This window comes from Chiloscyllium punctatum, chromosome 38 (genome assembly GCF_047496795.1).
Source record: "Chiloscyllium punctatum isolate Juve2018m chromosome 38, sChiPun1.3, whole genome shotgun sequence".
Taxonomy (NCBI): domain Eukaryota; kingdom Metazoa; phylum Chordata; class Chondrichthyes; order Orectolobiformes; family Hemiscylliidae; genus Chiloscyllium; species Chiloscyllium punctatum.
Window position 1 is genome coordinate 39,658,456 of NC_092776.1, and position 1,153,433 is coordinate 40,811,888.

General features: G+C 40.6%; 4 protein-coding genes, 1 long non-coding RNA gene and 1 pseudogene across 6 annotated transcripts; 3 read left to right on the forward strand and 3 right to left on the reverse strand.

The window, feature by feature from the left end:
- Positions 1–59,505: 59,505 nt before the first annotated feature.
- LOC140463728 (uncharacterized) lies at positions 59,506–61,115 on the forward strand. Its single transcript, XR_011954759.1, has 2 exons — positions 59,506–59,592; positions 60,552–61,115. It is a non-coding gene; the product is annotated as an uncharacterized lncRNA (long non-coding RNA).
- A 55,412-nt stretch (positions 61,116–116,527) lies between these two features.
- LOC140463542 (inositol polyphosphate-5-phosphatase A-like) lies at positions 116,528–645,331 on the forward strand. Of its 2 annotated transcripts, none has more exons than XM_072557674.1 (16): positions 116,528–117,150; positions 288,665–288,706; positions 367,173–367,273; positions 370,523–370,610; positions 457,286–457,349; positions 460,581–460,684; positions 486,272–486,324; positions 493,369–493,488; positions 534,802–534,886; positions 580,146–580,241; positions 580,334–580,408; positions 597,543–597,616; positions 620,527–620,638; positions 631,153–631,221; positions 643,546–643,582; positions 643,787–645,331. In XM_072557674.1, the coding sequence occupies exons 1-16, from the start codon at positions 117,076–117,078 to the stop codon at positions 643,834–643,836; spliced, it is 1,245 nt and encodes a 414-aa protein (XP_072413775.1). In that variant the 5' UTR covers positions 116,528–117,075; the 3' UTR covers positions 643,837–645,331. The 2 variants fall into 2 exon arrangements, with proteins under 2 accessions (XP_072413775.1, XP_072413776.1); XM_072557675.1 differs by having other exon boundaries at positions 116,529–117,150; positions 643,546–643,633.
- LOC140463257 (large ribosomal subunit protein uL6 pseudogene) lies at positions 471,605–475,274 on the reverse strand (annotated as a pseudogene).
- A 3,112-nt stretch (positions 645,332–648,443) lies between the features above and the next one.
- On the reverse strand, positions 648,444–651,172 carry nkx6.2 (NK6 homeobox 2). Its single transcript, XM_072557676.1, has 3 exons — positions 650,562–651,172; positions 649,869–650,041; positions 648,444–649,123 (listed from the first exon to the last, which is right to left on the reverse strand). The coding sequence occupies exons 1-3, from the start codon at positions 650,977–650,979 to the stop codon at positions 648,872–648,874; spliced, it is 843 nt and encodes a 280-aa protein (XP_072413777.1). The 5' UTR covers positions 650,980–651,172; the 3' UTR covers positions 648,444–648,871.
- Positions 651,173–819,876: 168,704 nt separating this feature from the next.
- valopa (vertebrate ancient long opsin a) lies at positions 819,877–846,252 on the forward strand. The gene is made up of 5 exons (XM_072557027.1): positions 819,877–820,246; positions 831,617–831,827; positions 839,632–839,749; positions 840,432–840,671; positions 846,030–846,252. The coding sequence occupies exons 1-5, from the start codon at positions 819,877–819,879 to the stop codon at positions 846,249–846,251; spliced, it is 1,161 nt and encodes a 386-aa protein (XP_072413128.1). The 3' UTR covers position 846,252.
- Positions 846,253–885,223: 38,971 nt separating this feature from the next.
- cfap46 (cilia and flagella associated protein 46) lies at positions 885,224–1,105,207 on the reverse strand. Its single transcript, XM_072557677.1, has 59 exons — positions 1,104,960–1,105,207; positions 1,099,787–1,099,911; positions 1,094,669–1,094,800; positions 1,089,343–1,089,407; positions 1,085,290–1,085,454; positions 1,084,276–1,084,399; positions 1,082,278–1,082,372; positions 1,079,374–1,079,535; positions 1,073,951–1,074,050; positions 1,068,897–1,068,995; positions 1,067,699–1,067,889; positions 1,065,520–1,065,748; positions 1,059,564–1,059,675; positions 1,047,699–1,047,825; positions 1,046,267–1,046,394; positions 1,045,987–1,046,174; positions 1,043,377–1,043,510; positions 1,041,459–1,041,671; positions 1,039,725–1,039,944; positions 1,034,875–1,035,024; positions 1,032,080–1,032,187; positions 1,029,814–1,029,995; positions 1,026,089–1,026,220; positions 1,023,887–1,024,052; positions 1,023,632–1,023,716; positions 1,020,629–1,020,776; positions 1,020,049–1,020,232; positions 1,019,513–1,019,672; positions 1,017,648–1,017,883; positions 1,016,190–1,016,297; positions 1,014,504–1,014,668; positions 1,003,383–1,003,531; positions 1,001,857–1,001,955; positions 998,084–998,198; positions 993,652–993,804; positions 992,216–992,416; positions 988,080–988,186; positions 978,298–978,480; positions 977,893–978,028; positions 962,200–962,397; positions 960,847–961,035; positions 958,684–958,890; positions 957,273–957,452; positions 948,420–948,587; positions 945,705–945,802; positions 942,363–942,436; positions 925,519–925,712; positions 920,422–920,540; positions 918,412–918,503; positions 917,086–917,250; positions 915,769–915,833; positions 910,541–910,601; positions 906,231–906,266; positions 904,987–905,089; positions 902,557–902,669; positions 898,391–898,472; positions 894,832–894,968; positions 890,244–890,360; positions 885,224–885,594 (listed from the first exon to the last, which is right to left on the reverse strand). The coding sequence occupies exons 1-59, from the start codon at positions 1,105,144–1,105,146 to the stop codon at positions 885,470–885,472; spliced, it is 8,286 nt and encodes a 2,761-aa protein (XP_072413778.1). The 5' UTR covers positions 1,105,147–1,105,207; the 3' UTR covers positions 885,224–885,469.
- Positions 1,105,208–1,153,433: the final 48,226 nt, after the last annotated feature.

Genomic DNA, 1,153,433 nt, shown 5'->3' on the forward strand with positions numbered 1-1,153,433 from the left:
CTGGCAGGCTTCCCAATACACCCAACTTCTGATTGTATAAACTGATCAGCCTTCTTCTGAGAGATGTCTGATTGCAGTTCATATTTGAGTCCCCTGCAGCAGAATGCAAGTACCCTGTCACCCTCCAGCAAATTGGCACTTGTGGCTACAGCACGCTTATGTTCGGTGACTCTCCTCATGTCAACGGCCTCTCTCATACATTCTCTGAGACCAGTATAGCTTTAGTAGTTGAAATGGTGGCTTTGGAAGTTGCATCATCAGGAATTCGAGGATATGATGGCCCTAAAGTGCTGAGGACCCTACTCCCTTGCCGGTTGTATGCAGCACGACAACAGCATATGGCAGCAAAGAGCATTAGTACACTTTCCCAAATTGCATGTCAATGTGAGGTAGGAAACGTACATGGAATTTGGGGTGGATCCTACATAAAGTGACATTACTGCAGACCTTGGTTTCACCTCAAGTTCTCTTCCATTTTATGATGGCCTGCTTGCATTATTTCAGTCCTCCCAGGCCCTTGTATTTGGCCTCAATGTGTATTTGATTAAGACAGCACTACTTTCCTGAACTCAGTCAGGGTTAAGACATAATGTGGAAAATGTTTGAGTCTTATTTGTTTATTGATCATCCCAAAGTGGTTGCTTTACCCCCAGTACTTTGAAACCAGGTGTATTGTACAAGATAGAGTTAAACATTTGGCCTGCCTTCCCAGATATGTTTTACTTATACGCCTTGTCTCAAAAGATATCTTTTGTAAATCTAAATCTGATTGTTGGACCACAGTGAAAGATGACGTAGCCTGAGAGATTCTTTGATAATCTACGGGTCTACTTTGAATTGCTACGTAGTTATAACATTCATCCCATTGGAAGTGATTTACAGCTTTAAAAATCACATGACCATCCAAACTGGATCAAAAATAATAAAGCCCAGATTTATATCAGCAGACAGATTGATTTACTTTACAGTCTTTGTGTGGGATTGCTGGGCCTCCTTTATTCCTGGGTGTATGTTTACCCAGAGAATATAAATGGCATTCTATGAAGTGATCATTGGCAAGCAGTGTTTCCTAATGACAGTTCCTGGCATTGCAGCAAATCTGGTAACAAACTCTTTCTTTGTATTTTGAAACACGATGAAAGATGAGTGCTTCTTTGTATTTTCTACTACTGTTCTAAGGAAAGGAAATAGCCACAAACAATTTCTTGGTGATGCATTGTGTATTAGTATGTTTACCTTTGAGAGAAGAATGATTATATATTCACACTGCTACTTGAACTTCATCAACTTCCTCCTCCTGTATGGAACTTAATCTTTCTTACCTGCTAGTCACTGACAAATCCTTTGTTTCATTGTTTAGTATTTTGATGGGACATAATTAAGTTACTAAATTTAACATTAAACATGGTTACCTTGTGCAGGTAGATTGCAATGTAGGCAATAGGCCTAATTTGTGCTGTTATTGCTTTAAATGACTGTACTGTACAGTAACAATAATTACTGCTCCAAGACATTGAGGAAATCAGCTCCAACACTGAAACAAACCTCAAAAAAGGAGCAGCTCTTAAAGCCACAATTTTCTTCTGTCCTCCATCTTGGATTACCCAGAATCCATGTCTTCAAAATATTCAAGGCCTTTGATTCCTAAAAAAGGAGATAGACAGAGTTCTTAGAGCTAAAGGGAATAAAAGGTTTGGGGTGAAAACAGGAACAGAGTACTGAGTTGAATGTTGGACCATGATCTTATTAAAATCCAGAACAAGCTCGAAGGGCCTAATGGCCTATTTCTGTTCCTATTTCCTTTTAAAAAAAACACACAGATAGGGAAATCAGTTGTGCATCTGCCTCAGAGCTCATTTTCTTCTCTCTTTTCATAGTGCACTAGGGCCTGAAAAAAACTGGGCGTCTGTACATGATCGAGTCTCCCAATGGATCTTCACCATGACCCCAATTGCTTGTCCTCCGATCCCCCTCCCATTGGGAGTTACTTTAAATTGGGTTCTGGGTGATTGAGACATAATGTTGCCACAGATCTCCATTTCTAGATATATTCCTCATTAAACTGTTCACAGATGTCATTACACACCTCACAAGCAGGTTTGACTTGAACCTGGGCCTCCTGGTGCAGAGATAGGGACACTCCCACTGCACCACAATTTAAGGGCTTGTCTAAATACCACCAGTGGAGGACAGACAATGAGTCTATCTAGGCAGAGTCTTAACAATAAGAGGCAGTTGTCTTGCAAAACCTGACCCGAAACATCGACTTCTCCACCTCCTGATGCTGCCTGGCTTGCTGTGTTCTTCCAGCCTCCTGGCTGTCAATTACAAAACCTGAGGCAGTTTACTGCATGGTAACAATACTTAAAAATTACATTAACTAATTAGGTATAATTACTTAAGACAATCAGGAACTGGGTATATCACCTCTGAAGCCGTCATGATCTCATGCACTGTTCTCCAACCAAAGATTGTGTGACATAATCCAATGTGGGTGTATCTCTATGCAAATTTCAACATTAACTCATTCATAACCATTACCTTATCCAACATTGGTGACCCATGGTTTGGGAACCTCTGCTTTAAAACATTCCAACTTTCCATCTCTGCCTCCTACTTTTAGCTACCAATGCTAAAATCTCCTTCTTTGGCTCCAGTGCAATGCCTGCCTGGGACATTTACTACATTAAGTTATGTAATATTACATAGAATGAGTGACACGTAAACAGCTTTCTCCCATGTGACTTCATCCATCCGTATCCTCTTCAATTTCCTTGCTTTTAATAAGTTTATCTAGCTTCTGTAATACTGTGCTCTCGAACCAAGGAATGTTTAACATGACTTCTCTAATTTTTAATTCTATCCCTCCTAAAAATAAACCCTGGTGCTTGATTGAATTTTCTTGTGGCCTATTGGCCATTGTCATCATTTTTAAAGATTTGTATTCATGTTGACATTGTTAAACATTATGGTAGCACGGAAGTAACAAAGACGTTTGGTTTGAAGAGGACAAAATAAATCATCCACTGTTTATGCTGCAGGAATTGCTTCTTCCAAAAGTGAAATGAGATATGTATTTTGGAGGATAGTCAGGGGAAAGTGTACGTTCCAACTGAGGCTAGGAATGTTGCTCCTGAGAAACTGAGAGCTTCTCCTTTCCACATTTCTCAGGATCAGTCTTTTACAGAGTTGCCAACTCTCCAGGATTGCCCTGCACAGTCCAAAAATTAAAGAATCATTTGCAAAACATAGTTGTGAGCAAAATCCAAGGAGAAAAGTCAGAATGGTGCTTTAAAAGACATCTCCCCTTCATTGGTTGTGTCCATTAACTTTTTTTAAAAACTGGAAATGGTCTTTAAAAGGAAAAGGCTATTTAATTGGTGGGGCAATTGGAGATAGGAGATCATACAATACTGCCTGTGGACAACTCCCAATCACAGTTTCACATGTTAGATGTGTAGGCCATATTTTACATCAAAACTGTTCACCTTGTGCAAAAGGTCTCAAATCTAACGTCTAGCTAGTCTATATGTCAGTTTTAAGTTTTTGCAATTCCCAATCACAATTTCACATGTTTTATATGTAGGCCATATTTTACATCAAAACTGTTCACCTTGTGCAAAAGGTCTCAAATCTAACGTCTAGCCAGTCTATATGTCAGTTTTAAGCTTTTGCAATTCCCACCACAATAAACTCTGGTAATGTTTTGAGTGGGGCTGATGTTTGGGTTCAGTGCTGTGGTTTTAGGTCCACACGCTGTGGCACAGTGGCTCAGTGTTAATACTGCTGCCTTGGAGTGCCAGGGGCCAAGCTTTGATTCCAGCCTTACTTGACTGTCTGTGTGGGTTTACTCTGGGTGCTCCAGTTTCCTCTCACAGTCCAATGACGGTCGATTGACCATGCTAAAATACCCATAATATCCAGGGATGTGTAGGCCAGGTTGATTAACCAAGGGAAATAGAGAATCACAGGGGTAGGTTGGGGGGACGGGGGGTGTGTGGGGTGGGATTCTCTTCAATGGGTTGGTGCAGACTCGATGGGCCAAATGGCCTCCTTCCTTACTGTAGGGCTTCTATACTAGGAACTACATTAAAATTAACCATTTAGTGTGAGGCCTAATTGTCAGTAAAATGTTAAGATTTTACTGTGTCTCTGGAATCGACAAGAACTTAGTTGGTGGAACAGTTCCGTTTATCTAAAAACACTCAAGAACAAAGTAATTAAGAGGAAGAGCAGAATAAGAGAGTCCCCCATTAGTTTTTATGTTGCAAATCTGTCTTTAAGGTTGATCTAGTGTGGCATTAATTCAATAATACAATTTTGTAGCTTCCTGCTTGTGCACTGTTGTTCTCACTATGTCCTGACGTTTGCCTGATTTGTAAACAATTGTGCCTTTCTTTACAATGTTTTAGAGGTTGATTTTGTATCAATTAGAAGAAAATAGAATTACTTGCAGCATCCAGTGAAAACTGTAGTTTCTTTGTAAGGATTTCAGCAGTTATTCAAATATGGCGATTGATATCAATGCGACTCCATCTCAATAAAGCTCTATATTTAATAATGAATTTTAGGACTAAACTAGGATCTGAGCATTTTGAGTAATGTTCAGGTGCAAAGCTCGGTTTTAAAATTCTCAAAGACCAAATATTATACACCTCAGTGAATAAATGGTTTATAGCTCAAGCTTTCAATCAGAGCATCTGAGAATGTCAACACTAGATGGCAGCAGAGCAACAGGATGAACACAGGAATATTAACAGCAAGCCAGACTTCACTGAACTACAGAAGCTTGACAATGTAGAAACAGGCTATTCAGCCCATTGTGACTACGCTAACTCCTTGAATGAGCATTATGACTCAGTGCCATTTTCCTGCCTTTCTCCATATTGTTTTTACTTAAACGATAATTTTGTAACTTCTTTAATATCCAAACTGAATCTGCCTTCCTCACATTTTGAGAAAGTATGTTCCAGACACTAACTACTTGAGTGAAAAAATTTTGTTAAATCACATCACATTTGTTCCTTTTTCAAATTACCTTACACCTATGACTACTTATTTTTGATCCTTTCAGTTTCTCCCAATCTGTCAGCTCCTTCATAGTTTTGAAACTTTTATCAAATCTCCTCTTAGTTTCACCTCTCTGTGTGAAATAGTCCCAAATTTTCCAGTCTATCCTCACAACTGAAGTTTCTCATCCTTGGAAAGGTTCTCTTAAACCTCTTCTCCACCCTCTCTAAAGCATTCACAACCTTCCTGAAATGTGGCATGTAGAACATCCTTTATTTATACAGTATCTCTACGTTCTTTCAACCAAAGGTATCACCTCAGACTTCCCTACACTGAACTTCACCTGTCACCAAACTACCCATTCCATGTGTCTATGTAGTTTTGAATCTACATTGTTCTCACAATTTACAATGCTTCTAAGTTTTGTATCATTTGCAGCCGTAGAAACTGCTGCCTCACAGGGCCATGGAACTGGGTTCAGTTCCAGCCTTGGTTGACTGTGTGCGTGGAGTTTACACATTCTCCCCGTGTCTGTGTGAGTTTCCTCCGAGTGCTCCGGTTTCCTCCCACAATCCAAAGATGTACAGGTTAGGTGAATTGGTCATGCTAAATTGACCGTAGTGTTCAGGGATGTGTACCCTGAACATTAGTTCATGATGTGCATTCGTCAGGGGTAAATATAGGATAATAGGGTCGGGGAATGGGTCTGGGTGGGCTACTGTTTGGAGGGTCGGTGTGGACTTGTTGGGCTGAAGGGCCTGTTTCCACACTGCAGGGATTCTGTGATTTGAGATCTAGATAATTAATATATCTAAGAAGCAAAGACTCAAAACTTGCAGAAGCCCATCACAACCCACCCTCTGGCCTGAAAAATATCCATTAACTTTAGTTTCTGTTTTCTATCTCTCGTCCAATTTTGTATTCTTGTTTCTGTAAGCGAAGAAATATGAACAAAAGTGTTCTCCTATCTTGGCAATTGCATGCCATTCACTGCATTATTTTTCGTGTATTCTGTAGCTAGTAGCAGGTTAAAGTATATGGAGAAATGCAAGGTTTGTGATGGTTTGTCGCTCAGGTTGAGGCTGGGACAGGCTAAGCAAAGACATGCCAGAGAATTCCTAGAGGCCTGGCACTCCAACCACAATGCCATAAACAAACACATCAATCTAGATACCACCTATCAACCCCTCAGAAAACAAACAGGAAATGACATCATCACAAACCCTAGGAACCCATCCAGGACAAACATATAAATAGAAAGCAGGAGACAACAGCTTCGCTTCACTTGGAGGTTGCCACTGATGATGTTACCTAGCCAGGTAATGAAACGTCTGGATATCAAACCTACAGCTCAGCGAGCAAATCTACACCCTATATGGAGAAATGAAACTAAATAACATGTCTGAGCAGTTTTGTGGTAGCTTTTGTTTTGAGATGAGCTCAAGTCAAACCTCATGATGTTTCCTCGAAAGGAATTTGTTTACATAATATAGAGGTGGCCTTGCAAATGGGCATCCCTGCCCTGAGCCAATGTAATTCCAGCCTTCTGGCTGGAAACGTTTCTTGTGTATGGCAAATTGAAGTGAGCATCCTGGCACCCGAACTTTTGGAAGCCTTGGACTGAGACCACGCATACTTGGGAGAACCTGGAAATCAAGCTGGGGAGGGTGAATGTTTCATTTCAGAATACAGGGGGTGCAGCACTGATTGTGATCAGGATTTTCTTTTAAAAAGAAATAATTATTTGACCTTCATTTCTCAATATTTCAAAGTATTGGGTAAAATGTAGAATCAGAAACCAGGCCACCTCTGTAGAGGGAAAAGCTCACCTACTGCCACAATCTGATGTTGCAAAGCCATCTCAAGCACACAATTCCAGTTTTGTCATAGTGTAACCCTCGTCAAGGCCCTGTTGTTGTATTTTTATATCTTGGAGCTATGCAGCAATGATGCTAGTTTCTATTTGAATCCCAAGATTTATTCATAATAAATGTACTCCAATGAATTCTACATACTGTTCCTGTTGTAGAGTCATAGAATCATACAGCACAGTAACAGACTCTTCGGTCCAACTAGTCCATGCCAACCATGAACCCAAAATAAACTAGCCCCACCTGCCTGCACTTGGCCCATATATCTCCAAACATTTTCTACTCATGTACTTATCCAAATGTTTTTTAAACATCGTAATTGTATCCACATCCAACACTTCCTCTGGAAGTTCATTCCACACACGAACAACTCTCTGTGTGTAAAAGAAATTGCCCCTTGTGTCTTTTTAAAATTTTTTTCCTCTCAGTTTAAAAATATGTCCTCTGGTCATGAAATCCCCCACCCTAGGGAAACAAAAACACTTTCCCTTTGCCATATATATACCTCTTATTATTTTATAAACTTTCCAAAGGTCACTTCTCAACCTCCTACGCTCCATCAAACACAAAGCAATTGAGCACTACACCTGTAACCTTTAACCTCAGTACATGTCCTTTTTTGTTGGCTTGCAGTGATTTTTTTGCTTTTCTTATGCCCTACACTTGTTTAAGGACAGTTTTGTTTCAGTGACAGAGGGAGAGAGCTCTAGTAATTTTCCATTCCTGACAGTGCATCTGTAACAAAATAAGCAGTGCTGAGGAGATATACTGTCAGAAGGGAAGGAAACTCGTTTAGCACTTTAATCAATGATAGGATTTTGTTTCTTTTCTGCTGATAAGTATTCTGATTTACAACGGCTTCTCACTGAGTCACTGTTCTTCTCTCCCATAAATTTAAAATAAATAGTTGTGTTCACAAACGAGGTGTGTTGGCACTGTTTTATGAAAAATCTGAAATCTACATGTGTGAATAACACCAGAATCTTAGCCATTTCATTTTTAAAAAGTGAGAACATTCCTTAAGATCTTGAAACAAAGCAAGTATACAGGGTGGGGAAGAATAACAAAATCTTTGACTGAATTACTTTACTCTCACAATATCAAACTGCAAAATTAAGTACAGGCAGTGTGAGGAACACGCAAGGCTGCATTTTTATGTTGGGTTCAGGAAATACAATTTGGACCATCTACTGAGTTCAGAAAACAGAGCCCAACCCCTCTGTCCATACCCTCCATATTTTTGTCTTCATGGGACGTGGATTGACAGAGTTCCTGTTTTCAAAATCCCAAGGCAATATTAGAAGAGTACAGAAGATCTGCCTTAGTTCGCCGGATCATCTACCCAGCACTCCAGCATAGTTTCTATGCCACTTATTTTTCCCTGTCTACTCACTCCCACCCCTCTGTGCTCCCTCCATTTTGCTCAGACCCCCCAAATTCATCCATCTTGTCCATTTATTTTCCATTTCTACTCACCAAGTATTCACTGTGAAACAATCTCCCAGTGTCTTTGAAATGGATACTAAACCAGGCTTCTAATTATTTAATAGTGCAACCATGTTCAAACACACTTCATGCTGACAAAATAAAGCCCCTTTCATTTATGAAAGCCATTTAAAAATATTGTAATTCTCCTCTATGGTCAATTTATTGTTGAAAAAGGAAACATTATTCCACCTACCTCATCAAAGGCAAATAATCCTTTAATAGCCTCTTAAAAATTGTCAATCAACATATGCATCCAGTGCTTTTTTAAGATAAGTTGTTCAGGATCATTTTAAGCAGCCAAGCATTTGCAGCAGACCAACTATAAGAATAAATGAAACCACAACAATCAAGCAGGTGGGGGGCATTTTACAGAGAGTTGTGCTGGGTTAGGAAGTTTCTTGATTTACCTTCCTGCTTCCTCACAAAATATCAGTTCTTTGGTGTCAACATTTTTGCCTTTACATTCCCCTGGCAGGGGTAATATGCCATATTCTTGTTCCAAGATAAATTGGAAGAATTGATCTTTTGCATCAGGCGCAATACAGCAATTTTATTCTTCTCAAGAACTGAAACATAAAAGAGTGAAAATGGCCTCGATTTTCAGTCTGGGGTAATGAGGACAGAGTCAGTAATTTCCTGGCTCTACAACTGATGCAGGAAAATGTGATCTGGATGATTGACTTTCATTCTGAAGTGCCCTGTGGGTTGGGACATGGGCAATCCTGGAATGAGTGTGGAAGCTGTAGGATTGCAGAGGCCTGTCAAGCACATGGTGTGTCTTAGTCCTCTGCCACAGCATTGAAACATTCCAAAAATAATTCAAACAAAATAAAAGCCCACCAGGTATTACCCCACACTCCCCTCAGTCACAGACATTCCTTACCTCATTCATACCAAACTATGTCACCTCATGATTCCACCTATTCCCGTAGTCCTTCACAATCTCCATGACAACTAGGTCCTTTTACATATCCCACCGCCCTTCATACCCTTTATGCCTCTCCAACTCTCTTGATCCACATCCATCACAACTCACAACTCACACCTTCTATGCTAGCCCATATCCCTATTCTCCCTTATCCTCAAGATCCTCTATAGCGCCTTAGCTAACGTAGTACCAAACAATGCCCCTCACCCCTCACCTTTTACCTTGTCCACTCCATATCAACTGATGTAGTATCTAACATGAATGGATAGGAGTCATGCTGAATCATTCTTATTGATGATGCCACTGTTTTGAATAAAATATTCCGGTTGGCTTAAAAAAACAATCCTTTAACTAATCTCTTATGAAAATAAACATTTCTATTCTGTAGCCACTTGGAGCTGTCAGTCAAACTGTTCATTTCTCAGAAACTCCACTGTGACAATGTTAGGTTGCAAAAAACAGTCATGCTCACAAATCGTACAATGATGAGCTTCAGCTTCTACCCACATTTTTTTTACACAAAGTTAAATTCTAATAACTTTCACACTTTCACAACATATTTTGCCAGTTCTTTATCAGCCTGAAGATTTTCTGTCAGCTTTGACTGTTCTAATGAGTTTACACATTTGAAAATCTACTTTTAACAATTCAGTGAATTGTTAAAGGGCAGCTGACCTCTCCCAAAAGTGTCCAGGAACTACCATTTATAATTGGATTTCCGATATCTGCCTGACAACATGAGTGGAGGCAGTTCCTATTTATGCAGGCATTTCCTTTCAGGTACCAAGGACATTGGTGAGGCCACTTTTGGAATACGGTGTGTAATTCTGGTCTCCTTACCATAGGAAGAATGTTGTGAAACTTGAAATGATTTGCAAGGATGTTGCCATGGTTGGAGGATTTGAGAAATCGGAAGAGGATGAAAAGGCTAAGGCTATTTTCCCTGGAGATCGGAGGCTGAGAGGTGACCTTATAGAAGTTTATAAAATCATGAGGGGCGTGGATTTGGTAAATAGACAAAATCTTTTCCCTGGGGTGAGGGAGTTCAGAACTAGAGGGCAAATGGTTGGGGTGAGAGGGGTAAGATTTAAAAGGGACCTAAAGGGCAACTTTTTTCATGCAAAAGGTGGTGCATGTATGGAATGAGCTGCCAGAGGAAGTGATGGAGGCTGATACAATTACAGCATTTAAAAGACATCTGGATGGGTTTATGAATAGGAAGGGTTAGAGGGATATGGGCCAAGTGCTGGCAAATGGGACTAGATTTATCTGGTCGGCATGAACAAGTTGGACCGAACAGTCTGTGTCCGTGTTGTGCAGCTCTATGGCACTATGACTGTATGTGCAATGTGAAACCTTTCTCTGTTGGACGTAACCATAGAAATGTCAATGGACTTCGAAAGTTGGAACCCTGTCACAATTTTTACAGATACAACTTTTTCATCTGTGCAACATTTCAGCCTAAAGTTTGAATAGCAAAGCAAAAAAATTACTTAACACTTTTATCATTATTAGTCTATTTTTTACTCACAACACTTGCTTGTGAAAAAATACCGCATGTTCCTTTAGATTTGATTCTTTAGTTCCTTTTTCTCACTTATTCTATTTCTCCTTTCTCCCATAGAAATTCAAGTATAAATCTGAGAAATAACAACCCTAACATATTTGGGTGCACTTTTTCTTTTGCTTCCTTACCCACATTTACAAATTAGACAGCAGTTAATAACTTTCACAATATTTCTTTTTTGTTTTACATGTCATCTCTGCTTTCCTTTTAATTCATAAGTGAACCTGTTTTGAATCTTGCTTTGTCTTCATTGATTTAAATCTAGTTCTGATTGAGCTTCGATTAGGCCAAAATGAATCATCATATTCATAGTTGTTGTTGTGACTGAATTATTTTTTTCCATATGTCAGTAGAATGTAGAAAAGTAAAGTTGATCTCCATTGTTTGAAAAGAGAAACTGCTCTTATGGTAATGATCTGGATGATGCTTGAACCACATACCAGAACCCTTACACAACAAGGTTAACTATGACAATGAAGTTTAAAAGATAGTCAATATGACCTAGTAGCCTAATGACTTGAGAGACACCATCAAGGATGTGTAAACAACCTGTGTTCTGTGAAGTGTGCAGACCTTGAAAAAATATGTGAGAAAGAATTGATAAAACTCTTTGTTTTGAGCAATTATGAACAAGGTCTTGAAAGACTGAATGGAACAATAAAGTGATCTGAAGTGGACGCTGTTCCCTGCATTTGCCACTGCCGATAAGACAGCGGGAGAGGAAGGGGTAATGATAGAGTGACTGACCAAAAAGTCCACTCCTGTGCGAGAATATTCAGGAATTTGGTGATGCATGTACCAAGGGTTGTTTGGCCATTTTAGGGTTCTGTTGGGGACATAATAATTTGGAGTTATTGTTTGTACATAAAGTTGCCTTTCACCTTTTCTTGTTTACTTTACTTTTCAATAAAGCTATCTATTCTTTTTTGCTTTGAATATATTATCATTTATAATTGTTTTATTGTCATTGCCTTTGACACATTATCTGATATTGTCACTCACGTCTATTATAATGACAGTACCTATTCAAAAGTGAGACCCTTGAAGAGATTCTCACATACTTTGGAATGTTATCCTCGTGACAAATATCAGAGTGCAATCTGATCTTACTTTAATTTGAGGTAATCTAATTCCCTGAGAGAAGGAAAGAAAATCTATTACAGTCAAAAACATGGTTTATTAAAAAAATTCTATCACCCCAAAACACCTCCTAGGGCTCAAGGACAATACTGCATTTACTTTTCCCCATATTGCACTACAGTTCATTCACAGACATGACTACAATAGGATGTCCTGTGAGGACACGTGTAAGCAGTGCTTGAGAACTAAACCTTTTGCAAGTCCCATTCTGAGTCATACACAATCTTGTATTGGAAATATGTAATTCATCTTTCATCATTGCTAGGTTAATACTCTGTCTGACAATGCTGCGTGAGTACCTTCAGCACGCAGTGTGTGAAGTGACTCAAAAAGGTGGATCACCACTAACCTGTCAAAAGCAACTAATAATGGGTTGCGAACATTGACCTCATGAATGTTGCCCATTATCTGAAAATGATCTTCTAAAAACAAAACTGAGTTCTTCCTGTGGCTCAGGACAACATCAGTTGGAAAACATCTGCACTGAGGAAGCTGGACAATCCAATTCTAAATTAAGTGAACAAAACATAATTAAAAACAAGTTGCATCATTTCCTACAAGATAAAATTTATTCTGGGAAGCTGACAGATTGTGAAAGACATTCTTCAATGTCAGCTTCTGGTTTCTGGCTATTGACATCGGTTCAAGGGTTTGAGCTATCGTGAGAGGCTGAATAGACTGGGGCTATTTTCCCTGGAGCAGCGGAGACTGAAGGGTGGTCTTACAGAAATTTATAAAAATCACAAGAGACATGGAAGAGTCAAGGTCTTTTCCCCAGGGCAGGGAAATCCAAAACTAGAGGGCATAGGTTTGAGGTGAGAGAGGAAAGATTTAAAATGGACGTAAGGGGCAACCTTTTCATGCAGAGGGTGGTGCATGTATGGAATGAGCTGTCAGAGGAAGTGCTAGTATAATTATAATATTTAAAAGGCACCTAGATGGGTATATGAATAATAAGAGTTCAAAGAGATTTGGACCAAATGCTGGCAAATGGAACTAGATTTACTTAGGGTGTCTGGTCAGTGTGGAAGAGTTGGACCGAAGGGTCTGTTTCTGTGCTGTACATCTCTGTGACTCTTTGATTCTATAACATGAATAATTTACTCAATGAATTCATGTAAATGTCCAATTTTAAGGCCAATGTTTTAGGCCAAGATTCATCGGGGCAATTTTTACACAGGTAATATTTTGAAGGAGTTGCCATATGTTTAACATGGGCCCAGATAAGATATTTGCAGCAGAATCAAGTAAAACTAACACCACGGAAGAATTCACATGAACTATCATTCATTATCTGATCATCTTACTGATTTGATAACTAAGAACAAAACCCAGCATTCTTTATTAGACAGGAAACCGGTCTTCAGGCCAACTAAGTGGGTGTCCCTGTGAAAGTTCTAGCTTAGTATGTTTCCCCCGGTGGTAGGTTTGATTTGCAGAAACAGCCCTCACTCCAGCTGCTCAGCCCAATATGAAAATCCTAGCCCATTCGTTGATGGCTTGTTTTATTCTGCTCTGAATGTTGGTGTTCATTTGCTTATGCACCTGTATGAGGAAACTAAGTGCTGATAACGCTAGTTAAATAAATAAATGAATATTAGTTAGGACAAGTATTTTGATAAACTCAGATCCACTAAGAATGCGACAGTTTCACTCTGTCTGGTGCTTTTTATACAAAGCTATAGCACCTGGGCAGGAAATTGTGCCTCACATAGACAGGATAGGCATTTGCTTCAAATAACACATTATGTCGTTCATACCAAATCAATTACTCGAATAATCAGTCAATTCTTGCAATTTTTAATGGGCATTTGGAAAGGTATCATAGAAATGTTGTAATTATGAACACTTTGGATGGCATAAACCCATCATGAGTGAATTACTCTGACCCATTTTGCCTCTCAGTTCACAACATTATTTGCATTACAACTGTTGATGTTATAGATGTCTAATATCTCATCATGGCTTTCCTCTTCCTTAAACTGCTCCTAAATCTTTGCATAATTTGCAAATAATTGGCTTGTTATTACAATAAGGTAGCAATGACCCAAGCAAAATGCCTAATCTATGAAATTACGAGGGGACAGTCTGCTGAGAGTAGTTAGACCTACTCAAAGTCTGTTTGAGAAGTGAAGCCCACTTTTATTTTTGACCCTCTGCATGATTTTAACTGTATTTTCCTTACAGTCATATCCAGACTTCAACGATGAATTCATGTGATGTTTTTGAGGTTTTACAATCAATACCCTTTTTAGGTTCAGTCTCACCCATAAGTGGACCTCATATCCCCTATCAATCAAATGGGTCTTTGTAAATATATTGAGAACTCTTGCTTTTGTTTTCTGGTTTTCAGGAATATATTAATATGACCATGTGACTGTTGCAACTACGAAAAATAGAAGAATGTCCCCTAAATCAGAATGCACAACAAACTATAAATGAACATTTATTTATCATTGGTAAGGTAACTACATGGTATTCTGCAGAAACAATATATTTACAGTAATACTATGCTTCTTAAAACATCAATCCAATCAGGATGCTAACCTTCAATTTATAATTAATCCCTAAAATACTTCTGTTATATCTCTGTTTCTGTTCAGCTCGGTTCCTTAGCTCAGATAAGGCTGGCTATCGGCAATGAAAATGTCAGCCTCAGGCACCATTCATACTTCTTTGAGGATAGCTTACTTGTTTCAGAGGACAACCTAACATTAAATAGACAAGATTTCACAGATTGTCAATTACATACATTTGAAATAAATCCTGAGTGTTTGGATTGGTGTCAGTTAAAATTTAGACAAATGTGAGGTGCTGCATTTTGGAAAGGCAAATCGGTGCAGAACCTATACACAATTATAAGGTCCTAGGGAGTGTTACTAAACAAAGATACCTTGGAGTGCAGGTTCATGGTTCCTTGAAAGTGGTCTCACAGGTAGATAGGATAGTGAAGAAGGTGTTTAGTATGTTTGCCTTTATTGGTCAGTGCATTGAGTATAGCAGTTGGGAGGTCATGTTGTGGCTGTACAGAACATTGGTTTGGCCAATTTTGGAGTATTACATGCAATTCTGGTCTCCCTGAAGGATGTTGTGAAACTTGAAAGGATTCAGAAAAGATTTATGATGATGTTACCAGAGTTGGAGGATTTGAGCCATTGGGAGAGTCTGAACAGGCTGGGGCTATTTTCCTTGGAATGTCAGAGGCTGGGGGTGGGGAGGTGACATTATAGAGGTTTACAAAATCATGAGGGGCATGGATCGGATAAATAGACAGGATCTTTTCCTCTTGGTGGGGAAGTCCAAAACTGGAGGGTATAGTTTAAAGGTGAGTGGGGCAAGATATAAAAGGGACATAAGTGGTAACCTGTTCATGCTGAGGGTGGGTGAGTGTATGGAATAAGCTTCCAGAGAAAACATTGGAGGCTGGTACAATTGCAACATTTAAAAGGCATCTGGTTGGGTATGTGAATAATAAGAGTTGGAGGGATATGGGCCAAATGCTGGCAAATAGGATTAGATTTCAATAGGCTATCTGGTCAGTATGGACAGGTTGGACTGAAGGGTCTGTTTCCATGCTGTATATCTCTATGACTTTATCTTAGTGGGACTTTGGAGTCCTAGTTCTGCATTCTGTTAAGGTTCACATGCAGTTTCAATTCGCAGTTAGGAAGGCAAATACAATGTTAGCATTCATTTCAAGAGGCCCAGAATGCAAGAGCAGGGATGTATTCGAAGGCTCTGGTCAGACTGCATTTGGAATATTGTGAGCAGTTTTGGGCCCCTAAGATATCGAAAGAGGAATGTGCTGACCTTGAAAAAAGGAGGTTTCCAAGAATGATCCCGAGGATGAAGGGTTTGTCATATAAAGAGCGGTTGAGGAGATTAGACATATGAGGGGGGGATCTGATTGGAACTTACAGGGAGGCCTGGATAGAATGGATGTGGAGAAGATGTTTCCACTAGTAGGAAAGACTAGAGCCTGAGAGTACAGCCTCAGAGTGAAGGAACGACCCTTTAGAACTGGGACGAGGAAGAATTTCTTCAACCAGAGGATGGTTAATCTGTGTAGCTCATTGCCACAGAAGGCTGTGGAGGTTAGGTCATTGAGTGTATTTAAGACAGAGATAGATAGGTTCTTGATGAATAAGGAGATCAAGGGTTACAGGGAGAAAGCAGGAGAATGGGGTTGAGAAATACATTTGTATTGACTGAATGGCAGGTCATACTTGAAGAAGTGAATGGCATAATCTGCTTCTGTCTCATATAGTCACATGATCATCTCCATTTAAGTATAATGACAGCTATCAAACTCTGCAAATAAAGCCTATTGGAGATGAGAATATAGGGGAAATGTATAGTCAATGCAGTTCACAGAAACAGTGCCCATACAATTGGCTTAAACCTCATATGTACTGTGACCATCAAGGAACGAATTCAATAAATAATCCTTGAACGAATAATCCATCATAGATATTTGTTTTAGCAGGTGTAGGTCTAGTTGTGGTAAGGGAGAACAGTGCAATGAGACTGTATTAAAAATACAAAGAACTGGAAAAGCTTAGCATATCTGGCAGCATCTATGGAGAGAGAGAGAGAGAGAGAGAAAGACAGATATACAGAAATCAGAGTTAATATTTTGAATCCAATGACTTTTCTTTGGATCTCCAATAAGGCTATAATTCCCTGCTACACACATGTTGAGCAATGGGGCGAATATGTCACGACTTCAATTTTTTTTTTATACATGGTTCATTTTTTATTGAACAAAGTGTCAGCACCTATTCCCATCATGCATTCATGTACTCACCAACTTAAGGCAGGTTAAAATTTGCTGGGTCATTTTAATCATAAGGTACTTGCTTTTACTTTGAGTTATAATGTCCTTCAAATTCAATGAGAGGTTGTTACTCTGTAATTTTCTTTCAGATATCTTATGTTATGAACTGCCTCTGGTAAATCCCCAAATTAAATAGATTGCAAATGCTTAGTGCTTCCTTTTCAATCCTACAAGGCATTATATCTTCTACAATGTAATTATATATCAAACAGGAACATGAGTCACTGGAACCAAAGCCTTACAAATGCAATTTACCTTTTAATTAGGACAGTGGTGGAGAGTTTAAGACTGCATTTAAATAATGCTGTCTTTGAAATTTATAAACAAAGATAGTTTGCTCTTAATGTTTGTGGTACTAGATGAAGCCTCAAAATGGTCTTAAACCATTCCATTAATACAGCATTTCACTCTAAAAGAAAGGCTCCAGTATGCTTCACAGACTGTCAAGAAGAGAATTAAAGCTGAGGCAGGAGAGAAGATTTTAAGTGGGCTGCCCGAAACCTTATATTTTGAGATTAATTTTACAGATTTTTTTAAAGAGAGGGATGGGGAGATTAATAGAAGGGATTCCAGAAAGTGAAGCAAAGACAGTTGAAGAGCCTGGTAAGGCAAAAGAAGAAAATGTACAAGAGGCAACAGATGAACAGAATGTTCTGGGAAGGAGACCAAGAAAGATAACAGACTTAGAGTTTGCAGGAATTGAATGCAGCAAGAATACAAAAGGATTCAAAGGAGAGGATGTGTATTAAAATCTTAAAACTTAGGGAATGGTGTCATAGGCAGATGGATATTTTTAGGGAACAGGTTGCATTTGGCGGTGTTCTTCACAATGAGAATTGATGGATGGGAAGCTGCAAGGTCGGCCATGGGATGAATTCAAGAGGTAATGAAGATCTCCCATTTGGTTTCAACAATATATGGTCTGCAATATTAGAAGATGAGGCCTTCTTCTGCCTCAGAGTCATTCAACCCCAGGGCATTATTGTGGACTTCACCAGCTTCCTCATTTCCCCTCCCCCCCCCCATTTATCCCAGTTCCAAACTTGCAGCTCAGCACCATCCTCCTGACCTGTCCCACCTGTCAATCTTCCTTCCCACCTATCCGCTCCACCCTCCTCTCCGATCTATCATCTTTATCCCTTCCTCCAACCACCTATTGCACTCTCAACTAACTTCTCCCAAGACCCACCCCCTCCTATTTAACTCTCCACCCCAGAGGCATCCAGCCTCAGTCCTGATGAAGCGCTCCTGCCCGAAACGTCGATTTTCCTGCTCCTCGGATGCTGCCTGACCTGCTGTGCTTTTCCAGCACCACTCTGATCTAAACAACATATCGCCAGGCTGCCTAATTTTTGATACAATAAAGAAGGCAGCCCAGGAGTCAAATGGAGATAATGCCTGGAACTAAAGACACTCAAGTCTCTTTCATATGGACATGTGATGCCAACCATTGACAAGCATACTGCCGCCATCATTCTCTTCTGCCTGGGTCTATAGGGCCTACAGATCTATAGTGGTAAAGGAAAACCATGAGATAGTCTAGTGAGAAGAGACTCTTGTCGTAAATGAGATGTACTTTATTGCATGATAGCAATCAGTATGAGTTCTGTTAGTAAGCTAGACATTGTTACTGAAATGACCGAAGAAGTAAGAGGACAGGTTTGTTCCTTTCAAGATCCTAACATGTTCTTCCCTTTCCCAGCCAAGTATTTGTGACATCACCAAATCGATGGTTTCCAGCATTAACCCTTTCAGAACTATTACTTCATACAGCAGCCTCATGGTGAAGACATCATGATGGTGTGACAACAGCCCAGCTCCCAGCATTCTGTGTTAAATTTGAGGCTTCAAACATTACAGCACAAGTCAAGAATTGTGTCTTAGAAGAGGCAGTTTAGTGTGCACTTGAAATGATATTGTACATTTAGTTGTTTAACAAGTGGTGACCCAGAGAGAGTCATAGAGTCACAAAGATGTACAGCATGGAAACAGACCCTTCGGTCGAACCCGTCCATACTGACCAGATATCCCAACCCAATCTAGTCCCACCTGCCAGCACCCGGCCCATATCCCTCCAAACCCCTCCTATTCATGCACCCATCCAAATGCCTCTTAAATGTTGCATTTGTACCAGCTTCCATACACGTACCACCTTCTGCATGAAAAAGTTGTCTCTGAGGTCTCTTTTGTATCTTTCCCCTCTCACCCTAAACCTATGCCCTCTAGTTCTGGACTCCCCGACCCTAGGGAAAAGACTTTGCCTATTTATCCTATCCATGCCCCTCATAATTTTGTAAACCTCTATAAGGTCACCCCTCAGCCTCCAACGCTCCAAGGAAAACAGCCCCAGCCTGTTCAGCCTTTCCCTATAGCTCAAATCCTCCAACCCTGGCAACATCCTTTTAAATCTTTTCTGAACCATTTCAAGTTTCACAACATCTTTCCAACAGGAAGGAGACCGGAATTGCAAGCAATATGCCAACAGTGGCCTAACCAATGTCCTGTACAGTCGCAACATGACCTCCCAACTCCTGTACTCAATACTCTGACCAATAAAGGAAAGCATACCAAAAGCCTTCTTCACTATCCTATCTACCTGCGACTCCACTTTCAAGGAGCTATGATCCTGCACTCCAAGGTCTCTTTGTTCAGCAACACTCCCTAGGACCTTACCATTAAGTGTATAAGTCCTCCTAAGATTTGCTTTCCCAAAGTGCAGCACCTCACATTTATCTGAATTAAACTCCATCTGCCACTTCTCAGCCCATTAACCCATCTGGTCCATATCCTGTTGTAATCTGAGGTAACCCTCTTCGCTGTCCACTGCACCTCCAATTTTGGTGTCATCTGCAAACTTACTAACTGTACCTCTTATGCTCACATTCAAATCATTTATGTAAATGACAAAAGTGGACCCAGCACCGATCCTTATGGCACTCCACTGGTCACAGGCCTCCAGTCTGAAAAGTAACCCTCCACCACCACCATCTGTCTTCTACCTTTGAGCCAGTTCTGTATCCAAATGGCAAATTCTCCCTGTATTCTATGAGATCTAAACTTGCTAATCAATTTCCCATGGGGAACCTTGTCGAATGCCTTATTGAAGTCCACATAGATCACATCTACTGCTCTGCCCTCATCAATCATCTTTCTTACTTCTTCAAAAAACTCAATCAAGTTTGTGAGACATGATTTCCCACACACAAAGCCATGTTGACTATCCCTAATCAGTCCTTGCCTTTCCAAATACATGTACATCCTGTCCCTTAGGATTCCCTCCAACAACTTGCCTACCACTTAGATCAGACTCACTGGTCTATAGTTCCCTGGCTTGTCCTTACCACCCTTCTTAAACAGTGGCACCACATTTGCCAACCTCCAATCTTCCGACACCCCACCTGTGACAATCAATAATACAAATATCTCAGCAAGAGGCACAGCAATCACTTCTCGAGCTTCCCACAGAGTTCTCGGGTACACCTGATCAGGTCCTGGGGATTTATCTACCTTTACCTGTATCAAGACATCCAGCATTTCCTCCTCTGTAATCTGCATATTTTGCAAGATGTCACCATCTATTTCCCTACAGTCCATGTCTTCCATATCCTTTTCCACAGTAAATACTGATGCAAAATATTAATTTATTATCTCCCCCATTTTCTGTGGCTCCACATAAAGGCTGCCTTGCTGATCCTTCAGGGGCCCTATTCTCTCCCTAGTTCACCTTTTGTCCTTAATATATTTGCAAAAACCCTTTGGATTCTCCTTAATTCTATTTGCCAAAGCTTTCTCATATCCCTTTTTTGCCCTCCTGATTTCCCTCTTAAGTATACTCCTACTTCCTTTATCCTCTTCTAAGGATTCACTCAATCTATCCTGTCCATACCTGACATATGCTTCCTTCTTTTTCTTAACCAAACCCTCAATTTCTTTAGTCATCCAGCATTCCCTATACCTACCAGCCTTCCCTTTCACCCTGACAGGAATATACTTTCTCTGGATTCTTGTTATCTCATTTCTGAAGGCTTCCCATTTTCCAGCCATCCCTTTACCTGCGAACATCTGCCTCCAATCAGCTTTTGAAAGTTTTTGCCTAATACCATCAAAATTGGCCTTTCTCCAATTTAGAACTTCAACTTTTAGATCTGGTCAATCCTTTTCCATCACTATTTTAAAACAAATAGAATTATGGTCGCTGACCCCAAAGTGCTCCCCCATTGACACCTCAGTCACCTGGCCTGCCTTATTTCCCAAGCGTAGGTCAAGCTTTGCACCTTCTCTAAGAGGTACAGCCACATACTGAATCAGAAAATTGTCTTGTATGCACTTAAGAAATTCCTCTCCATCTAAACCTTTAACACTATGGCAGTTCCAGTCGATGCTTGGAAAGTTAAAATCGCCAACCATAACTACCCTATTATTCTTACAGATAGCTGAGATCTCCTTGCAAGTTTGTTTCTCAATTTCCCTCTGACTATTGGGTGGGGGTCTATTATACAATCCCACTAATGTGATCATCCCTTTCTTAGTTCTCAATTCCACCCAAATAACTTCCCTGGATGTATTTCCGGGAATATCCTCCCTCAGCACAGCTGTAATACCATCCCTTATCAAAAATGCCACTCCCCCTCCTCTCTTGCTTCCCTTTCTATCCTTCCTGTAGCATTTGTATCCAGGAACATTAAGCTGCCAGCCCTGCCCACCCCGAGCCATGTTTCTGTAATTGCTATGATATCCCAGTCCCATGTTCCTAACCATGCCCTGAGTTCATCGGTCTTCCCTGTTAGACCCCTTGCATTGAAATAAATGCAGTTTAATTTATTAGTCCTACCTTGTCCCTGCCTGCCCTGACTGTTTGACTCACTTCTGTTCCCAACTATACCTGTCTCAGATTGATTTGTTTCCTCACTATCTCCCTGGGTCCCACCTCCCCCCCCCACCACCACCACTTTACTAGTTTAAATCCTCTCAAGAAGTTCGAGCAAATTTCCCTACCTGTATATTAGCCCCCTTCCAATTTAGGTGCAATCCGTCCTTCTTGTACAGGTCACTTCTACCCCAAAAGAGATTCCAATGATCCAAAAATGTGAATCCTTCTCCCATACACCATCTCCTCAGCCATGCATTCATGTGCTCTATCCTCCTATTCCTGTCCTCACTAGCTCGTAGCACTGGGAGTAATCCAGATATTACTACCTTTGAGGACTTCCTTTTTAAATTTCTGCCTAACTCTCTGTAATTTCCCTTCAGAATCTCAACCTTTTCCCTTCCTATATCATTGGTTCCAATGTGGACAATGACCTCTTGCTGGCCCCTCTCCCCCGTGAGAACATTCTGCACTCTCTCTCTGAGACATCCTTGATCCTGGCACCAAGGAAACAACACACCATTCTGCTTTTTCTCTGCTGGCCACAGAAGCGTCTGTCTGTACCTCGGACTACAGAATCCCCAAACACAATTGATCTCTTGGAAGCTGATGTACCTCTCATTGCATTAGAGCCAGTCTCAATACCAGAAACTTGGCTGTTCATGCTACGTTCCTCTGAGAATCCATCACCCCCTACATTTTCCAATACAGCGTACCTGTTTGAAATGGGTATATCCACAAAAGACTCCAGCCCTAGCTGCCTACCCCTCTTAGCCTTCCTGGAGTTAACCCATCTATGTGACTGTATCTGAGACTTTCCCCCCTTCCTATAACTGCCATCCATCACATACTGTTGCTGTTGCAAATTCCTCATCGCTTCTATCTGTCTCTCCAGCTGATCCACTCGATCTGATAAGATTCGCATCCAACAGCATTTATGGCAGATATAATTCGCAGTAACCCTTAAACTCTGTTTAAATTCCCACATCTGACAAGAAGTGCATATCACTGCAAAGGCCATTTTGCTCTTTCACAATCTTCAGAGCCAGAAAATAACACCGTCTTATTCCTCTACAAAACACTGCACCAGGTTAAATTAATAGCTATGGCTTATATTTTAAGTTTAATTAAGAGACTTATCTCCAAAAACATATAATCAAGAAAGAACCCATTGCACTCACTAATGCAGCCTTTCTGTTGGACAGACTTAAAACAACAATTAACCTATCTGGTTCTGTGCTGTGAACTTCGCCCAAACCAGTTCTTCCAAGATTAGTTGTGAAATTCACTGTTTGTTAACTTTCCTAGATGCACTCTGATGTCTAGCAGCACATGAATTCAAAAACAGCAAAGTCAGGAACTGTGCAGTCCCAAGTGCATAGACTGATCTCAGAGGCTGCCCATGACTTACTGTGTTAGATATCTCTGGCTGAAGGGTGCATCTTTTGAATTGACTGAGGACTACTTTCCAAAGACTTTGAGACATGGCCATTTGGTTGATGTCTATGCTGTGCATTGGCTGCATATGCAGCTGGCACATTTCAGAGATATGAGATTGATGCAGCAAGGTCATGTACAACAATGTGTTCTTCCCCTTGACCGATCACTGCTGACAACTATGACATGTAGCCTGGCTTTCTGTCTGTGTTAAATGACAAGTCAATACATAAGAACTGTATGGGTTTAAGGTCTGGCTGAGGGGAAGGCAAGGCAAGGCAGGAATGCTGTCAGAGCAAAGTGGGTGAATACTAAGACAATGAGCGAACAGCCCTGAGGTACATTCTGGTCCAATCCATGAGCTAGGTGTCTGTCCCTATGTGTAATGTGTCCTTTCAGTAGCATTCCAATGAAAAATGCTGATGTGTTCCAAAGTTACATTGAAGTGTAAAATCATAGAACTTAGGTAAGCCCATTGAGCATGGTCTAAGGTATTGGTGACTGATGTCACATATGGAGGACTGCTGGAATAATCTGGAGTCATTTTGGGAATCGTCACCATCTAGTTTCTGTCTGGTGGGTGGGAGAATGGGAAACTGCAGATAACATGGGTGAGGTTAGAAACAATGTGATGCCAATACTTTCAAATGAACCTTTCACTGCTCACTGGTGAGAATCTCGTCTCACCATTCACTTGATTGGAAAATGGGACTTCATGCTTGCTACCTTGAGAAGCACCTCACAGGCCATATCGCAGTGCCCATGTTTAGATTTAGATTTTAGGTTCCCTACAGTGTAGAAACAGGCCCTTCAGCCCAACAAGATGACTAAATAACTGGACTTATTTTTTCCAAAGTTCCAAAACAAATAAAACAAAATACAAAACAGTAATTGCTGCTCCTGGAATTCGAGGAAATCACCTCCAGCACCTAAAATACCTCAAAAAAAGGAGCAGCTCTTATAGCCAGAAATTTTTCCCGTCCTCCTCCATCTTGGATTACCCAGAATCCTATTTTTTCAAAAGTATTTAAGGAATTCTTTAGATCTGCTTGAGAATCTTGTGTGAAATGACTTGGAAAGTATCGATCTTCTTCCACTTTATTTCGAACTTAAGTACGCAAGTGTGTAGGATATGCAAAGCATATCTCATTGTGCAAGTGATCTCTATTAGCTCCCAGTGGAGCACTACAATCAGAGAATAAAATTGCTCTGGGCCTTTCAGACAAAATGTCTTTGGTATTCCTGATTAAAACCTCAAGGCCAATATGTTCCTCATCCCAGCATGGATCCTTGGACTACATCAAGACATAGCAAGAGGAAAAGGAAGAAGAAGACTTTATAAAGTTACATAGGTGGCATGAGTGACACTTCATCGTGAATACATTCTTACGTTAGTAAAGATACATCCACTTTTCACCAGCTGTGTGTTTGTCCAGCTGTAACTACGACATTGAAGGAAATGTAGTACAATGGAAGGAAACAGTGATCATTCTTCATTCAGTGAGTCTCAGACTCAGTCTCCTATATCTGGTGAACCCACAAAGTACACATTCCCTTCTTTGTAGCTCTCCCCCTTGAACTTCTCTGTCTTCCCAATGTCTAAATCCTCATCGTTGACATTGAACTGGAAAATTTCATTGAATCAGATTCCCCTGGGTCCTAGTATATTGAGTCATCATGCCAGAAATGGAAATGTATTATGCTGCAAAGCAGTGCTGTTGCTGACTGTCAATGACTCTCCACCAATTTACCCCTTTCCATTTCATTCTGTATTGTCTCATTGCTTTATGTATTGAGTTACCCCCTTTGCAGAGCCATTAAGACAGCCAAGGACCAATACTGATCCAAACTAGAGACCCAGACAGACACCTGGCAACTATGGCAAGGACTGAATGACATCACAGGTTCTAAAAAGAGACAGTGCAAGATAGCAGATGATGACATATCCCTCCTAGATTGTCTCAACACTTTCTATGCTTGTTTTGAGCAGAATTTCAGTAGGGAGGTAACATCTATTCCGACAAGTTCTGACGAACCTATCCCAACAGTCACCGCAACAGAGGTCAGATCAGTTTTTCTTCGTGTGAATCCAAGGAAAGCGATGGACCAGACGGAGTACCAGACCGTGCACTCAGATCAACTGGCAGAGGTCTTCTTGAACATCTTCAACCTCTTCCTGCAGCAGGTCACTGTCCCTGCCTGTTTCAAGAGGGCCAATATCATCCCTGTGCCTAAGAAGGCTCATGCAGCATGTCTCAATGATTACCGTCCAGTGGCCCTAACTTTGGTGGTCATGAAGTGCTTTGAAAGGCTGTTCATGGCATTAATCAACTCCAGCCTCCCCATTACTCTTGACCCACTCCAATTTGCCTATTGGACCAATAGATCCATGTCAGATCAATATCACTTGCCCTTCATCCTCCCTAGAACATCATGAGACTAAAACAGCTACATAAGAATCCTACTCATTGATTACAGTTCAGCCTTCAACACTACTATCCCCTCGAGACTGATTACTAAACTGATGATCTTGTACTAAGCCCCACTCTCTGCAAATGGATCCTCAGTTTCTTGACCCATAGGCCACAATCAGTGAAGATTGGGGACAATATTTCATCCTCATTAACACTCAACACTGGTGCACCCCTGGGGTGCGTACTGAGCCCCCCACTGTACTCGCTGTATACCCATGACTCTGTTGCCAAATACCAGACTAATGCCATTTACCACCATAATCAGTCGAATCTCAGATGGCAATGAAACAGAGTACTGACAGGAGGTGGAACAACTTAGCTCTCAATACCGGCAAAACCAAGGAACTCATTATTGGCTTTTGATGGGATATTATTCATGCCCCCTACAAATTAACAACACAGAGGTGGAACGAGGGGAGAGTGTCAAGCTCCTGGGAGTGGTCATCAACAACAAGCTTTCTTGGAGAGTGAGGACTGCAGATGCGGGAGATCAGAGTTGAGAGAGTAGTGCTGGAAAAGCACAGCAGGTCAAGCAGCATCCGAGGAGCAGGTGAATCGACATTTTGGGCATAAGCCCTTCATCAGGAATGAGGTTTGTAGGGCGGGACCGAGCGATAAATAGGAGGGGGTGGAGTTTGGGGAAAAGTAGCTATGAAAGCGATAGGTGGATGAAGGTGAGGGAGAAGGTGATAGGTCAAAGGGGGGAGTGATGAACAGGTCTGGAGAGCAGTGCCGAGTTGGAGGCTTGGGACTGGGATAATGTGGGGGGAGGAGAAATGAGGAAGCTATTGAAATCCACGTTTATTCCGTGTGGTTGCAGGGTCCCAAGGCAGATCCAGGCGTCGGGTGGTAACGGTTTGATGGTGGAGGAGGCCCAGGATCTGCATATCCTTGACAGAGTGCAACGGGAAGTTGAAATGTTCAACCACGGGGCGGTGGGGTTGGTGGGTGCGGGTGTCCCAGAGATGTTCTCTGAAATGATTCGCAAGAAGGCGTCCTGTCTCCCCGATGCAGAGGAGACCACACCAGGTGCAACGGATGCTGTAGATGGTATTGGTAGAGGTGCAGGTAAATTTCTGACAGATGTGGAAGGATGTCTTGGGGCCTTAGATAGAGGTGAGGGGAGTGGTGTGGGTGCAAGTTTTGCATTTCCTGTGGTGGCAGGGAAAGGTGCCAGGAGTGGTAGTGTGGGCTGGTGAGGGGTATAGACCTGATGAGGGAATCACGGAGGGAATGGTCTTTTAGAACACTGATAGAGGTGGGAAGGGAAATATGTCGCTGGTTGTGGGGTCCGTTTGAAGGTGGCGGAATTGGCAGAGGATGATGCTTTGTATGCAGAGGTTGGTGATGTGGAAGGTGAGGACTGGACGGTTCTGTCCTTACTGCATTGGGAGGCATGGGGTTCAAGGGCGGTGGTGCATGAAGTGGAGGAGATTCGCTGGAGGGCATAATCAATCACGTGGGAAGGGAAGATATTTGAAAGCTTTTCGCTGTGCTTTGGGACATGTGATAATAAATTCATTTCAATTCAATTCAGTTCATCTCAATTCAATTCAATTCACAAATGTTATCTCCTCTGAATCCCAACCTGCTGCCTACTGTCCTCACAACTGAGTTCCCCAAATTCTCTCCCACAACAATGCCTCCTAATATAATGCCATCCTCCCTAATACTTTTCATGGATAGACCCCTAAGATTGACTGGGGCCCACCTCTTGACCAGTTTGGATAAGCAGCTCTGACTAATTCCTGAGCAGACCATGACTGACTTCCTATTACACTCTGGACTGGTTACACTGGACACACAGGGCTGATTGTGGCCACTGGGAGTAAATGAGGACTGCAGATGCTGGAGATCAGAGTTGAGAGTGTGGTGCTGGAAAAGCACAGCAGGTCAGGCAGCATCTGAGGAGCAGGAGAATCGACATTTCAGGCATAAGCTCTTCATCAGGATTGTGGCCACTCCGTGGACTGTAAATATATAGACTCCCTGGCCCTGACCATGCCCAAATGCACGGACTGATCTCAGAGGCTGCCCATGACTTCCTGTGTTAGATCTCTCTGGCTGAAGGGTGCATCTTTTGAATTGACTGAGGACTACTTTCCAAAGACTTTGAGACATGGCCATTTGGTTGATGTCTATGCTGTGCATTGGCTGCATATGCAGCTGGCACATTTCAGAGATATGAGATTGATGCAGCAAGGTCATGTACAACAATGTATTCTTCCCCTTGACTGATCACTGCTGACAGCTATGACATGTAGCCTGGCTTTCTGCCTGTGTTAAATGACAAGTCAATACATAAGAACTGTATGGGTTTAAGGTCTGGCGGAGGGGAAGGCAAGGCAAGGCAGGAATGCTGTCAGAGCAAAGTGGGTGAATACTAAGACAATGAGTGAACAGCCCTGAGGTACATTCTGGTCCAATCCATGAGCTAGGTGTCTGTCCCTATGTGTAATGTGTCCTTTTAGTAACATTCCAATGAAAAATGCTGATGTGTTCCAAAGTTACATTGAAGTGTAAAATCATAGAACTTAGGTAAGCCCATTAAGCATAGTCTAAGGTATTGGTAACTGATGTCACATATGGAGGACTGCTGGAATAATCTGGAGTCATTTTGGGAATCGTCACCATCTAGTTTCTGTCTGGTGGGTGGGAGAATGGGAAACTGCATATAACATGGGTGAGGTTAGAAACAATGTGATGTCAATACTTGCAAATGAACCTTTCACTGCTCACTGGTGAGAATCTCGTTTCACCATTCACTTGATTGGAAAATGGGACTTCATGCTTGCTACATTGAGAAGCACCTCACAGGCCATATCGCAGTGCCCATGTTTAGATTTAGATTTTAGGTTCCCTACAGTGTAGAAACAGGCCCTTCAGCCCAACAAGTCCACACCGACCCTCCAAAGAGCAACCCACCCATACCCATTCCCATACATTTACTCCCTGACTAGTCCACCTAACACTATGGGCAATTTAAAAAGGCCAATTCACCTAAACTGCACATCTTTGGACTGTGGGAGGAAACCAGAGGAAACTCACACAGACACAGAGAGAATGGGCAAACTCCACACAGGCAGTTGCCCGAGATGGGAATTGACCCTGGTCCCTGGCACTGTGACGCAGCATTGCTAACCACTGAGCCACTGTGCCACACTAAACAGTACAGTACAGTACCTGGGAATATTCTACAATTACTTGCAGGTGAATGTTTCTTCTCCATATCTTTAGGTGTATTTTGGTAATGTAACTGCAAAGTTATTTGCTTCCATTTAATAGATGAATCACCAATTTATATACCAGTGTAACCTTGGCATGTTTAACCTTTTGTGAAAGTGTTGATCTCTGTCTTTTCACAAGGTGCTTGCTGAGCACTCAGGTTTGCTTGCTGTGATAAATGCTCCTTAAGAAACACAAAATGTGGTTGTCTTGGACACAAAAATAATAACTTCAGTTCAAATCAACTTTAAGTGTATTTTCACTCCAGGGGATTGTTTATCCATGATGGCCATTTAACCAAAGATGGCTTAGGAGAACAATAAAGAGAAATGCATTTCCATGGAAACCCGTGTAATATAACACAACGCTGAACTTGTACTGTCATCATCCTGGATGCCTGGCTTTTCTACTTCCTATTGAAAGTTTAGTAGAACAAGCTTTCCATCCATCCATGTGACCATCACATAACCCCACCCCTTCCATTCTATTCTCCTGGGGGGGAGGGGTAGCCCAGCCTGTGATGCAGGACAGACTTGGATCATTGTCGCCAATCTTGACAGATTCACTAATACCAAGAGGAAGGAAAATCTTCTTCACTGATACAACACAAGCAAAATTCAATACAGAAGAAGCCTTGAACAATTCAGCTGTAGTCGATTTTGTGCAAGAATGGAGGATAGAGTACAGAAAGGGTTCAGAAAAGATTTACAAGGATGTTGCCAGGGTTGGAGGATTTGAGCTATAGGGAGTGGGTGAATATACTAGGGTTATTTTCCCTGGAGCATCAGAGGCTGAGCGGTGACATAATGAATGTTCATAAAATCATGAGGGGCATGGATAGGGTAAATAGACAAGGTCTTTTCCCTGGGGTGGGGGAGTCCAAAGCTGGAGGGAATAGGTTTAAGGCGAAAAGGGAAAGATTTTGAAAGGACCTAATGGATAACTTTTTCACTCGGAGGGCTATGTATCTATAGAATGAGCTGCCAGATGAAGCTTTGGAGGCTGGTACAATTACAACATTTAATAGGCAACTGGGTGGGTATATGAATAGGAAGGATTTAGAGGAATATGGGCCAAAATGCTGGCAAATGGAACTAGGTTAGGATATCTGGTCGGTATGGACAAGTTGGACCAAAGGGTCTGTTTCTGTGCTGTACATCTCTTTGACTCTATGACATTACATGATATGGGGTAAACAAAGTCAGAAAACACACAAACATTTGTGATTTCAAATAAACCTGTTGGTATCCTGGTATCGAGAAATGTCTGACTATGACACTATGGACCAATGTAATTCAGGCATTAATGGGGGAAATAGATCAGCTAATCAGTGCCATCTTCGCTGTCTCACATAGTGTTGGAAAAGGTTTAATCACATTACAAACTTGATCAAAGTAAGTGTGCAGAAATACCCGGAAGCAATTTTACATGTGACTTATTCTTACCTTCATCGGGCCCCATTAATGCAAATTTAGACGACTAATAATATTGTCAACATATCATAGGGGACTCATACTGCTCCTTTCCTACCAGTGTGTACTTTTCTAGTGCCTGAAGTATGGAGCAATCAAAATAATGTTTGAAGAGCTAGTACATGTGGAGATTTAAGGAGCAAGATCAGTTTGATGCTGTTAATAAGATCAAGTGAAGAGCTTTCAAATAACTCATCATTATGTAACAGAGAGAACAGAAGCTATGAATAGATTAGAGGAGTTTGTAACTGTATCTGCAAAGTTCCATTCTATTGAGGATACGGCAAAATGTACAGTGAGATTTTCGGTTGTGTTACACAGAGGAAGTTTTCTACCATTCACTGTATCAGTGTGTTATGAAGATGTGGGTGTACTGTACCTTTGAGAGAGTTAAAAGCTAGCAGAACTACCTGACACAGCACCAAGTGTTCTGAACATGGTATAATGTAACATTTGGTTGAACAACTTGATTAGCTAGTTCCCTGGAGATGACAAGACAAATTTGAATTAGGCAATCAGTTTAAATTATACCCCGAAAAATACCAAACTCCAATCAAGTTTGAATTTAGTCTACTGACAATCTTAAAAGCTGATGATACTCTTGCAGGTGGAAGACCAGGGAAAATTGAACCGTTGGGAGGAGAACTGCCAAGCCACCCGCATCTGCAGACTGCCTGTAGAATAGTTCTCTTAAAGGTGTCTTTATTGATCAGTGACCTGTGAAACAGAAATCACCTAAGAATAAGAAAAGAAGACCGAGGAAGTTGTGAAGAATCAACAGCAGGCTAGTTTTGAAAATTTGAATTTTTGGTAAATCTTAACCAGGGGTTTTATCAGATTAGTATTATAGAAGGGAAAGTAAAAGATGGGTTAGAGGAAGGAGTTGTAAATAGTTGTTAGTTAATTATTCTCTGTTATGCTTTAAGAAATAAAGTTGTTAATTTTTACTTTAAATAGTTCTTGGCCTCTCAGATATTCACAGATTACTGCACGGGATAAATCTGTTCTATGTTGCTGGTTTAAATTAAGCAGGAGGGTTTACTCCTTGCTGTAACATTAGTTACCTACTAAAGTAATGTGAATTCAATGCTGATTATAGTTTGTTATAATAAGAGTCTAAAAATGTGAAATCTTGTCACGTGATTCTTTCTGTTGGCTACTGGAGAATTCATATTTCTCTTTTAAAGTTATTGGCCTCTACAGAACCTGTAACAGTGTATATAAAGATTCATACAAGAGTAAAATCAAGCAAATAATCTTGAACTGACAGGCATTTTATTACTAAGTTTGAATGCAGTTTTTGGCAAAGTTGAATAAATAAAACAAGTTTATAGAGACATTGGATACCTGAAAAGTGTGCCAACAGTGTACTGTGCTTGATTGAATGCTGTTCTTGTAAATCAAACCAATTTTACCAACCTTCACTTTGTACACAGTTGAGCAATGTAATTTGAAGGTAATTACAAGTTGAATGTAATTTAATTCAAATAGCAGAAGGATTGTACTTGATGACATTCTCAATGTTCACAGAAATATAAAACCTGAATTAAGTTATAAGAAAGATTTATTCTCGACAGTTTTTGGGCAGTACCATATCCTCCCCATTCCTTTCCAAGAAACTTTGTTATTGTCACATTTTGATGGATTTTACAGCATTATGACTACATATTCAGCCATTTCAAATGACGAATGTTTGGTTCTGGGAATGTTAGACATGCTTAATATTAAAAAATGCAGCTGTTCCAGGTTATAATGATGATTTATCTTTATAATACATAATAAGTAATACGTAACAATTAAACTCCAGGACATTGATAGGAATTACAATTATATCACAGTAACAATTCTGATACCCAAAACTTGTACCTTTTTCTTGTGGGGCGGTAGGGGAGGTTGGGGGAGTGGGGTGGGATGATGAAGGAGGTGGGGGAGGGGAGAGGGGTTGGTGTTGGCAGGGGATGGTGTGAGAAGGAAGATTTCCAGAATATCGCCACTTTTTGCGTGAAGCAGCTTTTCACTATGGTCCACAACTTCCACACCTGCTAAAACATTGGCTTGAAGCGATCAGCTTGATGCGACTGTAAGCTATCTTAGAACATAAAACATCAAACAATACAGCGCAGAACAGGCCCTTCGGCCCTCGATGTTGCACCGACCCGTGAACTTCTCTCAGCTCGTCCCCCTACACTATTCCAAAATCATTCATGTGCTAATCTAAGGATTGTTTAAATCTTATGAGCATCTCTGTTTATGAAATGGTTTGAGAGCTACAGAGCTGTACTCTCCCTTTCAAAATCTTCATTAATTCCTAAATTATCAACCGAGCCCTTTAAAGTTAAAAGATCAAGTTGCATTCATTGAATGCTTAACCTTTCTTATCTTTATTCCTGTCAGCAAAGCATATGAAAATAAAAACTACAATGCCTGGAACATCTAATGCAACCTGTCTTTTAGCTCCACCTTCATAACACATTTAATCTAGTTTAATTTCCTTCTGGCACTACTTAAAAGTTTGTATGCTTTCATTCAACCATGCTACACCCAAAACTTTAATGTTGTCATCAGCCTGTGCCTCCAGACTGCAAATTAGGCCTGAGTCAAGATACTTAAGTTACATTGGCAGTACACTATAAAATGGAAGATGCTTCAGTAATAAATGTATCTTCTGCATTGTCTCGACATTTGGAACTAGAATTATAATCAAGCACTTTTAAAATTTTTAAATTTAAAATTGTTTGAATGTAGGAGTGGTTAACTCAATCAAGGAGTAAGGAGTTCAACTAGGAACTTTGTAAAGCGTTCAAGAAGATGCATACTTGTCAGCAGAACTATTGACGTAATTGCTGTGTATTGTTTTTTCCAAATGCATCTTACTTTGCTGTGACAGTAGCTGGAATGCTAAGTATAATTTTGGGAGAACATACAAGAATGATGCATGCCAAGACTATCCATATCCTCACAAGAATCACTGTGTCTTTTTTTTAATGATGTTTAAGCCGAGTATATCAAGGGGTTGAAGGAAAGGTGGCTAAATTGAGCTGAAAGTGAGGACTGCAGATGCTGGAGATCGGAGCTGAAAATGTGTTGCTGGAAAAGCGCAGCAGGTCAGGCAGCATCCAAGGAGCAGGAGAATCGACGTTTCTGGCATAAGCCCTTCTTCAGGAATGAGGAAAGTGTGTCCAGCAGACTAAGATAAAAGGTAGGGAGGAGGGACTTGGGGGAGGGGCGTTGGAAATGCAATAGGTGGAAGGAGGTCAAGGTGAGGGTGATAGGCCGGAGTGGGGGTGGGGGCGGAGAGGTCAGGAAGAAGATTGCAGGTTAGGAAGGCGGTGCTGAGTTTGAGGGATTTGACTGAGACAAGGTGGGGGGAGGGGAAATGAGGAAACTGAAGAAATCTGAGTTCATCCCTTGTGGTTGGAGAGTTCCGAGGCGGAAGAAGAGGCGTTCTTCCTCCAACCATCGTGTTGCTATGGTCTGGCAATGGAGGAGTCCAAGGACCTGCATGTCCTTGGTGGAGTGGGAGGGGGAGTTGAAGTGTTGAGCCACGGGGTGGTTGGGTTGGTTGGTCTGGGTGTCCCAGAGGTGTTCTCTGAAATGTTCCGCAAGTAGGCGGCGTGTTTCTCCAATATAGAGGAGGCCACATCGGATGCAATAAATGATGTGTGTGGAGGTGCAGGTGAATTTGTGGCGGATATGGAAGTATCTCTTGGGGCCTTGGAGGGAAGTAAGTGGGGAGGTGTGGGCGCAGGTTTTGCATTTCTTGCAGTTGCAGGGGAAGGTGCCTGGAGTGGAGGTCGGGTTGGTGGGGGGTGTGGACCTGACATGAGAGTCACGGAGGGAGTGGTCTTTTCGGAATGCTGATAGGGGAGGGGAGGGAAATATATCCCTGGTGGTGGGGTCCGTTTGGAGGTGGCAGAAATGACGGCGGATGATACGCTGTATATGGAGGTTGGTGGGGTGGTAGGTGAGGACCAGTGGGGTTCTGTCCTGGTGGCAGTTGGAGGGGCGGGGCTCAAGGGCGGAGGAGCGGGAGGTGGAGGAGATGCAGTGGAGAGCATCGTCAATCACGTCTGGGGGGAAATTGCGGTCTTTGAACAAGGAGGCCATCTGGGTTGTTCGGTATTGAAACTGGTCCTCCTGGGAGCAAATGTGGCAGAGACGAAGGAATTGGGAATATGGGATGGCATTTTTACAGGGGGCAGGGTGGGAGGAGGTGTAGTCTAGGTAGCTGTGGGAGTTGGTCGGTTTATAGTAAATGTCCGTGTTGATTCAGTCGCCCGAGATAGAAATGGATCGGTCTAGGAAGGGGATGGAGGAGTCTGAGACGGTCCAGGTGAATTTGAGGTCAGGGTGGAAGGTGTTGGTAAAGTGGATGAGCTGTTCAACCTCCTCGTGGGAGCACGAGGCAGCGCCGATACAGTCATCGATAGCGGAGGAAAAGGTGGGGGGTGGTGCCAGTGTAGCTGCGGAAGATGGACTGTTCCACATATCCTACAAAGAGGCAGGCATAGGTGGGCCCATGCGGGTGCCCATGGCTACTCCTTTGGTTTGGAGGAAGTGGGAGGATTGGAAAGAGAAGTTGTTCAGGGTGAGGACCAGTTCAGGCAGTCAAAGGAGGGTGTCGCCTTCCTAACCTGCAATCTTCTTCCTGACCTCTCTGGCCTATCACCCTCACCTTGACCTCCTTCCACCTATCGCATTTCCAACGCCCCTTCCCCAAGTCCCTCCTCCCTTCCTTTTATCTTAGCCTGCTGGACACACTTTCCTCATTCCTGAAGAAGGGCTTATGCCCGAACGTCGATAAATTGAGCTGAACTCAGGAGTTGGGATGTCAAATTGCAGCTGTACAGCACGTTGGTTAGGCCACTTTTAGAATACCACAAATATCCTGCCCTCTCTACTACAGGAAATATGTTGTTAAACTTGAAGGGATCCAGAAAAGGTTTGTAAGGATTTTGGTGTGATTGGAGGCTTTGAGTGAAAGAGAGAGGCTCAATAGGCTCCAGCTTTTTTTCCAGGACTATCAGAAGCTTACAGGTGACCTTGTAGAGGTTTATTAAATCATGAGGGGCATGGACAGGGTAAATAGGCAAGGTCTTTTTCCCAGGCTAGGTGAGTCCAAAATGAGAGGACATAGGTTTAAGGTGAGAGGGGAAACATTTACAAGGGACGTAAGGGGCAACCTTTTCACTTAGACAGTGGTGTGTGTATGGAAAGAGTTGTCAGAGGAAGTGGTGGAGGTAATTACAATATTTAAAAGTCATTTGGATGGGTTGATGAATAGAAAGTGTTTAAAGGAATTTGGGCAAAATAGTGGAAATGAGATTAGATCAGTTTCGGATATTTGGTTGGCATTGATGTGCTGGACTGAAGGGTCTGTTTTTGAGCTATATAACTCTATGATACTGTGAGGTCCAGATCTGCAATGATCTAATAAAATTCAGGAGTGGTTCAAGAGGCTAATGGCCTAATTCTTTTATCCAATGTGGATTTCCAACAAGGCAGTAATCTGACATTGTCCTCATTTTACTGAGGGGTGGTATGATGTACAGATTTCACTTCGATAGCATTGATCAGAAGATTGCAAACTCACTCACCAAGAAAACCTACAGTCACACACAACACAATATCCACTCATTTTTAAAATAAATCCAATTTTTCTTGTAATACAATGTGGTATCTATTTTATGCATTATACAATTTTGTAGTTCTTGGATCTCTACGTTGAAGTGCAGAATAAGTATCCTTCAACTTATTGATTTCACAATATAATGAAGATTTTATTTACTTTGCTGATTGACACTGCGTATTAATTATCAAAATTATTGACACCGCAAGCTCTTCAGAAACATAATTCAAAGCTATTTCTTTCATCTCTTATGGACTACGTTTTTTATTTTGTTTTTTTTTTCACTCAGTGATGATAACTTATATCTAACCATACAGATTCCATTCAATGCCTTTCATAAATATTTGTAAGCCAAATTTAACATTTAAAAAATATTTATCCTTATGATGTAGGCAATTAGGGATAGGCTGACATATATTGCCTAAGGAGAAAGTGAGTTCTGCAGATGCTGGAGATCAGAGTTGAGAATGTGTTGCTGGAAAAGCACAGCAGGTCACCAGCACCTGAGGAGCAGGAGAATTCCTGATGAAGGGCTTTGGCCCGAAACGTTGATTCTCCTGCTCCTCGGATGCTGCCTGGCCTGCTGTGCTTTTCCAGCAACACACTCTTGTATATTGCCTAGCCCTGGTCACCCTGAAGAAGGTATTGATGGATTGCCTCCTTCAGTCCATATTGCTACCAAAACCATGGCTTCATTTTTGCAGATCATAAGTCATGTTAACTCAGTACAGATATTTCTGGTCATAACAAACTAGCTGCAACCTGAAACAGAACTAAGTAAAAATGAAAATATTAATTATGGCAATTCATATAGTAATACAATGAAACACTGTGAAGAAGGAAGCAGTCAGCATTAAAGATAAATTATTACACAATGCTTCTTCTGGAAAACTTCTTGATCAAGAAGAGACTTGCCTTTCAAGAAGAACAGGTTATGTACAGCAGCGAGCTATATGAATACCATGACCTAAATGCCATGTTTGATTGATAAACACAGATAAATCAATGTGTAGATGGCAAAATATTAATAATTATTCATTTAGTGAAATGATTTGAATTTCTTTATATTTGTCTTTAATAATACTTAAAACAAAAATGTAATTAAAATTTGAAATAAATATGGTTGAGAATTAAACATAGCCTGTGATAGTAATTGGAATTTTTTTATCTAAGATTTGGCAATCTCAGTATAGAAGTTTACTTGACAGAAATCCACATAGTGAATTGGAATGTTGGATTTAATTTCCAAACATATTCTTGCTTTATGGATCTCCTTTTGGAGGAACACTCGGGGCGGAACAGTGGCTCAGTGGATAGCACTGCTCCCTCACAGCACTAGCATCTCAGGTTCGATTCTCAATCTTGGGTGACTGTGTGGAGTTTGCACATTCTCCCCGTGTCTGCGTGGGTTTCCTCCGGGTGCTCCGGTTTCCTCCCACAGTCCAAAGATGTGCAGGTCAGGTGAATTGGCCATGATGAATTGCCCATGGTGCTAGGTACGTTAGTCAGAGGGAAATGAGTCTGGGTGGGTTACTGTTCGGAGGGTCGGTGTGGACTTGTTGGGCCGAAGGGCCTGTTTCTGCATTGTAGGGAATCTAATCTAATCTAAATTGTCATATCCACCTTTTCTGCTTTGTATTCCCATGGGAGGTCCAGAAGATTGGCCTCAAAAATTTCATGCTGAGACCATTGTCAGTACTAATAAACTGGTCGAAAGCATGTTAATTTTAGTCCATTGTGTATTGCACTAATGTAACTCATATTACATATCTTAACAAACTGGACAACGCCTTTCCTGGGGTACAGTAGTGCATCAGTTACAGTATTAGAATAATAATCCAAAATATTATTTAAATTTTATTATGACAGTTTGGAGAACTTGCATTCAATATTTTAAAAAATGTTAACCCTGTAACTGCAGAAGATGTAACACTTGCCCATTTACTTCCACCCTTCCCAGCATCCAAGGTCATAAACATACCATCCAGGTGAAGCAAGGCTTTATCTGCACTTCACTCAGTTTAGTCGACTGCATTTGCTGCTCACAATGTGGTCCCCTCTACACTGAGGTAACTAAGCATAGACTGGGTGAATGCTTCGCAGAACGTTTGTGTTCTGTCTGCAAAAAAGACCCTGAACTTCCAGTTGCCTGCCACTTCAACACACCACCCTGTTCCCTGGCCGACATCTCTGTCCAGGCTTCCTGCAGTGCTTCAGTGAAGCTCAGTGCAAGCCGGAAGAACAGCACCTCGTTTTCCATTTGGGAATGCTACAGTCTTTTGGACTGAATATCAAGTTCAATAATTTTAGGGATTGAGGCACATCCATGTCCTTACCCCAACCCCCACTTACCAGGCCTTGTTATCACATCATCTGCTATTACACACTGCTCATTGTTAGCTACCCTTTAGTCCCCTTTAGCTGCCATTCATTCTTCAAGGCTGACTGTTATCCATTTCTTTGTGTGTCCAACTCTTTTCTTTTTTTTGGGCACCCTCTCCACCTATCATTTACTCCTTTCCCCGTCCCCCTAACTTATCTTTTGCATAAAACCAACTTTATCCCAGTTACCATTAGTTCTGAGGGAGTGTCATTGGACCTGAAATGATAACTTTGATTTCTGTCCAAAGATGCTGCTAGACCTGTCAAGCTTTTCCAGCAATTTCTGTTTTTGTTTCTAATTTCCAGCATCTGCAGCTCTTTTGATTTTTGCTTTCATTGAATTCTCCCAAGTCTCCTTTTGTCAATCATGACATTTATTATTCCAAACTTGGGGGATGGGGGTGGGAGTGTTCAGAAGTGGCAGTGCAATGGCATCGTCAGAGGTTTGGATTTAAATGATGAGATGAAAAAGGCCCATATATGAAATGATGATGATAGCTATCTATCATAGTGCATAGTTCTGTAGCCCTGTAAGACCAGGATGGACTGGCACATTCAGGTTCCAGTGGTAGCAGAGGTTTATGACAATGTTCTTCGACTAGCTGGGACTTGCCTTCTCTTCGACTAGCTGGGACTTGCCTTCTCTCCAACATCTCAGTGGGAGCTTTGGAATGATTAGCCTTGTAAAGAGTGTGTCTCTGTCTCTGGGTTAGAGCATCACATAGAATCCCAACCATGGGGAAACAGGCTATTCAGCCCATCAAGTCCACACCAATCCTCCAAAGAGCATCCCACCCAGACCAACCCCACCATCCTATCTCTGTAACCCTGCATTTCCCATGGCCAATCCACCTAGCCTGCACATCATTGGGCTGTGGGAGTAAACTGCGGCACCAGAAGAAACCCAAGCAGACATGAGAAGAATGTGCAAACTCCACACAGACGGTCACCTGAGGCTGGAATTGAACCTGGGTCCCTGGTACTGTGAGGTAACAGTGCTAACATTTGAACCACTGTGCCACATAGGGCACTTTCTCAGGCAGATTATCTCTAGCCATCCCTTACCCTTCAGGGCAGCTGCTTGCTGAGGCACTGCCTCTTCTGGCTGGGATTGAGGGTGAGGTCTCATGAGGGATAAAGTCCAGGACTGGTCCAGGATCCTAGCCTGAATTGGTGACTGGGGCTGGCCTAAATCAGGATCAAGAATATGGATTGGGTCTGGATCAGTGACTGGTTCATGGTCTGGATCAGGACTCAGGTTAAGGTCCACTTCCCCCAGTTCCCTTTGCACCATGTGGAGTTGGTGACTGTTGCTTTTGGGCTCCATAGGCCTTTAATTGATTAATATGGTACCACCTAGTCTTTCCTGTTTCTAGCGAAATTCCATACATGGATGGACTGGCCTTATCCACCACCAGCTTGGGACCTGAATATTTGGGGGACGGGAATGTCCTGGCTGGAAAATATGTAACATCACTCACTGCCCTACATTGAGAGTGACCAGGTTCACCTTCCCATCAAAGTTTGCCTTGATCTGCTTTCCCCTTTTTTGCCATTCTGACGGTGGTTACATTGTGTGCAGCTTGTACATTTCCAAATAGAATTTTCACAGTTTTCTCATAGTAGAGAGCTTCAACCTCAGGCTCTGTCAAGTCCAGTTCTATTCAGGATTCAATATTGCACATGGAGCGTCCCATCAGTAGAACGTGGGGAGAATGACTATAATTGAACCGGACGATGAGTTCCTTTTGAGCATGAGAACAAGTTGTAAAACTATGTTCCAGATCGAGTTATTTAGCTGGATGACTTTTCACAGCATCCCTATCAGACTTAGAACTTCCCTTTACCTTGGCACAGCCACAGTTGTCACATTGGCAGCGGGACGTCTCCAAGAATGTCTCAATATACTCGGACCAATAGCTTCTGTCTCCTGGATTCTTTCACCAGTACAGCAGGGTTTCTCTACATGTGAGAAGGGTGTGCTAGCTGTGCTCTGGGCAGTAAAATGCTTCCCTTTATTACTGGCCTCAGCCGCCTAATCATTCTGATGGAGCACACCCCATTCAACTTTTGCTGGATGACAGGATTAAAGATGGAACATTCAGCCGAAACCGCATAGCATGCTGGACCCTAATGTTACAGGGTCGTGACTTTGCAGTCAAACATACCAAAGTGCTCACGTTCATCACTAACAATCTACAGAGCTACAGAGGAGAACCCCATAAATGTCAGGCAACAACTGTCCCTAAGGGACCAATCGTGCCAAAGCAAAAGGGGCAAGACAAAAAGGGAGTAGAAGAGAGACCCCATTGAGAGAATACTCACAGATGGATCCTCTATGGTGGAGGATGGACACTGAAAGACATGATGTGACATATATGGAGAGCCATGGAAACAAACCCCTAATAGAATCAGCGCTGAATCTCCTCAGTAAAATAAGCACTCAGGCTGTTGAGTGAGCAGTTATAGCCTAAGTGGTCAGTCACCCTTAAAAATTTCCCCCACCAGGAGACATACATTCAAGCAGCATGTAACAGTTTAAGTGAACCTGCTATTGTGGGAAGCTAGGGATTCATCTTGGCACTCAGGAAACCATTACCCCATCTGCACCCCTACACAAATTTATTCTCCAAACTGCCAAGGCCATGAATACGGCATTGTTATGATGAAGGGTTTATGCCCAAAATGTTGATTCTCCTCCTCCTCGGATGCTGCCTGACCTGCTGTGCTTTCCTAGCACCACACTCTCGACTCTGATACTCCAGCATCTACAGTCCTCACTTTCTTCTACTCTGAGCTGAACCAATATCAAAGCTCAGGTACATGCTCAAAGCAGCAACATCAAGTTAAAGCAGGTACAGAAGGAAATGATCCCTGCTTCATATAGCACATGGGAGGACATGTTAAGTACTAAAGATGGACATGTTCTCAAAGACGGATGGTACGTGTACCGATCCAGGACTGAAATCAAGTTAGTTAACAATGTCACAAAATCCAGGAGCATCAAAAGACAGAAACCAAGACTGACAGAATTAGGGGATTGTGTTGGTGACTAGTAATAGGAAAAGTCATGAAACATTATGTCGAGAATTGTATCCTTTTCCCCCAGGACAATCCAGTGAAGTTTGCCACTAAAGGAGTGCTAAGGCATACAGACCAGTAAGAGGACTATGGACTGACCTTCAAATAAACTACGTCAGCTCCTAATATCCTGCAAAGGAGGACATAAATATATCCTGGTCATCATGGACATTATTAGCAAATGCGTTGAGGCATTTCCCACTTGAACAAACACCACTAAATTTGCAGCAGATGTCTTCATTCAGCACATTTTCAATAGATTGAGTCTTCCCTGCATCGTAGATGCAGACAAGGGAACCCATTTCACAGCCTATGTAATGCAGGCGGTGATGAATATATTTGGCGTCAGCTAAAGGTCCAGCACATTGCCTACCATCATTAATCCAGCAGGATTGTAGAGAAGACAGGGCATGTGCCTGGGCCTGTTTTAAAACACCAGTAGCATCCATGTACTGTTCAGTCCATTCCCATGGGGCATTCCATTTAAGGAAGTCAGAGAGTGGGTGGCTTTGATGGTGAAGCAGTATTCCACTGAGCTCAGAAAGGAACACAACAAATTTACATTCCTGAGGAGGGGTAAACAGGCTCTGGCCTCGATCCACCTGCTTTCTATTTCATGTTGTCCCTGAGCTATCACAGGTCTCAATATGAGACCTAAGGACTTATGACCTGCGCCTTCTTGGGATTAACTTGTAGGAGAGTTAACAGTTCCTTTAACAGTGTCAAACATTCAGTCCTTATCCCTGTCTGCAGGAGGAGATTGTCCGCATTCTGCACCAAGCAGTCCAGTCAGGAAACCAGCAACAGTAGAATGAGGCACTTAAAGGCCAGTTAAGAGTACACATTGACACACACACACACACGCACACCCTCCATGGACACCAAGGCATGCACCTATAATTTATATACACACAAATACATATTAATGCAAAAGTGCAAATATATTTAATGTGCATTCATACAGCTTTCCATTAATTGCATAAAGAAGGAAATTTCTATTACAGTACATTTAATGAATGCTTAGATGCATCTATTAATTAGCATTGAACAGAACATTCAACAAACTAGTTAAAAGATTGTTTTCAACTGCTTTTTGATAAATTATATTTTGGGACTGTATAAGAATCTAAAAAAACTTGTTCTAATCAAAACTAACTTAAATATTCTTTTATTAAACCAGTTCAGGAAAGGACAGTCACAACACGGCAATTGCATGTTTTATAAATAACTCCATATTCTGGAACCACATTTGTGTTAATTGCAAAGCACTTTACTGCTTGTTTTAGATTACTGTTCATGTGACAACCATCATCCTTTTAATAGTTAGCCAACGAACAGGAAAAAGAGCCTTTTGAAGTGGTATAGACAGTCATATTGTTTCATTAATCATATTTAAATGAAAGGCTGAATCCAGACTAGTAAACATGTCCTTACTAATTAACACTGTCTTCCTTTCGAACCATATGTTCTGTTTATTCCTCCAGCATAGCCCAAAGATTTAGATTCCTATATCTTTGACAGCAATGAGGCTAGATCTCTGCCGGTGTGCTCTTGGGTATGTTGTTTGTCGGCAGGCGGAAGGTGACCCATTGTTGAAACTTGTAAATGACACTGTGCTCCATCTCCACAGGAAGATTCTTCAGCCTCTGCTGCCACCTCCTGCTTAGCTCAGCTCACAACAAAAGTGAATTGGGGAGGGTGACAGAATTTGTTGGCTCCCATTCTTTATGGAGGCGCATTAGTGACCCAACAGGGCACCTATTACTGCTACAGTGACCAGAGCCATCGCCAGTTTATTTTTAAACTGACAAGACATGAAATCTTGTTTCTGAATCAAGTAGCTGGATGGACAATGGCTAGATTTAGATTTAGATTACCAACAGTGTAGAAACAGGCCTTACGACCCAACAAGTCCACACCAACCCTCCGAAGAACAACCCACCCAAACCCATTCCCCTAACTAGTGCACCTAACACTACGGGCAATTTAGCATGGCCAATTCACCTAACCTGCACATCTTTGGATTGTGGGAGGAAACTGGAGCAAACCAGTAGTTGTAACACTGCTCCACATCTAAGTCTCTCTCGGACTAGAAACATGTGCCTGCAATAATCTATTTTTGGAGCACTATTGGGGCAAAGTGATACCCATTACATTGTGTAGGAGCCCATGCACAAAGTTACACTCCAGTCGATCCAACAATTCTGTCATGCCTCTGATCATGTCCATGCTTTAAGCCAAATTTGAGCCAAGCTTGTTGAATACCCAGTTGCTAGAATTAACTTTGCTCCAAAATGACATAAAGGACCATGCCTTTTTAAAAAATATATCAACTGAATGGTCAGTTTGATGCCGTTGTTCATAATGTGGATCAATCTCAAATGTATCAAAATAATTATCTTCTCGATGTATGTCAAATCAGGAATTTAACTTGCCTTCTAAAAATACCTTTGTTAGCAACTAAATATACAATGGTAGGCTTCTTTTAAATTCCCATTATCCAAATCTGTATCACTATTGTCCCCACCTAAGTGTAATAATTACTTGTTAGCAAGGTTAGGTGCTAGACTATGATGTGACATGTCATGTAGACCAATGCTGTGACTTGGCTTCTCTTGCTTCAACACACTTGTTCTTTGCTTTACAAACTTCATGACTAAAACGCCAGTGTTTTGATGAATTAATTTTGAATAATTTATATTGGAGTCATGACAATCTAGCATACTTGCATTGTAAGCAATTCAAACAGAATTTGAAGAAGTATTTGAAAGAAAACAAACAGAAAGCTTATATTTATGCTTGCTCTTTCAAGCCCAAAGCATTTTGACTCCAGTGAAATCATGATAAACTGTATTCATTTTTAAAATCAGATGTAGAAGCAGAAGTAGGCCATTCAAGGAGATCGAGGCTGAGTTGATAACCCTCAACTCCACTTAATGGTTTTATCTGGATAACCCTTGCTTCCCTTACTGATTAAAAATCAATGTCAGCCTTGAATATACTTCATTACCCAATGTTTACAAGCGACTGCAGTAAAGAGTTCTAGAGATTGACTACCGTCTGGGAGAAAACATTCTTTCTCATCTCTGTCTTAAATGCGCAATCATTTATTCTGAGTTTATGTCCAGGATTGCCCCACAAAGGGAAATAACCTCTCCACACCTACCTTGTCAAGACTCATAAGAATGGTTTAGTTTTCAATAAGGTCTCCTCTCTTTCTTCCAAATCTCAATGGGGTACAAGTCCAACCTCCTCAATGTATCCTCCTAAGTAAATTCCTCCATGTCCAGAAACAACCTTGTGAATCTACTCTGGACTACCTCCAATGCCAGTGTATATTTCCTTAGATAAGGGAACCAAAACTGTTCACTGTATTCCAGGCATTGTCTGACTAGTACCTTGTAAATATTTGACAAGGCCTGCTTATTTTTACACTCTATTCCTTTTGAAATTAGAGCGAGCAGTCCATTTGCCTTTCCTATATCTGCTGAATCTGAATGCTAGCTTCTTGTGATTTATGCACAAAACCCCCAAATCCCTCAGTGTTACCGCTCTCTGCAGGCTTTCCCCCAATTTTCAGCTCTTGCATTTCCTGTCATATTCCACATTATATTCCATCTGCCAGGTTTTCACCCACTCCCTTAACCAGTCTATATACCTTTGTAGACACTCTATGTCATCTTGACTACTTCCCATCTCACTCATTTTTGTCTCATCTGCAAACTTCATGATACTACATTCACTTCTGTCACAGTTAAAGGTTGCTGTTATGAAAATGCCCCATCCATCTCCACTCTATGTCTCTGATGACTCAGCCAACCCTCCAACCATACTAATATTCTACCCCTAACACCATGGTCTCTTACAAAGTAGCCTTATGTGCAATGCCTTACTGAAAACATTTAGGAAATCCAAATATATTACATCTACTAAATTCCCTTTATCTATGATACATGTTACCTTCTCAAAGTTTGTTAGCCATGATTTCCCTTCCATGAAGTCATTCTACCTCTACTTGATTATATTACAGTAAATCCTCTGTATCTGCAAAATCACAAATAGTGAATTTGTCTATCTGCTCCAAAAATTAAGTAACAACAAAAATCAACATCCCTGGGCAAAAATTGTATCTATGATTTTTAACCTATTTTTAACAGGCTCATCACATTTGCAGATACAAAGGAATGATTGTGTGTTTTTCTCAATCCTCTACTATTTCATCCTTTACAATGGACTCCAATATTTCTCCAATGACAGCTGTTGAGTTACCTAACCTGTAGTTACTAGTTGTTGGTCTCCATTTTTCCAGAATCTAAGGATTCTTGTAAGATTACCATAACACACTATATCCGTAGGTACTTCCTCAAAAATCATAGGAATGAATGGAAACACTACAACTCATTTTACTCAGCAATATTCCACATACCCGATATTGTATTGTTGCAAAGATGGTTGAGGGATAAATATCAGAACTCTCTTCTTTATTGAATAATGCAAGCGGATCTGGCAAAGACAATAACTCTTTCACTGTGAATAAATTGTCACATTTCTAATGGGAGTTACCAATAGCCATTCCAGCTAAGAATTTCCACAGTCAGCCAATCATGATACGAAGATCACAAAATCAAATCACTTTTTAAACATTTCACAGAGTGAAATATAGGACAGAATCTTGTTGAAACATGGGGATCTCTGCAGATGGCTGGAGAATCAGTGAGAGACACATGCACTGTCTCTTCCAGAGAGGTTCTGATGAATCTGACACCAATCAGATATTGATGAAGTCACTGCTGGGCCTTTGCTTGCAGTTCACGCCCAAGGGCAGAAACCTCAACCAGTGAGAGCTGCTGGCCAACCAGAGGTGAGCAGCTACTGCACTCAGCAGTGTCATGGAGGAAGTTGTGGGTCCTGCTGGATAAACACCCAGGATTTAGGAGGACACAGGCACAAGGTAAGTGATTTGTGTGGAGAGAGGGGCATTGGGCGACATGAGGATCAGAAGCAAAGGCAGGGGGTGGCACTCGGTAGACAGGTCCCTGTCTCATATCCAGTTCCTTGATCAGGCACTGATTGCCTTTGATCTCCATACACCTTGCTTTTACCTTGAGTTTAGGTTGACCTTAACTCAAACCTAAAGGGCCAAGAAGAAAAGTCAATCCTGGACCGTCTTGATCTGAACTTACTTTTGATGCATTGGGAAGGTCATGAGGTTTGTTTATGGCTCTACCCAGAATAATTTAGTGGCCTTCCTGCCAATCTTGTCACCTCTGGGAGCAGCAGATTTCACCTATACATACCTAGGGTGAATGTAAAAACTGACAGAATGAAACAATTTAAAAGCAATTAAACAACTTACACAGTATTTAGTAATTGAAACAACAAGGAAAACATTTAACAAGTTTTGACAAATGTAAAATTATTTTCTTGGGGTCAAATTGGCCTTGCAATATTAAGTCAATACTCAGATCACCATTAACAATCTAGTTATAAGTCTTTGAACAAAACTTTCTAAATGTGATAAGGAGATTGGAAAAGCAGAGGTGTAGCAACTTGATTGATTTATGGCTTTGGGGAGCAGCAGTTAACAAATCATAAGGAACAGAGATGGTTCATCCATTGAATATTCAAACGTCAAACATAAAAGCAAATGGGTGACAATGTTACAGAAGGGAATCTTCTACAGAGCAGCCTCTGGCCACACTCACATCCTGGTAGGTGGGGAGATCCTATTGAGCTTTATTAATGCCAGGTTTCTGGTCTGTGATACATCCAGGCAATGAAGTTGCCATCCTTCCAATTGTCACTTCAGGAATCTAGACTCTGACTGTAAAATCCTAGTCAATTTCCTTTAACTGCTTATGACAGGATTTTTAATGAGCCTGACTAAATACTGCCAAGCCTTGAAGTGGCCTAAAATGTCCAGTACTAACAACAGGACTGAGAAGCAAGTAGATTGGCCAGCATTGGTATCATGTAGACCCAGCTGTCTCCATTCTCGACTTTTTAGTGATGGTGCGACCTAAAATTTCTGGCATTTGTTACAAACTTTATTTCTGTACTTGAGATTAAGATTATACATTAAATCAATGAATCAGATAGACATGACAACTTGAGATGAATTGGTGTGTAACTAATCATCTTACAGACATGGATCAAATGTAGGGGAGTAGAAATAGTCAAATTGTGAAAATGGAAATTATATTGCCTTAGTTGACATTTTTGCAGTATGGCTGTTGACCAGATGCAAAGTGCACTTAAAAATTAACAACAGTCATCCATCAGTTTGAATTTATGTATACTCTGAAAAGCTTTCTCACATTACTGAAAAACCTGGCATAATTACCAGACTGGAGTACATCATAAGATATTATCTTTGGTTTAAGAAATGGATTTTAAGCTGTTCCAAGACAGGTTATGTCAAGCTTTATGTTAGTTCCTTGGGGATATGCTAGGCACCTCATCAACTCTCTAAGCTGAGTTTCCATCATGGAGACATATTTGGGACAGAATCTCTCTGGCGGACATCTGACCAAACTTCAGAATTTTGTGTGGACGAGTCCATAAATGATATGGGGAGACTTTTCCTGTCCTGAAAGAGCCAAGCAATCAAAAATGCAGGTTGGTCAGATGAAGTGTGGGAGTCATTGAGACAGACCACAACAGCCATCATTGTGACTGCTGGTTGTCCTGAAGGAGAGATGACTAGTTTGTGGCAAAGTCTTTCCCTCCCACATGGAAATGGACTGTCAAAGGTAAGGTGTGGGAAGCTTTACTCTTATCACAAACCAGTTAAACATTGAGGGAGTGAAAGCCCTTGCTGTTGACAAATCTAAATGTCTGGTTACTGAGTGCCTTGTGAGCATTTGGGTGCTATTGATGATGCTTTGTGTCTGAGGAAGTTGATGAGATGTAACCCAATGTCATCTGTTCATGTGAGGCTCCAATTGCCCTGAAATGCATATTCTGCCCAACCCTAGCCTGGAAGAGTGGTGTGAAGCCATTTTAGTACTTCCACTAAATTCACAGCTGATCCTCAGAAAGGGCTAGAAGCAAAGGAGGTCATGAGTGTGGAGATTTGATACCCTCAGCAGAGCATAGTATCAGTGCTGCAAGATGTAAGATCTTTGGCAATGAGACCACAGTCTTGATAACCATCTGTCTTGAAAGTAACACTGTCAGACATGTTTGAGGCTCTGGTTCTTGGCCATCTACAGGTAGTTTTGACTTTGGTGGTAGTTCTTGGGTTGAAAAATGTCATTTACTGTCTTTCTACTTGTCTTTCTTCTGCCTTGCCCTTCAAATGCCCATATTTCCACCTGAACCACTGAGGCAGAGCCAGAAGTGGTGTCCAGCAACACTGGCATGCTGCAACCTGCACAATTGGAGCCAATAAAGTAGGGAAACCAGCTAGATACAGATGATGGAGCAGAATGATAGTATTGTACAAAGGATGAAGATGAAGCTGAGGATCAGGACTTTGAACAGAATGACTGTCCATGAAAGAACAATGCATTGTCACGCCCACAAGGCCAGAGATAATTTAGTTGAAACCTGTTTTAGGGATGAATGTTGGGTTTGGACTTTGTTTAATTGTTGCTAGAACATGCGGACATTGTCATTTTGGTGGATATTCTTATTTTATTAGTCCTTGACATTTTGTGTTACTGAATAAATATCTAGTTATCCATGTGATTGTATACATGATGCCTTTGTATGAGCCAGCTTTAATTCATTGACACATAACATATCCCACATGACTACTGGTGTAAAAGCAGGAGAGGTGAGACAGTAGACTAATATTGCATGTGTTAAGATTAGGTAACTCTCAATGCATTTGATGGATGTGATATCCAAGTTTAATGAGGAATATGGACCAGGAGCAGGCAGGTGGGACTAGTTTAGTTTGATCTTTCCATCATCATATACCTCAGAAGCACTCTGAATGCATGAGCATATTCTAGGACAGCAATGCAGTTTGCCACAGCAGACCACTGCACAATAATAAAGAATGGATAGAATCTGGAGAAACTTTCCATCGAATCACTACAGTGTGGAAACAGGCCATTCAGCCCAACAAGTCCACACCAACCCTCCAAAGAGCATCCACCCTATCCCTGCAACCGTGCATCTCTCTTGGCTAATCCACTTAGCCTACATATCCCTGAGCACTATGGGCAATTTAGCACGGCCATTCCACTTAGCCTGTACATATTTGTACTGTGGGCAGAAACTGGAGCACTAAGAGGAAACCCACACAGACGCAGGGAGAATGTACAAACTCCATTCAGACAGTCGCCCAAGGCTAGAATTGAACCTGGATCCTTGGTGCTGTGAAGCAGCAACCACTGAACTACCGTGTTTTCTTCTTCAATCCAACCATTTGACTTAACTGCCTATTCTCAGATCCTGTCCTGTGAACTGTGAAGTCTCTTTTCTGGAATATTCATGCAACTGAGAGTTTAAACTTTCTCAGTGTTTCAATAATCTGCAGAGTTTTAATAAGCACTCCTGGCCTGGAATCTTCCACAAACTGTATATTTTCACTGAGATAACTTATTTCCTTTGCTCTGAACTGTCTCATTTTCTAGGATTGACTTTACTTGTTTCTGACTTCAGTCAGACCCCCTTCAAAATGAACACAAAAGTTTTGGTACTAAATTTAAAAAGAATTGCTCACCATAAATCTCACATGTTGTAAACCCCCAAGTATAAACAAGCTTCATTAACATTCGAGGAATCTTACGGTCATTTACTGCCTGCTATATATTGGTATTAAATCATGGTTCTGAAAAGATTGACATCATTGATTTTTAAACTCTTCACAAAATAAACCAACTCCTTTATGCCACTTGTTTGAAATCTAAACTCATCACTTTTCCCCACAGAGAAGAATAAAAATGTATATTTGAGAGGTATCTCCCCTCCAGCACATTTCCTCCATTTCTTGCACCTCTGTCCTTGAACCCCACCCCTCCCAACGCAACAAGAGCTGAACCCCCCCCCCCCCCGACCCCATGAAGCTCCGTATACATTGCATCATCCTCTGCCACTTCCACTACCCACAAACAGACCCCATCACTAGGGATATATATTCCCTCCCACCCCATCAGCGTTTTGGAGAGAGCATTCCCTCCAATACTTCTTGGTCAGATCCACCTCCCCCCCCCCCCACCCCCATCCCAACCAGCCCACACTCCACTCCCAACACCTTCATCTGCCACAAGAATTGCAAAACCTGCACCCACACCTCCCCCATCATCTCTGTCCAAAGCCCCAAAGGATCCTTCCACATCCAACAGAAATTTACCTGTACTTCCATCAATGTCATCTACTGTATCCGTTGCACCTGATGTGGTCTCCGCTACTTCGGGGAGACAGGACGCCAACCTGCGGATCATTTCTGAGAACATCTCTGGGACACCCACACCAGCCAACCCCGCCACCCTGTGGCTGAACACTTCAATACCCTCTCCCACTCTACCAAGGGCATACAGGTCCCGGGCCTCCTCCACCGCCAATCCTCCTGATGCCTGGTCGAAGAATACGTCATCTTCCACCTTGGGACCCTGCAACCACATGGGATTAATGTGGATTTCACCAGTTTCCTTATTTCCCCTTCCCCCACCTTATCCCAATCCCAAACTTCCAACTCGTCACCACCCTCCTGATGTATCCATCGTCTTTCCCACCTATCCGTTCCACCCTCCTCTCTGACCTATCACCTTCTCCACCGCCTTCATCTACCTATTGCATTCTCAGCTACCTTCCCCCCAACCCCCACCCCCGTCCCATTTATCTCTCAGCAACCCCAGCCCACAAGTCTCATTCCTGATGAAGGGCTTATGCCTGAAATGTTGATTCTCCTGCTCGTTGGATGCTGCCTGACCTGCTGTGCTTTTCCAGCACCACAGTCTCTGATGTGTTGATGCCAGCTGTCCAAGATGGAGGTCCAGAGGAGCAAGTGGTGAGTTAGTAACCAGGTGACCAATCTGACTTCAATGTCAGGAATTCTTGGCATCGAGTAGCTATCCAGTTGGTGAGAGAATGGAAAACTGCATCATAACAAGACAAGATTAAGCAATAACAAGGTGTTAATATATGCTCATAGGCTTCTTGCCACTTACAAAAGAAAACTTCATCCTGTCTTTCAACATTTGCTTGGAAAATGGGACTTTTTATCCTCCTTGTAGAGAAGCTCCTCATTGGAATTCTTACTCAATTTTTTCAACTTTCTGGCCATGAGGCACATTGTTCTGGAACTGGTAAGACTCTGCCATTTGTTACTTAGGCCAAAAATATCAAGTCTCAAAAGCAGCTGATAACTTGAATTTTAAGTAATGATGTTACAAGAATGTGGAGCTAGAAAGTTTTACGATAGTTTGAAGTTATGATTGAAAAATACAAAGAAGTTGTAATTGGTTCATCACCAAAGGGCCATATTTGCACAGTAGACCTAATGAAAACACTGTTGAAATTCTTTGCCACTAGTTTGATTAGACTTTGCCAAATCCATACCAATAGCTGCCACAGCACTTTAGTCTGTTGAAGTGTGCAGTTATCACAGCTAAAATCATGGCCGCTTTTGTAACGCTATTAATAGGACTTTGGGAACAGATCAAATAAAATTCACAAACGTTTGATCAACTGTGAGCACTACTGGTCTTGTCATTTGGTGGAAACTCACCATGAACAATGCTGAAGAACAATGAAACATTCATGCAGTGTCTCCAAAATATGAACAGTGGTTGGAGACAAAGTTCATCGTAAGCAATACAGGATTGGCAGAGGTTTCAGTTGCCAAGTTCTTGTAGAGTGAGAAGGTCTTGCTTAAACATGCCCAGTTTCCCTGATGATGCGCTGGAAGGCATGCACTGGACAAAATGAGGCAAAGACGACTTGCAAGTGACCCATCATAGAAAGTCAAATGCAACAAGTTTGGCATGAGATAGCTGGCAGTGTAAGTGTTGCTGACAAAGCCTGAATTACTTGGCTCCAAATATGTGAGAGAAGAAGGGAGACCTGCGAAAGCAGCTCTGTAACATTTTGCTCTGTGTTATAGCGCCTGAGACCTGGGTTCAATTCCCGCCTCAGGCGACTGACTGTGTGGAGTTTGCACGTTCTCCCCGTGTCTGCGTGGGTTTCCTCCGGGTGCTCCGGTTTCCTCCCACAGTCCAAAGATGTGCAGGTCAGGTGAATTGGCCATGCTAAATTGCCCATAGTGTTAGGTAAGGGGTAAATGTAGATGTAGGGGTATGGGTGGGTTACGCTTCGGCGGGGCGGTGTGGACTTGTTGGGCCGAAGGGCCTGTTTCCACACTGTAAGTAATCTAATCTAATCTAATCTAATCTAATTTGGAGAGTGACGCAAAGTTTTCTTCAAATCCTGTTGCCATTTTAATGCTGCCTGACAATGACATACCCTATCGAATGCCTGACAGGCAAGGTCAGGTTGCAACAAGCCAAAAAAGTATAAGCCGCAATTTATTACTAAAACTTACCTCGATTCCCTTACCGATGACTTCTTAGATGGACAAATGGACCGCAGGGGGTGCCTGGGTGGAATGGAATGGAATGGTGATACTGCATCATCAGGAAGATTGTCCATCTCTGAGGTGCCTTCTCTCCAACTGTTGAGATGGACTTAAAAGGAGTGAGATAAGTATTTTGAGATGCAATTATGGAAAAGGTGCTGTAATTAAGAGTGAAATTAAATGCTCCCCACAGAGGTGGGAGAGGAAAGGTGTGGCCCTAATGAAGACGCTATCACTTTCTTGAGTCCACATCTCCACCTCCCTTTAAATCATGGGGTGGGAAGTGTTGAAGAAAGCCTTCCTACCCAGAGATGGACTTTGGGGCTACGTAACAGCTTCATCCTGTCACCACTAGTGTTCAACCAGCAGTGAGCATGATCCATGCCGTGAGGGAGAAGCCTGTTTGTACAGATGGGTATGCCCTTCCTAGTTGAGTAGCCCTGCCTAACTGACGCCAGGTGTCAGTGGCTACCCACATACAAAACCCTCCACCTGCTCTTTAAACTGACACCGCCCTCCCCCCCTCTTCTCCAGGTTCCCAGTGTTCATACCTCACATTTCTCCCATGGTTCTAGTCACGATCTTAACCTGGTCCAACTCTAGAACCAGTCCCAGTGGTGCTGCCACTGATTGTCCAGCAACTCTGTGGTGGAAAACTCCCCTTGAAGGTGCCCAGGATCTTGCTGCCAACAAACTAAGTCCTCCAGTGACAATAAGTGGGATCAGCGGGTCAAACTGGCCTTAACAAGACTGGCAGTGGCTCATCACTGGGCGGAGAAGTCCACAGATGTTTCAGTTAAATTCCTCCTCAAAAGTTTTACTGATTCATGCTGCTTTTCAGTGAATCTCTGTGAGTATTCAAATCAGGTTCCAGAGTGAAAACTCTTTGGGCTCTTTCAGTGACCTCTGTCCAGGCTTACTCAATAGTGGCTTTGAGGATACCATAGTGAGTTCTGAAGAAAACCTGTTTCCTCCTGACCCCTTACTTCCTTCACTGAGACCACAAAGGGTCAGAACACTTGGGGCTGGGGCTCTTGATTAGTCCTGCCTAAAATGCCTCCAAAAATGTGGCACAAATACAGAGGAGAAACTCAGCAGGTCTGGCAGCATCTGCAGACAGAGAGAAATAGTGTTAATGTTTCAAGTCTGGTATGATCCTTCTTCAGAACTTTCTCCGAAAAGATAAGTTTGCTTGAGGAACACCATCCCTACTTTACAGCTTCATCATTAGAAATGCTTCAGGGACCATGTCAAAAATTACACAGCTTGTCTGTATGTATTTCCCTGCTGTTTCACATGATCGTGTACCTAATCGATACCCAGGAACACTTGGTTAAACTACACATGAAAGCGAAATAAGGGGACAATCAAAACATGATGCCTCTGTCGTCAAATAGTCTACCAAGACTTGCTATCAATGTTTATATACACATAAAAATCAGTTGAATGACATACATACGATGTTCTGATGAATTAATATGTATTAAATGACATGGATTTCCTCATTCCAAATGGTCTAGCTTGTAATAATGGCTTGCAATGGTTCATGTTTAATTGACACAGAAAACTACTTTATCTATTGCATTCACTTCTCGTCAGCACCCATCCTCCCTTCCTTACCAAACAGAGACAGAAAAGCCAGTTGTGTGCCTGAAGTTGTTCAGCTCAGCGTTAACAACTTCAAGAGAGGAAAGTGAAGCAATTAACAGAGAAAATATCTTGAGAAGCAAAGACAAGACTGGAGCTCAAACATCAATAAATTAAACCCTGGATGAGTCTGTGCAACTGAGGGCTCAGACTGCAGAGAGGATGAGAGATCTGAGCACACCCATTGAACTTAATGTGGCCCAGGAGTTAAAATTGTGGAAACTTCAGGCTGAGAATTGTGCTGGCAACTTTCTGAGAACTCCTCACTCCTTCCACACTACCCTCCCACTCTCTAAATTGCATCCACTTCTCAAAGCAGCAGCCCCAGGAAGATAGGAAATGCCTGCCTTTATTGTCACACTAATCAGATGAACCAAAGTCTTCTCAGGTTCAAGTTCATATTCTGATTTTTCTGAAGAAGAATCATATTGAACTTGAAACATTAGCTTCCTTTTCCCTCACAAGATGCTGCCAGCAATAAAGAAAATCTTGCATAGCAAATAGTTTGCATTAGATTGAACTGTGCAATTGTACATTCTGTCATAGTGATGCTTTGCCAGCAGGGATCCCAGTCAGGAATGTAATGAAGAGCAGGTGAAAGGGAAGTAGATGAAATTATGAATATTCTGCTTTCTGCATGCACAATTCTGGCTGACAATAATACATTCAGTCACAGGAATATTCAGAGTGTAATCTCAACCATACAGAGTATGCATTAATCTGATTTGAGCACGACTGATTTTGACATAGTTAGGTTTTGTCCATCTCCTGCACATAAAACCAACATCAATATATATCATATAGAGTTCTGTTGCTTGGATAATTCAGAAAAGCACTTGAAGAAAAAGCAATTTTATTCCCACATCAAAGGGAACATAATTGGAAACCTTTTTTATTATCAGGTCATGTTAAAATTGCAACAAATCATCTGATAATGTTAACTTAAGGGTGGATTGGTGACTCAGTGGTTAGCACTGCTGCCTCACAGTGCCAGGGCTGCAAGTTCAATTCCAATCTTGGGTGACTGTGTGTGTGGAGTTTGCACATTCTCCCCACTGGGTATTTCAGTTTCCTCCCTCAGTCCAAAAATGTGCAGATTATGTAGATTGGCCATGCTAAATTGCCCATAGTGTCCAGGGATATGCAGGGTTATAGGGATGAGGTGGATCTGGGTTGGTATGGAACGGATGGGTTGAATGGCCTGCTTCCACACTGTAGGGTTTCTATGATTGTATGAAGACAAAATCAAATGGGAACAATGCAAAGGCCATCCATTTATTACCAATTGACTTAAAGCATTGCTGATTGTTCCTTTATCAAGGGAAATATTATTTTGATGGCACAACATATAAATGTTTGATAAGCCAAAAAAAGCAACTGAAATTGAGGTAATGCTCATGTATTTATAGGGATTCTAGCATTTCCGTAATTTAATTTGTAAAGCACATGTATCAATTGTCAAGATATCATGCTGACAACCAATATTTCAGACTGTTCACTTGTCAGTATTTGCTGCCTCAAAGTAGCACGTAGCTTTCAATTCCCACATTGTCACACCACTACCCCGAGACTGCCACAAAATGCTCCAGTATGAATAATTTCCATTGCGTGTTTAGGATGGGTGTACATGTGTCGAAGCTTTGTATTTGAGGCAGCACTGACCAATCAATCCCATGTCCTTCATGTTCCCCTGAGACATTTCTAAATCTGTTACTTGCAAGAATATATTTTTTGTGTTCTTCAGTTCTTCCAAGCCAATTGCAATACAACTTGCCAATCATAGTGTTAATAAGCATGAGTAATGTCAACAACCAAGTATCCATTGTGAACATATATTGCAGTGAGTAACTCACTCCCTGATTCCCCAATGTCTGTCCATCTACAAGGCACCAGTCAGGAGCTGTCTGGATGGGTGCAGCTCCAACCACACTCAAATAGCTTGAGATCAACTAGAAAAAAGCTGCCCACTTGATTGGCACTACATCTGCAAACATCCATTCACTCAACCACGAATGCACAGTAACAGAAGAGTGTACTATCTACGCAATGCACTGCAGAAAATCACCAAGGCTCCTTAGACAGCACCTGTCAAACCAAGATCTCTTCCAACCAGAAGGACAAGAACAGAAACACGACTTATGTGTTCTCCTCCAAGCCATTCACCAACCTAACTTGAAAACATATTGCCTTTCCTTCAGTGTCATTGAATCAAAATCCTGGAACTCTTTCCTAATGACATTGTGGGTCTACCTATGGTATGTGGACTGCAACAGTTCACCAAATCCTTCTCCGGGGCAACTTGGATTGGGTAATAAATGTTGGCTCACCTCCCATGATGCTCACCTCCCATGAGTTTTTTTTTCTAAAACATAGACACATTGTATATGACATTCTAATTGACAGTTGGAAATTTTCTCACTATGTTCCAGATCTATGAAAACAAGAGAGCCCCAATTCATTTTGGGAGATGTTTTATTTTAACCAATATTCCAATGGTTGGAAGGACTGATGGTGGAGGTGGCAGACAGAATAGAACATTAACCAGTTGAAAAGGTAAAGCCTGCTGATGAATCATTGAATGGGGAAGACATCAGAAGGAGAACCTTGCTACATGCTGGGAACACAGGGAGAAAGGAACACAGACGAGATGAGTCAGCCAAATAAATCTGGGAAAGCAGCCTGATTTATCATGGGGAACCTTGCTCTTTTCAAGTTCAAAGCTAGTCAGGGTCAGAAAGTTGGCAGTAAGATTTATGTGCGCTTGCTAATAGGAAGAATGTGATATATATTTATGAGCTACTTTGTTGTGGAGAAGGGTTTGAAATTAGTAGAATCAAATTGACATTTGATTACGTCTGTTACTCTATGTGCTCATGGTAATTTAAAGGTGGCAGCTTATTTGCAGCCTGCACAATACTTTTGAGTCACTCACTCAGTTTTTAGGCGACTTTGCAGTTAGTGTTGATGAATAGCAGGCAATGCTTATCACAGGCATTGATCAAACATTGCCCACCATCTGAGATAAATTTCTAATCTTCGACTTTGTCTCGTTAATGTACACCAGCCTGCCTTTAAGAGGATTAGAGAAATGCTCATAAGAAAGGCTTAATATCAATTCAAATCACAAAGCACTCCAATTTTCACGAGTGTATTGTTCGATGTTAGGCAGGTGCACTTAAGGAAGAGTCTATCCTCTGCAATTGTTCCTGAAAAAATTACACACCCTTATAAAGGTAATGGAAAGTTTAATAAATACCTCGTGTCTTAAGATAACAAGACATTATAAATCAGTGTTTACTTGGATTAGTTCATGGAGGTACCATGAAGGAGGATCAATTAACACTCAAATTAATTATTGGAGTCTTCCATCAAATGAAAAAAAAATCACAAAACTTAGAAATCAATAATTCAGAGTCACGTAATGGAAGCAGATTTGTCACTGCACACTGGAAGTTCATACTTCATGACACAAGAATGTACATGTGATTTGGAAAACTATTAACTGGTCTTATGAAACCAGCAAAGATTTGAGGAAGCCCTAAGGCAATGAGTGAAAGCTTAAAAGAATTTCCATTGAACACTGAGATCCATTCCTTGTGTATAGTCAGAAAACTGAGAAACACATCAAATTAATACTAAAAAAAACTAATGATGCAACTGAAGTAAAGCCTTGTTTCTGCCTTGCTACTATTACATGGGTATTACAATATTTTTCCTTTGCCTCAACCTATAGCATTTTAATATCCTGTAAACATTTGTGAGTGTTTAAATTTGAAAGCCCAGGTTGTTTTTCAGATTTTCATTTCCATTTTTATCTCACAATTACAGCTCCAACTTATTTTTCAAAAGTTATATAACAAATGCATGACTCTAGTTGTATTGAAAATCAGGGATTCTGCAAATATTGTATGGCAGAAGACATTTCTGTATTTTGGAAGTTGTAAGGGACACAAACTATTTAAAGGGTTAATTTAGCTGATAACTTCATTATTAGCTAAATGGCTAACAGCCAAACTTTGGTCTGCTTATAAAATCTTGACATTTGAAGGGGAAGAGAAATGGTGTTAACCATTTCAAACTAGGGAAACCTAGCCATGTTTAAAATGCTACTTTATAATAATCATGACTATGAGCTGACAAGTCTAGCACAGATGGATCCAACCACAAGCAGCCAAATATTATTTACATTTTCAATTATCAAAAGTAGTCCAATTTAAGCATGAAATCATTTCAATTTTCATTAATTAGCTGGAGCTGATTAAAGGAGGGTTCCCATGTCATTTATTTTTGGTAATTCCTCCAGGGATTGTTCCATGGATCTTAGCTGGATCAGGAGGATCCAGGATTAGATTTTGTGGGTCAGCAATTTCCACAGGAGAGAAGTGGCCTAATTTTTAAAAATAAATAAATCACGAACATCTTGTGGCTTCACATTCGCAAAATGATTCGACTGTAATCTGGAGAACATTTGCTGAAGTACACACGGCTGCTCCAAAATCTGGCTCGACTTTCTTCAGTGATGTAAATCTGACTGCCTACTATAATTAGGACAACTGTGAGAAAATCTGAAACATGTGTTGTTAATGGAAGTACTCTTTCCATCATTCAGCTCGGAAATGTTCTATAGAATTGAACAATGAACAGTTTATAACTCAGTTTACCTTTGATAAAAAGTACAGTGTGTAATGCTGAGAACTCTTAGGCCCGAATGTTTGAGTAAATTTAGAAACATAAGAACAGAGGTCACATAGTGCATACTTGTTCACATACTAAAATTCCTACATCACTTTTTCCATTACCCACAGTGAAGGGAGGGACTTCCATCAGTTACTACTTTTATCAACCAATGGAAAGTTTTTTTTCTTTTTACTGGCAAGCCTAGTAATAGTTTCCCAATGTAATTTTCTACAGAAGACTGCAGTGTTTCTGAAATGTCACACGCACTCTGTCCATCTGTAATGCAGAGTTAAGTGGGTTTTCAGTGGAACTCCCCCATCTTCACATTAGGTGAAATTTTCTTACTATTCCAAGTGTTGTTGAACGCTGTACTTTGTCACATATATGAGTCTTTCTGTTCAGGATATTTATATGTTACATAATCTGCAAACTTTCCGAAGTTAAGAGATAGTCTTTGTATTGACATGACTTTTTCAGGAAAATCAAAGGTCCCTCAAAAAGAACCTTGTCTATTGTGTTGCTTTGGCTTTCTTATTCAGTTTTATTTATATTTCAGAATACAACAATACCTAGAATTTCTTGGGAACGATTGTCAGATATGTGTTCAAATGTCCTAACCAATCACCTGCAACAAGGGAAGGACACTCTTGTTGATTTAAACCCTTTGCACAGAACCTGAGCACAGAATCTAGGCTTAGTGCAGAATCAAGAGATTCTGCATTGTCTTTTGGATGTGATGTTTAACCGTGGTCCAGCCAACCCTCTCAGATGGACTTAAAGAGACAACTGGAGTAACTTGGATACGGGTGCTCTCTCAGTACCATAGGCAACTTTTATCACTCAAATAAATATTGTTGAAAAATTAGAATATTGGATTGGTAATCTGATTGCTATTTGTAGGATCTTGCAGTGCATAACATGGTTACTGTCTCTGCCCACATTGCAACAGTACTTTAAAAGTAATCATTCACTTAAGAGAGGGTGCAAACAAATGCAAATCGGTTTTCAAATTGATCTGTGCATAAAAGAAAGGAACACTTTAGAAACCTCCAAGTTATTTCAGTTTGTGAGGGAAATTTAACTGCTTCAGTTAAAGATAATCAAAACGTATCCAGCTCCTCAGTGCAGAAGCAAACTATTACAGATACTAACACCCCGCAATCAAGATGGTGGTGGAATAACAGGGCCAAACCCAGGCGTAACGGCTCAAAGCTGCTTTCTTCCTTTTCTTTCTCTTATTTTCTTTTAACATTTGCTCTTTATCATTTTCTTTTCTTTAAAACATGGAGAGCGACAGGTGGAGGAGAAGGCCTGCGGTAGCAGTGGCAGCAATGCCAGGAAGAGTGGGACACAGTTCCACCCCAGACCGGGGTGTCCTGACAACCGATGAGCAGGTCCTGGACTGACTGCCCCGACGCGGACTTGTAGGCTGAGCCGAGGCTCCAGGTGCCCAGCTAGACCCAGGTGCCTGAAGGAGTGGTAGCATCGGCAGAAGGGAGCCTGATGACTGATGGCAGCGTCTGGAGGAGCATCAGATGGGGATCAGGAGGGAAGGAACCTGCTCATTCCCCAGGCCCATGGCTCCAGCTTGGATGAGGTGGTCGCGATTGTGATGGCAGAGACCCGAGAGCCCATCACAGAGACTCTGGCTGATGTCAAGCAGCAACTTGATGAGCAGTAGAGGAGGAACAAGAAGAAGAGAGAAAGATGAACCCAATGCAGTAAAATCTTGCATTATATTCAGTGTTTCAAGATGGCGCCAGAGCGTGGTGACACTTTACAAACAACATGCGGTAAAACACCATTCATTGTATTTTTATATACATGTGACAATAAATCTGAAATAAAAAAGAGGGAATACTGAAATTATTCAATGGGTGAGAAGAGAAGAATAAAGTGAAACCAAGTTAACATTTCAGGTCAATGGTCTTTCATTGGAGCTGGTCTTGTGAATGAATGCTTATTATTCATAACAAGTGAGTAGATACAGAACCATGCTAAACACAGTGCATTTTTTAATTGTAAGAGAATACTGCTGTCCTTTAAAACCCCATGGCAGAATCTTATTGGAATCTGAATGATGTGGGCTATGGTGCAAAATGTGTCAGAATCATGTGAGAAATCTAGCAAGGTACATCTCAATGTCAGGAAATACTCTTTTATGTAAGTTCTGGACATCGAGGTGCGATTCTTGCTAGATAGCAAAGAGTTGCTTTTTTTTTGTTTGTGTGTGCAGGTGTGAGACACAGTGAGAGACACAAGGTGCACGAATCTTTATTCAATTTCCACCACCAGCAAGATAGGAAAACAGCCGAGTGGCCAGTGACAAGCAGTGCCCTTCACAAAAGGACAATGCTGTGTGATCAAACAGTAAAGGGGAGGGCAGGGATTAAATCAAAATAGAGTTTGAGGGGGAAATAATGCACTCCACTCCCTGCGGTGCCCACCTCTCCCTGAACAACTCCAGGGTGTTGGTGGACACCGCGTGCTCCTTCTCCAAGGACACCCGGGCAAGAGTTGCTTATTATTTGATTGAATCATTTATTGTCACATGCATTCAATATAAAATGCAGTGAAAAGTGTGTAACATCACCATACATAGGTGCCATTCACATTAACTTAGAATAAAATAAAACAAAAATAACTTAAAGACAGAGTTGAGCTTTTCCTTCTCCACTTCTACAGACCCGGTCCAGGACTCACAACCCACGCCATGCTGCCTCCAGGGGCTTACACCACACGAGAGCAACAGTCCCACTCCAGGCCTCACAGGTTGACCGACCAACTCTGTAGCCACACTGCCTCGGAAGACGCTACAACCACTCCTGAACCCATTGAAGCCACCTTCCCACCAAAGAGCTCTTTTTATCAGGTAAGTTTGAGAAAAAAGAAGAGGGAAAAGGAAAAAGAAAAAGAAGATAAATATAGACAAAGAGGATAGGCCTGGGCACAATAGTCCGGATACTGCCTACACTGCCGCTGCCATCTTCCAGGTTTGGGCACAGGAGATTATTGCCTGATAACAGCCTCAATTACAGCAAATCTCACCACGTTAACATACAACTTCACAATACAGAAGTCACAGGAGGTACGAGGTAACTTGAGCTCACTGCTTGCTCCATAGGAATCCTATGCTGGATGACCGTGCAAACATCTTGGCGTATGCTCCACGGACACTAGTTTCACATACACCCTACTTCCATGGACATTGGCATCTGAAATGTTCCAGCCTCTAGGAATGTTCATGCACCCATCTGTGATCCACTTACAGGATGCTTCTGCATTTCAATGCTGCACTTTAGGGGTGTAATGATAGTTATCATTGTAATGCTGCAGCAAGGACACTTAGGAATATGCACCCAGCTCCTGGACTGGATCAGGCTGCTTGCTCACTGTACGAATGCTTGCTCATTTTGAGCCTACCCTGGAATCTCACAGCAACCCTGCCTTGCCCCTCTACCAGAGATGCCTGTCTCTCAATATTGTTATATTGCCATTTCATTTAGCACAGGTACAAAATGTGCAGGTTAGGTGAATTGGCCATGCTAAATTGCCCATAGTGTTAGGTGAAGGGGTAAATGTAGGGGAATGGGTCCGGGTGGGCTGCTCTTCGGAGGTTCGGTATGGACTTGTTGGGCCGAAGGGCCTGTTTCCACACTGTAAGCAATCTAATCTAATCTAATCTAATCAAAGCCAGGAAGCTTGTTATGGTTGTCAACAGTCTTCAGCCAAAACAAGGGGGTCCTGCCACAACAGTCTTCCTTCCAAGTCCATGGGCTTGGACATAGTCACATAGTCTGATTCAGGATGCTTTCCATAAAAGGACTGAGGAGTTGAATATTAGGCAGCCCATCTCTTATCTTGATCGTTCTGCCCTACAATGGGTTGTTTTCCTCCTGAATAGGAGAGAGTGGGTAACTAGGGACATAGAAGTGGTTGCCAAAGCTGTTAATTTTCATACAGTTGGGGAGATGTCCCAATTGTGTGAGTAGGTAGTGCAGAGGTCATGGAAGTTTAGTGATATAGGGATTAGGGTAAGTGAGAGAAGGTGTTGCTGTCAATAGTGAGAGTGGTAGAACATGAGACTTGGAGGAGGGTGGACACAGTAGCAGAGACAACGAGTGTGAGGTCTTAGGAGAAGTTGGTGGAACACTTGCTAGTAGAGAAGGTCATTGACATTATTCCTCCATTGTTAGGCATTCTTCCAGATCACTGAGACTACATTGACCCATGTGGCATCCTTGGGTCAGTCTGGCCTTGGTCTGGTGTATGGCCTCCTCTGCTGATCTGAGGGGTAATGGACATCCTGCCGCTGTACCACCCAGTTCAGCAGGACTTGCAAGTCCCTACCTACAAAGTGTGGTGCTAATTTTCCCTGCTCTGCCACATCTGGGGGCAAATATCAGGAACTGTGCAAGGTAGCTCCAGACTAACAGAGACGTTTGAAGATGACCCCTGTGCCAGGAATGCCAATCCAATCTGGAATAGTGCATCATGGCAAGTTGTTCCATGCAGAGAAAGTAGTAGAATGGGGTTGGAATCGATTAAAAGCAGCTCCACAGGGACGAGGGCTGTATTTAAAGAGGTGGAGACAAGTCAGGTACAATGAGAAATCTCATTAGATCTTGTGGGACAGAAAGCCTCCAAGAAGCTCAATGGAACTGACACTTAGCCAAAAAAAATCTTAGATTCAGCCCTCAGCATTGAATTGGTGTAAAGATGCATCTTCTAAGCTCAATTAGACAGCAATTCCCTTTCAGGACATACTATGGTCTCTTAGAAGATAATTGTTTCTTTTGGCAAAGCCCTGGCTCTCCTGAAATCTGAAATAGCCGTGTAGAGCAACTAACTTTCTGCTCTCATTTAAAAGAGTATTTTACATTGACATGTGGCACTTGACATGTCGTGGCTTCAAAACATCTCCAGGTATATAAAGAAGGAACTGGTATTAAAACAGAAACTGCTGGTGGAGAAATTGTGGAGACAGAATCAAAGTGAACATGAAACGCCCCCATTCTGTCCATAATAATGACCTGATCTTCTAGTCACTTGACACTTCATTACGCCATCTTGCTCTCATGCTAACATTTCTGACCTAGGCCTGCTGCATTGCTGCACTGAGGCCTAACATAAGGTGGAGAAAAAGCACATCATTTTCTACTGAGGCACCTTCTAGATTTGAGGACTCAACATTAAGTTAAATAAGTTCAGACCATGGACACTGTTCTCCATTTTGATTACACCCCCTTTCAAACACACTCCCCCCCCAGCTCAATTAGTACCATCCCCAACTGCCCCACAACCAACCCCCAACCCCATATGAACCACCCCCCCCCACCCCCACGCCCCCGTCCATGTCTCATTTCCATGCGTTGGTCTCAGCAGAGATAACTTATATATTTGCTATTCACACCTTCCATTAACACTTATCCCTCATCTACCAACACTCCCTTCACCTTTTGCTCTGGGTACTGTACTATCTGTTCCTCCTCCCATTCTGTCAGCAACAGTTTTGATGAAGAATCACTTTGGACTCGAAATATTAACTCTGTTTCTCTCTACCCAGTCTTTGCTCGACCTGCTGAAATTCACTAGCTTTTCCTGTTTTTATTTCAGTTCTCCAGCCTCTGCAGTACTTTGCTTCTATTTGAGAAGGAGCTGGCCATTGCTTGGCATCTCAACATGCTCACAAATAAATAGTATGAACTGAAGGCGCTGAGCTCCACAGCATTACCTTGTCATTAAAAATGAGATAAAACAATCTTTAAATTGCACAAAATGAGAAAACCAAAGAACTGTGGATGCTGGAAATTTGAAACAAAATCAGAAATTGCTGGAAAAACTTAGCAGTTGTGGCCGCATCTGTGGAGAGAAGCAAAAGTCAACTTTTCGGGTCCAGAATGTAGTTCCAACAGGAAAATTGGGGACTTTGTGTAATTTGATTAAATCTTCAAATTTTGTGATGACCCAGCTGTAGTGGGGCTCCAGAACCAGTGCATCTTCCGAAATAGGATATGACAAGTGACTATCATTTGATCTCACGCTCACAGTCACAAGCTCAGAAATTGGAAAACAAGCATAGAATAGAAAATGGTTTGTCACTGTCTTGACCGATCAGCATCCCAACATAGAGAATGGTTTGTCACTGTCCTGACTGATCAGCATCCCAACATAGAGGAAGGACAGTGTAGATGCCAGCTCCACAGAGCTTGGGTCCAGCACTAACTTGGCACAGGCCTTTTACACAGAGTGTCAAGAATATCCTTTCCAGCGTGGAATTGTAGCAAGCTCAAAGAAAATATGTTCAGGCCTGACCATGATTCACTGCCTGTTGACTGATGCTCCAGCTCCCATTGTAGTACAAGCATAAACCACCCAGTGTCTGAGATCAGTTTTAGAAATCCAGACTGAAGTCATGATATTGGTGCTATCCAAGGTTGGACACCCACCACCATGTCTGTGCATAAGAGAATGAAAGTCAACAGCCTTTCATCAGTATGTGAGGTATTATTTTGTAAATTATAGGACAGAAAATGACACTTTAATGACAGGCATTAAAGGAATTTACAAAGGTAATTGGATGAATTTTGCATAAAATGTTGAAAGACTTGTTGGTGAACATTAATTTGAAGTGTTTGTTTTATCATGGCTTTTAATCCAGTACAGTGGCCAAGTGGATGCTGTGATAATCAGTGAAAGAGGGATGTTTAAGTCTGTGACTGTGGAGTGAGGTTTTGTATTGTGTTCAAGTGGAGCCGAAGGTGACCACAAACAATCTGACCGGCAAAGGGTGTTCTGGTTTCCTCTTCCCTTGCTCCTCCTCTTCCTCCACCTCCATCTCCTGCTCCGGAGCTGCTCACTGCCTCCCTGTTGGTATGGGCTGTACTTTCATAGTGGCAACACTGAGAAGTAGACAATCACAATCTGGAAACCCACTTCAATGATGACTGCAGTTGAGGCCACACAACCATTCCTTCAGCACTCCAATGGTTCACACAATGAAACTTCATTTGGCAAAACAGTTGTCATTATGACACACACTGTGGCTGGGTTGAGGTGTGGAATCATGAGCTTGGTGTTCAGTGAATAGCCCTGGTTATCTAGCAGTCATCTCTGGTGCCGGACTAGGACTGAATACTGTAAATGTCTTTGGATTTATTCATCAACATGACAAACTGGGCATGGTTTCACATCAACTGCACATTCAATTAATACACATTTTGTCACTAGAGAACATATTACACACAGTATATAATGCTTGCAAAAGCATAAAAACAGCCCAATGCACTTGCATCATAGGGGAACCCACTACCCTGGTAATGCCAGCTATATGCCCTGCTTACTTTCTATGATCAGAGAAAACAAAATAAAATCTCCTCTACCGACATAAAGAATTTTTAAATCTCCTGGGTGCAGGGAACTGGAGATACCATTGCCATAAGTTAAATAGATACCAAAATGCAAACAAATTCCATGTCACCTTCATAGTCACTGACAGGATTTCCTTTGTCTTGATCTGAGTCTGCACACCCCTTCCCATCCCCTGACTCCCTTCCCAGCCCCTCCCCCTCCCTTCCACTGCTCCCTGCCACCAATCGGATTCATTCCTCCCATTGATCAACCAAGTCATACCCTCTATCTTCACCTATCCCCACTTCACCACCCTGCCCCCACCACACACTTTATCTGCAGCTCCCCCCACAATCCCGAAGAAAGATGACACCTGAAACGTGACTTCTCCACGTCCTGATACTGCCTGACTTGCTGTGTTCTTCAGCCTCCTCCTTGTCTACTTTGGATTCCAGTTTTATTGTCTCTAACCAAGATTGCAGGAGGTGGCGGAGTTCTGTGAGCACCTCCTTTGTTAATCTTTGATAACTCACACACAGTGCCTCTGACTTTAGTCGAGGCAACTGAGGTGCAGGCAGAAGCCTGCTACCGAGAAACGCTTCTACCCCTCCTCAACTTCCCACTGCAACCAGCTTGTGTTCTGTGATACCTCAGCCCAGTCTCACTGTGCTGCAGCCCAAGGGAAGTAGTCACTAGAGCACCCACAAGTGGAGAATGTGATCTGATTAGAACCCATGAAGACAAAATCAAGCCTTTTCTGCAGACAGCACCCCTCCCTGTCAGCTACACTAATATTTTTAAAGCTGCCAAGAATTCTACAAACTCAAACAACGGCATTATAAATTAATCAGCAACTAACCTGATTTTGGTGTTTGATCCTTTCAAATAGTGCCGGTTGGAGTTGCTTTCTGCTGCTGAACATATGTTCAACTGAGTTATTCAAAAAAGGAAGTTACTTGGAAAAGAAATGCTGAAATGCATCTGGGATCAAACCAGAGATACTTACTTCCTGATGCCTGTGAGAATGTCCTCACCACAATGATGTATCCACCGTAGGCCAAGCTGGATGGTGTATCTTGGGTTGGACACTATTTTGCCACCGAAATGGCATTCATAAGGAGGAATGTAAAGACAGGTCTAACCCAATATTGCAATTATCGTATGTACAACAACTGAATCAAATTTCCCTTTATCATTCCATTGTACATCTTGTTAATGGAAGTTATACTTTGCAGATGTGAACATGAGCATTGAAGATTATATTAATACCGGAAAGCAGAACTCTTGCACCTGTATCTGCGAGCTCTTCTTAAAAATACATAAATTATTTCAATGTAAATTAATTGAATACATATTAATGTTAAGTTGTTCTGATGGGATCTCACCATGGCACATTGTTCAAGTTTTATTGCACTCTTTCAGTCCACAATAAATTTTTAGATCTACACAATTTTGAATTCCCTTATCAAATATTCCCATGAGACCATATAGAAATTCTAGATTTAAAAAAACTATTGTGATAGATTTCCAGATTAATTAATCAATAGAATTTCTATCCTGCCACTACTTTTGAATTAGTTTTTAAGCAAGTCAATGGTTGAAAGATATGAAAAGAGCAAGATAAGATAATATATTAGAATATAAATACATTTACAATGCAATCAGCATTACATGGGATTCCCACATTGTTGAGTAAACAGAGTCTGTTTTACAAATACTCTGGCAGGAGCTCCTCTGACATTTTGACTTACCTCCTGCGAATGTAACTCCCAGTGGCTTATCAGATCCTAATTACTCCCATCAAAATGCTCACAATAACATGTTGAGATGATTTACATGGCAGCCTTACACAGTCAGTCAATCAGGGTCCAGCAAGCTTTTTTATGATGAAGCAACAACTGAATTGGTGGCTCATATATTTTGTTAGATTGTAATTAGACTTAAATTGCCATATGGGAGATGCCTTAAGTGTATACAGTGAGCATCCGTTGAAAGTATACAGAGAAGCAGATCATGAACATAAAGAGTGCGTAATGCTCACTTGATGCCAGGTAAAAACAAGGACTGCAGATGCTGGAAACCAGATTCTAGATTAGAGTGGTGCTGGAAAAGCACAGCAGTTCAGGCAGCATCAGAGGAACAGGAAATGATTTGATGCCAGTGCTGCCATTTTGGAGCTGAACTGTCCAAATCAGGCTATCCCTGAGGCATTCATAGCCAGACATGTTTGAAGCTGCAGGGATGATTCCCCTCCCTCACCAACATTATTAAGCATGATCGATTTATTCAGCTTGGTTGCTGGTACATCTTTAGTGGTAACTGCTACAATTATACAAAGGTTTCTATAGATGTTTAGATTTGTTAAATTATATAGGGGGTGTTGTGGCCGTTACTGATGAACTTGGTCATGACTTCAAAGCATTTGTACAAAGCAGTTGCCACCATACATATGCAGCTCGAATTACAACACACAAGGATAATAAGCAGAGGGCACAGACAGCAAGACAAGCTGCTGGACTAAGGAGAAGGAGGAGGACAAGAGCACGAAGGGCTCTTAGAAACAAGCAATAGCTGATCCCTGAAACGTTAGCAATGAACAATGTCTGTGATGTCTGTGCTTCAGTAAGGATGTCGGCATGGAAATCTGCCACTTGCTGCAGCCAAAGCAAAACCTCAGAGCAGGGAAAGGACCACATTGCTGTTTTCTATAAGTGTGGCCCTGATCATGAATGAATCTGGCTCTTTCCAGGGAAAAACAGTCAACAGTTCCAACATCATACAGTTTTATTTCATCCGTTGTTATGTAAGACAGGTCACTTTGTACAAAGACCGATTGTCTCATTCCATTCTCTCTTGTTCAGAGAGCAGATGGCCAAGTAAGCAATGAGTCCTGAAGAAGGGTTATACCCCAAGCACTGACTGTTGCACCTCCTGATGCTGCCTGGCTTGCTGTGTTCTTCCAGCCTCCTGCCTGTCTACTTTGGATTCCAGCATCTGCAGTCTTTTGTCTCATGCCCAGTATCCTGGCAGTCATCATGAAGCTGTCATTCTGTAGCAATCCTGCCTGCCAGCTACATCTCAACAGCTATAACAAACCGAATAATGGCTACTGAGCAGCAAAGGTGACCTGCTGACAACAATGCTCAGGGCTTCAGTGCAAAGGTCAAACCTACATGAGCAACATATGTATAATTCCTACTACCTTAGATGTTGGAATACGTACTTGCCATGCTCAAATAATGTTTTCACTGCCCTATATTCCTTCATTACTGTGTTTGACTGTGTCAAACTTTGTCATCTGATGAACAATATTGCCATTGTGTGAGTACACTTCTTATCACCAAACAACTGAGAAACAGGAAGAGGAGTAAACAACAACTGAGACATTCCTTTCTGTCTAGACTGTCTTTGAACAACTCATCTGACTACGTTAGCAATGAGTTACAGGTGCAGGAATGAATGCTACCATGATACTTCATTCATCAACAGTGTCACCTTAGCCTTCTGTCTATCACTGATGATGGTGGCATCCATACCCAGTTAACCACAATGCAAGAGAAAGCCGCCACAAAATAAAATTCCAAACCAAATTGATAAATGAAATCATGCCATATTCCTTACAAAAGTCAACTGATCACTCTCCCGTTTCCGTAGTGACTGTCTTCTATGTGTCCTTCCCATTCCTAGTGGTCCCATGCTGTGTTGTCCCAATTTTGCAACATAGCTGGTGGACTTTCAGTGCAGGAGACCCCAGATAGTCTTGGCAGACAATCTTGAGCAGCTCTAGTCTAGAGGTGCAGCTTCAGACTACACTGTCTTGGTTTGGGGGACTATAGTCTGCACTGGTTGGATGACAGACACTTACAGGGCAATGGCAGAGTGGCAGTAGAGAGAGGATGAAGACATTCATCCTGTGAGATCCTGTTGGATAACTCTCCACAGCAATCCACAGAGCCACTGTCACTCATTCGGGCAAAATCCTAATGCATGACATTATCGGTTGGAGTACAGGTTGATGGATTGCTGTGATATTCTGCAAGCCTCTTTGAACAGTAATCATGATGACACTGTCTGAGCCTGCATGGCAGCGGTCTGAGCTGGCCGCACATCAGTCAGAACTTCCACCACAGCTTCCAGTACCTTCTGTTTGTGTTGCAATGAAAGCTGAGACATGACCATCAGAAACTCCATCATGGTTGGGTCCACAAGTGTACCAAAGGTGTTGGTTACCACTTCCAAGCTCCAAAGCTTAGGCTTCAAGCTCAACTAAGTCCTGGTCAAATTTGTTTCCCAACTGCTCCATGTTCCTCCACATTGCATCAGGTCTCCAGCAGACTTCCCAATGCACCAATTGCACATTCTTGTCAGCAGTCTTCTGTAGCCATCCCCATTGAGGTCCTCACCTTGAGTCCCTGAAGCAGAATGCCTGGATGAGTTTACCCACCAGAAAACAAGTATCTGTACTACTTCTGTATTCTGACTTGGCTACAGGTCATTCAAGCCTGATACTCACTGCACCTTACAAATCCTACCCTAAGCCTTATTCGTAATTGCATGCAAACTGAGCTGGGAATGTGAGTGCATGAGCTCATACAAGTTCATCATTATTGTCTTCTTCCTTTTCCACTTGTTGGTCTTCTATCACTACCTGACCAATTGTAACTTTTGCGTATTTGAAGACAGAAAGGCACAAAGTGTTCTGAGGGGCTGGGGAGAAAGCAAGGTATGCATGTAAGTTGGAAATCAGAACAGTTTGTTGAATAAAGTGAAAAGTTAGAATGTACAGAGAATTAAGCATGAGGATACCAGCATCTTTTATCTCTTCAGTCCTACTGCTGGCCTACATCTCAGCATTTGTCACTCAAAAGATGACAAACACTCCTCTTGTTACCCAAAGATAAAAGCAAAATACATTGGATTCAAGAGATATAATACATAAAGGGAAAGTGTTGGAGAAACTCAGCAGGTCTGGCAGCATCTGTGGAGAGAAAAACAGCGTTAACATTTTGAACCTAATACAACTCTTCAGGGATTAGTTCCCCTCAGTTAGAAATGACAGCCTTCCTTTGTGCATAAACCTATGTGATGAAAAAAAACTGGTGGTATATGATACAATTGGTAGTACTTATGATATTTGAAGATGCATTCATTGATCTTGACAACTCATGTCAAACATCGAACTTCTTAAAATATAGCATCCAGGTGCTTCAAGTTTGACTTCTTGCAATGGCTATGATCGCAGTCTGCAAATATTGCCATCTGAATCTTATCTCGATGGCCTTCTGTTCCCCTTCAGATGGAATATATCTCTCCCCATCTCCCGTTCCTCAAAACTTCAACAGTATGCCACTTCTCTCTCCTGCCCAGGTTGGAATCGGTTTATGAGAAGATTACATTACAGTGTGGAAACAGGCCCTTCGGCCCAACAAGTCCACACCGACCCACCGAAGCGCAACCCACCCATACCCCTACATTTACCCCTTACCTAACACTATGGGCAATTTGGCATGGCCAATTCACCTGACCTGCACATCTTTCGACTGTGGGGGGAAATCGGAGCATTCAGAGGAAACCCACGCAGACACGGGGAGAATGTGCAAACTCCACACAGTCAGTCGCCAGAGGCGGGAATTGAACCCGGGTCTCGGGCACTGTGAGGCAGCAGTGCTAACCACTGTGCCACCGTGCCACCCACAGAACTTTCAGAAATGCACTCCCTTTAAGTTGAGCAGGTTAGCTTTAACTGGAGATAGTCTCTCATAGCTATAGGCCCCTGCTGATGCATACAACCATGTAACAGCATGGTTATGCAGGGTGCCTGTACAATCATGATGATGTTGACATGCTGCCCACGCTGGAAGCAATGGTGTGCATTCGTTACGCATTACAATCCCTGCATCTGCTTTTGAGATTACAAAGTTACATGGCCAGATAGTTCAGTTAGTGAGCGTTCCTGCTTCATGGTCTTCAGCTGTGATTTGTTACTGCCACAGATGGAAAAGATCAAAATTTGTGCAGCAATTCAGAGACACCTGCAATTGACATTGCATATGATAACAGAATAAGTGTAATAGAAGTTCATTTTCACAGCAATAGAGTTTAGCTGCAATATTACATCACATGTCTTCTGGAAGTATTTGGTATATGCCATGATATCAGTCTGTCAATCAAAGCAGTTTGTTGGATAAAGTGAAAAGTGAGAATGTAATGTTTTAAGACAGATATAGTTCATGTAATTGCCAATAACCACATCATATGTTAGCAGGATTGGATTAGGCAGTGGCACAGCTACTTCAATAGTAATCAAAAGCATAATTAAGGTTATGGGAGCAGGACAAAATATATACACAACTGAGCCTAACCAACAAATATTACTGTTATAACAAATCAGAAGATGTGAGTCCATATGTCACTGGGACACTACAAACGTAGTTTCCTTAAAAACAGTGATAATCCAGAAAAATAACGAGTATCCTAATCATTGAGGAAAAATTTTATTTCAACAATTTAAAAATATAGCACTTTAATTATTTAAAGTGAATAAAAACACAGAAACATATAAAATAGAAGCCAGAGTAGGCCATTCAGCTTTTCAAGATTGTACTGCCATTCAATAGGAAAATGGCTGATCATCAAACTCAGTGCCCTCTTCCCACCTTCTCCCCATTTTCTTTTCCCCTTTAAGTCTAAGCACTATATCTGACTCGTTCTTGAAAATATTCAATATTTTGGTCTCAACAGCTTTCTGAAGCAAAGAATTCTACGTGCTCATCACTCTCTGGGTGAAAAACAATTCTCCTCAACTCATTCAGAAATGGCCCACTCTCTATCCTTCGATGTGACCCCTGAATCTGGACTCCCAGGTCATCGGGAACATTCTTCCTGTGTTTACCTCTCATGCACACTCAAAGCCCAAGTCTCATTAACATGCTGCTGGCAAGTTGCAAATGACACTCGTTGAGACTCTGGTGCCGGGAGGTTGGTATTTGGCTGGTATCCTTGCTAAGTCAGTTGGTTGGTTAGGCTTGGGGAAGGGAGAATAATCGCAGGAGATCTTCTCAAAAAAATCCAGTGCAGATTTTGACCTTTTCTGAGAAGCTTCTGAAGACTCTTTTAAGGGCCATGGAATATCCAAGAAAGATATATACTTATACCATAAGTCATGCCATTCATTATATGCTACCAATGAATGGCAAGCTCATGGCATGTGTTCTACTTTATACCTCAAAAATAAAAAAAGGGTCTTAATAACTATAAATTACCTTAATTCCATTTTGATACAGATTCTCACCTTTTTTTAGAGTGGTAAACTGCCCCTTCATTTATTAACCCAGATGAAAATTGCTTCAGATTCAGGTCTTCATGTCTTAGATTTCACTGGGACAGCCGAGGTGAGTCACTAATTTTCAAATGCTGGCCATCTGCTTTTCAGGTGAAAAATTACAATAACAGCAGCTGAAAAGTAGGACAATAGAATTTGTACAATACTGCCACAAGGTTGAAGTCATAACTTCCAGGGATTCTGGTCATTACATATATAATTAATACATGTTGCAATCTGATATGCAATACGTCTATTAAAGGGGAATTTCTGATGAAGATGCTGTTGAAAACCTCTCTCCCTATGATTTTAATTGATGTATAACCAACTCAAAATACATAAGTTCACAAGGCAATTAAAATAATTAAGGAATTATTTTTATATACTTGCCTTTTCTGCTCATGCAATTTTGCTAACAGTTATTTCTTCTTAGGTGTTCAAAGGAGAAGTGCAAAATGCTAGTCTAATATCTAGGTTTCATGTCCTATAGATCTCCTTTATTGTAATACTTCTTACCCTAATTATATTTTATAAATAGTTTTTTTCTCGTTAAGTAATAAGTCAAGTTCATATTAATGAACATGGAGTATTCCCAATGGACAAAATATCACTTCCTTTCAGTTTTGACCACTTATGGCAAAATAATGTGTGAAGCAAAAAATCAAACAGATTTGCAAGATAAACCTCTTGCTTCAAACTGTGATGCAGTAAACGAAAAGGTTGCTGTAGCGTTTACAGATGACATGTGAATTTTGCAAATTTGGATTTTTTTCTTGTAACAGTCAAAAGCAAAAAGGACCGCATGCACAATTCTACTACAAGGCTCTTCCTGAATATATTCCGATAACATGCTGTGTTAACTTCAGCATGTTCTCTTTAAACATCACAGATTACTTGAACAGCCCTATTCCAAAGAATGTTGCTAAATATTGTGAAGCAGTGGCCAACTTGAATGCACACAGCTGAGGAGATGGACAAAACGCATATTTTAAGCTGTGCTTGTGACGCATTTGGAACAAACATGTTGTGCCATATAAGCTCCATTATTCTGCACAGCATGCAATCATCCAAGGGACATTGAGAAAGAGCTGCATTGTAGTTGATATCAAGTGATCGAGAACCAAGGTGTGGTTCACATTTGAACCAGAACCAAAATTGATAGGTTTCTTTTAAGGATATAAAATGAAATGACAGACAACAAAGTGTTGAGATCGATATCAATTTAGAAGCAGTTGCCACTTGTTTAAATATAAAGGATTGCTATATAATCATCTTATAAGAGGGAATAGGATAATAGGATGATTACTGCTTTATTCACAAACCAATATTATCATTAATCCATTTAAACCTCAACTGCCTGACTTGTTCCTATTCCTTAATGATGTTATTTGCTTATTGATTTTCCAGTTGCCAGCTAATGACTCAACGATGACAACCTTACCTGTCAGTCAGAAGATTGTGGGTTCAAGTTCCATTTCAGAGACATGAGCACACATTCCAGTGCAGAACAAAGGCACTTTCAAAGATGTCTTCTTTTGGATGAGACATTGGCTACAATATCAGGTTTTGTAGCACCCTTATCTTCAGGATTGTGAGTGCATCTGTATTCCAAGCTCTCACTTCTGGTACAGCTTGTTGTATTGTCACATTAAATACATGTCCCTTTAAAATGCTTAACATGCAAATGAGTCAGGTACCTGGATGCCACCACAGGATCAGAAACCACAGTCTGCCTGCTTGGTCGTGAACTAGAAATGCCAAAATTTACTTTGCCTGTATGGAATAATTGAGTTATCCAACACAGAAACAGATGCTTCAGTTTAACCAATCCATGAGTTCAGTATTAGTTTAGTATACATTCATTTGGCTGGAAAGATACCCACAAGAAATCTTTAAGTAAACAGAACCTATATACCTCATTTGGGTTACATTTAGTTAGCTATGACATTGTGGCTTTGGTGGAATCATTATTATATGGTGTGCAGCAATGATTGTTCTCTTTAAGGTTAAAAATCAGAGCAAAGAAGACAGCTATACAAAGTCTGAAGACCAATAGAAGCTGCAAAGAGAATTCCACAGCAAACAGGAGTTTCCACAGTTCAGAAAACAGAAGGGAACAAGGTTCAATTCATAAACTATAAGTTCATTGAGTTGGACAAAGTTAGGCAAGCTGTCAGGTGAAAACTGCCTGAAACCTTAAAACAAATCTTCAGTCAAAAATAGAAAAGTAGCACAAAACAGGATGTGTGCAAAAAATCTTTAAAATTGAAAAGGAAAAGCAGCTAGTACAGCAGAAATAGTATCACCATCAGAGATCAAGTTCAGAAGGAGAACAATATTGACAAGCTACCGCGAATGAAAATTCTCTGAAGTGCAGAATGTAGCTGTCAGTGAAGAATGGAGGATGAAGATTTTACAGGACTGGCAAGTAGATGCAGAGCATCAACCATATGACAGATAAAAGGTCAGAGTCACACAGCCCACAGTGGGAACATGGTTACCAACTGAAATATGCAATGAACCTCAGTTTTACAAAGAAACAATGCATAATGTGGGAACAATGAGAAAATATAGACATCAGTTAAGGGACATGCACAATATGTCAATTGTGCCCAATGAGCACGCAAAATCAATTCAAACAGCAGTAGCATGATAGAACAGGAGCAAAACCACAACATGCCATACTCTGGCAATCAGAGCACCCAAGGCTGACATCCATACCTACAAAAGGTACATCAAAACAAGATCAGGAAGAGTTGCCAAACTGCTAAAATCTATATGGACCCATCGACTTCTGTATTCATAATTTTGCAATCATTATCTCTGTACCTATAAATGCTCCAATGTTTTTTTTTTGTAATTAATTTTGTTACGACACATTGTTAGTTTTTCATTTGTAGCTTATGAGAGCTATCTTCAGAAAAAAATGTATCTCATTGCTTCAAGAGAGATGTTCCTTTAAGAAACTTTGTGGGCGGCACGGTGGCATAGTGTATAGCACTGCTGCCTCACAGTGCCAGAGACCCGTGTTCAATTCCCACCTCAGGCAACTGCTGTGTGGAGTTTGCACATTCTCCCTGTGCCTGTGTAGGTTTCCTCTGGGAGCTCCGGTTTCCTCCCACAGTCCAAAAATGTGCAGGTCAGGTGAATTGGCTGAGCTAAGTTGCCTGTAGTGTTAGGTGAAGGGGTGAATGGGGTCTGGGTGGGTTGCGTGTCAGTGTTGGAAGGGTCTGTTTCCATACTGTATCTAATCTAATCTAAATGGAATATACAGATGAACATCGGTACCGGGATTCATCAAATAGCCACAGTCACTTTGTATTGTGGCACACTCGATAAAGACTGTATCCAAAGATTATCCTGGCCCTGTATGTATTAGCTTATATATATATGTAAACCAACCAGAGATTTCCAAGTGAATAGAATCCATGAATCTCATTTATGTTACATGTAGATTACACAAAACATTATTACATTTAATGTGATGCCTTCTCAGTGAAAATATTAGAAGAGTCAATTGGATAATGTGTCAGAGTTATTCAAACTAGGCAGATTATGACATCAGTCTTCATGTAAGACTAGTTTGACATCAATGGTTCCATTTTTTAACTTCAGTGCTCCAGTTACCACCTCAGAGTAGACAAGCAGGAGGGTAGAAGAACATAGCAAGTCAGGCAGCATCAAGAGGTAGAGAAGTCGATGTCTTGGGTATAATCCATGCTTTGAGCAACAAGGTGGATCACCCCAACTGCACCATGTAATCCACTGCGGATTGTTGTAAAAAAGCCATTTTTGTTCACTAATGTTTGAGAAGGAAATCTGCCAGCCTTCTCTGGCTAGGCCTGCACGTGGTTCCACCCTCAGAGCAAAGTGGTTTACTTTATTACAGATGGACAGCACATACTGGTCGAGCCAATGATACACGCATCCCATGAACAGGTAATAATAAATAAGTCCACATTGACTGCTGTTCCCATTGTTTTCTCAGCATTGTGTTGAGAGTATCCTATCCCAAAGTAGGGGAAGAACAGGAGATATGAGAGGCAACTATAGTGTAATAACTGAAAGGGACTTTTTTCTGATGCCCTTACTGTTGAAAATTACAGTGAACTTTTCCAAAATCACACTGCTAACAGGAAGGACACCTGCTAAAAGCAAATATCATAAATCAGCAGACATATTGTATGGGCATAAACTTCTTATCATTAATTAACACAGTAACTGAATTTCTAACTTGTATTACAGGTGAGCTAAACTCCCTTTCACTTGCAGAGAGTTGCAAAATTACCCCTACAGTTTGAAATTTTATGTAAATAAAGAAATGATTGGATGGGAGTGAACTAACTTCAACGGTTTGTCATTAAATCCAAATTTATGCTCACCAGCAAGGCTGTTTCAACTTTACATTCTATGTGTTAGAATGAATTCTTCTAAGGTATTAACTACAATATATTTTACTTTGAAACTCCAGAGTGATTATGCCTTTCCACCTTTCCAAGTAATATTGTTTAGAGTTTTATCATTATCCAGTGATTACCTGAACATTGCTGATCATTATTTTTATTATTGGCATATACAGGATGGGAATTCTGCAAACTCATTTCACTGCTCCATCATTAGGTTTTTCAGAACTGAAATGGAACTGATGCCTCTTTGGCCATGTCTTGTTTTAGTCCCATACCATTTAACTACGTGCCTGAATTTAATATTCCTATATGAACTCATCGACTCTTATCAGCATTATTAGATATACTTCACTTGCATTTCTCAATTGCTGCTGCAAAAATGTGGATTTTAACCAGTTTCAGAAAGGTTAAGAGATAGATTTAAGCAAAAATAGATGCTGACATTCATATAGCAATTAATTCAGAATATATCAAAGCATTTAGACACAATTACATTAAAATGCAGTCATTCTGGGTAATCCAAGGTGGAGGTTGGAAAGAATTTCTGGCTGTAACAGGCTGCTCCTATTTTGAGGTATTTTAGGTGTTGGAGGTGATTTCCTCAAATTCCAGGAGCAGCGCTTACTCTTTTATATGCTGCTTCATTGTTTTGGAACTTTGGAGCAAAAAAAAAGTCAAAACAACAGTTCTTTTAGAAGGGAGATGGACAGACAGAGGCAGCATGTGGTGAGGTCAGTGCAGTAGAGAGAGAGAGAGAGAAAGAAACCCACACTGCTAACTGACACAGCAGTGAACCTGCGCAGGTACTGTCTTTGCTGTTTGAATTCATGTATTGCTGGACATCGGAGTGCATCTGGGAAAATTAACAAACAGTGAAATTCACAACTAATCTTGGAGGAACCTGTTAGGGAGAGGTCACAGCACAGAATCAGATAAGTTAATAGTTTTAAGTATAGTCTGGCTGTAAATCTACAATACCGAGTAGAGTAGGTTCTTTCTTCATTGTATGTTTTATTGAGATATGTCTCTTGATTAAAGTTAAAATTACAAGCCATAAGTATTAAGGTAACCTGGAGCTGTGTTTTGTGGAAGAATAAAGGTGGTGTTATTTTCTGGGTCTGTAGATTGGAAGAAGCAAAAATCACCCTTAGTAGAGTGATATGCTTTTCTTGTCAGATGTGGGAGTTTACGGAGAGTTTACGTGTTACTAAGGATTATATCTGCAATAAATGCCATTTGTTGTGAATCCTATCAGATCGAATGGATCAGTTGGAGAGACAGTTAGAGGCAATAAGGACTTTACAAGAGCAAGGGGGTGTAATGGATGGCAGTTATAGGAAGGGGGAAAAGTCACAGATACAGTCACATGGATGGGTTAACTCCAGGAAAGGTAAGAGAGGTAGGCAAGTAGTGCAGGACTCTCCTGTGGCTATCCCCATTTCAAACAAGTATGCTGTTTTGGATAATGCGGGGTGATGGATTCTCAGGGGTATGTAGCATGTAGAGTATAAAGGCAGTAGGGGTACACTTAAGAGGGAAATCAGGAGGGCAAAAAGGGGACATGAGATAGCTTTGGCAAATAGGGTTAAGGAGAATCCAAAGGGTTTTTACAAACACATTAAAGACAAAAGGATAGCCAGGGAGAGAACAAGGTGGCTTTTGTGTGGAGCCACAGGAGAGGGGGGAAATACTAAACAATTGTTTTGTATATGTGTGTACTGTGGAGAAGTACATGGAACATGTAGAATGTTGGGAAATAGATGGTGACATCTTGAAAAATGTCCATATTACAGAGGAGGAAGTGCTGGATGTCTTGAAATGCATAAAAGTGGATAAATTCCCAGGACCTGATCATGTGTAAGTTAGAACTCTGTGGGAAGCCAAGGAAGTGATTGCTGGTCCCCTTGCTGGGATAATTTGTATTATCAATAGTCACAGGTGAGGTGCCGAAAGACTGGAGGTTGGCTGACGTGGTGCCACTGTTTAAGAAGGCTGGTATGGACAAACCAGGGAACTATAGACCGGTGAGGCTGACGTTGGTGGTGGGCACGTTTTTGGAGGGAATCCTGAAGGACAGAACTTCCATGTATTTGGAAAGGCAAGGACTGATTAGGGATAGTCAGCATGGCTTTGTACATGGGGAATCATGTCTCATGAACTTGACTGAGTTTTTTGAAGAAGTAACAAAGAGGATTGATGAGGGCAGAGCAGTGAATGTGATCTATGTGGACTTCAGTAAGGTGTTTGACAAGGTTCCCCATGGAAGACTGATTAGCAAGGTTAGATCTTATGAAATACAAGGAGAACTAGCCATTTGGATACAGAACTGGCTCAAAGCTAAAAGACTGGTGGTGGTGGATTGTTGTTCAGACTGGAAGTCTGTGACCAGTGGAGTGCCACATGTATTGGTGCTGAGTCCACTGCTTTTCATCATTTATATAAATGATTTGGATGTGAACATAGGAGATATCGTTTGTAAGTTTGCAGATGACACTAAAATTGGAGGGGCAGTGGACAGCGAAAGAGATTACCTCAGATTACAATGGGATCTTGATCAGATGAACTAATGGGCTGAGGGATGGCAAATGGAGTTTAATTTAGATAAATGTGAGGTGCTGCATTTTGGGAAAGCAAATCTTAGCAGGATTTATACACTTATTGGTAAGGTCCTAGGGAGTGTTGCTGAACAAAGAGACCTTGGAGTGCAGGTTCATAGTTCCTTGAAAGTAGAGTCACATGGAGACAGGGTAGTGCAGAAGGCGCTTGGTATGCTTTCCTTTATTGGTCAGAGTATTGAATACAGGAGTTAAGAGGTCATGTTGCAGATGTACAGGACATTGGTTAGATCACTTTTGGAATATTGTGTGCAATTCTGGTCTCCTTCCTATCGGAAAGATGTTGTGAAACTTGAAAGGGTTCAGAAAAGATTTACAAGGATGTTGCCAGGGTTGGAGGATTTGATCTATAGGGAGAGGCTGAACAGGCTGGGGCTGTTTTCCCTGGAGAGTCGGAGGCTGAGGAGTGACCTTATAGAGGTTTACAAAATTGTGAAGTGCATGGATAGGATAAATAGACAAGGTCTTTTCCCTGGGGTGGGCGAGTTTAGAACTTGAGGGCATAAGTTTAGGGTGAGAGGGGAAAGATATAAAAGAGACCTAAGGGACAACTTTTTCACATAGAGGGTGATACATGTATGGAATGAGCTGCCAGAGCAAGTGGTGGAGGCTGGAACAATTGCAGCATTTAAAAGGCATCTGGATGGGTATATGAATAGGAAAAGTTTGGAGGGATATGGGCCAGGTGCTGGCAAGTGGGACTAGGTTAGGTTGGGATATCTGGTCGGCACGGATGAGTTGGACCGAAGGGTCTGTTTCTGTGCTGTACATCTCTGTGACTCTATGACTCTTACTTGAGGTGAAAATGGAATTTCGTATGTCTGTAATCTAAATGATATGCATGTCGCCAGATCTGCAAGTGAAGGATAGAATTAATAGTACTAAGCAAGTTAAGGGATACACAATGGTGGTGCATTTTAAAATGTGAACAATTGACAGATCCAAAATGTGAGATTCACAACTAGCTCTCTATTTCCTTCCTCTTCAAGAAGTGTAAACAGCTTGCTGCAGTTTACTGGGTCTAGACAGTGAAACACCCTGACTTAGTGTTGATATGTTATATAATGCAGTGGCATTACAGCTGATCTAATCTTAGCTTTAGCCGATGTCTAAATATATACGCCAATGCTCAGTCTCAGCTGTCAGTACTTTACTTCTGAGAGTGTAATAATGAACCTTTTTCATAGAATTCCCAACATTGTGGAAGCAGGTCATTCCGTCCATCGAGTCCCCAAAAAGTATCTCTTCCCCCCTCCCCCCCCCCATCCTATCCATGTAACCCTGCGTTTCCCGTGGTTCACCCAGCTAGCCTGCATATCCCTGAACACAATGGATAATTTAGCCAGGCTAATCCACCTAACCCGCACACTTTTGGATTGTGGGAGGAAACCTGAGCACCCAGAGGAAACCCACACAGAAACAGGGAGAATGTGCAAGCTTCACACAGACAGTTACATGAGGCTGGAATCAAACCCAGATCCCTGGCACTGTAAGGCAGCAGTCCTACCTACTAAGCCACTGTGCCACCCTCTGTTAATAAAATTTCTTTAACTATTTCCTTGCCCTCTGGGGTTTCCTACTTTGTTCACGAAGCTTCTAATGTCAGTCTCTGGCTGAACACCAACTTTGGACTGTTCCTTCAGAACACCTGCACCCAATGCAAATGATACCTGTCTTGGGGTGGCTGTTAGTCTAATTTCAGGGAGTTCTGGACACTTGCCTGCATCAGTGCTTCTCTTACTATTGACTGTAGATTCTGCCTTGTTCAATCTTGCTCAGAATATTTCCTTCTGTAGGGTTCTTTAATGTTTAGTTTTCCCTGCTGTTGACAGTCTGCATGAACAGGACTTTTACGTATATATGAATTAGGAACACAGATAGACCATTTGGCCCTTTGAGCCTGTTCCACCACCGAATGAGAACATAGCTGATCTGTTTGTGTTGACCACCTACTGAGGCAGACAGTTCCAAAATTGCACAACCCTCTGAGAAAATAAATTCTCCTCACTTCACCTCTCAAACGAAGACATGTAATTTGTAAACAATACCTCCTGGTTCCGGGCTGACCCACAACAGAAAACATCAGCTCCACATCCAACTTGTCAAGACAATTCAGTATCTTAGATATTTTAATCAGGTCTCCTTCATTCTTCTAAACTCAAGTGGAAACAAGCCAATCTATCTGACCTTTTCTCATAAGAGATCCTGCTCATTCTCAGCATTGATCGAGTAAACCTAAGAACTGCTTTCGACACATTTATACCCATCATTAATAAGAAGCCCAAAAGTCCATGTGGTGACTTAGATTTGGTCTTATCAATGGCCTATGTAACTGAAGCACAACATTATTATTTTTACATTCAATTCCTCTCATGATTAAGAATAGCATCCTATCAGCCATTTGGAATATGTACCTACATATTAAAGCTTTGTAATTCATGCACTGCAAATCCTAAATCCTTCCACACTTCAAATTTCTGCAGGATTTCTCCATTTCAGTACTATTGGAGAAGGTGACCAAACAGGTGGAGGAGGGTAAAGTGGTTGATGTGGTGTATATTGATTTCAGTAAGGTGTTTGATAATGTTCCCGACAGGAGGCTATTGCATGGGATTGATGGTAATTTAGTGGTTTGGATCAGAAATTGGCTAGCTGAAAGAAGACAGAGGGTGGGTGGTTGATGGGAAATGTTCATCCTGGAGTTCAGTTACTAGTGGTGTACTGCAAGGATCTGTTTTGGGTCCACTGCTGTTTGTCATTTTTATAAATGTCCTCGGTGAGGGCCAAGGAGGATGGGTTCATAAATTTGCGGATGACACTAAGGTCGGTAGAGTTGTGGATAGTGATGAATGATGTTCCAGGTTACAGAGGGACATAGATAGGCTGCAAACCTGGGCTGAGAGGTGGCATATAGAGTTTATGCGGAAAAGTGTGAGCTGGTTTACTTTGGAAGGAGTAACAGGAATGCAGAGTACTGGGCTTATGGTAAGATTCTTGGTAGTGTAGATGAGCAGAGAGATCTCAGTGTTCAGGTGCACATATCTTTGAAAGTTGCCACCCAGATTGAGAGGGTTATTAAGAAGGCATATGGTGTGTTAGCTTTTATTAGTAGAGGGATTGAGTTTCAGAGCCATGAGGTCATGCTGCAGCTGCACAAAACTCTGGTGCGGCCACACTTGGAGTATTGTGCACAATTCTGGCCACATCATTATAGGAAGGATGGATGTGGAAGCTCTGGAAAGGGTTCAGAGGAGATTTACCATGATGTTGCCTAGTATGGAGGGTAGGTCTTACAAGGAAAGGCTGAGGGACTTGAGGCTGTTTTGTTAGAGAAAAGAGGATGAGAGGTGACTTAATTGAGAAGTATAAGATAATCAGAGGGTTCGATAGTTTGGACAGTGAGAGCCTTTTTCCTCAGATAACGATGGCTAGCATGAGGGGATATAGCTTTAAATTGAGGGGTGATAGATATAGGACAGATGTCAGAGGTAGTTTCTTTACTCAGAGAGTAGTAGGGGCATGGAATTCACTGCCTGCAACAGAAGTAGACTCACCAACTTTAAGGGCATTTAAATGCACATTGTATAGGCATATGGACAAGAATGGAATAGTGTAGTTTAGATGGGCGTCAGATTGGTTTCACAGATCGGAGCAACATCGAGGGCCTGTACTGCGGTGTAATGTTCTATATATCTAAGTCAGGAATTTGAGTATAAGGTAGTTTTTCAGAGTGACAGGAGGTGAGAATTGGTATCCCACAGGTTCCATTCTGGGATCACTGCTGTCAGAGTTTACATTGATAATTCAGAGTTTGGAATCAAGAGCATAATTTATAAATTTGCTGGTTACAATGGATTGGGTAGTCAATGCTGCAAGCTATTAGGATATGGTAAACCTGCTGAATGGTCAAATAATTGGCAAATGATATTTGGCACAGATAAATGTAAGTTTGTAGATTTGGAAGAATGAATACAGTAGACACTTATTACTTGTTAGATGCAAGCCTGTTTGGAATGGAGGAACAAAAAAATTCAGTCTACACATACAACAGTCACAATAAGTTATGCCATATGTAAGTGAGGCCAGAAACAAGCAAACCCTGGTCAGCTTTATTTCTAGAGGAATAATACTGAGGAGCAGTGAAATTACGTTAAACTTGAATTGCACCTTATACAGACCAGGCGTTTTGAGTATTGCATGTAGTTCTAGTCATCACATTATAAAAGAGATATAAAGACTCTGGAGGGGATGCAGAAAAAACTTACACAAAAAATATAAGAAATGTATTGGGGTATATATTGGGAAAGATTAACAGGCAACATCACCTTTTCTCTTGGAAAGAGAAGGTGATCTAGTCAAGGTAATTTAAAATTATGGAAAATTTGTACAGATTGTATACAGATCAAATCTTTCCACCTGTGAAAGAGCAAAGATAAACGTAATCAATATAACAAAATTGAGCAAAGAATTCAGAAGAAACATCTTTACCCAAAGAGAATGTGAAACCTCTATCAGAGGGAGTGGCTGAAGAGAATAGTGTCTATGCATTTAAGAGGAAACTGGCCATTTGTATAAAATGGACAAGAATACATTTAGCTGAGGAAAAGTGGGAGAAGGCTCAAGTGCAGCATTAGCAATGATATGGAAGGTTGAGCTGAATGATCTCTTTCGGTGTACTTTTAATCTTAAGCTGGATGTTAGCATAACTGGCCAACATGTGTTGTCCATTGATAAATGCTTTTATAAAGGCAGAATTTAACTGTTTTCTTGAATTGAGTTTTGTGATTTTTTAACTATGTCCTCCCCGATCTAACACCAGCTCCTCCACTTCTTGACTTGATGCAGTCCATCTGGTGCAGGTATATTCACAGTGCCTGTAATGAAGGAGTTCCAGGATTTTGATGCTATGATGATGAAGGAGCAGTGATATAGTTTCAAGTCAGTGAGTAGTTTGGAGGGGAACTTGTCGATGGTATTCCCATACATCTGATAACTTTGGTAGATATCAGTGGTAGAGATTGCAGGCTTAGGAGGTGTTAATGAAAGAACCTTATTGAGCCACTGAAATTCATCTTGTAGATTGGAGAACATGCTTTCATTGTGCACTGCTGGGGGAAGGAGTGAATGTTCAGGTTGTTGGTTGGGGTGTTAAGAGGGCTGTTTTGACCTGTTTGGTGCCAGTATTCTTGATCCACATTCATTCAGGCAAGTGGGGAGTGCTCCACTGCATGCCTGACTTGTACATTGTTGGTGATGGACAGGATTAGGGGATGTTGAAGTTGATTTTCCCAATGCCGACTTCCCAACCTCTGACCTGATCCTGCAGGCTCAGTTGTTTTAGGTTGGTTCAGTTCAGTTTCTCATCTATGGTATTCTCAGGATATTGATGTTGGCAGATTTGCTGACAGTAATGCCATTGAATGTCAATGTGCTCTGTGTAATCTTATGCAAACTGTAGCATTCCTGCCAAGATCAGTTGGCAGAGACTACAATTTAAATCAAGAACCCTCCCATTCTGTATTGATTATCTGTGCCATTGAATTCACTCGAAATGCCACTGGGGAATCCATGTTTAATTTCCAGATTCACTTGTCCCATGGTTAATTATCTCCTGGCTTAGCAGATGGTCATAATTTTCAGTATTTCTTCACTTTCTCACATTGCTAATGTTACTTGTATGAGAACTGTAATTTCAGTAAGGCTAGCAGACATTACTTTTTCGCTATGATAAACTAACCAACTTTGAAATGACGGTTAAGCATAATTACTGAAAATAATCTTAGTTTGTATTTATTGTTGAGAACAGTGAAATTGTAATTCAAGCTAATAAATTTAGAACAATGCTTTAGAGATGTTCAGTAAGATGGAAGCATTAATTAAATTTGCTGCGTGCTGAACAAAACAAAACTCAGTAGAAAAATCACAGGAAACCAGATAACGACTTGACTGGAGGTTTAGGCTCCAAATGGGAAGTTTAGGAAGTGGTTGTAGTAGTTGTAGCACCTTCACTACTTATAAGCCATTTTCATAGCTCCATCCTATACCTGGGCTGTGTTCTCTTCCTGTAGAAGGGATGGTGGTGCCTGTTTGTGGGGGCAGAGACTGGTGAATACAGTAACCGCTACAAGTGGCTGGTAGTCAGTTTGGCTGCTTTAGCACATGATAGGGCCTGCAGTCGGAAGTCCACTGTGCTGTTCCAGTCAAACCTGAGGGATTGAATTTTACGTGTTACATCAAGATATTGGAATAAAAAGCGAGACATCAATCTGCATTAGGACAGCCCCTGCAGAGATAACTTTGACATCACAGATGCCATCTTCCTAGCTGGCAACCCCTTTTATAGTCCAACAAATTCACCTTCTACTGAGCTGAGGGACTGCTAAAGTAAGATGGTGGGTTTTCCCTGTTATATTCCTGTGATGATCAATAGTCTGAAAGGAAAGGAATACTCGAGTAACTCTAGAATCAGAAAGGAATAGATTGATAAGATTTAATTTTTAAGCTTTCACTACAATTGTTAAACCCACAAATCAATATAAAGTACAGCATGTGTTTGCAGACAATTGGTATTTCACTGAAAAATGAATTTCACTTTGGATATTGATACAATGAAGGGCACTGCACATATTTGCACTTTTTAAATATGCAATCTCATTTAACCCTCAAGTTACCTTCACTGGCAGCCATATTCTATCTGAGGGACCCAGATACTGTAAACACGGACAAGGTACATGCTTACGAACATACTGTCATGCATGTCTTATGACATGGAAGCTTGCAGATACCAGCATGATCCATGGCAACCTTGTCCTCGTTAGCTGTTTGCAGCTCGAGGAACTTCAGCTCAGAGTTGATGAGCTAGAGTTTGACCTTCAGATCGTGCAATGCATCGACAAAGGAGAAAGTAACCAAATACTTTAATCCAGGTGGCTGTCACACAACCTATGTGAGCTGGTTCAGATTTGGTCCATTTTGAAGGATATGGTGACTGAGGCACATTTGAAGACTTAGAAAATAACAATGGAGCAGCCTCAACTTTTTCATTTGTCTTAAGATTAAGGATTGCCATGGCATTCTAAGAGGGTAAATGCACAATTGCCTGGGGTAACCACCAGCTCAGTAGAAGCTGGGAAGACAGTTTGATAGAACAAAGAAGGAACTACCAGAAGGGAAAACTGAGTTTCTTGCAGCTTGTGTGGAGAACAGGTAAACGGGCAAGCTGCCCATGACGCTGTATTATACAAAAATGCTCAAGTGGAGGGAGTAAAAAAGGGATGTAGTTGTAGTGAAGGACAATAAAGTTAGAGAGATCTCATTCCCTACAGATTAAATTGTGAATGTCAGAGGCTACGTTGCCTGCCCAATACCAAGGTTAAGGAAATCTCCTCTGGTCTGGCAAGGAACTTGAAGTTGCAGAGAAAGAATTAGGCTGTTGTAGAGCACATGGGCACTAATGATATAGATAGAACTGTGAAAGAGGTTTTGCTGAGGGAGTATTAGCATTTAAAGTCTAAGTGAAAAAGCAGAAAGGTAATAATTTCTTGAGCAAATTAGCATAGAGTAAATAAGATCAGAGAGTAGAACCACATTAAAAGGTCGGTAACATACTAATTATAGCAAGGTCAGGCAGTTGGATATCTTACAATGAGATCACTATTTGGGACTGTTAATCTGGTCCAATCAGGGAGCCCTGGCTGACTTATAAAAGTTGAGCGTCAGGAGTACTGATACTCTGGTATCTGGCTCTGACTCATACAGTATTACAGTCAAGAATTGTTCATGTGTAAATAAAGGGTGACTTGGTGATGGGATACTGGCCTCTGTGGAGTTATTTCAGGTATAGAAGACATAGGTTTTAATTCAAGTAACACTGACACCAGTTACAGGGTAAGAGGGAGCTGTATAATTGGGATGGTTTTCACTTGAACTGCAGTGATATCAGCGTTCTGGTGATCTACATAACTAGGATGTAGAGAGGAAATGAAATACAGTAGTTGCGTTGGAGTGTTATGTGAGCTAAGATTTGGAAATTAAAGAGAAAGGACAAGGTAATACTGCATGTTACTAATGTGGTTAATGGTAAACAGAGTATGATAAGAAGGAATGGAGCATATATGGCAGCAGCATATACTGGCTGATAGGTAAGAATGGCTTTAATCTCATAGACGATGAAGGTTGAAGTGAAGGGAGATTTACAAATCCAAAGATAAAATTTGAAGCACTCGAAAAGTATATGAATATATTGGTTTGGGCAAGTTGAATGGGGCAAAAAGAGATAAAAAGTTGAACAGTAATGGTCCCTCAAAGTCTAACTCCTCGGTAACTTTTAAACAGACTCTCATTTTAGAACATAGAGCCTAGAACATTACAGGACAGGACAGGTCCTTCAGGCCTCGATGTTACGCCAACCTGTGGAACCAATCTGAAGCTTATTGATCCTACACTATTCCATTTTCATCCATATGTCTATCCAAACACCATTTAAGTGCCCTTAAAGTTAGCGAGTTGCTACTACAGTCTCAGGCAGTGAATTCCATACCCTTACTACTCTCTGAGTAAAGAAACCACCTCTGACATCTGTCCTATATCTATCACCCCTCAATTTAAACCTATGTCCCCTTATGCTATCCATCACCATCCGAGGAAAATGACTGTCCATGTCCACTCTATCTCACCCACTGATTATCTTATATGTATCAATTAAGTTACCTCTCAACCTTCTTCTCTCTAATGAAAACAGCCACAAATCCATCAGCCTTTCCTCATAAGACCTTCCCTCCATACCAGGCAACATCCTAGTAAATCGCCTCTGAATTCTTTCCAAAGCTTCAATATCCTTCCTATAATGCAATGGCCTTAGCTGTAAACAATACTCCAAGTGCAGCCGCACCAGAGTTTTGTACAGCTGCAACACGATCTCATGGCTCCAAAACTCAATCTCTCTACCAATAAAAACTAATACACCATATGCCTTTTTAACCACCCTATCAACCTGGGTGGAAACTTTCAGGGATCTATATATATGAACACCGAGATCTCTCTGCCCATCCACACTGCCAAGAATCTTACCATTAGCCCAGTACTCTTTATTCTTGTTGCTCCTTCCAAAGTAAATTACTCACACTCTTCCACATTAAACTCCATTTGCCATCTTTCAGCCCAGCTCTGCAGCTTATCTGTGTCCCTGTGTAACCTGCAACATCTTTTGACCTTACTGTCACCTGCAAATTTACTAAGCCATCCTATGCCGTCTTCTTGGACATTTATAAAAATGACAAACAGCAGTGGACCTAAAACAGATCCTTGTGATACACTATGAGTAACTAATCTGATCCAAACTGCGAAATCATCCGCAATCCCATGCCTCCGTATTTTGTGCAAATAGCCTACCGTGGGGAACCTTATCAAACGCCTTATCACACACTTTCCAACCATATCATCCACAGACCTACTACAATTCCCATACCCTGCCATAACATCCCTCTCTCTGCAGGAGTCTACACTATCATGCACAATGTGTTTCCCCCCAAACTCTTCCTCTCAACTCAGCCATCCCTTTCTTCCTGGGGCCTGACACAACCTGTTTCGCAAGATCTGACAGCTTCAACCTCGTCTGCACTCCGCAACCCTATTTACCTGGCACCTTAACACACTACCAACCTGGCACCTACTTACCTCACTCAGACATCCTACTGTCTGTTTACATGGCACCTTACCCACCTCGCCCTACCCTTCTGATACCCTAACCTCACTTATATATTTACCCTTTCACAAGACCTGTCAAGGTAGCTGTCTGTGAGATCAGACATAGAGTATTTCATCTGACTGCCATGAAAAGGGGGCATGCTCTGCCTTCCCCTGACGATCCTCACTTCAAGGAAGTTTTCAGATCTGAAGTATACACCACATTTTTGAAGGAGACCTGATTGGAATCTCCTGTCAGAAACGTGGAGATCTTTGTTAACATAAAATGAAGAAATGGAGCTACAACCTCAGAGTGATTGCCGCTCCCCAAAAAATCAAACCCCTAGTTCTTCTGTCCTCCACCTTCAAGCGCCCATCTGAAGTCTTTATTTGGATCATAAGCCTAGTTTCCAGTCAGCATTTGGCAATTTAGGGACAGTTCAGTGATTATTCCCTCCAGCTCCTTACCCTCAATGTTTCTCCAGTCCATACTGAAGACCAAAGGGAAAGTCCTTCTGAGATAGCGTATCTCAGTTGAAGAAAGCTAGAGCATGTCTTCCCTCACATGATGAGGCCTTGTGTTGTGTAACAGGACCTCCTACAGTAGTTAGTGATGGTGAGAGAGAGAAGCTAGAGCAGTCAAACAGACTCTCATTGGAGTGAAAGGGTGTTTTAGAAGGATGGAAGGCTTATGGGAAAAGGAAGCAGGTAGAAAAGGAATTCCTTATCCGAGTCTAACTCAAATAGTTAATCCATGTACACAATGTAAATAATTCCTTGTCTATTCTTAATTTCTCTTCTTGCTTGTGAGGACCTGATGCCAGTGGAATAAAGAATCTCTGCTTTTTAATCTTTTGACCATACATGTGTTCAAATCTCATGTTACATTCTGTTAATGTGAAAGACGACGGGAAGCATCTTTGGAATGTTTTATTAGATTAAACATAGTATATAAATGTACATTTGTGTCCTTCGGAAAATTTTACAGAGACGAAGAATTAAATTTGACCTGAATATTACAGGAATAGCAGTGAGAACCAGAAAATCCAGTTTAATATTCTCTTGCGTTGGGTGTAGCTGTAGTTATTTTCGATATATCAGATTAACTAATCATTCATTTTGTTGACGTTCCTATGACTTTGCTGCTGAGAATTGTCTACAGTCTTGGTTTAGGCATGGCACTTGTATACCAAATTCTTTCATTGCAAGTGAATGCTTAATGTTGTCTCAAAGATATAAGAAGACATTCTTTGTTTCATCACATCACTATAGTTGGTTTTGGAGAACAATATCCAAGTGGAAAATCTATTTGGTAAATTCATCCCATAAATGCTGCACTTCATATCTTTTTGAACTTCTCATTTAACTTAATTTATACAGGTACTGGAATAGCTTGATAAGATTCAACAGGAACTTATGTCTTGCTACTCCTAGTGGCCTGTTAAAAGAGGGGTTGTTGCAAGTCATGCACTTGTCCTTTTTGCTACGTTATATATGTGACAGGGGGGTAACAACAGATGTGTTTCTACAAAGATTTTTCTCATTTATCAATGAAAGGATGTTGTGAATTTTGTATGGTTCTTAGTAATGAACACTTGAGACTGCTCACTATCATTGTCGCACAGGAAATGACCACATCCACAGAATTTAGCACATGAAATTATTAACACAGAAATCCTGAAGTTGTGGTCTGCTTTTCACTGCTTCACCACAGGCTTTGCCTTGGATCCTGCCAACCCTATCCCATGACCACCACCAGGGTAAAGTTTTTTTGATTAGATTCCCTACAGTGTGGAAACAGGCCCTTCAGCCCAAAAAGTCCACACTGACCCTCCGAAGAGTAACTCACCCAGGCCCATTCCACTCTGACTAATGCACCTAACACTATGGACAACTTAGCATGGCCAATTCACCTGCCCTGCACATCTTGAGACTGTGAGAGTAAATCAGAGCACCCAGAGGAAACCCGTGCAGACACGGGGAAAATGTGCAAACTCCACACAGATAGTCATCTGAGGTTAGAATTGAACCTGGGACTTTGGTGCTGTGAAGCAGCAGTGCGAACCACTGAGCCGGGTTAAGAAATCATTTATATTTGTCACTTCAGTGAGAACTTTCTGTTTACTAATCTCTCTTTGGTGTTAGGAACCCCAGGTAAATTTATGCTTCATCAATTAGATGAAACTATGTTTTAACGGTGATATCAATGAAAATTAATTTTATATTTGTGAAGTATTGTTGAATATTCCTATTATTTAAATGTATTAGATTTTTAAAAATGATTTTCATATATTTTAAAGACATTTTCATGCTATACCCCTTCACCCCCTACATGTCATAACTTTATTTGATGTACAATTTTTAATAATGATTTAATTATTGTGCTTTTTATTTCCTGTTTGATTCTCTGAAAATTCTGTAATGTGGTTGACTAGGACAGCTCAATGCTATCACTGGAACTCAACATTTAATCCATACACAGACTGTTCAATGTTGTGCCCCAGACGTTGTTTGATCTCTCAATTAAGCTTTCTTCAAACTTGGAGTGAGTGCTCTTGGCTTTGTCACTGACTCTAGAATCCAGGCATATTTTTCTTCAGATTTGTGACACAATGGATGTTGTCAACAACGCTAAGAAGTTTGACGTGATTCAGGACAAAGCCATCCACTTGATTGGCATTGCATCCATAAACATTTGTCCTTTACTATCGACCCTCACTAGCAGCAATGTGTGCCATCTACAAGATACACTGCAGAAATTCACCAAGGGTCCTCAGACAGCAACTTCCAAAGACATGATTATTACCAATTAGAAGAACAGGGATAGCAAATACGTGGAGACATGATCATCTCCAATTCTCCTCCCAAAACCATTCACCATCCTGACTTGGAAATATATCATACATTTTTCCTTCAGCATTGTTGAGTCAAAATTTTGAATTTCCCTCCCTAACGTTATTGTGTGTCCAAATGGACTGCAGCAGTTCAAGAAGGCATCTCACCACCATCTTCTCAAGGACATCTATAAATGGGTAGTAAATGCCAACCAAGCCCATGATGCCCACATCCCATAGATGAATATTTAAAAAAAAGAATATGAAAAGGGAAACCTATTTGCAGGGATTTGTGCAGGATCACCTTCAGTAACAACAATTCCCCACTTCCAATCCAGGATCCAAACTTTACTTAATGAACAATTCAGGACTGACTGGGAATATAAGTTAATGAATCCTGGCCTTTCGAGAGAATCTTTGTGATTACTTCTATGTAAGTACTTTTTACTTCCAGTTTATGATTCATTGCAAAATCTTGAAACTAGTTTAAATTATATTCATTTATCATGACAAAATAAATTCTTTCGACTTCAAATTTTGTTAAAAAGCCCACAATTTTAGGTATAATTGCAATTGCAACTGTTTTAAACACAATTAACGAATGGCAATTGATGTGGTAATATTTAATTATTAACACTTGCTGACTTTATGCCCATTTGTTACATGACTCATGCTTATGATTTAGTAGAACCAACAAATTTGTATTTATATAGCATTTTAACATTAAAGAAAACATGCCTTTAGGAGCTTTTCAGAGACATTGGCACTTCATCTGGTTGACAGAGTCTTGCCTGCCAACTGGCAAGCTGATGAAAACACTTTGCCGCCTTCTTTGGGGAAGACCCAGTAGGTTAGGTGCCATCTGGGTAACCAGCAGTGGGAATTCCCAGGAGCAAGGAGCCCTGGAGTTGACGAGCTGCTCTCCAAGAGCTGTTGGTCAAACAGAGGCTGGCAGCTACTCCAATGTAGGCAGTGCCAGCAGGGAGAGTGGCCACTGTTGGTAATGCTGACAGCAGAGGCCCAGGATGAACAAGGGATATCAATCTTAAACAGGCAATGGCAGAATTTGAGTTGCAGGATCAACTCAGTTACAATTTCCCACTTAATGCTGTCCACTGGGTGGGTGGTGATATATGAAAGAGGACAGAATTCAGCGACGAGTCAGGGGATTACTCTAACTAGGTTCATCCCGTCCCCACTCACTTGCCAATGCTGGTCCTCCCTAACAAGCACTGATTCCCTGGTTATTTTCAACTAAACCTGACATGGCAAATCCCCTGATTAAATAACAGCAGCAGTGAGATGAGGTCCTTAAGCAGCCATTATTGTCCACACAGCAGCCTTAATTGGTGCTGGGGCAGAAAGGCCAATTCACAAGACTTTCTGCCTTGGATTTGGTTGGGTCTACACTTCGCCCTTTCCCATTTTTATTAAATGTCCCACTGTCTCCTATCTCACCCCAGTGGACAGCAATAAATTCTGCCCATTGTAAAACAAACAGATACTGAGTCACATGAGATTATATTAGAGAGGATGATCAAAATCTTATTCAGAGAGGTTTTAAGCAGTGTTTTAACAGAGGAAAGCATAATAGAAAAGCATATATATTTAAGGGAGGAACTCTGAGCTGGGCCCATGCAAATGTAGTCCAAAGCATTCCTGATTTGGAGATGCCGGTGTTGGACTGGGGTGTACAAAGTTAAAAATCACACAACACCAGGTTATAGTCCAACAGGTTTAATTGGAAGCACTAGCTTTCGGAGCGATGCTCCTTCATCAATGACTATCACCTGTCAGCTAGTGCTAGTGCTTCCAATTAAACCTGTTGGACTATAACCTGGTGTTGTGTGATTTTTAACATAGTCCAAAGCGAGTGAGATTGAAATCAGAGATACTCAAAAGGCTAGAATTAGACAGCACAGATTCTCTGTTCTGAAGAAGGGTCACTGGACCTGAAACATTAACTCTACTTTCACTCCACGGTTGTTGCCAGACCTGCTGAGCTTTTCCAGCAACTTCTGATTTTGTTACAGATTGGCAAAGGTTTGTGGAAAGTACAGAGGTACAAAGAAAAGAGGCCATGGAGAAATTTGAAAGCAAGGATGAGAATTTTTAAATCGAGGTGTCTAGTTAAAGATGAACTTTTATTTTTAATGTATCAATGTGAGTCAACAAAAGCATTTCCTGTTGTATTAGTTGCATAACATGGCTAGAATTGAATTACTGCATATTACTGCACATTATGTTCATTGAATAAAATGGACAATCCATTACTTAAACCTGAATGTGTGTGCAGAGAAAGAAAATTCACTTTAATCTAGGATATTGAAACAATTACTAAAAATACAGCATTGCCATTGAGAGTTCTGCAATGTCAGTGTAGCATTAGAGTAATGAATTACCAGCAATTGAAATATACAATGTTTTTCTGCTCTTGTTCGATGGCTGTTGCTTTTACTGTTATAGATATCAGCAGAGAAAAGGAAACAGTATTTAATACTCTTCCAACACATCATAAAGGTGTCAAAAAAGTTTTATAACAGTGAATCACTGGTAGCAAAATTATCCTGACACTCTAGTACCCATCTGTTGTCTTATTTATGGCATGAAAATTGTCTTATCAATTTACATCAGTGTAGGCAAAATGGTACCTTATGTGATAAGTCACATGTGTGTTGCTTGGTCCCACTCAACATCCCATCTGCTACTGTTTTATTTAGATTGTTCACCGAAGAGAATAATTACCAAATGGTCTACATTATTGATATCTTCGCCACACATTGTTCATTTCCAACAGGTTTTTTTTCATTCTGTGCTTCGGTTTATATCCCTCTGGCTTAACCACTTCAATGATTAACAACAAGCGGAATATTTTGACATAGGATATGTATTTGGAATAAATGTTCCAAAGCCTACCAGCTATGCTGTTGCTTTGGGGAAGGTGTGTGAAGTACATGGTGAGCTGCACAAAGAATACTTTCCCACAGTAAGATCAACTATTTCTAGACCTTAAACAATTGGTCATTCAGAGTACAGGTAGTTTGACTTAGTTGACTGATTAACTCCAGCCACAACCTAGAAATTGGTTCACACAGTGTCTGTTTATCAGGCAAAGTTTGGATTACTAAAGCTGGAGATGACAGGTGGAAACACATGTACATTTCAGGCTGTGATTTGAGTGAGGAAAAACAAGAGGCGTTCTTTTTTCACATTTGAAGGAAGCGTCAGGTTCTTTGTAGGTTAAAACTTGTGGAAATAAATTCAAATAACAGGTTGTCAATCCCCGAACCAATGTATTTTGTGAACATCTAAGTTCAAATTTACTCCCTTCAGCTCTGATGTTCATTGTTTTGTTGCAATATCTGTTTGTATCATTTTCATTCTTTTCTTGTTTTATTACTTGATTCTAGAATGAATGAAATTGTCTGCGCATTTGCTGCTTTGTGGTGAGTGACCCTTCCAATGGGGTATATCACAACAAAACATCAAGACCAAATTATTTTTTCTCACTCCTGTTTGCAACACAGAAAGTGATGTGAAAGTGAGAGCATGGTTGGGCAGGTGTTAGGAGGTTGTAGGAGGAACTGTCTTCATGGATGTTATTTCATTGTGAGTTACGGGATGGAGTTCAGCTAATCTCAGCAACTAACTGAATACGTTACTCACTTCACTTACAGGATATTATAATAAATATTATGTATTGAAAGGATAAAAAGGTAATAATTCCTCACTGCTACAATGTGTTTTGATTCTGGTGTGTGACCCAGTATTATACTTAATATCAATCATGGTCGTGATATTCTAGTTACAAAACCAGGATGTCATAGGACAGGAGAATAGAAGATTCATAGAACATTCTGTCAATTCAAATCTGCTTGTCTCAGACATTATCGGTGACTTCTGTCAGATATAGTGCCATATGGGAACAATAAAGGTCAGCAGGGGAAGTTTCATTACCTGACTTTCCACATTTCAATCACTTCGATTTCAGGAGTAGTGTTACCACTGCTCATGGAACCACACTGTCTTCCAGAGATTTCCAGCTGGCAGGTTCTCAAAGAAAGAAAATTGGCAGAATCCTGCAGTTGCATATAAAAATATAAAATTAGTGCTATTAACCACCATTATGCACTTCCAAAGGACAGGCTGAACCTCTACGTACAGCAAAGGACTTCAATATAAATCAACTTGAATTAACTTTTTGTTCCTGAGCTGTTCTGACAGATTAAATGAGAAATGTTCACACACCTAAGAGATTGTAGATTAGGAGACAGTACAAATAGACTGTGGGACTATTTTATTTCTAATAACCATTTATGATGCCAAGAGGATGGAAGAAGAAAAAAAAACACCTTTCTTTATTGCTTTCGGTAAATAAGTATGGATTATCAGAATCTGTCTACAGTTCAGCATTAACAACAATACTTTATCCCCCATGGAATTGTTCAACTAACCAGAGGACCAGAAAAAGGGAGCAAAAGTCAATTGTTGACTGTTTTTGGTTATGATCAAGTCCAAAGAAATGACTAACACAACACCAAATAGTATTTTTATTTGTTTAGCCGAGAGTCTGAAATTCAAAGAAATGTGGAAAAGTACTTAAATTCTGAGAAATCTGGAAACAAAATTCTATTCATTGAATATAAAGAATGCATTTTTACATCCACTAAAGACACCCAGATTACATGAGTGCAGGAATCCGAGGCTAAGTTTGCAGGACCTGGGTTTTAGAAATGAAAAAGGGTGCTCATTATTATAATGAGAGTCCAATCAGTGCAGTGGGAGATTGAGAAACTGATAGCTTGTCAAGTATTTTTGCTGCAATTTGATCCTTGAGATTCGGTGTATTTGGATGGAACTGGGAAAGAAAGCAAAAACAGGAAATGTACAATTTATGTGAAGGAATTCTATAGGTTCTTTATACTTTGTAAATGTTCAAAAATTAATGAAAGCATAACATTGTTCCATAGCCATACTACTTAAAGGTTCCCATTTGATTTTATTGAGATGCTGATAACTTGGCATTTCCCATTTTCTTTAACCACACTGAGTAAAATCTGAGATAATTAGAATGTTCATGGGGAATTTATTCAGGGGTTAATGTACTGATTAATAGTGGTGGTCATAAAACCATTAGTGCACAGAAGAAAGCTATGTAGTTCAATTAGAGCACAAGTTTTAGGGGCCAGCTACTCAAGCATATTGATCAGGGTAAAAACGCTGTGGTTTTTGCAACAACATCCTGAACATAAGGACCATTCCCTTTTGTGGTATTCCCTTTTATTAATTCGATTCCTTGCTTTATAGTTCAACTGTGGACATGAACCTGATTCATTTTATTCCATAATCATAATCACATGAAAGCTCCTAGTGTGATAAAAGTGCTATTACTTTAGTGATTTCAGATAATGGATTGGTTTCTGATGGAAAGGTTTTGCAAAAGGTACGTTAAAACTATGCATTAATAAATTAATGAACAAGTAATGTTGTGTGATAGCTTATTTTAGGACATAAGTTATTGTCTGCTATCAAAGATTTTTTTCACTCAGGCAAATCGTGCATAATTGACTTCACATTGTTTCCTAACATTTTAATTATATATTCATTGAAGCTGATGATATGGAATGAAAAGCTTGATCACAAATACTCCACTCTCTGAATCATTGGAGATGTGACAAATGCTGAGAGATATGTGTCTTTCAGGATCCTGCAAAGTCCTAATGCTGGACATACTAGGAATTACCCAGGCAGTTTAAATTTCCAGTGGGCAAATTCGTTGCTGCCTAGGACCCACCGCTAAGGTCTCCAACCCTGAGCCTAGGGCAGAGGCTTGAGCCAAATACCCACAACTTGCTTGCATACTGACCCAGGAATTGCTGGGCTGTTTAACATCTGTTCTAACAGTGATGGTACTCAACTGAGCAAATTACTGAACTCCACTGACCACCCAATTGGCCCAACCCCAGACAAACCCCAAAAGACTAGATCCCCATGTCATCAGACTGTGCTTGTATCCCTGACCACCTCCCTGACTTCTTCTTGAACAGAACTATCTACACACTCATCTCCCCGGCTATACCTCCTGATCACCAAACTATCCCATGGACATCCAATTCCTTACTGACCTCCTAACTAGTCTCAAACCTGATCCAATTATGACATGACTACATGACTACCACCTGCTTACCCATATCCAGTCAGTTCCACTTACCCTCCAGACTATTGTACCCCTCTCAACCTGACTAGCCACTTACTAAGTGACGCACCTAGCCTTCTCATCCACCTACTACCCACTTCACCCACTTAATAGCCACCTTACCTGCTTACTCAGCCACCTCATTCACACAGTCTACCTCACTCTCCTAATAATCCGTCCATCCACATCCAAACACTCATCCATTCACCAACTCACACACAAGCTTTAAAAATCTTGCCTCAATATAGATGTAGCTGCTGTACATGTCAGCATGTGAATGAGGGTCAGGATAAGGCCACTTGGCCCTTCAAATCTGTTCTGCCATTCAATTTGACCATAGCTGATCTGATTTTAATCTTGATTTCACATCTCTGCCTATCACCAATAATAATTTGCTCCCCCCACCCCTCTGCCTTAAAATATTCAATGATAATGCCTCTGCCACCTTTTGAGGAAGGGAGTTCCAAAGCCACAAAACCGTGAGAGAAAAAAAGATTATCTTTATTTCTGTGTTATATGAACTACATTTTATTTTTAAACAGTGGCTCCTAGTCCTAAATTCTCCAACCAGAGGAAACATCTTTTCCATATCAACCCTGACAAGTCACCACAGGATTTATTATGTTTCAGTCAAATCGCCTCCTACTCCTCCAAGCTTTGACCAATACAATCTGAGCCTACCCAGCCTTTCCTCATAAGACAACCAGCCAGTTCTGAGAATTAGTCCAGGGAATCTTCTATAAATTGCATTTACATTCTTTTGTAAACAGGGATATTGTTACTGTGCACAGGACTTCAGAAGTAGTTTCTCCAGTGCCCTGTACAACTGATGCATAACTTCTTTACTTTTATCTTCAATTGCATCATAGCAAATGACAATGTGTTATTTGCTTTCCTAATAACTTGTGGTACCAGAATACTAAGTGTCTGTGTCTCCCGTATTTGTATATCCAGAGACCTCTATCTTTAGAGCTCTGCAATCTCTCACTATCAAGACAATTTGCTTTGTTCTCCTTCCTGCCAGAAGTGGTCCCCTCTTTTCACAATGCTATTATGTTCACTGGACTTACCCTGGAAACATTGCACGACTCATTCCTCCTTCAGGCAGGGCTGGAGGTCGCTGGAAGAAACAGGTAGTATCGTACGGTTAGGAAAAACTTTGCCGACAGTGGGAAAGTGTCCAGCATTGTTGCAGATTGGGAGATCCATTTTAACATCTTTTCTGAAGGATTGCTCTATACACATTGAGGCATATGTGCTGTTGAAAGCCAAGGAACTCTGCTTACGATTAAAGGTATTATTAAATTTTCCCTTGGCATGTCACCATTAACAATGACTAATATTCCAGTTTGGTTACATTGCTGATGCTTCTTCCAATAGTTGGTTATTATTTGATTACAAATCCGTCATAAGATCACACAAAGCTTTTTATGACATTTATAAAGCAATGCATTTTAACTGCCTGATGTCATCTTGACAAGACCAATAATTCTATATAACATTTCTTGTAATATCAACAAATATAAAATTTCAGTTTACAGTGAAATAAACACAAGTTTTCACCCATTTGCCAACACATTACTTGGGATATACAAGTCAAAGAAGTTAACTCTCACAGTTATGTGACTGGCCAGTGTTTTTTGTATTTTTGAACCATATTTTCCAGCTTTTCTCAACCATTTTGATCTTTTACTTTCTCCTTGTCTTCCAGTCCAATGTAACCGTAGTTGATATTCTGCAAGGCTTGTGCTCTTGATGTGATGAGACCCAGAATGAGTGGTCCATGGATTTTTGCACTGTTATCTAGTGGGGATCAATCAAGGGTACAGCTCTATAGCCTTTGGTAGGGAAGATGGCATTCACAGCACACAAAATAGGTTTCTCATCCATCATTTCAATGGCAAGTTGAAGCAGCAAATTAGTGTGCCACCATAACGTTAGTTCCACTTCTTAAAAAAATGAGTTTGCAGTGCAAGCATACTCAATATTATCAAAGAGGTTTGGTTTTAATGGCAGGGACAGATATAATATTGAGATAAAGGTTCTATTCAAAGTAAAGACTTGAGTATTAATTATTTATCTCCTATTAGCAATTTTATCAACATCACCTGCAGTCAACTGTCACTGCAAATCCTAGTCAATTTTGTAATATATTCTTCCAGCCCAACTTGAACTAACGCTATTCATTCATGTGAAATATTCACATCGTGAGACATGAGGGAGGTGTAAGAATAGCCTTGGCGCCACCTAACCAGAGGAGATGAGCTGGAGTGTCAATCTCCAAATGACACCACTGGCATTAAAGCAGTGTTGCATGCTGAATAACATCATGCTTTGCCTGCTCTGTTTACTTCTGGTGACCAATCACTGAATGCACCCAATCAACATGGCGCCTGCCATAATTAGACCTAAAGATGTGAGGGTGTGATAGAGGTACCATTTGCTGTGAAGTGACAATTAACATTCACACTACATAAATGCCAAGCAACGGTCATCTCTAATAAGACACAATCCAACCACTGCCCCTTGACATTCAATGGTGCTACCATCTCTGGATGCCTATCAGCATCCTTTGTGTTATGGTTGACCAGAAACACAACCAGACTTACCATATAAACACAATGGCTGGAAGAGCAGGTCTGAGGCTAAGAATACTGCAGTGGGTAACTCACCTTCTGACTCGCCAAAGCCTGTCCACAAAGCAGAAATCAGCAGTATGATGGAATATGATCCACTTGCCTGGTTTGGTGCAGCTCCAACAACACTCAAGAAGTTAACATCATCAAGGACAAAACAGGCCTCTTGATTGGCACCACATTCACAAACATCGAGTCCATCCACCACTGATGCTCAGTAGCTGTTGTACATACTATATATAAAATGCGCTGCAGAAATTCACCCAAGATCCTTAGACAGCTCCTGCCAAACCCCAACCACTTTGATCTAGAAGGACAAAGGCAGCAGATATATGGAAACACCACCAAGTTCCCCTCCAAGTCACTCACCATCCTGACTTGGAAATATATCGCCATTCCTTAACTGTTGCTTGGTAAAACTCCTAGAATTCCCTCCCTATTGGCTTTGTGGATCAATTCTGAGCTGAAAATGTGTTGCTGGAAAAGTGCAGCAGGTCAGGCAGCATCCAAGGAACAGGAAAATCGATGTTTCGGGCATAAGCCCTTCTTCAGGAATGAGGAAAGTGTGTCCAGCAGGCTAAGATAAAAGGAAGGGAGGAGGGACTTAGGGGAGGGGACGTTGGAAATGCGATAGGTGGAAGGAGGTCAAGGTGAGGGTGATAGGCCGGAGTGGGGAGGGGGCGGAGAGGTCAGGAAGAAGATTGCAGGTTAGGAAGGCGGTGCTGAGTTCGAGGGATTTGATTGAGACAAGGTGGGGGGAGGGGAAATGAAGAAGCTGGAGAAATCTGAGTTCATTCCTTGTGGTTGAAGGGTTCCTAGACGGAAGATGAGGCGCTCTTCCTCCAACCGTCGTGTTGCTATGGTCTGGCGATGGAGAAGTCCAAGGACCTGCATGTCCTTGGTGGAGTGGGAGGGGGAGTTGAAGTGTTGAGCCACGGGGTGGTTGGGTTGGTTGGTTCGGGTGTCCCAGAGGTGTTCTCTGAAACGTTCCGCAAGTAGGCGGCCTGTCTCCCCAATATAGAGGAGGCCACATCGGGTGCAGCGGATGCAATAAATGATGTGTGTGGAGGTGCAGGTGAATTTGTGGCGGATATGGAAGTATCCCTTGGGGCCTTGGAGGGAAGTAAGTGGGTAGGTATGGGCGCAAGTTTTGCATTTCTTGCAGTTGCAGGGGAAGGTGCCGGGAGTGGAGGTTGGGTTGGTGCGGGATGTGGACCTGATGAGGGAGTCACGGAGGGAGTGGTCTTTTCGGAGCACTGATAGGGGAGGAGAGGGAAATATATCCCTGGTGGTGGGGTCCATTTGGAGGTGGCGGAAATGACGGCGGATGATACGCTGTATATGGAGGTAGGTGGGTTGGTAGGTGAGGACCAGTAGGGTTCTGTCCTGGTGGCGGTTGGAGGGGCGGGGCTCAAGGGCGGAGGAGCGGGAAGTGGAGGAGATGCAGTGGAGAGCATCGTCGACCACATCTGGGGGGAAATTGCGGTCTTTGAAGGAGGAGGCCATCTGGGTTGTATGGTATTGGAACTGGTCTTCCTGGGAGGAAACAAAGGAATTGGGAATATGGGATGGCACTTTTACAGGGGGCAGGGTGGGAAGAGGTGTAGTCTAGGTAGCTGTGGGGGTCGGTCAGTTTATAGTAAATGTCCGTGTTGATTCGGTCGCCCTGAAAGGTCTAGGAAGGGGAGGGAGGAGTCTGAGACGGTCCAGGTGAATTTGAGGTCGGGGTGGAAGGTGTTGGTAAAGTGGATGAACTGTTCAACCTCCTCGTGGGAGCACGAGGCAGCACCGATATAGTCATCGATTTAGCGGAGGAAAAGGTGGGGAGTGGTGCCAGTGTAGCTGCGGAAGATGGACTGTTCCACATATCCTACGAAGAGGCAGGCATAGCTGGGGCCCATGCGGGTGCCCATGGCTACTCCTTTGGTTTGGAGGAAGTGGGAGGATTGGAAAGAGAAGTTGTTCAGGGTGAGGACCAGTTCAGTCAGTCGAAGGAGGGTGTCAGTGGAAGGGTACTGGTTGGGTCGGCAGGAAAGGAAGAAGTGGAGGGCTTTGAGTCCTTCATGATGGGGGTGGAGGTGTACAGGGACTGGATGTCCATGATGAAGATAAGGCGTTGGGGGCTGGGGAAGCGAAAATATCTTCACCATGGACATCCAGTCCCTGTAAAATTTTCACTTCCCCAGTCCCCAATGCCTTATCTTCACCATGGACATCCAGTCCCTATATACCTCCATCCCCCATCACGAAGGACTCAAAGCCCTCCGCTTCTTCCTTTCCCGCCGTAACAACCAGTACCCTTCCACTGACACGCTCCTTCGACTGACTGAACTGGTCCTCACCCTGAACAACTTCTCTTTCCAATCCTCCCACACCCTCCAAACCAAAGGAGTAGCCATGGGCACCCGCATGGGCCCCAGCTATGCCTGCCTCTTCGTTGGATATGTGGAACAGTCCATCTTCCGCAGCTACACTGGCACCACCCCCCACCTTTTCCTCCGCTACATCGATGACTGTATCGGTGCTGCCTCGTGCTCCCACGAGGAGGTTGAACAGTTCATCCACTTTACCAACACCTCCACCCCGACCTTAAATTCACCTGGACCGTCTCAGACTCCTCCCTCCCCTTCCTAGACCTCTCCATTTCTATCTTGGGCGACCGAATCAACACGGACATTTACTATAAATCGACCGACTCCCACAGCTACCTAGACTACACCTCCTCCCACCCTGCCCCCTGTAAAAATGCCATCCCATTTTCCCAATTCCTTCGTCTCCACGGCATCTGCTCCCAGGAGGACCAGTTCCAATACCGTACAACCCAGATGGCCTCCTTCTTCAAAGGCCGCAATTACCCCCCAGACGTGGTCGACGATGCCCTCCACTGCATCTCCTCCACTTCCCGTTCCTCCGCCCTTGAGCCCCGCCCCTCCAACCGCCACCAGGACAGAACTCCACTGGTCCTCACCTACCATCCCACCAAACTCCATATACAGTGTATCATCCGCCGTCATTTCTGCCATCTCCAAACGGACCCCACCACCAGGGACATATTTCCCTCTCCTCCCCTATCAGCGTTCCAAAAAGACTACTCCCTCCGTGACTCCCTCGTGAGGTCCACACCCCCCACCAACCCAACCTCCACTCCCGGCACCTTCTCCTGCAACTGCAAGAAATGCAAAACTTGTGCCCACACCTCCCCTCTTACTTCCCTCCAAGGCCCCAAGGGATACTTCCATATCCGACACAAATTCACCTGCACCTCCATACACATCATTTATTGCATCCGCTGCACCCGATGTGGCCTACTCTATATTGGGGAGACAGGCCGCCTACTTGCGGAACATTTCAGAGAACACCTCTGGGACACCCGGACCAACCAACCCAACCACTCCGTGGCTCAATGCTTCAACTCCCCCTCCCACTCCACCAAGGACATGCAGGTCCTTGGACTCCTCCATCGCCAGACCATAGCAACACGACGGTTGGAGGAAGAGCACCTCATCTTCCGCCTAAGAACCCTCCAACCTCAAGGGTTGAACTCAGATTTTTCCAGCTTCCTCATTTCCCCTCCCCCCCCACCTTGTCTCAATCAAATCCCTCGAACTCAGCACCGCCTTCTTAACCTGCAATCTTCTTCCTGACCTCTCCGCCCCCTCCCCACTCCGGCCTATCACCGTCACCTTGACCTCCTTCCACCTATCGCATTTCCAATGCCTCTCCCCTAAGTCCCTCCTCCCTTCCTTTTATCTTAGCCTGCTGGACACACTTTCCTCATTCCTGAAGAAGGGCTTATGCCCAAAACGTCGATTCTCTTGTTCCTTGGATGCTGCCTGACCTGCTGTGCTTTTCCAGCAACACATTTTCAGCCCTGATCTCCAGCATCTGCAGTCCCCACTTTCTCCTTTGTGGATCAATCTACAGCATGTGGCCTGCAGTGTTCAAGAAGGCAGCTCACCACTTCTCAAGGGCAACTAGGGATTGGCAATAACTGCTGGCCGGCCAGCAAAGCTCATGCCCCACGAGTGAATAAAAGAAAGAATAAACCAGTCACATAGATCTCTGACTTCCCAATTTACTTTGCTACTAAAATCATGCATGTATAAAGGTCCCATTTTCAATGCATTTTTTCCATCTTCTCGAAACCATATTGAATTTATTAAAATCTTAGTATCTCTTCTGATTTTTTTTGTCTTAATGTTGGCTTTCTTGTCTGACTGTTTAGTTGTCTTCACCACAGGGAATCAGAAACATTATTGCCTTTAATTTTGATTGATTGCTGTACCTAAGAACATTTTTTTATATTTTCAATAATCCATCTTCTGCTAATAGCTTCATAAACGTATCAATGGTCTTTGATCACCTCCTGTAGTAGAACAATAGTTACAGTAAAATATAAAGGGAATAAGCACCAGCCACAGGCCATTTTGATGTCATGTAAACTCCTATCATAACATCTTTTACAGCACCAAATTTACCTTTAACATTTTAAAGCATAAACCAACAGAAATCAACATTTTATTGCTGAAAATATACACAGCTACATTTCTTCAGATACAAACACAAAATTTAACGTCAGGTGTGTAACACTGGAAATGCTGAAGTAACAGTCAATCTTGCGTATGAATTAATCCCTGACTTTAACCCAAATCCTTCATTTTTCATATATCTTGGGCTAGTTTTGGGAGTGGAGTTAGTGGAAACAGCATGGCGATTCTTTATTACAGTTGCTTTTTTCTCATTTAGCCTGGAATAGCAATTTCCTGCTGAGCTCAAAACCACGACCAGCAACTGCTGAGGCAGTGCCTTTATCACAGTTTACCACTTCCCAAGATCCAGCTTGGATTTCAACCCCTCAAAAGTAATACTTGTGCAAAAGTCAACCCATCACTTTTTATATAAATCTATGGTCTGAACAGCTTGACATTTTGCTCCTGAGTTCATCTGTGTATCAAACTGTTTCTGTCACTCCTGATTTCCGAGTATTTTTATCTACAATCCACTTTGAAGTTATCTTGTGGCTAGTCGGATTTCTTTCTGTTAATTTGTACTTACTTTGTAATGACGGTTATTTGTGCTGGAACAACAACTACCTATATAGTGCTTTTATTTTATGAAATACTCCAATGTTCTGCATATGAGCATTACCTCATAAAGTATGACAAAAAGCCACATATGGAGACATTAGGTCTGACGATCAAAAATTTTATCTATGAGATGGATTTTACAAACTACCTAAAAGTAAGAGACTGAGTAGAACAGTGGATTAAAATTGGAGCATGAGGGAGGCCAGAACTAAAGGAAAGAAGATATTTCGGAATGTTATCGGAGCAGAGATTATTGAGATAGGAATATGTGAGGCCTTGGATGAATTTGAGGATTAAAATGAGAATTTTATAAAATGTCTTGCTGAACCTGAGGCCAACCTATGCCAGCGAGCACAGGCATGGTAGATACATAAGTTTTGCGGCAGGTTAGGATGCAGACAGCAGATTTTAAAGTGACTTCAAATTTATGACAGGGAAAATGTGGGAGGCTGAACAGGCGTACATTGGAATAGTCAAGTGTAGAGGCAACAAAAGCATGGCTGAGGGTTTCAGCAGCAAGTGAGCTGAGATAAAGATGCATTTTATCCATTCATATGACCTGGACATTACTGGCTAGGTCAGCATTTATTGTCCATCCCTAACTGCCCAGAGGACAGTTCTGGAAATAGCCTGCTTTAGTGAAAGTGCAAAGTATGACAACAAAGTTGCAAATGAACTGGCTTATTCTCAAAATGTTTTTCTGGGAGAATAATGGAATTAAGAGTTTGATAAATAGAGTTTGGAGTGAGGATCGAAAATAACAGGCTTGTTTTTTTCAATATTTAGATCAAGAAAAAGCCTGCTCATCCAGTAGCGAATGTCTGATAAACAGTCTGACAACTTAATAGCAGTGGACAAGGTGGTGATGAGCTAGACCTGGGTGTTGTCTGGATTCATGTGAGAACTAATGCTGTGCCTTCAGATATCGTCACTTTAGGCCAGTTTGTAGATGAGAAAAGAGCAAAACAAGCATAGATCATAATGGGACAGCAGAAGTGGCAATATGGGAGCAGGAATAAAAAACATTGCAAAGGATTCTCTCACTCTGATTAAATAGATAAGAATAGAAGCAGGTGAGAGCAGTCCCACCCAACTGGTGTTATGTAGTCCAAGTGGTCTTTGAATTGGTCAAGAGGTCTCTTTGGATTATTTAAATGGAAGTACATGCCATCACAAACTCAGATATTCTGTCAGCTAGCTTTACTGTTGTAAAATCACTAATATGTCCTATGTTTCTGCATTTCCTTATTAAATGATCAATGGTCTCTACTGATTGTTGTCTGAGCAACATGAACGCCATTCTTCCTGGAATTTGAGATTCAATCATAATTGATCTCTGAGTATTGACCCTCGATTGTTTAGATTTTTAAGGTCATTATCATATTATTCTATGTAGTATCTCTAACAGACTAATCATAGGCCAATCCCTTGTAAATCAACAACATGGGTTCTTTATTTGATAATAAAACTACATAGGGCTACACCACACCCAGTCCTCTATCCTATTACTTTTACATTTCCCCTAATCCACACATCCCTGAACACTATGGGCAATTTAGCTTGGCCAACTCACCTAACTTGCACATCTTTGGACTGTGGGAGGAAACCAGAGCACCCAGAGGAAACCCACGTAGACACAGGGAGAATGTGCAAGCTCCACACAGACAGTTGCCTGAGGGTGGAATCAACCCTGGGTCCCTAGCACTGTGAGGCAACAGTGCTAACCACTGAGCCACTGTGTAGAGTAAGAGAGCTCATAGATTGGTATCCCAGACAGTGCATACCCTGGAAAGCCCATCTACAGCTGGTTTAAAACAATTAAATTGCTTAGCAACATCCAAATCAGGACCAATCAAAATAAACATCTGATTAAATGATCACCTGGTTCTAATGGAGGTTGATACCAGCACGACTGTATCAGTGATTGCGGAACCAGTTTTTACCAAAATTCGCTCTGGACTTCAATCCTTAAGTTTGCATAAGACCTCGGCCGGGTTGTGAACCTATACTGGGGAGCTCCTACAGCTGAAGGGCCAACCTCAGTTACGGTGTCTTATGACAAGTGGCTGGTTCAGTTCCCACTGATTGTAGTAAAAGGCACGGGCCCAAGCCTGATGGGATGAAATTGGTTGAGAAAGATTCAATTTGATTGCTTCAACACTTTTCAATTAGAAAATGGCTGCCTGAATGAAGTGCTAATTAAATACCCAGATGTTTTTCAGGAAGGTCTGAGGCCTATCAATGGCATCAAGACCACCTTACATGTTGACCAAGAAGCAATTTCATGATTCTGCAAGGCCCGCCAGTGCCATTTGTCTTACAGGCAAAAGTAGAGGCAGAAATACAGGGAGAACTAGCCATTTGGATACAGAACTGGCTCAAAGGTAGAAGGCAGAAGGTGGTAGTGGAGGGTTGTTTTTCAGACTAGAGGCCTGTGACCAGTGGAGTGCCACAAGGATCGGTGCTGGGTCATTTTTTGTCATTTATATAAGTGATTTGGATGTGAGCGTAAGAGGTATAGTTAGTAAGTTTGCAGAGTTAAAAATCACACAACACCAGGTTATAGTCCAACATGTTTAATTGGAAGCACACTAGCTTTCGAAGCACTGTTCCTTCATCAGGTGGTTGCCTGATGTGCTTCCAGTGTGCTTCCAATTAAACCTGTTGGACTATAACCTGCTGTTGTGTGATTTTTAACTTTGCACATCCCAGTCCAACACCAGCATCTCCAAATCATAAGTTTGCAGAAGACACCAAAATTGGAGGTGTAGTGGACAGCGAAGAATTACAATGGGATCTTGATCAGATGGGCCAATGGGCTGAGAAGTGGCAGATGGAATTTAATACAGATAAATGCAAGGTGCTGCATTTTGGGAAAGCAAATCTTAGCAGGACCTTTACACTTAATAGTAAGGTCCTAGGGAGTGTTGCTGAACAAAGAGACCTTGGAGTGCAGGTTCATAGCTCCTTCAAAGTGTAGTCGCAGGTAGATAGGATAGTGAAGAAGGCATTTGGTATGCTTTCGTTTATTAGTCAGAGTATTGAGTACAGGAGTTGGGAGGTCATGTTGTGGCTGTATAGGATATTGTTTAGGCCACTGTTGGAATATTATGTGTAATTCTGGTCTCCTTCCTATCGGAAAGGTGTTGTGAAACTTGAAAGGGTTCAGAAAAGATTTACAAGGATGTTGCCAGGGTTGGAGGATCTGAGCTACAAGGAGAGGCTGAACAGGCTGGCGATGTTTTCCCTAAAGCGTCGGAGGCTGAGGGGTGACCTTATAGAGGTTTACAAAATTATGAGGGGTATGGATAGGATAAATAGACAGTCTTTTTTGGGGTGTGGGAGTCCAGAAGTATGGGAGAACTAGCCATTTGGATACAGAACTATGTTTATGGTGAGAGGGGAAAGATATAAAAGAGACCTAAGGGGCAACTGTTTCACACAGTGGGTGGTGTGTGTATGGAATGAGATGCCAGAGGATGTAGTAGAGGCTGGTACAATTGCAACATTTAAAAGGCATTTGGATGGGTATATGAATAGGAAGGGTTTAGTGGGATATGGGCCGGGTGTTGGCAGTTGGGACTAGATTGGCTTGGGATATCTGGTCAGCCTGGATGAGTTGGACCGAAGGGTCTGTTTATGTGTTGTACATCTCTATGACTCTAAATCCGGAGGGTAGAAAATGAAGGAATCATCGAACCAGTACAGCTCGTGGAATGGGCAGCACCAGTTTTACCCGTAAAGCCCAATGGGTCAGTTCACCTTTGTGGGCATTTCAATCAAATGGTAAACTGCTTTGTGTGGCTGGATAAATACCTAATCCCTTGCACAGAGAACTTATACACAAAACTGGCCAGAGGGCTGACTTCACGAGGCTGGATATGAGTCATGTGTACCTGCAATTGAGGTTAGGTAAGGATTCCAAGAAGTATGTTACAATATACCAGATTGACATTTGGGGTCTCATCAACCTGAGCCCTTTTCCAGCGGATAATGGAAAACATTTCACAAGGTCTACCCCAGGTCGCCATTTAGCTGGATAGTGTGCTAATAACTGAGAAGACCAACAAAGGACATTTAGTGATCTTAGACATAGTGCTTAAACCTTTCTCCAAGGTGGGTGTGCACCTTTGGATGGGAAACACATGATCCAGGCCAACTCGGGGCACAGAATGGGAAAGACCAGATTACACTTGTCAGAAGATGATGGGAGGGTTATCAAAAATGCCTTGGCTCCCATTTCGGTCATGGAGTTTAGGTCTTTCCTTGGGTTAGTGAATTATTACTGAAAATTCTTCTGTAACCAGGCCTCCATCCTGGCATTGTTATATCTGCTATTCAAAAGGGTAAGTCTTGAAACTGGTCACATAGCCAAGATGTAGCCTTTAGGGAAGTGAAGAAGCAAGTATTGCTGTATAAGGTGTTGGCACAGTATGATCCTAAGCAAGGTGTGGTACTGACATGCAAAGTCTCCCCATCTGGCATTGGAGTAGTGGTGGCTCACTAATGGCCCAGAGGAGAGGAACAGCTGAAAGCATATGCTTCCTGGAATTTGGCTGTTGCCAAATGAAAATGCATCCAGGTAGAGAAGGAAGGCTTGGTGGTCATCTTTGATGTGAGAAAGTTCCACCAATACCTTTATGGATGTAAATTTAAAATTGTAACAGACCACAGACTCCTGCTAGGGCACTTCAAGAGGACAGGGTCATGCCACCCAGAGCTTCAGGCCAAATTTAGCAGTGGGCTCTTATTAAGACCATAAGACCATAAGACATAGGAGTGGAAGTAAGGCCATTTGGCCCATCAAGTCCACTCCACCATTCAATCATGGCTGATGGGCATTTCAACTCCACTTATTCGCATTCTCCCCGTAGCCCTTAATTCCTTGTGACATCAAGAATTTATCAATCTCTGCCTTGAAGACATTTAGCATCCCAGCCTCCACTGCACTCTGCGGCAATGAATTCCACAGGCGCACCACTCTCTGGCTGAAGAAATGTCTCCGCATTTCTGTTCTGAATTTACCCCCTCTAATTCTAAGGCTGTGTCCATGGGTCCTAGTCTCCTCACCTAACGGAAACAATTTCCTAGTGTCCGCCCTTTCTAAGCCATGTATTATCTTCTAAGTTTCTATTAGATCTCCCCTTAATCTTCTAAACTCCAATGAATACAATCCCAGGATCCTCAGCCGTATTGTGAGTGTGTATAATTTAACTTGGAATACCATCCAGGAGGCCAAATGGCAAATGCAGATGCACTGAACTACCTCCCAGTGGAGATACTGCCGGTGGTGCCACCACTATAAGTCCCCATACTGGTTTTAATCTTTCTGGATACCCTGCCAGTCGTCGCTGACAATATCAGATGCGAACACCAAAAGGTCCTGTCCTGGCAAAACAAAACTAGCTGGTGGGGATGGGGGAAGCAAAAGGGCCATCACAATCAGCATTGAAACCCTGCTGGACCAGGTGAGACAAGATCACCGTACAGGGTGGCATTTTATTATGGGAAGTACAAGCGATTGGCCCAAGTGGCCAGACACTGGCTGAGCTCCACTAAGGTCATAAGGGGTTTCCAAAATGAAGGTGCTGGCAAGAAGTTATGTCTGGTGGGCAGGATTGGATGCAGACATAGCCACATTGATGGGGCAATGCTCAGAGTGCCAAGAAGAATGGAAATCATCACCATCAGATCCCCCACATTCGTGGGAATGGCAGGCTAAACCCTGGACCCCTAATAGTCAGAGGGAAATTGAGAAACAAACTTGTAAGGAGATCTCAGCTATCTGTAAGAATAATAGGGTAGTTATGGTAGGGGATTTTAACTTTCCAAAGATTGACTGGGACTGCCATAGTGTTAAGGGTTTAGATGGAGAGGAAGTTGTTAATTGCGTACAAGACAATTTCCTGATTCAGTATGTGGATGTACCTCCTAGAGAAGGTGCAAAACTTGACCTACTCTTGGCAAATAAGGCAGGGCAGATGATTGAGGTGTCAGTGAGGGAGCACTTTGGGGCTAGCGACCATAATTCTATTCATTTTAAAATCGTGATGGAAAAGAATGGACCAGATCTAAAAGTTGAAATTCTAAATTGGAGAAAGGCCAATTTTGACGGTATTAGGCAAGAACTTTCGAAAGCTGATTGGAGGAAGGCTGGAAAATGGGAAGCCTTCAGAAATGAGATAACAAGAATCCAAAGAAAGTATATTTCTGTCAGGGTGAAAGGGAAGGCTGGTAGGTATAGGGAATGCTGGATGAGTAAAGAAAGTGAGGGTTTGGTTAATAAAAAGAAGGAAGCATATGTCAGGTATGGACAGGATAGATCGAGTGAATCCTTAGAAGAGTATAAAGGAAGTAGGAGTTACTTCAGAGGGAAATCAGGAGAGCAAAAAGGGGACATGAAACAGTGTTGGCAAATAGAATTAAAGAGAATCCAAAGGGTTTTTACAAATATATTAAGGACAAAAGAGTAACTAGGGAGAGAATAGGGCCCCTCAAAGATCAGCAAGGCAGCCTTTGTGTGGAGCCACAGAAAGTGGGGGAGATACTAAATGAATATTTTGCATCAATATTTACTGTGGAAAAGGATATGGAAGATATAGACTGTAGGGAAATAGATGGTGACATCTTGCAAAATGTCCATTTTACAGAGGAGGAAGTGCTGGATGTCTTGAAACGGTTAAAGGTGGATAAATCCCCAGGACCTGATCAGGTGTACCCGAGAACTCTGTGGGAAGCTCCAGAAGAGATTGCTGGGCCTCTTGCTGAGATATTTGTATCATCGATAGTCACAGGTGAGGTGCCGGAAGGCTGGAGGTGGGAAAACGTGGCGCCAGTGTTTAAGAAGAGCAGTAAAGACAAGCCAGGAAACTATAGACCGGTGAGCCTGACCTCAGTGGTGGGCAAGTTGTTGGAGGAAGTCCTGAGGGACACGATGTACATGTATTTGGAAAGGCAAGGACTATCCCAAGATTCGGGATAGTCAACATGGCTTTGTGCATGGGAAATCATGTCTCACAAACTTGATTGAGTTTTTTGAAGAAGTACCAAAGAAGATTGATGAGGGCAGAGCAGTAGATGTGATCTATATGGACTTCAGTAAGGTGTTCGACAAGGTTCCCCATGGGAGACTGATTAGCAAGGTTAGATCTCATGGAATACAGGGAGAACTAGCCATTTGAATACAGAACTGGCTCAAAGGTAGAAGACAAAGGGTGGTAGTGGAGGGTTGTTTTTCAGACTGGAGGCCTGTGACCAGTGGAGTGCCACAAGGATCGGTGCTGGGCCCTCTACTTTTTGTCATTTACATAAATGATTTGGATATGAGCATAAGAGGTACAGTTAGTAAGTTTGCAGATGACACCAAAATTGGAGGTGTAGTGGACAGCGAAGAAGGTTACCTCAGATTACAACAGGATTTGGACCAAATGGGCCAATGGGCTGAGAAGTGGCAGATGGAGTTTAATTCAGATAAATGCGAAGTTCTGCATTTTGGGAAAGTAAATCTTAGCAGGACTTATACACTTAATGGTAAGGTCCTAGGGACTGTTGTTGAACAAAGAGACCTTGGAGTGCAGGTTCATAGCTCCTTGAAAGTGGAGTTACAGGTAGATAGGAGAGTGAAGAAGGCACTTGGTATACTTTCCTTTATTGGTCAGAGTATTGAGTACAGGAGTTGGGAGGTCATGTTGCGGCTGTACAGGACATTGGTTAGGCCACTGTTGGAATATTGCCTGCAATTCTGGTCTCCTTCTTATCGGAAAGATGTTGTGAAACTTGAAAGGGTTCAAAAAGGATTTACAAGGATGTTGCCAGGCTTGGAGGATCTGAGCTATAAGGAGAGGCTGAACAGGCTGTGGCTGTTTTCCCTGGTGCGTTGGAGGCTGAGGGGTGACCTTATAGAGGTTTATAAACTTATGAGGGGCATGGATAGGATAAATAGACAAAGTCTTTTCCTTGGGAGTGGTAGAGTCCAGAACTAGAGGGCATAGGTTTAGGGTGAGAGGGAAAAGATATAAAAGGGACCTAAGGGGCAATTTTTTCACGCAGAGGGTGGTATGTGTATGGAATGAGCTGCCAGAGGAAGTGGTGGAGGCTGGTACAATTGCAACATTTAAAAGGCATTTGGATGGGGATATGAATAGGAAAGGTTGGCGGGATATGGGCCGGGTGCTGGCAGGTGGGACTAGATTGGGTTGGGATATCTGGTCGGCGTGGACGGGTTAGACCCAAGGGTCTGTTTCCATGCTGTACATCTCGATGACTCTATGACTATGACCTAGTGTTCTCTCTTTTTTAGCAACGGCATCAGTGAGGAGCTGCCTGAAAGTCCGAACATCCTGAGGCGCTGGTGCTCAGGAAGGCTGGTGCATTGCAGGAAACGTCACTTTAACAGACTGACCTGTTTGAACCTAATATCACTGTCCAGAAGTTCGGATAGACACTCGGCCGCATTGTCATTTTGTGAAACAGCAACTTTTGTTTGTTTCACCTCCCGCCCCCCACCCCCCCCCCCCCCCCCCACCCTCTCGGGAACAGAACACTTTTGTTTTAAGTTTGATGTTTACATGATCTGAGCAGTGCAACTGGAAAGCCCTTACTGTGTTCATGTGAAACAAAAGCCTGTCGCAGCGCGTCCATTTCGGAGGATTAACAAAGTGACAGCAAATGGCACTTCATGCCCCACGCATACACTGACTGACTGACTGTCTCTGGTCAAGCTGAAGAACGGGACAACACTTTAAACAGCCTGGGTGCCCAGTCGGGGTAGATCAGACCTGGCTGAAATGATTGACCTCCCGTGGTTTGTTTTTTTTTCGATTCACAGCCTTGTGCAGCACGCATAAAGGGTTTAGATTTCCCGCTTCACAATAAACTCCCCAGTCCGACAGAGCTCCTTAATGTAATTAATCAGCACAGAAAGCTCTGCCTTTGAGCAAGACTCCGTCCAAAGAAACAGTGGACCTACTGCACGTCTCGTATTGAGATGTTTCATTCTGACACCCCGAACTGAATCCAAAACCCTCTCCCCACCCTGGACAAAGTTAGACCCCACTTCCCCCTTCCACCAAAAATTGGAGACGTTGCCCTTTTAAGAGGCAGGACACTTTTCAAATCTGGTAACTGACGTCAGGACAGTTTATGTTAAAAAAATTCATGCCTTACGAGTCAATTTCACGCAATGTTTCCTGGGCGACAGATTGCCCGGAAAAAAAGCCGAGGCAAAGATCAGAGAGAGAGACACTGTGTTTGAAATGTTTGGAAACACAGTGATCGGCCTGTGTTAGAAGGAAGAAAGGAAGGAGAAAGTTTTCTGGTTGTTGTCTGAAGCGGTGGTGGTGGTGGCACAGAGACAGAGGCTGATAATGAAGCGAGTCCAGAGGCAGAGGCAGCCTCTCAGAGCCTGAGACTCAGAGAGAGAGAGACAGACAGACACACACACATACACACACACACACAGATTGGGAGAGAGAGGGAGGGAGAAGCGCTGTGTGTGTGTGTGTGTCTGTGAATGAATGAAGGAGCTCAGATCGCAGCAGCAGCCACGGTATAAGGACCAGTGCGGGCAGCGGCAGCAGCAGCAGCAGCAGCGGCAGGCAGGCAAGCAGTTTGCGAGCCTCTCTCTCTCTCTCTCTCTTCTCCACTGATCCCGAAACAAAAGGTGTGCTGAGAAATCTGCAGATTATGGCGGTGAAGACGCCTGCACAGGGCACCGGAGTGTTGCTGACAACAGCGAACGTCGGATCCCTGTTTGAAGATGTAAGTCTTGCCTCGTTCTCTTTTTATCTTTGATGCCTCTCTTTTTGCACGCACTCTGGGTTATAGGTCGGGTTTGTGTGTGTGTCTATTTTGGGGGGAGCTTTCTTTTGTGGTTGTCTGATCCGCTCTCCCCCTCTGGAAGTCACTGGTTGTGCTCAGTGCACTGTATCTAAACAGGCCCTGGGTCTATACTGGGGTTTGTTCCTGTGTGTGTGTGTGCTGGTTAAAGCTAATGTCCCGGAAAAGGGGGCTGGGAGAGTGAGGGGAGGGGGGACAGTTGGGGAGGGGGTTATGGAGGTCGCTCTGTCCTGGGTCAGCTCCCCGCCTCTCTCTCTGCTGGCCCCATCCTCAACTCCAACCCACCCACCCCCTCTACCCCATCTCATTCTCTCTCCATGGGGGGTGTCAATTCCTGACCGACACTTCAGCCCCCAGCTGCACTGACATTGCACTCGTTTTCAGAACCTGAAGGATATCCCCGTGGCTGGTGATCTCCATTGGGTTTTTTTTTGGGAGGGAAGGCGCGGGGTTCAGGTCAGGATACAGAGAGGGTCATCCCCCTTCTCTATAGTGGACATCCCAGCACACCCCTGGCTCAGAGCAGCCTCCTGTCTGGCACACTCGCCCTGAACTGCCTTCACACTCTTAGCTCCGTCTCTGGGAAACACATAGAAAAGTGGACAGAAATGCACAGAGACTGGGAAAGGGCAGCTCGGATCAACTGAACAGCTCCCTTCAATCCATGTATCCCAAGAGGGAACAGCCCCCAGCACACACACACACACAGAGCTCGACTTGCTTCTTTGCTGATGTTGGATAGTCACTGTAGGGAGACTTGATCGAGTCACTGAATTCTCTTTGAAATTTTGAAAGTGACGCCGGAATCTGCAATGTAATGTTTATTTCAGAGGGGGGACCCTCATTAACATGTCTGATTCCTTCTGGAGTTCTTGGTTGGCCTGAGTAAAATCTACACAGTTTGATTCTGGGAAGGGTTTGTCGGGAATGAAAGTGAGAAGTTCCCAGCACTTGGTAACATAAATTATTTGTCAAAAAGCGAAGTGCCGGGTTGTTAGAAATCTGAAATAAAAGCAGTTCTAAAGTGTTGGTAATGCTCAGCAGGTCAGGCTGGAGAAAGGGACCTGAACCTAAACTATTCTGAACGATGGACTTTAGCTTTCCGATGAAAGGTCGCCCCAGAAGCTGGTTGACTTGCTGAGTATTTCCATCTTGTTTGAATGTTAAATCCATTAATCAGGAGTTTGAACAGCCACTGCAGGAAGAGTGAATGTGGCTGATAAGTGGGCCAGTTCTGTGTCAGCTTTAACAGTGAGGGAGCACACACATCACTGTTCTGATGAAAGGTATTGAGAGCTGAGAAAACAGGACCAAATCGACTGTATATTGGCATAAAGGAGCACAGAAGTAACTTTGAGGATGTTGTGTTTACTTCTGCATTCAATCTAGGAGCTAGTCTGTTTACAGCCGCAGTATCACCAGGCCTAACATTCTAGTACAATAGAGTGTCAAGGGAAATGCTGCCCTTTACTGTCGAGACAACACTGAAGTCCCATCGGTCGACTCTGGAGGACATTGAAATCCTTAATGAAGGATGTACAAAGTTAAAAAAATCACTCAACACCAGGTTATAGTCCAACAGGTGTAATTGGAAGCACACTAGCTTTCGGAGCGAAGCTCCTTCATCAGGTGATTGTGGAGGGCTGGTGTTGTGTGATTTTTAACTTTGTACAACCCAGTCCAACACCGGCATCTCCGAATCCGATTAATGAAGGATAGTGGTCATGATTTGGAGATACCGGTGTCGGACTGGGATTTTTAACTTAATGAAGGACAAGTAATTCTAATAGTATATATTCTTGTCTTAACCAATGAACCTAAAAATAGTCGACAGGTCATTGTTGCCCATGGGATCTTGCTGTGTTCAAGAGTTACTTCTTCCTAACACTACCAGAAGTATTGTGTGAGAGCATTTTGACATTTTTCAAATCTTCCTTCTTGCAGGATAATCCAAAGTTCTGTGCTTTAAAGGGGAGAAAGGTTCTTCTTTAGCTACTATTCATTCATCTCAAACAGTGCTTTATTGCATATTCCCAATCTTCAGTTGATTGATAACCTGTTCCCAACCACGTTTCACATTAATTGCGCACATATTCACTCTCTCAGTTTGTTGGATGAATTAGATGTGAAAATATTCGGAGGAGACTTTTGTATATTAACACTTGTTAAAATGAATCAAGATTTTTCAAAAAAAAAACTTCAGGAATTAATTTATTTCTCAGGTACTTTAATAGACTCTGTCAGCCAGAAATTCTGAACACATTAGAACTTAAATCATTAGGCTTCCTCTCACTAAATGTAATAGTTAGAAAAAGGCCTCTAACACAGCTTACTATGTCCAAGATGTTCAAGATCACTCAGAACTCTATAGGTTGCCAATGTTATATTTTCTGTTCAAAGCAATAAATATTTAACTTTCTTGTGCCAAGTATACATATCTTTTCAAAAATCACTACATTTTATCATATCAAAATTTGATATTGTTGTGAATTTATGCACTATAGTAAGGGAATAGGTATGCACGAAAAGGTATTCAAATTCTATCCTCGGTTCAGCTTGACTATCTGAAATGATTCAACAGTTCATAATCTTTATCTATGGAATTTTCCTTCATATTAAAGTAACTGGATATAAATGATCAATATTAACTGTCAGGATTTCAGGATAAAGAATGTGTATTCAGATGCTTTTATGAAATTTTTACAGCGCTGAATGAGAATGATCCCAGAACAATAATTCTGAAGTAGATTATTCACAGCATTTGTGATAAATTGTAAATGAATTAGTGTCCTTATCTAACTGTAGGTTGTTACTGGTGTTCTCTGAGTTTAAATACCAGTAGGAGGAAGTAACTCTGCACATTACAGATGCCCAAAATGCATAAGGATAAGTCATGCTTCCCAAAAATGTACAAATTTACTCACAATTTTGGGAAATAAATGGATCATTGAAATATCTTAAAGCATGATATAGGGGCTAGGTCAAAGAGAGAGAATGTATTCTGTGTTGAGTCTGACTAATTGAAGAAAGCAAAATAATTTTACTGATTTTTAAAAAATAATATTTGAAAGCATCCAAAGGAAAATTTGAGCAATAGCTTTTCGTGCATCATTGTTGGTGTGAACCTGATGAGTTTGAAATTACAACTCAAGATATTAACTAAGTTTGGGTCTTTAATTGAGGCATTGGAAGATGAGCTCCTCAATTCACCATATATGACAGCATTTCATGCCCATCTAATTAAGTCGTGGAATATCAGATTATTTCAAAACTTCTTTGAAGTTTTCTATTATGATCCAGTCATATTTGAATCAGTAACAGTTTTGTGTCAGTGGGCGGCACAGTGGCACAGTGGTCAGCGCTGCTGCCTCACAGTGTCAGAGACCCAGGTTCAATTCCCACCTCAGGCGACTGTCTGTGTGGAGTTTGCACATTTTCCCTGTGTTTGCGTGGGTTTCCTCCCAGTGCTCCGGTTTCCTCCCACAGTCCAAAAATGTGCAGGTGAGGTGAATTAGCCATGGTAGGTGAAGGGGTAAATGTAGGGGAATGGGTTTGGGTGGGTTGTGCTTCGGCAGGTCAGTGTGGACCTGTTGGGCCAAAGGGCCTGTTTCCACACTGTAAGTAATCAAATCAAATAATATAACAGGGGTTAATTAATTCATCATCATGATTAATGTTTATGTCGGTTTAGATAGTCAAAAGGCTGGTTTGACCACAACATTACAGGAAGCCAATTTCATAACTTTTATGAGCAAGGCCTTCACTTTTTTGTCTGTTCCTAAATACGTAGTTATTGGCATAACCACACTTATTAACGTGGGTTCAGTGGTAGCACACTTGCCTCTGAATCAACAGCTTTTGGATTCAAATCCCATATCAGAGATCTGAGCACATAATCGAATTCAGTGTAGCACTATGTGACTTGGTGGCTTTTGGGTGTGATGTAAACAAATGTCTCAGTTTATCCTTTCAGATGACATAAAAGTTCCCATGCACTATTATCAAAGAAAAGCGAGAGAATTCTCCCCGGTATTCTGAATATTATTTAACCCATAATCAACCATTAGAAAATGGTATGGAGATGCCGGTGTTGGGCTGGGGTATACAAAGTTAAAATCACACAACACCAGGTTATAATCCAATAGGTTTAATTGGAAGCAGTAGCTTTCAGAGCGCTGCTTCTTCATTAGGTGGCACAACCTGCTGGACTATAACCTGGTGTTGTGTGGTTTTTAACTTATTACAAAATGAATTATCTGGTCATTATTTCCAAAGCCATTTGTGGGATCTTGCTGTCTAACTTTTTTAACATGTTTACAATGGTCCAATAGTGATAGTACTTCACAAAATATTTCATTAGATTTAAAATATTTTTGGATATGCTGTGTTGGCATCTAGTGTTATCCAGAAGAATATTCTACCACTCTCTTTCTTTATTGCATCTATTATTTTCAATACAATTCTGTGAAAGCAATGCTGAGAATTCAGTTCATTGTGAGGAGACAAACTGGGTTCGAGTCTTAGGGTGTACCTGTTGTTTCTACCTATTTTTAAAGGAGAGATTTGATGCTGAGCTCAACAAGAAAAGACATTGGACATTTTCCTGAATAAATCTACAACATGCAACTACTTTTTTTTGAAATAATAAAACTAGAAAACCCATTGATTACAATGTATGCCTTGCATTGAACAGAACAGCACTTGATGCTTTATTAAAGCAATTCATTTCCTAAGACAGATCCCTCTTACTGCAATGTTGTGTAATATGCAATAATCCCTTGTGTCAAATATGTTGCTTCTCCCTTTTTTTTTGCAAAGACAGTAAAACATTAAAAGCTTCTTTCCAAAAATGTACTGCACTCTGTAGAAATTATTACCGAAGATCACTAGCAATCAGATAATGTAGATTCAGATATATTTTAATTGTTTCTCATACTCATGCATCAATGTGGATGCAACCAGTAATATTTGAATCAATATTGAAACATTGCATGCAATCTGGACAGTTGCAACAGCATGATTATCCAACAATGATATTGGTCAAATAGACCTAATGTAATTATTGCATACATTTTCATAAGAGTTGTGATCATGAATGCAATACACAGAGGCAGATTAGTCTAAGCCGACCATGTTCCCAAACCAAACTAGTCCCACCCGAATGCATTTGACCCATATCCCTCCAAACCTTTCCTATTCATGTACTTATCCAAACGTCTTTTAAATGCTGTAACTGCACCTACATTCACCACTTCCTCTGGCGGTTCAATCCTCACACTAACCACTCTCTGTGTAAAAAAGTGGCCCCTCATGTCCTTTTTAAATCTTTCTCCTCTCACCATAAAATATGCCCCCTAGTTTTGAACTCCCTACCTTAGCGAAAATCCTTTTCTATTCATCTTATATATGCCCCTCACGATTTTACAAACCTCCATCAGGTCACCCCTCAACCTCCTACGCTCGAATAAATAAAGGTTCTGGCCCATTCAACCTATTTTTATAACTTAAATCCTCCATTCCCAGCAACATCCTTGTGAATCTTTTCTGACCTCTCTCCAGTTCCATAATATCCTTCCTATAACAAAGCGACCAGAATTGCACACAGTACTTCAGAAGAGGCCTCACCAGCATCCTGTGCATTTAATTCGAGACTTCAAGCTCCCACTCCAAGCCTTTGAAGACATCAAAACAGAAAATAGTACAAATATTCAGCAGGTCTGGCATAACTGAGGAAAGCGTGAGATTTGATGCTATTTAATCAGAACTGCAAAGAGTTGAAAATGTAACAAGTTGGAAGTAAGCAAAAAGGGAAAGCAGGAGGCAAAAAGAACAAGAGGGAAGATCTGTGGTAATGTGGAAAGCAGGAGAAGTTAAATGACAAGAAGATTGATGGCACAGGCCAAAAGCAGTGTCAAAGGGACATATAAGGAAACAAAAGATGTGTCTAGAAATGGGAAAGGCAGATTTTTGAATAGCTGCATCCAAAACAAGTAGAGAATGAAAAAGGGAGATACTCAAATCAGCACATGAAAACTCATCTTCTTTCACTTGCTTAAACCCTTCTGTAACTTTCCCAGTTCTGATGCAAAGCCAGTGACCTGAAATGTAACTTTGTTTCTCTATCCACAGGTGCTGCCAGACCAGAGTATTTACAGCAATTTTTTTTTGTCTTATTTCAGATTTTAAGTATCTGCATTGGGTTGCTTTTGTACCGAAAATGTAATCCAGGCCCATTTTTTGATGCAGTATTGAGGTGGTGCTAGACTGTCAGAGATGTGGTATTTTGGTTGAGATAGGAACCAGTAACCCTGTCTGAATTGTTAGATGGATATAAACAAGCAATTTGCCAAAACAAAAGTGCAGGGGAGTTCACTCAGTGTCTTGGTGAAGGTTTATAAATAATATCACTAAAGCAGTTTATCCTATTAAATATCTCATTGTTCTTTGTGGCGAAGTTTCTGTGGGGCACAGAAGACTTCTGTGTTAGCCCATATTGCAGAAGTTACTAAGCTTTAAATATACAGGATTTTAGTTGTGAAATGCTGAGGGGCGATGAAAGGTCATGTACATGCAAGAAAATTAAAGCAGCATTTGGCACAGTATTATGGCGCTTTGGCAGTTACATCTATGGTCATGGGTGATGGCATTTCACTGCACAGTGTGTTCCCATTTTCAACCCCACTGTCATAAGTAGATGCAGAGAACAGGTCAAGTGATTGCCAAAATGAGTGAAGGAGATAAGAAGAGAAGTTACAATGGATCGTTTTCAGAGAGTCCCATTTCAGAAAAGACAAAAAAAGATATTGCACACCTTAAAAGAACAGGCCTCTGTAATTCATGTAATTTCACATAAATTAAAATAGCCAATTTAGAAGTTAAAAGATGCCCTCTTAAAAAATGCACAGTAATGCAACAGAAATGGAAGTGGTGTTTGGAGAGCCAAGAGCAGATAATACATTAAAGATAGGGCAAAACAAAAATGAAGTGCAGGTGGAAGATGCTGGAAAATACATGGTATATTTATCAGCATTTGCAACAAGAAAAGATCATTTAACACTGTGTAGAAATCTTACATCAGAACTCACCTAGAATGAACTATATTTCAATCATATAATGTATTCAGCAATATATAATTGTTAAAACATTGAACAGTGCAGTAGATTACAAATTAGAATGTAAAATTCCTGAAAGAATCCAGCGATAGTTGTACCATATGCTGCAGTAGGAGTTCATGCTGACTCTTTGGAAGCAAATTGAAGGGCTGTAGTGCTGACATGAATGGATGTTAATGATATCTTCCCACAATGATAATTGTACACAGCAATCCTCAGAGTCCTATTCACGTCTCTTTGTTTACCAAGCTGAAAAGTGACAATTAATACCATGTGACAACAGCAACATCTCACATTGATTTGATAATGGTTCCTTGGAGACATGTTCTATATGAGACAGTTCGCACCAAATGCTTTAGAAAAGTATGTCACATTCAACTGTAACTACGGCAATGTCAGTTTGTGTTAACCATGACTCAGTTGGTACCAATCTTTCCTCTGTGTTAGGAGTTTGAGGGGTCCTGGGCCTTGTGCACAAATCTAAATTGATACAGCACACTTGATTGGTACAGTGTCAAGGGAGTGCTGTACTACTGGAGGTACCATATTTCAGATCAGACATTAAACCAAGCTCTGTCTGCCTTCACAGGTGGACTTAGAGATTTCATGGCACTATTTTTGTTGAACTGCAGTGGACTTCCCTTTGTATATTGGCCAATATTAAGTCTCCCTCAACCAACAACTAAAAACAGATGATCTGGTCACATATGATGTTGGTATTTATGGGACCCTGCTGCGCTCCAGTTGAGTCTGTGCTTCCTACATTACAAAACTAAACTTTAAAATGTCCTAATTGCCTGTAACACTGTTTGGGTACCTCATTCCTGATGAAGGGCTTATGCCCGAAATGTCGATTCTCCTGCTTCTCAGATGCTGCCTGACCTGCTTTGCTTTTCCAGCACGACACTCTCGACTCTGATCGCCAGCATCTGCAGTCCTCATTTTCTCCTCCTCTTTGGGATGGCCAAATATCATGAAAAACAGCATCTAAATGAAAATCAAACTTTATTTCTTTGTTGAGATAAAATTTCAGAAATGCCCTGTCATCATGAGAGATTTTAAATCGATTGCAGTGTAGGCAGAATCCCGTTTAAAGTCTCATTCAAAAAGGGCATCTCCAACTGTGCAGCATTCATTCATTCATACTGCACTGGTTCAATAAACAGCTTCAGAAGCAGGGAGGGGATGCAAGGACTAGGAAGAAAGTAAGAGGGGATGAAAAGATAACAAAAAATTGGCACATGATGACATTGGATAATGTATAATACTGCTTATGATAGTCTGACATCATCAACAACATCTTGCTTGGTTATGTTGCCTTGAACAAAGAACAAAATGCCAAGACATTTTGTATAGGCAAAAGCAAAACCGGGAAATGCTGCACTGAGGAAGGTAATAATGGGATAGTGATCAAATATTTAGGTAAAGAAGTAACCTTAAGGAGGATCTTAAAAGAAACAAATAAGTTGGGGAAGTAAAGGACTGGAAAATAATTCCAGAACTATGGCTCAGTTACTAAAGTTATACATGCCAGTGGTTGGATAATGGAATGGTGGTGCGGTGGGAGATTTTGGGTGGGGGAGTGAGGGGGAGTCTATACAAAACAGGGGAATTGGGAGTTTGGATTGGAGGGAGTGGTAATGTTGGAAAAGGTAACAGAATTCAGGAGGGAAGAGACAACAAATTGTTTGAATAACAAAAAAAGGAATTTTAACTTTTAGGTCGTGGGGGAGTGGGAGGTATTGTGGGCCAACAAAGATCAGGGTGATGAGTGAACTAAACTTGGAATGGGATATAACATACGCACGGCAGAGTTTATGCAGGTTTGAGATAGGAGGCAAACAGGATGGATTGGAATGATAAAGGTATGGAGGAGGGTTTTCATAATATGGGCTCAAATAGTTGTGGAGAAGCTGACATTGTGTAGGTTGTGTAGTTTAAAGGTGAGTCTCAGGTGACACAAATAGTACAAAGAGCTTGAGAAAGATAAATTACCCCTGGTCTGTCAGAAAGAATATCGCTGAATTTTCTTTGTCCCAAAACATTGTGTTCTCTGTCCCCTGTCAGTAGTGGTCAATGATATTACTTCATTGCTATTTTGTTTCGGTAACAGATTAGTCTCAGCTAAAGTTCTGTCAAGAAGGGAAATAAAACTTGATTAGGTGATTGCCTGGTGAGAAGCACATTAATGGCCATTTCGACCTGTGTTACCGAACATGACAGGACTCAGTCCTAGTGTATAGAGCAGTTGTTGTCATCACAGTCCTGTACGAAGTGAGGCCTGGAACCTATATTAGTGATGCATAGAGAAATTACACCAGCAAGATTTCTACTGCATTCTCCAGCTTCAATGGGAGTCTGTTGAGAAAACACTGGTATCCTTCTTGAAGCCATCTTTATAAGCATTCTGGCGAAAATCTTGCAAAACCATCTGTGATGGACTGCACATTGTACCTAGATGGCTTAAAAATGTCTCTTTACCTGTTTTCTCAACTCTCATGTGGCCAATGTTCTAAAGTAGGATAAAGAAACTGCTTCAAAGATGCTCTGAAGCTTTTCTTGAAGTGAGGCACTATTTACATTAATGACATGAAGGAGCTTGCTACAGATTATTCAAAGCGGCAACAATTGGTCGATCAAGCTGCAACATGCTCTGGGTCCAAACACCTTAATAATAACACAAAGCAGCAGCAGAGGAGGATACAAAACAAAGCAATTCCTGCACTCTGGGTGCCATGAGTCTTGCTGCTCCATGTGCCTAAAATTGTGTGGGGTAACAATCATCCTGAAGGTTACCAGTGACCAGAAATTGAATTAGACTAGCTAAAGAATATTGCGGCTAGAAGAGGAAGTCATACACCAGGAATCCTGCAGCAAGTACTTCATCTCTTGGCTCTCAAAAGCCCATCCACCATCTCCAAGGGACAAGTCAGGAGCCTGATGGAATACTCCCCACTTGCCTGGTTGCAGTTCCAAGGAAATTCAAAAAGTTTGACACTATCCAGGACAAAGCAGCCTGCTTAATTGGCACGACATCCTCAAACATTGACTCCATCCACTACTGATGCACAGTAGCAGTAATGCATACCATCTAATAGATGCATTACAGTAACTCAGCAAGACTTTTTAGACAGCACCTTCCAGTGCCATGAGCACTACCCCCTAAAAAGTCAAGCATTACAGATATATTGAAATACCACGATCTGCATACTCTCCTCCAAGCCAGTCACCACCCTAACTTACCATTTATTCACTGTCACTGGTTAAAATGCTGGAAGGCCCTCCCTAATAGCATTGTCGGTTTTCCAACACCAAATAGATTTCAGCAATTCGGGAAGGCAGATCATCACCACCTGCTTAAAGACAACTAGGGATAGGAAGTGAATGGTGATTGGCCCAGCCAGCAAAGCCCAATGCCATAAATGAATGTGAAAAATACTTGAAGTTGTGTTGCATGTGGAATCCAATAAATATGTCTCACAAAATGTATCACGCAGAAGTAATTTATTTTTTAGCAGCTGTTGTTAGGAGTTTGGATGCTGTGTGCTCAGTTGGTGTCACTTTAGTTTGAAGATGCAGAATGTTTGACTTGCTTAAGTAACAACATTAAGCCAGGGAACCCATTTCTGCTTTTGTGTTGGGTAAACTTGACACCCACATGTGAGAGATGAGAGAGCAGTGTCTTATGTGTTATAGAAGGGCTGAGAATATTTAAGAATGTCAGTGATAACGTTATTGATTTTAGGAGTGTATGAAGTTTAGTAAGACATGTAAAGGTTGTGAAAGTGGTTATTTTATGTATAGACCATGATGCAATACTTCCCTGCATGAAAGTAAACCAAGGAGGCAGGAAGTACAAAATTGGGTTAGTCTGAATTGAGTTCAGCATGACCACAGAAAATTAATTTTCCTAAACTATCTTCTTTTACCTTTTGCACACACAAATGGAAACAGTGAAGTTAGCAAACTGAGTCTCTTTGTGAATGTGCAAGTCAACATTCATATTTGTTCTGCATGTTGAAAGTGACTGCTCTTCTATTAAATCATTGATAAAGAAGCTCTGGTACTCCTAGAGTTTTAACAATATCCTGTTATTTTGGGTTCTTTTTGGATTGAACCCAATGCTGTATGATGTTATTTTTCCACAAATTAGACAGTGGCTTCCAGCAGGGGCACATATAGTTAAATGCTGCCAATTTGGCTATGAGTAAAGGCGGTATAGTTAATAAGTTTGCAGATGACACCAAAATTGATGGTGTGGTGGACAGTGAAGAAGGTTATCTCAGAGTACAACAGGACCTTAATCAGATGAGCCAATAGGCCGAGGAGTGGCAGATGGATTTTAATTTCGATAAATGTTTTGCACTTTAGTAAGGCAAATCAGGGCAGGATTTATACAGTAGATTATGGCACCCTGGGGTGTGTTGCCAAACAAAAGGAACTAGGGGTGCAGGTGCATGTTTCCTTGAAAGGTAGACAGGATGGTTACAAAGGCATTTGGCACTCTTGTTTTCACCGGTCAATGTATTAAGTACAGGAGTTAGGATATTATATTGCAGCTGTACAAAACATTGGTTAGGCCATTTTTAGAATACTGCGTTTATTTCTGGTCTCTCTGCTTTAGGACAGATGTTAAACTTGAAAGAGTTCAGAAAAAAAGTTACAAGAATGTTGTAGGATTGGAGGGCTTGAGCTAAAGGGAAAGGCTGGCGCTATTTTCCCTGGAGCTTTGGAGGCTGAGGGGTGACCTTATGGAGATTTACTGAATCATGAGGGGCTTGGATAGGGTGAATAGTCCAGGTCTTTTCCCTGTGGCTGGGGAGTCCAAAACTAGAGGACATAAGCATAAGATGAGAGGAGAAAGATTCAAAAGACATATGAGGGGTTACTTTTCCACACAGAGAATAGTGCAAGTCTGAAATGAGCTGCCAGAGGAAATGGTGGAGACAGGTACAATTACAATATTTAAAAGGACATCTGGATGGGTACATGAATAGGAAGCATTGGGCCAAATGCTGGCACCTGGGACTAGATCTTTTTTAGGTCTAGTGTGGTCAGTGTGGACGAGTTGGGCCGAAAGGTCTGATTCCTGTTGTATGACTGAGTATCACATTGCCTGGTCCCCACACGTTGAACAGTGCAAGGTTCCTGCTCTAAGGTGCTAAATACAAACTGAAATCCTTAGAGTTTGCCTATTCCAGTCTGAGAACCTATAAAAAAGAGTGACAAGCAGTATCCCACAGGGTTTAGTGTTGGGGCCGCAGCTGTTTACGTTATATATTAATGATCTGGATGAAGGTACTGGGGGCATTCTAACGAAGTTTGCCGATGATATGAAGTTAGGTGGACAGGCAGGTAGTACTGAGGAAGTGGAGAGGCTGCAGAAGGATCTAGACAGTTTGGGAGAGTGGTCCAGGAAATGGCTGATGAAATTCAATGTGAGCAAATGTGAGGTCTTGCACTTTGGAAAAAAGAATACAAGCATGGACTACTTTCTAAACAGTGAGAAAATTCATAAAGCCAAAGTACAAAGGGATCTGGGAGTGCTAGTCAAGGATTCTCTAAAGGTAAACATGCAGGTTGAATCCGTGATTAAGAAAGCGAATGCAATGTTGTCATTTATCTTAAGAGGGTTGGAATATAAAAGCAGTGATGTGCTACTGAGCCATTATAAAGCTCTGGTTAGGCCCCATTTGGAGTACTGTGTCCAGTTTTGGGCCCCACACCTCAGGAGGCACTGGAGCATGTCCAGCGGAGATTTACACGGATGATCCCTGGAATGGCAGGTCTAACATACGAGGAATGGCTGAGGATCTTGGGATTGTATTCATTGGAGTTTAGAAGGTTAAGGGGAGATCTAATAGAAACTTACAAGATAATACATGGCTTGGAAAGGGTAGGCGCTAAGAAATTGTTTCCGTTAGGCAAGGAGACTAGGACCTGTGGGCACAGCCTTAGAATTAGAGGGGGTAAATTCAGAACAGAAATGCGGAGACATTTCTTCATCCAGAGAGTGGTGGGCCTGTGGAATTCATTGCCGCAGAGTGCAGTGGAAGCTGGGACGCTAAATGTCTTCAAGGCAGACATTGATAAATTCTTGATGTCACAAGGAATTAAGGGCTACGGGGAGAATGCTGGTAAGTGAATTTGAAATGCCCATCAGCCATGATTAAATGGCAGAGTGGACTCGATGGGCCGAATGGCCTTACTTCCACTCCTATGTCTTATGGTCTTCATTACTGTCAGATAATCTGCCTGGCGCTGCGAAATAAACTTATAAGTGTGGAGTTTCATTCTTTCGACTTTTAATTGTTAACGGGCAATTTTTTTTTTAAAAGAGTATTTTCTTTATGTATTTTTCTTTATTTTCTGCTTCCTTGGATCCAAGCTTTTTGTTTTGCTTTCTGCAGCTCTTTGACATTGGATTCATAATTCTAAGTGATACTTACTGGTTCCGACTGCTCACGAACCATTTTCCAGCTGATGTGTTCTCTGAAGGTGCTCAGTTGCTTATCTCGCTCACACCAGGCTTGGATACTCTGTAGCTATTTTGACATCCAGTGGCAGCTACGTGCCTTACACAGAGACTTGCCTTCCATTGTTGCAAATGAGTTATCAGCCTGTCTTTTCGGACGTGGTCACACTCAGTAAAGATTTGTTCCACACATTTGCCTCGAAATAACAGTTGTCAACATTAATGGGTGGACAGTATTGGTATCCCGAAGAGCAAAGCCCCTGTTAAAATAATAGACCGAAGGAATATCCACATGATATCATTAACAGTCATTTCTGGCACCTGGATGATTTCCAATTTCTGTCCATGGATTATAAATACATACACTTCTAGTTCAGTGTAATTGCATCTCACTAGCATTTTTTTGGCATGACGAGGCATTTCCTCCCAGCAGAAATGACATCTTTGTGTGAAAAAATAATAACGATCTTTCATGGAAGCTGAACAGTTTCTGGCCCCACCTCCCATTTCCTCCAATAAAGTGCATTGGGGTCAATACAAGAGTATTTAAACGTTTCCGAAAGTTGATATTTTTTGGTTATTAATAAACAGTGAGTGTATTTTGTGTGTGTTTACAATTCATATTTCATCAGAAAGCATTGAACCCATAGAGATACAGCAACCAGACAATGTTTTCAAACTATATAGAATGCACGTTTATTGTATCCTACAGCATAATGCTGGTGCCATATTTATTTAATGGACAGAATTTATTTAACAGAATTTTGCACTGTCACTGCCAGGGCTCCGCCAATAAATGTGGATGGCCTCAGCAGTCTGTGGGTACACATTGCTGTCCCCGGGGTTTGACTTCATTTCAGTCAGTTGCCCAGCAGTAACAAGTTTAGCCCTCATAAAAATATTTATATGCATTCACAATACTTGTATAATACCTTAATATAACATATATGTCAGCAACAAACAGCTTCTTTGTATGCTGATTTCACAGTTGCAGGATGATTTGTGACTTGGAAGTGTTTAAAACTAACACGTGTAAAAATAGAGTTCAATTGGCAATGCACTAACTGTATGATAGACAGAGAGGGACAGATTTTATAGATATAAGTTTTCCATTGTATGCACAATGGAAAGAATGCAAAGGGAGGTACACTTAAGTCTAATTCAGCAAGAGATTCCACTGTTCTGACACAGTGCCAACATTTAATCAATGTGATTAAACGTGATTAGGATCATGAGTCACTCTGGATCTGTGAAGGGAAGTTCTGGACATCCTCTTATTTGAAGTTACATGATGTATCACTGTTTAGTGACAGGAAATTAATGCTGCCCCACTTCCATACTTCACCAGAAAGTGTCTAAGTACCTCTCTTACTGTGATATTGGATCCTGGTGGTCTGTAGTGACAGATAGTGGGCACTTAATGCCCACTTAAGAACCTCGTCTTGATGCAGCTTGTGTTAACCTATTGATGGATAAGCATCTGGCCATGCAAGGTGCATGACAATCAAACACTGACGTGTATTTCCCAGTGGTAGGGCTGGAGGTATCCACGGAACAAAGACTCTCAGTGCCTGATTGAAGGGCTTGGTAGTGGGAAGGGAGGGGCTTCTGAAAGCCACATCCCTTTCCTTGTTGTCAAATCCCCAGTCCCATATGACCCACCCCTTTACTCCCTTTCCCAACATCACTCACCTGTCTGCTCCTGCCTGAATCTAAAGATTCAAGCAGGTATAGGAACTACTGACTCTCCAGAAGTACCGTTATGCATAGAAGAGCAACAAGCCTCTAATTGGCTGGCAGGCCTCAACAAATCGTATTTCCACCCTCAGGGTGCTTGATTGTGGGGAATGCCTTGATAGTCTGTTAAAAGTTTGGGAGGGAGCGGAGTGGCACAAGATATGGAGGATCGTGCTGAAAAGTATCAATATAGAACTCTCACTGGCTCTCCAGCCAGCAACTTGAGACCCTGTCAGCCCTGCACAATTCCATCTCCTCTGTGGAGAAATATGCTGAAAGTTTGCAACCTCTTGCATTTGGTGCACTTTCTCTGAAAGAGATGTGCAACGTTGTCAAACTAGTCTCAAACCATCATCCAGCCAATATGCCAGTACTATGGAAGATCATTGTCTCATCACACTGAGTAAAGTAAATTTGGTGGGATTTTACAGGTGTTTTGGGGATAACGCTGTGCAACGTTTCACTGAAATTTTTTTTTGTATAAAATGATTCACAAGTATCTTAGCCAATTTTCTCACCAAGCGGTTTCCCCAGCTAGAAGCAGGCACATCCATTCCACTGATAACTGTAATTAATTACTTTTCTTTTTTTTAAAAGCATTATTAGCATACAGTACTTCCATATTATGATATTGTGTTATGATTTAGATAGAAGTCTATGTTTGCCCATAAATTCAAAAAGAATTTCTTCAACCAAAATGTTTGAGATTTGCTATGGTCAAACACGTTGGAAGATGTTTTGGGCCTTATTAGTATTGGGAATGAAGGTGAACAAAATACACCTTCTGGCCTGCATGCCAGCTTTCCAGATCACTCTCATGCCTGTCATTTGATGGTGGCAGTTTCAACTGCAACTTTTAAGTTGGTTTCCTGTTTTCCAGTGCAAAAGTTTGACTGTCGCAAGTTTGGTACCCAGTACCCAGTGCCAGTGTTCCTACCAGGTCAACATGCCCTATCTGGGTGTGAATGCAGTCAAATGTGAATTGTAGAAGTTGTCCGTGATCCCACTTCCAATTCCCACAAGCTTCCTTACAAGGTGTCTTTGGCTGTAATCAGGGTACATACATTTAGATAATATAGTTTTTTGCTCACTTTGAAACCATTTTACTTACACACTTGATTTCTGGACTTTCTAGAGTTCTATTCCTTTTATTACTCCCATTTTCTAGTCTTTTCACAGGCCCCACGCCACTACTTTGTCTCCATAATGCTTAAATATTTCTATTGATTCGGTGATCTGTCATAACCTTTTAATTATAGTTTAATTCTGGGTTTGTCTCTATATTTTTAGCAGCTTTTTCTGAAACTTGATTTGTCACTCTAGGCATTGTGGGAAAAACGACACCTCACTGGGCCAGACAAACTGTGGCCTTTTCCAAGGTTTCTACAATTTTCCTGCTCGTGTTATTGTGGCCAAACGTGAGAATTCCTGCCTCCCCTCTCATCCCCACCCCCCTCTCATCCCCACCCCATAATGGTTTCTTGTCTAACACTCACCAGATAAAAACACAAATCACAAAATTGTAGAAATTTCCAGCACAGAAGGTGCCATTTTGCCCACTCTGGTTATGTCAGCCAAGGAAGAACAATCCAGCCAAAACCTACTTTTCAGCACTTGGTCCAAAGCCATACAGGCTACAGCACTTCAGGTACATATTCAAATGATATTTAAATGCAAGAAAGGTTGCTGCCTCTATCAGAATTTCAGCGAGTAAGTTCCAGTGATTCTGGCATTGCTTGTAAAAGATTAGCAATTTGTAAATTGCCAGTGATCCCAGCAGTTTTTTGTAAATTGCCAATGATCCTGGCAGCAGTTTATAAATTGCCAGTGATTCTGATAGTAGATTGTAAATTCCAAGTGAAATTCCATTACTTTCAGTAAGTTATGCTGTTACATTTCATTTGATTGCACCTGAAATAGTTGTACATTTGCTGTTTACTGTAGATTGTAATGTAGAATCTCATTTAAAGGTGCTGATTTTCACAACATGTGCAGAGACCCAGGGTATAGTCTTTGTAATGAAGTGTTTCACAAGAGAAGACAACACAAAAATAATCCAAAAACAAAGGATTTCTAACACTGTCCTCAGAGCAAAGAATGGCACTATATTTTCTGGCTGAAATCAGAGCTACTGTCTAAAGGCACTTTTTTTGCTGTTTTCTGCACTACTCCTTGTCTTTGAAAATTCCTTTTATTTTGTACAGTGCAATGAAAGAGGGAGGTATTGCATTTGTACCATCTACTTAATTGACATATGAATATGTTTGAAATGTCATCCATTTTGCTTTAGAAAATTAATTTGTCTTATTCCAAATGCTTGCTCCAAATGCACAGTTTCCCGACATCAGACAGAAGGAAGTGATTAGGTGAGGATGCCAAATGATCAGCTGTCTAGCTTCCAGGGGCTCCCCCCAGAGCTTGCATAGCCTCATAAGCACAAACATTAAAATGGTAATGCAAATAAAATGCAGTGATATCACTGTGTCTCCTATCTCATTTTCCTGGGCCTCTCCTGGATAAGGCCCAAAATCGAGTGATACCTACTGTCAAGGCAACTTCTTCCTGAAAGTACACCTTACTCAAATTGCAGGATTGATGGGTGTAAGCAAAAATATAATACGAGGTGATACAGGAACGAATTGTAACTTTTTTTCTGGGTGATCATGGGACTGGGAGCCCATAACCTGCTGCTCTTGGATCCTTAAGCCTGCAGCAGTAACTGGACTCCTTTGGAGTACTAATCCTGATAATACTGTGACCTCAGTGCAGAAACTGCAATGGACCCAGGTTAGATTGGATGAAAGTTGGGTGTGCTCCACCTGATCTTTGGGGGAGAGGGGAAGCAGGCAGAAATAATTGGCACAACAATTTAGTCATTTTACTGTATTTTTTTCATAAACTGTAAGTGAAGAGACAAATTGGTTTATTATACAAGGTGTGACAGCAGCACAAATACCAGTGAAAGGTAGAAAATATGTACGCCACTGCTTCAGAAATTCTGACAGTAATCAAAACCAACATTGTTAAAGTGAAATTGAAAGTAGCTTTTAAGTGTCGTGAAGGAAATATAGCGGTGAGTGAGCCTTTGGCTTGATATTTAGCACTGCCATGTTCTGAGCACTCTGCATGAGTTTAGTGTTCTGCAGTTCATGCTCAAATCGTAATTCTGAAAATAATGTTCCATCCTAACTGTTGTGAATACTTTTCATTTTTGGAATGTTCTTCTGAAAATATGCAGCAAAGATTCCAGTAGCTTGTTGTATTGCATCAGAAGTTGAAAGCCAAATGGAGTCAGACACATCTTCAATCATACTGAAGATCTGTGAAGTATTCCTGTCTGCTTTTCTTCTTCTCAATTTTCTCTTTGATTTACCTTCTTTTCTTATAGATCCATCATATTCCCATGGGCATTGATAACTTCTTCTTGGCAATCTTCTATTTTCCTGCTTTGTGATCAACTTTCAAGAAATGAATTAATCTATCAACTGACACTAAAGCATCTCTAGCAATGGATTCACTTCCCATCCCTGCTTTGTCATTCTAGAGTTCCTTAGGGATTTATCCTGAGTACACATCCTCCTTTCATCCACGACTTGGTCACACGACCCTCAGACATACATCATTTTCGAATTATGCAATCACCCTGTATATCTCTCATCCACTGCATCCAGTCTTGGTTACTGCAATTTCCTCCATTAAATTTTGGGAATGCCTGATCCATTGGCTTTGGCCTTTTCCAGAAACTCTGTGCATTTGGCACTAATTCAATTGATCCACTGTTATCATCCCAGGAGGAATCAGACATTTTGCATTCTCAAAATCTGACTTAAATTTGCTCTGAACTTCTGACTCCAAATCATATCCATCATAGCAACCACTCACTTCCTTTACAATCACTGTTTCAACTGTCTTCTGCTAAACTATTCAGCTATCCAATGCTCATATGAAGGCGCAACTGTTCGAATACACCTTGATCAGCCTACTATTATCCTGCTTTATAAACCAGGTCAGCAAAATGCTGCTACTGTACCTTACATTACATCATTTTCACTTATCATCATTCCTATACTTATCAATTTGCATTTGCAAATCCTCATACCTTAGGGTATAGTTAGGCATTCAAAGATGGTAATGCCATTAACTGTAAAGGGGTGATGATTAGATTCTCTTTTATTGGAAATGGTTATTTACTGGCACTTGTGTGACATGAATGTAACCTGCCACTTGTCATCACAAACCTGGATATTGTCCAGGTTTTTCTGCATTTGGACATGGACTGCCTTCCAATTGCTTGCTGCACCTGCTTATTAGGTTTCACTAATTTATGAATAGGAAGACTCAGGTCCTTGTGGACATTAATACTTTCCAATCTCTCATCAGTTAATACTCTTCACTTCCGTTCCCCCTGTCTCTCCAAGTAGATAACTTTACATTTATTCACAATAAGTTCCAACTGCCAAATGGATTCATTGAATAGGGAAACATTTGACAGCTGATGTACGTGATGGGAAAATGTAAGGTTGTGAACTTTAGTGTGGGACATTTGTGAGACCACACATTTTTGTTTCCTTATTTAAGGATGGATATACCTGCAGTGGAAGCAGTTTGGGGAAGTTTCACTCGGTCAATTCCTGTGATGAAGAAAGGTTGAAAGGTTGAGCCCATACTCATTGGAGTTTAGAAGAGCAATTGTGATCTTATTGAAACATATCAGATTCTTTGGGAGCTTGACAGCTTAGACAAGGAAAATTTCTCCGTGATAGGGGAATCTAGAATGAGAGGACAGAATTTGAAAATAAAGGGTTTCCCATTTAAGACAGATGAGGAGGAATGTCTTCCATCAGAAGGTTTTTAATCTGCGGAATTCCTTTCCAAAGAAAGCAGTGAGAGCTGATTCATTGAAGGTTGAGTTAGACAGATGTTTGATCCACAGGAGAGTCAAAAGTGGTGGAAGGGTAAGCAAGGAAATAGAGTTGAAGCCATCATCAAATCAGCCATGATCTTATTGAGTGGCAATGCACACTCGAGGGACTGAGAGCCCTAGATCTGCCTCTACTTCTTACGTTCTTATGAAACAGTTTTGGATGTTTTATCCACATCAATGATACAAAGTGCAATGGGCAGGAACAGGCTGAACAGTTATTGCAAAGGTTTGGAGTAACTGGGTATTTTTACAATACATTGTTCTCTTAACACAGAATCCAGTGATGGTGTTTCAATCATCACAATCCAGATCAGTGATAGAGTGTTCCTATTTAATGCCATTCTGTGTAGTCTGTGTTGCTTTCGTGAAGACAGCAGTGCCTCATAATTCCATATTTTATTGAATACCAGATGTTAGAACAATAACCATGATTTTTAATGTTCATCACTTGATCCATGGAGAAGATAGTCAACTTATTGAATGGGAAATTAATTTTCAACTTACAGTTACTGTACTTGTGATGTCAACCTCAGTTATTCATCCTGAATTTTGGCTGCGTGATAAGTTAGAATTGTGGATAAGGAGGGTAGGTCAACATTGTCAGCGCATAAACCACAAGTTAAAAACATCAAACCAGCACCAAAAATAGTTTAACATCATAAGAGATCAGAATGCAGAAGTAAAGTTTGCCTAGTTGGTTCCTGCTTCTATGCTTTTTAATAAGACAAATAGTTTCTTTGAAATTGTTCCTTTTTAGGAGTACACGTGTGGCTGCACAGCTGTGGAAAACACGGGTCAGGTCCTTCATTCACGTGAAGAGTCTAAAACAAAAACAAAATTGTGGGCTGTAAGGCAAAAATTCGTAATTTCTACACTAAACACATGGCAAATCATCAAGTCTCTATAATATGATGCATAATTTGGCTAAGTGGTAAATAGAAATAAAAATCATTTGCCTTTTTAAAATTAAAAGTCATTTTTAAAACAAACTTTAACTTAAGATGTATAAAACTGAGACAACTTGCAGTTACTGGTTCTCATGATTGAAATGAAACTTCTCTCAGCTCATTTAGAATAACTTATCATCTCAGAAAAGGTATAAAAAACAGACAGCCATAAAAACCCTGTCCTTGAACCAAATGGTGATCTATAATCAATGTGTGGCTACACAAGTCTCCTGAGGGGATGTGTTGCTCTTTGCTTAAACACTCTGAAACCATAGAGAGCAGCACTTTATCTTCGTCTAGTGAACGAACCGGCCTTACTTTTCAGGGTTTAATTTTTGTTGAGGTTTTCTTTTGCCAGGTTTGTGTGGGTCTGTAAATGTAGAGAAAAGGGTTGTCAGACAATTAACTCAGTTGTTGAGAAAGTTGCCTGGAGTTGCAGAGCAGCTAGTCTGGAATGGTGGAGTGGGGTCGAGTTAAGGGTGGGAGAGAAGGTCTTGTGAACCCGGATGAGTGAGCCTCGACAGCCACTTGCCCAATGAGGAGAGGAGTAGGATTTGAACCCAATCAGAGCGCAGGGTGGTGGGCTGCAACCCTGAATTGGAGTGAGTTCAGGAGGGTCCCTCAACTACCACCCCCCCCAACCATCCCCACCTCCCACCCCCATCCTAATGAATCAGGCCATAAGCTAAAATTGATTTATAAAATATTTGTTCATGGGATGCATGTGTCATTGCAGCATTTATTGCCCATCTCTAATGATCTACAAGGCAGCAAATAGTTAACCACATTGCTGTGGTTCTGGAGTCACATGTGGCCCAGAATAGGTAAGGTTGGATGATTCCCTGATAGGTTTTTAATGCCAGTCCATGGTAGCTACATGGTTGTCACCAGGCCAGCTTTGACAATCATCTACTCTACTCACTGTTGATCACCCCAAGAAAGCCCACAGAAAACAGAGGAAGCAAACACATTGGGGAGATCCTATCACTACCAGATAAACGTACAGAGTCTGAGATCAATGTGATCAACTGATGAACAAACCTTGCTTTCTGCTGGGCACTGATATGATTCAGATTGGTTTTATTGATCATACACAGGGAACGTGGCCAATGGGCTGAACCACATACACTAGCTTTTAAACCACAGGCGATAATTAAAGCTGGCTTGGTTAATGGGTAATAGGTGAGTGTACAGACAACAAGTGTTAGGTCATTATTCGGCATGATGAATGAGTTTTTACAGTTCTCTGTGACTGAACACCAAAAGTAAAAGTGAGTTCAATAACTTAGAACCTGATTTTATCCTTTTGTGTCTTTATACCCATTCCCACATCATGATCCTGGCATCACATGGGTTGACTTCAGCACACCTTACTCATTCTCCCCTACTCAGCTGTCATTATCATTTATTCAGCTGCTCCTCTGTCCTTATTTACTATCAATAATCCCCTCATTTATCTCCCCTTTCATATCTCTCTCTCCCTCTGGGCTTCACTTCCACCTATCCACCCACTTCTCCTGCCACCAACCCCAATCCAGTCTCCAGTAGAAATAACACTATTTCCTTGCTACTACCAGTTCTAGTGAAGAGTCACCAGACTCAAAATTTAACTCTGCTTTCTCCCCACAGAGTTTCACCAGCAATTTCTGTTTCAGATCTCCAGATCTGCAGTTCTTTGTTTATTGCAGTTAGTGAGGGTGGGCACAGATGGGAGGAGAGGTAAAATGGGATGTGTGAAAAGATGGAGAATGAGCAACATGACAGTAAAGCTGGAATGGGGTGCGTAAGGATAAGGAAAATAAGACATAGATATAGAATAGTAAGTGCGAGGTTCGAGGCAGAATAGAATTCATGAGATTGGGGTAGAGTGAGAGCACTGAGTGCTGAATCAGCATTAGGATTTATAAGGAAAGAGAGATTGGAATATGTACATACAGAGAGAGAATGGGACCAAATGGTGGAACGCAATATTCCCTCAAAGATGCACACAAACATGACTGTGTAGCAATCTGAAATGTACCGTGTTGAAATGAAAAGGCTATTCACAATTTTTGTCACCGCAGACAGAATAGAATTGCTCACAGCAGTCTGTACCCTCCTCAGTACATTATAAGCTATTGGGCAAGACTTTCTGAGGAGTAGTAACCTCACACAGATTGTTAGTCTGGCCTTTTTTTAAATGCAATGAAAGAGCTCGGCATTTCCGATGGGAATTTCCGATCAGGCCCCTTTAGAAATGTGGAACCGTACTTCCAGTCTAACAGGTGCCTGGTAGCACAGAATATTCAAAAGAAGGCAAACCCACACCCCCTTCTGCACAGCAGGCAGCTGCCAGATGGCGAAATCTGAACGTGCAGAATCACTGACTGCCACCGAGACAGCTGCAGTCAAACTGTAAGTGTGTAATTTAAGTGTTAGGGTGCTGGGAGAGAAGGGCCCTGGGTGGGTAGCAGGATACTGTGCCAGGAAAGTAGAATGTCAAGCAGGTAGGGTGTCACGCAGATAGGGGTTTAGGTTGGCAAGCAAATAGGGTGCCAGGTAAGTGATGGAGCGTTGAGGATAGGTCGAGGTGTTTGAGAGATATAGGGTCTTAGTGGGGATGGGGAGAACGAATGTTGTGTCAGGTTTTGAGTGGTGGGGGGGATGAACAGCGTTGTCAGGTTCAGAGTGGAATAGGGGTTTCTGCATCCCCTAGCATAATAGGGGATTGATACCCATTTGGTTGGGGTGGTGGGAAAGAGAGGTTGGTAGTTGTTGGGGGTTAGGTACAGCAGTGGGGAGTGGTCTTGTCAGGTCCGTGGTGAGGTCAGTGGGGTTGAATATGGAGTCCATTGTCAAGGGGGAGTTTCCAATGGCAGAATTGGGACAGTTAGGTATGGTGGGGGGAATAAGTGGGTCTAGCAGAGAGGAGGGGCCATGTTTGATCCTGGGAGGGTGGAGAGTGGTGTTGGATGCCAGACATAGTGGGAAGATTATTAAATCTAGTGCTGGGGATATATTAGAATCAGGGAGAGGTGTAGATGGGTGGGTGTTGTAAGTTGGGGGTCAATTAAGTAGTTACTCAGCAGTTAGACTAGGTACTTAACTGTCTAACTTTTCCTGAGTTACTATTAAGTAAATTTAAATAGAACACTCTGGATTATCTGATATAAATGGATAATTTCAGAGTGTACCAAACGTAGGGAAATTGACCAGCAGAATCTTCAATTTCCCACACAATTTCCCATGCAGTCCCTTTCAAGTCCACTCCAATTGGAACTTGCAGGTTCCCCGTGTATAATTGGTATTTACCATTCAGAAACTGGTCATTTGAAAATACAGGGCATTACATTTGAATAAATTTATTTGCCAGCGTATGAAGTGTGACTGCCATTCTAAAACAGTTCCTACAAGCTTGCAGAGAGCAATGGTCACATATCGGCCAAGTTTTAAAACACGTTTTTTGAAGTTGGATTTGGAGCAGAACATGAACGTTTTTCTGGTGTTGTGGCCAACAACTGTCCATTAACCAATATCAGCAAAATAGTTATCTATTTGTTTCTATGGGACCTTGCTGTGTGCAAATTGACTGCTGGGTTTGACTACAAACCTGTGACTAGTTAATTAATTTAACTATGAAGTACTTTGAACATGCCCAAGAAAATGTAAGGTACTATACACATGCAAGTTATTTCCTTTATTTCGGTTTCCAACATTGCACGCATTATTCCTTACGTTTGGTGGCAATATAGTTATAGAGGCATAGTCATAGAGATGTTCACCGCGGAAAAATCTCTTTCACGACGGCCAGATCTCCTAACCTAATCTAGTCCCATTTGCCAGCACTTGGCTCATATCCCTCTAAACCCTTCCTATTCATTTACCCATCCAGATGCATTTTAAATGGTGTAATTGTACCAACCTCCACCACTTCCTATGGCAGCTTATTCCATACATGCACCATCCTCTGCGTAAAAACATTACAGGTTGTTTTTACATTTTCTCCTCTCATCCTAAACCTATACCCTCTAGTTCTGGACTGCCCCACCCCATGGAAAACACTTTGTCTGTTTATGCTATCCATGCCCCTCATGATTTTATAAAGCTCTATAAGGTCACCCCTCAGCCTCTGATGCTCCAAGGAAAATGACCTCAGTCGATTCGGCCTCTCCCTTTAGCTCAAACCCTCCAACCCTGGCAACATCGTTGTAAATCTTTTCTGAACGCTTTTAAGTCTTGTAGCAATAAATGTAATGAACTTGAAAGTTTGAGTCAATGATATTTAGCTTTGCATTGACAGATATTTCAGGCTGTGGTTTTCTCAGTTCACTGACGCAGCAAAATATTTATTGTATGGTATCACCTTAGTGCCTGCCAGATCTCACAGTTTCAGCTGTTGGGATTGGGCATCCTGTACAGTGTATCCTGTTGACTTGCTGATAAATTATTCTTATTTACAAGTCTGTTGGCAACAAGATCTGATCCATGCCCTTTGGATCAGAGATTTTATTTGATGCATGTTAAGGTTAGAGATAACTAGGAATAAGTCAGTATTCACATTGTTTCCTGGATGTATATCTATTTTATTAGGAACCCTTGAGAGTGTCAATATTTGTACAGTTCCTTGGGAAACTTGGGGTTCTTTGGATTGTACCAGTTTCTTGCAGGCAACACTTGGGAATGTATTTCACTGGGTTTACCCATAACTGCCAATATTTGTAAGGGATACCTAGAAATGTCACTATTTGTAAGCAACCCTTAGGCATATATCAGTTTTTACAGAATGTTCTCTCAAGTGAAGAAATAGAAGAGCTTATTTCTTTGAATACACTGTCTAGGAACACATGTTGATTATAATGAATTGGGATTTCCTTAATCCAATTCATAATGAAAATATTTTGATGCTGCTAATAGCAATTGAGAGTGATATTTCCTAAAAATTTCATTAGTAAATGCTGAAATGTAAGAAACAATATGTAACAAGGGAAAATCAGCAGCAATATTCCAGGCCAAGGCAACCGCGGAATGACCTCAACCTATTCCTAATATTTAAAATTAAAATGAAATTTAAAATAAACAATATTGGCCTGGAATTTCCTCATAATTTTCAATGCAACAATGACATAAGAGCTCTGGGTTTTTAAATAAATTAGCAGAGAGGCAACTGATTGGTCTTACGCAAATGTTGACGGGTATATCCTTTTCAAACAGAAAAAAACTTGCCGTCAAATGAGAAGAGCGTGAAAAGGATTATTATTTGACCTCTCATCATCTGGTCATAACAGTAGCATCTTGGCCTGTGTAATTTGGTATCGGTTGTGGTGAATGATCATTAAAATGTACATGTAGTGTGGTTCTGCGCAAGGATCCTATAGCCGGTCTTTAAGGCCAAAATGCAAGTCACTAAGGCTCAAGGTCTCCACTGAAATCTATCAAGGTATCAGCCCAAAGACCTCATTCTCACTGCTCACATGACACCATCCACCAAACTGTATCCCCCGTGCCTGGTCCGGGCCTTCATAAGTGCAAGCAAAAGCCATGTTTTATAAACATGACTGGTGTTCCTGTTCCAAACTGCAATGCTTTTTCAAATATTCATCATTTGTGAGATTGAAAACAAAGAAGCAGAACTAAGTGGATGAAGGGCTTTTGCCCGAAACATCGATTTCGCTGCTCCTTGGATGCTGCCTGAACTGCTGTGCTCTTCCAGCACCACTAATCCAGAATTGGTGGATGAGGAGCCTGACATGAGACTGAAGCTTTCCTTGTTGGAACAAGACAACGGTTCATTGGTGTCTCATCGAGAACAATGTGATTCTTCACCTTTATTTTGATTAGTTTTTTTGCTGTGGTAATCTAAAGCGCATGGTAGGAGTCAAAGATGGTCTGTGAGGTCTTTTGCCCAGTCTATGTGGTCCCTGAATAAAATTAAGAAGTGTTCTAGTGTAAAACCAGCATACATTACCTATCCACTAATTTCTCAGAGCAATCACAGCTCTTACATCATTGAACCAAAAATACAAGGAAATTCCAGGTCAATATTCTTTACTCTGCCAACTTAATTTTCAATATTGGGAACAAAAGGAAGACACTCCGTCCCTAGAGCTTGTTAGACTGTTCAGTTTGATCGTGAGACATCTACATCTTCAGTCCTTCCACATATATCTTTGATACTTTAAAAATATGTACATCAAAGACTTTTTTTTACTACCTCAAATAACTGTGTCTAAATTTGTCATATTTAATTAGTGGAGTCAAGGAGGTTAAACGATTCCTAACTGAATCATGCCAATATTTTGAGTTGATGAGTTAGCACCTATATGTACAGGATTATCAAATTTTGTTGCCCTACAGTGAAATGGGCTTGCTTCCACTCTGAGCAGTTGTGTATAAACACAATAAGCTTGGGTGTATTTGTTAATGTGGTCCTTGCATTTCAGACACTCTGGGCACTATTTACCTAAAATCTCCAGGGCATAAGCTAGCATAAGAAGGTCAGGGACTGAATCATTCTCATTACATTTTCTCGACTGTTTATATAGCTCAAGTAATGTCTTTTGAGAATAATTTCAGATTATATCTTGCATACCTTATTAAAATTTAACAGATAATTTTCAATATCACCATTGTGACATTGCCATAGACATTTATCCATTGAATTTTGTGCCTTTGCACATTATATGGTGGGTACAGCATAAGCTGTAAAAAAAAACAAGCACATCACTGACAGCCCTTTGCAGCCAAATGCAGTGACCGTGCCAAGACTGGGTTCAACTTGAATTAATCGGTATTACACTGCATTGAATATGGAAATGTAAACCCTTCTTCTTTCGGAAGGGAAATAAGAGAGAAACACTTTATCATGCACTGAGAAAAGTTCAATTAATTGAGTGGCAGAGATTGTTTAACTGCACACTTAAAATAAATTCAGCGTGTTCAATATGCAGGAATCTATTAATGCAGGAAAAAGCTTTTGTTGTTAACATGGTCCAGAGTCTCATTGTCCGAAGTAACCCTTGAGTCACCTCTATACCATTATTTTTGCATTGAAATCAGCCAAAATATTACCCCTTTCCTCTACGTACTTATGCCTGTTATTGATCACAACTCTGCTTTTGTCATTGACACTCATTGGTGATTATGTCCTGCCCTAAAGCCTCTTCCGATCAGTGTATTTACCTGCTAGAATAGCAAAGTGGAAGTAGGAAAAAATGTTTATTTTAGTAAGCATTGGCAGAGTTTGTGGGCAAACCAGTCTGTTTTTACATCTAAACCTTATAAACAAATTTAGTCTGAGTTGATCCCTGAGTGGCCCTGGGGCTACTGCTGTCTTCCTGTCATTGCCCTGATTAAGTTTATTCTGCCACTATCTCTCAGGAGAGGGGAAGAGAAAAAAATCGTGGGGTTAAAAATTTTACATCTTTATTAGATGCCTTCCACATGCTGCATTATCCCTTTGCCTCTTCAAAATGCATGACATAAAGAATAACAACAAAAGGTTGGAAGATTTTTTAAAGAGATATTAACTGTCCTCATTCTTTCTGTGAATTGCTGAAAATGATATTGAAATAATACATTTTTATATATTGTGAAAAACCAATTAACGGGAATCAAAAGAGAAAAGCAAACAATATCGGGCAGGATTGTCCTGCTGGTTTTATGTGCCTGCTGTCAGGATCAAATGAAGCTGAGGGTCATATGCCCACAATTATTTAAGTTACAGTCACTGTTATTTTTTCTGAATTGGCCAATAATTGGCCATCCACTTCAGACAATGGGTGGGCCCTCAAAGCCGGTGATACCATGGTATGTAAATGAGAGAGAGAGGGCATTTCAAAAAAGTCTTTCCAATTCTTTCAACCTTAACATAAAATCAAATCCTTTGCAAACAGGCCAATACAATAGGGCAGAAGAGGGACATAAACCCTCTACAGGATAGGCCTCTCAGCCAGCCTGGATGCCAATGACAAGATGCTTCAATATGACCTTCCTTTAGTTAATAGGCTACATGTTGCTTCCAGATAGGGAATGCTCCATTGAGAAAATGAGGCCTAGATGCAGGATGAGCTGGTGTACCAGTCCACCGGTTAGCAAAACCACTTTCAGTATTTCTATGCTCTCTCCACGATGTAGACAATATATTCTCCCCACAATTTTCGCTTCCACAGAGATAGAGGTGTAATTTGAGACACCACCTTTCCCTATATAGTCACTAAAGATACATGGATACATTCACTGGAAGGTCCCAGTATTTTGCCCATTGGATGGAGAGCTCTGAATCACCTCTTTTCAGGTACACCTCCTGAATTTAAAACAGGTAGAAATAGACCTTGCCTGGGGAGTAAAAAGTCTACTCTGTGAGTGTTGCTGACCAATCAGAGCTCTTTTTTTGCTTTGCAGTGCCACAAGAGAAGCGGTGGCTGTTGCTGCTAGTACACCAACCTGAGGCCAAGGATCACTGATGGAGCCAGACATATTAATTGCCCACTGAAGGGTGTATGTTGTTGGCAGGGAAAGCTTTTTCACCACAAACTTAATCAGGGCAATGATAGAAAGACAGCAGTGGCCCCATCCACCATCTTGTTGTCTGATTAAATGCCCTAATTTGGCATAGAAAATGATATTAAATTATGTACAGTAAGTACAATGTTAGAGATATGAAGTTTTGTGACGTAATGGTTAATTAATTATGCTATGAAATGTGTATAATTTTTGTTCTTAATTTTATGATAACTCTTCATTCTTATACAATTGATTATTCCCTTTGTTTCGACTTTAGCTATGGGTATAATTTTAACTTATGGTTTTGGTGTTAAAACATATTTGGAAGGCATTGTTTCATGGCTTTGATTTTATTATAGGCTTTGGAAAGCAAATACCATTGCCTGAAAAAGATAATCTCCCAAATTAATATTACAAAATATGTGTATATGTATCATCATAATCAGTCTTTTTTATGAAAACGTGTGATACCAGTGTGTGGATGTAAGGTTGGAAAATGTGCAAAGTGTTGTACAATAACCAGTATTATGTACAGACATTTAAGTTAGCACAAAACAATCTTGATGTGCGTATAGGAACTTGCTCACATTGTGACTTGTAAAGGTGCTGACATATACTAACTTACGCATTTTTTCCAGTATGGAAACTTTATACCCCGCCTACTTGGCAGAGTTGAATAGTGCATAGTTGTTCAAACAAAGGTAACAGACTGGAAAGCATGCACAGTCTTGTGAATGTGCAGTCGCTATGTTATTATTATTCTGGCTGAGGACTGTGTAATCAGCAAGTGTCTCTAGAAGCCGTGAAATAAAGCAACCTTCTGATGTCGTGCTCTGCCTCTGAAGAATATAGGTGTCTCGTGTACGTCACTGGTTTCTCATGCTGTAATCAGGTACTGCATAGAATCACTGAATGTAAGAACAACGTATATAATCCTGTAAAACTGAAGGACTTTATTTGGCCCATCATGGCTTATGAAATATCCAGTTAGTACCAAACCCTGCTCTTTCTCCATTACTGTGCAAATGTTTGCCTTTTCAAGTACTTATCTAATTCCCTTTAGGAATTAACCATTGAATCTGATACTGTCACCCTTTTAAGCAGTGTTTTTGCAGTTCATAATGATTATCTTCATCTTTTCCCTATTTCTTTGCTAATTATTTTAAAATATACATCCTCTGGTTTCAACCTTTCTGTCAATGATTTGAAATTATCACCTGTGTTAATCTGAATTCAAAATGCAAGTTTATTTTAATCATGAAAGACTGAAATAGTTTTTTTAAAGATATATATTGATTCTTTTAAGTATGATCTTTACTTTATGTGACACTGAATAGTGTTTAACATTATCTCGTTGCTGTTTATGAAGTTAGTATATTGTTTTATTAATTTTTTTGCAGCGATAGTACAGATCATAATTGGCCATTCTACGTCTGAGAAAACTATGTTAATTTTTTTCTCTATATTAAGAACATAGAAACATGCAATGCAGCGTCTCACTGCTGGAGTTCTTCACCACCTTCTCTCCACCTCCCACTGTATACACAATTCCCAGTGTTGAGTGGGAGAAAAGGGAAAACGTTGTTGGTGGAAGGTGGGACATTTGTGAGCTCAGAATAGCAGCAACAAAGGTTGTGTTATGTTTCCCACATTTGGAGAATTCATCAAAATTATATGCGAACAGATGAAGCTGAGACTCTGGGTACTTGGAATCTTGCCAAAGCAAGTCGAGCTCTCAAACATCGCCATATTTGTACATTTTAATTTAAGTGGGGCATTGCAGGCTCACTTACACTGAAGCATTTTTAACTGTGGAAGTATTAGGGAATCACCAGTTTAAATAATCTTTCTTGAAAAGAGCATTGGATGCATCCTATTAGAAACTAATTGGCATTTAATATTTGAAATAAATTGGGAATAGCTTAAACATCCAGCTTTTTTTTTGGATTTGCATCGCATATATTGTCCTTCCTTCTCTGAGACTCTGGATTCTACTGAATCAGTGAACCAGCCCTTTTATCTTCTGAACAAGCAAGAGGTCTCCACGATTAAAAACAAAGTCCACAGGATGTAGGTGGTGCTCAGAACGTCATTATTGATGTTCTTAGTTATCCTGAAATGCTTGCAGTGGTCCTTTTTCATGAAGTGTTGCAGTCCCAATAGTGAAGATGATTCCTTTCTATTATGAAGAGGGATTTTCACTCATTATGCTGTTCTTTCGTCATTGCTATGTCCAAACCAGAATGATATATGACTCTTCAGGGAATTTTGATGTCATGTTCTTTCTGTGCCCCTGCAATCCTTTTTAGGTAGTGGAGGTCAGAGATGTGGGAAAGTGCTATAAGATGAAGACTTGGCAAGCTGCTGCAGTGCATCCTTTGGGCAGTATGTGGTAGCTATTGTGCAGAAATGGTGGAGAAAGCAAACATTTAGGTTAGAGAATGGAATGCTTATTAAAAGGACACCTATACCTTGGCCAAATCCTGAACAGGACATGCACCACGCAAATAATGGAAATGACTGATCATACAATCTCATGACTTTGAAGTTTGCAATGAATTGTCTTTGTAGAATATTTCTAAAATATCCTCTGGATTATTTTGGGCACAACCCAAGTGATATTGAGTTACTGGTTAAAATGTGAGAATGGATGTGCTATCAATCACCGAATTGATGATCGCATGTATTATCAGAATTCTAATACTAGGATAAATAGTTCAGATCAAATCATAATTGCACATACATGGTTATAAGATGACCAAGGTTGGGAAATAAATATTCCTGGGTGTACCACATTTCAAAAGACAGTTTGGCAAAGGAAGTAGATAATGAAGGATGACCTAAGGGTATTATTGAGAGTTTCTTGGCTCAGAAAATTAGAAAGTAGAATCAAAATAGGTGAAGATTAGGAACAGCAAGGGTCAGAAATGCTGATGAGAGTAATCTATAGTTCCCACCCCCAGTAATGTACTGTTGGACAGAGTATTGTTATTATTGGCAATGATTTTCTAAAATTCCTTAGATTTTGTGATTTTCCCACCATTATTGGAAGTTAGCAAATATACCACAGCTATTGAAGAAATCAGGGAGAGAGCAATAGGGAACCACAGGCCTATTAGCATGACATCAATCATCAGGAACTTGTTAAGGAAATCATAACAATGCAATTAGAAAAACATAGAACCATTAGATGAAATAACCATGGTTTTATGAAAGAGAAATCCTATTTGACACAACTATTAGAGATTTTTGAGGGAGAATAAAAGAGAACCATTAGTGTAGTATACTTGAATTTCCAAAAAAATGCACTTGATATGCCACACAAACAGTTAATAGACGTGCTACGTCCTGGGCAGCAGGTGATAAATTCATATCGATAAAGTATTTCTGAATGGGCAGGAAGCAGACAGAAGGCAATAATCATCAATTTTCAAGCTGACACACAGGGACTTGGAGTACGACAAGGGTCTATGTTGGGACATCAACTATTTACAATCTATATCAGTGACTTAGACAAGGGAGCAGAGAATGATACAACTGAGCTTGGGTTGACACAAAACTCAGTGGGAATGCAAGCTGTCAGAAGGACACAAAGGCTCTGCAAAGAGATATCGACAGATTAATTGAATGGGCAACAAAGTGGCAAACAGAACAATGTGGGGAAATGTGATGTCATTCATTTTGGTTATAAGAACAGAAAAGCAGAATATTTTTCAAAAGCTTTAAACTTATAATGTCAATACTCAGAGTGTCTTGAATGTATCTGTGCTAAGAATGTAAAAATTTCAGATGCAAGTACAACAAGTAATTAGATCGTGAATGATATGTTCAGAACACAGGAACAGGAGTAGGTCATTTAGTATGTGTGTCTACTCCACTATTTAGTGTGACTATGGCTAATCATCTGCTTCAATCCCTTTTATTGCACACAATCTGCATATCACTGTGTCATTGATAATTAGAAATCTGTCAATTTCTACCTTAAACATAAGCAACGAATGTACGATAGTCCTCAGAATTAAAGAATTCTAAAGAATCGAAGTCTTCTGAAAAACTTACATTCTCGTCATCTCTCTCTTAAGTGGTCTCCCTCTATTTTGAAATTGTGCTCCCTGGTTTAGGCTCCCCCAACCAGGGGAAACACCTTATGTACCTCAATCCTGTCTATCTCTTTTGAAGGTTTCAACTAAAACATTCTTAATAAGTTGAGAGAACACAGGTCCAATTTTCCCAATTCTGTTGATAAGACCATTTCAGGACCAAGTCATTGCACTCCCTCTAAGTCAGTAATATCCTTCCTAAGGTTATGACACACAGTACTCATCCAGGTGCAGTCATAACCAAGATTCTGCACAATTGAAGCAAGACTTGGCTACTCTCTCTTGCTCAAATCCTCTTGCAATAAAGGCTAGCATACCTAATCCTGCTGCTTCAGCACGTTAACCTTCACTTTGGGCTTTATTGCAAGGAGATTGGAGCACATGAAGAAAGAAATCATGCAACAATTATGCAGAACTTTAACCCTTCTCATTGTTGTAACAACGTGAACTTTTTTGTTATTGACTGCAATTCAGCATTGCATCATCCTGTGACAAAAATGCCTTGTGATAAGGGAGATAGTTTACTCATTAAATACACATTGTATGATACAGGAAAATGTTATGTAGTCATCTTGAATAGTGCCATCACAGAGTGTTAAATAATACTTTATGAAATCACCATTCAATACAAATACATGATACTTAGCTGCTACTATGTAATTGAGTGTGATGCTGGAATGGACAATATTTGTTTTGAGTATAGAATAACGTAATGATTTGCCCTAAATGATTGCAAACATATCCCTAATCATTGTAGGGTTAGGTAAAAAGGTGTGGTGTCACACTTGACATAATATGCCAAATAATCAACCCTTCGCATTTAATGTGAGGCAGATTTGAATGTGCTGGAATTCCCTGTTCTGCCAGTTTTTGGTTCAGGACTGACATTTTGTGTCGTGGACCGAAGTTATGAATTGGATGATGAAGTGCCTTTTGCCATTACAGATTGTACCACTGTAAATTCAATTACTGCTGTCAATCAAAAAGATTTGTGTTTAACATATTTTGGTTATGTGTTTAAACTAAATGGTATCTTTAAAAGTTGTCTGTCAAAGAGTATCTACTGCTTAACTCTGTGACTTCCGAACTTTAGTGATTTACAAGCGAGGAACGTCTCTTAGAGGGTATTGAATCTGTGGAATTCCTTACCTCAGAAGGCTACAGAGGTTGTATCATTAAGTATATTCAAAACTGAGAGATTTTTAATCAGTGAGAGAATCAAGTTTGTGAGGAGAACAGAAGGAATGTGGATTTTGAGGTTTATCTGAACAGCCCTGATCTCTTTGAACAATGGAAAAGACTAGATGGGCTGAAATGTCTACTTCTGCTCCTATTTCTTATGTTTAACCAGTATTTTATAGCTTTGCTTTTGTTTTTTTTAAATTTAAGATCCTATGTTCTGAAATGATAACATTAACTTTAAGAACGATTTACTTATAGTGAACTTTTGGGAAGACACCCATGTCTTCCCATGCACCTTATTCTCAATTGTTCCTGTGGCAAGTTAATGATCAGTAGGGCAGAAATCTAGATAGCAAGGTATGCTGGGTTTCTTTTGCATGTGTTGTCATCATTGGTTTTGATTTTACAATGGTGTAAAATCAGGTTAAATTTTTTTTGGATCTCAACAAACAGAGAATCAGTGCCTGTGGATGATACGAGTTTGAAGAGGGCAGTTAGGAATGGAAGTAAATGTAAGTGCGGAGCTGAGTGGTCTCGGCATCATTGTGTTTGAATTAAACAATATAATAAATTCAGTGTTTTAAATCTACGACTTAAGTAGTGTGACCCACTGAAGCTTACAAATATCAAAATGTTATCATCATGGTTAGAGTTGCAGGGAACTGAAATAAGTTTGAAATAAAAAAAATCAAATGTGGCCTGGATAACATTTAATAACATGATTTGAGGCTGAATTTTGATCCTCTGAAACCAAATATAATCAGCCACAGTAATATACCATTATTGGTTTTTGCTAATGAGAAAAGAGAAGGAAATTGTGTCACAGCAACGTACAGTCATAGAAACAAAGAGATGTACAGCACAGAAACAGACCCTTTGGTCTAACTTGTCCATGCCAACCAGATATCCTAAATTAATCTCGTCTCTTTTGTCAGCACTTGGCCCATATCTCTCTGAACTCTTCCTATTCAACTGCCTAATTTTGATTTTTATGCCTTTTTTTCCTTCAAAAAGAAACATTATTCATAAAAAATATTTAACTTGAATATTATTAGATGTACGAAAAATTCAACTTGTCTCATTTTAACATATATCACTCTATAAGATTGTAACCATCTTAATATTTATATTGTATATATTTACAATATAACATTATAAAATACATTTCCCACCAGGTGTAGCCTGAGGGCAAAATATTTCAAGTTGGAAATTACAGTAAGTGCAGTAGATATATAATGTTCCTCCATATACGGTGTTCCACACTGGGTGCTTCAGTACAGTATTCTTGATTTATAACATTCATTCTTTACAAAGTGCACAGCCTGAGAGCTACTACAGTTTCCAACTTCTCAGCATGCTGTGGGTGACATGTGCTAGGCAATCACACTTGCCTAATGTGCCTGTTTCGCTGCTGTCTCAAGCTTCACTGATCAGTGCATGGTGCCCTGAAGAAGGGTTACTGGACCTGAAATGTTGACTCGACTTTCTCCCCTGCCAGATACTGCCTGAGTTTCTCTAGCAATTTTTGTTTACACTTACTGATCACTATGAATTTTTTCTTACTTTTAACATCAGCTATTAAAGTAGTTTGATTTCAGCATCTTTAGCTCAAAACTATTAACAAACGATTTTGACTAAAATACACATCCATCTTTGTTCTCCATGACCTCTCTGGTGTTCAAAAACTTTGACCGCATTACCCTCATTGTTTCTAGTGCAACATTGAACTCAATGCTCTTCCTATGTGCCCCAGTATACTTAATGCACCTTCTGTAATGGCATTACAATCCATCTCCAGCCCTATTCTTGCCTATTTCCTATTCCTGATTGCTGTCTGTTGTTTGTGTCATTTTAAGTTGATGCCCTGCCCTTTCAGGCTAATGTAAAGAATTCCATGGTAATACTTAAAGTAATTCGGAGTTTTCTGATGAATATTTATCCTGCAGTCAATGTCAGTAGACAAATTAGAGTTTAAATTCAACTTTGCTTTACCCATTTTATGGATGCACACTAAACAAAGCAATAACAATTTAGCATTAAGCAGAAGCTAGGCTTGTACCTGCTTTGCATATCCACTTAGGCCACTGTTAAATTTGACAGAACCTTTTAATGGTGGTTTTCCCAATCAAGCTCAGATCTAAGTATAGCATGAAATTCTCATGCTCATGTCTAGATCCATTTAAAAAGTAGTTAGCAGTAGTCTGAGCCTGAATACATGCATTTTGGGTTCCAAGACAGCATTGAAAAAAATTACAGTTTTTTTGGAAGAAACCTACCAATAGATTTTCTACTACTTCGAGTCATAGAGTCATAGAGATGTACAGAATGGAAACAGACCCTTCGGTCCAACTCGTCCATGCCAATCAGCTATCCCAACCCAATCTAGTCCCACCTTCCAGCACCTGGCCCATATCTCTCCAAACCCTTCCTATTCATATACCCATCCAAATGCCTCCAAAATGTTGCAATTGTACGAGCCTCCACCACTTCATTTGGCAGCTCATTTCATACACTTATCACCCTCACCCTAAACTTATGCCCTCTAGTTCTGGACTCCGAGATCCCAGGGAAAAGACTTTGTCTATTTACCTTATCCATGACTCTCATAATTTTGTAAACCTGTATATGGTCACCCCTCTACCTCCGACGTTCCAGGGAAAACAGCCCCAGCCTATTCAGCCTCTCCCTATAGCTCAAATCCTCCAACCCTGGAAACATCCTTTTAAATCTTTTCTGAGCCCTTTCAAGTTTCTCAACATTTTTCCGATAGGAAGGAGACCAGAATTGCATGCAATATTCCAACAGTGGCCTAACCAATGTCCTGTACAGCCACAACATGACCTCCCAACTCCTGTGCTCAATACCCTGAACAATAGAGGAAAGCATACCAAATGCCTTCTTCACTATCCTATCTACCTGCGACTCTACTTTCAAGGAGCTATAAACCTGTACTCCAAGGTCTCTTTGTTCCCCAGGACCTTACCTTTAAGTGTATAAGTCCTGCTAAGATTTGCTTTCCCAAAACTTACTACTGTACCTCTAATGCTCGCATCCAAATCATTTATGTAAATGACAAAATGTAGAGGACCCAGCACCGATCCTTGTCGCACTCCACTGGTCACAGGCCTCCAGTCTGAAAAACAACCCTTCACCACCACCCTCTGTCTTCTACCTTTGAGGCAGTTCTGTATTCAAATGGCTAGTTCTCCCTGTATTCCATGATCCTCGCTAATCCGTCTCCCATGGGGTGAGTGAAGGAGTGCTGCCTGTATTCAACCATCAGATTCCTGATGAAGGGCTTTTGCCTGAAACATCAATTCTCCTGCTCCTCGGATGCTGCCTGACCTGCTGTGCTTTTCCAGCACCACACTCTCGACTGTATTCAACCACAGCCAATCATTTGCCTTTTTTCTATACATTCTGACGAGTCAATGGCCATTTGTTTCATCATCATTTGGCGAAATCATTGAATTGATCTGAGGGGGTGAATGGCCCTTTCCTGTTCCTTTGTGTTGTTATAACTAGACTGGAAGTTGCTCAAATCTGTGTGATCAGTGTAATACTACGGTACTGGTGTTTCTCAATTTTAACTTCAGTTGCTTGAAAGAAGCAATGTCTTGGTCAGATTTCCAGTAAAATGAATCTAAGTGCAAAATTCTAGTTACTGCAAAGCACTCGTTGAAAAAGTGTAGTCTGATTAGAAAGCATGACAAGTCTGACTAAAGAGCTTACGAGCTTAACCAAGTGGGAATGAACATAAAATAGTGAAGTTTTTGCAACTTTTAAAAAGTAAATTGCTTAACTCTGTTTAAATCTCTACTAAAATACATAATGGTATTTTATTCAAGAAATAGGTTCACAGACTGAAGGCTGAATTGTACATAAATTTAATTTAAAAATGGGTGTAAAGACTAAGTAATTGGGTTAAAAACGTGCAAACATGTAAGACAGACAAACAAATTCAGTAGGTAACAGGGATATGATAGACTGGATATTAAAAGAATGGTGATATTCGACGACACTTAATGGTAAGGTTCTCGGGAGTGTTGTTGGACAAAGAGACCTTGGAGTGCAGTTTCATAGCTCTCTGAAAGTGGAGTCGCAATAGATAGGATAGTGAAGAAGGTGTTTGCTATGCTTTCCTTTATTGGTGTGAGTATTGAGTACAGGAGTTGGGAGGTCATGCTGCGGCTCCAGGACATTGGTTAGGCCACTGTTGGAATATTGCGTGCAATTCTAGTCTCCTTCCTATTAAAAAGATGTTGTGAAACTTGAAAGGGTTCAGAAAAGATTTACAAGGATGTTGCCAAGGTTGGAGGATTTGAGCCATAGGGAGAGGCTGAACAGGCTGGGGCTGTTTTCCCTGGAGTGTCGAGGCTGAGGGGTGACCTTATAGAGGTTTACAAAGTTATGAGGGGCATGTATAGGATAAATAGACAAAGTCTTTTCTCTGGGGGTGGGGGAGTCCGAGGGCAGAGGTTTAGGGTGAGAGGGGAAAGATATAAAAGGGACCTATGGGGCAACTTTTTCATGCAGGGTGTGGTATGTATATGGAATGAGCTGCCAGAGGAAGTGGTGGAAGCTAGTACAATTGCAACATTTAAAAGGCATCTGGATGGTATATGAATAGGAAGGGTTTGGAGGGATATGGGCCGGGTGCTGGCAGGTGGGACTAGATTGGGTCAGGATATCTGGTTGGCATGGACGGGTTGTACCAAATGGTCTGTTTCCATGCTGTATATCTCGAAGACTCTATGATTCTAAAAGTACATTTAAAATTACAAAGCATTACATCATTCCTGCATACAGACACTGAAGTATATATAGGTTTCATCATTTAATTACTTTATTGAATACCCAAACCATATAAGGAATAGGGCTCATCCTTCCTTTTTTAATTTCCATTACAAGTGAACCTTTATATTTTGTAATCTGTCCTAGATTTGCACTGTTTTAGCCAGAGGGTGTAAAAGCTTTTTATTATGAAGAAACCATCCTCATTCTTCTTTCACGACCTGCACAAAGTTACAGATTTGCTCAGCCAATGCAGGGAAATCTTTTATTCTGAGCAGGCACATGACCCTCTTCCTTTTTTTTAAAAGGCCAGATTGTATATGGTAACCCATCTCTGTATTTTATATGTCTGTCAGCATACCAGCTCATTTTTTTTTCCCAGGTAAAGGTCCTTCCTGCTCTTTGCTGTGCTATCAGTGCCAAAACATTAAACGAAAATCTCCATCTTCCAGCAGAAGGAGGTTAGATTAGACAGACATTAGACTTGGTAACATTCTGTTCAGTAAGGTAGAGGTAAAGTCATCATAGATTTACCAGACCATAGGACTGTTCTCTCATTAGAGAGAGATAACCAGTGGTGGATTAACCTGACAGTCACCATGCCTCAGGCGAGGGAGAGGTTGGGCTGGTTTGCAATGCATAGCAATGGTTCAGTGTAGGTTCATACACTGCACCGGCTGGGTTACACACTATTGACAAACGTTAGAACAGACATTCTGCTAACAAACTAGAACCTGTACTGATTTTTCCCTTTGTGGTTTCATTTCTGTATTTTCCTGAAGCTGAGATGCTTGCACTAATTAGTATCACGTATTACAAATATACTAGATGTAAACATCACATATCTCTATACAGTTCTTCCTCATGGCAGGAAGACATTGCAAAACAAGTTTAGAGTTATGAGCACAACTATGGACACAGTGTAGGAAGGGGAAGTGGAGTAACGGAAACAGATAAGAAGACCGAAGGCATTTTGAAAGAGAAACATTCTGAGGAGTTTTCTGAAAATAGAGATAATTGTTAGGATGGGAAGAATATTACAAGAGAGTTACAGAGAGCAGGAACTTAGAGACTGAATGAGGAAGCAGGAAACAAGGAAAGGTCTGACGTTAGAAGAAGAAAAATAGGAGGCCGTTGCTGATGTCAGGTAGAAAGATGGGAAGATTTGAAATTGAAGTCAATGTACTCAGGCCAATGGAGTAAGTGAAGCCTGAATATGATGGGTTAAAGGGAAGGAGGAGTTAGTGCTTGTGATGATATTGAGGTCAGTGCCATTGTGCATGATGGGCTTGCAGTGATCTCTCATACACATTACTTGATTCCCAAGCCCATTGTCCAGTTCACTATCAAACTGTTTTGTACTACTGGCATTTTTCAATTCCATCTTCAAAACATGAGAGTAGATGAGTTGGAGCTTGTGGAGTTGAGATCATTTAGAAAAGTATTGAAGAAGTGAGGTGTTCTGGTTGACTCATATCTGGAAAATGTTATAGTACATTTTCCCAGGTCAAAGGAATTTGTCATTATTCTCAGGACAAGAATACAAACCAAAAGAAAATCTACAATTTTATGGGAATTGTGGCAAGGAAAACTGCACTCTCATTCTTGGCAATATAGACAGCAAATAAACCAGACAAGAAAAACTGTTATCCATGATCTTAAGAAATAAATGGAATTTTTTAGTTAGCAAGAAATACATACTCAAGGTGGGCTGTGGCTATATAGTTCAGAATTTAGTGCTAATACGTGAAATGCAAATCTTGCTTGGAAATAAACTAAATTTGTCCACCTGACCACTTACCTTGAAACTGCAAGTGTTTTCTTCCAGAAAATAATCCAGGAGAACATTTAAAGATGTGCTGTATCCTCCCAGCACCCACTGTCCCTCACAGACATGCAACCACAGATTCTCCTCTGGATTGGACAATGTCAGGGAATCAAGAATCCTCCGTAATTCCCTAGCCATATGTGTGGAATTGTAGATGACACTGCATGGCAGAACCTCAGTAATTTGCTGAATTCAATAAGAACCAGGATTTAAGTTATAGTGGGACGGTCTAAATCCCCACAGCTAATGGAGACCCAAGAATAATTGAGTCAAAGGAAGGATGGTGTGGTGTGACAGTAGATATGGCTATCAGTGGAACATTTCTAGACCTTGGTATAGGGCGAGTTGTTAGGTGTGAGCAGCACTAAAAGTTGACTTATTCTTGCTACCTTTGCTAGATTACAGTCCTATATATATCCTGATGAAGGGCTTTTGCCCAAAACGTTGATTTCGCTGCTCGTTGGATGCTGCCTGAACTGCTGTGCTCTTCCAGCACCACTAATCCAGTATTTGGTTTTCAGCATCTGCAGTCATTGTTTTTACCATATATGTCTGGTTGTCAAGCTTCCACTCTTGACACGGCATAACCTGGTACTTGAGTGGAAAATTTATCCATAAATTGTTCAGGGAATACTTGAAGAGAGTCATGTATTGGCTAGAGGACAGATTTCATGCTAGTTTGGAGGTTGGACCTTTGTCTCTTGCTGAATTATGAGTAAGTCTAACATGTCAAGGATTTGGACATCAAGAACCAAAAAAACAGCCGGCACATTTCAAACTATCCTGTGTTGATCTTTACCCTGTCGAGAAGGCAAAAATACATTCTATAGCTAGTGAAGAAGACTTGTTGCAATGAGTGCTCAAGAAGGTTTTCTGGAAGTACATATATCAAGAGTTTGGCAATTCAATGTTATTGAAGTGCCTGTAGAAAGGCCAGCATCCCATTTTACTAGTAATGGTGTTACTACTGTTGGTGAATGATAAACATTCCCATATTATGCCCAGGAAGATTAAGGCACTAAGATCATTGGTGAGATGTGCTACTCATCAGGGAGCATCCATCACCTAAAAAGGCTTCAACTCATCAATTCCAATGGGGTATTCGCCAATGTCTGATCTTCTTCATGCAGAAAATTAAGTGGGATGTCCATGATGAAAATTTAGAGCTGTGAAATTTGTGTGACAAATTTGGTAATCAGGACTTGACCAAATAGAATTGGTAATCTCTTGTTAACCCCCACAAACTAATTAGATTTGATCTCAATACCTTGAAGGAAGAATTTATTTTTACATTTTGTGTTATCAATAATTATTTCCAAATCTCATGTCATAGCTTATGCAAGTTATTGATTTTTGGATTGACTCCCTTCTGGGACAACTTCTTTTTAACTTTCCTGATGACCTGCCACAAACTTTTAAAAGATTGGAGGAAATTCTGGAGTAACATTGGGCCAGACATTAGATCACAGCAAGTTGGTTGCCAGTTGTATACACAGTTTGATTAACTTCCATGGAACTATCAGAGACATGGAAGACAATTGATTCTGCTTGTTTCATGCTGCCATTCAGTATGAATTTCTGCCTGTAGGTCAGGGCAGTTTATACTATGTCCCCAGGGTATCTGCTCATACTCCATGGAAATCACAATGAGCAATGGGGGGGGTGGACCTATGAAATTTACCTCTCCGATAAGTTTTAGGTATGTGTTCAATAAAGGAGGTTAATATGAAATGGAAAATCTTTCTTTTCAGTGCTGTCTTACTGTAATCTGATCCTGTGCTTCACAAGCATTTTGAACTTTAGGGTGCATTTAAAAGCGAATTGAGTTCATGATATGGATATTTTAGTCTTTTGTGATCCAACTGTGTTTAGTTTATGATGTAATCTGCTCCATTCAAAATATTTGGAAATGGTATTCCATCAAGAATTCAGTTCCGATCAAAGGAAGTACATATATTTTCTTCTTCAAAGTTAGTCCAGCCACCATTTTTCAATGTGTGAGTTTAAGCATTTGCACTGTTGTTCACATTGTTTTGACTTAGATTACAAATGAAACTATATTCTTTATATTCACCATTCCAACAGGAAGGACCTTCAGTTTCACCTTCAGCATTACCTAAAATTTCTTTGTAGGTTTATTTGGATCATGAAGTTTCCATCTTAAGTGCCCCATGGAAGCCAGAACGAGAATATGACATTAACAATATAGACACTTACAGAGTGTCTATTATGCTGCTTACACAACAAACTAGGAAATCTTGGCAGTTATTTGTTTCCTATGGTGTGAGAACCCAAGCCAATTCAGTATCTGAGCAGCAGGTAGCAAAACAGATGGTTGACATGCCTTTCCAAGCTATCATCTTGTGTGGGAAAAAGCTGGGTGAGTTAACTCCTCAGTCGTTGGTAAGATTTTGGAGTCCATTATTAAGGATGAAATTGTAGAGTAAGTGGAAGTGCATTGTAAAATATGGCTGAGTCAGTATGGCTTTGTCAAGAGGAGGTCATGCCTAACAAATCTATTGGAACTCTTCGAGGAGGTAATGAGCAGGTGAGACAAAGGAGAGTCAGTGGCTGTGATTTATTTAGATTTCCAGAAAGCTTTTGATAAGATGCCACACAAGAGGCTGATATATAAGTTAAGAACCCATGGAGTTAGGGGCAAGGTACTGGCATGGATAGAGGATTGGCTGACACGCAGAAGGCAGAGAGTGGGGATAAAGAGGTCTTTTCCAGGATGGCAGCTGGTGACTAGTGGTGTTCCACAGGGGTCAATGTGGGGACCACAAACTATTCACAATCTGGACAAAGGAACTGAGGGCCTTGTTGCTAAGTCTGCAGATGACATAAAAATAGGTGGAGGGCAGGTAGTATTGAGGAAGCAGGGAGGCTTCAGAAAACCTTCAATAGGCTAGAACCGTGGGGAGAAAAGTTGCAGATGGAATGTGTGAAAGTGTGAGCTTATGCACTTTGCTAGAAGATTGACAAAGTATTTTCCCTGGAGTGGCGAGTCCAGAACTAGAGGGCATAAGTTTAGGGTGAGAGGGGAAAGATATAAAATGGACCTAAGGGACAACGTTTTCACGCAGAAAGTGGTGCGTGTATGGAATGAGCTTCCAAAGGAAGTGGTGGAGGCTAGAACGATTGCAACATATAAAAGGCATCTGGATGGGTATAAGAATTGGAAGGGTTTAGAGGGATATGGGCCAAGTGCTGGCAAATGGGACTAGATTAGATTGGGATATCTGGTTGGCATGGATGAGTTGGACCGAATGGTCTGTTTCCGTGCTGTACATCTCTGTGACTCTGTGATTCTAATAGAGGCATGGACTATTTTCTTAATGAGGCAAGGCTGTGGAAATCTGAAGTGCAAAGCGGCTTAGGAGCCCTAGCTCAGGATTCTCTTAAGGTTAACATGCAGGTTCAGTTGGGAGTTAGGAAAGGAAATGCAATGTTAGCATTCATTTCAACATGACTAGACTACAAGAGCAGAGAATTACCGTTGAGGCTGTATTAGGCCCTAATCAGACTGCATTTGGAATGCGTGAGCAGTTTTAAGCCCCATATCTAACGAGGGATGTGCTGGCATTTCAGGGGATCAAAATGAATTTTACAAGAATGATCCTGGGGATGAAGGGCTTATCATGTAAAGAATGGTTGAGGACTGTGGATGTGTACTTGATAGAGTTTAGAAGGATGAAGGGGGGAAGCTGATTGAAACTCACAGAATACTGAGATGCCTGGACAGAGTGGACGTGGAGAAGGTGTTTTTACTATTAGGGAAAACTAGGATCTGAGGTCACAACCTAAACATGAAAGGATGATCCTTTAGAACCAAGATGAGGAAACATTTCTTCAACCAGAAGGTGATGATTCTGTGGAATTCTTTGCCACAGAAGGCTGTCGGGGCCAAGTCATTGAGTGTATTTAAGACAGAGATAGATAGGTTCTTGATTAGTAAGGGGTTCAAGAGTTACAGGGAGAAAGCAGGCAGAATGGGACTGAAGAACATATCAGCCACGATTGAATGGCTGAGCAGTTTCAATGGGCTGAATGGCTTAATTCTTTTCCCCAGTCTCATGATCTTCTGGTTTATTCAAGACCTTCCATTGCTAGTTTCTAGGTGTGCCTATCATTTGAAGCTATCCTCACACATTCACAAAACATTACTTGTCAATATTTAGCCATCACCAGGTTGGTGCATAGGAATTTCATAGCTTATACACAATGCCTTACCCCTCTTACATTTCTGAACTTTGTTCGCAGAATACAGTAACACCAGTATTCCCAACTGGAACAAGGATGATTTGGTGATTTCTCCCATTTGTCACTGGAAAGGATATTAATTTTATATTCACTTTATATGCATTATTTATATTAAGTAACTATCACCTACTTCCTGCATATTTCAGAGAAAAAAAATGTTTTTAATATGTAACTGTTATCCACACATTGCACCTTTCTGAAGAAATAACAGATTTTATTAGGAGATTTTTGAAGTTAAGGTTTGCACAGAGTTTTTAAATAGTCTCTAATTGAGTTGGTTCTTTCTTTAGAATAAAGCATCCTCCAAATAGTGTTATTAATTCAAGCTCAATAGTTCCTTGCAGGGGTGTTGTTGGTGAAGTTAGCATCAGTAAGAATTTCGCTTCAGTTCAGAATAAATTTTGTGGTTACAGAAACCTCCGACCTTGATCTGATGGTAGAGAGAAAGCATGGGGCAGATTTTATTAGGTAACAAGTCAACCACCCATTTTCAGTTAAAGTTGGAATAGATGTAAGATAGGCTAATGATTCACTATAATTTGTTTTAAAGTATCATACAAAGGCAAGAGCAAAACCCAATGTGTGGCACTGTGTCCCTGCACTGTCACATTACATTTAGGTGGATGCTGGTCTATCATTACTCCCTCACAACCAATCAAGACAGGCTGTACACCTACGATATATAAGGACAGATATAATTTGAAAGATGAAGAAAATCTTGCCATGTCGGCAATCGTTCTTATCTGAATGACTACTACAGCATCACAGTTTCTGATTTATTTGCTGTTAAATTAAATAAACAGATGAGACTATCAGTGTTCATCATCACCATTGAAACTGACCACAACTACTGGAATCTACACATGCCCATAAGAATGCAGAAGCTGTGTCAGTGATATTTGCATTTCCTGTAGGACATGTCAGCCACTGAGTATTCTTCGGGATTGAGAGGCATTTAAACAGTTTTGTTAGTTTGATTCTAATCCATTAGGAGCAATAATGTTAGCAAATGAATTCCAAAAAGCATTCTATAAAAAGGAGGAAGTGGTTGGATTGACAGGAACCTTATTTTATTGTCACTTTGGGACTGTCCCATAATTGGTAGTAATAAGTGAGGCTGTGGCCATCTCAGATGTATTTTAAAGCCCTCCCAGATTTGAAGGTTTTCTTTAAATTGTCTTTTTTCCAATTGCTAGGTATATATTAGAGAATGGGAAATAAATCCATGAATTTATTTGGCTCCTGTTTGCTGTTACAAACAAGCTTGGAGAGAGTTAAATTTAATCAGGCATTAAAGAAGCTTTCCTTCCTGTCTCTGCTAAAAATATATAGAAAGTAAATAAATATTGTGTGCAATGTTCCTCATTTATCAGACTCTGTGAATGGCCTTGAATGGAGAGCTACATTTCTTGAAAGTTAAACTGTAACTAGCAAACAATAGCAGGATGTGCTAATGACAGATCCTGCTGTTGACGATTTAACTCATCAGTATGACAGGGGCAGGGGAGATGGGGTGGTTGTAGGTTTAAGGTAATGTTTTCTTGTGAGAGGGTCGCTTGCCCAACAGGAGACCTGCCTCCCTGAAGCCAGGATGAAACTCAGTTTGAGATGCCTCAGAACCAAGAATCTAATTTTTAACATGTTAACATCTCTCCTGAACCAAAGCATCCCATTTTTCAGGATTAAATGACACCCATTGACCCCTCACTCTTCCATATGAATGTGGAAGCCAATCTTTTCTCTACAGTGTCAACCGGAAGAAATTAATCTTCTCTACTGCCAATTAATGACAATTTCACCATAAATTTCAGCAAGATTCTGAAATCTAACCATTGCAAAGGTTCTGTTTCTGTGCTGTATAACTCGATGACACTAATTTCTGCAAAGGCTTTCCCAATCATCTGCTGTAATTTCATCAGTAACTCCACAGAAAGCTCTATGAAATAGAGTAAATGCTTTTTACTCCAGGGATGTTGAGAAGAACACTCTCAGAAATTGCTAGGATAATTCAGGGTGAGCACACTCTCCTCTTAACTCAGGATGTCCTAGATTTAAGGTACCTGGAGGATGGAGATAATGCTGCAATGTTGAAAACGCTCTCTGTCAGATGCAACATTAAAGCAATGTGCATTTTACGAGTCAGGTAGATGTTAATGATCCTGTGACACTATTCAAGGAAAAGGAGAAGTGTTGTCCTGCATTCTTGGCCGATATTTATCCACTACCCAACTCCATCAAAGCAGCATAACTAGTTGCTTATCTCAATTTACATTTTTGGGAATCTTGCCACGTACACATAAGCTGCTGCATTTGTTTGCACAGTTGTGACAAATTTATGAAGCAGCTGATTGGTTGCCAAAGACTTTAGCTGATGGAGGCTATGAAAAATTCTATATAAATAAACCACCACATTTTTTATTGAATCGGCTATAGAATTATGATTTACAAATTGCTGACTTTGTAGTGATTGTGATTCCCAGAATACAGGACTTGCTAGACTCTTTATGCGATTAGCAGAGCTGAACTTTTAACAGTATTACTTGACAAAGTGAATATATTGTCTTTGGCATGAGCCTATGGAAGGGAGATGCTGCTAAGCTGTTCCTTCACACAAACCAATCTGTGAAATTACATTCCTATTTTGGCAAGAAATTCAACTACAAGGTACATGACACTGTTTAATGAGTAATTCAGCAGATTTGGTACAGAAATTAGGGACTTTAATTATTTTAAGGTTATAAATCACAGAGGCTCCTGGAATAGGTAGAAGAATCATTAATAAAGGTCTTCAGATGAGCCATTTTTCATTGCTGTTCTGCTTTCTCCTATATGCAGTGATTTTTGCAGAACTAATATTTCTTTGGGTAGTGAGTTTATTGTGCTCTTCTGGCAATTTCTGCTTTAATTTAATTTTTGCCTTCTGTACAATATTTTTTAAAGCTCTCTTTATTGTTCATAACTCATGCTTTTTTAATTTGTGTTTCCTCCTAAAGTCTCCACACTATTTGCATAGTCTTTTGTCCTTTCTATATAAATGCATATTTCTACATATCTGATTATCTTTTATATTTTATTTTTCTATTAAGCAGGTTGCAGGTCACTTGATCTTTTCACTCTTCAGTTGTGATTGTGTACTTGTTGGTTGTCTCAACTTCCCTTTTCCCCATCTTTCCCTCTATTTTTCCAAATGAGTCTTTACCTTACAACCTTCAGCCCAATGAGGGATTCATATCTAACTGTGTTGGTCTGCCTTTTTCGTTTTGGCTTTCATTGCTGATGCCAGGACCACAGAAGGTGTGTGTCAGAACACAAGGGCAGGCATTTTTCAGTCCTTGGCACTTTACTGCCAACAATGTCCCAGACAAGTGCCAACTTGAAAGAGATTGATTAGGCCACTTTGGATAACTGCATTCAATTTTGGACTCCCTGCTGTAGGAAAGAAGTTGTGAAACTTGAAAGGGTTCAGAAAAGATTGACAAGGATGTTGCCAGGGTTAGAGGGTTTGAGCTACAGGGAGAGGCTGAATATGCTGGGGGTAATTTCCCTGGAGCATCGGAGACAGTAGGGATTTATAAAATCATGAGTGTCATGAATGGGGTGAATAGCCATGGTCTTTTTCGCAGGATAGGTGAGTCCAAAACTAGAAGGCTTGGGTTTATGGTGAGAGGGGCAAGCTGTTAAGAAGACCTAAGGGGCAACTTTTTCACATAGAAGGTAGTGCGTTTATGGAATGAGTTGCCAGAGGAAGTGGTGGAGGCTGGTACAATTATAGCTTTTAGAAGGCATTTGGATAGGTATATGAATAGGAAGGGTTTAGAGGGATATGTGCCAAAAGCTGGCAAATGGAGTAGATTAATTTAGGATATCTGGTTAGCATGAACAAGTTGGACCAATGGGTCTGTGCCCATGCTGATATCTCTTTGACTCTATGGTATTTATCGATCAAAACTTGAAAAAAACCACACAAGTAGTTCTGTTCCATTCCCCCAGCTCTCTACATCATTCCCTCTGCGCTGGGAAGTGAGTTGTGAGAGAAGAACATACAATAGTGCTGTAGTCAACAGGAGGAACTACAAATGCACCAGCAGATGAAGTGGGAGTTGATTTCTTGATTTTGTTTGCCTGTAAGACAGGATTGGGGGGTCGGTGGCGGTGGTGGGAGTCAGAAGGTACAATAAGTCCACAAGTCATAGGAACAGAAGTAGGTCATCTGGTCTTTCCACCATTCAGTGAGATAACACGGATCCGATAATTCTCAGCTCCACTTTCCTGCCTTATTCCCATAACTCTTGATTTCTTTGCTGACTTAATGTGTGTCATGGCATTGAATATACTTAATAAACCAATTTTGACAAGTTTGTGTGGTAAAGAATTTCACAGATTCTCTACTCGCTGAGAGAAGAAATTCCTGGTCATCTCTGTCTTAAATGAGTAACACCATACTTTGAGATTATGCCGTCTGATCTTTGACTCTCCCACAAGGAGAAACAGCTTTTCCACATTTACCCTGTCCAGGTCGGTAAGAGTCTTGTATGTTTTAATAAGATCTCCTCTTAATCTTCTACACTCCAGTAAGTTTAGACTGACCTACTCAACTTCTCTTCAAAAGAAACTCCCTCCATCCATGGAATCAACCTAGTGAAGCTTCTCTGGACTGCCTCCAATGACAGGATACTTTTCCTGAGATAAGAAGGCCCAAACTATTCACAATAGTCTGGATTTGGTCTGAGCAGTGCTTTGCATAGTTTCCTCTTTTTGTATTCTATATCCTTCAAAATAAAGGCCAAAAGTTCATTTACCTTCACTGCTGGACTTTGATGCCAGCTTTTTGTGATTCATGCACAAAGATTCAGAAATCCCTCTTTGCTGTAGCTTTCTGCATGTAATTGTGGCCCCAGCATTGATCCCTTTGTCACGTCATTAATTACAGAAAATTGGCCTTTGATCCAAACTCTCTGTCTTTTAGTTAGCTAAACCGCTTCCTCCGCAAATATACCACTACAACACAATGGGGTCTTGTCTTATTAGCTAGTTTAATGTGCAATAGCTTTTTGAACACCTTTTTAAAATTCAAACATATTACATCTAATAGTTCTTCATTATCTATCATACTATTAAATCCCCAAACAATTGTAATAAAATTGTCAGGCATGATTTCTCCATGTTGACTCTGTCTGATTGTATAACATATTTCTCAATGCTTAGCTATTTCATCCTTTATATTAGACTCTCTAACATTTTCCTAATAATAAATGTTAAGCTAACTGACGTATAATATATTGTCTCCCTCCCTTTTTAAATAAAGGTGTTACATTGGCAGTTTTCCAAGGATTCTTGAAAGTGTTCTACCAGTGCACCTATTATATCTTAGCTGTTACTTTTAAGATCTAAGGATGCAATCCATCATGTTCAGGGTGTTTACCGGCCTTTAGCTCCATTCATTACCCAAGTACATTTTCTCTAATGATATTTTCTGTATTTATTCCTCCCATCCCCCCTCAACTTTACCTCTTTGATTGTTTGTTTAGTATTTTTGGAATGCTATTATTGTCCTCTACCTTAAAGATTATTATGTTCTATTTATTTGACTCACAGAACAGTAGAGTCATAAAGATGAACAGCACGGAAACAGAGCCTTTGATCCAACCCATCCATACCGACTAGATACCCTAAATTAATCTAGTCCCATTTGCCCTCAGCCCATATCCCTTTAAACCCGTGCACCCATCCAGATTCCTTTTAAACGTTGTAATTGTACCAGCTTCCACCACTTCCTCTGGCAGCTCATTCCATAAATGCACCACCCTCTGCATGAAAAGGTCGCACGTTGGGTCCCTTTAAAATCTTTCCCCGCTCACTTTAAACTTATGCCCTCTAGTTTGGGACTCTCCCATCCCAGGGAAAATACCTTGTCTATTTAACCTACCCATTCCCTTCATGATTTTATAAAGCTCTATAAGGTCATCCCTCAGCCTCCGATGCTCCAGGGGAGACAGCCCCAGCCTATTCATCTTCTCCCTGTAGTTCAAACCTTCTGACCCTGGCAACATCCTTGTCAACCTTTTCTGAACTGTTTAAGTTTCACAACGTTCTTCCTATAGAAGGGAGACCAGAATTGCACACAATATTCCAAAAGTGGCCTGATTTCCCCATTCTTATTCTCTCAGGGGCTCGCCTTCATGTAGAATCATAAAATCCCAACGGTGTAAAAGTAGGCTCATTGCAACCCTCCGAAGAATGTTCCACCCAAACTCACCCCCTAGACTATCCCTGTAACCCTGCATTTCTCATAGCCAATCCAACTAACCTGCACATCTTTGGATTGTGGGAGGAAACCGGAACACCTGGAGGAAACCCACACAGACAAAGGGAGAATGTGCAAACTCCACACAGACAGTCGCCCAAGGCTGGAATTAAACCTGGGTCCCTGGCACAGTGAGGCAGCAGTGCTAACCACCATGCCAACCTCTTATGCCCATCTCTTCCATTTTTTATTTCAAGGAGGTCCTCTTATCTGTGATGTTTTAGTTCAGATTTCTGAAACTTTCTCTTCTAACTCACATGACATCAAGAATTGAGGGCTACACGGACCAAAAAATCTTGGTTAAATATTTTTAAGAACCATACATTAAGCAAGTATAATAAACCAGGAGTTTTAATTCTAGATATGAGTGGAAGATTTATGTGACCCATGTGATAGCAAGAACCCATTTTGACTAGTGGGACTGATATTGATCTCCTGTCCTAAATGACAGGATTTATGAATACATAATATATAGTATGCTTGCCTTTATCGGACGGGGTATTGAGTATAAGAGCTGGCAAGTCATGTTAAAATTGTACAAGACATTGATTCGGCCGCATTTAGAATACTGTGTACAGTTCTGGTCGCCACATTATCAAAAGGATGTGGACGCGTTGGAGAGGGTGCAGAGAAGGTTTACGAGGATGTTGCCCAGTATGGAAGGTGCTCGCTATGAAGAGAAGTTGAGTAGGTTAGGTTTATTTTCACTAGAAAAAGGAGATTGAGGGGGGACCTGATTGAGGTTTACAAAATCATGAAGGGTATAAACAGGGTGGATAGAGACAAGCTTTTTTCCCAGCGTGAAGGATTCAATAACGAGAGGTCATGCTTTCAAAGTGAGAGGTGGCAAGTTTAAGGGGGATACACATGGTAAGATACACACAGAGGATGGTGGGCATTTGGAATGCGTTGCCAGCAGAGGTGGTAGAGGCAGGCATGGTTGATTCATTTAAGATGCGTCTGGACAGATGCATGAGTAGCTGGGGAGCAGAGGGATACAGATGCTTAGGAATTGACCGACAGTTTTAGACAGTACATTTGGATTGGCTCAGGCTTGGAAGGCCGAAGGGCCTGTTCCTGGGCTGTAAATTTTCTTTGTTCTTTGTCGCAACTATCATTCGTAAATTCCTAAATTTACACTGTGGTTGAATCCTACTTGGTGACATATGTTGAATCACATACTTTAATCAGGCAAGAGAAAAGTGGATAAGTTATTTGTTTTATTAGACCAGCATTATGTATTCTTATCCACTTTTGAGTTCTCTCAGATTGATTGATTAAATGGGCAGTGGAAGAATGGTTTGTAAGTTACCAACTTTGCTCACACTAAACACAGGTAGATAACACTATCCTGTCAGCATTGATTTTGTAAATCTAAACATAAATAGAAAGCCACCCATCTGGAGTTATTAATCATCTATAGAAAGTGGGTGAAGTAAACGAGTACAGGACTGTCAATTAGCTGGAGAAGAACTGAAGGACTATGTTTAGAAGCTGTGCCATTAGATTTGGTTATTCAAATTTATCATCATCCTTTTTCCAGTCAAGATCTCAAAGAACTGAATAGTCATCCTCATCTGAAAAATGTAAATTTTTATTTAAGGAGACAGTCTGCAGAAAAAGAATATAATCCAATGAATTAGCTCACCTGAACAGCACAGGCAGGATGTTTGAAGATTTCTTGTTGGCAAAATCTAATTACATAGTTAAAATAGCATGCATTGGTGTGAGCTATTTAATGTAAAATAATTCTTTCCAATATTGCCACAGCAACCCAGTTTTCCAGTCTGATGTTGAAAATTTATTTGAGAATATCTTGGTCCATGTGCTACAAGATTTTGAACAGAAACTATGTGTGTTAAAATATTTAATGTAGTTTGTTTTGATGGGGATAAGAACCTGGAGAGCCTTGTGTGGTTCTCTTCAATATACATTTCACCATTAGTCGCTATTACCTACTGGACTTCGATGCACAAAGACTGTGCTGTAGCTTTCTGCAGTCTCTTTTCATTTAAATAATACTCAGCTCCTCGAGACTTCTTGGGAGATACAAGCAGAGAATGCTGTAGACACTGAGCAAATCAGGCAGCATCTCGGAAAGAGAAACAGAATTTCAAGTTAGAAATGACTCTTTTTCGGAATCTACTGAGTTTCTTGAGCACTTCTTGTTTGTACTTCATATCTCCAGCAAAAGAACATCACTTTAAGCAACTAATCTAATTCTAGCTTTTACACTTGCTTCATTATTATTTTCATATTGTTTCCTCAGAGAAAATATAAATAATCCTGATTTTACCATTTGATCAACTAGAAATATTTTGACATATTGTAAGTCTAACACAAGTGTCACCCAACTGTCTAATATTAGTTACTCCAACTCTTTTGGAGTTAACAGCAGTACTATCTGTGCAGTCATAATCTGATGAAGCATTCTAAGTGGAGGTCTATGCTGAGGTTGATCAAAAAGCCAAACCAGCTGAGAAACTGCTAAAACTCGGGGAGTCATTTGATTCTCGAACTAAACCAGCCTTCTGGTTGCATTTTTGACATCTAAAAAGAAACCCTTTGCGCCAGTACATGGAGAATTGGCAATTTTTGATGCCTTTGAGCCCAATGTCTATTTACCTGAGGAAATATTAATGCTTGCTTTAATTGACAGATCAATGATTTGAAATAAAGGGTAGTCTCTTCCATCAATCTTTTTTTCCGATTTGAAGTTCATAAAACATTTATGTCAAATACTGATGTGATTATTTTGGAAATCAGCCTGATGTTTTACGGGCCATTTCCATTGCCTTTAATGGAATCTGCCGAAATTAATAGGAATTACAGAGTTGTGTTTATTTTCCCAGGCAGTTTTTAGATGGTCAGTAAGGTCTCTTGATGATCCAATATTATCACAGCTCAAACCACATTGTCAGTAATATGGTAATGCACAGTTCAGAAGATCATCATAATTTAATGTTGAGCAGACCAAAGGAAACCAAATGATTACATAACATAAATAAATGCTTTTCACCCTCAAAATTTACCGCATCGGACACACCACATCTCTGTTTACTGTTTCCATCAAGCTGATGCTATTTTCATCCCTCAGTTCTTTGGCAGTGTGGTTGCTCCATGTAAATACATGAGACTGACCCAGTCCAACCAGTTCTGTGCTAAGCCCCTGAGGACTGTGGGAGGTGGAATATGTCCAGAAAATGTTCCAGTCTCTTCAGAAAGCACTATGTCACATCAAATGTTTAATAATTGCAGTGCCACTGACATAAGAAGCAGAGTGAAGGATATGAAGTCAAAAGTAGCTGTCTTTATTTTAGGAGTTTTGCTCGATAGCACACTGCATAAGAAATTTGCACAGAAGGTTTAAGAGTTGATTGTCATATTGCCTAGAAATTCTGCTGTATATTTTATGAACTTGAAACAGCCTTCTCGACCTCTAGCGACAGGTAGGAAATGCAGTTTTATTATAAACTGGAGCTGAGCCACCCATTATTAAAGGTCAAAAGAAATCAGCATGCAGTGCTTAAATATTCAGTAAGCATTAACACTTTTGCACATACAAAGAGACCATCTATTGCATCCAGTGCAAGACTAACCTACTCTGAGGTAACCCGCAACAACTAAACTATAGTTTACCCAAACATTTCTTCAGTAATCTACCCATTATTCCGATTCTTCCCACTTACCCAACTTCAACCTTAAGAATGAGAGAGATCCAATGAATCAATTTGTAGAATTTGAAAGATGCTGCATACCTGAGATGAAGTATTTACCCAAATCTTCTGCCTCCAGTTTCAATGGCTTCCCTTGAGGTTTTTGGAATTTCTTGTGGGCTGAGATGAGAAGCATTAAATATGATCCACCTGTGTCAGGGGGGCACCTTGCAATAAAATGCAAATCCATTTTGTGTCACATTTCACATTATTTGCAGCATGTTAAGCCTACATGTGAGTGATACTTGTTTATTCTTTGAGTTCAGCATTGCTATGAGCAGTGTTATGATCCCTGTAGAGACAGTTTTTATAAAGAGCTACATTTTCACTGTCCAACTCAAAAAAATACGCAAGGCAGCACTTAACATAAGACCTTTCTGTAACAAACACACTAAATCAACCTAGTCTTATCTTTAAACATTTTGAAGTATTCCCTGGTGCCTTTTTAACACAGCGGAAAATCTCACGCTGCGTTTAAAGATTACAGCACAGTCTTCACAGAGATGTAGTCGTCATTAAAACTCTTCCTGCTCCAGTAGAATTGCTACTCCTTGCTTCCACCATTATTTTAAGTAGTGAACACAATCCTTTGAACCATAATAAAACTGACTGCCTGATGCAGGGTAATTCTGTGCTCTTTAACTCTTCACAATCCTTGTTTTATTTAACAGGGGTCCATCTCACCAGCCCTCCCTTGGCGATTCACCCAAAAGCTGTCCTGTCCTTCTGCCTGATGGAACAACATCTACTGTGGAGCTTCTCCCCCAAATCTTTCTTGTCTGACTGCCTCTGAGAGTCTGTGATTCAGCAAACAGTGTGAACAGCTGCTTTCGCCTTAGTGTTCCTTTGTTATTCAGAAATACACCTTTCAACAAGTTCCAATGCAGGCCCATGTTTCCATGGTAACCAGTTCACATGGGCTTGGCTCTGGGCAGACTTTGTATGAGGCGAAAGTGAGGACTGCAGATGCTGGAGATTAGAGTCGAGAGTGTGGTGCTGGAAAAGCACAGCAGGTCAGGCAGCATCCGAGAAGCAAGAGAATCGACGTTTTGAGCAAAAGCCTTTCATCAGACTTTGTATGAGGTCACACACCCCTTTCCGTTACTTCATTTTACCTAAAACTGAAGGAGACTGTTTAAATATAATTGTCTTACGGCTTTTAGGTATCATAACGAGGATGCCATGACCTTTGATTGCAACTTTTATGTGAAGCAATGTTCACCTTATTTTTTTCTATCACTTCTTCATAGCTGCAGCATATCACACCTTATTGGCCTCTCTGGTGATTCTTTATGCATTTACACGGTCGTGTTAGATTCAGAAACTCCTTCCATAATTATTTGGATGAGCCAACATGAATGAAGATATTCATAGCGGCTAGTTTGTTAAACACCTTCCAGAAATCAAAGCTCCATCAAAACATGATTTGGCATAGGACAAAGCTTACCTATGCAATTAGTTGCTGTAGGATTGCTTGCAGAGGCTTGGTGGCATTTGTTTTTAGAAAACTGCAATTGATGACAATGTTACACTTAGGAGACCTATCCCATTCAAGTTATTCTCCAGTTGCATTGTAGTAGAGCATTGGTGGGATGGGGTGGTGAAGAATCGGCAACATTAAACTCCTGAGGCTGGAAAAATATCAAATATATTTGTGTCTAGAAGGAAACCACGACATTGAAGTTGCATTTCTAGTAATGCAGTAAATCCTGGCTATAGCGCTAGACATTGTTCGTGATGTTAACATCTCCCAGATTGAGGTTCTCTACCTTTCAGGTAAATAGACAGTGGTCTGTGTAGTCTGTCATAAATAACATATGATATCATATGGTTTCACTTGGTCAGCCAGTTCTTGCAATGTAAAGTACTGTTTAGAATGATGCAAAGTTTCAGTATGCCAGAAATAGTTCGTCCACAACATTTATCCTTCACTTATGCAGAAACTTGAGTGTTGGGAGCATTGTTCTTACCTTTATTTATTAACTTTGTTCTGCATGCAATACAATGATATTGTCATCTTATAGTGAAACTGAGCCCATTCCAAAGCATTCCAGCATGGTGCCACTGGCCCTATAAGGAACTGCATAACAGTTTACATATGATATGAAAATTAACAAGATACTTGACAATCATTGACCAAATTGAAGTAGGAATTAGTTGGAAATGAAATATGATTACAGAAGGTATGATCAAACATTTAGGTTTCACGGAGCCTTCTTAAGGTATGGAGAACAGCAGTAACTCAAAGAAAGGCCCAAGAAGTTGATTTTTTGGATTGCTGAAGGCTGTTCCATTTAATGGTACAGAATACAGACTGGGAAACATGCAGTTGGCTGATTTGGGAGAACAGAATACAACAGGAAAGGCACAAAAATGTTTATGAAGTAAGAAAAATATCTAATCTAGTTCAATTAGTAAAGAAAATTCTGTTGAACATTATATATGGAACTAAAATTTGTTTTCATTATGCTTTGTAATATAAATAAAAAGTAGTACAATATCAGTAGGATGTGAACATCTTTGGTTATTGTACAATTTATTGATAATTGTGTTAGTATCAGTCAAGAATACAACCTGATTTGCTGTGTTCTGATTGCTTTTGGTAATTGCGATTCCATTGTTATCTCAGTGCTGAATATTGAATGACTTGCTGTGGTATTGTGTCAAAGATTATACTTTGATCTGGATAAATTGGGAAAGTAAGAACTAATTTGTGAGTGTGTGTCCTGTTGTAACATAAGCTCTGCGAGATACTTAAGGATGCTCTAAGTATTAGTGATACCATTGTTACATATTAATCTTAGAACAATTTAAAGTAGATATTTAAATATTGAAGGTTCTAGCTAGCTTTTGGAGACGACTTTACAGAACTGCCCTGCTGCCTGCATATGGACATAAAGGTTTTTGTGACATCGATAGAATAAAGCAGGAAATTCTCTTGATATACAAGTTGAAACTTATCTCTTCATTACTGCATGCATACCACGTTAATTAATCATCTACTGGTCAAAAGAATTTGGCTATGCACACACTAACTGTCTTGGCTGTGCATACACTAGCTTGATCTGCAAACCAACAGCAATTTAAAGTTGAATTTTCACCAGGATTCTCTTGATTGTCTTAGAATCATAGAGTCATAGAGATGTACAGCATAGAAACTGACCCTTCGGTCCAACCCATTCATGCCAACCAGATATCCCAACTCAATCCAGTCCCACCTGCCAGCACCCACCCCATATCCCTCCTACCCTTCCTATTCATATACCTATCCAAATGCCTCTTAAATGTTGCAATTGTACCAGCCTCCACCACATCCTCTGGCAGATCATTCCATACACGAACCACCCTCTGCGTGAAAAAGTTGCCCCTTAGGTCTCTTTTATATCTTGCCCCTCTCACCCTAAACCTAAGCCCTCTAGTTCTGCACTCACCCACCCCAGGGAAAAGACTTGCCCCTCATAATTTTGTAAACCTCCATAAGGTCACCCCTCAGCCTCCGACGCTCCAGGGAAAACAACCCCAGCCTGTTCAGCCTCTTCCTGTAGCTCAGATCCTCCAACCCTGGCAACATCCTTGTAAATCTTTTTTGAACCCTTTCGAGTTTCACAACATCTTTCCGATAGGAAGGAGACCAGAATTGCATGCAGTATTCCAACAGTGGCCTAACCAATGTCCTGTACAGACGCCAAATGACCTCCCAACTCCTGTGCTCAATACTCTGACCAATAAAGGAAAGCATACCAAACGCCTTCTTCACTATCCTATCTACCTACGACTCCACTTTCAGGAAGCTATGAACCTGCACTCCAAGGTCTCTTTGTTCAGCAACACTCCCTAGGACCTTACCATTAAGTGTATAAGTCCTGCTAAGATTTACTTTTCCAAAATGCAGCACCTCACATTTATCTGAATTAAACTCCATCTGCCAATTGTCAGCTCATCTGGTCCAGATCCTGTTGTAATCTGAGGTAACCCTCTTTGCTGTCCACTACACCTCCAATTTTGGTGCCATCTGCAAACTTACTAACTGTACCTCTTATGCTCGCATCCAAATCATTTATGTAAATGACAAAAAGTAGAGGGCCCAGCACCGATCCTTGTGGCACTCCACTGGTCACAGGCCTCCAGTCTGAAAAACAACCCTCCACCACCACCCTCTGTCTTCTACCTTTGAGCCAGTTCTGTATCCAAATGGCTAGTTCTCCCTGTATTCCATGAGATCTAACCTTGCTAATCAGTCTCCCATGGGGAACCTTGTCGAACACCTTACTGAAGTTCATATAGATCACATCTACTGCTCTGCCCTCATCAATCTTCTTTATTACTTCTTCAAAAAACTCAATCTTAAGTTTGTGATGCATGATTTCCCATGCAAAAAGCCATGTTGATTATCCTGAATCAGTCCTTGCCTTTCCAAATACATGTACATCCTGTCCCTCAGGATTCCCTCCAACAACTTGCCCACCACCAAGGTCAGGTTCACCGGTCTATAGTTCCCTGGCTTGTCTTTACTGCCCTTCTTAAACATTGGCACCACGTTTGCCAACCTCCAGTCTTCCAGCACCTCACCTGTGACTATCGATGATACAAATATCTCAGCAAGAGGCCCAGCAATCACTTCTCTATTGTGTGACTTTGGAAATATCCAGAGACCTTGTATAAAAGGAACAGATCATGGACAAAGTTTCAGTGAATTCTGGTGTAAATTCAGCCTTACATCATTAAAATGAGTGATTCTCCAAGAAGAGTTTGGAGAATTCGAGGATGCTACATAAATACAAGCTCTTTCTTTCCATTCCATGCTTTGCTCAGAAACCTGTCTCACATCTGATTCACTGCAGAGCTACAAATAGAGACTTATACAATTTACCACTGTTTATTGACCTCTGTTAATCTCTTAGTTTGACTGAATTTGTTCATAATGGAGTGGATTAGAGAGAAATTGTCCAGGCAATGTCCCGAAACAATTAAGGAGGCTTGCAATGAACAGTGTGATACAAGTCTTCAGTTGGTATGTGAAGATTTTATGCTACAGCATAAATTTATTTAGCTTTAATCACCAGGCAAAAAGTAGGATTCAAGTACACGATAGTACAAAGAAAAGCGTCCAGTTGGTAAAAAAATGAGTTGCAAGCAAAGATCGTCGGAGCACTATCATCCAGGAAAATGGTTAAAGCAAATATGTTGGTGGGATCGAAAGTGTGTTTTGGTGCTTGATTTGGAGCGTTGGAATGGATGCAACTAATGAGCCACTGGTCTTTCCTCATCCTTGTGTTCTCAGACATGAGTTAGAAATTTGAACGTTAGAAATTTTGTTGTGTAGGCTAATTGGAGATACAGGTAATTGAACAATATTGTTGTTATGCAGGTCACACTTTGTAAAAGCAAACAATTTTATTTTATGAAACAAACCTCCTCCCAGATTTTTTAAATATTTCTACACAATACCGCTTCAAGATTTGGTTCGGATTTCTGTGCCTTTTCCAAGAGATTGCAAAGCAGAGGTTTGTTTTTGGGGGTGCAGCATGAAACAGACATGGTTGAGAAGAGTGGATGAGGCGAGGAATCTGTGACAAATAGTCAGCATCACAGAGAGGAGCGGGCAAGGTGTGGACCCTATGATAGGCAGTCAATATCACAGAGGGGAATGGGTGTTATGAGGACTTTGAGGTTGTACAGAATGTTGGTGAGGCCTCTTCTGGAGTATGGTGTCTAGTTCTGGTCACCCTGTTACTGGAGAGGGATCAGAAAAAAGGGCGGCCTGGTGACTCAGTGGTTAGCACTGCTGCCTCACAGCACCAGGGTCCCAGGTTCGTTTCCAGCCTCGAGCGACTGTCTGTGTGGAGTTTGCACATTCTCCTCGTGTCTGCACGGGTTTCCTCTGGGTACGCCGGTTTCCTCCCACGGTCCAAAGCTGTGCAAGTCAGGTGGATTTGCTATGCTAAATTGCCCATAGCGTTAGGTGCATTAGTCAAGGGTAAATGGGTCTGGGTGGGTTACTTTTCAGAGGGTCGGTGTGGACTAGTTGCCAAAGGGCCTGTTTCCACATTGTAGGGAATCTAATCTAAACCTAGGGAGTGTTGCTGAACAAAGAGACCTTGGAGTGCAGGTTCATTGCTCCTTTACAGTAGAGTCGCAGGTAGATAGGATAGTGAAGAAGGCATTTGGTATGCTTTCCTTTATTGGTCAAAGTACTGAGTACAGGAGTTGGGACGTCATGTTGCGACTGTACAGGCCATTGGTAAGGCCACTTTTGGAATACTGCATGCAATCTGGTTTCTTTCCTATCGGAAAGATGTTATGAAACTTGAAAGGGTTCAGAAAAGATGTATTATGATGTTGCCAGGGTTGGAGGATTTGAGCTATTGGAAAAGGTTGAATAGGCTAGTTGAATTTTCCCTGGTGATCTTATAGAGTTTTATAAAATCATGAGGGGCATGGATAAGATAGATGGGCAAAGTCTTTTCCCTGGGGTAGGGGGTCCAGAACTAGAAGGCATAGGTTTAGGGTTAGAGGGGAAAGATATAAAAGAGACCTGAGAGGCAACTTTTTCACACAGAGAATGGTGTATGGAATGAGCCCCCAGAGGAGGTAGTGGAGGCTGGTACAATTGCAACATTTAAGAGGCATTTGGATGGGGATATGTATAGGAAGGATTTGGAGGTAATGGTCCGGGTACTGGCAGGTGGGACTAGATTGGGTTGGGATATCTGGTCGGCATGGACAGATTGGACCAAAGGGTCTGTTTCCGTGCTCTACATCTCTATGACTCTAAAAAGAGAAATTGCTGGAAATGCTCAGCAGGTTTGGCAGCATCTGCTGAGAGAGCAACAGAGTTAGTGTTTCAATTTGAATATGACTATTCTTCAAAATTAAATACCTGACAGACTTGCCCAGCCTTTCCTGAACATTTTGTTTTTATTTCCGATTTCCAGCATCTTCAGTATTTTGCCATTATTTTAGTGTAGAACACAAATTTTAAGACTGTTGCACAAAATGCTTATCATAGATTGCAACATTATGTTAACTAAGGATCCAATTCCTCACCAAACTATTTCTCATTTGCTCCCTTTATTCTTGTAAATAAATTCAAGTGCCATTTTGCCATAAAATGCTGAATTACACAATATTATATAAAATGCAGTTTAAGCTTCCATAGACCTGATAAATTCAGAAGTAGGTGTGGGATGTACTGACTTTTCCAAATTTCACTTACAATGTATTAGTGTAATCAATTATATTTTCTGGGTTTTTTAAGTCTTCTCGGTCATCAGTTTGGTTTATTATCTCTTATTGAAGATGGAATCTGACATTTTTTTGGCGTTTTATTCCAAATTTACATCTTTGACAGGAGGCATTTTGAAGGTTCCTTCCTATATTAGACCCTCTTGGGAGAAATGTATTCGTGGCAATGATCATTTTTGAAATTTTATGTGAGGTTATTTTTGGCTGTTATGGGTGAAATAAAGTCCGTGTGCCAGATATTCCCAGAGGAAGCGGTAAGGCCAAAACACAAACTTCCTGGCTCAGCAGAGTGGTCTGCTTTAAAAAGGTCCCTTTTAAATACAAGTGCCAGACTTGTATTCTGGGGAGGTGAGGACAGGATGCAGCCAGGCCCTGCTGCCTCTGAAAGCAGACTGCGGCAGGCAGTAGAGGCAGGAAGATGACAAGGCCGGCCAACATTGCCTGCCTCCATTGCCTGCCTCCATCTACTGTGATACTGAACTAGTTGTAGTGATGAATGTCAGACCCTCAAACCTTATGACAAACTGCTGAGGCTGCCTACTCACTTCATATTGAAAAGAAACGCCTTCAAAAAAGCCATTCAATAAAGTTACTTCGCTGAAAGGCGTCAATCTGTTGTAACAAAAAACTGACTTAAATTTTGTTGCCAACCACATCAAAGGTATATAATCCTTTAATAAGCTCTTAAAGCTATAAATCAAACTGCTGAGAGACCCCCTGCTGACATAAATGGTTCTGAAGCTTTTGAAATTTATCGAAACGTCCATATTTATATCTGCTGACATAACAAGTGATTCCAGCAATGAAACTATAAAGTCTGACTGCCATCATTATTCTAACTAAACCAGATAGTTTGCAAATCAATGCAGTTCAGGAGTAGGGAATGGTATCAGCCAGTCAAAATGTAGTGATGGTAACAAGGTTAGCCGAGTGGACTTCATACAATATGAGCTCCCTGATTGGGCCTGTTACCCTGGTCCAAATAGGGAACCCTGGCTGACTGGTAAGAACAGGAGTGTCAGACATCCTGTTCATTTTGAGAGCTGGGTCAGCATCAAGGACTCTCCATGTGGAAATAAGTGGTGACTTGGTGATGGGATACCAGCCTCTGTGGAGTTATTTCAGTAGCAATGAGAAAAACATGACCCTGAAAAAATTTCACTCTTAACAGTTGCCTTTGAATTGCATCATGTTGTTACTTAGGAAGCTTGACTTGTTCAATCCTGATGCTGGAGTAGCACCACAATCTCTAATCTCCAGCATCTGCAGTATTCACATTCGCCTAGTTGATTTAACCTTACTGTGCTATTCCAGCACCACACTCTCAACTCTAATCTCTAGCATCTGCAGTACTCACATTCGCCTTGTTTGATCCTACAGTCGAAGACTGGGCCCATTATGTGGAAAGAATGTGTTATTTTTTTCAGAGCAACTGATGTTGGTGAAGATGGACAGCAACGAGTAATTTTCCTGACAGCTTGTGCACCCATAGCTTTTTCAGTTACTAGGAGCCTAACTTGCCCTGAGGCACAAGATACTAATACCTTTCAAGAGTTGTTGGATTTAGTTAAGGAATATTACAAATGTTAATTCTGAGAGAAAAGCAGGTGAATTGCCCTTTTGGAGAGCCAGCAGCGAAATGATAAGCCAAATAGCCTCCTGCTGAGCTGTAACTGTTCTACTATTATATTACATATGCTATAAATACATCTACTTCTTGTTTTAGGGGCAGTACAACAAGGCCAGAAATTATTGTCCCTTGTCACTCTCAAGTAGGTTGGGGATGAGGGTGGATGGTGGGGAGTGTGCTGGCAGAAGTAGAGTGGAAATATTAACAATGGAGTTACAGTTCCATACTTAACATCTCTCAAATCCACTTACCATGGTCACATATTTCCTATCAGCGTCTTAGCTCCGTTTGGTATTTTAACGTCGTACTGAGACAGCTTCCCCCACTCTACTGCTTCAGAATTCTGTTATATGTCATGTACCAGGCAATTCAATTGTGTACATTATTGTTCGGTCTAATTTTTTTTTTCTGTTTTTATACCCAAGGGATTATGGAATTAATTGACTTTTTAGACTGGCCTATTTTTGTTTTCAGATGTATTAGCAGCTGGGCAGTGTGTGTGTGTTTTTTCCCTTTTTGACCTATTCCAGATGCAGTGTAATAACTGAAGTGGAATTGTTCTGTCTGAAAAGGAATACATCTGTTAAAATATCAACTGTACCATGACCCTTTCCAAATTCAAACCTCTTTGAACCACGGATTTTCAACACTATTATGTTAAACTGTTGAACTTTTGCAATATTGTGAGTGGGAGAATTCCAGAAAAAAAAAGCATCTCTTTGGATGTAAGCCAGATCATTAGAAATTTAAAAATCAATGGACAACATTAAAACCTCTTAATTAATTTTCAGAAGCTGTGACAGATTGGCGTTTGGCTACAAAGCTTTTCAACCTTAGTTTCATGATAAAGAGTGTTTGGTTTTGCTTGGATTTCCGTCGGCTATTTGCTGAAATAATGGTGAGCTCGCGTGTTGAATAACAAATCACAGCTGAGCTCTTCTGTTGTGAAGAAGAGTCGCATTCAACTCAAAACTCTTGTTTCTCTCTGTCTCTCAACGATGTTGCCAGCCCTGTTAATTTTTCTTCCCCAGCATTTTTAACCTTACTTCAAGCTTAGATGTCCGATATATCAGGTCATATTTCATATGTGGAAGGTACAGAAGTAGACCATTTAGCCCCTTGAACTTGCTGTTCCATTCTCTAATAAGCTTTGGGTTGCACTGGCACTGATCATTGTATTGCTACTGCAAGTACGGGTGTCCTCAGGGACAAACACCCAGCTGATGGACCTTACCAGGCTTCATCTCTGGTCTTTTTAGTCACTGTAACAGCATTCACTCAATCTGCACCAACCTGGATCCCCACAACATCCCTGCATTTGTGCTTTTTGTCTCCACAGCCAGAGATACCAGGCTCACATCACTTCTTTCTTGTCTTGTTGCTCAGCAGACACAAAGGCAGGAGGTTTGTCACGATTGTCAGCTGAGCTCAGTCAAATCAAGGGAGCGAGTCTTCATTCAGAGTGTCCCAGCTCAGTACATTGTGGGGCTTGGATATGGGCAGTAAACCACTTGGGGTGCTCTTAGCCAGGATGGTCTCCACATGAGAGATGAGAAGCCAAATGACAGGCATCCATCACCCATCCTGTCACTTTCTGCCATATTGTGGGCTGTTTCTGGAATGAGAGAGGCCGGTATCACGGGAGATGAAAGTGGTGGCATAAGAGATACTTTTGATGCAGGTGGAGGGAGTCCTGAGTGGGTGAGCAGCACTGAGGATACACAGGATTAGTGCTGTTGGGGTGGGTGAGAGTGAATGGGGAAGGTATTTAAGGTAAAAGTGAGCGTGTTAAAGAATGAGCCTTGGGGGAGATGGGCATGGTAGCAGGGAGAGTGAGTTTGCGGTATCAGAAAGAAAATGGTGCCACGTACACTGGTGGAGTGGAGAAGGCTATTAACATTCTTCCTAGAGTGCTAGGCCTTCTTCCAGGTGAAACAAGGACTTTGACCCACATGGCAACCTCAGAGTAGGCTGGCATGGTCTGCTATCATGACCTCAGTCTGCTGGTCCTGGCAGAAGAGCAAGTCCCACGTCTGAATCACTCCCATCCAGCAGGGCCTCTAGATCCCTGCTCAGAAAGGCGGGGAGGGGTGACAGTACCCTCCTGTCTGCCATGACTAGGCAAATGTCAGGAGCAGAGCAAGGCAGCTCAGGACTAAGAGTGGTTGGCCTTTTAAAGATGGCATGGGTGCAAAGGCTACTGATCTTTCAGCGGATTTATGGTGAGTGCTGATTTATTTTGGGAACGTTGTGTTGTCAGATAGGACTAAAATCGGAGGTGAGAAATGCCATTGGAATGGGGCAGGTGGTATACGAGGCATGTTTGGTAAGATAGGGTGAGAAATCTCACTCAGCCTCATGGACAGAATCCTTCCAAAAAAACTGGATGCGATTTCCACTTAGCCAAATAAATGCAAGAGTCAGTCCTGTGTTATGATTCTTCTTCAAGACAATTTAGTAAACTTCTTGTGAAGTGCCTCCAGTGCATTTATATCCTTTCTTCAATAAGGAGCCCAGCACTGCACCCAGTATTTGAGATGTAGGCTCAACAAAGCCCTGCAAATCTAAAGCAGAATATTCTTACTCTTGTGTTCATTTCCCTTCATAAAGAAGGATTACATTCTATTGGCCTTCTGGATTGTGTTGTGCCTGCATACTAATGTTTTGTTACTCATGCACTAGAACACCTAAATCTGCTGCATGGAGTGTTTGGCAGTTTCTTTTTATTTCTGCAATATTCTGCTTTTTTTAATTATCCCTGCCAAACCACTTCACATTTTCCTACATTATAGTTCACCTGCCAGATTGTTGCCTACTCAGATCGAAAAGGCTTTGCATTTGGACAAAACAGAGTGCCCTTTGATTGTTTAAAGTATCGTGTTTCCTCATAAAACCTGTTAGGTAGATTTTACCTCAATCAAGTTGCATGTTCATATTAATGTCAGTATGATTTGACTGGAATAGCAGATTCAAATTCTTGTGTGAAAGATGCCATTTCTTTGAGAATGGAAGCTCGTTCAAACCTTTACCCTTCCCACTACAAAAGAACTTTGGTACTGATCACTTTTCTTAAAAGTAATAGTGCTCTTTTAAATCAGATTGGGATGGCTAAACAAAACAATGATTTAATTCAGACTTGCACTTCCTGTGCAATTTTCCATTGCCGCCTCTCATTAAATCCACAAATCTAAGCCCCAAGCATTGATGAAGTCCCAGTTTTAATCACGAAGAAGCACAAGATTTTGTGGAAGGTTTAGTAGATTCTGTGTATATAAAAAAAATCTGTTTGGATATAAACAGCCATAGTTGTCGTGCCCCAAGGAGAGACTTGAGCCCAGATTTTCCTGATCAAAACACAAGGACACTACCACTACACCACCAGACATTGCATTTATTGTATCAGTTAGCTGTCTTCTACCCAGGAAATAAACTAGGTTGCAAGAGTGGGAATCTTGCATGTTACCACTACAGCAGTGGCCCTTCAGCCAGTTCTTTGCTGAAATAATGGAAAGACTGAGTAACAAGTTACAGCTGAGCTCTTTAATGAGTTGCTGGTTCATGTTCCAGCATGCGACGCATTGGGTCATTTATTTAACTCTTCATAGATATTACTTTGAAAGACTGGTTTATAAACTTCAGGATGTTTGAGTCATTCTGATTCCTGCTCAGCTGGAAGTGGAGTTCCCTGAAGTACGTCAGCAGACAATAGGCCAAATTGCTGCTTCAGGCAGAATGAAATAAGTGACCGAGAGCAAGATTTAATGAAAGGCTGGGGTCTGACTCGATCATGAAATGACAATGACCTGTTCAGTATGATTTCATACAACCTTCACACTGCTACTATTTCATACCCTTTGTCGTATTTTTAACTTATAATGAAGTTGGCCTTTTAGATAAAGGTTTCAGCTAATAGGATTTGGGAATAAAAAAAGATATATTTTGGTCTGTAATTTTCTAGAAATGAAAGTATTTATGCAATTTGAACTTATCCTCTGGTGTACGAGGAGGAAATTGTTTTAATAAGAAACTAGGAGGACAAACTCTGTAGAATTAGCCTGTAACCTTCAGAAATTGATGTTTTCTGTCCTTGATGGGGTGAAACACTGCTTTGTATTTTATTTATTGCTGGCAGTTCAGTGGGTGATAACTTTGCTGGAGACTTCAAGGTCCTGCTATGACATGACACATGGGAAAAATTATCAAGTTAGTTGGAGGAAAATGAATCACAGCCGTAACTGTCCACTGGGGAGAGGAATTTCTTAGTGTTGTGTGCAGCGCTCACTGCATTATTTAAAGTATAAAAGTCTTGTCTGCCATATGACACCTGCTAAAGGGCATTACATCGAACCTGTGACCGTTGAGGATCTCTTATGTACATAAGTTGCACATCTCACAGCATACCCTTCATATTAAAGATTAAAGTTTTGCAGAGGCACCTCATGTTCTGAGCTTCATGTCCCCTGTCTGAACCCATGGACAATATCATTCAGTACAATTGCTGCTTGTACCCTTACACTTGTCTGCATGGCACTTGAGGCAATTCTTGATTTGCAATATACAGCAGCAGAAGTTTGTTCCTCAGACTGACTGACACTTTCTGATCAGAGTGCAGGGAGAATGAGCAAAGAACAGTGCCAGCAGTAGTTGGAGAGAAATTATTGGGAAGTCTGCCAGCAGAAGCCGGTGTGGGAGGTGGCGAGAAGGCCTGATGTATATGAGTGGGTGAGAGAGTTGAATTGCTGCTGTGATGATCTTAAAAAAAAGTGAAAACAAATTAAACAATCGGATTTTGCAACAGTCAGCACATTTCCATAGTAGTGCACAGTTTGTCTGCAGGAAATGAGGGAATATCCTCAAGCCATTCACCACAATTTTCCACGACACCAGCAATGGAATGTTGGAAAATAAACATTTTAAATCTGTGTCTGACATCACATTCAATGGAAGTGCATTCAGAACTATTACTGAACCACAACTTATGAACTTGAGGATTGTGTCAGTTTTATGTTAAGTTGTTGGTCAGTTTTTATTAGTTTTCCAAGTTGACAACACAATGTAAAAGCATTGGGATGTCTCAAAAGAAAAAGAAACATGTTTCAATACTGTCCCAAAATACATTTCCAATTAATCATTTTTAAATGCCCAGTTTCAGATATGCAAATTTGTTAGCCACCTTGTACAATAAGTCAAGGTCTCACAATTAATTTATCAGTTAATCACTTTTTGATAATGCTAATGGAGTGAGAAATATTAGCAGGGCACCTGGAGAATGCTCTGCTCTACTTTAATTGCATTCCAGCACACTTAACACTGTCTTAAAATTGCAAAAATTGGCAGATCAGGAATCTCAATTTATTGTTTGAGCTGAAGGACAGTGGAATCTCATTGGTCCTTCACTGGCTGATGTATGAAACTGGTTATTATGTTGAAACACAACAGTAGCTCTTTAATCTTATGACTTGGGGAGGAGGCGGGGTCTTTCAAATTTGAGTATCAAGATAGCACGATGACAACAAAGCAAAATGAGCAAGCAAAAAAAAAACACAAAAATATTTAATTTCATACAGTTTTAGCCATTAACTAAAAAAACAGTTTTGAATTTTCATGTGTTGCCCAGAAGTTATATTTACATTTCAGTGAGTGAAATTATTAGGTGTTCTAATGCTGACTTCAGATGTTGTAGGAAAGGTCAACAGATCAGTATTACTAGTTTTAAGATGGTATGAAGAGCATCCTCAGGCAAAGCTTTTTTTTAGTGATAGATAAACTGTGGTCTCATTTGAGGTATCGTGAGATGAAGAGAAAAACTGACGTGAACAATATGAACCTACCCTCTTAAAATGGCAGGGAAGGACAATCCCTTCAAGCTGTCAGTCTGTGTATTTTGATTTCTGGTGCGGTTAATCCCACATTCCTGCTAAACACATGAAAATCCCAGACCGGTATTTCTGAAAATAATTTATCTAAAAAAAGAGTTGCACATTGTTTTCTATCTGGTCACTTTCCTACATTCACAAATTATATACTTTTATGACAGTTAGCTCAGTTGGTTGGATGGCTGGTTTGCAATGCACAATAATGTCAAAAACGTAGATTAAATTTCCACAGCAGATAGGGCTCGCCTTCTCAACTCCCCTCCCCCCTAATCTGCCCACCTGAGTCACATTAACCTTCATGTTAAACCACCATCAGTCACCTCTCTAATGAGACAGCAGCCTATGGTCTGATAAGACTTTGTCTTTATGATACGACATTCATGAATTATGTAAGTCACCTGTGTAACTGCACATTTTTGTGTACCTATTTCTGAATTTTGTAGTTTAAAATCACACAACACCAGGTTATAGTCCAACGGGTTTATTTGGAAACCTGTTGGAGTATAACCTGGTGTTGTGCGATTTTTTAACTTTGTCCACCCCAGTCCAACACCAGCACATACTCATCCTGAATTTTGCGTGCAGTTCTGCTTGATATTGGTCAGGGTAGTAGGAGCCAATATGGTAAAATCAGTTGATGAGTCCTACTCATAATCCAATCCCAGCCCCCAAGACTACTCTACTCAGTGAAAGAAAATGTTTGCATGAAGCAGAGCAATAAATCATCATGTTGTGACCCTGCCCTCTCAGGCCACATCCTTCTAAGGTTTGGAGGTGCGATGCTAATCGGTGTTAGAGTTGAAGAGTTTCTGATTACCCATGTGAGAGAGGAGACATAATACTGAGCACCCTTACAGCTTGTGAGATCTCAGAGTATTGCATTTTAGACTTTTGTATTTTGAGGTTTTGCCCTAATCTGTGGCCAAAAAAAACCCTGCAAGTTTTTACTCAATTTTTGGTCTCCCTTTCTTCCTTTTAAATGTTCCTAATCTCTTAGTGTGAGTTGAGACATGAAACAATGACAGCACTTTTCTTCACAACCCCAGTGGGATCCAATGTGACAAAAATCATTTTGTCAGATGCTCACTTTCCAGAGTTAATGACTTCTTGCTCTGGACAATGTTCATGGACATGTGGAGGACAACTGAAGTTTCCTTGAATATCAGTGATTTTCTAATCATTCTCAGTGCCCGCTGGTTGGCAATTTCATGTTTCTGTTTTGCTTTCATCATCAAACAAAGAAGATTCATACTGGGGATTTGGTTTGAATCTCAATCCCCATAACCTAAGGGTTGGTGTCATGTCAGATTAAATTGAAAAAAAATGGACAGAACTCTACCCAATTCTGATTTTAGTGGAGAGGGGAGAAGGGGAAATGAAGGATGATGGTTTCAGGAAGTGGACTGGTCATTCAATTGTTACAAAACGGCTTCCATCCTTCCTTTTGACAATCATTCTCTTTTTAACCATAGGTGGCCAGATTACTTAGGCTCAGAGAACCTGGCAGCTGAAAGAAGGCAAGGCAGGATAAATCCATGACATAGATATCTTTGCAGTGCTGCTTGTGAGACAGGAGGAGCTTTCATGTGCCATGTGACTGTCTCCTTCCTGCAAACTCAAAGGATATCCTCCTTCTATTTGCCAACCTTCACTACAACCATCAGAACCTCCCTGGAATCTGGACTACCATCAATACCATCCTCTTTTTCCTCACAGTTAGGACACTCCCACTTCACAGTCAGGACTTAATGGTTCATCAGAACGACCATGATTGGCAGCACCTAAATCCGAAGCACTGTGATTGTACAATTTCTCTCACTTCCCCAATATACCTGCTTATTCTCATAAACTTTGGCTTTGTGAAGCAGGCTTGCTTGAAATGCATCCAAGCTGTGTATGGGTGGGAACGCTAACAGGAAAAAAGCTTAATATTTACAGTTCTGTGTGGTTTTCCCACCTCACTAAGCCTGTGCCAGTTTAATTTTTTTAAAAATGAAAGCAAGCAAGATCCTCACTGTCCCGAAGATGTGACTCACTGATAGTTTATTTTTCAGGAAACACCACACCTTGTGCAGCAGTGTGTGTTATTTGCAAAGGTTAGAATGATTTTTTTAAAAAAATGTAATTATGGGGAAGGATGACATGTTGAGTTTATGAGAAATACAAAATCCCAAAGCACTATGCTTACAGAACAAGCTCTGAAAGCAATGGAGTATGAGTGTACTTGGGTGAGCAGAAGATGGGGATATACAAAACAGTGCAGAGAGCAAAGCTGTGGCAGGAATAAGGGCTGGCTGGGGAGACAGATGATAAATGCAGAGGAAGATTAATAGCAACTGAATGAGGTGGTTTAAAAAAATTTGTGGGGGCAGTTATTAAATAAAATTAATCAGTCGATAATATTCTTAGTGCTTCTTAATGTTAGTGTGATCAGATAACATTTAAGAGTTGTCATTTGTTCTCTGATAATTGCTGCACACTAATTGTTGTTAATACTGATTCAGTCACTCATTGGCCATCTTCGATCCCGTTTTGACTGACTGGTCACATCCTTTATTATTATTATTTCTTGATTTCACCTTTTGCATCAAATTCACGTTTTCTTCTTTCTGCGGCTGAGGTGCGATAGTTTTGGTTACACAGCCCTGGGTCCTCAGCAGTTTTGGTGGGACCCAGGACTTTGGTGGCTTTAGCAGGGCTTGGTCCTCCGCAGTTTTGACAGGGCCCCTCAGTCCTTGACAGTTTTGAAAGGGCCCCCCAGTCCTTGACAGTTTTTACAGGCCCGCGGTCCATGACAGTTTCGACAGACCCACCCAGTCCTCGGTAGTATTGACTGGGCGCTGTCCTTGGAGGTTGAAAAAGGCACAGTCCTTGTCAGTTGGGCAGACTCCAGTCTTCAGTAGTGGCCAGTTCATGAAACCAAGAGGCTGTGGAAAGAACTAAAAATGTTACTTTGTCCTAACCTTGTCTCTTTTCTAAAATATAATATATGTGATTAAATGGCACTGTTTCTGTGGTGACTTATTACATTTTACTCCATTTTCACAAATACAGGTAACAATAAATTTCTATCTGTGTTGACTTTAGACCGAACTTTCTCACCTTCAACACAACTGTTGTGATCTGAGGTGACACTGCTGCAAGTCCAAATGTGCTCAATCCAAACCTCACTGCTCATCCCAGCACACACCCTCATCTGGTCAGAGGATCAAATGAACTCGTAGCATCCTGACAAATCTCTCATGGGCATCAATTTGAGAATGAACCTCTGCTGTCATACGTTCTTCTGTCCTCACGCCTTCAACTATGGTTTCTATTAAATGAACCAAATTCATCTGGTTTATCCTGGGGGACCAATTATTTTTTATTGCAAAGAAAATTTGAGTTGCATGCAGCAGCTGTATTGGCCACTTTTGTTTCCCCACAAATAGAGCATTGCCTATGGTCCCTGTAGACTATAACTATACCTTAGTCCAAAGAAAATCTTGCAGCACTTGCATTAAGTTCAAACCTCTGAAAGCCTCCAGGCAACTGTTTATTTGTGCAGCTGAACACTTAAGCCTGATGCGTTGAGAAAGAGAGAATTGAAAAGGTATCAACACTTCAATCAGCATGATGAGTGTTGAGAACAAGGATTATACTTCTACCAGAAAGTAACACTGTTCTTGGCTGAACGTTGGTGTGTGATGTTTGTATCCATTTTCTGCTAGCCCTGCCAGTTGTGATGATTCATATCTGTAGCATAAATATTTGAGACTAAGATAAAATTACACTCTCGAATCCGCCTGCAGTTTTTTTTTCCACTCTTTCTTCATCCCTTACTGGCAATTGAAATATTGCCCTGACAGAGGATTAACCCTCTAAAGCTAGTTAAAAATCACACAACACCAGGTTATAGTCCAATCAACTCCCTGAAGATTAGAGGGATCTAGGCCAAGTGCGGACAAATGGTATTAGATTAATTTAGAATATCTGATCGGCATGAACAAGTTGGACCGAAGGGTCTGTTTCCGTGCTGTACATCCCTATGACTATGAAGGAACAGCGCTCCAAAAGCTAGTGCTTCCACGTAAACCTGTTGGATTCTAGCCTGGTGTTGTGTGATTTTTAACTTTGTCCACCCCCATCCAATACCGGCTCCTCCACATCGTCTTTAAAGTTAGGCTTTTCTTCCAGAGACTGTTGACCAAAGGTAGAAAGGAAACACAACAGCTCAGAATTAAAGCTTTTCACTACATCCAACACATGCCTTCAGTGTGTTAAGCATGTTACAGCTTTTCTGCAATGTCATAGAGCATATGGAAACAGACCCTTCAGTCCAACTCATCCATGCAGACCAGATATCCTAAATAAATCTATCCCATTTGCCCTTAGTCCATATTGCTCCAAACCCTTCCTATTCATATACCCATCCAGATGCCTTTTAAATGTTGTAATTGTACCAGCCTCCACCACCAACACAGGCAGCTCATTCCATATAAGCACCACCCTCTGCATGAAAAAGTTACCCCTTAGGTCCCTTTTAAATCTTTCCTCTCATCTTAAACCTATGCCTTCAAGTTTTCAACTCTGCTACCCATAGAGTCATAGAGATGTACAGCATGGAAACAGACCCTTCGGTCCAACCCATCCATGCCAACCAGGTATCCCAAACCAATCTAGTCCCACCTGTTAGCACCCGTCCCATATACCCTCCAAACCCTTCCTATTCATATACCCATCCAAATGCCTCTTAAATGTTGCAATTGTACCAGCCTCCACCACATCCTCTGGCAGCTAATTCCATACACAAACCACCCTCTGCGTGAAAACGTTGCCCCTTAGGTCTCTTTTATATCTTTCCCCTTTCACCCTAAACCTATGTCCTCTAGTTCTGTACTCCACGACCCCAGGGAAAAAGTCTTTGTCTATTTATCCTATCCATGCCCCTCATAATTTTGTAAACCTCTATAAGGTTACCCCTCAGACTCCGAAGCTCCAGGGAAAACAGCCCCAGCCTGTTCAGCCTCTCCCTGTAGCTCAGATCCTCCAACCCTGGCAATATCCTTGTAAATCTTTTCTGAACTCTTTCAAGTTTCACAACATATTTCCGATAGGAAGGAAACCAGAATTACATGCAATATTCCAACAGTGGCCGAACCAATGTCTTGTACAGACGCCATAAAACCTCCCAACTCCTGTACTCAATGCTCATACCAATAAAGGGAAGCATACCAAATGTCTTCTTCACTATCCTATCTACCTGCGACTCCACTTTCAAGGAGCTATGAACCTGCACTCCAAGGTCTCTTTATTCAGCAACACTCCCTAAGACCTCACCATTAAGTGTATAAATCCTGCTAAGATTTGCTTTCCTAAAATGCAGCACCTCACATTTATCTGAATTAAACTCCATCTGCCACTTCTCAGCCCATTGGCCCATCTGGTCCAAATCCTGTTGTAATCTGAGGTAACCCTCTTCACTGTCCACTACACCTCTAATTTTGGTGTCATCTGCAAACTTACTAACTGTACCTCTTATGCTCACATCCAACTCATTTATGTAAATGACAAAAGATAGAGGGCCCAGCACCGATCCTTGTGGCACTCCACTGGTCAAAGGCCTCCAGTCTGAAAAACAACCCTCCACCATCACCCTCTGTCTTCTACCTTTGAGCCAGTTCTGTATCCAAATGGCTAGTTCTCCCTGTATTCCATGAGATCAAACCATGCTAATCAGTCTCCCATGGGGAACCTTGTCAAATGCCTTACTGAAGTCCATATAGATCACATCTACTGCTCTGCCCTCATCAATCTTCTTTGTTACTTCTTCAAAAAACTCAATCAAGTTTGTGAGACATGATTTCCCATGCAAAAAGCCATGTTGACTCTCCTGAATCAGTCCTTGCCTTTCCAAATACATGTACATCCTGTCCCTCAGGATTCCCTCCAACAACTTGCCCACCACCGAGGTCAGGTTCACCGGTCTATAGTTCCCTGGCTTGTCTTTACTGCCCTTCTTAAAAGGTGGCACCACATTTGCCAACCTCCAGTCTTCCGGCACCTCACCTGTGACTATCAATGATACAAATATCTCAGCAAGAGGCCCAGCAATCACTTCTCTAGCTTCCCACAGAGTTCTTGGGTACACCTGGGGATTGATCCACCTTGAACCGTTTCAAGACATCCAACACTTACTCCTCTGTAATATGGACATTTTGCAAGATGTCACCATCTATTTCCCTACAGTCTATATCTTCCATATCCTTTTCCACAGTAAATATTGATGCAAAATATTCATTTAGTATCTCCCCCATTTTCTGTGGCTCCACACAAAGGCAGCCTTGCTGATCTTTGAGGGGCCCTATTCTCTCCCTAGTTACCCTTTTGTCCTTAATATATTTGTAAACACCCTTTGGATTCTCCTTAATTCTATTTGCCAAAGCTATCTCATGTCCCTGTTTTGCCCTCCTGATTTCCTTGTTAAGTGTACTCCTACTTTCTTTGCACTCTTCTAAGGATTCACTCGATCTATCCTGTCTATACCTGACATATGCTTCCTTCTTTTTCTTAACCAAACCCTCAATTTCTTTAGTCATCCTGCATTCCCCATAGCTACCAGCCTTCCCTTTCACCCTGACAGGAATATACTTTCTCTGGATTCTTGTTATCTCATTTCTGAAGGCTTCCCATTTTCCAGCCGTCCCTTTACCTGCGAACATCTGCCTCCAATCAGCTTTCAAAAGTTCTTGCCTAATACCGTCAAAATTGGCCTTTCTCCAATTTAGGACTTCAACTTTTAGATCTGGTCTATCCTTTTCCATCATTTTTAAAAAACGAATAGAATTATGGTCACTGGCCCCAAAGTGCTCCCCCACTGACACCTCAGTCACCTGCTCTGCCTTATTTCCCAAGAGTGGGTCAAGTTTTGCACCTTCTCTAGTAGGTACATCTACATATTGAATCAGAAAATTGTCTTGTACACACATAAGAAATTCCTTTCCATCTGAACCTTTAACATTATGGCAGTCCCAGTCAATGTTTGGAAAGTTAAAATCCCCTACTATAACTACCCTATTATTCTTACAGATAGCTGAGATCTCCTTACAAGTTTGTTTCTCAATTTCCCTCTGACTATTGGTGGTCTATAATACAATCCGAAAAATGTGATCATTCCTTTCTTATTTCTCAGTTGCACCCAAATAACTTTCCTGGATGTATTTCCGGGAATATCCTCCCTCAGCACAGCTGTAATGCTATTCCTTATCGAAAATGCCACTCCCTCTCCTCTCTTGCCTCCCTTTCTATCCTTCCAGTAGCATTTGTATCCTGGAACATTAAGCTGCCAGTCCTGCCCATCCCTGAGCCATGTTTCCATAATTGCTATGATATCCCAGTCCCATGTTCCTAACCATGCCCTGAGTTCATCTGCCTTCCCTGTTAGGACCCTTGCATTGAAATAAATGCAGTTTAATTTATTAGTCCTACCTTGTCCCTGCCTGCCCTGACTGTTTGAACTCACTTGTGTTCTCAGCTGTACCCGTCTCAGATCGATCTCTTTCCTCACTATCTCCCTGGGTCCCCCACCCCCCACCTTACTAGTTTAAATCCTCCCAAGCAGTTCTAGCAAATTTCCCTGCCATTATATTAGTCCCCTTCCAATTTAGGTACAATCCATCTTTCTTGTACAGGTCAATTCTACCCAAAAAGAGATTCCAATGATCCAAAAATGTGAATCCTTCTCCCAGACACCAGCTCCTCAGCCATGCATTCATCTGCTCTATCCTCTTATGCCTGCCCTCACTAGCTCATGGCACTGGGAGTAATCCAGATATTACTACCCTTGAGGACCTCTTTTTTTAAATTTCTGCCTAACTCTCTGTAATCTCCCTTCAGAATCTCAACCTTTTCACTTCCAATGTCATTAGTTCTAATGTGCACAATGACTTCCTGCTGGCCCCTCTCCCCCGTGAGAACATTCTGCACCTTCTCTGAGACATCTTTGATCCTGGCACCAGGGAAACAATTCACCATTCTGCTTTTTCTCTGCTGGCCACAGGAACATCTGTCTGTACCTCTGACTACAGAATCCCCTAACAAAATTGATCTCTTGGAAGCCGATGTACCCCTCGTTGCATTAGAGCCAGTCTCAATCCCAGAAACTTGGTTGTTCGTGCTACGTTCCCCTGAGAATCCATCACCCCCTGCATTTTCCAAAACAGCATACCTGTTTGAAATGGGTATATCCACAAAAGACTCCTGCACTAGCTGCCTACCTCTCTCACCCTTCCTGGAGTTAACCCATCTATGTGACTGTATGTGAGACTTCCCCCCCTTCCTATAACTGCCATCCATCACATCCTGTTGCTTTTGTAAATTCCTCATCGCTTCTACCTGCCTCTCCAACCGATCCACTCGATCTGATAAGATTTGCATCCAACAGCATTTATGGCAGATATAATCCGCAGTCACCCTTAAACTCTCTTTAAACTCCCACATCTGACAAGAAGTACATAACACTGCAAAGGCCATTTTAGGAAAAGACCATGTAATTTTCTATGCCAGTGAATAAGGCACAAATCTGTTTAATTTCTACATCAATGTTTGTCTTTATAATGGTTTTTCTGTTTGTGAATTACATTTTGTGGAACTTTTGGAATAGACACCTTCACTGAAATATTACTGTATCGTGTACTTGCAGGAAAATTAGAAATTGCATTTGTTTCTTGTGGTGTTACTCACAATAAATTAAATATCAAAGTTGAATTCTCACAAAAGCTCAATTCTCAGTGTATGTATGTCAACCCTTTAGGAATTTAAGGCTATTGTCCAATACATTGCTTCAAACAAACCAGAAACTAAATCATAGTGTTTAAAAAGATGTTTAAAATTTTTCATATATTAGTTGTAAAAATGTTGAAGATGGGAAAATAGGTTTGATTAAGAAATGTCAGAGAAAAATAGTGCATTGTGAGGTTTATCATGTTTTGTGACCAATGGTGGGACTATGGAGCGTTGGAAGGCAGGAGATCCTTTGACAAAATCCCCTGGAAACATCACTAGATTTGGCAACTGTATTCCAGTGCTGGCACTCTGCGCCCTTAATTCTGGTAACAGTAACTGATTCTGGTCAAATCAATGAAGCATTGCTGTTAAAGGGCCAAGGCCTCATTTCAAAAATTCTTGTCACCAACATCGGTCCCTGGGTGGTCTGGCAGCTTGCATTTCTGGTTATGCTGCTCTCTATGGTCATCTCTTTCTCAACTGATGTGCAGAACAGGAGGCTCCTGTGTGTGACGTTGAGAAAAATAGAGAAATTGGTGTCAGTTATTTTTCATAATTGCTGTGATTTGGTTCATAGAATAGAATCCCTACAGTGTGGAAGCAGGCCATTTGGCCCATCAAGTCCACGCTGACCCTCCAAAGAGCATCCCACCCCCTCTTACCCTATCCCCAGTACCCTATATTTTCTGTCTAAACTGTACCTTCCTGGACAGAATGGGGCAATTTAGCATGGCCAATCCACCTAACCTGCACATCTTTGGACTGTGGTTGGGGGGGGGGGGATCCCAAAGCACCTGGAGGAAACCCACAGAGACACAGAGAGAATGTGCAAACTGCATGCAGACAATCACACAAAGGTGGAATTGAACCCGGGTTTCCGGTGCTGTGAGGCAGCAGTGCTAACCACTGAGACAAAAATGTGCTGCCCCATTTGGTTGTACTGTGCTTCCTACTTTCTCCTTTATCACCGAACCAACAGACAAACAATTGAATGCAGCCTAAGCAAATTTCCCTGTGGAAATCGAAACTCCCTCATATTTATTAATTCTCAACTTTTTCATTGGGGTGAGGGTCAGAAGTCATGATTGCCACGAACGTTTAGAAATATCTGGGGATCAGGAGTTAGTCCTTAACATCAGGTCCCCTCCCACCACATTGAAGAAAATATGCAGCCCTGAGTTTCCTCAGGCTTTCTGCTACTGGGTCTCAGTATGTTAGTTGCAAGTTTAGTCTTTGACCCTTTTAGGTACCGTAGACGCCACACCTCCAATAAGATCACACTGACACAGCAATTAAAAACTCCACGGAAAGTTGAAGCCTATTTGACAAATACGGAAGATATGCTATTGTTATTGAGACAAAAAAAATCTGGTCGATGCATATATTATTCTTGTGTGATAAGGAACAGTTCTATTTTTCTGGTATTTTCTTACCAGATGCTCATTCTCAATACCATTGAGCACTCCTGCCGAAATAAGTGATGTAATCACTGCACTGAGAGATTCAGTCTGCAGTGAAATACCAAATTGGTACAATTATTATGTATCTTTAGTTCTGAGCCAACAGATTAATAACACATTGTTTCATTGTGGAGGAGGTCTGTCAAATATAAATGCTTATTACAGCCGTCTCGCCTGTGGAATATTTGCAAGCTTCATTTTTAAAGTCTGGCTTTCATTTCAGATATACTTGACTGCCAAGGATGAATTAAAAATAGTGACAGTTGTTCAGTTCCTAATACTGCGTTTTGTTTCCAGTTTGTTTTGCCAGTTTCAGAAATATAAATGTGCTCTTTCAAGATATTGTCTACTCTAGGCCACAGAGACAAACGGAAGTTTTGAGCAAGTAGTATTTTGAAATGTTTGTAAATGGCGTAGGGCTCAGACTAGTATGGCGTGGCAAAACAGGAAACAAGCAACATCTCTGGACAGCTCAATTACAGGGGAACTGTCATTGTGTGTCAGTGTGGTGCTAGGACAGTATAATTATGGTAATAGTGTACAGATGTTACCATGGTGATGAAGTAAGTGCTACATTATCCAAGATGGTCGTGGATTGTGATTCCATTCTCATCTTTATTATGTTAAAAATCACACAACACCAGGTTATAGTCCAACAGGTTTAATTGGAAGCACACTAGCTTTCGGAGCGACGCTCCATCAGCATCGCTCCAAAAGCTAGTATACTTCCAATTAAACCTGTTGGACTATAACCTGGTGTTGTGTGATTTTTAACTTTGTACACCCCAGTCCAACACCGGCATCTCCAAATCATCTTTATTTTAGTTAGTTGTTTTGAAGTTTTTCAGGCAGACTGTGGTCTTCCTGAAGATGCTGATTAATGTAGACTTTGCCTTGGAAATTTTTCCAAAATGAATTTCTTGCAAAGATAGTGGATGTGTATTCTGCTGCTCCCATAGCCTTTGAAATGGACAACTTTGTGAACAACGTTTCCTGCCTTAGAAGCCCGAAAGTTAGGATTAAGAATATGTATGAGATGCTAAGTATGTAAATTAGCTCGCTGAGCTTGAAGGTTTGTTTTCAGATGTTTCGTTGCCATACTCTGTAACGTCATCAGTGAGAGTCTCTGGTGAAGCGCTGGTGGTTTGTCCCGCCTCTCTATTTATAGGTCTTGTTTTCTTAAGATGAATGATCTCATTTATGATTTTATTTTCAAGGGAAAGCAGATAGGATCTAAACTGATGGGCTTATTAATGGAGTTCTGGTTAGAATGCCATGCCTCTAAGGATTCTCATGTGTGTCTTTGTTTCACCTGTCCTAGGATGTGTGTGTTGTCCCAGGCAAAATGGTGTCCTTCTTTGTCTGCATATATAGAAAGTAGTGATAGTGAGTCGTGTCTTTTGGTGGCCAGTTGGTGTTCATGTATCTTGGTGGCAAGTTTCCTGCTAGTTTGTCCAATATGGTGTTTTTTACAGTTCTTGCATGGTATATTGTAAATGATGTTTGTTTTGTTGGTAGTGTAATGTATGAGATGCATTTAGATGTGTGCATAGAAATAAATATTATTTTTTCACTCTGATTGTATTCTTATTTGTCCTTCCAGTATTTAAATCGAAGTAGCATTTGCCTTCCAATAAGATACATGCAGTCTAACAATCCATTTTACAGCTCCTGTTCCCAGAGCTTAAGCATCTCTTGCTCCTTTCTTCCCCCCCCCCCCCATTGAAATTTATAAAGATTTATAGAAATTTAATTTAGTGACTTTAAAGTAATTCTTGTGGTCTTGAAGATAGTGTAGACAAGATTGTGCCAAACATCACAGTGGCGCAAACTACTGTGTGACCTGGAACTCAGGCTCTTGAAATATGAAAAGATTGAAGTCATATTCATGTTGATATTTGTAGATTACATTCCAGTGGTTTTAATGCCTCTCCACACAGGGATAAGCACCATGGTAATAGAATGCACTACTTGTACTATGGGAGAATGAGGATGATTTATTGCTTACTCTAGCAGATGGACATGGTGGCAGCAACATCTGGGTCTTAGTTTTCAATCTTTTCCCCAACAACTCTGAGGTAAATGTTTTCTAAAACTGGTTCCAAGCTTTTTGAATTCCTTTTTAACATTATTTTGAATAAACTGCAGGAAAATATGCTTTGCTGCACAGTTGTAATTTAGACAATAATATGAGCTAGCTCAGTTTTGCGTGTCATCTAACTTCACACTGTGTGGCTAGTCTTTTCTTTGCTATAAATATATAATGCAAATTGATCTAATTGTTTTGGAGGGGCGCCATTAAAATTCAGGTTTTCAGGCCACATGGCTCCCAGAATTAAGTAAAGATCAAAAGAAGTGCAGACACTGTAAATCAGGAAAAAATTTGGTCCGTTGCTGGAAAAGCTCAGCAGATTGGCTTCGAACTGAGGCAGGGTCACCGGGCCTGAAACATTAACCCTGACTTCTCTTCACAGATGCTGCCAGATCTGCTGAGCTTTTCCAGCAACCTCTATTTTTTTCCCCCAAATTATGTGTTTTCTGTCTTTTAATGATTTACATAAACAAAGTGCTTTTATATGGCACATTTGGTCCGTTGAGATCACACTCATAACCCTAAAGGCAGAAATTAAGTAGTGTTACTCAGGTTTAATTTGACTGTAGGGCTACTAGTCTCTTGGGCAACAAACTGTTCTTCAATAACACTGAGTGTCTCTGTTCCCAACGCAGTCAAAATGGCAGCCTAAATTAATCTCTGTGAGCAAATGACTTCATGTCTTGATCTCATTGGTGCAAATTTATAGTGGATTTCTATGCTCCAGCTCAAAGTGGAATGATTCTGCTTGCTGTCGGTCTCCACTGGTTCAGATGTAGTGCTTTGTAGGGGTACAGATTTGCAATTGTGCTGTTTTGCCACGACAGCTGCCTCCATCCCAATAGAATGTCCATCTGACATGAATGTATTCTTGTTTGCCGCTAATGATTCTTTTGTACCAATTTAAATTGAGAGAGAGGGAGTAGATATGCGTTGTCATTTTCCACTTTCTGGCAGGGTCCTACCTTACATTTGTCAGTCATTACTCTATTATGGCTGTAAATCCCTGAGGCAGAGGCTGAATGGTGAAAGCACTGTGGGCACACAATGTTTATAGGAAGAATTAATTAAAAAGCAAGTTGAAGACTGATGTTGGGGAGCCAGTATGATCAATATCTGGATTGATCTTCTGAGCGGATGAAACAATTCTGATCTTATTGGTAATTTGATCTTATTGTGTGCACATCAAATTCCACTTTACCACAGAATCCCTACAGTGTGGAAGCAAGCCCATCAGGTCCACACCAAACCTTTGAAGAGCATCCCACCCAGATCCCTATAACCCTACATTTCTCATGGCTAATCCACCCAGCTTGCCCTTAACACTATGGGCAATTTTGCATGGCCAATTCACCTAAACTGCACATCTTTGAACTGTGGGAGGAAACTAGAGCACCCTTTGGGTATCCATGCAGCCACAGGGAGAACGTGCAAACTCCACACCGACAGTTGTCCGAGGTTGGGGTTGAACTTGGGTCCCTGGCACTGTGAGGCGGCAGTGCTAACCACTGAGCCGCTCTCTTAATGGTGTTATTGCCCACAAGTGCAATGAATTCTCCCTCCTGTGGTCACATGGGAAATACCTCAATGTGTTTCACAGCATGATTTAGCTTGTTTCTCAAAGATTGTAACAATTGTTGTATTCCTGAAATTGGGGACAGGGTAGGGAGGTAGTGGAGTGCATTTTCCTTCCAAATCCATATTATTAACACTGAGTTGCTAACTTCCTGTGGCTGAGGAAATCCTCCCCAGTACACAGTGTGTGGCTTCAGACCTTCCAGAGGAATCTTTGTTCGACAAATTCCAAGAAAAATATTTGAGAACAACATCAGGAACTGTTCATTGTATTCATCATCCCAACCATTGCGAAAGATAGAGCATTTGATTCCGTGTGGATGATGCTCCAAAGACTTGGCTGTGCAAGAAGCTTTGGTACAATTCTTCAAGGGTTTCATGATATGTGACTGTGACTGTCTTGAATGAGTGATGTGAAACAGGTTGGACCAGGATCAAGCCAGGCCATGTGATGCATAAATCCTGTATATCATTTGCTTAAACACTGCCATTTTAAGTGCAGTGGGATCAGAGACACTCAGGATTTTAAGTGACCATCTGTGTGATCTCAAATGCACCATATAAAAGCACTTTGTTTATGTAAATCATTAAAAGGCAGAAAAACTCATAATTCTGGGAGCTGTGTTTCCTGAATTTTAAAGGAGTCCCTCAAAACAATTAGATAGAATCATAGAGATGTACAGCATGGAAACAGACCCTTCGGTCCAACCCGTCCATGCTGACCAGATATCCCAACCCAATCTACTCCCACGTGCCAGCACCTGGCCCATATCCCTCCAAACCCTTCCTATTCATATACCCATTCAGATGCCTTTCAAATGTTGCAATTGTACCAGCCTCCACCACTTCCTCTGGAAGCTCATTCCATACAGGTACCACCCGCTGCGTGAAACGTTTGCCCCTTAGGTCTCTTTTATGTCTTGCCCTTCTCACTCTAAACCTATGCCCTCTAGTTCTGGACTCTCCCATCCCAGGGAAAAGACTTTGTCTATTTATCCTATTCATGCCCTTCATAATTTTGTAAACCTCCATAAGGTAACCCCTCAGCCTCCGACGTTCCAGGGAAAACAGCCCCAGCGTGTTCAGCTTCTCCCCATTGCTCAAATCCTCCAACCCTGGCAGCATCCTTGTAAATCTTTTCTGAACCCTTTCAAGTTTCACAACATCTTTCCGATAGGAAGGAGACCAGAATTGCACGCAATATTCCAACAGTGGCCTAACCAATGTTCCATACAGCCGCAACATGACCTCCAACTCCGGTACTCAATATTCTGACCAATAAAGGAAAGCATAGTAAATGCCTTTTTCACTATCCTATTTACCTGTGACTCCACTTTCAAGGAGCTATAAACCTGCACTCCAAGGTCTCTTTGTTCAGCAACACTCTCTCGGACCTTACCATTAAGTCCTGCTAATATTTGCTTTTAATTTGCATTATATATTTATTGGATGTAGAAATTGGATCCATCCTATTTACCACTTATCTGACTCTGGTTATTCATCTCATCAAAACTCAACAGCACTCTGCCATCAGTACAATATTAAATACTGCTGAGACTCTGATGCTTTGATTGAAGTGAGCCATCATTGATCGTTAATGACTAGGAGGAGCTTAATACCAATTTTTCAAAATGGCACTAAAAAGTCTAGCAAGTTGCATCATGCTTGGAGTCAAAACACCTAAATGATGAGGCAGAGCAACAGCAGAGAAGGAAAGAACAGGAGGAAGATTCTGAGCTCCAGATCACATTATCTTGTGGGACATCCTGTCCCATTTATTTAAAGTTCTGTGGGTTCAGAATCAATTTATTCAAGTGCATGAAGACCAATGACAGAAGCCCACGAGCCTGTATAGACAGCATCCTTGACTTGAGGTGACAGCGAGTTCTCCAGACTTATTCTGGTTCCTTAGCGTGATACAGAACTAGGAATATTTGAAATGATTTCATTTTCAAGTGAGTGTCTAGAATATACTTCCTAAAAATACAGGTGGAAAAGTTAAGTTAAAGCATTTGTCAGCTAACTGGTGCTGATTCTCTTTGCCTTGTCTGTGTGTCAGTGTATCATATTTATTATTGTACCATGCACACTAGAAAATGACAGGTCAGAGGTCAGGCTGTGGTTGGATGAGAATTTGAAGACTTACAGAGTCACAGAAATGCACAGTATGGAAACAGACCCTTCGGTTCAACTCATCCATGCCGACCAGATATCCCAACACAATCTAGTCCCACCTGCCAGCACTTGGCCCATATCCCTCCAAACCCATCCAGATACCTTTTAAATGTTGCAATTGTACTGGCCTCCACCACTTCCTCTGGCACATCATTCCACACACGTAGCACCCTCTGAGTGAAAGAATTGCCTCTTAGGTCCCTTTATATCTTGCCCCTCTCACCCCAAACCTATGCCGTCTAGCTCTGGACTCCCTCAGCCCAGGGAAAAGACTTTGATTGTTTATCCTATCCATGCCCCTCATGATTTTATAAACTTCTATACGGTTCAGCCTCCTACGCTTCAGGGAAAACAGCTCTAGCCCATTCAGCGTCTCCCAACAGCTCAAATCCTTCAAACCTCGCAACATCTTTGTAAATCTTTTCTGAACCCTTTCAAGTTTCACAACATCTTTCCAATAGGAAGGAGACCAGAATTGCACACAATATTCCAATAATGGCCTAACCAATGTCCTGTACAGCCGCAACATGACCTCCCAACTCCTGTACTCAGCACTCTGACCAATAAAGGAAAGCATACCAAACGCTTTCTTCACTATCCTATCTACCTGTGACTCCACTTTCAGGGAACTATGAACTTGCACTCCAAGGTCTCTTTGTTCAGCAACACTCCCTAGGACCTTACCATTAAGTGTATAAGTCCTGCTAAGATTTGCTTTCCCAAAATGAAGCGTCTCACATTTATCTGTCCCTGTTGGGCAGCAGATGTGCTGTCACAATGTTTTACCATTTGATGTTTCCATCAATGTCTTCTCCTATTCTGAAGGAAATGACCATTACCTGAGTTTGCTGGCAGCCCTCCAGTACATTCATCTGATGGTAATTTTTCCAATATCAGACTGGAATACTGCACCCTAATGCCTGATTTACTTTAAACATAAGTGCATCACATTGGATTGCTCATGTGACAATGAGTTTAAACGCAGTTGCATAAATCACTGGTTTGTTGAATTCTATACTATGGTGTACAACGTTGGATACCTGATGTCAAAAATAATATAAGTGATTTGCCACCCTCTCCAGGAAGAGTGACCAGGAGTATTCTGGAATTTAGGAAGACTGAACTGCGGAAAGATTTGAACAATTTAAACAAAGTAGGCCAAAACAAAGTGAGATGTGGAGATTTAGAATATTGGAAGATAGGTTTGGTACAGAGATAGAAGATGCAATTACAAATTTACACAAAGTAAATTGCGGATACCAGCCAAGATACCAGTGCATTGGGTTCGTCAATTCTATGGCTAACAAAGACATGAGTGGGTGTTTCAACAGCAGATGAGCTGAGACTGGCAAAGTCAAAAAGTAATAAGTATTCATAAAATCAATAACAAAAGAAAGTCAGAGAAGTCCACTGTGAGTTAAACGGCAGTAAAAGAATGACATCAGAACATTGTGGAGTTTAGAAACATGTAGCATCGGTCCTGTAATATAGGGAAATGCTGGTTTAATTATTGTAGTCTATAACAGCGAATACTGACAGTTGCCGAGAGTGTGGTGCTGGAAAAGCACAGCAGGTCAGGCAGCATCCGAGGAGCAGAAGAATCGATGTTTTCGGCAAAAGCCCTTCATCATTCCCGTTGAAGGACTTTTGCCCAAAACGTCAATTCTCCTGCTCCTCGGATGCTGCCTGACCTGCTGTGCTTTTCCAGCATCACACTCTCGACTCTGATCTCCAGCATCTGTAGTCCTTACTTTCACTGAATACTGATAGTTGTCCACTGATTTTTAATAGCTAAAGAAAATGCTCTTCTTGATAACCTTGTTATTTATCTGTATTTTATCTATGCTTTAAGTAACTGTAGCATCCTTGTAATGATCTTGAGAGTGATGGCTTTGGTTTTATGTGATTTAAAAATATTTTAAAGAATAAACTGAAGATTAACTTAGAGTCATAGAGATGTACAGCATGGAAACAGACCCTTCAATCCAACTCATCCATGCCGACCAGGTATCTCGATCCAATCTAGTCCCACTGGCTAGTACCCAACCCATATCCCTCTAAACCCTTCCTATTCATATGCCCATCCAAATGCCTTTTAAATGTTGCAATTGTACTAGCCTCCACCACTTCCTCTGGCAGCTCATTCCACACATGTACCACCCTCTGCATGAAAAAGTTGACCCTTAGGTCTCTTTTATATCTTTCCCCTCTCACCCTGAACCTATGCCCTCTAGTTCTGGATTCACCCACCCCAGGGAAGAGACTTTGTCTATTTATTCTATCTATGCCCCTCATGATTTTATAAACCTCTATAATGTCTCCCTTCAGCTTCCGACGCTCCAGGGAAAACAGCCTCAGCCCATTCAACCGCTCCCTATAGCTCAAATCCTTAGATAACTACTTTGAACCTTCTGATATACAACATGTAGTGACAAGCAAATAGATATGTCTCCTTTATGGAATAATATGTGTCATTTTGAGGTTATTGAAATGGAGTAATTAAAGTTACTGGCAAATGGGCTAGTGCCAATATTGTTCTTTGCTTCAAAGCCAAACTTAGGGTTGACTATGAAAGAGGAAATATTGTCTATTCAGTTTGCAAAATTATGAATGTTGTAACAAGATTCGCTCTTGTTTCCATATTATCTGCTTCAAAATTGTAAGTGAAAGGCAATTTATAAGCAGACAATTTGGTTCGCCAGCATTGGCTGGCTCTCTGGGAAATTGACCCGCCACTGAGTGCACCAATCAAATCCTTTGTGTCGAACTCATGTGTCTTTGTTGGTATAATCTGTTTAGAGCCCTCACATTGAAGGAGAAATTTGAACACCAAGTAATTAACTAAGATCAACTGTGTCATAAAATATTACATTCTTTTAAAAATGTGATTGTGCATATAAAAAATAATTCTTAACTTAACATTATAATTTCTAACTGCAATATGTTCTGCCATAAACCCAGATTTACTTTATTTTCCACCTTCCCAGGAGTTTCCCTATTCTCCAAAATCTTGAAAGATCATTCACTTACATGAAACATTCGTAACATTCATCTGCCAGAAGTACCGAATGGATAATCCATCTTGGCCTCTGCCAGTGGTTCCCAGCATCACAGATGCCAATTTTCAGTCAATTTGATTCGCTCCATGTAATATCAAAAACAGTTAGTGGCACTGGAGAGTGCAAAAGCTATGAGCCCTGACAATACTGGGATTTACCCGACAATGTGGAAAATTGCCCAGATATCTCCTGTACACAAAAAGCAGAACAAATCCAATCTAGTCAATTACCGTCCCATCAATCTACTCTTCATCATGAGTAAAGTGATGCAAGTTATCATCAATAGCACTTTAAAGCAGCACCTGCTCAGCAATATTCTGCTCAGTGATGCCCACTTTGGGTTCCAGCAGGGCCACTCAGCTCCTAACCTCATTATAACCTTGATTCAAACATGCACAAAAGAGCTGAATTCAAGAAGTGAGATGAGAGTGATAGCACGTTAACATTAAGGCTGCATTTGACCAAAGAAGCCAAGCAAAACCTGAGTCAATAGGAGCCAGGAGGAAAACTCTGTGCTGGTTGGAGTTAGACCTGGCAGACAGGAAGATGGTTGTGGTTGTTGGGAGATCAGTTATCTCAGCTCCAGAATACCCCTACAGGAATCCCTCAGAGCAGTGTCCTCGGCCCAACCATTTTCAGTTGCTGCATCAATGACCATCTCTCATTCATAAGGTCAGAAGTGGAGATGTTTGTCAATGGTTGCACAATGTTCAAACATTTGTGACTCCTCCGGTACTGGAGTAGTCCATGTTCAAATGCAACAAGATCTGGACAATATCCAGATTCTGGGCTGAAAATGGCAGATAACATTCATGCTACATAAATGCCATGTGGTGACTGTTTGCAATAACAGACAATATAACCACAGCCCCTTGATATTTGATGGTGATACCATCAATGAACCCTCCCCCTACTATCAATATTCTTACATTTATCATTGACCAGGGACTGAACTGGACTTGCTGTATAAATACAATGACTACAGAAGCAGGTCAGAGGCTATAAATACCGCAGCGAGTAGCTCATCTCCTGACTCCCTAAAGACAGCTCACTATCTACAAGACACTAGTTTGGAGTGTGACAGAATACTGCCACTTGCCTTCAAGAAGCTTGACAATGTCCAGGACAAAGCAGCCTGCTTGACTGATACCACATCCGCAAGCATTCACTCCCTCCACTACATCAGTAGCAGCATATGTACTATCTACAAGATGCACTACAAAAAATCACCAAGGTTTCTTAGACATTACCTTCCAAACCCACAAGCACCATTGTCTAGAAAATGGAGGTGCTGGGTGGTGGACTGAAGGAGTGTTGGCTCTGAAAGCTTATGGCTTCAAATAAACCTATTGGACTATAACCTGGTGTTGTGTGATTTTTGATATTGTCTAGAGGATAAGGGTAGCAGGTCCACAGAAACACAACCATCTGCAAGTGCCCCTCCATGCCACTCACCATCCTGACTTGGAAATATATTGGCCATTCCTTCACTGTCAATGGTCAGTTCCTGAAATTCTCTCCCGAAGGTTTTGTGAGTTTATTTACAGTGCAGAGACAGCAGCAGTTCAAGAAGGCAGCTCACCACCACCTTCTCAAGGGCAACTAGGAATGGGCAATAAATGCTGGCCGACAAGATAGACATTACTTTTAAATATACCTAACCCGGCTTGATGGATTTGTATTCACTTAGGTTTGTTTCTTAAGTTTTCAATCATTTATCTTGCATTTAATTGTTTAATGTCCAACTCAGAAATGATATTCCTAAAACTAAAAATTACACTCTAAAAAATACATGAATTATGCAATGGGATAATCACTATTTTGTCCAGTCCACTGCATTGTGGCAAAGCCACTGTATTCCTAACATCCCTTAGAGCAAATGTTATACCGTTTGATGGAAAATTCCATGCCTGACTCTAACTAGCAATTACAAAGCATAAAATACTGCAACGAGGATTTACCAAGGAATGTTGATGGTTAGTCAGGCATCTCCCTTGTATTAATTTGTGATCTTGGAAGACAGCTCATTTTTCTACACTTACCTTTTTGAGGAAATGTAGATACCGAGAACATTTCTTTATCAGGGATTCTTTTTCTTGCATGCCAGTTGAATGTTGATGCTTCAAAAATTTGTGCTTTTAATTTATTTGGTTGTGTCTCTTTATTACATCTCACTATGACTTGCACTGACACTTGTCAGAGACGGACTGGATGGTGTCTTCAAGTGTACTTCACTACTAACTGCTTATCGATGCATAAGTGCATCTTGAGCCATGTTGATACACACTACATGCACTTTTCCTGCAGGAGGACAGCAGGTCTCAGCTCATCACTTCACAGCGCTACTGAATTCATAGGTTGATCCTGCACTGCAGTGACTTGAGCACAAAATCTAGGTTGATACACCAGTGCAGTACTGATGAACAATTGCTTTACTGAGGAGCTCTCATTCATTAGAGATATTAGATCGAGGCCTTGTCTTCCTTGTTGGGTGGATATGAAAAAAAACAGTTGTTGAAAGTGTGTTGCTGGAAAAATTCTGATAATCAGTATCTGCAGACCCCACTACCTCCTATGAAAAAAACAGTGCTACTCCTGTATTTTAAAGAAATTCACTTGAGTTTCCCCGGATGTTCAGCTGAGACTGATCCTTTAAATAACAATGAATATCACAAAACAACACAACACCAAGTTATAGTCCAACAGGTTTATTTGGAAGTACTAGCTTTCAGACTGCAGCTACTTCATCAAGTAACTAGTAGGGCAAGATCATAAGACACAGAAATTACAGCAAAAGATCACAGTGTCATGCAATTAAAACGATATATTGAACAAACCTACATTGTTGCTGAGTCATCTTTTAGAATAGGTTGCAGGTTTTGGTTCATTAATATGTAAATCCCAGAACCGTAATCGATGAGTAGCAAAAATAGCCTCTTCATTCAGCAATCACAGCACAAGTTCAAGGCAGCAATAGAATCACGAGTTACCTGATGAAGGAGCAGTGCTCTGAAAGTTAGTACTTCTAAACAAAGCTGTTGGAATATAACCTGGTGTTGTGTGATTTTTAACTTTGTTCACTCCAGTCCAACACTGGCACCTCCACATCATATTCACAAAACAGACAATGTTGTTATTGTCTGAGGAGTTCTAAGGAAGGATCAGTGGACCCAAACCGTTAACCCTGATTTCTCTTTACAGATGTTGCCAGACTGCTGAGCTTTCCCAGCAATTTCTGTTTTTGTTTCTGATTTCCAGCATCCAGTTCTTTGGTTTTTATCTTGTTATTGTCTCATTGCTGTTTGTGAGAGAAATAAGTTAGAAACAAACTTTGTTTCCGACAATACAACACTGACACTTCAAAAATACTTAGAGGTAAACTCCTTGGAGTTTACTGAGCTCATGAATGTCAGTTTATAAATGCGAAGCTTTCTTTGTTTTTTGCAGTTTCTCTTCTACAATTAGAATAGCAACTTGTCTGTTGAGGCCATGTTTTGTAAAAAGAGAGTGTTATAAAAGCTGATTCCTGAATTGTGTACTTCTCACCTGGAAAGATAAAGATCACAGCATTCCCTACGAGTGTCACTTTTTACTGGTGGTGCTCATGGAAGAATTGTTACTTCAATATTTAATTGATTATGAGTCAAAATTGTTAGCATAGAGACATTTCCACTCAGTCAACTGACCTGATGTTGACTTGACTCAGTTTGACTGTCTGAGGAGATGGGGGTTGTTGCAGATTATCAGCAATTTACGATTGAGACTTCACACAGTTGGGGGTGGGAAAGTGTACTGCGTCTGCAGCTTACATTTTCCAGATCAAGTTTAAGGACAAGTATCATCATTTGAACTACTTAAAAAAAATAAATGTTGCAAGTCTTTCCAGAGCTGCTGAAAGATCTGTTGTAAAGTACAGAAGTCCCAGGTTTACACAGAGGACAGCAGCAGTGGTGGTGGTCTTAGTATGTTGGAGGAGAGAGACCCTGTTTGAAATGAAAGTAGAGATTGTAGAGCTGTACTGATTGGCCACAGTAGAAGATATAGTCAAGGTAGTCAGTGAAAGGGAGAAAGACTTAAATTTGTATAGTGCTTTTCCTAGTCTGGATGTCTCAAAGTGCTTTATAGCTACTGAAGTACTTTTGTAGCATAGTTACTTTTGCACTATGGGAAATGTTAACACCAATTTTTGCTCTGAAAACTCACACAAGCAGCAATGTGATAAAAGGAGAAAATGAGGACTGCAGATGCTGGAGATCAGAGTTGAGAATGTGTTGTTGGAAAAGCACAGCAGGTCAGGCAGTATCCGAGGAGCAGGAGAATTGACATTTCAAGCATAAACCCTTCATCAGGAATTAGGCTTGTGCCCAAACTGTCAATTCTCCTGCTCCTCAGATGCTGCCTGACCTGCTGTGTTTTTCCAGCACCACACTCTTGACAGCAATGTGATAATAAACAGATGATCGGTTTTGCTTCTGTTAACTGAGTGACTGAGTGACAATCATTAGCTATTAAACTGGGGGTTAACTTTCCCCTGCTCTGCTCCACAATAGTCTCAGGGAGTCTCTCAGATCCACGTGAGAAAGCAGATGGAGCCTTGACTTTACATCTCATCTGCAAGGAAAGCACTCTAGTGTCAATCTTGATTTGTGTGCCACAGCCTTGTGATTCAAAAGTGAGAATGCAACAGCCGAGTCACAGGCATAGCCCTTTACTGTATGTAACTTAATGACATATTGGATCATGATATGGAGGAGCCGGCGTTGGACTGGGGTGGACAAAGTAAAAAAGTCCCACAACACCAGGTTACAGTCCAACAGCTTTATTGGGAAGTACTAGCTTTCAGAGCACTGCTCCTTCATCAGTTAGCCATGGAGTAAGATCGTAAGACACAGAATTTATAGAAAAAGATTACAGTGTCATGCAACTAAAACGATATATTGAACAAACCTAGATTACTGTTAAGTCTTTCATCTTTTAGAATGGATTGCAGATTCGAGTTCATCAATATGTAAATCCCAGAACTTCTTATAAGTCATATTCTTGAGATAACTTAAGGTTTTATTAAAAAAAAGTGACATCTCAGCTCAGACAATACATTAAAGGTGTGAGGTTAGAGTCTGTCTGAATCGCAATCTTGAGTCAGACTCGTTCTATTTCCAAAGTAGGAATTTATAAAATATATCATGGATTGACTGTCTGCAGATTGTATGCTTTTTGAGCAAATTAAGATGTGTCTGCAAATGCAAATTCACCCCATAAACTTATGTGTGCGTGTGCGTGTATGAGAGAGAGAGAGAGTGAGTGTGTGCATGTGAGTGTGTGTCTGGTCAGACAAGATAACAGAGCCAGCAACCTAACACTCAGGTCTAACATGACCATATCTCTTGGGTTAAAAAGTTTTTAAAGTTTATACTCCCTTCATTTGGAACAAGGCAAAGCACAGTAAGAAGACTTTATGTAATCTCATTGAGATATATGTTGTTCATGGAGAAGTGGATGAACTGGTTTGCTGATGAAAGAACCATTCTAGTCACTTAAATTTGGCTAAGTGATAGCCTTTTCTTTCAGAGTCAGAGGTTCTGTGGATTCAGGAACACATCCCCACCCCCACCCCTCAGTCTGGGGCTCTGATGCTCCAGTGCTGCACTGTTGGAGGTGTTGTCTCTCAGATGGAACATTAATTTGAAGTCCCATCTCTCCTCTAGACTGTATGTAGAAGATCAAATGGCACTTTGTTTTGCCAATTAACTAGCCTTGTTCAGTTTGTTCACATAGCTTGCTGACAGGTCATGCATGGTGTGTTATTGTCCAAACAGGATTCCCTGACCTTCTGTAATGAGATGATGGTTCAACAGATTGATAACAGCTCAATCCCTTATCAGAAGTTTGAACAATTTGCAGAACTCACATCAGCAGAAATCCTATTAGCTGTTGAAACAAAAGAACCTCCTATGCATACAAATGTGACAACATTAGCAACTTTGTTTTTCTCAGCAGAGCCTATACCTTTCTGATTTGAAGGAGCTGGTGTTGGACTAGGGTGGATAATGTTTAAAATCACACAACCCCAGGTTATAGTTCAACAGTTTTGTTTGGAAGCACTAGCTTTCAAGCACTACTTCTTCATCAGGTGGTTGTGAAGAGCTGATGAAGGAACAGTGCTCTGAAAGCTAGTGCTTCCAAATAAAACTGTTGAACTATAGCCTGGTGTTGTGTGATTTTTTAACTTTATGCATTTCTGGTATCAGCCAAATCTTCGATAAACATGTTACTTTCAACAGAATGTGGTTAATGTGAATACCAATTAAAGATTACATCTTTATTGTTAAAAGCTGCAAATTGTGGTGCATAATGTATTCAAGGTCAGTTCCTTCTTTCTTTTATCAGTTGGTCATTATAATTCTTATGATATCATTATGCCATAAGCACCTTGAAGATTTTAATACTGAGTCCAGGACTGACATCTCTATAGGATTATCATGGAGTTTCTTGTAATTAATCTCCTGGACACTATTGTGAGAAATCCCAGAGAAGTGAATTTTACTTTGTTTTGGTCATTGACTCCATTGAAACTGTACAGCCATTCAGTATGATCGTGGCTGATTGAACACTTCGGTGCCTTTTACCCATAACCTGATATGCCATTGTGATTAGAAAGTATCAGTCTCTACCTTCAATATACTCAAAGACCAACTAAAAGGAAGAATTTCAACAGCCCTCCAACTGAAGTAATTTTCTCCTTATCTTGGACTTAAGCGGTATCCCTCTTATTTTGAAATGGTGCCCCTTGATTCTATAGTCCCCAAACAGGGGAAACATCTTACCTGCACCTACTCTGTCTGTCCCTGCAAGCATTTTGCAAGTTTCAACAAGATCACTTTTCATTCTTTGAAACTCCAAAGTCATGGATTTCAAGTATTGCGATTCAGCACACAACATTAGGGGAAGTGTGCTGCTTTATGTTTGAGATAGACAGACAGGAGGCTGGAAGAACACAGCAAGCCAGGCAGCATCAGGAGGTGGCGAAGTTGATATTTCTGGTGTAACCCTTCATCAGGTCTAGGGGTGGGTATAGGGGGAGCTGCAGATAAAGGGGGTGTCGGGGCAGGGTGGTGAAATGGGGATAGGTGATTACAGGTAAAGTGTACAACCTAGTTGGTCAGTGGGAGGAATGAATCCTGTTGGTAGCAGGGAGAAGTGGGAGGGAGGGGTTGGGGCTGGGAAGGGAGTCAGGGGATGGGATGGGAGGTTATTTGAAATTGGAGAACTCAATGTTGTGTCCTCCGACTGCAGGCTGTGCAACTGGATTCATTCCTCCCATTCACCGACCAGGTTGTACCCTCTATATGTCGTCACCTGTCCTCACTTTCCCACCCTGCCCCACCATCCCCTTTATCTGCAGCACCCCTCCACACCCACCCCTAGCCCTGAAGAAGAGTTATACCTGAAACATTGACTTCTCCACTTCCTGAAACTGCTTGGCTTTGCTGTGTTCTTCCAGCTTCCTGTCTATCTATTTTGGATTCCAGCACCTGCAGTTTTTTTTGTCTCTCGCAACATGTTTGAGAAGCAGCAGCACTCTACCTGAGCATCAATACTGTGTCCGTGTGTCCAATCCACCAGCGCCTCCCTCCCCCCCAACTCCTCGGTATCTATTATTGAAGGTAGTATCTGCTGACACCAAGTGCCCCTCTCAACAGCACACATGCAAACCTCCACAGTAACGAATGCATACATTTCCAATACCATAAGTGATTTGAGAAAAGTGGGTGTGCTCTGAATTGTTTGTCTCATTAAAGTGTGCTTTGGTCAGAAAGTGTTGGGAACCACTGCTCTGATGAACACAGGCCTATTCTTCCCTCTATCTCTTCAAAGGACAGTCTCATCATCCAGGGAATTTAAATCTGGTGAACTTATGTTGCAGTTCCTCTAAATGTTGCTGAAATAAGGAGATCACGGTCTAAGGGTGTCACAGTGGCTCAGTGGTTAGCACTGCTATCTCCCAGCACCAGTGACCTGGATTCAATTCCAGCCTCAGGTCACTCTCTGTGTGGAGTCTGCACATTCTTCCCATGTCTGCGTGGAATTCTCCCACAGTCCAAAGATGTGCAGATTAAGTGGATTAGCCATGCTAAATTGTCCCATAGTGTCCAGAGATGTACATGTCAGATGTTTTAGCCATAGGAAATGCAGTGTTAGAACATAGAACATAGAAAGAAACAGCGCAGTACAGGCCCTTTGGCCCTCGATGTTGCGTTGATCCAAGCCGACCTAACCTACACTAGCCCACTATCCTCCATATGCCGATCCAATGCCCGTTTAAATGCCCATAAAGGGGGAGAGTCCACCACTGCTACTGGCAGGGCATTCCATGAACTCACGACTCGCTGAGTAAAGAACCTACCCCTAACATCTGTCCTATACCTACCACCCCTTAATTAAAAGCTATGGCCCCTCGTAATAGCTGACTCCATAAGTGGAAAAAGGTTCTCATGGTCAACCCTATCTAAACCCCTAATCATCTTGTACACCTCTGTCAAGTCACCCCTAAACCTTCTTTTCTCCAATGAAAACAGCCCCAAGTGCCTCAGCCTTTCCTCATACCATCTTTCTACCATACCAGGCAACATCCTATTATAGGGGATAGGGTTAGGGAGTGGGTCTGGGTGGAATGCTCTGCAGAGAGTCAGTGTGGACTTGATGGACTGCATGGCCTGCTTCCACACTGTAGGGATTCTATGACACAATAGGCCCTTTTTAACCACTCTAGAAATAGTTTGCATGTCAGTTTCTCCTATCAGAGTGGATGGCCTCACATTTTTTCACATTATATTCCATTTGTCATATTCTAGCCCATTCATTAAGTCTCTTGAAGCTGATTTACATCTTCCTCACCTCACACATTCCCACTTCGCTGGAAGCAGTAGGCTGTTTTATTTTCTTGGCAGACAAGTGCAATGGTTCGTGTTATCAATTGGTTAAATTGGCAAATGTGACAACACTGATAACTTATGTGGCCTAATCCATAAGAACCATTTAAACATTTATTGTATTCTGTATCAGTTAAATTTGCATGCAAGCTCTCAATTGGTTTAGTAACATATCTTTTCTGATATGAAGTGTACACATTTTTCCTGTTTTTAACTTACTTGGTAGTTTACATTGCTCTTTTGACGTACTATATACTAATTTTAGTTTTTCCACCCGTTATAGCCAAGACCTTATTTATAAGTTACTTAGAGCCATAGCAGGTCAATTAAATATCTTTTTAATCTTTGTCTGCTGTCAACTTGAACTCTGCCAGCAGATTAATTGCTATTGTTACGTTCTTCTTAAAATCAGTCTGACAAACTGATGTATCTAGATGATCAAGCTGATATTTTGTAAATTGTTTATGTGGAGTGTAATTTGTCAAAGACTAAAGTGGAGTATCTTCAGCAGCTCAGTAGTATCCTCTAAGGAGATCCTTTGGAGCAATGGTAGTGTCTGTACATCTGAGCTAGAAAATCCAGGTTCAAGTCCCACCTAACCTGAAGGTGTGTCACCGCATGTTTGAACAGGTTGATTGAAGCAACCGCAACCCTTCCTTTATTGATAACCGGAAAACCTACATTGTGGAAACTGAGCATTATTTTTCAGGGAATGTTAACATAAATGACTGGATGGAGATTGATGCAGGGGTTAAATATGCAATATTACAAAGCAGATCAGGAAATTGGCTTCGAGCAACTGACTTTAGTGTTTTACTGAGGTGGGACAAAGCCTATCTGCTTTTAGGAGGTGAGTTTGCATGTTAAGCATGCTAATTAATGCAGCAGGAAGCCTCAGATTTTCAAACGTAAAATACTGCCAATTCAGGAAATCTGCAACAGGAACAAAAAGGATGCTGGAATACTCAGTGGGTCAGGCAGGACTGTGGAGGGAGAAACTGAATGAATGTTTAGGTTGATCAGATTTCACCAGGACTGCCCATTCCAAACTATCTTCCCGGGAACTAGCCTGTCGATAAGGGTGGTGCTGTTCTAGTCTGGCAGACTGATCTCTACATTGCAGAGGCTTAGCACCAGCTCTCAGATACTTCCTCCTATCTCCCACTGGACCATGAGCCAAGATGGAACATCAGGCCATTGTGTTAATCATGGTCACCAAGCTCATTTCATCTGGTGGTTTCCCCCTCGCCCCCTCAATTTTCTCCAAGCTGATAGACCCCCAATCCTGCACAACTCGCTCCTACCACCATCCCAAAATTCACAGAGTCATTGTTTCTGCCTGCTTCTGCCTCACTGACCTCATCTTTTCCTACCTTGACTCAGTCTTTTCTACCCTTCTCCTGCCCATTCATAGCTGCAATTCTTTGGATGCTTTACACCAGTTTTCCTCAGAATTTCCAGTTTGCAGCCTTCAGCCACCTCCTCTTTATCATCAACGTGCAATCCCTTTACATGTCCATCCTCCACCAGGATAGTCTCAGGTTCTCCGCTTCTCTCTGGAACGAAGGCCTGAACCACCTCTGTTCACCCGCACTCTTCACCGCCTGGCCGAGCTCATTCTCACCCTGAACGACTTTTCTTTTAAGTCTTTTCATTTTCTTCTGGTCAGATGGGTGGTCACGGGAACCCGCATAGACCCCAGTTATGCCTGTCTCTTTGTGGGATATGTGGAACATTCCTTGTTCCAGCACTATTCCCCCCCCACCCCCCACGCCCCCCAACCCGGAACTCTTTCTCTGATATATCGGTGATATCATTGGCATTTCCTTTGTTTCTCATCTGGCATTGGAAACATTCATCGATTTTGCTTCCAATTTTCATCCTGCTCACATCTTCATCTGGTCCATCTCTGACACCTCCCTTCCTTGACATCTCTGTTTCCATTTCTGGGAATAGACTGGCCACCAATATCTACTACAAACCCACTGACTCCCACAGGGACTAATAATTTTAGGTCCTGATCTCCCCCATGTCCTTACCAGGCCTTCAAAAAATCATATAATCCCTAGAGTGTGGAAGCAGGCCATTCAACCTATTGAGTCCACACCAATCCTCTGAAGAGCATCCCACCCCATCCCTGTAACTCTGCGATTCCCATGGGAACTTTGGGCCATTTAGCATGGCCAATTCACCTAGCTTGCACATCTTCGAATTGTGGGAGGAAACCACATTTCCCATTGGAAACCCACACAGACACAGGGAGAATGTGAAAACTCAAACAGACAGCTGTTTGAGGCTGGAACTGAACCCAGGTCCCTGGTGCTGTGAGGAAGCAGTTCTAAACACTAAGGCACTGTGCCACTCTTGTTATCACATTGTCTGCTATTTATACACCACCCAGTCTCTATTCACAGCTGTTCATTCTCCCATCCAAGTTGTTACCTACTCCTTTGTCTGTCTCACTGTTCTTCTCTCTCCTTGGGCTCAATCTCCACCTACTGTTTATTCCTTACCTCTCCCTTTACCCTATCTTCTGCATATAAACTGATATTTTCTTAGCTACCATCAGTTCTGAGGAAGGGTCACTTGAAACAAAATGTTAACTCTGATTTCGCTCTGCAGGTGCTGCCAGACTTGTTGAGCTCTTCCAGTAATTTCTATTTTAGTTGGAAATGTTGGCTGTTTTGTGCAAATGAAAAGAGGAGACTGGTTAAACAACAAAGCTCTGTGGTCAAATAGAGGACAGGAGAGGTTAAATTGCAAAGGTGGTGGCGATACTCAGCTCCACGCTCTGAAGAAATGTTTCACAAAATAGTAAATGTTCTCTCACTGTTGATGCTGCCAAACCTGCTGAGTATTTACAGGATTTTCTGTTTTTATTTCTGATCTCCAGCATCTACCTGTAAATGGATCTGGAAGAGTTGACTCTTGTTGACTTGCAATAAGCACCACCCACTGTGATGACATCATGAGGATTTGGTGAGAGAGTAAAATAGAAAAGGCTGGGTCTTCCAAACAGGCTTTGTAGTTGGTTAGAGCCCATTCTTAAAACACATGAATATTTGCAGAACTCTAGTAAGCTACATCCTGTTTACTCTGCAAGATTTTTCTCATTAGAATCCCTACAGTGTAGAAACAGGCCATTTGGTCCAACAACTCCACACCGACCCTCCAAACAGTAACCCACCGAGACTCTATTACTTTACATTTCCCCTGACTAATACACCAAGCTTGCACATCACTGAACACTATGGGCAATTCACCAAACCTGCACATCTTTGGAATGTGGGAGGAAACTGGACCACCCAGAGGAAACCCACACAGACACAGGGACAGACAATAACCCGAGGCTGGAATCGAACCAGGGTCCCTGGCGTTGTAAGGTAGCAGTGCTAGCCACTGAGACACTATGCTACCCATTAGGCCAGGGATTGGCTGCCCTAGTTATATTATTGCACAGATCTCAGAAAAAAAAATTCTACCTTTCAATCAATGAGATTCCCTTACAACAGGTGAATGCTGCAGTAAAAAAAAGGTCTCCATCTTATTCAGTTAGTCAATCGGTCAACTGATCAGTTAAGTATATAATGTGATGGTAATATAGGTAAGCATAGAGACCAGGCTACATGTAAATCAGAGATATCATACCAAACTACATTCTTCATGTTGTTAATAAACTTCAAGATATCTGACTGAACAATAATTCCATCTTTGTGCAATACAAATCTCAAAGCACTCAGAATTTCTCATCCTAATAGCAAAGTGGAACAGTGTTCAACCCAGCTCCTTTTAGTGGTATGTTTCTAGCAGAAATACAATGACTGATATTGATACTGATTGCACATTAGGTGCCCAACCTTCTGTATGACAGTCCTCTGCATTGACAACCTTACCGTGCCAACTTACACTCAGAAACATGAAGTATTGAATAGATGATGGTACTTACCCTGGTAGAACACAGCAGATCATTCATCCTCCTACAGCACTGGAGCCAGATTCCCTTGAGGTGCCTGTGAGCATTGACCTCTGCAACCCCCTGTGTCTGTCGGGATTGCACCCTGTCCCTAGAGAAAATAACCTCTCCTTGTCTCCTGAACAGCAATGGTCGAGTGATGCTCTGGGATTACGGAGAATGAAGTGCAGAGCAAGTGCCTTTTAAACATTGCACCTACAAATTGGAACCCAGAAGGTCCCAGTGGGGTGACATGACCTCCTGTCTAACTGCCCATACACTTTGCCATTTTGCCCATGCATGTGTATGTCACAAGTAAGGTGATCTGAGAAAACCCAGCCTGACCCCCCTCCCCAGTGCAAACACCTCCCACTTTTAGGCCTAACTCCAGAAAGTGTCAAGAGAGCAAACTTCTGCTCATAGTCTCTGTAAATGCTCCTTTTTGACTTGGCTGTGGGTATTATGAATTTAGAAGGTTTCTTTGCACAAACAGCGCATGGAATGAGCTGCCAGAGGAAGTGGTGGAGACTGATACAATTTCAACATTTAAAAGGCATCTGTATGGGTATATAAATAGGAAGGGTTTAGAGGGATATAGGCCAAGTGCTGGCAAATGGGACTAGATTTAGGATATCTGGTTGGCATGGACATGTTGGACTGAAGGGTCGGTTTCCGTGCTGTACATCTCTATGACTCTCTGTCTGATGAAAAATGCTCAGAACAGACAGAGCTCTGCATTAAGTCTTGAGTTTCTGTTGAGTTCTCTGCCTGTTCAGGTGAATGGACAGTGTTCCATCAACTTCATTGTCTCTCCATTACAAGTGGTTCCAAGTTTCTTATTAAATGCGATCTATTTTCTGGCACTCACATTTACAAAGTTGCTGTGATTTGTTACTTTTGAAATGTTTACATTTCTTTCACTGTGCTAATAGAACAGACTTAGAAAGAACATTTTGACCAACTTAGGGGTCAGGTTGTGTCCAGAGGAGAGGAATCCCATTTCTGTATTTATTCCGTGCTTTGCTTTTCTCTTTTCCTTCCTTTTCTTGTTTTCTTCCTTTTTATTCCTTTAACCAGGTCTGATTGCTGCTTATCCTTTCTATTAGCTCTGTCAACAGTCATGGTGCCTATCTTCTTAAGCGTTCCGTTATAAAGATCCATCGTTACTTGATGCAGCTTGTAAAGGAAATTTGGACTTCTGAATTTCCAACCAGGCGCACACTTCAGAATGTATTTGAATTGTTTTTTTAAAGTCTACAAAGAGTGCTAATCACAAAGAATTGAAGTAGCAATTTTTCTTGGCAAAGAAATCTCACTGGGGCTGAGGACGTTTGTTAATGGAAAAGGCAGCAATGGAAAGCAGGATTTCCTGTGGATGAACTTTGATAAGCTGCCAAGCAATGGGTTCAGCACAGCCCTGACCAGATCAGGCACATTCTGAAGGGACTTACTGTGCTGTGTGTAATAGTTCATATACATTTGGGAGTGTAATTGTTACACAACTCTGCTGTTTATATTTCAAACTGTGTTGCTTTGTGTTTTCTCCCATGTTACACAATATTGCAGGTTTAACACTGTTCTTGCGCTGTGATATTCTAATGTCAGTTTACCTTCTCTGAAGTTATTTTCACCATTTTTGCCGGGTTCCCCTGGGTCAGTTGTTATCCCTCAAAGGAGAGGGAACAGGTAGAAATTTGTATCAGCCAGATTTATTATGCACTACTTCAGCAGGTGGGAGTTAAACCTAGGCCTTCTGGCTCAGAGGTAAGGATATTACCAAAAGAGGGCTTTTGCCCGAAACGTCGATTTTCCTGCTCCTCTGATGCTGCCTGACCTGCTGCGCTTTTCCAGCACTACTCTAATCTTGATTCTGATCTTCAGCATCTGCAGTCCTCACTTTTGCCCAAATATTACCAAGAGTCCTCTTCCTATGGGTTCTACTAATGTCTCCAGAGTTGGTGGCTGTTGGGAGATTTGAGAGAGTTGTATTAAGGAAAATTACTTTGACCTCTGTTTCATTTATTTCTTACCTCCATGTCCTGGGACCATTTCGTATGTTAAATACATTATGTAAATGAAGGAAGTTTTTGCAGTCACACCCTTTTTTACATTGTGTTTTCACTCCTGGTTCGACACAGACAAGTAGGCTTTCATGATATTTGTAAGTTTTATGTAAAATGTTTGAACAGCATGGTGTTTAAGATTAATCTTGTTAGAAGCAGGCTTTTAAATGCTGATTTCCCAAGAAAAGCTTGAGAAGTAGAGAAGAAGGAAGAAGCTGCATAGTTGAATTGTGCTGGGGCCAATATATTGGAAAACTGTGTAACCTGGTCTTTAGAAAGGACTTTAAACTGACGTGGGTGGACTTAGGAGAGTTCACCTGATTGGAGATTTGGAAAGTTAAAGTGAAAGGGGGAGCATTATGGGTAATAGTGAACAGAGTCATAGACCCTACAGTGTGGAAGCAGGCCATTTAGCTCATCGAGTCCAAACCAACCCTCTGAAGAGCATCCCCTCTAGCCTCACTCCATCCCTGTAATCCTGCATTTCCCATGGCTAACTAACCATCCCTGAACACTGTGGGCAATTTAGCATGGCCAATCCATCTAACCTGTACATCTTTGGACAGTGGGAGGAAACCAAGACACCTGGAGGAAGCCCATGCAGACATGGGAGGAATGTGCAAACCCCACACAGTCACCCAAGCTTGCGATCAAACCCAGATCCTTGGCACTGTGAGGGAGCAGTGCTAACTATTGAGCCAATGTGCTGTCCAGGGTGCAACGTAAAGAACATAGCATAAAAGCAATGAGCATCTATTGTTCATGAAAATGATAGATGACAAAAAGACAGAAATAAAGCCTTTTTATCTAAATGCAAGGATCTCCACGGTCGCATAGAGTCATTGAGTCATACAGCACAAAAACAGATCCGTCAGTCCAACCAGTCCATGCCAAATGAAATCCCAAACTAAATTAATCCCACCTCCTACTCCTGACCCATATCCCTCCAAACCTTTCTTATTCATGCACATCTCTAAGTGCCTTTTAAATGTTATATCTGTGCAACATCCACCACTTCCTTCCACATGCAAACCACCAACTGTGTAAAAAATTTGCCCTTCATGTCTTTTTTTAAATCTCTCCTCTCACCTTAAAAATATGCCACCAGTCTTGAAATCTTCCAGGAAAAGGACATCTACCATTAACCCTATCTTTGCCCCTCATGATTTTATAAACCTTTGTAAGTTTGCTTCTCAATCTCCTACACTCCAGTGAAAAAAGTCCCAGTCTATCCACTCTTTCTTTATAAGTCAAACCTTCCAGACCCAGCAGCATCCTGATAAATCGGTTCTGAACCTTCTTAGCTTAATAATATCCTTCTTATAACTAGACAACCAGAACTAGGCACAGTACATCAGAAGAGGCCTCATCAATATCCTTTGCAACTACAACATGATTTCCCAAATCCGATCCTCAAAGGACTGAGCAATGAAGGCAAGCGTGCTAAATGCCTTTTTAATCACCCTGTCTATATATGATGCAAACTTCAAAGAATTATGTACCTGAACCTTTAAGTCCCTCTGTTGTGTAAAGCCACACAAGGTCTCACCATTAATTACATAAGTCCTGCCCCTGTTTGTTATACCAAAATGCAAGACCTTGCATTTATCCAGGTTGAACTCCATTTACCATTTTTAGCTCATTGACCCATTTGATCAAAATCCCTTTGTGGAAAATTATTTTCACTTTCTACTATGCCGCAACTTTTGGTGTCATGCACAAACTTGCTAACCACGCCTTCTGTATTCTCATCCAAATCATTTATATTAATGACAAACAAAAGAGGAGCCAGAACCGATCCCTGTGGAACACCGCTAGTCACAGGCCTCCAGTCCAAAAAGCAACTCTCCACCAACACTCTGTTTTAAAACTCAAGTTCTAATAGCTTTTTCAGCATCTTTTTCATGCAGATTTTTTTTGTATGTTTCCCCCTTCCCTATCATTCACTATTTGATTATCAAGTATCTTTGGGAAGTTTTCAATAGTGTGGACAAAGATGAACCAGTTAGTACCTGTGGTGTATTTGAATTTCCAGAAGACATTTGAAACATTACACTTAAAAGATTAATTCACGAGATGAGAGATTGTGATGTTGGGGATGATATATTAGTATGTATAAAAGATTAGCTAACAAGAAATAGAAGGCCAGGAGTCAGCTCTAGGCTCTAAGCTCCTTATATTTCTATAGTAATGACTTGGATGATTGAATCTTTGCACCCAAATTTGCTGATGATATCAGAATTGGTAGGTAAACAAGTATGAGATGGATAGACAGTTGGCAAAAGGATACAGACAAGTGAGTAGGTTAAAAAGAAAAGGGCAGGTCGTGTATAAATGTAGATAATGTGAGGTTGTTTGCTTTGGTAAGACAAACAGAAAAGCAGAATATTATTTAGTTTGAGAATGACGAAGAATGCTGCAGTACAGAATGATCTTGACATTTTTGTATGTCAATAACAAAAGAACTGTCCAGCAATTAGAGTAGATTAGATTACCTACAATGTGGAAACAGGCCCTTCGGCCCAACAAGTCCACACCGATCCTCCGAAGAGAAACCCATCCCCCTATATTTATTCCTGACTAATCCACCTAACGCTATGGGCAATTTAGCAAGGCCAATTCACCTAACCTGCACATCTTTGGACTGTGGGAGGAAACCGGAGCACCTGGAGGAAACCCACACAGACACAGGGAGAATGTGCAAATTCCACACAGACAGTTGCCTGAGGCAGGAATTCAACCCAGGTCCCCGGCACTGTGAGGCAGCAGTGCTAACCACTGAGCCACCGTGCCGCCCAAGTAGTTAGGAATGTTAACGGAAAATTGGCCTTTGTTGCACTGAGATTGGAGTATAAAAGGGAGGATGTCTTGCTACAGCTATATGAGGAATTGGTGAGACCACACCTGGAGAACTGTATATGGTTCTGGTTTCTTCACCTAAGAAGGGACAGACTTCATTTGGAAGCAGTTCAGAGAAGATTTGCTGGAATTAAAGTGTTGTTGTATGAGGAAAAGCTGAGTGATAATCATTGAATGAAAAGTAATCTTATTGCTACATATAGTGTATAAGTCCTATCTATTTCAAAGGGATGAACAGGTTGATTTGGAAAATACCTGAAGAGACTTGTTTGATTAGATGCCGACAGGATATTTTCTCTCATGAAGGAATCTAGAAAGAGGTGGCACAGTTTAAAAATGAAATGTTCTCAATTTAAGATTGAGATGAGGAGAACTTTTTGACTCATAAGTTGAATTATGTTTGAAATTCAATTCTACAGAAAGCAAGGAGGCTGTGTCACTGAGTATATTTGATAGTGAGTTTAATGGATTTTTATCAGAACATAAATAATATTTCTGCTTGGGGAGAGAAGAGGTAAATAATAAATGGTATAAAGGCCACTGTCAGAAGAAGCGTGATCTTTGGCAGAGCAGGCTTAATGGGCCATATGGCCTACTTTTGCTCTGGTTTCTCATGATGTTGCAAGTCTTTAAACCAGCCTTGTTCTAGATGCGGTATTTGAAAATAGATCTACCATACTTGTGTATTACAATAGTTGGAGAGGCTTAGAGTATGCTTGAATAATCATTTATCTGTGTTATAATGACAGAGTACCAGAATCTGTGGTATTTGCTTTCCTAATGAGCCCCCTGACAAATTTTAATGGCAGCTTGACAACTGTAGAACTCAGTCTAAAGTACGATTGAGCAAGGGAAAATGCAGCTCTCACTAAAATTCGTCAGCAGTCAGGAATGATGTATGATAGCTGTGCTTTTGGCAGGAACATGAAACTGAGACTGAGCTGTTCTCTGACCACTAAGTAATTGAAGATTCAAACATTTAAACAGGCTATCTTTTCAGCTGGCCATACAAAAACTGTGCACGGAGGAGGTACACAACACTGTTAGGCTCAACCATGGATTGCATTCTCTTCCTATTCATTGCAGGGATGGTGCCCTCCCTCTCTCTGTCTCTCTCTCTATCCCAGGAATAAAGTTACACAATACCAGGTTATAATCCAACAGATTTATTTGAAATCACAAGCTTTCAGACTGCTACTCCTTTGTCAGGTGAAGTTAGGAGAGGAGAGTGAGATTTTATTATTAATACCACCATGGAAAATGCAGCGTGATCCCAACTGTTGATACAAAGATATTGGCTAAGAACTTAGCCCTCTTTCAGAAAAGTCAGCATGATGTGACTGTTTGCTTTTTGTTGTGCTTTGAGCTTCTGACCTCTCCATCCTTCGATTCTCCATACCATGTAGATGTCTAATCTGTTTATGTTATCAGGGTTTAGGACAGTGCAGTTTTATCTATTTGTTCGTCAAACCTAATTATCCTCCTAACGGATGCTGCAAAGTATAATGTCTACTTCAGATGGCAGGCTGTTAGGTTTGAGGGCATGTGCTGGGCTAATGATAATTTAGCAGAGAATTAACTGACAAAACCATAGCCTGAGGTCTGCAAAACCATCTGATCTATTGGATGTGGCAGCCTAAAGGACCATTTATATATCCCTGTGTTTTCGAAAGTATAAATATCATTATGAAGGAGATTTATTACATCAGCAGTTTATGCCCTTGCATTTGGTGGTGATATGCCAGTGACATGAAGGGTGGGATGCTCTAAATCTTGTGTTCTAAGTCAGGACTTATTTCCAGTAAACTATGATCATTGTAAAAACTAATCGAGGGAGATTGACCATAAAATACAGATTAAAGCATCACAGTTTGTTGCAAAGGGGAAACAATGCTCTTTACAGGAAAATTACCCTGTTCCTCACTGTGGCACAGTAGATACACATAGTTTGCACTATTTCCTTTGATATTGAAGATTTCGTAAGCCGATCACGAGAAGTACAACTTAATAGGACAACCATATGTGAAGCTTAAAGCACAGACACCAACTGCATGGGAGAGATTATCAGCAGAATCACTCCATTCACCCATCATCCTTGTGCCTGGCCTCAAAAGAGGAGTTCTGGATTAGTGGTGCTGGAAGAGCACAGCAGTTCAGGCAGCATCCAAGGAGCTTCGAAATCGACGTTTTGGGCAAAAGAGGAATGTTACTTTTAAGTTCCTCCTGATATACAAAGTGTGCTGCTGAGTGGGAAATTCCTGACCCCTCTGCGGGGAATCATTGAAAATATTGTGTGCGAGTCATTGTCCTAACACATATGGAATTATTTTCTTGACCCTGGGAGCTCCTGATTGGGATATCCACTCATTGCACAATGAGGACTGCTCCGAACCAAGTGTTGTCCTATCAAGGCAGGCAGGATCAGAGATTGCATGCTGGGACATCCTGAAAGTTACACAACTTGAAAATGCATTAACGGCAAGTTTAGAAATTCTACAAACTGCACATTTTGTGAATAAATCTAAATGGTTGAAAATACTAACATATGTTTGTGAAGTAAAGCTATCCAGTCAGGATTGACATTTCCAGCATCTGCAGTCATTGTTTTTACCCCATTTTTGAGGCAGCCTGTAGTCTTAAGTAAAAGTTTTAGGAAAGATTACCAATGGACAAATGCGATCAAATAATTGCAAAATATATTTTTAACCTGAGGAAATTTTTGGGCACCAAGTGTTCACATCAGGTGCTCATAGTTTTCTAACTACAGCTGCTGTCTGTGATACTCTCAACATTTAACCAGAAATGGAACTGATCCTTTTAGTCCAGAAAATATTCCCTAACATTGCTTCCTTTATTAATAGTTTCAATTTCCTTTATTGGAACATTAGAAACAGACATTAAGCTTCAATCTGCAATTTCAGAGGGAGAGGGTACAATCAGAAGTGACAATATTCCTGTTGAATAAAGGGAACAATGGAGCTATGAGGGAGGAGCTGGCCAAAATTTAATGGTGCAATACCTTAGCAGGGATGACAGTGGAGGAACAATGGTGGATATTTCTGTTTATAATGCAGAAGTTGTTGTGGTTCTGTTCGCCGAGCTGGGGATTTGTGTTGCAGACGTGTCGTCCCCTGTCTAGGTGACATCCTCAGTGCTTGGGAGCCTCCTGTGAAGCGCTTTTGTGATCTTTCCTCCGACATTTGTAGTGGTTTGAATCTGCCGCTTCCGGTTGTCAGTTTCAGCTGTCCATTGCAGTGGCTGGTATATTGGGTCCAGATTGATGTGCTTATTGATAGAATCTGTGGATGAGTGCCATGCCATAAGACCATAAGACCATAAGACCATAAGACATAGGAGTGGAAGTAAGGCCATTCGGCCCATCGAGTCCACTCCGCCATTCAATCATGGCTGATGCGCATTTCAGCTCCACTTGCCAGCGTTCTCCCCGTAGCCCTTAATTCCTCTAGACAACAAGAACCTATCAATCTCGGCCTTGAAGACATTTAGCGTCCCGGCTTTCACTGCACTCCGTGGCAATGAATTCCACAGGCCCACCACTCTCTGGCTGAAGAAATGTCTCCGCATTTCCGTTCTGAAATGACCCCCTCTAATTCTAAGGCTGTGTCCACGGGTCCTAGTCGCTAGGAATTCCCTAGCTGTTCTCTGTTTGGCTTGTCCTACAATAGTAGTGTTGTCCCAGTCGAATTCATGTTGTTTGTCATCTGCGTGTATGGTTACTAAGTTCACAGAAGCGCTTCACAGGAGGCTCCCAAGCACTAAGGATGTCACCTAGACAGGGGACGAAACGTCTGCAACACAAATTCCCAGCTCAGCGAACAGAACCACAACAACGAGCACCCGAGCTACAAATCTTTTTACAAACTTTGAATAACGCAGGAGTTGCAGGATCAGTTCATTCCAAAAAGGAAGAAAGATCCTAGGAGGAGGCATGGGTGGCCATGGCTGACGAGGGAAGTTAAGCAACATATAAAGTAAAAAAAGAAAAGTATAACATAGCAAAGGTAAGTGGGAAAACGGAGGACTGGGAAGCTTTTAAAGAACAACAAAGGATTACTAAGAAGGAAATACGCAGAGAAAAAATGAGGTACGAAGGTAAACTGGCCAATAATATAAAGAAGGATAGTAGAAGTTTTTTTAGGTATGTGAAAGGCAAAAAAATCGTTAAGACTAAAATTGGGCCCTTGAAGACAGAAACAGGGGAATATATTACGGGGAACAAAGAAATGGCAGAAGAATTGAATTGGTACTTCAGTTCTGTGTTCACTGGGGAAGACACAAGCAATCTCCCTGAGGTAACAGTGGCTGAAGGACCTGAACTTACGGGAATTTATATTTGCCACGAATTGATGTTGGAGAGACTGTTAGATCTGAAGGTTGATAAGTCCCCGGGGCCTGATGGTCTACATCCCAGGGTACTGAAGGAGGTGGCTCAAGAAATCGTGGATGCGTTGGTGATTATTTTCCAGAGTTCAATAGATTCGGGATCAGTTCCTGCGGATTGGAGGGTGGCTAATGTTATACCACCTTTTAAGAAAGGTGGGAGAGAGAAAGCAGGAAATTATAGACCAGTTAGTCTGACCTCAGTGGTGGGAAAGATGCTGGAGTCTATTATAAAGGATGAAATTACGACACATCTGGATAGTAGTAACAGGATAGGTCAGAGTCAGCATGGATTTATGAAGGGGAAATCATACTCGACTAATCTTCTGGACTTTTTTGAGGATGTAACTCTGAAGATGGACGAGGGAGATCCAGTAGATGTAGTGTACCTGGACTTTCAGAAAGCTTTTGATAAAGTCCCACACAGGAGGTTAGTGAGCAAAATTAGGGCGCATGGTATTGGGGGCAAAGTACTAACTTAGATTGAAAGTTGGTTGGCTGATAGGAAACAAAGAGTAGTGATAAACGGCTCCATTTCGGAATGGCAGGCAGTGACCAGTGGGGTACCACAGGGATCAGTATTGGGACCGCAGCTTTTTACAATATATGTTGATGATATAGAAGATGGTATTAGTAATAACATTAGCAAATTTGCTGATGATAATAAGCTGGGTGACAGGGTGAAATGTGATGAGGATGTTAGGAGATTACAGGGTGACCTGGACAAGTTAGGTGAGTGGTCAGATGCATGGCAGATGCAGTTTAATGTGGATAAATGTATGGTTATCCACTTTGGTGGCAAGAACAGGAAGGCAGATTACTACCTAAATGGAATCAATTTAGGTAAAGGGGCAGTACAGAGAGATCTGTGGGTTCTTGTACACCAGTCAATGAAGGTAAGCATGCAGGTACAGCAGGTAGTGAAGAAGGCTAATAGCATGCTGGCCTTCATAACAAGAGGGATTGAGTATAGAAGCAAAGAGGTTCTTCTGCAGCTGTACAGGGCCCTGGTGAGACCACACCTGGAGTACTGTGTGCAGTTCTGGTCTCCAAATTTGAGGAAAGACATTCTGGCTATTGAGGGAGTGCAGCGTAGGTTCACGAGGTCAATTCCTGGAATGGCGGGATTATCTTACACTGAAAGACTGGAGCGACTGGGCTTGTATACCCTTGAGTTTAGAAGACTGAGAGGGAATATGATTGAGACATATAAGCTTATTAAAGATGCCTAGCTTGTGGTGTTCTTCTGCTTGTCTACTTTGGATTACTGCATCTGCAGTTTTTTCTGTCTCTGATCAGTATCAGAGGCCAGTTTAGAGGCAAGAATTAGATTGATGTAGGAAGGTTGGCATGTTTAATCTCCAAGATTGGTGCAGAAATTCAGAATTGAAGTCTATGTTTTGGCATATTACCGAAACATCAGGAGGCTCTCGAGTTGTGGTCCTTTGCTGTAGTTGTTTGTCCCCCTTCTGTAGAGATATGGGAGAAATAGATAATATTTTTAACCAGCTATTCAGGATGTTATGACACATGTCTGGAGAAGGTGGATTTGAACTCAGGCAGTTGGCCCAGAGGTAGAGATTCTACTATTGTACCACAAAAGCCCCACATCAGTTTATTGATCTACGGAAGTAGAATGCAGGTCAGCAAGAACAGAGGAAGTGGATGACCTTTGTGCCAATTGTTATTCAAAACACTAGAGTTATTTCAAACATGCAAGAGGTGATAATTGCTATTACTACGTCATCTCCAAGTAGTTGCTTGTGTTTTCTTGACCCATGTTTCTTTGCTACAGAAATAAGCCTTTTTTTTCAAATATGTACTGTTGTGGGAACAAGAAAAAAATTAAGAGCATTCAGGAATTTTTTAAAGTTGGGATTTGCTTGAGAAAATATTGAGCTTTCTCCTTGAGAGTGTATTTGCCTTTTGGCTTGCTTCATCTGTCTCTGGATAAAAGAAAGTTTGTACAGCATCTTATCATGAACCATTTTTATTTTCGTCTCATCAAGTAAATAGTGCTTGTCCTTTTCTAATGTAACTGATGCTTCAATCAATTTGATAGATTCCCAAATGTGAGACAGTCGAGCGTGCGGTGCTGGAAAAGTAGAGCAGGTCAGGCAGCATCCAAGGAGCAGGAGAATTGATGTTTCGTGCATAAGCCCATCATCAGGAATGAAGGCTTATCCTTGATGAAGGGCTTATGCCCGAAACATTGACTCTCCTGCTCCTCTGATGCTGCCTGACCTGCTGTGCTTTTCCAGCACCACACTCTCGACTCTGATATCCAGCATCTGCAGTCCTCATTTTTTTCTACCTGCCAAATGAGTGACACTTGACGGTAAACATAACAATAAACATAGTGTTATCCCAAGCCAATGGCTTTAAGAAAGACTGAAAGGTATCTACTGTGCCAGTAGATTGATAAAATTAGTCAAGTGTTCCATGTTTGCACGGGAAATAATAACACTTTTAAAATAAAATCTGCAGGGCCAGTCAATTCTGCTGCAATATTCAATAAGACATGGGCTGATCTGTTTGTGCATCAGATTCCATCCCCTTTCGCTAACCTTTGATTCCTTTGCCGAACTACCACTGTTTTAAAAATATTCACTGACACTACCTCCACTACTAAGAGGAAGAGGTCCAAAGTTACACAATTCTCAGAGGGAAAAAATAACATACTGTAACATCAGTAAGTGCCAAACTTAAAACTATGTGTTTTTCTGAGATATTGTAGTCTTGAAAGTAGTTAGTATCATAAATCAATCTCTAGATTGACTTAAGAATAACCTATCTGTGGTATATTATGGTGGCAGAAAATGGGCAATAAAAGCTAAGCCTGACAACCAGTTAGTGGCAGTAAGTGGATTCTAAAAGCTGAAAAGATAACAAAACCACATATGGTCATTAAAAGTCTTTTCTCTCAGGTTCCTCCATCAATCTATCAAAGTTCAGAGCTGAAGTTACAATTACATCCAAAACTAAAGGCTACAAACCTGTACTGAAAGATAATGACTACTCTGTCTCTCTTTAAAACAAAAATACAAAAGGTTGACACTGGTCCAGTTTTGAAGAAAAGGTAATTTAAAGTGCTTAAGGATAGCCCTGATCCCGGAACAGAACAAAACAGGGGAAAAGAAATCACAATACGAAATGTTTTCTTAATTTGAAAATGTTTGCTTGAGTCTAAACATCAGTGGATTCCACCATTTCTTTTCCAACTCCACTCTCAAATCAATGAAAAGCCAACATGATGTCATTGTTGCTTTTTTGGCGCAAATGCCACCTATAGGCAATCTCCTGCTATTACAAGCCTGAAACTCTTAAAAGGGCAGCAACAAAGATGGGAAGAAAGCAGAGAAGTCAACACAAAGCAACCGTAAAACTCTAAAACAGATTCTTACATAGGCATTTTTAGACACAAGATGATGGAAAGGAAAAAGTAAGCATGGTTGGCATTCCCATTGGCATTATGTTAAAACTTTAGTTATTCGAAGAAATAATTTGCCTTTATAGATCAGCAGAAAGCTGACAAGGAATGACAGTCAAACGTCTCACTGTTAGCACTGAATGGTTAAGAAGAATAAAGTCATCCAATGTCTGATGATATCAAGTAAAGTTCTTGGTGGCAAATTTCAGGCTGTAGAAGATCAATTCAAAGTGTGAGTCAGTTCTAGGTTAGACAGGCCTCAGTTCATGTCGTACTGCTAACTGAAATAGTTGACCAATTTGCAGGCAGATGTCAATGCAAGGTTGTGGAATGATGAAGCTAACTTGCATGAATGAGTTGTGGAGCTTGTTACTACCTCTACACCCATTAAATCCTGCTGAAAGACAGGCCTCTCAGCAAACTCTAAGAATCATACAATGTTAAAAAAAATCAATTTGAAAGCAATTTTTGCAAGCCAGTAACATCTGCAGGACGTTTGCTCTATAGCACTCATTGCAACTGTGAACAGGTTTAGTGGAACATAGGAACCTTGCATAAGATGATGCTTATCTCACCCACCAAGGTATCCAGTATTTCAGGATGATGCAAGCTATGGACCACAAGAGGACATTGGGCTAAAATGTGTAAGAAATCTGATGGCCAAGAAAAAACAAGTGCAGCACAATGCTCCACAGAAAAATGTGACGGAGACAAACAAGAACAATGTCCAAAGAATTTTCCAAAATTCTATCCATTGTATTCAAGCAAATTAACAAAGTTGATCAAGGCTTCCTCACAGATGTCTTCTGATTTGACATTTGTTTTATCCTGTCATTTCCTTTCTGGCCCTGGTGCCTTACTTGAATGAAGTTATTGTATGGGGTCAGGGAACAGTGTTCACCAGCTCAATTATTTAAGTGTTATGTTTCTATGTGCTATCATTCACCAGCCTCCCTTTCTATCTGGACTCACTATTCTCGGTCTACCTTGAACATACATTTCCTTCACCTCAATGTCATTCCTTCCTTAGAATCTCATCTTGAATCTCACTTCAGTGCACTGAAGATTATAGAATGTTGCATGTGACTTCAGTGCTTGTCGCTGAGAGATTACTTCACTTTCCTTAATCTCCATGCAGGAGTAAGTGACAAGGTTTATCCAGTGAGCTAGCCTATTGCCCTATAACCTCCTTTCCAATTTGATAGATTGAAAGTCTCCTCTTCTTCACTGATACTTGCCCAACTCTCCATTTACTGTTGTAGTGTATGGGCTGTCAATGTTGAAGAACTTCAATCATAATTGACTTGAAGGTTAGAGACAGAGGTTGGTGGTAGAGGAATGGTTTATAGACTAGAGGTCTGTGACCAGCATTGTATCACAAGGACCAGTACTGAATCCACTTCTTTTCCTCATTTATATAAATGCTTTGGATATGAACATAGGAGGGATAGTTAATAGGTTTTCAGATTACATCAAAGTTGGTGCTGCAGTGGACAGTGAAGAAGGTTATTTCAGAGTCCAACAGGTTCTTGATCAGATGGGCCAATGGGCTGAGGAGTGGTAGATGCTGTTTAAATTAGGTAAATATGAAATGTTTCATTTTGGAAAGGTAAATCAAAGCAGGACTGAGACAGCTAATGGCAAGGTCCTGGGGAATATTGCTAAATAAAGGGATCTAGGGGTGTAGGTGCATGATTCCTTGAAAGTGGAGTTACAGGTAGATAGGATAGTGAAAAACACATTGGGCACACTTGCCTTTATTGGTCAGTGTATTGAGTAAAGGAGTTGGGAGGTCATATTGCAGCTATAGAGGGCATTGGTTAGACCACTGTTGGAAAACTGCATTCAATTTTGGTCTTCCTGCTGTAGGAAAGATGTTGTGAAACTTGAAAGGGTTCAGAAAAGATTTCGAAGGATGTTTCAGGATTCAAGGGTTTGAGCTAGAAGGAGAGGCTGAATATGTGGGTGCTGTTTTCCCTGGAGCGTCAGAGGCTGAGGGGTGACCTTATGGAGGTTTATAAAATCATGAGACGAATGAATAGGGTGAATAATCAAGCTCTTTTTCCCAGTGGTGGGGGGGAGATCAAAACTAGAGGGCATAGGTTGAAGGTGAGAGGAGAAAGATTTAAATGGTTGCTGAGGAGCAACATTTTCATGCAGAGGGTGGTGCGTGTATTGAACAAGCTGGCAGAGGAAATGGTGGAGGCTGGTACAATTACAAAGGCATCTGGATGGGTGTATGAATAGGTAGGGTTTAGAGGGATATGGTCTGGATGCTGGCAAATGGGACTAGATTAGATTAGGATATCTGGTCAGCACGGACAGGTTGGACCAAAGGGTTTGTTTCTGTGTTGAACATCTCTCTTGCTCTCTGTGCTGTACACCTGAGGCAATCATTCATAACCAACATGTAATCATGGTTAAATGTATTAAGCTGTGTTTATCACATGATGTTCAGAAAATAGGTGAAATCAAGACATAGTTCTGCCCTTTTTTAAAATTTTATTTTAGAGTTATGTTAACATAATTCACACTTACCACAGTATACCAGGCACATTCTATTCTAATGTGCAATGTGTAACACCAATGCAAAAACAAGCCATATATGAGCAAAACCCTGTGCCTTATAGATGATGATTAGAGGAGACAGTGAGAAAAGGGAAAACATTCTAATTCTGCACAATACAGGTACAAAATTGATACAGCAATCAAATCACCTGCCCAAAATCAGCATGGGCATCTTGAATCATTATCAGGTCCAAATCTTATTTAATATTTGCCAGTGAGCTGCAAGCCGTAGAGTCATGCAGCATAGAAACAGACCTTTTCGTCCAACCCATCCATGATCACCAAATATCCTAAATGAATCTAATCCCAATTGCCTGCATTTGGCCCATGTCCCTCTAACCCCTTCCTATTCATATACCTATCCAGATGCCTTTCAAATGTTGTAATTATACCAACCTCCACCACTTCCTCTGGCAGCTAATTCCATACATGCACCACATTCTGCATGAAAAAGTTGCCCCTTAGGTCCACTTTAAATCTTTCGCCTCTCATCTTCAAACTATGCCTTCTAGTTTCGAACTACCTCATCCCCGGAATAGACCTTGTCTATTTATCCTATCTATGCTCTTCTAGATTTTATAAACTTCGAGAAGGTATAAACCTCAGCGTCCGGTGCTCCGGCGAAATTACCCCCAGCCTATTCAGCCTCTCCCTATAGCTCAAACCCTCAAACCCTGGAAACATTCTTATAAATCTTTTCTGAAGCCTTTCAAGTTTCACAACATCCTTCCTAAGTCAGGGAGACCAGAACTGAACGCAGTGTTCCAAAAGTGGCCTAACTAATGTCCTGAAGAGCCAAAACATGACGTCCCAACTCCTATACTCAATGCATTGACCAATAAAGGCAAGCATATCAACGCCTTCTTCATTATCCTATCTACCTGTGACTCCATTTTCAAGGAACTATGAACCTGCACTCTAAAGTATCTTTGTTCAGCACACTCCCCAGGACCTTACCATTAACTGTATAAGTCCTGCTCTGATTTGCCTTTCCAAAATGCAGCACCTCAGATTTATCTAAATAAAACTCCTTCGGACACTCCTCGGCCCATTGGCCCATCTGATCAAGATCCCTTTTTAATCTGAGGTAACCTTCTTCATTGTCCACTACACCTTCAACTTTGTATCATTTGCAAGCCTACTAACTATACCTGAAATGTTCACATCCAAATCATTTATATAAGTGACAAGAAGGAGTGGATTCAGTGCTGATCCTTGTGGCACATCGCTGGTCACAGGCCTCCAGTCTGAAAGGCAACCCTCCATTACCACCCTCTGTCTTCTATCTTCAAGCTAGTTCTGTATCCAGATGGCTTGATCTCCCTCTATTCCATGTGATCTACCTTGCTAACCAGTCTACCATGAGGAACCTTGCCTGAAGTCCATACAGATCACGTCTACCATTCTGCCCTCATCAATCCTCTTTGTTACTTATTCAAAAAAACTCAATTAAGTTAGTGAGACATGATTTCCCATGCACAAAACCATGTTGACTATCCCTAATCAGTCCTTACCTTTCCAAATATATGTAAATCCTGCCCCTCAGGATTCCCTCCAACAACTTGCCCACCACCAATGTCAGGCTCACCAGTCTCTAGTTATCTGGCTTTTCCTTACCACCTTTCTTAAACAGTGGCACCACGTTAGCCAACCCCTGGTTTTCCGGCACCTCAGCTGTGGCTATTGATGATATAAGTACTCAGCAAGGGGGCCAGTAATCACTTCCCTAGCTTCCCACCGAGTTCTAGGGTACACCCGATCAAGACCTGGGAAATCGTTCACCTTTATGCATCTTAAGATGCCCAGCACCACCTCCTCTGTAATATGGACATTTTTCAAGAAGTCGGTATTTATTTCTCCACTTTCTATATTTTCCACATCCTTTTCCACAGTAAACACTGATGCAAAATCTCCCCATCTCCTGCAGTTCCACACATAGGCTACCTTGCTGATCTTTGAGGGGCCCTATTTTCTCACTAGTTACCCTTTTGTCCTTAACATATGTGCAGAATCCCTTTGGATTCTCCTTAACCCTTTTTTCCAAAGCTAGCTCATGTCTCCTTTTTTCCCTCCTGATTTCCCTCTTAAATGTACTTCTACTGCCTTTATACTCTTATAGGGATTCACTTAATCTCTGCTGTCTATACTTGGCATATGCTTCCTTCTTTTTCTTAACCAAACCCTCAATTTCTCTAGTCATCCAGCATTCCCTACACCTACCAGCCTTTCATTCACCCTAACAGGAAAATACTGTTGCTGGACTCTTGTTCCCTCATTTTCAAAGGCTTCCCATTTTCCAGCCGTCCCTTTACCTGTGAACATCTGTCCACCATCAACTTTTGAAAGTTCTTGCCTAATGCCGTCAAAATTAGCCTTCCTCCCATTTAGAACTTTAACTTTTAGATCCGATCTAACCTTTCCATCATTATTTTAAAACTAATAGACTTATGATTACTGGACCCAAAGTGCTCCCCCACTGATAACTTAGTCACCTGCCTTGCCTTACTTCCTAAGAGTAGGTCAAGTTTTGCTCCTTCTCTAGTAGGTACATCCACATACTGAATCAGAAAATTTTCGTCTACACACTTAATAAATTCCTCTCCATCTAAAGTGTTAACACTATGGCAATCCCAGTCTGTGTTTGGAAAGTTAAAATTCCCTACTATAACCATCCTATTATTCTTACAAATAAGTGAGATTTCCTTACAAATTTGCTTCTCAATTTCCCGCTGACTATTGGGGAGTCAAGAGTACAATCCAAATAAGGTGATCATCCCTTTCTTATTTCTCACTTCCACCCAAATTACTTCCCTGGATGTATTGCCAGGAGTAACCTCCCTAAGTACAGCCCTAATGTTATCCCTAATCCAAAACACCACTCCGTCTCCAGTCTCACCTCCGTTTATAACCTTCCTACAGCATCTGTATCCTGGTACATTAAGCTGGCAGCCCTGTCCATCCCTGAGCCACACCACAAACAGATGGGTAATTGTGAGGATGAGAAATCTGCCAGGACCTAGGCAGCACTGGCCAATGGCTGAGGGTGGCAGTACATTTCTAAAGAATTGGCAGCAGGCAGCTCCTTCTGTTCTTACAAAAATAAATTAGCAGCTGCTGATGACATGTTCTGAGTAGCATCCAGCAGTCCCTTCATCGGTCAGCCATCGGTCAAGCCAGTCACTGCCTGATAAAAATAGAACATGCCTATTTGCATCTGATAATGTCAATTCCACAAAATGTGGCCTGGGTTTGCATCTGTAAGCAGTTATACATTTTACAAGTGGGCTGGCTGTAAGTCGACACATAAACGTACCTTATATCTGGTGACTTGGCCGTGAGTAGCATGGCAGAGGTGCCCTCTCTATCTGATCTTCAATTGCCAGTTACAGTATCTGTTTTCTAGCTATGAAATAGGTGGTCATTGAAAATCGCCCCCCATTGAAACAGTAATGGAATACATTCTGAGAAATACTTGGAATACATAATTAAATGATCATCAGCATTCACTCTTAAGACTGAGTAAACTAAAAGATTGATGTAACATCACAGCAGAGTCCTCTGCCTGTGTCATCATGATTTGCAGGATTGGGTATTTCAATGCTTTCATCACTGGCCTGTCAATCCTGCCTTTCACAATCTTCAGAATCTCTGTGACACATTGTGTATCATAACTAGTTCCACACACCCACCATTTCCAATCCTTCTAGTTCATTTAATCAATGTCAAGACTGTTTTTGAATTCTACACAGACACAGTTCAGTATAGAAAGTAATACTAGGAGTTATTACTATGAGACTGTGGTCATAAAGCAAGGGAGCTGAGATTTATGATCTTCCTTCCACAGCAGATTCCTATTAATTGTGGGAGAGATGGGGATCCACTGTGATTCTTTTGTTAATGGACTTCTTTTTATCACATTGGAAAAATGAAGAGTAAGTCTTTGGAACCAAGACATTTGAGTGAAATGTCAGATTACTGTTCCAGAAATTACTATTGCCAGCTAATTCAAAGTATTAGTTTTAATTTCTATGTAATCAATATATCTATATGTATGTCAATCATAAGTTATTGGATGCTAGCAAATAATAGTTATGCTGCAGACACCACAGTGCAACTTATCAAAAGTACTTAAAATAAAACAAAAGACAGTAATTTCATGCTGGTTGTTTCTCAATGGAATCCACAACAACCTACAATCAGCAAACATCTCTCACCAATAACAATGAAGCCCAAATTGGGGGTAGGGTGAGCCAAGGTTACCAAAACTCAATCATGGCAATTTTGAAATAATTGGGATCATGGACAGATTGTCATCATAAAATGGTGTGTTACCTGACTCAAAAACAGCAGTACTATGGAATATCCACCAGAATGCTTTTGGTTTCTGAGTAGTTGAAATGTTATTCTCAATTCCTCTAGGTATGCTTTCTTTATATTTTGTCAGATTGTGTTGCCCCAGTTTCCAAGGTTAAATAAGGCTTATGACCACAGAATTATTACTTGGGCGACACGGTAGCACAGTGGTTAGCACTGCTGCCTCACAGCGCCAGGGACCTGGGTTCAATTCTCTATCTCAGGCAACTGTCTGTGTGGAGTTTGCACATTCTCCCTGTGTCTGCATGGGATTCCTCCAGGTGCTCCAGTTTCCCCCCACAGTGCAAAAATGTGCAGGTTAGGTGAATTGGCCGAGCTAAATTGCCCATAGTGTTAGGTGAAGGGGTAAATGTAGGGGAATGGATCTGAGTGGGTTGCTCTTCAGAGGGTCGGTGTGGACTTGTTGGGCTGAAGGGCCTGTTTCCACACTGTAAGTAATCTAATCTACTTTAATACTAATAACAGTTCTTCCTTCATAAAGGAAACTTAGACAACATGAATCTGTTTCTTTGACAGTCATGTCAGCTTTTTCCATTTCACATTTTGTAAAGCAACTGAATTCATTCATTGAGGTGACTAGTTGGGGTAGTTGATCCTAGCACTGCCAACATTAGTGGAATGAATCTGCTTCTACTGTTCAGACACCTTCTCTGTCCAAAATTTCTAACATTATCACTTCTTTATGTGCCTGAACTGAGAGATTTTATTTTAAGAATTGAATAGTTGAGTACAGTGGTTCAGCCATTTCCTGCACTTCTCGTGTTCACACATTATCAGAGTAAAACACTGTGGTTGACTGTGAAGCATATTACATTTTATATAAAACTGCGGTGAGAGTGGTTTGCTGAACATGTCAAATGCACGGTAGCCTCACTTTAATTTCTTCCTCACATATGCATACAGTATTGGGACTTGAGAGGCACATATTCATGGTTTAATGAGATTCTGTGATGATGTACTGTTGGCATTGCCATTTTGGGAATTGTCAGAATGCCTGAGTATATACAAAGATAGAAGGGGATTGAAATAACTCTATAGAGGCCAGTATCCCATCATCTGGTCAACCTTTATTTACACATGGAGAGTCCTTTACACTAATCCAGCTTTCTCAGAGCCAGCTCTCAGAGTGAACTGGATGTCTGACACCCTTGATCTTATCTTTCAGCCAGGGCTCCTTGATTGGACCAGATTAACAGCCCCAGTCAAGGAACTCGCATTCTATGAGGTCCACCTGGCTGACCTTGTTACAATCAGTACAGGGATGACCTTACTATGCAGTATCAGGTACTGGGGAGAAGTGTAAAGGAGAGATGAGACAGTGGACAGTCATTCTATAGTGACAGTGGCTCCACACATTAGAATCTTTAAAATGAGTTAGCTGATCTGGACTATAGCCATTCCACAGGAAGTGAGTTGGCTGGGAGTGGGGGTTGGAAGAGGAGGAAGTACATTCAGACAACGCATTGTTAAGGAAAGCCGGGAGAAACATGACAGCATTTGAGTCTTAGATTTCCTAATGATGTTTAAAAATAAGAATACAAAAATAATATTTTACGAGTGTCTTATTTTACTTATTATGAATATCTTCTGCAGATATTACATTTTAGTGGCGTTTTTGGAGAGCAAACTTATTATTGCTTCCAATTGTGCATGCACATACAAACACAAGTGCAAGCACAAAAGGACATACATACACCCATGTATGTACACACGTACACCTTCTAAACAATCTTCTGATTTAGGAATGAATTTCTGATAGTTTTCAATCATCAGGCAACAAACACCCTTCAGCACCTGATCCAACTCGTCTTGAATTCATATGCAAACTTCACAAACTTGATTGAATTTTTTGAAGAAGTGAAGAAGAGGATTGATGAGGGCAGAGCAGTGGATGTGATCTATATGGACATAAGGCATGCGAGAAGGTTCCTTAAAGTAGCCCGGTTAGCAAGGTTAGATCTAATGGAATACAGGGATATCAAGCCATTTAGAAATAGAACTGGCTCAGAGTTAGAAGACAGAAGGTGGTGGTGGAGGGTTGCCTTTCAGACTGGAGGCCTGTGACCATTGGTGTGCCACAAGGATCGGTGCTGGGTCCACTGCCTTTCATCATTTATATAAATGATTTGGATGTGAACATAGGAGGTATAGTTAGTAAGTTTGCAGATGGCACCAAAATTGGAGGTGCAGTGGACAGTGAAGAAAGTTACCTCAGATTACAATGGGATGTTGATCAGATGGGCCAATGGGCTGTGGAGTGGCAGATGGAGTTAATTTAGATAAATGCGAGGTGCTGCATTTTGGAAAGGCAAATCAGAGCAGGACTTACACACTTAATGGTAAGGTCATGGGGACTGTTGCTGAACTAGAGATTTTGGAGTGCAGGTTCATAGTTTCTTGAAAGTGGAGTTGCAGGTAGATAGGAAAGTGAAGAAAGTGTTTGGTGTGCGTTCCTGTATTGGTCAGAGCATTGAGTATAGGAATTGGTAGGTCATGTTTTGGCTATACAGGACATTGGGGTTAGGCCACTTTTGAAATACTGTGTGCAATTCTGGTCTCCCTCCGATTGGAAGGTTATTGTGAAACTTGAAAGGGTTCAGAAAAGATTTAGAAGGATGTTGCCAGGGTTGAAGGATTTGAGCTATAGAGAGAGGTTGAGTAGACTGGGGCTGTTTTCCATGGAGCGTCGGAGGCTGAGGGGTGACTATAGAGGCTTATAAAATCATGAGAGGCACAGATAGGGTAAATAGTTAAGGTCTTTTCCCTGGGGTTGGGGAGTCCAGAACGAGAAGTCATAGGTTTAGGGTTAGAGGGGAAAAATTTAAAAGAGACCTAAGGGGCAAACTTTTCATGCAAAGGGTAGTGTGTGTATGGAATGAGCTGCCAGAGGAAATGGTGGAAGCTGGTATAATTACAGCATTTAAAAGGCACCCTAATGGGCATTCGAATAGGAAGGGTTTAGAGGAATATGGGCCAAGTGCTGGCAAGTGGAACTAAATTAAGTTAGGCTATCAGGTTGGCGTGGATGAGTCGGACTGAAGGATCTGTTTCCATACTGTACTTCTCTATGACTCTATGAGTTTCAATTGCTGTTACGTGCAATCAAAATCCATGCAAGTCTACTTCCAGCACTGGTTGCTGTGCAGTTTTAAGAGCATGAACCCTGGCCCATTTTCCATTGTACAATCCAGAGACCATGCTTAGATTAAAACCATTCCCATAAGTGCAACCTGATCGAACACAGATTGGAGGTAAAACTTCACACCAACTCCATTTTATTTGGAATGTAGGGAGTGCCTGCAAGTTAGCAATTTCCATCTCTAGTTGTCCTGTGCAACAATGACTAGATTGGATTCCCTACAATATGGAAACACGCCCTTCAGCCCAACAAGCCCACACTGACCCTCTGAAGAATAACCCACCCATGGCCCTATATTTGCCCCTGACTAATGCACCTAACACTAAGGGCAATTTAGTATGGTCAATTCATCTGGCCTGCATATCTTTGCGTTTGTGGGAGGAAACCCACACAGATAGCCACCCAAGGCAGGAATTGAACCCAGGCCCCTGGCGCTGTGAGACAGTAGTGCTAACCACTGAGCCACTGTGCTGCCCCTAGCATCCATTGCTCACATCCATCTCTGCTTTATACATTTGCTGTTGAGACCCTATTCACATACTGTCATATCTAGCCTCCCATTCTAACCCAATGCAAACTTATTGTCTTAAATCAATTAAAACAGAAATTGCTGGAGGAACTCAGGCCTGACTGCAGCTGTGGAGAGAAAGCAGAGTTAATGCTTTGATTTTTGTAACCCAACACCCTATTCAGAAGCCTCACTGAGCTATCACACTGTTAATTGTTTAAAGTCATTGGCACACATTTCCCCCAATGTCTCAATTCAAGATTCACATCTTTTTGTTTTCATTCTTTCAATGTCAATGAAAACAACTACATGCAGTGTCAAGAATGCTGCGAATTTGTTGTCACTCTTTGTCTGTTACCTTTGAAGCCCAAGCTTACTATTGTCTTTTTGGCTTTGCTGAAGTGATATTCTAACCAGATTCTCTGTGTGAATTGGAACTTTATTATAAAGATTTTAAAAATGTCTACAGCCAGAAGCTTACTGCGTGCTTCAATGTCACTATAACCAAAGCTTACTTAGCTGCACAAAGCATATTGAGCAGTCAACAGAAACACCTAACGAAATCCTAACCAATTGAACACATCATTTCCACCTTGGAAAATTGAAGGACATTATTTTTAAGTTAAGCCATCGTAAATAACAAGTCTTTTCTTTGTCTTCAGAACATCTGTTTTCCTTAAGTACAAGACACAATAATTGAGATTGGAAAGTTGCTTGTAACAGCACTAGAACCTATAAACTTGAGGTTGTGGTTCTATTTGTTTAGTTGATGAGATGGATGATCCACATTACAGGCATTGTTGAAAAAGGAGATATATCCTCATAACCATTGCTCTCAAAAGGTTCTGGTCTGCTTGCTATCAAGAATCTTATGTTCCACTTAATGTTGCCACCCAACAGATAAGCATTTGGTATCAAAGCAACTACATGATTTTCTTTGGGTCCTGATAGGAACAATGTGAGCTTGTGTTTGCAATTTGACCATTTGATGTGTACTCCGTCTCTAATTTAAAATTGTGTTCTTTGCCTGTGTTTCCTTGTTGAAGTATCCTTCTACTTTCCTTGTCACTTTGAGATTTTGTCTGCTCTCGTTCTGACATTTGTTTCATTTGATAGCGGTGACAGATTAAAAATAGTCACTAACATGAAAGCAGGCATAAACTCAGCCACTGTCTTTCTGATCAGAATGTGGTGTCGGTTGATATGTGTGAAGTAGGAAATGAATAAATAATTCAAATGTTTTTCACTCTGATGTGCTAGCTCTCAGATAGTCCTTAATAGCATTTCTAAATAATTTGATACCACCATTTCTTTGTTGGTCTATAGCGAAGTTTGGTGACAGTGAATTCTGTAACTTGATAGGAACTCCATGACTGTCTGAAAAAAACTGAGGCCCATCATCTGCGGTGATGGTTTTGCCTCAATTTGTAGGAACTTCTCTAGAATGTCAGTGAACAAAGTGTTCAATGTGGAATTTGTTGTTGTGATTTTTGGCCAAAGATGGGCAACAAGCAGTAATTATTGAGTGTCAGAATCTCTCCAAAAGTATCAATATAAAAAGTTGCCATGGTTCTGTTGACCATAGGCTTGGTTGCAGGAGGTGGTTTACCTAATGTTACATAGTTTGTACTGTACATGCTTTGCTATTTATAATAAGCCTTTCTGCACAGTGATCTATTGCTAGGAGTAAGTGAGGACTGCAGATGCTGGATATTAGAGTTGAGAGTATGGTGCTGGAAAAGCACAGCAGGTCAGGCAGGGCAGCATCCGAGGAGCAGGAGAGTCAACATTTCAGGCATAAGCTTCATGGGATGATCATCTGGATATCGTTCATGGAGAAGATGCAATATATGTTCTGCATGTGAAACAATTGCAGTCAAACATTACGTTAAAAATCACACAACACCAGTTTATAGTCCAACAGGTTTATTTGGAATCACTAACTTTCAAAGTGCTTCGAAAGCTAGTGATTCCAAATAAAGTTGTTGAACTATAACCTGGTGTTGTGTGATTTTTAACTTTGTCCACCTCAGTCCAATACCGGCTCCTCCAAATCATGACAAACATTGAGTTCATCGCATATTCTAGTATTGGATCAGTTCTTCCTCTCCTTCTAGCATGACAGTATTTACTGCCACATGTGAATTCATCATGATCATGTCGTCTTCAATGGTACAAGTCACTTAGCTATCACTAATGCTGTCTGTGATAATAGTACAGCAAAACGTGTAAGCTATACAGCTGCATAAACCTGAGAGATCCACAAACATGAAGTTGTACTGATGATGATCGGACCATCTGTGGATGTGCAGAGATCGTGATGTACTTAACCATGTGGTCAATCTTGTTGGTTGATGCAGAGAGTGAACTTTCTACCTTATAGGTACCTGTGCTGAAAGTCACAAGGATAGCTGGAGGCTAGTACTTTCAACAGTTTAAAACAGGGTATTTGTGTTCGGTTTCTGACAACAGGTGGGACACATTGACATTTAATTGTGCATTTCCTTCGGTATACTGAGAGAGTAGAAGTCCAACTGCATTTCCTAATATGTTTGCTGTGACATACATTTCTGCATGTCAGCTGAAACATATGAGGCCTGACAAAGACACAATTTTCATTTTTCAGGTGTCAGGTGCTATTTACCGTGTGATTGTGCATTCTCATTGTGCATCTTTGCATGGTGGCTTTTGTAGACACTGCTCCATCCCTACAAGTTAGAAACAAGCTGGTGATAAAGTGTTGGTATTACCAAGGACTGATGCCAATCCCTTCACATGAGAAGGGATTTAACACATGTGAATGGCTTTGACGTTGACGTGTGTAAGTGTTAACTGCTGTCACTCCATATCCTGAATGTATCCTTGTGTATCAAGTTATGTTGTGCGATATGAGTGAGCACACCGATAACTGAGTTTTGCTTTGTCCCCCCCTTTACAACTCATTGCCGTCCCATGCCTTCCATCTCCTGGCTCGTTACAGCCTCCATGCCAACTCAATGTCCACGCATGATCTCCACTAAGCCCCCATAGTTCCATCCCGATTCCAAAGCCACTTATCCAGTACTCATCATAGGCGGACCTCAGGAGCTTTGTGGAGATGAAAGAAAGTATATTTCTTAAATTCTAAAACAATTCTCAATGTAACACCAGAATCATTGATCTTCATAAATTCTTTTAAGTGTGTAATTCTTGTTATATATTGCAAGATGTGGGCAGTCAGCAGGAGAGTGGAATTAGATTGCGTGTCACTTTCTCTGCTGTAATATTCTGTGAATATGTGGGATTGATAATCATTTGTTTGTCAAGTTGCTAAACTCAGTTGACAAAGTTAAAAATCACAGAAAACCAGATTATAGTCCAACAGGTTTATTTGGAAGTACAAGCTTTCAGAGTGCTGCTCCTTCATCAGGTAGCGAGTGGGGCAGGATCTGAGGATACAAACTTTATAGTGAAGACTTAGCAGAAATTTAGTTTAGTTCAATACATCACATCAGTTGTATGACACTTTGATCCACATCATACACTCAGTTAATGGAATCAAATACAGAAAATGCTGGAAAAGCTCAGCAGGTCTGGCAGCATCTGTAGAGAGAAATCAGTGTTAACATTTCAGGTCCAATTACCTTTCCTCAGAACTGATAGTGACTGGAAAATGTTACTTTTCATGCAGAAGATAAGATGGGGGGAAGGAGTAAATGAAAGGTGGAGATTAAGCTCAAAGAGAGAGACGAATAACTGGATGGACAACATTTGGAAGTGCCGGTGTTGGACTGGGGTGGACAAAGTTAAAAAATCACACAACGCCAGGTTATAGTCCAACAGGTTTATTTGGAAGGACAAAGGAATAGATCGCAGTCAGTCTAGAAGAATGAATAGCTACTAATGGGGTCTACTAGTGGAAATTAATGAGTAGTGTGTAATAGCAGACAATGTGATAACAAGACCTGGTGTGTGGGGGGGTTGAGGTATGGACATGGGAGAAGTTCCCTCAAGCCCTAAAATTGTTGAACTCCATGTTCAGCCCAATAGGGGATAGAGTTCCCCAGCGGAAAATGAAGTGTTGTTCTTCCAGTTTGCGCTGAGCTTCGCTGGAGCACTGCAGCAAGCCTGAGACAGAGATGTTGGCCAGGAGATAGGGTGGTCTATTGAAGTGTCAGGCAACTGGAAGCTCAGGGTCATTTTTGCAGACAGAAGATAGGTATTCTGCAAAGTGGTCGCCCAGTCTGACAGAATGTTGAGAGAATATTACCTGGTTGCCTATTTGTTCATGAACAATATGTAATGGTGTTACAGTTAAATAAAGGTAATTATGAGGGCATGAGAGAGGTACTGACAAAAATAGACTGGAAGCAGAGCCTAGCAGGGAAGACAGTAGAGCAAAAATGGCAGGAGTTTGTGGGTAAAATTGAGGACACTGTACAGAGGTTCATCCCCAAGAAGAGAAAGATTATCCGGGGAGGGATTAGACAGCCATGGCTGACAAAGGAAGTCAGGAAATCTATCAAAGAAAAAGAGAGATCCTATAAAGTGGCCAAGAGCACTGGGAAATCAGAAGATTGGGAAGGCTACAAAAACAAACAGAGGATAACAAAGAGAGAAATAAGGAAGGAGAGGATCAAATATGAAGGTAGGCTAGCCAGTAATATTAGAAATGACAGTAAATGTTTCTTTCAATACGTAAGAAACAAATGACAGGCAAAAGTAGACATTGGGCCACTTCAAACTGATGCTGGAATACTGGATTAGTGGTGCTGGAAGAGTACAGCAGTTCAGGCAGCATCCAATGAGCAGCGAAATCGACGTGAAATGAGGCTGGAAGCCTAGTGATGGGAGATAAGGAAATAGCAGGAGAACTTAATAAGTACTTTGCATCAGTCTTCACAGTGGAAGACATGAGTAATATCCCAACAATTAAAGGGAGTCAGGGGGCTGAGTTGTGTATGGTTGCCATTACAAAAGTGAAAGTGCTAGAAAAAGGTCTTAAAATTGATGAATCTCCTAGCTCCGATGGGCTACATCCGAGAGTTCTGAGGGAGGTGGCTGAGGAAATAGCGGAGGCGTTGGTTGAGATCTTTCAAAAGTCACTGGAGTCAGGGAAAGTCCCGGATGATTGGAAGATCGCTGTTGTAACCCCCTTGTTCAAGAAAGGATCAAGACAAAAGATGGAAAATTATAGGCCAATTAGCCTAACCTCGGTTGTTGGTAAAATTCTAGAATCCATCATTAAGGATGAGGTTTCTAAATTCTTGGAAGAGCAGGGTCAGATTACAACAAGTCAACATGGATTTAGCAAGGGGAGGTTGTGCCTGACAAACCTGTTAGAATTCTTTGAAGAGGTGACAAGTAGGTTAGACCAGGGAAACCCAGTGGATATGGTCTACCTAGACGTCCAAAAGGCCTTTGATAAGGTGCCACACGGGAGGCTGCTGAGCAAGTTGAGGGCCCATGGTGTTCGAGGTGAGCTACTGGTGTGGATTGAGGATTGGCTGTCTGACAGAAGGCAGAGAGTTGGGATAAAAGGTTCTTTTTCGGAATGGCAGCCGGTGACAAGCGGTGTCCCGCAGGGTTCAGTGTTGGGGCCGCAGCTGTTCATGTTATATATTAATGATCTGGATGAAGGGACTGGGGGCATTCTAGCGAAGTTTGCCAATGATACGAAGATAGGTGGACAGGCAGGTAGTACTGAGGAAGTGGGGAGGCTGCAGAAGGATCTAGACAGTTTGGAAGAGTGGTCCCGGAAATGGCTGATGGAATTCAATGTGAGCAAATGCGAGGTCTTGTACTTTGGAAAAAGGAATACAAGCATGGACTACGGTGAGAAAATTCGTAAAGCCAAAGTACAGAGGGATCTGGGAGTGCTAGTTGAGGATTCTCTAAAGGTAAACATGCAGGTTGAGTCCGTGATTAAGAAAGCAAATGCAATGTTGTCAATTATCTCAAGAGGGTTAGAATATAAAAGCACCGTTGTGCTACTGAGACTTTATAAAGCTCTGGTTAGGCCCCATTTGGAGTACTGTGTCCAGTTTTGGTCCCCACACCTCAGGAGGGACATACTAGCACTGGAGCTTGTCCAGCGGAGATTCACACGGATGATCCCTGGAATGGTAGGTCTAACATACGAGGAACGGCTGAGGATCCTGGGATTGTATTCATTAGAGTTTAGAAGATAAAGGGGAGATCTAATTGAAACTTACAAGATAATACATGGATTGGAGAGGATGGACGCAAGGAAATTGTTTCTGTCAGGCGAGGAGACTAGGACCCGTGAACACAGCCTTAGAATTAGAGGGGGTAAATACAGAACAGAAATGCGGAGACATTTTTTCAGCCAGAGAGTGGTGGGCCTGTGGAATTCATTGCTGCGGAGTGCAGTGGAGGTCGGGATGCTAAACGTCTTCAAGGCAGAGATTGATAAATCCTTGTTGTCACAAGGAATTAAGGGCTATGGGGAGAATGCTGGTAAGTGGAGTTGAAATGCCCATCAGCCATGATTGAATGATGATGTGGACTCGATGGGCCGAATGGCCTTACTTCCGCTCCTATGTGTTATGGTCTTATGGTCTTAATATTTTGTTAAGATTTGACAAATAGGGAGTAGTCTCTAATCCTGTATGTACACGAAAGGAGGAAGTGCTAATGACCATGGAGTTCCACAGTATAAATATATGATCACCTTAAAATTACTTTTGTTTATCTTCTGTCACTACCTAAAGCACAGACAGCTATCTTTACTCAACCTATGAAAACACATAGTTTATGGATTCATTTTCAGAATTGTTTGACAAATATTGATCTTCAGTCAGTGGTGAATAAGCCACCCATTGTTATGGGCTAATTGCCTACTATCATGCCAAATTGAAAAGCTATATTTTAAAATGCCAAAACTAATCAGCAGCATGCTTGACACTAGACAATGGCTTTTAAGTAAAGAGGGCACATTTTGAACATACTTATACATGACTGTTTTTGAGAATGTAATTCAGGAAGTGAGCAGCATGAATCAGAGTTCAGTCACATTGTGGTGCAGTTTATTTTTAGGAAGGATAAATCCGCAGCATTGATTTCCCCATTTGTGGCTCATGCTTCTGTCCCACTGAGTAGAAACCTGAATCGCTCTTGAGTTAAGCTTTCTGGAATTAAAAGCTGTGTACGAATTTGTAATTCACAATCTATTAATATGTATGACCACAATACCTCTTGCTAGGATAATAGTATCATCTTTCACGCTCATGTACAAGTTAACAGATCAGCAGGTGCCTTGGCTGTATGTTCAGGCGTCAGTGTTCAAAATTACACTTAACCCAGCAAGAAGCACAATTTTAACATATGTAAATTGGTAGCAGAGGATGCAAATAATTTACTTGTTTGCTTTGTATGTCAGCCTAACTTGTGATGCAAGTACACAGGCATGTAGGAGATATATATTTTTCAATCGATGTGAAGTTTAAACTTTCATGTGCAGTTTTTAAATGATTTAATATTTTATCTGTTTATTTGTCACATTTCAGTTGCTGGTTGACTAAAATATTCGCACTGCATTCTTAATGTGGGTGATGGATCCTCACCGACATTATAATCTCTAATTTCTCCATCTGTCTGTTTGTATTTTTTAAAGTCTTCCTCAGATCTGCACTGTCAATATGACTTTCTCCAATTTTGCATGCATGTGAATCATATCTGTTGCACTAAGTAGAGCATATGTCAGATTAAAAAAAAATCAATATTGTGAAATTGTCAGGCAAGAATATGGGCTATGTACTATATAGGATCTAGATGTTCAATGTATCAACATTTAAAAGCACAAATGAAGCTAAACATTGTTCAAGAGCATTTTAACTGGCTTTTCTCCTGGCATGATACCCTCACAGGCCTGGGTTTTCTTGAGGCTAAGATTAATCTTGAAAGAAAAAGAAGTTGAATCAATATTGGGTATCTTGGTACTTTATCAGAGTGAGCTTGAGATTCATTGTAAATTAATATTGCTTCAGTGCAGGGTATGTTTTGAAACTTCTTGTTTTAATACAGAATCTGATGAAGAGTCATCTGGACTCGAGATGTTATTTTGCTGTATCTCCATGGATGCTGTCTGACCTGCTGTGATCTCCAGCATTCGTTGTTTTCAGTACAGATTCCAGCATCTGCAGTAATTTGTTCCTACAATGATTTGGAGATGCTGGTGTTGGACTGGGGTGCACAAAGTTAAAAATCACACAACACCAAGTTATAGTCCAACAGGTTTATTTGGAAGCACTAGCTTTCGGAGCACTTCAGGTCACAATCACCTGATGAAAGAGCAGCGCTCCGAAAGCTAGTGCTTCCAAATAAACCTGTTGGACGATAACCTGGTGATGTGTGATTTTTAACTTTGTTCCTACAAAAATGCTTTTAACCTATTTTGCTAATCAGCCTGTTCAGCAATGTTACTACACACCCATAGAGCAGGTGGGATTTGAACCTGGGTCTCTCAGTTTAGGGGCAGTGATATTACCCCTATGCCACAACAGCCCTACCAAGAATGCTTTTTGAGTTTTAAAATCAATTAAAATCACAATCACCAATTTTAAGGCAATACCCAGCCCTACTTATATAGTGATAAATGATTCTATTTCACCAACAGCTTTAAGCTTCATTTGACTTTACAGTGGAATTGGAGTTGAGTTCTATAGCCATCAGCAAATGTGGTGTTTAATGCGGAAAACCATATGTGGCATAAGGAGGAGATTGCTGCTGTACCGCTCATGATCACCTTGGAGGGAAGGTGAAAATGCCGCTGCCTGGGGCTCAGTGAGCATTACTGAGTTCAGCTTTATTTTACCTCCATTTCTCAGGTCATCTGAACTCTTGTTGAAGGTCACTGGTATCTGAATGTTTCCAGCTAACCATGCTGTTTGTAGGATTGCAACATTTAAAGGCAATCATATCTTAACTGTCAAGTTTTGGATTGAGATTCATATGATCAAAGAGGCTTGATTCTGTTGACAAATCCATTTGAATATGGAGCTATTCTCAGTTTGAAGAGTAATATAAATGAAAATAGGTCACATTTGTAAGTAAAATCAGCAAGTAAAGTCCGTTGAGTTTGCATTAAGCATGTTCCCTTACAGATTCTTGATTAGGAGTCATGTTCACTCTTGCTTATTCATCACACCATGCCTGGGCCCTGTTGCTCTCAGTAACGTACAAAACAACAGAGTTTACTTGCAGGCTACCTGCAAAAATTGTGGTGTATTTCTTATATCCATCAACAGTGTTTTGACTCAGATTTCCTGGATATACTTGTCCATTCTAGGAAATAGCACCACCATTAAACCTGAAAAATCTCCAACCACTCGAAAAGTCACAACTGTGAAGCCCACTGTGTTGAAAATAAAATTGTTTGAGCTATACAAAAATTCCAAAGTCTTCTTTCTGTAATCAAATGGCCAGTGTAATTTAGGTACTGGCCAATGATAATTAAAATCCATCATTCTTAAGCCAGAACCTGTCAAATGGATTTCATCTATTTATCCAGGATATAGTCTCTTTAATAAAAATACTGTGAAGAATAAATCCCCAGGGTGTTGAATATGAATAGGTAATCTGTTACAACAGAGAAGATTAATTGCAGTTTTCATTGATTACCCAATAATCATCCTAATGACACAGACAGTTATTCACAGCACATTTTTGTATGGTTCAAACACATTTCTTGTCAGCACAGTGGGCCTCACAATTAGACTTTTGAAACAGTTGGAGATCTTCAGATTTAACGATGATACTATATCCTAGAATGAGCAATTCTCTCCAGGAAATCTGAGTCCAAATACTGCTGATGGATATAAGGAATGCACCACCATTCTTGCAGTTAGCCTGCAAGTAAACTGCTGTTTTGGATGTTAGTGAGAACAACAGGGCCCAGCCAGGGTGTGATGAATAAGGAAGAACTAGTTTTCAAAAAGCCTGACTCCCAATCAAGAATCTGTGAAGGAGCACAAAATGCAGACTCAATGGCCTTTACACATTAGAGTTCTACTTGCTGATTTTACTTACAAATGTGACCTATTTTCATTTATATTACTCTTCAAATTGGAAATAGCTCCATATTCAAATGGTTTGGCATCAGAATCAAGCCTCTTTGAGAGAGAACAACAAGGCACAGCCATGTCTCAGTGAACAAGGGAGAGTTAGCATTTGAAAGGACCTGATATGGAGCAGCTCAGAGGCTAGAATCTCAGAATAACCAGTAACATAATCATCCAAAAGTAAACCTTTTCAATTTTCCTTGGGCAGAATCATTCGGGGGCCTGAACAATGTAGGCTATGATGAGAAATGTGGTAAAATCATGTGAGAAGTCCATCGAAGCCAACCTCCACATCGGGAACAACTTGCTGTAAACTTCAACTAAGTTCCAGGCAGTGAGACAGGTTTACTGCGAGGCAGTGGTGAATCGCCTACTTAGGGTGATTATTGCATATTAAAGACCTCATTCATATGCAGCTTCCATCTGCTGCCAAGTAGGTACGAGGAATTCTCAGCATGCCTGGCACAGCACATGCCTGACAAGTTAGGCTCACCGCTGGCTACAAGCATCCTTTATTTTGGTCACCATGCAACAACATCTCAGGGCACAATCCACAGGTACAAGCCTCATTGCCATCCGATAATTGCCAACACCCCAGGATCCCCATGGCAACTCTCAAATCCTTTTTCAGGATGCTTCGGAAGTTCAGATCTGATTTGCTGGGTGCAACTGGCACTAGCTCCAAAAGGCTGTATTTATATGTATTAGTGAAGGGAGGGTAAATGCGTCCAAGCATGGATGGTAACAGGATATCATGAGACAGGGTTTTGATCACTGTCAGCAGCTTCCTGATGTCAAGGATGTATGATCACATCTGAAATGATCACCTCAATGTTTGGGAATGGGGGAGGGAAAAGAGGGGAAGTTGGGTAGGGGTAAGCTCATATTAGATGGATGGATGGGTGGGTGGGGACCTGGGAAAGGCTATCAGGAAGTTTGGGATCTTGCTATCATGTCAAGGCAGGCTGGAAATCACTGGCCAAAGTGAGCTCACTGTCACGTTGTGTCATGATGGAAATTGTAACTACTCAATGGGAAAGAAAATGGTCATGACCACACCTGGAGTGTGCAGGGCAAATCACTCAATCTCTGAGAGAGGGAGCTACAGAACCCACCAAAGTAAGGTCTTTTAGAAGGCAAGAACATTACGCACAGACCCATGCACTGGACAAGACACAGACCAGATTCCCCAATCCCTGGTAATCCTCATGTCCACAATGTGTTTCTCACCTCTTTGCCCCAGATATTGCTGTCTATTTCAATCAACGCCAATGCTTTTGCACATAGAGGCTAGGGAACAATTAGGGATGTTTGCCAAATGGGGCAACAGCGCAAGCAGAACCATTTCCCCACATGCAACTTGTTCACTTTGCTTTTACGTGCTACAGCAAGTTCTCAATGCAGCTCAATCCATAGTACATTGTGTATGGACATTAAAATGAATGACTATGAATTAATTTGAGTACAATAGAGTCTGGTAAATATTTGGAATTCTTAATCCAATTCCAAAGAAGTGCTTACTTCAAGTAGAGCAGAAGTTTTACTCGAGGTAATCGCCTAATAAAAATGGGAACCAATCCAGTGGAACAGACCAAAACAAGCAATGTATTTCTTCTGGTTGTGCAGACATGCCATTGTGCTTAAACATACCAGAAGAATGCATTAATTTGTTTGATCATTGTTTCACCTTTATGATGAGCAAGGAGATCTTTAATTTGTGACATTTTTTTCCTCAAAAATTGCTCAAAGGCTAATGGACTTTCCCACTATGTCTCTGCACTGCTGAAGTCCCTCGAAAGCAGCATAGAGTCATAGAGATGTACAGTACAGAAACAGACCCTTCGGTCCAACTCATCCATGCCAACCAGATATCCCAACCCAATCTAATCCCACCTGCCAGCACCCAGCCCATATCTCACCAAACCCTTACTATTCATATACCCATCCAGATGCCTGTTAAATGTTGCAATTGTACCAGCCTCCACCACTTCCTCTGGCAGCCCACTCCATACACACACCACCCTCTGCATGAAAAAGTTGCCCCTTTGGTCTCCTTTATATCTTTCCCCTCTCACCCTAAACCTATGACCCCTAGTTCTGGACTCCCCTACCCCAGGGAAATGACCTTGTCTATTTACCCTACTTGTGCCCCTCATGATTTTATAAACCTCTATAAAGTCACCCTACAGCCTCCAAAGCTCCAGAGATAACAGCCCTAGCCTATTCAACCCCTCCCTATAGCTCAGATCCTCCAACCCTGGCAACATTCTTTGAAATCTTTTCTGAACCCTTTCAGGTTTCACAACAACCCACCGATAGGAAGGACACCAGATTTTCACTCAATATTCCGAAAGTGGCTGAACCAATGCACAAGTGTTTAAGAAGAAATGTCATAGCTACTTAAAAACTGCAGGCATAATGCTCATTAATATTTCTACAGCTGTGCATTAAGGTCAGCCATGCCCCAAATATATTTGAACGAATAAGTGCTCTATGGATAACGAGAGAATATTTAAAAATAGCACAGCCCTAGCATGAGTTTTTAATTTGCACAGCTTCTCAGCTGAATTTGTAACCCAGAACAGTGATTTTAAGGTGGGTTTGGGTTGTACCAGCCACTGAGCTCTTGCGTTGTTTCTGTATCACTGCAGCCAGTTATTATTAGCAAGCACAGCACACAGCTTGGCTTGGCAGGTACTTCACTTCCACTAGAAAATTGAAATAACAAGATACCAATGAAATATTTGAGGCTACAACATCTGGCCGCATCTTTTAAAATGACAATTTCACTACAGTGACACCCTACAATTGTGGAACTGATTGTTGAAGGAAGCTCAAATTATCTGGGTATTTATGGAATGAATGATGATTACATGGTCCCATGAATTGCAACTTGTGCACTCGTGCAGGAGATAAGTTGAGTATAGAAGATGAAAGAAGAGGTACCTGCTCTTGGAGTTTCTGTTCTATTCATGCTATAATCCTCTCATGAAATTTGGATCAATCATGGTGCTTTGATCTGTCATAATCCACACTTCTCCGTTCTGGAATCATAAGAATTATGCATGTTCTTTCTATTTACGTATCGTAAACAGCTTTGGCAACATTTAGACAACGTTTTCGATGGGGTGACCGTGGAACATCTATAGCAGGTTAAGTTATCAGGGATAGGAATCTCTTGTGTTCTGTTATGTGCTGGAGGGAGCTCCCATCTCAGAGTTTTCTCCCTCTCACGTAAGTGCCAGAAAAGCTCCCAATCCCTCCCCTCAATCCTCCAGCCAGCACCGTGCCCCAACTCTTCCGCCATTACATTGATGACTGCATCGGAGCTGCAGCCTGCACCCAGGCCGAACTGGAGCAGCTCATCGACTTTGCCCACAACTTCCACCCCGTCCTTAAATTCACTTGGTCTATCGAGGACACCTCCCCCACTTCTTGACCACTCCATTTCCATCTCCAGCGATAGTGTCCAGATGGACATTTACTATAAATCCACAGACTCCTATACTCCCTGGATTACACAACCCCCAACCAGTATACTGCAAGAACTCCATCCCATTTTCCCAATTCCTCTGCCGTATCTGCTCTGACGAGGAGACATTCCACTTCCAAGCACCCCAGATGTCCACCTATTTTGAGCAACGCGCATTTCTGCCCTCTGTCATCTGCACAGCCATCACAGCCCCTCCTCCATTCCTTGCTCCACTGTCCTAAACACTCCCCCCAAATGCAATGAAAACAGGTTCCCCGCCACCTCCCTTGTGCTTACCTACCACCCCACCAGTGTCCACATCCCATGTATCATCCTTAAACATTACCACCAACTCTCCAATTAGGCCCCACCTCCAAGAAAATCTTCCCCTCCCCATCCCTCTCTGCCTTTCGAAAAGACTGTTCCCTTTGCCAATCCTTGGTTTGCACCACTCTCCCCACCGAACCTACCCCCGAACCTCCAGGTGCCTTCCCTTGGAACCGTAAAATCCTGCCAGTACACCACTCCCCTCTCCTCCATCCAGACCCCAAAAGGTCCTTCCAGGTGAGATAGAGGTTCACCTGCCTATCCTCCAAGCTGGTTTACTGTATCCGGTGCTCCCAATGTGCTCTTCTCTACACTGGGGACGTTTCACTGAGCATCTCAGCCGGGCCTGCGGGGTCGACCCATTTTAATTCCCCCTCCCACTCCCTGTCTGACATGACCATGCTTGGCCTTCTCCATTGCTCCAGTGAATCAAACCACAAACTGGAGGAACAGCGCCTCATCTTCCGCCTGGCAGCCTACAGCGTGGAGATCTCAACATTGAGTTCTCCAATTTCAAATAACCTCCTTTCCCATCCCCCGACTCCCTTCCCAGCCCCTCCCCCTCCCTTCCACTCCTCCTTGTCACCAACCAGATTCTTTCCTCCCATTCACCAACCCCAGGTTGTACCATCTATCCCTACTCCCACCGCCCTGCCCCCGCCACCTGCAGCTCCCCCATACCCACCTCCAGTCCTGAAGAAGGGTTACATTCAAAATGTTGACTTCGCCACCTCCTGATGCTGCCTAGCCTGCTGTGCTCTTCCAGTTTCCCGATCGGCTATAGTGGGCAGAATTGGCAGAATGTTTACCTTCCAAAAAGAACCTGCACTTCTGACTGGCTGGCAAAAACTGGCAGAATTCCTGTTTTAAACATGCAGTGTGTATCCACATCGCAGGCTCTTGCCTGCTGCACTGCTTCTGGGCCAAGTCGGGGAGTTTCCATGAGATTTTCTTCCAGATGAAGAACAGGGAAGTCAGTCAGTCCCTGTCGAGAGGAAGATCCCACAAAAGGGAAGATTGAAATTTTGTGTTGTGAGACCAAGAACTTGAGGCTTGCCCACCACTGCAGCCATGACAATGGTGTTATTCCACCCCAAGAGCAGACTTGCAGGTAATGGGGGACAGGGTGCTGTCAAATCAGGCATTGTAGGGCATCACCTATCTCCCCTTGGTCCAGTCTGGGCCTTGCTAGACCCTTCTTGCAGCTGCTGCAGGTATTTTACCGTCAATGGAAGGTGACCACTTCCACTGTGGTCTGAGGAGGGCAGGGACTTCATCCCTTTGGAGTTGATCTGTTATGAATGAAAATTCCTCACAAATTTGGTCCCATTCAGCCCTCAGAAAACTTTCCAGCCTAGTCCTGACGGAAGGCCCCAAATTAACCTTCCTTCATATTTCAATGCTGAGCAATGTTGGGGGCTGCCTTGCAATCATTGCAGTGGACACTGCTGGGTGAACTGCCTGGCCAAAGGCACTCAGAGAGATGGAGCTTTGTCATTAATGTGGGTGAAATTTTTGTTCTGTGCCAATTAACAACTGAACAGCCATTGACTTGCTGAGAGGTGCCCCAACTAAATGGAAGTAAGCTGCCCCTTTCCACCTCCCCTCCCCAGCACCACCTTTTCAATAGGATGAGGGGGCCACAATCTCCACAGAAAATTCTAGTTCACACTTCACCAATGCTTCATTACCTCTAAAATGTCCTAAAATCATGAAACACAAGTCTTTTATCTTTATGTTTTGGTTTGCTTTGATACACGTAAATCCCAGAGCAAACCTATAAGACCATCAGAATTAGGAACAGGAGTAGGCCATTCAGTCCCTCGAGCCTGTATTGCCTTTTAGTAGGATCGTGGCTCATCCAATATTCTTCACATCTACTTTTCTGCCCTTTCCCCATATCCCTTGATTCCTGACTGATCAAAAAACCACCTATCTCAGTTTTAAATGTACACAAGGACTCTATTTCTACAGCTCTCTGTGGCAAGGAGTCTCAAAGACTCTCAACCCTGTGAGTGAAGAAATTGCTCTTCATCTATGTCTTAACTGGATGCCCCGTTATTCTGAGACTACGCCTTTTGGTCCAAGACTTTCTCATGAGGGGAAACATCCCCTCAGCATTTACCCTGTCAAGCCACAGCTCTTCTCTGTCCTTGTCACTTGAATCCTCTCTTCAGAGCCTAAGTCTCTCTACTATGCGGAGGCAATGGCCCAGTGGTGTTATCACCTGCTTGTTAATCAGAGGATCCAGGTAATGTTCTGGATTCAAATCCCACCACATATGGTGGCATTTCAGTTCACTCAATAAAACTGGAGTTATAATGGTGATCCACAAATTTATTGTCAGTCATCGAAAAGACTCATCCAGTTCACTGATGTCTGTAGGGAAGGAGACAGCCATCTTTACTTGGTCTGGCTGGCATGTGACGCCAGAACCACAGCAATGTGTTTGAGACTGGAGGTTGGCTAACGTGCTGCCACTATTTAAGAAAGGTAGTAAGGAAAAGTAATTTTGCAGGTGTCATCAAAATTGGAGGTGTCGTGGACAGTGAAGCAAGTTACCTCAGATTACAATGGGATCTTGATTAGTTGGGCCAATGGGCAGAGGAGTGGCAGATCGAGTTTAATTTAGATATTTGCGAGGTGCTGCACTTTTCAAAAGCAAATCAGAGCAGGACTTATACACTTAAAGGTAAGGTTCTGGGGAGTGTTGCTGAACAAAGAGACCTTGGAGTGCAGGTTGCTCTTTGAAATTAGAGTCGCAGGTAGATAGGATAGTGAAGCAGGCGTTTGGTATGCTTTTCTTCATTGGTCAGTACATTGAGTATAGGAATTGGGAGGTCATGTTGCAGCTGTACAGGACATTGTTAGGCCACTGTTGGAATATTGCGTGCAATTCTGGTCTCCCTCCCATTGTTAGGATGTTGTGAAACTTGAAAGGGTTCAGAAAAGATTTACAAGGATGTTTCCAGGGTTGGAGAATTTGAGCTAAAGGGAGAGGCTGAGTAGACTGGGGCTGTTTTCCCTGGAGCGTTGAAGGCTGAGGGGTGACTTTATAGAGGTTTATAAAATCATGAGGGGCATGGATAGGATAAATAAACAAGGTCTTTTCTCTGAGGTGGGGGAATCCAGAACTAGAGGGCATAGGTTTAGAGTGAGAGGGGAAAGATATAAAAGGGGCAGTTTTTTTACACAAAGGTTGGTGCATGCATGGAATGAGCTGCCAGAGGAAATGGTGAGGCTGGTATAATTACTGTATTTAAAAGACATCTGGATGGGTATATGAATAGGAAGGGTTTAGAGGGATATGGGCCAAGTGCTGGCAAATGGGACAAAACTGGTTTAGAATATCTTGTCCGCATGGGTGAGTTGGATCGACTGGTCTGTTTCCATGCTGTACATCTCTATGACTCTCTGACTCTTAACTGCCCTCTGGGCAATTCGAGGTGGACAATAAATGCTGGCCTGTTCAGTGTCCCCCCTCATGCCCTAAATGAGCAAAAAAGAACTTAAATTAAGTGCTGGCAAGCACCTCTAAACTGCCTAATTTATTAAAGGCTAGCAGACAGCTTCCAAAGAATCCATGATGAAGGAACCCTAAAATGCAGAGACTGAGGAGAAACTGTTAATACATGGAACAAAATGCAATGAATTATGCATGATTTTATCAATGAGAAACAAACAAAAACAACATGACTTTTTGAAGAAGTGTACTTCAACAGGCCCAGCCTTATGACAGTACTGTGTCAGGCAAGGTCTCATTTCATGTTAAATACCAAAATGAGGCAGCATGTTCTGATAGTACAATTTCATTATTTGCCCTCAAGTAACTTCTTGGGAAATCTAGCTCCCTGCCAAGTAACCAGAAGCACAATGTTCATTCACTGTTGTCTGGAATTCCCCACTGAATCAGGGCAATATTTTATACCTCTGCCTGAAAAGGTGCAGAAATACCAATGTAATTGCATGAGGTGTAGCCTTTGGCCCACTCCATTATTTAACGTTGTACATTGTGTTCTGCCCTAGTTTGCCTCACATTGCTGAAAATATATTCTGTATTAGATGTGGAGTCCCTGCCAAGGCTACCACTCAGTCACTTTGCATACTACTTGTTGACGATTACAACTGATCTGATAACTTGGCAGGTAACCGGAAAATGCATTTCTGTGTCACAGGAAAATGGAAATACTTGCTGCATTTATTTGCAGTTTTTTTATGACATGAAAAACCACCAGAAAATTCTAGCTAACCTAATGCTGTAAAATAAAAACTTGTCAGTGGACATGTTATTAACCTTGCTCAAATCATTAACTATTACTTGAGCTGTGCTTCCATAATTATTAGTTAATTCCAACATAAAGTGGCATTTGAAACTTCAGCCATAGTTACATATGATTGACATAAACTGATTGACTTAGTTCATTAATTAAAACACATTGTTCAGTAGATTCTCAGTGTTGCAGACTTTGGGGAGTAATGTTAATTTTCATTGGTTTTACTGTGTTTTGTGCACACATCCGGTGAGGATTATAAACTCCTCCATTTTATGATTCTTTTATGTTGATAAAAGCCAGGCTTCTGACAGTCCTGACATCAATGCCTCATTGTCATACAAAGGAATTACATTGTCTGTGCTGGCAGCCTCTAAAACATGACTTTTCTTGCTTCTAAGACTTGCCGTTGGAAGCAGTGTAACCCTAGGCTGCTACCCTATTACATGGTATTGGGGGTGGCACGGTGGTTTAGTGGTTAGTGCTGCTGCCTCACAGCACCAGGGACCTGGGTTTGATTCCACCCTCATGCAACTGTCTGTGTGGAGGCTGCACATTCTCACCGTGTCTGCGTGGATTTTCTCTGAGTATTCTGGTTTCCTCCCACTGCCCAAAGATGTGCGGTAGGTGGATTGACTTTTATCAACATAAAAGAATCATAAAATGGAGGAGTTTATAATCCTCACCGGATACATGCCCAAAACACGGTAAAACTATTGAAAATTAACATTACTCACCAAAGTCTGCAACACCGAGAATCGACTGAATAATATGTTTTAATTAATAGCCATACTAAACTGCCCATTGTGTCCAGGGATGTGCAGGCTGGTGGGTTAGCCATAGCAAATGCAGTATTACAGGAATTGGTGGGATGCTCTTCACGGGGTCGGTGTGTACTTGATGGGCCAAACGACCTGCTTTCACACTGTAGGGATTCTATGAGAGAAGGCTTAATGGAGGCTAATTGACATATGACCAAAGGAAAATTAATAGAGAAGAGTTTGTAGTTTGTGGCTTAGTAATTCTCTTTCAATGGTAGTTTGAAGCAGAGGCACTGTGTGCATTGGTATTTTATTGTGATATATCTCTGGTATAAGTTAGAATTACACCAAGTTATTCAGTAATACTTTAAACATCAGTGGCTTGTGATAAAAGGAATATTCCCCAAGCTGCAGTAAAATCTACAATTTTAGTTGCATTGCTGGAGACATTTTTCATTCAATGACATGATGACTCTTATGTTGAACAGTTTTTCAAATGAAGAACCTATCCGACACTTCAATCGTATAGTAGTAAATATGGAGAGGGTCTGTGTGGGTGTATGGGTCTGTTGGAGTGTGTGTGTGTGTGTGTGTGTAGGAGTATCTGTGTGTGTGTGTATGTCTGTGCGTGTGTGTGTGTGTGTATGCAGTGCAGTGGGGTCACTTGTAGTGTGACATGAACCCAAGGCCCCAGTTGAGGCCAACCCCATGGGTGGTACCGAACTTGGCTATTAGCCTCAGCTCGGCAACTGTGCATTGTTCCCTGTCCCGAAGTCCGGAGGATGGTCGCCCGCAGGTCTGAGGTTGAATATCCTGGACCATTGAAGTGTTCTCATAAAAATAGGATGTCCATGTATTTCAAAGCTAAAAATTAATCAAATACTGAAATGGATGCATGGGTCTGTGACACCAGGGAAATTGCTTCTCAGAGAGGAACATTTGTAATGTATGAAATAGTGTTTCTATTGCGCTTTCAAGACTCAGTAACTGTATAAATTACATGAACTGTTCTATGGCAAGCAATTGTGACTCTGTCTGTCACAAAACCATACTTCATCTCTGCTCTTCCACCACTAGATGGAGCTTTACAAGCTCCAGAAGCTGCATGTGCTCGAAACCACACAGGTACCTTCATTATGACTGTAAGTGGTTCTTCTTTGACCTGGTTTAACAGTGTCTGTCCATTGTGTGCAGCACAGTCATATGTTTTCTTCCAAGTTTCCAACCTTCACTCTGTCATCAGCATTCACATGCTGCCCCTCAGTATGCATGGCAATCCCTTTTTATATATATGCTGATGATGCCAAACTCTGCCTCACTGTTCATTCTCTTGACCCCACAACCAGTCTTATGTTGCCCAATTACTTGTCTCAGTTAAATTGTGCACAAGCCAGATGTTTCTTCAGGTGAACAAAGGGAAAACAGAGGCCATTCATATTCAATCCCCTACAAAGAAAATCTACCCCTTTTCCAGTTTACTCATATCTTGTTTGACTGCTCAACCCTGCGATGACACAGAGATGCACTTCTAACTCAACATCCTACCCATTGCTATTAGGGCTCATCCCCGCCCGCTGTCTTACGTGTGAATGGGTTATCTATTTAACAATAACAGTCACCACATTCTAAACACGTTTAGTTCTTCAAAGTATTATCAAACATTGCAGTGCTATAAGTGGCTGTATTTTCTTCAGTGGCGTAAATGAAAATGGACTTTTGACCTGATGACTCATGAATTCTGCATAAGTTTTTAGGAGAAGTGTTTGTTAAACTATTTTTGATTTAACAAACAGCTGAACATTCCACACCTTGGAATTGAAAGAAAGATACTTAGTGAGACTTGGGTTGGAGGTCAGCCATAATGGGAAAAGAGAGTGAAAAAGAGATTGCTAGGATAACAAGGTCTGGGTTTGTCGTGATCTGATAGAAAGTGATGCTTGAAAACCTAATGGGCTGTGAATCATGTGCCTTACACAAACAGCCGTTTCCATGGCTTTAGAGCCAGTTACAAAATCACATTTAGTCCTCTGCACACGCTATAACCTGACTCTTTAAAAGTGTTAGTTTATTCCATTATGAGTACTCTGCTATTGTTAAGTACTAAACATATCACAATGCTGTTAAACTACAGAAGGTAATTTTGTCCTTAAGCGCTGACTGTTTGGTGAATGCAAATAGAAACTGTGTTTAATCTGCTAATAGAAGGAACATGCCCCAGCATAAGTGCTTTCATGTGAGTTTGTCTTTGTGTACTGTGCATCTGATGTACGTACTGTCATTATTGGGCCATCTGGAGTTCTCAAACCTTCAGCACTTTTGCCAGGCAACCCCCCCAGGTTTTAATATGACACGTGTGAAAGATTCATTTGCAAACATATTATAAACATAAATTAAACACAAATAAAGTAATCTTTGTAATGGACAAAATCTGGCTAAACTAAATAGAAACTTTTATTTGAGCAAGTAATGTTTTTGTTAGAAGGCTAGAAGTATTTGTAATGATAGTTTTGGCCAGAGCATTATTTTTCTTTGTGTCTTTCATTAATGTTTGTAACTTTTAATCTGCCTATTTGTCCTCTTCAGTTCAGGTTTCCTAATGTCACATGCCTTTCCCAGTAGCAATGTAAGAGCGGTCTCTTCCTAATTGTCCAAACATGTTCTTCTATAGTGTTCATTTCTGAGTTCCAACATTAGGCAGCGTTCTTGTTGTTATCACTTATTGAACTACCTTTCAGAGTTCAGGACTCAGAAGCATCCTATTGCATCCTCACCCTGTTGATTCTAATAGGCAGGAACCCTACCTCCAAACTCAGGTTTACAAAACTCATCCACTTTCAGGAAAGTAAATTAATTGTTAGACTGTGCTGGCACTTTATTTTTAAATATTGAGCGGTCACTGCTATGCTGCACCTGAACTGTCTTGAAATTTTTTTTACAAATAAAGAATGGCGAAATAACTGTTATATTCTTCAGTGAATTGCCTATGGCAGTTGAGAGTCAGTCTCTGTTCAGTGGTTACATATTAATCTTTTGAGTCAAAAGCTTGTGGGCTCAAGTTCTAAAGATTTGAGCAAATTATCTCGATTAACATTTTCTTGCTGTTGTGGAATGCTATCCTGCTGTATTTCAAATGGGATATTAAACTGAGACTATGTCTTCTTATTATGGTAGATGTTGAATATCCCTTGGGACTATTTTGAAGAAGTGCATGCGATTTCTCCTTGCTGTCTTGGCCAATATTTATCCTACAGCCAAATTGCTAACTGAAGTTATCTGCTCATGATCAAACTGCTCTTTTGCTGTTTGAAAATTGGCTACTATGTTTCTTTAGCTCACTGCAGTGACTACACTTCAAAATTAATAATTTTGTTGTATAGTACTTGAGGATTGTTGAAAAGGGAGACACTTTGATGAATCTTTTAATCTTGCACTCATTAGGACCATTGCAAGAGTATCAGTTTCATAATGAGTACATCAATTCAGACTAAAGGTTGCAAGTGAACTCTCATTGGCTGAGCCATTGCAGCGGAGAAAGCAGTGGCAAGTTTTATGGTCTGAATCAGCTCAGTTTTTCATTTGAGGGAGGATGTTGGATAAAAAACTGAAAGTGCTGGAGAAACTCAGTGTATCTGGTAGTACCTGTGGAGAAAGAAACAGAAGTTAATATTTTGAGTCTGATACAACTCTTCTTCAGGTTCTGTGAGTGGACAGTCTGAAGGCTGGCTCGTCAAGTTGGGCTGTGTAGTTAGGCAAATAGTTTTTCAGAGTGGAGACTAGTTCGAGATGGGGTGCTTGTTAGATTAGATTCCCTACAGTGTGGAAACAGTCCACACCGACTCTCTGAAGAGTAACCCATCCAAGCCCATTTTCTTTTTGACTAATGCACCTAGTACTATGGGCAAATTAGCATGGCCAATTCACCTGACCTGCACATCTTTTGTGATTGTGGGAGGAGACCGGAGCAAACCCACCCAGACATGGGAGAATGTGCAAACTCCACATGGAGAGTCACCCGAGGCTGGAATCGATCCCAGGTCCCTGGCACTGTGAGGCAACAGTACTAACCACTGAGCCACCGTGCTACCCTGGAACATGTAGCCTCATAAGTTCTGGGGTTAGTTGATGGGGACAGCTAGAGGAAGTGTGTGTGTGTGTGTGTGTGTGTGTAAGTGTGTGTGTGTGTGTGTGTGTGTGTAAGTGTGTGTGTGTGTGTGTGTAAAGTGAGGATGGGGTTGGTGCTCATGGTCTGGGTCGCCTGTAAATAAATTGATAGTGAGACAGTATTAGTCTAAGTGTCTTGGTAAGAAGCATGTAACATGCTTCAGTCTCCAACAATCATGTCAGTGCTGGAGACGTTTTCAGAGAAGTCCAAGCAGCCTAAATTTTCCACACTGAAAAGTGTAAACCACTTGGGCAATGACTGCACATGTGTATGGGTCAGGGCTTACAAAGGGTCCCAATGTGCAACAGCAGCAAACAAAGGGTACTCCACTACCCTTACTATCAGAAGATCCAGTGCAGAATATCAATATAAAATGTAGTCTTTTCTTCATAGTTGCCCAGGAAGTAAATAAAACATAATGAACTCTGGATGGGAAACTTGTACTCATTATGCACAAATTGCTTGTTTGATGAGATCTCTGAGGAATTGTTATCACAAAAGATGACTCTCTTGATGCTCCAGGCAATCGTCATATTCCACTCCAGTCTAACAGTAATATGTATGATTATAGTCTCTCACGATAGCCGACATCTGTATACTCTACGTATGCTTTCCCTACTGTAAGTTGCTGTATCACTGGAAATAGTTTGATCAGTTTTCATATTAACCTTGCTTGTGAGATGATGTTTGATTTACTCTAATGACTCTGATATTTAGAATGAGAGATGCTGACAATAAGTGCGCATATTTGGAGCATATGGGCGGCACGGTGGCACAGTGGTTAGCACTGCTGCCTCGCAGCGCCGGAGACCCGGGTTCAATTCCCGCCTCAGGCGACTGACTGTGTGGAGTTTGCACGTTCTCCCCGTGTCTGCGTGGGTTTCCTCCGGGTGCTCCGGTTTCCTCCCACAGTCACAAAGATGTGCAGGTCAGGTGAATTGGCCATGCTAAATTGCCCGTAGTGTTAGATAAGGGGTAGATGTAGATGTCGGGGTATGGGTGGGTTACGCTTCGGTGGGGCGGTGTGGACTTGTTGGGCCGAAGTGCCTGTTTCCACACTGTAAGTAATCTAACCTCATCCTTAGATTATAATCAAGGCCATAAACAATTTGTGTTTTATTCTTCTCTTAAAACTCATCTGAAATTGTGTTAGCTTTGTATCACACTGACAACCTTTTTTAGGAAGTGTTTACCCTCCAACATTTAATGCCACAATGATGTCCAATGTAAATGTGGATTCAGAGCAGCAGTCTTATTTCCAAATATGTTCATTGTATAAGCCTAAAACCTCCAGCAGCTGGTGTCATGGTATATATCTAGAACATAATTTTCTGTCTAAGTCCTTAAAAATGTGTTGCTGGAAAAGCGCAGCAGGTCAGGCAGCATCAAAGGAACAGGAGAATCGACATTTCGGGCATAAGCCCTTCTTCAGGAATGAGGAAGGTGTGCCCAGCAGGCTAAGATAAAAGGTAGGGAGGAGGGACTTGGGGGAGGGGCGTTGGGAATACAATAGGTGGAAGGAGGTTAAGGTGAGGAGAAGGGGTGGGGGCGGAGAGGTCGGGAAGGTGGCACAGTGGTTAGCACTGCTGCCTCACAGCACCAGAGACCCGGGTTCAATTCCTGCCTCAGGCGACTGACTGTGTGGAGTTTGCACGTTCTCCCCGTGTCTGCGTGGGTTTCCTCTGGGTGCTCCGGTTTCCTCCCACAGTCCAAAAATGTGCAGGTCAGGTGAATTGGCCATCCTAAATTGTCCGTAGTGTAGGTAAGGGGTAGACGTAGGGGTATGGGTGGGTTGCGCTTCGGCGGGGCGGTGTGGACTTGTTGGGCCGAAGGGCCTGTTTCCACACTGTAAATAATCTAATCTAATCTAATCTAAAGAATGCAGGTATAGAAGGCGGTGCTGAGTCTGAGGGTTGGGACTGAGAAAAGGTGGGGGGAGGGGAAATGAGACAGCTGGAGAAATCTGCATTCATCCCTTGTGGTTGGAGGGTTCCGAGGCGGAAGATGAGGCGCTCTTTCTCCAGCTGTCATGTTGCTATGGTCTGGCGATGGAGGAGGTCAAGGACCTGCATGTCCTTGGCGGATTGGGAGGGGGAGTTAAAGTGTTCAGCCACGGGGCGGTTGGGTTGGTTGGTGCTGGTGTCCCAGAGGTGTTCTCTGAAACGTTCCGCAAGTAGGCGGCCTGTCTCCCCAATGTATAGGAGGCCACATCGGGTGCAGCGGATGCAGTAAATGATATGTGTGGGGGTGCAGGTGAATTTCTGACGGATATGAAAGTATCCCTTGTGGCCTTGGAGGGAAGTAAGGGGGGAGGTGTGGGCGCAAGTTTTGCATTTCTTGCGGTTGCAGGGGAAGGTGCCGGGAGTGGAGGTTGGGTTGGTGGAGGGTGTGGATCTGATGAGGGAGTTGTGGAAATAACGTTAACCTACTGCGAATCCTCTTGCAAGGATATCAGATCCACACCCTCCACCAATCCAACCTCCACTCCCGGCACCTTCCCCTGCAACCGCAAGAAATGATGACTGTTGCATGTCATCCCAGAATAGCACTGCTGAAACTGGGAACTCAGATACACTAGGGACTGGAAAACTTAAGCATCATGTGTTTCAGTGTAGTAAGCTATCCTTCCTTTTTAAGATTGCTGTAAGTACTCTATCTGAACAGCAGAAGTCACTTGCCTTGTTAAAGAATGCATTGATACACATTTCTATTTGCTCTTCACAAACTGTTTAAAACATCTGTCAAAGCCAATAAAACTAATAAAACATGGAGAGATCTTAATCGTGTAATTTCTGTTTACATTTTGAAAAAAAAAGCTCTTGAAATGACACCATCAAACCCAAAGTAATTTTGGTAGTCTCACTGAACAGACTCTTCAACAAAGTGTGCTACAGTTTAACGAATATATAGGAATATTGGGCAGAACCTTGTTGAGGCATCAAAGGACATTCTCATCAGCCAGAGAGCTGATGAGAAACCCGTGGTGCCTCTTTTCGGGAAGGCTTGCTGAACCAGGAACCAATCAGGCGCCAGCAGGCTTTTCTTTGGAATTGGGGCTCATCGAGCAGATGCTCTGCCTACCAAGTGCTGCAGGCTAATCATTTATTGGCAGCTCTTTTGATCAGCATCACCACAGGGAATATCTAAAATCTGAGTGCATATAGTTCTTGGGAATGAAAAAGTAAATTCATGTGTTGTGCAAATCTAATTTAACATTTTGTTGGTGATAAACTGAATTCTGTAAAGAGGTGCTCTGGTGCTTTTGCTTCTCCTAAATCTTTTCAGCTTTAGAAAGCGATTCTTACTCTGCTATGGGAGAGGAAGCTAGTTACTTGATGATGTGCTAGGTAATTAGAAAACTTTAATGATGGCGGGACAATAATGTTTCACAGCTATGGCTTGTGGGAGTTCCTGGATATCAGTTTAGTTCAGGGCAAACACATTGTTGACAAAGTTTGAGAAGCTTTAGCTGAGAGGTTTTAAACTGGAGGCTGAACTATAGACACTGTGACACATTAGGGAGGGCAGAAGTAACCTGGATTCTTTGTACCTCAAGGCAGTACCACATCTTAGGGTTGGGTAGTAATTTTAAACTAACTGGTGCGGGTAAGGGATTAACTTTGAGAAGGTGCAGTAAATTGAAAAGTTGAGTCAAGGCCAAAGAAGGATAGAAAGTACAAACCTAAGAATCAACCAGTAGATAAGACTAGAATTCAATGAAGGATTTGAAACAAAAGTTGAACTGAGATTGCAAATAGGAATGATCTGGTAGCCAATATATACGGACCTGTCTGTATGATAGCATAAATCGGCACCTGAATCTTGAAGGATATTTATGAATGACACAAAACTCTGAAAGGTGGAGGGGTGGCTCTGTTACTTAATGATGATATTGGCGCAATTCCTACAAATAAGAAAAATCAATCTGTTGTTAACCAGTAACATTAAAGGTAGTATCAAACTAGAAGAAAGGCAGGTCGCAGGTCAGAAGATTGGACCCAATATAAAACAATGCAATGAATGACAAAAAAAACTAACATAAAAGGGAAAAAAATAGCGTACACCAAAAAGCTAGCCAGAAAGATAAAAATCAGAGGTCAGTCTTTTAAAACCGGTGAGGCAATTCTTCTCTCTCTCGGAGAATCATAAATGTTTGGAACTTTTATTGAAAGTAAGGTGGAAGCAGGATCTTTAAGTTTTAATGCAGAAATAGGTAGATTTTTGTTGAACAAGAGGGTAAAAAGTTATCAGGGGGAGTGCAGAATTGATGGTATAATCTAATTGGATGGCACAGCATGCTCGAGGGGCTGAATGGCCTACGCCTGCTCCCAGTTTGTATATTCAGGGATGTTGCTTTAATAAGAGATCCCAATGTCCCAGGATCAAGGACTGACCTAGGCCACAGATAAATGCCATGAGGGGTATCATGGATTGGGGAATGTAGGGAGAGGTGTGTAGGGGTATTGGCACCAAGGGCTCTCAGTCAGCTCTTGGATTCATACGACAGGTGCATTCGTGTGCCTGACTTCATTCTGGTAGGGTACAGGTATACCACCATCCCACTTCCAAGCTCAACACAAGAGAGGGCAGAAGGGTCTGCCCATTGAGATGGTTTCATATCCCAGCTGGATTATGATTGTCTGGACAAATTTAACAGCTACTACTAGTCACCAACAAAAATCACAGGGTAATGTCACAAGTGGTACTTGTGTCCTAATCGGTTTGAGTTTGCAAATGCAAGTGAGACATTCATTGGATTAGATGAAGTAGAGTGACAGGAGGCTCATGTAGAGTGTAAACACTGATACAGATCAAGTGGTTGGAATGTTTGTGTGCTGTAATTTCAGAGTAATATAATTCTGAGTGCCATATAATTTTATGAATGCAATCTGCAGATGGAAGGTCAATATTGCTTCCTGAAATGATAATACATAGGCCAGAGCTGGTAGGATTGGTTGGGGGGGGGGGTAAATATTTATAAGGATAAGGATGCCTGACATAATAGCCCTATTTTCTTCAAATTAGAATTTTTATGTCCATCTGAATAAGTAGACATGGCCTTGACTCAATGTCTCAGAAAATATGGCAACTTAAACAATGCAGGACTCCCCCATTATGGCACTGAGAATTTTCTTGTGGGCAAGACTTTTGTCTTGGGGTGTCTGGAGTGGAACTTAAACCCACAATTTTCTGATTGCGATGAGAATACCACTAATTGAGGCATATATTCTACAGCAACAGCTTTCCTTTTATGTAAGACCTTTAATAGGGTTAAATATCCAAAGATGCTTCAAATGAGCATGTCAAACAAAATTTAGCACCAAGTCCCAAAAAGAAATAATAAGCCAGGTGACCAAAAGCTCAGTCAGAGAGTGTGTTTCAAGATGCACCTTAGAGGTCGAGAGAAGGTTAGAGATGTGGAGAGATTTAGGGAGAGAATTGCAGAATCCAATGTCTAGGCAACTGTAGGCATGCCTACCAACGCTGGAGCAATGATAATGGGGAATGTGCAAGAGACTGGCTTTGAAAGTGCATAGAGATTGAAAGTTACCAGTGTGTGTTATTGAATTGCTATTTCTCTCAAACACCTAAAACAAGACTTTCTGCACAGATCTGTACCTTATACACAATGATGTCAATGGATACAATATTGTGAAAAATATTTCTCTCATATGTCTCTTCCTCTATTTATTTGTGATCTGCCTATGGGCAGGTCCTTTGCTGGTTTCACCATGACTTGCAGCCTCACAAGAGCCTCCCATTTTCAATTTTAATAAGGAATGAGTAACACAACTTGGAAAAAGAATCTCAATTGTCTTCCTCATGTTCTCATATGAACCGTTCACCCGTAAACAAACATTTTCCTTTGAAGTTTGAGCTCTTCCCTATCATCGGCAAAAGTTAATTGGTTATGCCATTTGGCCCTGGTTCAAATCTTGAGAAAGGGACTCTGATCTGGACCTTGGGAAACTCATAAAATGGCAGGGACGACCACCGCCTGATGTCTCAAATGAATTTGCTATACTATCTCCATCTCGGAATATAATAATCCACCTAAAACATTCAAAAGGAAACCTGGAAAAGAATTGCACTGCCATTCAAATACTCTAGCAATCTTTTGTGGTACTCCAATTTTATCCATTCATACAGCGAGAAAGCAAATGTGTCTGAAGAACTTATCAGTCAGACAGTGGGTGTTCCCATTCAAGACTTGGTCCAATTGCAGATAACAATGGCGAGGGATGTGCTGGTCAGTTTCATTAATGATTAAATCAATTGAATCTGAGTAATCAGGAAACCAGTTTGAAATAGCAACAACCCTTATTTCTTTCCATCTTGTTCTCTAAAGTCTACATGCACCAACCTGACTCCTACTTATTTGTAATATTTTGTAATCTCTGAAAAATCGTTTGATAATGTTGGAATTGTTTTGGAGCCTGACACAAGTCTGCAATTCTTTTCTGAAGAGAAATAGTTACTAAAGCCTCTTGTTAGCTCCACTACCATTATTCAAGGTAAACCCAGCCCCCTATTATTCCTGTTGAACATTCAGTCACTTTACCTTGTATACAGTTTACAACCCTGATTAATCAAGTTTGAGATAGTGATCCAGGATTTGACACTCCCATAAGAATGACGGCAGTTGCTTGAAGTCCAATAGTTGTAAAACTATTATTCAATATATCTGAGTTCACATGAAGTCCAGTGCTGTTCATGCATCAGCAACTAGCCATCTCTTGCTAATTGTGCATTCAAAATGAGCTAATTGCACTTAGATCTTTCTATAAAATACAGGCGATTGCTACAGTGATTAGGGACTTGATTTGAGTTCCCATTCACGGAAGAGTTTTTTTAAACTCTTGCATGTGCTTTACTTCCCTTGTTGCAACTTATTGGTTGCCTGATTGAGGCTGATTGAAAACATTAGACTTCAGCACCATGGAAACCCAAGCAGCATTGTTCGGAAAGGAATAGAGCTTTCATTGTGATTAGTTTACTCGTAACCACTCCTAAACTAATTGAAAAAACGCTAACCCAACCAGTGATGAGTAGCTTTCACAGGGTATGTCCAGTAAAGGTCAAGTAGCATCGAACTGCATGGTGAGTGGAGAGCAGGAGCACTTTTGCTATATTTCATTGTGCAAGTCAACATTCTTGTCAATCACTGCTAAAAACATAAGCAGGAGATGGTGAACATTAACAGCCCTTGAAACTGTTTCACCATTCCTTCGCTGAATTTCTACATCAACTTCTTTTCTGTATTTGTCTCATCACTTAATTCAAAAGAATTTTTCAGTTACTCTTTTGAATACACTCATCATCTAAACGTCCTCAGCCCTCTGGTGAAAAGTCTGCTGAAGAATCTCCTTCTCAGTTATAAAGGTAAACATCAGTTAACTAGTTTATTTCCCATTGTAGGGGAAAGTGAGGTCTGTAGATGCGGGAGATCAGAGTCAAGAGTGTGTTGCTGGAAAAGTGCAGCAGGTCAAGCAGCATCTGAGGAGCCGGAGAATCGACGTTTCGGGCCAGAAGAGCTGATGAAGGGCTTTGGCCTGAAACATCGATTCTCCGGCTCCTCAGATGCTGCCCGACCTGCTGTGCTTTTCCAGCAACATACTATTTCCCATTGTAGCTTCTTTGCACTCTCCTCACAGCTTAGTTTCCCATTTAATAAAAAAAACTTGGTTGGATGCACTCAAACCTCAATCCAAGTCATTTATATGAGTTGTAGGTAATTGATATGCAAGCACTGATCCTTGTGAGACTCCAGACATTGCATTCTGTCATTCCCAAAATGACCCACTTATTCCTACTTCTCCTTTCTATGCCAATCCTAATATATTACCACGATGTTATGAATTATATTTTTGTGTGGCTCCTTATCAAATGTTTTTACATTGTTAATTTACCTTCATTATATTTTCACCCTCTTTATTAATACTTTTGTCTCTCTTTGCTGATTTTTGAACTCTTCTCAATCCTCAAGATTTACTTCTCCCTGTGACAAGACTCTAACCTTCTTTTAATCTCATATTGTCTTAATTTTTACATTAGCTTTGGCCAAGCTACTTTTCCAGTTACATTTTTATTCCTGAAGGGAATGCATATTTGTAGAATTATGAATTTTATATTTTAAATGTTTGTCATTGCTTATTGATCACTTTTAAACCCTAAGTTCCCAATGTACCTAAACCAACTCTCCCTGCACTTATCCACAATTGTCTTTGATTAAATTTAGAAACTTGGTTTCAGACTTAGCCACATAATTCTCAAACTTATATAAAATTCATTAGAGCATGCTCACCCTTTTCGGAGGATGCCTTACCACAAAATGAATAATTACGCCATCTGATTACACAAAATAACATGTTCCCTCATTGGTTCTTCTAGGAAGTTATCTTGAATGCATTCCACAACCTTTTTCTCACAACTCCTTTTGCCAATGTAAGCAAGTCAAAAGTATCACTTGCTACTGCTCAATCTAAACTAAAGATAAAAGCTGTACAATGATGTAATGTGTGTTAAATTCCTGCTAGAATTTCAATTAACAGAGCTTTGCACTGAAAGGTATTAATGTTAATAGTTTGAGAGGTGTGTTTCATGTAGAGTGTCTCAGTTCTTTCTGTGTAGTCTTTATTTGGAAAGTAGTTGTGCAGTTTAAATTCATGGGTGTTACAACCAAGTAAATACATATATCTGAGTAACTATTGTTATAGCCTGTCTGCCCCTTGAAAGAAATTAGCCTAAGGATGATGGGCTGTTTAGCACTTTCCCTCATCTTATTGCTAATCTGGATTCCACTGTGGATATTAGGGGATTTCTTCTTCTTCACAAGCACAAAACTGCCATTTTATTTCAAAGTTCAGTACCTTTTAATCATATCTAAACCTCTGAATAACAATGCCATTGTTTCATTGTTATATGTGCCAATCTTAATTTCACAGAAGGATACCCATTCTGTTACTTCTTTCAATTGACAGTTCTGACAATTTGCCAAAGATTTAATGTCACACATCATCAAGATAAAATATACAAATCTCCAACTATCCAGATGGTCCAATTAAGGGATGGTAACTTGAGATTTTCAATATTTAGTGGTTTTAGATAGAGGAAAGACTGAGAGAGGTCAAAATGACCAGTTTTGAGGCCCTGGATAGATTAATGAGTTCCAATAATGTGTAGAGTGATTGTATCACCCTCAATGCTGAGTCACAAGCTTCTGGATTCAAAACCAACTCTGGAACATGAGTACAAACATTGAGGCTAATGCTCCAGTGTAGTACGATGGAAGGGCTACATTGTCAAAGATGCTGCCTTTTACTTGAGACTGTAAATACCATTCGTCTGCCCTGAAATGTAGACAGATGCTGTAGTATCCTCTCAAACAGGAGAAGGGTAGATATCCTGAATGTCAAGATCAATATTTATCACCACCATCACCAAACAGATTATCTGGCTATTACTGTATGTTGTTTCTAGAAGGTTGCTGTGTTTCCTACATTACAGCAGTGACTGCACATCAAAAAAGAAACTTTCAGTAAAGTAGTTTGAAATGTGAAATGATCTTGGAAGTGTTTATAAATAGAGTTTGTCCTTTTGATAGTCCATGTAATATTCTTAATGGCATAAGTGTTTTTACAGAGGACAGCATATTGGCACTCACAACAGAGGATTTGCAATTATGTTATGAATTTACTGTAAAAAAGAAACAACATTATTTCATAGAGATTTGAAGAAAATAAATCCTTGTTAGGGATAGAGAAATTAAATTAAGATATAAACCTTGCTCATGCAGGACTTCAAGTGAATACAGTTTGCTATTTATATGTGGTGTCTAGTGTTCTTTGGCAGTATTAATAAAACTATCAATAGTCATCAAATTTAAAAAATGACTTGCCCAATATGTTTGCTTTTGATGTTGTTTGATTTATGAGAGTTGAATTCTTAACCAGTTTTGTACAGCATTTCTTAATGCCAATTCTTAGCCTGTCTTGGACACGCTGATGACCACAAGCAAACTATTTTTTTCCTATGACTTCAGTACTGAAATTTTTGTAGTTGGTACATAAACATCACTTTATTTAGACTGAATTTTATATTTCTTTAGAAACATTTGAAGAAAAAAGAAGCATTTGCATTTATGTGATGACATTACATTGTTGGGATATCTCAGAGGGCCAGTTTATTTGCTCGATAGTGGGCTCATATGCAGACTATTTTAGAAGAGTTGGAAAGTGAAGCCTGCCTCTAAAACTTCTTTTTCATATTCCAATTTATGTACCTCAACGTAGAGTGAACTATTGGCTAAACACAGCTGTTTCTGTCTGAAATGAAAGATCCATTTAAGATGCAGTAACAAACAGTTTTATGTTGTGTAATTAGAAGTCGATAATTGTTATCATGTGCTGGCTAAAACACGCACTGGTACCTTTTAAATGTGGACATTAAAACTGATAGGAACTGTACATTAGGGAAAGAATGGGAAAATTTGCAATTGAAAGAAAAAGAGAGAGAGAGAGACATTAGAGTTGTGAGATTGATTTCCTAATCAGACAGTAAACCTTTACCTGTACTCTATTCAGGACAATGACGGAGATGCCAGTGGGAATCCTGTTAACAGTCTCATTGAACTGAATCTTGCAGTTTTGTCGGTCCTTGTCCATTACTTTGGAGGGGTTTTAACAAGGGGCTAGCAAGTTTACTTTCCATATTTTACTAAACTTGCCTCATTAACTGTTTACCCTGCTCCTATGGCATCCTTCACATCCAATTCTAGCCTCAACCTACCAGGCACTATTCCTGAAACAGTTCGCCACTGGCATATATTCCAGAACAACTGGCATCTGGTCCACTGGCATCATCTGTGAAAAGTGATGCACTCGGAAGAGCACTGTTAGGAGTTCTCCTGCATGTCTCCTAACATTTGCCTCAGACACGGTGGACAAAGGAAATTGTCCCCCTCTGCTGCGCAAGCAGTGACCTAGAAGTCCTGCTGGATGAGTCACATGTGGAACACTCTCTTCCCTCAAGACTATAAGACCATAAGACCATAAGACATAGGAGTGGAAGTAAGGCTATTCGGCCCATCGAGTTCACTCCATCATTTAATCATGGCTGATGGGCATTTCAACTCCACTTACCAGCATTCTCCCCGTAGCCCTTAATTCCTTGTGACATCAAAAATTTATCAATCTCTGCCTTGAAGACATTTAGCATCCCGGCCTCCACTGCACTCCGTGGCAATGAATTCCACAGGCCCACTACTCTCTGGCTGAATAAATGTCTTCGCATTTCTGTTCTGAATTGACCCCCTCTAATTCTAAGGCTGTGCCCATGGGTCCTAGTCTCCTCGCCTAACAGAAACGATTTCTTAGCGTCCACCCTTTCCAAGCCATGTATTATCTTGTAAATTTCTATTAGATCTCCCCTTAACCTTCTGAACTCCAATGAGTACAATCCCAGGATCCTCAGCCGTTCCTCGTATGTTAGACCTACCTTTCCAGGGATCATCCGTGTGAATCTCCGCTGGACACACTCCAGTGCCAGGATGTCCCTCCTGAGGTGTGGGGCCCAAAACTGGACACAGTACTCCAAATGGGGCCTAACCAGAGCTTTATAAAGTCTCGGTAGCACATCGCTGCTTTTATATTCCAACCCTCTTGAGGTAAATGGCAACATTGCATTCGCTTTCTTAATCACAGATTCAACCTGCATGTTTACCTTTAGAGAATCCTTGACTAGCACTCCCAGATCCCTTTGTATTTTGGCTTTATGAATTTTCTCACCGTTTAGAAAGTAGTCCATGCTTGTATTCTTTTTTCCAAAGTGCAAGACCTCGCATTTGCTCACATTGAACTTCATCAGCCATTTCCTGGACCACTCTTCCAAACTGTCTAGATCCTTCTGCAGCCTCCCCACTTCCTCAGTACTACCTGCCTGTCCACCTATCTTCGTATCATTGGCAAACTTCGCTAGAATGCCTTCAGTCCCTTTATCCAGATCATTAATATATAACATGAACAGCTGCAGCCCCAACACTGAACCCTGTGGGACACCGTTTGTCACCGGCTGCCATTCCGAAAAAGAACCTCTTATCCCAACTCTCTGCCTTCTGTCAGACAGCCAATCCTCAATCCATCCCAGTAGCTCACCTCGAACACCATGAGCCCTCACCTTACTCAGCAGCATCCCATGTGGCACCTTATCAAAGGCCTTTTGGAAGTCTAGATAGACCACATCCACTGGGGTTCCCTGGTCTAACGTACTTGTCACCTCTTCAAAGAATTCTAACAGGTTTGTCAGGCACAACCTCCCCTTACTAAATCCATGTTGACTTGTTCTAATCCAATCCTGCTCTTCCAAGAGTTTAGAAACGTCATCCTTAATGATGGATTCTAGAATTTTACCAACATCCGAGGTTAGGCTAATTGGCCTATAATTTTCCATCTTTTGTCTTGATCCTTTCTTGAACAATGGGGTTACAACAGCGATCTTCCAATCATCCGGGACTTTCCCTGACTCCAGTGACTTTTGAGAGATCTCAACCAACGCCTCCACTATTTCCTCAGCCACCTTCCTCAGAACTCTAGGATGTATCCCATCGGGGCCAGGAGATTTGTCAATTTTAAGACCTTTTAGCTTTTCTAGCACTATCTCTTTTGTAATGACAACCATACACAACTCAGCCCCCTGACTCCTTTTAATTGTTGGGATATTACTCATGTCTTCCACTGTGAAGACTGACGCAAAGTACTTATTAAGTTCTCCAGCTATTTCCTTATCTCCCATCGCTAGGCTTCCAGCATCAGTTTGAAGTGGCCCAATGTCTACTTTTGCCTGTTGTTTGTTTCTTATGTGTTGAAAGAAGCTTTTACTATCATTTCTAATATTACTGTCTCGCCTACCTTCATATTTGATCCTCTTCTTCCTTATTTCTCTCTTTGTTATCCTCTGTTTGTTTTTGTAGCCTTCCCAATCTTCTGATTTCCCAGTGCTCTTGGCCACTTTATAGGATCTCTCTTTTTCTTTGATAGATTTCCTGACTTCCTTTGTCAGCCATGGCTGTCAAATGCCTCCCCGGGTAATCTTTCTTTTCTTGGGGATGAACCTCTATACAGTGTCCTCAATTTTACCCACAAACTCCTGCCATTTTTGCTCTACTGTCTTCCCTGCTAGGCTCTGCTTCCAATCGATTTTCGTCAGGTCCTCTCTCATGCCCTCATAATTACCTTTATTTAACTGTAACAGCATTACATCTGATTTTGCCTTCTCTCTTTCAAACTGCAGACTGAACTCTACCATATTATGATTGCTGCTTCCTAAGTGTTCTCTTACTTTAAAATCTTTTATAAAGTCTGGTTCATTACATAGCACTAGGTCCAAAATAGCCTGCTGCCTTGTGGGGTCCATGACAAGCTGTTCCAAAAAGCCATCCTGTAAGCATTCCAAGAATTCCCTTTCCTTGGATCCACTGGCAACATTATTTACCCAGTCCACCTGCATATTGAAGTCTCCCATGATCACCATGACCTTGCCTTTCTGACAGGCCTTTTCTATTTCCCAGTACATGTTGCGCCCCTGGTCCTGACCACAGTTAGGAAGTCTGTACTAGAAAAGGAGGCCATGATCTGAAATCATGCTAACCTGGTCTGAGGTTGCCATCTGGAGGGGCAGAATCTCAGTTGTCTGGAGGAATGCACAGTAAAATAGGGAGAAGGTCAGTGACCTTATGGAATCATAGAGTGTGGCACTGGAAAAGCACAACAGATCAGACAGCATCTGAGGAGCAGGAGAATCGACGTTTCGGGCATAAGCCCTTCATCATTCCTGATTCTCATTGATTCTCCTGCTCCTTGGATGCTGCCTGACCTGCTGTGCTTTTCTAGCGCCACACCTTTTGACTCTGATTTCCAGCATCAGCAGTCCTCACTTTCTCCTTTTATGGAGTCATAGTCATACAGCATGGACACCAACTGTTCAGTCCAACCAGTCCATGCTGAACATAATCCCAAACTGAACTAGTCCCACTTGCCTGCTTCTGACCCATATCCCTCCAAACTTTTCCTATTCATGTACCTATCCAAATGTATTTTAAATGTTGTAATTGTACCCACATCCACCACTTCTCCAGGATGTTTATTCCACACACATACCACCCTCTGTGTAAAAAAGGTCCCCCATGTCCTTTTAAAATCTTTCTCCTCTCACCTTAAAAATGTGCCCCCTAGTCTTGAAATCCTACATTCTAGGGAAAGGACAGCTACCACTAACTCTATCTATATTCCTCATTATTTTATTAGCTTTTATGAGGTTGCCATCTCAATCTGCTATGCTCTAGTGAAAAAAGTCCCAGTCTATCCAGCCTTTTTTATAACTCAAACCTTCCATACCATCCTGGTAAATCTCTTCTGAACCCTCTCCAGCTTAACAATATCCTTTCTACAAGGCCTCCACTGCATCAGTATAAGTTCCATTAATCTCTCTCTTATATCTCATAATTGCTCTATTTCTGCTACTGCACCCATTCTCACCAAGGCACATTCTCACTATTGCCTCCAAAATCTTCCCTCACTCACTGTCACACCTCCCGAGCCCCAAGACCATCATTAACCTTCATGCTGTCTGTGCATCTCACTTACCCACAGGCCACCGCCCCACCTGCATCAAAATTAAAGCTATGCCTGACATTATCTTCTCCCCTAATTCCAGGCATTCTCTCATGGCAGTAGGAAAACATTCCATATCAGAGTGAAAGGATGGTGGGCTACCCTACATTCAGCTCTTCGACCCTTTATGAGGAGAGCATCAATTGGCTGACTGACCATGACCAAGTCTCTGGACTGGTGTTCAGAGGCTGTTTTTAACTTGCTGTGCTGGGACCCCATGGATTTGACTGAAGAACTGCTGACAATCATAACCATCTTTCTAGTTTTGTGTCTCTGCTAAATAGCACAATAATACAGATACAGTGAGTCTGGCTTCTCTGGCTGAGAAGGCAAATGTGAAAAGCCAAAGCAAGACAGGGATGCTGTGACTGTCCAGCTAGACTCAGAGTGAGTGAGTGCAGAGTGTCCTTGCAGCAGCATTACAATGATAGTTGCCAGTTCAGCACTTAAATGCAGAAGCATACTATAAGGGAATAAGAGATGTGCATCACGGTTATTAGAAGCTGTTGCATTTGGAATGCCAATATCTGTGGACATGGGTTGCAGATGACCAGTTGATGTTGGTGCCCAGTGTTCAATATGGAGGCCCTTTGAAGTAAGTTGCGTTCCCCCACTAAACTCCACATTGAGAATTCTTGACATAGAACTGTTCAGCATGTTTGGTAGGATGGGAAGCTGAATATTAATGAAATGGGTTGTGGGATTAAGAAAGTGTTTAGCAAGCTACGATCTCTCTTAATCTGCCAAGTGAGAATCAGCAAATGCATAAAAGGATGCAGCGAAAGAAAACAAAAGAACTGCGGATGCTGGAAATCCAAAACTAAAAACAGAAATTGCTGGAGAACTCAGTAGGTCTGGCAGCATCTGTGAAGAGAAAACTGAGAAGGAGACAGTGAATTGTTGCTGCTGACACAGAGTTGGGTGTCTCTGGACTTGCTGTCTGATTTTGCCATGAGTCTCACCTAGCACTTGTTGCTTGATTCCACCCAGTGTCTTGTGTGCGGTGAGATTTGTGTAGATCCACCGCTTTCTGCCACTAATTTTATTGCCTTGCAAAGTGGGGCATTCTCTCTGATCTATCACTTAGAGAAGATATAAAGATAAGATTCAAAATCTATGCAGAGGTCTCAGCATATTTCAAATCCTGCTTCAAACAGCTGGGCTAGTATTCAAATTCAGCCAGTGGGAGTTCTAGCTGTGGTAACAAGTCCCTCTTGTCTCAGGGTCTGTGTGAGCAGCGATGTGATTTTGATGGAACCTGTCATTTCTGACAGAAAGTGACAATATAAATGCATCCAAAACAGATTGCAAAGATCAAATTGCAACTAAAAAAATCCCCTTCCCTCCCTCCCAACCACCACCACCACCAACAGACCTTTCCCATCTAAATAAATTTGAGTATTCCAATATGTTTTGACAAACAGGAGAAAATTCTTCACATATCAGTCTCCACCATTTATTGTAGTGATTAATTATTGGCTTTATTTCTATAGCAGTAATCTAAATATAATTCTCTTATGTAAATACACTTTGTTGCAGTAGCTGCTTGCCTTTAATTTTTATTTGTTTAGTACTGACAACAAAAACAAAACATACAGGGAGAGAATTTGGCAGAACGAAAAAAATGCACCTGCTCAGGTGTGGCTTTTATTTAAAATAAACAACAGCATTATTTAGAATACATACAAATTATAAATGAAATAATCTTGTCTCTTTCATGCTATTGTAACTATCAAGGTGGATGGTAAAATACTGCTCTGAATCACATTTTCCACTGTACAAGGATTAATGTTGACAGCCAGTGAACCCAATGAGTTAGGATTGAGCATGATTGACATGAGAATTGTCACATTTCACATCCCATTTGTAAAGCTGGCACTGGTTTTAATGTGCTTCCTTCTGACCAGAATTGAATTTTTCTGCTGACTGTTAAGCACTGGCAACAGCAATTCACAGCTGAGGAGATTTATTCTGAGGTTTTTGTGTGTGTATGCACAGTAGGGAATATGAAAGCAATTTTTTTTATTAATGTTTGCAATGGAAAACAGTAATGGCCTGGCTTGTCATGAGCTTTATGGATTGGCCAATGAATAAGAGTACATGATTGTTTTGAATTTTGTAGGTTTGACATGACTTTGCCAAGTTCTACACTTGGAATGCTTCTCTTTGGCTACTCTATCCTGTCAACCAACATGAACAACTTGGATTTTATAGGCTCCTTTTAATGTTGCTAATATGTCCCAAGGTGCTTCATAGTCACAATTTACCAAACACAATTCAACACCAAGTTAAAAAAGGAGATATTAAGACACAAGAATTTGGTCGGAGTTAGGTTTTCAGGGAGTATCAAAATGGAAGACAGGGGAGAGATTTGGGATGTGAATTCCAGAGCCTATGGTCAAAGCTACTAAAGGAAGACAGCTGAAGGCCCAGTTACCAGTGGCATTGTTATGAAAATCAGAAGTTTGGAATTGGAGGGCGGTAGGTATTGGACGAGAGGAAAGTACAGAGATGGAGATGAGTCAAGCCCTGAAAGGATGGCTGTATGAAGTTTGCTACGAGTTAGGTATAGCATAACTTTGAAGGAATCAAAAAGGCAGAGGGTGGAAGATGAGAGAACAGCAAGGAGAGCACTGAAATAGTTTCCTCGAGGTAACAACGGTGTAGACGAGGCATAGTTGGTGACTGATAATGTTATGGAGTTACAAGTAGGTTACCTTGCTGATGGAATCTACATGGGATCAAAGGTCAGCTAGGAATGAATAGCGCAGCAAAGTTCTGAGAGGTTTGGTTCAATCTCAGACAATGACCAAAGAGAAATGGAGTTAGTGTTGAGGGAAGAGTGTTTGTGGTAGTGGGCAGTGGGCTGGAAATTTCTGGTTGGATCTTACTGATCTAGGTCACTGATCTAGGATCTAGGTTAGGAAACTGGAAGTGGATGTAGCCATTGAGTCCCATCCAATTAACTGTGAGTCCCATCCAATTAACAAAAATGATCAAAGTGGTAAGTAGGTGCCTTGATCAGATGACCTCTGACAATGTCTTGCAAGCAGTCCCAGGTTAGGCTTACTGAGGCAGGCAGGAGGCTAGATGACTCTATGTGACTATGTGACTGGTGACTCTAAATAGAGATACTCAGCACTGACTACAATTAGAAATTTCACATAGTCACAGTTATCAGGATATCGGTTAGAGAAGGAAATCCTTCCCAGAGGATTGTTCAAGACTTGGCCATTGCAACCTAGCGGATGTGTTTCACAGTGATGGAGAGGAGTCATCAATCGACCACTGCCACCCTGCCTGGAAGCTGCTTCCAGTTCAGTTCCAGGATCTGACCTCAAAGAGGGCCCTGTTCACCATTGGAAAGTTGTATGGCACTATCACCCTACCCATGACCACTACCCTATGCCTACTTGGCCTGCTAATGGACTTGATCAGCCACTTGCCACTGTAAGATGGGTAGCTTTTATTGTGGCCACTTTATCTTTCAGCAAGGTCATTCAGAGGCGAGGGCTTGCCAGGAAGGGTACCCAACAATTTAAGCCCAGGCATCTCTGCAGTTCTACCACCTAACCTGTCTCAGCTGGAAAATTCAGTGTTACCACCCAACCATCCATTCCCCAGGTGTCCTGGAACATGGTTACACCAGCTCCCCAAAGGGATGCCATGGTTGTTCCAAAGAAATAAACTGAGAGCAGATTTGCTTATCCAATCTAATAGTCCATATTTGGGTTTCCAGACATCAGGGACTTCAAAACCTCATTTCATTGGAGCTAGCTTGTCACTTAAATGATCTTGGACCACCTCCAATCCCATCCATGCAAAACATATGAAATACAGGGTTCAGTGGTGCTCTTGAGATTCCTAACTACTTCTCGTATTTTTGGTCCAGTGGGAACTTTCAGTAACATGGCGATAATTGGAAACAGAGGGTAGCAGGACGCAGTGGTACTTTATGTGATCCAGCCTGATCATGTGATGAATAGCTAATTCAGTTTTCTAAATAAATATTCAAGTCCGTGTCATTAGTGAGAACTGACATGCACAAAAATACTTCCAAATGACGTTTATTTGAATTCAAGGGAGTGAAGATGAAGATGAACATCATATTCTTTTCATGGTTCACCTATTGTCAACTTGCTCAAGCTATGCATGCATGGAACTCCCAATATACCTAATGATCATTATTCACTTGTCTGGAGTGGCTGAGATAACAATGAATTGTAGCACTGTTTACTGGAGGCAGTGATGTTGCTTTTTAAAAATATAATAATGACCCATCCACCAGTTTTATATACAGAACAACCTTGATTATTTGAACATCAATTATCCGAATTTTTGATTATCCGAACAAGATCTCAAGGTCCTGTAAAAACGTTATCCATTAGCCAAACAATCTGCTATCTGAACTCTCAGTTATCAGAACAAAATATTCCCTGCCATCTCATTCGGATAATCAAGGTTGTTCTGTATTCCCAGGTACATTCACCAGGATTGTCCGTCACTGTCCTGATTCTTCTCGGTCTATTCATGTAGCTGTGAGTAGCAAAACTAAAGTGTTCAAAATGTCCATTCCCAGGCTAATATGCCTAGCAGTGAGGCAATAATCACTCAAAACCAACTCAATTTGGCATGCCATGTGATCTGTATGCCTGGCACCAAATGCCAGAAGCAGCTATTCTGCTCTGAATGTTGTCATATCAGGAACCTCCTGAGCGGACAAGCTGCCTTAAGGATGTCCTTAATGCATCTCTGAAGAGATCGAAGACTTGTGCTGAATAATGAGAGTTTGCAGCTGACTAAAATGGATAAGGTTTATTCTGGAAGGCAATGAACAGGTTGGAGGATTTTGATGGGAACATGCAGCCGCAAAAGTTAATCATCAGAGAGAGCACTCAAAGCATCCAGTCATTCATTTACCTAACCCCCAATAATACTTGCCTTTGACTTATGCACTTGACAATATGCATTTGACTTATCAACCATCTCAGAACACATCTACCTGGCGTGGAAGCAAGTCATTCTTAATCTGAAGGGATGACCTAAGAGAAAAAATAAGAAAGAGCAATGGGATGTTGCTATTTGTTTCAACATCTTTATGACAAATTTTGGTTCCCTATCTAGCACTTGCAAGAGAAGTGCATCCATATGGACAACTGGGAAACACAGTGTCAGGCTTATCTGTGGTGGCTCCCCTCTCTCTTGAGTCACTTTGTCCACCAGTACGCTCAAACTGGATTTGTATTTGAAAAATGTCTCAATTTCCAATTTAGTGGTTTATTGTTCTATTTGCTGGAAATTCATAAATTGAAAAGAATTCTAACCATCATTCCAATGATCAAATCCCTCCAATATTTAGCCCAAGGTCTCTACAGTTGGAGGATTTAAAGTTAATACTGAACATAGTTCAGAATATGATTCATCATTTCAAATGTGCTGTGTTAAAATGTTATTATTTCACTGGGGAGCCGGATTCTGAGATGATTTGTATGGGAAGAAGGATCACTGCTGTGTATAAAGAACTGAAAAATTCAATCACTGTCTGTGCCAGAAATAAAACTTAGATTCTGTTATCATGGGTAAATTGAAACATTTTCATTGAAGACAATTTGAGTTTTGCGATGTTGCAATTTTTCAATGTCTTTTTTGTATAATCTTTATGCTCATTGAAATGCTAGAAATCAGTATAAAACAATATCTGGCTGTCCTTCTATGACTGATTCTTGGACTGATATTATAACAAACGTTCTTAGGCATTGTATTATTTTCCAGGATATTTGCTGCCACAGTTTGTTTGCATAACACTAATCAATGCCACTTATTTATTTCTCTTTTTGTCACAGCACAAGGTACTTGTGGAATGTGACTGTGGATGTAGACGTTATTAATATAATATGTTCTCAGTCCCATTTGTGTAACTGATGTAATTATGCATATCCTGTACACTATTCTTGTAACTTTTACTTGATGTATGTACTAGAAGTGACAATAAGAGCAAGGAATTAATGGCAATTAAATAGATGACGACGAAAGACAGATTATGCTGGGATTCAACAGTGTTTCAGTCTGCAGGTTATGACATTTTGGGTGGGTGCCTTCAAAGAGAGATATTCACAGACCCTAATTAGCCTTTTATCTTAAAAATGCAGATGTCATTCTGTATATTTCCAATATTTCCTGTTTTGCTTTTGGATTTCCAAACTTGCAGCGCTCCCCTGTTATCATCCTGACTCCAGAGGCAATGGCGCAGTTTTCCAGTGATTGCTATTATGCAGCGTGTGCAGAGGGGTACTTCTGCAGCCTGTCCAGCATTCAGAAGATGCCACTTTTGCATTTCTTTAGTTCCTGGAATGTTACTTAAGGCATGAATTCAGGAGTGTTTTCAAAAGTAACTTCCAGCCCTACGTCCCCACTGTCACTGGTGACTCAATTGTATGGATTGAAACTGAACTTTGCAGGTGACATTCACAATCCATGTAAAAAGTGAATCCACCCTGTAATGTCTGGACATTGGCATGGCCTTTGACAGAAGGAACTGCAATGGAAGTCTGAAGTATGAACAGAACCTTTGCGAACTATGTAACAGCTCCATAGCATCTGAACAGAAAAGAGACTGATTAATGTTTCAGACAAATGAATATCTTCTGATAAAATATCTAAACCTGAAATGTTACCCTGTCCTTTTCTCTTTTCAGATGTTGGTCGAAGTGCTGCTTATTTCAGGCATTTCCTGTTCGTAGTTCTTACAATGTTTACGAAAATGGAAACATAGGAATCGTTGGGTAGAGAAAGGTCAAGCTCCATCAAGCTTGCCACTAACCATTATTGCATATAATACAATGATCATGGAGTTGTTAACTAATTGATACAATCAATCTTGGTCAAATAGTCTACTATAAATCTAACATTTCTTTTGTGCTTAATCCCTGGAGTAAAGGTATAGGCCACAGAATAAATTAAATTATTTCAGCTAAACCCTCACACTTACCTTTCAATCTCGCTTCGCTTTTTTATATGTGGACTCTAGAGTGGATACAGTCTTAAGTAAAGTAAAACAAACTATTACATCTGTCACCATTACATGCATTAACTAGTCTGAATAGATTACAGTGTTTCCAGGCCAGGGTGATGCTGGGCATGGCTAATTGAAACAGGATATTATTCAAAAATCTAGGTCGTAAGAATTTTGAAGGTTTGATGTCTTTAATGGTTCAATTAGCTGTTGGATATAATCACTGTTATAACAGTATAGCAATCTTACCATCAATATGCAACAGTAGGGCAAACAACTATTTGATTTTGATAAATCATTTTTCTGTTCACCGTATTTGTGTTCAGGAAAAAATGATTCATATACACCCTGTGATATGACTGCCCTGATCAACATTACCAACTGTGCTGAGCTGTGTCCTGCGTGCAGATAATCTTAGGTGTATTATTCTTTTAAAGCATATCTCAATAACTACCAGAACCTACTCCGTTCCAAATATTCTCCTTCAGTTAGGAACGAGACATCTTCTGTTGTTCCAGAGATAAGGGGAAGTTAAATAGTTTTCAATACAGGCTTAATGATGTATAGTTCCATTTTGGTTAAATAATCACCATTTTCATTTTGATGATTGTACTTGCAAATTAAATAAAAAGTTTAGCAGGAAATTGGGAACACGTGAGTCATACGAGTTGTACAGATGTGCGTTGTAGTACATGTGTATACTCTGAATAGTTTGTTTATTCTTTTCCCTTGTATTTTACAGCCTGAAAATCTACAAAAGAACTGGCTTCGAGAATTTTATCAGGTAAGAATGTTTGCATGGAATACCGAAACGCACCCATCCCCCACCCCAGTATAATCAGTCAGCATTCTATGAAAATAAGAACAATTAAACTAGAATTCAAAAATGAAAGAAGTTATAGATTATTTAAAAAGTTGATTTGGTTATTCTTAAAAGGAAATTGGCTACATTTCTGAATGTAATGCATTTTCAGTGGGGAGCAATTACGTGTAATTAAATTGTAGTGCAGTATATTCTGTAGCTGGCCAATGATATTTGCTTCTTCACTTATTCTGAAAGTGCTGGAGTCCAAGATTAGAGTTGACCTTTGTCCCAGTGGAGCATGCTCCGAAAGAGCAGTATTGTTACGTGTTGGAAAATGTTGTTCTGAAGTTGACACTGTCGTCCTAATTAAACTTTTTCCATTCTTTCTATAACTGTGCACCAGTTTAGCCAATCTTACAGTATTATTGCTGTGCTCATGAAATTTTATTAGTGAGAACTGACATGCACAAAAATAGCTTCCAAACGTTATTAAGGCCTATATAAGGTTTTATTTAAAAAGGCTTACTTCACTGCACGTCAACCAACATTAGTATTTCTTTTCTAATTATCTGTGACAGGGACTGAATGTATTATTTCTTGTTACCCAACATTTGTAATGCAAATTTATGAAGACCTAGTGTTGTAAATCAGTATATTTATGATTCATGGTGGCTAGTGGTATGTTGTTAATACTGTACTATCTGAACTGCAATGTCCAGCACTCACACAAGACTGGAATAGTAACAAATTTTAAACTCTGAATTAATCTGAGCCATCAGCTTATATATATATATATAAAACACATCGAGTTTAATACATGGATTAGGGTAGTGCTTGAACCACTGACAGTGTCTGTATATCTCTTAAGAAATCTGTTGTTTTCATTTGAAGCCATTTGCTTGTCCATTATATTTTGGTTCATTCTATCAGATTGAGTGCCAGGAGTGGTATGGACTTTAGTAACAGATCTTTCCCACTTCCATCATTGGCAGTACTGTATTTAGTTGTAGTGGTGTTACATTCAATAGGGAACTGAATGTAATTTGAATTGACATTTTATTGTGAGGACTTAACTTGAAACATAAAAGGGAGCATTTGTTTGTAATCAGTAGCTGCAGATTATGTAAGTAGATGATGCATATTAAATAATTGCAGGTTTCATGATGTGTCTAATTGACAAAGCTGATCAAAATTGTAACCTCTCAAAAGATAGAATGCAATAAATGTGACAAAATTATTTAGGAACTCAAATAATGCAATGTACAGTGGCATTGTGGGGTCAGGACACCATTAGAACATACCAAGACAACTCCTCTGTGGTTGTGAGATTGTGATTGGAAGCTTAGCTGAAGAAGGGTTACACACAAAACATTGACTTCTCCACCTCCTGATGATGCCTGGCTTGCTGTGGTCTCCCAGCCTTCTTCTTGTCTACCTTGGCTTCCAGCATCTGCAGTTTTTTTTGTCTCTAACAGTCACCTTGAAGACAAGATGCAGAGTAGTATATGGGAAAGATCTAATGGGAGGGGCATTTCTCGCCGTCAGTTAAATTATGCTTTGGTCCAAATTTATAACTTTTTTTGACAGTGAGGCATTTGGCCAATAGACTTTGGCAATGTGCTTGAGGAGCCATCTGACAGGATCTACCATCGCCTTTTCTGGCAATGACTCGAGGATGTTATGTGCTGACGACTGCCTGATGGACTTGTGATTAAAGATGTTTAGCTACCCATCTACACAACTGGTAGTGCAGTATGGTCCAACTACATGTGGCAAGACCCATCCTTCATAACACAGTAGACAGTTAGATCCTCAGCATGTTTACATACTGTAATAAAGATCAGGAGAAAGATATGTTGACTTTTCAGCCCCTGCAACTCTGTGATATGGGTACTTGTGCTTTAAGGGCTGTTCACAGGGAGGCACACAAGATATTCATTAATTGGAACACCACCAACTCAGGTTAAGGATGCTCTTTGGCATGCCCAAAACATGCTGGTCATCCAGTACAAAGAGTTTTCCTCAACCAGGGCTATGTGAGGGATGCACTAAATTGGGAGCAGCTGTCACAGAGGTGCAATGGGGAAAGATTGCAGTTTAAGGCCTATCAACTATAGTACATCAAGGAGCTGGAAACTTTGGAACTCCTTGGGCTGTGTACCTCACAAAAATGTAAATTGTCAGGATCAAGAGTAGTAAAATGATGTTAAAGCACCTAAGAGTGGAGCATGGTGCAGACAGTACGGTTTGTTTCTGAAGCACTTTTAATAATTATGAGTTTGAAATGTATTTTTTCCTGGCTGTATACCTGACATGGAATTTATATTTAAATATTAATGCAATTGCAGTTTTACTGAGTGGATCATGTTTTGTAGAAACACACTAAAGTTTACTGCAAGTTCTGTAATATTCAAGTTGAAGTGTTTTGTAGTGGATATTTTACAAATGTGGCACTAAAGTCTATTTTGGAATAAACAGCTTGCTCTGCTTCATAATTTAATCATGAACCTGCAAAATGTTGTGAAGTGATGACAACAAATAGATATCATAACAAGGAAGTCCCAAGAGTTTTGACATATTGTATAAGTGAATGTTTGCATTGTGACAATGGTATGATTTTCTAAGTAGAATAACCATCAGAGTAAAACTTGCACTGAAGCTATGACAGTGACAAAAGTATTTAAATGAATATAAAATGTTTCAGTTTACTTTAACTTGATTTGATTTGCAATTCTCTCATTTTTGAAGGAAATGTTTACAGTTTTTCAGGTGCTTTTCCATTACTTGAGCATTTAAACTGGCTAAGACCTTAATGTGTTTAGAGGTCATTCTGTCTTGTTGACTATGCTTCCCTGAGGTTGAGGTTCATCTCTCTCCAAGGTGGAAGGATAAATAACTGGATTGAACCGGACCATGCCCTGTTTGAGGCAGTTGTTCTGTGTCCGAGGTTATCTGCTACTCAAGATACTGTTCAGCTTGAATTTCTGATCTTTCATTTTCATGCACCAGTGATTGTATACCATGCTTTTTTCCTACCAGTTTACTTCCTCACCCTTCTTCATGAGGCAAAGACCTGAATTTTTGCAGTGATTGAGAACCTCTCCGCCATCGTGAAATTGGCAGATGAGGTTGAAATTTGGAATTGAGCACACCCCTAACAATCTTTTTGTGCATGATGAGAATTAAGGTTCGGTTACATTTTGTGCAAATGTGTTGCACATATTAATCAGCAGCTTCCTCCACTCATGTCTGACATTAATGAATTAACTATGTAAAACAAAATATTGTGGAGTCACAGAGTCATACAGCAGGGAAACAGACCCTTCAGTCCAACCAGTCCATGGTGAACATAATCCCAAGCTAAACTAGCTCCTGCTGCCTACTCCTGACCCATTTCCCTTCAAACCTTTCCTATTCATGTATCTATCCAAATGTCTTTAGAATGTTGTGATTGTACCCCCATTCACCACTTCCTCACGAAGTTCATTCCACACACAACCCACCCTCTGTGTAAAACAATTTGCCTCTTATGTCTTTTTTAAATCTCTCTCCTCTCACCTTAAAAATGTGCCCCCTAGTCTTGAAATCCCCCATCATAGGAAAAGGATAATAACCATTAACTCTATCCATACCTCTCATTATTTTATAAACTCCTACCGGGCCACCTTTCAACCTCCTATACTCCAGTGAAAGAAGGCCCAGCCTATCCAGGCTTCCTTTGTAACTCAAGCCTTCTGTACCAGCAATATCCTGGTAAATCTCTTCTGAACCCTCTCCAGCTTGATAATATCCTTCCTATAACTGGGCGACCAGAACTGGACACCGTGTTCCAGAAGAGACTTCACCAATGTCCTGTATAACCCCAACATGACTTCCCAACTCCCATACTCAAGGGACCGAGCAATGAAGGCAAGTATGCCAAATGATTTTTTCACCACCCTGTCTAGATGTGGCATAAACCTTAAAGAATTATGTACTTGCTCCCCTAGGTCCCTCTGAAGCCATATCCTTGCTTGTGGTACCCAAATACAATACCTTGCATTTATCCAGATTGAACTCCATCTGCCATTTTTAGACCATTGACCCATTTGATCAAGATCCGTTTACAATCTTAAATCTTCTTGACTGTCTACAATGCCACCTCTACAAACTTACTAACCAAGCCTACTATATTCACATCCAAATCATTTATATAAATGGCAAACAAAGAGGATCCTCAATTGATTTCCATTACCATTCATCACTGGACTCCAGTCTGAAAAGTAACCCTCCTATATTACTCTGTTGCCTGCCAAAATAGGGTGGTATGGGTTGGCATGGATTTCGCACGGGTACTTTGTGGCATGAGAGCGCTGGTTATCGAGTTTATATTCTACATTTAAAAAAAACACTCAACATGATATCAGGGCACTGACATAGGCCTTTCACCCTGCTATCTCTGCACCTGGCATCTTTGGGTTTGTGGAAATGTCACAACTTTGCAGTACTGACTCAGGAGTGAGAGTTTAGGCTAATGAATCCTTCAGTTTAGTTCCTGGAAGTTTTTAAAACTGTTTGGTGGGAACATGTTAAATATTAAAGCAAAATTTTAAGAAAAGCAAACATTTCTTCCAGAGTGCTGTCCAACATTTCTCCTTCAAGCATCAACAAAAGAAACAAAGGATTATCCGATCCATTCTTTTTTTTGTTGTTTATGGGATTAGCTGTGTACAAACTGCTGGCTGTTTTGCTTCCATAAGTAGTCACTGCACACTTGAAAATCAGGTCATTTCAGGCAAAACAGTTTGAGACATTTAAACAAAGTGTCAGTAATGACTCTGGGCTCAAAATTTGTGGTCAAAATATTGTTGTGATGAACAGGTTCTCACTTCTCTCAGTACACAAACGTTACTGAAAATTTAGGACAGGCAGATGTGCACTTAGAACGGGAAATCCAAAAATTGCATTCTTGAAGTTAACTTTGCAGAACTTGACTCTGCTTGAATCTCTATCAAAAGACTGCAGACTGAATAGTGTGTAGTAATTATACAATACATATTAACTAAACCCATTAGTAAGTTAGAGTTAGAGCATGTTTGAAGCATTTAAACATTGTGCATATTTAACCGCCTGAATAACATGCCAGAGGGTATTTTCCACACAATGCAAACAGTTGCCACACAATTGTTCTGACACTGACAATTGTCTATTGCAAATGTGGTGTCGGAGTCTTTCCGTTTGCATGTTACCTGATACATATTAATTTTAAAGATTTCAAAAACCTTTGCTTTTCTATTTCGATGTTATGTTTCTTTTCCAGTCCTTGCAGAGTTAATTGTTCTATCCTTCAATCTAATTTCCTAATGTCATGTTTCCCATGCTGTGACATTATCAGCCCATGTTTAGAGCCATATTATCAAGATTTGACGGGCATGGACAAATCACAGTTTGTTGCCCTGCATCAGCATTTATGGGGCTGTTGTCATGCAAACCTTTCTCCTTGCTTTGACAAAGCAAGTAGCGTGTGTGAACGTTGTAAGAATGTTAAACTGGAATACTAACTAGTGTAAAAACTGTGCTGTAACATGGTGCTAATTAGCAGGAGTAATATTCATGATTTATCCTGCCTTGCCTCAGCTGCTTCTTGAAAGGTACTCACTTGCTTCATATTGTCGGTGTCTCAAGCCTCGCCTTCTCTACTTGGTGTTAAGGTAACCAGCTCTGGTTACACATGTTCCTGGTAGTTTCATGACTTGGCCTTCTGCTGTAAGTGCCTCAACCCGGTTTCCCACCTCCAGTACCATTATTATCTACGATTTGGAAGTGCCGGTGTTAGACTGGGGCAGACAAATTTAAAAATCACACAACACCAGGTTATAGTCCCAACAGGTTTATTTGGAAGCACTTTTGGAGTGCTGTTCCTTCATCACCACCTCATTATTATCTAGAATTACAGAGAAATCAGCATAGACTGGCTGACAATAACATTACTGCTCTACTCAAGCTTCCTGCTATCCTTTGGTGTCCACTTTATTTCCTTCATCGCATCCTTGTCTAGCCACCTCTTTTTTTTAAGTGGATGTGTACTATCTCAGGTTCTTCCTGTGGTGACAGTTTCTACATTCTGATCACTCTTCAGGGAAAGAAGTTGGCTGTAGATTTCCTATTTTGATTTATTGGTGACTATTTTATGTTGGTGACTTCTTATTTTACTTTTCCTGGCAAGAGATTAATAAAGACAGGTAATGAAAAAAATGAGAAAAAACACATTTTTGGAATGTTTGTCATGGGTTGCTTTTAGAAGTGCGTAGACAGTCAGTCTTAATTCCTGACCTATGAGGACAACACTGGAAGGTTGGAAATCCCAATCCAGTAAACCCACTTTATTGATCCACTTAAAAGGGCAGAATTCCACTAATTGCACCATTCTTGCCCAATGTGGCATTTGTGGGCAGCACGGTGGCACAGTGGTTAGCACTGCTGCCTCACAGTGCCAGAGACCTGGGTTCAATTCCTGCTTCAGACGACTGACTGTGTGGAGTTTGCACATTCTCCCTGTGTCGCGTGGGTCTCCTCCTACAGTCCAAAAATGTGCAGGTTAGGTGAATTGGCCATGCTAAATTGCCCGTAGTGTTAGCTGAAGGGGTAAATGTATGGGTGGGTTGCGCTTCGGCGGGTTTGTGTGGACTTGTTGGGCTGAAGGGCCTGTTTCCACACTGTAAGTAATCCAATCTATTTATTTTGTTTGTGATTCTGTTGTAGAGTCTTTAAAGTACAAGAAAAAAACTTGCGGAGAACCAGAAAGTGCTGCTTAAAATATTCCCGATAGGTCTATAAATCAGCAAATTAGATTATACTGAGTTGTGTAAACTTGAGATTGCTTTGACTCCACTGTATATACCCACCACGTGGGTATGGGAAGGAACTTGCCTTTCGTGGTGTTCTATTAACTCTTATCAAAGTAGACTGAACTCAAAGTTAAGAGTGTTGAGAAGGAGCACAGAAAGTTCTCAAGATAGTGTTGTAGAACAGAGGGACCTTGGAGTGCAGGTACGCAATTCTTTAAAATTTGTATCATCTATAGACAGGGTGGTTAAAAAGGTGTTTGGCATGCTTGCCTTCAGTGTTCAATCCTTTTGAATATAGGAATTGGAACGTTATGTTGAGATGGTACAGAACATTGATAAGGCCTCTTTTGGAATACTGTGTCCAGCTCTGGTCACACAGTTAAAGAAGGATATCATCAAGCTAGAGAGGGTTCAGAAGAAATTTACCAGGATGTCGCCAGGTATGGAAAGTTTGAGTTATAAAACAAGGCTAGAGCTTTTTTACATTGGAGCATAGGAGGTTGAGAGGTGACCGGATAGAAGTTTATAAAATAACATGAAGATAGAGTTAATGGTAGTTGTCCTTTTCCTAGGATGGGAGTTTCAAGACTAGGGGGCACATGTTGAAGGTGAAAAGAGAGAGATTTAATAAAAGACATAAGAAGCAAATTTTTTATACAAAGGGTGATTCGCATGATGACTGAACCTCCTGAGGAAGTGATGGATGCGGGTACAATTACAACATTTATAAAACACTTGGATAGATACATGAATGGGAAAGGTTTGAAGGGAAATGGACCAGGAGCAGGAAGGTGGGACTAGTTTAATTTAGGATTATGTTTGGCATGGACTGATTAGACTGAAGGGTCTGTTTCCGTGCTGTATGACTGTAAGACAAAAACGTTCTTCAGTAAGTGGCCTGCAGGCATTAATACAGCTTTGCTTTTCCGAGAATGACAGCTTTGCAGTGAATCATGACTTGAACATTCTGTGAGAAAAGCTAACTTTCCATTTTATTTGATTTAATCTTAATTTAATGAGCTGCAGTGGTGGCACCATGGAAAATGTGATGAAAAATGATCAAAAATGGGAGTAACCTGGTTATTGATGTCACGGTGGCTCAGTGATTTACACTGCTGCCTTACAGTGGTAGGGTCCTGGGTTTGCTCCAGCCTTGGGTGACTGTCTATGTGGGGTTTGCACATTGTCTCTATGTCTGTACCCAGACCAGGTGCTCTGATTTCCTCCCATAGTCTATAAATGCTAAGAAATTACTTAATCTTAAGTAATCTAATCTAATCTAATATAATCTATCATTTTACTGGAAGGGTTCCACTACATTAGAACAGTACTTTCTTTGCAGTCATGTCAGTTAAAGATGTAAAAGTTAGGTGGATTGGCCATGCTAAATTGCCCATGGTGTCCAGGGATGTGTAGGTTAGATTGGTTAGCCATGGGAAATGAGTGGTTATGTGGATAGGTTGGGGAATGGGAATGGAACGGATACTCTTCTGACAGTCTGCGCAGACATGATGGGCCAAGTGGCCTCTATCAGCACTGTATTTTATAGTTTCTGCAAAATGTGCTTTTAATGATCTGGATAGCTATGAAGCTTGCATCTTTGTTTTTGTGGGTTATTTATGTCTTTGATTTTGATATTTTACTACTCTGAATCAGTTAGCTGATTTGACTATTATAAGCGTTAATGGAAATTCTATCCATATAAGTTTCTCAATCCGTTTCATTGCCAAGTATGTAAATCATCTTGGTTAAAATAATTTTCTCCCTCCCTTTTTCTGGAACATGATTAACCTGTTAGTATAATGTAAATTTGGGGATGGGAATAGTTCTGAATTTGATCGCAATCGTGATTTTAGTTTGGATTGTCACCATAATAAATCTGCTTTGACACCAATAAAAGCCTGGTGTGATATCAATATTTGGGACACAAATGCCAATGATTGGCATGGAAAGGAAGGTTGAGTAGGCTTTGGGGAGCCTACGTTTTCACACCCTGGTCTCAGATTATACTGCAGTGATAGTTTCTCATATTTCTTTAACTTACATGACTGCAAAGAAAGTACTGTTCTAATGTAGTGGAACCCTTCCAGTAAAATGATAGATTATATTAGATTAGATTAGATTACTTAAGATTACGTAATTTCTTAGCATTAAGAAAAATTTAATGACTCAACACAGTCTAAATACCCTATGATTTGTTTGTCCTTGTATGTTATGATCTGCCTGTCCAGCTCATAAAACCAAACTTGTCACTGTACTTAGGTACATGTGACAATAATAAATCAAATCTAATCCAATCAAATACATTCAAATGCACTTTCCTGAAAATTCAGTACTTTTGAAGTACTGTAAAGTTGGAAGTGTGGGCATCCAAGTTTCAAACAAGCCCTACAAACAATCGGACAAAAGACCAGTTAATCTGTTTTAATGGCTTTAATTTGGAGATCAAATATTGACCGGGACACTGGAAGAATTTCTCATTTTATTTTGCTTGCATCTGAGAGGGCAGAGGGAACCTCAATGGACCATTTTCCCCCATTGTGCTGCTGGGGTAATGAGCTAGACATAGTAAAGGGTGTGGTGCTAACCTCTCTGTGCTGGAATAGTTGCGGCCAGATGGGCATTGTACCAAAATTTCACAATTGATTTCAGCTCAACTCCTGCAATTTCAGGAAGATGGAAACAAGACTGGCTGTGTTTGCTGTAAAGTTTGGATTTGAGGATATCTAATGAAGATAGGATTGGATCTGATATCATGATCCCACCAGTCTGTCTACATCTGCAGAATAATCCCCGTGGTTCAGGTGCATTTCAGTCACACCTTAGTCATTATGATACCTTCAAGTTATGGAGAAGAAACAAAAGTCAATAGACTGGTGTAGTTTGGGAGCATAGTCAGTGTTGACTAGTTGGACCGAAGAGTTTGTTTCTGTGTTATATATAATTTCAGCAGAGGACCTTCCCAACCATTCAAAGTGATAGAATCCATTTGGCTGTATATGAATGGAATGAATCACAATGCCCATGGCCAAACTAATGTGGTGAGAAAGAATGGAAAAGAAGATACAAGAAATTTAATGCCATTGACTGGGGTTCTCACCCACCTACTGGAGAATCATTAGGAATGCTGCATTGGTCAGTGTCAAGCCTCTCCAGGGTTTAGCATTCTAAAGCAAGAAATGTCAGTCAAAGGATGGCAGCTGTCCCCTGCCCATCAGAGCCACTGGGAGCAATCGAGCTTGTTGGTAATGTCCCCACCCTCTTGAAGGCCAGGAGACTTAGGCCAGAGGTGAATGAAGTTAGAATAGAGGGATCAGGCAGTGGGTCACTGGGCGCAGGAAGGGAAGTGGTTGCCACTGATCTAACACTGGATTCCTTTGCCAGGCACTGTGTGTTTGAATGAGGCTGCATTCATTTCCCCAAACTCAGGAAGCCCAGGAATAGACCAGTCAGAGTTTGTTTTTTGGTTTGCCAACGTGGCGACTTGCTGCCTGCCACTGATTGAGTACCAGTAAAAGGCAGGTCGACCCCTAAATTGTCCACTTAAACACCTCAATTTGTAGCTGGGGCTGAAGGCAGCTGATGAGGTTCTCCTGCTTGACTTTATCAGATGGAAGCAGGAAGGTAGTAGCAAATACTTCGCACACCTTCTGATGTTACTAAATGCCACACTATCTCCAAATTCACTCCTGCGAGCATTAAATACATCCAAAGGAAAGGAGAATTACTAATGTCCCTAGGCGTGACACTGCAGCTCTTACAATCTGCAAAACAACTTGTACTGCTTTTAATCATTTTAATTTTTTTTATGATGTATCTTCATCATGACACTAGCACAGGAAGTTGTGTATTGAAATCATTGATTTCAGTCTGGAACCAGAACCTGGTGCTGACTCCACCTGGATGTGCAGGCACAGTGCTGTTCTGCCTGTGATTTCACCTGGATGCGTGGGCACAGTGTGTCATGGGGGAACTGTAGAGAACCACCAAGAGAATTAAAGAGTTCATCAAGGGGTAGGTCTAACAAAAAACCGTAACACTCAGAAAGCAAATTCTTGAATGTCCCTGAACCTCAGGGTCCATGGCTCTTTATACCTTTTAAAAATTTTTTTTAGCTTCTAAGCATGCCCAACTGTGTTAATAAGAATTACCACACTCCAGCTACACAATAAACCAATGATATTAGTTCCCATTATCTCTTTACTTCTGCCACTATTGTTTTTACTACATTCTACTTAGTATTATTCTAATGTCACGATTAGATATTTTACTGCCACCTCTGCTACAATGATCTTCCATCTCAGACTAACCTGTCATGATTAGATATTAGGCTACCCCACCTACTACAATGGTCTGCTGTCCCAAGTTGACTCTACTAACTACTGATTTAGATATTTATTATCAAGGGTCTCAAGCAGGCTGACTCTACTAATTATTAATTAAATATTTAATGTCATGTCCTAAATATTTATTGTCACGACCTGTCCCAACCTGCCATGATGATATTTAGCAGGCGAAGCTGACTTTACTAATGGTTGTTACCTTAGCCTGCCAGAGTAACGTTTCAGCCCCAGTCTGACTCCACTAATTGGTGTAGTAGCATTCTAATATTCTTATCCCATCCTGCCACAGTGACCTTTTGACTAGTGTAGCATTCCACAGACCCCTTGTAACAGATTGCCAGTGGTCTTCATGATTTAACCCTTGCCATGCTTTCATGCTCTTTATTTTCCATAAGTGCCACATTGCTTGTGGCTCCACCTGGATGTGCCGGTGCAATGCTATTCTGCCTCTGGCTCCACCTGGTTGTGGAGGCGCAGTGCCACTCTGCCTGTGACTCCACCTGGATGTGCAGGTACAGTGCCACTCTGCTCACACCTTCACTCAGCGCTGCTCTCCCCCTCTCCAATTCCTTCAGTACTCTACTCTCCCATTTTCCTCTTCTTTTGGTTCCCCATGCCCCCACTTGGCAGTCATTTATCAGTCTATTTGCTACCTTCCTGGTTGCCCATGTCTGATCATCGTCTGCTTCCCTCGAGCCTTCACTCTCTGGGCCAGTGAAGAGAGGGGCAGTATATCAATAAATAATAGGGAAGCAGGGATGACTTGGGAATAGGCAAGTGTTGGGAGAGGTTCAGTGTGCAAATCATGATCCCAGAATCTGAAATGATTCAAGACATTTACACAGCATTCATATTTTGTTCCTCTTTGCAGATACCTCACTGTTTGCAGTGACATCACAAGACACAGTGATTACAACTGCATTGGCAGTAAGGGCGTCCGTTGTAATTGTAGTGGCAATAATTGTAGTGTGAGATCATGTATTTAGCTAATGACTAAAACTTCAGCTGGATTTATTCTGGTGTTTTCAATAGTTTTACCAATTTGTCATTATCACAAAATAATTGAAGTCTGATGAATGGAACTGAATGGGGTAAATGATTGTTGGAGCATGTTCAATGGAATGTACATTGTACATTCAGAGTTTTCTAAGTGTTTTTAGTTTATGACAGATTTATAAGTTGAGAATGCAGTCTTAAAGAAGAACGCATTTATTTAAAAATTGGTCAAGATGCAGGTCAAAAGTTTTATCCTGTATGTAGGAGATTATAACAGGATCTGGACCAGATGGGCCAATAGGCTGAGAAGTGGCAGATGGAGATAAATGCGAGGTGCTGCATTTTGGGAAAGCAAATCTTAGCTGGACTTATACACTTAATGGTAAGGTCCTAGGGAGTGTTGCTGGACAAAGAGACCTTGGAGTGCAGGTTCATAGCTCCTTGAAAGTAGAGTCGCAGGTAGATAGGATAGTGAAGAAGATGTTTGATATGCTTTCCTTTATTGGTCAGAGTATTGAGTACAGGAGTTGGGAGGTCATGTTGTGGCTGTATAGGACATTGGTTAGGCCACTGTTAGAATATTGCATGCAATTCTGGTCTCCTTCCTATCGGAAAGATGTTGTGAAACTTGAAAGGGTTCAGAAAAGATTTACAAGCATGTTGCCAGGGTTGGAGGATCTGAGCTACAGGGAGAGGCTGAACAGGCTGGGGCTGTTTTCCCTGGAGCGTCAGAGGCTGAGGGGTAACCTTATAGAGGTTTACAAAATTATGAGGGGCATGGATAGGATAAATAGACAAAGTCTTTTCCCTGGGGTCGGGGAGTCCAGAACTAGAGGGCATAGGTTTAGGGTGAGGGGGAAAGATATAAAAGAGACCTAAGGGGCAACATTTTCACGCAGAGGGTGGTACCTGTATGGAATGAGCTGCCAGAGGATGTGGTGGAGGCTGGTACAATTGCAACATTTAAGAGGCATTTGGATGGGTATATGAATAGGAAGGGTTTGGAGGGATATGGGCCGGGTGCTGGCAGGTGGGAGTAGATTGGCTTGGGATATCTGGTTGGCATGGACGGGTTGGACCGAAGGGTCTGTTTCCATGCTGTACATCACTATGAGTCTATGACTCTAAATGGCTGATGAAAATTTATAAGAATTGAAAACATTACCTATCATGTACAAAATAGTGATTAGGCATGAACTCATGAAAGTAATTCAATATTTTCACCAGCTGTAGGAAAGCATTGATAGAAAAGTGCTTTGAGAATGGCCATGCCCCTGAGCTCTTCCAACCTAATTTGAAACCAGGTAATTCAAATGTAGAATATCACAGCAACAAGGGAACACTCACCAGATTGTCGCCCACTTAATTTAAATAGAAATCTGATAATTGGATATTTAACATCATTTTACAAGAATATAATTAAGGAATGTGTGCCTATTAGAAAATTGTCTCGGGTCAATGATCCTAATGAAAAGCAAGATTATGCAAACATGTTACTTTTGTTTACACAGCATTGATGTTGGCCAAATCCAATGTGTGAGATATTCAGGTCTGAGCTGTATGCCCAAGGCATCGACTGATGCCAAAAACAAGCTTAGTTAAAGACGGATTCTGTCATATGGGCTGCAGGAAACAATTACATTAAATCAAGGACTTGCCTCTCATCTACCCTCACATATCTTTCTCTGCTCTCATCTTCATTTCATTTTGCCATGGGAGACTTCCCAAAGGTTTCATTCAGTCTCTTTATTTGGAACATGATCGCATGAAAGAGAAGGCTTTAGAGGCAGAGCTATATGTAATGGCCTTTCTTATATCTGCGGTCCCTAGGTTAACAGAATGGATGAATATCCCTGTCACTATGGATTCTGAGTTAACAATCCGGTCCAGGTGTAAATTTGCTCACTCAGCTGGAAGGTTTGTTTTCAGATGTTTCATCACCATATTAGATAACATCATCAGTGAGCCTACAGTGAAGTGCTGGTGTTCTGTCCTGCTTTCTATTTATGTGTTTAGGTTTCCTTGGGTTGGTGATGTCATTTCCTGTTCTTTTTCTCAGAGGGTGGTAGATGGGGTCCAAATTGATGTGCTTGTTGATAGAGTTCCAAGGAAACCTAAGCGCATAAGTAGAAAGTGGGACATAGCACCAGCGGATGTTCGCTGATGATGTTATCTAGTATGGTGACAAAACGTTTGAAAATGAACCTTCCAGCTCAGCAAGCAAACCGACATCCAGAACTTCAACCTGAGCCACAAATCTTCTCAAAACTCGCTAATAATGTATTCTTTCTTTCTCTCATTCTAAAACAAAATGAAAAGATACAAGATTGGACAGAATGTGTGAAATTGTGTGATTCTGAATGTGAAGGCAGGGCTTAGATGGTAAGAATGTGATCTCACTGGGTTTGAACGAGGAATGTGTAGTGATTGTAATGAAGTCAGCCAGGCAGACATCATAGAATGAGTTTCCTATTTGGCGATGTTAATCTGGTCCAATCAGGGAGTCCTAGCTGATAGATATAAACAGGAGTGTCTGGGGTTCTATTCATTCAGCGTTGGTTTTGAGGATGCCAGACCAGTGTCAAGTACTATGTGTGTGTAAATAAAGGGTGGCTTGGTTACAGAATACCAGCCTGTCTGGAGTTATTTCAAAATGGACATGGATATACTGCATTGGGCATGAATAAGTGATCAAACTGAACGAGCTACTATTGCAGATTAGTCTTTTACTATGGTGTACAGTCGGTTCTGCTATAATGCATGTTTCTTCAATGCAAATTGACTTTAATGTGATTGAATAATTTAGACTATTACTTGTAGAACACAAACTTTCATTACTTGTATTGGCTAAGATGAGATTCCAGCCCTGTTAGCTTCAATGGGGTGACTATTATAGGATTTTCTTATAACGTGAAATCATGCGAGAATGGAACTGTTGCGTTATATGGCACAGTGGCTCAGTGGTTAGCATTTCTGCCTCACAACGCCAGGGACCTGGGTTCAATTCCAGCCTCGGGCGACTGCGTGGAGTTTGCACATTCTCCCTGTGCCTGCATAGATTTCCTCTGGGTGCTCTGGTTTCCTCCCACACTCCAAAGATGTGCAGGTTAGGTGAATTGGCCATGCTAAATTGCCCATAGTGTTCAGGGATGTGTAGATCAGGTGCATTAGTCAGGGGAAATGTAGAATAGTTGGGCATTGGGTCTGGGTGGGATACTCTTCGGAGGGTCAAGGTGGGCTGAAGGGCCTGTTTCCACACTGTAGGGATTGTATAAAAAATTCTAAAGGTGCCTATTTGCTGAGCACATGGATACTGTCATGTTCAGTAATTTGACAGTTCATCATCTGGTTTCTTCACAACAGGAGACATTTTCCTTACTGGGTCAGGTTGGGCTGGCAAATTAACTAACTAACAAAAATGCCCATGATTGTTATAGGTGCTAGTTCAGTTTGTTGTTTCTTGAATCATTGAATCAGAATAAAATGTATGGATTGAATATAAAGCGGTTGTCAGCCTCATTTTCAGAAAACAATCTGCGCAAGAAGGCAAACTAATGTCAAACACTCAAACCCAGATTTCACAAATACGTTTTGTGATTTGATTTCAGTTTTAACTCCATCCTCCACCACCAAAATAACAGTAACATTTCTAACTGTTTAGCCACAATAAGCAGCCAACATTGGTCTAATGAAGTACCGAACTATATAAGAAACTTGGATCTTATTTCAAGTTAGAGAAGCAGCAAGTACATTAATTAACTCAAAGAACTGACATGGAACATGTTGTTTAAAATCATTGACAAAGTATTTTAGCACTTATCTGTTGAGAACATTCATTATTTCTGAAATTCAACATCTTATTTGTGAAGGGTTTAAAGCAATCAAAGCTGAATTGTAAGTGACAGAACGTAAGTGCTCATCACTGAGAGAGATCTGAGGGGATGGTACCTATCAGACACAGTCGGTGAGCTGTGCTGTCTGATTCTAGTATAAGTCCTAATTTCGGACTGCTGCTAATCAGGTCGAAGTGCTCTTGCAAATGTCCCAGGAGGAGAGGATTGAGCCAGACTGTGATACCGCCCAGAGCTTACTGGCACTAGATATTTACACCATGTGGACGTCGTACAAGAAGAACACTGACATCTGCAAATTGTCCTCTGATGACTGATAGCATTAAAAATATTTAGCGGAATGACTTACTAATAAAAAAAATGTAGCCATTAATTGTTGAATAATTGTCATAAGTTAGCAGTAATTTCAGACGGATGGAATAATGATTTTGAAATTTTTAAAATGCTGGTCAATTGCTAATTGTTACAGCAGCGTGGTACCAAGAAAGAGGATGCTCTGTGAAGCCATATCTGCACAGGTGAATTTTTCTTCTTGTTGTGCTTAATAGCAGATAAGTATCAAGGCAATAATCTTCGATAAGGATTTGGTTAACAGAAATATGTGTCGATCAATTTACTAACATTTTGTTAATTTACTAAGAAATTGATAGCAGTTGTATAAAGTTGGAGAGCTTGTCCATTTGTGTAAGCTTCCTCACTCCCAGTTGAGTCTGAATCACATTATGAACTTCATCATTTTCTCTCCAGTGATGTATGTAGGAAACATAACCGCACCCACTTCAAGGTTTACCACAACAGTTAGGTCATAAACTTGAATGGTAAAGCAAACAGGATGAGGCAAGAATCAACAAGGAATTACTCAGAAGGAAAAACCTGTAAAACTTGTAAAACTCATGCTCTTCGGGGATACAATTGCCTACGTGCAGGACAGGGGTGTGGACACCTGCCTCATCAGCCTGGACCAGGAGAAGGCCTTTGACAGGATACCACACACCTACATGTGGGACATGCTCTCCAAAATGGGCTCTGGGGACGGAATCCAAAATTGGATCTGACTGCTCCACACCAACATCGTGACTGCAGTCTCAATCATCGGGTGGGAATCAGAAAGGTTCCAGTTAGATCTGGAGTCAGGCATGGCTGCCCGCTCTTTCCTGCCATGTTTGTGTGTTGTATAGAGCATTTTGCCAAGACTATCAGGAAGGATGCAAGCGTAAGAGAGGTGGCTATTCCAGGGCAGCAGAGGCCTGCAAGTCAGAGTATCCCTGTATATGGATGACATTGCTGTTTTCTGCTTGGATCTATTGTCTGTGCACAGACTCATGAGCATTTGTGACAGTTTGAACAGGCTTTGGGAGCCAACGTAAATCAAGGCAACAACAAGGCATGTACTTTGAGAGCTGGGCCGACCAATCCTTTAACCCCTTCGTCGTCTGGACAGATTACCTGAAGGTGCTGGGGAGATGGTTTGGGGAGGCTGGATATATGCGAAAACTTGGCAGGAGTGTAATATGAAGGTGAGGCAAAAACTGGGCACATGGGAGCACCGCTGCCTCTCCATTGTGAGTTAAAACCTGCTCATCAAGTGTGAGGTACTTTTGGTATTGTTTAATGTGGCACAGGTCTGGCCCATTCCCTATACGTACACCTTTTCAATTACCCAAGCAATCTTCCAGTTCATCAGGAGGTCAAAGATGGAGTGTGTCCACAGGGTGCCATGTGCAATGTTCTGGATAATGGGTAGTGGAAGAATGTATCTAACGCTACCGTCATCCTGATGGCTACCTTTGTGTGTGGCTGAATTAAGTTCTGCATAAACCCTTCATATACAAGTGTTACTATGTACTGAGGTTCTACTTGTCTCCGATGTTGCAAAGGATACACCTGGCTTCGGTACCACAGAACACTCCAAGTAGTTGGACTGTTCCATATCACCTGTCCCTCGTGAGAAATATTTGTAAAGGAAAACACATTTGACCACAAGTTGATCAGGAAGTGGTTAGCTCACAGTGTCCTTGAAACCCTGTGGGAAAAGGAGAGGGTTGATCCTGTTGGGTTGAACCTACAGCAGACTATCTCATCCCCAGAACTTTCCAACAAGCACCAAGATATCACTTGGCTGGCGGTGAGAAGGGCATTACTTGTGAGACCCTTCATAGATGCCCAGGCACTCTGCATCACTGTACACTGCCCTTGAAGTGGCTGCGGAGGTGACGGAGTCTGTTACACATCTGCTTCTGGACTATACCTTCACAAAGAAGGCCTTGATAAAGATGCAGTGGTTTTTGTCAAGGTTAGTCCCGAGCAGCTCTATGATACAGGGATTCTGTGTTGTCTTAGAATCTTAGGATCCCTATAGTGTGGAAACAGGCCCTTCAGTCCAACAGGTCCACACTGACCCTCCGAAGAGTATCCCATCCAAACCTATTCCTCTACATTTACCCCAACTGATTCGCGTAATGTACACATCCCTGAACACAATGGCCAATTTACCTAACCTGCATATCTTTGGTTGTGGGAAGAAACCGGAGCACCCAGAGGAGACCCTCGCAGACGCGGGGAGAATGTGCAAAGTCCACACAGACGGTCGCCTGATGCTGGAATTGAATCCGAGTCCCTGGCGCTGTGAGGCAGCAGTGCTAACCTAGGAACCACCGTGCTGCCCTGGGCTGTTCCCTGGAATGTACACTGAGACAAACATTAACTGCGCCTGGAAGACCAGCTCAGTGAAGGACACTCTTTGATCTTCCTGAAACTTGTTGGTCTTCCTGTGTAAAGGGTTGACCTTAACCGAGTGTAGCAGACTGCCACATTCTGAGGTACCAGGCTATGTGCTTTGGGATGCAGTAAAACTCAGGGCAGCTGCTTCCTAGGTGCAGTGGGGAAAGACCATTGTCTAAAGCTTTCTGGCAAATTACGATGTTGATCCGTTCATTATTAAACCCTCTTTGTGCATCATTTTATGGAAATAGTGTCCTGCATGACTAGGATTGTAACTGCAGGGAATGTCAAATTCCATTTTATTTATATATGCAAAGACCATATAGAACTGTTTTAGACCTTGTGTATGGACATATTTTTTTTTACAAATGATGTGTATTTTGGCAATTTAAAAAAAAACCTGTAAAACTTGAGACTGACACATACTGCTTCGACTCCTCTTCTACCCTCTAAAGGGGAGCTCCAGTATGGCTAGTACATTCATTTCCAAGTGCCACTGTTTCTTCTTATAGGAAAATGAGGGATAAAGTTACTAATCGTGATATTATCTGTTCAAAATAAATTTTTCAGTCAGAATTGCAGGACCACTTGTTTCGAACAAACGTCTAATTATCTAACACCTCTCCAGTTTTGCTGACTCTCCAGGCCAGCTGGAGATTTTCGTGTTTCTAAATGCATCTGAGAAATGCAAAAGTTACAGAATCAAGCCCTCAATTTAACTTTCAGCAACCGCATTCTGATTTTTAAGAATGTTTGGAAATTTCACACATAAAGGTGGCATTTCTGACCTTTCTGTTCTACTTTCCACTGAAAGGGTTGCCCAGAAACACACATAATTGTGGGGAATGCAATCTTGCTCAGAATGAGAGAAGTGGTGAATCCTACAAGGAAATTGATTCATGCGAAGTTTAATTTTGGTAACCTGGTATTTTGAACCCAGGCTTCAGTGTAGTGTCAATTACTGTTAAGTGTGCTTCAACTGCAGCAGGCAGACTTGCTAAAAAGGCTTGGGCTGCTGTCTAACTGCGTGAAAGCAGCTGCTTTATCTCAAACAGGCAGGCAGCCAAGTCTATGGCTTTTCTTGTGACGCAATGGAAAGTTGTGGCATTCTGCTTGTTTTATTATGTGTTCTGACAAAATCTGTTGCCCACAAATATGGTCAAGACTTCTAAAATGTGCACAATCATGGAGACAAGAAATAGATTAATATCCAGGTGTTATTAGTAGAGACACACAATAGATGGTGTTTATCCAATGTGTGCAGGAGGGTTTCCTGACACAATATGTAGACAGGCCAACAAGAGGCGAGGGCATACTGGATTTGGTTCTGGGTGAGCACTTTGGGGACAGTGACCACAATTCGGTGACTTTTGCTCTAGTGATGGAGAGGGATAAGTGTTCACTGCAGGGCAAGAGTTATAGCTGGGGGCAGGGAAATTATGATGCGGTGAGGCACGACTTAGGATGCGTGGCTTGGAAAAGTAGGCTTCAAGGGAAGGGCGCAATTGATATGTGGAGCTTGTTCAAGGAGCAACTATTGAGTGTCCTTGATAAGTATGTACCTGTCAGGCAGGGAGGAAAGGGTCGTGTGAGGGAGCCGTGGTTTAATAAGGAATTGGAATCCCTTGTTAAAGGGAAGAGGGCGGCCTATGTAAAGATGAGGCGTGAAGGTTCACTTGGGGCGATTGAGAGTTATAAGGTAGCCAGGAAGGATCTGAATAGAGAGCGAAGAGCAGCAAGGAGGGGACATGAAAAGTCCTTAGTTGGTAGGATTAGGGAAAACCCAAAGACTTTCTATAGGTATGTCTGGAATAAAAGAATGACTACGGTAGGAATAGGTCCAGTCAAGGATAGTAGTGGGAAGTTGTGTGTGGAGGCTGAAGAGGTTGGGGAGACACTGAATGAATACTTTTCGTCAGGAACAGGACATTGTTGCCGATGTGAATACTGAGTCACAATTAATCAGAATGGACAGCTTTGAGGTATGTAGGGAAGAGGTGTTGGAAATTCTGGAAAGGGTGAAAATAGATAAGTCCCCTGGGCCTGATGGCATTTATCCTAGGATTCTCTGGGAAGCAAGGGAGGAGATTGCAGAGCCATTGGCCTTGATTTTTATGTCCTCGTTATCTACAGGAATAGTGCCAGAAGACTGGAGGATAGCAAATGTGGTTCCCTTGTTCAAGAAGGGGAGTAGGGATAACCCTAGTAACTATAGGCCGGTGGGTCTCACTTCTGTTGTGGGCAAAGCCTTAGATAGAATTGTAAGGGATAGGATTTATGAACATCTGGATAGGAATAATGTGATCAAGAATAGTCAGCATGGTTTTGTGAAGGGCAGGTCGTGCCTCACAAACCTTAATGAATTCTTTGAGAAGGTGACTAAGGAGGTGGACGAGGGTAAAGCGGTAGATGTGGTGTATATGGATTTTAGTAAGGCGTTTGATAAGGTTCCCCATGGTAGGCTACTGCAAAAAATACGGAGGTATGGCATTGAGGGTGAGTTGGAGGTTTGGTTTGGGAATTGGCTGGCTGGAAGAAGACAGAGGGTAGTATTTGATGGTAAAGGTTCATCTTGGAGTGCAGTTACTAGTGGTGTTCCGCAAGGATCTGTTTTGGGACCATTGCTGTTTGTCATTTTTATAAGTGACCTGGAGGAGGGGCTAGAAGGTTAGTTGAGCAAGTTTGCGGATGATACGAAAGTCAGTGGAGTTGTTGACAGTGAGGAAGGATGTGGCAGGTTACAGTGGGATATAGATAAACTGCAGTGCTGGGCAGAAAGGTGGCAAATGGAGTTCAATGTAGCTAAGTGTGAAGTGATTCACTTTGGTAAGAGTAACAGGAAGATGGGGTACTGGGCTAATGGTCGGATACTTGGTAGTGTAGATGAGCAGAGGGATCTTCGTGTCCATGTACACAGATCTCTGAAAGTTGCCACCCAGGTAAATAGTGCTATGAAGAAGGCATATGGCATACTGGCTTTTATTGGTAGAGGAATTGAGTTCTGGAGTTCTGAGGTCATGTTGCAGTTGTATAAGACTCTGGTGCGGTCGCATCTGGAGTATTGTGCGCAGTTTTGGTCGCCATATTATAGGAAGGATGTGGAGGCACTGGAACGGGTTCAGAGAAGGTTTACCAGGATGTTGCCTGGTATGGTAGGAAGATCGTATGAGGAAAGGCTGAGGAACTTGGGGTTGTTTTCATTGGAGAAAAGAAGGTTTAGGGGTGACTTGATAGAGGTGTACAAGATGATTAGGGGTTTAGATAGGGTTGACCATGAGAACCTTTTTCCACTTATGGAGTCAGCTATTACGAGGGGGCATAGCTTTAAATTAAGGGGTGGTAGGTATAGGACAGATGTTAGGGGTAGATTCTTTACTCAGCGAGTCGTGAGCTTATGGAATGCCCTGCCAGTAGCAGTGGTGGACTCTCCCTCTTTATGGGCATTTAAATGGGCATTGGATCGGCATATGGAGGATAGTGGGCTAGTGTGGGTTAGGTCGGCTTGGATCGGCACAACATCGAGGGCCAAAGGGCCTGTACTGCGCTGTATTTTTCTATGTTCTATATATTTCACCAGTTAGCATTTTGTTAGCACACCAATCAGCATTGATTTAATGCAAATTTATTTAGCACGACATAACCTTGTGTTGTGCACAGCTTTTCCATTCCTCCGGCCATATTTACTGTTAAAGCCCAGGACTAATTCACTAAACAATAGTTCGAGACAAAGCATAGCATACGTTCTTTTCTTTATTTGGAGATGTTTTAACAGCATATACTGTTTACACTGTCTGATTTTCCAATGGATTAGTCTCATAGAATCCCTTCAGTGTGAAAGCAGGTCATTTGGCCCATTGAGTCCACACCAACCTTCTGAATAGCATCCTACCCAGACTCACGTCCCTACCCTATCCCTGTCACCATTGACCCTAGTTAATTCACCCCACCTGCAAATCCTTCATTATTATGGGCAATTTAGATTTGTATTTCATGTGTAACTGGATTTTTCCTCAAAGTTATTTCCTTATTCTGCTGAATGGGCAACAATGTAATAAATTGTACAAAATTCAAAACTTTCTTTTCTGTCAAAGACCATATTGTAAGTAGCAGCGCAAAGGTTGGCAACACTTCCAAATTATAGAACAATGTTGAGTAGCTTCCTTTATTTTGAAATATCAAAGATGTTCACCTGAACATTTCACTTTAGTTCCCATGTGACATCTCTTTTCAACCTGTAAGGCTGAAGTCAAATCCAATTGGACACCAATGTGTGCTTTCATAGATGTTGCAAACTCAGAAGTATTATCTGCAATTCTGACTGATTTCACTGTTGAGAAATACACAGGTAGTAGAAAAGAAGATAAACAAGGAATTAGGAGGGTTAAAAAGGACCATGAAATTTACTTGGCAAGTAGGATTAAGTAGAATTTATACGTATGCTAGGAGCAAGAGGGTAGGTAGGGAAAGGGTAGGTCTGCTTGAGGACAAAGGAGGGAATCTGCTTGAGGACAAAGGAGGGAATGTATATGTGGAGCCAAAGCAAGTGCATGAGGTCTTTAATAAATATTTTTGCATTAGTATTCACCAAGGAGGAGGCCATCGATGATTGTAAGATTAGTGGGAGGTATGTTGCAATTCTAGGACATGTCGATATTAAGAAGTTAAGGTGTTGTGTATCTTGAAAAACATTGAGGCAGATAAGTCCCCAGGGCCTGATAGCATTTATCCTAAGATACTGAGGGAGGCAAGGGAGGAGATTGGTGTGGCCTTGAGTGCAATCGTTGTGTTCTTTTTGTCCATAGATGAAGTCCCAAATGATTGGAGAATAGCCATTGCTGTTTCTTTGTTTAAGAAGGGATAATCCAGGAAATTTATCAGCCAGTGAACCTCATATCAGTGGTAGGGAAAATATTGGAGAAGATTCTTTGGGACAGGACTTGCTTTATTTTTTGGAAAAAGATGGACTTATTAGGAACAGTCAGCATAGTTTTGCACAAGGGAGGTCTTGTCTCACAAACTTGATTTGAGTTTTTTGATGAGGTGACCGAGATGATTGAAGAGAAGAAAGTGGATGTTGTCTGCATGGAGTTTACTTACACATTTGACAAAGTCCATCATGAAAGGCTGATCAAGTAGATCACGTGGGATCCACGCTGTGTCAGTAAGTTGCATACAAAATTGGCTTGGTTGTAGAAGATGGTTGGTAGTTGTGGAGGAGTATTTTGCTGACTGGAGATCTCTGAACAGTGGTGTTTCATAAGGATCAGTTGTTTGTAATATATATACATGATTTGGATGAAAATGTAAGTAATCTGATTATTAAGTTTGCAGACAGCATGGAGTTGTGGATAATGAGGAAGGTTGTCAAAAAATAGAGCAGGTTATAATTCAGTTGGAAAGTTGGACAGAAAAAAATGGCATGTGGAATTGAATCTGAGCAAGTGTAAGGTGATGCATAGGTCAAATGCAAGAGGAAAGTATACAATAAATGGCAGGAATCCTTAAGAGCATTAGCATTCAGAGGGACCTTGAGGTGTAGATCCACAGTTTGCTGCAAGTGGCAATGCAAATGGATAAAATGATAAAGCCGGTACACAGAATGCTTGCCTTCATCAGTCAAGGCACTTAGTATAAAAGTTGGCAAGTCATGTTGCATTAGGCCACATTTGGGGTATTGTGTGCAGTTCTGGTCACCACAGTTATGGAAGTATATGGAGGCTTTAGAGAGGGTGCAAAAGAGGTTTACCAGAATGTTGCCCCTGAATTGGAGTATATTAGCTGTAAGGAGAGGTTGGACAAACTTGGATTGCTTTCACTGGAGCATCGGAGGCCGAAGGGTGACGTGATAGAAGTTTGTAAAATTATGAGACACAAGGATAGGGTGGATAGTTGGAGTCTTTTTCCCAGGGTGGAAATGTCAAACACAAGGGATCATGGGTTTAAGCTGAGAGGGGGAATGTTTAAAGGAATATACAAGGCAGGTTTTTTTATACAGTGGGTGGATAGGTGGCTGGAACATGCTGCCAGGCAATGTGGAAGAAGCCGAAACAATAGCAACATTTAAGGGACATTTTGGCACACACATGAACAAGAAGGGAATACAGACTGTGTATCAGCCGTTAGTTTAGAATGGCATCGTGGTTGACACAGATATGGCGGGCCGAAGGACCTTTTCCTAGGCTGTGCTGTTCTACATTGCTGCAGTTTCCTTTTGATCATCATAAGGGCCAAAATTAAATTTCCAGGGGCTGTGTATTGTCTTAGCACAATTGTCTGACTTTCTCCAGCTTATTCTTCAGTATTACACACCATTCACCATACTAGAAATGTTACTAATATTAGTTCAGCTTCAATTCCATCTCTCCCCTATACTGTTCTTGTAGGTCACCCTTCCTAAAGTGGTGGAGAATGTTTTCTTGGCTTCCACAGTTATATTTGGTTTTTCATCAGTGCACAAGGTGAAGTCTTTGTTTACATTGACATTTACAGTCATGTCCTTTGACCTCCCAATGAGGAAATGATATTAGCATAGTTGATTAGCATCTTTAATGTAATGAAATATCTCAAGGTGCTCCACAGGAATATTTTAAAAACCATAAGGCAGTAAGCTACATCAGGAGATATTTGGTCTGGTGACGGATGGTTTAATCAATCAGTTACATTTTAAAAAGTGTCTTCAGGGCAGAATGTGAAGTTAAGAGGTGGGGTTTCATTGCAACAGAATAATCTGGTGTTTCTCGAAATTATAAATCACGCTCAGTATTTAGAAGCTATTGTTAATGTGGCTCGGTACTGCCAAATTGGTTGAGTCAGAGTTATGTGTTCCAACACCATCCAGGACTTTGAGTACGTAATCCAGACTAGCAGTTCCTGTCATATTGGAGTTCATCTGTGCAAGAGAGTTAATCACATCGAAGGAAATGCTATAACTTTGAATACTGTGCCAAACTGAGGGGTCCTAGCATCTTGTTCAGCATTCATCCTTTATCCAGCAACATTAATCTGATTCATTTGTTACTTGCTTCATATTTGTAGGACAGTGCTGTGTGTAAATTGGATGTTTCCAATGTAAGTCAATGCGTTACAAAAAATTAGTTGCAATGTCAGTTGGGGTACTCTTTATTTCCTTCCAGTCTTTGTAACTTCCTTCAAGCCTAGTGACAGGAACATCAACTGTAGGTTAACACCACCTCCCCCAACTGGACCCCTCCATCATTTCTGGATAAGTGGGGAAATGATCAAAACACAGAGCAACTATTCTCCTCTATTTTATTTAGCTATTCAGTACAGATGTGCTTGTTCATTTGGGAGAACCATGAATATTGTATGTGACAGGGCGATATATAATTCCACAGAAACAACATTTTATGGCTCAGAAAGCTCCTTATTTTATGTACTTCTTTTCACATTACAACAGGAAACAAACAAAGCTTTTTAAAAGACGTTGATGGTGAGAATTCTGTTGATTCTGCCTTGCTTGTCAGAGAGTGATCTGAGCTGGCATTGTGGGAAATAATGAAGAGGATAGCCATAAAATGATAGGAAGATATCAATTGACTGCTCAGATGGGCAGAGCAGTGGAAAATGGAATTCAACCCAAAGAAGAGTTGAGATAATGTTTCTGGGAAGGGCTGGCAAAGCAAGGGATTACAATATGACAAAGTGAGGATTGCAGATGCTGGACAGTCAGAGTTGAAAGGAATGGTAGAACCCTGGAAAAAGCTGAAAATCAAAGGAACCAGGTGTGGATTTCCACAAATCCCTGACAGTAGCAGTGCAGGTAGATAAGGCAATTCAGAAGGCGTATTGGATATTTGCCTTCATTTGGAAAAGCATGGATTACCAGAGCAAAGAAGTTGTTCTAGAATTGTATAAATTGCTGGGCACAACCGGAGTACCATGTGCAGTTTTGGCCACCACACTAAAGGAAGAATGTGTCTCCTGTAGAGAGGGTGCAGAGGAAATTTGTCAGGATGCTGCCCAGGCTTGAAGGCCTGACCTATAAGGAAAGAGTTGTTTTTCTTGGAGCAGTGAAGGTAATGAGCTGACCTGACAGAGGTGTATAAGAATATGAGGGGCATAAATAAGGTGGACATTATTAGAGGGGTCAATAACAAGGGAGCATGGAAATAAGATAAAAGATAGAAGACTAAGAGGAGAGCAGACAATGCAATAATAAATTAGATGGTGGTGGGAGTCTTGGACTCTTGAAATATTTAAACAGTATTTAGATATTCACTTGCGTTGCCATAGCCACCAAGGTGATGGGCCAACAGGTGGAAAATAGGAATAGTGTAATCAGATCTTTGTTGACCAGTGTGGACATGAAAGGGTGAATGCTCTGTAAACGTCTTAGACTATTGTTTCTTGCATTGCCTAGTCAATTTTTATAATGTTTATTTACTGAACCAATTCTCTTGAAATTGATGAGCTGTAATTCTGTAATGGAAAGTTTCTGTGCCTTTTCAATTTCTCATCTTCTTGGAATCCCTTATCCCTACAAAAAAAGCTTTCAGTAACTTATGTCTCAGTCATGTTTGCTGGTACTGCCTCAGGTCAAGGGGTACAGACTTGAGGAAGTCAAGTGGAAAATGTGTTTGCTTGAACTGAATGAATGACTGGATGTTGCACTCAACAGGAAGTGAGTGACCTTTTTGAAGAACAATAAGTTGGCAAATAGTACTGAAACAGAAACTTTGTAATTTCTCTTGTGTTGACAATGCTGGAACTACAGCAATATTGTTGTACTAAATTCAGTTCACTTAGATGCTTTATGATAGATAAATGGATGAGTTGCCTTATATGCATCCAGCTATGAAAAATGACAATCTATGGTGACATGTGATCTAATCCAGCTAAATACCACCACCTCAAGATCAAAGTAGAGATGGGCAATAAATGCTGGCCTTGTCGGAGTGGCCTGATGATGAAATTAATAGAAAGAAATATCTGATATCTCCATTCACAATTCAGACTCAACTCCCTGAGTTTGCTCGCCATTCCACAGCCTTGTTGTAGAAATATTTAACATTAGAAAAATAAGTGCTCTATGAATTCAAAAGTTGAGATTGAACATGTCCAAGGAGGTTCATCAGTAGAATACTATTTCACTTAAAATTAAATCATAAACTGTACCAAGTGTCTGCTGGGTGTGTAACCTGGCAAGTGTTAATCCATTGGATTGCTGAGTAGAAGCTGTCTATCTGTTGTAAGTGAAAATCTCTGATGATTCTGACCACACACTTCAACATTGAGGTCTGATTTAGTCATGGGTCCTTCTTAGATTGGACTAGACAGTAATTTTGAATACTAATCAACCATGGTTCTAGCAGAAATGCTCATTTGTATCATAGTTCCTCACATGTCAATTTGAGGTCAATAATAGCATACCTCTAAAGCCTCATCGAGCTCAGCATGCAATAAGAATGGAATTCTACATCAAACAAAGAATTTATCTTTGAACTAATTAAATGACTCAACTTGTTTCTGTTTTAAAATCAAAAGGAATGTGGATGATACAGAATAATAGAGCAAAGGAAAGAAACAACACTTACATTTGTACAAAACCTTTCACATCCCAAAGCATCTCACAGCCAATTAAGGATTTTTGAAATTTAATCACAGCTGTCTTATAGAAAAAGGTAGCAACCAATTTACACACAGTATGGCCATATGAACAAAAAGGAGATAAATGACTAGATTATCTTGTTGATGCTTTTGCCTGAGGTGTAAATGTTGGTGAAAGCACCAGGTGAACTCCACTTTGGAATGGTGCTGTGGATCCTTATCATATTAATCCACTCGAAACATCATTTACAACCTTAGTTTTCACATCTCATTTAATCAATGGCACCTCCAATAATGTAGCACTCCTTCAGAACTGCATACATAGGTGTGTCAGCCAGCTGATCCACAGCTGAGTAACTCAGAAGTGAGAGTGCAACTACTGAACCAAGTTGATATTTAAATACAATATAAGCATGCATTGCCATTCATGGTGTTTCACATTGTCAGAAAACACTAGATATTTTGAAATATAGTTTCTCTTTGCAATAATTTGGAAAAAAAACTACATAAAAAATAAAGCTTTGAGAAAACTTGGAAACATCTTGGGCTGATTTTGATTTTTTTTCTTTCTGAACCATGATCTCCACGTTTTAAAACTTGAATGTTGAGAGACAAATTGAAGCATTGTCCCATTTAAAACATTTTGTTTTGTCTTTGTTACTAATAGATCAAGATGACATTTTGCATGAGCCATTTTAACCTCTTCAGCTTGTTGGAGTACTGATTATATGTTCTTGCATCGCAGTCACGACTGGAGAATTTCTCTGTGTCAAAACCAATTATTCAATTTTGTTTGCTTTATCTCAAGATAGAAAATGTCAGCATTCTACATAGTTCAAAAAATATTTTTTTAAGATTCAAAGAAAAACAGCAAATCTGAAATTTCACAGAATTTTGAAGCGTGTTATCAGAGCTGATATTTGATTGAAATGAGAGCACTTTTTTCAAGTTTGTAATGAAATAATAAGAACAAAAAATAAATCGAATTGGACGGAAATGGAGACCATAAAATTGGTAAAAAGGAAATGACCTACTTACTTTACCTAGGAGGACTGAACATAATTTCCTTACTTCTCAGAGTGAAACAGAATATGGATGGTGCAGAATAATAGAATGAGGAAAGAACCAACATTTGGATTTGTATAAAAGCTTTCACATCCCAAAACATTTCACAGCCAGTGAAAAACTTTAAAGTTTAGTCACTTTCTTTTGATAGAAAAGGATGGCAACCAATTTGCACATAGTGACGCCCTGCATTCAGGAAATGAATGATCAAAGCATCCTTTTGTGCTTTTGCCTTGGGCATAAGGTCCCTGCCAGAGACTTTTACCATTCCAGAAGTGTCTAATTCCAAGCTCCATTTTCCAGTTAACAAATTAATTTCCTCCAATTTTCTATTCCATTTTGTTCTCTGACCATGTTCTTTCTTTCCTTGATTATGTTTCCTGTTGTAATATTGCTCCATCAATTTCCCCAACCCTTATGTTTGCATCCTTAATAATGTGCTTAAGTTATGTTGTCGATAGTGGATTAATTTAGTGCATTGGCTAGTTCCAAGTCAATGGTGATTTTGCTCATTGAGAAGCAAAGACTCAGATATCATTCATCGTGAGGAAAATATCTGGAGCAGTGACTCTTTTGATTGGCGTGATGTGGATGTGCCGGTGTTGGACTCGGGTGGACAAAGTTTAACAAACACAAAACACCAGGTTATAGTCCAACAGGTTTATTTGTAAGTACAAGTTTTCAGAGTGCTGCTCCTTTGTTGGGTATCTAATGGGACAGGATCATCGGACACAGAATTTACAGTAAAGGAACAAAGTGTCATACAACTGAACAAACTAGATTGCTGTTAAGTCTTCATCACTTAGAATGGGTTGCAACTTTCAATTCATTAATATGTAAATCCTAGAACTTCTTTCAAGTCACATTCCCGAGATAACTTAAGGTTTTATGCATTAAAGGTGTGAGGTTAGAGTCTGTATGTATTCCAACCTTGAGTCAGACTGATTCTATTTCCAAATTAGGAATTTTTAAAATGTCACATGAATCGACTAGAAAGAAAGAGGAGATCGTTTGTTTGTGTGTGTGTGTATACTTCACAGCGTGTGCACATGGATTCAACAGCATATATGCCTGTCAAAGGGTGTGTGGGTGTGTATGAGAGGGAGGTTTGCGTGTGTGTGTTTGAGAGTGTATAGTGTAGTGGGGTCACCTGTAGTATGACATGAACCCAAGATCCAAGTTGAGGCCAACTTCTTGGGTACAAACTTGGCTGTCAGCCTCTGATCAGCGACTCTGCTTTGTTCTGTATCCCAAAATCCATCTTGGAGGATGGTCACCGAAAATCTAAGGCCAAATGCCCTTGACTGCTGAAGTGGTCCCCAACTGAAGGAAAAATCCCTGCCTGGCAATTGTTGTGTGTTGTCCATTCATCCACTGTCACAGCATCTGCTTGGTCTCACCAATGTACCATGCCTCGGGGCAGGCATAAACATGCACACATGTCTATGGGATGAATTTGCATTTGCAGATTTATATTTGCAGAGATATTCTATTTTGTTCAATCCATGTGACATTTTATAAATTCCTAATTTGGAATTAGAACCAGTCTGACTCATGGTTGGAATGCATAAAGACTCTAACCTCACACCTTTTAATGCATTATCTGAGCTGAGATGTCACTTTATTTTACACAACCTTAAGTTACTCAGGAATGTGTCTTGAAGCAAGTTCTGAGATTTACATATTAATGAACCAAAACATGCAACCCATTCTAAAAGATGAAAGACTTAACAGCAATCTAGTGTTGCTCAATGCATCACATCAGCTGTATGACACTTTGATCTTTTACTATAAATTCTGTGTCCTATGATCCTGCCCTACTAGCTACCTAATGAAAAAGCATGTTCCAAAAGCTTGCACTTCCAAATAAACCTGTTGGACTATAACCTGGTGGTGTGGCCTTTGACTGGGCAGAGCAAACAGCCCAGTTCTTTTGAAGCAAGAACATTAAATAATACCCAAGTCAAAATATTGCAGATGCTGGAAATCTCATATAGAAACACATGAGGCTGGGAATGCTGAGTAAATCACACAGCATCTGTGGAGAGAGAAACAACTAACAACGTTAATATTTACTGAGGTACACTTTGTGAGGGTGGGTTTTTGTAGGGGATAATGTTTTGGTTAAAGCACAGTACTGGGGGTGGAATTGGACTGCAGCAGTTCAAGAAGGCAGCTTACTACCTCTTTCCCAAGGGCAGTAGTGATGGCCAACCAACCTATAATGCCAGCAGTACCCAAATCATGGGAAAGTTTTTTCACAAACCTTGTTTGAACACAACACAAAGTCTTTTCTTTCAAATCAAGTTTCCTGTCCGACCCAGAAGTCAGCCAGATATTCAGACTGTTTTTTTGTTAGCAGGTAACATTTCAGAGGAGATCACAGGATTAGCTGGAAGTCCACAGTGCATTAATGGTATTGTGGATGAGGTAGTTCAGATCATGGAGTACCAATCCTTCGGGATGTGAGACCTGGACAGTTCATCCCTCCCATAATCTCACCACCAATTGCCACGTGCATGACCCATTGTTGGAAAGAAAGGATGATGATCAATGAGCGTGCAGACAGTTAACTCAACCTGAATGTAACATGTAATACAGCATTGCCTTTAAAGTTGCCAAAAGCATCAAATCCATTTTGTTAAAAGTTACTCAGGTGGTGGGTACACTCAGTGTTGTGACCCGGAATCTTTGGTGTTGCAACTGATGAATTTGTTTCCCCATAGATTGTAAACATATCTAGATCCGTGCATACAGATAAACTGATAACAGCTGGTCCACCTGCTTCAGTGATGTAAAAGGTGTCCATCCCTCGGACTCATATTGGCATTTAAGATGCCAATCTCAAATTGTACCAATGGATGGAACGTCAAAGCTATTGTAGACAGTTATCTTATCATGTGAGGACTGCAATAATCTATGCCAATTTCCTGAGTGTATCCTGTGTATGATGCATAAACGAATGTTGCTTGCACTGATGCCAAAGTCAAATTTTGCATACGATGCATGTTGACCATTCTTTTTGGGATCTATCACTTGAATGGAGGTAAAGCTTCAGGTTTTCTGATGCGTCAGTGGGGTGTGTCAAGTTTACCATATGTACTTTCTGTCTGAGTCTGCAAGCTGTAGCATTGCAACTAGCTCTTGGACTTTGTTGACCTGCTCATGTGCCATGAAGAAAACATTGAAAGCTTCCTTGGCATTATTCTCTGGTTGGTTCTTCTTCATGTGCTGTTATGTTGCACTTTTTTGAGTGATTGGACTTCTTGTATATTTTAGCTGAGTGGTTCCCATCCTTTACAAGACACACTTCAATGAGATAAATGATTTCATGCCACACTCACTTTTTTCAGCTGAATTGATAGCTCAGAAATATCACATTTACTTTGGTTATGACCTTAAGAGAGTTTTGCAATATAGTGCATATAACAAACAAAAGAAGAAAGAAAAGCATTAGCGTTTCAAATCCACCAAAAGAAAACACCATCTTGACTAAGCACAGACACATTATCAAAACCTACTCAACTCAGCTATTTCTTATTGGTCATACCAGTAGATCAGAGAAAAATACAAAGTACAATAAATTGCAATTTACTGAGCCAGTGGGAGATCTGGACCTGTGGTGCATGCAGAGGAGGAATTGATGAGAGGACCACCCACAAATCTTGCTCCATTGACATGTACCCTCCTACCTGCTGTTTTTCACATAAACCAATGTTTAAAAAATGCTAGCTCCCAGAGATATGTTGTTGCAAAAGACAAGAGTACAGTAACAACATGGGCAGAGATTATCTGATACTCATGTACTGCAGTTCCCCAAAACACATACAAAGACACCTCTCCAAACTCCTGGTCTGTGCAGTCCATCTGTAGCTCTGTGTACTCCTCTTTTTCTTTTTAACGTCAGCTTTTTTTGATAAATTAGAAGACATTGATCGAAATGGATCACATATCCAGTTATAGTCTTCCACATTTGTAGAATAGAGGTAGAACTCAGACTTCTTTTGCCATGCTTTGAGATGTTTGAATATCAGACTGTGCATCTTGAGAGTTGCATCTGCTGTGACGATACTAGTGAAAATGTCTCGAGCCAATCCCCTAACACTGTCTATTGGCAAAGGCCCAGTTTTGACCTGAAATATTGAAGTTTATCTGCGAGGTCAGGATGGCTCGTTCTTCATCTGCATTTTAGTTTAGAGCTTATTCAGTCAGCTGAAAATGCCTGTGTGATATACCAGCCTATCAGTAATCAGCAGATCGTAACTCTTTATAAGCAGTTCATGCATTGTTCAAACTCTATCACTTCTTTCCAGAGCTTACAAATATGGAAGAGAACCTTTTCTCCATTGCATCTCAGTGTGTAACAGTAAACTCTGATGCTTGGTCTGCCATCTCTGCACATGGACAGGAAATGTGACTGAAGATTATTTTAAAGGTCATGGTTCTATGTAATTCACAATTTTCACAGCTTGCTCTAATTCTGAAGCTAACTGTGGGAGCATTGTTTAGGCTATGAGAGTTTCACAATGGAGAATTTAATGGGAGATCTGAATGTCAGGATTTTGCTTTTTCACCTGACTGACAAATCCTCTGTCTTTCCCTGTCATGGAGGGTGTTTCATCAGTGTTAATGCTCCATCACATGACCCAGGTAAGTTTGTTTTCTCTTAAGTTACCTGAGATATTTCTTCATCAATCTTCTAACTTGGTAGTTCCTTACGAAATTAAATATTTTTCTGAATGGAGTTCCCATCAACACCCCAAATATTGGCCAGCAACCGGCGGTGTCTGCTTATATTGGTGGACTCCTCGATTTGCAAATCAAATCTCCCACTATTAGCTAATTTCTCTTGCAGCAACACCTCTATCAGTTAATTTGCTGTTGAAGTGTATTATCAGTGAGTGGAGTTTTGTCGATCTCTTTAGCGGCATCAGCCCCTAAGATTATACCTAAAGTTTTTTTTACATGCAGATGTGATTAAGGTTTTGGCAATGTTATGGGTGTTCTTTGATTTTGCTAAAAGCTCAGCCACCACATAACTAGCCTCTTCATCTTTATCAGAGCCTGCTTGATGTTTTGTTCTTTCAATCTCTCTCTTGAAGTACTGAATTTTATTGTTCTCAAGATATGGATGTTGTGCCTATTAGTGGTGTCTTAACTTACTAAGTACCATCACAGTGTTTGCCAATGTCTGTCCACATTTGAGGCATTCAGGTAAGGCGCAAGTGACATTTTCTGTCCAGTGAAATCCATAAAGATAGTGCTCATGGTACTGTCTCTGAATAGTTCTTGCATTTTTTTCGGGGTTCTGATGTTTAACCAACTGAAGTAATAGAGGAATCATCTGTTTTGACAAGAATCTATCCATTTGTTTTTGGAATCTGTTCTAATATTCACCCTGGAATCTGTGCTAATGTGGAAATATGTCAGGCAGCTCAGTTCAACAATTTCACCCTCTTTACTGATCATGCAGCATTTCCTCTTAACTCAGAAACATGATCCTTGATCATTCTGCATGCTTAGAGTACAAGCAGGCTGCATAATGAGAGAATTGCCCATTTTCCACACGCGCAGCGATGTTTGTGATATCAGAAGTCGTCATGACGCGACGCTGCTTCCTGAGAATTTTGTGGCACATTTCTCAAATTGCCACCCACTGGTTGAACCTAATGTCCTTTTGAAGAATGTAGCTTGCCTATACAATGAAATGTGGGATCCTGTGTTGGGGGTGAGCTAAACCACATCTCTGACACAAGTGAAATATTCTACAACATTAACCTGTTGACAGCTGCAACTATTGTTCCAGAGTAACTGCTGGCCTGCTGCAAATGTTTTGTACTTGTGTCCTTTTTCTGTTAGAATGTCAATGGTTTTTTCCAGATGGATGCATTAGACCAAAGGGTCTGTTTCCAAGCTGTAGATCTCTATGACTCTATGACTGTATGACTCTTTAGCCAGTTCTGATGAAGAGTCATCAAACTCAAAATATTAGTTCTGCTTTCTTCCCACAGATGCTGCCAGACCTGCTGAGTTTCTCTAGCAATTCCTGTTTTTGTTTCAGATTTCCAGCGTCTGCAGTTCTTTGTCTTATTGCTGTAATATAAAATAGTAATTTGTAGGTATGAGCAAACATTTGCATGTCAATTTGTAATGTTAAAAAATTAAATGGGAATATCTTTCTGGACATTAATGCAATATTAAAGAAATAGACTGCAAAACTGGATGTTCTGGAAGTGAGGCTAGGTGACTTTCTGTCTTAAAAAAACATGCAGAATGCAGATGACTATCAATTGTAATTTGCACTTCATTTAGGCAGCCATTTGCTATTACTTCCCTGTTATTGTCAAGTTAAACTATAATTCAGTTTCTTTCATCCAGAAATGCATTCTGGCTGGAGGTATGTCACACATGCATTGTCCTGGGGAATCACTGAATCAGGAAATCATTGCATTACAATTCCCCAGGATTAGGGCATTAGCATTTGCATTATCTCCAAGGATGATCTCATGCTGCCATTGTACCTGGGGTAACAATGTGACTGTGAGTGACTGGGGGTGGCATGTGGCATGAGTATCTTGAGTGGCATGTGACTATGGGGGAGTGGCCAGAGCATCTGTGGCATTGCCAACTGACTTGTATAAAAGGAATGTTTTTTCTTTGTTCGGGGTCTCTCTTCTGACTCAACTTTTCGTGCTCGCGAAGAGGATCAGAGGGGTTACCTAGTTTGTACAAGCTTTATTAAACTTTAACAGTTTGCAGAAGTTGGTGTTTGTGATTTGCATCTCGTGTGCGAAACCTTGGGAGAAGAACCTAACAGGTTCTTTAACATAAATATTATTTTTAAGTATGAGCCACTGCAAGTCGGATGTTCAAAATCAGGAACTGCCTTGGAGCACTTTGGAACATAGTTGAGAGTGTGGTGCTGGAAAAGGCAGAATCCAAGGAGCAGGAAAATGGACATTTTGGGCAAGAGCCCTTCATCAGGAAATAAGGTGATGCTCTCCTGGACAAAGCAGACGGCTTTCCTGTCAACAGCAACACACTCTCAATTCTGATCTCCAGCATCTTCACTGTCCCCTCTGCACTTTTGATCATGCTGAGTATGTGTCAGAAATGCTGTCAATGTATATTCCTTCCCGGTTTGGTATGATGTCGGAGTTGCTGGGTTTCTTATTGTTGTGCCAAATGATTCCTGCCATGTTATACTTGAGTTCCATTAGTTGATTGAATAGTGTCAACTCGGACCTAGTCGCAGCACCTCAACCAACTTAAGGCTGCCTGTTTAAAATAAATCTGTAAAGAAGTGACTCAGGCTAGAGCTAAACTTCCAAATGTGTGCACTACTTATTTATTCTTTCTATTCATAAGGGACATCTGCATTTTAATATGATGAAGGCTTCCAAGTTTAAATAAGATTATTTATAACTCTTATTTTAAATCCCCTAAAAGGAATGCTCCTTGTCCTGGACCTACTATCCAATTTTCATTTCAAACCTCTACAGTATTCCTCTGTTGTTTTATCAGACCGTAACCTATTTCAATCAACATGAATGAGTCGATGGCTCTTTGTTAAGGTAAAAAAATGGAATTTCAGGCACAGAGCTGAGTTTTTTTGTTACTACTGAAAAGCACAGTTTTAAACTCGTGTGTTACTTATTGAATATTTTTAATGGAAAATGCTGCTACTTTAGCACATAAAGGCTGCTATATGTCGATCTCGGGTTCAGTTGTGCTCATAATCTCCTGGTAAAGCTTATGAATACTGAATGAAGAACAATTCACAAGCTCCACATTTATTTTTAATCTGAACGTATCATAATTCACAGCAGGAGAATTATTTTAAGTGAAAACATAGTATGGCAATTCTTGCCATCATAAGATCTTAGACCTCATGAGATCTAGCAGTGGAACTCCAGACTGAAACCATCAAGGGTAAAGCTCAGCACAATGCTGCATGGATTGGGGATCTGTGGCAATGTGGTTTAATATTGGGTATCACTGGATACCACAATGTGGTGAAAAGTTTCATTTGAATGAGTTTTTTTCAATTAAGAAAAGCAGACTGCAAAGAAAGTGAACTATTTTTGTGGGGTGTGTTGTGGAGGAGTGAATGTTGTTTATTGTTTCAGTTGGACCAATAACTCATGTGTTTTGCAGCTACACGTCTGTTGGGCATTCACCATATCTGAAGTAATTCAGTCACATCTTGGTCATTCAGAAAAGTTGGGAAAACAGGTCAGGCAGCATCTGTAGGAGGAAAAACAGTGTTAATGTTTCACATTGACTTCTCTTAAAAAAAAATCAAAATGTCAGAGGCAAATGTCTTTTCAGGAGATAGAGGAAATCTGAAAGAAAGAATGAAAAGAATGTGACAGAGTTTAAATCAAGCATGTAATGAAAGGGAATAATTGCATTCAGCGATTGGAGGTATTGCATCTAAGTGTAACATTGAAGAATGCAGGACAAGATTCTTGATTGTTCATGTAGATAAAGATTAGCTAGGAAGGATTGAAAGAGAGAGTTAAGAGGAGCAAAGGGAGGACATGAACAGTCTTTAGCAGGCAGAATAAGGGAAGAACCCTAAAACTTTCTACCGGTATGTGAGGAATAAAAGGATGACGAGGTTAGGAATAGGGTCAGTCAAAGACAGAAGTAGGAAGTTGTATGTGAACTCTGTGGAGATCAGAGAGGTGCTATCTGAATATTCCTCAACGGTTTTCACTCAGGAGAAGGAGAATATTGTAGAGGAGAGGACTGAGATACAAGATATTAGACTAGAAAGGATCAAGGTTAGTAAGGAATAGGTGCACCAATCTAGAAGGAATGAAAATAGACAAGTGCCCTGGGCCAGATGGGATTTATCTGAGGATTCTTTGGGAAGCCAGGGAGGAGGTGTTGGAGCCTTTGGCTTTGATCTTTGCGTCGTCATTGTCTACAGGTTTAGTACCAGAGGATAAGAGGATTGCAAATGTGCCCTTGTTCAAGAAAGGCAGTAGAGATGACCCAGGTCAATGTAGATCAGTAAGCCTTATGTCTGCTGTAGGAAAAGTTTTGGAATGGATTATGAGAGATAGGATTTATAATCATCTAGCAAGCAACAATTTGATTGCCGATAGTCAACATGGCTTCATCAAGGGCATCGACGTTTCAGGCATCAGCCCTTCTTCAGAAGAAGGGCTGATGCCCGAAACGTCAATTCTCCTGTTCCTTGGATGCTGCCTGACCTGCTGCGCTTTTCCAGCAACACATTTTCAGCTCTGATCTCCAGCATCTGCAGTCCTCACTTTCTCCTTCATCAAGGGCAGGTCATTTCTCACAAAGGGTCAGTTCAACTCAAAACGTTTCATTTCTCACAAACCTCATTGACTTTTTTTGAGAAGGTGACCAAGCATGTGGATGAGGGTAGGGCAGTTGACGTGGTGTACATGGATTTCAGTAAGGCTTTTGATAAGGTTCCACAAGGTAGGCTGTTGGAGAAAATGCGGAAGCATGGGTTTGAGGGTGATTTAGCAGTTTGGATTAGAAACTGGCTTTCTGTAAGAAGGCAGTGAGTGATGGTTGATGGAAAATATTCATTCTGATGTCCAGTTACTAATGGTGTGCCACAAGGATCTGTTTTGGGGCCACTGCTGTTTGTCAGTTTTATAAATGACTTAGACGCAGGCATGGGTGGATGGGTTAGTAAGTTTGACACTAAAGTCGGTGGATTAGCAGACAGTGGGGAAGAATGTTGCAGATTTCATAAACTTGGATAAACTGCAGAATTGGGCTGAGATGTGGCAAATGGAGTTCAACACAGATAAATGTGAGGTGCTTCACTTTGGGAAGAATAACAGGAAGGCAGAATACAGGGTCAATGGAAAGATTCTTGGAGTGTGGATGTGCAGAGGGATCTTGGAGCCCATGTACATAGACCCCTGAAAGTTGCCACTCAGGTTGATAGAGCTGTTAAGAAGACATGCGTTGTGTCAGATTTTATTGGTAGAGGAATTGAGTTCCGGAGCTGCAATGTCATGCTGCAGCTAAACAAAGCGCTAGTGTGGCTGCACTTGGAATATTGTTTACAGTTCTGGTTGCCCCGTTACAGGAAGGATGTGGAAACATTGGAAAAGGTGCAGAGGAGATTTACTAGGATGTTGTCTGGTCTGGAGGGAAGGTCTTATGAGGAAAGGCTGAGCGACTTGGGTCTGTTCTAATTGGAAATAAGAAGATTAAGAGGGGATTTGATGGAGACATACAAGATGATCAGAGGATTAGATAGGGTAGACAGTGAATGTCTTTTCCTGAGGATGATGACGTCAGCTTGTATGAGGGGGCATAGCGACAAATGGAGGGGGGATAGATTTAATACAGATGTCAGAGGCAGGTTCTTGACTTAGAAAGTGGTAAGGGCATGGAATTCCCTGCCTGCCAATGTAGTTTACTCATCACATTAGGGGAATTAAACAGTCCTTGGATAAGCACGTGGATGATGATGGAATAGTGTAGGGGGATGGGCTTAGATTAGTTCACAGGTTGGCGTAACATCGAGGGCCGAAGGGCCTGTTCTGTTCTGTATTGTTCTATGTTCTATGTTCTAATGGCTAAAGTCTACATTCTTGAAAGATGACTATGCATCCCGAACCCTCCAGAATGCGAAGGAATTTTCAAAGAGAGGGAGGAAGGGAGAAGCCAGAAATCCAATTAACTTCTTATTGAGCTTTTTGCTGAGCTCATTAACAGGCTTCGGAGCAGCAGTGTTAAATTTGTGATCGGGTGTACACGGCCTCTGAGACACTGTCGTACACACAGCTGGGCAACCAAATGAACCAATGTCTGTGCTGAATAAAATAAATAAACTCGAAGCAGTGAATCATACTCTGTTGTTTCACCAATTCCACTTGGGCTGCTGCCACTGAAGCTGTGAGGTCTGCAGGGCAGCAGAAGTTGGCAGAGGAAGCCCTGGTGAATGATCAAGCAGGAGACAAGGCAGGTGAGATTGGAGCAGGTTGCTCTGATTTTGAAAAAGGAAGGAAATGTTTTAGCAGAGGCTCAGGAGGAAAGACCGAGATGTATCAAGACAAAGAAGGTGCCAACCAAAACTTTGAGTGCCCAGTTGAGAGGTTGGTAATTCCACAGAAGACTGTGTCTATCCAGTCAGATAGCCTCAGACATTTAGTGTTTAATCCACAGTGACCTAATGACTTATCTGCAACTGTCCAGGTCACTGTGGTGGTGCAGTTTTTTGCTTTGGGTCAGTCCAATGATTAGCCACAGGTCTGGGTTGGATCTCAGCTGGCACTTCATCACACCTTCAGGTAGGTCTCACATTCCATATTCTGGAGGGCAGGGAATATATCCAATATGAGCAGCAAGTCAGCACAGGCACAGGGGGGTTTTGTTAACATGAGTGAATTCCCTCAGGTCCTGGTGGGTCATTAAAGCACTAACAGAGCAGCTGGCCAGATTCTTCAACTGAGAAGACTTGGACTCACTGAATGTCCAGCTAGTCTGTGACCAAAGGAAATGCATCTTGCAGTTTTGTGCTTCATATCTGCAGAGCTGTTGCAGTTGCTTCATCTGGTAAGAGTCTTGGGTACTCTATCTCTTCAGGACGATATCCAGGACTGCATGGGTAGCTTCTGGAGGATGAAGATCATCTCTTTAGGAGGCAGGACCTGACCATCTACTTCCCTGACACAGACGTTGGGAGGAGTCAGAACCAAAGCCATCGACATTCAAAGATATGGCAGTGTAGCCTTGACCACTCAGTGAATGCTCCCCACCAGAGTAAGCCAGCCAGTATTTCCCATATCTTAAGAAATTCTCAGCCCTTATGACAAATGCTGTCTGACTTGCTTTCTATTGAGGGAGAAATCAGCCAACAAGCATCTGGATGTGAAGAATCCCATTATTGCCCAAAACATTGAGAATAGGGTTTCCACTCCAAAATTCTCCCACTTAACACATGTCAGGCACCAATTTGATTTTCATGTCAAGCAATAATGTCTCACATCTCCAATCAAAAGCATAAGCTATGAAGAGAAAAGTTAAAGAACTAATAAGTTAACAGAACATCACCCAGGTGACTCGTGAAGTATAACTGGTAATATGGCACTTTACATTCTCCTTCACACCCCCCGGTGCTGCCCCTGGCATGAAGGGTGAGGTGGAGGCTATTTGCTCCAATGCACCTTCATCAGACTGTGATAGCTGTGGTTTCTGTCCACCAGCCTCTATACCTGGCTCATCGCAGGGCAGCCTCTCAGTCTCTCAGTGCCTTGATTCATGGTTGGTTCCTGAGTTGAAGGGGCTGAAGAGATAAAGAACGTAATTTGTATCTCCTCGGGAGAGACGCTGTCATAAGCCTCTTTTACTGCCTCAACCATTTAGGTGGATGATGTGACAATATGATGGTGTGGAGACATTTTGAGGACCGTTGAACTACTTAGGCCGATGATGTCTCTGCAGGATCACTTTGCTCCCCCTCAACAGTTGGTCCTATGGGAAAGACAGGAAGACTCCTTGGCAGGTACCCCAGTGGTACACAAGCCATATGTATATTGGACAGGATTTCCTGATTATAGAGCTATCAAATGCACTTAGGTCACTGACACTGATGTGATGCACAGTCAGGACCTTGATTTGATCTGGGTCTCAGCTTCCTGACTCTGGGGTGAGGCGATATTTCCTTTGCTTCCATTGAGTTTCATTGGGACAGTGCTTGATACCGAGGAGAAGTTAGAAAGTGACAACTGACCAGGAGCTTTGGATCAAACTTGCAGACTGCATGCAGACAATCAGCAAACCAGTCATCTAGTCTGTATTTGGTCCCACGTAACTAGAGGATGCTGCATCATGAGCAGGAAACACTGTAAACTGAGTTGGAAGAAATATCAATTTTAATTAGGTTCACCCAGTTTACTTCATTTCATCAAAAGTCTACTGAGAGATATTTCATATGTTCTCAAATAGATGGGGCACCTTAATAGTTTCACATTTTACAGAACACCATGTTTTGTGAAGAGGCATACAAGGAGGACGAATCACAAATTTGTCCTCACCCAACCCATTCTTCTCGTTTGTCTGATGCTTATGATACTGAGAACACAAACTTATTTCATCTGCTGTTAATACAAAAAAGGCAGCACACGGAAATGCACAGCACAGAGCACAATGCAACACCGATAAAGAACAATGGGGAGTGGCAGAAAGCCTGACAGTGTCAATAAATGGAGCAGCGACACCATTTACCCTTAAATTGTTAAAGTTGACCATGCTCAATTAATTGTTACATTTCTAAATGATTGTTACTCTTATCTTGTCTTCACAATTCAGAGTTTGGGCACAATTGATAGTGGCCTGACTGTCGATAATTATGTGGTTTTGTCTCTCTACTGAACAGTCAGAATAGTGGTTCACAAGCTCTCCCTTCCCCTTATGCCTTAAAGATGATAAACATTCTATGCTTTAGCAGGATAGCTATTTTTAATATTTGTTTAAAAAGATACTTGCCAAATATGTAAGTGAACTAAACTCTAATCTAAACAATGCAAGTTTGAAGAAAGATTAAGCAGATGGTTGTATTTGCACAATAGACAGACTCATGGTGCAGTGAAGTTTTAATATGAAGATGATGCTATTTGCATGTATTGTTTATCAATCCAAAATGAAGTCTGTGGATGCAACAATATTTGTCATTACTTCAGAATGCAGGAGTCATTCCTGCCCAGTAAGCTGTGACCTTACGTCTCAGGGTTTGAGGTTCTGGTCTTTGAAAACTCTTCCTCAGTTGGACAGAGGTTGAACTGGCACTTTGGAGGCAAAGTGAATTTTCCTTGGGTATGGTAGCCTTCAGTGAGTTGAGGGGTGGGGGTTTCTGAAGGCAGAAAGTAGTCCACATTCTGCTGTGGGAACTGGACAGAAGAGGACCTTTTGTTTTCTAGGCATTTAATGAACTTCTTTTTCTTTCTTCATTCCTGGGATGTGGGCTTTGTTGGCTGGACAAGCATTTATTGCTATTGTTAGTTGCCCTTAAGAGGGCGCTGGTGACTTACCACCTTGAATTGTTACAATCCATTTGCGTTTCAAGACACCCACAAAGCCATTAAGGAGGGGTTCCAGAGTCTTTACCCAGTGATAAGGAAGCAATGGTGATATATGTCATTTAATGCTCTCCATATTCTATAACTGCCTCAGTGAAAACCCATGGAGGAGTGATGGCTTTGCAAGTTCCTTCAAATATTGTAAAAAAAGAATGGTGGCCAGTCGTTCCATCCTGTCCCAAGCCAATTTTATGGCATTAAGGCACTAATCACTCAAAACCAGTACCACTGGCAGAGCATTTCAAATGTCTGTCTCTTACTAGACTCCTCAAGCAAGTCCACTACTCAGAATTTGCTTGTGACAACAAAGACACTTAGGAGAACAAAGGAAACACTTGAGGGATGTCCTCATTTGCATTTCTGATGAATTCAAGTATCCCCATACATTCGAGGGAGTTCCTGGCTTCTGTCTGACCAAAGTAAAGAAAGTACATTCGAGAGGCAGTAAACACATCAAAAGACTTCATAGAAAGTGTGCAGATGCAACATTGAGAGAGCATGCAAACCTCCTTACAACCCAACCCTTTGAACATGACCTGCCTCCACATGTGGCAGAGTCTGCAGATCATGCATTGGACTTCTCAACCTTTTCAGAACCCATCCAACAGGAGAGGAGGCAAGTCATCCACTGTTCCAAGGGTCTGCTTAAGAGAGAGATTTCTCATTTACATTAAGGGCATCAGAACACAAACAACAGCAACACCCGCACATTTCCTGAAGGTCAGCTGGCAGTGAACGCTGGGAGATTTTGAAATTCCTGTTGTTTACAAGGTCAAATAGTTCCAAACTTTATAAGATAAAATGGGTTGAGCCAATTGTATTGATCCATAAGTCTGTTATGATATTTTATGACAGCTAGGAACATTATGATTGACATGGCATAAAATTTGATTTGCCACATGGACTAGGAATAAATCTGTCCACCAGTGTGACATGTAAAATGGATACTATTGACATTTTGCAGGAAAGCTGTAGGGGTAAGGATGGAGGTGGAGGTTGAAGCAGGGAGCATTTAAAGGAACATCACTTCTTATGAGACAATATATGTGAAAAGCTGAATTCATATTGTTTAGTGTGACCCACATCACTGGCAGGAAAAACCATTTCAAAATAACTTTTCAAGTCACTTGTCTGTGATTTTGTTCTGAAGATGTAATGGTCAAACAAACAGTTTTCTCAGGAGTTAAAATTGCCAAAGAGGTAACCTAAATAAGCTTTGAAGTCCATAGTCTTGATAATACCTGTCCTCAACTTCTCACATTGTCTCACCACTAAGATCACCAATTCTCTTCCAATGTAAGTTCAGAGAATGAGTGAAAATGTAACTGTGGTAACGCAGTTGTTAATCTTTCAAAATATGAGAAAGGCTATACTGATAAGTTTGGTGCATAGGCCCACTGAAAGCTGTAGGAGAGTAGCCAAGGCATACTTTTATTTGAATTGTTGTGCTTAATAGTAATGTATGAATGTGAGGAAAATTCTCATGATATTGATCTATAACATTAAACTTATCTTTCTCCCATTACAGATGCTGCCTGTATTGCTGAGCATTTCTAAGATATTCTGTGCTTATTTCCATCATCTGCAGTATTTTACTTTTAATAACAATAATGAGGATGATGGATGCATTTGTTTAACTTGAAGCTCTGAAGGCTTATACTGATCATAGAACATTACAGCTCAGTACAGGCCCTTCGGCCCTCAATGTTGCACTGACCTGCGGAACCAATCTGAAGTCTATCTATCCGACAGAGCCACGAGGTTATGCTGCAGCTTTACAAAACTCTGATGCGGCTGCATTTGGAGTATTGAGTACAGTTCTGGTCACCACATTATAAAAAGGATGTGGAAACTTTGGAGAAGGTTCAGAGGAGATTTACTAGGATGCTGCCTGGTATGGAGGGAAGGTCTTATGAGGGAAGGCTGAGGAACTTGAGGCTGTTTTCGTTAGAAAGAAAAATGTTGAGAAGTGACTTGATTGAGAAGTATAAGATAATCAGAGAGTTACATCAGGTGGACAGTGAGAGCCTTTTTCCTCAGATGGTGCTGACTGGCATGAGGGGACATAGCTTTAAATTGAGGGGTAATAGATATAGAACAGATATCAGTGATGATGGAACAGTAATGGTGAGCAGATTTTAAACACGTGCTAATAAATTTTCTAAACTTTCAATATAATGCTAAAGATTAGGAAAACAAAACAAACAGTGTGGGTTCAATTTCAGAACCAGCTGAAGTTGCTATGAAGATCCACCTTCTCAACCTCATCTGAGACATGGTAACCCTCAGGTTAAACTATGACCAAATGTCTCTTTCTAATGAGAGAGTAGCCCTCTGTTCCTCTGGGGTCATGGCAGCTGTATGTTTACAGACAGTTCCCCGGTGGCGAACAGGTTCCATTCTTGAGTCCATTCGCAAGTCAGAATACAATGCGGGTCAACATAAAGAATCTGACTGTAAGTACAGAAAACGTTTGTATGTAAGGTCTTTACATGACATCCCTGCATAAGATCGTGTTTGTAAGTAGGACATTCATAAATTGGGGACCCCCTGTATGCGGATTACATTTTTAAAAAAAGTTACAAAGCATTCTTAACTTTTCAGAAAATGATTCAGTTTGCTTGTCTAATCCTTATTCTGTGAATGGAATCATTCATCATGATTAACTCTTGTGATAGGAATGCAATTCAGAAAGGAAGAAGAATCTTTTTCAGTCTGTTCATGAGTTTGATTGCAATTCTAATAAATGGCCTTTTGATATTGTCACATTTATGTGTACATGTGTGATGATATCATCAATAGGTATGTAGGATGAAGAATACATCACTTCAACAAATAATATTCCTAGTAATGGAAACAAATTTCCTCTGCTCCTGATGACTCAATCCAATGAGGCCATTAGTTTTGCAGGTATTCCACTTGCTTCACCAGTAATGATGGTGGCTAATGGTGTGGCACAGTTTCACAGTCACCACTTCTTTCTCCCTTACCTCAATCAAATCGCCTTAACGTGCAAACCTTTTCTGTAATTCTTGACTGATTAATTGACTGTAGGACTAACGTAAATGAACCTGATTCTATCATCACCCAAGACTTACTATGTTTGTGCAGGGTCAGTAGGAGTCAGTCACTGGCAGGTGATCAACGCTCCTTTGCTGACACTAGTGTCAGGTTGTAGCATTTTCACTTTCTCCTGACCTGGGTCAACTGAACACAATTAATCTTTCACTTTGTTAAAGATCATCAAATCACATGAATCCTCAATGATGAATAAATATCAGCCCTTTCTTGGTTTAATATAAATGCTGTCTTTTTAAGGATCTTGCATTTTACATGATATGGGGTCAGGAGGCTGATGAATGTGTATTGTTCTCTTCTGATCTGACATCAAACAAACATCAACCTGAAAGTATCTTTATATGAAGCAGAATCCCTCCAAAAAGGGGAAATAGGATCTTCTAAGATGGGAAATCAGTGAGTATCAATTATTTGGGGAGTTGTTGAGTTCCTGTAGGTTTGCAATTTGGTCTCATCTTGTGGTAAAATTGAACCCTATTTTCTATTTTGGAGAATGCAACTGCAGACCACTTTCACTGCCTCTTGGTATTATTAAAACCTATGGCATAAAAGAACTGACAATGTATTACAGATTGAACAAAGGGAATAAAATCATTGTCTTTTGAAGTACTAAAATATCCAAGGTGTTTTAGTAAAGCATATTAGGAGATCCCTTCGAGAAATTAATATTCATGTTCCTGCTTCAGTGGAATTAAAGTGCAATGTGGTTAGCTTAAACATGTTTATCCAAATCTTCTCTTGCAACTCCCTACAATGGAACATCTCCTATTCAGCAAAATGAAGATTGCTTTCTAAAACAGGCAACATCTGTTTGCTGCAATGGGCAAATATTTTAGAGGCTAATAAATGATGCAGATAATTGATGTTTATCAACTGAAAGTACTTGATGGTACATTTTACTTGTCTCATAATTTCTAGGAACATTAATAAATTTAGTTTTTTTTCTACTGGTAAAAGGCAGGTTGATTTCTTTTTTTCGAAAATATAGAACAGAGACATTGCACGGTAATGCAGCAACATTGCAGCAAATGACTATCCTGAAGGATTTGTCTGCTAGGAAATGCAATCCTTGGTGTAAAAAATGTTGAGAGTAATAAACAGACAGATGCTGTTGTGCCATGCTTCTGGCCTAATTTGAAGGAAATGACCTTGTCCTTTTGAACTCCCTCAGATACGAAGAAATGAAAGGGTTCAACTGAAGCTAGCCACTTCTATCTATTTCAATCTACATCTCGTTGACCTGTGATATTACACGGTTCACAGAAGCCAGCTGTTTACTGTGTAGGCTGTGGGTTGAGTGCAAATTAGAGAGGGCATCTGGATAATGAATGTTATTGGTTCGGAATCAAAAAGTCAGGAGTGTCTACTCTGAACTAATATAGGGAAGCATGAAATAGTGTTTAAAAAGGTTTGCTTGTACAGGAAGAAAATTTCAACTAGTAACTCAATGGTGGCTGCAGCAGGTAGAGTAGGATTCAACGGAGTAGAGCCTGTGCAACTGGAGGTGCATCAATGAGAAGAAGAGAGGGAGGTGATAGACTCGTGGTATTATCACTAGATTACTCATCTAGAGACCCAGGTAATGTTCTGGGAAAATCAGGTTTAATTCCTGCTGCAGCAAGTGGTGAAATTTGAATTCAAAAAGTATTTGGGATTGAAACTCAAATAGTGGTCATGAAAGAGTGGAGAGTGGCGGCTGCTTCTCTGCCTGCTAACAAAAGACCCAGACCAGGGCACGTCTGTGGTACTAAAAGTTAAACTGAGGTTTGGTGCCCAATTTGTGATGGCGGAAGCTGAAGCTGAAGAGACAATGAAGTAGCCATGAAATTGAAGACTGTCCTTGCTGTTCAATTAAAAGAGCCTTCTGAGAAAAATGGCACGATACAAAGGGATATAGTTTTATTTTTACTAAGTTATTGATGATACCTGCCATCCCAGTTCCTCAAGCTATTGAAGCCTTTGTGTGGTAAGGTTACCAGATCCTCTGGTCTTTCTAAAAAAAACTTTTCATTCATAGAGTGAGAGTGTTAGTGGCTAGGCCAGCATTTATTGCCAATGCATAATTACGCAGAGGCCAGTTAAGAGTCAACCACATTTCTGTGAGTCTAGAGACACTTGTAGGCCAGACCAGGTCAGGATAGCTGTTGCATTCCCTGAAGGATTTTAGTGAACCAGATTGTTTTTTTTTGACAATTCTCAGTGGTTTCATGACCACCATTTGAGTCTCAATCCCAAATACATTTTGAATTCAAATTTCACCACTTGCTGCAGCAAGAATTAAACCTGATTTTCCCAGAACATTACCTGGGTCTCTGGATGAGTAATCTAGTGATAATACCATGAGTCTATCACCTCCCTCTCTTCTTCCTCAGGGCTCCCTGTGTCAATGCAGCAATGCTCTCTGGATTATCCAGTAACTCAGCATAACACCATAACATAACACTCCACCGGACTTTCAGAAACTTTTATATTGCATAGGTTGGTGTCGTTTAACTTACTAGCAATTTGCTGCTTGGACCTTTTAAAAACTAGATGTGTTGACTGCCTCTAGCAACTATACAAATGTGCTTTGCTGAATGAGAAATGGATACGTTTTATTGATCTATGTCATCCAAACTTGAAAATCATGCATCAGATCAGCTTGGACAGCTGTTTTATATCATAATGTGGTCAGGTAGGGAATTTCTGGTGCAGATGCAAAACTTCCATGTGAACACTCATCTCAGCCGGGGAATGCAGCACTGGAACAGCTGAATGTCCCACTGAAATGTCTCTGCTAAGCATTATGGATCCACATCTCTTAGCTCAGTCTTATACCTTTTAGTTAGAGTACTTCAATTTCTAAATGTCTTACACACAATGCATGGGAAGGGAAGGTTTCTTACAAATGCAGTTGCAATGGTATAAAATAGAAATTCCATCACAATCTTCCATTTTTTCAATCGCTCTTGTGAATACTTCGAATTTTACAGAACATTCAACTTAAGTGTTCAATGCCAGTGTTTATTTATGCTCCACATGAGCCTCTTCTAGTCTTGCAACATTTGAGACTGACAGCATGTCCTTCTGTTCCTTCCTCCCACATATGTTTATCTAGCTGAGCCTTCAATGTTTCTGTGCTAACTGCTTCCATAACATCATGTGGTAGTGAGTTCCACATTCTTGCCATTCTTCGAGTAAAGAAGTTGGATGATGATCTACTGATAGTGCAGATGCTTAATTTTTCTGCATGTCTTAGTATTTCTGCAAGTTTCACCTTTCTACCTTGTGTTGTAACGTGCTATGTTTAGGGAGCCTAAGGAAATATTCAATACAATGAGGAGTTGAATACTATAAAGCACTGCGGAATGATCCAGTCGGGATATTGGCTGTGGTAATTGTGTCATAGGATAACTGATTATTTTAAAAGACTTCCCAGTATTGTTAGTAATTACTCGTAATGAAACACAGTGATAACCACATCTCAGTCATTGCAGAAGAAGCTAGGATTGTCTTCTGCATTCCACCCCCGTTTGAATGTTACACAGAAATGTGCAACAGGCGAGGCAAAAGTATCTGGGCTTGCCAAACTATCTATCTGTTTTTGAAAGATTTTAAATGTGTAGCATCCTCAAATTATTATATTACAAAAAGTAAGGCAATGAAGGGTAGAACTGGTGGAAATGTTTCGCACTTGTGTGAACGTTTATATACAGAGGTGTACATTACAAACTTGCATCTCCTAACTCAGCCACCTGATTCAGTCTGTTCCTTTTTATAGGAGGATAATTAAATCTCCTATTAAGGTTCATCATCTGTATGTGCAATACAAACTTGGGTTGTGAACAGCTTCTGTGCTGGAGTCCGTTCGCAAGTTGATTTATATGCAAGTTGGAACACAATGCAGGACAATGTAAGGCAGCCATTCATAAGTACAGGTAAAGGAAACATTTGTATGCCAGGTCTTTAAGATTACAGCTACGTATGGGATCATGTTCGTAATACAAGCATTTGTAAGTTGCATGTTTGTAAATCAGGGATCCCATGTGTACAATTAATCTTCCAACTAACAATAATGAGAGACGTATGAAACAAACCATAGAAGCATCATTTCTTTTGTTGTTCAAGTCAATATTATGACATTTTGTTTTTGAAAGGCTGTCCAGTACACTGAACACAGTAGAAGAGCTGTGGAATTTGTTTTGGGTGTCCTAAAGATCACAAGGACTGAATAACACTAAATCCAAAAGTAGCAATCTTGCAATGGTCCACAGGACAGCTACTGAATGACACTTTGCGCAGAAAATAGATCAGTTTCTCCTTCAAACATGTAGGAGTTTTGGCAAAGCCTCTTGTGCATGGGAAGGGAAGATTTGAAAGAAAATCAAAATTGGACAATTTTACATCTAGGTGTTTAAATTCCTCGTCAAAAACTCAAGTGCTAGAAAAGCACAGCAGGTTAGGCAGTATCCGAGGAGCAGGAGAATTGACATTTCGGGCATAAATCCTTCATCAAGAATGTAGGAGGAACAGGAGGCTGGGAGTTAAATAGGAGGGTGCGATTGGGGCTGCAGGGGAGGTAGGTGGGAAGGCAATAGGTGGATGCAGGTGGCGGGGGGGGGTGATTGTGACATGTCAGTTGGGAGGATGGAGAAGATAGGTGAGAATGAAGATGGACAGATAGGACAGTTCAAGAGGGTGATGCCGAGTTAGAGGGTTGAATCTGGAATGAGGTGGGGGGGAGGGGAGATTTGGAAACAAGTGAAGTCGATGTTGATGCGGTGTGGTTGAAGGGTCTGAAGGTGGGAGATGAGGCTTTCTTCCTACAGACATTAGGTAGCTTGGATTTGGTGGTGGAGAAGGCCCAGATCTTGCATGTCCTTGGTGGAATGGTGGGGAGGAAATTAAAGTGGTTGGCCACAGGACGGTGAGGTTGTTGGGTGCGCTTCCCACCCGGGGAGACAGAACGCCAACTCACAGAACATTTCAAGGAACATCTGTGGGACACATGCACCCAACCACCCCACCGTCCTGTGGCTGACCACATCAACTCCCCTTCCCACTCCACCAAGGGTATGCAAGTCCTGGGCTGCCTCCAGCGCCAAATCCAAGCCACCCGATGACTGGAGGAAGAATGCTTCATCTTCTGCCTTGGGATCCTTCCACTACATGGCGTCAACATTGATTTCACTAGTTTGCTCACTGAGCAGGTAGATTTGTTCTCAGATATTTCATCACCATGCTAGGTAACATAATCAGTGAGCATCCGGTGAAGTGTTGCTGTTCTGCCCCACTTACTAGTTATCTGTCTTGGTTTGTTGTGGTAAAAGATATCATTTTGGTTCTGTTTCTGAGGGGTTGGCAAATGGGGGTCCAAATAGATACATTTATTAATGGAGTTCTGGTTTGAATGCCAGGCCGCTAGGAATTCCCATGCATGTCTTGTTTAGCCTGTCCCAAGCTGGATGTATTGTCCCAGTCGAATTGGTGTCCCTCTTCGTCTGTGTGTATGAATACTAGTGATAGTTGGTAATGTCTTTTGGTGGCTAGTTGGTGCTCATGTATCCTGATGAAGGGCTTTTGCCCGAAGCGTCAATTTTACTGCTCCTCAGATGCTGCCTGAACTGCTGTGCTTTTCCAGCACCACTCTAATCTAGACTCATGTATCCTGATGGCTAGTTTCCTGCCCATTTGTCCAATATAATGTTTGTTGCAGTCCTTGCAGGGTGTTTTGTATATAACGTTTGTTCTGTTGGTTGTTAGTACAGGGTCCTTTAAATTCATCAGGCGCATCATTTAGGTCTGTTGAGCAGGAATTGGCGAATGGCATTTATTGGGCACCCGTTGTTTCTGAACACATTGTGCAGGGGTTTTTCCTCGGCTTCTTGTAGTTCCGCGTGCTACAGTGTGTTGTGGTAAAGGAAACTGAGGAAAAACACCTGTACGATATATTCAGGAACAACAGGTACCTGATAAGCCCAGTTCGCAGATTCCTACACAACAGACCTAAACAGGAAGACACAACTCAGAGACTCTAGTCACCCTGCCATATATTAAAGACATCTCAGAGATGACAACCAGACTACTCTGGCCCCTAGGCACCATGGTAGCCCGCAAACCTACCACCACAGTGAAACAGCTCCTGATGAATTTAAAGGACGTTGTACCAACAACCAGCAGAACAAGTGTCATATACAAAATACCCTGCAAGGACTGCAACAAACATTGCATTGGATAGATGGCAGGAAGCTAGCAACCAGGACACATAGCACCAACTAGCCACCAAAAGACATACCAACTATCACTGGTATCCTTACATACAGACAAAGAGGGATACCAGTTCAACTGGGTCAATGCATCCATCCTGGGACACGTTAAACAAAGACAGGGAAAGGAATTCCGAGAGGCCTGGCATTCAAACCGGAACTCCATGAACAAACATATTGATTTGGACTTCATTTATTAACCTCTCAGAAACAGAACCAGAAATGGTATCACCTACCACAATAAACCGAGACAGATAAATAGCAAGTGGGCAGAACATCAACACTTCACCAGAGGCTCACTGATGTTACCTAGCATGGTGACAAAATATCTGAGAGCAAATCTACCAAGCTCAGTGAGCAATGTTACAACCTGATTCACAACCTGAGCTACAAATCTTCTCCAAAATCTCAGATTTCATGAGTTTCCAAATCTTTCCTCCCACCACCCCATCCCAACGCTCCAACTCAGCACTGCCCTCTTAACCTGTCCTTTCCCACCTATCTGTTCCATCCTCCCCACTCATCTATTACAATTACCTGCAACCAACCATCACCTTCCCAGCTACCTTCCCCTACCCACCTCCCCAAGCCCCACTCCCATCCTCCTATTTATCTCTCAGCCCCCTTCTCCTCCCCCATCACATTCCTGGTGAAGGGCTTATGTCCGAAACGTCAACTGTCCTGCTCCTTGAATGCTGCCTGACCTACTGTGCTTTTCCAGTGCCTCACTTTTCAACTCTGACTCTCCAGCACCTGCAGTCCTCACATTCTCTGAGTTTAAATTCCTACTTTGTCTTTGTACAGGAAGTATTGCTTTTAATGCAGTTGCTATGAATTTCAAATGGATAAATGATATCTTCTTGGGTGTAGATGACAATTGAAGCTCTCAAAATGAAGTGACACTTGAACACGATTGCCAGCAAATTTACCACTGAGCAGTGCATTGATCAAGTTGAAGATTTTGGTTTGATAACTGCCCCACAAGTGTACCTTTACAACAACCACCTGTTATTCCTGAGTTGACAATTTTTTAATCAGTACTGCCATGACAGAATTCTGAGTAGAGCAATCATTTCAGGAGTCTGATATCAGGCATATCAACAACATTTCCTGCCCTCATCACTGTGCTTTTGTTCCCAGATTATCTGGGACAGCAGATGGTCTCTTTGAAGAGTTGTAAGGGGTTGAATGGCGAGTCATTGTGCAGCTACACTTCAACGTGAGTTGGTGACTTGTGAGAGTCAGAATGAAGTTGTTGGGGAATCGCAAAACACAATCAAGTAGACATTGCCAATTGTAAGTGTGGCCAAAATCCAATTTATCACATGTGAACCAACCTGTTGAAAGAGGCCAGCAGACAAGTCATAATCTTGAAGTTATTGCTTAATAAAAAAAATTCTTGTGATTTCTGTTTAATACTCAAGCTTAAGTATTACATTTAGTTTAGACTAAAAGCTATTTACGGCCTTCCTTTTAGTCATGATGGATAATGCTGGAACTTACACAGATGTAGTCTCGATGGATGGAATGAAACACTTATGTTTCATATTAGTCTTCAATTGAATTGAGGAATCACTAATCATGCGAGAGACTCAGATTAAGAGAAATACTTCACAATAAGACATAGAATCATGACAGTTTTGGTTTTCTTTCCAAAAGCAATACATTGCTAATGTGGTTCAGAAACTTGGAGGTTGTGAATCAGGGTTGTACTGTATAGTGGTTCAATCAGATGTCTGATTCTGTCAAACTATCAGTCAAATCTAATGCTCATGATCTTGAAATGAAATTTACACAAAGAAACATCATGTTGTTGTTTAAAAATGTTTGCATTGATATGTCCAGAGTGAAGAATTCATTACTGATAACTTTGATAAACAAGGGATACAGCATTTCCTGTCTATCACATGTCAGATCTTGAGTAAGTCACAGTTTCCTAGAATTACTCATCTGGCTACATAAGTTACATTGTGAGAAATACTGTGACAAGAGGACTGCCAATTTTTGAACTGTTCATGCTGGTCAGTTTTACTGTGCAAATGACTCCTTTTATGGTGAACTTTTATTTGCCTTTACAAAATGTCACCAGAACAGGAGATGTACTATAAGGACAGATTGTGGATTGAGCAATCAGTCTGATAGTTTACTAAAGCAAGCTGTAGCTCAGTTACTGGAATATGTGAACCTGCTGTATCCTTGCCACACTGTAATGAACACATTCTGTTCAATGCTCAATCCTACTTTCAATGACTCTTCAGGCTGTGTGCGTGTGGTCTAAAACTTAACGCATATTTTAAAATGATTATGTACCTACGTTTAGGGTTTTGTCCTTGAATGTGAAAGAGGCTGAGATTACACTAATTGGGAAAATGTGCTAATGTGCAGACAGAGACAAATGCCCCAATGTTCATCTTGCCTGTGCAACTGGGATGGTTGGAGTTGGTGAGAGGGGAGGTGATGCAATTGTCCAAGCAGCATTCAGACGGTCTCCCATGTTGCTATATCAATAGAATTTAACCTCTGGTTTCTAATGAGTATTGATTTCACAAATTGCAAACAGGTAGAAATATCCTAAGTTTATCATCACTCAAACCCGGCTGCTAGTTTAACTGTGAAATATGCAAATTACATGTGTTCCGGGGCCACCAGTGAATGCTGACAACAAGCAGGATCAGGGCCAGAAGAACCCCAACTCACTTCTTCTTTTAAGATTAGCTTATGGAGGAGGGGACAGGAGCAGGAATGAACAGGCATGTGTCAGGTGAAGTGAGAATGTCCTGGGAGGAATGAGAATGTGACAGAAAAAGTGGGACCCACACAGGAACGAGAGAGTGATCCAGAGTACATGTGGAGCAATCTGAAAGCAACAAGTTCAATTTGCAGGCAGAGCAGAGAGAGATTTGGAAGAAGGAACAAAGAGCGGAGAAGAACATGGAGGAATAAGAAGTCCCAGGTTTCCATCCCCTTACCCTGACCTTAATTGTCAGAAATTCCCAACCTCCACTTTTTTTTTTCCTCACTTCCAACAGGACCATTTCATTAACTCCCAGAATTGGCCGGTATCTATTGCTCACCACCGCCCTTGCAGGGGTGCAGGGGTGACTTGCATTGAAATGTTTCACTGAGGGCTAGGATTAAAAATTGACCATGCCCAACACTGTCCCTATCCTGAACCATTCGCTCCAGGTTTCTGCACTCAGCATAATATCAATATATAATATGACATGTTCATACCAACACACAAAATAAGAGCACAGGTATGCTATTGACCCCTCAACTCTTCTCCGTCATTCAATAATGTTTATGTTTGGAATTCCACAGTCCTATCTATCCCTGATAATCTTAGATTCCTGTCAGCAAGGAAATCAATCTATTATGACCTTAAAAATACTTAAGAAACCCACTTCCACTGTCTTCTGAGACAAAGACTACCAAACTTGCACAGCACTTATTGATGGCACAGTGGTCAGCCATGTTGTTTACCTGGGTTCGATTCCAGCCTTAGATGACTGTGAAGTTTGCATGCTTTCCCCATGGCTTAGTGGGTTTCCTCTGGGACCTCTGGTTTCCTCCCACAGCATTTAGGTTAGATGGATTGCCTATGTTAAGAAAACAATTGCCTCATAGGTTAGTGGATTAAAACCACATGCAGGCTTGTGGGTATGGGATGGGAGCAGACTCAATGGGCCAAGTGGCCTCTTTCTGCTTTGAAGAGATTCAAGGATTCTATTACACCGTGGGAAAATAAAATTCTCCTCATCCATGTCCTAAAAGGACATGTCCCATGTCCTAATTTTAAACAGTGCTTCTGAGTTTGGACTCCCCATAAGAGGAAATGCTCTTTCCACATTCACTGTGTCAAGACTATGCAAGATCTTATACACTTCAATCACATTACCTCTCACTTTCTAAACTCCAACGGCAAAAAGCCCAACTGGTTCAGCCTGTCTTTGAAACAACCCATTCATTCCAGGTATCAATCAAGTACACCACCTCTGAGCCACCTCCAATATACTTACATCCTTCCTTAGATAAAGAGATCAGCAGTACACACTGTATACCAGCTTTGATCTTGCCAGTGCCCAGTATAACTTATATTTATGTCCTCTCTAAATGTCTCTTTATTACATGATCTATCTGTGAACTGATTTTATTGTTAATCAAACACTAGAACCCCTAGATATCTCTTCACTTCAGAATTCCACAGTTGTTCAATATTTAAACAATATTTTGCTTTTTCATTCCTATGACTAAAGTGACCAACTTCACATCTTCCCAAATTATACTATGTCTGCCAGAGTTTTGTCCACTCATTGACTATAAGACCATCAGATAAAGGAGCAGAATTAGCCCATCCAGTCTGATGTGTCATTTAGTCATGCCTGAAATGATTCTCAACCACTTTCTTCTGTTTTCTCTCTGTAACCCTTGATCCCCTTACTAATCAAGAACCTATCTATCTTTGTCTTAAATGACTTGGCCTCCACAGCTCTCTGCAGCAATGCGTTTGACAGATTAACCACTCTTCAGGCTGAAGAAATTCCTCCTCATCTCAGTTCTGAAGGGTCATCTCTTCATTCTGAAGCTATGCCCTCTCGACCTTGTCTCTCCTACTAGAGGAAACATCTTCTCCATGTCAACTCTATCCAGGCCTCTCAGTATTTAGTAAGTTCCAATCAGAATCCACCCCCCGCCAACCGCTCCATCCTTCTAAACTCCAAATACAGACCCAGAGTCCTCAACTGCTCCTTGTGACAAGCCCTTCATTCCCGGGATCGCTCTTGTAAACCTCCTTTGGAACCTTCCAGCACAAACACATCCTCCCTTAGATAGCGGGCCCAAAGCTGCTCACAATATTCCAAATGTGGTCTGACCAGAACCTTATTCAGCCTCAGCAGTACATCTCTGCTCTTGTATTCTGGCCCTCTTGAAAGGAATGCTAACATTGTATTTGCCTTCCTAACTGCCAACTGAATATTCATGTCAACCTTAAGAGAGTCTTAAATGAGGACTCCCAAGTTCTTCAGTGCTTCAGATTTCTCAAGCCTTTCCCCATTTAGGAAATAGTCTATGCATCTCTTCTTTCCACCAATGTGCATAACCTCACACTTTTCCACCCCGTGTTCCATCTGCCATCTCTTTGCCCATTCTCCTAGCCTATCCAAGTCCTTCTGCAGTCTCCCCACTTCCTCAACACTAGCTGTCCCCCCACCTATCTTTGTGTCACTGAAAGTATTTCTATCCTGCCTCTCTCCCTTCTTGAAGAGGAGGAATTAAATTTACTACTTTCCAGCCGGACTGAACATTACTGAATGGAGGAATTTTGAAACTTATCTACTACCTTATGACAATCTCTTTTAAAATCCCAAGAAGGCTTTAACATTATGCCCCCTTGTTATTAGCCCCTCAATTAAGGAGAACAGCTGCTTTTGATTCACCTTGTCCATGCCCCTCACAATCTTATCCACTTTAATCAGGTCCCCTCTCACACTTCAGTGTTCTAAAGAAAACAGCTTATCCAGTCACACTTCATAGCTGAAATGCTCCATTCCAGGCAACATCTTGCTGAACCTCCTTTACACCCTCTCCAATGCAGTCACATCCTTCCTATAGTGCAGTGATCAGAACTGCACACAATACTCCAGCTGCGTCCTGGACAGTTCCAACATAACCTCCCTGGTCTTATAATGTGTGCCATAACTGATAAAGGCAAGTGTCTGGTATGCCTTCTTAACCAGTCATTCTATCTTCAGTGATTTGTGGACAATTACTCCAAGGTCCCTCTGTTTCTCTAAACGTTTTAGTGTCCTACTATTGATTTGAGTACTCCCCTGTCTAGTTACTCACCTCTCACTTTCAGGATTAAATTCCATCTGCCTCTAATGTACCCATCTGACCCAATCCTTCCCTGTTGTCTTCAATATTGTTTATACATATCACAAACAATAGGGGATGCAGCTCTGATCCCTGTGGTATGCCACTGCACACTGACCACCAGTCTCTCAAATAGACTTCTATCTTTTTTCTCTTACCACTAAATAATTTTGGATTGAGTCTTAACACACACTCACTTCTCTGTAATGGCTGTTGCATCATATTTATTTGCTTAAATGTGTGCTATCAATTTAATTACTTTGTTAAGAATGCTACATGTACTCAGATTCAGAGCCTTTATCTTAGTCTTTTTATTATCTTTGCAGCATCCAGTCTTAATTGCTTGTGTATTCTAAAATTGTTCTTTCTGTTCTGTTAGTCTCACACTCTCATTTTCATCTGCTTTTACAAACCAGCAGTAACCAGTTTTATAGCGTTATAGAGTCATTCTGCATGAAAATAGACCCTTCGGTTCAACTCATCCATGCTGACTAAGTTTCCCAAACTAAACTAGTCCCACTTGCCTGCATTTGCCCATATCTCTCCAAACCTTTCTTGTTCATGTACCTGTCCAAATGTTTTCTAAATGTTGTGACTGTTCCTGCATTTATCACTTCTTCTGGTAGTTCATTCCATATACAAACCATCCTCTGTGTGAAAAAGCTGTCCCTCAGGTCCCTTTTAAATTTTTCTCCTCTCACCTTAAAAATATGTTTTGAACTCCCTTACCCTCAGGAAAAGTCCTTTGCTGCTCATCCTATCTATGCCCCTAATGATTTTATAAACCTCAATAAGGTCACCTCTCAATCTTCTGTGCTCCAGTGATCAAAGTCCCAGCCTATCCAGCCTCTCCCTATAATTCAATCCTCCATTCCCAGCAACATTCTTGTAAATCTCTTCTGAACCCTTTCCAATTTAATCATATCCTTACACATTTAGCCTAAAACAGTGCAATCTAAAACTAAAAGGGAAAGTTATCAACTCTTTAAGGATGTTTCAGGAAGTGCTAGTTCCTTCACAACTTGTAACCTCACCTCACAAAAGCTGTTGGCTCCAGTAACAAGTCTATTCAACACATGCATTGTCAACTAAGGCGCAAATCAATTCAACACATTCTTTAAATCATGTGTAACAGCAACTTTGTGCATTCTAAAGTTGTTCTTTCTGTTCTGTTAGTCTAACACTCTCATTTTCATCTGCTTTTACAAACCAGCAGTAACCAGCTTTATCGAGTTATAGAGTCATTCTGCATGAAAATAGACCCTTCGGTTCAACTCATCCATACTGACTAAGTTTCCCAAACTAAACTAGTCCCACTTGCCTGCATTTGGCCCATATCTCTCTAAACCTTTCTTGTTCATGTACCTGTCCAAATGTTTTCTAAATGTTGTGACACATCTCAATTAGTTAATCCAGATGTGAAGTGACAACCAGTGGTGGAAAGGTTTTATTGTCTTAAATCCAAATTCCTCTGCTCTTCCCAAGCAGGCTGTACCTAACAATGAATTAACAGTGAAGACATTGCCTTCATGATGCCATATTTGCATCCAGCTGTTTGATGATCTTTTAGAAGGATATCAGTAGCTATAGCCACAATAGGCATCAAAGCACATATTGGCCTGTCATTTCCAAAGTCACTTTTGTTACCTTTTCAAAATAGGGGTAATATCTGCCTTTCTCTAATCCTTGTTTTTCAAGAATTTCTAATAGATATGTGTAAGTTCCTGCAATTTCCTCCCTAACTGAATTAAGTATCCTTGGAAGCATCTTATCTGACCCAGAGATTTATCTGCCTTGAGTTTTCTTGGTACTTGGCAGGCGTCCTGGCAGTAATATGATTAATATCATTATTTGCCTCTGCAGCTCTCTGCAGCTTCCTTTCCAGATCAGAGAAGTTGCCTGTGTTCTTGGTAAAGACTGAGACAAAAAAAAAGACTATCTTTGATATCTGTGCTACGTTAGTTGACATGTCCTGTCCTGACCCCATTTCAGTAGCCCCTCTTTACTTTTGAACATAAGTAAACTATTTTTATTCATTTTTCTCTTCTTTTACCATATTCAATTCCACATTTTGTTTGGCATTCTAATGCCTTACACTTCTTGTGTTACTGCAAGCATAACTTCAGTGCTACTCACAGAACCAGGTAACTGGGGCTATACAGTATTGGCAAAAGTAAATATTTGCTAGATGGAATAGTTCCTTCCATCATTCTGGAATTACCTTCCTTATGACAGGCTACAGAACTTTTTCTGTCTGTTTATCCATCTTGTAAGTGTGAAAGATTTATTTTTAAAAAGTGTTTGTGTGAATGGTAATGATTCCTCATAATTATTGGTGTCTTTGCAAAGTTCCCTGTCGTGGTTTCTGTACATTTTTAGAAAAAGTTGCTTATTGAGGTGCTGAGTTTATCTTAGTGTAACTTTCTGAAAAGTGGCAGCCACATTAAGAAAAAGAAATCACTGTTATTCCCCTGTTGTCTTAATTAAATGCTTGCTAGCTAATGCATATTGTTTTTCAAGTGCTTTGGTCTTAAACCACAAGTGCCTCATCTGTCAAATAAATTGTTGGAAATAAGGCTATAAATGCTACACGGAAAGATCAGTTAGGCTGGCACAGTTGTTCCTGTATTTAGCACAGGAAACGGATTTTCAGGAGTACTTCTTAGATTAGACAACAATTGTGAAAGGTGCAGCATGATCTTAGTGTTATTGAGTGCAGAAGGATAATGCAACAATTTGCATTTGTATAGCACCTTTAATGTAGCAAAATGTCTCAAGCAACTTCACAGATGTGGGTCAGATAGGAACAGACATTGAGATGCAGGAAAAGATGGATGAGTTTTAAGATGGGTCATAAAAGAAGGAGAATCACAGAATCATGACAGCACAGAAAGAGATCATGTAGCCTATCATGTCTGTATTGGCTCTTCAAACGTGCATCATTGCCTACTTCTAATCTCCTGCTTTCTCCCCCTTCTTTGCACATCATTTCTGTCCAAATAATTATCCACTGCCATCTTGGATGCCTCAATTGAACCTGTCATCACCACATTTCCAAGCAGTGCATTCCAGACCCTACTTCCTTACGAAAATTATCTTCCTTACCTCACATAGAACATAGAACAGCACAGCACAGTACAGGTTCTTCGGCCCTCGATGTTGTGCCGACCTTTTATCCTTGTCTAAGATCTAACTAACCTACATACCCTTCATTGTACTATCTTCCATATGCCTCCCCAAGAGTTGTTTAAATGCCCCAAATGTGTCTGACTCTTCTACCACCATTGGCAGTGCATTCCATGCACACACCACTCTCTGTAAAAAACCCACCCCGGACATCTCCGCTAAACCTTCCTCCAGACACTTTAAAATGTGATAGATATTTCCGCAATGGGAAAAGGTCTTTGGCCAACCACTCTATCTGTGCCTCTCCTCATCTTGTACACCTCTATCAAGTCACTTCTCATTCTTCTTCGCTCCAATGAAAAACGCCCTAGCTCCCTCAACCTTTCTTCATAAGTCATGTGCTCCAGTCCAGGCAGCATCCTGGTAGATCTCCTCTGCACCCACTCTCAAGCTTCCACATCTTTCCTATAATGAGGCGACTATAACTGAACACAAGTCTGGTGTTAACAGGGCTGTATAGAACTGCAGCATAACCTCGTGGCTCTTAAACTCAATGAAAACCAACACACCATATGCCTTCTTAACAACCCTATCAACCTGGGTGGCAGCTTTGAGGGATCTATGGACGTGGACCCCAAGATCCCTCTGTTCTCCACACTGCCAAGAATCTGCCATTAACCCTGTATTCTGCATTCAAATTTGACCTTATAAAGTGAATGACTTCACACTTTTCCAGATTGAACTCTATCTGCCATTTATCAGTTCAGTTCTACACTCTATCAATGTCCTGTTGCATCCTACAACAGCCCTCCACATTATCCACCACTCACTAAACTTTGTGTCATTCGCAAACTTACTAACCCACCCTTCCACTTCCTCATCCAAGTCATTTATGAAAATCATAAAGAACAAAGGTCCCAGAACCCATCCCTGTGGAACAACATCGGTCACCGAAGTCCAGGCTGACCTTCCATCTACTACCACCCTCTATCTTCTATTGGCCAGCCAGCTTGGTATCCAGACAGTCAGATTTCTCAGTATCCCATGTCTCCTTACTTTCCAAATGAGTCTACTGTGTGGAACCTAAACGCCTTGCTAAAATCCATATACACCACATCCACTACTCTACCTTCATCAGTGTGTTTTGTCACATCCTCAAAGAATTCAGTAAGGTTGTGAGACATGATGTGCCCCTCTCAAAGCCATGCTGACTATCTCGAATCAAGCAATGGTTTTCCAAGTAATCATAAGTCCTGTCTCTCAAAATCCTCTCCATTAATGTGTCCACCACTGATGTAAGACTGGATTGTAGTTCCCAGGCTTATCCGTATTCCCTTTCTTGAACAAGGCAATAACATTTGCTACCCTCCAATCATCTGGTACTATTCCAGTCGACAGTGAGGACACAAAGATCATCGCCAAAGGCGCAGCAATCTCTCCCCTCATTTCCTGTAGTAACCTTGGGTATATCCCATCTGGCCCAGGGGACTTAGCTATCCTAATGTTTTAAAAGAATTTCAGCACATTCTCCTCCTTAACATCAACCTTTTCGAGCATATCAGCCTGTTTCACGCTGTCCTCACAAACATCAAGGTCCCCCTCAATGGTGAATGCTGAAGCAAAGTATTCATTAAAGACCTCCCCTACCTCCTCCAATTCCAGGCACATGTTCCCTCCACTCTCCCTGATCGGCCCTCCCCTCACTCTGGTCATCTCTTGTTCCTCACATAAGTGTCGAGTGCCTCAGGGTTTTCTTTTATCCTACCTGCTAAAACATTTTCATGCCCCCTTCTAGCTCTCCTGAATCCATTCTTCAGTTCCTTCCTGGCTACCTTGCGACCCTCTAGAGCCCTGTCTAATTCTTGCTTCCTCAACCGTATGTAAGCTTCCTTCCTCCTCTTGACTAGATGTTCCACATCCCTTGTCACCCACGGTTCTTTAAACCTACCAACACTTACTTGCCACAGTGGGACAAACCTGTCCAGCACTATTAGTAAGTGCTCCCTGAATAGCCTCCACATATCTGTCATGCATTTCCCTGAGAACATCTGTTTCCAATTTAGGTGTCCCAGTTCCTGCCTAATAGCGTTGTAATTCCCCCTCCCCCAGTTAAATACTTCCCAATAGGAAAGGTGAGGAAGTTGTGATCATTATAGTGAAGAAGGCATTTGGTATGCTTTCCTTTATTGGTCAGAGTATTGAGTACGGGAGTTGGGAGGTCATGTTGCGACTGTACAAGACATTGTTTAGGCCACTGTTGGAATATTGTGTGCAATTCTGGTCTCCTTCCTATCGAAAAGATGTTGTTAAACTTGAAAGGGTTCAGAAAAGATTTACAAGGATGTTGCCAGGGTTGGAGAATTTGAGCTATAGGGAGAGGCTGAGCAGGCTGGGGCTGTTTTCCCTGGAACATCAGAGGCTGAGGGGTGACCTTTTAGAGGTTTACAAAATTATGAGGGGGTAAATAGACAAAGTCTTTTCCCTGGGGTCAGGGAGTCCAGAACTAAAGGGCGTAGGTTTAAGGTGAGAGGGGAAAGATATAAAAGAGACCTAGGGGGCAACCTTTTCACACAGAGGGTGGTACATGTATGGAATGAGCTGTCAGAGGATGTAGTGGAGGCTGGTACAATTGCTACATTTAAGAAGCATTTGGTTGGGTATATGAATAGGAAGGGTTTGGAGGGATATGGGCCGGGTGCTGGCAGGTGGGACTAGATTGGGTTGGGATATCTGGTCAGCATGGTCAGGTTGGACCAAAGGGTCTGTTTCCATGCTGTACATCTCTACGACTCTATGACTCTATTAACATCGAAATGCTCTCCCATCGAGAGATTGGACACCTGGCATGGTTTGTTGCCAAGCATCAAATCCAATATGGCCTCCCCTCCAGTCGGCCTATTTACATATTGAGTCAGAAACCCTTCCTGGACACACCTGACAAAAACTACTCCATCCAAACAATTTGATCTAAGGAGGTTCCAGTCAGTATTAGGGAAGGTAAAGTCACCCATGACAACAAGCCTGTCACTTGTGCACCTTTCCAAATTCTGCCTCATGTTTTCTTCTTTTGCAAATCCCTTTAAACCGAAGTCCTTTGGGGAAGATGAACATGGAAAGACAGAAGGATTTACAAAATTCCAAAAACTGGCACATAGATGGTGAAGACATGGAGTCCAATGGTGACGGTAATACGCAGATGTACAGGGGTCTGGAATTGAAGAGAAACGGTATATGTAAAGGTAGAGGAGACAGCACAGAGCATCCATGAAAGGAATTTAAAATCAAAACAAAAACTTTAACTTGGAAGCACTGTTAGTATCTGGGAGGCAATGTGGGAAACCAGGATGAGATAACCTGGGGTGGGATAGGATTCAGGCAAAAGTTTGGATGAATTAAGGTTGAGAAAGACATGCAAGCTGAGCCACACTATTTTGATGAAGTTATGATTGCCATACACCCATGTGATAGAATGGGATCCCTAAAGTGTGAGAACAGTTGGTTTGGCCCACAAGTCCACACTGAAGATCATCTTATCCAGATCTATCTCTCTACCTTACCCCTGCATTTCCCATGGCTAACCTACACATCCATGAACATTATGGGCAATTCAATATGGCCAATTGGCTTAACCTGCACATCTTTGAACTGTGGAAGGAAACTTGAGCACCCGGAGGAAACCCATGCAGACACAGGGAGAATGTGCAAACTTCATACTGGACAGTAGCCCAACGATGGAATCGAACCCAGGTCTCTGACACTATGAGGCAGCGGTACTAACCACTGAGCCACCCAGCCACCCCAATTGTGGTTGAACCTTAAAAATTGCTTTACCATCGTAATAAGTTCCACTTCATCACCTCCCACACAATGCTGTGGAAACAAATCATTGATAAGATTAGATACCATTTCTGATTTCAGTTTTATCATCTTTCTCCACCCTGATATAATCAGATGTTTACTATGCAAAGATACCCGCCATGTATATCGCCGCTTCTCGCCTTTTTTTCCTTCAGGGCACGTTATTTCTAATCAATCTAAAAATTACTTTTACAAAACCACAACACTGTGGATGCTGGGAGTCAGAACTAAATACAGAAAATGCTGGAAATAATCAGCGACCAGGCACCAACTGTAGGAAGAAACAGCATTCACTTTTCAGATTGATGACCTTTCATTAGAATGAGGAAAAGTTAGAAATGTAATAGGTTCGCATAAGTATAAAAGGGGATCTGTGATAGCATGGAAGATAAGAGAGACTAAATAACGAAGTATTGAAAGGACAAGATCAAAGGTAATAACAATGGGACAAGCGAAGAAATAGAAGATTTGTCAAGAGGAGGTATGAGTGGCAGACAAATTCATGGCCCTCTCCCAAAAGCAAGAGGAGAAAAAACTGAGAGTGAAACCAAAATCTGCAAAGCTAAAGGAAACAAAATGGGGACAGAGGTTATGATCTGCAATTGTTGAACTTGACATTGATTAGGCGCTTTAGAACATCCCAAACTCAATGATTAAGATTCTGTTCATCAAGCTGGTGTTGCACTTCATTGGAATGCTGCTACAGACTGAGGGTACAGAGGCCAGTGTGCCAGATAGGTGAATAATTAAGATAGTAAGTGACTGGGGCCCAAAATTACCCTTGGAGATTGATAAGCAACGTTCCACAAAACAGTCATCCCATCTGATGTAAGACAAAGAACTGCAGATGTGGGAGATATGAAACAAAAGCAGAAATTGCCGGAAGAACTCAGCAGGCCTGGCAACATTTGTGGAGAGAAAACAGAGTTAACATTTCAGGACCTTCTTCAGAATTTGTTCCTTTAAGCCTTCATCCAACCCAACAGACCAATCTGTGAGCTTTCCACTTCTTAAGTGGAGACCAACTCAATGTCCCCTATTGTTCACTAACCTCCTCTGTCTGGCTGAACCTGTTCCCACATTGAATGACTTCTCCTTTTAACTTCATCCAGTTATTTCAAGAAAAAAAATGGCTATCAGGACCTGCATGGATCCTAGTACTCCCTGCCATTTTGTAAGATATGTGGCTTATTCCTAATTCCAGTTCTATTCAGTCTCACTCCCTCACCTCTTTTTTTGGTATATCAATGACTATACTGTTATTATTTCCTGCTCTTGGCCTGAGTGAGAAAAGATAATCAATTTTGTTTGCACTATTCACCCTTCTTCCACTTCTTTACAGGGTCCAGGCCAAACTCTTCCTCACTTGTTTTTGGCTTCTCTACCCCAATTTCTGGGGATAGGTTATGAACTACTGTTTATTATAAATCCAATGACTTCCATAACTCAGACAAAATATAGTCCAATTTAAAAAGATGGAGCAGTATATTTATTGAATGTAACAGAGATGAAAGTAAATAATACATCATAAAATAAGTCTTTATTACTGCCAGTGGGGTTGTCTGGCCTGGATCAAGTTAATTTTATATTACAGGACATCTTCTAGACAAAATTTAAAAAAACACTGAAAAGTAGAATTTTATTTTTAACTGATGAGAGACTGGATCTCTTTTGTTTCAAGAGGGACCAGGATATCCTTGCACACAAATTGTACAAAGTCAACATGAGATACAACAAGCAGTCAGGAAATCGTATGTAATTTTTGCCTTTGTTATAAAGAGAGCAGAATAGAAGAGTAAAGATGTTTTACTGCAAATATGGACCTTAGTGACATCAGCATGGAGTTTTGTGTCAGTTTTGTTTTCCCTAAGGAGGGATGTACAGCACTTGCCTAACAGGGACTGCAGCAAAGATTTACAAGACAGCTATCTAGGATGAAGTAATTATCCTTGGGAGAGGCTTTGCAGTAAGTTTAAAATCAACAGGAAAAAGTGAGGATTGCAGATGCTGGAGATCAAAGTCGGGAGTGGGGCACTGGAAAAGCACAGCAGGTCAAGCAGCACCTGAGGAGCAGGGGAATTGACATTTTGGGCAAAGCCCTTCATTGTGATTATCATATGAGGAGAAATTGAGAACAGTAGGTCTATGTTCATACACATGGCCAATTCACCTAACCTGTAGGTCTTTGGACTCGAGGAGGAAAACATAGGCAGAAAAATGCTAAAGGAGAATGTGGAAACTGCTCAATAAAACTACTGCTTCAAATAACTGAGTGTTTTGCCAATAATTCAATTAGCAAACAACTAAAATCAACAAAGACTAAACATTACTTAACAGGTGGCTGACATACCAAACTAAAAAAAGCACTACCTCATTAATTAATTAAGACAACTGAAAATCCTTCAAGACTCAATATGTTTCACCACTCTTTCAGCAGAGATGTGGAGTGTTGTGGATCACATTAAAACCACCAGATTTTTTTTTAAGCAGACCTGCTTCTTCCTACATATCAAGGCAAGGCTTCGAAAGTTGTTTCTTTAAGTTTTCCAGATCTTCCAGTAGTGAGGCAACCAGTGACTCCTTGGTTGTTAAACTTACACAAATTCCATCTTTTCAAATGAAAAACTGTTTCCCACCAGCATTCTATTTGTGGTGAATGCAGTCTTCACCATCTGCTTCTCACAGCAGCAATTCTTGCCAGGTTCTCTGAGTCTGAGAGCCTGTGTCCAGACAGACCAATTCCTTTGTGTGAAGGTATAACACTGGTGCTGGAGTTTTGGCCTGGGCCTTTGTTCCCATGGCAACCAAATCATATAGACCTGTTTCTAGACAGATTTCAATACGAGTTCACCAACTCCCATTATATGAAATTCTATTTTACTTCAAGAAACATTTTTTTAGACATTTGTCATTTCAATTGTAAAGACATGCTCTTCAGAGCTTTTTTAATGAACATAAGAACATAAAAAATAGGATCAGGAGAAGGCCATGGCCATCTGGCCCATCGAGCCTACTCCACCATTCAGTAAGATCACCTCTGATCTTTTCATGGACTCAGCTCCACTTATCTGTCCACTCACTATTATCCTTAATTTCTGTTCAAAACTCTATCTATCTACGCCTTAAAGACATTCAACAAGGTAGCCTCAACTGCTTTGCTGGGCAGGGATTTCCACAGATTCACAACACTTTAGGTGAAGCAGATCCTTCTCAACTCAGTCCTAAGTCTGCTCCTCATTATTTTGAGGCTATGCGCTCTAGTTCTAGTTTCACCTGCCAGTGGAAACAACCTCCCTGCTTCTATCTTATATATTCCCTTCATAATTTTATATGTTTTTATAAGATTTCCCCCCCCCCCCCCCCCACCATTCTTCTAAATTTGAATGACTATAGTCCCAGATTACTCAATTTCTCCTCATCAGCCAACCCTCTCAACTTCGGAATCAACCTCGTGAACCTCCTCTGCATCCCTTCCAGTGCCAGTACATCCTTTCTCAAGTAAGGAGACCGAAACTGTTCACAGTACTCCAGATATAGCCTCACCAACAGCCTATATACAGCTGCAGCATAATCTCCCTACTTTTAAACTCCATCCCTCTAACATTGAAGGGCAATATTCCATTTGCCTTCTTAATTACTTACTACACCTGCAAATCAACTTTTTGTGATTCATGCACAAAGACGCTCAGGTCCCTCTGCACAGCAGCCTGCTGCAATTTTTCACTTTTTAAATAATTGTCCATTTTTCTGTTATTCCTGCCAGAATGGATGACTTCATGTTTACCAACATTGTACTCCATCTGCCAGATCCTTTCCCACTCATGTAACTCATCTATATCCATCTGCAGGTTTTCAGTGTCCTCTGCACACTTTGCTGTATCACTTATCTTAGTGTCATCTGTGAACTTTGACATATTACGTTTGGTCTCCAACTCTAAATCACCTGTTTAAATTGTAAACAACAGCAGTCCCAACACTGATCCCTGAGGAATGCCACAGGCCACTGATTGCCAACCAGGTGACACCCATTTATCACCACTCTTTCCTTTCTGTTAGTTAACAAATCATCTACCAATACATTGCCTGTAATGCTGTGAACCTTTATCTTATGCAGCCTTTGGTGTGGCACCTTGTCAAATGTCTTTTGGAATTCCAGATACACAACATCCGCCAATTCTGCATTGTTCATGCTTGTAATGACCTCAAAAAATTCCACTAAACTAGTTATGCATGACATCCTTTCATGAATCCACGCTACATCTGCCCAATCACACAATATCTATCTGAATGTCTCGCTGGTTCCTCCTTCCTTATAGAGTCATAGAGTCATAAAGATGTACAGCATGGAAACAGACCCTTCGGTCCAACCTGACCATGCTGACCAGATATCCCAACACAATCTAGTCCCACCTGCCAGCACCCGGCCCATATCCCTCCAAACACTTCCTATTCATATACCCCTATTCAAATGCCTCTTAAATGTTGCAATTGTACCAACCTCCACCACATCCTCTGGCAGCGCATTCCATACATGTACCACCCTCTGCATGAAAAAGTTGCCCCTTAGGTCTCTTTTATATCTTTCCGCTCTCACCCTAAACCTATGCCCTCTAGTTCTGGACTCAACGACCCCACGGAAAAGACTTTGTCTATTTATCCTATCCATGCCCCTCATAATTTTGTAAACCTCTATAAGGTCACCCCTCAGCCTCTGACGCTCCAGGGAAAACAGCCCCAGCCTATTCAGTCTCTCCCTATAGCTCAAATCCTCCAACCCTTGCAACATCCTTGAAAATCCTTGTAAATCTTTTCTGAACCCTTTCAAGTTTCACAACACCTTTCCGATAGGAAGGAGACCAGAATTGCATGCAATATTCCAACAGTGGCCTACCCAATGTCCTGTACAGTCACAACATGACCTCCCAACTCCTGTACTCAATACTCTGACCAATAAAAGAAAGGTTACAAACACTTTCTTCACTATCCTATCTACCTGCGACTCCACTTTCACGGAGCTATGAACAAGCTTTTTCCCCATTACAGAAGTTACATTAACAGGCCTATAGCTACCCACCTTGTGTCAATCCTCCTTCTTTTAGCAGTGGTGTCACATTCACTGTCTTCCAATCTGCCAGAACCACGCCAGAGTCTAGCGAATTTTGATAAATTCCCATGAGCACATTTGCTATTTCACCCACCGTCACTTTTAATACACTGCGATGCATTCCATCACGGCTAGGAGACTTGTTTATCTTTAGCCCCCATAACTTGTCAGAAGAAAAAGAAGGAAGCATATGTCAGGTATAGACAGGAGAGATCGAGACAATCCTTAGAACAGTATAAAGGCAATAGAAGTATAATTCAGAGGGAAACCAGGAGGACAAAAAGGGGAAGGAGATAGCTTTGACAAATAGGGTTAAGGAGAATCCAAAGGGTTTTTATAAATGCATTAAGGACAAAAGGGTAACTAAAGAGAGAATAGGACCCCTCAAAGATCAGCAAGGCGGCCTTTGTGTGGAGCCGTGGGAGATGGGGGAGATCCTAAATGTGTATTTTGCATCACTGCTTTGTGTGGAGAAGGACATGGAAGGCATAGAATGGGGGGAAATAGATGGTGACATCTTGAAAAATGTCCATATTACAGAGGACAAGGTGTTGGATGTCTTGAAACATATAAAATTGGATAAGTTCCCACGATCTGATCAGGTGTACCCTAGAACTCTGTGGGAAGCTAAGGAAATGATTGCTGGACTCCTTGATGAGATTTGTATCATTGATAGTCACGGGTGAGGTGCCGGAAGACTGGAGGTTGGCTAATGTGGTGCCACTATTTAAGAAAGGTGGTAAGGAAAAGACAGGGAACTATAGACTGGTGAGCCTGATGTCAGAGATGGACAAGTTGTTGGAGGGAATTCTGAGGGACAGGATGTACATGTATTTGAAAAGACAAGGACTGATTAGGGATAGTCACCATGGCATTGTGCGTGGGAAATCATGTCTCACGAACTTGACTGAGTTTTTTTCAATAAGTAACAAAGAGGATTGACGAGGGCAGAGTGGTGGTCGTGATCTGTATGGACTTCATTAAAGCACTTGACAAGATTCCACATGGGAGACTGGTTAGCAAGGTTAGATCTTATGGAATACAGGGAGAACTAGCCATCTGGATACAGAACTGGCTCGAAGTTCGAAGACAGAGAGTGGTGGTGGAGAGTTGCTTTTTCAGACTGGAGTCCTGTGACCAGTGGAGTGCCACAGGGCTCGGTGCTGGGTCCTCTACTTTTTGTCATTATCATAATGATTTGTATGTGAACATAGGAGATAAAGTTAGTAGGTTTGCAGATGACACCAACATTGAGGGTGCAGTGAACAGCGAAGATTGTTACCTCAGTGTACAACGGGATCTTGATCGGTTGGGCCAATGGGCTGAGGATTGGCAGGTGGAGTTTAATTTAGGTAAATGTGAGGGGCTGCATTTTTGCAAAACAAATCATAGCAGGACTTATACACTTAATGGTAAGGTCCTAGGGAGTGTTGCTGAACAAAGAGTCCTTGGAGTGCAGGTTCATAGTTCATTGAAAGTAGAGTCACAGGTAGGTAGGATAGTGAAGAAGGTATTTGGTATGTTAGTTTTTTGGTTTCCTTTATTGCTCAGAATATTGAGATTAAGAGTTGGGAGGTCATGTTGCAGCTGTATACGATGTTGGTTAGGCCACTTTTGGAATATTCCGTGCAATTCTGGTCTCCCTCCTATCAGAAGGATGTTGTGAAAATTGAAAGGATTCATAAAGATTTACAAGGATATTGCTAGGTTTGGAGGATTTGAGCTATAGGGTGAGGTTGAGTAGGTTGGGGATGTTTTCCCTGGAGCATCGGAGGCTGAGGGGTAACCTTTCAGAGGTTTATAAAATCATGAGATGCATGGATAGGATAAATAGACAGTCTTTTCACTGAGGTGGGAGAGTCCAGAACTAGAGGGCTTAGGTTTAGGGTGAGAGGGGAAAGATACAAAAGGGATCTAAGGGGCAACATTTTCATGCAGAGGGCGGTGCATGTATGGAATGAACTGCCCAAGGAAGTGGTGGGGTCTGGTACAGTTACAGTATTTAAAAGGCATCTGGATGGGTATATGAATAGGAAGGGTTAGAAGGATGTGGGCCAAGTGCTGGCAATTGGGGCTAAGTTTGGATATCTGGTTGGTATGGCCAAGTTGGACCAAAGAGTCAGTTTCCATGCTGTACATCTCTATGACTCTATGATGTTATCACCTTAGTGATAATTTTTTTTAAGGTTCTCACCTGTCATAGCCTTCTTATCATCAATTATTGGAATGTTATTTTGTCTTATACTCTGAAGACTGACACACAATATCTGTTCAACGCTCGGTCATTTCCTCATTTCCCATTATTAAATCCTCCTTTTCATTGTCTAAAGGACTAATGTTAGTCATTCTTTTACATTTTATGTATTTGTAGAAACATTTTCTAAGTAGTTTACTCTCATAATCTATCTTAGTTTTTTTTTGTTTTTTTTGTGACTTTCTGTTGACCTTTAAAGATTTCCCAATCCTCTAGTTTCCCATTATTCTTTGCCACTTTCTGTGAATTAGCTTTCTATTTGATACTGTCTTTTATTTCCTTCATTAACCATGGCTAATTATCCCCTTTGCTACAGTCCTTCCTCTTCACTGGTACATACTTTTGCTGAGCACTGTGAAAAAAATCGCTTTGGAAGTCCTCCACTGTTCCTCAATTGACCCACCATATCTACCTTAGCCAACTCCTTCCTCATCTCATTATTGTCTTCTTTGTTTAAGCACAAGACACTGGTATTGGATTTTACCTTCTCGCCCTCCAGCTCTATTTAAATTTCTTGAAGAGGCTCCCTAACTATGAGATCATTTATGATTCCTGTCTCATTACACAGAAGCAGATCTGGGATACCTTGCTCCCTTGCATGTTCCCTTACATACTGTTCAAGAAAACAATAACGAGACCTGATGATTCAGAGAGCTGCTACCTTTGCTGTGCAGAAATAAGGTGAAAGCAGTCTCCTGTGATTTGAGAGTAGGGTGCAACAATCTTTGTAACATAATAAGGCTCAATAATATTCAGTGGGAAAATATGATCATAATATAAGCAAAATTCTCATTAAGGAACTTGCAATATTAGTTCTATTTTACTCCAGAGGCACTCTTCATAACTCATCATCATGGTTGAAATTATTGTTCTCAATAATAATAATTTTAACATTGATTCCTTGTCTTTTATGACGAATGGAAATTATTTTGGCAATGTTAGACATCCGATTAATAGGGTGTAGGTTTGCTCGCTGTGCTGTAGGTTTGATGTCCAGACGTTTCATTACCTGGTTAGGTAACATCATCAGTGGCGACCTCCAAGTGAAGTGAAGTTGTTGTCTCCTGCTTTCTATTTATAAACATATAAATAGAAAGCAGGAGACAACAGCTTCACTTCACTTGGAGGTTGCCACTGATGATGTTACCTAACCAGGTAATGAAACGTCTGGATATCAAACCTACAGCTCAGCGAGCAAACCTACACCCTAAACCTCAACCTGAGCAACAAACCTTCACAAACCTTGCAACAATCTGATTAATACATTGGTGTGGAATGCTGTTTTAGTGGAGTTGACGACATAGTGAAAATAACTGGATTAGTGCCTGTGTTCCTGGATCATTAATAGGTGCACTGCCGCCTCACACGCCAGGAACCCGGGTTTGATTCCAGCTTTAGGCAACTGTCTGTGTGGAACATATAACTTAGAACATAGAACATTACAGCGCAGTACAGGCCCTTCAGCCCTCGATGTTGCACTGCCCTGTCATACTAATCTGAAGCCCATCCCACCTACACTATTCCATGTACGTCCATTTGCCTGTCCAATGACGACTTAAATGTACTTAAACTTGGCGAATCTACTACCGATGCAGGCAAAGCATTCCATACCCTTACTACTCTCTGACTAAAGAAACTACCCCTGACATCTGTCTTATATCTATCTCCCCTCACTTTAAAGTTGTGTCCCCTCGTGTTTGCCGTTCCCATACTTGGAAAAAGGCTCTCCCTGACCACCCTATCTAACCCTCTGATTATCTGACATGTTTTTCCCATATCTGTGTGGGTTTCCTCTGAGGGCTCCAGTTCCCTCCCACAGTCCAAAGTTGAGCATGTTCGATGGATTGGCCATGCAGAATGCAGGTTACAGGGATAGGATGGGGGAGGTGGGTCTGTGTGGGTTGTTCTTCGGAGAGTTGATGTGAACTCAATGGGCTGAAAGGTCTGCTTACACATTGTAGGGATTTTATGAGCATAATGAACATCAATATCACAAATAGCACTTTTTAGGTTAGGATAAAGAAGAAAAACTTTTATTTACATAATGTTTTCCTAAACTTCTTCTCATTCTACTTTGCTTTCCTATTTAAGACTATCCTTAAGGCCTATCTCTTTGACCAAGCGTTTGTACATTTGACCCAATATCCCTTGAAATGGCTTGGTATCATATTTTCTTTTACCATGCTCCTGTGAAGGCCTTTGCGACGTTTAATTACATGAAGATGTGACATAAGTAGAATCTGTCATTGTTTGCAGGCAAATAGATACGTTTGAAGTGTAGTCACTGTAATATCAGAAATGCAATAACCAATGTATATACAGCAAGCTTTACACAAAGATCAACATGAGAATGACCAGATGATCCATGGTTAAAAATCACACAACACCAGGTTATAGTCCAACAAGTTTAATTGGAAGCACACTAGCTTTCGGAGCGACGCTCCTTCATCAGGTGATTGTGGAGGGCTCGATCGTAACACAGAATTTATAGCAAAACTTTACAGTGTGATGTAACTGAAATTATACATTGAAGAATTGATTGTCTGTTAAGCCCTTCATCTGTTAGAATACAGTGATAGTTTCACTTATTCATGTGTAAATCACAAAACCCTTTTTTTTAAAAGTTGCATTCTCGGGTTAGCTGTTAACAATGGTGATAGCTAGACAATATGTTGAAGGTGTTAGCCCCCTGTGTTCTCTGTCTATGGCCTGATGTTTAGATTGATTCTAATCTAAAAAGTGAGATAACAGAGTTTTACATAAATTCATGCAGTTTTTGAGCTCAGAGTTCTACATGAATGTATGCAGTTTTTGAGCAAAGTGCAATGTAACTCTGCAAGTACAAAAAAATTCACCACAAAATATATGTGTGCATATTGGTCTTTGTCTGTCTGTGTGTGTGTCTGTCTGGGGTGGGGGTTGTGAGTGTGAGAAAGTGTGTGTGTGTTTGTGTGTGTGTGTGTGTGTGTGTGTGTGTAGTGAATGCAGAGTATCTTAAGTCTGTGAGGGGGTGCATGTGTGGGAGTGCATGTGTCTATAAGGGTGTGTGTGGGTGACTGTGTGCGTGTCTGTGTGTACCTGTGTCCGTGTGTATGTGAGAGTGTGTGTGTGTGTAGGAATATCTGTGTGTGTGTGTAGTGCAATGGTGATCACCTGTAATGTGACATGAACCCAAGGTCCTGGTTGAGGCCCTCCCTATGGGGACCGAACTTAGCTATCAGCCTCTGCTCAGCCACTTTCCTCTGCTGCCTGTCCCAAAGTCCACCTTGGAGGATGGTCACCCGAAGGTCCGAGGCTGAATGTCCTGGACCACTGAAGTGTTCCCCAACTGGGAGGGAACCCTCTTGTCTGTTGATTGTTGTGCGGTGCCCATTCATCCGTTGTCGTAGCCTTTGCTCAGTTTCCCCAGTGTACCATGCGTCCGGGCATCCTTGCCTGCAACGTATAAGATAGACAACGTTGGCTGAGTCACATGAGTACCTGCCATGTACAAGGTGGGAGGTCTTCCCACGCGTAATAGTGATATCTATGTCCACAATCTGACATGTCTTGCAGCGTCCACTGTGACAGGGTTGTATGGAGTAGTCCTGAGAGCCGGGCAGTTTGCTGCGAACAATGATCTGTTTGAGGTTTGGCAGTTGTTTAAAGGCAAGTAGTGGAGATGTGGGAAAGGTCTTGGTAAGGTGCTCATCCTCATTGATAATGTGTTGCAGGTCATGAAGAACATGGCATAATTTTTCAACCCCTGGGAAGTACTGAACAACGAAGGGTACCCTGTCAGTTACAGCCCGTGTCTGTCTCCTGAGGAGGTCATTACAGTTCCTTGCTGTGGCACGTCAGAACTAGCGGTCGATGAGTTGAGCATCGTACCCCGTTCTTGTGAGGGTATCCTTGAGTACTTTTAGGTGTCCATCACGTTCCTCCTCATCTGAGCAGATCCAGTGTATGCGTAGGGCTTGACCATAGGGAATGGCTGTTTTAAAGTGTTTTGGGTGGAAGCTGGAGAAGTGTAGCATTGTGAGGTTGTCTGTGGGTTTGCAGTAGAGTGTGGTGCTGAGGTGTCCGTCCTTGATGGAGACGCATGTGTCCAAGAATGAGACAGACAGTCGAGAGTAGTCCATGGTGAGTTTGATGGTGGGATGAAACTTGTTGATGTCATTGTGTAGTTTTATCAGTGACTCCTCGCCATGGGTCCAGAGGAAGAAAATGTTATCAATGTACCTGGTGTACAATGTCGGTTGGAGGTCCTGCATAGAGAAGAAATCTTGTTCGAACCTGTGCATAAAAATCAGATGATCCATGTTAATGATGATGTTTAAGGATAAATATATAACACAGGCAAATGGGACTCGTTTATTTTGGGAACATGGTTGACGTGGATATTTGGACTGAAGGATCTATCTCCATGCTACATGACACTATTGGCCAGGACACAGATGAAAGCAAAAGATTAGATTCCCTACAGTGTGGAAACAGGCCCTTTGGCCCAACAAGTCCACACTGGCCCTCCAAAGAGTAACCCAACCAGACCCACTTCCCTCTGACTAATGCACCTAACACTATGGGCAATTTAACATGGCCAATTCACCTGACCTGCACGTCTTTGGACTGTAGGAGGAAACTGGAACACCCGTAACAAAATGAAACAGTCAACACAGTTTTAAACCAAAATAGAGACAAAATCTGCTCTCAAGAGATTAGTATAACCTTTTCAGAAACCTGTTGTAGACTCTGAACGTTAAATTAGCTTAACATTGTTCTTAGTGTTGACATTTGCCTTTTTCCTACCGATTGAAAACAGTGGATTATTGTTTAAATGGAACTTAAAAATCTGTATGAAATAATAAAAGTCAGGTTTCCCCATTTATTCCAATGTCTTGATTTTACTAATGTTGCGATGAAGAATTACCAAGCTGCCCTTCAACTTGTGCATTGAGTAATGTGAGAACTCCATTCCTCAAAATACTGGAGAGGAAGAGAGTATGGGAAGTCGTGACAGAAAATCATAGCTTCCTCTTTCAGCCACCTGGTCCAAACCACTGAAACCACATGGGACATCAGGTCTGCTGCGGGCCAATCAATCCATTCCCAGCCGAACTGACAACCTCAGGTTAAACCTGACGTTGAAGGAATGCTGCTGATGTGAGCAAGAAGCTGTAGCTCAGATCTCTGCTGAAGTAAACTGCAAAACCCAAAAGGGCAAATCAGAGCATTTTTTTTAAACATTGACAGCAGTTGATCATGCGTGGCCTTCTCTCTGCTTTCCAAAGGTTGTTGTGGATCATTTTTACTCTCTGTAAATACGCAAAGACAAGTTCCCTGACGATTGTTTTCCATTTTGACATTAGACCACACGTCTAAAGCATTTTACCAGCTGACAGCCATTGTACTCCATGTGAATTGTACAGGTTGTTCTGTTGAGGCATTGATTATGTATTCTTTTTCCTTGCAGACTGTGCACACGCACAAGCCTCATTTTATTGCATTGCATTGCCAAGAGGTTGGCGGGAAGAACTATGAAGCGTCAATGTCTCATGTTGATAAGTTTGTGAAGTAAGTACCAAGTATAATTCACTTAGCAAATAGAATCTTCCATTCGTTCCTTTGTGGTTCTGTTGCAACGAATATGAAAATGCAGAGATTTAAAACTCGCATTACGTTATTGAGGTACAATATCAAACTGCATTACTTCAAATCATTTGGCTGTCATTTTCCCTTCTGTTGTTTTGCAGACTGCATAACACAAAGTGAACAACAACAAAGAATCTCGATTCCTGACTTTAACAGGCTTGTTGAATACTGCCAAATGCCAGCTTTAAATCTCTCACCAACCAAAAGTTCATACAACAAATAATTTCCATGAAGGATCAAACTCATTTGAAAGATCAGTAACTGTTCAAGAAGTCATTATGAAACGATCATTTTCCCCCAGTGACAGTGAGGCCATATCCAGCCGCTGTTGTGTTGTGTGTTCACCAGGGTACTCCAGTTGTGTGGTAACTTGCTGCCTTATATTAGAGTCAGTAATCTTTATAATGGTTTTGTTGATGATTTCTTTATTCATGAATAAAGATTTGCAAATTACGTACTAAATTTCACTTTTAAAATTATTTTAGTCATTTAAAAATCTGCTCAGTATTATCATAATGGCAAGCCCATCCTTGAGCGATTGAAACTTCAGACTGTTGCTGCACAGATTACATTCCAGACAGCGTAGGCTTCCCTCTGCTGGTACAAATGGTGTGTATTTACAATGTTTGTCAGCATATGTAATCTGTTCTTGACGGTGTCTCCCCCTACTGACACAGAACAAGATGATGTAGGCATTCCAATCTTGATAGGAAACTGTGTAACTACTGTAAGCACTCATCGTTCTTATTTAATCTTTCCTTTTCTGTATCCATCTGCCGGTATTCAAGAAATTAAAGACCAAACCAGAGTGGCTTTTAATGCCACATTTAACCCTTTGCTTCAAGTCTGTAAACAAATGATGTGATGTAAAGGAAGGGGCTAAGGTATTGTCAATTGTTTGTCACAGTTTCTCAGAATGTTCTGCCTTGCTTGAGCTCTGCTCACCTCCACACCTGAAAACATTGACTAATCGCTGGGTAGTGATTCGAGGGGGTTTGGGTATCATTCAAGCATTGGCAGGTTATTCAACTCTGGCAGAACTAAGTCCCATTCAAAGAGACAGGATTCACAAAGTATCTCAAGGGACAGCAGTGACAATACCTCCACAGCCACACCATCCCCTTCATCCTCAACATTGATGCTTCAAGAAGTTAATGCTGTCCTTTCTGACTATCACTGAACTTAGCCCATACATACAATTCACTGCAGGAAGGAAACTTGGCTTGGTCCAAAATAGGCTCTATCCCACCCCTTGAAATGACCTAAGAGCTGGAAAATTAAGTTCTATTTAAGACAAATCACTGTGCTTGTGCAATTGTGCATGGCTATTTTTATCTTGTGTTGGTAATGGAGCTATCCTCAATATAAATGGGAGAATTTCCACTGTACTATGACTATCAGATTGTGTCAAATGTAGAACCAATATTATAATAGCCAAGGTTGCAAAGATTACATTGTCACAAGGCCATCTACAGTTCATATTTCAAACTTTTATTTCGCACATGTTACACAATAATTCACAAATAAGATAATTTAAAATCCCAGTTGTCAATGCATTTACTTTAAGCACTTTCCGGATCATTTGCTACTGCTGTACCTCACTTTTATTTGAAATGATGACCAGATGAAGTGATTATACGTTTTCCTGTTGTTCCTTATTTTACTCAGAAACAATGATATCCTTAGGATGGTATCAGTGAAGATTGTAAGATTATGAACTGTGTGTAATTTTGTGCTCATAGTGGGTTGAATGAAACAGATTTCATCAAAGCTAAAATAACACAAAACGTAAACAAAAAATAAGGATGTTAAGAATAAAGAAGCAAATCGTACTGAATGATTTTATCTGAAAGATTGTACTGAAGAGAATTGTGCAGTAAGTTACCAGGGAAGGTCTTTGGAATTCTCTGGACAATTAGAAATGTTTTCGCAGGAATAGGGTTTTAGACATATATTGCAGAGATGGTTGCTGGGATTGATTTCTGAAAGAGGGATATTTTTGTTGGACTGAAAGGACTTTTGCTGTCTGGAAGGCACTCATGTTGATTGCTCAGTTTGAATAAAGCAACTAGACGTTGTCATTTGTGAGTAGCCTCAGTCCAGTTGATAATCCTATGTTGTTGATACTTGAGCTCTGTTCAGGATATAGGACCAGCAGAAGAACCTGCATCTTTAAATGTTTGTGAAGATTTATAACTCTGAACAAAACTTCAGGCATCAGTTTACTGAAAAACATATTGGAAAGAATGCAGATTTTCTTTGGCTTAGAGAAGCAATATACTTTTAAAAATTCTTTAAAAAAACACAAATGCTTTTGAGAAAATATATTTGTATCAATTATTATTTTAGGTGTTCTAATGCCAAACCTCAGCCTCTCCTTTTATTTCTATTATTCTATTTACAGTAGTATTGTTTCTTAAATAAAAATAACTTATCGTTGATTTTCCACAAATTTGCTAAATGTTGCTCATAGTTTTAAAGGTGACTTTTCCTTGCCTCCTCCCCGTTCCCCCATCTTTGAGAGCCAGCCTAAGTTTAAGATGTTGCAGAATCAGATAATGAGCAAACTACCAGCTCATTTATAGTCAATTGAAACTAGATTTGTGTTTTCAATGCATTATTTGGCTAACTACTTACTAATCTGATCCTTTTTACTTATTGGTTTCAAAGTCAGTGAATTTCTGTGAGGGACATAATAATGGAAATATTATAATGAGGAATACTAAGGGATATTAAAATGAAGGATATTGTGAACGTTTAAGAAGTTTTGGCACCTAAAGGCAGCACCAAGCTAAAATGCATTACAAATGTCTTTTTTCATTTCTACCACAAGAAAATGTTCCCTAGCTTCAAGCTAAGGACAAAAATCTCCACTGCATTATTGTAAATTTGAACTTCCCGTACCAACTAGCCTCTTCAGGACTGCCATTTTGTTCAGCATTAAGGAAAGTTTGAATTTTGGATTATTGCCTGAAGTTCACCTTCCAGCAATAAGAGAAAGTATTCTGTCCATTCAGACTAGGTTGCATTTGACCCTTTGTTCTAGGAGATGAAAGGACAATATTCTTAAACCATTGTAACGTTTAACAGTTTAAATGTTTGAAAGACAGACTTGGAAGCCATCGAAGAGATCACCTGAGAAAGATTTGTATTTTTATTCTTTTGTTGTAGAGAATTGCTATCGAGTGATGAAATGAATGAGTATAACCGAGCACGAGTGTACTTGGATGAAAATTACAAATCTCAAGAACATTTTACGGTAAGAAAGAGTTTCCTTAATCAACATGGCATCCATGTCAATCATGTGATTGTGATTCAAGAATTAAAATTTATAAAAAGTTTGGACATTATATCTTATCGTGCAGCAAGAACATGAAGATTTTTATTTTGAGATTGAATTACACCAATAACAAAGAGTTCAGTTGCTCGCAAAATTAGATGATTTATTGTTTTCATGGGATGGGGAGGAGTATGAATTATATCCCAGTTCCAGCACAATAAATAGAAATTTGCAACTCCCAAGACTGAATTTCGGAAGAGTCTGATTAGCAGCACTGATATCAAAGTATACAGTAACACAGCCATCGTTTTTGTTTGCTGCACCTTATATTTAATAGTATGCGACAGTCTTTCATTTAAAACTGTTGTATTTGGTATGAATAGATTTATAAGGTGTTGATCTGTAAAATTCAGCCCAGAGTTGACAAGTCAAATCTATTCTATGTGACAAAGCATCCATGTAAACAAAACCAACCTGAACAATAGGACTGCCTATAAATGTTTGCAATCTGCAATACGAAATCCAGCTCTCGGTAGCAGTGACTTCTACATGAGACTTCATTGTAGCTGCTCAGGCAGATGTGTTCGTGTGTAAATTTGGAATCTCACAGAACCCAGAATGAGACTGCTCCCAGTACTTGGCACCCCTTTGCTTCCTCATGATCCTGTGGAGTGTTCACTTTTTCCTTGCTGTATTTTGTACAAATGATTGAACAAGTGAAGGAGTAATTCTTAAATAATGAAAAATGACATTCCACCTATTTGACAATATGGCAGCAAATGAACAACTTTTACATCAAGGGTCTAAAAGTTCAGGATAATGGGTGAAGAAATTTAATGATGCTCAACAGAAATAACTTTGGGCACCCATGGAGCACGATATGCATGTGCAGGAGGTTCTCCACGAGTCATATTGGTACAAAGTGAAGATGCTAGGTCCTTATTCATTTGGGCAGTCCCAAATGAATAAGGTAAAAACAATGACTGCAGATGCTGAAAACTAAATCCTGGATTAGTGGTGCTGGAAGGGCACAGCAGTTCAGGCAGCATCCAACGAGCAGCGAAATCAACATTTCGGGCAAAAGCCCTTCATATAGAAACTACTGTTAACAAGTTGGGTTAGCCTGAAATCAGATGACACCAAATTATATATGCTTGTCCTCCCTGTTGCTACTTCAATATTGTGAATGAAGTATCAACATCTTGCAAGATAAAATGTTTGGGAAATATGACAGAAATATGGAGCGTTTAATGAATGCTTAATGAATTCCCCACAATAAATTTTCATGTCTGTTTTTGAGAGACAATTCTCAAGACATCCCTGACTGTGCTAATCAGATTGGAGCAATATTTATTCTGGAAACCAAACAGCTTACTATTACCAGGTTAAAAATCACACAACACCAGATTATAGTCCAACAGGTTCAATTGGAAGCACACTAGCTTTCCGAGCGATGCTCCTTCATCAGGTGATAGTGGAGGACTCGATCGTAACACAGAATTTACAGCAAAAATTTACAGTGTGATGTAACTGAAATTATACATTGAAAAACTGATTGTCTGTTAAGCCTTTCATCTGTTAGAATACAGTGATAGCTTCACTTCTTTCATGTGTAAATCACAAAACTTTTTCTAAAAAGTTGCATTCTTGGGTTAGCTGTTAACAATGTTGATAGCTAGACAATATGTTGAAGGTGTTGGCCCCCTGTGTTCTCTGTCTATGCCATGATGTTTAGATTGATTCTAATCTAAAAAGTGAGATAACGGAGTTTTACATAAATTCATGCAGTTTTTGAGCTCAGAGTTCTACATGAATGCATGGAGTTTTTGAGCAAAATAAAATGTAACTCTGCAAGTACAAATTCACCCCACAAAATATATGTGTGCATGTGTGCCTTTGTCTGTCTGTGTGTGTCTGTCTGTCTGGGGGACACACTCTCACATACACACGGACACAGGTACACACAGACGCACACACAGACACCCACACACACCCTTACAGACAGACACACTCCCATACTCACACATGCACCCCCTCACAGACTTAAGACACTCTGCACTCACTACATACACACGCACACACACACACACACACTTTCTCACACTCATAACCCCCACCCCAGACAGACACACACACACAGACAAAGACCCACATGCACATATATATTTTGTGGAGTGAATTTGTACTTGCAGAGTTACGTTTTACTTTGCTCAAAAACTGCATACATTCATGTAGAACTCTGTGCTCAAAAACTGCATGAATTTATGTAAAACTCTGTTATCTCACTTTTTAGATTAGAATCAATCTAAACATCAGGTCATAGACAGAGAACACAGGGGGCCAACACCTCCAACATATTGTCTAGCTATCACCATTGTTAACAGCTAACCAGAGAATGCAACTTTTAAAAAAAAGGGTTTTGTGATTTACACATGAAAGAAGTGAAACTATCACTGTATTCTAACAGATGAAAGGCTTAACAGACAATCAATTTTTCAATGTATGATTTCAGTTACATCACACTGTAAATTTTTGCTATAAATTCTGTGTTACGATCGAGCCCTCCACTATCACCTGATGAAAGAGCATCGCTCCGAAAGCTAGTGTGCTTCCAATTAAACCTGTTGGACTATAACCTGGTGTTGTGTGATTTTTAACTTTGTACACCCCAGTCCAACACCGGCATCTCCAAATCATATTACCAGCTTGTTTCACTAGATGGCATCCAACAGCAGGAATTTCTAAGGATCAGAAATATACTGGCTGCAATTCAAGACTGCAAAAAAAAATAGGAAATGCATTCAGTTTGCTTGGGAAAGGAAGCACTTATTTGCATCAAACTCCAAAAATCAACATTTCTTCATTTCAGTTCAAAAGTATATGTACGAATCATCACAACTAGAAAAAGCTACACCTGTATCTACTTGATATACAGTCAGGTCTCCTAGTCTAGGAGAAAGGGAGGACTGCAGATGCTGGAGATCAGAGTCAAGAGTGTGATGCTGGAAAAGCACAGCAGGTCAGGCAGCATCTGAGGAGCAGGACAATCAGATTCCTGATGAAGGATTCCTTATGCCCGAAAGGTTGATTTTCCTGCTCCTTAGATGCTGCCTGACCTGCTGTGCTTTTCCAGCACCACACTCTCGACTCAGGTCTTCTAGTCTGTAAATGTACAAGTTACGTTCCATTTTCATGATATGGGAATATTTCTATCACCAAAATATCTAATCTATCTATATAGTTAAAAATAAAACAACACGAGGTTATAGTCTAATAGGTTTATTTGGAAGTACTAGCTTTCAGAGTGCTACCACTTCATCAGGTAACTAGTTGCATAGTCAATCTGTGAGTTGAACTTTCAGCTCAGCAATATACGTGTTAATGGATATAGGAGCTTTGAGACTCAGTGTGTTATAGACAATCGACTTTCGTCTATAGGCCTGGCAATGAATTCAATCCAAGCTATTGTCACACAAAATTAATGGGTTTCTTTGGTTTCAAATTAATTTCTAGTCAACATGTATAAAACATACCAAACTAATCAATAAATTGGCAGTGTACTCAGAAATGCCACGCTGGTGCAGGAAGTTCCTACTGTGGCATTGAGAGCTCATTTTGCTATGGCTGAGATTTTCCACTATGACATAGTCAGTGAGTTGAGATTTATGCATGGTCGTCATGCTCATCTTCCAGGCTTTGTCAGGTCTCTGACTATCTGGACACCCGAAGATCTAGGCCATTGTTGCTGAAACAGTTGTTGAAGTAGTGTTCTCATTTTATTGATTGGACATTGCCTGGCAGAAAGGCTGGACCCTGAAGTGTGGAGTGTTTAATCTACCAGCCTTAACATGTTTCACCTTGATGAGTTCAAACATTAGCTCAGCTCTCTAGATTACAGTTTTCACTATATACAGGGGTAACCTTTATTATAGTGTTACATCTCATGTGGGCATATGCAAATAAATTTTGCCACTAAACTACCGAGAGCAATCCTGAAAGAAGTGACCAAAAGCTTCGTCAAAGAGACATGTGACCCAAATGCTAGTTTTATTCATTTTCTTCTATTCAGTTTGCTCAACTTCCTCCATTTATTTAATGTGGTCTGCTTTAAACTTTTAAATTCCCTACTCTGAATTATCCTGGAATCTTAAAATTGTGGATTCATTGGTATACTTTATCTGCAGTTATTTTTAAGTCAGATCTTCATGTTAATTTGTAGCTATGTTACTGAGAACAATATATAGCTTTCCCCTCATTAACTTATCAGTTTATTAAATTTTACTTAATTTCCAAAACTTGCCAGTTTCAAAAGAAACTTTGCAATAGCCTATGTTTCTGTATATACACTCAATGCTTATACTCCCATTCTCCCCCCACCTCTGCTCACCCCTGATTTGACCCCATTCTGCTCTCTTACTGTGCTTCCTCAATCATCCCACAATCCCTTCAGAATTTTCTATTCCTTAGTCATCTACATTTTAAAACAAATTCTATTGAAATGTTATCTCATATAAACAAAAAGTATGATATGTTACTGAAGGACTGTGGGGGAAAAATATGGATCTAATGACAGGGCGTTGTTAGATTGAACTATTAACAGCTAATTGATTAGGCATGATATGCTATAAACATAACTAAACTTGTTTGCTGATAGTAATTAATTAATTAATTGGTATTTGCTAGTTATGTCATCAAATAGCATTGTTTAGCTTAGCGTTCCCAATTTTGTGCACACCTTTATTTACCTGACATTGCAATAAAGGTTAATGACGTTTGGTGGTAATAAAAATATCTTAACTGTTTGTAGGTGACAAGTGATGGTTGAAGGATCACGATAATCACAAAATGCTTTTCTATGATGTTATTCAAAATGCAGTATTGCGAACTGCCTGAACATTGGATAATACGACCTAGAATTCACCTACAAATTCAATCAAAAAGTCACAATAGCTTATTTGAAATCAGCTCTGTACAAACCAGCGATGAATGGAATTTAGCAAAATGACAGCTAGGAAAAATACACCTTGAACAAAAACCAGTTATTTTCAAACTACCCACCATCCAGTTCCACACAATCACCCCCTGCCATTAATCAGATTAATTAATGCCAACTAATTTGAAGACAGTCATCAAATCAGAATCAGCAAGGCAAGCAATACTGTGACACACACATTGGTCCCAAAAGGCTTTGTATGAATCATGAACCTGGTAAATTTAACAATCTTCCAATGTCTCATGTTTAAAAGGAGCTTGCATTTGGTGCAAATTCAGCATATAACAATATAAAAATGAAGTGCGGGATTACTTTTTCCTCTATCTGTTGGTTAGGAATAGCTGAATTATTCATTCACAGAGATTCCAGATAGGACATATAATTAATTATTGTGATTATTATTAAGATATATTGCAGAGAGAAATCGCTTTAAATAATCTATCACAGGACAGTATTTTGAAGCAAAATTTGTATATTTTAAGACATTTGGGTTTTACAACAATAGAGAAGGCCATGATACTGTAAGTTGTTCCAGGTGTTCATCAATTGTTCAGTTTAATGGAGGTCTGAATCAAATACTTGGATATTAAATGTACCCTGCAGCTGAAATGTACTTGAATAAAAAACATAATGCACTGGATTTTCTGAGGAGTAGCAATTTTACACTGTTTGTCACTTCACCCTACTTTTATACAAAAGGAAGGAGCTCTGCACAGTTGAGAGGGGTTTCTATTCAAGCTTTCCTCAGAAATATAGAGCCATACTCCTTTGCTGACAGTTGTTTAGTTGTATAAAATTGTCAGAAGAAGATAAACCCTGTCCTTTTTCCACAGCAGGCAGCTGCTGTATTCTGACATTTTAAGGTCCTGAAGTCACTCTGACAGCTGTTGTCAAATAATAAATATATAGGGTAAGTGTGAGGGTATGTGGTAGGATTTAGTTAGAATAGAATGCCAGGTGAGAATGGTACCATCTGGATAGGGGAGAGGGTGCCAGATGTCAGAGCGGTGGGTGCTGAATGCATAGGGTGTCACTGTGCAAGGTGGCAAGGGAGTCAGGTAAATAGTATAGATTCAGTCAGAATAGGTGGGAGAAATCAGATCTAGCAGGAGGCAGATGGAGTGGGTGTGGAGTCTGGGATATGAATGGTGAGGTCCAGTGGTAGAGGAAGGAAGGTGGGGCTTAAGAGCTGTAATTTGTGGTCATGACCAATGGCAGCTCAACAAATGGATCATGTGTTTTAACGTTAATTCTTCCCGATCCGTTACCAAAGACATTTGATGAGATTGTTGTGTTTTGTTTTGATGTTCGTCCCAATGCTAATTGCAATCTAGAGAAGTTTCCCTGAGGATACTGCACAGAAGAACTAATGTTCCTGTCTTTATGTCCACATCCTTAAAGAATGACCGAAATGCTTTAGTGTGTGATCCTGAAATATTTCTCTTTATGGCGAGGTGCCCGTTGGCCTGTTCAGTTAAAGGTCATTTTCTTTGGAGACCCCACTTGGAAATGATGTAGCCTTTATCCTTGAGTTCGGGAGTTGGGAGGTCATGTTGCGGCAATACAGGACATTGGTTAGACCACTGTTGAAATATTGCGTGCAATTCTGGTCTCCTTCCTATCGGAAAGGTGTTGTGAAACTTGAAAGGGTTCAGAAAAGATTTACAAGGATGTTGCCAGGATTGGAGTATTTGAGCTATAGGGAGAGGCTGAAAATGCTGGGGCTGTTTTCCCTGGAGTGTCGGAAGCTGAGGGGTGACCTTACAGAGGTTGACAAAATTATGAGGATCATGGATAGGGTAAATAGACAAAGTCTTTTCCCTGGGGTCAGGGAGTCCAGAACTAGAGGGCATAGGTTTAGGGTGAGAGGGGAAAGATATAAAAGAGACCTAAGGGGCAACTTTTTCACACAGAAGGTAGTACGTGTATAGAATGAGCTGCCAGAGGATGCGGTGGAGGCTGGTACAATTGCAACAATTAAAAGGCTATTGGATGGGTATATGAATAGGAAGGGTTTGGAGGGATATGGGCCGGGTGCTGGTAGGTGGGACTAGATTGGTTCGACATGGATGGGTTGGACCAAAGGGTCTGTTTCCATGCTGTACATCTCTATGACTCTATGACTCTTCCTAGCTCTGCTGGTTCCTTTGTGCCAATTGTGCTATTTTATAGAATATCCATCACTACTTAGAGGAAACTCTCTGAGCTGCTTCATGTATAGCTAAGGTGGATGATGACAGCATTGTGGTAGGAGGAATGGGGTAGCTGTAAGTGTTGGGATGGTGTTATTCAATGAATCGTAATCATACAAAAATAATACTGAACTAAAAGAGCAGTGACTAAGAAGAGTCAAAACCTTGGACAAATGTAGCTTTAAAGGTGGAGTTGAAGAAATGTATTTCCAGAGTCTGACATTGAGAGCAGGCCCAAGTTTCAGCCAATTCATTTTTTAAAAAGTGCTTTGAGATTAAGGAGCAATTAAATTCTAATCTCTTTGTGTTGACTACCTTGAACTAATCATTTTATGTGAAATTGTTTTTGCATTTTTGGTATTTAAGGAAGTGTGTTTTGAAAATCGAGATAGAGTCCCTCACCCCCAGAACACAGAGCCACCCGGTCCCAGAACATAAAACCCCCCACCCCTGAACACAACTCCCAGAACACAGAGCCACCCGCTGTCTCAACACAGAGCCCCCCCGACCCCCACAGCCCCCGAACACAGAGCCACCTGCCCCCATGCCAGCAAGGCATTTGATAAGGTTCCCCATGGTAGGCTTGTTCAGAAGGTCAGAGGGAATGGGATCCAGGGAAATTTAGCTGTCTGGGATACAGAATTGGCTGGTCGACAGAAGACAGCGAGTGGTAGTGGAAGGAAGTCAGTGGTGAGTGGTGTTCCGCAGGGCTCTGGTCTTGGGCCTCTACTCTTTGTAATTTTTATTAATGACTTGGATCAGGCGATTGAAGGATGGGTTAACAAAGTTTGCAGATGACACAAAAGTTGGAGGTGTCGTTAACAGTATAGAGAACTGTTGTAGGCTGCAGCGTGACATTGACAGAATGCAGAGATGGGCTGAGAGGTGGCAGATTGAGTTCAACCTGGATAAATGCGAGGTGATGTATTTTGGAAGGTCAAACTTGAAAGTTGAGTACAGGATTCTTGGCAGTGTGGAGGAACAGCGGGATCTTGGTGTGCAGGTACATTGATCCCTTAAAATTGCTACCCAAGTGGACAGGGTTGTTAAGAAAGCATATGGTGTTTTGGCTTTCATTAACAGGGGGATTCAGTTTAAGAGCTGTGAGATTTTGTTGCAGCTCTATAAAACTTGGTTAGACCGCACTTGGAATACTGTGTCCAGTTCTGTTCACCCTATTATAGGAAAGATGTGGATGCTTTGGAGAGGGCTCAGAGGAGGTTTTTCAGGATGCTGCCTGGAATGGAGGGCTTATCTTACGAAGAGAGGTTGACTAAGCTCGGACGTTTTTCATTGGAAAAAAGAAGGAAGAGTGGGGACCTAATTGAGGTGTACAAGATAATGAGAGGCATAGATAGAGTTGAAGGCCAGAGACTTTTTCCCAGGGCAGAAATTGTTAACACGAGGGGTCATAGTTTAAAGCTGTTTGGCGGAAAGTTTAGAGGGGATGTCAGAGGTAGGTTCTTTATGCAGAGAGTTGTGAGAGCATGGAATCCGTTGCCAGCAGCAGTTGTGGAAGCAAGGTCATTGGGGATATTTAAGAGACTGCTGGACATGCCTATGGTCACAGAAATTTGAGGGTTCGTACATTAGGTTTACCTTACATGAGGATCAATGGTCGGCACAACATCGTGGGCTGAAGGGCCTGTTCTGTGCTGTACTGTTCTATGTTCTATGTTCTATAACTGAAGGCATAATCAGTAATGATGAGACAAAGTATGCACAAGGCCCGAGTTGGAGGAATTTAGAGTTAAGAAATGTAGTGAAGCTAAGAAATAGGACTTCAGGATGTTAGAGAGTTGAATAACGTTCTATTGATAGTGAGGAGCAAGATGGATGTGTGATTTTTAAAAAATGTGGATTTTGGATTGGTGGTCTTGACATTGAATTTTGGAGTTGATAAGAGCAAGAGTGAAGGTTTTAGCAGCCAAAGGGCGAACATACATTTGAGTAGATAGGATAGTGAAGAAGACGTTTGGTATGCTTTCCATTATTGGTCAGAGTATTGAGTACAGGAGTTGAGAGATCATGTTGCGGCTGTACAGGACATTGGTTTGGGACTTTGGGAATATTGCATGCAAATCTGGTCTTCTTACTATGAGAAGGATGTTGTGAAACTTGAAAGCGTTCAGAAAAGATTTAGAAGGATGTTGCCAGGCTTGGAGGATTTGAGCTATAGGGAGAGGCTGAATAGGCTGGGGCTGTTTTCCCTGGAGCGTCAGAGGCTGAGGGGTGACTTTATAGAGGTTTATAAAATCATGAGAGGCATGGATAGGATAAATGGACAAAATCTTTTCCCTGGGGTGAGGAGACCAGAACTAGAGGGTATAGGTTTAGGATGAGAGGGGAAAGATATAAAAGGGACCTAAGGGGCAACCTTTTTACACAGAGGATGGTGCGTGCGTGGAATGAGCTGCCAGAGGAAATGGAGGCTGGTAAAATTGCAGCATTTAAAAGGTATCTGAATCAGAATGGTTTAGAGGGATATGGGCCAAGTGTTGGCAAATGGGACTAGATTATGTTAGGATATCTGGTCGACATGGACGAACTAGACCGAAGGGTTTGTTTCCGTGCTACTGTACATCTCTATGACTCTATGACTCAAAGTGGGTGATGTCACGGAGTTGGAAGTTGACAGTCTCGGTGATGGAAAAGATATGAAGCCAAAATTCAGTTCAGAAAAAAAGGAATCCAAGACTGCAAACAGTTTGGTTCAGACTGATACAACAGTCAGCATGGAGGCAAAGTGGTGGCAAAGGTCAAATGTTTTTGGCAGGGCCCAAAGTTGATGACTCAGTTTAACTGGAGCAAATTACAGTTTAACCAAGGACCTTTCCCTAGATTGGGGGAATTCAAAACGAGGGGGCATATTTTTAAGATGAGAGGGGCAACATTTTTATATAGAGAGTAGTTCATGTGTGGAATAAACTGTCAGAGAAAATGGTGGATGCAGATACAGTTATAACGTTTAAAAGAGGTTTGGATAAGTTCATGAACAGGAAAACTTTGGAGGGATATGGACCAAGCACAGGCAGGTGGGATTAGTTTAATTTCGGAACATGGTTGTCATGGATTGGTTGGACCGAAAGGTCTGTTTCCATGTTGTATGACTCTATGACTCGATGACTTTAAATAATCCGACAGCATGATAGCAATGGTAAAGTCAACAGTGACAGTAGTACGATAAAGAGGTAGATTTCTGAAGTAATTAACTAGGTTAACTCTTAAGTAAAAGAAAATATCTAATTTATTACGTATCTGGACAATTATTCCTATCAGGGACCATTTCATTTTCTGATGGAAATATTTTTCTTAATTCATTCTTAGGAATGGATGTTGTTGGCCAGGCTCCCATTCACTGCTGATCCTGAGTTATCCTGCAATGAATGATGTGCTTTCTTGTGGCTTGCCAGGCCATCTCAGGGTCAGCCATGTTGGTGTAGGATTGGTTTCTGCATGGTCTATGCACATTTCCTTCCCTGAGAGTATTATTATTGTTACTGATAATGCACCATTGCTTTTATCCTACTACTTCCATGGTCACAACAGAAAATAATTTTTTTTCTAATTACTAAACTCACCAATTAGATACCTTTTCTATGTTAGATTAAATTAAAAGTTCTATCAGCTACGTTTCTTTACAAACAAAATAATTAATTCATTAATAGAACAAAGTTTATTCAATAAAGATAAAGTACTTTGTTAACATAAACATCAGTAATTTAGACAAAAAAAGCTTATCCTTTTAAATATCCCCAATACATACATTCAACACGGTGTTCAGGCAGAAAAGATACAGATTTTTCCAGAGAGAATTTCCTTCAGAAAAAAAAGAATTTGACCAGTAGGTTGTTCTCAAACTGAGCATTAGGGGTCAGTTGGCTAGTGGCAGGTTTGTGATGCAACAGCATGGGTTCAATTCCCCCGTAGCTGAGGTCATCGTGAAGGACTCTCCTTTCCTTAAATGAGGCGACGTCACTCAGGTTAAGCCGATACCAGTTGTCTATTTATGTCTGTCTCAGTCTCTCTCTAATAAAAGAGGAGCCCTAAGGTTTAGTAAGGCTATGATGACTTATATTCTCAAAGTCAAAAGGATAAGGCATAGAATGTTCTGCATTCTGTTCTGATGTTCTGGCATGTTTAGTTGAATCACTAACTTTGGACAGTGCTCCCTGAGGCCTTACAGATGCAATTGGTCAGGAAGTACAATCTTGATTTGTTTCTTTAATGACTCTTTCAAAAGAACAAATGAGTTTCAGGCTGAACTAATTTAGAGATGTTTCTTTTCAGAAATGAGAGAACAGCTGGACAACTTGTCCTCAGCAGGCTTCCTGAAATAACTCCACAGAGGCCAGTGTCCCCTCAGCGTGTCACTCCTCATTCACATGTGGCGAGTCCTCGACATTGATCCAGCTCACTCAGTGCCAGCTGTCAGAGTGAACAAGATGTCTGACACTCCTATCTGTCAGCCAGGGTTCCGTGATTGGACCATATTAACAGCCCCAATCAGGAACTCATATTCTGAGGCCCACCTGGCTGGCCTCATTACAAACACTACACTTCATTCTAACTGAACCAGATATACAAGCACTTTTTTAAGCTAGGCTGTATTCAAAATAGCCACAACAGAGGCCGATAGCAAAAGACTTAACACAAGTCCCATGAGTTGCAAGCAGCCTTGTTAAAAAGATCGCCAATATCCACAGTGAATTTTCAATTACCACTTCCAAATAAACCACTCCAGGAATTTCCACAATTATTAAAATTAATCAATTTTCCACAGTCCTTCAAAACCTCTGTCCTCCAAGCAATATTAAATATAAGTCATCTTTGTAACAGTATCAACTCAGTTTTTTTGATAATCTGACAACTTCATGGTCATTTTAACTAATGACAGATTTTTTTTAACTAGAGTCAAATTTTCAAACTGTCTCCATGGTGAGATTTGAAGTCTCACTCTCTGGATTCCTAATTTAGGATTACTAATCCAGTAACATAACTCTAACATTACAGTACCCTTATATCAACACATCTGTCCAGCTGTGGACTGCTGCTTTCCACAAACATTATTGTCTTTCAGACCTCAACATAATAAATATTGAGTCTCATGGGCCATCTGATCATCTTAATTTGCACCCATTCTTAGAATATGCAGATCCATTTTCAACCATATAATATCCAGGTCTTTTTATGTTGGTTATTAGACGTGTCTGATTCCTCTCTTTTGAATTCTTCCCACTTATCCATTATTCAATGAGGAAAATGTTTCTTTTCATCTCTCCAGTTTCTGTGATCACATGGCTTTATTTTTCTATCTTGGATTTCAGTTTTGAGAGAGGCTTCTTGCTATACTTCGACACCAGTGGATCAGCCAAACGTTCTGCTGCGATTGGTATTTGTTTGATTTGATTTATTTTGTCTCATGTACCTGAGTACAGTGAAACATTTTGTTTTGTGAGCAGTACAGGCAGATCATAACATACAAGGACATACAAATAATAGGGTGCTTAGACAGAACAAGGCATACAGAGTTATGGCTGTACAGAAAGTGCACAAAAGCAAGATCTTTATTAGATTTGAAATTAGAACATAGAACATAGAAGAATACAGCGCAGTACAGGCCCTTCGGCCCTCGATGTTGCGCCGATCAAAGCCCACCTAACCTACACTAACCCACTATCCTCCATATACCTATCCAATGCCCGCTTAAATACCCATAAAGAGGGAGAGTCCACTACTGCTACTGGCAGGGCATTCCATGAACTTACGACTCGCTGAGTGAAGAACCTACCCCTAACATCAGTCCTATATCTACCCCCCCTTAATTTAAAGCTATGCCCCCTTGTAATAGCTGACTCCATACGTGGAAAAAGGTTCTCACTGTCAACCCTATCTAACCCCCTAATCATCTTGTACACCTCTATCAAATCACCCCTAAACCTTCTTTTCTCCAATGAAAACAACCCCAAGTGCCTCAGCCTTTCCTCATAGGATCTTCCTACCATACCAGGCAACATCCTGGTAAACTTCCTCTGCACCCGTTCCAGTGCCTCCACATCCTTCCTATCGTATGGCGACCAAAACTGCACACAATATTCCAGATGCGGCCGCACCAGAGTCTTATACAACTGCAGCATGACCTCAGGACTCCGGAACTCAATTCCTCTACCAATAAAAGCCAGTACGCCATATGCCTTCTTCACTGCACTATTTACCTGGGTGGCAACTTTCAGAGATCTGTGTACATGGACACCAAGATCCCTCTGCTCTTCCACACTACCAAGTAGTCTACCATTAGCCCAGTAATCCATCTTTTTATTACTCTTACCAAAGTGAATCACTTCACACTTAGCTACATTGAACTCCATTTGCCACCTTTCTGCCCAGCTCTGCAGCTTATCTATATCCCGCTGTAACCTGCCATATCCTTCCTCACTGTCTACAACTCCTCCAACTTTCGTATCATCCGCAAACTTGCTCACCCAACCTTCTAACCCTTCCTCCAGGTCATTTATAAAAATGACAAACAGCAATGGTCCCAAAACAGATCCTTGCGGAACACCGCTAGTGACGGCACTCCAAGATGAACCTTTGCCATCAACTACTACCCTCTGTCTTCTTCCAGAGAGCCAATTCCTAATCCAAACCTCCAACTCACCCTCAATGCCATATCTCTGTATTTTCTGCAGTAGCCTACCATGGGGGACCTTATCAAACGCCTTACTAAAATCCATATATACCACATCTACCGCTTTCCCCTCATCTACCTCCTTAGTCACCTTCTCAAAGAATTCAATAAGGTTTGTGAGGCACGACCTGCCCTTCACAAAACCATGCTGACTATCCTTGATCACATCATTCTTATCCAGATGTGCATAAATCCTATCCCTTACAATTCTCTCTAAGACTTTGCCCACAACAGAAGTGAGACTCACTGGCCTATAGTTACTAGGATTATCCCTACTCCCCTTCTTGAACAAGGGAACCACGTTTGCTAGCCTCCAGTCCTCTGGCACTACTCCTGTCGACAAAGAGGACACAAAAATCAAGGCCAATGGCTCTGCAATCTCCTCCCTTGCTTCCCAGAGAATCCTAGGATAAATGCCATCAGGCCCAGGGGACTTATCTATTTTCACCCTTGCCAGAATTTCCAACACCTCTTCTCTACATATCTCAAAGCCATCCATTCTGCTTATTCGTGCCTCAGTATTCATATCGACAACAATGTCCTGTTCCTGAGTGAATACTGACGAAAAGTATTCATTCAGCGCCTCCCCAATCTCTTCAGCCTCCACATGCAATGGAATTAGAGAAGTTCACTCAGTAGTCTAATATTAGAAGGGAGGAAGCTGTCCTTGAACTTGCTGGTACGTGTGTTCAAGCTTCTGTATTTTCTGTCTGACTGAAGAGGTTGGAAGAGAGTATTACGGATGTCGGAGGGATCTTTGATGATGTTGGCAGCCTTTCCACACAATGAGAAATGTAGATAGTCCATGAATGGGAGATTGGCTTTTGTGATGGTCAGGCTGTGCATACAACTGTCTGTGGTTTCTTCTGGTCCTGGGAATTGAAGTGTAAACACCTTGTTGGGTGGCTGCCTTCAAGTAGTTCTCATTCTATGTATCTATAGCAGTACAGCTTAGAGGTGACTACCAAGATTCAACTATGCAAGAGTTTAGTAGCATCAATGTAATATTTTTTTAAGGGGTTATCAAATTTATGTTCAATTTAAAATTGCAAGTCCCATTCCTCACCTCAGTTCTTTGACAATGTCACTAGTCTACCACCGTACAGTAACATTGGGGTTTGGTTGGCTGGATTGTGATGCAGACTGAAGACAGCAGCATAGGTTCAACTCCTACACTGGCTAAGGTTACCTTGGAGGTCCAAGCCTCTCAATCTCATCCCTCACCTGGGGTGTAGTGACCCTCGGGTTAAATCACCACCAGCAATATCCCTCTAATGAGAGAGCAGGTGACGTTACTAAAGAGAAACATTTATAAATCCTCGCAGTTGTGAAAAATAATTTTGGTGCAGTTACTTGACATTGTTCAACAATCTGAAATGTGTAATTTCCTCTAGTCAATCATGTTCTCCAATGTAAAATTGACCAACTAATGAAGTCTGGAGTGACTGCACTCAGTACCACGAATGAGTGGAATAATTGTGAATCACGCAATGGAATTGTGATTTGTGTCAAGATCAGTGGCAACATGTTCAGAACTGAGTTGGAAATGCAGTGCAAATAAATGGCAGCAAACAACTTGTAAAAAGCTGGGCACTTGTGTTACTGCTACCATGACCAAGTGTACCCCGCAACACTGAAAGACCATCAGGCAGGAATGGTTCATCCAGTCTCTCTAGGACTGGGAATGTAGTTTGACTGATTGGAACGAAGCATTAGGAGTGAACACTGCTTGTGTTTAATAGCCAGTATTTTTAACAAGAGTTTCCACTTTAATATGACAATTGAGGGGCAGCAAAATGGAAATATGGAAGTAGATTATCACCTTTGCTGCTGTCTGGCTGGTAGGCTGTTGAAATAGCTGCTGTAGAATCCATCTGCTCTGCTCCATGAAATTAGAAGAGTGAAAATCTGATGGTTTCACAATGCACAGGTGAACTGTTCCAGTGGAGTACTGCAGAGGCTGTGAAAATGAGAATCTAACCTGATGGGTCTAATTGGATGGGCACTGTGCTGTGCATGAAAAGTCCATGACTGGACTTCTGAGAATGGCTGATTATACACCACACCTTATTCTCCTTTCTGTTACAGTCAACTGATTTTAATTGTCTGTCATATAACTGCACAGATTATTGTATTTGTAGGGATGCCTGATTTAAACAATTAAAAGAAAATGCCGAAACCATCAATTCATTTGGGATTTGAGATCCAATTACTTTTGTGTCCAGCTCCAAATGACTTCAACCTGACAGCCTGATCTTGACCTTGAGGAGACAGGAACGTTGAGGGGAAATGATCCACCATGAGGATTCTGCCTCATAAGTCAGTGGTCTTTTAAATATTCCTATGGAGGCCATAGTTGAATCTACTATCCAGCCCCCTCACTCCCGGTTGACGGCAGAGCTTGCCTCAGAGGGAATTCCTCAACTTTCCTGAGAACTGCCATTCCTTCAGTCCTTACAAAGCATCACTATAATTATTAACTGCTGAGACCTGGCAGGATTTCACTGCAGTCAAAGGAGAGGGTCAGGGAGATGTTTAGGGAAAGAAAATTTGTTTTGGGTTGATGCAAAAAAGCAACTGGAGCTCAAAATTCTACTCTTTGGGCCCTGGAGGGAGTTGGGATTCTTCTGGGTTTGAGTAGCTGGGTGCTGGTCCACCATGACCACTGAGTGTCCTTGATGTGCTATTGGGATGGTTATACAGTTAATTAGATCATAGTTATATGACCCCCAGTTATTTTAGATCATAGTTATTCTTGATGCCCAGTTATTTAGATCATAGTGATACATGACCCCCAGTTATTTAGATAATAGTTAGACATAAACCCGTTATTTAGATCATAGTTATACATGAGCCCCAGTATTTAGGTAATAGTTATACATAACCCCCAGTTATTTAGATCATAGTTATACTTGAGCCCCAGTTATTTAGGTAATAGTTATACATGACCCCCAGTTATTTAGATCATAGTTATACATGAGCCCCAGTTATTTAGGTAATAGTTATACATGAACCCCAGTTATTTAGATAATAGTTATACATGAGCCCCAGTTATTTAGGTAATAGTTATACATGAACCGCAGTTATTTAGATCATAGTTATACTTGAGCCCCAGTTATTTATATAATAGTTATACATAACCCCCAGTTATTTAGATCATAGTTATACATGAACCCCAGTTATTTAGGTAATAGTTATACTTGAGCCCCAGTTATTTATATAATAGTTATACATGACCCTCGGTTATTTAGAACATAGTTATACTTGAGCCCCAGTTATTTAGTTAATAGTTATACTTGAACCCCAGTTATTTAGATTATAGTTATACATGAGCCCCAGTTATTTAGGTAATAGTTGTACATGAGCCCCAGTTATTTAGATCGCAGTTATACATGAGCCCCAATTATTTAGGTAATAGTTATACATGAACCCGTTATGATCTAAATAACTGGGGCTCATGTATAACTATGATCTAAATAATTGGGGTTCATGTATAACTATTACCTAAATAATTGGGGCTCATGTATAACTATTACCTAAATAATTGGGGCTCATGTATAACTATTACCTAAATAATTGGGGCTCATGTATAACTATGATCTAAATAAGTGGGGCTCATCTGGGTGGCACGGTGGAACAGTGGTTAGCACTACTGCCTCAAAGCGCAAGAGACCCGGGTTCAATTCCCACCTCAGGCGACTCTGCGAGGAGTTTGCACATTCTCCCCGTGTCTGCGTGGGATTCCTCCGGGTGCTCCGGTTTCCTCCCACAATCCAAAAATGTGCAGGTTAGGTGAATTAACCATGCCAAATTGTCCGTAGTGTTGGGTGAAGGGGTAAATGTAGGAGTATGGGTCTGGGTGGTATACACTTCGGCAGACTTGTTGGGCCGAAGGGCCTGTTTCCACACTGTAAGTAATCTAATCTAATGTATAACTATTAACTAAATGACTGGGGCTCATGTATAACTATTTTATAAAAAACTGGTGCTCATGTACAACTATTACCTAAATAACTGGGGCTCATGTATAACTATTACCTAAATAACTGGGGCTCATGTATAACTATGAAACCCAGTTAGTTAGATCATAGTTATACATGAACCCCAGTTTATAGGTAATAGTTACATATGAACCCCAGTTATTTCGATCATAGTTATACATGAACCCCAGTTATTTCGATCATAGTTATACGTGAGCCCCAGTTATTTAGATAATAGTTATATGTGAGCCCCAGTTATTTAGGTAATAGTTGTACGTGAGCCCCAGTTATTTAGATCATAGTTATACTTGAGCCCCAGTTATTTAGATAATAGTTATACATGAGTCCCAGTTATTTAGGTAATAGTTATACAAGAGCCTCAGTTATTTAGATCATAGTTATACATGAACCCCAATTATTTAGATAATAGTTACACATGAACCCCAGTTATTTAGATAATAGTTATACGTGAGCCCCAGTTATTTAGGTAATAGTTGTACGTGAGCCCCAGTTATTTAGATCATAGTTATACTTGAGCCCCAGTTATTTAGATAATAGTTATACATGAGTCCCAGTTATTTAGGTAATAGTTATACAAGAGCCTCAGTTATTTAGATCATAGTTATACATGAACCCCAATTATTTAGATAATAGTTACACATGAACCCCAGTTATTTAGATCATAGTTATACATGAGCCTCAATTATTTAGGTAATAGTTATACATGAACCCGTTATTTAGATCATAGTTATGCTTGAACCCCAGTTATTTAGATCATCCTGTGCTAATGAGTTGGGAGAAGTTTACGTCACCTGGTGGACTGTTTTTATTGAGCTAAGAATGTGGTGCCGGAAAAGCACAGCAGGTCAGGCACCATCAGAGAAGCAGAAAAATCAACATTTCGGGAAAAGCCCTTCATTGGGAATGAAAGGAAGGGCATTTGCCTGAAACATTGATTTTCCTGCTTCTTTGATGCTGCCTGACCTGCTATGCTTTTCCAGCACCACACTCTTGACTCTGAGCTCCAGGATCTCCAGTCCTCATTTTCGCCCTGTGTTTTTCACTGAGGCAGGCCTCATTTTGAGGGATCTAGTGGTGCAATGGTAATGCTCCTACCTCTGAGACAGCAGGCCCAGGTTCAAGTCCTGCCTGCACCGGAGGTTTGTGGTAAAACCTCAACAGATATCCATGTCCTGCCTTGGTTTACAAGTCACGTACCTTTTATTTAGAACTTGGTGTTGCCGATTGAATTAACATCCGCTTGAATACTTTTTGAATAAACTTAAATCATTTTGATTTACCCCAAATTTCAATCTTCATTTATAACCACAGCTAGCGTTGGCTGCTCCTTAATTTCTGTTGAGGCTGCTATCTGTAGGGCTGTAGGAAGTGCATTGCGGAGCCTCAAATCATTCTTTGTCTTGCGATGTACATGTCATTTCCTCACTGGAGTTCCCACAATGTTATGTGGAATTTAAAAACACAAACCTATCATTACATAAGCCCTACAGCTTGCCAAGTTACTGATGAAAGGAGGATCTGACCATGAAATGTGGTGTACTTTCTTTTCCTGTTCTTGAAACGATGAACTTATTTTAAAATTTGTGTTTACATCCCACAAAGTAAAGAAGTGTAGTTTTGAAATGTGGATTTCCTGAGGATACAGTTTAACCTGAAGTGACATGAAACTTCTTTCTGATCATGGTGCACCATGTATCATTGAACTGTTACAAGCCCATTGTATCTGATAATAAACAAGGACTGTCAAGGAGGGAGAAGCAAAATGTTTGCACAGACTGGGATTTGTACGGGATTTTTGCTGGATAGCGATGCTTCAGTAACAAGACCTTCATGGTGTGCCCAAACCACCTCTACATTGCCCTGGTAGCTAGGTTTGCTGTACTACACCATGCTGCTAGGACTCTTGAACCTTATAGCTCCTCTGCATTCTTGAGTTGCCGTTATTTCCTGTCTTAGAAAGGTGGACCAACTAATAATCACTTGTCCTCATTTTCTCAGGCTTCAAACTCATACTCATTATTTTCACTGCCGCAGTGATAGCTACATAATTTCTCATACTTGCATGGCCCAATCTTGCAAATGTCATGTGTTTCAGGGATTTGTTTGTTGCAGAATGGGCAGAAAAGACTGGACATTAAAACTGTTTTACAGCTAGTGCAATGTAGCTCAATTTCAGCATTCTGTGCCAGAATTATATCAGTCCATTTCTTAATTTGGATACAGGCGGCTTGGCTACGGCCTGTTTTAAGGCCCCCCCTCCCCCCCCCCACCCCCCCCCCCCCCCCCCCAACACACACTTGTACACAGCACACAGACACACACACACAGACACACACACAAACTAGACTGGTTTTTGCTTAGAACACCATTGGGCTGCCTTGATCAGGATTCTTCATTGGATGCTATGGCCTTAGCACTGCTGGCCAAACGGAAGGTAAATTTACTCTAAATGACTCTTGTGGAGTCAACAATAGAGCCCCTCTTGATTTCACAGCTCAGCTAGCAGATGTTGCCAGTGAGCAGTCAATTTCCCTCCTATTCATCCCAACGTCACCCAGAGCTCCACAAGTGTACTGAGGGTCACTGCTGGCATGCCAGGCAGCCTGCAACTGATTGTCTGTAAAGGAACAAGAGGTGATAAGGAAATTGTATGTGGTTATGTCGTCCCTGATTTCTTCCTTGCCATGGAAAAGTAACCATTAACTGGCTCTTCACTTAACTTTCATGCTGTTGGTTTAGAGACAGTCTACCAAATATGGAAATTTCCTCAATGTAGCTAAAATGCTGTCATTTTTTATAATTACGTTGAATCGGAGAATTGCCTAATATGGTTCTAGATGTGACATAGTTGGGCAAAGTCCTAATGTTGAAGGAAATTTGGAAATATTGGCTCATCAACAGTCAAATTCACCCAGAAGCCATGTGGTGCTGGAATGCTTCCTGATGGATTATAATGTTTAATTTATACTTATTACTGTCTGAAAACTTTCTGTTCTTTGGATTATTTGATATATATGGCCACCATACCTGTAACATTTCCATTTAACCTTTGAAGCATCATTTTGTTAAGTCCTTTTCTATTGACTTTCCTGCCTGCCATCCCTCTGCACCCAACGGCAATCAACACAATATTAATCTTCACCAAAAAGGTGCATGTGGCCTTTAAGTGTATCACTTGAAAAACCACTACGGCAATTATCAAGGATAATTAACTTCTCTTTAATAAGCTGCAAAGGACTTGACTGTAAGCATGGTTTCCCCATCAACCTTTGGCTTATTAAAGCAAATCATTTTGTGCAAAACTCTTTAACAGAGAAACTGCTATAAAAGCAGCCAGTTGCTTAGAGCTAAGAAGTATGATCCTCTGAACAGGGGATAAATTTTTGATTGAGAATTGTGTCTTGAATTTATGTCAAACATAAACTGTGAATGCATTTCCAGCTTAGACAAAATGCGACTGAGATAGAATGAGCCATCCAGCCACCTTTCATTTTGACTCAGGAAATGCAGACCAGTCCCAAATCATTTAAATGAAGTAGATGTCACTGAAGTAATACGCTGTGGCTGTAATTCTTCTTCCTGTAGGCACAGACATACGGAATGGCGATCAATGAATTCACCGTAGTAAATGAATTATAACTGTGTATTTCAGGGCATGGTTTCAGGTTTGAATAATTTTGTTTGGAAATTTATGGAAAATTAATTATAGTTTACAGATGTTCCTTGGCTCAGCAAAAATTGGATGCATTTATGATGAGGGACGTAATCTGCTTTATGAAACTGTCCGTCCTTTGCTCAATAAAAGACAGGTCTGATAAACTGTATGAGCTGAGATTGGTTTACTAAGGGCATCAGGCGCTTCATGATGGGCTAAATCATTCCTGTCTGGCTCCATGTCTGGATAATGATGTGATTCCAGCGCGGCTGCACCTACATCACCTACTGTACATTATGATGTGCTGCAGTCAACTGGCAGGGTCTGTAGTGAAGGTGAATCTGTCATATCGATCTTTTTAGCACTAAAATATGAGCCACTTTACTTTGCTCCTGAAGCTGTGATGTGAAAAATAATAACTTGAACCCAAATTAAAAATATTGATCATTTGATGTGTTGAGAGTAAATAAACACCTACAGAAGTTTCAGGTCATTCCAGCAATGTTGTTTAGCAATAAATAAAGCAGCATGTCAGGATTTGGGGGAGGGAGGTGCATCTGTTCTTTTCCTTTGCAAATTGATTTCTCATCATTTACATCCCATAATGTTGCAGACAACATTTTTAGTCCTTAATTGCACAATCTTCTTGATATTTTGGCAAATCATCTCTCTCGAGTCGATGAGTTGTTGTTAATCCACTTGTGCATTGATTGATTGATTCTGTACTCAATAAACTTGCATTACTTCACTTTATTTAGGGCTTCCATCATAATTTTTTGTACATTTAAGCTTGACTTTTTTATTTCCTATGTAACAGATGAGATGACATTACTCTATTAAACACAAGACAAACAATTGCCACATAAATTGCTTTATTTTTGATTCTGTGTATTCTAAATAGGTTAAGGTGTATTTCAGATCAGGTTGACAAAATACTTAAATTCAAGACAGACTCAAGGCAACAACCATTAAAACAAAAAACAACTAGGAATTTTAGGAGGGAAATGCTCTGGTTACACATTCTAAGCTTATTAGCTTGTTTAGCATTTTACTGTATTTTCCATTTTACTGTATTTTGTTGAATCTGCTACCACACTTTAATACAGCTGCAATGTGACAAGAGTAACTAGAAGTTGGGACACTAAGAACTGACATGTTTACTTCATCAATGGTACCTCTGTTGAATCATTGTAAGAATATAATTAAAGGCCCAGGTGTAGATCTGCTATCACCAGGCTCAATAATTGATTGCCATTGTTGCATTGATGTCTTGGGAATTTTAAGCTGTAGTTATGGATAATTCTTATAGATAATGCATGTTCTTAGATATCACAATTTATTTTTAAATTGTCACTTAGGAAAAGTAACCTCAAGTAAATTGGGAACTTGGGCCCACAGTACCTTTAAAGTGTCCTTATGGGAGCATACCATCTCCTGCCAGCCCTTGGACAATGTAAATGATGAGTCTCCTTTGATTCCTTCAGCAGTCCGAGAATGGAAAGTCACTTTTTTTTAAAAGACTCTTTTTGCATTTGAAGTCTTCAACACTTTTGTTGTTTTGAGGGTCATGGGAGTTTCCTCCCTGCCCATCAGCCTCCAATCACCATACACCACCACTGTAAATGAAAAAGCTTTGCCTTGTTGATGAATTTGAATTTTCATTCTCTCGACACAAAACCAAACATTAATCTTTCCCTCGGCATTGCATTATTTTAAGCTACAATGTTCTGACTTTGAAATCAGCCTAAAAATAAACTGAACTCTGAAAATTAAATGCTTTTGTTTGACTAATGATGTATAAGAAAACTGAAAATTAATCTAATTTGTCAGGATAATGAAGAACCCAAAGCCATAAACTAAGCTCAGAGATGACAACGAATAGTAGAAAGCTGATTAATACAATTTATTTTCTTTAGGCAGCTGCTGTGGTGTGTCTGCTGTCACTGTAGAGGTTACAAATAATACCCAGATATAATTGTAAATCAAGAGGTTAAAGCTGGGGAGAAATATAAAACAATTATAACCAGCCAGAGAAAGGGTACTTAGAAAATGATTAGAACCAGAAGCTGTCAAGTCTCCAGGTTCTGATGGACTTCATCCTAGCGTCATACCAGAAGTGGCTAGTTTTAATTTTCGAAAATTCGCAAGATACTGGGGAAGTTCATAGCTCCTTGAAAGTGGAGTCGCAGTTAGATAGGATAGTGAAGAAGATGTTTGGTACACTTTCCTTTATTGGTCAGAGTATTGAGTACAGGAGTTGGGAGGTCATGTTGTGGCTGGGCACGACATTGGTTAGGCCACTGTTGGAATATTGCATGCAATTCTGGTCTCATTCCTATCAGAAAGATGTTGTAAAACTTGAAAGGGTTCAAAAAGGATTTACCAGGATGTTGCCAGGGTTGGAGGATTTGAGCTGTAGGGAGAGGTTGAATAGACTTGGAGTGTCGGAGGCTGAGGGGTGACCTTACAGAGGTTTATAAAATCATGAGGGGCATAGATAGGATAAATAGGCAAAGTCTTTTCCCTGGGGTGGGGGAATCCAGAACTAGAGGGCATAGGTTTAAGGTGAGAGGGGAAATATATAAAAGAGACCTATGGGGCAACGTTTTCATGCAGTGGGTGGTATGTGTGTGGAATGAGCTGCCAGAGGAAGTAGTGGAGGCTAGTACAATTGTAACATTTAAAAGGCATTTGGATGGGTATATGAATAAGAATGGTTGGCGGGATATGAGCCAGGTGCTGGCAGGTGGAACTAGATTGGGTTGGGATATCTGGTCGGCATGGACGGGTTGGACGGAAGGGTCTGTTTCCATGCTGTACATCTCTATGATTTTATGACTCTATGTTGGAAAATTGCTCATGGAATTCCTTCATTCACACATGGATGGAAATACAAAACAATAAACAATAGAACAGTTAGGTTAATATCTTGTCACAAGGAAAATGCTAGAATCTGTTATTTAGGAAGATTGTACCAGGTCTCTTCAGAAGTCTTAACATAGAGGTAGAGTCAACATGGTTTTATGAAATGGAAATCATGTTTAACTAATTTACTAGAGTTCCTGAGGAAGTAAAACGTTGTGTGGATAAAGAGCATATGGTGTACTTAGATTTCCAAAAGGCATTGGAATAAATGCCACATCAACGATTGCTACATAAAACCAGATCTTGTTAAGTAGAGGGTAACATATTAGCATTGAAAAGGCTTAGTTAACAAACAGAAAACAGTAGGCATAACAAGTGGAGTAACACTCATTGAGGTTTCTACTATTTACAATCTATATCATGACTTGGATAAAGGGGTTGAATATATTGTTAAATTTGCTGATGCACAAAGATAAGTTGTGAAGAGGACAAAAAGAAGTCTGCAAAAAGGATATAGGGAAGTTGAGTGAATTAAGTAAAATTTAAGCAGGTTAAGTATAATGTGGGAAAAACTGAAGTCATTCATTTGGCTGTAGAGCAGTATAAAAAGCTGTATATTCCTTAAATGGAGAGAAACTGCAGAATTCTCCTGTACTAAGGGATCAAGGAATATAAAGAAGTAAGCATTTCTTATAGTTTTACAGGCCATTTGTAAAACCACAACAGTTTAATCTCCTTAATTAAAAAGGTCACTACATTATTAGGAGCAGTTCAAAGAGGGTTCACTTTGCAGATTCCTGGAATGAGATTAATTTTTGAGGAAAAGTTGGACGAGTTGGGCCTGTATCCACTGGAGTTCAACAGAATAAGAGATGGTATTATTACTACGGTAAGATGCTGAGGGGCCTGACAGGATAGATGCTGAAAGGATGATTCTCCTTGTGGGAGAGGCTAGAACTCGAGGACACAGTTTAAAAATAAAGTGTGTCCCATTTAGAATGGAGATGAAAAGAGTTTTTTTTCTCTGAAGGTCATATGTCTATGGAACTTTTCCCCAGGGAGTGGTGGACGCAGGGTCATTGAATATTTTAAAGCATGAGTTAGATCAATTGTTGACATGGATGTCAAAGAGCATCAGAGATGTGGGTGTGTGTCATCAGGGATGGGGATGTGTGTCATCAGGAAAGTGGAGCTCAGGCCTCAGTCAGATCAGCCATGGTCTTATCAAATGGTGAAGCAAGTTCAAGGATTTGAATGGCCTACTCCTGCTCCTAATTTAAATTTTTATATAACCCAACCATTTATTCTTATCTCAAAATATGTAAATGTAATATTCAAATTTTATTGCTTTTGATAATAATAGGCATGTAAACTAATCTGAACCGACGAGTTTTGGAATTGTATTAAAGTTGACTGTTAATCATTCATATGAGTGAGACCTTTGTACCACCAAATTATTGACATTTTTTTACGATGGTCAATGTAAACTTGCTGTCAATCTTCTGTGGATCTTCTTCCATCTCATCTCCTGTTTTCTCTCTTGGATCTGTCATTCATGCTGGACTAGAATGCTTCGAGTAATGCCAGGTTTCTTTCTCCCAATTGACTGTGGCGAAGTTTTCATGCTAAGTATTAGCAGCTAGTTGAATTGGGCATTATATCTAAAGCTGACTCTGTTCTTCAGCATTGTTAATCCACAGCAGGATGATGCCAAGAGTGAGCATCTTGGTTGATATTTCTCCTGCATGGTGCATCTGTATCTTGGGTAATTTTAATGCTGTATAGCACCCAGTAATTTGAACAATGTCTGCTAACCATGCAGACTGTGAATCAAATCCGGGAATGTCCGGGGATTTATGGCTCACAGCACACCATGGAATATATTTATCCGTAACATTATTGGAAGAATTTTCTGACTAATCTGGTTAAATCCAATTGAATTTAGAAGTGATTTTTCAGCTAAATTAATTGTACACAATTATTCTGTGGGTTGCTGTTTAAGCTATGCTGTTACACCTGGGGACATGGAGATCTCATCCTGAGAAACTGCAGCATGGACAGAATCTGAAATTGCAAGAACTCTGAAGTTTGCTAATTTGAACAACTTTTGATCATTGCATCTAGATATATTTCACTTAAGTTTAGGAAAACTATACAGAAATTTCAAAAAATCAAATATTATATTCTGGAAATCCAAAAATCAGACAAACTGGAAAGTAGATTTTCCCCAAGTATTTTTTTTGTTCAGTTTAAATGGTGTGAATAACAAAACTTAAACTATTACATTACTTTTTGCCTGCTACTTTATTTTTCTGTACCCATACAGCAGAAACTGAGAGCAGAATGTAACATTGATGGCTGTAGTACTTGCTGGTTGGGGAACGAGTATGAGCCCCGCATCACTTCCACTGAAATTCAACGACTATTATACACATAAGTGGCCAGCGTAGTGCCTTACATAGAATTTGGGACCTTGGAGATGAAAGCCTTCACCCCAGGAGATGGTCAATAGAGGCCAACATCTCCTCCTTGCTCATCAACACCAGTGGCTGCTGCTGGTAGTACACACTAGAGACTTAAAATCAGTAAAAGGCATGGGCCACATTTGAGTGAGAGTTCGATGGCTTGTGGGGAGGGTGGTGTTAGCTGACCAGAGCTGGAGGGGTGAAGGGGGAAATGGGGTGGAGGGTGGTTTCAGATGATAGAAAGGGTGACGATTCTCAATAGGCTGTTCATCATCTTGTTGTTTAAAATCTAAAGCCATGAATAATGGTCAGGGACTTTCCATGGAATTTGGAAACCTGACATGGGGACCAAATGAGGATGCAAAACCCACATTTACTGGGAGCTGGGTCAATGTGGTTAACCTTCTGGAGACAGCAGCCAATTTGGATGCTCATCTTCCTGGTAAAGTTAGTGGGTGCTCTCACAGTCACAGGTTGAATGCTCTCGCTCTTCGCAGCCCACCAATGAAGGTAGTCATCGTTGATACTGCCTCGGTGATGGCACCTCAAAATTAGGACACCTTTGAAGGCATAAAATCAAGTGAATTAATTGGAAAGTCTACACAGTTATGCCCCTCAGAGCAGAGGAGAAATGCTTATGACTGCAAGATTCTTAAGATGTCATGAACTTAATGAAATCCATCATATTCAGCAGTACCTCCATTAAGTTGTTATTTTGTGTCAGACTCATAGCCACTTTTGTATTGTATAAATAGGCAGTACTTTCCCCTCCCTGGAGGTGGTGAGAGGAGAACTATTTGGGTTAATTTGCCCTGGAGAGAAATATGGCCCCTTCTCACCAGGTCTGTAATTAAATGCTGATTAAGAACGTCCATTGTCAACTTTTTCAATCCACCACCAATTAAGTAAGCCCATACTTAGTCAATTAATGGTCATTTAAGGACCTCATTTCACCACCTCCCCAGTCACCTGCCTTCCCAATGACTGAGAAGGGTAGCTAGAGTCTGACTGAGAAACCAGGGTGTCCTGTCTGCAGAGTTTGGGTTGGAGAATTGCTGTTCTTTCCCACATCTGGAGCAGTCAGAGCCATATGGTGTACAAGAGAGTGTCTTCTGAAAACCATCTCCCCAACTTTGCTTCTGAACCTCCCCCATTCTCCCATGATCCTCACCTGTTACAATAAAGAAATCAAGAGTTACCTTCTCACAACAGGAAATCTTCCTGACTATCTTGATGAGCTGGATGGGTGGGTAATAGGCTAGAGTTATCTTGCTGGTGGTATGTTAGTCGTTGCTAAAACTACAGTACTCACCTCCACACATAGAACAAAAAGGGAAAATCCCAGCCAAGGTGTTTGATTCATTAATCTGGAAACATTGTTTCAGATTTCCAGCATCTGTAGTTCAAAAACAGAAATGGCTGGAGAAACTCAACAGGTCTGGCAGCAACTATAGAGAGAAAGCCGAATTAACAGTTCAGGTCCAGAAGGCGGCTGAGAGGTTAAGGATATGGACAGCTGATCCATCATGTTCTACACACGTGGATTTGAATTCCACTCTCGGTTCTGAAGAAAGGTCACTGGCTCCAAAACATTGACTCTGCTTTCTCTCTTCACAGATTCTGCCAGACCTGCTGAGTTTCTCCAACTATTTCTGTTTTCATTCGTGTTTGATTCATATTCTGTTGCTGAGGTTTATTTTCTTTCCTGCAATAAATGACCAATACTTTGATATTCATGTCTGACCTCATGTTCCTGAGCCTGCTAATTTGCATTTACTATGTAATCTTGTATACTTAAAACAAACTATGGAAGATGCGTGTCAAGAAGACACAAACTAGCCCAGCACTGACAAACTTTTGAATCAATGACCAATTAATGAAATGAAGTAATCCACAACAGATACGTCATCATTGTAAACTTATATTCAAAGAGATTAATACTGGACAGAATCAAAAATTTGCTTTGAATTATTTTGAATGGTATTGAGCTATTAATGAGATTGAACAACCTAATGATTCAAGTGTAATATATGTTGCCAAATGCGAGTAAGAATGAACATTTGTACTGTGAACAGCACCTTTTTATTAACAACTGTATTAAATTCAGAGCACTGTCTATAAATGAATCTTGGCTATTCATCTTAGCATTACAATTATTTAAAGGTTTTTAGAAAGGTTTTGGGAAATTAAATAACACAATTACTTCTGGATTTTGTTCTGCAGTTAAGTACATTTTCATTGTGTCATTTTTGGAGTCTGCCCAGTTTTCTTTTAATATTAAAAATAATTGCATTTGCCCCATAAATTAAATTTATCAAATTGTGTTATACCCTTTGAAATTGGATAGGTATCCTGGCAGTCTGAGCAAGAAGTTAATCTGCTTTCCTTAAGCCTTCAGTGTCTACAAATGCAACAGGATTTCAATGATAGAACATCTGCCTGTCACCCTAGACACTGTGTAATTTTTCCCATATCCCTTTTACAAATAATGATATTTGGATCGAGCATTAACAGGCTTAATTACTTTAAAATTGTCATTTTAATTTACACTGATATAGTATTGATCATACAAGCAGAGATTAAACTGTTCACTGAAGCAGATGATGGGGAATTAAACATTAAAGGGTCCTCATGGGGCTGAGAGGGTAGTCCAGAATGTGCCATGAGAGGAATGATATTTCTCCGTAATGAACTGACAGGATGCAGGGACATGAATCTTTGGCCTGAAAAAAAAAGGAAATAATGGGGTTTGGGAACCATTTGCAGGTTATTCATTCACTGCCATGCACCAATTCTCCTGTGATTCATCTGCTTTACTTGCATTTATTTATCCAGTGAATTCAGGTTACTGTATATGACCTTTTAACTGAGCAGATTTTATGAGGGTTCAGGGTGGCAATGCAGGTGGAAAAATCTCCTGTCAACAACAGTCATAGCGTGTCAATAAGCAGTGCCATTAGTTTAAAAATCCTTCAAGTTTACTTTTTTTGTGTGTATTGCACTGCAGTTGTTATGCTTTAATGTAATGCTTACAAGTTTTATTACATATGCCAAATGAGCACACAATAGTCACCAAATATGCTATTAATAGAAACATTAATCGAAAACAAACATTTGAGTCTATTCTTATTTAAGAATAATTCAACAAACCAAGTATTTTCCTGAACACAGTTTGTATAAAAGTTATCCACATTGAAATGCCCTCAAAGGGCACTCAAATTGCAGTGACTCAGCTGTGTAGTACCTGCATGCAATCGTGTGCAATTGATTACTGTAACTGAACATCTGAAATCTGATGATTTCAGCAAATGATGATATCCACGGCAACATGGCTTCAAAGAGACCAAATTCAGTTAAGATAATCCTTAGTCATTTGTCAAGATTGAAAACTCTTAATGTCATCATCCTACCTGAATGTACAGAATGAAAACATTGATTGGGTCATTAAGGAATGCTTTTTAGTACTTTGACTTCAGGTACATTGAGTTCCTGGATCTTAACTGGTTTCACCTTGGTCTACTTCATGCCATCACTGAGGGACTAGAGAGTGCACAATTCACAGAATCACAACAGTGTGGAAACAGGCCATTTGGCCCAAAAAGTCCACACTGACCCTTCATCAGGAATGCATAAGCTTTACATCAGAAATGTGTTTGATTAGGTTTGTATATTGTGCCAGTCAAGCCGTCTGCTTTGTCCAGGATAGCATCAACGTATTTCCTGATGAAGGGCTTTTGCCCAAAACGTCAATTCTCCTGCTCCTTGGATGCTGCCTGACCTGCTGTGCTTTTCCAGCACCACACTCTCGACTGTGTAGCATCTAGCAATTTCACTGCAGCAAATCACCAACGCTCCTTAGACAGCACTTTTTAAACTCGTGATCATATCATCAAGAAGGATAAAGGCAACACCTCCATCTGCAAGTCTCCCTCCATCATCCTGACTTGTGAACATGTTATTGATCCTTCAGTGATACTGGGTCAAAATCCTGGAACTCCCTTGCTGATAGCATTGAGGGTGTGCCTACACCAAAGGTTTTGTAACAATTCAAGAAGGCAGCTCAATACCACATTCTTGCCTCTGGGGATGGGCAATAAATACTACTGCAGTCAGCATTGCCCATCCCCATGAATGAATAAAACAGGCACTCCAGCCAACACCCTCCCTTAACCACACTCAGCTCAATATGTATTACGCAGCATGAAAGACGTTCACCAGCACCATTTGAAGCAGTTATCAATTACTTATGGACTATTTGTGGTTGATCTTTCCTGTGGGTTGGTAGAATTTCAGAAGCGTTTGCCATGCCCATGCCTACGGCCATATTCATCTGAAAACGCCTGATCTCAGAAACTAAGCAGACTCAGGCCTGGATGAGAGACCGTCTGGGAATACTAGGTGCAATAGGCTGTAGGAGCCCTCTTGTGGCGGAATGTTTTTTGACCTGGGTTCAAGTCCCACTTGGTCCAGAGGTGTATAGTTATATCTCTGAACAGGTTGATTAGAAAAATAGATTGAAAAGAAAAAAAAAGCATTTGGTACTCCCCATTCTTGTTTCAATATGAAATTTATGGAGGATTGAATGGACAGATGTGGAAATGTGATTGCTGATGTCAAGAATTCTGCATAAAACATTGCTCCCAGAAATGGGGGGCCTGGTAAGCCTTCCTCTTGACATTACAAATGTTTGGGAAAGTTTTTTAAGAAGCTAAGAAAAAAACTGGAGGAGGCCATTTGACCTGTGAAGTCTCTTCACCCCTTCCACAAAATCATGGCTGACTGATCTCAACTCCCATCTTCTGGGCAATCCCATATCATTCAATCTACTCAAGACCAAAAACAATCAATCTCTGACTTGAATATGCTTGAGGATTGAACATGTATAGCTTTTAGGTATTGAGAAATTCAAAGGCTCATTCAGTAAATAAATTTCTCTTCATCTCAAATCCAAATGGCTTACTCTTTATCCTGAGATTGTGTTATCATTTTCTCGAACCCCCCCAGTCAAAGAAGACATTTTCTCAGTATCAGTATCCTGACCAGCCCATTGTGAATTTTGCAGATTTCAACTGGACCATTTTTTATTCATCTGTATTCAAGGAAATGAAGGCCTAATCCTCATAGAATAACCCCCCAACACAAAAATGAACTCTAGAATGATCGGCTGCCACCAGGATTAAAGAAAGCTAACGTAAGAAATGTAAACTGCCAGAAGAGTGAGGAGGACGAGATAGGGGAAAAGGGCTTATACCAGGGGTGCTGTTAATGCAGGGGACCTTTAAGGACCACATCTTTTGGATATGTGTGCATTGACCTAATGCTTTTACTGAAGCCAATGTAATGTTTGCAGTGATATCCTGAGGATGATCACTTAGCAATTACCCCACTGGCAATGCAACTTGCAAATAAATCTTATATTAATCCATCACTTTATTCAAAAAGAATCCTGAGCAATATTCTCCAATAATCATGAACCACAATTTGTCATGAAAATAATTTCCACTTTTTAGAGAGAGTTATGAGGTATTAAAATGGATAGCTGATATATCGTTTTTCATACTGGTGGTAAAGTATGGTGCTCAGGCTCTGGCCTATCGACAATGCTTAAAACAATTATTAATTAGTTTAGCAGTGACATATTACATTTGCTATATTTTTAGAACACAAGATATGGCCATGATAGGCCTTACCTTGGAGTACTCTGATTTAAAAGAAGAGTGAATATGAATCAGCTGTAGAAGTATTTCTTCACACACAATGTATTCTGTCACTATTTCTGTCGTAGACTTGGCCACCAATGGTTCTTAAAGACACAGTGGTGTTCCTTTTACACCTTTACATCTTCCTCCCACACAAACAGCAGTGCTCTGCTGGAAAAATATCAAGCAGTTTCAGCACCTTGGAGAGCTCGTTGAAAAACTCAGCTGCAGAATTGCCATGTTGATTGTTGGTGCTGCAGGAGCTACTTCTTTTGCTGATCCCATTCATTTCAATAATCAATTAGAAGTGGTTTACATTATCATAGATGCACAGTTATAATTATATCGCTGAGGCCTCTTCTGTGTATAACCACTGTAAAATATATTTGAAAACTATTTACCCATTTGTCTAATTCTGCATTAGCCATTTTATTGTCACTTCTTGAGACTTTTATGGATATTCAATAAGCAATGAGGTGTACTGACCTTTTTTTAATGTCTTGGAAAACTGACAGCATACCACATTCTTCTACCCCTGAATGAACAATCGAGAGATCAGCAAGTTACAATGTAAATCCATTCAGCATCACAATGCTATATATCTGAAGTACTCCCTTTAGAACTTTGACTTCTATAATTTCTTTCTATAGCAAATCATCAAATGACATGTTTTAATTTTAGTATCAGAATTGGGCAAAGGTGGAGCAAAGGAGAGTCAGGACATTTCTGGCTTTGCAAAATCAGCATATGTACAAGTGCCTCAGAAGTTGGAATTATAATTCCTGGGTGCTGGGGTACTTGACAGCCAGTCTTGGTGACCCTGGAACAAGTGCAGGGCTGTTGGCTTTGATGGAGGGCTGGGCAGAAGACCTGTCAATGCTCTGGCACTATGTGAAAGTAGATAAAAGAATTACATACAAAAACGCTCTCCATCCCTTATCCCTCATCTCTCGCTCAGTCCCCACTCTGCCAATGCTTCAATACCACGATCCATCCTCCAATACTGGCTGATGCCTGTCAACCCTCCATTACCACTCCTTCCTTCAATGCCAGCCTATTCCCCTCCACCCATCCTCATGATCCTTTACAGCTCCTCTGCTACTTATTGCCAACTCTTGCTAAACCACAAATGAAAACAGAAATTGCTGGAAAGGCTCAGCAGATCTGGCAGCATCTGTGGAGAGAACGTGAGTTAACATTTCAGGTTTGGTGAGCCTTCCTTAGAACTGATGTTAAACCATACCTGGTCACTCACCACCCTCTGTCATTATGCTTAAACTGCTAACTCACCATGGACAGACATCGGGAGCCACTCAAGTGACTATAACAGCTTTATCAAAAAAAATCCGTTTGATCATTAAAAGTCATTTGTGACATTTAGTTGCATTCAGCTACATAATCCCTTAAAGTAATAACCATTTCATTCAAGCCACAACTCCTACTAAAAACAAGCATTTAAAATCTTTGTTCCACTGCCAAGAGTCTACAACCACTTGAAGCTGTTAATCAAACTGTGAGATGATATGCAACATTCTATGTTGATGGAAGATTTATGAAGTCGTTTATGCAGCACTAACCCAGTGATGGCAGCCTACAGAGCTATTTTGACAGAAATAAATAGCAAGGAATGATGTAACATTCCAGACATTTCTCCCCAAAGATCTAAAGAACAAGAATTTTAAACGCCTTGACAGATTTGACAGTTGCCTTTGAGAGAGCTTTGCATCGTTTGCTCTTGACACTTTTGAGAAGTCCCCTGACAGTTTTACTGGGCTTAACAGTTATCAGGCGCTGTATTTTTATGCACATTTGTGCCTCCTTTTAGCAATTTCAGAGAATATCTTTAGCTCTCCCATTTTCAAATCCAAAGGTGTTATGGACCAGGCCAGACCCCCTCATAATATGATAAGAAGGTAGCCTAGACCCTAAACTTGCTTATTTTAAAAGGCAGATATGATTGAGCATTCCAGGTGTAATGCAGCTGGTCAAACCCCTGGAATTTAAGCAAAACAGAATTTATTTTAACACTGCAGTTGAAACACAAACAAAATAAAACAGAATTTAGAATAACTTAACTATTAGAAAACCTAACTGACCCAGCAACTTAACTAAGGAGCTGTTCCAATTCCCATGATATCCTGTAAACATGCCTTGGCAAATTCAAACATGGGTTCATACAGTCAGGAGAGATTTCAGAGAGAGAAGCCAGTCAAACATCATCTGCTGAAGCATGGAACCTTTTTGCACTGTAGCAGCTTCTGTTACAGCTACTAACAGCTTCTCTGCTACAACTAAACCAAACCAGAAACAAACCTGAACTGGGAGAACTGGCCACTCCTCTGCCGCTGTAAAATTTCCAGACATCTTGACACGTCTGCCTTGACAACCTCTCTTGAAAAAAGCCCAAAGACAAAATAACCTTGTTAAAGTGACAGCGTTGTCACAAAGGGGGTATGCCGGCTATCCAAATGAAGCCTCACAATTCAGAGTTCCACCTACCAGTTCTAGTCATTCCACGTCATGTTTCACAGACCTTGGTCACCAAAATCGGAATGAGGGCAGTAGCCGCTGGTTTATACTGGCAGCTGCCCCCGCAAAACGTACATTTATGAAATGCAAACTAACCCCTTTCCCATTTGCGGGATAATGGTATTCAAGGATGGGCCTTCAGATATCTAGCCACCTATGCCATTTTCCTGATGGTGAAGAAGCCGTGTCCTGAACTCCAGGCCATCATGCCTTAATGTCATCTGGATGACCCAATAGCTTCACAGTTAATCCGCTTCTTTTGAAGTGCAGGCACTATTGTGATATAGGGAGACATGAGGGAGAAAATGTAGCAAGATTTCACATAAAATTAGTTAAGTTATCATGTACTCTGTTTTGCAATTCCATTGGTTAAGAAAGAAAGAAATATTGGCTAAACCACCAGCCCTCACATCACCAAAGAATAATCCTCCTTCTGCATATTCAGCACACACAGTACTGAGAATAACACCCTGATCTCGATTCAATCTAGTTTCTAGATCACGGTCACTATGTTAGTACTATCTCTTTTCTATTCTTTTATATGTGAGGGGACACATGCATACAGCTTTTCAGTTTTAAAATCGCAAATATTCAAAACAAACACAACTTAAGTAAACTTCTGAAAACTCCTCTCCAGTTTTCTTTCTGTTAATAATTTTGAAAAGCAGCCAAATAGATTTTCCTGGTAATTGAAAGAAAAGCATTCTATCATTTGTCTAGCTTAAATACAATGGATGAATTCTGGGACATGGCATGTGTTATGACTGTAGGATCTGATCAGTTAATATCATCATTGATCTGTACAATAACTATCCACTTGGAGAAAGTGAGGACCGCAGATGCTGGCGATCAGAGTCTGGGAGGGGGGGGGGGGGGGGGGTGCTGGAAAAGCACAGCAGATCAGGCAGCATCTGAGGAGGAGGAGAATGAAAATGTATCCAGCCTACACCCAGATTGTTGAAGGGTCTTCACATAAAAACTTTAATGAAGACAATGCACAATAAATAAAAATATCAATGCAACAAACAAATTTGACCCTGCTATTGTAAACTATATTGTTTATTGTTTGTGTTCTTGGGCTTCCTTATTCTAATTGGCAATCATGAGGGAAAAAGAACAATTGTGTCAAAATATAAATGTTAGCCAATTCTCATCATTACTTGAGCTTTTGTGTTGACAGTTCAGAAGTATAATCATTCTTATTATTGATTCTTGTTACTGTGTCAAAATTGTTGGCGGACGTTATTGTCAAGGAGAAAGTGAGGACTGCAGATGCTGGAGATCAGAGCTGAAAATATGTTGCTGGAAAAGCGCAGCAGGTCAGGCAGCATCCAAGGAACAGGAGAATCGACGTTTCGGGCATAAGCCCTTCCTGAAGAAGGGCTTATGCCCGAAACGTCGATTCTTCTGCTTCTTGGACGTTATTGTCAAAAACAGTTGGGGGATTGGTCTAGTTCATCAACAGACCATGATACTGAAATGTTCCCATCAGGATTTTTTGACGTAACTACATACTTGCTAATAAGAGATGCGTGGCTCAATATCAAGATGACAAAGTACAATTTATGGACAGTCTGAGAAAGTGAGACCTCGAGAGTGAGGAGAATGGGTGGAAATCTTGGTTGGTAGGCCAGTGGGGGCAAGGAGGCAGGCAGCACTGTAAAACTGCAGAATGGATGGTGATGGGAAGGCCAATATGAGAAATATGCTCCAACGACCTATAAACCATTGAATTCAACCTGTTCGAATCAAACTCAAACAACATCAACATTCCTGATGAAGGGCTTATGCCCGAAACATCATATCGACTCTCCTGCTCTTTGGATGCTGCCTGACCTGCTGTGCTTTTCCAGCATCACACTTTTCGACAACATCAACATGTAAGTTTGGCCTGGCTCACTTGTAGGTGTTTCATCCTAAAAAACAAGTAATATTAAAATTGCAATATACATAGATAAGTGTGGAGTATTTCCGCCATCTTTCTTTAGATACTAGAAATCTGAAATTCAGTACTTCATTTTTTGCATAAATTCAAGTTGATGAAGCTGCAAATGCTGTTCAATGGTGACAAATTGAAACTTTCAACATGATAGTGAAGACATGTAAAACCTCAAGCTGACAGAGATATTCTAAATGTCATCTCTCTCCAGGGGTCCAGCACAGCGTAAATTGCAACTTTTCAAGCCTGACATGTAATCTATGAATACAAATCAGTTTGCAAACTGATTATTCTTTAAATGCAAATCAATCGCATCTTTTAAGCTCATAACTTAATAGGATTTTAATTGATTTCTTCTGCATTTTTCAGAACAGCAATGATCCTTAATCAAGTAGCACCTTTGGAAGATTTGATAAGTGTTTCTCAATAAAGATAAAACCCCAGTAATTTGGTGTTATCAAGTTGCCCAGTTTATCTACCTGAACATACATGAGTTGGAAATAGTTGAGAGTGTGGTGTTGGAAAAACAAAGCAGGTCAGGCAGCATCCGAGGAGCAGGAGAATCGACGTTTCGGGCATAAGCCCTTCATCAGGATTCCTGATGCACCACGCTCTCAACTCTGATCTCCAGCATTTGCAGTCCTCACTTTCTCCTCCATGAGTTGGAAATTGGTCTAGGTTAGTATGTTTACAAATGACTGCCATCACTTAGATGGGAACCAAATGTAATAGTATGAGCATGCACCAGTGAAATCATCTTCAAGTATCTAGTTAATACTTTGCACCACCCAGTTGCCAAACACTGACCATCACAAGCAACAGAAAATCTTACTATTTACTCTTGACATTCAGTGACATTACAACCTCCCCCGTAAACAACAACCTGCAGCAGTTCTTTCCAAATTTTTTCCCAATATGACTCTATATTAAGGCTTGAAAATTGTCATGGCCCCTCAGTGGGAACTGTGAGAGAGGAGTAGGGGGTGGTCTGAGAACTGGAACCTGTTAGAGTAAGACCACAGTTGTTAAAACTCAGTCGGAGCTCCACCGCAGTCATTACTTCCTCAAAAATCAGGACTCCTAAGATTTTGTTTCATTACTCCACTTTGAGAAGCTCTGCCCTCAGGATTATTATTGACTAACAAACGTATGTCCAAGACACAAGGTACAAATCAGGAGTGTTATGGAATATATTACACTGGTTTGGATTGGATGCAGCTCTAACAACAATCAACAAACTCAACATGATCCTCGACAAAACATCTATATCATTGACAACCCATCCACCACCTTCAATGTTCACTCCCTTCGCCACCAATGCACAATGGCAGCAGTCAATGCCATCCACAACATGCATTGCAGAAACTCACCAAGCCTCCTTCAACAGCATCTTCCAAACCTGTGATTTCTTCCACCTAAAAGGACAAGGACAGCCGATGCAAGCGAGCAGCACCAGCCACATGATTTCTTCCAAGCCAAGAATCATCCTGACTCAAAACTCTATTATTGTTCCTTTACTGTCATGAGCTATTAGAAATCTATTTCTAACACTGGGAGTACACCTACTCCTTAGGGACTGTAGCAGTTCAAGAAGGCAACTCACCACTACCACTTTCTCAAGGACAGTGGGAGTGGAGGTCAGTAAATGGTCACCTCAACAGCAACTGAATCCCATGACTGAATTTTAAAATGGCTCAAGTTTTAAGTGCTCTCTTAACTAAGTCCCTGAATTATGTTGAAATTATGGGCAATTATTAACTGTGGAATTATTCTAAGAATCCAGTATAGAAATAAATTAACAATCACCAGTAGCTCTTTCCCCACCTGGATTTCCCACTCTAGCCCATTTGAATTACAGACAATGCTAATACACCTCTGGGCAAGTAGCAGAGACTCACCAACCTCCCTCCCCATCCTCACAGAGGCCAAGGCCACAATGTTTAGCTCTGATGATATTTGTCATGGGCCTTGACTCAGGATGTCAAACTGGTTGTTCTGTGCAATACAGGAATGTAATTATTCATTTATTGTTCAATTATTAATTCATTACCACCAGTTAAGCAATATCTATAATTACTAACCTGTGTCCTTGATGTGATAAGAACTAAATCAGGGCAAATGAACAGATTGACTGCTATCATTATAAACTTTAAATTAGTTCCTCTTACCTTAAGCCCAACTATTACAAATTTCTGACTAACACAATGGTGAACAGCCTATTTAGTTTTCAGATACAACTGGGCAGGAGGTTCCAAGAACCCCTGGAGAAATGACATAGGGTTTTGAGCTTCAACATTAACAAAGCTTGATACATTCGGTCAGTTATTGGGATGAACACCCTATATACATGTCAGTACTCTCGCACTGAAAATTATATCCAACATTTGTGTGACAGAAGAAAATCTTTTAGGTTTGTCTATGACCATAGAAGTGCAGCAATTGAACTTATTATATGGCATCCGACATCTCGCGACTCTGAGCTTGGCATTAACTGTTATCATTGTCTGGTCCCTCTACTTTGCAGCATTTGCCTTGATATGTAACATCTTTCTTGTTTTCCAGCCCTTACACTAATACCAATGTAAGAAGTCCATGAGCAAACATGCCACGTTTGTTTGTTGTTATGCTTCCCATTGGAAAGCAAATCTTTCTCCTGGTGGGTTAATATCAGCAGCACTGGGAGAGCATTACCCACTTGGCAGAAGCATGGGAAGGTCTTCCATGAGCCTTCCCGTCAAGGAGTTAATTGAGGTGGAGTTTAGAAGCAGCAGAGACCTCAGTGACCTCCTTCAGCCTGAGTAATTGTCTCCCTGCCACAAAATCTGTCACGAAAGAGGTACAATTTTTGGTCCTTAGTGATCATTCCATGGTGTATGGTGTCATTTGTTTGATTTTGCTAGGTAAAATTCACTCTGACAATGACTGCCTATACCTGGTGCAGCTAAAATATATCTCCCATTTAAGAGATACAGTCTGGTTTTAAGCAGCTAGTGCAGGTACTCCTGACCTGGTGCTAGTGTTTCACAGCCATGTGTATTCTGCTCAGGCGTGCAGCTGCATTTGTTTAAATGAGCACAGAGTATGAAGTTTGTGATGGAAACGAGGGGTGCTGGGTCATCACTGATCATAATCCTCCCGTCCCTTTTCAGGATTTAATAATTTGTCAGCCCAGAGAATTGAAGTATTTATTTTCATTTACATAATTAAATAATATTTTAAATGTTTTCTCATGTTATGATTTTTTTCAACCTGTTTTGGAAAAACAGATTTATTTGTGACTTGACTTGGAGTGCCAGAAGTATCTCTTGCTTTTCTGTACTAAAATTCAGCTGTTATCCCAAAATTATTTTTTTCTTGATCATCAACTTACGACTGTGTTTTCAAGATGCCTTTATACGTTATAATCCAAGCCCTTCTTTCATGATAGACTTAGATGTCAATCCTTTTGTTTTGACAATGGCTCTCGTGATTATGCATGTAGTGTAAGCCATCATTGCTTATTGTCTAAATTGTATATCTCCAAATCTTTGATATCCTCTGTTTTCTGAGAACATGATTAACTTTTCCACCTTCGTTCAAGATTATGATTAACCAGAGATGCTTCTGGCACTCCAAGTACGAAAATGAACATTTAAGAATCCAATAACTCAGGACACAGTATTTAAACTTATTACTGCATGCCAGCATTACATGTGCAGATTGCAGGATTATTGACATATGCACACAATAAATATCAAACTCTCAACAGAAGTTGCAAAGCAGGACAATGATGCTTACACTCATTATAATATGACAGGACATTTATCACCCTGGAGAGTTACGTTCAACCTGACTAGAGTGGCATTATTTTAAATCATTTCTCATAAACTAGGTAAATTTTGCAGTCATGCCAATGTCTTTGTTGGTATATTCCTTGCTCACAAGTTAGCAGAGCTTTTACAAAATACTATTCACTTTGTAATTCATTGAACCTCAAAATAATTAATAAAATGTTTGTCTGTTAACAATAGGTGTTACTGTAATGAATAATAATATTTGATAAAATCATTGGTTGACAAACTCTGCCTATCTCTGTTATCAAATCCCTTTTTAGTCAGTGTCAGTTGGAACGGAATTATAAAATCTGCAGTGATGGCTTCACAATACAGGATCTGCAACTGACTGACTAATAAACTGAAAACAAAACAACTTTTTGGAATTTACTGGAAGATTTGTAGTTACTAACAGGATTTTATAAAAACTATGACAAACTTCATAACATAAAAATAATATGAATTTTATCAATGGATGCTAGACAAAAAAATGTCTAATAGTGGATCAGTTGTCCTTTGTACATCTCATTTGCAATCAATGAAAATGAAAATTAGACGATTGCTACAGTGGAGAAAGTGAGGACTGCAGATGCTGGAGATCAGAGCTGAAAACGTGTTGCTGGAAAAGTGCAGCAGGTCAGGCAGCATCCAAAGAGCAGGAGAATCGATGTTTCGGGCATGAGCCCATAGAAGGGCTCATGCCCAAAACGTCGATTCTCCTGCTCCTTGGGTGCTGCCTGACCTGCTGCGCTTTTCCAGCAACACGTTTTCAACTCTGATTGCTACAATTGGAAGCTATTCTACAATGTCATTTTCAAGCCCAAGCATTATGTTGAAATTCTATGCTCTTATTGTGTTGAGGTTTCCTCAGTCCATTCAGTTACATAAAAATAGAAAATAGGGACAAGAGTATGCCATTCGGCCCATTGAGTTCACTCTGCTATTCAACATGACCATGGCTTATCCTCTATCTCAATGCCATACTTCTTAGCACCTTTAGCTTCTAGAAGTCAATCTGTTTCTTTCTGAAGTATGTTCAGTGATTTTGCTTCCAATAAGAAGACACGTGTAAACAAATGTAGATCTCCCTCCCCAACACCCCCAGTGATTTTGCATCCAAAATCATTGAGGGTGTTGGGGAGGGGATCTACATTTATTTACACTTGTCTTTTTTCACATAATTATAGAAGTTCCTATAGTATACTTTTATTCCTTCCAAGTTTACTCTTTCACTCTATTTTTCCTCTCTTAACCAAACTCCTTGGTCCTCCTTTGCTGAATTCTAAATTATTTCACATCCTTAAAAGTAACTTTATATGACTCACCTTTGGATCATTTCTATTTTTAATTTCTCTGTTAGCCACAATTAGGTCACTCTTTCTGATGTGTTCTTTTATCTGAAAGGAATATTTGTGCTAATTTCTTAATTACTAACCATTACTTTGACCTCTGTCATGCCTCTCAATGAAGTTACCCAGTCTACCATAGCCAACTCAACCCTCAAACCTTCATAATTATTTTTTGTTTAAATTGAGGACACGAGTTTTGGATCACTCTACATCAGTTTCTATCCAATTCTTCAGTATTTGGTCGTTTTACGATCACTTTTTTGTAAAAGATCTCTCACACCACAATTATTAATTAATCTCTTTTCATTGCACAAAGCCAAATCGAGAAAAACCTATTGTCTAGTTGGTCTGAAACAAAATCTTGTACACATTCAAAGAATTCAGCTACTGAAATGTTATTGTTAATGTGGTTTACCCAATTTCTATATATATTAAAATAACATTATTGTAAATAAAATATTGAAATAACTGTAGCACCCTTGTAGCATGCATCTCTAATTCCCTCTTTACTGTCACCCCCTACTTTGTTTGGAGGCCTATGAATAACTCCTCCTAATATTTTCTGTCTCAGATTGTTTCTTAGCTCCACACAACCTGATTGCACATATAGGTTTCCTGTATCAATATCCTTTTGCACTGCTGCACGAACTTCATCTTTCAATGACAATGTCACTCCACCTCCTTTATCTTTTCTGCCTGTCCTACTAAAAGACTTGAATACACTTGGGTGGTCAATTCCATGGGTCTCAGTCACCCTGCAGTCATGTCTCCATTATCACAATCATATCATAACTGTTGACAGTTATTTGTGTTGTTAATAAAGTACATTAATTATGAATGTTTATTCATGCAAATATAATAACTCCAAATTGTCTCTTTGGCAATTATGCAATTGTTGGTGTATTTCAGATATACTTGTTGCTAGTCCTCATTCCCTCTGCCTTCCATTTTTGATTTTTCCCTGTCTTTCATTTCTATCTTTTATCCTTCTCTCATTTCTTCTCTGAAATTCCCATCGCCTTGCGACTCTAAATGTAGACAATAATATTAAATGCTCCTGCAAGTTGATGGCACTTCATTTTTCTACTTCCAATGCATTTTTGTGAAGTTATTTTTAACAGAAAATCTGAGCTGTAATCAATATTGCCAGTTTATTTTAATAAATATGCTTTCATTTATGAAAATGTGAAGTGACCAAAATTCAACAATTTATAAGATTGCCAGTTTTAATTGATTAATGCTGGGTAACCTGGAAAATATATGAGCATAGCTTTTGTGGGTCATAATAAAGAGTGAATAATGAAAAAATCCTATGATGCCCATAGTGATAATTAAGCTTTTCATATATTCTGCATCCTAGTTATATTAAATTTTTGTGTCAGTTCATCTCGGTGGTTTGAATTCAGAAGCTCTTTTTTATTGGGGGGGGTGTGGTAGAGTGTTTACTGAATAGCAAACTGTGAAAAGACACTTGTAATGCTTTTTGATGTAGAATCTGTTCTGGTAATCATAGTCAGATGAACAGATTACAGCCGTTAAAGTCGTTGCTCATTCTGCACGTGTGTATATTTGACAGAAAAACCACACTCAGACATTCGTTCATGACTTATATTTCTCACATTGTGTTTGCTTTTAATGATGTATTCAATTTCTTCAACTGCTCTCTAAAAGATTTTTCCGAAAAGCTGTTTTTCAATGCATTACCATCTAATGGATGGAATTAACTATCTTCTATTTTTCATTAAAAGCTTCTATTTTATGTCCAAATATAAGATTATAAAAAGCCCATTATAATATTGAGATAATCACATGCTGGAAATATCAGTCATATGTCTAATGCTAAATTGGACTGTTTCCTATTCTGAATGCAGCAAGTGTCAAACATATCAATACTCCTCTTCATAAACAAATGAATAAGCCTCGTATGGCCTAGCCTTGTGCTTTCTGAACAAAATAAAAACTCTATTTGTGTCCTTGTTTTCTCTCATAATACTTCATTGATTTTCACAGATTTAAATCAACCTTAAAACGTTTATCTATTCTATTTTCCAAAGTTCTTTAATGTAGTTTGGTCCATGGTTGATACACACAATGGTGGGTTGTTTAATAATGTAAGAGATTCTAAACAACCATTTTTAGAATTTTAAGAAATCTATGTCGGAAGTATAAACTAAGTTAGAAACTAAATTACAGATAAAGATGAGTCCAAACAAATGATTTAGGAAGAATATAGTGAAAATAAAATGAGGACATGGTATATTAAAATTATTTAAATTAATGCATTTAATACGTGATTTTGTTATGAGTAAACCTTTTTCTTTTCCACCTGAGTTCAGAATGATATTGAGATTACACTAGAATAGTTGTTATAATAATGTTATCAATATTTCAATGTTTTAAATTCAAATCAATTGATTACACAATAACACTATAAACAATATCTTTACTTACCCTAAATTTGGTGTGGATATTTCATTCTGGTATTTGATATTCCCCTCCAACCCAAAAATCCAAATACTAAATGTATTCAAAAATACCAGTAATGCAAAGAAGCTGGAACTGGTGCCATGAAGTGGGTAGGTTGACTGCTAAAACATGTTTAGTTCACTCAGTGGTAGCATTCATAGAATCATAAAATCCCTACAGTGTAGATAAAGGCCATTCTGCCCATTTGAATCTGCACTGATCCTCTAAGGAGCATTACGCCAACACCCACCTTCTCACGCTATGCCACTAAACCCTACATTTACTTAGCCTACACATCCCTGGATACTACTAGGCAATTTATCAAGGCCAATCCACCATTCCTGTTTCTAATTAAGAACTTGTAAGAGTTGATGCTTTATTCCTTGATGTTCAGAGCCATGACCATTGCTTCAACAACCTGTAATTGCCATTGGCCACAAATTGAACTGCACTAACCATTTAGATACTGTGACTTCAAGAGCAATTTGGAGGCTAGGAATCCTACAGTGAGCAACTCCCCTCCTGTCTTCCCCAACTCTTTCTGTATGCATGCTAGCTGTATGTTTATACTGTTCCATTAAGATATTGGTTAATTAACTCTTAATATTTAAAAGCTTTGCTTTTAGTTGTAATATTCTTGTATGCAATGTACTTCCTACTAAGGAAGCCCCAGTATCAGCAAAAGCTTTGTCATACCTGTAGGGACAAATCAACCAAGTGGAGACAAACAAATGTCTTCATGCCATTTTGGCTAACTATTCAGCTGTACACTTGAGCAACAATTTGCTGAAGATAAAATCCGCAACCTGATAAATCCCGGATAAGCCCTTGTTTCAAGTCTTCACTTTGCCTGTTTGGTGTTGCCGATAGAGGTAGTAGATTCTTTTAAGGTGCATCTGGACAGATGCATGAGTAGGTGGGGAGCAGAGAGATACAGATCCTTAAGAATTGGGCGATAGGTTTAGACAATGGATTTGGATCAGCTCAGGCTTGGAGGGCCAAAGCGCCTGTTCCTGGCTGTAATTTTCTTTGTTCTTTGTTCTTTATAATGTAGCAATACTCAAAAGAATGCCTAGAAAACTCAAATCACAAAAGGAAACTGATTTTGTACTGTGACATGGCAGGAAATCGTTAAAATTCAATTAAAGTTAAGAGTATATGAATTTTCAAATAGTCGACAAAGAATATGTAGAACATCAAAAGATCCAAAATCCATGAGAATAATCTGTAAAGCTTGTGGTGTTTCAATTTGAGTGAACACCTTGCTCAAATCATCAGGGGCTTTTCAAAGTGTGCAAAATAGAAAGAAAAGTGACTGAACTATGATGTTTTTGTCCTGCAAAATGTCATGGTCAAATTACTTCATTATAATTGAAAAGTTGTATATATGTATCCCAGCTGATATTTTTTATTGCTGTATTCAGACAACAGGATCTCAAATGGTAGAGATACCTGAAGTCTATATTTAGCTTCCATAATATATCTGAAACAAATAATGTTAAAGAGTTAAATTTTATAGAAAGAGTATTTGAATTATTCAAGGATAATAAGGATGATGATGATGCAGATGTTTGTGGAGGGGGAGGGAGAGAGACAGAAACTATAAATAATCTGATATAAGAATCAGAAATTCTATGCATATAAACCGTCATTCTGTGCCATTAGCAAATGGCACTAACCACACCAGAATTGTTCATGGCAAACAACTGCTAACTATCTTGGCAATGGTGCTACCAAATCTCTCGTTGGTAAGTACGCAAGGGAAAGGAGTGAGCATGTAAATTGTACCAAGTGAAAACCTGTAATTGGAGCCACTTTCAAGCAAGGACACATTCAATTCTAGAAATTGCTGGAAAAGCTCAGCCAATCTGACAGCATCTGTGGAGAGAAATCGGGGTTAATGTTTTGAGTCGAGTGCCTTTTTCTCGGATTACCCCTGATTTCTCTCCACAGATACTCCCAGACCTGCTGAGCTTTTCCAGCAATTTCTGTTTTTATTTCTGATTTACAGCCTCTGCTGTTCTTCTGGTTTTTATACATAAAATAATAATGAGGTCATTCTGACCTCCTTCCCAGGGGGCATGTTGCAGGACAAAAAGATATTAAAGAATATTGACTGCCAGTATTGATCACCACAGTAACAAGAGAAGTGAGATCCAGCATATGCCAAGGTGGAAGAAGGGGCAACTCTTTTACAATAGCTGATACACTGACTACATTGGGTGGCTGAAGTTTTTATAATCTTTTGATGGGATGTGAGCATTAATAAGGTAAAAACAATGACTGCAGATGCTGAAAATCAAATACTGGATTAGTGGTGCTGGAAGAGCACAGCAGTTCAGGCAGCATCCAACGAGCAGCGAAATCAACGTTTCGGGCAAAAGCCCTTCATCAGGAACTGCTGTGCTCTTCCAGCACCACTAATCCAGTATGTGAGCATTAATAGCAAGGCTAACATTTGTGGCTTACCTCCAGTTGCACTCATATGTTAGCTAACTAGGCCATTACAGTGCCAATTATATTATCAGACTAGAGTTTCATGAAGGCCAGAACAAAGAACAATACAGCACAGGAACAGGCCCTTCGGCCCTCCAGGTTTGCGCCACCACATTTTGCCCAATCACACTAGAACTGTCTTCACTTTCAGCCGTATCCCTCTATTCCCTTCCTATTCATGTGTTCGTCCAGGTGCTTCATGAATGCTGCTGCTGTGTCTGCTTGCACCACCTCCTCTGGCAATGCATTCCAGACACTCGCCACCCTCTGTGTGAAAAGCCTGCCTCACACATCTCTTTTAAACTCCCCTGCTTCTCCCAGTCCCCACCTCACATCTTGAATCTGTGTCCCCTGGTAATTGATCCCTCCACCCTGGGGGAGATAGCCCCATACTTTCCACTTTATCCATGCCATTTACAAGCTTATAAATTGATATTAGGTCATCCCTCAACCTCCTGCATTCCAGTGAAAACAAACCCAGTCAATCCAACCTTTCTTCACAGTGAAAATCCCACATACTAGGCAGCATCCTGGTAAACCTTTTCCATACCCTCTCCTTCTGGTAGTGTGATGACCAGAACTGTATGAAATGTACATGTAACAGAATATGGATGAACAGACAGTAGATTTCATTTCCTGAAGGACATTTGTGAATCAGATATGTTTTTACAATAACAATAGTTTTGTAGTCTCCTGGCTTTCATTCCAAACATTTTTTGTAAAATTCCACTCGCTGCTGTGGTGGTGGGTTTGAACTCATGTTTCCAGTCCATTAACCTGAATCTTTGGAGTAGTGACATTTCCACTTTCCCATCATCACCCCTACATAAGAACAGAGGTACTAAGAAATAGCACATCAGTGTATATCTCCAAAAGTATAATCTTGGAAGAGGCAGTACTGCTTCAAGCAAGATATTAAAAGATATCCAGTTCTGATCCAAGACTTTATTTTAAGTTTTATATGCAGAGGAAAACAAAGCCAGAAAAGGGAGTGAGGATTAAATGCAAATAAAGGGAGTGCCAGTGCAGAGCAGTAAGATCAGTGACTGAAAGGACACACTGGATTATGAGGACAGGGAAAAGCTGTAGGACCTAAAATACTGCTATTGGTGTTCACTGTCTGTGTCAATGATAAGAGGATCTTAACACAACAAACCACTGATTCCACATTTCTTTCTAATCACCAATGAATTTTAAAATTTAAACAACAGAAAATCAATATTCACTCTTCATAATTCACATGCAAACCTAATTTTCTCAAAGCAGTGTCTTAACTTTTTAAAAATTGTAGTAAGACAACTTAAAAACACTTCACAAATACTTATCAATGTCTAAGCAAAAAATGAGAACAAGGCAACTTTAACTTATTTCCATTTGGACACAGCAGCACATCAGTTTGGCTGAAAATAACAGCATATAAGGCAGGAGCAGGAGTAGTCAGTTCAGCCCTCAAACCTACCCTATTATTCAATAAGATCAAGGCTGATTTGCCCCAGGCCTGAACTCCTCCTTCATGGCAGCTCATCATGACCCTCAATATCTCAAAAACCAACTTAACGCCTCTTTAAATCACAGAATTCCTGCAGTGCAGAAGAGGCCATTTGACCCATCAAGTCTGCATTGACCCTCTGAAGAGCATTCCATCCAGACTAACCTGCACATCGCTGGACACTACGGACAATTTAGCATGGCCAATCCACCTAACATGCACATATTTGGACTATGGGAGGAAACCAGAGCCCTGAAAGGAAACCCACGCAGACGCAGGGAGAATGTGCATAGCTCACACAGACGGTTGCCCAAGACTGGAATCAAACTCAGGTCCCTGGCCTATGAGACAGTGCAAATGACTGTGCCACCGTGTCGCCCTTGATAAATAGATACAGTGATCTAACATCCACAGTTCTGTGGTAAAGGATTCAGTATCCACTGGGATAAAAAATTCCTCCACGTCTAAGATTTGAATAATTATCCCTTCATTCTGTAACTACGTCTCCTAGGTCAATATCCCCGAGTAGTGGAAACATCATCTGAACATCTATCTTGTGAAGCCCCTCAGAATCTTGAATGTTTCAACCAGGTCACCCCTCATTCTTCTTAACTCGAATGAATAAAGGCCTATACTGCTTAGCTATTCTTGATAGATCAACCCCACCCCCCCCCAAAAAAACCCAGGAAAAGGTCAACGGAATCCCTCTGAATTGCCTCCAATACCAGTATATCCTGCTTTAAAGTTGCAGACAAGAACTGTACACACTACTCATGGAGCAGCCTCAGCCATATCCTCTACTTGGCCTCTCTTTTTTAAAACTCCCTCATTAGCAATGGAGATGAAATTACATTTGTCTTCTTAATTATTTGCCGCACCTGTGTTAACATTTTGTGTTTCATGCACCCAGTTCCCTCCTGTGTTGCACTTCATGGAATCTCTCTGTATCTAAGTAACAGTCTACCTTTTGATTTCTCCGACCAAAGCAATGACCTCACACTTTTTGACATTAAGCTCCATTTTTTCACAATCACTCTATCTCTTTATGTCCCCTTGCATATTCCTTATAACCTGATCACAATATGACCTCCCACCTGTTTTTGTATCATCAGCAATTTGAATACATTTCCTGTGCCCTTCTCAAAGTTATTAATGTAGATTGTAAAGCATCGAGACAACCCACTAGTGATATAATTGTCCATTAATCCCAACTTTCTGTCTTCTTTGCGTTAAACAATCCTCAGCTCATTCACGTTCATGTATTTGAAGAGTCGTAAACTAAATTATACTCCATCATAGACACACAAGCGCTCAATCAAATCTACATTTAGTAAGGGCATATTTTGCGATTGCATTTCGATATATACCATACAAAAGAGACCCATTGTGTCTGCACTGACATAAACAAAACTACACTAAATTGACATTGGTCCCACCTTCCAGCATTTTGCCCATAGCCTTGATTGTCATGACATTTCAAGTGTTCATCCAAGTACCTTTCAAAGATTGTGAGATTTTCCATCTCAATTACAATTCCAGGCAGTGCATTCCAGATTCCCACCACCTTCTGGGTGAAAAAAAGTCATTCAAGCCCCCTCTAAACCTTCTGCCTTTCATCTTAAAATTATTCTCCCGTGTTAGTTGAAAGATCAATAAGGGGAAACAGCTTATTTCTCTCCACCCTGTCCATGCCCCTCACAATTTTATATACTTCTATCAGGTCCCCTCTCAGTCTTCTTTACTCAGAAGGAAACAACCCAAGCTTATCCAGCTCGCTACATTGCTACAAAGCAACATCCTGGTGAATTTCCTCTACACTAACTCCAGTGCAATCACATCCTTTCCCTGTACTGTGCCAACTTAACCTCTCTGGTCTTATAATCTGTGCCATGACTGATAAAGACAAGTGTCTGTCTGCCACCTTAACTACCCTATAAACCTTGTCCTGTCATAGAACATAGACAGAACAGGCCCATAGGCCCACGATGTTGTGCCGAGATTTAATCCTAATGTAAAATATAGTAATTTAACCTACGCATCAATCAACTCACTGCTCTCCATGTGCATGTCCAGCAGTCGCTTAAATGTCCCCAATGACTTCCACCACCACAACTGGCAAAGCATTCCATGCATTCACAACTCTCTGCGTAAAGAACCTTTCTCTGATGTCTCCTTTATACCTTCCCCCAATATCTTCAAACTATTACTTCTCAAACGAGTCAATCCTATCCTGGGGAAAAGTCTCTGGCTATTGACTCTATCAATTCCTCTCATTATTTTGTACACCTCAATCAGGTCTCCTCTCTTCCTCCTTCTCTCCAGAGAGAAAAGTCCAAGCTTATTCAACCTTTCTTCATAAGACAAGCCCTCCAGTCCAGGCAGCATCCTGGTAAACCTTCTTTGCACTGTCTCCAAAGCCTCTGTCTTTCCTATAGTAGGGTGACCAGAAATGGACACAATATTCCACATGTGGTCCCACCAGGGACTTGTAGAGCTGCAGCAAAACCTTGCGACTCAATATCCCTGTTAATGAAAGCCAAAACACCATATGCTTTCTTAACAACCCTATCCACTTGGGTGGCAACTTTGAGGGATCTATGTACTTGCACACCCAGATCCCTCTGTTCTTCCACATTGCCAAGAGTCCTGTCTTTTATCCTATATTCAGCATTCGAGTTTGACTTTCCAAAATGCATCCCTTCGCATTTATCTAGGTTGAACTCCATCTGCCATTTTTCAGCCCAGCTCTGCATCCTGTCTATGTCACGCTGCAGCCTGCAGTAGCCCTCTATACTATCAATGACACCTCCAACCTTTGTGTCATCTGCAAATTTACTAACCCACTCCTCAACCTCCTCATTCAAGTCATTTATAAAAACTACAAAGAGCAGAGGCCCAAGAACAAATCCCTGGAGAACCCCACTCAACACTGTCTTCCAGGCAGAATACTTTCTATTTACAACCACTCTATGCCTTCTGTCAGTCAGCCAATGCTGAATCCAGATAGCCAAATCTCCCTGTATCCCATAGTTCCTGACTTTATGAATGAGCCTACCATGAGGAACCCTACCAAATGCCTTGCTGAAGTCCATATACACCACATCCACTGCTCGATCATTGTCGACCTATCTTGACACCTCCTCAAAGAACTCAATAAGATTTGTGAGGCATGACCTGCTCCTCACAAAGCCATGCTGACTGTCTTTAATCACACAATGGGGTAAAAACAATAATTGCAGATGCTGGAAACCAAATTCTGGATTAGTGGTGCTGGAAGAGCACAGCAGTTCAGGCAGCATCCAATGAGCAGCGAAATGCTACCTGAACTGCTGTGCTCTTCCAGCACCACTAATCCAGAATTTAATCACACAATGCTTTGCCAAATAGTCATAAATCCTATCCCTCAGAATTCTTTCCACAACTTTGCTGACCACAGACATGAGACTGACTGGTCTGTAATTGCCAGGAATTTCCCTATTACCCTTCTTGAAAAGTGAAACAACATTCGCCTTCTTCCAATCATCCGGTACGACTCCTGTGGAGAGTGAGGAGGCAAATATCCTCGCCTGCAGCTTCGCAACCTCCTTTCTCACTTTCCAGAGCAGACTAGGAGAAATCTGGTCTGTTGGAAATGTGCTCAGATTTTGTGGGTGCTCAGCATCAAAGGCAAGGTGAGAGCAGGACAAGGCACCACAACCTCACTTCAGGAACTCCTGCTTCAAGACGGCACGGTGGTTCAGTGGATAGCACTGCTACCTCACAGCACCAGGGTCCTGGGTTCAATTCCCGCCTTGGGCAACTATCTGTGTGGAGTTTGCACATTCTCCCTATGTCTGCTTGGGTTTGCTCCGGTTTCCTCCCACAGTCCCAAAAGCGTGCAGGTTAGGTGAATTGGCCATGCTAAATTGCCCGTAAAGTTAGGTGTAGGGGAATGGGTCTGGATGGTCGGTGTGGACTTGTTGGGCCAAAGGGCCTGTTTCCACACTGTAAATAATCTAATCTAATTTCCCTACCATTGACGCGAGTCTCATTGGTTTGTACTTCCCTGGTTCATCCTTACCAGCCTTCTTGAAAAGTGGAACCACAGTAGCTGTCCTCCACTCCCCTGTAGTTAGAGAGAAATTAAGAATTTGGCTCTGAGCCCCTGCAATTCTTTCCTCATTTCCCACAGCAGCCTGGGATACAACTCATCTGGACATGGCAATTTGTCCACTTTTAAACCCATCAAAATTTCCACTAGCTCCTCACTCACTATGTTAACCTGCTCAAGATCCTCACACTCCCTGTGGCTGAATCTGTACCTATGTCATTCTTTACCAAAGTGAAGACAGATGTAAAGTACACATTTAACAAGTTACCAATGTCCCTTTGGCTCCAGGCACAGCTTGCCCCCTTGATCCCTAACCCTACTCTTACCCTAGTTGACTTCTTCTGCTTGATATATTTATGGAATATGTTGGAATCCTCCCTAATTCCACCTGCCTGTGTTTTGTCATGCTCCCTCTTTGCTCTCTTAATTGCTTTCTTAATTTTGGCCATGAGCATTCTGCACTCTACCTGGTCCACTGTTGAATTGCCCCCTTTGTACCTGTTAAAAGCCTGTCTTTTCCTTTTGAGTCAGTCCTAATTATTGCTAGACATCCAGAGTTTTTTGGACTTGTTGCTCCTACATTTCACCCTAAAGGGATTATATTAGACCTGTACCCTTGCTAACTCCCCAATGTTCTGCTATAGATTTATCCAAAAATAGCTGTTCCTTGGCTCCTGTTACCAGTTCCTGCCTTATTTTAATAAAATCTGCCTTCCCAATCCAAAACCATTTTTTTTTTAAGATCATCTTTTCTTTTCCACTACAGCTTAAAATAGAATGTCATGGCTGCTATCACAACAAGGCTGTACTGTACCTTGTTGAACCTTCTACATTTGATATAAGAAGTTCTCCTGAATACCTTTCGAAACACCCTTTATATTATAACTACCCCGATTAATGTTGGGGTTGTTGAAATTTAAGAGAATTATTGTTTTTCACACCATCAGTGAATTATATACCTGGTTGCTCCTGTATTGCCTGCTGATTGTTTGGGGATCTACAATACACTCCCAGCAGTGTGACTTGCCCCTTTGTATTCCTAAACTGTACCCACAATGCCTCATTTGTAGACCTCTCCAAGATATCATCCAACACTGCAGTGGCTAACTCCTTAATTAATAATGCAACATCATTCCCCTTCTATACCCTCCCCTGTCCATCTGAAGATCCAATACTCTGGAGTGTTCACTTGCCAGTCTTGACCCTCCCTCAACTACATCTCTGTGTCGATTGACATACTTAACTCCTCTGTCTTACCTATAATGCTCCAAGTCGTAAAGTAGAAGCAATCGAGCCACGTGTCACTCCCCTGAAACTCAACATGGCTGAACTTCCTGTCCTTTAGTTCCTTTACTAAAGTGTCCTTGCTCTCTGCCAAACTATCATAAATTCCTCCCGATAACACAAGCAATGCCACCTACAAGGATGTTGGTCCCATTCTGGCTCAGGTGCAGACTGTCCTGTTTGTACAGGGTACACCTTGCCCAGGAATCCAAAACCCTCCCTCCTACACCAACTCTTGAGCCACTCAATCATGTGTCCTATTCTCCTAGATTTGTACTAGTGAATACATGGTGCCAGGAGTAAGCCAAAAATTTCAACTTTTGAGGTTCTTGTATTTAGTCTACTGCCCAGCTGCCTAAGTTCTTGGTGAAATACGTCATTCCTCTTGTTGGTATTGTTGGTACCCATGTGTACCAGGACACTATTTTATCACCCCCGCCACCCCCATCTTCCCTTAAGAATGCCCAGCAGCTAGTCAGTAACATGCCTGACCCTGGCACCAGGGCTGCAACATACCATTCAAGTTCACAACCACACAACCACCTAAGGTCTGTCCTCCTACCTAATCAATCCCTTATTATTGCTCCTGCTTTCTTCCTCCTTGCCTCCTGCACAGTCAGGCTGTTTGTGGTGTCAGAAGCTTGGCTCTGTCTCCCCTGAGGAAGCTCTCACTGGCTGCCAAAATGGAACACTGATTTGTGAGCTGGACCTCAAGGGGCTCCTGCACTACCTACTAATTCTCTTTGACTATCTGCTCGTGATTACTCATTCCCTCTTTCCTACAGTCCCTTCAGCTGAGTTGTGGCCAACTCTCTAAATGCGTTACCCTCATACCTCTCACCCTCACAATATGTGTCACAGTATCTCCATCCACCATTGCACATGATCATCTTGAATGCTAGTCAGGGTCCATGATTTCCCACGTATGACCAATCACATAGCCCGATTGGCTGACCTCACCTGCCATGACTTAAACTTGAACTTACTTAGTCCAACTTGCTAACTTTTCCAATTACTGAAACTTAAAAATACCTACCTTAAGTCTCCTTCTCTGACTTTTACTTATTCCTGGTGCTTCTCAGTTAATCCCTTAAATGTATCTCAGCTATTAGTTCTTGGTCTGCTCCTGCCCCCACTGATCTTTGAAAGTAGTTAGGGAAACAAAACAGCAGAATAAAAGAAAAGTCTCTTTCTCCCACTTTCCTAAATCCCACACTTACCAAACTGCCATACTCCACTCACTGCTGGTTGCACTCTAACATATTTTAACTAACCTCCTTTTGTTGTCAATTTCCTTTTGATCTAAATAAATTAATAAATAAATACATAAAATAAATAAATTAAATCTAAATAAATAGTGTGGCAATAATTCTGGTCACTCGTTAAATGGCTTGGTGGCTCAGTGGTTAGCACTGCTGCCTCACAGCACCAGTGTCCCGGGTTCTATTCCGGCCTTGGGTGGTTGTCTGTGTGGTGTTTGTACATTCTCCCTGTGTCTGTGTGGGTTTGTTCTGGTTTCCTCCCATAGTCCAAAGATGTGCAGGTTAGGTGAATTGGCCATGCTAATTTGCCCATAAAACTAGGTGCATTAGTTGAGGGAAATGGGTCTGGGTGGGTTACTCTTCGGAGGGTCAGTGTGGACTGGTTGGGCCGAAGGGCCTGTTTCCACACTGTAGGGAATCTAATCAAAAAATGTATTTTATGGGGTCATTAAGTTGACAAAACTAGTAATATATATTTTATGATAGAAAGAAAGTACGCGGGTTTCTATGTTAGAGCTCTTCTTTATTGTGTTATGGTCGCAAAATTCATTTCTGTAAGCAGTTTGTTGCAGTGCAATTCCCATAGTTTTTCATTTGTATTTTTTGTGTATTCCACAACCAGCCAGTATAGAATAAATGCAGATTTGTTTTAATTACCCTGTAGATAAAACTGGGGCTTAAACTAATTATTCTTATTTCTATTTATGAAGTATAATTCTACTAATGTATTTTAAGATAATGAGATGATGGTATTGGTTATTTAATAACTTCAGACAATAGAATAAATAACAAAAATAAGCTTAATTGCTATGAGAAATCCCAGTGGGCTCAGGTTTGGATATTTGGCCTTTGCATTATGCTAAGTGGTGAACTTTGATGCAATTAGTGATGAAGATAATAGATTTATTATAAAAGCTTTATCATTCACTAAAAGGATGAAGTAATTTACTGCAGCTGATTTCGATACAGGAATGTTTTTCCAGTTCAGTTTTCTTTTTCTGTGGTTAGCTTTCTACCTGTCTTATAAAGGTGTTGATTACCTGAAGCATAAGCCATCATTATAATTCCTCTCTAAGAGTACCCCTTAGCTAAGGACTGTTGGGAGGTTAAAGGATTTACTACATTCACAATTAATCATACCTCATTGACAGGGAAACATTTCATTTTGTACTGTTGTTTAGAATAAAAGCAAAGTTCTCATTTTATCTGCCTGTGATGTGATAACTTATGACACAGAAGCCTAATTGAGCGAGCTCTATGCTCTCTGTTAACTACACACACTTTCATCTGTAAAACATTGGGTTCTGTCCTGAACAGGGGCTCATAGAGGGACTGTGATGTTCTGGGCTATCCCTCAGAGAGAGCTGATCAGGGTGCCTGTGAGATTCCCCAAGTTGATGACATCCTATCTAATACCATTAGAATTATTCTGCCCTCTCTCTTGCTGCACTTCAGTAGAAAGTTAGGGTCCTTTCACTGCACCATTACAATGGCTGCACATTCCCAGTGAGTTACTGTTCGGTATATTGAGGTGCATGAATGCTAACAGTTCCCCACTATACTCCACTAGAAATGGTGAGAGTTAGATTTAGGGTTAGACGTGCTTTGCTTGTCTTATTTAGTGAGAATACCAGTTCAGGTTGTGGAGAAACATCGAAACATGGAAACATAGAAAATAGGTGTAGGAGTAGGCCACTTTGCTTTCAGCCTGCACCACCAGTGTGATCGTGGCTGATCATACAATCTCAGTATCCCACTCCTGCTTTCTCTCCATACCCCTTGATTCCTTTAGCTGCAAGGGCCAAATCCAGCTCCCTCTTGAATATATCTAACAAACTGGCCCCAACAGCTTCCTGTGGGAGAGAATTCCACTGGTTCACAACTCTCTGTGTGAGGAGATTCTTCCTCATCTCGGTCCTGAATGGCTTACCCCTTATTCTTGAACTGTGACCCCAAGTTCTGGATTTCTCCAATATTGGGATCATTCTTCTTGCATCAAGCCCGTCCAGTCCCATTAGACCTTTATATGTTTCTATGCAGTCCTCCCTCATTCTTCTAAATTCCAGTGAGTACAAGCCCAGTTGATCCAAATTTCCCTCATATCGCAGTCCTGCCAACATGGAAATCAGTCTGGTGAACCTTTGCTGGACTCCCTCAATAGCAAGAATGTCCTTTCTCAGACTAGGTGACCAAACCTGCACACAATACTCAAGATGTGGCCTCACCAAGACCCTGTAGAACTGCAGCAAGACCTCCTGACTTCTATACTCAAATCCTTTCATCTGCAAAGTCTGCTAGTCACCTCTCAGCATGGCTTTCACTGTGTGAGGTTGACTATCTGGCAGTTCCAGGCCCAATGTCCTACTATTGAACTACTGGGACAAATTGTGTGCTGTTAAACTCTATCCCTGCAGCTCTGGCTACATTGTCAAAGTGACATTTTCATTATTCTCTGAAATGCAAGTGGAAGTACAGATACATATGTTGCTCATGAGTGAGAAAATCAAAGATGCACCAAGGAAAAGCAGCATCTGATTGTAATCGGGGAAGTTTTTTCATGGCTTTCACTGAAGACAACTCAAGCAGGCATCCTGCAGGGAAATGAGACTACATCAATCAATAGAACAACAGACGTACATATAAACTTACAACTGTTCTCTTTCTTCACATCAATAAAACCAATCCAACTGAAGTGCCCTGTGAAGTATTTCCTTTTTTTTAACGTACTGCTACTTCTACATGTGGGTTCAATGTCCATAGCTGGGGTAGATGGAGCCTGCTGACTGGCTTGTCCTGGTGACTATGAAACTTTGCCTCGAGGACTCAAGCTGGTGGTAGTCTCCAGCATGGATGTAATCTCCTCGGCCGATCATTTGCAATGGGCTTACTGACAGAGGTGAAGTGGAGGAGCAGGACCAGTGTGCGTGTCTGTTGCTCCTGCTATCTGTGGTTTCCAGCTGCCACCACCTTGCCTCCTTTGATTAGATTAGATTTGATTCGATTCCCTACAGTGTGGAAAGAGGCCCTTCAGCCCAACAATTCCACACCGAAGAGCAACCATTTCCTTCTGACTAATGCACCTAACACTATGGGCAATTTACCATGGCCAAATCACCTACCCTGTACATCTTTGGACTGTGGGAGGAAACCGGAGCACCTGGAGGAAACCCATGCAGACACGGGGAGAATGTGCAAACTCCACACAGGCAGTCGTCCAAGGCTGGAATCGAACCTGGGACCCTTGTGCTATGAGGCAGCAGTGCTATCCACTGTGCCGCCTTGAAGCAGGAGTTCCTGAAGTGAGGTTGTGGTGCCTTGTCCTCCTCTCACTTTGCCTTTGATGCTGAGCACCCACAAAATCTAAGCACATTTCCAACAGCTAATGATGAAGTAGTGTAATGTGGACTGCACATTTGGACATTCAATTTGAATGGCACATCCGCCCCTAACCTGAGGGTATTGAACAGAACTTTGTGCAGTGCTGAGTAAATTTCACAGACTACATGTTGTTATTTGTCTGCTTCAACGATACATTAATTGACCATGAAGGCATAATAGCTTTGAGCTGATGTGTGATAGTCTTTTAGTGAACTGTAATGTGTTGAAGGCAATATTCCACAGGTTTTGTTTTGAACATTTGAAGAGCACCCTAAGAACAAATAAACTTATTCTTGAAATAGTTTTTATTTAATTTCGCCATGGGAACAAATGATACTATAATACAATACGACAGGTTCAATATCATTTGGTGCATTAGTCCCTATTCTATTTGATGAGTACAAGGTTTTTAAACACTTTCTAAATTTAAAAAATGGTTTTGTTGACTACATGAATTTAATAATATTATGTGCCATCACAAAATCATTATACCTTACTAGTGAAGATATCAGGGGACAAATGGCTGTTTCTGTGAAGTAGCATTTTGTTACGAGATGAATTCATTTTGACAATAGCTTTTGATCAGTAACCAATTTTCTTTGTATTACAATTCTGAAGGATATGAAGGAGCAGAGGGACTTGAAAGTATATGTGCATAAGTCATTAAAGGTGGCAAGAGTAAAAAACAATTTTAAATATTAAACATGGCAAGATGGTTTTGAGGTGGAGACGAATAAAGCATGCAGTATCCTAGGCTTTATTAACTGATATGTAGAGTACAAAGAGGTTATGTGAAACTTGTTTAGTCTCAGCTGGAGCATCATGTCCAGTTCTAGGCACTACACTTTCGGGAAGATCTGAATGTACTGCTGTTAGTACAGAGAAAGTTTGCAAGAGCCCGTAGCGTTAGGTGCATTAGTCAGAGGGAATGGGTCTGGGTGGGTTGCTCTTCGGAGGGTCGGTGTGGACTGGTTGGGCCGAAGGACCTGTTTCCACACTGTAGGGAATCAAATCTAATCTAATCTAAAAAAAAAGCTTCAAGGAGTGAGAAATGTCAGTTATGAAGAAAGATTGGAGAAGCTGAGCTGCTCTTGTTTGAGAAGAGAAGACTGAGAGGAAATCTGGTTGAAGTCTTTAAAATCACAAGATATCTGGACAGAGTCAATAGGGAGAAAATGTTGCCACTTATGTAAGAACCAAGAGAGAGGGAAGACACAAGAAAAAAACACTATTTACATTTTTCATTACAATGAGGGATTGGGATTGCACAACCTCAGAGTGCATTGGATGCGGGTTCAACAAAGGGATTCAAAAGAAAATTAGAGAATTATTTGAAAGGAAGATAGTAATGGATCATGGAGGAAAGACAGGAGATTGACTTTGTGGAGAAGCTTATTTGTAGAACTGGTGCAGATATGATAGGCCACAAATGGCCTCCTTTCTCCCTTTAGTAATTTTATTTTAATAGGTAGCAGTCTATCATTGTATTGCTTTACCCTATGGTCTGATTTATTGGTTGGATATTGTTTTATTTTTAGTAGCAGTGAACAACAAATGTTTCAAAAGTAGACCAGATAAGCATAAGAGGGACAAAGTTTACCAGCAATGAAAAGAGAAACTAGATTTACCATGGATAGGTATTGCAATCTTACCCATTCCTTTCAGCAATAATTTATATTTCCCTGCTATTCCGATGTCCTGAAATGTGTACTAAGATACGGACAGCAATACATAAATCATCAGCAAATCAGGAATTCACAGATTCCAGTTGCGTAAAGTGTTACTTTATTTGATTCATGACACTCTTCCATGTTAGTGTTCCTCCTTCGTCTTATTCCAAAGAGCCATCAGTGTCCAATAGAATTGAAACAGAGTTTGGCTAATTTACTGGTTCACCAAAACTTCATTGTACTATAGCACTGTGAAAGTACTGTACCTTCATGTAAATGGTAAAAGTTGTTTGGGTTTAAATAATGTTGATGGCTGTCAAGCAATATCAAGGATGACGTTTGATCAATGTCAGCAGCAAGTTATTCTGATCTCTGACAGAACATGGCAGCAGCACAAGGACAATTATTTTTTTTTTATAAATCATTTCTGTTTTCAGCCATATGGCTGAAAAAGCAATAGTAATCAAACACAGGGAACAATTCATGTTCCTCAAATAACAAACAGTGAAATACATAGCAGCACCATGTAACCTGTACAGCATTCAATTAGTTGAGCCTGTGCATAGCAATCTAAAAATCAACAAGGCCACAGATATTATCCTTAAAGGATGGACAAATATGTGATTCTTCTTCATCGCTGATGAACCCAAATGAAATATTTGAAATTATTTCATTTTCAGAATTTAATGCCCTCCTACAGGGCAGGTTTAGACCAAGATGGCACTAAATCAGGCAGGAATTAACTGACCATTAATTGGCAGATGAGGAAGTTGCCACAAGGGGAGCACAGCTCTCAGTGGGCTACTCTTTTCAGCCACCCAGCTCCTGAAAGCTGTCCTCCTGTCCTTGGTGCCAACCCCTAGTTTTCATCTTTTCATGACCCATTCTGTCTGTAGACTTGTGTCCCTGGTTAATCCTGGGTCACTATTGGGTGGATTGCTGGCAGCAGCCTCTACTTAAGCTGGTGATAGACAGTTGTTGGTATTGCAGGCTCCCTGAACTGCAGGTAAGGCCTCTGATGCCTGGCTTAAATACCAGCAACTGAGTTGGAACCAACTCTAGTCTTCAGGTACAATATTGGGTTAGCGAACAGGAGGATGTTAGAACACGGTGCATAGATGTAGGTTTGTGCTATAACAAATTCATCAATTTTACCTTTGTGTTTGTCTTATATATTTCAATCACTTGTCGTTGCAAGGCAAAACTTAGCAATAATTTTGGAAGTTGAACAATTGAGTTGGATTTTATCTGCAATCCAGGTTGAGGAGTTGGGAGCTGCAAACTGAAAAATTGATTTATTTTTTCTGCTCAGAGTTTGTAATTCCAATATTGCAAATTTAATATGTGTAATAATAAGCTCCAAAATAATGGCATGCAGCAGCAAGCTTGTGAATCTGAATTTTAGAACTGATTGCCTCCTGTCTGCAATCTACTCTTATTGATTTTCTTATTGGTGAGGATTGTCGCTCTTCATATGGATACCGGCTGAGTACATACACAGTCGGGGCTGGTATTTTATCTGTGGTGCATTGTGCCCAATGGCAGAATCAGAAGAGGGGTGTACATGTGCTTTCTTGCTTTTTATTGATTCTGGATACTAATACCGTGCAGGCAAAATATATGCGATGACATGACAGAGGAAGCCTAACTTAGTGAAAAAAGCCACTGTCATATGATAATGCAGCCGGTATAAGTGTAGTATAAATAAGTCTTCTGACTGAATAGGGAGGTCCTACATCCCAATTACATCTCTCCAGCTGAACTCCACTATCATTAGCATGCGATGTTTGGAGAGCACAAGGCACAGGCATGTTTCACACTTAAATGTCACTTGTAAATATTGAACCTGACAGGGATTTCACTTTATGCATGTCATTTCTTGGGACCAGCTTACTGGAGCAGCATGCCTCGTAGTTGGCACACATTAATGGTTATGTAGGAATTAGGGACATTTCTGCTGGGGCATATGTTTGAGCAGGAGGCAATTGATAACTTCTGTAGTGTCACTCCTTCTGCTGCTGAAGCAGTTGATGTTGAAGATGTTTCTGGTGGACTTTCTCAGCCAAAGTGGAAGGTGCAACTACATATTCCATTGCCATTTTATGATGAAAACTCAATGTGAGTGAAATGTCAGACAGGTAAAGTATCTTCCAAGAGGCTGGCACTTACCCATCAAGTAGTGAGAGATTACTCTCTGAGAGAAGAAATACTTTGAATAGCAGCATCTCGATGTCTGTGGCTGGAGCTCTTCATCATAACTGATCAAAACTTTCGTGGCTGAAGAAACTTAACTCTTCCTGCTGTTCACTCATTTCAATGATCCCGGTGAGTCGTTGACAGATCAGGAAACAGATTCCATGGGAAATCCAGGAATTAAGGCTGAACCAATTCATAATTGATTACTTAGCAAAACAGGCTCTTAAATATTTACCCAACAGCTGCAAGGGAGTTTTACTGTTGACCCTCAAAGGTCCTAAAGTGGACATAGAGGAAACTAAAAGTGGACAACATCGTGTCAGGATCATCTATCCCTCATTTCCTAGTATTCTCTTACTCTGCTTGCCCCAAACCTATAACCTGGGAAAATTCAACCATGTCACCTGAACTTACAGATTTTAACACAAGGCTCACCTTGAGGACGTGTAACCAAAAATTGAGAGACAGATTCCTGACTCTCACAGTTCTTTGTTATGCTCCCACTTGTGCATTTTCATTTTCCCATAAGGCAGTGATGCACAATGTCCTTTATTATAAACAGGAAAAAGCCTCTTATACGTCTACGATTAAAATTGCACCCAAAATACCAGTTTTACGGAAAATCAGCCAGATGTCAATTTCTGGGAGTTCCATGAAATTTTCTCCATGAGCTCTACCAAGTTATTGCACATAATTCTCTGCAGCTGACCTTATTGTGCATGCGCCATGTCTCTATAGCACCACTCATGCATTCACCAGTGGCAGAAATTGTCACCACTGCTGGGAAAGGAAGGTTCTGGGATTTGCACCACCAGTGCCATATTTAAAGTTCAGCTGTGTTGCAGATCAAACACTGCCAGCCATGAATAGCCCTTGATGGTGCTCATAGTAGGAGGAAAATGGAAAATAGCAGTTTCTGAGGGCATATATCAAGCAGAAATGGAACAGGAAATAGAAGATCACATTTGTAAATGATTTGAAACTTTACATAATCAATTACTCCATTATCAACTACAGCTACAAGAATCAGTCTACACAAGTAACCCAACTTTAGCGCCGTATATTCTTATGTCACTGTCTAAGGGAGTGTTGCTCTTTCCCCAATGCCTAACATCATATAACATCTCATTACTGTTCAGGTCTGACCATGACTCACTCCTCTGAGCAACTTGGAAAGTCAGCGTTGACTGAAGAATGTGCAGATCTCTGATTGATCTCCAATAAAAACAGAAAATACTGGAGAAACTCAGCAGGTCTGGCAGCATTGGTGGAGGATGAAACAGAGTTAACATGCTAAGTCTAATAACTCTTCTTTGGACTGAAGAGGCTGTAAAATGATGGGGTTTTACTTTTGCTTTTGACAAAGAGGGAGGAAGAGGAGTGCATGGAACAAATAGTGAGGTATCCCTGAGCAAAAGACAATGGGAGTACTAATGGCAGTAAAGGAGAAATGTGAATACAAAGTAAGTGTTAATGATGGGTGAGAACAGTAAAATATAAGTTGACTCTGTTGAAAGCAAGCCCATGCCATTAGTACACAGGATGGGTATGTGCAGGTGGGTGAACGGGGCATCATCTACATGGAAGTTCATACCTTTGTTATGAAGATGTGGGCGTACTGTACCTTTAAGAGAGTTAAAAGCAGCAAAACTACCTGTCAGCACCAAGTGTTCTGAAAAATGATATAATGTAACCTTTTGGTCGAGCAGTTAGCGTAACTGGTTGCCTAGAGACAAAAACAGATTCAAATTAGGTTAATCAGTGTAAATTGTACCCCCCCCAAAAAAAAAACTCCAATTCTGTTTGAATTTCATATATTAACAATCTCAAAAGCCAATTAAACAAGTCGATGCTTTGGGGGGTATAAGACCAGGGAAAATTGAACAGTTGAGAGGAGAACTGCCAAGTCACCAGCATGTAAAGACCGTCTGAAAAATAGATCTCTTAAAGATACCTTAATCGATCAGTAACTGTGAAGCAGAATTGTTAAGAAGAAGAAAAGAAGACAGGAATACAAAGAAGAACTGAAAACTGCCTTGTTTTGAGATAAGAAGTTTTATTTTGTAAATCTTAATTGGGATTTTTATCAGACCAGTATTGTAGAGGGGAAAGTAAGAAATAGGTTAGAGGAAGGAGCTGTAAATAGTTGTTCATTAATTATTCTCTGTTATACTTTAAGAAATAAAGTTGTTAATTTGTATTTTAAATAGTTCTTGGCCTCTTGAATTTTCATAGGATTGATTCCATGCAATAATCTTTCTGTGTTTCTGGTGTAAATTAAGCAGGAGGGTTTACCCTGTGTTGTAGCACTTTGAAGTTATTGAACTCAATCTTGAGTAAAGTGCATGGATGAAAAATAAAGTGCAGTTCCTCCAGTCTGTGATTGGCCTCACTAGAGCACTGCAACAGCCCGAGGATGAAAATGTTAGCAAATGGTTTATTGAAATGGCAAGCAACTGGAAGGTCAATGTTGTGCTTATGGACGGAGCAGAGGTATTCCGCAAAGCAGACACCCAGAGTGCATTTGGCCTTGCCCGTGTTGGGGAGAGCACATTGTGTGCAGCCAATACAGTATACTTGATTGAAAGAAATACCTGGAAGGTGTGTTTGAGATCTTGGGTCGTGAAGAGAGAAGCGGTTAAATGGGAAGTGTTGTACCTTCTGCAATTGTATAGGAAAGTGCCATGAGGGAGTGAGGAAGTGTTAGGATGGAGGAGTAGATCAAGGTACCACAGAGATTAAACTCTGCAGAATGCTGACAGTGCTGGGGAGGAGATGTATTTGATGGTAACCTGCTGGAGCTAGCAGAAATGGTAGACAATGATCATTTGAATGCGGAAACTGATGGAGTGGCAAGTGAGGATAAAGGGAAATAAATCATTGTTCTAAGAGGGAGGAATAGAGATGGTGGCAAAATGGCCGAAAATGAGACCAACTTAGCTGAGGTACCCTTCAGCTGCTATGTGGGGAGCCCTTGATTGAGGAGAAAGGAGAACATATCAGAGGCACCTCTGTAGAAGATGACACCATCAGAATATATGCAATGGAGATGGAGAAACTGGGAGAATAGAATAGATTACTTATAACCATTCGGGTGTGACGAAGTGTAGTCAAGGTAATCTTGGGAATCAGTGAGTTTGTAGTCATATCGGTGGTCAGCCTATTCCCAGAACTCGAAACAGTGAAACCAAAGAAGGGAACAATCTGACTTGGACCAGGTGAAAGTGAGAAAATGATGGAAATTGGAAGCAAAATTGATTATTTTTTCCAAGTCTGGGCAACAGCTTGAAGCTGTCATCAATGTACCAGAGACAGAGTTGAGGGTGGAACCTTGAGTAGGACTAGAACAAGGAACATTCCACATATCACATTTAGAGAGAGGCATAGCTGTGACCCATGGAGGTGTACCTACAGCAACACCTTTTACTTGGACATGTAAGAAGAGTTGAAGGAGAAACTGAGAACAAGCTTAGCAAAATGAAGGAGTGTGGTGATAGATGGTAATTGTAAATCCAACTTTCAAGGATGAACTAAAGAGCCTCAAATCATCCTATAACAATATGGAGATATAGAGGGATTGCATGAGTAAAAATAAAGCAGCTAGGCCCTGGAAACTGGAAATTATGGAACCGATGTAAAACATGGGAAGAATTACAAATGTAAGTTGGAAGAGATTGGCTGAAGAGGGAAACTAATAAAAAGTAGTAAGTTCAGTGGAGCAGGAACAGACTGAATTGATGCATCTGCTGGGGCAGTCTGGTTTGTGGATTTTGGGAAGGTAGAAATGAACTCTATGGGTTTTGGGGTCCATCAAGTGGGAAGCTGTGGAGGGGAGGTCTCCAGAGGAGATGAGGTCAGTGACAGCTTTAAAAACAACAACCTGATGTTCAGTGATGGAGTCATGGGCCAAGGGAAAGTAGGACAAAGTGTCTAAGAGTTGGCCATTGCAAGGTAGAAGTTGAAACATCAGCTGACAACTTTTATTCCCTGACTGACCTCTGAGCAGCTCCCAGCTGTCTTATCACAAATCCCCTGTCCTGTTGCATTGGAGTTAACCATGGTCCAGTCCGTGGGTTGAAATGATATGAATCCTTGATTCTACCTACTCAAAGTGCCCAATTGACAGTGAACCAAGCCCAAGACTGATTTTAGAAAATGCCTAAGATTTACTGCTGATATCCAACACCTCTGTCCCACCCCTTCTCAGATAATGGACCACCTTGACTTGACCGTGGCCATATGGAGGCCTGGAGGAGCAAGTGGTCTGCTCAATCTGCCAGCTACCTGCTCTGAACTATTATGTTAATAACTTGCACTGTCTAGTTTCTCTCTGCCATGTCAAAGAAAAACAAACTGCTTGTAAATGAGGTAAGAATAGATAACATTGAGTTGTTAATACATGTAAGTGGGCGTCATGGCGCTCATAGCGAGAGTCTCATCACACTTTTCCAACCTTGCGTGAAAAATCTCATGAGAATTAAGAATTAAATTTTTCCAATCTCGCTGTATCTTTCCAATTGACTCACCATTGCCTCTACAGGGGCTGGGAAATTTCAGCTGAAAATAACCATGTGATCACTGGCAGCTGAAAAATGATTTTTTTTGTCGTCAAATCATATTGCTGGCATAGTGAATACACCATTAACTCTTAATTTCTACTGTTACATCGGGCTGATAATGGCATCAATGGTACAAGAAAAAATGCCAATCATTCTACATGCCGTGGACTTATTTAATGTTTTGTATTTTATATGCTAGATTCATTAGGGTGTAATTAGACAACACATCTAAAAATTCTGAGTCCTGTCAAAAAGAATTATTCAAAATTTACAAAGCTTGCTATAAATCCCAAGTCCCCAAAGACAGACTAAACATTTGAGATAAGCAGTATTTGTAATGGAAACTTTACCTCAATAATATATTCATCTTAATGATGCTTACTTTCTTAATCTAAAAGGCAGATAATGTGCTCCACTCAGCCAGGCTTGCTTTGACGTCTTTGAAAAGTAAACTGAGCAATTTTAGCAGTGATATATTTCCCCCTCTGCATCAGGCATTTTGCATGAAATCTCAAAATGTCATCATCTGTTGACTTACTTTGTAATTTTAAAACTTTGGTGCATGTAGGCAATAAATAAATAATCCTGCTGACTGATCTGTATTAATACTGATATGTGCTGAAGTCTTGCAAATAGCTGATACCCTGAACCGGAGATTGTCTCTGTCTGTATGGGTTAACTCTTTGCTGTAGTTTCATTCAGAACCAGAAAAACATGGATCTCAAAACTGAGATCAGTGCATCTGTTATAATATACTTTGCCCCAGTAAATCAGCAAAGATACTTTCTTAATGTAGCATATTGTTCAAGTTTATTATTATTTGTGAGTGCCTGATGTTGCTCTATGTTGTATAGCAATAGCATTGACTTCTTTAGAATAGTTTCATTCAAATATTTCTCCAGGGTTCCTCATTTACCTTTCAGTTCTTAATTCCTATGAATCAAAAGACTTAGACCAGTTTTTGATAAGGTTATTCCTTGTTAAATTCTATTCCAGAAACACTTCAGAATGAAAACCGTGTTGGAGAGGCATGTTGCACAATGGTTAACACTGCTGCCTCACAGTGCCAGGGAAATGGGTTCAATTTCACCCTCGGACAATTGTCTCTGTGGAGTTGTACATTCTCCCCATGTCTGCATGGGTTTCACTGGTTGCTCCAGTTTCCTTCCACAGTCCAAACATTGTGTAGCCTAGGTGGATTGGCAATGCTAAGTTGCCCCATAGTGTCCAGGAATGTGCAAGTTAAGTGGATTAGCCATAGGAAATGCAGGGTTGCAGCGATACAATATGAGGCTGGTTCTGAATGGGATGCTCTTTGGAGGGTCAATGTAGACTTGATAGGCTGAATGGCCTGCTTCCACACAGTGTGGGTTTTACGATTCTCAATAAAATAAGGGGAAATTACATAACTTATTCTGAATTAAAAGTGAACAGGCAACGGGCATTTGCTGCAACAATACAACCTTTCCTGATATTATTGTGAATTTTTGTAGTGTTTGACACTAGGAGCTTGGGGCAGTGATAAGTCATTTCGGAGACACAAAAGAGGAAAAAATAAATTCTCATCAATTGGGTGAGAACAGTTGTAAATGGGAAATGTACACTTTGTATATAAAATAGGTCGATAAAAAATCCTTTTTAATTCAATGAGTGAATTATTTATTTATTAGATTTTACCCAGGTACTTTTCTTTTCCAACTTTTGTTCATTTTTGGTAGGTTTCACATCTTGTGATTTGTAAAAAAGCTGACACATTGTCAAAGCGCCTTCACTGCTTCTTAATCTGTAGGATGTGTTCATCTCCATATAAGTATACTGAGCTGTGACTCCTGTCATTTTATGTCAGGCTGGGAACTGTTGGTACCCAATTCAAAACTTAAGTGCCGCACGTACTGAGGCAGAACATGGATGGATTAAGTGAAGTATTTTGCAAAAAAGTGAAATTTTCAGAAATATAATTGTGGCAAATATTGTTTGTTCTCATAGGTTCCCACTTATGCTGACGTTGTTTCACTGTTTCTCTTAAAATCATACAACATAAGGGAAAAATATTTGGTCCATCCTGTGCATGCTTTCAGATAAGCTATACAATTAATATCACTGATAGTTTTACCCCACTCCCTTACAAACATTTTCTTTTCATGTCTTTGTTTTGTACGTTATAAGGGTAACTACTGCACTTTAAGTCTATTTCAATAGCTGGGATATTCTTTGGGTTGTGAAAGGTGTTGTGCAAGACCTTGAGGACCCTGGAGCAACTTTGTGATGATGTCACTGAGCTGTTTTCTCACTGGGCATAAATAGCATGGTGTGATTGGAGTAAAGGGAAGAGGAAAATATATGGCTAGTTTGGCAGAAGCCTGAAGTTTAGCTACATGGGTTAAGAAATGTGCGGAAAAACAAGTGGAGTAGACTTTATAAAATGGTATTTCAATAATGTAATAGTAAGATTGGAGCCTAGTTTAACTCTGGATATGATGTGTTGTGGTATTTTGTCTTAACATGCAATAATGTTATGAATAAGCCCAAGTCTGAAGACCGTCCTTGACCTTTTCTTCCACCAGTCTCTTTTGAATCAAAACTCATGGGTGTGGACATTAAACCACACAACAGAAGATGAAAGCAAATCTTTCTCTAAATATCAATTAACAGCATGATGTGAAGTAGGTCCACTTTCCAATTGGCTTTGCCACAGTCATTTCACATGACCTTGTTAATTGTTATTGAAAGCACTATGTCTTTTGTTAAATATTCTAATCTGTATGATGAAGTTCCAGACTCTGCTGGAATGTAAATCTGCAAATAGCAATATGCAGGATAAGCAGCCAATATATATCTTTCAAAACATGGGATTCATTTGTTGTTATAGGGAAAAAGAAATCCTTTCTCTCTATTTTATGTTGTTTCAAAAATCAATACACTCCTCTGCATGGAAATACAGCAGTGAACATTGCAAGCACAGCTTATTAAAATAAGCTTAGCACATGCCCTGTGTCTCAGAGTGACTTGTTATGTTCTGAATTGTCAAACAAAAACCCATTCATTTCTGCCCTAATTAGGAGATCTGTAATTGGGGAATATGACAGAGTTCAACTGCACTATGTACTGTCTGCCAGGTCCCATAGTGTATGCTTTATAAAATGCTCTTCAATTCAGGAGCAGAATATCATTAACTTTGTAAGTGGATGAACACAATGGACATGCAATTTAATTAACTTCTAACATTGTATGTTGGAAGGTAGACAAAATGAAATTATGCACATATTTCTCAGTAATGCAGGCAACCTTGAAAGGGCTTTATTGTGGCAGGTCAGTCTGGGGTTCTGCTTTGTCCAATTATTTCATATTTACTTGAACTCCATTTTTTTAAACTTCTGTAGTTTATAAATCAATCATGTTTAACTGTATGACATTGACAAAGAATCACTGAAACTCACAACCGTTTAATATGTGCTCTGATATGCCCGCTGTATCCTGTTACAATCTAATGCCTTTTTGTATGAGAATCAACCACAGTAAAATGAAATGAGATGGGCAATAAAATGAACTTTATATTTGATGTTCTCAGAGAAGAAATGAAAATAAATGAGATTATCTGATGTTTTAGAAGCTACTTTCTTCATATATTTTATTTGCATTGATATGATCGGTTTTCCTTTAGAAAACAGCTACAGAAAACAGATCTTGTGTAGTGCACTCAATATACATACCTTCTCTTAATAAGTTCAATTCAACAAATAGCTTATCGTTTTCCAAATAAGAAATGATGGATTTACAAAAGTGTCAGATCCGTCTGTTTGCTAGTCACGCCTCTTGTTATTAATATGTAATAGATGGCAAGGCTCAATATTGAGTCTGTAATTATGGGAACAGATTCTCATATGCATTATGTAGTTGACCAAACAGCTATTTATACTTTTTTAAAATCTGGCATTAGAAATTTTCCTGAGAGTTATTTGTAGCCTTTTAAATAAATATTTCTTGATAACTGAAAATTACCTGAAAATTACCTTAGCTGTGCAGTAATTGACATCTGCATATGGATTTCATACGTAGGAATATTGTACTTAATGTCGAAGCAGTCTGAATATAATCTTTGTCATTTGCGAGCCTTTGAGTTCTGAATTATCTTCTTTTTTAAAATAAATATTTCCTTTGTTGGAGTAATCAGAAAAAAGACCTGTTTCTAAAGCTGTAGCCAATGACTTCAACTCCATGAGCTCAGTTCAGGAACTCAGTCCCCTCATGAGGGAATCGCCTTCCAGATCTCTCCCTTCATGATGCACTGGAAATCAGGCAGGGAAGAACTGGACAGCTGCAAGTATAAATCCACACCTCGTCACTAGCAGTTCCAGTGTTCGTGGGCTAGACGATAACTTTACAACAAATAGGAATGCTTTGTGGATGCAACGGGACTGACTTAATTTGGACTATTTATTAAATGATGAATATATTGATCAAGTTGCAGTGTTGCTGTTTTAAATTTAAAAGCATAGAAAATACAGGTTGTATTTAAAGAAGCAAGCACTTTTAATACTGACTGGGTGAGCTGCTCAATTCAATAGCAAAGCAATGAATTTCTAACCAAAAGTATTATTTGCTCCTTTTCAATTTTCATACTGATTGACAGAGTTTTGAATGCAATACTCCAGTTGGACAATAAGTTAAGCTACTTTGCTCTATAACTACACCCAAATAAATGGTACATATATATTTTCAATATCTGCTAATAACTCAGATTGTCCCATATCTTCACTAAGATTACATAAGCCAAATATAACAAACATTCATAAAAAAATCATTAAAATGTTTGACTAATCTTTTACCTCTTAGAGGTTTCCCATCTTCCAGTGAGTGTGATTGCACAGCACTGGGACGAAGTGAATGAATCCCAGATAAGATATATTTTTCCATAATGTCTTGGAAACCATAATTTTGCTGTATGCTTATTGTGTTTATTTCTGTCTACAGTTAATGCAATTACTCATTTGCTCCTTTGGGTCCTACTCAGAAGTTAATAGATGCATTTTACTAATGGAAAATTAAGTAGAGCTACTGACAGTGAGGTTTATAAATATGTAAAATATAGTTTTAATTATTTCAAGTGAAAATGGCAGGAAATCAATAAAATGGGACGTGACAAACATACAGTTGACGTATGCTATTGTTAAGAGATCGAGATTTCTTGTCAGCAGAGCATTTTCCAATTAATATTCTTTGATTGTGATTACAAATTCATTCATCATTGGTAATGACATACACAGCATAAAAAAATTGCTCAATTTTGATCTGAATTCTGACTTTTAAGTATTTATACAGCTAGATGCAGATTTGGTACTTATCTTTTGATAGTTAAGTAGTTATAGAGTCATTCAGCATGGAAACAGACCCTTCAATCCAAACAGTCCTTGCTGACCAAAATCCCAAACTGAACTAGTCTCACCTGCCTGTGCTTGGCCTATATACCTCCAAACGTTTCTTATTTATGTACTTATCCAAATGTCTTTTAAACATTGCAATTATACCACCAGTTCCTCTGGAAGTTCATTCCACACATGAACCACTCTCTATGTAAAAAAGTTGGCCCTCATGCCTTTTTCAAATCTTTCTCCTCACACCGTAAAAATATGCCACTTAGTCTTGAAGTCACCTGCCCGAGGAAACGCTACCATAGTGCGAAATGTTTGGATCGTGAAGAAGTTAGATGTGTTCAAGAAAATATCCTTCATCAAGATGTAAATGTTCCTACTGAAGAAGGAGCAAACCTTGACCTTCTCGACCTGCTATTCATCTTATTGATACCCCTCATGATTTTTATAAACCTCAATAATGTCACTCCTATTCTCCAGTGAAAAGTTTCAGTCAATCCAGTTTCTCCATGTAACTCAAACACTCCATTTCCAGCAACATCCTATTAAATCTTTGCTGAACCTTCTGAACCTATAACTGGACAACCAGAACTGGAAACAATACTCCAAAGGAGGCCTCACCAACATTCTGTACAATGTCAACATGACGTCCCAACTTCTGTACTCTATAATCTGAACAATGAAGGCAAAACATGCTAAATGCCTTCTTAACCACTTTGTCTACATGTAAACTTAATAAAATTATGTACTTGAACCTTTAAGTTGCTCTGTTTTACAATGCTAACCAACATTGTGTATGTCTAATATATGATTCTTTTTCATTCTTGACTAAAATCCCATGATCTTTATATATCCATTATTCCCATATCCTACCAGCCTTATCCTCCACTCCAACAGGAAAAAAAATTCTGAACTTTTGTTATCATACTTTTAAAGTCTCCCATTTATCAGACATCCCTTTACCAGCAAAACGGTTACTCCAATCAATCTTTGAAAGTCTTGTCTCATACCATTCAAATTTGCCTTCGTCCACTTTTAAAAAGCATAACATTTTTGGAAGGCTTATCCTTTTCCATAACTGTTTCAAAACTAATAGAATTATGATCACTAGACCCAAAGTATTCCCCTACTATCACTGTCACTTTCCCTGTCTTATGACCCAAAAGAAGATCAAGGTTTGCTCCTTCTCTAGTAGGAACATTTACATCTTGATGAAAGATATTTCCTTGAACACATTTAACAACTTCTTAATGATCCAAGCATGTAACACTATGGTAGACCCAGTCAATGTTTGGAAAACTAAAATCTCCTATTATTACAACCTGGAGAGCATAAAGTTCCTCGGAGTGACAATAACCAACAGCCTGTCCTGGACCTCCCATGTAAATGTGACAGTCAAAAAGGCACAATAATGCCTCTTCTTTCTCTGGCAGTACAGGAAATTTGGCATGTCCATAAGGCCCCTCATGAACATCTACAGATGCACCATTGAAAGCGTACTATCTGGGTGCATGATAGCCTGGTATGGCAACTGGTCTGCCCAGGACTATAAGAAACTAAAAAGGTTGTATCCACAGCCCAGACCCTCACGGAAGTCAACCTTCCATCCATGGACTCCATTTATATGGCTCACTGCTGAGGAAAGGCTGCCAACATCAGCAAAGACCCATCGCATCCCGGTGATGTTCTCCGACAACCTCTTCCATCAGGCAGAAGGTACAGAAGCCTGAACAACGTGCACCAGTGGGTTCAGGAACAGCTTCTTCCCAGTCATTATTAGATAGACGAATGGACTTTCTAGCCTCAAATATGCTGATCTTGCTAATGTTGATCTTGCTTCGTGCACACTCTGTGCAATGTAACCTGTATGTCTCTGTCTAAGTCTCTTTGATCTGTACATCCTTGCTTACTATGATTTGCCTTTACAGTTCATAAACAAAGCTTTTCATCGTACTTCGGTACCAATAATAATAAATCGATCCATCAACCTTATAATTTTTACATATATTTGAGATTTCTCAACATGCTTGTTCCTTAATTTCTCTCTGACTATTAGAGTGGTGTATTGTACAATCCCATCAAGGTGATCATTCCTTTCTTATTTCTAACTTAAACCCATATGTTTTCACTGGACAATTTTTTTAGAAATATCTTCTTTAGTTACAGCAGTAATGTTTTCCTTAAACACCACTCCCCCTCCTTTCTTGCCTCCCTTTCTATGCTTCCTGTAGCATCTGTCACAAAGCTAGTCCCTTTTTTTCCAAAAGCTGTTCCTTGGCTCAAGGATATTCTCTAGTTGATTTTTTTCAGAGGGGTAATAAACCAGGCCGGGCTTCGATTGTCTGGTTTGGTACAGAGATGAAAAGGATTTTGAGACGCCTTTTGTATATATGTAAACAGATGAGACTTCAGGCCAAAGTGGTCATGTTTTAAAAGTGACCTGTATAATGAAAAGGGAATGGTCAGCTCTCTAGCTGAGCAGTTTAGTTCAGTCTTGAACTGGGAAGGAGTTCAACAGGGAGCTGTGTGGAAATTCTCTCTCTCTCTCTCTTTCTGCCCTTCAACTTCAACCTGTAAGCATGTGTTCCATTTATACTGGGTTTTAAAGGGAGTTTGCTTATTGGGAATGTTGTGTATATTTGGAACAATATACTTAAGTCTAGTTTGGATAGACTGAGTTCTATAGGGGTTCTTTATTCTGTTCTTTGTGTTTCATTGTGTAATTTTGTGAATAAATTTTTGTCTGTTTTAAAATCTAGTAGTCAACCTAGCTAACTTACTTTGGGTAATTTTCACTGTACATTAACCAAAACAAACTGCAAAGTTATGGTCTGGGCTTCCTGCTTAAGAATGTTTTGAATGGTCTGGCCTTAACACATCTGAAGCCCAAAATATTGAGCTGCCAGTCCTGTCCATCCTTAAGGAGAAAGTGAGGACTGCAGATGCTGGAGATCAGAGCTGAAAATGTGTTGCTGGAAAAGCACAGCAGGTCAGGCAGCATCCAAGGAGCAGGAGAATCGACGTTTCGGGCATGAACCCGTCTTCAGGAATGAGGAAAGTGTGCCAAGCAGGCTAAGATAAAAGGTAGGGAGGACGGACTTAGGGGAGGGGCGTTGGAAATATGATAGGTGGAAGGAGGTTAAGGTGAGGGTGATAGGCCTGAGTGGGGTGGGGGCGGAGAGGTTAGGAAGAAGATTGCAGGTTAGGAAGGTGGTACTTAAGTTCGAGGGTTGGGACTGAGACAAGGTGGGGGGAGGGGAAATGAGGAAACTGGAGAAATGTGAGTTCATCCCTTGTGGTGGGAGGGTTCCTAGGCGGAAGATGAGGCGCTCTTCCTCCAGCCGTCATGTTGCTATGGTCTGGTGATGGAGGAGTCCAAGGACCTGCATGTCCTTGGTGGAGTGGGAAGGGGAGTTGAAGTGTTGAGCCACGGGGTGGTTGGGTTGGATGATACGATGACGACGGATGATACGATGTATATGGAGGTTGGTGGGGTGGTAGGTGAGGACCAGTGGGGTTCTGTCCTGGTGGCGATTGGAGGGGCGGGGCTCAAGGACGGAGGAGCAGGAAGTGGAGGAGATTCAGAGGAGAGCATCGTCGATCACGTCTGGGGGGACATTGCGCTCTTTGAAGGAGGCCATCTGGGTTGTACGGTATTGGAACTGGTCCTCCTGGGAGCAGGTGCGGCGGAGACGAAGGAATTGGGAATATGGGATGGCGTTTTTACAGGGGGCAGGGTGGGAGGAGGTGTAGTCTAGGTAGCTGTGGGAGTCGGTCGGTTTATAGTAAATGTCCGTGTTGATTTGGTCACCCGAGATAGAAATGGAAAGGTCTAGGAAGGGGAGGGAGGAGTCTGAGACGGTCCAGGTGAATGTGAGGTCGGGGTGGAAGGTGTTGGTAAAGTGGATGAACTGTTCAACCTCCTCGTGGGAGCACGAGGCAGCGCCGACACAGTCATCGATGTAGCGGAGGAAAAGGTGGGGGGTGGTGCCAGTGTAGCTGCGGAAGATGGACTGTTCCACATATCCTACGAAGAGGCAGGCATAGCTGGGGCCCATGCGGGTGCCCATGGCTACTCCTTTGGTTTGGAGGAAGTGGGAGGATTGGAAAGAGAAGTTGTTCAGAGTGAGGACCAGTTCAATCAGTCGAAGGAGGGTGTCAGTGGAAGGGTACTGGTTGGTACGGTGGGAAAGGAAGAAGCGGGAGCTTTGAGTCCTTCGTGATGGGGGATAGAGGTATATAGGGACTGGATGTCCATGGTGAAGGTAAGGCGTTGGGGACCGGGGAAGCGAAAATCATGGAGGAGGTGGAGGACGTGGGTGGTGTCCCGAACATAGGTGGGGAGTTCTTGGACTAAGGGGGACAGGACCGTGTCGAGGTATGCAGAGATGAGTTTGGTGGGGCAGGAGCAGGCTGAGACAATGGGTCAGCCGGGGCAGTCAGGTTTGTGGATTTTGGGCAGGAGGTAGAAATGGGCGGTGCGGGGTTGTGGGACTATGAGGTTGGAGGTGGTGGATGGGAGATCCCCTGGGGTGATGAGGTTATGGATGGTCTGGGAAATGATGGTTTGGTGGTGGGAGGTGGGGTCATGGTCAAGGGGGCAGTAGGAAGACGTGTCCGCGAGCTGGCGTTTAGCCTCAGCAATGTAAAGATCAGTGCGCCAAACTACTAGCGCGCCTCCCTCATCTGCTGGTTTGATAGTGAGGTTGGGGTTGGAGGGGAGGGAGTGGAGGGAAGCACATTGCAAGGGTGAGAGGTTGGAGTGGGTGAGAGGGGTGGACAGGTTGAGGCGGTCAATGTCGCGGCAGCTGTTGGCTATGAAGAGATCAAGGGTGGGTAAGAGGCCAGCACAGGGTGTCCAGGTGGATGGAGTGTGTTGAAGGCGGGAGAAGGGGTCGTCAGAGGGTGGGCGAGAATCCTGGTTGAAGAAGTAGGTGCAGAGACGAAGGCGGCGGAAGAATTGTTCGATGTCTCGCCGCGTGTTGAACTCATTAATCCGAGAGCGTAGAGGCTGGACCGTCTCAGACTCCTCCCTCCCCTTCCGAGACCTCTCCATTTCTATCTCGGGCGACCGAATCAACACAGACATTCACTATAAACTGACCGACTCCCACAGCTACCTAGACTACACCTCCTCCCACCCTGCCCCCTGTAAAAACGCCATTCCACGTTCCCAATTCCTTCGTCTCCGCCGCATCTGCTCCCAGGAGGACCAGTCCAATACAGTACAACCCAGGTGGCCTCCTTCTTCAAAGACCGCAAGTTCCCCCCAGACATGATTGACATTGCTCTCCACCGCATCTCCTCCACTTCCCACTCCTTTGCCCTTGAGCCCCGCCCCTCCAATCGCCACCAGGACGGCTAGAGGAAGAGCGCCTCATCTTCCGCCTAGGAACCCTCCCACCACAAGGGATGAGCTCAGATTTCTCCAGTTTCCTCATTTTCCCTCCTCCCTCCTTGTCTCAGTCCCAACCCTCGAACTCAGCACCGCCTTCCTAACCTGCAATCTTCTTCCTGACCTCTCCGCCCCCACCCGCACTCTGGCCTATCACCCTCACCTTAACCTCCTTCCACCTATCGCATTTCCAATGCCCCTCCCCCAAGTCTCTCCTCCCTACCTTTTATTTTAGCCTGCTGGACACAATTTCCTCATTCCTGAATAAGGGTTCATGCCCAAAACGTCGATTCTCCTGCTCCTTGGATGCTGCCTGACCTGCTGCGCTTTTCCAGGAACACATTTTCAGCTCTGTCCATCCTTTAGCCAAATTTCTTTATTAGCTATGGTGACTCAAACCCATGTTCACAAACATGCCCTTAGTTCACTAGCCTTACCTGTAACATCCCTTGCATTGAAATAATTGCAGTTTAATTAATCAGAATAACTTTATTCTCTGACTTGCTCTTCCCTATCTTTTCTAATTAAGTTTTTTTTCAGATTCTGAACCATCCTCAAATCTTTTCTATTTAATCCAATTCCCCTGCTTATACACACACACACCGCAACCACCTACCACCCCCCCCCCACCAGAAACCAGAAATTACTATTTTTGATGTTCTGTCTTTTAATCTTCTTCCTAAGTTTTATATTCCCTCTGTAAAGCCTTTATCTTTTCCCTAAAAATGTCATTATTATCAATGTGTACAATAACTTCTGACTTCTCACTCTCCCCTTTTAATAATATGCTTCAAATGTTTTGACACATCCTTAATCCTGGCATCAGGAAGGCAAGATTCTTAGATTCACACTCACTGCCACGGAATCTCCTGTCTGTGTCCCTGACAGGAGAGTCTCCATAACAATTATTCTTCAAAGTTTTGTCAAACCCAGCCTATAAGATTCTTTGTAGGGCTCAAGCTCTGACTGCCTCTTCCATGTTCCTCTGAGACTGTACCTTTTAGCAGTACCCAAAACTGAATACCGATTTGAGAGAGGAATAGCCACAAAAGACTTCGGAACTATCTTCTTACCTTTCTTGACAGTTAACCATCTATCTGATGAATGGTGCTGTGTAAGCACTTCTGTAAATCTATCAGCATATAACTCTGTGTCTTTTATATGCCCTTAATGATATCAAGCCTAAAATGAAACAGTTTTCATATAAAATCAACATTGTATTACCCAAGGAATTAATATTTAGCATGCAAAATATAAAAAAAATTAAAGCAAATCAACCACCTAGGTGAACAATTGAATTAAAAATGATTCCTCAAGTGGTTCAGCAGACAGCTTTCAATATTCTGATGATAAAAAATCTCACTGCAGAGCCAGCCACTTGTAAGCCTCTCCAAAAGCCCTGTAAACGCAACTTCCCTGCGATTCAAAAAAAGTATCTCTTTAATGATATTTTTAAAAAAACTCTCCCTTCACACACATAATTTTTTAAGGTACCATTTTTTAAAAAAGCTTGAACTGTCTACATGTAGGCCTTGTCAAAAGCTCCATAAAGCCAACTCTGTTTGGAAAAAAAAGTGCTTTTGTTTTTTTTTCCAACCAAAACAAATCAAAATCAAAATCTTATACTCTGAATTGTAATACAGTAATTGTACAAAATATAATCATCATAACTATAAGAAATCTAGAAGTAAGCTTGCAATCTCAGAAGCAGCTGCAAGATCCACACTACTCTCAGTCCTTCATTTTACATTTTGTTTATAGATAGTGTGAGGGTTATAAACTTTAGTGCACAACTTTACGTAACAACTAGCCTTTTCCATAACGTCTCCATTATGATAGTAAATTCTGTGTTCCCTTTAATTCATAACCTTAATATGGAAAATAGGAACATGTTAAGCTATAATTATTAGTTTGGCTCCGTGGGTAGCAGTGTCACCTCTGCATGTTCTTTCCAGTGGAGTAGAGTGTTAATCTAGGCTAGCATCTCCATGGAGAACAGAGGGAATGTTACATTGTTGGAAATTTAGACTTTGGTGGGTGTGGCAGCCTAGTTGCTAAATAACAGTTCGGGAAATTAAGTTATGAATTTAGATTTAGAATTGCTGTCAATCTGTGGGCTAATACCAACACACTAATGCCCTTCAGCGAAGAACGTCTCTTGTGTTCTACTTGTGACTTGCACTTTGACTTGTCTGGTGGTTGTGAAAGACTGTAAGTGCTTTACAACCAATGAAATACATTTTGAAGTGTAGTCATAGAGATGTACACCACAAAAACAGACCCGTTGGCTCAACTCGTGCATGCCATCCAGATATCCGTAATAAGTCTTGTCCTGTTTGACCCATATCCCTTTAAACCTTCGTATCCACATGCCTTTTATATGTTCCAATCATTACACACACACACACCACCAACCACCACCACCACCCTCTGCCCTAGTCACTATATATATAACCACACACTCCCTCAAATATCAATATTAGAATGACCAGCTATTCTAATGTTGATTGAGAATTAATAATTGTAGGACTTTCTGGTAATTCACCTGCTTTTCTCCAAAGCAGTAACATTAGATCTTTTGCATCCAATCAAGCAATTTATCATTGAAAAAAAAGGTCTCTAACAGTGCAGCATTTTAACAGTGCTTCAATGGACTGTAAGCCTTGATTTTTGTGCTCAAGCTCTGGAGCAGGGCGTCATGACTCTAAGGCTGGTGTGTTACCAAAAGAAGTGAAATCAATTAATAAGCTCAGGGTGTCTGGAGGTGGAGAGGTATGCTACCCAATCAATATTGGTCACGTCCCACAAACAGTTAAATAATTTTCTATCAGTGCAATTTATTTGGTGATCCTCTGAGTCTCTTCCTTGTTGATTTGAAAGGATAAACGTAATAAAGTGAAGAAAGCTACATAATGCCCCAAAAAATTAACTGATACTCATTTTACTCTGATCTGTAAAATTCCAGCTTCTCCATATCTTTTGCAGCTGTTTACATTTTCCAGGATAAATTCAGTAAATTAAGCATATGTTTAACTGTAAATTAAGCATATGTTTAATTCAGTAAATTAAGCATATGTTTAAAAGTCTGTGGGTTTCCTTCATATGCTTGTTAGAGTCAGATAGCCAACAGCACTCAAGTTAGACTAAAGGCTATAAGCAGGGTTTCTTAACTCAAGAGACAACTATGAAATTTCTGCCTCCACACATTCAGAGCTCTAATATTACAAAAGCAGTTGGTATTCCCCACTCTCTTGGGACATTAAATGAAACTCTGCCATTGTCTATCAAATCCACTTTAACTGCTTAACCACTTTTAGACAAAAACATTGAAATTAGGAATCAGCTAATCAGCACCTTGAGCCAGCACTACCATTCAATAAGATCATAGCTGATATGATTGTAAGCTCAAATCCGCATACCTGCCTATCCTAAATAACCCTTTACCCCCTTACTTAACAAGAATCTACCTACCTCTGCCTTGAAAATATTTAGGGACTCTGCTTCTACAGACTTTTTAGCAAGATTTCCAAAGATTCATGACCCTGTCTGAACAAAATTCACCTTGTCTTTTACAAAAAGAAAACCATTGACTTTTACCCGTGACCCTCGAGTTCTAGATTCTTCAATAAGAAGAAATATCCACTCCATATCTACAATGTGAAAACCCCTCAGAATTTCATATGCTTCACTCAAATCACTTCATTTTTTTAAACTCCAGCTTGATGTTCGAGTCGTTCTCAACTCAATCTTAAATCCAATTAAAATGTGACACAACCCTGAGGTGGTCCCCCAGTGCTGGATTCTGTAATTTAATCAGGATTGAATTCAAAGATACAGCTTAAATTATTTGTCTGAGGGAAGCACTAACTCTTATAATGATAGCATACCTATGCTCAAAAGAGTAACATGACATTCATGAGCAGTGAGAATTAGCAGAACTTCCAGAGACTGATCTCTGAGCATAGTGATCTTTATAGAACGTCGTCTTAGTGTTCTCTTTGGTAACATTGTCTAGGAGCTGTTCACCTTCCATTCAACACCTGGGACCTCTTCATTAAACTATTCAGTTATGCTAAGTGATATCAAATCTACTCTGTTAGTACTGTTGTATTCCTAAAGTTAAAAAAAGTTAAAATCATCAGCAGAACAGTGTTTTCCCAAACCTGAGAGCGTCCTTGTCATAAAGGCTGTTCACCTTGAGTTATTTGACAGGACGTCTCTTGCTGGCCTACCTCATTTGCCACTTTCAGAAAGCCTGGTGCAGAGTATTTGGGTCACAGGAGGAATACTCATCAATTAAATGTATTATGGTATTTTGCATTGGATGAACTAATATGTCAAGGAGATGGGCAGGACCTCATGTTTGGGCTTTTGACAAATCAACAAATGTTTAATCTCAAGATGTGCAGGTTCTCATAAATAATGCAGTGATTACTGAGACAGAACCCTGTGTGAATGTTTTCCCAGGAACTGCAGTCGGGAAAGAAAAGTCAACTAAATCACTTCCTTTTGGGTTGCATTCTTAAAAGACCACTTTTTTTTGTTTCATTGCTTTATTACCACAGAAGATCTAACAAATGAAATGTATCATTGTACTTTCAAAAGAAAATGATATTTTAGCCTTTTGCAGTTTATCAGAATTTAGTTCAGTGATAATAGCTGTTCCTTTCTGATTTTTCTTTACATTTTGTTTTTTAGATTGCTCACGGCAACAATATTTGTGAAAATATATCAGGGACCTTTTTATTTGCAAAATACACAACATTTTCTGAATCAACACCAATGCATGAGGAAATAATAAAAGAATTATTGAGATCTACAGCATTATGATTCGTAGAATCGTTTGCTGTAATTGTACCTTCAGTCCGGGCTTGGTGAGAACATACAACATGGAATTTGTAGACCTGTGAATGGTGAAGAAATTTCAGTGATATGTATACAGTGCATGTAAATACATCTGTTACCAAGGTGCAGGCTCTCCCCTCATCATTCAAGCAGTGAGTGCAAGATTTGAAAGCAAGAGCATGGAAGTTGTTCTTAGGCAGTCAACCGCAACACAATCATGAGAGGTAATGTCAGCAGGGTCAATGGAATGTCCTGGTGAAATAGTGAGATGGCATTTCAGTTAGCATTACATAAATGACAGTCCATTTGACCCCGATTCTAAAACAGATGGTCACTCAAAAAATGATGAGGGTGGGGACAAGTCTTACATTTCTATCCTGTGATGTCTCACCTTGTCCTATTTGATAGCATCCACAAAAAATAGAATAGTGTTCCTTCATATGTAACACATAATGTTCATAATGATATACCTAAGATTTGTTTATTGGCTGAAGGACACAAGGAAGAAATGTATATATCAATCATTACCTGGAAAGTTAAAAGTTTATGTTGACTACCAAGAAACTTGATTTCTAATCTTTTGAACAATGTATGCCCTGTTGAATCCTATGATGGTTGAAGAACTTAAGTAGTATATAACTATGAGCTCAAGGTATATGAGTGTAGCCTTAGCTGAATGTCATTAGAAACTTTATGATGCAGTTTAGAGTCTCAAAAATGGAATTGATGTGCAGTTATTTCGGGTCATAGTGAAATAGATTGTCCCACTTTGCTGCTATTTAATTAAACAACCGAGTGCAATGCTTGGAGTTTGATTTTAAAACCCATTGGGATTGGGATCAGATGAAGACAGACACTAAATATAGTCCCACTGGTCCCACAGTCTCCCATCTCCATCATACCCCAGTCTCTCCCTCTCCCTCTCAGATATCCTAAATTAATTTAGTCCCATCATATCCTCAACCCCTCCTGTTCATATACTCATCCAGATGCCTTTTAAATGTTGTAATTGTACCAGCCTCCATCACTTCCTCTGGCAACTCATATACCATACACTCCCCACTCTCTGAATGAAAAAGTTGCCCCTTAGGTCCCTTTTAAATCTTTCCTCTCCCTCTAGTTTTGGGATTCCCTTAGAAGATGATCTTGTCTATTTACCCTATCCATACCCTCATGATTCTGTAAACCTCTATAAGCTACTTAGCTTCTAACACTCTAGGGAAAATAGCCCCAGCCTATTCAGCCTCACCCGATAGGTCAAACTGTCTAACCCTGGCAACATTCTTGTAAATCTTTTCTGAACCCTTTCAAGTGTCACAACATCCTTCCGAGAGCAGGGAGACCAGAAGTGCACACAGTATTGCAAAAGCTGTCTCATCAATGTCCTGTACAGCCACAACATGACCTCCCAACTTATATAGTCAATGTACTGACCAATAGAGCACCTTCTTCACTGCCCTGTCTACCTGCGACTCTATTTTCAAGAAGTTAGGAACTTGCACTCCATGGTCTCTCTGTTCAGCATCACTTAACTGCCTGGTGTTGGCCTCCTGGCAGCAGGTTCCAAGCCAATGCTCCAGGCAAGCCTGGACAGCTGTTGTCTGGTTGCAAAAGTCTTTTCTTTCATTAAAAGTTTGAAAAAGCATTGGAGAAAGGGTGTCTCCACTTTGAAAAGTGTGTTTACTGAAATTATGCAATGATATATAGCCATTCAAATGAATGTCTTCTGTACTTTTTGAATTGCTTGCCACAGAGAACTGTGAAGCCAGAGTCATTGGGTATATTTAGGCCTGAAATAGATTTTTAATCGGTAGAGGAATCGTGTGTTGTGGGTAAAGGTTGGAAGGTGGATGTGAGGAGTGTCAGATCAGCCATGCAGTGAGAACCCAAGGGGCAGAATAACTTACTCCTGTTCCTGTTTCTTATGGTTATTTTACCTACCCACTAAAGATTTGATTCTCAAACTTCAGGCTATCTACAAAGCTTGGACTTTGAATTTTTAAAAAATCAGGAAAGTTGTGTAGAGTTTCCAATCACAATAGTGTGTTCTAAGCACTTTGCACAATTTACAAGTATTCTGTGCACTCTGAATAAATATCAATCATAGAATTTCCCTGTATGCATAAGAAGTTTCTGATCTGAGGTAGAAAGATTGGCCTCATTTAGTCAGGATTTGCTTCCTCCAAAAAACTTTCAACCAATTTACAGACCGAATTCTCAAGCACTTATTTCAGGCAAGAGTTACTTAAAATCTGAACTTTTCTGTTATAAAGTGTTCAGATATTATAAAGTGTGATTGTTTTGAATGCAACTTTCCTTTGCAGCAATCAGCAAGACCATTTATTAATAAAGTGTATACTTCTGCAGTTGAAGTGTTGAAATATGGTAAACTAATCTTTCTTTTCTAATCTATTATACAAAGTAAATTAGGTTTTAAATACTGGCGATTGAATAAACTATTAAGTTTTAAACATTTCATGAAGTGTTTTTACTTAATGCAATATAGTGCTTATGATGTCAGCATTGGGTTATGGTTTAAGAGGCTTGAGCACACTAGGCAGACACTTCAGTGCAGTGCCAAGGGAGTGCTTCACTGTTCAAGGTATCATCTTTCTGATTGGCCATGAAACTGTAAGGTTACAGAACTACATGTCCCAAGATTCCAGTCTGCTTGATCTTTGGAATTTCTTTCTAATTGCTGCGAGAACCCAGCATCTATCCAATTACTGCTAAAATCCTACCAGGCCAATTCTGATATATTAGAGCCTCTGATGATATACTTAACAAATAAATCTTGACAATTGTAAGTGAAATAGGTTTTCCAAGAAAATCATGTTTGAAGAATTCGATTAGCTTTGCTTTGATGGAAATGACCAAGTGAAGTATTGGAGGGTAACTTTGTTAATATTTCTCGAGTACTTTGTTGCATTCAAATTAGATGTGAGAATTAGTCCTGCAATATTATCATCTTATTTCCAAGCTGTGTTTCCATCTAGGAAAGCATTACTGTAATATTTCAGTCTTCCAGAATTTCATGGATTAAACAAACACATGACTACTTTAATGAACATTGATTGCACAAAAACTCAACCACATGTATATAGTGAGGGAAAGTGCAGACTGCACATGCTGAGATCAGAGTCGAAAAGTGTGGCACTGATTCCTGATGAAGGGCTTCTGCCCAAAACATCAACTCTCTTGCTCCTCGGAACTGCCTGACCTGCTGTGCTTTTCCACACTCATCAACACTTTCATGTAGTTATCTGTATAAATCATTCAGGAAAACTCAGAAACACCATAGTTTATCTCACAGACCTTTGAGTTTTAGAACACCACTACAAGGAAACATGGTCAGTAGCAGCAGATTCCAGTAAGCTAAATTCTGGAACGAAGTTGCAGAGAGGAGGAACTCACCCTGATTGGCAAAGACAGTAGCCAAATGGGGATCATCAGAGGTTTCACAGAAATAAGGGTTAGCAAAGCCGAATCAAATATCTTAGATTCAATCAAAGATTCCAAATGGATCTTTAAGTTTGCAAAGCACAAACAACATGTGAAGGTAATGTAATTGTTTCAAATTCTTTAATTCATAAGAGCCTGCAATTTATGATTTGTAGCTTCATGATGAATGGTTTTCACTTGCTGTTCTCCTGCTGTCTTTAGTTCAGATTCCATATTTGTATCATATTTGCAACTGTAGCAGAAAAACTGATGTGTACCTCCCAACGTATAATGTTTGAGAAATGCATAGTATAGGCTTGCACAATACAATTCTTTTTAGATATAGAAATACAGACAGACACTTATGATTTCAATAAGTGGAAGTACATTGCTAATTGCAGTAACATTAAGTAACTTTTTTTATAGCTGCAGTTTACTGTTAGATTTGTAAAAGCATAATTCATCCTGTTTCTTTCCAAATATACTGCATAAATTAGTACTAAATAAAACTTCTGTTTCTTTTGCAGGCTTTAGGAAATCTTTACTTTCTTCACGAGTCTTTGAAAAATACCTATCAATTTGATTTTAAAGGTAATCCTTACATACTATTTATTGTAAGATAGCAAATACTGAGCTGAATTCTATATTCACATTAAAGTTAATGCAGCTAGTGACTTTGGTGTTTTAATTGCATCAGCTTAAGTGAATCAGTGTCCTTATATTGACTTCTGATATTTGACTCATTGCTTAACGTCATGAAACAATAGCTGCTCAAAGCATAAGTTACGTTCCTCACATACATTCATGCACATTCTAAAAAACAATATGTATATTCACAGGCAAGGCCATTCCTGACTGCCCTTGAGAAGGTGATAACTAACCAACTTCTTTACCAATGAGTAGTTTGTTTGTCTATTTCTGACAGCACTACATGTGGGTTCCTGTGGATTTGGAGGCATATAAAGACCAGATGGATTAAGGCAGCAGATTTGCATCTCTAAAGATATCACTGAGCCACAGAGTCTTTATGGCAATCTCAGGCTTTATAGTCATTATTACTGATATTAACTTTTTATTCCATGTTTAATTAATTAATCAAACTTAAATTCCCAGAAGCTGTGGTAGTATTTGAACTCATGTCCAGATCATTAATCCAGGTTTACTACTCATTTACCATAACCAATATACCATCATACCCAAGTGCATACAATTATTTTTTGGAACAAAATTATACGCATAGACAATTATTTTTAAAATGAGTCAACTCATTTCTGGAGTTGTAACCCAACAGAGATTAAAAAGGCTTTATTTTGGAAAAGTTTTAGTTTAAAAAAATTTTTCCTTGTGCAGTAAAAAAAGTGCTTTAATCTACTAAGCATCAGAAAAGAAGATAATATTATAAAAGCAATTAAAATTCAAGAAAAATGCTGATGATTTGCAAATGCTTGTTACATGCCCTGTTATTATTCCATAGTGTAACATTTAATGACTGTAAAATGAAGTTATTAAATATCAGTTTAATTTTTTTTTGTTGCTGAACTATATCCTACTGAACACTGCAGATTCAGATTTACTGTATCGCCACTTCTATATTAAATTATAGTATTTCACCAAATGTGGATGTTTCCTTTTATTGCTCTAATGATTTAGGAATGATCTACTCACCAATTATTGACACAGAAGGAATTGACTTTTCATTCACATCCAGTAAATAGAACTGCAGGTCAAGATCCAATATTTAAATGTATGGTTGTTACAAAGCAAATGAATTCTCCTGTTCATTGTCAGGATATACAGAGGAACTTTGAATATCTGGTGTTCGATCTTACGAATGTCGGATTATCCGGCAAGATTACAAGGTCCCGATGTTCGGCTAAACTATGTTATCCGGCATTTGATTATCCAGAATTTGGTTAACCGAACAAAATACTCCCCTCCCGAGTCCTTCGGATAATCGAGATTTCTATATAAAACAAAATATCTTTCTTCCGTGATATTTTGTGCAATCACGAATTCACCCACTTGTAACTCTTATTAATGTTGAAGAGCTGAATTTTCCTGCAGAAATTAGGGTTAAAATGGGAGCGAACTCTGCTCCAGCTGGCAGCTAGACCCTAGGGTGACTGTCAATTAATCAGAGGATTGGCAGTTCAGTAGCTGCAGCATAGGTGCTTGGAAAGGCAGTACCTTGGGTTTGGCGTTACCATAGCTACTGAGAGCCTTTCCGTGAAAACACTAAGCCCTAGAATATGTTGCAATGCCACCACAGCGTACCTGCCAATTTCCCAACTGTGTTGTGTTGGGAAAATGTTGCCCAAAGGCCTTTATCAAAGCGCCCTTCAGCCTTTCAACATTTTATAAAAAAGATCCTAGTTTCTCAAGCCCTCCTTGATAAGTCATTTTGAAATCATGGTAACATTCTAGGGAATTTATAAACAAAACAAATATTCACTGGTCCTTTCTATTGTCATATCTACTGAGGGTGCCACCTAGTAATTTGTGCATTTGCAATCTAACTTTTCTGTGTATTACAGAAGGTCTTGTAATGGTCAATTTAAATATTGTTACATTAGTAGTTAATCTAATTGTGAAACTCCAGAAGCTTGTTGTTTAAATTCTTACATTGACTACATCGTCAATCAATCCAGATAACCCTTTTTTATGGCACGGAAAGTGAGCAGTTGGTTCCAATCACCATTAGATGGACAATTTTCTTGCACTTTTCCCATACCATTGCAACTACTTATCTGCTTCCCTTTGAACACATGAGTCTCCCCTACACCTCAGGTCAGGTTCTCTTCAACTGTTACTCTCAGCACATGCCCCAAGCATCATAATACACCTGAACATTCTGAGATGCTACCAGTCCTGATGCTGACTGCCTGTATTTTATTCAGACTTATCAACAGTGTCATTAGCAAAAGCTGGATATTGAAATCATTGAAGTAAGTAGGCAGCCCAAAATTGCATTGCACCCTGCATTACAGTCAATAGATGCAGAATAATTACACATCCTAATCACCATGCTTGTTCTTGAGGGCAATCAAAATTAGTGTCCTTACCCTATTATCTGTATGATAGTTGAGCCAGTTGTAATTTCCTTCCTCGGTTGTGATATTTAAAGTGTGTTGCTGAAAGTGTATTTTGAGATAGAAATGCAATCATACGCTGAGGAAGGAGCTGGTTGACACTAAAATGTTTAGAATCACAATGAAGCATGGAGGTGTCTTCTCTCTTCAGCCATATTTTCTCTTGAAAGAAGACAGCTTTGCAACAAGGGTTACTTGTTGTGAGGAAAAGACTAACTAGTAGCTTAAAGTGAAATGGAGGGGTTGACTAGAAATTTCCTCTGGATTCCTCTACCACTGCTGTAACTTTGGCAGAAACTCTGTTTGCACAGGAGACGGGATGTCTACTAATTTTTCGGCAACGATACAGCAGAGTGTAAAGGAATCTCAAAGGAAATTCCTTTTGATTGTGAAGAGGTAGTTTCTTCTTCTACTCTCTTGTTGCAGAGAATGTCTTTTGAGTGGTAACAAAATATATAGCTAGAGTATTGACGTTTGTTGAAGCAGGGAATTCTGAATGAACATATGGGGCCAATTCAAACTATGTGCACAGCAGGGTGAGTTGAAAATATCTATAGCACGTAGCTTACAAACATCATCACGTCTCACAAAAGATGTTTTGGCACTAGTATACTATAGAAAGCTAACAGAATCTGTGAATTGTACTCCATTAAGAATAACCAGACATACTGTTCTCAGTAAAAACAGCTATTCCTTAGGTGAAATTTATTTTATGTGATTTCTTTTCTTCAAGCTAAAAAGTTCAAGAAAGTAACGGGTAAAGAAATCTACTCAGAAACGTTAGAAAGTACGCCCATGCTGGAAAAAGAGAAATTCCCACAAGATTACTTCCCTGAGGTAGGTTGCTCAGTCTTTTGAATCACATAAAACGCAAAGTCAACTTGTAAAGTTGCAAAGATTTATCGTTGTCACTGTACCTTCAAGGGATCATGTTATTTAATGGTCTGTCAAATTGCTGCCTTAAAATGATTTGCTTTGCAAGTTTGGGAAGGGTTGCAGAATAGATCTCTTATGTTTGTTTTGCCATTGGCCTGTGAATTATTTTCATTGTTACAGTGATGAGGTTTGTAAGATTATTGTTTTTTGGGACTATAACTTTAAATTTAGTTTTGGAGGTGCCGGTGTTGGTCTGGGGTGGACGAGGTTAAAAATCACACAACACCAGGTTATCGTCCAACAGGTTGATTTGGAAGCACCAGTTTTCAGAGCCCTGCTCCTTCATCAGGTGGTTGTGGATGAGCAGGGCTCCGATAGGTAATGCTTCCAAATCAACCTGTTGGACTATAACCTGGTGTGTGATTTTTAACTTTAAATTTAGGGTTAGTGAAAGAGATTACATGACTTGTTTAGAAGTCAACTTGACAGTAAGTTTGCATGGTTTATTGTTTGAAGATCAAATAAAGATTTGTAATATTTTACTGGAAAGAAAATGCAAGGTAATTATACTTGGAAACAATATCAGTAGACTCTCGATTTGTAATGAATAGATGCTGAGTTTTTCCAAACTGCCAGGAAGATGCTGAAAGTGGCAGGTTGTACGCTATTTTACAAATGAATATAAAACAGAATATTGATTCTGTAGTTTAATATATGTACAAAAAGTAAGTAGGATTTACTTACTACTGGTTTTTCTTTTATTATAAATGTTTCAATGTATGGAATCTTCCTGTTTCAGCTAAGTTCAAATTCCTTACTAAAAGTTATTGGTCTCTATAGAATTTGTAACATTATGTATCTCACATAAAGGAAACAGCCTGTATTGCATTAACTTGGATACTGAAAGACAGTAGTAATAAAAAATCACGGTTTTAAAAATCTATTGATATTGGAGACCTTGACTTGAGGTCATGTGACATGATTGACATTGTTTTGTGGGTCATGCAATAACTCACAGAAGCATAACTGAGGTGACCACATGTGATAGCATGTGTACATTGCGCATACAAATACAGTACTTGATTCTGTGCTTATACTTTTTCAACTGTGCTCACTAATTGAAATCTGGAGTGGATATGCTTCAATAATTTAGGTTCAGCATCCTTTCTTTGCCAATTACATTTTCACAAAACATCCTCATTATGCTTTTAAAATTTATCCAAAAATCTCTTGCATCATTTTAGAGTACCATATAAATCAAAACTTGTCCTATTATATAGATAATTTAATATTGTTTCCAATAAATAAGACAGAATAATTGTAACTGGTAAATATATCAGACTGAGAACATCGCTCTCCATCTTAGTAATAACCTGTTCCATTCTGAAACTGACAGATATGCAAACAATCCTCTCAATTGGTTTAAGACTGATTTCTTTCTCTTTATTACTGCCGCTTAAAGATGATCTAAAAGTAATTACATTGATTGAGGTATAATGCAATCCAAAATAATTACAATTCACTGCATATAAAACTAACAAAACTTTTCATGATGATTTATTGTACCTCTTGGCTGTATATGAATCTTAAATGATGCCTTTGGGACCAGCACTTGAGATAATGTTAGGCTATTTAAAAAGAACAGATTTGTGTAGTCTATCAGACCTGAATAATTTTTGCCAGTAGTGAGAAATTGGTTGTTATCATACATCATAGATACTGCTCAAAGCTCTTATGAAAGATGAATTAATTTCACTAATGCTCTAATGTGAACCTTTCATGAACAAAGCTGTACAAGGATAACCTTGTAGGGGTCCCTAGTTTCTCAATAGTGATTTATGTCATCTTTTAATAAAAGAAACAGCCTGTATATAATCCATCTGCCGTGCAAAGCAGGGACACTGACTTACGCTACATGGGATTTTTCACTTCCCTTTTTATTTCACACTCCAGACCGATGAAAGGCTTCAAGAAAGACTAATATAGCCCAGTGTATACTCAGTGTTGCTAAATTGAATGTAATTCCAGCTTTAAATTATACTGAACCCCCTCTCCACCTCCTTCAGTAATTGTCATCAAAAAGATGGATTACTGCAAAGAGAGCTACTGGATGTATGGAACAAAACATTTGTGGGGACATTTCTCTGTTTAACTTTGAATAGAGTCATAGAGTCATCCAGCAGGGAAACAGAACCTTTGGCCAACAAGTCCACACCAACCATAATCCCAAGCTAAACTCGTCCCATCTGCCTGCGATTGGCCTATATCTTTCCAAACCTTTCTAGTTCATGTGCTCATCCAAATGACTTTCAAACATTGTAACCGTGTCCATATCCACCACTTTAAGGAAGTTCATTCCACACACAAACCACTTTAACCACAGTCAAAAAAATGCCCCTCATGTCTTTTTAAAATCTTTCTTCCCTCACCTTAAAATTTGCCCCCAGGTCTTGAAATCCTCCAATCTAGGGAAAAGATGTCTGCCATTCACTTTATCTATACCTCCTCATTATTTGATAAACCTCGATAAAACTCCTCAACCTACGAAAATCCAGTTAAAAAAGAAGTCCCAGCCTGTCCAGCTTCTTCTTATAACTCAAACTCTCCATTCCAGCCACACCCTAATAAATTTCTTCTGAATCCTGTCCATCTTTCTTATAACAGAGCAACCAGAACTGGATACAATACTCTTGAAGAAGCCTCACTAACACAAACTTCAAAGAATTATGTGCTTGAACCCTTATGTCTCTCACTTCTACAACACCACCCAAGGCCCTACTTTTAATTTTATAAGTCCTGCCTTTGCTTGTTTTACCGAAATCTCACATTTATCTGAATTAAACACCAGCTGCCACTCTTCAGCCCATTGATTCAATTGATCAAGATCTCTTTGTAATCTTAGATTACGCTACACCACCGACTTTGGTGTCATCCGAAAACTTACTAACCATGTCTTCTATATTCTCATATAAATCATTTAAATAAGTGAAAAACAAAGTGGACCCAGCACCAATTGCCTGTAGCAGGCCACCTCTTCAAAAATAGGCCTCCATTCCACACCATCACTCTCTGTCTCCTGCCATTAACCTGATGTTCTATCCAATTGGCAAGCTCACCCTGAACTGCATGTAATCTAACTTCACCAATTAGTCTACCATGCAGAGCTTTGTCACAAGATTTCCAAGTAAACAGTGTCTATTACTCTTCTCAATCTTCTCTTTAACTCTCTGACTAACCACTAAGAGGCACATGAGAAAAGATTTGATTGTCTTGCCTTTCAGTCTTCTTTTTCTCAAACAAGCAGAAGCATTTGCACAAAATGAAATAATCATAAGTCCAAAAGTAGCAATCTGATGTGGAAACTGTTGCTGAGAACTTATGTCCTGTCATTCTTTGCGTTGTGCAACGTTACTTCAACCAGCTGTCAGAACAGTACATCCTTTCATTCTTGCTGTTCGAATGACTAGGTAGTTAACTCTGTGGGAGGACTGGGCAGCTAGGATTCACCAAGTTGTTCATGTGTTTTTGACAGTAGGTAGTCTAAGATAGCTTGTTGCTAGCACAAGGCAGATCCGTTCTGCCTGCTTCAGTATCCATTCTGAATCCTGGCTTATGATATTGATGATGAGGATGTGCCAGTGTTGGCCTGGGGGTGAACAAAGTTAAAAATCACACAACACCAGGTTATAGTCCAACAGGTTTATTTGGAAGCATCAGCTTTCAGAGCATTGCTCCTCCATCTCCACTAGCTACCTGATATAGGAGCAGCGCTCTGAGTACTAGTGCTTCCAAGTAAAGCTGTTGAACTAAATCCTGGTGTTGTGTCATTTTTAATTTTATGATATTGATGTTAGTCACATTTAAGTGGGAAAGGAATAGCATAGTGATGTCTGCCATCTATTTTTCCATTATCTCCACTTTAGTTATACGAATTTTACTTTGTCATATCTTACAATTATATTTTATTTTCCCCAATCCGCCATACACCCTTACCCACCAGCCACTCCAGAAAGAGAGAAGTCATACACTCAACAGCACTCCCCAAACTGAGTACATAGCTGTATAATGTGATATCTGTTAGGTTTCATTTTATATAGGAGTATTAGCATGTGCTGCAGGAGGACATCACCCATTTCCAGCATTTTCACTTTCTGCCAGTGGTCGTTGGGTTATCACCATCCAAAACATTTATGTGACTAAGGCCACCTGCCACATGGACCAATTTACTGTCCACAGATAGATCAGCAGGACCTGACTTGGACTAATCATTTCACTAGCTTCTCTACGGAAGACATGGTGGTGATGTAGAGCACTGTAGCTATATATCATGTCTTGAAAGGCTACAGTCAAAGGAATACACTCATTTGCCTGTACATGGCCCTTTATATATGCCAATAAGAAAGGGCACCAACTATCTGTCAGCAGCTTGTTTGCAACCAGTAGAACATTATCATGCAAGCAAATATTCACTTTGCTGGGAGCTGGCACAGTGCCCCTGTCATCAGAGTGACCCATGCCCACATATGCCAGGTAATCACTATCTCCCAGTGGAGTAAAAATCCAACCATCTCTCTGACACAATAACATTCCTAAATTTCCCCATTGCTTATATCCTAGGGCTCACCACTGATCAGAATTTTAACTAGAGCAGCCATATGAATTCTGCGGCTGTGAGACCAGGTCAGAGGCTAGGTATTCTGTGATGAATAGTTAACTTCCTGACTCCCCAGTGTCTGTCCACCACCTACAAGGCACAGTCAAGGACTGTGATGAATAATCTCTGCTCAAATGGATGCATGCAGTTTCAACAACAGTGAAGAAGCTTGGCATAATGCAAGGCAATATGAATCACTTGATAGGCACCCAATCCATCATGTTAAACATTCAATCCCTCCACCAGTGACATTTCTTTTTGTATGTATTCATGAACTGAGGGTGTTGCTGGCTATGCCAGCATTTATTGCCCATCCCTAGTTTGTTCTCTTTGTTTGTTCAGGATATCAGCATCACTGGCTAGGCCAGAATTTATTACCCATCCCAAATTGCCCAGAGGGCATTTAAGAGACAATCACATTGCTGTAGGTCTAGAGTCACATGTAGGCCAGACCAGGTAGGGTGACAGTTTCCTTTCCTAAAGGGCTTGAGTAAACCAGTTGGGTTTTTCCAACAATCAACAATGGCTCCATGCTCACCATTAAACTCGTGATTTTCCAGATTTTTATTGAATTCTGATTCCATCATCTGTGCAGGCGGAATTTAAACCCAGGTTCACAGAACATTCCCTGGGTCTCTAGATTAGCTATCTCAAAATAATACCATAGGCCATCACCTCCCCTTAAGTGTCTCTTAACCTGTTAGTGGTAAGCTGCCTTCTCGATCTGCCACAGTCAATTTGTTGTTGCTGAATCCACAATGATGTTAGGGGAGGTGTTCCAGGACTTTGAGTCAGCGACACTTGAGAAATAGCAATTTATTTCCAAGTCAGGATGGTATGTAGCCTTAAGAGGAACTTGCAGGTTATGGTGTTCCCATGCACCTGCTGCCCTTGTCTTTCTAAAGATGGTAATGGTCATGAATTTGGAAAGTTCTATTCAAAGAATTTCTACAGTGCATTCATAGACAGCTCACACTAACAATAGAAAATGCAGAGTTCCCTGGTGAAGGTCAGTTGGCATATGTTATCTTAGATTTAAAACAACAGCAACTTTGAGATTAAAAAAAAATCCCAAGGAGTTTCTCAAGAGTGCTATAGAATAAAATATGACAATGAGGCATGTAAGGAGATATAGTCAGGAGAATAAGAAATTGTCAAAGCAAGACTTTTTACAAAGTGTGTCTTCAAAGAGGAAGGAAAGATGTAGAGGCAGAGAGTTGTAGGGATAGAATATTAGAGCTTAGTGCCTAAGCAACAGAAGGCACACCCACTATTGGCGGAGCAATTATCATCTTCATCACATTCTTAAATCTCTCATCTACAACATGCCAATGGCCTCACTCCCAATATTGGGCAGGGCTTCCTCCTCATGGGGACACTGCGGTTCGAACTTATTGCAGCTATCTCCAGTATATGACACCTCTCTGCTCTCACTATGCTTAGTCTTAAAGAAAGAAAATGAAAAGTATTCACTTAACATGTCATGGAACAACACCAAAATGTTGTACTGAGCTCAGAATGAATGTGAGAAAAAGCTTGTGCAACAAATAATTATAGATAAAATATTCTGTTTTGTTGGCCCTTTGTTGTATTCTGGAAGAGAGTATTGCAAATGGGATGCACTCTCCATTTTCTCTCCACAAAGTTAATAACTGAATGCACAGTTTTGCAATATATGCTCCAGCACATGCCAAGGAAGGGAAAAGTTTTACTCCAACATTCTGTTCAGGAGTTGAATGCATGGAAATGCAAATAAAGCCTAGATGAAAGGTGGGCTTTATAATACATTGACAGTAACTATTCAAAGATTTTTTTTGCAATGTAAACAGAGATCACTATGAGTTTTGGAGTGTGTTATAGAGTATATTCTCGCTTGGTAAGCTTGACTCTTTTTTTCCTTTCCTGCCTGGGTGAATTGACAATGGAGGGTGTGTACAATGTAGTGAGCGAGGTCCTGGAGTCCACACTGACTGCCCTGTCCACCTCTCTTCACCAGCCCAAAGCTGCCCTCATTGATCTTTCATGTTTTTCCTTAAAAAAAATGCATCACAAGAGAACGTCTACATATGCATAGGTGGATCAGAGTGCTAGGCAGATGCTGCAGATGTCGGACTTTAAGTAATCAGCCTGCTGAGCTAAGGAATAATACTTGCATCCTTTTTGAGTTTGGATGAAATAAAGTGTTATTGTGTCCTCAATTCAACTTTCATTGGAAACTATGGCAAGTTGTTGGAACCCAAGATGAGACACAGAACAGTATGCATCTTACAAGGTGACTTTCATGATGTCAGGTGCCCCTTGCAGCCAAGTATCAAAGGACAAGTGGAACTGGGCAACTCAGGAGAGGTTATCAAAGAATAATCAGTCAAATCAAAACTGCACAAGGTAGAACCTCATGGAAATAGAAGATAGAGTAATTTGCACTTTTTCAGCAGGGTGGTCCAAAGAGGAAAGAGAGTTAGATAGGCAGAGAGTTGTTGAAAGAATATTCTAGAGCTTACACCCTGGGAAATTGAAGGCACAGACACCATTGGTGGAGCAAGTACCATCTTCATCTTATTCTCAACTTGCTTACCTAAACAAACTTAATGGCTTTGCTCCTTGAAGAATTTATACAGGAACATTTGGATGCATTGCAGTGGAGCCGAGAGGCAGCATTAAAGACCTTTGAAAGAAGAAGGAGCTGGGTCACAGGTCAGGTATTTTATGGGGGGCATAATGATAATCCGTTTGAAAGGCAGTGGGACAGTTTTTGTGGGCTGGAGAACTATAAACACATGGCGGTTTATTGAAGAGTCAAGAGTTGACTTGGGAAACAGACAAGGGAGCGGAAGTCAGATCTCCAGGAGAAGTGAACTCGGGATATTGGGCAAGAAATTTTAAAGGAGAGAGAATCAGCATGGGTATCATGGGAAGAAAAGGTTGCTGGAAAGGGAGATGCCTGTACAGATTCAGCCTTAAAGAGAAAGAAACCCATAATGTTTCACAGTCAGTGTCGGAAGGCAAATGCAAGGAGGCAAGAAGATATCCTGCACATATCCATTCTCCTTTCAATTGAAATTATTTTGTTAAACACAACAAAGAAAGAACTCATTTCACCTGACTTAATTTTTATCTTTATTGACCATCAGTGATACCCTTCCCAATGGAACTTGTAAAAGAGGACTAATTGTTAATTAATGTGAACTGCCAATCATTCTTCATGCACAAAAGCCAGAAGTCTCTGAAAATACTAATTCAACTCAACTTATGAATGTGTCTTCTAACATGAAATACATGCAAAAGATTAAAAGGAACTCTTAATAAGTAATCCAATTTTAGCATCTAAAAATATGTTCACTGCTAAAAATACTGTCTTTTTTAGTTTATTTTTAAATCTTAAACATTGATAAAATGAACTTTATCATTCATGCCATATTATAATGGCAATAATGATCTTGGATGAGTTCATTGTTGGTAAATAATATTGCTTGACATTAATTTAGACAGCTGTCTTTGCCTCATGCTCAAACCAACGTGAATCATTGTTCATTAATGCCCACAGACTGCTCTGGTACCTTTAGCATAAAAATGGGTTACCAAGCTGTATTTGAAATGATTGTATTTGCCTTAAATTGAAGAAATAGGAAACAACAGAAAGATGTGAAAATATTCGTGGAAAGAAATGTTACTCCTTATAATCTATGCTGATATTTTCTTTTTTTTTTGTATGGTATTTAGTTCCAGATTAGGCAACAGTACCATAACACAAGGGCCATAAGCTTAAACCTTGAACTTTGGTTGGACAGGAAGCATGATTTCATTCTGCATGACATTTCAGTTTGAACTGTATCTAATCAGTTTGTGTGGCTGCATGAATATGTTGCTATTAATTATATTCACTTATGTAACTAGTACCATCTGATGTATTTAATGCAATTAATTTAATGCATAAGTAGATTGAGAAATGAAAGTTAGTTGGTTTTCATTCCTTGGTAAATTTAACCCATCTTGTTCATTTACCCTTTCAGCACCCTCATTAGACCAGTTGGTTATGCTTTTTTTAGATTAGATTAGATTACTTAGATTAGATTAGATTACTTACAGTGTGGAAACAGGCCCTTCGGCCCAACAAGTCCACACCGCCCAAGCGCAACCCACCCATGCCCCTACATTTACCCCTTACCTAACACTACAGGCAATTTAGCATGGCCAATTCACCTGACCTGCACATCTTTGGACTGTGGGAGGAAACCGGAGCACGCGGAGGAAACCCACGCAGACACGGGGAGAACGTGCAAACTCCTCACAGTCAGTCGCCTGAAGCGGGAATTGAACCCAGGTCTCTGGAGCTGTGAGGCAGCAGTGCTAACCACTGTGCCAACGTGCCGCCCTCTGTTGTGAAACATTGGATGTTTAGAGTTCTTATTCCAGCTTCCATTAAGAGGACTTAAAGTTAAGTTCTGGTGTAGTTGGGTTGACTTACTGATTATCATAGAATGATTACAGTGCAGGAGGACGGCATTGGGGCTATTCTGTCTGCACAAGATTCAATTATTAATCATCCTTGAATATAAAATGTATTTTGATACCACATAGTAACATACTGTTCCCCATGGTTATCTGTGCATCTGTTCAATAATTTTACCAAAGTGAATTTCTGGAATTCTGACTGCTGAAATCTTGCTGTGAGCTGTCCGGTATTGGCCTGATTCGTTTTGTGACGCAGCACCCTTTGTGAATGGATGAATAGTTAATGGATTTACCTGCAACTGATATAGAAATTTGACATTTGACATCATAAATATGGTCGATGGAAGGTCAGGAAATAAGACGGATCCTGGATTCACTATTCACATGCCATTGGCCACTTTCAATGTGATAAGGCATGGGGTGAGAGGGGACAAACAGGTCTTCTTGGGATCTGTCCCATCTTATTTTGCAAGTAGTCAGGTGTCTTTTGTCAGACAGATTCATAGAATTATACAACATGGCAACAGACCCTTTGGTCCACCCAGTCCGCGCTGATCATGTTCCCAACGTAAACTAGTCCCATCTGCCAGGGTTTGGCCCATATCCCGCCAAATCTTTCCCATTCATGAACTTATCCAAATGTCTTTTAAATGTTGTAACAGTACCTGTTTCTACCTCTTCCTCTGGCAGCTCATTCTACACACAAACCACCCATAAAAGTTGCCCCTAATGTCCTTATTAAATCTTTCTCCTCTCATCTTAAAAATATGCTGCCAAGTTTTGAACTCCCCCACCCTAGGGAAAAGACTCTTGCTGTTCATCATATTTTTGCCCCCTCATGATTTTATAGCCCACAATAAGGTCACCCCTCAATGTCCTAAGTTCCAGTAAAACAAATTTCCAGCCTTTCCAGTCTATTGTTTTTTATCTCAAACCATCTATTCCTAGCAACATCCTAGTAAACCTTTTCTGAACCCTCTCCAGTTTAATAATATCCTTCATATAACATGGTGACCAGAACTGCACACAGTCCTCCAGAAGAGGCCTCACTAATGTCCAGTACAATCTCAACATGATGTCCCAACTCCTATACTCAAAAGTCTGAACAATAAATGCAAGCATGCTAGACGTCTTCTTAACCACCTTGTCTACTTGTGGAACAGATTTCAGTGAATTATGTATCTGAACCTGAGTTCACTCTGTTCAACAACATTACCCAGGGCCCTACCATTAATTGTATAAGTCCTGTCTTTGTTTGTATTATGAAAAAGCAATGTCTCATATTTATCCAAATTAAATTCCATCTGTCACTCGTCAGCCCATTGACCAAATTGATCGAGATCTCTTTGCAGTCTTAAATAACATTCTTCACCAGAAAGTCATCCCACAACAGGTACTGTTTCATTTCAAAAAAAAGTCTTGCCACTGAGGAAGTGAACATTTATCAGTCCCTGTACATAGCACGATAACCCCTGCATGTGGTCTTGTGACATGTAAAAAGAGAAAAAAGAAATCCAAATTGCTACTTGACCAATTCTGGCTCTAACTTCCCCTTATTGGAGCATCAGGTGTGGTTCTTTCAACATTACTTAAATGACTGTTCGACAGGACACAGAAAGGAAGTGAAATGATACTTTTCTCAGTCCATAAATTGTGATCCAATGTTATTATCCAAAATAATTGACTCACTGAAATAACGGCTTGTTATATAATGAATTGTGGATGACCAGAGCTCTTTTAAGCGTATGGTGATATCCAAGCACCGATGAAGATCTTTATATCTTTTTACTTGCTGGCCATTGTGTTTGTGCGATGGTATCATCAACTGCAATCTTCCTAGGCACACATAATGTCCGAGGACTTTTAGTTATCATTGTTTTTGATTGCTGGATCAGGGCAGCAGAGATGGACACCAGTTCAATGTCATTTCCCTCCAGAAATAACTTTCCTTTCCAGGCCTATGAAGCCATCCATGTAACATCTGTCTTTGTTCAAACTTGCAGAGGATGCTTTCTCCCAAAAAGGTACCCAAGTTCCTGTCTGCTGACAAGCCACTTTAATTGGGAATGTGTATGCATTGATCTCATCTTATAGGAGAAACCGACACTGAAGCCCTTGATCATGTTCTGTTCATGACTTCAGATTGTCCACACTATGGCCAGCTCTTTGCTGTCATACAATTGTGTGTCAGCTTGATATTTCTTTCTCTTAATGCCAAGAAAGTTGAGTTCCAGTGTAATGTGATCAAACTCCCTTTGCAATGTTCGTCCTTAACAATGACAGTAGTGCCATTCAATACCACCTTGACATTGTCAGGAATGTCAACAGCCTGGTTGCTAAACCAGTCTTCACTCTCACTGAGGAAAAGAAAATATTTGGTGGATAAAGTGCCACCTCACTGCGCCAATGCTGGTGCAGGAATATTCCAGATTCTTTTTAAACCAGATATAGCTTCAACACTGTGGGATTGTGGGAAACAAATCTGCTTTCCTCTTACCCTCCATGGTATGTTATCACTGATAGCTCACCTTTATAGGCTATTTTGTTTGTCATGTTCATGACTGAAACATGATTTGCTTAAAGAATCAACATTCTTATTGGAATCTTTTCTCCTGCTTATGTAGATTGGGTGATTTGTTTTTTTAAAAAAGAGGCTGTATAAAGTATACTCATTCCTCACTTAAGGCTTGTCCTTTTAATACGCATTTAAATCATTGTATCCTCTTGCAGCGCCTCCCCAATCCCCTTCACATTCATGCTGTTTGTTAATAATAGGTATGAACTCTTGACAGAGCCATTGACACTTCCTCCTGTGTCTCTTTCCTTGCCTGCTTTGTTCAGTGGAATCAATCCTGCTGTGTTGCTGTTTAATTTGATATGGTTTCCCGCAGCAAAATGATACAAAAGATGAATTGAGACATTGCGTGGGACATTATCAATCAAAGTTGTGAGCATTAGTTATTACTCACAGTGCATTCTGACATTAGCCCTGTGTAACCTTTGTCTCCTTGTTGATGCTCCATAGAGGTTTTACCCCATGTAGCTGATGTATTTATGTAGGTGATGTTTATGGAGGTTCTTTGAAAGGTCAGTAAGAGATTTTATTTAAGCCTGAGGCCTACTTTAATATGACTTTGCACGTGATATGTCTAAAACCACTGTATCATCTCATGCTTACCTAAAGATTAATGAGACACTAATTCAAAAGTCTTAACATTTTCATGTATTTTTCACTTGCATAGGTCTTACTGTAAGAGTTAAATATATGTTTTATATAGAGGATGTAAGGCATGAGTTGACAAGAAATAATTAAACAAACCAGTTGTGTGTAATCCACTGTATAACACCGAGGTATTTATTTCCAATGGAAATTAATTTGTGGCAAGGTGCCTAAGTATATGACAGTGCTCAAGGACCATTGATTATTGCATTCCAAGTCACAATATTCCTGGAAATGTGATGATATTCAGTGCTTGGTTAATAAGAAATACTCAAAATGCTCTTCTGAAATTACAAAAAAGAATTCAGACCAGCTGCAAATATGTAAATTTAGAAATGTTATAGAAGTGTATTAGGATGCAGGGTATATGTCGAGATATACATAAAAATAAAATATTGCAGAAGCTGAAAATCTGAAACAAACACAGAAAATCCGAGGAGAACTCAGCAGGTCTGACACCATCTGTGGAGAGAGAAACAGAGTTAATGTTTTGAGTCTGGTATGATTTTTCTTCAGAACCTACTTTATTATTTCTTGTTTAATGTAAAAAACATAAATAATAGCCCTGTTATACCTGATATAGTCACTCAATGATATTTATTTCTATTATTTTGAAAAAGCTGGAAGGTGTCTTTTTCTGGCATTGTGGTTATCATTATCAGTTATGCTTTGGTGGAATGTAATACATGAAGTGGAGTGTTGCACATCTTTGATACCAGATGTGTCTTACAACAGGGGAGAGGTTCATCCAACCCCCCAAGTAGAAAAGTTGCTCTGCTGAACAATTTTGAAAAAAGCTGCCCCACAATGATAATAAGCTGGGGCACCTTACTGATCTCGAGTGATACGAGCTACAGAGTAATCCCAGCAGTTCCAGAATGCAGTCGTGCCCATTGCTAGGATGACAAAGGGAGTCCTGTGAAAGAAACAATATGGACAGCATACTAAAGGAGAGTGGGCACAGTTGAGTTACAGTAGACACTGCAGAATAAAATGTTGAACATGATCATGATGACTTGCCTGAGTGAAAAACAGTTTAAAGAACAATTCAATTTGTAACTCATTCCCCATTAAGCTGTTAAGGCAAGGCCAATTAAACATTTCAAGACTGTGTGAATGAATTTTCATTAGGCAAGGGTATTAATGGATATAGTTAGGATGAAGACCAACCAAATTGTGAGGGAGTCTCAAAGGATTGACACTCTTATACCTGTTCCCATGTTCTACTCAGGAAACCTTTACTTCCAGCAACAAAACTATCATATTTGCCGAAGGAAGCTTACTGAATAGTGCCCAGCCATAACAGTGCCCAGCCATAACTTGAGACCTCTTCCTGCTACATAATCTTTCCCCTAACAAATTTGACCAGCTTCATAGAAACAGAATTGCTAGGACATAAACCAATGTTGAGGTTAAATTTTGTACTGGGATAATACATCCATCCTGGGACAGGCTAAGCAAAGACATGCCAGAGAATTCCTAGAGGCCTGGCACTCCAACCACAACACCATAAACAACCACATAGATATAGATGCCATCTATCAACCCCTCAAAAAACGAACAGGAAATGACATTACCACAAACCCCAGGAACCCCATCCAGGAGAAAGATATAAATAGAAAGCAGGAGACAACAGCTTCGCTTCACTTGGAGGTCGCCACTGATGATGTTACCTAGCCAGGTAATGAAACGTCTGGATATCAAACCTACAGCTCAGCGAGCAAACCGACACCCTAAAGTTAATCTAAGATATATGATATTCATCCTGCCTTTCTCCAACCACTGACCAATCTTGTAGCATTACTGCAGATTTGTGTGTAATAGATCGTTGGTCAGTAATGAAGTTGTTGGATCCATTCTTTTATGGTTGCTTCAATCTATGAAGATGAAGCTTTCAAAGAAGATACACAATGATAGGTTTGTTGTTTCTGCAGTGCCTTAGTTGTGGTTGTATCAATGCTTGAACTTGAATCTTCACTGCAGAGGGTTCTGCGCAGCTGCCACATCCTCCATGGACAACACCATGTTGGACAGCATGGATTCTGGTGTAAATTATTCCATTAAAGGATCCAACCTGCACTTGGCTGCTTCATGCATTCAAGTGGAACAATGAAATTCTGCTGTTGAACTGTTAATACATCTTTGTAGGCAGGCTGTCTGGGGTCCAAATCCTTGGTTTCTGCAGCTGAAGAACATCGAAGGAGTGATCGAGTGAGAATGTCCATTGTGCTCTGTTACTATTTTCATTTTTCACAAGGAGACAGAAGAACTTCATTTACAATTATTTTACAACTCATGCAGTTTAGTTTTGAAACATTGCATTATGTGACATGTCACATGAGAGTGAAATGCTGCTATATTTGTGTTTAGGGGAGTAGAGGAAGGAGAAAGTTAGGAGATATGAATAATGAGCAGAGAAATGCTACCAAGTTATGAATTGGGCTACCAACTTCCATTCCCTGGCCTACAGTTGTTTCCGGAGCTTCTCCTCATTAAGGGTAAAGTGTCAACTGTGGTATGTCCCATCTGTTAAGAATTATATTTATTAATTATCTTGATATGGGCAGCTACGTTGACTAGCATTTATTTCCCTTCCCTAAGTGCCCATGAGCAAGTTGTGGTGTTCTTCTATGTGTCAAAATGCTCCCATAATGTTGTCAGAAAGGATGTTAACATTTTTATTCAACTCAATGAAGAAATGCCAATATATTATATTTTATATTAGTTCTTGGAGCAGAACTTAAAGGTAATCATATTATCAGACGTTGCTGTCTTTGTTGGGTTTGGGAGGTGCAGTTGATGGGGCTGTCTTGGTGAGTTGTCATGGTCCATTCTGTTGACAGTGCTTATTGTAGCCATGGTGCTGTCATAATCTGGAGTCATTCTAATGTGAGACTTCACTTTAGGTTTAAAGTGTTGAGTAAAACTTTACTTATGAAAGCAGACTGTGAACAATAAATGATGTTATTCAGGTACAATCAATGAAAATCTGCACATATTAAAACACAATCGTTATATGTGTATACACAAGGTTTCTTACTCATAGAAGAAAGTGAGGACTGCAGATGCTGGAGATCAGAGCTGAAAATGTGTTGCTGGAAAAGCGCAGCAGGTCAGGCAGCATCCAAGGAGCAGGAGAATTGACATTTCAGGCATGAGCCCTTCTTCAAGAATCCATCAACATTTCGGGCATGAGCCCTTCTTCAGGAATGGGTTCCTGAAGAAGGGCTCATGCCCAAAACATCGATTCTCCTGCTCCTTGGATGCTGTCTGACCTGCTGTGCTTTTCCAGCAACACATTTTCAGTTCTTACTCATAGAGTCAATGCAAACAGAGCCATGACAACCAAATTTCCCAAACTAAATTAGTCCCACTTTCCTGTGTTTGGCCCATATCCCTCAAAACCTTTCCTATTCATGTAACTGTCCAAATGTCTTTTAAATGTTGTAAATGTACCTGTGTCTACCACTTCCTTTGGCAGTTCATTCCACATACCAACCACCCTCTGGTCACATTTACATCTTTCTCCTCTGACCTTAAAAATATGCCCTTAGTTGGATTTGTTGTTGGTCTGTTCACAAAGCTGCTCAGTTTGTTACTAGATGTTTTGTCCCCTTCCTAGATGACATCAGTGCTGTGTTGCCTCATGTGAAGCACTGCTGTAGTGATCCCCTTTGAATTGATAGGGTCACTAGCTGTCTGCCTGTATGACCCACATCCATGAACACCAACTAGCAACCCAAGTGACATGATCAACTTTCTCTGGTATCCATACACACGGACAACAAAAACCAAGAGTTTGACTGGGACAACACAGCAATACTAGGACAGGCCAAACAAAGAACAGCAAGAGAATTCCTGCAAACATGATTCATCAACAAATACATTGACCTGGACCTGATATATAAACTGCTGCAATGGAAAACCGGAACCAGCACCAACTGGAAACAGCTCAAACAGAGCCACGTCAATTCAAAGGGGAAGAGTACAGCAGCACTTCACAGGAGGCAATACAGCATTGATAATGTCACCTAGAAACGGGACAAAATACCTGCCAACAAACCTACCAGCTTGACAAACAGACCAACAACAACTCCAACCAGCTCCCGAGCCACAGACCTTCACAAAAACTTTAAATATGCCATAGTTTTGGACTCTCCTATGCTTGGAAAAATACTTTGCTAGTCACCTTATCTTTACCCCCTCATAATTACATAAACCTCTATAAGGTCACCCCTCAATCCCCAAACTCCAGTGAAAAAACTCCCAGCCTATCCAGCCACTCTTTATTACTCAAACCCTGTAGTCCCAGCTACATCCTTCTCAATCTTTTCTGAACCCTGTCCAATTTAATAATATCCTGCCTTGAAAGGCACTCAATAAATGGTTGCAATCTAAATGCTAAACTCTCATTATGTAAGTCACTTTTACAGCATTATAATTATTCTCCTTTTTTTAATCATTACCAGCTTTATCTTGTGTCTGACTCATTTCTTCAGGAAACTTGAAAGTTTGGTGCAGAAATGTATTTTATATTTCATTTGCCAACAGTGAATTGTTCTAAAACCAGTCAGGAGCAATGGCTCAATTTTCTCTTTTTTCCCTAAGTGAGGGGTAAGTGTATTAGGTGGTAACTAGCAGTTCACCTTCCCCAGGCAAAGTAAGAGCTGATAGATCATGCAAATGTGATTGTCATCCTCTCAGGCACTTTGACACTCAGCATGATCATCAGAATTCAGCGGTCTCTGCTTCATAAGGGCTGTCAGTTGAGTCCGAGTGTGGGAGGGGAGACAAGAAGCTATATTTATCTTGTTTTCGCTGGTTAGGGTTGTATGTGAGAGGTCTTAGGGGAGTCAAAGGGAAGGGCAAGGAGGAGTGACTTTCAAAGCCTACCATAGGGTGGCATGATGGCTCAGTGGTTAGCACTGCTGCCTCACAGCATCAGGGTTCCAGGTTCGATTCCAGCCTCAGGTGACTGTGTGAAGTTTGCACATTCTCCCCATGTCTGCGTGGGTTTCCTCCAGGTGCTCCGGTTTCCTCCCGCAGTCCAAAGATGTGCAGGTTAGGTGAATTGGCCATGCTAAATTGCCCATAGTGTTAGGTGCATTAGTTAGGTGTAAATGGGACTGGGTGGCTTACTCTTCGGAGGGTCGGTGTGGACTTGTTGGGCTGAAGGGCCTGTTTCCACACTGTAGGGAATCTAAACTAATCTGAAGAAATCTGTTGACTGTCATCTGTGCCTCTGATTTGCACTCCCCTGCTTCTCAAACTAGTCAGGCAGATCACCCAGACAGTTCTCACCCAGTGGGAAGGCGGGTGATTGAGGAAATGATGAGTTGAGGCCTTTACTTAGCCATTAAATGACCACTTTCCGTTAGATGTCAGTGTGATCCAAGATGGTCGCATCTACTACAATGTGTTGGCTGCTCGAGGAACTTTGGCTCAGAGTTGACAAGCTGCAGGCACTGCCACACATCAGGGAGGAGGAGAGCTACCTGGACACTGTGTTTCAGGAGATAGACAAATGCCTTAGATTAATTACATTAAATTGGTCTGTGGTCAGTGACAGGAGGGTGTGGCTGCCAGTGAGGCAAATTTTGGGCAACCAGAATTTAGCTTTGGAGGAGCCTGGGCCACTTCCATCACCTACTAATAGGCATGACTTTTTCGCTATTGGTGCAGACAAGGGCATAGATTTCAGGGAAGGTCAGTGAACTGACCACAACAGTGTGGTCCAGAGTGCCATCCAACTGGGGGCATAATGTTGTTAGGGAATTAGAAACAGAGCTATAAAGGTTGTATTGCCTATCTGGTTCCATGGTTTAGGGCATCTTTTCTGTTGAGAGGAACTTGGAGTGGAAAGGGAAGGGTTCAGTGACTATGGCCCACATCAGTATCAAAAACATAGGCAGGACTATTAGAGAAGGTCTGTGGAAGAATTATGAATGTTTTGCGGTTAAATTGAAAAGCAGATCCACAAATGTAATAATGAGCCATATGCAAATTGGTGTAGAGTAAATAAGATTAGAGAGATAAACTCAAAGATTGATGTGGGAAAAATGGGTTCTGATTCATGGGGAACTGGCACCAGTACTTGGGAAAGAAGGAGCTGTTCTGTTGGAATGGGCTTCATTTGAACTATGCTGGGAGAAGTATCCTGGCAAATTGCTTGACCAGGGTTGTAGCTTTAAACTAATTATTGGGGGGGGGGGGGGGGGGGGGGAGGTTCAATTGAAGGGAGGTTTAAAAAATCCAAAAGGAACTAAAGAGCAAGGTGCAGAGCAGTAAAAAAGCAATCTATAATTGAAGTGCAGCATAAATACAGAACCAGGAAGAATTATAACAGTAAAAATTCAAAGCTTCAGCCTCTGTATCTGAATGCATGCAACATTTGTAACAAGATAAACAAGTTGACAGAACAAGCAGAAATAAATGAATATAAGCTATTAGCTGTTACAGAGATATGATTGTAGGGTGACTACAATTGGGAACACTTAATCAAGGGCAGTTGATGTTCCAGATGAACAGGGAAAAACGGAAATAGAGGTGGGGTAGTTTTGTTAATAAAGGATAGTATCGGTCTGCTGGTGAATAGTGACATAGTTGCAATAGATCAAGATGTAGAATCAGTGTGAGTCACAAGTGGGAGTCATCAATAAACCCTCAGAAGGAAAATTCTATATGGAAAAATAACAAAGGACTTAAGAAGACACTACTGTTGTCATGGGTGATGTAAAAACTAATTTCAACTGGACAAAGCAGAAGGATAATAGTGACATGGAAGATTAATTTGTTGACAGCATCAGTGATGGCTGGTTAGAGCAGTATGTTGCAGGATCTATCTGGGAACAAGATATTTTAGATCTTGTAATGAGGTACGATTAAAAAGGGGTCTCAAAGTTAAACATCATCTGGTTTGGGAGGGGGGGTGGGTTAGTGATCACAACGCAGTAAAGTTTCAAATTCAATTGGCGGGAGCAACTCAATTCTGAAACTAGTGTCCTACATGTAAGTAATGGCAGTGACAGATAGGAAGAAAGAATTATCTCTGAAGGTTTGGAAAATAGATTAAGGGATAAGTCAATGAATGAGCAGCAGGCATTTAAGGAGATATTTCATAATGATCAGCCAAAAATTATTCTGATGAAGAAGAGGGACCCAGTGGCAGGATGAATAATCCATGATGATTAACAAAGGCAGTAAAGGAGAGTATTCAGTCAATATCTAAGGCATACAAAGTGGTTAAAAAAAAAACTAATGGTAGGCCAGACAATTGGGGTTTTTTTTGGAATCAGCAGATGACTTGAAAGCTAATAAAAAGAGAGAAAATTGATTATGAAAGTAAATTGGCAAGAAATATAAGAACAAACAACAAGACCTTCTGTGGGTATATAAAAAGAAAGAAGGGTCACTGAACTCAAAATGTTACCTCTACATTCCCTCCACAGATGCTGTCACATCTGAGCTTTTCCAGCAGTTTCTGTTTTTGTTATAAAAAGAGAATAGCTAAAATAAGTGTGGGTCTCTTGAAGATGCAAATGGAGAACTGATGACAGGGAACAGGAAAATAGCAGACAGTTTAAACAAATATTTTTAATTAGTCATTGTGGTGAAAAACAGTATAAACATCCCAAAGATATCCAATAAGCAAGGTGTTAAATGGAGGAATAATCTTGTGACAGAAATGTATTTAACAAACTAATGGGACTAGAGACAAACAAATCACCAGAATCTTATACTCTGCATTAAAGAGTTTTAAAACAGGTGGCTACAGAGATTGTGGAGGCATTGAATAAAATATTCCAGATTTCACTGGATTCCAGGAGGGTTCCAGCATATTGAAAAAAACTAGTAATATGATGCCACGAGTCAAGAAGAAGCAGATACTGTAGGTGGGTTGGTCTAACATCTGTCATTGGGAAAATGCTACAGTTCATATCAGGGAAGGAATAGCAGGGGATTTGGAAAGTGTAATGCAAGTAAAGGTTTTGTGAAAGGGAAATCACATCTGATAAATCTCCAAGCAGAATTAATAAAGGGCAACCTGTTGATGTAGTGCATTTAGATTTTCAGTAGACATTTGGTAAGGTGCTACGTAAAAGATTAGTGCATAAAATGGGAGTGTTGATGGGAGTATTGCATACATGAGGATTGGTTAACGCAAAGAAGACAGAGTTAGGAACGATGGGTTTATTTTAGGTAGGAAGGATGCAACTAGTGGACTGCCACAAGGACAGTCATGGGGTTTCAATTTCTTTCTCTCGATATTAATGACTTGGAAGAGGGAGCAGAGTATAACAAATCCAAATTTGCTGATGATACTAAAATAATTGGGAGGGTCTATTGTGATAAGGATGTAAAATATCTGCAAGGAGAAATAAATAGGCTGAGTGAGTGGGCAAAAAAACCTGACAGATGGAGTTCAATGGAGAAAAATGAAAGGTCATGATTTTGGTTGGCGAAATCAAAAGACAGAGTGTTATTTAAATAGAGGGAGAATCCAAAAATGTGTGTCACAGAAAACTCAGGGTGTTCTGTGTGAAAAGCAGAAGGTAGTGATTGTCTGGAATAATTCTACCCCAGAGGGTTATGGAGGATAAATCAGTGGAAAAATTTAAAGAGGAGGTAGATTTCTGAACTGTCAGGGAGTTGTTGGCTGTGCTGAACTATCTCTCCTTGTTGGCCCCTCCAGGGGTGGGATTACGCTGTCCACCAGCAGAGAACGAGAATAACAGCGGGGCAGAGTGACAGCAACACCGTCCTATTTCAGCTTTGTAGTGGAGCCTTCGTAGAGGGAATTCTGAATTCTCCCCAGAGTTACACCAATATAGTAATTCGATTAGATTCCCTACAGTGTGGAAACAAACCCTTCGGCCCAACCAGTCCACACTGACCCTCCGAAGAGTAACTCACGCAGACCCATTTCCCTCTGATTAATGTATCCAACACCATGGGCAATTTAACATGGACAATTCACCTAACCTGCCCATCTTTGGACTGTGGGAGGAAACAGGAACACCTGGAGGAAACCCACAGAGACACAGGGAGAACGTGCAAACTCCACACAGACGGTCACCCAAGGTGGGAATCAAACCTGGGACCCAGGTGCTGTGAGGCAGCAGTGCTAACCACTGAGCCACCATGCCACCCGTGTAATGAGGTCAGCTAGCTGGATCTCATAGAATATGAATTCTCTGATTTGGGGTTGTTAATCTGGTCCAATCAGGGACAGATAAAAAGGGGTGAGCATTATAGTTACTGTCACTATGGTGCTTGACTCAGTTTTTTATAAATTAATTCATTTGTGTTGCTGGTTAGCCAGCACTTCTTGCCTGTCCCTGGTTGCCCTTGAAAAGGAGGTGGTGAACTGCCTTCTTGAACCATTTCAGCCCACCAGCTGTAGGTTGGAGAAAGTGAGGACTGCAGATGCTGGAGATCAGAGGCAAAAAGTGTGGCACCGGAAAAGCGCAGCAGGTCAGGCAGCATCCGAGGAAGGGCTTATGCCCAAAACATTGACTCTCCTGCTCCTCGGATGCTGCCTGACCGGCTGTGCTTTTCCAGTGCCACACTTTTTAATGTGCTGTGGGTTGACCTACAATGCCATTAGAGAGGGAATTCCTTGATTTAGAACCAGTGACAGTGAAAGAACAACAATATACATGTGTTCTATATGGACTTCAGTCAGGTGTTCGACAAGGTTCCCAACGGGAGACTGGTTAGCAAGGTTAGATCTCACGGAATATAGGAAGAACTAGCCATTTAGATACAGAACTGGCTCAAAAGTAGAAGGCAGAGGGTGGTGGTGGAGGGTTGTTTTTCAGACTAGAGGCCTGTGACCAGTGGAGTGCCACAAGAAATAGTGCTGGGTCCACTACTTTTTGTCATTTACATAAATTATTTGGATGTGAGCATAAGAGGTACAGTTAGTAAGTTTGCAGATGACACCAAAATTGGAGGTGTAGTGGACAGCGAAGAAGGTTACCTCAGATTATAACAGGATCTTGACCAGATGGGCCAATGGGCCCAAGTGTCAGATGGAGTTTAATTCAGATAAATGTGAGGTGCTGCATTTTGGGAAAGCAAATCTTAGCAGGATTTATACACTTAATGGTAAGGTTCTGGGGAGTGTTGTTGAACAAAGACCTTGGAGTAAAGATTCATAATTCCTTGAAAGCAGAGTCACAGCTAGATAGGATAATGAAGAAGGCATTTGGTATGCTTTCCTGTATTGATCAGAGTATTGAGTACAGGGCTTGGGAGGTCATGTCGTGGCTGTACAGGACATTGTTTAAGCCACTGATAGAATATTGCGTGCAATTCTGATCTCCTTCTTAACGGAATGATGTTGCGAAACTTAAAAGGCTTCAGAAAAGATTTACAAGGGTGTTGCCAGGGTTAGAGGATTTGAGCTATAGGGAGAGGCTGAACAAGCTGGGGCTGTTTTCCCTGGAGCGTCAGAGATTGAGGGGTGACCTTTTAGAGGTTTACAAAATCATGAGGGGCATGGATAGGATAAATAGACAAAGTCTTTTCGGTGAGGTCAGGGAGTCCAGAACTAGAGGGCATAGGTTTAGGGTGAGAGGGGAAAGATATAAAAGAGAGCTATGGGGCAACGTTTTCACACAGAGGGTGGTTTGTGTATGGAATGAGATGCCAGAGGAAGTGGTGGAGGCTAGTACAATTGCAACATTTTAAAGGCATTTAGATGGGTTATGAATAGGAAGGGTTTGGAGGGATATGGGCTGGGTGCTGGTAGGTGGGAATAGATTGGGATGGGATATCTGGTCAGCATGGACGGGTTGGACCGAAGGGTCTGTTTCCATGCTGCACATCTCTATGACTCTATAAGTCAGGATGGTCAGTGTTTTGGAGGGGAACTTGAAAGTGGTGGTGTTCCCATATATCTGGTGCCCTTGTCCTTCTAGATGGAAATGGTCATGAGTTTGGAAGGTGCTGTGTGAGGACCCTTGCTGAATTTCTGCAGTACATCTTGTAGTTAGTACACAGTATGAGCTAGTGCTATAGTCAAGGACTGTTCATGCGTAAATAAAGGGTGACTTGTGATGGGATAGTGGCCTCTGTGGAGTTATTGCAACCAGGAGAATGCTTACTGAGACTTCATGAATTTGAATGACTGTGAAGTCACATTGAAAAATAACCATCTGTTATATATATAACTTAACAAAACTGTTCCTTCATTTGGTTCCTCATCTGAAATAAAATGCAGTGGTGTTCCCCTTAGTTGAAGGTTCAATGATGAGGCAGTTTTTAAAGGTGAAAGGCAGGAAGTTTGCAGGAGTTTTGAGCAAAATGTTTTCATCCAGTGTGTGGTGGGAATCTGGAATGCATGGTCTTGTTAGGGCAATAGAGGCAGGAGACCTCATAATCCTTAAAAGGTACATGGATGAGGACTTAAAATGTCATAACATTCAAGACTATGGGCCAAGTGCTGGAAGGCGGGATTACTGTAGATAAGCCGGCACTCTGTGCTGCATGGGTCTTTGACAGTAAGCATAGAGGACGTGAGAAGGCAGGGTTTATTGTGGTTGAGGATGTGAGTCGTGGCCCTCATTGTACTCTAGTCAATGGAGGATGGACGCTTTTAGAAGAACATTTGAGAAGTTGACCAGCAGCAGAGCATGAAGCGTACGACAATAACTCATAGATATAGAGTGCCTTTAACATACTAAAACATACCAAGGCACCTCACTGTTATTAAAGAAAAGATAATAATGAGTCACATGGTGAGTTATGAGAGCAGATCATCTAAAGCTTGGTCAAAGGTGATTTTAAAGAGCATCTTAAAGAAGGGAAAAGAGGTAGAGACATGGAGAAGTTAAGGGAAGGAATCCCAAGTACAGCCTCAAATGTTGAGACAAATGAAATCAGTGATGCTTGAGAGGTCAGAATTAGAGCTGTACAGATCCCGTGGAGGGTTGTGGACCTGGAAGCAGTCACAGAAATAGGGAGCTGAGAGGCCTAGGAAGTATTTAAGAACAATTTTAAAATCAGGAACCAGTGCAGATGAGTGAACATAAGATGATGTGTGAACAATACTCAACGCAATGCTACTGTCTCATCACCAGTACTCTAAACAGCTGAACAGTGCTCCATGCAAAATATTGCTTTTAAGTTGAGAGCAATAACAAAATAAAAGCACTCATATTCTTTATAAAGCACTAACATTCTCACCAGCTCATCAGCGTGGGAGGTTCAGCAGCTTTTTAATCAATTGTTGAAAGTGTCAGTGTTTGCCAAGCACCACTGCTCAGCAATACAGTTCATGCTGTGGTTCATAGGAATACTAGTACACATCAAGCATTGCCGTCATGTGATATACTGGTCAGTCAGTTGACTAATCTTTTGAGCTACTAAGGTTGATGTAGCTTCACTATGATACCTATATTTTAGCGACATATACACGAGTCACTTAAGTACAATATTCGTGTCTCGTCTCGATCCATTTGTGAAACCAGAAGTTAACAAGTTGGTAGGCTGAAAATGAAAGTTTACAAAAGGAAAATGTTTGCACCACCCAACTGATGGAACTAAATGCCCGTCATTGTACAGATTTGCTCCTCATCCTTTCTGCTGGTTGATAAAACATTTCAGGCCTCTCATCTGTCATTTCTGTTTTTCTCAAATAAGGCAATGGCGCTTGTAAATAGTTTGAATGTTGACCTTTAACTGCTAACGGCTACAAGACAGGTGACAAGTGGCTTGTGAATTTCATGGTTATGCTAAAATTCGATCCTGCAGAGCTTTGGAGTAATGCACAATATTCTGACAGTACATATAAGTCTCCCATTCTCCTTGTCAGTTTTGTGTGAACGTTTGTATTGAGGTATGTTGCAGTTGCATCTTCTCTTAAGTGTAGTGAGCAAGGGGTGATTAATTTCTTTGCCAAGCTGTTACTTTCCTTCCATCTAGTGGAATGAACTGAGTGTGATTACAGTGATTGATAACCAAAGATAAATTATTGCCAAACAAATAAATCAAATGCCTTTTCTTTTCTGGTTCAGTAATTTTCCGCTGCATTTTGATAGTCTTCCACTGTGCTTGTGTTATAAATGACGTGTACAATATCTGATAGTTCAGAATTTGTTTAGGAAGAGAAACAAGCTCTTGTCTGATGTTCAGACTCTGTTGCCACATTGTGAAGATTGTACTTTCTACCTGCTTACAATGTAAAATTGACATCTTCCTTTTCTTTTATTAATAGTGTAAGTGGTCCAGAAAAGGCTTCATCAGAACACGATGGAGTGTCACTGATTGGTATGTTCTAGTCCTTTTGATTTTAACTTGTACATTAATTTGCAATTTATTTAATAGCATTAGAGGTACAAATCGGGTGGAGTTGTGATTTGATGTCCAGACCTTTTCAGTCACTTCACTGTCATTCGCCACACCTTATGTCCTTGGAAATGTATTTATGATGGAAAGGGTTAATCCATCAGCCTTGCCATTATTTTACATAATGCTGCTGCAATTTCACCTCGCATTTTATATTTTAGTTTATCGGACTTTAATAAGACAGAATATATGGAAATACCAAACTAGAAATTTTTAACTTCTTTTCTGACTATCCATGAAGACTTCTTCCACTGAAAACCACAGAAATGATCTGGACAATTAACTATACTATTGTACCTAAATATCTTGAGGCTGTTTCCATCTGTGATATTCCTGCTTTAGGAGGGACAGTGGATGTTCTGAGTTATGGAATGCTTGTTAAACTGCAGACACTTTGTTGAGATGCCAAGCTATTGAGGGATGTGAAGATGATAAATTTAGATTTTAAAAAATTATCATGGCTAATAAAAATAGTAAGAGTAAGCAGAATTAATGACCAAGACAATGAGATTACCTGATGGTAGTTGGTTTGCCTTATGATTTTCTTACTACCCTTGAGGTAGAGTGTATTGCTACTATAGCAAGTTTTTATCTTTTTGTGATATAAATATATTGGTCCTGAGAAAGGCAATACATTCTGAAGGCCATCTGTAATTGTTTCAATTAGCCCCAGATAATTGCAATGCATTGGACTGACCTATACCCTTGGAGTAAGGTAACATAAACAACAAAGGAAACAAATCCTGAAATGGTATCTTGGTACTTTCCATTTAAGAATAAAAGAGTTTTAGAATGTTGCAGGATACAAAGTAACCTTATCTATTTCAATATCAGTGATTTTTATTTTTCTTCTTTGGGGACTTTGAAATGTGTTTCAAGTGATGTCGAATCACTTCCGACTGATTTCCAGGTCTGGCTGTAATGTTGGTGTCCATTGATATCAGACTCTCTTCAGCCATGACATCAGCCATAATAGACACTCTATTTAAGAGATGAAGGTTACTGGTAGTAGGAACTGAATAGTTCTTGAGGTCACTAAATCGATGGGGGTGGGAGGAACATTCACAATGCCAGCATCTCTCAATATAGGGAGAAAAGTACACCATTCAGGCCACTGAAGCTAGAAAACTGGCAATATGTTTCAAAGCTTGTATATTTTTTTAGAGACTTTGGACTTAAATAACTTCCTTGATTTTCTTTCCTTCCTTAAATGTAACAGATCCATCACTTTTGGCTCATTCTGTCATTTCTTTGGACCATGTCAGAAAGATGAAACAGTACAAAATTATCCAGCATTGCAAGTGTGGTCTAATTGCTGACAACAGATAGACTAGTGCAGTTCAATGCTAGACCAATCCTTTAACCTGGTGGTATGGTAGAAAGTTGACCTTCACTTCTTACATAGAGTTCTATTATGGCTGATGTCATGGCTGAAGAGAGTCTGATTTGAGATGAGAAATGCAGAACATGGAAGAGACGAGGTTGCAAAACTTTTGAACATGGGTATTTAAGACTTTGTTGGAAAAGGGAGAGAGAGGAGTAGAGATGTCCTGAATCTGCAGGGATAGGGGAACAGGCCTTTCAGAAATATGGTCAAAAGACAATGAGAACGGGTAGCTGTGTGGGACAATATCAGCAGCTAAAGCACAGTGATCTAGATGCAGATCATTGTGTTTTGATCATTCAATGAACTTGTGCTTAAACAATAGATTAATGAGATTGAGATCTGTGTGTGGGGCACAAAGGGGCTGCAGCCAGAACAGGATCCAAAGATGTGTGATTGATTTGCTCTTTTCATGGCTTAAGACATTGAGAGCAATTACAATAGTCCAGTTAAAATCAGCTTACGCAGCACTAATGAACAAACAAAAGTTCTGAGTGTTCTAACTTGTCTGGATCAGCTACCCATCTAATGCTTTAGAACACTTCTGGTTATGAGATAATAAATATTATAAAGTTAATTTCTGATCATTTCATCCTGATTCAATTTTCTCATCAGACCGACTGACCAAGGCTGGTTGAATTTACAATAACATATCAATCCAAATGATTAATTACCCATCACATGAGGGCCAATCATTTAAGGTTGCAAGGAATGGGCAATTTTCATGGTATTGAACTCCTTCTTTCTTCTCTGCCTTTCCTGAAGACAATGACTGTGACTTGCAAGGGAGCTGCCTCAGTCTCTGTTTGTAACATTGATGGGTATCAGTTGGAGTGAACATCTGAGAATGCCTAATTCCTTTTCTTCCAGGAATTCCATTAATCTCCCATCAATGTTAGGGCTGACATCCAGACAACCCATGGTACACATTCCAGATCAGTAAGTGTGCATTTGTAGAACCACAGTAGAAGCTCAAACTCCTGAGCTTGAACCCCAGGTGGCCAGTTCTGGAAATTTATTAAATAAATTGAGCAAGTTTTGAGATGGCACAAGAAAAACATTCATATTGTTATGACAGCCACACAGATTCACTAATGTCCTTTGGGGCAGAGGTCTTGTCACCTTCCCAAATGTGGCCTTTGTTATATGGCTGATTATGAAAGTGTCTGATGTGGCATTGCAAGTTGCCCAAAGGATGGGCAATAACTTGCAGGCTTGGTGATGAGCTTGACTTGGACATTACTTGCCGTTTTGGCCTCCTTATCTGAGGAAAGATGTTCTTGCTATGGAGGGAGTGCTGTGAAGGTTCATCAAGAGGTTTCTTGGGATGGCAAGACTGATGTATGAGAAGAGATTGGTCAATTAAGATTGTATTCACTGGAGTTTAGGGGGAATCTTATAGAAACCTGTAAAATTCTTACAGCACTCTACTGTAAGGTGCAGGAACAATGGTGGGGGAGTCCAGGTCATAGTTTAAGAATAACAAAAGGAAAACGTTCTTCACCCAGAGAGTGTTGAGCCTGTAGAACTCGCTACCACAGAAAGTGGTTGAGGCCACAACATAATGTGGTTTCAAGAAGGAGGTAGATGTAGCTCTTGTGGCTAAAGGGATCGGGGATATGTGGGGGAGGGTGGGATTAGAGTATAGAGTTTGATGGTCAGCCATGGTCATAATGAATGGCATAGCAGGCTCAAGGGAACGAATGGCCTACTCCTGTTCCGAACTTCTATTTTTCTATGACCTGCTAAAAGTGAAACATAATTTCAACAAATCACGGAGAGAGGGAATTTACCCAGGTTCTTTCAAGAACCATTTCATACGATCATAGAAAATACAAGCAGGATAAGGCATTTGGCCAGCTTGCTCCATTATTCAGTAGAGTGGTGCTGGAAAAGCACAGCAGGTCAGGCAGCATCTGTGGAGCAGAAAAATCAACGTTTCGGGCAAAAGCCCTTCATCAGGAATATTCCTGATGAAGGGCTTTTGCCCGAAACGTCAATTTTCCTGCTCCTCGAATGCTGCCTGACCTGCTGTGCTTTTCCAGCACCACTCTAATCTAGACTCTGGTTTCCAGCATCTGCAGTCCATGTTTTTACCACCATTCAGTAGGATCATAAATGATCACTAACTCAGTACTCTGATTCCACTTTCTCCTCGGACACTTTGATCCCTTTAGCCCTAAGAACTATTAAATATTTTGGTCTCAGCTGCTTCTGTGGGAGAGAATTCCACAGGCTCACCATTCTCTGGGTGAAGAAATGTCTTCTCATCTCAGTTGTAAATGGCCTACCCCATATCTCTAACTGTGACTCCTTGTTTTCTAGACTCCTCAGTCATCAAAAACATCCTTTCTTCCTGCCTTTACTCTGTCTAGTACTGTAGAAAATTACAGGTTTCGAGGAGATAAGACCATAAGACACAGGAGTGGAAGTAAAGCTATTCAGCCCATCGAGTCCACTCCACCATTTAATCATGGCTGATGGGCATTTCAACTCCACTTACCCACACTCTCCCCGTAGCCCTTAATTCCTTGTGAGATCAAGAATTTATCAATCTCTGCCTTGAAGATATTTAACGTCCCTGCCTCCACTGTGCTCCGTGGTAATGAATTCCACAGGCCCACCACTCTCTGGCTGAAGAAGTGTCTCCTCATTTCTGTTCTAAATTGACCCTCTCTAATTCTAAGGCTATGCCCACGGGTCCTAGTCTCCCTGCCTAATGGAAACAAATTCCCAGCGTCCACCCTTTCTAGGCCATGCATTATCTTGTAAGTTTCTATTAGATCTCCCCTCAACCTTCTAAATTCTAATGAATACAATCTCAGGATCCTCAGCTGTTTGTCGCATGTTAGGCCTACCATTCCAGGGACACGGTATTCTAAATGTGGCCTAATAGAGGTATATAAAGTCTTAGAAGCACGTCGCTGCTTTTATATTCCACCCTCTTGAGATAAATGACAACATTACATTCACTTTCTTAATCACAGACTCAACCTGCAAGTTGACCTTTAGAGAATCCTGGACGAGCACTCCTGATCCCTTGGTACTTTGGCTTTACGAATTTTCTCATCTTTTCGAAAATATTCTTTTTTCCAAAGTGCAAGACCTCGCATTTGCTTATGTTGAATTTCATCAGCCATTTCCTGGACCACTCTCCTAAACTGTCTAAATCTTCCTGCAACCTCCCCACCTCCACAGTACTACCTGCCTGTCCACCTAACTTTGTATCATTGGCAACCTTCACCAGAATGTCCCCAGTCTCTTTATCTAGATCATTTACAGGTAAAGTCTGCGGCCCCAAACTGAACCCTACACTTGTCACCGGTTGCTATTCCGAAAAGGAACGTTTTATCCCAACTCTGCCTCTATCAGACAGCCAATCCTGCATCATAATCATTCACGATGATTTGTGCCATTAATTCATCTACTTTGTTACGAACAATACTACAAGCATGCAGGTAGAGTGTCTTAATGCTAAATTCCCTATCATTATTAGAGATATTGGATATCATAAGATGTCTAAAGTTATCCTTCCTTTTTGCTGCATTCCTAGTCTGCGTCGAGCTTAAACCCACCTGCACATATGCTATTCTGCTGCTTGACTTTCCATTTAACTCCATACCTCCCATCACTTTTGCTTTCCCTACCTCACGACACAGAAGTTTTAAGTCCGACTGACCACCCTATTTATCCATTTCACAAGAACACTGGTTCCAGATTGGTTCAGGTGGAAACTGTTCCAATGGTACAGATCCTCCCGCCCCGGTTCCAAAACTGATGCCAATGCCCCATGAAATCGAAATCTCTTAATTTAAATTTTTTATCGAATTTGAATTCTACTACCTGCTGGATTTGAACCCAGGTCCTCAGATTAATAGCCCAGTGATTATACCACTAGGCCATCACCTTCCCCCTACTGCTTCTCGTTTCCAGTGAATATAATTCTAACAGGTCGATTCTGCCTTCATATGCCAGCCTGCCATCCCAGGAATCAGTCTGATACATCTTGGTTGCACTCCCTCTATAGCAAGAACATTCTTCCTCAGGTAAGAAGACCAAAACACATACAATATTCCAAGCATGGTCTCATCAAGGCACTGTCCAAATGCAGCAAGACATTCCTGCTCCTGTTTTGAATCCACTCGCTCTGAAGGTCAACATAACATTTACCTTCTTCATAATGTTACTCTGTTGATTGGTCCATATATATTTCCATAGGTCTAGCAATAATCAATAGCTTGCTACATGTCAAATTCTCATTTGTAAGCATCAGCAAATATTTCACAGTAACAAATACATGAGTAGGCCATTCTGGACTGTGCCTGTTCTAACTTCACATCTGCTTTCCAACTGGGGAGCCAGTAAGCCTTGGAATCAGCTTGATTTTCTTCTTCCCATTGTACCAATGCCAGTGAAATCAAAGTTGATTGTAGTCCATCCACTGTCACCTCAGTTGAAATGAATTAACTCTGCTGCCATTCTCATTTATTTGATTTTAATTTGTTCAAGAATGTGTTATATGTGGAATTTGTAGAATATTTATGACAGGGAGAAATCCATCAATTAGTTTTATAAATTTGATCATTCTCCAGTCCCTCATCCCATATCACGATTTCTCTGAGTGGATGAAACACTCCTCATTTCAGTGTTGCTATAAATGTTGGCATTGGTTTTCAGTAATGAGGAGATTTGCATGTGGTAAAAGTATGATGTGACTAGGTATTTTTCATCATAAGGTTCTTCACCTTGTAAGAAGAGGGAATCACTTGTATCCTCTATCATTTAACTTTGGTATTCAGTTAATATCTTTCAGATCTGGAGCTCCTATCAATGTTCATCTGTGCTCTTAGTGAACTTTAGAAAGATATTAAATGAAAGACTAAAAGTAATTCTTTCAGCTTGACAATTTCTTAGTGAATGACATTTCGTCTACAAGGTGAAAATGATTTTATTTCGCTATTCCTATTTTTTTGTATGAAAATTTACCCTCAGAACTCATAAATCCTTCTCTCCAAGTGCTTCCAAATGCTGGCTGTAAAACACTTAAAATAATGAAGCTCAGTTTTACAGATTTTTAATAACACTTAATAAACTAATGCACAAAATGGCACATTTTTATGATTGTGTCATTCTTATTGTGAAGCTACCCTCCCAGAGCATGTACACAGGGATGCATTATTTACTTTTCATGGATTAGATGACAATAGCATTCAATATATAAGGTGTGAGCTGACAGGTATAATGAGGTTCCATCTGTGGGGTGATAGATATCAGAGTTTACTTACAATGTATTGTTTAAAAGCAATTCTCCATTAAAACAACAGAGGCAGTATGCTTAGTAAGCAAATATGAATTTTGTCAAGGAAAGTCGGCAACCATCATTATTGAAAGAATTTTATTGTTTTATTAACCATAATAGTTAATCCCAGTACGTGCAAAGGGCATGTTCCAAAATACAAATGTATTTGTAAGGCTCCTATTATGGCAGTTTGATGTGCAGTGCGACCCTTTTCTGAATTCTGTCATGATTGTAAGAGCACTCGCCTGATGATTCACTTTTGTGATGGTTATTTTCTTGACAGTGCCTTTGACTTGGTGAACATTCATCTTTTCCATGATGCTTCCAATTTAATTGCTTGGGAAACAAGCCCATCTGTCTACTCAGGAACTCGACAGAAAGCTCTTACTTACGTGCTAGATAGGTAAGAAGGATTTTTACTTTACATTTTATACACTGAAACCAAGTGACCTCTTAATTTAGAAAATTATGTGCTTCAATGTGATAGCCAGCTCTGAAAAGTCTTTATTTTGTGTGGTTTGTACTCTTGATTGGATCAGGTCCTGTATTGGGAGTTACTCTTCAAAAATGTTATATTCCTGATAAGTATTTGGCATGTGTTCCTTCATTTAATTAGAAGCACGTCATATAATGAGGAACATTGAATTGAAATTCATCATTTCTCTGTCTGTGTATGATGTCTTGAGTTGAAAATAATGTATGCTCTTTTCCCCTCACCAAAACAAAAAAGGCAATGTCCCTTTAACTGGACATGATTTTTAACATATCAGTGAAAGATAGTCAGCAAAGTGCGAATTGAAAGGCAACAAGGAGCAAATAGTTCAACACAGTCTTAGAGTCATAGAGATGTACAGAATGGAAACAGACCCTTCAGTCCAACTCATCCATGCTGACCAGATATCCTGAACTAATCTAGTTCCATTTACCAACACTTGGGCCATATCCCCTAAACCCACCTTATTCATGTACCCATCTAGATGTCTTTTAAATGTTGTAATTGAACCAGCTACCACCATTTCCTCTGGCAGCTAATTCCATACAAGCATTACCCTTTGCATGAAGAAGTTGCCCCTTAGGTCCCTTTTAAATTTTCCCCCTCTCACCCTAAACCTCTAGTTCTGAACTCCCACACCCCGAGGAAAAGGCCTTGTCTATTTACCCTATCCATGCTCCTGCTGATTTTATAAACTCTAATGTCACCCCTCATCCTCCGATGCTCCAGGGGAAACAGCCCCAACCTATTCAGCCTCTCCCTATAGCTCAAAACCTCCAACCTTGGCAACATCCTTGTAAATCTTTTCTGAACCCTTTTGAGTTTCACAACATCTTTCCAATAGGAGGGAGACCAAAATTGCACACAATATTCCAAAAGTGGCCTAAACGATGCCCCTTACAGCCACAACATGACCTCCTAGCTCCTATACTCATTGCCCTGACCAATAAAGGGAAATATACCAAATGCCTTCTTCACTATCCTATCTACCTGCGACTCTACTTTCAAGGAGCTGTGAACCTGCACACTGAAGTCTCTTTGTTTGGAAACACTCTCCAGGACCTTGCCCTGATTTGCCTTTCCAAAATGCAGCACCTCACATTTATGTAAATTGAACTCCATCTGCCACTACTCGGCCCATTGGCCCATCCAATCAAGATCCCCATTTCATTCTGAGGTAACCTTCACTGTTCACTACACTTCCAATTTTGGGGTCATCTGCAAACTTCCTAACTGTAACTCTTATGTTCACATCCAAATCATTTATCTAAATGACAAAAAGCTGTGGGTCCAGCATCGATCTTTGTGGCACTCCACTAGTCACAGGCCTCCAGTCTGAACAACAACCGTCTACCACCACCCTCTGTCTTCTACCTTCGAGCCAGTTCAGTAACCAAATGCCTAGTTCTCCCTGTATTCCATGTGGTCTAACCTTGCTAACCAGTCAACCATGAAGAACCTTGTTGAACGCCTTACTCAAATCCATATAGATCACATCCACCACTCTGCCCTCATCAATCCTCTGTTACTTCTTCATCTTCAGACTTGTATTGGATTGACTGCCTGTCATACACCCTGCACATTTATTAGATTAGATTACTTAGAGTGTTAATGCATATAACAATCAAACTGAGTGTATAACAGATCAAACCATTGCTTGTTTCATGCTCTTCAATAATTGGAACTTCCACCTATGGTCTTAAAAGCTTTGTTGTCAAGATTTCTTTCTGAAGTTCCAGTATGCCCTGGTAGCATCAATGCAGGGTACAGTGCAGGGGTCAGTGGTGTGGATACCATTGATGTCAGCTTGGCACAAGAAGTCAACACCCTCTCTGCTGAAGTGGCATCAAACATGTGCCTCTGATGCACTGTTGTACTTGCTGCTCTGCTGCCCAGCCAGTACACTGCTTCACCAGCTCATCATTCTGTTGCTCCACTACTCATCTGGCCTGCTGCACAATTCCCCTTGCCCTGCTTCTCTGCTGCTGCAGTGCCTTGCTTCTCCATTGTAACATTCCTCTGCCACTTCCTCCAGAGCTGCTTTGCTGCCTGATTGCTCTGTTGCACCACAGCCCCACTGGCTCAGCTCCCTCCATTGCTCAGTTGTCCCTCCACTGCTGTATTTTTTTGTTCACTATTGTACTTGCCCCACTATCTTTCTTATCTCCCCACTGTGTCTCTACCTCTCTCACTCTTTTGGTCTCTCTCTGTCGCTCTCTCTGTCTGCCCCACTCTCTGTCTCTCTCTCTCTCTGTCTGCCCCACTGTTTGTCTGTCTGTCTGTCTCTCTTTCTGTCTGCCCCACTCTCTGTCTCTCTCTCTCTCTCTCTCTCTGTCTGCCCCGCTCTGTCTCACTCAAGCACTGTCCTGTGGCCTGTTGCACTGTTGTTATCTCACTGGCACACTGCTCTGTGTTCTAACTCTCTCAATACTCCGCTGCCCCACTGGTTGTCCATCTGATCCCACCATTTGACTCTGCTTCAATTTGCCATGTGAAACTTTGATCCTGAGCCAAAGTGTTAGACTGGTACAAAAAGATCACACAACATTTACAAGTATGTAATGGAGAAACACTGGAAAAAGCTCACGTTTTATTGTTTCTGCTGTAATGGTAAGGATGGTCTTAGTCTTGGCAGGAAGTTATCCGATGCATCTCTGGCAGTGCTGCTATAGAATGTGACCTGCCTGAGTGATGACTGTTCCCCTGTAGTTCTAGTGGCAGTAAGCACAGCCTTCTTAATGTGTATAACTTGAGTACTTTACAATCGCAATAATTCCAGGTACTCTGGTAATCTTCACTTTGTGTCCGGCAAAAAATGATGCTGAATCCCTTCTAAATATGAAAATGTACCAGTAAAAAACAGGAATTCTTTTGGGGCAGCTTCAATTTTAACAGCAGAATGACTACGAACATAAAGTAAATATGAGTAATGAACTGTATTAAAATGGATGACATCAGCTGCCTTAAAGCCTTGATGCTTGGCTGCAGCTATTTCTTTGCTAAGTACAACTTTAAAAGGCTCAGTTTTGAAAAGGAGCAATCTCACATCCAACATGACTAGCTTTTCTCCGCCTCGGAACACTTCAACCTCAATGCATCAATGTGGACTTCACCAGTTTCCTCATCTCCCCTCCCACACCTTACCTCAGTTCCGACCTTCCAGCTCAGCACTGTCCTCGTGACCTGTCCTCATGACCTGTCCTATCTGCCAACCTCCCTTCCCACCTATCCACTCCACCCTCCCCTTTGACCTATCGCTTCCATCCCCACCTCCATTCACCTGTTGTACTCTTTGCTACTTTCTGCCCAGCCCCACCCCACCCCCATTTATCTCTCCACCCTGGAGGTGTTCTGCCTGTATTCCTGTTGAAGAGCTTTTGCCCAAAACATTGATTTTCCTGCTCCTCAAATGCTGCCTAACCTGCTGTGCGTTTCCAGCACCACTCTCATCTAAACCCTGGTTTCCAGAATCTGCACTCCTCACTTTTGCCTACAACCTACTAAAAGTCTGCTTTGCAGAGCCTTTAGATGGTCCTGTTAAGATCAGCTTAATTCCTGCCACATATTTTCTGAATGAATTATTCTCTCTCTCATATACATCCTATCCATTGTGTTTTGGATTTTTCAGATTACCTCAGAAAATGATTTGATAAACATTGAATCTCTAAACTTCACTCAGGCCTCCAGCCCACAGGCCGTCCCCACTCCGTTCGGGCCTCCAGCCCACAGGCCATCCCCACTCCGTTCGGGCCTCCAGCCCACTGGCCGTCCCCACTCCCTTTGGGCCTCCAGCCCACAGGCCATCCCCACTCCTTTCGGGCCTCCAGCCCACTGGCCGTCCCCACTCCCTTTGGGCCTCCAGCCCACTGGCCGTCCCCACTCCATTCGGGCCTCCAGCCCACTGGCTGTGCCCACTCCCTTTGGGCCTCCAGCTCACTGGCTGTCCCCACTCCATTCAGGCCTCCAGCCCACTGGCTGTGCCCACTCCCTTTGGGCCTACAGCCCACTGGCCGTCCCCACTCCATTCAGGCCTCCAGCCCACTGGCTGTGCCCACTCCCTTTGGGCCTACAGCCCACTGGCCGTCCCCACTCCATTCAGGCCTCCAGCCCACTGGCTGTGCCCACTCCCTTTGGGCCTACAGCCCACTGGCCGTCCCCACTCCATTCGGGCCTCCAGCCCACTGGCCGTCCCCACTCCATTCGGGCCTCCAGCCCACTGGCTGTCCCCACTCCCTTTGGGCCTCCAGCCCACTGGCTGTGCCCACTCCCTTTGGGCCTACAGCCCACTGGCCGTCCCCACTCCATTCGGGCCTCCAGCCCATTGGCCGTCCCCACTCCATTCGGGCCTCTAGCCCACTGGCCGTCCCCACTCCATTCGGGCCTCCAGCCCACTGGCTGTCCCCACTCCCTTTGGGCCTCCAGCCCACTGGCTGTGCCCACTCCCTTTGGGCCTACAGCCCACTGGCCGTCCCCACTCCATTCGGGCCTCCAGCCCATTGGCCGTCCCCACTCCATTCAGGCCTCCAGCCCACTGGCCGTCCCCACTCCCTTTGGGCCTCCAGCCCATTGGCCGTCCCCACTCCATTCAGGCCTCCAGCCCACTGGCTGTCCCCACTCCCTTTCGGCCTCCAGCCCATTGGCCGTCCCCACTCCATTCAGGCCTCCAGCCCACTGGCTGTCCCCACTCCCTTTGGGCCTCCAGCCCATTGGCCGTTCCCACTCCATTCAGGCCTCCAGCCCAATGGCTGGCCTGCTGCACTTAGCGCATGCTGGTAATCCCAGTTCTGCTTAGGCCTCCAGCCTGAGAATGAGACATTTATCTGCTTTCTAATCCAATGCTTCTATTAAAGCAAGGAAAGTTCTATCTTTGTGTCCCTATGTCCAAGATGCTGAGAACTTGTTGTTCGCTTTTACCGAATGAAGTATGGTTGACAATGTTATTGCTGCTTTGTACAACGTGAAATGTTTGGGTTTTCAGAATCTGTCAAATTTCTTCTGTGAGTAGCTTGCATTTGCTTCAGAATTTTTATAAATCATATTTTTTTCATGGAGGATTGCAGGCTTTGATCTTAGACCTAACACTGTGGGGGGGGCATGCTAATTCCCAGAAAATATATGATGTAATCTCACCCCAGTGCCTGCACTGCTCACTGTTTTTTGTGGCTGCAAGGAGCAAAGTGTGTGAGTTCCATTTTGGGTATGCAGTGCACCTCAGTAATGCAATTAAATCTGTCTCCCACCAAACGACTGGGAGCCCGGCACAAAACTTTTAACTGTGCTGGAGGGTTTTTTCCAACACTCAGTAGTAAAATTGAGATGAAAGCTGCCCCTTCCAGAAGCTAAGTTTTCATTTCTCGCAATTCTGGTAGGCCCAGGAGGACCATGTGTGCTTCCTGGACATTATCATCAGCCTTCTTTCTGCTGATTGTGACCTCTCTATCTCTTTCCCCCTCCCAGGCTTAGGCAGCAGCCCCATGCCCCAGACTGTCAACCAGCTGCTGGGTGAAAATTGAAATTGAGATATGATGATGTGGCCTTGCTGTTAAATTTGGCCTTTCCATGTTCCTGGACAGCTTTCACTCTCCCTCATTTTCTTCAATGTCATCCCATAAATATTAGGGAACAATGCTAGATACACTAACGCGATACAAATACTTGTAGGATTCCTGTTGTTTCAATATAGTCTGTGCATCCTAAATTTATCATTTGTTTCTCTTTTGTGCAGTATTAAGGGAGATTACCTCCTTCCATCTTATTTCCACTTGGACAGCATTGACTCGTTGCTCATTACTATACTCAAATGATTAATCTTCATTCGCTACTTTTGAGACATTTGGTTGTCACGAAGTGCACCGTATAAATGCAAGTCTTGGTTTTGTCCTGTCCCTCTTGCGCCCACCATCAACTCCAAAACAATCCATTTCATGTCAGTGTTCTGAGGAAGGGTCACTGGGCTTGAAATGTTAACTCTGATTTCTCTCCACAGACGCAGCCAGATCTGCTGAGTCTTTTTCCCAGCAGTTTCTGTTAGTGTTTCCATTTCATGATCATATGGATTGAGATTTCCCCAAACAACTTGAGTGAAACTTTTCTACAAGTTATAATGATTATAGAGTTATTGAACAGCATGGGTAAGCATTGTCTCCATTTATATGAAATAGACTCTCAACTAGTAGCACTGTTTGAACTGCTGATAAAGCATATCAAATCATGTGCAATGTTGAGCTCAACCTAATGGCACCTTTGCATATGTATTGAAGTACAAATGTTCATGGTGTAATTGATTAATTATCATCTAAATCTATTCACAACTAATTTTCTTTCTGTTCTGAAACTTCTCAATTCTGACCCTAACCTGAATTTTACGCAAGTAGTTCTCAGTTTAATAGAATCAGAATAGAGTTAGCATTTTTAATGCATATTTTATGAGGCCAGTGCCTTAAAGCTGACCTAGTCAGCAGGCCCAAACTGGGCCTGCTTGGTTTCCCAGCCCTGAGAAAACCTGACAGAATGTTTCTGCGGAGCTGTTTTTAGGAAGAAGTGAGTGCCTTTACAGTAATGTTTGTGGGCCAAGAGGAGCAGGACTGTTTTTGCCTACCCATGACCATTCTCCGTTTTTCCCTCCTTTCAATCAAAACTTTCCTGTATTCGGGGGTCAAACCCCTCTATCCCCGAAGTGCCAAATCTGTCAGTCAGGCATTTTCTAGGTATGTAAGCTGCTATAAAAAAATGCATGCTGTGTTGATGATTCAAACATTCTTGTTTAGTTGGGGAGGAATCAAATTGGTAACAGAGCACAAAATGAGGGGACCAGGGTAATAGTCTTAGAATTTGAGCTAGGCCATAAAGAGGTAAAGGCTGAAAACATCTCCTTCATAGAGAGGGTTGTGAAAATCTGGAACTCTCTCCCCATTGACTTGTTGAGGCTGGGCTGGTAGAGCTGGAAATCAATACTTTCTGACTTGATGAATAGTTAAACATATGATTTGTCATGTTTCAGGATTCTTGATCATTTTATTGTTCACGAGAAGGATTTTGAATTGAATTAGATTTAAGTGTTGGGTTTTAGTACAAAGCAAATGTACACAGTTTTGAAAGCTGTAAAACTCGAAGAAATGCATTCAAACCAAATGGACCAGTTTGTTGATTGCCACTACTGTTGTGTTTATGCCTCGTTGTCTCATCTCAAAGTATTATTACTAAGAAAGGCTTCCATTCACTTTAAGAACAACAAGAAATATTCCCTTTAAAGCCACACTCAGAAACTGTGAGATGCGAGGCATTGAGCATGAGTGGCATCAGAGGTGAAAATAGGTTTTATTTCAGGACTGCTGCCAAATCATTAGTAAGAAGAAAGCTCTTTACCCAGAGAGTGGTTAGAATGTGGAATTTGTTACCAGAAGGAATAGCCAATGCTACTTATATTGATGCATTAAAGTAGAAGCTAGGTACAGACATGATCATGATTCATGCACAAAGACCCTCAAGCCCTGTGGCTGCAGCTATCTGCATTTAAATAATATTCTACTTCTCTAGTCTTCCTGCCAAAGTGCATAACTTCACATTTTCTTACATTATATTTCAACTGCCAAGTATTTGCTCACTTGTCTATATCTTCTCTGTACCCTGTGTAGCCCTTTGAGTTAATATACCATTGCCTCCCTATTTATTTTTGTGTTATTCACAGACTTGGCTATCGTACCTTCCTATCAAACTTGTTGATATGTTTAATAAATACTTTTTTCCCAAACACTGAACTCCACTAGTTACAGATTGCCATTCTAAAAATGCCCCCTTTATCCCAACTATGTGTCTCCTATTAGTTAGCCAATCTTGCAGCCATGCTAAGATACTAGCCCTGATACTATGGGCTCTTATTAGCTAGCCTTATGTGTGGTATCTTATGAAATGCCTTTTGGAAATCCAAATATGTTACATTTACTGATTCTCTTTTTTCTATTCTGCTTGATATCTCTTCAAATAGTTCTAATAAATTTATCAGATATAATTTCCCCTTCATGAAGCCATGCTGACTCTGTTTGACCATATTATGCATTCCTAAAGGTTCTGGCATTGCATTCTTTATAATAGACTCTAACATTTTCACAATGACAGATATTAAGCCAACTGGCCTATAGTTGCCTGTTTTTGCCTCCATCCATTTTTGAATAAGGTGTTACATTGGCAGTTTTCTAATCATCTGGGACTTCTCCAGAATCTGAAGATTTTTCAAAGATTACTACCTACGCTTCCACTATCTCAGCAGTTGTTTCTTTTAGTATCCTAGGACCAAACCAAATATATGCTTCACTGCATTAATATTTATATCAACCTGTTAATTTTATTTTCAAAACATACTGCTTCTGTGCCTACAAGCAGCAGATGTAGTTATTTTAAAACAACATCCTGCCTTTTGTATTATCTTGATATTGGTGTGAGTTAGCTGTTGTTAACTTAGGTGAAATAAAAGCATTTGTTTTGTTTATATTAATAAGTTCATAACCATTAATTTTCTACAATGGTTTTCCACACCGCTATTATCTTTTTCATTAAAATTACACAGTGGAAGGCAGGTGCAATTACAATGTGTATGATAATTATACAAATAACATAAAATCTGTTCACCAATGTAATTTTATCCATTTCGATCCAGGATTTGTTCAGTGGTAGGTGTTGGATATTGAGGGTTGTCAATACAGTGAACATAGCTGCTGTCAGGAGGATTCTTTATTAATATCTCATTTGCATCTTATTATTGCTACTAGCCTCAAATTAAATACAAAAAACCTGATACACATCTGATCTGTGTGGCCTGAAATGCTGTACCCCAGCTCTAATCCAGTATTTTTCTTGAAGCATATAGTCAGCATTGACAAGTAGGACTCAAATATGTGGCACTGTTACAACCACAAATTACACAATCCCAACACAGATCAAATGACGTGATGTATAAATGGTAGCAATCTCACTGGTTTATGGATTTAAGTTGATCTGAAAGCTTGTGATAACATTCTGGTGAATAATATAAACACTCAATTTGGTCTGTACTTTTATTGTTTTGGGACATTTTGCTGTCTTTGTTGATAAATTATACTTCGTGCAAGCAAGTCTGGTACAATTGCAACATTAAAAAGGCATTTGGATGGGTATATGAATAGGAAGGGTTTGGAGGGATATAGGCCGGGTGCTGGCAGGTGGGACTAGATTGGGTTGGGATATCTGGTCGGCATGGACAGGTTGGACTGAAGGGTCTGTTTCATGCTGTACATCTCTATAATTCTATGTCAAAATAAAATTTGCATTAATCCACCATATTTCACAGTGATCAGATATCTCAAGGCACTAAAGAACCACTTCTAGAGTATCGTCACTTTTGTAATGTGGTAAATGTGGCAGCAAATTGATGATCTGGCATACTTGATAAACCCCCTGCAAAAATTATACACCTCATGTACTGAAAAGTTTACTGTATTATTATGTGCAATTATTATAGTTTTTTTTAATGTACTTACCACAATGTACATATACTTGATGTTCAATTGAATGGCCAAGCAAAATATCCACAGTTGATTCAATTTCAAATCAGTTTCTCTTCCAATAGCCAAGGTCTTTTTCCCAGGGTAGGGGAGTCCACATCCAGAAGGCATAGAGAGGGGAAAGATTTAAAGGGGACCTGAAGAGCAATTTCTTTCACTCAGAGGGTGGTTTGTGTATGGAACAAGCTGCAAGAGGAGGTGGTGGAGGTGGGTGCAAATGAAACCTTTAAAAATCATCTGGATGGGTGCATGAATCAGAAGGGTTTACAGGGATATGGGCCAAATGCTAACAAATGGGACTAGATTAGTTTAGGATATCTGATCTGTGCAGACAAGTTGGACCAAAGGGTCTCTTTCCATGCTGCATAATTTTATGAACATGAAATATCACTGTGATGTTAGAGTAGCCAGCTGAGGGTGAGTGAGAAGGCTATCTGCTGTCACGTTTTGTTTAAGGCAAAGTTACATTATTGGTTAAGTGATTTATGCTGTAAATAAAATATAACTGTGGTGTAACCCCCTACATTACATTTCTATTAGTGTGTATTTTTACCTTGATTATATGGACATGTTGATTATCCTAAATATTTGATTAGCCAGAACATTCAAGGCCCCATTGGTGCCTGTTAATATAAAGTTTGCTGTGATTATTCTAGTGATGTTGATTGAGAGATAAACATAGGCCAGAGCGTCAGAGGTAGTTCGCCTGCTTTTCTTCAGAATGATGTCGTGTAATCTTTTACGCCCAGCTGAGAACACTGACATGGCATCAGCTTGATGATTTCCTCAGTAAAGACAGTGATTCTAACAGTGCAGCACTCACTCAATAGTTCACTACAGCATCAGCCTTGATTTTGTGCTCAAGTCCTGGAATGATCTTGAAGCTGGAATTGTATGACTCAGAGGGAAGAAATGTAACCAAATTAGCAACGGCAGAAATTACTTTAAAGATTAATTGAGTGGATTTTCATTGGAAACAGGATGAGTCAAGGTTGGCCACAAAACAATTCACTGGCATAAATTTCTAACTGGGGCATTTGACTCTGATGTCTTTTAAATCTGTGGCTTTCTCAACATGGCCATAACTGAGGGAAAGGGAAAATCTAACCTTTCACCACAAGAACAGCCAGAGATAGTCCACCCAGAACACAGGGAAAAGCAATCGTCAAGTCACTAAGTGGATTGTCTCTAGGATGGGACAGATACCTGAGGTAGCAGAGGATTAAAGTTTCCTTGCACACTATGCAAGATTTATTACTTACCCTACATTCCTGATGAAGGGCTTTTACCCGAAAAGTCGATTATCCTGCTCCTTGGATGCTGCCTGACATGCTGTGCTTTTCCCGCACCACTCTGATCTAAACTCTGGCTTCCAACATCTGCAGCCCTCACTTTTGCCTACTTACCCTAGAGAGCCTCCACTGCCAAAGTATCACTATCACTGGATACAATTGATCATATAGAATTTTAATTAGCATTTACACATCAATATAGCAGTATTAAGATTAACAATTGGCAAGAACAGAAATGAAACCACTCCAATTTATTTGCTTGATTGCTCTGTACCTGTCAAATGGAAAAAATTGATTTTTTTTTCAAATGGTCTAATGAATAGGAATGATTAAGTAGTTAAAAAAATTAGATGTGGTTAAATGCACTTTTTTATATTTATTAAGATGTTATTTATAAAACAGGAAATAAAAAACTTTACTCCAGTAAATACACTGTTGCAATAACTGGAGTAGTTTTTAAAATGTGACTCAGGACACAATGTTGCATATACAGAGTGCCTACATTGGGAGAAATAGAGATCCATCCAAGTGCAATTGAACATGAGATTGCAAATCTGTCTTGCTTCTGACTTTAAAATATTTAATGATAAGAATGAACTAACCGGATAATCAGCCATTTGCAACCAAAGACAATTATACCATGTTTAAAAGTCTTCAGTCGTTTTTAAACTTTATTTCCCATTTTAATAGTGTCGTATTCTATCTACAGTTGACGTACTGTGCTGAGGGATCATCACTTCACTAATGAAAAATTCTGAAATCATAAGGTTTGCACTTGGTGCTGTGCAATCGACTGTATTGCATAAATGTCAATTCTACAGCAAAAACTGTGATGTAAATTACACAGAATTCTCCAGTAATCAAGTAATAATTGAGTCAGAGGAACAATCCCCTCATACTTTTTGAGAGTAGTATCCATATCAAAACTATTTTTGGAAGCATTTCCAAGTGTCTGACCAAAATTGTGAAAGAATCGCAAAAGATTAATTGACAGGCTAAAGAACTCTTCGTAGTTTAGACGATGGTGCTGTCTCCTTTTAACAAATGGCTCCCCATTTAGGACCTCCCACAATGTACTCGGAGGTTTGTAGTATTTTTCACTTTTGGGTCAGAAGTTTTATAATGTATATCATTAGAATGTGACAGCACCAGATCTGCCAAAATCATTTGTCTTTGGAGAAAGTAGATTTTATGTTGCACGACTATTGTGGGCTTCATTTGCACAAATCAATTATTCTGACTGATCATCCAGCCGCGGATCCGGACCTCCATCATGAACGGTGGCAGGGAGACATAATAGGAAAGCTCTGTAGAGCAGTGAATAATGGGAAACTCCTTTCATCAGTGCAGCTAACCTTTTGGCAGCCACCAGCAAACTCTATTCTGATCCACTGATAGAGGGGACAATACACTGGGCTCAGTTTGAATGAATGCTGCCACCAACAGTGTAGCCATTCAGAGGTTTTGGGAACCATCTTTGGCCATTGTTTGTTATTACTCCTGCCGACAGTAGGAAAGAGAAAGTGAGAGCATCTATGGTGTAAACCTCTTTTTCAGTTTTAATCTCTCTTAAAAGCTGTGTAGATCTACATTTCCAGCCAAGCTACTGTAGCTATGTGATGTCAGATAATCACACAAGAGAAGTTTCAAGCTGGGCTTTTGAATTACTTATCTGCATGAACTAAGGCAGCTTTAACCCTATTCAGAAAGGAGTGATTGTCTTCTCTCAATCCTTTCAACTTGTGTAAAACACTGTTTTAACACCAAAGTGCTTCTCGCTAGTGGTGTATGTATAAATAGTTTTAGAAGAGGTAATTTAAGCAGATCTCTGTAGGAGCTATTACAGCAATTTAATGCCTGGACAACATGGGAACCTAAAATATTCTATTTCTTGCTGTTGAGTTCCTGAACATTGGCTCAGCTGAGCCTTTTACTTTAAAACTATTTAAAATGCTTGACTACTGGTACCACTGAAGCAGAGATTATGACCTTGAGATTTCTGATTCACCTGTATATTTGCTCTGCACTTGTTTCATTCTGCATCATACTTCTAATAACAGAGCAACGCGGGATACTTGCTGACTTCAATGTGCCAACTATTGAAACTTCCTGAAATTGTCCTGTGTATTCAGGTCTGTGTAGCTAGATTTCTATAAAGTGACAGTACTCTTCTGTTTGCCTTTTGAATGTTCTCTGGCCTAGTTCAACTGCAACATTTTTACATTACAACTGTGAAATCTTGGCATAAAGCAGCTCTTTGTCCTTTCCATTATTGTCTCACAAATATAGTCCATTGTCACATAGCTGAAGTTAATTTGATCAACATTGGGACATTTAACTTTTATGTTTAGTCAAAAGAACTGTTTCATGCTCATTTTGCGTATTCTAAAGAAATGATTGCCAGAAAAATAATGTTACCATTAACAATTCAAAGCAATTAGTTTCCCAGGGAGAGGCTATGTGATGCACAGGCTGCACACAACAATTCTTTGTCATTTTATGGATGCTCATCAGTCACCTGTCACCACATTTCAAAGACCCTCCAATCTAAATGTTTCCCTTTTGGCTTTTCCCAGAACTGGTAGCTGAATACGGGAAGAAAAGCTACTCAGTTTCTAGGCAAAGACACAGGCAGCTTTAAAGATCTAGCTTTCTGCTGGTGTTTTTTGGATTGACCATCTAGCTTTGCCACATTCTTCTGCTCCCCTCCCCCACCACCCAGTAGTTTCAGAGATTTAGGGAAATGTGTCCTCCCTCTTTCTTTGCAGCAATTATAATACTTAATTCAATAACTAATAAACATAGAGCAGAGGACATTTTGAAAACCCAGATAAATGTGTCACATGAAAGCCTTCTTTATGTAACACATGATACACCATAGGAAGCAGTGGTGTATGAAAACTATCTTGTTGAATAAGATTGCATTGACTCACAGAAAACCACAAGTATGACTGGATGATCAATCTTTTACAGTGCAAGTGCTGTATTTGCATACCACTGTGAATTCTTTTATACTGTTTATCCTTGTAATTACTTATTGGATATAGAGGAAATGTTACGATACACATCTGTGAGACTATTTTATCAGATTTAATAATGTGTGTTTAATTGTCCCTAATAGGAACTTTATGTAGGGAAGAGAAACAATGCACAATATCAGAATCAAGTTGAACCACATTGCATGACATTCCGTTACTGGTGATCAATTTGGTCATAATAGGATTTGAGATCCCAGTTTAAGAAATATGGATCACTGTCATAACCCCAGTGGAAGGGAAACAATCTGATTCACAGGATTTTCACTTCTAAGATTATATTTCAAGATGTAAGTTTTTAGATTCACCCCTATTTTACTGCTGGGGACATGTCCGTGGGGGGTGCCAGATTATCCCAGAGGTTTTGCCCTTTCTGACCAAGTTATGTCCTCTTTGCATAGATTCTGGTTAGTCCTATATGTCCCACACAGCTTGAAGTGAGTACTAGTTGCATCATGACTTCTCCTAGCTGCTCCGTCTTCCTGAAGAGGAGGTCAAGTAACATAGCAAGGCAGATGTTTTCTTTTGGGCCATTCTCAATCTTGGCTGCCACTTTCAGAGTTTCCGGAGCAGGGTAGGTGCTTCTGTTGCAAGGACACAGATATTTGGCACTTGTCCCAAATATTTAACTGACCCCACTGCTCAACAATGACAGCAAAATGAGCTGAAGTCCTGTCCTACCACATTTCTATCATGCTGAAAAGATTACTGGAACTTTTCAACCCAATGTGCTTACTGAGGGCTCCTTGTGGAATTATTGCAGAATTAGCACAACTTTGATATACATGAAACATTCAACTAATAGTAATAACCCATGAAATGGTAAATATTTTGAAATAGGTAGTGTAACAACTATCAGAGGGAAGGCGATAGCCTAGTGTTGGTAGACTGTTATTCCAAAGACCCAAGTAATGTTGTGGGGACCTGAGTCCGAATCTCGCCATAGCAGATGATGTCATTTGAATGCAATAAAAACCTGGAATTAAGAGTCTAATGATGACTGTGAATCCATTGTCAATTGTTAGAAAAACCCATCTGGTTCACTAATGTCCTTTAGGGAAAGAAACTGCCATCCTTACCTGGTCTGGCCTACATGTGACTCCAGACCCCAGCAATGCGACTGACTCTCACCTGCCCTCTGGCCAATAAATGCTGACCTCACCAGTGATGCCCTCATCCAGTGAATGAATAAAAAAAATTAGAAAGAAGTTTCTGAATGTTAACATATAAAGATGAGTGGGACTGATTTAAGTCACATTAATTTAAAAACAATTCAGAACAAAAATTCAAACTGTACACTCCTAGGATTTATAACTGCAAACCAGCTCTCAGGAGAACTGTTGGGTTGGTCAGTATTTTAATGGGACTGGGAATCTCAGACTTATCCCTCTTCACAGGTTCAATACTGAGAAGACCAGGTTGTTCAGGACCCTGTAAATGAAGTGCCGCATAGCTATCTAGAGATATGGGGATAATGCAGGAAAGTGGTTTTGTGTTAGATGAACAACCATGATCTTGTTGAATGGTCAAACAGGTTTGCTGGGGAGAATGGTCAACATCTGCTCCTATTTCCACAGTTCGAGAGATTGGACTTGGGGAGAAGGTGAGAAAAGTTGGAATGCTTTGCCCTATTCAACAAACATTCTCCTCCAAAATTTCCAGGCCCACCATATAAAGACCCACTGGAGTGTCAGAGATTAGACTGCCTTAGAGTTGTGGATCATGTCAGCTTTGCCCTTTGTCCAGCTGCACATTGCTTCCCACCTTACTACAGTTCAAATCTGTCAATCAGACTGGCTGTTGAACAGGAAACCTATCAACAAGTTGAAATTCCTTAATGTGTTGTGAAACCTGTACTTTGTTCACTTCTTTTCCGAAGAGCCCCCTTGCCACCCTTCGACTTCACCCCTGTCTACATAAACTGCTAGTTAATCTCCAAGTCTCATCTTTCAGGACCTGAACAGAGTAAAATGTTCTCTATGAATCCTTTGACAATTACATGATATTGGTGGATATTTTTAGAGTCCAAGACAAGAGGGCAAAGGTTTAAGGTGAGACGGGGAAAGATTTACAACGGACCTGAGGGGCAACGTTTTCACATGGTGGGTGGTGCATACATGGAAAGAACTGCCAGAGGAAGTGGTGGAGGCAGGTAAACTACAACATTTAAAAGACATTTGGACAGTTACGTGAATAGGAAAGCTTTTGAGGATTATGAGCCAAACACAGGCTAATGAGACTAGTTCAGTTTAGAAAACTTGGTCAGCATGGATGAGTTGGGCCGAAGGCTCTGTTTCTGTGCTGTATACCTCTACGACTCTATTTTAACTGGAAATGAGATTCAAGAAGGTGGAGCATTGGAGACCATCAACCCCTGCCTGACCAACTGCACTCCCTTCCACCCCCTACCATTCCGAAATGTCATCAAATTGAGTTCTGGGCTGTTATGATCACTAGGCCTCTTTTATATTCCAGCAACCAGTTACCAATCGAAATGCTTTGATTTAGACACAATAATTGTATCATTTTGTACAATATTGTTAATGAAGCATCAGAATTATAAAATAATTGTTCAAAAACTATATTTCTTTTTAACCTGCCATTGTTAAGTCATTTGAAGTTACAGCTGCGTAAGAATTGTCAGCATTCACAGATTGCTTGTGTAATGAAGTTATATAGTATGTTGTTGTTATTATTTGGGGAATTTCGGTACTAAGTTAGGCCAAATGGGTTTTTGGTTTCCAGTTCTTTTTAAGGGTCAGAAACTAACTTTTAAAAGAAGTGCATCAAAACAGTAGTTCCAATAAATCATGTGACTGAAGCTAAATGAATAGACAAACTACCTGGTGAGATAATTGTTGAAATATTTACTGAGAAACACTTTTACAACCTAGAAAGAGAAAGATAGTGAGGCCAGAGATCAGAAGCAGGTTCACTTAAGTAGAAAAGATACATAACAGCTGATGTGCTGTGTGCAGTCTAAAAGTCATCAAAGTAACTGGACGAAAACAGAATTCAATAAGAAAAGTCAAATAAATTAGCATGTGTCCCAGGGAGAGAATTGCAACTGGCGAATATGCAGAAAGTCGCGAAATGGAAATGCTTGTCATCTGATCAGTTGAATAAGAACTTAAGGAGTGAAGATAGAAGTGATATTTTACTGGGGTTGAATGTTCATAAGGGATATTGCTGGGGAGAAAGGTTGAATGTTTCCTTTTCTGTTTATGATAAGGTCTTTCCAAGTTGTCTTATACAAATATATAATTTTGATTTTACTTATTTTCTCCTGTGTAATAAACTTATGTTCTTTTGTCAAAAGTACACTGACAGTCTTTTATGAAGACATTGATTGACTGGCTCTTACAGTAACTAAATTGCAAAAATAAAACTTATGACCCATCAAGCCAGGTTTTACTCTGGGATCTGGTTTGTTGAAATGACAATCAGCTGAGAAGATAACATTATCCCTTATTTGGTAATGTCGTCATTTCAGTCTTTATATGATTGCAACCTATGTGCCACCATCACCCTTTAAAATGGTTGGCTGATTGTTTGTGGTGGGTCGTGGTATTTGTAGATGTGTTCACTGACCCTTGACCTCTTGTTTAAGGTTAATTGAGGTTTTTGTGACACTATATCCAGCTCAAGGTTTGATTCCTGCAATGATCTCCAAGGTTTTTTGCGATCAATTTCTTTGATTCCACTGATTTTTTACCATGTCTGAAGGGCCTCCTTCCACTTGCCCCCAACTTCTCTTCCATTGCAGGACATCTCTCCTCTTCACAACCTTCTGCATTAAGTTTAGGACCAGCATCCAAAACCTTCACCTCCCATGAAGTGGGACTCCCACGCATTGGGAGAATTTCCAAAGAGATCGATTCATCTCTCTGTGGTGGGAAACAAGCCCACATGTAGTGAAGGGTAGCATGGGTTTAATGTGGGAAACACACCAACTGATGGCAGGAAGCTAATCAGGCTTATTAATGAGCCACTCTGGAGCAATAATCCTCCAGCCTACCAGGATTTCATGCTGACTCAGGGACTTCACTAGCACTTCAGAAACTCACTCTGTCGTTAATCCTGTCATGTTTGCCAACAGCCTAAATGGAGGGTCACTTGTTCATAGGCACTCAATGTCTGAACAAAGAATCCTGCATTGGAAAGGAGACAAGTCAGTGTCTCTGCCCTTTCATCCAATCATCCAGTGACCTCCTCCCTGCAACCACCATCCTGTCCCACTTCTCTGTGTCTAGAAAAACAGTACCAAGTCACGATGAAGGCTGAAACAAAAAAGCAAAGAACTCTGAATGGTGGAAATCAGAAACGAAATCAGAAATTGCTGGAAAAACCCAGCGGGTCTGGCAGCATCAGTGGAGAGAAATCAGAGTTAACGTTTTGAGACCAGTGACCTTTCTTCAGAACTGACTTCAGAAATAAAGTTGGTATCTATGCTGGAGAAGGGTGGGGGGAGAGAGCAGGAGTTAAGTGATAAGTGGAGGCCAGACAGAGAAATAAAACAGTTGGGCAGACGAAGGAGTAGGTGATGGTCAGCCTGGGAGAATGAATAGCTGCTAATCGGGACCATTAGTGGCTAACAATGGCAAGGTTGTGGTAGCAGCCCATGTGATGACAAAGCCGGGTGTTTGAGGGTTGGGGTAAGGACATGGGAGAAGGTGCTCAGGCCCAAAAATTATTGAACTCTATATTGACATATACTTAGAATCCCCACAGTGTGAAAACAGGCCACCTGGCCCAACAAGTCCACATCGACCCTCCAAAGAGTAACTCACCCAGATCCATTCCCCTAGCCTATTATTCTACTTTTACCCCTGACCAATGCACCTAACCTACACATCCCTGAACACTATGGGCAATTTAGCATGGCCAATTCACCTAACCTGCACATCTTTGGACTGTGGGAAGAAACCAGAGGACCCGGAGGAAACCCATGCAGATATGGGGAGAATGTGCAAACTCCATACAAACAGTTGCCTGAAGCTGGACTCGAACCTGGGTCCCTGGCACTGTGAGGCAGCAGTGTAAGCCACTGTGATGCCCAACTGAGTCAAGAAAATTGCAGGGTTCCCAAGCGGAAAGTGAGGTGTTGTTCTTCCAGCTTGTGCTGAGATTCGCTGGAGGACTGTAGCAAGCCTGAGACAGAGATGTTGGCCAGGGAACAGGGTGTTGTGTTGAAATGGCAGTCATCTCAATGCAGTAGTGAAGGACTTTCTATTTATTGGCAGCAACCACAGCTTTTGGTGGTGCTGTAAGTAATAGAGAGCTGCTGGTCTCTGATTCACTGGAAGTTTTTGGCAGTGGGATTTGCACTCTTTTTGAGCCTTAATTCAGTAGGAAGCCCAAGGACATCCAGGTGAGCACGCATTGAAATAGTATTGAGCCTTTGACAGCAAGAGAACATGAGGCTGCCTTAGTTCTCCAACCAATGGGTGGCAGCTGTGTCACCATTATTGAATTCCACCCAATGAGTGAGGTCAGAGGTGCTTCAATCACATACTCTGCTGACAGTCAGGATTATCAGACAAGCTAATTATCCCATTGGGGAATTGCATTGTTGGAGAAAGTGAGGACTTTAAATGCTGGAGCTCACAATCGAGAGTGTAATGCCGGAAAAGCACAGCAAATCAGGCAGCATCTGAGGAGCAGGAAAATCGATGTTTCGGGCATAAGCCCTTCATCAGAATGAAACATCGATTCTTCTGCTCATTGGATGCCGTTGTGCTTTTCCAGAATTGCACTGTTGCACAAGTTAATAGATTCATGTGAGAGAGCGAGATAGAGAGAGAGAGAAAAGTAAAATTGGGGTGAGGAATATTTACTTTGCCTCTAGGCTGTTTAATTAACTTCCTTGAATTTCAACATTGAATGTTCAGGGAAGTGTGATGACCTGTTTGGCAGAATGCAAATATTTTACTTCTTGTGTGAGATATTTCAGTTTTGGTTTGACTTCATGTTCAAAATCACAAAGTATTTTGATCGAGGAACTCATTCTGCTGATGTAATCACAGCAGAGGCTGCTGATATTTATTAAATACAGGTTGCTTAATTTAGGAAGGTCACCCACACAATGTGATACATTTTTGTGCTTATCAAGGTGAGAAATGAAACATTTCTCTATTTCGGGCGATTGATGTGCAGATCAGACCCTCGGCGTCAGATGTAACTCAGTCAGCTGAAGATGAAAGTTGTTTCTGCTCTGCTGCAACGTATCCTTAAGACCAAGCCTAGGCATTATTTTCCAATCGCACCGGTGTGAAATTTTGCACAAGATGAACTTGTGAGTTCTTGAATGAGATTGCAAAACCAGTATTACTGGGTGTTAACTAGTGATCAGTGTTGAGTTGCTGCCTTGACTTTAATGTGAATTTGCTATAAATGCCCAAGCTCATCTCTTTAGAAAGCCTCTCACACACTTTATTTTGTTTGTACTGTAATAAATAGTTGTCTTTTTTTTCCCTCATTAATCAGCCTTCCAAAACTGTGTAAATTTTTCACCATCCATTTACTTCAGCAAATTCCTTGTTTGCCACTGGCATTGCAATCATCAAATTTTTCTATTACCCTTTGCAACCTATGACAGGAAACAATATGTTTCTCAAAAATGAGATTGACACTAGACCAGCTGTGGAAGTGCTTTCTTTTACTGGAAAATAAAATCTCATCATTTTATGTGACCCCAAAGGAAGTGATTTACTGACAAAATAATTTTCTCTTTTACAGCTATAAGACTTCTATATATAATTAGAAAGTTTTTATAAGCCATTAATTGACTCGGCACAGGAGGAAATCTCTCAGGAGCCAACAGGTTAAAGTTTTATATGTAAACTTGTAACCATTAGATCAAAGCCCCTTCTCCAAGTAGATAGCTCCCGTTGACAGTCGCTATTAGATTATGCAGGCCACAGCTGCTTGATGGTCCGATCAACTGGCAGCTATCAACAATTAAATATTGTCTATCTGTGCAAGTAAACATCACACTTGATTGGCCAGAAGTGACGTGATGGTATTTGATTTTATTTATTTGAAAACCTATTAAAACAAGCTTGGCCTTATTTAGTCCCAACGGCCAATTTACAAAGCTCCCTGGCAGCAACACAAATGGCACTGAGAACGCCACAGAAAATGCATTCTTTGTGAGTGCATTTTTAGTTATTTAAAAGATAACGGCGAATGGCTTTATTAAAAGACTGAAGTGAAAGCAGAGATTTCCCATCAAAAGAAATAGAATTGCAAAACCGAGAATGGTGAAAGGGAGACTCAGCATTGATCAGAGTCGTTGCAGGAATTGTATTAGACAAGTTCATTCTGTGATTATTTATACTAGAAATTTCAATTTCTTGTCAGAATGTGAGCCTGGCAAATATTCATTCAATTTTAAATTCACTCTGTTAATATCTATACTCTAATTATAATCATTACTGTTCATTAAAATGTTTTACATTTTTCAGGTCATCAAAGGCCATCTTCCACCATCAAAATATACAACAATCGAATATTTTATATTTCAAAGTAATTATATATAAAAGTTATGAGTTTCATATTGGATTATGGTCTTAGTTGGATGAAGCACCATTATATAATGCATGGCTGGAGTCTTGAGATGTAGTGTGAAAAATTATAAATACGATGGAAAGCAAGAGATAAAATGTACACATTATCCTACTAATGATTAAATGATTGTTGCAATTTATCACACGAGTCAGCAAATGTTACACCCTTACTACATTAACAACCAGAATTACCTACATGAGAAGTAGGAAAAAATATCCCTGCTCAGATAATAAATTTATTTCCATTCTGGGTGAGATATGTAAAGTATTTTGCTGTGTTTTTCAATGTTTTTCAGATCTTTTTCTCCAGTCAGTGTTTAAATTACGTTCTCATTCTGCTTCACAATTTGGCAAAATGTGAAGAAATATTTATCCCTCCTACTTCCTGTTTTCTGAGCTGTATTGCTCTCTTGTTTTCTTTGCTCCTATTAAAAGTGTGGCTGAATGCCTGGCTTCTGAGGTTTCACCAGGGCAGATTTTACCAGCAGCAGCCAAATTGTGATGTTTTGCAGAAAAGGGAAGGGGAGGCAAAGCAAAATCAGAGCTTGCAGTTTGTATACAAAGGACCATCCAAGCACAGTTTTAATGTTTTTATATTTCTCTACCTCATTTATCATATTGAAGAGAAAAACATTTTACTCTGTTAGGTTAACACAGCCTACAAAAGCTATCAAAATAATATTTGTCAGGATATAGGATCTGGAGACAGGATTTTAAAAAGTACGTAGTGATCAATACATTGCAATCTGTACCTCGAGAAATTAAGCGTAACAATTTTACCATGAAAGCCTGATTAAGCCTATATTTCCAAATTTTATATTAATTGCGAACAAATACATACAACACACTGTTAACATTGCATAATGTACTCAAAATAACTCCTTCAGCATTAAAAGATTTCTAGATTATTTTGATGTGGATTACATTAGTTTGACTAGATCAAAAGTGCTAGGGCAAAAACTGATGCGTTTCAAATATTTATACAGATGGAAGCCCAGAGGACAAAATTAAATTTAGTTCAACAGAGGAATAAAGAATGGAGTTCTGTTTGTTTGGGATTTCTTCCCCATATCACTTATTTCCAATAATATGCACCTTTTTCAATATTAATAATCAGAATTTGATAAACATTTTGGATTTAGTTACAAGATTTGTAAATCCTCACAATATTAAACATAAATAGCTTACTCTGATTTTGATGCACGACAAAAGAAACGAAAAACTGATTTCAATGAATATATTTTATTTCCATCCATGTTTAGATGAACCCAGTGATTTATGGCATGAAAGCACAGTAAAACTGTACTGGCCTCAGTGCATGGTGGATTTATATCCGAACTAATAATTGAAGTCATGGCTTGTTAATATAGTGGCACAAAACCACTGGCATCAAACACTGTTTTAGTATAATTTCATATGGCAAATACGAGCAGAAGTCTAGGGTTAATAGTTTTATGTTCAATCATAGCTTGTAAGATTCAAGGTGAAAAGTTGAGAATGTGGTAGTGAATCTGGGCTTTGCTTTAGCATCTGGAATGGTAATGTAGCAACAGCTGAGCTGTTCACAAGATCGTAATCCAAAACTGCATAATAAACGGACAATTTGTTTGAAGTGCAAAGATGCACTGCAACAAAGAATACACATGTCCCTGAATTTAATCATTCTTGTAAAATAAAGAAGGAAATTGTGTGGTGGATTGTGAGATGAGAAAACATTCAGAGACTGTGATATCAATTAATACTGGACAGGCCCAAACAATTTTTTTTTTGTATGTGCGCTAATTGTATTTGCCAAACTGGTGCTGGGAAAAAAAAAGATTGATGATTAGCTGTGTGTTAGTACACTGCTGCCTGTCGATTACAATTTAACTTGTACAGCACGTGGTGAGACTCTAACCATTATGCAACTTTATTTTCTTTAATAATTTGCCTGGCATGAGTGAATATTGAAGAAAATTCAGTTTTTACTGAAAAGCTAAAGTGAAATTGCAAAATTGTAATGACATTTGAAAGTCTCTGTGGAATATTTGAGCAGTTGTTATTAGTGACAGTGTTATTTTCACGTAGTGAGATTCAGAATATTTAATAATGGTTTTAACAGAGCCATAATGATAGTTATTGTTAGTGATAATTCCACTCTATCAATGGTAGCCAGGAAGGTATTTCAGCTCTGATTACATGATTGCAACCATGCATTTGAGATTAGTTTGTAGTCATGTAACAATAAAATAACATCTTTATAAAAAGACTTTAACACAAATGACTCAACAATACATAAGTGCCCACCCCACTTCCTTCCACAAACTCCCTGTGGTTTTGTTACACTTCCTGTTTAAGGTAGAGGTGAATACCTGGAAATGATTACAAAGCAGTCGATACATTTAAAGGATTAACATGATATTGTAAATTGCAAAAGTGGTTTGATGATCACTTTATGAACCCCTGTGTTTAGGTTATAACTTGGAAATACAACCTAGGAATGACATAGTGCTTATTATGTAGGTGTATATTTTCCATTACAGCTGAATGCATTATTGAGTTTTGTGTCTGTTTTAAGCAGGAAATGAATTAGCTGTTGGTGCTGATAGCAAGTCAATGTACTTCACTGTTGTTGAAGTGCAATTAAGTTAATACAAAGAAATAAATAATTGTTTAATCATTACTTTGGTTCTGCAATCTATAGGATTAGCCGTGGCTTGGTTAATAGCACTCTTGTCTCTGAACCGTGTTCGACACCACAGTAGCACAGCTATTGTGGGCAAACATTATCCCTTCGTCATTATTAAAGCAGATCATCTGATCATTGTCACATTCCTATTTGTGGAAGCTTGCTGTGTGCAATCGGGCTGTCACACTTCCTATGCTGTGAATATGACTATATGAATATTTCAAGAGCACTTCCCTGCAAAGCATGTTATATAAATCAAAATGCCTTTTTTTCAATAGATTGCTTGGATATTTTGCCAGGTGTGTATGATTGATCAAAATAATTGGAATTAAAAGTATTTTTGTGAATGATACATCTACAGAATTTGACAACGTTCAACAAGAGCTAGTTAAATTGAAACAAAACAATTAAAAACGAATTACAATACTTGATTTTCACTATCTGTGACAATAAAAGCTAATTTAGTAAAATGCAATCCTAATTTTTTTGAGATGTTTGTCCTGCATTTTTTTATCCTTCCATTTGACTGTTTACTAGCCCTGATCTCCTAAGTTTTACAACATCGCCTTTTCCTTTCTTGCTATGTTTGGTTACTAGCCAATGCCCTGAGAAGCTGCATGTTCAGTGCTATTCCACTATCATACTGGATATTTTATCTCAGGTTTCCCTCATGTGCTTTTAGGTGTTCTTTCATAACCTTTGTATGCATGTGCAAGTGCTAGAGTCTTTGGAATCTAGGCATTTCCAATGTTTATCTCTCCATCATAGTTCCTTTGGAGTTGGACTTTCCTAGCCACAGAGCAACATAGACATTCACGAGAACATTGGGCGAATCTCATGAAATTGGCAGTAAGGAAATTCCTGACATCAAAAGCACAAAGTCGCATTTTACAAATGTATTGAATGATATGAGTTTCTCACTCATGAGCGACAGGAGGCATATTTGCAAGCTTTAGCATGCATTGATGGCTTACGATAATATATCACCTTATTTAGATGACGTCTCCCATTCTCCCACCCACTGGATAGGATATAAATGGCAACAATTCCCAATGTGAAAGATAGAGCAATAACCTGTTGACCAACTCTCTGCTCACTCCTCTGCCCCTCTATCTTAGCTGCCAGTCGTCAATATTTCAGGCTAGCTCTATGGGCTATGAACCCAAGCAATCACATCCACCACGACATTCATGCCCCTATCAACAAAGCAGGGCACCAATTTCCCTCTGCCCAGCATATCTGGGGTAGTTGACAGAAATGGTGAAGGGCTGTTCCAGACTATCATCACTTGACTACGTACAAGGCTAGGCTTCAAAGAAGGTGATGGCACCAGGAATCCTGGCTCTACAGCAATGGCCAGTACTTCCACCTTTGGCAAGAAGGAAGATGAAGTAAGCAAGATGCTATGGGCAGCATAGGTAGCGATTTGAATTGAGGAAGGTAGCAGGAGAAATCTCAGTTGGGTTCACAGTCAGAAACCCTCATTGAAGCTCACCAAAATTGACACAGTCAATGTTTGGTAAAATTCAGTCATGATATTTGTATATATTCCAGCCTGAAATTGAATATTGTTCCCTCAATTGTTGACAGAACATACATACTCCTTGCTCACTGATTAGAATTCAGGGCTTTTTGGCATCTTATAGTTATCTCTGGAAACCTAATAATTGTTGTATCCACAGAATCCACTGTCAATGTTACCTATCTTTAAGCTTGAAATCCCATTGCAACAATAGTTCAACAAGGATCTCATCATTCACTACGTTATTCACAAATTAGAGTCATAGAGATGTACCGCGTGGAAATAGACCCTTCGGTCCAACTTGTCCATGCTGACCAGATATCGTATGTAAATCTAGTCCCATTTTCCAATACGTGGCCCATATTCCTCTAAACTTTTCTTATTCATATACACATCCAGACACCTTTTAAATGTTACAATTGTTCCAGCCTCCATCACTTCCTCTGGCAGCTCTTTCCATACATGTACCACACTGTGTGTGAAAAAATTGCCCCTTAGGTCCCTTTTAAATCTTCTTTCTCTCATCCTAAAGCTATGCCATCTAATTCTGGCCTTCCCCACTCCAGGGAAAAGACTTTGTTTATTTACTCTATACATACCCCTCAAGATTTTATAAACCTCTATAAGGTTCCTCAGCCTCCAACGCTCCAGGGAAAACAGCCCCAGCCTGTTCAGCCTCTCGCTATAGATCAAATCCTCCAACCCTGGCAACATCCTTGTAAATCTTTTCTGAACCCTTTCATGTTTCCCAACGTCCTTCCAATAGGAAAGAGACCAGAATTGCACACAATATTCAAACGTAGCTTGTACAGCCGCAACATGACCTCCCAGCTCCTGTACTCAGTGCTCTGACCAATAAAGGAAAGGATACCATCGCCTTCACTATCCTATCTACCTGCGACTCCATTTTCAAGGAACTATGAACCTGCACTCCAAGGTCTCTTAGTTCAGCAACACCCCCCAGGACATTACCATTAAGTGTATAATTCCTGCCCTGACTTGCTTTTCCAAAATGCAGCACCTCAGATTTATCTAAATTAAACTCCTTCTGCCACTCCTTGGCCCTTGTAGTCAAAGGTAATAAATATCAGAAGTGATGTGTCATGAACAACTCATATCATAACATCTATTTTATAGTACCATCTGAAATAAAAATGAACTCCCTTCAATTTACAGTTGGGAAATATAAAATCACAGGCTGAAGCTTTGTAATTTATATGTGTAAACTATTTGCTGAAGCCAGATATTTTCTTTGAAAGGTTATATATCAGTTTAAAATTTTCTAACATATCTGATGCTTAAACATTAAATTTCAAGGAATGTTAAATGGCTCAAAATTTCTACTTAGAGTCATAGAAACAGACCCTTTGATCCAACCTGTCCATGCCGACCAGATATCCCAACCCAATCTAGTCCCACCTGCCAGCACCCAGTCCATAACCCTCCAAACCCTTCCTATTCATATACCCATCCAAATGCCTCTTAAATGTTGCAATTGTACCAGCCTCCCCCACATCCTCTAGCAGCACATTTCATACACGTACCACCCTCTGCGTGAAAAAATTGCCCCTTAGGTCTCTTTTATATCTTTCCCCTCTCACCCTAAACCTATGTCCTCTAGTTCTGGATTCCCCAACCCCAGGGAAAAGACTTTGTCTATTTATCCTATCAATGCCTCTCATAATTTTGTAAACCTCTATAAGGTCACCCCTCAGCCTCCGAAGTTCCAGGGAAAACAGCCCCAGCCTGTTCAGCCTCTCCCTATAGCTCAAATCAATCAACTCTGGCAACATCCTTGTAAATCTTTTCTGAACCCTTTCAAGTTTCACAACATCTTTTCGATAGGAAGGAATCCAGAATTGCACGCAATATTCCAACAATGGCCTAACCAATGTCCTGTATGGCCGCAACATGACCTCCCAACTCCTGTACTCAATACTCTGACCAATAAAGGAAAGCATACCAAGCGCCTTTTTCACTTTTCTATCTACCTGCGACTCCACTTTTAAGGAGCTATGAACCTGCACTCCAAGGTCTCTTTATTCAGCAACACTCCCTAGGACCTTACCATTAAGTGTATAAGCCTTGCTAAGATTTGCTTTCGCAAAACGCAGCACCTCGCATTTATCTGAACTAAACTCCATCTGCCACTTCTCAGCCCATTGGCCCATCTGGTCCATATCCTGTTGTAATCTGAGGTAACCCTCTTCGCTGTCCACTATACCTCCAATTTTGGTGTCATCAGCAAACTTACTAACTGTACCTCTTATGCTCGCATCCAAATCATTTATGTAAATGACAAAAGTAGAGGACCCAGCAGGTGGTAAAGACAAGCCAGGGAACTATAGACTGGTGAGCCTGACCTCGGTGGTGGGCAAGTGTTGGAGGGAATACCGAGGGACAGGATGTACATGTATTTGGAAAGGCAATGACTGATTAGGGATAGTCAACATGGCTTTGTGTATGGGAAATCATGTCTCACAAACTTGATTGAGTTTTTTGAAGAAGTAACAAAGAAGATTGATGAGGGCAGAGCAGTAGATGTGATCTATATGGACTTCAGTAAGGTGTTCGACAAGGTTCCCCATGGGGGACTGATTAGCAAGGTGAGATCTCATGGAATAAAGGGAGAACTAGCCATTTGGATACAGAACTGGCTCAAAGGTAGAAGACAGAGGGTAGTGGTGGAGGGTTGTTTTTCAAACTGTGACCAGTGGAGTGCCACCCTTCTTAAACAGTGGCACCAGGTTTGCCAACCTCCAGTCTTCCGGCACCTCACCTGTGACTATCGATGATATAAATATCTCAGCAAGAGGCCCAGCAATCACTTCTCTAAAACCCAGAAGGGATTTTGTAGTTGCATAATGGGGAAGTGACTGGTTAAGAGTACTGTTGGCCCACTGAAGGCTGAGAATGGTGTTATTGTCAATGGCCAAGGGGAAATGGAAGACATGTTGAATAGTTATTTTGTTCCAGTATTCAAGCTGAAAAGGAGGCTAGCTTGCCAGAAGTCCCAAAGGAATTAACAGATGATTATGGACAAGGTGTAAATAAAATATTGCGTGCAATTCTGGTCTCCGTCCAATCGGAAAGATGTTGTGAAACTTGAAAGGCTTCAGAAAAGGTTTACAAGGATGTTGCCAGTGTTGGAGGATTTGAGCTATAAGGAGAGGCTGAACAGGCTGGGGCTGGTTTCCCTGGAGCATCGGAGGCTGAGGGGTGACCTTATAGAGATTTACAAAATTAGAAGGCATGGATAGGGTAAATAGGCAAAGTCATTTCCCTGGGGTCGGGGAGTCCAGAACTAGAGGGCACAAGTTTAGAGTGAGAGAGTAAAGATATAAAAGAGCCTAAGGGGCAATTTTTTCACAGAGTGTGGTACATGTATGGCATGAGCTGCCAGAGGAAGTGGTGGAGGCTGGTACAATTGCAACTTTTAAGAGGCATTTGGATGGGTATATGAATAGTCAATGAATAGTTTGGAGGGATATGGGCTGGGTGCTGGCAGGTGGGACTAGGTTGGGTTGGGATATCTGGTCGGTATGGACAGGTTGGACCAAAGGGTCTGTTTCCATGCTGTACATCTCTATGACTCTGTGACTCTATAAATCATCGATAATGGGGAAATTAATGGAACTGAAGTGTGACAAATCCCCAGGACCTGATGGTTTCCATCCACAGGTGGTAATGGAGGGAGGAGAGCACATTGCCAATGCCCTAACCGTAAACTTTCAGAGTTCTCTGGATTCAAGAGTTGGCCCATTTCTTACTCGTTTTTCAATTCTCTGTTTCCTGCCACTCAACTAATTTCCTATCCATGTCAGTAATTTGCCTTCAATTCCATGGATTTCCACCTTAGCTAACAGTCTCTTTGAGGGACTTTAAAACTCCATATAAGCAACATCGATTTGCTTCCCTCTATCCACTACCTTTGTCACCTCTTCACAAAAACCTCCGAGGTTTATTAGACATGACCTACCCTTCATGAATCCATGCTGATTCTCTCTGATTAACTGAAATTTTTTGAGGTAATCAGTTACCCAGTCCTTGATTATAGATTCCAACCAATCCCCTACTACAGATATCAGGCTAACTGGTCTATAATTACCCAGTTGCCCTCTGTCACTTTTCTTAAAGAGCAGAGTGACATGAGCAAATTTCCAATCCAGAGGTACAATTCCTGAATCTAGGAACTCTGAAAGGTTATGGTTCTAGCATCGGCAATGTGCTCTCCCACCTTCTACAACACCTGTGGATGGAAACCTTCAGGTCCTAGGGACTTGTCACTCTTCGGTTCCATTAATTTCCCCATTACTGATGATTTGCTTCAGCTAATTTTATTTAGACCTTGTCCCTGATCGTCTATTAATTTCTTTGGGGCTTTTTAGATTAGATTAGATTCTCTACAGTATGGAAACAGGCCCTTCAGCTCAACAAGTCCACACCGCCGTAAGCTATTGTATTCTGCTGTGAATATTGAAGCAAATTAATCATTCAGTATGTCTGCTCTTTCCCATGGTTATTGATAATCTCCAAGACAAAATGCCTTGAACAAGTACCAAGAATAGTCAGGAAGGCTAATGGAATCCTGGCTTTCCTATCTAAAAACTGGAGTGTAGGGATGCAGACATTATGCTGCAGTTATGCAAAATTCAGGTTACACCCCACTTAAGAGTGCACCACCCCTTGGGAAGGATGTTTTGGCCCAAGAGGGAATTCATCACAGCCTTACAGTGATGGTACCTGGATTTCAGGGGTTACATTATGAGGAGAGTTTAGACAAATTAGGTCTTTATTCTCTAGAATTTAGAAGGTTAAGGGGTGATCTAATTGAGGTATTCAAGATATTAACAGGAAAAGGCAGAGTAGATCAAGATAAACTATTTCCACTGGTTGAAGATTCTAGAACCGGGGGCATAGTCTAAGAATTACGGCCAGGACATTCAGGAGAGATTAAAAAGCACTTCTACATGAAAAGAGTAGTGGAGTTTTGGAATTATCTTCCTCAAATGGCAGTCGGTGTTAATTCAGTTGTTAAATTTATATCGTAAGAGAGACAAACTTTTATTAAGCAAAGGTACCAAGGAATTTGGGTCTGAGACTGGCATATGGAATTAGACTGGAATGTGGAAACAGGTCAGCCATGATCATATTGAATAGTGGAGCAGTCTCAAAGGGCTGAATGGCTTACTCCTGTTCCTACATCCCTGAGATTAATCAACCCTGTAAAAATTACATTGTTAAAATTGCTTAAATTGTCTTTATGGATTGACATCTACCCTACTATAAAGTGAGGAAAAAGTACTCCTGTTTGTGAGAAACACCATGAAAATCAACAACTACATAATATTTCATGTATGTTTTTCAAAATCAGTTTCATTTACAATTATCACAAAGAAGACTTTACCATTTTTGTTCCTAGGTATATGCCCAGATTGTTCATGAAAATGAGACTTTCCTACACATTTTTTTTGAAAATAAGAATACATCTATTTAGTTCATGTATATGGTGGAATAATCCTGCATAATTCTTGATTATCAGTAATCTCTGTTATTTATGTTTATGTGAATAAAGCTTTGCAGTTCTTGTAGATAGTATAAGCCTGTGTAGGTTTCACCGAGGAACCTCGATTACCCGAATTTCAGATTATCCAAACAAGATCTCAAGGTCCCGATGCATGGCTAAACTATGTTCACTGGCATTCAATTATCCGGCATTCGATTAGCCAAACAAAATACTCCCTGCACGTGGCCTTCAAATATATAATGATAGCTATAAGAGAGTATTGCATGAAATTATTTATGTAGGACAAATTTTATTGACAGGAATTTGACTTATACAACTTTCACATCCTTATATCCTTAGAATCAATATATTCAGTTGTTTTTAGTGTTTCAGGAATTCTGCCAGTTTTGTTTTCCTCAGAATCTTCTAAAACTTTGCTGTATTGTAATTACTCCAAGTGAGACTTCAGAGCTCACTTAATACTCTAAAGGCTGCTTTCAAAAGTGTTTCAACAACTTTGTGGTCCAGTCACTTTTAGATTGTTAAATGAATAGTTTATGCCACACCCATCTTTTCAATGTTGTGTTCTGATGATGTTTTGTAATTAGCAGTAAACAAGTTTGGAAATATTAACTTCTCATACATTGCTCATTCAGTATGTTATCGGAGCTTAATTGGATTGCATATCAATCTCCTTTCAGAAAGACAGGCATGACAGTATCAAAAGCAAAATGCTGTTCGTAAAGCCAAAATATTTGTCCCTGTTAGCCTTTATGACTTTGCTCCAAAACAGACTGTCTGCTGGAAGTTGCAAAAACAAAATTACAAATGGTAAGGAATCATCTGAAAATGTTGGCATATTGTATAGTCACACTAGAAAAGGTGTAGAGAAGGTTTATTGGTGTTATACAAGAAATAAGAGGTTATGCCTGTTAGGAAAGGTTGGACAGGTTGGGGATCTTTTCTCTGAAGACTAAGAGGTGACCTGTTGGACCTCTTTAAGATTATGAAAGGGTTTGATGGGTAAATGCAAAGAAATTGTTTCCACTTTTAGCAGAGAACAGAACAAGTGGTGATAAATATGGAAGAGTCATTCAAAGACCCAAAATGGAATTCCAGAGAAAGTTCTAGGGAGTGGTCAGAATGTGGAATCACTACCACACAGAGCAGTTGAAATAACCGGAATAGATACATTTAAAGGGAATATAAAAAAAAGAACTGCAGATGCTGGAAATCTGAATCACAAACAGGAAGTGCTGGAGAAACTCAGCGGGTCTGGTAGCATGTGCAGAGAGAGAAGCAGAGTTAGGATTTTGAGTCTGGTAACACTGCTTCACCAGATGCTGCCAGATCTGCTGGAGTTTCTCCAGCACTTCATGTTTGTGTTTTACATTTAATGGGACGTCAGACATACATGAAAGTGGAAAAATATATTGGTGGAGTTAGATACAGAAAGATGGGAGGAATCTTATGTACAACATAAACATTGACTTGTTTGGTGGAATGACCTGCTTCTGTGACTACCTGGTCAGGTCCTGCGAATACTATAGAAAGATATATAGAGCAAGATAATGTATATTTGAAGCAATTTTGCTTAGAGCATAAACATTAGCAGACGTTTGTTGGTCTAAATGGTCTGGTTCTGTGCTGTGCTGTAAAATACTAGAATTACAATCCCTACAGTGTGGAAACAGGTCATTTAGTCCAACAAGTCCACACCAACCCTCTGAAGAGTATCCCACCCAGACCTTTTCCCCTACACCTACTACTCTACATTTCCCTGTCTAATGTACCTAGCCTACACATCCCTGAACACTATGGATAATTTAGTATGGTCAATTCACCTAACCTGCACATCTTTGGGCTGTGGGAGGAAACCTGCACAGACATGAGGAGAATATGCAAAGTCCACATAGACAGTCACCCGAGGGTGGAATCAAACTCGGGTCCCTGACACTGTGAGGTAGTGGTACTAACCACTGAGCCACCAATGGCACATCATATGATTAATAACAAAGTACAATGTTCATTCTTGTTGGAACTACCATTGACAATAAGCGTAGATTTAGGTGACACATTTATTTATATTTTTTGCTTTCCTGTCTACTGTCAAGAATACATCCCCCTCTGAAATAGTTGACACCGGAATTGTATCTGAATGCTGTTAACACTAATTATGTTTTTTTTTGTTTATTCATGGGATTTGGATGTAGGTAGCTAGGCCAGCATTTAGTGCCCATTCCTAAATGCCCTTCAGAAGGTAATAATGCTGCCTTCCTGAACCATGTAATAGTGTAGGGGGAACACGTAGTGCTCTTCGGAAAGGAGTTCCATAATTTTAATATAGCGATAGTAAATGAACAGTAATGTCGTTCCAAGTTAAGACGATACATAGTGTGGAGGGAAGATTGCAAGTGGTGGCATTTCCATACCGAATGTATGTAGTGAATACAAAGTTAGTGGGAAAGATGCCTTCCTGTGCATGCACACAGATCACAGTGACGCCAAATTGCTGTTGCACAAATTTGCCGTGATGGAGGGACATGTGGAGATGTGGGGCCCAGCACAAGTGCCAGCAGTGGATAGTTGCTTGTTTGCCAAAACCAGTTAGTGAGTTTTTGGATGAGAGGAGGGTGCAGCTCTGGGAACATGTTGCATAGGTCGCAAACCCTGTAAAATAACTTATTGATCCCTGTTTTCAACACCCCAAACTGCAGTACCTTGTAGATGAGCCTGTCTGGAGAAGAGATTTCAGCATCCACCTCCCATTCCTCTCCCAGGGTGTCCAGAGGAGTGACTCCAACTGGTGAATAACCATAGTATTTACATCACTGGTTTAGTTAATTTTCTGTTTAGTGATAAACCCCAGAATGTTAATGGTTTTGTTGATTCTAATACGTGAGTGCCAAACATTCACAATCCCAGTCTGCCACTGTTACAATGGTCTCACAAAGATTCCTCAGCATTTGATATTAATGTGTATTCAGTCCATCTGAGTTCCTTAGGACAGTAAGTAATGAATGAGCACCCACTAGAGAAATGTATGGGCAGGTTTGACTGAAAGAGTAGGATAGATAAGCTCTTTTACAGTCATATTGATTTTTTTTATAGTAACTGTCTAACAACCAATTGCTTTGTGATTAGCCATGATAAGGAAATCAGCATTTGATGAATCTCACTTTTGCTGGCTTAAGGTATCATACAAGCGTAAGGTTTGGGGGTGACAGAGGCCAGGCTGGAGGGTCCTCTGGATTGGTGGTGCTGGAAGAGCACAGCAGTTCAGGCAGCATCCAACGAGCAGCGAAATCAACGTTTCGGGCAAAAGCCCTTCATCAGGAATAAAGGCAGTGAGCCTGAAGCGTGGAGAGATAAGCTAGAGGAGGGTGGGGGTGGGGAGAAAGTAGCATAGAGTACAATGGGTGAGTGAGGGAGGAGATGAAGGTGATAGGTCAGGGAGGAGAGGGTGGAGTGGATAGGTGGAAAAGAAGATAGGCAGATAGGACAAGTCAAGGAGACAGTAACTGAGCTGGAAGTTTGAAACTAGGATGAGGTGGGGGAAGGGGAAATGAGGAAGCTGTTGAAGTCCACATTGATGCCCTGGGGTTGAAGTGTTCCGCGGCGGAAGATGAGGCGTTCTTCCTCCAGGCGTCTGGTGGTGAGGGAGCGGCAGTGAAGGACGCCCAGGACCTCCATGTCCTCGGCAGAGTGGGAGGGGGAGTTGAAATGTTGGGCCACGGGGCGGTGTGGTTAATTGGTGCGGGTGTCCCGGAGATGTTCCCAAAAGCACTCTGCTAGGAGGCGCCCAGTCTCCCCAATGCAGAGGAGACCACATCGGGAGCAACGGATACAATAAATGATATTAGTGGATGTGCAAGTAAAACTTTGATGGATGTGGAAGGCTCCTTTAGGGCCTTGGATTGAGGTGAGGGAGGAGGTGTGGGCGCAGGTTTTACAGTTCCTGCAGTGGCAGGGGAAAGTGCCAGGATTGGAGGGTGGGTTGTAGGGGGGCGTGGACCTGACCAGGTAGTCACGGAGGGAACGGTCTTTGTGGAAGGCGGAAAGGGGTGGGGAGGGAAATATATCCCTGGTGGTGGGGTCTGTTTGGAGGTGGCAGAAATGTCGGCGGATGATTTGGTTTATGCGAAGGTTGGTAGGGTGGAAGGTGAGCACCAGGGGCGTTCTGTCCTTGTTACGGTTGGAGGGGTGGGGTCTGAGGGCGGAGGTGCGGGATGTAGACGAGATACGTTGGAGGGCATCTTTAACTACGTGGGAAGGGAAATTGCGGTCTCTAAAGAAGGAGGCCATCTGGTGTGTTCTGTGGTGGAATTGGTCCTCCTGGGAACAGATCCGGCGGAGGCGGAGGAATTGGGAATACGGGATGGCATTTTTGCAAGAGGTAGGGTGGGAAGAGGTGTAATCCAGGTAGCTGTGGGAATCGGTTGGTTTGTAAAAAATGTCAGTGTCAAGTCGATCGTCATTAATGGAGATGGAGAGGTCCAGGAAGGGGAGGGAGGTGTCAGAGATGGTCCAGGTAAATTTAAGGTCAGGGTGGAATGTATTGGTGAAGTTGATGAATTACTCAACCTCCTCGCGGGAGCACAAGGTGGCGCCAATGCAGTCATCAATGTAGCGGAGGAAGAGGTGGGGAGTGGTGCCGGTGTAATTACGGAAGATCAACTGCTCTACGTAGCCAACAAAGAGACAGGCATAGCTGGGGCCCATACGTGTGCCCATGGCTACCCCTTTGGTCTGGAGGAAGTGGGAGGATTCAAAGGAGAAATTGTTAAGGGTGAGGACCAGTTCGGCCAAACGAATGAGAGTGTCGGTGGAAGGGTACTGTTGGGGACATCTGGAGAGGAAAAAACGGAGGGCTTGGAGGCCCTGGTCATGGCGAATGGAGGTGTAGAGGGATTGGATATCCATGGTGAAGATAAGGCGTTGGGGGCCGGGGAAACGGAAGTCTTGGAGGAGGTGGAGGGCGTGGGTGGTGTCTCGAACGTATGTAGGGAGTTCCTGGACTAGGGGGGATAGGACAGTGTCGAGGTAGGTAGAGATGAGTTCAGTGGGGCAGGAGCATGCTGAGACAAAGGGTCTGCCAGGGTGGTCAGGCTTGTGAATCTTGGGAAGGAGGTAGAACCGGGCAGTGCGGGGTTCCCGGTCCTCTGGCAGATGATAACATCCTGCCATACAGTATCTCATTGATGTTCATGTCAAGATGTGTAAGATACCTCTACTCCCTTTACCTGAGAAGACTAACAAAATAGAGACCAAATTACACTATCATTCGAGCTCCCATCCACTAATTGACATCCATTAATGTTGTCTGGGAAACTGAGGTAATTTGGAACCAACTTTCCATTTTCCTAATTGCGCTTGCACTTAATTGTACTTAAATGTTACATTGAACATTCATGACTGGATGCCTCCTCCTCTCCCAGAAGCTGACCACAACAAGGCTCTAGCCCTGGGCTGGTCAATCCCAGCAGAGGAGGGAGATTCTGCATCAAACATAAATTAAGGTCAAAGAAACCACTTGGTCAGGAAGGAAGTATCCCTCAGGCAGGCTGAAATCCAAGTCCACTGGACATGGCCATAAATTGATACTCATGGGAAATGATCATAGGAAAACCAGAGGTTGCTTTACACAAATGTCCCGGGACTGGAAAATATCCACTTAAAGATAAGAGGTACTTATCTTGTCTGACTATAAGATGAGAGCACTCAAATGCAGTGTGAATTATAATAAAGAACAGTAACACAGAATAAATACCAAGTGGTTTGTGACTATTTTAATGCCAGTAGTCTTTAGACATTTAGCTTGATTGTCATAAAACTCACCACTAGGATAATTGACAGAGTAGATACTATTTGTGTGACTGTATCTGTCATTCTCTGCTGTGTTCAGTAACCTTTCAGTGACCTTTATTGTTAGTTTGCATTGCTCCTGGTGACTCCTATTCTGGATTCTATGCTTTGGGAGGTCACACAGACTTTTATTTCATATGGAACGTATGTAAATTTCCCTTTTGTTTGAATATTCTATGATGCCAATCCTTTATAAAAATTGGTGACAGTTCTGACAAAAACTCTTTCTTAACAGCTTCATATTGTATTTGAAAAATCTCTAATGGTAAGTACTAGTTTGTGTAATATCGTTGCAGAGTTATAATAGCTGGAAGAATAAACTCTTCTCATCAGTGATAAATTATGTGCTGACCCCCAGAACATCTCTTCTCAGGAAGCTTGAAGAATCGTCAGCTCATTCAGTCTGCTTGACGGAGCTTATTTTTAAAATCTTTTCACTGATGTCAGCCGGGGAAGAATTGGCCAGGAGAAGCATGTTTATAGACTGTGTGAAGAACTTTGTCTTTGTGTGGGAATGTTGGTGACACTGTTATGGTTTGCTTGAATGAACTGTGATGACGCAGCTAATAAGGCATCCTGCTGGGTGTCATGGCAGGCAGTTTTCAGACCTCCCACCTAAACCCATTCAGATCCAGCCACTGTGGATAATTTTCTATTCCCAATTCTTCCTCCACAAAAAGCAAAGTCAACTTTCACAGGGAATGTGGGATAAGTACTTTAGGAAATAATCTTGTAAACAAAATGTTACCTTCTGACCTGCAGCTGATACCTTGACTTAGAACAACTGAATGATACAGGCTATCGTATTAGGCATGGCAATTAACTGAAAGGGGAACTGATCCTCCTGACAGAATAACTATGAAATGTTATAGCAAATCAGGGCTGCAGGCCTCTTTGTCGTTTTACCACTGCAATGTCTGACATGGCTAGTTTTGTGCTTTTTGTCCTGGTTTTGACTTCTTAGTATACAGGAGTATTGAATTAGGAGAAAAAACATAAGTCTGTAAGCTGTTCCATTACCCAGTAGCACTGCCTGACCTTTGAAAGACAACTCCAGAAGAATTATTCCTAATTGATGGAAATGTTGTTACTTTTTTTGGAAAGGTCCAGTCTGCTCATGAAACTATTTTATCTGCAGGATCCAGAAAATATTCACCACAGTGTTATCTTTCGGAACTTCTTATTTGAACAGCAACTTCAAGTGGCCATTGATTATTTGTTGCTTTACTTATTTTGTGTTACGGAGAGGTGTTTCATCAGTATATTGGGGAACAAAGCACTTTATCAATTCAGCATCAAACTTTCTCAACTGTCTCAGCGTCAGATGTCAAGTAAAAATACTTTGAATACAAGATTCTTGTTTTATGTGCATTTCTCTATTTATGTAACTGTATTTATGTGAAAAAGAATGCAAATACACCAAGAAATTTGGAGAAATAATGATCAATATCAGCTTATATACAGGGACTAGCAATAGTGTAGCAACAATAAACTTACAACAGTCAAACATCTCAAATGAACTGAAGTCAATAAACAATTATGTTAAACTATCACTTAAACTCAGAATGAAAGTTTTTGTGGTGAGAGTTGTGGCTATAATTGCGCCAAGGATGGTGTTTTACACTGGTATTTGTTCAGTCTTGATTCGGAGACGTTAAGCTAAATCTAGCTAATTTATCATGGTGGCAGGATAGACTCAGTATTTATTTGTGAGTATCATGCTTTGATTAAGGATTTGAATTTAGCACTTTACTGCTTGTCAGTTGCCTTGATTCTAGTCTCTCAAATCCCAACCAACTGGAGGGTCAAGATTGACTTGGATCCGGTGTTACTGGAACCAAAGCAGCAAAGTTTGAACAATACAGAAAGAAAAAAAATGTTCTGTTGACTTTTGACATAATGAGGAAACAATGTTTCAGAAATAAAGTACACTTAGGGCAAATAAGTGGACTTTAGATCAGAGTGGTGCTGGAAAAGCACAGCAGGTCAGACAGCATCTGAGGCTGGTTTCCAGCATCTGCAGTCCTCACTTTTGCCAAATAAGTGGACACCTACAGAAAGCTAAAATTAGTATAAAATGGACAAATAATAGCATAAAAGGAAGATGATAGCATTTAAAAAGCCATCATACAGAAGTATCACACTTGCATCTTAAAAGTTTTCTTGCAGATGTTTAGGTTGGAAAAAGCATTGCGACAAATAATCTGTGACTGACGCAAAAATATGAAGACAGAAAATGATGTCTAAATGTCAGTGCCTCATTGGATTATGAATCAAATTTAAGCTTGATAGATAATAAAGTGGCGTAAAGACAAATTAGTGGAAAAATTCAGTGGGTCTAACAGCATCTGTGGAGAGAAATTAGAGTTAATGTTTTGGGTCCAGTGTTCCTTCCCCAGAATGTTCCTCAGATGTTGCCAGACCTGCTGAGGTTTTCCAGCAATTTCTGAAATACAGCATCCACTGTTCTTTTGGTTTTTATATAATAACATTGGTTGGTATGGCCACTTTTTGGAATATTGTGTGCAAATCTGGCCTCCCTCCTATAGGAAGGATGTTGTGAAACATGAAAGGGTTCAGAAAAGATTTACAAGTATGTTGCCAGGGTTGCAGGGTTTGAGTGATAGGGAGAGGCTGACTAGGCCGGGGCTGTTTTCCCTGGAATGTCAGTGGCTGAGGGGTGTCTTCATAGAGATTTATGAAATCATGAGGGGCATGGATAGGGTAAATAGACAAGGTCTTTTCCCTGGGGTGGGGAAGTTCAGAACTAGAGGGCATAGGTTTAGAGTGAGGGGGAAAAGATTTAAAAGGGACCTAAGGGGCAACTGTTTTCAGGCAAAGGGTAGGGCTAGTGTGGAATGAGCTGCTAGAGGAAGTGGTGGAGACTGGTACAATTACAACATTTAAAAGGCATCTGGACTGATATATGAATAGGAAGGGTTTATTGGAATATAGGCCAAGTGCTGGCAAATGGGACTAGATTCTGGTCAGCATGGACGATTTGGACCAAAGGGTCTGTTTCCGTGCTGTACATCTCTATGACTCCTATAACGTGGAAATTTGGTGTACATAAGCTTGTGGAAAGCTCTATTTACTACTCCAGGACACACTTTTCAAATGGTGTAAGAGTATTGTGATGATGTTGTGGAGGGCCTAACCTGAAAAGTGAATATTTTTAGTTCTGAAGAAATAGGGATCTTGCCTTGTGAAATGTGTTCCTAAACTTCAAGACTATCCTCAAGTGCTGTCAGAGTCTGCAAATGCCAAATCCAATCCGTGTTGATGAATTCTCTATCCTTTGACAGTGCTGGCAAATGTGAATTATCTTCCTCCAGTTCGTACATTTTTATTCAGGGATGTGGGCAATGTTGGCAATGCCAATATTTGTTGTTCATCCCTAATTACTCTTGAGAAAGTGGCTGTAAGCTATCTTCTCAAACCACTGCAGACCAATGGTGCAGATACTTTTACAGTGCTGTTACAAAGGAAGTTCCAGGACTGCGAAGGAATGACAGTATGTTTCCAAGTTAGGGTGGTGTTTGATTTGGAGGAGACTGCCAGCAGGTCATTTTTTTTTTGTATCTGCTGTCCTTGTCCTCTAGGAAGCCGATATCATAGGTTTAAAGGGTGATGTTATAAAAACGTTTGTGTGTCACTGCAGTGGATATTATAATTGGTTCCTACTGCAGTTGGGGCACTGGTAATGGAGAAAGTGAATGTTTAAAATGAAGGAGGGATGACTTTCAAGTAGATAACATTGTCCTGGATGGGGGTCAGATGTTTTGAGTTGGACTCATTCAGGCAAATGAAGAATATTCCAACATGCTCCTCACCTGTACCTTCTGTCATGTATATTATTTTTCCAAAGGACTTAAGTGAAACTGCCAAATGTAATGTTGTAAAATAATGCATCTTGACTTGCACATTGTAAAGGTTCTTAAAATATATTTTTCATTATTCATCAAGACACACATTAGAAAACATTGTCTGAATTGCTCTGAGAAATTTGATTGTGATCTGTAAGTTCATGATGTAACTTTTGATATTTAATGTAATTTTACCCAAAGTGATCCAGTTTTAAGGATAAATTCACCAATTCTGTGCTTCTGGCAAGAGTCACTCGAAATTTGTTTTTGTATCCTTGACTTAGCAATGTTCTGTTGTTTAAAATTAATAAGCCTGAGCTAATAGTATATAGAAAATGCAAATAAATTTCTCATCCTCACTCTAGGATTACTGATCAACGATATGACAAGGTACCACATTTCCTGTTTGGTGACTTCAACTTCAGGTTGGATTCTAAAGGTGTGATAGAGGTAGGTGTTATTGATGGACAGAAGTTCTACGAGACTCCGTTAAAGTTTTTACTCTCTAGTTTCACAATATTCTCAACAGTTGGGTTGGGTTGTCCAAAAGGGCAAAACACTTGCGAAAGTTGAAGTTAGAATATTAGAGCAGGAAACATTAAAAGAAAAATTCTTGAGGCGAGAGTTGGAATTTGAACTCCCTTGGAGCATATTTATCTCAATTAATCACATTACATAGGAATCATTGAAATAAACAATCTCCATTTGGCTATTCATCAATAAAATGTGCATTTATGTCAAGTGACCACTAGCATTGATACAATTAGCTCTTGTTTTATGAACAGAAAATTATTAACATTTTTTAAAATCATAACAAATGAGGAATCAGCAGATTGTCTAATTCCGTCTTCATTTTGTTCCAGTTTGTAGATTGTGGAGTTATGTTATTGGGAATTTTGTACCACTGGTGTGGGCACTGAGCCCTTCGATATGTGAGCGCAGTATAATTGAGCATTTACAGATAATCTGGGTGAAAAGGAAAATATATTTCAGAAGTACAAATAGAGTTAAGTAAAAGAGAAATTGCAACATAAGGACGATCGTCAAAGTCTCTTCCTCAGGGTAGGGGAGTCAAAATCTAGAGGGAGTTGGTTTACATTGAGAGGGGCAAGATTTAAATGAGACCTAAGGGGCAACGTTTTCATGCAGAGGGTGGTATGTGTATGGAATGAGCTGCCAGAGGAAGTGGTGCAGGCCAGTACAATTACAACATTTAAAAGGCATCTGGATGGGAGCGTGAATGGGAAGGGTTTAGAGGAATACGGGTCAACTGCTGGCTTAGATGAATTTAGGATATCTGGTTGGCATGAATGAGTTGGACCAAACAGTCTCTTTCCGTGCTATATGTCTCTATGGCTCCATAAGTAAGTGTTTATTTTAAAAATTGGTAAATGTTGCAGAAGAAATACTAAGTATAAATGGGTTATATTCAGTACAAGTGAGGGGGAGGAGCAAAATGCTTCAGATTTCACCAATTGTACAAGGTGCTTGGTGTTCAGAAAGTATTCGGTCTAGGCAGGATTACATTAAATGTTAGCATAGCCCTGTAATATAAATCACAATCCATCATCATAAAATTAAGTTATTTTTGTTTTAGCAGCATCAATCTACAGTTCAGAGTAAGGCAAAAGAGCACTTTTGGGCAAGAAGTGCAAGGATTCTAAATATGCTACTTGTTAAACAGTTAGAAACTAGAAATAAAAATAGAATTTGCTGGAAAAACTCAGCTGCATCTGTGGAGAGAAAGCAGAGTTAATGGTTCCAATCCAGTGACCCTTCTTCTGAGTTTTGCCAGCAGTTTATATATACTAGTTTCTGTTTTTGATTTCTAACATCCACAGTTTTTTTATTGTTAAGAAATTAATTTGTCTTAGAGGAGTGATTCCTCTCCCACTAAAGTTCTTTGCTAGCCGGTTAAATTCAAATTAAATAGTATCTGATGTGTACCTGATTGTATCCATGTGTGCTGCAGGTTTTCTGTCAGTATGAACTTTATCAACTTTTATTTGATTTTGGAGCCTACCATGACCCCAACAACTTATTTTTCTGTTTTGCTGTTAACGCAATAAAATGTTGTAAGGCACTTCACAGGAACATTGCAAGACAAAGGATGACACCAAACCACATAAAGCGATGTTAGATGATTTGTCCAAAGGCTTGGTCAAAGTGGTATGTTTTAACGAGTGTTTTAAAAGAGGGATGTGAATTGGAGGAGGAGGAAGGAAGGGATTCCGAACTTGTGGTCTAGGCAACTGAAGGCAGGGTGGATCAATTGTAATTGAAAATACGCAAGAACTCAGAATTAGAGGAGTGCGGGGATCTTGAAAAGTTGTGGGGTTGGAGAAGATGACAGATATAGGGAGGGGCAAGACCATGATTTGAAATCAAGGATGAAAACTTTAAGTGAAAGACATTGCTTGATTGGGAGCCAGTACAGGTCAGCGAGTACACTCTTGTTAAGGAAACAAGACTTTCTGCAAGTTAGGTCATGAAAATAGTTTTGGATCACCTGGAGTTTACAAGACATAGATTTTGGGAGCCAGGAGTTCATTGAAATTGCTGGGACCAGACACAATGAAGACAATGGAAAGGAGTTCTAACAACTAATGAGCCGATACAGGGCCAAAGTCAAACAATGTTACAGAGATGTAAAAAAGGAAGTCTTTGTGATGGTGCAAAAATGGGATTAGTAGCTCATCTTGGGCTCAGATTTTCATTCCTGGGTCAGGTAGGCAGAGGTGAGAACATTCCCAGCTAACCTGATCTTTATAAACATGTCAGACCTTTGGTCAGGGGGTGTTGGGGTAAGGTAAGTAGAGGTTAGGCAGGCAAAGGCAGAAAAACTGAGGAGACTGCTGAATGCAGAGATGTTTTTATCAGGGAACTGCCATGGGTCTAGATGATGAAACTTAAAACATTCCTTCAGCCCTCAGCTCCACATTCCCCTGGCCCCATCCATGCCAAATCATATCAACACATTCCCCCTGTCTCTCATGCCTTTTTTCCAAAATGTATCCCTGTACCCTCTCCCATGACTGCTCTGACATTTCTTGCTAACCTATAACATCATTGCCAAAATAATACCAATGCTTTCCAACCTGTATCCTCCACTTACCTTTGCCGTTAGACCCACAATCCAACTTCACTTAGCACCTACCATGGGCAGATCTCGGGGCCCAAGCTGAGATTAGATATCATAAGGTTTGAATCACATTGAAAGGAACACACTTATTCATGATCACCTACTTACTACATTTACATTCTGACATTTGGTAATAAACACGAGTATTGCTGGGAAATTCTAAATTTTGTCAAAAAGTTTTATCTTTGGTTCATCAGCACAATTTGCAAGCAGTACCAAATTAAAAAGAATACAACATTTGAATTGTATGAAGAGCAAGTCTGAATTGGTTGGACCTGGATTAGTAGCAGCAAGTTAATGATGATTTACTGTTAACTGTCAAGGTCAATTTAAGTTGAATCTAATTGGTCAGGGCATTACCCTGGCAGTCAGCTATTATGTTGAACTGGAGGAGGTGCACTAGGTACTTTGGTTCTTTCTATTTGCGAAATCCAGGGTCCTGTTTATTAATCTGTGTAATTTCCAGAGCACGCACACATGCTACGTTGCTACTAATTGACAGTCCCAACTTGATTGCCATCACACTTTTTTTGCACACTCAGGATTATTTAGCAAATGTTGGCTAATCATAAAATTGCATCTGATGTTGAACATTGTGTGAGTTTTGCAAATGCAGACAGATTGGGTGTGGTGAAGACCTTGCATATTGAGAACAAATGTGATTTCATGACTGGACAACGTTTACAAAATGATGTGCAGATAACCAATTTAGGATTGTCAAACAGCACGCCCAGTGTGGGACATGTGCAGATACTGGAAACTGCTATATTAATACAGAGGTGGGCGATTGTGATAGGTCAATGGGGAGGGTGGATAGGTGGGAAGAAAGATGGACAGGTAAGTCAGGTTAAGAGGGCAGTGCCGACTTGGAGGGTTGGTCCTGGGACGCGGTGGGGGAGTGAAGGGGTGATTGGGAAACTGGTGAAGTGAATTTCAACTGCCCTGTATTTTGCAGCCAGAAACAAAACATGCCTGATTCAACTCAGTAAAGTCGGTGACAATCATTGGCTGGTTCATTTCACAGGGCAATCCATTAGCCTGGCTGTTTAAAATTTAAACAAAGCTTAATAGCAGGACAAGCTTTGACAAGTGCAAACCACACTTAGACCTTAACCTCAATGAAACAGGTTCACACCCATGGTACCCTTATAATGTCAATACCCCCAAATGTAAACAAAGATGTGGAATAACTCTGATGCCCAATGTTAGAAACTGTCTGGAAATGCCAGCCCAGGTTATAATTATTGCCTGCTGTTCCATACCTCTGAATCCACCAGTTCTGCGATTGACTGAAATTAACTGATCAAGAAAATCTGTGAATAAGTGTTGATCATCATGGCAAAATATATGTCCTAGAAGTAAGTGAAACTTGTTTTGAGAAAACACTTGCAATTGGAGAGCTGTCGTATATCTAAACCTTTGCTTTTTGTCTGTTCAAGCCATCTGCTCATGTGGAGCCCTATCCTTTCCCATGGAGGTTATTGAGATTAAATTGTTTTACAGTGATTACCTCCACCATTGAAAACAGGCAGAATTAATGTTTTCAGCACATTTTATCAATCTATTTGTCAACTATATATTTCAATAGAATTTCAGTGAAATTTGATACAGAGAATATTGGATTGTAAGAAAAGAAATAAAAACTGATTTATGATTAGCAAACAAGCAGATCCAATTCCTGGAATCTTTTTATTTCAAAGGTTATGCTTACATTAACAGTCAGGGCAAATTGACTTTTTTATATGGAAATTGTGCAATGTTTGCTTTTATAATATCGTTGGATGTTTTAGAATGTTGTGAATTTTACAAGATGCTGTTGTGGATTTCTCACAGCTGTCAAATGAGCAGTGTTTTCAGAATAGATTGTTGGATGTGATTTGCCTAAAGCGTTTTCAGTGAGAAGAAAGCTCTTATTAGAAAGGTTTCTTTGAATCTTTGTAGTTTTAGAGCATGAAGCAAGCAGAAAATAAAATCTCAAGGAAGAGCTGCATAATTCCAATCATGTTAGCGTGGACTGACAGTGGACTCCATTGAGTGCCCACTTTACTTGTCTTACTTTGATTTGTAATACCAATCACAATTGATTAGGAATCAATATTGACGTTGATATCAACTAAGTTACCTTACCTTCCCTTTTCACACTTTCCTTTTTTTTAAGGCAGGAGTACTCAAGAGAGCTTATTTTACTCTGTCACATTTAATATTTGTTTCAACCTCTTTGAACAACAGTACACTGCTTTTGCTTAAACTAAGATTTTTTTTTATTCATTCACGGGTTGAGGTGTCAATGGGTAGGTCAGCATTTATTGGGGAGTTCAGAGTCTACTACATTTATGTTGGTCTGGAGTCATTTAGGAGGAATTGAGGTCCGCGGATGCTGGAGAGTCAGAGTCAAAAAGTGTGGCACTGGACATACAGCAGGGCAGGCAACATCCGAGGACCAGGAGAGTCAACGTTTAGGGCATAAGTCCTTCATCAGAAACGTTGGGTAATTTTGGAGCTCAAAATGCGAAGAGCAGAGCATGGATTTTGGAGTTACTTTTTTGTAATCTTTTAGATATGTTTTGCTCCTCCCTTGGGGATGCTCCCCTATTAGTCAAGCTTTGGAATGATATTTCTCCCATTTATTACTAATTGAAATTATATAATTAGATGTTAATGATGCTACAGTATGAAGTCTTGTTCTGTAAGATAAAATGTCTTTGCAGAATGTAATGCTGTAGCTGGAGTTAAAGTGTCTTCGGCATGTGATAATTCATTGGCAAGTTAAATCGTTATGGTTTTCAGAGTCCTACCACAGTAAGGTAATATTGACAGAAATATCCAAATGCTTTCAATTTTGTTCCAATTTTATAGAAATTGTACTGATTCCTCATGGGTTAATTTTGCATTTGTACTGGTCCTGGTATTCTATTTCAATTGGCAGAGCATTTTAGAGGCAGAAAATATGCCTGTAATGTAGGGGTGACTTGAAATATGGAGAAGAACAATTATGTCAAGTCTATTTTGAAAGAGGCGACAGAAGCAATATAAGCACAAAAGCTGCTGTACCTCAACTTTACGTGCACTTTCTGAGATTAAATATATACATTATGTTGCTAGGCCTCTCTTGAGATTGTTTCCAACAAACTAGAGCCCTGACAATCCATGGGTGCACTCCCAGCATGATCTGGGGAATTGGGTTGCATTATTCATGAGTTCAGGCTGGACCCACCAATGTATAATGAGAGACTGGTACTGTTCGACTCACTTGGTATACCCGCTTCAGGGATTATAACCAATCCTGCGTGATCTAAGGAAGTCTCTTGGCTAAATTTCAAATGTCTCTCCTCTCATTACACTGGTTATCTTGAGGCAGTTTTTAAACACAGGCTAGAAAACTGCAGAAACGCAGTGCGATGGGCAATTTTCTGGCAGGTTCCATCAGATCCTTCATCGCAAAGTTAGGATAAATATTTCCCTCTCCTTTTCCCATTTTCTTGGAATTGCTTCACTTGACTACTTACCTCCAAACTCTCTGCCCCACACTCCTATCATTGATCTTCTGACAAGTTCATACTCAAAGTGCTCAACCTTCCAGGACCAATCAGAAAGTAAAGGCATACTCTTCATTTTAACAATTGGATGAGTCTTGACCACCAGATTTACTGATGAAGTTAAAAATCACACAACACCAGGTTATAGTCCAACAGGTTTATTTGGAAGCACTAGCTTTCGGGGCGTTGCTCCTTCATCAGGTGACAACCACATGGTGAAGGAGCAACGCTCCAAAAGCTAGTGCTTCCAAATAAACCAGCTGGACTATAACCTGGTGTTTTGTGATTTTTAACTTTGTACACCCCAGGCCAACACCGGCATCTCCAAATCAGAGTTACTGATGACACTTCTATGATCAACAAAGGAAGAGTACAGAGAAAATGAAAAAAAAACTTTATTATAATGTTCCTTGATATTTTTTCCCCTCTGCATTACTGGAGATTAATCTTTATTTTCTGTTGGGAGACCCCTGGAAGGTTGATAACCTTTTGTTAGAAACAAACTTAACAAAATTAACTGAGACCACCAAAGTCTGGAAACAAGACAATTTATTTTACGATCTTGCAAGAAAGGGCATCAGATGCTTGCTGAAGCAAATGAGCATATAACATTGGTACACGTACACATTTATACCTTTGAGCTGCGTGAGGTCACCTCTCCTGACTCCCACGTTACCCAATCACCCTAGCTCTATACCTAACTTGTGACCTGGCGGCCTCTACGTGACTTCTCCTTTTCTTGGGCCGTTATTTGCAATCCACACGAGCACCTGCTGTGCTAGGGGTTTTCCATTGTCTTGTTTTTGTGCAAGCTTGCCTTTTTTTTAAGAAGTCTGCTAATTTTACCATGTCTGGTAGCTGCCTTCTGTCAGCATTTTTTGCTTAAAGCTTATCATCATTATCTTTTTGCTATATCTACAAAAACAACACTCTTCCCTATTTCTCACAACTCCCCCATTTCTTTTCTTTTACAACTTATTGTTTTTGCACTTATTCTGCCCTCTTTGCACTCTAAAGTGCAGAGGTTCACAATCTTACATACAGTATCACTTTACCCCATTTGTCTCTCGAATTCTAGGAGCATTCTTTGACTTTCCCTCTGTTGTTGGTCACCTGTTGATTGTAAAAGCATCTGATGATGTATCCGAGTCCCCTCCCCAACGGACTTCATCAGTTGGCTCATTATCCACTTGAGGACATTGAACCCTACCACCAGACCCACCAATATTAATAATCCATAGATCGCTAGATTGGTCAACCACTTTTCCCAACCCACTAGTCCTCAATCACCCCACCCCCATTCTGTCCCTTTATTTTTCCGAAGTTCATCCCCGGTTTCTTTCATATCTTTTATCTTTTTCCTTATTATCTCTGCCTTTTCTTCTACCGTGGAAGAGGCATCTGGGATGAAAGTGCAACATTCTTTACCGATTAACGCACAGGTTCCCCCTTTCTCGGCTAAGATATAGTCTAAAGCCATTCGATTTTGTAAAGCTGTTAGTCTTGTGGCAATCATTTCAGTGGTTAGGGCCGACATTTGGGACCCAGTTTCTCTAAACAAGTCAGTGGTATCATTAACCAATTTCTCAAGGGCTGCCGCCAATTTGTTTACTCCCCTCCCCGCTCTTGCAGTTCCGTAATTTGGGAATAATGTCCACCAGAAATGGTCCCATTCAGAGACCTCTCGGACTTTACAGCTTATTCCCTTTTCCGTTTTCAGGGTGTGTTCTATCCGGAGGTGGGGAATTATAAAGGTGAGGTAACAGCAGCCACTCCAGCCTTTCCGGCTTGGAGACAGTGTTTGAACACGCTCATAACATGTATAAGAGTCAGACGCTCCTACACATTCGACCACGTGAACGTATTTTTCTCCAAGCATATATAGATAAGCTTTCGAGCCACAATATGTTCAATATGTTCCGTTTAATAATAGGGGAATGTTCGTGGCTGTAGCCCGGTTAGTGTAGATGCAAGATGAATTTCCTAATTGAAAGGGGGCAATATCATTCCGATTACAGAAGCAAGTGGCGTTTACTGTCCCTGTTGGCAGATGAATGTTAAGTCCATCAATAGCATCCAGGGTTTTAGGGGCAGGTCGAGGGAACCATCCCTCAAAGTTATATTTGTCCCATTTCGGATCTCCACTTTGTATTATTTGAGCTTTGGTCAAATTGCTGGGCATCATAAACTTCGCTTTGGGTAAGTGGTATTACCGAAATGGGGATTCCTAATTCGCTATGGTGAGGGATTTCTGCACAGACCCAACAGTCGGCAAGCCCATTTTGTTCAGTATAATATTGGCATAGGGAAGTAAAATGATTTTTCCCGTCTCCTTGAGCCATCAGCATAATTATCATTACACTATACCAGAACCCACCCATCTCTTACCTCTGTCTGCCTTCCTGCCTATCTTTTCCCTTTTTGTAGCCGTCTGGGAGAGGTGAGTCCACGCAACCTTTACAATTAGTAGCAGCGAAATTTTTAAATCAATAGCAGCAAACATTAAAAGTCTCTTATTTCAGTTCAGTCTTTCTACTCAGCTTGATTTTCAGAGGGTTGTCTGTAGGATGAGCTTGCCACTCTGCCGAAGAGGGAGGAGCGTCCACGGGGCCTTTGACACGAGTGTGATGGCTCCACCCTTTTTCTGCAGTTCGAATGGCTGTTTCAGTAATCAGGAGAGTTAAGAATGGTCCCTCCCAGTTCAGGGTTAGTTTGGCATCCTTCCAGGTCTTTATCAGGACCCAATCACCTGGTCGTATCTGATGTACCACAAACTCGAATGGTGGTGTTTGTACTAGAAGGCCTTTATTCCTAAGAACAGATAATGAAGAGCCAAGTGCCACAATATAGTTTTTCAAAAACTTGTCGTTAAACTCGGCCGTGGGTACCTCTCCCTTCCCTCCCAGGAATGGCAGCCCAAACATCATTTCATTAGGAGAAAGTCCGATATCTCGCCTTGGGGCCGTTCGAATGCGTAATACTGCATTTAGTCCATGGTAATCGAGTCTGTAGGACTAACTTTGATAATTGCTTTTTTAAGGTTTGATTAATTCTTTCCACCCATCCAGAGGAGGGTGGGTGCCAAGGAGTTTGGAATTCCCATGAAATTTCTAACCCTGTTATTTCCCCTGGTAAGATCTTAATAATAAAGTGGGTACCTTGGTCTGAATCGATAGTTTCCACTATTCCATATCGTGGGATGATATGTTCAAGGAGCACTTTCACTACTCCTTTTGAGGGAGCTGAAGACACTGGAAAGGCTTCTACCCACTCGGTTAAGTGGTCTACTATGACTAATAAGTACTTTTGTTTCCATACTGGGGGTAATTCTGTATAGTCGACCAGTATGCTCTGAATAGGTCTCACCCCGGGATTCCTTCCACCTTTTTGCCCTCCTCTTGTTACCTTTTTATTAATCTTTTGGCAAATCGGGCATCCTGAGCATATCTGCTTGGCTAAAGTGCATATCCCTTTACATCTGCACTTTCTTACCACAATGTCACACATAGCTTGAGAGCCCCAATGACTGCCCTGGTGCAGGGTGTTTAGAATGTTTCTCACGACTGGTTTACTCAACATTTCCCTCCCATCCGGGAGAATCCATTTTCCCCCACTTGTTTTAGTGGCCCCTATCTCCTGGAATTCTTTTTCCTCTTCCTCCGTGTACACGGGGTTCACGGAAGGAGACTCCACCAGAGGTGTGAGAACCTGTATTTTTGTTACTGTAAGGTTCATAGCTGCCTCTTTGGCTGCTTCGTCTGCTAGCCTATTTCCTTTTGCTTCTAGAGTGTTCCCCTTTTGGTGCCCCAGTACATGAACTATTGCTATTTCTTGCGGTAATTCCAAACTTTTCAACACTTGTCCTATTAACTCTGTGTACTAATTCCTTTCCCCGGCTATTAATTCATCCACGTTCTTGCCATATCTTTCCAAAAGTATGAACCACTCCATAGGCATACTTAGAGTCAGTGTAAATTGTCCCATCCTGACTTTCTAGTCGTTTTAGGGCTTGGTTCAATGCATACAACTCACAAGTTGGGGCTGACCATGTATTGGGCAATCGGTCCGCCTCAACTGTTTGATTTTTGTTACCGTCTACTACTGCGTACCCATTGTGGCTTTTTCCTTGTACCACTCTTGATGACCCATCTATAAACAGTCTGTCCCCATCATGCAAGGGAGTATCTTTTAGAGCTGGTCTAACCTTAGTCTGATACTCAATGATATCTAAGCAGTCATGTTCTAATTCTCGTTTATCCAGGGGTTCTCCCTTCCATAGAAAGGTAGCTGGGTTTAGACAGGTGTCTGTTGGTCTGTTGCTAATACGAGGTCATCTCTCTCCATCAGGATGGACTCGTATTTCAAGATTCGCGAGTCTGTCAACCATCTCCCTGCCCTTTGGTTTAGTACTATTCTGACTTGATGGGGGGTACGAACGATTAGCGCCCGCTCCAAAAGTAAGCTCTCCTCTACTAGTATGGCAGTGGCTGCCACTGCCTGTATATACTCAGGCCATCCTCTCAAGACAGAATCCAAGATCTTGGACAGGAAAACTATGGGCTGCCTCCTTCCCCCTCCTTTCTGTGTTAATACTCCCAAGGCTGTTCCATCATTTACTGTCACAAAAAGGTGAAATGGTTTTTCAAGAGAAGGAAGAGCCAACACTGGAGCTTGGATTAAGCTACGCTTTAACTCATGTAACCCTTCTTTTTCCTCTTCTGTCCAGTGCAGTCTTTCACGTTCAGATTCTGTCAATTTATGATATAATCCTTTCATTTTCTGGGTGTATGATTCTATCCATAATCTACAATGGCTCACTAGCCCCAAGAATTTTTGTAATTCTCGCTTGGTGGTCGGGAGGGGTAGTTCTACTATTCCTTTAATTCTCTCGGGGTTAATTCGCTTAATACCCTCACGAATAAGGTGCCCTAAATATTTCACTTGTCTCTCCATATATCACAATTTATTCCTAGATACTCTTAAACCCTGTTGTCCTAGGAAGTTTAACAGTCTATTGGTGGCCAGGCTCACATCATCTCTCTTCCGTCCTGACACAAGCAGGTCGTCCACATATTGTAACAATGACGTCCCTTTAGGCATCTTAATTTGTTCCAGGACCTGTTCCAGTACTTGCCCGAATAGGTTAGGTGATTCTGTGAACCCCTGGGGAAGTACCGTCCATCGGAATTGTTGCTTCATACCAGTGTATGGGTCTTCCCATTCAAAGGCAAACATGTCATGGCTCTCTGGAGCCAGTGGGCAGGCCCAGAATGCATCCTTTCGATCTATCACACTAAACCAACGGTGGTCACTCGGTATCTTGCCTAGCAAGGTGTACGGATTGGGGACTACTGGATGCCGTGTTCAGACCAATTGGTTCAATGCTCTGAGGTCCTGCACTAATCGATAGGTTCTGTCTGGTTTGCGGACGGGCTGTATTGGGGTATTAAAGGGTGACATACAGGGTTCCAACAATCCGGTTTTTAACAAAGTATCTATAACTGGTTGTAGACCTTTACGACCCTCCAGTGATATGGATTATTGTCTAATCCGAACTGTCTTATTCTCCTGAATCAACATAATTACCATCGGAGTAATAGTTAGATGCCCTGTATTACCCGGTCTTGCCCATACATCAGGGCTGATTTGCTCTTCGTCACCAGGTGTTAACATGGCCATCTTTACGGTCACTGCACTATTTTCCACCCCAATTCTTAAGCCTAACAAGATGATCAAATCCCTTCCTTCTCGATTACTTCCTATGTCGGGAATATACAATAACTGTCCTGTTACTTCTTCGTTATTTACTCTAATTAGCGTTGGCTCAAAGATGGGCACTAGGAATTCTTCACCTTTTACCCCAGAAACCTTGAAAGTTTTATTAGTCAATTTAACACCGGTAGGTCTAAAACGTAGAAACGTAGAGGTCTAAAACGTGCCGCTCCTGTGTCTACTAAAAATACTGCCTCCTCCCCTTCAGGTCCCACCTTTAGATTTATCAAGGGTTCCCAGTGGGTTCCAGGAAGAAGGAACCCCCAACTCCCCTATTCCTCATCAAATGTCATCAGGGAAACAGTTTCCCTTTCCCGTGTTAATCCAGGGCAATTTCGTCTAAAATGCCCCACTTTTCCACAATGGTAACATCCTGCCTGTTGCCTCCTTCCCCGGACGTCCGATCTTTGTCTTTCGTATCCTTCTCTATCCTTGTCTTTTCTATTATCTCCCGATCCTAATCTCTTCTTTGTTATTTCATCTACTGCCGCCACCATCATTTTAACTTTCTGCTTCTGCTTCTCGTCCTGTCTCTTCACATACACTTTCTGTGCCTCATGTAACAACTCTTCCATCTGTTTTTCACTCCATCCATCTATTTTCGGCAATTTCCTTTGTATGTCTGGCCATGATTTAGTCATAAACTGGACCTTCAACAGTCCACCGGGTCATCAGGATTCATTCCCGAATATTTCCTCATGGCCTCTTTGAGCCTTTGAAGAAATGCTGAAGGAGTTTCATGCTTCTCTTGCCTTACCTCAAAGGCTTTCACAAAGTTCTGTGATTTTGGTGCTGCCTCCTCAATTCCCAATATTACCATTTCCCTTAAATCCTTCATTAATTCTCTATGTCGCCTATCGTTGTTATCCCAACATGGGTCCACGTTGGGAAACTTGTCCTCCGCAGGAGCTTCTTCATCACGAACTGGGTGCCTCTTTTCCCACTCTTGTAGGGCAGCCCGCCTAATCATACTTCTCTCTTCTGAGAATAACGTCCCCAATGTTGCCATCATTTCCTCCCAGGTATACAAATCTGGTCCCAAAAACTGGTCTAACTGCTCCACCAATCCCGCTGGATCCTCAATTAGATTCTTCATTTCCTTTTTAAAGGTTCTGACCTCCCCACTGGTCAGTGGTGCATTAACATACCCAATGTCGTGGTTTCCAATGGGGACCTCTCTGAGAGGTCATACTGGTATTGCCCCGCCTTGTCCCCTTTCTTTTCTCTTTGCTATTGATCTAGTCTCAATCGGACTCACAATGGAGTCATCTTCAGAGCCTTTTTCAGATGTCGTTTCTAGTGGGGGTGCAGAGGACAGTGGAGATGACGGTTGACTTGACGGTCGACTGTCATCGGGGGGGGTGGGGCGATGACTGATTATTATTTCTTTTGTAATAACGGGGAGGCAAATTTGTCAAAGGGTCCCAACGGGGAGTTTCGAATTCGTCAATCTTTTCCTCCCTTTCTTTCCTTTTTAAGACAAATATATGTTGGCTTCCTATCCAACAGGCTGCATAACCAACCTCTTGTTGGCTTTGTTTCTCTTTGCTATTAACATATATGCTTAGGTCTTGGCACAGCCAATCTTCATCAGACCTATATTTTGGCCAAAAGATATCAAGTTTCTTAATACCTTCTTGAGTCCAGACAAAACAACAATACCTTATCATTATAGCTTTATCTTTCCCCCGCGTTCAGGAACTGTATTCCCAATTTCCTAACATCTTCCCCAGGGGACTGTTAGATGGAATTTCTTTGAGTTTAACATTATCTGTAGATCGATCTTTATTGTGACAACTTCCCTTACCTCCCATTTTTATGAATTTAATTGATCTTTTCAAGGTCCGGTGTCACCTTCTTCCACACCCACTTCAGGGTCCTGACCTTCGTGTGGGGGACTTCCCCTCTGAACAACTGGTCTAAGCCTGGCTTCTAGAATCAGGTTGACACCTTTTCCTGTCCGATCAATTTGGCCAATTATATGTTAATTTTAGACATTGCCAATTCTCTGGAAGTCTCGTACATCACCGACCACTTAAGGTCATCCGACCACCAAGGCAATACTTAAAGGTCCTTTTCTTACCTTGGTCTGTGCACAGAGTTACCTGGTCATGCCGGCTCCTAACCTGCGTGGCAATTCTTGCAGCTCTTACTGGTCACTGCAAAACTCCACAGAACTTACTGGTCTCTGCAAACTCCGGTCGCCCAGATACGTCTTTTTCCAGACCTTAAGACCTTTTTAAGACCCGGGTCTTATGCACAAGAGTTGCCAGACCAAACCAGCCGCGCCTTCCCATCTTGTTTCCAGGATCTCTCCATCCGGATCACGCTCGCCCAAAGCTACCACAGCAACAAGTGGAAACCAGAGATCGCCGAAATCGGCGAGGTGCACCTTCTCTGTCTTTCCAAGAATGCCGAGCGAACGGAGCTTGGGATCCCAGACGAGCCCCCAAATCTGTTAGAAACAAACTTAACAAAATTAACTGAGACCACCAAAGTCTGGAAACAAGACAATTTATTTTATGATCTTGCAAGAAAGGGCATCAGATGCTTTCTGAAGCAAATGAGCAATGAACATTGGTACACGTACACATTTATACCTTTGAGCTGCGTGAGGTCACCTCTCCTGACTCCCATGTTACCCAATCACCCTAGTTCTATACCTAACTTGTGACCTGGCGGCCTAACTTGTGACCTGGCGGCCTCTACGTGACTTCTCCTTTTCTTGGGCCGTTACTTGCAATCCACACGAGCACCTGCTGTGCTAGGGGTTTTCCATTGTCTTGTTTTTGTGCAAGCTTGCCTTTTTTTAAGATGTCTGATAGTTTTACCATGTCTGGTAGCTGCCTTTTGTCAGCACTTTTTGCTTAAAGCTTATCATCATTATCTTTTTGCTATATCTGCAAAAACAACACCCTTCCCTATTTCTCACACTTTTTAAGACAGGTGGGGGCAGAAACTGCATAAATATCTGGAGCCAGGATGTGCAAATGGTTCTTTGAGGACTGCTCAAACTGATTTTATTACGTTTTATTTATTACTTTTGAGCAAATCTGTTCAGGGTTTTAAAGGGCCAAGCTTTGTTTCCTTTGTTTTCTTGTTACTTTAAAGAACTGAAGAGCAAACATCACTTCAATGCCTTGTTGCCCTGAACAGCTAATCAGCATCAACTGCTAGAACCACTGCACACTTGTAATTGGTGCTTCTTTGTCACCACTGAGATAATGCAGATTTCAAGCTCATTATTCATGTAATCACAGCCATCACAGCTGTGTTTATTCTGAAACTGCATTGTTACCACTGCTGTTTATGCCCATTATAGTGCAGGCTAGAATGGGATACAATTCATTTAAAAAGTCAGAAGGAGAAAATGCTGTCCTGAAAGAAGCTATATCTTACACTGGGAACAAAAGGGAAATGCAGGACAATCCCATCATAAAAGAGGAAGTTTCCTAATGAGCGTGGGAGGATGTGCACATCAGCTGGCAAAAAGAGTCTGAGAATTTTTCAGCAACTTTGCTTAAAGTCACATGCACTTTTACCTGAAGGGTAAGTGTAGCGGACACTTTTAATTTGAGACTCAAGTCAAATAGTGTTTGAGAAGGTTTAACATTCCTACATTGGAAGCCATGCCATTGAGGTTAAGTGACAAGAAGCTACATGTGGCTCAGATGATACACGAACTGAGGAAAATGCTTTAAATCTGATGAACAGTTACCGATTTGTAGTGAGTGTTTAAATCCAGCATGTTTTTGAGTCTTGCCAGTTTCCAGTTGGACCTTTAGATGGAGCTCTCTTGGTGACATTGCCCATTATTTTTCGGGAGGAGGAGCTGAAGATGGGCGAATGTGAAAGATTATTTTCCACAAAGTAATCTGGCAGATAACTTATGTAGTTTGGCATTATGATAGGCTGGGAGAAGACCACCGTACTTCTCTGACTGATTCTGGGCACATAAAGAAATACATACCACCTTTCACACAAGGCTACTTTCAAAATGTAGTCATGTTTGAATGTAGTAAACACAATTTTCACACAGCAAGCTCACAAAGACAGCAATATGCTAATATCTAAATAACCCATTTTTCATGTCGTTGGTTGAGAAGTAAATATTGGCTAGGACATTGATGACAACAGGGAGAATTCTTCTGCTCTTTCTTAAAATAATGTTAGTTGAGACTTTTGTGCTTGAGTTGCTAGAGTGAGTCTTGAGCTGATAGCTTTCTGATTCATTGAGATGTGAAGTCAACTATTAGGTCATGGCTGGAAGAAAGGAGATAGGGAAACCATCTTAATGTAGGGTCTGTAGCTTTGTGACTTATTACTGAACCACCAGACCAGAGGTCATAAACTGTAATCCCACCATTGCAAGTTGTGGCATTGCATTTAATAAAGCTGGCAAGCAGTAGGCTGGCCCACAGAAAGGCAAAAGCTTCCTTTCCCTAATTGTTCTGGCCTTATATTATGGGACAGAAGTGAGAAATGTGGCTGACTCATAAATGTCCTCAGAGTAACTAGGATTTGACAGTGAAGAATATGACAATGTTCCTTTTTTAAAATAAACAAATTATGGAACAGAATATTGCAGTAACAGTAGGCAGGTTTTAACCTGGGGGAGGGGTTCTAACTTCTGAACTGAAAACTGGTAGCACCATCTGGATGCTATTTCCATGAACTTAACAAAATAAAATGCCTAATTAGCAACTGGAACCTTGATGCTCAAGCTCCCAGCTTCAGCAGTACCACTGTACCATCTAGAGAGCAGTGGATTCACCCAATCTGAAGCTGGAAGCTCTTCAGTACCTGGCAGTGCCAATGGGAATGGTAGACACTGCCACTACTTCAGTCAGCCCAGGCATAAAAGTCTCAGGACTAAAGTAAGTGGAAACAATCCAGCTCTGTCAGTCTACAAGAAAACCACAAACTGAAACATATTTTAATTCTCTGAGCTTCCTATGAATCATGATGCAGATCCTGGCAGCTTTGGCTGCATGGGAAAGCTACAATTGCTGTCCTGGCCAGGCGTAGATTATGTGCAGTAAGAGCTCAATCTCCACATTTTGAGAATGACCCTGATGGTGTCAGGCAAGCGTGCTCACTGGCTATGCTTTAAAAATGTCTGTAAATAGATTGAGTCAGGAAGTGGGTAGTTCTCCCTGCATTTTAAACATTGTTTAAATCTCCATGGGTGAACCGTAAACCAGAATAATCAAGTTTTACTGAACAACCCCAAAATTGAGAAAACATCAACAAAATTTCACATTGTAACTTTTACTTTAACATGAATTAGATCCAATATGAATTAAACATGAATTAATGATGCTTTGAAATAAAAAGGTAAATATCACTTCAAATAGTTAATCACTGCAACAAAGACATATCTTAGATCATCACAAGCAGCAGCACCCCTCTCCACAAACATGTGACTTTAAAGAGCTACAGAGTTTCACAAAGGCAATTCTTTATTTACACAGAGTAAGTCAGGAGATCTACCCAAGTCTATCAGCATTTACCTCAAAATTTCATGTGTACAATTATCATCAGCAGGGCACGCTTCCATGAACACTCACTCCCTCAGGTTATAAGAATCCTAATGGAATAGCTTCCCAGAGTTTGTTTTCAAGTGACCAAATAATAACAGCCTGGTTATCCCGGAGCAAATTTTTTTATTATCCAAGGAAGTTATACAGTAATTGATCCTTTATAATTGTTGTGAAGTTATAAAGTCATTTTTAAACATTCTGCAAATCTTTTCAAGAAATTGTAAATTGTCCCTATTTTCTTGCTTCCAGGTCAAAGGTTAGCACACCATTGGAACATTTTCCTCATTGATTATCAGATTTTGTATTATGATGGCCTGGTCAAATAATTTCTCACAAAACTCTTGTTCTGTGAACTAATCAAGGACACATTTCCCTTTAATAATTTATATTTCAGTAATTATTCTCAATGGGTCAGGTCAGTAATTTGGTTGTGTAATGACTAAGTGAGCATGATAGAATTTACACTCAGGCTGCTCAGGTTTCAGCCATGTGTAGATTATTCCTGTCCTCACTTTTGATGAATTAGCTTGACCACAACATATACATATGTGTACTGCTATTTTGCTTCATGCTTTCAATCAAGAAGGTATCATTCTGTGAATGAGGGTCCCACACCAGTAATGGAGTGTTATCTAAGGGCACATAGTTGTTGGATTTGAACAGGCTCACTGCAGATACAGCAGAATATGGAGTGGAGGAATCTGCCACTGCCCCCTTGTCTAACCTTTAGTTTCTCTCCCTCTTGCCCGGTCAGGGCACTATGAGTCACTAATTCTCTTGTCCATATAAGTGCTTGTGGACAGACAAGATTTGCTTTTCCCATCACCAGAACAATCTGGAATCATACAGATGTACAGCACGGAAACAGGTTCTTTGGTCCAATTCATCTATGCCGACCACATATCCTAACCTAATCTAGTCCCATTTTCCATATCCCTCCAAACCCATCCTATTCATATACCCATCCAGATGTCTTTTAAATGCTGTAATTGTACCAGCCTCCACCACTTCCTCTGGCAACTGAATCCATACACACACCATTCTCTGTGTGAAAACGTTGCCTCATTGGACCCTTTTATATCTTTCCCCTCTCACCCTAAACCTATGCCCTCTAGTTCTGGACTCGTCCACCCTAGAGAAATGACCTTGTCTATTTATCCTACCTATGCCCTTCATAATTTTATAAACCTCTATGAGGTCATCCCTCAGTCTCTGACGCACCAGGGGAAACAGCCCCAGCCTATTCAGCCTTTCCCTATTGCTCAAATCCTCCAACACTGGCACATCCTTGTAAATCTTTTCTGAGCACTTTCAAGTTTCACAACATCCTTCTAATAGGAAGGAGACGAGAATTGCACGCTATATTGCAAAGATGGCCGAACCAACGTCCTGTACAGCCGCAACATGACCTCCCAACTCCTGTATTCAACACTCTGACCAATAAAGCAAAGCATACCAAATGCCTTCTTCACTATCCAATCTACCTGCAACTTTACTTTCAAGGAGCTATGAATCTGCACTCCACAGTCTCTTTGTTCAGCAACACTCCTCAGGACCTTACCATTAAGTGCATAGGTCCTGCTCTGATTTGCTTTTCCAAAATACAGCACCTTAACATTTGTCTAAATTAAACTCCTTCTGCCAATCCTCAGCCCATTGGTCTATCTGATCAAAATCCTGTTATACTCTGATGTAATCTTCTTTGCTGTCCACTACACCTCCAATTTTGGTGTCATCTGCAAACTTACTAACTATACCTGCAATGTTTACATCCAAATTATTTATATAAATGATGAAAAGCAGTAGATTCAGCACCAATCCTTGTGGCCCACCACTGGTCTCAGGCCTCCAGTCTGAAAAACAACCCTTCACTACCACCCTCTGTCTTCTACCTTTGAGCCAGTTCTGTATTCAAATGGCTAGTTCTCCCTGTATTCCATGAGATCTAACCTTGCTGACTAGTCTCCCATGAGAAACCTTGTCAAACGCCTTACTGAAGTCCATATAGATCACGTATACCACTCTGCCCTCATCAATCCTCTTTGTTACTTCTTCAAAACTCAATCAAGTTTGTGAGACATGATTTCCCATTGCACAACGCATGCTGACGATCCCTAATCAGTCCTTGCCTTTCCAAATACATGTAAATCCTCTCCCTCATGATTCCCTCCAACAACTTGCCCACTACTGATGTCAGGCTCACTAGTTTATAGTACCCTGGCCTTTCATTACCACCCTTCTTACATTGTGACACCACATTAGCCAACCTCCAATCTTATGGCACTGCACCTGTGACTATCGATGATACAAATATCTCAGCAATGGACCCAGCAATCACTTCCTTAACTTCCCACAGAGTTCTAGGGTACTCCCGATTAGGTTGTGGGGATTTATCCACTTTTATGCATTTCAAGACATCCAGCACCATCTCCTCTGTTATATGGACGTTTTTCAAGATATCACCATCGATGTCCCCACATTTTGTACCTTCCTTCTCCACAGTATACACTGATCCAAAATGCTTGTTAGTTTCTCCCGCATCTCCTGCAGCTCCAAAGATAGGCTGCCTTGCTGATCTTTGAGGGCCCCTATTCTCTCCCTGGTTACCCTTTTGTCCTTAATGTATTTATAAAATCCATTTGGAATCTCCTGTACCCTATCTGCCAAAGCTATCTCATGTCCCCTTTTTGTCCTCCTGATTTCCCTTTTGCTTATACTCCTACTGCCTTTATACACTTCTCAGGATTCATTCAATCTCTCCTGTCTACAATTGACATATACTTCCCTCTTTTTCTTAACCAAAACCTTAATTTCCCTAGTCATCCAGCTTTCCCTACACCAAACAGGAATATACTGTCTCTGGACTCTCATTATCTCATTTTTGAAGGCTTCTCATTTTCCAGCCGTCTCTTTACCTGTGAACATCTGCCCCCAGTCAGATTTTGAAAAATCTTAGGGGAAAGTGATGACTGCAGATGCTGGAGATCAGAGTCGAGACTGTGGTGCTGGAAAAGCACAGCAGGTCAAGCAGACTTAACAAATTCCTCTCCATTTATGAAAAAAACCCTCAACACTATGGCAGACCCAGCATATGTTTGGAAAGTTAAAATCTACAACCATAACCATGCTATTATTCTTACACATAACTGAGATCACCTTACAAATTTGTTTCTCCATTTCCCACTGACTATTGGGAGGTTTATTGTACAATCCCAAAAAAGTGATCTTCCCTTTCTTATTTCTCAGTTCCACCCAAATAACCTCCCTCATTGTATTCCCAGGAATATCCTCCCTAAGTACAACAGTAATGCTGTCCCTTATCAAAAACACCACTCCCCCTCCTGTCTGCCACCCCCCCCCCCCTTTCTATCCTTTCTAATAGCATTTGTATCGTGGAACATTAAGCTGCCAGTTCGAATTTGTGAAACCTTCATGTACAAATTAAGCTGTATTCAGCTGTTTCAAACCTGCTGTTTGAAAGTAAGTTATTTGCTGTGGTTTGGTTTTGCACTCTCCTATGTAAATATGTGCCTTGTTAATTTTATTCTCTAAATAGCTTGTAATCTATCTGTTCAGAGATATCATTACGCACCTCTGAAGCAGGTGGGCCTTTCTGACTGACATGTAGGGATATACCTGCTACAGGAGCCTCCATTTTAGACATTTTCTAACTAATCAGCTCAGAGGTTGTGTCACACTGGAACAGGTCGGACTTAAACCTGGGCCGCCTGAGCTAGAGATGCTACTACTGCCACAGAAGAGCTCTCCAATTCCCTTCCATATTGTCCTTTCCTCATTTACAACAAAATCACTCTTTTTAAAGACCTCCATGTTATTGCACTAATAATCTGCCAACTACAGAGATGCCAGTGAGTATGAGTCAGGCTGAGGTGGTCTCTGATTGCCCTGTTCCTTATGGAGCCATGCCCAACCTGCAGTCTAATTCTCCTCTTGATTGTAAAGCTGAGATCAGGATCATGCGGGCTGATGATGAACTGCTGTCCCTTTTGTCGTTGTTGAAAGCTTGGCAACTGTGCTACAGAATCTAGTTTTACGAATAGTTATTATCCTCACTCTTATTGAAGGAAAAGAAAAATTATTTCTGTGCAGGACTACATGAAGATGCATTCAATGAAGTGTAGCAATTTTTTTTGCTGGTTTTATTCTATTGTTTTTATGCATCTGTGTTTGTGTTACAGCTGAGACCAGGTCATGACCTTTTTTTCATAAATTTGAAAGCAGCCCACAGATCAGTGTTTGCTTCTCGCTGTCATTTTGTTCTTTTAACATGTAGCACTGCCCTTTCCCCTGTGCTGTCCAGGCAGATGTTCTTACTTGTTGATTGATTTATTTGGCATAAGGAGGAACCTCTCCTAGGGGAGGTTGACAGGGGAATATCCAACAGCTTCTGTGAATTTGAAGTGGGAAGGAAAGAAACAACCTTTACAAATCCTATGGTAGGAGGTAATAGTGGCTCCCAGAGGACAGTATGTAAATTCATCCTCAACCTGATGCCTTGGAAAGAGTTTGCAATATCATGAACTTTTATTTTAATGGCAAAGCTCAATGTTCATCCAAAAAAGTGCTAAACATGGAGCAGGTAAACAAAGAAAGGCTGACTGAAATGGACTGCCAAAAGTTTTATTAGTGCTATTGGAACAGCATTCGTGGGTCATTCAGTGGTTAGCACTGCTGCCTCACAGCTCCAGGCACCTGAGTTCAATTCCATTTTTGACTGTCTGTGTGGAGTATGCACATTCCCCTCCCCTCCCCCCGCCACATCCCATGTATGAGCTTCTTTCAGGCGTTCCAGTTTCCTCCCACTGTTCAAAAATGTGCAGGTGAGATGGATTGGCCATGCTAAATTGTCCCATTGTGTCCAAGGATGTGCAGGCTAGGTAGAGTAACCATGGGGAATGAAGAGTTACAGGGATAGGGTCATGGAGTGGGTTTGGGTGGAATGTTGTTCAGAGGGTCAGTGTGGACTCATTGGGCAGAATGGCCTACTTCTGCACATAGAATCTTTGATATAAAAGTAGCAATTTATTTCTCTTGACAGGGAATGAATTGAGAACCATGGAGATGTGCCAGGGGACTGGGATAGATTTGATAACGTTTTCAAATAACAGGACTGTTACAAGTTTCTTAACTTCCCTCAAGCACTGATCTTCACATTATCCTCTGGACCACATTGCAGAAATAAAAAGCAACGCAAATATGTATTGCAAGCCAAATTTATAAATTAAATCATACTATCACGGGTGGCACAGTGGCTCAGTGGTTAGCACTGCTGCCTCACAGCACCAGGAATCTGGGTTCAATTCCATCCTCGGGCAATTGTCTGTTTGGAGTTTGCACATACTTCCTGTGTCTGCCTGGGCTTCCTCCCACAATCCAAAGATATGCAGGTTCGGTGAATTGGCCATGCTAAATTGCCCATAGTATTCAGGGATGTGTAGGTTAGGTGCATTAGTCAGCAGTAAATATGGAGTAATACGGTAGGAGAATAGGTCTGGGTGGGTTAGTATTCAGAGGGTCAGTGGTAACTTGTTGGGCCAAATGGCCTGTTTCCACACTGTAGGGCTTCTACGATTCTATGATTATATTGGCAGGAGCTGCCTCACATGCCCCATATGAGTTGCCAGAAGTCACTGCAGATAACATTGCGATATGGCTCCTAAACAACTGAGAGGCAACATGACTGAAAAAATAAGCTGCTGAAGCTTTCTCTTCAAGAAAGCCAGTTCACATAGCACCGTTTTGGCAGACTTCACATCAAAGTGGTGGAACAATCGTGCTGACAGCTGTCAAGTTATGGATCAATGGCATTTGTCTAGAAACCATCAAGAGCCAGAATGCAAATGTGTGGATATGGTTTGTCAAGCTTATTTCTAAAATCATGGAATGTTGGATAATCCCAGGAGTCCAGTGTTATGCTGAAGTTGTTGTCCCCCTAATGACCAGAAAACTGACCAATGATGGGCTTCAGGGATAAGAAACTGCTCTTAGTTTGCACTTGCACTTATGGACTAGGACTAGGTTCCAGAATCAGCTGAAGACTGGATTTGCTTTTGCACATTTCTCATTGACATGAGATACAATCTGGTGTGAAGACCTACCTACTGTAGGTCAATCAATCAATGCCATAAATTTCTTAGGCTTATTAAAGGCCAGCAACCAACTGTAATCTCCTCATTTATCTCAGTGAAGAATGGATACTCAGCAATTCACCGCAGGAGTGGGTACCTACAGTGGCCTTTCGCAGCTAATCATGGAAAATCGTCTACACTGATTACTTTTTGCTGTTGATACAACTTCCAGCGCTCGAGGAAGTGGATAGGATGTTTACCAGTAACCTGGATCTATTGCCATTTTGCTTCCAGGCCTGGTTCCTCCAAACTTGAGAAGACAGTTGTGTCTCAGCGTTTGTTCAGAATGACACTGCTGGGTAACAACTAAGGTAAATAATATTTCAGAACAGGATGGCATTCACCCAAAAAACTTGTGTGGCGCCACAGACTTGAGTCTCACTTCATCAACACTGGCTTAAAAAGTCCAAGCAAAAGAGTGAATTTAGTCTGGAAACTTGCTGGAATGTCAAGTCTTCTGCTACAAATATTGGAACATCTTATGATCCTTCAGTCATTACGCAAAAATCGGCATAAGTTCTCCCATGAAATCAGTATTAGAGTTGCTTAAGTCCATTCCAAATGAATGCCTCCCAATGTTTCTTCAGTTTGATGAAATAGGTCATCCTCCAGCTGAATAATTTTTATTCTGGATTGTTTTTTGTTCTTAACTAATAAATGAATTATCTAAAATTAGATATCATCATATTGGAACTGGGGAAAAAGGCTGTAGTGCTGGAAAAGCACAGCAGGTCAGGTAGGATCCAAGGAGAATCGACGTTTTGGACATGAGTCCAGGAACTCCCCACCTACGTTCATGACACCACCCATGCCCTTCACCTCCTCCAAGATTTTTGTTTCCTCGGCCTCCAACGTCTCACCTTCACCATGGATATCCAGTCCCTGCACACGTCAATCCACCATGAAGAAGGTCTCCAAGCCCTCTGTTTCTTCCTCTCACACCATCCTAACCAGTACCCTTCCACCGATACCCTCATCCACCTGGTTGAACTGGTCCTCACGCTCAACAACCCCTCCTTCCAATCCTCCTACTTCCTCCTAGCTAAAGGGATAGCCATGGGCACCTGCATGGGACCCAGCTATGCTTGCCTGTTTGTCAGATATGGGGAACAGTCCATCTGCAACAGTTACACCAGCAGCAACCTCTTTCCCTCCCCCCCCCCCCACCTGTTCCTCCACTACATCGATGACTGTATCAGCACCACCTCATGCTCCCACAAAGAGGCTGAACAGCTCATCAGCTTTACCAATACCTTACAACCGGACCTCAAATTCACCTGGACCAACTCGGCAACCTCCCTCCCCTTCCTGGACTTCTCCATCACTATCTCTGGTGATAACTAACCACAGACATATACTACGAGCCCACCGACTCCCACCGCTACCTAGACTGCGCCTCCTCCTACCCTACCTCCGGTAAAAATGCCAGCCCTTATTCCCAATTCCTCTGCCTCCGCTGCATCTGTTCCCAGGATGACCAATTCCACTTCAGAAAGACCCAGATAGCCTCCTTTTTTCATGATCACAACTTCCCTTCCCACGTGGTTGACCATGCTCTCCAGCGCATCTCTTCACGCACCACCACCCTTGAAACCCACCCCTCCCAACGCAACAAGGACAGAATCCCCAGTCCTTACCTTCCACCCCATCAACCTCCAAATTTAAAGCATTATCTTCCACCACTTCCGCCACCTTCAAACGGAGCCCACCACCAGACATATATTTCCCTCCCCACCCCTGTCAGCATTCCGAAAAGATCATTCCCTCCGCGACTCCCTCGTCAGGTCCACACCCCCCATCAGCCCACACCCCACTCCTGGCACATTTCCCTGCCTGCACAGGAAATGCAAAACCTGCGCCCACACCACTCTCCTCGTCTCTGTCCAAGGCCTCAAGGGATCCTTCCACAACCATCAGAAATTTACCTGTATCTCTACCAATGTCATCTACTGCATCCGTTGCACCCGGTGTGGTCTCCTCTATATCGGGGAGACAGGATGCCTTCTTGCGGATCGTTTCAGAGAACATCTCTGGGACACTCGCACCACAAGCCCCACCGCCCCGTGGCTGAACACTTCAACTCCCCCTCCCAACTGCATCAAGGACATGCAGGTCCTGGGCCCCCTCCACCGCCAAACAGAGCTTATGCCCAAAGCGTTGATTTTCCTGCTCCTTGGATGCTGCCTGACCTGCTGTGCTTTTCTAGCACTACACTCTTGACTCTGATCTCCAGCATCTGCACTCTTTACTTTCTCCTAAAGATGAAACCTGTTTGACAGTCAGGAATTATTTAAACAATATAAGCAAGTAACTCTCACATTTTCCCAGTCTGTAATTCATTGTGATGCTCTTTTGATCTCAATGAGATGGAAAAAGTCACTCACAAAGGCTTGAAACACCTACTGAGAAAATGCTTAAAATTACACCAGTCACACATATACCTGGTACAATGTAGAAACAATAGTTATACACTAGCAATTTAAAAGAAAATCACCTAATCACTAACTGAACATTTCGAACACAGTTCTGGGTTTCTATCTCCTGGAAGGGAATGGACGCTACCCAAACCTGATCAGGGCATGATTGAGCAGCCAACTGCTCCAGAAGTGGAAGGTGAGGGTGATCTTGTGAAATTGTGATCTTGAGTCTCAGACTATTGATCATATCCTTTTGATTTGCTCATCGTTGGAAGAGATATCTCTTTGCTCCCACTCAACACTTCAAAAGACCATTGAATTGATAGCGAAACGAGACATCCCATTATAAACTTATCCCACTGTAAAAAAGTAGCAGTAGTCAGGTGCTTTCTCAATGGCAGGAGGAGCATGGTTTGTTGTTATGTATCACCGGGAATATCCTGGGTGTGCAGCCATCCGCAACTTTAGGCTGAGTACAGATGTGGGAGCACCACTTAAGATGCCACTTAAGGTACTCAGTCCATGACAGCTCACAGTGCAGAAAAGACATTGTGCAGACAGCCCTGATGCAACTAGGAGATTACTCCACATTTAAGGTATCCTACAAAGTCTGATACTAACACTATCATTGATTATTACTCATTATGGGTGCAAGTAAATATTTCTTTGAAGCTTGCATCACACATAGACAGGGTGGTTAAAAAGGTGTTTGGCACAATTGCCTTCATTGCGCAATCCTTGGGAAATCATGCTGAGGTTGTACAGGACATTGGTGAGGTCTCTTCTGGAAAACTGTGTCCAGTTCTGGTCGTCTAGTTATAGGAAGGATATTATTCAGCTGGAGAAAGTTCAGAAGAGATTCACCAGGATGTTGCTGGATAATGGAAGGTTTGAGTTATAAAGAAAGGCTGGGTAGGCTGGGATTTTTTCACTGGAGCATAAGGGGTTGAGAGACGACTTGATAGAAGTTTATAAATTAGTATGAAGTGTAGATAGAGCTAATGGTATTTGTCTTTTCCCGAGGATGGGGGATTTGAAGACTAGGGAGCACATTTTTCAGGGGAGTGAAGAAAGATTTTAAAAAGACATGATGGGCAATTTTTTTACACAGAGGGTGGCTCGCATGTAGAATGAAGTGGTGGATGTGGGTTCAATTTTAATATTTAAAAGGCATTTGGATAAGGAAATGAAATGGAAAGGTTTGGAGGGATGGGGCCAGGAGTAGGCAGGTGGCATTAGTTTAGTTTGGGATAATGTTCAGCATGGACTGGTTGGACCAAATGGTCTATTTTCATGCTGACAGTGTTCTTTTTAGTGCGGGTACCATAAGATTTCATCTGCTGCAGAAGAGTGTAGATTTGCTTTCCAACAAGCCATTTCTTTCTTTTTCACTTGCAGTAGCATTTGTTCTTCTAAACTTATATTCAATCCTCCACCCCGTCGTTCTTTGTACAACACACTACTTGATTTGCTCCAGGTTAATGTATCCATGTTAGTATTTGTAACAAAGAGTGAGTGACACAACACTTTGTGAGGTACTGACCCCTTCTGGCATTGCTTCTTGTTAAATGCTAACAGAAGAATTTGAAGGAACATGCAATATAATGTTGCTTACACTCCTTCAAATATTGATTATATTGTACATTTATGGTAACGTTTAAATGGATGCCTGGGAGAAGTGTGAACAGGGTGATGAGAAAGTACATGGAAAAGGTGAAAGTGCCCTGAACTTAAAGGAGGGGCCCCATTCTCCCACTATGGAAACCATTTCTATTGATTCCAATATGCTACTTTTGAAGGAATCCAAAACTCTTTACATTAAATTCCTCTCATCAATGTCTGTTTCTTGTAGTTTAATGTGCCAATTTTTGTGCAAGCACAGAAGCAGTTTGGATGTGTGGAGAACGCATATAATGAAATCATACGCCATCATATGTACATGCACATGCAGTTTCAATTTATTTGATTTTTTTTCACAGAATTCCTTTGCAGATATCATTATTGGAAGAGTTACAAATATAATTTACTGCTGCAATGTGCTGCAATTGGAATAGCCATGCATCATAACTATTTAATAGGGTATTTTGAGGGAAGAATGAACTTTATGGTACTTTGCTAATGTATTTGCTATAAGAACATGAAGAATTGCTTTATTTACTAAATTTTCTAAATTTCTTTAGCATGTGTAACCAGCAGCAATGATGTGGAATGATCATTGTTCCCATGCTGGCTGACAGTCTGGCTTAGTTTAGTGGCTACTTTGCTTCACCTGTAGCTGCAAACTCTATCATTATGCTTGTTTCCTGTTTGATCGCTAACTACACAAAATATTTTATATTGTTCTGTCATCTGCTTTATGCCATTGCCAAGAATCAGTGTCATTATTTTTAGCTCTCATTTGCTGTTTATTGCAGCAAAAGTAACCATTTGAGCACTGGGTAAAAGTTTCAAATGTCACACAATATGTATCTCATGAATACCTATCTGTTCAGTCCAACTGCTTGTTGCATATTAGTCCTATCAAAATTACGTACAATTGATTCAAGGTTTAACTTGAAGATTGCCACAAAAGTTTGATTTTGCTTCTCTGCAGTAAATTTCCAACATCCTTGCATTAGAGGTTTGGATTAGGAATTGGCTGGCTGGAAGGAGACAGAGGGTAGTAGTTGATGGTATAGGTTCATCTTGGAGCGCAGTTACTAGTGGTATTCCACAAGGATCTGTTTTGGGACCATTGCTGTTTGTCATTTTTATAAATGACCTGGAGGAGGGGCTTGAAGGCTGGATGAGCAAGTTTGCGGATGACACGAAAGTCGGTGGAGTTGTGGACAGCGAAGAAGGATGTGGCAGGTTACAGCGTGAAATAGATAAGTTGCAGAGCTGGGCAGTAAGGTGGCAAATGGAATTCAATGTAGCTAAGTGTGAAGTCATTCACTTTGGTAGGAGTAACAAGAAGATGGATTACTGGGCTAATGGTAGACTACTTGGTTGTGTGGATGAGCAGAGGGATCTTGGTGTCCATGTACACAGATCTTTGAAAGTTGCCTCCCAGGTAAATAGTGCTGTGAAGAAGGCATATGGTGTACTGGGCTTTATTGGTAGAGGAATTGAGTTCCGGAGACCTGAGGTCATGTTGCAGTTGTATAAGACTCTGGTGCGGCTTCATCTGGAGTATTGTGTGCAGTTTTGGTCGCCATACCATCGGAAGGATGTGGAGGCATTGGAACGAGTGCAGAGGAGGTTTACCAGGATGTTGCCTGGCATGGTAGGAAGATCGTATGAGGAAAGGCTGAGGCACTTGGGACTTTTCTCATTGGAGAAAAGAAGGTTTAGGGGAGATTTGATAGAGGTGTACAAGACGATTAGGGGTTTAGATAGGGTTGACAGTGAGAACCTTTTTCCACGTATGGAGTCAGCTGTTACTAGGGGACACAGCTTTAAATTAAGGGGTGGTAGGTATAGGACAGATGTTAGGGGTAGATTTTTTACTCAGCGGGTTGTGAGTTCATGGAATGCCCTGCCAGTAGCAGTGGTGGACTCTCCCTCTTTATGGTCATTTAAGCGGGCATTGGACAAGCAGATGGAGGTTATTGGGCTAGTGTAGGTTAGGTAGGCTTCGGTCGGCGCAACATCGAGGGCCGAAGGGCCTGTACTGCGCTGTATTTTTCTATGTTCTATGTTCTATGTTCTTGTGTTGGGTGTCAAAATATGTAAATTAGCTTTCAAAACAATTAACCATCATAAGAGTATCAAAGCTTTGACTGAAATAACTTATGTGAAATGAAATAAAGTTTGATAAAGGTATGAGGAATTTGTGTAACATTTTTTGTTACGTTTTATATTGCATTGTGACATCTGAAAGACACTAGATACATTGTGGGCAAACCTGCTGCTTGAAGTGCTGAACGTTCAAATTGTCCACCTTGGCTCAACTATAGAATGAGTTGCCAGGAGAAGGGGTAGAAGCTGGTGCAATTACAGCATTTAAAAGACATCTGGATGGGTATATAAATAGGAAAGGTTTAGAGGGATATGGGCCAAGTGCTGGCAAATGGGACTAGATTAGGTTAGGATTTCTGGTCGGCATGGATGAATTAGACCAAAGGGTCTGTTTCTGTGCTGTACATCTCTCTGACTCTAAATTGTGAGAAGTTAGGGCTTCCAACAAGTGATCGATGATACTCTGCAATTTTAAGAACCCAAAATTGAATATGGAAGATAAGGTCCTCATCAAACTCTATCTGTCCCTTGCAGGCAATAAGGAATCTGACCATATCATCAGGATACTCTTGAACTGATACCTTAAACTAGAACGAAGAGGATTCTATAAATTGGTGCCCAAGGTTCAAATAGCATCATCCAGCTTTGACAAGCAAAGTTACATGAAAGCTGAATTCTCTCAGCCTCAGATGTTGGTATTGAGCTGCAACTCAATCTGTGTTTCTCTGGAAGTTTCCAGAACTACTTTATACACATAAGCACCCATCTGGTGAATGGAGCAATTGTGGGGCAAAGGAAATTCTCCAAACAATCTCCAAAGTATATAAGCAAAGGGAAGGAAGTTAACTGTTGACAGAAAGTGTGTGAACGTGTTCTTTTCTCTTCCATACCATATCAAGAACTGTGAAACTGGTCAAAGGACTGCAGCAAAAACTAGTGCAGTTTGATTTGTAACTTGTGCAAGTTCCAAAGCCATGGGAATTCCAGTTGCTATCTATCCAACCTGAATTTTTCATCCTCCTTTTCCTGGTCCTCACTGTGTACGGATCTGAAAGGGTTAATACTAAGGAGTGACATAAGCAATACCTACTGTGGTATTGTTACAGAAGGCAGTTGAAGGAAGCTCATGTGCAATTATGTACCTTTGGGAGCTCCATGAAAGGAAAAATATTCATCCTCCAGTAAAGAACACAAATGGGAACCATGACAACTTATGGTCAGGCACAAATGCAGCTCAAAGATTCAATTAATTATCCAAAAATGTTATTCAAAAATAGATTCATCACATGTGAGGGCAAGAGAATAAACAATGTCATTTTATTAGTATGATACTTTAATTCCACAGATGCACCACAAAAGGAAAGAGGACATATGTTAGCATGCTGTGTGAGTGTGCAGACAGTAGCAGATCACTATGGTGCCACAATAGAAAGCAGTCTGTTGCCCATAAATTCCATGAAGTCTGCTACTGAGAAGTCAAAGTTGAAGTGAACCTTTATCCTGTTGACACAGAACAAGGTTACCAATCTCTTTTTCACCTACTCCATAAGTGACCTTCATGCCAAACATTTGGAGGGTGTGCTCTTTGTAACACCTAAGGTGTTAGGTTGAATGAATCAGCAGTGTGGGTTCCCTGCTGATGGTTGCATGCAACTATCTCCCTTGCAGAAAATGAAGACAAACCTTTGAGCTGTAGCAGGTGGAACAATTATTAAACATTACCAAGAGAAGGGGCTCATGCATGTTAACTACAGTTATCTGTTGCCTTTTTTAGGATTATACTGCTACACGTTCAGATCCATTAGTTAAAACAGTAGAAAGATGATACTTGAAATATTTAGAGTCAGTCTGTAAAACGTGAATTTGTAACTTATGGAAACTACCAGACATATTTCTAAGAAAAGACCCATAAGGGAAAATATTTTGAGTTATCAGGGTGATGGAAAAAGAACAGTGGATCACAACATGTGCTGTGAATTAAGGAGCCTCCATAACTTGTGGCTCTGGTCCTTGAGCACAAATATAATTTATGTAAATGAATCCTCTGTCATTTATGATCCAGGGGAGCAAATATTATCTTATTAACGTTTGCGTGGAATGATATAACAAATAAAGCAATAAACAGTTTGACTCTGATCCTAACAAAAGTAAAACTGTAACCAAAGGAATGGCAGTCCTGTCAGAGTTAAAGAACACCTATATGAGTAAAATAAAAGTCAAAAATCTAGCGTATCTATCTCACCTCAAAGTGCCACACATGCATCTGATTTGCTAAAAGAATATTTGATCAAAGAAAACCTCAGATTACAAACAGGATCTGGACCAGATGGGCCAATGGGCTGAGAAGTGGCAGATGGAGTTTAATTCAGATAAATGCGAGGAGCTGCATTTTGGGAAAGCAAATCTTAGCAGGACCTATACACTTAATTGTAAGGTTCTAGGGAGTGTAGCTGAACAAAAAGACCTTGGAGTGCAGGTTCATAACTCCTTGAAAGTGGAGTCACAGGTAGATAGGATAGTGAAGAAGGCGCTTGGTATGCTTTACTTTATTGGTCAGAGTATTGAGTACAGGAGTTGGGAGGTCATGTTGCGGCTGCACAGCCCACTGTTGGAATATTGCGTGCAATTCTGGTCTCCTTTCTATCGGAAAGATGTTGTGAAACTTAAAAGGGTTCAGAGAAGATTTCTAAGGATGTTGCCAGGGTTGGAGGATTTGAGCTATAGGGAGAGGCTGAACAGGCTGGGGCTGTTTTCCCTGGAGTGTCGGAGGCTGAGGGGTGACCTTATAGAGGTTTACAAAATTAACAGGGGCATGGATAGGGTAAATAGGCAAAGTCTTTTCCCTGGAGTCGGGGAGTCCAGAACTAGAGGGCATAGGTTTAGGGTGAGAGGGGAAAGATACAAAAGAGACCTATGGGGTAACTTTTTCACACAGAGGGTGGTACATGTATGGAATGAGCTGCCAGAGGATGTGGTGGAGGCTGGTACAATTGCAACATTTAAAAGACATTTGGATAGGTATATGAATAGGAAGGGTAGGAGGGATATGGGCCAGGTGCTGGCAGGTGGGACTAGATTGTGTTGGGATTTCTGGTCGACATGGACGGGTTGGACCGAAGGGTCTGTTTCCATGCTGTACATCTCTATGACTCTATACTTTGCGCTTTCCCACCTATCTAACATACTTTTATTTGGGATATCAGATTAAATCTGCAAACTGCATTTATACCTGCTGCTTAGATTGCGATGATTTCCATTTGTGTTTCCCATTGGACAATGAAAGCAGCACTGTACTTTGCTTTCAAGGAGCCCACATAGATGCATAAATGCACAGAAACGCCATCGGTTATCTTATACACTCTTGATAAATTAGCTTTATAATTGTCAGCTTCCTAAAATCTGTTAAGCTCATTTGAAAATGTAAGATTTAACACAGAAAAAAAAAGTCCATTCATATTTTCTGCCACAATTGTGCCAATTGCAGAAAATCTTTTCCTAATTTTGTCACATGGCAGATTAGAAAAGTTTTATTCAAAGCCATATAACATGGAGTTCATTGAATATTATTTTATGTCACAATTCAGTTTCTCCCTCTCTGGCGCTTACAACAATGATGGCTGGGTATTCGGGTACATTGCAAAACATTGGATGAGAAAAAAAACAGCCCATTTTTCAGTAGGACCCCAAGAATGACTTTCCTATCAGATTAAGCAGTGTATCCTTTTTATAGATACTGAAGCTAAATGTTCCCAATATACCAAAAAAAAATCACAGTATTGTGCTTTTGTATGATTACATGAATTTTAAGCTTCATCCCACTCTAAAGAGTTATTCACGAAGACATGTAGTTAGATTCATGCCATGATATCAAAATGTAATATTCATCTATCAATCTTCCACAATACCATGTAAACTACAGAAAACTGTTTTTCTTTCTTTTTAATGTTCAAATACATAATGTTGTTCTATCTATAGCTATGAGAATATTGTGGTTGTATCACATTAAGATCCTCCTCAATTCTATAAAAAATGTTCCTCAAAAGCCAGGAAAGTAATAAAATATGTTAAGGCAAGCTTTATTGAACAGTCGAGTTATGCAAGAATGAAACAATAAGAATGTAACAAGGTTACCACTGAGCTTCTTAACTTCCTTGACACAGAATTTGAATGTTGCAACAACAAAGTGCAGGAAAGTTACAGGTGGAACAAAGTTTCCTTCAATGCCTTTTGATCTTATCTAACGAGTAATCACATTATATACAGTGATAACAATCACTGTATAATGGAGAAACCTCCCAGATATGAATTGATAATTGAAAGACAATGGATCAGTGTAGGACCAGGGAGAAAATTCACAGGCCCTGACAGTTGTCCTATATTTGAGCCCCTTGCCCTCCTTCCTCTGCCTCGACATTAATCCCCCCACCCTCTCTCTTCAACTATGTGTGCTTTTTGTACTGCTTTCAAGGTTCACCAATCAATTCATCAAACAAATACTTTAAATCCTCATAAAATGATAATATCATCCAATAAATCTCCAGCACAGGTGATTAGCGATATAATGGATGTTAATTTGTGTTCAACCTGAGGACAAAACTATTGAACAAACCAGAAAGTGCAAATTTTACTTGAACAGCATTGTACAACTTTGTTAATCTGACAAAAATATCTCATTAGCTTAGCACAGACAGCAAGACTGATTTTGTTGACAACCAACTTAATACGTTCAGCATATTGCACCATATATACACAGTAACAATAAATTTAGGGAAAGATTCAATACCAGTACTGAAAGGTCACCATAGTCCCAGAGGGCACAGGGGTGCTGTCTCATTAGAGAGAGACAACTGATTGTGGTTAAAGCTGAGGGTCACCACACCTCAGGAGAGGGGAGAGATTGAGACGAAGCGTCCTTCATGGTAACCTCAGCCAATGTGAGAATTGAATTTATGCGTTTACCTTACCTCTGCAATGCAAAACAGCCATTCAGCCGACCCCCACCAGTATTTAGCAGATCAACTTCACAAGATCTAGAAGACTTTCTCCTGCCTCATGTATTATACACATGGGTATGATTTGGGAGTAGATGGAAATGAAGATTTCAAAACACAAACAAATCAACCATGATCTTAACAAATGAATTCCAGAGCCATTTGGAGGGGCCAAACAGTCTGTGTCTGCTGCTGTTTCATATGTTCATATGCAATTGACACTCAATCACCTATTTATCTACATCCTTTGGCAACAGTAAACTGAAAGGCAACAAGTGTCAGTAAAACCAACTTTTTATAAAATCAGAACCATTCAAAGCTAGGTATTCAACTCTGAATGTAGGCTGCTTAATGACGAGAATTCCTTTTGATGACAATTACTCAGGCAACTAGACCTCCCACCCCAGCCCACAGTTTTTGGCACCATTTACAGGCCATTCTCCCAGGACCTTGGTCAATGTAGTTGCCTGTTGCTGGCTAGTTTAGCAAAAGATCTGATTGCCTTAATCAATTATCCTGTCATGAGTTAATATCAGAATTAACATTGTAACCAGGTCCTCCCATTGTTGTTACCAGTCTCTGTTTATATTAACTGACCATCGACTCTGTATGCTGATTATTTTACTTGTTACAAATCAATAATAGTTGCTCTGCAAAAGGTAACTTGTAATTCTTTTCCTCACTATAATTGAACATGGGCTGTGTATACAGTACGTAGAGGGAATTTTAAAAGTGAAGCCTGGTTTGTAAAAGGAATACTTCCAGTATGTATGACATCAATGCTACCAGGATTTTCACACACTTTGCTCAGATTTGGAAAATACACACGTGGAAAAATGCATCTGTGAGATTGAAAGTGAAAGATAACATCTGCTGGGAGGGGAAGGCACATTGATGTCAAGACTTTGTGTCAGGTGACATTGTAGAGTGTGTTCCCTGTTGACTGGGTGTTCCAAGTGACATTGTCAAGCAATAACAGTTCAGGGTTTCTGTCAGTAAGGAACCTAAAAATAACTACACCTCCCCAAACACTACCAAACATTTCAATGAATCAAGAAAAAGTGTAAATAATGATTTCAGACTGCAACTGAGCTGAACACTAATCTATTAATATCTTTCATTCCTCCAGAAATAGCACTCAGAGTTAATTGGCATTTTGCATCATCGGCATTGCACTACACTGCCTCGTATGATTTCAGTGGTAGAAAGCTGCAGTCACTTGGAAAATATTACTTCCAGTTATCATTCTGATTTCCTGTGGGTTGTACCAGAAAAACTCGATGTTTACAGTCCCAGGTTTACTCTGTGGGGGAGAGCAGTAACTGAGCACTGCAGCCACTCTCACATTAGCAGAATAATTAATTGGCTCAGACAGAAAGAATTGACTTCAATTGACCTTTATTCACTGTTCTCCTTTGAAAGTGTACAAAAGACACAGCCACGTGGACACTAATGGTGTCACTGTGCTCTCCAGAGGTGGTCTGCTTCCCGCCGAAATAGCAACCTTATAAAAGCTTCAATAGGCCTCGTGACTGACCAAGCCAATCATAATCATATTCTGTTAAGATATTGTACGGATAACGTTTTTTCAAGAACAGGATTTTTTGTTAAAACAAAAAAGAAAAAATGCGCAAACTTTCAAGCTGTTATTTTAAATGGCAATGAAACATGATACAAAAGTAATTCACACAGTACTCAGTCAACTGTTGAACACATTCTTACAATGACCTAATTTCTGCAGTCAGTATGCTCCCTCCTTTCTACTTTGAGATCTGTAAGGGCACCTTTTTTTTTAAGTTAAGAAATATACACATCTTATGTGCATCATCCATGTGCTTTGAAGACAAACTGTTAAACTTCAGGTTCTCATGGATAAATATCATTTCACAAATTTGATTTTACACTGAAACTGTATTGGCTCTCTTCAATGGATGAGAAAGACTTGATGGCACATTTCCAAGATGAGCAGATGATTTCCTCCAGTGTTTTTCTTAACCAATGTCTGTCGATTAGCATCATTAAAATCGCTTAATTGATCATTTATGATAGAAGCAGAAATTGCTGAAGAAACTCAGCAGGTCTGGCAGCATCTACAGAGAGAGAACGGGTTTAACATTTCAAGTCCAATGACTGCTACCTTTTAAATGTTATGATTAATACATGATCATTTCAGGACAATGAATCCCAACAGTGTTTCCAGTTCTGAAAAATGGTCTCTGGACTGGCAACATTAACCCTGCTTTCTCTCTCACAGATGTTGCCAGACCTGCTGAGTTTCTCCAGCAATATCTGTTTTCGTTTTACCTTTCCAGCATTCACAGTTCTTGTTTTTTGTTTAATTGATTTTTTTTTAGATATTTTAGGTGTTGGAGGTGATTTCCTCGAATTCCAGGAGCAGCAATTATGTTTTATATACTGTTACATTGTTTTGGAACTTTGAGGAAAAATGTCAAAGGGAGAAAGACAGACAAAAGGCATGGTCAGTGAGGGAGAGAGAATCTGCACAGTTAGTGCCTTTGCTTTTTGAGTTCATATTTCTGGACATTGGAGTGTATCTAGGGAAAAAATTAACAAACAGCAAAATTCACAGCTGACCTTGGAGGATCCTTTGTGAGAGAGCTCACAGCACTGAAACAGATAAGTGAAAAGGCATCTGGATGGGTATATGAATAGGAAGAGTTTAGAGGGATGTTGGTCAAGTGCTCGAAAATAGGACTAAATTAGGTTATGATATCTGGTCAGCATGGACGAGTTGGTCCTGAAGAGTCTGTTTCTGTGCTATATGCCTTTATGACTCTATGCCTCTCTTTATCTCTTTCCTGTTTTTGTGAGATACACAAATTGGCTGCCGTGTTTCCTAAACTGCAACAGAGAGTGTCCTTCCAAACTACTTTATTGATCTGATGCTCTTGGCCCTCCTAAAAAGATGGTATCCAAATGCATATTGTTTTTCTTTTGGGGTTAGAAAGGAAATTCCAGTCAGTGATATTTACTGAAATTTAAACAAACGCTACATCCAAAATGACTGGCTTCAAATTGCAGTAATCACATTTTCAAGTCTTTGCTTTTCTTTCTTCCCATTATTTGATGATAAAAAGTTTTAACAATGTTCCACAGAGGGGATTATAGCTGGAGACTAAATTTAACATGTTTTTAAGCATCTCAAGAAAAGCTTGGACTGAGTTCAAGTTCTATCAGAATATTAAATAGGCTGTTACCTTTTAGATGTTATGATTAATACGTGATCAATTCAGTAGATTAAATTCCAACAGCTTTTCCAGCAGCATATCACTTATTTCCATTCATTTTGCTGGAATTTTTGACACTTGCTATTCCTCCCTGCCACTAACCTTGCTACTGGAAAGATTCATTGGAGGTTAATTAAATCCATCATCAAAACAACGAGAAGCCAATGAGGCATATAATCACTGAAATAGTAAATTAAATGATGCAATTGTTTTCCCTTCCATCATTCAACGGGAGGGCAGGGGCTGTATTATCAATGCAGCTGACTGTATTGTTTCACAACTGGCGGTGGGAGCTTCCAGCCCCCAGAGAATCTGGATGCATGTGGTCATAAACCAGATTTTAATTTGCACAAACAGAGGGGATTAAACTGTATCAGCTCCAGGGTCCTACAAGGCTTCATTATCTGGAAAGATGACACTGTTAAAGAATAAAAGAGAGGTTATTCCCAGCTGGAATTAACAGCACCACCTATTTGAGATGTAAATTAATACAAACAGGGCAACTGAGTGGAACAGAAAAGCCGGGGCTTTGATCTAATTTGCCAAAGCACTGAGTATAATTAAAACATACGCGGAATGAATGTAGTTATCTTGCATTTTTAATAGGCCATAGCGTCATTAATGTAATTAATAATAACATGTTTAAAAGTAACTGCTGCTGTCAGTGTGAGCATGTGTCTGAATAGCAGCAACTGGCAGCTGTGGGTTTCAGCTGGCATGGTTTGACATAGAGAGATAGTGGTACCAGTAGCGCTCGTCACTGATCGGGGAGCCTGGCGCTAGATGCTGCCACACCTGCCATTCATCACACAGTCGACACTGATGATGATTGATGGGGGTTTGGAAGCTCCAAGCTTTTGCTTGCCAGGGACTGGCTGTGACTCTTGCACTGTCACCAGCTGTGCCTTGTTGCCAGGCTTTTCGGAGATGAGACTCATTTCTCTCAAGCTTTATCTTAATCAGCCTGTCATATTCTCAAAATTAATTAAGACATTGTGAAAGGAGTCACTGAGCCAGCTCTATTTTGAATGTTCATCAATATAAAAAAAGACAGGAAAGATATTTTAAGTATAAAACATGATATCATGCATGTCAATGCTGGTTAGGATAGGACACTGCAAACATCACTTTCCTCTCTGCTGGGTCACAAGTACCAATTATAAAAAGTCGGTTTTTGTTTTTTTAAAATAAATCCTATTAGTCATTGAACCGAAATGTAACCACACGCCCTGGCACTTTAGCACTGTATTACTAAGTCTATGCAGTCCTATTATCGTGAGTAGATCATGTGATAAAACCCTTCAAATATCACAAGAGACAAGTGTTGCAGGTCCATTGTGCAGGTTAGCAAGAGCACTCTGGCAGCTTGTTACCTTTTTGCTTCTGACGCACTGATTCCTTGATTCGTGTTTTATAATTTGTTTTCCTTTCTTTTCAAAGGTCAAGGTTTTTTTTTGCCAAAAGCCCTCAAAACCGATACTGGGCCACATATTCTCAATGTTTGTGCAGTCATTATGTTTTTATCCAAAAGTGAAAGGATTAAAATTAATCAAGACATCAAACCGTTCAATCATTGTCCAGCAAACAGGTATTAATTATAGTTTGGTGTCAATCTATTTCTGGTCAACTGCAGCTTATTGCTGTGCTAATTGATCCTTCTTAAAGAATAATGGTTATTCAAAAGTCTTATGTTGTGCTAATTGATTCTTCTGACAATAACCGCAGATCTGTGGAAATACATGATTCCAGTTTGGTTTGCTTATCCTTTACACATTTATCTCTGACAGGTCTCTTTTTTTTTGTTTGTCTTACTTTTAAAACTAAGTACTGGAATGCTGTTCCTTCCAGAATCACAGAATGTCCTACTTTCTGTTTGCTGGTGCATTGGTTTAACTAACATCTGTTTCCAGATGAAATCGGGTGGGCTCTGGCTGTATCCATCCTTAGAGCTCTCCTCTTATCCCACGTCTTTGTTCCCAATTTCATGCTATCAGAGAGGCCGCATGTTTTCCTCAGCCAAGTTGTCAGAGGCATAAAAGCTGAGGAGCAGGGTCACATTTAGAGGGATGGGCATGAAAAATTGGTAAAATGTATCAGAAGCCCACCCACTGGATGGTTGCTTAGAGCAGCTTGAATTTAGATTGAACAATCCCACTTTTAAATTCATTTCTAGAGACAATCACACAAACTTAAACTGTCGAATTCTCACTTAAAAATAAGAACTGTCAGAACAGTATTTCTTTTGCAGTATTTCTTGGCTACAAGTGTTACAACATAAAAGAACCCTAGCACTTGTTCAAATTTGTGTTGTTCACCACATTCGATTTTCTTTGCAAATTTTTTTTTTGCAATTATTACCCAAATTTAATCTCTTTGAAACAAATTACCGAGATGATAATTTTGAGTATGTGGAATTTAGTTGATGTTACTGCTCTTTTCACCTAAGTTTTTTGTTGATGAAAAGAAACAGCTTTTGGATTTCTTTATTCTACTTTTCAATATCCACAAGAGCAATTTAAAAAAAAAGATTCTGAATTAGCAGAAGCAATGTCACCCCAAAATGAGGTGAGGCAGTTTGACAAACATTGTAGGGAATTATTAAATATACCATACTGACGAAATTCATGCATTGCTGAAAACTAGAAAGGAAGTGTTATAGGCGTCATTAGAATTTCTTTTGGTGGCCGAATTGGAAAGACTGCTCTGCTGAAGAAATGGAGAGCTTTATCCTTCACTTCATGGACGTGTCATGCATTTTGTATGTTAAACAGTCTCATGGACATCTGTCATGATTGGTTTTAATCTGCTAGCTAAAAGTCTGGATTTAATCTTGCATTACACCTCTTTGTACTGCAGTCAGTAAGTGACAGTACTGCCATGAAACAATGACTGTACTCATTCCATCCAATATGCCATGTGGTAAACCCTTTTGCTGGACCAGTTCTTTAGAAAAGAATACAAAACAATGAAGCATCTGGTGGGCTTTTCCTGTTTCTAAGTTTTTTTGTTAGTAATTCTACTCACCCAGGCTGCACATTTCTCCCTTGATGCTACTCACCGAGACAGGGTGTGTCAACCTAGTGGTGAGAGGTCAACAGGCCAAAGTGATGAATTTTTATGCTGCTGTTTCTTGTGTTTCTGCTCAGTCACAATTTTCTACTGGCTGTGCTCATGCTGAAAGGAATCACAGTGAGCAATTTGTCCTTCTGAGCGGGGAATTGGATGGCAGATGAGTTAAAAAGTGGAAATCACATTGAGCAGAAGAATACACAAATGTCTTCCTGTGGAGAAACAGAATACTGCTGTCAGAGCTTAACACAAGAAGTCCATTGGAGATTTGTGGTCCTCAGTCATACTGAATTGACAAATGAATTTAATAGCACTTTTTAAATATTGGAAAAGAATAGCATATTAACAGGCATAGAGTAGATTTGAAGATATATTCCAGATGTGCAACTCAAAAATACACTATCTTGATGTCTCATCTATACAAACTCATTCATTCATTCAAATTAGTGTGCCTTTATAATGTCAACTATTAGAAAACTGATAATCTGATTTCTTGTTTAAGTTTATCTTCACTGAAACATTTTATTTATTTGACATCCAGCCTGGGCTGCAGTGAGTTTGCAGAGTGGTGCTGCAATGTGTGATCTATTTTTCTATGCAGCTGGCCATTTTCCTTTGATCTCATGTGGGTTTTTAAGTTTTCAAGTGGTCATTCTGCAACCTCTCTGCATTTCAATGCCTCCTTGAATATTCTTGATTCCTTGATTCAACATATTATTCTAGAAATAAATTAAGTCTTTAGCATAGTTTTGCGCACTGTTTATTATTTTTCTGGGTAAGCTGGAATTGTCATTGATCTCCTGAAAGGTTAAGGCTCTTTATAAACTTTAATGATAGTGAAATATATATTTGCTGGAAGAATTCTCATTTCACCTATCCTATAACAATTACTTTATAACTCAGCTTAAAATGCAGTTTTTTTTCAAAACTTGCTTTGTTTTCAGAAATGTTGCTTGTGGAGTCTCTATTTCAATGTGTTATTAATACATTGGTTTAAACATTTAAAAATGTAAATGACCTACATAAATATGTTTCTTAGAAAAGGAAATCTATTACCATTCTGATTACATATAGGGAAAAACACAAGCTGACATCTTTTAGATAGTTTTTGTATATTTTCAAGATGTTTACGTTTATGCCAGTAGATACTTATTTTTTTCTCTTCAGAAAATTACTCCAGAAAACAATGAGGATCCAAACATCCTCCGCAATTATCAACCACAATGTCTTTTGTATTAATAATAACGCTTTGTGAAACCTTTGATAGAGAGGAACAAACACTAAAATCTTTTTGTCTGTTTGATTTTTGATGTATAATCCAGTATTTTAAAGGTAGATTTGGAGGAAAACAGGCTGTAAATGGAAATGAAGCTACTCTGAGATTATTTTTGAAATTAGTTAGTTCAGAACGCGTAAGAGGAATGGATTATTTATTTTGATCAGTAGTGTAGCAGATTTTTGCTAATCAGAGAAGCATTAAATCGGTTTGATACTGAGGCAGTCCAGATTCTCAGGAGATGCTTTAAAAACATGACTTTGTTGAATTGTGCCTGCTTGGAGGTTGGTACAATGACTTTTGACAGTGACAGTAACTCTGCCTTGTCCTTTGCAGTCCTTTTTACCCATTCACTTAGGAAAGCAGCTTAAGCGCACTTAAGTGCATTAGCATTTGGATGCTTGGACCATATTGACCCTTGATTGGAAGGTTTAAATGACTGAAAGATGGACCGATTTGTTAGGGCTTTAGAAAACTAGAGGTTTCTGCTTTGGTTTGTTCTGGTACTTGTTCTGATGTGGTGCAGTATTTAAAGGCGACCAGGCTGATTTGTGACATACGAGTCTAAAGGGCTCTTTAGTTTGATGTGATTAACTAATCTGTGCTTTGAATTTAAAACTCTGAGTCAGTTGTGTTCAGTATGGGAACCAGCTCTTCTGTGGATTATGTCAGTCAAACACAGATGGTAAACTGTTCCCTGACCAAAAGGGGAAAAAAAGGGCAGTGAGGAATAATTTGGTTTGAGTGTGCAGTGGTGTGTGGCCAGGATCATTTTTGCATACTATAATTTTGAAGAACATTGTGCAGCATTGATTGGATATTGATGTATTTTAATGGCTTCATCACACACTGGCAGTATTTGATTTTTGTTCATATTTTAGTGTTTTATCAACTTGACAGTGCAATGAACAAGTTGCCCAGCAGCAATTTAGTGGTAGGAAATTGTTCAGTGTTCATCTTATGTTTGGCCATGATCGAGCCCGTGTTGGTAGCCATTAGAATTTACTGTATTCTGTTATTACTGCATTCTATGGTGTACCATAGCCTTAGGAATAACTGATTCCTATTCCTTCATTGTAAATGAAAATTTCAATTAAACCACCCCTTCTTTATCTATCAATTACTTACTTTTGGATCTAAAAGCACGACATGACATTTATTCAAACATGATACTGTTCTGAAAAGGTGAAAGTTTTATTTTTATGCTTAAAATGCTGAGCATGACTTATTTTTTAAAAATTACTAAGAAACGACAGGAATTGCCGGGGACTGTATGAATGTACCATCACTTATTTAAGCCTGTAATTATCCTTACAGTCCAAGTTTTCTGTCATTATTGTTTCACCAAACTAGAAATTAAGTAGTTCCAGTCATCCAACAATTTCGCAAAGACTGGCAATGGTAGAAATAGAGGAGTCTACCAATAACAAGAAGACTTTAAGTCCCTTGGGACTACAAGAACCTTTCAAACTCCACCCCATAAAAGCTTTGTCCTTGAATGGCAAGATTTTCATACTTTGTTTAACTGGTATTGAAGTTTCTTGCTGTTAAAAAAAAAAGTTTTGAAAGCACTTCCTTTGAGCAAAACAGTGTGGATATGGCTGGAGTTTAATCTATTGTGTACAGTTCTTCTATAGGATTTTAGTGCACAGCCACATGAAATAATATATTGCAAGTGAATTCATTTATTGGCAGTACACCTTTGTGGGTATGGACATTCATTACACTTTGTTTTTTTTGGGGTGTGTGTGTGTGTGTGTGTGTGTGTGTGTGTGTGTGTATTTGTGCGTTTTCTCCATGGATCCACAGTTTGTGACACCGCAATTATTTGGCCTCCACGATAACTCTGCCATGTGTGTAACAAGGCCTAGGTACCAGTAGGGTGGAATATCTGGTAAGCTTGTTGCAGACGTTGAAGTTTCCATCACTTCATACAAGATAACCAGTGCAGACCCAAGCCATTGGGGAGCAGGGCGTGGGAGTGCTGTCAGCTGGGCGATTTAATATTTCAGGTTTAAACAGATAGGTCAGAACACTCGTCAAAGATGAGATCCGTACTTGGCAAATGTTTAAAACAGGTACTAGGCCCCTCTTATGTTGAGCACAAGCTCCTGTTTTCAGTACACTAGCAAGAACTGGTGCAGGATTCCGAAGCAGCCGATAGCAAAATGTAAGTTTCTTTTTAAATTGTTTCCACAGAAGGAGTGGGACAGTTCTCCTCCAGTTCCTCAATATACTGATCATCCCTCTATAGAGACAGCTCTATTTCTCCTGCTGGTACTTATCTTCTTGTCACTTCTTTCAAAAACAAACTGCCCCAAAATGTGTAATTCACAGATGGGTAAGCTCACTGTGGAGTGATTACAACTGAAGTTATATTTGTTGCACACTCTTGGGTCTCACAACCCCAGTTGGGGACACATGTGACTAGTGTAGGACCATGCATGCATGCAACCACAACTACTTGTTCCCTTGCACAAACCACACACAAAATCCAAAAGCATGTGAAGTAATTTAATATTCTGGTTCACAAAACTGATGTGAGCGTATTCTTAAACCTTTTTGAATTGTTAGATGATTTAAACTGAAATCTTTCCAGCTGAATAAATATATGCGTTGTTGCCACTGTATTTAAACTTTATAATTCCAAATGAATCTATGACTTCTACAATTTACTTAAAAAAATCAATTGTCATGCAGTAAAATAAAGTCTGTGAGGCCAATGATGTTTCATAACATTGCTTTTGGTCACTCCATACTAAATCTTGAAAAGTATCAGGAAGCTCAAACTGACTTAATATTGTTGTTGCACTTCCTTTACCAAGTCTTGTTTTACTGTTTTATAGACACTCTGTGCATCAGCAACAATGCAAACTATCCGAGCAGCAGACACCAATCAAATAAATAAGTTAATTTTCCGTGAATCAAAGAACGATCGGAAGGTATGCTTTTATTGCAGTGAAAACATTTGTTATGATCCCTTGTTCTATATGATGTGTAAATGGAATTTCACTGTTTTTTGACTTTATTAAAGGTGGTGCTCCAACTAGAAAAGAAGCTTTTTGACTACTTTAACCAAGATGTATTTCGGCAAAACAATGGCGTTGAGGTGAGTATTACCACTTTCAATGTTGTAAAGACTACTGTATTTTTGGATTGTGGACTAAAATAGGGAGAACTTGCTGCTTTAAACCAAGGAAACTATGTAAAATAATACTTGCAGTTTGCAAACCAAGTTATTAAAAGACATTGTGAGTTGTATCCATAATGTTGCCTTATTCAAGTAGTGAAGAACATCACAAACAATGGTGTGTGGTCATGACAATTTTGCCCAGATACATAATGTTGATTTGATTTTGTAATAGGATTAGTTGTTGTGGGCTTAGGAGGGATCAGGATAGCAACAGCCACTCATTGGTTGTCTGGCAGGAGGCCACGTCCTTTGGTGTTGACAAAACAGCAGAAAATATCCAGCCCGTGAAGAGAAATAATTCATCCCTCTCTCTCCCATTTGTGTGGAAAACTAAAATAAATATTCCCATGTCTATCCACTTTCCTTCACATTTTCTCTGAAAGTTGCTTTCGCTGCAAATACCCCCTTTCATCGAAAGTTGAAAATCTCCTTTCAGTGGCATGGAAAGGGCAAATCCATAACCAGGTTACTGAGGGAAGTGAGAGAGGGAATAGCTGGGGTCTTAACAGATGTCCTTGCAGCATCTTTGAACACAGGTGAGGTCCTGGAGGACTGGATAATTGCTAATTTTGTCCCCTTGTTTAAGTAGGGTAGCAGGGGTAATCCAGGTAATTATAGACCGGTGAGCCTGGCGTCAGTGGTAGGGAAATTGCTGGAGAAGATACTGAGGGATAGGATCTATTTACATTTGGAAGGAAATGGGCTTATCAGTGATTGACAGCATGGTTTTGTGCAGGGAAGGTCATGCCTTACCAACTTAGTAGAATTCTTTGACGAGGTGACAAGGTTGATTGATGAGGGAAGGGCTGTAGATGTCATATACATGGACTTTGCTAAGGTGTTTGATAAGGTTCCCCATGGTAGGCTGATGGAGAAAGTGAAGTCGCATGGGGTCCAGGGTGTACTAGCTAGATGGATAGGGAACTGGCTGGGTAACAGGAGACAGAGAGGAGTAGTGGAAGGGAGTTTCTCAAAATGGAGAACTGTGACCAGTGATGTTCCACAGGGATCCGTGTTGGGATCACTGTTGTTTGTGATATACATAAATGATCTGGAGGAAGGTATAGGTGGTCTGATTAGCAAGTTTCCAGATGACACTAAAATTGGTGGAATAGCAGATAGTGAAGGGGACTGTCAGAGAATGCAGTCAAAATTGTGGTGCTGGAAAAGCACAGCAGGTCAGACAGCATCCAAGGAGCAGGAGTGTCGATGTTTTGAGCATAACCTCTTCATCAGGAGAGGTGGGGTGGGGGGGCAAGGGGACTGACAGATAATTGGGTGGGAGCTGGGGCTGGGGGGAAGGTATCTAGGAATGCAATAGTTAGATAAAGGTGTCAGGGAATGCAGCAGAATATAGATAGATTGGAGAGTTGGAGGGAGAAATGGCAGATGGAGTTAAATCCAGGCAAGTGCGAGGTGATGCATTTTGGAAGATCCAATTCTAAAGCAAACTATTTGGTAAATGGAAAAGCTCTGGGGAAAATTGATGTACACAGAGATCTGGGTGTTCAGGTCCATTGTACCCTGAAGGTGGCAACACAGGTTGATATAGTGGTCATGAAGGCATATGGCATGCTTTTCCTTCATTGGATGGGGTATTGAGTACAAGAGTTGGCAGGTCATGTTACTATTGTATGGGATTTTGGCTTGGCTAAATTTGGAATGATGCATAGGATTCTGGTCACCACGTTACCAGAAGGATGTGGATGCTTTGGAGAGGGTACAGAACAGGTTCACCAGGATGTTGCTTTGTATGGGGGGAACTAGCTATAAAGAGAGGTTGAGTCGAGTAGGATTATTTTCATTAGAAAGGTGGAGGTTGAGAGGGACCTGATTGAAGTCTGCAAAATCATTAGAGGTATAGACAGCGGGGATAGCAAGAAACTTTTTTTCCCAGAGTGGAGGACTCAATTGCTAGGGGTCGTGAGTTCAAGGTGAGAAGGGAAAAATTTAAGGGAAATATGCTTGGAAAGTTCTGTACGCAGAGGGTTGTGGGTATCTGGAATGCATTGCCAGCGGAGGTGGTAGAGGTGGGAATGATAACTTCATTTAAGATGTATCTTGACAGGTACATGAATGGGCAGGGAGCAGAGGGATACAGCTCCTTGGAAAATAGGCAACAGGTTGAGCTAGAGGATCTGGATCGGTGAAAGTTGGAGCATCGACGGACCTGTTCCTGTGCTGTAATCTTCTTTGTTCTTTGTTCAATAAATTAAAGTCTGAGAATCAGTATACCCAAAACCAAGTAACATTAGCAAAGAACTGGAAGGAGTCTAAAGAAAACCAAACAAAAAAACTCATCAGCATCTGTGATCCGGATTGGTGCCAGATCTATGCTTCACTGACTTTCTTTATTTTCATCATCCACAATACCTTTGCCTTGTCCTGTCCTTTAGTGTGTCTGTTAGTATGTGTATATGAATTTTAAGAAAGGGGCAGAGTTTAAGTTCTGCATTAGCAATTTAATGATTATTTTTTGCCATTGGTATTTTCTTGCTAATAGAAAACACCAGGTGTGCGTAGTATTTTAACTTGAATGAGTTAGTGAGGATAAACTTGACCAATGCAATGGTTTAATCATTTTTTCACAGTTGTGATGGTTGTGGAAATAGTGTGACTTGATTTCAAGCCCAGTGAGCAATGACAGTGTGTTACAGCATTGTCAATCCTAGAAGCATCCATTAATTCTCTATGCGTGTAAGCGGTCAAGTAAATTTGTGTTTGTTTTCTGAAATTTAATTGGTTTGTTGTATTCTTCCAGGGCTACATCTGTCCAGCTCAACAAAGTATCAATATGTGTACATTTATTGACGTTTTGCTTGTTGTGACAGAAGTTTTGATAATTCAGCTTAGCGCAAAACATTCAAGTTGTCTATTACAGCATGTTGACTTAGTTAATTTTTTAAAAAATCATGTTGACTTTGCTGGAAATAGAAGTCAAGAAAAACATCTTACAGATGACTAAATTGGTATTCCCTGTTGCATCCTTATGCCTGAACTCTCATTTGGCTACAGTGAGTCAATTGAAGCACAAGTTCAAAACATTAATATATTCAGTCGAACGAGGACTCAGTTGACCTTTTTAAAACATTTTCTTTACATATTTTTCCTTTAAATCTCAAGTTTTCCACTTCGTTAACATCATTCTTCTTTCCTCCTTGGAACTTGTTCAAAGTGAAAGACATATTTTGGGCTGCCTTTTGTGAAATGTCACTCCATCTCCTCCAAATTTTCAATTATTAGACTTAGAATTCTTGGGTAAGGCTTTCATACCTGTAATGGCACAACTGAGACATCAGTCCCTGTACATAGTGAAGATTGGAACAGTTCTCTGAAATTCTGAGGGGGGTACACGATACATCGGAATATTGTGCCTTTTCTTCAAATCCATTCGGTGAAGAGAGGGCCATGTTTGTAGGGGACAAAGTATTTAATCCCTCAATGCAATACTTCTTGCCATTTTAAGAGAAATGTTTTGCTTCTCTGCTGCGTGAAAACCTAAATTGTTCTGTTTCTTTGGAGACTTTCTGACACTCTGTATGGTTATGAAAAGCTGTTGTGATCTCAGATGATAATACTGGACAGATCAGATCCCAGAGTGAAATCTGACTTGATGTGTCATAATTCTCAATCTTGCATTTAGTTATCATGGTGGTTAGTTATGGAACATAACAAAAGGAAAAAGAACAAACAAAGCAATATATCAGAAATGTCTTAATATAATCAGGAATAAAGAACCATTCAACATTGTTATTATAATATCCTTCATAGATAGTCAATCCTAGTTTGCTGTCATCTTAATGCTTCAATTTCTTAATTAATTGGTTCCTTTTAGTTCTGAAAACTGACACACTTCAGTCCAGTGCAATGGGCCTGTCTTCCTTTTGAGTTCTCTTGAACTAACCTTTTTTTTTCAGTTCTGACTAGTTGAAGACTTTTACAGAAACTCTCACACGCTAAAGTCTCACAAGCTGGAGATCTGAAAGCTAAATATTTGCAATCTGGAGATTTCTACATAACTGACAAGTTGTCCATTTGCTGGTATGAACCTAGTCTTTTACACTAAAAATTTGATTCTGAACTGAACTCAGAACTGCTCATCTCTCCTTTAAAATCCAAATTCCCAAATGATAATAATATATCATAAGCTTTATCACAAGTGTTCTGTCCTATGTTCTTCTGTTTCCTTTTGCTCCATTGGTATTTCTCTTTCTCTGTCTTCCAACCTTTGTTCAGACCAAGACCTACCTGAGATCTGTCATCAATAGTCTGTGTTGGACCATCTGTATTCAGTACAGTTTATGCAATTAATGGATCAATTAGTGTTCAGAGTTGTACTGGAATTACTTCCACTGGCATTATAGAGAGCGTTGAGGAGAGAAGCATTTGTCCTTTTTGATTGTCAACATAAAATCTGACAGTTTTATTTAAAGCTTGATTAAGGTACAAGTGTACAGCCAGTGTCACTCCACAGCAGGATCTAATACTGCCAGGAAAGGAGAAAGTGGAAGGGCATTTAAATCTCTCTAAACTGCAATGTGTTATTTAACCATATGTTAATTACTGATATCATATAGCTTGCTCCACAAGCCATCATTATCATGATGTCAACTCTCAATTAGCTTTCTGGCCCCCCCCACAAATTTAGAGATACAGGCTTCCATTCATTTAAAGGACTGCATGAAGAAATAGCTCTGTATTTTCAAGTTTCCCCATTAAAAAGAGTATGATTTGGTCCAGGGTTTGTTCTCTCCTTGTTTCTCTGATAGTTTGTTATTATGATTTTTTTCTGAAGTGACAAAAGCAAAATATCCCACTTATTTTAGAAGCTATAAAAGGTATGTCTCTGTACAGAGTCTTTTTGTACAATTTCAAATTTAAAACCAAAATAGGATATATATTATTTTGGTACCAAAATGGTCTACCAAAATTGTACCTTTGGGACATGATGTACTAGATTTTTGTGAATGTTTCTCTGGCGGGGAGAATGGTTAAGTGGCCTAAAGGCTGTTTTACACTGTGCAATAGCATTCACAGCAAATCAGAATTGATCCAAACTGAATGTGATAGTTCAGCATTTACACTCACCTTTGCCCTAAAGCAATTCACATGCCAGATGACATCAAACATCAGCCCCTAACTCATGCACTGAGGGTTTCCTCAGGGGCAGCAAGTAGCAGAAATTTGAAAGTGACTGTTTACATCAGTCTGACTCTAATCAAAGTGAGTCCCAACTGGCTTTAACCCAGCTTCAGGAGGTGTGGGTTGTTATCTCAACAAAGATCTGAGTAAATATGTCGGCACCATTTTCATTGGAGGTTAGAATGTGAAACATTTCCAAATTGAGAACAAGTACAAATTGCACTATTGTATAAATGGGGTTAAAGTGCATGAGTGCCTGCTCTTTCAATCAGTAAAAATTTCCCTGCAGTGATTAAATCACAGATACATTAGGGGGAACCGCAGAATGCCCAATCTATTTCATGAATGAGAAAGATCTGCCTTTCATTTGTAGAACAAATCAAGTTTAAAGCATTCTGTTGTTTCTATTCTGGATAATTTTATTTATTTGTTCAAGATTTGTTTTCTAAGATAAAACAATTTAAACTTTGTAAGTATTCTTTTCATTTTATGTATTAGAAAAGCGTTTCCTATTTCCCCAGAATTTCATATACGTTGATCCAAAATTCTGCAGAGGGCCTCCCTCATTAATTCAGTGGCTAAATGCATAATCTCTTCTACATTGATCTATAAGTATCTGGATGATTTCTATTTAGAACCTAATCTCTGCAAGTAACCTCCCTGGACCAGGGAGGCAAACATTTGGCCAATGTTTGAGATTGTGACTCTTGCTGTGAAAGCTGTATAAAAGTAGGTAATTCTGAAAAGACTTACTACTTTTATTTCAGATTTCCAGCATCAATAATATTTTGCCTTTGCTTCCATTAATAAATGTTGCGGAGGTGCCCGTATTCGACTTGGGTAGACAAAGTTAAAAATCACACAATGCCAGGTTATAGTCCAACACATTTATCTGGAAGTACTAGCTTTCAGAGCACTACTCTTTCTGCACGTAACTAGTGGGGCAGGATCATAAGACACAGAATTTATAGCAAAAGATCACAGAGTCAAGCAATTAAAACGATATATTGAACAAACCTAGATTGCTGTTAAGTCTTTCATTTTTTAGAATGGGTTGCAGGTTTCAGTTTATTAATACGTAGATCCCAGAACTACTTTTAAGTTACATTCTCAAGATAACTTAATGTTTTATTTTTAAAATGGGTGACATCTCAGCTCATACAATGTATTGAAGATGTGAGGTTAGAGTCTGTATCCCAATATTGAGTCAAACGGGTTCTATTTCCAAAGTAGGAATTTATGAAATGTTATATGGGTTGACTGCCTACATTGCAGGTTGTGTGTTTTTTGAGTAAAAACAGAATATATCTGCAAATACCATACAATTTGAAAATTGCCTGCAACCTGCAAGTGGTCAGTGCAGGCAGTCAATCCACATAACATTTTATAAATTCCTACTTTGGAAATAGAACCAGTTTGACTCAAGGTTGGGGTATAGACAGACTCTAACCTTAGACTTTTAATACATTGTCTGAGCTGAGATGTCACCCTTTTTTATAAAACTTTAAGTTATCTCGAGAAGGTGACTTAAAAATATTTATAGGATCATCATATTAATGAACCGAAACCTGCAACCCATTCTAAAAGATGAAAGACTTAACAGCAATCGAGGTTTGTTCAGTATAGCATTTTAATTGCATGACACTGTGATCTTCTGCTATAAATTCTGTGTCTTATGATCCTGCTCCACTAGTTATCTGATGAAGGAGCAGTGCTCTGAAAGCTAGTGCTTCCAAATAAACCTGTTGGACTATAACCTGGTGTTGTGCAATCTTTAATATTGTCCATTAATATAGATATTGGACAAGCATAGAAATTAGATTTAGCAGTGATGTCCCACAGTGATTCTGTTGAGTCAGGTTATCTCACATAGATATAAAAAATGGGAGCTTGGATCAGGGATTCATGCTGTGAAAGCAGTGGAATTGATCCCAGGCTAAGAGGAAGTGTAACTCTACCACAGAGAAAAACGGGGGAGACCGATTCTTTAAATGATGATGCAGTGTTTCTTTAATAGTTGCTGGTTAATGAATTGGAAAAGTAATTTGTCAATATTGTACCTTGATTTGAGGTGACCTGTTAAAAATGTAACTTTCTTGCTCTTGAATAATGTTAAGCCAGAAAGTGTGTCTGAACCATCAGCTAGACTTAAGTCTAATAGCATTCCTGCATTAGAGTGTGATGCTAACAGTGTGTCAGGGAAAGAATGAAGTTAAAATTCTAATACTGTCATATATTTGTTTGATGGTTTCTCACAACACACATGTATGACCATATGAGTTTAATTACACTCAGAATAACAAAACTTCTATTCCTTATAAGGAATGGCAGCCAATCCACTGCTCAAATGTTATTAGATTGATCTACCATGTGACGACTAGCTAACTGGATTGTTTAGTTTATTGACTATGAATAAAGCTTGGCATTATACAAACTGAGGCTAGTCATTAAGTCCTTGCTTGCGATGATGTTTCGGAGTTTGACTCGATTTACAATGATGTAGCTGGACAGTTTTTGATGCACTGCATCAAGTAACTGCATGACAGTAGCAGAGAAAACATAGAATAGGAGAAGCTGGTCCTGCAATGATTTCCTGGTGTTATGCAATTTTGCAGTTCACAGCATTTTAATGTGAGGCAATGCATGGTCTATTTCATATCTTGGCCTCACCGTAGGAAAGCTATGTAAAGGGGCACTGAATGAGATATGCCTCAGGTTTGCTGGTCATGTTTTAGTGCTCACTTCAATTGGCAGGAAGACTGGGCTGCCCAAGTCTGTATGGGTAGTGGGGGCAGGAGAGAACTTGTGGGGTGAGTGCCTTTGATGCACACAAGCTAACCTCCGGATGAGGTCCCCCAGTCTTCCTTACTTTCTTCCTGTAGTGATTGGAATGAGGTCAACCAGATCGACCTCTCAGAATATAAATTCCCTGATTGGGGCTGATAGACTGGTCCAATTGGGGAGCCCTGGCTGACAGATATAAACAGGAGTGTCAGACATCCTGCTCACTCTGAGAACAGGTTCTGAGGGAGCTGGATCAGTGTCAAAGACTCTCCTCATGTAAATAAAGGATGACTTGGTTATGGGACACTGGCCGCTGTGGAGATATTTCACTTCCTTCCTGCATTTTTCTCATGAAAGGCAGTCTGCCCACCTCCTGTCCACTATATTTTTGTATGAGCAATGCATTGTTTAATTATTCATTGAATTATGGCAGGCCAGCTACTTTCAACAGACACTTACATAATATATCGTGAAAGTCTGCCCAGGATTAGGTACGAAGGTGGCCAGTTAGCTGTTCAACCTGTTTTATATGCCTCCATCCTCCTGCTAAATATACATCCAACAAACAGTTTGTGGCGATGTTAAGTGTGTGATGGTGAAGTGAAGGTGTCATTGTGAAGTATGGGTCATGGTTGATGGAGATTATTGGTATGTGAGTGTGGGTGGGTAGTTTATCACATGAGGTAAAATTGCATTTGGTGGAATATGGAGTTTGAACATGCATACGTTGGCCTTGACCGCTCATGCGAGACCATCAAACTTCTTACACCACTCTATTCATATCATGGTAGCAGTACTGTTGGCATGAAATGCAATAGCTATCTGCTGTCACTGCCTTTGTGATATCAGAATAACCCCTTGGATCCATTTGAACAGAGGATCGTTTTGCTCTGATCAGCTCATGTTCCAAGACCTCCAATGTTACTTTGTGGAAGCTTGGAGCATTCTCACTTCCATGTAGTGCATTCATGTGTCTTCCCCATAGTCAAGCTCATTTTGTCACCTGTTCCACTCAAAATGTACTTCTGTTTAAGCAGGACAGGCTAATTTGAACATATTCTGTTAAAATTCATTATTTGAAGTGATACCACTGTTCGTTACAAATGCTGCTGTATCTGCTGAGAATTTCCACCATTTTATGATTTTGTTTCAGATTTTCAGAGTATACAGTATTTTGTTAATGTAGCCTGAACCCCTGTGAGTCCTTTCAGACCCTTTCCTTAGGTGTCTAACTGCTTAGGAGTGCATGTAATCCTGGCTGCATACAGCAATTACGTTCATGAATGAGCAGCACCAAGTTTACATGCTGCCTCCACTGAAAAGAATGGGCACAGATTAATTGTGCATTCCTGTGTCATTTTTCAGGTGCTTTTAAATTTTGCCCCAGTATTAAAGACAGCTGTTAATGTTATTGTGAATATCTTTGAAAAGGCTACATTACAAGCATGACCCTAACAAGGTATGCCTGATAAAGAACTCTGTTCCGATATCCATTTCAACATAGAGTCCAGTCAAGGTCTAAGTGGGAGAATGAGATCCAAGGGATGAAGGCGCTAGTTCATGCTTATTTACATTCTAAATGACATTTGCAGTCGTGGATAGCAGTACAGCTATCATCCAAAATTTAAGATAGCAGAGTATTTTTGAATTTGAAGTTGTGGGGGGTAGGTTAGCAGAGGCAAACTGAACCCATGCGAAATATCTCCCATTCTTGGTTGCACTAGTGGCATGAGGATTATATTTCAGTTAAGCTCTCCATTCCCTGACGAGTGTAAAATTATAGGAAATGCTTGAGCACCTTTAGTTGAGTGAGATCGGACATTGGACACCGTTTAAGATGCTGCTTTTCCTTTAATGTCGGGCATTTTCAGGAGGCTGGCAATGAAACAGTGCCTTCCACTTGCCGTTGCTGCCGCTTTTCCAACTGTAAATGTACCACCTCATTCCTTCACATTCACTGTGCAGCAGAATTCATTACATCTGATTTCATTGGAATGCAAGAAGGTGAGCAGCTTCTCTGGATCAACTTCATGGGAAAGATAAATGATTTAATGAGCCATTTGAGATAATCTAATCTTCATGGTCTGGTTATACACAGAGTGGTGTGATCACTAAAAACAAACTGCCCTTCTTCAGGATGAATGTTCCTATACCAAATTCCCCCCCAAAAATCTATTGCATCCTTCATCAACCACTGGTCTTGTACCAGGTTGACAGAAATTTAATTCAAGTCAGCTCTTGAAAATAATTATTGTATTTTGAAAGCAGTAATCATTGGTTTGGACATGATTGAATGTGTCCATGCCTATTGACTTTTTCTATGATTTATAGGTTTGTTTAGTCGATATTCCCATCTAAATTGTATAATTAATTATAAGTGTAGCTGTCAGGTCAGAGGATGGAATGCAGTGATGAGTATTTGGGAAGATTAAATTTTCCTTTGCCATACAGATGTAGAATTGGGAATTTCACAGCCCTGATGCAGGATAGAGTTGTTCTTGGTGCCTGCTTATTTAGTCTCTGACTTGCTGCATGCTGAAGTGTCATTGATTTTTGGGCTTTATCTGTGTGATGTCTCTCCAGTAACACTGGAATCTATTTAAATTGAACAATCACTGACAAACTTTCTTGTCAGTAAACTGCTTTGTCACTGTCCCCTTAGCCTCTCTCATGCATAGTCTGCTAAAGCACAATCTTATCCTTGCAATGCTTTTGATATGTTCTTTATTGAGTGTACAATGCAAAAAAAAAATCCTCTTGGAAATAGTTTGCATTTAGAGATGTGATTTATAAATAATTGAATTTGATATTGTTTTTAAACATTTACTTCTGGCGTCATAATGTTTTTGTCACCAAGATCTAAGAATGGCAATCCATGAAGCAGTATTCAAAATTACATTAACCCTTTAAAGTATTGCATTTGTTGTGCCTCCTATCTAAAGAGCTGTTTATTGCACATTAGGAAGACAGAAAGTAAGTTGTCAAAAGTAAATCTTTACTTTTGCTGTATTCTAACAGCATTATAAATAAATCTTTTGAACCCAAGCCTTTTATTATATGTATGTTTTATTATATATTAATTGCAGAAAACTGGATAACAATGTAGTATTGGCATCATGAAAGGAAAAGACTCTTACCCATATAATAAAACTAGACTGGCTTTTATGTTGATCCTTTAAGTCTTGAGCTCTAGGACCACCATCTAACAAAAGCACATTCTGTCCTTTTATGTTATTGGAGTGTTCAGTGTTGTTGGAGTTTTGCATTCTTTTCCAATGCTTTGAAGAGTGTTCCATCCTAATTACACTTCAGACAACCACAATCAATGGAAGAAGACCTGTTAATCTTCAAGACCTAGATAGCCTTGTAAACTGGACATTCTGAGGGGCTACAATATTGCACATGTACTGTAATGTGGATAGTTTCCTGAAGTGCAGATTTTGATCAGTCAGTTGTAAGCCAAATATGAAACTGCCTAGGACTTACTAAGAGATGGATACAAAGTTTGCACACATTGTATCCATCTCTTTGGGAGCTTCAAGTGGCCTTAGAGATCCAGAATGGAATCTGTGCATCATCCATACTTATTGTGTGTGTTGTGGTTGACACAATGTTGGTAGGGCATTAGCACATACACAATAAACAGATTGAAGCACCCAGAATGGCAGATCATAATCATGATCAATGTCTATTGCTGCCCTGATGAAAGTAATGAAGTTCAACATTCCAGTTACTTGTCACTGAATCGTGTATGGCTGAACACACATTGAACAGTAGGAACATCAAACCCCATCTCCCACCCTGCATCATCAGCTACTTAGAAATTAGCCATTGGTTGATTGAACCAGTTGCTTTCTCACCATTCTATAACTAGATTCCAGTTCTTTGGGTAGTTGAAAAGAGAAAGGGTAAGGTGGGAAAGAGAGGACCTAGGGAAGTACAAGGTCCATGTTTAGACCATCTGCAGTTTCTAAATAGAAGAGATTGTGAAATAAGTGGGAAGTAACATTAGTTTTGAAGTGGTAGACATTGCTGGCCCAGACCCTTGATACGCCACTATAATAATGGAAAACCCAATCACCTCTTGGTGGAAGAGGGCATCCTGTTGTTTATGTTCTCTGTCAGTTAGCCCCTGCTGCTTCCAGTTTTGTGCACCACCCTTCCTATGAGAGACAAAGAGAGAAATGTGTCAATGACTGAGATGAAATCTGATCATCATGATTGAATAGTTAACAGTGAGCCTGGCTGTGAGAGTTAGCTACGATCAGTGGTAAGAGTGGGAAGGTGATAAAACTATAAATGTGGTGTGTTATTCATAATTGACAGGAATCTTTGGCCAGCAAGATATGAGGTGCAGATGCTTTGAACAGTGTATCAGGCTAGTATTGCAGATGGAGGAAGATGACACTTCAAGATATATTTATTGACCCTCACCAGTCCATGTGAGGTTGTGAACAGTTTTGCAACGTTTCAGCCAGGCCCCCCGTGAATTGAACGCATCTCTCTTCCTCTACCTCTTCCACCACGTTCTCCAGTGCAGTGTCAGAAAATGTTGGAGCACATCCTCTGCCATATCTTTCTATTATTAAAATATTCTTTTCCACATTAGAACACTTTCCAACGTAACATCCAATAGCCACTTTCCCATTAAGAAATGCAATCCAGCTTCAAGTAGTACAGGCTATTTTTACCTGGCGTTGGTCTCTCATGATTTTGGACCCCACTAGCTCAGCCACCCAGCCAGCTTTGACTGTATTCTGCCGTCATGTTAAGTAGAGCAGCACAAACCTGGAGTGTTGCCTACCTCAGTAGCAACAGGTGCAGATGAGCCTTACATTGTGAACCCTGTACAAGTTTATGTGGACAAATGAATTTAGACTGCCTGGTTTTAATGATTTCTGGAAGATTACGTTATCCTCATAGCCAACTGCACAAGACCTGCACCTGGGATATGCAGTGGTTGTAATGTAACATTATCTCAGACCTGCGGCATGCTTACACACACAGAAACCACAGCAGAAATGTTGAGGCCCAGCCCTCCTCGAATCTGAATCAAAGGAAAATATTAAATGGCTACAATGAGCTGCATTTAACCACAGGAATGCAACAAACTATTATCATAAACAAATGCTTGAAGGAGCACTGAGAATTTTTACAATCTGCATCCAGTAGTGGAATAATTAGCACTGAGATTTGAAGTAAATTCCGAAGAGTTGAGATGTTTTCTATTGATAAGAAACTTTTGTTAACGTATCGTTCTTTCCAACTATTTCCAAAATGCAAGTCACATCTTTTCCTCCTTCCACACATCAGCTAATTTTTTTGCATCTGCAGAGCCTCTCGTGAATGGCACTGATGGGTTTGACAAATGTAAGTAGCATCACCTCTTAATCTGACTCACTGCAGGCTTGGGCTGTAGGTCCTGAAGAGTAATAGCTGTTGTTCTGCTGACTGTGGTTATCCAGACTGTCAGAAAGTAGAATTAACCATTCAAGGATGGTGGAAAAGTTTGTGAAATCCTGTCAACGAACCATGCTGAGCATTTCTATATTTTGCATTAATGCTACAATTCTTTGCAAATGCACAGCTTTTTAGTTTTTCACCTTAGGACGTAGTGTTCAGCTGAGTTTTATGGCTACAAGTTGGGGCAGGCCAATCCCGACAAGCCAGATGATATTGGGTCAACAACATCACTGCTCAACCTCAGAAATCAGAGAGATTGTGTGGGCATTGAAATTGGGAGCCCAGGTGCCATTTTGAAATTAAGAATCGAAGAATTTGTGAGACAATCATATATACCTAACTCTTCGTTTCACAGGTGTGAACTGGGAAAAGCATGTGAGAATGTTTTATGGCAGATAAGATAAAGCAGCACAAGAGTGGAAGAAACATTCTGCCACCAGTATCATGGCTGCAAGTAGCAACCAATTATAGTGGTGGAAGTGGAAGCATCTGTATGATTTGACTTCTTTTACTGACATTTTTTCAGCCCACCGTAAGAAATAGAGTTTCAGAAAGCAAGGGACCTTTGAAACTATCACCAAGTTCCTATTCACAGTATGACCTCTCTGCTACGTGACTCTTGATTGGTTGCAGAGGCCCCTTAACACTACTAACTGGCTGTCATCCTGCCAGAGACCCACTGAATGGCAGTCCAACACTTGATTTAATGAGATGATAGAAGCAAACACACCATTCACTTTGCATTCTGCCACCCTTAGCCCACTAAAAACTTTTACATCCAACCCATATCCTGCTTTTAGACCTAGTCAGTGGTGGATGTGGATACTTGATATAGTTACAAGGTTGCTGATAGTAATAGTTTTATGTCCATTCCCAGTACTGTAGATGGCCTCTTCTACAGTCAAACAAAACCTTTTTAGTTTTAGTGTCTCCTTTATTTTACATGTGAATGAAAACACTGACAATTAAGAATGTGGCTAGACATAAAAAGCACTACAATGCTGCTTTCAGTGTTCTGAACAAAACATAATGGTAAAGGTATATGTGAAATTATACCTATAATTCATACATGCACAGGGATTGAAGTTTGTGTCAGGAATTAAAGACAATGTCCTTGGTCTTCCCAATACTTAATTGGAGGAAATTTCTGCTCATCCAGCATTGAATTATTGGATGGCATTCAAATCTGGTCGCATCATTTTGTCATGAAGTCCACTTGAATATCAATACAATTCTAGTAATTTTCTTGTATGGTAATTAAAACATTTAGGATTTGATTTTAACTGGGATTGGCTTTGGATGAGACAGGATGTGGGCAGGAAATCCTTGTGGGAAAGTCAGCTCTGGGATTGGGTCAGTTTAACTCCTGGACTTTCTTAAAATAATTTCAGACTATCCTGTGTCCTGATAATGACATTGTCAGTTGCTGGGAGCAGATAATTGGGTCTGAGCCTTAAGACATAAAGTAGTCCCCTCTGGTCTATAGTTATTACTCGGTAAGAGTTTTGGTAGCTGTTGGGACGCTGCACTGGGGACGACTGAAGACTTCATAAGGAGCCTAGGGAGAACTTCCCTGCTCCTCCTGACCTATAATGATTCCAGTGCAATTCTTTTTTGAACCTAGCAATTAGAATTCCTGCTGTTCTTCTCTGGTGGGTTTGATATCGGGCAGAATTCCCCAGCTCATGAAAATTGCAAAATTGCACATCATGAGTCATCAAGTATTGCTTTCCAGTTGTAACTGGACCCTCTTTTTGAATCGACGCAAGTCTCAATTGGTTTTAAAATCAGCTTAAAGTACAGTATTGCCTTGTGGGAGGGGTGTAGCCTCAGGTCAGTGTACTCAGTCTGAGTTTAAATCTACTTAAGCTTCAGTTTCACTAGCAATAAACATTGAGGCCAACAGACTGCCTGAATTTGAATATGTTCAAAACAAGAGTGCCCTTGGTCACATTTTCGTTATAAGTTATAAAGGTTGAAGACATTTGTTCAATGAAGTGGATCGGTCCATAGTTGATAAAGCAATGAAAATGTTTGAACAACGTGGCTGTGTTACAAATAGAAAGGACTTTGATTCCTGACTCTAAATGGAAAGGTGGAAGAGCTGGTCATCCTTGCAGGTGGCTCAGGTGACTGCCTTTGTACGGATAATTAATGTGTACAAGTAGCTGCTAATTTTGCATTTCAGGAATGATTTATGAGGTGGCATGGGATAGAGGGACATAATCTAATTTAGATCAGAACCTCTGCCACCCATACAATGGTATCAGCGCAGCTGTGAGATGAGAGATGATTAATGGGCAGTAGCATAAACACGCTGTACTCATAAAAGGTGTTATTTTGATGACATACTTGTCAGAATAGGAAACGGCACTTACAAAGAGTGATGGTCAGTAGCAGAACAGATTATTATGAGCATTCAGTCACTTATTCACTTAGAATCCAGGATAAGAACAAATATTGATGCAAAGATAATGCTGTTTGTAGAAATTTGAATGGATGTTTGTTCAAAACCGGCTAATAGCTCTGTGATCTAATCTTGGGTTGCAGTAAAAGTTAAGAAAATACATTTGTACCCTTTAAATGGGAGAATAATGCACGAAAACCGTATTATGTGTAGAAAATGAATGTCATAATTTCAGACTTGAGATTGTATTTAGTTCAGGTCATCATAAACCAAACTGAATGAACCATCTAACTCCCTTAAGGTTTGTAATGAGAACTACCCCTCCCCCAGTCGCTTTGTGCTCTGAAGTTTTAAATTGAATTACATGCCTGATTCCAGCACTGACATTAATTTATCATTTAAAAGTCGCTGGAAATTTTGACTGCTCCTGTGCACTGCCTATCTCCAAGAGTTGTTTGCATTGAGCTGTATTTGAGGATTTTATCAGTCAGACACCTAATTTAGGTTTTGTTGTCTATTTAATCAGTGTTCATTTTGGCATTGGTACCAGTGACGAACTAACCAAAAGGAAAAGGGCCTTATCCTATAAAATATTGAATGTACAACTTTCAGGCATGAGGCCATTCAATATCAAAATAAGGAAATGGAAAAATAACGAACAAAAGGTAAAAATAAATATGAATGCCAATTTGGAAAGGACACCTTGCCTAAAAGAGTCGGCAACTTTTGTCATAAAGGCATGGACGTTAATATTTATATATAGATATAAAAAATATGTAATTATAATGAGATAAAGTAAGTCGAATTGCCAGTAAAATATTGATTAGACATTCTACTGGCTCAACAATTTGTTCAGTGAGTTACAGAGTCTGAGATCACATGATCCATGGTTTGATCCTTATTTGAACTACTGGATGCTTTCCTCCAACAATATAGCAGAGTAGACAAACCTCTGTTGCCCTCTGCATCTGTCAGTTGACAAGGAGGAAGTTAGCCATGATTCTTTCTGATGGCGATATTTGGTATTGGATATCAAAAGGAGACAGGATTGCTGTAATCTCCTTTATGTTCCAAAAGTGGTCAACACTTAGCACATGGTTGCATATCAAGACACCAATAAATTCTAGAGATTAAGGCAGGGGAGAAATCTGATGTTGAGAAAAGATATTTAAACACGATTGTTCAGTGGATTAATGAAATGCCTTAAGTACAAGATGCTGTAGAATAACCTTCTGTTAATCAATTTCTTTTCAGCTTTTAGAATTTGACAGAGAGTTGTCCGTATTCAAAGACAAGTTGAGTGAACAAGAGATATCGTTTCCACCAAGGTACAAAATTTATACTACTGTAATTCTACAACAAACATTTAAATGAATGTTTTATATTTTAGAACTTTATGTTTCAAATAAATCTTAATATTTAAAACATTTAGATTTATTTCAGCTAATCTCAATATGCCGATGTGAGAGGTGGGACTGTGTTTATCTGTGTTCTTTGAAAATGATTTGTTGGATTAGTGATAATTAACAGGGCCCCTGCCTCCATCAGAAAATGGAAGAAAGGGGATTTGTTTACATTCAGGTTATGACTTGACCTTTGATTGTTTATGCTGTAGGATATGCTGTGCCTTACTAAAACCCAGTATTTACCTTGTCATGTTGTAGGATCTCCTTGAACATATTTTATTAACCATGACTCTAAAAGTCTGCAGTAAATTACAAAATATTTCAGCTTTTGCTCAAGTTGAAAATAACTTCGTGATGATGCTCATTCAGTCATGTGACCTAATATCCTCTGACTTTTGTTGGATATAGTCCACTAAAACACAGCTGATACCCTTGTACAAATATTATTTTGGTAAATCTCTGAATTACTTGTGCACGAGACAAATAAATAAATAGACAAACTAATAAAACCATTATAAAATAAAACAGCACCATTTTGAATATATTCTGAATTTCACAAAGTAAATTCCGAATATGCTGCTCCTGAAGAGTTTTATAAACCAGGTAAGCTTTCATTTGGTACTTTACTATTTTGCAAAGCAGTACTATAGGAACTTTCATTGTGCAACAACTGGCTATTTTATCAGCAGGATTGCTGGCAAGGTAAATGCATTGTGTCATCAATGATTCCAGCATTCATTCTTTTAAGTTGGAATGTTAGCAATAAATCTGAACTTAAAAAAATAAGAATATAAGAAGAAAGCTATCCAGTCCATCAGAGCCAATTTATTGAGTCCATGGGCACAATCTTTTTTGTGAGACGAAGTGCGAAGGCAGGCCAAAAGTTAGGAGGTACTTTTATGTAAGAGTGGGTCAGGTTTCTTGCACATTTTTCTTAGCTTGTTGTACATTCATGTCCCAGTGTGTAGGCAGGTGGGACGTTCTAGGTAAAAACAATGACTGCAGATGCTGGAAACCAGATTCTGGATTAGTGGTGCTGGAAGAGCACAGCAGTTCAGGTAGCATCCGAGGAGCAGTAAAATCAACATTTCGGGCAAAAGCCCTTCATCAGGAATAACTGCCTGCCACAACTGCCAGAGCCTGCCAGGATCCAAATTCCAAGCACCAAGTTTAAAAGATATCACTTCATATTCTGCAACCCACTAGTATCACTCATCGGTGCTCTGCTTTCAGATGTCAGCAAAAAGTGAGCATGATTCAGTAACACCTCAGGAGAGTTTCTCCTGGAGACTGCCCAAGAGAGAAAGGAGATGTTATTCCCCTGATATGGCAATGAGGCCATCGTAACTGAGGAGGGCAGGCTGGACAGAAGAGGCTGCGGAGATCAGCACCCATGGGTGGCTCAAGAAAATGTGGCTCCCTTGTTGCAAGTGAATGAATGATCTGTTTGGCACTTCACTTGGCATACGTACCACTGTCTGCTCAATGCTTCATGACTCTATGAGCATGAGTTAGCAATCTAAGCTTGCCACTGTGCAGGATTGTCTCACACAAGTTGAATCGTCAGCCATCTTCATCACTTGCCTCATATGCAGTCAACATCTGAAACTTCACTCCTGCTGCCAATGCAGCATTATTTGTACCAGAGTGCTGTTGCCTCTCACACATCTGTCTGTGTTCATGTTTAACCCATAAAAGGAGCTACAACACTCCATAGCTCACACCTGAACAACTCACTGTCCTTTCATCCTAACAAGAGCATGCACAGATGATAACTCTTCACCAGAGACTTGCGTGGGACAAGGACACTGTCACAAAGTATGGCCTTGAGATGAACACCTCACAGATACCTCAGGCAATATAATGCTTTATCAATTTGCAGCAGTTCTAGCTCTTGGATGACATTGAATCACTTTCTAGACCCTTCAATTCCTAACTTCACCCATACCACACTCGTTTTAACAGTAACATCCACAGACACTCACAGACCTGGGTATTGGCAGCTCTACGTGTATCTGCCAATGCAGGCAAAATACTGAAGTAACCATGCTAATGTCTCTTAATGCTACTCTCCTGAAAGAGAAGAACATGTATAATAAAAGGTATGAGCATGCACAGACAGATGGTAGGAGCAAGAGTGCCTGATGTATGGATCCTGACCGTCTTTGAGGAGCAAGCCATTGAGCTGGCAACTGAGTAAGTGAAGCATGATTGAGCTGAAGAGAAGATTGTATTTAATGACAAAGCCTCCAATCTGCTCCTTCCAGCTGCACATGAGGAACCAATGTCTTAATGAAACCTTGGGTGAGGGTGGCAAATTGTATGATGAGCAAGTCTTCTTGTTTTTAAATGCAACCTCCAGACCCCACTCCCAAACCAGAGATTCCTGGCCTCCAGAACCATCTCTGCAAGCACCTCATAGCACACCTCTGAATAGTGACAATTGTGAGCCTCAGAGAATGCAACATCAAGACTATTCTCCCACCTCCACCAGTGCGGAAACATTCACCTTGGCTGATAATGTAACCAGTTACACTTGGGGTCACATTCTGGTGAGCACAGCACTGACGTGAGTCTGCAGCTAAAGGAGGAAGAAACAGCTGAGGTCTCTGACACTTGGAGGACTGATGGAGAACTGGGTGTACCCATTGTCACCCATGAGTCAACCTTGGAGATCATGCAAGGAGTACAAATGCTCAGGGAAACTGGGAGTTGCACAGAACACAAGTATTGTGAGAGTTCCTGAAGAGTGGGGTGCATGCCTGCTGGGATTGCTGCTTGTGGTCACAAATCAGCTGGATATTGAGGGAATGCAATCCCTTCCGATTAAGGAATGTGGCTAGATGATGCTATGGAGATCCATGCATTACCTGTGTGCACTCAATTATCCCTTGGGCTCTCTGAGGGATCCCAATAATGCGGGTAACACCTTGGCTCTCTGAACCCACAGTGAAGTGGGCAAACAATATTGTTTACTGCAAAGTGAACTCACACACATGCTTATGAGCTGCCAATTAGTAGATGATAGCAAGATCTCCAATTGAGGTTTGAAGTAGCCCGTGGCAAGGAAATTCAATGCTGCTGTAAAATTCTATGCCGTAGGGACATCACTGCTGCAGCACTGCCTGCAGGCGGGGGCAAATGTAGCTAATGATATCTCTCGTCATACAAAGAAACCTCTGAAATTGTCTTTCACTCATCTGCAGCTAGCTGTGACATCTTTGGGAAAGCCTCTCTGGGTAGGTTGCTCAATGCTGCGGAAGGCCCTGGTTACCCTCTTCATGTGTTGTTTACCCATCCACAGCTGCAATCCCCTGAGCCTAGTGTCTTTGGTTTTGTCGGTGCTGCCTCCCTCCTTTTTATCCTTAGGAAAGCTAACACAGCTGCTGGGTTATCTTGGTCGAATGCCTGATCTGGAAGCGCTGATTTATGAAGAAACATCAGGAACGGGGTGTTTGTTTTCCACTTGAGATCTTGGTATGGTCAAGTTGTCCTTTGAGCCCTTATCAGGCTGGTCAGGTGCTATTTCAAATCCTGTCCAGTGGAGGATCCTCCATGACCTGTAGATAGTTCTCCCTTTCCTGATGCTGCCCGTGTGGAGGATCTTTGTGGCCTTGATTTTTACATTGCTTTCCATGTATGTGGCAGTCAGCTCAATGGTGATTCAAGGTAGCTTATGTTTTCCCCTGTCACTCAGTGCTACAGTCTGCAGAACAATTTCATCCCTATGAACTTCTTATTCACCAGCATGTGGGTATGAAAGTTGACTCTGGAAAAGCCCTCTACTGCACCATGTTGCTGATTTCCTTTTTAAAGACACCCTATTTGAATGTGCTCTGACACTCTTCTGTGACAAGCACTTCCTGAGTGGGACTTGAAGCCAAATGTTTGGGCCCAGAGGTAGGAACACAATCATTGTGCCATAAGACTCTGTATGCTGCTGGTGATTCTTGGGTTTCCTTCATGTAAAGGTTAGTAAATGACAGGAAGTGAATGGGATAGATCATAAGACAAAGGAGCAGAAATTAGGCCATTCAGTCCGTTAAGTCTGCTCCGCCATTCAATCATGGCTGATAAATTCCTCAGCCCCATCCTCCTGCTTTCTCCCTGTAACCTTTGAACCCCCTGATAGTCAAGAATGTATCTATCTCATACTTAAATATATTCAATGAGCTGGCCTGCACAGCCTTCTGTAGCAATGGATTCCCTAGATTTACTATTCTGTGGCTTACCTCTGTTCTAAAGATCTTCCCTTCACTCTAAGGCTGTGCCCTTGGGTCCTAGTCTCTCTTACCAATGGAAACATCTTCCCAACATCCACTCCATCCAGGCCATTCAGTATTCTATATATTTCAATTAGGTCCCCCCTCATCCTTCTAAACTCCATAGAGTATAAACCCAGAGTCCTCAAACGTTCCTCATATGTTAAACTTTTCACTCCTGGGACCATTCTCGTGAATCTCCTCTAAGCACGCTCCAGGACCAGTGTATTCTTCCTGAGAAATTGGGCCCAAAATCTCACATTTTCCCACGTTGGACTCCATCTGCCACTTGTTTGCCCACTATCCTCACGTATCCAAATCCTTCTGCAGCCTCCCCACCTCCACAATGCCACCTATCACTCTACCTATCTTTGTCTAGCTTGCAAACCTAGGGATGTTGGTGTAGATGCCCTTCTCCTTTCCGCTGGCATCACTTCTTTCCTTTTACAATCTCCCACATGACTAATAGCCCTTTTGGCATTTCCCCTCAATGTTTCTTCTCTTCTCACAACCATCTGGAATCCCACACTGTGCCTGACCGTTTCACTGTCCCTCACTCATTCACCTGATTATTCTGCCTCTCTAGCACATCTAATTACCCCATTTTCATATTTCACTGTGATTCTCCCCACTGTATCCCAGTTTTGTCCCTGGATTCCTCAGGAACCTTCCAGTGCCCCTGACGACCATGCCCTTTATGTTTGATCCTCTTGTGTTCCTTTCCACCCTGCCAACCTTTTTGAGAACCTTTTTTTGTCTGTCCCCTTTTCAGCAGAGACCACTTCTCATATTGGACCCCCTTTCAGATGAGTCCCACTTGCTTGCTCTGATCAGATTAGTTGCTTGGCCAAATGTGGCTAGCTCAGGCTGGTGGGCCCAGTTATCCTTCACTGCTTACACTTGTAACTACAGGAAGCAAAACCACAGAAGACTGAGACTTCTGAAAAGCTGATTGACAAAGGGAAGCTTCACCCCTGACACATTAAGCCCCTATGTGCAATGAAACCGCTTGGTTGGGAAGGAAACAAGTCACTGAAGAGGTTTGTACCTGGCCAGGTACATGCCTCGGATAAATATACATCAGGCTTGTGAACACATTCATTTTTGGCTAAGAAGATTGTACCTCTGAGCATAATTGCATTGGGGGCTGAGGTGTTAATGAGTGTTTGTGGCATGCTGATGAACAGAAAAGAGGTTCTGACCATGAAGGGTGGGAGTGTCAACCCATCTGAAAGACTTAGTGGCAAACCTATAGCCCGCTGTCAGGCATTTCAATTATTGCTTCTTGCACAGTTAATTTCTCCTCCTCAGCCCTCCGAAGCTTCAAGCAGGCACAAAAAAATCTTCCCAATGTCTGACTGATGCGCTATCTTCCAAGGCTGGAAATTGATGCCCTGTGTATCGCTGGCATCCCACCCCAGCCTTTCCTGTCATCCTCAGTTTATCGTTTGAACCTGAAAGCAATTTAAAGTCTTTTTAACTTACTCCTGGCCCCAAATCACAGTTCAACCAAGCTGTGGGGAAGCAGTCGCTCTAATCTGTAACCTTGCTTCAGACATCTGAATTTTGAAAATATTTTCTCTGATCTGATGTTGCTGTCCAGGCTAAATAGTTTGTTTGCTCTTGCACCATGTACGTGAGGCTTCCTTGTATCCCTGACTTAAAGGAATATGAGAGACACTCAGCATTTCATTGCAAAATTCTACACTCTCGTTTTTGTGTTGGCCTTATTTGCGAGGGGTTAGTTTACTCACTCCTAATGACTACCAGCAACAAGTAAAAGAGTTAAACTACTACAGCTTCAGTCAGTGGAACAGAGCCCTGGAACCTATACCTTCTTAAAAGTTCACAAAACTGACAACATCATTAAATGTCTCAAAGGAGCTCCCACCACCACTGTCACTTTAAAAGATCATGCCAAAGTTGCAGGTTAGTTGCAGGATTGATTCTTTAGTCTTTGATGCAATTTCACACGTTTTGGTTGCCTTTTTGTTCTGACTAAATGTTTCAGCGGTCTACTGGCTGTAGGTCTGTTTGGTACTGAAGCACTATTTTGATAAGGCTATGTGAACCATCAAGTTGCTTCCTCCTTGCTTTAAACAACTTCCCGAGAGCTGCATGGTTGAGATTGTCAGCTCACCAAATCACAGGAACTGAACCATTCTGAATGTGCAGACAATTTAAGGTGCTGATTCACTATGGTTTCTTTTCTCCAAGTCAGAAGATTCTGAACTCAAGTTCAACTCCAGAACCTGGACATTCTAATCCAGACTTAGAGTTCTGTGTGTCTGTCACAATAATTTAACAGATAAAATATATTGTGGCCTTTCTCCATCCTGCTTCTGTAATCTTCTTCTGCCCCAGTATGCACTCATTGCTCTTTGGATTCTGTTTAATGTGCAGATTGCTGTGTTTCCAAAATATATTTTGTGGACATTAGTTTAGTCAGTTGCATTATCATGCCTTGTGTTTGGATTTAAAGAATGTGGTACAAGCTATAAATGTATATTGCTTACGCTCAAGAAGTCATCGATCAGGCCAACTGTGACAAGTCTGAACACTGCACGTATTTGTGCAGAATTTGGCTTTCCCATGTTAGTGGTCATTCTGGAGCCAGAGAGGCATGACATGGAATTGATGGAGTGTTAGATTCTGACGGGTCACTTCAAACCTCTTATCATGGTAAACACATACTCGAAAAGAACATGTACAAACTTTCCTGTGCAAACTTACCTGGCAAAGAGCCCTTTATCACTGGGAGGAGTTATCGTAATACAATACAGTTGTGTGATCACAGCTTACTGCTGAGTTATTATTAAATTTCTTGTCTGTTTGGACCAGAAAGTCAAGATGAGCAAAACCCAAAACTTGATGAAATCTGTAAAATCGGCCTGGTGTGTCTGTTATATAGGGTGGTCGGACATCCTAGATTTGTCTCCATTCTTCACGAAATGCCCCAGTGTCCTGATAACTTCCTAAAAATAGTTCATACAGTCTGGTTTTCAATTTTTTTCCTTTTTGTCAAATATAAACAATGCCTGATTGGAACAAATCTGTGTGAAATGTTGTCCTTCTTCCTGTAAATGTATGTTATATCACACCATTATATACAATGAACCAGTATCCTTCCTGGCATGAATTTCTCCCTCCCCCATCTCCTCACTTTAGCACTGAATGTGCCATTGCTGATGATGCCTTTTAAACAATCTATGGATTAGAGTTGCCAATTCTGACTGAGCATATTCCATCAGATATCGTTACATTGCCTCCCATCTTCAACTGCCCATTTCCCAGACTCCTGCCATTGATTACCTCAACATGTCAGTTATCATGGACTTTTGCCTTTCATCCCAGTTTAAACTTATGGAAATCTGGACGTGCTACTGTTATATCCAAATGATTAAATAGTGTGCCTCTGTGATACGCTCTACAAGTTGGCATTTCTTTCAATGGTAACATGTGTACCAGGATATTACGCTGTTCCAAAAAATTTGAAGATTCCAGTTTAATTATTTTGATTTTCAAAACAACATTTAATAATGTTTCAGTGTTAAATCATTACTTAATAATTACATGTAATCTAAGTGGAGAAGAGGAAGTCAGGACTGGCATTAAACGTTAGTTAATGAAGAGCTAGTCTTTTGCAGTTCATAAAATTAAATGATAATTTGTTAAGAGTCTCAGTTGTATTATTTATGAAGACATTAAGCATTGATTATGTTTGAAATTGCTAACATGCACAGCAGGGAATACATTGTCCTTGCAGCCAAAGTGATTAAATGAATGGCTTCTTTCCCGCTTCAGGGTGTTTGCCAAGTCTAGACAGGAGCAATGGGAGTAAGGAATGATATACAGTTGTCTCTTCACCGTTGGGTGTTTAATAGTAAACTGAGACTCGTTGAAGCTGGATTTGGCAAGTTAGCAGACATCCTAGAAACTCTGCAGGTGTATGAGGATAGGTCAAAAAAGTAACTTAGCATGAAAGCTTTGAAAACATAAAAAATGTAGTATGTTTGTGTTCTCTGATACATGGGAAATAGTTGAATCAATTAAAAATTATAAATACATGTGATTCTTGTAATAATAAAACAAGTTTGTAGCAAGTTTTCTATACCATAAATGTACATTTAAATAATGAGCTGACAAAAAATGGCTTGAAATTTTCTCAAAGTTCGATTAAGTAGATAACAAAATTTAATAAAATTTTGTTCAGAAGAATTGGGCATCGTAAAACAATTGGATTGACTGTACCTGACCTAATCCAGATCTGATTCTGTTCAATAGCCACATGATTACTACAATCTCTTGTGACTGATAAGAAATGACTTGAATTTGGAAAGGCCAATTGTATTTACACCATCTTGACAAAATACATTGAATTTCAAAAACACGTCGAAGGCTCAAGAAGTTAATATTCAAAACATGCAAATTGTGAAAGAATTTCAGGTGAAATATTTGAAAGCTACTATGTCTCATTGAGTCATTTGTATGGACACATGATCTGGAATTCCCAGATATATGTAATTTTTTTTTCAGTACACATGTCAATGTGAAAATCGCTTTACAATGGAACAGTTATTTTTTATAATGTTAACAGAAGTTGTAGCAATATGATTATTCTTCTGATATTAGAAATTATTTGCATCCTTACAAATTCCTTAAGACCAAAGTCCAATTAGTAAAGGTCCGTGAGCAAAACAGACATTGCCACATTCACTACAGTGTGACAATGTTCTGAATCTGAAAAACTGTTTACTAGGTAGCTAAAATCTACTAATTTTTAAACATACTGGAAAATACATATCACAAATTTTGAAGTAACATATCACATCAGGAAGGTTATTGCAAGAAATCTCTCAAGGATCTGAAGTACTGATTTAGTATTTATTGTATGGGTATTTGGAAGAAACCATTTGATTAGTGAAATTCTATGCCTAATTATTGACTGTTAAAACTTATCTTTTCCCAATATTGGATTGCAAATAATTGTTAAATTACCTTCATGTTCTGGCTTTAAATCAGCTATAGCATTTTCACTTCTGAGTTAGAAAGGTTAGGTTCAACACTAATCCAGAACCAGGTGGGCGCCACGGTGGCACAGTGGTTAGCACTGCTGCCTCACAGTGCCGGAGACCCGGGTTCAATTTCCGCCTCAGACGACTGACTGTGTGGAGTTTGCACGTTCTCCCCGTGTCTGCGTGGGTTTCCTCCGGGTGCTCCGGTTTCCTCCCACAGTCCAAAAATGTGCAGGTCAGGTGAATTGGCTATGCTAAATTGCCTGTAGTGTTAGGTAAGGGGTAGATGTAGATGTAGGGGTATGGGTGGGTTACGCTTCAGCGGGGCGGTGTGGACTTGTTGGGCCGAAGGGCCTGTTTCCACACTGTAAGTAATCTAATCTAATCTAATCTAAAAAATGCATTGGTGATACTGGAGGCAGGAGCAAATTACTGCAGATGCTGAAACCTGTGCTGAAAACAAAAAACATTGGAGATCACAGCGGGTCAGGCAGTATCCATGGAGAGAGAGCAAGCTAACATTTCAAACCTAGATGACTCTTCATCAGAGCTGACGTGAAGTGTGAAGGGCATTTATGCCATGTTGTGGGCTAGAGTGCTGGGGGAGAAAGGAAGTTGATAGTGGAGGCATGCTGCTTTGTCACCTGTACAGTGTTTCAGGCCAGACACCAAAGCAAGGTCCATGTTCTTGTTCCAGAGAATGAAAAGATTTAATGATATTAGCCAAAGATATCAGTGGAGTCATGGAAACAGAAAAATAAGAGTAGGAATAGGTCATTCAGCCCTTCGAGTCATTGTTCCACCATTCAATAGGATCATGGATGATCATCCAACTCGGTAAACTGTTCCTGTTTCTCCCTATGTCCTTGATCCCTTTGGCCTGAAGAACTATAGAGTACATTCGTGTCATAGCTAACAATGACCCCTTTAACCAACATCACTGAATCTCTTGGATCAGACAGTTCAATGTAGCCATTCGTGAAGTAACTGCCCAAATTGCATATATAAATTGCATACAGAAAGTCAGTGGTTACACGTTCAAATATAATTTGTTGCCAATACAGTGCTTTGTGAATATAAGGACTTGCATAGCACTGTAGCAATGCAAGTTCATTTTTATTCCTGCAGAAAACAACACAACACAACTGTCACAATGCAGACAGACAGATGTAATGCACCCCTTATCTGTGTTATTTTTAAAAATTCTGTCTTGATTGTGAGTGCCACAGACAAGATCGGCCTTTATTGCCCTTCAGAAGGTGGTGGTGAGCTGTCTTATTGAGTTACAGTTTAGGTGCTCATTAGTTTTCGTTCTGTGGGTTTCATACACTGAAGTGACTTGCTCAATATATTTAGGCACTTAAGAATCAACCACATGGCTGTAGGTCTGAAGCATTATGTTATTCAGACCCCAAATCCGGTGGATTTTTTTCCCCTAGAGGTCATCCATGAACCTGAATAGCTTTTACAACAATCTGGTAGTTTCATGATCAATACTAATCAATTTATTCCAGATTAATTCATTGATGTTGAATTACCCCCAGCTGATTTTTGTTTTCTCATTCAGGGATGAGAGCATTGCTGGCTCAGCCAGCCTTTATTACCCATCCCTAGTTGACCTTGAGAAGGTGGTGGTGAGCTACCTCCTGAACAGCTGCAGACTACTTATTTTAGAAATGGGACAATGCTGTTAAGGAGGAGATTCCTGGCATTTGACCCAGTGATGATGAAGAAATTACAGTATATTTCCAAGTCAGGCTGATGAGTGGATTAGAGAGGAGCATGCAGATGATGGTGTTACCATGTATTCACTGCCTTTGTCCTTCTTGATGGTAATGGCCATGGGGTTAATAGATGAGAGACAAAAAAAAACCTGCAGATGCTGGAATCCAAAGTAGATGAACAGGAGGCTGGAAGAACACAGCAAGCCAGGCAGCATCAGGAGGTGCAGAAGTCGACGTTTTGGATATAACCCTTCTTCAGGACTGGGGTGGGAGTAAGAGGAGCTGCACACAGAGTGGGGAGAGGGGCGGAATGGTAAAGTGCTGGTAAAAGTGAGCACAGTTGATGGGTACAATCTGGTTGGTCAATGGGAAGGATGAATCCGGTTGGAAACTGGAAGGAAGAGTTGGTAGGTAGAATGGAAGGGTGGAGGCAGGACTGAAAGGGAGTCAAGGGATGGGTGGGAAGGTTATTTAAAATTGAAGGACTCAATGTTGAGTCCTCCGGGCTGTAGAGTGCCTAGGTGGAAGGTAAAGTGTTATTCCTCCAATGTGTGGTCTGATTCACTGTGGCAACGGAGGAGATTAAGGATGGACATGTGGGAGAGGGACTGGGAAGAGGAATTGAAATGGGTGGCGACCGTTGAGATCAGGCTGGTCCTTATGGGCCCGGCTGAGATGCTCAATGAGACATTCCAGAAAGTTATGTTTAGTCTCCCTTATGTAGAGAGGACCACATGGGAAGTACCTGATGCAGTCAATGAGTTTGGGGAAGCAGGTGAACCTCTGTTTCATCTGGAAGGCCTGTTTGGGGCCCTGGGGGGAGGTGAGGGGGTAGGGGTGGTGTGCTGGCAGATTTTGCAACTTTTACAGTTAGAGGAAGTTATAGGGGTGGAGGGGGGTGTTGGTGACAGTGATGCAAACCCAGGATTGGCAAAGGGAACGGCCCTTGCAGAACACAGAGAGGGGTCAGGAGAGGAAGATGTTCTTAGTGGTGGGGTCCAGTTGGAGTTAGTGGAAATGATTGAGGATAATATGTTGGATGTGGAGATTGGTGAGATGGGAAGTGAGGGTGGACAAGGGGGACCTTGTTTTTATTATGTTAGGGGTGGATTTACAGCAGTGGAGCGAGGAATGGAGGAGATGAGATGGGAGGCTGTCTGAATGACGGGGGGTGGTGGGAAAGCATGTTGTTTGAAATAGGTGGACATCTGGGATGTTTGGGAGTGGAACATCTCCTCGTCAGAGCAAATGAGACGGAGATAGAGGAATTGAGAAAACGGGATTGAGGTTTTGCAGGATCCGAGGTTTGGGGGGGTGGGTCTCGTCCAGGTAGTTATGGGAGTCTGAGTTTGTAGTAAATGTCAGTCCATAAACTGTCAGTGGACATGGAAATGGAGAGGTCAACAAAGCAGAGGGATGTGTCTGAAATAGACCAAGTGAATTTGAGGGGAGGGTAGAAGTTGTTGGTGAAGTCCATGAACTGCTCCAGTTCAGCCTTGGTGCAGGATGCAGCACCGAGGCAGCCATTGATGTAATGGCGGAAGAATTGGGAAACAGTACCAGTGTGTGTACTGAAGAGGGACTATTCGACATAGCCAACAAAGAAGCAGGTATAGCTGGGGCCCATCCGAGTGCTCATAGTCACCCTTTGCTGGGTTTGGAGAAAATGGGAAGAGTTGAAGGAAGAATTATTGAGGGTGAGGACTAATTCAGCAAGGCGGAGGAGCGTATTGGTGGAGGGGGACTGGATGGGACTGTTGGAGAGGAAGAAACTGAGGGCCTGCAGGCCATCATTGTGGGGTATGGACGTGTACAAGGACTGCAGCAGATGAAGCCCTGGGGGCTGGAGGACTGGAAGTTACTGAAGAGGTGGAGGGCGTGGTTAGTGTCCCAGTTGTAGGTGGGAAGTGTCTGGACCAAGGAGAAAGAATGGAGTCAAGGTAGGAAGAAATGAATTTGGTGGAGCAGGAGCATGCGGCGATGATGGTTTGGCCGGAGGAGTTGGGCTTGTGAATCTTGGGAGCGTGTAGGACTGGGCAGTGCGGGGCTGTGGGACTGAGTTTGGAGGCATTGGAGGGAGATCACCAGAGGTGATGAGGTCACTGATCATGTGAGTGATGGTGGCCTGATGGGTCATGGTGGGGTCGTGGTCAAGGGGGAGGTAGGACATGGTGTTGGAGAGCTGGCTTTCGGCCTCTGTGACATAGAGATCCATTCTCCAGACTGCCACACCCTGGCTTTGTCAGCAGATTTGATGGTGAAATGGGAATTCCTAAAGAAGGGTTATACCTGAAACGTTAACTTCTCCATCTCCTGATGTTGCCTGGATTGCTGTGCTCTTCCAGCCTCCTGCTTGTCTACTATGAATTTAAAAGATGCTGACTAAGGAGCCTTGGTCCCAGGTCTCAGCTGCAAGCTTCTGAATTACTAGCCCAGTAACATTCCCATGGGCAACCTCCCTGAGATGATGCATCATTGCTGTATTGATATACTGTATATTAATGACATTATCCTGAATGTAGAGGATGTAATAGCAAAGATTTTAGATGTTGTAAAATTGAGATGTGCAAAGTAGTAAACAGTGAGAGGGACTGTAAGAGACTTCAGGATGACCTTCACTGATGAACTGGACACAGGTGACATTCAATGCAGAAAAGTGTGAAGTAATTCACTTTGGTAAGATGAGTCAGGAAATGTAAAATAAACTGGTGAAATTTTAATAGGAACAGACACCTATCTCAATCAATAATGTCCTTTAGGGGAAAAAATTCTGCTATCTTCACCTGGTCTGGCTTACATGTGACTCATGCATAGCAACATGGTTAACTCTGAACAGTAATTGAAATGGTCTGGCAAGGAGTTCAGTTGTACCATAAACTGCTGCAGAAAAGTCAAACAAGAGGGACTACAATTGTTGAAGAAGATAGCTCACCATCTTCCTGAAGATATTTCGGGAGGGGAAACAATTGCTGGCACTTCTGTGACATCTGAGTCCACAGATAGAATTAAATCAAGACTTGCAATTTTGTGCTCATAATGACATTTCTAGTTGCTAGAACCAATGCACATTCATGCAAAAGTCTATGTTCTCTGAAAATACAGGAATTTGTTCAAGTTTTGCATCTTTTGGCATTATTCAGGAATATGGGCAACCGATCACTCCCTCTCACGTTCTTCTTGGCATTATGTTGAGCAATTAGAGATGATTTAACAACCAGTCAGCCCCCTTTTCCACTTTAGTCTTTGTGATGGTTTGAAATTTGCCATTCTTACATCAGTCCTGATGAGTACAAGTGGAAAAGCTTCAGCAATGTCTCTCTTTAAAGTAAAATTTATGTTCCATATGACCAATGATTTTCATGTAAGGTTACACCGAATCGACAAGGTATCAGGATTCTTTGAGACTTTGAAAAGTAGTCAGCTCTGATAATTTGCGCACTGCCCCAGCTCCACATCTGAGTTCCATTCCCAGAATTATGAGCCATGGTTAATGGTGGAACCAATGGATTTGCAGTAGTGATGGTGGAGAAGCTAGACCCTTAAAGCATAACAGCTGCTGATTGGTTGAGGATCATTCAGGCAGAGTGTATATTGCCATAGGTACATATGAGGAAGGCAAAGGGAAACATCGAATATATGCTTTTCCTTATGACATTGTTGATTACTGAAGAGGAAAGTGCAGGACTGCAAGGCATAGAGGAACAACAGTGGACTGATCACTTGAACACACATGAAAGCAAGTAGAAACAAATGGTCCTATCACTAGTATATATGCTCCAAATGAGCCTTTATCCACCCCCTTCATCTAATCCTATTTTGCACAACAATCTCTTCCTTTTTCCCTCATGTGTTTTTCAACTTCTGCCTTAAATACATTTACCTCGACTACACCTTGTGGTAGCAGATTCCACATTCCAACCATTCTTTGAGTTTCTCCTTAAATTTGTTTTGATTTGTTGGAAACTATTTAATTTATGACCCCTAGATTTGGTCTGCCCACAAGTGGAAGCATATTTTTTATAATTGATAATTTAAATACCTCTGTTCGGCCTCAAGAGAAAAAAAGAACTTTGTTTAGGATTGCGTTTTTGTTGAGGGATATTTTCTTTTTTAAAACTTTATCTTGTATGCTAATTGTTTGCAGAAATAAGCTCAGTCAACATGTGCCCTGAGCAGGACTCTGGAAGATCTGCTTTTGTCCTTCTTTAGTTTCCTACTATGTTAGTGACATTTTTTATTTGACACCCACTTGCATTTTATCCAGTGCACCACATTACATTTCCAACAGTGTTCAGAATCAGTTGTTTACCTAGGAAATGTGGCATCTTGGCCAATTTGAATGTAACCCATCATGCAATTTTGGTTACTCACTAGGCCAAACCCCTCTCAATAGAACCTTGTCAGGATGAATCATGTCTGTTATTCATGCCAAAAGACTGTATAAAAGGATGCCTAACTTAGCCTGGGAATTCGCTGCGAGTCCTGTTTACTTTGAGATTTCGCTCCCCCTCACCTGATCACTTCAGTCTGAAAGTAAGAGTTAGTCACTCTGTCCCTTGACAGTCCCAGTGATTAGCAATAAAATAGTAAATAACGATCAATGAGCAGAACACAAATTGTGAATGAAGGTTTCTTGAAGAAGGTTAAACATGTAAGTAATTGTTACATTGTCAAGCAATTCATTAATTACAGTATTGATTCTGGAAGGTTGTAAAGTGACATTGTTTAAAAGTGTTGTTTTTGCATGGCACACACCCTATACTGGAGTTTGTATTCTGATAAGCATGCAGGAGAACTAATCTAGAGAAATTAATCAGTAGTGACCGCCTTATGTTTGGCATTGTATTAGGTTGCCATGTAATCTGCTGGGACATACACGATGTTCACAATGTAGCAGGACATCAGAGGGTAGTTTACATTGTAGTCAATTGAGTCTTGCTTGAAGCTCCTCATTTGAGACCTGACCTGTTTTAGTTTGTCTTAGCAAATTTGTGGAGCTCAGACTTACTGATCAGAAAGGATCATTGAAAGTTGTTAATCAGAAACTAGTATTTATTTCGGTCCTCCCCACAAATGGAAACTCAGAGTACAGTGACAAATTTTTAAGCATTAAATTTAGCTTTTTCAAGCCTTGATTGTGATTTTCAGTTAACATCATGGAAAGGTCTGAGATTTGAGTCTGCTTTGTCGCAAAACCTTCTATGTGATTTTGATCTGATATGCAGTGCTATGACTCAAGTAATATTTACACTTCTTGTCCTTTGCTACTGCAGCCCATGGATTGCCTGATTGACCCCATTTTCTTCTGAAACCTTTGACCCCATTGTTAGCTTGGTCACCATGGTGTTATTGTAACATTTGCAAGTAGCAGCTGTTTAACACATTGTATTTTAACTGCAATGTTTGCAGTCCTGTGTTTACCATACTGATTTTTTTATATAAATGAGCTACACAGCATCTTAGTTTATTCAGTAAAACAAGTGAGGTAGATTTGTATCTGAGAGAGATTTTGGTCATTTTTAAGACAGAATTATCAAAATATCATTGAAAAAGATTAGTTTTACTAACAACAGCAAAAAAAATGTCATTTTAAAATGTTATATTTACTTGATGATTCGAGGACCAATCAGCCTCTGAGCATTTAGGTGTGATGTTTAGTTTGAAATTAGTTTTGTCTGTTTAATGTTCTTACAACCAAATTAGAAGATATATTATTAGTTTCAAATAATCATGTGTATCGTTACAATATTTTGGGATTGGTAAAAGGTTAAAAGTCAGTGTTCGGTTCGTGTGGAGTTTCCATCTTACAATGCACTCACGTGCAAATTTCAGTATTATTACACGTAAGCAGTTTCTGATTCCCTGCAACACTAGTGCTAGTATGAACATATAGTTTTTCTCTAATGATTTAATTACATATCACACTAGATGATTTAAAACCTATCTTCCAGTAACTGGATTTTCATACTCAAATTACAGATCCTGAACTGCAATTTAAGCACAGTCTTCTGGAGTTTATATTGAAAAGACAAATTTAATGTCCTCTCCTTCCATAAGTCAGAAATAATCACACTCTAGACTCAAACTGCTGGAGCTCCAGTGAATGTATTTCTTTTAACTCCCCATGTGGACTGATACATTCTTGTTCAGCACCTCATTGCGGGGATTGCAGAATTGTCTTATGAGTAACTGGGTCATTATTCTCTAGAATTTTGAAGAATGACAGAAGATTCAATTGAAACTCAGAAAATTCTTTCAGAGTAATGAAGAATTGGTGAACTAGAAAATATAATCTCAGGATAATGGGCAGGCCTTAAAGTTTGAGATGATGAGCAATTTCCTTTATTCAGAGGACAGTGAATCTTTGGAATCCTCTATCCCAGAAGAATGTGGAAGTTCAGTCATTGAGCAGGGTTAAGAATGAAATTAGTAGGTGTCAGGCTTAATGACATTTTGGGTTAGGGAAATAGTGGAGGAAAACGCATTGAGGAGATGGTCGTTCATGATCTAGAATTATAGAACAGGCTCAATGGGCCGAGTAGCCTACTCCTGCTCCTGCATGTGTCATTAGGACATTGAAGATATATATTCATGTGATAATTAAGTCCTGGCTCCTTATGAAGAATATAGCAACATAACAATAGACTTGCATTTATATGGTAAAAACAAGGACTGCAGATGCTGGAAACCAGAGTCTAGATTAGAGTGGGGCTGGAAAAGCACAGCAGGTCAGGCAGCATCCGAGGAGCAGGAAAATCGACATTTCAGGCAAAAGCCCTGATGAAGGGCTTTTGCCCGAAATGTCGATTTTCCTGCTCCTCAGACGTTGCCTGACCTGCTGTGCTTTTCCAGCACCACTCTAATCTAGACTCTTGCATTTATATGGTGTAATCACAACTATAATACAGCTTTTAAAACACCTTTTTTGTGGTCATTGTAGTAGATACAGCAGTCAATTTGTGGTTAATTATGATACAAAAACAGCAATGTGATCTTGACCAACATTCCCTAAATGCTTATCAGGATGCATCTATCTTTTTACTGATGTTGAACGTTGATAAATATTTTCCAGAACACTGTAATAAACTCTTCTGGTTTTCTTTGTAATGTAATATTTATCTCCGCCTGAGGGGTTAGATGAATGTCTCCAAGTGAATTGTGACTGCTTCCCCTGGATTCACGTGTATCTTTGTAGTGAATGCAATTACTGAACAAACTTTTTATACAAGATGAGATGATAATTATTACCTAAAATCTTCACTCTCAACTGATACAGGAAGACTTGCATATTTAGAGCATCTTTCATGATCTCACAACATTGCAAAGTGCTTAGTTTTAAAATGCAAACAATATGGTAATGTAGGAAATCACAGTGACCATATATCAAAAGTATATAATTGACTGTAAAGCACCTTAAAACATCCTGAGCTTGGGAAAGATGCTATATAAATGCAATCCTTTTGTTCTATTCTCAGTACTTTGTCTGTAGCTCTCTTCCTTCCTCCTCTTAGGTTCTTTTTATGCCTTTTCCATTAGTTGGCTTAGATTTTGGATATTTTGACAATCTTTTTAAGTATAAATCCCTTTGCAGTTATCCAAGCTGTGCTAGCTGACAAGTTAGGCACCTTCTGGGTTGCTTAGGCTATTGTTTAACATTTTATCAAGGCAATTTTGGACCCACATTGAAGCAAAGCAATATTCAGGAGTCAGAATCGGTGGAACTTATGTGAAGCTGAGTTTAAAAGATTTCCACAAAGTTTAAAAACTTGCTGGAGTGTAACTTTGAATCATTTTCACGTTAGAGGAGATGCTGTACTCCTGTCATGTTTGTAACATTTAAAATGTTAAGTAACATCTGGAAACCAGTGGGTGGAGCTCTTGATCATACATGCCAGGACACATGTGCAGGACTCCATTGCCACTGAACAGACAACAAGCAAAGGTGCTGGAATAATTCAGTTCTGCTGGTGCTGAGGCCATTATCTAAGGTTCAACTGGCCTCTCATTTTGAAAAGTATCTCTTGTTTGTCTTTATTTTATTTTTGTTTAAAATAATGAAGGCCAACTTTGCCCTTAAGAAATGAACACGATATTTGTTAACCTTCACCATTTATAATGCAATTCATGACAATTTTCATTATATATAAAGTTTAGATATCATTGTCATGATGCCAGTAGTAAAGATAAATATTTTCGTCTGATAGATTAAGTATGTCTGGGTGGTAGTCATTCATTTTTTGTTTCAAACTAGTATCCAAGACCCACCCAATGCATTGTTTGAGCTGGCACCACTTTAGACAGTGATATTGCTCCTACCGGAAACAGGCAGGAGTTAAAGGAGTAAATAGATATGAGAGATTTTATTCTGGCTTTTGGAACTCTCAGAAAATGGCATTACCACTGACTTTACTGTTTCCAGTTTCTCATTTAAATTGAAAGAAGCCATTTTCAACAATATCCAATTGAAGCCCCACTGGTCTCAGTACAATATGCTGGAAAGCTTCAGAGCAACGTTTTGATTCCTATCAGAGAGCTGCTTTTGGCTACTCAGACCATTTCTTTGTGTTTTGAACCCCTTTCACAGCATTATTAACTTGTAATGAACATCAAGCAACACAATCTTTAACCATCACAGATGACCCCAGCAAGTTCACTCTAGCATGAAGACGAGTTGGCTGCTCAGGTGAAAGGAGAATCAAATGCTGCTGGTGCAGGGAGAGCAAGCAGAAGGGGGGACGTTCATCAAACTTCTTCCCTGTTTCCCTACAAATAAAGTGTATCAGTTTTGTCTTGTGGAGACAAAGTCCCACCTTCATATTGAGAATATTCTCCATCATGTTGTGTGGCACTATCTCCGTGCTAAATGGGACAGACTTCAAACAGATCTAGCAACTCAAGACTGGGCATCCATGAGGCACTGTGGGGCATCAACAGCACCAGAATTGGACTCCAGCACAATCTGCAACCTCGTGGCCTGGCATATCCTGCATTTAATCATTACCATCAAGTCAGGGGGTCAACTCTGATTCAATAGAGGGTGGAGGAGGGCATACTAGGAACAGCATGAGGCATAGCTTAACATGAGGTGTCAACTTGGTAAAACTACCAAACAGGACCAAACTATCAAACAGCATAAGCAGCATGTGATGGACTGAGCAATCCCACAACCAATGGTTTATATCTAACCTCTGCAGCCCTGCTTCATCCCTGCTGAATGATGGTGGACAATTAAACAACTCACTGGAGGAGGGAGCTTCGTAAATATCCCATCCTCAATGATGGAAAAGCCCAGGACATCAGTGCAAAAGATAAGGCTGAAGCATCCCGAGCTGAGTGGATGATCCACCTTGCCCTCCTCCAGTGGTCTCCAGTATAACAAATGCCTGTCTTCAGCCAATTCAATTCACTCCACATGATATCAAGAAATAGTTAGATGCACTGGACACTTCAATGGATATGGGTCCGGGAAACATTCCAGCAATAGTACTAAAGACTTGTGCTTCAGAACTTAACCAAGCTGTTCCAATAACAGTTACAACACTGGCATTTACCCAACAACGTAGAAAATTGCCCAGGTACATCCTGTACATAAAAAGTGTGGCAAATCCAAGCCTGTCAATTACCATCCCATCAGTCTACATTCAATCATCAGTAAAGTGATGGAAGGTGTCTATCAAACAGCACCTACTCAGCAATAACCTGTTCAGTGATGCCCAGTTTGGGTTCTGCTAGGGCCACTCAGCTCCTGACATCATTATAGCCTTGGTTCAAAAAAGGACAAAAGAGCTGAATTCCCGAGATGAGAGTGATAGCTGTGACACCAATACTACATTCAATTGAGTATGGCATCAAGGAGCCCTAGGAAAAGCTAGGGAGGATGGAGTAGTAATAAATGTAATCATAAACATGGATACATGGATGTAAAAACAAATGGGGAAAAGCTTAGAGGAAGATGTATACCATATTAGTTCTGTAAGGATTAATGTTGGAGATTGTATTAAGCTTCACTTAATTTGATTATGACATATGGGCTTGGGTAGGAATAAGGCAAAGCATCTTAGGATCTCATGGAGTGTAGACTTATATCCACAGGTTTCTTTATAATCTTAGTGAAGTGTGGTGCTGGAAACGTATAACAGGTCAGGCAACATCCGAGGAGCAGGAGCATCAATGTTTCGGGCATTGGCCATTCAACATGCCTGATGAAGAGCCTATGCCTGAAACATGACTCTCCTGCTCCTTGGATACTACCTGATCTGCTATGCTTTTCCAGGGGCACACTTTTGGACTCTGATCTCCAGCATCTACAGTCCTCACTTTCTCCTTATAATCTTAGTAACACTGTTATTATCATGAATGTAACTTGTGCCTAATTGCCATCATGCAATAGATCTTTCAGGTAAGACCCTCTTCTCAGAGAAATTCAGTTAATAGTCAGCAAACTACCCCAACCAAAGCTGGCCAATGGTTAGCATACCAAAGCCAAATTCAACAACCTCCAGCCATACTAATGGAAATGTTAATGGCAGCACTTTGTCACTCCTGGTCAGGTATACAACACATCTTCCTGTGCCATTTTATCCCCTTGCTGTCTCAGCAAAATTCATCATACATATATATCATACCTTCAATGTAGTAAAGCATGCTAAGGTGCTTCACAGGACTGTTATCAAATTAGATAAGAAGCTACTAATGTCGATGTTGATGAGGTAAGTTGTAAGGAGCACCTTAGAGAAGGGAACTGAAGAAGAGAACTGCAGAGGTTTAGGGAGGGAATTCTAGAATATTGGCAGCTGAAGGCATGGTAGAGTTACAATCATGGACATTCAAGCAGCCAATGTCAGTCAAGTGCAGAAACTTAGAGAGTTGTTAGGCTGGAAAAGATGATAGAGATGGGAAGAGGCAAGAGCACCAAAAGGTTTGGAATCGAAGATGAGAATTTTAAAGTTGAGAGGTGCGGCTTCAAGGGTAGTTCCTTGAAAGTGGAGTTACAGGTGGACAAATTGGTGAAGAAGGCATTTGGCATGCTTGCCTTCATTGATCAGTATATTAAATATAGGAATTGGATGTCATGTAGCTGTATAGGACATTGGTGAGTCCACATTTAGAATACAGTGTACAATTCTGGTTGCCATTGGATGTTTTTAAACTTGAGAGAATGTAGAAAAGATTTATAAGGATGTAGCAGAGACTGGAGGGTTTGAGCTACAGGGAGAGTCTGAATAGGCTGGGGCTTTTTTTCCCTGGAGTGTAGGATGCTGTGGAGTGACTTTATAGAGGTTTCTAAAATCATGAGAAGCATGGATAGGGTAAATAGCCAAGGTCTTTTTTCCCAAGTAGGAGAGTCCAAAACTAGAGGGCATAAGTTTAAGGTGAGTGGGGAAAGATTTCACAAGAACCTGAGGGGTATTTTTTTCATTCAGAGGGTGGTGTGTATATGGAATAAGCTGCCAGAGGAAGTGGTGGAGATAATTACAACATTTAAAAGGCATCTGGACGGATATATGAATAGGAAAGGTTAAGAAGGATATGGGCCAAGTGCTGGCAAGTGAGACTAGATTAATTTAGGGTACCTGATTGGCATGAACAAGTTGGACCAAAGGATATTTTCTGTACTGTACATCTCTATGACTCTAAGTGTCATGTAACTGGAAACCAATGCATATCCATGTGATGGGTTAATGAAACTTTGTTGCAAGCTGGTGCATTAAAAAAACGGTCTGGGTGACCACAAGTTTACAAAAGATAGAATGTAAGTGTTTGGCTGGGAGCAGTCATATGATTCTTCCTGGTTAAAGAAAGGATTGCTTACTCTGACTTCTCTTTTACAGTTATCCATACAGTGAGGACTCAAATCAGGGAAAGCAGTACATGAATACAAGGTGCCCCTCATGGTGTGATCGTATCCTTTTGTCTCATTCAGCACGGGACCTTATTTATAAGGTAAGTAGTTCATGCACAATTTTGTTCCTTTAAACTAAAGTAAATGTAAGAATGAATATTTAGTCAAAACAGTTCACTTGCCATTCCTGTTGAAGGGGCTTTGCCCGAAACTTCGATTCTCCTGCTCTTCGGATGCTGCCTGACCTGCTACACCTTTCCATCACCACAATAATCTCCAGCATCTGAAGTCCTCACTTTCGCTCGTGCCATACTGCCCGACATGAAAAACTTGCAGATTAAAGTTCACTACCTATTTTTATCCTGTCTTAATCATAATGTGCATTCCACACTGGAGAATCTCTACAGAACTGATATGAAATTGTTTAAATGTCAAACTCCTCAAGTTTGAAAATAAAATTAACTAACTGGAAAGTACTAATGAATGAGAATCAGGAATTGTTTATTTAAAATTATGTAAAACTTTCTCTTCTTTACCATCTGGAGGTGGAAAAATCTGCAGTGGAAAGTTCATCAGGTATCAGCTACCCTAGCTGAAAATGTGTTGCTGGAAAAGCGCAGCAGGTCAGGCAGCATCCAAGGAACAGGAGAATCGACGTGTCGGGCATCAGCCCTTCTTAACCCTATACTTACTTACAACTTTTAGGCTTCAGAGAAATCATATAGCTGGCAATAAGGGTAGAAACAGGAACAAGATAATTTATTTTTTGCTATGTATGATGAATTCATATTCAGCATTTGGTTTCCTTTCATTCTGCTAGCAACTGTTGCTTCTCTTATACAATTTGTCACTGCACCATCTTTTCATCACTTAAGCAGCAATATCTGGCCATCTCACTGGACTGTACAATTGGTATCTGGATTAGTGGTGCTGGAAGAGCACAGCAGTTCAGGCAGCATCCAAGTAGCTTTGAAATCGACGTTTCGGGCAAAGCCCTTCATCAGGAATAAAGGCAGTGAGCCTGAAGCATGGAGAGATAAGCTAGAGGTGGGTGGGGGTGGGGAGAAAGTAGCTTAGAGTACAATGGGTGAGTGGGGGAGGGGATGAAGGTGATAGGTCAAGGAGGAGAGGGTGGAGTGGATAGGTGGAAAAGAAGATAGGCAATTTCTTTTCCACCTATCCACTCCACCCTCTCCTCCTTGATCTATCACATTCATCCCCTCCCCCACTCACCCATTGTACTCTATGCTACTTTCTCCCCACCCCCACCCTCCTCTAGCTTATCTCTCCACGCTTCAGGCTCACTGCCTTTATTCCTGATGAAGGGATTTTGCCCGAAACGTCGATTTCAAAGCTACTTGGATGCTGCCTGAACTGCTGTGCTCTTCCAGCACCACTAATCCAGAATCTGGTTTCCAGCATCTGCAGTCATTGTTTTTACCTGTACAATTGGTAAACTATACTCGTCATGACAACCAGCTTCTGGTTAAAAAGAAACTGCACTCAGCACACAGCTGTACAATAACCATGAAGGCTAAGGCAGTATTTTTTTCCTTCTTTAGACTAAGTGTGCTGCAGGTAGATTAGGTGTCAACTAATTGGCCACCCTACTGTTGTGAAAGCTCACCAGATCAGATACCATTCAGCTTGCTAAGGGCTGACCAGTGAGTTTCTCGGTCTATTGTCAGGCTTCAACTGTGACATCCTGGCTCACCAGAAGCTCCTGTCCAATCAAAGGTTTGTATCTTCTGGTTCTTTAAGACCATCAGTTGAGGTCAATGTTTGAGGGGATCCAAACCTGAGTAGATACGTGCTTTTCTTCTGCTTCTCATGGTGTGAGGATTGTGAGGAGAGGAAAATTGAGGGAGGGTATGGGGTTCAGTTTAAAAGACGTGGGGGTGTGGTTTTGCAACCATCCATGTTTCTAATTGCCCAAGATTGGCATAAATGAAGCACACCCACCAACACAGCAGGCAGGCTAATCTGGTCACCCATTTGGGAAACCAGCCACTTTTTTCACCTGCCAGGAAGGTAAATAACAAGGAAGGGGGTGAACCAAGGCCTTTAAATGGCTGTTAATTAACCACTTAGGTGCCTTCATTGCAGGTTATTCAAGAACATCCACAATGGATGTTCTTGCTAAGCTTTAAATTAGTAAAGTAGCAAAAAGGGTGAAATGTCTGTCTAGGGCCAACTTGCTGAATTATTTCCCCTTTTGGCTGCCTTTCTCACAACCTTCAAGAAGGGAAAACTGCATACAAAGACTTTAATTTATTGATTAGTATCCCTTAAAACTTTAATTTCCAATTTATATACCTGTCCATTCACAGCACTTCTCTGAGACTGTACAATGTCAGGTGATTAGGAAGCAGGCGTTTTGGTGCGACGTTAACATCCACAATAAATCCTATGAATTTGTACACAATACAAGAAGTCTGAGCTATGACCCGTGTGCTGTAATTTTGCATAAAATTTTTTGTTTCTGAGTAAAGTCAATGCATAAAAATATTATCTACCATAACTTTGTCCTCTGTTGGAGCAAGAATTCACCAGATAGCAAGTTCAGAACCTTTGCACAATAAGTTCAGGGATGAAGAGAAAATCAGACAGCATATCATTTTTTATACATACATAACTGTGTGCAGCAAATGATATTCATCATTTCATTGAACATGTAAAGAACAAAGGTCTCTGATTATATCAAGGCCATTTAAAAAAAATCAAATATTTAATTACAAAATTATTTAATTATCCACACATCATTGCTATAAGCAGTAAATAAAATTATTTCTAAGCTTGGTTTTAATAGTGGCCATCATCTAAAATAATCTCAAAATAGGCATTTTCCCTAGATCCAATTCTTTATCTCTTTGCACGTATAACTCTGTCAGTCTGGTTCTGTCTCTGCCTTTCTTAATGTCGCTCACTCCCCAGCAATATTACCATCACCTTGTTTCCTTGACCAGGCAAATTCAGTCAGAGGCCCTAATCATTATACTGCTGTGTAGCAAAAATAAGCTGTCTACTTGATGCAACATTTCATGTGCATTAGCTTTATACCATCTGTACTTCAAGTAACCTTAACTATATCATAATTGCAGTATTATGAAAGCTTAACTCCTCCTTACATATCTAGATAAGAACTAAATGTTTGCTTGATTTGTACTCATAGAAAGATGAACCTTCATGAAAATTTCACATTTGCATTGCTCTTCTTAAGATACCAGTAGCTTAGTTCTGGATTTTTTCAGTCCTGATTAAAATTATTGACATTGATTTTCCCTCATTTTTCTTTCTGTTTTGAACTGCTTCTGACAGAATAGTAGCAGTATTCTATGGACTTCAGTGTGTATTCAGAGCATGGAATAGACACATGTTTAGTACCTAACAGGTTCTCACATGACTCATTGAATGGTGATTTCTGTTGAAGATTGAAATCAAAACTGCTTTTGTTATCTACAAATAGCATTGTGTGAAATATAAGTGCAGATACTGCAATATTGCAAATCAGAGCTGATTGCTGAATTACTTGATCCATTTTAATTTTTGATATCATGGTTTTGTTCATGACAATGTAGCATTCAGGGTTTATGCAAGTTGGCTTCTAAACTCTATTACTGCTTGATCTGTTGAATTATCTAATTGACACTTCAGTCAGTTATAAACAATAGCACAGTTTATGTAGACATCAAGCTGATCAGTTACTTTATAAAAAATTAGCAACTGCAAGTTTTCAGGGTTTTTATCGTTCAGTAACTATCACTTTTAGTCTATGTACTTCTTAGCTAATTGAACTGTATTGCCTTTTGACTGGTTTCTGCTGTTCATTTTAATCACTTTAATACTGCTGCAGTAGTAAACTCTCTCTCTCTCTCTCTCTCTCTCCCCCTTCATTGATCTTTCCCGATTCAGAATAAAAAATAAAGCATCTGATCCGTAAAATGATTTTGCATTATAATTAGATTGTATCACTTTCCACATTTACTTTATTGCCTCTTGTGATTGCTCAGATACATAATCATAAAGATAGAGAGCTCACTTTAGAATACTGGAGATGGTGGCCTAGCTAATGTGTGAATCGTCTCATATTAGCAAACGGCATGTTGAGCACAATGCACTAGGCGTTACAGATTGTACAGACATGGAGCTGTAAACAGCCGCTGTGCAACATCATCTATCATACCATGGTCCGTTAACTCACCATCATGTTATTTTATGCTTTCTGAGCCCTAACACACCAAAGGTTGGCCACTGCTACGGAGCTGCATAACTGCTTGATAGCATGTGATAATGAATGCTCAGTGAAGTGTAGGTTTGTTTCTGCTTGTGTGCTGCTGTAATTTGTTTATCTGTCTTAAGATTATGCAGCCGAAAATCTACAATTTTAAACTGCTTTTGAAAATTATCATCTTGAATTTGATGAATGCACTTGAACTTCCTGCTATGACTACATGATGATTCCAGAATATTGAAAGTGTCCATGCATATATATAAAAGGTTACATTTTGATTGTAGGGAATAGTGCTTTATAATAATGTGTGTGACCTTAAAGCAGCTCATTGCATTCAAAACTAATTAGAAGATTGTTGATTTCTTGTGTTTTATGTTGTGACTTTATTTAATTTTCTGTGATGTCCATTTGACTGTACATCACAAGCATGAAGTAACAGACTCACAAGAACCTTTTTTTTGGAAATCCTTTCATAGATGAGACCTAATTCAAACCCAGTTTTCCTATTTGAATCTATTGCTTCCATGGCAGCTGCTTGTCTCCATGCATTCCCTGTTAGTTGTGGGTGACTGAATGGATACAGGCTCCCTTAATGCTTTATGCTCAACTCAGTTTGCAGTGGAGCCAAAAATGGGTGGGTGAAGTACCAGTCGTTTTTTTTATATAAGGTACATCTCACAAATAAAATTTGATCCTGAGAGTTTTACACAATTGAATTGATCTTAAGATGATCCTCTACTTAATTTACAACTGAAGAAGGACAGACACTATAATGAGAGCAGGTGGCTGAATTGAAGTTTGAAGCTGTGGATTTGTAGGGCATGAATGAACATTAAAGCTGGCTGCAGAAACTGTAGACTTGGATGACGTTTAATTGAAGCGTGATGCACAGAGCTTATACTTGCTATTTACTGTCCTATTCTATTTACACAGCTTCAAGCCTCACAAAATATCATGGGCGATTCCGTTATTTCCATAACTGAACAGAATATTGATTTGTTTAACTTGCTAATAGGTGGGAGTGTAGCCTTAGCTTGATCCTGACCTTTCCCCCATCGTATGGACTGAACCAAGTTATGTTTATGTCTCTGTAAAATAAAATGAGAGGATGAACCATTGACAAAAATGCTGAATAACAATAAATTGATACTTTTATTCCAACAATCTTTGTACCTCCTCTCTACTTTCAATGAATAACTGATGGATGAATAGACCATTTTTCTTTTAAATACTGTGATGCTAACTTCACCATGGAATGCAGTGCAAACAGGTTTATACTCCAAGCTGACAGTACAATAGTAAATTTTGAAAGTGTACAATGTTGGAAATAAAACATGGTGCTTTGCTGTACTGGGATGGAGACAATGAACATGTTGCCCATGCTATTCCTCTGATCTGATTGCTAAAATGGAAAAAAAACTACAAAATAGTTGATTACTTCAAAGAATGGGGCTATACTGAGCAGAACAGGTGAGGGCTTGCACGTCTTTTACAATGTTGGTCAGTTTGTTTTGTTTAAAAATAATATAAATTCACATAAAGCTATTAGGAGCCAGCTCCTTAGCACGTTAGAGTACCACTGGCTACTCACACCACTTAACCCTTCCTGTTCTCCTCCCCACAAATGATCTACCTGAGAACTAATACTACAATGTAACCAACTGAAACTAAAAATCCTCAGCACAAACAAGCTGCCTCTGTTGGTTTGACAGGCGCTGACAGCTCACCCGTGGAATTAAAATGAAACTTGAACTAACTGTGCACATGGCAGCTGTGCCTCTTGTTTCAGCTCTGTCATGTGTTCACCAATTTCTCATCCATACTGTTAGTGCAGAACCACATTAATTGGGACTGGCCAGGATACTGACGAAGGACAAATAGAAATCCGTCCTGCCAAATTCTTTCAAATGTCATATATTTTGTCTAGCCATTCATATGGATGGCATTTTGCATCTTTGTTGTACAATGATTTGTATCTTTCAACATAACTTTTAGAGGGTCTTAATAAAAATAATTTGTAAGCACTTTTGGCTTACTTGTGAAGGAGAGTGAAGGTTTTTTAGGTATTCTTGACTCAATGGTAGCTCTCTTATTTCTGAATCAGCAGGTATTTCTTACAGCCCGACTGCAGGAGCTGAGCAAATGAGTAGGCTGATGCTTAAATATAGTACTTGAGGAGTGTAACATTGTCAGTATGGGACTTTCTAATCTGGCTACTTGCTCAGGTGTATCTCCCAAAGCTTCAGTTATATTTCTATTAATCAACCTTTTTAGATATGTCATAACACATCTCAGGGTAGGTGGGCCTGGAAGTTCCGGCCCTAAAATAGTGACACTACCACTGCACCACAAGACCCTTCCCAAAGTTGTAAACTGCAATAGACTGCAGCCTTTATAAGGGCTGGGCCGAATGGAGCAGAAAGCAGAAAGATTGGGGAGAAAAGCTTTGAGCAGGAGATTCCAGGCAGAGAGGTGACAAGAAGGAATTGGCAAAGCAACAGTTTGATATTGTTTTAAAAAAAGCTCAACACGTTCAATAATCCCACTAAAATTAGAATAAAGGAAGCATTATTTAGGGAACATTTCTAATTTACCAATTTCGCAAAGAAACTAAATTGTGCAATTAGGACTGCTTTAAATGGGGGATAATAGAAACATGAATGGGTTACTCAGCCCTTAGAACCTATTCGGCCATTCAATAAGATCATAGCTGATCTGAATTTAACCTCAGCTCTACATTCCTGAATACCCCAATAATCTTTCATCTCTTGGGTAATCAAGAGTCTATTCACCTCTACTTTAAAAATGTTTAAAGATTTTGCATCCACTGCCTTTTGAGGAAGGGAATTTGAAAGACTCCACACCTTCTAAGAGAAAAAATATTTCCTCATCAACGACTCCTTATTTTTAAACTATAGCCCCGGTTCTAGATTCTCCCCAGGAGGCAACACCCTGTACTTACAGCAAAGAAGAAATCTTGTGGTTGTTAAAACTTTGGGTAGATTTGCTTGTGTGCCCTCTTCTGAGATGCAAGGTATCACAGGTCATGCAACTATGTCAACCCTGTGGTATACCTAATTCAGGAGAGATGAATATTTGTGCATGCTTTCCAAAGAAAAGTAATAGAGGGAAAGTGTGAAGATTTTATTCTAAGCTAACTTAAATAAAATCATTAAACAAAAAAAAGAACTGAAGGTACTGGAAATCGAAGACAAATATTGCTGGAAAAATTCAGCAGGTCTGGCAGCATCTGAGAGAGCAGAGATAATGTTTTGGGTGTAGTGACCCTTCTTCAGAACAGTCAGTTTGTCTGTTATTTTTCCATTAGTTCAAGTGTCTATTTGGCTCGATTGCGAGGACCTTTGTTTTTATAGTTCAAATCCCTCTGCTATGCTTGACCTAAGTCTAGCTCAGCATTAGAGTGCATAATCATGGCTGGCACATCCTTAAACCAAAACCCCACATCCACCTCTTCAGATGGATGACACCTTCTTGAATGATAGAGATGCGCAACATTTATACAGCAATCATCAATTCTACCATGGGACTGTCTGCCTGATTGCCCTCAGTTGGTTTCTCAGAGATCTGCATCGCGTAGGTATGGAGCTCTGGACAGCTCTCTTGAGACTTTTCATTAACGACTACAACCTTCTTCTACATCGATTCATGTCTTCAAGAACTCCTACTAGAGCATGAAGTGCCAAGTGCTGGATATATATCCACATAGCTTGCCTTTTTTTAGGGGAGCTTCTCCATTTTCCAGTCCATTTAGACAGTAAGAAGTGAATTTATGACCTTGTCTCTCAGTCACTAATGAAAAGTACAGTGCACTCCGTTGTTAGTTTCATAAACCTTTAACCATAGATGCCATTTGTTCCTTAGCTGCTTGAAAAGTTTTGAAGATCCATTGGCAGAATCCTCTGTTTTCTGTGGTGCTGAGCTTGGAGCTGGGAAGGCTGTTTAATCTGGCTGGATGGTAGCGTAGCTGAACCCGACCATTTTTCTGCCTCTGCCAGAATTCAGTTGAACTGAGTAACAAGTTAGACCATATCAGAGTTAAAAGTCAGCCACATCGCTGATTAATGGCCACCTAACAGCCTCATCCTGCCATTGGTGCAGAAAGACCTGCCACCATGTGGCATACATAGTGTAACCAGCTTGATGGTTTCCAGGCTGGGAGGTGGCTTGAGGGGTAGAAGGGGGTTGGTGGCTAAGGTTTGTGGAGGTGGTTTGGGGGGGTGGGGGGCAGTGGTGGTGTCCCTTAATCGAACACAGTCTGAAAGCTACAGCACAGTGTGCTAACCCTCCTGTACCTATCTCCCATGATTCACACACCAAGGAACCTGTCTTGCCATTATTTATCGGTGGCCTGTGCCACTCTGTGATCCTGGGACTCAAGAGCCTGTCTGTTATTCAGCTGAACTGCAGAATTACCAGCCTCTGATTGATTGGCTGGCAGCTCTTGAGACTCCCAGACTCTGGCACGTGATCTCTGGGGAAGGTCTCACTGGTCTCACTTTTTTGAATCATGGGCTTTCGCATAAAGAGGCAGCTTTATCTTGGCACCCCCCCCCGCCCAAGGTCTCACCATGATTTTGTGTATTATTACAGATTGATCATGATTAGCTGATTCATTTTGCTGATCCCTCTATTCAAATTGTGTTCCATATAGTTCCCTTTGCAAATCCATAATTATTTTATCAAACGAAAAATGTTTAAACATTTTTGAATAAATGGAAATAAACTTACATAGAATAGCTGAGACAAACTCGTGGAGAAGGTTACTCGTCATATTACATCAGGAATAAGGCCACAATAGGAATCTGATTCTGCTTCACCCAAAACCATTCAGACCATCCCCACAGCAGCAGATGACCTCCCATTCAGATAGCCTTGCAGAAGCCTTCATTGCCTCTTCCCAATCTAGACTAAAAACATCAGTGAAAATTTCCCATACATTGTATCAGATGTAGAACTGGCCTTTTGAGTCTCACTAATGTTAGTTTAAAACAGTAAACTTTAAGAGTGTCTCACTCTATTCCTAATATTAAGACGCTTAGCAATTGGTTTCATTTACTTTCTTTTGTCTGGTCATCAGTTTCACGAGGCATTCATAGGTCTGCGAAAAACACTTGCTGTCCAATCCCAAAACTCTTTCTTCACAAAGCAATTCTCTCAATGTCATTCAGAATTTGGCCTTGTCAGAGACAGGAGTATTACACAGTAAAACTTCTTGCAACTTATTAAAAAAATGTGAAGACCCTCCACTGGGCCCTATTCAGGGTTGTCATAGTAACTTCATCAGGTTGAAGCTCATGCAACAGTGCAGAGGACGCAAAGTGCTGATGGCAGTCCTAGAGACACCACATAAATGTGTATTTAACCCTGACCCACTCTTCTGCCCTTTCACACGGCACAGCACAAAACAGAAATCCTGTTCTCCTACTAATGGGACAAAATAGAATTAAGGGAATTAGGCTATCAAATAATTGTGATGCAAAGTTACAAATGCTAAGAATCGAAACTTTCAAGTGCAGCTGTTAATAAAACACTGCAGAATGAACGACAGGAAAATCATTGACCTCAAAAACCCAATTGATATAATCAGATAACTGTGCTTATGCACAAATAATACAGAAATTAAGGCTCTTTGTATAAATAAAAATTCACCATAAATAGGACTTATTCCAACAGAACTGGTCTTAAATTCAACTTCTTTTGAAATACACAATGGGTTACTAATTAAAGACTGACACTGCAGTAGAAATAAATTGATGCCTTAAACTACATGAAGACATAAATGTTTTTTATAACCAATGTTTATTACTACATCATCTGCTTATTCTTGGTGGCTTTGTGTGCAGATTAATGCGAAGTATTTAATGATTATGTGTTAATGGTCCCTAATACAGTTTTCACCAATTGTGGGCAACTATCTGAGTACTTGCGTCCAGTGTAAAATAATCAAGCTGTTATATGGTGTAATCCATCATGAATAAAGATGCCAGTAACAACAAAATCATCAATATTAGAAACTGCCACATAGTAATCGCACAAACACCATCTTGTAGATAGAATTATTGTTTAGCAACTTTATTCAGCTACTTTGAGAATGATGGTCTTCTGTCTGCTACCTTTCACCACCCCTGTACAGTATGTTGGTTTTGATTTGTAATTGCTGGAGCAAATAGTTCACTGACACTTGGAACAGTTTTAACAAATCCTTGCAGGGGTGGCCTTCCAGCTCTACTTGTTTGTTAAAACTCTTGTAGATTGCTTTCTCACTGCTTCTAAATATTTGCCTTTGCAGCAGAGCAATTGTGAAAAAGACCTTTGCTGTGAATAGCCACTCTGTCTCTAAAGAAAGTGATCTCTGTTTTACAGGCAGAAAATGATGAGAAGTCAGTTATCTATGACAACATTGGACCAAATGTTTGCATGGGGGACCACAAGGTAAAGAATACTTTGTTGCTAAATTCAATAGTTTTGTTGAATGCAATGAATGCTATTGTCTCTTCTATTGGTAACATTACTGTATGACATGTTGTATGCTGATTATTTTTATTTTCCTTTTACTCATAATTTATTTCCCAAAAGGTATATATGAATTGACTTTCAAGTTGTAACAAGTAACTATTGAATTATAATTTAGTTGGTTGCACGACTCAATCAACTTCTGTGGTCAGAGATTGCAACTCTGGAAAAACCACATGGTCTAAACAGTATAAATTCAAATTGCTTGGTAATCTGCTTTCAACGTATTTAGAATTTAAATGATGTAATGATCTCATTTCTTGGCTGCAATTTTATAGGCTATGAATTGCTCAGTCCAAGCTGAAATGGTTTGATTCCTATTTCTTTAAATCTATTCCCCACACCACCACCCCCAAGATTATCTGTAACAAATCCCTGGTCATTCTAAACATGGTCACTAATCCATTTGAAAATGTCCATAGCTGGGTGCATTTAATATATAGATGCTAATATGTTGCATAAAGCTTTTAACTTATATTTCTTAGATTCTTTGAAGTCATTCCCAAATGCATTGTGTCAAAGTCTGCTGGAAACCTTGGTTGCACTGTGCCCTCACATAGAACATAGAACCATAGAACAATACACTTCATTATTATTTTTGGCTCAGATTTTAAGATTTTAAGAACCAATTGCATTAGGTCTGGGTTATTGGTCATTTTCTTCAGAGGTGAAGCAAATCTACAAATGCCTAATGCAGTATATTACCATAGAATCAGACTTTTTGTATTTAATTATTTTACTCACTTACATGTATAGGTGCAATTCTTTCTCACCTGACAGGCAATCTCTGCTGAATGGGAATTGGGTGGTACAGTGGCTCAGTGGTTAGCATTTCTACCTCATAGTGTCAGGGATCTGAGTTCAATACCACCCTCAGGCAACTGTCTGTGTGGAGTTTGCACATTCTCTCTCTGTGTCTGGGTGGGTTTCATCCTGGTGCTCCAGTTTCCTCCCACAGTCCAAAGATGTGCAGGTTAGGTGGATTGGCCATGCTAACTTGCCCATAGTGACCAGGGATGTGGAGGCTAGGTGGATTAGTGATAGGAAATGCAGGGATACAGGGACAGGTTAGGAGCAGATCTAGGTGAGATGCTTTTCAGAGGGTGGTGTGCTCTTGATGGGTCGAATGGCCTGTTTTCACACTGTAGGGATTCTATGGAATAAAAGCTCATTCAACAATATGTACCATCTGAAGCTCAGATTTTTCAATTGTGGTTCATTGTGGATTTTTGTGAATGCTCAATACAGTACGAAACAAAAAAAAAGAGCTGCGGATGCTAGAAATCTGAAATTAAAACATATATTTCTGGAGAAACCTGCTGAGTTCCTCCAGCAATTTGTTTTTGCTCACAATATAATACTGTTGTTCTTGTCCGGTGCGTTAAATTTTAGATTCAATGCCCCTGTCCCACTTGGTTATACCGGCCTTTCCATTGAGTCAACTTTATAAGTAAAATAGCTGAGATTAGCTGTAGAACTGAACAAAATGGCCACTAAACTTGAACAGTGTGCAGACCATGCTGGAGTTTTTTTGGAAGATATTGGATATTCAAGTAAGTGTGTGATACGGTCTGTTTCAAGAATGTGATAGTAATGTTGCACATATACTCCAGAATTCACTTTCAATTCTCCAATACCGACTCTTTGTTTCATTCTGTCAACTCAGGTCACAGTCAAGGAAACTTTATAAGAAATAAAACAAGGAAATTGAGAATTCTTACCTTAAAGTGCTGGATGCACACTGGATCTGAGAAAGCTAATATTTTCAGAATTGCTCTTCATTGGGTCTGATCTCAATACTGACACAATCCGAACTTACACCATTAGCCATTTTCTTTTGGGTGTTAAAGCAGCTGCTTTGTATTTCTGATCATTTTTAGTATTTTTCTGCTATCAGAACTAGAACTGTTCTATGCATTTCTCAGTGTCTGTCTGACTCTCGGCCTTTTTCTGACACCCAAATCCTCTTTCAGTCCCCACCACACTTGGTGTCTGAGTCTCCAACATTGGAATCTGCTCCTCATTCTAACCCTCCTCAGATTCAACGTCTGACTCCATCCTGACTCTACCACTCACTGAGACCCCAGCATCTGAGTCCAGCACAAATTCAAAAGCCCTCTGACTCCCTAACACATCTGGGAAGTCCCCACCTGCCTCACTAACCCTTCTCTGTCACCCCAATCATTTTCTCTCTCCTTTCCAGTACTCTGACACCTAGTGCCCCTGCTGACACCTTAACATCTTTGAGATTTCCTGCCCTCTCTGGCACTTTGCAACCACCTGCCATTTCCAGCCCAAAATCTTACTGCCTACCCTTCCTTGACTGCTTGCTGCATCCCAGACTCCTCATCATGTCTCATTAATACCTACTCTGACACTCGGCACCCCTTTCTGACTTCCTGTCCCTTATATTTACTACCCTCTCCTTTGACTCCTGCCCACCATGATTCCTCACCTCCCAACTATCCACCCTTTGCTGATCTTCCACCCCTCGCTAACTGATGAGGCTCCTAAATCTTCGCTTGCCATTCCCCTGTAACCCCAGGTTCCCACCCACCCTCTTCCTGACCCCCTGTTGGCTCCCCTGTGCAATCTTGCCCTGTCTCCAAATTCCTGGCCCCTCCTTTTCTCATAACTCCTTTGTCATACTTGTCCATTGTGGCTATGTTGTACTTTTCTTTGTTTTAATATTGGTCTGTTTAAAATCAACATTTACACAAGTAAATAAAGAAACCTAACTGACTGAAAGTATACAGTGGATTCCTGTCGATGTCAAAATTAGAATTTCTATAAATTAAAAGTTGAGTCAAAACAATAATGTTTTTAAATAACTGATGTACATTAAATAGGCATTAAGTTCACTATAATGTCTGGTAAGCTGTTGATATCAGAGGATAGCATTATTGAAATCTTGAATACACAGCATAAGGATTCAACTCTTCAAGTTTCCTGGGGGATTTCTTTTTCCAATTCTTTAATGTATAAAGTCCAACTTGAAAACTTAATTTTGGAAATGACGTTTTAACACTAATTTGTTGATTTCCTTACATATGAAAGCTTTTTAACGGCACACCAAAGATTTATGCCATCAGTAGTCAATATCAACAAGGTTAAGTACTGCTGTTTGTGAGTACTATTTGGAGTGGGATAGGAAATTATTTTAATGACAAGATATTAGTAATACTATATTTTGCCATTCTTGGTTCTCTATCGTATTGGGTCGATTGGTGTCAAACTGATACTGACATTGATAACATTCACTGTTATTTGTGCCAAAATGTTGCAGCAACTTCAAATGAGTGGAGATGTGTGGTTAAATGTCAAAGCCAAAGCTGGCTGCCCAGATTTTACCATTACACTAAGCTCTCAAAATAAGACTTTTTGATCACCATTGAAATCTATTGAATGTTGTGAGGTTGCTGTGGTTCACACAGTAGATACATCTTATCACTGTTTATTTTTCAATCCTTCAGTTGGATTAAGGAGCCATCCTGCTGTATTTAGGTTCTGGACAGCCTGTTTCCCACACTGTAATGTTTCCACCTCATACCTCAGCAATTTAGTGGGTAAACATTCACTGAGCTGAAGGACGCAGAGACCAATTCAGCCAATATCAGACGATGTTCGGAGTCCTCTTACAGCAATTTCTGCTCCACTATAGTCAAAAGAGGAGAAAATGAACTCAACATCTATTCTTTATGACGTCTACAACCTTCACAGATATAAAGTCAGTGCTGCCATGTAATCAAACATGACAGTGAATTTGTTCACAGCAAGCTCCTACAAATAGTAATGTGCTAATCACTAATTAATTTGTTTTAGCAGCATTGGTTGAAATGTGATGATTAGCCAGGATGCCAGGAGAATTTCCTTACATGCAATCTTTAATGTTCTTAAAAAGCAGAGTTGATGCCTTGGTTTAATGTCATATAAAGGACAATAGATGGCTTATCATATCAGGCAATGGACTGTTGAACACAGATGATAATTAAATTTATTAACTGCAATGGAACCAATTATGCGACACTTTGTCCAATTTTGCCACTACCTGAGATGAATTTCCACCCCATCATCTCCAACAGGGTAGCACTCCCTCAGTACTGCATTGAATTGAAATTCTTTCTGTCACTCTCTTTCATCCTTCATCGACGCTCTCTCCAATCTGATCTCTTCCAACTTCTCTTCCCTTCCGTTCCCTCCACTATTTCATTCTGATCAATAGATAAGCAGTTCACTGCTGCAAGATACCAACAAAATTGGCAGAAAATATTATGAGAATAAGTAAAACTGAAATTTTCTCATTAGAAAACAAAAGCAGTCCTAGTGAACTGGCATTCATAAAAATTTCAAAAAATGTTTATAAGCTGAACATAGGTAATGCTAGATAATTCCTATTGATATGAGGATATATTTTTCTGAACCCTATTTATATATGGGCATATGAGCATTTTCCATAAACAGTATTTATCTCGTAGACACATGAATATTTCTAAAATTTCTATTTGTGTAGTAGTTACATGATCAGGATGAACAGTATAACTCTGACCCTTTCAACAGCCTGCTTCTTTTAAATGTATAAATAATTTATAATACAGTTATAACTTCTAGTTACATTGAGTTTTTTATTCAATTGAATTTACTTGTACACTATCTATTCTGACTTTACATCCAATGCATAAGTTGCATTTAATTAGAGACCCTTTTCATGAAAGTCCACTGTTACAATGCTTCCCTGCATTATTCAATGGGCTGTAGTGGGTTGTTCAGTTGAATAAACCTGTGACCATGATTCATATTTTCCAATTAATCCAGATAAGATTTTTTTTACAGCACTCTAATGATTACAAAACTTACAAAAGAGACTCATCCCTTTTACATGCCCCTTGCCATGCATTATTATTTTCTGCTGGCCTTTAAACTCCTCCCAAGTACCTGCAGTGTGAATTTTTGAAGCCCTTCTCTTAAGGTTATATTGTATCATTTTTCAGAATAATGTCAGTACTTCAAAATCACTTAAACATTTTGGCTTCATATTCCTTGGTAATATTTGCTAATAATTGCCTGTTGATCTCAGACTTGGAAATTTTAATTTACTCGGCATACATAGTCTTTATTCATTCAGGGGACATGGGCTTCAATGGCTGGACTAGAATTTATTGCAATTCCATATTTGCCCTTGAGAATGTGCTGGTGAGCTGTCTTCTTGATATACTGAAGTTTATTTGGTGTAGGAACATTCGCAGTAGTATTAGGGAGAGAGTTCCAGGATTTTGACACAGTAATAGTGAAAGAGAGGGAATATAATTCAAGTTAGAATGGTTAGTGACTTGGAGGAGACCTTGCAAGGGATAATGTTCCCATGCATTTGTGGCACTTGTCCATCCAGATGGCAGTCGTTGTGGATTTGGAAAATGTTATCTGAAGTGCCTTGGTGAGATTCTGCAATGCATCTTGTCTCTGTTCCTAAGCTTCATTGGTGGAGGAAGTGAATATTTGTAGACTTTGTGCCAATCAAATGGCCTGCTTTGCTCTGATTAGTATCTAGCTTCTTGAGTGTTGTTGGAGCTCCTCATTCATCCAGGTAGGTGGAGAGTATTCCATTTGCAGAAGAAAATTCTAAGCTTCCTTTTGTCTTTTACTTGGGAATATGTTTTGTGTTTTCACTGCTAAAAGGGATAGCTCTAATTTTAAGGTTAAAGCCCCTAATTCTGGATTTTTCAGAGAAAATGCATCTCTGCAGTCACCTTATCCAATACCTTTATCATTTTAAATACTTTGATTAGATCATCACCTTATAAAATCAAGAAAATATAACCAAGTCCACACAATCAGTTAACTTAATTTAAGCCCTTATGCATTGCATTATTTTGGTGAATTTGCACAGCAAATTGCTCCAAAGCTAGTACATCTTAGCTCTAATATAATCTGTGTCCAAAACAGAACATTGTACTGCTGACTTTAAAATTGGAGCATCGCTTTCTGACTTGTATAGTCCACTCCCCTGGAGATAAAAGCCAACATCTCACGAGCCTATCTGAACATTCTTTGTTCTTGGCTTTGTGTGAATTTTGTACATAGATGACAAAATTTCTTTGCTGATCAATAGCTCTTGACCTCTCACCATGAAGAAAATATTCTGACCTTTTTCGGCTCCAAAGTAGATGACTTCAGTTCTCTCCATTGAACTCCACCTGCCATAGCTTTACATTCTAATGTAGTCTGTCTATATACTTTTTTTTTGTAACTCCATGTCCCAAAAAACAACTTAGATGTACAGCTCTCTGTTCCTTCATTCAATTCAGTGATATACATGAGGAAAATTAATGCCCTGCTCAGATTTTTTTTATTTCAGGGAGGACCAGTTATCTTCTTTTACATAGGACTTAAGAGTAGGATATTCAGTCCTTTGAGCCTGCTCCACCATTCAGTAAGAGCATGGAGGATGTGCTTGTGGCTTCAACACCACCTTATTATTTGCCTTCCTATAATCCATGACTCCCTTGTCTATCAAAAAAACCAATCTAACTTAGCCTTGAATAAGCACATCTACCCAGTCTGCACTATTTTCTGGGGAAGATCATTTCACCAACTAACCACCTCTGGGAGAAATTAATTCTCCTCATCTCATATCACCTCTTATTCTTAAGCTATATCCTTTGATTCTAGTCTCTACTACACAAGAAAAATTCTTTCAGATTCAGGGATTGATCCCTTTATTTTGGTTATTTGTGTTTAGTCTTCTAGCCAATTAACAATAGATTTCACTGGGTTACCTCCCATTCTATGTTCTTTTATTTTTCTTTCCCTGTTAATTGTGCAGAGCTTTATCAGATAAATTCTGGAAATTCAGATAGATAATTTCCAAAGATGCTGCACTCTACTGTGAAAGCAGATTTCTCAAGAAATTCAACAATATTAATCCTTATGGAATATCACCAGTCAGCTTATACCTCCCATGCGTTTGATTATCTCCCATGCGTTTGAGATGCCAGTAAGTTTTCCACAACTGATGTTTTCTGTGATCCTTCAACAATTGAATGACACTGATAATTTACCAATGCACAGCTTAATTCTCGAATCTAGAGTGCTTTGTAGATCATGTCTAATGCATCTGAAATTGCTTCACTTTTTTTTAGTGTTCTGGGATAGAAATGATCAGGACTTGGATCTTGTCCTATTATGTTTGTATTGATTTTTTTTTGTAAATTAAACTCACTGACTTGATCTCTTTTACTCTTTTTTGTTTTTTGTAGCTCTCCCACTCCAGTAGATTTCCTTGCATTCTCCTTGCATTTAATTTGGCACTGTGCCATATCTCACTTGTCAACCATGGTGGCTGAACTTTATAAATGAATCTTGTTTCTATTAGGACAATGTGCCGTGTCTTATTAAATACTTCTTTGATTGCTTGCCATGGCTTACCTTTTATCAATTCAGCCCGGTTTGCTGTGGTTAATTAATTTCTAAGTTTGTTACTTAAATATAAAACCTTAGTTTTGCCTCTTCATTCTTCCTCTCAATTCTAACATCAACTTCAATCATTATTTTGATTCATATTTTCAAGATGTATCCATATGATCATATCTGTTAACTAATGCTCATTAGCTACTCATTACTAAATCAATTGTGGCTTGTTCCTTATAAGTTACAAACTATTTTGTTCTACATATACCTGTTTAGAGTATATTCCTTATGCACTTCAATTGTTCTACTTTTCCATAGATTATAGCAGATTTGACATTCAAAGTGGACTACAACTAGACTCTAGAGAAAACTGCTGAAATAAGACCATCGACTAATTTTGTGGTCAAATTTCCTACTTATAAAATGGTGGCACACTTCTCACATTAACATGCTAAGAGAAAGAACTTAAATGAATCTTGTGAAGCATGGTCAGTTAAATAACTGTAGATTAAGCAGATGGAGTTAGAATATCATTGTATCACCCAGTGTCAATGGGACTTAGCAAAGGTAGCTCCAAAATCCTTATGTTGCTGATTTGCAACAAATCTCTGGAGTTGTATAAAACATTTGCCATTATCCTTTTTTTAAATAAGTTAAAATAGTGTTAAAATTGCAATTAATTTTCAACATAAATATTCAAACGAATGGATTCTAATATTGGTAACTAGGTTGTGTTTATATCTAAAACGAAAACAGAAATTGCTGGTGAAACTCAGCAGATCTGGTTGCATCTGTGGGAAGAAAGCAGAGTTAACATTTCAAGTCCCCTGATACTTTATCAGAACTGATAGCAGCTAGGAAAATGTGATATTTATGCATGTGTATATCTGCATATGTACTCATTTTAACGTAATTGGATTATTTTAACTGTTACTCTTCATCTTAGATTAGTAACAATTTAATGAGTGTATAGTTAAACATGCTGCATTTTGTTTTATGCACGATCTTATCTTTAACATATGTGAACCCCTTTACAAACACCCCTTTTGTGTGTTTATAGGATATAGTGTCACAACATCATTCAACTCAACTTTCAGGACTGGAAGGAACTTTCAACTATCCTTTTCTTGAATAAATTAAAGCTACAAACTTTGCAAATAAGCTATTGTTTCGCAAGATCTGCACATCTGCTAATATATTTGTCTTTGAATCTGTACCTAGCCATAGCCAACCAATGATTAAGGTCTTCTCAAGTATAGGGATAAATTAAGTCTTTATACAACATCACCTATTTTAATATTTTAATGCTTAAAGTAAGTCATTGTATGCTTATTTACATCAGTGACCTTTTTTTTGCCCTTGGATCCTGTGTAGCTATCAGGAACATGCAAGTCAAAAGTGAAAATCAACAGTCTGATTGTACAAATACACTCACATGAGAGAGAGAAAGAGATGTTTAGTTCATGCTTATATTGAGCAAAGTTTGATTATGACTTAGTTTTAGGGAGGGCTTGCTGAAAATAAAGTTGTTTAGATGCAAGTGTTCTTTTGTCTTTTAATGGCATGATAATTTAAGTAAGGGATTTATACAATGCATGTTAAAAAGTGAGAAACTTCCATTATGCAAAGCCATAGTTAGAATCAATATGTTTGCTCAGTTGTAGGCTTGTTATTGATATAAGGAGCAGGCTGGCTCCATATGTAGAAATAACTCAGTAAATTCTTGTTAAGAACAAGCCAGTCTCCAAAGTAAAAATATGCTGAGGATAAAAGTTCCTTTTCTCATTTCATAGACCAGAGCTAAACCTATAGCCTAGTCCATGAATGTGCCTTTCATCTCATTCCAAATGTGAGCTTCAGGCAATTGCTGACATTATCAAACATTTGGTGGTAGGCTCTTACTCAAATATAAAAGAGCCATCGTAAATATTTCTAAATCATTACAAAAGCTCACACTCCACATTTATCAACTGCTGCAGGCCAAGTTCAAGTCTTAATTGGTGCTCTTAACATTTGCACGAAGTACATTGTGTCAGAAGCAATTCAATAGATTTGCTGGAATTTTGGGCAGGTGATGCCTTTCCACTATTCCTCATTTATTTCCCCAAGGAAAGAGGCAGCACAAGAAACCCCTGCCACACTGTCAGCATAGCTTTCCTCTGTCAACAAAAGGGATAGTGACCAAGTGGAAATAATGGTCAGGATTTGGCATTAATAATGTTGATACAATTATTGGCATTTATTATCATTACTCCTATGAAACCAGCAGCAATGTTTCGTGTTCATACATGTTCAACAAAGTGTGGAAATTCAGATGTTGTTAGAACTTCTAAAAATTTTCATGGGTTCAACTGCTGGAAGACTACAATCAATTTGGTATCAATGAACTTTGCCCTTGCAAAAAGCAAGATAAATTTAAAAGTTGCTCTACTTTTAAGGAGGTGCAATTGGATTTTTAGTTAGATATTAAGTTTACAATCTAACTTGCCCTGAAAATCATAGCAAGTGCAAACAAGACAAATCCTGTGTATTTCTCAGCAACCTCTTGATGTTAGTGACGCTGGAGGTCTCCAAATCCAATTAAAATTTTGCAGTCAGCTGCAATTAAGACACATTGCTTCTTCAGAGGCCCACAGCCCCTCGGGTTTCTCCTGAGTCCCAATAGCTTGGAGCATGCTGTAACAGCACCTTTTTAGAATGGAGTGTCTTCTCCCTGCTCCTCGGTACCAGACTGACTAGCCACCTGAAGGTAGCAACTTCACCTCTGACTGCCTCTATCCAATTGAATAAACTGACTGTTCAGTAAACATGAAGAGTTTTGGGTCACCAATTGACAATCTTTTGCCAAGCCTTGCCCTTCTTGCTCTGTAATCCTGAATGTAACTAATATTTTGGATCAGTCAAATGTAGCAAATCTTTGGAACTCCCCCTTTCTCTGAATATTTCAATATTCACAGATTGCTGGTGTGCACTGTATAAAATGGTTACAAAAAGAGGATTTCATCATACTGGTCTAGGTTAGTCAGCAATGACTCAACTTCAGCAAATAGAAATTGCTGGAAATACTCAGCAGGTCTAGTAGCATCTGTGGAGAGAAATAGAGTTAGTATTTTGGGTTGAGTGATCCTTCCTCAGAACTGCCTTGTACAATGTCCTAGTAAACCATTCAGTTGTATTCAAAAAAAAGCAACTCACCATCTAGTTAATTGCAATTAGAATGGGCAATAAATATCTTGAGAGTGATGCCTACAAAAAACAAAATATCATAAAAATTCTGGGGTCATTTTAACCCAACCTCCTTCATGAGAAACGCTAATTGTTATAATAAGGAAGCATTTCAGATTTTATCATTTAAAATTGAGCAGTTTCACAGCCATATGTAAGGTGATGTGCAGTAGTTGCAGGAGCACACAGCAACATAACCAAATGCGCAATATAATGTGTGTAACCTGAAGCCAAGAATAGACATGATGTCCAGCAAAGTTTCGCTTGAGATGGCTGAAAACCACTCTCAAACAATCAATGATAATAAGAATTTCTGATTCAGTGGTTATGAAATTTTTAGGCCCCACTAACACACCTCTTACACTATTCTAATGAAGTTTTCTGATAGTGATAAGTTTTCAACAGGCAGCTTGATGGTACCCTCACCTCTACTAATCAGCTCTCAATCTCAAATTCCACTTTGGTTTTCTTCTCTCGTGGCTTTCTCTCCTGGATCTACCCTCTTTCTTCATTTTCACCATCTTCCGTTCTGCAACTGTAACCATTCCTTTCTGTGTTTTTTTTAAAATCCTTTACTTTCTCCCGCTTTTATTGCTCTATGACCTCTTGCATTTAGCTCTCCCTCTTTTTGGTCTTTTCATTTCAATCTTTCCATTTTCTTCCCACTACCTTTTTTTTCTCTCCTTAGCAGTTAGTCTGCTGACTTTCTGCAGCCATAGAGGTGTCCTATCAGGGGCACAAGAGGGAAAGCATCTAAAAGAGTGCTGTGATGACGCAGGACTTATAAAGAGCAAGGAAGGAGAAAAAGCTTCCCAGATTTTTCCCTCCTTTATTCTTGGACGGGTGTTGAGTTTCCTTGGCAGGCCAGCATTTGTTGCCCTTGGATGGATTAAGTCTCAACTTCCCTCAAGAGTCCACTTATTGTCGTGGGTTTGGAATCATGTTCAGGACCAATGAGCTCATGTCTTAGAACATTAACTGGGAGCTTTGGATTACTCGTCCAGTTGCATTACCACCTTGCCACCACCTCCCCGTGTAGAAGCCGCAAATCTCTAGTCCGTTTCTCCTGTTGGTAGTGCCATGCATCCCAGTTGGTATAACTCCGATCTGCCTCGCTGATAGTCGCGTTCTGATCTTGAGTTTCTGGCTGGACGTTTTGGGACGCTGCCTTGACTAAGAGGTGACTTTCATTGGTCGAAGTGAGTGGATAGTCCAAGAATCAGCGGGTGGCCGAATGCAGTAACCGGAACCCGCGCTGTCCTTCAGTATAACAGCGAGGTTTCACAACCTTGAAGGGAAAAAAAAATGCTGGATTTCTCTCTCGAGGACAAGAAGGGCAAACAAACACAGCACGAGAAGATAAATATGACATCAATAAACCATTTAACCCCTCGAATTAATACATCTCACACTGACCCGAAAAGTGTCCTTACTCGCCTCCAATATTATTAATGCAACATAAATAAGCATTTTACCCTTTTAACCCATCTTCTTTAAAACAAAAACAGAATAATTTAGAAGCCTGGACTCTCAAACTCTTTCATGGGTCAAACATTGCAGTTTGAAATGTTACCCTGATCCAGTAATGTGATTGTGTGTGTCTTTTTTTCACAGCCTGTCTTCCTGTTCTTTCGAATAGCTGCTGGGGCAGGTAAACCTAATAGAAATATGCGCAACTGTTGTGTGGTGCAGTGATGTGGTGGTAAATATTAATGTTTTATTTTTTTTACTATTCACTCATTTTCATTTTGGGCACTGAACTAATTTGTTGACACTTTTTAACACTTTGGCTCTTGCTGTTAACCGATATTAACTGCGGTTTCCTTGTTGCTGTCTCTCCTCTGTGACTTCGCAGCTAAACGGTATCAGCGGACTGAGAAAATCTTTCGAGAAACTGCCCTCTAGTCTGTTTGCAACAAGCAAATAAGAAGCGGAGGAACAGGGACATTAGAACGTTCGCACACATCTCTCTCATTCGATTCATGTTGATGCTGTATTTCTTAGGGCCGCACCTCAAGCTGCTCATCATCCATTTTGCTTTGACGTCTGAAGTCTTGCACAAGACGGCCACACATACCTCGCCATTTCAGACCTTCCTGTGACACTTGAATTAAATGTGGGACAGTTTTAAAAACGTGTCACAGATTTGTTGCCAAACACTAACAGTAGAATTTACTACACCTTTAAATATCTCACGTTTATAATGTTTAGCTGAAAACATTGTCTGTCTTTTAAAAGGAAGAAGCTGTTTCCTTATGTAAAGTTTTATGAAGTGCAATGTGAAAATTGTATATCGATACTGTATTAGAGAGGGTTTTTTTGTACATTGGATTGTATAGATCGTGGAATTACTTCCAGTGATGGTATTATTGATATTCCCTTCATCTTTTTATGTCTGTGGTAGGCTAGTTAGATATGTTCATTTTGGTGATTCCCTATATTAGATACTACATTTTACATATCTGGTTTTGAATCACAGTTTAGCTCCTCTCATTTTTATATTCACTTTTAAAAGGAAACTAATTTATAATATAATCTTTCCACAAGCCTACGTGAAATTCCTTTCATAAAGACTGACTGCTCTGACATATCAACTATTAGTTAGTACCTGCAGCAGATTGAATAGATAAAAAAAGTACAAGTCCTCGACCAAATTAGACTGTAGATAAAGCTTGTACCGTGCCATTGTTGATGAAATAATCGAAGTTGCTATAAGCACCACACAACAGTCTTTGTGTTCAGTACTTCTATTGTAACTTATTCCTGAATAATACTGTTTTCAGAATGTGAAAATTAAGAGGATGGGTATCATAAGATTTTTTGTAAACTATTTCTGTCTATTTTTGTTACTGCATATAGTGCCAAGTATCTATGGACAGAGTTTAGTGGGAATCTCTCCTGATAATCGCTTGCTAAATGTGCTTTAATGGATTGTATATAATGCCCTGAAACCTGAAGTCGCCAATTTCGTATTGTACCGCGTATATTTAATCTCCAGCGCTAATGTTGCAAATTTTACATGCTGCCTTCTTTACAGCATTAAAAGATGATTAGGTCCGAAAATGGGAAACACAGCCAATGCCGAAACGTTTCCTCTTATCGATTTAATTTACTACACTACAAAGTTCACTAGCTACTTGATAGCGGTGGATTGATGCGTGTTTTCGTATAAATCACTACGATTGGAAATGATTTTGTGTCCGCCGGCAGAATTTATGTGGCCGTGACCGTGAGATCATTCTCGTCTGTAGACCGAATGCAACAAGGAGGACGCAGACAAACTGTACCGATGTGTCCATGTATCAATAGCCACACACTGTAAACTATTTTATTAAATCAAGGATTCAACTTAAGTGACGTTTATGGGCTATAGAAATAAAATTCTTTGTTTCTCAAACAATTCAAGTGTCACGATTAGTTTATTTCTTGCTTGTAACCGACTCTTCTGTCTGATATCTGGGTCTCCTTTTGATTTGTAACTGAGACGCGCCTTTTCCCATTTCTAGAACTTAATTCCTCTTAACTTTTCCTGGACGGGCGACGCAAGACCCCCCCCCCCCCCCCCCACCCCGAAGTGTGAGGACGTGAAAAGTAGGAGGTTCTTTAAAAACTCTGGGACCAAGGGCTTCATCGGCGAGACCCACACACACCGACCGAGCTGACCACGGGTTGAATTTCACAAGGGGGCATGAGTAAAGCAAAATAAGAAACGGGTGTTTGGAGGCGTCTGGTTTGGGGTTAAAAACAAAGATGCGGATGCTGAGAGAAAAAAAATCAAGAAATGCTTGAGAAACTCAGCAAGTTTGGCAGCATCTGTGGAGAGAAAGCAAGGGTTAACGTTTCGACTCCAGTGATCCTTCTTCAGAACCCAACGTTGCACTAATTTGTGCGGGTTTAAGATTCCCAACTCTTTGCAGGTACCCTGATCTCCTGTGGCAGGTTGGTATTTCCAGCAGCTGCAGTGAGATTCTCTGGGAACTGTCCCACACGGTTAAGCAGCATCCATGGGAGGGAAAGGGGCAAGTGAAACTTTATTTCGGCTCACACCCCATCAGAGCAGCACTATCAAACATAGATTGAACTGATAGCAAATCTAGTTAACCATGAGCGAGAACAGACTTTGCTATCGTTCACACTTTGACGGTCTCACCAAGTGACCGAGTCCTCTCGGCATGAGCTGGTGTGATGTAGATTTCCCACCCAGCGCCACTGAAATAAGTGAAATAATCACAAATCCCTATCGTCTTCTTAAGCAGATATATTGTGCGGCGTACTTAGAAAGTCTATGATCGGACTATTTAAAATTCACGTAAACTGCTTGAAAATTGATGCAAGATTTAAAAAGTCTTGAGTTAATTTGTGAAATCAGAAATATTCTCATCTCAATTGACGAAAAATGCAGAAGATCTTGCACCGAGTGAAATGTATTTTAAAATGTTAAAAGGTTAGTTGTGGGTGAGGGAATAAAGTTAAAAAGTATATCTTTTTAAAACAGCAACATCGTTGTATTAAACACGGACATGGTAGAAAAAAACACCTGAAGAGTGATATGGGTGACCCCTACAACACACACGCACACACACACATGCGGTTTCGTACTGCATTTGAAGCATAAAACTCTTTCAGTCACTATTTGCTGTTTTCTCTCTAATGATTGTCAGTTTCATGCGCTGAACCGGCTCCCTGATTTCTCTTCCCCGGATCTAAACTTGGCGACCGTATCTAACCTCAGTAACTATATCGCGCGGGAAGTTTATTTTTCTATTGACGAATTGTTCTTTTCTCTCAGACAACTTCTTGGAAAGTGAACTAAAAACCAGAGAACGGCGCAAGCCGCCGCAATCGCAGCTCCCAAACTCTCTCCCTCTCGCAGTTGTTCTTCCCTTTTGTGCCAGTCCTCTCCCGCTATGTGACCTTGCCCACACCCCCCTCCACCCCCTCCCCAGCTCTTCACTCATTTCAGAACTGATTCCACCCTCGCCCCTGCAATACCCGCACAATATCCACACCGTGCGAGTTCTCAAAGTTTGCAAGAGCGGCCAGTGATTCTGCTTAAGAAATGAGCGACTGAAATGTGTCTGCAGTGAGATATTTCGTTATGTCAATCTATATGGCCATCAATGATTCTAGATGGATGAGGGCTGGAAGGAGAGGGAGAAAGATGTTAACTCTTCTTCAACAGACAGGCGAGAATATGACATCTGGTCTCCAATGAGGAGGCACACCACACTGATGCATAAGTGGTTGGAAGCATTGATACATCAAATCGCGATATATTTTGGTAAATATTCGATAAGTTAATTTTAGTTTCAATGTGATATGACGGCGTTATTATTTTAAAACAATAACTAATACCAAAGTGTCCCAACATTGGACTCCAGACACATATGAGTGTTTTTGAACAAGAAACGGTTCCCGCTTTCATTTGTTCGCTCATATAAATGATTCCGTCGAATTACGAGTGAGTCTGTAAATTCAGCAGAATTCGATCTATTTCTGAGGTGGCCTGGATGGGCTATGCATCGCGCCCCACAGCAGACTCTGAGCAGCAGCACCGCAGACCTGGCTCAGAGCCGCGGTCATCCATTCCCTCAAAAATCAAATACTTCACTTTTTAAAAATGTCAAAAACCTCACTGGCTCATCTCCGACCAGTTTGATTTCTGAAATGATAACGGAGTTCATCGGCTGTAAAACAAAACGCCTGTAAACATGACTGTAATACTCACATAACTAGTAAATGCAATTTCAATCTAAAAGATGGGAAACTTGTCAAAATGTTATGACAAATTTAAGATGTTAGTTACGTTTGCAGTAACTATGAGCTTTATTCCAAAGCAGCTTCTATTGATAACTTTGATGGGGTCTGTTGCCCCGGTTGAGATTCACACTGGCTTGTTTGTAACTTACATAACTGCTACAATAATATGAACTGTCCCGGCACTGATTGCAGCAGTGGTTATAAACACACCCAATTGCACTGACCTGCAAAGCCCCCAGCTTTGAATATTAAACTCTCAACAAATTCACCAAAATGTTATCAAACTAGGTTTGCAAGTTCCGTTTGATACAAAGCCTGTTAGTAAAGTGATAACATGCAAAATGCTTGTTACTCTCTATTCTTGAAACAACTCGGAATTAATTCGAGGTTATCTGCGCAGTTAACAGACCGTTTTGGTTCCAGTCATCACTGAAGGGGGTCTGAATTTGTCAAGTCACAGGTGACTGTTTAGCAAACCCCGTGTAAATCATGAACTCTAGCTTCAGGGCACAAAAATCAGCCGGATTCCGACCACCGGGTTTCATATTGTTAAATAATTTATTGGCAATACAAAGTTTCCCCCACCCCTCGCCCCAACCACTGTGGACGCAATAATATTTCCTTCAAACATCTCCAGCAGTGTTCGGAAATTCCTTGGGATTTAATGGCGCTAAAACGCGGGAAGAAAAAAAACTCCTCTGAAGGAAGTCACTAACACAGGCGAAAGCAAAATATTAGCCTTAGAATGTGAATGCACAAAAAAAAGTTTACATTTAATATTTTTTACAACACAAACGTGCATCTTAGTATGTACAGCTACAGTTGTAATCTGTAATTTATACAAAAGGATGAGCTCTGATTGTTATTCCTTAACATTGAAAATTCTAAGAAAAACACCCCTAGTTTTATAGTCACTTGAGGGTGAACTGTGATTTCCAACAACTCCTTTTAAACCTCCGCCAGATTCAGTCCAAGTTATTTATATAATCGAGCTGTAAGATAATTCCATAACTTATTCTGTAAAAAATATATACATCTCACATACATTAAGCTGTACAACACATATCACCATTCTCTGGAACATCGATTTATTTTAAACTTTTTATATATACCCTGGTTAATTCAGCCTTTCAAGCTGTTCAAATAATCATTTCTTTTTTTTTCCTTAAAAAAAAGTTTGTCACAAGATCTCCGGGCTGTTGTGTGGGTCCAGGATGGTGAGCGATCCGGCGCTTTTGTGCTTTTTTAATAACCGTGTGATTTTCTCGTCATCTGAGTTGGGATCAAGGGGTCTGTTGTACTCGTCTTCATCCTCTTCGTTTTCCGACGTTTCCTTGAGTTTTTCAGTCTCTGAATCGTGCTTTTTCTTGGCCGTGGCCATTTCAGCCGCGTGTTTCTTCCTCCATTTGGTCCGTCTGTTCTGAAACCACACCTGTTGCGGACAGAAAATTGAATGTGTCAATGCGGTGTGTTTCAGTTCCCTGTCCGAGCAGCCGAGCTTAATCTCAACCATCCCGCCTTGTGTTCAGCAATGCAGTTAACTGACTTTAACTCACTATCCGAAATGTTATAGAGGAAGGGAGGCCGAGTTTTACCCATTATCCCCATCGTTTTCCAGAAGTTTTAAGTTTAATACAACGCTGTGTGCACTCGGGCAATTGTAAAATGCGTCGTCTCAAAGAACGAAACGACGGCAATACAGTTTGCAATGTTGTGTCTGCTACTTTTTATTTCACAAGAACTGGCAAGGTCAAATTTCAGTTTAGTGTATTCGACACTCAAAATGAAACATTTGGATTTAGAAAAGGGCAGAGGAAATGCACAATCCGTTGTTGGTGCTTGTACAACAGTGTCCACATTTCTAACACCAACATTACTAAAGTAGTTACGTGGAAACTATGAGTCAACATTAGCCGCTTCCAGCCACTTTAGGATTGCTGTCAATCCCGGCCTGATAGAAGTACCTAAATCACTATTGCGAATAAACAGGTCTACAACAACAATAAAAAAATCTACAACGCTTTAGCATTAACAGCATAATTTGAATGCACGATTCTGCTGTATGTTTATTGAGGACGTTAGCAAATACTAAGTTGAATGTTTCCTTATTGTGACCACCAGGTTCTATCTAAGTTCGCCGTATGGATTCAGTTAGGCAACCAAGTGAGACGTTTTACCTTTACTTGACTCTCTGTCATTCCCAAAGAGTAGGCTAACCGGGCTCTTTCTGGTCCAGCTAAATATTTGGTCTGTTCAAACGTTTTTTCCAGAGCGAAAATCTGTTGACCTGAAAATGTTGGCCTGGAATGTTTCTTCTTCCCGTCTTTATCAAGGACCAAACTGCCCTGTGCTGTGGAGGGGGAAAACGGAAAAAAAATTCAAACAGGGAAATATTGTCTGTAATATGTAGATCGACGGCATTAAAATAAAAACAAGCGAGCCCAGTTCTTTGCAAGTTAAAAGTGAACACGTGAAGAAGTGGGATTGGCTGCAATTAATGGCCGTGTTCTGTCATTTTTTTTGAGGAGTTTCACAAAATCAAAACAAAACCAGCAAGTGCCTGTTGGGTCAGCACTGACAGCGCAAAACGAAACAACACATTGCTAAGCTGTCTCACCAGTTGAATCAGTGTTTATCACAATGATAGTGTTAACGTTACAGCAGCTGGGCTTCAGGAAAAGTTCGTCAAGCTGAAGTGAAAGCATTTATCCGGAATTTCACAGCAAACAGTAAAGTTATTTTCTCGAGACACACTTTTAACTAATAATGTCAAATAACAGATTCGAACGTATATGTATGTATACACGTGTAAATCTAAGTCTATATGAGAGAATATGTGTAAACATTAAAAACAGCAACAGAGTACGTACTTGGGCAAGCCACCCTGGGATCTCTCCACGGAGATCCTTGCATCATTCCCGGCCAGAAGATGGGAGGTCTCCCCGGCAATTCAGCGAGGGGCTTGGGGTACCTGGAGACGCTGGCTGCTGTCGGGTTGAAATACATCCCCGCCGTGGTGGCAAGTCCGTTGAGTCGAGGGAGTCCAGAGAGCAGATTGCCAGCGGTAGTGACCGGGCGGCCTAGGATGTCGCTGATCCCGTGCGGCGTCCCCAGCGGGATCTGCGCGTTCAAACTCGCCAGGGTCGGCGCCTTGAAGCTGGACGGATTCTGCAAGGAGTAGGGAAATATAGACGCCTTCATCTCAGTCATGTTATGAAGCGCAGCCAGCGGCGTACTGCTCAGGACGAATGCACTCTGGCGGGTATCCATCTGCCCGACGGCTAACATTTGATCAGCTCATAGAGTTGACAGGGCCACTGGCAAACGCTGCGAGAGCTCTGCTGGATCGTCCTGTTGTTGCTGGTACAGATCTATCGGTATATGATAGAGGGTGACCGTGCCACCAGTCAGAAGTTGGGTTGATCCAGAAGAGGCTGTCCAGTCCGGGGAGATCTCCAGGCTGGGGGGTGGGGAGTGTGAGGGGTTGGGGGGGGGGGGAGGGGTAGGGAGTGGAGGGGGTGGGGAGTGGGGGGTGCTGTGTGCTGGGAGGTGGAGGGGAGGCAGCACGCTGTGCTCTGTGGCCCGGCCACCAGCCACTGTCCTGGGCTTCCCGCGGAAATTGAGGCGAGTCGAGGGCCGGGCGCGGGAGATGCGCTGATAAACCTGCCATTCCCCCCTCGCCATTGGTCCAGGGCCGACACCCTCGCTCTGTGATTGGCCGCACGCCTGCGGCTCCTGGAGGCGCGTCAGCTTCAGAGTTGGGTAGCGGCGGCCGGAAGGTGAGGCGAGCATCAGGGAAGATTGCTTCCAGTTTCAGTCCCACTTCAACAAAACAAACCCCTTGTCCATGAGAGGATCCAAACCACCAGTCAACCTCAGCAAGAAAGCCTGTTTCCCCTCTGTTTCTGTTTGTTATCGTTGCTATACTCTGCCTGTGCATGAATTGGATGGTTTAACTTTATTTTGTATCAAAGGATTGGAGTTCAGAAAATGCTTCATTTTGAAGTAACAAAATTTCATTCCCGTCGAGTTCTTCTAACCGGACTTCAACGAGCAATAGCGAATATAGGAATGAAACAGTAACACGCAATAAAAATTGTTGCACATCAAAACTGTCATATTCTGTATACTATATACATTATATATCTCATGTGTACAGTAGTAGTTTCCCAAGACTTTAACGAAATTATCTTATTTTATTACCATCTCAAGTTTTTATAGTGGTGGCTCGTAAGGTGATCTAAAACTCTTAATTCAGGGGTTTGCCATCTAATGTTTGTGAATGTTAATTTCATGGTTAGGCGCGAACAGTTAATGTTTAAAAAAACCCTGCTCTATTAAATAAGGATAAGAAGATCTCACCCACAAAAGCAGCAACGCTGTGGTTTGTAGCCAAATACAGCCCATTTCAATCTTTAAATATATAACTGCTGCTGACACACAAATATGTTTCAATACTGCTTGTCGTTGTTAATTATCTGCACACGCAAGAGACGCTTCACTCTATCAACTTATAGCTACGATAGCAAACTCGCTTTACTTCAGTTGGTCTGAAATTAAAGGAACCAATTTGGATCAGTTGTTCCAATGATAATAAAAAGAGGCAAAGACTAGTTGCACAAGTTACAGCGAGTGAATTCCCCATTCTCAATAGGCATTTGAATGAGTCAAAGTGCCTCACATCTGTAGGACACGCACTCATCACCTATATTCACGGTATTATTTAATGGTTTTAAATAGTTCATATAATAATGGAAATATTTAAACATCTTCAACCCGATTCAATGTTCTACTTATTTACTTTCTGTTTGAGACTTTTTAAAAATAGTCTTTTAAACGAGTTCAGAATTGAACCATTAAAATGATCAACTAACCAAGGGGACAGAGCATACGCAAACTGAATGTGTTCCACGTTAATAACTCGTTTAAATAGATACGGAATATTGTGATATATACTTGAATAAAGAATTACTTTAAATTGAGTTATTTGTTTTGAAATTAAGTAGAGGAGTCGGAGTTTTTTTTAAGCCGTCAGTTTAGTTCAATGAGCATTAGCGAAGTGTATTCCTTGGGAGAATATCTTTATGCATCAGCTCCCTGTGTCCTCTTAACAGGAGACATCAGTCAAACTTCATTGTCACCCCACAGCAGGACCCATCCAGTTTGGAATAGTAACGATTAACTATCCAAATATGGCGTCTATTCCGACTGTGTAAGATAAATGAACACGAGATGTCCCTTTTCGAGCTTTATTCATTTACAAATAAAACTTATGAGGAATCAGCCACTTGCAACGTTCTACCACCGATAATTCGCAAGTTCATGAACAAAGCAGGAGTGTGTTAAATCCTTGCGGAGCTTTAAGCGATGCAAATCGTTTTTAATAATCTCCAAGTAGTTTATCTGTAATGATTGGAAAGTTTTCAGTGCGAGTGAATCGCTTTATTTTAAGAAATGAGTGAGACTAGGACCGTGTCTTGAGAACGCGGCGTGAGACCTCTAGCGAGCACATGGGGTTAGAGCAGAGAGCGCGGCCACAGTTATCAGAAAACTTTTCCCTACAAATCTCAAATGACACACAGCAATTTTCCTTAGTAAAGGTCCACTCGTTTGACAATGAGATATAGGGCTGATAAAATCGACAGCAGTTTAATTAGAAGCATTTGGTTTAAGATCAACATTTGCGAATGAACTCTACGTATAATCAAGCAGAGTTATGTGATGTACCCAACGCCACTATCGAGCATCAAGTACTGAACAAAGTAACTTCACATCAAATCGAAAGAACGGTGCAGATTAATGTCGGATAACAGGAAGGTGATGAATGGGGACACTCATTACCCCGGCACCTATTGATTCCCAATGCACAAAGTATTTAAATGAGGGCTTAATGAATTCTGTTTAATGAGGACAATCTGAGAGACGAGACCAGCTAATTACCAACTTTGTTTCGTGATGCTGAAATGACTGGTTTTCATTCCAGTGTTCTTCTGAAGGAAGCCTCTATTTATGCAGGGTCTCCCGGTCCATATTGCTACGATTATGTGTGGAATTTTCAAATCGTTGCTCTGGGTCATTTTATAAGTATTCAAACAGATATTACCTCTCTCCCTCCCGTTTCCAGCTAAAACTGTGCTTTCGTTTAAAAAAAATATAATGTCGGAGTTAGCAGATATCTGGAATCGATCTTATAAAATTAGCAAATCTGACGTGTTCCAGCCGGTTCTGCCACGTCTGCCACCAAAACAATTTAGTGGCATGAAACGATAATATCTTTCCTTATGAGTGCAATACGGTTTCATCTAAAAGACCTACAATCTCTGATCTGCAAGACCGCCTTTCAGAGATAGATTTTTGTTGTAATGTTCCTGTATAGTTGATGCCATTATAAAACTGTTATTTGGGTATTGGATGCTCTGAAGTAACCACACACATTCCTTAGTTTCTGATTCAATTCGTCCGTGAATTGCCATTGACACTGCGTATACCCAAGAACAACTAGGGTCAGGCAATAAATGCTGGTCAACTGGCGATGCCCACTTCCCGCCAATGAATAATAAAAACACAATTGTTGGTTTATTTTTTCTAGTGTTTCTGAATCAGAATGTGAATCAAAACGAATCATTAACCATTGTTGGACACCATTTTTGTTGAGCACTCTATTAATTTCATTAACAATTTTAGCCCTCTTTACATTTCGATAAAACACTTGTTACATATTTCAACGTGGTATCATGTAGACCCCTCCTTCTCAACCTTTCCCCTCGCCTGAGGTGTAGTGGAGACCCTCAGGCCAAATTTAATAAGAGGGCAGCTATGTGATCCTCCAAAACTACGGCGTCTTTCCCTTTCACCTTTATTTATTTAAACAACACCCCCACCACAAACCAAAAGCCCACATTAACATTCCAAATCGTCAGATAGCTGAGCTGGGGGATTGAACGCAGATTTGGTTTTAATGGTTTCCACGTGGAAGTAAATGGTTGCTGTCTTATACAAAAATTAAACAAATGACACAAATTAACAAGGAGATAACACCCCGATAGGACCATAAATCCGTTCGATCCTCAAAAGCTAAAACGCGCAGTCAGATCCTCCAAATGGGTTGAGATGGAAGTGGTCGTTACAGGAGCTTCTCTGTTGGACAGGCTGCATTCGTTTAAGGAGAATAAATCATCATTCCCATTCTTAGATTAAATGCTGTGTGAAAAGAAAATCTATGTTACATCGGAATAAATGAACACAATGCCGCTTATTTAAACAGGTTGCTTCAACCAGTTGGGCTCGAGTTAACTTTGAAACAAAAAATGGGAGAATGTTAAAACAATGGAGAAGGCCTTTACTATATTTTAACGATGCTCAAAATGTTGGTTTTGACGAGGCTTTCTATATCGGGCTTTTAAAAGCAGGTTTTACGTGATGGATTCAACCTGATTGTTAACACTTGGTTATTCAAATAAAGCAGAGAAATGTATTTCATCGAGCAATATTTCCCGAGGTGTCTACAGGTTTCTAGATTTTTCATGTTTTCTCTGGAAGTGGAGCAAAATTAAAAAAAACATAAACATGCAAATTGCCTGGTGTCCTTGTCTTTTTGCGGCTCCAAGCTGTGACAAATAGGAAAAGGCAAAATACTGGGTTACCAACCGACAATTTACAGAGCAGGAGTAACAAACCTGGTGCATCCAGATATTTAACCTCATTCATCTGGATGCCTCCTGGGATCGTGGACGGTAACATATTGAGTTCCACTAATGGCAGCTCAATCAAAAACGTTGAGCCCTTCGATCCGAATCAGTTCCAATATTCCAAAGCAAAATACTGATGATCTGACGACCGACTGAGCAGACCTGTGTAACATTGAATATCCCAATTGAATGTCCGGCAATTCTCTGTAAAATATGTAGTTCCTTGTAAGTCCATAAAGGCCCGCATATCTTAGACACAAATGGTTGGATTTTTGTTTTTGAAATAATAAACTTTTGAGATTTTTGACTCAAATGTATATTTTATTCTGGGTTGAATTGGGATTTTAAGTACGGTTGATTGGCTGTTCAAACCAATGTTTTGATTTACTTCAAATGCAATCCCAAACGGAAACACATATATTCTCACAAAATGCATCCTCATCCAATCAGACATGACTTAGCGAAGTTTCCATACCTCGCTCAAATTCCTGTGCAGGTTTTGAATTCTTAAGTTCCCAAGCAGTTGCAACAGAGCTGCTGCACAGTGCTCTGTCACAGTTACCATAGCATTACACATGCTTTTTTTTTCGAGAACAGCGCCGAAAAATACATGCACTCCATTTCCTGAGTTACTTTGCTCAGATCTAAAGGAAGGGGAAAAGAGACACCGTCACAGATACAGCGGTAACTTAAATGCTGTAGAAATTGCACATTGTGGTCTCAAAAATCACTTGAATTACTTAATATGTCAAAAATATGTTCTGCCTCATGTGACGTGAATTTCTGGTTGAAGTGGTAGTTTGCTTAAAATTCGAAATCGACAGTGAAGGTTTATTGACAGGTGAGGAGAAATCTAGCTCAAGGTACGGATTGAAGCGACTTGGAATCGCACTTGGAATGCTTTTAATGAAAATATTAAGTTATTGCGGATCAAAATGTATCTTTAGTTAAAATCAGGAGCTGAAACACCAAGTCGGTATATTTGAAAAGGAACTGAAGGAAATAGACAGATATTTTGCAAGGCACCAGCTGAGATACTCGATATCACACGGACTTTTTGCTTTTTGACGCTGGCCTTCCAGTGAGAGTCTGTACTAATGGGGCTCTACAGGTGCAAATTTATACTTCGAAATGTGTGGCGACCATCTGAAATATACACTAGTTATTGTCATTCATTAGACGGATCTTGTGTTAATTAGGTTTTAATTAGAATAATTAATAAATGATTTGAAACGTAAATCAATTGTATTGGTGGTTTGTTTATTTTCGTCTACCAATCATGCAAAACGTTGACCGTTTCTGCAAGTTCAATTCTTACAGGTTTCCTGAGATAATTTTCACTTTCCATTCAATAAAACAATTTTCAAGAAGAAATCTACTTCCTAGCCCTTAGAAAATGAAGAGGTGCAAAGTCTGTCTATTAGAGTGCACAGTAAATCTACAATAGTGGGTTTGAATAGTTGCAAATTAATATCTTATTTCAACATTCATTTTTACCTCCACAATTGTCATCATTTTCACAAAAATATGAGCAAAGCGTTAAATTAACCTTTATAAAAATATTGTATGTGGTATTTGCAACACATCGTTGTACCAAAAGTGTATTAAGAAAGTCATTTGACGCTTTTTTCAGACATGTGAGAAAGTTACAAGTAACTGTCAATCAATATTCATGAAAAACAGCTAACCTTCAATTGAACTTAGGGCTTGTAACAATTAGACTTTGTTGCCTCATACGGACCAGCTAAGACACAAACTGCTTGTCTTCGCCCCGTGGTAATGTTCTGACTCTGGGCTGAAAGGTCCGGGTTTAAGTTCCATTTGCCCCGGAGGCGTGTCATAACATGTCTGATACATACAGATTGATTTAAAAAAATAATACGTAATCTGAACAAATAATGGATATTTCTGCGTTGGATTTTTACTCAAAAGAGAGGAGGGAGCAGGTAATAATGGGGTTGATGTTAGCTGTCCTGAAGTGTGCTGTAACAAAAACAGAAAGTACTGGAGAAACTCAGCAGATCCGGCAGCATCTGTGGACAGAAAGCAGAGTTTTTAGGCTGGTTTCTGAACCGAACTGATAATTCTTCCCTCTCCTCATAGATGCTGCTAGACCTGTTGTGTTTCACCAACAATTTCTGATTTGTTTCAGGTTTCCAGCATCCACAGTCCTTTGTTTCGTTTTATGGTAGCCTGGAGGAACAGGACTCTGAAAGCTAACGCTTCCAAATAAACCTAAAAAGTTAAAAATCACATAACACCAGGTTATAGTCCAACAGGTTTAATTGGAAGCACACTAGCTTTCGGAGCAACGCTCCTTCATCAGGTGATGAATCTGGAAACCAGATTCTGGATTAGTGGTGCTGGAAAAGCACAGCAGTTCTGGCAGCATCCGAGGAGCAGGAAAATCGACGTTTCGGGCAAAAGCCCTTCATCAGGAATACAGGCAGAGTGCCTGAAGGGTGGAGAGATAAATACTGTTGTTGTGTGATTTTTACCTTTGTTTTGTTTAGGAAGTGTATGGTATTGGGCTCAGGAAACTCAAAAGAACAGGTTTGCCCAAGGTTTTGCCTAATCTAATGGCAGGGAGTGGTTAACATTTTATTTCAGTCACTTCTCAGTCAAAGTCAGACAAATTGAAATGCTGACTGGCTGTGGGTACGTAAGCCTTCAACGCCAGTCTGTAACTAGGGATTGGAGGAGAGAGAGACAAGTAGCAAAAGTTGTAGGGGGGAGATACCAGAAGCTTTGAGAGGTCCAGGAGCCTTGGGGAGGGCTATCAGAGGCTATCACATTGTATACTGTGATGGGATGTATTGGAGGCAGTGGGAAGGCATTGGAGGTAGTGGGACAGTATTGGAGGCTGTAGGAGGGGAAATTTAGAGGCAATAGGAGTAAGGAATTGGGGCTGTGGGAGGGAGGTTTGGGGACTCTGGGTGGGAATATTAATGAATGAATGCTCCTATTATTACTGAAAGATGCTTCACAAGAGCAAGCTGATAAACCACATTTCAAGTTGTACACTTTGACGTCTCTGCTCTATTATTCCCATTTCACATTGACCATAGATTGACCATAATTTCAATGCATGGTACAGCATGGTATAACAGGATCGATGGGCTGAATGGCCTAGTCCTGTTCCTATATTCACTTTCACATTAAGAGCAAGAATAGACCACTGGGCAGTTCGAATTGCTCCCCCAGTCAATAAGGCTGATCTGATTACTCTACATTCCTGCTTACCCCAGTGAACTTTAACTCCTTTTGCCTTAAGAATATTCAAGGATTCTGTTTCCACTGATTTTTGAGGAAGAGAGATCCAAAAACTCACAAATCTAAAAAAAATCTTTTGTCTCTGTTTTAAATGGATGACTCCTTGTATTTAATCCAGTTCTAGATTTTCCCACGAGGGAAAACAACATCTCCATATCCACATTATCAAGATGTCTCAGGATTAATCAAGTCACTTCCGATTCTTCTGCACTGCACTGATACAAGCCTACTTCTGAAGAAGGGCCACTGGACTTGAAACGTCAACTCTGTTTTCTCTCCATCGTCGCTGCCAGATATGCTGAGTTTCTCCAGCAATTTCTGTTTTTGTTTGTTTCTGATCTCCAGCATCCAAAGTTCATTCTTTTATTTTACTGGATACAAGCCTAACCTACCAATCCTTCCTCATAAGACATCCTGCCCATTCCGGGTATTGGTCGAGGGAACCAAAACAGAAATTGCTAGAGAAGCTCAGCAGGTCTGGCAGCATTTGTGGAGAGAAAGCAAAGTTAATGTTTCTGATTGACTTACCCTTCTTCAGTCGAGTTAACTGCTTTACATTCTTTCTTGAATAAAGAAGCCAACACTGTACATAGTACTCTTATGCCGTCTCATCAGTACCCTGTATAAATGAATCATACCCTCAGAACTTTTGTATTCGGTTCCTTTTGAACTGAACAATAGCATTGCTTTACTTGCAGCCTAACCTTTTGAGATCTATGTCCTAGAAATCCCTCTTCCTCCACATCTCAGAGCTCTGCACCTCACCATTTAGATAATATGCCATCATTTTATTTTTCCTACCAAAATGGACTCTCAAACCTCTTATGAGTACATTTTTCCCATGGTTTTCTCCACTTGTCAGTTTTTTGCTCACTCCCTTAACCTATTTATATCCCTTTATAGCCTCCTTATGTCATTTGCACAATTTACTTTCTCTCCCATCTTTGTGTCATTGGCTGATGTACCGACCATACTCTCAGTCCCATTGTCTTAAGTAATTTATATAAATTGAAAATGTTGTAAACATAGCACTAATACTTGGAGAGATTCAAAGTATCAGCCGAAAGAATCCTAATACTGCTGAGAAAAGTCTGTGGCATAAGCATAATTCGTCTTAAATCAATGGTCCTGATTATACTATTGGTTTTGGTTCAAAATGAAAACCTCTCTATCATCAATCATAGAACTTCAGTATTCAGATGACTTTTACATGTGCACTTGCTCGGAAACTTTACTCAAGTTATTGCCTTAAGCATGTGAGAAAATGGACAAATCACCAAACAAACCGAGGTCCTCTTTCAACCAGCTCCCACAGCAAAATACATCTCCACAACATATCAATTAAGAACAATGACAAGTTCTAGGAAAATGTCCATAACTTTAGAGGCTTCTCTTAATGACAGCAGATAGATGATAAAATTAAACATTGTTACCAATGTGCTGGCTCAGTCTTTTCTCAAAGGAAAGAAATAAGTGTATTTGAGGACCAGGATCACAAATCTAAGACTAAGGTCATGGTTTACTGGGCAGGAGTGATCCTCATGCAGCTTTGGCACAAGGGCAGGATCTGACTGGTCACTTGTGAAACATATAGTCTGCTAGGGCCGCAATGAGTTCTTGCTGATTTCTCAGGAGCTGATTAATATGAAATAACCCCTTTGCCTCAATACCAACCCACAAGTAAATAGGAGTGCCAGCTCCTAGGATGGGGCTTTTGGGGGCAACTGCATGCATGTGTTAGGCCCCAGCTCTCAGAGTTAGAAATGTAGGTCCCGTTAAGGGCAAGCGAGAATAGCTCCTGAGCTGATGAAGAGCAAGTGATGCTCAGGGCATGGATCCAGAGTTTGTGCTAAACTGAAGATTTACAAAACAAATTGGAAATCTTGGAAAATACTTTGTTGCCTAATTCAATATATAGACATTGATTTGTTGAGTACCATCCATGTAGTGGAGACTGATCTCTAAATATCTCGCCTCTCCCTGCTTTTGGATGTAAACCTTGCTACACCTGGACTGTATGGTAGTCAGTGTGCAATGGCCAGGCACGTTAAAATAATCAACAAGTACAGGCATTTGTCACCTCTTCAAAATGAAATTTGTACCTGGAACATCAGGAACCTCATAGACTACCCCAGGAGTGAAGACCTGGACTTTGCGCCAGTCTTTGCTGGGAACTCTGGTGCTGTGACAACATTGCTGCCATAAATGAGACACAGTGAGCAGGAGAATGTCAGCTCAAAGAACAAGGTGGCAGATATACCTTCTTCTGGAAAGTAAATCTGGGGAAGAACAATGATATCAGGGTGTGGTTTCACTGTAAAAGATAAACTAGTTTACCTTATTACCACCCAACCACCATGGGATAAATTAATATCTCCTGAAACAGTACATCCCCTGCCCCAGAATCAATGGAGGAGGCCAAAAAAGAATTCTACTTCTGCTTTGATTTGTCATTGTTGTTTGTTGAATTGGGAGACAAGCAAGTTGGTAAATTTCCAAGATGTTATAGTGGTAGCTATCTTCAAGAAAGGAGACAAAAGTAACTGTCATAATTATAGAAGGTTCTTGTTGCTAAACATTATGGAGAACATCACTACAAAAATCTTCCTCAATCGTTCCCTTCCAATGGCGCAAGAGTTCCTAATTAGATCATAATGTGGATTCCGTTAACTTGAAGTACAGTGGTCATGATTTTCAAAGCAAGACAAGTCGAAGGAAAGTGCAGAGATCACCAGCAACCTCTGTTCATGGATTGTCTTGACCTCATAAAATTCTTTGATTCTGTAAATTGGAAGGGAATTCAGGAGAGTGTTCTCATCAAATTTGGCTGCCCTGCAGAAATTTGTCACCAGTCTCTGTCTGCTGCGTTACGACATGCAAGTTGTGATTTTCACCAGCGGAGCTATCATAGACCTATTGCATGCGCAAACTGGGGTCAAGAAAGACTCTGTCATTGCACTAACACTCTTTACCTTGTTTCTTGAAGCAATACTACACTATGTACCCATGGAGTACCAGTTAATTCCCAGGATTAATGGGAAACTGTTCAATCTGTATCACCTCTAGCCCAGAATGCACTACCTCAACATGTGCATGCAAATGATACTTCAGTGTGCGTGTTTTCAGAGGCCAAGCTCCAATTCATCACTGAATCATTCATAAAGGTGCATAAGAGAATGGATCTTAGGCTAAACATCCTGAAATGGAAGGTGCTCTACCAGCCTGCTCCTGCCACAACACTGGCCCCTGACCATCAAGATCAGTGGTAACTCATTGGCTAATGTGAATTATTTTTCTTATCTTGGGTGCCTCCTTGCAGTGAGGGTAGATACCAATGATGAAAACCAACAACATCTCCATGGAGTCAGAATAATCTTTGGCCATCTGAGGAACAGAGTGTTTGGTGACAAAGCCCTCAAACCCAGCACAAAGCTCATGACCTACAGGGTGGCAGTGTTACCTGGCAGATCTATCAGCATCGTAGACATAGACAATATACGATAGACATCTCAAATCTCCAGAGAAAGAACCCAGCAATTCCTCTACAAAGTCCTACAAATTCAATAGCAGGGTAGATTCTCCATTATTAGTGTCCTCTCCCAGGCCAACATCCCCAGTATTGAGGCACTGTTTTCAATCAATGAACCTAATTGGGCAGGCATATCATCTATATGCCTGTCTCAAGACTTCAAAAACAAGCATTCTATTCCAAGTAGTTACCAGGAGGAAGAGAAAATGCCTTGGCTAAACCATGGCTTGTGACTGAGAAAGTTCAATTGGGAGGGCATTGACCACTTAGTCAGACATTGTCAGGAGCATGCTGGTTTACTAGGTGTTAAAGGGAGTGCATAAAACTCCAAATGACACACAGATGCAGGCTTTAAAGCACTATCCGCTCTGCAATTTACAGAATCTGCACAACATACTTTCAATAAATAGCGTTGTACCCGATTGTTTTAAAGTACTATATCCTCCAGATCAACAGGACTTTTGCATCTGTGCATGGAAATATGGTGCTTGGTGCATACTTTCATAATCACAACATATGTTTTGTGTCACATTTTGGGTGACATGAAACTGAATATTTCAATATTACAGACTTATTACAGATTATTCACTCAAACTTGTAAAACAGCAATGATTTGTGCTGTTAAATAATTTCTGCATGTGCTGTTAAATTTGTGCTGGCAGTTACATTCATTTTAAATGATTGTGCTGTTAAACTTGGAACAATTGCTCCACAGAAAGGGCACAGCAGACATGTGGAGACTGTTTAAGGAGCAGCTGTTGTGAGTGATGCACAAATTTGTTCCTCTGAGACAGGTAAGAAGTTGTAAGATTAAGGCGCTTTGGATGACGAAAACAGAGGAACTTCTCATCAAAAGGAAGAAGGCAGCTTACGTAAGGTAGAGGAAGCAAGGATCTAGCACAGCTTTAGTGGATTATAAGCTTAATTGAAAGGAGCTCAGAAACAAAACTGAGGAGAGCCAGGAGGGGGCATGAAAAATGGCTTGGCAGGAAGGATTAGGGAGAACCCAAAGGCATTTTACTCATACGTGAGGAATAAGAGAATGATCAGGGAGAAGGTAGGGCCGGTCAGGGATAGCGTAGGGAACCTGTGTATGGAGTCTGAGCAGATAGAGGAAGCCCTAAATGAGTTTTCTGCTTCGGATTTCACTAAGGAAAGGGACCTTGTTGTGAATGAGAACTTTGAGGAGTTGGGAAACCGGCTTGAACAGATCAAGATTAATGAAGTTGATGTGCTGGAAATTTTGGCAAACATTAAGATTGATAAGTACCCAGGGCCAGACCAGATTTATCCTAGGTTGATCCGGTAAGGAAGAAAGGAGGTTGTTAAGCCACTGGTGAAGATCTTTACTTCCTCACTGTTCATGGGAGTCATACTGCAGGATTGGAGGGAGGTGAATGTTGTTCCCCTTTTCAAGAAGAGTAATCGGGGAATCCCCTGGCAATTACAGACCAGTCAGTCTTACATCTGTGTTCAGCAAGGTTTTGGAAAGAATTCTGAGAGATAGAATTGATGACTATTTGGAAAAGCATAGTGTGATTAAATGGAGTCAGCATGGCTTTGTGAAGGGCAGGCCATGCCTCACAAATCTTATTGAGTTCTTTGAGGAGGTGACAAGACAGGTCGATGAAGGTCGAGCAGTGGATATGGTGTATATAGACTTCAGCAAGGCATTTGATAAGGTTCCCCATGGTAGGCTCATACATAAAGTTAGGAGGTATGGGATATAGGGAGATTTGGCTGTCTGGATTCAGAATTGATTGGCTGACAGAAGGCAGAGAGTGGTTATAGGTGGAAAGTATTCTGCCTGAGGGTCAGTGGTGAGTGGTATCCCACAAGGCTCTGTTCTTGGGCCTCTGCTCTTTGTAGTTTTGATCAATGTCTTGGATGAGGGGGTTGAGGGGTGGATTCGTAAATTTGCTGATGATACAAAAGTTGGAGGTGCAGTTGATAGTATCGAGGGCTATTGCAGGTTGCAGCGCGACACAGACAGGATGCAGAGCTGGGCTGAGAAATGGCAGATGGAGTTCAACCTGGATAAATGCAAAGTGATGTATTTTGGAAGGTCGAACTTGAATGCTGAATATAGGATTAAAGACAGGATTCTTGGCAGCATGGAGGAACAGAGGGATCATAATGTTCAAGTACATAGATCCCTCAAAGTTGCCATCCAAGTGGATAGGGTTGTTAAGAAAGCATACGGTGTTTTGGCTTTCATTAATAGGGGGATCGAATTTAAGAGCACGAGGTTTTGCTGCCCCTCTACAAGACCCTGGTGAGACCACACTTGGAATATTGTGTCCAGTTCTGGTCATCCTATTGTAGGAAATATACGGAGGCTTTGGAGAGGGTGCAAAGAAGGTTTACCAGGGTGCTGCTTGGACTGGAGGGCTTGTCTTACGAAGAGAGGTTGACTAAGCTTGGACTTTACTCTCTGGAGAGAAGGAGGAAGAAAGGTGACCTGATGGATATCTACAAGGTAATGACAGGCATGGATAGAGTCAATAGCCAGAGACCTTTCCCCAGGACAGGATTGATTGGCATGAGGGATCATAGTTTTAAGATATTAGGAGGAAGGTATAGAGGATACGTCAGAGGTGGGTTCTTCATGCAGAGAGTTGTGAATGCATGGAATGCGTTGCCATTGGTGGTGATGGAAGCAGAGTCATTCGGGACATTTAAGCGACTGCTGGACATGTACATGGACAGCAGTGAATTGAGGGGTGCGTAGGTTAGGTTACTTATTTTAGATTAGGAATAATCCTCGGCACAACATCGTGGGCCGAAGGCCTGTTCTGTGCTGTACTTTTCTATGTTTTATTTTCTATTCTGAGGAGGTAACTAATGGACAATTTGAACTGAGGAATATAGGTCAAAAACTCTCAGTTTACATGGGCAGTGGTTACAAATGCAAGTCAGAGGCTAGGAACATTACAGCAAATAACTCTCCTCCTGACTCCCCAAAGTCTGTCTATAATCTCCATGGCATAAGTCAGGAATGTTGAAACATTCCCATCCCCCTGCGTGGATGGGTGCAGTTCCAACAAGACTCAAAAAGCCAATGAAAAACAGCCTGCTTGATTGGCAATGCAATCTCAAACATCCACTCCCTCCAACACTGACACTCAGTAGAAGCCGTGTGTCCAAGATAGATTTCAGTAATTCACAAAATATTCTTACAGAGCACATTCCAAATCTACAACCACTTCCATCTAAGAGGACAAGGGCAGCAGTGTCATAGGAACATGACCGCCTGCAAGTTCTTTTCCAAACCACTCATTATTCTGACTTGGGAAGATATCATTGTTCCTTCAGTGTTGCTCAGCCAATACTATAGAGTTCCCTCTCGTATGACATTGTGGGTTTACCTGGAGAACGTGGACTGCAGTGATTCAAGAATGCAGCTCACCATGACCTGCTCAAGGACAACCAGAGATGGACAATAAATACAAGCAGCCAGTACCACCTGCATCACAAGAGTGAATTAAAAAAAAATCAAGTTGGACATAAGAAAACCCATCTATAAAAGAAAGGAAAAGATGAATGACTAAATCAGACGAATTCTGTTTTGAAGAATTGCGATTTTCTTTAACAACTATAACAATGTTTTCAGTGCTTTTATCAGTAAAACTGACCTAATATATATATTTGTAAAAAACCTATCTGAACAGAACATTTATGAATATTCTTAGAGGTGTTGCATTACACTGACAGCCCCTACAAAATGTTTTGTCCGGAAGGCTGTCTTTAGAGTCATAGGTCTAAGCTTCCAGTTCTGGCAGTAGTAACTTAGTTGCTTTTGTTGTAAAGGCACAGCAATGCTTTCTTTCTGACTTGTGGCAACCACAGGATTCTTGAATTTGCTATAATAACTCAAACAAACTTCATGTCTTGCTTTGCAACTGGAAATTTAGACCATAGGGCCATTAGATGTAGGAGCAGATTTAGACCATATGGCCCATCAAATCCTCTCACTATTCACTGAGATCAAGGTCGATTTGATCATCTTTCAAGTGCACTTTTCTGCCTTTTCCCCATAATGCATGAATGCCTTACTGAATAAAAATCTGCCAATCTCAATCTTTAATATATGTAAAAATCCAGCTTCAACAATACTCTGCTGTAAAGAGTTTCACAGATTCATTGAACTCTGAGAGAAAACAATTCCTCCTCATCTCTGTCTTACATGGTCAACCCCTTTCTTTGAGATTATAGCTTCTGGTACTACAGTTTCTCAAGAGTGGAAACAATCTCTTAGATCTAACACATCATGCTCCAAAGAAACATGTATTTTTTCAATAATGTCTTCTCCCATTCTACTAAACACCAAAAAAGTACAAGCCCAAACTACTCAACTTCTCTTCATAAGGAAATGCATCCATTCTTGGAATCAACATAATTAACTAATGTACAAAAAAAAATTAAAGATAAAGGCAAATGGGCACCAATGTTATTTTTCAAATTCAATCGTGGATAGTGGGCGTCGTTGGCAGCATTTATTTACCATTCTTATGTTCACTTGAGTTGTTGGTGAGCTGCCTTATTGAACTACTGCAGTTCAGTGGTTGTGAGTAAACCCACAATGCTATTAAGGACAGATTTCCAGGATTTTTAACCAGTAATACTGAAGGAATGATGATATATTTCCAAGGCAGGATGGTGTGTAGCTTGGAGGGAACTTTGCAGGTGGTGGCTTTCCCACATGCCGGCTGCCTTTGACCCTTTTTGGAAGGTGCTTCAAAAGAGCCTTGGTGAATTACTGCAATGTATCTTGTTGCAGGTACACATTGCTGCTACTGAGTGCTGATAGTTGAAGGAGTAAATGTTTGTGGATGTGGTGCCAATCAAATGGAATGGTGTCGATCTTCTTGAGTGTAGTTGGAGTTGCATTGAGCAGAATCATCTTTTGGGAGTCAGGAGTTGACCTGCTGTTGTAGCCAGTATGCAGTATAACCTTACTTTCATGACTAGTCCAGCTCAATTTCTAGTCAGTGGCAACCCAGGATGATGATAGTGGGAGATTCAGTGATGATGATATCATTGAATGCCAATGGGAGATGGTAAACTGATGTCCTGTTGAAGATGGTCATTGCTTAATGCTTGTGTGAAATGATTGTCACTTGTTGCTCAAACATGGATATTGTCCAGGCTATGTTATATTTGGACATGGACAGTTTCTGCATATAAGGAGTCAGAATGGTGCTGAACTTGGTGCAGCCATCAGCAAACATCTCCATTTCTGACTTTGTGATGAAGGAAGGTCATTGATGAAGCAGATGAAGATGTTTAGGCCAAGGGCACTACCCTGATGAACTCCTGCAGAGATGTCCTGGAGCTGAGATGAATGACCTGCAACCATCTTAACAACTTTCCTTTGTGTCAGGTACAACTCCAATCAGTGGAGAATTCCCCTCTAATTCCCATTGACTCCAATATTAAACTTAATGAATAAGTTGCAACATCTGACTTCAAAATGTATTTAAAAATACTTTGTAACACTATCTTGATGTGAAAATCCATTATGAAAAAGTTAATATTCACTCAACATAATGCAAAAGACACTTAATACCAGAAGAGATTATTGCTGGCTGGTAAAACACACCAGTGACCTAACAAATCTGATATACTCGTCATTACAAGTTCCTATCACTGTGTGTCACGATAGATTAGCATAAGCTTACGAGCCTCTGAGCTAGGCAACAAAAAGTCATAGAGGTCCTCAATGTGGTACAAAAAAAATGAAATAGCATCTTTCGTGAGTTCAGAACATCTGAAAGTGCACAACATTCAATGCAATAATGTTGAAGTGCAGGTAATGTTGTGATGTTGGAAGTGCAGCAGCCAATATGGGCAGAACAAGTACTCACAAAAAGTAATGATGGGATCATCAATTGCTCTTGTTGGTGAGCAGTAATTGTTTGAAAGGGAGATTTCTCTTTCTCTTCCATAAGCAGTGCATCAGATAAGCAGTTAACTTCTTTATTCAACCTTAAACTTTTTTTGTGGCTCAGTGGTTAGCACTGCTGCCTCACAGCACCAAGGTCCCAGGTTCGATTCCAGCCTCAGGCGACTGTCTGTGTGGAGTTTGCGCATTCTCCCCACGTCTGTGTGGGTTTCCTCCAGGTGCTCCGGTTTCCTCCCACAGCCCAAAGATGCGTAGGTCACGTGAATTGGCCATACTAATTTGCCCATAGTGTTAGGTGCAATAGTCAGAGGGAAGTGGGTCTGGGTGGGTTACTCTTCGGAGGGTCAGTTTGGACTTGTTGGGCTGAAGGTCCTGTTTCCGTACTGTAGAGAATCTAATCTATTTCTTTTCTGCACATTCTCTCAGCTTACTAGAATTAATGATGTGCATTTGCTCAAAGCTATCTAATTTCCAGCTCCTTCGGTTGTTCAGAGGTCTCTAATATCCAATGATAGCTCCATTCATATCTCACAGCAATATACTTTGTATTTTTTGTAAGACAAAGTGCATTCCAATTCCTAACTGTTCTCTCATTTTTGGCCTCAGCACTTGGTAACCCGCATCCCAGTCCTATCAGAAGCATCAGCAAATAACAATGTTTGGTGGCACATAGCTCATATTTCCATAATCTTCTACATTACAGCAACAAGGATTGCTGCCCTTGCATTTTGACACCATTTTTTTGAATTTAAAAAGATTATATCATCAGCAAAAAGAAATACCACTAATAAATATCCAAACCTTATTTAAAATCAAGCCAACTGTGCATTCTCTAATCAAATTTCATTTCAGATCAACAATAAACAGAGTGACTAACTCCCAATTTAAAAATTCACCCCAGTCCCAGAGGACCATAGGACTGCTCCCTTATTAGAGAGATAACTGACAGAAATTTAACCTAAGAGTTCCCATGCCTAAGGTGAGGTGCAAGGTTGAGAAGTCAGCACGTTCATGGTAAACTCCCAATTGCTATAGAGACAACATACCACATACTCTTGCCTCGTGAGAGTAATGATCAATACATGTCTGTACACTCAACATAGAAGGTATTTAGTTTATCAAACAGATCTATTGGTTTTCTTGATTTATGAAGGTTTCTGGAATTCACTTGGTGACATGCTGCATTTAGCTCCTGCCTCTTACAATACCTACCTTGGCTACTGCACTTTCTAATCTGATATATATTCATAATGAGAGTACTGACTATTCCATTCATGACTGTCAATCGAACAAACTGGCAGTCCCATCTCAAAATTCATGTGATGTTGGTGTTGCTGGTTAGGTCTGCATTTATTGTGTATCTGTGCCTTTCCTTGAGAAGGGTGGGGGATGGGTGTGTTGGTGGTTGGTGAACCTCCTTCATTAACCTCCTTATTAACACAGGAATCAAACATGTAGGTAGACCCACAGTTCTCTTTGATAAAGAGTTCTACAATTTTGATCCAGCAATAATGATGAAACAGTGATATATTTCCATGTTAGCATTGTATGTGGTGGAGTGTATGCTGGTAATTATGTGCTCATGCACATGCTGCTGTCATTTTTTTACGCTGCAGAGATTGTACGTTTGGAAAGTAATATTGAAGAAGCCTTGGTGAATTGCTGCGGTGCATCTTAAAAAAAAATTAGACACTGTTGCTGTTGTGTGTCAATGATGAAGAGAATGAATTCTGAAAGTGGTGGATGGCATGCCAGTCAAGTCAGCATGTTGAAAAGCTTCTTGAAAGTTGTTGGAGCTGTACTTACCCAGATGAGAGGAAAATATTCCATTTTACGCCAGACCTGTGCCACTTAGATGGTGAGCAGGCTTTGGAGAGACAGATGCTGGGTTACTTGCTACAGAAAATCTGATCCCTAAGAGCCAAAATATTTATGTCACTGGTTCATTTATATTTCTGGTCAATAGTGACTCCTTTGATGTCGATGCTGATGGTTTCAATAGTGATAAAATCATTGAAAGTCAAGGGGAGGTAGTTGCAAACTCTCTTATTAAAGATGGGCAACTTGGGTGGTGTAAATGTTAGTTGTCACTTAACAGTTGAACCCCTAATATTGTCCAGGTCTTTCTGGATGTGGGCTTGAACTGCTTCAGTATCTGAGGAGCTCAAAAAAATGAACACAGTGCAATCATCAGCAAATATCCCACTTCTGACTTTAAATGGAGGATTAACTTTATTTTCAGAGTAGCCTGACAATTAGCTTCAGAAATAACTTGATCTAACAAAGGGGAGACAGAATATTTCAGTGCTATTTCTGGAGAATATCAATAAAAGAAATTTTATATCAAACCCAAGTGCATCACCTTTGGATTTTTCAAGCACAAAACCTTATAAAGTGTTGCAAGTAGGTAATTACGTAATAAAAGATCTTGGCAACAATTTGAAAATAAATGTTTCCATAAATTTGCATTTGTCAAGTGTTGGAAATTGGGATCCCAATAAAGATTTTTTTGTTTTTGCTATGAAGTGTGAGATATTGTTTAACTGCTGTTAGAATAGTAACCAGCCTTCCCCAAATATAAAAAAAATTAATAAATAAAGAATAAAGGAAGGTACAAGACAGCACACAAGAATTCCCAAGATAACAGAGATCATGATGTTCCACTGAACTGACATCAAAGATTTATCCAAAATAAGAGTACTTCCTAATCAATGAAGTGACTGGGCAAATAGGAAGTTATAGTCTTAGAAATAATAATTATTAATCTTCAGATGAGATTGCCAAGAGGACATTGGTCATCCTGATATCAAAAGTGGTTGTCCTACGGTCGTTGGTTAAAAGGATACAGACAAATGATTAACACAGCATAGATTGCTATCCTTCATGTTTTGTTTCAATGTAACTTGTGGCATATAAAAATGCACTATGAAATCCTGGGGTAGTAGATTAGATTGCACTGTTTGAACTCTCCTTATACTCATTGATTGGCCATGACTATGTCAGAAAACAATAACTGCCAAGAAAAAATAGTTACATTATTGTAGTGCTTTTACCTTCTCAGAATGTTCCAATGGATGCCACAACCAATAAGTTACCTTTTTAAAGAGAAGCCATTGTTCTAATGTAAACCAATGAAACTGCACACTGGAAGGTCCCACAGACAGGAAGTTGTAAACAGGATGTAGTGTACAAAAGCAAAGCAATTATGATGAACATTTATAAAAGTCTGGTTTAATCTAAATTGGAATATTGTGTTCAATTCTGAACACTGCGGTTTAAGAAAAGTGTGAAGGCTTTAGATAGTGTACAGAAAAGATATACAAGAATCATCACTCCACGTATGAGGGGTTTTAGTTATGTGGATAGGTTGAAGTAACTAGGATTGTTCTTGGAAAGGAGAAATTTTAGGGTAGACCCAATATGATGTTCAAGATAATAAGTGATCTGATTAGAGTAGCCGCTTGCAGAGATGTTGAAAAGGATGGAGATTAAAGTGGAAAAAGAAAATTTTATACAATGAATGGTTATTATCTGGAATGTGCTGCTTGAATATATAATGAGAGCCGATTCAATTGTGGTTTTAAAAAGGGAATTGGATGAGCAATGGAAAGGAAAACACTGAGTGATGTCAGTTGAATTGGATGTTGCACAGTGTGAATTACAGGTGGTAAGTAAGATACTGTCTGTTTAATGTTACCACCAATGTTAAATTTCATCCCTTTTAGCTTTTCACTGAAGTGAGAAAATTCACTTTATTTCAAACTCAACAAAACACATCAAAATAGTATATTTGAAATATTAGCTTTTACAGAATACTTTGAACTTCCACATCAGAGATTCACAATATTTTAATCCTGTTGCTGTGTAAAATCAGTTGATTTTGTAGAATACAATACTCTGAGCTGGTAGTGTTGAATCTTAGCACCCTCTTCTGGAAAGTTGTTGTAAGGACACAATTTTTTTCTGAGTTGAATGTGTTTTAGTTTTGGCACCAACCATCAAGTCAAGTTGCCATACCGTTACCAGACCATAGGACTGCTCTCTCATTACGGAGAAATGACTGGTGGTGATTTAACCTGAGGGCCATCATACCTTAGGTGAGGGGAGAAAGAGAGTCCTTCATGGTAACCTCAGCTGGCATGGGGATTGAACCTACGCTGTTGGCATCACATTGCTTTGCAAATCAACCATCCAGCCAACTGAATGAAACTAAGTGGAAATGGTTATTTTAAATGGTTAAACCATTAACCAATTAAGGGTTTAACTGAACAGCACTCACTGAATAGGAGATAAATTGGTCAGCAACTTCCAACACCTGCACACTGGCAGTTAAACTTGGAAATCTGGCACAACCTTTTCAAAGATGTCTGCATACCACAATGTTGTGTTCAAATACTATGGTGTTCTGAAGAGGAGTAACACAGGACTCAAAACTCCCTGTCTCTCTGTTCAGTTCTTATCAGATCTGAGTTTCTTCAGCATTCTCTGGGGTTATCTGCACACTATTATCTCACTTAGAGACGTGGCATTGAAATGTATTATGGGCATGTTGAAACATGATCAAAAAACGTTAAAGCAGAAGCATTTTAATTCTGTCTGAATTATTGCCAAACAACCTTTCTGGCACTCAGTTTCATCTTGTAAGTCTAAAGAATTAAAAGTTTTAAAAAAACTTCAGTTGTTAGTTTCATAATTCAGCATCTTTTCCTATCTTTTCTCTTAATCTTACTTTTCTTTGGGTCACTTGATTTTTTTTAAAATGAATGCTTGACATTAAACTGAATACACCATGTTACATTTCTCCAATTTACTTGGTTAAGGAGAAAAACCTATTGCAAATTTCAGATGTGTCAGATTGCTTTTTGGACAGTAGGAGTGATTTAGAAGAAATCACTGGCGTGATCATGGGTGATTTGAGGGAGAAAAGTTTCCCAAATTATTTTGAATTGTGGGGATAAACATAGCTCCCCCCACCAAGATAACTCGCCCAATTGGCACAAATAATGCACATTCCGAATGGAGAGATGTTATTTTCCTGGATATAAAAAGCAGGAGAATCCAACTCAATCAGTTATCAACCCATCAGTCAACTCTCAGTCCATAGTGATGTGATGAAACATGTTATCATTAGTATATCAAGCAGCATATGCTTAATTACAACCTGCTCATTAATGCTCAGTTTAGGTTCTGCCAGGGCCACTCAGCTCTTGACCTCTTCATAGCCTTGGTTCAGAAATGGACAATAGGGATGAATGCCAGAGGTGAGGTGAAAGTGGCATCCCTTGACATCAAGACCACATTTGACTGAGTGTGGCATCATGGAGCCCTGGCAAAATTGGTGTCAATGGGAATCAGGGGCGAAACTCTCCATTGGCTAGAGTCATATCTGACACAAAAGAAGATGATTGTAGTTGTTGGAGGTCAGTCACCTTAGCTCCAGGACATCTCTGCAGGACTCCCACTGGAGAGTGTCCCAGGCCCAACCATCTTCAACAGCTTCATCAATGACCATCCCTCCATCATAAGGTCAGGAGTGGGGACGGAGGTTTGATCAGAGGTTTGCTGATGATTACACACTGTTCAGCATTAGTTGTGATTCAGAAGCAGACCATGTCGAAATGCAGCAAGACCTGGATAATTTCCAGACTTGTGCTGACATGTGACAAGTGACATTTGCATCATTCAAGTGTCAGAAGACTGTCTCCAACAAGAGAGAATTCAACCATCCCCCTTGACTCTCAAAGACATGACCATCACTGAACCTCTCCACCCCTGTGTTAACATCTTGGGGGTTATCATTGAGGAGAAACTGAATTGAACTAGCCAAGTAAGTACTGTAGTTACAAGTGCAGGTCAGAAACTAGGAATCATGTAGCAAATAATTCATTTCTTCCTGTTCACAATCAACAAGGTACAAATCAGGAGTGTAATGGAATTCTCCCCACTTGCTTGGATGAGTACAGCTCCAACAATTCTCTAGCAGCCTGACATTTTCAAGGATAAAGAAACCCAATCCTCAAACAACCAATCCCTCCACCACTGTCAACTTATAAGACTAGTAGTTAAAGCTCTAAATACCTTTTTAAAAAAAAACTCCTCTTACACACACACACACACACACACACACACACACACACACAGAAAATATAACTTTTCATATTCACTGGCTGGATGTGAATATGAAAAGTTATATTGTGTGAGTGTGTGTGTAAGAGGAGTTTTTTTTAACAGGTATTTAGAGCTTTAACTACTAGTCTTATAAGTTGACAGTTCATAGTCATTTACCTGTAGTAAATCTTTATCTGAAGTAAATAACAATTCTTGTTAAGTATAAAAACCTGGTCCATGCGATCTGTTAATCTGGGTTTACATAGACAGGTACATTTGGGAATTTTACATACAGTGATATAATCTTTATTTCTGACAATTTCACGAATAGCATGGCTTGATTTCAGTATGCTACCCACATAAGATGTGAGAATTTGATGGATGAAAGAGTGGTCACTGGATTATCCATTGTTGACATAGCTGAAGACTTTATCATGCAACACACACACACACACACACACATACGCACACACACCTGCAGGTAGTATGACTGCAATGAAATGTGATACAACAAGCATTCCAAGAAAATCTTGCCACTTCCTGGGTCATTCTGGAGGAGGATTGTAGTCCTCAGCAGAGTCGGTGTAAGTGTTGTATGAGTAATCTTGTCATTAGGAAACACGTCCTTTTGACCAACTGTACAGTAAACAGTTGAAGGATAAGAGGATAAAAAGGAAGAGGAAGGGGAATGGAATTGCATGGTAAGTGACCTGCTTCTGGCCAAGTTGTCCATGAACAATCCATCTGATGGTGATAGTAACAAACTAAAGAATAATTCCGTGTTTACCATTAGTCAGTTCCATGGCTCACCTTACCTCTGTTAATGACCAGCAAAGCATCCATTTGGTCACAGTGCAAAGATAAAGGCCATTATAAAATAAAAATTCCAAGCTAATTAAGACAATCCATGTTCAGCATATAAATACTAACTAATCGTCAAGGTACATTCCTTTAATGCCATTTCTTCCTTGTTTTGGTGTTCCCATGTACTGACATCCCAGTGACTGCAGTATGGAAGGCTGATGACCTTCAGTGGAGGAAGCACCAAATGACTTTGCAGGGATAGCCATGAATAGTTGTGGATCTAGGAGGCTCTTGGCCCCTGTCCCCTACCATTGACTACAGCAGTAATTGGGTTGCACAGCCTTCAAAGAGCTTTTGTAGAGGATTGCCTGGTTTATTATGGACAAAAGACTTTCCTCTTCCACTGTTACTCCTTGACCAAGATCACCTGAGTGACGTTTTAATATCTCTCAGCCTATTCTCTATCACTGCATGCTATTCTTCTGAATTTCTCAGGTCAGACGCTGTTGTACAATGATTGACAGCACCTGTTCCAGCAGAAATGCACCTTTCCTTAAGAGGTTAATGCTGGTGGTAAATGGTACTTTATCAAGGATCTGTTTCTCAGTTGGGGAACCCTGTCAAACGCCTTACTGAAGTCCATAGAGATCACGTCCACCACTCTGCCCTCATCAATCCTCTTTGTCACTTCTTCAAAAACTCAATCAAGTTCGTGAGACATGATTTCCTATCGGAAGGATGTTGTGAATCTTGAAAGGGTTCAGAACAGATTCACAAGGATGTTGCCAGGGTTGGAGGATTTGAGCTATGGGGAGAGGCTGAATAGGCTGGGGCTGTTTTCCCTGGAGCATCAGAGGCTGAGGAGTGACCTTATAGAGGTTTATAAAATCATGAGGGACATGTATAGAATAAATAAAGAAAGTCTTTTCCCTGGAGTGGGGGAGTCCAAAACGAGAGGGCATAGGTTTAGGGTGAGAGAGGAAAGGGACCTCTGGGGCGACTTTTCCATACAGAGGGTTGTGGAATGAGCTGTCAGAGGAAGTGGTGGAGGTTGGTACAATTGCAGCATTTAAAAAGCATCTAGATGGGTATATGAATAGGAAGAGTTTGGAGGGATACGGGCCAGGTGCTGGCAAATGGGACTAGATTAGGTTGGGATATCTGGTCGGCATGGACCAGTTGGACCGAAGGGTCTGTTTCCATGCTGTACATCTCTATGACTCTATGACTCTCTGAGACTACAGCCCCTAAACAGTGTGGTTAGGACTGGCTGTGCATTGCCATCGTGTCAATTAGTAGGCTGCACAAAGCCAGATTGGTATCTGAATCAGAAGCAACAATCACAGTCAACCGGCACAGCAATTCCTGTGCCAGTTTTCGGAATTATTGAATTTAACCCTCACGGTCTCTTGTCCTGCTCAGACAAGTCTGGAATTCCCTTGAGAGTTGCCAAGTGAGAAAGGACTTCAAGCATGTGTAACACAAGCAAACTACTGCAAGTGCTGGAGAGCTGAATAAAAAACAGAGAATGCTGAAAATACACTGTACTTAGCTGATCAGACAGTGTCTGTTCAGAGAAATAGAGTCAATGTTTCATCAGAACCCATTTTCAAAGAACTTAATTAGATTAGTATTCTGCTTTATCACATCTGTTAAGTCAATTTCCTTCTGAACCAAGGAATATTTTAAAGCAGTTTAATCCTGTGAATGTAAATCAGTAAAAAGTTCAGTACATAAACCTTAGGCCCAGTTTTTAATTGACAAGAAGTGGGTGGATTTTGGGCAAACTGAAATCAGAGTAATTAGCTGGGTGCTATCTTTTCCCTGGTCAAGTGACTATCAAGCCCAGATTTTCTAGTGTTTTGTGAGCAGAGAAGCTCTTTACTGTGAATGCTTTTTACTGTTGGATTAAATTGGTCAATAGCTGTCTAAATAATTGAATAGGGAATTCATCTCTCACTCAAAATGAGCAAACTGCAGGATGACTGAAAGATGAGCAGTGTACGAAGATCATTAATGAGCTGAATTAACAATACTAATATGCAATACATGCAGTCTCTGCTATAAGACTTGGAGAAAGATCTTTCCTACTCGACTGGCTATTAAGGATAATAATTTCAGCATTATGGCAAGGTGTAATTACAGGTTGGTGGTGGGTTTCATATAAGCAAACTTTTAGCATAAAGTATATTGGCAAATTTTATTTAGCAACTTGAGCTGTGTTGCTGTCTTTGCTGTGCTATTATAAGCATAATGGATGATTATAATTGTATTCCTGGTTTTTTACAATGCATTACACATAACGTGCAGAAGGAAATTACCGTGGCACTGCTCACATAACATATTGAAGTTTGATGTGTGATAGCATGAAAGGATATATCTTGCGAAAGTTGGTAACATGGTGCGATAGACTTGCTGTCTATCCCAGGGAGGTTTGATTGCTAATAGCTTTATTTTATCTCAAACACATGTTAAACAACTAAGGCAGTGCTAACCAAACCATTCCCCATACAACACCATTTTAATAGCCCCAGATTTCGTGTGACACCAGAGTGAAATTTGGGGCATATGAGAATTGTTGAACATGTGGTCTTCAACTGTTGAGTGGAGGAGAGGTTGAATATGGCTGAGAGTGCTTAAATTGCAACATGAAAGACCACACCTAGCTCTTCACGGACATTTTTTGCAGCAGGAATTGGGCCAGTCCAAGTTCCACAATAGCAATTGGCTACTTGAAATAGGCAACCCCAAAATCTCATCATGTGGCACCAATGAAGGTTATGACTCTGAATCAAGGAGTGCAAAAGAACATAATGAGAACCAAAATCAAAATATGAACAAAAAATATTAAGAGGTTTCAAAACTAATCATTTTCAAAAAAAGTACAAAGTGAAAGAAACTGATGAGGGTGAATAAGAAACAGCCCATGAAATGCACATGCAATTGATTTGTTAATAATCTCTCTTAGGCAATTCATTAGGATCAAGATTGACTTTCTTTCATTGCAGATTAGTCCATTTTACGATGGTGTGACCTGCAGATCTCACCCACGAGGCACAGTAGGTATTTGAAAGGATGGGTAAATGGGTTCCTTGCTCTGCAGCAACTTGGACTCCATGTGTCCCGGTTACAATCTTCTGAGTTTCTTTTGCATCTTTCTGAATGCTTCTTTTATATAAAAAGTGGTCAGGGTTCAAGGATTTTCGTGAATTGATATGGATATTGGATCTCCTTTTCCTTCTTGGGAATCTCCTGGTGCAATGAAATTTGAAGCAGACCAGTTATTTCAGGAGTATGGTGGCAAGCATGCAAATAATTTAACCTGCCCAGTGAAGTTAGCTTTAGTTGTTTAGTCCTGTAATACTAGGAGTGTTGCTTTCGGAAGGATTTCTAAAAGTACACCATTTATACTGATAATAAATTTGAAGAATTATGTCTAGACAACATTGAGTATTACTCTAATACCTTGAAGGCATCTTCAGTAGCTGTTGTGGTTCTGTTCACCGAGTTGGGAATTTGTGTTGCAGACGTTTCGTCCCCTGTCTAGGTGACATCCTCAGTGCTTGGGAGCCTCCTGTGAAGCACTTCTGTGATCTTTCCTCCGGCATTTGTAGTGGTTTGAATCTGCCGCTTCCGGTTGTCAGTTCCAGCTGTCCGCTGCAGTGGTCGGTATATTGGGTCCAGGTCGATGTGCTTATTGATTGAATCTGTGGATGAGTGCCATGCCTCTAGGAATTCCCTAGCTGTTCTCTGTCTGGCTTGTCCTATAATAGTAGTGTTGTCCCAGTCGAATTCATGTTGCTTGTCATCTGCGTGTGTGGCTACTAAGGATAGCTGGTCGTGTCGTTTTGTGGCTAGTTGGTGTTCATGGATGCAGATCATTAGCTGTCTTCCTGTTTGTCCTATGTAGTGTTTTGTGCAGTTCTTGCATGGGATTTTGTACACCACATTGGTTTTGCTCATGCCGGGTATCGGGTCCTTCGTTCTGGTGAGTTGTTGTCTGAGAGTGGCTGTTGTTTTTTGTGCTGTTATGAGTCCTAGTGGTCGCAGTTGTCTGGTGAGCTTGCTGGAAGTGAGGTGCAGAATTGTGAAAGAAAAGTTTCAATACACAGCAATTTTGTTTGACTGGAGTCTTCACTGAGATAAGGTCTTTGGTTCTTGGTTCCTAAAGACCTTGAATTGCATCTAACCAGGTGATAGGTGAAGGGATGTGATAAATTTTTTCAGAACTGCCAAATTTGAGGAGAATGCTCCATAACCCTCATGATTGATGGAGTCAAAGGCTTCTGGGAGGTCACAGAGGCAATATAGAACACTTGCTGTTGGCCCCTGGAATCTTCCAAGCTTAGTCATACAATAAAAATGGCATTTCTAGTACTTCTCAATGGGGCAAAAACCAGTCTAACGGTTGTGGAAGATCCTGCCAATGGCCTTCCTTATAGTAGGCATCAAAGTAATTACTACAATTACACCCCTTCCTTGAAGAAGCCATGATTATAGATTCTTTGAAACTTTCCAACACGTGTTCCTCTTCCCAGATGAGGGAAGTGTGGTTTTGCATTTGTGTCAAGAAGTCTATCTCTGCTATTGTTGTCATCTGTCAGCTGGTGGAACTTCCATGTTCTTTCCAACCACTATTGGTTCTTTACGATGCAAGTTTTTCAAGCATGTTGCCTTCAGACACCTCATGATGTGCTCCTTTTTTTTCTTGAATTGTGGTGTTGCTTCCGTTGATTAGCTTCTGAGTCTCTTGCAATGCTTTCAAACCAGTCCATATGTTCATATGGCCATGAGGCACAGAAACAGAAATAGGGCATTTGACCCGTTAAGTCTGCTTGCCATTTAATGGTATCATGGCTAATCTGATCAGCCTCTCTGCTCCTTGTCAAAAAGCTGAGAACTCCTTCACAGGTTTTTGATTATGGTTGATATTAAGGACAAGGAAGGCTGGTCAAATCAATGCTTTCACAGTGTTGGGAAAGGACAAATATAAGTTATGGAAGCTACTGTGTTGGTTTAACACAAATTAAAATGGAGAAAGTAATGTGGCCTAAGACTTATCTCTAGGATCAGTTAGTTGCCAGCTTGAAGTTGTAAAATTTAGGGAAATTGCAGAAGGGTTGGTCATTAATTTATAAACCTTCCTGCATTCAGGAATTGTGCTTTGATTTTGAAATTTGCAGCTTCACTCCATTATTTAAGGCAGGAGATTGAAGAAATCAGAACTTGCTGGATATATTCAATAATCTGTATTAGGTCAGTTACTACCATCAGGACGGGGTGACCAAAAATTTTAACAAGTATGAACTGACCAAAAGAGTCAATATAGGTTGAGAATAGTAGATCATGCTGTAATATTTTAGTTGATTTTGTTATGGACTAGGCAGACCACTTAAAATATTCTTAAGCAGGCAGGCCAGACTGCCTGCTTAAGAAAAAGGAACAGCTTTTTGAAAAAAGGAACCAGTTTTGTGACACCCATCTCTTAAAAGAAATGAACCATCAATACCAAAAGATGGCTTCATTTTTAAAACCCTTTGAAAACAAAATGGTTAGTAGTCTAAAACACACATATACATGATACTAACTATAAACATGCAAACATGCACAGCCACATGCAAATTCAAGCCATGGCACTCCATGCCACTAAACACCCCCATATCTCATTCAAGTCTTGATAATGCATCAGCAATCACGGTTTTGTGACCTGCCACCTGCACAATTGTCAAATTGAATGGCTGTAACAACAAGCTCCATCTAAACAGTCTGGCATTTTTGTCCTTAATTTTTTCCACAAATGTCAATGAGTTATGATCAGTGTATATGATTGTCTCAGATGCATTGCTGGTAACATAAACATTGAAATGTTGTAAGGCCAACACCAAGCTTAAAGTCTCTTTCGCCACCATTGAATATTTCTGTTGATGAACGTTCAACCTCCTGGAAAAATTTCCATTGGGTCTTTCTATCCCCTCATCAACCTCCTGCAGGAGCACCGCACCGAAAACCACATCACTGGCATCGATAGCCACTTTGAAAGACTTTGTGTATTCTGGTGTGGCTAATACTGGGACAGTGGTTAAAACAGTTTTTAAGCAGTCAAATGCGTTTTGATAGTCTGCTGTCCACTGAAACTTCTTGCGCTTTTTTAACAATTCGATGAGAGGAGCTGCCACACTGCTAAAGTTCGGCACAAACTTTCGGTAAAATCCACTCAATCCCAGGAACCGTAGTACTGCTTTTCTTGTCGACGGTGTGGGAAATTCCCCAATTATTTTCGGTTTGCATCTTGTGGGGCCATTTGTCCATGTCCAATAACATGGCCCATAAAGGTGACTTGGGCTTTGGCAAATTCATTTTTAACGAGGTTTACCACCAAGCCTGCCTTCCGCAATCAATTGAACAAGTCCAATAAATGATGTAAATGTTCCTTCCATGAGTGACTAAAAAACATCAGGTCATCAATGTAAACAACACAATTGGGTAACCCAGCAATGACCTTATTAGTCAGTCTCTGAAATATGGCTGGAGCGTTTTTCATAACAAATGACATGATTTTGAACTGATATTGTCCACTTGGCTTTACGAAAGTCAAAATTGCTTTTGCTCTGACAGGTACTTGCCAGTAGCCTCTAAGCAATCCAACTTAGAAATGTAAGTTGCTTGTCCTTCTTTCTCAACACAGTTCTCCAACTGTGGAATTGGATATGCATCAGTCTTTGTAATGGTGTTGACTTTGTGATAGTCCACATATAACTGTTGGGTACCATCTGACTTTGGCACCATGACTATAGATGAGCTCCAGTCACTTGCTTATGCCATCTTGGAGCATGCACTCTATATCCTTCTGAACCTGCGTCAACTTTAGCGGGTTATGCCATTCGGATGTTGCTTAATCAGAATGGCATTTCCTATCTCTACATCATGCACAATTAGGTTCACACTTCCTAGTTTATTTCCGCTTATCTCCCTATGTGATAGTAATTACTCTCTCAGGTCATTTCGATTTTCTAGTGGAAGGTACTCAATAATTTATCCTAATTTTTGACAACTCCCTCATTGTTCAATTTGATTTGAGGAATGTCCAAGTCAGAATCCTCTGAACTTTGTTCTTCCTTCTGTGCTATAATCATTAACACCTTCTCCTCTTGCTTTCCTTCCCTATCAAAATACTTTCTGAGCATATTCACGTGATAGATTCTGTGAGATGTCTTCCCCTCTGAAGTTCTTATCAAGGAGTTCACCTCACTCAATTTCTTCTCTATTTGATAAGATCCAACAAACCTTGATTTTAAAGGTTCACCTGTTACTGGAAGTACCACCAATACCTTATCCCCAATTGCAAAATTGTGCATTTGTAACTTCTTAACCGCTTCCTGTTTCATTGTATGCTGTGATACTTTTAAATGCTGTCCAGCCAACTCTCCAGCTCTATTTAATTGTTTTCTAAAATTTGACACAGAGTCCAAATGGATGGTCTCTGAATTCTGATTTATTAATTTCTCCATAATCAATCTTAATGGTTCTCTTACTTCTTGCCCCAAAATTAATTCACACAGACTGAATTTGATTGATTCATTTGGTATATCTCTGACTGCAAAAAGTACAAATGGAACTCCCTTACCTCTATCGTCTGGATGATCCTGACCATAAGCCCTCAGCCTGGTCTTTAGTACTTAATGCCATCTTTCTAGTGTTCCCCGTGATTTGGAATGGTATACAGTAGATATGAATTACTTTATTCTCAAGTTATCCCTCACCTCCTTGAATAATTTGGGTGCGAAGTTCGATCCTTGATCTGACTGGATCTTTATTGGTAGTCTGTATCTAGTAAAAAAATTAAGTAATTCTTCTACAACCTTTTTAGCTGTGATGTTGCGTAATGGGATTCCTACGGAAATCTAGTCGACACATCCATTATTGTTCATAAATACTTATTTCCACTTTTTGTTTGAGATAGGGGACCTATGCAATCAATTAAGACTCTTGTGAAAGGTTCCTCAAATGCTGGAATAGGTATTAAAGGTACAGATTTTATTACTGCCTGTTGTTTTCTGATTAGCTGACATGTGTGACACGTCTGACAAAATTCAATTATATCTTTGTCCAGGCCAGTAAAAATGATTTGTATTTTAGCCTGTGTTTTCCTCACCCCTAAATGACCTCCAAGTAGTAGTTCATGTGCCACTCGCAGCACCTCCTTTCTATACCCTACTGGCAAAACAATTTGGTGAATCTCCACCCATTTCTCATCAGCTTGAATGTGTGATGGTCTCCATTTTCTCATTAAGACATAATTTGTTAAGTAATAACACACAAGTGATACATCCACGCTCCTTCTCTGTAAATTCCTTTTAATACAACTATTTTAACTTCTCATCTTTCTGCTGTAACTCAATAAGCATAGCAGAACTAAAGATACTTGCACGTTTACCTAGTTGCTCCTGCTCTGCCCCACTTATCTGATCAAAAGAAGTCTCAGGTCAGCTTCCTTACCTGTGCCTCTTGACATCTCCTGCTTCAACTTGTGCCTCTATAATCTTTTGACCACCCATTCTGGGGAAATTCCTGGAAAAGCATCATTCATTTGTTCAGTTGCCTGCATCTCCACTGGCTTTTCAACTAGATTAGGCAGCACAGCTACTGGTGAATCAGCTATATAATTTGCAAGGACAAATTGTATTCCTGGAACTAAGAGTTTGTCTAGTACTCCTACCACAAATTCTCCACTCTTCTCTGGACTGTCTAGTCTCACTTTACATAATTGAGCACTTTTGTCTCACCATGAATTCCTGTTATCAGTATCTTTTCTGACAATAATCCCTCAGGAGAATATATCTCCTCATCCTTCAGCATCACAGACTGAGGATCCTGTGTCCCTTAATATTGTAACCCCTTTACCTGCTACTTCTGACCCATTTGAATAAACTTTACCTTTGCATGTATATTTTTTAAGCAGATCTGGCACTTCCTCTTTAATTAACCTCAGATCATCTTGTACACTTTGAGGCAGTTGTCTAACTTCCCTTGTACTTTTTGTAACTCGTCCAACATAACTCACGGGCTTGTCCAGTTTTCCTGCATCTGGCTTTCTCCTATCCCAGCAACACTGTGATTTTGTGTGACCCACTTTATTACAATGAAAACACCAGAGCTTTTTAACTTCTTTGTCCCCCTCAAGGTTTCCTTTTTACACAAGGATTTCTCTTTGCCCCAATTTCTATCCCTCATGGACTGAAATTGATTCTGGAAGCCAAGCCAAGTTTTATGGACTAGCTCATAATCATCAGCCACATCAGATGCTAACCTTGCTGTTTAACTCTCTGCTCCGCCACATGAGTTTGCATTACTTCCTCGCTAATGTTACCTACAATCTTTATCTCCAGCCTTTTAAGCTCACTTTCCTTTTTAAGTGTCAGTTTCTGAAGTTCAAAAGCTCTCTTTTTTCTTTCTCTTCTGCTGCTCTCTCCTTTTCTCTCTGTTCTGCTGCTCTCTCTTTTTCCCTCTCTTCTGTTTTTAATCATAATTCAAACTGCTGCCCTTTCCATATCTCTCACCTCTCACTCAAGCTGCTTCCTTTGCAATTGAATTCTTGAGATATTGATGGTTTCTCCAGCAAGTTTAAATGCTGAGCTACTGCTATAATTATTTCTCCTTTCCTCGCAGAAACAGACAGTTCCAATTCCAATTTTTCTGCTACTTCCTGCAGCTTGGTGTTATTCACCATTTGCAAAACTTCCAGAAAACCTTTGGTGACTGAAAGAGCCATTACTATCCCAAGCTTTGTCAACCCAACCAGGCCAACACCCGAAATAGAGACACTAGCACCTACCACTCGCTATTTAAAATCTCGCAAAGTGCCAATCTCTTATTGTCTAGGCCAGACCACTCAAAACATTCTCAAACAGGCAGCCCAGACCATAACTTTGCTATTTGTTTCTGCACATGTACAGTGAAAAACACCCGCAGTAAGTTAGCTAGGTTGACCACCAGGTTTTTTAAAGCAGACAAAAATGTATTCACAAAGTTGCACAATGAAACACAAAGAACAGAATAAAGAACCCCCCCATGCCCCCCCCCCACCCCCACACAGATCTCAGTCCGTCCAAACTAGACTTAATTGTGCTGTTCCGAACATACACAACAGTCCCAATAAGCAACCCCCTTAAAGACCAATAAAAAAATTGAACAAATGTTTGCAGGTTGAAGACAGAAAGGCAGAAGGAGAGAAGGAGTTTCCACACAGCTCTCTGTTGAACTTCCAACTAGTTCTGGACTGAACTGCTCAGCTAGAGAGCTGACCACTCCCCTTTCATTATACAGGTCACTTCTAAAACATGAGCTGAAAATGTGTTGATGGAAAAGCGCAGCAGGTTAGGCAGCATCCAAGGAGCAGGAGAATCGATATTTCGGGCATGAGCCCTTCTTCAGAAATGAAGAGAGTGTGCCAAGCAGGCTAAGATAAAAGGTAGGAAGGAGGGACTTGTGGGAGGGGCATTGGAAATGTGATAGGTGGAAGGAGGTTAAGGTGAGGGTGATAGGCCGGAGTGAGGGTGGGGGCGGAGAGGTCAGGAAGAAGATTGCAGGTTAGGAAGGTGGTGCTGAGTTTGAGGGTTGGGACTGAGACAAGGTGGGGGGAGGGAAAATGAGGAAACTGGAGAAATGTGAGTTCATCCCTTGTGGTTGGAGGGTTCCTAGGCGGAAGATGAGGCGCTCTTCCTCCAGCCGTCGTGTTGCTATGGTCTGGCGATGGAGGAGTGCAAGGACCTGCATGTCCTTGGTGGAGTGGGAGGGGGAGATGAAGTGTTGAGCCACGGGGTGGTTGGGTTGGTTGGTCCAGGTGTCCCAGAGGTGTTCTCTGAAACGTTCCGCAAGTAGGCGGCCTGTCTTCCCAATATAGTGGAGCGGATGCAGTAAATGATGTGTTTGGAGGTGCAGGTGAATTTGTGGCGGATATGGAAGGATCCCTTGGGGCCTTGGAGGGAAGTAAGGTGGGAGGTGTGGGCGCAAGTTTTGCATTTCTTGCGGTTGCAGGGGAAGGTGCCAGGAGTGGAGGTTGGGTTGGTGGGGGGTTTGGACCTGATGAGGGAGTCACGGAGGGAGTGGTCTTTTCGGAACGCTGATAGGGGAGGGGAGGGAAATATATCCCTGGTGGTGGGGTCCGTTTGGAGGTGGTGGAAATGACGACGGATGATATGATATATATGGAGGTTGGTGGAGTGGTAGGTGAGGACCAGTGGGGTTCAGTCCTGGTGGCGATTGGAGGGGTGGGGCTCAAGGGCGGAGGAGCGGGAAGTGGAGGAGATGCGGTGGAGAGCATTTGGAGGCTTCGGATTTGTTGTAGGTCCTGGCTGGGTCCAAATATTGTTGGTCTGAACTTCTAAAACATGATCACTTTCACCTGAAGTTTCATCTGTTTACATATAAACAAAAAAGCATCTCAATACCCGTTAATCACTGTGCCAAACCAGTCTACGTGGAGTGGTTTACGATACCTCTGAGAAAAACCAAGGACACAGTCTCCTTGAAAAAAGGAACAGCTTTTGGATTAGTGGTGCTGGAAGAGCACAGCAGTTCAGGCAGCATCCAAGGAGCTTCGAAATTGACCTTTCAGGCAAAAGCCCTTCATCAGGAATAAAGGCAGTGAGCCTGAAGCGTGGAGAGATAAGCTAGAGGAGGGTGGGGGTGGGGAGAAAGTAGCATAGAGTACAATGGGTGAGTGGGGGAGGGGATGAAGGTGATAGGTCAGGGAGGAGAGGGTAGAGTGGATAGGTGGAAAAGGAGATAGGCAGGTAGGACAAGTCCGGACAAGTCATGGGGACAGTTACTGAGCTGGAAGTTTAGAACTAGGGTGAGGTGGGGGAAGGGGAAATGAGGAAACTGTTGAAGTCCACATTGATGCCCTGGGGTTGAAGTGTTCCGAGGCGGAAGATGAGGCATTCTTCCTCCAGGCGTCTGGTGGTGAGGGAGCGACAGTGAAGGAGGTCCAGGACCTCCCTGTCCTCGGCAGAGTGGGAGGGGGAGTTGAAATGTTGGGCCACGGGGCGGTGTGGTTGATTGGTGCGGGTGTCCCGGAGATGTTTCCTAAAGCGCTCTGCTAGGAGGCACCCAGTCTCCCCAATGTAGAGGAAACCGCATCGGGAGCAACGGATACAATAAATGATATTAGTGGTTCTGCAGGTAAAACTTTGATGGATGTGGAAGGCTCCTGTAGGGCCTTGGATAGAGGTGAGGAGGAGGTGTGGGCGATTGATGACGTCACTTCCGCCCCCATCATGGCCACTCCCACAACCACTTCCACCCCTCACAATTCCTCATGCATCACACGTGATATCACTTCCGCCTTTCACATCATCGCTGATGCCACATGCTCAGTGACTTCCGCCACCCCTACTGCCGTGGTCACTACCACTTCCGCTTGCACCAGCGCCACTCACCTGCATTCTGCTGACATGCCCCCCACAGACCCCACTGTCACTACCCCCACCCCCCAGAACCCCGAGGGGAACACTACCCCTGTTCATGACTCCACCCCCATTCTCCCCACCATCACACCCACTCCAGTTACAGGTTCCGCCCCCACTCCCAGCTCTACACCCACACCAGATCCCAGCTCCCAGCCCTGCCGAGTTTTCACCATCCCCCCAGACCTCCCCCTCACTGAGGACGAATGATCAGTCCTCAGCAAAGGACTCAACCTTCATCCCCCTCCGTCCACGCATCAATGAATTTAATACAGCCGTGACGTTGAACAATTCTTCCGTCGCCTCCGCCTCCGAGCTTACTTTCACAATCAGGACTCCCGCCCACCTTCCAAGGACCCCTTCGCCCACCTCCAACACACTGCATCCACCTGGACACCCCATGCTGGCCTATTACCTGCCCTCGACCTCTTCATTTCCAACTGCCGCCGGGACATTAACCGCCTCAACCTGTCTACCTCCCTCCCCCACTCTAGCCTCTCACCCTCACAGCGCGCAGCCCTCCAATCCCTCTGCTCCAATCCTAACCTCACCTCAGCGGATAAAGGGGGTGCAGTGGTAGTCTGGCGCACTGACCTCTACACCGCTGAAGCCAAACACCAACTCGAGGACACCTCTTCCTACTGCCCCCTCGACCATGACCCCACCCTCCATCACCAAACCATCATCTCCCAGACCATACAGAACCTCATCACCTCAGAAGATCTCCCACCCACAGCTTCCAACCTCATAGTCTAGGAACCCCGCACTGCCCGGTTCTACCTCCTTCCCAAGATCCACAAGCCTGACCACCCTGGCCGACCCATTGTCTCAGCATGCTCCTGCCCCACTGAACTCATCTCTACCTACCTCGACACTGTCCTATCCCCCCTAGTCCAGGAACTCCCCACATACGTTCGAGACACCACCCACACCCTCCACCTCCTCCCAGACTTCCATTTCCCCGGCCCCTAACGTCTCATCTTCACCATGGATATCCAATCCCTCTACACTTCCAACCGCCATGACCAGGGCCTCCAAGCCTTCCCTTTTTTTCCCCTCCAGACATCCCCAACAGTACCCTTCCACCAACACTGTCATTCGTTTGGCCAAACTGGTCCTCACCCTTAACAATTTCTCATTTGAATCCTCCCACTTCCTCCAGACCAAAGGGGTTGCCATGGGCAGACGTATGGGCCCCAGCTATGCCTGTCTCTTTGTTGGCTACGTAGAGCAGTTGATCTTCCATAATTACACCGGCACCACTCCCCACCTTTTTCTCCACTAGGTTGATGACTGCATTGGCACCACCTCGTGCTCCCGTGAGGAGGTTGAATAATTCATCAACTTAACCAACACATTCCACCCTGACCTTAAATTTACCTGGACCATCTCTGACACTTCCCTCCCCTTCCTGGACCTCTCTGTCACCATTAATGACGACCGACTTGATACTGACATTTTTTACAAATCGACCAACTCCCACAGCCACCTGGATTACACCTCTTCCCACCCTACCTCTTGCAAAAATGCCATCCCGTATTCCCAATTCCTCCGCCTCCGCCGTATCTGTTCCCAGGAGGACCAGTTCCACCACAGAACACACCAGGTGGCCTCCTTCTTTAGAGACCGCAATTTCCCTTCCCACGTGGTTAAAGGTACCCTCCAACGCATCTCGTCTACATCCCGCACCTCCGCCCTCAGACCCACCCCTCCAACCGTAACAAGGACAGAACGCCCCTGGAGCTCACCTTCCCCCCCAACAACCTTCGCATAAACCAAATCATCTGCTGACATTTCCGCCTCCTCCAAACAGACCCCACCACCAGGAATATATTTCCCTCCCCACCCCTTTCCGCCCTCCGCAAAGACCGTTCCCTCTGTGACTACCTGGTCAGGTCCACACCCCCCTACAATCCACCCTCCCATCCTGGCACTTGTCCCTGCCACCGCAGGAACTGTAAAACCTGCGCCCACACCTCCTCCCTCACCTCTATACAAGGCCCTAAAGGAGCCTTCCACATCCATCAAAGTTTTACTTGCACATCCACTAATATCATTTATTGTATCCGTTGCTCCCGATGCGGTTTCCTCTACATTGGGGTGACTGGATGCCTCCTAGCAGAGCACTTTAGGAAACATCTCCGGGACACCCGCACCAATCAACCACACCGCCCCGTGGCCCAACATTTCAACTCCCCCTCCCACTCTGCCGAGGACATGGAGGTCCTGGGCCTCCTTCACCGCCGTTCCCTCACCACCAGACGCCTGGAGGAAGAACGCCTCATCTTCCGCCTCGGAACACTTCAACCCCAGGGCATCAATGTGGACTTCAACAGTTTCCTCATTTCCCCTTCCCCCACCTCACCCTAGCTTTAAACTTCCAGCTCAGTAACTGTCCCCATGACTTGTCTGGACTTGTCCTACCTGCCTATCTTCTTTTCCACCTATCCACTCCACCCTCTCCTCCTTGACCTATCACTTTCGTCCCCTCCCCCTCTCACCCATTGTACTCTATGCTACTTTCTCCCCACCCCCCACCCTCCTCTAGCTTATCTCTCCACGCTTCAGGCTCACTGCCTTTATTCCTGATGAAGGGCTTTTGCCCAAAAGGTCGATTTCGAAGCTCCTTGGATGCTGCCTGAACTTCTGTGCTCTTCCAGCACCACTAATCCAGAATAAAGAGAATGCATTCCTGATGGTGGATATGATACATTGCACCTCAGATTTTTATTGTAAGAGATGATTCTGTTAGCTCTGAGAACTATGCTTAACTCTTCTTGAGAATATTCACCATTTTGGCCTCATCCACTTTTTTATAGCAGGAAATTCCACAGCCTCACCATTCTCTAGGTAAAGAAATTTCTTGTCACCTTAGTCCTAAATGGCCTAACCCACATTCTTAATCGGTGACCCCTGGTTCTGTACTCCCAGGCCATCGGAATATCCTTCCGATGTTTAACCTGTCTAATCCCATCAGAATTTTATAAGTTTCTATGAGATCTCCCTCTTTCTTCTGAACCCCAGTCAATATAGTATTGATTCTCTTCAAATATCAGTCAAGCCCTCCCATGAATCAGTCTGCGAAACCTTCATACCACTCCCTCCATAATCAGAAGATCTTTCCTCCGATAAGGAGACTAAAACTGCAAATCATAATCCAAGTATGGTATCACTAAGGCTTACACAATTGCAGCAAGACATTGCTGCTTCCATACTCAAATCCTCTCACCTTGAGGCCCACGTTAAGGCTTTCATCATCACCTACATATTTACTTTCAGCAACTGATGTTCAATGACACCCAGGTGTTAATGTGCCTCACTATTTCCCAATCTATCACCATTCGTAATGGCTGTAAAGTTTATTAAGGGTATGTTGGACCTCTGCCAGTACAGGAACTGAACCGATCCCAATGGCATCACTGCTTTGTAAGCCAGCATCTGGTCAACTGTGTTAACGAACCCTTTTCAGCTAACTAAAATATGTACAAGTCAGATTCCAGAATGAAACCTGGTTTGATAGACTATAAGTTTAGTTTTTGAAATTTACGATACCTCTGAGAAAAACCAAGGACACACAGATGTATTTATATGAAGAAGACAAAGAGGAAAGTCGTTTTGCTCAGCAGCAGAAAGCAAGATTCAACCCATTTTCCCAGCAATATCCTTTACAGATACTTGTGTCTGGTAAAGCATTACTCTTACCTTTGGTTTAATTTTTTTACTCCATTGATGAGGTTACACCAGTTTCCATTCAGCAATACTCTACACATTCATCCAATGTGATTCTATCATTCTCTACCAGGGACACACAGACACAGGCTGTCTCACTGATGTTTCTTCCTTAGTGCTAACAAAATCTCAGAGTGTTTTCAAGCCCTGTTGATTTGGACTGTTAAAACAGCTTCTTTCCAGCTCTGACCACCTGGAGACTGCTAACACTAAGCTGTTCTGCTACTAGTCTTTTATTCCTTCTGAATGGGACCTTCTTGTTGCTTGTTGCTTGTGGCCTCTCTTTCTGTGGGTTGGAAGAACTCTATCTAGTAAACTCTTCAGAAATTATCTCTCCGTGTAGTTTATTGAGTCATTTAGCTTCAGTCACATGCTTTCTTGAAATGCTGTTTTGAAGTCATATTTAAAAATGATATTCTGACCCTTTAAAAAAGTCACACAGTTATAACTAAAAAGGAAAACGAGTTTATTGTTTCTTTCAGTCAAGTTATCAAATAATTATAATATAATATAAACTCTGAACACGTAAGTGAGCTCGTGCTGGAGCCCACAGTGTATGGAAAGTAGAAATCCTTCTGATCTTGATTAGCATTTCCAAAGAACATGGGTGCTTTGGGACAACATGAATCTGTATAACTCATGAACCTGTCAGTCTTGTTTACAGTTCTGTTGCAGTTTGCACTAATCCATTGGCTCTTTATCAAGATTTCACTTTTTACTTTGGACCAGTTGCAATTTGTAATGCTGGAGGGTTAAATTTACCCAATTTCTCAAATTGGTCTAATACATATGATCTTTTTACAGAAACTTCTTTTGGGCTTTTAAATGTTGACTTCTTTTAAGTTAAAAGACCAGCTAAAGGATTTGGTCACCAGAGATGACTGATGTCCACGGTCCTCAAAATATCAGTCACTTTTAAAGCACCTTCAACTTATGCATTAAGTCTCTTAATCTTCTGGTGTCTTTTCACCGATATCATCAGACATAGGAAATGCATCAAAATGATCAATTGCATTGAGGGCAACACATGAGGGACAATCCATATCCAATGATTAACCTCAAACAATGTTTCCCAGAATCTACAATTATTCCCAAAATAGGATAATTTTGATATTTTGCATATTTCTCTCCATTTTACTTGGTCTTTATTTTAATTCCCACAATGTATGCTGGATTCTGTCAAAATCATTCAGTAATTTTGTTGTTTTAGTTTGATATTCAGATTCAAATAAATCTGGGTCAAGGCAAATTTACTGAAAAAAAAATCTTCCTTTCTCATGTGAGAGGGTGATCAAATTATGTTTAATTACGTCATATAAGTATTGTGCAATTGTGTCTCAAAACTGCATTCTGCCAAAAAAATCTCCCTTGTCAATACCTTTATCACCTTTACCAAAGTGAAACAATTGTTACATTCCGTTTTACCTTTCTAGAGTTGTTATCACTGTCAAAGCACATGTAAAATGCTGTTCCTTGAAATATTTTTCAGTTTTGGTTGTTTTCTCCAGGTAGGTGAACATTGTGGACCACCAACGACGTGGCTCTACAGGACATCAAATGTTAAGGAAAAGTATACGTTCGATGGCAGGACCCTGAACAGCATTGATGTACAGAAGGTTAGAGTCATAGAGTCATAGAGATGTGCAGCATGGAAACAGACCCTTTGGTCCAACGCGTCCATGTCGACCAGATATCCCAACCCTATCTAGTCCCACCTGCCAGCACCCGGCCCATATCCCTCCAAACCCTTCCTATTCATATACCCATCCAAATGCCTCTTGAATGTTGCAATTGTACCAGCCTCCACCACTTCCTCTGGCAGCTCATTCCATACATGTACCACTCTCTGCATGAAAAAGTTGTCCCTTAGGTCTCTTTTATATCTTTCCCCTCGCACCTTAAACCTATGCCCTCTGGTTCTGAACTCCCCAACCCCAGGGAAAAGACTTTGCCTATTTATCCTATCCATACCCTTCATAATTTTGTAAACCTCTATAAGGTCAACCCTCAGCCTCCGACGCTCCAGGAAAAACAGCCATAGCCTGTTCAGCCTCTCCCTGTAGCTCAGATCCTCCAACCCTGGCAACATCTTTGTAAATCTTTTCTGAACCCTTTCAAGTTTCACAACATCTTTCCGATAGGAAGGAGCCCAGAATTGCATGCAGTATTCCAACAGTGGCCTAACCAATGTCCTTTACAGCTGCAACATGACCTCCCAACTCCTGTATTCAATACTCTGACCAATAAAGGAAAGCATAGCAAAAGCCTTCTTCACTATCCTATCTACCTGCGACTCCACTTTCAAGGAGCTATGAACCTGCACTCCAAGGTCTCTTTGTTCAGCAACACTCCCTGGGACCTTACCATTAAGTGTTTAAGTCCTGCGAAGATTTGCTTTCCCAAAATGCAGCACCTCACATTTATCTGGATTAAATTCCATCTGCCAGTTCTCAGCCCATTGGCCCATCTGTTCCAGATCCTGTTGTAATCTGAGGTAACCCTCTTTGCTGACCACTACACCTCCAATTTTGGTGTCATCTGCAAACTTACTAACTGTACCTCTCACGCTCGTATCCAAATCATTTATGTAAATGACAAAAAGTAGAGGACCCAGCACCGATCCTTGTGGCACTCCACTGGTCACAGGCCTCCAGTCTGAAAAACAACCCTCCGCCACCACCCTCTGTCTTCTATCTTTGAGCCAGTTCTGTATCCAAATGGCTCGTTCTCCCTGTATTCCATGAGATCTAACCTTGCTAATCAGTCTCCCATGGAGAACCTTGTCAAACGCCTTACTCAAGTCCATATAGATCACATCTACTGCTCTGCCCTCATCAATGCTCTTTGTTACTTCTTCAAAAAACTCAATCAAGTTTGTGAGACATGATTTCCCACGCACAAAGCCATGTTGACTATCCCTAATCAGTTCTTGCTTTTCCAAATCCTGTCCCTCAGGATTTCCTCCAACAACTTGCCCACTACCGACATCAGGCCCACTGGTCTACAGTTCCCTGGTTTGTACTTACTAGCCTTCTTAAAGAGTGTCACCACGTTTGCCAACCTCCAGTCTTCCGGTACCTCACCTGTGACTATTGATGATACAAATATCTCAGCAAGAGGCCCAGCAATCACTTCCCTAGCTTCCCACAGAGTACTCAGGTACACCTGATCAAATCCTGGGGATTTATCCACCTTTACCTGTTTCAAGACATCCAGTACTTCCTGCTCTGTAATCTGGACATTTTCCAAGATGTCACCATCTATTTCCCTACAGTCTATATCTTCCATATCCTTTGCCACAGTAAATACTGATGCAAAATATTCATTTAGTATCTCCCCCATTTTCTGTGGCTCCACACAAAGGCCGGCTTGCTGTGGAGATGTAAGTAGTTATGGTGGGAAAGTAGGTGTATGGCATGACTGCCTTTTTGGTCAGGGATTTGAGTACAAGAGTCAGGATGTAATGTTGCAGCTTTATAAGACTTTGGCTAGGCCACACTGAGAGTATAGCATTCAATTCTGGCCACCAGGAAGGATGTGGAGGCTTTGGAGAGGGTGCAGACAAGGTTTTAGCAGGATGCTGTCAGGATTAGAGGCTAGAAACTATAAGGGGAGGCTAGAAAAACTCAGGTTTTCTCTGGAACAGTGGAGGCTGAAGAGGGACTTGATATACATGGTACCATCCAAGTTTGCTCATGAGACCATTGTGGTAGGACAGATATCAAACAACAATGAGTCAGAACACAGAATGAAAATAGAGGGCTTGGTGATGTGGTGCAATGATAACAACCTCTCCCTTAGTGTCAGCAAAACTAAAGACCTGGTCATTGACTTCAGACATAAATGAGGACTACATCAATGGAGCGAAGGTTGAGATGGAGGGGAGTATCAAGTTCCTTGGAGTGATGATAACCGGCAAACTGTCTTGGACTTCCCACAAAGATGTAATGGTCAAGAAGCCTTTTCTTCCACAGGAGGCTGAGGAAATTTGGCCTGCCCATAAGGACCCTCACCAACTTTTACAAGTGCAAAATTGAAAGCATACTGTCTGGGTGCACAATGGTCTGGTACGGCAACAGCTCTTCCCAGGACCATAAGAAACTACAGAAGGTTGTTCAGACCATCATGGAAGCCAACCTTCCATCCATGGACTCCATATTCTGGAGTAGAGTGGTGCTGGAAGAGCAAAGCAGTTCAGGCAGCATCCGAGGAGCTGGAAAATCAACGTTTCGGGCAAAAGCCCTTCATCAGGAATACAGGCAGATTGCCTGAAGGGTGGAGAGATAAATGAGAGGAGGATGGGGGTGGGGAGAAAGTAGCATAGAGTACAATGGGTGGATGGGGGTAGGATGAAGGTGATAGGTCAGAGAGGAGGGTGGAGTGGATAGATGAAAAAGAAGATAGGCCGGTAGGACAGATCATGGGGACGGTGCTGAGCTGAAAGTTTGGAACTGGGGTGAGGTGGGAGAAGGGGAAATGAGGAAACTGGTGAAGTCCACATTGATGCCCTGGGGTTGAAGTGTTCCGAGGAGGAAGATGGGGCGTTCTTCCTCCAGGCATCGAGTGGTGAGGGAGCGGTGGTGAAGGAGGCCCAGGACCACCTTGTCCTTAGCTGAGTGGGAGGGGGAGTTGAAATGTTGAGCCACAGGGCGGTGTGCTTGATTGGTGCGGGTGTTCCAGAGATGTTCCCTAAAGCGCTCTGCTAGGAGGCGTCCAGTCTCCGCAATGTAGAGGAGACCGCATCGGGAGCAATGGATACAATAAATGATATTAATGGATGTGCAGGCAAAACTTTGATGGATGTGGAAGGCTCCTTTAGGGCCTTGAATGGAGGTGAGGGAGGAGGTGTGGGCGCAGGTTTTGCAATTCCTGCAGTGGCAGGAGAAGGTGCCAGAATGGGAGGGTGGGTTGTTGGGGGACGTGGACCTGACCAGGTAGTCACGAAGGGAACGGTCTTTGCGGAAGGCGGAAAGGGGTGGGGAGGGAAATATATCCCTGGTAGTGAGGTCTTTTTGAAGGTGGCAGAAATGTTGGCGGATGATTTGGTTTATGCGAAGGTTGGTAGGGTGGAAGGTGAGCACCAGGGGGGTTCTGTCCTTGTTACGGTTGGAGAGGTGGGGTCTGAGGGCAGAGGTGCGGGATGTGGACGAGCTGCGTTGGAGGGCATCTTTAACCACGTGGGAAGGGAAAATGCGGTCTCTAAAGAAGGAGGCCATCTGGTGTGTTCTGTGGTGGACCTGGCCCTCCTGGATTCCCTTATTCCCAATTCCTCTGCTCCATCACATATTCCCACCCCCATACACCCATTGTACTCTTTGCTACCTCCCCCCACCCTCCTCCCTGACGGAGGTGCTCCATCACCTTCACCCCACCCCCACTCACCTATTGTACTCTATGCTAATTTCTCCCCACCCCCACCCTCCTCTCATTTATCTCTCCATCCTTCAGGCACTCTGCCTGTATTCCTGATGAAGGGCTTTTGCCCGAAACATTGAATTTCCTGCTCCTCGGATGTTCCTGAACTGCTGTGCTTTTCCAGCACCACTCTACTTCAGAATCTGGTTTCCAGCATCGGCAGTCATTGTTTTTACCTATCCATGGACTCTATTTACACTTCTCACTGCTGCATCAAGACTGCCAACAAAGACCAAACCCACACTGGTAATGCTCTCTTACAACCTCTTCGGTCAGAAGATACTGAAGCTTGAACAGTTGCACCAGCAGGTACTAGAACAGCTTCTTCCCAGCTGAATGGACTCTCTAACTTCAAATAATGTTGCATTTGTTAATGTTAATTTTGCCTAATGAACATCCTGTGTGATATAATCTATTTGCCTTACTCTGTCTCAGTTTATTTTTACCCTATAATCTGTACGTCCTTGTTTACTATGATTCACCTGTTCTGCTCACAAACAAAGCTTTTCACTGTACTCAGGTACACATGACAATAATTCAAACCAGTCAACCAATAGAAGTCTATAAAATTATAAGATGCATGGATCAGGTTGACAGTAAGAATCTTTTTTCCCCAGAGTTGAAATATCTAAAACCCGGTTGCGTGCATTAAAGGCAAGAGAGGGAAAGTTCAAAGGAGATGTGAGGGCATATTTTTTACACAGAGAGTGGTCAGAGACTAGAATGCACTGTCAGGAGTGATGGTGGAGGCAGATACGATAGGGGTGCTTAAAAAAACTTTTAGATAAGCTATGAATATGCAAGAAATAGAGGCATACGGACCACGGGCAGACAAAATTTTAGTTTAATTTGGTGTTATGTTCAACAGAACATAGTGGGCCTTTCCTGTTCTGTACTGTTCTGTGTTCTATGTTCAATCTAATTCATAGGTCACATAGTCACACCATGTGATTCTCAGGAGAAGTGCTGACACATTACACATCATTTTCTCACTTTCTTTATCTTCCTGAGTGATGTTGTTCCATGATCAGAGTGTAGAGAATATGCATGCTTCCTCCTCCTTGGGCAATCTTATAATATAATGAATGGAGAAAGTGAGGACTGCAGATGCTGGAGATCAGAGCTGAAAATGTGTTGCTGGAAAAGCGCAGCAGTCAGGCAGTATCCAAGGAGCAGGAGAATCGACGTTTCGGGCATGAGCCCTTCTTCAGGAATGAGGAAGGTGTGCCAAGCAGGCTAAGATAAAAGGTAGGGAGGAGGGACTTTGGGGAGGGGCATTGGAAATGCGATAGGTGGAAGGAGTTGTGGTTCTGTTCGCCGAGGTGGGAATTTGTGTTGCAGACGTTTCATCCCTTGTCTAGGTGACATCCTCAGTGCTTGGGAGCCTCCTGTGGAGGTGGAAGGAGGTTAAGGTGAGGGTGATAGGCCGGTGTGGGGGTGGGGGCGGAGAGGTCAGGAAGAAGATTGCAGGTTAAGAAGGTGGTGCTGAGTTTGAGGGTTGGGACTGAGACAAGGTGGGGGGAGGGGAAATGAGGAAACTGAAGAAATGTGAGTTCATCCCTTGTGGTTGGAGGGTTCCGAGGCGGAAGATGAGGCGCTCTTCCTCCAGCCGTCGTGTTGCTATGGTCTGGCGATGGAGGAGTGCAAGGATCTGCATGTCCTTGGTGGAATGGGAGGGGGAGTTGAAGTGTTGAGACACGGGGTGGATGGGTTGGTTGGTCCGGGTGTCCCAGAGGTGTTCTCTGAAACGTTCCGCAAGTAGGCGGCCTGTCTCCCCAATATAGAGGAGGCCACATCGGGTGCAGCAGATGCAGTAAATGATGTGTGTGGAGGTGTAGGTGAATTTGTGGCAGATATGGAAGTATCCCTTGGGGCCTTGGAGGGAAGTAAGGGGGGAGGTGCGGGCGCAAGTTTTGCATTTCTTGCAGTTGCAGGGGAAGGTGCCGGGAGTAGAGGTCGGGTTGGTGGGGGGTGTGGACCTGACAAGGGAGTCACGGAGGGAGTGGTCTTTTCGGAATGCTGATAGGGGATGAGAGGGAAATATATCCCTGGTGGTGGGGTCTGTTTGGAGATGGTGGAAATGACGACGGATGATATGATGTATATGGAGGTTGGTGGGGTGGTAGGTGAGGACCAGTGAGGTTCCGTCCTGGTGGCGATTGGTGGGGCGGGGCTCAAGGTCGGAGGAGCGGGAGGTGGAGGAGATGCAGTGGAGAGCATCGTCGATCACGTCTGGGGGGAAATTGCGGTCTTTGAAGAAGGAGGCCATCTGGGTTGTACAGTATTGGAACTGGTCCTCCTGGGAGCAGATGCAGCAGAGACGAAGGAATTGGGAATATGGGATGGTGTTTTTACAGGGGGCAGGGTGGGAGGAGGTGTAGTCTAGGTAGCTGTGGGAGTCGGTCGGTTTATAGTAAATGTCCGTATTGATTCGGTCGCCCGAGATAGAAATGGAGAGGTCTAGGAAGGGGAGGGAGGAGTCTGAGATGGTCCAGGTAAATTTGAGGTTGGGGTGGAAGGTGTTGGTAAAGTGGATGAACTGTTCAACCTCCTCGTGGGATCACGAGGCAGCGCCGGTACAGTCATTGATGTAGCGGAGGAAAAGGTGGGGGGTGGTGCCAGTGTAGCTGCGGGAGATGGACTGTTCCACATATCCTACGAAGAGGCAGGCATAGCAGGGGCCCATGCGGGTGCCCATGGCTACTCCTTTGGTTTGGAGGAAGTGGGAGGATTGGAAAGAGAAGTTGTTCAGAGTGAGGAACAGTTCAGTCAGTCGAAGGAGGGTGTCAGTGGAAGGGTACTGGTTGGTGCGGCGGGAAAGGAAGAAGCGGAAGGCTTTGACTCTCCCATCCACTGCCTCCAACCTCATAGTCCCACAACCCTGCACCGCCCGTTTCTACCTCCTGCCCAAAATCCACAAACCTGACTGCCCCGGCCGACCCATTCCGAAAAGACTACTCCCTCCGTGACTCCCTTGTCAGGTCCACACCCCTCACCAACCCAACCTCCATCCCGGCACCTTCCCCTGCAACCGCAAGAAATGCAAAACCTGCGCCCACACCTTCCCCCCTTTCTTCCTTCCAAGGCCCCAAGGGATCCTTCCATATCCACCACAAATTCACCTGCACCTCCACACACATCATTTACTGCATCCGCTGTACCCAATGTGGCCTCTTCTATATTGGGGAGACAGGCCACCTACTTGCGGAATGTTTCAGAGAACGCCTCTGGGAAACCCGGACCAACCAACCCAACCACCCTGTGGCTCAACACTTCAACTCCCCCTCCCACTCCACCAAGGACATGCAGGTCCTTGGACTTCTCCATCGCCAGACCATAGCAACATGACGGCTGGAGGAAGAGTGCCTCATCTTTCGCCTAGGAACCATCCAACCACAAGGGATGGACTCAGTCCCAACCCTCGAACTCAGCACCACCTTCCTAACCTGCAATCTTCTTCCTGACTTCTCCGCCCCCAACCCCACTCCGGCCTATCACCCTCACCTTAACCTCCTTCCACCTATTGCATTTCCAACGCCCCTCCCCCAAGTCCCTCCTCCCTACCTTTTATCTTAGCCTGCTTGGCACACCTTCCTCATTCCTGAAGAAGGGCTCATGCCCGAAACGTCGATTCTCCTGCTCCTTGGATGCTGCCTGATCTGCTGCGCTTTTCCAGCAACACATTTTCCGCTATTATAATGAATGACCAAGAATGGCTATTATGCAGCAAGACACACTTTGTACCGCCAATACAATAAGAACAGTTAAGCTTCACAAGTGGCCTTTGAGACTTCATGAAGGCAAAATATGAAACTGCAAGAATAAACCATCAGAAAATCATTACCAGTTAATATCCCAGTATTGATCCTTGACTCCTTAATAGGCTGAATGTGACATGCCCCTACAGGGTGTGTTTGGCTTATAAAATAGTGTGGGCACTCTCCCCATCACCTTCCTTTCCACACCCAAGTTCCATATCTGAAAGGTTGGATGGGTACTGAAATCAGCAATTGCACACTGTATATAATTTGATGATTAAGGATCCACTGAATCCTATATCACCAGCCAGTAGCTGCTACTTTTCCTTCAAAAAATATTTCATTCTATTTAAGATTTTCCTATTGGTTCGGTCTTGTGCAACAACTTTTCATCCAGAGGTTTATAATAGTTTTCTGGAGGACTCATATCGGGCATGTGTTAAGTCTTTCTGCAGTTCATTCAGTATTCTTCTTAGAAAATAAAAATGAGACCAGGCATGATCTTTACTTTCTTACGTTACTTTGGCTGCCGCTTGCTGGAATGTTCCATTTATTAGCTTTTTAGTTCTTTGTTGACATTTGTTCTCATTGAACATTGAATGTTGTGGCATTGCTTTGAAATGGATGAAGTTTAGCGTACTCAATAGCATACTGCTGAATATATTAATGGAATTTGGAATACATTAAGAAGTGAGGGAAATTAGCATGTGATCTAATAGCTAAAACAATGTTGACTAACAGATGACACATGTAGGAAGGGCTCTCCCGGAATCCTGTTATTCATAAATAAAGAACCCATCTTTTAGATTTCCAATTATTGTCAAAGTAAAACCACAACCATACAATGTAGGAACAGAAGCAGGCTATTTGGTGCATTGATCTTCTCTGCCATTCAATATGATCATGGCTGATTGGATAATCCTCAGATTGGCTGCCTTTTTCCAATAACCCTTACTTATTAATATCTGTCCATCTCAGCTTTGAATATACTTTAACAACCTAGCCTCAACAACCCTCCCTGTTATATAAGTTCACAGATTCTTCTGAGAAAAGAAATTCATTTCCATCTCTGTCCGAACTGAGCAATCCCCTTATTCTAAGACTATGCCTCCTCATCTTAGATTTCTCACAAGGGGAAATAGCCTCTCAGTATCTATCCTTTTGAACCCTCTAAGAACCTTCCATATATCTATAAATTAGCTTTCGTTCTTCTAAACCCCTAAGAGCAGCTGGTACATTTTTGTTAAGAGTTAGTTTTATGTACCAGACCAAACCCTTTCAAAATATTTTAAGAAGTTGGCCTATACTCCAATGTTTTCTTATTTTTAAAAGTGGGTGTCAGGCATTGTGTTCCAAATGCAATTTGATGGGTCAGACTACAAGGTTTAAAGCAAACCTCACTTTATTCTTACACAATAGTTAAAAATACAGACAAAATAAGAATAATTTAAAAATTAGCTTAACTGTAACTCTATTGAAATACTCAACATGATAATATATCTGTTAATTACCACTAATTAGCCTTTCCAAATAGTAACATTTCATAAGCATACCCTTGACAAAAGCAAATTCAGTAAAATAGATTTTCTCACATGCAACATTTCTCCAGTCCGAGAGGAAAGAACATCAAGAGAAACTTCTGAGAGAGAAAGAGAGTGTGTGTGTGAGAGAGAGAGACAGAGAGAGAGAGAGAGAATGAGAGGGACCTCAAGGCGGGAGAAATGTACAGTAGCTTTCAAGCTCTAATAAATACCCGAAAGAAACACTGTTGTTGTGATCTATCTTGAATTTATACGGTTCTGTCTGTAATGGCGGGTGGTTCTATTTCTGGTTTTGTACTGTAGTGGTCTGTAGATAGTCTCTATTTCAACATGTTTGTTTATGGATGGATGAAGACCAGGCCTCCAGGAATTCCTGAGCTCGTCTTTGTTTTGCCTGCCGCACTATTGTAACCTCCCAGCTGAACTGATGTCTTTCATTATCAGTGTGTGTTGACATGAGGGAGAGCTGGTCGTGCTGTTTTGTTGCAAGCTGATGCTCATGCATTTTGGTGATGAGTTTCCTGCCCGTTTGTCCTATGTAATATTTCTCACAGTTGCTGCTTGGCATTTTGCATATCATATTCATCCTGCATATTGTAGGGGTCTTTTGTCCTGGATCGTAGCTGGTGAAGTATGTCTGTTGGTTTGTGTGCTGTCATTGTTCCCAAAGGATATTGGAATCTTGTAGTCAGTTCTGAAACATTTCTAATGTAGGATTAGGTGGTCAGTGTGTTGGGGCGCACAGTATCTTCTTGGTGTTATTTTTATGCCTGGCATCGGTGGATGAAGCTGTTTGGGTACACATTATTAGCAAGACTTTGTATAGGTGTTCCTCTTCTTTTTTGCAGAACTCTGGAATGTTGCAATATGTTATAGCTCATTTAAACAGAGTTTTGACGCAACTCTGTTGGTGGATGTTGGGATGGTTATTGTTGTAATTAGTCTTTGTGATTAAGTCTTTGCTAATTAAGCTAAACTAAAATCCTGGTTCGGTGGGAGTTTGACACCATTTCTTCATGTTACTTCTATTGTTCCAACTTTAATAAAAATGGTATCATAGATGGAGGGAAAACATGGGAAAGCAATTCAATAGTTCCTGTCCATATGATTCACTGAACTGATTCCTTTGGCTTGGCAGGATTTGTTGCTCCATAATTTTCCTTCTACAGGGATATTCATTTGCTTGCAGAGGCACAGAGCATCTGGAACACAGCTTTAAAAGTCTCTGAGCTATTGGTTAAAAACCATAGCTTACAGTAACTGGTGAGAGAAAAGAAACTGACTTCTTTCAAGCTTTAGGTGTTTTAACTGCAGAGAGAAAGATAGTGCCACTTTTTCTAGAGGTCAAAAGGTTTCTGGGCTATCTCATTGTCAATCCCAAGTTATTCAGCTAGGTTATTCAGTTATAGCAAATTATTAATCACATAGGTGGTAGAAGATATTTGTCACTGACAACAGGTCATCATTCCACAGATCAGTTACTTGTTGCTATCCAAAGATCCTTTCTGACATACACCTGGCTTCAGCTCATCTGCAGCAACCTCCCTTCACTGCTTGAACGAAGGACCATGTAAACAACATTTACAATAGGTACTGGTAGCTTGCTTCTAAAAATGCTTGATGTGGAGGTGCCAGTATTGGACTGGGGAGGACAAAGTTAAAAATCACACAACACCAGGTTACAGTGCTTTTGGACTGTGTAAAAAATGCAGCCATCCCTTCCACAATTCTTGGATTTTAAAACAGTCCTTTTCCCATTTCATTCCACAATTAAAAAATCAGAAAAATAAAAGGACTTTACAACTTGAATACTTGTCGACCAGAAGATCAGTTTTCTGAGAACTTTAGATTGGGAAAGCCGATCCTTACTGGGCCTACAATACTGCAAGAGCCATTGATGTTATTAGTGTTTCCCTGCAATAATGATTGTTGTGGATGGAGTCTTCTCATTGGAGAGGATCCAAGTCTGTACTGCAGCCACAGATCTCAAAATAAGGCAGAGACCCAGTGCTGCAGGCAGTGGATCAAAACTTTGTTTTCGGTTAAGGAACCATCATTTAAAGGATGTAATGTAATTCTTTATTTTTATCCATTATTCTGTGCTAAGCAAGCCAGCAATATATGATTGATAATGTTTATGGAACAGACATTTTCACCAACATTCACTGAGCCCTTTGTAGGAAAACATTGACTTTGCATCCAATTCCACCCAGCCCCCACCCTCTCACCCCCTCTCTGACTTTGATAGGAAGGTCACTGGTTCAATATTGAGTGAAGCTGTGACTGGCTCATAAGAAACCTACATTAATACTCCAGTGAACTTGTGAAGGTTGGGGTGGGGTGGGGTTCAAAAAACTCATTAGCAGTATCTACTTAATGCAACTGAACAGATTGGAGCTCAATCCAGGGCTGGCTCAGTGTGGATAACTGTCAGAGAGTTATACCCATCAGCGAGTGATGGAATGCTGTTTTGGAGTCCAGGGGAGCATAGAATCAGGAAAATAAGCCTATCAACAGCACTTGAGCAGTTGTTGAGGAATTCGAGGATGGAGCAGTTATTGAGAGATAGGGTCAAAATCAGATCAACAAAAGTGACGGATTGTAATCCTTTGTGAAATGAATGTAATCCTTTATGAGATTTGATAACTCACCATGTAATTAATATGTGGTAGGAATTTTTTTGAGAAATCCACGGGATCTATTTTGAGCACATTGCTTTTCAATGTGTGCAGCATGGTATTTGACCATAGTCTATTATACATGGTTATCACACCTTCAGTATTAGAAAATAAGCTGTACGTGTGTATTGTTAGGGTGAAAGTGCTTAATGAGCTCTTCAAAGTCTGATCAAAATGGTTACAAGAAGACACGAGTGCCTTGACATTAAGGAAATTTATTAGCTTAAACTATTTTAGACATATGCAACAAATGAGTCACATTGCCTTCTGTTCATCAGGATGATGGCTGGCACTTGGAGCTGTATCTTTGGTCATATGAACTCCAGTCTGCTAGGGAAAGTCCAGGTGTTACAAACCCTAGTCCGATAGGGAAAGTCTGATGGGGAAAGTCCAAGGAGTGGGGCAGAGTACCTGATAAAATACTATTCTCGTTACATGCTGTATCATCATTTTGCAGGACGTGCAATAGTTTTCCAGACATTCCATTGTACAGAAAACATGCAGGGTGATGGGTGCAACAAGTGCTATATGATGTAGCACCCAAGAAACTGTGCTGCACTGAGAGACACCAGACAGACAAGCAGTCGAAAGACATATTGGACAAATTGTGTAGAAACTTTGGCAGTGAGGAAATGGTCAGACGATAACAAGCCATAATTAAACAGCCAGAATAGTGGGAAGAATTAAAAAAAGGGTTCACCAAATACCAATTCAAGCTCAGGTATGCCTATGAGTTAGGCAGAGACACAAATGGAAAAGAAAGCATACAGAGAGGAACAGGAGTTAGAAAGTGAACAAATTTTCTATATAGTGACAGTCACACTGTATTTGGATACAATGACTTGAAAGTTGATACTACATTTAAGACTATACGTCTAGTTCGAGTGTCAGGCATCAACTATGACTAAAGGTAAATACTGGGGCAAATACTAATGTTTTGCCACTACTACTTCAAGGCAATTATCTGATAAAATGCAAATTTATATTACAGCCAACAAGAGCCGGATTTACTGCATGGTGGCACAGTAGCTTGCACTGCTGCCTCACAGTGCCAGAGACCCAGGTTCGATTCCACCCTTGGATGATGGTCTTTGTGTTTACACTTTCTCACTGTGTCTGTGTGGGTTTCCTCCCAGTGTTCCGGTTTCCTCCCACAGTCCGAAGATGTGCAGGTTAGGTGAATTGGGCATGCTAATTTGCCCAAAATTTCCAGGGATGCATGGGAAATGCAGGGTAACAAGGATGGGGTGGGGGGAAACAGTTTGTGGGCCTGGGTGGAATGTTCTTTGGAGGGTTGCTGTGAACTTGATGGGCCAAAAGGTCTGGGCATGGTTACCACAGTCTGCTTGTTGTTGACACCAATGGACCAGTGGCAATGGAATTACCAGCATGCAATAGACTCAAATGATGAAGATTAAGTCTATTTAAGATCTGTAATGCAAGTGCCTAGACAGGTTTGACACCATATGCATTGAAAGAACACGATGACTTTCACATGGAACATTATTACTAGGGATCAATAATGGTACAGATCAAACTGTGGTGATGCTCGATGCTTGCTCGATGAACTAAAGCCAAATGTTAAAAAGGTAGCAGGGAGATGGAGGAAAAGGGAAAGAAAGCTGGAGCAGCAGAGCCCTTGATTTCTCTCCCTGGACTTATCCATTTCATTATATCACAGAAGATTCAGAGCAGACTGATGGGGCTGGGAATTGGTTGCCTTGGATTAGTCCTCCTTTTTATGAATGTTGCATATACCTGGGTGATTTGCCACATTATTGAATAGATGTCAGTATGGTAGCTGCATAGGAACAGTTTGGTTAGGGGTGCAACTATATTATTGTTGGAATGTTGTTAGGACCCAAAGTCATCAGCTATTTCTTTATATCAAATAGAATAATTTGCAGTGGTGGAATACTTACACCTATGATGATGAGGACCACTGAATGAGGCCAACGTTGATCATTCACAACACAGTTTTGGCTGAAGGTGGATGCAAATGCTTCAGCCTTGTTTTTTTATACTGATTTTCTGGCCTCTCACATCATTAATCCTGCTTCATCATGCTATTAGTTATTATTTTACCACCATCATTCATGGCTGGATGTGGAGCTTAGATCTGATCCAGTGGTTTTGAGATTGCTTAGCTCTTTGATTTGCATGGTGCTCATCTTTTGTTATAGCTTCTCCAGGTTCACAAGTTACTTTTAGGTGTGTCTGATGCTGTTCTGATCAGGCCATCTTGTACTCTTGAATGAACCAGGATTGGTCCCTTCATTTTGTGGTAATGGTAGAGTAGAGGCTAGGCTAGGAGGCAGTCAGGGTCTCCCAGGAGGTCATCCCATGTGGCAAGGGGTCATCTCAACATCAGGACAAATGTCCAAGCAATTAGAATTGTCCTTTATTGCAGCCCGAAGGTGGCTGAAATGTCTGCAACATGCCATACTGGTGTGAAGATATTTCCCACTCCTCACAATGGCTGCCAACACTTCTCTCTCTAACCCGATACAAATAGCAAATGCAACTCAGAAAATATAAGTGAAACAACAATTTAAAACAAATCTCCAACAATAATTATAGCTGAAATAAATGAGAAGCCAAACTCATAATAATTAATTTACAGTAGCGAGATGGATCATTGGAAGTAACTAATAATTAGCACATTGTTAGAAGGATCTTTGACAGTTTATCCAAGCTTAATTAAATGTTCGGGATCATAAATTGCCCCTAAAAAGGCTCTTTCTGTTAATTCAAAAGAGCTGTCATTTTCTGTGGCAAATTTAATTCATATCCACCACATCATCAACAATAACATCATGGTAATCAATGCATTTCCAAGGTTTATCAGACAGTGAGATGCTTTTTGTTTGAAGATTAATGTTGTAGTCCATCTTTCTAACTTCTGAATTTATTTGCAAATCTGCCGTCATATGAAGTTGCCATGACATTTATACATGAATAACAGTGAACATGATTAGCCTCTCAATTACATTGACAGCTGTTTGTGAGTTATTATTTTAGCATTAATTGACAATTATAGTTTCTTTGTGTCTTTCAGCCTGAGGTCACAAACAGTGTGAATGTAAGAATACAATTATACCTATGTCATCTGCAAAACAGTAAAAGCTTTGACAAATATAAAGCATGCACCTTGAAATTACATTTCACTGCGAATCAAAAAAAAATCAAACAAATAGAATACTGATTTGTATTCTGTGCATTAAATTTGAAGCTTCCCTTTGAAAAATGTTTATGCTGAAAATCAGTTTTAATGTCTATGATAGCTAGAAATGCACCCTTAGTATACTTTGATCCTTCTAAGTTTCAATTTGAGTAAAGAAAAATGTTGCATTGAAAAAATATTATTTGAATTTATGGTCTTTGAACAGGTTGCATACATCTGATCTACTATTTTGGGAAATGATCTCTTTGGCCTGCCCTGGGAGAAAATATTGTAGAAAGACGTTACCATGGTTCAAAACAGGAAGTGCCGAGAAACTGAGCCTGTCTGGCAGCATCTGTAAAGGGAGACACTGAGTGAGTGGTTGCAAGTGCATTCTGACCTTCACTGGAGCTGTTTTTGATTTTAATTCTCCAGCATTTGCAAAAGTTTTATATGAGCTACGTTGGCTTTGTTTTGTGTGAAACCGATAAGTTTGCAGCAAAAAAATGATTTGCTGGGACAATTTATTGCCTGTGTTGGTGGACTGGTTGGCAGTTGTCTTTGGAAACATATTTGCTAATTGTTAGCTTCAATACATTGCTGGCACTGCAATTAATTTTATTGAAAAACTTGTGTGATATTCCTTTTAAGTAGTTTTCAGGCAGGTACTATTTTCAAACAATCTTACTTCTTCATCCTCCAACAGCATCACATGAAATTCATCACCCTTTCTCAGAAACAGCCATTTGAACAAGAATTAATTGAAACATAGTTTTATATTTATAAAGCATAAATCACATTTGGCCTGTTTGACTGATCATTGAATTTGGGAACTTAAATCATAGCATCATACTATCCCAAACAGTGTGGAAACAGACCATTTGGCCCAACAGGTCCACACAAAGGGTGATTTTGATGATAATGTACATTGCTTATGTTTGGCTCTGATCTTGCTGTTAGTAGGAATAAAGTCACAGTGCTTGCTGCTAACCTTGAAGAACATTGTCCATGGAGATACAGTGATCTCCCTCGAATAGTATTTTTCAATGTTAAATGGAATCTGGTGTCAAACCAGCATCAAGCAAGATACTGCAACTAATCAAATTGTAGTCTTCTCACAGAATGTAAACCAGGAAGTGAAAATCACTTCACTTTAAATCCTTTTGGATTTAATTGAGATATACAGGTGGGATTTAAGCAGAAGCTAAAATATCAGAAAACAAGATTGACATTGTAATTTTTTGATTTATCATTGTGGAGAAACTTGACTTTCCACAACTATGCTTTTGGGATCACCTGTGGCTGTTCAGCAGTGAGTATGAAATTAATGTGCCTCATTCAGCTCAGTATAATTTTTTCAAGAGTTTTTGTCTCAACATTATTGCTTAACAGTGGCATTTCCAGTCGGATTAGTAACTGCTTCTTGTTGTCAGCCTTCCAGGACCTGAACACTGGAGAAATATAGTCCCACACTTTCCAGTCTCTGGATTACTGGAGACTGGATGTATAATTGAAGGTGCATATCATGACCTGGCTGACTTGCCAATGTCCATTGTGACATTTGTCAAGGAAGTTTGAACTTCCAAAGGGTTAATCCCCTGCTTTACAGAAGCAAACAAGCTCTCTGACCCTGAGCTAGAATCAGAAACTGTGAAAGGTTCTGTATATCACTTCTCATTTAACTCCTGTGTCAACATAAAACTGATCCTCTGCAATCACACTAACCCACCCTCTTCAGCTTCTCCAGCAGCCTACACTCCTGATCTACTGATAATATCCATATCCCAACCTGACTCTTCCCCAGCCAAATCTGACAGTCTCCCTATTATCTCCAAATCATCCCTATTATCTGAATACCTATGCTGACCTGACTTAATCTGGCAACCCACCTCCCAGCTAACATACATGCCACCCGACCAGCCTACCACCTCACCCACCAGGCATACCCAATCTGCCCATTTGCTTATTCACCCAGTCACCCATCCACTAATAAGAAGTTGGAAATAGGGATGTTTGCCAATGTTGCACAATTTTCAGCACTATTCACATCTCCTCAGATACTGAAGCAGTCCATGTTCAAATGCAACCGAATCTGGATAATAATATCCACACTTACGATGACAAATGGCAAGTAACGTTCGCACCACACAAATGCTAGACAATGACCATCTTCAATCAGTCTTGCCATTACTGAATCCCCCATTCTCAAAATTCTTGGTGGTACTTTGACCAGAAACTCAACTGGACTTTCCACATAAACACAGTGGTGACAGAGCAGGTCAGAGGTTAGGAATGCTGTGGCAAATAACTCACTGCTGAGTCCCTAAAGCCTGATCACCATCTGCACAAGACAAGTCGGGAGTGTGATGAGATATTTCCCACTTGCCTGGATACATGCAGCTCCAACAATGCACAAGCTTGACACTGTCTAGGACAAAGCAACTCACTTGATTGGCACCACATCCATAAGCGTCCACTCCCTCCACCACCAACACTCAGTTGCAGCAGTGTGTACTATCTATGAGATGCTTTGCAGAAATTTACCAAAGATCCTCAGACTCATGCTAACTTGCATCGAGAGAGACGAGTGCAGTAGACACATGGGAACATCTCCACCTGCAAGTTCCTCTCTAAGTCACTCACCGTCCTGACTTGGAAACATCCTTCACTGTTGCTGTCTCAAGATTCTTGAATTCCTTTCATAAGGGCATGTGAGTCAACCTACAACATGTGGTCTGCAGCGGTTCAAGAAGACACCACTTCTCAAGGGTAACTGGGTAATAAATGTTGGCCAGCCAGTGACAACCACGTCCCTTGTTTGAAAACATTTTTAAAGAGTTAAACCACAAGGTGGCTAGTGCTGTAAAAGGTGAGTGTGCCCTTCTGCATTGATCACCTTCACATGGATCTTTGCAATAAGGTCGTTCTTCAGGTTCTTCACATCAGGTGTTTGGATCCTTTGAAATTTGAGAGGTAAATGAGCAGTTTCCTGACTGATCGGGTCAGGTGTAACTGAAAAGTATTCGGGTCTATGAATCACTGATTGCACATGTGGTCATCAGAAGATGCTGTCAGTTTCAGAGGATCAATGACAGCAATTGCTGACTACAGACATAAAGCGTGCTTGCTTTAGACTTAGGCCTTAGTTATATTAGTTGAAAATTAATAGCCCCAGTATGTTGATCAGAAACTCTATTTCTACCCTGATGGGATTAAAATGTATCCTCTTAGCTCTAGATGGCTTCTGTGTTGGAGACTCCTGGAATCTAGCAATGACAAAAATATTCATAGATACTATACAATTTGCCATGCTCTTAATTTTCACTTGGTAGCTATTAGTTTAACTGAGGTCAGGTACATGGATTCTGTTTAGCTAGACTAATGGATTAGCCAGACTAATATATCCCATACAGAGTAACCTCCAATCACATCTTGTGTCGAGAGTGCTCAAGAGCCAAGAACCTGTGGCTTGCGATCGTGTAATAACATCTGGATAATTGGCTCGTTGCACATTGTAATTCTAATAGGGACATCACCCTAAAGCTGATAAGACAGCAATTGAAACAGATTTAAATTAAAGCAGCATGTTTATACGATGATCAGTGCATGATCATGAGTAATCCATTTATGTCAGTAATTCAGATCACAAAGTGTCAATTTTGGAGAAACAAGTGCTAAACCCAAGATACCCATGGAGCATATGCCAAAGTGAAACATTTAGTTCAATGGTTTAAAATACTGTTCAGAATGTTTCAAACCATTGCCAAAACAGCCTGAGCATTGTGCAGTATTTGAGAATTTTACCAAGACATACTCATGAGAGGCAGAATTCAAACAGTGAAGCTCAGATATTTAATAAGCTGTGATTGAGAAAGTGAGAGCAAAGAAGGAAATGGAGTTGAATGGAGTGAGTTCGGGCATAGAAACACGAGTGAGTGGACTAATTATTAAGCTTCAAGAGCAAAAGTTGATGAAAAATTCAGCAAGTCTGGCAGCATCTATGAAGAGAAATCAAAGTTAACATTTCGGATCCGGTGACCTGAAATATTAACTCTGATTTCTCTTCACAGATGCTGCCAGACCTGCTGAGTTTTTCCAGCAACTTCTGTTTTTGTTTCTGATTGTTATGAAGGTGTAGAGGTGTACTATACCTTTACGTGAAAGAGGAAGCTACCAAGGACTAACTGAAAGCACAGAGGATCCTGAACAAGGTAAAAATGTAACACTTGGTCGAAACAAATAGCTGTAAGTGTATTGCCGTAGAATAAAACAAATCCAAATTTGGCCTATCACTTTAAATCATGCCCCAGATACCAAAATCCAATTGAATTTGAATATCGTGTCTTGATGACAGCAAACCAATGAAATGAGTTGATGTGTTTGGGTATAAAACCAGACATTTTGAACAGGTAGGAGGAGAACTGCCAAAGAAACCAACAAGTATAGACTGCTAGCCGAATAGCTCTCTGAACGGTACCTGTTCATTTGAAAGACCTGTGAAGCAGAATACTGAAGAAAAGATGGCAGAGGAAGATACAAAGAGAAGATTTGACAGCTGGCTGGTTTTGAAATTTGAATTTTTTGGTAAATCTTAATCGGGGTTTTTATCGGACTAATATTGTAGAGTGGGAGGTAAAAGATAGGTTTAAGAGAAAGGAGTTGTAAATAGTTGTTGGTTTTGATATTCTGTTGAACTTAAAGAATAAAATTGTTAATTTTTACTTCAAATAGTGACCTCTGCGATAGTTCCTTGCCTCTCAAAATTTAACAGATTATAGCCCAAACTGAGCTTGTCTGTGTGTCAGGTTTAAATTAGCATAGGGGTTTATAAGATGTCATAACATGATTCACAGCATCTGCAGTTATTTCAGTTTTTAGTTATCAGATTGCTCCTCTTTTGAGTGCCAGTGGTACTGTAATCCTTGAAAATGTAATTTGTCATTTATTGACCATATTCTATTCCGGACAGTTTTCATTTAGTTAAAAACACAGCTCACTTAAAGTGCATGACAACACTTCACACAGAATGGCAACTTGGTGTTGTCAGTTAACCTGCAGGGGAGTGTGATATACAACTTCATCAGTCCCATTTGATTTATGTAACTGACATGATCATTAACTGGACTTTTATGTCAAATATAACCCCAATAAGTAAAGATTATGGATAATGAATGACACATGCAAGCCTTTCTTAAAATGTGAAAGAAAAAAAATGTACTTTGAGCCAAAAATTAATAAACATCTCAATAAATGGGAAGTTTGACAATTGCAGCTCCTCCGCCACATGTACATTGTCTTTTGCTGATTTTTTTTCCCATAATGCACTTGCAGTGAGTTCTTGAAATAGGCCTATAAACAGATTGTGTGAAGTTATACAAAATCAAATAACTTTTGACTGTAAGAAGACACTGAAATTGATTCTTCAAATTTTTATTTCGTAGTGCACTTTCAGTGAAAACTGACCAGCATCTGCTTTGAAATATAAGCTGCAAATCGTGTGACAATTTAACGGCAATTAAAATTTATTTTTAATAAAAGAGCATTCTCAGTATACAGACGAATTAATTTTGAACAAAGGCAGAAAATATGAATTTCAAAACATTTGAGTTTGTTGAGGTAGTGTACTATCTTTTCAATAGTAACAGAAAACAATAATTATTATTTTCAAATAACTAATACCAACCTATCTCATTGTCTGAGAGGACTGGACTTCTTTTGTTGAGCTAGTTGATGCAATACCATTATGACACAAATGGAGTATCGATTTTAATTTTTCCACATCACCCATGAAATGATTTCAAATATTGTAATGGTTACTGGTTTTAAATAATGTCAAATGAGCAATTGTCAATAATTTTTTTAGTGTTGTGAAAATTGCAATTTGCAACTTTTTCTTAAATTGAAGAATCTGATCATGCCTAAAAGACAACCAATAGCTTATTGCATCTTCATGCATTTATGAAGTTGCTGTCACTGTTTCATTCCATTTCTGAGCTAACTTTTTCCATTATAAATTTCTAAGCTTAGATTTATAATGGAGATCTTTGATGTCTGTAATTGCAAAACCTGGCCACCAGGCAGCATCACCCTACAGATTAGAGTTAAACTAGTAACAAGAATAAGGTTTAGATATAAAACTGGGAACGTTCAAAATAAGTTGCCTTTTTTACAACTATCAAGTTTATATTTTGAATTGTTTTGAGTTCCTTTTAATGCTTTTAATAAAGTTTTACTTTGATGGTCTCAGTTGTTCCAGAAACCTGAGCTTGGCATTTTTGCCCAAGATGTTGACTCTTCTTTAAGACAAAGAATGGGATTAAACAATGCCTAATTCTTAGCTAAAATACAGATGAATGGTTCACAACAGAAAGCAGTACTTGTGAAATTATTTTGCCCTTGGATACTTGCCAAAGTAGTGAGGACCTTCTTATGACATCATGCAAGGCTGTCTGAAGTTATTTCCTGTTAAATTAAGAGCTTTAGGCTTCCTTCCCATATTCCATTTTATCGATAGCATGCAGTTCGAAATCTAAAGCAGGCAAGTCAGAAGTAATTAAAGCAATTTTGGGGCACCATTACCAGATAAATTTTAAAAATTGTACTTGCCCAAATGTGGAGCAGTGAATTGCAAAAACTCAGATTGCTGGAGTTTTGTGACCAGTTTTGGTCTGCTTATCTGATGAAGGATGTTCCGGCTATGGAGGGAGTAGAGCAAAGATTTACCAGACCGAGACCTGGGATGGCAGGACTAATATATGAAGGTAAACTGGATCAGGTAGGACTCTATTCACTGGAGTTTAAAATAAAGAGGGGAAGAAGATCTCATAGATGCCTATTAAATTCAAACAGGACTAGACAGGATAATTGCAGGAAGAGTGATCCTGATGACTGGGAAGTCCAGAACAAGGAATCAGAGTGTAATATATAGCGTAGGCTTTGGAACTGAGATGAGGAGACTCCTGTTGAAGACTGCAGGGCCTGTTAACAGCTTTGTGGGCAGATACCCCCATTGCAGCATAAGATGCTCAGTTTAACTGACATGTTTCTGAATCACAGCCACTTTTTACAGTTAGGTATGTGACAAACGCTGCCCTTGCCACATTACACCTCTCTTGCTGCTTTTGGTCTCCTCCATTTTCCAAAAAGACAGAATGTTCCTCAATCTCTTCCTGCTGGAACTCCAGTCCTCATTGATGTGCAATATTGCAAATGACAGGGCAAACAGCTAACATTTTAGAAACTCTAGCTGTTGCTCATTTGAAAGTGCCTAGCCACCTGAGTCACAACTTTGGCCAAATTTGCATAATACCAAATCTTTGTAAGAATGTGTTAAATCAAGCAAAGGAGTGAAAAAATTGGCATATTAAAAAAACAGAATCACCCATTTAAACTAGACCTAGAACAACACAATATTGTTATAATATTCTATATCAACAATAACAGTGAAAATAATCAGATACCAAATGATTGTACAATTATTCACTCTGTTATGCTTATGTAGTGTCTGTTGTAACTTTCCTGCATGACAACGTTTAGGCTCCTGACAAGTTTCACATCTTTGGAATGTAATCATCGTCTTCAAGGAGTCATGCACTAATACTGGTTTAACGCCTGAATGTCTCATGCTAACTCAGCTGATGGAAGATAAAAATATCTTGGCAGCTCCCTGGGAATCTTACATGGACATACATAATGGTGGTTGCAGACCAACTCTGAATCACTGAAGTGAAGCCATTTGGTTCCTTCACAGCCACTGGATCAACTTTCTGTAACTCCCTTCCTAAGGGCTGCTTTATCTTGCACTTTGAGATAATGATTTACAATACATTGATGTTTGAAGTCATATGATCATTGATATAGAATATAACAATGATATTATATTGTTATAGCTGTAGTTCAAATGTGTGATTCTGCTTTTTGATATGTCATATCTTTCACTCTGTTGCTTGACCTAATATTAATTCTTTGCAATAATGTGTTAAATAAATTTGTCATTGGTATTAGCAATTTCTTGCTAGGAATCTGTTTCTGTGATTTAACTCTCATGGAATTGTCAATTCTTTCTTGTGAAATTTGAAAGGGTTCAGAAAAAATTTATAAGGATGTTGCCAGGGCTGGTCGGTTTGAGCTATAAGGAGGCTGAACAGGCTGGGGCTGTTTTCCCTGGAGCGGAGGCTGAGGGGTGACCTTATAGAGATTTATAAAATCATGAGGGGCATGGATAGGGTAAATAGTTAAGGTCTTTTCCCTGGGGTGGGGGGAGTCCAGAACTTGAGGGCATAGGTTTAGGGTGAGAGAGGAAAGATTTAAAAGGGATCTAAGGGCAACTTTTTTTCATGCAGAGGGTGGTGCGTATAAGGAATGATCTGTCAGAGGAAATGGTGGAGGCTGGTACCATTAGAACATTTAAAAGGCATCAGGATGGGTATATGAAAAGGCAGGTTTTAGAGGGATATGGACCAAGTGCTGGCAAATGGGACTAGATTAATTTAGGATATCTAGTCAGCATGGGTGAGTTGGACTGAAGGATCTGTTCCAAGCTGTACATCACTATGGCTCTATAACTCTAATTACTCCCAGGGAGTACATATAGCTTCTATCTTTAGTTCAAAATGGCAGTATCATGTATCTATAAAAGTTATTGAATAAAAGAATTTGGAAAGGAGGGGACCATTTTGTGACTAAGTCCATGTGGGATCTCAGTGGAGTAATCCAGCCAGTTCCATTCTGACACTTTATCCCCAGAGCCAAATGAGTTTATTTTCCTCAAGTGCTCATTTAATTTCCATTTAAATTGATTGATCAACTCCACCTCCAGCACCTTGGTGAATAGAAGTACCATGTCATTCGCACTCACTGTTTGAAAAGGCTTCTCCTCACATTCAATCTGCAACTCTTGCCCAACATCTTAAATTGGTGACCCCAGGTCCTGTACAGAATTTAATTTGCTACTGATGCATTCAAGTGTGTACATTGCTGAATCATAAGAATTTATGTGTAACCTCTAAATTGTGTCTTCAATTCCTCCGTCTGGGTGCTAAATGGATATTTAACTACCATACACTGATATTTTAAATCCACAACATTTAGAATCAAAGTCAAATAAGGAAGGAGATGATTTGACCCATTGAGTCTGCATCGACCCTCTGAAGACCATCCTTCCCTATTCCATTAACCACTCATTTACCATGACTGATCCACCTAGCCTACACATAGGCAGAAGTATAGACTGCAGATGCTGGAGATCAGAGTCAAGATTAGAGTGGTGCTGGAAAAGCACAGCAGGTTAGGCAGCATCCAAGGAGCAGGAAAATCGATGTTTCGGGCAAAAGCCCTTCATCAGGGATACCCATCCCTTTGGACAAATTAGCACGACCATTCGCCACTACCTGCACATCTTTGAATAGTGGGAGGAAATTGGAGCACCCAGTGAAAACCTATGCAGAGAATGTGTAAACTCCATACAGACAGTTATCTAAGACTTTAATCAAACCCAGGTCCCTGGCATTGTGAGGAAGCAGTGTCACCCACTGATCCACCAGTAGCTAGAAACAGTATGGATGTTTGGAGAACTCTACATGGTACTCCCATTCATCTTACCATCTGTTTCTTTATCTTTCATCACTTATGAAACCCAACTCATATCTGATCTTTGACACACACTGACCTTGGTAAATAAATCTTTCAGGCATTCCAGTCATAGGATGTCCTTGTATAACAGACATTGGAGTCCTGATTCGGTTTAGCAATCCTAATTGGACATGACCCAAGTCTTCAAACAAGAGTTAACAGAATGAAGGTGGATATTTACCCAGCCTGAACCTCTAAACAGCTTTACAATGTGCTGTGTTTCACTCTATTCACTCATTTTCATGTAGATCCTGTTCCTTATGGTTTTCTGAGGCATCAGCCAAAGCTCATTGACTCCACTCTGCCTAGTTTCAGCCATTCTCTTCTACAGATTATGTCCTTAATGAAATTAAGTGTGACTTCCTTTGAATCAAATGTGAAAGCATAAAACTAGGCATTGCAATACCTGTCTTATTACCTCCTACCTTCTCACCAACCAATGGTCCAAACATCCCTTCCAGGTGAGAAAAACATTTACTTGCATTTCAAACAACTTAATATAATTGTTTTTGAAGACAAAGGAAATCTCCTCTGCATATACAGATTGGGTGATTACTTTGCAGAATACATCTGCTCAGCTCTGAAGCCTGCCTCCTGAGTTCCCTGTCATTTTAATTCCCCATACCACTCTCACACTAGCCCTCAATCCTTGGCCTCCAACACTGTTTCAAAGAAGGTCAGAGTAAGCTCAAGGAAAAACATGGCATTTTCCAAGAGTTTCGATGTGATAATTCCTTTAGTTTGTTGAGATAAGTTTTATCCAATTAGAAGATGTGCTAGCTCACATTTTGCAGATGTTCTTAAAACACTGATAACTGAGGTTTGGGAAGTGCACTGCTGCTCTATCACATTACTCCATAGGTTATAATGAAAAATTAAAAATCCATTTCCTAGTCACCAAAAATGACAATTACATATCTTACCTATATCCAGTTTGTAAAATAAATGTTTTATCAGTAGGTTACTTTAATAAATGTAATTATTGGTTCATTATCAAAACAAAATGTATTAATTGATGTTGCAGTAACAAGCACAGCCAGTAATACGGATGTATAAATGTTTATTCCTCTGTGTAACCCAAAACATGGTCTTTGGTAAAATTGGAAAAATGGATTTCTTTCTGCAGAAACTCACTTTAAATAAAATTTCATGTCATTATAGTTATCCTTGAAATCAAAAAGAATAAAATGTAGAATGCTCCAAAGTCTGCCTTTCTGAAGTTCCAAAACATGCAGTCATCACAATCCATGTATGGTATCTCTGAAGCCTTGGCAGATACAGCTCACTCAGAAAATGCAATATTGAGACATTCCTTCAGAAGAAAAATAGATTTCACCCTGAACTCCTCTCAGAAACAAAACTAATCAGCTGGGTCTCTCTTTGTCATCAGCTTTTTATTTTCCAACTAGTTGCAAAATATCTCAGGAGTCTCATATCCAGTCCACTTAAACAAGTCATACAAACAGTTATCACCAGTCATGTGATTCCTTGGAATTCTTGTGAATAAAATTCTGGAATTCACAGTGGCCTTTCAACTTAAAAAATAAATCATGGCAGGAATCTTCATAAAACAATGAAATAAATCAATTTTCATAATGTTATGAAGGTGTAGAGGTGTACTGTGCCTTTAAGCGGGTTGAAAAGTTAGCAAGGACTGACAAAGTTCAAAGAGTTCTAAACAAGGTAATAATGTAACACTTGGTTGAAACAAATAGCAGCAGCTGGGTTGTCATGAAACAAGACAAATTCAAATTCAGCCAACCAGTTTAAATTATGCCCCAAGATACCAAAATTCAAATCAAATTTGAATTTAGCATTTTGATAATATTAAAACCAAGAAATGATCTGATGTTTCGGGGTATAAAACCAGACAGTTTGAACAGTTAGGGGAAGCACATCCAAAGATCAACAAATGTAGACTACTAGCTGAAGAGCTCTCTGACAGTCACCGTCTGTGGGGAGTCTGGGCAGCAGAACTTAGAGGCCGAAATGGAGAGAATCAATAGAGGAAAATTGGCAAAGGAGAATCGGCAAAGCTGACTGGTTTTGAAACATAATTTTTTTTGTAAATCATAATTGGGATTTTTTAATTGGATTAGTATTGTGGAGTGGGAGGTAAAAGATAGATTTACGAGAAAGGAGTTGTAAATAGTTGTTGGTTTTAATATTCTCTGTTGGACTTAAAGAATAAAATTGTTAATTTTTACTTTAAATAGTGACCTCTGGGATAGTTCCTTGCCTCTCAAATTTTAACAGATTATGGAATGAGGTGAACTTTTTCTGTGCGGTTGCTTTAAATTAGCAGAGGGGTTTACCCCACGTCATAACAATAGTCTTTCAAAGCTTAACCTCTCCAAGAATGAAATATAAAACATCTTCATAACAATATAATTCATTTAGTTACTCAATGGAGATTCAATAAAGTTAATATTTAATTCAGGTTAGGTTAATGGAGGTAAAGTGAAGATGACACAGTGCTGTATTTTTTTTAAATTTGCAAACTAGATTTGTCAGTTTCTAGTTTCCCAAGTCCTTGCATATCTTTATAGAACATTTTGAGTTGGTTATCAAATTGAACATGAGTAAATGATATTATCCCAGTTGAGAATGCTGGATAAGCTGGATATTTACTAAATGTGTAGAGCTTGTTAGACCCCATTTCACTTAAAGAACAAAACAACTGGAAGAGCCAAGGGTAACAAAATGAGTGGCAGGATCAGAGGAATAAATTCAAACACCGAAGAATCTTTAATATACAAACTTGAACAAAACAAACTTGAATAATAATGACTAAACAGTAAGTTGAATAAATTAAACAATGATTCTAAACAATATAAGTGTCTATTAATCTAGTAGATGTGACTCAATTTAATCTTTTTCAATATGACATTCAGACACTCTTAAGCTAGAAGGCTTTCCAGAAGGAAATACTAGTAAAAGAAAACAGGAATACTTGGAAATGAAGATAGTAGTTGAATTGGACCACTGTTCTGAGGCATACCAAACAAATTTGACCAGCATCTGACATTTGCAAGTTTTTCTGTTTTTTTCCCCTTCTGGGTTTGCAGGCAGAAAGAACACATACACTGCACTGTGCTTGTTTCAACTCAAAACAGGTGACAGTCATTCACTAATTCATTTCACTGGGCAATGACTTGACCAGAGTCAAACTGCCTGTTTTAAAAATTTAAACACAGTTTAGCAGTAAGTTGTCAGTTATCATTACCTGGTGCTTTAACTGTGCTGTGGCCTCTAAGAACCAGAATGAAAGTGTAATATGAATCAGCCAAAAACTAATTTTTTCATGCAATATAAATCTTAGTTTCTCCTTACATTGGTATTGTAAATTGTCTTGATGAGTGCATGATGGAAAGCTATTTTCAGCAATGTTCAAGTTCTGTATGGCTAAGTGACTATTTCCACTAAATGAAATTAACTCCCAATCTGAGCAGACCTTTGTAAACAATGTTTCTAATCAGTTGCATGAATGTGAGCAACTTGGAAGTTCTTGCAAATACTACGCAGCAGTCCATTAAGTTCCATTTGCACCTAATTGCACAAAAAAACCTAAAACAGCTGTGTCCTTAAATAAATCACCCGTACACTGAAACAAATTGAAGGTATTTGATAGGAACTGGAAGTTTTCAAATGAAATATTAATCAGTGAACGTCCTCATAATCTTTTCCAAAAATCAGCATAAAGAATCTGGGCCAAGGAAGTGGGTGGAACAGAGACCACCTTCCTTTTGTATGGCCCTCTTTACCTTATTGATGTTATGGGAATTGAAGTTTGAAAACATTAAGCCACTAATTATACTACTGCAACATGTTAGAGAAAATATAATTATGAAAGATTTTCCCCTTCAAAAAAACCCAGAAAAATAGAGCTGTGAGGAGTAATGAAAAAAACAGACTAATTGGTTACAAAACAGCAATTAGAGAGAAGTGATTAAAGATAGTCCCTCAGATGAGCAAAAGATGGGAAATGGCATTGGATGCTGGGAACCTCTGACTATCTATTTAATTAATTTTTATTCAGGCATTGGAAGTGCAACTTCAAGTTTACAAGTGTTACCAATTGGGAATACATTTAATAAAAAGAAAACTGGGTAAGATACAAAGATATTAATAAGCTTGCAGAACAATAATGTAGTTGTATCTTAATATGTCCAACGAGTGTGAGGTAGTAGATTGGCAGGGAGAATAAGGAAGTCACATACTTCTTGAGAAAAAAGGATCTCACAGAGGAGAATGGATGAGAGATCCTGGACTGCAAATGCCCAAAGCACTAAAAAGTAGTTACACAGCTTAATCAAACTATTTTAAAAATCCCACTGGATTATTTTTAGAGTGATAGAATTAAAGAATAGAGAATTTAGTTTAAAGTTGCATAGAATGTTGCTTCAACCACACATGGAGTTCTGAGGACAGTTCGTGGATTCATTTAAATGAGAGTTAGATGAGAGAAAAAGGAATATACAGATATGTTGATTAGATGAAGAAGGGTTATTATCATATGGATATGTTGTTCCAAAAGGCCTCTGCTGTGTAATTAAAAAACATTATCATATCAGAAATTGACTTTTTTTTCTGCTTCCCCTTATACTTTGGGTTTCAAGTTATGTGGTGAAAGCTGGTGTAAATACAGGATTCATTGCTCTTATGAATGATGAAGGAGCTTATGCCCAAAAAGTCAGTTCTCCTGCTTCTCGGATGCTGCCTGATCTGCAACCATACTTTGAATCTGAATGCAGAAATCACCAAGTTAACTGAGATTCGGGTGAACGCAAGTTGTGACTGTGCAAATGATCAAGGAATTTTGTGCTCAGTGACATTTCAATACGAATTGGAAATTAGTTACATGCAAAACTCATTTGAGGGAAATAGTGCACAACTTTGATCTTGTATTGAAATCGTACTGATAATTTCCAATAAAATTCCAGGCTGGTGGCCCTGATCTTCCTGGGGCTATGCGCCATTATAAACAAAAATCTGCGATGCAGGCACTTTGTTTTCAACAGCGTCACAATCAAATGTTAGAAGTTATAATTAGGGGTCAAATGAAAGGATTAATTTGAATGTATGTAGTGCTTTTCACAACCAAAGCATTTATAGCCTCTGAAGTGCTTTTGAAGGAAGCTAGCTACAATTACAATTCAAAGTTTGCAATAACATGCTTTATTTTAAGGTCTTATTTTATTAAAATTGATTAGTGTTGGAGCTTATACTGGCAAAATATTACATGAATATATGTGATTTTGATTCATTTTATTTGATTCCTTGAACCATAACATTCTTTGCCACTAATAAGAAATTTGTGGATAAATGTGAGTTTTAAACTATCCTTTATTTCAAACAAAAGGCAATGCCATAGAAATAAGGATAAAATATTGTTCAAATCTGATCATTCATCCTTCATCACCAAAGTATTTGATGTTCCAAGTCTGTCATTTTTCATTTGAATTTAAAATGGAATCCAGATTAATTTTAAACTTGTACTCTTTTCATGAGTCATTCCAGAATTTCATAAATCACCTTTTCTTAAATGAGTCAGAGGCTTGTAAAACTGATTTAGAGCTATGACGTAAATGAACTTTTGAAAGGGTGACAATTGCAAATTATATGAACACTATTTATATTTAATTATTGCCACTACTCAGCCACATTTTGGTTATAATGAACATTTGGTGCATTATTTCATTTTCCAATAAACTCTATTACTGTCTTTCATAGTCACTTTCAGTGGAATAAGATGAAAACTTCCTGACTGATTAATTTGAATTGACAGTCATCTGGTGACCAATACATATTGTTAGTAATATGTTAAACTAAGTTTGTTAAAAAAGGGGAGGTGATAGTACACTATAATGAAGTTTCTAATAATTTAATAATTTATAAAACACCACTTTGTCATACAACATTTATACAACATAATTGCTTCTTCCAATAGTTCAATACTTAATACTTAAATATTAAGTTAAAATGTGTTCTGAGGACATTTCTTGACATTAGAAGACAGAAGGTAATTGCTAATTACTTACGGTATAGTGTCCAAAATGATTTTTTAAAGAAAGTTAATGACTTATTGTAGTAACTAGTACATATTCTGGTGACATTGATAATAAACTGATCAGAGTACCAGAAGAGGAGTAAGGTAGACATGTGGAAAATGCAACTTTTGAAGTAGAACATAGAAGAAAACTGGCAAAGAGAAAACCTGAACAATGTCACCCTCATTGTTCATTATTTTTGCAGCAGAGGGAGAGGCGATGGCCTTGTGATATTATTGCTAGACGAGATCCAGGTAATGCTTTATGGACCCATGTTTGAATTGTGCCATGGTACCTGGGTCAAAATTAATCAAATAAAAGTCTAATGACGACCATAGAACTATTGTCAATTGTCAGAAAAAAAGTCCTTCAGCTTCAGTAATATCCCTTAAGGAAGGAAACTGCCATCTTTAACTTCTCTGGACTGCATGTGACTCCAGACATATAATAACATGGTTGTCTCTCAACTGCGCTCTAAAATGGCCTAGCAAGTGACTCAGTTCTATTAAAGAAGAAGTGATAGCAGACTGATCACCTGGATTCAACCTAAGAGCCATAAACAACAGCAGCAAAAACAGCCTTGTCGACACTGCAAACTCCCCCTTCCTAACATTTGCGGTTAGTGCCAGACTGGGAACAAGTCAAACAACAACCTAATAAAGCCATTCTCAAAAGAATCATACCTGACAATGTCCTAGACCCCACGAACACTATACCTGAATATGCCCTGACCCACCAAGCAGGACAGACCCAGCAGGAGTGGCTGCACAGTGGTGTACACTCAAGTCAAAGTTGCCCTGGAAGTCCTCAGCATTGACTCTGGACCCCATGAAGTCCCATGGTTTTGGCTTAAACATGGACAAGGAAACCTCCTCCTGATAACCATGTACTGTCCTTCCTCAGCTGATGAGTCCGTGCTCTTGCATATTAAACAACACTTGGAGGATGCTCTGAGGGTGAAAGGATGCAAAATATCCATCAACAGTGACTTGATAGCAGCAATACTGATTGAGTTGGTCAGGTCCAGAAGGACATAATTGCTAGAATGGGTATGTGGCAGGTGGTGAGGGAACCAACAAGAGGGGAGAACATACTTGACTTCATCCTTACCAATCTGCCAGCTGCAGATGCATCTATCCTTGACAGTATTGTTAAGAATGACCACCGCATAGTCCTTGTGGAGACAAATCCCCATCTTCCCTTTGAAAATGCCCTCCATGTGTGGCACCATCGCCATGCTAAATGGGACAGACTTCAAACAGATTTAGCAATTCAAGAATTGACATCCAAGAGGCACTGTTGGCTCTTAGCAGCAGATCCATACTCCAACACAATCTGCAAATTTCCCTCTCTACCATTACCATCAACTGGGGAATGAACCCTGTCTCAATGAAGAGTGTAGCAGCAGCACCAGGCACACTTAGAAATCAGATGTTAACCTGCTGAAGCTACAAAACAGGACCACAACAAGAAATAGGCAAAGCTAAGTGATTCCACAAACAATAAATCAAATTTAAACTCTGCAGTTCTGACAAATCCAGTTATAGAGTCATAGAGATGTACAGCATGGAAACAGACCCTTCGGTCCAACCCGTCCATGCCAACCAGATATCCCAACCCAATCTAGTCCCACCTGCCAGCACCCACCCCATATCCCTCCAAACACTTCATATTCATATACCTATCCAAATGCCTCTTAAATGTTGCAATTGTACTAGCTTCCACCACTTCCTCTGGCAGCTTATTCCGTACACGTCCTTATTCCGTGTGAAAAAGTTGCCCCGTAGGTCTCTTTTATATCTTTCCCCTCTCACCCTAAACCTATGCCCTCTAGTTCTGGACTCTCCGACCCCAAGGAAAAGACTTTGTCTATTTACCCTATCCATGCCCCTCATAATTTTGTAAACCTCTATATGGTCACCCCTCAGCCTCCGATGCTCCAGGGAAAACAGCCCCAGCCTGTTCAGCCTCTCTTTATAGCTAAAATCCTCTGACCCTAGCAACATCCTTGTAAATCTTTTCTGAACCCTTTTAAGTTTCACAACATCTTTCTGATAGGAAGGAGACCAGTAGGTTGGTGGAATATTAGACAACTGACTGGAGAAGGAGGCTCCAAAATATTCCAATTCTTATTAATAGGTGAGACCAAAACCTCAGCACAAAATATAAGGCTGAAGCATTCAGAGCAATCTTCAGCCAGAAATACTGAGTAGACAGTCCATATTGGCATTCTTAGCATTACAGTTCCCAGTCTCCCGTCAATGTGTTTCATTCCACATGATATCAAGAAGCGTTTGGGGGTATTGGACACTGCAAAGGCCATGGATACTGACAACCTTCTGGCATTACTTTGCTCCAGAATTTGCTGCATCCCTAGCCAAACTGTTCCAGTACAGTTACAACATTGGCATCTAACTGACAATATGAAAACTGCTGATGACCGCACATTAGTCAGTACCATTCACAACTCTTCAGCTACTGAAGAAGTCCATGAAGCAAGACCTGGACAATATCCAGGCTTGGACTGACAAAAGGCAGGCAATGACCATCTTCAATAAGAGATAATTAACCACTGCACCTTGACATTCAATGGTATCACCATCACTGAATTTTCCCTATCAACATCCTGAGGAGGTGATTATTGACCAGAAACTGATTGGACTTGCCACATAAACACAGTGGCTATAAAGACAGGTCAGAGGCTAGGAATCCTTCAGCAAGAACAGGACATTGGTTAGGCCACTTTTGGAGTATTGCATGTAATTCCGGTCTCCCTCTTCTCGGAAAGATGTTGTGAAACTTGAAAGGGTTCAGAAAAGATTTACAAGAATGTTGCCAGGATTGGATGATTTGAGCCAAAAGGAGAGGTTGAAAAGACTGGGGCTATTTTCCTGGAAGCGTCAGAGGCTGAGAGATGACCTTAGAGGTTTATACAATCATGAGGGTTATGGATAGGGTGAATAGACAAGGTATTTTCCCTGGAATGGATGAGTCTAAAACTGGAGGGCACAGATTTAAGGTGATGGGACAAGTTTTAAAAGGGAGTTAAGGAGCAATATTTCATGCAGATGGGTGTGCATGTATGGAATGAGCTGCCAGAGGAAGTGGTAGAGGCTGGTACAATTACAACATTTAAAAAGGCATATGAATGGGCACATGAATAGGAAGGGTTTAGAGGGATATGGGCCAAATGCTGGTAAATGGAACTAGATTTATTTAGGATATCTGGTTGGCATGGGTGAGTCAGACCAGATAGTTTGTTTCCATGCTCTGCAGCTCTATGACTCTAAAGTAACTCACCTCCTGACTCCCCAAAGCATGTCCAACATCTACAAGATACAAGTTAGGAGTTTGTCAGAATATTCCCAATTGCTTGGATGAGTGCAACTCCAACAACAGTCAAGAAACTTGAAACCAACCAGGACGAAACAGCCTGTATAATTGGTGCCACATCGAAAAATATCCACTCCTGCTATGACAGGTGCTCAACTCGCAGCAGAGTGTACTACTTACAAAATGCATTTCAGAAATTCACCAACAGTCCTCAGACAGCACCCTCCAGAACATCAAGGGCAGCAGAGAGATGGGACCACCACCACCCACCTGAAAGTTCTCCTCCAAACTATTCACTACCTAATTCAAAGTTATAGAGATTGGGTGGCACGGTGGCACAGTGGTTAGCATTGCTGCCTCACAGCACCAGAGACCTGGGTTCAATTCCCGCCTCAGGCGACTGACTGTGTGGAGTTTGCACATTCTCCCCGTGTCTGCGTGGGTTTCCTCCGGGTGCTCCGGTTTCCTCCCACAGTCCAAAGATGTGCAGGTCAGGTGAATTGGCCATGCTAAATTGCCTGTAGTGTTAGGTAAGGGGTAGATGTAGGGGTATGGGTGGGTTGTGCTTCGGCGGGGCGGTGTGGACTTGTTAGGCCGAAGGGCCTGTTTCCACACTGTAAGTAACCTAAAAAAAAATCTACAGCACAGAAAATGTTTTTTCAGCTCATAGAGTTTGCATTGGTCAAAAACAAACACCTAACTATTCTAATCCCATTTTCCAGCACTTAGCTTATAGCCTTGCATGCCTTGGCATTTCAAGTGCACAGTTAAATCCTATGATGGCTTCTTTCTCTACTACTCTTGTAGACAATGAGTTCCATGTTCTCACCACCTTCTGATTCTGATTGAAACAGGAAAGGTGCTGAACAAATTGTAAGAGGCAATTTTGTAATTAGCAACAAGGTAATGGTAGATTGTGGTATTCACCTGGTTTAAGCTCCAACAGTTCTGTATCTTATATCATGCTGAACTTGATCATTGACTGGTTAAGGTCCTCCATGATCTATTTCCTAGATCATTTATGAAAAATAATTCAAAGTGAAGACCAAGCTTCTAAGTAGTATTAGATTATTAAGTAGTCAAGCATTACTTGTATCAGTTTTGACTATTTGGTTGTTTGGAATAGTTTAAAATGATATTCCTAAACATATTAAAAATGATTTTCCTATCTCTTCACAGAACAAGATATCTTCATTCTCATAATTGCAATGAGTTGGTGGAAAGTGGTACGGACAATCGACATGCAACGTTTTTTGATTTATATAAATTTCCTTAAACACTTGCACCAGTCGGTTTCAAAACAGTTTCTACTCAACTGTTGTTAGATTACTGAATGGACTCACAAATTCTTAACATTCGCCTGTACCTGTGTTTTTGTTTTTGCTGCTGTTTACCTATTATTTACTTATCTATGCTACTTAACTACATGATCTGCCTGTATTGCTCACAAGGCAAAGCTTTTCACTGTGCCTCGGTATACATGACGATAAATAAATTCAATTCAATTCAATTAAAGTCTAAATCAGTGAGAGCTGCCAGTGTTTTCTAAATACTTACCTTGTGAAGATCTTAAGCAATCAATCTATTCAGAAAGGTTATCATAGCCTGTGCTGATGCTTATTGAAGGCTACAATGGCCTTTTAAGTAGCTGAAGTTGAGTCGTAATAATTTTAAAAATCATAGAAATTTATTGAACAGAAATGTGTTCTCAATTTCATTAGCCTGTGCTTTACTGTCAGTGCCATGGCAACAAAGCTTGCCCCTGATCTGAAAGAAAATTGTTCACTAACCCTGACCGATCGTCCTAATGGAAACTTTGTGCAAAATCCAGACATGTTTGAACTCCCATGGATCTGTGCGCTATTTGAGGAAATGTTAGAGCACATGAAACATTTGAGAAAGGTCAGTCAAAGAAAATTTGACCATTCTCACAGAAAGATGTAGTTTCAGCTGGGTTATTAAAGAAAATTTCATGAAGTTTAAACAATCCTTTTGTGGTGAAGACTTACCTCCTTACTATCTCCTGCTCTCCAAAATATCATGCACCTCATCTTCCTTTTCCAATCTGGTCAGACCGTCTATGCCCATTTAACTTGGTCCAAGGTGTATGGTTGCCTGCTCTCTCAGCAAAGCATTCGCCTATTGGAGCTGCTGGCCAATCAGATCGAGCAGCATCTGAGGGTGGGACTATGTCCACAGTGAAGGACAGAAGTACCACTCTTCCCTTTTAATACAACATCTAATTCACAGAATCACAGAATGGTTACAATGCCGAAATAAGCTATTTGGCCCACTGTGCCTGCACTGGCAATTGCTTGCTTATTATTGTTAGAAATTATTACTAGTACAATAATGTGATGTGTCTGCTTGTTCTTCATTGGAACAATCTGAAAGTAATCCCTTGCCCATACTCTGTCCTCATATCCTTTGTTTATTTCCTGCATGTTATTCTGTTCATGAATGAATGCTAAAATGTAGTGTAACCTTCAGAGTATGATTAATAATGCATGACATTTGAGTACTCTGTTTACCATTGTTACATTTGATGTGGTAATATGGTGATTTAATGTCCTTCAATCAAACAGCTAAGCAGGTAATTGGTCTTTATTGAAGCGTTGTCTCTTCGCCTCATCACACAAGTTTTGGGTTGAGTAAAAGTTCCTCCTGATCAGCTTAAGGATCTGACATCTGATTTCTCCTTGCTATTCCTTGCCTCAAAGATTAAAAATATTGGGGTCTTGGTGGAAAAGACACTTTCTCCCTCTTTATGTGATTCCACTTGCCAGAGTGTGCTTTGACAAACATAATCACAAAGTAAGTTGGTAGAAACAAATGTTTCAAAAGACATATAAATGTGAATAAAATCACGAGAATTAATTTAACTCTGTACGGAAATGGAACAATCTTATAGCTGTGTCTCAAAGCCATTTTGGTTCAGTTTATTTCACATAAATCTTGTGGTACAATGGTGCTTTACGAAATATTTACAAACATATTTCGTCAGAACACTCTCCTTGAGCGTCTTTGCATAAGCTTGAATTTTTCTGGTAAAGAAAGCTCATAAGAACTGGGCAACTATCCCAAGTTCACTCCAGTACATTGCAGTTTGTGGTAATTTAAACAGTGGAGACTCCAATCGTGCAGCTTACAAAGAGGTGCAGAATCCCTAATGACAACTCTTGGAATTCCATGTTATTCTGTTCATGTGTAGACTCCAAAAGTGTGATTTACAGAATATAATGACAATAAAACCTGACAATTTCACAACTGCATCATCCAGGCCTGCATATCTGTGATTGTTCTTTGCTGGAACAATCCGAAATTAATCCCATTCTCCTGCTCTGTCTTTGTACCTCTGTATTTCCCAGATATTTATCCACTCTTCTGAAAAAACAAGGTGGTCTCTGACTCAACTTTACATTTTTATAACCTTTTCCTTTATTTTTAAGTAAGAATTTTTAAGTTCAGTTAGCTTTGTATACTTTTTAACCAGAGTCATTGTACAATATAGCAATCTGAGCACTAAATTCAGTTCTGGCTCCCAAAGTTTTGCCTCAGCTAGCGTCAGTTAACTTTGTATGGCCCATGGATTAAGTTGGAAATGTTGGTATAAAATGTATAAAAGTAATTACTCATTTTTATTAAAGGATGATATATTAATTCATCTCAAGTGCTGACTTCACAAGTATTTATTTGTCCTTAACAGGGCAGGCTTGGCCTGATAACATGTTAGCAGCCACAGGCATTCTAGGGAAGATAAAGATAAAGGCATCTGACTTAAGTTGATAATTTTTTCCAGCTCAGAAGAACACATTCCTGCACATCAAAATGATCTGGAATTAATAATATGTCACAAAAAGGATTTAAAATTGCCTGAGCACTTTGAAGTTCTCAGATTGGCAAAAATAGTGCATTTTGGGAGTAATGATCCAATTAGTAAACAGAAATCATTTCAATGTGAACATGGAACTGTCAAAATTTGTAGCTTAAGCAAGTAATTGTAAAATAAAACAGAAATAACTTTGTAGTGGCTAATTGAATACTTATTCTTAATGGCAAACCACTGTCCATCCAAATTATTTTCCTTGTTTAAGGTGTTGTGCTTGGTTTTGGTTTTGAATCAATTTATGATTCCATAAACCAATATGTTATTTAAGAAATTAAAATAATCCCTTTCATCTATTATTAAAGATTTTGAGTTTGGCAAGTAGAAAGTTTGGAGTTTAAAGTGTAATCTTTCTTCATTGAATTACAGAAAGATAGAAAATAGAAGGAGGCCATTGGCCCCTCCATGCCTTTGCTGGATTTGAGAAAGCCCATTAATTAACCACGTTTCCTGCTCTTTTTCCCAAATTTTGCATTTTCAAATACTTGTCCAGTTTCCTTTTCAGTGCTGTGATTGAATCTACTCCCAATGTTCTTTAGACAGTTTATTTGAGATCATAATAAATCACTACTATAAACTACAGATAGTTCTTCTATAACGTGATGGTTGTGTTCTTGTGCTTATGTTACAGAAAAATTGCACTTTGGAAACCAGCACTTAAAGTGTTGGTGATGTAATTGTGTTACAGCCAACGCATATTTTAAAAGTTCATGCTTTAGAAACAGGGTCCTCAATTTGTCAATCGTATTATAGAATGATAGAAAACAGAAGGAGGCCATTGGCCACACCATGCCTTTGCTGGATTTGAGATTTCATGTTAACGAAACACATGTTACAGTAAAATGACCTCTATTCTCCTCATGCCACTTCTGATTCTTTTGCCAATTGCTGAACAGTTTCTCCTTATTTACACTATCTATGCTTTGATCAAACTTTGATAGCCTCAGACTTTTCTGCATTTAAGGGAACCCCAGGTTTTCCACTCTCCCCACAGAAATAAAGTCCCGCATCCAAAACTCCAAAGCAATTCCATAAACCTGCTCTACATATTTTATAAGGCCTTGCTATTTTGTGAAACCAGAATTGAATAGTTTTCCAATTGAAACCTAACCAGTGATTTATACAGACTTCCAATGACTTCTCTGCTTCTATTTATAAAGCCTAACATTCCATATGATTTTTATAAACTGGTTTCTCAAATTGTCCTGCTTCCTTCACAAATTTCTTACTGTCTTGCACTCTATAAAATTGTTATTGGTCATTGTTTGAGCCAAAATGCACCATCTCAGTCAACTCTCCTTTGCGTTGCATCTGCTCAACGTTAGTCCATTTTACCAGTGTAGTTATGTATTCTTGAAGTTTGTTACTATTCACCCCATTGGTTGTTATATTTCTGAATATTATGCTAATCTTTTGTCTGGTGATATTGAAGTAGTGCCTTCCATACTCAAGTCCTGATCCAAAACAGCAGTAATTCTAACAACAATCCTGAGGGAGACAATTATATCCTTGAGATTAAAAAAAAAGATATTCACAACTACTTTCTTCAGTTCTGCTTCTTAGCTAGTTTTATATAAAAGGTGTTAGTGTTCCTTCAAATCTGTAGATGCCACAATTGCTGACATGTCTTATGCAGTACATAACCCACCACTTACACAGGTTCTGCAATTGATGTTGTGTATATGGATTTTTTAAAGTTGTTTGACTTTTGACTTCCCTTTTATGTTAGTCATTAAACTCTTGTTATAAACTTTTTCCTCCCCTCGCTTACATTCTTTCTATGTTCTCCTCTATTTAACTTAGTTATCTGCTGTGTTATCTATCCATTGCTCATTTACTATTTTCTTTGGGGCGGCACGGTGGCACAGTGGTTAGCACTGCTGCCTCACAGCGCCAGAGACCTGGGTTCAATTCCCGACTCAGGTGACTGACTGTGTGGAGTTTGCACATTCTCCCTGTGTCTGCGTGGGTTTCCTCCGGGTGCTCCAGTTTCTTCCCACAGTCCTAAAGATGTGCAGGTTAGGTGAATTGGCCATGCTAAATTGCCCATAGTGTTAGGTAAAGGGGTAAATGTTGGGGAATGGGTGGGTTGCGCTTAGGCGGGTCAGTGTGGACTTTTTGGGCCGAAGGGCCTGTTTCCACACTGTAAGTAATCTAATCTAATCTTTGATTCCAAGTTATCTGGACCAGTTTCCAACACACCGAAACTAACAGGTTGATTCTCCCATGCCTGCTTTAAAACTATAAGTTTTCTTAATGTTCATTTCTTTAATGTTCATCGACTGAAAAATGCCATGATTATTCCATTTAATTGTCCATAGTAGAGTAAGGTAGGAATTTCCAGGATTTAGATCCAATGGTAATGAAGAAATTTAATTACATTTTCAAAACAGGATATTGTGTGTCTTGGAGGGAAATTTAGAGGAGGGAGTTTATTGTTGGGTCTGATGCTTTTATTCTTTGAGACAGCAGATTGAAAAAAATATTTGTGGTGTATTTTGGAGGAAAAAGAATTACCTAACATTAAAAAATCCACTGAGAGCTTCAAGACAGGCTGAAAAGTAAGGAAAATTAAGAGGAAAATATTACCAATCAAAACACTGAAGGAGCATTATGCAATTTTTTGATTCATTCAAAAGGGGTTTACTTTAGCTTCTCGTCACAACAATGATTGCAGTTACCACAGAATTTGTGATAACTTTTTTTGTAATGTTTTTACAAATTGTGACCAAATGTATCATTTACTAAAGCCTACATTTGTGATGTTCTAGATGGGAAAATATGATGCCTTAGTTTTTAATAGTTAAAACAGGCTTCAGTGAGCAGAAGGCACGATAGTATAATGGCTGTATAACAGGTCTAATAATCCAGAGACTGATCCATGAATTCTCCAAGAGAATATTGGCAGGCTCACTTTGAACTAATTACAACATTGATTTACAATTCTGACAGGTAATGCATCAGTTGGATTGGGGTGAAGGGGTATAACTCTTTCATTAACTCTCATATGCTTGTTTAGATTGGTTTCGCTAGCTTATTGGATTTTAGCTGCTCACCGAAGGCAGGAATGTGGGGGGGTGGAGGTGGGGGTGTGTTGGTGGGGGGTGGGTAGTGTACCATCTATAACCAGGTACACACGCTTAGAATAAAGACCAAGCCATTTAGGAATGAGATGAGGAGGGAATTTTTCACTCAAAATGATTGTGAATCTTTGAAATTCTGTGCTCCAAAGGGCTGTGGAAGCTTAGTCAGTGAATATGCTCAAGACAGAGATCAAGTGATTTCATTGGGATCATAACACAGCAAAATGCCATTGGATTAGATGACTAGCTAGAATGGCAGAGCAGGCCAAGAGGTGGAATGCCCTACTCCTGTTCAAATTTCCTTTGTCCCCATGTTATATACACAATGAAAACAGAATTCTTAGGCAGTGTATCAACCTTCCTACATCTCTGTAACATGTTGCAACTTTTAATGCCAGACCTAAGCACGGCCCTCCAATTAGTTTTTCGTAAAACTTAAGAAAGAGTTTGCTAATGGCCTAGAGAGGGTCAGAAAGAAGTCTTCAAGGTGGTGACTGGAATTAGACAGTGGCCTGAGGTTCATAAGTGCACACTGGTTGGGAATAGTATGTCAAGCTAGAAAATCATATCTAAACTTATCTGGGAACAACCTCTCGAGACACCTGAAGGTCATGTGGGAATAGAGAAGTATATACTTCGAGATAACTGTGCATTAATGAGGATCACAAAGACATGGGAAGGATGGTCTCCTCCACCCCGAAAGAATCACAGAAGAGTAACCACAAAGAGACCAGAGTATCTATGTCAGCTGTCCATTCTAATTCCACTCTCTGGTGTCTGATCCTTTGTTTTGCAGATTACAATACATCAGGTGTGAGGGTTTCTGTCTCAACTGCCAACCTGGTCAGTGAATTCCAAACTCCTATTACCCTCAGGGTGAAAGCATTTTTCCTCATGTCTCTTCTAATTCTTGTGGTGATCACCTTAAATCTGTGTCCCCTGTTATCAACCTCTCCATTAGGGGAAACAGATCTTCCCTGACCACTCTATCAAAGTCCCTCAATATTTTGTTCAATCACAACCCCTATAATTCTCCTCCGGGGATCACTTGCTGGGGTCTGTCTTACCTTTGAGTGCAGACTCTATCAGCTTGTTCCTCAGGGACTACCTATAGTCTCAGCAGTTTATACATTTTCTTTTCCTTGCACAACAGGGACAACAGAATTATCAGTCACCGGGACTTACTCTAACTTTCTGCCAGATTGGTGTGCAAGTCCCATCAGAAACTACTAAATGAAATAGCTAAGGGCCTCAACCTTCCCCTACTGGTATTCAACTCTGATTAGTTGGAATCTGGCAGAGGTGGGAAATCTGCTCTGTCAGAAAAAGTTGAAAGGAAACTTATATGAAAGACATGCCGGCATGAAGGAGGACGAGAAGCCTGGAACTATTAAACCATTATCTCATTGCACAGCAAGACAGTCTAAAAGGGCTGAATGGCCTATTCATGTTCATATTTCTTATGCTATTATTTGTAAATGCTGGGGAATCAATGGTCTAGTGAGAAACAGGAATTGAAGGATATCAGTATCAGAGAAATGAACAGGATTGAAAACTGACAAATTCCAAGGCCCTGTTAAGCTACATTTAGTAATGATGGGTAGTAATTAGGTGGAAATGGAATTTTTTCTGTTTACTCATGGGATGTGGACGCTGCTGGCTTGGATACATTTATTGCACATCTCTAATTGCCCTTGAGAAGGTGGTGGTGATTCTTGAACCTTTGCAATCCATGTGTAGTAAATTGACTCTTCACTGGACCCAAAACGTTAACTCTGATTTCTCTCCACATATACTGCCAGACCTGCTGAGTTTTTCCAGCAATTTCTGTTTCTGTTCCATTGATTCCAGTTTTGCTGAAGCTCCCTGATGAATGTGGCCTTGATATCAAGGGCTGTCACTCTCACTTCGCTTCTGGAAACTAGCTCTTTCCTCAATGTTTGAACCAAGGCTATAATGAGGTCAGGAGCACAATGGCCCAGTAGAACCCAAACTGAGTGACACTGAGCAGGATGTTGCTGAGTGGGTGCTCCTAAATAGCCCTGTTGATGACACCTTCCATTACTTTAGGCTGATGGCCAACAATTGATGTATTGGTTGCCATCTTCCAAAATTCTGTATATCCTGCACCAATGGGCTCTCCTTCCCAAACTCTCCCCTCGCCTCAGGCATGATGACCGCTAGGTTAAACCAGCATCAGTCAATTCTCTCTCTAATGAGAAAAGCCTGGTAGGGTTACGGTGACTTTAACTTTTAGTACATAGACAATTCTTTGGCTTTTCTTTAGAGTGAGTTTGTCAATGGAGCAACTATAATGCTGTAATTTACTTTATTTTTGTAATCAAACCCACACATCTCCAAACATCTCATTATTTCCCATTAATTATAGGAGCAGAAAACTCCACTATTGCTTGTACTTTCGCTGTATATCATATCACATATCCCTTTCCTTTGATTGCTCAGATATGTTACTCACTTTTGGCAAGTTTTTATTGTCCCATCAGCTGCTGGTAATTTTGTAAACAAAGCTCCAAGTTACTCCATGTCACCCTTTCTAGTATCACTGTGTTTCAGTACATTATCAGATTAAACTTCACAATTAAGAACTTGGTTCATTGGTCTTTGGAAAGTTGCTGGAGGAATTTTTATCCCAACATTTCTTGTTCATTCCTAATTGTCTAGAAGACAGATAAGAATCAATCACATTCTGACAGATATGGAGTCACATGTAGACCAGACCAGGAAGGGATGGCCGATTTCCTTCCCCAAAGACCATTACTGGATTTATGTTTTCACCGGGGCCCAAGTGGTGAGGATGCTTTTTTATATTATAAGAGAGGATTATTCTACAACCATAATGTGTATGCTAAATTTAAACACCCAGGTTTACCAAGAAAGGGTATTTTAAATTTTCCTAGGTCCTTTTGATCTTCTGCCTGTAATAATGCAAGCATGGCAAACTCCATAACAGTTCAGTGTTACCCAAATAGATAGTAGGTAGTCTTAATTAAGAATCGTCTCATCCTCCTTCATTATCCTCACTATCCCTTTCATCCACCACTGTCCTTACTAAATGACACTTGCTTATCTTCCTCCTGAAGGTGATAATGCTTCAATGTATTTATATGACAGGTCAATTCTTTCTCCAGCCATCTGGAGTGTTAATTAGATTTTTGCAATTATTTTGTGTATCCTGTATGGACTACTGAACTACGCTTTCAATGGTTCTCCTTAAGGCTTGTAACACTAATCCCTCATTCCCCGGTTGAACTGATTGGGCATCTTTGTTGGCCCATTGTTTCATAGAAGTTTGCAACACTCTAAGGTGTTCTTGAGCTACTTTGCAGGGTCATGCGAGCTGGTTCAGGAACATGGACACATAATCTGACACGAATGACCGTCTTTCAGTCCTATATTTTTTCTTCGATTAGTTTCAGCTGCCCCCTTACAGCATGTCCAAAGCAAATTCAAAAGGGCTAAAATTAGTAGATTAGGTGAGTCGGAGTGACTAACAAGGAAGTCCTTTCTCCCAGTTATGAGGAGATTAATGACATTATGTCCTGATCACTGTTTTGAGGGTTTGATGGTACCTTTCTGAAGCGCCTTATGTACATGGGTTTTAACTGTGTTATACTCAAGACTATTCATAACTTCCTAGTAAATTTTCGACATGAAATTAGGAACTTAATCTGACCAGATCTCCATCAGTATTCTATAGCTAGTGAAGAACTAAGTTAATCTCACTATTACTACCTTAGCAATAATTATTCATGATGGTGTAGCCTTTGGGAATTGAACAGCCATTGTCTATGACCATAGCCATAGGTGCATTTTCCATTGTAATGAATCTACCAATCAAATTTCACTCACCAACCAATCACAGTCTCCTCCTGTGAATTATAAATGCTAGTTTTCCCTTTGAATTTGCATCCTAGTAAGAGGTCCTGATGAGCACAAGGTAAAAACCTTCGACAAAATGTCTCTCTATTCAGCTATATTCGAGGGATTTCTATGAAGTCTTGTTAGAAAATTAAAACTTCCATGGACCACAGTGAACTTCCTTTTAAAGAAACCAATGTCCATAAAACTTGAAACCCTTTTCCTCACCCCTTCAAAATTTCAGTACTCCGAGCAAAATTATGCGCAAAGTGCCTTTGTAACAAATGGTATCAAAGTACAGAATTATTTTAATTCAACGTGCTTTGTAGCCTGTAACAGTAGTAGTTAATGTTAAGCAGGGTTTTTCCATGAGAAGGTGAGCATTCTGTTTATAATCCTTGTTGGAATGGATTGCACATTGCTTGTAGAGATCATTCCTGGCTCTTGTTCCTCCATTTGACTTGTCCTTGTGGAAGGCCAATCTGTCCCTGTAACTTCAGGAATAGTACTAGATGGTGCTTTTTTTAAAAAAAAATTGAGTTCAAACACAACACCACGCATCAGAATTAATCAATTCGAATCTGCAACAGAATTTGAATGGTGCTGATATTCCATCATTGAAAAGATTAAAGCAAACATTTTCACCTTGTCTTGACTCTGAATGTGCCTCTAATAATTAATGCAGCTATTATAAAAACCAGAACTGCAAATTACAAACAGCAGGAATGGTTCTGTCTAACTTACTACTTGCTCTGTTCACTACTGACTTCCATAGGATGTATGCTTTCATTAAATTATACCACTGGTGGAATCAGAGGATCCGGTAACATTGCTGCTGTGGAGACACAGTGCTTTTGTTATGACTGTTAGATTTGTATTGATTGTAATATTTTGACAAGCCTGATAAAATAATTGGCTTCCAGAAATCTATTACTGTGTTGTATTACACATTCAAGCCTGGATTTCATGGTGATGTTGACAATGAAACTGTCAGCAGTCATCATCATTATTCCATCAAGTTGCAATCAATGGAATTGACTAAAACTTCCTCTCACCCACTATTCATCTCACTGTTAATACACACTCGCAAAGTTAGACTTTGTTGAATCTTTTGGCTGCTAGGACCTGCTACTGATTAGATTCTTCTCTCCAGCCTGCTCTGCAGTATTTTAACTTGCGCTTCACTCACGAAAAGGACAACTGAAAGTAATGGATTAGCTCCTGCTTCTGTCAATGGAGTTGTATTTAAAGTGCAGTCTCAGTCCAAAATCTCCTACTGAAGTTGTGTTCCTGCTTAAAACCTTTTCAGACAAAATCTAACAAACTAAATCCTCCCAGATCTGACATCTTCCGAAGGACTTGATGCCTTCCACCTAGAATGAAAGGTGATCTCAGAACAATGACACAAGGTGTAGAATCTCTACAGAGCTGCAGAATTCTGACAGTGAGACTTGATACATTATTTTTACATTAGCTCTTGTTTTTGTATTTGAAGGATTGAGTCTTGTATTCTGCTCAGATAACTCTCAAAAAACAGTACCTGCATGTTATGGAAGGTATACTTAAAATCCCAAATCTTTAGAACTATGAGCTGCTATAACCTTACATTTTTTTTACATGTAGTTATACCAATCACACACAGGGCTTAGTGAAATAGTAACACTTTCACAGATTGATTGACATTTCAGAGTAGGGGTCTCTGATGCACTTTTACATAGGAATTCTCCCTCCCCAGTTTGGGTCATAAATAAGTGGGAACACAATTCTATTGCGCTTATGCCAGGATGGCAAACAGCCAGGATATGTAAAGCCAGGTAACTTCAGTAAGTGCCACAGGTTATCATAAGCATATACTTCCCTAGTTATCATCAATAGGTCTAGTTTTGAAGTCAGCAAATGATAATTTGGAAAAGTCCAATGGGCAGTGATGGGCTCTAATACATTTCTTATTTAGTGCATTTTTAATGCTATATTTCAATTTCTGATTTTATCATTATTAGTGCAATACACTTCCTCCAGTTATTGATTGTACGAATGCCCTGTCAATGTATTTCTGAGACTAGAGGTCAATAAGATTGCAGACTGAATCACTGGTCTGTTCTGAGCTAACCAAGGGGAAGTGATGGCTTGTGGCATTATTGCTGATCTTTTAATCCAGAGACCAAAGTAATGCTGTGGGGACCTGGGTTTGAATTCTGCCACGGCAGATGGTGGAATTTGAAGTCAATAAAGATATGGAAATAAGAATTGAATGATAATCATGAATCCATGGCTGATTATTAGGAAATGCTCATCTGGTTTACGAACATCCTTTAGGGAAGAATCTTCACAGGATTCTTCCTGTTTATTTTAATGGTAAGTGAAATTAAAAGTCAACAGAAAAGGCAGCACAAATTGCTTGCATAGTTAAAGATGAATTGAAGTTGCTAAGAAATGTCATTACAGTACTAAGAAACTCACAGAATTTTCATTAAAATTTTGATTATTTACACGAGAACAGTATGAACATCGTCCTTCTAGTTAATGGCATGAAAATTCTTGTACTCTAATATTAAAAATGTAAAGAAAATGAAATTTAGCTCTGTTGGTTATATTAGAAGTTCAATTGCTGCTGTGTCAGAAGACCTTATGCTATTGTTCTTTGTTTCTCTTTCAGCAAAAATAGTCATATTGCTTACTTTTTACTCAGCCATTTATGCTTTTGTCAAAAATAGCTAAAGCTGTAAACATACTCCATTGTGTCACAATAGAACAAAGTAAAGTAATAGAACTGACTCTACAAATGACCATAAGACAAATTAAACTTTTTTCTTTGCAAGGGGAATGGAATATTAAAAAAAAGGGTTTTACTGCAGCTGTACTAGCTGTGGGTGAGATCATATCTTTAGCACTATGTAAGCTTTGGTCTCCCTGTTGGAAAAATAATGTAATTACATTAAAGCAATTTAAAGAAGGTTTGCATAACTCATTGCTGGGATGAAAGGGTTATCTCTAATAACTGGAAGAGGCAGGGATTGGATAGTGTTGATAACCAGAAGACATTTCCACTTATGGGGCAAACAAAAAACTAGGCAAAGAGTAAGAGGTCTCTCTTTTTTAGGCAGGTGTTTTCTCTCAATTGTAGAATGTAGAATTCTTATTCTCCAAAAGGGGCTTGGTTGCTGGGACTTTAAATTTAATCAAGGCTGAGAGCAATAGACTTTGGATAGACAAGGGAGCTGAGAATAATGCATGCAGTCAGGAAAGTGAATTTAAGACAACTAGATCAGCCTTGCTCTTAACTGAATAGTGAAGCAGGTTGAAAGGACCAAATGGCCAACTCCAGCTCATATATCCTCTGTTTCTATGAATCTATTAGAACTAAATATCCATGGACTTGTTTTCCATTCTCACAAAGAAGACAACTTACATAAGCTAAATAGACGAAATCTTTGTGAATAATTTGTTAATACCTAGAAAATACTCTACTCTACAGTTGTAATACCACAAAATAGATTAGATTATTTTCATGATGTTACAAGGATCCTTTTAAAACCATGAATGAACTTAGTGCTTTGGCAGTAGGTACACATCCAGATTGGACATCATTAGGAAAAGATAGACAGAAGTGTTTTAAAAAGTGCATGAAGCAGAAAGCTGAGTTTCTGAGTTCTTCCGAATAAATGACAGCTCATTAATTAACATGAGTTGTTGTTTTCAATGTTGTTTATTTGGTGGCCAAATATTCATTCATAGATTTAGTCTTAGAAATAGCTTTCCTTTTACCTTTTTTGGCTAGCATATTGTCAATAATATTCAATTTAAGTGTGCATGTTCAATAAGAGCACAAAGCTTACTTACATCCATGACTATAAGGGGATTCTTGTGACATGGAATTAATTCTGATATTATTGTAATTGATTTATCATAAAATATGTGTGAGTGAAAACTGCAGAAACAATTAACCCAAGGAGATAACTGGCATGAGGCTTAAGATACTAATCAAATTTTCCAGGTCCTTACTATCACTGAACACTGTGGGCCTTCAACTGGTAAAGTATTTTACACAGTTAAGTGGATTTGCAAACAATAAATACTTACATGGCGATATTTTACTGTACTAATTTGTTGGAATAAATGCAACTCCAATAATAGTCAAGAATTTTGACATTATTCAGGACATACCAACAACTCACTGTCTTAATTATTCACTCCCACTACCAATGGTGTGCATTGGGAGCAGTGTCTGCTGTCTATAAAATATGCTTCAGAAAGCTTCCAAGGCTTGTTCACTGATTCAAACCCATGTCCTGTACTACCTAGAAGAGCAAGGACAATTGATGCTTGGGAGCACTACTATCTGCAAGTCTCTGTCATGTCACAGATCATTCTGACTTGGAAGTGTGTGGCCACCATTACTTTATTGTCACTGGGCCAAAATTCTGGAAATACTTACCTTAGACCCTATGGGCATAACCTTTGCCATTTGGGATTTTAAGAAAATGGCTCTCCCTCAACTTCTAAAGAACAACTGGGATGGACAATAGGCTTTGGCATGGCCAACTGTGCCCCCATTTCAAGAATGAATAAATTAAAAAGTGCATAAGTCAACTAGTTTTCTAAGACATAGACCATTTCCAGTATTACCCATATTCACTTGTATAATAGCTACTTTCACACATGTAGTAAATATACATTCCTTCAGAATTTATTGAGCTACTACTTATTCACTTAATGTGAAACAAATACAGGCCATTTTAAGAATGAGGAAGAGTGTTTAAGACAGACACTTGTCGTTTACTGATGTTTTGATAACCTCACTCAACGCAAACATCAAATACACAATATGCTGGCACATACGCAGCCGTCTTCTGGCATATTCAGATTGAGCATTTTTGCTAAATGACACAAGTGAAATCAATGGTGGCTTAGTGGGCAGGACCGCTACCTCACAGTGCCAGTGATCTGGCTTCAATTCCAGCATTGGACGATTGTCTGTATGGACTTTGCACTTTCTCCCTGTGGCTGCGTGGATTTTCTCTGGGTGCTTGTGTGTGAGTGAGAGAATGTATAGTGTAGCGGGGTCACCCGTAGTGTGACATGAACCCAAGATCCCGGTTGAGGCCATCTCCATGGGTACTGAACTTGGCTATCAGCCTCTGTCGGCCACTTTGCATTGTTGCCTATCCTGAATTCCTTCTTGGAGGATGGTCACCCAAAGATCTAAGTCCCTGAGCGCTGAAGTGTTCCCCGACTGGGAGGGAACACCCCTGACTGTGTTTGTTGCGTGATGTCCATTCATCCATTGTCGTAGTGTCTGCTAGGTCTCGCTAAAGTACCATGCCTCAGGGCATCCTTGCCTGCAACGTATGAGATAGACAACATTGGCTGAGTCACATGAGTACCTGCCGTATACATGGTAGTTAGAGTCCCCATGGGTAATGGTGGTATCCGTGTCGACACTGACATGTCTTGCAGTGGTTGACATGACGGGGTTGTATGGTGTTGTGGTCGATGCTGTCCTAAAGCTGGGGCAGCTTACTGCAAACAATCGTCTGTTTCAGGTTTGGCGGTTGTTTGAGGGTGAGAAGTGGATGTGTAGGGAAGGTCTTAGTGAGATGCTCATCCTCACCAATAATGCGTTGCAGGCTGCGAAGAACATGGCATAGCTTTTTGGCTCCCCTGAAGTGCTGGACAACAAAGGGTACCCTATCGGTTGCAACCCGTGTCTGTCTCCTGAGGAGGTCATTATGATTTCTTGCTGTGTCCTCGGAACTGGCGATCGATGAGTTGAGCATTATACCCTATTCTTATGAAGGCATCCTTGAGCACATTCAGGGGTTCACATAATGTTAAAAAAGGTAGCTGTTGGATCAAAATATGCAGCATATGGAAGCTAATTGCTCAGCCTGCATTACCAAATAGGGATGACATTGAGACACAGAGACCATTAAAATATTTCACTCAAGTAATTAGACTATAATTTCGAAATGATGTACTGTGCAGCGATGGCATCGAGCATTTTTCAGACAATTATCATGTACAAAAAGAGGATGACAATACACCATCTCTGCAATCCCTATTAGCTTTGTCAACCCTGGCAATTAGCATAATTGCTTGGTTAGTAACAAAATAAATCAGGTTTTCTTTGCTGAAGTTTTCTAGTCACCAGAAAAGAGCTTTGCACAGTTTTGTCATACCACCAACAAACACTCTAATGAGAAGAAATCAGAAGGAAACTATCCAATAAGTATCAGATAAAAACGAAGTACCGGTGAATAATTTCTAACAACCATTTAGTGAAAATAAATCAGCAGGATCTGTTTGTCCAAAGTCCTTTCTGTTACGTTGGTGCTTCCTTTCTAACCAGGACTTAGATACTAGGTAGATACATGATAAATCTGACCAGAAACACTTTACAGACCATGTTCACACCTCCATAGCCCGATCTAGACTGGACCCAAGGTCTGCCCCTCCAGGTCACTTGACCAACTAACTTAAAGGGGCAGCACCCCCAACTATATCCGGAATGCTTTCCCTTTAGTGAACCCTATACGTATATTCGCCCTTGAGAATATTCTGTCTAGACTGAATCCCTCCAACATGGAAGGAGATGTGCAGATTTTAGAAATGATTCAGAGTAGAGTTGTGCGATCAATACCTGGTTTAGGTATCACATTAGACATGGAGATTGGGTTTCCCTCCTCTTGAATAGAGTGGGTGGCAGGATGTCTTATAAAATACTTAAGATTCATTTTACAGGAGCAGAGGGAGAGGCGACACCGACGATCGGGGGCTGCCAGGAGTCTATTTGGGCAGTGGTTGAACTAGAGATACCACATGTAGTGTCTCCCACCCGCCCTCCTCCTCTAACAAAAATAGAAAGGACTCTGTGGTGGGTTGACAAGGGAAGGCTTTTCGATTTCTAGTTCTATTTCTTCTGTACCGTGTGATTGGTTTAAAATTTATTTTCTTTTTTATTTATCTATTAGTTGGTTATTGGAATATCACCAAAGCAGAGAAGTACCAGAAATTATTTAACTCATAAATTTGTAATAATTAACTAAGTAGAGATGACTGGGCAGGTGACGTGCTGCAGCTTTGTGATGTGGGAGCTGGCTGATCCCAGTGTGAACGGCAGTGACCACATCTGCAGCAAGTGTTGGTTGCTGGAAGAACTCCGGATTAGAATTGATGATCTGGAATCTGAGCTTCAAACACTGCAGCCCATCTGGAAGGGGGGAGTTATCTGGATACTTTGTTTCAGAAGGCATTCACACCCGGTAGATTAAGTAATTCAAATTCAGTTAGTGATCAGGGATAATAAGGTGTCAATGGAAGTGACGTAGGTAGGGGATCCTGAGTTCAGGAGTTTAGGAGCCTCAGCTCTTGACCTTATCCAATAGGTATGAGATCCTTGCTCCCTGTATGGATGAGGAAAAGGGCTGCAGGGAGGATGAGCCAGCTGACCACGGCACCATGATGCAGGAGGCCATTCAAGAGAGGGAAGCAAAAAGACAAGTAGTTGTTATAGGGGACTCTATAATTAGAGGGACAGATCATACCATTTGCAAGCCAGATTGGGAGTCCCGCATGCTGTGTTGCCTGCCCAGTGCCAGGGTGCAGGACATCTCTGACCGACTTGAAAGGATATTGGAGCTGGAGGGGGAGGATCCCGTTGTTGTGGTCAATGTTGGGACTAACAACATAGGCAAGGCTAGGATAGAGGACCTGTTTGGGGATTATCAAGCACTAGGAATGAAATTAAGGAACAGGTCCACGAGAGTCATAGTCTTCAGATTATTTCCAAAGCCATGTGCAAATTAGTTTAGGGATAAGAAAACCAGGAAAGTAAATGGTGGCTAAGGGAATAGTGTGAGAAAGAGGGATTCCGCTTCAAGTGGCATTCACAATAGTTTTGGAAACAGGGAGAATCTGACCAAATGGGATGATCTCCACCTGAACTGAACTGAAACCAGTGTTCGAGCAAGAAGGATAAATAAGGTGGTCACTAGGACTTTAAACTTGCGAGTCAGGGGAAGGGAAAGGGAAAGCCACAGGAAGTATGATGGTAAATAAAAAGGTAAGCAGCAGGTTAACATGAATGCAGTAGGGTTTAAGTTCAAGGCAGACTATGAAAGAAGCAAAAAGGAAGGATAACTCAGGAGATATTAGAGATGTTGTGAATCATGACAGTAAGAAAGCTATTATAAAGGCACTTTACCTGAATGCTTGTAGCATTCTTAACAAAAGGTTAATGAATTAACAGCACAAATCATCGTGAATGAATATGATCATGGAGACATGGTTACAGAATGGTCACGACTGGGCGTTAAATATCCAGGGTTACTAGACTATTTGGAAGGATAGACAGGAATAAGGGAGGTGGAGTAGCTCTGATATTCAAGGACGACATTTAAGGTGGTGCTGACAGATGATATAGGTGAGAATGAGGTTGAATCCATTTGGGTGGAAATCAAAAATTCCAAGAAAAAGTCACTGATAGGTGTATTCTTTAGGCCATCAACTAATAACATCACATTGGGGTGGGCAATAAACAAAGAGAAAGCTAATGCCTGTAAAAAAGGTACAGCTATTATCAGGGGAATTTTAATTTGCATGTAGATTGGTCAAACCCGCTCAGTCAGAGTAGCCTTGAGGAAGAGTTCATTGAATGTATCCAGGATAGTTTTCTTGAACAGGATGTAATGGAACCGACAAGGGAGCAAGCTATCCTAGATCTGGTCCTGTGTAATGGGATAGGAATAATTAGTGACCTCATAGTTAGCGATTCTTTTGGAAAAAGTGATCACAGTATGGTTGAATTTAGAATACAGCTGGAAAGTGTGAAGATGAAATCCAATACCAGGTCCTGTGCTCCAACAAGGGAGACTACAATAGAATGAGGGAGGACTTGACTAAAGTAGACTGGAAACAAAGATTTTGTAGTAGGATAGTTGATGAGCAGTGGAGGACTTTCAATGAAATTTTTCAAAGTGCTCAGCAAAAGTATATTCCAGTGAAAAGGAAGAACTGTAAGAAGTGGGGTAATCTGCCATGGGTGTCTAAAGAAATAAGGCAGGCTATCAAATTGAAAGAGAAGGCATACAAAGTGGCCAAAAAACAGTATGAACTAGAAGATTGGGAAAATGTTAAGGGTCAACAGAAAGCCACAAAATGAGCAATAAAGAAAGATAGAGTATGAGAAGAAAAACTGTCACGGAATATAAAGACAGATAGCAAAAGTTTCTATAAACATATAAAATGAAAAAGAGTGGCTAAAGTAAATGTTGGTTCTTTAGAGGATGAGAAGGAGTATTTAGTTATGGGATATGATGAAATGGCCGAGGCATTGAACATATATTTTGTATCGGTCTTCACAGTGGAGGACTCTAATAATATGCCAGTGTTTGACAAAGAGATGAGGGTAGGTGAGGACCTGGAAACAATCATTATTATGGAACAGCTAGTTTTGGGTAAGCTAATGAGCTAAGGATAGATAAGTCTCCTGGCCCTGGTGGAATGCATCCCAGGGTACTAAAAAATGGTGGGAGAAATAGCAGATGCACTGGTGGTAATTTTCCAAAATTCGCTGGACTCGGGCAGTCCCAGCAGATTGGAAAACAGCAAATATTACGCCATTATTTAAAAAGAGAGGTAGACAAAAGGTGGGGAATTATCAACCAGTTAGCTTAATCTCTGTAGTGGGGAAGATGCTTGAGTCTATTATCAAGGAAGAAGTAGTAGGGCATCTCAAAAGAAATTGACCTGTTGGACGGACGCAGCATGGGTTTATGAAGGGCAGGTCATGCTTGACAAATCTTTTGGAATTCTATGAAGACATTTTGAGCAAAGTGGACAATGGGAACCCAGTGAATGTGGTGTACCTGGATTTCCAAAAGGCCTTTGACAAGGTGTTGTACAAGAGGCTGCTGCATAAGATAAGGAAGCATGGCATTAGGGGTAGAGTATTAGTATGGATAGAGGATTGGTTGCTTAACAGGAAGCAAAGATTGGGGATAAATGAGTGCTATTCTGGCTGGCAATCAGTGACTAGTGTGTGCCTCAGGGATTGGTGTTAAGACCACAATTATTTACAATTTATATAGATGATTTAGAATTGGGACAAGGATGATGTCAGAGTTTGCAGATGACACTAAAATGAGTGGCAGAGCAAAGTGTGCAGAGGACTGTGAAACTTTGCAAACGAACATAGATACATTGAGTGAGTGGGCAAAGGTCTGGCAGATGGAACACAATGTTCATAAATGTGAAGTAATCCATTTTGGTAGGAGTAACAGTAAAAAAGATTATTACTTGAATGGTTAAAAAGTTGCAGCATGTGGTAGAGGGAACTGGGTGTCCTTGTTCATGAATCACAGAAGGTTGGTCTGCAGGTACAAGTAAATAGGAAGGCAAATGGAATTATGTCCTTCATTGCTAAAGGGGTTGAGTTTAAAAGCAGAGAGGTAATGTTGCAGCTGTATAGGGTGCTGGTGAGGCCACACCTGGAGTACTGTGTGCAGTTTTGGTCTCATTACATGAGAAAGGATGTACTGGCACTGGAGGGGGGACAAGAGGGCATAGTCTCAAGATTAGAGGGAGCAGATTTAGGACTGAATGGAGAAGGAACGTCTTCACCGAAAATGTTGTTAATCTATGGAATTCCTTGCCCAGGGAAGTAGTTGATGCTAATTCAGTAAACGCTTTTAAAGCCAAGGTAGATTTTTTTTTAAATAAAGGAATTAAGGGATACGGTGAGAGGGAAGGTAAGTGGATGTTTTTACATTATGCAAGAGTATGACTAGCCAGGGTAAAAGAGGAACTACCTTGAAAGCCTTCTTCATCTTAAAATCTAATTCCTGGAATCAAGAATCTGCTAAACACCCGATGAGGGAATATTATGCTACATCTTTTAAATATTCAGAATATGAATGCCCATGTCACTTATTTCCCACTTCTATTTGCCCTCAAGGAGGTTGTTCTAGCTCTTCTTGAATTGCTGCAAACAATATTGTGAACAAACTTTCACTAGCAGTGAACAGAAATTTCCAGATTTTGACCCCAACATGGAGAAAGAATGATCACATGTGACTATATCAGAGCAATGTATAACTTTAATAGGAATTTAGAGGCAGTGAATGTAATGACTGCAACACAGTCAGCTAGGTGAACCTCATAGAATATGAGTTCCCTGATTGAGGCTGTTAATCTGGTCTGATCAGGAAGCCCTGGCTGACAGATATAAAAGGAATGTCGGACATCCTGTTTACTCTGAGAGCTGGCTCTGAGGGAGTGAGATCAGTGTCAAGGACTCTCCTCACGCAAATAAAGGGTGACTTGGTGATGGCATACCAGTTTCTGTGAAGTTATTTCAGTGGTGGCAAGACTGGGATAAATATTCAATCCCTCACACAGTGGATTTATTCACCAAGCTGGCAGGGTGTGTGTGGGGGGGGGGGGCTGTCCTTCGCAAAGCTGGACATGAGCCAGCTTGCATACTTGCAATTGTTAGATGAGGATTCCGTGAAGTCTGCTACCATTAATACCCATAAGGGTTTGTACCAATATACAAGACTGCCATCTGGGGTATTGTCAGCCTGAGGGAGATTGTTTTAAGGTGAAGGGACAGTTGGAAAATGGAAGGTCTTCAAAAATGAGTTAATAAGAGTTCAGAGAGAGTATGTTCCTCTTAATGCGAGGGTGAGGTTGGTAAGTGTATGGAATGCTGGATGACTAGAATACTTGGTCAAGACAAAGAAAGAGGCATACCTTTGAGCCTTTTCTGTATCCAAATGGCTAGTTCTCCCTGCATTCTGTGAGATCTAACCTTGCTAAACAGTTTACCATGAGGAACCTTGTCAAGCACCTTACTGAAGTCCATATAGGTCATATCCACCCCTCTGTCCTCAATCCTCTTTGTTACTTCTTCAAAAAACTCAATCAAATTCGTGAGAGAGGATTTCCCATGCACAAAGCCATATTGACTATCCCTAATCAGTCCTTGCCTTTCAAAATACATGTAAATCATGTCCCTCAGGATTCCGTCCAACAATTTACCCATAACTGATGTCAGGCTCACTGGGTCCTTAGTTCCATGGCTTTTCCTTAGCCACTTTCTTAAAAAGTGGCTTTACGTTAGCCAACCTCCAGTCTTCTGGCACCTTACCTGTTACTATCAGTGATACAAGCAAGGGGTCCACCAATTACTTCCTGAGCTTCCGACAGAGTTCTTGGGCACATCTGATCAGGTCCTGGGATTTATCCACCTTTATGAATTTTAAGGCATCCAGTACTTCCTCCTTTGTAATATGAACATTTTTCAAGATGTCATCATCTATTTCCCCACATTCTGTATCTTCCATGTCCTTCTCTACAGTAAACACTGATGCAACATTCTCGTTTAGTATCTCCCCATCCCCTGCAGTTCCATGGATAGGCTGCTTTGCTGATCTTTGAGGGGCCCTATTCTCTCCCTGGTTACCCTTTTGTCCTTAATGTATTTATAAAAACCTTTTGGATTCTCCTTAACCCTATTTGCCAAAGTTATCTCATGTTCCCTTTTTGCCCTCCTGACTTCCCTCTTAAATATACTCCTAGTGCCTTGATACTCTAAGGATTCACTCAATCTCTCCTGTCTATACCTGGCATATGCTTTGTTCTTTTTCTTAACCAAAACCTTAATTTCTCTAGTCATCCAGCATTCCCTACACCTACCAGCCTTGCCTTTCACCCTAACAGGAATATACTGTCTCTGGACTCTTGTTATCTCATTGTCCAGCCATCCCTCTATCTGCAAACATCGGCCCACAATCAACTTTTGAACGTTTTTGCCTCATACCACTAAAACTTCTCTTCCTCCAATTTAGAACTTCAACTTTTAGATCTGGTCTATCCTTTTCCATCACTATTTAAAATCTAATAGAATTATGGCTACTGGTCCCAAAGTGCTCCCCCACTGACACCTGTCACCTGCCCTGCCTTATTTCCCAGGAGCAGGTTAGATTTTGCACTTTCTCCAGTAGGTACATCGACATACTGAATCAGAAAATTTTCTTGTACATACTTAAATTCCTCTCCACCTAAACCCTTAACACTATTGCAGTCCCAGTGTATGTTTGGAAAGTTAAAATCCCCTACTATAACCACCCTATTATTCTTACAGGTAACAGATCTCCATGCAAATTTGTTTCTCAAATTCCTGCTGACTATTGGGGTGTCTATAATGTAATCCCAATAAAGTGATCATCCCTTTCTTATTTCTCAGTTCCACCCAAACAACTTCCCTGGATGTATTCCCAGGAATATCCTCCCTTAGCACTGCAGTAATGCTATCCCTTATCAAAAACATTACCCCCCCCCCCCCCCCCCCCCACCTTGCTCTCCCCCTTTCTATCCTTCCTGTAGCATTTGTACCCTGGAACATTAAGCTGCCAGTCCTGTCCATCCCTGAGCCATGTTTCTGTATGATATCCCAGTCCCATGTTCCTAACTATGCCCTAGGTTCATCTGCCTTCCCTGTTACGTCTCTTGTGTTGAAATAATCCATCAAATTAGGTTTCGGCCTGGGTTCTGATTTGTCCAGTAACATTAGCTGTGATCATAATATTGGGTTTGGTCATAAGTAATGGGGCACAGAAAATCTGACAAAAATAGGAAGGCAGAGGGCCTGCTAATTTTAAAAGCACTTTATTTCTTCCATTTCACACCTAGCAACTGATTAAGTTGACAGATTGACTATTTCAAAATGAGTGATAAGAGGTTGTAGTTAGGGATCTTGTTTATGGCTATTATGATCGCTGTTTAGGAGGAATTAATGATCACAGGAAGATTGTAAATCAACAATGGTGATCACAGAAAATGTTCTAGATCAGAGCTGGAATTAGACAGTCAGTTGGTTGCAATTTATGGTTGGGGCTAAAGGTCGACTATAAATCAGCAGACCGAAGGAATCCATTAAAGGCAAGGAAGGAGTCCTGCTTCCCTTGATACAAATTGTTGCTACAAAATACTCTTATCCACAGCCAACTCTATCATTGCCAGATTTTCTGATTGTGGCCAAGAGCAGAAGGAAAAAAACTGTAAAAAAAATGAAAGTAATGGCCTTGGTCCAAAGTGGAGTTCCATCATAACAATTACCAACACTAGACCAGTTTAGACAAGGTAAAAACAATGACTGCAGATGCTGGAAACCAGAGTCTAAATTAGAGTGGTGCTGGAAAAGCACAGCAGGTCAGGCAGCATCTGAGGAGCAGGGAAATCAACATTTCGGGCAAAAGCCTTCATCAGGAATAGAGGCAGGGTGCCTGCAGTGTGGAGAGTCCTGTCATTTCCACTCTTTATTGGATTTAATTCAGGTTTCCAACTACACATTGAGAAGCTGATTCAATAATGTTCCTGAAGCATCTTGCCTGTCCAAGCTAGGTCATTCATATATCAAACCACAATAGTTGGAAAAATGGCATGTCACATTGACAATGTATTTTGTCTTTTAAGCATTGAACCTGAATCCCAAATCCTAATCTTTTATAACTTTGTGGGGCCAACCAGGTGAAATGTAAATCAGTCAATCATTTTGTGATATGATATTAGCTATCATCATTTAGCTGAATTATTGTTGTTTCATTGTTAATCAGTGCTCTTTAAAAAAAAAGACAATTCTATAAATTTACTCCTACAGTGCTACATTGCACAAGTAAAACTTTTATTCTTGTAAAGACCACTTTTTTAAAAAGAAAGATACTACTTTATACCAAGATTTAAAAATGGTTGCAGTTTTAAATATCATGTTTACTGTAGCGCATGGAATTTTTAAAAGTGGTCCCGATTTTTCATTAGCCAGACTGTTGTTATTCCAATGTGGAAGGGAGTTGTGTATGGGGACTGCACAAAATTCTCATTATAGCAGACTCCAAAGTAATTCCTCAACACCTGGAACCCACTCAAAGTCTCAGTTTAAAATCAGAGAATTCAGATGGTTCTTAAGAAATTAAACAAAATAGTTATTCAGGAAACGTTAGACAGTTAATTAGATAGTCTAACTCCTGAGTAACTATTCAATTGACCACATACTTACCTCACATAATCACATCTGAACATCTCCCAGAGCAGTTCTGCCTCCCAGAACCTGACCTGACAACTCCCTTGCATCCAACAAGAACCGTTATGCTGGGACCCAATCCCCCACACCCGTCCTCTCACAACAGACATAACCCCTTGTTGTCAGGGCCAATCCGACATTTCTCCCTGCAATCAAACAGCACTTTCCCCAGTTAGACCGAAAAGACCACCCCTGCTCTCAAACCAGTCCCAGCCCTCGCATTGGACCTGACATGATATGCTCACTGCTGGACCCCATCCAACATGAAATCTGACCCAACGTCTCCCACTTATCCTCAACACTATATCACTTACCTTGCCACCTTTCAACCTGACACCCTACCCACTTGGCACATTACCCTATTGGCACTCTACATAGCTGGCACCATATTCCCAATTCATCTAGTATCCAAACAAAGTCAACTTGTATCCTACCCTTCTGGCAGCCTACTCTCTCAGCTCTCTAACATCACACTTACTTCATCTACTTAACCTTTGACAGTCAAAGTAGATGCCTGGACTTTACACATCTCAGAATATTATAGCTGACTTGTGTAAAAATGAGTTGTGCTTTCCTCTGACTGTTTTCTGCTATGAAAGAACTGAGCATAACCTTCTGCCAAAATGTAGAACTCCCTTCTTATATAAAAATAGAAAATGCCAAAGTAGAAATATCATGCATGCCCTAAAAGATCTGGCTCCATAATGTTTTCCCTGCAGCAGTGGGATTAAAAGTAGACACCAAGGAGCTGATGGTTTCTGAACTAAAAAGAGAAACATTGCTTGATAACATCTTGATTGGCTGCTGTCCAGATGACTGTGGTTTTTGTGAGGGCCAGTGCAACAACAAATCACCCAGCCTGCAAAGAGAAACATAAAAACAATCTGTCTCTTTCTCTTGTGTGGAGGTACCAGAAAGTCTCCAATTACAGCTGGCTGTCTTCCATTTACATTCCTCTATAAATTCACTGTTAAAGGAGGAATAAAAGCTTTCACTTATATGTGAAAATGAATGCATGCATGAGATTTCTAGAAAACAGTCAGAGGAAGGCACAACTCATTTTTACACCAGTCAGTTGTAATATTCTGAAATGTGTAAAGTGTATGAAAGAGAACATCAATGTTTAAAGAACCTCATGTCTGTAACAAAGAACTATTGGATTTGGAAAAACAAACTCATCAACTCCTGTGGTCTAGACTGGTGCTATTGAACTGTGCTTCCCTGATTCTTTTCCCAACCTTAATGTCTATGTTATTTCTGTCTAATTGTGAAATGGTGAATTTAAGAAAGGATAGAGTTTAATTTGTAGAGTTATAAGTTACCGATTCATAATTTCTAATTGGTACTGGCTATTGACAATTTGGTCATAATGAACAGTTATTTTCTTGCTAAGTACAGAAACTGGTGAGCTTTCAAAAGTTTGCCAGTGATTTCATCAGTCAAGTAAATTGGGGACTTTCGATGGTTTGACGAGATCATTTCACATTTCTGACAACTCTAGGAATAGCACTTGATTTCCAGTGTACTGCTCCAGTGAGTCTTGACAGTCTGCTCAGGATTTCTTCATCAATGAGAATTAAAAATGTATGCAATAGTTAAATTTGAGGCAACAGTAATGCTGTCATTATAATCAGAGAAATGATTAATGTCCTAGAAATATAACAGTCAAGATGTTCCACCTAATTAATTTCATGTGGACTTGTTAGTCCTTAAAATGTGTATTCCACTACCTTGATGAATGGCTTTGTCTCTGTTCAGCAACACATAATTAGTGAATGAGTTATGCGTTTCACATGCTTTAATTGACTGACCACTAAGTATTAATTGTTTCTGAAACTTTCTATTCCAGTATCATTTGAATTTAATGCACAACGAGAAACCATTGACTAACAGATTCCATTTAGAAGCAGACCTTAGGTTGACTTTTCAGTTTGTTTCTTACATCAGTATAGCAGTCACTGATAATGGCCTTTTATACATCACAACAGGAGAGTCTCAGTAGCTGAACCTCTGAAAGATAACAGTTGTAAGCATGCCTATGACTTTAAAAAAATCAATTTCATTTGCCGTGTTATTTGAAGGCAAACAATACAGATTTTTTATTTATAATTCTTGCTTTGAATGGATAGGTGCTAAACATAAATTGATCAGTTGAAATTTAATTCACTTAAATGGTGTGAGCAGACTAAGCATTGAATTTTTAAATTGCTTCTGCACCTATTTCCACCTCCACTGAGAATTGAACATCTGGGCCTTATTAATAAACATAAATAATTATCTGATCACATATAAATTCAGAAATGATGGCCCAGATTTTGTGGTAATCAATGTAAAACTGACAGCATTGTTACCCCATTGAAACTCTCAGAGAAACTTCACAGATACCAATAGTGGACAAAAACTTAAGGTCCTTCCATTTAGAATGATATACACTGAGGAAACCCAAATTTCACCTTGGCATAAAATAACCCTGTACCATGATGGTATTCTAATTCACTTGGGCATGTACTTGGCTTTTTTCAAAAAAATCTCATTCTTTCACAAAATAATCACCCTCCATTTGTGCATGTGTGTTTTCAGCTAGAGTGATGAGAACCTCTGTTTCTGGGAGCCTACAAGTATTTTTATGTTGCAAGGTCCTACAGCAGGACATCATAACACAAGGACTTTATCTGGGTGTAATTGGAAACTATATCAAATGATTACAAATTAAGTAAATATCATCAAAATGATCAAATAGTGCTAATTGATATGATTTCAGCTCTAATTGTCTCCATGGCTGTTAGCAAGAGGATGTAGGATCCAGTTTTCATTTTCACTTGGAGAAGGATGTTTACTGGACAAGATGAAATCAGAAATGGTCCAATTAGTTTGAACAGTTACTAACAGATGGAGCTTTGCTCATGCAACTCATATCTGTCTAACCCATAACATAAATGTAACAACATAGACTGGTTCTTGATAATGCTTATTGCACAATTATTTGCAAGCATTACTTTGACATTTGTAAATAAATAACATGTGAATATTTTAAAGATACATAAGTAATTGTTTTGGACGAGGCCAGATCCCCTCAAAACGTTTCAAGAAAGTTGCCTGGACCCTAACTTTGCTAATTGTTTTAAGCAGTTATAAACTGGATATTCCAGAGGAGATGCTGCCGGTCCAACCAATTAGTTTTAAACAAAACAGTCTTTATTTGCAATATTACTGAATGAAGTACAAACAACAGAGGACAGAATATAGAATAACTTAACCTATCCAAAAAAAACCCAACAGATTATCCCAATTTAATGATGCTGTTCCAAATACTTGCAATGATCCCCACAAACAACCCTTGGTTAAAAAAATGTAAAATCAAACACAGCATCTTTCAGGAGAGAGATGTCAGAGAGAGAGATTCAACATGGAACACATCTTCCATGTAGCTTCAAAAACTGACTGACTGCTTTCAGTGAATAGCCAGACTGCAAAACACCAAACGAAACCAGACCAATCCAGAGTAAAGCTGAACTAGGAGAACTGTCAACTCCCCTCTCATTGTACAAGATTGTTAAAAAAGACTTGAAAGCATTCTCAAATAAATCAACCCCAGACATTTCGGAGTCTGTGTCTTTACAACCCTCAAAAACAAAAAACAAGGACAACCTAACCTTGTTAAAGGAGCAGCATCATCACATAATTCAACAACTAGCTAATCTTAGAGCTCAATTGTGTTAATAAATATTTTGCGTCCAATGGGAAATGAGAATATTTACATAAAATGAGTGCTGAAGAAGTTTTATAGAATTTATCATGAAGTTGTCATTTGGGTGGGAGACTATGCATTCTAATACTTCTTACCTCTTGAACTTGTAAATTGCTCCTTTTCAAATACTTACCAATTTTGTCTTCAAACTGATCACGTTGTTTTAAATATAGGCAAATTGATGAAAAACATTCATGTTTTAATAGCCTACAAACACATGACTTAAGATCGGAAGTAGGTTGTTTGGTCCATGAAGACTGCTCTGCCATTCAATAAGATCATGGCTAATGTACCTTCATCTTAAAACTATTCAATGATTCAACTTGACCACCATTTGAGACAGAGATGTCCATCCAATCTATCTTCATAAAGTAACCCACTCATTCCAGGTATCAATCTATGAATCTCCTTTGAACTCTAATACCATTGCACCCATAATTAAATAAGGAAATAAAAACTGTACACAGTATCCAAGATGTTGCCGAATAATGTCCTGTGCAACTGAAGCAGCATACCCTTACTTTAATGATTAGTTCCTATTGTAATAAAAGATTTCTTGGTACTTGCTTTACCTGCATAGAAACTTTGTGTATTTCATACATTAAGACACTTAGCTGCTCTGTTCCTTGGGATTTTGAACTCATTCTCCATTTAGGTAATACTGTTTCTTTTATCATAAATAACTTCAAATTTTTCCTGCATTGTACTTCATCTACCCTGAAGGGCTTATGACTGAAATGTTGATTCACCTGCTTCTTGAATGCTGCCTGACCTGCTGTGCTTTTCCAGCACCACACTTTTTGACTCTAATCTGCAATAGCTGCAGTCCTCACTTTCGCCTTATTCCCCACTTACCCACTCTGTTACACCAGTCTTCAATTTCCTTATGTCCTCTTCACAACATACTTTTCAACCTATCTTGGTGTCATGTGCAAATTTAGCTAGCACGCCTTTGCTCCCCTTACCTTTTCAGTGTTCGGTGATCTCAACTCCTGAACATCATTATAGGAGGTCTTTAGGCCCAAATAGCTTTAGTTGCTTCTTCAATGACTTCCCTCCATCATAAGATCAGAAGTGGGTATATTTGTTGAGTATTGCATAATCTTCTTCATTATTTGTGACTCCTCAGATATTGAAGCAGTGCAAATGGAAGAAGTCCTGAATAACACCCAGATTCAAGTTGACAATTAGGGAGTAACATTTGTGCCACACAAATGTCTGGCAATGACCTTCTCCAACAATAACCATTTGGCATTCAATAACACTGGTGGGGGCATGGAATGCGCTGCCTGTGGGAATGGCAAAGTCAGAATCATTGGCGACTTTTAAGCGGCAATTGGATAGGTACATGGATGGGTGCTTAAGCTAGGACAAATGTTCGGCACAACATCGTGGGCCGAATGGCCTGTCCTGTGCTGTATTGTTCTATGTTCTATGTTCTATTACCATTTCTCATTATCTACCACTGACCATAAATTGAATCGGATTGACTATGTAAATACTGTGGCTACAACAGCAGGCCAGAGCCAGAAACCATGCAGTAAATATCTCACCCCCAGATTGGCCAAAGTCTGACCGTCATCTAGAAGGCACAGACAGAAGTGTAATGGAATACTCTCCACTTGCCTGTATGAGCGCAGTTCCAGTAACACTTTTGCACTCACTATCAATTTGAATGACAAATGCAGCAGACACATGGGGACACCACTCACCATGCTGACTTTGAAGAATATTGCTGTTCCTTCATTGATGCTGGGTCAAAATCCTAAAACTCCATCCCTAACAGCATTCCAGATATATCTCCATCACATGGATTGCAGTGGATCAAGAAGGCAGCTCACCATACCTTTTCAACAGCAATTGGGGATGGGCAATACGTATTAGTGTAATGAGTGAAGCTCACATCACCTGAACCATCAATTGGAAAAAAAAGACTAAGTTATTGGTTAAATTATGTTTGCACAACCTTTGTCCAACTTAAGGTGAACATGATATTTATTCTTGATATCCTCTGTTTAATACCATGTGAGGTTACATTTTTCCCTTTAATTTTTTTTGACCAACTAACTTTTAGTTTATTTATTTTATCTTCTTACAAGTTTTACTTTATCTGGTAACACTTCATTATCACAATGTACCAAGTCACTCTGGGAAAATATAGCTGTGATTCTACGAATATTTAATATATTTGCATTACAATTGAACATTTGTGGAGAGTAATCCAATTTTACTAATCTCTTAATCATATTGGATAAATCACATGTCTCTTCTTATGAACAATAGTGAGATTAACTTTCAAAGCAACTCTGAGCATTCATTACAGCAGGTTTATCAGTGACGAGACCAGAGCGCACAAGATAGTTTGCAAATTTGATTTCCAATTAACTACAAGACATTTGAACATTTGTTTCTTTTAGAATCCTCTCCAAGGAAAACTTTTTTTCAGGCAGTTTCCTGCCTATATTCATTAGTAGATGGAGATAGCAATGCTGAATTTAGGCTCCCTAACCATATTAGTTTAATAGACCGTACCTGTTAGAATTTTAAAAACAGCTCACCACTATGCTCCAGATAGAATTAAATTGTGATTAATGAAGAAGTATTCTATCCTTGTCAGCTGATTGTGATTTGGTTGAGTTCAGTGCTTTGGTGATAAGAACAGAAAGCACTTTGTTCCTACTTGCTGCAAATTATCCATATCTTCTTGTTTTTGCATAATGTATTGAATTTTGAAAGTAAATTACAGTCGAACGTAGGAAATCACAGTGTAGATGAAGAGAGGCTGTTTCCTCAAACTACAGAATCTGGACATTTAAGAACATCAGGGGATACCATGTTGCGTAAAAATTAGAATGAAGTACTGTACATCAATCAGTAATAAAGTTAATAAAGCTGGTGGAATTGTGGACATCTGTTCTGTAAATAATAGCTGATATAACGTCAAATGTTTTTGGGATTAAATACCCTTATTGTATTTGTATGTTTTTCAGGTGGAGATCCAAGATACAGTATTATGCCACTTAATTGACACAGCAGCAACAACCTCTCCTACACCATTCCCCTGCCCACCCTCCCCCACCCCCGCCAACAAGACACAGGTCCTGAAAATGATGTAAATAACACCAGGACTACTCCACTGAGCGTCATTAAGAAAGCATGGACAGGACTTGCATGGACACACTGGCAAGTGAAGACAGTTTTGGCACATTTCTGTCTTTAACTTTGCCCGAGTAAATTACATAGGTTTAAAATCCCATACCAGTACACAAGAAAAGATGTTCTACTTGTTTCTAGCACCATGTTTCTAATACAAATATTGTCGGAACTGGATTAAATTGGTCACTCTTCACGAGCAGATTGTGGGCGGCACAGTGGCATAGTGGTTAGCACTGCTGCCTCACAGCGCCAGAGACCCGGGTTCAATTCATGCCTCAGGCGACTGACTGTGTGGAGTTTGCACGTTCTCTGCGTGGGTTTCCTCCGGGTGCTCCGGTTTCTTTCCACAATCCAAAGATGTGCAGGTTAGGTGAATTGGCTATGCTAAATTGCCAGTAGTGATAGGTAAGGGGTATGGGTGGGTCGTGCTTCGGCGGGGTGGTGTGGACTTGTTGGGCCAAAGGGCCTGTTTCCACACTGTAAGTAATCTAATCTAATGTAGGAGTGAACTTAAACATTTTTATTTCATGACAAATAAGGTTTAGAGATAGGTTTATTCAAATTGAATGGAGTAGATATTTTATTGAACACAACACAATTAGAAAAGCTACATTTATGAATTTTATAATTGATATTAAAATGTGAAAGCTTTTTGTTTCAGTTGGTAGAACTGTAGTTTTACTGTTCATTGTTGGACCTGTCAACAACAAGTGGATTCAGCAATAAGGATTAAAAATAGGTCAAAGTCTGTTGGTTATGATTATATATATAGCAGGTATTATGAGGCCAATTTTATAATGTTGTAGATTTATTGAGTGAAGCACTTTGCTTGCAGTATGTTTTATAAATTTAGGCTTTTATTTTTCATAGCTCTACATCCAGGCAAATGTATCTGAAATCTGACCTTGTCCTGTTGATGGACAAAGTTCCACAGTGGATGCCTTTCATAAGGACATCTTTTATAACTTGATGTCCAAACCTGAAAGTTCATGCACAATTAACAAGACACTGGTAACATGGTGCAAATCGCATTCACAACTAAATGTTTACAAAATCTTAGGCCAAAGTGCGATTAATCTCCTCGATATTTTCTGCTTGTGTATTGAGACTTCACTCACATGTCCCTCCTTCCATAATAATGGCTCTGTCTTCAAGCTGTAGAACTTAATATATGAGTTTTTCAAAATTTGACTTGCTCTGAGATTTTATTCAAATAACTACCAGATTTCTAGAAATTACATGGCTTATCATTTAAAATTTTTAGGCTAATGGTCATAATTCAAATTCAGTATGTGGTTACAGGGTGTTTTTATCCCACGTGCTGTGAGTAAACATCACAAAATTAAGGTCTTGCTGCTCTGATTCAAATTATTGATTTCAACTGTGGTCATAGGACTTCATTTATCCAGTATACATGCTGTCCCTTGTGGTATCCAAACACTTGTGAGGACTCCACTTTGTCACTTTCCTACACTGCTCCAGAAAAATACCACTTCAGATTAACCATCTTCTATGTATTTTAACTTTGAAATCAAACAGCTAGAATTTAGGTTCACTAACCTTTTCAAGGATCCAGTATAAATGATCAGAGTTTGAATCGACAGTATGGTGTACATTCTGGTATAAGACTGGATATTCAATAGATGTTGTGAACCATTATCAGCATCAAAAGTGTATGCAACCCCAATCTGTAATTCCATGCCCTAGAATGTTCCCCCACTAACATTACCATCAAGAAAGAGGTTCAATCCTGGTTTAATGAACAGTGCAAGAGGACATGCCAGGAGATACATCAAACAAACCCAATATGATTTCCTGTGCCTCCTCCCAACTCCTATTCTGCTCCTGCCCTCCGATCTTATGATCCCCTGGCTCAATTCCAATGTCCCATTTTGACCTGCCTCACCCCGCCACCCCTACCATAGCCTGTGCCAAAACTGGTCTCACTCTAAACTCCTGACCTTCTTCAGGCAAGCAGCATGAGAGGCAAAACATGCATTGTGTACAAACAATGCCTCCAGTTCAGAGGAAGTGGACACGTGTAAAACAATGGTTCTGAAATACTTAGTGTTGGAGAACTGTAGTGGACTTCAGACTATATAATGATGCTACATAGTCTTGAATAGCAACTCTGGGGAGTGCAGTGCTAAATCATTGTGGATTCAAATGTGTCATCTATGGATTCTGGTGTTATCAGTAATTATGTCTAATAGTCAATGTAATTTGCACATATTGATATCATGCAAGCAATAAGCTACATTTCATTTCAAAGACAAGTTCCGCTTATCATTAAGACCATTAAGTTGTGTTTGATGCTTTACCACTGTTAATCAAGCAGGTCTCAAAACCCAGGACAGAAGGGAGTATTTGTGGCAGTGTTCTATCCAAACCACAAGCTGCCAGTGATTGGTTTAGCAAAAATAAAACATGGTGATCAGTGGTGTGATCATTACTAATAAAACTCAAGGTAATACATTTTTTTGAAAATCCATTCTACAAAGAGAAAAGAAGTTCAGAAGACAAATGTGTTTATAACTTTAAGATGATTATATCTTTAAGAAGACTCAGGCAGTCGACAGTGGTTGAGCAGAGAAATGGTGTATAGAACTCATGGTAGGAAGGGCAGTATGAAAACAACATCCCAGGCTAAACATCTCATCTCAGAGCTGGTAGGACTCACAGAAGAGACAAAGAGGGCTATAGCATAACTATTTAACAGAAGTGAGTTTTTATTAGAAAATAATACATCATTGCTACAATACAGATTTCAAGCATGTGTAAACTGTGACAGGATTATAGCATTGCTTTAAACTTAAAGAAACCATGAAACAAAACAAAAACTGCATGATTAATCATGTTGTGAGTCAGAAGATTATAAACACATTGACATGATGCAATTTAAAAATAAAAGCTTCACAGTGTTGAGAGTCAATAGCCACATGTGCAGCAATTGTGGGAGAAATACTATTACCTCAAAGACAACATAAGCGAAACAGAACACAGGATTGGACATCTTGGAGAAAAAACTTCTTAAAGTACTGCATTATTTCAAAATTAAATATTAAATCTCAAAACACATAAATTCACCTTTGTATTCAGTAGAATCTACATCTAATGATATTAGATCTAATAACACAAATCAGTTGTACAAATTTGTAGAAAATTTCATTATGCAGCTTTGAAATCCAGTAACAAAAGATGAAGCAGTTGTTTTACTTATTATTGAGCCTTTATCAGATTTATGACAGTCCAAAGGATATTTGTATTTGGAGAAAACTATTTATATTGAAGTCTCACAGACAAATCCCAAATAGTGATGGACAATTTCACTTCAAGAAAAGTGTTAAGCTTATTCACTTTATAATCTTGAGACATACTTTTTTTTAGATTAGATTCCCTACTTCAGACAAATGTGACAAGCAGACACAAATATGATGATAGATATGAAGAATCAGTGCCAGCTCCATATGCAGAAGTAGCACACAAATATGACAGAAGAATTGTAAAACTATAGGTCACTTTCAGAACTTATGCAGAAGTATCATAGAGTTTCAGAGCTGCATAAAACTACTTTATTATACCAAGCTGTAAATGTAAGAGAAATCCTACCCCACAGGAAAGATATCCAAGGCATTTCTATGGGGAATTGATGATTCAATTGACCTAAGTTTGGCAAAACTTGTTTATATTAATGGACAACGTATTAATTTTAAGTTTGATACAGGAACCAGTGTCCCTGTCTTATCAGATCAAATACCCTGGCTGAAGAAACAGGAGTGATAAGACATCATGCTTCAGGTGGACCAACTTCCAAGATTAATGATATTTTACAAGTAACACTACAATACAACACAACACATCACAGAGAGTTGAAAATGTGTTTGTAAATCACAATCGATACATCTCACTTTTGAGCCTGCATGCATGTCTTGACCTCAACATTATTGGGCTGGCAGAGGAGTTCAATTAGTTACAAGAGAACAACAACACCAGGAATAAACCAATACCAGCTAATTGGTAGATGATTTCTCTAGGAATTTTAGAGTCTTTGCCAAACCCAAAGAGAAGAAAACATTAATTGAAGTGATCTATGTTAGCATAAGGGGGTTGTTGCATACTGTCACCAGAAGTAGGTTTTTGACTTTACAGGAGTGGTGGATATATTTGCGTCCCCATCATCACTGATGAAGCTCCAGATGACAAAAAGCAGCAACACTTTTAGATTTAGAATCCCTACAGTGTGGAAACAGGCCCTTCAGCCTAACAAGTCCACACTGACCCTCCAAAGAACCATTGCCCTACATTTACCCCTGACTAATGCACCTAAGCCTACACATCCCTAAACACTATGGGCAATTCAGCATAGCCAATTCACCTAACCTGCAAACCTTTGATCTCTTGGAGGAAACCTACGCAGACACAGGGAGCATGTACCATCTCTACACATACAGTTGCAGGGAGGCTGGAATCAAACCCAGGTCTCTAGCACAGTGAGGAAGCATTGTTAACCACTGAGCCACCATGCTGCCCCAGAAGCAAAAGCAAATACAAAGAACAAGAAAGAGCTGTACAATCCATTTGAGCTCACTGAAGAAAAAACTAACTAAAGTCTAAAACAGTGCAATCAACAAATTGATACACTAGATTTACTTTGTTGGCCAATAATGAGCCGGGTGCAAGCTCAAGAGCAACATTTCATTTCTTTGTCTTTCAGAGTGAAATTATTAGATCCAGTGACAGGGATAATGTAAGTAAGCAACATTTCTCTAATATTATAACTGTAGATGTGAAACTGTCTAGTTCATGAGGGCATCTTCCACTCAGGAGAAATAAACAAATCCAACTTACTCAAAATATTGAATAGCTTACTAATGGTTAATGCAGTACCACAGTGAACCAAACAGGCCCTTAGATACAGAGTACGACCTCTGCTGAAGATCTCACAAAGGTTTATGTATCCATGCTGGTGGAGGTTCATATCAGTCAAGTAATTGTGCATCCTCAGAGTGTTCCACCTACTCTGAAGACCGGTAGTCTCCTTTTGCTGCTGTTACTTCATTGACCTTGAAAGACCTGTGGGAGTTTCAACCTCTGCATTGTGGAGATCCTGCCATTTCAGTAATCATAGAGTCATAGAGATGTACAGCATGGAAACAGATCCTTCGGTCCAACTCGTCCATACCAACCAGATATCCCAACCTAATCTAGTCCCATTTGCCAGCACTTGGCCCATATCCCTCCAATCCCTTCCTATTCATATACCTATCCAAATATCTTTTAAATGTTGCAATTGTACCAGCCTCCACCACTTTCTCTGGCAACTCATTCTATTCACCACCCTCCACGTGGAAAAGTTGCCCCTTAGATCTTTTTTAAATTTTTCCCCTCTCACCTATGCTCTCTAGTTCTGGACTCCCCCACCCCAGGGAAAAGATCTTGTCTATCTACCCTATCCATGCCCCTCATGATTTTATAAACCTCCATAACGTCACCTCTCTGCCTCTGATGCTCCAGGGAAAACAACCCCAGTCTATTCAACCTCTCCCTATCGCTCAAATCCTCCAACCCTGGCAACATCCTTGTAAATATTTTCTGAATCTTTTCAAATTTCACAATATCCTTCTGATAGGAGGGAGACCAGAATTGCACGCAATATTCCAAAAATGGTCTAACCAATGTCCTGTACTGCTACAATATGACCTCCCAACTTTTATATTCAATAAAGGAAAACATACCAAACGGCTTCCTCACTATCCTATCTCCCTGTGACTCCACTTTCAAGGAATTATGATCCTGCACTGCAAGGTCTCTTTGTTCAGCAACACTCCCCAAGACTGTACCATTAAGTGTATAAGTCCTGCTCTCATTTGCCTTTCCAAAATACAGCACCTCCCATTTATTGAAATTAAACTCCTTCTGCCATTCCATAGCCAATTGGCCCATCTGGTCAAGGTCCCATTGTACTCTGAGGTAACCTTCTTCGCTATCCATTACACCTCCAATTATCATGTCATCTGCAAATTTACTAACTATACCTCCTACGTTCACATCCAAATCATTTATATAAATGACGAAAAGCCTTGGACTGGGTACTGATCCTTGTGGCACACCACTGTTCTCAGGCCTCCAGTCTGAAAACCAACCAAGCCAGTTCTGTTTCCAAATGGCTAGTTCTCCCTGTATTCCATGAGATCTAAAGTTGTTAACCAGTCTACTGTGAGGAAGTTCAGCATGAGTGACTATTATGTACCATGATCACTGTGGTATCAATAGCACTATGTCTTCTACATGTCACTTTGCCAATGTCTAAAAGCAATTCATCAATGGTGGACACAAAGACCACAATGCAGGACCAAGGTTGATTCTCTGTCTTTCCCTGGACCCTGAGCTATCCTCTGCAGTGGGAGCTATGAGTGTGAGAAATGGATTCTGTGGAGAACTCACCTGAGTGTAAATGTGAGTGCTGGCTGTTCAGGTGGTGTCGTGAGGATGTGTCTTGTAAACGAGGAATGAGTGGTGTGGAAAGATCTCTTGGTCTATGGAATGCTGTGCAGGAGAATGCTGGGAAGATCAGAGTGTGGGGATTGGCACTTAGAAATGATATGCACAGCTCATCATTTGACAACGTGGCTGTTTCAGCTGGAGGTCCCACCAAGGTTTGTGTGTCTCCACTGATGGTGAGTACATGTGAGTCATATAACTGTGCATCCTTTTCTGTCCTTGTTTAGTCATTACGCTTCTCTTGACACTTTATTCAGTTACAGGGAGCCACCCTCCTGCTTCTCACTAACTCAACAACTTCCATTTATGTAATCTAATCTCAAAGATAGGGAGGTGTGTAGTGACTGGAAAAGATTACAGAGATAGGGAGCGTTGTTGTGGCTGGAGGATGATACAGAGATTGGTAAATGTGTAGGGTCTTGACTAGGATACAGAAATTAGGAGGTGCGTAGGGTCTGTAGGAGCGTACAGAGATAGGCAGGTGTGTTTTGGATGGAGTGAAAAATGGGCGGCACGGTGGCACAGTGGTTAGCACTATTGCCTGACAGCACCAGAGACCCGGGTTCAATTCCCCCCTCAGGCGACTGACTGTGTGGAGTTTGCACATTCTCCCCGTGTCTGCGTGGGTTTCCTCCGGGTGCTCCAGTTTCCTCCCACAGTCCAAAAATGTGCAGGTTAGGTGAATTGGCTATGCTAAATTGCCCGTAGCAGTAGGTGAAGGGGTGAAATGTAGGGGAATGGGTCTGGGTGAGTTGCGCGTCGGTGTGGGCTTGTTGGGCCGAAGGGCCTGTTTCCACACTGTAAGTAATCTAATCTAATCTCAATCAAATCAATTTGATCTGAGAAGCTGGAAGCTTCACCCTGTCCACCGAAAACAGCACAACCCTCACTGCCTCTAGCATCATCTCTGGGAACATCACAGAACTGGGGTATAGGTTGACCTATGTTGGTTAGTCTAGCTGCAGAGAGGTTCTGTATTCATTGGTATGTTCAAAGTGGTTTATTGTCTGTTAAGGAATTATATTCCGCCTTATATGACTAGGTCTTAAATTCGTGAAACCATGATCATTCTCCCTCTAAGTCTCAGTCATGTGAGTGTAACATTACCATTATGGGACATGCTGCTTACACCATCCCAGACATTCACCCTTACAAACCATAACATTACCATCAGTCTTTCTGACCAATTCTAGGTATCCCTAAATGGATAGGCATTTAAATGTATTCATCTACCTCACAATGTGATTAGTTGGGAAACCCAGAAGTAGGATGGTAATGTCTGATCTCAGTTAAACAGCCTGGCAAAGCATTGCTACAGAACCTACAGAGTCCTGACTGGCTACTAACACTCTTGTTGTGAGGGATCTGCGACCATAAAATTCCATCCAATATATTTGCTCACCTGGATGACATTGGGGATATTTCAAAATTAAATAAAACATATATTTATGAATAATTAGTCATATAATGAATGAGATAACCTGTTTATTACACACTGATAACATATTGTCATTATTTTACATGAGACTGTTTTGTATTACATATTACCAGTGGAGGTTATAAACAAAAAAACTACATACGTGGTATCTTGATTGTTAGAAATAAATCAGGTGCTGTATTATAAAACATTCCATGATTTATATTTGAGCTTATTAAAGTCTTAAGGCTAGCTGCTGAGCACCTGATATATTCTTTTGACTCTTACCTTGCTGACGTGACCTTACTGAAGTAATTATACCAATCTTAAAATTTAAATGATGTTTCTAAGCTCATTCTCAATTAGCATCCAACAAAGGTTACCGCACAACTGAGTGAGGAATCTGGAGCACCTAATAGTATTAAATTACTTTTCTTTATGTTCAAAAGGTTTAGGAACCTAAAACATTACCTAAAATATCTGAATACATCAGAGCACCTCTTTACACTTCAAATCAATGAGAATGGCACTAAATAGTGATTTAAAGAACTGTACAGACACAATAAACCAAATAGCTTCCTTACAATTTTGTGATTCAGAGTGAAGATTATGAAGAATTTAAATGACCAAAAAAGCTCAATGTGGTTTATATGAGTATTAAATCTTTTTAAAAGTAACTATTTTAAAGTAACTGTGATTCATAACATTGTTCTTTTGAAAATATGAGGTCCAGAATTTCTTTTGCAGATCCAAGCAAATAAGAGGTAAACCAAGGGGGAATCTAAAGTCTTCAATCACTACCTTCACAAAAATATTAGAAACACTGCACATTGCTAAATCTGTGCCCTTGTTCTTGTTCTCTTTACAGGTGGGAACAGTTACTCCCAATCTACTCTGAGTAAACCCCTCAGGTTTTTGAAGCAAATCACCTCCTGTCCATGTTTTAGCATTCTGAGCTAGATTAGAAGATTCAGATCAACATTTCAATAGTGCTTGTTAAGGGATCTGGCAGGGTGGACCTGGATGATGAATCTAGAATACAGCGGTACAGTCTCAGATTAAGGAGTCAATTATACAAGACTGATATACAGAAATGTCTTCACTTAAAGTGCTGTGAATCATAGGAATTCCCTACCTCAGAACATTGTATTTGCTCCATCATTGAGTATATTTTAGGCTGAGACAGACAGACAGAGGCTTGGTCTGTCATGAAATCAAGAGGTAAATGAGTAGATGGAGGGAGGAAGTGGAGCAGGCAATCAAGCCCATCAAGTCTGCTCCACTTTTTAATTAGACCATGGACAATCATCTATCTCAACATCACTTTTCTTGTTATCACGTACCCCTGGAAACCATTACTATCAAAATCTTGTTTTGAACAAGCTCAATTATTAAGCTTCCATAGCCTGCTAGAATAAAGAATTCCAAAGATTCACCAATATCTGAATGAAGAAATTTCTCTTCATCTTGGTCTTAAATGTCCAGTCAGTTATTCTGAGACAATGTCCGCGTGCTCAAGAGACACCAACGAGGGAAAACATCCATGCTGTGATGCCGTGTAAAAAATGTTTATGTTTCAATTCATTTATATTTTCATTCTTCTAGAGTCTAGAGAATACAGGCCCACTTTCCTCAATTCCTCTTCATAAAGCAATCCTGCCATTCCATTCCATTAGGAATTAGTCTGGTGGATCTCTGTTGCACTTCTTCTTTGGCATGTATGTATTTCTTTAAGTAATAAGACCAAACCTGTATACAATTTTCCAGTGCAATCTCACCAAGGCTTTCATCAATTACACCAAGGCATTTTCACTAAAATCCCTTTATAATGAAAACCAATATATACTTTGTGTTTCTAAACTTGTATGTTGTCTTTTAATTGACTCATTAGCAAGGCACTCAGGTCCTTTCAGCACCAATATTTCTAAACCACTTGCCATTCAAGTGACATTTCCATTAAATGTCTTTCTCAGTTTTCTACCAAAACCAAAAACTCTCACTTGATTCACAATCTAGTCAATCTGCCATGCTCTTGTTCATTCACTTAATCTGTCTCCGTTCCTTGAAACCTCTTTGCATCCTCGTCACAATTTACATTCCCATCTCGTTGTGTGTAATGAGTTTATAAATGTATTATATTATAAATTCAAAAATATTACATTTTGTCCCCACATCCAAATCATAATTGTAAGCAGCTGTGGATCTTTAAATTACCACACAAATAACAATCTTCTATCATGAGAATGACCTATATGTTCCTACACTCCATTTTGTGTTAATCAATTCTTGGTCCATGCTAATATGTGAACCCTCAATACCATGAACCCGAATTTTGTTTACTAACTACTTGTGTGGGACTTTATCGAAAGCTTTATGAAAATCCAAATATACCACATCCACTTGTTGCCCTTCATCTAAATTACAAGCACCACCCTCATTAAACTCTAACAGCTTTGTAAAATATAATTTCCCTTTTATACCAATTGTATCATTAATTTCTAACTTTCTAGTGATCACATTCTTTGTAATTGATGCTATCAATCCACTTCTACTGACATTAAACTGATAGGATTATAATTCTCTATTTTCTCTTTCACTCCTTTCTTAAATAGTAAGATTGCATTTGTTAATTCATATCTTCTGGGACATCCCAGCAACAGACAGAAAATCTGTCCTGATTGGATTCAATGCTGGATGTATTCCTGGTTCGATTTCTTCATGCCTGATCTTTGCCATAGTCTTATTATTGATACTGTCTGAGTACTATGTACGTTCAGCAAACTACTTATTTTTAACTTTTATTTTAAAAGATTAGATTCCCTACAGTGTGGAAACAGGCCCTTTGGCCCAACCAGTCCACACCGACCCTCTGAAGAGTAACCCACCCAGACCCATTTCCCTTTGACTAATGCACCTAACACTATGGGCAATTTAGCATGGCCAATTCACCTGACCTGCACATCTTTGGACTGTGGGAGGAAACCGGAGCACCCGGAGGAAACCCACGCAAACACGGGGAGAGTGTGCAAACTCCACACAGACAGCCGCCTGAGGCTGGAATCGAACCTGGGACCCCGGTGCTTGAGATTACTTACAGTGTGGAAACAGGCCCTTCGGTCCAATAAGTCTACACCGACCCTCCGAAAAGCAACCCACTCAAACCCATTCCCCTGCTTTTACCCCTTCACCTAATACTACGGACAATTTAGCATGGCCAATTCACCTCCCCTGCACATTTTTGGACTGTGGGAGGAAACCGGAGCACCAGGAAGAAACCCACGCAGACAAGGGGAGAATGTGCAAACTCCACAGCAGTGCTAACTACTGAGCCACCGTGCTGCCCTAAATGTACAATAAATGTATGATTTTTGTATTCTGTATTTATTTGCTGTGTTTAATTGAATAAGGAAACTCACATAGTCAAAAGCTTGCTTGCCTTGAAAGATTCTTCACACAAAAGGCAGAATTTGTAGTTGAGTTGTAATTGACACCAATAGGACTCTTGCTGGCTGGAGAACTGGCAAGTGCCCCACATCACCTACTTTTAGAAAGTCCCACCAATCAGGTACCTAACTGGGCAGTGGTAGTATCTCCTCAGGATCAATGGCCCTGGAGGGGGGGGAGGAATCTATGAGCAACTAGAGAATGAGTCTGACTGCTGTTCATTTCTTGGCAGTGCCACTGGGAAGATGATGGCTGCTGCTCTTAATGCACCCATTTGAGTCCCTGGTCCACTGCCAGGCAAGAGAGATTGTATGAGGGCGTTTGTATGATGGCATCGCAGAGGGAAGGCAGATTGGTAACAAAGCTCAGGGCCATCCCTCCTTCCTAATGCTCATACATAGTTACTGCTTACCGTCTTTGAGTCAAAGGTCATCTTTGCCAAAAAATAGAGACTCCTGCAATATTTATCTCTCCCTTTCCTGGACTCAAGCAGTGCAGAACAGAAATGGTGTGGAAGGGTCACAGAAGAGAAGAACTGCCAGCAATCGAACAACACATGGATTACAGAATATGGAAGAAATGGACAGTTCATTGGTATTACTGAGCAAATCAAGAAAGTTACAGACCCAAAGCGGTCTGGACAGTGGCTGGACTGGTGATGTAAATTTACAAAGTATTACTGCACATTGAGACTAGCAACAAAGCTTAGGAAGGAATAGATCATGCTGCTATTTGGTGCAGCATGGGAGATGGATGGACAATATCCCAGTCAGATAAGGCATCAAAAAGGATACAGTTACAAATGATGAAGTTACTAAAATATTCAATGTCAACTTCTCACCATTGCTGAGTGGGTGATGTTTACTAAGTGCACACAGCAACCAGAAGAGAGAGTTGATTAGTAGCAATTTATACTGGGTGACAGAAAATTGTGACCATGCAAATTTTAAAAAGGAATTAATCTGAAATTGAATTGTGGTGGGGATTAAATATTGTGGGTATGTTTGCCAAACTGGGAAGTTGATTTCAACAAACCTTAGGAATAAATATTGTCAAATCTTTTCTAGTCAAGAGATGACTTGACGTTGTTGAACTCTGCTGAAGTTGTGATGTGGAGATGCTGGTGTTGGACTGAGGTGGACAATGTTAAAAATCATACAACACCAGGTTATAGTCCAACAGGTTTATTTGGAAGTACAAGATCTCAGAGCCCTGTTCCTTCATCAGGCAGTTAGTGGGGCAGGATCATAGGACACAGGATGTATAGTAAAAGATCAAAGTGTCAGACAACTGATGCAATTCATTGACACATTGCACAATGTCATCATTTTTGTCAATTCATTGACACATTGCGTGATGTTCAAGCTGACCAGGCATGTAGAGGTGAGCAAACAGAACCATAGCAATTTGAGGAGACAGGGAGATATCTTGGCAAAAATGACTAACCCTCTGTAGCTTTTGGGCTCCAGAGTAAAACTGTGACTGCACAGAAACAGAGCAAGCAAAAAGAAGTCACATTATTTGCCATAAACCAGTGCTTTTGGTTGGGCAGACAAAGGCAGCACTGAGGTGAAGGCTGTTCTGTCAGAACTGCAGAGTACCAATTTTGTAATAAGATTGGCTATTTTAATACAATGTGACACAGCAAGATTCTTGTGTTCAGAAACAAAAAGAAAAGAACACAAAAGTTTAGCAAAGTCCATTGAATTGAAGATACTAATGAAATAAATGCCCTGCTCATGGCCAAGACTAAAGGATCAACTGGAAGTTGTTGGGTGCAGAAATGTTAGTCAATGAAATTATGCAGGGCCCAAATATTCCAATAACCATAGTTGGTGGAACAATGCAGACTGGAGCTATGTGTTGAGACCACACAGAATCCTAGATACAGCAGAGTCTGTGAGAAATGCCTTGGAAATTGCAGTGACCAATTGCCCTGCTTCAGGAACCCTCCATAGAGTCAACTATAGTCAGAAAATTAAGAGTGTTCTGACTCAGTTAAGGGTGAAAAGTTAGGAAAAATGAAAAGATTAAAAATCTATTGTAGCTTTTCAGTAACTATTAAACTGAACATCAGCCTCTATTCACCCTTCCTCAACGATACCTTCCCCACACATAATGTCCAGAATAATGGCAACATATCCAATGATGTTAACATTTCTTGATCCTTTCAATGGGATCTGTTTGGCTTTGTCTCAGATCCAAATCTAATCTTGCCTGAACTGCTGCTGTGATGGTTCATTCACATTTGTTAAGTCTCTCACAAAAAAATCTTTCTCATCTGATTCAACATCCCCAGAAATCACTGAAACTGGGACATTTTGAAGTTGCAGATATTCTTTACTTGTTCTAGTTTTTTAAGGATCTAACTGTGAGCTTTGATGCTTGAACAATATGCCCCTGGAACTTAAGTTTTGAGAACTCACATTTGTTGAGGGCAAATCCCTCTTCTTGTAGACTCATGTAGTGGATTCTTCGATGAAGATACCATCCATGTAGCAAATTACAACCTCAAATCCTTCAGGGTACTTGTCATCAGCTGCTGAAAAATCTTTGGTGATACCAAAGTGTCATCTCTTAAAACGTATAACTCTTATTACATCATTCGGTTGATAAGTAATTGTGATTCCTCATCGAAAGATAATTGCCAAAAGCAATGTAATAGCATCTAGCTGAATGAAAGTTGAACCCATTCCCAGCCTCACCAAACTCTCACCCACAGATGACATTAGATTAATTTATATTTTAGCAGCTTCATTAAATAGTATATGATCAACACAGACTTTATAGTGACCTATTTGATTTCATTAGAATCATCGAATCATAGATATGTACCGCACGGAAACAGACCCCTCGGTCCAAATATTCCATGCCAATCAGAAATTCTAAATTAATCTACTCCCATTTACCAATATTTGGCCCATAACCCTCTAAACTCTTCCTATCCATATACTCATCCACATGCCTTTCAACTGCTGTAATTTTACTAGCCTCCATCACTTCCTCTGGCAGCATATTCCGTACACATACGAAAACGGTACCTCTTAAATCTTTCCGCTCTCACCTTAAACCTAGGTCCTCTAGTTTTGGACTCCCATATCCTGAGGAAAGGACCTTGGCTATTCATCCTATTCATTCCCCTCATGATTTTATAATCTAAATAATCACCCCTCATTCTCCCATGGTCCAGTGAATATAGCCCTGGTCTCTCCCTACAGCTCAAATCCTCCAACTCTGGCAACATTCTTGTAAATCTTTTCTGACCCCGTTAAAGTTTCACAACATCTTTCCTATCACAGGGAGAGCAGAATTGAATGCTGTATTCCAAAGTGGCTTAACCAATGTCCTGTACAGCTACAATATGACCTCCCAATACCTACACTCAAAGCATTGACCAATAAAGGCAAATGTACAAAGTGCCTTCTTCACTGTCCTGTCTACATAGACTCCACTTTCAAGGAACTATGAGCCTGCACTCCAAGGTCTCTTTGTTTGGCAACACTCCCCAGAACCTTGCCATTAAGCCTACTGGAAGTACACCTGAACTCCAACTTATTGATTTTGTTGGAAGTGAGATAATTTAAGATTGAAAAAGAGGAGGATTTTTTTCTCTCAGGGTGTTGAGAGACTTTGGAACTGCTTACCACAGAGAGCTGTAGGGACGGAGTCCTTGAATATTTTTTAAGGCTGAGATAGATCAGTAGAGGAATCAAAATTGATGGGGAAAGTGCAGGAAAGCAAACATGAGGAGTGTTACATCGGCTATAATCCTATGAAATAGTGGACAGGCTCAAATGGCCGAACAGCCTGCTCCTGTTTTACTTCTTATGGTCTTATGGTTGTAACAATGAGTCAACCTCTTGTTTTAGCTTTAGTAAAAGTGGCTGAGGAAGCTTTCAAACAGACAGACCTTGTTTCTGGACTTTCATGCTAAACTACCTTCATTGTTCCAACACCCATGGAAGTTCTGCCCTAAATTCTTTAAGTGTCAATTGATTTTCCAATTGCTCCACTTTGCAAAAAACACCTCTGCATGAAAGTGAACAACCCTGTGTCATGACCCTGGGTCACAAATAATACAAATTATTTAAAAATGCTACTTTCCATTTGTTATTACCAGACCACATCATCGCCTGGTTGGAGAGCTGATTCTAGATTCAGAAAGATGGCAAAGTAGACCCCTGCATTTTGCTCTTTGAATAAAGGAGTAGAAAGGAAGCTAGTTAGTAGAAAGGAAGCCTTAACTACAACATGGGCTGGTGAGATATTTATCGACTGCTTCCTGGTGTTCATTTCATAATTGAGACAAAATCTTTGGTTACTCTGTTGAATACTAACCAATTAGCGAAGTCAGATCTCATTGAAACAAAACCAGAAATTGCTAGGAACACTCAGCAAAGTCTGGCAGCATCTGTGGAGAGAAAACAGAGTTCTGATGAAGAATGATTGGATCCCAAATATTAACTCTGCTCTGTCTCCACAGATGCTGCCAGATCTGCTGAGTTTCTCCAGCATTTTCCATTCTTGTTTCAGATTCCCAAAATCTGCAGTTCTTTGTTTATATTTGCGTTTTGATTTTCAGATCTCAATGATACCTGGCTTGATAAACCATAAGTTTATTTTTCCTTTCATTTACTATCCAGGTCAGTCACTGAAAATATTGATGTCGATGGGTCAAGACCACAAAGTATTAAAGCCATATTTTAACAATAATTCAAAAATGTGTTGCTTATGACCCAGCAGAAGTCTTCAGAGTATCACACATAGTCACAGAGTGCCAGTACAGTACCACAAGATCCTAAAATCAATGATCAGCACATCCTGCCATGACTGGGATAAAGGACTACATCTTCTTCTGCTCTCCACCAGGATTCTCCCAGTAAGACCACTGGGCACCAAGTGCATGGATCTCTGGAGTTACTCAAGGAGAAGTTTTAATAACTGAAGAAGGATGTCCACATTTTTGACTGTGCAGCAGAGATCCGAGACTGTCTATCATGAGCCTGGGAAATGGCCAGCCAACATTTGAAAATCTCCCAAATAGTGAAGTAACAAAAATGTAGGCAGACCTGCCAGGCCCTGAACCTTTCTATCAGGAAACTGTATGTTTGTGCACATGCCCACATTGGGTAAACCCTAAAGGTCCAGTTCAGTGGCCTGCATAGATTAGCAAAATGATCTTGGGAAATTGAATAATCTGATGAATACCCCCAGATCGGTGATAAATTGAAATATTCTATTATGTTAATGTGACAAAGCAATACCACCACTGGAAAGGAGAACAAGCAGATAATGGTCTATCCAATTGTCAGCAATTTGGAGGTCAAGACTAGTAGTGAGGATGAGTGGGAGGGAGCTGGGTGTGAGGCCCACATTGAACCTTCTATTACCGAGCTAAGTATTAACAAATCCAGTCTTCTAATTCAGCAGGTATGGCAGAATTTGTGCAGCGAGAAATAGAGCGAACAGATCAAGTTCATTTTGTGGATTACCATTGACTACAAACTCAGCTGAACTCACACATAAACACAATGGCTACAAGAGCAGGTCAGAGGCTAGAATACTGCAGCAAATAACTTACCTCCTGACTCCCCAAAAGCCTGTCCACCATCTACAAGCCCACAAGTTAGGATTGTCAGGGAATACTCCCCAGTTGCCTCGAAGGGCAAGCTCCACTTAAGGACACTATCCAGGAGAAAGCAGTCTGTTTGATTAGCACCACATCCACAAACATCCACTCCCTCCCTCTAGTGCTTAGTAGCAGTAATGCGCACTATTTACGAGATGCAAGGTGGAAATTCTCCAAAGATCCTATTTAGCATCTTCCAAACCCATGAACAAGGGCAAAGGGTAACAGATATATAGGAATAGCTCCACCTGTAAGAACCCCTCCATGCCACTCACCATCCTGACTCTGAAACATAATGTCATTCCTTCAGTGTTGCTGAGTCAAAATCCTGAAATTTCCTCCCTAAGGGATGTTGTGCACCAACCTACTGTACATGGATTGCAGCTCACCACCACCTTCTCAAGGGCAACTAGGAATGGGCAAAATGTGCAGGTCATCCAGTGATATCACCATGAGCAAATTAGAAAAAAAAAATTCAGTATCACTTCAAAACTGAAAGAAGCTAGAAAATAGTGCTGTTTTAAAATGCTGTAGACAGGGTGGGAGAAGGAGCAAGTGGAATAGATTTGAGGATGCCCAGAGAAAAAAAGGACAAAGGCAATGATAATGGTGGTAATGAAGAGATAAATGTTGTAATGATAGGTGTAAATGTTAGCTATGGAATGTAGAAAATGGGTCCGCTCTGCTGAGAGCAAAGTCAATGAAGTACAGCCAGGGGAGGGTGGGCGAATGTAAGAACAGTTCTGTTCAGAGGTTCTATTTTGAAATTGTTGAATTCACTCTGAGTTCTAGAGGCCGCAAAGTACCAAAGCTGAAAATGACACATTGTTCCTCCAGCTACAATTGTACTCCACTGGAACATTGTAGCAAGTCAAGGATAGAGAAAACAATCTGAGTTTTTCTAGCCTCTCCTTATAACTCATACCCTCTAATCTAGGCAGCATCCTAGTAAACCTCTTCTGCACCCTCTCCAAAACCTCCACATCCTTTCTACAGTCTGGTGTCCAGAACTAAGCCCAATACTCTTAAATGTGGCCTAACCAAAGTTTTATAAAGATCTAACACGACATCCTGACTCTTGTACTCAATTCCCTAACCAATAAATGCCATACACCTTCTTTACCATCCTTCTGTGGTCACTTTCAGGAAGGTATGGATTTGAATTCCAAGATCCCTCTGTACATCAATGCTGTTCAGGGTCCTGCCATTAACTGTATAGTTTTCCTTAACATTTGATTTTCCAAAGTGCAGCACCTCACACTTACCTGGATTAAACTCCACCTGCCAATTCTCTGCCCATATCTACAACTGATCTACCACGGTATCCTTTGACAACCTTCTACACTGACAACAACTCCACCGATCTTTGTATCGTCCACAACTTACTAACCCATCCATCCACATTTTCATCCAAATACTTTATGTGTATCACAATCAGCGGAGGTCCAGTATGGATCTCTGTGGAATAGCACTGGTCCTGGACCTCCAGCCTGAAAAACACCCTTTCACCACTACCCTCTGCCTTCTATGGGCAAGTCAATTCTGAATCTAAGTGCCAAGTAACTGTGGATATCGTGCATCTATTCTTCAGGATGATCCATTGTTGAAAGACTTTCATCACCTACCGTTCCTTGACAAAGGGTTTTTCCTCACTCCACTAGTCAGTCGTGGTGACTGAGTCGACCTCTCCCAGAATGCTCCTCAGTGAAGCCTGTCTGCGTCCTTTATCGGATTTAAGCGGATTTATGATTTCATCATAATGAAATCAGAATGAGTTTCATTTCATTTGTACTAATTAGGTAGAACACGCATAGATATTAAAAACATTGAAAGGTAAAGATTCATGTAGGAGTTAAAGATATACATAAAAGGAGACATGAGGACGCTATGAATGAAATTAGAGTTCAACAAAGAGTTTGAAAATAGTTTAATCACTAAAAAGGTCTGAAAGGACACGCAATAATCTGGGTGCAAACCAAAATGTTAATTACAGAAGATACACTGGAAATGGAAAGGGCCTTTTTGACATGAATACTGATAGAATCAGAATAAGACAACATTCATAAAGCCTGATAAGTGAAACATTTGTACAGACATATGTTTAATGAAAGATTGAAGGAGTAAGAGAGAGATCAGAGACCTGTAAAAAAATTGACTAAATAAAAATTCACAACTTCATATAAGAATTTCACCAAACAAGAGTGGCAGGAGCCTATATAGAGAGGCCAATTTGAAAAGCAGAGGGTCTAAAAATATTTTTAAAGAGATCCTTTCACTGAAATTTCAGAATTATTAGGAATCCTAGGATAATACTTTACGAAGTATTGAGCAGGATGGGGACACCACCACCTGCAAGTTAGTCCTCAAGCCATTCACGTTCCTGACTTGGCCATTTGGAAATATATTGCCGTTCCTTCACCGTCGCTGGATGAAAATCATGGAGCACCCACTCCCAAACACCCCCACCCCTCCATCAAAGGGTAGTATGGGGCTACCTGCAGCACAAAGACTGCAGCTGTTCAAGAAGGCAGCTCACCACCACCTTCTCAAGGGCAACTAAAGAAGGGTAATAAGTGCCAGCCCAAACCAGTGACTCCCACATTTCATGAGTGAATAAGAAACATGAGATGTATTTTCACCTACTGTAGAATGTACCGAACATACGTATTTCTTTAAGGTAAACTCAAATTGTTGATGAAACTCAGCAAGTTTGGCAGCATTTGTGGAAAGGAAGTGGAGTTAATGTTTAGAATCTGGTGACTGTTCATCTTTATTCCGTTCTTCAATTTAGTTAGATATTTTATTCCTAGGTGTCCTTGAATAAATTTCTAATAATTTTGGTATCACAAAATAGCATATCATTAACATATCCACATGTATTTTGATGATCCTGTGGCTTTAAGAGGCTATTTTGTCCAGGTTTTTGAAGGGAGATTATAAAACAGAGGTCACAAGCAGTCTACCACAACCATTTGAGTAAACAGGATCACAGTCTTTGGGATTTGTTTCACGGCCTGAATGGGTATGGCCAGCGTCTCACAGGTCAGGATTTCCGGGTTTTGGTTTCTCAGTAACTTCAGAGGTTGTTGGGGTCTCAACTGAGTTCTAAGTTTCAGTACATGTCTCTCTGACTTTTCTCTTAATGTTTTTAACCTCTTGGATTGGAGAATCTGCATCTAAATTTGCATTTTTGCCAAGGGGTATGTTTATGGTGTGTTTCTGTACTGAAACAGGGAGATAATAATAGTTACTGCATCTATTATTCGGTTAGGCATTTCCACGAGGAAATAGGAGGCTGGAGGCCAGAGAGGGGAGGTAAATCCCAGACTGGAGGCTGTGGCAGGGAGACATGTCCCAGACTGGAGGCCGTGGCAGGGAGGCATGTCCCAGACTGGAGGCCGTGGCAGGGAGACATGTCCCAGACTGGAGGCCATAGCAGGGAGACATGTCCCATACTGGAGCCTGTAGCAGGGAGCTGATCCCAAACTGGAGATCATCGTGGGGAGGAGACTTCCACACTAGAGGGGGGAAGTGAGTCCCAGACTGGAGGCTGTAGCAGGAGGTGAGTCCCAGAGTGGAGGCTGTAACAGGAGGTGAGTCCCAGACTGGAGGCTGTAGCAGGAGGTGAGTCCCAGACAGGAGGCTGTAGCAGGAGGTGAGTCCCAGACTGGAGGCTGTAGCAGGAGGTGAGTCCCAGACTGGAGGCTGTAGCAGGAGGTGAGTCCCAGACTGGAAGCTGTAGCAGGAGGTGAGTCCCAGACAGGAGGCTGTAGCAGGAGGGGAGTCCCAGACTGGAAGCTGTAGCGGGGAAGTGAGTCCCAGATTGGAGGCTGTAGCGGGGAAGTGAGTCCCAGACTGGAGGCTGTAGCAGGGAGGCGAGTCCCAGACAGGAGGCTGTAGCAGGAGGTGAGTCCCAGACAGGAGGTTGTAGCAGGAGGTGAGTCCCAGACTAGAGGCTGTAGTGGGGACGTGAGTCCCAGACTGGAAGCTGTAGCGGGGAAGTGAGTCCCAGATTGGAGGCTGTAGCAGGGACGTGAGTCCCAGACTGGAAGCTGTAGCGGGGAAGTGAGTCCCAGATTGGAGGCTGTAGCGGGGAAGTGAGTCCCAGACTGGAGGCTGTAGCAGGAGGTGAGTCCCAGACAGGAGGTTGTAGCAGGAGGTGAGTCCCAGACTAGAGGCTGTAGTGGGGACGTGAGTCCCAGACTGGAAGCTGTAACGGGGAGGTGAGTCTCAGACTGGAAGCTGTAGCGAGGAGGTGATCCCCAGACAGAAAGCTGTAGCAGGGAGATGAGTCCCAGACTGGAAGCTGTAGCGGGGAGGTGAGTCGCAGACTGGAGGCTATAGCAGGGAGGTGAGTCCCAGAGAGGAGGCCATAGTGGGAACTGAGTCCCAGACTGGTGGTAGTAGCGGGGCGATAAGTCCTAGACTTAAGGCTATAACAGGGAGGTAAGTCCCAGATAGCAGGCTGTAGCGGGGTGATGAATCCCAAACTGGAGGCTGTAGCGGGGACATGAGTCCCAGATCAGAGTCCATAGTGGAGAGGTGAGTCCCAGACAGGAGGCTGTACCGGGGACGCAGTCCCAGACTAGAGGCAATAGCGGGGAGGTGAGTTGCAGACTTGACTCCACAGCAGGGTAGAGAGTCCCAGACTGGAGACTGTGACAGGGAGGCAAGCTATGTACTACTGGCTGTTGCAGGGAGGTGAGGCCTAGCAGAGCCAGGGACTTGGCCCAGTGTGATCTGAGGGCCCTGTGCTGGCACGGACTCGGTTGAAAGGACTGCAAATTGAGTACTTCTTATTCCTTTTTATTCTGAGGCTGGACTTTTATTTATTATTCTTCCTATTTTGTACCAAATAAGGATTCTGGGTAATCCAAGATGGAGGACAGGAACATTTTCTGGCTGTAACAGCTGCTACTTTTTTGAGGTATTTATGTGTTGGAGGTGATTTCCACGAATTCCAGGAGCAGCAATTACTGTTTTGTATGCTGTCGCATTGTTTTGGAAGTTTGGAGAAAAAAAAAGACAAAACAACAGCACTTTTTAAAGGGAGAGGAACAGACAAAGGAAGCACATGGTGAGGTCAGTGCAGAAGAGAGAGAGAGAAAAAGAAACTGACACAGCAGTGAACCTGCACAATTAATGCCTTTGCTGTTTGAATTCATGTATCGCAGGACATCGGAGTGCGTCTGGGAAAATTAACAAACAGTGAAATTCACAACCAATCATGTAGGAACCTGTTTGGGAGAGGTCACAGCACAGAAACAGATAAGTGAATATTTTTAGATTTAGCCTTACAGTAAGTCTGCAGTAGTGAGTAGAGTGGGTTCTTTCTTGAGTATATGTTTTATTGAGGTATGTCTCTTGATTAAACTTAAAATATAAGCCATTAGTATTAAGTTAACCTGAAGCAGTGCTTTGGAGAGGAATAAGACGGTGCTATTTTCTGGGTCTATAGCTTATGAAGGAGCAAAAATGGCCTTTAGTAGAGTGATATGCTCTTCTTGTTGGATGTGGGAATTTAAAGAGAGCTTCAGGGTTACTGAGGATTATATCTGCAATAAATGCTATTGGTTGCGAATCCTATCAGATCGAATGGATTTGTTGGAGAGGCATAGAGGCAATGAAGAACTTACAAGAACAAGGGGATGTGCTGGGTGGCAGTTATAGGACAGGGGGAAATTTGCAGATACAGTCACAGACTCCAGGAAAGGTAAAAGAGGTAGGCAGCTAGTGCAGGAATCTTCTGTGGCTATCTCTATTTCAAACAAGTATGTTGTTTTGGAAAATATGGGGGTGATGGATTCTCAGGGGAATGTGATACAAACAGCTAAGTTTCTGGTATTGAGACTGGCTCTAATGCAATGAGGGGTATGTCAGCTTCCAAGAAATCGATTGTGTTAGGGAACTGTCTAGTCCATGGTACAGACAGACGTTTCTCTGTGGCCCGCAGAAAAAAATCAGAATGGTGTGTTGTTTCCCTGGTGCCAGGATCAAGGATGTCTCAGAGAGGGCACAGAATGTTCTCAACAGGGAGGGGGCCAGCAGGAGGTCATTTGTACATACTGGAACCAATGACATAGAAAGGGAAAAGGTTGACATTCTGAAGGGAGGTTACAGAGAGTTAGGCAGGAATTTCAAAAGGAGGTACTCGAGAATAGTAATATGTGGATTACTCCTGGTGCAATGAGCTAGTGAGGGCAGGAATAGGAGGATAGAGCAGGTGAATGCAAGGCTGACGAGCTGGTGTATGGGAGAAGGATCATTTGGGGTAGAAGTGACCTGTACAAGAAGGACGGATTGCATCTAAATTGGAAGGGGACTAATATACTGGCAGGAAGATTTGCTCGAGCTGCTCAGGAGGATTTAAACTAGTAAGGTTTGGGAGGTGGGCGTGGGGGGGGTGGGACTCAGGGAGATAGTGAGGAAAGAGATCAATATGAGACTGGTACAGCTGAGAACAGAAGTAAGTCAAACAGTCAGGGCAGGCAGGGATAAAGCAGAGAACAAGGTAGGACTGATAAATTAAACTACATTTATTTCAATGCAAGGGGCCTAACAGGGAAAGCAGATGAACTCAGGGCATGGTAAGCAACATGGGACTGGGATATCATAGCAATTACAGAAACATGGCTCAGGGATGGGCAGGACTGGCAGCTTAATGTTCCTGGATACAAATGCTGCAGGAAGGATAGAAAGGGAGGCAACAGAGGAGAGGGAATAGCGTTTTTGATAAGGGATAGCATTACAGCTGTACTGAGGGAAGATATTCCTGGAAATATATCCAAGTAAGTTATTTGGGTGGAACTGAGAAATAAGAAAGGGATTATCACCTTATTTCAATTGTATTATACATCCCCTAGTAGTCAGAGGGAAATTGAGAAACAAATTTGCAAGGAGATCTCAGTTACCTGTAAGAATAATAGGGTGGTTATGGTAGGGGATTTAAACTTTACAAACATTGATTGGAACCACCATAGTGTTAAGGGTTTAGGTGGAGAGGAATTTGCTAAGTGTATACAATCAGCTTTTCTGATTCAATATGTGGATGTTCCTTCTAGAGAAGGTGCGAAACTTGACCTACTCTTGGGAAATAAGGCAGGGCAGGTGACTGAGGTGTCAGTGGTGGAGTACTTTTAGGATCAGTGACCATAATTCTATTCATTTTAAAATAGTCATGGAAAAGGATAGACCAGATCTAAAAGGTGAATTTCGAAATTGGAGAAAGGCCAATTTTGATGATATTAGGCAAGAGCTTTCAAAAGCTGACTGGGGGTAGATGTTCGCAGGTAAAGGGACGGCTGGAAAATGGGAAGGCTTCAGAAATGAGATAACGAGAATCCAGAGAAAGTATATTCCTGTCAGGGTGAAAGGGAATGCTGGTAGTTATAGGGAATGCTGGATGACTAAAGAAATTGAGGGTTTGGTTAAGAAAAAGAAGGAAGCATGTCAGGTATAGACAGGATAGATTGAGTGAATCTTTAGAAGAGTATAAAGGCAGTAGGAGTATACTTAAGAGGGAAATCAGGAGGGCAAAAATATAGCTTTGGAAATAGAGTTAAGGAGAATCCAAAGGGTTTTTACAAATACATTAAGGACAAAAGGGTAACTAGGGAGAGAATAGGGCCCCTCAAAACTCAGCAAGGCGGCCTTTGTGTGGAGCCGCAGAAAATGGGGGAGAGAATAAACAAGTATTTTTCATAAGTATTTTCTGTGGAAAAGGATATAGCAGATATAGACTGTAGGGAAATAGATGGTGACACCTTGCAAAATGTCCATATTACAGAGGAGGAAGTGCTGGATGTCTTGAAACGCATAAAGGTGGATAAATCCCCAGGACCTGATCAGGTGTACCCTAGGATTCTGTGGGAAGCTAGTGAAGTGATTGCTGGGCCTCTTGCTGCGATATTTGTATCAATGATAGTCACAGGTGAGGTGCCGGAAGACTGGAGATTGGCAAACATGGTGCCACTGTTTAAGAAGGATGGTAAAGACAAGCCAGGGAGCTATAGAAAAATTAGCCTGACGTCAGTGTTGGGCAAGTTGTTGAAGGGAATCCTGAGGGACAGGATTTACATATATTTGGAAAGGCAAGGACTGATTAGGGATAGTCAGCATGGCTTTATGCGTGAGAAATCATGTCTCACAAACTCAACTGAGTTTTTGAAGAAGTAACAAAGATGACTGATGAGGCAAAGCAGTAGATGTGATCTATATGGACTTCAGTAAGGCGTTCGACAAGGTTCCCCATGGGAGCCTGGTTAGCAAGGTCAGATTTCATGGAATACAGGGAGAACTAGCTATTTGTATACAGAACTGGATCGAAGATAGATGACCAGAGGGTGGTGGTGGAGGGTTGTTTTTCAGATTGGAGGCCTGTGACCAGTGGAGTGCCATAAGGATCGGTGCTGGGTTCACTACTTTCCGTCATTTATATAAATGATTTGGATGTGAGCTGAAGAAGTAGAGTTAGTAAGTTTACAGATGACACCAAAATTGGAGGTGTAGTGGATAGCAAAGAAAGTTACCTCAGATTACAATGGGATCTTGATCAGATGGGCCAATGGGCTGAGGAGTGGCAGTTGGAGTTTAATTTAGATAAATGTGAGGTGCTGCATTTTGGAAAAGCAAACCTTAGCAGGACTTATACACTTAATGGTAAGGTCCTAGGGAGTGTTGCTGAACAAAGTGACCTTGGAGTGCAGGTTCATAGCCCCTTGAAAGTGAAGTCGCAGATAGATCGGATAGTGAACAAGGCGTTTGGTATGCTTTCCTCTAATGGTCAGAGTATTGAGTACAGAAGTTGGGAGATCATGTTGTGGTTGCACAGGACATTGGTTTGGCTACTTTTGGAATATTGCATGCAATTCTGGTCTCCTTCCTATCGAAAAGATATTGTGAAACTTGAAAGGGTTCAGAAAAGATTTACAAGGATGTTTCCCGCATTGGAGGATTTGAGCTATAGGGAGAGGTTGAACAGGCTGGTACTGCTTTCCCTGGAGCATCGGAGGCTGAGGGGGTGACCTTATAGAGGTTTATAAAATCATGAGGGGCATGGATAGAATAAGTAGACAAAGTCTTTTCCCTGGGGTGGGGGAGTCCATAACTAGAGGGTATAAGTTTAAGGTGAAAGGGGAAAGATATAAAAGAGACCCAAGGGGAAACCTTTTCATACAGCGGGTGGTATGCGTATGGAATGAGCTGCAAAAGGAAGTGGTGGAGGTTTGTACAATTGCAACATTTAAAAGACATCTGGATGGGTATATGAATAGGAAAGGTTTGGAGGGATATGGGATGGGTGCTCGCAGGTGGGATTAGATTGGGTTGGGATATCTGATCGACATGGACAAGTTGGACCGAAGGGTCTGTTTCTGTGCTGTAAATCTCTATGAGTCTATGACTCTATCTGCATTTCGGTATCTTGTATCTCAGATGGCACCATAAGTGACGACATTACAAACTTTTCACTGCCCTTATTCGAGTGCATGTGCCAATAAAGTTAATGCACTTCAATCCGAGTTAGGTTATTCTAAATTATTCTTTCTTTTATTTATATTTTAAACTATAGTGCTTAAAGAAATTGTGTTTTTGCTTAACATTGAGCAGTTTGACGATTCACACTGCATCTGGAGCACAGCACTTCACATTTGCCTTTAAAATAAGGAGAAGCTTTAGGGCCTGGGTTACCTTCTTTAAATATTTAAATGAGGTCTGATCTGGTCCAGAAGTGTTTCTTGTTAACTTCTGTTCATGAAATTGTAAAATTAGGAAATTAATTCATTTAAGTCTTTCTGTTACAATGGAAATGCACCCTGACATTTAATTGATGCTGCCCCAATCAATCTATTCAGCAATGTTATAGCACATCATTCATTCAGGCAGGACTTGAGTCCAAGCCTCCTGGCTTAGAGGTAGGAACACCACCACTGCACCACAATAGACATTATATACTTCCCCTTAAATGAAGGTGTTTTCTGAAGAGAAAAATAATGGCACCTTAAAATATCTGGCCTGCTGATATTTGAACTATGGTTTTTGAATATTATGGAGGCTATTTGAAACACAGTGAAGTTCTCCTCTGGGATGGTCATGTAAATCTTACATTAAGGAATTCTAACGTTATGCACTCGAAGCAGATACCACAACCCATCAGATGTTTTTCGCCAACATTTCGCAGACTTGCAAATGACATTTTGAAATGTTGTACAAATATCACTCAGTTGTAATGTCTCACTGCATGATTTAAATCAAACATTGTGTATGTAAAACAATTTTACTGTAAAAAAATCAATTTATCTGAGGAGTGAGATCATGTTCCTGATGCAAGTACAATCTCACATTTCTGTTACAGTTTTGATCCCTGCATAACTTGCACTGCAACTTATCAAATGTAATTCAGAAGGAGCTGTGCGTTGGTGAGACTTATTACAGGGCATAGCCGTAAGAGGATTGCAAATAAAATATGTTAAGTGCTTAAGAGCAATCTATCAGAATTGCGGTTTTCAATTGAAGACAAATCAATAACAGACAAAAATGTTTTGTTGTATAAGTCTGACAAACGTCATATTCAAATGACTAAACAATACATCTTGTGTATCCCATTAGTGGTGAAGTCAGTTGATACGAAAAATACATCAATTATTCAATTCTGTATGCTAGAGGCTTCGACTTATGAATTGGGCAAAAGACAATGTCACTTGTGAAAAGTTTTTTTTAACTACTCATGGGATATGGACATTGATAGCCAGAATTTTTTGCCCATTTCTAATTGCCCTTGGGAAGCTGTTGATGAACCACTTTCTTGACTTCATGCAGTCCTTGTGCTGGAGATACATCCAGGGTTGGGAAGGGAATGCCAGGATATTGACCCAGCGACAGCGCAGGAATGGAGGTTTGGTTCCAATTCAAGGATGGTATGTGTCTTGGAGGAGAACTGGCAGGTTGTGGGTATTTCTATGCATCTGCTGCCTTGTTCTTCTTGATGGTGGATTATGGGAGCCTTACTGTGTCACTGCAGTGCATCTTGAATCACTGTGCATCAGTTGTAAATGGACTGAATATTGAAGATAGTGGGTAAGGTGCCAATAATGCAGAAAGCTTTATTCTGGATGGTTTGGAGCTCCTCAAGTATTGCTGGAACTGTACCCATCATGCAGCTGTGCTTTGCAAATAATGGACAGACACCAGAGAGGCAGAAAATTAATCAGTGAGGTGAGGGAAAGATTGTGACTTAGTGGAGAAAACTCTCTGATGGTTGATGTCCTGAGATTGAGATGATTCATCTCCAAAAATCACAGTCATCTATGTGGTAGATATGGCTCCGAATAGCAGAAAGTCTTTCTCCAGATTCCCATTGAATCCGGTTTTCCTCGAGCTCCTTAATGCAACGCTCAGTCAAATGAGGCCTTGATATGAAAAGCACTCAATTTCATCTCATCCTTTGAGTTCAGCTCTTTTGAGTAAAACTCAAACTGATAATCAATGCTGAGTAAGTGCCACTTGGTAGCACTGTTGCTGACCACGTCATTGCTTTGCTAATGGTTAAGTGATGGTACTTGATCAGGTTGGTTCTGTCCCCTATTTTAAGTACGTCATACCTGGACAATTTCCCTTATTGTTGGCGAGATGCCAGCATTTGTAACTGTACTGGAAAGCTTGGATGGTGTGCAGCTAGATCTGGAGCACAAGTCTTTAGTATTGTTGTGGGAATGTTGTCAGGGCTCATAGCCTTTGCAGTGTTCAGTATCTCCAAAAATTTGTAAAATATAAATGTTCCAGGGTTTTGATTCATGGCCTCCTCCTGCTCCTATTTCATATGGTTTTATGTTCCTAACCATGGCTAACAGTTGCTGAGAGTTGGAAAAGTTCTGGAAGGATGTGCACCATTGTGTGGGAGATTACATGCATGGAACCTTGTTTTTGTAGATACAGCATACTTTCAGGGAACAAAAATTCTTGACACCTCTGCAAAGTTCAAAAATTTCAGATGGACTTATAAAATCATTGCTCTTCCTTATTAATGAAATTGTGAATGAACACTTCACTTGATATCTTGTTTGTTCCTGTTGAAATTACACCCTGGCATCATAGTGTTGACAGTCCAACCTGACATCACCTCCCTTTAATTTACATCCAGCTCCCTATTTCCATCACCAATAGTTTTTCTGGAACAGATCTGGATCGTTTTTCAATGCCTCTCATATCCTCAGTACCACTTGCTCCCAGTGTGTTTAAAACATGCAACTTTTCTTGATTATTACACTTCCAACTATTTCCTTCTTTTAGCTGGTTTTTCCATCTCTTCTCACAAAAGATATACTTCCCCTATTTTGCAGTTACTGCAATTTGCTTGATTTGTTTCCTTGGTGTTATTTCATGCCCATTTATTTTCTGTAGCTTCTGAACATTGGTGACTGACATTTTCTATTCTGACATGCTGATCACTACATCACCCTTTCAGTTGTGATTCGTTGGTATTTTATGAATGTGAAATTTGAATCAATAGTGCTTCATTGGTACCAAAGTCAAGTCAGGTATTTTTTAAGAATTCAATATTTGTGGCTGATAAACTGATGACAAATATGCACGCAGAAAAATGTAGTGCCCAAAAAAGACATAATGTAATGGATAATGTGTGAACACATGTATTTACTGAGAAATAGGGACTGGCTAAGTCTCTTTTTCCCAAGAAAAAAACAGACAAGGGTTGAACAGGTAAAAATCTTTAAGATTATGCTTTGAATTTAACATTGTCGCAGTGTTGGTGAATTTGAATTTGTAAGGGACAGGTTAAATCCAGCAACAGCCTTCCCTAAACCTACTTCCTATCCATGCCCCTACCACAATTATACCAATAGCTAGGGACATCAGACAGCATTCCTGCCAGTGTGCAAATTGAGGTATTAAGTGGATAATTAATGCTTATTAAAGGTCCAAATCTTAAGATTTACCACTTGGATTTAATTAGTAGTGAGAGAGGTTTTTACCAAGCATCCATCTTGACAGGTCTCCCTGCATTGGCTGGTAGTTTACATTCTCACCTCTCTGACCACTCCTCTACCATTATCCTGTCCAGGCAGCATTATGGTAGCTACTGACAGATTGTCCCAGTCAGACTGACAATGTCAAAGTCCTTCCAGGGAAGGCATTATTTTTGTTTATTCTTTGCGTTGCGGGCATTGCTCATAAAGTCAGTATTTGTTGTCCATCCTAATTGCTACTGAATGATCCATTAAAGTGGACAGTTAAGAATCAGTCACATTGCTGTTGGTCTAGAGTCAGCTGTAAACCAGACCAGGTAAGGTATGGTAGATTTCCATCACTGTAGGTTATAAGTGATGCAGATGAGCTTTTTTAAATCACAATCAATAATAGTTTAATGGTTATCGTTACTGAGACTAACATTTAATTTCAGATCTTTCACTGAATTCAAATTCCACCATCTGACACGGTGGGACTTCAACCCAATTGTTCTCATTATTCTTTCATAGGCAATGGGACTCATCAGCACGGCCAGCATTTGTTACCGTTCCTAATTGCCCTTAAACTGAGCAGCTTGCTGAGCCACTTCATACAGCAGCTCAGTGTCAACCACATTGCCATGGCTCTGGAGTCACATGTAGTCATCTGAGACGAGATGAAGATGACAGATTTTCCTTTCCTAAAGAACATTAGTGAACCAGATGAATTTTTACTGTAATTGATAATAGTTTCTTGGTTACCATTAGACAAGTTTTTTTCAAATAAAAATATTCAGTTTTATTAATTTAGTTCAAATGTCATCATCTGCTCTGATGGAATTCAAACCCTTACCCATAATGTATTAGAATGTATTTCTGTGATACTAGCTCAGTGACATCACCACTACATCACTGCCACACCACTGGAAGATCCTCTAGTAAGGAGTAAACCTGAGATGGAGTAGTGCAGGTACATGGAACCGGACAGTAGCAAACTCCTGGCCACTTTCAGGGGCAGTCCCTGTACTGGAGAAGCAACAGGAAGTTGCATTGGAGCCACAAACAGGAGGCAACATGGAGATGGGGGTACCCAGTGGCCAGCATCTACAGATAAAGGATGATGATGTCAGGTTGATGGTATCGCCAAAGATTGCGCCTAACCTCAGAGGCTGTGACAAATCCGTGCATCAGTTGTACTGGTGGTCACCCAATGCAACTGGCTCTCAAGGACAAAGTGGCTCACTGGAGACATGTGGCATCTTCCAGCCAGCTGCACATTACTGCATCAAGGTGGTGACCCATCAGCACGCACAAGCTGGAGCGTGATGGATGGTCTGCACTTGCCTGGATGTTCAACAGCACTGAAGAAGGTTGACACCATTCTGGACAAAATAGCTTGTTTCATCACTACCCCATTCAGCATCTTAAACACTTGCCCTTTTTCCCTCACCAATGTGCACAGAGAAGCATGTAGCAAACTGGAAAGCCTCCTTTGAAAACATCTTCCAAACCTGTGACCTCTACTCCTTCGAAGGACAAGGGCTGCAGAGGCACGAGAGCACCGCCACTGAAAATTTCCCCTCCAAACCATACACCACCTAGACTTGGAACAATATTGCGTTCTTTCATTGTAGCTGCATTAACATCCTGCAACAGCACTGTGGGTCGACAAATACCACATGGACTGCAGTGATTTAAGCAAGTGGCTCTTTACTCCCTTCTCAAGGATAATTAGAGATGGGCAACAAATTACAGCCTTAGCGTGATGCTGATATTTCATGGTCGGTTAATTATTTAAAATCATGTTGCTTGTCCCTGAGATCAATCCCTGGTTGTTTCCAAACTGCTGGAGGGCCACAAACACTGGGTGGAAACTTTTATAAGCCAAGTAAGATTTATTGTATGAATCATCAGACATGAACAGAACAACATTAACTGTTTAATTACCCTTGGATTCAGGGTGCAAGAGAGTCCATTTGTTGTTCCGTTTCCTTTTATCTGGCTGTTTGCTCAGAGATTTCTAACACTCAGAGTGAGTGAGTGCTTTTACCTGTGACATAGGGTAACTGAAGGATAATTCTTTGACTGTGACCATCCCAGCACACTAATGCTTGACCTCTGTCCTACTCGCCTGCAATGAAAGTTCTATTGTACAGAGCAGTTTTCATCACTATACTCCTATATTACAACAAAAGTTAAATGGTGTATCAGGGACACATAGGAGTGCTAGAGAAATCTCATTTGTAATATCTCTAACACATTCTGAAGACCATCACCCAAATGGTATTTTCCTTCCTGAAGCCAGGTTCAGAAGCAGTCAGTCAACTGCGATGGACTGAACACTATATCCAAAAGGTATCTTCCTTACAAAGTATGCTTTCTCAACTCTGGAGCTATTAAAGTGGAGGACACAGAAAACACTTCAAAGACACTACAGCTCTTTTAAAAAAATAATGTGCAGGATGAAGGCATTTCTAGCTAGGTCAGCATTTATTATCCATTCCCAATTGCCCAGATGGCAGTTAAGTCAACCACATTGCTGTGGGTCTGGAGTAAGCCACACCAGGTAAGGATAGCAGTTCCCTTCCCGAAAGAACATTAGTGAATCAGATGGGCTTTTCCCCTGACAATTGATTCAAGGTCATCATTACACTTATACTTTTTTTTTAAACCAAATTCAAATTCCACCATCTGCCAAAGCAGGATTTGAACCCATTCCCCAGAACATTACCTAAGTTTCTAGATCAAAGCACCAGCAACATTACCACCAGGCAATCACCTTTCCTCTATTTGAAGCATTCAGCTAATGACAGGGATGAACCTGTTACCAATCATTCAATATAGTAACAACTTATCCATCAATCAGCATCACACTTGAGCCACAATGTCTTAATGGTGAGGTACAACAGTAGCAGCGAAGGAAATGGAAGTAAATCTTGGAATTGGGTCCCGCTAACTTATGGGGTATCCTGCCACACCCCCACATCTCCCCACCCTACCCATTCAAACATGTGCATATCAAGAATTGGTCTGTCAATCACATAGAGACACATGGAAGAACCTTGTGCCCCTCTGTAGAATTCAACCGCAAACGAAGAGACACTCGGCAATAGTACTGACAGATAGGAAAGATATTAAATATCATAAGATGGTCCCATTCCAAGAAAACTGCTAATTGATGACAAGCTTTTTGAATGTTCTTGTACCTGCATGCACCCAGGCAAATCGTGAGTACTCCAACACAGCTGAATTTAGCTTCATAGACTGTAAAGATAAAGAGAATAGAAGAACACCACTCAGGGAGGCTGCCTGACTGTTTTTATTGTAAGTAATTTGGCAATGGTGGCACCATTGTTGCTGGTAGTAGGGTGAGGGGAGAGCTGGTTGGGTTTTATTTGATGCGGATATTCATTGTTTCTTTGAGTGGAATATGTTGCTTGTCAGCCTAATCCTAAACTTTCTCAGGTCTCACTTTTGGTAGGCATGGTTGCTTTATTATCAGAGGACTTACAATATGAGAATTGTTGGTCAACCTTCATCCAAGAATTGTTCTGATCAACTTCTCAGGATGGACAGTATGATCAGATAATGAGTAATAAAAGGACAGGGTTTACTTACAAAGGGTGCAGTCCATGTAGTCAGTTATCCCACTAGTTTTGATTATCTGTTCGAACAGCCAATCTCCAATCATTCAATTTCATGTGGCCAGAACAGACTCAGAAACAAATTGCTTTATGCTTTTAATCAGATGATTCACAGATTCAGTGACCTTGAGTGATTGTCCTTGCCAAAGCTTCTATTTTGCCATTCATAAGTAGACAAGTTAGATCTGATTAATCAACCTCTCTGAAACTTGTTGATTGTTTTGCAGAAAATAACATAATGATTGCTATCACACCATTGACGTTCCTTGACGTTTTAGAATCATGGGGGCACAATAACTATTTGTCCCACTGAGTGTCCTAAAGGACTTTATTGTTTGGACTGTTTATCTTTATTTTATTATATTTCCTTGCTGTGTAATTGATATATTCTTGGCAGTTGATGTAAAACTGAGAACATGACCCTACATGGCATTGGGTTGATAACCATTTTATTAAGCCCTAATAACAATTCAAGGTTCAGTACCATATGATTGTTTAGCTACTATGGAGAACTAATGATATGAATTCTTTTTCTGCAAAAATAGTTATTCAGCCTTGCAGCATATGCTGTTGAAAATTTGATATAGGGGATGTAATTCTACAGTTCATATGTATGATCATCACTATGCAATAAACATTGCTAGATTGGAGTGGTGCTGGAAAAGCACAGTAGGTCAGGCAGCATTCGAGGAGCAGGAAAATCGAAGTTTCAGGCAAAAGCAATTCCTGATGAAGGGCTTTTGCCTGAAACTTCGATTTTCCTGCTCCTCGGATGCTGCCTGACCTGCTGTGCTTTTCCAACACCACTCTAATCTACACTCTGATCTCCAGCATCTGCAGTCCTCACTTTTGCCTGATAAATATTGCTAGCAAAGCAGAAAAACTGTTCAATGTAGTCAATATTGTTACTGCAAACCTGTGGGTGATCATTGATCCCATATTGAATTAAGTGATTTACATTTTTTAACTTGACAGCAACTTTGGGTAGTCAGCTGAGGATTTATGACAGAGGTTATTCATTTCTGGAAGAAAGATGCTGTCATCCATCTCTCTGTAACTGCACTGAAGAGCTATTGGGGCAAGACATATTTTTGACAGACATTTTAGTGTAACATATTGGTTGCAGTACAAGTGCACTTAATGATAGCAGTGCACAGCAACTGAAATGTTTGCAGGCATAACCAACTGATTATGTCAAAGATCAACTAGGACAATTTAAAATGATCTCTTGAACTCCATCATCTTTTCACCATTAATCAGCTTATGGAAGTATGGCTCCCAGAATTGCAAACTCAACATCTATTCTCTTGATCCACTTGATCTTAAAGTCCAGCTCTATTCAAAATTCGGAAACAACATTAACTTTGAAGCTGATGACAAATGAGCTGTTAATTCTCACTAGTCAGGTTTCATGCCATTGACTGATTTATCTTTCCAAGTTGGTCAGATATTGCAGGTTATGTTGGGAAACGGTGATACTTTTGCAAAAAGAAGTCATCCTTATGTTCATGATTAATGGACTGAATTTTAAGATTTTTGTCCTGCAGCTGCACTTACTTGATTGAAACATTTTAAAACATTTTTCACAAGGTCTTAGTTGATCAACTTACATCCTCAGTTTCCCAAAAGTTAATAATCTTTTCACAAATATGCAAACTACCTGGACTACTGCACAGTACTTGGTCATTGTTGTAAAATACTTTATCAACTTCAAACTCGAAATAGCATTCCAACCCTGGAGCTTGTTCATGTCTTATTTTTAATCTCTTTGTGAAAGTTGGGATATCTTGCTTTAAGTAGGATTGGCAGTAAATGCTGGCTTTTCCACTACCTCCACATCCATGAATAAATAATAACAAAACAAGAAGGATTCTCTTAGACTGTCGTGGCCGAACAATCACAAGTGTTTGAGCATGTGTTGCTTCAGAGGCATGCTCCTTGCACTAATTGATGTGTGCAATGTTCATTATAAACTGTAGCAGCAAGGAGAGGAATTTAGTTGATTGACAAGAAAAAAGATAGGTTAAATAAGCATTTCTCAGTGTGGAGAAGGATTGTAAGTGGTGTGCCCCAGATATTTGCATTGTGTCCACTTTTATTCGCATGAAGGATAATTTGAAGTGATTTGAATTTATGTATAGAGAAGAAATCCCATTTTTAAAACTTTTTCTTAAGATGTGGATGTCTGTAGCTAGGCCAGTCTTTGTTGCCCATTTCTGACTGTCGTAGAGAAAGTGGTGCTGAGATGATAACACAACAGTAACCAATTTTAAAGTACTGAGGACTGTAAAAGAATTCAAGAAAACATAGACAAATTAATAGATAAAATGTGTTTAACTGTGAAGTTATACTTTTCTAGTGGGAAGCAGAGAGACCGAATACTTACTGGAAAGACGTTGAAAGTTTTTGATGTATGGAGAGGCCTAATGGTTCAAATACTGCAATGTGGCCTTTAACAAGACCAGTCACCCACACCTTCAAATCCATGAGATCTTCCACCTAAAAGAAAAATAGCAGCAGAAATGGGGAATACCAACATTTACAAATTCCTCTCAGAATTGCATAACATTCTGACTTGGAACCATAGTACTATTCATTTACTGTCACTGGATCAAAATTCTGGAACTCCCTTCCTGTGAGTGTATCTCCACCACAATTCAAGAGGATGTCTTACCAACACCTTCTCAAGGTAAATTTGAGATGAACAATGCTTAAAACTCACAGATGAACAATCAAGAAAATATAATTTCTTGAAAACTTGCTTGCAGGATATAAAGTCATAAAAGGCAAAGAATACGCTGGTAAAAATGATAAATTCATATAAAACATAGAATGAACCACAGTTTGAATACAGTCTTGTCACGAGGCACTGATGTAGTGCACTGGAAATCAATCTTTGCTTCTCTCACTGGCATCACCAATGCGAAAAGGTTTAATCAAACTAATCAAGGTCCTCAATTTACCTCACTGACAAATCCAGATTAATAAACAAAAAAAATTCTGTAATTAACAAGAAAACAGCTACTTATTGCAAAACGTTTGTTTTTAACTAATTGTAGAAAAGAAACATGAATTGCTAACTTGAAAAGTCTTCATAATTTAAACTTAGTCCATTTAAAAAATCCCATACACATACAAACATATGCAAAAACTTAACAAGAAAGTTCACAAATATTATGAGTGGAGAAGTACAAAACAAATCCAGTGACGCACAAGTCAGGCACCAATCCTTTAGTTCCCTTCCAGTTCCCTTGATACTTTGATGAGGAATAAGGTTGTGGATCTTTCAATCACCAGTTGAGGATTCTCCCTTTAACTGGCCCTGAATCCGGTTTTTCCCTTTTTTCTTTCAAGAAGGGAATTTACAGAGAGACAGGAGCTTGCTGCTCTGTATTTTCTTTTATTTCTCCAAACACAGAAAGGAGAGAGAGGGAAAGATTCTTTATTTTACAGGTGGATGTTTCTGTTGTCTACTCAAAACTGTATCCACTGGCCAGGAGCCAATCAAGAAAGTGTTACTGTGCTGATTTGGAGGTGTCAGTGTTGGACTGCGGTGTACAAAGTTAAAAATCACAAAACTTTGAAGCACCCGATGAAGGTGCAGCACTCCAAAAGCTAATGCTTCCAAATAAATCTGTTGGACTGTAGCCTGGTGTGTGATTTTTAACTTACAATGCTGAGTACACCTGAACACACACACACAACTGATCCTGACTGAAAACCAATCAAAGGTCCATACTTTAGTTTTGGTAGCTCACTGTTTTTAAAAATCTTCTCCTTTGGTTTAAACAAGTATTTGTTCTCTTTTTTTAAAGACTACAGTCCAAACAATAAAAGTGATGTTTGCAATATTCTATTATTCTATTCTATGAAAGCCCCAGAGAAAGTATTGCATTGATTGACTAAGATAATGCAAAGGATTGGGGAGACTATAGTTACATGAAAAGGCTTGAGCTACAATAATTATTTCCATTGAAATAGGGAAAGGAAAGATGATGCCTAATAGAATATTTTAAATAACGATTAGTTTTGATAGATTGAATATAGGAACCTATTCCTTGTGGTCTTGTCTGGAAATCATCCTGTAAACTATTTCACTGCTGTTTGTGGAAATTTGATATGTGTAAATTGGTTGCAGTATTTCTTACATTACAATACATTGCATTTCGAAAGTTGGTTGGTTGGAAACCCCTTGAGATGCTCTGTGCTCATGAAACAGATTACATACTTCAATTCAGTTCAATTTCAATATATTGCCCACACTGACATTCATTTTGGGTAAGTTGCTTGTTAATTAAAAAACATCGCATGATTGAATAATAATGATAGTAAAGAAAGCAATCCCTTCACAAACATCTAACTTTGAATAAATATGTGTTACCATTTCATTCCATTGTGTGTGCATAATACCATATATTGATTGAACATTTTTAAAAGTTCTTGTAACGTAAAGCATAATTGAATTCAGGAACTTATCTGTCCGGCATCGAGCTTTTTGATTAATGTGTCCACTTGTGATCTGAGACAAGGGGTGATTCGCACTATTCATAACACTCTTTCGTTTCATCAGGAAGTTTTGAAAACAGATTTCATCACGAAATATTTATTCATCAAACTCTGTTTTTGTATCCATTCCCTGGTTTCCTACGAAAGTTGTACTAGGAAAATCACCCAAAAACTAGACTAGACTACTCTCAACTCTAGCCATAGAGCGGATTTTCATCACTTTGGGATTTATTGGAAAAGACCTTCATTGTCTGAGTTAATATAATCCCACAGGTTACTTTGGTATTTCTGATGTGGTCTACAAGTGCCATATCATTAGCATACATCAGGACTTTGATGTCATCATGCTCTGATCAACAATCATTTACACAGAGGATGAAAAACAAAGGTGAAAGTACACAGCCCGAAGAAAATCTAATATTAGCTAAAATGGACTCTGAATAAATCCCAGAAAATAACAAACTTTTTTTCCTGTTGTGAAGGACATCACTGATGCCCAGTAGAATTGAAAGATTATCATCAAGGTTTTTAATTTGTCAATAAGCATGAATGGTTGCATGTGACTAAAAGCTGAAGGGAAACCAACAAAGCTGGTTTGAGGACTGTTGCTATTTTCAATTATTATTGGATCAGAATCGCAACAACATAGTTCACTACCCTCTGAGGTTGACATTCAAACTATAACTGATCATATATGGGACATAAAGAATTTAAAAGATACTTCGACATAATGTACACAAGACATTTTGTGACTATTGATGGGACAGTAACAGATTGGCAATCATTCAGCTTCTGAGTAAACAGTGTGACAACAGCTGAATTCAACAGTGAGGAACTATTCATTTGTCAAATGATTTCTGAAAGATCAGACAAGGAAACTGCCAAATAGTGAGCACATTTCATAAGAATTTTTCTAATGATCTGATCAACATCATATGCTTTCCAGGAATTCATCCCCTAAAGCTGCTCCCTGTCTCCTATGTGTGAAACAATACAAGATTTTTCCACAATCATGGAAAAAAGCCAGCTGCAGAATCACAAGTTCATCATTGTCAGGCAGGCTGTAAAAGTCATCAACTCACTTGCAGCATCACAAAAATTGTATGCAAACAAAAAGGGGTTATTTCATTTTTTTCAATGTGAAGCCTATTATTTTATGCAAACACCTTGATTTATCTGGAATTATTTGTCCTGAAACAATGATAGAGTCTGTCACTACTTTCTGCAGTTTAATTTTCCTTTCTTATAGTTTGTCAATTTTTTTATGGTCACAAACCATTAAAGCATGTGAGTTATTTGGGTTGATATTTTTAATTATTTTTACAAATCCACTGACTCCCACAGCTATCTGGATTACACCTCTTCCCACCCTACCTCTTGCAAAAATGCCATCCCGTATTCCCAATTCCTCCGCCTCCACCGTATCTGCTCCCAGGAGGACCAGTTCCACCACAGAACACACCAGATGGCCTCCTTCTTTAGAGACCGCAATTTCCCTTCCCACATGGTTAAAGATGCCCTCCAACGCATCTCGTCTACATCCCGCACCTCCGCCCTCAGACCCCACCCCTCCAACCGTAACAAGGACAGAATGCCCCTGGTGCTCACCTTCCACCCTACCAACCTTCGCATAAACCAAATCATCCACTGACATTTCCGCCACCTCCAAACAGACCCCACCACCAGGGATATATTTCCCTCCCCACCCCTTTCCGCCTTCCGCAAAGACCGTTCCCTCTGTGACTACCTGGTCAGGTTCCTCCCCCCCACCTACATCCCACCCTCCCATCGCAGGAACTGTAAAACCTGCGCCCACACCTCCTCCCTCACCTCTATCCAAGGCCCTAAAGGAGCCTTCCACATCCATCAAAGTTTTACTTGCACATCCACTAATATCATTTATTGTATCCATTGCTCCCGATGCGGTCTCCTCTACATTGGGGAGACTGGGCGCCTCCTAGCAGAGCGCTTTAGGGAACATCTCCGGGACACCCGCACCAATCAACCACACCGCCCCGTGTCCCAACATTTCAACTCCCCCTCCCACTCTGCCAAGGACATGAAGGTCCTGGGCCTCCTTCACCGCCGTTCCTTCACCACCAGATGCCTGGAGGAAGAACGCCTCATCTTCCGCCTCGGAACACTTCAACCCCAGGGCATCAATGTGAACTTCAACAGTTTCCTCATTTCCCCTTCCCCCATCTCACCCTAGTTCTCAACTTCCAGCTCAGCACTGTTCCCATGACTTGTCCGGACTTGTCCTACCTGCCTATCTTCTTTTCCACCTAGCCACTCCACCCTCTCCTCCCTGACCTATCACCCTCATCCCCTCCCCCACTCACCCATTGTACTCTATGCTACTTTCTCCCCACCCCCACCCTCCTCTAGCTTATTTCTCCACGCTTCAGGCTCACTGCCTTTATTCCTGATTAAGGGCTTTTGCCCAAAACATTGATTTCGAAGCTCCTTGGATGCTGCCTGAACTGCTGTGCTCTTCCAGCACCACTAATCCAGAATCTGGTTTCCAGCATCTGCAGTCATTGTTTTTACCTTTTTAATTAGTCTGTTCAGACATGTTGTGACACACCTCTGAAGCAGATGGGACTTGAACCTGGGCCTTCTAGCTGTAACTGTGTCACAAGAGCCCCCTGGGTTCTTTGGATAATCATATCAGCACAAGACAGTCTTCTAGGTTGCTGCTAAACATTGTTTGTTAATACACTGTACATGATGGTAAGGAAACAGAGCAGCATATTCTGTGCAGTATAGGATCACATCTCATAATGGAATACTAAGATATGACTTAACCCAGATACTCAGTGACACATTTGCAAACTGTAACTCCACGCCAACACTCAATACAATTGTCTTTCCTACAGGATTACTTGTAGGTTCTCATTCAAATAGATTTTAATTGTTTTTGTTGTCCACAAAAGATAATGGGAATAATCTTACAGAAGTCCAAACGATGTGAGCTATTGTGAGACCTAGGGCAGACTTGGACTAGAAGTCTGGCAAGGCCTATCTCAATATCATGAATGTCTTGGGCAATGTTTTATGCTTTTGCCAAATGGTGAGGTAAGTTTCTCACCAGGCCGTGGCAGATTGTCAATGAAGGAGAATTATAGCTCATTAAACATTTTAACAGTTCAAATCATCTTATTAATATCCAGTTTCCTATCTTAGCAAATCTCGGCACGGAAGTCTCGTGACTTCAACTCAACACGGGCTGTGAAGAACCTCAGTCCTATGCACCTCTTGTCCACCAACATAGGACATGACTCATGACACATCTCTGATCCACTTGCAGGCCATGTAGGAAACACAGTCTTGCATTTAGCAGCGACCATTGAAAAGCTGCAGCTAGGATACTTTGTGCGTGTGTGGGAAGCACTTGACTTATGAATTGAACCATACTCTATCTCGGGCTGCTCTCTCACTCTGTTCATGCTTACTTGAGTTGCCTAGCTGTAAGCTCCACATGATCCATGCAAAAGCACTGAGATATCAGTCAGAGCCAAAGGCTATCATTCCTGCTTTTACACAGTGATACAGACAAGCTATTGTCATGCTTTTCAGTAAGGATCTATCTGGAGGGGTTGGGAGTGGGTGTTCAGGAGTGTACCTTGGTGATCGCACATTGAGAATTTATTTTAATACCCACAGCACATTGATGCTTATTCAGCAAAGACAGAGCATGATCATCTAACTAATTGGTCATGTTGGATATGGGTGGGGGCTAGCCCTTAGTCCAATCAAGGGGGACCTCTGCTGTTTGGAGGATCCAGATACATCAGTCTCAGGCATGGTCTTCACTCAGTTCAGGGTTTTAGCCACAGTCCACTTGGGTCACAGGACATGCCCATCTACAGTCCAGGGAGCATGGGTCAGTCCTGTAAAACCAAGAGCTGTAGCCAAGCAATGTGTGTCTCATCAGTCAGTGAACAGCAGTCAGTGTCTGGTTAGTCATGTCAGACTGTTTACTGAGGCCTGAGGCAAATGCAGTTCAAGGGGTGCATCCATCAATTGTTAAAGATGTCTGTAAGGGTAGTCAGTGGAATCACTGCCAAAAGGATTGGGGAGGCAAAGCAGAGGCATTTGTGCAGGTTCAAACTGGCTCAAAGGTAGATGACAATGGGTGGTGGTGGTGGAGGGTTGTTTTTCAGACTGAAGCCCTGTGACCAGTGGAGTGCCACAAGGATCAGTGCTGGGTCCACTATTTTTCATCATTTACACAAATGATTTGGATGTGAGCTGAAGAGGTATAGTTAGTAAGTTTGCAGACGACACCCAAATTGTAGGTGCAGTGGACAGCGAAGAAGGTTACCTCAAATTACAACAGGATCTTGATCAGATGAGCCAATAGGCTGAGAAGTGGCAGCTGGAGTTTAATTCAGATAAATGCGAGGTACTGCATTTTGGGAAAGCAAATCTTAGCAGGATTTATACACTGAATGGTAAGGTCCCAGGGAGTATTGCTGAACAAAGTGACCTTGGAGTGCAGGTTCATAACTCCTTGAAAGTAGAGTTGCAGGTAGATAGGATAGTGAATAAGTCATTTGGTATGCTTTCCTTTATTGGTCAGAGTATTGAGTATAGGAGTTGGGAGGTCATGTTGTGGCTATACTGGACATTGGTTAGGCCATTGTTGGAATATTGCATTCAATTCTGGTCTCCTTCCTATCAGAAGGATGTTGTGAAACTTGAAAGGGTTCAGAAAAGATTTACAAGGATGTTGCCAGGGTTGGAAGATTTGAGCTATAGGGAGAGGTTGCATAGTCTGGGGCTATTTTCTCTGGAGCGTCGGAGGCTGGGGGGTAACCTTATAGAGGTTTATAAAATCATGAGGGGCATGGATAGGATAAATAGACAGAGTCTTTTCCCTGGGGTGGGGGAGTCCGGACCTAGAAGACATAGGTTTAGGGTGAGAGGGGAAAGATAGAAAAGAGACCGAAGAGGCAACTTTTTCTTGCAGAGAGTGGTACATGTATGGAATGAGCTGCCAGAGGGTATAGTGGAGGCTAGTACGATTGCAACATTGAAAAGGCATCTGGATGAGTATATGAACAGGAAGGATTTGCGAGGATATGGGCCGGGTGCTGGCAGGTGCAGTAGATTGAGTTGGGCTATCTTGTCAGCATGGACAAGTTGGACTGAAGGGTCTGATTCCGTGCTGTACATCTCTATGACTCTCTGATTCTAGGTGTTAAGGATGGAGATGAGGAGAGAAGTCAAGGTGTACAAAGGCAATATGGAAAAGCGTCAGAGGATAAGTTAAGTTTTGGGAAGGGGAGGAAGTGGCAGTAATGACTATCACAATCTCCATAGAGTGAGTGTAGAGGAACAGGGAAGGCCTCAGTAAGGTCTAATGTCAGGGTTCAGAGGACAATGTGATCAGACAGAGGTGAGGTTCAGAGTGGTGAATCCACATTAAAAATGGGGAAAAATGTTGTTTTTGCAGATATAGAAATAGCATACAGAAAAGGGGAACAGCAAGCGAACTATTAACCCTTCAAGTATTTAGGGAAAAGTATCTCTACTTTTCAGTGCATAATTATGGATAATTAAGTGCTAACTTTAATGTAGATTTATTAAAGAAAATAATTCCTTTTACCATAATGTTTAAAACAACAGCTTCAGCAAAAAGCTAAGATTACTGAAACATATAAGCGAAGCACGATAAAGAGACATTGTTAAGATGTATGTACAAGAATGGAATGTACCTATGGACAATGAAAGAAGTTACAAAGAGAACATCGAGATAAGAGTTTAGCCTTATGACAGCACGTGCAAAGGGGAAAATTGCCAACTTGGAAAGAAGGGGGCAATGGGCGTGGAGCATAGATGGGCAGAGGCGAAATAGTAAGAAAGATTGGGTAATGTAGGGATCGGAAGAGGTGACCTCACATAGCTCAAAAGTATAACTGTGTAATAGTTTGAATAATCATCACTTCAATTGCTTTCTGCAATTGGGGTCCTTTCTTGCAAGATCGTAGAATAAATTGTCTTGTTTCCAGCTTTGGTGGTCTTGTCTAAATTTTACTGAATTTTGTTTCTAACAGATCTGGGTGCTCGTCCTGGGATCCCAAGCTCCAGTCACTCGGCAATTGTTGGAAAAACGGAGAAGGTGCACCTTGCTAATTTTGGCGGTCTTTAGTTTCCCTCTTTGCCGCAGCGGCTCGGGCGAGCGAGATCTGGACTGAGAGGCCCTGGAAACAAAGACGGGTTGAGACGCGGCGGGTTCGGTCGGGTAACTCTTGTGCACAGTACCCGGGTAAGAAAAAGGTCTTGAATAAGTATTATCTGAGCAACCAGGGTAGGCAATGGTATTTGCTGCCATCACCGCGGGGCAGAGCACGTTGACATGCAGTGGGTTTGGTCGGGTAACTCTTTTATACACAAAACCTGGGTAAGATATATATCTCCGGGCGACCGGGCAAGCAATGGTTGTTGCTGCCATTGCCATGGGCTGGCGTATGGCGGGTTTGACCCGGGTAAGATATATCTGTATATCTCCAGGCGACTGGGGCAAGCAACAGTTATTACTGCCACCAATGCCGTGGGACAGGGCACGCTGACACGCGGCGGCGTGGTCAGATCAACTCTTGCGTATACATGACCCGGGTATCCAGGCAACCGGGATAGGTAGTGATAGTTGTCTCGGGCAAACAACGGGGTGATTGCTGCCAGGTATTGCCGCGGGACGGGGCACATTCGACCAGGTAACTCTTGTGCACAGCCCAAGGTATGAAAATGGACCTTTAAGTATTGCTTTGGTGGTCGGGCACGTATGAGAAGTACGGGGAATTGGCAACACATAAATTAAGGTATTTAATTTGCTAAATTAATCTGATGAGTGAGGTGTCTACCTGATTCGACCACCCAGCCTTAGACCGGTTGTTAAGAGGGGAAATCCCCCACGCGAAGGTCAGGACCCTGAAGTGGGCGTGGAAGAAGGTGACACCGGATCTCAGTACGGTTAATTAAATTACATAAAGAAACGGCAGAGTATTAGTTGTTTAAGTGTCGAAGGAGATATGAGAGGGACGTCCGAGGACCACATCCCAACGGACAGTCCTTTAGGAAAAATGTTAAGAGATTGGAAGTACAATCCTCGGACGCGAGGAAATGATAAAAAGAATGATAAAATGTCAATTGAAAACAGCCTTAGAGTCAGGAGGAATCACATTATGCTTCTTGTCAGAAGGGCTAGTAGCTGAAGGGACTGAGGGTACACTTCGTAACTAATTTATAGCCAGGCATTCAGAAAAATATTCAAAACCTAGAGGACACGTTGCGGGAAGCTCAAAGTGTCTGTGTGTGTGAGAGAGAGAGAGAGAGAGAGAGAGAGAAAAGAGCTGTGCAGCTAGTAGAAAGTTTAACCCTTTGTGATTCAGTCTCAATGCACATTTGTTTGTTGATGATTGAATGTTCCCTGGAACTTGAGATCCGGGACTGTTTTGAATCTGATTTCTATTATGGAAATTTTAACATGATTTTTTTTAAGGTTAAGGATTTTGCAAGATTATGAAATAAAATGTTAACTACTGCTCTTTTTACAGGTCATGACTACCTCACTATTAGTTTCGAACTAATCTCTTTTATCCTTACATAAAAGCAATTTGTGGAGGACAGTTGAAGTCTCAGTTCAACATTAAATTGTAATAAATCAAAAAAAAGAAAATCCTATGGTTAAAATCGGTGACCTTGGATTCAGCCATTATTCATGCATCAGAAGTTTTTTTTTAAAATGACCTATAGCATTGTAATTGAGAAATGGCTGGTCAGGACTACTTGAGAAAACTAATTTTGGATCAAGGGACTAAAACTGGGTAATTATAGTGGATTTCAAAGTTGGGAACTGTATGCATTTTACATTTAAAATATTAAACACTGAATAAATGAATTAATTATATATACACACACACACACACACACACAAGTAAGATTCCTAAATGTATATTTAGGAACAGGCTTTAAAGTTAGACAAGCATAAATTGATAAATTATATTTGAGATTACAGGGAGCAAGAAATATTGCAATATTTCTTTAAAAATCAAGGTCTAAACAAAACATTGGGTAATAAAGAAAAGGACAAAACTAAAAAGAGAAGGAAACCAGAATGGTGACGGGCAGCATGTTGAAAATAAAGGGAGGAGATGTTAAGGGGTCAGGTAGACAGGAACAAGGATCAAAGTGGAAATCCCCACAGGCGGGATGTTATTACTGGGGAAAGACGGGTTACTTTAAGAGAGTGTGTCCTGATCCAAAAAGGAAGTAAAGGCAGTGCTGTTTATGGACCTTGATGAAAAATAGGGGTGTCAGGAGTTCCTGCCCCTGGGGACCCACCAGGAACCCTTGATAAACTTAAAGGTGGGACTTTACAAAGATGTCGTAGTTTTCCTAGTCGATGCGGGGGCAGCAAGGTCATCCTTAACGTTTAAGCCAAAGGGAGTGGGAACAAAAAAGTTAATTGGATTATGGCGACAGTTTTGTGATGAGAGGCATGAAGAGTCAGTTTTGCGCTCATGACGAGATATTGCCACCAAATTGGGGATTGAATTAACTGCAAATGGTGCTATGGAATCTGTTGAAGTTCTTAAAAATGAATGTGCTCGAAAAAAAACAATTACAGAAACAGGGTGAGAAGTCGCAAGTGACTGGTAAGCAAACAGAACTGCGCGATTACAGTTTTTAAAATGTTTTAGTCACTTGTTGTGTTTGCACCCTGAATTACATAATATATATATAATTAATAATTAATATTTATAATAAATCAATTGTGTTAGCCTGAATCAATATTAATTGGCAAGATTCCTTCACACATTCTCAGTGACCTGTCATATTGATTCATGGTTCATTTAAAATATGAACTGCATTAATTCATTGTTAATTAAAGAATGGAAAGATACATAACTGGCCAGAGTGTGTGCAGTCAGTGGCAGCAATAGCCTTATTGGTAGGGGAGAGTCGGAAACTTACTTTTGAGGGAGCCTTAATAGTCAGCACCCCACATCAGGTACAGGCCATACTAAATCAGAAAGCAGGACAATGGCTCACAGACTCTTGGATCTTGAAATATGAGACAATCTTAATAGAACAGGATGACCTTGTGTTAGTCACAGACAGTTGCTTGAATCCAGCTGCATTTCTGTGGCGGAGAGAGTGGGGTGGCCCTTGGCAATCCAGAACATAACTGCCTTGACATTACTGAATATCAGACTAAAGTACGAATGAACTTAAGAGATGTACCATGCGGGAGCTCGGTTGTTTATCGACGGGTCCTCCCGGATGATTGAGGGTAAAAGGCATAATGGATATAATGTAGTAGATGGGATAGAGGGAAGCATTAGCGAGGCTGAAAGACTGCCTAACGGTTGGTCAGCCCAAACTTGTGAACTCTATACCCGAGAAAGAGCTCTCAGAACCTTAGAAAACAAAAAAGGAAAATATGTACAGACTCCAAGTATGCGTTTGGAGTCATATAAACGGACATCAGAAGGGGAACGAACCAGCAGTAAGGGGAAATAGACTGGTCGATGAGTTAGTTAAAGAAGTGACCCTGAATCTACAAGGAGCAGTGAAATACTCCCTAATACCTACAATTTTAGATCTTCAGGATGCCCCATTGTTTACTGCAAAGGGGGAAAGGGACTAAAAGATTTAGGAGCTGCAATGACAGCAGATGGAGTAGCCTTATGGGGGAGTAGTTAGTACTCCCCCATCAAGTCAGAACTGTGTTAAACTAAAAGGCAGGGAGATGGTTGACGAGGCCATTCTGATGGAAGAAGATGACCTGGTGTTAGCAACAGTCACCTGTCTAAACCCAGCTACCTTCTTATGGAAGGGAGAACCTCTAGACAAATGAGAATTAGAACATGACTGTTTAGATATCATAGAGTATCAGATGGGGTCTTTTCTTGCAAGATCGTAGAATAAATTGTCTTGTTTCCAGCTTTGGTGGTCTCATCTAAACATTATTGAATTTTGTTTCTGACAGTAGGTAGAAACGAGCTGTAAGAGTGTGGCAAGTTAAAAGAGAACACGAAGGCTCAGGTGGTGGTCAAGTTTTCTCATTTGCCTCTCCTTGTTTAAATGCTTCTATTGGTTTGCAGGAAGCACAAGGTGGCTATTTCACTCCTGAAAAGTTTATCCAACTCAAAGGCACAGTATGTAGCATCTGCTGAAAGAAAGACAAGTTAATTTTCTGCAGGTTTAAAATGATTTTTTACATAGAACTGAGAACGGTTTATTTTTTGGCTGGTTTCTTTTCTAGTCTGACCAGCTCCTTTTTGTCTTGCTCACAGCCCAAGTTATTCAGCTAACAGATAACTAATCACATGGTTGTTGGCAGACAGAGGACCTATATCATTGATAATTGGTTTCTAGTTGACAAAATTTCAGCTTCATATGTAAAGAATTATGGAACTCATAGCAGCACAGACAGGTATCAAATTCCTTGCTCTCAAAACATGCAGCCATCCATGTAAATCCCTGGGTTTGAAGAGTTCTTTTGCATTTTCATCTATAGTTTGTAGGAAGCCCAAAACGAATAAGCATGGTCTTTATAATCGCCTACCCTAACTGCCCTGGAGAAGTTTGTAGTTAGTTGTCTCAATGAACCGCTGAAGTCCTTGGGGTGTAGGAACATTCACAGTGTTGTTAAGAAGGGAGTTCCAAGATTTTGACCTAGCAATGGGAGAAGGAATGGTGATACAGTTCTAAGTCAGGATGGAGTGTGACTTGGAAGAAAAATTACAGGTGATGGTGTTCTCATGTCTTTCCTGTCTTTGTCCTTCTCGTTCTTGTATTCGGAAGGTGCTGTCAAAGGTAATTGGTGAGTCATTCAGTGCATCTTGTAAATGGTACACGTTGCTGTCATTGTGCAGCAGTGGTGAAGGGAGTGAATGTTGATGGTGGTCGGAGATTCAATCTAGTGGTCTGCTTTCTTCTGCATGGTGTCATGCTTAATGTGTATTGATGAAGCTGTACCCGTCCAGGCAAGTGAAGAGGAAACAATAAAGTTTGTGTATTTATTTTGATGAAAAATGTAGCATTGAGTGGCATAATTCCATTGGTTAAACTAGGGTGTTTGGATTTTCTTTATTAATAGGATCACAACGCCATCATCTTGCATCTGCTGCATGCTGACTCTGCTCTCATGTGGCAGACCAGTATACTACTACAGGACATCTAGTCTCTTTGGCAATATAACCATTATTTTAAAACTGACATAGATTCTGTAGGTGTACCATGGAAAATATACTTCACTGTACTTTTTTTTATATCTGGAGCACTCCTTGTACTCGGAAGTGTTATAAGCCATGACTCCAAAGTCATTCCGTATTTAAAAACAGAACTTCCATATTCATAATGTCTTTCTTAATCCCAGGATGTTTAAAATCTCTGGGATCTTCACTTGCTATACAGTGCTTACTCATTCCCAGCCTATCTAACGCTCACAGCATCTGTGTCTTGCATTGCATTGCCTGTGTGTGATTTGGCTCCACAGCTCAAGATGCCAGGTTCATATTACGATGTTGTGCCATGCTATTTAGTGCAAACACAAAACTGGAAACTTGTTGCAGTTGTCAGCAGACCTGTCAAGGGGGACAGCTTTTGCTCATGGTTTCCCAACACAGTATGCTGCTGTCTCCAAGTACCAGGGACACGGGTTCAATTCCACCCTGAGGAGGCTGTCTGTGTGAAGTTTGCACGTTCTCCCTGTGTCCGCATGGCTTTCCATTGAGTGCTCCAGTTTCTTCCTAAAGATGTGCAGGTTAGGCGGATTGGCCATGCTAAATTCCTGATAGTGTTCAGGCAAGTGCAGGCTAAGTGGGTTAGCCATGGGAAATGCAGAGTTACAAGAGAAAGGGTAGAGGAATGGGTCTGGGTGGGATGCTCTTTGGTGGGTTGGTGTGGAACCTGAGTCTATGAGTAAGGCAAGGTCAGCATCCGATTCCAGTCCAGGCCCTGCTCAAGGTGGTAAAGTCATAATCCTCTTGTAAGGAAGAGCCAAGTGACAGCTAGCACATCATCCATCTTGGCTTTTTCTACTTATAGTGGGCTGCTTTTCTCATGGAATGAGAGCGAGGCAGGTCCTGCAGGCAATAAAAGTTGATGACGTCCCCCCACAGTTGGAGCAGGTGATTGAGTAAGCAGGCAGCACAGAGGGTATCCAGGATTTGCTATCAGGTGGGTGAGAGCAAGTGGAGAAAATATTGCAGGCAGTAATGAGAGTGGTAGAGCATAAGTCTTGGTGGGACGTGGATACAGGAACAGGCACAGAGTGAGAAGGATTTATCGGAGAGAAATCAATGGTACTTATGTTGGCAGAGTAGAGAGCACAAGTGTTGGCACAAATGTTGACCTTCTTCTTGCAACCTTCCAGCTGGCTGAGAGTGCTTTAACCTGGATAGCAACCTTGGACCAGGCTGCTATGGCCTGCTGTGATGGTCTCTACTGCTGGTCCTGGGGAAGGAAGCAGTCATGTGCCAGCACTATCCCATCCAACAGGACCTCCTGCACCCTGCCAGTAAAGTGAAGCACCAATTTCCTCCTGTTTTCCAAGGCTGCAGAAATATAAGCAACTGTGCCGGGCAGGCACCGACTAACAGCGTTTGTCCTGATGCACAACAATCTTTTAAAGATGGTGTGAGTGCAAAGGATGTTGGTCTTTTGATGGATATCCATTAAGTGGTGAGTTGTTCCAGGTACAAGGTAAGATAGGGAGGAAATTGGATTTGAGAGACACCTTAGAGAAGTGTTCGGTAATTAAGGAATGAGTTTGGTCAGACACAATAAGAAAACCTGCTAGGCTTCACAGCAACAACATTTCCAAAAATTTCAACGCAATTCGGACTTAGCCAAAAAGATCCAGCTCTATGTCATAGGTGGAGAGAGTTTGTATTTTTCACATGGGTTTTATTGATGAGAGACTGCACTTCTCAAATGAAAGCAATTGCTCTGAGAAATAAAATGGCCCTTTCTTGTCACAGATCACTATCTTTAGGAAAAGTGATATTGTCTGCCAGACTTATTTACTTGCCTTTTCCCATTGTCTACCTATGATCAATCTCTCCCAATTTAATATAGTGACACTTTATGTTCATTCCATGATGAGCACATCTGAAGAAATTCGAATGAACTCAAAATGTTAATTCAGTTTTTCTCTCTCTACAAATGCTGTCAGAACCTGCAAAGTTTATCATTTACTGCTGTGCTTCAGATTTCCAGCATCTACAATGTTTTGCTTTAATCCCATTCACTTTAGATTTGCTAGGGCTACTTGATGAAATACTTGATCAAATGTGGCCTTGATGTCAAAGGCAGTCACTCTCACCTCACTCCTGGAATTCAACTCTTTTATCCATATTTGAACCAAAACTGTAATGTGGTCAGGAGTTGAGTGGCACTGGCAGGTCTATTATGAGCCCAGCTTTTGTTATTACTGGACAAGTCAGGTCTCTGGCTGAAATCCGACATGATGAATCGTTTTCCTCTTTGCTTTTAATAAGGTGGTCTTTTACTGAAACACAAATATGCAATGCTGCAGATTTGGGTTTAGCAGAAAAGTAGAAGATCACTCTGCAAAAGAAATTAAGATAAATTAGGATAAGCCAAATGAGATGCATATAACATATCTAAAATTTCAAAGTTCATCATAAAATACAGTTACTTTAATCCCAGCTATATTTCTTCACAGTACTGACATCAGGGAGACTTCCTTTTCCTATTCTACACTGAATTAGCTATCCCTTCAATTCCCAGTTGTGAGAATCTAATATCCTCTTCCTTGATTCATGATAGAACTGAGAAGTAGCTTCTTCAGCTTCAGCAACCACTTCTGGATATTAATCAAACAATCTAAACTGGAATTTTTATTAAACTCCTTACACTAATGTCATCTACTTTTAGCAATTCTAAACTATCATTTCCTTTTTTTTCAGGGGCAACTGCTTTATACATCCTGCTTCAGCCAAGAACCCAACAGAATCGCCCAAGTGAAATTTAAAAGCATTTTTTTCCAAGCTGCGAGTATTTCATCACAGCCCTAGAAGACAATTCTAGAATCTTATATCTAAAAGGTCAATGCATTATACTATTGATCTTGTTCACTTTTAAACTGTCCCAATGTACACAAATTCACTCAGCCTCCAGAAGGATTGGCTGACTGGCAGAAGGCAGATGGTAAGGATACAGGTGTCTTTTTCAGGATGGCTAGTGGAGTTCTGCAGAATTAATCACATTAAACATTAATGATTTGGATGATGGAAGTCAGGGCATTGTTGCTTAGTTTGCAGATGACACAAAGATAGGTGGAGGGACAAATGGTCTTCAGGAAGCAGGGAGGCTTCAGAAGGACTTGGATAGGCTCAGAGAGTGGGCAAAGAAGTGGCAGATGCAATACAATGTGGGAAATTATGTGGTTATATACTTTGATGGGAAAAATTGAGGCATAGACCATTTTCCAAATGGGCAAAGGCACTGGAAATTTGAAGCACAAAGGCACTTCGGAATCCTAGGTCAGAATTCTCCTAAGGTTAACATGTGGGTTCATTTGGCAGTTAGGAAAGCAAATGCAATGTCAGTATTCATTTAAAGAAGGTGAGAATACAAGAGGAATGTGCTGCTGAAGCTATATAAGGCTCTGGTCAGACTGCATTGAAAATATTGTGAGCAGTTTTGGGCACAATATCAAAGGAGTGATATGCTAGCATTGGAGGGGGTCCAAGGGAGGTTTCTAATTATTATCCCAAGGATGAAGGACTTGTCAAATGAGGAGTGGTTAAGGACTCTGGATCAGTACTCAATGGAGTTTAGAAGGATAAGGAGGGAATCAATTGAGACTTATAGAATACTGAGAAGCCCGGATAGAGTGGACATGGAGAAGATGTTCCTACCAGTAGGAGGATAGGACCTGAGGGCACATCCTCAGAATGAAGAGATTATCCTTTAAAAATAAGATGAGGAGGAATTTCTTCAGCCAGAGAGTGGGCAATATTTGGAACCCATTTCTGCAAAAAGATGTAGAGTGTATTTAATAAGGGGATCAAAGGTTATGGGGAGAATGTAAGAGAATGGGATTAAGAAACAAAGCCATGATTGAAAGATGGAGCAGACTTGATGGACTGAATGGCCCAATTCTACTCCTATATCTTATGATCTTATGATCTTATGGTCTTATGGTCTTATGGTCTTATGACTTTTTTTTGAAAAAGCATCACCATTTTTAAAAAAAAGCTACATAACAACATATAAGTTAATCATACAAGTCACCTCTTCTGACACATAGAAAACCCATAGCCATTGTTTCATTCATAAATCCAAACTCAAAGTCAAATGATATACACCTTATATCAAAGTATCCAAACAGAGCACTACAAAGTAGGTAATTATTAAGTAAGTGATGCTTAACAGCACAGTTGATGACAATTCCCATCATTTATTGATGGACAAGAGACAAATGGGAATTGGCCAGGTTGGATTTGTCCTGCTTTTTGCATATAGGACATACTGGGCAATTTTTCACATGTTTGGGTAGATACCAGTGTTGCAAGTGTCGTGGAACATCTTGACTAGCATCATGCCAATTCTGTATCGCACATCTTCAATACTATTGCCAAAAGGTTGTCTGGATCGTAGCTTTTGCAGTGTCTCCAAACATTTTGTGATATCATGTGATATGAATCAAACTGGCTTGAGACCAGCATCTGCGATGCTAGGGACCTCTGGAGGAGACCAAGATGGATCATTGACATGGAACTGTAGGGTGAAGATTGTTGCCTTTTCTTTTGCACTGATATGCTGGGCTACTTGATCAGGATGGAGGTATATATGGAGTTTCCTTATCCAGTGAGTTGTTTAATTGTCCACCTCAGGCATTAGTGTCTGGGTATGGCAGGACTGCAGAATTTAGATCTACTCTACTGGTTGGAGAATCATTTAGTCCTGTTTGTCATTAACTACTTGTGCTGTTGGACACACACTTAGTCTTGTTTTACAGCTTCACTGAAACGACATCTCAATTTAGGTATGATTGATGCTGGTCCTGACATGCCGTCCTGCAGTCTTCATTGACAAAGAGAATACAAGAATTAAACTAAAGGATCTATAAGTGATTGCATGTATCATTTGAAACAAAAGTGATGAACTGAGAGTGAGAACAGAAATGAATAGGTATACGCTTGTGGAAGTGATATACTAGCTCCCTAACAGAAATTGGGCAACAGGGTTAAAGATAACGAAAGAAGTAGTACAAGCTTGTAAGAGAGGGACAACAGAAATCATGGGGAATTTTAATTTACACCTCGGCTTGAAGAATCAAATGGGCAATTTAGCCAAGATGAAGAATTCATAGAATCCTTTCTCGATAGTTTCTTTGAATAGTATGTTCTGGAACTGCTGAGAGAGAGGGCTATATTAGAGCAGGATCTTTGCAATGAAATAGGATTATTTAATTAATTTATATTGAAGGTAGTAGGCGCAACATGTTTTAATTTTATTTTCAATAGAGAGAATTGATTCAGAGAATATATTTAATTATTAAAGAGTACTTGAAAGCAAAGCTGGCTAAAGTGAATTGACAGGTCAGTTCAAAGGATAGATCAATAGAGGTTTAGAGGCAGACATTTAAAGGGTTATTTTAGAATACACAGAATGGATCATTCCACTAAGTAAGAAAAATTACAAGGCACAGACCCACCATTCCTGGTTAAGTAGAAATATGAAAATTGGTATTGACTAAAAGAAAAAGCATATGGGGTGGCACAGTGGCTCAGTGGTTAACACTGTTGTCTCAAGTGCTAAGAACCCGGGTTCAGTTTCAACCTCGGGCGACTGTCTGTGTGGAGTTTGCACATTCACCCTGTGTCTGAGTGGGTTTGCTCCAGGTGCTCCAGTTTCCTCCCACTGTCCAAAGGTATGCAGGTTAAGTGAATTTGCCATGCTAAATTGCCCATAGTCTTCAAGGATGTGTAGATTAGGGTGTGTTAGTCAGGGGTAAATAAAGGGTAAGGGGAATGGGTCTGGGTAGGTGACTCTTCAGAGGATCGGTGTGGACTTGTTGGGCCAAAGGGCCTGTTTCCACACTGTTTGAGTTCTATGAGTACCATTTAGTTGTGTAAACGTAAGTGGCAGGTCAGAAGGAATATGAGAAAAAACAAAGAATGACGACAAAGTTAATAGAGGGGAAATTTCAATGTCAGAGAAACCCAACTAGAAATATAAATTAAAAGATGCTAAAAGTTTATACAAATACTTAAAGAAGGAAAAAATTGCATGTTGGTACTGTAGAAAGTGAGACTGGGGAATAATAATAGAAATTAAGGAAATGGCAGACAAATTGAACAGGCATTTTGCTTCAGTCTTCACAGTAGAAGATATAATAAAAGTGATAAATGAGGAATGGAAGAGAGAAATTCAAGAAAATTACTATCACCAGGGAAGTGGTACTGAGCAAATTGTTGGAGCTGTTGGCTGACAATGCATGGATTTTTCTGATGGACTTTATCCTCAGGCTTTGAAAGAAATGACTAATAAGACAGCTGATTTGTTGGTTTAAATTTTTCAAAACCCACTTGATTCAGTGATGACCCCAAAAGGTAGCAAATGTAACTTTTTATTCAGAACGAAGGGGAAGACAGAATATAGGATATTTCAGGCCAGTTAACTTAACATCAGTCATCAGGAAAATGTTAGAAGCTATTATTAAAGCTTTTATAACAGGGCACTTGATTAAGCATAATGTAATCTGGCAGAGTCAATGAAAGGAAAATCATGTTGACCAATTCATTCACATACTTTGAGATGGTATCATGTACTTCGAATAAAGGGACACTGGTGAGATACATTGTACTTAGATTTCCAAAAGACATTTGGCAAAGTTCAATGTCAAAAGTTATTGTCTAAAGTAAAAACTCCTGAAATAGGGAGTAGTACATTGGCATAGAATATTGCCTAGCTCACAGGCAGCGCAAAATGGACATAAATGGGTATTTTTCAGGTTGCAAGATGTTTACAATTAGAATGTGTTTACAATTTATATAAATTACTTAGATGAGGATAGAAGGTTGCCAATTTTTCTGATATATATGAAGATATATAGAAAAGTATGCTGTGAAGAGAGCATGAGGAGGCTACAAAAAGATATAAGTAGGTTCAGTGCATGGGCAGAGGTGGCTTAAATGGAATATGATGGAGAAGAATGTGAAATTGTCCATTTTGCACAAAGAGTTCTTAAAAAAATCTAAATGCTGAGAAATTTAAGATCTCCAAGATGCAGCGATTCATCCTCATGAATGAATCACCAATAGTAAACCCTAAAGCGTTATATAGGTATTTAAGGAATAAAAGAATGATGAGAGTAAGATTAGGGCCAATCAAGGACAGTAGTGGGAAGTTGTGGGTGAAATCAGAGGAGATAGGGGAAGCACTAAATGAATACTTTTCAACAGTCTTCACTATTGAAAACGACAATGTTGTCGAGGAGATTACTGAGATACAGGCTACTAAACTAGGTGTGATTGAGGTTCACAAGGAGGAGGTATTAGAAATCCTGCAGAGTGTGAAAATAGATATGTCCCGGATGGGATTTATCCTAGGATCCTCTGGGAAGCCAGGGAGGAGATTGCCAGCCTTTGGCATTGATCTTTAAATCGTCATTGTTTACAGGAATAGCGCCTGAAGACTGGAGGATAGTAAATGTGGTTCCCCTGTTCAAGAAGGGGAGTAGAGACAACCCTGGTAATTATAGACCAGTGAGCCTCACTTCAGTTGTTGGTAAAGTGTTGAAAAAGGTTATCAGAGATAGGATTTATAATCATCTAGAAAATAATAACTTGATTAGGGATAGTCAGCATGGTTTTGTGAAGGGTAGGTCGTGCCTCACAAGCCTTATTGAGTTCTTTGAGAAGGTGACCAAATAGGTAGATGAGAGTAAACCAGTTGATGTGGTGTATATGGATTTCAGCAAGGCGTTCGATAAGGTTCCCCACAGTAGGCTATTGTACAAAATGTGGAGGAATGGGATTGTGGGAGATATAGCAGTTTGGATCAGTAATTGGCTTGCTGAAAGAAGACAGAGGGTGGTGGTTGATGGGAAATGTTCATCCTGGAGTCCAGCTACCAGTGGTGTACCGCAAGGGTCGGTGTTGGGTCCACTGCTGTTCATCATTTTTATAAACGACCTGGATGAGGGCATAGAAGGGGGGGTTAGTAAATTTGCAGACAACACTAAGGTCGATGGAGTTGTGGATAGTGACAAAGGATGTAGTAGGTTACAGAGAGACATAGATAAGCTGCAGAGCTGTGCTGAGAGGTGGCAAATGGAGTTTAATGTGGGCAAGTATGAGGTGATTCACTTTGGTCGGAGTAACTGGAATGCAAAGTACTGGGCTAATGGTAAGATTTGTGGTAGTGTAGAAGAGCAGAGAGATCTCGGTGTCCAGGTACACAGATCCTTGAAAGTTGCCACCCAGGTTGACAGGGTTGTTAAGAAGGCATACAGTGTTTTAGCCTTTATTAACAGAGGGATTGAGTTCCGGAACCATGAGGTTATGCTGCAGCTGTATAAAACTCTGGTGCGGTCGCACTTGGTGTATTATGTACAGTTCTGGTCACCGCATTATAAAAAGGATGTGAAAGCTTTGGAAAAGGTGCAGAGGAGATTTACTAGGATGTTGTCTGGCATGGAGGGAAGGTCTTATGAGGAAAGGCTGAGGGACTTGAGGTTATTTTCATTAGAGAGAAGAAGGCTGAGAGGTGACTTAATAGAGACATATTAGATAATCTGAGGGTTAGATAGGGTGGACTGGGAGAACCTTTTTCCAAGAATGGTGATGGCGAGCACGAGGGGGCATAGCTTTAAATTGAGGGGTGATAGATATAAGACAGATGTCAGAGGTAGTTTCTTTACTCAGAGAGTAGTAAGGGTATGGAATGCTTCGCCTGCAATGGTCGTAGATTCGCCAACTTTATTACATTTAAGTCGTCAATGGACAAGCATATGGATGTACATGGAATAGTGTCGGTTAGATGGGTTTCAGGTTGGTATGACAGGTCGGCGCAACATCGAGGGCCAAAGGGCCTGTACTGCGCTGTAATGCTCTATATTCTATGTTATTATGCAAGTATAGCAAGTAATTTGGACAGCCATTAGAAAGTTATCATTTATTGTGAGGGAAATTCAAATCATAAGTTGGCAGGCTATGTTTCAACCACATTGGACACTGATAAGATTACAAGTGAAATATAGAGCACAGCAATGATCACCTTATTCTAGGAAGGCTGTAACTGCTTTGGATATAGTTCAGAAAAGGTTTACTAGACTAATAGCAGAAAAAGAGGCTCTTGTCTTATGGGGAAGACTGGGCAAGCTGGGTTTGTATTCATTGAGGCTTTGATGAGTAATATATTATGTGATTGAAACATAAATGAACCTGAGGGGTCTTGGCTGGGTAGCTGGGGAGAGGATGCTTCACCTTCTGGGAGCATTTGGAATTAGGACCACATTTAAAAATGGGGGAACCTTGACACAGAACAGAGATGAGGTGAATGTTTCTCTGATTAATTGGTGAGCCTTTGGAACTCTCTTCCTGAAAAGGTGATGGAAGTTGAGTCCTTGAAAAGTTTCTAGGGGAAAGTTGGATAGAGTATCCTGAGCAATGGGGGGAAAAGCTCTCAGGGTGAGGTGGAATTGTGGGCTTACAGTTACAATAAGATCAGCTATGATCTTATTGATGGATACATCAGGGGCTGAGTTGCCTACTCCTACCCTTGGATGTTCCAATGTAATTATTTTCATAGTTCTTTGTGTTTTGTTTTAGTTTATGAAACAAGAAAGCAGGTCCATTAGTGTCAAGCATAACCAATAATGATGCAATGTTGCTATGTGGCATTCTCCTCATTGCTTTCAATGATTGTGCCACCTTCCAGCATCTGAATAAACCAATGCAAGTGCTCCAAATTATCCCGACTCTAGTTGGAACCGAAGTGCCTGCTGAAGAACTTACCCAACAAGTAGGCGGCCAGTTACAATGTGAACTCAAGCAGAGAACCTTGGGGCATTCGATTTGGTTCGGTGTAAACGTTGATGATGGAGACCGAGAAAGAAGAATCCCCGAGTGTTAAATAGAGAGGAAGTGGACGGGCAAAATTAGTAAAGACGCAGCTGTGAGGTCGTCAGACCTGGGCTTCAGCGTTTTTATGCTGTGTGCACTCACACTGGGAGTTCTGAGATATCTCGAAACGAATGCATGTCAATAGCAGTTATGCGAAAGCCAATGTCATCGATTTTGAAGCATACTCGTGCTGTAAATGTTTAAATGCAACAAGCTACACTTCCCCGGACCCCGGGCAACTGAAATATTGAGGCGAGAGAAGGCCACTTTAAACAACTCTTAGCGATTACCAGCAAGTGTGGATCGCACTGGAGGGAACGCAAGTTTATTGCAACATGAAAGGTTCCAAGATGAGCAGATACTCCAACTGATTTTCTCCTTAGGATAACACACCTCGCGTGCATCCAGTCTATTCCCAATGTGTTTGACTGCGTGCCGTACTGCTCGTCGATTGGATCCTCTTTACTAAATCTTCGTGACCCATCGCCTAAAATCATAAGAAAGCATGCAACAGATTGAGGTTGCAATTGCTTTTTGAGACAGGTCTGTCAGATGAAGAACATTTCCAAGTTGCCATGACTTTTGGGAAACAATTAGAACACATCCCTCCCTCCCATCCTGTACTGTTTCAGTCACCTGTACGCGCAAGGGGATGAAGGTTAGACTGAACCTTTCAGTACCGCGATATTTTCCTTCTGGGTTTCATTGTTGGAAACCTGTGGAACTTCATTGCGAGTCCTCGTCTCCCCCAAAAGTGATTCCGCTTGCACTGGCTTGCTGCACAGCTGGAAGAACAAGTCCAGCCCAACTGATTCCGGCATATTTTTAAAAAGAGTTGCTGGTAGCCCTTCCCTCTACAGAGACAGCGTGTTGTCAGATGTCCACTTTTGGAGGTAGGACCATTAATCGTACAGAAGACCAAGAGGGAAGACCTAAGATTAAAGAGGGACAACTGCTGTTGTCTGAAATCGAAAGTGAGTCCTTGTTATTTGCCTTCTGCTTTTACCAGTTTTGGGGACATTGAGTCGTGCCTGGCTTCTGGTGAATTTCTCTGCGGTACAAACAAGATGAATTCCTCTTGGGGAGGAGCTGCCAATGAAACCCCCTCCTCCGACAGGGTCGCTGGGATCTCTCCGTCCCCAGCTGCCTTCAGTGGTCCCCTGCGCACCATCGAACCCTGGAATTTCAAAGTTCTGGCGACGTTCATGTTTTTCGTGACATTTCTGTCACTGTCTGAAAACTTCCTCGTCTTGCTGGTGACCTACAGATACAAGCAGCTGCGCCAGCCTCTCAACTACATCATTCTCAATCTGTCAGTAGCCGATTTCCTGGCGTCGCTGGTCGGTGGCACTCTCAGCTTCCTCACCAACCTTTACGGATATTTCTTCCTGGGCGCCTGGGCGTGCGTTCTGGAAGGTTTTGCGGTAACTTTCTTCGGTAAGTGGCTTGACTTGAGAGGTAACATTGAGTAATGGGGTGCGGGGGGGGGGGGGGGGGATATTAGAGTAAAATTTGGCCCAGTTATGACAGGGGAATGAGATGTAGAAAAGGAAAAAGTACATTGCAGTTCCCCATTCAGTCATGCCGCCACACCTGACTGACTGGAGCAGTAAACTTGTGCAACACTGAGAACACGAAAGGGTGAAATGCGCTCTGTCAATGTCCGCTACAGCGCTGTGAAATGAGAAATTGCTTTATGCGTTATGACCTACAGTCTTTTAACAGCTGGCTTACAGAACAGAACCGCGTTTCCATCCTGCAATGAAGTTTTCCAAGGTCCCAATGTTGTGACTGCCCGGACATCAATTGGATCCATTTCCCACCTCCGTCTGTGGAAGTTGGGACTTGCTGAGTACACAAGGGGTTCCTGCCTCACAGTGTCCTGGGACGGTCCCTGTCCGCTGCAGACGCTCCTGTGTATAGAGGAGGGGCAGCTCTGCTCCCTTTCCAGTGTTGGAATCCAAACAGGAAGCAAGGTAACCTGCTTCCCCTGGAATTAAAATGTTATCCAGGTGAAGACTTGATCACTTTCCAGCTGTCCTAATAAAGAAGGCTGCCTTAAATCCCACTGGTTTCCCCGAATTGATGGACAGCAAGAGCTCAGTAATGAGATCAGCTTCGGTCTGGCTTCACATTAGCAAAAGTTTCACGGAGTTATTAGGGAGCTAGACATCTTTCACACTGCTTTTCCGAGTGATAGTAGAAAGCCGCTGCATGAGATATTGATTTTACAATCCAAAACATGCAGGTTCTGGTCCACTCCTTGGATGTGGACTATTTTCCTGTTTTTTTTTTGTTAGCTGCGCGCTAAACTTCGCCAATGGGGAGAGCTCAGAGAGGAAAATTGGTTAAGGGGGTAACAGGACAGCCTCCTGATGGCACTGTTCGTGAAAAAAAACTACCCTTTTTTTGTATATAAGCTTTTCTGTAGCTTACTGTGCTCTTACTGTGGAAATGTCCCTTCCTGTGGACCAGGATGCCAACGTTCAAATCCCATCTACTCCAGCGGGGTGTAATGACAGGTTAATTAGAAAAGGGAAATTACCTCCTTTTTGTCCGGGCACTGAGGAGTTTAAGTTTTGTTCCTGTTGCTGCCTTGGTGTGAAGTCTCTCAAGTCAGGGTTCCGGAGGCTCTGCGGGAGATCTAGACGAGAGGAACTAGAAACGGGTACAAGTCGTTCAGAGAAAGGAACAGGTGTCCCGTTTACTTTCTGCTAACACTGGAAGGTAAGCAGCATGTGGATACCTGATGAGTGTACCTCACCTTGTGTGGAAAATGCAGAGCTAGATCTATTTCCATGAACACAGCAAGTAAGTTAACAGAGTCTTACATGGATTCATGCAGTTTTTGAGCAAAGTACAACTTAACTCTGCAAGTACAAATTCATCCCACAAACGAATATGTGAATGTGTGTGTGTGTGTGTGTGTATGTCTGTCTGGAGTGGGGAGTTGTGAGTGTGAGAGAGAGTGTATATGTGTGGGTAAGTGAGTGTAAAGTGTCCAAGTCTGTGAGAGGGTGCATGTGAGAGTGTGGGAGTGTGTCTGTCTGTAAGAGTGTGTGTGTGTGTGTGTGTCTGGAGTGGGGGGTTGTGAATGTCAGTGAGAGAGAGTGTATATGTGTGTGCATGAGTGTAAAGTGGTCTAAGTCTGTGAGAGGATGCATGTGTGAGTGTGGGAGTGTATGTGAGTGTCTGTATGCATATCTGTCTATATGTGTGTCTGTGTGTATGTGTGTATATAGGAGTGCCTGTGCGTGCGTATGTGTATGTGTGTGTGTGTGTGTAGGAGTGTCTGTGTGTGTATAGTGCAATGGTGGTCACCTGTAGTGTGGTATGAACCCAAGGTCCCGGTTGAGGCCCTCCCTATGGGTACCGAACTTAGCTATCAGCCTCTGCTCGGCCACTCTTAGCTGCTCCCTGTCCCGAAGTCCACCTTGGAGGATGGTCACCCAAAGGTCCAAGGGCGAATGTCTTGGACCGCTGAAGTGTTCCTTAACTGGGAGGGAACACTCCTGTCTGTTGATTGTTGTACGGTGCCTAGTCATCCATTGTCATAGCCTTTGCTTGGTTTCCCCAAAATACCATGCCTCAGGGCATCCTTGTCTGCAGTGTATAAGATAGACAACGTTAGCTGAGTCACATGAGTACCTGCCACGCACATGGTGGGAGATGTCCCCACGTGTAAAGGTGGTGTCCATGTCCACACTCTTTTGTATCAGTTCTGGTAATAATTTATCATCCAGTTGGCATTGCAACAAATAGATTATGTGGTCATTATCCCTTTACTTTTTGTGGGAACTTGCTCTGCACAAATTCACATTTCCATTTCCTGCATTCTGTCAGTTATTACATTTCAAATAGTAGCTTTTGGTTGTAAAGCAATTTGGAACATCCTTTATTTATGAAAGTTATTACATGAATGTCATTCTTTCCTTATTTTGTATTGTTTAACTTCTATGTTTATATCCTGCTATTCTGGACCCCCTCCCCCTGAAGCATAATGTGTTATTTCTTTTTAATATAAACATGTCTTAATGGTCAGTGCATTGAGTTGGGAGGTCATGCTGCGGATGTACGGGACATTAGTTAGGGCACTTTTGGAATACTGCATGAAATTCTTGTCTCCCTGCTAGGGAAAGGATGAAGTGAAACTTGAAAGAGTTCAGAAAAGATTTGCAAGGATGTTGCCAGGATTGGAGGATTTGGGCTAGAGGGAGAGGCTGAATAGGTTGGGGTTATTTTCCCTGGAGCGTCGGAGGCTGAGGGCTGACCTTATAGAGGTTTATAAAATCATGAGGAGCATTGATAGGATAAATAGATAAGGTCTTTTCTCTGGAGTGGGGGAATCCAGAACTCAAGGGCATAGGTTTAGGGTGCAAGGGGGAAGATATAAAAGGGACCTAAACAGCAACTGTTTTATGCAGAGGGTGGTGCGTGTATGGAATGAGCTGCCAGAGGAGGTGGTGGACGCTGGTACAATTGCAACATTTAAAAGGCATCTGAATGGGTACATGAATATGTAGGGTTTAGAGGGATATGGACCAAATGCTGGCAAATGGGACTAGATTAATTTGGGATATCTGGTTGGCATGGACAAATTGGACTGAATTGCTATACATCTCTATGACTCTAAATGTCTTGAAGTCAGATCCAGCAGCTGTGATAATTTCCATAGTTGAATAGTTGCACTTTTCTTGTTTGGGTGGACCAGCAGGTGAGCAGATTTCGGGAGAGAGAGAGAAGATTTATTGTTCTTCATTAGTTCGGTGCGTTTGGCACTTTCACATTGTCTGCCTTTCCTTCAAATGAACAGAATTTATTTCTATGTATCTTTTCTTTTTGTACTCCCTCAGTCAAAGCAACCCTTTTGCATAGCTTGAAACTCTAAATGGTAATGTGTTATTTTTCAGATATCAAGGTTCCACAATGCAAAGAAATAAATTGTAATATGTCTCTTTGAATTTCCTACTCCTACGTGCTCTTTCTCTTCAAAGCTTGGATCATCACACTTCCATTGTCTCTTTGCAAACTCCTGATATTTCACAAGTCAACATTTTCTTTTTTACAAGAATCCTATGTTCATGATATACTTCCCACATTACAGGGAAAAGTGAACATCTAAGTTGCATTTTGACTGAATTATATTAACTCAATGAAGAGAAAACATGTACAAGTTATTTTTATATGCATACACTGTTGCCTAATTCATGAAGCATTTTCCAGTTCGGTCTTATCTAGAAAATGTCCTTCCCCTTCTCAGTCTTTAATGTAACAGTTTACACTGATCCTCAACTTTTGCGTTTCTTTCCATGATCAAAACCCTTTGCATTCTCCTTTTGAGATAGAATGTTAGCACCTTACTGGGTCTGTAATCTATTCTCCCTTTAATTGAAGTCTCTTTTTAGAGTTTATGCGAAATGAGGAGGGTTTGATATTCCTGTCTGGTTGCATATATTAAAAATCTTATTTTTAATTTATCCCACTCTGATCCAATTTTATTCAATTCGCTTTGAACAATCTTAATAGCTTTTATGTTCTGAAACTGTGCCTCATTCTTGAGCTCAAGTTGTCAAAGTTTTGGTGGAGCTGGCCTCAGGTTCTTTCACTTCTGCAGCCACCTTCTGAAACCTCAGAGTGAAGGGCCTGCCGACACTTTGTGTTGATTAGCACGTGATGTGAAGCTGTCAGTGTTGGACTGGGGTGGACAAAGTTAAACCAAATAAACTGCATCTCAGCCAATCCAATAGCCGACATCAGACAGTCTTTCCAAATAAACCTGTTGGACTATAACCTGGTATTGTGTGATTTGTAACTTTGCTTAGCACAGGCAGAGCTTTTAGACTCAGCACTAGTTATAATTAACCCTGTAGAGTCACTCTGTGATTGCAATTCTTTCTGTGGGAAGGCAAACATTAACAATCCCACAGATCCCTCTTTGCCGCTTTCCACTCATACACTTATCTTCAGCTCTTTGAACTGCCAAGTAATATCTCTCAGACTCTTCGACAAAGTGAGACATCCCTGTCACTGTCCCTTGGCCTGCTTGAGACTTTCCACTGTTCCTGTTTAATTGTGTTAGCTTTTGTTTAGCCACTTCAAGCCTTCATGACTTGTACTGCCCGCTTTGAGGCTTCTGTACATTATCCAGGTGGCTGCAGTACCTTCAGTATCATGCCTAAACTGTTCAGCTCATGCAGCCTCTCTGGGCCGCACTTGGGATTTTGAGAGTGTGATAGCCATTAGATTATTTTCAGCGAACCCTTTCATTGGCAAGCTTGAGGTTACACCCACGTCACTAAACCTGTTGTTGTATAAGGATTAATACTGAGGAGTACATTAAGCACCATCTAGTATGATGATGTCACATGGATCCAATTGGGGAAACAACTTTAGAACTTGAAGAAGTAGGGTCTAAAATTGGACTACTTTGTAGTGTCGTTATAATGTCTCCCTGACTGATATAACTTGTACCTTTTGCACGAGACTGAGTGGGCTCTGTAGGCTCCCACCAGGATAGAGAATGGTGCTACATACCTACCAGATGGACCCTGTACCATGATGAGCTGTAATGAGGATTCATCTTACACCATGTTGGCAAGCGGTGTGGACTCCATTTGGCAGCAGCACGTAAAATGCTGGCAGCCGTGAAGATCTGAAAATTTATTCATACAATGCTTCATGAATGTGGAATATACCAACAGTAGGAAGCTTGGCAAGCTCAACATTTCTCAGTCAGCCAGAAGAGACCTTCATGGCAAGATTCAACAAGACAGAATCTATAATCAATGGTAAAAGACCCAGTGAGAGATAACCTGCAGCAGGACTCCCTAGTGCTGGAGTTACTCCATGGCAGTTAAGATTACACTGGGTGAGTGGAGGGTTGAGTTTAGGATTGGGGGGTGGGGTAGGTCAGACAGTGGGGGCAGGGTTGGGGGGAATGCTTCTGAGTCAAGGTTCTGCTTGTTGAGTAAAGTTGAGATTCCTGGTGGCAAGGACCAACTTTAAAATAAGGCATGGTTTAAAAGCTGAGAATGCTAGGAATAAGCAAAGTACTTATGTTCAGATTGAGTGCACTCTCATGGAGAGTGGACATCGTGAATGACAGCAAGGGAAATCAAGGGCCACAGAAAATATTTAAAATAAACTCGCAGTGCTGGGAACATCATAAATCTAGAAATGAGGTGATAAGGGAACAAGTTAGATGGCAGAGATTAATAACTCAGACAGCTTTGGATTTCAAAGAAGTGAGATCTCGCATTGAAACTCTGTCCCATAGTCTCAGTAACAATGTCTAGCATAATAACATAACTTCTATCTACCTCATAGAGTCCTGAGATGCAGGTGGATCTAAATGTCCTAGTTCATGAATCACAATAGGTTAGTATACAAGTACATTAAAGGAGATGGAAGCAAAACTTTGAATACTTTTAAGGCAAAGTATGTCAACTGTTACTAAACAAAGAGGTGAAAGGTTATTGATGGGTGGAAATGTGTTCACATACTTTTCCTTTCTGGATTATAAACTGGAAGGGAAGTCAGATACAGCCATATGGCGGATTTACCAGTAAAGTTTGGTAACTTGGAAAAATCAAGTGGTGCATATTTTTAGTTGTGCAAGGCAATGTTGCTGTTGATACGTTATTGAGTCAGAATAGTACCGGGGGTTTTGAATTCAGGAAAGACTGCCTAATGTCAGCTATTGTATTGGCTGAGTTACAGTTTGTTATAGAATTTTAAGTACAGTGCAGCCACAGACTTCCATACTGGCAAACAGAAAATATTTCCCCCTCCTTTTCCTTTTTGTGAGAGCCTGAAGTCTCAGAATTTAGTTGCAGGAATGAAAGAACCTGAGTAAAAAGTGAAATAAAAAACCCAGAAAAATTAGGACACCAAATTCTAATACAAGGAAAAACCCAGGTCCACCTGATCAACCATCAAAGAACAATCATTGTGTTATAGCCAACAGCATATCACGATTGTACAACTTGAAAGGAGTTGTGAGACACAATTTAACATACATTTGGGATGTGGACTTTTAATCTTCAGAATTTCGCTTTTCTCTGTCTACAACCTTCCCTCCATGAAATATGTGTTAAATCGCCTTTTTCTGCCTTAATTATGAACACGTATATGTGTGTGTTTGTGTTTTTATAATAGACTAATAATATTTTCTCTGCCATTTATTGAGGTTAAGTGTGTTTGCAATTAACAGAGTTGCTTTCTGTTAACAGTGAAAGCTGGTGTGAGTTACTATGGTCCTGAATAGCAGTTAGGCTGGCAAATTGCTTAACTTGGTGATCTACTTGAGGTTATTGAATAGCAAACCAAGTTTGAGGGCCCTACACTGCCCGTATGTTCATACATTCCAAAATATGTTTTATATTGAAGACCAGAACCTGTTTTCATTTGACTTTGGGGCAGCAATGTGGCTCAATGGTTCACACTGATGCCGCACAGCACCAGGGACCCGGAATTTATCCCACCCTCAGGTGACTGGCTGTGTGGAGTTTGCACATTCCTCCCGTGTCTTTGTGGATTTCCTCCAGGTGCTCCGTTTTCCTCCCACAGTTGTAAGATCTGGAGTATGGAGATATGTTTGGGATGGTGAGGGAGAAAAAAATTATTCAATGTTGATGGTGACAGATTAAAGTAACTATCCAAAGCTGAGGACAGTGCTTGAAGACAGTGTTATTACTTGGCAAAAGTGGGTACAGGAATTCATTGGAAGCTGGGATCAAATCTGGAGTCATAGAATCCCTACAGTGCAGAAAGAGGCCATTTAGCCCATCAAGTCTACAATAAGCCTCTGAAGGGCATCCCCCATAACCCTGCATGGGGTTAAGCTACCTAACCTAACCACCACCATTGTACTGTGGGAGGAAACCAAAGCACCTGGTGGAAACCCACGCAGACACAGGGAGGATGTGCAATCTCCATACAGACAGTCGTCCAAGGCTGGAATCAAACCTGGGTCCTTGGTGTTGATAGGCAGCAGCACTCACCACTGTGCCACCATGTTTAGTCAAAGAATTACAGTTCTACAGAGAATGCAATAATCTAGGTATAAAAGGGGAATGTTCCATCAGTAAATAAATGCATAAATTTTCTACAAAATAATGTTTAGTCATCTGTAGAAGTAAAAGCTTTAAAACATGAAATCTTGATGTGACATTTTTTCAGGTATTGACAGGGAGTTTGAATTTCTTTTCAAATGTTATCAATCTCAACGGAGATAATGACAGCTTAAGGATAATCATTCAATGAGAAGATGGATTAAATGGCATCCTTCATTGCTTAGATCAATGATCGTTATATATGTCATCAGGAAGAAAATGGTAGATAGCATTTCTATCGAAGATTTGATTTACAGATTTGACTAGCACATTGATAAACTTAAACAACAGCTTTGCATTAGGAACTTTAATAACAAAAGCTTACAGAGGGACTTGCAGTGAAATATTTATCACTTCACAAAGAAGAAATTCCTTACCTAATAATAAAAATGCCCATTTTTGGTGTCCACCCTGATAATTTGCTTTAGTAATTTCAAAGACAGGAAGGTGTTATTTTAAACTAGTCCATTCATTTAAGTAAGGTAACCACTGGGGCATTTATCATTTGGAAAACACAACATTGACCTGGAATCCTGCAACCACTCTTGAAATGAATTATCAATTAAAAACTGAGCAGGAAAGGAACTTAAAATGATAGACAATAGTTGGGTGACAAAATTTAGAGGGCTGAATCTTATGCTATTTTTGGCTACGTCTGAATTGCATCAAATGTTTTGAAGAAATTTCTGCCAGGAGGCTGAGTGAATTTTCTCACTGTATCTCACCAAGCTCACCTTATTAATATCTATCCTGCCCCTGTGGTGTCCATCATGTCTGATTTGATCCCATTTTAGCATGCGCTGTTCCCAGAACTCACCACTTAGTGGATATGAGGGAATTCACAGTTATCTCTTGCACGTGATTCATCTCTAAGTTCCCATTGTGCACCCAAAATAGTACTGTCAGCTTGGAATTTCCTGGCTTGATTTGTGATAGTCGTTCCAGACAAGGCAGACAGAGGGATAACGTGCCTCACTTTGTGGGCAGGGACCTAGTGTCCTATTGGATGAGATGGTTCTTTGGGTCCCCCCAGATCCAGCAGTGGAGGCCTCAACACCAGACTTGTTCTACAGTTGCCACCCTAGTCACCCCTCAGCTATTTGGAGGAATCCCCAATGTGGTAGAAACAAGGTCAATGACCTTCACTCCAATAGTGCAAGTGCCACTATCTTGTCTCTGTTACCTCACTCTCACTCTATCTCTGTTACTGTACACCCCTCCCATCAAAGTTCATACTCTGCCACTCTCCCTCTTCTTCCGTCATTCGCTATCGACCACTTACCAGTCATCCAACATGCCCTCAGTATGGCCTATTCCATTCGCTTTGGCACTCCTTTAACCTGCACCAAATGTAACAGCTGTGCCACTCTCTTAATACCACCGCTCTCTCATTCTAGGAGGCTAGCCACTCTGAAAGTACAGAAAAATGCAAGACTGGTGATGGGTTGCCCAATATTCAGTTCCTCACCCCTTATGTGAAGACCACCCCAATTTTGAACACCCCAATTTTGGGCGGCACGGTGGCACAGTGGTTAACACTGCTGCCTCCACAGCGCCAGGGACCCCGGTTCAATTCCCGCCTCAGGTGACTGACTGTGTGGAGTTTGCACATTCTCCCCGTGTCGCCATGGGTTTCCTCCGGGTGCTCCGGTTTCCTCCCACAGTCCAAAGATGTGCAGGTCAGGTGAATTGGCCATGCTAAATTGCCCGTAGTGTTAGGTAAGGGGTAGATGTAGGGGTATGGGTGAGTTGCGCTTCGGCGGGTCGGTGTGGACTTGTTGGGTCGATGGGCCTGTTTCCACACTGTAATGTAATGTAATCTAATCTATACCCAACACCTCAGTGTCTGACCGACTGTTTTCAAGCTCCTGGACTTCATCGGAGGCTGCCGTTGTCTTACTGTAGAGGGAAGCCCTGAGCAAAGGCTCTTATTTGACAGGGCCTGTTGATCACCATGATAAATCAGAGCATTATTAACTCTGGGGAGACAAAGTGTAAAAAGGCAAGAAAAGGCAATTCAAACTAAGCATGCTGTGAGCATTCAGGTAGACTCAGAATGAGTGCTCCTAGTGAGTGAGCTCAATGATCTCAAGCAGAGAGTTCAGAGATGCAGCTTGGTCCCATCCAGGAGCTGGGTGCATGTCCCTGAGGGCACAGTGTCTTTGCAGCAGCATTTACAATGATAGTTGCCTGTGTATCCCAAGATGTAACACTGAAGAGTGGAAGATATGCCATATATGTTCTTAGAAGTGGGAACATATTGCATGCCGATGCCTGTGGATGTGGGGTGAATGTGGCTGGTGCCCATAGAGATATTAGTGCACTGTGTCTAACATGGCAGTCATTTGGAGGAAGTGTTGAGCTGAGTTTGCCACATAGTCCCCTCCAATTTCTACATCAAGATTTTCTTGAAGCCATGAAGAGGTTATGCCCAAAACATTGATTTTCCTGCTTCTCGGATGCTGCCTGACCTGCTGTGCTTTTCCAGTGCCACCCGTTTCAACTCTGACTCTCAAGCATCTGCAGTCCTCACTTTCTCCTAATTAGATTCTGACAAGTGTCTTTTAAAATAATAATTCTGTGATTGATTTTCTTAATGTGCACTCCCTATCATGAGACCAGGCTGGTCTGCCAGATATAATTGGGAAATGAGTGTCCTATTCAAAACTTTCCATTTATTGAAATAATCCAATTTAAATCTGCATGTTCCACTGAGTAGAACTGACTCAAGTGGTATTACTTACAATTTTTTTTCCCTTTTTTAACGAAAAGTAATTTGTTCCAATTTTGCAAATAGATTATGTAGTTACATGTTGCTGATTTGGATGGCTGCAATGATAAGTATGGTACCTTCAATAAATTTCTGTAAATGTTAATTATATCTTATCAAACATACGATTACTGCTGAACCACCACAGTATTTGAATGGAAATGTGTTGGGGGAGGAAATCAGTGCATCAGTGGTGTGAGAGAAGAGGATGATCCACATTTGTCCCTCATAATCTCTGGAGATTCTTACCATATGCATGCTCCACTATCTATATATTTTATGTTTATTGAGATGCATTCATAAATAAGATGGCTCAATGACTGTTTTTGCATGATAATAAATACACTTGTAAGATGCAATGGATAAATTATCGACAGTACACCATATTACTCTACATATTAGTGTTAGCTTATTCAGATAATTTGGAGGTATTTACAATTGTCCATGATTATTATTAATCCTAGTAGAACAGAATAAGGTATGATGCTGTGCATTTGCTGTGTATAATGAAAGCGGTGTTGTTCAGAGTTAATGGAAAGTATGTAGAAGTTTCAGTGCCATTTTGTGAATGTGACATTATATATTTAAGTTTCAGGGTATTTTGGCTTTGGTTTTTGAATAAAGTTTGAAGCGATGCAGCTTAATTCTAACTAAAATATACATGTTTCATTAAAATGTGAGCAAATTTGAATATCAAATGAAAACACACAAGCAAAATGTTCTTACATAAAGGCTTGTGCTATGAGATTCAACCCATAAAGCAAACAGACAAGAATAGATCTTATGTGAGGATGACAATACTTCCCACACATCGGACATTTAAAAGGATGTGAATGTAAAATTATCAAAGCAAATTGCACTTGTGTTTAAAAGGTGATTTGTGTTAAGTGTAAACTTTATTGGTTTTCTGTGTCTATCTTACAGGCATTGTGGCACTCTGGTCACTCGCAGTGCTAGCATTTGAGCGGTATTTTGTGATCTGCCGACCACTGGGTAATATCCGCTTGCAGGGAAAGCATGCTGCCCTTGGCATTGTCTTCATTTGGGTGTTTTCCTTCATCTGGACTTTCCCACCTATCATTGGCTGGAGCAGTTACACTCTCAGTCCAATTGGCACAACCTGTGAACCTAATTGGTGAGCCAGCAGCTGAAATAAATCATGACTAAAATGTGTACACATAAGTGTTAGTGAGAAATCATGATGTGTAATTATTTTGTGTAACGTAGCTAATGCATAGATTTGTGTTGCAATATTTCCATCCTGTAAATAAATAGCCTTAAGGTGTTGGAATCATGGAATTATAAATCATAGAATGGTACAGTACTTTTGCCCATTGTACCTGAGCCTGTTCTCTGCAAGAACACTTTAGCCAGCTCCATTCCTACACATTTTCTTTATAATTCCGCAAAATGTAGTCAGATTCTAGAAAGATGTGAAAATGACAGGGTTGTTGGGTGATTTTAACTTCCCCATATTGACTGGGACTCTTCAGAGTACCATGGTTTTAGATAGGGAGCAATTTGTTATGTGTGTCTAGGAAGGTTTCTGAAACAACATGTCGAGAGGGGGCCACACTGGACCTGGTTATAAGGAATTGAGTCCGGTCATGGTAATCAAAGTTTGAGTGAGAGAGCATTTTGGGAATAGTAGCCATAATTTTGTAAGTTTTCAGATACTTATTGATTAGGACAATCTTGGATGAAGATGTTAAATTGGGGGAAAGGCAAGAGTTGGAGACTGAGGATTGGGAGCGGCTGTTTGTTGGTAAATCCAGGACAAGCATGGGCCTGTGAAAATGAAGAACAGGAGTGGCAGGATTCGGGAACCATGGATGACAGAGGAAATCATTAGTTTAATCAAAAAAAAGGAAGCATACCCAAGGTCGAGGGAACTAAAAACAAACAAAATCCTTTAAGAATATTGAGTAAGTAGAAAGGAGTTAGGGGGAGCTAAAAGGGGCTATGAAATGTCCTTGGCCAGCAGGGTTAAGAACTTCAGACCAGCGATTATAGGAAAGCAACACACACTGACTAGATACTCAACTACAGGAGCAATCATCCCAGCACCCACAAACTGAGCTGCATCAGGTCATTATTTAAATGGGCCACAACACACTGGAGCATCAAGAAACTATGAGCAGCAGAAGAAAGTACACCGATACAGTGTATTCAAGAAGAACGAGTACCCAATAATCACAGTCTGCCGATTCCAAAACAGCAAACCCAAACAAGTAGACTCAACATGCCCAGAAACTCTCGCTACACTGTCATACATCAAAGACATCTCTGAAATGGCTACTAGACTACTCTGACCCCTTGGCATCATAGTAGCCCACAAACCTACCAACACACTGAAACAGCAGCTGATTAACCTAAAAGAGCCTATACAAAAGACCAGCAAAATGATTGTCATTTGCACAATACCATGCAAAGACTATAACAAACACTACATGGGATGCAGAAAACTAGTCACCAGGATACATGAACACCAACTAACCACCAAAAGACATGACCCGCTATCCCCTAGTATTCTTACATACAGACAAAGAAGGATACCACTTCAACTGGGACAACACATCCATCCTGGGACAGGCTATACAGAGACACACATGGGAATTCCTAGAGGCCAGGCATTCAAACTGGAACTCCATCAATAAACAGATTGATTTGGATCCCATTTACCAATGTCTGAGAAAAAGAATCTGAAATGATATTACTCACCTTCAGAGACCAAGACACATAAATAGAAAGTGGGACATAACACCAGCACTTCATCAGAGGCTCACTGATGATGTTACCTAGCATAGTGACAAAACATCTGAAAACAAACCTTCCAGCCCAGCGAGCAAACTTACAACCATTCACCAAAGATCTTCAGACAGCTTCTTTTAACCCATGATTACTACTATTTAGAAGGACAAGGGCAACAGATACATAGGAACAACACTACCTGCAAGTTTCTCTTCAAATCAATCACTATCCTGATTTGGAAATACATCCACTGTTCCTTTAATGTTGTTAGGTCAAAATCCTGGGATTTCTTCCCTAACGGACATTGTGAGTCTATTTATAACACATGGATCTATTTACAACACATGGACTGTAGTGGTTCATGAAGACAATTCACAGCACCTTCCCAAGGCCAACTAGAGATAAGCAAAAGGTTTGCCCAATCAGTGATGCCCATGTCCCACAAGTGAATATGAAAATAACTAGAGGCAATTTTAATAAATGTTGAATTAATGGCTCAATCCAGGTGTTTCTCCATTAGGCATTTATGTACATAAACTAAACTTGTGCACAACACTTTGCTCAGTGATTGATATCCATGTTCTCTTTCATCTCATAAAGGAAAATCTAACAGGATTTGTCACACCAAATCCTGTCATTGAACATTTAAGGTAGTGTGTAGGAAACATCATGATTTCAGCTGAAAAATCATAAAAACCATTCATACAATTAATTATTTATGGATTGCAATGACTATAGTTAACTGGGGAAGCACAATCGCAATTTTACTTTTTAACTAATAAACTGTTTTTAAATAAATATGCCTTCACATTTTTCATGTTAGTATGTGGCTTTACATCTAGTATTTTGATATTTCAAAAAGCATCATTATTGGATTATTTACAATGAACTTCTGAGGAATACAGCTATTTATAATAAAGTTTCCAATGTATCATTGCTTATGTTGGAACTATTCTAAAAATGCCGGGTTTGGGAACCACTGGCAACACCAATGTTTATTGCCAGGCCCTAGTTGCCCTTGAGAATGTGGCGATGGACCTTCATGAACAATTGCACTCTGTGTGGTGAAGATACACCCATATTACTTGATAGGTATGGAGTTCCAACATTTTCTAGTAATGACTGGACAGCTGATATAGTCCAAGTCAGGATGGTGTGTACTTGGAGGGAAATGTGAAAGTGAAGCAGTCATAGTTGTAGTTGTTAGAGTTAATTACAAAGAAGACCTGGAGTGTTGTTGTAGTACATCTTGTCAATGGTACATTTGTAACCATGACATTGGGATAGTGAAGGGAACTATCTGATCATTCACTTCAGGGAATGTTTTAGGCAATTGTTTATTGAGCCATAAAATATTTCTTTCAACTTCCAGTATTTGTGCAATATCAATTGTGTTTGTGCTTTAATTCTTGATTAACTCCAAAAATTGCACAAGATTCCACATAAGTTAAAGCAATGAGAGATTTAAGGTTAGGGCTTGCCATCAAAGTGCTTATATGAACAGATTTCAATGTCTAACTAATGTAAGTGGAGTTTTAAAGATCTTCAGAGAGAGAAAATGGAAAAACATGTAGGGACATACACACAGACATTCCCAGGCCACCGAGAGAGAAACCAGAAGGTTGTTTAGACTTCAAAAGACATTTGATGAGAACAATCGCAAATTGAAAAAAGACTTACTTGTCATTTAGTCACAATTGCAATAATTGCAGGAGATAGTGCAAAGTTCTACACGCCTTTTATGAAAGAACATGAGGAAATTTAAGGCTAAAGATTGTTCTGGAGGTGCTATTTGTATTTCTATTTCAGTTGCATTATCTTTGGAGACTGATATAGTCCAGCAACATTTCTATGAATAGCACTAGCTAAACTCAGAAAAAATTGGTAGTTTCTGTGTGACATTTGTGTGTTTCTATGTGTATGCACCTTAATCTGGCCGTTAGTCTGATTGTGTTCATTTGCTTGTGGTTGTGTTTGTGCGTTGGTTTGAGGGCTGTTCTGTGTTGGTATTTCCAGTGTTGGATGAGAAGGTGCAAAAGGACACAAAAGGACCCTCACTTGTTAAAGGTCTCTGATAATAAGCAATTTAGATGAATGGTCATTAATATCCTCCACAGGATATCAACCAGTTGCATCTTAGCATTGGTGAGAGCTACAGAGTTACAATATTCTCACAAATCCTGCAAAGATTAGATTGTTGAAGAGGATTAAAGAATGAAAGCAAGGAATTCTTGCTTCATTTATACAGATTGTGGTGATAAACTGGTCTATTTCAACTGAACAAACTTGAAATGGTTAACTGGTGCTTGTGAATTTCTATGGATGTTCTAAGTGAGTAGAGCAACAGAGGTGAAAGACATCTATATAAATTCTCCTCTCTTCCCCTGTCAAAGATGGAAAATAACAGAAGACATTTGATTTTCTGAAAGGCAATGAATTAGATCAAACTCAGGTTGAACCATTAACTCTTAATTTAGTATCAACAGTATTGTTTGCAAGAGGTAGTGCAAAACTCTACAACAAGAATTTCCTGGCATTACTTCTGAAAAAAACCTGTTTAGAGAATCATCTGGTTTTCATGCATTGTGTTCCTCGTGCCCACCAACCTCAGAATTAAGGACAAAGGAGGATTGGTGGGTGTGAAGTTCCACAACTACAAGACACCAGTGATTGTTAAGGAGAAGATGATACTCTACAAGCTGGCAACATGTATGGTCTGAAAATACAACAAAAAGTTTGGCAAAGTAAAATCGAGCTTGGCATGAAGATATTTTACAGGACAGATCCTAATGAAGACATAATTTTCTCACTAATCATTAAGTGCAGCATTATTTATTTTCATGCCACTGTTCAATGAAAAAAGAAAGTAAACCCACACCAGTGAATATCTAGCAACTGAAAACCCTTGACTCCACTCAAAGGCCATGTAATGCATTATTCACATTCAATGGCACAGACGGAAAATGAAAATTTCACATTGGAGACCTCCTCCAAGCTAGCAATATTAGACCCCTTTTTCCACCTCCTACTGACTCACTGGGATGGCAACTTCTCCTGTGGAAAGCCCACAGCAGTAGTTTGAGGAATGGGAGTGGTGGTGAGGATGTTGTCCTCATCTCCCACATGCATCTCTGCAACATGAGGCTCCCTCCTGAAGTCAAAGAATTTTATAACTTTTTGATGTTGTAAATTGCACATATATATGGTCAACCTATAGTCCAGTTACATGCTTGTAGTCTGGTTATATGTCAATACCTCACCACTTATTACTGAGCATGATTGTATTACGATGATTCAGTATTGGCGCTTGTAAGGTATCAGTGTTATAGCATTTCCAGCGCAGGTTGTATGGTCAGAATGGTATATTACAACCATGTATGGTGTGAAATAGCTGTGAAGTACTTCTAAGGTCTTTGCAGACACTAGCACAATATGTAATAAGGAAAACTTTGGAGCCTGTACATTTGAGCCAGCTTCTTGATGTGCATTTTATTGTGGAGCATCTTTAGAGTTTGCTTAAGATCTGTTATTTTAAGTACTATATGCAATACTGAATCTGCTTTTTCCTACCTGGGACAGTGTGCATAAAGTCAAGCAGGGAAACCTTCCTTACTTTAATCTTTCACAGGAGCGCCTTCAATTTCACACAAGTCTTAGGCTTCAACCTGATTTGTACATCCAGCTGGTTTATAATGATTTAACTGCTTACCAGACTCCATTAAAAAGGTGGTATGGGTGTGTACACATTTCAGCACACTCCTACTAATTCTATTTCCTGCTTTCATGTTTGTTTTGCTATTCAATGCTTTTTTTTGTTTCTATTTCAATGCCCCACAAACAATTTGGCTTCCAAAATATTCATGATGGCACAAGTACTCACCTATCTTTAAATGATGTCCTTTGTCTGAAATCTCACATAGCTTTTTAAAGGATGCTAGGACTCCAAATATTCCTCTAAGCACCCGTTTTTTGGATTCCTGACGTTTCTGGGCTGTTGAACTTTCAGAAATGCATTTCAGATGTGTTCAAGATAAATTTACTGATCTTGCAATCCCAGCAGACAGACAACGTAGGAGGATAATAGGGTTGTAAATATAGTTTTATAGTAAATATAGTACTTAGTTTTGAAGGTACTGATGTGTTGTATTTGAGATTCTATTCAAATGACAATAGATCCAGTAACAGTCAGAATAGGGAGAACAGGGGAATTACTAATGTAGAGGTTTGGAATAATAAGCCTAAGACTCAGTTCAAATCCTACCACAACACCTGGGAAATTAAATGAATTGCCAATGTTACTAAAGAAGACTCGTCTTAATAACAGTGAGCATGAAATTACCAGATTAGTGTGAAAGCCTATCTAATTCATGAAATCCTGTCTCCTTGCCTGGACTTCCTGATGTGTGACTTTTCTTTTGTCCTCTGAAATGGTCCAACAAGTGACTCAATTCTTTCAGACTACCACAAAAAAGTCAAATAACACTGCAATATTGCACTTGAAGCTGGCACGAAAATAGATAAACCATTGGTATTCAGTTGGTACTCAGTCATGATGATCTGAGAGTGCAGGAAGTGAGAATGAGGTGATTGTGACATACAGTGTGTCCCTGCTGAATTGTATGGGCTTTCAAAATTAATAGGCTTCCCTTCAAGTGGAACCTAATACCATAGAACTATTGAGGAACTACTTGTTTCCTTGGACTTAGCATGAAACAATACTTTGAATAAATCTGTTCAGAGATATTATTACCCACCTATAGAGCAGGTGGGACTTGAACTGAGGGCTCCTGGCTCAGGGACAATATCACTGCACTCACAAAATGCCCAACATAGTATTAGAAAGTATCCTGTGTTGATTGAGTTCACTTGCCACTCAAACATTTATTGTCAGATTAATCTTTATGCTGTATGCATCATCAACATAAATGAACATATTAATCAATAAGAAACAACTATAAAATAGTATTCACCTGAAATCATACTTGGAAAAAATAGAGTGAAAAGAAGATTTATTAATAAATTATTAGTTTCACCATGTAATCTGAAGCTGTTTTCATGGATGGACAAATTATGAAAAGTAGGTGACATGGGAATGAAACAATGTGTTTATTTTGATAATCTAGTCAGTACAACAAGCTTGCAGAATAAATATAATGAAGATCTGTTGAACAAGACTTCTGACCTTATGTAGAGTGTGATTCGTGAACCCTCAATTTGACCAAATCAAAGATTCTTGGAATATCAGGTCAGTTCAATATTTCCAATATTAAGGCAAGCTTAAAGGAGGTGGAGGTAAAAGGCTGCAAGGTTGCTTTCCTAATTTCTGACTCCAAAACCCTTTAACTATGGCTGAATTTGCAAAGCATGCAGTAACTGAATTATGATGCATACTGTAAATTCACTATTCATATTGTGCATGGAAGGATTCATTAAACACCAACTTAGTATACAATTAAAAATATTTTAAAGAGAAAACTTGCTACAACCACATACTTCTGGTTTCATTATACTTAAGTGCTCAGAAGAAATATTTTCCTTAAATGCCACTAAGCTTGACTTAGTTGGTGCTAAGAGCAATACCAATTCTGGTTAGTCTTTACACATTCTCCCCATGTCTGTGTGAGTTTCCTCTGGGTGCTCCAGTTTCCTCCCATAGTCCAAAGATGTGCAGGTTAGGTGAATTGGCCATGTTAAATTGCTCACAGTGTCTAGAGATGTGCAGGTTAGGTGGATTAGCCATGAGAAATGCAGTATTATACTGATAAGGTAGTAGTGTGGGTCTGGGTGAATTTTCTTCTGGTGGGTCAATGTGGACCCGATGGACAGAATGACTTGCTTCCATATGGTAGAGATTCTATTCTATAATGTGAAGACTGTGCAGAATATTTTCTGCACTCAGGCTTCCAGTAATTAGAATGTGATTTGAAGTCTTTTCTAATGAATAACATAACCTTTTATATAAATAACATTAGTTATCATGTCACAGAACCATAAATATTTTAACATTAGATGCCATATTTTTCCAAATTGCTACAAAGTAAATATTGTTGTTCTAACGTTAAACTTTACTGAACAGTTTATTCAGCTGCTATACCGCAAGTATTTTACTTGAATAGCTTTAAATATATATTGACTTTGGATATTAAAGATGTTTGTTATTGTATTTAACTGTGCATTATATCTTCCAGGTATTCTGGAGAACTCAAAGATCACTCTTATATTATTGCACTTTTTACAACTTGTTTCATAATGCCCTTATTGCTTATATTTGTATCTTATGGAAAACTGATGACGAGACTAAGGAAGGTAAATTCCTGTTCATAGATTATTCCACTCTTCTGTATAATCTCTGGAATCTCAGGTTAAACACTGTTTTATTAAAGAAGTTGATCTTACCAATTAAAAACACTTTTGCTTAATGTCCTTCATCATACTTTTCCTATTTGTCACTGTTGACAATAGTGTTGAATATTAACTCAATGATCTTTTGCCCTTAAGCTACTTATTTCTAGAAGCTGTAAAACATAGTGGGTGGCATGGTGGCACAGTGGTTAGCACTGCTGCCTCGCAGTGCTAGAGACCCGCGTTCAAATCCCGCCTCAGGCGACTGACTGTGTGGAGTTTGCACATTCTCCCTGTGTGTGCCTGGGTTTCCTCTGATTGTTCTGCTTTCCTCCCACAGTCCACTGCTGTGCAGGTTAGGTGGATTAGCCATGCTATAGTGCCCAAGGATATGTACGTTAGGTGGATTAGCCATGGAAAAATGTTGTCACACTGTAGGGGTTTCTATGATTTCACAGCTACAAATTCTGCAGTCAGAAAGTTCTATATTGGGAAGGAAAAAAGCAAGTTGTTGAAAGCATTCATGTAATAAAAAACTAACTTCTAAAATTGTTTGGTTCTCAAGTTGGTGTGATAGGCAGATGTTTATGACACAACAGTTCCTATTCTGCATAAAGAGGTTGACCGTTAATTTTTTTTGCCATAGGTGGCAAATACGCAAGGGAGGTTGGGAGTTGCAAGAAAACCTGAAAAGCAAGTCACCAGGATGGTAATTGTCATGATAGTGGCATTTCTTTTCTGCTGGTCACCATACTCAGTTTTCTCCATAATGGTGACTATTTGTCCAACCATTGAGTTCGATCCACGGATAGCAGCAATACCAGCTTTCTTCGCAAAAACTGCAACAGTTTATAATCCAATCATTTACGTGTTCATGAATGGACAGGTATGTTTTTATTATTCTGTTTTAATTTGTAATGTAACAACGAAAAAGTTGAAATGTATTGATACTAGCCTATGGAGTTAGCAATGATAAGCTACACAGCTCTGCAGATTGTACTGATTGCACTTAGTTAGCATTAATATTAAACATAGTTTGCCAATATATAGATCAGTTAAATCTTTGCAGTGCAATTGTTTCACGTGATAACATGTAATGATACTGCTGATCAAAACTAACAAAATATATTAGGCTAAATGAGCTGATCTCCAGATCATTAGAAACTGGACATACAACTAAATGATGTGTATCAGAACCTGTGGACTATCTGGCGGGTGGACCTACATGAGAATTACCTGGGAAGTTTAAACTTGACCAGGCAATTCCCCTTCTTTCTGGGATTCTCCATTGAAGACTTTGATTCAGAGTTAGACATCTTAGACAGGTCCAGCAAACTTACCTAGCATGTTACCTGGGAAATGTTAAACATGTGAAAACCTAATCTAACAACATTGGAATCTCTTCTGGGGTAGAAGTGACCTGTACAAGAAGAATGGATTGCACCTGAATTGGAAGGGGACTAATATACAGGTAGGGAGATTTGCTAAAGCTGCTGTGGAGGATTTATCATAGAATCCCTACAGTGTGGAAACAGGCCCTTTGGCCCAACAAGTACACGCCGACCTTCCAAAGAGTATCCCACCCAAACCCATTCCCCTCCCCTATTACTCAACATTTATCTCTGACTAATGCACCTAGCCTACACAACCCTGAACACTATTGTGAGAAAAGAGATCAATATGAGACTGGTACAGTTGGGAAAAGAAGCGAGTCGAACAGTCAGGGCAGGCAGGAACACAGCACAGAACAAAGTAAGACTAATAAATTAGCTGCATTTATTTTGATGTAAGACGCCTAACAGGGAAGGCTGATGAACTTAGGGCATGGTTAGGATTATGGGACTGAGATATCATAGCAATTACAGAAACGTGGCTCAGGGGTGGACAGGACTGGCAGCTTAATGTTCCAGGATACAAATGCTACAGGAAGGATGGAAAGGGGGGCATGAGAGGAGTGGTAGTGGTGTTTTTTTATAAAGGATAGCATTACAGCTGTATTTATGGAGGATATTCCTGGGAATACATCCAGGGAAGTTATTTGGATGGAACTGCGAAATAAGAAAGGGATGATCACCTTATTTCAATTGCATTATAGACCCCCCAAGAATCAATGGGAAATTGAGAAACAAATTTTTAAGGAGATTTCAGTTATCTGCAAGAATAATAGGGTGGTTATGGTTGGGGATCATAATTTTCCAAACATAGACTAAGACTGTCATAGCGTTAAATTAGCTGCATTGTAAGAGGCCTAACAGGGAAGGTAGATGAACTCAAGGCATGGTTAGGAATATAGGACTGGGATGTCATATCAATTACAGAAATGTGATGGAGAGGAATTTGTTAAATGTAGACAAAAACATTTTCTGATTCAGTATGTGACTGTTCCTCCTAGAGAAGGTGCAAAACTTGACCTACTCTTGGGAAATAAGGCAGGGCAGGTGACTAAGGTGTCAGTGGGGGAGAACCTTGGGGCCAGTGACCTTAATTCTTTTAGTTTTAAAATAAAGATGGAAAAGGATAGACCAGATGTAAAAGTTGAAGTTCTAAATTTAGGGAAGGCTAGTTTTGATGGTATTAGTCAAAAACATTCAAAAGCTGATTGGGGGCGGATATTCGCAGGTAAAGAGATGGCTGTAAAATGGAAAGCCTTCAGAAATGAGATAATGAGAGTCCAAAGACTGTAAATTCCTGTTAGGGTGAAAGGAAAGGCTGGTAGGTATAGGGAATGCTGGATTACTAGAGAAATTGAGGGTTTGGTTAAGAAAAAGAAGGAAGCATATGTCAGGTATAGCAAGAAGAGATGGAGTGAATCCTTAGAAGAGCATAATAGCAGTAGGAATGTACTCAAGAGAGAAATCAGGAGAGCAAAAAGGGGACATGAGATAGCTTTGGCAATTAGGGTTAAGGAGAATCCGAAGGGTTATTATAAATATATTAAGGACAAACGGATAACTAGGGGGAGAATAGGGCCCCCTCAAAGATTAGCAAGGCAACCGATGTATGGAGCCACAGGAGATGGGGGAAATACTAAACAAGAATTTTGTATCAGTGTTTACCGTGGAGAAGGACATGGAAGATATAGAATGTGGGGAAATAGATGGCTACATCTCGAAAAATGTCCAGATTACAGAGGAGGAAGTGCTGGATGTCTTGAAACACATAAAGGTGGATAAATCCCCAGGACCTGATCAGGTGTACCCGAGAACTCTGTGGGAAGATAGGGAAGTGATTGCTGGGCCTCTTGCTGAGACGTTTGTACCAACAATAAGCACAGGTGAGGTGCCGGAAGACTGGAGGTTGGCTAATTTGGTGCCACTATTTAAGAAAGGTGGTAAGGAAAAGCCAATGAACTGTATACTGGTGAGTCTCACACGGTGGTGGGCATGTTGTTGGAGGGATCCTGAGGATCAATGTTACATGTATTTGGAAAGGCAAGGACTGATTGGGGATAGCTTTGTGAGTGGGAAATTATGTGTCACAAACTTAATTGAGTTTTTTGAAGAAGTAACAAAGAGGATTGATGAGGGCAGAGCGGTGGACTTGATCTATATGGACTTCAGGAAGGTGTTTGAAAAGGTTCCCAATGGGAGACTAGTTAGCAAAGTTAGATCTCATGGAATATAGGGAGAACTAGCCATTTGGATATAGAACTAGCTTGAAGATAGAAGATAGAGGGCAGTGGTGGAGGGTTACTTTTCACACTGGTGGCCTGTGACCAGTGGAGTGTCACAAAGATCGATGTTGGTCCACTACATTTCATAATTTATATAAATGATTGCATGTGAACATAGGAGGTATAGTTAGCAAGTTTGCAGATGACACAAAAACTGAAGGTGTAGTGGACAGCGAAGAAGGATACCTCATAGTAAAATGGGATCTTTACCAGATGTGCCAATGGACTGAGGAGTGGCAGATCAAGTGTAATTTAGGTAAATGCAAGGTGCTGCATTTTGGAAAAGCAAATCAGAACAGAATGTATACACTTAATAGTAAGGTCCTAGGGAGTGTTGCTGAACCTGCTGACATTGGAGTTCAGGTTCATAACTCCTTGAAAGTAGAGTTGCAGGTAGATAGGATAGTGATAGGATAGTAGATAGGCATTTGGTATGCTTTCCTTTATTAGTCAGAGCAGTGAGTAGAGGAATTGGGAGGTCATGTTGCGGCTGAACAGGACATTGGTTAGGCCACCTTTGGGATATTGCATGCAATTCTGCTTTCCTTTCTATTGGAAGAGTTTTGTGAAGCTTAAAAGGGTTCAGAAAAGATTTACAAGGATATTGCCAGGGTTGGAGGATTTGAGCTAGCGAGAGGCTGAATAGGCTGGGGCTGTTTTCCCTTGAGCATCGGAGGCTGATGGGTGACCTTATAGAGGTTCATAAAATCATGAGGAATATGGATCAGATAAATAGACAAGGTCTTTTCCCTAGGGTGGGGAGTCCAGAACTCGAGGGCAGCGGCTTAGTTTGAGAGGGGAAGGATATAAAAGAGACCTATGGGGTAATTTTTTCATGCAGAGAATGGTGCGTGTATGGAATGAGCTGTCAGAGGAATTGGTGGAGGCTGGTACAATTGCAGTATTTAAAAGGCATCTGAATGGATATATGAATGGGAAGGGTTTGGAGGGATACAGGCCAAGTGCTGGCAAACGGGAGAAGATTAGGTGAGGATACCTGGTCGGCGTGGAAGAGTTGGACCGAAGGATTTGCTTCTGTGCTGTACATCTCTATGATTCTATACACTGTAACTGAGTAAGTGCACAACTGATTCCCTTATCACCTCCACTATTATCTCTGAATCTTGACCTGACAAAACCACCCCCTCCACCAACCTGACTACCCCCATGGCGTGGCTATCCCTCCCACCAGACCAGGCTACCCTTTTAACCAGACCTGACAAATTCCGCAACCCTTTCTGCCTGAGTACACACTTTCTCACTCCATCACCTACCCATTCATTCACTCACCCACATTCAGACTGGATACTTTAAATATCCCAGACAACATTTAGTGCTCTTTAAGGGTCATACACTGTGTCCTTTTGAATCTGTATGACACTGTAAATTTGTCCACCCCAGTCCTACACTAGCTCCTCAACATCAAAGTCAATTGAGCAATGTATATCCAATCCTATAATTTCAGATGATGCTCCATGCTAATATTCATGTTTTTAATTGAAAATATGGAGTTCAGAGCTAGGTGGACACTGCCAAGATTAGCTGAAGGTGCTGTTCAACTTGCATGGTGAACTTCCGATTTTCCAGCGGTGCCATAGATCTAAATTGTGCACCTAATGCATCATTTCAGGATCAGTCAAGTCACTTAAGTGCAAGCAGTGTCTGCAGGCAGCAAAACCTACTGAGATGATTCAGATGACCTTTTTTCACCTCTGAATATATAGTAAGAGCAACATAAGTTTGTTTGTGTAGAATTACTCCCAGCAGCACCACAAATTATGCCAATTTCCCCAAAGACAGCCGTGTCTTTAATAATATCAATGAAGAAAACTGCCCAGACTGTGCAGGTTCCAGGCTCTGGTATTGCCGGTCCTAGGCACTAAGGTTCACCATGCAAAATGCATGAAGAAGTGCTTTCCACCTGGCAAGCAATGCAGCTGTACACCTTGTCAAATGGTACATGATGTGTGATACCTCAGATCTGAAAGTAGATGCCATCAAATATACTATTCGGCATTTTTGTGCTTCAGGTGTTGTATTACCACTTTGCAGTAATGTTTAAATAAAACTGAGAAAATCTTCCAATTATATGGAATTGCAAAGTAAAGTTGGGATTTCCAGGAAAAATGTTTAAGCTGCTAGAAACGGATGCCTTGTAAATAGTATCTTTGAAACTTCACATTTGCTGTGAATCCAGGGGAAGCCTAATGACATATTTTGTTGCATTTTGCTTGCATTTAATGGCAGATAAACGAAAAGTTCTAGTTTGCTATTAACAATGATAATTAAATAAGTACTGCAAGATATTGGAATATGAAGCATAATTTTGCCAAATTGGAAGCTATAATCTAACAATCATGCTATGGATAATACTTTATAGCAAGTGTAATTGCAACCTTAAATTTTCATATCAAGTTAATACACATCCCTTTATGTGTGAAGAATAACTGAGACCTGAGGGAGAGAAAAAATTTGAGACATTTTATACAAAGTTAAAATCCAGAATGAAATACTTGTTTATATATTTTTTAAAATATTTGATTTGTGAACCTTTGACTTATTTATATCCAGTTTAGGAAATGTCTCCTTCAAATGTTCAGCCTCTCTGAACCCGAAATCAACCCAGCAGCAGAGCATGCAATGCAAGCAGGTAACAATAATGAGAGAGAAATGTCCACCATTGCAACACGGATGACTTCTTACTGCAATACAGCAACAAAACCAGAAGAAGGAAACAAACGTGACACCTTTGCTCAACTGCCAATTCCTGAAAATGAAGCTTACCCAGTGTAAAACAAAGGACATGTAACTTTCTATGTGCAGTTAAAGTATTCAATCATTACACATCATGATCATATGAAAATTGGTGTGAGTTGAATGCAAACTGAGAGCACATCAAGCATTCAATCTTCTTTTCTATTTCATCGACTGTGGCAATAGTGAGCCTCAGATAAGGAATTGAATGATCATGCTCAAAAATAACACCTAAATATGTCATTGGCTATGTTATAGAGAATTCTGTCAAAGTTAATTTGTAAGTCACAACTTCACGTAGAGATGTAATTCACAATAGCAAAGCAGATTCAACCGTATTAATTACTTGTGTATTACACAGGCAAGTACGCTCCAAATCAGTAACTGTGGTTTGCAAATGTTCTCAGTTCCAAAAATAACATGATATCACATATTTTTTATTTACTGATTGGATGTGTGCTTTGCTGGCTGGCCAGAATTTATTTCCTGTCCCAGTTGCCCTTGAGAAGGTGGTGGCTAGCTTCCTTCTTGAACATCTGCTGTAGGTTGACCCACAATACCCTTAGGGTGGAAATTCCAGAATCTCGATCCAGAGACAGTAAAGGAGCAGCAATATATTTCCAAGTCAGGATGGTGAGTGGCTTGGAGGGGAATTTACAGGTAATTGTGTTCGTCATGTGTTTAAGATGGCAGTGGTCATGGGTTTGACAGATGCTCTCTAAGGATCTTTGGTGAATTTCTGCACTGCATCTTGAAGATTGTACACACTACGATACTGAGTTTCAGTGGTGGAGGAAGTGGATGCTTGTATATTTGGTACCAATCAAGCCCAGTGCTTTGTCTTGGAAAGTCTCAAGCTTCTTGACTATTTTTGGAGCTGCACTCATCCAGGCAAATGGAGAGTATTCCATCACACTCCTGATTTGTGCCTTGTAAATGATGGACTAGCATTAAGGAATCAGGAGGTGAGTTAATTGCCATAGTATCCCAAGCTTCTCATCTGTGTTTCAGTGGTGAGTCTAGTTGAGTTTCTTGTCAATGGTAACCCCAAGGATTTTGAAATTGGAGGATCCAGTAATGGCAACACCATTGAATGTCTAGGGGCTGTAGTTCGATGGTCTCTTTTTGGAGATGGCCATTGCTTCATGTTTGTGTGTCAGAGTCATACAGCATGGAAACAATGACCCCATGTCTATCAGGCTTCCCAAACTAAATTAGCCCCATTTGCCTGCATTTGGTCCATGTCATAGAATCCCTACACTGTGGAAACAGACCCTCTGAAGAGTGTCACACCCTGACCCATTCCCCTACTCTATTACTCTACATTTCCCCTCACTAATGCACCTAACCTAAACATCCCTGAACACTATGGGCAATCTAACATGGTCAATTCACCTAACCTGCACATCTTTGGACTGTCGGTGGAAACTGGAGCACCCGGAGGGGACCCATGCAGACAGGAGGAGAATGTGCAAACTCCACACAGTCGCCCAAGGCTGGAATTGCACCCGGTTCCCTGGCACTCTGAGGCCAGAGTGCTAGCCACTGAGCTACCGTGTCACCCATTTTCCAGTGTCACTTGCCACTTGTCAGCACAAACCTGGATATTACCCAGATCTTGTGCATTTGAATATAGACTGCTTCAGTACCTGAGGAGTCACAAATGGTACTGAACATTGTGCAATCATCGGCGAACATCCCCAATTCTTAATGGATTTGAAAGTGTCTTGCTTTATAGACCAAACAAAACCTCTGGCTTTAATGTTATTTTATAACTGAATCCTAGAGGTCAGAAACAATCTAAAGGTAGTTACTATTTCATTTGAAATTTTTAAATTAGGATGACTGGAACCCACAATTGCATACCTTGAAAATTATGGTGTGGAATTTCAGCACTTTGGCAATTGAGTTATGTAGGATTCTGGTAGTGCATGGAAAACCCAGATGTATCATTATTGCATTCATCAGTGACTTTTTAATGCAACTGTTGCACTTGCACCTGACTTCCAGACTTCCTGATTATTTACCATTTGTGGGCATCATGCTGACCCATGAGTCTAGTTCAGCAGAACCACTGAAAGGATACTGTGGAGATTAGAGTTGAAGGATTATGCAGGAAGGAGACCAGATGATGTAGCTTGATGCACTGATGTAATTGCATCAAGGAAAAGTAATGTACCAATTACTCTCATCTTAATATAGCATTATTCTTACTCTCATAATAAACCTCAGTGTGTGTGGTCCAATATCTATGCAACATACTACATTATCCTCTTCATAAGTCTCTTCCTGTTCTTACAGGAGAGGAGCACACAGAACATGTGGATCGAAGGTATCAGAGGTGACCCTCCAACCATCCTAATACTGACAACTACTGAAGAGAATGCAATGGACATTAGCTGAGTGTTGGCCATCAGAGATGGAGGGCTCCTGGTTAGCTGTTGACAGAACCACACATCCTCATGGAATGCAGGAGTTACTCATGTTGACTTGGCATCATCAGTCACTTAAGTACACAATGTTTCACTTGAAACCTTTTAACCTTGACATTTTTAATTTCTCAGCACCTGCCTACGGAACTTCTCAAACAGACTCGCTACCACAGCCACATCTCCTTCCCCAGCACCTGCCTACGGAACCAAATTCACCTGCACCTCCACACACATCCGCTGCACCCGATGTGGCCTCCTCTATATTGGGGAGACAGGCCGCCTACTTGCAGAATGTTTCAGAGAACACCTCTGGGACACCAGGACCAACCAACCCAACCACCCCGTGGCTCAACACTTCAACCCCCCCTCCCACTCCACCAAGGACATGCAGGTCCTTGTACTCCTCCATCGCCAGACCATAGCAACACGACGGCTGGAGGAAGAGCGCCTCATCTTCCGCCTAGGAACCCTCCAACCACAAGGGATGAACTCAGATTTCTCCAGTTTCCTCATTTCCCCTCCCCCACCTTGTCTCAGTCCCAACCCTCGAACTCAGCACCACCTTCCTAACCTGCAATCTTCTTCCTGACCTCTCTGCCCCCACCCCAACTCCGGCCTATCACCCTCACCTCATCACCCTCACCTTAACCTCCTTCCACTTATCGTATTTCCAACGCCCCTCCACCAAGTCCCTCCTCCCTACCTCTTATCTTATCCTGCTTGGCACACTTTCCTCATTCCTGAAGAAGGGCTCATGTCCGAAATGTCGATTCTCCTGCTCTTTGGAAGCTGCCCGACCTGCTGCGCTTTTCCAGCAACACATTTTCAGCCCATTTCTAATTTATGTCCTTCATCTCCCACAGGCCCATCAAGTGTTGAGGAGGGCAAAGTGTTCTCAGAGGATGTCACTCACACGGAGAGTGCACGGTCACATACTTGAGGAGACTATGAAAGAGCTCTCAAATGCACAGTTCAGTGAGACTGGGTAGAAAAACAATTGGGTTTTCATAGGCATCTCACACAGGACAAGAGCAAACTGCGGAGAGAGGGGCAGCAGTGAAGAACAAGATGCTCGAAACTTTACTGCAGATAAGTATGGAGTCTCAAGAGCCGTCAATGAAGGGGGTAATTCTGAAGGAGCAGCAAACAATAAAAAAAACGTAGGCAGGTGTTCCAGCTACACTGCATACTGCACTTCGAGAGAGACTGCAGCAGACAATCTCCAAAAGAGTGTCATGATGTCACTGATCTTTGCAGGAATGCCCTCGTGAAAACATTGGCCACCAGCATGCAGCATCAAACATGGCAGGTAGTTAATGTGAGCGACCCCAGGACACTGAGCACAGTCAGCAATGGTGCATATGGCAGGAGTGAAGGCCCAGATCACAGACCTTTGCAGAAGCAGTTATAGAACTTTGTTAAATTCAGAAACATCAAGACATAAAGGATAGGGGTTATCACAGAACAGCATATAGGTGACTGGTTAATGAACAAATTATTTTATATCAGGGTAGTGGCTTAAAGGAACAAATGTGGTTGGTTTTCTAATAAATGAATGTAGTAGCACAAGGGAGAATAATGATGGGGGCTCAAATGTTGGGTGACCAGATTCCATTGGGAATATTACTTCTGTGGGGTCACGATATCATTAAACAGGAGTCAAATAGTCTGGAGCTAATTGGAGGTGGAGGGGGTTGGTGGTGTAGGGAACATGAGGGTGAACAAAGCTCACGATCCCTGTAGGTACCAATGCCATTCGTAAAGCAGAGATACTTACATGCAGACTGTGAGGAGCTAGGATAGAAATTAGTAAACAGGTCCTGAAAGGTACTAATCGCTGGACTATTCCTGGTGCCATGTGCTTGTCAGTACAGAAACAGGAGGATCATTTAGATGAACGTGTGGCTTGAAAGCTTGATTCAAAAGGGAGTGCTTTAGATTACTGCAATATTCAGACAGGCTATGGGATATGTGAGGCATATATTAGCTGGATGGATTGCACTTAAAATGATGGGGCCAATATCATGACAGGAAGGTTTCTTGGCATGGAAGGGATAGTTTTAAACTAGAAGAAAGTGAGGACTGCAGATGCTAGAGAATCAAAGTCGAAAAGTGTGGTGGAAAAACACAGCATGTCAGGCAGCATTCAAGGAGCAGGAGAGTTGACGTTTTGGGCATAAGCCCTTCATCAGGAATGCTTTAAACTAGCCTGGCAGTAGATAAGGAAACGCAACAAATACAACCAGAATAACTTGCATGTCTATGTTTATATGAGTAACAACATTCACTCAATAGAAAGTTCTAAATAGGGGAAAGATCCAAAGCTGTGATGTGATTTGACAAAAGTGGAAGCAAAACACTTGTCTTAAATTAAATCAGTGACAGAGAAGCAAAAGACATTCAAGGAAAGAATAGTGAAGGTTCAGAACAAATATGTTTTTAAAAAGGAAAGGTCCCAACTCCCATATCTAGACCAGTCTGGATGTCGAAGAACATATAAAAGAAGATAAGAAAGCTTATGACAGATACTGAGTGATCCCAACTGGAGAAAGGTAAAAGGAGCAGCAAAAGTGCAGAAGTGAAAATAATAAGGACATTTGGAAAACAAAGTGACACCAAAAACTGTAAATTCAACAAAAGTCAAAGATGTTTTGTTAAATACATAAAGAGTAACAGGATAGTTAAAGAAAGCACAAGGTTGATGAGTGGTCAAAAGTGAGCATTTTGTGAAGCAGAAGATGCGAGTATGAATTTTTAGTGAACATTTTACATCTGTTTTCACAAAAGAAGGGGACTGCTGCAACATTTGTAAAGAGATACATATTGGATAACCAGCATTGTGAAGGAGGCAACATTAAGCAAGTTCAAAAATTAATAACTTGCTAGATTCAACTTAAATATAGCCTAGGCAGCTTCAGCGAAGGGAAGAAACAACAGTGTCTCTGATGAGAAGTTCTCAACCCTTTTTTAACACAGGGGTATGATAGCTGAGAACTAGAAAGAAGGGAAGGGATAACCTTAAACTCTGAGGAATTAGAAAATACTATCATTTAGAAAGATATAGCTTAATCAAGATCAGTCACAATGGATTTGTTAAGGTCATAGCTGACTAACTTAGAATTTGTAATAGAGGTGAATATCATGAGGATCGTTAAGAATAGAATGTTTGTTAAGGTTTGATCATGGATTTTGAAAAGGCATTGGAGAAGGTTTCACAAAGTAGATTGGGTTGTAAAGCAAATTCTCGGAGTCCAAGGAAAATATCAGTGATCCAAAATTGGCTCAGTGGCTATAGACAAAGAGTACAAGCAATAATTTTGTTTATGAAGGCTATTTCTAATGGATGCTGTTCATTCCAGAATTAGTTCCCTAGCTTTCCATGACTTAAATATTCAGAAGTTTGCACATGGTGCAATATTTGAGGAAGAAAGCTGTAGACTGCAAGAAGAAATAATGAGTTTATCAAGTGAGCAGAAAACTGGCACATGGAATTTAATTGAGAGAAGGATGAGATTATTGCTTTTGAAGAGAGCAAACAAGTCAAGGAAATATATAAATGACAGTATAGTGAGAAGTTTGTAAGAACTGAGGGTCATCAAATGAGTGCCCACAGATCCCTGAAGATAGCAGCACAGGAAGGTAAGTTAGTTAAGTAAGATTATGGGATATATTTCTTTATTGACCAAGGTCCAGATTAGCATGCTGGTCTGGATAAGACTTGAGTAAGACCACAGCTGGAGTACTGTGTTTAGGTCTAGTCATCACATTGCAAGCTTTGAAGACATGATCATATTAGGCAGCTGGATAACAGGGATTTACAAGGATGTTGCCAGACATTGAGCTCTATGAGCTTTGAGGAAAAGTAAATAGGCTGGGGTTGCTTCTTTGGAAAATAGATTGAGGTGCAGTTCAATAGGAGTATAAAATTATGAAGGGATACAGTGGAAAGGAAAGGTCATATTTTCATTGATCAATAATGATGGATCATCGACTTCTTGACAAATGCCCCCTTCAGGAAGCCCCTCTGCCTCATTTCTTGCTGGTCATATCCATCCCTGTGCAGGTACAGGTCAAGCAGTCTTTGGTATTTCCCATGTTGGCTTCGAAGCCCAAAGGGCATCAGCCAAGAGCACTCTGAGAGCTGAGATCTGAGCAGTGTGTCCCTACCTCTGCTGATATCACAGGATTTTCAACACATAGAAGTTGCAGAAAATGAGTGAAGATTTTTAGTTGTATGAGGACATATCCACAGATGTGTCACACAATGCTGGATTGTTAATCTCCTGTTCATTTCTTAATTCTGATGAACAAAGCTGAAGAAGTCAATTTTGTTGTTGTTCCATGCAGAATTTTAAGTTATGATCTTAAAGGAGTCTCTTGAAAGAATTGATTGTCCTCAACATTTCAGATAGCACATTTTAACCATCACCTGGAGGACTATTTGAAATAGGTGAAAGAAGGTGGTTATAAAGTGGGGTATAATTGGAGAAACAGGCATAAATGTTTGAGGACAATCAGTGTAGGTGTTCATGATAGTGATAATTTGTTGATTGCAAAGCAATTTTATTTAGGCAAAGGGATGGTGCCACTTGAGTTCACCATGTTGGTTGCCTGAGCTGTACAGCCGAATTAAAGTTTATCATTGCAAGGGTATCCTGGGTGGCAAGGTGCACCACTACTGGAGCCATAGCCACAGGTAGTTTTTACCTTTTGTTCCTCCTCTGGGGTGCCAATGAACTCTACATTTTTCCTTCAAACCTAGCACAGTTGAATGTTGTGCAGAGTGTAGTGTACCACATTCTTTCTGGTGACCCTAGTTGGTGTGCTTTGAAGGGCACCTCCAGATCAACTAAATGTATTTCCAACATCCTGATAACTTGTATATTAGACACATCTTGTGGTCATATGGCTTCAATAAACTTCACTCTGACACATCATTGCTGGGACTGTGCCCAAATGTCATTGATTATGTTTTAAGTGTCACAGAAGCCAACTGCTAAGTACATTCATACTTTCAGCAATGGAATGAACTACGTCATCAAAGATGGCTACTGGGAGCAATTTACACTTGGGCAGAGAGGCCCAGATAATATCAGTGTCCCACGCCAGGAACTCTGTAGCCTGTGTGCCCCTGCACATGCGTGATGATGCCACATTCAATCAAGGATGAGCTGAGACTCATTAATGTTGACTGACAACAGAAATTTTGGTCTAAATGCTGAATAATTCAGCCAATTAATGCATGCTTGTCATTTGCTCAATGATCTCGACGTATAACCATTCACACAGAACATCCTACAAAATTTTCAGCATAATACAATGCAACCCCTCCATTACTGGAACAGTTATTTGTGTGACAATGTAAACTGCTTGCAAACCCCTGTACCCCTCACTCATAACATCCACTTCAAAGAAAGCTTTGAAATTTCTGCCTGAACACTATTTAAATTAAATTGTATAGGCACACAGAAAACACTAGCTGAGAAAGAACCAAATTTCATTCAGTTAACCTGTTTCCAACCCGGTAGTGGCAGGACATGATGGCAGAACGGTTAAACAATCCTATCAACCATCTCCCAAAATGTAATATTCAGAACTATTACATTTGTATGATATAATACAAGTTGCCTTGGGATGGTTGGTGGGCTCCAATATCTCCAAGTTCTGAAGGATTAAAACCTTCACGATCTGAGTCATTCATATTGATTGCCACAACCAGCATCTGTGCACGGCCAACCAGTGCCACAAAATGGAGTATCTTTTCAATCTGGCTGACTTCATTAGTGACAAGAGCCCTGCCTGGCACACATGGCACTGCTCATCCAACTACATAGACTGCAAATATTTGTTGCAAATCCCCTGGAATGAACATGGGGGAAATAAGTCGAGATAAAATTGACAGCCACGGGCAAATAATGGGCACCAGGTCCATTTGGCAATAGTTCCTCTTTCAGTTGGCTGCAGAAGTGGGTGAAGACTTGACAGCATACTCTGAATATCATGGTGTTCAGACACAACTTGGACACGGTACTATTTTGGGGGTATCATTTCCTACAATCCATATCATTGTGCTCAACCCTCTCTGGAAAAAAAAACAGGCCTGTGAGGAGAAAGGCTACTATTGCTCCTGTTACTGCTGTCAGTGCTGATGCTGCTGCTTGCCTTAATCCTATTGCTCTTGTTACTGCTGCCAGTGCTGATGCTGATGCTTACTTTAATCCTTATTGCTCTTATTACTGCTGCCAGTGCTGATGCTGATGCTCACTTTAATCCTTATTGCTCTTGTTACTGCTGCCAGTGCTGATGCTGTTGCTTACTTTAATCCTTATCTGAGGTCTAGGGTAAAGCAACACAAGTGGTCAGATGCTGATCTGATGTAAAGCAGATGGAATTTGGAGATCAGTTGCATAAGCCTTCAAAGTAGTGAAAGTAACCTCTATTTAGTGGAAATTGTTGAGCAGTAGAATGCTCTCCAATGTCCTGGAAATCATCTGCAAAGGAGTAAATACCCACTCTTAGAACATATGTGGTTTGCAAAAACATTTCAGTTGGGCAAAGAAGCAACTGCTTCTATGTTCTGACTGTACTTTGGCTGGTTATATCCAGTACTGGGAAGGCTATGCACCCACATCTAAATGCAAATTCCCCCCTCCATAAAAATAGTTATTAATATTCACATTACCATTCAAATTTGTCCATTTGTCTCTTCTGAGGGGCTATGCTGTGTGCAGCTGAACATATTGTAGCTATGGGTGAAAGTTGATGGGCTGAAGCCCGATGTCCTTTCAATTTGAGAGAATTTAACCATCCAACCACGCCCAAGCACTCTTTAAAATTCCAACCAAGGACTCCGTTTATCTGAATGAGGATGAAGAGTTTAGATTAGAAAGTGCACCATTTCAGGCCAATGGCTCATTCATTATAGCAGCACTTAATGAAAGCAATTATAATAAAATATAAAATCAATTACCTTTTGTATGCACTGGTCAAAAACGGTATGAGTGTAAAAATTCTAAAAATGTTTCAACTGATCTTCAAATTATAGTAAAATGGTTGCTGAGAGTTTATTTCACTTTATAGTAGAATGCTTAAGATAGAACAGCAATAAAGTTCTGTTTATGGGGAGATTTGTTGGATCTTTAAGCTGATGCACTGTTTACCTTGTGTCACCTCTTGATCCTTTAAAGATACTATAACATACAATGGAATGGAAATAAATCTATATTGCTAGTGATGAATATCTAATTAAATAGAATGAATATTTTATTATGCCTGAACTCATTATTAAACGATTAGAATACTTCATGAGTTATTAAAAAAAAGTGTAAGATATACTCAAACAGCAATAATAAAGTTTCATTGAATGGTTCAACAAGACATGGAGTCTGAATATAATTGCACATCATATGTTATCTTATCAAGATATCTGCATCATTTGAAGGCATAATGTGTGTAATAACCACCTTAAAACACAGATGTAAGGGAACTGGTCAAAGAATTAGAGGAGGTATGAGGAAAATATAAAGTGGGTATCTGGAATTCACAGCCCAGTTTGATGAACTGAATGGCTGACTGGGCCATTTCAGGAGGCAGTCACATTGGTGTAGATCAGACTAGAACAGGTGAAAATGATAGATTTCCTTCCCCTAAAGGACATTTGTGAACCTGATGGGCGGAGGAATTTTAAGTGTTGAATTTTACAAATGCCATCAATGCTATCCACTTTCTAAATCTGATAAACAATATCACATTTTGCAATGGAGAAATCTTTCTTTGTGTGTGAGGGGAAACAAATCTACTTTTTCAACCTTTTTAAAACTTAAATCAGGATTGGAAAGGTATTATTTAAACACTAATCAATTTCCAGGGGTTTTTGCAAATCAAGATGTACAACTGGGCTGTTGCACTCATCTTGTGACCCAAAACATTATGTCAGTATTGGCGAAACCTGACCTTTCCTTTCAGAAGCAAATGCTGTGAATCTTTAATAAACTGATCTGTTAAAATTCATAACTGTGAACAACTTACCTACCAATAAAAAGAATGAACCCTTAATTTTGATGAATTCCTATTTTTAAATATTGCCACCAAAAGCATCTCTTTTCCAGTTCATGAATACAACCCCAGAGCTCAGCTGTGCAATCTATGAGCTAAATGCTGCCTTAGCCAGAGCTGTCCAACTCTGTAAGTTGGATGTGTGCCTTACTGAGCTGGAGTTTGGAAGCCCACCATACCTGGAGTTCTCTAATGCCAGCCCTTGTGCCAGCATCTTCCTGCCTCGGGACAAATTTTAAGAAATGAAGTCGAGCAGCCTGATGGCCACCTATCCACAAGTCCCCTCTGTGCTCTCTGAAGAAGGATACCTACCTGGATTCCAGTCCAGCTTGTTGGCAGGATTGCAATTTCATTTTCTGAAATGTTTGGAAATAAAGCTGAGTGGGAACCTCAATATTGAATTGCATTCACTGTCCCTAATCTGTGTTAGGAGGCCTTCACCTGCAGTGCTGAAGGGTCTCCTATTTATACTTCAGTTCTGGAGCCCACTCACAGGTCCTTACATGACTCGGAAGCACCTTTTGAATTGGCCATTACCTTGAAAATTTCTAACAGGGTGTAGGGCTAGAACTGCAATGTGATTATAATGTTAGGGTCTTGACCTTGAAACAAATTCTAGTCCACTCTGACTGCCTTCCTTCAACAAATGAAATCTTTGTTACAGTTTACACAAGGAATGTAAACTTGTGAGAAACATACCCAGGATTTAACTATCCTCATCAGCCTATTTAAAAATCAATCTAATTGTACGAAAAATGGATCCAAAGTTACAAATGTTAAAAACCTTTGGAGGAGTCTGGTCTGGACATTGGTGAAGCTCCAGTCATCATTCAACCTCAGGGTTAGTATCATTCTGCAATTCTATCTTATTTGTTCTCTTATTCACTTCCAAACAGACAGGCATACAACTTCTGTCTTCGAATATGAACTCTTCAAGTGTGAACTTTAAAGCCAATATTCTGATATTTGTGCATCTGGAAGAATAGTGTGTTAGTGTTCTCAATGATCCTGTTTTAGACAGCACTTTAAAAACTCTGCATTCCTATTTTACCAAGTGTGCCACTATTGGAGTGACGTTCTAGCCTTGGCTCAGTTGTAACACACTCACCACTGAGTCTGAGTCTGTCAGTTCAGTCTACTTACACTCTGGACTGGCATTGAGAATTACCTCCTCAAAACATTCAAACAAGTTTCTCTGATGTGGCTTCCCCGAACAAATCCATGCTGATTGCCATTGATTAATCCATGCCTGTCTAACCGATGTTGTACCTCAGAAATTGTTCCTGCAATCTGCCTGCAATTGAGGCTAAGCTGGCCAGCCTGTAATTCCTAGGTCTATCATTTTCTGTAAACAACAATGTAACATTAGCTATCCTCCAGTCATTTGGCTTCATGCCTGCAGCCAGAGGGGTTTGGAAAGTTGATGAATAATTGATTGACTGTGAAGCACCTTGAAAGATCCTACTCCTACCTTTCCTGAAACAAAGGCCACCTCGGTCTCAAGATATTTCTCCTATTATCCCAGTTCTCAGGTGGCACCTAGATCAAGCATAAGTGGATTCAGAAGAAGTTTTATTTTTATCTTATTTTATTTTTTCTTATTTTATGATCATAAGACCATAAAAACAGAAATAGCAATAGCAGTAGACCATTTGGTCCTAGAAGGCTGTTCTGCTATTCAGCAAGATCATGCCTCATCTTGTTTCAATTCCTTTTCTTATGCTTAATCCTCATATATCTTTTAATTACCAAAGTATCCTCTGCCTTGTATACACTCACTGATGAACTTCCAAAGCCCTTTGGAGGGAGGTAAATCCCAAAGGTTTGCAATCCCTTAAGTGAAGAGATTTCTTATCCTGAGTGGCAAACTCCTTCAGCTGGGACTGTTGTCTTCAGTTCTAGATTCCAAGTTTATGGAGAAAGTTCTCCTAGCCTTTTGTCAAGTTCCCTCAGAAATGTGTGTATGTCAATGAGATCATCTTTCACTTCTCTAAATACTAAGGAACATCAGGGTGGACATGAGGACTGCAGATGCTGGAGATCAGAGTTGAGAGTGTGGTGCTGGAAAAGCACAGGAGGTCAGGCAGCATCCGCGGAGCAGGAAATTCGATGTTTCGGGCAAAAGCCCTTCATCAGAATTCCTGATGAAGGGCTTTTGCCCGAAATGTTGATTTTCCTACTCCTCATATGCTGCCTGACCTGCTGTGCTTTTCCAGCACCACACTATCGACTAAGGAATATCAACTTGGTCTACTCAATTTCTGCTCATAGAACCAGATAAGTCAGTTAGCTTCATTGAATTCCTCCTAAGAGAAACATATCCTCTCTTAGGTAAGGATGCATGGGTGAAATTACTAAAGTCCTGTATAATTGTCATAAAATTTTACTTATACTTCAACTGGATTGCAATTGAATGCAAAGATATAATTGTGGCAGAAGATATTTAGCGGTACCAAAAATAAAGTTCGTAAACAAGCAGTCAAGAACAATTACAGATGAAAGAAGAAGGATTCAATACAAGTTTTGATTTAAACCTTTATCAGTCTGATAGACTACTGAGGACGAAGACATGAGTTCGAAAAAAAGGAATCATTAACCACAAGTAGCAGAGACTAGGACATCTCATGTCTTTCATCTGTCTGGTCTGAGACTAACAAATAGTTTCACTTGGCACTATTCTGATAGTGAGTTACATTTATTTTGTCTGTCACTTCTCAATAAATTTCTTTAAACAGCATTGGACTCCTTGACTCCCTTTTGATAATCTGTAACCCTTTATCAAATGTTCTCTCTTATTGAAGGCTGGAAACAAAGGACCAACACAGCTCCTTGTGGTACATTGTTGGTTCCAATCTCCCATTCCCAAAATGACTCTTTTATTCTTACTTTCTATTGTTTACCAATTAATTAATGATCAATCCATGCCAATATATTACCCCAATAGTGTGATTTTATGGTTATGATTTACACGCTTGTGCAAAACCCCACCATACAACATTTATAGAATGTTCTTTGAAGGTTAAATACTCTATGTCAATTATATTTCAGTCCATTAGTTACAAACTGAAAAACTTTATAGTAGCTTCACAAAAGGCAAAACTGATGAGTTAACTGCTTGGGGATAGTTTTAGGCTGGCTCTCTCATTCCTTTAAGCAACATCGTAACATTGGCAGCCATGGCTCAGCTGGGGGCACTTTCAATTTTGAAACATTAAGTTGGGGCTTGAGCACAAATTCAGGGCTGCCACTTCTGTCCCATGCCGAGCAAATGTTGAACTGTCCAAGGCAGTGGCTTTTAGAGCAGGCCTTATACTGAAGCCCCACTGTTTATTCAGATGAATCTAAAAGATTTCATGCTGTTATATTTTAAAAACCATGTGAGTTATTCCCAGTGGGCAACATTTATCCCTCACAACATATTACTAAAATATATTATTTGGTAACTATGACATTGCCGTTTGTGGTTGTTTGCTGCATACAGAATAGCTGCCATGTTTCCTACATTACAATCATGTTTAAACTTCAGAAGTAAAGGTAAAGAAGCCATAGTTAAGAGTGTGGTGCTGGAAAGGCACAACAGGCCATCTCTTTTCTAAGAACCTTAGATATCTGATAGGAAGGAGACCAGAATTGCACGCAATATTTCAACGGTGGCCTAACTAATGTCCTGTACAGCCGCAATATGACTTCCCAACTCCTGTACTTAATACTCTGACCAATAAAGGAAAGCATACCAAATGCCTTTTTCACTATCCTAGCTACATGCAACTCCACTTTCAAGGAGCTATGAACCTGCACTCCAAGGCCTCTTTGTTCAGCAACACTCCCTAGGACCTTACCATTAAGTGTATGTGTCCTGCTAAGATTTGCTTTCCCAAAATGTAGCACCTCACATTTATCTGAATTAAACTCCATCTGCCACTTCTCAGCCCATTGGCTCATCTGGTCCAGATCCTGTTGTAATCTGAGGTAACTTTCTTTGCTGTCCACTACACCTCCAATTTTGGTGTCATCTGCAAACTTACTAACTGTACCTCTTATGCTCGCATCCAAATCATTTATGTAAAAGTAGAGGACCCAGCACCGATCCTTGTGGCACTCCACTGGTCACAGGCCTCCAGTCTGAAAAACAACCCTCCACCACCACCCTCTGTCTTCTACCTTTGAGTCAGTTCTGTAAACAAATGGCTAGTTCTCCCTTTATTCCATGAGATCTAACCTTGCTAATTAGTCTCCCATGGGGAACATTGTTGAACGCCTTATTGAAGTCCATATAGATCACATCTACTGCTCTGCCCTCATCAGTCTTCTTTGTTGCTTCTTCAAAAAAACTCAATCAAGTTTGTGAGACATGATTTCCCATGCACAAAGCCATGTTGACTATCCCTAATCAGTCCTTGCCTTTCCAAATATATGTACATCCTGTCCCTCAGGATTCCCTCCAACAACTTGCCCACCACTGAGGTCAGGCTCACCGGTCTATAGTTCCCTAGTTTGTTGTTACCGCCCTTTTTAAACAGTGCCACCACGTTTGCCAACCTCCAGTCTTCCAGCACTTCACCTGAGTAATTCTCTTGTCTTTTCTTAAAGTTGATATGAGAAAGTAGGTTGTCAGAATGAACATTGTTGAGAGTTGGTCGTGATTGAGAAAAGGATGCTTTTTCCCAATTTACAGATAAAATATAATTTTTCTTCCATGCTAAGGAAAGGAGGGCAACTTATTCTGACCAAAGTGATTCTAATTTAGCATTGATTAACTATCGCAAAATCAAAGCCTACAGGAAAAGATGCTGAGCCTATCAATTTCCTATTAAACCATCTCTAGCATTTTAATGCAACAAAACAAAGTATAAATTAATGTAGTAACTCAGTAAATTATTGATATATTGTGTGCTTTTGATAATAAAATATTTTACAGTATACAACAAAGTGCATTTAGGTTGATCCTGAGGGAAGATTTACGTGAAAATCAAAAGCAATTAATTGTCACTGTTTGCAAAGTTCCAATTAGAATGTGACAATATGCAATATCAAATTGAACTCATTTTCTACAAATTAATAGATGATCCTCAACCACTTTAGAGAATTTAGTTGTAGCATTTTTGTGGGCTGGACTTATATTCATTATAGTTAGATTATAAATAATTTGAAAAATTTAGAATTATTTACTTTGAAGAGATAACAGAGTGTACAAGGTGTGATGTATTAAAGGTCTCCAGTAAGTTATCACATGATAAATTAATTAATAAGGTCAGAGAATGTGGAGTCAGAGGACAGAATAGATCACCATACAAAATACAGAGAGTAGAGGTAGCTATTTAGTGTTGCAGATGGTGACAGGTAGAGACACATAGGAATAACTTCTGTTCACAAAGTACATTAATGATTTAGAATGTAGAATCCAAAACCCAATTTCTAAATTTGCAAATGGCAAATGGTCCTGGTCATTACTAAGAAGAACTGCAATAAATTACAAGAAGGCATTAATAGACTTGAAGAACTGTAATAAACTTGCCAAACAGACTTCAAATAGGGAAGTGTTTGTGAAGCATAAGGTGTTTGGTATGCTTTCCTTTATTGATCAGAGTACTGAGTACAAGAGTTGGGAGGTCATGTTGCGGATGTACAGGACATTTGTTAGGCTGCTGTTGGAATATTGTGTGCAATTCTGGTCTCCTTCCTATCGGAAAGATATTGTGAAACTTGAAAGGGTTAAGAAAAAATTTACAAGGATGTTGCCAGGGTTGGAGGATCTGAGCTACAGGGAGAGCTCAACAGGCTGGGGCTGTTTTCCCTGGAGCGTTGGAGGCTGAGGGGTGACCTTACAGAGGTTTACAAAATTATGAGGGGCATGGATAGGATAAACAGACAAAGTCTTTTCCCTGGGATCGGTGTGTCCAGATCTAGAGAGCATAGGTTTAGGGTAAGAGGGGAAAGATATAAAAGAGACCTAAGGGGCAACCTTTTCACGCAGAGGGTGGTATGTGTATGGAATGAGCTGCCAGAGGATGTGGTGGAGGCTGGTACAATTGCAACATTTAAGAGGCATTTGGATGGGTATATGAATAGGAAGGGTTTGGAGGGATATAGGCTGGGTGCTGGCAGGTGGGACTAGATTGAGTTGGAATATCTGGTGGACGTGGACAGGTTGGACCGAAGGGTCTGTTTCCATGCTGTACATCCCTATGACTCTATGACTCTAATATCCGCCCACAATTTCAGCTCAGCAATTGGAATGTACCTGTACATATCAGTAATAAGGAGCTAACCAATTTCTGTATTTATTTTACACAGTGGTTAATTGTTTACAAAGGTTATACTTCACAAATCAGACATTCTCTGTTCTGGCAATCTCTATGATCCTGACCCTGCATACTTTGGTTTTCCCTATAGTGGCATCGGTTGGCTGTTTATAGTGTTTATTCATTTTTTTTGTTACACTTAGAATGCCCTATTATATTTTATTGGTGCCCAATCATTCATTCATTACGTATGTGATTGAAACAAGTCAAAATGAGGTCCTTACTCAATAATTGAATAAAATATTTGTGCATTTTTAATGACTTAAAAGGTTTCATCAGCACTTCAGCAACTGACTATGAAACTAAAGTGAGTGACTTTTATTTTAATTACTATTGTTTTAACCATGACACGTGGCCTCCCATGGTTGACAAATTCTCTAGTCCAGCAGTTACCCAAATCTGAGGTTGCCAGATTAGTGAGATGCAACTTGTACCAATCACCTCAGTCATTATTAAAACATCAGACAGCAAAATAAAACTTGTATCTGAACACAACTGATAAAGAACTGTCAGATACATACAATAGTCTAATCTTAGAATATCGTTCCAATACTGACATTCATATTGAAAGAAAACTTTGGTGACATTTGCTAATCTAGCTTTACTCCCTTGTTTAAAGAAGAAAAACCTTTATTCTTGTAACCTTTCCTCTTTATTGCTTTTAAACTCTTGTGCTTATAAAAATTTGTCAGATAATTTAGCAATCAAACATACACGGTTCCATTTTTCAATGAAACTACGAAAGTAAATGAGCATAATTGACATTTTTCCTGAAGAATTTACCTCCAGCAATCAAATAGAATTCTTCTTTTATCAGGAAGGTCAGAAAAACAAGTTGCAAAGAGAGGCAAGGATTGAAACTTGAAAGAGCAGAAGGCAGCGATGGCTTTACAGGATGAATTAATTATCCAGTGCTGCCATTGGAAGCCACATGCAAAGGGCATGTGGATCAGAGAGTTAGCCAAAAGTGTCTTTATCTTGTTGTTAGTTCCTAGTCTCTTGCAGCAGATGCCTTGATAACAGTTCAGAGTCACTAGATGCAGCATTAGGTCGAGGTGACCAGATCTTAGAGATGGTCAAAATGTCAATAGAATAACATGAAACCTTTTCATTCAAACAGAGCAAACAATCAGAAAGGAATAAAGACTAAAGGGGAGAAAAAAAATCATAGTTTATACCAAAATACAAGAAATATTCAGAACAAAATGGGTGAGTTAGAGGCACATATAATAGAATCAGCATCAAGGGACAGAATCTTTCAGAGGCAACAGAGTTCTTGTCACCAAGTGAAGTGCCAGTGAAACCGTTGCACCACTTCTTCTCAAGGAAGCTGACAAAGCTTGTGTCAACGGATAGGTCAGTGGTTGGCCTTATCCTTGGATCAAAGATCCTAGGAGTGGACATCCTGTTGCGGAAAGCTGGTTGGCTAATGATTAGCACCGCAGGATAGCTACTGCTAGTGTTATACACACACAAAGGCTCAGATCAAGAAGAGACCAGGGATCAAAGGTGAGTGATATAAGGGGAGGTGTGGAGGAGGAAAGGTGGGCAGCAACAAGGGCAGGGAGAAAGTCACTTGGCAACAAAGATGTCAACAACCTCCATTCCCATTTCTGAGGTGAAATCATTGGTCAAGCATTGAGCACTTTGCATGACTATTCATCTCTAGGAGCTTTCACTCAAACTTGTGAGAGTCTCCTTGTAATGCTTTCTACATAGCAAGTCCCTAACTCACTATTGAGCCAATATTCGTGGTGGTGGGGTGAAGACACTTACGTGGGAATTCATTGACTACTTAAGAATGTCAATGGATGGAGACTCAGGAAGACCATGTGTGAGTCTTCCTGTCATGCACTTAATTGGGTTGGAGATGAGAAAGTGACGGAGACACTGCCTGTCAACTTTTCACCACACTTACCCATAGGTGAGGGCACTGGATTCTGCTCACTCTTTATCTCAAAGCATAGGAATCAATTCAAAGTCCCGACAAATAGGGTGTGGGATATTTCATAGAGAGCATAGAGATACAACAGTAGTAAGGACAGCTTTGTATAATCAGGGAAATTTGGGTATGATAAAGGTAAAGTGATACAATCTAAAATTGGGCAAGTCTAAAGAAAAACAGAGGACTTTCCACTTAACTAGCATCTTTCACAATCTCAGGATACTCCAAGGCTGTTTACAGCTAAAGAAATAATTTTGAAATATGGTGACTGTTCTCATATCGCAAAGTGGCAGTCAATTTCTACATAGTCAGGTCCACAGAACAGCAACAAAATAATGACCAGGAAATCTGCTTCAGTGAATTGCTTGAAGGGTTAATATTGTCCATGAAGAGCATGGAAAGTTCCCTTCTCTTTGAAATACCTCGATTGGAGCTTTTCACATTGGTTTGAAAGTTTATTCAAGAAGTGGTACTGAAAACAGTGCAACACTTTCTGTTTACTTTCTGGAGTGTCAAGTTACATTATGGGCTCAGCAGTCTTTTTTTCAGTTGCTCCTGGGATGTTCAAACATCTAGGAGATTTCATTCTTCAATGCGATGCTTTCTGTCCAAAGACTCAGACAGCATGGGTCCTTTGAACCCAAATTAATGCCTGGGTTCTCTGCTCTGTCTCCTCTGTCAGCACATCTTACAGTGTTTGCAATGAGAAGTAACTGTTTTCCACTGGCTTCACTTGTTTTTGGAAAAGTCAAACTTCAATCAAAATGACCGACAAACCTTGAATTACCCATCTCTTGCCGACAGACCTTCAGGTACACCTGCAAAATGCACAGTGAATGTATTAAAAACATTCAAGTATAGAAGTCTTTGCTGAATGTTGTGAAATATGCAGGTATTTCTTGGTCCACACATTCAAACATAATCACTGCAATTCATTTTACTAACAACTGGAAAATACAATATATGAAGATGCAAAATTTATAATGATGGATGCGTGAGACCACATATAAAACACTACTGAAAAAAAAGAAAATTAAAGACGACTTTTTCTAAAAGTTGTAAAATGTCAATTGGTACAGACAAAGCAAACCTGGACGTTTAGGTTATGCCTGAAAAGTCAGACCAGGGAGCAAAAATGAAAATTAGTGACTAATCAATTTATAGCAGCAATCAAGAAAATTTCTATGCTCCCAAAATGAAACATTTGGAATCATTTTTCAAACAAAATAGAGCTGGAGGTGATTTTTCAACCTAAACTGAACACCGTGTTTCATACTTTTAACAGTGCAATCCTACTTTATATTATATGATCCCCTTCATGCATTTTAACTGCTCAATGAAAAATGTATTGCTAAGAAATGACTTACCCCAAAAGTAAATTAATGCTTTTGAGCTGTGCCTTTTCTTATCTTGATTTCTTCGGATTTAAGAATCTAATTATCCCACCAAAATATGTGATAGAGATCAGAAAGTAGCAGATTAACTAAGACACATGAATCTGTAAAGATTTGGCAGCAGATGTCGTGGCTGAACTACCTTTGCTGCTAAAGTATACAAGCTCCTTCTGAATGAAGCTGTCAGTTCAGTTCTCTGTTCTCAATGCATACCACCAATTATTAGTTTTGGCATCTGCATCATGGAATTGGCATGATTCCAAAATACACTGCAAGAAGTGATATAGCTGAACTAACAATGGAAATGAGTACACATACAGCTTAATTATGGAGTATAAACAAAGCAAAAGCTCTGCTGATAATGTCTGTGTAAATTTTGTTCTTTTTAACGTAATAAGGTGTAATGGAACAGGACTGCAGTCCTAATGACATTGTTTGTAGCAAGCTCAGGTTCAGATCTTTAACAAGCTCCTGATATAGGATTTAACATTAGCACTCAGCAAAACATTCAATACAATTCCAGCATGATTATTCTTTATTGAGTTCACAATTCAAGATAACACCACCTAGGTACATTACACTGCACAATATAATGCAATTATAACCCATACTATGACTAGCTCAAAACATCTCCTAAAACTTATACATTTAATGTATTCTGCCACTGAATTGCAACACATTTAAATATACACAATTTGACATGGAATATACAACACTGAACATGCAGATACACTTAGTCCATGTCAACACATGTTACCAGGATTACTATGCTCCCATTCTTCAAACACATTGCCTAAAATGCAGTGATCAAATCCCCATCAGCCACAAAGGAATGACCTTCACACATTCCTTAGTTCTCCACCCTTGCCTTAAAACCGAATTCATAAACATTTCTGATCAGCAAGGATTGACCTGTTTGAATTTATTGTATGCTAATTACATTAATAGCCTTTCAATTTAATCTTCTGACTGAATTAGTAGCTAATTTTCAAAAAATTACTGCTGTTAATTGTCAGTATCGCGAGTAAGTCCAGATATACACATATGCTCAGTATTTACATTGGAACTTCACCTTCTACAGACAAAGTTATGCTGCTTGAGCCTCTTTCATGAATGGCCTCTATATTAGTCTCAATTATTTGTTGAGACAAATTGCTCTGAACTTGCTTAGAAATCTAGTCCAGGATATGCACACGGTTAATTACAGGTAGACAACCTGGGACCAAAAGTAATTAACTGTGAAAGCTGTACTGGGAAGGGTTCAAAATTTATTTAAAGTAAACTTGTTGAACAATTAACAGTCAACTCATCCACCCATCCACATTTCCTCGCTCCAACTTCAGCCTTTACCTCAAACCCCAAAACCTTCTATCCATCTTCCCCATTCACCAGAGTAGCTTGTACTACAGCTACTAATCTGACCAGGATTTTCTCGCAAATGTTTAAAAACCTCTTCTTTTCAACAAACTAAGTAGAATGATGAGTGTATGTCTAAAATGACAAAGACAGGACTTGGTGCCTAAGCTGGAGATAAACCCCAGATAAAGATAATTTACTGAAAGCAAAAGAAATGTCAGCTTAAATTGACTCTTCAGTTCCCTAACTTTGTACAATCCTTGCATTTGCATTTTAACTGCTTTAATTTGCTTGAAAACTTATAACAAACATTATTCATTAAATGAAAACTGTTTTAAAAATCTGTTCTAAATTTGATTTACAATTTACTTTAAAGCATGGTCAAAGTGTATTTAATTAGTTATAACATTAACAGTTTACTTCAGTAAAATCTGGTATAAATAAACTGCTTTGTTGATAATAAAACATAGGTTTCTCTATCATTTTTCATACCTCATTTCTGTTCTATTTGGTAATGGTTTTAAAAGGGTTAATGCTGAAAACTGTGTTAATGTCTACCCAATTTGATAATGTCATAAGGATGGTTGAAGAAGAGCACACAGCTTTGGATCCTAAAGAAGTCAGCAACCATTCAGGCACCTCATGATCTTTATAACAATATCAACAGATCGATGTAACTAGTCGCTATTGCTATCATGCAATAAACTATATCTGCTTGAGACACTTCTCATTAAATAACAAATGTTTTTCCTCTACTAAACAAAGCGGACCCTGTAGATCCCAACCTAAAATCTAAAATGCAAGTAAATATTTCTCTGCAATGGTAATTAGAACTGCACAAAAGCTTGGTACAGCAACTATTTATGGAGTAGTTGTATGGCCATGGGGGTCATGTGAAAGGGATGGGGGAGGGGAGGGGGAGATGAAATCAGGGTGTTCAGTGTGAGTGATTGTGGATGATGGAGGTGGGGATATATCTGTGGTCACCCAGGAGTTAGACTCGGGTTTTCTATGCAACTGTGCAAAAACGTTTCTCACTGTGCCCTGGTACACGTGACAATAAATAAATTCAATTCAACTGCTTTCTGAGTAACCATTTAGGTAAGTACATTGGAACTGTCCAAGCTCTCTGATTCAGTGTTGGAGATATTTGTGGAGAACAATTCCACAGAGTCAGTGCTTAGGGAATTCTGTGCATCTTGGATTGTATGCATGATTTCCAATGACCAAGAGGTAATCATATAGCATCGAAATAGACTCTTTGGTCCAACTTGTCCATGTCTACCAAGTTTACCAAACTCAAATAGTCCCACTTGCCTGCATTTGGCCCATATCCCTCTAAATCTTTGTTATCCAATGTCTTTTAAATGTTGTAACTGTACCTGCATATACCATTTCATCTGTCAGTTCATTTCACATACGAACCACCTTGTGTGAAAAAGTTGTCCCTCAGGCTTGTTTAAATCTTTCTCCTCTCACCTTAAAACTATGCCTCCCAGTTTTGAAATCACCCACCCAACAGAAAAGATCTTTACTGTTCACCTTATCTGTGCCCCACGTGATTTTATAAAGCTCTATTACATCACCAACCCCAAATCCTCCAATCCCTGCAACATCTTGAAAAATCCTTTCTGAACTCTCTTCAATTTAATAATGTCCTTCCTGATAATATCCTCCAAAAGTGGCCTCATCGATGTCATATACAACCTTAACATGAATAATCAAAGGCAATATTTCTAACCCGAACTCTTTCATGCTTTAGAATATTACGACAATGAAGTTATAGAGTCATGGAGTCATACAGCACAGAAACAGACCTTTCAATCCAACAAATCCATGCCGATCATAATTCCAAACAAACTAGTCCCACTAGCCCCGTTTGGCCCATGTCTCTCCAGACATTTCCTATTCATGTACTTATCCAAATGTCTTATAAATATTGTAACTGTACCCACATCCACCACTTTCTCTGGCAGTTCATTCCACATGTGAATGACTCTGTGTAAAACAATTCCCACTCATGTCTTTTTTAAACCTTTCTCCTCTCACCTAAAAACAATGCCCCCAAGTCTTGAAATCCCCCATCCCAGAGAAACCCTATCTACACTTCTCATGATTTTAATAACATCTATAAGGTCAGCCATCAAACTGCTACACTCCAGTGAAAATATGCCTAGCCTTTTCTTATAACTCAAACCTTCCATTCTCACCAACATCCTGGTAAATTTTTTCTGAATGCTGTCCAGCTTAACAATATCCTTCCTGTTACAGGGACAGCAGAACTGGACACAGTACATCAGAAGATGCCTCACCAATGTCCTGTACAACCTCAAATATAACTTCTCAACTCCTGTATACAATGGTCTGAGCAATTAAGGCAAGCATGCTAAACACCTTCTTAACCAGCCTGTCTACCCATGAAGCAAATTTCAAAGAATTATGCACCTGAACCCCTCTGTTCTACAATACTACCCAAAGCTCTGCTTTTAATTGTATAAATCCCATTCTTGTTGGTTTTACCAACAAAACCTCACATTTATCACAATTAAACTCCATCTGCCAGTCCTCAGCCCATTGGCCCAATTGATCAAGATCTCTTTGTAATCTTAGATAACTTTCTTCATTGACCACTATACCACCAAATTTGTTGTCAATGCAAACATACTAGCCATGCTCTCTATATACTCATTTAAACCATTTATATAAAAGTGAACCCAACACCGATCACTGTGGAACACCACTGGACACAGACCTCCAGTGCAAAAACACTCCTCCACCATCACTTTGGCTCCTGCCAATTGGATACAAAATTAGCTGAATGGCAGGAGCCAAAGTGATAGTGGAGGAGTGTTTTTGCACTGGAGGTCTGTGTCCAGTGGTGTTCCACAATGCATCCACATTCATTACTCTGCCTCCTGGATGGCATTATTAGTTGTAATGATAAGTACCTAGTATTAGAATCCACTGCTGAATGCAGCTTGAAGCATGGGTGCCCCTGCTTTGTCTTCTTTAATCGGACCAAGTTGGGGTTGTGGTCTGTGATTATCACAACTTTTCATCCGTAAAGATATTGATGGAACTTCCTGACTCCAAATACGACTGTCAATTCTTCTTTCTCTACCTGGACTTATTTATGCATTGCATTAGCCAAAGTCCTGGATGCGTACACTATTGGACACTCCTCTCCATTGGGCCCCCTGTGAACTAATACTACCCTGATGCCATCCTGGGAGGCATCACATGTCAATAATAGATTTTTCTTGGGATCATACTGTGTTAACACCTTAGAGGAAGATGTTTCTTCACTTCACTGAAAGTTATGGCTTGTCTATATGACTATGTCCAAGGCTGACCCTTTTCTAGGAGTTCTTGCAAAGGTGCCAGGATGGAGGACCGATTATGTATGAACTTTCTATAATAAATTACCAGCCCAAGAAATGACCTAAGCTTTGGTACACATGTGGGAACCAGAGCACCTTTGATTGCTCTCACTTGACTTCCGATGGGTGTAACCCAGTCTTGCTCAAGTAGGTCACTTGGGGAGGCTTGAAACACACATTGTTCCCTTCTTAGACATGCACTTGCCTTGCCAAAATGCTTCGGACCATATCCAAATTCTCTAAATGTTCCTTATTAAGATTTCCCAATTATTAGGATGTCACCTAGGTAAATGGCAACCTGAGGTAGACCTTGTAAAATGTTCTCCATCATCTGCTGAATAATTGAAGAGGCCAACAGTGCCCCAAATGCCAATCTCGCATATTGATATAAACCCTTATGGGTATGAATTGTGGCATTCTTCTGGAAATCCTTGTCTAACCGCAATTGCAAGTAAGCATGCCCCGTGCCCAGCTTCATGAAGGACAATTGCCCTGGGGCATTTCTTCAGACTTCTAGTTGCAAAACTCCAGAAGCAAATTGTTTTCATGTGCCAGCACTACAAACTTTGAGTTCCTGTTGACTGCAGATGGGGAAGGAGACTGCACTGCTTGTAGTGCTACCAACTTGTTCCTTCTTGCCCATATGGAAAAATCAATCTGGTGCTATATCCTCAACTTTGTCAGATAGACTCTCTGCAGAATGCGTAATAACACTGAAACTTCTGTTCATTGATTTGAATGAAGGGACAGAGCTGGATACCAATCATTGACACAACTGGAAGCAATCTTACTGACAGTTAGATTATAGCTGGATATAAACCTTTGACAGCCTTACAAGCAATTCACACAAAGACAAACAGATAAACTTCATATATGAGTGACTAATGGCAACTACAGGAGATCAGAAAATTCATGAGTCATCATGATAAATTGAACTATATAGCCAATGTTACAAATCTAACAAAGTAACACCACTTCTGAGTGAAGCACGTTGCCTCGATTACACCATGTCTAACCAGGATGCATGAGTCCTTCTATCTACTATTCTGAGTATTTATTTATTTTACACTGTTATTAGATTAGATTAGATTTTACATTAGATTAGATTACATTACAGTGTGGAAACAGGCCCTTCAGCCCAACAAGTCCACACCGACCCGCCGAAGCGCAACCCACCCATACCCCTACATTTACCCCTTACCTAACACTACGGGCAATTTAGCATGGCCAATTCAGCTGACCTGCACATCTTTGGACTGTGGGAGGAAACCAGAGCACCCGGAGGAAACACACGCAGACACAGGGAGAATGCGCAAACTCCACGCCTGAGGTGGGAATTGAACCCGGGTCTCAGGCGCTGTGAGGCAGCAGTGCTAACCACTGTGCCCCCGTGCCGCCCAAACTGTGTCTTAACATAAGCTTCTCTAGCGAAACACACATACAATTAAATAATCATATCTACAAGAGGTCCTGTCAGAACTGTTTACACAAAGTCATGTTTTGAAAAACAGACATATAAAATGTGTCTTTTTCTGTTTTTAAGACTTTACCAATACCAAATAGGCTATATGAATCAGACTACTGGTTGATTGAAAATTCCTGGATTCAAGACTTTCTCCTCTTGTTCATATTTAGGCTGAGGATGCATATCTTCAAGAGCCTTGCATCATTTCTGCACCAGTGGCTCAGTGGTTATCAATGCTGCCTCACAGATCCAGGGAGTTGGGTTCGATTCCAGCCAACTGTCTGTGTGGAGTTTGCACTTTCACCCTGTGTCTGTGTGGGTTTCCTCCGGGTGCTCCGGTTTCCTCCCACAGTCCAAAGATGTGCAGGTTGGGTGAATTGGCTATGCTAAATTGCCCATAGTGTTCAGGGATATGTAGGTCAGGTTTAGAGTTTTATGCGCCAAAAGCAGGAAAGTGGGACTAGTTCAGTTATGTTTCCTGGCCAGAGTGGACGAGTTGGACCAAAGGTCTGTTTCAGTGCTGTATAACACTATGACTCGAAGCATCATATACTGTGATAATGTGACACATGCAGTCACATGGATTGTCTCGTAGAAACAAAGATATATGGCGAGAGAGAGAGTCAACAGTCAAGTAAACACCCAGAAAGCTTTCAAAATCCAACTTCAACGTAAGGAGCATAAAGCTGAAGAACTCCAGAATGGATATCTGTTAGTAATGGAAACTAGGAAAATCCATAACATGGTATCCGGCCTACATTGCAGCACAGTGGTCTGAGTGAATTCTGGTTTTGGATTTTGTTATGGTCTAGGCCAGACCATTCACAACATTCTTGAGCAGGCAACCCAGACCATAACTTTCCAATTTGTTTCAGTAAGTGCACAGTGAGAATTCTCCAGAGTAAGCCAGCTAGGTTGACTACTAGGTTTTAAACCAGACAAATACCTATTCACAAAATTACACAATGAAGCACAAAGAACAGAATAAAGACCCGTGACAGAACTCAGCCTATCCAAACTAGATTGAATTATTCTGTTCCGAATATACACAACAGTTCCAATAAGCAAACCCCCTTAAAACCCCTTAAAGCAAACCCTTAAAAATAAAATGTAACAGATATTTATGGGTTGAAGTTAGAAGGGCAGAAAGAGACAGAATGAGTTTCCACACAGCTCACTATTGAACTCCTAACTAGTTCTGGACTGAAATGCTCAGCTACAGAGCTGACCACTCCCCTTTTATTATACAGGTCACTTCTGAAACATGATCACTTTGGCCTAAAGTCTCATCTGTTTACATATAGACAAAAAGGCCTCTCAATACCCTTTAATCTCCATACCAAACTAGTCTAATTGACACCGGGAGCATTTATGACCCCTCTGAAAGAAACCAAGGACATAGTATCCTTGAGAAAAGTAGTTAGGTGGTAGTGTGGGAGTAAAAAAGGCAAGCCAATTAAGACTGACATATGGAAGAACCTCTTCATCTACATAGAAGTGAATCTGAGTGTTAAGCCATTAGAATAGAATAGAATAGAATAGCTTTTATTGTCACGTATACTCAATGAGATAGTGAAAAATTTATAAGTTGCCAATTACAATTTCGACTTAGATACAAAAGTGCTTAGGCACAGCATTGTTAGTTACAAGGTTTAGACAATACATAAAATAAAATGTCCAGCCTTGCAGAAATAAAAGTTCAAGACACCAAAACACGCTGATACCTAGTGTCTAGTCTGCACTGGGCCCTGGCTCCAAACTGTGCCAGTTACACACCACGCTGTGAGATCATGCCACACCACACTGGGAGGCTGGGGGTTACTATGCGACACTGGGAAGCTGGAGGTCACCATGTGACACTGGGAGGCTGGGGGTCACCATGTGACTTTGGGAAGCTGGAGGTCACCAGGTGACACTGGGAGGATGGGGGTCACTATGTGACACTGGGAGGATGGGGGTCACTATGTGACACTGGGAGGCTGGGGGGTCACCATGTGACACTGGGAAGCTGGAGGTCACCATGTGACACTGGGAGGCTGGGGGTCACCATGTGACAATAGGAAGCTGGAGGTCACCATGTGACATTGGGAGGCTGGGGGTCACCATGTGACACCGGGAAGCTGGAGTTCACCATGTGACACTGGGAGGCTGGGGGTCACCATGTGACACTGAGAAGCTGGAGGTCACCCTGTGACACCGGGAGGCTGGGGGTCACCATGTGACACCGGGAAGCTGGGGGTCACCATGTGACACTGGGAGACTGGGGGTTGCCATGTGACATTGGGAAGCTGGGGGTCGCCATGTGACACCGGGAAGCTGGGGGTCATCATGTGACACTGGGAAGCTGGGGGTCACCATGTGAAATCAGGAGACTGGGGGTCGCCATGTGACACTGGGAAGCTGGGGGTCACCATGTGACACTGGAAGTTGAGTGTTGCCACACCACACTGGGAAGTCCCAACGGATGGAGACTACTGTGCCAGGCTAGGAGGTTGCCATGCCATGTCAGAGGCTGCTATGCCAGGTTCAGTGGTCACCATGCCAAAATGGGAAGGTCGCCACACCACAACAGGCTGCTGCTGTTCCAGAGGAAGCCAGGAATCATCGCTCACTGGAGTTGTTGCATGCTGGAGGCCAAGAATCATCGCTGAAGGTTGGGTATCGAAGAGAAAAAGAAAAGGAGAATTTGACGAAAAGCACTGAGCTGAAGAAAAAGATAAGAAAAAGAGGGAAAGTAGAAGAACAGGTGGAGTAGATGAACTCTAACTGGAATGTCCTACTCCACTGCCATTTTATAACAAGGGAATTCAAGGGAGAGAGATTGTTAGAGTTTGAGGTACTGAAGACATCAGGGGATATGGGGATAAAGCGGGAATGTAGCATTGAGGTAGACGATCAACTATGATTTTGAACGGTGGAACAGGCTTGTAGAATGAACAGACTGCTCCGACTCCTGCTCCTATGTTTGTACGATTCAGAAACTCTTGATCTCCTCCAAACCTTTCCTGCAGCCTCCAGTTATGATTAGCCGCAGCTAATGTTTGCAAAAAGAAAAATGGGAAAATCATGTCCTCTCTGAATCGAACATTGATTTCACATTCTGTTTTACAACTGTTTGTGAAAGAAACAAAACAATGCTGAAAACAAGACTGCCTTTCAAATGAACTGCCACAAAAAACAATGTTAACCAAAGAGAAATTAACGATCACTAAAAGCAAAACTAACTGTGCCATTGTGGATAAATGCAAAACAATTGAAGATTATATGTAAAGTTTTCTGTTATTAATTTAATAAATCTTGCATTGACATTACTGACATCAAACTTACTATTTCACTTGTTATTCCTGTACAGGAATACTCAAGTAGTCACCATATCTGCAAATTTGAGTATACTGATCACACAAATTAAAGTTAATCTAAAAGCAATAGTTAGGAAAAAGGATGGAATAAAGAAATGGAGCAAGTGTCCCTGATTAAGAGGATGACGCAATTGTTTCACTGAAACTCAAGAGTAGAATTTCCCAGAGAAGCCGAGGCACTGCATTACCAGCCTCATGCTGACCCCAACAAGTCTCCTTGGCAATTCGGGTAAATATAAGTACTGCCCACTGCCCCGTGATATTTTAAAAGCCTAATATGACTAAGTCAGAAAACCTTACTTCACTGAGTTGTGTCTGAACTTTCAGGCCCCCCACTGCAGGAAATCAGACATCCCATTCTCTCCATTTGCAGGAACTGGGGCCTAGAATAGTAGACAGCTCGTGATTTCACCCAACTGGATGGGTACAGGAGCCAGTGCAGCCTGTGTCATAGTAGGAATCCTCTATCCCATTGAATGCTTTATTGGTTGACTGCAGATCGACGCCAGCTCCTTCTACATGCGGAAATGTAAAGAAAAGTGAACAGACAGGAAAATTAGCTCCCTTTTTACTGACTTTTGAATTGAGAAAATCTGTCAAAAAAACTTCTGTAATGATAGCAATGCAATCTTTCTGTCTCAATTTCCTCAGAGGCATTGCTACTTTTATTTTCAGATAATATTTTCAGACACCTTTTTAAAGCAGAAATTCTTTGATATCTTTTAAGTAATTGATTTCTGTACCAACATTTCAAGAGTTTCACAGCCCCGGGTACATTTACTTTCATGCTTGCTTGCTCCTTCAAAGCTTGATTTGACGGCAATTTTACTGTCTCCTTGTTGAGCAAATCCTCTTAACACTGGCCCAAACATTCTCATTGATCTTTTCCACAGCTTCTTCATATTTATTCAGTATTATCTGGAGCTAAGAGAAGAGTTAAAAGGACTGCCCAGGATCTCACCGGGCAGAATTTAGCCCATCAATTTATAAAAGAACATAGATCAATGTAACATGGAATGTATCTGAAATTAAAAGAGCAGATGCTAATTAGTTAATGGATAATCTCCAGCGACAGTTCATTAAGGTTGTACAATGAATAGATCAGCTACACAGACAAAAAGGTTACTGCTTGAATTTTATCACCTTGCTGAGATAACTGATTTCAAGCAAGGCTAGAATGAAAAGTACTACAATTGGATTCAGTATTTATCAATTAGAGAAGGAATGTTTGCACATATATCAACATCCTAAATAGTGTCCAGTGTCGAAAATGTTGGTGAGCGCAGGATCACTTGAGAGTTTAGAAGCATCAATTGGACAGCTTGGTATTATTCATTGTCACAACTCAAATGATTTGGTGACACCCAGCAACTTTCAATAAATCAAATACAATATGTCATAATAACATAGAACAAAGTCTTGCCCAGAGCAGAGAAAACGTGTTAGTCCCTGAGCAGATATGAGTGATTTAAAAAATATAATTTGTCTGGCTTATGATTTATGCTTTGCCTCCAACATGTACTTTGTGTGTCTCAGCAATGCTTGTGTTATAGTTTGTAATAAAAGAACTGGCTGTGGGTAATGGTACTGAAAGATCCAAGTGACATTTATCAGAGTTCACTGAGATATTACATTCATAGGCACATCCATGCCTGGACAAATATTAGGCTATTCCACTACAAAGGGTAGCATGTTACCATCAATGAATAATGTTTCAAGTGGTCCGAGTTAAAGTGGAGTCTGAGACCCTAATACTCTCGGTCAAGTGCTAGTATACAGTGATGAATGTGTCTCTTAAAGGCATACTTATTTACTGTGTCTCTTAAGGTTATTCTGACATATTGACTGAGACACAACATAACAGTTCACAGCATAAGGAGCTTCTAAAATTTGTAACTGGTGATCAATGCTTCAACAAAATCAAGACCCTTAAGAAAGGAGATCAATTAAAAAATTAAGAGGAAAAGTAGTCTGTTCATGATATAAGACTTGAATCTGTAGTTTATAGAACAAAATGGTTTAATATGTAAAAGCCAAAAGTGCTGGAGAAAGTCATGTCTCACAAACTTGATTGAGTTTTTTGAAGAAGTAACAAAGAGGATTGATGAGGGCAGAGTGGTAGACGTGATCTATATGGACTTCAGTAAGGCATTCAACAAGGTTCCCTATGGGAGATTGGTTAGTAAGGTTAGATCTTATGGAATACAGGGAGAACAAGGCATTTGGATACAGGACTGGCTCGAACATAGAAGACAGAGGGTGGTGATGGGGAATTGTTTTCAGATTGGAGGCCTGTGACCAGTGGAGTGCCACAGGATCGATGCTGGGTCCACTACTTTTCATCATTAATATAAAAAGATATGGATGTGAGCATAAGAGGTACAGTTAGTAAGTTTGTAGATGACACCAAAATTGGAGGTGTAGTGGACAGCGAAGAGGGTTACCTCAGATTACAACTGGATCTTGATCAGATGGGCCAATGGGCTGAGAGGTGGCAGACGGAATTTAATTTAGATAAATGTGAGGTGCTGCACTTTGGAAAGCAAATTCCAGCAGTACTTATACACTTAATGGTAAGGTCCAAGGGAGTGTTGCTGAACAAATAGACTTTGGAGTGCAGGTTCATAGCTCCTTGAAAGTGGAGTTGCAGGTAGATAGGATAGTGAAGAATTCCATTTTTTTATTGGTCAGAGTATTGAGTATGGGAGTTGGGAGGTCATGTTGCAGATGTACAGGACATTGGTTAGGCCATGTTTGGAATATTGAGTGCAATTTATTGGAAAAATGTTGTGAAACTTGAAAGGGCTCAGAAAAGAATTACAAGGATGTTGCCAAGGTTGGAGAATTTGAGCTATAGGGAGAGGTTGAACAGGCTGGGGCTATTTTCTCTGGAGCATCCAAGGCTGAGGGGTGACCTTACAGAAGTTTATAAAATTATGAGGGGCATGGATATGATAAATAGACAAAGCCTCTTCCCTGGGGTCATGGAGTCCAGAACTAGAGGGCATAGGTTTAGGGGGAGAGGGGAGAGATATAAAAGAGACCTAAGGAGCAACTTTTTGATGCAAAGGGTGGTACATGTATGGCATGAGCTGCCAGAGGAACTGGTGGAGGCTGGTACAATTGCAACATTTAAAAGGCATCTGGATGGGTATATGAATAGGAAGGATTTGGACTGGGTGCTGGCAGGTGGGACTAGATTGGGTTGGGGCATCTGGTCGACATGGATGGGTTGGACCAAAGGGTCTGTTTCCATGCTTTACATCTCTATGACAGATCTCCAGCATCCACAGAATCTTTCTTTATTTATGATTTAATTTGTATCGAATTGATCTGTACAGGTTTATTTATTCTCCATTTTTATCTTATTATCAAGACAGTAAAAATGAACTGGATATTCCCATGAATGCATCATCAATAAATAATACTCAGCCTTTTTCAGGAACACATTGCTTTTCTCAAAGGCACAGTTTTCTAGTAATTGTTTGAATCCAATGTCTTTCTGAAAATAAAACAGTTTTATGTTGTCACTTATTTTTTACAATGACCTTTCAGATATTTCCAACAATTACTGTGAGTACTCCTTCAGCAAAGGTTAATATAAAATTACAAAAGACTATCTTTTTCCTATCAGACGCACAACTATCAAACTTGATATCAACCAGCAGGAGTGGGAGGTCTACACCAAGAACTACATGGTTCAAGAAAGCTCACCATTAATGTTACAAGAGTAACTGGTAATAAGCAATAAATGTTGACCTTTGTCATCAGCACTCATATCTTCAGCATGCTGATAAGCAGCAATGATTGCCTATAGAATATTGTGCTTTCCCCGTCCTCCCTGCTGAAAGTCCACACTGTCAAATGTCATTTAGCCAATGTATATCTCTGTAAAGTTATTTTCAACTGCAGCTTCTCCTCTCTAGTAGTTCATGTAAATGGAGAACTTTCCAATTGCACTGAAATACCACTTCCAAACCCTGTCCGGTGTTCCTTAACAATTCTCTGAGAGTGGTGGTGCAACGGGAACATCACTACAAGTTAATGCTTTTGGCATGTAGTTGAGGTCTGACTGTTATGGTAAAATTCAAATTCAATCGCAGAAAAATCTGTAATTAAAGCCATTGTGATGGTGACAATAAAAACCGAAAGAACTGTAGATTCTGTAAATCAGAAACAAAATCAGAAGTTGCTGGAAAAGCTCAGGAGGTTTGGTAGCATCTGTAAAGAGATATCAGAGTTAACGTTCAGGGTCTAGTGACCCTTCTTCAGAACTTAAGTTCCAGTTCTGAGGAAGGGTCACCAGACCTGAAATGTTAACTCTGCTTTCTTTTCACAAATGCTGCCAGACCTGTTGAGTTTTTCCAGCAACTTCCGTTTTTTGTTTTTGATGTTGATGATTATTGATTGTCATGAATATAATCTGGTTCACTAACATCTTTAGGGGAGAAATCTGCCATCCTTACTCAGTTTGCCTCATGTAACTCCAGATCTACAGCAAAATGATTAACTGCTCTGAAATGGTCTAGCAAGCCACTTACTTTGAGAGCAATTTGGGATGGTCAATGTGTCAACATTCCATGAGCAAAAAAATCCAGTAGGCTACAATGAAAGATATAAAGTACAAAGATATTGCAACATTAGTATATTTTCTTGGGCTGATTGGAGAGATGTTTGGCAGAATTTGGACCACTACATTATCCTTGAGAGGATGCTAATGTAGCTTTAGTAGAGTAACGGAATTAACATCAGACTTTAATGATGATGAATGATGATTTCAGAGTCACGTGATTAAAGAGATAGGATCAGAATCTCTGAACAAATGCAGAGGGAATGTGTGTATAGTTTGAGCTGTAATTAACAAGTACTCACAAAGAGTTCCATACAGTTACTAGATTGGATTACATTACAGTGTGGAAACAGGCCCTTCAGCCCAACGAGTCCACACCGAACCGCCAAAGCGCAACCCACCCATACCCCTACATTTATCCCTTACCTAACACTGCAGGCAAATTAGCAAGGCCAATTCACCTGACCTGCATATCTTTGGACTGTGGGAGGAAACCCACGCAGACACAGGGAGAACGTGCAAACTCCACACAGACAGTCACCTGAGGCGGGAATTGAACCCGGGTCTCAGGCGCTGTGAGGCAGCAGTGCTAACCACTGTGCCACCGTGCCGCCCACTGTACCTTGTAGAATAAGGTAGAATTAGACCCGAAAGACACAAGAAAACAATATTCAGGCCTGGCTTAGAATGAGAATTTTGCTCCTGACCATTCAAAATGCTTTGAAATTTTATATATTCCTACAAAGTATACTCGCTATCAAAATGCATCACCTCTCACTTCTCTGCATTGAACCCCATCTGCTACCTTGCTGGCCACTCCCCAACCTGTCTGTGTAATTTTGGAGATCTGTACTCTGACACAGTTTAAAATTTTTAAATGTTTCATGTCACCTGTAAACTTTTAAACTGTTCCCTGCACACCAAGATCTCAATCATCAATATATTTCAGGAAAAACAAGCTTTCCAATACTGACCCCTGGAGAACTCCACTACAAACCTTCCTCCATTGACCATTACACTCTGCTTCCTACTACTCAGCCAATTTTGTTATTGTCCATGTCCCTTTGATTCCATGGTCTACAATTGTCCTCACAAGTGTGTGTGTATCTAACTCTCCTTCTGGGAATAGTCAAACACTTTCTGGAACACAGGAACATCATTCCTGTGGCCTGACGGGTGTTCAATTTAACGGGAATAAAAGAAACAAACAAATGAAGCATTTGAGCTCCAAAATAGTTGGATCAAGCTGAAACCATCACATCATGATGATTAAATTCATAATTTTTGATGCCCTCCTCAGTATGGTTTCTGTCTACACTCCCGAGTAAAGTGGGTTACAGAAAAAAGATGTAGTTTTGATGCTCTGAGGACAGTTGCAGCATCTGAAAAACAGATGCTAACAAGCTCAGAGCTTGTTAGAACAAAATAGCTGCACAATTTCCTGTTACATAGTTTTCTCCCCTATGGGAGGCATAAATTGTGTATCAGATTCTCTCTCTCCATTTTCTTTTACAGGTTTCCACATAATCTATGGATTTCTCTCACCTTCGCATTTGGAATTGCTCAACCCTTTTTTCCTGCTGCTCATTAATGCACAACATTGGCCCAAACATCATCATTGCATTCAGTCACAAAATCAGCAAAAAAGATTTCAACTTTATCATTACACAGAAAGTACACGACAACATATTATAATTGAAGATAAGAAAATATCCAACTTTGACCATAAGGAACTGGATGTTTGATACGAGAAATTTGGCAGACACAAAACGAGAAACTAGGGCATGAATATTAAAATTTCAAACAGTATCTTACCACACATGTTCCATGGTTACATAAAGATTTTCATCTCAGGAGCAGCCTTGCTGAGGGGTAGTGTCGTGTGAGGAAAAGTGTCAAGGTTTTGTGTTGGTAGACTTGGGTGAGAGGGGATATGGTGAGACTCAGGTAAAGTTTCTTTTTCTTTTTTAAAAAAGAGCAGAGGGGATGGAGACTAGAGCAGTTGCATGCTCCTCTTACAAAATGCGGAAGGTAAGGGTCACCACAAGTGTCCCTGCTGACTTGCGAGAAGTGCACCCAACTTCAGTACCTCACAGACTGCATTAAGGAACTGGAGCTGGATGAACGTCAGATCATTCGGGAGGCTGAGGGGTTGATAGAGAGAAGTTACAGGAAAGTAGTCACATTTAGGTTACAAACTGAAGGTAGCTGGGTGAGCATCAGGAGAGGGAAAGGGTATAGGCAGTCAATATAGGGATCCCCAGAGGCTGTTCCCCTCAATAACAAGTACACCACTTTGGAAACAGAGGACAACCTACCAGGGACAGCGGTCTGGTTTCTGGCACTGAGCCTGGCTCTGTGGCTCAGAAGGGAAAAGGGGAGAAGAGGTGAGCAATAGTGATCATTGTGGATGAGAACAGGATTCCCGGATGGTATGCTGCCTCCTGGGTGTCAGGGCCAGGGATGTCTCGGATCGAGTCTATGGCATTCTTAAAAGGGAAGGTATGCAGCCAGAAGTCATGGTACACATCAGTACTAATGATTCATAGATAGGAAAAGGGATGAGGTCATGAAAAGCAAATTTAGGGAGTTAGAAAGGAAACTAAAAAGAACCTCAAGGAGTAATCTCTGGATTGCTTCCTGTGCCACATGAGGGCAAGAATAGGAAGCTATGGCAGACAAATGTGTGGCTGAAGATTTGGTGCAGGGGCAGGGTTTCAGATTTATGGATCATCGGGTTCTCTCCTGGAGAAGGTATGACCTGTTCAAAAGGGGTGGATTACAGTAACCAGAGCATCAGATCAGATGATGCAACAGTTGGTGTAAAAGTAGATGCAGTGAGCAGAGAGACTGTGAGGATGGGTAGACTAAAACAGCAAGTGGATGGGAGTCCAGACAGAAAGTCAGAAGGAAGCAATGCAGAGACCAGAGCAAAAATTCAAAAATAAATAAGTAAAACTGAGCAACAGAATCATATGCAAAAGATAGGGAGATTGCTAGATTCTAAAGGGACAATGAGTATAAGGACACTTTATCTGAATGCCTGCAGTATTTGAAACAAAGTTGATGAACTTGTTGTGCAAATCAGTACAATAGGGTATGATTTCATTGCCATTACAGAAACGTAGTTGCAGGTGGTGATGACTGGGAATTAAATATTCAAGGTATCAGGTGATGAGGAAGGATCGGCAAGAAGGTAAGGGAGGTCGGTAACGTTCTTAATTGAGGATGAGATTAGGGCGATAGGGAGAGACTAGGATCTAAGGAGCAAAATGTTAAATCAATTAAGGTAGAGATCAGGAATAGTAAGAGGAAGAAGTCACTGGTGGGAGTAGTCTATAGGCCACCCGATAATGCTACGTATATCCATATTTAATGAGGCATTTGCTGGAGATCTGATACAGTTTACAGCCCAAATCCAAAACATGCATGGTTTTTATCAGTCATCTCAACTGCTTGATTGCCTCTTCATTTTCTTTAAGTATTGACTGAAAGTTCATAAAATGACATTGTTGTACTAGGCAGGACACTCGTCATTAACTTAATAAATAATTATCCAAAATAAAGTTAATGGGGCCATGAGGAAACTTTATTTTTATTCAGTTTAAAATATTTATTGCCAATTGTGATTATGCATTTGAAAGCTGGTTAAACTTCAACATCAGGAAATAATCTGGTCTCCATTGTAGTTAAATTCAGCATGAAACCCATAGTTTAATTCATTAAGTTGACTAAAATAAACTTTTACTAAAATAAAGGGAGAAGAAAAGTCCTGGATTTCTTCAGATGTTGAATCAGCAAAATGTATTCGTCTCACCCAACAAACGATAAAGGTGTTTCCCTTAATACAAATCAGGTGCAAAGATGCAGACAAAACATACAACATTAACATGTTCACCTGACTTACAGGATGTGTTGCTATTGGTATTTTGATGCATGCAGATCTCAGCAATTAAGTCTTCAGCAGACAAGTCAGGTATGTGTGGAATTTGTTCACCCGAAGAGTGGAATTCTCTGCCACAGAAAGCAGTCGAGACCAAGACATTGAATGTTTTCAAGTTAGATATTTTTCTTAGACCTAAAGGGATCAAAAGGTATGGAGCAAAGGCAGGAACAGGGCACTGAGTTGGCTAATCAGCCATGTTCACACTGGAGGGTCATATGGCCGACTTTTGCTCCTATCTTCAGTTTCTCAGTTTCTGTGACACAGCATTTTGGACAGTTTTGGAATAATCAGAGTCAGCAAAAAATTGTTAAACATCACTCAAATACTATGTTCATATATTACAAGGTGCGTTAGTAACTTTAAACTGGTAAAGTTGTGCTTCTCAAACCTTTTCCCAATGGGACAATATTTTGAGGCTTGAAAATTGTCATCACCTGGTGTGATGGGGGAGGGGGAGAGCTAATCAGAAGAAATGGCTGGAGCCTGTGAGAACAGGAGACTATCTGTCAGAGCAGATAAACTCAAACTCAAACCCTGTGGCTCTTGCCACATCATGACAGGACCTCCGGTTGCAGAAGCCACACCAGGGGGGCGACTGTATACCAGACAGGAACCAGAACCAGCTATTCTTGCTGTTGATATTCAGCCAACTTCTTCTACTCCCCTTCCAACTATTGGTAAATTAAGCAGAGTCTGGAATCACTCCTCCCCTCTATATCATTGGAATCATTTTAATATGGTACTCAGGAGTGAAAACACAGAAGATACAATATTTGGATAAGTAAACATCTTTTATTATTGCTTTGTAATATTTTATCATTGTTTTATACATCAGGTAAATACTTCTATTTACTGCACTTTCTCATCCACACTCATGATAGTCTAATGTCATTCTATACTCAAATTGAAAAAGTATTGGTCCAAAGCATTTTGGACTGGTGAGGTTGAACGAGAGAGTACTCTCAATCAACTGTGTACTGATTCCTAGCAGCTTACAGCAAAAAGATAGCAAAACTGCATAACAGAAGATTTAATATTGTGTCTTTCAATGGACTAGGTGACAATTAGATTTGGTAGTCCATAAAGGATGAAATTAAAAGCAGTTTGCTGATTGTGAAATTCTTCTGGATGGTTGCTTGTCTGTAAGGTAAAGTGCCTGGATAAGGAATCATCTTCCACTGCAAGGGAGAGAAAAAAAAACAGAATTCTTTAAGTATGCAACCAAGTACATTATCACAACATATTTGAAATAGATTCACATTTACTCGCGTTTCCATTTATGTACCATATACATATGCAATTAATGTGCCTGTATCAAGTTTTTGGAAATACACTAAAATATTATTGTTAATCATGGGATACTGAATAATGCATTAATGGTGTAACGATAAGACTCCAGATACTGGCAGACACCACTCCTTCAGCTTCAACAGGATCCAGCCAAATCTGCTGACATCCTGGGAGATGAGGCATAATGGACATCTGTAGGGCACATGAGCTCACCATGAAGAGATCCATTCTGGAGACAAATATTAGGGATTTTTTTTTAAAAGCAACACCTTTACACAGAAAGTTGTGTTGATATTAGCTTCCAATTTCTCAGGGATGCAGATAATTTCACCTCATATTTCTTCATTAGATGCGCTTCCACAGTGCCAATGGTGGCTTAGGGAGGGGCTATCCTGAACTCCACAAATACTTGTCCATGTTTAGGTCAAACTTTGAGTTGAGATTCAATGAGTTACAGTGACACCTTTTACATGTTTTTAATCACAGCTTTCCTCTTCAGAGAAACACATTGATGCTTGAGTGGTCAGTTTCTGGTCTGTGTGGACAACAGGCAGGTACTTGAGATGCAGTAGGACTCAGCCAGTGCCTACATACCCTGTGTAAATAAGGCATCCTATCAATGTCCCTGTCAATTCAATGTTGAAGGCACAGTTAGAGCACAACCTATTTGGTTCAAGTGGTGTTGTTTTCTCAATGGCCTGGTTACATTGAGCCATGACCTCCATGCTTTCTTCACCATCCCCTCCCCAGGAACATGTGGCAAGTTGAATCACCAGATACCTGCTCTGACTTTCTTTCTGTAACTGTCAGCAATTATTTTAATCCATGCATGGCAAATAGGAGAATACATATCAATGAGGTGAGATTAAGTACTGGTAGCATGCAAATAAATGCAAATAGACCTCTCACCACTTACTAATGAGATTCACATCTAGCCATTCAAACTTGGTTGGAGAATGTGTTTTTTTTTATCTCAGGTGATCACTTTTATCTACTTACCCCACTGCCTTCAGGGATCTATGGAAGGGGACTCAAAAGATCTCTCGCTGTTCATCAGTATTTCTCAGAATCCTACCATTTTTTGTGTATTCCCTTGGTTTGTCTGTTCTCCTGCATTCTCACGTGTCTTCGACTTAAGTCCATTGATATCTTACTGCAGTCAACACTTTTCTTCCTTTCTGTTAATCACTGAGCCAGTTTTCCCACGTTTCTGAATCATACTCCCAATATTTAAGCTGAAATTCATTGCTATACACTATGAACAATAACAGATGACTACTGAGCCCGACGAAATCCCACTGGAAGCACCCCATCACAACATCCATTGACCACTAGGTTTGTTTTCTATCACTGCATCAATTTGGATTGAATTGACTACTTTCCCACAGATACACGAACGTTTAAGTTTCTGAGCAGTCTGCCATATGGGACCTTGGTAAAAGGCATATTAAAATTCATGTATTATATTTCCTAATCAACCTGTTCAGATATGCTATACCATACCTTTGGAGCAGATAGGACTGGAACACAGGCTTGTCTTCAGTAAAACCTAGATCTGGGAGTCCTACTGTTTTTCTTTGAAGAAATCAACATATTTGTTCTGAACTGTCATTATTGCCTCTTTGAAAGCTTCCAACGGCTCTGAAACTGATTAATCTTCAAGCAGCGATATCAGTTTATATTTGCAAAATCACATTTCATCTGACTAAAATTTGCCTTTTCCCAGTTTAAAACTTACACTTTTGATCCATCTTTATCCTCTGCCACAACTACACTAGACCTAAATGTGTTGTGATTATTGCTTCTAAAATATTCTCTCACTGAGATCCCTTTTATCTGACAAGCTTCATTTACATTCAGAACTATCCCTTCTCTTGCTGGACTCACTATATACGGGTTTAAAAAGTTATCTCAATGTATTTTAAGGCATCCTCTATACCTTTCAAACTGATTTGCACCTTTTTAATATTACCTACAGTTGCTGCCGTACAGGTTCTGTGCCTCTGAACAACTTTCCTCTCTGCTTTGAGATCTAATGTATAGTTCCAGCAGTGTGATTGTCCTTCTTGTTGTTGCTCAGGTCAATCCTAATACCTCATTTGAGACCTTTCTAGCATGTCCTATGAGCTATTCAACTAATATTGCAATCCCTTCTGCTTTTTTTTAATCCTCCTCTGTATTCATATGTTGAGCTGCCACTCTGCCTTTTCCAGTGATAGCTGTGATATCCCACATCCAAGTCTCTATGATTTGATTCATTATAGTCACAGGTACCTAAGTATGTGAAAAGCTTTGTTTGTGAGCAGTACAGGCAGATCATAATCAGCAAGGACATACAGATCATAGGATGCTTATGCAGAGTCAGGCATACAGATTCCACCAGTGTTTAGATTAGAGTGATGCTGGAAAAGCACAACAGGTCAGGCAGCATTCGAGGAGCAGGAAAATTGATGTTTCGGGCAAAAGCCCTTCATCAGGAATGAGTTGTGATGAAAGGCTTTTGCCCGAAGCATTGATTTTCCTGCTCCTCAGATGCTGCCTGACCTGCTGTGCTTTTCCAGCATCACTCTAATCTAGACTCTAATCTCCAGCATTTGCAGTCCTCACTTTTGCCTATACAGATTCCACCACACAGGAGGTGCATGAAGCAAGATTAATATTAGCAACAGCAACATTATTTGAAGTTAGAGAATCCATTCAACAGTCTAATAACAGCAAGGAAGAAGCTGTTCATGAACCTATTGGTACATGTGTTCACGCTTCTGCATCTTCTGCCAAACAGAAAAGGCCTGTAGGAGAGCATTATTGGTGTGGTAGGGGCCTTTGATGATGTTGGCAGCCTTTCTGCAGCAATGGGAAGTATAAATGGAGTCCATGGATGGAAGTTGGCCTCCGTGATGGTCTCAGTTGTGCACACCACCCTCTGTGTTTTCTTACAGTCCTGGGCAGAGTGGTTGCCATACCAGGCCGTTATACACCCAAATAGAATGCTTTCTATGTTACAGCTGTAAAAGTTGGTGAGGGTCTTTATGCACAAGCTGAATTTCCTAAACTGGCTGAGCAAGAAGAGGGGTTGTTGTGCCTTCTTGTCCACTGAATCTACATGGGAAGTCCAGGACTTGCTTTTGGTTTTCGTCACTCCGAGGAACTTGATGCTTTCAACCCTCTCAACCTCCATTCCATTGATGTAGATGGGTAACATGTTCTTCTCCTTTCTTCCTGAAGTCAATGATCAATTCTTTTGTTTTGCTGACATTGAGAGAGATTGTTATCATTGCATCACGACACTAAGTCTCCTAGATTAGATTACTTACAGTGTGGAAACAGGCCCTTCGGCCCAACAAGTCCACACCGACCCTCCAAAGAGCAACCCACCCAGACCCATTCCCCTACGGGCAACTTAGCATGGCCAATTCACCTAACCTGCACATTTTTGGACTGTGGGAGGAAACCGGAGCACCCGGAGGAAACCCACGCAGACACGGGGAGAATGTGCAAACTCCACATGGAAAGTTGCCCAAGGCAGGAATTGAACCCAGGTCTCTGGTGCTGTGAGGCAGCAGTGCTAATCACTGCACCACCGTGCCGACCAAATCTTCTATCTGTATTCTGATTCACTGTTGTCTGATATCCGTTCTACCACAATGGTATCATCAGCAAAGTTGTGGATGACATTCATTCAGAATTTGGCTACACACTTGTGGATGTACAGGGAGTATAGTATGGGGCTGAGAAAGCATCCTTGGGGGGCTCCACTGTCAAGTGTTATTGTGGAGGAGGTACAGTTGGTTACCTTCACTGATTGCGGTCTGTGGGTCAGGAAGCTGAAGATCCAGTTGCAGAGGGCAGAGCCGAGACCTAGGTCTCAGAGTTTTGAGATCAGCCTGGAGGGAATAATGGTGCTGAAGGCGGAGCTGTAGTTGATGAATAGGAATCTAATGTAGGTGTTCTTGTCCAGATGTTTGAGGGAAGAGTGCAGGGTTAGGAAAATGGCATCTGCTGTGAACCTGTTACATTGGGAGGCAAATTTCAGGGGAGCGAGGCAGGCTGGGAATTATGTGCCATGACCATCCTCTCGAAGCACTTCATGGTTATGGAAGTGCTTTCAGCTCAGTTTGCTTGTTAGACTCCTTCCTTTGACAAATATGCTAATAATCATTGAACAACTTCCTTTTATCTACTTTGTAGCCTTTCTGTTCTTGTCCTCCCATGTTCACTCTCAAACTTTCTGACTTTTAAAATTTTTTTCACCCCCTTTCTCAATCTACAGACAGGTTTCCAAGTTAGTTTAAACTGTTCCACCAACACTAGCAAACCTTCCCATCACAAGTCCTGGCTCTGTGAAAATTCCATCTATAGAAATTGTACTGGTCCCACCTCCTTCTACACCAGTCCAGGTGCCCCAGAAATCGAAAGTTTTCCCTCCCACATTATCTCTTCAGCCGCATGTCCAGTTGCATGAACCTTTGATTTCTGTACTCACCAGTTTTGCAAAGTAGGATGACAATGGTTTACATACCTAAAGCGGTTTACATACCTAAAGCATCTGGATTCTTATCAGGCGATTCATCACCATTTGTGGAATCATTTTGTGCTCCTGATTTGATTATTTCAAGAATTGCTTGGCCAGTTGTCTTGCCAACTTCTAACAAATCTAAAAACAAACATGACCATGAATTGTTAAAGTAATCACTCTTAGTATATTCACAAGTTAGCAATATTAACTCATCCAAATATAAATTCAGTAATTAACATAGTTTATTGAGAGCTTATAATTTATAACTTTTAGGCAGTGAAACATTTAAAGTAGTTAATATACTCAGAATAATGCTTGACATTGGAAAATGAGATTCTTGGCATTAACATTTAATCTAAATACAAACCAAGTTAAAGATGAGTGAGTGGTTTTATTCATATAATTCCAGGAATACTTTGTGCATATTTATGCACATTGTCTCAAAGTCATCCATGGAGGGAAAATAATGCAGTTCCTATTCCTAAATGTTTTACAAATATTGCTGTTGTTACTAAAATTGATAGAGACTTCTATTCTTGAGAAATATACATAATTATCACAGCTAACTTCATTCCACTGGTTCCTCAGCGCACATGTGAAGTTGCTTGTGATTTTTTAAAAAATCCATGGATCCTCGAAGCAATGCACTAGATTAGTCAGACAAACAGTTTTGAGGAAAGGTGAACACTTGCAGAAAAACTCGGAGGGCCTGTTTTTAATCTTAAATACACACCAGGTGAATTCAATGTCTCCATAATCACTGGAAACCCACCGAGGACCAGTGAACTTGATAGCTGCCTCAAGTAGCATATGCAACTGTACAAAGCAAGTGGGTTGCTTATTTATAAAGTAAATAATAAAAATTGGTTTCCAGTGTAATTTTAGCTGGTTGACTGAGTAAAATCCAGTGGAAATGGCTTCATTAAACTGAGTGGCATGGCTAAAAGCAGCATTTGATGGGACATTCACTGCAGGAAATCATTTAGGTTCATGTGCCATCGTGATTGGAAGATTGTCAAAATAGTTCTGATGGTTGAATTTGCCTTCTTAGCATTCTTTGATTCCCTTGCCAAGGATACCAAGTGAGAAATGCTACAAATGGCTTACATGAAGATGAAGTGCTGTAATGAAATACTAATATAGTATGCTTTTGTCAGAAACAGAATTTCTGGAAAAGCTCAGCAGGTCTGGAAGCATCTGAATTAAATTTATTGTCATGTGTACCGAGGCACAGTGAAAAGCTTTGTCTTGCAAGCAATATAGGCAGATCACAGAGTTAAGTAGCATAGATAGTAAATAATAGGCAAATGGTGGCAAAAACAAAAACACAGGTACAGGTGATTGTTAAGAGTTTATGAGTCCATTCAGTATTCTAACAACAGTAGGGTAGAAACTGTTTTGAAACCAGCTGGTGCATGTTCAGGCTTCTGTACCTTCTCACTGATGGTAGAGGTTGTAGAAAATCATTGCCAGGATCTTTGAGAATACTGACGGCCCTTCCTTGACAGCGGGCCTGGTAGATGGATTCTATAGATGGGACGTTGGCCTTTGTGATTGTCTGGGTCGAGTTCACCATTCTCTGTAACCGTCTCTGATCTTGAATGGTACAATTGACATACCAGGTAGTGATACATCCAGACAGAATGCTCTCACTGGCGCACCTATAAACATTGCCAAGGGTATTCGCCGTCATGCCAAATTTCCTTAGCTGCCTGACGAAGAAGAGATGTTGTTGGGCCTTTGTAACCAGTGCGTCCACATGAAGAGTCCAAGAAAGCTTGTTGTGGATGATCACTCCCAGGAGCTTGACATTCTCCACTTGTTCCACCTCTGTGCTGTTAATGTGTAGGGGGGCATGAGTAACATCCCACCGAAAGTCAATAATAGGTTCCATGGTTTTGCCAGCATTGAGAGCTAGGTTGTTCTCAGTGAAGACAAATCAGAGTTAGTGTTTTGGATTGAGCGAACCTTCCTCAGAACTGATCTATGAGGATTGGGAAGCCTTTAAAGACCAGCAGAGGGTAATGTTTTAAAAGAATTGTGGCCAGGAAGATGAAACGAGAGCAGCCTAGCAAGTAATATCAATAATTTGGAGGTTTCGGTGTTGGACTGGGGTCGACAAAGTTAAAAATCACACAATACCAGGACATAGGTTTATTTGGAGGCACTAACTTTCGAAGCGCTGCACCTTCATCAGGTGGTATAAAAGAAGAAGATTGCAAGCGTTCTATTTTAGATATTTAAAAGTTGAGACAGGCAAGAAAGCACATTGGATAGCTAGAAACTGAGACCAGAGTAGTAACAGGAAAAAAATAAATGGCAGAGGAACTGATTAAGTACTTTGCATCAGCAGCATATCCGAACTTCAAGAAAGTCGGGGCAATGGTGACTCCAAGTCATTGATTATACTTACAACAGAGCTTCGTAAGGGGATCAAGGGGTATGGGGAGAAGGCTGGAGAATGATATGTGTCTCAACCCCAATCATGATTGATTGGCTGAGCAGACTCAGTGGGTTGAATGGCCTAATTCTCTACCTATATCTTATGGTCTTATGATGGGAGGAACTATCTCCGAGATGCAATGTGCTAATCGTCAAAACAAAGCTTTATTGTTGGGCAACTGAAGTTGTAGTGGGCCAATATTTGGATCCTTGTTATACTAGATTGCTGGCATGATGTACTTTATGAAAATATTTTAGGATTGCAACCTCCCAACTTGTTTGTACCATCTAAATTCTGAGGCCCTCCAAGTGGTCCAGGAAGCTAATCTGAATGCTGCAGCTCCTTTTCAGAGTCCGATTCACCATCCTTGTATAAGGATGCCTTATAATCTAGGATGTCTTCTAAAGCCAGGACTTGTCCCCTGTACTGCCTGAGATTGCCTGCTGCAACTTGCACATTCACAATTAGCAAGAGTATTACTGGTATTACTATGGAATACTCCCTGATCAGTCCAGCCATCCAAAATCTCACTTAAGCAAATCAATGTCTGTTCTCTTTAATGTCGAATCAAATATTCCTCACCAGTGTCATCAGTCATTTATTAGTGATGCCTCTGTGAACTGAGGATGTATCCTGTCCATGGGTTAGAGTTCATACAGTTACAGGATCCACTGTGGACCATTTGAACATTAAAGGAGCGAAGTCTCTTGTAATTCAAGAGTGCTTCTGCCTGGCTATAGGAACCCTGATGACCACATGTGGCAATCAAAGATTTCTTGGACTTGGGGCAATCCAGCCACATCTCCGGAGCCTATGGATCTATTTGATTGATTGCCCTCAACCATTGTAAACTTGATGTTGTTGTTGAGGCCTAGGAATTCTGCATGTGTCTCTACTGAAGCACAGATCAAGTCTGAGGCCAAGATATTCAGAGCCACTAGCCTTGAGAGCCACCAGTCTCAATGCAAGTAATTGGAATTGACCTGTACCATCATCTACCATCAAGTTGCACAGAGTTATCACAGTCTGTCTGGACTGCAGTTATTGTAGACACTGACACCCGAAGAAATGCAAGGCTTAATAATCTAAATCAGATGATATGGGGCTGGGGTGGTCTCATTTCACTCACTGCTTCCCATCCATGATGCTATTTCTTGGTATGATGACTTTAGAAGCCCAAATAGATGTCATGATATGCTACTGTACACCCCTGTCCCACCAGAGGCCATCTGTTTTGACACTATTAAATCCTGGCCTCTGATGAAAACCAAAAGCCATGGATAAAAAAATTATTCTTTGTTCATTTTTATCAAAATTGATACATTTTATAGATTAAAAAAAAAGATATTTTCTTTTCTCAAGCTATGAAATTTAGAAAGAAATATTTCAAAGTTGGATATGGATTGTATTCACTCCCACAAATTATTGAGATAAAAGTCTCTTTATATAAGTCTTTTATGGCTAGTAAAGACAGGAGGCAATGTGGTTGCATCTTGAATGAATAGGGTGCCGTTCTCAAGTGATTTTTTAAAAATAGTCTGCTGCTTTAACTTGGCTGTGTGAAGGGGACAGGGACAGGAGAAATTGTAAATTTATTGAGATTAACATATAATTCAGTCCAGTCAGATCAGAGGTCAAAATTATAAATCATTGAAAAGCAGATTTAAAGCAGGTATTACGACCTTGCGTCAAAACATGGATAGTATATACATAAACATTTGGGACAGTTTGGAGCCGGAGCCTACTGCCAATAGATCAAGTGGCTTTTCCTTACTCCCAGCTGTTGTTGAATGCCTATACAGAACAGCAATGATCAATGCTAAACAAATGCACATACTCCTCCTGGCTTGCAGCTCCGATGCTGCAATTTGAAAGTAGCTACAACCATAATTTTGTTTTCAAAGTGCACAAATTGAACGCCTGACCATATGATGGACGCAAATGACATGGAAAAGCTTCATTGCTAAACCTGTAAGAGTTATTCAAAAGTACAAGAATTATAAGGTAGACATGCTAAGATTTTCACAATGTCAGAGAATTAAAGAAGATTTTATGAAGCAAATCTTTCTCGAATGTGGAGGCTGTGCCATTTTTTGTTACATGGAATTACCTTTACTTAAAAAAAAAGGAATATTAAACGGTGTGCAAAACAATTGTAAGACTTACTTTTTGCAAGTTCATTAAATGTTTTGGCATTGTTTTGAAGTGTACTATGCCACTGATTCATCATAAGGGAGCGAACTCCAGTCAGGCTTAGAAGTATTGCTGCATCCATTTGTTTCTCTGTTGACAGCTGCATTGCACTTCAGAAGATTAAAGAAAACTGAAATTAGTGAATACTTGGATAACACAGTGAAGCAAAAAAAGTCTTTTTAGACCAAGGAGAGTGCAGAACGTGGAGTGAACTGTTCACAATAATTTCTCTTAACTGTCCATACAAATGTTAGATGTCGCTTTGGTGGCAATCTTTGGGCTAAGTCATTACTGAGAATTAAAATAGTTTGTATTGGACCTCCAGTTGTGCCTCTATATCCATCATGCTATCATTGACAAGTGAAACCATTCTCCCATAGCGCCAGTCAATAATTGACAAGTTAGTCCATGATTAAATTTTACTGAAGATTTTTGTGGTGCTTCTTAACTCAACAGCTTCTGGCCATTCCTGACAAGCTATGGCAGGATCTGTCTATGGTAACCTTGCCATTGGAGGTACATCTGGCATAATTAAAGGATCCAAGCTGAAAACCTATGTCAAGATATTGGTGAGTAAGGGATATATGTAGAAGCGAGTTGTGGAGACTCAATGTTCTGTATATTCGAAACTACAACAATGGGATCTACCTGACAATATGGAAAATCAACCTGATATGTCCTATACTCAAAGTGGGACAAATCGACCGAGTTAATTACTGCTGAAGAAAAAGCATGAGATTGGGATAAGGCAATGATGCTCGTTTGAAGAGCCGGTGCATGTGTGATGGGATGAATGGTCTTCTTCTGCATTGCAAGAATCCTATGATTCTTCTCCAGTGCTCTACTCCTGATCATCAGTAAAGTAATGGAAGGGTCATCACAACTCCTCTCAAGCATTTGCTTAGCAATAACCTGCTTGTTGATGTTCAGTTTGGGTTCCTCCAGGAACACTCAACTCTTGACCTCAGTACAGTCTGAGTCTACACATGGAGAAAAGAGCTGAATTCTTGGGGTGAGGTGACAGTGACTTCTTTGACGATATTTGACTGAGTTTCAAGACGATATTTGACCGAGTGTGACCTCAAGGATCCTGAACAAAACTGGAGTTTGTTAGAACTGGGGTGGCAGGGTTGGGGGTGGGGTGCACGGCAGCTAGTACTTTGCTGCTGGTTGGAATTATAGCCAGAACAAAGGAACATGGTTATGGTTATTGGAAGTTATCTCCAGAAAATCTTTCAGGAATTCGTCAGACTTGTAACCTGGGCCAACCATCTTTGCCTGCTGCATAAATAATCTTTTCACTATCACAAGGTCAGAACTGGGGATATTTACTGATGATTGCATAACGTTCAGCACCATTTGCAATTGCTCAGATATGAAGCAGCTCCTCTCCAAACGCAACAAGTCTTGCAACATCTCCAGGTTTGGGCTAACAAATTAAGTGACATTTTTGCCACAAAGTGCCAGACAATAATCATCTCCAACAAGACCAAACCTAACCATCACCCCTGAATGTTCAAAAGCATTAGCATTGCTGAACTCCCCACTATCAATATCCTGGCATTACCATTAACCAGACACTGAAATGGACTAGCCATGTAAGTACTGTGATGATAAGTACAGAACCTGGGAATCCTGCAGTGAATTACTCATCTCCTGATGGACCAAAGTTTATCTAAATCTGCATGGCGCGTTTCAGGAGTGCAATAGAATATTTCCCATTTGCCTGAATGAGTTCAGCTCCAAAAACACTAAAGAAACTCGGCAACAACCAGGATAAATCAGCCTGTTTTAGTTCCTCCACCAATAATGCCACCATCAGCTGCAGCATATACTATCCACAAGACTCACTGCAGAAATTCACCAAAGCACTTTCCAAACGCACAACCACTTTTACTGAGAAGGGCAGTGGTTGCAAATACACAAGAACACTGCTGCTTGCAAATTCCTTTCCAAGTCACTAACCGTCCAGACGTAGGGATATATCACTGTTCCGTCGGTGTCACTGGGTCAAAATGCTGGAATATCCTCCGTAACAGCATTGTAGGGTATCTATGGCACAGGGACTGTCGTGGTTCAAGAACATAGCTCACCTGCTTGAAGTTAACTAGGGATGGGCAATAAATGCTGGCTCAGCAGCTGATGCCCAGATCCCATGAATGAATAAGTTTAAAAGACTGAAACTGGCAGAGTTTTGGTCTCTCAGAGAATCAATGGATTTGGGTAGAAAAGTTAAGTTGACATTGAAGTTCAGCCACAATCGTACTGAATGATAGATTAGCTTAAGGAGCTAAAGTGTTGACAGTCATAGAGTTTTGGAGTGCTACAGCACGGAGACAGGCCCTTTGGCCCAAACTGGTCGATGCCAACCAAAATGTCCATCTATGCTAACCCCATTTCCCTGCACTTGGCCATTATCCTTCTCATCCTTTCCTATCCATGTATTTGTCCAAATGTGGTTAATGTACATGCCTCAACCACCTCCGCTGGCAGCTCATTCCATATGCATACCACCCTTTGTGTAAAAAAGGTGCCTCTCAAGTTCCCTTTTATTCTTTACCCCCCTAACCTTAAACTGATGCCCTCTAGTCCTTGATTCCCCAACCCTGGGAAAAAGACTGAGTGCATTCACCCTATCCATGCCTTTCATGATCTTATACACCTATATAAGGACCCCTTCTCAGTCTCCTAGGCTCTAAAGAAAGAAGTCCTAGCTTGTCCAACCTCTCCCAACAACTCAGACCATTGAGCCCAGGCAACATCCTTGTAAATTTCTTCTGTACTCTTTCCAGTTTAATAACATACCTCCTACAACAAGGTGATCAAAACGAAACACAATACTTCAAGTGCGGCCTCGCCAACATCAGTATAACTGCAACAAAACTTCCCAATTTCTTTACTCAGAACTCTGACTGATGAAGGCCAGCGTGCCAAAAGCCTTCTTCATTGCCCTCTCTACCTGTGATTCCATTTTCTGAGAACCATGCACCTGAACTCCAAGGTCTCTCTGATCCACTGCGCCCCTTAAGGCCCTACCGTTCACCATGAAACTCCTCCCTTGATTCGATTTTCCAAAATGCAAGACCACACACATACCTATATTAAACTCCATTTGCCATTTCTCAGCCCACTTCCCCAGCTGATCAAGGTCTTGCTGCAATTTCTGTTAACCTTCCGCACTGTCCATGGTACTGCCTATTTTAGTGTCATGCCTTGTGCATTCTCATCCAAATCATTGATATAGATAACAAACAGCAATGGGCCCAGCACTGACCTCTGAGGCTCCTAGCCTCATTTGCTATGATGTTATCTTGCCTTTAGTCGCTGTTTAAATTTCAGCCAGTTGGTGTTGACCATTTAACTACAGCTAAGAGTCAAAATAAAATTGAGGTTCTGTTTCTGATGGGAAAGAGAATTGCACATAGTCTCCAGTAAATTTGAATGTAAGAAAAGGCAATGCATAAACATTCAAATGCTTAAGAAACAGACAACTTGTTTAACCATGTCAAATTTTCAATGCATTACGCATTACCTCTTTGGTCTGTCCAGAACGGACTGATGACGAAAACTTTGACAAGTTTGAGCCAGGTCCAGAATAATCATCAACTGGCATTCTGGGTAAACAGAAGTGAGAGAATAAAAGTCAAATCATAAGTTGTTAGAATGCCAAAAGTTAATGTATCTTTTAATATCCAATCTGATAGTTTTTTATTCTTCCATATACTACTAATGTCTATGCACACAAAAAAATCTATGCCAATATCAAATTCAGTCCCTCTGAATTAAATTGCAAAGTGGGAAAATGTTGTTCGATGCTGATATGATCAGCAGAACTTTTTTGGGGGGATAGAAACCCTGATATTGTGCAAATTGCTAAATCCCAACCTTGTGTCTCATTGGTGTCAGATAGCTGATGCGATTTCTGTTAGGACAGTCTATCTGAGGTCAAACATCACATTTACTGTTCACTTGAGGATGAGGCAAGCCCGAAGATCAAAGCGTTAATAGAAAAATCTCCGGCAATGACTCAATTTCAGCCTCACCTTCTGAAGTGTGAGTTGCCAATGCCTGTAAAAGAGAGGGCATCTCCAGGGAGGTAAAAAGAAAAATCTTAAAATGACAGAACTGCCAGGCTACCATGAAGGAGTAGCCCCTTGACTGGACAATTAACAGTTATAATTGTGGTTCAACTGTCACTAAGAGACTTCTTGGTGGGATGAAGAGCAGCTGCTTCATTCACTCTCTGGTTGGTTTTGTCCTCAGTGGTGGGCCTGGAAGCTCTGAACATTTCAACGATCGATGCAAGAACATGCCAGCAACAATTTTCTGGCTTTTCTATCTCTAATCATGTCTCTGAAAGGAAATTCTGCTCTATGAAATCCACAAGAAATATAACCCATGTATAATATTGCCTCAGTGATCCACAGCAAAGTATCAGTCACATGGGAACTTCAGTGGAAGTCAGTAAAATTGCACAGATCATGAAAATCTCAATATATAAGATTTTAAGAGGACTGGACAGAGTAGATGCTGAAAGATTGTTTCAGTTTTCTGGAGAGTGAGGACCAGAGGGCATCATCTCGGAATTCATATTTAAGACAGAGGTGAGGAGACATTTCTTATTTTAGAGGGTTGTTAATTTATGGAATTCTTTATCACAGAGGGCAGCTAAGGCTGGAATATTAAATATATTCAAGGCTAAGGTAGACAGATTTTTAATCAGTAAGGGAATCAAATACTATAGGGATAAGGCACAGAAGTAGAGCTGAGAATTATCAGTTCAGCCAGGATCTCATTAATTGGTAGAGCAGGCCTGATCGGCTGAATGGCCTATCTCAGGTCCTATGTCTTTTGGTCTCAAGTATTTATCAGAGAGAGAGCTGCATGAGCTCTTCATAATGCTCCTGGTGGTATTTGAAGTCATGGGGCTAAATTTTACCAAAACACAGTAAATCCCAATGACTATATAAAGTAGGTAGTGGGATATCATTGTGAATTTGACCTCTAGTTTCCAACTGACCAATAGGAAGTGTGGGAGCCAATCAATAATGATCAAAGCAGCTGAAAAGGACACACCATATTTAAAGGGAAGACAACACTTACAACTGTGGTATCATAAAGAGAAGGGAAGTGAAAGAGGGGTCTTAACTAAGGGAGGCTACGTCAGGGTGGTTGGATTTACAGGAAGGTGGCTGCAAAGTTTAGCAATGCCTCTCTGGAGATGTTTCTGAAGGCAGAAAGTGCACTTTGGTGAGAGAGAAGTGCTCTTTCCAGTTGACTGAATGGGAAGACTACCAAGCTTTACCAAGAGGTCTGGCTGGTAGTCACATCGGGAATCAACTGCCATGGAGTGGAATCTCAATGGCAAAGCCACTGTCTGAGACAGTGTCACATCATATGGGCAACTTGGTGGCTCAGTGAACCAGGGTTTGATTTCATCTCGGGTAACTGTGTGGAGTTTGCACATTCTCCCCATGTCTGCGTGGCTTTCATCCGGGTGCTCTGGTTTCCTCCCACAGTCCAAAGAAGTGCAGGTTAGGTGGATTGGCCATGCTAAATTACCCATAGTGTTCAGGAATGTATAGGTTAGGTGTATTAGTCCGGGGTAAATAAGGAGTAATAGGGTAGGGGAATGGGTCTGGGTAGGTTACTCTTTGGACAATTGGTGGGCCGAATAGCCCGTTTCCACACTGTGGGGATTCTATGATCATTCTTTGGCCCTTTCCAGCACAGTCAGTCTCATGTCAGTGGGCATTAGTTAGAAAAAGTAGAACCAGCTGGTGAGAATGGCACAGAAGTGTGCAGGCATGCATTCAACAGGGAAACAGACAGCTGCAGCCATCGAGTAGGCAGTGACAATGAGATTCTTGTAGATTGCCACTCCTGGAGTTTTCACCAACGTAGCAGGTGTTGGAACAAGGGAATGACATGTGTGGGCATCTGTCAAACTTTCCAGAGTATTTGACATCATGCACACACAATGGAGTAGTGGCACCCACTTCTCTGGCTTGATTGCATGCCTCTTCCATTGAGAGAATAATGACTAATATGTAACATTACGTTCAATGGATACATGATATATGAATGTGTGCTCGCCTATACACGGAACTCCGTGGAGCAATGAACCTACAAGATGGACACAACATACCTCGAACTATTCTCATGCACTCAACACTCAACATTCAGCAAGGGAAATGGACCTTGCTATGGTGGCAGAACAGGTGTGTGAACCTCATAGGTACTCCTTTCAAGATGGCTCAACAACATTGCATCAAGCCATGATGACAGAAGCAGCTCCTGGACAGGTAACAGGTGGACTAATGTTTTACCATTATAGGTTTCAGGCATCCAAAGGACATCCAACACTGTCATCTAAAGCCACAAAGCAGCAAGGCCAGCAGCCTGTCTCCACTTCAACTGCATGTGCTGGATAGCACAAAATAGAACCACTCACAAGTGTTCATGTAAATCCATTTGATTACACCACGATTCAAACACTAAATACTTTGATGTACAACATGAAGGGTGTGGAATAATATATCAACAAAAAATCTGGTTTTGTGTTAGATGCTACCTTGATTGCTCATTCAGCATTTGTGGGCTGTTCAGAGCTCGTGCTGTTTTGGGAAAGAGGTCATGAACAGGTCTGAATTGTATATGAGTAATGGTGCACAAATGCCCTGGCTTAAGGTCATGATGGCCTGATTAGCAGGGGTGAGAGAGGCCAAAACAAACATAATTTAAAAATCTCTTATAACAAAGTATCATGAATGCATTATTGTGCAAAGCAGCCAATTCACTGCTGTCTGAGGGACTGAAAAATTATAGCAGGTTTTAAGGACTATTGGTGACATTCAAATGTTTCTAGGTCAGTTTGAGTTAAAAGAATGAGGCTGAACCGTTGCGGTTGTGTTCAGCAAAATGTACATTACCTCTATCTGAGCACGCCATTACTGTTCCAGATTTATTTACAAACAAAATGATCAGTGAAAGCAAAAAAGGCATGGTAGCATTTTAAATAGTATTATAATTGTACAAGAGGGCCAGATAGCGAGAGAGAATTTTGAAACAAAACCATTTCCTAGATAAATTTCTTGAACATTTTTATTGTTCTGACACACAGTCCATTATCTCAAAGTGCACCTTTTGAGATAAGGTGTTACACATCGAATATGCAAGCCTTCAGTGTCGTGCACTCTAACATGTCCTGACAGAATTTGAACTAGCACAGATTAGATTAGATTAGATTAGATTAGATTACTTACAGTGTGGAAACAGGCCTTTCGGCCCAACAAGTCCACACCGACCCATCGAAGCGCACCCACCCAGACCCATTCCCTTACATTTACCCCTGCACCTAACAGTACGGGCAATTTAGCATGGCCAACTCACCTAACCTGCACATTTTTGGACTGTGGGAGGAAACCGGAGCACTCGGAGGAAATCCACGCAGACACGGGGAGAATGTGCAAACTCCACACAGTCAGTCACTCGGGTCTCTGGCGCTGTGAGGCAGCAGTGCTAACCACTGTGCCGCCCACATAGGAGAGATTGTTGTCCTACATAATTGTAGGATAATTGGTAAATGATCACATGATATAAACAGAACTTTTTGTAAGAAGTTTGAACTGCAACTGACATGAGAAGAACTCTGAGAAATCTTAATCATACAGCTCAGTATAACACGACTGACTATACCTGGAAGATTCATGGAAATGAGTTTTGAAGGTAATACATTCGCAAGAAAACGCTCTGTTCCATAAAAGACAAACGCACTGCAACTTTTTAGCATCTCTTCCCAATCTGCATGACTATGAAAGAAAGAAAATACCATTGATTACTCAATTGGAAAATTAAAAATGCAAAAACTTGGAATGTCAGGGTGAACAGGAATTCAGAAAATAGTTATAATGCAGCTTCCTAAAGCAAATATTTACTGTACCTCAGTCGTGAAGCACATATCCAATTTTGGAGGATAATATATTGCACTCAATGCTAACATTTTATCAAATATTCCCACTGCAAAAGCCATAGATTGCAATCAATGTTTCTTTAGGAATTCAGAAAATTCATCTCATTGCCAGACCATGCACAAGTGAAGAAGAGTAGTAATCAATAGAGTCTTTTGATTATTAGAAAAGTGATGGAAGGGATTGTTCAAAGTACTATCAAGTAGCATTTACTTTGCAATAACTGGTTCATTGATGCTTAGGTTTTGCAAGGACCACTCAGCATCAGATTTCATGACAACCTTGATCTAATCACGGACAAACAGTTAAACTCAGGAGGTAAGGTGAGAATGACATCAAGGTTGCATTTGACTGAATGTGGCACCAAGGAGCTGAAAATGTGTTGCTGAAAACGTGTTGCTGGAAAAGCACAGCAGGTCAGGCAGCATCCAAGGAACAGGAGAATCGACGTATCGGGCATAAGCCCTTCGATTCTCCTGTTCCTTGGATGCTGCCTGACCTGCTATGCTTTTCCAGCAACACATTTTCAGCTCTGGTCTCCAGCATCTGCAGTCCTCACTTTCTCCTGTGGCACCAAGGAGCCCTGGCAAAACAGAACAATGTAAACTCACCAACTTCTAACTCTAAATGTTCTACCTGGTAATTAGATTTTTTTTAAAAAGTTCCTGAAAGTGTGGCCTGAATCTTCCAAGCAGTGACAATACTGAGTGCAGTGCCTTGGCACACAAACATTCTCTCCAACTGACCCAGACATTTCTTCCGAGATCTTTTCAGGGGGCAACTTCTCCATTCATTGGAATCACATCCAGCACAAAGGAACATGGCTGTGGTTTTTGAAGGCCAATCCCAGAGCATCCCTCCAAGAGTTCCTGAGAGCAGAGGGGCCTTAGACCAACAATCTTCAATTGCTGCATTAATGATGGAATACAATCCTTCACCATAAGGTGAGCAGTGGAAATGTTTGTAGATCACTGCGCTATATTCAGAACGTTTGAGATTCCTCAGATACTGGAGCATATGCAGCAAAACTGGAGCAACATTCAGGCTTGACCTAATAAGTGGCAAGTAACACAAGTACTGGACAATTGACATCTCAGAGAATCTAATCTTCATCACTTAACATTTAATGTGATGGCCATTGTAAAATCAGCATACAGGGCATTACCATTGACTAGAAACTGAACTGGGCTGATTACATAAACACTGACTACAAGAACAGACCAGAGGCTGGGAATTCTGTGGAGAGTAACTCACCTCCTGACTCCCAAAAGCTTGGTCGCCATCCTCAATGCACAAGTCAGGGGTATGATGAAATATTCTCCACTTGCCTTAATGAATGCTAATTCAAAACATTCTTTAGAAGCTAACAGCATCCAGGACAAAACCACCAACTTAATTAGCATATACAGAATAACCTCGGTTATCTGAACATCAATTATTCGAATTTCAGATTATCAGAACAAGATCTCAAGGTGCTGTAAAAACATTATCTGTTATCTGAACAATCAGTTATTCGAACAAAATACTCCCTGCCTGTCTCGTTTGGGTAATCTTGTTCTATATACCCAAGCATTTTAAACATTAATTCCTCCCAGTACTGAATCACAATAGCAGCAGTGCATATCATCTAGAAAATGCACCATTGCAGCTTACCAAAGTAGCTTTTAAACATACAACTCATACCATCTAAATGGAGAAGAGCCAAAACTTCAAAAGAACATCACCAACCACAAATTCTCTGGCAAGCCATTCACTATCCTTGGTGTTGGAGGAAACCAGGACATGCCCACCTTTTGGCAACAAGAGTAAATGAGTGAGATGAGTAGTTGTGAGATAGATGGATTAGGTGGATGAGATGGACAGCTAGATTATTGGGTAGGTCTATAAAAGGGGTGAGATGGTAGCTGGATGTCAATAGTTCAAATTGTCTAACATCATCCAGATAACTATCAACGTAAGTCATGTATATCTGTTAAAAATATACCTATTGCGAGATTTAAGTTGCATCAAACGCAATAATAATTACAAAGGCAAATAACATGGAAAAGAACAAGCAGAGTAGAAATGAGGATATAATTAAGCACTCTGTTGGGACACTCACCTTCATTAATAGAACCTTTTGACAAAACTAAAAAAGAAACTGAACAATTTAACATACCTTGGAACATAGTCAATACCCATGATTCCATCCCAGTGTGCTGTGAACTGTGAAGAGTATTTTTCTATAATGTCTGTCATTACTTTCACAGGACTGAACACTCCTAAAAAACATAGCAAAGTAGCTGAGTATAGTCCAATTCTAATTAGTGTTTTAATGTTGCATTTAATAACTTTCAGATCACAGTACTCAATTTGATTCATGCAGACATACAAGTAGTTCATTTTAAACATTAGGTTATTTTAGTAATTATAGATATTGTAGGTAAGGTTTAGGGTACACAATTTCTTGTGACTAGACGTTTAGAATAAAAAAAACTCAACAATCTCAAGCACAGCTACTCAATTAAATAATGCAAGAACATGCTTCAGCCTCAAGCTTAAAAGAACACTGTCAATTTGACAGACTTTTATTTCCTACTGCCTTTCAATGGTCCTTAATGGACTATGGCTTCATAACTGAAAATAGATCTTCCCAACTAAATATTTGGCAACGCAGAAAGTTTGCTCAAAATGATCCAGAATTCAGTGCTTTTACCATATTCTTTTTTATCAGATATTTCAGCATTTTTCAAGTATTTCATACTGACAACATAAATAAAGACATTTAAGCTGTTCTTTTAACTTAAAACTAAAATAACTCAAACCCTGTGCTTTTAGATGTATACACATTTTCTGCTGTAATATGGCCTCTTGTGTATAGTAGGCTGGTCCAATTACCTGACTATCTCTTTTTTTGCAGCCAAGATAAAATTCATAGCCATTTAACCTTTAACCTAATCAACTGACACTTTTCTTAGTATTAATTGTGTCGAGTACTGACCTGAGCACTTCAGGCACTATGGTCCAGACATCACACTTGGCTTAAAAACCAATCAAATCTCAATTAAGTACTCTTAGAAAATATTTGCAAATAATCTTGACGTAAGAACAACCTCAAAAAGTGCCAACATTAACTGACAGTTAACTAATTCAAATTCATAGTTATATAATTTCCAAGGAAATACCTAAAGTGGAATCTTAAAAACAAAGGCCAAGTTAGCAGCTAAACATTTTAACTGCACATTATTAGGAAGTCCAGAAGAAAAACTAAGGGACATCAACTACAACATATTTGACTGCTTCGCTATATGTTTCTGCTGGGATATCCAATTATGATGAATGCGATCAGTTGTGAGGTTCCTCTGTTGCTTTGAAACCTAACATACAGACTCATTTGTGAATGTACATTTATATTCTCCTTACCTGAGTCATTAGTTTCATCATAAGGATCCACAATATCTGACAAATCCAATTAAGGTTAAATAGTGGAGGCCACTTCCAGTTTCAACCAACAGCACATAATCAATCTGCTAGCAGGATTATTGACATTGTCTTCCTAGATGTCTAAAAAGCTCATCCTTCCCTCAGGTTCTATAGCAGTAGTGTGAACTTGTCAAATTGGTGTTATCAGTGTTTTAGTAATCATATCATTTCAAGTGTTAAACATAATCATCTCAGTTGGGAAAAAAGCAAGACAAGACGATCTTTCATTCTGCTTTGGATGCTATTTTAGAAAACTCGGGGAAAATGGAGTCTCCTTTACCCCAAGTGTTAGAAGCAAATTTGACCATCAGCATCCCAAAACAATTGAAATAAAGGAAACAATTGCATGTATAATTATTTTATTTAATCAAACCTTAGGAAACACATGAAAGTGAGGAAAGATAAACCACTTCTATTTGAAGTCTAGTAAGATGAAGAAGTCCAACGGCCTTAAAACAATGACAATCTGCTGGAATACTGTCCTGAACTAGAGTCATTCCTAGTTCAAAGAGGAAAGGTTATGTTTGTCAGAAGCTAATCAGCCCAGAACATCAATGCAGACATTGCTTAGTGCAGTGTCCTTTTCCCAACCATTTTAGATGCTTTGTCAATTACTTCCTTTCCATCATAAGATCAGAAATGGAAACCTTTGTTGATCATTACACAATTGTGTTCACATGTAAGACTTAGTTGGTAATTCCATCTCGCATTTGTGCCACACAAGTTCTAGGCAAGGCCTAGGTCCAATGAGACAGAGTACAGAATGTCACCTTGACATTCAACTGCATTACACTATCAAATCTCCCACTAAATATATAGTATATTGAAGTATAGTATCAAATATACTAAAAGTCACCATTCACCAAAACCTTAATTGGATCAGTTATGTAAATAACACAACAGAAGGTAAGAAGCTGAGCTCCACAAGAAATCACTCACTGTTTGACCCACAAAGCAACTCATTGGGCATGAGTCAGGAATAGGATTGATAGTCTCCATTTGGCTGGTGAATGCAATCGCAACAATATTCAGGAAACTCAAACTTAACTGGAAAAACCACACACACTAGATTTGCACTACCTAGACTATTTACTGTCTCCATCACTAAAACACTATCACTGCTTTCATGATAGGGTAATTCACCAATATTTATTTCATCGCCAACACTTTGCAAGGAGAGGGTAGCAGGCACATGGAGACTCCATTATGATCACTGATACAGTGCTTCTGAAGTCTGGGTCACAGTATGAATCCTATAAGTTATGTGGATTCTATTACCCACCCCAGACTCACTAGTTTTGTGTGCTGGTGTGGGTTTTCTTCAAAGCCCTAAAAACTTCCCTCAGTGACAAGTTTGTGATCACTGGGGAAGGTGTACTGAGGAATCACGAACATTCTGACAGGCAAGTGTTAAAGGCTTTGTAAATTTAAATGTCATTATTACATGCTGTCCTGAAATTGAAGTCAACATGACATTGACCAGTATTGTCCAAGTAATGTAAAGTTTTCCAGAGTAGACCTCCAAATTTGTTTCCAGTTCTGGATAAGACACTCAAATTTTGTTATCATCTGGTTAAGTCTGACTTACATTTTTATTACAGTAGATGGAATTTGAAGTTCCAGTCACTTATTGAAAGAACAAAACTACAAGATACTTTTAAAAAGATAAGTATTTACAGTTTAAAAGTCAACAATACCAATAACTATATACTTTAATATTCCAAAATAACATGAAGAAAGTATGAAAATATGAAAATAAGCATTTTAAGTTATGACTACTCAATGTGCAAATAAGTGTTTTCTCATAACAACATACAAATTAGATCATCTGGTCTTTTAAACCTATTCCACCATTTAATAAGATCATGGGTGATTTGATTGCCGTTGAAAACAAGCTGAATGATTTTGACAATAAAGAACATCTTATGGACAACCATGATTTTGATACTGCAATATCAAGCCCCCCAACAGCACCACTTGAAACCCAGCCGTAGTCTGGTTGATTAACTGAAGGAGAAAATGTTGAGATTTTCAGCCACGTAATTGGAATTGCAACCTTCCCGTCTATGTCTTTGAAATAAGCAATGACAACACAATGCTTCTCAACCGCATTCTCATGCCTTCTCCTTGTAACACTCAATCCTATTACATATCTATCTGTCTTAAATTCACTCATTGACTTGGCCTCCACAGCCTTCTGTGAAAAAGAGCTACATTGAATAACCACCCTCTGGTTGAAAAAACTCTTCCTCATCTCAATTATAAAGTGTCCCTTCACTCTGAGGCTATACCCTCAGTCCAAGTCTCTCCAATTATTGGAAACATCTTCTCTATATCCATTCTGTCCAGGCCTCCCAGTCGAATTAGAATTAGGTTTATTGTCACATATATTCAAGTACAAAGTCCAGGAGAATAGTGAAATGTGTTGCCACACACGGCACCATCTTAGCACCTGCATATTGAAGTGCCCCATAATTATTAAAATAGTGCCCATTGTAAATGCCTTTCCTTTCTCATGATTTATTTTCTTCCCCATATCCTGATGACTGCTAGGAAACTTGGATACAACTCCCATCAGGGACTTTTTGCCATTGTAGTTCCTCAACTCTACCCACACAGTTTCCATGCTTACTGGCTCTAAATCACTTCTTGCTAACAATGCAATTTAATTCCTTGACAAAGCAATTCCATCCCTTCTGCCCATCTGCCTGTCCTTTTTTTAGGATTTGTATCCTTGGATATTTAATTCCCAGTCTTGATCACCTTACAGCCATGTCTCTGTGATACCCATGTTATACCTGCCAACTTCAATCTGCACTCCTAGCTCATTTATCATGCGCATTTAACTACACCAGCTTCAGTCCTGTATTGATTGTCTTCCTTTTCATAGCTGTCCCCTTATTGGCTATACCGGAGTTGGATTCATGACCTCTTTCATACGCTCTGTCCTATTACTTGTTTTGGAAACTTAAACAATTTTTGCTTAAACCCTCCTCCACCTTTAACATTTTCCATGCATCTGAGTCCACCTCCCCTAATTTTGTTTAGAGCTCTATCCACAGCCTTAGTTAGGCAGTTCATCAGGACTCTAAACCCAGCACGATTCAGGTAAAGCCCATCCAATCGGAACAGCTCCCTCCTTCCCTAATATCCCATGAATTTGAACATGTTTCTTTCACATCAATCTTTCAGCCTTGCATTTACCTCTTTAATCGCTTTGACTCTGTACCAATTTGCTTGTGGCTGAGGCAGTAATCCAGATTTTTGATTCTGTTTTCTGATTTAGCTCTAAGCTGCTCATAGTGCCTCAGCAGAACCTCTTTTCTCTGTCTACATATATTGTGGTAGCTATGTGGACCACAACAATTGGATCTTTCCCCTCCCACTCCAAGTTCCTCTGCAGCCCAAATGAGATATCCTGAACCTGGGCACCAGGCAGGCAACACAGCCTTTGGGACTCTCGATCCTGGCTACAGCCAGTAGTGTCTATTCCGGTGACCTATCCTATCCCCGTGCTGGTAATCACACCCTCCTGTCTTTAATTACTGACCTTATTGGAGGTCAGTGGTTAGAGGTGTATGACCATCTTCTGAAACATAGATCCAGGTAACTCTCCCTCTCCCTGATGTGTTGCAGAGTGAGAAGCTCAGATTCAAGCTCATCAACTCTGAGCCAGAGTTCCTCAAGCAACCAATACTTACTATAGATGTGGTCACTGTGAACCACAATGGGGCCTACCAGCTACCATATTGTGCAGTTACATGGCATGCCAGGCCCAGCATCTCTAGGTTAATTACTAACTCAATTTGATTTAAAAAAAATTCATACTGGTCTTTTAGTTTGTAGCCTATAACTATTCTTCCTATTTACCTTCAATCCAAGTGTAACCTACAATAGATAGTCAAATTGATTTACAGTTTTTCTGCTCGGCCACTGATCTTAGGCTTCAATTTATTCTGTTTAAAAAAAATCCTTACAAACTAGGAGATTAAAAAAAGAGAAATAAAAAAGCTAACTGCACTTCGTCTCCTCTGCACTGAATTCCCAAGCTGCCTCAGAATTCTCCAAACTGCTTACTCATTTAGGCAGTGTCTCACTCTGGATGTGATCTCTCCTTCCTGACTGTGTGAAGCTTACTTATAATACCAGTTAATTTCTCACAATATATTTTACCAATCTCTTTAATCATATAAATGACAAACAGGTTAGAATTAACATTTTCAAAGAAATCTTAATAATGGAAAGGATACATTTGAAATTGTGAGTGTCCACTGGAAAACAGCTCGATGGCACAACACGGTTAATTGGTACCTGTAATTTTAGGAAGACAAGTGGCACACTGAAACTGTCACAAAAATCAGTCAGGATATTGCATTTGGTAATAATCAACAATTACAAAAATCCCTCAAGTTTTCCTGACTACATGAGAGTTTTATATCCCTGATTTAAAATAAACAATTTGGGCTAAGTCTGCTACTACTTTGGTGGGAGTCCATTATAACACTCATAAACCTGGAAAATAGATTTTGCAGGTCTCAGCCATTAGACACTATTTTCAAGTGACAATAAGAAGCCTCCTAAACCTTCTATATGGAGAGAAAGTCTCTAATTTTAGAGTTAGATCTTCAGTTGGGTTGTAGACTATTATTGGCGAGGACGCCTGGTCACTAAAGAGTGAAAATGGCAGTGATGAATCTCAGAGTCTTGATGGATTAGATGTGTCATTAAAGAGTTCCCTGCATCAACTTTTAGGAGGCCTCCAATACAAGACGCAGATCCCCACTTTCAGATGTCTTTCCAAATTCTTCCCGAGTTTCCAAGATCTTTTTGCAGGGTAGCTGGGAGAAACTAACACTGTAGCTGTAGCACTCCCACAGTGCAAATGTCTCATGTGCCTGTGTTGCTCAGGCTCACTCTTATTCACAAACATGCTCTCAGCCTCTGTTTTTTCCCCAAAGTCCTCACTATAATTTTTAGCTGAAAGCTTTTGATTTTTATTCTCCTTTTATAAAATTATTTGAACAAATGCTGCGATATGTAAAATACCAAAAGTTCAATAAAAATATTCTGATAATACAGATAACTGAGCAGTACTGATGCATTCTAAAAATGTTGGACACTTAATCTTGATCTGCATAATCCAGATTCAAATCAATGTCTTAAATCTATGTAAAAATATCTAATTCAAGTTTATATTTTTGGGAAAGGCTAAGGCCAACAAGTAAAAAAAAGCATGAAGATTTCGAAAGAGAGTATGTAATTAAGTATAGGTATTTAATCATTATTAATTTAACATTTTTATTTTATTTAAAACAGTGGTTAATACGTTTCTTTTCTGGGTTCAAGTGTTTTGTCAAGTGCAAATCATGACACTCTTTCCACCATAATTTGAATCAAATTCTCTCTCACCATTTTCCACTCCTCACTTCATTCACTGTACAACAGGCTCTTGGATGTATTTCTTGAGGAACCTTACACACCTGGCACATAGGAAGATGGTTGTGGTTGATGGAGGTCAGTTATCCCAGTTCCCAGATGGCTCTGCAGCAGTGTACTGTCCTAGGCCCAACCATATACAGCTGCTTCATCAATGCCCTACCCTCCATCATAATATCAGAACTGGGGATGTTTGCCAATGATTACACAATGTTCAGCACCATTCGCAACTCCTCAGATACTGAAGCAGTCCATATACAAATGCAAAAAGATGTGGACAACATCCAAGCTGGGGCTGACATGTGGCAAGTAGCATTTGTGCCACACAAATGCCAGCCTAAGATCATTACCAATAAGAGACAAACTAACCACAGCCACTTGCCATTCAATGGTATTAGCATCACTGAAACACCCAATATCAACATCCTGGGTGCTATCATTGACCAGAAACTTAACTGGATTCACTACATACACATAGTTGCTACAAGAGCAGGTCAAAGGCTAGGAATACTGTGGTGTGTAACTCACCTCCAGACTCCCCAAAGCACGTCTATCATCTACAAGACACAAGTCAGGAGTGTGATAGAATACTCAACACTTGCCTGGATGAATGCAGTTCCAACAACACTCAAGAAGCTTGATATCATTCAGGACAAAGCAGCCCGCTTGATTAGTATTACATCCACAAACATCCACTCCCTCCACCACCTACAGTCAGTAGCAGCAGTGTATACTACTAACAAGATGCACTGAAGAAATTCACTAAAGATTCTCAGACAGCACCTTCCAAACCCACGATCACTTCCATCTAGAAGGACAAGGACAGCGGGTACGTGTGAACCCCACCACCTTCAAGTATCTGTCCAAGCCACTCACCTTCCTGATTTGGAAATATATTGCAGTTCCTTTCATGTCACTGGGTCAAAATCCTGGAATCCCCTCCCTAATGGTATTGTTGACCAACCTACAGCAGGAGGACTGCAACAGTAAAAAAGGCAGCTCACCACCACCTTCTCAAGGGCAATTAGGAATGGGCAATAAATGCTGGCCAGCCAGCGATGCCAGCATCCCACAAATGAGTTTTTTTAAAATTGCACACTTGTAAATGTACAAGTGCTCACTTCTGTTAGGAGCTTTTGGCATTTGCACCACTGGGATCAAAGTTAAAGCCCAAATGCAGACACTTCAAATGCTACAAGCCAGAAACAGCCCCTCACACTGTGGTCCTTGAACATTATGTCCAAGGGCAGCATGGTGGCTCAGTGGTTAGCATTTCTGCCTCACAGCGTCAGATACCCAGGTTTGATTCCACCCTCGGGTGACTGTCTGCGTGGAGTTTACATATTCACCCCATCTCTGTGTGGGTTTCCTCTGGGTGGCTCTGGATTCCTCCCACAGTCTAAAGATGTGCAGATTTAGTGGGAAATGCAAGGTTACAGGGATGGGGGGGGGGGGTCTGGGACAGATGCTCTTTGACGTGGACTTGATGGGCTGAATGGCCTGCTTCCACATTGCAGGGATTCAAGACATGGTCCAGAGGAAAGGAAAGTTCATGCCCAGCTTTGCAGGGGTCATGGAACTGGGTGGGACAGGAGATGGTGTTTGTGTTCTAAATTCTGCTTTCCTACTTTGCTATGAGAGAAACAAATCAAAATGTATCTACCTTCATCTTTAAAATATTCAATGACCGCATCTCCACTGCCTTTTGAAGCTGAGCAGTCCAAAGTCACAGGACCTTCAGAGAAAATATCCCCGCAACTTTATTCTAAAGGGTGATCCCAATTTTAAAACATTTCGGGAGTCACTCTTTAGAGTAAATATCCTTTCCACACTCACATTATTAAGACATTCAGGATCTTAGAAATTTCTATCAAATTACCCCTTCGTCTTCTGAACTCCAATGAAAACAAGTCTAGCCTATCCAATCCTTCCCCATATGACAACCTGTTCAGTCCAGGTATCAACCTGGTAAACACAATGTGACTGCTGTGAAGCACGGTCTTCCAGTGCTAGCAACGGAACATGTTTGTGAAATGGAGACTTCAGACGTTGCTTAGCTGACATGGCAAGGAGACAATTTGTGAGCACAATATCATGGTTGAGATTGCTTGTGGCAATAATTCTTCATGTATGTTCTTTGACAGTGAATGACCTGTTGATGAAGAGCAAATTGAAGCCAGCTGTGTGGTTTTACTGATTCAGTGGGAGCATAATTCCTGCAGTTGCCCTTGGCAGAGCTACAAATTCCAAACGTCTTATGCTACCTTCAAAGAGAGGAAGACTAAAGCTACTCTGTCCTGTTTGCATGCAGTCACATCCACGTTACAAAGTTATTCTGCAGATGAATTTCAATTGGACACGGCCAGGGTATAATTTTGTTTCATTGCCAGTGATTTGCAGGCTCTACCTGGGAGGCATAAATTTCCCTTATCCTTCTTGTTCTGTTTTGTTTTGCTATCCCTGTAGTTCCATGACATTTCAGTGCCTCTCCATTTCCATTCAGTGTCTTTATATCACTATTAAAGTAACCATTTTATCCCTAATGCCCATGACTTAGGATATTCATGTGCCATTATGGGCCCTATTCCCGCTGCATGGATTTACCATGACCTGTTTGAATTTCTATTCCAGAGGTCCGAGTCTCTACTGATTCACTATAAGATACTGTCTTACGACTATCAATTGCCACATCTTTCCCTCAGTGATACACGACAACAGAGTCCATCCAGCTTCCCAGAACTCCAAGGAGTTCCTGGTAAGCCCCTGAATAGTATTGCTGAAACTCCCAGCAGTGACCATATCCCAGCCCCTGGACTGATTTGACAGAACAGCATCAACTGACCACAGCCCAACTGCATTATAATGTTGCCACAGCACCACGACAGACCCATCTGTGACCCCAGTTTGCTTACACTTGACCTGCAAGACTAACTGTGGTCCAATCCTTGGAAAGATCCTCTGACTTAAGGAGACCAAATAACCGGCCTCCAGACAAGCCCTAGATTGATTGTGGCACTGTTACTCTTCACCCCTTTAATGGTTGCTCCCCTTCGATTTACATACATGGCCATTTGATGCATATACAATATGTTTGCTGCTATATGTCTGATGTTGATGTAACAGAAACTCGTCACAACAGGTTGTGCTACCTAGAAACAACATGAGCCTCACGGAGGCGCTGACCATAAGTCAGTGCCGAAGTCAGTAAGTGTGCGTTTGGAAAGCCATAAGCTGTATACAGAGGTTGACACCCTTCAAATCAGTGAATGGGAAAAAGCAAGCTAAGAGCCAGAGATATATCCTGTGCAGATGCATGGGATGCTTGTATGCTCCTGCTCACAAACCATCTGACAAAAGCACGTAAGTCATAGATGTCTCCGAGCTCCAAATCAATGTCCCAAAGGGCTGACTGGTGGATAAATTGGTTTGACAGCAGACACACAGTAGTGAGGTTGATGGTTTGCTGATGCTTTTCAATGGTGAGGTTCTGAACTTGTCATTTAAGGCTTGAGGGGATTATTGCAACAATCTTTTTTGATGTCAAGATTCTGATATTTTCATTTTCTCCAATATTTCACTGTTATTCTCATCATTCCTCATGCTACCTCACAGAGGGGGATACTCCATCCATTCTGACAGATATTAGATTCAGTTATTTAAGAAAACAAAAGGCTGAAGACATAGGCTGAGTTTTCAATGAAATATGCATTTTGGAACAGAATTTAACACTTTCATAGGTGCATTTTAAAAAGTTATGCAGGCACTGATTAAATTTGATTGCCAAATCTGAAGTCATTTCGAAGTGATCTTTGATCACCATAAATGAGTTATAAATAACATTTGTGTTAAATGCATTTCACGGGGATAGCAGTGATGAGGTTCTACCTTTAACAATTTCAGTTATGTCTGTCACATGGCACCTTAACAATAAGAAAGATGATTTCTTCTGAAACAATTGAGCAAATTATGAGTTACATAATATTCACAGAAAAAAAGCGACATGTTTGTAATTGTCAACGATTAAAATATTTGTAGAGGTTACCATTTTAATGGCTTTCTTGTGATCTCCTTTTGGTTTCGGACTTCTTGTGTCCTTGTGTACAGTGTCTGTTCAGAAAGGAAAGGCATCAACATTTAAAAATTAGGAAGTCTCTCAGAGATTCAGACACATATAAAACAGTGCTCCCCCTATCTAATGGTTCACACTAATAAATATTTGTGAGCAGAATCAATACCTGCACTTTCTTAGTCTTTAAAAGATTTCACTCTCATGAACAGCCCATGTGAATCTAAGAAAACCAGTGCCAATAAAAATGGCACAAGATTTCTACTTCCTTCACTAAAATAAAGTTATTCTTTCGCTATGTTGATGGGTTAAGTTGAACAGTTCCAAAAGCTGGTGCAAGGATTACTAAGTCTGAGTAAATCGTGCATTGTTGTCTGAAATGCAAGCAGCATGCCATCTTTGTGTTGCCTGCTAACTGGAATGACTACTGTGTGCAGCTGTTGCTATCTACCTTGTCTGTTGACTGCAGGCATCAGCAGAAATGATCCAAAACTGCAACATCAGGGTAATTCTTAGACTTTGTTCTGATTAAAGCTAACCTGCACCTCTTGGAGGGAAGTGTACTGCAGCTGGAGCAGGTGCTCGCAGTCATGCAAAAACTAATTCCAGTTTGGTTTGGGGGAAATGGTGGGAAATGCACAATGTGGGGAAGAAAGCAGGTTCTAAGATTTTTGGAAGTTTTGATAGAATGAGACAAGAAAGGATGTCCTCTAGACTCGACACCAACAGGCAGTAGGAGTAAGGAGTAGAGAATGACTCCTCATTTCAATCTCTATTTCAATTTATCATGCTGTCTCTCTTTTCAGTTCATTGCCTTCAGCTCCTCTATTAATCTTCCCAGTCCACCTCTCAGCAACTCCCTTTTAGATAGAAATGGGCTGTGAAAGAAAAATCAAAAGGGGCCAGGCTCATTGCCAATTTTTAAAATCTGGGCTTTTATTGCAACAAAATCATAGAACATAAAAGATAGAACAGTAAAGCACAATACAGGCCCTTCAGCCCTTGATGTGTGCTTGAGTTCAAATTTCACACCAACTGATATTACCATGAAGGGCTCACCTTCTTAACCTCTCCTCTCACCTGCAGTATGATGGCCCTCAGAGTAAACCACCACCAGCCACCTCTCTCAAATATGAGAACAGCCCTATGGTCTGTTAAGACTATAGCAACTTTACCTTTATTCCCTTCACACGCCTTTTGCTTTTTGGAAGATTTTTATATCTTATAAATGTTAGGTGATTTTTCTGTGAACTGAACAACTTCAATTGATAAACCTATTATTTCATATTTTACCTGATGCATCTTTGTGTAGGCGATTGTATAGCAACTGTAAAGAAAAATCTCTTGATACGGAGGTGATTGCATCCTCCTGTAAAACATTCAAAACCTCCAAAGGCAGTTCCAACAATAGTTTGTCAGCCAAGATGATTATAAATTCCCCTAAATCTTGAGAATGGCCTGCAACAAAAATGATAAAGTAAAACCTAAGTTAGCTGCATAATGATTGTTTTAAAAAATTCAATATTTGTAATGCTGCGACCATCACTGTTTCTATTTTTCTCACTTTTGGTTTGGTGTTGAGAATTTAACTTTGAACAGCAGCTTGTTTTAAGAAAAGAGAACAAAAGACTGATGCTTGGTCACAAAAACAAAAACAGAAATTGGTGGAAAAACTCAGCTAGTCTGGCAGCATCTGTGGAGAGAAAGCGGAGTAAATGTTTCAGGTCTACTGACTCTTCTAAAGAACAGTTCCCAAAATGTTAACTCTGCTTTCTCTCCACAGATGCTGCTAGACCTGTTGTGTTTCTCCAACAATTTCCATTTTTCTCTCTGATTTCCAGCATTCACAGCTCTTTGGTTTATTTGTTGATGTTGGGTACTGGCCTGAGAAAATAATGCAGATTATTTACTGCTGTAAGAACACTGGTGTTGGAGATAGAGCAGCGGATACTGTTACGCTCAGGAACTGACAGCTGTTTGGAAGTTGAATTGGAGAATCAAGGGAGGACTGGTGCTGGCCAGCCAATGGGAGGAAGGAAGGAAAGAAAGAAAGAAACGAAAAGGAAAGAAAAGGAAAGAAGGAAGGAAGGAAGTTCTCTGTTCATGGAATTCCTAGAGGCATGGCACTCATCCACAGATTCAATCAGAAAGCACATCGACCTGGACCCAACATACTGACCACTGCAACGGACAGCTGGAACTGACAACCGGAAGCGGCAGATTCAAACCACTACAAATGCTGGAGGAAAGATCACAGAAGCGCTTCACAGGAGGCTCCAAAGCACTGAGGATGTCACCTAGACAGGGGAAGAAACGTCTGCAACACAAATTCCTAGCTCGGAGAACAGAACCACAACAACGAGCACCCAAGCTACAAATCTTCTCACAAACTTTGAGTAGTAGGAGTGTACTTAAGAGGGATATCAGGAGGGCAAAAAGGGACTTGAGATAGCTTAGGCAAATAGAGTTAAGGAGAATCCAAAGAGATTCTAGAAATACATAAAGGGCACACTGATGTTAGAAAAACCAAATAATGGTGGAGCTATAAATCAACATAATCCAAGGTTAATCTCTTTAAAGCTTGTCCATGAAATCCTTTCCTAGATAACTGTCACATACCTGGAGTTGACTTTTCACCCACTGATTTTTCATCTTTCTTTTTGGATTTTGATTTCGCTGAATCCGCGGGTGCTACTGGGGAAGGCTGTTGACTAAAAAGATGCAAGATAAAAACATTCATTCAAAAAGGTATTCATCTCCCATATATCTTAGAAATATAGCCAATATTTATTGGTTTTAGAGCAGTTTTCTTAAGCTATTTATTTGATCATTTGCTGCTCAGTCTTCATTTTGCCCTGGATTTCACACAAACCATACTATAATTGTGGATGTCTTCGCAACACAGAGCATTTGAGATATTAAGAGTGCACTCAGGTTATCCACATTGTGGTTTCATTGTGGTTATAGATTTTTAAAAAACTGGAACAATTTTTTCCCTGAATGAACTTTGAGTGACTACCTGTTTTCGGGTTTTCTGCTAGATATTGCTAGGTGGATGGAATTTAATGCTGACCCCCCCCATCGGGTATCACGGTGGTAATGTGTTTACTCAAACCAGAGGATGGGGTTGGGGACCCAGCCTTTTGGTCAGCTATAAGCAAAACTCCTGTCTTATTTATAACAAACGCAGATTGACAGGAGCAGAGAGAGAATGAAAGAAACAGATAGGGAAAGAAGAAAAGAAGAGCTGCTTTGAGGCAGAGCTGGGAACAAATATTAACATTTCATGTCAATTCTGCTACCTGTGGTGTTCTTGCTTCAGAACTGTTTTGCTCGAGGTGGGATAAACAAATTAGTGGCTATCAGCCTGGCAGTCAGGGTATCCAGTTAGAGTAATTAGATGGCTATTAAGTAACATACACTAACACTACGATGTCTTACCACAGCACTGGGCCTGGTGCAAGGCCTCATAACCTTTCTACGTGCTGCTTAATTGACCCCATTGAACTGTCTGAAGAAGTCATGCTCGACTCAAAATATTAACTCTGTTTTTCTCATTCGTAGATTCTGTGAGACTTGCTGAGTTTCTCCAGCATTTTCTGTGATGGTTTCAGATTTTCAGGATCCACAGTATTTTGCTTTTATCTAATTGACTTAACCGGGTATCCCAAATGCCAGACTCGTAGCTATTAACATCTTTGTCCCTCCACTGGCAAGTTTTTGGAGGCAGGGACATCACAAGGAGCTGACCTGACATAAACTTTTCATATTTGTTCCTGGCTGTGCCTCCAAACAGCTGTCATGGAGCCGGGAAGATTTTGCTGTATCATGTGGCCACATTGAAATTCATCAATTGAAAAACTGGTGAAACACTTTGGTTTAATATATAACAAAGTCTAGGCCTGTCATAGAAATCAATTCTCCTTTCATCCCAATAAAATATTTTACACCTGAAATTCCGTAGCCTCGTAGTTTGTCAGACATGCTAGAAATTAAGCCATGGTCTGTGCTTGTTGTCTCCTTTTCTGTCAATTTGTGAGGGGCTTCATTTAGGGGTAGACACTCCACCAATGTCACAAGATCACATAACAGAGGTCACATGGCAGGAGGAAGAACCTCCCAACCCAGCTGAAAATATTCATTTCGCCACCCTGGGAAGAGTGACAGCAGCTGCATTGGCCTCCAGCTGGCATATATAAAATCCACCAGCAAATACAATTGCATGAGAGCTTAAGCTCCAGCAAATCTCGAGATGTTGCATGTCTTTATATTTAGAATCCGTTGAGCCTTATGGGCATGTTTTTGGGTTGGAAAGATTTTTGTGGAGGGGGAGACACAAAACAAAGCAGATAGCAATGATACATTTTGTTTCCTTCCTACACCAAGCTGCCTAAGACTAGCTGCTGGTGGCATGGATACCTATACAGATTAGGAAATTCAGAAAGCTACTCCTCAGTCAAAGTTTGGTAGAAGGCACACTACAGCAGCTATACTTGCTAATCTTATAGACATTTAAGTTAGGGACTCTCAGGTGTTTTGTTTCCCTCACCAAACAGAAATTCAAAGGCTCACCAAACCAAGTCAGATATTTTTTATGGCTGTTATGAGGAATGCATTGTGAGTACTTACGGAGAAAATGTAAGGTCAAACTGTGACAGAACGGGATTCAGGTAATCCTCCATAGTTTCAATAATACTGGAGAAATCTGCATCGAGGCTGAGTTCAAATCCTTGAATACTTTTTCCTTTCTTTTAATTTGAATATGAAAAAATAAATTAAACTCCTAATCTTAATATCTTATGCACATTTATTACTAATATGATAAACCACTTTGCAATAGACTTAGAGTGACTAATTCTGTTTTTATTGTCTGGTGTTCTAGAACTTACATAGCTTTCTGGGATTGAATTTCATGACTCTTCATTTTCTGTGAAAACTGTAAACCAATAACTGTGTCGAATATTTAATGATGCTTATTTTCTTGAACGTTGTAAATGATGATTTGTTTTTTGACTCCACCTCAGTTGGGTGTAGTAAAAAAGGTTTATTTTAGAAACTACAGTCTAAAAAAGCTTTTAAGATGGATTAACTACTTTTTTTGTTTCTTTCCATTCATTGGATGCAAGTTTGTTGCCAAAACAGGCATTCTTGCACAACCATCATGGAGATGTGGGACTTCGCTACCAAGGACAACACTTATTGCCTAATTCTAGTTACCCTTTAGAAGATGGTGGTGAGCTGCCTTCTTGAACAACGACAGTCCATTTGGTATAGGTAGACCCACAATATTGTTAGGGAGGGAGGGAGTTCCAGGATTTTGACCCAGCAACAGCAAAGGAACAGAAAAAACATTTCCAAGTCAGGTTGGTGAGTGATTTAGAAGGGAGCTTGAAGGTGGTGATATAGCATGTATCTCTTTCATTTGTCTTACTTGATGGCAGTGGTCAAAGGTACTATCTCAGGAGCCTTGGGGAAGTTCTGTAGTACATTTTGTAGATGGTACATACTGCTGCACTGTCTTTCATCAGAAGTAAATGTTTACAGATGTGGTTCCATTCAAGGAGGCTCCATTCAAGGATGTTGTCAAGCTTCCTTGAGTTTGCTGGAACGGCACTCATCCAGGCAAGTTAGGGAGTACACCATCGCACCTTATGATGGAAGCATTGTAAATGTGGGCAGACTTTAGGGAATCAAGAGATGAGTTGCTTACTGCACAATTCTTAGCTTCTGCACTGATCTTGTAGCCACAATATCTATACAACTCCAGTTCTGTTTTTGATCTATAGTAATCCCAGGATGTTAATAGTGGGGTGTTCAGTGATAGTAATAGAATGTCAAGGGGCGATTGTCAGAGGCTTGTATTACTTGTGTAATATGAAAGTTACTTTTTACTTGTCAGCAAAGCCTGAATATTGTCAAGGTCTTGCTGCATTTGGACAATGGACTGGCACAATGTCTGAGGAGTTGCAAATTGTGCTGAACGTTGCGTGATCATCAGGGAACATTCCCCACTTCTGATCTTATGATGGAAGCAAGGTCATTGATGAAATAGTTGAAGGTGGTTGAACATTTCCCTGAGGAACCCCTACAGGGGTGTCCTGGAGTTGAGATGACTGACCTTTAGCAACCACTACTATCTTCCTTAGTGCTAGGTTTGATTGTGTGAACTGCACTTACGGACAACTGCAGTTCACATCAAATAGGTGTGTTTAGTGAAGGAATCACAATATAATTCCAAGCCAGCATTATATGTATTTGGAGGGAAACCTGTTGGTGATGATATTCTCATGTACCTGTGGGCCTTATTCTTCAAAGTTATTGAGGTTGTCTGTTTGGAAAGTCATATTTAAGGCTAATCAATGCCTGATCGCAGGTGTGATGCTAATGTTACAGGTCCCTTAACAGTCCAAGTGTGATGGACCTGCTGAGGAACAGGTTACATCTTGCAGATGTACATTTTACTATCACTGTGTGTTAGCGTGGTGAGACTGAATGTTTAAACTTCTGCACGGGTTCCATGATTCTGAATGGTGCTCGACTTTGATTAGTGATGGGAAACATTGTTGAGCATCAAGGAGAGAATGAGGCGAGAGTACATGCCTTTGATATCAAAGCAGCATTTGGCAAAATATAGCATCAAGGAGCTGTAGCAAAAGTGGGGTCAATGGGAATCAAGGGAAATCTGTCCCTTGGCTGGAGTTATCTCCAGTATAGATGAAGATGGTTGTGGTTCTTGGAGGCCAATTATCTCAATCCTGGGGCATCACAGCAGGATGTCCTTAGGGTAGTGTCCTAGGACCAACTAGTTTCAATTGCTTTATCAATGGCTATCCTTCCATCATGAGATCAAAATTGGGAATATTTGTTGATGTTTGAACAATGTTCAGTATCAGTTTTGACTCTGGAGAAATGAAGCAGACTATGTCCATATGCAGCAAAACCAAAACAACATCCAGACTTGTGCTGATAGGGGCAAGTAACATTTGTGCCACATACTCGTTCAGGCATTGACTGTCTCTAACAAGAAAAAAAACTATCTCTCTCTTCAACAGAATACCATCCCTCATTATCAATTTCCTGGGGTTGCCACTGACCAGGAACTGAATGAGTGTGTCAGAGATTAAGGAATTCTCAGGCAAGTAACTCACTCACTCTATCCCAGGTGCATGTTCACCATGTACACAGTATAAGTAAAAGATATGATGGAATATTCTCTATTTGCCTGGACGGATACAGACCTTAACACTCAGAATACTTAAGATGCTTGACACCTTTCAGGAAAAAGCCATCAACTTCAATAGCATCACATTCAACACCTTTGACTTTCATTGCCTTCACCATGTTACCACAGCATCTGCTCCTTAAACAAAACATCCAAAACCACAGCCTCTACCATGCAGAAGGACAAGGGCAGTAGATGCAGGAGGACATTAACATTAAATAATATTCCTCTCCCAGCCACACACCATCCTGACCTGGGACCAAACTGTCATTCCTTCACCGTTCCTGGATCAATGTCCTCGAACTTCCTATCAGTATTCTGGTAGCATCTACAACGCATAAACTATCAGTTCAAGAAGGTAGATCATCAAGATCTTCGTAAAGGCAATGTAGGATAGGAATTAAGTGCTGGTCTAGTCAGTGATGGCCATCACCTATACACAGATAGAAAGCTTGCTAGATTCCCTCTTGTTGGAGATGTTTATTGTCTGATGGAGACATGTTCAAGGACAAAACAAATTCTCGTTTGGAGAATCGTGAGTAAATAAGAAATAACCAACATGGATTTCGGACAGGCAAATCCATCTGATTAATCTGAATTAATTATTTCATGAAATTACTGTGGAAGTTGATGAAGACAGTGCAGCACATTTTTTGTATATGGCATTTCAAAAGATGTTTGATAATTTATACAAAACAAACTTATTGGAGAAATAGAACGACTGATATTAAAGGGACAATGGTACCTTGGGTATGAAATTGGTGCTACGATAGGGGGCAAAGAGTAGTTGTGAATGTAGTGATCACTAATTATGCTTTAGCTGCTGTATTGTGTAAATATCAGGGCACCACATCTTAGGCATGACATTAAAGTTAGTAATTTTTGAGAAGATTTATAGAAGAAGGTGAGTGATGTCATTTCCAGTTTTTTTTCAAGGGTCGGTAGGTAGGATCTAAATTGATGTGTTTACTGATGGACTTCTGGTTTGAATGCCATGCCTCTAAGAATTCTTGTGCGTGTCTTTGTTTCACCTGTCCTAGGATGCGTGCGTTGTCAAAAGAACCAGAAATTACATCATCAACCTTAAGAAACCAAGACCTATAAGTAGAGAGGTGGAACATACCATCAGCACTTCACCGGACACTCTTAGTGATGATGTTATCTAGTATGGTGATGAAATGTCAGAAAACAAACCTTCCAGCTCAGCGAGCTAACTTACATACTTATGACGTTAACGTCTTGATGAGCATGTGGAAAGGCTTACTGGGACAATATTAGGAAGATGGAATTTCTGTTATGTGGATTGATCGGAGAGGCTGAGGTGGTTCTCCTTGTAGCTGAGGAAATCAAGAAGTGATCTAATTCAAAACTATGTGGAGTCATTTAATAGAGCAAGTTGGGTCAAGCTATTTCCTCTAGCAACCAGAAATTATAGTTTTTAAATAATGAGCAAATAAATCAGAGTGAACTTGAGAAGCAATTGAAATTGCAGTAGAACCAGATTACACAGTAATTTTAAAAAGGGCAATGGACATGTACTTGAATAAGACTAATTTGAATGGTTCTAAGCAAAGCTGGGGAACAAGCAGAGATGCTATAGCTGAATGGTCTCCTTTCAATTTTTGGACAGTTGTGCTAATTACTTCAAAATTCATTCAGTTTGCATGAAAACACAGTCAGCAGGCCATACGGATTCAAGTTCCTACAAGGGCAGGGTACAATAATTGCCTCCCTCAAATATCTTAACAGAAAGGGATACCACTTGGAACATGACCAGATTGTCTGTAACTACATGCAAAAGCTCCTCTTCACCTTTGCCAAATTTATTAGAAGATAGTTAACCCTGAAAATATGCTGTACTTGATCTATACAAAAAAAGATGTTCAACAAAATTGTGAATGACAAAGAGTACCCCTTTCACCCATGAAAAATAATCTTCCGAAAATAGCAAAACATCAATTGAGAAGGGCTATACTGAAATATATGTTTCTCTAAGAAATAGTAGAGAGAATAACCTGGTCTGAGGGGACAAAATAGTTGTCTTGTTGCATTTAGGGTCACTATATTAGAAGTCCCAGAACATGTAACCTATAATGGTTTGCTGAGGTATGCAAACCATAGTCATCCAAAAGGACCTGAACATGGTTTCTGGTGAGACAGATATGATTCTTTTGCCTAAAATGAAGATTTTTTTTTCCAATTTGCAATAACATATTAGATCTGGGATATAAGTATAGGTTATTTATTGTTCCAAAATGACACTGCAAGTTGTTCGCAAAATGTCAAAGTGCAATGTTAGTGTTAAGAAAGATTTGCAAACAAATATTTATTAAATAAAATCATGATATCTGTGTTATGCAGTATCAAAATGTAATTTGGTAGATTTGCAACAGAAAAAACATAATACACAAAGCAAATAAACAGTTGTTTCTATAGAAATATTAACCTCTGTCTTAGTGACAAAGTGTATAAAATATAATAATTGGCAAACCAAATTAACTCACAACATCTAGATTCATGTTTTTTTCAAAATGTTGAAATTCGTCCTGCCTTTGCATCTTGTAAATACGCTGGTATTCGAGTTTTACAAAGTACTGTGCAAGCTTCTGCTTATAACTGGAGACTCTGGCCAATAGGTTTGAAAATAATTCATGATTTACAAAAGTACGAACAATTTTAGCTTGTGTTGGACTTGGATCTGAATCAATGAAATAAACATTAGTTCAGTTAAACTTGACAATATTCAAAGACAAGATAAGCAAAGTTATGCTAAAATATTGGTGACAAAACAAAAACTCAATCAGCATTATACCAAGGTAATTATTTATCCAATAAATTTTAAATAAAAAAATAAATGTGATAATCTAGCCCTTTCATTTTATTTTAATTTCAAATCCCATCTAGATTTATGCAATAAAACCTTGTAAAGAATCAAAATAAATACAAACACATTAGGAGCAAGAGTAGGCCACTTGGACCCTCGAACTTCCTCCCACATTTGATGAGACTGTGACTGAACCTCAGCTCCACATTCCTGCCTTTCCCAAGGATCTTGCACCATTCACTAGCTTAACAAGAATCTAACTATCTTTGTTAATAATATTCAAACACTGCATCCACTACCTTTTGAGGAACAGAGTTCCAAAGACTCACAACTCTCTGAGAGAAACATCTTCTCATTTTTGTTTTAAATGAACAATCTCTTTTTTTTAAAATGGTGACACCCTAGTCTAGGTTGTTCCACAAGATGAAGCATCCTTTCGCATGCATCCTATCAAACCCCTTCAAGATTTTATATGTTTCAATCAAGTCACTTTTTACACTTACAAACTCAGTGGATACAAACCTATACTATCCAATCTTTCCTCATTACGCAATCCACCATTCCGTTAGTCTGTCAAATCTTCTCTGAACAGTTTGCAATACATTTATATCCTGCCTTAAATAAGGAGACCAATACTGTACACAGTACCCCAGATGTGGTCTCATCAGTTCCTTGAATAACTGACACATATTTGCTCTCCCTTTGTATTCAATATCCCTCACAATAACATGCTATTGGCTTTTTAAAAATTCTTACTGTACTTCTACACAAGCCTTTTTCCATTTATGTACTAAGACACCGATCCTTCTGCTCTCAGCCTCATGTTTTTGCTCTCAGCTCTGCAATCTTTCGCTATTTAAAATAATATCCTTCTTTTTCATTTTGCTTGCCAAAATAGACAATTTCAAATTTTTGCATACCATATTCCAATTGCCAGATCTTTGTCCACAATCCCTTTGTCGTCTCCTTGTGTCCTCTCAATAACTCAATTGCCAATTATCTGTGTTATCAACAAATTTACCAGCCGTACCTTCAATTCCTTCATCCAAATTATTTACGTATTAGGTTAAATGTTGAGGCACCAGCACCAATGCCTGTGGCATATCACTCATTACATCGTGCCAACCAAAACAAAAAGGTACCTGTGCCCACTCCTATTAGGTAGCCAATGTCCTATCAATGCCACTGTGTTGCCCTTTACATTATGGATTTTATTTTCTGCAATAATTTTTGATGCATCAATTTATTAATGTGCCAAATGTCTTCTGGAAATCCAAGTGCAGTCCATCCATTGGTTTCTATTTACAATAAGCTACTTCAAAGAACTCCAATAAATTGGTTAAATGTAAGTTCCCTTTGACAAAACCATGTGGTTCTGCTTAATCATCTCAAATTTTTCTAGGTGCCCTCCTGCTTTAACAACAGCTTCTAATTGTTTTTGTAAACCATACGTTAAACTAACTGACCTATAGTTTGCTGCATTATGTCTCTCTCAATTTTTGAATGAAAGAGTTACAATCACTACCTTCCAATTAATGGATCACCTTCCCAAATTTAGGAAATTTTGCAAAAATTGAATCAATACATCAAATAGCCCATGAGCCAGTTCTTTTAAGACCTTGAGATAAAGTCCATCAGGACCCCAGGATTGTCCGACTACAGCTCCAACAAATTTGCTCGGTCCCATTTCCTGGTGATTGTAATTTTCTCAAATTCCTCCTACCCTCTTAATTCCTGATTTATAGCCATTTCTGGGATGGGTTAACCAGCTTGCTCTCATACTTTTAATTTTTCCCTCCTTATTGTTCAGTCATCCTTTGCCTCTTTTTACATTCTGTCCAATGTTGTGACTTGCCACCCAATTGTGCAATTCAATGTTTTTTTCTTAATGTTTGCTACAATCTTTAAGTTAAGGAAGAGGTAGACAGATTTTTAATTGGTAATGGACTGAAGGGTTATGGAGAGCAGGCAGGAAGCTGGAGTTAAGGCTGAGATGAGATCAGCCATGATTGCATCAAATGGTGCAGTAGGCTTGAGGAGCGGAATTGCATAATCCTGTTTGCATGTATCCATGCTGTGTATTCTCAAATATTCCTATAGATGTTTGCAACTGCATTTCTATTGACCTATTCTCTAATCAACTAAGAAATAGCTATATCTATTTTTATGCCTAATTAATTAGAGTAAGTGGTTTAAAATGCTAGTCTTGGACACTTACTTCTCACCCTCAGCCTGAATGTAAATTTCAATCATATTATAATCACAGCAATCTAGGGGCAGTGTCACTATCAGGTTATTAATTAATCCCATCTCATTGCACAATACCAGGTGTAGTAATAGCCTGCTCTTTGGTTAGCTCTAGAAGCGCTGTTCTGAAAATCTATGAACCTTTCTTCAAGACTACTCTTGCCCATTTGATTTTTTCAGTCTGATTATACATTGAAATCCACACTATATCTTTCTGATGAGAAACATCATCCCTGCATTCAGTCTGACTACCTTTGTCAAAATTTCACTCATTTCAATGAGATTTCTTCTCATTTCTCTCAATTCCAATGTATGTCGGCCAGATTGATTTTTTTTTCTCTTCTCCTACAGTTCCTCTGCGGCAAACATATTCTTTCTTACATAAGGAGACCAAAACTGCACAAAACATGCCACATGTGGTCTCACCAAGGCAACGCACAACTGCGGTAAGACATTCTTAGTCTTGTGCTCAATACCTTTTGCAACTAAGGCCAATATATAATTTGCCTCCCTAACGGCTTTCTGCATCTTGGTTTCAGTAACTAGTGTACAGGGACATGTTTGTTTGTACATCAATTTTCCCAATCTATCACCATTTAAATGATAAGGTTTGTGAGCAAATTAGGCTATTTGGCCCATCGGGTCTGGGTCCACCACCGAGAGTCATAGGGATGTAGAGCATAGAAACAGACCCTTTGGTACAACTCATCCATGTTGACCAGATATCCTAAATTAATCTAGTTCCATTTGTCAGCATTTGGCCTATATATCTCTAAATCCTTCCCAGTCACATAACCATCCTGATGCCTTATAAATGTTGTTAATGTACCAGCCTCCACCATTTCCTCTGGCAGATCATTCCATGCATGAAAAAGTTACCCCTTTAGCTCCCTTACATATCTTGCCCCTCTCGCTCTAAACCAATGCCTTCTAGTTCTGGACTCCCCCACCACACGGAAAAGACCTTGCCTATTTATCCAATCCATGCCCCTCATGATTTTATAAACATCTATAAGGTCACTCCTCAGCCTCCGACACTCCAGGGAAAACAGGCCCAGCCTATTCAGCCTCTCCCGACAGCTCAAACCCTCTAACCCTGGAAATAACCTCGTAAATAATTTCTGAACCCTTTCAAGCTCACACCAGCTTTCCGATAGGAAGGAGACCAGAATTGCACACAATATTCCAACAGTGGTCTAATCAATGTGCTATATAGCCGCAACGTGACCTCTTAATTCCTATACTCAATTCTTTGACCAATAAAGGAAAGCATACCAAACACCTTCTTCATTATCCTATCTACTTGCGACTCCACTTTCAAGGAACTATGAACCTGAACCCCAAGGTCTCATTGTTCAGCAACACTCCCCAGGATGTTACCATTAAGTGTATAAGTCCTGCTCTGATTTGCTTTTCCAAAATGCAGCACCTCACATTTATCTAAATTAACCTCCATCTGCCACTCCTCAGCATATTGGCCCATCTGATCAAGATCCCATTGTACTCAGAGGTAACCCTCTTTGCTGTCCACTGCACCTCCAATTTTGGTGTCATCTGCAAACTTACTATACCTCCAATGTTTAAAGCCAAATAGTTTATATTAATGACAAAAAGCAGTGGACCCAGCACCGATCCTTGTGGCACACCACTGGTCACAGGTCTCCAATGTGAAAAGCAATTATTCACCACCATCCTATGTCTTCTACCTTTGAGCCAGTTTTATATCCAAATGGCTAGTTCTCCCTGTATTCCACGAGACCTAACCTTGCTAACCAGTCTACTATGAGGAACCTTGTCGAACGCCTTACTGAAGTCCATATAGATCATGTCCACCATGCTGCCCTCCTCAATCCTCTTTGTTACTTCTTCAAAAAACTCAATCAAGTTAGTGAGATATGATTTTCCATGCACAAAGCCATGCTGACTATCCCTAATCAATTCTTACCTTTCCAAATACATGTAATTGCTGTCCCTCAGGATTCCCTCCAAAAACTTGCCCACCACTGATGTCAGGCTCACCAGTATATAGTTCACTGGCTTTTCCTTAGCACCTTTCTTAAACAGTGGTACCATGTTAGACAACCTCAGTCTTCTGGTACCTCACCTGTGACTATCGCTGATAGAAATATCTCAGCAAGGGGCCCAGCAATCACTTCCCTAGCTTCCCACAAGTTCTAGGGTATACCTGATCAGGTCCTGGGGATTTATCCACCTTTGTGTGTTTTAAGACATCCAGCACCACTGTCTCTGTCAAATATGGACATTTTTCAAGATGTCACCATCTGTTTCCTCACATTCTATATCTTCCATCTTCTTCTCCACTGTAAGCACTGATGCAAAATACTTGTTTAGTATCTCCCTAACACCTGCAGTTCCACAAATTGGGCCACCTTGCTGATCTTTAAGGAGCCCTATTGTCTCCCTAATTACCCTTTTGTCCTTAATGTATTTGTAGTGTCCCTTTGGATTCTCCTTAACCTTACTTGCCAAAGCTATCTCATGTCCCTTTTTGCCCTCCTGACTTCCCTCCTAAGTATACTCCTACTGCCTTTATACTCTTCCAGAGATTCACTCGATCTATCCTGTCTAAACCTGGCATATACATCCTTCTTCAATCATGGGCTGATGTGTTTCTCACCCTATTCTCCTGCTTTCTCCGTAACCCTTGATCCCCTTAATATTCAGGAACATATTTATCTTTGTCTTAAATACATTCTACAATTTGGCCTCGACAGCTTTCTATGGTAATGAGTTCTACAGATTAATCACCCTCCAGCTGAAGAAATTCTTCCTCATCTCAGTTCTAATGGGTTATCTCTTCATTCTGAGGCTATGCCCTCAGGTCCTAGTCTCTGCTAGTAATGGAAACCCCTTCTTCACCCCACTCTATCCAGGCCTCTCAGTCTTCTGTAAGTTTCAATGAGAATCGTCTCTCATCCTTCTAAACTCCAGAGTCCTCAACCATTTCTTGTATCACAAGCCCTTCATCCCTGGAATCATTCTTGTAATCCTCCTCTGGAATTCCTCCAATGCCAGTAAATCCTTCCTTCAATATGGGGCCCATAAGTGCTCACAATATTCCAAATGCAGTCTAATCAAACCCTTATACAGCCTATGTAGTACTTCTGTGTTCTTGTATTCTAGCCCTCTTGAAATTAATGCATTGCCCACTCTCTGAGTCTGTCCAAGTCCTCTGCAACCTCCCCACTTCCTCAACACTACCTGTCTCTCCATTTATCTTAAGTGTCATCTTCAATGTCGTCAGTTCCTTTGTCCATATTGTTAAGAGTCATAGAATCCCTGCAGTGTGGAAGTGGGCCACTGCACTGACCCTCCAAACAGTATGGAAGTTATTCTGACAGTTATGTGGTTAACCTAGTGTTGCAATGCATGCCCAGGATCATGTTACAGGGCTCCAGGAACAGATAATGGTAGGGCATTGTGACAGGTTAGTTAAATGACTGGGAGATGAGCTAATGCTGAAGGTGATGGTGTTGTAATATGATTGGTCAAATGTGATGGAGGGAACTAGTGTGCCAGACGATGATTAGTTTAAAAAGGCAAAATTGCAATCAGATAAGCCATGGGAAGAATACCTGTATAAATTGCAGGAGAACAAAGAGATTGGGGAAGATATTTTGCAGGCTCCCAACAGCTTTGATTTTGCAAGGTTAAGGTTTAATTTCACGAAGGATTTTCTGCGTGTCTCCTGGTAATTTTTTATAGAGCATTGAGTGAGTCTTCCTCAACAAATTTGGCAACAAGGATGGGATCAGAAAGAGACCATTCCCTCTGAAAAAAAGATGCAGCTTCAAGGCACTTTTCAGCTGAACCAAGAACTTCCCTGAAGCAGAGAAGGGCTGGCCACCCACAACAAAGATAAGCATTTTGCTGTTAATTCGGACTATAACCTATCAAGTAAGGGAGGTCCTGGGAATGCAGAAGTGCAAAGAAAGCTGTTAGTGGGTCTCTCCGATTCAAAGAATCAGAAGATGGATGGTAGATTAAAGTTTGGGGAGACACAGAGGATTGTTCAGGAAAATTGCGCAGAGGGGTGAGTAGTATAGAATAAAGAGATTTGTAAAAATTCCACGTGGTGGTTAGTAAAAATTCCACATGGTGATAAAAAAATTCCACGTGGTGGTTAGTAAAAATTCCATGTGGTGAATATAAGACCCTATGGATACCACCTCGTGGGAAACAAGGGCCTGAACAGATAAGGCAGAATAAATAAGGGGAAATTGTTTTACTAAAAACACTAATAGACCTGTTTAGAAAGCTGGCAGATTGATAGTGGATGGTTAAAAGCAAAATAATAGAGAACAGTCATTGTGTTAAAGTGTTACTAGACTGTTGAATGTTTTAGAGGCCTGTATGATAATCAGACTGTACTTTTGGAAATCAACAAAGGATCTGTTTAGGCAAGGCTTTGAGAGAGAGAGAGACAGAAGCTCTGGTTTGTAGAAAGGCTTTGCCTGTGTGAGAGAAAGGGCAGCTCTAGCTTGCAGAACAATTCTGTGTGTGCGTGAGAGAGATAGAGAGAGAGTCTCTATAGTTTAATCATTGTGATCTGGTTTGTATGCATAATTGTTTGTTGGTGGTTGAATGTTTGCGTTTTGTTTCCCTGGAGCTCGAGATCCAGGGGTATTTTGATTTTATTTTGCACTGTCAGGATTTAAGAGTTTTTTTGAGAGAGATTTTTCTAGAAACTGTTAGCGATTTGCAATTGGTTTAGGCTGAATAAATGAGAATAGGTTGTTTGTATTAACTAGCTGCAATTGAGGACGTTTAGGAACTGATAGATTGATAAGGGACTGAAATTGAGATACTGAGCAAGAAATTTCCAGTAGTAAACATTTCTGGAAAATATGAAAAAAGAACTAAGTATTTATTCATTAAATGGCCTAAAGAGGATACCTATGATAGAAATATGTGCATTGATATGAAAGGATTAATTAAGAATTACTGACCTAAGGGTAAATCAAACAAGAGGGAAGAGGAGTAGGAAAGTTTTACTGCTGTTTGAAATTTAGGGAAAGTTTGGGAATGACTTTCCAGGCACCAGTTGCGACCAGGGGGTGCCAGAGAGCAGGATGAGCAGTTTCTCTGCACAAAAACTGGGATTAGAACATCTCCATTTGTTTAGTGCAGAATAAAGAAGCTTCCAGTATGGAGGTCCAGCAGGGGTCCACATCTGTATTTCCTGGGTTGGAAGGCTTGGGGCAACTCTCCCCCATTTGGGTGAGGAGAATGTAACACATTGTCTTGTGATAAGGGGACAATAGAGACAATGGGGGAATTAGATTTGGATGCAACTGATCCAGAACAGAATGTGTTTTAAAAAAAGAAACAAGAGGCAGGACAGGTAACGAGGCAGTAACACAGGGGAGGATGCTGAAATACAAGTTAGGTTAGAATTGGAATCTGGTGAGGAATCACAATGTAGCAATTTCAATATGGGAAAGAAGCTCCCAAAGGGAAGGTGCTACGTTTGTTTATAAAAGAGGGGAGACATCTGTTATACATTCCTTGGGGAACCCAGGATCTGGAAAGGCTGAGCAATGTGTTGCCCAGTTTACATGATGGAGTAGGAAAGTGGATTAGAGCCTTTGAAGACGAAATCACAGGACAGTTGTTGGCTGTGGGGGATTTGAAGGCACCGCTAATACAGTGGTGGGACTCTCGACATTAAGAGCGGTACTGGACTGAGCCCACCTGAAGAATGTGGTGGATAATCCAATGATTGATGGTGCTGGGTTTGACTGAATAAAACAAAGGCTATGGCAGGTCCTTAGACTGTTGCCCACGTAAGATTGATCCCATAGCTTTGAGAGGGGATCCATTTGGAGACACTGAAAACTCAGCAGCCTATTTGGACAATCAGTTGAAAAGGTGGAGGCTTGAAACAGAACAGGCTGTGGAAGGTAGTCAGCTGCTGACCACGATGTTTCGGACTGCTATTGCTGAGGCAAAGCCTTCTCAAGTCAAAGCTAAGTTGGAGGAGGGAGTGTGTCTGACATCCATGGCCCACCAGGAGTTCAGAGAACACATAGTCCATGTGGTCGAAAGATACTGGAAAACATAAAGGAGCTGGCTGACAGTAGGAGGAGGTGCAATGGAAGTTGACACTGCTGCAGCTCAGAAACTTAAAAAGAAAGAACAAGGGAGAAGCAAGACAATGTTGCCAGTGACAACTGGGCTGATCGGCGCTACTGTGATGAATAATATGCCTGTCCAGGGAGCACCCTCTAACGCCACCTGGCAAGGGCCTGAAAACCCCATGCCGGTAATAAATATTTTTGGAGGGGCTTTTCCACAAGTACCATACCAAGGGCAAAACAAACTTAATCAACTGCCGAGACAGAACTGGGGTCTCCAAGGACAGGGACGAGGAGATGGCGGGGCCAAGGGGTATGGAGAGAAGTCAGATTCAGAAAAGATCACGAATAGTGCATTGGGGGTGTTATCTACCAGGCCATTTTAGAAGAAATTGCCCATATCGGACCTGGCCCTCCTGGTCCCAGAGTGGACCTATGAGTAAGGAATATCCAGCTGTCCTGCCACAAAATCCCTGCAGGGGCCCAATGGGCCTGTTAATCCGTATAGGGTGTGTTGAGGGTGTCCAGGGAACCCGAGTAGGAAGAGACAGCACCCTGTAATTATGTACAGGAGGCTGAACAGGATCCTGTTTTACAGGTTAGTGTAGAAGGACGGTTGATGCCTATGATGATAGATACTGGAGCTACCTATGTTTGCTTCCAACCTCAGTATGCCTCCCACCTTCCTATACTGGGTAAATCTATTAGGACCGTAGTGTTCTCGGGTAGACCGCAGTTGAGTAGGCTTACAGTTTCAGTACGGTTACAAATGGATAGTTAACTGGTCATTTTGCCTTTATTAGTCTCTAAGGGGACACCACTTAATTTGCTAGGTAGGGATGCTTTATTGCAGTTAGAATTAAAATTGGGATGTACACATGAGGGGTTTAGTGTACGTAGAGCGACTTCTCAGTTGCAGGAAGCCAGGTAGGCCAATGTATATTGGATAGGCAACATAGATGGTTATATTTGGGAAACTTGGGGAAAATGGAGGACAGCTGCTTAAGCTTTACTGCCTTTGGCTGAGCAACCTTAGTCTGAGCTGCATTGTACAGTGATTTTTTTTGACAAGATTTGGAGTAAAGTCTTAGGGGAGTGGTGGCAGTGTGAGATTGTCAACCTGCAGCATTTACAGAGTGAAGCTGTCGTGATAAGGGGCTTCTGGAAGAGCAATGAGGATTCTGTACAACATTGTCAGTAGCTGGTCAAGTTGACAACCGCATTGATGAAGCATCATTGATGACTATACAGTGTCGGACACATAAGGAAGGTGGTGATTTGGTTGTTAAGGGTAATCAGGCAGCAGATGAAGCAGATGGACTGGCTTGTGTGCGTGCTTCGGCTGTCATTGCACTCCAGGTTTGTTTAGATCTGGAGCCAATCATAGTTGACACCATTGTGATACAAGGTGAAGCGACCTTTAAAGGCAAGGTTCGTGAACTGTGGATGACAGGAGAAATCGCACAACTAGCCAAGAGGAAAAGGGAAGCGCATGTAAGGGCCAGGCAACAAAGAACAGAACAGGCTTTGAAGGAATATCGGGAGATTAGGACCAATCTTAAATGAAGAATCAAATGGGCTAAAAGGAGCCCTCTCAGATATCTTTGTAGCATCCATAATCACAGGTGGGGTGCCAAAGGACTGGAGGGTTGTTCGCGCTGTCCCCCCTGTACAAGAAGGGTAGTAAGGATATTCCGGGTAACTACAGACCAGTGAGCCTAATGTCAGTGGTGGAAAAGTTGCTGGAGAAGGCACTGAGGGATAGGATCTATTTATATTTGGTAAAGAGTGTACTTATCAGTGATAGGCAACATGGTTTTGTTCGAGGGAGATTGTGCTTTACCAATTTAATAGAGTTATTCAAGGAAGTGACCAAGTTGATAGATGAAGTAAGGGCTGTAGTTGTCATATACATGGACTTTAGTAAAGCGTTTGATAAGGTTCCCCATGGTAAACTAATGGAGAAAGTGAAGTCACATGGTGTACAGGGTGTTCTAGCTAGGTGGATAAAGAACTGGTTGAGCAACAGGAGACAGTAGCAGTTGAAGGGAGTTTCCCGAAATGGAGAAAGGTGACCAGTGGTATTCCACAGGGATCAGTGCTGGGGCCACTGTTTGTGATATACATAAATGATCTGGAAGAGGGTACTGTTGGTCTGATCAGTAAGTTTGCAGATGACATGAAGTAGTAGAAAGCATAGGGGACTATCAAAGAATACAGGAGGATATAGATAGACTGGAGAGTTGGACGGAAAAGCGGCAGATGGAGTTCAATCCAGGCAAATGTGAAGTGATGCATTTTGGGAAGTCTAGAGTGAACTATACTGTAAGCAGAAGAGCCTTGGGAAATGTTGATGAGCAGAGAGATCTGGGAGTTTAGGTCCATTGTACCCTGGATAGAGTGGTCAAGAAGGCATTTGGTATGCTTGCCTTCATTGGACGGGGTATTGAGTATAAGAGCTGGCAGGCCAAGTTAAAATTGTACAAGACATTGGTTCAGCTGAATTTAGAATACTGTGTACAGTTCTGTTTGCCACTTTACCAAAAAGATGTGAACGCTTTGGAGAGAGTGCAGACAAGGTTTACAAGGATGTTGCCTGGTATGGCAGGTGCTGATTATATAGAATAGGTTAGGATTGTTTTCATTAGAAAAAAAGGAGATTGAGGGGGGGACCTGATTGAGGTCTACAAAAGCATGAAGGGTATGGACATGTTTAGACAGTGGATTTGGATTGACTCGGGCTTACAAGGCCGGAGGGCCTGTGCTAGACTGTAAATTTTCTTTGCTCTTGGCTGGGTGGGGGGGGGAGGGGGGGGGGGGTGGAGAGGTAGGCATAACCAGGAAGGCCTGTGGTGCACAGAAGAAGGTTTGTGGATGGCACCTACCCATTTGTTGACCATTCTCACCTCGGCAGCACATGGGTTGGATCACTGTGCGAGAGGGGAAGTGCCGAGGTAAATAGAAATGGATGGCTTTTGGTCACCTTACTCGTATGGTTCAGTGGGTTATATATTATTGCAATATGATATCTGTTTTCAAAGTAATGTCAGAAAAGGGGATAGCAACCCCTGCAGGACATATACCTGTATCTGATGGGCCATTTAAGCATTTGGTGATCAACTGTGCAGACATGATAAGGACAGTGAGAAAAAAGGGATATCTGTTGGTGGTCATTGACAGGTTTAGTAGATGGGCAGAAGTGACCCTGTTGAAAGATTCAGGGGCAGGCGCAGTGGTAACGCTTTAAACGGCTGAAGTTATTCCATGGTTTGGCCTACCATCGGAGATCAGTTCGGGTAATGGGTCTGTCTTTATCCAGATGGTGGCTAAATTGGTGCTGCAGACTTGGCAGATTAAGCAAAGGTTTGGTTGTGTGCATCATCCCCAGTCCCAGGTTATGATGGAATGGATTAACAGTACTTTGAAAGCTAAGCGGAGTAAGATTTGTGCAAGCTCCAATCTTAACTGGGTTGATGCGCTGCACTAACTGAGCTACCATATGCAAACTAACTTGGTGCTGCATGAAATGCTTACCGGTAGACCCATGCCAGTGCCCAAGTGGAGGGGTCCATATGAGGGACCTAGCTTGGAACAACTGGAACTTGAACTTAAGCAATACACGCAACAGCTAACTATGATACATGAGTCTATCCACACACAGGAAAAACTGAGGGAGCCAGTGTCTGGTAACAGGAAGGGGACTATTGGTGGACCTGGCAGATCTCGCTTGCACGTGCCACTGCCCTATCATAACCGACTCTGCACCGCCCTAAACGGGAGTATGTCCTTGGTCCAGTAATACACATCCTTGGTATTGGTTAGCCAAGGAGTGTCTCCAATATGTTTTGGGCCAGGAGTGACATTGCCGCGGGCTGGGAGTCACTTATCCCTGACATTGGGATTTGCACGAATGCTGGGTGGATTAATTATATCTGTTACGACCAGCAGCAATTTATTTATTAATCTGCTGATGCCCTCTCTTCATTGGGTGAGTAATTGGATGCGTCTGGTCGGGTGGCATGGTGGACTCAGCAGGCCTTGGGCTAGTTGGATGGTGTTTTGGGCAGATCAAGGGCTTGGTTTGCTACATTTGGGATTGTTGCAGGTTTTGTATTGCTTGTTGTTGTCTTAGTCTTTTGCTGTGCTCTTCCTCTTGTTAAGTCTTTTTTTTTAAAGTGTGTCCTGCTGTGCGACGGATCCCTGTTGTTCCAGTGGACTCTGGCCCAGTCCCCTCTTCCACTGCAGGTTCGCTGCTCTGCTTCAATAATCTGATGTCTGCTGTGGTGCTGAAGCCTTGTTTTGATGGAGATGCCTGACTTGCATGTGTTGCGTGCACGTTTAGATTGTGTGGGGTCTTTGGGTCTTTTTTCCTGTTCTTGTTATTGTGGGATGGGTTTTTGGCCTGTGACTCCAGGTGTGGAGAGAGAATCCTTTGAGGTTTGGACCCTGGAAATTGTTATTGCCCGCTTTTGGGGCTCTGTCGATAGATGTGGCCTTTGGGTGTTCACCTCCTTGGATTGTTTCTCTGTGTGAGACCTGTTGGTCTGAGATGAGCTAATGCTGAAGATGATGGTGTTATAATGTGATCGGTTAAATGTGCTGGAGGGAACCAGTGTGGCAGATGATGATTAACTTAGAAAGGCAAAGCAAGCCAGTATGATTGGGTATGCTAATGCTTTCAGATAAGCACGGGAAGAATACCTGTATAAATTGCAGGAGAACAAAGAGATTGTGGGGAGTCAGGAAGACATTTTGCTGGCTCCCACAACTTTGATTTTGCAAGATTAAAGTTTAATTTCGTGAAGGATTTTCTGCATCTGCTGGTGATTTTTTTAAATAGAGCATTGAGTGATTCTTCCACAACACCAGCATTCCATCCAGACCCACCCCATCCCTCTAATCCTGCATTCCCCATGGCTAGTCCACCTATCTTGCACATCCCTGAACACTATGGACAATTTAGCTTGGCTAATCCACCTAATGTGTGCATCTTTGGACTGTGAGAAGAAACCAGAGCATCCCAAGGAAACCCATGCAAACACAGGGAGAAAAGGCAAACTCCACACAGTCACCCAAGTGTGGAATTGAACACAGGTCACTGGCACTATGAGGCAGCAGTGCTAACTACTGATCTCCGTGCTGCCCTACATTGTTAATGTATTATGTGAATATTTGAGGTCTTCACACTGATCCCGCAAAACTTCACCAATCATTATATGCCATCCTGAAAAAAAACCTTTATCCCCACACTCTGCCTTCTGCCAGTCAGCCAATCCTCTATCCACACCAGTCCCTCACCCCTAATACCATGGCCTATTATCTTATTTAGCAGCCTCTTGTGAGGCATCTTTTCAGGGGCCTTCTATAAATCCAAATAGATCACATCCACTGGTTCTCCATTGTCTAACTTGCTTGTTAACTTCTCAATGACTCCCTAATCTGTTTTTCTCACTGAAATGGACAACTTCACACTTAGCAACATTATAAAATGCACCTGCTACAAAGTGCCCACGCACTTAACTTGTCTATATCATGTTTATATCCTGTTCACCACTCACAACACCACCTAGCTTTGTGTCTTCAGCAAATTTTAAAGTATCATATTTGATTTCCTCGTCCAAATCATTGATCTTTATTGTGAATAACTGGGGTTTAAGCACTGAATTTTCTGGTTCCCCAGTGCCGCCTTACTCTGTTTCTATTTCCTGTCTGCTAACCAATTCTCAATCTATGTGGTCATATTACTCCCAAACACATGCACTTTCTTTTTATTCTATGTTTGTTGAGCTTTCAATATTTTTTTCAAAGGTTTTAATTAGATTACTTATAGTGTGGAAACAGGCCCTTCGGCCCAACAACTCCACTCCGACCCTCCAAAGAGTAACCCACCCAGACCCATTGCCCTACATTTACCCCTTCACCTAACATTATGGGCAATTTAGCATGGCCAATTCACCTGACCTGCACATTTTTGGACTGTAGGAGGAAACCGGAGCACTCGGAGGAAACCCACGCAGACACGGGGAGAATGTCTGCAAACTCCACACAGACAGTTGCCTGAGGTGGGAATTAAACCCGGGTCTCTGGCACTGTGAAGCAACAGTGCTAACCACATCCACTGGTTCTCTCTTATCCATTCTACTAGTTATGTCCTTAAAAAGTCCTGAATGCTTGTCAAACATAATTTCCCTTTCATAAATCACTTTTGACTTTTTCTAATCCCATTGATATTTTCTAAGTGCCTCATTATCACATCCTTTTAAGTAGATTCTAACATTTTCCCTATTAGTGATGTCAGGTTAACTGATCTATAATTCCTTATTTTTCCCTAAACCCCACATCCTTCAGCTTTATTAAATAATGAGGTTACATTTGCCACCTTTCAATTTTCCAGGACTGTTCAAGAATCCGCAGAATTTTCAAAGGTGACAAGCAACTCATCTACAATTCCATGGTCATGTCCTTTAGTACTCTGGGATGTAGATGACCAGGTCCTGGTGATATATCAGTTTCAATCCCATTAATTTCTCTAGCACTATTTTTAAAAAAGCACTATCAAATTTCATTCAATCCTTCTTCAAAATTCAACCTTTGGTTCCCTACAATTTCTGTGAAGGACTCTGCCACGTTCGTGTTCTCTGGTATAGAAACTCCTGTAGTGGACATAACAGATCTACATTTATCTCCACTAATCGTTCTCTTTTTAAATACTGATTAAAGCTTTTACACTTGTAAGTTTACTCTCATATTCTAAGTTTGCCCTTTTCTCAGCACTTTTCTCTCTTCCATGTGCTCTTCCACTCAGCAAATCTTTGTAAATTTGTTCCCTTGCCTCCACTATGTAGTTCAGTGGCCTCTATAAGGATCTGAAGGATCAAAGCTTCCCAAAAATACTAGGCAACACAACTGCCCTAGAGCAATCTTGGCAAATGTTGCCTCATCCAATGTTAACTATAACATTTTGTTTTTGAGCATAACGGTTTTTTTTCCAGTATGTGCTACATGTACATTTTTTGCACAGCCACACAAGCTCAATGTTTGTTTCATAAAAAAGGCCCAAGCAGTGCCTTTCCAGCTGCTACCTGTTCATGTTTATACTCAGATTAACAGAAATGCTGGTATTGCCACCTTCTTCATAGGTAGAACATCATTAAACATTTCCCTCACAGGAAGTTCACAGATAGTCCAGATGATATCTAAGTTATTACACCAAAAACATCAGATAGTGATATTTTATTTATTTTTGCTATCAGCATATGAAAGCAGCAGAAGGATGAAATGGTGATATCTGGAAGGCATAATCGAGAGTGAGAATTTCAAATTTAGCATCCAGGGAGATGAAGACACAGTCACCAATTATGGAGCAATATACATCATGGATTTATATTAGGCCAGATTTAAATAAACACAGAGATCTCAGAGGGCTTTAGAACTTAGGAAGATGAAGTCAGAGTGATTTGAAATCAAGCATGAGAATCAATAATTAATTAAATTTCACAAAAGTTCCTCGGGTGAGGAATGTTATACAATTGCTTCTCTGTTAAGCTATCTTTTTCATTTTAAGCTATTATCCTAGTGCTATCCTTCCATGACATGAAAATGCTTAACAATTCATTTTAGACCTTGGACTTTACATTCAGACGGGTAGAATGGTTTCAGAGACAAAGGATTTGAGCTACATGGTTAGATACGAGAAGCTAATTCCCAATTGTCTCAAAGAACTTGAGCGGAGATTTGAAAGAGACATGCAAGGTTATGACACGTTCACTAAGACATGCAAGGAAAGCATTATCCTATGAGTCAATAGCACTAGGATTAAATGACATAGATTAAAGATTCTGGGCAAGAGATACAGGTGGCAAAGCACATTACCATAAAGCAAGTGAGATCATGACTTGGAGCTTGTTGTCTACAAAAGCTGGTTCAAACCGAGTTGATCATTGTATCCAAAAGGAAACTGGAAGTGGACTTGGAAGGAGTTAAATGTACAGGCCATGGGGGTAGAGTGAGGAAATGGAACTGATTAGATTTGTCTACAAATAATGGGTTTAGATTTGACAGGCTGTTTCTGTGTAATAACTCTATGAATAAATAACATTTCAAAGTGCAAATATTACAATTTCATATTAACAAAAAACAACAGATATCATTTCAGAACATTAACAGTGAATTAGCTTACTTTGACTGCCTTTGCCCTTTTTCTCAATGGTTCTTGATTTTGGTTTCTCAAGAAGTGCTCCATATAGCATGGATCTGTAAGAGACCGCTATATTAGTAAGTTTTCATCTTCCCAAGAAACTACATTATAGAGAGCTTGATATGGCTGTCACTTTTCACACATCTCTCTACTGGGTCAATTGAACGAGCTAGTTCCTGATTAAAGTTATCAACCTTTATCTTCTATTACACAAGTCAAAATTACTTGAAAAAGAAAAGACTTGGACTTATACAGCACTGTTCACAACCTCCAGATATCTCAAATGCAATTATATATCCAATTAAGCATAGCTGAAGTGTAAGATAAAGGTGGTGTTGCTATAGTCCCAAAGAACCATAAGACTGCTCTTTCAAGAGAGAGAGAGATGATTGGTGGCGTGTTTAAGCTGTGGGTCACCACTTCATTATTGTGTGATGTCTGAAATGCAATAGAAAAAGTGAGGACTGCAGATGCTGGAGATCAAAGTCGAGAGTGTGGTGCTGGAAAAGCACAGCGGGTCAGGCAGCATCCGAGGAGCAGGAAAATCAACATCTTGGGCATAAGCCCTTCATCAGGAATGAGGCTTGTGGGCCGGGGTTGGGGGGGTAGGTCAGAGACAAGTGGGAGGGGGGTTGGGGTTGGTCGGGGGGTGGGGTGGAGAAAAGGTAGCTGAGAAAGCAATAGGTAGGTGAGGGAGAAGGTGATAGATCAGGGGGAGAGGTGGGAGCAGGTAGATGGGAAAGGTGATGGACAGATCAGGACGGCAGTGCCGAGTTGGAGGCTTGGGACTGGGATAATGTGTGGGGGGGGGAGGAAATGAGAAAACTGTTGAAATCCACATTCATCCTGTGTGGTTGCAAGGTCCCAAGGCGGAATATGAGTCGTTCTTCCTCCAGGCGTCGGGTTGTTAGGGTCTGGCAATGGAGGAGGCTCAGGACCTGCATGTCCTTGACAGAGTGGGAGGGGGAATTGAAGTGTTCAGCCACAGGGTGGTGGGGTTGGTGGATGTGGGTGTCCCAGGGATGCTCTCTGAAATGATCCGCAAGAAGGCATCCTGTCTCACCGATGTAAAGGAGACCACACCGGGTGCAACGGAAACAGTAGATGACATTGGTAGAGGTCTAGGTAAATTTCTGTCAAATGTGGAAGGATCCTTTGGGCCATTTGATGGAAGTGAGGGGAGTGGTGTAGGCGCAGGTTTTGCAATTCTTGCAGTGGCAGGGGAAGGTGCCAGAAGTGGGATGTGGGCTGGTGGGGGAGTGGACCTGACAAGGGAGTCGTGGAGGGAATGGTCTCTTCGGAATGCTGATAGGGAAATATATATCTCTGGTGGTGGCGTCCGTTTGGAGGTGATGGAAGTGGTGGAGGGTGATGCGATGTATGTAGAGGTTGGTGGGGTGGAAGGTGAGGAGGAGGGGGGTTCTGTCCTTGTTGTGTTGGGAGGGGTGGGGTTCAAGGGCAGTGGTATGGGAAGTGGAGGAGATGCACTGGAGGGCATTGTCAACTACATGGAAAGGGAAATTGCAATCTTAGAAGAAGGAGACCATCTGGGATTTTCTAAGTTGGAATTGGTCATCCTGGGAACAGATGCGGCAGAGGCGAAGGAATTGGGATGATGTTTTTACAGGAGGTAGGTGGGAGGAGGTGTAGTCTAAGTAGCTGTGGGAGTCAGTGGGCATGTAGTAGCCAATTTTGCACACAGCAATCCAGAGGTTCCACAAACAGCATTGTCATAAGGATTAGATAATATAATTTTGGAAGTTAATCAAGAGATAAATATTACTGGGGTTATTCTGCTGCAATTCTTCATAATAGCTCCATGCAATCTCTTTGCACTTGTCTAAGCAGAAAACAGGGCCTTACTGAATTTTTCATTTGAATGGTGGCACCCCTTACAGTAATCCTCAACCTTGACTTCTTGTGCTTATTTCCTTGAGTGAGAATTGAACTCAGAAGCATTTGACTTAGCGATCAGTTTGTTACTACCTGGGTCATTGATGGCAGAAAATTTCAAACATTTGGAAACAATATGTAGCTTTAAAAATGTAATGGTCTTAATTTGGACAATGTGCTTGTCTGTTTGTGGGCCCCATTCTTTATTATTTCCATGAACAGAAAAAAGAGCATCACTTCCCAAAATCCATCTCAGTTTCTCTTTTCTATTTTCCAAAAGAGTGTTCCCAAGTTTTCCAAATGCCTATTCAACAGCAAACTGGATGAGCAGAAATCTCTCTTAACCTCAATAGCAATAAAAACATTGCCATGAATTTTTAGCTCATGGCAACACCTTTGCTTCTGATATTGATTCCAGGAATTCAACAGATAACAGAATACCTGGATAAGAGTGTAGAGGCATCAAAATCAAAGGTGAAGTATCTTAAAGAATTACAGAACCTTTTTCAAATCTATCTCATTACTAAAACCTCTTTGTTCTATCAATAGAATTGTTCTACCTTCTCTCATTTTGTTCCCTCAAATGGTTCATTTTACACGATGACATTTGTTCAACAAGTACACCCTTGCCCTCTTGAATGAAGTCATCTCTGGAATCCAGAAATGGGGAAGAGTACAAGACCAGGATTTTCAAATTGGTAACATTACTTTCAATAATCAGTCTGAAATTTCCCAACTGGCTGTCAATTCAAAGAGTTTCATGAAGGGTTTCTTTCCTTTTAACCCAGCTGCAGATCCCAGGACAGCACTTTGAAGTAGTGGGAGGGGAGGGAAAAATAAAATATGACAAGTGTGCATGGGTGGTACAAATGGCCCTTAAATGTGCATAAAATCTGACATTTGTAAACGTATATTCATTTTACATGGTCGGTTGTGTGAATGAACTGGTAAACTGCATTTGCAATTGGGATTTAACAAGGAATGCTTGTCTCTCCAGTATCAATATATTTACACAGTCAATGAATGATAATAAGACCATAAAACCATAAGAAATAGGAACAGGAGTAGGCCATTCAGCCCCTCAAGCCTATTTCACCATTGAATAGGATCATGGCTGATCCAACCTCCTTTATGTCCACATCTCTACCCTGTCAGATAAAAGACTGTGGGCCTCCTGCATTCTCTTTTCATTTTGAGGGGCCTTTTGTTGGAAACTCAGTGTTGGGAGGTATGCTCACATGGCTGGATGTTGCTGCTTGTCCTGGGCTTCTAAACATGTGCTCCTTAATTAAAATAAAAATCATAGCAGATTTCCTTTCAGTTTTAAGATATTATTTCAGCAAAATACATGCCTAGAAACAGAATATAGAACTCCTCTTCCATAATAATCAAAAGAGAACATTGAAATAAAGATATAAGTGCTTTGTTTACCTGTCTTCAGAATGCTGAAGAATAAATACATTAAAGTTAGAAGGAAATTCACTCAGGAAACTAAGGTGCTGTAGCTGAACAGTGACATTCTTCCAAGCCTATAAAGAGTTGAGGAAACAAAACATGAAACTACCATTGCTTTTTGTTTTGACAGGCGAGATTGTGCTTGTCTAGCTGGTGATTAGAGGTTGCTGAAGTACAGATTACTAGTCAACATAATAGATAAGACTGTTGATTTCTTATGATGTGACATCCCACTAAACTCCATGATCAATCATTATAATTTACAATGATTTCCAATAGTGTGATTTAAAAAATATTCACTTTTGCTTTTAAATTTTTTTTCCAATTGAATTGAATATTTTAAGCAAAGGACCAGCACCTATTGTAGCACTGCTCTGAGACAGATGTAGCTCATAGGTACTGCACAGCACGTTATATCTATCAATGATTAGGTCATACCTTGGTTGAATCAGGCACTCAAATTTGTATGTCGATCATTTAACAACTGGGCTGAAAGACGTTACTATTATTATCTGTAAACAGCCCAAGTTGTCAATACAGAGGGGGAAATATCTGACAGTGAATCTGTACTTTTAACATCTTTCCATTTTGTGTATCACTTATTGATATTCCTGCATTTTCCAAACAACATTTAGTCTACTTTCATTGCTTTTTCTGGAAAGTAGGCAGATGTACCTTTTTGCTCATTAAATGTCTCCTTTCTCTTTTCACTGAGGCTTTTCATTCTGCATTACTCTCCGGGACATGTCCACTACCAATTCATTGTTTATTAACTGGGGATAGCTAACTTAATCAATATTTTTCCAACCAACATACACAGATATCATATATACATATAGACCATACTTAGCTGACAATGTATTACAGTAATAAGGACAAATATATAAATGCTTTGCTTACACTTCTTCAGAAGGCTGAAGAACAATTACATTCAATTTAGAAGGAAATGGCCCTTTTGCTTTTCTCCTTCTTATATCACGGATGTCTCAAGCTAAACTTACCATCACCCCAGTTGAAAGCAGTTAATTTACTATATAGATCAATGGCCAACTGTCGGATCTTTTTGTCATATAGAGTTCATGTGAATATAGAATAAACATTTCTTGAAGAGAGGTAGAGTTAGGCAACAAATGTGGGCTAACCAATTATGCTAACATCCCACGAAAGAATAAAGACATTTGGCCCTGGATTAGTCTATTGATTGAGTTAAAGAATCATACAAAATCTTGAATAGTTGTTAACTATTATTAGGAATTTACAATGTCTTGTTCTGTTTATGAGGATGAATCAGTGGTAGTGATCACAATTTTGAATTTTATTACCAGCTACATAATCATGACATCTCGCTCAGACATGCTTAAATGGGAGCCATTTTGGATGACCTTGATATCTAGACTTGAGTGAAAGGAGAGGAGCAGAGGAAATATCAGCTAGGAATCTAACTACCTACTGAAACCTGCAAGTGATGGGTTGAATGAAGGCTAAAGACCTCTGAACAAAACGCCAAAAATAGATGTCCTCAAAAAAAAGGGAAAAGTGAAGCACAATTGGAGAAAAAAAGTGATTTTTTTCTATTCAATGGCATTAAAACAGCAAAATTGTTGCTTTTCTTTCAATTTGTTCAATTTCTTTAAGTGACAACTGTAATTAGCAGAAACATAACTTAACAAGTGATAGAATTCAGCCCTGTTGAAATAACAAAGATTCCCTTTGATATTCTGAATTATAAACCTTAAAATTTGGTAATTTTCAGACATTAAAAGCCACTAATAATGTGGACAACAACATGCTTTACAAGCGAGAAATTTCCATTCGCCATTGTAGGAAAGCAAAATAGGCGCCGAACAGGCCTGTGTCTGATACAGGCATTGGGCACTTTTCTGATATGTGAAGTCCGCTGCACAGAACTAAATTGATCTGAACACCACTGGCACCAGGTTGGTGGTATTCAGCTCCACACACTCCCAAACCAATGATTGTTAAAATGACAACTGCTGTATGCCACCAAAAAGATTAATTTTAAAATTATGAACCTGCATATTGAGCCAAGGGAGCAGGCGTGTTCCTCCATAGGCCACCTTGATCACAATCTTGGTTGCCCCTCACAATTGTCCTCCCCTCCCCAGTTGCTGTTCCCAATTGCCTTCCTTTTCTAGTTTGGACTCTTCTCAGTTACTCTCTCTTTCCTGCTGCACCACTCTACGGCCCCAAATCAACTTCTCTTTTTCATCAAGCATTTACCTGAGGAAAGTTGGGAATCCTCTATTCTGTGGTTGAAGACCATTTTTGTGTGTGAGGTTTTAAGCAAATGTAATTCAACTGATGTTTTTCAATTTTTAGCAATTAGGCAGGAACCAATGACTGATGACAGTATAAAAGGACAGTTTGAATATTCCAAAGGAGGGGATGAATGTATCAAATTTTCTGAGTTGTTTTCCTGATTGACACTGGGGCTTAAACTCTAACGAATGAAGAACCAAATGAGAACACTATAGAAGAATGACTAAAAATAAAGCAAAAATAATAGTTAATAAAATTATTTTAATAAGAAAACAAACATTTTGAAGAAATAGCCAGACTGATAGAAATAAAACTGCTACCCCTTTCACCTTAGCTCTAAGACATGCATGCATCAGAGCATTAGAAAATGGCAGATGCCATTTAAGAAGTGACAACTTTCAGGCACTGTACCTTAAATTTTGTTTTAAGTCTTTCATTAACTGTCTTGAGCATATTTTTCATGGTTCCATCTTCTTGCAGTCTTTGTTGAAGATGTGCAAGTGCTGCAAGCTGGGAACTGCTGGTGTCAAATCCTGCTTTCATCAAGACATCTTTCATTATCATTGAAGCCGTGCAGCTCTGGAACAAGTTCACAAGCATGTTAAATCCTTTGAACAAATTTTCAGAACCCTTTAAAAACTGGATCCTAATTATGCTGCCAGCATTTTGCAGATTTCTTTATTTTTTATGTGATTCACCTAACAATCTTTATGTTAGACACATGAAACAGTTAAAGAAGGCAGCTCACCACCACCTTCTCTCAGGCAATTAGAAATGGACAATAAATGCTGACCTAGCCAGCAATGTTCGTATCCAGTGAATGAATATAACTTGTTAGTAATGCATTATCATTGACGTTCTCAACTAGGAGCAATAGACACCACAGAGCTTGTTAAGTTGTAAACTCATCAACTATAAGAAAAAATTATTTACACTAGATCAGCAGCACATAAAGATAAACATAAGGAGGTTATAATTTCTATTTAAATAAAACATAAATCTTTGTTATCCATAGTATTAGCCTTAGGAGTCATTGCTGGAAGAGTATTCAAATACCCCATGGAGGGATACAGATGGACAAGAGAGCTCACCAATGCTGTATTGAAAAGGGACAATGATTTTCTGAGATTTACCACAAATCCTGATATTCTCATGTAGTCAGAGTTTAATTTAGTTCCATAGCTAGAAGTACAAAGGGCAAATTATTGAATATACATCTCAGATATCCTTGAGAACAATCAGCAGCATTCATAAACTGAAAGGAATTTCCTCCCATCAATGTGCTGCTGATATGTGACAGCTGACGCCAAATCCTGAAAGTGTGGGCTTGCATTTGGGGTTGCTTTTATGACTCAAACAATCTCAATCACTTTCAGGTGCCATTACTATTTGCTCTCCATGCATAACTGCAATATGGGGATGGGGGGGGGAATCCTCAAAAATCCTCGTGACACTTGTACAGATTCCACAAAATCCAACAGAGGAGAGGTACAATGTCTCCTGCAACTCAACCAGGTTAGCAGTAGAACAGACCATCGGATTGCTGAAGACCAGGTTCCAATGCATGCACCATCAGGCAGTGCACTGCTTTCCATGTCAGAAAGGGTCTCTCAAGATCATTGTGGACTGCTGTGCCCTATCCAATGCAGCACTGTGAAGAGGTGAAAAAATATCAGCTGGGGAGATAGAAAAGCCAGATTTATTCGAAGATGAAGTTGAAAAGGTCAGAAAAATCTGAGACCCTCAGTGAATCTTGATTTCAGCCAGAGTGCGGCTTGTGAAAGCCTGTTTGATTTGCATGCTGAAATATCACTGTGGACGTATCACCACATTTGGGGCACTTTGACTAGACTAACTTTAGACCCAAGAGTTCTGGCACCATGTTTATATTTGCTGCTACTCCAAGGTTTCACAATAAATTGTGTGCACATAATCCCACATCAGCCATCATTGAGTTTCAATTATGCATCAAGCCCTTAAAACTTGTTGCATTTCAAAAGTCCCTAACAATAAGACAATTCAACACACATTTACTCACAAACCTACCATAGCATGGAATGCTTGGACATTTGTGCCATCTTTGTTCAATTTGAAGGTTTTTCACTTGCATTTTCAATCACTACACCTGGTGCAATCCTGGCATTGACAGTTTAGTGGAGGCAGCTGGCAAAGCATTAAGCCGCATTGTTTAATATGACTGTGGTGGGTGTCCTCTGGTGGTCCAAGGACTGTAGGGCACCGATCAGCTGAGGACAGTCTGCATATGTACTCTCTTGGGTTGAACTACTGGACGCATTGAGGTCACTGGCAGGATAGGAAGCGGTTGTAATTTGTCCTGTGATGTCAGATATGAGTCCTGATTGATGGGATTGTTGGTGAGTGAGGGATGGGCATGTCATTATTTGGGTTACTACAGTGGTTCAGACACTGTCATGGATCAGACCAACTCCACCTCACCTTCCCCCCCCCCCACCCAAGATATTTTAAGAAGTTAGCCGAGACCCTAACTTTTTCACATTTTAAATGCAAGTGTAATGTGCTGTGTTCCAGATGAAATTTGATTGGTCAAACTACTCGATGTTAAACTAAATACAATTTATTTAAATACTATAGTTAAAAGACCACTGAAGAAAGCAGAATTTAGAATAATTTAATTCTATTGGAAAACCTACAAAATAATAGATACAGTAACCATGACTAATTAACTGTTCCAATGTGGTAACATCCCACAAACACACCCCTTGGCAAAAAGGAAAATTCAGAATAATAGATTTGTCATACAGATAACCTAGCAGCAAAGAGAAACCCCAGTTTGTAGCTGTAACTAAGAGAAAGGATAATTTCTACTTCTTCAAGCCCACAGCAGCAACAAAGGTATAATCTCAAAGGTATAAAACCTGGTCTGAGAGAGCTGGCCACATCCAGCCAGGCTGCTGCTCTTGTTCCAACTTTTAAAAAAAAACCAAGGCCTCACAAGCTGTTTACCTCTGGTTTGGTAGACAACATATCTAGGCAAAAGTGAGGGCTGCAGATTCTGGCAATCTCCAGCATTCCTCCATTCCTGATGAAGGGCATTTGCCTGAAACATCGATTTTCCTGCTCCTTGGATGCTGCCTGACCTGCTGTGCGTTTCCAGCACTACTCTGATCTAAACCCCATGCTCAACACATCTGCCTCACAACCCCTCTTTTAAAAAACCAGAACAAAATAACCTCTCAAAGCCATTGCATTAGTGACCTCAGACTAAGCCCCACTCTCTGCAATTGGATCCTCAGTTTCCTGACCCACAGGCCACAATCAGTGAAGGTTGGGGACAATATTTCACCCTCACTAAACACTCAATACTGGAGCCCACCCCTCCCCCCCCCCCCCGAGGTGCATATTCAGCCCCCTACTGTACTCACTGCATACCCATGACTGCATTGCCAAATACCAGATTAATGCCATCTGCAACTTCACAGATGACACCACCATAGTCAGTCGAATCTCAAATGGCTACAACCCAGACTACAGATGGGAGGTGGCAGACCTGGAAAAATGGTGCACTGGGAACAACCTAGCTCTCAGTGCTGGCAAAACCAATGAACTCATTATTGACTTTCGGTGGGATGTTACTCATGCCCCCCTACTCATTAACAGTACAGAGATGGAACAAGTAGAGAGTGTCAAGCTCCTGGGAGTAGTAATCCATAACAAGTTTTCTTGGACGCTTCATGTGGACGCACTGGTTGCAATGGCCCAACAAGAGCTCTTCTTCCTCAGGCAGCTGAGGAAATTTGGCATGATGGCGAATACCCTTACCAACTTTTATAAATGTGCCATCGAGAGCATTCTGTCTGTATGTATCACTACCTGGTATGGCAACTACACCATTCAACATCGGAGATGGTTACAGGGAGTGGTGAACTCGGCCCATCAATCACAAAGGCCAACCTCCCATCTACAGAATGCATCTACCAGGCCCGCTGTCAAGGAAAGGCCACCAGCTTTCTCAAAGATCCATCCCACCCTGGCAATGTTTTTCTACAACCTCTACCATCGGGGAGAAGGTACAGAAACCTTAACAAGCTGGTTTCAAAACAGTTTCTACCCTACTGTTAGAATACTAAATTGACTTACAAACTCTTAACATTCGCCTGTACCTGTGTTTTTGTTTTTGCCACTGTTTACCTATTATTTACTTATCTATGCTACTTAACTCTGCGATCTGCCTGTATTGCTTGCAAGATGAAGCTTTTCACAAGAATTGAATTAAATTCAATTCAATTCAATTCAGTTCAACTGGACAATTAATCCACTGGTGCAGGCTAATGTTTGGGGACAGGGGCTCAAATTATGACACAGATTTAAATACAATTAATTTAATCTGGAAGCAAGCAAAGAACTGCTGATGCTGAAGATATGAAACAAAAACAGAAACTGCTGCCAAAACTCAGTAGGTCTGGCAGCATCTGTGAAAGAATTAACATTTCAAGTCGGGTGACTCTTCATTAGAGCTGTTAGCAGCGAGGAACACATGGTTTTTATACTGAAGTAGTAGTCCTGGTCAGCTATCCATAACCTTCTTGTTTATCTACCCCTTTCATGTCTCTTTCTTTCTCTCTCTCTCTCTGGGCTCCATCTCCACATATCTGCTCACCTCTCCCCTTACCTTGCCTCCCCAAACTTTTTCTTCAGTATAAATACCATAATTTCCTTGCTGTTACCAGTGCTGATGTCACATTGCTGACCTCGAAAAGTTAAATCTGTTTTCTTCCCAAAGATTCTGCCAGACCTGCTGAGTATTGTCAGCAGTTTCTGTTTTTATAATAAAACCTAGAACAGTAATCTATGCTCAGCAGTGGTCACCATGAAATTATCACTGTTTGTGGTAAGAACCCATCTGCCTGTTAATATTCTTGAGGGAAGGGAAATGGTCATCCAGCTTCTCTGTCACTTCAGATTCACAGCAATGTGCTTGAGTCTTACCTATTTTCTGAAATGACCTATCAGACAATTGAATTCAAGTACAATTAAGGACAATTAAGAAAAGGCAACAAAAACAGCCTAGCTGGTGACATCCAAGTTTCATTAAATTAATTAGTTAATTAATTAAGCTGTATTTGCAGTCAGTGGTGCAATACCATGCTTGGGCATTTGAAGGTGCTTTTATTGACTTTCACAACTTGTGTGAGCTAATCAATCTCCTTGCAGCACTGTACTGCAGAATGGAACAGTCAGATGGGCAAAAGTAGTCTAGATGAGAAATTCATACTGTTTCCAGGATAGTTTCTTCAAACAACATGCTCTGGAGACGACTTGAGAGAACGCTGTACTCAAGCTGGTACACTACTTCCAAGTGAAGGCATTCCTAGGTAGCAGACACCATGGTATGACTGAATTTTACACAAGTTTCAGGGAGACAAGAGTGCATCTGAGACAAACATTTTAACATTTAAATGAGGGAATTACAGGGGTATGAAAGTAGAACTGGCTAAAAGGAAATGGCAATTTAGGTTAAAGAATAATTCAATAGAGATGCAGTGGCAGATATTTCAGCAAATATTTCAAAATAGATACATTCCAAACAGTAAGAAAATTATGTTTGCTATCTTCCAATCTAATGGGACCATCCCTGAACCAATTTTATATTGAAAATTAAACCAATATATCAAATAATTCACTAGCCACTTCCTTTAGAACCATAGGATGAAGTCCATCGGATGTGGGCACTTACCGGCAATTTACTCAATGCCAATTTACTGCTGGATGTGATCTTTCTCGCTCTCTACTTTCCATTTCCTGATTTATCACTGCTGCTGGGAAGTTTGTATCCTTGTAAAAACTGATGCAAAATGCTTATTCAATTTGTTTGCTATTTTTACTTTCAAATATTAATCCTTCCTGCTCACTTTCTACAGAACTGATGCCATTTTGTGAAGTCTATTCTTGAAATAGTTATAGAAATTCTTATTGTGTATTTTATATTTCAAGATCATTTCCTCTTATACCCTACTTTTCCTCTCTGGTTTTGTAAGGTACCACACCAATAGTAACATGAATGGGGGAGCATATTTTTATGGAAAGAAGATTGGCTAGCTAGCAGGAAGCAGAAGGTAGGTATTAACTTTTTGTTCAGATTGCACTGCACAACGATGTGCCACAGAAATTGACACTGGGAAGTAAACAGTTCACAGTTTGCCTGAATGACTTTGATTAAGGGACTGAAGGTATTGTTGCCAAATCTGCTGATGACACAAAGATAAGTAGGAAAGTAAAACCTGAAGTGGATATAAGGAGGCGATGAAGAAATTTTGGCAGGTTAGGTGAGTAGGCAAAGATTTGTCAAATAGAGGATAATATGCAAAACTATGAAATTGGCCATTTTGACAGAAACAATAAAAAAGAAGCATCTTACTGAATGGTGAGAGTTTGCTGAGGCAGAGGGATTGGAGAGGGTGAGCTGTTGTAAGAGATGAGTGTGCAAGTACAGCAAGTAATTGTAAGTCTAATAGAATATATCAACTATCACAACAGGAGTTGAATACAAAAGTAGGGAGATCATGCTTCAATTGTACAGAGCACTGGTGAGACTGCATATGGAGGCTCTCCACTAATACAAATCTTATATATCGAAAGTTGCAAGTGTGCTGGAGGCTGGTCAGTTTATGAGTTGAATACCTGGAATGGGAAGGCTTGTCTTACGAGGAAAGGTTGGACAGGCTAGGCTTGTATCTGCTAGAATTTAGAAGAATAAGTGCTATCTTGACTAAAACACATACGATCATGGCATCTTGACAGGATAGATATAGATAGAATGTTTACTCATTTGAGAGAACCTAGAAATTGGGGGGTGGGGGGAAACACTATTTAAAAATCAGCATCATGCATTTAAAACACAAATGAGGTGGAATTTCTTCTCACAAATGTTAAGATTCTTTCAAACACTCTTCTTGAAAAGGATGTGGAAGCAAAGCCCTTGAATATTTTTAAGGCAGCGGCACATAGATTTTGTCAAAGAAAGGGTGAAAGATTAACAGGGATGGCAATAAGGTGGATGGAACAATCAGATAATTTTATTGAATAGCAGAACAGGATTTAGGGTCTGAGTGGCCTACTCCTGCTCCTAATTCATATCTTCATATATACATTGTGTTCACTCCTGAGGCTTGACTCCTCATATTGACATCCATGGTTGTATGCTCCAACTGCCTCTCAACTATGGGTCAGGAAGATCTCTTGGCCCTCTGTAGATATATGACATTTCTCTTATTTTGCACCATCTTCGCAAAGTCCTCCAGCTATGTCCGAAACCTTGGAGACTACTCTCAACCATGTTGTGCCATTAAACAAAGCTCCCAAGGTCATATTCAATTCACTTAGGACTTCAAAGTTTGTGAGAAGATTTGTAGCTCGGGTGCTCGTTGTTGTGGTTCTGTTCGCCGAGTTGGGAATTTGTGTTGCAGACGTTTAGTCCCCTGTCTAGGTGACATCCTCAGTGCTTGGGAACCCTCCTCGAAGCGCTTCTGTGATGTTTCCTCCGGCATTTATAGTGGTTTGTCTCTGCCGCTTCCGGTTGTCAGTTCCAGCTGTCCGCTGCAGTGGCCAGTATATTGGCCGGTACACCTATACAATGTATTCACCAAAAACGGATACCCCCGCAATTTCATCAACAGATGCTGAAGGGAAAGACAACGGAATGAGGACATGCCACAACCCAAAGGACTAGCCAAACTACTATACATCAAGAACATTTCTGAACTGACAGCCAGACTACTGCGACCACTAGGACTCATAACAGCACACAAACCAACAGCCACTCTCAGACAACAACTCACCAGGACCCGATACCCAGCATGAGCAAAACCAATGTAGTGTACAAAATCCCATGCAAGAACTGCACAAAACACTACATAGGACAAACAGGAAGACAGCTAACGATCTGTATCCATGAACACCAACTAGCCACAAAATGACACGACCAGCTATCCTTAGTAGCCACACACGCAGATGACAAGCAACATGCGTTTGACTGGGACAACACTACTATTATAGGACAAGCCAAACAGAGAACAGCCAGGGAATTCCTCGAGGCCTGGCACTCATCCACAGATTCTATCAACAAACACATCGACCTGGACCCAATATACCGGCCACTGCAACGGACAGCTGGAACTGACAACCGGAAGCGGCAGAAACAAACCACTATAAATGCCGGAGGAAACATCACAGAAGCGCTTCACAGGAGGCTCCCAAGCACTGAGGATATCACCTAGACAGGGGACGAAACGTCTGCAACACAAATTCCCAGCTCAGCGAACAGAACCACAATTACTTAGGACTTGCTGACACTCCAGCCATAGTGCATCTCCCCTTTAAGAAGTGCAGGTTAACTTTAACTAGTGCTAGCCACTTAGATCACAAAACCTTGGTCAGGTACTCAGTTAAGGATCAGCGAGGTTTGTGCTGTCTGGACAATCAGCATGGGTTAATTCTGCCTTACGACTCTTGCACCCAACATCTAGGCCTTTGAAATTTAGCCCCATATCATTCAAAATTTATGTTTCTGAATTAAGTTTCCACATTTATCATATTTCAGCTATTTTGTAGACATATATATTTTCAATTAAAAATAAAGACATGAACTGGAAAATAATTATATTTGAATGATAAATTGCAATGAAACAAATGACAAAAGGTAGCTCGTCATTAACTCTATTCCTTTGAATGAATCACGTAATGAAAATATAATTCCACATGCCTTAATCCCTTGAAGGTCAGTTAATACAGATCCACCTATCTATAGTCATTATTTGCTCTCTGTCTTTTTACAGACCTATTATAGTTGTAAAGTAACTTCTTCCAAATAGCATGATGGTATACTTCTAGTCCCACAAATTTTGAAATAACTAATCAATATCTACAAAGCAAACAAATGCCTTTGTAGCAGATACTGACATTGTAAGGACTGGAGGAGTATGTAGACCTGGAGTTAAACTCTTAAGTTTAATCAGGGATGGAAATTTCTCGTTGTTTTTGAGACGAGCACAATGATAAGTTTGATTTTCAGAACTAACTTGTTCCATATCTTTCAACTACTGGCTTAAGTGACTGATAATGAAGAAGTTCAAATTGATAATCATCTTTAAAAAGAAACAAATACACCTGAGCAGTTTCACTGATGAAACCTATTTCACAATTTCATGTTATGTATACAGTATCTCTATTCATCTATTCTGTTAGACAGGGTCAACAGAAAGCCAAACTTGCAATAAATTACCATACCTGATGTAGTGCTAAGTACTGAGTTGCTGAAACTGGATCAAATTGGCCAAAACATTCAACCATGTCAAGACTGGCTGCTGCTAAAATCTGAGTAAGCTGGTTGTTTAATGCCAGGTTCATGGACTGGATCAAAACTTCACTGGCATGAGCCAAGTAGACCCGAGCTATTGCTCGTTCCTTCTATAAAATGAACAGAAATTAACATGAGTTAACAAATACTAACTTATTCTGCCATAAATGTCCTTTTGAAAGTTTTACAAAACCTTATAATGCAGCAAAAGAATTTTAAACATCATTGAAATGTTAGCGCAGTTACTCACGGTAGAATTAGATGAAGATGGGTGGCTGAAGGCTAATTTTTAACTAGTTGGGCGAAAAGATAGGCAAAAGTGAGGACTGCAGATGCTGGAGATCAGAGGCTAGATTAGAGTGGTGCTGGAAAAGCACAGCAGGTCAGGCAGTAGCTGAGGAGCAGGAAATCTCTATTAATCAGAATGATAACGTTCAGATCCACACATGCTACCTTCAAGTTTTCCATGCACTTGTTGTTCATACTGACTGACTACTTTGTTCAGTTCTGGTCAATATTCCAAAATAAGAACATAGGTGCATGGTAAAGAGTACAGAAAAGAGAAACAGGTCCCATATTTTTCTTATTCATGCAAAGGGTGTGGGTGCTTCTGGCTAGGCCAGCATGTATTGTCCATCCCTAGTTGCCCTTGACAAGATAGATGTGAGCTGCCATCTTGGAACTGCTAGTCCTTCGGCCATAGTTTTACTCATAGTCAAGTTAGGAAAAAGTTCCAAAACTTAAATCCAGAAAAAAAATAAAGGAATGCCAAACTAGCTCCACAGTGGGATCATGTGTAGCACAGAGGGGACTTTGCAGGCTGTGGAGTTCCTGAGTGACTGTTGCCCTCATCCTTCTAAGTGATACAGTTTGTGAGTTTGGTATATGAGGCCCAGTAATTTGACAAGTTACTGTAGTGCATCTTGTAGATTGTACACTGGTAGCAGGGTGTACTAGGACGGAGCAAAGATAAAAGGTTAGAGAAACACATGGTTTAAAGTCGAGAATGAAGGTAGCCAAGGAATGACCTTGGCAAAATACATAGCAGCAAGTAACAAAGATAAAGTAAATTCACAATTTTACTTCAAAGCAAATGAGGAACAGAGGAAGCAAAAGACTTAAATTTAACATTTCAAAATAAATATAAAACTTATATTAAGAAGATTGATAAATGCTTAACCAGGTGGGATGGTAGATAACAGCATTGGGCAGGTTTAAAATGTAATTAGATACTGAGTGATAGGAGTTAGAATATTAGAATGCCAAGCTATAGTGAACTTTCTAATCCATTGCGTTTTTTATGTTCTTCATGAACCATAGTTTAATTGAAGAAGATTTTACCTTAAGACGTGCAGCCTTTGCAGCACATTTTTCTATTTGATAGGTAGAAAGCTGTAAATCTGGACTTTCATATTTTGATTCCTCTTGTTCATTTTCTTCCTCAGCAGAGAGCTGCAAATCTACATGCTGAGACTTTGATTCAATTTCTTCATTCTCTTCTGTAAATTTGGCCGGTTTTGGCAGATCATTATTTTCCCCCAAATCATGCTAAAGAAATAAGAACATTCACAAAAATGCAAAACAGTATAAATCTGTGATTACAACTAAATATTCCATATTGGAGTTCAATCCATGCCAATGTTAAATAGACTATTCTTAAAATCACAAACAAAGTGTAAACAAGGCAGCAGGTTTTGAGTGTCACTGCAGTGCCTGGCATTTAGTATTGGAATTTCAGCTATTCAGACAAGTGAAAAGCATGGAATCACAATCCTGATACCAATTTTGTACATGGTAAGGAGGCTCTGGAAGCCAAGCACTGAATAATGTGCTGCTAAATTCTCAGCTTTTGTTCATGTAGAATCACAGAATCCAACCAATACAGATAGAGGCCTTTCAGACCACCAGGGCAGCATCGACACTTTGAATAGCACCCCATCCAGACCAACCACCCCTATCCCTATAATCCTGCATCTACTCTGTCTGATCCTACACATACCTGAATTTAGCCTACACATCCCTGAATACTACTGGGCAATTTTACCATGGCTAACCCACCTACCCTGCATATCTTTAGATTGTGGGAGGAAACCAGAGCACCCGGCTGAAGTGAGTATGTGTGAATAATCAAGGAAAGAAGCTATCAGAATGTCAACATGAGAATTGAAAGCACTATTTAAGTTAAATCCCTACATGAGAAAGAAAAGGAAATTATCTCTTGTTATGGACAAGACCAGAGCCCCCAATGTATATTATGGAAATAGTTAAACCTTAACTTTTGTTTGCAAAAGGGCAAGTTTAAGGAGTTATGTTCAGATAGGATTCAATTGTTCTGCCATTAATCTTTAATCAAAACATGATTTATTCTTATAATACAGTTAAAATACAAAAGGAGGAAAAATTGGCATAACTTTAATCCATTTAAATACTTAATTAGACAACGTATTATTTAACAATTAATCATCAATTGTTCCAATATAGGCAACTTCCCAAAAACACAACCTTGGCAAAGGCAAAGAAAATTCAGCAACACACTTATAATTGTCATATGCTGTCTCTCTCCAGTCCAGAAAAAAGTAAGAAAAAAGCTGCTCCTTATGATTTTTAAGAGGAAGCCTCTCTGTCTAAGATTTCACTCTAGCAACAGAGAACTCAAGCTTTCAGCTCCAGCAGCCAGCAAAACTCTGGCCAACAAACTGAAAGGAAAACTAAAGTCTTCTCAGTCTGTGAGCCTGACTCCACACACAAATGATTCTTTTGTCTTACTTCAAACAAAAACACTTAAAGCTGTTTGTCAGCTGCCTGTCTGAAGGAGACATTTCATCGCCACTGTGACAACACCCGTCTGCAAGAGAAACAGGACAGAACATGTCTTTTAAAGGCACAGTATTGTCACACTCTAGTGTTCGGGTGTTATATCCGGTTGCTGTTAAGATGGATGGAATATGTATTTTACATGAAACACACAACCAATGACAGTCCCAATTCTCTTGCAATAAACACAAAATTATACCAACCCTAAAGGTGCATTTCTAATTTACACAGCCATGAATGCTACAGGGAAGTGTTTCAGGAAACCAAGGCCAACTGTTCTCATTTCCATGGAGTGAGCTTCAGTCTTCTAGTGAAAATGTCCATACTTATGGACAAATTACTGTAATCATTTACCATTGCCTTCTGTTTCTTGACTGACCAGGAAACATGTCTGTTTCTATCTGCTATTAAATATATTGGAAGGATTTACAGTCTGATAGTCGACCGGTTTGGCCAGATCAGAGCAGACCTTGCATGGTCAACAAATCATGGCATGCGACTCAAACATGAAGGGTCTGGTCAGAGGAAGGGATGGAATTACTGCACCACAAGAGCTCTACACAGAAACCAAGATATTTGATAAGAAAAATGAATTGCTAATATTTACTGCATGTAATCTCTTGATCATTACCAGTTCAAATAATATAAGATATAGAATTGTTTATGAAAAAGAATTAGAATCAACCTTACCAGCATTTGTTGAACCCAATTGAAGCCTGGGTTAATTGGGTCTACTTGTACAGATAACAACCGCAGGCACCTGCCAGTTAGATAGAGACATTTGGATCTAATTTCCTCAGAGCCATTGCTCAGGTTATGTGCACTCTCTAGTTGAGCCAGAGCTTTTTGTCCCAGTGACCTGGCTACAGTTACCCATTCCTAATCAAAAACAAAGATTCATACACAATTACATAAACAACAAAACATATAAAATGCTACACAATAAGTGCTCATTGAACATTAGAACTTGGGATTCTTAAGTTCCATAACCTCCATGAGGGTCTGAGGTGCAACTTCACACATTAACAAACATTTCAGGACAAACTATGTTCAAATTCTGCGTGAATCAGTGTAAAAATAAAATATAATGAATTGTTTAAGAAAAAGAATATAGAATTAATTAGACTTGATAGTGCAAAAAATGAAGATCTCAGCTCTAATGTCTGTGCAGACAGTAAGGAAGAGGATGTAGTATCTTTTCAGAGGGTCTCCTCCTCCAATCTTCCAAAGGGAGTAACCTTCTACCTTCCTGCACTTTTAAAAGCTTGGGAGAAAACAGTTTGCCCAGTCCCATGGATCTGCCAATGCCAACTGTATTATGAGTTGGGCAGGGTAATAAATTAATAATTAATTTCAATTTATTAAATTGAAAGACTCATTTATTTATTTATATATGCTGGGTGGGCTGCTGATTCTGGAGTGGATAAACTCTCCATATTATAGCAGTGAGTTGGAAGATTCTCTGCTCAAAACACACATGGCCAGGCCATGTACAATCCAGCTCCAGGTATAATGATGACAGATGAATGGAAGAAGGCTTTAGCAAATGTTTTTACAGGCAATGAATGGAGCAGCCAATGGTACAAAGATGATAAACAAAAGACTAACTGAATTAACAGTCAATTTTCTTTTTTACATTTATATTGGATAAAAAGCTATTATCTCAAAATTTAATTGGCCTTCATAATGTTACCATTAAACATTTTGATGGCAGAAAGTGCCAAAATATTCATTTGCATTCAGGTTTCAGATTGCTTATGTACTACAAAAGGTATCCCCTATTTTTTTGGCAGACTAGCCCATACAACTAATAAGCAATTTTAATCACTACTGCATGTTGGTGACCAATGTTTAACCAAGTGTTTATAAAGCATTTGATTTATTTCTCAATTTAAACACATATTGTCCACATAAAATCAAGGGATTTCTACTCCAAATTGGAGAAAATGTGAGATGACGCCTTCAATGTTTAACTAAAATTGCCCATTGAAAGGTTTTTATTTTAAAGTCCAAAGAAGATGCTACCAAGTGTCTTTGAATTACCTTTTCCACTGGTGTGTAATCTGGTGTGGAACTAATGAATTCCTCGACAATGAGCTGTAGCAGTCCTTTCTGTCTTGCTGCTTCAGCTTCTGTTTTATCTTTCATTATAACCAAATGGAGCATGTTCAAAGACAACTGCACAAAAATTAACTTCAGAGAGGCCAGCTTCCTCATCAGAGGCAAACTTAAATGTGTCATCTGAAAGTAAGTATTAAACAAATACTTTTAAGATGAAAAGGAAGCTTTCAAAAGTTATGCAACATGAATAATCTGTTTTTTAAGTAACTTAAATCTGAGTCGCAGGCCTATTCAAAGATCAAGCTTGTTTATAACATCTGTTTCTGTTTACCATAACATGCATTAAAATGACACATCCATTGTTTTCTTCACTTATGTACAGATAATAAAATAAGAAATATACTAAAGAATGATACTTGACTTCTCAAGCTTGATTTTTTTTTCAAAAAGATCATGCACAATTACTTTCTTAAAGGGCAGCTGATATATACTAGATTTGCAAGATCATTCAAAACAAGAGACTCAATTTCACCTGAATTCATCTACGTGTCAACTTTGGTGAGTTTTGTGGAGGGATTTTCTCCATGAGCGCAAGCAAAATTTCTCATACTATCTTCCCACACTCAACTCAGTATCTATGTACTATGGTCTATTGTCACATCAACTCCCTCGCAATGGGCAGGAGTACAAGCCATAGCCAGGACCTCTTGGGATTCCTGACACTCGTGGCACATTTAAAATACTGTTGTGCACCAGCTCAAGTACTGGCCATCACGACCTGCCCTGCACAGTTCTTGTTAACTGTGACTCAGAGATGTCAGACAAAGAGAAATTCGTACCCGCTTCACTGATAGGGACCTGGAGGTCCTGGTGGATGGGATATTGCAGAGGAGGGTATGACTCCCAGATCCTGGTAGTTTAATGTGAGTTTGCTACCTCAGTCAGTGCCAGGATTCAGCGGAATGCCCAAAGGTGAAGGCAGTATATCAATAAGCTTCCCTTCGGTCCAACCTGTCCTGTCTGTGCCGACCAGATATCCCAACCCAATCTAGTCCCATATGTCAGTACCCAGCCCATATCCCTCCAAACCCTTCCTATTCATATACCCATCCAAATGCCTCTTAAATGTTGCAATTGTACCAGCCTCCACCACATTCTCTGGCAGCTCATTCCATACACGTACCACCCTCTGTGTGAAAATGTTGCCTCTTAGGTCTCTTTTATATCTTTCCCCTCTCACCCTAAACCTATGCCTTCTAGTTCTGGACTCCCTGACCCCAGGGAAAAGACTTTGCCTATTTATCCTATCCATGCCCCTCATAATTTTGTAAACCTCTATAAGGTCAACCCTCAGCCTCCAACGCTCCAGGGAAAACAGCCCCAGCCTGTTCAGCCTCTCCCTATAGCTCAAATCCTCCAACCTTGGCAACATCCTTGTAAATCTTTTCTGAACCCTTTCAAGTTTCACAACATCTTTCCAACAGGAAGGAGACCAGAATTGCACGCAATATTCCAACAGTGGCCTAACCAATTTCCTGTACAGCCGCAACATGACCTCCCAACTCCTGTACTCAATACTCTGACCAATAAAGGAAAGCATACCAAATGCCTTCTTCACTATCCTATCTACCTGCGACTCCACTTTCAAGGAGCTATGAACCTGCACTCCAAGGTCTTGTTGTTCAGCAACACTCCCTAGGACCTTACCATTAAGTGTATAATTCCTGCTAAGATTTGCTTTCCCAAAATGCAGCACCTCGCATTTATCTGAATTAAATTTCATCTGCCACTTTTCAGCCCATTTGGCCCACCTGATCCACATCCTCTTGTTATCTGAGGTAACCTTCTTTGCTGTCCACTACACCTCCAATTTTGGTGTCATCTGCAAACATACTAACTGTACCTCTTATGCTCGCATCCAAATCATTTATGTAAATGACAAAAAGTAGAGGACCCAGCATCGATCCTTGTGGCACTCCACTGGTCACAGGCCTCCAGTCTGAAAAACAACCCTCCACCACAACCTTCTGTCTTCTACCTTTGAGCCAGTTCTGTATCCAAATGGCTAGTTCTCCCTGTATTCCATGAGATCTAACCTTGCTAATCAGTCTCCCATGGGAACGTTGTCGAATGCCTTACTGAAGTCCATATAGATTACATCTGAGGCTCTGCCCTCATCAATCTTCTTTGGTACTTCTTCAAAAAACTCAATCAATTTTGTGAGACATGATTTCCCATTGCACAAAGCCATGTTGACTATCCCGAATCAGTCCTTGCCTTTCCAAATACATGTACATCCTGTCCCTCAGGATTCCCTCCAACAACTTGCCCACCACTGAGGTCAGGCTCACCGGTCTATAGTTCCCTGGCTCGTCTTTACCACCCTTCTTAAACAGTCACACCACGTTTGCCAACCTCCAGTCTTCCGGCACCTCACCTGTGACTATTGATGATACAAATATCTCAGCAAGAGGCCCAGCAATCACTTCTCTAGCTTCCCACAAAGTTCTCGGGTACACCTGACCAGGTCCTGGGGATTTAATCCACCTTGAACCGTTTCAAGACATCCAGCACTTCCTCCTCTGTAATCTGGACATTTTGCAAGATGTCACCATCTATTTCCCTACAGTCTATATCTTCCATATCCTTTTCCACAGTAAATACTGATGAAAAATATTCATTTAGTATCTTCCTCGTTTTCTGTGGGTCCATACGCCTTGCTGATCTTTGAAGGGCCCTAGTTACCCTTTTGTCCTGAAGATATTTGTAAAAACCCTTTGGATTCTCCTTAATTCTATTTGCCAAAGCTACCTCATGTCCCCTGTTTTGCCCTCCTGATTTCCCTCTTAAGTATACTCCTACTTCCTTTATACTCTAAGGATTCACTCGATCTATCCTGTCTATACCTGACATATGCTTTTTTTTAAACCAAACGCTCAATTTCTTCCAGCATTCCCTATACCTACTAGCCTTCCCTTTCACCCTGACAGGAATATACTTTATCTAGATTCTTGTTATCTCATTTATGAAGGCTTCCCATTTTGCAGCCGTTCCTTTACCTGCAAACATCTGTCTCCAATCAGCTTTCAAAAGTTCTTGCCTAATACTGTCAAAATTGGCCTTTCTCCAATTTAGAACTTCAACTTTTAGATCTGGTCTATCCTTTTCCATCACTATTTTAAAAACGAATAGAATTATGGTCATTGGCCCCAAAGTGCTCCCCCACTGACACCTCAGTCACCTGCCCTGTCTTATTTCCCAAGAGGAGGTCAAGTTTTGCACCTTCTCTCGTAGGTACATCCACATACTGAATCAGAAAATTGTCTTGTACGCACTTAACAAATTCCTCTCCATCTAAACCTTTAACACTATGGCAGTCCCAGTTGATGTTTGTGCAAGGGAAAGCACAAGCATCTTCTCATGACTTTAAACTCACTTTATCTTGCTCCTGCATAACTTCACACCAAGACTCATGGTTATTACTCTCAATGTCGAATGCAGCATCTTTCCTCACTCACTTTTATCCCCCGATCCCTCCTGCTACTAGCCCTTGAATGTCTCTACACCTCATGCTCATTTGGGGATCCTCACAACTCTTACCTCTCACTAACAGCGGTGCCAGCCACTTTCATTTCACTTAATTTCTCCCTTTGTCTCAATCCAGGAGGAAGCAGCCCACAATAGGACAGACAGACCCAAAACTGTGGGATGGCCAACAATTGGCTCTTCACCCCACACAAGGAAAGGATCCTAGCCCTAGCCAATGAAGACCACGAGTATTCACGTGGGAATGCCAGGATCTCCATGTTGCAGCAACTAAGAATCACTGTCCATGACGTATTGCTCTCTGGTGACTGCCATGCAGTCTTGTATTCCCAACATGTCTGTACTTCTAAATGCTGTTCGTGATGCTTTCCCCCTTTTGTCTCCTAAGACTATGACTGCCACCTGCACAGTCTCATCATACAAGAGGGTAGTCCAACAGAACAACTCCTCTTCCATCTCAGAGGAAGAAGCTACAGAGCCCTCAGAGGGAGCAGCAGCAAGGTTACCTCCTGCACCCTCTACCATCTCAGATACAGACCTCAGTAGGTATTTCATCCAGATTAGATTCAGAAGCAACTGCTAGTGAGTGCCATGTCTCTGCAGATAGCGAAGGGAGAAGTCCCCTGCCAGGTTGTTGACATTTTGAGAACTGTTGAAGGCCAAGTACCTGCTCACTCCCTTGGAGGAGATGACCCCATGGTTTTGGTAATTAATAACTTAACAAATGCACGGAAATACACAGGAGGAGCAGACAGGTGTGTCAGGAGCACTGATGGCCCCTAAGGTTCCTTGACCTGTAGTGGACAGACACCGGGACTGGCAGTGGCTGACTCTCTTCACAAACCTGGATGCACGCACTAATTGACTACTGACTAGATCCAGGACTAATTTCTTTGCAGCTCGACTGACTTAGTGTGAATCCTGGACTGGTTGTGCTGGACATACAGGGCTGACCATGATCCACTCCCTGAAGTGTAGACTTGGACACCCCAGACAACTGAGTGACCATGCCCAAATTCCTGAACTGATGCCCAAGGTTTCCACTAACCTTACTGCTCTGGGACCCACTGACTGAAGGGTGTCCCCTTTGATTTGACTTAGGACTCATCCACCTTAGACTTTGAGACATGGCCGTTTGATTGAAGAATGTTTAGTATGTTTGCCATGTACCCAGTTGGCACAGTGCTGTAAAACAGGTCTCTCCGCTTGACTGATGACTACTAACAATAATGACAAGGCTCTTGGCTTTATGTCTGCAGTAAACAATATAACAACAAAGCAGTATTGGGCTTTTAAGATCTAGTTTGGCAGGCAAAGTGTGAAAAGGCAAGGCAAGTCAGAGTTGCTCTGAGAACTAAGACAGCAAGTGAGAAGCCCTGCAATGTACCTGGCCCAACCTAAGAGATGAGTGCCTGTCCTTAGGTACAAAGTGTCCTGGTCACAGCACTGCAATGAGAAGTTGTACTCCAAAGTGCAGCATCAAAATACAGAACCACATTTTTAGTGGGTCAGTATTAGAGCATAATGATGCAGTGAGAGTGGTATGTGTTTGTCACTAAAGTCCAGGGATGAGGTTTGCATGCAATCACTGCCCATGGAACATGGCTGGGGATGCTGGTGACTGCTGTCCAAGTTGGACAGCCAGAGGTGCAAGTAATGAGCTGGAGACTCCAGGTATCTGCTTGGAACTTCATGTCAGGAACTATCAATGTCTAGTTTCTATCTAGGAGAATAGGAAATTGCATGTCACTGAGGTAGGATTAACTGACAATGAGAAGTTAAAGCATGCAATGAGGCCTATACTTGATGCTCCTATTAATTAAGCCACTGTATGCTTTATTAGCTGCTCTCTCCACCTGCCCTGCCACCTTCAATGATCTGAGCTCAAGTACACCCAGGTCCCTCAGTTCCTGAATCCCCTTTAGAATTGTACCCTCTATTTTATATTGGTCACAAGAATGTTGAAAGACAAAGTCTACATTGAAAATTATCTGCCACCAATCTGCCCACTCCACCAACCTGTCAATGCTCTTTTACAGTTCCATATTGTCCACCTCCCCAGTTTACAATTCTTAAAAAGTTAGTCTTATCTGCAAACTTTGATATTGTCCCATGTACACCAAGAGCTAGATCATCGTAATATATTAGGAAAAGTAAAAGTCCTAAGACCAACTAAAAATCATTATCTAATCAAACAGCGTCAGTATGGTTTCATGAAAGGAATATCATATCTGACTTTTTATTTTTAATAAGAGATTTTCAAGGAAGCTTCAACCAGAGTGGATAGAGGGGAACCAGTATATAGTATTGGGACTTCCAGAAGGTACGACGAGGTATCTCACAAAAGTTAAGTCATAAGTCATTGTGTTGGAGGCAGTATATTGGCAAGGGTAGAAAATTGACTAATGGCAGAAGCAACGAGTGGGGATTAAGAGGTATAGTTAGTAAGTTTGCTGAATAAACCAAAATTGGAGGTGCAGTGGACAACGAAGAAGGTCACCTTAGATTACAACAGAATCTTAATCAGATGGGCCAATAGGCTAAGAAGTGGCAGATGGAGTTTAATCTGGATAAATGTGAGGTGCTGCATTTTGGGAAAACAAAATCCAGCAAACTTATACACTTAATGGTAAGGTCCTAGGGAGTGTTGCTGAACAACGAGACCATGGAGTGCAGGTTCATAGCTCCTTGAAAGTGGAGTTGCAGGTAGATAGGATAGTGAAGAAGGCATTTGGTATGCTTCCCTTTATTGGTCAGAGTATTGAGTACAGGAGTTAAGAGGTCATGTTGCAGATGTACAGGACATTGGTTAGGCCACTGTTGGAATATTGCATGCAATTCTGGTCTCCTTCCTATTGGAAAGATGTTGTGAAACTTGAAAGGGTTCAGAAAAGATTTACAAGGATGTTGCCAGGGTTAGAGGATTTGAGCTATAGGGAAAGGTTGAATAGGCTAGGGCTGTTTTTCCTGGAGCAGAGGCTGAGGGTTGACCTTATAGAGGTTTACAAAATTATGAGGGGCATGGATAGGATAAATAGACAAAGTCTTTTCCCTGGGGTTGGGGAGTCCAGAACTAGAGGGCATAGGTTTAGGGTGAGAGCGGAAAGATATGAAAGTAACCTAAGAGGCAACGTTTTCACTCAGAGGGTGGTATGTGAATGGAATGAGCTGCCAGAGGAAGTGTGGAGGCTCGTACAATTGCAACATTTAAAAGGCATCTGGAAGGGTATATGAATAGGAAGGGTTTGGAGGGATATGGGCCGGGTGCTGGCAGGTGGGACTCGATTGGGTTGGAATATCTGGTCGGCATGGACGAGTGGACCGAAGGGTCTGTTTCTGTGCTGTACATCTCTATGACTCTAGCAGTTTTTTTTTCAGGTTCGCTCCCTGTAACCAGTGGGTTTCCACAGGGATCATTGCTGGGACCACAACTACTTACAATTTATATGAATGAGTGGGAGGAAGGAAGTAAATGACTGCAGACAGAAAAAAAATGATGGAAAGGCAGATTGCGAGAAGAACACAAATACTTTACAGAATGATATTGATAGGTTAAGGCAGTGGATAAAAAGTTGGTAAATGGAGCGTAATGTGGGAAAACATGAAGTTATTCATTTTGGAAGAGAGAACAGAAGAACAGAGTATTATTTAACTGGTGAAAAACTGCAGAAGCTGCAACATATAGGAATACTTGTGTATGAAACACAGAAAACTAGCACACAAGTATAGCAGGGAATCAGGAAAGCCAATAGAATGAAGCAGAGAAGTCTTACTGGAACTATACAAGATGCTAATGAGACCACATCCGGAGCACCGTAAGCAGTTCTTGGTCCCCGTTTTTGAGGAAAGATATTATTTTATTGGAGGCAGTTCAGAGAAAATTCTTTAGGAAGATCTCCAATATGGAGGGATTGTCTTATACGAAAAGGCTAAACAGGTTGGGACTCTGCACCCTGGAGTTCAGAAGAATGAGAGGTGATCTCAAATAGGATTCTCAGGGGGATTAACAGGATAAATGCTGAGAGGATGTTCCCACCTCATGGGAGAATGTAGAACTGGACGGCATAATCTCAGAATAAAGGGGTGCCAATTTAAGACTGAGAGGAGGAGAAATTCCTTCTCTCATAGGGTTGTGTACATTTCAGACTGGGATAGATAGTTTCCAGATCAGTCAGGATTATGGGGCAAACGCAGGCTAGTGGACATGAGGAATGTTGGATCAACCATAGATCCTATAGAATGGTGGAGCAGACGTGATGGACTAAATGGCCTACTCCTGTTCCTCTTTCTTATGATCTTATGAACTCCTAAGGATTTCCACTATAAACTTCCCTCTCGTCTAAAATATCCATTAACCATTACTCTGTTTCCTGTCACTCAGCCAAATTGCTAATGTCTCTTTTACACTATGATCTTTAACTTTCCTCACATGTCTCTCATGTGGCATTGTATCAAAAGCTTTCTGGAAATCCATGTGGACCACACCAACAATGTTACCCTCATCGATCATTTCCAAAAAAATTCCAGTAAGTTATATAAATGTAATTTCCCCTTTAGAAATCCATGCTGACTGTTTGTATTAACCATCTTTTTCCATGTGATTACTAATGTTGAATTTTGACCAAATCCTATCTAAAGTTCTTACACCCTCGTCATTTACTGCCTAATCATGGTCATGTTTACAAGAAATGGGAGCAAAAGCATGTCAAAGCTGCTCTGCCATTCAGCATGAAGGTGGCTGATCATCGGTTTTATCTCCCGTTTCCTTGCCTTATCTTTTAACTTCGTAAGAAATTAAAAATACGTCTGTCACAGCATTAAACATATTCAATACTGGAGCACCCACAATCCACTGGGGTGGAGAACTTTAAAGATTCACAACACTTTGATTTAAGAGATTTCTTCTCATCCCAGTCCAAAACAATTGCCCTTAGCCTGAGACTGTGCCTTTGTTTTATAGATTTTCCCAGATAGGAAAAACAACTTGTGTGTTTAGCCCATTAAGCCCCTTCATGAGTTTGTAAGCTTAGCTCGATGATCTCTATAATGACTAATATAACCTTTTCAGTTGAAATTGTGCTTCTAACTCACTTGTTTTTATCACTCATGTGGCATGTTTGTGTACAGAACTCTTAATCTAGTTAACTGTCTCACCTCCAACTAAATAACCTGCCAACCTTTTTCTCACTTTTGACCTGTGTAGATTTTCTTTTCTCAGATCCTTAAATACTTTACATGTTTTGTCACTTCCTTTTTACCTTTTCTGCAATGAGACGTGTAGGCGCAGGCCATCAGGTTAGACATTGTCATATAGTAAGCTGCCTGGTAGCAAGGAACTGCTAAGTAATATGAACTAGAAAACGGACTTTCACTCATAATTTGACCAGATCTCAAATTAAACATTTTGAAGCATATTCCAAAAAAAATCAGCTGGACTATAGAACTAATTTATCAACTGCCAGCTTGATACACAACAAACCTAAGATGAGATGTTTTATCTGATTATTTCTATGAAAATGAAAACTTAGCTCAAAATAGTCTGACTTTCCATTATCTCAGGTTTCCTAGCAATGGAAGTGAGCATTAAAAGCAGTATCTGTTTATGTGCAGAAATCAAGTTTTTAGCTCCCCTGAAATGCACATTGTGAATATAAAGGTCAAACAGCCTGTCTTAACAAAGATTGAAGTGACAGACTTTATCTTGAATAAATAGTCTTTGAAAATAATCCATTTTGGTTCATTGGAAAGCTCTGAAACAACATATTAGTGATATATCAGTTGTGCAACAAACAATATTTAAAATGACTCATCATTGGCTAACCAGCATGTGTTCAAAACAACAGCAGACAACTCTGATCAATATAAACAATTTGTACGAATTATGAAGTTGAAACAAAAATAGACAAATAGGCTTTGGGAATTAGGCTGGAACTTCAGTGTTAAGTCAGCAATCCAGATCACTGAGAGAACTGAAGTATGGAAATGCTATACTAACACAGCAGATCGTGCATCAAGTTATTTCTGGGTGATAATTCAATGTTTAATGAGCTTGAAGTACTTATTCTTCTTTGTGTTCACACTTATTGGATCAAATTTGATGCAAAAATATTTGAATAAATATATAGTATTCTGCAAAGTTTATCTGTATTTGCTCTTTTTGCCTTGTGCATGCTTTGGAAATAGAAGCAAGACCCTATGGTGCAGAGCTCTGAAGTAAGCACAAGAGACTGGATAAAGCTAATCGGGAAAAACTGTGCCCACTTGTAAAACAATCAAGAATGACAGGGAACAGATTTTAAGTAATTTTCAAAAAGGAGGTGGCATGATGTGAGAAAACATATTTTACATGGGTGTTTCAGGTCTGGAATGCATTGCATGGTGGTGTAGTGGAACTTCAACTGAGGCATTCAAGGGCTTTGGATGATTAATTGAACAGAAACAGTGTGAGACAGTATGGAGAATAGCATTAAGTTATGGTGCTCAAGGCAAAAATGTTGGGAAAATATGGTGAGAATGAGAACAATCAGATTTGAAATGTCAAGTACAGAAAGCCTGATTTTCCCCTTAAGCGTTATAACAGCAAATTCAGAAGCCTGCTAATGACCTTAATGCCATGCACAGGTCATTTCTATGCAGCTCTCCATTCTTCTCACCCAGAGCAGTTACTTACATCAACTCACTGTTTGTTCCTCTGGCCATTCATTCAGTTCCGCTGTTGCCATTATTTTGCTGCATGCCCCATGGACACTGTCCTTTTCCACACTTCCTTCATGTAAGGGGGCATCAGCAAGCCACCAGTCTTAGCCTGTTATTGGGACTGTTTTTGGAAAAACTCATACATCATTTCAGCCATTCAGTACCTGTCTTTGGAGCTCACACTCACTTATGCCTTGCATTTTTTGTTCAGGTCTCTTTTTTTGTGCAGGGAAACACAAACACAAACACACACATGCATACAAACACACTCTTAGCACTGAGAACACTGGACAGTCAAGAAGGTGTGCAAGCACTGGGCTATACTAATGTCACCTCTCCAGCTTGTGCTTGCAGCTTATGTGACAAACACATTACATTGTCCTTTAATCAAATGACCACGTACAAATATCACTGGTGACCAATCCTTTAATGGAATGAGGTGAGATTATGGGTCGGCCAGGGTGTGACACCAACTCAATCTAACTCGGGGCCAAATTACATGCCCAAAACACTCCATGAAGTCATGGGCAGCCATGAGATGTATCAGCAGAAGTTTTCAGTGCATCATTCAGTCACAGGAGCACTTGAATGGAACTATCAGATGCTAAAAACAATAATCAAGGCACATTGAGTACCTTAATGACTGGGATAAAGAATCAGATAAAGAACTGGGATAAAGGAAGCTCCCTGTTGACTTAGTTTATGGGCACCAAACAGGAGGGCTTCGGGAGAGGATTTTAGAACAGAAGGAGGAAGGCTTCATGTTAGATTATATAGCACAGCATCAAGAGTGACTATCTTTAGCCTGCAAAGCATTTCAATAACATTTGAAAATCTCCCAAACAGTAGTGAAACAAAAAGCAGACAAAATGCCAGGGTCTGAACCTTTTAGCTAGGAACTGTGTCAGCCCTTGTATAAACACCAGGCAAACTCCTAAAGTCCCAGTTTATTGGCGTGAATAGAGGAGCAAAAATGATTATATGTTTATCTGATTTGAGAGCCAGAACAGAGGGAAAAAAGCAAAGGCTTTATCATGTCAATATGAGAAAGCAAGACCACTACAGATATGGGGACAAACAGATAATGGTCTGCCCCATTACAAGCAACCTACAGGACAAGAGTAGTAGTGAGAATGAACCAGAGGGACAAATGGTCAATATTGAACTGTCTACTATCCAGCTAATGAATACCAAAATACTAGCCAGGTTAGATTCTTTATTCACTCACCTTCCTGCAGAGCAGTGAGCAGACTCAATGTGGCTAATGCAGAGTCAAACAAGTCTGCACCACTCTTGCTCAACATGATATGGATATGGAAGAGACCTCTTCACAAAGCATAAACCCAATTGGCTAGACCCTGAAAGGCTGGCCCAGGTTTGCGTGGAGGTCATCCAAATGCTGAAGCTCTAACTGACAGAGCCTGGCAGCAGTAACTGGAGCTCAGCAGTTGTGCTTGTGTCCAAATCAGACAATGCCACGAGGCTTTGCAATGACTACTTAAAATTTAATGCAATGGCTGGGCTGACTGCTACCCAATATCCTGGCTGGAAGATTACATGGAATGGATAAGTAAAGCCACCCATTTTACCAAAATAGAGTCACTCAAGGGGTACTAGCATGTTCCCATAACTCCAGACGAGTTATATGAGCATTCAGTCATGTCATTTGGACTCCAAAATGTCCCAATCCTCCTTTCAAAGACGGATGAACCAGATAGAGACTGGTTTATCTAACTGTGTATTGTACCTTGACATATATCCTAATCGACAGCAGCACCTGGGGTGGGGTGGGGGATGTATTTGCAGCAAATAGAAGCCCGCTTCTGAAAAATATTGTCAGCTGACCAGTAGTCAACACTGCAAGGAGTGAGTCCACCACCTCCCAAGCCACCTTTGTGGATACGTAGTGGTCAAAGCCGAGTTCTACCCAGGGTTGCGTAGGTACATGCAGTAACACAGTTTCCCATTCCTGCAATAAAATGAGAAAACATAGGGTCCTTGGGAATCTGTCAGCTCTATTGAATGTTCCTTCCAAACCTGGCCTAAACTTTAGCACAGTAGCTGCTCTGCTGACAGATCTAATACAGAAAACAGCAAAGGTAGACAAGACTGAGAAAACCCAAACTGATTTTGAAAAGCGAGCCAGTGCCTACATCTCCAAAATTCAAACAAGCACTCAAAGTAGCCATCAATGCAGGTGATATCAAAGTAACAAATCCATAATAGAGACACAAATCAGGTTCTTCTCCAAAAGACCTGAACAACCATGAAAGATGGTACTGCACAGTACAGTTTATTACTCGCACTGAAACACTTTAAAATACATGTTTAGGTTGTAAGTTAGCTCGCTGAGCTGGAAGGTTTGTTTTCAGACGTTTTGTTATCATGCTTGGTAACATCATCAGTGCGCCTCTGGTGAAATGCTAGTGTTATGTCCCTTCTTTCTGTTTACGTATCTTGGTTTCTTAAGGTGGGTGATATCATTTCCAGTTCTTTCTCTCAGGGATTGGTAAATGGAACTACAATAAGCAGAAGAAAAATACCTATACAGCGTATTCAAGAAGAACAGGTACCTGTTACGACACAGGGTAAACCTCTCTGCTAATTTAAACCCAACACACAGAGAAGCTTACCTCGCACGCTGCAATCTGTTAAACTTTGAGAAGCAAAGAACTATCCCAGAGACCATTATTTAAAGTTAAAATCAACAATTTTATTTTTTAAGTCTAAAAGGGAAAATTAGAGAACTATTTACTAATCCTTTCTCTTAAACCTATCTTTTACCTCCTACTCTACAATACAGGTTCGATAAAAAGATCCTGATTAAGATTTGCAAAAAAAAAATTCACGTTTCAAAACCAGTCAACTTTGTCAATTCTCCTTTGTAGATTTTTCTCTTATTTTCCTGGGTCGTCTCTTCTTCGATCTTCTCCTGCACAACTTTTCTTATGGACAGAGAGCTATTTGACTAGCAGTCTGTACATGTTGGTGCTCTTTGCTGTTCTCCTCCTAACTGTTTAAAATGCCCAATTTTATACCCCAATTGATCAGATCATTTCATTGGTTTGATGTCATCAAAACATTAAATTCAAATTCATTTGGACTTTGGTATCTGGGGCATAATTTAAACCGATTGGCTGAATTTTAATTTTTTTTGTACCATGGGAACACAGCACCAGATATTTGTTTCAACCAAAAGTGACATTTTTAAATTGTTCAGCACACTCTGTACTTTCAATCCTTGCCAGCTTCCTCTCTCTCTTCAAGGTATTGTACACACCTACATCTTCATAACACACCCAATAAACACAGTCGGCCAATTCCTAAACAACAAACCCAAACAAGCAGACACAAAGCACCCAGAAACTCTAGCCACATTACCATATGAATTAGAATTAGAATCCCTACAGTGTGGAAACAGGCTCTTAGGCCCAATAAGTCTACACTGACCATCCGAAGAGTAACCCACCCAGACCTACTCACCTACCCTATATATTTTTTTAAACCCTTAACTAATGCATCTAAACCTACACATCCCTCAACACTATGGGCAATTTAACATGGCCAATTCACCTAATCTGCACATCTTTGGATTCTGAGAGGAAACCGGAGCACTCAGAGGAAACCCACGCAGACATAGGGAGAATGTGCAAACTCCACACAGTCACCCAAGGCTGGAATCGAACCCAGTCCCTGGTGCTGTGAGGCAGCAGTGCTAATCACTAGCCACCATGCCCCTCCACTGAGCCACCGTGCTGCTCTGGAATGACTTCCAGACTACTCTGACCCCTTGGCATCATGGCAGCCCACAAACCTACCAACACACTTCAACAGCAGCTGATGAACCTAAAGGACCTTAAACAACTAGCAAAATGAATGTAATTTCCAAAATACCATGCGAGGACTATGACAAACACTACATTGGACAGACAGGCAAAAAACTAGCCACCAGTCTATACGCACACTAACTAGTCACCAAAAGACAGGACCCACTATCACTAGTATCCTTACATACAGATGAAGAAGGACACCACTTCGACTGGGACAACACTCCCATCCTAGGACAGACTAAACAGAAACACACAAGGGAAGTCCTAGAGGCCTGGCAGTCAAAGCGGAACTCCATCAATAAATACATCGTTTTTTTTAGATTAGATTATTTACAGTGTGGAAACAGGCCCTTCGGCCCAACAAGTCCACACCGACCCTCTGAACAGCAACCCACCCAGACCCATTCCCCTACATTTACCCCATCACCTTACAGTGCGGGCAATTTAGCATGGCCAATTCACCTAATCTGCCGATCTTTGGACTGAGGGAGGAAACCGGAGCACCCGGAGGAAATCCATGCAGACAAAGAGAGAATGTGCAAATTCCACACAGACAGGTGCCTGAGGCGGCGAATTGAACCCGGGTCTCTGGCACTGTGAGGCAGCAATGCTAACCACTGTGCCACCATGCCGCCCGATTTGGACCTCATTTACCAACCTCTGAGAGGAAGAACCGGAAATTATATCACCCACCTTAAGAAACCAAGACACATAAATAGAAAGCAGGACATAACACCAGCGTTTCACTGGAGGCTCACTTACGATGTTACCTAGCATGGTGACGAAATGTCTGAAAACAAACCTTCCACCCAATGAGCAAACTTACAACCTGAACCTCAACCTGAGCTACAAATCTTCTCTTGAAGATACATGCTTGAAATGGGTACCACAATCTATACTGGCAACAACCTGTTAAACTCTGTGGAAAGGTTATTAAATCACAATGCCAGGTTATTCCAGTGGAGCTTGTTCCTTCACTGCACCACTTTAAAATCACCCACATTACCAGAAAATCAAATATGATTGCAGAGGCCCTACACAGAACTTAAAAAGGTCTGGTTAGAACTCAAAAGTTTAACTGACCAAGGCTAAGAAAGTGCTTCCATATGAAACTGTGTGTTGTTTAAAATTGGAATTCATTTTTGCTTTTTATTGTTTTGTTAAAAAAAAAGAGTGGATGTCATTTCATTCGTCCTGCAGGGTAAGTATTATGTCTGTGTTAACCATCAGGAATACACAAGATCAGGAAGTTAAAAAGTCAACTTTGACTTTATTTAGAGCACTAGTGGGATTGATCACTTGGACGTACCTACCTGGGAATGGTTGGATGCAGCCCAGTTTATGAGGGCTGTCAGTCTAACAATGCAAGAATCAACTGAATGCAGCAGTGATTATGTTATCTCATGAGGGAAGAGGATGATGAAAGACAGCTCCTATTCTGTGATACAAATTATCAGTCAGATATCATGACTTTATTAATTAAAGGAGAAAATGAATCCAGTGCATGTTATGTACTCATTATTATTTTTGAGATGGCTTCTGACTCCTGTAAAGAATTTTAAGGTAAATAATGCAGATTAACATTTGAAAACCTGTTTTTTACCGCTTTAAGTGGCAACAAGCTCATCAGGTCACTGAAGGCTTCTTCTTCAATCAAGATGGCCCTCATGATCAGTGAGTACGCATTTAATAGATGATGGTGCTTCTTTTCCTCTTCCTCTCTGTATTTACTGAGCATCCTTTAGGAATAGAAAGTTGTATTAAACCAGGCCCATCCATAAGTAAAACCTAATCTAAACTAAAGTTTCCATTTTTCTTACTCCACTCCCCAAAATAAAAACAACAAGGGTGCATTGTTCAGTGGGGAAAATATAGCCCAGCCACATCAACATAGAAGTAACAAAAGTAAAGGCTAGTCAGCAATTACCTTTCTGACTTGCATTCAATATACACTCAACTTACAGAATAAATAAACAAATACATAAATATTGCATTTATATGAACCTACATTAGTATCTCGGTATGTTCTCGCATTACATCTACTGATTCTTCTCTGTATCCATACTGCAACATAACATTTGCAAACTTCTCCATTTTAGCACAAGCTGATGACAACTTTTGCAAGTTTTCTGGTTTCTTTAAATAAGGATCGCCTAATGCTTTCATGGATTCAATTTCAATTAATTCCAACCTATATTAGAAAATTAAAAAGCTTTAATGTACAATATACACAATAAATGGCCAATAAATTTTGTTTTGAGAAAAAAAAGTATAAATGACTGGGAAAGGAAGGAAATGTAGAGAAAGAGCAGGGAAATGGGATTCTCAACAACCCTCTGAAAAGGAACCATTGAACTATGTTCCAGCTTTTCTCTCCATCAATAATCCATGGGTTTTCCCATCTGTTATTGGATGTGTATGCATAAGGGAGAGTTTATAAAAGGATGAGAGTTTGAATTTATAGAGTCATATACCTACGGTCCACAATGTATTCCTCGTAATGAGAATCTATTTACTTGTAATAAGTCGTAGATTTCTGTTAAGTTTAAAAACCCAGTCTATGCTTTCTATCAACCTGTGTCTAGGAAAGAAGTAAATGGGTATTTTGAATACTTCCTTTAAAAAACCTTTAGGTTTTGTGACGACTCCTAGAATAACAGCACCTGATTTTCAATGTAAAAACAGTGAATTAACTAAGGTGCTAACAGAACTAAAAAATATCCTCACATATTCATGCACAGATAGGAAAGGATACATCTCTGCAAAGATATTATGGGTGGGAAAATAACTTTGAAAAATAACACTCTTGTAGAGCAAAAGTCCAAACTATAAAGGAGGAATGAGCTGATATCCTATGGGAGACTACACTTCAGGAAAGGAGCTGAGTGGGAGTGAGTGGAGAGCAGCCAGGGAAGGGAAGTGATATAAAAATTTTCCTCCGGGGTTAGTAGCCTTCACTTCAGAACAGGAGTTGCGAGTGTGGTGCAGGAAAAGTGCAGCAGGTCAGGCAGCATCCAAGCAGGAGAATCGACATTTCGGGCATAAGCCAGAGGCACTGAGCGGGAGCGAACAGAAAGTATCCTGGGAAGGTTGTTGATATAAAAACTTACCTCGGAGATTTGCAGCCTTCACTTTGGGAGAGGACCTGAGCAGGAGTGAACAGAGAGAAGCTGGGGAAAGGTTCTGAAGGTTTCCATTGAGGGGGAAACCAAAAGGTGGCATCACAGGAGGGCTGTGATTTGATTGGCTGATACTGGGGGATCTGCTAAATCTGAATCTGTGTTAAATATAAACTTGTTAATTTATTGGTTACAACTTAATTATTTGCAATCAGATTGAGAAAATAAATAGAGAAATTAAAACATCCAAAAAAAATTCAAAATTAATTAAGTAAGGATGGACGGTCAGGTGATGTGTTGTCTCCACATGCTGTGGGAGCTGATGGACCCTACTGTGGTTCCCAGTGACCATGTCTGTAGTAAATGTTGGTTGCTGGAAGAACTCTGGCTCAGAGTGGATGAGCTGGAGTCTGAAGTTCAAACATTTCAGGAAGGGGGAGAGTTACCTGGACACTGTGTTTCAGGAAGCATTCACATCCCTAAGACTAACTCGAATTCTGCCATTGGTCAGGGACAGGAGGGTGTGGCTTGAGTGAGGCAGGTGGAGTTGCAGGAGCCTCAGCTCCTGTCCTTCTCCAATGGGTTCAAGAGTTTTGCTCCCTGTGTGGATGGGAATGGGGACCGTAGGGAGGATAAACTGACTGACCACAGCAACTTTTGGCAGGGAATCATTCAAGTGGGGGGAGAGAAGAGAAGTATTGTTGTACTTGTGGATAGTATAGTTGGACACATAGACACTGTTCTCTGTGACTACGATAGAGAGTCCCAAAGATTGTGTTGCCTGCCTGGTGCTTGGGTTCAGGTTATCTCATCTGGGCTGCAGAGGAACTTGGTGTGGGAGAGTAAAGATCCAGTGGACGTGGTACCAACGACATAGATAAAACTAGGACAGACGTTCTGCTAAGGGAGCAGAAAGTAAGTGCTAAATTAAAAAGAACCAAAAAGATGATAATCTCTGGATTATTACCTGATCCACGATCTAATTGCCACAGGGGTCAATAAGATTAAGGAAGTAAATGCAAGTAAATTGGTGTGGGAGAAATGAGTTTAAATTCATGGACGTTGACACTAGTACTGGGCACGAAGGGACCTGTTCCTCTGGGATGGTCTTCATCTAAACTGTGCTGGGTCCAGAGTCCCAGCGAATTGCACAACTAGGGCTTTAGACAGGGCTTTAATTGGGGGTTGCTGGTTCAGTTATAGGGGAAATTAGTAAACGCGAATTTAAGGAGGAGGTAAGTGTGTAGAACTCAGGAGAGGTTATGAAAATCTCTAGTACAGACACAAATAGCATAGGCTGTTTGGAAAGGGTTAGCAATCAAACTTCAACCACACTGGACAAACGAATGACAATGAGAAGGGGACGGTTAAGACAGGACTGAAGATGTCATATCTGAATGCATGCAGTATAAGGAGTAAGGTAAATGAGCTTGTGGCGCAGATTGAAATTTGCAGGTATGATGTGGTGGGCATCACGGAGACCTAGCTGCAAGGGGATCAGGATTGGGAGCTGAATACTCAAGGATAAACATCCTATCGAAAAGATAGGCAGGTGGACAGGACTGGGGGAGGGGTTGCCTTATTATATTTCAATATGCACGTGGACTGGGAAAATCAGGTTGGTAGTGGATTGCAAGAAAAGGAATTTATGGAATGTCTATGAGATGGCATTTTGGAGCAGCTGGAGGTGGAGCCCACTAGGGAACAGGCAACACTGGATTTAATGTTGAGCAATGAGGCAGGCTCAATAAGGGAAGGAACCCTTAGGAGGCAGTGATCATAATCTGATTGAATTTACTCTGCAATTTGAGAGGGAGAAGATAGAATCAGAGGTAATGGCATTACAGCTGAATAAAGGCAATGACAGAGGCATGAGGGAGGAGCTGGGTAGAATTGACTGGGAGAGGAGCCTATGCAGGAAAACACAATGGAACAGCAATGGCAGGAGTTTCTGGAGTAATTCAAGAGACACAGCAGAGATTCATCCTGAGGAAAAAGAAAGATACAGGGAGGATGAGGTAACCTTGGCTGACCAGGGAAGTCAGGGATAGCATAAAAACAGAAGAGAAAGCATATAATGTGGTGAAGGGCTGTGGCAAACCAGAGGATTCAGAAGCTTTTAAAGACCAACAGTGGGCAACAAGAAAAGAAAGAAGAACCGTGAAGATTAAATATGAGAGTAAGCTAGCTGGTAATATAAAGGACGACTGTAAGAGTTTCTTTAGATACATAAAGGGCAAAAAACAGGCAAAAGAGGACATTGAGCTGTTGGAAAATGATGCTAGAGAGATGGCAGTGGGGAAACAAGGTAATGGCTGAGGAACTGAATAATCACTTTGTGTTAGTCTTCACAGTGGAACACATGAGAAATATCTCAAAAATCCAAGGAAGTAAGGAGGCAGAGCCTGAGTATGGTGGCCATCACCAAGGAGAAGGTGCTACAAACGTTGAATGGCCTGAAGGTGGATAAATCACCTGGTCCAAATGGACTACACCCCATAGTTCTAAGGGAGATAGCTGAAGAGATAGTGGAGGTGTTCATGGTGATCTTTCAGGAAGAGTCAGGGAGGGTCCCAGAGGACTAGAAACTCACAAATGTGACACTCCTGTTGAAAAAGTGAGTAAGGCAAAATATGTAAAATTATAGAATGATTAGCCTAACCTCGATCATGGATAAGATCCTGGCATCCATTCTGAAGGATGAGATTTCTGAATACTTGGAGGTGTATGGTAAACTCAGGCAAAGTCAGCATGGTTGCATCAAGGGGAGGTAATGCCTGAGAATCTGTTAGAATTCTTTGAGGAAGTAACAAAGAGGATAGACCAAAGAGAGCCAATGGATGTTATCTACCTGGATGTCAAGAAGGCCTTTGTCAATGTGCGGTACAGGAGACTACTCAGTAAGATAAGGGCTCATGGTGTTAGAGGCAAAGTGCTAACACGGACAAAAGCTTGGCTGTCTGGCAGAAAGCAGAGAGTGGGGAATGAACGGGTCTTTCTCTGGATGGCAGCAGGTGGCAAATGGTGTTCTGCAGGACTCAGTGTTGGGACCACAACTTTTCATTTCATACATTAATGATCTAGATGAAGGAATTGAGGGCATTCTGGCTAAATTTGCAGATGATACAAAGACAGGTAGAGGGACAGGTAGCACTGAGGAGGCGGAGAATCTGCAGAAGGATTTCAACAGGTTATGAGAGTGGGCAATGAAGTGGCAGATGGAGTACAACATGGGAAAGTGTGAGGTCATGCATTTTGGTAGGAAGAATACAGACATTTCTAAATGGGGAGAAGATTCAGAACTCTTGAGTGCAAAGGGACTTGGAAGTTCTAGTCTAGGATTTTCTCAAGACAAAACTTGCAGGTTGAATCAGCAGTTAGGAAGGCAAATGCAGTGATAGCATTTGTTTTGAGAGGACTTGAATATAAAATCAGGAATGTACTTCTGAGGCTCTACAAGGCTCTGGTCAGACCACATTTGGAGTATTGTATGCAGTTTTGGGCCCCATATCTCAGGAAGGATATATTGGCCCTGGAATATGTTCAGAGGAGGTTCACGAGAATGGCCCAGGAATGAAAAACTTAACAAAAGACAAATGTTTGAGTACTCTGTATCTATATTTGATGGAGTTTAGAATGACAAGGGGGATCTAACATTCAGAATACTGAATGACCTGGACAGAGTGGATGTTGGGAAGATGTTTCCATTGGTAGGAGAGACTAGGCACAGCCTTAGAGTAAAAGCAAGACCTTTTAGAATGGAGATAATGAGAAACTTCTTCAGCCAGACAACGGGGTATCTATGGAACTCATTGCCACAGAAGGCTGTGAAGGCTAGGTCATTGAGTATATTCAAGACTGAGATAGATAGATTCTTGATTGTCAAGTGGATCAAGGGTTACAGGGAGAAAGTGGGAGAATGGAGTTGAGAATTTATCAGCCATGATTGAATGGCAGAAAAGACCCAATGGGCTGAATGGCCTAATTTCTGCTCCTATGGCTTATGTTCTTATGGAGTAAGGCCAATGTTGACGGTATTAGGGGAGAACTTTCAAAAGTTGTTTGGAAGAGGCTATTCGCAGGGAAACAGATGATTGGAAAGTGGGAGGCCTTAAAAAATGAGATAGTGAGAGTCCAGAGGCAGTATGTTTCTGTTAGTGCAAACAGCAAGGCTGGTAGGTTTAGGAAATGCTGGAGAAACTGAGGTTCTGGTCAAGAAAAAGAAAGAGGCATTTAGTAGGTCTTGACAAATATGATCAACTGAATCCCTTGAGGAGTATAAGGGTAGTAGGAGAATACTCAAGAGGCAAGTCGGAAAGGCAAAAAGGGAACATGAGAAAACTTTAGCAAATAGGGTTAAGGAGAATCCAAAGAGATTCTACATTAAAGGCAAAAGAGCGACTAGGGAGAAAATTGGGCTCCTTAAAGAGCAACAAGGTCATCTACGTGTGGATGAGATACTAAATGAGTATTTTGTGTCAGTATTTACTGTGGAGAACATTATGGAAGCTGGAGAACTTGAAGAAATAAATAGTGATATCTTGAAAAGTAGAGGATGACATTCTGGACATCTTAAAACATGTAAAGGTAGTTAAATCCCCATGACCTGGTCAGATGTATCCTAGAACCATGTGGTAAGGAAGTGATTGCTGAGCCCCTTGCTGAAATATTTATCTCATCGATAGCCGCAGGTGAAGTGCTGAAAGACTGGAGGGTAGCTAAGTAGTGCCATTATTTCAGAAAGGTGGTAAGGAAAAGCCAGGGATCTATAGACTGGTGAGCCTGACATCAGTAGTGGGTACGTTTTTGCATGGGATTCTGAGGGACAGGATTTATATGTATTTGGAAAGGCAAGGACTGATTAAGGATAGTCAACATGGCTTTGTGGTGGGAAATCATGTCTCACTAATTTGAGTTTTTGAAGAAGTGACAAAGAAGATTTATGAAGGTAGAGCAGTGAATGTTGTCTATTGGACTTCAGCAAGGCGTTCGACAAGATTTCGCACGGTAGACGGGGTTAGATCATATGGAATCCAGAGAGAGCTGTCTATTTGAATACAAAATTGGCTTAAAGATAGGAGACAGAGGGTGGTGGTGGAGAGTTGTTTATCAGACTGGAGGCCTGTGACCAATGGTATGCTGCAAAAATCAGTGCCGCTGGGTCCACTGCTTTTTGTCCTTTATATCAATGATTTGGATGTGAACATAAAAGAATGGTTAGTAAGTTCACAAGTGACTCCAAAATCGATGATGTAGTGAACAGTGAAGAAGGTTACCTCAGAGTATAATGGGACCTAGATTAGATGGGCCAATGGGCCAAGGAGTGGCAGAGGGAGTTTAATTTAGATAAGTATGAAGTGAAGCATTTTGGAAAGGCAATTCAGTGCAGGATTTATACACTTAATGGTAAGGTCCTAGAGGGTGTAGCTGAACAAAGAGACATCGGAGTGCAGGTTCATAGTTCCTTGAAGGTACTATTACAGGTAGACAGGATAGTGAAGGCAGCATTTGGTACGCATATAGGAGCTGGGAGTTCATGTTGCAACTGAACCGGTCATTGGTAATGCCACCTTTTCAAGCAGAGGGTGATACTTGTATGGAATGAGCTGCCAGAAGAAGTGGTGGAGACTAATACAATAACATTTAAAAGGCATTTGGATGGGTATATAAATAGGAAGGGCTGAGAGAGATTCGCACCAAATGCTGGCAATTGGAATTAGACCAGTTTATGATATCTGGTTTGTGTGGATGAGTTGAACCGAAGGGTCTATTTCCATGATGTACAATTCTGACTCGAGTCCCTTCAGTTCCCTCTCAAGTAGATCAAGTTGCTGTTGACAGAAGTGTCTTGGGAGATCCTCAGTTTTGTTGAAAAATCAGTCAGACCTTCGTCTTTGGATTGAATGAACTATTTCGCTTTCAGAATTTATAATGAGATCAGAGATACTGATTTCTGGAACTTCCTATAATTTCCAGAAAAGAAGATATTTGCTAAAATATTTTTACAGCTCGATTTCTTTTAAGGGTTATTTTTTACTGAATGAGACAAAGAGAGATAGATAGATAAAACAGATTATATCGAGATGTCAGAGATGAGACAGACAGACAGGTAGACAGATAGGTAGACAGACAGACATAGGAAGACACACAGACAGATAAATAGATAGATAGCAAGAACTTGCTTCTCCTTGGAAGCATCTTTACAGTTGCCCCACCAAGGTGTGCACTGACAAAACAAGTTTAGTTAACAGGATTTTGCTAGGCAATCTTTAGTATAGATCCAAGGTTTAGAGATGTCCTCAAAGCAGCCCTGACAAGGTCAAACATCCCCTGGGAGTCCCTGACTTGACCAACCAGAAGAGGGTTTAGTTGGGAAGACAGTGAGTATATCGAGAACTTTGTTAGGAGAACAGAGGCAGATGCAAAATCCTGACAGCAGAGAAAGTGCACACGCATCCAATATTTAATGTTCCTGCCACTAACCTGCCTCACATGGCAGCAGCAGCAGCAGATTGGACGTATCATCCATTTCAGGACACAGTGGAGTGGAAGCAAGCCATCTACAATCTTGATGGACATCCTAAGACACTGAAGATTATTGCTCAAATTTTCCAATTACTGTTGGAACAGATCTAACTGCCAGTAATCCTATTTAAGATTGCCCATTTACCCATCAATGATTTTCACAACCTGACTTCATAGTCTGACTTGTCCTGATGTTTCCAATTGGCTTACGATCCACTCAATGCAGGATCACAGTTGGAGGCCAAGATACATCCCTTTTTGGACAGCAGTAACTGCTGTGTTCCAGATAGTAAAATACTTAAGGTCCCAAAGTCTTTTCCACAGTAATTTAGAGAAGTTGGAGATGGGAGTAGATTGGAACATGAGATGGTGAAGGGAATGGGGCTTCGGGCAGATAAAAGGCTAGCCTGCCAGGTGGGGGAGGGGTTTGGGTGGCAGGTGGGTGAGATTGTAGGTAGCAGGTGGGTGAAGGTATACATGTGGCATGTGCGTAATTAAGAGCTCTTTAGAGGACTTCAGTATGGGGAAATGAGTGTAGAGGGGCAGGTGTATGGGAGAGGGGTTGGGTGGTAAGTATTTGACAGCTCATGCGTCATTGATGAAAGATTAAGAGGCAAGTTGACTAAAGGTACAAGGTGCCAGGTCAGTGAGGGGATAGGCTGACAGGGGAGGGTGTACATGGAGAAAGGGGACAGTGGCGTTAGATGTCCACTGGAATTGGGTCAAGTGACTGGAGGATATATTTTGTAGTGTTAGCCACAACCCTGCCACACTGGGCAGCACACTGCAAGACCCCAAGCTGCATCTTTCAGGCTAGGTCTGATCTGCAGCTATCTAGAAACCAGAAGATCAAGAACTATATGCATAGTAACATTGAACACAAAATCCAGCAAGGTTTTGTATTCACAGAATTTACTTAACTAATTTGAAGAGTTTTCTAAGATTATAGAATTGATGGAAATGGGTCCAACTAAAATTGGTCAATGCTCTCCTATGGTGATACAAAGGTATGTTTTTTTCAATTTTGTCTCGAAGATATCATTCTCTTCCAAGTTGAATTTCACACAAAATACTGAGACTCAAAGACCTGTGTTTTCTTTTTAAACAGAGACTGACCTACTCTAAATTCCACAATTTTGTATCCCACCAGATGGGATATGAAACAGAAGATCAAAATCGTGGAGAACGTGAAACATCACATCTCTTTTGTTTCACACCATCCTGAACGTTCTCAAATGTTTTTGAGATGAGACATCAAAATGTAACTGTTTTGAAGCAATATCTGCCGTGAATATGAATTCATTGTCAAACTGGAATGTACCAATGAGCAAGGGCCTTTTTCCAGGTGGGAGAGAGACTACCCAAGAGTGCTGTCCAGAAGATTATTCCAGAAGCTCTCTCGCTCTCATTTTAGCTCTGCAAATGTGATCAGGTCTGTCTGAAACCTAGTTATGAAGTAAGATCTTCCTAAACATTGAAATCTGCTGTGCATCTGGTTTCCATCTGGCTTACGAATGTCCTTGACAGAAGAAATTCTGCCATTCTGGTCATACCACTCCAGATTCACATCAATGTGTTAACTCTTAGCTGCCATCTGGGCAATAAATGCAGCGCTAGCCAGCAACCTATGCCCCATGAATAACTGTATCCAGGAGAATACCTAAGACAACAATCACAACTTGAACTTACTACTCCAAAAGCAATCTAGGAAATGCTAACAGTATAGTCTCTCATTTTAACCTTCTGGGATTATCATCTCCTTGTAAACTTTGCCTTTTGCACCGAGATCGATAGTTGTGTGTATGCAGACAAATGTGTGTGACTGTATGAATGGTGTTGTACCCAGACCTTCCGCGCTCAGGGAAAACAAAAGATAATTTCAGAAAACTTGCAGGTCTTTTTCATCATTTCACCTAAGGAAACCTGTCAGTGTAAATTATTCACAGCCTCAAAACATAAATAATGGGACAGAGTTGCCAAAAGTCACCTCCTTTAAATCCATGATAAAAACCTACTACTCAAATGAGCAATGGAATAATCAAGGGAGTCATTTCATCCTTCTTCACCAGTCATAACAACAGCTAGAATAATTCTCTTCAAATGACAGAAATTCTCCAACACTGCCTTATTATTCCACAGGACTTACTTGACTTCCATTGAAGTAATCATAAATTTAAGAACCGCATGTCGATGAGGTTTTTCCTCGAAAACAGACTGTAATTTTTCAATGCCCTGCTTTAAGATGCTGCAAACCTGAAAATATAGTAATACAAGTTTTTTATACATGTAACCAAAACATCATAAACAATAATTTTTAAAAATGTACAATTTTATACCATTTGTGCAGCATCCTCTTGAAATAACACTTTCACTTTTATTCTTGAAGGTAGTGACAAAGTGATGGTGTCACTGCACCAATAATCCAGAACCTCAGCCAATGTCCTTGGAACATGGATTTGAAACACACCATGGAAAATGGTGAAACTTGAATTCAATGATAAAAGATATCTGGAATAAAAGCACTAGCTTAACAGTGACTATGTAATACTGTTAATTGCTGTTAAAGATTCCATCTGGTTCACTAATGTTTGTGAGAGAAGAAAATCTGTCATCCTTACCTGGTCTGACCTACATACAACTCCAGATCCACATCAATGTGTTAACTCTTAGCTGCCACCTGGGCAATAAATGCAGCGTGAGCCAGCAACACATATATCCCATGAACGAAAACTAAAAAAAACTTGAGGTTGGACAGACCTTCATGTCTGGCTTTGTCAAATGTTTTAAAAAGTAAACAAAAATGCTCCAAGGTAGTGTGTTGAGGCAGTATTTGCCTAAAATTAACATGGCGATATGATTGATAAACAGAAAATATTTAAACAAGCTACACAGGTTCCATGTTGACAGAGTTCAATTCGACAACTAGATAGATATATAGGATAGACAGTTGAAGGGTATATAGTTTCTAGCAGTTTGGAAGACTGGTATAGAGTGAAGCTAGCTCAAGTTTTTAAGGGTTAAGATATAGTGTATTGAATGTAAGATTAATTTAGAACTGCACAGACACAGAGGAGACATAAGCCATTTAGCCACACAAAAAGACATAAACATGATTATGTTTGTAAAAGCAGAAACTTGTTAACGTTACAGAGAGGTGGTTGCTGTAAATGTGAATACATTTGGACAGGGTTATGAGCTTGATTCGCCTTCCAATGTGATGCATCCTAACTGCAACATCTGAAAGAAACATCAATACTTTTTGGTACAAAATAAATGGTATACCACAAAGTGTACAAGAATGTGAAGAAACCTTAGTTCACTGAATAGGATTTCTCAGGCTCTATCCCCACATACATGTGGTCCAAATATTGTCACACTCAGTGCATTAGTGAATCAGGTTTTTGATTTTTGAAATCAATTATAGCTTTACGGATACATTACTGAAGCTAGCTTTCATTTCCAGATGTGTTTATTAATTGAATACAAACACCATTAGCAGCCATGAGAGGATATGTACTCACATCCCCATGCATTTTCCTGGTACTCTGAAATCTAGTGACTTCAATATACAAAACTCTAAATAGGAGCAGAAGTACAATATCTCTCCCCCCACCCCACAAGCCTGACCTGCCATTCTATAAGATCACAGAAGATCTAGTCTAGCCTTCAACTTCCTAAAATTTCAAAATGTATCAACTTCCACTTTGCATATTCTGGTGATCTAGCCTTCACGACTCACTGGGGTACAGAGTTCCAGACATTCAATACTCTCCAAGAGAAGAATTTGCTTTGCATCTCTGTTTGAGCAATGAATGTCCCCTTATTCTGTAACTAAATGATCTAGTTTGAAATTTCTCCACTGGTGGAAACATTTTCTTAACATCGACCCTGTCCAGCCCCCTCAGAATTGTGTATGTTTCAATAAGATCACCTCTCATTAATCTAAACTTGAATAAATAAGGGTTTAATGTGTTTAGGTGATTCTAATAAGCCAACCTATCATTCCAGGAATTAACTTAGTGAATATACTTTAATGAGCCTCAATAACAGTAAATCCCTCTTAAATTTGACCAAAACTGTACACACAACTCCAGTTGCAGCCTCATCAATATCCTGTACAATTGTAACAAGACCTATCCATTGTTAAACTCTAACCTCCAACTGATAAATGTCTAAAATCCATTTGACTTCATAACTCCTGACTGTCCACACATGCTAATATTTTGTTTTATGCACATGAACAACCAGATCCATCTTGTGCTGTACTTTCTTTCTCCATTTAGTAACTGTCTGTCTTTTGATTCTTCTTACCAATGTGCATGGCCTCACTTGCTTACATTAAACTCCATTTGCCAAACTTTTGCCCACTCACTCAGCCTAGCAATATCCCATTGCAGATTCATTATGTCCTCATGACAATGTGTCTTCCCACCTATTTTGTATCATCAGCAATTTTGGATACATTACACTCTTCTTCAAGTCATCAACATAGATAGCAAATAAATTGAGGCCTTAGGATCAATCTTTGTGGTATTCCAGTAGTTACATCTTTTCTAATCTGAATAAGAGCCATTAAATCCCGACTCTCTGTTCTCTGTGTGTTAACCAACTATTAATCCATGCTAATGCATTACTCCCAAAACTGTGAGCTCCTATCTTGTGTAATAACTTTTCATATGGCACCTTATTGAATGGCTTCTGGAAATAGTAGGCCATCTTCTGCTCAATTAAAGTTCTAGTGAGATGGTAGCATAATCAAGGTGAAATATCTAGATGTACTGGAACTGATACAGTTGCATCAGAGCAGAACTGACTCAATGGTTTCCTTGGCTAAACTAACATATGATCCATATTTTTTTTGAATGTGATAAACTTCTGATTGTGTAAGTATTTATAAATTAATGCATCTGTTGCAATGGATCAAGAGTCCTAATTCCAAGGAAAGAAAGGTAACCATAGATGTGGTTACAGTACTGGTTAATGCCAATTCAGGTATGCTGAAGATACAGTTAATTTACCAAACAGCACTGAGAGCTTGATCTAAGGAATTGTAAAGAGATTTTACTGCCCCTCAGGAGGAAGTGATGGTCTAGTAATATTATCACTAAACTATTAATCCAGAGACCAAGACAATGTTGTGTGGACTTGGTAGAACTTGAATTCAATGAAACAAAATCTGGAATTCAGAGTCTAATGTTAATTATTAAATCATTGTTGATTGTTGGAAAACCCCATCTGGTCCACTAATGTCCTTTAGGGGCAGAAATTGTCATTCTTACCTGGTCTGGCCTACATATGATTCTAGATGCACAGCAATGTGGTTGATTCTTAACTGCCCTCTGGGATAGACAATAAATGCCTAGCCAGTGATGCTCACATCCCGTGAATGAACAAAAATAAACAACTGCGTCATCGTTATGGAATAGTCATGACAGATCAACTTCAAAATGTCAGAAGTGATATCGTCCAATAGGTTTTACACTGCAAAATACAGTAGTGCATGGCAACGGCTAATAGAAACTTTTTTGTTTGTCCTTGTTCCTCATTTTTTCAACAGACTGTACAAAAAAAAACTTCCCACAATATGTCAGTGAAAAGCTATCACCTCTTGGATTGGTACAGATTGGCCTTCAGAAGCATTGGAAAATGGTGAATGTTGAGACTCAAGATAGTGGTTTATGTGTCAAATTTGAATAATGTTCAATGATAAAAGTTGTTTGGACTTTGTCACATAAGCACGAGACAAACAATGAAATTTACTGGCTGCCCGATAAATTCTCCAAATCAAGATCAGAGCCTTTGTTTCCTTAGCCAGCATGTGATATTAGAACCAAATAACTACCAAAGCACTAAAGAAGTACAGTACATTGATGAAGGAATAATTGTAGACTTGAAGTCCAATTGATTTATTACTGTGAAGAATACTTATCTGACTAACTACATTGATTGATTTTTCATGAAAATAAGTCAATAATTGGGGAATATCAAGCCTGGGTTAATTTAGGCTAGGACAGCAGACAAGAGATGTTCAAGTTTGATATGAAGAAAAATTAAGACAAATCCTGAAAAAGTGAATAGAGACGTGGGAGAGTTTAGGATCATTGACCTATTCCTGGAAGGAATAAAAACAGAACATGCTTGAAATACACACTGACTATCCTTGATAACCTTTTGTTTCCTTTCTCATCAAGAATTAACATGAGTCTCTCTTCTTTGAACTGGTTCATTTAATTTGTTATAGGAATTACATTGTTCAGAATGGAATAGCCATTAGTTTCTCACCTGTTCCTTTGAATCCTCATGATTTTCTCCCTGAATTGCGCATATTAGACAGATAATTGCATCATACCAGAAATATTCATTTCCTCCAATACTTTCGGCTTCTTTCAAGAGCAATTTAGCCTGACCGTGGTTTTTTTCACAATTAGCTAGAACAGCTAGAAGGTATAGGACCTTTGCCAAATTGTCCTTGTCTCCAAACTCCTAATAGAGCAAAAAAAAGAGCAAGTTTTGGGAAGTTTCACCAGGAATGCTAACAGTTAAACTAGAATTAAATGAACAAGTGTCTGGAAATTTCAATGTACATAAATTGGATGTCTTATGTATTCATGAAATATAAACTTGGATATTTGGAATTGGGTTAAGTGATTCAGCACAGTTAAACTATGATGGAAGTATTACAGTGATACAAAATAGAGCTGGAAATTTTAAACTGACCAATGCAGTTTAAAATAAAATCACACTTACTCTGCTTCAAACAAGTTATCCTATACAGATGTAACAGAATTATCACAAAGCAGACAAAATAAATGATACATGGTAAAATCTTAGTTTTGCTTGTAAAAGGAGCATAAAGCATTGAGACTAGTTTGCAGGTCTAACAGAAAGGCTCTACAGTCAAGATCTCATGACTGCCATGGGTTGAAGTTAGCTCAGATCAGCAAGGCCTTTATCTGTGATCAGTCGTTTCCTCCTGATTCCAGTGGACTAATGCAAAGCTCAGGTCATATTCCTCAATTTCACATCAGGCTTAACAGAAATAGTCCAGATTGCCATGACTGCATGTCATAGAATAGTGTAACCATCAAATCATAAAACAACAGGGATGAACTTTACCTTTTATCCTCCAATGAGTTTGGGGTTAGGATTGTGCAGAAATAACAGCAATCTGAAAAAGAAATCTAACACAACTGGAAGTCACCCACATCTGGTTATTAATGCAATGGAATGAAGGTTAGGGCACCAAGGCAGCTGTTTGGTCAATTAAATATTACCACAAAGTGCATAAGCCTTCACTTTTACGATCATTCTAATTTTTACTGTAGTAGCTAGATTTCCCAACCCTTAGGGAAACTCAGTAGGAAGCAGAGGTTAGTGGATTTGCTCTTGCCTCTGAACACACTCCTGTAAAATCCAAAGTGGGCAGGATAATGCAAGACAGGCTCTTTATGGGAATTCAAATTCCCACCAAATTTGTCTACCGTTTTTATGCAAACCTTTCAGAATTTCAGCTGTAAAATTATGAAAATGTCTATTTTGTGAATAGGGAATAAATATATACATTAATAACTCCAAAGTTTATTTGCACTTTGACAGGTAACAGCTATTTATTTAATGACCTTTACTTTCTTTCAAAAATCATTATTATCATTGCAAAATCATCCATGGATGGACATGGAATTTGAATGGACATTTGTTTATTTTGACAGTTAACTAACCTTTGCAACCATGTGAGCCTCTGCTAACAGAGTTCTGGCAGGCTGGTAAAATGCAAGCTGCAGCAAGACTTCTGCTTTACTGATCCACACATCCACCACAGAAACTCCACTTAATTTCTTGCGATGCATCACTGGAGATGTAATATGCATCTTCTATTTTAAAAATTACAAAAGAATTATATATAGGGTTGGATTTTTTTTATCCATTTCATGGAAATTGGGCCTTTTCTCAATCTTACAAATCACACACACACACACACATGCACACACACCATTCATGTAAAGACGGTAGAAGGCTGAGTCAACACCATCACCTCTGGCTCATCAGTTATAAGCCTTCAAAAATGAACATGTTGGCCAACTATCATGTCTGCTACAAAGCTTTTATGTGTTTGGCTTCAGTTAACAGCATTTTGAAATTAAATCCCATTAAAATCTGTGGGCGGCACGGTGGCACAGTGGTTAGCACTGCTGCCTCGCAGCGCCGGAGACCCGGGTTCAATTCCCGCCTCAGGCGACTGACTGTGTGGAGTTTGCACGTTCTCCCCGTGTCCGCGTGGGTTTCCTCCGGGTGCTCCGGTTTCCTCCCACAGTCCAAAGATGTGCAGGTCAGGTGAATTGGCCATGCTAAATTGCCCGTAGTGTGAGGTAAGAGGTAGATGTAGATGTAGGGGTATGGGTGGGTTACGCTTCGGCGGGGCGGTGTGGACTTGTTGGGCCGAAGGGCCTGTTTCCACACTGTAAGTAATCTAATCTAATCTAATCTAATCTAATCTAAAAGTCGTTGCCCAAGCTCTTAGCCTTACTAATGGATTCACTCCAGAAGAGGTTGTTTACTCAGCTGTGATGGGGATTTTGAACTTTGTTTAATGAGTTTATGAGCTTCTGAGAATGATGTTTATTTCAAGTTTATTGAATGCCTATGTTACTTTTTTTTCACTTGTGGGATGTGAGGATTGCTGTCTGGGCAGCTTTGGAGTCACATGTAGGTCAGGCACGTGAAGATGGCAGATTTTTCTTTTATTCCTTCACAGGATGAGGGCATCACTGGCTGGCCCAAATTTATTGTCCGTCACAAAGGGCAGTTAAGAGTCAATCACGTTGCTGTGGGTTTGGAGTCACATGTAAGCCAGACCTGGTAAGAATATCAGTTTCCTTCCCTAAAGGACAACAGTGAACCAAATGGTTTTTTCTGACAATCAACAACGGATTCATGGTCATCATTAGACTCTCAGTTGCTGATTTCTTTTGATTTCAAATTCCACTGTCTGCCATAGTGAGATTCAAACCCAGTCTCCAGAGCATTACCTAGTTCATTGGATTAATAGTCTAGCAATAAGATCATTTCCCCATTTGATACTATTATCCAAACTTAATTCAAAAAATCAATTTTTCAAGGGGAATTTGAATGGACATTTGTTTATTTTGACAATTCATAAGAATTTCAAAGACTCATAAGTGTAATTATAAGCCCAATGAGCTCTATCCAAAGTGGCGAGTGTTTCAAAGACTGAACAGATCTTTGGACTTTAAATCGTTTTTCTCTACGAAGCACATTTGTGCTGTCAGTCTATGTCAAAGAAAGATGGACTAAGAGTGCCTTCCTTTTTAGTACAGCAAGTGAAAGAGAATACTACATCTGATTTTAACTTACTTCACTCGTTTAAAAACATTGGACCAATTTGATGAGGTTCTGTGCTGTGAATGGAGCCTTGTGTGGTACATGTATAAACCACAAATATAGGTATTGTAGCCTTGTGCCTGTTCCTAGAACCCTGAATGATCTGTGTGAAGAGATGAGACTGAGACTAATTTAAATAGCATAAATATTAAAATCAGAATTCATATTTTCCCAACTCAGATGGCGACTCCATACAAACTTCTCCCCAACTCAACCCTGCAGCATATTTCTTGCTGGGTTTGCACTCAGGCTCGGCTTTACTGGGAAGGTGATGACCTAGTGGCACTGGCATTGGATAGTTAATCCAGAGATGCAGAAATGTTGTGAAGATCCAGGTTCAAATCCTGCCATGGCAAATGGAGCAATTTGAATTCCATTTTAAAAAAAAGCAATTAAGAGTCTAATGATGACTATAAAACCATTTTCAGGAAAAACCTATCTGGTTCACTAATGTCCTTTAGGGAAGGAAACTGACATCCTTACCTGGTCTGGCCAACATGTGACTCCTACCTGCAGCAATGTGATTGACTCTCAAACTACCCTCTAGGCAATTAGGATTGGGCAATAAGTCCTGGTCTAGCCAGTGACATCCTCATCCTGTGAATGAAGTTTTCAAAATGCTGAGCATGGCATTCCTTGGAGAGCTCTGAGGTAGTGGAGTAAAGTGGGGGCAAGACTCAAGACACACACTTCCATGGCACTAGCTGCCATGTGGTATGTTTAAAGGTGCAGTCTGAATGCTAACTGGTGAATGCATTAACAGGGAGAGTGGGTACATGAGTGGGTTACACGTGCCAGCTGTGTGAGGAACTGGGTAGGGTGTGAGACCATTGAGATGTGGCAGATGGGTGGAATGGTGGATGGGAGCAGTGACAGGTGGGAAGTGGTAGGTGAGTCAGGTGTCAGGTGGATGGGAGGGCAGATGGCTGAGGTGCCAGTTGGGTCTGTGCAGATTGTCAGTTTTTTGGGGAGAGGTAGTTTGGGGATCAGGGAGGGAGGGCTGCAATCAGGATACAGTCACTTGTGTCATTGCCATTGGTTGCAGTGTCCATTTTGGATTGCCCTCAAGTTACACCGGGTTTTTTTCTGTCTGATATTTCCTGGGTAATTATTCAGTTAATTACAGAAGAACTGTCCAAAGTCTGGTTGACTCAGATTGCAAATGTGTAGTTTAAAATAATATCAGTAATATAGGTTTGATACCTGTTCTACATGGGGATCTGCCTCCTTACCTCACACCTCAGGAAGGAAGGCAAAGGCAAACACCACTGGTAGAAAACATCAATGATTCAGGATGAAGTATCACCAAAGAATGAACCAAGGATCTTTGAGACATGATGTGATATCACCTCTATGGGCAAATTCTGAATCTATTTCTGTTAATCCCACTCTTCTGTTAAATAATCCCTTTGGAGTGAGGATGATTTGATTCTACTGTGGTTGGCTGGTCCTGAAATGGTTGATAAGTCCAATAAGAAATCTGCAGACTACACCACACGTGGGAAGTTCAGGTAGATAAACTGTTTGGAATTTTGTGATGGTTCCAGAGAGAAATCTTCCAATAGCAAAACATCTCAGACTGGAACCTTAAGCATTTATATAATGTTGGTACTTGGCATCTCAAACTACTACTACTAAAAGTCTGTGCATAATGATGTCATTAATACCGTGCAGAGTGTGTTGGTTCCTAACTTGGGTTTATGTCATAGTTGATAGACCCCCATGAAATATGAGCACAGGTGACGAATCTAAGAACATAACCATCCATGAAGACCTGGCTGTCTTTGGACATGGTTACAAAAATACAATTTGCCAGTTAACAAAAAAAAGTAAAAGCTTGGTTTTGTTCTCCTTTAGGTCATTGTTGCTCTGCCTCTGGGGCAAGTAAGTTTTATTAAATTGGTTACTGGTATGAGGAGCAATTCCTTTGAGGAGAGATTGAGTAGACTAAGCCTAGTACCTTGAGTTTAGATGAATGAGAGACAATCAAATTTGAAAATGTAAAATCTGTAACAGACTTGATGTGATAGCAGCTGAGAAAATGCTTCCCCTAGCTGGGGAATCTAGAACATGGGTCACATTCTCAGGATAAGAAATCTTCCATTTCACATTGAGATGAAAATAAATGTCTTCATTCAACAAGTTGTGAATCGTTGGAATCCTCTATCCTAGATAGCTATGGGTGCTCAGTCAGTGAGTATATACAAGAACAAGTTGGATATATTTTTTGTGAGGTAAGAGGCAGTGTGGGAAAAGGGATTGAAGTAGAAGACCAATCACATTTTGTTGAATGGGGAGCATGCTCAAAGGGCCAAACAGCCTTCTCCAGTTCTTGTTTCTTATGTTCCGAAAAAAATTCACAGCATCACCTAGCGTTTTTTTTCTGAAATGTCATTCAGTACCCTCTGGGAGAAGAAATTGCTTTGCATTGCAGTTTTAAAATGAATTCTGTAAGTATGACTCCTGATTCAAGATTCCTGCGCTAATGGAAGCAGTTATTCAACAGCCACCCTTTCAAGTCCTGTCAGAATCTTCTATGTTGCAAGAAGATCACCCCTCATTCTTTGAGACACTCATGAAATTAGGCCTAAATTGCTCAGGTGTTCTTCATAAGTCAACCACTTCATGCCAGGAATCAGTCTGGTGAATCTATGTTCTTCAAGCGTATCCATCACTGCATTTACAACTATCACAACAAAAGATAGCAAATCATAAAAGTGATAAATATTTGCTTTGAAAGTCATGGCTCACCAGTTCTTTGTTTGAACCTTTTCGTGTTTCAGCTAGGTTTTCAGCTTCAATTAATTGCTTTTCTTTTGCAATGTGTAATCGGCGATCTTTCAAATGAGCCACTTCTTGCCGACATCTTAAGAAACATGGACATTCACATTAAGCATTTTTGCTAAACAAGATTTAAACTAGTCACAAGTAAACATGGTTATTTACAACCACTAATAATATGGTACAGTGCCTCACAGTTGGCTAAAGATTGGTGATGTCCAAAATCAGAACCTTTTAAAATAAATGGGCAATGCAAGAATTTTAATTGCAAAAAAGTGAGTGAAAAAACTTACAGTTTAAAAGGAATAGCTGCGCTGGCATAGCAGAGCACTGAGTTATGCTTTGTGGGATTATTGTTTTAAGTTAATTACTGATAAAAATCTTTCAGTTAACAAATCTATAATGCTGATAAAACATCACTAATTTGGCATTACTTACCAAGGAGAAGCTTAACAACAGTTGATGTAACTAACAGGTGTAATTGACAGAAAAGTTAGGTGAACCGTGTTTGGTTGTGCTAATATGAATGGGAGACACAAGCTGTTGTGTATTCAAAAAAGCCAGTGCCCAGCATGTTTTGGGGGGAAGAATATTTCCTGTGCATTCTTAAGGTAACAAGATAGCATGGAATAAGCAGAGAAATTCATTGGGACTGGATTCATAAGCACTTCATTCCATAGGCGCACACTTATTACACATTAGTTGGGCTTGATGAAAACTGCAAGATGTTATTGTTGCTTGACAATTAATCAGCACATCCTGAGGCTAAGGTTCTTGTAATAGGCAATGTTTGGCATATATTTACCATCAATGATACAGGCCAAAGAATTTTTAAGGTTCATAAACTCTAAAGTATGAAGAGAACGTAAGAAGTAGGAGCAGGTGGAGACTATTTGACCTCTCAAGGCAGCCCTGCCCTGGCTGAATTTTCCCAGGCTTCAATTCTCCTTTTGTGCCACCTCTGCATGGCCTTCAATTCCTCGATATTTCAAAAATCTATCCACCACCTCTAAATGTTTCAGCAATCGAGCCTCCACAACTCACTGGGGTAGAGAGTATGAGACATTCACTCCCCTCTGAGAGAAGAAATTGCTTTGAATCACAGTTTTAAAATTAATTCTGTAAGTATGTCTCCTGATTCAAGACTCCTGCGCTAGTGGAAGCAGCTTTTCAACAGTAACCCTTTCAAGTCATCTCAGAATCTTGTATGTTGCAATACGATCACCTCCCATTCTTTGAGACTCTTGTGAAATTAGGACTAAGTTGCTCAGATGTTCTTCATAAGTCAACTACTTCATCCCAGGAATCAGTCTGGTGAATTTATTTTGAACACCTCCAGTGCCAGTACATCCTTTCTTAAATACAGGGACCAAAACTGTACACAGTTCACCAGATGCGGTCTCGTTGATACTTTGTACAACTGTAACAGCACTTTCTTGCTTTTAAACTCTAATCTCTTAGCAATAAAGGCCATTAGCCTTCTTAATTACTTGCTGCACCACACGCTAGCCTTTTGTGTTTCCAGCATGAGAGCATGTAAATCCCTCAGTACTGCAGTTTCTCACTTCATTTAAATAATAATCTGCCTCCTGATTCTTTCTACCAAAGTGAATGACCTCGCACTTTCCAACATTAGACCCCATCTGCTAAATGTCAAATAACCTATAAATTCACATGTTTATATCCTTTGTGAATCAAAGACTGTCGGAAACTACCCAGTTTTAAAAAGAGCATAGTCAAAATTAGGCATGATACTTATTCGTATAAAATAGGCATAGATGTGGGAAAGCCAAGTGGATGTCAGGGTGAACTATCCTTGACTCACTTGATGCTCAATGCAAATGACTACCGATATTTTTCTTTAGTGCTGCCACTTCAATAGAGATGTACAGCACAGAAACAGAGCCTTCGGTCCAATTTGTCCACGCCAACCAATAGATTGCCTCAATTATTGAATAACTTCAAGAAGTTTTTCCCATAGTTTAGAGTCATAGAGTTATACAGCACGGAAACAAACCCTTCAGTCCAACTCGTCCTCACTGATCAGATCACTAATCTGACCGAGCCACAATTATCAGCATTTGCCCCATATCCCTGTAAACCCTTCCTACTCATGTACCCACCTAAATGCCTTTTAAATGTTGCAATTGTACCAGCCTCCACCATTTCCTCTGGGAAGTCATTCCATACATGCACCACTGTCTGAGTGCAAAGAGTGCCCCTTAGGTCTCTTTTAAATCTTTCCCCTCTCAACATAAACCTACGCACTCTAGTTTTGAACTCACCCTCCCTTGGAAAAAGGCCTTGGCTATTCACCCTATCCATGCCCCTCATGATTTTCTAAACCTCTATAAGATCACCTCTCAGCCTCTGACACTCCAGGGAATAAAGCCCCAGCCTTTTCAGCCTCTCCCTGTTACCCAAATCCTCCAGTCCTGGCAACATTCTTGTAAAGCTTTTCTGCACCTTCTCCAGTTTAACAACATCCTTCCTGTAAAAAGGCGGCCAGAATTGTATGCAGTATTCTAAAAGTAGCCTCAACAATGTTCTGCACAGCTGCAACATGATATTTCTGTGGTCATTTCTTATTTCATTCAGCCACACATATAAAATGGCCATTATTAATTGTATCATAATGTGTCCCCTTAGAGATTCCCACTGTGATTGTTTGGCAGAATGAAAATATGAACAGCCCATTTCAACAACTAACACTCTCTCAAAAGCATTTACAGACTGACATGCGCATGATAAGGAGTGGAGGAACTTGCACAAGTTGCAGTCCACTGAAGATGCTGCAATTTGATTGTGGTATGCATAACATAATGATTTGCAGCCAACTAATCTATGGCCTGTTGAACCTTTACCTCTGTCAACTTATGCTTGGTGTCCACAAATATCACATGGCCTATTATAAGACAAGATTGTAAAATACCTCAACTCTCAAACTAAATAGCTATGTAGTCACCATATTTTAGGTATGACAAGTGGCATGTTCACAATTCTGGTACAAGTCTCAACAGACATCATCTTATGCAGGGTGTTAGCATGGACACAGAGAGCATGCACTGGAGGTCTGGATAGTGGGTAGATTGTAACATCAACCAGCACACAATGTACACACTGAACCTAACAGTGATTTGATGCCAGTGATAGTAATTCAAATTCTGATTAACACCCTCTCTTGAATAGGACACGGATACCCACTCACCCCTCTATTCAAAGGTGAGTTACAGGTGAATGTTGGAAGGCCTCACTCACATACTGGAACTCTGTATTGCGAAGCTTTCTTGAAACAGAAGGTACTGAAAAATATTGTGGCCAGACAACATTCACTCAGTTCTACCAAGGAATAATTTTAAGTTTGGCGTGTGTAAACAGACAACACTGGATTAGCCGTTTACCATGTATCACTCCTTATTTTTAATTTACATCATTTAATATTTTGAAGTGAATATCACTTAAAAATTCATTTGGAAAACTTCACCTGAAATAGTTCTTGGCCTTTCTCATTCAATATTTCATCTAGATAAAATTGTTTGCTTTACTTCAATTACACTGAAACTAACAGTTTTAATGAATTAACTTTCAATTAACTTACTGGTTGAAAAGTATACATTGAGTTGTATAGTTTAGTGTACCCACTAGGAAAATTGCTTATTTCAATCTTTCATATTTTTGAAAGTCAGGAATTATTTGTGTAAATATGAACTATACTGTCCTGAACAATAACAAAAGTAGCATACTTAGTTCGTTCTGCCTCATAGATAAATACTGATCCAGGTATCTTTTCATGGTACTGTGCAGCTTGCCTTAGATTCAGCTCCAAACATATCTGGGCAAGCCTGTGAAAAACAAACACTTTATTGTAATTCAGGACAAGAGACAGAATACAAACAAAACATCTGGTAAGTGTAATTTTGTGATTTATCAATTGGTGTGGTGAAGGAAACAGATGTAACAAATCTTAAATGCTGCAAGGATTCAAGTAGCTGAAACTGTAATTTGAGCTAATCTATTAAAAGATGCATTTTATAATAACAGAGGATTACATATATGATAACAAAGAATGGCTTCTTTGTGAGAATAACATTGTCACTTGCTCAGTATTTACGTAGGATGATAAAAATAGTTCAGTGCAGTTACTAAGGGAAAAGTAGAAGGGTCATTAACAAATAGATATGCTCAGAAGGAAACTGCATGAAGAAATTAATGGAAATAAAATTTTCCAGGCCCACATAGTGTGTATTCCAACACACCTAAAAATTGAAGAATTGTGCAATTTTATCATTTTCTGAAAAGGGAATTATGTTTAAGAACTACAGGATGACAGAAGTTACATCCCTATTTAATAAAAGAGAAAATGATATAATGTATTATTCACCAGTTAGTTTGACTTCAATTGCAGGCCAACAGTGATTGTTTAGGAAAGTATAGTTTCATCAGTTTGGGAAGGGCAAACAATCACAATTTAACTAAATTTTTCAAGAAAACAATAGTGTGCATAGGTAAAGGGTATTGGGTGGTGATTTGACATTGAAGCCTGATGTACAGAATACTATGAGGAATACAGATAGTGAAATAATCCATATGGGGACAGAAAGCAGAAGGTGGGACAAATATTTGTTTTTCAGTTGGTGAAATGAAAAAATGGTATGAACACACCCAAGAGAAATGATTTTTTTTCCAACTATAATAATTTTTTGTAAATATAAAAGAGTGAAAAAGATTGTAGGTGATTTCTGGAGGTGGTCTAGTGACAGTGGTAGAAACACAAGATAGCTTGAGAACATTTTAGAAAAATGCTATTGAAAGGAAGTGAAGAATTGGTAAAAAATCTTAAGAAAGTGGATAGGAGACTGCGAGATCTAAGGATGCAGAGACAGCTGCAAAAGGCATGGTGAAGATCACAAAAATGGCAAATTAATGATCATATTGGTTAAACAGTTGTGGAAGTAACATTTGTAGTTCCAATTAAAGCAAGAACTTTAAGAGGGCTTACGAGTAAGAAGCATTTGGCGAGCGATAAAGTATGGAAGACATTTTGTGAACCAATGGACATGACAAAAATTGGCGAAGTGAAGGCTGGTCACTTCTGAAGGCCACAGTGCCACGGTTAAGTGGGAGGATGGGAATGACAAAGAAAACTTGGACTTTTTAAATAAACAAGTAACATAAATTATAGATAAAAATAATGAGATAACATCAACATTACTGAAATTACATAACATTTGGAGATAATTAATTACTGTACTTTGAAAAAAGTATTAACCTGAGATGGTAAAAGTCAGAGAGACTCTTGCTATCCAACACATCATTGGCTATTAAGTGTGCCAGCTGAAGAATCGGCAACGTCAGGTGGGTATATGATATACCTTGCAACTCCTTCACTAATAAATCCAGGTAGAATAAACTGTAAGTCTTTCAAAAGGAAAATAAACTAGTCAGTCTTATAAAACTAGGTTTTCAAATTTATTTGATTATTCAGAATGCATAAATGGATGATAAGATTCATATGCAGCTGACATTATTATCCTGCAGTCAACGTCATCATAAACATGAGGAGCGGCTTATGTAATAATGGCATTCTCTCTCTCTCTCTCTTCCTCCCTCCGAGGCCAAAATATCTGTGATCCATGAGTATGGTGCTGGAAAAGCACAGCAGGTTGGGCAGCATCTGAGGAATTCCTGATGAAGGGTTTATGCCCAAAATCATTTCACCCAAAACGTCAATTTTCCTGCTCTTCGGATGCTGCCTGACCTGCTGTGCTTTTCCAGCACTGCACTCTTGGCTCTAACCTCCAGCATCTGCAGTACTCACTTTCACCTACCTGTGATCCATGCCGACCTACCCAGACGTTTGACACAACATGTTCAAATGGGTTGATTAAAACAAAAACATCAAACAATAATGTAACCATTTTTATCTTGATTCTGCCATGAAAGCTCAATTTTTCTGTCTATATTGATTATAAACTTCAAACAGATACTAAGATCACCTTCAGATAACAGTTATAATGATGCACGGTCTTAGTTGGTAACAAAAAAAATCAGAAATTCAGTAAGCTATTGCATTCCATTTGATTCAGAAATATGGCATGCAGAACTGAACCACAATGTAAAAAATGTTATGAGTTGCAGAGCATGGGATAGATACATCAATTATTTTTAACCACTAATGAAATTTAATACTTTCAAGTGAATGCGTATTCACTCTCATGTTGCAACTTGTGAAATCATTTTCTTTGATATTACCAATGCATCCCATTTTCCTGCAGTTTAATGATTATGCACATTTATTATAGTGTTTTTTAAAAACAGTTCTGACCAGGAATTATCACAAATTTTTGTCTACAGCTGCCCTGATTAATTTGTGATAAGAGAAAGTGAGGAATCCAGGTGCAGGATATCAGAGTCAAGAGTGTAGTGCTGGAAATACACAGCAGGTCAAGCAGCATCCGAGGAATTCCTGATGAAGGGTTTATGCTCGAAATGTCGATTCTCCTGATTCTTAGATGCTCCTTGACCTGCTGTGCTTTTCCAGCACTACACTCTTGACCTTAATTTGGGGTCAACATAACTCAAGATTAATTACATTCTGTGCACCCATTACATTTTCTGGCAAGTCTAACGGATGCTTTTTGATTATTTCACTGTTGTGCTTGTAAACATCTCGAGAAAGATGACAACTCTTGTCACACATTTTTTTAAAGCTATCATTCACTATATTCATGGTTTATCTTGATTCTTACTTTTAGCCTCAATATAAATTATGAATCCTACTTCAATTGTTCTCTTCCATGTCCAAGTTATGAAACATAATAATCATATGTCCATGTCTCAATTTGTCAAATGCCTTGGTGCAATCTATGAAACATAAGTATACAGCTTGTTTAACTTTCCAATATAGCTGTAAACACAAATATTGATTTTTTTGCTCCTTTTCCTTCAATTAACCATGTTGCTTTCTGATATCTCTGGTCTACTGCTAACACTCTCATTTCCATGATTCTTAGAATGACCTCAACTATTAACCGTATCGCTAGCAGTGTAATTGGTCTTTTCAAAATATGGTTGCCCATAGACATTCAGTTATCTCGTATTGTGAAATGACTGCAATCTTATACCAATTGTATTTTTAAAAATTGTTTTACATGGGATGTAAGCATTACTAATAAGACGAACATTTATTGCCCATTCCTAATTTTCCACAAGATGATATAGTGAGTCTTAAACCACTGCAGTCCATGTGGTTGTATCAGTATCTGAGTTGTGAATGGTACTGGATGTTGTGCAAACATCACCCATGAACATCCTAACTTCTGACCACACTGTGGGGACAAAGTAATGAAAAGAAAAACTGGGGTATTAGAGCTGGTCAGAGACTATGAATTCTGTGGCAAGTAACTCACTTCCTGACTCCCCAGAGCCTGTCTACAATCTACAAGGCACAAGTCAGGAGTGAGATGGAATACTCCCCACTTGGCTGGATGAGCGCAGCTCCAACAACACTCAAGATGTTTAACATCATCCAAGTCAAAACAGCTTGCTGAGTTGGCACCACATGCAAAATATTCATTCCCTCCACTATTGGAGCTCAGCACCAGCAGTGTGTACCATTCATAAACTGCACTGTAAAAAATCCACTTTAGGCAACACCTTACTAATCTGCGACCACTACCATTTACAAGATAAGGGAAGTAGATACATAGAAACTAAATCATTTGCAAGCTCACCTACATGTCAAGCAACATCCTAACTTGGAAATATATCACTGTTCCTTCAGTGACACTGCATCAAAATCCTACACTCTCTCCCTCACAGTATTATAGAAGTACCTATCCAATCGAATCACAGCAATTCAAGAAAACAACTCACTACCACTTTATCAAGGGCAACTAGGGATGGGCAGTAAATGCTGGCCAGCCAGCAATGCCCTCTTGGATGAATGAATAAAAACATTTTTGAAATCTTCATGCAGTTTCAGGCTCAGACCACTGGGTGACAGCATAGAATAGTACGTTGCAGCAGCCGGCTATGAAGCTCTATTGTAGCATGAGTTGCCAGATTTTAAGTCACGTTATTACAATATTTTATTATATTATGCTATTTACAATACATTGACTGCTATATTTAGTATGTTCAGTGTACCACAACAAATTGTTCAAAAACAGTCTGTAATGTAGTACACTAAGCCACTCTTCAAAAACATGTGGAGGACTTGGGGTGTTCAACATATTACCTCTTCTGCTCACTCCTCTCTGTCAAAAGGTCTCATGAAATTCACTGCTCACACCATAAGACTCACCGGGGCGGCACGGTGGCACAGTGGTTAGCACTGCTGCCTCACAGCGCCAGAGACCTGGGTTCAATTTCCGCCTCAGGCGACTGACTGTGTGGAGTTTGCACATTCTCCCCGTGTCTGCGTGGGTTTCCTCCGGGTGCTCCGGTTTCCTCCCACAGTCCAAAGATGTGCAGGTTAGGTGAATTGGCCAAGCTAAATTGCCAATAGTGTTAGGTAAGGGGTAAATGTAGGGGTATGGGTGGGTTGCGCTTCGGCGGGGCGGTGTGGACTTGTTGGGCCGAAGGGCCTGTTTCCACACTGTAAGTAATCTAATCTAATTATTTGTTTATTAGTATGTCCAGATTTTCATATAAATATATGCGCCACCCTTTAAACAATGGTTTAGCCTAACTAACAGTTCTCATGTCTTGGAGTGAGATCACTCAGTTCTTATCCTCCACAATCTTATCACCGAACTGCAGCTGCACGATGCCTTGTTGGAAAGAAGGGAAAAAATCTCAAGAGTTTGATCACAAGGCATGCATACAGTTACGCCAACTTGAACCAGGACAAATCAAATGCATTTGAAATTTTCACATGAATTTGTGGGTTCATGGGAAACTACAATGCCATTATGTCCAGCCTATAACTGTGTAATGAGCAAAGCTCAAGTGCTGCAAAGAAATAGATTGCATAGTTAGTAAGCTTGCAGATGACACCAAAATTGGAGATGTATTGGACAGCAAAGAAGGTTACCTCAGCGTACAAAGGGATCTTGATCAGATGGACCAATATGCCAAGGAGTGGCAGGGAGAGTTGAATTAACAGAAATGCGAGGTGCTGGATTTTGGAAAGGCAAATCATGCAGGACTTATACACTTAATGGTAAGGTCCTGAGGAGTGTTGCTGAACAAAGAGACCTTGGAGTGCAGGTTCATAGCTCCTTGAAAATGGAGTCACAGGTAGATAGGATAGTGAAGGAGGCATTTGGTATGCTTTCCTTTATTGGTCAGAGCATCAAGTGTAGGAGTTGGGAGATCACGTTGCGGCTGTACAGAACATCAGTTAGGCAACTTTTGGAATATTGCGTGTAGTTCTGGTCTCCTTCCTATAGGAAGGATGTTGTGAAACATGTAAGGGTTCAGAAAAGATTTACAAGGATGTTGCCAGGGTTGGAGGGTTTGAGCTATAGCGAGAGGCTGAATAAGCTGGGGCTGTTTTCCCTGTAGCTTCGGAGGCTGAGGAGTGACCTTATAGAGGTTTATAAAATCATGAGGGTCATAGATAGGGTTAACAGATAAAGTATTTTCCCCGGGGCGTGGGAATCCAGAACTAGACAGCGTAGGGTTAGGGTGAGGGGGAAAATATTTAAAAGGGACTTAAGGAGCAACTTTTTCACACAGAGGTTGGTCCGTGAATGGAATGATCTGCCAGAGGAAATAGTGGAGGTTGGTATACTAGCAACATTTAAAAGGCATCTGGATGGGTATATGAATAGGAAGGCTTTAGAGATTTATTTGGCAAGTGCTGGCAATTGGGACTAGATTAGGTTAGGATATCTGTCGGCATGGACGAATTGGACCGAAGGATTGTTTCCATGCTGTACAGCTCTATGACTCAATGATTCTATATCCGGACTCCATATCATCAACCATTTGTCAGTGAGAATGGCCACTCTGATAATGACTATATCATGTCAGACAACAGCCACACATTTACAACATTCAGAGAGAACATCCCAGACTGAAGCAACATTACCAGGTTTTATTCACTTGGGCCAATTGTACATCTATGAAGAAGTTATCTTAATGTAGACATAATTTATCTGTGTGCATCATTGTACATCTTCATCAATGAAAAGATTCCTCTCCTTTAAAGGAAAAGGGAGATATGTATAATGACACAACTCCCAGATCAGACAAGTGTGCACCTTTAAGATAGTTACAAAACATCACATCATCTTCGATCACTCATGTAATAGTAGTGTACAGTAACATAAGTGACCATAGAACCTAGACTATATATAAGCCTGTGAAATGGTAGCTATGTAAATAATCAATTTGCAACAAAATTATTCGTCACATGGACAAAAGTGAGTTAATTGAAGAAAAGTAGCAAGTGTCTCTTAAGAGAGAAAATTGTTCAACTAACTAGCTGGAGTCCTTTTCTTTGATGAGAAAACAGAAAAGGCTGATCAGGATAATACTGTTGATATGACATATAAGATCTTCTGGAAGGCCTTTGATACAATGTTGCACAACACATCTAAGTTTGAGCTCATGGAAAAAAAGGGACATCAGCAACATGAACACAACATAGGCAGTGTGATATGAAACAAAGATGTTTCATATCACACAAAGATGTTTCATATAGATGTTTTCCAAGCTGGAAGAAGATTTGTAGTGCAGCTCTCCAGGGATCAGTGATGGGATCTTTTCTTTTCCTGTTATATGATAATGATCTAAATCTTGGTGTACAGTACACAAATGCAAAATTTACAGATGACAAAAAACTTGAAAGCATTGACACCTGTAAGGAGGACAGTGCGGAACTTCAAAAGGACATTGCCAAATTGGGGGCGGAGGGATAGCTGACAGTTAAAGTTCAGTGTGAGTTGATACATTTTGGAATGAAGAACATGGAAAGACAATATAAATAAAGGATACAAGTCTTATGGGGTGCAGGAGCAGAGGGGATCTAAGTGCATTTGTGCATACCTGTAAATCATTCAAGATGATAGGAGAGGTTCAGAGAGCAGTTTAATATAGTGTTAGGATTACATTATCCTGGAGACAGTCTCCTATGCTTTATTTACAGAGGTAGAGAAAACAAGAACAAGGATGGTATGTTGAATGTGTATTAGATACGAGTTCAGTCTCAGCTAGAGTGTGGAGTCCATCGCTGTGTGCTCTTCGGAAGGACATGATTGCATTAGAGAGTTAGGAAGAGGTTTATAAGAATGGCCCTGAGATAAATAATTTCAGTTATGAAGATAAATTGGAGAAATTAAGATGGATTTCTTATTGCAGACTAAAAGATGATCTGATAAACGTATTCACAACCATGACAGGTGTGATTTGGAGGTGTTGGACTGATAGAGACAAAATTAAAAATCACATAACATCAGGTTATAGTCCAACAGGTTTATTTGGAAGAACTAACTTTCAAGGCGCTGTTCTTTCATCTACCACCTGATGAAGGGGCAGCACCTCAAAAGCTAATGCTTCCAAATAAACCTGTTGGACTATAACATGGTGTTATGTGATTTTTAACTATGACAGGTGTGAACAGTGTAAATAAGGAAAACATTTTTCCACTTGTGAAAGGATCAAACCAAGAGGGCAGATGTACATTAACAAGTAAAACAAAGGGATATGAGCAAAAATGTTTTAAAGCAATATTTGGTTAGGTCTAGAATGCACTTCCTGAGAATGTGGTGGAGGCTGGTTCATTTGAAGCATTCAAAATAGAATTAGACCTTTCTTTGAAAGGAAACAACATTCAGGGTTACAGGGAGACAGACAGACGAATAGCTTCATTTGGGGAGCCAGCACAGATTAAGGACTGAATGACCGCCTTTTGCACTGTAACAATTCTAAGATTCTGTGGGAAATCTTAGGGATGTAAAGGTGGTGTCTTTTTATGCTTGTGCTTTAAAGCCATGGATTGAAACGAGAAAGAACTATTTGAACTCAGTTTGAACAAGAATGGTTGCATATTTTTAAAGGAAAGAATTTGATATCTGTTATGAATCCTGTTTGTATCACTTCACTGTGAGTTCCAGCAATGTGATGAACTGGAGTCGAGGTTTGTTTACAAGTGAAGCTGATTGGTTTGTAGTCTTGGGACCAATTATCAATGAGAAAGCTCCTCTGTCTGCCAACAAGGCGACTGGTTGTCAATTAGCTAATAGTGTGGGCTGTGAGCAAGACAGAGAGAAGCTAATCAGACCAGAAGAGACACCAGCAATTCTGCAGCTGCCAAGAAGCTCTTGTCAGTTCTTTGCAAATACCACTTCAAAACAGAAGAAAATCCCCTTAACTTTCTTTCAGCCGGTGCTACGTTGTGACATTGAATTAGGTAAGTCACATATCCTTCATAAGCTACCCTGCGTCTCTTGTAAACCAGAGGAAAATTTCAGAGATAGATCAAGAAGAAGCCTCCAGATCAGATCTTGTTTCTACAAAGACAACTGAACTTTTTTTTTCAGTTTACTCTTCACCTATTTTTCCTGCTTATGTTTGGCTGTGTTTGTGTAAGGAGGATTTACAATTGTTGAAAAGTGTGGAGCTTCTCAAGAAATGTTGATTCTCCTGCTCCTCGGATGCTGCCTGATCTGCTGTGCTCTTCCATGACCACATTTTCCAACTCTGATCTCCAGCATTTGCAGTCTTCACTTTCTCTCAGGAGTTTACAGGTGGTTCAGAGATAAAAATTATCAAGTTTGTTTAATTTAGTGTAATGATTTAGCTTTACCTAGAATCTCATGTCTTGCAATAAGTAGTGATTTCTTGACAAGTACAGAAACCTGGTCCATGATTTTTATCAACCTTGGTGTGAAAATCAGTTAGCTTGGGAAATTTGCACATTTCCTTTAAAAATTAACTTTTATGATGACTCCGGGAATAGTGGGGATTTATTTTTCATTACCCAAATGAGTTGGAAAAGGGAAAATGTTTATATTTTTTAATGAGTAAAAAATTAGAGATCATAATTATACAATCATGCATGAAGAAAACCAATGAATTTAATAATTCATGTTCTGAATAGCATATACGCCTTTAGGAGAAACTGGATAACTGCATGAGTTAGAAAGTAATTTAGATGAAGTAGAATGGGAAGGGGTTCATGTGAAGCACAAGCATAGACTGGGCTGAATGGATAGAATTAATTATTATTAAAATAAGGACTGAATGTACAACATGATCCAACTGTCCTCTGCATTCCAACATCACCTGTTACTTGGCCTTGACTCTTTATGTTCAACTTTTTTGGAGATTAACTGATTGTGGCGAGGAAAATATTGATACATTTGCTGAAGATGGGATGAGTGGGGGAGTAAATGTTAGGCAGAGATGAGGCCCAGTGAGAGAACACACAAAGGAATGGGTAACCGTCAGCCTGGGAGAATCAATAGCTGCTATTGGGGACCATTAATGGCCGACAATGGGATGGTTGTGGTAGCAGCCCATGTGATGACAAGGCCTGGTGTGTGGGGGTGGGGGAAAACATGGGGAAAGGTGCTTAACCCCTAAAATTGTTGAACTTGATATGGAATCCTGAAGGCTGCAGAGTCCCCAAATGCAAAGTGAAATGCTGTTCTTCCAGTTTGTGCTGAGCTTCACTGGACCATTGTAACAAGCCTGTGAAGAGATGTTGGCCAGGGAACATAGCAGTGTGTTGAAGTGGCAGGCAACAGGAAGTTCAGGGTCATTTTTGCAGAGAGAACATAAGAATTCTGCAAAGCTGTTGCCCAGTGTGTGTTTCATCTCCCCGGTGTAGAGGAGACCATATTGTATGCAGTGAATACTGTAGACTAGATTGAGTGAAATGCAGTTGAGGAAGAAAATGGACATTGCGGACGCTCCCTTCTTGAAGTTGGCATCATCAGAACAGATGTGAGAGATGCAGAGAAACTGAGAATATGGAAGCAGGGTGTGAGGATGTATAGTCAAAGTAACAATGGGAGCATCCGCATCCACATCAAAAAGATTATTAGTTGCCCAAAATTAGACAAGTAAAAAGGTCCCCCAGGAGAAGATTATGCATGACATGTACAAAATGAACTTTGAAACGGGAAACGGTCATAAGTAGGAATGCTTTTGATTGCAAAAATGCTGCAATTTAGTTAGACAAGGCTAGTTTTAATACCCTTGTTGTTTTAAAATGCAAGCTGGCTGACGAGACTATGTTGAAAATGTCTTTTTCAACACTGTGAAAGGTTGAGATGAACAACTGAAGATGCCATAATGATAAAGTGAGAATAATAGAATAAACTAGAACAATGACATTGGAAGAAGTGTTTACTTCTCTGACATCACATAATATTCATTAAGACAGCAGATTTTATTTTCACTGTACTTGGGAACAAACAATGTCTCGTGTGCAATATATTGAGGAGATGTGATTGGGCTCTGTTGCAGGTCTGCTTTTTCTTTCTTTCGTTACTTTTTTTTCCTATCCAGTGTCTAAAACTCCTTTACACCATATAGCATAGCCTTGTGGCTGCACGGGCCACTCAAAATGATGGATTTATGGTGGATTTATGAAAAATGGGCAATAAATGAGGCATGCTGGGAAATTTAGACAAGCCTTGACCAAAGTGACTATGCTAATAAGCATGCTACAGAATCCAGAGAGGCTGCAACTACAGACTGTAAATATATGGCTTGGTGCGAGGCATTCGGAAGCCTTTGATGATGTATCTGTTTCGCGCGTGAGGAGGTCACGTGGTGCTCTGTTTCGCGCATGAGGAGGTCATGTGGTGCTCTGTTTCATGCGCGTGAGGAAGTCACGTGGTGCTCTATTTCGCGGGCAGAAGGAGGTCACATGGGGTCAGACATCCGGGAATGCGAGAAGGCGGAGAATGGAGGCAGATCAACAGCCAATCAGAAGACAATCCCACCTCAGTGATTGCATGACGTTTTGTATTGTAAAAAAGACTGGGTCAGGGACAGGAATAGGTCTGACTTTGTGAACTGACACACTTTGTTGTTTGTCAGGGACAGAAAGGTCTAGACCCAGAGCTCTGTATACTTTGTCCACTTACTGCTAAAATAAACTTAAGAGTTTGAGACCGAATATCTTCTCCTATTGCTTCATTTAAAGAACACGCAGGACTCGGCTCACACATAGAAGAAAGTAAGCTGGTAGATTGAGCCAAAGTCCTACAACAGACAGTATGTAATTGACTCAGCAGCTGCAGACAATAGAATATGCAACCTGAATGCCATTTCCAGAACAATCAGAAACATCAGGTTGTTTGCCAGACACAAGGACACCTTGCACCCTTATTTGGAAAGGGCTACCTGACCTGTGTGCGTCCAACACCTCCTGAAATGTATGCCTAAGGACCACCCTGCCATCGACATGCCAATATCTGGTTGGGTTTGATTTATCAGGGTGATTGGAGGACATTGTAGACCCTCCCAAAAGGGCACAAACAGCTACTGAGTATAAGAATCACTGCAACACCATGCTCAGGAGTGGTAACTAGAGATCAACACCAAGAAGAGAAGACAACCCTGACACCATTGGGAGAAGACCAGACAATCATTGCCATGTGGATCAAGGAGAAGATTTAGTGTGGTGGTGGTATTGGATCATCCAGAGTTAAGTTAAAGCATAGTTGATTAGCTTTATAGAGCAAATTGTTAGTTTGTAGTGTATTTTGTTACTATAGTATTAATTGTGTTAAATAAATAAATATTACCATTTAGTATTATTAAGAGTCGACTGGCATTTTCTTTGCTGATTTAAGAGTTAAAAACTGTACGGCAGGTGCAAAAGCCTATCAGCAACAGAGAAAAGACTCTGATGAATACTGCCAAACATACAGCTGAGTATACAGTAGTGAATTAATGATTCATTGTAAACTGACCACAGGTTCATAAAGCAACAGAAACCAGTAAATCAAGATCTTAAGTTGGCAACAGAGAAAGTTACTTATTAATACAATGTACACAAAAAAATGAAGTAAATAATGAAGCAACTGGCATCGACAAATTCATAAATTAGGACGGCAGTGCTTAAATCACTAAATCAGTGAACCAATGAAATAACAGATAACAGGAAGTTAATACATCTGCTCTACCCTGACTGCAAAACATGCTTGGAGAAAGTGAGGACTGCAGACATACTGTCCCACACCACTGGCAATTTACTTTTCCAAGCACTCGTAATATACTTACTAACTGTAAGGTCAAGTAAAACATTCCAAAAGACTCTTCCAGTTAAAAGAGATCCTGTTACCTTGCTTCGAAGATTGAACAGTGTAAACAGAAAAATCCACACTCTCACATATGGCAAAGTTGACTTCAGAAAATATCTGATTAACTGGCACAAAATTTATAATTTCTCCCAACTTCCAAAAATATTTTAGATACTTACAGGTCTCAGGAAACTTTTCTTGTTGATCAAGCTGCAACTTGAGCTCTTCTTAAACACATCTCGAACTTCACTGGGGCATACAAAATTTGCCCATTCCTCTGGATTAGTCGGCATCATTGCAGGCAACATTTTTAATTTGCCCTTATCTTGTGTATCCAACATTGTCTATTAGAAAAAGAAAAAACTCAAAAAATTAACTGCCAGAATACTCACATTATACTGCTAGTCTTGCAACAAAGAAACAATTCTACCCTCCTGGACATCCCAAATTTCTTTCTTCCCTCCATTGGAAATGGTCCTTGCAATTCCTTTTTTCATTTCTCCACAACTTTCTCATCCTTTAAAATACTACTAAAACGTATATCTTTGACCATACTTCTGCTCACCTGCCCTGATATCTTAAGTGGTCTGGTTTCAAATTTTGTCCAGTAAGGTAAAAGGTAAGTTACTGTAATCCTACTGGACCAAAGGGCTGCCATCTCATTAGAAAGAGAGAGAGAGAGAGATGACTGGTGTGGTTTAATATGAGGGCCCCCATGGCCCAGGTGAGGGGAGAGATTGAGAAGGACCATGGTAACCTCAACCGGTGCAGTAATTGAACCCACACTGTTGGCGTTACTCTGCATTGCAAACTAGCCATCCGGGTAACTGAGCTAACTGATCCCCTTTGTCCAGTTCTGCAAAGAGTCTTTACTTATACTGTGGTCATGACAATATACATACTTATATAGAAACACAGATTGTTTTATTTCACTATCCATCACAAGATTGACAATTACTCTTAAAATACAGCGAAATCCACCATAAACCATGTATTATGGTGACTAAATTCTCCCGTTTAGTCCAAGAGGAAATTAAATTCATTCTGTTGCAATTATGTTCTAGCTAAAACAAATTGTCAGAATTTATCGCAGGATTATATAGAAGGAAAAATAAGTAGCAAATCAAAGAGGCACAAATAAATAAAACACAATAATAATGGAACCTTTTATAAAAAGCTAAACAAACTTCAGAATTTAAAGCTTGAATCAAAGGACATTCCTCAACCCTGTACTGCATGTTCCTGCTTATTCTCAGCACTATTAGCATCCGAAGAAGTTCGTCAAGTTAGGCAGAAATTCAGTACTATGTAGCAGCTAAAAGGAAAGCAAACCAGCCCAGATAAATGGGGAATGCTAGTAGCAGGAAAAGCATCCTGATGTAAAGTCAAGTGCTTGTTATGAAGGACTGAAATGGAAGCAGCTTGATTGAATCTCTACAAAACACAGATAAAGCTGAAAGTGAAAAGAAATAGAGTAGGTAACAGGCCCAAGGCAATAATTTTGTCTGTGTAACAACTGGCACATTGTGACCTTGCATCTTATATTTCTCTGGGAAAACCTGTCCACAAATATCAAGACTCTTTAGTAAACATACTAACTGAATCCAGCAAAAGAGGAGATCAGATTTTAGTTGAGGAATGGGCATAAACCAGGTCCATGCAAAGAGATGCAATGTTATCTTGGCTATACCAGAATAGTCAGTGAACCTAACCTGGCATTAGGTGTTGTGCTATTGGTGGTGGGTTTAAAACAAACCAAACTGAGCTGCAAATCTGAGCTAACTGGAAACATCGGATCATATGTCCTATAATGTGTGTTAAATAAACATTAATTCAAATGTTTCTTCAGATTTATTGCAGATTACCTCTTTCTTGCCCTTTGATTTATTTGACTTCATTCCCGTGTCAGCACGGATCGTAGAAGTAGTCATAGATAACTCTTTCATAATTGTCTCTACTGCTGTCAATGATACCTAAGTTTAAAATGTTATGAAACAAAAGAAGGTTAAAAATTATTAATTACAATCACTTAACTTTAAATTGAAGCTATATTCAACAGTTAGACAACATCCTTGCTTATTTAAGTTTACTCATAAACACATTAGACTGTTAGCTAAGAAATGTTACAGACAAAAGGAATGGGGAAGGCATGACAATTATATACCACTTGCATGACCTCTAGACATCCCAAGTTGCTTCACAGCCTGTGAACTACATTTTCATATGGAAAACTTGTTTGAGCAGTAATGAGATAATAACTAGATAATTAAGAATTAGGAGCGGTGTCTAGTTGTAAATATTATTCAGGACACTGGAAAACTCTTGCTTTTATTCAAAATGCTAAATTATTCTTTATTTCAGAGCAAAATAAGGAACATCATAAATAAACCAAACTTAGAATTCTTGATCTTGCACAAAGCTAAGTGATAATGCAGAAACTCGAGTTCATAACAAAAGATCGGATACTATATTTGAGGCAATCCAACATTGACTAGAGCTCTAGTATAAAATTTTTAAAATGTGGCTATATATGTAAGTTTAGGTGATATTATGGACACTATGGGCTAGAACAGGCTACCTTCTATTGCAATTCAAAGACAAATCATACAAGTGTAATTTGGTATAGTAACACAGTACAAACGACAGCCATTTCAAAAAATAAGGCAGGGAATGAATTTCATAATTCACAACATAAATAACGCAGAAATGTCGGTTTAAGGGGAGTTGAGCAAAGGGAGAACAGCAGTAAGGCTGTAAGATTTTTTTCTTGGATCGGGACAGTTTTAATGTTCTTCCTGGCCCCACGAGTTAAATAGACATTTTATTATTTCTCTCTTTGAATGCTCTTCAGTGATTCCTTTAAGGACCACCAGTTTAATTTCACTTGTGAGCCACACCACTGCTTGCACTCCACAAAGTGGAAAATCAGAATTGAAATGATGTCCTAGATACATTTTTGCAATTTAAATATATTAACATGGCTCTCACTACTTTCGGGTGAGCACTACCCATGTGTGCAGAGGTGCATTCGAAGTGCATCAAACAAACGTCTGAAACTAAATTGGCATAACTTGCTAATCCATGATCACTCCAGTCCCCCTAAAATGCAATGCTAAAATAAAACAATTATTGGAATTCAGACGGGTCAGATTAAATCTGACTTTTGTTTCAGTGAACACATATGACCTCTAGAAGGTTCGTTTATACAAAACTGTTCTGATTACAGCTATTTCAAATAGCTTGAATGTGGGAGTATGAAAAGGATTAGATATACTGTAATTAGATAATATATAAATACAGAACAGGAATCATGCAGCACTCACCTGCCATATGCACATAACATAACCATACGCCATTAAACAATGCTGCTTGCATGACTCACGGCCTGCAATTATTGCCATTATTGTTTGAGCAGTCACTAACGTTTCCAGTTGCCTTACGTCTTGTAAGTTTTCTAAGGACAGGTTAGTGCCAATATATTGTACGCCAATCAACTGTTGACGCTTTGTTGGAACTAAGACGTCATTTTTTGTTTGATTCTCCTTTTCGAAGCGGTCTTCTGAACATGAAACCAAAACAAAAATAATGAATATGTCTATACCACTCAAAGTAACAATGATTTTAAATAGACATTGTAGTCTTTACATTTTAAAAAAAATTACGTGATGGGGTGTATTTCTTCTCGACAAGTGGGATTACAACTTCTTTTTTTAGCACACTCATGGAATGACACTACATAACTCAGGAAACACTTGGCTGATCTGGTACCATCTACGGACAGAGAAACAACTAAGACTTCAGCTCTGTGACCAATCAGAAAATGAAATATCACAGATTTGAAACATTTCCTGTTTCTCTCACTGCTGATGATGCCAGACTTGTTTTCCATAATTTTACTTGGGTACTAATTTGTACAGTCATCGGTTCAGCACTGGACTGATGACTATGGGCTGAATCTTGCCAAGCCTGGAACAATGTGGGCTATGCTACAAAACCTGGGAGAATTAAGAGAGAAGTTAAGCAATGCTTTTCTCAATTTTGACAGCAACTCACTGCATTTTCAAATATAGTTCTGGGAGACAAGACAAGATTCTTGCTCGGCACTGGTGAGATACCTACTAAGGGGGATTATTGCTTGTTAATAGGCCTGCTAACTGCAAATCTGGCCTCATGAATATGCAGGTTGCTAACCCACTATCTGCCATGAGGAAACTGTACATTCATGAGGTCAGATTAGGCCAGACACTTTGACATCTTTTGCTTGCTCCTCTGGGCTGCCATCTCGGAAACACAACAACAAAACTCAGGGCAAACTCAATGAGCTGCAGCCGGCCCCACTTCTCCTTCACCGAACAATCCATAGGCAAAGGCATCCAGCCTCTCTGCTCATGGCACATCTCTGATCCACTACAAGGGCACACGCAAAACAATCAGTGCTGCAAAGATACTTATGTGCAGGGACAAACACCCAGCTCTCAGACTGGACCAGGCTGCTTGCTGGCAGTCTCTGATAGCATGGCTCATCACTTGGATCTGAGCAAAGTATGTGGTGGTATTCCACATCGGCCTAAATTTTCCCTCACAGATCAGGAGCATCAATTCAGGAACAAAACCAGCTCCACAAACCCAAGCAGGGAGTCAGTTCCCTAGATGGTCAGGTTTTCATTCCAGGGAAGAGGACTGAAACAGACATACTTTTTAATGTGCACTCATTTCTATGCTTCACAATATTGAACACCATTTGCCTTTCCCAAAGGTGTCCTGGTACCAATCTTAAAGGACATCTTAACTGTCCCAGGAATTGCACTAAGTTTGTACCTCCTCCTTTTGGGACTAATGTGCGCAAGTCATGTTTTGGATCTCCCACTGATCAACATGTGCAGTTGCCTCCATGAAACAAGGACATGCAAATCACAAGCAGCTCCCATTCTATTCATTTCTCCCCAACCTCTTGTAAAAATAATAGTAGTAGGAAGGGGTCTTCAGCTTCATTTCCATAAAGACAGGGGCCTCTCATCAGTGCAAGGATCCAGATGCACAGTGCCTAAAAGGTTAGGCCACACTTTAGGTAGGCCAGTCAAGTGGAGAATTAGTGCTGTCCTTGAATACTAGATTAACATCCAATTGTTCAGGGTAGATCAGCCCCAGCTTAAAAGTTCTGTGCTTGAAAAATATATATTCAGCCAACCTGCTTCCTCTTTAATCTCTAAACTCGGTTTCATGCTCAGAAGTAAATCCACAGCCCAGTCCAACTGGCAGTAAGCATCGCTTTGAGAAAATCCATTGCAATATAGCCATTCACCAAATGCAATCAGTTGGTTGATTTTCTGCCAGTTACTTTCTGGATTCTGAAATATCAAAAAACGTTAATAAATGTAACAATACTTGCAATCACACACAAAAAATTCTCACGAATAAGTACAGGTCACAAATATGCCTCAGCGCACAGTGACATGGAGCTTATATCTTGGGCTTGTGGCAGGGAAAAGAGAAGACACAACAACAAAGGGTGGTGTGCATTAAGCAAACATATATCACCTTGCAGGACTTCAATAGGCCTACACTGGGAAGAATTGGAGTTAGAATCATTAGGAAAATCTTTGATGAGAGAAATGGTGAATATCTGTTTGACGCTGTGGCACATTGCAAGAATTTGAATAAAATTAAAAACATGATATTCATTTTACACTGCATATTGTTTAATGAACAAATTGCACAAAATACCTTCAGAACATCTATTGAATTTTGGTAACAAGTTAACTGATCTGTAATATATTTCGAGAAAACCGCCACACGATGCCACATGTAAGATACATATTCTTCACTATCATCCTTCAATTTCTGCATGTCCATGCTGATACCGTGACCAAGTCTTGTATTCACCATAATTCTATGTTTGAAAAGAAGCCTTCAAATAGAGATTAACAGAAATACTTTGTGAATTACTAAAATGATTTCTCCATACTTAATCGATACTAAAACTTAAATATTAACTGTAAATGTGAAATTTGCATTATGAAGTGCTGTTCCTTCAATTTTTGTCTACTATTGAACTTTTGACACTTTTTATTGCTAGAAGCAGCATGAACAATGCTACTCCTCAAAGAAATAAAACATGAGCTCAGAGATCCAAACCTAGCAAATGGTGTATTACATGCTTGGAGTCTACTTAGATCAGAGCTCCACTCCACCAAGCCACTATCCCATACAGGAGACAAGGTCAGGAAAACTTGCTACATTGTTTCTATATTTATTCATTTCCACAGAATTAACATTTATTGGATCATAACTTATTTTTACTTACAGCCTCTGTTTACACCTGGGCATAACCCTAATGCCATCATCTAACACTTTCAGTCCAGCTTTCCAATCTCCTTTATGCATATGAATATGGAATAAAAGACCGCACAGTGCTGCCATTAACTTCGGATCATCATCAAAATCATCAACAGCTTGAAACAAAAATACAATCAAGTATAAGTTATTACACGGCTATCAGATGTACCTAGGGCAGAAATAAAATACTAATTATACTTCATGTTTATTTAGTGCTTAACATTGTAAAATGCCCCACTGCATTTCATTCAAGCATAAATAAAACAAAGTGCATGATTCAAAGGAGGTGACCAAAAGCTTGATAAAAGGGACAATTAATAGTGTGATTTTCTTGTTGTGATATGTAGGATATGGATAGTATAGAACAAATAACAGGCAATCTTACTCACTTGGACAAGACAGAAAGGAAAAACAAATAAAGAAAAATGAATAACATTTATTTATATAAAAACTCAGGACATCCTAAATTTTAAAGTGATTAACTAATTTTGAAATGTTCATTATTGTAACATAGAGAATGCACAAGTCAATTTTAGGTATAGCAAATTCCCACAATCCACAATGTGTTTATGACCAGACAAGATATTGTTTTTAGTTTTGGTCATTAGTATGGATGGGAGATCATGGATAGAATCTCTGCTTTCCTTCACAACTGGGAAAGTAAATCTAGCCTTGGTTTAATAGCTCATCCAAAAAACTGGCAGCTCAACATGCAACAATCATTCAGACTTGCATTGTAATGCTTGCCCATATTTCTGTGCTCAAGCTTCTGAAATAGAACTTATACCCACCCATTCTGGTTCAGAAAAAAAGAGTGATACCCAATGAACCACAGATGTTACAGGGAAGGGATAGAATTTCAATATCTCGTAGACAATATGCAGAAAATCAGTGTTATTTAGCAGAAAATGAGACAAAAAGACAAAAAAAAGTCTGATGGTTATAAACAAACTTGCTGATGTAAAATGCGAAACTAAGATGAAGATTTTTGGTGATATCAAAGTCTTGGTTTCCTGGTTCATATCAGCAGAGATTTCCAGCTAGTAAAATCATTACCTCGTTATTTAATTCATTTCTAAGTAAAATGAGTATGTAATCTGTCAATCTATTGAGGTGTGAACTCCAAATGGAAGATAAAGAACAGAATTTAGTTGAAGTGGCAGTTTCCCCACACAGTAAGATAACCGCTTAAAACTCCTCATCGCCTTTCCATGAAGGCTCACTGTAGTTTAAGTGTAATCAGGAACATTCCTGGATAGCATATCTCAATTAAGTCTTACTTTGGGCAGAAATACTATCTTGAGAGCTTTCAGCCAATCAGAGGAGTGGGAACTGATGCCTGAAAAGCATTGCTGGATCCCTGAAGATCAGCAAGTGAGAAGATGAATGTCATGAAGAGAGTGACATGAACAAGGGGATAGTGGCCAAAGTGGAATGTAAAAGTAGTGGTGGTTTTTAACTGCAACCCTTACCCAATGCAGGTGCAATTAATCGTGAGGAATCTCCACTCCATTCCCATGAAGTTTAAGGAAATACTTTTGAAAGACATGGGAGATGCACAAATGTCCCATTAAATCCATTAGCCATCATTAAATCCCAATAGGTTGAAGGGAGAATTATTCAGCTTGTTCATGAGCCTAACTGACCTGTTCAATTCTGGTGAGATTCCTACATTGAGGTTTTGCTGCTCCCCAATAAAAATGGGATAGTTTTCCAGTCACCAGAAATCAGTTGAGGGGCATCCCACCCAATTTCCTGATGCCTCCTGTGCCTCACACTTGTACCAGTGGAGTCCATTAAATTCCACCCCATGTCTCAGTAGAGGACAAACACAAATTGGAAGTTAACATTTAAAAAATGCTTTGTTTTAGAATTTACAAGATTGAAAGCTACTGAGGAGGTAAATCTTCAGTTGACTTAAAATGAAGTGAAAGACCTAATATGAAAGGGAAACAAGTTGGGTCAGTTAAAGGAGGATTCAAACGTAAATGAGGGCAGGGATAACACACATCCTAGAAATTATGGGCAAAATTGTAACTGCTAATGGAGAGTAGCAGGTTCAGGAGCAAGCATGGGGTTAAATTCTCAAAACAAAAAGTGCCTGCATGTTGGAAAATTCATGACCTTTTAAAATTTCAGCCTTAGCCACAGTATATTTGGAGGCTTCATGGAGAGCTACTGGGTGTGTAAGATAATGGTTTGATGTGCTAGTGGTTTGAAGGGATAATACAGTATAGATTAAACAAATGCTGCCTGTCATTCTTGAGGGCTCAAGAATAAAGAAACATTATTTAAAAGCCAAGTGTGCAAGCAGAGAAACTTACTTTACTGAGGAGATGATGAGGTTATGTACCACAGAGTCGAGCTTGAAGTCAAGAATAACTTAAGAATAGTTTACTTGATGGTTGACAAAAAGAGAAATAAAAGAAAAAGATAATAGGACGGTACATTAACTGGAACTATTAGACCCCGTGGAGGATAAAAATCAAGGTCAACTCAATGGAGCAAATGCCCAATTTTAATGCTGCAATTTTAATAAAGGACTGAATTGACTGAACTGAATTCAATGATTTATCATTTAAACAAATTAAAGAATTATCTCACATAGCTTTGCAAAACAGAAGACCAACAAATATATTACTAAATTTAAATTTGTATTCAGGCTTATTTGTTATCTGTGATTTCAACACAATGACAACAGGGAGAGAAGGCATTGCTAGCTCAGCACTCCTCTGTGATTCAGCAGAGGCCATGGTGTGAGATATGAATCCCCACCCTGCTTCTCATCTATAACTTCCTGTTCATGATTGTGACTATCAGAAAGGAAACTAAAAATCCTCAGTTGTGTGTGTGAAGGAAGGTTTGGGAACGTGAACATGTGTGTTTCACTTGTTCTGAGTTGAAGATCCATTTCTGTTCCATATTGCTTCAATCCAAGAGTTTGCAAATAATTTTCTCAGTTTTCACTTACATGTTGATAATGCCCCAAGCGCAAAAGGAAGTGCTTGTTGTTTAACTTTGGAATTCTGAATCATTTCTTCTTTTTCTTCCTCCTGCTGGTCAAAATGAAAAAAAAGCAGTTATTTAACAAAAACTATAAATCTGGTTGAACCACTAGGCTAGAAGGCAGAACTGTTAGGACCACAATGTGTAAAATTTCAGCACTTATGTTGACAGATAAATGCTTAAAGTTGGTGGCTGCATAAATTATTGTAACCATTTTTACCTTTCTGTTCTTGGTAAATGTATTTTGAATAGCCTTTAGAAAAGACTTAACAGGTTCTTCAAGCACAGCTCTTTCAAGAGGAGATGGTATCAAACATAGACAAGAATTCCAAAAGTGTTTTGCTGAACTCATTACAAGCTTGACATTTCCAGCTTTTTCTCCAAAACTGTAATAAAGAATAAGATCAGATACTAAACATTTTCTCAGCAGGTCTGGCGGTATCTGTGGAGAGAAAGCAGAATTAATGTTTCATGTCCCGTGAACCTTCTTGAGAACTGATAGTACCTTAGAAAAAGTGGTATGTCTGCTGTAGCCAGTGCGGGCAGAGCAGGGAGTTGGGGGGGGGGGGGGGGGGGGGGAGAGAGAGAGAGAGAGAGAGAGAGAGAGAGAGAGAGAGAGATGTGTGTATGTTGTCTGTGTTGTGTGTGTGTATCTGTGTATGTGTGTGACTGGATGATAATATGTCCAGCAATTTCAGGACCTGCTGTATACATGCACAGTCTTACTCTAGCCAACATCAATTGTGAGGCGAAAGTGAGCACTGAGGATGCTGGAGATTAGAGTCAATAGTCTGGAAAAGCACAGTAGGTCAGGCAGCATCCGAGGAGCAGGAAAATTGATGTTTTGGGCAGGAGCCCTTCATCTGGATGCAAGAGAGATCGAGGGACCTCAACCTCACTTCTGGTGCACTTTTTCCTTCAGTGAGCCTGGATGGTGCCTGCAGGAATCCAGAGGAAGGACAGTCCACATATAGGATGCTCAGTAACTTCCTCTCAAAATACTCCAAAGGGGCCCAGTCTCTTTACCCTCCCCCATGCCTGCATTGTCACTGGTTAAAGTGGTACAAGCCAAGGAGGGGGGAACAAGCCTGTACCTGTGCAGGACACTCAAAACAGGTCTTGGCTCTCTAGATGCAAAAGCTCCCCAGGAATGACTAACCAAGCCTTCCAGGTCAACAGGGACAACTGCCATGCAGGTTTCGTCACCTCATATGTTGGACTATGACATAGTGGGAAGTAAAGGAAGACAAATACTTAATGGGGACATATAGGTGATATGGATGACACATCACTATAAACTTCCTTGCGTTTTGCAAATAGAAATACACTTGCACTGGTCTCTTTAAAATTCTCAGACCTAGTGAGTCACACCCTTCTGAGGGATGAGCTGCACCTTCAGAAACCAAGGATGAAAGAAGTTGTAATGGCCAAGCCAACTCTTTGACTACAGGTACCACCAATGTCATGGATCCATGAACCATGAAACTGATGACTGTAGCCAAGACATTACATCTAATGAAAACAACACTGAGACTAAAAGCAATGTGCAGAATTTTGGGAGTACTTTCCCCACAGAAATCTTCCAACCTTATACCCATCTTGTGAATGAGAGTATGGAATCAATTACGATTATTCTGTAGCTCTGGAGGCAAAGTGTTATTCTATCAGCTTTTCAAGGGAATGTGATGCTCTCAGTCTGGGAAGGTGGCACTTCCATTCTCCTCACAGCACAGAGGTCTGTGAGAGAAGGTCCGTGACGCACCGGCTCTCTCAGGTTAAACACTCCCCTTTAGGATTCCAACATTTCAGGACAACTTATCAGTCTATATGAGCTCTGAACTGCTGAAGGCTAACCAATGTGGAAAGGGTACAAAGGAGCTATCTCAGGGTTCCTTATAGCTTGCTATCTATCCAACATAGAAAACACTGGAAGTGAGCTGCAGTATGTCAGGTTTCTCAGCAAAAGTGAGTACTGCAGATGCTGGAGTTCAGAATCAAGACTCGAGTGGTGCTGGAAAAGCACAGCAGGTCAGGCAGCATCCGAGGATCAGGAAAATCGACGTTTCAGGCAAAAGACTTCATCTGAAACGTCGATTTTCCTGCTCCTTGGATGCTGCCTGACCTGTTGTGCTTTTCCAGCACCACTGTAATCTTGATTATGTCAGGTTTCTGACATGTCAGGTTTATACATTTATGGCATTTATCCCCCATTTATACTCAAATCTCTCCTTTCCTGACTTGACAATATAAATTCTTCCCATAATTTCTGATGCTATGTGTGACAAAAATGATTACTACCATTAGAGCATTACGCCAGAAATATTTCAAAACTTGCCAAGGGAATCTCCCTTAAAGTTTGAAAATTATCACCTTTGTTATAAAAATCTATAGGCAGTATGGTCCAAAACAGAGATAAAGTTACCTTGCACTCAATTCAAATGTTTTAATGGCAGAGATAAGCATTTCGCTGTCTCCGGCTGCATTCTTCATCAAGCTCTGCCCTTTAATACAGGCAGCAACACTCAGCAATTCTTGCTGAACCTTGTAATTGTGCCTGTTTACAAGACAAAGAAAACTCCACTTTTTAATTCACATAAATATACATAATGATTATTTATCAAAAACCTTTGATTCATTTAAAGATATCGCAATTTCACAAGTTAGGGAAGTTAATTTGTTCAGTGAGAGACTGAAGGCCAACAAGTCCAGATTTAAACCCTGCTGAGTTCACTCAGCTTTTCATTTATTCAAGGCACACAAACTAATTCTGTCGCATGGCCAAAAAAAAGCAGTGCAATTGCCTCCAGAACAAGTGTACCAGTCTTGAGTTGCCAGATCTGCTTGAAGTCTATCCCATTTAGCATAGTGATAGTGTCACACAACATGATGGAAGTTAATTTTCACATGAAGGCGGGACTTCGCCTCCACAAAGACCATGCAGTGGTAGCTCTTACCAATACCATAATGGGCAGACACATCAGCTGCTGGCAGATCAGTAAGGATGAGGTTGCGTATGTTTTTCCCTCTTTTTGGTTCCCTCACCACCTGCCACAGATCCAATCCAGCAGCTATTTGTTTTATGACCCAACCAGCTTGATCAGTAGTATTGCTACCGAGCTACTCTCGGTAGTGGACTTTGACTAGAGTATATTCTGCAGCCTTGTCACCCTCAGTGTTTCCTCCAAGTTGTTCAACATGGAGGAATACAGATTCATCAGCTGAGGGAAGACAGTAGACGGTAATCAGTAGAAGGTTTCCTTGCCAATGTTCAACTTGACGCCCTGAAACTTCATGGGATCTGGAGTTATAATTTAGGAGTTCCGGAGCAACTCCCTCCCGATTGTATCGCATTGTACCACAACCTCCGCTGGGTCTGTCCTGCCAGTGGGACACACCATATCCAGGGATGGTAATGGTGTTGTCTGGGACATTGTCTGTAAGCTACGATTCTGTGAATATGACTGTGTCAGGATGTTGCTTGACTAGTCTTTCGATTTTGGCACTAGCCTCCAGATTTTAGTAAGGAGGACTTTGCAGCATCTGACAGAACTGTTTCTGCCTTTGCTGTTTCTGGTCACTGGGTCGATGCCAGATGGTCTTTCCGGTTTCATTTCTTTGTTGAGTCTTCAGAGTGATTAACACAACTGAGTGACTTGGTAGGCCATTTCAGATGGCAGTTGAGAGTCAACCACATTACTGTGGGTCTGGAGTCACACGTAGGCCAGACCGGGTGATGATTGGATGACAGATTTCCTTTTCTGGAAGGATTTTCCGACATTTTCCTGTGGCATTTTCCGACAAATCGACAATGGTTTCGTGGTCTTCAGAGATTTCTAATTCTAGATTTTTTTTATTGAATTCACATTCCACCATCTGTTGTATGGCGGAATTCAAAAATTAGCTGAGGTCTAGATTAATAATCTTGTGGCATACCATTAGGCCAGTCCCTCCCCTCATCCTCAGGAATGGTATAAAAAGGTTGAGGCCCCAGCACAGACTCCTGCAGGACTGCACTGTCACAACCTGACAACCAGATAAAGACCAATCCTTGCATACTCTGCTTTCTGCCACCCAGTTAATCTTCTATCCACACCACACACACGTACCTTGAACTTTTATTTTTTGCAAAAGTTTTTGATGTGGCACCTTATTAAGTGCCTTTGGAAATCGAAGTATATTGTGTTTTGAGGCTCCCGTTTATCTACAGCATGTGTTATTCCTTCAAAGACACCAACAATTGGCTAAATATGATATTCTTCAGTGGAACTACACTGACTCTTCCAGTGCATAGCTATAACCTCTTTAATGGTCAATTTGAACGCCACCCTACAACAGATGCCAAGCTAGCTAGCCTGTAGTTTTCTACTTTCTGCCTCCCTTCCATCATGATTTTGAGGTTATATTTGCTACTTTCCTGTGTCTGGGGCATAATGGAAAATTAATGTCAATGTATCTACTACCTCAGTAGCAATCTCTCTTTAGTTCATAGGATGAAGTCCATCTTGACCAGGAGACTTGTCAACTTGCAACTCCATTAGTTTGGCACATGCTACTTCCCTCATGATTGTAATTTTGCCAAGTTCCTATCTCCCTTCTGCCTCCTGATTTACAGCTAATACTGGAATGTTTTCAAATGCTTTAAAGTCAGAATCAAATTATTTGTTCATTTCATTCTCTAGAGTACTAAAACTTACTCTTCAGCTTTTTACGTATCCATAGAAACTCTTGCTATCTGTTTTTATGTTCCTAGTTACCTTCTTTTCATATTCTCATTTCTTTCTTCTGATTAACCTTTCTCTGCCATTCCTTACATTCTGACCAATCATCTCACCTGCCACTCATCTTTGCATAGTTACACTCTTTTTCTTGAGTTTGGTGCTTTTTCTGAAGTGTTTAGTTATCACATCTGGTAGGTCTTCACTTTAATTTTTTTTTCTTTATGGTAGGAATATACTTATTCTCAATATTCTGAAATATCTCTTTAACATCTACGTTTCTATTAATCTACCCATCAGCCTAGTATGGCAGTTCACTTCAACCAGCTCAGCTTTCATTCCCAAATTGTTTTCCTCATTTACCTTTAAAGCACCAGTGTAAGGTCCAACCTTTTCCATTTCAAATTGGACACAAACGTCAATCAAATAATGGATGCTACTACTTAGGGACATCATAACTCAGATGACATCGTGACTGTCACATTACGTTATAACAAGTCTAACTAACCAGTCTGTTCACAACCTTGGTGCCATAATTGACTCTGGAGCTTCTGGCTACATAATGACATCACCATTAAGACTGTCCTTTTCCATATAAGTAATGTGACCCAACTCTGCCCCTGCTTCAGTTCATCTGCTCTTGAAATCCTCATCCATATTTATGTTACTCAAGTATTCCAGTGCACACCCACTCAAAACCCCACATTCTACTCTCTATAAACGTGACAGCCATACCTATGGCCTTGCTTGCAATATGTTCCATTCACCCAACACCCCAATGAATGCTGACATATATTGATTCCCACTGAGGGAAGTCCCAGAATTTAAGCATTTCTTCTGTTTTCAAATCCCTTTGCGGTCTCATCCCTCCTTATCTCTGTAAATTCCTTTATCAACCTCCATATATCCATCAGCTTTGGCTGCTTGAGCATTCATTCAGCTGTCAAGGCTCTAAGCTCTAAAATTTCCTCTTCACCTAAGCCTCTTCACCTCTCTCTAATCCATTAAGACATTCCATGGAACCAAACTCTGGTCATTTGCTATATACATGTCAAATTTTGTTTTACTTGTAACGTATCTCAGAACTTTACATTATAAAGTGACATAAATACAAGTTGTTGGTGTTTTTGTTTATTAAGCTCTTAAATTAACAATTGTTTCACCACGCTGAAGGGTGCAAGAAATTTTCTAACGCTGTATGCCATGGGCCATGGGTCCTCTGCTCCAACAAGGTTTGGCCCACTGAATTTTGTGTCAGCGCAGTTTTTAAAAAGATGAAAATCAAAAAAATGCTCAAGCACAAACCCTGTATTTATTCTGAAACTCAAAGTTATATTGTTTTCTTTTTCAATTCAAGATAATAATGAGCAAAATTATTTACCTATTTGACAGAAATGAAATAATTTTAAGTTGCATTAAATGATACACTCACTTTTCATGCATCTTGGAATCAATGCTTGAAGCAGTATTTATATTCAATTCAAATGCTTTCTGGGCACATCGCATTAGTAATGAATCATCATTACTCTGGTTAGCAAGTTGCATCAAACGTATCCATACTTCCAGCTCCAATAGTTGATCAGACCAGGTACAGTCTAAGATTTGCTTCTCCAACTGAAAAAGTGAGCACAGGTATTAAGAAATCTAAAAACTGCTCTGGGATTGATCACAGCAGTTTTGGACAGGTCATGCCTGCTGCTGAAATCTGCCAGTGACCCAGCCGAACATTACTGGTTTGATGAGTAGCTGCACACACTGAGGGATTAGTTACAGCTTTTTCATACAGTGACAGTAAAGGAACAGTGATATATTTGCAAACCACAGTGATAGCTAGCTTGGAGAGGAACCTGTAGGTACTCCCAAAACTTGTCCCTTGGGTGGTGGAAGTTGCAGGTTTGGGAGGTGTTGATGAAGGTGTTTAAACAAATTGCTGAAGTGCATTGCTTCTGTCACTATGTACTATAATGACCCATTTTGGAAAATGGATTGATTCTCAAGCCCCATTACTCCCAGGGTTTCCACAAAATTGAGAGAATGAATCAAACCACATAAAAACACTGACTTACCTGTCTGTTGAATTAAAGTTAATAGCAAACAGTGGCCAGATCCCTGTACTTAACAAGAACTATTTATTATGAATAAGCAAATTCTAGTCACAAAGAAAGAGCTACAAATTATCAATATGTAGCTCGACTAATTAAACTCTAACTCACTTTTTAAACCTCCCAGATACACATAAGATCAGAGACAAATAAAATACATTGGTTTTACAGGTGGAAGGAAAAATGGAAACACAATACCACCAGTCCACAGAGTTCATTGAGATGATCGTTTTGGCTTGCCAGGACTTTATGTTTTTCAATATCTTTCCTTCAAGTTCCATCACTTCTTTGCAGGAGGTACATGGTGATTGATACACTAACTGCAAGGTCTCTTAGTTACTAGTTAAGGGCAACAGGTTACAGCAAGCTGGTGGGGAGGAAGGGTACAATTGGCTTTCTTCTGGCTTCAGGTACTTTTCCTGCAGTGAGTGAGACACACAACCTGTCCCTCCAGAGGTTGTTCACATCCACAAGCTGTTCAGCTACCCAAGAACTAATCGATCAGAGAGTTGTCATCAGGCTGATGACATCTGGCATCCACAACTAGCTACCATTGCACAATCAATCAGCTATTTGTTGCCAGCCAAATCTCAGTCTGTATGCATCCCTGATTCTGGGTCATCTACAAGCAGATATACCCCCACTGTTGAACACAGCAGCAATGTAAACAGCACACACAAAGAGTTTCAGTGACTTGTTTTTAAAAGTGCAGCAATTCTTGCCTTGATTTTAAAACAGTCCTTATTTTTTCACATTTCAATCAAAAATATAGAAAATAAAATGCAACCATCTTAAAAATACCTGTGGTGGAGGGAATTTTGAAGGAGGTTACTAAGTTGTTAATCAAATGGGCTGCTTTGTCCTGCATGGTGTTGGGCTTCTAGAGTATTTTTGAAACTGCGTTCACCCAGGCAAGTGGAAAGTAATCTGCCTAACTCATGATTTGTGACTTGTTGTTCTAGGGGTATGATTCTGGCTTTGGTTGCTATACTACGCAGATATGCAAGAGGTTCTGGATTCAAATCCCTGGCGAGTCTTCATTTCTTACGGGTGGCATAGTGGCTCAGTGGTTAGCATTGCTGCCTCACAGCGCCAGGTACCCAAATTCGATTCCAGCCTTGGACGACTGTCTGTGTGGAGTTCGCACATTCTCCCATTGTATGCGTGGGTTTCCTTCAGGTGCTCTGGTTTCCTCTCACAATGTGCAGGTCAGGTCAACTGATCATGCTAAAAATTGCCCATAATGTTCAGGGATGTGTAGGTTACGTACATTAGTTAGGGGTAAATATTGAGTAATAGGTTCAGGGAATGGGTCTGGTTGTGTTATGCTTCAGAGGGTCAGTGTGGACTTTTTGAGCCAAAGGGCCTGTTTCCACATTGTATGGATTCTAAAATTTGGGATGGGTCAGGAGGTGAGTTACTAAACACAAAAATTCCAGCCCTGGCAATGTCTTCCATCCACAGCATGGTTCACTTAGTTTTCAGAAAGAGCAGTCTGAATGAACATTCATGACATGGAAAATATGGGGTAACAAAATCATCTGTTTATTTTAACAATTTCCCTTCATAATTCTAAGGACAATGGCAATTGCTTACCTCTGGAAGACTGGGAACAGTGAATTTCATCAGGTTGCTGTTGTTACAAGAGTACATCTCCAGAGCAATAAGAGCCTGGATCATTGGAGCCTGGCTATCATTACTCTGCTGTAAAAGATAATTAATCGTTTAAAACATATACAGCATCAGAACAAAAATAAATAGAACCAAAAATCTGATACCTTAACTGAAACAGCATTCTTATTTTACTTATGTGATAGTAAAACAAATCTACCAGATTCTTGCACGGATTTACATTAGTTAGCAACAAGCTCTGAGAATAAAAAGCAATAAAAGACAGAAGTAATTTATGGATAACTACTTCTATTGTCAAATACAGAGGATCCTGGAAATCTGAAATAAAAACAAAAAGTGCTGGAAACAGTAGAGCATCAGGAAGCATTTGTGCAGGGAGAAACAGTTATTGTTTCAGGTCCACGATCTGCTGGGAGAATTGAAATATGTTACAGATATGACTGATTTTGAGTAAGAGCAAAAGCAAGAAACAGGAGGTAAATAAGGAAATTAAAAATGGAAGGTCTGAGATAGAGTGGAAGGAAGAAGTGATTTAAATGCCCATTACAATTCTAGTTGATGTTACCACTGACAAGTAAGAACCCAGAATTAAATATAGCTTGATAAATTATATTTTGTTTTAGTGTGATGGTGTTTTACTCAAACATAAGCACACATGGCTCCAGATTTGATGTTAATAATAAAACAGAAATCTCCACAGCTGAGCTTTCCCAGCAATTTCTGCTTTTGTTTCTGATTTACGGTATCCACAGTTCTTTCAAGTTTGTATTTGAGGATTGCTCACTTGTTCCCTTCTCACTTGCTCACTTAGTACCTACTGCATGCTTGCAGTATCCAGGCTTAGCATTGCCTGTTAGTGTACTGGAGCTTCACCCAGAGCTAGACTATCAGCACTGTTGTACAACATGCTCTTTTGCACGGACACGCAAACAGGATGCTTCTCAATCTTGTCAATCGGGGGTTCTGCCTGGGGTGGGGGGAGTTGGAAAATATCTTGCTCAGCAGCACAACTGAGATGTCAATCAAATACCTAAACATTTGCCAGCTGTTTGCATGGCATATATACTGTAGGTTTAATCAACCAAATGGCCATATTGGAAACTAAGTGGGAAGCCTTCAGTGCACTGTTGGTCAGGGGATCCCAGTAGCATCAGTCACAGGCATAATCCAGGGACTTGGCCACAGTCATCTGCTTCGGCCATTCAAGTTTAGGAGATCTGTCCAACTACAGTCCAGAGATTGAGCAATGGTCCACCCTTTAAAGCCAGTACCAACAATCAGAGGAATCCTACATTGTCAATAATGGAGCAACCAAAACAATCATCAGGGGCCCAATCAGTAATATCTAGGAGCTACTTGTCAAAGGTCTGGGATGAACACAGTCTTTGGGTCTACCTACCAATCATTGAGGGAGGTCCTATAGGGGCAAGAAAGGGGACCACTGTCAAATAAAGAGTGGGGATATCAAGGCTTCAGGGTGGAGAGCAGAGGCATTGATAGGGATAGTGACAGGGGAAACATACAGGATTCTTAAAGGGTTTGACAGGGTAAATGCTGAGAGGATCTTTTCACTTATGGGGCTGTCTAGGACCAGAGGACACAGTCTCAGAATAAAGAGGCACTAATTTAAGACTAAGATGGACAGGAATTTCGACTCTCAGAGGATTGAGTGTGTTTGGAACTCTGTGCCACAGACAGCTGTGGGGACAGAGTCCTGGCATACATTTAAGGCTGAGATAGATAGATTTGTGATCAGTAGGGAATGAAGGGTTGTGGGGAAAGAGCAGGAAAGTTGATGTGAGAAATATTGATCAGCTATGATCATATTAGATAGTGAAGAAAGTTCGAGGGGCTGAACAGCCTACTCTCATTCCTATTTCTCGTGGTGTTACAGTCCATTGGTTTTGTTTGCATTCACCTTTGGTAGATGTAAATAGAAATCCAAATTTGGAATTACATAAAGACAAATGATCTGACAGTGTTTCCCTTCTGGACAATGATGAACTGTGTTGACCATTGACATTGGGAACAGAGCAGCGATGACTTGAGAGTGTCTGGTGAAATGCAGCTCAGAACAGGTAAATAGTGTGGTGTTGTCATTAAACAGAGTAGGGAGTTTTATGTATGAGCAAATGTAAACCATTAGCATGTGCCATGAGCAGTGTAAATTGTGGCTCCTCTGCCATTAGATTATCGGTGAGGGAAAATGTCAGATTGCCAACAATTATCCAGTCACACTGCAGCCTTTAAAGGTGGCAAAGATGCAAAGGATTCTGGTCTTTTGGCAGATATATGCTGAGTGTTAAAATGTTTGGGAACAGCACATGGTACAATAGGCACAGAATCAGACATAAGGGATGCAATATGAGCAGGCTATATGATGCGGTGAGCTTGGTATGATACCGTGAGGAAATTTGCTTGGCCTTGTCACAGGAAACCCTCCAAAAAATATAATATGACTCGCACAAAGCCAAAAATCTAAGATTCAGCCCTCTGTTTCTCTCTCCACAGATGCTACCAGTCCTATTGAAATTTTCCAGCACTTTGCTTTTATTCCACATCACCATTCTTCATATCCAAATTATATTTGTCTGTTGTTTTTCCAACTATTTGGGCATTTAAGTGCCAACCCCTTGTTAACTCCCTGTAAAGCAAACTGGATTTCCATACTGCAGTCTGAAGTGGCTTTGTCACCCCAGCTCGAGTGCAGCTGCACAAACTTATTCAAAGAGGTCAAAACCATTACATTAATACTTTACCTCATCATCTGTTACCAGACTTGGCCCGATCTGCTGCTGAAGAAGCTGTTTAACTTTGACCCATGTAACAACAATCTGATGTCTCACAGAAATGGGAACAACATCAGAGGGTTCATTTCCATTTGTAGCATTCAACACATATTCACATATCTATTGTCCAAACAGAGATACAGTACATTCTTCAGTTCCTACTTTGAATAATCTTAAAATACACTGAGCAAATAAGCATCAAATAATTGTTCTTTATTGAATATGAATCTTAATCAACCTGCTATGTTGGTTTGAACTCAAGAATAGAAGAATGTCTGTAAAGATCAGATCTTTTTATTTTTCTTTATTTTTGACTGTGGATTAAAATGTTAAAAGTATCATTTTAAAAATCAAGGACGAGGGAACAAATTGCTGTACGTTTAAACCTCAGGTGGCTAGAACACATTGTAAGTTGTGTTACACTGCTGCTTCGTTTAAGCAATAGGGAAGGTGAGATAAAACTTTGATTAGGTAAGCCAATGGGTCGAGGGAGATGGAGTTTAATTTAGATAAACATGAACTGCATTTTGGAAAGGCAAATCAGAGCAGGACTTATACACTTAATGGTAAAATCCTGGGAAGTGTTGCTGAACAAAAAGATCTTGGAGTGCAGGTTCATTGTTCCTTGAAAGTTGGGTCACAGTTAAATTGGGTAGTGAAGAAGGCATTTGGTATGTTTGCCTTTATTCATCAGTACATTGAGTTTAGGAGTTGGGAGGTCATGTTACAAGAGATTGCTGAGGCCACTTTTGGAATACTGCATGCAATTCTGGTCTCCCTCTTATAGTAAGAATGTTGCAAAACTTGAAAGAAAAGATTTACAAGGATGTTGCCAGCATTGGAGGGTTTGAGCACAGGGAGAGGCTGAATAGGCTGGGGCTATTTTTCACTGGAACACAGAGACTGAAGGTGACCTGATGGAGATTTATAAACTTTTGAGGGGCATGGACAGAGTGAATAATTATGGTCTTTTCACTGGGCTGGGGGAGTCCAAAATAGAGGGCAAAGGTTTAAGGTGACAGGGGCAAGATTTAAAAAAGACATGAGGAGCAACTTTTTTCACACAGGAGGTTGAGCATGTAAGGGGTGTGGAGGCTGGTACAATACAACATTTAAAAGGCATCTGGATGTGTATATGAATAGGAAGAGTTTAGAGAGATATCGGCCAAATGCTGGCTAATGGGACTAGATTAATTTAGGATATCTGGTTAACATGGACAAGTTGGAGAGAAGGGTCTGTTTCTATGCTACACGGTTCCAAAACTCTAAGACGGTATGGCACTGGGATGTGGGCATAGTGAGAGTTGGCCTGCTCCAGGCAGCTGATTGGTTTGTGCAATTGCGAGCAGTTGTCAGGTCATCAGCCTGACAACAACTCTCTAATTGTTCAGCTGCCTACAAACCAGTTTGAGAAGGTGAATGATTCAGGGACAAACTTCTCAAGACTGGAAGAAGTCTATCTCAATAACTCTGCAGAGTCGAAAAGTGTGGCGCTGGACAAGCACAGCAGGTCAGGATATGTTTATGCCCGAAATGTCAATTTCCTGCTCCTCGGATGCTGCCTGACCTGCACCACACTGTTCTGTCCTGACTCTGCAGCATCTGCAGTACTCATTTTATCCTCAATAGCTCTGTAGCAGTCAATTATTCTCTCCTAACCATTTGCTTTAAGACATTGTCTCTAACCAGTGACTATGAAACTGAACAGGTAATAAGTAAATATCCTGGTTCTTGGCAAATAACTGAAAATCTAGAAGGAAGGAGACAAAGAACAGAAGGTCTTGACAAGAGAAAAGGAAATCTCATCAAAGCCAGTGGATGGATGCTTTTGAACTGCGATTCCCAATACTTTTATTACATCCAGAGCACCTTTTTTTGTGTGAGTCAATCTGTGTGCGCGTGTAGGGGTTTTATAACCATGGTTAGAGTTTCAACCATTAGAGTTATATGTTGATTGTTAAAGTGTTATTTACTAGAGGCCAGATTTTGTCTGTTCATAATAAACAAAAATTCATGTGTAGTGCAGAACCTGATCAGAGTTTTCTGTTAACCTGATTTCTTCAAACAGGTAAATTAGAATTCAGCTCACTTTGATTAAATAATTAACTTTTGTGGCGGTGGGGCATGTGAATCATTACTGTCCCAGGTGGGACATAATAGTCAAGCGAACGCAGCACCAGTTTAATGATGCATACCAAATAGGTAATTCCCTAACTTTATTTCCTAATTATGTGAAACCTGCGTACACAGGAAAAGAAGATAGGAGAACTTAATGCTGCACACACTCTTAAAATATAATCAGACATTGCATGTGCAGTATTCTTCCAATCCCACTATGCATTAAGCTTAGGACATTGTCACTGTCACAGGTCATTTTTATTTGAAGGTAACTTAGCCTTACACTTCATATGATATCCCACCCCACCCTCCAGCAAACACACACCTGTAGTAACTATTTTGAACTATTTGTGTTGTGTGAAGGAATCGAATCACTTAAGAGAAATAAATGGAATATACCAAAAAAAAATGTATTGCTTTTATATTAAAAGAAGTCCTACATCTTCCAGAGCATACTGTGATGAAATCCAGTTTACGGGACCAGTAGAGAGTATTTGCCAATTTATGGAACATAAGGATATAAGAAATAAGAGCAGAAGCAAACTATTCAGCTGTTTGATCATACTCCACTATTCAGTGAGATCATGGTTGATCTTGCACTTCATTTTGCTGCACTATCGCGATATCCCTTGATGTTCTTAAGGTGTAGAAATCTACTGATCTCAGTCTTGAACATACTGAACAATTGAGCTTCTGCAGACCTCTAGGCAAGTGCAAAGAATCACTACTTTCTGAGCAAAGAGGTTTCTCCTCATGCCAGTCCACAGGGCTCTGTCCTGAAGTCTGAGTTAATATTTCCTTTTCTCAGTCAGAGGAATTGTCTTCCTACATCCATCTTATCACTCCTGTAAAATGGTGAATATTTGAATGATCACCTCTCATTCTTCTAATCTTTAGAGAATAGAGGCTCAACCATTTAATCCTTCCTTTGATAATTCCTCTATCCCAGGAATTAGGTTGGAAAAACCTCTGTTGCACTCCCTCTATGGCAGTTATATCTTTCTTTCATACAGCATGGAAACAGACCCTTTGATCCAACCAGCCCACGGCAACAATGTTCCCAAACTAAAGTGGTCACATCTGCCAGGGCTTGGCACACATCTCTCCAAATCCTCCTATTCATGAACTCATCCAAATGTCTTTTAAATATTGTAACTGTATCTGCATCCACCACTTCCTCTGGCAGTTCATTCTACACACTAACCACTCTGCGTAAAATCGTTGCCTCTGTTGTCGCTCTCAAATCTTTATCCTCTCACCTTAAAAATATGCCCCTTAGTTTTGAACTCCTCCACCTGAGGGAAAAGACCCTTGTCATTCACCTTATCTATGCCCCTCATGATTTTACAAACCTCAATAAGATCACCCCTCAACCTCCTATGTTCCTGTGGAATTTTGTCCCAGACTTTCTGATCTACTTTTATATCTCAAATTCCATTTCCGACAACATCCTGGTAAATCCTTTCAGAATCCTCTCCAAGAAAATCTTTTCTCCTCTACTCAGATCAATTTCCATTTTCCTCCTTAATTGTTTGCTGCACCTATTTGTTGGCTTTGAGTAACTCATGAATATGTTATTTACATAATGAATTGCCCAGTTGTGTGATGGATGCACGGACTTTGGTTCCAATTTTTGAAAGTCAGAAACACTGCAACTTCAGTGTTCTGGGAAATGGGATTGTGACTTTGAGGTCCCGAAGGTGATTTAAATTTCTGGATAATAAGACTGTAATCTAAGGTTGCTAGGTCACAGATGAAGATTGAAACCAAAAGGAAAGCAATTGAGCCCACAGAGATAAGATTTCAGTAGCAGAGCAGCACAAACTGACCAAGGAGAGGATGTATGTGAAACAGCTTAAAAGAAGAAAATCTGGAGGGTGGGTTTGACGGTGAGGATAAGACAAATACATGTACTACTGCTGCTTGAATTCTTTTGAAGAGACCGATTTGGCAGAACTGGCATTTTTGGTACAGGCCATACCCATATGACTAAGAATGATTGGAATCTATTCATGCACATAGGAACTGAAAATCTTCCAAAGAAAACAGAGATCTGAAGGACTTTGTGACTGAATGCACAGTGCCATACTTGGTAAACATGAGGAGGAGTTCCCGGTATTGGACTGGGGTGGACAAAGTTAAAAATCACAACATCAGATTATAGTCCAACCGGTTTATTCAGAAGTACTAGGTTTCAGAGCACTGCTCCTTCCTTGGGTATCTAGTGGCACTGAATTTAGAGCACAAAATCATAGTGTCATGCAACTGATAAAGGTCTGAAAGATCTACCTTCCTTGTATTTGGTATTTAAACTGTACATTACAGTTCATGTTGAATAGAATTTCCCAATCAAACCATTGTGTTAACTTTGGTTTGATCATTAGTTACAAAGAATTAAATTTTGCTTAATTTGGTTTCTTTTTTTTTACAGGGAGCACAACAAAATTAGAATCTTGGAAGGGGTGCATTTTATATAAAACAGACAGCACCAGCTATTGGAAACAATTTTTTGATTAATACCTTTATAATACTCTTTCAATACATATATCACAAATATTCAACAAAAGATTAAGGCAGTTGCAGTTCTGAAGTAAAATTTCATATTTAAAAATAGGAATACATTTTGTGAAGATATTATAAAATATACTTAGGTAACAGTTTTAAATGGTACAACTTTCAAACCACTCAGTGTATTCTCATACCTGGAGAGCCTCAGTTATTTGAGGAATACCTTCAGGATCAACAGTTACAGTCTGTGAAACACTTGGTTTTTCAGCTTTCTTTGTTGATGACTTTTTGATGTTAGCAGCAATGGAACTCTTTGTAACTTCTCTTTTTTCAGTCGGTATAGGGCTTGGTATCCAAGGTTGAATCAAGCCCTGACATAAGCTGTTACACAGCATGACCAAAAAGATGGTTTCCCTAAAGTGCAGCAAGAATAGTTTTTGTTACATAATATTCTTAGCATTTTTCCTATGGCAATACTCCAGGATTACAATTACAAACAATCATTATATACACAGTTCTGAATCAGGTCAGATATTAAAACTAGCTTTCAAAATAGGAGACAGTGTTACCAGTGTATCACCAACATAAAATGAACAATTTGGCCATTTGCCTAAAATGCCAGTATCTTTGGGTAGATGGGCACCTGGAGGAGAATAGGGGACAAAATTCCTTGAAAACTGCATGGACCCAAAAGTTCTCAGACAAGTTGCACACAAGTAGCCAAGTATGCATACAATATAATAAAAGGTAAAGGATTCCTGTACTTAAATCGGTTCTGCACTACAAAAAAAAAGCTATTTTGGATCCTTGGAGGAAATACCATCTTTTTTTTGTAACTACACTCAATTCTTCCACATGGTGCTTAGCATCACAAAACCCCATAATCTTCCACCCTCCCACACTTTGCTAGCTCCCTCCAAGCCAACTGTAGAGTGCACAGACTGCTTGTTTGTCATTCCATCCATGGCACAGAAGTACCATTTCGAGTTATAGGGTCAAGAGATATACAGCATGGAAAAAGACCCTTCGGTCCAACTTGTCCATGCCGACCAAATATCCGAAATCAATCTAGTCCCATTTGTCAGCATTTCGCCCATATTCCTCTAAACGCTTCCTATTCATATACCCATCCAGATTCCTTTTACTAGCCTCCAGTGCTTCCTCTGGCAGGTGATTCCATATACACACCAGCCTCCACATGAAAAAATTGCCCCTAAGTCCCTTTTAAATCTTTCCCTTCTCACTTTATACCTATTCTCTCTACTTCTGTACACCCCCACCCCATGGAAAAGACCTTGTCCATTTACCCTATCCATGCCTCTCATGAATTTGTAAACCTCTATAAGGTCACCCTTCAGCCACTGATGCTCCAGGGAAAAATAGCCCCAGCCTATTTAGCCCCTCCCTATAGCTCAAATCCTCCAACCCTGGCAACATTCTTGTAAATCTTTTCTGAACCCTTTCAAGTTTCACAACGTCCCTCCTAAAGCCAGGAGACCAGAATTGCACACAGTACTCCAACAGTGGACAGCAGCATGAAGTGAAAATAAGGGCCACAGGAATGCAAATCAGAGTTTCTGCCATACACACATTAATTCATACACTTAATATCTTTGGGTGCTCAAGTAACAATCCTGCCCATTAACCTGAGGAATACTCTTCTGGCTCACTCACAAGATTTAATTTTGCTGACAAATTTAATGATGCTGATGCCTATAAGACTCAGAAAGCACTTAGATTTCACCTCAACTTCAACAGCTGTGGTTTAAAATGCACACAAAGTGCACCCATGTGGCATTTCCTTTATTTAAATTAGGACCAAGCCAAATTCACATATTCAGTTTCTGTGAGCATCATTGCTCGAGAACAGTGCTGGGAGAAAGAAAAACTGGTTCTGCATGATTTGCCATCAGTCCTGTAAAACTTACCCACAATGTCCTGTCTGCTTTAATGCATCAAGTAGTGTTCGAAATGTTTCAACAAGCTCCTTATATCTTCCAGCAACAAGCAGGTGGTTGTTATGGTTCCATATATAGATAGCTGCATTGCACACAATGGATGCATCGCCTATCTGCATGCCCAGTTCTGCAGCTCGCAAAAAATTCTTGGTTGCATAAGATGACAGAGAATCTATCCAATTACTGAAAATAAATAATGCAAAGCATGAAGCTAGATTTTATAATAGTGTTGATGTTCTGAACCATTAGCATAAATCACTGGGTTCAATTTTAATGGCAAAGGGAAGGCGGATTCAGGTGTCAATGGAAATCAAATCCCTGAAGGGTGGCATCAGACTAGGAACTGAGATGATCCTGTAATAATACTGGATTTGATGGCTGTTTGTTGGTGGATGAGCAGTGAATGCCCAAGCAGCTGTTGGATAAACCATTACAAGATGCAAAAGGTAATTAACTTTAAATTTCACCCTGAATTCTGGCTTCAATCGTCAAAAAACAGTTTCTTGAGCTCTCGGCAATTCTTCATAGCCAAAAAGGCAAGTACACAGTAGGGTGTGCACCTTTAAGAGAGATCAAAGGTTGAAAGCCTTCAAACAGTTCAATTAAGTAGCTGACACCATGACAAGGTGACACGTTATTGCTAACAGAACTTTTACCCAATCTTACTGCTTGGCAGAGGAGCAAGAGGAGTCATAAAGACAACAACAAAAGCAAATCTCCTTAGCCACTCCTTAAAGCAGAGGAGAGGGACATAAAGCTCCAGCTCAAAAGAGGCATAGGTTCCACAGGCAGTGAATTGGTTCCCTTGATGTGCATCTGCACCAACCCCTCATGAGGTTTCAAAATTCGTGGCAAGTTATTGATGGCATCTGGTATGTCCTGAAATAAGAACTCTTTGCTAGTACAGGAGAGCACAGATTACCAATGGTAGCTATCACAGAGATCTCCCCACGCCTGATTCTCTACTTCTCCATGGAGTTCTGCACTCTGTTCTCCCTCCTTGAAGGAAAAGGATGAGTTGTGAATAATCGATTATGTGGAGGCACTGAAATCCTGATCATAACAATTCACTGTGCAACAAATCTCCTTGTGGTGCTTTGCTGATTTTCCCTTCATCTGTGCATATACTTATCATACAAGAGCAGGATTGGGCCAATCAGCCTTCGAGCCTGCTCCAGTATTTAATAAGATTATGACTGATATGATGGCAATCTCAAATCCACACTCCTATCTACCCCTAACAACCTCTCATGTTCCAGCTTAACAAAAAACTATCCACCTCTACCCAAACAAAGATTAAAGACCCTGCTTTCATTGTCTTCTCAGACTCTCAACCCTCTATGTCAGAACTTTCACCTCAGCTCTATTTTAAAGAAGCAACCCAGTATTGTAAATATTGACCCTGGTTCTAGATTCTCCCAGAAGAGGAAAACGTCTCTCAACATTTACCCTATCAAGATCCTTTAGCATTACTGACTCTCCCGCCAAGAGAGGAGAAAGTGAGGACTGCAGATGCTGGAGATCATTTTCCTCATTCCTTTCCTCATTCATGAAACCTTTTATCCTAGCCTGCTGGACATACTTTCCTCATTCCTGAAAAAAAGGGTTCATGCCCAAAACGTCGATTCTCCTGCTCCTTGGATGCTGCCTGACCTGCTGCGCTTTTCCCGCAACACATTTTCAGCTCTCCCGCCAAGAGAATCAACTTCTACTTCAGAATCACCCCAGAACTTTCTCTGCTTGGAAGAAGAAGCCCAGTCCTCCATCACTCAAATCCCTGGTATCATTCCAGAAAATCTTTGCAAATTCACCAAAGCCTTGACATTCTTCTTTTTAAAGAACCCATAATAAAATCACAAAAACATAAAATCTCAAATATTCAAAATACCTGTAAATTATCCATTCTGGAACACTCTCCAGAGTTTTGACTCCAAATTCCTGAAGTTCCTTCTGTTTTTCTTCTGGGAAAACTGCATGGTTGTTATACTGAACATCTTGTGATTTTAACAACTGAATGGTTGCCTGGACATATAATTTATCATGTTAAAGTTCCTTATATTAAAATAAATATCACCATAAAATGATAGCTCTCAGCTCTCTAAATCATTAGTACTTATTTCTCTAGGAAAAGTCAATTCATTAAATTTGATTTTGCTCACTGTATGTAATTGTCTAATATGCAAAAAGTCCAGGTTGTCACTTCCAAGTGAAAATGATGTCATTTTACATTTGCAGAATGATATGATCGTCGGGTTTATTATTCTTCACTATTTTGTTAATTCCCACAATATGAACATGGAGCTTCAATTGTTATTGAGAACACAAACTAGAAGATATATTTGCAGAGCAACTAAATATGTTACAACGCTATTACAAACATTGGTATAGACTGGGTTCAAGCTGGTAGATTCACTGACATTCATGATGCAATGTACAGGAATTAGAATTAGAATCCCTAATAGTGTGAAAACAGGCCATTTGGCCCAACAAGTCCACACCGACCCTCTGAACAGTATCCCACCTAGTCCCATTCCCTACATCTATTACTCTACATTACCCCTGACTAATGCACCTAGCCTATACATCCCAGAACATTATGGGCAATTTAGCATGGCCAATTCACCTAACGTGCACATCTTTGGACTATGTGAGGAAACCAGAGCACCCGGAAGAAACCCACACAAACAGTTTCCCAAGGCTGGAATCAAACCCAGGTCCCTGGTGCTATGAGGCAGCAGAGCTAACCATGCTTACCCTAATAGCTACTCATGAGGGCATTGAAACCTTTCAACAAGAATGTCACAGTGCTTTTATCATTCAATGCTTTTAAATGGTTAATACTTGCCTGATTGTAGATGCAAGCAAAACTTTAACTCAGAATAAGTTTGTCCAGAAGAGAAACTGCATATAAAATGCTTTCTAACCAACAAGAGAATTCAGGTGGTACCTGATGAAGAAGCAGCGCTCTGAAAACTAGTGCTTCCAAATAAACCTGTTGGACTATTTCATCAGGTAGCTTTAGAGAGTCAAGACTTGAAAGCTTAAATATTTAAAGGCTTGTTTCAAACTATTATTCTTCAATATAAGCTGAATGTGACTTTCAAATCAATTGGTTGCAGATGGAGAGCGACTGTTGGCTTTACTGCAAGCTGAGAGAAGTAGTACCAGTCAGGAATGAAGCATTGTCTCTTACCCCTCTCTAAACATAGTCAGCACCATTACAGAACCTGTCACTTGTTGAACTAAAATCAAACATTATCCTCTTTCAATTCTTTCTCAGTATTCAATTTTTAAAACATTGCTGCCTAATATTATGCTTGCCTGAATATAGCTTTGTTTTGTTTGATACAGGAATTAGGAAAGGGTATGCTATTTAAGAATTTATTTACACCAAGAAGAAAAAAATAAAGAAAGCGTGCAATGAGGTTAAGAAGAGTGACAATGGATTATAAGATAGTGCGTGACCTGGACATGCTCACCCTATGTTTAGAAAGAATTGGGGAAGTATTGAGAAAAGCAGAAAATTAAAACTTTCTTGCATCTATACTTTTTTCAGGGTATAACCAGGAGGACTTAAACCACCCACAGTGCAGAACTGCAGCATGCAGAAAGACCATGAAACAAAGTCACAACTTCTAAACACCAGACAAGGAGGAATATAACTCTCAATTGTGCCTTGTAATTACTGCCAAAAAACCATAATGTATTGATTCTTATTTACGCAGGAATAAAATCTGTAAGAATTAGCAACCTGGTGTCAGTGTTGAACAATTGAATAGACAGTCTAAAAGGAGTAGTAAGAGTATTACGGCCTCAAACTAATACTTTTTTTTTAGCATACCGGATGAAATTTTGTGTTTTGGGAAAATAGAACATAGAAAATTTGGAATATGGGGAGGCGATTTCATCCTCAAGTTTGTTCCACCATTCAATCAGATCATATATGATTTTATATACCTGTCATCAATACATAACACTTTTATTACTTTCATTTCCAAATATTTTCATCAGTCATAGATTTAAAACCAATAACTGATCTGACATGAATTGCAATTTGCGCAGGCAGGTTCCAAACATCTACCACGCTTTGTGTGTAACAGAGCTTCCTAACACTGCTTTTCAAAGGCCTGGTTTTCATTGTTAGACTATACCTCTCTAGCTCCAGACTCTCCAACAAGCTGAGATAGTTTCATTCTTTCTATCCATTTCCTGAAGAGCTCGAAAAAAAAGGAACTTGATTGTGTAGTCACTCCTGATAATTTAACCCTTGGAATTTAGGGAACAGAAATTTGAGTCGAGCAGTAACCCAACAGTGATTTTGAATTAGCTACCCATTAAACACAGCATCCGAGATTCAATTCCATTGCTGTCAAATGTTTGCACTAGTCATGAATAGAGATTATGCCACATCTTCACAAAACACTGTTTAATGATATTGATATATGCTTAAAAACTCAAGTTGGGAATTCAAGCAAACTCATTACTGAACCGTACCTACCTCTGCATTAATGAAACATACTTCAGCAATGATTCTGATTAAAGCAGCTGAAGAATGGCCTACTTTGTGTGGGAACTGTATTGGTAAAGATGTACTTCCATCAATACTTCCCTCTGATCTGGTAAAACTTCCGTCTGATTTAGTAACAATTCCCTCTGAGACACTTGACATTGGTTTTGCAGGTTCTCCTGAAATAAAACAGAGGCAAAATACATTTTCTCACTCATGGATATAGAGTTAACAGTTTGTTGGTGAAAAAGAATCATTCTTCCAATCTTACCAACAGACATTCTTTCCATTTTCCATCGTCCATCATCATACAATAGGCAAAAGTGACAAGCTGTACGACAGACATCCCAAACTTCTTGCTTTCGTGCAACTTTAGCTAGATCAGCCCAAATTTTCACCCTAGAAATCCAACAGAATCTTTTCTGAATTTACATTAGGAGTGAATCTGAAATGCAATTATTGTCATAGGTATCATAACTTAGCTTGCAGCTTTCCATAAATACTGCCGCAAGGTTCATAAAGAAACACTGGAATCTACTTGGTGAAATGTTTCGATCATTCCTGTCTCCTCAATACTGCCACATCAGGTGAATGATGTGCACAAAATCATAAGACTGTTACCTCTAACAGAATTTAAAGGAATAATACAAATAAGACTACAGCCTAATGTTGAAGCTCAAACATCTCTCTCGTTCTGGAAACTCTCAATTAGAGGAGGACACTCCCCAATTTTCAAAGGTGAATATTACAAAAATTAATGACAATCAGGCATCGTAAAGCTGAATTATTCAGGGTACCAGATTCCCTGCCACAACCAACCCCAATGCTATGGTACAGCATGTTGTACAGCTGTAGGTCCCATAGTTGCTTTAAAATAACTGCCAGACACAATCCACTTCCTATCATCCTCCCCATCCCCCAACCCCACCCCCACCCCGTACCACTTCCGAGTTGAAGTGCACATTTTCTGTGAAAAACACAGGGCAGGGGAACAATAAAAATTTGCGAGGGCCCCCAGATGGCTTCAAGGATACTGTCAACGAAGTCACGTTCACTCATCACCAGTCCAAACAGAGCATCTGTCCAACTGTGTTTGCCAGGTGCCTCTTATGCCACTGGTTAAGGCCCACTGCTATCAGGGGTGATGAATGCCTCAATTTGCCCAAAGGGGTGAGGCTGGGGTGTCTGGCACCATTCAAGTTGCTGGCGTACTTGCAGTGTAGCAGAGGTGATGGCAGGATGCCCACCTGATTTAATAAACTCCCAAGTACTGTTGAACCAGTTATGACAAAACTGAATAGCAACATGAGGATCTGTAGGGTTCAGAAATTCACTTTATTTCTTTGTTGTGAACAAAAATAATGTTTTCTGATTCTTAATTGTATGAGTCTTCACTGTTTGAGAAAGATGATTTAGAAACAGATCCTTCTGTAAGACAGTCTGACAATGAAAACATATGCTTGTATTTTTAAGCCTTCAATTATTATACCATTTTAGAATTGTTTTGCTGATTGTGTCAGTGTATTCAAATGGGGATTTTGCCATTAATCATACATTTTAGACCTGTTTTCAGCTAAAACAGTATTTATGAAATATTGGTTAAGCCAAAGGAATGGAACATGCAAAATTGTCCCTCTCAACAGAGACACTGCACTACTTTACACTCCCTTATCACCCATTATTTGTGCTCGAACTTTACCCACCTCAATTTATCATTTACATTTTCAAGTCGTTCCAAATATCCATGTGTTTGTTGCACAGAGTTTAAGTAATTCTGAGCCTTGGCAGCGAGTAGCCCAATGAAGCCTGTGTTACCCTGGGCAACAAATACTGAGAAACATAACACAATAATATCAGTTTTGAATCTGTGGGAGCCTCAGACTTTTGACTGCTCACTCTCCTTCAGGGACTTGAATTTTTCTTTGACTTGTTGAGAGCATTTAAATGAATCCAACACAAAATAAATTAATTTTTCTCTTACATAGGTTCAGAATAGCAGGTCCAAGTACCTTGAAGCAATCATCAAATTTATTTTCTCAATCTGTAATCAATCACATTGCAATTGCAATTCCATATTAATGTAAACAATTGTATACCTGGCAGTTAAATATTTTGTGAATTGCATTATAGTTACAAGGTTGCAGCATTCTGTATATTGCAACCAATGGAAGCCGACATTTAAAAATGAGAGTGAAAAGTCTTATGAAATTTATTTAAAGTTGAAACAGTACTTTAAAGATGCAATTGATGACAAAAGGAAATCTATGCATTTAATAATGATCAGAGTGTCAAACTAATTGGTCATTCAATTCTTCAAATAGTCAGTAGTAATATAGAAGTTAACAAATAATGTAATGCTCCAGAACTCTTTCCATACTTCTAATTTTTATTTGACAAAAAAAACAGTATATTTATAAGGTAATGGTGCAGACAGTAGAACAGACCCCAAACAGATGGAAGGTACCAGCTGGCTTCTGCTCCTCAGTCTAAGTTCTTTTACAGTACTGTATAACAGCAATTTTGTCCTTTCTCCTCACTCAAATACAAACAGATTATCATACTAATACCATATTCCTGTTAGATTTAAAAGATACCCTATGAGCTGGCTCAACAATACATTCTCTATCTTTTAATACTCAGAAACACAAGCCAATAACTTCAGTTCCTGTTATCAAGGAAAATTCAGAATTAGAATGAAACATGAAACAAAATCAGTTCATACCCATAGGGGACAAAAAAAAGCCAATGATGAACTAAGTAAGAGTCAACATGAAGCCATACAAAAATGAAATGAAGTGCACAGATCCTAGTAAGTGGGAGATATATATATATATATATATATATATATATACATACACACCAACAAAAGGGGATAGAACAGACAATATAAGCTACAAAATGTGAGTACGAAAAGAAATTCACAAGGGGAATTAGAACCAAAGAAAAAACGTGGGAAGTATTTTTCCCAGTGTGGAGGGGTCAATTTCTAGGAGGCACAGATTCAAGGTGTGAGGGGTGAAGATTAAAAGAGATGTGCAAGGCAGATTTTTAATGTGGTGAGTGCCTGGAACGCATTGCCAGAGGAAGTGGTGGCGGCAGACACAACAGGAGCATTTAAGAAACACCTGTACAAATACTTGAATAGGAAGGGAATAACTGTAACTGAAGACAGTTTTAGCATGGAAGAGCAAAATGTGGCAGCCCAGGCCTGGAGGGCCGAAGGACCTGTTTCTATATTGTATTGTTGTCTGCTACAATTATCTTGGGCGAAAAAATAGTATGATTAGGAAGAAATATACAAAGTGCTGGCGAAACTCAACAGGTCTGGCAGTATCCATGAGGAAAGAAACAGATTTAATGTTTTGAATTCAATTTGACATTTTTGTTGAGTCTTCTGACTCTAGAAACTCTGAAGAACTTAAAACATTGACTGTGTTTCTGTCCTGTTAAGGACCAGGCCAGATCACCTCAAAATATTTTAAGAAGGGAGCTTAGACCCTAATTATTTTCTTATTTTAAAGGTAGGTCTGAAGTAGGTGTTCCAAATATGATGCAACTCATCAAACCAATCATTTTTAAGCAAAATACGATTTATTTAAACACTATAGATAAAACACGAAAACAGAAAGCAGAATTTAGAATAACTTAACTCTTGGCGGATTGTCCACGGCTTCAAGATGGTGGTATGGCAGCAGCTTGCAGCGGCCTCTCCCAACTTAGGGCCTACTTAATTTCAGGCATAGGAAACCCAGTGCTTGCAGATATTGTTACAGACTGCAAACGTTGTTACAGTTCAGGAACCAGCCAAAAACGAACCTGACTGGAGAGCTGCAGAAGGAGTTATGCAATCCCGGCCTGCTGCAGAGACTGGGGCTCCGGTCCTTGGCCTCGTCTGATGCCGGTGGCCAGGTGTTGAGACGTCGGGAGTGGTTTGCGAGGACACAGAAGTGCTGCAAGCATGGAGGAGTTCATGCCAGGCTAAAAACAAACATTAGCTGGCCACCTCTCCCATCTATTCTGCTCTCCAATGTCTGCTCCCTGGACAACAAACTGGACTGCATTCAACCGCACAAGCTTCTCAGCATGAGTTCAGAGACTGCTGCTTCCTTGTTTTCACGGAAACATGGCTCAGCGACAGAGTTCCAGATTCCGCCATCTAGCTAGACGGGCTCACCTTGTTTCCCGCCAACAGAAATGCAGCTCTGTGCAGTAAGGCTCAGGGTGGGAGGTCTGTTTGTCTACATCAACACAAAATGGTGCAAAGACTGTGCTAGTTTCCAGTTACTGCTCATCACTGGTGGAGTTTGTGACTGTTAGGTGCAGACCATTTTATTTGCCACGGGAATTCACCGATGTCCTTATAGTCGGGGTGTATGTTCCACCCAGTGTCAATGCTAAGGAGGTACTCTGTGAACTGTATGGGACTATTAGCGGACTGCAGAACGCACACCTAATGGACTGTTTATTGTTGCTGGAGATTTCAACCATGCTGATCTCAAATCCGTGCTCCCTAAATTCCATCAGCATGTGGACTTTGTGACGAGAGGGGTGAACACACTGGATCTTAGCGAGTTTTGAGAAGATTTGTAGCTCAGGGTGAGGTTCTGGATATAGGTTTGCTCGCTGAGCCAGAAGCTTCATTTTCAGATGTTTCGTCACCATACTAAGTAACATCTTCAGTGAGCCTCCGGACGAAGCACTGGTAATGATTCCTACTTTGTATTTACATGTTTGGGTTTCTTTGAATTGGTGATGTCATTTCCTGTTCTTTTGCTCAAGGTGTGGTAGTGGGATCCAAGTCAATGTGTTTGTTGATAGAGTTCCAGTTGGAATGCCTTGCTTCCAGGAATTCTCATGCGTGTCTCTGTTTAGCTTGTCCGAGGATGGATACGTTGTCCCAGTCGAAGTAGTGTCCTTCCTCATCTGTATGTAAGGATACTACTGAGAGACGGTCATGTCATTTTGTGGCTAGCTGATGTTCATGTATCCTGGTGGCTAGTTTTCTGCCTGATGGTCCAATGTAGTGTTTGTTACAGTCTTTGCATGGTATTTTGTAAATGACATTAGTTTTGCTTGTTGCCTGTGTAGGGTCTTTCAAGTTCATTAGCTACTATTGGTAGGTTTGTGGGCTACCGTGATGCCAAGGAGTCTGAATAGTCTGGCAGTCATTTTCAAGATGTCTTTGATATAGGGGAGAGTGACTAGGGTTTCTGGTCGTGTTTTGTCTGCTTGTTTGGATTTGTTGCTGAGAAATCTGTCGACTGTGTTCATTGGGTACCTGTTCTTTTTGAAAACATGTAATCAAATGTATTCAAAAAGGATGGGTACCCAAGGAACACAGTCCGCAGATTTCTTAGCAACAAACCCAAACAAGCAGACAAAACACGTTTGTGTTGTCCACGTAGCACCTTTGACCTGGAGGAACGCTGTCTCGTTTTTTAATTTTCCGTTGTATACGGTAGAAATGGCAAATATAGCTACTCTTGACTCTTGACTATTGGAAACCTTACCCGAATACTTGATACAGTAAGTTGACTAATTAACTGATCCAATGTAGTCACATCCCATAAATACACCCCTTGGCAAAAAGGTAAATTTAACACAGATTTTTATAGACAGGAGGGAACAACATCGATAGATTTCAGAGAAAGTCAGTTAGGAATCATTCACTGAAGCTTGCAACCCTTAAGGTACTCAAAACATCTTGTGACAAATTAAAAAAAAACTACAAAGTCTCAACTGGGAGAACTGGCCACTCTCCTTCCAATGTACAACTGTTTTAAATAAAAACCTAAAGGCCTCCTCTGATTGACTTAAACAATTTCACATAGCTATTTCGGCACCTCTGCCTTTACAACCTCTCTTCAAGAAAATCCAGGGCAAAATAACCTTTTTAAAGTGACAGAATTATCACAGTCCCCAAAGATGCTGGCAGATCTGCTGAGGTTTTGCAGGATTTCTTATTTTTATTTCAGATATCCGGCATTTTGTTTTTATGATCAGGAACAATGAGAGCCCCTTAAGAACAGATAATGGTGATACTGTTTAATGAAAGCAAGTAAATGACAAGGCATGTTGACTAATTTGGGGAGGTGATGGCCCCCTGGCATTATCACTCAACTACTAATCCAGAGAACCAGGTAATGTTCTGAGAACCTAGTTCAAATGCTGCCATTATATTTGGTGGAATTTGAATTCAGCAAAAGTATGACCACGAAACTATTGTCAATTGCTGGAAAAACCTATCTAGTTCACTGATGTCCTTTAGGGAGGGAAACAGCCATCCTTTCCTCATCAGGCTTACATGTGACTCTGGATCCACAGCAATATGGTTGACTCTTAGCTTCTCCCTGGGCATTTAGGAATAGCCAATAAATGCTGGTCTAGCTAGTGAAGCCCATGTCCCCTGAATGAATAAAGACAAATTGCTTTGCTTTAGTACTGACAAACGAGGAAGAGAACAGAATGTCAGACATTCTAAAGAATGTTTCTGAATCAAAGACAAAGACCACAACATTAAACGTCTTGATACATGAGCCACAATTCATGGTAGCCCTTGCTCATTGAAATTGAGGCAGGAAAGAAACTCAGTAGTTCACCAATATTATCAGTGTCATCCTAGTTCCTGGGTCTCCAGTGCTGATCTCTACTGCACAACAAAGTTGACAACTTCAGCTGATCAAATGTTAGCCTACTTTGCCTTCAAGGGTAGAAGGAAAACAAGTTGGTGCAATGTAAATTCTTGGAAACTAGATGCCAGAGAAAAGAGAGGAATCTAGACTGATGAACGCAAACTGCAAGCATTAGAGTGCAGATGGGTGGAAGGGATGGTGTCCTACTCCAATGTCACTCAGGAGATTCTGAAGGATGACCTACAGACCAATGAACATTGGGTTAAGAGAAGAAGTTAATCATTTGGCAACTCAGGCCAGCTCTGTCATTTGATAAGATCAAACCTGATAGGGTTATGGTCTCAATTCTACTTTAATTTCTGTTGTCCTATGAACCTTAATTCCCTTAGTTGTTTATAGCAACAAAAGTTTTGGGAAAGGTCAGAAAGGTGAAGTCCTCAAATGCGGGCATCAGGGACCAAGCAGAAACCACAAAAGGTTAAATGCCTTCAGAATATAGATCAACGTCAGTAAATGCATCTTCCTGTCACATCTTCAGCCACCCAAAACACCAGCTGCTTGCTCTGATCAAAACGCACCATCCTCATCACTCACCCAAAAGCATTTGCTGGTAGTCAGGACTCTCATTTGACATCAAGGGACTCCACCTCATCCTCACATACCCATCAATAGTGTCAATCTCTCATACATCACACAGCTGGGATCAGCACATGGAAAGTCATCAGGCATTAGTGACTTGCAGTCAAAGCAAGGGAAAAGGGAATTTGCTCACTCACCAGAGGGCAAAGTGGCTGGCAAGTACTGATGTACAATGACAGAATGGGATGCAGAGGAGCACTGAGTCACATGCAATCTGAGATGATGGGTGCATTCATTGATCTACTAGATAGCTTCCTCTCATCGCATGTTTTGAGCAGGCTTTGAGCAGGCTTCAACCAACCAGAGACAGGACATGGCACAATCTGCTCTGTACACTTCTGTTCCTTCTCAGTGTGACACCGAGAGGCACAACAATTGTTACCCCCATGCCTCTATGTGAACATCTAACCAATACCTCTGCTATCCCTGTGAGATACAGCAAAGTTTCAGACAAATGCAAGGATGCGCCTTAACTCTTGCAAAACATTCCAGAGTAAACAGCGGATAAAGTTCCACAAAATTGATTTTGCCGAAATCCCTTAAAATTATTCTAATGTAGGATTATCCTCATTGCTACTTCACGCTTTGCTTCTTCATTACTGAATCTCATTTGGGTTATGAAAAATCAGGATATCACAGCTTGCAAGTGTTCAGACACACAGATTGAATTCACTGTGTGTGAGAATCATTGCAAAGGCTACACTCGGCTTCAGGAAGCAAGGTAATACTGCCACAGATGAATTTCACACTCAAAGTCTCATTAATCCACAATCAGATAAAAAAACTATGATCGAGCAAGTAATATAACTAAAGGCAAAAACCCAAAACCTAATGCCTTCCATCACAGTCTTTAAAGGAAGAGGTGAAAAGGTTATTGATAGCCAAACTTTAATCTCAATTCAGGGTCATTTCCATTAGGTTGGGGAATTATGTGTCTCTGCTACTTAAGAGAGGAAAAGGAAGGGAACCAGATAGTTAAATGCACCAGTTAGTATAAAATGTGTTATCAGGAAATTACTAGATTTTATACTAAAGAAGAAAATAACTGGACATCTTGAAATTTTAGCTCATTGAAGAGAAACAGCATAAAAAGAGGGCCATGCCTGACAACCAATGTGAATGTTTTTAAAGGGTAACAAAAGTATTGAACAGGGAACATCTGTGGTTGTCATTTATAAGGACTTTTGAAAACTCTCAATGAGGCTCCCAGTTAGAAATCTTTCGTCAATATTGAAGATTAAGAACTTGAAGACAGATTATTGTCAGTTGGGAAAGTTGCAAGAAACAAGAGAACCAGAATAATGGACAAGTATATGTACTCTAATTAACAAACTGTGATTCCAGATGTTCAACTGGAATCTATGTTGGAACCTTAAAATATTCACTATATTATTAACAATTGAGGTAGTTGGATGGAGAGCTAAATATCCAAGTTCGCTGAAAACACACAAGCATAGATGGCATCGTAAGAAGTGCAAATAGAAGCATAATATTATTAATAGATATTAATAGACTAGTTGAATGTATAAAACAGCACCAAATGTGTTTAATACAGACTGGTGTAAGGCCATCCATGTTGCATCTAAGATAAATAGAACAAGGTACTTACCAAATAATAAAAGGTTAGAAACAGCAGAAGTTCAAAGATCATGTTCAAGGTTATCCATAGTTACAGACGATTAAAATGTCATTAAAAAGATATTCTGTACAGAAAACAGAATGCAAAGATAACCAAAGCTGAAAAAATGAATTACCAGTGGGTATACAAAGACACACTCGGCAGTACTGAGTTCAGGCCCAGATCACTTGAAGTGAGTGCAATGACAAATGAACAGACAGAATGCCACAACATTGCACAAATTGCAATTGAAAAGGCCAAAAAAAAATTTTTTTTTTAAAAATATCGCCATTATCTATCTGGAAAGTCTCATGCTCTCCTGAGGATGAAAAACAAATTGCCCACTTCCCACCTTCTCCACCAAGACCACCAAAATCTGGATACCCATATTCTCCCTTGGTCAGCCATTTTTCAATTTTCCCAAGTTGGATTTGGTTGCAGAACTTCATCTAGCCATCTCCTCCTGTTTCAAGATAGCTTGCATTTAAGAGATGCAGGTTAGTTTTAAGAGGCAAATTTCTAATGATTCCAAAACCTCTGCTAATGCACAGAGTCAAGACACAGTGCAGTTCATGTTTGTTGTATATGGAAGCTATGATAAGCAGACAGAACAAAGCTAGCTTCCTGTGTGCATTGTACTGAATTAATCCAGGTGAATCGCACATCAGCGGTTATCCAATTTAACCCTCACTAAATCAAGTATCAAAGTGGTGAAGCTACAACATAAGGCTACTTGCACACCAAACAGTGGAAGCAGTATGCAATAGACAGTTAAGTGATTGCAAGACTATCAGATAAGGTCTAGCCTTTGCAGTACTGCCACATTCAGATCTAAATGGCAATAGATCATTAAACAACTCACTGGAGGAGGGGGAGACAGCTCCACAAATACCTCCATCCTCAACACTGGGGGAGTCCAGCACATTGGTACAAAAGGCAAAAGTATCTGCATCGATCTTCGCTGCTGAGCAGATGATCCAGCTCAGCCTCCACCTGAGGTCCCCAGCATCATGGATACCAGTCTTCAACTAATTTGATTCACTCCACAAGGTATCAAGAAATGGCTGAAGACATGGGATACTGCAAAGGGTAAGGATGCTGCCAACATTCCTATAATAGTACTGAAGAAGAAGAGTGCTCCAGAATTAGCCACTTAAACAAGTGTTATTCCAGGGCAATTACAACACTAGCATCTATCTGATATAGTAGAAAATGACCAAGGTATGTCCTATGTACAGAAAACAGGACAATGGACATTTACTGTCCTGTAAGACTGCTTTCAATCATCAGTGAAGTGATGAAACAAGCCATTGACGTTGCTATCAAGTGGCATTTACAAAAGAATAACCTACTCACTGATGCTCAGTTTGGATTCTATCAGGGTCACATGGCTCCTGACTTAATTACAGCCTTGGTCCAAACATGATCAAAGGAGCTGAACTTCATAGGTAAGGGGAGAATGATTGCCTTTGACTACCAGTCAGCATTTGACCAAGTACAGTATCAAACAACTCTTACAAAACTAGAGTCAATGGCAGTCATTGTCTGCCAGTTGGAGTGATATCGAACACAAAGGAAGATGGTTGTGGTTGGTGGAGTCAATCATTTCAGCTCCAGGACGTCACTGCAGAAGTTCCATTGGGTAGTGTCCCAGCCCCAACCATCTTCAACTGTTTTATCAATGGCCCTCGCTCAACTATCCAGGTTGAAAGTGGAGACATTCACTGACTCCTCAGATACTGAAGCAGTCCATGCCCATAAAACCAAGACAACACCCATGCTTCAGTTGATAAATGGCAAATAACATTGGTGCCATGCAAGTATTGCCCCCAGGCACTAATCATCTCCAATGGAAAAATCTAACCATCATCTTTTGAATCACACTTGATAACATTACCATAATTGAATCCTCTATTATCAACATCCTCTTGGTTGTGATTGACCAGAGACTGAATTGGACAATTTACAAAAATGCTGGAGCAATAAGACCAGATCAGAGGCTAGGGATTTTGTGGAAAATTATCATTTTCTGTTTCATCAATTGCTGTCTATGATCCAAAAGGCACAAGTCAGGACTGTGATACAACACTCCCCACTTTCCTGGATGGGGACATCTCCAACTAAACTCAAGAAGCTTGACACCTCCAGGACTGGCACCCCGACCAGAATTACAGAGGTGTTGCAGTACAGAAAGATGTGATTCAGCCCAGTTTGCTCTGGCTCTCCAAATGAGTGCCACGACCAAGTGCCATTTTCCTACTTTATTCCCACACCCTTTAAATATGAACAATCATACAATGCCTCACTGTTTTAAATCCATTCAATTTATTGATGATTACACAACATTCAGCACCATGCATGACACATCTGATACTGAAACAGTCTGTGTCCAACTGCAGAAATACAAGGACAACATATAGGTTTACATTGATAAGTGTTAAGTGACATTTGTGTGCCATTGAAGCGCTAGGCAATGACAATCTCCAAAAAGAGAAATTGTAAGCATTGCTCTTTGACATTCAGTCACATTACTGTCACTAAATTCTCTACTATCAAATACTGCAGGTTATCATTGATCATAAACTGAACTGGACCAGCCAAATAAATCCTTTGACTCAAACAGAAGGTCAGAGGCCAGGAATTCTGCAATGCGTAACTTACTTCCTGTCTCCCCAGTACCTATCCACCATGTATAAGGCACAGGTCAGGTGTGTGATAGATACTCTTCACCTGTCTGGACGGGTACAGCTCCAACAACATTCAAAAGGCTTATTATCTTACAGGGCAAAGCAACCTTCTTAACTGGCACAAATCCAACATCAACATTCACTTGCTTCACCACTGATATATAGTGGCAACACTGCACCATCCACTGGATGTGCTGCAGTAACTCACTATGTTTCCACTGACACCATCTTCCAAACTCATCACTTCTACCACTTAGAAGGGCAAGGGCAGCAGTGGAATGGAAACACGACAATCTGCAAATCCCTTTCCAGTAGCACTGTAAGTATTCCAATACCTAAAGGATGATACGGTTCAAGAAGGCTGCCCACCATCACCTTCTTCTGGTCAATTAGCAATAGGCAATAAAGGATAGAACAAACAAAAAAATGAGAATGGTTTGTAATTCACCCATACTTCAAATTTTGCATCAATACTATTTCAACTTTGCAACCATGTTAAACTTGAGGTGTTTGAGTCAGATGTCAATAGCTAAAATTCATCTGCTGATTAACAGAGGATACTACCTCCTGGAGGAAGTCAGATTCTACTTACTCATGTTGAATGCTGGATTTTACACTATTTTGCACTATAACTGTAGCATCAATGCAGTGAAACCACTTAGCACCAGCATTAGAGCTCTAGTGTAAATGTACTAAGCACAGTATTTGGAGAACTACAGTTGAAACAATATAAGTACATGAAGGTTTTTTTGTAATACTATTCTAACCAATAATTCTGTTCATACTAAAATCGCAATTCAATTTATCAAAGGTTGTAAAACAAAGTCATAGAGATGTACAGCAGTAAACAGATCCTTCGGTCCCACTTGTCCCTGCCCACCAGATATCATAAATTAACCTAGTCCCATTTGCCAGCATTTGGCCCATGTCTGTCTAAATCCTTTCTTTTCATGTAACCATCCAGATGCCTTTTAAAATAGTGTAATGGTACCAGCCTCAACCAATTTCTTGGGCAGGTCATTCCATATACGCACCACCCTGTGTGTGAAAATGTTGTCCCTTAGGTCGCTTTTAAATCTTTCCCCTCACCTTAAATCTATGCCCTCTAGTTTTAGATTCATCTACCCTGGGAAAACAATCTTGGCTATTCCCTCTGTCCATGCTCCTCATGATTTTATAAAACTCTATAAGGTCACCCCTCAGCCTCCAATGCTCCAGGGAAAATAAACCAGCCTTTTCAGCCTCTCCTTACAGCTCAAACTCTTCAAACCTGGCAAGATCCTTGTATATCTTTTCTGAATCCTTTCAAGTTTAACAGCATCTTTCCTATAGCAGTGTTAGGGATGCCCATGTCTGATCTGCACAAAATGGCCAACAACTGCCCCTGACAAACTCTGCAGAACATGGCTGACAGTAGCTAGAGCATGTGGGAAAATACTTGCTTAATGTAGTCTCAGCAAGTCAAACAATAGCAAGAGTATTTAATCAAGGTTACTGGCTGGGATAGAATGTTGATATACAGGAGACAAAATTAGGTTGCAATCAATAAAAAAGAATATTGAGTGGACCATATCACTGGCATTCCATCTGCTATCCTATTTTGTGGCAATGACAAAATTAAATTTCTCTTCCATGATAACGTAGCCAACTAACTGAAACAAAATTCTACTCCTATTATTATATCAAGATGCATGTGTTAGATTCATGTACAGTAATTATATCATGAAAATTAGCATGTCACATCTGCTCTACCCAAAGGCAGGTACTTGGCCTAGTGTCCATTGATGCTGCATCCTGTGGCATTGTCTTGGCTGATTTGGTCATTAGAATTTGCCATTGCCTTCCACTCTCAGGAACTGGGTGAGGAGACTGGTCCTAATTTTGCCTCAGTTCGAGCAGGCATCGAACTAGCATCATTCTGAACCTCGAGCTAGCCATTTAAGGTAACCAGTTCTCTATATTTGCATGCAGCAGTGCAGTTTAATGACTCACCTTTAGCCTCGTTTTCACCATCTAGCACCAATTGGAAAACATCAGAAGCCAAAGCCAGTCCAGCCTTAATCAGTAACGATCGACTGTGTTGCAAGTTGCTATTTCTTCGGACCTTCCACAGAGGAAAACAGTCTTTTCTCAATTTGTGAAATTGCTTAGAAGCAAATACATTATCAATTGTGTCAAGACTGTGCACATTTTGCTTTCAACAGGTTGCCATCTAACAAGTAAAGTATACTTTGTATTCCTATTTCTTCGATATATCATACCACCACGACCACCAAAAAGGAACAGGTTAAACATAGTAACTAAAATCTAATGGGGTAATAGTGTGGAGATCCTTTCTGGTGTTGCTCCCATGCAATCCAGGACTGGGCTAATGAAGTAAATTTACTTAAACAAACTGGAACACAAATGACAGGTTTTCTTTCTACCAAAATTTATTAAACAAAGTACTTGTTATACTGTGGAGTTGCCATTTGTCTGAAGGAGTCCCGCTCCAACAGCACTAAAGAAACTCAGCACCATCCAGCGCACTACTGCCTGCCTTGAACAGTCAATCTCTCCATCACTGATGCACAGTGACGGTGCATATCACCACACTGCACTGCAGCAAAGAACAAAGAAAATTACAGCACAGAAACAACCTTCCACATCTGCACCGATCCAAATCCTCTATCTAAACTTGTCGCCAATTTTCCACAGATCTGTATCCCTCTGCTCCCTACCCATTCATGTAACTGTCTAGATACATCTTAAATGACGCTATCGTGCCTGCCTCTAACACGTCCACTAGCAACACATTCCAGGCACCCACCACCCTCTGCATAAAGAGCTTTCCAAGCATATTTCACTTAAACTTTTCCCCTCTCACCTTGAACTCGTGACCCCTAGTAATTGAGTCCCCCATTCTGGGAAAAAGCTTCTTGCTATCCACCCTGTCTACACCTCTCATGATTTTGTAGACTTCAGTCAGGTCCCCCCTCAATCTCCGTCTTTCTAATGAAAATAATCCTACTCTACTCAATCTCTCCTCATAGCTAGCACCCTCCATACCAGGCAACATCCTGGTGAACATCCTCTGCATCCTCTCAAAAGTATCCACATCCTTTTGGTAATGTGGGAACTAGTAATACTAGTACACGGTATTCCAAATGCGGCCAAATCAAAATCCTATACAACTGTGACATGACCTGCTAACTCTTGTACTCAATGAAGTACAATGAAGGAAAGCATGTCGTATGCCTCCTTGACCACTCTATCAACCTGCATTGCCACCTTCAGGATACAATGGACCTGAACACCTTGATCTCTCTGTACATCACTTTCCCCCACGGTTTTTCCATTTACCATACAGTTCACTCTAAAATTGGATCTTCCAAAATGCATCACATCGCATTTGCCCGGATTGAATTCCATCTGCCATTTCTCTGCCCAACTTTCCAATCTGTCTATATTCTGCTGCATTCTATGACAGTACCCTTCACTATTTGCTACTCCACCAATCTTCATGTCATCTGCAAACTTGATAAATAGCAACTCAACAGCACTTACTAAACACTTGTAACTGTGGTAAGTTCTTTGTTTGTTGTACCCATTTGATCTGTGTAGGACCAGCAATCTGTGAATTGGAACATTTGAGAAAGAAATGCCTCCAATGGGTTGCTATATTTGACTGTTAGACCAATAAATTCAATCCTGCCTGTCAATAAGAGCAGTGTTTGTTCTGATGCTTTCAGAAGGTCACCCAGAACAGGTCAAGGATTACTGAACAGTCAATTTCGAGCAGTTGGATGGAGACAGTCAAAGGAAAATGTTGTTACTTTCAAGCTACAAGTTAGCCAGGCACTTAAAGATCAGAGAGAAGAGCCTCCATCTCAAAAAAGGTGATGCTATAGCAAGCTTCCAGCAGTTAGACCTTAGAAGAAGACCTGGAAGCCAGGAAGGTGCAGTTAAGTGTTGGGCACAGGAGAGAAAAAAGCCCTTGTGGCTGAAGAAGCCATGTGTAATAGTTCAGTCCAGCCAAGAATCAGAGTGATCGAAGTCCACAAACAGTATTTGCTTCATGCAGCTGCAAAACTCTAGCACTCAGAAACACGTGTGGGATCAGTACCAGCATGGCAAGGCTAGCCATCTGTAGGCAAATGGAAATTATGCCTAAGTATAGCAACAAGAGGGCAGTTCTCAGAACCAAACCAGTACAGTCCAGATTGCAAGGGTGAACTACCAGAATATGAGCAGTCCTTGAGGTAATCCTGACAGAGTGGCTTCTGACAGAGTTCCAAAGTTAGGTCTTCAAATATGAAGAATTGGATTGTAAAAAAATGGAAGAATATAAGGTTTTAATGAGATTTTATGACCTACAGTGACCAACATCTGGGGGTCGCTGTGAACTATACTGCATCTGCCTTAACCACATTTGTTATTTGATCTATTCTGTGCAATATTCGAGCACAGTTTGTTTGTTACCTATAGTGCATTGTATTAATTTTAGGATGATAGACCATAAGCTGTTTGTGTATACACATCCAGAGTGGTTTGTAGTACAGCTCTAACTTTGTACAATAAAGCTTATTGCTCTCTGGTCAAAACCATGGATTCAGGATGTTCCACTCTAGTAACTACCCAAATTGCATACACTGTCTACATTTAAAAACAAACTCCTGGCCCTAGCAAGATTGTAACAGAAATTTGTCAGTCAAAGGACAAGGGCAGCACAAGCATGGGAACACCACAACTTGTAAGCTCTCTAAGCTACATGCCATGCTGATTTGAAACTATATCTCCATTCCTTCAACATTTCTGGGTAAGCATCCTGGAACTTAACTAACAATACTGTGGACCTACTCCCAATGGTTTGCAGCAGTTCAATAAGGAAACTCACAATATCCCGAATTTCATTCCTGATGAGGGGCTTTTACCCAAAATGTCGATTCTCCTGTTCCTCGGATGCTGCCTGACCTGCTGTGCTTTTCCAGCACTACACCTTTGACTCTAATCTCCAGCATCTGCAGTCCTCACTTTCATCTAATAAATATGGTTTTAGCCAGTGATGCTCACATCCTATGAATAAAGTTTTAAAACCCTCACTTACTTATATTATTTACCATCTATTTTAGCTTCAAGTGTTTTATTACAATGTAATAACTTCACTTTTTCATTTATTCTTTCCTGTATTCATAAAGATTTCTACTTTTGCTCATTGATTATGCCAGATATATCTTCTTTCCCCACATAACAAATGATTGTCAGCAAATTGTTGGGCTTAACAACTGTTACGTAGCTAATATCCAGCATCTATTCAGGTGTGACTACCTGATTCAAGCTGCCTTTTATAGCTTTCGAGTTGGAGAGCTAACTGTCCATCTAAAATCTTGCTCTCAAAGAAATTAGAAGATACTCTATATCAAAAGATACCTTTTTGTGTTAAACATACTTGCAGTAAAAAGAAAGGAGAAAACCCAGGGAGATCAACAAATGGAAGACTAAAGACAGCGGAGAAGGCAGAGACTGCATGGATTTGAGATGTAATGTTTAATAAGTGCGTTAATGGAACAGCATTTTTATAGAGTTGAGATCAGATAGTAAGTAGCTAAGAAAAAGGGGGCTTGGATTTGTGAACAGTTTTTGTTTAGTGTTCACTGTTAGAGTTAGGAAAATAACTTGTTATTTTTCTTTAAATAGTGGAAATTAAGAGTTGTCAGTCACTCCCTCACATTTTATCAGATTATAAGCAAGGTAAGATTTTCTGGGCATTTGGTTTTAAATAACAGAAGGGTTCAACCTCCACAACATACCGCATCGCGGAAACTTACACTTAAATGTTTTTCGGTTTGAATTTTCTTAAATCTGGAAATGGTTTCCAGAATTAAAATACTGTGACTGCCCCACTTCCAGATGTCCTGAACCCAAACCCTATATCCACCATTTTTACTGGAAGTGTTGGGAGCAGGAGCGATCTCTTGGATGAGTTGTGGTTCCTGAATTACAGACACATAGGTTACTGAGGTTACCGCACATGATGACCTCAATCAGATCCGATTTTTAAAAGCAGGCTTCAAACCTTTCTCAAGCTTCTGCAGTGATTTTGACAGGTGGGGTACACTTTGAGAAAGGGCAAGGAAAAGAAAGGAATGTCTTTTGCACAGACCTATCCAAACACACTGAAACTGCTTCAACCAAATAGCCATGTCTAAAAGTCAAAGGGGAGTAATTCTTGGTGAGACAAGAGGGACTATAGTCAGTCATAGGATGCCACCACAATCAGTCAATGGCCTTCTACAATTCCAGACTTGGCCACACTCACTCATGCATTTGGCTCTACCAGAATCTGGAGACCTGTGCCCTTGCAATCTGGGAATTAGGCCATGGTCAGTCCTACAAGTTCAGTGCAACCAACCTGGAGATTATAGTTTGAGATGCTGTGGAGTCATCAGTCCAGGAAGGTGGGCCAATGTTTCCTGCAGTGGGATAGAGGGAGGGATAGAAAATGATGAAAGTGGTTGGAAGAACATTCAGTAATGAAGCAAGGAGACGGGTTGGACCGAAGGGTCTGTTTTCATGCTGTACATCTCTATGACTCTATGACACGAGAGGTGATGAGGGGCACCCAGAGACGATGTGGGAAGTACAGAGGTCAGGAAGAGTTGGACATTTGGGAGGATCAGGTGCATGAGAGCTACTGAGTGGACATGATGCATGTAATAGTGAGAGTGGCAGTCCATTAGCTACAATGAGATGTGCATGAAGTGAGAAAGTCAGAGTGAGTGCTGGCCCGATGGTTGTGAAGCAGAACAGTGGTGATGGTAACACGTACACAGAAGATCACTGACAACTTCAGAAATTGCTGGAAAAAAACTCAGCAGGTCTGGCAGCCATGCTTAGAGAGAAAGCACCATTATGTTTTGATTCCCATAACCTTTCTCTAGAGTTCTTTGGTTTTGTTTTTTTTTACAGGAGATCACTGAATTTCTTCCTGCACTGCAGGGAGTTTCTCTTACCCTGGGACACAAGGCAGTCCAGGGCTACTATCTGGGTTCGAGTTAGCTGTGTTTGGTGATGTGGCCTGCAGCAGTAAGTAGGAATAAGCACTGCTCTTCTTGCTACCTCCTCAACACTGCCAAATCACTGTCTGTGAAGCAGGCACTAGCATTCTATTCCGGACAATGTCTTCAGTGATTGTGGTTGAGTGCCACAGTGTGAGGGGCAGCTTCTGGCTTGCAATATCAGAAATGTATGTGGCTTTAAGTATGATATCAGTGACTTGAATACAGTGTTTCTCAACTCAGGAGTAAAAATCTAGGCCTTACACTCCCATCTCCAATTGTATAACTAATTACTTGCCCATAGCACAAACATCAGTAAAAATACATTGGTCCCATTATTTACATAAAAGCCTTTCAGCTGAAGCAATATATTTAGGTCAGACATCTTATATATTAGCCAAAATTATGCATTTTTATGTGCCTTAACTTCTCGATCTGCTGGATTGTTTTGGCAGACTGTAGACATCTCAAATTTTAAAGAGGAGCCCCTGGACAAAAAGGCACAGAATGGTACAGTGTTTTTAGTGTTCTTTAAAGATTAACAGCAGGGGAACCCTTCCCTTTGAAGCTCTATATTAACTGAATGACAGGGGCTGCCCCTTCTGTCAGCGACTTTCTACCATTTAAAAATTAACACACAATATTCCCTGACCATATGACTCCAGGCAGGGAGTTTAAAACAGGATGTTGTGGTTCTATTCCTGCCTTGTTTTATATTTACATCCATCTTATAGTAACATATTTGCATAGTTACATGTATTATTTGGATTTATTTATGTCTATAGATTGAAAACATAATGAGGTACAGTATATCATGAAGCGAAACACAATTGGGTTGGTCTCTCAATCTGTAGTGAAAAATTTTTAATCTGTATGTTTTCAGAACATTTCTTAAAATCTCTGCATTTTACCTGTTCAATCATCTTGATCACTTGATCCTCTAGCTCTTTAGGAGAGTCATAAACTCCTGAATATACTTGCAAACGGTGCAGTTCATTGGTAATATATTTTTCATACGGTCCTTGATTACAGAGAGAATAAGCTTTTTTAAGATGCTCCATGGCAACCTCTATCCGTTCCTCATCTTCTTCAATCTGAGCTATTTCTATATGAACTTGACAGCGGAGCTGGGACAAAGAACTACACAATTTAAAAGAGAAGTGCAGAGTTGAAGAAATGCAACTTAACATTAAATATAAAACAATTTAAGTTGGAAATGTTATTCTTCCAAATTACAAAACAGAAAAATGTATTATGGCATTGATGTCAATGGTCATGCATTTAGAATTTGGTGGCATAACCCAAAAAATTGTAACGTACAATTCAGTCAGAAAATATTTCTAGTAAAATTTAATTTTAATGCCTTATCTATTGGTCTGTTTGCATATCACCATTATAAGTCTAGAGAGCCTGAAAATGAATTACTTTACTAATTATTTCCCAGAAAATCGAACCATGTGAATAAAGCATCTCCACTGAGACGCTGGAGTTCTGAAATAAAAACAGGAACTGCTGAAGGCACTCAGCAGGTAGAAACAGAATTTTCCGCTCCCTTCAAGAATGCAGACAATAGCAAGAAAATTAGGAAAACACACTGAGAATGGTAAAGCCAGATCTCGATATGGAAAAAAAAGTTTCAGTTCTCACGTTAGGGTTTAAACAGAGAGTTATGGATTACACTAAAGAGTTGCAACTTTATCATCAAGCTGAAAATTTTGTGAACAGCAAAGGTTTCCATTCAAACAATGTCCAGCTTATCCGTTACTATTGATAATAGATTTTGAAGGAATGCACAAATGTATCCTGAAATTTCAACGATATACGAATATTGGGCAAAACACAGGTTCCTCCATCCTTCCAAGGTGCTCTGGCCACGCAGGAATATGTGCTGGGAGACATGGCCAGCCCAGCACTGCCTCAGTTGAGAAGCTTGCGTGGACAATTAAAGATGATATAAGGCCAGATTCTCCCCCTGCTCCAAATTTCAAACTGGCAGGAGGAGCTCAGGGCAGGGATGAGGCCAGCAACGTGACCCTGCTCAGCACTCATTTGGAGATGGGTTCATGGGCACCTCCATGAACTCAGGATTGAGTATCATTCCCCCACTCCAGCAAAGTCTGGGCCTTGCAGGTGCTACCATCAGAGCCTCCAGAGCATCATTGCTACTCCATTCTCTGCACATTCCTCAAGGCCTCATCTCCCTAATCACCTGAAATTCAAACAATTAGTCAAGGAGTGTCAGCTTGGCTTGCAGCCCAAAGCTCCCAGTCCTAGCTTTTGGTACTGCTGGGAACATTGGACTACAAGCCAAGCTGTTTCTCCAGCAGTTGCAGGAGGTGGTGAATTCCTCCCGAATGAGGAGCAGAAGTCACAAACTCACGCAATTATTGCTCATCACCAACACTTTCCATGTGGGAGCGGGAAATCACATCTTCAAAATCTTGTCCAAAATGGCAAAACCTACATGCATGTCCAATTTTATCACTTCAGAATTTCTGTCACAGCTTCTTGAAGACTTTTCCAAATGTTCATTCAGAAAAATCTAACTTGTACGAATGATATTCTAAACCTTCCATCCAAGTGGAGGAAAGAAACATGAAGGTGGGTTTTCTTGTTTATGCTGGATTGCGGTTGAAGCAAAGTGCCCTTTGCACCCATGCCAAGAGAAGTTTTAGAAGATGTTAATGGTGGGAGAAAATCTTTCTTTTGGATGGTGTGCAGCTATTATTTCCCAGTCAGGCATTCACCCAGCAGAATCTGAAATCTAGTGCTGACTTTCTGCTCGATCTTCAACATACCTTCCATTATCTTGCAGGAATCCTGTATAATTTCTCCATCTCCCAAATATTTATACGATATGCAACCTGTAGACTTATGCCCGAAACGTCGATTCTCCTGTTCCTTTGATGCTGCCTGACCTGCGACACTTTTCCAGCAACACATTTTTAAGCCTGTATTTCTGACCTACTTCACTTCCATACAACTCTCTCAGCATTGTTACATTGCAATGTACCCCCACCGGACCTAATTCAGAAGCAACTGATATTTATATTTTGTTTTTAAAAAGTGACTATGATACATTGTAGTTACCTGTCAAGATCACTGAGAACTGAAGCCAGATTGTTCAGTTGTTTAGAAATATTTTTGCGCAAATTGGGTTGAAGCAACGGTAGGCAAAGTTTCCACTGTGTTATACACACAACCTGGACTAGATTCCAGTTCTTTGCACGTACAGCATTCTGCAGAACTTCATCTATTCGTTGAATTACTCTCAAGCAATGCTATGAAATGGAAAATTACAAAACCAGATTAACAGCAAAATCCATTACATAATCAAAGAACAAAGAACAAAACAGCACAGGAACAGGCCCTTCACCCTCCAACCCAAGCCAACACTATTGCCCTTCCATACTAAAATTAAAACTGTCTTCACTTACAGGATCCGTATCACTCTATCCTCTTCCTAATCCTGTATTTGTCCAGGTACTTCTTGGAATACTGCAATTGTATTCGCTTCTATCACTTCCTGTGGCAATGTATTTCAGGCATTAACCACCCTTTGTGTGAAAAACCTGCCTCACACACCTATTTTAAATTTCCCCTCCCTGTGTCCCCTAGTAGTTGACCCTTCTACCCTGGGGAAAAAACCCTCATTGTTTCTACTCTATCCATGCCATTCACAATCTTATAAACTTTTATTAGGTCACCCCTTCAACCTCCTGCATTCCAGCGAAAACAAACTCAGTCTATCCAACTTTTCTTCACAGCCAAAATCCCCCATACCAAGCATCATGCTGGTAAACCTTTTCTGTACCCTCTCCAATGCATTCACATCTTTCTGTAGTGTGGTGACCAGGACTGCATGCACTGTTCTGTGTTCAATCACTTACCAAAGTTTTAATATATGTTCCATATGAACATAAAGTTATTAAATTCACTTTGATAGATTAAATACAAAAAAATTGTAAACCAAACATTCTGATTGTAAATGCACTTAAATCAACAAATAGCTGATATCCAAAGACCAATGAACGTCCAACCAATAATTAACAGTCTAGGAATGTTTCTAATATCACGCATCAAAGCACCTGGACTTCAAATTTTTTCTTTCAAAACTGATAAGTAATTGGTTTTATTCTATTTTGTAGAAAATAGCATATTTCACAACCAGCACCTTTAATCATTAAATCATCCTAAAACTACAATAAGTAACGGATACAATGATCCACTTTCACAATGAACGTTGCAGGACAATCAGAGCCAAAAGAAACTGAGTAAACAACCATACTTTTACAAAGCCTTTGGTGCATTTCTCTGACTTCGCTCCAAGTTTCAGTACTGAGAGTTCTGATTCCACACATTCAACTTCCATTGCTGTTCCTTTATCCTGCACAACAAAATTAATAACAGTCATGCATCACATTATAAAACTGAAATTACGTTACATAAAACTCATTGATGTTAACGTGTTATTTTAAATTCTTTTGACTCCTATCCTCACAAAGATATTTACCTTCGACTATAAACCAATTAATAGTTTAATAAAATTGTATTAATATACAAGTTACTCACTTTGAATGTTGGATTCCCTTAGAAAATTTAAATATGACTTTCCTTATTGATATAAGGAATCCTTCCAAAGATTAAATCAACCACTCAATAGAGAGAAACAAGACAAAGAAGAGGTGACTTGCTCACATTACTGAAGGAGAAACAATCTTAGCTGAAGGATGTGGAGGCAAAGCGGAAATAGGTGACCACCTGGCAATTATACAAGACCAGATAAAAGGATCCCCTGAGTGATTCTTCCTTTACAACAAGTATTTAGTTCTGAACACTGGTGAAGTTAATGATCCCCCTCTAGGTAATGCAGCCAGAGTAAGTCCACTGCAACATAGATGTCTCAGTTGTGTTTTGATATTTTTTCCAGTTCCCCTCACCATTCTTCCAAGTAACTCTCCTGTTTGCTTTCTTTTTCTTCAAGACTCTGTGAATGTTTCCACTATGTCCAAGCTATAGTAAGCTTCCAATTATACTATCCCTCACAAAATTAAATTGAGCTTCTGTCTCCGCGTAGAATATAAGTGAGGCTTATGAAATAAGCATTTTCTCTGCTTAAAATCCAGGCCTAAATAACTGGTGTCTACTTTGATTATGATTTGGCTATACTTTAGCAAACTGCATTTGGCAAGTCTAAGTTGCAACTCTGCTCTTACTAAGCACTCAGATAAATTAAAATGGGAGAATTTCCTTAAACTCCACCCATCTCCACAACAATGTTGCATATTCTGGGGTAACCTTGATTTATTAAGCACAAACTGACTTTATGTAGTACAGGGTAAAAACAATAACTGCAGATCCTGGACACCAGATTCTCGATTAGTGGTGCTGGAAGAGCACAGCAGTTCAGGCAGCATCTGAGAAGCAGTAAAATCGACGTTTCGGACAAAAGCCCTTCATCAGGAATAAAGGCAGAGAGCCTGAAACATGGAGAGGTAAGCTAGAGGAGAGTGGGGGTGGGGAGAAAGTAGCAGAGAGTATAATAGTGAGTGGGGGAGGGGATGAAGGTTGGGGGTGGCGGGAGGGTGGAGTGGATAGGTGGAAAAGAAGATAGGCAGGTAGGACAAGTCATGGGGACAGTGCTGAGCTGGAAGTTTGGAACTAGGGTGAGGTGGGGGAAGGGGAAATGAGGAAACTGTTGAAGTCCACATTGATGCCCTGGGTTGGTGTTTCGAGGCAGAAGATGAGGCATTCTTCCTCCAGGCGGCTGGTGGTGAGGGAGTGGCGGTGAAGGAGGCCCAGGACCTCCATGTCCTCGGCAGAGTGGGAGGGGGAGTTGAAATATTGGGCCACAGGGCGGTGTGGTTGATTGGTGGGGGTGTACCGGAGATGTTCCCTAAAGGGGTCTGCTAGGAGGCGTCCAGTCTCCCTAATGTAGAGGAGACCGCATTGGGAGCAACGGATACAATAAATGATATTAGCGGATGTGCAGGTAAAATTTTGATGGATGTGGAAGGCTCCTTTAGGGTCTTGGATGGAGGTGAGGGAGGAGGTGTGGGCGCAGGTTTTACAGTTCCTGCATTGGCAGGGGAAGGTGCCAGGATGGGACAGTGGGTTGTAGGGGGGCGTGGACCTGACCAGGGAGTCACGGAGGGAACAGTCTTTGTGGAAGGCGGAAAGGGGTGCGGAGGGAAATATATCCCTGGTGGTGGGGTCTTTTTGGAGGTGGCAGAAATGTCGGCGGATGATTTGGTTTATACAAAGGTTGGTAGGGTGGAAGGTGAGCACCAGGGGCGTTCTGTCCTTGTTACGTTTTGAGGGGTGGGGTCTGAGGGCGGAGGTGCGGGATGTGGATGAAATGCATTGGAGAGCATCTTTAACCACATGGGAAGGGAAATTGCAGTCTCTAAAGAAGGAGACCATCTGGTGTGTTCAAAACGTGTTCACCCCTCAAAACGTGCTCTTCCAGCACCATTAATCCAGAATTTATGTAGTACAGGCAAGTGCTAAGTGATGTTAAAAGCAATGATTGCAGATGCTGGAAACCAGATTCTGGAGTAGTGGTGCTGGAAGAGCACAGCAGTTCAGGCAGCATCCAAAGAGCTTCGAAATCGACATTTCGGGCAAAAGCCCTTCATCAGGGCTAAGTGATGTTAGCTGACGACAAACTTGGTTTTCCTAATGGAAAATATAGTTGCACATTTAGTACTGAGTTGAATAGTGTCAAATTCGTTAAAATAAAAGTATCTCAAGTTCAAGATACTATATGCAAAAAGCAAACAGAAAGCAACAGAAATCAAACAATGAATTCTGGAAGTTTGTGACAAACAACACGTGTGGTGTTTTCCTCAATTTACTGGTGAGTTTGCATGTTAATAGAGAGTAGAGTTGCTATCATGCACTTGTTTTTTTCCAGCAATTCTGACGAAATATTTCAAACAGGCAGAAGGAAAAGCTCAGATTAAGTATGGCCCCGCAGAAACTGTTAACTTCTAAATCATTTAAATTTGCAGTAACTGACTTAAAAGAAAAGTATAAAGTTTTAAGACTATTAATGCAGCACACAAATTAAAATCATTATTGTGGGAGATTAGAAATGTTTTTGCAGATGGGTGAGGGGAGTGTAGTGGGGGGAAGGGAAGGGGCACATTATACAAACAGTCATGGAATTCTTGTAGCATGTAGCATGCAGCATACTTAAGGCTAAGACTTTAATGAATATAGAGAGTCTTTTAAAGAAAATAGTTTTAAGCTAGGAAATAACTTTAAAGGGTTGTAGCTGACCACAAAAAGAAGCAGCAAGGGCATTTCACAATAAAGCTTATAATATGATAAGAGAAACTGGAATAAAGAATAAGCTGTAACAAACAAGGAACAAAGAATGCAGACAAGGACAGCAGGATGGCAAGATAAGAAAACAACTTTGGGCGGCATGGTGGTATAGTGTTAGCACTGCTACCTTACAGTGCCAGAGACCCGGGTTCAATTCCCGCCTCAGGCGACTGACTGTGTGGAGTTTGCACATTCTCCCCGTGTCTGCGTGGGTTTCCTCCCACAGTCCAAAGATGTGCAGGTCAGGTGAATTGGCCAGGGTAAAATTGCCCATACTGTTCGGTAATTGTCAGACATTTAAGAAAGCAGTTGAAGACACACAATAAAAATATATCCCAGTGAAGGAAGAATCTAGGAAGTGGTTGAAACAACCATAGTTAAATAAGAAAGATATACTGAATATGAAATTGAAAGAAAAAATATACCATATGGAAAGATGTTTGATAGGTCAGAAAGTTGGGAACAATTTGACCCAAAAAAAAGATTCAAAATAAACAAAGATAGTAAACTTGTATGTAATGTAAAACAAACAATGAGAGCTTCTTTAAGTATAGAAAAAAAGAGAAAGGCCAAAATGAATACATGTTTCTTAAAGAATGAGGCAGGGAAATAATAATGGGAAACCAGGAAATGGCAGAAGAGTTGAATAAATATGTTACATCAGTCTTCATCGTAGAAGACACAAATAGCATTCGAAAAATTCTAAATAATCAAATGGTCAAAATGCATGGAGATATTTTTATCATTAGAAAAAAAGTATGAGGGAAAGGGTGCATTCTAAGATTTTAAAAGAAATAACTATACAGAGAACAGATGGATAGATAGTAATCTTTCAACAATACTCAAAATCTGCAAGAGTGCTAGAGGATTGGAAAACTGACACGAAAAGGATGCAATAGCAGAGCATTTAGAAATAACCTAAAATTCATAAACCTATAATCAAACAGAGTTAGTGTGGCTTCATGAAGTGGAAACCATTCCTGAAAAATGTGTTCAAATTCTTTGTGGAAATAACAGCAAGAAAAAGGACAACCCGTAGAAGGATTTCTGAATGGCTTTGCTAAGGTTCAGCAATTAGGCTACTTACTAAGATAAGACTCTATGGTGTTGGAGATAGAATACTAAGGACAGAGTTTGGATAATGGGGGTATTTTAAGGATGTGCTACAGGTAGTGGACTACTAATGGGATATGAGCAGGGGCTATAATTAAATACAATGGAGATGAATGATGTGGATGAAGGAAGGGAGTGTATTACTGTCAAGTTTGCAGACGGCACAAAAATAGATGGGAAGACAAGTAGTGAAGATGACACAAGAGTCTACAAAGAATATAGACAGTTTAAGTAAGTTGGTCAAGATTTAGCAGATGGAAGATAATGTGGGAAAATGTGAGATTTTCACTTTGACACAAAAGTAGAAGAGCTGAATATCATTTAAATGGAAAAAGACTGCAGAAAGCTGCTAAGACTTTGCCCACTTACTTAACCTCTCTCTGCCTCTGTAAACTCTGCGTCATGATCAATAATTGCCTCCCCTCCCATTTTAATGTCATAGAATCTCTGCAATTCTTTACAACAGAGAGCTATAGAGGTTGAGTAACTAAATACATTCAAGACTGAGATAGACAGATTTTGTAATCAGTCAGGGAATCAAGAATTATAAGGAAAAATAAAGTAAGTGGAGTTAATGATTAGATCAGCCATGACCTCAATGAATGGCACGGCAGACTCAAGTTTCCAAACTGATATCCAGCAGTTAGCTCCACTTCAGTGATTCCTTCTTCTAGCCTTGCCATGGAACACTTTCCGGTGACCTCATTGACCACTTGGGATGGGTTTTAACTTTTGACCTTGCCATCAATGTCAACATGCCATGAATGAATTTTTAAAATTCTCATCATGGTGGAAACACTAAACTAGTCACATTTCTGTTTTCATATAACTTATAGTCTAAAATTAATCTTAATGTCAAGTTTTGATTGATATACATACATAGGCATTGCTACTTACGATTCGCTCCGCTTTCAGGAGATCATTAACACAGTTTGATGCCAGTTCAGTATCCTTTGCCTCTAAGGCGAGGTGGGTTACATCCAATAGCAAAGAAAGCCTAGACACAACGACAGTAAGTTGAATGCAATGTTAGTCATAACAGACTATTCAAAACGTTACACAGCATAGCAATCTAACTTCATCTAACAAATCTGAATGCAATGTATACTTTAAACATTGTTATGGTTTGATTTCTATCATGAAAATAGGTACCAACAATTTCTAAGGGTTTAGATTTATCCTGTTCCAAAACTTTGAGAAAAAACAGAACACAGCTGTAATAATAGTCAAATTATGAATGTGAGCGTGCCTGGATTTTGCTTTCATTCTTGTCACTTTGAGAGGAAATGTTTCAAAAGTTGTATTTCATTCCCCATAGTTTAGGGTGCCATGATGATGTCTTGCATCAAATATTAATTTCTGATTTTCATCGTCTGGAGTCACATTTCAGAGTTTAAAAGAAAAAAACCCAGCTTCAACTGGAAAAGGACATTTCATTGAAACAAAGGGACACTGACCAGTATTAAAATTGCTGTCAAGTTGTATCATTTTAGGCACTTGCTATTTCATGGAGATGGGCTACTAATGAGGACTAACAGGGATAATACATTCTTGAAAAGGTGTAAACAGCCTCCTTCCTCCCTTACCAAAAATGAAGATTCAAAGTGCACAACAGTATTTTACTTTGTAATATCATTATGAGCCAATGAGAAATGTGACTATCAATGTGAGCTAACCCAAGCTGTCTTTTTGGAGTAGACCGTGGATTTTTGTACTTCGAGCAAATAGTTAGAGAGAAGTGATATAAGTGAAGCTTTGTATGTGTACTTTAACTTGGACTTAAAACTTGTAACAGAGTGAAATAACTACAGAGGCCAGTATCCCGCCACCAAATCACTCTTTATTTACTTGTACACAATACACTGACAGTAGCCAGCCAGCTCGAAGTCAAACCCCTGGCCTGAGGAGATTCTAATTCCCTTGTTTATATATATTTTTTCTTTTTTTATGATGCGTGTGAGACACAGTGAAAGAAACAGTTCTGCAGGCTTTGAACATGCCTGCGGGGATCCCCCGTTTATTTTGGTCAGCCAGGACTTCCTGATTGGCCCGGGTTAACAACCCCAAACAAGGATCTCGTAGTCATCAAAGTCCACCTGCTTCCAATCACTAGATCCCTCCCGCCATGCCCGACTCCAGGAATGTAGGCCTATCGTCTTTCTCTTGTAGCTTTTCCTGTAACGTTTTCGCCCCAGGTCCGGTTCCACTGACTCAGACTCTGATTCGAGTGAGTACCAGACTGTAGCCCGTCTCTTGTGTACGGGGCGTCTCAGGAGGGTTTCCTTCTCTTCTTCCAGAGGCAATGGTATCAAGGCTGCATCCATCTCGGACTCTCTCATTGCCTGGACACCTGACAGAGAGGGAGAACCTACAATTTCTCACAGGCCTTCTGGCTGTTCTGAGGGGCAAGGTATGTTTTGCTTCTGCCCAGTGTGGAAGGTAACAGTTTTCAGGTGATCCACACATTTGTTCAGGACTGTATCACCGAACTAAACATTGTAAGCCACGGCACCCGACCTTCCACCAACTTTACCTCGTGCCCATCCAAAGCCATTTCCATGGTTCCAAAACCAAACTTCAGCCCCCAAATTAAATTGTCTCTCTTACTTAGAGGCAGCATGTCACCCGCTTTGACGTTCCTGCTGTTGTCTGGGAATAACAGGTTTAACCCGGTGAGGAGTCTTCTCCCCATGAGGAACTCACTGGAGCTATCCCTGTTAATGCGTGTGGGGTGGACCTATAATTGAACATGAACCGAGACAGTTTGGTATTGAGTGAAGCTGGGGGCTACTTCTTTATGCCTGCCTTCAATATTTGGACTGCTCTTTCCGTCAGACCATTGGATGATGAATGGTATGGAGCTGTCCTTATGTGCTGAATGCCATTCAACTTTAAGAAATACACAAAATCCCTGCTAATGAATGATGTCCCATTGTTTGTGAGCAATATTTCTGGGAGACCATGTATTGTGAATGATGCTCACAGCTTCTCAATTGTTATCCTGAGTTTGCATTGCTGACAACCTTTTCCATCAATTCATTGATCAAGAACATACTAATTGGGCAATGTTTAGCCTGATGGAGTTGGTACTGCTTTTTTGTACAAAGGACATACCTGGACAATTTTTCACACAAGGTCATTGCTGGACAATTTTCCACATTGTCAGGTAAATGCTGTACTGGAGCAGCTAAGCTAGGGGAGCCAATCTAGGACAAAGATGAGGAGGAATTCCTTCTCTCCTAGGGTTGCGAGTCTTTGGAACTCCTTCCCACAGACAGCTGTTGGAACAGAGTCCTTGTGCACACTTAAGGCTGAGACGAATAAATTCTTGATCAGTTGAGGAAACAAAGGTTCCAGGTAAGGGCAGGAAAGTGGGCATGGGGAATCACAGATCAGCCATGATCCTATAGAATGGCAGAACTGGTTCGAGGAGCCAACAACCTACTCCTGTTTGTATTTCTTATGGTCTTACCTCATTTGAGAGGATAAGTTGTTAATAGTTTTGCTAGTACATTGTCTGGGCAATAACCTGCTGGAAATAGCAATTGGATTTCTCCATTTGGGTCCCACCTACTGCTTTCTAAGGCCTTTGAAGTAGTTGTAACTATGCAGAAATCTGGTACCTATTATCAGCAATGGTGAACAAGAAACGACCAGGGTTAAAGTAAAAAATAATCTTTTTTTAGGGAAAGGATTCGCTTCTCTTTACTTGATCTGGCGTAAAGTTGGTTTTTTTAATTTGTTCATGGGATGCTATTTATTGCTGATCCTAAGTTCCTTTCAAGGTCTGATACATGCAATAGGTTAGTTACCTCATAAATGCCCTCCGAACCTGCCTAGCAAGCCACTCTGTTGTAACAACTACAGGATAGCTGATGAAGAATAAAATTAGAAAAGACCACCCAGCATCAACCTAAAAACAAACTCTGTCAACCACGTGCAGCTCTCCTTACTACAATTGGAAACATAATAAAATTGGAAAAGCTTTCCACAGACCTGACCACCAACCGACTGGCACAGTCACCCTCACAGAACCAAACCTGAGAGCTGACGGCCCAGATTTCTCACCAGCTTTCAGTTTCCTTGTTTTGTGACACTGCCACTGGTGGACAGGGTTTGTTAATTGTGATTTGATTAATTTGTAAATTTGATAATTGAGGGGCCTTTCAAAAAAGAGCTGGGTTATTTTCATTCCCTCTCTGTTTTCCCTATTTTACATTGTCACATTGTAATTTGTTGCTTGTTAATTGATGGATGACACAACTTGATGGCGATTTTACGGGAATTAAAAAAAGGACTGGATTCTTCTCTTTTTGACTTTTGTTGCTGTTACCACTAATGGGCAGTGCTTGTAACATATTAATTGGGTGGTTGTTTAGATAGAAATAGTGTGCAGGGATGTGGGGAAAAGGCGAGCAATTGATGCTAAGTATTAGAACCCAGTACTGGGCTGACAAATTGGCTGAATGGCTTCTTTGCCATTCAAAGCCTGAAAAAGGGGGTGCTCAGCCCACGATGTCATTCACAAGTTTGAGGTGGCTCCGGTCAGCAGTAGCCTCCTGTCAGAGCTTAGTCCTGTGTGAGCATACTTGACCCTGTGGTCTAGGGCCTACTCCATAAACCAGCAGCACCACCCCTCCCCCTAACCTAAGCCAACTCACGGAAATTCCCTCTGTGTCCTTCCACGTGGCATGGAGGAGATTCCTGTAAGGGTTGCTACTGCACACCCTGTGTTGCTTCACCTCCATCTGCTGCCCAAACATACCCTCAGAAATCCTTCCTCCTGCCAGGCAGGTGCCACTAGAGGGCAATCTATGCAAGGATTCCTCCCATTTTCCATCAGGGATCGCAGGTGAAGGGTGTTTCATACAGGAGTCCTGCAGGATTCTAGGCCAACTGACTCTTGTGGTGCTGTGGAGTCTGTGCACCGTACATGTTTGCTTTTTGAGAGCTTGTTCTTTGTGTTGCATTTCAGGCCCATGTACCTGGTCTTTGGGCACCCGATATGGGGACAGCATGGGCAGGTCGGAGGATCTTTTTGTGGGCCTGCTCCTGGGCCCTCCTGGGCTTACCTTAAGTAGACATCAAGAAATCCAGGCAGTGGGCCACGCAGGGGTGGGCCTGACTGCCTGCAACCATGTGTCCTTGGAGAACGAGCTCACAATATCCACTACCATTGGAGCTTTTTGGGATATGAGTAACGTAGGGATTTTTGTTATGTGCTTACTTTTCTCCTTCAAAAGAGCTGGGTTCTTCCCTATTGTGTGGGCTTATCTTCCACACAGGGATAGGATCCAGAAGAGAAGGATGGATACTGGCATTTGCGTTATAGGTTTATCATAAATCCCTTGCAAAACTCTGAATCTTTTGCTGCCTTATTAAACAGATGGAGATCAGCCTGCAAAACAAACTGCTTCAAATCAAGGATTAAATGAGGTACAAAGAAAGTGGCTGTGTATTTAGGGAGCTATGACAGATCCTTCACAGTTGACACTGGCTGCAGCTCGCAGATCTTTCAGAACACAGAAAATTTTGTGTTTCATTGACAAGTTTGGCACAGAAATGAAAACAAAGGAGAATGTTCTGACACTAAAACTGCTTTGCTCCTCCTTAAAAGTCAGTTGTAAATAAATATTGAACTTTTTAAAAAAAGAGCAGGGATATTTTTGCTTGATTTAAATGCCTGAACCCAAATTGTAGGTACTTCATAATCAAACTATTCAGACAAGTTACAACTCGAACCTTCTGACCCTGAGGTAGGGACATTACCACTGCACACAAGCGCCGTCTTGAACCAAAATTATATTCTGACACTCAGTACACATCCCATGAGTAACAGTTCTGGTTTTATTTAATTATATTAAGGAGTACTAAAACAAATACATAATATTCTTAGAAAATTACCTTTGTTTTAGAGAACATGTTGAACTTAATGGGCCTCTTGCATCAGAAAAATAATAAATACATTATAACTACTATGCTTACGTATTAACATATTTTTAAACAAAATGGTTATATTTGTCTCTAAAAAATGTGATATAACTAACTCCCCTCCAATGCCGGACAGACTATCAAACAGTATTGTAATTTCAATACAATACCCATGTTGCTGAATACTGTCTCCTACTGTTCTTATTTTCAGCTCTGCAAATGAAAGGGGTTAATTGCAAGCAACCATTCATTTTTTTTGTCCATATGGTTCTGATAAGGTTTTGCACGGACTTTAACATAAAAACATACAGCATTATTAGGGAAAGGGAAGAATGTTTTCGTGAGGTGGAATAAAACAATGGATTTCAATTTAAATTTACCGAACATACCTTTCACTCTCGGTCAGCTGTGCAGATTTTGCAGGGGATTGTAGTCCAGTTGCCCGATCTGAACTTGCCAATGTACTTGTTGTTTTAGTAGAGGCTAAAAGCTGATAGATATGACTTAACTGAGCTGAGAGGTCCTTTGGAGTTTCTTTGGCTTCAAGTTGACTGAAAGGGTCAAAATTACAGCCTTAGATAATTTTAAAGCAAGGAATTGTAATATCTTCCAAAATGTGCAAGTCTTTCTTTATTATGTCTCTGCAAACTGTGAAAATGTTCCAAATCCTTTAATTGTCCAGCGCAATCTGTAAGCTGTGCACCGTACCTTCTAAGGTGACAACATCTTTGGATGTGCAGAGAAAACCAAGCAAGCGTAATATGTCAAATGAATTGTAGGATCCATAAAGTGCTTGATCTGCATAGATTTCCGACCTTCATCTTAAAATTTTGTGACAACATAGAGGGCAGATGGACAGGAATTACGCAGAGTGGGTTCAAAGTTATAGATTGGGAAGTCTGACCTACATCTACTCCCAACATGCGCACGTCCAGTTTTAACAATGTCAGGGCACGGCAGATAACTAACCTCTTCTCCAGGTGCAGATATTCAATCAAATATTGAAGCTACCTATTTTAAGTTTTATGTTTATTTCAGGAAGAACACAAGCAGGTCAGATTTCCCGGGACCAAAAACAGAAATTGCTGGAAAAGCTCAGCAGGTCTGGCAGCGACAATGGAGAGCAATCAGAGTTAATGTTTCAGGTCAAGTGACCTTTCCCAAAACTGATGGTAGTGAAGAAAATGTTGGTTTCATGCAGAAGATATGGTGGCAGAGGGGTAAGGAATAAATGATAGGTGGGGTTAGAGCCCAAAGAAAGAGAGAACAGTTGGACTGATAAAGGTATCAATAACAATCTGGCTAAGAGAGTGAATAGCTACGAATGGGGTCTGTTAGTGTCTAATAATAGGTAGTGTGTAAAGGCAGATTATGTGATAACAAGGCTTAGCTTTGAAGGTTGAGGTAAGGACATGGGAGACTTCTTTTTCTAAAAGTGGACAGCATGGTGGCCCAGAGGTTAGCACCAAGGTCCCAGGTTCAATCCCAACCTTGGGCAACTGTCTGAGTGGAGTTTGCACATTTTCCTTGTGTCTGCGTGGGTTTTCTCTGGGTGCTCCGGTTTCCTCTCACAATCCAAAGAAGTGCAGGTTAGGTGAATTGGCCGTGCTAAATTGTCCAGTGTTAGGTGCGTTAGTCAGAGGGGGGTGGGTTACTCTTCGAAGGGTTGGTGTGGACTTGTTGGGCCAAAGGGCCTGCTTCCACACTGTAGGGAATCAAATCTAATTTCAAAGCCCTACTGCCCTCAACCAATATTGAGTGCAGAAGGTTGCAGGGTCACCAAGCACCTCATTTCCTGCTGTTCTTCCAGCTTGCACTGAGCTTTGCTGGAGCACTGCAGCAAGATCGAGACAGAGACGTTGGCCAGGGAAGTGGATGGTGTGTTGAAGTGGCAGGCAACTGGAAGCTCAGGGATAATAGATGTGGAGCTGGAAAAGTACAACAGGTCAGACAGCATCTGAGAAGCAGGAACATCAACGTTTCAGACCGAAGCCCTTCATCAGGACTTCTGACAAAGGGTTTCGGCCTGAAATCTTGACGTTCCTGTTCATCGAATGCTGGCTGACCTGCTGTACTTTTCCAGTTCCACATCTATTGACTCTGGCTTCCAGCATCTGCAGTCCTTACTGTCCCCAAGTAACTGGAAGCTCAGGGTCTTTTTCGCAGGCAGAAGATGGGTGTTTTGAGATGCAGTCACCCAGTCTATGCTTTGCTTCCTCAATGTAGAAGGGACCACATTGTGAGCACCAAATGTAGCAAACTAGATTGTATGAAGTGCAGGTTTCCCACGCCTGAGGAAACCCAACAACTGAAGCATAGCAGTATTAACTGAATCAAATTGGCATATATCTTTTCAGTTCTGCTTGTGGGCCAGGAGTGCATCCCATGACACCAAATCCATGAAGCTGAGAAAGTCAATCTCCCTACAGTCAGATCCCCATAGTTGTATGATTCCCACTCAATAATCCCTCTAGGGACCACTACGCCCATGTCCACCCCGAACCAAATATTCCCAATATCACGAATACCAATAATTTCTCGGTGCAAACCCTTCCTGTCCACCCCAAAACTCAGCAATCTCTCCAGGTCACTGGCTGGTCTGCTTGAACCCACAATTTTGCCAGGATATGTGCGTTATCCTCCACTCTCCCCAACACACAGTTCTGAGCATAAAAGACCCATAAACCTTAATACTTTGCTGCAGCCCACTAGTAAACACTAACCAAATATGAAAATCCATCTTTTAGGATTTATTATTTAGATTTCTTACAGTGTGGAAACAGGCCCTTCGGCCCAACAAGTCCACACCGACCCACCGCCCGCCCAGACCCATTCCTCTACACCTAACACTACGGGCAATTTAGCATGGTCAATTCATCTAACCTGCACATTTTTGGATTGTGGGAGGAAACCAGAGCACCCGGAGGAAACCCACGCAGACACGGGAGAATGTGCAAACTCCACACAGACAGTCGCCTGAGGCAGGAATTGAACCCAGGTCTCTGGCACTGTGAGACAGCAGTGCTAACCACTGTGCCACCATGCCGCCCTGGCACCGTGAGGCAGCAGTGCTAACCACCGAGGCAAGTGTTTTTGTCATATGTCATTTCAAAGCTTCATGTCTTCACTTTGGACAGTCCAGTACATAATGATACTCAGAGCAGGATGTCCCAGTCCTGGGATGATCGTGTGGGAGGAAGTGGAGAAAGGTATTGGGGTGGAGAAAGATTGAACGACATGGGGAGGGACATTACACTGCAATTGAAAAATACTGACCCAAGCCAGATACTTACGATTTCAATTTCTGAATTCTGTAAATGGCTGTCAATTTGGTGGAGCCTTTGATCTCTTTAGACACTTTCATATAATCCACAAGCTTATGATACACCTGAAGGACATTGATTCCATGCTTAAAATGTATTCTCAAAAGTATTGAATAAAAGAGTAAAATACTTAGCCCAGGTCTTCCAGAATCATAGAATTTTATGGCTCAGAAACAGCCCATTCAACCCATCATGTCTGTACTGGGTTTCGAAAGAACTACCGAGCTAGTCCCATTCTCCAGCTCTACCTCCATAGCCCCCTAATTTCACCACTTTGAAATATCTACCCAGCTCCCATTTGAAATATTCTATGGAATCTACCTCCACCACTCTCTCAGGCAGCACATTCCAAATCTGTGTAAAAAAAGATTTTCTTCAACTCATTTCTAACTCTCTTGCTTACAATTTTAAAATTGTGACCCCCTAGTTACTAACATACCAATCAGTGGAAACAGAATATCCTTCTTTACCCTGTTGAAATTATTCGCAATTTTGAACACCTCCATAAATTCACATCAATTTTCTCTGCTCCAAGGAGAATAAACCCAATTTCTCTAAGCTTCCCTTGTATCTAAGATCTCTCATTCCTGGTACCATTCTAGTAAATCTCCTTTGCAGCCTCTCCCAGGCTTTAACATCCTTCCTTAAATATAGTGTCCAGAACTGAGTATAATACTCCAAATTATTTGTGGAGAGGCAGCATCACCTACTTGCTTTTATTCTCTATGCCTCTATTTATAAACCCAAGAATCCTACAAGCTTTCTTAACAATTGTTTTAACTCGGCTGGTCACCTTCAGAGAATAATGCATATGAATGCCAAGGTCCCTATGCTCCTGTACACCCCTCAAAGTTGTACACTAAATGAAGTCTCACACTAAATGAAGAAGTCACATCCCTGGAAACCTGGAATCACTGTCTCTGTCCTGCTTATATTCTGGCCATTCTTGTGTGATCCTTAACAGAAACAGAATTGTCTGGTTGGGATCAGGCTGACTCGATGCAGTTTGCAATGCAGAGTGATGCCAACAGCATAGGGGTTCAATTCCCTTACTGGCTGAGGTCATCATGAAGAGCCCAGCTTCTCAACCTCACCCCTCACCTGAGGCATGGTGACCCTCAGGTTAAATTCACCTCCTTCATCTCGCTCTAATGAGAAACTAGTCTGTAGTCATTTGGAAATATGTGACTGCTTCATTTCACTAAAACCTGTTTAGTCCACATCAAACCCATACATAAAGTAAAAGATTTTGACTCCTACAACAATTTTATTGTACACAATATCTGACTACTGGAAAGAGCCAATATTTGAATACTCATCAGAGTAACTGAAATTCGTTTCCAAGATTACTTAAATTGCTTTCAGAAGCAATCAATTGATAGGGCAAGACAATTCACCATTCCATATTCTGACTAGCCTCAAAAGTGAGTAAACTTTAACTGATCTCAAAGTTCAGTTTCCTCAGCAAACAATTAAACTTAAATTTAATTAGCAGAAAAGACTTATTCAACATTCACTGCATGATACTTCTGTCCTAATAAATTTACTAAAAATTTAACATGATAATTTGTATCAAAAGAAATAAAAGAATGGTATTTCATGATGATTTTTCCCCTGAATTTTGAGAGGCAACTCAATTTAAATAAAAACATACAGTTCTATGCAAGCAGTTTGTGCTTTTTTTGCAATTAAGGACCATATGTATTTGCTCCACTATCATGACAATAAAGTAAAGTAAAACAATCCTGGTTACACCTAAATATAATCTTCAGTTACTTTGGCTGGAATTCCCATCCCAGAAGATAGGTGATGGAGAAAGAGGGTGAGCGAGAGGGGTGGTATAGGGAAGCTAATTATTCTGTAATTACCGATATTTTTATTACTGAGTAATTTTTATTACTGAGCTGTTCAGCTGAATCACAGTCTAAAATGTGTACTTTTTAAAAAATGTCTAGTAAAATATTTTACCTGTATAGAAAATATCTTCTTATACATGTGTGGAACATAATTTTGAATATATTCCGCTGTACTGTAGGCAAACATTGTCGCATCCTTGATCATTCTAGCATCCAAATAACATTCAACGAGAGCACTGAGAAAATTAGAGATTTAAAAATTTGAAAACAAAACTGTAGTACTTTATGGTTTAAAAATATTTTAAATTCCATTTGAGATGACATCAATGAAGCTCACACAGAATGGGAACTGACTGTGGTTGTCTCCAACTCAATACCACAGGGTGGCGCTTTGGTTTGTAGGTCGTAGTAAGATAAAGATTAAATAAAACTAATTCTGTACATTGAACCTTGAAAGATATTTGAGGTTAAGGCCAGACAAATACTACAGTGAATCTGTTATGCTCATAATTGTACAAGCCAGTACTGCCATATACAACCAATATTATGCAGATCCCTATCCTTCCAGATACCGGTGAGCCAAATTTTTCAATTAAGACCAACCGTACAAAAACACTGCCTCACCTTGGAAAGTACTGCCAAAAATGTAGTAATGAATCTAACAGAGATGCTCAATCAAAAGGGGCATAAGCCATATTGTCCTATAACCCTCCTGCAATATGGATGAAACACAGGTCATTCCCCAGTTGTACCAAAGGGCAGAACTACCGCAAGTGCAGCTAAAGTCTATCTCTGCCCAGATAATGGATATTTAACAACACTGTATACTGCAATTAATCAAATAACATTTCTTAATGACTTTCATAATTATTTATTAACACTCAATAATCAAAAAATTGTTTGGAAGTTTTTCTTCAGTAACACTAAAAAGTAAGCATTTTGTACTATATACTATTACTCCTTTATATTAAATAATATAACACATTTGTATTATTTGTAGTGTTATAAATATTGATGTTGGACCACAAAATTATAATTCCTACAATGCTACATTTTTGATTGATAGTAGCATACTGGGTTAAATATAAGATTTAATAATTAAATAATAAAATAATAAGTAGCTTACATCCTTAATTCAGCCGTCCATTCATAGTCCAAATCTTTAATAGCCTGCAATCCTTTTATAACTTCATGGAGGCTTACGACCACATGGCCACAGAAACCAGGTTTTATAAATGGTCTTACCATCCTCCAGTACAGAACTGATGCATTATAAACCAAGAAGTGGTATCTGCAAAGTAAGATTTTTAATTAGTTTAAGGCTCACTTTGAAAACATGACCCATTGTTTAGGATCGAGTATCTACCAAATGGGAGCATGTTAGCTTTGCATGCTTTGTCGAGCTTTGTATTGCTATTTATTCTTTTAAATTCAGTCACACAAATAAGCAATTGGACAAGAAAATGGTGATTTAGTATCACGTAACAAGCTTATTTTTAGGTAATAATTCAAGTTGCATTGATAATCACTCAAGGACAGGAAGTTTCCAAGCTTAAACAATGCTATGTTAAAATTTAGGTAGTCAAATATTACATATTCCAGTTGTATTTCGCTGAGATATTAAAGATCAAATGTGCTTAAAGTGAGAAATAAGTGTTTAAGAAAGCAACTAATCATTTGGAAGATCCTGAAACACCACAAATTTAAAAAGCTGCAATTGTCCAATAGTTCATATGTTAACAGTGTTCCTCAATGCAGGAAGAAGTGATGCATCCCAAATTACCCATGGATTAATTGTGCTTGTGTCATTCACTTCAAGTGGGCCTGAAGTAACACAGACCGGAATAACAGTGCAATGTGATCAGGCTTTCTTACGAGTTCCTTAACAAATTTGGAGGTTGTGCCATAGTTACACTTAAAGAATCAAACCACACAGAAAATTACATAGACACTGCTATCATTATCCCCACCCAAAGGGGAAGGAAACTTTTTTTTTTAAATACTTAGAAATGAACTCACCTGACCCTCACTTTGAGATATTTAAGTTAAGGTAGACCAGTACCAGAAGGGCTGAATGGTAAGGAATCTTTGCCCTTTTTCAGGCTTCAGACAATTCACTACATCTGATATTGAGACAGCTGAAGGAACAGGTTATTGCAAAGAAAGTGGGCCCAACAACAGAATTGAAGACATGAGCTCCAGAAGCTTTGTGCATAGGAAGTCATGTCGCACTTTTCTGAAGAAGTGATAAAGAAGATTGATCAAGGCAGAGTGGTGAATGTTCTCGATATGGATTTCAGTAAGGCATTCTATTAGCAAGGTTAGATCACATGGAATCCAGGGGGAGCTAGCCATTAAGATACAAAATTGACTTGGAGGTGGTAGACAAATGATGGCGGCGGAGTGTTGTTTTCTGGACTAGAGGCCTGTGTCTAGCAGTGTGCTGCAAGGATCAGTGCTGAGTCCACTGCATTTTGTCATTTATATAAATGATTTGGATGTCAAAAAACAAAGAACAAAGAAAATTACAGAACAGGAACAGGTCCTTCGGGCCTCCAAGCCTGTGCCAATCTAGATCCTCTATCTAAACCTGCCACCAATTTTCTAAGGTTCTGTATCCATCTGCTTCATGCCCATTCACCTATCTGTCTAGATACATCTTAAATGATGCTATCATACCCACCTCTACCACCTCTGCTGGCAAAGCATTCCAGGCACCCACCATCCTCTGCGTAAAGAGCTTTCCATGCACATCTACCTTAAACTTTCCCCCTGTCACCTTGAACTCGTGACCCCGAGGAACTGAGTACCCCACTCTGGGAAAAGGCTTCTTGTTATCCACCCTGTCTATACCTCTCAAGATTTTGCAGACGTCAATCAGCCCCTCAGCCTCCATCTTTCTAACGAAAACAATCCTAATCTACTCAACCTGTCTTCATAGCTAGCGCCCTCCTTACTAGGCAACATCGTGGTGAACCTCGTCTGCACCCTCTCCAAAGCATCCACATCATTTTGGTAATGTGGAAACCAGAACTGTATGCAATATTCCAACTTTCGAGCCAAAGTCCTACACAACTGTAACATGACCTGCCAACCCTTGTACTCAATACCCCATCCAATGAAGGAAAGAATGCTATGTGTCTTCTTCACTATTTTATCGACCTGCATTGCTACCTTCAGGGTACAATGGACCTGAACAGCCAGATCTCTCTGTCCATCATTTTTCCTCAGGTCTTTTCCATTTACGATATAGGTCGCTCTTGAATTGGATCTTCCAAAATGCATTTGCACCACCTTGCATTTGCCCGGATTGAACTCCCTTGACCATTTCTCTGCCCAACTCTCCAATCTATCTATATTCTCCTGCATTCTTTTACAGTCCCCTTCACTATTTGCTATTCTCTCAATCTTAGTGTAATCTGCAAACTTGCTGATCAGACCTCCTGTACCTTCCTCCAAATCATTTATGTATATCACAAACAACAATGGTCCCAACACGGATCCCTGTGGAACACCATTGGTCACAGTTATCCATTTTGAGGAACTCCCTTCCACCACTAGTGTCTGTCTCCTGTTGCCCAGCCACTTTGCTATCCATCTAGCTCGTACACCCTGGACCCCATGCAACTTCACTTTCTCCAGCAGCCTACCATGGGGAGCCTTACTGAAGTCCATGTATATGACATCTGCAGCCCTTTCCTCATCAATCAACTTTGTCACTTCCTCAAAGAATTCTATTAAGTTGGTAAGGCATGACCTTCCCTGCACCAAACCATGCTGCCTATCACTGATAAGAACATTATTTTCCAAATGTAAATAGATCCTATCCCTCAGTATCTTCTCGAGCAGCTTCCTTACCACTGACATCAGGCTCACTGGTCTATAATTACATAGATTATCCCTGCTACCCTTCTTAAACAAGAGAACAATGTAAAAGGCATGTCTAGTCAGTTTGCAGATGACACCAAAATTAGTGATGTAATGGACAATGAAGGTACCTTGATCAGATGGTACCTTAGGCAGATGGAGATTAATTTAAATCTGAGATATTGCATTTTGGTAAGGCAAATCAGGGCAGGACTCATACAGTTAATGGTAGGGCCCTGGGGAATATTGCCGAACAAAGAACAAAGTGGCACAGGTGCATAGTTCCTTTTAAGTGGAGTCACCGGTAGACAGGATGGTGAAGAAGGCAGTTGGCACACTTGTCTTCATTGGTCATAGAAGTATTGAGCATAGGAGTTGGGATGTCATGTTGTATCACACAGGACATTGGTGATGCCACTTGTAGAATACAGTGTACATTTCTGGCCTCCCTGATATAGGGAAGATGTTGTTAAACTTGAGAGGGATTAGAAAAGATGTACAAGGATGTTGCCTGGATTGGACAAAACAGCTGAGCTCAAAGGAGGAGGTGAATTTAGACCTCAATGCAGCATTTGATCGGGTCAGGCCTAAAGGAACACTGGCAAAACTAATGTCAATGGAATCACAATAAAATCTTTCTAATGATTAGAGCCAATCGTAGCATAAATGAAGATGACTGTGATTCTTGGTGATTGATCATCGTAGACTGAAGGCATCACTGCAGAGACTCCTCAGTGCTGCATCCAAGGCCCAAATATTTTCAGCTACCTCATCAATGACTTTCCTCCATCTTAAGGTCAGAAGTGGGGATATTCCCTGATAATTACACAACGTTCAGCATCATTGTCAGTTCTTCAGATACTGAAGCAGGTTATGCCCATATGCAGTAAGATGAGGACATTTGGTGTTGACCTGCCAAATAATATTCATGACAACAACTGCTGGCCCAGCCAGCAACATCCTGATCCCAAGGCTGGATAAAAAGAAATGTGCATCATACCAGACCTTAATTTTAAAAGTTATCTAATTTAAGCTGATGTACTTTTAAATGCTTTAAACGTTTGCATTATTTTTCTTGTTTGTCCTTGGAGAAATTTAATAACAACACAAAAATGCATAGGTGAACAGTGGAAGAACTGAAAATGGATTACATGGGCAATTTCAGTTTTCATCTGAAAGCGAAAGAAAGGTTTTAGGAAAAAGCCAATTTATCTTTCTTTCTCAATTTCATATGACTCTTCATGCGCTTTCTCAATAATATCTGAACTATTTTGTACTTGTAAATGGCATTGGTTAACTGAAATTATCATACCTTGCTTCATCTTTTGCATATGATATAGTCGTGAGGATGCAGCGTATAGCTTTTTTTAGATCAGACTGGAAGAGAAAACATGCAGTTAGGCAGATAGCATTAATTACTTTTTCCAATAAATGAAATGCAAAATTAGAAATGAGGTACTTTCCTATTGAGGATGCTCAAACAATTCTCCATCAAAATATTTAAATATAGCATCAAGCTTTACAGTTGAAATAAAGCAAAAATATTGGAATTACATAAAGAAAGTCAGGCTTTGAAAAATAAATATAGGCTAAACTTTCAACAAGTATTCATGAATGTCATAAATATTTTATGATGTGTTAATAAAATTGTATTCAATATGTTTTGAATAAGAATAATGTATGATTCATGTCTGTTTCTTATACTGGACAGGTTTTAAAAATGAGATATTATCGATAAGTTTACAAATTCTGCTGAAAAAGCACTGCACGATCATTTGAGTGCAATTCCCATTTCATAAAAATATTGAAATTGAACTATCTGAATTTTTAAAAGTTGGACAGAACTTTACTCCCCGAAAACAAGGTGGGTTCAGGTCCAGCAAGATGTTAACATTTGAATGTCCAAAGCTCCATTTACCAAACATCCCTTTGTACACCACTGAGAAACAGCCTCAAGGAGGTTAGGAATTGAGAAACTGCACAAGAGGGTTAAGATTCAAAGACATTTAAGAATAACATCCCCCAAAAAAACACGGATTCATCAAATAGCATCTGGAGCCAGCACGGCCTGATAATGAAGATCAATATTTCTGCTGTCCATTTTTTGCAGTAAAAAAAATGGTATTTTAGTTTAGATTAAGTGTGTTTAGAGTATAAGGAATAAGGTAAGGTTCCTCTGGTATACAATTAGTATTCTTTAAACCAGAGAAAGCAAATGGAAAGACAGTAACTTAAAGGTAAGTCATGGCAAGGCAGCTCGACCAGATTGAATACTTTACCAGAATAATGTGGACAGTGATCAGGGACACTGCAGTGCATGAGTCTCTCTCTTTCTAACAGATTTTCCATTTTGGATACTTCTGGAAGAGAGGGTTTCTTATGGGATTGCACCAAGTCCCTGGCTCAGCTGCATGGCTTTTGTTTTTTGGGGAACAGAAGGGTGAGACCATCAGTGGTAGGGGATCATTTCATAAGGATTGAAGGACTTTCTGCAGCCGCAGACTTTACATCAGATGGTACGTTGCCTCCCTGATGCAAAAGTCAAGGATGTGACTAAGCTGCTGCAAGGCATTCTGAAACTATTTTTGAGGGATTGAGGAGTTGCAGAAGGAGAAAGAGAGAGAGAGAGAGAGAGAGAGACAAACAGACAACAGTCAGAGGTCATGATCCATAACAGTACAACTATTTAGTTAAAAGAGGGATGAGATCCGGCCAGCAGAATATAGGGAGCTCCAAAATAAATTAACTACAAAGGATAGTTATCTCATGATTACTCCCAGTGCCATTTGCTAGCAAGGTGAAGGATAAAAGGATAGACCACATGAAAGGACAGCTGGAAGAATGGTAAATGATGGGGGTAATTTACATTCTTAAGGCATTGAGACTGATTATGGAGAAGATAGATCTGTATAAGCTAGATGAGTCGCACCTTGTGGGCTGGGACCAAAGTCCTCGCAGGAGCATTCACTAGTATGATAGAGAAGGGTTTAATCTAGAGTGGCAAGAGGACAGAAACCTAAGATGGAAGGCAAATGTGAGGGAAACAAAGACAGAAATTAAAAACAGAAAAGTAAAAAGTGAAAGTGGAACACAGGAGAAACAAGAGCAAGCAGCAAACAGGGCTGGAATACAAAAAGATGCTTAAAAATGTCAGAGAAGTCTAAAAATACTATATTTAAATGCATGGAGCATTTGCAATAAGGTAGAAATATTAACAGCACAAACAAATGTAAATAATTGTGATTGTTGAAACATCCAAAGGTACTCAATCTTTGGGAATGACAGGCAATGTGGAAAAGGAGATGGTGTGGTATTAGGAGTGAAGATAAAATCAGTGCAAGAGCTAGAAAGGATATTGGTACAGAAAATCTAAACATGAAATCAGTCAGGATGGAGCTAAGAAGCAAGCGAGAGTGGAAAACATTAAGGAGAGTTGTCTGTCGGCCTCCAAACAACAGTGTCGAGGTAGGGAGTGGCCGAGCAAGAAATTAGATATGCATGCTATAGTAATCATGGGTCATTTTAATATACATACAGACTGGGCAAACCACATGAGCAATAATACTATGGTGAATGATTTCAGAGTAAGATGTTCTTTTCAGACCACTACATTGAGAAACCAATTCATGGGCAGGCTATTCTAGGTTTGGTTTTGAGAAGGGGTTAATGAATAATTTTGTTGGGAGAAGTTCTTTTGATAAATATAACATGATAAAAATCTAAGTTGGGATAGAAAGTGAAATCAGCCAATGCAAAACTAGGGTCCTAAAACTAATAACGGAAACTAAAGTTATAAGGACTGAATTAGTTATGTTCTTGAAACTTAACTGAAAGGCATAACAGTGGATAGACATTCCTTAATAGTTAAGGAATGAAAGCATATAATATCGTAGTAATACCTTCCTTTTGGACAAAAGTGGCCCAACTATGCTTAACAAAAGAAATTAAGGATTATATCAAATCCAAAGAGAAGTAATTGAAAGTTGCTTAGAAAAAAAGTAGCAAAACTGGAAGCAGTGTAGAATACACCAAAGGAGGACCAAAGGAGGACATAAAAGAATAAGTATAAGAGTAAACTTGGCAGGATCATAAAAGTAAGCTGTAAGAGAAATTCTAAGGATAGTGAAAACAAACCAACCCTAATACTCTGAAATGGTAAAATTGATAAATAGAAAACCAAAGAAATAGCAGCACAATTATTCAATTACTTTTATTCTGTCTTCACAGAAGAAGACACAAATATCTTCCAGGAAGCGCGAAGGAAGCAAGGGTCTTCTAGCAAGGAGGAATTATCGGTATTAGTACAAACAAAACCTGGAGAAATTAATGGGACTGAAAGCTGAAATCACAGGGCATGATCAACTACTTGCCAAAATATATTAAAACAGGTGGCCATGAAATCTGTGCATGCAATGGTTATCATCCTCCGAAATTCGGTATATCCTGGAACAGTCCCAGCAGGCAAAAAGGTGGTAAATGTAACCCCACTGATAAAAAAGGAGGGAAGGAGAAAACTGGGAATACAAATTAAACCAACTTCAGGAGCAAGCAAAATGCTTTTTTGAATGATGCAATAATACAACCTTCAGAAAATATCCCCCATACTTCACCTTCTTTCTTCCTTAAAGAATATACCATCCTTATTACCGACTCTTAAGAAAAAGAAATTGATATCTCTGAGTCAGATGCAAACTGAAATGACAGTTTCATTTACCTTGATAATTATTGTTAGTATTATATCTTTATAAACATCAATTCTTTCGGTCTTTAATTGATATTAAAGAACAATAGAGCCATTGCCATCAAAAATGTATACTTTCCAAAAGTACCCCGCCAGCTTAACTGGTGACCTCCATGATCAACAACATCAGTACCAATTAATAAATTGTTTTATGCTGCAGGGTTAGAATAAAACTTCCAACTCTATTCGAGTCAATAGATAAGTTAATACTCAGTTCACACACCCATAGTGTATGGTACTAATAAAAGCCAAGTGTGTAACAATTGATCCAATAAAACCAACTTCACATTGTTACTCAATAGCTAGCTTACCCTCTATTAAATATTGACTGAAAGAAAAATGTTGGCTACCAGGAAATTTCTCTGTTCCCTATTCCCTGCCATAGGGATTCATCATGCACCAAATCAATTTTAGTTTGCAGCGGAGGGGAGAGACAACAAAAGTGGTTGTGGTTCAATTTAACATTTAATCTGGAGAATAATACCAACTTCATGGCACTCCCTTACCACACTGAAGTATCAGGTAAGACTTTGGGCTCAAATTCTATCTTGGATTTTGAAAATGAAAATGTAAAAACTATGTCACATTTACAAAGTATCAGAAGAATAAAAATCGTGGAAATAGTACCAATTACTTAACATTCATCTGGTCTAAGTTAGAAGTTTGCAACAACCTCCTGTCAAGTAACAAGACTCCTTGAAACACCTTCAGAGGAGGTGATAGCCCAGTGATATTACTCCTGGACTGGTAATCCAGCGATTCAGGTAATGGTCTGAGGTCCTGGATTCAACTCCCACCAAGGCAGCCTGCGGACTTTGAATTCAATAAAAATTTGAAATTAAGAATCTCATGATAGTCAGGAAAAACCCATCTGGTTCAATAATGTTTTTTAGGGAGGGAAACTACCAGCCCTATATGTGACTTCAGGCCCACAGCAATGCGGTTGACTCCAAATTGCCCTATGGGCAATAAATACTGGCCTAACCAGTGGTGTCCTCAGCCTGTGACTGAATAAAAAAAAATCTTAAAAATAACAACTAAACTTTGTAAGTGTAGCAGAAAGAGTCAGCAGAATTGAATGCACTCTAGCCACTCTTGGCAATGTAAGCTCTGTATATTTTGATATCTTGCTTTCATTTGAATGCTACAGGTGGGGGCTATCTGTGGATGCTAAGCAGGAAACCCACCGTAGCTCACTAGCAATGGACCAGGATATCTGGGTTCAAGCCCTACCTAGGGGACAGTGAGGTCTGCAGATCAGAGTTCTTTAGTGGGGCTGGAGTTTGAGGTGGGGTGGGAGCTAGGACCTGGAGTGGGGCTGGAAACGTGTGTACACCATCTCTGAACAGGTTGATTATAAAATATCTGTACCACTCATCTGGCAAGACATCAACAAGCAACGTGAAACCACTGGAGAAGCACCCATCATCGGTTAGGGACATCCCGCCTATTTTTAAATCTGAAGATTACAATTGTGGCCTAGCAAATAGCACAGGACTCTGCTGTTCATGTTTAACATTTGTTCTTCTTCTCATCTGTTTTCAGCAGGCCAGCTGCTCCCCTCTTTTAGACACCCCTCTTGAATCATTAGGATGGTGATGGTGTCTGCCTTCTCCCAACCCAATCTTCATTTGCCAGCCACCAACTTTCCAGGTAAGAAGAAATCATTCCCTTTAAATTTTAGAAAAAACAATCTTGTATTATAACCAAATATCACCTGAATTGTCAACAGCAATGCCACAGGAGATCTACAAGTGGACCCAAATATGAATGACTACATATAATCTTTTCATACAGTTCCAAAAGTCACTTCGTTTGGCAGTTAACAGTCATTTTTTAAGAAAGATATTGTTTCATATAATTTTGATTGTATTTAAGTAAGTAAAACAAATCTTACTACATGCGCAGAAGACTTTGGAGCATATAGTTCAGCTTGGCAAAGATATGCTCTACCCAAAAACTGATTGTGAGGGAGTGTTCCCTTGAAGTACATACTCAAGCAATCCTGGCTAATGTCGCGTTGCTCAAACTGAAAGAAAAACAGTTCCAACATTTAGATGAACACAATTACAGGAGAAATTTGTAAATGTTACGAAATATGTCAAAACACAACAAATATCAGCCACAAATAAGAAACATAATACCACAATTATTTTGTCTTTTCAACTTTATGGAAGTAAAATGTTTGAAAACTTGAACTCTGACACATGTATGGTATAGATTTGCAAGCTATACAGTACGTTCTGCTATAACGCGTTAGTTCCGTTTTTGTGCAATCCTGTGTTGTAAGAAAATCATGTAATAGCAGCACCATTTAAACTAATGGAGCTGGAATCACATTAGAACCAATACACACTTTAAAAGTTTGTGCTTTAGAAACAGTGTCCCCAATTCATCCATTGCATTTTAGCATACTCACATTAACAAAACGCGAGCTATAGCAGAACGACCTGTACTAAATCTAAAATATCATTGGGTGCATTTACAAAGAACAAAACTTCAAATGATGGAAATATGCAGTAAGTATTCAGCATCTTGGCTCCAAACCTCTTATAGCCTTAGACCTAACATGGACAAAAGAAGTGAACTCTTCAAAGGCAATGACAACCCTTGACATCAATGCAGCATTTGATGAAGTATAGCATCAAGAAACGCAGGCAACATTGAAGACAATGGGACAATGGAAAAACATTTCACTGTTTGAAGTCAAAGACAAAGGAAGTTGTTTTAGGCCAGTCATTTCTTTCGATTTGTTCATGGGAAGTGAGCATTGCTTGACCAGAATTTACTGCCATCAAAAAGATGGTGGTGAGCAGCCTTCTTGAACTCCTGCTGTTCAGTTGGTGTAGGTACACCACAGGGCTGATAGGAGGAAAGTCCACGGCAACAGTGAAGGAACAACAATATAGTTTCAAGTCAGGATGGTATGTGGCCTAGTGGAAATGTGCAAGTAACAATGCTCCTTTAAGGTGATAAAGGTCACTGGTTTGAAAGAAGCCTTGGTGAGTTGTTGCAATGCAGCCTGTGGATAAATTAAGCCCAACACTTTTCTTTGCTTCATAGAATCATACGCCAGTTACAGCATAGGAGGCCATTCAGCAAGTCGTGAACATGGCTGTTCTCTGCAAACGCAACTTAATCAGTCCCATTCCCTTGCCTTCTCCCCCTTGTTCTGCAAATTTCTCTCTTCAGATAATTATACAATTTGCTATTGAATTATGATTGAATATGCCATCATCACTCTCCCTCAATGATCTCCCCTCCATCCCAAGAACAGAAGAGGAACTGTTTGCTAATGACTGCACAGTGTTCAATGCCATCATAACTCCTCAAATATTAACATACAGAAAGACTGGGACAATATGGACTGAAATCCAGCAAGTAACATTCATACCATACAAATGCCAAACAATGCCACCTTCAACAAAAGAGAATTTAACAATCCTCTCTCCCCAAACATTCAGCACCATTACTGTCTTGGGTCCCAAACTAATAACATAGCAAAGCTTACCATTGAATAGAAATTTAACTGGACCAGTCATATAAACACAATAGCAATAAGGTCAGAAACTGGTAACTCTGAGGTAAACATTTATGTCCTAACACTCTAAAACCTGACTACCATCTGAAAGATCCAAGTCAGGAGTGTGATGGAATATTTGCCATTTGCCTGGATGATGTTGCTTCAACAAAATGCTCAATACAATTCAAGACAAAACAGCCCGTTTGACTGGCACCATCAATATTCACTCCCTTCATCACTGGTGCACAATGAAAGCCACATACTATCTCCAAGATGCACTTCAACAATTTAACAGACCTTCTTCAACAGCACCTTCCAAATCTGCAATCTGAATTACTTTGTTAGTACCCTCACTTCTGTTTTATTATTTTTTTATTTCATTCATAGTCATAAAGTCATACAGTCCAACAGGTTCATATCAATCATGCTCCCAAAATAAACCTGTCCCATCTGCCTGCATTTGGCCCACATCCCTCCAAACTTTTCATATTCATGTACTTATCCAAATGTCTTTTAAATGTTGTAATGCTCCTCATGTCCTTTTTAAAACTTTCTCCTCTCACTTTAAAAATATGACCCCTAGTTTTGAACTCCACCACCACCACAGAAAAGACCTTTGACATTCATCTTATCTATGCCCCTCATGACTTTATAAACCTCAATAAGGTCACTCCTTAACCTCCTCAGCTCCAAGAAAAAAGTCCCAGTCTATTCAGCCTCTCCTTATAACTCAGATCTTTCATTCCCAGCAAAATCTTGATAAATCTTCTCTGAACCCTCTCCAATTTAATAATGTCCTTCCCATAGAAAGGCACCAGAATTGCACACAGTACTCTAGAAGAGGCCTCACCAATGACCTGTACAACATCAACATGTTGTCCCAACTCCGACATTCAAAGGTCTGAGCAATGAAGGCAAGTGTGTTTTTTATTAATTTCGGGTTTGGTGCTGTGAACTGACCACTGTGAGCTGAAAATGACCTGTGAGCAGCAGCTTGTGCTAAGGAAAACAGAACAAACAAGTTTGTGAGGTATGTGAAAGAATTCCTTAGACATTTCACTTCTGGAGTGGCAGTATGCATAACCAGATATCAGATGTTTGCCCATTAACAAAGTCAGTACCTGGGAACTGGTGCCAGCAAGTGTGAAGGGAAGATTATGGTCAAACCGAGACTGGGACCTGAGTTTCAAACTGGTTTTTGGACTGTGTTTCTGAGCTACTGGAAGTTCAGATAATAGAAACTATACAATAGTTACAATTACAGTCTGTTCTGACATAACATGATAGTTCTGTTCCCATGCGATCCCATGTTATAAGAAAATAGTGTAATCGCAGCATCATTTAAATCAATGGGACCGGAATTGTGTTATAGCCAATACAGGTAAGGAAAGTTGACATTCTATAAATAATGGTCTAAACTCTTCAGTCATGTTATAGCCAATTCGCATCAAGAAACGCATGTTATAGCAGAACCAACTGTAAGACTGACTTCCTCAGAGTGAACTGCAAAGGTCTCCCTGAGCATCATCCTCATAAAATTAACTAAGAAACAATCACATATTGCTTGTGGAATAAAGCTTAACTAAAACCACTTAAGCAATCTGGTCAGTTTTCTTTTATCTTTCTTATCTTTCCCTGAACTGTGTTTGTTTCTCTGTCTGACTTTTATGCAAATAGGCCTGAAAAAAAGGGCATTGGGTTTAAATCATCGGCATCACTTAGATTACTTTATTGTTTAATTTTGCGCTGCTAAAGTAACTGTATCATTAATTATTTGTTAACTATTTTGTTTAAGCTACAAACCTGCTGTCTAAAATTAATTATTCACAGAGTCTGGGATTTGTTATTTGGAAAATCTGTTTATGAACCATTGTGGTCAATTTTGAGAGTTTAGTTTTACTATGCTATGAATACAGAGGTAGAAAGGTTTATCTGATTCAGCTATGAGTCTCCCTGTAACAACAACTTTGAAGGTCAAGGAAGCAGGTGTAAGGAACATCATCACTTGCTAGTTCCCCTACAATTTGTTTTGATTTTATTTCGATTAGATTACCTACAGTGTGGAAACAGGCCCTTCAGCCCAACACATCCACACCAACCCTCCAAAGAGCAACCCCTCCCAGTCCCATTCCCATAACCTATATTTACCCTTGACTAATGCACCTAACACTATGGCAATTTAGCATGACCTGCACATCTTTGGATTGTGGGAGGAAACAGGAGCACCTGGAGGAAACACATGCAGATGTGGGTCCCTGATGCTGTGAGGCAGCAGTGCTAACCACTGAGCCACCGTGCTGCCCAATTCTCCTACAATTTCCTTAAATAGTGAGAAGCTAGAAGGTGTAGAACTTCAAAAGGTACTTGTGCGCCCTTGTTTATTAGTCACAAAGTTAAAATGCAACTAGCAATTAAGTATGCAAATGATTTGTTGAATAGAGGAATAAAGGTGTCTTACTGCAGTTATGTGAAGCATACCTAGAATAGTGTGCAGTTTTGATCTCCTTACCCACTGGAAAATTCATCTGCCAAGAAAATGTATGTCATCAAACTAATTCTTGGGATTAAAGAGATTGTCCAATGAGACTGGACCTTTATTATCTGGAATTTAGAAGAACTGAATTGAATTGAATTGAATTTATTGTCACGTGTACCAAGGCACAGCGAAAAGCTTTGTCTTGTGAGCAATACAGACAGATCACAGAGTTAAGTAGCATAGGTAAGTAAATAATAGGTAAACAGTGGCAAAAACAAAACACAGGTACAGGCGAATGTTATGAGTTTGTGAGAACGAGAGGTGATCACATTCAAATCTACAGAATTCTTAACAGGGGCTCAACAGGGTAGATACTTTCCCCTGGGTTAAGCGATCTAGAACCAGAAGACACAATTGCAGAACTAAAATGAGACACTTATTCTCTCAGCAGATAGTGAATTTTTGGAGTTCTTTGGCACAAAAGGCAACAGCAGTTCAGTAATTGAGTATGTTCAAGATTGGGATTGATAGATTTCTACAAAGTAAAAACATCAAAGGAGGCAGGGATGATGCATAAAAGTCAAGGTCAATCTTATTCTGATTGAATGGCAGAGTAGGCTTGTAAGAAGGAATGAGCTATTTCTGCTCCTTTTTTTAAGTCCTTGTGTAAGTCACACACCGCATCTTCACTTACAACTGAATTACCATTTCCTCACTTTCACTGGGACAAAAACCCAAAGCCCTTCCAAACATACTGTAGATATGCTGACATCACATGAACAGTAGCAGCTCAAAAGCGTGACTCACCACCTCTTATTCAATGGCAAGTAGAGTTAGCAACAAATGCTGGTCTTGCTAACAATACATAATTATAAAAGAAATGCATTAGAATCAGTTAATATTGCAGTAGAATGATAAACATCAGCACATTTCCAGTCTTAAACTGAGACAAAGATATCAATACTCAGAGTAGGAAAAACAGCTTCATTTTATATTGAGTTCAGGTGTCTCACTACCTGTAGTGCAAGTTCTGCACAAAGCACATATAAATCCGGGCTAACAGTTTGTACTCCAGCCAGTGTTGGTTTCTCTTCAGTGGCTACTTTTATTAAGTCATAAGCTTTTTGCAAAGTGCTGAAATCTAAAATAAAATTAAAAGGAAAAAAAAGTGATATATACAGAAGTGGTGAAACATTTCAAAACACAGGTAACATGGTCCTTAAAATAAACAAACTTCGACCTGTATTTAAATAGGATAAGAAAGAATGTCATAACAAAAATGTTATCAGTGACAGTTACTTGTCAACCCAGTTACTTGGCATTTTGAGATAATATCTCCCCCATTTCCTTACTTGGGCTTGCTGTCCGAGGTACTGTGAAAATTAAGTGGATAAAATATTAATAGGCATCAGCAAATACCATTCTGATTTCTATGTTACAAGGTATTCAGGTACATCGCAGGTTAACTCATAATATGGAAGGTGACCTTTGTTTCATCCTCATTCAGTCTCATTAATTTTATAGCTAGTTATGCATTTTTCAACCATCACATTAAATTTTATTAACATTTTGAGTACCCATTGAACAGCTGACACATGTAAGTATTCAAATCTTTTGCCGCATCTTTATCTCAAATCATTCAGCATCCATGCACTCTTTACAAGACAAGTATCTGTACTAAACAACAACACCTCAATAAATGCTAACCTCTCAAAATCTGAGTAATAGAAAAGCTTTTATCCTTTCTTTGTTAACTTTTTAGTGTCCTTCAAAGGCTAGTGATCACAAAATGAGTTATCTTCTCAAACCCACATATCCTGTGTCCAATCTGATTTCATATAAATATAGACTGGAATATTGAGGAGCTCAACCAAGCAAAGCAGAAACAATACATGGTAAGTTGCCACCAGGAGGCAGTCTCTCACATACCGTTTGTAATTCACAATGGTACAAACCAGAGGAGGTTTAGGTGAGAGTTTCTTGTGCTGTTGAATTCTTAATCTCATGAACAAATGGATGCCAGTAGGGGGAGCAGAACTCCTGTTCAGATAGTGGTGTGTGCTTTAGACGATTTCCACTACAATTTTGAGAGTCTTTGTGAAGCTACTTCAAATTGAATCAAAGATACAGTTAGTGTCAATGTAGAGACACTATAACCAGCAGAAGAAATGGTTGGTTCAGAATTTTCATACTCCTAAGTCTTATTGCAACTTTGAGGCAGTTTCAACAAGGCAGACTTGTTAAAGCTGTGGACTAAATAAACAAAGTGAATCGGGGCTGAAGCTTTAATAAGCAAACAACCTGACATCCCCTAACCAAACCAATAGGCCCTCCTCTCCCTCCCACACCCTGAGCTTCTACACCCCCTCCCCACACCCTCTGTTGGATGAGCAACAGACCACCTTGTTGTATACAGACAGTCCGTCAAGACCACACCACCATTCAATAAGATGAGGTTCTTGCTTTAAACAAGACATTGTTTAGTAGTATGTTATCAACTAACTACAAGTAACACTGATAACATTGGCCCAGATATTCTGATCAGCTTGCAGCAGATTCAACCAGTGGTAATCCTCTTTAAAATGGAAGTTTACAGCAACTGGGGAGCAGTAAGCATGTAAGGTAAGTGGTCAGGAGGAGGATTGGTTCTAAGGATATCAGGGCTGGGGATGGAATTGGGGGTTGCAGGGATCACTTTACTCATTATTCTATGGTTCAAGTTGCTTTTCCTTCATCCTCTAGCTTTTCTGCTGTAACTCTTAAATTTAAGTCACTTGCAACCCTCCGAATTCTCTGACTTTGATGGACCATTTCAGAGGACTCCAGGCACAAGAGAACTGCCCACCAGAAAATATAATCTCCTAGACATCTCCCACAGAGTCAGGTGCTTTGGGAATTCCACATGGTTCAAATGCACAACTCCAGTTGGCACTCCTCTACAACTCTCTGGTTATTGGAATACCTGGACCATTGTTACTGAGATTATGTGGAGGACCTGTATGGTGAAAACCCTATGTAGATCTCACTCCCTTCAGATCCTAAGCTGTCCTCACAGGAACTTCATATATTATCACAGTGGATGGTGCCTTAGTCACTCCTTAATATTAACCCATTTCGTACATCTTACACAATGCATTCTGACCCTCAAAACCCCTCTTCCCACCCCTCCCCTCCATCCTAATGCCCAACATTGTCCTCCTCAAACACTTGCCTCTTCCTCAACATCCACTCCCCTTTTGCACCCAACCTCAATACTCCCTTCCAACATTCCAATCACAGAGCATGACCCTTCCCTTCTTTCTCTCTGCTCTCCTACTTCGCCTCTCCACAATTCCACCTCCCCATCCTTCTTCTCCTTAGTCAACCCTCTTCCTCCTTCTCTACCCGCTCCCCCTCTAACGCACCCCGTTCCATCACACCTTTCATCCCTACTATCCCCACTTTACATCCATCCCTTCCCCCACTCTACCTTTCATCCCTCCTCCCAACACATCCCCTACAGCCCTCCTCCCCAACTCCCCCTTCACCACTCCTCCCCATTCCCCCGACTCCCTCTATCCCTCTTCTCCCACATCCAATTAATCCCTCCTCCCCACTCACCCTACCCCTCACACCCTCCTCCATCCCCCCTTAATCCCTCCTCTCACATTCCCCCAATCCCTCCTCTGCCACTCCCCCAACACACCCCTCCATCCATCTCCTCTGCCACTCCCGATTCCATCCCTCCCCACTCCCCCATCCCTTCCCTTCACTCCAAACAATATCCCTCCCCCACTCCCCACTCCTCCCTTCCCTCCATTCCCACACCATTTCCCCCAATTCCCCGTCTCATCCTTCCCCGACACACCACTCTATCCCTCACCCCACTCCCCACTCCACCCCTCTCCCCACTCCCCACTCAACCCCTCACCCCACTCCCCACTCCACCCCTCACCCCACTCCCCACTCCATCCCTCTCCCCACTTCCCACTCCAAACCTCACCCCACTCCCCACGCCATCCCTCACCCCAATCCCCACTCCATCCCTCACCATACACCCCACTCCATCCTTCTCCCCACTCCCCACTCCATCCCTCACCCCAATTCCCCACTCCTTCCCTCACCCCACTCCCCATGCCATCCCTCAACCCAATCCCCATTCTATCCCTCACCCCACTCCCCACTCCATCCTTCTCCCCACTCCCCATTCCATCCTTCACCCCACTCCCCACTCCATCCCTCACCCCACTCCCCACTCCATCCCTCACCCCCAATCCCCACTCTATCCCTCACCCCACTCCACACTCCATCATTTACGCCAACTCCCCACTCCATCCCTCACCCTACTCCCCATTCCGTTCCTCACCCAACTCCCCACTCCGTCCCACATCCCACTCCCCACTCCGTCCCTCACCCCACTCCATCCCTCACCCCACTCCCCACTCCATCCCTCACCCCACTCCATCCCACACCCCACTCCATCCCACACCCGACTCCATCCCACACCCCAACTCCCCATTCCATCCCTCACCCCAACTCCCAATTCCATCACTCACCCCAACTCCCCACTCCATCCCTCACCCCAATTCCCCACTCCATCCCTCACCCAATTCCCCACTCCATCCCTCACCCAACTCCCCACTCCATCCCTCACCCCAAACCCACACTCCATCCCTCACCCCAACTCCCCACTCCATCCCTACCTCAAACCCACACTCCATCCCTCACCCCAACTCCCCATTCCATCCCTCACTCCACTCCCCACTCCATCCCTCACCCCACTCCCCATGCCATCCCTCACCCCACTCTATCCCTCAACCCACTCCCCACTCCATTTCTCACCCCACTCTCCACTCCATCCCTCACCCCACTCCCCACTCCATCCCTCACTCCATCCTTCTCCCCACTCCATCCCTCACCCCAACTCCCCACTCCTTCCTTCTGCCACTCCCCACTCCATCCCTCTCCCCACTCCATCCCTCACCCCACTCCTCACTCCATCCCTCACCCCACTCCATCCTTCTCCCCACTCCCCACTCCATCCTTCTCCCCACTCCCCACTCCATCCCTCACCCCAATCCCCACTCTATCCCTCATCCCTCACCCCACTCCATCCCTCATCCCACTCCCCACTCCATCCTTCTCCCCTCTCCCCACTCCATCCCTCATCTCATTCCATCCTTCTCCCCACTCCCCACTCCATCCCTCAACCCACTCCTCACTCCATCCTTCTCCCCATTCCCCAATCCATCCCTCAACCCCACTCCCCACTCCATCCTTCTCCCACTCCCCACTCCAACCTTCTCCCCACTGCCCACTCCATCCCTCACTCCATCCCTCACCCCACTCCACCCCTCACCCCACTCCCCACTCCATCCTTCTTCCCTCTCCCCACTCCATCCCTCTCCCTACTATCCTCCCATCCTTTCTTCCTCACCCCTCAAACATCTCCCCCCACCTCCCCCCTCTCCCCACTCCGTCCCTCACCCCAACTCCCCACTCCATCCCACTCCCCACTCCATGCCTCACCCCACTCCCCACTCCAAACCTCACCCCACTCCAAACCTCACCCTACTCCCCACTCCATCCCTCACCCCACTCCCCACGCCATCCCTCACCCCAATCCCCACTCCATCCTTCCCTCCTCTCCCCACTCCATCCCTCCCTCCTCTCCCCACTCCATCCCTCACCCCACTCCCCACTCCATCCCTCACCCCACTCCCCACTCCATCCCTCACCCCACTCCCCACTCCATCCTTCCCTCCTCTCCCCACTCCATCCCTCCCTCCTCTCCCCACTCCATCCCTCACCCCACTCCATCCCTCATCCCTCTCCCCACTCCTTCCCTCTCCCCTCCTTTCTTCCTCACTCCCCAAACCATCTCCCCCCTACTCCTCCCTTCCCCTACTCCTTCCCAAACACCCTCTATCCCTACACCAACTCCCCTCTCCCCCATCTCTCCACCTCCTACCCCCCCTCCCCATCTCTCTCCCTCCTACCGCTCTCCCCATCTTTCTCCCTCCTACCCCCATCTCTCCCCCTCCTATCCCCCCTCCCCATCTCTCCCCCTCCTACCCCTCTCCCCCATCTCTCCCCCCTCCTACCCCCATCTCTCCCCCTCCTACCGCTCTCCCCATCTTTCTCCCTCCTACCCCTCTCCCCCATCACCCCCCCCCCCCCCCCGGAGTGTGTGCTCCGCGCTGGATTTACCGCTGCCGCAGACCGCCGCTCCTGCCAGGAGGTGGGCGATGGTCGTGTCCATCCTGTAGCCCAGGCTTCCCAGGATCCGCGGGAAAGGGATGAGGCTCGGTGTGTTCCCGGGATGTCCCGGTCCCGGTCGCTGTGGAAGCTCCTGTTGCCAAGTAACGGGACGCGGTGCTCCCGTACGGTGGCTCATGGTAACCAGGAAGTACGGAACAAACCAGCCGCTGGGCAGGGAATTGACACCATGGTCAATATCAGCATCACTGTCAGCTTTCAGTGGACCACAATGACAGCAAACAGGGGGCTCAACATATCAACAAACAAAACAAACCACCCAAATGCTCACACACATCTTCATTTTCAAACTTGTTGATTCATCAGGGCAAAAACATAAGTAAAACGTTTCAGCATGCAGTAAATCCCATGGCACCTTGTCAAAACAACTCATTTTCCACACAACATGTACTTTTATGGTTAAGGTTAACTTAGGGCTCAGAAATCACATTTTTGTTTTAAGGATAAATAGATAGAACTAGCACTGGCTTCCTCGGGGAGATCTGATAGATGTGCATCGCAAATCTATTTCTCACCCTTTATTTCTGAGTACATGGACAAATCCCAGTGTTCCTTCACAACTCCTTGTATCTCACCATTAAGAAAATATTGTGATTTATTTTCTCAAACTCACATTGAAAACCATCATTTTTCCTACTCACATGATCCGTCTACACTATGTCTCCCAATTTTAAGTGTTAACTCAAAACACGCCAATGCTACTCTCAAAATTCCTTTATTGAAATATTTATATGTATATATGTGAAAATCTGAGACCTTACTGCATTTCTAATAAGAACCAAGTCATATCCCCCCAACCAGTGTATATTTCCCTATTCCTATTTTCCAACTTCCATCCCTCAATTATTTAACAGCACAAACCATAATGTGGCTCCCAGTTCTGTGTATTTTCATTTTTGTTCATGATTTCTCTTGGGGATCCTTACTAAATGATTTCTAAAATTTACTCTAGACAAGATCCAAAAATATTCCCTATCCATCAAACCATTGACATCTCAGAATAGTCACAGATGACTTACCTTTCACAGATTCACCTGACTCTTTTTCATCCGCTCATACTTTTTATTTCTTTTCAGTCACTCTCCCTATAACAATAGTGAAGTAGAAGTCTCAAGCAGATGGTATTCTGATGGGTCTGTAGTTTTTCACTTCACCTGTTCTTAAATAATAAAGTAACATTTGTAACCTGCCAATTCAAAGGCATGATTTCTGAATCCAGACAGCTTTGAAAAATGATAATAGACACTTCTGCAATTTTCTCAACCATATATTTTAGTACTCAAGTGTGGCCAATCCTTGTAAATGTATCATAGCAGAGCTTTACTCTTCTTGTGTTTCTTCTCTTGACTTTTTTGTAAAGTTCCCTTTACAACTGACATTATGTCCTCGCTTCACTCTAAGCATGAATATGTAATACTGATGTATGAATTTTATCATTTCTTTGTTGTTACTAAAAATGACCTACACTGTCTTTACTTGGGCCATATTCCCTATTATTATTCCCTGTGCCCTAACATGTTTATAAAAATGTTTACTGTTGCTTTTGATATCCCACAAGTGTTTCCCATTTTGGGGTATCATTACATTTCCTGTATCCTTTTATTGATTATCAAATCTGTCTCTGTCTGCTGCATTTGCACTTTTCCATTTGTACAAGCCTTTTAGTTTGGTTCAACATTGGGGGAGCGGACAGGCAGGGAGGAGTCACCTCCACCCCTTACTGGGAATAGACAGCAGAGCTCACGGCTGAGGACTGTAATGATATTTTCCATCTTTTTACTGATATTGAAAGTATATTAACCGGGTGGGAATTGGCCAGGATGAATTTTATGCTGCTTTTTGAGTCAAGATATAGCTGAATAATTTTCCACATTGGGTAGATTGTAATAGCTCAGCTAGGGGTGCATCAAGTTCCTGAGCACCAGTTTTCAATACTATCACTGGAATATTGTCAGGGCCCACTGCTGTTGGCCTTTTTTGATGTCACATGAATCAATTTGGCTGGAGACTGGCATCTGAGATGCTGGGGACTTCCAGAAGAGGCCAAGATGGATCATCAACTCAGCACTTCTGGCTGAAGATTGTTTCATTTTCCATGAAAGAGCTGGGAAACCCCTTTGAAGAGGATGGAGATACCTGTGGAATCTGCTTTTCCAGTGACTTATTTAATTGACCAGCACCAGTCATGACTGGACGAGGCAGGATTGCAGAGCTTAGATCTGATCCTTTGGTTATGGAATCACTTAGATCACTTGCTGCTTATGCAAATTTTACAGCTTCACCAGGTTGACACCTTATTTTTAGATATACCTGGTGCTGCTCCTGGCATGCCTTCCTGCACTCGTCATTGAACCAGGGTTGATCCCTTACTTGATAGTAATGGTAGAGTGAAGGAAATGCTAAGTCATGAGGTTGCACAGTGTGCTGGAATACAATGCTCTTAACTGCTGATAACTCATAGTACCTTATGCATGCCTAGTCTTGAGTTGCTAGATCTGTTCAAGTCTATTCCATTTAATACTATGATGGTGCCACATAATATGATGCAGGTGATTCTCAGTATGAAGACTTCACCTCCACGTGGACTATGTGGTAGTCATGTTTTCTGATATTGTCATCGACAGATGCATCTGTAGCAGATTTGTGAGGATAAGGTCAAGCATTTTTTCTCTCTTGTTGGTTCCCTCAACTGCTGCCAACCTAGTCGAGCAGAAATATCTTTGAGGACCTGACCAGCTTGGTAAGTTGTGGTGCTGTCAAGCTACTCTTGGTGGTGGACAATGAAATCCCCAACCCAGAGTACAATCTGCACCCTTACTGTGCTTTCATCAATTGGTGTTTAATATACAGGAGCTGAGGGGGTATGGTATATAGTAATCAGCAGGAGGAAGTCCTTGTCAATGTTTGACCTGATACCATGAGACCTTATGGGATCTTCTGTTAATATTGATGCTCGTAGGACAACTTTGCCTGTGCTGTAGACCACTGTACTGCCACCTCTGTACAATTAATGGGACAGGATATGCCCAGGGATAGTATTGCCCAAGTCTTTGGGTGTGTGGTACAATTTGTGATTATGATTGTGTCAGGTTGTAGCTTAACTATTCTATGAGACGCCTCTGCCAATTTCAGGACACACTCCCTGATGTTAGTAAGGAGGACTTCACAGGGTCAACAGATGACTGTTTGATGTTGGTTCTTGTGCCTTTGTTAATGCCAAGTAGTCCATCTGGTTTAATTATTTTTTTAAAACTTTTTAGCAGTTGATAAAATTGAATGACTTGTTCAGCCATTTCAGAGCAGTGATAAGAGATAATCACATTGCTTGTCAAGACCAGATTTTTTTATGTCTTTAATTTTGGTTAGTGGTCTAAAAAAAATGAAGGTACTGTTCTAAACCAAGAAGATTGTGCAAAAAGATAGCTGACGTTTTAAAATCATACTTACTGGAGCATTTTGAAAGTACTACACAATGCCTGCTTTCCCCTGGAACAGTGAGAACTAAAAACTAATGCTTTCCAATCTATGGGATAATTGCTTGACAACAACATTTTGAATGGTTCCTGTCCAGGTGACCATGGCTTATGTGGGGCCAGTGCAGCAGAAAAATCTCCAGTCTGCAAAGGGAAAACATCAAGAAATCTCCCTGTTTCTCCTTCCTACAAAGAGGTTCCAAAAAGTTTCCAATAATAATTAGTTGCCTTCCACTCACCTTTCTGTACATATTCCTTGATGAAGGCGGACCAAGAGCCTTAAAAACAATTAAATGATAAATTCTAAACCAGTAAACAAAATAGAAAGGGATTGGAAGAAACTAAATGAAAACAATTCATCAACTCCTCCGGGCAAGACTGGTGCTCTCAAACAATGTTTCCCTGATTTTATTTCCTTTACGCCCCTGATATCTTGTCTGTCTTTGTGTGTCTGCCTCACCAGGAAGGGAAAATTTAAAAAGGAAAGAGTTAAAATTAGAATCACGTTATAAGTTAGCACTTTATATTTCCTTATTGCTATAGGTTAATTACAATTTGTTCATCATAAATAGTTGTTTCCTTAAGTACAGAAACATGGTCTGTATTTTCTTTTAACCTGAATTCTGAAGTAAATTAGGGATGTTGAATTGTTTGAATAAATCTTTTCCTATTTGTAATAACGCTGGGAATAGTGGGGCCTGATTTCCAGTACCTGCCCCAGTGTGTTGTGACATTCAACAATGGCCATTGTGGAAGCGTAAAAAGCTTCAGTGTCATTATCAGTCTGAGAATTCCTGATAGGTGTCATAAACCAGGTCTTGAGGGGGTTTTGAGCCTTTCTCTCTCTCTCTCTCTTTATGCACTGAGGTCATTAAAGATGCAGACAGCTGTCAGCAATGTTCATGACTATGAAAGGGATTCTGCTCCGTGAATGTGCAGATCATCTGTGACACATCAGCCAAGTAATGAAGGTCCATGCTTATTATCCAGGGAACTTTCATGACCCTGTCTATCATATGTATGATTGAAATTAGCATCCTATGCAGTTTTGGAAGACAGCACCCTGAAAGGAGGGTGGGAGTACACATTGCCTCTGCTACTGGAAGCATGCACGTGCAGCTTTCCAACCATGATAGTCAGTTTTCCTTCAAGAACATTACAGCAGAATGTTTTAATCTTGCCTTCTTATGAGGCAGCTACCAGAAAACTACTCCCTACCCGACTCCTGCCATCCTCCAAATGTGTGGCGGTGGTTTTTAGCAAAGTTCCAGAGTTTGCAGTCCTGGTGATGGTTGATCTACACCACTGGAGAAGCCTTTGGATTGAAAGTACCCCCCTGCTGTATGCTTAATGCAAACCTGGGGCATTGCAAGATAGCATTGTACGTGCTGGAATGACTAAATGAGATCCTGTTGGAACATGAGTACTGCTAATTTCCTGGTTATGTGCAAATCAAAAGCTGATTAAGATTCTGCAACTAATAAACTCATGATTAATTCCTTTAGTGGGAGAGGGGTACTGAGGGATTGAATACATTATTTCCCCCTCCAACTTCATTTTGATTTAATCCTTCCTTCTCTCCTTACCGTTCACTCACTTTTGCTGTCATTGTACTGCCCTGATGGGCTTTGCATGTTAACTGGTAATTTAGTTGGAAACATGCATAATATAGTGGTGGAAGATAAAGGAGGAAAGAAAAGTAACATGGGTGATTTGGCGTTGGGAAAAAAAATGGTCAGCTCTGCATGAAAGCATTCTCAATATAAGAAAGAAAAGCAAAAAGCAAACTCATGATTAATACGTACCCCTTCAGCTGGCCAGAACATCCAAGGTACAACTCCACCAACCTGCAAGAAATCTCCTCCCAATTTGAGTATAACCCTATCAAAATAAAAAGAGAATTGTGCAGTTCACTTTAAGCAAAAATGCTGAGATTCATTAGCTGTGTCTAACCTTTCTAATATCACCTCTCTTTATCACTCTTTATTCTCCCTACATTCTGTTTGTTCCTCACAGATTTGCTATCCCTATTGTCCTTATGATACTCCATCCTCCCATGTCTGTCGAGCTCCTCAATCTGAACATGGACTAGTAGAGATTGATAGATTTCTGATTACTGTTGCATGCAGGATTATAGGAATCAGCGAATAAAAAGCATTGAAGTGTTCAATCAGCTTTGGTCAATCAAGTTTGTGAGGCATGATTTCCCATGCACAAAGCCATGTTGACTATCCCGAATCAGTCCTTGCCTTTCCAAATACATGTACATCCTGTCCCTCAGGATTCCCTCCAACAACTTGCCCACCACCGAGGTCAGGCTCACTGGTCTATATTTCCCTGGCTTGTCTTTACCGCCCTTCTTAAACAGTCGCACCACGTTTGCCAACCTCCAGTCTTCCAGCACCTCACCTGCGACTATCGATGATACAAATATCTCAGCAAGAGGCCCAGCAATCACTTCTCTAGCTTCCCACAGAGTTCTCAGGTACACCTGATCAGGTCCTTGGGATTTATCCGCCTTTAACCATTTCAAGACATCCAGCACTTCCTCCTCTGTAATCTGGACATTTTGCAAGATGTCACCATCTATTTCCCTACAGTCTATACCTTCCATATCCTTTTCCACAGTAAATACTGATGCAAAATATTCATTTAGTATCTCCCCCATTTTCTGTGGCTCCACACAAAAGCCACCTTGCTGATCTTTGAGGGGCCCTATTCTCTCCCTAGTTACCCTTTTGTCCTTAATATATTTGTAAAACCCCTTTGGATTCCCCTTAATTCTATTTGCCAAAGCAATCTCATGTCCCCCTTTTGTCCTCCTGATTTTCCTCTTAAGTATACTCTTACTTTCTTTATATTCTTCTAAGGATCCACTCGATCTATCCTGTCTGCACCTTACATGTGCTTCCTTCTTTTTCTTAACCAAACCCTCAATTTCTTTAGTCATCCAGCATTCCCTATACCTACCAGCCTTCCCTTTCACCCTGACAGGAATATACTTTCTCTGGATTCTTGTTATCTCATTTCTGAAGGCTTCCCATTTTCCAGCCATCCCTATATCTGCGAACATCTGCCTCCAATCAGCTTTTGAAAGTTTTTGCCTAATACCGTCAAAATTGGCCTTTCTCCAATTTAGAACTTCAACTTTTAGATCTGGTCTATCCTTTTCCATCATTATTTTAAAATGAATAGCCTGATCTCAGTGGTGGGCTAGTTGTTGGAGGGAATCCTGAGGGACATGGTGTACATGTATTTGGAAAGGCAAGGACTGATTCGGGATAGTCAACATGGCTTTGTGCAATGGGAAATCATGTCTCACAAACTTGATTGAGTTTTTTGAAGAAGTAACAAAGAAGATTGATGAGGGCAGGGCAGTAGATGTGATCTATGTGAACTTCAGTAAGGCGTTCGACAAGGTTCCCCATGGGAGACTGATTAGCAAGGTTAGATCTCATGGAATACAGGGAGAACTAGACATTTGGATACAGAACTGGCTCAAAGGTAGAAGGCAGAAGGTGGTAGTGGAGGAGAGTTGTTTTTCAGACTGGAGGCCTGTGACCAGTGGAGTGCCACAAGGATCGGTGCTGGGATGATTTGGATGTGAGCATAAGGGGTACAGTTATTAAGTTTGAAGTTGACACCAAAATTGGAGGTGTAGTGGATAATGAAGAGGATTACCTTTGATTACAACAGGATCTGGACCAGATGGGCCAATGGGCTGAGAAGAGGCAGATGGAGTTTAATTCAGATAAATGCGAGGTGCTGCACTTTGGGAAAGCAAATCTTAGCAGGATTTATACACTTAATGGTAAGGTCCTAGGGAGTGTTTCTGAACAAAGAGACCTTGGAGTGCAGGTTCATAGCTCCTTGAAAGTGGAGTCACAGGTAAATAGAATATTGAAGAAGGTGTTTGGTATGCTTTCCTTTATTGGTCAGAGTATTGAGTACAGGAGTTGGGAGGTCATGTTGTGGCTGTACAGGACATTGGTTAGGCCATTGTTGGAATATTGCGTGCAATTCTGGTCTCCTTCCTATCGGAAAGATGTTGTGAAACTTGAAAGGGTTCAGAAAATATTTACAAGGATATTGCCAGGGTTGGAGGATCTGAGCCATAGGAAGAGGCTGAATAGGCTGGGGCAGTTTTCCCTGGAATGTCGGAGGCTGAGGGGTGACCTTATAGAGGTTTACAAAATTATGAGGGGCATGGATAGGATAAATAGACAAACTCTTTTCCCTGGAGTCGGGGAGTCCAGAACTAGAGGGCATAGGTTTAGGGTGAGAGGGGAAAGATATAAAAGAGACCAAAGGGGCAACATTTTCACGCAGAGGGTGGCACGGGTATGGAATGAGCTGCCAGAGGATGTGGAGGGGCTGGTACAATTGCAACATTTAAGAGGTATTTGGACAGGTATATGAATAAGAAGGGTTTGGAGGGATATGGGCCGGGCGCTGGCAGGTGGGACTAGATTGGGTTGGGATATCTGGTCGGCATGGATGGGTTGGACTGAAGGCTCTGTTTCTGTGCTGTACATCTCTATGACTCTATGATCATAGTGAATGTCTCAGCAGGTTTAATGGTGAACTCTTGTTCTTATTCTCATATGTTCCTATTGATATCTGAAATCTGTCATTTGCTTGCACAGCTGCTCACCATCAGGGTACCAACATCCATGCTGATCTTCACCTTCAGTGACTGAAGACACTGGCACTCTTACACTCTTTGATCACTTCCCTCTGCAATGAGACCATGACCTTCTGACCCTCAACTTCCAAATTTCCAAGTCTATGCCTAGAACATCCAACCACCCTGTTCTTTCCACTGCATAATACCCTAGACTAATCCCCAGGCATGAATTACTGAGACTAGCGACAATGCTCTGAACAAAGCCTACAATACCCAGGGATTGACTACAGCCGAAGCACCCCTCCACTTCCCCAAACCAACTGTAGCTGAAGATCCCAAGACTGACAGTGTCATATCATTACCCCACTGACCCTCCCTTTTACCAGTTTTATGCCATCAGCCACAGCCACCCTTTCTTTATTGCTTTCTAGATACTCTTCAGCTGTTGCCAATCTATTTGGCAATTGCACCATATGCTGCTCTTCTTCCAGAAGCTCCTCCCTTTGCCATTAGCCAGTAAGATGGTCCTGGGAGACAGCAGATCTTCTTCTGCTTGGCTGACTGTACTTTAAGAATTTACAGCACAAGGGATTGCAAATAATGTTTTAAAACCATATTACACAAACAAAAGTGCCAGTCATGAGGTACATGCCCACCTTCCATTGCTAGACTTTGATCAAGTGGACATCACTGACTAGGCCAGCATTTATTGTTAGCCCAAATTAGCAAGAGGATATTGAAGAGTTAACCACATTGTTGTGGGTCTGGAGTGATATGTAGGCCAGCCCAGGTAAAGATGGTCAATTTTGTCTCCATAAAGAAATTAAAGGACCATGTGGGGCTTTAACAACAATTGACAGCAATTACAGTCATCATTTGGTTAGCTCTTTGCTAAATTCAAGTTTCGCCATTTGCTCTGGTAGAATTGGAACTAACATCCCCAGAATATAAGCATGGGAATACTAGATTATTACTTTTGTTATATTACCACTACAACATCACCTTCGCATTATCTGATGCAATGAGTTTTTCAAATAGATAAAATGCAGTTGGGAAGGTAAAGTCAATTGCAGTAAGTTGAGGTTTTAATGAGATGCTAATACATGCAGGAAATCTTCTCAAATCCTGCTGACAAGTAAGTTAATCTACCACATGAGGGGAAAGAACTTGATTGTTGAGATTTATCAAGATGGGGAGAATCTGATTTTTGCTTCTTGAATGATTAGGTTTACTCACCTGCTGTCTTTCTCAGCTTATAAGGTACCAGAAAATCATACAAATTTTGGAAAAGAGTAAAGGAAGGAAATAAAATGAAACTAAGAATATACAAATCAGCAAGGTTAGCTAATTTTCAGTGAAGGCAAGACAAGAATGGAAAAGGCTCAGAAGTATTGAGATGAAGAAGAGTTAATAGTTTTGTTTGGGGAAAAATAAAAAGGAGTATTATTTGGCCATTATTCCTGATGAGTCAATGGGTAAATATATTATACAGTGTGCAATTTGATCACAGAAATAAGTTGCATACTAGGTTTGGTTGCTGTCTCTGCTTTACACTGTATTGATTGTTTAAACCTGGAACAAGCTCAGTATTAGCAATTCAGGATTAGAGAAGAGAGCAAAAGCCAGTAACAATCCAGCAATCATTACTAGAAATTGAACCAGAGGACACAGTTTCATTTACATTTCTAAAGTTTACTTCATTAAATTGAAGACAAGTTTGAGACTTTCCATTCTCCCTTTCAAGCCCAGTGTCATGCCACAAGTGAACATAAAAAAAATCTGCATTTTATAGAAATCGTACCATTGGTCATCATTGCCCTCCCATTTCAAGACTTACATACTTACACTAAGTCTAGAACTGTAATTCACAATCAAAGTATAAAATTTGGAAATTCTAGAATGAACCATGGAATTTTTCTCCAACACAATTGCAGAACAAAAGGCAATAATTAACAATAGATGGTGACAATAGCTTTGGTAATATATAAAATGGCTTAGTTTCCTTACTTTAAACCAATTTGTCTCAACATACTGAACATAACAAACAGACAGTTATCTGAATGTACCAAATATTTGTAAGATAATTGTGCAGTGCAGTGAAAGTAGAATGGAAACATTGAAAAAGACTCAGCACTCAAATATTTGTCTCTATGAATACAGCAAATTTGATCTGAAATGTTTGCGCCATTTATTTGCAAAGAAACATGCAAGGAATACGAAATGACTAAAATAACATCACTTTCTCTGGTGAGCTTAGAGATACAGCAGTTGTTTTTGAACAAAAGATGTAATCAATCAAAAACTCCCTTTCACAATATTACTGCTATCAGGAACATGGCAAAATAAAGGTACCCAGGGGGAAGGAAGACAGGCTGGAGTGGATAGAGTTCAATATACTAAATGATTTGTCTTTGATATTGCTGATTCTGTCACAATCAAGTCTAGAGGGGCAATGAAATGCCTTTTCTTTCATTCTGAAGGTTGGGATAAACAAGAGTCTGAATTTTTAAAAAAGATGTTTTGTTTTCAATTCAATATCTACTTGCCAAAAAATAGACAGCCAAACCTTGTGAATTTTCAGCAGTTTGATCTTTTATTTTAATAAACGCTCATTTAAGTTAAAAGGATAAGCATTATTACAACTGAAACCCACTCATATGCAGACGCAATCGTAGGGGTGTAAATGGAGTCAGATCAGAGTTCACACACCCGTGGTTCCTGGAAGCCATTGGCCATTTCAGTTGTCAGCAATCTTCACTTAAATTCCAATCTGATAAGTCAGGTCTGCTCTCCCTATATTTCTTTTGTGTAGCCAGGTATACCATATGGATATACAGGTCAGAAAGCCTTTATCCAAAAACCTCAGGTCAATTAGTTTTCAGATAAAAAGATACTTTCAAATACACTCATCCCTTATAGATCCACTTGGATGTGTTCACATCCATCAAACCTTTTGAAAAATACTTTGCTCAAATACAAAAGTGAAGCTTTTCTTTTTCAAAAGGATGAGGGGGACTAGATCGGAGCTGTAGACAGGCTGAGTTTGGAGCTTTAGAAACAAGAATCACTTTTAGGTCCAATCTTGTGAGATGGAACCCAGAGAGAGAAGATAGCAGACGGATAGCATTGACGAGATGAAATGCAGACTAGGCAATCACATTGCAGAACACCTATGTTTTGCCTGCAAAAATGACCTTGGTTTTGATCAGTGCAGATTCACTAGCCTTTTCTATCCTGCAGGCTGCTATGACTCTATGAGTCTATGGCAGACATTTGCCTCTCACAGTGAGAATGGTCCTTTCTAAACAGCTTCATGACAAGCAAAGGAACTTGCACCACCCGTCTCCATTATTGGAACCTCAGTTCAAATCCTCCCAGTATGACATTCTATGGATCCTAGGTCACAGAACATGTGCACAAATTCTAGCATTGTTGTTAGCTGTTTAAATGTTTTGGTTCACACTTACCATAGAGATTGGAGAGAAAGGATTGGGATCTGTGCTGGCTGTGCAGTGATCAGTTTATGCCTACCTCTTTAGTCTGATGTCCACATCCCTGTCTGCACTAACAGTTACCTCCCTGATGGTGTCATCTTTCCTTGTTTTAGGTGTCTAATCTTTCCTTATGATCTGCAAGGTGTGATCTGGTTTCAAAGGAAGATAATGGAGTTCTGTCACTCTTAAATGTCTTCAACTCCATCCAAATGTTCCCATCCCTCGTCACTTCAACAAGGTCATCCTTCAACTGTCTATGCCAGTTGATTTGAGGGATCCGGGAGGAAAGTGGTATTGAACAATTCAGTGATACATAGACCAGGTTCTCTGCTTTGATTTGACTGCACTCATAAAACCTCTGTTCGAGCTGTGATAAGTTACTCCTGTCCCCACAAATGCTTTCAAAACCACAAAGATTGACCACATAGTTCTTTGACCATCTGCATCTCTCCCCAATATTTTCCAATGGGCTTTCCCACATAAGGGAAATTCCTTTATAAACGCTGAGACCCCAGGATGCCATAACCAGTTGTATGTCCTCAATCAAGTATTCAATCACCAGATAATCAAGTGTTTCAAATCTTCCCTGAATCTGTATGGCTTCTTATTCATTGGCAAGTGGAATGTCACCCAGGAATACCAGCTCATTCTACCACAGTATCAATGGATACACATGGGAGGTCTTTGCCTGGATGAATTAAAGAGTTTTTATTCCACTCAAACCAAGTCTTCTCAAATATTAAGGGAACATTGGGCTAACACCAGAAAAACAGAGTGTTTACATTGGATTAAGCCTGTAGTTCACATCTCTGTTGAAGAATCCTTTATCTATCTCTCTCCATGAAGCTTTAGATGGACAAAGACCCTCCTCTCTCTGGAGAGGGTCTGTAGGTAGTACTGGGTTTCCCTCCTCTTTCCCCTGTTCATATCGTCATTTGCTGCTGAAGACTCCTTCACAATATTGTTAAAATGTTTCAACAATGCCTCTGTGTAAATTATACGTACATTCATTTATTTTTGGTTTTAATATGCAGGTTGCAATGTAACTAACCTTACTTTAATATAACTGATGTTTACTTTTTGCTGAATTGTTCCTAATCCTCTCTCTGAGTCAGAAGGTCATGGATTCAATGGAAGATCATAATCGAAGCTGACACTTCATTGCAATCTGAAGAAATACTGCAATGTCAGGGATTCTGACCTTCAGGCAAGACAACAATGATTCATTCAACCTTTTCCCTTAAGTGTGATGAATAATAATGATTCTTGAACTCAGAGCTTGGAAAATGAGCCAGGTGAATCACAATTGCAGTTGAACGTTTGGCATAATAGCTTCAGAAGGACAAGAGGTCTTTGGAGAGGAAACAAAACTATGGTCATAGTTTTTGGGAAGAAGGATTAAGGTTGTGTTGAAAAAACTGGGGGAAAAGATTTCCTTCAAACAGAGAAGGGAAAGAGAAAATTCAATAAAGATTTTTAAAAGCATGCATGGATTGTATGGGATAAATGAAGAGAAGTTTTTTTTCCCATTGGATGATGGATAACTAGAGGGCACAGATTTAAAGCGAATGAAAAAAGAAACAACAGTATCATGGGGAAAATCAGTTTTATGCAATGAGTGTTTAGAATTTGGATTGGAACTGACAGGAAGGGTGTTAAACATATACAGAGATTCAGTAATTGCCTCCAGAAGAGATTTCTATAAATGCTCGCAAAAGGGAAAAAAAAGGTAGGATATTGAGGAAAGAGCAGAGGAGCAGGACCAACTAGATTGTTCTGTAATGGGGCTACTGCAAATTTGATGGATCAAACTGCACTATTCTGTAATTCTGCCTCAGATGTACTAAGAAGTTCTCTCTTCAGAAATATTATGATGACCTTCAAACTTGAAATGAATGGAGATGTTCATTCATCATGGTCTCCCTCTTTTTCACACAGCTTTTGACTTGACTTGCTCTCCATTTGCTGTGCCATCAATGGTTGGATTGATTGACAGCCCATTGTTTTCTTCACAATAGCAATTATCATGTTGGGACCCAGGTTAATGTGATTCAGAAATTGTTGCTGCACAGTTGCCCAAGAACAAAACTACTGATTTATGTAAGTTTTCAGTCTGCGTTTAAATGAAGGCAGCAATCAAAAGTCAGCAGGTTTACTAGTAACTCCTATTTTTTAGTAAGTGTAGATTGCATCTAGTTTGTAATTAGTGGAAATGGAAGGGCATGGGCTTCAGCTAGAAAGCAGGAAGTGAATTCTGAGTGTAAGATCAGCCAGGATCACATTGAATGGCAGAACAGACTTGAAAGAACAAATTACCTGCTCCTGCTCCCATCTTTGATGTTTCTATTGGTATTAATTTGATTTTAAATAATTACTTCATTTACTCCAAGAAGAAGTCAACACCAAGAAAAAGATGACAGGTTAGTATGACAGGTTTTTATGGATTCAACCCAAAGTGTATGGATTTCACCAGAGAGCAATACAATCATCACACAAAATGTCATAACTGCAGTGAAGAGATTTTATATGAAAAGCAATGACTCATGGCTCACCAAAATTAAAGTAGAATACTTTGGATGCTATAATTCTGGAAATTAGCAAGAGCCCAATGAACAAAATATTTCCTTATAGCTCACTAAACACTTTATCATTCATGCTAACAATTCTTCAGTATTTTTGCAATTGTATTTGAGGACTACGAATTTTATTCTTGTAAAATGTGCTAATTTCTGTTAGTGGAGATTCAATTTACGGAGGATGAAGTGAGTGAGGATGAAGGGATTTGAAAAAGTGCATAAATCAGCATCGGTGATTAACCAACGTCTCTGTCAAGAGAAGTAAATGGGACATCTGTCAGTGGTTCCTTCATCCAGGCAAGGAGGGCTTTGGTATCATTCAAGTTAGCTTGTGGAGATTAAGTACTTCTCTATGCATTAGTCATTACTCGAAGGATTTAACCAACCACATCCAGTTTTAAGATTGCAGTTCTGAGTAAGAAACCCTTTTTGCAGTGTCTCTGGAGTGTCTGAATGCTGATGAAATGCTCAGAGATACCGTGAGGAGTAACAGAAACTGAGAGAAACACAACTAACTAATAGAGAAAAAAAATGTTTCCTGCAAATCAAGAAACTTTTGTGTGGGGAGAAACAGAGTGAAAGTTTTGTGTCAATTGACTTTTCATCACAATGGGGTGAACCTCACCATCTATTGACAGTGTCTTTCAAATCAAATCTTGTGGAGGGTTTCCCTCCATGAGGCCCAGGAAGCTTTCTCATGCTATTGTCCTATCTTGTGTCATTAACTAGGTTCTACACCTCATCGTACCTGTCAGACCCAATACTAGTCAAATTCTCCAACTCACTGTAGCCAGAGGCATTCACCACAACTGGAATATCCCAGGATAGATTAATATCCATGGTTCCAGCATGATAATTAAAAGGCTATTGCACACCCAGTCAAGCACTGGATGTCTGAAGCTGCCCTGTGTGTTTTGGCTGAGAAGGGGGGAGTTGGATCTGGAACCAGACATCTGGAGGATCTCGTGGCTGGGATGATGCAGAGGAAGGCTGTCCTCTTCCCCCAGGACTGATCGATGAGGCCATGACACAAGACCCTGCTAGCCTGGTCCAAGATCACCAACCTGGTCAGTGCAGTCTCAGCTGCCTGGAGGAATGCCCAGCAACGCAAGAAGACAGTCAATGACTTTTTCAGCTCAATCCATTAAATGCTCCTGTTAGCTTACAATCAGTCTATTTCTGTGGCTAGACAGACCTCCCACCCGTCCTCTTGACTTCTTTTCCTCTTGACACTCATGACCTGTTCTACCTGTCCATCTTCCTTCCCATCTATCCACTCCACCCTCCCCTCTGACCTATCACCATCACCCCCACCTCCATTTACCTATTGGACTCTCAGCTACCTTCCCCCAGTCCCAACCTGCTCCCATTTATCTCTCCACCCCCAAGGTTCTCAGCCTCATTACTGATGAAGGGTTTTGGCCCAAAACATTGAATTTCCTGCTCCCCAGATGCTGCCTGACCTGCTGTGCTTTTCCAGTACCACATTCTCAACCTCCCATCAATGCTCATAATCAATCACACTTACAATTACATACAAAGTCTTCCCCGATTCATCTTGCCTAGCTCAAACTATGCACTTCCACTAACCCCTAATCCTTCATGCCCTCTGTGTCACCCACTCACTTACTCAGATCATCTCACCACCTTTTCCCCATCTGCACCCAACAGTAACAGCTGTGCCACCCACTTTTACCACACTCAGTCCCTCTTTTTCTTTCATTCCACACAAAAATGACCCATAACAGAGCAAGGACAAGTGGTGGTGAATGCTTATCGCCTCACCCATTATGAGGAAAGGATTTTGGTGTGGGTCAGCAAACACCATGGCTACTCCTGTCGCGATGCAGAAACCTCCATGTCCCACAAACCAAGTAAGAAACTTGTTCACTGTTGTCCGACTCTCCCATTGCCCACACTGCACAATTAATATGAAGATGTCACAATGTTTATCCTTTGGTCATGATGTTTTGTCTTTTGTGTCCTGCAGGCACCAGTTGGATGCCTACAGTGGTTGTCATCAAGAAGACCAGCTCAAGACAGTTTTTCCTCTACCTCTCAGGAAGAGGGTCTAGATGCCTCAGGGAAAACAGTGTTAAGGCTGCCTCCTGCACACCACTTCCCACAACCCCACCCCCACCCTCCCAGCTCAAATATTGAAATCATGGTGGGTATATTTTTTAGATTGGAGTCAGGAACACTTGCCAATGAGAACCTTACTGTCTTGTCTCTGGAACTGGCCATGAAAGAAATGCCCCAAGGTTACTGGCACCTGGAGAACTGCTGAAGACCAGACACCTGTTCAGACCCATGGCACCAGCAAAGAGGGATTTCACCAACATGCACAGGCAGACAAAGGAGCAGCAGGCAGGTTTGTCGGGAGTATTGGACAACCTGACACAGCATCAGGCTGCCTCAGAGTCCAGGAATCTGCTGGATATACACAGGGATCTACAGTGCATCGCTGTCATCTTTGATGCTTAGAATCAATCACCCTCGGTGCCCCTTCCTCACAAGGAGACAGTGCGATGCCAGTTGGCACGCAGCGGAAGGAGGAACCATATACAGACCCCCAGATGCCGCCTCTCAGAACACTCTAGAGGTGGCCAGGTCTCCCTCTCCACCCTGTTTAGCACTGTCACTCCTGTGGGAGTACCTGCCAAGGACAGGATACATATCTGGGACCTCTAGACAAAACCATCTGCAGGGGTCAACCAAACCTCTAAGCCCAAGAGACTCCACTGTGAAAGATGTTCCCTCCATTCCAGCTTCAGAATCCTGGACTGCAATAACATGTGGTGAGTAAGTGAGTGGGTGGCATATAGATGGTACACGAAACAGGTCACTGTAAGTATATTATTATATTTGTTGATTTATGTCCTCTTTTCCCTAACATCTGTGCAATGTTGAAGGTATAGAGCCCATCCACCCATATCACTATGCAGTCTTCCATGCTTTGAAATGTGCAGTGTGCTGCTTCTGTACCATGTGCAGCCATTAGTTAAATTGCAGGTGACTGGTACTTTGGCAACTAGGCTCCCTCCTTCCAGGTAGACAGACATGCATCAGGGGCATTAGTGTGATTCATTCATTATCTTGCATGATATGATCAGGAAAGCTTGTGCCACCAATTTGAACATAGCACAGTAATCTAATGCCTAAGAATCACAAAGTGTAGTACATTTACAAATGTATTTCAGCTTCAGTGAATGAGTGTCTGTGTAATGGTGTTGCCGTTTGAAGTGTCCCACATCATTCAAATTTGAAGAACCTTCCTTCACTATAAGCCCCTCTGGATCTCAGCGTAATGACTCAAATCCCCATGACGGAGATCCCCACCCTCTCTCCTGCAGCAGTGACCCATTTGAACCCCACAATGACTTTTAGTGGACAGAGCCCCCAGGACTGACGATGGCCAATTCCCTTGAGTGACTTAGCCAGACAGCACTAAACGATGAGGGACCAGGCCCTGGACTGCTTTCTGTACAGCTGTGTGACTTTTTTCCCATGACTCCCTGGACTGGTTGCACTGCAGTCACACAGCTGTTACCAGCATTTTCACTGTGCTGTAGCACCTTGACTGATATCAGAGGCTGCCCATGACTTACTGCGCAGGACTCCCTGACTGAAGGGTCTCACTCCAGACCTGACTGAAGACTGCTCCCCATAGACTTTGAGACGTGGCCGTTTACTTGCAGCACACACAGTGTGCTGGCCTCATACACGACTGGTGCAGTGTGACATTGACATAGTATGACTGAGTATAGCGACATGTCCGCCACTTTGATGAATCCTGATCAGCATTACAAACTGCCTGGCTTTGTGTCTGTGCTAAACTGCAAAACAAAATAGAAATTCTCAGTGTTTGCAGGTGTGTTTGTGTGTGTGTGTGTGTTTGTGTGTGTGTGTGTGTGTGTGTTTGTGTGTGTGTGTGTGTTTGTGTGTGTGTGTGTGGTGGACCAGGCTAGGCAGGGATGCCACATGCATTCAGATAGGTGTGAGGAGAGTGTGAGCAGCTATGAAATGTTCGCGAGTTCAGTCTGTGAGCTGCAAACCTGTCCCTTCTCACACATGTCCTTGCTTCAGCATCCCAATGATAGGTGTTGGTGTTCTCCAAGGTTGAGTATGACAATGCAGAAACATACTTGTAAGTATATTAGTAATGTGCTATGATGATGTAGGGAAGTTGACACATATTAGATGCCAGCATCTGTGGATATGGGGTGTGCGAAGCTGCTGCCCAAGGAGAATTCCTTAAGACATTGGTGACAAATGTCCAAGATGAAGCAAGCAGTGAGCTTGAGTTGCGAGGTACCCATTCAGAGTTTCATGTTGGGATTCTAAACATCCAGTTTCTATCTGGGCTGGTGATAGAGTCAGAGAGTGCATGGTAATGTGGCAGTATTGAGTAAAAGTGAGATTGTTGAGGAACAATAATCCTTGATAATAGGCCTCTCACTGCTCACTGATGAGAATCTTGTCTCCATAACCAGAGCTTAGTTGGCAAATGTGACGCGTCACTCCTGACATTGAAAAAGGTGTCAGTCAATTCTCATGCAATTCTTCCAAATTTCTCATGATAGCACATGTCTGTCAGGGCCTAGCAATATTCTGCTCAATGGTTCTAAAGGAGCAACAGAAGCAAGAAGTGTTAATTTTATTTTTCATTCTTCACAGATATTGCCACACCTCCTGAGCATTTCCATAGCTTAGTGTTTTAGTTCTAAGTTTCAGATTGCACTGTAGTTTGTTTTTATAACTCAGCAGCCTCCCTCTGGCTGTCCTCTGATTGAGACTCAAAACCCATCATGTGCAGGACAAACATAGTGTACAAGATTCCATGCAGGGACTGCACGAAACACTTTATAGGACAAACAGGCAGACCAACAGCCATCTAGATTCATGAACATTAACTAACCACTAAATACTACAACCAGCTATCCTCAGTTCTATACAAGGGCCACAAATTTGACAGGGACAACACAACCAATCATAGGACAAGCCAAACAGAGGACAGCCAGAGAATTCCTAGAAGCTTGGCACTCATCCACAGACTCCATCAATCAACACATTGACCTCGACCCATTATACCAACCACTGCAATAAACAACCAGAACCAGCAACCAGAAGCAGCAGGAATGAATCTAAATAAATTCCAACCACCACAGTACAGCAGCGGCTCACAGGAGGCTCCACAGCACTGAGGATGTCACCCAGCAAGGGGGCAAAATGTCTGCAAACCAACTTCCCAGCTCGGTGAACATACCCATAACTGCAGCCCGCACCGAGCTACAAACCCTTACCTTGATCAATATATTTCTTTAATGCACAGGTAACATGCTTATTAAATGCGATGTACAATGTACAATTTCACCCTGAAGCTAATTCTCATCATGTTATGGATACAGGTCAATGAAGACTCAGGTGATATCTATCCTCTGCCAGCTGATATCCAGTTTCTGTCACTGATACAAGCTCCGGCCGTTACATGAAACTGGAAATGGTGAGATTTTATAAAGTAAACACATCTTCTGTACTTTCCCAAAGTTTCTAAACTTATCAGAAATAAGGCTGTCATTAATTAAGAATATTCTGACATATGTATAATTCAAATTATAATTTGAATTTCCTTTGCACAATTGTGTTTCCTGCATTTTTCTTTTTGTCTTTAGTACAAAATAAATATAACTTTAGTAAGATGTACAAATGTCAGATAAAAGCTTATTAAATATCTTTTATTGCAGTTCCTTTGTATCTTGTACATTTGGTTAAACCAAGTATATATTTTGTTTTCTGATTTACAGCACCTGCAGTTCTTTCAGCTATTATATATTTCAACATATGTTTAGTTTTCTGCCACCATCCACTTTAAGGGTGGGGCCTGTTGGCCCAGTGTGGTAAAGGTAAAAGAAAACTTTCTAGTTTAGGTGGGAGGTGTCTGTATTGAACAATAAGTTGGTGAACAATAAGAAAATTAGGAATTTCAACATGTGGCTAAGAGATTGGCATGGGAAAGAGGGATCCCATTTCATGGGGCATTGGCATCAGTTTTGGAACCAGGGGGATCTGCACCGATGGGAGGGTCTCCACCTGAACAGATCTGGAACCAGTGTTCTAGAGAAAAGGATAAATAGGATGGTCACTAGGACTTTGAACTTGTGAGTGGTGGGGAAGGGGAAGGGAAAGCCACAGGGAATATGGAGTCAGGTATGGAGGCAGGTTAGCATGTGTGCAGGGTTTAAGTTCAAGGCAGACTAAGAATGAAGCAAAAAGGAAGGATAACTTCGGACATATTACTAGAGATTTTGGAAATCATGAGGATAAGAAAATTAACCTTAAGGCACTTTACCTGAATGCTAGTAGTATTTGTAACAAAGAAGATGAATTTAAGGTACAAATCATCATGAATGATTATGAAATGGTAGGCATCACAAGACATGGTTGCAGTAGTTCAGGACTGGCAGTCAAACATCCAAGGATTTACAACTTACAGAAAAGACAGGGAGGTGGGCAGAGGTGGCGAGGTTGCCTTGTTAGTTAAGAATGAAATTAAATCTATGGCACTGAATGAGATAGGGTCAGATGATGTGAAGTCTGTGTGGGTGGAGTTGAGGAACTACAAGGCAAAAAATACATAATGGGAGTTATGTACACACCTCCCAGCAGTGGTCAGGACCAGGGACACAAGATGTACCAGGAAATAGATGTCAAAAAGGCAAAGTCACAGTGATCATGGGGGACTTCAATATGCAGGTGGACTGGGTGAATAATGTTGCTGGTGGATCCAAAGAAAGGGAATTCATGGAATGCTTACAGGGTGTCTTTTTGGAGCATCTTGTGATGGAGCCCACAATGGAGCAGGCTATTTTGGACTTAGTGCTATGTAATGAGCCAGACTTTATAAAAGGTTGTAAAGTAAGGGAACACTGAGGAAGCAGCGATCATAATATTGTAGAGTTCAGTCTGCAGTTTGAAAGAGAGAAGACAAAATCGGATGTAATAGTCTCACAGTTAAATAAACGTGATTACAGAGGCATGAGAAAGGAACCAACAAAAATCGACTGGAAGCAGAGTCTAGTGGGGAAGCCAGTAGAGCAACAATGGTAGGAGTTTCTGGTGTAATTGAGGACACAGTACAGAGGTTCATCCCAAAGAAAACAAAGATTATCCGGGGGGCAATTAGACAGCCATGACTGACAAAGGAAGTCAGGAAATGTATCAAAGAAAATGTCAGGAAATGTATCGAAGAGAGCCTACAAAGTGGCCAAGAGCACTAGGAAATCAGAACATTGGGAAGACTACAAAAAACAAACAGAGGATAACAAAAAGAGAAATAAGGAAGGAGAGGATCAAATATGAAGGTAGGCTAGCCAGTAATATTAGAAATAATATTAAAAGTTTCTTTAAATACATAAGAAACAAGCAAGAGGCAAAAGTAGACATTGGGCTGCTCGAAATTGATGCAGAAGGCTAGTGCTGGGAGATAAGGAAATAATAAGTACTGTGTGTCAGTCTTCACAGTAGAAATCAGGAGTAACATCACAACAATTCAGGAGAATCAGGGGGCAGAGCTGAGCATGGTAGCCATTACAAAAGAGAAAGTGCTAGAAGCAGCGAGAGGCGGGAACCGGGAGGAGGTGGCGTTGGTGCGAGGTGATTGTCGGAAAGGCCGGTAAGTATATTTAAACTTCTTACCTTCAGGCCAGCGAGGGAGGAGCGAGCAAAGGACCTCTGGGAAGGGTAAGTAGAACAGTTTATATTTGCGTGGCTGCATTACTCGAGACGCTACTCGGGTAGTGTCTCCCACCCATCCTCCTCCTCTAACCTCAAAAAAAAGTTGTGGGAGCCAGACTGACAAGGTAAGGTAACTAGTTTATTTCCTAATCCTTTTTCTTCGTAGTCGCTTCGGGATTTAGAATAGTAGGAATGGAGTTTAGGGCAATGGAATGTTCCTCCTGCAGAATGTGGGAAGTAAGGGTCACCACTAGTGTCCCTGCTGATTACATCTGTGGAAAGTGCACCCAACACCACCTCCTCGAAAACCACGTTAGGGAACTGGAGCTGGGGTTGGATGAACTTCGGATCATTCGGGAGGCAGAGGGGGTTATTGACAGGACTTACAGAGAGGTAGTCACTCCCCAGATAAAAGAAAAAGACAGTTGGGGGCAGAAAGGGAACCGGCAGGCAGTGCAGGGATCCCCTGTGGCCATTCCCCTCAACAATAAGTATACTGTTTTGGATACTGTTGGGGGGGGGGATGACTTACCAGGGGAAAGCAGTGGGGTACCAGCTGCTCAGGAGGGAAGGGGGAAGAGGAGCAGAGCAGTAGTCATTGGGGACTCAATAGTTAGGGTGACAAATAGGAAATTCTGTGGGGACGAGAGAGACTCACGGTTCGTATGTTGCCTCCCGGGTGCCAGGGTCCGTGATGTCTCTGATCGTGCTTTTGGGATCCTTCGGGGTGAGGGAGAGCAGCCCCAAGTTGTGGTCCACATTGGCACCAACGACATAGGTCAGAAGAGAGATGGGGACTTGAGGCAGAAATTCAGGGAGCTAGGATGGAAGCTTAGAGCTCGGACAAACAGAGTTGTTTTCTCTGATTGTCTGCCCGTGCCACGTGCTAGTGAGGTGAGGAATAGGGAGAGAAAGGAGTTGAACACATGGCCACAGGGATGGTGCAGGAGGGTTTCGGGTTTTTGGATAATTGGAGCTCTTTCTGGGGTAGGTGGAATCTCTACAAGCAGAATGGTCTTCATCTAAACCAGAGGGATACCAATATCCTGGGTGGGAAATTCGCGAAAGCTATAAAGGTGGATTTAAAGTAATACAGCAGTGGGATGGGAACCAAAATTGTAGGACAGGTACAGAAGAGGGTGAGAGTAGGGAGTTCCCAAATCAAGTATCTGACACTGGCAAGCAAGAACCTGGTTTGAAGTGTGTGTACTTCAATACGAGGAGCATCTGATATAAAGTGGGTGAACTGGCAGTGTGGGTTGGTACCTGGGACTTCGATGTTGTGGCCATTACGGAGACATGGATAGAGCAGGGACAGGAATGGCTGTTGCAGGTTCTGGGATTCAGGGAAAGTACGATGCAATTAGGAAAGATTTAGGAAGCATAGGATGGGGAAGGAAACTGCAGGGGATGAGCACATTAAAAATGTGGAGCTTATTCATGGAAAAGCTCCTGTGTGTCCTAGATAAGTACGTACCTGTCAGGCAGGGAGGAAGATATATAACGCGTGAGCCGTGGTTTACTAAGGAAGTGGAATCCCTGGTCAAGAAGAAGAAGAAGGCTTATGTTAGGACAAAATGTGAAAACTCAGGGTGCTTGAGGGTTACAAGGAAGTCAGGAAAGACCTAAAAAGGGAGCTCAGAAGAGCCAGGAAGAGACATGAGAAGTTGTTGGCAGATAGGATCAGGGTTAACCCTAAGGCTTTCCATAGGTATGTCAGGAATAAAAGAATGATGAGAGTTAAATTAGGGCCAATCAAGGATAATAGCGGGAAGTTGTGTGTGGAGTCAGAGGAGATAGGGGAAGCACTAAATAAATATTTTTCGACAGTGTTCACTATAGAAAATGAAAATGTTGGTGAGGAAGATACAGAGATACTTGCATCTAGACTAGAAGAGATTGAGGTTCAAAAGGAAGAGGTATTAGAAATACTGCAGAGTGTGAAAATAGACAAGTCCCCTGGGCCGGATGGGATCTATCCTAGGATCCTTTGGGAAGCAAGGGGAGAGATTGCCGACCCTTTGGCATTGATCTTCAAATCATCATTGTCTACAGGAATAGTGCTGGAGAATAGCAAATGTGGTTCCCTTGTTCAAAAAGGGTAGTCGAGACAACCCTGGTAATTACTTCAGTTATTGGTAAAGTGTTGGAAAAGGTTATAAGAGGTAGGATTTATAGCCATCTAGAAAAGAATAATCTGATCAGGGACAGTCAGCATGGTTTTGTGAAGGGTAGGTCATGCCTAACGAATCTAATTAAGTTTTTTGACAAAGTGACCAAACAGGTAGATGAGAGTAAACTGGTTGATGTGGTGTATATGGATTTCAGCAAGGCATTCGATAAGGTTCCCCACAGTAGGTTATTATACAAAGTGCAGAGAAGTGGGATTGTGGGAGAAATAGCAGTTTGGATCAGTAATTGGCTTGTTGAAAGAAAACAGAGGGTGGTGGTTGATGGGAAATGTTCATCTTGGTGTCCAGTTACCAGTGGTGTACTGCAAGGGTCGGTGTTGGGTCCACTGCTGTTCATCATTTTTATAAATGACCTGGATGAGAGTTCAGAAGGGTGGGTTAGTAAATTTGCGGATGACACGAAGGCTGGTGGAGTTGTGGATAGTGACGAAGGATGTAGTAGGTTGCAGAGAGACATAGATAGGATTCAGAGCTGGGCTGAGAAGTGGCAAATGGAGTTTAATGTGGACAAGTGTGAGGTGATACACTTTGGACGGAGTAATCAGAATGCAAAGTAATGGGCTAATGGTAAGATTCTTGGGAGTGCAGATAAGCAGAGAGATCTCGGTGTCGATGTACACAGATCCTTGAAAGTTGCCATCCAGATTGACAGGATTGTTAAGAAGGCATACAGTGTTTTGGCTTTTATTAATAGAGGGATTGAGTTCCGGAACCAGGAGGTTATGCTGCAGCTGTACAAAGCTCTAGTACGGCCACACTTGGAGTATTGTGTACAGTTCTGGTCACCGCATTATAAGAAGGTTGTGCAAGCTTTGGAAAGGGTGCAGAGGAGAGATTTACTAGGACATTGCCTGGTATGGAAGGAATGTCTTATGAGGAAAGGCTGAAGGCCTTGAGGCTGTTCTCGTTAGAGCGAAGAAGGTTGAGAGATAGGGTGGACAGGGAGAGCCTTTTTCCAAGTATGGGGACAGCAAACATGAGGGGACGCAACTTTAAAGTGAGGAGAGATAGGTATAAGTCAGATATCAGAGGTAGTTTCTTTACTCAGAGAGTAGTAAGGGTATGGAATGCTTTGCCTGCAACGATAGTAGATTCGCCAAGTTTAAGTGTATTTAAGTTGTCATTAGACAGGCATATGGACGTACATGGAATAGTGTCGGTTAGATGGGCTTCAGATTAGCATGACAGGGCAGCGCAACATCGAGGGCCGAAGGGCCTGTACTGTGCTGTAATGTTCTATGTTCTATGTTCTATGTAAAAGCTAAAAGGTCTAAACAAATTGGTAAATCTCCTGGCCCCGATGGGCTACATTTTAGTGTTGTAAGGGAGGTAGCTCAAGAAATAGTGGAGACATTGATTGTGATCTTTCAAAAGTCACCGGAGTCAGGGAAAGTCCCAGATGATTGGAAAATTGCTGTTATAACCCTCTTGTTCAAGGAAGGATCAAGATAAAAGATGGAAAATTATAGGCCGATTAGCCTAACCTCGCTTGTTGGCAAATTCTAGAATCCATCACTAAGGATGAGATTTCTAAATTCTTGGAAGTGCAGATTCGGATTAGAACAAGTCAACATGGATTTAGTAAGAGGAGGTCGTGCCTGACAAACCTGTTAGAATTCTTTGAAGAGGTAACAAGTAGGTTAGACCAGGAAAATCCAGCGGATGTTATCTATCTAGACTTCCAAAAGACCTTTGATAAGGTGTTTCATGGGAGGTTACTGAGTGAGGTGAGGGCCCATAGTGTTCAAGTTGACCTACTGGCATGGATTGAGGATTGGTTATCTGACAGAAGGCAGAGAGTTAGGATAAAAGGTTCTTTTTCTGAATGGCAGCTGGTGACAAGTGGTGTCCCGTAGAGTTCAGTGGTGGGGCCACAGCTGTTCGCTTTATATATTAATGATATGGATGAAGGTACTGGGGGCATTCAGGGGATGATACGAAGTTAGGTGGACAGGCAGAGAGTACTGAGGAGGTGGGGAGGCTGCAGAAAGAATTAAACAGTTTAGGAGAGTGGTTCAGGAAATGACTGATGAAATTCAATGTGAGCAAATGCGAGGTCTTGCACTTTTGAAAAAAGAATACAGGCATGGACTATTTTCGAAACAGTGAGAAAATTCATTAAGCCAAAGTAACAAGGGATCTTGTCCAGGGTTCTCAAAAGGTTAACTTGCAGGTTGAATCCATGATTAAGAAAGCAAATGTAATGTTGTCATTTATCTCAAGAGAGTTGGAACATAAAAGCAGCGATGTGCTTCTGAGACTTTATAAAGCTCTGTTAGGCCCCATTTAGAATACTGTGTCCAGTTTTGAGCCCCACACCTCAGGAAGGACATACTGGCACTGATTCACACAGATTCACACGGATAATCCCTGGGAAGATAGGCCTAACTTACAATGAAAGGTTGAAGATCCTGGAATTGTATTCGCTAGAGTTTAGAAGGTTATGGGGAGATCTAATAGAAACTTACAAGATAATGCATGGCTTAGAAAGGGTGGATGCTGGGAACTTGTTTCCGTTAGGCAGGGAGACTAGGACCTGTGGGCACAGCCTTCAAATTAGAGAAGGTCAATTTCTTCAGGAGACATTTCTTCAGCCAGAGAGTGGTGGGCCTATAGAATTTATTGCCACAAAGCGCAGTGGAGGCCGGGATGTTAAATGTCTTCAAGGCAGAAATTGATAAATTCTTGATCTCGCAAGGAATTAAGGGCTACGGGAAGAGTGTGGGTAAGTGGAATTGAAATGCCCATCATCCGTGATTAAATGGCGGAGTAGACCCGATTGGGCTGGATGGCCTTACTTCTACTCCTATGTCTTATGGTCTTGTAGTTTATTGCAGGTTAGCAACTTGTTATAAGTTACATTCAAACTGATAGGCATTGTTACAGAGACTTGAGGAAGACCTGAATATTCGGAGTAAAAAACTGAAACTATCTAAAACAGAGTTAAAAATCACACAACACCAGGTTATAGTCCAACAGGTTTAATTGAAAGCACACTAGCTTTCGGAGCGACGCTCCTTCATCAGGTGATAGTGGCTCCGAAAGCTAGTGTGCTTCCAATTAAACCTGTTGGACTATAACCTGGTGTTGTGTGATTTTTAACTTTGTACACCCCAGTCCAACGGCATCTCCGAATTATATCTAAAACAGGTAAACTATTGGCATATTTTTCACCATGTAGCCTTAAAGCCTGTTGATTACTGGTAGCATAAAGTTAAAGCACTAAGGAGCTGTTCATCCATATTTAGTGTTGATCAAAAATAGATTTAATGAAAAAATAACATAAAAATGAGAGGCAGAAAATATATTTAAAGCCTTAATTATTATAAAAGTTCAAAGGTTAAACCTCTGATCAGAAAATCCTATTTGGGATAGCATAAAAGTCGCCTTCCAGAACACAACACTCTTTGTTTCAGTCCTGCAGCAATGTCATTCAGATGCTTGTTTTAAGAAATGTAAAAATGCTTCATGCCACAGTTGAGGGATGCCTCTGAGCTGAGGCAAAAAAACAGCCTTGTCTGACTTGAGCAAAAAAATACTTTGCTTTAGATTGAACTGAACTGTACCCACTCTGGGAATACAGGATGTTGATTCTGGATGCATGAAAGAAAAGTGGTTCCAGTCCTCCTGAATTAGCATCCCTTACCTCAATAAGCATAAAAAAGAAAACAAAATGATAAGAAAAAGAAAAACAAGGTCTTATTTCCTGTGTGCAGAACCTAAACAGTGAACAATGTTTTCATTCTATGGCCATCTAGCACATCACAGTTCTACGAAGGAGAAATGGGCTGCTGTCTCATGATATATTTGAACTGCAGCTGGATTTTACTGGGATCAATCTGTCCTGTCGTGTTTGTAGGGCTACCAACTAGATTTCAGATGCACCTTTCAATGGGGGTTCCCATTCTTTTAAAGCTCAAGAACCTGCCTCCAAAAGCTGCAGGCAGCCAGTCACAATAGTGCCACAGGTAGTAATGGTCACAGCTAAGACTGTATCCAATCAAAGTGGGGTTGAGGACCGGCCGCACTAAGGTTGGAAATTACTGGTGATGACAGGGGGATGCTGCCACAGGGATGGCTTTTGCCATGGCAGTGAACCGCAGATTGCCTGGTCAGGAAAATCCTCCAATGTAACTGGGAGGCCATGAGGGTTCACAATGAAGTCTCACTGTTTGGAAGAGACACACCCCCTGCTGGTGAAATGCCAGTAATGGTTGGAAAGGCCCTTTCACAACTTGCAGGCTATGCCAGAAACAGTTGGCAGCGTGGAACTCAGCCCTCAGGAGGGTAATCCACTATTGCAGCACCACAAGCTGCCGACCCAAGTACAGACCCAAATTTCAAACCTCTCTTTCTCTCTTCAGAAGGAAATAGCCCTACTATATGCAGAGGGATAAATTCAAATAGATTTAGAAATGGTTGGTTATCAATGTGCATATTATAGGGATAATTTTATGAATATGAACTCTTGCCAAGGAACGTCACCCATCAGGATGTATATTGAAAACTAAAGATATACTTCCCATGTTGCAATGAGCAGAACATCATGGGGAATGGTGTTGGTAACACTCATCAATGGTGTGCAATGACCATAATGGCCCATTTTTTGTTCATTATGCTTACTCATAATGTAGCTTATGAAAATAATTGCCATAAACCGATTGCACATGGATATTGAAACACACTACCTCATTCTTGTAAGATCACTTATACTTTGATTTTTAAAAAAATCTATCAGCTGTATAGACCCGTACTGATGGTAAAAACAGTATTTATGTGATTACATATAATAATAAATAGAATTATATTGAACTGAAAATTGATTTCGAAAGAGTACTAATTAAGAATAACAAGAAAAAGATGATGTGATATCAAAATTGAAATTTACATAAATGCCTCTCAAATAAACATTCCTTTCATTTGTGATGTTACAAATTTCAGCGAAACTACATTGCAGTGGGGCAGATTGAAAAGTGCTGCAAGTGCTGACAGCATGTGCTCACAAAAGCATGAAATTGTCAGATGTTCTGCCATCAGTACTCTGCTGTACAAAGAAATCAGTCCTCTTAATTTGTCAGAGCATTGCACAGGCTTTCTGAATAATTTATTTTTTATTCCTACAGTGGAAAAGCATAAGCAGGAACATCATTGAACAAGAATAACTTCTCTGAGATTCTAACTTAATGATTGCTCTCCATCCTGTCTATAAACTATCCTTGTGCCATGATTGGAAATTGAAATATTTCCTTTCCTTGTCACTATCAAATGCACATTTCAGTATTTGCGCTGTAGAATTATACTTTGGAGAATGAACATTTTTTAAAATTTGTCTCCTTTAATAAGGAACAGGAATAGAAAGCAACAAAGAATAATACTAGCTTGATTGAGTTTTTTCGAAGAAGTGACAAAGAAGATTGATGAAGGCAGTGTAGCAGATGTTGTCCATATGGACTTTAGCAAGCTTTTCAACGAGGTTCCTTATAGTAGGCTGGTTTGCAAGATTAGATCACATGGAATCCAGGGACAGCAAGCCAACTGGATACAAAATTGGCTTGAAGGTAGGAGACAGAGGGTGGTGATGGAGGGTTGTTTTTCGAAGGCCTGTCACAAGTGGTGTATCACAAGGATCAATGCTGGGTCCACTGCCTTTCCTCATTTATATAAATGATTTGGATGTGAATGTAGGAGTATAGTTAGTAAGTTTTCAGATGACACCAACATAGTTATGTGTACTGGAGTATGAAGAAGGTTATCTCAGAGTACAACAGGGCCTTGATCAGATGGGCCAATAGGTTGAGGAGCAGCAGATGGAGTTTGATTTAGATAAACCTGAGGTTTTGCATTTTGATAAGGCAAATCAGTGCAGGACATACAGAGTTAATGGTAGACCCCTAAGAAGTGTTGCCAAACAAAGAGACCTAGGTGTGTGGGTGTATAGTTCCTTGAAAGTGGAGTTACAAGTAGACAGAGTGATGAAGAAGGCGTTTGGCATGTTTGCCTTCATTGGTCAAAAGATTGAGTACAGGAGTTGGGATATCATGTTCTGGCTGTACAGTACATTGCTGAGGCCACTTTTAGAATACTGTGTTCAATTCTGATCTCACTGCTGAAGGAAAGATGTTGTTAAACTCGAGAAGGATTAGAAAAGAATGCTGGAGAAACTCAGCAGGTCTGGCAAATTTGAGTCATAGATATGTACAACACGGAAACAGACCCTTCAGTCCAACTCATCCATGCTGACCAGATAACATAAATTAATCTAATACCATTTTCCAGCATTTGGCCATATCCCTCGAAACCTTTCCTATTCATGTCCCCATCCAGATGCCTTTTAAATGTTGTAATTATATCAGCCTCCACTACTTTCTCTGGCATATGGTTTCATACACGCAACACCCTTTGCATGAAAAGTTGCCTCTCAGGTCCTTCACAAATCTCTCCCCTCTCCTCTTAAACCTATGCCCTCTAAGGTTTGGACAATCCCCGCCCAGGTCAAAGACCTTGTCTATTTACCATATCCATGCCCCTCATGATTTTATAAACCTCTGAGAGGTGACCCCTCAGCCTCTGAAGTTCCAGGGAAAAAAGCCACAGTCTATCCAGCCTCTCCCTATAGCTCAAATCCTCCATTTCCAGCAACTTCCTTGAATGTCTTTTCTGTACCCTCTCAAGTTTACCAAAATCTTTTCTATAAAAGGGTGACCAGAATTGAACACAGCACTCTAAAAGTAGCATCACCAATGTCCTGTACACCCACAACATGTCATCTCATCTTATACTCAATGTTCTGACTACATGTCTGTGAATTCAAGTTCAAACATAGCTAACGTACCATCAGTGTGTTGGAAATATGCAAGAGGGTAGAAGGTTATATCTCATTCCATTGAACACACAATTCGTATGAAACCCAAAAAAAATAAAAGAAAAAGCTGGGCATAGTGAGAATCCCATGGCAACACCATCTATTTGAGAATACTTAGTATCATTGAAACTGAACTCAACTGCAAGTGTTGCAGAATGATTTCCTGCAAAACCTACTCATCTCTGCCTAGTGTGCAGAATATAGATTCATAAGTGTTAGCAAAAAATGTAGCAGGCTCAAAAGAGGCACCCACAATAACAGCTTTGTTATGTTCCTGAAGCAGCTAAAGAACCACTTGACCACTATAAATTGTGAAAACTGTGAGAAATGAGCTATGGCATTCAGAATAGCAATTCAGAATAGAAATTAGCTGAATAACAGCCATACAAAGCCAGTTTTTGTCAGGAGGCTCTGCAAGTATTGACAACCACAATCATGGAAAGACAAAAGCATATTTTTGTTTGAGGACAGAACTCTAGCAGTCAAAGCGGGAGCCCGAGTCACTGGTGGGCTCAACATTTTTCCCCATCCTTCATAGACAGATGTGGAGGCCTAGAAGACACTGCAAAATCTAACAGGCACAACAAAGGCAAGGTGAACCTTACTATTACACAGGAGCATATCATCACCTTTGTAAAATATGAAACATTGTAGTTGCAAAGTATGGAAATGGAAAACACTGTGATGACACACAGAATATTAGCAAGAGTATAAATGCATGAATAGTAAACATACGTACATTGAATTATAGGGTGGTACAGTGGTTAGCACTGCTGCCTCACAGTGCCAGGAGCCTGGGTTCAATTCCAGTCTCAGGTGACTGGCTGTGTGGAGTTTCTACACTTTCCCCATGTCTGTGTGGGTTTCCTCTGGGTGCTCTGTGCTAAACTGCCCATAGTGTTCAGGGATGTGGAGGCTAGAGGTATTAGTTAGGGGAAATGTAGTGCAAAAGGGTAGGGGAATGGGATATTATTTGAAGGGTTGGTGTGAACCTTTTGGGCCAGATGGCCTGTTCCCACACTGAATGGATTCTATGATTCAACTTCAGAAAAATTGCAGGAAGACTATTTCATGAGTTAAACTTCCATGTCTCAATAGTTGTGGTTTTGTCAGATTCTGACGCAACAGTTGGGCAAAAAGTGCAACAAGTAACTCAAGAATTATGCTCATTCTATACAAGGGACATAGTTCATTTGTTTGGCAGTAATGTTCTGGAAGAGTTTTTGTTTGTGGAGATTGCAATGAAATACTGCAAAACCAGAATGCAAGACAATATTACTCACATATTACAAGTCCAATTTTACTCTGTATAAGTGTAATAAAATCTTGTCCATTGTGATTCAGACATTACTTATGTTGACAGACTCTGAGCTAGCATTTCTGAGCTAGCATGTATGTTACATGTACTGAGCAGGCAACACAAGGCATGCCTTTGGAGAGATAGTTCCACTTCTGTTACCTTGCTGTCTCTGCCTCAGCTTGGTCTAACTGCTGAAATCCTCATGAATATCAATGGGCAGAATTCTATAAGTGTCTGAGAAACATGGACTTTGGTGAGATGTGTGAGATGAGACCTCTGGTGAGGTCAGGAGCAATTTGAGCCTTTTTTCAAGCAGCCTCACAAATCTCTCACTGAACAGTGACCAGTGCTGGCCAAATTCACCTCATTAGTATTCACATTCCTAGCTCACTAAGTTCACCAACAGGCTAGATGTCGAGAAATTTCAACATGGAAACCAATGCAGTTAGTTGGTGGATTCATTTCGCCACTGGCTCCAAATGACTTCCATGTTGCTCCGCACCTTACGGAAGCCCAGGCATGACCCATGGGCATCAGCTACATTGGCATTCTGTATCTGCCAACTCCTCACAACCACCATGGCCCCTCTCTGAGACACTGGCAAGCTAATTAGGAAGCTCAGACTTGCTTTGACAGATGCAGCAGTAACCATCATTTAAATGCTGCTGCAAAGACACTTTGCACACAGAGATAGGCACTCAGCTCATGGAGTGGAGCAGCTGTATCTCAGGTCTGCTCGCTTGATATCTCAGCATTCCCACGTAGCACTCTCCTAAATGCTCACAGCATCATGCTTTGCTATGTCATGCCTGTTAAAGTGTTGCTATGCTGTCACTCCTGCTATTTTGAGGTGCTCTTTACATGGAAACACACAGGCATGCAGCTTGTCATGAGCGATCTTTTGGGAGATGCTAATATAACACCTCCAGCATGTGCCACAAACCTGGACAGCTATTATATTACATATTCATTCAACCAAATAACCATCCCAGAAGCTGATAGGGGCTAGTCCTCAGTCAAGTCAAGGGGTCAGAGGGTTGGTGTCGGTCAAGAGTTCCCAGTTCTATCAGGGCACAGTCGGTACACAATTCAGGGGCTCCACCTTAGTCAGCCATCCACTGGGGACTCTCAAGTTCTGGGAAACTGTCCCAGTCTGGTTAGGGAAGTGGTCAGCCCCATAGAAACAGTACCAGCAGTGAGGGGAATCATGTCATATCAGTCTGGGAGTTGCATACAGATCAGTCAAGGGTCTGCCCAGTAATGTCTGGAGGCTATTCATCGATGTCGATCAGAAACCTGCGGTAAATAGAGTCTTGGGAGTCCACCTGTTGGTCTTTTAGGAGATTTCAGGGTGGGAGAAGGAGGTGCAAAGGGACAATAGGAGGGTCAATAACAGAAGGGGTGGGGGAATCAAGGCTGGGGCCTAGAAAGAGATGCATTTGCAAAGATGGGGACAAGGGCAGTGATGAGGGAAATCTCAGGGTGTCTGTTGGTTTGGGGAACAGTATCGGAGGACAGAGTATGCAATGGGAGGCAGAGATAATTGGTGGGTTTGCCATTATGACCTCTGCAGAGGAGCAGGGTGTGTAACACCAAGGAGTAATGCCAGGCTCAGTGGGAAGGCAGGACTTATTCACTTAAAGGTAAGTTATGGCAAGTATTACTGAAGAAGAGACCTTGGAGTGCAGGTTCCTAATTCCTTGAAAGTGGGGTCGCATGATAGTGAAGAAGGTGTTTGGAATGCTTGCCTTTATTGGTCAGTGCATCGAGTACTGGAGTTGGGAAGCCATGTTGCAGAGGTACAAGATACTGGTTAGGTCAGTTTTGGAATACTGCATTCAATTTTGGTCTCCCTGATATGTTAAACTTGAAAGGATTCAGAAAAGATTTACAAGAATGTTGCCAGTGTTGGAGGGGTTGAGCTACAGAGAGAGGCTGAATAGTTTGGGTCTGTTTTCCCTGGAGCATCAGACGCTGAAGGGTGACCTCATAGTGGTTTACAAAATCATGAGGGGTATGGATGGGGTAAATAAACAAGGTCTTTTCCGTGGGGCGGGGGAGTCCAAAACTAGAAGGCATAGGTTTAAGGTGAGAGGGGAAAGATTTAAAAGGAACCTAAGGGGTGACTTTTTCACACAGAGGGTGGTGAGTGTATGGAATGAACTGCCAGAGGAAGTGGGTGAGGCTGGTGCAATTACAGCATCCAAAAGGCATCTGGATGGATATATGAATAAGAACGATTTAGAATATTATGGGGCAAAAGGTGGCAAATGGGACTAGATTAATTTCAAATATCTGGTTGGTACAGATAAGTTGGACTGAAGGGTTTGTTTCCACACTGTACATCTCTATGACTCAGTTGTAGCTGAGTTCAGTGTGGTGAGTCTCCACAGGGATGGTACAAGGTACAAGAGAATACAGGTTCTTTGGGATATATCTGGTGACCAGGCAGGGCCCAATGGTGATGGTTTCCAATATAAGCTGTGTTCCCTGCCATCCCTTTCCATTCTCTAGATAATTCTAGACAATGGCTGGAGCCAGATAGGCAGAATAAGTGTCAATTTGACGGACGAAAACTCAAGTTCTGAATGCTATGACATTGAAGCAATAAACACATAAAGCATCTGTTTGCAAAGCCCAGCCACATTTAATTTGCAATAGTTTTATTGCCCATTTGCTGTACATGCAGAGTGATGGTGCTCATTGGTCAAAATGCTGGTCATGTAATAAGATGAGGCAGAAATCAGATATGAGAGAAGCTATGGGAGCAGTGTTGGTAATTAACTTGACAAAATGTAGTAAGACAATTTGCTTAATCTCTCAACACAAGCCCCCAAAACACTTGTCACCACTCAGGCAAAACATCAGAACATCCAGCCCTGTGTTCCTTTGACACTGAGCCATTCCAATGTTGTCCTAGTTTGCCTCAATCTTCCATATTGCCTTCAACCCAGCTGGTTTTAAACCCTAGTGAGGACTGCAGATGCTAGAGATTAGAGTCAAGATTAGAGTGGTGCTAGAAAAGCGCAGCAGGTCAGGCAGTTTTCGAGGAGCAGGAGAATCGACATTTCGGGCAAAAGCCCTTCACCGGGAATGAGGCTGTGAGCTGAGGAGGTTGGTGAGATAAATGGGAGGGGGTGGGGCTGGGGACAAGATTGCTGAGAGTGCAACAGGTATTGAACCCTATTTTAAACCCCGCCTACCACACACCACTTCTATTCATTTATCACCCCAGTCTTTAGTGAATGACATTTGCTCGTAAATTGTCCAGCAGAAATTCAAACTGTATCTATAAATAGAAAAGCTCAAGACTAAAATTTCCATCCTTGCAACCTTCCATGCCTTCACTCACTTGTAAAAGCCCAAGAACACCGAAAACACAATAAAAATTGTTGGAGCGTGAAGTTCTCTGAGATATTTCTAAATAGTGCACAGAAGGTAGAAATTGAATTGATTTTGATGTTGCTTTACAAATGCTGTCAGAATGTTTGCTGATTGAAGTCCAACTCTACTCTGCCTTTCTATGAATTGAGAGGAATATTTTTGTTTGCATGATCTTCAAATAATTGACATGGGCTACTCATGTCACCAAGTAGAAATATAAATATTTGGGTTCATTTCAAACAGTTGAAAGTCTCTGAAGGTAAAATAAATATTGGCCTGTGTAAGTACAATTAATCTGTGACTTAACAAAATATTTCGTGGCAGTAACAGCATAGAGTATAGGTTAGTTAATTTTTCCAGTGTCAGGTGGATTGTAGCTGGTTTGGAAAAGTTCAAAGATTTCTGGGACAGAATAAGGTATCTCTGGCATGATTGATAAAACACTTTAATTTTTTTATTTTAGTCTCAAAAATTACTTCTTAACACTTGAGAATGTAAGTGCAATTATGCAGGAAACAGAACTTGGGGAAAAAATCTTTGCGGTCGCAAATAATCTCCATTTTCACGTAGTTTGCACAATTGTATCCTTAGCATATCTAGAACTAGTCAATTTGTTTGCAAGAATATTATTGTTATTGAATATAATCCCTGCAATTGTTTGTAAATACAAACTAAATATCTGTCCATACCAATCACAACTCCCTACCTGTAATTTCCAATGACACCAACGTAACTCATTTATAATATAAAGGAAGAAAATTTTAAAAGTGAATAAATTAGGAAGAAGGTTTGAGTAAACATACACATATAATGGCATAGACCGTCATGAATTCAGTGAATATAATAGTTCTCTGTTAAATTAAATAATTTAAATTTAATAAAGGAATTTTAACACATATAAAATTGTCCCAGAAAGTCTTCTTACTTTAGAGAACTATCTGTTTGGTTGCTCCCTGATCAGAGAGTGATAGCGAAGGAGGCATAATAATCAGTTTGATTGACAAATGCATCTGTAGCCCTCATAATAATGTTACCCATGTCAGTTTGTGATATCCCCAAAGCTGGTGACAGACATATTGGAAGGCATCATCATCAAAATGATGCTACTAACAGTATTAATAAGACATATTCACAAAATCTGCAAGGAATAGTTCATATTACAGTGATGTGAAATTGCCTGTAGCATACTTAACCAGACAAAGCTTGGGAGATCATGCTGGGGCAATAAACAAGATCCATCTTATTTTTTCGTTTGTATTATTCAGAAAATGATACTTCATTTGAATCTTACTTTATTTGGCTACCATTAAACTACAAAGTTAATGATTGGCACTCTGAGTTAATAGTTAGAGTAATATGCTTAATTTACAAAATAATTAAGCTAGTACAAAGATAGAACCAGAAGCACAATATAATAGGATTTGCATTAATGAAGTTATAATGTGCACTCACAAATGGCTTCTGTCTGCTTATGGCTGGGATAAACTATCACTGTGCTTACCAAATATCTTCAGCCTTTGACACAAATGATGACACCACTCTAAAATGAAAACTTGTTGCCTTACTTGACATCAGGTCCTGGAGAAGTAGACATTTCGCCCAACTATGCATTTGGATCACTGAAGGCATGAGCCAGATCTTTCGATTGGAAGAGACCATTGCAGCAATATACCCAGCTATTTGATTCCTCAGAAGTTTTGATGTAGCTGACTCTTCAGGAGTTTCCCCAGAATCGACTGATAAAGTCTCCAGCTCATCCAACTATTCTGACTCACTGATCTGAATTGTTCCCTAGGAAATAATAACGGAATTAAAACCTGCTCAAACTCCTGATATCTATCAAAGTGACTCCCTCAATTGACCACTGACCCCCTGACTTCCCTCACTTTGTGCTTTCCAACATCAGTTGATCTGACACCTCTCACCTTGACCTTTCTGACTCACCTCCCCTGACCTGATATCACCTGGCACCATGCCCTTGAGCTGATCTCACCAGCTGACACCCTGCTCAATCTAACCCCATTCATGATACATCCTACCCCCCTCACCCACTTACTTACCACCTTACTCTTACTCACCTACAAATCTACCCTCCTCTTCTGATGACTATCTTCATCATCAAAGCAAACATCTAGTTTCACCTCCATTACATAGCTTCAAACCACCCCAGTCAGCCCATTTGCTGGAGTAACCCTTAACATGTATTTGTTATCAATAATCTTGACCATCACACTTGTATACAGCCAACCTTGCCCTACCCTCTGTAACTATTAGGTTTGATCCTGTGAGTGGATATATTTACTGAGGAATGCATTGGGCCTAAGCTAATGACACAAATCCAAAAGTACTGATGAGGCCAAGGTCTGCTGCAGGTGTAAGCCAAGCACAGAAGCCCATTAAATTCAAATTGTTTAATTTGTAGTTACTGAGATAAAAATGGCAAGCTTTTCAAAATCTATTTTGAATGATTCAATGGGTAGAGTGAAGTAATGAAACATTGACAAGTTAATGGGAGAGTTTCCTATTTTTAAATTTTTACGTAAGTGGTAAGTTGAGGTACGGGGAGTTAATGATATAAAAATGAAACAGATATAAGAGTAATGTGAATAGGACCTGAAGGCAGTTGTAAGATTTTCAATAGAGTTGTAATGTATGCTCTAATTACCTGTGGGCGGCACAGTGGTTAGCACTGCTGCCTCACAGCGCCAGAGACCTGGGTTCAATTCCCGCCTCAGGCGACTGACTGTGTGGAGCTTGCACGTTCTCCCTGTGTCTGTGTGGATTTCCTCCGGGTAATCTGGTTTCCTCCCATAGTCCAAAGATGTACAGGTCTGGTGAATTGGCCATGCTAAATTGCCTGTAGTGTTAGGTAAGGGGTAAACGTATGGGTGGGTTGGTGTGGACTTGTTGGGCTGAAGGGCCTGTTTCCACACTGTAATCTAATCTACTTATTTTTAAATCATATTAATAGATGTAAACACTTTTCAAGACATTTATATTGATCTCTTCAGTCAAGAAATGTGCTGAAGAGGTAATGGCCCAGATTTTTTGATGCCCAGATAATCACAGATGATGCTTGCAGGACCATGCACAATCCCCAACACTGGAGACTGTGAAGGAATAACCAGGGAACTGAAGAATCTGATCAGAGATTCTCTTGTGCTGTTTTGAAGGTCACGTCCATGCATGCATCTCAAAGGTCCATAGAGAAGGAAATCAAATTAAAGGGAACATAGAAGGCACTAAAATTTTGATTCTAATGATTTCTGCTTCTCATGATATTCCCAGTTTACTCCATAGTCTTTGTTCTTTGACAACCAACAGCTTCGACTCATCTTCCTATCTCTGGACTACGACTATGAGATCTCCCCTTCTTTGACCTGAATTCCTTTTGTAAAGTAGGGCCATGTTCATTTTGAGGTTCGCTTTCAGAACCTGTACTACATTTTCTGGTCTTTCACATTTTTATCTCACTTTGCCAATCCATGGATCTTTCACCTGGCTCTCATCATGCATATTTCTTTAGGGGAGCCAATGGTATTATTGCTTTGGCTATTAATCCAGAGACAAAAGTAGTGATCTGCGAACCCAGGTTCAAATCCTTCCACACAGGTGGTAGCTTAGATTCAGTAAAAATCTGGAAGTAAGAGTTTAATGATGACCATGAATCCATTACTGATTGTTGGAAAAACCCATCTGGTTCACTAATGTCCTTAAGGAAAGGAATCTGCCATCCTTACCTGGTCTGGCCTACATGTGATTCTAGACCCACAGTAATGTGGTTGATGCTTAACTACCCTCTGAGCAGTTAAGGATGGGTAATAAATGCTGGCCCAGCCAGTGATGCCCTCATCCTGTGAATAAATGAGAAAAAACATTTAACCAATGTTTGTTGTGGTGGTAGTTTTCCCTGTAATGGTGGTATTCTGTAATTTATTAGTATTTTCTGGCCTATAGGATACTTGGATCCCAACTTTCAGTTGTTGTCTTCCAGGACAAATAGCCTTGTCCTATGTTTCTATACCACTTTGTCCATCTTCAGTCAGCCATTCACCTGCCATAACCTGGTCCTCACAATAGTCCAAAGTCAGAGTATGCAAAGCGCATAGCGCTCCATCACTTTTTATGACTTATTCTGATTCTGTAAGAGTGTAATCAATTCCAAATATCCTCTAGAAATGTCCCCTAATAATTTGGCTGCTATGCTGTAAAATTACTGCTGTTCCATCACAATCTATAATTTACACAGAAGTTTTCATTGATAACATTGACATTTTGCACTCTGCTTTTGAAATATACCATATGCTTGGATTAAAATTTATTTCTGATGGTCTTACATGATATTTGCAACAAATTGTCTGAATTTCTGCTGAAACTTCAGCTTATAAGAATGCCCTTCTCCTTGCATGTAGGGCATTGAAATATTCAGGAAATGTAGAACTAATTCAGAATGCCCTCATCAGGGATGATCACTCATTACCAAAAGAATTTTTAGATTTTTCCCGAAAACCAATTGATATTGACAGAAGCTCCCCAATCATTTACTGTATGCTTTTCATTTGAACTGTTCATGTCAGGGCAGATATTAATTTATAACTCGACTTGTCCACTAAAATTTTATGAAGCATCTCAACTATTACTGCATGATTTCATTCACACACTTCCTTACAAAAGGGACTTTCTGCCTCAGTGCTCATTAACACAACGTTCATATTTTCACACATGTCCCTAAATTTATCATTGACAAATTCCCCTCCATTGTCAGTTCGGAATTTAGCAGCTGCTTCCAGTCTGATCCCTATCCATTTCTCCATGACCTTTTTCACAATTACTGTTCTCTTTTTATTTCAAGATGAAAACGCTTTTTCTTTGGACCACACTGTCAAGTCCATTGCTACAACCTCATTAAAATCTTTAGTTAATGAAGCACTTCCCATTGTTCATGGTGCTGGGCTCCTATATTTTTTGATAGACATTACATTTATCTCTGATTTCTTGTGTTAGCTCATCATTCATCATATACATCATTCTTTCATCTCAATCTTGTAGCAGGATGTTTAATTTGTGAGCTGATCATAGAATCTTACTTAGATTACTTACAGTGTGGAAACAGGCCCTTCAGCCCAACAAGTCCATACCGATCCGCCAAAGCGCAACCCACCCAGACCCATTCCCCTACATTTACCCCTTCACCTAACACTACGGGCAATTTAGCATGGCCAATTCACCTAACCTGGACCTACAATAAGGAAGCCCATTTGAGTTCACAATAACCCTCTGAAGAACATCCCATTTAAACCTGTCCCTGTAACTCTGCATTTTCTATGGCCAATCCACCTAACCTGCACATCTTTGGACTGTGGGAGGGAACCAGAGCACCCGGAGGAAACCCATGTAGACATGGGTCCCAAGTGCTGTTAGGCAGCAGTGCTAACTATGGAGTCACTATGCCTGATCATTTTGGGAAAACTGCCTATGCAGTTTTAAGACTACATTAGATTTCCTACAGTGTGGAAACAGGCCCTTCGGCCCAACAAGTCCGCACCGACCCTCCGAAGAGCAACCCACCCAGATCACGTTTATCCCGTCTAGTGAACCTAACACTATGGGCAATTTAGCACGGCCAGTTCACCTAACCTGCACATCTTTGGACTGTGGGAGGAAGGTGGAGCACCCGGAAGAAACCCATGAAGACAGTGGGAGAATGTGCAAACTTCACAAAGACCGTTGCCCAAGGCAGGAATTGAACCCAGGTCCCTGGCACTGTGAGGCAGCAGTTTTAACCACTGAGACACAATGCTGTCCACTTGCCTTTTTTTCCTTTAAGGAAGTGACTGAACTGGTCCTCACCCTGAACAACTTCTCTTTCCAATCCTCCCACTTCCTCCAAACCAAAGGAGTAGCCATGGGCACCCGCATGGGCCCCAACTATGCCTGCCTCTTCTTAGGATATGTGGAACAGTCCATCTTCAACAGCTACACTGGCACCACCCCCCACCTTTTCCTCTGCTACATCGATGACTGTATCGGTATTGCCTCATGCTCCCACGAGGAGGTTGAACAGTTCATCCACTTTACCAACACCTTCCACCCCGACCTCAAATTTACCTGGACTGTCTCAGACTCCTCCCTCCCCTTCCTAGACCTTTCCATTTCTATCTCGGGTGACCAAATCAACACGGACATTTACTATAAACTGACCAACTCCCACAGCTACCTAGACTACACCTCCTCCCACCCTGCCCCCTGCAAAAACGCCATCCCATATTCCCAATTCCTTCGTCTCTGCCGCATCTGCTCCCAGGAGGACCAGTCCAATATCGTACAACCCAGATGGCCTCCTTCTTCAAAGACCGCAATTTCCCCCCAGACATGATCGACGATGCTCTCCACCGCATCTCCTCCACTTCTCGCTCCTCTGCCCTTGAGCCCCGCCCCTCCAATCGCCACCAGGACAGAACCCCACTGGTCCTCACCTACCACCTGACCAACCTCCATATACACCGTATCATCCATCGTCATTTCTGCCACCTCCAAACGGACCCCGCCACCAGGGATATATTTCCCTCCTTTCCCCTATCAGTGTTCCGAAAAGACCACTCCCTCCCTGACTTCCTCGTCAGGTCCACACCCCCCACCAACCCAACCTCCACTCCCGGCACCTTCCCCTGCAACTGCAAGAAATGCAAAACTTGCACCCACTCCTCCCCCCGTACTTCCCTCCATGGTCCCAAGGGATCCTTCCATATCTGCCACAAATTCACCTGCACCTCCACACACATCATTTACTGCAGCTGCTGCACCCGATGTGGCCTCCTCTATATTGGGGAGACAGGCTGCCTACTTGTGGAACGTTTCAGAGAACAACCTCTGCGACACCTGGACCAACCAACCCAACTGCCCTGTGGCTCAACACTTCAATTCCCCCTCCCACTCCACCAAGGACATGCAGGTCCTTGGACTCCTCCATCGCCGGACCATAGCAACACGACGGCTGGAGGAAGAGCGCCTCATCTTCCGCCTAGGAACCCTCCAACCACAAGGGATGAACTCAGATTTCTCCAGTTTCCTCATTTCCCTCTCCCCACCTTGTCTCAGTCCCAACCCTCAAACTTAGCACTACCTTCCTAACCTGCAATCTTCTTCCTGACCTCTCTGCCCCCCACCCCCTATCACCCTCACCTTGACCTCCTTCCACTTATCGCATTTCCAATGCCCGTCCCCCAAGTCCCTCCTCCTTACCTTTTATCTTAGCCTGCTGGACACACTTTCCTCATTCCTAAAGAAGGGCTGATGCCCGAAACGTTGATTCTCCTGCTCCTTGGATGCTGCCTGACTTGCTGCGCTTTTCCAGCAACACTTTTTCAGCTACTTTCCATACAAGAAAATAAGCACTACAGATACTGGGGATCAGAGTCAAAAAGTGTGGCACTGTAAAATCACAGCCAGTCAGACAGCAGCCGAGGAGCAAGAGAGTCGACGTTTCGAGCATAAGCTCTTCAAACATACCTGATGAAGAGCTTAGGCTTGATAAGTTGACTCCCCTGCCCCTCGGATGCTGCCTGACTGGCTGTGCCTTTCCAGCACCACTCTTTTTGATCCCTATTTTGCTCCATGCCCATTTGAGTGTTTTTCATAGATGGTCTGCTCGACAGTAAGTTTACTTCACCTGACGCTACCTCTGTGCTGATAAAATGGCTTATCTGAATATTTTTACTGGGAATCACCAGTCTTCAGCTTGTTGTCATCTTCTGAGTGACTTCAGCTGAAGTAAACTCTCAGATTACTTTACCTTAGTTCGATCCTTATTATTTAAATAACTGTGGTAACATTTTAACCAATACATTCCTCATTTTGTGCTGTGCATCCCAAGTCTATGACTAAAACATTCATTACTGAGCTGAAACTCTTTGTTGCTAGTAAAATTCCCTCTGCCTGATCATTATCGCCATCTTGTCATCTCAAACATTCTGTGTTCTCTATCATTTCACCAACATTATTATTCCGTTTAGAACAATTCATTGCATAATGTTATTGAATCATATATAAAATACCAAGTTAAAAATCACACAACACCAGGTTATAGTCCAACAGGTTTAATTGGAAGCCCTAGCTTTTGGAGCGCCGTTCCTTCATAGGTGGTTATCCAACACCGGCATCTCCAAATCATATAAAATACTAGCTGACATTCCCAAGGTACTGCTGAGATTCATTCTTTTGTTAGGAGTTCCCCGGTTCCTATCGTCTATTATAAATGCAATTCTCGATCATTTTTATGATGATACTCCTTTTGTATAGATGCTTACGACCTCTATCTGGGCAGGCTTGCAATGCTGTTATTTTTGTGGTTTTTTAACGCTCCATTTGAACATGAAGGTCACAGGGAGTTAATATTTTCCCAGGAATTCTTCTTAAGACTTCTTACATCTATTCCAAAAGCATGTTCCTTTTCCGAAATTCTAATGCCAGTTATTGCAAGGCGCCTATCCATACTAAACTTAGCATAATCCAACAAATTAAAAGCAAACAATGAGTTAGGAATCTCCAAGTTAGAATTTTGCAACCTCCATATAGTTGTTAAATTTCATCTTTTAGTTTTCAATAGAATATCCGTTTTGCTTTCTAAGTTTATCAAAGTCTGACCCTGCCTCATATACATTTAATAGGTTACCTTTTGTATCAACTTTGTCCATTAATTTTCATTGAATTTCCAAACCTTCCTCAGCATTCAATTGTTGAGTCTTTTGTTCTGAGAATACTTTACACCTAGTTTTGCTTCTAAGAGGAAGCATCAGTGCCAAGGGTAAAATTTGTTTTTTTCTTGGTAAAGACGTATCCCGTGTCCACATCTCTACTTCATTTTTCCATTGATCATCAGGTTCAACTTTATAGAAACATCAATAGTAACTTATATCTTGAGATTTTGCATATGGTTACAGCTATTCCTGCCAAAGGTAACTTATGTAACTAAACAATCTCCGTTTCCAATCTTAGCTTTTGGGCACCAGAGTCTGATAAAAATATCAATTCAGAATTTAAGTCTAATGGTGAAATAGAACTGAAGACACCTTTTCCTTTATGATAAAGTTGATTAACTATTCAGTCATATAGCTCATTCCGCACCAAGTCCTCCACGTTCGTTCTCTATATTAATTCAGTGACTTTATTACCCCAAGTTAACCCTTTCACAATATTGCAATTGTTGGAGACAGACGCATGAAGGAGGGAAAGAGGAATCCAGGGAAGCTTAAAGGATGGGCTTGGGGATATAGGAGTGTTGAAAAGACAAGAGCCTACTGTCCTTGGTGTTGCTAATCGGGAGAAAACTCCACATCAGGTTAAATCTGATCTTCCTGGATCTGGGGGGAGGGTGAAATGGCATCAGAAATGCCAATGTTGGACAGAAGACCCTGCTAAGCAAGAGGGACAGTTTTATTCAGGGATGAAGTTTGGTGTTGGAACCATGGGAATGGCCCTGCATGGGTCAACATAAGAGGTATGGTAAACACAAGGTCAGGTCCAGTGACATATAAAGTTCAGGTATGGCCTGAATAAGAGAATGGACCACAGGAAAGTGGAAAGTGGATAATGGGGTGAGAGAAAAATGTGCCTGGCTCCTCAGAACAGTTAGAAAGGCTGTGGGAAGCCATGGGTTTTCCTTCTCCAGAGAGACGTTGGAATCTGAGATGGAAATGGTGGATGTCGCGACCTTTGTCAACTGAAGAAGAGAGTGAATCTTTTGCTGAGATTCTCCAGGTGCAAGAGGTGAGCCACTGTCCAAAATTCTAATGCCAGTTAGTGCAAGGAGCCTATCTATATTAAACTCAGGATAGTCGAATAAATTAAAAGCAAGAAATGAGCTAGGAATCTCTAAGTTGGAATTTTGCAATCTCCATATTGTTGTTAAATTTCAAGCCACAGGATTTGCCCTTATCCAAGGCAGAGTTGGAAAAACCTGACCCGGTGCTAAAACACCCCAGAAAGAGCTACAAGCAAACTAATCAACCTATGTCCTTAGCCTCGGGTTGGTGGGGGGTGTTGTGATCGTAACGAGGTTAGCCAGGTGGACTATAGTAGAGTATGAGTTCCCTGATTGAGGCTGTTAATCTGATCCAATCATGGAGTCCTGGCTGACAGATAAGAACAGGAGTTGCCCTTTGATGTGAAGGGCACTGCTTGTCACTGGCCACTCGGGTGTTTCCTTTCTTCCTGGTGGTGGAAACTGAATAAAGATTCATGCACCTTGTGTCTTTCACTGTGTCTCACACCTGCACACACACAAAAAATTTTTTAAAAAATAAACAGGAGTGTCAGAGGTTCCATTCATTCTGAGAGCTGGCCCTGAGGGAGTTGGATCAGTATCAGGGATCCTCCACGTGTAAATAAAAAAAAACATGAGTATCAGGCATCCTGTTCACTCTGAGAGCTGGCTCTAAGGGAGCTTGATCAGTGTATGGAGTCTCCTCACATAATTAAAGGGTGACTTAGAGACAGGATACTGGTGTCTGTGAAGTTATTTTAGAAAGAAAAAAGAACAGGGGAAAAGTTTAAAAACAAAATGGGAGTGTCAGACATCCTGTTCACTCTGAGAGCTGGTTCTGAGGGTCAGAGTTGAGGACTTTCCACCTGTAAATAAAGGGTGACTTGGTGACAGGATACCAGCCTCTGCAGAGTTATTTCAGCAGCAATCTGTGAACAAACAAACGAATGAAACTGTTCCCATATTTTTCCCTCGGATAGAAACATTGCTGCACATATTAACTAACAGTTAAAAATAAAGATGCAGCACTATAGTTCCTTTGAACTAATGTACCCCATCTATCTGCAGCTGTTCTGGTTTTTCTTCTGTCACTGGCATGCATCTATTCCTTATCATATCTTTTGCTCTTCTTCAAGCATTAGAATTATTAACTACAGCTGCAGTTAGCTGCTATTACTCTTTCAGGAATCTGCATAGTCTTGCACCTTTTTCCATACTCTGAGTCAATAAGAGTTATTTATTGTTAGTTCCAGACTGTGTTCTTTTCCTTCCGTTTATCAAAACTAAATAGTAAAGTTGCACAAAATGAAGGGATGTGAGCAATTATATGGAAAATTGAATGGGGATTAACATTAAATGTTAGCAAAACCTCTGGCTTGAAATTTAAATTTAATTTATTAAATAAGTCTCACGTTTTTCACCCAAATCACAGATTTGTCCAAGTTATAAGTAAAATGTTCAGGAGTTGCAGCTGTAGGTAATCTTTGTTTGCTGTGACTCAAACAGAGAACCATCCCTGGTGATGAAAAATGCTTTGCACTGGGCTTTGAAGTGCTTTGAATTAGGCAAAAACTATTCGTGTTTTTCATTTTGATAAGCAATTTGTTTAATCCAATAAGCCAGACTGTTCTTTTCTCAAAATAGTGACATTAAATATTGAATAAATTGAATGAAAGGTTCTTTGGCATAAAACTTGCTCAAATATTTAAATTTGATTCAAGGCTTCTGAAGTGTGTTTCATTTGTTGTTCAACACTGCTTTGCTCTTACAGCATCAATGGATGTGGAAACAGATTGAATAGTCTGCATTGGGAGTAACATTGGGTAATCAACCTGAAACATCAGGTGGGATGCAAGAAAGTTGGGGGAATAATATGATTTTCCTCACTTGGAGAAAAAATTCTGACTTGCCCCTTAGACTGTATGGCAGTGTGTTTTGAATCTCGCTGAAAAGTGGTAACTACATTATTTCCATACATTTGTATTTTACTAATGCTTAGTCTCTAATTTCTTTCCAGCTCCCAATTTGGCCCTCCTTCCCTGCAAAGTTCGAATGTGCCAATTCCCAATATGTTAGTCAGAGCCTCTACAATGGCATAAGGAATCCTCTGAACTCTGGTTTTATTCACATGAGTGAGCAGATAATCTGTGGGGAAAGTCAGAAACAGAACAGTATATTGGTAATAGTATTCCTGATCCCTTATTTCAATCACAATAAATGACATGTTATAGCCTCACACAGTGTGGCATGGAGTCTTTGTCTTTGCATGGAATCCAGTGTCATACTTAGATAAGGAACTCTGAACTCCTTGAGCGTATGCATTTATCTTACATTACCAAAGTGCAAAGGCTAAATTAGGAGAAATGAATACAGATCTTTTTCCAATGTGATTTCTCCCCCAAGAAAAACAGGCACCTTTAAACATCACAGGCTGTGTTATCATGTACTTACAGTCAAATATGTGAATGTGGCAGCTCTGAAGCATTATGTCACAGTTTAAGGTATGAAAACAGATGTAAAAATGTCAGATGAGACTTTTAAGCATGTTGTTTATTTCTGCATTCCTTGAATTTTTCTGTTCATGAATAAATGTTTTGTTAACCATCTGACTATATAAGTGGAATCTTCAGTTGATCCCATCTTACAACATAAAACATTACAGCATAGTACAGACGCTTCAGCCTCAACGTTGCATCAACCTATGTGACCAATCTGAAGCCTCTCTATCCTACATTATTCCATTATTATCGATATGTTTATCTAATGACCACTTAAATGCCTCTAAACTTGGCGAATCCACTACTGTCACAGGAAGGGTGTTCCATGCCCATACTACTCTCTGAGTAAAGAGACATCTGTCATCTGACATCTGTTCTATATCTATCACTCGTCAATTTATACCTATGTCCCTTCATGCTAGCCATCACCATCTGAGAAAAAGGATCTCACTATCCACCCTATCTAGCCCTCTGATTATCTTATTTGTTTCTATTAAGTCACCTC

Coding starts and splice junctions, on each gene's coding strand:
- LOC140463542 (XM_072557674.1), top strand. CDS start 117,076: ATGGCGGTGAAGACGCCTGCACAGGGCACCGGAGTGTTGCTGACAACA. Junction 460,685..486,271: donor CACAAGATTACTTCCCTGAG/GTAGGTTGCTCA, acceptor TTTTATTAATAG/TGTAAGTGGTCCAGAAAAGG. Junction 631,222..643,545: donor TTTGCATGGGGGACCACAAG/GTAAAGAATACT, acceptor TTTTTTTCACAG/CCTGTCTTCCTGTTCTTTCG.
- valopa (XM_072557027.1), top strand. CDS start 819,877: ATGAATTCCTCTTGGGGAGGAGCTGCCAATGAAACCCCCTCCTCCGAC. Junction 831,828..839,631: donor ACAACCTGTGAACCTAATTG/GTGAGCCAGCAG, acceptor TATATCTTCCAG/GTATTCTGGAGAACTCAAAG. Junction 839,750..840,431: donor TGATGACGAGACTAAGGAAG/GTAAATTCCTGT, acceptor TTTTTGCCATAG/GTGGCAAATACGCAAGGGAG.
- cfap46 (XM_072557677.1), bottom strand. CDS start 1,105,146: ATGAGCCACCGTACGGGAGCACCGCGTCCCGTTACTTGGCAACAGGAG. Junction 1,039,945..1,041,458: donor AAGCAGACAGGACATTGTGG/GTAAGTTTTACA, acceptor GCTGCACTTTAG/GGAAACCATCTTTTTGGTCA. Junction 1,001,956..1,003,382: donor TCTGACTTTTACCATCTCAG/GTTAATACTTTT, acceptor TGTTTTTCACAG/GCTTGCCCAGATATGTTTGG.
- nkx6.2 (XM_072557676.1), bottom strand. CDS start 650,979: ATGTTAGCCGTCGGGCAGATGGATACCCGCCAGAGTGCATTCGTCCTG. Junction 650,042..650,561: donor TCCCAGGGTGGCTTGCCCAA/GTACGTACTCTG, acceptor CCCCCTCCACAG/CACAGGGCAGTTTGGTCCTT. Junction 649,124..649,868: donor TGACAGAGAGTCAAGTAAAG/GTAAAACGTCTC, acceptor TGTCCGCAACAG/GTGTGGTTTCAGAACAGACG.